At 38.9% G+C, this 1,139,195-nt stretch overlaps 7 protein-coding genes, 3 non-coding genes and 2 pseudogenes across 32 annotated transcripts; 8 read left to right on the top strand and 4 right to left on the bottom strand.

Annotated features, from left to right (window-relative positions):
* Positions 1 to 24,867: 24,867 nt before the first annotated feature.
* On the bottom strand, positions 24,868 to 25,751 carry LOC136337958 (large ribosomal subunit protein uL30 pseudogene; annotated as a pseudogene).
* Positions 25,752 to 40,534: 14,783 nt separating this feature from the next.
* On the top strand, positions 40,535 to 133,841 carry STAM (signal transducing adaptor molecule). Of its 3 annotated transcripts, none has more exons than XM_066280175.1 (14): positions 40,535 to 40,683; positions 75,456 to 75,540; positions 104,024 to 104,099; positions 104,181 to 104,276; positions 106,727 to 106,873; positions 112,823 to 112,913; positions 116,323 to 116,515; positions 117,812 to 117,906; positions 121,999 to 122,087; positions 124,228 to 124,315; positions 124,756 to 124,810; positions 125,750 to 125,903; positions 127,629 to 127,804; positions 132,552 to 133,841. In XM_066280175.1, the coding sequence occupies exons 2-14, from the start codon at positions 75,473 to 75,475 to the stop codon at positions 132,775 to 132,777; spliced, it is 1,554 nt and encodes a 517-aa protein (XP_066136272.1). In that variant the 5' UTR covers positions 40,535 to 40,683; positions 75,456 to 75,472; the 3' UTR covers positions 132,778 to 133,841. The 3 variants fall into 3 exon arrangements, with proteins under 3 accessions (XP_066136272.1, XP_066136269.1, XP_066136271.1); XM_066280172.1 differs by lacking the exon at positions 40,535 to 40,683 and adding an exon at positions 40,803 to 41,078; XM_066280174.1 differs by lacking the exons at positions 40,535 to 40,683; positions 75,456 to 75,540 and adding an exon at positions 40,803 to 41,078.
* Positions 133,842 to 177,402: 43,561 nt separating this feature from the next.
* Positions 177,403 to 233,253, top strand: TMEM236 (transmembrane protein 236). Its single transcript, XM_066232942.1, has 4 exons — positions 177,403 to 177,734; positions 198,601 to 198,673; positions 201,894 to 202,035; positions 230,965 to 233,253. Exons 1-4 carry the CDS (start codon positions 177,478 to 177,480, stop codon positions 231,546 to 231,548), a joined length of 1,056 nt encoding a protein of 351 aa, XP_066089039.1. The 5' UTR covers positions 177,403 to 177,477; the 3' UTR covers positions 231,549 to 233,253.
* Positions 233,254 to 244,410: 11,157 nt separating this feature from the next.
* Positions 244,411 to 335,803, top strand: MRC1 (mannose receptor C-type 1). The gene is made up of 30 exons (XM_066279099.1): positions 244,411 to 244,727; positions 256,150 to 256,551; positions 260,388 to 260,561; positions 264,974 to 265,138; positions 271,793 to 271,906; positions 274,595 to 274,741; positions 278,925 to 279,110; positions 283,259 to 283,416; positions 284,316 to 284,426; positions 291,600 to 291,715; positions 294,768 to 294,916; positions 296,875 to 297,074; positions 299,714 to 299,841; positions 300,145 to 300,232; positions 302,118 to 302,262; positions 303,815 to 303,856; positions 305,156 to 305,319; positions 306,358 to 306,425; positions 308,511 to 308,611; positions 309,589 to 309,731; positions 310,534 to 310,648; positions 313,556 to 313,722; positions 315,778 to 315,880; positions 320,331 to 320,563; positions 323,276 to 323,441; positions 324,647 to 324,796; positions 331,972 to 332,085; positions 332,803 to 332,967; positions 334,236 to 334,277; positions 335,121 to 335,803. The coding sequence occupies exons 1-30, from the start codon at positions 244,667 to 244,669 to the stop codon at positions 335,369 to 335,371; spliced, it is 4,368 nt and encodes a 1,455-aa protein (XP_066135196.1). The 5' UTR covers positions 244,411 to 244,666; the 3' UTR covers positions 335,372 to 335,803.
* A 21,028-nt stretch (positions 335,804 to 356,831) lies between these two features.
* Positions 356,832 to 357,946, bottom strand: LOC136338349 (bifunctional methylenetetrahydrofolate dehydrogenase/cyclohydrolase, mitochondrial pseudogene; annotated as a pseudogene).
* A 31,568-nt stretch (positions 357,947 to 389,514) lies between these two features.
* Positions 389,515 to 460,502, top strand: SLC39A12 (solute carrier family 39 member 12). 4 transcript variants are annotated; one of them, XM_066279777.1, is made up of 13 exons: positions 389,515 to 389,563; positions 390,426 to 390,771; positions 397,326 to 397,607; positions 405,435 to 405,642; positions 408,264 to 408,436; positions 412,553 to 412,724; positions 425,157 to 425,329; positions 429,621 to 429,773; positions 432,145 to 432,252; positions 435,049 to 435,115; positions 439,058 to 439,216; positions 440,819 to 441,006; positions 460,289 to 460,502. In XM_066279777.1, the coding sequence occupies exons 2-13, from the start codon at positions 390,511 to 390,513 to the stop codon at positions 460,415 to 460,417; spliced, it is 2,073 nt and encodes a 690-aa protein (XP_066135874.1). In that variant the 5' UTR covers positions 389,515 to 389,563; positions 390,426 to 390,510; the 3' UTR covers positions 460,418 to 460,502. The 4 variants fall into 4 exon arrangements, with proteins under 4 accessions (XP_066135874.1, XP_066135873.1, XP_066135875.1 ...); XM_066279776.1 differs by having other exon boundaries at positions 432,142 to 432,252; XM_066279778.1 differs by lacking the exon at positions 432,145 to 432,252.
* Positions 460,503 to 572,700: 112,198 nt separating this feature from the next.
* CACNB2 (calcium voltage-gated channel auxiliary subunit beta 2) lies at positions 572,701 to 1,003,746 on the top strand. 15 transcript variants are annotated; one of them, XM_066232420.1, is made up of 15 exons: positions 573,630 to 573,756; positions 582,546 to 582,638; positions 864,280 to 864,399; positions 931,784 to 931,904; positions 958,433 to 958,555; positions 960,465 to 960,601; positions 964,974 to 965,050; positions 971,083 to 971,216; positions 974,791 to 974,871; positions 975,347 to 975,405; positions 983,524 to 983,633; positions 996,014 to 996,165; positions 997,770 to 997,865; positions 998,964 to 999,149; positions 1,000,359 to 1,003,746. In XM_066232420.1, exons 2-15 carry the CDS (start codon positions 582,550 to 582,552, stop codon positions 1,000,857 to 1,000,859), a joined length of 1,986 nt encoding a protein of 661 aa, XP_066088517.1. In that variant the 5' UTR covers positions 573,630 to 573,756; positions 582,546 to 582,549; the 3' UTR covers positions 1,000,860 to 1,003,746. The 15 variants fall into 15 exon arrangements, with proteins under 15 accessions (XP_066088516.1, XP_066088514.1, XP_066088515.1 ...); XM_066232417.1 differs by lacking the exons at positions 931,784 to 931,904; positions 971,083 to 971,216 and adding an exon at positions 971,831 to 971,892 and having other exon boundaries at positions 572,702 to 573,756; XM_066232418.1 differs by lacking the exons at positions 931,784 to 931,904; positions 971,083 to 971,216 and adding an exon at positions 971,361 to 971,380 and having other exon boundaries at positions 572,702 to 573,756.
* TRNAD-AUC (transfer RNA aspartic acid (anticodon AUC)) lies at positions 889,495 to 889,570 on the bottom strand. Its single transcript has one exon. It is a non-coding gene; the product is annotated as a tRNA-Asp (tRNA).
* A 3,179-nt stretch (positions 1,003,747 to 1,006,925) lies between the features above and the next one.
* On the bottom strand, positions 1,006,926 to 1,093,916 carry NSUN6 (NOP2/Sun RNA methyltransferase 6). Of its 3 annotated transcripts, XM_066232434.1 has the most exons (12): positions 1,093,765 to 1,093,916; positions 1,092,525 to 1,092,633; positions 1,081,210 to 1,081,365; positions 1,065,526 to 1,065,605; positions 1,058,547 to 1,058,656; positions 1,057,076 to 1,057,229; positions 1,054,413 to 1,054,494; positions 1,043,590 to 1,043,709; positions 1,035,239 to 1,035,383; positions 1,026,463 to 1,026,611; positions 1,009,040 to 1,009,165; positions 1,006,926 to 1,007,170 (listed from the first exon to the last, which is right to left on the bottom strand). In XM_066232434.1, the coding sequence occupies exons 2-12, from the start codon at positions 1,092,540 to 1,092,542 to the stop codon at positions 1,006,946 to 1,006,948; spliced, it is 1,365 nt and encodes a 454-aa protein (XP_066088531.1). In that variant the 5' UTR covers positions 1,092,543 to 1,092,633; positions 1,093,765 to 1,093,916; the 3' UTR covers positions 1,006,926 to 1,006,945. The 3 variants fall into 3 exon arrangements, with proteins under 3 accessions (XP_066088531.1, XP_066088530.1, XP_066088528.1); XM_066232433.1 differs by lacking the exons at positions 1,092,525 to 1,092,633; positions 1,093,765 to 1,093,916 and adding an exon at positions 1,084,179 to 1,084,230; XM_066232431.1 differs by lacking the exons at positions 1,092,525 to 1,092,633; positions 1,093,765 to 1,093,916 and adding an exon at positions 1,083,643 to 1,084,139.
* A 131-nt stretch (positions 1,093,917 to 1,094,047) lies between these two features.
* On the top strand, positions 1,094,048 to 1,131,973 carry ARL5B (ADP ribosylation factor like GTPase 5B). Of its 2 annotated transcripts, XM_066279342.1 has the most exons (8): positions 1,094,048 to 1,094,376; positions 1,114,193 to 1,114,253; positions 1,116,088 to 1,116,235; positions 1,120,577 to 1,120,660; positions 1,122,147 to 1,122,298; positions 1,124,775 to 1,124,814; positions 1,125,279 to 1,125,379; positions 1,131,784 to 1,131,973. In XM_066279342.1, exons 1-7 carry the CDS (start codon positions 1,094,328 to 1,094,330, stop codon positions 1,125,330 to 1,125,332), a joined length of 588 nt encoding a protein of 195 aa, XP_066135439.1. In that variant the 5' UTR covers positions 1,094,048 to 1,094,327; the 3' UTR covers positions 1,125,333 to 1,125,379; positions 1,131,784 to 1,131,973. The 2 variants fall into 2 exon arrangements, with proteins under 2 accessions (XP_066135439.1, XP_066135438.1); XM_066279341.1 differs by lacking the exon at positions 1,131,784 to 1,131,973 and having other exon boundaries at positions 1,125,279 to 1,131,313.
* On the top strand, positions 1,116,393 to 1,116,465 carry LOC136307278 (small nucleolar RNA U2-19). Its single transcript, XR_010725935.1, has one exon. It is a non-coding gene; the product is annotated as a small nucleolar RNA U2-19 (small nucleolar RNA).
* On the top strand, positions 1,116,611 to 1,116,680 carry LOC136307276 (small nucleolar RNA U2-30). Its single transcript, XR_010725933.1, has one exon. It is a non-coding gene; the product is annotated as a small nucleolar RNA U2-30 (small nucleolar RNA).
* Positions 1,131,974 to 1,139,195: the final 7,222 nt, after the last annotated feature.

The following is a 1,139,195-nucleotide window of genomic DNA, read 5'->3' as shown; positions in this document are numbered from 1 at the left end:
GGCGTCATCCTTATGTGGAGTAAAGGGTTGGAAAAGACAACCAAAGGGGAAAAAAACAGAACCTGGACCATGCCGCACTCCAGGCTCTTGGCCCATGGCCCAGGTAGTACTACCAGCCTGCTCCAGATAATTTAGGTAATTTTGAGGAAGACATTCCAATAGGGGAAGGGGGAAAAAGGGGATGGGGAGTTTGGGGTATGCCTGGGGAAGAAATAATAGCTCAAAATTGTTCAAATTTGATAAACACTATCAACTACTATTTTTAAAGGCATTTAAATTGGAAAGGAAGAAGTGAAACTATTTGCAAATGACCACATTGTATTATAATTATGAAGTCCTAAGAAATCTACTAAAAAGTTACTGGAACTGGCCCTGGCCGGTTGGCTCAGCAGTAGAGCATCGGCCTGGCGTGCGGGGGACCCGGGTTCGATTCCCGGCCAGGGCACACAGGAGAAGCGCCCATTTACTTCTCACCCCCCTCCTCCTTCTTCTCTGTCTCTCTCTTCTCCTCCCGCAGCCAAGGCTCCATTGGAGCGGGGATGGCCCGGGCGCTGGGGATGGCTCCTTGGCCTGTGCCCCAGGCGCTAGAGTGGCTCTGGTCTCGGCAGAGCGACCCCCCGGAGGGGCAGAGCATCGCCCCCTGGTGGGCAGAGCTTCGCCCCTGGTGGGCGTGCCGGGTGGATCCCGGTGGAGCGCATGCGGGAGTCTGTCTGACTGTCTCTCCCCGTTTCCAGCTTCAGAAAAATACAAAAAAAAAAAAAAAAAAAAGTTACTGGAACTGGTTGCAGGATACAAGGTCATGTAACAATCATTTTCCACATACTAGAAAAGAACTAGAAATTAAAATTGAAAATAAAACCACATAATGCTCATCAGCATGCTAAATAATGAAATGTGAACGGATAAATTTTAAAAAACTTGTACACTGAACCCTACACATCACTGCCAAGAGAAATTAAAGACCTAAATAGCTATTCCATGTTCATGAATTAGAAGACTCAGGATTGTTAAAATTGTTAGTTATGCCCACCTACCGGAAGAAAACATTTCAATTTAACAGGTAACTCAAATGTATACGGAGATGCATAGAAAGAACAAAGTTGTAGCACATACATACCTGTTCTTAAGCCTTAGTATAAAACCATAGTTCATATGACAGTGTGGTAGGTAGGCATAAGGACAGACATATAGATCAATGAAATGGAATATAGTCCAGACCCATATGTCCACTGATTTGCAACAGATGTCAAGGTAAGTCTTTTCAACAAATGAGGCTGAAACAACTGGATATCCACACAGAAAAAAGAAAAAAAAGGAAACTTGATCCTTACCTTACAGCATAGACAAGTATTAATTTGATAAGGATCATATACCTTATTATAGAAGTTAAAAGTATAAAATTCTAGAAGAAAATAGAATCTTTGTGACCTTGAGGAAGGCAAAGATTTCTTAGATACAATGACAAAAAGGGTATTAATCTGAAAAAGAAAAGACAGATTGAACTTCATCAAAATGTAAAACTTGCCTGACCAGGCGGTGGCGCAGTGGATAGAGTGTTGGACTGGGATGTGGAAGGACCCAGGTTCGAGACCTCGAGGTCTCCAGCTTGAGCGCGGGCTCATCTGGCTTGAGCAAAAGCTCACCAGCTTGGACCCAGGGTCGCTGGCTCCAGCAAGGGTTACTCGGTCTGCTGTAGCCCCATGGTCAAGGCACATATGAGAAAGCAATCAATGAACAACTAAGAAGTTGCAACGCGCAACAAAAAACTAATGATTGATGCTTCTCATCTCTCTGTTCCTGTCTGTCCCTGTCTATCCCTCTCTCTGACTCTCTGTCTCTGTAAAAAAAAAAAAAAAAAGTAAAACTTCTATTATCCCAAAGACACCATTTAAAAACTGAAAATATTCATAATGTATCAGACAAGGAACAAGTCCTGTGAAAAAGAACACAATACTGTACACACAACATGAATTAATCTCATAAACTTTAGATGAGCAAAGGAACACAGACACAAAAGATTACATAGTTTATGAATACATTTATATTTAAACTGTAGAAAAGAAAAATCTAATGACAAACAGAAAAGTCTGAGTTGAGGATGTGCATATGGATAGAACTGAAAATAGACACAGAATCCTTTTAGAGTAATGTAAATGTTCTATTCATTGACTGTAGTGTTACCCAGATATATATCCATACATTTGTCAAAACTCATCATATTAAACACATAAAATGGATGCATTTCTTTGTGTATAAATTATTAGTTAGAATTTACTTTGAAGTATCATGAATAGTAAATATTTTTTAAAATGTAAAACTTATAATATTATTGATATGTTTACCATAAAACCCAAATACTGTGGTAGAATGGGCTTGTATGTTGCAGTTAATATATAGTTTCTCTTCCAATTATTCCTTTAAACCATATGACATGAAATCTAACTCATTTTCACAATGGCTGTATGTTTTACAAAATTGAATGTGACATTTTGAAAAAACTTTGAATATCTTAATAATAACATACAAACAGGCTTGGAAAACCTTCTCTTTAAAAAGTAAAATGAATTTTAAAAATCTAAAAAGAAACCTGACCTGTGGTGGCATAGTGGATAAAGCATTGACTTGGAACACTGAGGTCGCTGGTTCGAAACCTTGGGCTTGCATGGTTAAGGCACATAACGGGAATTGATGCTTCCTGCTCCTCCTCCCCTTGTTTGTCTGTCTCTCTCTCTCCTCTCTAAAATGAATAAATAAAAAAACAAAAATAAATAAGTTACTATGTATAATATACAAATAGGTGATACCAAATGAATGGAAACTGGGACTTGTCCTCATAAAGCTAACAGAACTTCATACTGGATAAGAAAATCATACAAATAAATGTATTTCAAAATATGTGACATGTCACTTCTCCTATGCCAGGTACTTTTGCTGATTCAATCCACACAACAATCTTTATAGGTAGGTATTAGTATTCACATTTTACAAATGGGGTAATTGAAGTCTGGTGAGATTAAGAAATTTTCCCAAGTTCAAAAACTATTAAGTAATGATTTTGAAGTTCTGCCTGACTCCGAAGTCCATATTCTATTATCAAATGCAAAATAAATTGTAAAAGTGAATGGCGAAGTGCTATGGGAGTCCAAGAGCTGCCAGAAGATGCAAATTGTTTGGGGGCTCAGAAGGGCTTGCTTTATGCAAAGCATCACTCGAGTACTTGAAGAAGAGTATGATTACAACAGACAAATTGCCAGAGATTATTGCAGGCTAAGAGCTTGCCATGGACATGGGAGCAGGAAAAAACAAACAAGCCTGAGGATCATTCTATGCAGTTTGACTACGTCTTAAAAATATTTGGAGAAACAATAGAAATATGTTGAGAAACCTATTTTATTTAGAAAAGAAAAGCTTTTAATTCACAAAATTTGAGCTATGAAATCAGTGTTCATTCATATTTACATCAGTTAGGAATGTACTCTGCTGGCATATACAAATAAGAGGGGGATTTTTGGGGTTTATTTTTGGTTTTGTTTTTCACACAAAGTCCAGAAATCATTAAGTAGGACTCATGCCACCAGGGACTCATGTTTCTTCCAGCTTCCATCTATTTTTAAAGGCAGTGGTGAACATCTAAAGATTTGTGACAAGGAAAATCATTTCAAAGTAACCTCAAAGGTTTGGCAACAGTGTATTGAACAGATTGGCAAGAGGGTGGGCAGGATGTAAGATATGAGGTCAGTAAGTAGTCTAGAAGAGAAGTAAGAAAGGCCAAAACTAGGTTGGTGGTCAGTTTCAGCATGAAGAAGGGAATGAATAAGGAGATATCTTGAGACACAACACAGTAAAAAAAAAAGGTTTTATTTGTTGAAACAAAGGTGCCATGAGTTAGGGAGAGATTGATTATCTATGTGAAATAATCTATTTTATCAAGCAAGATCCCTCTGATTGTGGGAGAGTAGAGGATCAGAAAGATAGATTAGAGAAAATAAGTTTCAAAGAAAAAGACACTTTTTTTCAGATAGGAATAAAGGAACTGGAGGTAGGACTATTTTTCAGGTAGAGAAAAGAAAATTGAGGTAGGTAGCCTAATTGAAAGCAAGGAGGGTTTGACTTCGCAAAACATCTTTTATTTTATCCATCTTTAGGGAATCACCCATCTAACCTTGAACCCTCTATGACTTGGATTGGTGAACTTTAGTTAAAAGCCCTGAGTGAATGTCTCTTGGATGCAGTGACCTTCTTGCAGATAGACACAAAGGAATGCATGAAAATGGGTTTTAGAAAATTAGCCTAGGCCCTGGCCGGTTGGCTCAGCGGTAGAGCGTCGACCTAGCATGCAGAGGACCCGGGTTCGATTCCCGGCCAGGGCACACAGGAGAAGCGCCCATTTGCTTCTCCACCCCTCCGCCGCGCCTTCCTCTCTGTCTCTCTCTTCCCCTCCCGCAGCCAAGGCTCCATTGGAGCAAAGATGGCCCGGGCGCTAGGGATGGCTCTGTGGCCTCTGCCTGAGGCGCTAGAGTGGCTCTGGTCGCAACATGATGATGCCCAGGATGGGCAGAGCATCGCCCCCTGGTGGGCAGAGCGTCGCCCCATGGTGGGCGTGCCGGGTGGATCCCGTCGGGCGCATGCGGGAGTCTGTCTCTCCCTGTTTCCAGCTTCAGAAAAATGCAAAAAAAAAAAAAAAATTAGCCTAGAGCTGGGGTCAGGAACCTTTCTGGCTGAGAGAGCCATACACACCACATATTTTAAAACTAGAAAGCCCAGCGGTCATACGAAATGACTGCTGTTCTAGATATTATAAATTGTAATTAAAATGATTTGTGCAAAGGTGTCTGCTAATTCAAACTGAATTACCCAGGGCAGGTGGTGAGGACGCCCCTTGAGAAAATCCTTTCTTGCCACGGTAAAATCGATTAGTTTCTAATTTGAAGTTTAAGGACTGACAGTGTTCACATTTAATATTCATGTCACCAGAGGAATGCTCAAAAATTAAAGTTTCTCCGTTTGAAACTGTTTTAATCCTTTTTGCGTTTTGGTCAGCATTACTCTGTCGGGTTTTTTTGCATTTCTCTCCTGCCTTTGTTCAAGGGACTCATTTTGTCGAGACAGGCTTTTTTGTCTTGCATCTGAGGCAAGCCTTGTTTCTCTATGCTCATCAGTCTTATTTTGCCAAGAAAGATGCATTTGCTCTGCGACTGAAGCAAGCCTTGTCTTTCTCTGCTCAGTGGTTTCTTTTTGTCAAGAAAGCCGTTTTTGTGCAGCTTTAGCTCCTTTTCTCTCCTCTTCAGTGCTGTATTTTCTAGGAGGCATTCTTAAATGCAAACAAATGTTCACCTTCCCCCTGACATGCTCAATTTGTGTCCAGCCTTAAATTCTTTCAAAAGCAGATGATTGCCAATGCAAACAAATGTTCACCTTCCCCCTGACCCGCTCAATTTGCGTTCAGCCGTGGCAACTTCACCCCATTGGCTAGTACGGTTACGCAAGCAACCAATAAGCTATCGGCGACAAACAGACACTTAAGCCGCATATAATAAAGATGTAATTCTGTGAGAGCCATACAACAACCCGTGTACCTTACGCATTATCCAATAAAAATTTGGTGTTGTCCCGGAGGACAGCTGTGATTGGCTCCAGCACCTGCAACCATGAACATGAGCATGGTTGGAAATGAATGGATTGTAATACATGAGAATGTTTTATATTTTTGTTATTTTTTTTTATTAAAGATTTGTCTGCAAGCCAGATGCAGCTATCAAGAGAGCCACATCTGGCTCACGAGCCATAGGTTCCCGACCCCTAGCCTAGAGGTTCTAGATTGCCCCTTCCTTTGTGCTTGTTAATTAGCAAAAGAATGTACTGACCCAAATTAGCCCTTTCTCTATGTCAGCAAAACAGCCATTGGTCATTCTTTCCCCTTATCACCTGGCCTCCCTACCTTGTAATCCTGTTACCTTCTTCTGCTTCTGATTAATAAAAGCTAAGGAAGAAGGAAATTCAGGAGGTCTTCTTTGCCTCCCTTGGCTTTGCCCCCCTCTTCTTCTTGACATAAGTTTGTGTCTTGAGTAGGTTACTTCCATGTGACACTGGTAGTTCCCAGTGGGCTGGAGTACTACATCCATCTATGGATAAACCCTTTGAGTAGTACGAACATTCATGCATGTCCTCGTGCCTCCTGACCATCCAGAGTAGGATTGTAACAAAAAAAATTTATTTTAAAAATGTGTAAGGGAAAATTAAAAATAGGCAAATGTATGATCTTCTTGTTTCCATAAATTGGTTATCCAACATGATTTTAAATTAATAAAACTGTAACTGGACCTAATTTCATTTTTTGTAAAAAGAAAACAACTCACTCCCAGGGGTCAGCGAGAATGAAAAACTCACTACTCAAAGGGTTAATCCTTGCATTTAAGATAAAAACTAATTACTTAGCTTGCTGTATATGGCCAGTGGCCGCAGCCTTCATGGCCATGCAGGTTTTCACTGGATTCAGGCAGATGGTAAAGAAACAGTGAAGCCAAAGAAGGGTGGGCCATTCCACTTACTAAAGTTTCATACCAGCAGATGAGCAAACAGGCAAGGAAGAACGCTTCCCTCTCATTCAGAGCTCCCAAAGCCATGATGCATTCTCTGGTTCCACAACCAGGAAAAATCTTCTCTGGTTCCTCCTGGAATCAAAGGCTCCACCAGCTTCAGCAGAACTCCCAAAGCCCCTCAGCCCCAGTTCAACATCTGCACTCCTTTTTCTCCCTGCAAAACCCCAGGGGTGGGGGGTGGGGTGGGGCTTCTCCAGCAAACATTAGCAAAACAATGGCCCCTCCCAAGCAGAAAGGTGGTAATCCACAATTTGCAATCTGCTGTGCTGAGGGCAAACACAGCAGTCTTTCACAGACTACATAGACATGGCACCTCCCAGGCCAATGCAAAATATACGCAGGCAAACCTAAAAAATACATTTTACAAACTTATTTGCCCAACATTCCATCCCTTTTGCTTGCATCACAATCTACACCATGGACTGACTCTTGGACTGCGACCAGAGTAGGCACCGACTCCCTTGTTGGATGAACATGCCGCTTTTGGACAGTATGAGAGACCCTGGTAGGGGGATTGGCAGCTCTGGTGGAGACCCTCCTGCACCGGAATGCACCAAGGACACTTGTAAGGTTTCCATGGACACAGCCCTGAGGCCCTCCCACCTACTGTGGAGTAGGGGGCTAGAGATGGGCCTTCAGTTTGCGCTTTGGGCAAAGTGCTCAGAGAGACCTTGTGAAGGGCATCTTTGTAACTGTTGAAATTGTATAACTTGTGCTGTTACTATAGTTTATGTAGTATACTTCATTCCTTGCACAGGAATACCTGTGGTCCAGCTCCTGCCATTGCTGCTGCTCAGTTTGCAGACCTTGGGCAGCCTCTTGCATATGAGGAAGGAGAAGCAGACACCCTCTTCCCTGAAAAGGGAAGAACAAAAAGAATACAAGGGAAAGGAGCAAGCAGGAATAACCGAGTCAGCCAGTGATAAATTAACTACATCCCATAGTTCTCTAAATGGGTGCTTAGAGTCAAAGCAAGAATAGCTGGATCTGTATGTAACTATGACCAGTGATCTGGAAATCCCTTCCCCCTTGCTGACCCTACCAAACCTTTCCTTCCTCTTCTTGAGTCCTGGGAAACCTTAAACAAAGAAATCATATGCCCATTGCTTAGATACTGTAAAGGTATATAACCTGTAAGAAAATCAACTTCAGGAAACACATGTCTTTGGAGCTACTAACTCTGCATACTCCACTGGCTTTTAATAAATTCTCTTTTTTTCTAATAAAGTTATCTGAGTGTCTACCTTCCATTGGGCTGCTTCCTGCTAGACACAAAGCTCTGTTTCCTCTAGCAGGGCTGTAAAAACAGCCAGCCCATGGTTCCCAAAAGGACAGCTGTGGGGAAACATAACAATAACCACTCCTCTACCCCATCCCTCAAGAGTAGTTGTGGCTCTGTACGGAGCTGACCTGTATCCTGCCAACTACACCAGATGTATGGCCAGTGGCTGCAGCCTTCATGGCCATGCAGGTTCTCACTGGATTTGAACAGATGGTAAAGAAGCAGTGGAGCCAAAGAATGGTCTGCATTATTCCATTTATTAAAGTCTGTAAAGCCAGTAGCCACGGCCACCTTCACAGCCACCTGACCCATGCAAGTTCACATTTGATTTGGACAGACGGTAATGAAACAATGGAGCCAAGAACTGGTGGGTCATTAGCTTTAATCCTAGCTTGCACCCAGCAGCAAAAAATACACATGGTGGAAAAACAATTCCCTTTCCATTCAGGATTCCCAAAGCCACTGGCTTATCCAAGTTTCCTAGAATCAAAGGTTTCTAGCTCACTAGCCTTATTCACCTCTGTTCCCCATCTCCTTCTCTATGCACAAACTGGATTTTCCTTCAGCACTCTGCCATCTTGGCTGCTTCTCTGCTTCATGTGGCCTTTCTCTGCTCTCCTTTATAGTGTAGAAATCCAAACCTTTAGGCCAATATACAAATAAGGAAGTCTCTGATACAAAGTCACTTATCTAAGACATAAATGGGATTCCTCATGAGAATGCACCACTCCTTATCATGCAACAGTCAATGGTGTGGGGAAAAGCTTAGTTTTGAAACTAAGCCTTAGGCTATAAGGATCCTGCCTGCTTACAGCCTGTCCCCTAAACCCAATGCAAACTATAAAGGAGCAAACATATACATCATATTTACAAATTTATTTGACCAACATTCCACCCCTTTTGCTTGCTTACAATCTAAAGCACAGTTATTCCTACACAAAGAAATTAGGCATATTACACAAATTACAACATGACAAATTATACAATTTTAACAGTTATAAAGATACATTTCACCAGTCTCTGAGATTTTACCAAAAGTGTAAAATGTCCTCAGATTTCTTTCTATCAATGAGAAAAGCTTCCCGTGGCAGGGGAAAGGCCTCCAGCAAAGCCACCCCCCATCCCCATCAGGGTATTTCACATTGTCCAAAATCTGTAAGTCCATCCAGCAAAGGAGCCAGTGCTCACTCCGGTCATAGTACAGAAATCAGTCCACGCACATGGGACCTCAGCCAGCCCCCTCATCTTTGTCATCCTGGCAGGTCTTACACTATCTCAAAGAAGAGCACATGGCAATGGCAGTTAGCATTTTCATCTCTGCTCAAGAGAGCATGATGGTATCCACTACTATCTCCCAAAATCACAGACCTACCAGGGGTGTAGTAGGTACTCCTTGCTGCTGGGCTCTCACCTTCTGGAGACTATGGATTGCAACTCCAACCCGATTCTTCTCATCCTCCAAAGAGGAACTGAAAACACCAGCTCCCACTGCCAGGGTTGAGCTCTGGGCCATCACTGCCTTCTGCTCCACAGGCCTTGCAGCCCCAGCCCTGGCCTCAGCCCCAGCCTCCCACTGCTGCTGAGTCCAGCTCTAGGGTCAGCATCTCTCTCTCTCTCCCATATTTGCTCCAACTCCTTCCACTGCACAGTTTGCAGGTCCCGGGCAGCCTCTTCCACAGAGCTCTCAGTTTTTTCATGCATGGCTGTAAAAGTCAGCCAGCCTATGGCCCCCAAAAAGACAGCCATGGGGAACCATAACAGCAGCCAGTCCTCTACTCCACTGCTCAAAGGTGGTGGTGGCTCCATAACAATTTGTATTGAATCCTGCCACAGAGTAAGCCAAATGTAAAGCCAGTAGCCATGGCCACCTTCTCAGCCACCTGGCCCATGAAGGTTCGCATTAGATTTGGACAGACGGTAATGAAACAATGGCACCAAGAACTGGTGGTCATCGTCTTTAATCCTAGCTTGCACCTGGCAGGCAAGAAATACACACAGTGGGAAAACACTTCCTTTCCATTCAGGGCTCCCAAAGCCACTGGCTTTTCTGAGTTTCCTAGAATCAAAGGTTTCTACCTCACCAGCCTTATTCATCTCTGTAAGGCCAGGAGCCACCATTGTGGCCATTCACAAGCAGATTCCCATTGGATTCAGGCAGATGATAAAGAAATGGCAGAGTCAGAGGATGGTGGGCCATCCTGTTTATTGGTGTTTCACCAAGACAGGAAAATCACAAAAGAAGACAAGGGAAAAGCAGAAAACCAGCTTTTCCCATGAAGGGCAAGGGATCTGGGAAGCCCCTGCAATCATGATAGCACGAACTGAGAGAGCAAGCTCCCGATCTGCTCCACTTTATAGTATAGAAACCAAAACCTTTAATCCAATATACAAACAAGGAAGTCTCTGATACAAAGTTACTTATCTGAGGCATAACTGGATTCCTCATGAGAGTGCACCACCCAGATCATGCAATCAGTCAAGGGTGTGGGGAAAAGCTTAGTCTTAAAACTAAGTCTTAGGCTACAACGACCTGGCCTGCTTACAGCCTGTCCCCCACACCCAATACAAATCACAAGCAAACAAACATATATAGCATACTAGAAAGCCCAGCGGTCATACGAAATGACCGCTGTTCTAGATATTATAAATTGTAATTAAAATGACTTGTGCAAAGGTGTCTGCTAATTCAAACTGAATTACCCAGGGCAGGCGGCGAGGACATCCCTTGGGAAAATCCTGTCTTGCCACAATCAAATCGATTAGTTTCTAATTTGAAGTTTAAGGACTGACAGTGTTCACATTTAATATTCATGTCACCAGAGGAATGCTCAAAAATTAAAGTTTCTCCATTTGAAACTGTTTTATTCCTTTTTGCATTTCGGTCAGCATTACTCTGTCATTTTTTTTGCATTTCTCTCCTGCCTTTGTTCAAGGGACTCATTTTGTCGAGACAGGCTTTTTTGTCTTGCATCTGAGGCAAGCCTTGTTTCTCTGTGCTCATCAGTCTCATTTTGCCAAGAAAGATGCATTTGCTCTGCGACTGAAGCAAGCCTTGTCTTTCTCTGCTCAGTGGTTTCTTTTTGTCAAGAAAGCCGTTTTTGTGCAGCTTTAGCTCCTTTTCTCTCCTCTTCAGTGCTGTATTTTCTAGGAGGCATTCTTAAAAGAAATTACGTTAAGACGTAGTTTTTATGTAAAACAGATGATTGCCAATGCAAACAAATGTTCACCTTCCCCCTGACATGCTCAATTTGCGTTCAGCCTTAAATTGTTTCAAAAGCAGGTGATTGCCAATGCAAACAAATGTTCACCTTCCCCCTGACCCGCTCAATTTGTGTTCAGTCATGGCAACTTCACCCCATTGGCTAGTACAGTTACGCAAGCAACCAATAAGCTATCGGCAACAAACAGACACTTAAGCCGTATATAATAAAGATTTACAAACTTATTTGACCAACAATCTCTGTTCCCCATCTCCTCTCTGCACAAACTCTGCACAAACTGGCTTCTCTTTCAGCACTCCGCCATCTTGGCTGCTTCCCCTCTCCTCCATGTGGCCTTTCTCTGCTCTCTTCCAGCATGGGCTCCTCTGCCCCATTTTATAGTGTAGAAATCAAAACCTTTAATCCAATATACAAACAAGGAAATCTCTGATACAAAGTCATTTAGGGTGGGAAGGCTTAGTCTTAAAACTAAGCCTTAGGCTATAACGACCCTGCCTGCTTACAGCCTGTCTCCCACACCCAATGCAAACTATAAGCGAGCAAACATATATATCATATTAACAAACTTATTCAACCAACAACCTGTTCCCCATCTCCTTCTCTCTACACAAATTCTGCACAAACTGGCTTATCCTTCAGCACTCCATCATTTTGGCTGCCTCTCCTATGCAATGCTAGTTTCAAGAACCGAGAGAGAGAGAGAGAAAGAGAGAAAGCACTAGCCCCTGGTCTGCCCCATTTTATAGTGTAGAAATCCAAACCTTTAAGCCAATATACAGATAAGGAAGTCTCTGATACAAAGTCACTTATCTGAGGCATAATGGGATTCCTCATAAGAGTGCACCACCCCACATCATGCAACAGTCAAGGGTGTGGAGAAAAGCTTAGTGTTGAGATTTTAGGATTAAAAGGGTGGGAAAAGCTTAGTCTTAAAACTAAGCCTTTGCCTGACCTGTGGTGGCACAGTGGATAAAGCGTCAACCTGGAAACTCTGAGGTTGCCGGTTCAAAACCCTGGGCTTGCCTGGTCAAGGCACATGTGGGAGTTGATGCTTCCTGCTCCTCCCCCCCCTCTCTTCCCTCTCTATAATGAATAAAAAAAAACAAAACTAAGCCTTAAGCTATAAGGACCCTGCCTGCTTACAGCCTGTCCCCCACACTCAATGCAAACTATAAACGAGCAAACATATATATCATATTTGCAAATATATTTGATCCACACTATGTAAACTGGGTTTTTTGCCTTTTCTCATTTATATAAGTCTCATTCACTCTCAAGGCTGCATTCAATACCCTTTTGTGGGTCAAATAAGTTTGCAAATATGATGTATGTTTGCTCGCTTATAGTGTGCATTGGGTGCGGGAGACAGGCTATAAGCCGGCAAAGTTATTATAGCCTAAGGTTTAGTTTTAAGACTGTTGGGCGGATGGGATGTATTATGCTCACTTTGTTAAAGATAACATGAGGAGGCCATTGCCCAGGTGATATTGATGTGTGTTGGGGTGGGCTAACGGTGGGCAGAATCCTTGTAGCCTGGGGCTTGGTTTTGGGATTAAGCCTTTCCCACCCTTTTTTTTTTTTTTTTTTAATATATTTTTATTTTTTTATTTTATTTATTCATTTTAGAGAGGAGAGAGAGAGGAGAGAGAGACAGGGGGGAGGAGCTGGAAGCATCAACTCCCATATGTGCCTTGACCAGGCAAGCCCAGGGTTTTGAACCGGCGACCTCAGCATTTCCAGATCGACGCTTTATCCACTGCACCACCACAGGTCAGGCCCTTTCCCACCCTTTTTTGATGTAGGGCGGTACAATCCAATCATGCCTCAGAGAAGTGACTTTGTATTAGAGACTTCCCTGTTTTGTATATTGGATTAAGAGTTTGGATTTCTACACTATAAAATGGGGACGAAGTGGGAGCTTGCGCTCTTGGTTCCTGAGGTTAGCATGAGAGAGCAGAGGGAGCAGAGCCAGCAGCGGGAGGAGGCCACATGGAGGAGGCCAGGAGAAGCAGCCAAGATGGCAGAGTGCTGAGTGAGATGCCAGTTTCTACAGAGTTTGTATCTGGGACAAGGAAGGAGATGGGGAACTGAGGAGAATAAGGCTGGTGAGCTAGAAACCTTTGATTCTAGGAAACTCGGATAAGTCAGTAGCTTTGTGAGCACTGAATGTGACTAGGTTTTGGAGCCTAGTGTGTATGTTTTTACTTGCCCGCCGGGTGCAAGCTAGAATTAAAGACTATGGCCCATCAGTTTGTGGCTCCATTGTTTCTTTACCGACTGTCCGAATCCAATGCGAACCTGCATGGGCCGGGCGGCTGTGATAGTGGCCCTGGCCTTGGCTCCTGGCTTTACAAAGACAAAGCCTTAGTTTTAAGACTAAGCCTTTCCTGCCCTTTTAATACTAAGATCTTTTCAAAATGAAGCTTTTCCCCACACTCTTGGCCAGGGGTCAGGAATCTAGGGCTTGCGAGCCAGATGTGGCTCTTTTGATGGCTGCATCTGGCTTGTAGTCAAATCTTTAATAAAAAAATAATAATGTTAAAAATATAAAACATTCTCATGTATTACAATCCATTCATTTCCTACCACTCATGTTCATGGTTGAGGGTGGCTGGAGCCAATGACAGCTGTCCTCCGGGACAACACCTGATTTTTATTGAATAATGCCTAACGTACACGGGTCATTGTATGGCTCTCATGGCATTACATTTTAAAATATGTGGCATTCATGGATCTCTCAGCCAAAAAGGTTCCCGACCCCTGCCCTTGACTGTTGCATGATGTAGGGTAGTGCACTCCAATTAGGAATCCCATTATGCCTCAGATAAGTGACTTTGTATTAGAGACTTCCTTATTTGTATATTGCCTTAAAGCAGGGGTCCCCAAACTTTTTACACAGGGGGCCAGTTCACTGTCCCTCAGAACGTTGGAGGGCCGGACTATAAAAAAAACTATGAACAAATCCCTATGCACACTGCACATATCTTATTTTAAAGTAAAAAAACAAAACGGGAACAAATACAATATTTAAAATAAAGAACAAGTAAATTTAAATCAACAAACTGACCAGTATTTCAATGGGAACTATGGGTTTGCTTTTGGCTAATGAGATGGTCAATGTGCTCCTCTCAATGACCACCAATGAAAGAGGTGCTTCTTCCAGAAGTGCGGTGGGGGCCAGATAAATGGCCTCAGGGGGCCACATGCAGCCCACGGGCCATAGTTTGAGGACCCCTGGCTTAAAGGTTTGGATTTCTACACTATAAAATGGGGCAGATTGGGGCTTGCTCTCTCTTGATTCCTGAAATTAGCATTGCAGGAGAGAGGCAGCCAAGATGGCGGAGTGCTAAAGGAGACGCCAGTTTGTGCAGAGTTTGTGCAGAGAGAAGGAGATGGGGAACAGGGGTGAATAAGTCTGGTGAGGTAGAAACCTTTGATTCTAGGAATACTCAGATAAGTCAGTGGCTTTGGGAGCCCTGAATGGAAAGGAAGTGTTTTCTCACTGTGTGTATTTCTTGCCCGCCAGTTGTGAGCTAGGATTAAAGATAATGGCCCACCAGTTCTTGGCTCCATTGTTTCATTACCATCTGTCCGAATCAAATGAGAACCTGCATGGGCCAGGTGGCTGTAAAGGTGGCCGTGGCTACTGGCTTTACACCTTTCAACTGACTTTTCCTGTCCACTCCAGTTCATACTGGATGATTATTTTTTCCTAGCTAATACAGTTTGTATTGGTAAAATGTCAGTCATTTTAGAAGTTAATTTATAGTGTCTTCCGCTTTTACTTAACTTACACTTGTGTATGTTTGGTCTGTGGGGGAGAATTGAATATCAGAGATTGTGAACTCTATTTTTAAAAATACTTCTCAAAGGTCAATGGTTTGAAATTTTAATAGCTTTATTGAAGTATAGTTGACATATAGTAATATGCATGTATTGTGCATTTATAATTTGCTAGGTTTTGGCATATGTATCATCCCTGGAACCTTCACCATAATCAAAATAGTGAACATGTCCATCATCTCTGGAAGTTTCCCTGTGCTAATTTTTAAAGTAAGTTTATTTTTTAAAAAAAATTTTTTTCTTCACAGGGACAGAGAGAGAGAGTCAGAGAGAGGGATAGATAGGGACAGACAGACAGGAACGAAGAGAGATGAGAAGCATCAATCATCAGTTTTTCGTTGCGACACCTTAGTTGTTCATTGATTGCTTTCTCATATGTGCCTTACCGTCGGCCTTCAGCAGACCGAGTAACCCCTTGCTTGAGCCAGCGACCTTGGGTCTAAGCTGGTGAGTATTTTTTATTTTGCTCAAGCCAGATGGGCCCGCGCTCAAATTGGCAACCTCGGGGTCTCGAACCTGGGTCCTCGGCATCCCAGTCCAACGCTCTATCCACTGTGCCACTGCCTGGTCAGGCCCCTGTGCTAATTTTTAATTCCTCCTCCTACCTTATTCCACCCTCAAAATGTCCCCAGGCAACCTCTGATCAGCTTTTCATCACCCAAGATTAGTTTGCATTTTCAATAATTTCATGTAAATTATGTCATACATTATCTACTCATTTCTGTCTGGCTTATTTCACTTTGATAATTATTTTGAGCAGATGCAGCTTCATGAACATGGGACCTTTGCAGCGCCACAGGATTCTGTGCTTTAAAGTGCCTGGAAGCCTAGCACTCAGTTTAATGCTCTATTGTCACTGTTTTGAAAAAAAATTTTTTTGAGCTTTGAGTTATAGTGTTTATTAGTTATAAAACAGGCTCAGATACTATAACAAAGACTCCAAAATAACAATGGCTTAAACAAGATAGAAATTAACTTCTTATAAAGGAACCCCCCGCCCTGGCCAGTTGGCTCAGTGGTGGAGCGTCGGCCTGGCGTGCAGGAGTCCCGGGTTGGATTCCTGGCCAGGGCACACAGGAGAAGCGCCCATTTGCTTCTCCACCCCTCCCCCTCTCCTTCCTCTCTGTCTCTCTCTTCCCCTCCCACAGCCAAGGCTCCATTGGAGCAAATTTGGCCCAGGCACTGAGGATGGCTCTGTGGCCTCTGCCTCAGGCGCTAGAATGGCTCTGGTTGCAACAGAGAGACACCCCGGATGGGCAGAGCATCACCCCCTGGTGGGCGTGCTGGGTGGATCCCGGTCGGGCGCATGCAGGAGTCTGACTGCCTCCCCGTTTCCAACTTCAGAAAAATACAAAAAAAAAAAAAAAGAACCCTCAGCAGTTGGCAAGCCAGAGTGGTCATGGTGGCTCCACAATCATCAGAAACCCTGGCTCCTGGTGTGTTGCTCTGCAACCCTCAACATATTGCCTGCATCTTGCAGTCCAAAAGGGTGGTCCCAACTTCTATTCATCACTTCTGCATTTCAGCCAGCAGGGAGGAGTAAGGGGTCATGGAAAACACACCTCTTCCCTTTAAAGGCATAACCTAGAACTTGCTCACATCACTTTCATTAACATTGCACTGTCCAGAATTTAGTTACATGGCCATCACTAGCATCCAGGGTGCTGGAAAATGTAATTATTATTCTGGAAAGACATAGGCTAAAATGTAAAGGCTCTATTACTATAGGAAGGATGGATACTGGGAGACAACCAGTCATCTTCAATGGGGTGACAGTCCTGTTTGCAATTTGGAAAGATCTCTCTTGAAAAGCGGTGGAGAATGGACTGGATAGAAAGAGATGAGAGCCAAGGAAATAACCCAAAGGACAGCTACTGAGGCCTGAAGCAAGGCAGAGGTACTCGAGATGAGGGACGTGAACAAAGGCTTAGGAGATATTTGGAAATTGAATGGACAGGACATGATGACCATTGACTGCACTTCTAACTTACTATACTTATAGTACTGTGCTTTGCATATAGTAAGTGCTTATGAGTGAATGAATGCATGATATGAAAGAGGAGTAAATGGAATTCTTAATAATTTATGAGCAAAGGAATCCATATATTCATTGTGTACTGTGTCCCACAAATTATGTAGTTGGTCCTGAATTAGAGGTTCATTGATGCTATAGTATGTATCAATAATTCACTCTTTTATTGCTGAGCAGTGTGGATATGGCACAATTTATTTATCCACTACCATATAATTTGTTTATCCATTGATATTTAGACATTTGGGTTTTGGGTTTTTTTAGTTACAAATAAAGCATCTATAAATACTTGTTTATGAACATTTGTTGACAAGTATTTGTATGCTTTCATTTTTCTCTGGTAAATACATGTAAATAGAATGACAATCACATGGTAAGTATAAGGTCTACTGGAAAGTTCTGTCCGTTTCTATCACAAGTTTCGACACGTAAGGACATGTTTATTTGGTGCATGTGTGCCTCTCTATTTTTATCACTTAATGTATACATACTGACGTAGCAAATTAACTAAAACAAAGTTGATTCACGTTAGTCTTATGTGTGAAGCCATAGTGGACCCATGGCTACTGATAAAGTTCATTTACACCACTGTAATTTTTATGGATTTCTTTCTTTCTTTCTTTCTTTTTACAGAGGCAGAGATAGACAGGGACAGACAGACAGGAACGGAAAGAGAGGAGAAGCATCAATCATTAGTTTTTCGTTGCGCGTTGCAACTTCTTAGTTGTTCATTGATTGCTTTCTCATATGTGCCTTGACTGCGGGCCTTCAGCAGACCGAGTGACCCCTTGCTCAAGCCAGTGACCTTGGGTCCAAGCTGGTGAGCTTTTTTTTTTTTTTTGCTCAAGCCAGATGAGCCCGCGCTCAAGCTGGCGACCTCGGGGTCTCGAACCTGGGTCCTTCTGCATCCCAGTCCGACGCTCTATCCACTGCACCACCACCTGGTCAGGCAATTTTTACGGATTTCAACAAGGAAGAAATGCTACAGAAACATGTCTGTCGGATCCACCATATTCCTCGGACTTACCACCCTCTGACTATCACTTGTTTTTGTCCTTACAAAATTTTTTGAAGGGCAAAAAATTCAAAAATGAAGAAGATATCAAACAAGCACTGGTTCAATTTTTTGCATCAAAAGATAAAACATTTTGCCTGACCAGGTGGTGGCGCAGTGGAAAGAGCATCGGACTGGGATGCTGAGGACCCAGGTTCGAGACCCAAGGTCGCCAGCTTGAGCGCGGGCTCATCTGGTTTGAGTGGAAGCTCACCAGCTTGGACCCAAGGTCGCAGGCTTGAGCAAGGGGTTACTCGGTCTGCTGAAGGCCTGTGGTCAAGGCACATAGGAGAGAGCAATCAATGAACAACTAAGGTGTCGCAATGCGCAACGAAAAACTAATGATTGATGCCTCTCATCTCTTCGTTCCTGTCTGTCTGTCCCTGTCTATCCCTCACTCTGACTCTCTCTCTGTCTCTGTAAAAAAATAAAATTAAAAAAAAAAAAAGATAAAACATTTTTCAAAAATGGGATATACAAATTGCCCTCATACTGGCAAGAAATCATTAATAATAATGGCAATTATATTATTTAATAAAGTTTGTTGATGGTAAGAAAAATGTGTATTTTGTTTTATTCCAAAAATGGACAGAACTTTCTGGTAGACCTTATATATATCTGATTTGTTTTGGGTTGGTTTTTTTTTTTTTTTATAGAAACAGAGAGAGAGTCAGAGAGAGGGACAGATAGGGACAGACAGACAGGAAGGGAGGGAGATGAGAAGCATCAGTTCTTCACTACAGCACCTTAGTTGTTCATTGATTGCTTTCTCATATATTCCTTGACCTGGGGGCTCCAGCATAGTGAGTGACCCCTTGCTCAAGCCAGTGACCTTGGGCTCAAGCCAGCGACCTTGGGCTTCAGGCCAGCGACCCTGGGGTCATGTCTATGATCCCACGCTAAAGCCAGCAACCCCGTGCTCAAGCTGGTGAGCCCATGCTCAAAGCCGGATGAGCCCATGCTCAAGTGGCCAACCTCAGGGTTTCAAACCTGCTTCTTCCATATCCCAGTCCGATGCTTTATCCACTACGCCACCACCTGGTCAGGCTGTTATTATTAACTTTTGAGAGTATGTTATATATTCTGGATACACACCCTTTATCAGATATGATAGGCAAGTATTTTCTCTCAGTTTGTGAGTTGCTTTTTGTTCTTTTAATGTTGTCTTCAAAAGTAGCAAGTCGTGGCCTGACCTGTGGTGGCGCAGTGGATTAAGCGTTGACCTGGAAATCCTGAGGTTGCCGGTTCAAAACCCTGGGCTTGCCTGGTCAAGGCACATATGGGAGTTTATGCTTCCAGCTCCTTCCCCCTTCTCTCTCTCTGTCTCTCCTCTCTCTCTGTCTCTCTCTCTCCTCTCTAAAATGAATAAATAAATAAATAATTAAAAAAAAGTAGCAAGTCGTAATTTTAGTGAAGCTCTAATTACCCTATTTTCCTTACTAGATTGTATTTTTTATGTCATATAAAAGAACCTTTGCCTAATCCAAGGTTACAAAAGATTTTTTGTCCAGTTTTTTTGGTAGAAGATTAATAGTTTGAAGTTCTACATTTAGGTCTATGATCCATTTTAAGTTAATTTTTGTATATGTTGTGAGATGGAGGCTGATGGTCATAATTTTGCTTACAGTTATCCAAGTGTTCCATCATCGTTTGTTGAAAATCCACCCTTTCCCCACTGAATTGCTTTTGTACCCATGTTAAAAATCAGTGTCCATAGGCTCTGCTTGGATAGCTCAGTTGGTTAGAGCTCCATCCTGATGCACAAAGGTTGCAGGTTCAGTCCCCAGTCAGGGCACATATATGAACAGATTGATGTTTCTCTCTCTCTCCCTTCCTCCCTCTAAAATCAATTAATAAATGAAGAACAAAAGAGATATTTTTAAAAAATCAGTGTCCATATATGTATAAATGTCTCTGAAATGTCTATTCTGTTTCATTCATCTATTTGTCTATCTTTACACAAGTACCATATTATCTGGATTATCATAGCCTCATGATGAATCTTGAAATCAGATAGGATTAGTGGTTTGTCTTAGTGATGTGGTGTTAGTGATGTTAATGATCTGTAATGCATGTTCTTAGCGTATAAGGATAAAACTTGATTAGGCTTGGTGTAGTTATTTCAACAAGAGCAATTTAATTATATCACTAAGACAAAATGTCATTAAAAGAAAACTTTTTTTATTTTAACCAGTTTTTTATATTTGTCAGTATCACAATTAGAATGAATATGAGAGAAGAAAGCTGGTAGATTCAGGAGGAGAGTATTTGTGAAATGCAGCAGAATTAAGTAATAGAAAAACAGTTAAAAGCAAATACAAAGAAAGAGATGAGAAGTGAAATGTGAAGAGTGAGAAACCTCTAAGCACAGATTAATCTAGAAAATGATAAATAGAGCACTGTGGTTTGGAAGGAGTATTGAAATTAATTTAATTTCCTATTGATGTGAAAACAGAGGCAAACTGATAGCCTCATCTAGAATTTATCTAAAATCTTCTCTAAAACAGAATCAGTCTGTATAAATTTTGTTCTAGGCTGACAGTTGAAATTTAAATCGTTGTGAGTAAAATCCCTCTCATCTATAGACATATTATTATTAATAAGAACTTAGTTCCCGAAGAACCATTTCATACCTTGCAAAACTGATCATGAAAATGAAGCAAAGCACATGTAATATTATAAATATCAATTGTGTTAGGCTGAGCACAATATAAAGATTATTATTTTAAATGCTCCTTTGGGGAACATTTTTGACATAGGCACATATATAGCACAAAAAACTTAAGAATAAAGATGCTTTTTTTTCTTGCAAATATTCCTACAGTAAGCACAATTTTCATTGTGTCCCAAAACTGAGCTACCTTCAAAATTGGAATTATCTGTTTTGAAAATCTGTGACTTATTTTAATATCCATGAAAGCCTCTGAAAAGTCTTTGAATGATAAATGCTGGGGAGGAGCACATTCTTTGATAAGGTCATCATTTTCAAAGATCCTTCAGGATATACCAGCTGCCAACTGAGTCAGCAGAATCACCATAAACCCTAACCAGCTGGTGATTGTTGCTAATCCAGTTACCCAGTCTTTGGCAGTTGTTAGGCTAAAGAAAATATATGATCATTATAATAGAAGGGGCAAAAGTGGAAGTCACAAGTTGAGCTGTACTGAACCAAGGGAATTTATATTTATTATAAAACTAGCCCTGGCCGGTTGGTTCAGCGGTAGAGCGTCGGCCTAGCGTGCGGAGGACCCGGGTTCGATTCCCGGCCAGGGCACACAGGAGAAGCGCCCATTTGCTTCTCCACCTCTCTGCCGCGCTTTCCTCTCTGTCTCTCTCTTCCCCTCCCGCAGCCAAGGCTCCATTGGAGCAAAGATGGCCCAGGCGCTGGGGATGGCTCTGTGGCCTCTGCCTCAGGCGCTAGAGTGGCTCTGGTCGCAACATGGCGACGCCCAGGATGGGCAGAGCATCGCCCTCTGGTGGGCAGAGCGTCGCCCCTGGTGGGCGTGCCGGGTGGATCCCGGTCGGACGCATGCGGGAGTCTGTCTGACTGTCTCTCCCTGTTTCCAGCTTCAAAAAAAAAAAAAAAAAAAAAGGCAAAAAAAAAAAAAAAACTAAATAAAACTATCATTTGTTGAGAGAAGGCTTTTATAGACTCTGACATTATATAGATTAGTCCAACCTGCTCAAGAAAAGAAGTTAAACTATGTTGGTCAGAAAACAAAACAAAACAGAATTACCTATTAGGAGAGGCTGGAGAGATGAGGCAGTCTGGTTGTTGTGGAAGGGGCTGAGGCTGTTTTTTTTCAAACATTGTTACCTACACTCATATCTTTTTTTCCTTTTTATTGAATTCATTGGGGTGACACTGGATAACAAAATTATACAGGTTTCAGGCCCACAATTCTACAACACATCACCTGTACACTGCACTGTGTGTTCACCACCCCAAGTCAAGCCTCTGTCCATCCCACCAGGGTGGTGGGAGGAGGTAGAGAAGGGTGTAATCTGGCAGTCCCGTCCCCCTGGCAGTCACTACACTGCTCTGTGTCCATGAGTTTTTCCTCTTTTTTTTTCTTTTTGCTCAATCTGTAGACCATTTGTCAGCCAGAATGGAGCACTGTTCTAATGAAAGGCACATATGAGTAATAACCTATTCATGAAACCCAGGGCGAAGAAAGAAGGATGTGAACCCACAAGCATTATGTTGTCAACTGCTCCATGAAAAAAAAAAAAAAAATAGGCCAAAACTCCTGCTGAGCAGAAAAATAACTGAAATCAACCTGGTATATATCACTGGGTGTTAAATAAAGACAAAGACAAAACCTTTTTTCTTTAACCCTGTTAGCTAACAGAAACTCAAAGCCTAGCAGAACTTCAACAACCTTATACAACCCTTTTACCTCAGGGTAACACTATTACTTTTTTTAAAAAATTTATTGTGTTGACATGGTTTCAAGTGTCCACTCACTGTAACACCCTCTATACGCTACATTGTACCACCCCATGCCCCATGCAAAGTCTCTTTCTTCCCCCATTTACCCCTCTGCCCCCTTCCTCCTACCTCTCTCCCCCTTTCCCCCTGGCTGTTGCTACCCTTTTATCTGTATCTATGTGATATGTACATGTGATTTTGGCTAATCCCTTCACCTTTTTAAATCTTAACCCCTCTTGCCCTTTCCCTCTGACAGTTGTCCATTGTTCCCTGTGACCCTGCCTCTGTTTCTATTTTGTTCCTCAGCTTATTGTGTTCATTAGATTCCACATATAAGTGAGATCATATAGTATGTATCTTTCTCTGCCTGGCTTATTTCACCTAACATAATAATCTTCAGGTCCACCCATGCTATAGCAAAAGGTAAGATTTCCTTCTTTTTATGTACCACTGATGGACAGTTGGTTTGTTTCCAGATCTTGGTTATTGCAATCAATGCTGCGATGAACATGGGGGTGCATATCTTCTTTTGAATTAGTGTTTTGGGACTCTTAGGATATATTCTTAGAAGTGGGAGAGCTGGGTCATAAAACAGTTCTATATTTAATTTTTTGAGGAAACGTCATACTGTTTTCCACAGTGGCTGCACAAGTCTGCATTCCCATCAGCAGTACAAGAGGGTTCCCTTTTCTCCACAACCTCGCCAGCACTTGCTTGTTGATTTGTTAATAAAAGCCATTCTGACAGGTGTGAGGTAATATCTCATTGTGGTGTTTTGTGGTTTTTTTTTTCATTGTGGTTTTAATTTGAGTTTCTTTGATGATTAGTGATGTTGAGCATTTTTTCATATGCCTATTGGCCATCGGTATGTCCTCTTTGGAAAAGTGTTTATTCAGGTCCTTTGCCCATTTTTTAATTGGATTGTTTGTCTTCCTTGTGTTTAGTTTTACAAGTTTTCTGCACATTTTTGGTTATTAACCTCTTATCAGACATATCTGTGAATATGCTTTCTCATAGAGTGGGTTGTCTTTTTATTTTGTTAATTTTCTGTGCAAAAGCTTTTTAGTTTGATATAGTCCCATTTGTTTATTTTGTCCTTTATTTCACTTGCCCGAGGATATATATGAGCAAAAATATTGCTACAGGAGATGTCTGAGAGTCTACTGCCTATGTTTTCTTCTAGATTTTTATGGTTTCACAACTTACATTTAAGTCTTTTATTCATTTTAAGTTTTGGGTTTTTTTGTGAATGGTGTCAGTTGGTAGTTTAGTTCCATGTTGTTGTTTTTTTTGCATGCACCAGTCCAATTCTCCCAATGCCATTTATTAAAGGGCCTTTCTTTACTTCATTGTATATCTTTGCCTCCTTTGTAAAATGAATTGATTCTAAAGGATTGGGTTTATTGCTGGGCTTTCTGTTCCATTCCATTGGTCTATATGTCTGATTTTATGCCAGTACCATGCTGTTTTGATTACCTTGGCTTTGTACCATAGTTTAATGTAAAGTGGCATGACTCCCCTAACTTTGCTCTTCTTTCTCAACATCATTGTTGTTATTCAGATCTCTTGTGGTTCCTAATAAATGTTTGAAATATTTGTTCTACATCTGTGAAGCATACCATTTGTATTTTAATAGAAATTGTATTGAATCTATAAATTGCTTAGGGTAGTATGGACACTAAATGATGCAAATTCATCCTATCCATGAACATGGTATATACTTCCATTTGCTTGTATCTTTCTTGATTTCTTTTTTCAGTGTCTAATAATTTTTCAAGCACAAGTCTTTTACCTATTTGGTTAAATTTATTCCTAGGTACTTTATTTTTTTGTTGTTGCGATAGTAAATGGGATTCGTTTCCTTAATTTATCTTCCTGGCAGTTCATTATTGTTTTATGAAAATGCCACTAATTTCTAAATGTTAATTTTATATCCTGCCACTTTGCTGATGGAGACTTTAGGGTTTTCTATGTACAGTATTATGTCATCATCAATAATGACAGTTTTACTTCTTCCTTTCCAATTTGGATGCCTTTTATATATTTCTTCTTCTTGTCTGATTGCCATGATTAGGATTTTTAGTACGTACTATGTTGAATAAGAGTGGTGAAATGGGACACCCTGTCTTGTTCCTGATCTTCTGGGGATTGCTTTTAGTTTTTTTCCCATTAAGTATGATATTGGCTGTCAGTTTGTCATACATGAACTTTACTATGTTAAGTATGTTTCTTTTATTCACACTTCACTGAGAGCTTTTATCATAAATGGGTGCTGAATTTTATCAAATGCCTTTTCTGCATCTATTGATATGATTATGAGATTTTTTTTTTTTTTACATTTCAACTTTAAAGCCATCACTTTGCCGTTTATTAAACGACCAGATTACAAAAATAACCGTGGTAGATACCTTAGTTCATCCTTCTGATAAGCCTGTTGATCTGGTCTTCCCTGTTACCAGCGTCCCCACCTTCTACAAAGTGGGTGGTCTTTTTCTTCATTCCACCACGTGGAGAAGATAATTTGAAGGGCCACAAGAAGTTGTTTGCTTCTTTGAAGCGTTTTCCAACAGTATAGATCTCATGAATCAGATCCTCCATGCAGATGATACCATATTTACCAAGAGATTGAGCAATCAATGCGTTATCCGTCAGAGCAATTAGTTTTTTGTTGATTTTGCCATAACCACACTTGTAGATCAATTCATTTACTGACTTCAAGTTTGGGTACCCCCATGCAATATATGGTTCCACGATCCTCAGCATGTTAACCGAAGCCTTGTTGAGCTTCACGAAGGTGCCGTTGAAGATCTGGCGCAGGCGCAGCAGCTGCAGATCCTTGCGGACCTTTGGGCTCACACCGTTGATACCTCTGATCCTGATGACAAATGCCAATCTGAGTTCTGCGGGTACATAGAAGTTGCCAGCATTTCTCGCCATCCTAGCCATTCGAATCTCAGTTCTGTACATCTGCTTATACTCCTTGTGATAGTGCTTAGCTTTTTCATAGATGAGTTTCCTCCTGGCCTTTCGCAGCATCTTTTGGGCAAACTTCTTTCTCAGGCGCTAGATCTTCAGCTCTGCAAAATTCCTTCGCTTTTTCTTCAGGGTTTCTGGCACAGCAGGAACCTTTTTCTTCTCACTGGCATTGGCATTCTTCTTCTCACTGGCATTAGCATTCTTCTTCTCAGTGGCATTGGCATTCTTCTTCTCTCTGACATTAGCATTCTTCTTCTCTTTGACATTAGCATTCTTCTTCTCTTCGGCACCCTCCATGGTTCCAGCTGGAAAAAAAGAGCTGATTGTGAGATTTTTATCCTTCATTTTGTTTATGTGATGAATCTCACTTATTTTTTTTTTTAATGAGAGAAGGGAAGATAGCGAGATAGACTCCTGCATGTGCCCCAACCAGGATTGACCTGGCAATCCCTGTCTGGGGCTGATGTTCAAATCGATCAAGCTATCCTCAGTGCCAGGGGCCAATGCTCAAACTAATTGAGCCACTGGCTGTGAGAGGGGAAGAGAGAGAGAGAGAGAGAGAGAGAGAGAGAAGGGAGATAGGGAGGGAAAGAGAAGCAAATGGTCAGTTCTTATGTGTGCCCTGACCAGGAATCGAATCCAGGACATCTGTATGCCAGGCTGTTGCTCTAGCCACTGAGCCAGCTGGCCAGGGTCAAATCCTATTAGTTGATTTGCAAATGTTTTACCAGCTTTACCTCTCTGCAATAAATCCCACTTGATCATGATGTATGATCTTTATAATATATTGCTGGATACAGTTTGCTAATATTTTGTTGAGAATCCTAGCATCTATGCTCAGCAGGAATATTGGCCTGTCATATATTTTCTTTGTAGTGTCTTTACATGGTTTTGGAATTAGGATAATACATGCATCATATAATGAGCTTGGAATTCTTCCTTCCTCTTGAATTTTTTGGAATTGTTTGAGAAGGACAGATGTTAGTTCTTTTTTGAATGTTTGGTAATATTTGCCTGTGAGATCATCCATTCCAGGATTTTTTTTTTTTTGATTTTTGGTTTTTGATAACAGTTTCAATTTCATTTGTTGTAATCGAACTGCTTAGGTTTTCTTTTACTTTCTTTCTTTCTTTCTTTCTTTCTTTTTTTTCTTTCTTTCTTTTCCTCTCTCTTTCTTTCAAGATTTTACTTATTCATTTTAGAGAGGGGAGAGAGAAAGCAAGAGAGAGAGAGAAGGGGGAGGAGCAGGAAACATCAACTCCCATATGTGCCTTGACCAGGCAAGTCCAGGGATTCAAACCGGTGACCTCAGCATTCCAGGTTGACACTTTATCCACTGCACCACCACAGGTCAGATTGCTTAGGTTTTCTGATTCTTCCAGATTCAGTTTTGGAATATTGTATGTTTCTAGGAATTTATTCATTTAGCCCAGGTTGTCTAATTTTTTGGGCATATAATTCTTCATACTATTTTCTTACAATCCTTTGTATTTCTGTGATATCAGTTGTGACTTCTCTTCTTTTATTTCTCACTTTATTTATTTGGGCCCTTTCTCTTTTTTCTTGATGAGTCTGGTTAAAGGTTCATCAATCTTGTTTACCTTTTCAAGGAACTAGCTTTTGGTTTTATTGATATTTTGTGGGGGTTTTTAGCCTCTAAGTCATTTATTTCTGCTCTGATACTTATTATATTATTCATTCTACTTTCTATGAGATTTATTTATTGCTATTTTCATAGTTCTTTTAGGTGCAGGGTTTGTTTATTTGAGCTTTTTTTTTTTTTTTTTTTTTTTGCGTCTTAAGGTATTCCTGTAATACTATAAACTTTTCTCTCAGAACTGCTCTTGCTATATCCCGTAGATGTTTGTTTGTTGTATGTTCGTTTTCATTTGGTTCAAAGAATTTATTTTATTTCTTCCATGGTCTTATTGTTAACCCATTTGTTACTTAATAAGATGTTATTTAGCCTCTGAGTGCTTGAATATTTTTTAGTTTTTCTGGTGACACTCTATCTCTGATGCCCAGAGTTGCCACTCTCTACAGGCCTGAAATAAATATTATTTGCATTATCAGTGTCCTGAACTAAATTCATTTATTTCAAATGACAAGAACTCAAGTGGGTCTGGTCCAATTTATCACCCTGGTAGCTGTCAGTCTACTCTCCGTGAGTCTCTCTCTATTTTGCTTGTTAATTCATTTTGTTCATTAGAGTGCATATATGAGTACAATCATATAGTACTTGTCTTTCTCTGACTGGCTTATTTCACTTAGCATAATGCTCTCCAGGTCCATCCATGCTATTGTGAAGGTTAAGATTTTATTCTTTTTTATGGCCACATAGTACTCCATTTTATAAATGTACCACTGCTTTTTTTATCCACTCATTTACTAATAGACACTTAGGCTGATTCCAAATATTGGTTATTGTAAATAATGCTGAACATAAGAAAACATAAAATGTTTCAGTTTCTTTGGATACATTCCCAGAAGTGGAATCACTGGGTCATCAGGCAGTAACGTTAAAAAATTACTAGAACTGATAAATGAATTTAGTAAATTAGCAGGATATAAAATAAAAATCCAGAGATCAGTTGCATTTTTATACACCAATAATAAATTATCAGAAAGGGAAACAACAATGAAAACAATTTCATTCACAGTTGCTTCAAAAATAATAAAATTCCTAGGAATAAATTTAACCAAAGATATAAAAAACCCTATGCTCGGGAAATTATAAAACATTGAAGAAAGAAATTGAAGATACAAAGGAGTGGAAGCATATACTGTGTTCATGAATAGGAATAATTAACGTCATTAAAAGGTCCATACTACCCAAAGCAATGTATAGCTTCAATGCAATTCTTATCAAGATACCAATATTGATATCAAAACACATAATTTCTCAGCCTTGGCTGAACAGCTTGGTTGGTTAGAGCATCGTCCCACTATGTGAAAGTTGCTGGTTTAATACCCGGTTAGGGCACACACAGAAACAGGTTGATGTTTCTGTCTCCTTCTCTCTCCTTTCCTTTCTCTCTAAAAATCAATAAATAGTTTTTTTTTAAAAAGATACATACTTCACATAACTAGATCAAATATTCCAAAAATTTCTATGGAACCACAAAAGACCCTGAATAGCAACATGATCTTGAGAAATAAGAACAAAGTTGGAGGAATCACTATCTGATATTAAACTATACTACAGGCCACAATAATCAAAAGGGCATGGTACTGACATAAAAAACAGACATATAGATCATTGAAACACTTCAGAGACCAGAAATAAACCCATGCTTTTAAAGACAATACTTGACAACTGCAGCAAAACATACAATGGAGTAAAGAAAGTCTATTCAATAAAGGGTGTTGTGTCCTCGCCTGATAGCTCAATTGGTTAGAGTGTTGTCCTGATACACAAAGGTTGCAAATTTGATCCTGGTCAGGGCACATATGGGAACAGATCGATTTTTCTGTCTATCTTTCTCTTTCCCTTCCTCTCCCTCTAAAGTCAATAAAAATAAATAAATAAATAAATAAATAATAATAAATGATGTTGGGAAAATTGGACAGATACGTGCAACAAAATGAAACTAAGCCACTTTCTTACATCATGCACAAAGATAAACTCAAAATGAATTGAAGATTAAATATTAGTCTTGAAACCATTAATATCCTAGAAGAAAACATAGGCAGTAAAATCTTGGACATTTCTTGTAGCAAAGTTTTTTTCTGATATATCCCCTTGGGCAAGGGAAATGAAAGAAAAAATAAACAAATGGAACTGCATCAAACTAAAAAGCTTTTGCACAGCAGAGGAAACTATCAACAAAATAAAGAGACAACTCACTGAATGGGAGAACACATTCACCAATGATACATCTGAGAAGGGTTCAATATCCAAAATTTATAAAGAACTTATGAAACTCAACAACAAAATTACAAACAATCCAATTAAAAAATGGGCAAAGGACCTGAATAGAAACGTTTCCAAAGAGGACATACAGATGGCTTATAGACATGTCAAATATGTTCAATGTCACTAATCATCAGAGAAATACAAATTAAAACCACAATGAGATATCACCTCACACATGTCTTAATGGTTATCAACAATACATCAACAAACAACAAGTATTGGCAAAGATGTGGAGAAAAGAAAATCCTTGTGCATTCTTCGTGGGAACGCAAAGCCACTGTGAAAGGCACTACTTCAAAAAATTAAAAATGGAACCCCTTCACACATACTTTTAAATGATCACCTAAAATATTTCATCAAACCTATAAACTGTTGCAAAGGTTATATTTTATGGCTATTTCAACAGCTTTATTAAGGTATAATTGACATCCATAATTTGCACATATTTAAATTATAGAATCTGATAAATACTGGCATATATATATATTTATTGATACACTCATAAAACTATTATCACTGTCAAAGTAATGAATTAGCCCATTAACCGCCCCTACCCCTCCCAGTATCCTCATATTCCTTTGGAATCCCAAGAAAATCCATCAGGCTCTAAGTTAATTTTGTTGAATTTTTTTTTTTGTATTTCTCTGAAGTGAGAAGCAGGGAGGCAGAGAGACAGACTTCCACATGTGCCCAACTGGGATCCACCTGGCATACCCCCCAGGGGGCAATGCTCTGCCCATCTGGGGTTTTGCTCTGTTGCAACCAGAGTCACTTTAACACCTGAGGTAGAGGCCATGGAGCCATCCTCAGTGTCCGGGCCAACTTTGCTCCATTGGAGCCTCGGCTACGGGAGGAGAAGAGAGAGACAGAGAGGAAGGAGAGGGAGAGGGGTGGAGAAGCAGATGGGCACTTCTCCTGTGTGCCCTGGCCAAGAATCGAACCTGGGACTTCCACACGCCAGGCTGACACTCTACTGCTGAGCCAGCCAGCCAGGGCCTTGTTGAAGTTTCTTTAAAAAAGAAATTACAGGCCCTGGCCGGTTGGCTCAATGGTAGAGCATCGGCCTGGCGTGCAGGAATCCCAGGTTCGATTCTTGGCCAGGGCACACAGGGGAGGCGCCCATCTGCTTCTCCACCCTCCTCCTCTCCTTCCTCTCTGTCTCTCTCTTCCCCTCCTGCAGCAGAGGCTCCATTGGAGCAAAGTTGGCCCGGGCGCTGAGGATGGCTCTGTGGCCTCTGCCTCAGGCGCTAGAATGGCTCTGGTTGCAACAGAGCAACGCCCCAGAGGGGCAAAGCATCGCCCCCTGGTGGGCATGCCGGGTGGATCCTGGTCAGGCACATGTGGGAGTCTGTCTGACTCCCTCCCCGTTTCCAACTTCAGAAAAAATAAAAAAAATAAAAAAATAAAAAAGAAATTACATTTGTTTATAAAAATAGAGTTATTCAAGTTAACTATTTCTTTCATGAGCTGTAATAGTTTGTGACTTTCAAGGAATTTTCTATTTCCATTAAGTTATCCAAATTGTAAGTATAAAGTAGTTATAATATTTCCTTGTTATCCTTTTAATATCTGTAGTATCTATAGTGATATAACCTCTCAATTATTTTTTATGCCTTGTCATACCACCAATTCAAGCAAAACAATATAACATGCTGCCACTTTTTATGGACTTCTCTCATTCTTCAGTCTGACTATATAGTTTTGTCGATTTTCCTTCTTCTTCTTCTCCCCTCCCCCCCTTTTTTAAGAGACAGGGAGAGACAGAAACACTGAGCTGCTCCTGTATATGTACCCTGACTGGGAAATTGAACTGGCAATTTCCATACTCTGGGATGACGCTCCAGAGCTATCTGGTCAGGGCTTTCAATTTTCTTTTACTTCCTAAAAAAAACCTAGCTTTTAACCTGACCAGACGATGCTGCAGTGGATAGAGCATCAGACTGGGATGCAGAGGACCAGGTTCGAAACCGCGTGTTTGCAGGCTTGAGCATGGGCTCATATGGCTTGAGTGCAGGCTCTCTGGCTTGAGTGTGGGATCATAGATATGACCCCATGGTCACTGGCTAGAGCCTAAAGGTCGCTGGCTTGAAGCCCAAGGTTGCTGGTGTGAGCCCAGAATCGCTGACTTGGGCAAGGGGTCACTTGCTCTGCTGTAGCCCCCCATCCCCACTCAAGGCACATATGAGAAAGCAATCAATGAACACTGAGGAGCTGCAACAAAGAGCCGCAACAAAGAATTGATGCTTCTCATCTCTCCCTTCCTGTCTGTCTCTATCTCTCTCTGTCTCTCTCTCTCTCTGTCTCTCTCTTTCTCTCTCTGTCACACACACCAAAAACAACAACAACAAAAAAGCTTTTAGTTTTATTTTTTCTGTTATTGTTTTTCATGTTTTCCTTTCTGATGTTTATTATTTCCTGTGTTCTGCTTACTATGGGTTTTTTTAAATTTTATTTTATTTATTCATTTTTAGAGAGGAGAGAGAGACAGAGAGAGAGAAGGGGGGAGGAACTGGAAGCATCAACTCCCATATGTGCCTTGACCAGGCAAGCCCAGGGTTTTCGAACTGGCGACCTCAGCATTTCCAGGTCAACGCTTTATCCACTGCACCACCACAGGTCAGGCCCTGCTTACTATGGGTTTTATTTGCTTTTTTTTCTGAATTCTTAAAGTGAAAGCTGAGATAATTGATTTGAAACCTTTCTTTTTTCTAGTATATATATTATATTTAAAATATTGATTTAACTACTTGTGGCACATTTTGACATGCTGTTTTCACTTTCATTTCATTCAAAATACTTTCTAATTTCCATTTTTATTTCTCCTTTGGATTATTTAGAAGTGTGTTATTTAGTTACCAAATATTTGGGGACTTTTAAATATCCTTCTGTACTTATTAATTTGTTTTAGTTAGAGAACATACTTCATATGACTTGAATTCTTTTAAATGTATTGAGATTTGTTTAACAGCCTATTCTCTATCTTGATATATATGTCATATGCACTTGAAAAGTATATGAATTCAACTTTTTTATTTTTATTTTATTTTATTTTTACAGAGACAGAGAGAGAGAGAGTTAGAGAGAGGGATAGATAGGGACAGACAGACAGGAACAGAGAGAGATGAAAAGAATCAATCATCAGTTTTTCGTTGCGACACCTTAGTTGTTCATTGATTGCTTTCTCATATGTGCCTTGACCGCGGGCCTTCAGCAGACCGAGTAATCCTTTGCTCGAGCCAGCAACCTTGGGTCCAAGCTGGTGACCTTTGCTCAAACCAGATGAGCCTGCGCTCAAGCTGGCAACCTTGGGGTCTCGAACCTGAGTCCTCCGCATCCCAGTCCGCCGCTCCATCCACTGCGCCACGGTGTGGTCAGGCTGAATTCAACTTTTATTGGACAGTATTCTATCAGTTTCAATTAAGTCAAGTGGATTGAGTGTATTGTTCAAGTCTTCTACACTGATTTTCTGTCTACTTGTTATATCACTCTTAAGACAGGGGAGTTGAAATTTCCAACTATAAACATGGAGTCATCAATTTTTCTTTAAAGCTTCTTCAGTTTTGTTTCATGTTCTTTGAAGTTCTGTTAGTATATGCAAAACTATATAGATTTGTCATCTTCACTTGATTATTTGACCCCATTTCCATTATAAAATGACATTCTGTATATCTGGTAATATTCTTTGATTTGAAGCCTACAGTGATATTCATATAGCTAATCCAGATTTCTTTTGATTAGTGTTTGCATGGTAGATCTTTATATACCACAATCTAGTTTTATATTTAAAGTAGGTTTTTTATAGATAACCTGGTAATTTTTGTTTGGATGTCAGATATTGTACATTCTATCTTCTCAGGTGATGTATATTTTTGTGTTCCAACATATCTCCAGAATCTTGCCCTGGAAACTCTAACAGCTATGGCCTCTCTGGACTCTCAGCTCTATTTCCTCTCTGGAAGACTGATGCTCTATACCATGGCCTGGAAAATCTATCCAGGCAGTGAGCTAGGTTACTTATGAGGCTCATGGCAGTGTGTTCCATCTCTAAATGATCACTGTCCTTCATTGCCTGATGTCTAGTATTATGGGAACTATTTTCCTTATATTTTGTCCAGTTTTTCAGTCAGGAGAACAGATCTATTCTCTGCTACTCCATCTGGTCAAAGACAAAGTCTGAAATATACATTCTTCTTTTTATTTATTTTCTTGACTTTAACACTGTTGTAATATTGAATAGTAGTGTGAAAATGGGCACTCTTGTGTTGCTGGTTATCATAAAAACACCATTTTCTTTTGCCATTGAGATGTTAGTGCATAGTCTTTTGAAGATGCCCTTTGACAGGTTTAGAAAGGTTTCTTCTTCTTCTTCTTCTTCTTCTTCTTCTTCTTCTTCTTCTTCTTCTTCTTCTTCTTCTTCTTCTTCTTCTTCAACAGAGACAGAGAGAGTCAGAGAGAGTGATAGACAGAAACAGACAGACAGGAACGAAGAGAGATGAGAAGCATCGATCATTAGTTTTTCGTTGCAGATTGCAACACCTTAATTGTTCATTGATTGTTTTCTCATACGTGCCTTGACCACAGGCCTTCAGCAGAGGGAGTAACCCCTTGCTCAAGCCAGAGACCTTGGGTCCAAGCTGGTGAGCTTTTTGCTCAAGCCAGATGAGCTCTTGCTCAAGCTGGTGACCTTGGGGTCTCAAACCTGGGTCTTCCGCATCCCAGTCCGATGCTCTATCCACTGCACCACCACCTAGTCAGGCTCTTCTTCTTTTTTTAAAATTTTTATTTATTGACTTTAGTGAGAGAGATACAGGGACATGTTCCCATATGTGCCCTGATGGGCATCAAACCTGCAACCAACTGAGCTATCCGGCCAGGGAAGAAGGGTTTCTTCTACTCTTAGTTTGGTAAGAGTTTTTAATCACAAAGACTTTTAAATTTTGTCAAATATTTTCCAGCACCTGTAAGATTGTCATATGGTTTTTCTCTTACATTCTGTTAATAAGGTGAACTGTGTTAATTTTCAAAAGCTAAAGTAATTTTGTATTTCTGGGATGCACTCTACTTGATCATGATGTATTATTATTTTTATATATTGTTATGCATTTCTATTTTAAAGGATTATTACATTTAGGTTAATGAAGGATATTGTTTGAAATTTTCTTACAATATTTTTGTTTGATTTTGGTAACAGAGTAATAAAATGGATAAAAAATTGTGACCCTGGCCAATTGGCCCAGTGGTAGAGTGTTGGCCTGGCATGTGGATATCCTAGGTTTGATTCCTGGTCAGGGCACACAGGAGAAGCACCCATCTGCCTCTCCACCCCCTCCCCCCTTACCTCTCTCTTTCTTTCTCCCTCTCCTGCAACCATGGCTCCGATTGGAGCGAGTTGGCCCCTGGTGCTGAGGATGGCTCCATGGCCTCTGCCTCAGGCACTAAGAAGAGCTTGGTTGTTAAGCAACAGAGCAATGCCCCTGATGAGCAGAGTACTTCCCCTCTTGGGCTTGCTGGGTGGATCCCAGTCGAGGTGCATGCAGGAGTCTGTCTCTGTCTCCCTTCCTCTCAAACTGAGAAGAAAAAAAAAAAAGAACAAAAAAAATTGTTCCCTCTTGATGTATTTTCTAAAAGATTTTGTATAGGTTTGATAACATTCCTTTCTTACAAGTTTGATAGAATTAACTATTGAATTCATGAGCCTGGATATTTTTGTGGAATGTTTTAAACTAATAAAAATTTGTTATTGCTATGCATCCTTTCAGGTTTACTGTTTCTTCTTGACTGGGATGAGTTATGGTCATTTGTATCTTTCAAATATTTTTTTTTGTATTTCACCTATGTTGTCATGTTTATTGGCATGTCTTTAAAAAGAATATCCCTTTATGAATGTTTTTTTAAAAAAAGATGCTCAACGTCTTTATTTTTTATTTTATTTATTTATTCATTTTAGAGAGGTGAGAGAGAGAGAAAGAGAAAGAGAGAAAGAGAAGTGGGGGAGGAGCAGTAAGCATCAGCTCCCATATGTGCCTTGAACAGGCAAGCCCAGGGTTTCAAACCGGTGACCTCAGCGTTCCAGGTCAACACTTTATCCACTGCGCCACCACAGATCAGGTTATAAATGCTTTAATATAACCAGTTTCCCCAAAAATAAGATATCCCTTGAAAATAAGACCTAGTGCAATTTTTTTCAAGCTTAGAAATAAATATAAGGCCTCCCCTGAAAATAAGACCTACCGCGTCTTTAGGCGCAAAAATTAATATAAGACACTGTCTTATTTTCGGGGAAACAGGGTAGATTGTTGTACATGGAAATAGAGTCACAAGAAATTCTTGATGAAATTCAGAGTTTGGCTGGTTATGCTGATGTTTGTGATGACATGACTACAGTATATTATATAATAAATGTTGATTTTTTTTTTTTTTTTGTTCAACAATAAATGTGAATTCTTGTTCATGGAAAAATAAGACATCCCCTGAAAATAAGACCTAGTACGTCTTTAGGAGCAAAAATTAATATAAGACACTCTTATTTTCAGGGAAACATGGTAATACCTACAATGTTTAAATTACAGAATCTATAGTCACATTGTTTCTTTCATTCATGATGTTAGCAATTTGTGTGCTCCTTCTTTATCTTTTAATATATATTTTTCAATCTTATTGATCTTTGTAAGGATTAAATTTTTTTTTAATTTATTGATTTTAGCGATAGAGAAAGAGAGTGAGATGGGAACATTGAGCTTTGGGATGATGCTTTAACCAACCAAGCTATACAACCAGTGCTAAATTTTGGTTTAATTAATTTTCATCATTGTTTTTATTTTGATTTGATATTATCTATATTATTTCCTTTTTCTATTTATCTGAGTTATTTTTATCTTCTTAAAGAGGAAGCATAAATCACTGATGTTAGATTTTCCTTTTGTAACTAATGTTTAATGCTTGAAGTATTCCTCTATGCTAGCAATTTTCAACCCTTTTCATCTCATGGCACATGTAAACAAACTAATAAAATTCTGTGCACAACAAAAAAAATATCTTTTATTGCTGATATGACAAAAAATAGATATAATTTTGAATAATTTACAAAAAAGAAATAACAACAGTAATTATCTACCCTGTTTGCTTCAAAGTGACTTTCAAAAAAATCACGTGCATATACCTGTACATAAGAATTTGGGGTACCAAGAATTGACAAATCGGATGCAACCTTATTATGTAACATGATATGAGACAAGCACTACAAAACCAGGTGCAACTCTACCCAGGTCAGGGGCATCACCTGTATTTTTAAAGATGTTTTTGCTGATAGAGATATTTAGGCTGACAATTTGTAAGTTCAGGACTTGAAAAGTTACTGTTCCACTGTTATTTTTGATTTTGCATAGTTTGATTAGAAGTCTGCTGTAATTTTTACTTTTATTTATTAATAATGTCTTTTCATTTTTTTCTCTTTTTAAGTGAGGGGAGGGGGCGATAGGCAGACTCCTGCATGGGCCCCAACCAGGATCCATTTGGCAACCTCTGTCTGAGGGGGCCCATGCTGGAATCAACCGAGCCACTAGCTGCGAGGGGAAGGGAGAGAGAAGGGGTCGGAGGTTAAGAGAAGCAGATGGTTGCTTCTCATGTGTGCCCTGACTGGGGATCTAACCTGGGGCGTCTATACTATAAAAGGAATAAATTTCTGTTGTTTAAGCCACACAGTTTATGATCTTTTCCAACCTGATTAATATACCTACTTTTCTCCCAACCATTCTCCAAACCTCTGCTGAAATGATTTTTCTAGGACACTAATCTGATCATGTCATTGCTATGAAATCCTTCAATTTCAGTCATTCAATACATATTTATTAACTCCTTCTGTGTGCCAGATAACCATTCTAAATGCTGGAAACATCACAGAGATAAGAGCTCTATGTGCAATAACCTTTTTTGAGTATATCCTATGGGAAGTACAATCATTAAGTAAATAATTTAATTAACTATATGATTACAAGTGTGCATATTAGTCTCCTGCCTTTAGGATTAAACCCTAATTCTTTAGTATTACATTCTTACTGAACTGGTCTCTGAGTACTTCCTCATCTCCTTACAGCCTTTTTTTTTTTTTGACAGAGAGAGAGAGAAAGTCAGAGAGAGGAATAGATAGGGACAGACTGGAAAGGAAGGGAGAGATGAGAAGCATCAATTCTTTGTTGTGGCACTTTAGTTGTTCATTGATTGCTTTCTCATATGTGCCTTGACGGGGGCTCCAGTCAAGCGAGTGACCCCTTGCTCAAGCCAGCAATCTGGGCTGGAGCTGGTGAGCCTGTGCTCAAACCAGATGAGCCTGTGCTGAAGTGGGCATCGGGGTTTTGAACCTGGGACCTCCGCATCCCAGTCTGACGCTCTATCCACTGCACCACCGCCTGGTCAGGCCAGTCTTTTTTCATATCCTCTACTTTAGTTTTTCTGATGCCCCATACTTTACATGGCTTCAAATGAGTAACTCTTTCTGCCTTTCCTGCTCTGATTCTATACCTTCTGTAAACCTCTACTCATATTTCATTTTTCAGAAGCCTTTCCTGACCCAGTGCCTGACTGATAATAGGTACATAATAAATATTTGTTAATGCTTGATTACTGGTCACCTCTATCATAGCCCTTAATGGTTTTAAATTTGCTCCAGATGGTTTCACTACATAAAATGACCCTGCACTTAGTGCCTTAGGGCAACAATAATTTCTTTTGCTTACAAATCAGAAATGTGGTCAGAGCTCCACAGCACAGCTCACCTTTCTTCTGCAGGGTCAGGAGGGGTGGCTCAAAGGCTGGGATTACTACACCTAAGCTGCGATCTTTTGAAAACTTACACACCTAACATGCCTGGAAATTGATGCTGGCAATTGGTTGAGTCATTGAGGTCATGAGCCAGAACTGCCACATGGGACCCGCTGTCTGTTTCGTTCCTCCCAGCATGTTGGACTAAGCATATCAAGAGACAGGAAAAAGAAACTACCACTGGCAACCTCTGTGCTTCAGGGCGATGCTCCAACCAACTGAGCTATCCAGCCAGGGCTAGTACTTCAAAATTAACGATAGAATTTAGTAAACACATATTACAGAAATATTTGAATGTGAAATTGATATATACTCTCTACAGCGTTTTTTTAAAACTATGGTAATACTAAAAGTGAAACTTCACTGTTTTAAGGGATAATAATGAAAAGCTAACCTCAATCTACAAACCCATTTCACTTTTTATATTTGGCTTACATGTTAAACATAACAATAATGTTAAAAAGTTTACATTTAAGCATATTTATTTTTCATAGCTTATTACTCATTAAGCCCCCAAATAGCTAAAGCGTACTCTAGGTCAAAATATATAGGTAATGCTATCAAGAATAATAGTTGTTATTCCTTCACTATTCCCAGTGCTCATAAATTGATAATCAAGGCTTGAACTGTTTGAGCAAAAGCTTATTGCTGGCAACAGAATAATTTATCCTCATCACTGAACCACAAAGCATATCTAAATGCGTTTCAATAAACATTTGGCTGTGATACAGGGTGATTATAATAATGTTCCCGACTTTGCTCAGGAACATGAGGTGGACAAGTTGTCACCTGATTCTGTCAGCCCAGTAATCAAGAACCAGTTTTTGAGGGAGAATGCTCTGGTTCATATACCAATAGTGATGTTTTGGAAGAACTTTATGCTATTATAATGAAACACAAGCAAGGTTTATGGTACTGGCTCCTCAAAATGTTGAGAACCAGTGGTACAAACATACTATGTTTTTGTTTTTTTTTTACATTATTGTGTTTTTACTTTTTTTCTGCTTTTGAGAGAAAACTGGCACATCATGAAATTATTTGGAAAACATAACATGCATAAAGAACTAAAAACTCTCCCAAATCTTATCACTCAGAATCATGTCATAATATTCTCATTTATTTCTTATCAGACTTCAAAAATCTGGGTTATTTTGTAATTCTGCATGATTTTGTAAACTGCTTTTAAAAACTGATGTATTTATGTCTTTCTAGGTCAGTAAAGTATCGATCTACATTATCACCTTTAATAACTTAGGAGTCTTTACATCATGTCTACTGTAATTTACTTGACCAATACTAATCATAACTATTGCTTATACTTATGTGTCGTTTACTATGTGCTAGGCATCTAAGGGTTTCACTTGTATTAATCCATTTATCTTCACAACCCTATTATTTTTCCTGTTACTTACAGAAGAGAGAACTGGGGCACCAAGAGGGTAATATGCCCAATCTCTTAATGTTGGACATTCTAGTGGTTAACAATGCTTTGATAATATAAGCGATGTTGTTATGAATATCTTTGTTCATTTTCTTAAATAATGTCTTTAGACCAAATAGAATTGCTTGGTCAAATGTGTTCACATTCCTAAAAGCTTTGGTTACATATTCCAAATATTTCCTTTATGGAAAATATATTAATTTACAGTAAATTCAACAATGTGAGTGTATGATTCCCTACATTCCTAATTGTTCTTTTAATGATAAAAATGTACCTAAATGCATTTTTACTCTTAGAAATGGAACTTCATTTTGAATGGATTTTTGTAAGCACTCTGTATACCACTAATCATACTAATACTGTTGTTGACTCTGTAAATATGTACATGTTACTTTTGGAAATGCTGTTTGGATATAATTTGCATAATTTCAATTCACATGCAAGATGCTCTATTCCAACGAGCACGCAGAATCTAGTAGATGCTCCTTAAAATTTCTACATACTTTTTATTGTTAAATTTATAAATAAAATTACTAAACATTTTAAGTGAACAGAAATCACTAATCAATTTCTATCTCCATATTTCTTTTTTCTTTTTGGTCGGTTTAGGGACACATTCTTGGTTGTGAAACTTATTTTCCGATCAACAGACCGCTTAGTGATTGCAGTGAGTACCGACGAGCGCCCCGTTCGGAGCTGGGCTTCAGGGGAGCCCGGGAAGGGCCCTCAGCTCAGCCCTCTCCGAGGGAGCCGCGCGCCCTGCCACTCCCCCTCCTTAGGGATTCCAGCCAGCCTGCTCAGCTCACATGACTTCAAGCATTTCCCGTCACCTCAGACAGCAAATTACTCAGCCTTTTCACCTTGATGACTCCAAACAGGAGAATTCCCACCCCCTCCACAGAAACGACGTTATGACAACCGACAGAGAGGAACAACAGGTCTTGCCGCACACAAACGCGACCCTTCCTTCCAGTCTCTGATTCACTCCCGGGAATGCTCGTCGGCCTCGGCGCGCCTGGAGGACCCTGTCCTCGGGAGACTGCCCGCCAAGGCCGACGCGGACAACGCGGGTATTACTGCTACTCTCCTGTATGACTAATCAAAAGAGGAGGCGGGCGGAGGCGGTGCTTCGGTTGGGCCTGTTCTGGTGGGGCAGGTTCTGGTCAGGCAGCGCTGAGGTCACCCGGATTCCCGACAGGCTCCACGCGGGGGCTTTCTCGGTTGCTTTGCTGTTGCCGCCGCTACCGTCGCTTTCCCCGCTGCCGCCGCGGTCGCTGACGTTGGGTGAGACGAGGACCTGTCGCGGACCCGGTAGTGTCCGTGTCCGTTGCTGTTTTTGCCTGAGGTGTCTTCCTCTCTCCGTCGCACCCTGACTCGCGTGGTGTCGACGGGGAGTCCCTGCGGACACCTCGGCACGCAGTGGAGATGCCTCTCTTTGCCACCAATCCCTTCGACCAGGATGTCGGTAAGAGCTTGTGCTGCTCCCGGTGCACTCGCCCCCGGACTGCAAGCCCGCTCTGCCCCGCGCTCTGCGTGCCTTCTGGAGCCCCAGGCCAGGGCCAAGCTGGTCCCCTTAACCCAGGCTCCAACCTTGAGAGTTCGGAGGAGGCTGCGGGCTTGGGGTATCCTCTTTGGAAGAAATGGGACTCAGAGAGTTTGCCGAATGGGCCTTGAGCTGGGACCAGAGGTTTGGAAAGAAGGGTGCTGGAAGGGTTGCTGTTGAGAGCTTCGGAGGGACAGCCTGGGTAGTATTTGGTATTGGGGGGACGGTGCTTCTGGAAAAAGGCTGAGAACTGAGGAGCATCGTCTAGGGTAGGATTATAAACCCTATCATGAAGTGTTTCCCTGGACAGATGTTAATTTAAGTGTCTGGAACTGGAAGAATGTTTTAGGTTAGGTTCCTTAAACAGGACTTAAAAAAATCTATTTTTTTATTAGCGGGAGGAGAGGCTCTGTTTAAGGCAGACCCCTAAGAAACGTTGGGAGAGGTGAAAATGGCATAGTTGGCAACGGCTCAGAGGGAGTTGAGGACCTGAGCCACTGGACTGTCTGGTTTAGAGTAGGTCTCTACTTTAAAAAGTGTGGACGAGGATCTTGAATCTGAAAATGCTAATTTGTTTTTAACTTGAAATGCTATTTCTTTTTCTCTTTTTGGTTTTCTGAAATATTGGTAGTAAGCACGGATCATACCAATTCAACAGATTAGTTTTTTTTAAAAAAATCTTTTTTTGGTTTAAGGGTAACAACTACTGGAGTTTGAGTTTCCCAGAGGAGAATTTGGGGTGTTTGAATGTAGTTAGGAACTACCGTGGCACACAAGTGTGGAGTGAAAGCAAGCCAAATACCGTTTCCCTTAAGTCAGAATTAGTAACTATTTAAGAAGGATAAAGACAGCTTTAAATGGAGGTGCTTGTATATTTTAATTGTGAATAATGGGTGTCAGATTTTGCTTTTTGTAACCCTATGTCACAGCATATCGCTTAAGCTTGGAGATTGGGGCTAAGACTAGAAAAGGGTTCAGTCTTATATCTGCCACTTCCTAGCTGGAAGTTACTTAAGTTCTTTGAGTCCCAATATCCTCATCTTTAAAGAGTGAAAAACATATTCTGTTTGTGATTAAATGGAATAATATGTGTAGAGGGCGTACTACAGTGCCTTTATATAGTAGGCACTTACTACATGATAGCTTTTTTTGTTTGAGTTTAAATGAATTTCCTGAATACTAATTGTGGATTCTACTTTAGAGATCACCAATAATACTTGTAAATAATTAGTTGGAGGCTCTGCTCAGTGGATATAGAGCCGGCCCCATCATGGTTTGATTCCTGATCAGGGCACACAGAAGAAGCTACCATCTGCTTCTCTCCCTCTTCCACAGCCAGTGGCTTGATTGGTTCAAGCAGTGAGGATAACTTGGTTGGGGTTGGTTGGAGTGAGACAGCCTCAGGTGCTAAAAATAGCTCTGTTGATTTGAGCATCTGCTGGAGCCTGGAGTTGACGGTGAATCCCAGTCTGGTACATGCGGGAGTCTGTCTCACTATCTCCCCTACTATCACTTAAAAATAATAATAATTAGTTGGAAATTAAATTTAATTTACTATACACTTAGCACACACTACTTTCAGGGAACTGTTCAGTGACATAAAAAATAGAGTTACCGCCTGACCTGTGATGGTGCAGTGAATAAAGCGTCAACCTGGAACCCTGAGGTTGCCGGTTTGAAACCCTGGGCTTGCCCGGTTCAAGGCACATATGGGAGTTTGATGCTTTCTGCTCCTCCCCCTCCCCTTCTCTCTCTCTCTCTCTCTCTCTCTCTCTCTCTCTCTCTCTCTCTCTCTCTCCCCCTCCCTTCCCTCTCTAAAATGAATAAATAAAATCTTTAAAAAAATAAAATAAAAAAAAATGATACTTAAAAAAAAATAGAGTTACCAATAAGACGTAATTGCTGCTCTTAAGCAGTTTCACAATTTATGACATTAGTTTCTAGGGCAAATGCTTAAATAAAGCAATTTAATACCTGCTTCTTTTGTTTCCAGTATCTTTATGTAGCTTTTGTATGATGTAGCTTCCAACTACCCAATCATCTTTATATCCTACTAACGTTTTCAATGCACATTTCCATTGGATTCAGATAAATTTCTTAAAGTCAGATCCTGTCTCACTCAGTACCTACAACACCCAGTTCACAGCAGGGTTTTTCTTGCCTCATGAATAAAGGCCAACTCAGAATCCAACTCATTATGCCTGAATCATTTTCTGATTACTTGAGCCTTGGGTTTTTCAGTAGCAACACTATTAACGGTTGGACCAGATAAATGTCTTTGTGCACTGTCCTTTGCAGTGTAAGGTGTTTAGCAGCATCCCTGACATATAACCACTAGATGCCAGTGGCATCCCCTCACCCAATAATGATTTAAAAGATTTCCAAAAATTGCTTAAGATCCCAAAGGCCCACAAAGTAGCTCCCAGTTGAGAACCACTGCTCTTGCTCACTGTAATCTCTATTCAAAACTCCTACAACACCTTTTGTCTTTAGTGTTATATTCTGTTAAGCTCCTTAATTATTTTATTGGTTGCTACATAATTGGTGCTTATAAATATTTGTTGAATTGAGAATGTATCACTTGAGCCTGTTAGTAAATTTCTTGAATGTAGGAACTTTATTTTACACCAGAGGGCTTACTTTTTTTAAAAAAAATTTTATTTATTGATTTTAGAGAGAGGAAAGAGAGAGAGAGAGAGAGAATGGGGAGGAGAAAGGGGAAGAATCAACTGGTAGTAGTTGTTTCATGTATGTGCCTTGACCAGGCAAGCCTGGGATTTTGAACCAGTGACATCAGCATTCCAGGTCGATGCTTTATCCACTGTGTGACCACAGGTCAGGCAAAGGCTTACTTTAAAAAAAATTTTTTTTTATTTAATTGTGTTTACATAGATTCTAGGGTCACCCCGAATGCACCCCCCCATCCCCCATTCCCCTCAACATCTCCCTTGTCCCCCTGTCTTCAGTGCTCTCCCCTCTACCCTTCAGGTTTATCCCATCCTATCATCACCTTTCCCTCTGTCCTCTTTTCCTCTGGTCCCTTTGATCCCGCCTCTGTCTCAATTCTGTTCCTCAGTTCACATTATTCCTTGGATTCCTCAAATTAGTGAGGTCATATGATATTTGTCTTTCTCTGCCTGGCTTATTGCACTCAACATAATAGTTTCCAGGTCCCTTCATATTGTTGCAAAAGGTAATATTTCCTTCTTTTTCATAGCCTCATAGTATTCCATTGTATATATGTACCACAGCTTTTTAATCCACTTGTCCATTGATGGACACTAAAGAGGACATACAGATGGCAAATAGGCATATGAAAAAATGTTCAACATCACTAATCATTACAGAAATGCAAATTAAAACCACAATGAGATATCACCTCACACCAGTCAGAATGGCGCTCATTAACAAAACAGCACACGATAGGTGCTGGTGAGGATGTAGAGAAAGGGGAACCCTCCTGCACTGCTGGTGGGAATGCAGACTGGTGCAGTCACTGTGGAAAACAGTATGGAGATTCCTCAAAAAATTAGAGATAGAACTGCCCTTTGACCCAGTCATCCCACTTATAGGAATATATCCCAAGGACACCATATCACCGACTGAAAAAAAGAAATGCACCCCCATGTTCATGGCAGCATTGTTCACAATAGTGAAGATCTGGAAAGGCTTACTTTTTAAAGTTGGTCAGGTTTTGGGTATTTGGATCAATTCTCTTCTCATGATCCAAGTATCAAAATATCATGAAAGGTTATCTGAGAACACCCTTCAGAGACTGCCATTAAGTAGCCCTTGGAAAGAGTCCAGTTCAGTGGTCCCCAACCTTTTTTGGGCCACGGACCGGTTTAATGTCAGAAAATATTGTCACGGACCAGCCTTTAGGGTGGGACGGATAAATGTATCACATGATTGAGACAAGCATCAAGAGTGAGTCTTAGACAGATGTAACAGAGGGAATCTGGCCTTTTTTTTTTTTTTTGTATTTTTCTGAAGTTGGAAACAGGGAGGCAGTCAGACTCCCGCATGCGCCCTACTGGGATCCACCCAGCACACCCACCAGGGGGCGATGCTCTGCCCAGCTGGGGCGTCACTCTGTTGCAACCGGAGCCATTCTAGCACCTGAGGCAGAGGCCACAGAGCCATCCTCAGCGCCCGGGCCAACTTTGCTCCAATGGAGCCTTGGCTGAGGAAGGGGAAGAGAGAGAGAGGAAGGAGAAGGGGAGGGGTGGAGAAGCAGATGGACGCTTCTCCTGTGTGCCCTGCCGGGAATTGAAATCTGGTCATTTTTTAAAAATAAAACATCGTTCAGACTTAAATATAAATAAAACAAAAATAATGCAAGTTATTTATTTTTTCTCTGTGGACCGGTACCAAATGGCCCACGGACTGGTACTGGTCTGCGGCCCGGGGGCTGGGGACCACTGCTCCAGTGGACTCCCATGTTAAACTTTTTTACTAGAATAATATATAGAATATAGTATGTAGAATATGTATATTTATCAATATTCCTTCTCACTTTATTCATCAGTGAGTATGTCAGTGATATTAAAGTACTCCCACTAAATCATGTGATATAATTATTTACTATTTAACATCAGTATATAGTCTCCAAAATTATCTTCTACTTTACTCATAAACTGATATGGTGAATCAGAAATTCATGAACAGATTTATGTAATATAACATTTCATATAAAGAAGCAAAATACTGTCAATAACTTTTCCTTTGAATAAATGTCTGAACATGTTATTGGAATGTGAACTCCATGAGGACAGGGATTTTTGTGTGGTTCAGTGTAGTGTGTCTGACACTAATAAACATTCAGTTAAGCAATTATTGAATAAATGAATCTCATTTTGATATTATATTTCTTGCGAAGTTCAACTCTTGAATTATAAAGATAACTTATTCCATCAAGCTTTTATTTCAAAGTCCCTAGTGACTTCCATCTTGCCAAATCCAACCGTCAATCACTAGGCCATTTCTTTCTTGATCTCTTAGCATTCCTCTTTGATATACTTTATTGACTTGGTTTCTAGGAGAACAAATTTTTTCTGCTTAGCCTTTTTCAAAATTTTTTTGGCTGCTTTCTGTGACTTTCACAAGTCAAATTGAGCTTGGAGCTCAGATCTAGAACTTTGAAATTCTTTTTCCCTTTAGAGTCTTAGAAAATGATTTAGCTTAGCTTTAAGAATTCTTTTTTCTTAGCCCTGACCAGATAGCTCAGTTGGTTAGAACGTTGTGCCAATACACCAAGGTTGTGGGTTCAATCCCTGGTCAGGGTACATACAAGGACCAGTGAGGGCATAAGTCAGTGGAACAACAGATTGATGTTTCTCTCTCTCTCTCCACCTCTCTCCCCTCCCCTCTTTTCCCCATCTCTCTTCTTTCCACACTCTAAAATTAACTTAAAAAATGATTTTTTAATTACATTTATTAGATTGACATTGGTTAATAAGATTATATGGATTTCAAATGTAGATTTCTGTGATACATGATCTGTATATTGCATTGTGTGCCCACCACTCAAAGTCAAATTATCTTTTATTACCATATATTTGTATCCCTTTATCCTTTATTATTATTATTATTATTATTTTTTACAGAGCAGAGAGAGAGTCAGAGAGAGATAGACAGGGACAGACAGCAATGGAGAGATGCGAAGCATCAATCATCAGTTTTTCGTTGCAACACCTTAGTTGTTCATTGATTGCCCTCTCCTATGTGCCTTGACCGTGGGCCTTCAGCAGACCGAGTAACCCCTTGCTCGAGCCAGCGACCTTGGGTCCAAGCTGGTGAGCTTTTGCTCAAACCAGATGAGCCCTCGCTCAAGCTGGCGACCTTGGGGTCTCGAACCTGGGTACTCAGCATTGCAGTTCGATGCTCTGTGCACTGTGCCACTGCCTGGTCAGGCTCCCTTTATCCTTTACTATCCCCTAACGCCTTTTCCTTCTGGTAGCCACCATACTGTTGTCTATGTCTAAGAGTTTCAGTTTTATACCCCACATATGAGTGAAATTATATGTTTTGTGTGTGTGTGTGTGTGTGTTTACTTTATTGATTTTAGAGAGAAAGGAAGGGAGAGAGAAAAACAGGAACATCAGTCTATTCCCATATGTGCCCTGACCAGGGATCTAATCAGCAACTTTTGCACTTCTGGATGATGCTCTAATCATTTGAGCTATCCAGCCAGAGTGGTTTTTTGCTTTCTCTGACTTACTTTGCGTAGCATCATTTTCTCAAAGGTTCACCCATGTTGCTGCAAATGGCACTACAGGAAGTTCCCAGGTTACGAAAGAGATATAATCTGTAGGTTTGTTCTTAAGTTTAATTTATATGTAAGTTGAAACAGGTACATTTACCTGTTAAATGCAACTAGGACAGATGTTTGTCTTAACACAGTATTTATTTTTAGCTTTCTGTGCATATAAATACTTAAACATTTTCAAATTAAAAAAAATAGATTTGAGAGAGAGATAGAAAGGGAGAGAGAGAGAGATGAGAGGCATCAACTCACAGTGGCTTCACTTTAGTTGTTGATTGATTGCTTCTCATATGTGCCTTGACACTGGGGCTCAAGCTGAACCAGTGACACCTTGCTTAAGCCAGCGACCTTAGGGTTTCAAACCAAGGTCCTTAATTGTCCCAGGTCAACATTCAATTCACTGTGTCACCACTGGTGAGGCAATACTTACAAACATTTTTAAATACAACTTTAAACAATCTGGATGATGCAGAAGATGATGGACTTGGAGAGGATGGGACTGGTGTTAGAGACGCAGGGTTTTATTCTGCTATTGGAGTCAGTTTCTTTTTAATTTTATTTATTTAATATTTTTTACAGAGACAGAGAGAGTCAGAGAGAGGGATAGACAGGGACAGACAGACAGGAACGGAGAGAGATGAGAAGCATCAATCATTAGTTTTTCATTGCGCGTTGCAATACCTTAGTTGTTCATTGATTGCTTTCTCATATGTGCCTTGACCACGGGCCTTCAGCAGACCGAGTAACCCGTTGCTGGAGCCAGCAACCCTGGGTTCAAACTGGTGGGCCTTTCCTCAAACCAGATGAGCCTGCACTCAAGCTGGCGACCTCGGGGTCTCGAACCTGGATCCTCTGCATCCCAGTCCAATGCTCTATCCACTGCGCCACCGCCTGGTCAGGCTGGAGTCAGTTTCTTAAAGTAACATCAAGGGAAGTTTGTACAGAGCTTTTCATTTTCTCATCACGAATGGCCCTGTAGCATCTCAGGCTTTCTGTGACTGTTCAGTAAACTCTAGTGAAACTCTCTGTATCAGGCAGGATCTTGTTCCTCTAATTTCTGCTTCAATGAGACAAAAAGCATCAGCTAACTCTTTTGCCGAACACTTTTTTGGTTCTGGAGTTTCTAGGTCCCTATTTTCTTTCCTAAATGCTGTCATCTGCTGCTCTGAGTTCCATAAAGTCTTCATTGGTGAGTTATTTGCCATGGGAGCCAAGTTAAGTAACTATGATATCATTTTCACTAATGTCCAACTGTAGTTGATCACCAACAGCCCTTGTGTCACTCCTTTCATAAGTACGAATTGTACGTAAGTCAGATAACTTGGACTTAATGTATTTCATCTTTCCTACGGCTAAATCATATTCCACAGTATATATGTACCATATCATCTTTTTTTTTTTTTTTTTTTTTTTTTTCTCGGTACCCCTCCGAAGCCAGAAACGGGGAGAGACAGACAGACTCCCGCATGCGCCTGATCGGGATCCACCCGGCACGCCCACCAGGGGGCGACGCTCTGCCCACCAGGGGGCGATGCTCTGCCCCTCCGGGGCGTGCTCTGTTGCGACCAGAGCCACTCTAGCGCCTGGGGCAGAGGCCGAGGAGCCATCCCCAGCGCCCGGGCCATCTTTGCTCCAGTGGAGAGCCTCGGCTGCGGGAGGGGAAGAGAGAGACAGAGAGGAAGGAGAGGGAGAGGGGTGGAGAAGCAGATGGGCGCTTCTTCTGTGTGCCCTGGCCAGGAATCGAACCCGGGACTCCTACACGCCAGGCCGACGCTCTACCACTGAGCCAACCGTCCAGGGCTTATGTATCATATCATCTTTATCCAATCCTCTATTGAAGGACACTTTGGTTGTCTCTGTGTCTTGGCCATTGTGAATAGTGCTGCACTGAACATAGTAGTAGTGCACATGGTTTCTCTTTTTTAAGTATTTCTTTCTTGAGCTGTTGTTTACCAATATCTTCTCCCATTTGGTTTGTTGTCTTTTTGTTTTGTTGGTTTCTTTTGCTGTGCAGAAACTTTTTAGCTTGATATAGTCCATTTTTAAAATTTTTGTCTTTACTTCCCTTGCCTTTGGGGTCAAATTTATAAAATCTCTAAGACTATAAAAAGTTTAGTACCTGTGGTTTGTGTAGGTTTTTGTTTTAGAGCTTATATTTAGGTCTTTGATTCATTTTGAATTAATTCTTATACATGGGACACATTGTCTGATTGTTTCATTCTTTTGCATGTGGCTTTCCAGTTTTCCCAGCACTATTTATTGAAGCAGCTTTCTTTTCTCCATTGTATTTTTGACTCCTTTGTCAAAGATTCTTTGCTTGTATACATGTGTTTTTAATTTTGAGCTCTTAGTTCTGTTCCATTGGTCTGTGTGTATGTTAGTCTGTCAGTACTATGCTGTTTTGATTATTGTTGCTCTGTGGTTTAATTTGAAGTTAGGTAGTCTGATTCCTTTGGCTTTGGCTATTTGGGATCTTTTGTGGTTCCATACACATCTAATGTTTTTTGTTTTGTTTCTCTAAAAAATGACAGTGGGGTTTTGATGGGGATTACATTAAATCTGTATATTGCTTTGGGTAATATAGATATTTTAAGTAGGTTGAGTCTTCCAATCCATGAATACAGAATATCTTTCCATTTCATTGTATTTTTCAGTCTCTTTTAATAATGCTTTGTAGTTTTCTGTATGTACTTATTCCTAGGTATTTTATTTTTTTGATTGCAATTACTAAAGAAATTGTTTCTTTTCTATTTCTGAAGTTTTATTGTTAGTATATAGAAAAGCAGTGTATATTTGTACATTGATTTTGTATCCTGCAACTTAACTGCATTTCTTTATTTTTTATAATAGGTTTTTTTTAAAAAAATACTGATTTATTGATTTTACAGAGACAGGAGAGAAAGGAGAGCATGGAATGGGAAGTAACAACTCATAGTTGCTTCATGTTAGTTGTTCATTGCTTGCTTGCTGTATGTGCCTTGACCAGGGAAGCCTAGGGTTTCGAACCAGCAACCTTGGCATTCCAAGCCAAAGGTTTATCCACTGCGCCACCAAAGGCCAGGCTATAATGTTTTTTGAAGGAGTCTGTAGAGTTTTTTATATATAGAATCATGTCACTTGTAAAAAGTGACATTTCTTCCTTCTCAATTTGGATGCCTTTTATTTTTTTCTCTTGCCTTATTGTTCTGGCTACAATTTCTGGAACTGTGTAGAATAAGAGTGGTGAGAGTGGATATCCTTGTCTTGTTCCTGATTTTAGAGGGAAAACTTTCTATTTTTCGTCATTGAGTGTGATGTTGGCTGAGGTTCCTCACATATGGTCTTTATTATGTTGAGGTACTTCCATTCTGTATCCATTTCATTGAGTGTTTTAATCATAAGTGGATATTGTATCTTATCAAATGCTTTTCTGCATCTATGGAGAAGATCATATGATTTTAATCCTTTGTTTTGTTGATGTGGTGTATCACATCTATGAAGTTGCATGTGTTGAATCATCCTTGTGCCCCTGGAATGAACCCAACTTGATCATGATTATTTTTTTAAATGTATTTTTGTATTAGGTTATCTAGTATTTTGTTTAGGATTTTTGCATTTGTAGCCATCAGAGGTATGGTCGTTAGTGTGTGTTGTGTGTATGTGTTATCCTTGCCAGGTTTTGGTATCATAGTTATGTTGGCCTCATAAAATTCATAAATGTGTTAGAAATTATTGCCTCCTCAATTTTTTGGAAGAGTGTGAGAAGAATAAGAATCAAATCTTATTCATTAGTGAGGCCATCTTGTCCTGGATTTTTATATTTTGGGAGTTTTTTTATTGTTTTTTTTTTAAGGTGAGAGGAAATGAGATAGTGAGGCAGACTCCCACATGCACCCAGACCAGGATCCACCTGGCAATCCAATATTGAGCCTTTTTTTTTTTTTTTTTTTTTTTTACAGAGACAGAGAGAGAGTCAGAGAGAGGGATAGACAGACAGGAACAGAGAGATGAGAAGCATCAATCATTTGTTTTTTGTTGCGCATTGCAACACCTTAGTTGTTCATTGATTGCTTTCTCGTATGTGCCTTGACCATGGGACTTCAGCAGACCGAATAACTCCTTGCTCGAGCCAGCGAGTTCAAGCTGGTGAGCTTTTTGCTCAAACCAGATGAGCCCGCGCTCAAGCTGGTGACCTTGGGGTCTGAACCTGGGTCCTCCGCATCCCAGTCCGATGCTCTATCCACTGCACCACCGCCTGGTCAGGCAGTTGAGCTATTTTTAGCACCTGAGGCTGAAGCGCTCCATTGGAGCTATTCTTCCGGGTTTCACGGGAGAACCAATTGTATGTGGGAGGAAAAGGGAGAGAAGCAGATGGTCACTTCTCCTGTGTTTCCTGACTGGGAAGTGAACCGGGATGTCCATACACCAGGCTGATGCCACTGGCTAGCCCTTTTAGGAGGTTTTTGATAGTTGTTTCTATTTCCTCACTGTGTATCGGTCTATTTAGACTTTCCAGTTCTCCATGATCCAATCTAGGAAGGGTATATATTTCTAGGAACTTATCCATTTTTTCTGGGTTATTGAATTTGATTATTGAATTCAGATTCTGGAGCTACAGTGTCTGAATTCATTTCCCAGGTTTGCTGCTACCAGTAATACAATTTTTTGTCTAGTTGCTTAGATATCTGTGCCTCAGTTGTCTTATTTTTAATATGGAATATAGAGATAGTAATAGTTCTTAGTTTCTTTCCGCAGACTTGCTCATTTTTCATCATTACCCATTTACTGTTTCCCCATGTATAAGACGCATCTTTTTTTCTGGAAAAAAAATTGGGGTTTAAAAACTGGGTGCATCTTATATAGTGGTTATATATATATATATATATATATATATATATATATTTTTTTTTTACTTGCATTTCCCACTTTTATGCACTTGTTTTTGCGCTCATTGAAGACAGTGACTTGTCATCAGACACAGATGAGGACAATCTTATGGATAGGAGTTTTGACAGTGATGAGGAGTTGTGTGAATTTTATGATGAATAAAACTTGAGTTCAATAACTTTATGTACTACATTTTTTTCAAATTTTGGGCCCCCAAATTAAGGTGTGTCTTATACCTGGGAGCTTCTTACACATGGGGAAATACGGTAAGTAGATGGCACCATTGATATTTCCTGTCACTCATATCTATTGTCTAGGAGTCATCACTGATTTCTCTTTTTCCTTCACATTCCATATTCATTCTATCAGGAAGATTTTTTGCTCTACTTTAAAAATATATCCAGAACCTTATTACTTCTTACCTCACCACTATTATCTCACTCCAGTCGTCTTTACCTCTTTCTTAGACTATGGCAAAAGTCTTATATTAGGCTTCTTTGTCACCTGTAGTCAGTTCTCATTTACAAAGGTCAAGGATCCTTGAAAGATGTCATATAATGTTACCTGCTCAGCACCCTCCAGGATCTTCCCATTCCACTTACAGGGAAGTGCAAATTCCTTATTGTGGGGCACTGTCAGCCCCCTTCCTGTGTCTCTGATGTGATTAGGATCTCCACTCTCTCTCATTCTAAGCCTCTTGGGTCTAACACTCCATGCTCTCTCCCCTGTATCTCTGTTGTGCTGTTTTCTTTGCCACGGAGGGTCTTCACCACATCATTCAAGACTGTTCAAATTAGTTTCTAAGAGAGGCTTTCCCTAATTACCTTCTGTGAAAAAAATATTCATTTTTACCCACTCACTGTTACCTTGTTTGTTTTTTTTTTAGTATTCAATTACCTGAGATTGGTTAGTTAATTGACTGATGATTGATTGATTGTGTGGAATGTAAACTCCATAAGGATAACAACTTTTCATTTCTGTTCCTAGTACCTTAGGGACAGTGCCTGGTACATATATTTCTAGATCTCCAGTGTTGTATTTCTATTCAGTGTTCTGTTAGTACCTACAAAAAACTCAAATCTGTCAAAAAAATGAACTTACCATCCCAGTTTGGTTCTTTCTTCATTATTTGGTAATTTTATAATGTTCTAGTTATTTTGACTGGAAACCCAAGAGGCATTTTAAATCATCCCCCTGCCTCTGCTTAGTCATCAAGTTTTGTTTTTATAAATTTGTATTCCTGGTCAGATTACTTTGGACCAGTTTGTATCCTATAGAATTGGACATATTTTTCCTTCGGTTTGCTTTGTCCACACGGCATCATCACACACCACAGCCAGATTAGTCTTAATAAATGTTAATTTCCCATTATTCTCCTGCAGTGTGGTGTAGTGGAAGGACTTTAGGCTTTAGGTTTAAATTGCAGCTGCAGCATTTGCTAGTAGTAAGTGGGCAAAGTATATACTTCGGCAAGTATAGAACCCTCTGCATTCCCTTTCCACCTTTGTAAATAGGAATAAAAATATTTACCTCAGGATGCTGCTATGAGTAACACTTAGAAAAACACTGACATTCTATTTTCTGGAGTTGAATATGCTTCAGATACCTTAAATTCAGCATGTTTCAAATCATATTCAAAGTTTAATTTCTAGTATGCTTTTCTTCTGTCCTAATGACTGGTTCCTTAGTTTACTTAGATATGTATATCAAGAATCTGGGGGTCGTTCTTGACTTCTGTAGTTGTAGTTCTCTACATCCTAAACATATACTGTCTTCTGTATGCTAGGCGCACTGAATGTACCTTCAAGGATTTTGCTGTTGCTGTGGTCTGTATACTTTCTTTTCCTGATAGATTGGCTCCTTTTTAACTCATCAGCCCCCCTGTCCACCACTTTTCCTCAAAGCATATTTTATTCCTTGTTGGTTGTATGCCACTGCTTTTTCAGAAGTGGATCCTCCAGCCTGACATACTCTTCTCTTCATTAGTCCTCATTAGTGTTGTTTTAAGGAGTCATTGGATATGAAGCAGTTAGCTCATTACCTTGAATATAATAATTAATGGATACATTTTAGTTCCTCTTATAATGAAGTTTGAAATAGTGATGCCTTTGAATACTGCTTGGATTGTGAGGAGTGGAATCAATTGCTATCAAAAGAAACTCGGGAGAAAGGTGAAAATCAGGATGTGGATATGTTAAATGTCTGCTATCCACTGGGTTGAGAAATTGTATTCATTGTTTCTTCTGTGCCCATTTTACCTATCATGTAAGCTATTCTTATTAATGCTTTTAGTTTTTAATTTCTGTTTTGTGCTTTTCTCTGAGATGCAGCCATGCTGTTCCTTTGACTCCTGTTTCTTTCTGACTAGTAGAGCTTCAGATTGCTTTTCTTTGTAGACATACTTTCCAATTGTCAGGAGGGACAGGGAATTAGAAGAGACATTTTTGAAAAATTGATTCTTATAGTCTCAAAAAAGAGAGTAATTTCTTTAAGACTGCTTTCTTCATTGCCCATTTTGATGAGCATCTTCAAGCTAATTGAATGATATTTTTTTTCCTGAGCCTGAACATGGTAGGTAATCATCCTGTCAATGTTTTTCAGCTACCTAAACCTATTTGATAATCATAAATTTTGAGAAAAACTTAAATAAGCTGGTCAGACAAAAGTTTGCCAATCCATTTAGGCTAGTTAAATTTATATGAGGCTGTGTGAGTTATTTTCTGGGCATTGCTAGGCAAATTTTTCAGTCTCCTCTAATTGTGTAAGGATAATCTGAGGATAAAATGAGATCATTAAGAAGTTTTGAATCCTTTAGAAGCAAGTATTTTATTTTTGTCACTTTTCCCTTCCACACAAACCCTTTTTTTACCTTAGAAAGTAAACAGTTTTGACTTAATTTGCTATTCACAAAACCATGTTGAACTGCTGCTAGTAGTTTATAGTCTTCTGATTTAAAAAAACAACTTGTTTTATAACAGAGGAATTTCTCTACTGTGCTTGCTGATCTTGAGGTAGCATCAATAAATGATGTTGACAGTTTTAGAGTTCTGAATAGGTTGCACTTCTGATCTGTATATATATGTTTGAGGAAGATACTGATACTGTTTATGTCTAGGAAGATAATGAAGGTAGATCATGAGTATTCACATAATATCTAATGGCTATTCAAGACATTCCTGGATATGCCTTAATTCAGGAACTTTAAGAATATACTTAGTTATGATAATAGGCAACTTATATTTGATCAAACATAAGCATGTCATTTCTAGTTAACTATTAAACATTAAGTTTTAATAAGCGTAGCCGTTATGCTTTTAAATAAGGTGATAGGTTTTAATTTTTAAGTATGTTCATATATTTATTTATTGTATTATATTTTTCTGAAGTGAGAAGCAGGGAGTCAGAGAGACAGACTCCCGGATGTGCCTGTCCGGGACCCACCCGGCAAGCCCATCGGGGGCGATGCTCTGCCCATCTGAGGCGTTGCTTCACTGCAACTGGAGCCATTCTGGCACCTGAGGTGGAGGCCATGGAGCCATCCTTAGTGCCTGGGCCAACATTGCTTCAGTGGAGCCTCAGCTCCAGTGGAGGGGAAGAGAGAAATAGAGAGAAAGGAGGGAGTGAAGGGTGGAGAAGCAGATAAGTGCTTTTCCTGTGTGCCCTGACTGGGAATCGAACCTGGGACATCCACATGTTGGGCCGATGCTTTACTACTCAGCCAACTGGACAGGGCCATTAAGTGTATTCTTTAAAAAAAAATTGTACACTATGCTTTTAAAAATGTCTGTCAGTAGGGTTATAAATTAATTATTTAAAGGCACTAACAGATCAAAGTGAAACTGGAAATAATCCGTGTTTGTGCTGCCTGTCACCACTTCAGCCAAATAAATAGAAACAGGGATTGAATCTTTTATGGGCGCTTAATTCAGATAGCCAGTGATATGAGGAGATGAGGGTTATGTTCCCATAGCCATCTTCCATCTCCTATCCTGAGCCAGCCTTTTATTTATAAGGGTAAGAAAAGGATAGATAAGCGTTTTGGAATGTCAAGGGAGAGTCAATTTGATCATAGTCAAAGTTAAATGGATGAATATCAGTGGTGTTCTGTCCTTGGAGCACAAAGGCTTTGCTTGCAGAGCCCTGGGGCACAAAAGTGGCTTTCTTGCAGATCTCGTTAAGTCATGTAGGCACATTCAGGTATCCCAGTTCCTGGGACACATTTTTATTTGCATTAACCATTAAGTCTATTGATTATAACTAAAGCCATTATTATTTAAGCTAAAATTTTAACTCTTGAGTTCCCCCTATCAAAAGTAAACTTGCTTTCTTTTTCTAAGAAGTAAATATTAGACTGGAGAATATTGTTCAGGAACACTTACTCAGTCTTCTTGGGCTTCAGAGGGGTTGAGGGTAAATGGGTTAGGGATATGAGACTCAATTATTGATAGAACACTTAGACTTGGAGTTGCTTTACATATAATAATAGTTATTATTTGTGTATGTGACAGACAGAGACAGATAAGGACAGACAGACAGGAAGGGAAAGAGATGAGAAACATCATTTCTTCATTGTGGCACCTTAGTTGTTCATTGATTGTTTTCTCATATGTGCCTTGACTTGGGAGGGAGACTATAGCAGACCAAGTGACCCCTTGCTCAAGCCAGCGACTTTGAGTTCAAGCTGGTGAGCTGTGCTCAAAGCAGATGAGCTCGTGCTCAAGCCGGTGACCTCAGGGTTTCGAACCTGGGTCCTCTGCATCCCAGTCCGGTGCTGTATTCACTATGCCACCACCTGAATACATATATTATTCAGGCTACATATATTATTTTTTAAGGTAAGATTTTTCCATTAATGAGAATGCAGAATGGTAAAGAATTTGAATGGTCGTGATTTTCATTTCTTGCGGGAAGCCTCTAAATTCTTGGAATTTTCTGAGTGATAGGAGCATCTTATGCATGGTGGGTTCCTGGTACTTAGCATGGGGACTGGCCACTCTAGAAGGAATCTCCTTGTGATTACATAGTGGGGTCTTTGAGTCACATGATACCAGCTTTGCCAGAAGCAGGGAGGGGACTGGAGATAGAAATTCAGGAGGTCAGTCATGATTTAATAAGGAAACTCCAGTAAACACTCTGGAAACTAAAGCTCAGTTGAGATTCTTGGTTGGTGATAGTGGCAAAATGGCGCTAGAATGTTGCCAGTGATTGGACCTCAGTTCAGCAGCCTCAGTACTTGAGTTCTGTCTAAGAAAGAAATCGGAGCCAAAACTCAGATGCAAGCAGAAGTTCATTTAGAAAATCACAGAGGTAGAAGAAGTGAGTTGTGGAGGAAGTGAGCCAGCTGGGCTGCATGGGCTCAGGAAATAAGTTAGAGGCAGAAGAAGACCCCTTGGAGCTTAGGAGAAAGAAATCAAACTGACAGGGCTAAAGGAAGAAGGGGAGGTGGGGTGGCGGGGAGAAAGAGAGCCTTCATCTTAAAGGGTATTTTTATTTAATTTTCAATTTATTGATTTTAGAGCAAGAGGAACGGGGAGACAGACAGACAGAAATAGCAATCTGTTTTATGTGCTCTGACTGGGGATCAAACTGGCAGTCTTTGCATTATCAGGGCGATACTGTAACCAACTGAGCTATCTGGCTAGGGCTTGAGGGTTTTTAAAAGTGGGGATTTCAGGGGAGGGTTTGGGAGAGGATGATTCATCAGCTTTCCAGGTGTGTGCTTTTAGGATTGTGGTCTCCACTGATTGGTCAGTGCTAGAGGAGGGGTCATATGTCATAGCAGCCGTTCCTGATGTCAACCACAGTGTAGCTCTGTCTGGCATTGCTGTTTTTCTGGACCTGGACCTGAAACAACTGAGACCTAAATGTCATTTCTAGCTTGATCAAACTGTGTCTTTGGTCAGCAGACCTGAGGCTTTGTTTTTAAGATTATTTGATGTGGGCCAGAACTTCATTGTCCCTTAATGCAAAAGGGAGTGGTCCTGCAGGGGCTTTGTATGGGTGTCATAGGAGGCTATTCTCTGGCCCCCTTGTTTGCCTCTAAAGGGTTCTATCACGGTACTGTACTAACAGCATGCTATGTGAATAAGAGTCAGGGGAGGGTCTAAACCACATGACCAGTGATGTGAAAGGTCACAGGGTCTAAATTGCATGCCCAGTGATAATGCCATGCGAGGAAAGGTCATCCTGGGAGTGAGGTTCTTGTTTTCCCAATTTTGCCCTTGCTGTGGTCCTGGGGCTTTCTGTTCTTGTGACATTCCATACCTGGCCTATTGTTCCTACTCTGTTCATTCCTGTCTAACTGCCTACTGCAGCAGTAAACTTGGATGTACCAGGAGGGTGATGCATCTGAGGGCACAGGCGATTTCCTGGCAACTGGGAACTTCCCAGGGCTAGCCCTATGCATTTCTTCATTGCCTGGTTCTGATTTGTGTCTTTTCTAATAAAACTAATCTTAAATGCTTTCCTGAGTTCTGTGAGTTATTATAGTGATTTATTGAGCTTGAGGGGATAGTGAGAACCTGTGAATTCGTAGCCAGTTGGTCAGAAGTGCATGTGGCTTGTTACTGTTGTCTGAGGTGAGGGGAGACTGGTTGAGTTTCGAGCTCTCAACTGTGAAGTCTGCATTGACACTAGGTATCAGAATTACATTGTAGAGGTTTTTCTGCATGGAAAAGTAAAAATTGAAAACCAGTGAAGTGTAGTTATTAAAAGTTTCTATGTTTCTGTGACTTTTATAAATTCATATGGAAGTTACTAGTATTTATTGAACTCAGAGATTGAAAGCATGGATATTGAAAGAATTGCCTAAGCAGAAATCGGTATTATTTTTAAGGGGTTTACAATGTATTATGGAAGTTTGGACAGCAGCAGATAAATTTGACTCAGTTATCCTGTTTGCTCCCACTGAACAAAATTAAACACCATTTCGACATTTGGTTTTCCAAGTAACCTATTTAGTTTACAGAGTAAACTTAGTTTTTCATATTTTCTTCCTTTCCTTCTTTCCCTCTTAAAAATGGTTTTTATATATTGGCTATAGATTTTTTTTTTTTTAAAGTCCAGCTCTGATAACATTATTTCTTTGCATAAAATTCTTTCTTAGCTGTCTGATGTTTTTTGAATTAATACAAACACTTCAACTGGTATTTTAGGTCTTAGAGTTCTCTGTATTTCACAAAGTGGTCTCTCTTTCAGCCAGCCAAGATTCTTCATTATACTTCTCTTCAGTTTTCATAACTTCACCCCTCACTGAATTCACTTGAATAGAAGCAGATTTTATTAGTAATCCTGCTTTCTTCTGTCTTAGTATAGCAAGACGAAGCCTTTGGGATACTCCTTTACTCTTCTCCCAGGTCTTTATTCTCAGTTTGTTTCAGGTTTTGCTTTTTTTCTGTGACTCCATTTCTATTTTATATTTAGGTCTCTGTTGGTTTCATTTTCTTTCCCTCCCTCTCTCCCTCCCTCCCTTCCTCTTTTATTTTTTTGCTGGTCAAGTTCTAAAATTACTTTTTAAAATTAAATTTATTGTGATAACATAGGTTAATATAAGATCATGTAAGTTTCAAGTGTACAACATTATAATACATCATCTGAGTACTGCAATGTGTATTCATCACTCAAAATTTTAGTTTCCTTTGTCACCATATATTTGACCTCTTTTTCCTTCTTTTGTGTCAGTGAGTTTTTTGCTTGTTTTGTTCATTTGTTATGTTCTGTTTTATAGCCACATATAAGTGAAATCATATGGTTAACTTCTGACTTATTTTTCCTTGAATGATACTCTCCAGATTCATCCTTGTTGTTGCAAATGGCAGTATTTCATCTTTTCTTATAACTGGGTAGTAGTTGATTATATATATGAACCACATCTTCTTTATCCAACCATCCACTGAAGGACACTTGGTTTGTTTCCATGTCTTGGCAACTCTGAATAATGCTTCAGTGAACAAAGGGTCCATATATCTTTACTAATAAATGTTTTCAAAATTTTCAGGTAGGTACCTAGAAGAAGGACTGTTGGGTCACATGGTAGCTGTATTGTTAATTTTTTCAGGAACCTCCATGCTCTTTTCCATAGTGCCTGTCCCATTTTACATTCCCACTTTCATTTTTTTAGGGTGTAAATTGCCTCAGATTAGGCTTGGCATAGACTAGAAACTAAATTCCATTTTATTGTTATATTCCAAATTTTATATATTTTTGCAAATAAGTCACTATTATTCTTACACAAGGAATTCATCTCTATAAATTACTGGCTTTTGTTCTGCATTAGGAGGTGGTAGGTGAGTAGGCATAGATACTCTTTCTGCTACTACCCATTGGTTATCACCCTCTGCTATCTTATTTCGTACTTATTGTAGTTCTCCAGTGGCAGGAACTAGTGGGTAGGTATTGCTGTATCCATTGGGGGTGTGATATGGATCAAGTATTGTATGCTTGCAAAAATTTGGTCAGCCTGACCACATGGTGGTGCAGTGGATGGAGTGTCGGTAACAATACAGCTACCATGTGACATGGAGGACCTAGGTTCGAAATCAAGGTCTCAGGCTTGAGCGTGGTCTCATCCAGCTTGAGCATGGGCTCACCAGCTTGAGCACAGGGTCTCTGGATTGAGCATGGGATCATAGACATGACCCATGGTTGCTGGCTTGAGCCCAAAGGTCACTGGCTTGAAGCCCAAGGTCACTGGCTTGAGCCTAACGTTGCTGGCAATGGGTCATGTCACTTGCTCTGCTGGAACCCTTGGTCAAGGCACATATGAGAAAGCAATCAAGGAACAACTAAGGTGCCGCAATGAAGAATTCTTGCTTCTCATCTCTCTCCCTTCCTGTCAGTCCCTATCTGTTCCTCTCTCTGTCTCTCTCTGCCTCTGCCACAAAAATGAAAAATTTTGGTCAAAGTTGGCTGCTTTCTATTTTCTGCCTTTGAATTGGCTGTGACCTACCACCAGCTTTCAATAGTAGGTCAGAATGGAGAAATGAATGTTCTCTGTTGAACTATTGAATAGATAGCAGGACATTGATGGGAGCAGGAATTTCACCATTATATCACAAGAACAGCTATTACAGATTAGAATCTTGGTATGAGTCAGGTCTTTTACAACTAACACTATTTCAGGTAAAAATAAGTGGAATGCTAGGATCTTGGTGATGTTATCTTTCAGCATATCTGCTCTTTGAATTATAGTGCTCTAGTCAAGACAATTTATCTTCTACTTATATAGCTTTTCTTTCAAAAGATAATGATTTCTTGGCTGACCTGTGGTGGTGCAGTGGTTAAAGCGTCGACCTGGAAATGCTGAGGTCGCCAGTTCGAAACCCTGGGCTTGCCTGGTCAAGGCACATATGGGAGTTGATGCTTCCGGCTCCCCCCCCTTCTCTCTCGCTGTCTCTCCTCTCCTCTCTCTCTCTCTGTCTCTCCCTCTCCTCTCTAAATAAATAAATAAATAAAACTAAAAAAAAAAGAAAAAGAAAAGATAATGATTTCTTCAAGTTTTATTTCCCTCCTACGTAGGCTTTTGTTTCTAAGTTATTTTCTTTTTACTGTTTTGTATTGGTTTCTTTGTCTTTTCTTTACCTTTCATGTTAGATTTTCTAATAGCTGACATCCTTAGTGGTCTGCTCATGGTTAACACTAGAGAAATAAGTAGCATGTTGGAAACTCTGGTTAGGCTTTTTTTTTTTTTGTGTGTGTGTGTGTGTGGCAGAGACAGAGTCAGAGAGAGAGTCAGATAGGGACAGACAGACAGGAAGGGAGAGAGATGAGAAACATCAATTCTTTGTTGCGGTTCCTTAGTTGTTGATTGATTGATTTCTCATATGTATCTTGACTGGGGGGCTACAGCAGACTAAGTGACCCCTTGCTCAAGTCAGTGACCTTGGGCTCAAGCTGGTGAGCTTTGCTCAAACCAGATGAGCCCGTGCTCAAGCTGGCGACCTCGCGGTTTTGAACCTGGGTCCTCCTCATTCCCAGTCCAAGGCTTTATACGCTGTGCCACTGCCTGGTCAGGCTGGTTAGGGTTTTTTTTTTGTTTTTTGTTTTTTACTTTGAACTTCATTATAGAGTGCTTTGGTGTACCATTTACTGTAGAACCTCTTTCTATTCCTTCATATGTCTTATTTTTAGGTCTTTCCTCTTGGAACGACCAGAGAAGAGTCTTGTGATCCTTCTCTCTGAGGTAAAGTTATGAATGAAGATAAGGGGTGGAATATTTCTGAGAGGGCAGGTATTTGGAGGGGGAGACCCCAAGACCCTCCTCACCCCCATTCCAGGGTTTACCAGGACTCACAGGACTCAGCATATAGTCATACCCACAGCAATGATTTATTATAGTGCAAGGACTCAAAGTGCAATTAACGAAGTGAAAAGGCACATCGGGTAATGTCCAGGGAAGTCCTGCACATGCTTCTCCTCTCCCAGCGGACTCACACAAGACATGCTAAATTCCCCCAGTAGTGAGTTGTTATGATATGTGTGAAATGTTTCATCTAGAGCAGGGGTCTCAAACTCGCGGCCCGCGGGCTGCATGCGGCCCGCCGAACAATTTTGTGCAGCCCGCAGACTAATCCACGAAGTTCAAAATATTTTGGATAAAATTAAGTAAGCCTAGGGGCCTACTTATATTTTTCATTTCTCTAGCATCCTAGCTAGCTATTAGCTTAGTTAACAGCAGTTGTGATGCGAACTACAGTTTCTGGTCGTTTTGTGACACTGAGTAAACTGCATGTACGATTGTGCTTGTTGTACTGATTTTTTTTTGTTTTCAACTGCAGTGAAAAAAGTGTTGCGTAACAGTTGCCTTTTGTAGACCTAGTGCGGCCCGCCAAATGGCTGTGATCTTGCTCTGCGGCCCACATGCTGAGTTGAGTTTGAGACCCCTGATCTAGAGGCATTCTCTGTAGACAGAGTGTCTGGGGGTTTTGTTGGGACCTGATTATGTAGGCACTCTCTGCCTGGCCCACACTCAAACTCCAGACTCACAGAAGGAAAGCAGATGTTCAGCGTAAAGCATATTGTTTGTACCACCAGTTAAAGTGTAGTGAGCCCACTATTCTCAGTTCTCAGAATGGTGGGAACCCTCCTGAAACTTGAATTTACCATATACCAGCCAATGCTTGTAAGCAGGCTTTTAAAAGGATGCTAGTCAGGCCTGTATGTTAACTTTTTTCTGCTCAGCAGGTGTCAGCATTCATGTAGTTGCATAATTCCTTTATTAATTTTTTTTAAGTGTGAAAGAGAGAGAGAGAGAGAGAGAGAGAGAAAGGAAGGGAGATGAGAAGCATCAGTTTGTAGTTGCATCACTTTAGTTCATTGATTGCTTCTCATACTTGCCTTGACTGGGGGGCTCCAGCTGAGCCATGACCCTTTGCTCAAGCTGGTGACCTTGGGCTCATGACAGTTAATTTGGGCTTTAAGCCAGAGACCATGGAATCATGTCGATGATCCCATTCTCAAGCTGGTGAACCTGCGCTCAAGTTGGTGAGCCTGCGCTCAAAGCCAGTGACCTCGAGCTTCCAAACTTGGGACCTCAGCATCCCAGGTTAACGCTCTGTCCACTGCACCACCTCCAATCAGGCAGCATTCTTCATTTTATACTTCTTTTGATCTCTAGTATTTCTCTTTGATTCTTTTTTTTTTTTTACAGAGAGAGAGTCAGAGAGGAGGGATAGACAGGGACAGACAGACAGGAACGGAGAGATGAGAAGCATCAGTCATCAGTTTTTCATTGCACATTGCAACACCTTAGTTGTTCATTGATTGCTTTCTAATATGTGCCTTGATCGCGGGCCTTCAGCAGACTGAGTGACCCCTTGCTTGAGCCAGCGACCTTGGGCTCAAGCTGGTGAGCTTTTGCTGAAACCAGATGAGCTGCGCCCAAGCTGGTGACCTCGGAGTCTGAAACCTGTGTCTTCCGCATCCCAGTCTGTCGCTCTATCCACTGCACCACCGCCTGGCCAGGCTCTTTGATTCTTTTTTTAGAATTTCCATTCTACTTACATGGCCCATTTGTTCTTGCATGTCTCATTTTTCCATTAGAACTCTTAGCATGTTAATCATAGTTTCAAAAATTCCTGGTCTGATAATTTCTGCATCCCTGCTGTGTTTGAATTTGGTTCTGATGTTTGCTCTATCTCTTCAGACTTTTTTTCTTTTTTTTCTCATATAAGTGTGCCTGGCTGAAAGTTAGACATGATGTATTAGTAGATAAAAGGAACACCAGCCTTTAGTAGTCTGATGGGAAGGTGTCAGTGGAGAAGCATTCTATATTCCTGTGATTAGGTTTCAGTCTTGTAGTGAACCTCTGCCACTGGAGTATGAATTTCTCACATGATTGTCAGTACTCCCTGCACCCCCATAGGTGGACCAGGGAGGCCAGAGTGGGTTGGGGTTGGGTATTTTCCTTATCTAGGTGGGTTAATCTCTGGTAAAACCCTAGTTGGTTAGGGGGTCGTGAATGGTTTTTCTTGAGAGTAGTGGACCTTAATTAAGAAGAGAATGAGATTCTAGTGTCTTTCAAAATGGTTACTGTTCTCCTGTCCCTGCTGAAAAAACAAGGACACTTTTCTTCTATAAAACTTGGCAAAAGTGTAGGGCTTTCCTGTGACTGGACCTCTCTGGAGTTTTGACTCACAGACTTTATACCCACTTACTTTCCAACAGTTTGTTAGAGTTTAAATTTTCATGTGCTGGTACTGGTTTTTGGTGATGTTTCTGCTTATGTATGGGTTTCTAAGTTGTGACTTTGTTTATCTACCTATCTGTGTTTCTAATTTGTGTGTGTGTGTGTGTGTGTGTTTCTGATTTTTGAGGGCAGCGATTTGCCCTGTTGAGCTTATTTCTGAAGGAGCTGAGGAAAGTTGTTGACTTCCACTTTTTTAGTGTACCTTGTTAGAATTGAATGGTGCCTTTTTAAAAAAAAATTTTATTTAGACAATTAACTTTAAAGAGGTGACATTGGTCAACTAGAGTACATAGATGTAGAGAAAACGAGTGGTGACTTCTAAGCCCTTTCTATGCTGGACTGGAAACTGAAAGTAATTCCTTATTTTTGATGCCTATTCTCAACTATGTCTGATGTCTCCTTGTCTAGAAAAACTTTGCTTTATCTCCAGAGAATGAACCTTCACTCATTTTTGTAGGTGGAAGAGAGATGGTTGCTAGAGCTCTTGAATAAGGAAGGCAAAATAGGGACCTACCTCCATTTCAAACAGCATTAACCCATTCCACCTGACTTTAGGTCTTTATTCTTCACTCTCACTTTCAGACTTCCTTTTGCTACCAATAAATGAATTTTCTAAAAATTCAGTGTTGTAAAACAGGCTGGCTTAAGCTTTTTTCTTACTGCCAGTGTATGATTTACCTTTCTTTAGGCTTCTTAGTGGATTACCATATATAAATTCTTATGTAGCTTTTGAGGTTTGTCGCTATTATTGCTTTTTATGTTTTCCCTCTCTTAATGTTTTTAATTGGTCAAGTTTTATATTTAAGGGAAATAATTAGTTAAAACTTATTTTTCTTTTGTTCATTTCTCCCTTATCAGAACCCAAAATCTGTGCCTAGTCATGTTCCTTTGCTGACAAGTAGAGGGAAGAATTATTTGATAAGGAAAATATTTCTTATTTTTTTGTCTTTATGCGCAGAGAGATAGGCCTGTATATATACTGCTCACAAATATTAGGGGATATTTTATAGCTTTATATTCACTTTGAAATATCCCCTAATTTTTGTGAGCAGTATAATTTTTTTAATAAAGAAATTAATGGCTTATTTTTTTTATAAATTTTTATTTTAATGGGGTGAAATCAATAAATTAGAGTACATATATTCAAAGAAAACATTTCTAGGCTATCTTGTCATTTAGTTCTGTTGCCTACCCATCACCCAAAGAGAGATCGTCCTCCATCATCCTCTATCCAGTTTTCTTTGTACCCCTCCCCCTCCCCTCTCCCTCCTTCCCTTCCCCCACCCCCCGTAACCAACACACTCCTGTCCATGTCTCTTAGTCTCGCTTTTATGTCCCACCAATGTATGGAATCCTGCAGTTCTTGTTTTTTTCTGATTCACTTATTTCACTCCGCATAATTTTATCAAGATTCCACCATTCTGCTGTAAGTGATCCGATGTCATCATTTCTTCTAGCTGAATAGTATACCATGGTGTATATGTGTCCCATCTTCTTTATCCAGTCTTCTATTTTTTTTTTTACACTGATTAAGAGCCTTTAAGCAAACTCTTGGCCAATACAGCAAGAATCCATAAAAGAGTAGTGTCCTTAACATGTTCACCAAGTCCAAGTTGGCCCTATCACCATGCCAAATCCCTGAAAAATGCAACCCAACCACAGTTCAGTCTGTTAGGAGCTGTCACAGGGAGCAGAAGTCCAGGAAAAGTCCACATCCAGGAAAAGTCCGCATGGCACTGGAATTGTCACCATTCTATACTTTGCAGCTCATGTCCAAGTCCCAATGACCGCTGCTTCTAGCTGGTAATGGTTCAGGTAGACTGGAAAAGTCATTAGCAGCATGTGTGGATATGGAGTTTCTGTTCTCCTCTGCCTGGAGAGATGAGACCAGGTTGCTTTTCCCTGGAGCTCTGCGACTGTGGCATTGTAAAGAGAACCTTGGGATACACTAAGCTGGGTGGCAAAGGTAGATTCATAATAGAAGTTGGCAAAAGGGGGAAAGAGAGCTCTAAATTAGGAGTAGGTCCCAGCCTGAAATATGAGTGGGGCATTGAGATAGGAGGGATAAAGGAAACACTATATATTAAGCAAAGCAGCAGAAAATAGGACTATCAACACCCACAACAGAGATCTTTGAGGGAAGAATAAAAAACCTGACTATTCAGGAAAAACATAGTTAAGTGGCCCTTGTGCAAATGAGATCAGTTTACCTGCTTCTTGGAACAAATACCCTAGGCTCGTCCACAGTGTCGGAGATGGGGCCGATGGCCCTGGGCACCTTCAGCCTTCAGTGGCAAACCCCAGCTTTCTGGGCAAGGTTAGGTCATAGGTGGCTGGAGCAGGGCTGGAAGAGACTGAACCCTCCCTTAGAGGAGCGAGGGGGAAGCCTACCTTCCAGTGTCCCTGTTTCCTCACAGCAGAGGCCTGTAAGCCTGGCAGGCTTTAGCTCAATGACCTTCCTTTCCATTATTGAAGCAGGACCCAGATGGCATCCTATGAGACCCCTTTGGGGCGTTGGAGCCTTTAAGGGTGTATCCTAAAAGCTGGTAGTTCCCCTGATCTCTATTGAGCTTTTTCTGCCTCTAGGTATCTTAAAAGCCATGCTCAGAAGATCTCGTTGAGGGGTTTGAGGATCCCCATCCGCCTATATAAATCTTTTCCATATATCTGGAGCTGTTTGGAAAAAGACAAAACAGTGTTATTAGCTGGATCTAATAAAGAAGGTAGTAGTTTGCAGGTGAAAAAGATTTGGTGTCTCCTGTTCATCAGCATTCCAAAGAAATGTAAAAAAATTTTTTTAAGTAATAAACATGATATGGTAGACCCGTAGGAGTTCCAGGATATGACTACCCCCTCTTAATTTTTTCTCTTTTAAATTGACCTTAAAATGTTTGCTGAGTACACTTTAATAATACCTTAACTTTAAAGATTGTAAGCATGACAAAATACAGTAAATGCTTCTGCTCCATATGCAGGAGCATTTTCAGTTTAGCCAGTTTAGGAAGTCCAATAATAGAACAATGCATACAGACAATGAGCTCTAACATGCTTAGCAGCCTCTCCTGTTCTGACAGAGGTTATTATAGATCCGGAATATGTATCCACTGTAATGTGGACATATGACTGTTTGCCAAATGAAGGTATATGAGTAACATCCATCTGCCAAATTTGTCCTGGTAGGGGTCCTTGAGGGTTATGAAGGGGCAGTATAGGACCCCTTGGACAGGATTTCCCAATCTGCCATGCTGCTTCCCGAGAAAGTTGAAACTGTTTACACCAGGCTGCAGCGTTCTGGTGATGACTAGTATGAGAATGACTTGCTCGCTCTGTCGTGGTTGCTCCATATAATTTTCTTTTGGGTAGCTTGATCAACAAGGGCATTCCTAGGCCCTGGCCAGTTGGCTCAGTGGTAGAGCATTGGCCTGGTGTGCAGGATTCCCGGGTTCAATTCCCAGTCAGAGCACACAGAAGAAGCGCCCATCTACTTCTCCACCCCTCCCCTCTCCTTCCTCTCTTTCTCTCCCTTCCCCTCCTGCAGCCAAGGCTCCACCGGAGCAAAGCCACCCCGGGCAATAAGGATGGCCCCATGGCCTCTGCCTCAGGCGCAAGAATGGCTCTGGTTGCAACAGAGCAACACCCCAGATGGGCAGAGCATTCCCCCCTGGTAGGCATGCCAGGTGGATCCCGGTCAGGCTCATGCGGGAGTCTGTCTGACTGCCTCCCCATTTCCATCTTCAGAAAAATACAAAAAATAAGTAAATAAAAGAAAAAATATAACCAAAAAAAAAAAGGGGGGGGGCATTCCCTTGTGCTAAAGCTCCAGGGAGCATGGAGTGAGCTTGAGTATGTCCTATGAAACATGGAGCTCTATGTTGACATATAAGTCTTTGAAGAAGGAGGAACTGCTGAAATAGTTCATCAGCATTTGTCGCTAAGACATCAGTCTTTATAGTGGAAACACCATAAGTAGATATTTGCTGTCTGTCTATAGATTAAAGGGGGAATATGGCAAATGCTGAAAAGCCATGATCTTTGTGCCCCTCCCCTCCTCCAACCTCCTCCCTATCCTCCCCCCACCCTGTAACCCAACACTGTTGTCCATGTCTCTGAGTCTCATCTTTATGTCCCACCTATGTATGGAATCATTTAGTTCTTAGTTTTTTCTGAATTACTTCTTTCGCTCAGTATAATGTTATCAAGGCCCATCCATGTTGTTGTAAAAGATCCTATGTCATCATTTCTTATGGCTGAGTAGTATTCCATAGTATATATATACCAAAGCTTTTTAATCCACTCGTCCTCTGATGGACAATTGGGCTGTTTCCAGATCTTTGCTATTGTGAACAATGCTGCCATAAACATGGGGGGTACATTTCTTCTTTTCAAACAGTGCTATGGTGTTCTTGGGGTATATTCCTAACAGTGTTATAGCTGGGTCAAAAGGCAGTTCAATTTTTAATTTCTTGAGGAATCTCCATACTGTTTTCCACAGTGGCTGCACCAGTCTGCATTCCCACCAGCAGTGCAGGAGGGTTCCCTTTTCTCCACATCCTCGCCAGCACTTATTATGTTGTTGTTGTATTGATGAGCACCATTCTGACTGGCGTGAGGTGATATCTCATTGTGGTTTTAATTTGCATTTCTCTAATCATTAGTGATGTTGTACATTTTTTCATATGTCTATTGGCCATCTGTGTGTCCTGTTTGGAGAAGTGTCTATTCATTTCTTTTGCCCATTTTTGGATTGGATTGTTTGTCTTCCTGGTATTAAGCTTTACAAGTTCTTTATAAATTTTGGTTATTAACCCCTTATCAGACATATTGGCAAATATATTCTCCCATTGTGTAGTTTGTCTTTTTATTCTGTTCTTATTATCTCTAGCTGTGCAGAAGCTTTTTAGTTTGATATAGTCCCATTTGTTTATCCTGTCTTTTATCTCCCTTGGCTGTGGAGACAAATCAGCAAATATATTGCTGCGAGAGATGTCAGAGAACTTACTGCCTATGTTTTCTTCTAAGATGCTTGTGGTTTCATGGCTTACATTCAAGTCTTTTATCCATTTTGAGTTTATTTTTGTGAGTGGTGTAAGTTGGTGGTCTAGTTTCATTTTTCTGCAGGTAGCTGTCCAATATTCCCAACACCATTTGTTGAAGAGGCTGTCTTTACTCCATTGTATTTCCTTACCTCCTTTGTCAAATATCAGTTGTCCATAGAGCTGTGCGTTTACTTCTGGGTTCTCTGTTCTGTTCTATTGATCTATGTGCCTGTTCTTGTGCCAGTACCAGGCTGTTTTGAGTACAATGGCCTTGTATCCGAAAGTGTGATACCTCCCGCTTTATTCTTCCCTTTCAAGATTGCTGAGGCTATTCGTGTTCTCTTTTGGTTCCATATAAATTTTTGGAATATGTGTTCTATATCTTTGAAGTAAGTCATTTGTATTTTAATCGGTATTGCATTGAATTTATAAATTGCTTTGGGTAATATAGACATTTTAATGATGTTTATTCTTCCTAACCATGAGCATGGTATATGCCTCCACTTATTAATATCTTCCCTGATTTCTTTTATCAATGTTTTATAATTTTCCGAGTACAAGTCTTTAATCTCCTTGGTTAGATTTATTCCTAGGTACTTTATTTTTTTGGTTGCAGTGGTAAAGGGGATTGATTCCTTGATTTTTCTTTCTGACTGTTCATTGTTGGTGTATAAAAATGCCTCTGATTTCTGAGTATTGATTTTATATCCTGCCACTTTGCTGAATTCATTTATCAGGTCTAGTAGTCTTTTGATTGAGACTTTAGAGTTTTCTATATACAATATCATATCATCTGCAAATAATGATAGTTTTACTTCTTCTTTTCCAATTCAGATGCCTTTTATTTCTTTTTCTTGTCTGATTGCTGTGGCTAGGACTTCCAGAACTATGTTGAATAAGAGTCGTGAAAGGGGGCACCCCTGCCTTGTTCCTGAACATAAAGGGATTGCTTTTAATTTTTGCCCATTGAGTATAATGTTGGCTGTGGGTTTGTCATAGATGGTCTTTATCATTTTGAGGTATGTTCCCTGTATTTCCACTTTGCTGAGAGTTTTGATCATGAATGGGTGCTGGATTTTATCAAATGCTTTTTCTGCATCTATTGAAATTATCATGTAGTTTTTCTCCTTTCTTTTGTTTATGTGATGAATCACATTGATTGATTTGCAAATATTGTACCAACCTTGCCTCCCAAGAATAAATCCCACTTGATCATGGTGTATGATTTTTTTCATATATTGCTGGATCCGGTTTGCTAATATTTTGTTGAGAATTTTTGCATCTGAGTTCATCAGAGATATTGGCCTATAATTTTCTTTTTCTTGTGTTGTCTTTGCCTGGTTTTGGAATCAGAATTATGCTAGCCTCATAAAAGGAGTTTGGAAGTCTTCCTTCCTCTTGAATTTTTTGAAATAGCTTGAGAAGGATAAGAGTTAGTTCTTCTTTGAATATTTGGTAGAATTCACTGTGAAGCCATCCGGCCCAGGACTTTTCTTTGTTGGGAGTTTTTTGATAACTGTTTCAATCTCATTTGTTGTAATTGGTCTGTTTAGGTTTTCTGATTCTTCCAGATTAATTTTTGGCAGATTATATGATTCTAGGAATTTGTCCATTTCTTCTAGGTTGTCTAGTTTTTTGGCGTATAGTTCTTCATAGTATTTCCTTACAATCTTTTGTATTTCTGTTGTGTCAGTTGTTACTTCTCCACTTTCATTTCTAATTTTATTTATTTGAGTTTTCTCTCTTTTTTTCTTGGTGAGTCTCGTTAAAGGTTCATCGATCTTTTTACCTTTTCGAAGAACCAGCTCCTGGTTTCATTGATCCTCTGTATTGTTTCTTTAGCTTCTGTGTCATTTATTTCTGCTCTGATCTTTATTACTTCTTTCCTTCTACTAGCTCTGGGCTTTACTTGCTGTTCTTTTTCTAGTTCTTTTAGATGCAGGGTTAAGTTGTTTATTTGAGCTTTTTCTAGCTTCTTGAGGTATGCCTGTAATGCTATAAACTTCCCTCTCAGCTTTTGCTGTGTCCCATAAATTTTGAGTTGATGTATGCTCATTATCGTTTGTTTCTAGGAATTTTTTAATTTGTTCTTTGATCTCAGTGTTAATCCATTCATTATTTAATAACGTGCTATTTAGTTTCCAAGTGTTTGAATGTTTTTCAATTTTTCTATTGTGGTTGATTTCTAGTTTAATGCCATTGTGATCAGAGAAAGTGCTTGATATGATTTCAATGTTCTTAAATTTGTTGAGACCGCTTTTGTGCCCTAACATGTGGTCTATTCTAGAGAATGTACCATGAGCGCTTGAAAAGAATGTATATTCTGCTGTTTTAGGGTGAAAGGTTCTGAAGATATCTATTAAATCGAGTTGATCTAATATGCTTTTTAAGTCTGCTGTATCTTTGTTAATTTTCTTTCTTGAGGATCTATTTAATGATGTTAATGGGGTATTGAAATCCCCTACTATTATAGTATTGCTGTTGATCTCGCCCTTTAAGTCCATCAAAGTCTGCTTTATATATTTAAGGGGCTCCTATATTAGGTGAATAGATATTTATAATGGTTATATCTTCCTTTTGGATTGCTCCCTTTATCATTATGTAGTGACCTTCTTTATCTCTAACTATGGTCTTTATTTTAAAGTCCATTTTGTCTGATATAAGTATTGCTACCCCAGCTTTTTTTTCATTTCCATTTGCATGAAATATTTTTTTCCATCCTTTTATCTTCAGTCTGTGTGCATCTTTTAATTTAAGGTGTGTCTCTTGTAGACAGCATATGTATGGGTCCTGTTTTCTTATCCACGCAGCTACCCTATGTCTCTTGATCGGATCATTTAATCCATTAACATTTAAGGTTATTACTGATATGTAATTGTTTATTGCCATTTTTTTCTTTAAAACTGTATTCCTCTTTTGCTATATTCTTTTTTTCCTTTGATCTGTTTACAACAGGTCCCTTAGCATTTCTTGCAGCCTTGGTTTGGTTGCAGTGAATTCCTTGAGGGTTTTTTTTGTCTGTAAAGCTTTTTATTTCTCCTTCAATTTTAAATGATAGCCTTGCTGGATAAAGTAGTCTTGGTTGTAGGTTCTTTTTCTGCATTACTTTGAATATTTCTTGCCATTCCCTTCTGGCCTCTAGTGTTTCTGTTGAGAAGTCAGAAGTCATCCTTATGGGGGCTCCTTTGTAGGTGATAGTCTTTTATTCTCTAGCAGCTTTTAATATTTTCTCTTTATCATTTAGCTTTGGTATTTTAATTATGATGTGTCTTGGTGTTGGTTTCTTTGGGTTTCTCCTTAATGGAGTTCTCTGTGCTTCCTGAACATGTGAAATGTTTTCCTGCCTTAATTGAGGAAAGTTTTCCACTATGATATGTTTGAACAAAGTCTCTATCCCTTGTTCTTTCTCTTCTTCTTCAGGAACCCCTATGATGCGGATGTTATTTCTCTTCATGTTGTCACAAAGCTCTCTTAGAATTTCCTCAGACTTTTTGAGTCTCTTCTTTTTTCTGCTCTGCTTCTGTGCCTTTATTTATCGTGTCCTCTAAGTCGCTGATTTGATTCTCTGCTTCATCCATCCTGCTTTTAATTCCTTCCATTGTATTCTTTATTTCAGATATTGTATTTGTCATTTCTGACTGATTCTTTTTTATTATTTCAATGTCCTTTTTTATATTTGTTATCTCTTTATTTAGGTTTTCGTAATGGCCATCTATGGTTGTTCTAATATCTTTGAGCATCCTAAAATCATTATTTTAAACTCTTCATCTGGTAGTTTGTTTATATCTGATTCACTTAGGTCCTTTTCTGGGGATTTCTCTGGGGGTTTATTTGTGTTGTATTTCTCTGCCTCCACATTTTCTCTTCAGGGGAGTGGCTGTGATCATGCGCTTGAGTGCAGAAGCATTGGTGGCCTTGGCCTTTGCCCCGCCCCCGAGTGTGACAGTATGCTCGGTCCTGAGGGCACTGGCGAGCACCTTTGCTGAGCTGCGGGTCTCCGCCTGTTACCGGGCTTTCGCCCTGCCCTTGCAGGAGGAGCCTGCTCGAGGAACGGCTGCTAGCCTTGGCTCTACTGCCAGGCCGAACTGCGTGCCCTAGCTCAGCTCAGTAGCGGAACTCTGCCTCTTCTGGGCTTTTGGCCCCACCCCCGCGGGAGGAGCCGGCTACCAAGTCAGACTGCAAGCCTGGGTTGCACGGGCGAGGCAAGGCTGTGCTCCTGTGCCCTTGCTCAGGGGCTGGTCTCCACCCTTTCCGGGGTTCCCGCCCTTCTCCCGCAGGCTGGATTACAGGCTGCCAGCAGCTGAGCTTGACCGCTTTTGCACGCCTCCTTCTCCCCAGCTGGGCAAGATTAAGCTCACTCCTGAGCCCAGTGTTGGCCAGCTGGCTTCCGCCCCTGCCAGCAGAACTGCCTGCCCTCCGGCGAGCCCTGAGCCGCGTGGGTGGGGGTATTGCAGCTCGGACCCTAAGACTCACTACTGTAGACCCAAAAGCTCCCTCCTTCTATGTGACTCTGCTCTGAATGCCACGGGGGAGCTTGTTTGGCTGCTCTCCTGCTTCCCTTTGCTGGTATTGCTGTTTCTGGGGGAAATATTCACTTCAGCTTTGGGGAGTGACTCGTCCCTGGGGTTAGGGTGGCTCTCTCCCAAAATGTTTCTCCCTGTGCCTCCTAGATTACACTCTCTTCCTGTTACTCTGGTCCTCTCCTCCTCCCCCCCCTCCCCAGGAGCCCCAGGTGAGTGGTTGTGAGAGATATGTTCTGCACGGTCCCTTTAAGAAGGATCCTGGGTCTGAGAAATCAGACTCTTTCTCACAAACAGTATCCTGACTTGTTTCCAGCTAAATACTGTCCTTATGCCTCTTCTGGGCTCTGGGGCTGCAGGCTGGGACTTTGTTCCTGGGGCTCAGGACCCTTCCCCCTCTGCTAAACTCACTTCCCACCACACGAGTTTCTCCCTGCTGCCGTTCACTCTGGGGATCTGGGCAGTCCTCTCCGCGTTTGCGCTTTTCCTACCAGTCTCTGTGTGGCTTCTTCAGCGTTCCTTGGTTGAAAAGTCCTCTTAGTTTAGTCCAAAGTTGGTTTTTCCAGATGATAGTTTTTAAAATTAGTTTGTAATCTACTTTGGTTCTGGGAGGTAGATGTTGGTATGTCCGCCTACTCCAGTGCCATCTTGTCTCTCCAATGGCTTTTTTTTTATAGAGTAACAAACGACTAAAATGTGAATGAGGAAAAGAACTGATAGGTAATAAAGGTGCCCCTCCTTCCTTTTTAAGATATATGGACTTGAACATCACATTAACAATTATTATTAACCAATAATTGCTGGCAATTATTATGATTTGTTTTTCTCATCTGATTATACTGCTGTTTTATGATTTGAATCTGATTATTTACCTCTTAAAGATTTTTTGAAAATAATGTTTTTACAATTTCTTTTTATAATGTACAGAGAAAGCAACCAGTGAGATGAATACTGCTGAGGATTGGGGTCTCATTTTGGATATTTGTGATAAAGTTGGTCAGTCTCGCACTGGGTAAGTGTTGCAGAGTTTCAAAGGATTTTTATTCATATTTCCTTTTTATTAATATGAATAAAACAAAGGTAAGAAGGCAGAGCATATTACAGTTATACTTCATTTTAAAGAGAATGTTTTTCCTAGAAAGTTTTGGAGACTCATTCTATTTAGGTTACTTCTTATGACCAGTTAGTATTAAATGACTGATAAAAATGTTGCTGTTTTAATCACACTCTTTTCCTCCAGAAATGTAGCTTTTTTCACTGATTTTAAAATCATTAGGGATTTCTCAGTTAAAAAATTATGGTGGTCATTTCTAAGTTCTTTTCTTTGTCATACCTGAAACATTCTACCTTGCTGATCAGTGACTACTGAAAGAGGCACTTTAAGGAAATAGAATCTTAAACTTTTTGGCATATGGGCTTTGGGGAAGTACAGTTCAGTGAGTTGGTTAACTGATTTATAGATTAATGATTTTAATTCCTGGGCTAATAACTATTAGAAGCCTTATTTCTGACTTCATGCCCCACACATGTTGTCTTATTCATGTATTTTCATGTGAAAAATGTTAGGGAGCACTGCTGTATTACACTTGATTCTTCTGATGGTGATCTTAACCTCTGATGTACCTTCTTTGCCTGTTCTTCCTTCCCTTCTTTTTTTTTTTTAAATTTAATTTATTCTTTACAGAGACAGAGAGTGAGTCAGAGAGAGGGATAGACAGACAGGAACGGAGAGAGATGAGAAGCATCAATCATTAGTTTTTCATTGCATGTTGCATCACCGTAGTTGTTCATTGATTGCTTTTTCATATGTGCCTTGACCGTGGGCCTTCAGCAGACCGAGTAACCCCTTGCTGGAGCCTGTGACCTTGGGTCCAAACTGATGGGCTTTTTGCTCAAACCAGATGAGCCCGCGCTCAAACTGGCAACCTTGGGGCCTCGAACCTGGGTCCTCCGCATCCCAGTCTGACGCTCTGTCTACTGTGCCAACGCCTGGTCAGGCCTTCCCTTCTTAATACAGGTAGTTTCTTAGACTTTTATTGTTTCATTTTTCCCCCGAATACTATTTTTTCTTAATACTTTTTCTTTTGAAAACTGACAACTTTCAGGTATCTTTGTGTTGGTGACATTTGTATGTTCAGTTCTAATATTTCTTACCCAAGAACTAGCTAGTCCTGTGGATACAGTGTTATTTCTGGGTTATCATCTGGTATAAAGCCTCAGTATCACCATCTATAAATCTGAACTTTCCCTCCTTTGTTTCCAGTGTCTGTTAATGAAAAGATTATTTCATTTTCATGTAAAATCTCAGTCATTGTCACATTTATTTTGCCTCCATAATATCCCTCAGAATGTTGATGCTATAAAGTCTCCTTAGTTATAAAGTTCTTGAACATGGCCAAACCAGGTTGGAGCAGTTTGTCCTCAGCTTCTTTTTAGCCCTTCACTTTAGACCTTTTTGCCCCCTAATGTGCTCCCTCTGTCAGGTTTCCAAAAATGTGGCCTTATCCACTCCCTCTGTTGTCTTTATATTTTAGTATACTAAGTCTTGTTCTTTCTGATCTTTTTAGTTCCTTAATATAGTAAAAATTTGAGTAGCTATTTCATGCTACATATCTATTCCTTTTTCTGTATATTTCGATTGACCTCTCCCCCCACCAATCCCCCTTTACTTGAGACATTCTTTACCACGCTTAGATTTGTGAATTCACCTTCTGGCATTTCTTTCCACCTCCACCTCTTATATCCAGTTGCCATATAAAAACTGTGACCATGTTACTCTCCTTCTGTACTGAATTGTCCAGCCTTTGGCCTATGAATCGTTTATTTTCCATTTACTTCTCTCACATGCACCACTCTTTTGAACTCAAGCATTTGAATTGACATTGCTTTTCTGCCTTAGTTTAGTGCTGTTGGTCATTCTATTCCCTCTATTTCTGGAGTATTTTATTCTATCATTTTGTATATCTGTGTCTAATATCCTTCCAGACCCAAGATAGATACTGTTTCTTCCACAAAGCCTTTCCTTACCCTCTTTACTGAAAATCATATTATGGTTCTTTGAATCATTAAATCACTATACCAAAGCTGTTTTTATTTTTGTTTTTTACAATAGTAATTTATATCTATTTAGTAGCCTTAGATTTGTAGAATGAAAGGTCCATGAATTTTTGTTGTACAGAGGAAATAAGCAAGTAGTGTAGACAGTGTGGTCTCTGGAGTGAGACTGCCTGGGTTCAGATCCTAGCTGTTACTCCCTAACTGCTTACACTGACTAACTTATCTTTTTAGTAAGCTAAGTAATGGAAGTAGTATCTTCTTCATAGGAGGCTTGTTTTTGAGTATGAGATTAGTGTATATATATTTGTGTATGGGATTAGTGTGTGTATATATATAACCATATAAATATATTTATATGATTAAATATAGTGTTTATAATAGTAACTGGCACACAGTTAAATGGGTGTACCTCTGCCTGTTTTTGATTAAAGTCATCTTTTGTAACAGTTTTTTGAGAAGTAGGTATCAACCTCACTCAATCCCTATGTATTTTGTAGATAAAACTTTTATCTAGCATTCCAGTTACGAAGTTCCTTCTCTTTTTTTCACTCCCTTGGTTTTCTTTTTATCTTTACTTTGGTGTTCTTCATTTGTAGGTAATTTAAAAAAAAAATTTTTTTTACAGAGACAGAGCAAAAGTCAGAGAGAGGGATAAGTAGGGACAGACAGACAGGAACGGAAAGAGATGAGAAGCATCAATCATCAGTTTTTCGTTGCGACACCTTAGTTGTTCATTGATTGCTTTCTCATTTGTGCCTTGACCGTGGGCCTTCGGCAGACTGAGTAACCCCTCGCTCAAGCCAGCGACCTTGGGTCCAAGCTGGTGAGCTTTGCTCAAACCAGATGAGCCCGCACTCAAGCTGGCAACCTCGGGGTCTCGAACATGGTTCCTCCGCATCCCAGTTCGATGCTCTGTCCACTGTGTCACTGCCTGCTCAGGCTGCAGACAATTTTTATTATAATTTGTTTGGTTGCTTGACATGAAAAGACAAAATGCCTTTCATTACTAGAAATAGTGCATATTTTTCTAGTTAAAAATAATTTGTAATGCATCTGAAATTTTATATGATGTATAATGAAAATAAAGGTATCAATTTGTTTTTCTTTGTTAACATTATTATACTAGAACATGTTTTTCTTTTCCCTAAATTTTCTTACAATGAGAACTTTTAAGATCTACACTCTTAGCAACTTTCAAATACCATCACGTATTCTAAGTATACTCACCGTGCCATTTATTACATCCTCAGAACATATTTATCTTATAAGTTTGTACCTTTTGTCCATAATCACCCATTTTGCCCTTCCCCCAAGCTATCCTGTGTTTCAGTGAGTTGTTTTATATTCCATGTATCAGTGAGCTCTTACAGTGTTTGTCTTTATTTATTATTATTATTATTATTTTTTTTTACAGAGACAGACAGAGAGTCAAAGAGAGGGATAGATAGGGACAGACAGGAATAGAGAGAGATGAGAAGCATCAATCATCAGTTTTTCATTATGACACCTTAATTCAGGGGTCAGGAACCCATGGCACGTGAGCCAGATGTGGCTCTTTTGATGGCTGCATCTGGCTCGCAGACAGATCTTTAATAAAAAAAATAATAACGTTAAAAATATAAAACATTCTCATGTATTACAATCCATTCATTTCCTACTGCTCATGTTCATGGTTGCGGGTGGCTAGAGCTAATCACAGCTGTCCTTCGGGACAACACCAAATTTTTATTGGATAATGTGTAACATACATGGGTCATTGTATGGTTTTCACGGAATTACATTTTAAAATATGTGGCATTCATGGCTCTCTCAGCCAAAATGGTTCCCGACCCCTGCCTTAGTTGTTCATTGATTGCCCTCTCGTATGTGCTTTGACCGTGGGGCTACACCAGACCAAGTAACCCCTTGCTCAAGCCAACGATCTTGGGTCCAAGCTGGTGAGCTGTGCTCAAATCAGATGAGCACATGCTCAAGCTGGCGACCTCGGGGTCTTGAACCTGGGTCCTTCGCATCCCAGTCTGACGCTCTTTCCACTGCGCCACCGCCTGTTCAGGTATGTTTGTCTTTATTGATTCATTTCACTTAGCATTTATGTCCTCATGGTTCATCCATATTGTCCGCATACATTTAAGATATACTAATTTATAGCTTAAACTATTTGTATTTTTTTAAAAATCCAGTATCAAAAGGTTTAGATACATGCTTATTTTTAATTTTTTAAAATTTAGACAACATACTCTCTCAGTATATTCTTTAATATTTCAGTTATTTTTTGGGGATTTTAATTGACATGTTAAATCTATAAGTTTACTTAGGAAGTATTTTCAACTTTGCTATTTTAGATAATAAGGGGTGGTTCTATTTGTCCTTTTAATTATTATATATTCTTTTTCTCCTTCTCTTTTTTTTCCCTTCTACTTCCTTTTTATCCTCTTAGCAGTTATGGCTTGCTAGTTCCTTTAAATCTTCATTAAATTAATTCCTAAGCATTTATTAATTTGTACAAAAGCAATATTTCTTTATAGCATTTGTTAACAAATCCCCAATAAATTCAATAAAAATAAAATAATAAATAGTTACATTATGTAGCCAAACATGAGAAAGCTAAGAATAATAAGCCAGATAATAAAGGAAACCAGTGTTGTAAAATGGATTGGGGAGAAAACGAGTCGAGTGAAAAAAGATTTAAACTAAAGCTTACCTGATATATTGAAGTGTACAAGAAGTCAGTCCAGTATGTACACAGAATCAGGTGGTTTCCAATCTGATGTAGGTTAGCCCAGTCTAACAACAAGATGATACAGTGGCGAGGTACTCTCACATTTTATTTTCCCTTAGAGAGTGGAGATATACTTGAGAATACTTTTCAAGACTAATTTGTAATTTTCCAGGTAATAATATAATCAATAGACTCTTGAACTCTGTGTAAGATGGCCTGGGGAAACAAGCAAACCTGGCAGAAGTCCCCATAGATACAACATACCCTATGCTAACAAACAACTAAAACAAAACCACAATCGTTTAGAAAGGATTGTAATACCATTCTAATATTATGAAGTTTTTAAAAAAATGTCAAACCCTCCATATTTATTTCTTTTTAAAAAAATTTTATTAATTTTAATTTATTGTATTAACATGGATCCAAGTGTCCACCCAATATACTCTTTCACACCCTACCCTCTTTGCCCCCTCCCCCTAATTCCCTCCCTTTTTTCCTCTGGGATTTGCTATCCTGTTATCTGTGTCTATGTGTTATGTATAAATAATTTCACTAATCCCTTTACCTTCTCTAATCTCATCCTCTCATCCCCCTTCCCTCTTACTGCTGTCCCTCTGCTCCATGTGACTCTGCCTCTGCCTCTATTCCATTCCTCAGTTCACTTTGTTCTTTAGATTTCACATATAAGTGAGGTTATATGATATTTGTCTTTCTCTGCCTGGCTTATCTCACTTAGCATAATAATCTCCAGGTCAATACGTGCCATCGCAAAAGGTAAGATTTCCTTCTTTTTCACGGCCACATAGTATTCCATTGTGTATATGTACCACAGCTTTTTAATCCACTCATCCACTGATGGACACTTGGGCTGTTTACAGATCTTGGTTATTGTAAACAATGCTGCAATAAACATGGGAGTGCATGTCTTCTTTTGAATGAGTGATTTGGAGTTCTTAGGATATATTCCTAAAAGTGGGATAGCTGGGTCAAAAAGCAGCTCCATTTTTAATTTTTTGAGGAAACTCCATACTGTTTTCCACAGAGGCTGCACCAGTCTGCATTTCCACCAGCAGTGCAGGAAGGTTCCCTTTTCTCCACATCCTTGCCAACAGTTACTGAGTGTTGACAAGTTAATGAGTGCCATTCTGACAGGCGTGAGGTGGTATCTCATTGTAGTTTTAATTTGCATTTCTCTGATGATTAGTGACTTAGTACTGGTTTGGTTGTAATGAATTCCTTGAGTTTATTTATTTTTTGTCTGGGAAGCCTTTTATTTCTCCTTCAATTTTAAATGATAGCCTTGCTGGATATAGAAATCTTGGTTGTAGGTTCTTGTTTTGCATCACTTTGAATATTTCTTGCGAGTTCATTTTGGCCTCAAGTGTTTCTGTTGAGAAGTTAGATGTCATCCTTATGGGGGCTCCTCTGTAGGTAATTAACTGCTTTCTTCTTGCAGCTTTTAGTATTCTTTCTTTGTCTCTTAACTTTGGCACTTTAATTATGATGTGTCTTGGTGTAAACCTCCTTGGGTTCCTCTTTAATGGGACTCTCTACACTTCTTAAACTTGTGTAACTTTTCCCTTCATCAATTTAGGGAAGTTTTCAGCTATGATTTCTTCAAACAGGTTCTTTATTCTGTATTTGTTCTCTTTTCCTTTAGGAACCCCTATGATGTGGATCTTGTTTCTCTTCGTGTTGTCACAGAGCTCTCTTAGAGTTTCCTGTGACTTTTTGAGCCTCTTTTGTTTTTGCTGCTCTACTTCCCTTTTTTTCACTTATCTTGTTCTCTAAATCACTGATTCAAGCCTGACCAGGCGGTGGCACAGTAGATAGAGCGTTGGACTGGGATGCAGAGGACCCAGGTTCGAGACCCCGAGGTCGCCAGCTTGAGCGCAAGCTCATCTGGTTTGAGCAAAAGCCCACCAACTTGAACCCAAGGTCGCTGGCTCCAGCAAGAGGTTACTTGGTCTGCTGAAGGCCTGCGGTCAAGGCACAGCCCGCGGTCAAAGCACATATGAGAAAGCAATCAATGAACAACTAAGGTGTTGCAACGTGCAATGAAAAACTAATGATTCATGCTTCTCATCTCTCTCCATTCCTGTCTGTCTGTCTCTGTCTATCCCTCTCTCTGATTCACTCTCTGTCTCTGTAAAATAAATAAATAAATAAATAAAATTTAAAATTTAAATCACTGATTCAATCCTCTGCTTCATTCAGCCTGCTGTTGATTCCTTCTAATGCAGTCTTCAGTTCTAATATTGTATAAATATTTGTCATTTATGTCTGGTTCTTTTTTATGATTTCAATGTCCTTTTCGATGCTTACTATCTCCTTATTTAGGTGCTTATTATGTCCATCCATTGTTGCTCTAAGATCCTTGAGCATCTGAAAATCATTGTTTTAAAATTTGCATGTGGTAGTTTGGTTTCTTTCATCTCGCTCAGTTCTTTTTCTGGGGATTTCTCTTGTTGATTCATTTGGGTTGCATTTCTCTGCCTGCCCATTTTGTCTGTGTATTAGGTAACGCTGTCTGACTGAACTTTTTGTGGTGTCTTGATGAGGAAGATGGGCTCAGTGGTACTGACCTCCAGGCCACCTGTTTTCCTTGTTCTAGCAATCTTTCTTGAGGGTACTATTTTCCCTCTTGTTGTATTTGAGTATTGAACGCAGTTGGTATTTTCATGGCTACAGTATCCTTTCAGGTGGGCTGGCTCTAAAGGTCAACCTTGAGGATGTGTATTACACACTGTGCAATGTCCGTCCTGTTGGGCGTATTTATTCTCCACAGTGTCTGGTGCCTGCTAGGCTCCATCTTTGGGCATGCTGATTGTATAGCTGAGTCTAGGGTTGGTGCCTTCAGCCACCCACTGCCAGTTGTGTTGGTTCTAGATCTACTTCGGTTGGCATCAGCTGTTATTTGTAACTCACTGTGGGCTACCTGTCTGCAGGTACTTCACTTTTCTGTTTGTGTCTGCATTTTCTGTGCCTGGGTAGTGTGGGAGGTGCCAACCTTTGTATAAGGATCAACTTCCTCCTGCTTAGAAATTACAACAGCTCTGTAAAAGCATCTAGCTCTGTAAGATTTTTCTCCACTTTCCAGCTGCTCCTCCTGATCTTGCAGCTGCCTGGTCTTCCCACAGAGTCTTCTGTATTAAGACTATAGTGTGGGCTCAGACTGGCCTCACCCAACCAACCCCTCTACAGGTTGCACGCTTGGTGGGTTAGGGCAGCTGAGCTTGGGAATATGTTAGTGGAGCCCCCTACTTCAGTGGACTCTTGGTCAGGAGCTCAGTTTGGGGAATGTGGCCCCTACTCCAGAGCCTAATCCTTCAGCCACTGCTGGATACTCAAATTTTATTTCTCCCTAACAAGGTGAGCAGCAGGTCCAGATTGAGTGTGGCCGACAGTCCCCTCTGCAGAAGTTCTTACAGCTGGTGAGACCCTGGTCTCAGGGAGGAAGACCGAGAGAGTCCTCTTCTGGGGCTGACTGTACCTCCCCCCCCCCACCCCCAGAAAGTGGCTAAGCCCCTCGGCCAGATCCAACAATAGGTTCATAGTGACCCACGTGTTAAATATCCATGTTCCAAGCCTGTCTCCTTTCCCCCTATGGAATCTAGCACAGCAGGGCAAAATATACAGTGCCCTGGCTGGCTGACTGTGAAGCTCCACCCTATTCAATGTACATGAGCCACTGTGCAGGTGCTGATCACAGAGAACAGAACTCGCCTCAGCTGGGCCAGGTGTGAGGAGCCCTTCCTTAGGATACCGCTCTAGCAAGGGTCTTTAGGTCCTGAACCGAAGCTCTCCACAGCCGGCCCCTGGATGTGCCAGCCCTGGCCCTCCCTGACGGAAACCCGGCACAGACTAGTAGGAGACACTGCCCCTGACTGGCCTTCAACAACCTTGGAGCTACAAGCAATCCAGAGTTTGTGGCTGCGTCTGCTGGGCCCAGGTGCACGTAGAAGTACCAGCTGCACTCCTAGGCTGGCTTTTACCCACACTGGACCTGGGGTAAGGTCCACATAAAAGGCCAAGTTTTCTTGAGTCCCACCTCCTGCAGCCTCTGTCTGCTTGTTGGGCTTGGCTGCTGAAAAACCCTCTGGTAGAATCTAGAGCCTGTGGCAATTCAGGGATTAGGAAGGGTGGTGGTTATGGCTTTACCCCTCAACCCCAGGTGTCAGTCTGTCAAGACTTTTTCACAGACCTCAGTAGGATGTGGCCTCTGAGACTCAGAGGTGTGGTCTGCCTGCAGTTTGGACAGTTTTCCACAGAGTCTGTGAGGTGTAAGCACCAGTCTTAGACTTGGGAGCGTGCACGGGGTTAGGGTGAGCTGGGCAGGTGAGGGAGCGGAGCAGGGGGGCAGGGGAGGAGCTCTGGCTTAAACACCAGAAAACTGAGTCATCAAAGGGACCTCTGCTTCCTGGCCTCTCATAACGACCCAACTCCATGACTGGGATAGGAGTGATTCCCGCCGTTGGAGCAGTTACTTTTTACCCCAGGCTGATGCCACTTGGGACTGCTCCACCCAAGAAAGACTGCTATATTGGAGAATGATCCAGGGGTTCCAGTGGCCATCCCCCAGTGTCTCTCCCTGGGTCTCCAACTTTACACTCTCATGCAACTGTCATCCTCTCAGCCCTCCCTCCACCGGAGGCCTGGGTAAGTTGCTGTGAACGAGATTTTCTGTGCAGGCCCTTTAAGATGGAGCCTTTGTCTCTGAGAGTTCAGTCTCTTTCTAGCAGACAGAAACCCTGGTTCTTTTCACCTCCAAATGCTGTCTGGGCACCTCTTCTAGGCTTTGGGGCTCTGGGACTGGGGCTGAGCACCCACACCTCTCAGAGTGACCCTACCTGCAGTGAGAGTTCCTCCGGACCCTCATCCGCTGCTCGCTCCTGGGAGTTGACAGCCGTTTCTGCATCTCCACCCTTCCTACCAGTCTCAGTGTGGCTTCTTCTGTGATCCTTGGTTATAGACTCTTCTTTGTTTAGTACAAAGTTAGTTTTTTAAGAGGATTGTTCTTAAGTTGTAATCCAATTTGGTCCTGGGAGGTGGCAGTTGGAATGGCTGCCTACTCTGTCACCATCTTGGAATCCTCCATATTTATTCTTATTGTGATTTCTCTTTAAGAATATTTTACATATGCATTCTCACATTATGACTTTTAACAGACACTTGGTATATTTGCCTTCCTGGATCCTTTTCTCCCTAAAAAAGTGATAAAAATATTTTATGATTGCATTGTTATAAAGACAAGTATATTATACATCAAAATGTTTTCTTTTACCTAAGTTCTTTATTTTCTTTTAAAAAATTAAAATATATTTGTGGACCCCTAAAATTATTGTGAACCTTAGGTATTGCTTATTCGCTTAAGGATAGTATTACAGAATTGAGTTCTATATTATCAGGTCAACTTAGTAATAGAAAATGTTAAGGTTCATTTTAGGTGAGCAATGAAGTGTGGAGTTCCTAATGTATCATTCATTTTCATTTTTTCATTTTATTGTTGTAAAATATACATAACAAAACTTATCACCTTAACCATTTTTAAGAGTACAGTTTGTTACATTTGGTATGTTTGTATTGTTTTGCAATCATCACCACCATCCATCTCTAGAACATTTTATCATCCCCAACTGAATCTCTCTACCTATTAAACAACTTTCTATTCTTTCCTCCCCAGCACCTGAAAACCACCTATAGTTTGTTTTTAATCTTTTAAATAATTTTATAGTTAATGTATATGGAAAACTTATGGATGTCTATTTGGTTTATGTTATCTAGGAACCTAGATATACATTTTTAATGGTGGGTTGCTGATGGTAGCATAAGAATACTGAACAGTATTGTAGTTTTTCAGAGAGGTATTCTAGATACCTTATATGCTTTAGGGAAAACTGAGATGTGTAATTCCTGTGAGAGAGGAAAGGGGGCATGAGTTTTCCTGAGACAAATTAGGTAATATAATATCCAAGGCACTTATGGATTGGAATGCACTTCACAAGGTTATTTTTATAGAGATTAGTCGAGATTTTTTTTAAAAAGTATTACCTTTTGGTGTTAATCTGTAAAACATACAGATCTATTTAAGAGGGCTGATTTAGGGGTGGTGAAAGAAATTTAGGAAAGACATTTTTCTTTCAGGAAGATATTTTTTTAATCACAATGATTTGAAACCAGCAATATATTGTAGAATTATTTAATGCATAAATAATATTAAATCTTTCTTCCCTAATGAAATAATTTTAAAATTCCTTTGGCCACCTCCTCCTTCTTTTCCTTCTTCTTTTTCTTCTTCTTTTTGTTACAGTCATCTGTTTTGGAGTTCTGGCAGTTTGGAAATATTGTCAAGTTTTAAGGGGAAATAAAGAGCCATTCTTGTGAAATTTTCTTTAGTCAGAACTATGACCCGTAAACCTGACTCCCAGTGGTGTTTTGAAAATCCCTCAATTCTTCCTCTTTTAAAAAAATCTTACTGTTCTGTTCTTTATATCACACATACATATGTGTGTTTTTGTTGATTTGAAATTAAATTATGCTATTTTTAAATAATAAAAATGTTTTGTTTTAAAAGTAGAGACATATTCACATGGCTCAAAAATGGAAATAGTTTAAAAAGATGAATGTTGACAAATCTAAAACCTATCCCTATTTCCCTCCCCCAACCTCCATAGGAAACCACTTTTGTTTCTTTTATATTTTTCCATTGTTTTTTCATACAGATATAATATATTTCCCCATTCATAAACAATAGGCATATTGTATATACACTATTATACATTTATAATTCCTTAATACATCGTGTCAGCCTTAGAAATGTATTTCTTTTAGTATCAATATTACATTGGTTGTAAAAATTGACACATTTACAATTAATTTTCTAGTTTAGCATCAGTTTTGATTAGTGGCATGTGGAATATTTAATATACTTTAATACTTACTAATTATAATTATTTAATAATTTCAAATTATATCAGTTTTAGGAAACCTAGTAGATGTAATTGCTTCATATAGGTAATAGGGTTTGTTTTTTTGTGTGTTTTTTTAAACCTGAAATGTTTGAATATGCTGGACTTAAACCTTGAGAAGCATTCTAAAATTATTTTTCTGACTTCCTAAGATATTCACATGATTTTTAGTGTGCAGTTCCAGTATATGAGTAAATACTGAAAGATGCCTAGCCAGTGAGGTCATATGATGGACTGAAAAATCTCTGCTTATTTAGAATCAAGAGAACTTTCAGAATGATAGTAGCACTTTTCGTAACAAGTCTTCACATAATAAAAATAGCCTTTGTCTATTTTGATTGATTTGTTTATACTATATGTTAAAAATGTCAGCGTAGGTATTGCTTATCTGCAACAAAGTTAAAGTTTTATAATTAACAGCTAGATTAATTTGTACTGTTTTATATCTTAACTGTTTTTGCTTAAAGTAAGTTGACTGAAGGTGGAAAACAACTTTTTCTTTATTTGGCTAAAGGATCTAGTTAGCTTATAAGTTTTTTATTTATTGAAACAAAATTAGAAAGATAAAAATGTAGTTATTAGTAATATTTTGTGAAAAATATAAATATAAGCCTTTTGGCAAGAGTTTATTAAAAATATTTTTCATTGATCTCTATTGTCCTGTTCTGGACCTACTGTGACTTTTTCTTACATTCAACTGGAGGTTGGTATAATACTGTATTCCTGATTTTTTTAAAATTTATTAATTTGAGAGAGAGGAAAGAGAGAAAGATTTGTGTTCCATTTATTTATGCATTTCATCGGTTGTTGTATGTGCCCTCACCAAGGATCAAACCCACAGTCTTGGCATATTGGGATGACACTCCAATCAACTGAGCTACCCAGCTAGGACCATATTCCTGATTTTTTTTAAGGGAAAAATAATCTCTGACCCATATGTCTTCAAGGTGGAAGGGCAGCATCAGGGAGAGAAATAGTTCTCTTGCAATATATGTTTTATTATAATCATGTCCTCAATTGTGGGCCTTAATTTTCAGACTTTTAAGTGGTCTTTCAGGAAGAATAGCCAGCACTTATTGACTGCTTATTATTTGCCAGGTCTTGTTTTAGTCCCTTATTAACATTTTATTTAATCAGAGCAGCTCTGGGTACTGTAGGTTTTTTTCAATTTACAAATAATAATCTAATCCATATTTGGGATTCTTTAATATAATTTAAATTAGGGGAAGAGTTCTACCATGAATAAATTTTAAAGGATTTTTTGTGAAGCCTGATTTTGATTTCCATGTCTTTTTTACTTTCTTAACATCACGGAACTATAGTAGTTGGTTTCATTCTGTTTGCATCATATATATATATATATTTTTTTTTTTTTTTATTTGACAAACAGTGAGTAGTGGCTGGGCACCCTGCTTTTCGTATACAGTGGTGAATAAAGCAAGCATGGCCTTTGCTGTCAGTTGTGGTAACAGTCTACTAGTGGACGGTATAAATGACTATGTAAACAGATCATGGGCTAAGTAGATAACAAGCCTGGTGCTTTGGTGGAGAATAGAACGAGACCTACTTAGATTTTTTAGGGGAGGACTGGTGTGAGGCGATAACATTTTTGCAGTGATTTTCAAGTTGAGAAGAAAGAAACAGCTGACCCTAGGCAGAGGGGATAAGCATCTCATCTGCATGATTGCTGCAAGGTAGAGAACACTTGTGCTTTTGAAAGATGTAGAGTGGCTGGAGCAGAGGTGAGTTGCCCTAAATGAGCCCAGAGTTGGGTATAAGAGAGGAAGTGAGTTAGAAACGTAGAAGGTTGTAGTCAGAATGATGGAAATTGTCATTATAGAAGGATTTCAGTTATTGATCATGACATAGTCTAGGTTATGATCATGACAAATTAATAATAATAAAGTGGGATAAAAGTAAAAAAGCTATGATATTGGATGCATCACTTACATCATTATTAAGATCTCTGAGCATTAAGGCAGTAATAATTGGAAAGAGTGACAGTAAGCTAGGAGTTAAAATCATTGAGATGAGGTTTTCTAAAGGGATTGAAACAAGAAGATAGTCTGACATTATCAGAACTGCACTGTTTGGGGAAAGAGGAGGGGAGAATGATTTGAAAGTAGCAAAGAGATCAAAAAGGACCCGTATATACCTTATTTAATGTAGGTACAAGCATGTGAAGACAAAAAACTACCACTTGAAAAACAAACAAACAAAAAAACTACCACTTGAGATGGCTGTAGAAGTAGTATCTGTCCTCCTTAGAGAGCCAGGTTTCTGTAGAACACAAGGACCAAGGCTAGGGGCTTTTGTTGATAGTGGGCTGTGAATTCTAGAGGATACAGCCAAGAGGTTTTAAAGTTGGTAATGGTTATGCAGAGTTGTTTAGTGATGGAAAGAAGATAGTCTAGAGCAGGGGTCTCAAACTCAACTCAGCATGTGGGCCACAGAGCAAGATCACAGCCATTCGGCGGTCCGCACTAGGTCTACAAAAGGCAACTGTTACGCAACACTTTTTTCACTGCAGTTGAAAACAAAAAAAAAATCAGTACAACAAGCACAATCATACATGCAGTTTACTCAGTGTCACAAAACGACCAGAAACTGTAGTTCGCATCACAACTGCTGTTAACTAAGCTAATATCTAGCTAGGATGCTAGAGAAATGAAAAATACAAGTAGGCCCCTAGGCTTACTTAATTTTATCCAAAATATTTTGAACTTCGTGGATTAGTCTGCGGGCCGCACAAAATTGTTTGGCGGGCCACGAGTTTGAGACCCCTGGTCTAGAGCTTCTTGTAGGGACTGGTATAAACAAGAATAACAGGCTGTGTTCTCAAGTACTCAGTTACCCAGAAAGATAGTCAAGACTCTTTTAGCTTCTGCAGACAGTACCTGGAGGCCTGGAAAGGAGAGTGGTTAGAGCTCTCTTTTGAACCCTTACCATAAAAGCGGAGAGGTTTGCCTGACCAGGCAGTTGCGCAGTGGTTAGAGCATCATACTGGGACCTGGAGGACCCAGGTTCAAAACTCCAAGGTCCCTGGCTTGAATGCGGGCTCATCCGGCTTGAGCGGGGGCTCACCAGCTTGAGCGCGGTGTTGCGGCTTTAGTTTGGGATCATAGACATGAACCTATGGTCTCTGGCTTAAGCCCCAAGGTCGCTGGCTTGAGCAAGGAGTCACTCACTCTTCTGCAACCCCTGGGCAAGGCACATATGAGAAAGCAATCAATGAACAAGCAATCAACAAACTAAGATGCCGCAACAAAGAATTGATGCTTCTCATCTCTCTCCTTTCGTGTCTGTCTCTGTCTTCCTTCTCTCTGACTCCCTCTGTCTCTGTCAAAAAAAAAAAAAAAAAAAAAAAAGAAACCATCAAATTGTCTTTTTAAGTTCCTGTACCTGTGGTTTCAATTTTGCATTTAAGTCTTTGATGTATTTGGAATTCATGCTGTTATGTAGTGTGAGGTATCACTTTAACTTGATTCTTTTCTGTTTGGCTCCCCAAAAGTTACAACATCATGCTGTAAATAGTGGTCTGGTTCCTTTCTGATTTGAAATACTGCATTTATATGTTACATTTCTGTATGTATTTGTATCTATTTTTTGAATTTACTCTTTTGTCTTATTGTTATGTGTATTTATGTGCTGCTACCACATGGTTTTAATTATTAAAACCTTATAATACTCGGCCTGACCTGTGGTGGCGCAGTGGATAAAGCGTCAACCTGGAAACACTGAGGTTGCCGGTTCAAAACCCTGGCTTGCCTGGTCAAGGCACATATGGGAGTTGATACTTCCTGTTCCTCCCCTTCCTCTCTCTCTCTCTCTCTCTCTCTCTCTCTCTCTCTCTTTCCCCCCCTCCTCTCTAAAAAGAATAAATAAATAAAAAATAAAAAAAAACTCTTATAATACTCTTTTAATATTTAGCAGGTCTAGTTTTTCTTCAATGATTTTTTCCTCCAGAGTTTTTCTAGATAACTCTTGCCCCTCTGTACTATCCCAGATAAACTTTGGGATTGATTTGACTAGTTTAAAAACAAACCTGTTTCTTTTTAAATTGGCTTAGTTTTAAATTAATAAATTGCCTTTATAATATTAAATCTTCCTTTTCAGGAGCATAGCATATCTTCAGCTTATATATTTTATTAATATTTAAAGTTTTCCTCTAAAACTTGTACAATTTTGGTAGTTTCTTATAAGGTATGTTGCCCTTTTTGTTACTGTTTAAGTGGAGTCTTTAACTGGTTGTTTGATGGGAATTTTTTTGCTGATGTATTAGATTGTATTATAACATCTGTGTATGCAGAAGAGAATGACCCGTTGTAAGGGGCACATTGAGATAATGATTCAAGAGAAAATGGGGAAAGTAGCAGGAGCCATGTTCTTGACTAAGGAATAGAATCTGATTAGATTTTACTTTTCCATCTTTATATGCCCTAGACAATGATTTTACTTTAGCATTTTAGTAGATATAATTTTAAAAACACCATATATTTTATAGAATGGGACCTATCTGTAGAGATCATTTCATGGATGAAACTAATAGTCTTGAGATTTTAATGTGGCTTGTAGTAGTAGTTGAGACAAAATTAGAAGTCAGGTTTTTTACTCCTAGTTCTGTTTTTTTCTCACTTCTCTGTGCTGTGTCCTTCAGTGCCTATAATGAATGAACAGTTATTTGAAAGTTAAAATAATGAATAAAAACATGCCAATTTTATAATGAAGTTTTTAGTGATTCTTATTTCTCTCATGCTTTATATTGCATGGTATTTTGTTTGACTGAAATATACCTCAGTGTTATGTAATTTGGGAAATTCAAAATATCATCATACTGAATTTAAGTATGTGGTGACTGTTACCTACCCTTCCATAATCTTCAATGCTTAGTATGTAGACGTTAGTTACCTTCTTTTCTGAAGTCCTTGGGATCATGAACTTTTTTATTTTATTTTTTTTCTTCTACTGGTGACATTGGTTAATTATATAGGTTTCAGATGTGCAATTCTATACTACATCATCTGTATATTGTATTGTGTGTTCAACACCCCATATCAAGTGTTCTGACATCACCATTTATTTCTCCCTTACCCTATTTTGCCTCCCTCTATGCCAAGGGTCGGGAACCCATGGCTCACGAGCTAGATGTGGCTCTTTTGATGGCTGCATCTGACTCGCAGACAAATTTTTAATAACGTTAAAAATATAAAACATTCTCATGTATTACAATCCATTCATTTCCTACCACTCGTGTTCATGGTTGCGGGTGGCTGGAGCCAATCACAGCTGTCCTCTGGGAAACACCAAATTTTTATTGGATAATGCGTAACGCACACGGGTCGTTGTGAGGTCAGGAAGTAAACTTCCCTCCTTTTAATCAAGTAGTCAGCTAGCTAAGTGCAGAAACCCTATTGACAAAGATGGCTAAAAGAAAAAAAGATGAGGAGTATTGTACTTTTCAGCAGGAATAGATAGAGGAATTCGCCTTTGTGGAGAGTGCAGGTTCTGCAGTGTGTCTAATATGCAATGATAAAATTGCATCGATGAAACAGTCAAATATAAAGCAGCACTTTGACACATGCCATGCTACATTTGCATCAAAATGTCCAGCAGGGAACAGCAGGAAGAAAGCATATCAAGAGCTACTGTGCAGAGAGCAAGCTAGTCAGGAGCAGCTCCGTGTTTGGACCCAACATGGTGACTGGAATTCAGCTAGCTTTGCTGGTGCTTCAGCAATTGTGAGAAATGGAAAGCCATTCACAGATGGGGAGCATGCCAAAACATTCATGCTTGATGTTGCCAATGAACTTTTTGATGACTTTTCAGATAAAGACAAGATAATCAAATGAATAAAAGACATGCCTCTGTCGGCAAGAACTATTCACGATCGTACCATCATTGTGGCAAATCAAATTGAGGCAACACGAGTGAAGGACATAAATGCAGCACCATTCTTTTCTCTTGCTTTGGATGAGTCAACAGACGTAAGCCATTTATCCCAGTTCAGTGTGATTGCAAGGTATGCTGTTGGTGACACACTACATGAGGAAAGTCTTGCTGTTTTGCCTATGAAAGAGACAACAAGAGGGGAGGATTTATTCAAGTCTTTCATTGAGTTCGCTCAAGAAAAAAATCTACCGATGGATAAACTTATTTCGGTGTATACTGATGGTGCTCCGTGCACAGTGGGGAAAAACAGGATTTGTAGCGCTTCTTCATGAACATGAAAAGAGACCCATCCTAAGTTTTCACTGCATCCTACATCAGGAGGCATTTTGTGCTCAGATGTGTGGCGAGCAGCTTGGTGAGGTGATATCGCTGGTCATTTGGGTGGTCAACTTTATTGTTGCCAGGCTTTAAATGATCTCCAGTTTAAAACACTGCTGGATGAAGTGGGAATAATTATCCTGGTCTGCTTCTTCACAGCAATGTGTGTTGGTTGTCAAGAGGGAAGGTGCTCAGCTGTTTCACAGCTTGTCTGAGCGAAATCCGAACTTTTCGTGAAATGAAAAACATCAAGCATCCTGAGTTAGCTAACGCTGAGTGGCTCCTGAAGTTCTACTATCTTGTGGACATGACTGAACATCTGAACCAGCTCAGTGTGAATTTGCAAGCAGTGCAACAAGCAGTGTTTACATTTGAAAACAAGCTGGAATTCTTCATCGCTGACATTGAAACAGGTCATTTACTACACTTTGAAAAACTGGGAGAATTTAAAGATGCATGCACAGCAAGTGACCCTGCTCAACATCTTGATCTCCAGCAGCTAGTGGGCTTTACATCTAATCTCCTGCAGCCATTCAAAATGTGCTTTAGAGAATTTCATGAGCGCACTTGTCTTTTTAAGTTCATCACCCATCCACACGAGTGTGTAGTGGACAGCACCAACCTGAGTTACATCCCGGTGTCTCTGTCAGAGATTTTGAGCTACAAGCTGCTGACCTGAAGGCCTCAGACATGTGGGTGAATAAGTTCAAGTCACTGAATGAAGATTTGGAAAGACTTGCATGACAGCAAGCGGAGTTGGCGAGCAAACACAAATGAGGAGAAATGAAAAAACTTCAACCCGCGGACCAGCTGATTGCCAAAACTTGGAACGTGCTTCCCGTCACATACCACACACTGCGGTGTGTGAGTATTGCTGTACTGACAATGTTTGGGTCTACGTATGCATGTGAGCAGTCTTTCTCACATCTAAAGACTGTTAAGACCAACCTATGATCACATTTAATGGGTGGAAGTCTCAACGCCTGCGTGAAGCTTAACCTCACCATGTATCAACCAGACTACAAAGCCATCAGCAAAACCATGCAGCACCAGAAGTCACATTAGTGGTAAGGAGTACTTTATTCATCATTGGTTAGCAACAGCATAACAGTTATTAAAAAGAATTCAGAGACTTATTGTACTTGAAAAGTGTTGGTCTTACATAAAATGCACACATTTACTTATATTTAGTGTTAAACATATTGTATGGCTCTCATGGAATTACATTTTAAAATATGTGGCGTTCATGGCTCTCTCAGCCAAAAAGGTTCCTGACCCCTGCTCTACCCTATCCTCCTTTTCCCTCTGGTATTCGTCTGTGAGGTGTTAACTCATTTTACTTGGTTCCTTTACCTTTTCCATCCATCCCCCAACAGCCCTTCCCTCTGACAGTTGTCAGTCTGTTCTCTGTCTCTACGAGTTTGTTTCTATTTTGTTAGTTTGTTTTGTTTATTAGATTCCACATACAAGTGAAATCATATGATATTTGTCTTTCTCTGACTGGTGTATTTCACTTAGCGTAATATTCTCCAGGCCCATCCATGCTGTCGCAAAAGGTAAGATTTTCCTTCTTTTTTCGACCATGTAGTATTCCATTGTGTAAATGTACCACAGCTTTTTAATGCATGCATCTAACTGGTGGGCACTTGGACTGCTTCTAGCCTTGGGAATTTTAAATAACGCTGTGATGGACATACAGGTGAATATGTTCTTTAGAATTAAGTGTCATGGTTTTCCTCAAGATATATTCCCAGAAGTGGAATTGCTGGTTGTTTAAATAGCCAGATAACATTATTTGTCTATTATGTTCATGTTCCATCAACCATCACATAAGAAATGCCTACTATACAAGCTCAAAATTGAGAATTTGATAGTTCTACTCAGTGTTTCACCCTTCTTCTTCTTGTGTTGTATAGACTGTGTTTTATGTGATTGTGTATTATAAATCAGATAAGCATTTTGAGTATTTGAATATGCCATTGAATATATAGTTATTATTCATTCCAGTTCTGATTTATTTCCCACATTTTATATTGGAGTTCCCTTACAGAACATATTTATACTTTACTTCATTCAGCAAATGCATTTATTTATTTATTTATTTATTTATTATTTACAGAGACAGAGAGAGGGACAGATAGGGGCAGACAGACAGGAAGGGAAAGAGATGCGAAGCATCAGTTCTTTGTTGTGGCATCTTAGTTGTTCATTGATTGCTTGTTCATTGATTACTTTCTCATATGTTCCTTGACCAGGGGGCTTTAGCAGAGCAAGTGACCCCTTGCTCAAGCCAGCAACCTTGGGCTCAAGCAGCCATCTTGGGCTGTAAACCGGCTACCTCAGGGTTTCAAACCTGGGTCCTCCACATTCCAGTCCAGTGCTCTGTCCACTGCGCCACCACCTGGTCAGGCTATTCAGCAAATGTTTGAGTTCCTATATTATACAGTATGTGCCTGATGATAGGTACACATATACCCTCTCTTTCTCCGCTATATAGATATACATATATCCTTAAATGGTAAGTTGTAGTAAAGCACTTTTTATAGTATATCAGATGAAAATGTAAACTTTAAATCACTCTGAAATAACTTTGAAAGCTAAAGTTGTAAAAGTAACTTGATAGAAGTAGACATGTTTGTGCTTTCTAGAACTAACATTGCTGAGTGTCTCTAAGTCCCTGGCACCATTCTAGTATTGTAATAACATGCTGATAAGGAAGCATTAGAATTCTCTATTACAGATGAGGTCTGTCAAGCAACAGATCTTTCTACTATATCACAATGCTGTTTTTGTCTAGCATTGGTTCTCAGCCCTGGTGATAGTGCTGTATTAGGGATGGTTTGGGTTTTCACACTGACGGGGTTACTACAGACATTGATTAGGCAGGGACCAGGGGTGTGATACGAGACTCTCTTACTCTGCTCCAAATACCCAGGTGTGCTGGCTCCTATTTAGAAACATTGCTAGTATCTTTGTACTTTTTCAGTTCTATTTCATAGGTGATTAGAACTATGCAAGCACATTCATTAACTGAGCTTAATAATATTATTACTGTTAATTTACACTTTTTTTTTCTAGAAATTAAATTTAGTGGAGTGACATTGATCCATAGGAACACACAGGTTTCAGGCGTACATATTCATAGCATTTGAATTCTGTTTTTCTTTTATATTTGCAATACTTTAAGGCAGGGGTCTCAAACTCACGGCCCGCCGAACAATTCTGTGCGGCCCGCAGACTAATCCATGGGCTTACTTAATTTTATCCAAAATATTTTGAACTTCGTGGATTAGTCTGCGGGCCGCACAGAATTGTTCGGCGGGCCGCGAGTTTGAGACCCCTGCTTTAAGGAAAATGTCCTCTTACTCTTTAAATTCCCATGAAGAAGATGATAAAGAGGTGGTATCTTCATTTTGAAAAATTAATGGGTCTAAAAATCATTGATTAATTTTGTAATAGATGCAAAGATTAGAATTTAGATTTACCATCTTTTCAATGATAATAATTTCCTTAAGAATATTTAGAATAACCTTTTTATCACAGCTTAACTTATTGTTTTTATGATACAAAGGTACTTTTCAAATGGGATGTAGAGGTTAGACAAATTTGAAATAAAAGACTTTGAAAGTTTTATAAAGCGTAAAATGTCACAAAATCTAGACCTTCATCTAACAAAAATCATTAAATATTTTTTACTTTCCCTTTACATATTAATGGAAAGACATTTTTAGGTAATCTCACTAAGTGGTGACTATAGACTAATGGTGAACTATTTATCTGTCGTAACTGCTCAACAACATAGATAAAAGTGGGTAGATATTTATAACTAGAAAGCCCGGCGGTCATACGAAGTGACCGCTGTTCTAGATATTATAAATTGTAATTAAAATGATTTGTGCAAAGATGTCTGCTAATTCAAACTGAATTACCCAGGGCAGGCGGCGAGGACGCCCCTTTGCTTAGTGTCCCACGGGGTTTCCCCCTTCTACTTGCTCAATTGCTTAAAGTAGAGTGCAATGAAGGAAACCACTGGCAGTACATTTCTTTTTGTTGTTGTTGTATTTTTCTGAAGCTGGAAACGGGGAGAGACAGTCAGACAGACTCCCCCATGAGCCCGACCGGGATCCACCTGGCACGCCCACCAGGGGGCGATGCTCTGCCCCTCCGGGGCGTCGCTCTGTTGCGACCAGAGCCACTCTAGCGCCTGGGGCAGAGGCCAAGGAGCCATCCCCAGCGCCCGGGCCATCTTTGCTCCAATGGAGCCTTGGCTGCGGGAGGGAAAGAGAGAGACAGAGAGGAAGGAGAGGGGGCGGGGTGGAGAGGCAGATGGGCGCCTCTCCTGTGTGCCCTGGCCGGGAATCGAACCCGGGACTTCTGCACACCAGGCCGACGCTCTACCACTGAGCCAAACAGCCAGGGCCAAGCGGTACATTTCTTAAGAGCCACCACTAGCTCAATAAATAAAGGTGATTTAAATAATAAAATGTTAATTCACATGTCAAAGATCTCTTTGTACACAACATTTCTTGTGTAGATCTTTCCATCATTTTTAAGCTCGCCTTGCAGAGGACCATCAATTATTTTTAATTTTACGTCCCTTCTTTCACGAACTCTTGAACAGGCAACATAAAGTTGACCGTGTCCAAATGCAGGCTCCTTTTTGCATTTCTCTCCTGCCTTTGTTCAAGGGACTCATTTTGTTGAGACAGGCTTTTTGTCTTGCATCTGAGGCAAGCTTTGTTTCTCTATGCTCATCAGTCTCATTTTGCCGAGAAAGACGCATTTGTTCTGCGACTGAAGCAAGCCTTGTCTTTCTCTGCTCAGTAGTTTCTTTTTGTCGAGAAAGCCGTTTTTGTGCAGCTTTAGCTCCTTTTCTCTCCTCTTTAGTGCTGTATTTACTAGGAAGCATTCTTAAAAGAAATTACGTTAAGACGTAGTTTTTATGTAAAACAGATGATTGCCAATGCAAACAAATGTTCACCTTCCCCCTGACCCGCTCAATTTGCGTTCAGCCGTGGCAACTTCACCCCGTTGGCTAGTACAGTTACGCAAGCAACCAATAAGCTATCGGCGACAGACACTTAAGCCGCATATAATAAAGATGTGATGATTTTGGAAATTTACTTGGAGCTATACAGAGAGATTTGAACTTTCATTATTCTTTGAAAAGAGAATTGTAGGATTGCAAAATTAGTTTTAGTTTTCCTCGATCCTCTGACAGTAGATTTGAGCTGCATCACATGCGTGTTTAACTTATCGAATTTAACTGTGTTTTGCAGCCCCTCAGATGTTACTTTTCCTAAAAACTTGTCCCTGTTTGTTTAGTGAATTTATATGTGCTGTCTCACAGTTACAGTTCCCATTTCTCTTAAAGACTGTGAATTTCCAAATATTTCAATTTGTAAGCAGCACTTCATCAGGGAAAAAAAATGGACTAATTCGTATAAATAGATAAAACAGTGAATAATCATATATACTACAGAAATCATTCCTAATAGTTATAAAAACAACGAACTATATTTAGTAGGAGCTTTATGTTTTATTAAAGTATTAATGCTCATTCTTCTGCACTAATTCAAATATACCCCGTTTCTCCCATGTATAAGATGCACTTTTTTCAAAAAAAATTTGGGGTCTAAAGGCTGGTTGTAGATTTTTTTACTTGCATTTTCCGCTTTTTCATGTTTGTTTTTGTGCTCATTGTTGAAGGCAGTGATTCGTCATCAGATACAGATGAGGACAAGCTAATGGATGGGAGTTTTGACAGTGATGAGGAGTTGTATGAATTTTATGATGAATAAAACTTGAGTTCAATAACTTTATGTGCCTGACCAGGTGGTGGCGCAGTGGATAGAGTATCGGACTGGGACATGGAGGACCCTGGTTGGAAACCCCGAGGTCGCCGGCTTCATGCGGAGGACCCTGGTTCGAAACCCCGATGTTGCCCGCTTGAGTGCAGGCTTATCTGGTTTGAGCAAGGCTCACCAGCTTTAGCTTAATGTTGTTGGCTTGAGCAAAGCCAACAATGGGTCTGCTGTATCTCCCCCAGTCAAGGCACATGCGAGAAAACAATCAGTGAACAACTAAGATGCTGCAACGAAGAATTGATGCCTCTCATTTCTTTTCCTTCCTGTCTGTCTGGCCCTGTCTGTTGCCCCCCCCCCCCCATCACAAAAAGAAAAAAATAACTTTATGTAATACCTTTTTTTTTCTTCAAATTTCGGGCCCCAAAATTAAGGTGTGTCTTATACATGGGGAAATACGGTACTTGGTTTGTTTGCTACCTTCAGTCTTTTCCTCATATCTTATTCTCTTTCCAATGCTACTTGTGCATTTTCCCCTTATTATGGTCTTGTTATAATTCTGGGAAGTAAATTTTATGAAAGCATGTACCTTTTTCGCATAGAAAGTAAACTCAGTGGAAGACATGAAGAAATTGGTAACAAACAGCTTTATAAGGGAGATTAATTCTAAGTACTAATTATAGAATAGTTTGAAAAATAGTGTTTTTTGTATTTGGCTCAACAGCTTTTTATTGAACATCTACCATGCTAGACTATTCTAGGCAACATTTAGAATGAAAGAATATTACCCTCAAGCACTAGAAGGTAGTGCTAAATAATTCTTATTTTTGTTCTTTGAAATTTCAGTTGAGAACTTACTGTGAGGCCTGGTTAGGATGAGCAAGGATGAGCAGTGTAGCCCTGGACTCTCTTTAGGAACCCTCAAGATGGGGAAATAAACAATTAAGAAAACTTTATTTTTAAAAGAAAGATTAATAAACTTAACAGAGAATGTGAAGGATCTACATACTCAAAACTACAAAACGTTATGAAAGAAATTGAAAAAGACACAATGAAATGAAAAAGTATTGCATGTTCCTGGCTTGGAAGAATCACCATAGTTAAAAGGCCCATATTACTCAAAGTATTATGTAAATTTAATGCAATTCCCATTGATATCCCAATGTCATTTTTTAAAGAACTAGAACAAAAAATTACCAGGTTTGTATGGAACCATAAAAAATCCCGAATAGCCAAAGCAATCCTAAGAAAAAGAATGAAGCCAGAGGTATCACACTACCTGACTTCAAATTATACTATAGAGCCATGATAATCAAAACAGCATGGCATTGGCAGAATACCGACATACAGACCAATGGAACAAAATCGAGAGCCCAGAAATAAAACCACATATATATGGACAAATCATCTTCCACAAAGAGCCAAAAACATACAATGGAGAAAAGAAAGCCTCTTCAATAAATGGTGCAGAGAAAATTGGAAACCCACACGCAAAACAATGAAACTTGACTACAGTTTGTCCCCTGGTACAAAAATTAATTCAAAATGGATCAAAGACCTAAATATTAGTTCTGAAACAATAAATTGCATAGAAGAGAACATAGATACTGAAGTCATGGACTTTGGCCATAGAGAAAGATTTATGGTTTGACCCCAAAGGCAGTGGAAGCAAAGACAAAAATAAATGAATGGGACAATATCAAACTAAAAGCTTCTGCACAGCAAAAGAAAATGACAACAAAACAAACAGCCAACTAAATGGAAGATGATATTTGCAAACAGCAGCTCCGGTAAGGGGTTAATATCCAAAAAATATATATAAAGTACTCTCAAAGCTCAGCAGCAAACAAGCAAACAATTTAATTAAAAATTGGGGAGAGGCCATGAATAAATACTTCTCCCAATGGGGGGGGGGGGGGAGAGAGAGAAAAGCATTCATTTGTTCCACTTAGTTTGCATTCATTGGTTGCTTCCTGTATGTGCCCTGACCAGGGATCGAAACTGCAACTGTGGCATTTCAGGACAACATTCCAGCCTACTGATCTAACTGGACAGGGCCAGTACATTAGGCTCTGTAAGTGGAAACTTCCTAATAGGAAGTGAAATGTCCTAAGATACAGAAATCCATTTTATGCTAATTTTTCTCTAATATTAAGAAGGATTTTCCCCGTTTTTATCACAGTGTTTTGGTAATTGTTTTTTCCATTCTCTCTTTTTTTTTTTTTTTTTAGAGATAGAAAGTCAGAGAGAGGGATAGATAGGCACAGACAGACAGGAACTGAGAAAGGTGAGAAGCATCAATCATTAGTTTTTTGTTGCAACACCTTAGTTGTTCATTGATTGCTTTCTCATATGTGCCTTGACCGCGGGTCTTCAGCAGGTGGAGTAACTCCTTGCTCGAGCCAGCGACCTTGGGTCCAAGCTGGTGAGCTTTGCTCAAACCAGATGAGCCCACTCTCAATCTGGCGACCTTGGGGTCTCGAACCTGGGTCCTCCGCATCCCAGTCCTGCGCTCTATCCACTGCGCCACTGCCTGGTCAGGCTGTTTTTTTCTCTCAATGAAATTTCCTAGGATAATTATTCTTACTGGCCAAATTTTCCAGGGCACAATAGAATTCCAATCCCATGATAATGTTTTTTCTTTTTTGTGTATATTTATATTTACATATTTATTTCACAAATGATAAAATTAATTCATTGTTTTTTAGTATATTCAGATGTATGTGTAACTGTCACCACTAATTTAAGAGCATTTATCACCCAAAAAGAAACCCTGTGCTCCCTAGCACTTCCTCCCATTCCCACCTCTCCTTAGCCCCAGAAAACTACTAATTTACTTTCTATCAGTATGGTCTTACCTGTTCTAGATGGTTTGTATAATTGGAATCATACATTATATGGGTTTTGTGACCAGCTTCTTTCACTTAGTGTAATGTTTTCATGGTTTACCCAAGTTGTAGTATGTGTCAGTACATCATTCCTTTTTTATTTTATTTTATTTATTGTAGTAAAATATAACATGAAATTTACTATTTTAACCATTTTTAAGTATAAATTCAGTGGCATTTAGTACATTTACCCTGTTGTGCAAGCAACACTACTATTTATTTGCAAAACTTCATCATCCAAACAAACTATCTGCATTAATAAGAACTCTTCATTCTCCCATCTCCCTAGCCACTAGTGACTTCTATTCTACTTTCTGTCTCTGTGTCTTTGCCTGTTTTAGGTATTTCATGTAAGTGGAGTCATATAACATTTGCCCTTTTGTGTTTGGCTCTTCAGCATATAGCTCTCACAAAATGCTCAGCCTTGTGAAGTTTTTAATCTATGCATGCCAGACTTTTCCCACAGCAGACCTAAGTTTTATATATGGCAAATGCCATATATAAAACTCTTTCTTCATACAGTTCCTTCTACTTGCTCCCTTAAATTTTAGCTCTCTAGCCTTCTGGATACTGATTTCTGACCCAGCTCAGTGAGATCATCATTGTCTTTTTTTTTTTTGGTGGGCCATTAGCTTTAATCCTAGCTTGCACCCGGCGGGCAAGAAATACACACAGAACACTTCCCTTTCCATTCAGGGCTCCCAAAGCCACTGACTTAATCTGAGTTTCCTAGAATCAAAGGTTTCTCCCTCACCAGCCTTATTCACCTCTGTTCCCCATCTCCTTCTCTCTGCATAAACTCTGCACAAACTGGCTTCTCCTTCAGCACTCTGCCATCTTGGCTGCTTCTCTGCTCCATGTGGCCTTTCTCTGCTCTCCTCCAGAATGGGCTCCTCTGCCCCATTTTATAGTGTAGAAATCAAAACCTGTGATTCTTTCTCCAGCGGCTGCTCCATTTCCAAGCGAATCTCACGAACCTGATCGGCTTCCTCCAGTGCTTGCTCCACCTCCAGGGTCTGCATCTCTTTCTCCCATGTTTGTTCCAGCTCCTTCCACTGCTCAGTTTGCAGGTCCCGGGCAGCCTCTTCCACAGAGCTCTTGGTTTCCTCATGCATAGCTGTAAAAGTCAGCCAGCCTTTGTTCCCCATCTCCTTCTCTCTGCACAAACTGGCCTCTCCTTCAGCACTCCGGCCATCTTGGCTGCTTCTCCTCTCCTCCACGTGGCCTTTCTCTGCTTTCCTCTTCATTGTCTTCTTCAGGTCACCTTTGTACTGAGATCCAGAAACTGCCTTAGGCAGAAAGCTAGTATTGGTATCTGGAAAGTGCCTCTAGGGAGATGTTGAAATGAAGGTCTGGTTTATCTAGTTTATATTCCTTCTTAGAGATCATCATTATGCATTGCCTGTGGTCTTGCATACTTAAGTTACTGTGATACATATTTCACATATTTTTCTAGTTTTGTAATTATTTCTGGCAAGAATGTAAGTCTGGTTCCATTTATTCCATCATGACTGGAAGTGGAAGTTGATCTACTATTTTATTTTCAAAACTTTTTTCATTCAGAATTAGCCTAAAGTGCCTAATTTATGATTGTTATGAAGAGAGTCTGTTAATCTTGTTTGAAAAGTATAAAAGAACTTGTAATATCTAGTTTTTCAACTGTATTAATAAAAAGTAAACTTTTTTGCCATATTCTCCATTTTGTATAGTCTGTTGCCTATTATATTGATAGTTAAGGGAGGAAAAAAGTTGGATGTACTACTAATTGATTGTTACATTTCTCGTGTTTTAGACCTAAAGATTGTCTTCGGTCTATTATGAGGAGGGTGAACCATAAAGATCCTCATGTTGCTATGCAAGCTCTGACTGTGAGTGATTTGATTTTAGTTTCTACCAAAAAATTACCTGCTGAAATTGAGCCCTTTTAACTTTGCAATTTATGTTTTTAGCTTCTAGGAGCATGTGTATCAAACTGTGGCAAAATTTTTCATTTAGAAGTATGTTCAAGAGATTTTGCTAGTGAAGTAAGCAACGTATTAAACAAGGTAAGGAACATTATACCTAGAAGTGAATTAAGACAGTCTTTTTCCTTTAGTGTATTGTATTCTTCAACCCTTCATATTTTTAATTACAAAGGATTAGTCTGTGCTTTTGTTTTTTTAATTCTTTCTAGGCTTTAACTTTCCATTATATGAGTAAATGTTATGTTTTGCTGAAGAGACTACCAATTTATTTAACTCCAAGAGTTGGTTTTTTCAAGCCATATTACAGTATGTTCAACACTCTTTTCTTCATCATTCCTTTCATCTGATAAGTAAATATAAATATATGTGTTTCTCTTTCTGATTTTTAAATAATACCTGTTTATTTTTAGGGACAGCATTTAAACCATTTTTGTAGCCATAGAAGAATTTTCCCAATTAGAAGTTAGAAGTGTTCAGAAATACTGCCAAAATACTACACTGTTGAATTTCATCTTGATATGACCTGACCATCACAGGATTTTAACACTAGATTCTCTACCTAACAATGTAGAATAAAGAATTCAAATCTGGGCCCTGGCCAGTTGGCTCAGTGGTAGAGCGTCGGCCTGGCGTGCGGGGGATCCGGGTTCGATTCCCGGCCAGGGCACATAGGAGAGGCGCCCATTTGCTTCTCCACCCCCCCTCCTTCCTCTCTGTCTCTCTTTTCCCCTCCCGCAGCCTAGGCTCCGTTGGAGCAAAGATGGCCCAAGCGCTGGGGATGGCTCTGGTCGTGGCAGAGCGACGCCCTGGAGGGGCAGAGCATTGCCCCCTGGTGGGCAGAGCTTCGCCCCTGGTGGGCGTGCCCGTTGGATCCTGGTTGGGCGCATGTGGGAGTCTGACTGTCTTTCCCCGTTTCCAGCTTCAGAAAAATACAAAAAAAAAAGAAAGAATTCAAATCTGGCAATTTAAGGACTTTAAAAGATTTGTTACTAAATATATATGTGAGTTTTCCTAGTAAAAATTTGTGCATTCTAAAGGTTATTATTTCTTGCTGTTTTTCATGGGTGGGGGTTATAAAATATATCAAGAAAAAAAATTTTAAGGGTTATAAGGGAAAATGCCTTTTTGTAAAAAATAAATATTTTCAAGTTTTTGTAGATGACAGTACAGAAATGAAATAATTTAAAATTCTGTACTTTTCAAAAATGATTATGTGATCATTTTTCCTGTTTTTTTTGCTTTATTAAGTTATATTCAGGTATTTTCTATTAGTTAGTAACCATTCTTTTAAAGTCCTTAATATCTATCAAAATGTACCACTATTTATGATGGGATTAAAATATCTTCTGTAATTTAATTGAAGATATGGCACTCAAATTTGTACTTAGTAGCATGAACAAGTATTTTGAAAAGCAAACACATATGGGGGAGAAAGGACTTCTCTTTATTCTTCAAATGTTTTTAGAATAAACATTGGTTTTATACTTTAGGTGAGTTATTATTTTATTATTAATATTTACAGAGACAGAGAGTCAGAGAGAGGGATAGATAGGCACAGACAGGAACGGAGGGAGATGAGAAGCATCAATCATTAGTTTTTTGTTGTGACACCTTAGTTGTTCACTGATTGCTTTCTCATATGTGCCTTGACCACGGGCCTTCAGCAGACCAAGTAACCCCTTGCTCTAGCCAGCGACCTTGGGCCCAAGCTGGTGAGTTTTGCTCAAACCAGATGAGCCCGTGCTCAAGCTGGTGACCTCGGGGTCTCGAACCTGGGTCCCTGCATCCCAGTCTGACGCTCTATCCACTGAGCTTCCGCCTGGTCAGGCAGGTGAGGTGTTATTTTAAAGAAATAAAGTTTCTAGGTATAATGACATGCACCACTTCAAATCAGACCTTAAATAATTAAGCAACTTGAGGAAAACACATAGTAATACACAGTAAAAGTTAGGGATTAGAAATAAAGGAACTGCAACATTTACTGTTTCCAACTTAATTTTTATAATATTGGTCTACAAAAAACAAAACAAACTACTTTTATCTTCCTGATGTATAAAGTTTGCTTAGTTGCATAATACTCTGAAAAGTTCTCTTTCTGACCTTAAACTTAAAAATAAGTTTTACATATTTAATGTTTGAATTTGATGTGAGGTATTTATGATGGTATCTTCTTGTTTTTTTTTAGTTTGAAAATAAATTAGTTTATTTTTAATAACGATTTAAAGTTTTTTATATACATTATATAGCTGGGGTGGTTTGTGATTTAAAAAGTGGTCCGCAGCACTATGGTTTTCACATTTAAGATACCTATATTAAATCATTGGCCAGGAAATCACTACTCTTTTATTAACTTTCAAATTTTTTGTTATGTAAAACTTTCATGAAAACAATCAGGAAAATTAAATAACAAAATCATTTAAAATGACTTAAAATTCAAACAGATTTGGCTATTTCTCTACTAGCTTATCATAAATAATCATAAGTTAATTATTTCCAAATCAAATCTTACTAATTTTTTTCTCTATTTTCAGGGTCATCCCAAAGTTTGTGAAAAGTTAAAGGCCCTTATGGTTGAATGGACAGATGAATTTAAGAATGATCCACAGCTTAGTCTAATATCAGCAATGATTAAGAACCTTAAGGAACAAGGAGTTACCTTTCCAGCTGTTGGCTCTCAGGTATTTTGTGAAGTTTTGTGTGCACTACAGTTTGTTTTTATAAAGTAGTCATGTTTATTAGAATTCCTTTTTGTTTTTCTCCAAACCCAGGTAGCTTTTATTATTTAGAAGGAATTTTTGTTAATAATCTTGCATTTAGAGGCGCCAGAAAAATTTAGTGGAATATTAATGTGTTCCAAATTCTATTTTCTCACTGTTTCATCTCTTTTATAAATGATTTACTTTCACATTTTGCAATTAAAATATTTTTAAATTGCCCTGGCCGGTTGGCTCAGCGGTTGAGTGTCGGCCTAGCGTGCGGAGGACCCGGGTTCGATTCCCGGCCAGGGCACACAGGAGAAGCGCCCATTTGCTTCTCCACCCCTCCGCCGCGCCTTCCTCTCTGTCTCTCTCTTCCCCTCCCGCAGCCAAGGCTCCATTGGAGCAAAGATGGCCCGGGCGCTGGGGATGGCTCTGTGGCCTCTGCCCCAGGCGCTAGAGTGGCTCTGGTCGCAACATGGCGACGCCCAGGATGGGCAGAGCATCGCCCCCTGGTGGGCAGAGCATCGGCCCTGGTGGGCGTGCCGGGTGAATCCCGGTCGGGCGCATGCGGGAGTCTGTCTAACTGTCTCTCCGTTTCCAGCTTCAGAAAAAAAAATGAAGAAAAATGTTTAAAAAAATATTTTTAAATTTAGTTTTAATAATATAGATAGAATTACTTCATTATATTAGGCAATACAATCTTGTTAAATTTCTTATTGTTATAATTTTATCTAGAAAGAATGACAGCTAAAAAATCGGGATATCCTCAAAATTTAAGAATGAGTTTAGAGGTTCTTTTGATTATGAAATTTATAAATACCTGTATTAAAAGTGAGAAGGAGATATAAGGGGTCAATGGGAAGAGAAGTCTCTGAAGTATTTTTTCCCTTAATAAAAAATGACTAGTACATTCATCTTTTTTCTTTCTCCTGTTAAATATAATTGACTGAAAGGCTTAACTTTCCTTTGCAAAAAAAAAAAAAAAAATGGAATGAGACCAATCTCTAATTTATTTCATATGAAAAAGTAAAAGGATATCTCTTTTATTCTTTTTCTATTCTGGGTAACAATCCTATAAGGGGCTTTAAAATGTGTGCTAATTTACTATACTGTCTTTTCCCTACTATATACAGATGGGAGTAAAATATGAGTGGTTTAAAAGCATGAGCAGAAAAGTCTCAAGTTATGCAGGGCTCAAGTTCTGGGTGTGACCCCTTCAGGGACTCATGAATTGATTCATCCAGACTTGTCTAGACTTTCTTCCCAAGACACTTCTAGTTTATCTCTATGCTCTTAAACTATAAAAAACCAGAAATATACTTGGAAAGAAGGATATTTTTCTACTTACTTGAAATTTGACTTATGAATAGTTTTGTAATAAATTACAGCTTTTAGAAGTATTTATTCATAATTGAGAGCTTTTATTACTCAGAATAATTTCTAAAATCTGTATAATTAAGGAATAATTCTGTGTGGAATAATCCAAGAGTCTTATAACAAGTTTCTTGAAAATAGCAGTGTTCAATTATCACAGTAGATTCACTACAGAGAGGCAAGGAGTATAGATGCTTAGTATAATTGGCGACTTCTATACTCCAAGAACCTATTCTAGAGCTTGTTACTCAAAATCTGGTTTGTTGACCATCATTCATCACCACCTGGAAATTTGTTAGAAATGCAGCATCTCAGGTGCCACACCAGATCCATGGATTTATTATCTTCATTTTAACAAATTTCTTCAATGATTCTGTTTCCACATCGAAGTTTGAGAAGCGCTGCTCTAGAGTATAACTTTCAGTGCAGTGAAAACTGCATATCCATCTACACAGGGGCTTGTTATTATATGAGAAAGAAGATGAATTAATGATCTGTTTGATACGTAATATAGTTTTGCTTGGTTAACCTAGAATCTCAGATAGTTGTGGCAACAGCAGTAGGGATTCTCTAATTTAATCCCCTCATTTTACAGATGAGGAAACTGAGACCCAGAATGGTTAAGTGACTTGCCCAGGGGCCACAGCTTGTAGTTGACAGAGCTGGAAGTAGAACACAGGCCACCTGACTCTCAGTCCAGTGTTCTTTCCACTACATGATCCTGTCTTCCATTTGATATAGAGGTTAGTGTACATGTGTCTGTCCGGACTTGGCTTCAAAGGACAAGAAGTGGAGTGAACACTGGCAAGAGCATTTATTTATTGGTTGGCATAGTTGTTAGGTTACTTTCCTGTTCAGATGATTTAGGACATAGATCAGCTATAGTATAGTTAAGAGTTATTTTTCTTTTCATCTAGATGTTATAAAATATGAAAGCTAATTTAATTATAGTTACTTTTAGCCACAACAAATATATAAAATCCATATAAAGTAAAATATGAAGAGGTATTGTGGTGATTTTTTATAGTAGTTTCTGAAAAGTGTATCATTGAAAACCCTGTTTGTAAAGAAGAACTTCATGTTTAATGAAAAAATGTGTCATCTAGCATGAATTGTAGAAGTCTCTCTAGATTTTGAGGTCACTTGGTTACGTCCTTACAGTTAGGCTAGATCTTTGCTAGCATACCTAACAAAAGCCTTTGAGAATATAAGAATTTTAAAAGTAAATTATTGATTTTTGAGAGAGAGAGAGAGAGAAACATTGATTTGTTTTTCCACTTCTTTACACATTCTTTGGTTGATTCCTGTATGTACCCTGACTGGGGATGTAACCTACAACTTTGGCACATTGGGACGACATTCTAATCAGTTGAGCTACCTGGCCAGGGTGAAAATATAAGCATTTTAAAATTTGTTTCTCCATCCAAATACAGAAGAAAATAATATACAAATATTAAGAAAAGTTAGACTTTAGTCACCTAATTTATTGTTATGCTGCTCTGATTTTTTTCCCCCAAAGATTTGAGAGAGAGAGAGAGACAGAGAGAAAAGCATCAACTTGTTTAATTTAGTTGTTTCATTTAGCTGTGTACTCATTGATTGCTTGCTGTACGTGTCCTGACTGGAGGTCAAACCCGTGACCTCTGACAAGCCTGGCCAACGCTTTATCCACTAAGCCACTGGGCCAGGGCTGCTGCTGGCTCTTTTTTTTTTTTTTTTTTTTTTTTTTTTTAGCGTTAAGTTTTGACATAGATATAAAAGTAATGCTACACTGCTACTGTATTTGGCTACCTAATAAGACAAGTGTCATTACTACACTTAGAACCTGATGATAGTAACTTTGAAAACTGTGGAGTTCAGCAATGCAGGGCTGAATGCAGCTTATTCTGCACTTCCTTCTGGACCAATACAGATTTCTTCATTGACCACAAAAGATCAATGTCTGTTTTGTGAAATTCACCAAACTGTGATGAGATTTTATATATTATGAAAAAGATTGCCCCTGACCAAACATACCTTTAGTTTTTAGAGTCATATAATGATTAGAACATTACAAGAGATGAATCAGAATTGAAAGTGCTTTAAGTTATGTTTAGTGAACTATAAAAAGCTTTTTTTTAATCAGCTTTTCTAAAAATAAATGCCCTGTGCATTTTGTTTGATGTTATAAATATACTAAGTGAAGAATGTAAAACTTTTACTTTAAAAATATAAAAAATAATATTAAAAATAATATTTAAAATATTTTGCTTTTTATTTCCTCAATAACTTAAAAATTATAATTCCATTTTTATTGATTGTCATGGAAATCACAGTATATATTTGTAACTTTTTACAATCTCTTTTGAGTTAATATAAATATATTATTTCATGTAAAATGTAGAAACCTTGCAGCAGGTTTGGGTTTACCTACTCCCCACTTCAGCATCCTTTATGCTATAGTCATCTTATGTGTGACATACATTCTCCTACATACATTATAAATCTCGGGAGACAGTGTTATATTTTGTGTTTTAAACCCTTCTCTGATTTTGGAAATTGCACGTGTTAATTTAATCCTCATAACACCCTGTAGTGTATAAGAGCTGTTATTATTATCATTTTGTAGATGAGGAACTTGAGGCACAAAGAGGTCAATGTACCCAAGACCATAGGTTTAGGACAGGGGTCTCAAACTCAACTCAGCATGTGGGCCGCAGAGCAAGATCACAGCCATTCGGCGGGCCGCACTAGGTCTACAAAAGGCAACTGTTACGCAACACTTTTCTCACTGCAGTTGAAAACAAAAAAAAATCAGTACAACAAGCACAATCATACATGCAGTTTACTCAGTGTCACAAAACGACCAGAAACTGTAGTTCGCATCACAACTGCTGTTAACTAAGCTAATAGCTAGCTAGGATGCTAGAGAAATGAAAAATACAAGTAGGCCCCTAGGCTTACTTAATTTTATCCAAAATATTTTGAACTTCGTAGATTAGTCTGCGGGCCGCACAAAATTGTTCGACGGGCCGCGAGTTTGAGACCCCTGGTTTAGAAGGTGGTGGAGCTGGCATTTGATCCCATGTTTGTCTGACTCCACAACCTGCATTCTTTTTTTCTTTTTTAATTTTTATTGATTTTAATTTATTGTGTTTACATAGATTCAAATGTCCCACCGAATATATCCCCCCACCCCCTTGTTCCTCTCGACACCCCCTTTGCCCCCTCCCCCCCAACGCCTTCCCGTCTTCCTTCCATGATTTGCTGTCCTGCTCTCTATAATGCTGTGTTGTGTATATATAATTTCACAACCTGCATTCTTAAGTAGCCATATCTTGGTACCTTGTTTGAAAATGTCATCAGAGGAACACAGGAGAGAATGCTTAATTAAGGAACTTAGGGATGTTTCACTGAGCAAGTGATGTTTTAGCTGTTTACTGACTAATGAGTTGAAGCTCAACGGAAAAATGTGGATGGAGTAAAAGGAGCCAGAGTGGGAGATATTTTAAGTAGAAGCAAATGCGTGTCAGATATGTAAAAGTACCAGTATGGAGTCTGATTTGTCTTGATTGCCATGGAAAACCTAAGAGGCCATTGAGGCTTAAAAGCTTATAATTCCATAAGTGTGAATCAATTTATGTATTTATTTATTTGTATACTCCCTTATTTACAAAATATGCTTAGCTAGTCAGTAATACATTCCCAGAATTACCTAACTTTATTTTGGGTTAGCAAATAGTATAATTTTATCAGCATTTATATTGGTATATATAAATCTAGGTTCCTAAAGATAACATCCTGATTTTTGATCTGGCAGTATGCATTAAAATGCTCCTTTTAAATACATATTTTAAAAATTTAAAACTGTCTTTTTAAAATTGTCACCCATCTCCCTCTCTCAACTCCTTTTCTTATTTAACATTTTTTTAAATAATTTTTTTTTTTTAATTTTTTTTTTAAAGTGAGCAGAGAGGAGTAGAGACAGACTCCTGCATGCGCCCAGACCAGGATCCACCCAGCGACTTCCATTTTGGGCCGATGCTTGCAAATGGTCTATTTTTAGCACCTAAGGAGGAGGCTCCGCGGAGCCATCCTCAGCACCCGGGGCCAGTATGCTCAAATAAATCGAGCCATGGCTGCAGCAGAAGAAGAGTGAAAGGGAGAGAGGAGGGGTAAGGGTGGAGAAGCAGATGGGCACTTCTCCTTTGTGCCCTGACCAGGAATCAAACCTGGGACTTCCACACACTGGGTCAATGCTTTACCATTGAGCCAACTGGCTGGGGCAAAATACTTTTTAAATCTGTAGTCTTTCTTCTTTAGTTTGCATACTGTCTTTCTCTTTTGAGTTTAACCTCTTTACACAAATCTGTGACAGTGTTAATAGGATGTTGGCTCTAAGTATCCAATTTCTCTCTTTTCTCCAATTCTAATGCTTCTTCTTGGGTGCTCCAGTTGTATTTCTTTATTCAGAAGTTTTAGATTGACAAGAAGGATCTTATATCTTTGTAGATTAGGTGGGGTAGGAATGTTTGAGATCAACTCTCAAATGTTGTGTTCCTTTTTTTGTCTTAGGCTGTTGAACAAGCAAAAGCAAGCCCAGCTCTAGTAGCCAAGGATCCTGGTACTGTGGCTAACAAAAAAGAAGAGGAAGATTTGGCCAAAGGTATGTCTTTAAGTCCCTGATGGTAGCTAAAAGATGGGTCTCTTACTTAATATTATTTTCCTCTGAGAGATTTTTAAAATATAAGAGAAAAGACTTTACAGTTAAAGCTGAAATCTACTTTGTTCCCCTCCTCAGTATTACTTCTCCCTCTCCTCTCTTAAGACAACTGCTACCATGTATGTCCTTTTAGTCAACATTTTTATTATATAATTTACCTATAAATATCCATAAATAGTACCAAATACTTTCTGTGTCCAACACAATTTTTTTCCATAAATACTATACTGTAGGTACTATCTACAACTTATTTTTTATGCAACATTTGAGATCTATTTATGATCAGATATAGTATAAATTATGTTTATTTGTTTTAAGTGCTGTGTAATATTCCAGTATACTAATAAATACATACTGTAATTTATCTTCCTACTGATGGACATTTGGGTTTCTGGTTTTGATATTTACTGTAACAAGTATGCCACATTGAATATCCTTGTACATGTTCTCGTGTGTGTTTGCATGTGTGTGCGCGCCTATTTTGTGTGACTAAAAGTGAAGTATTTATTGTTGGCTCATGGGGTAAGTCATGTCTTCAACTTTGCTAAATAGTTTTATTTTTTCCTCGTCATCAACAATATATGAAAGCTGTTACTATTTTTAACCTCCTGACAACATTTGGCATTGTCAGAGTTTTTAAGTGTTATGAATCTGATAAGTTCAAAATGATTTCCTATTATTTAAAATTTTATTTCTTTTAATACTAGTGAGGTTGGCCCTGGCCGGTTGGCTCAGCGGTAGAGCGTCGGCCTAGCGTGCGGAGGACCCGGGTTCGATTCCCGGCCAGGGCACACAGGAGAAGCGCCCATTTGCTTCTCCACCCCTCTGCCGCGCTTTCCTCTCTGTCTCTCTCTTCCCCTCCCGCAGCCAAGGCTCCATTGGAGCAGAGATGGCCCGGGCGCTGGGGATGGCTCTGTGGCCTCTGCCTCAGGCGCTAGAGTGGCTCTGGTCGCAATATGGCGATGCCCAGGATGGGGAGAGCATTGCTCCCTGGTGGGCAGAGCATCGCCCCTGGTGGGCGTGCCGGGTGGATCCCGGTCGGGCGCATGCGGGAGTCTGTCTGACTGTCTCTCTTCGTTTCCAGCTTCAGAAAAATGAAAAAATGAAAAAAAAAAAATACTAGTGAGGTTGAGTTTTCTTTATTTTTGTATTTTTATTAGCTGTACTGGTTCCTCTTTCTATTGATTTAATTTTTTTTTTTTTTTTTTGTATTTTTCTGAAGTTAGAAGCAGGGAGGCAGTCAGACTCCTGCATGCGCCTGACCGGGATCCACCTGGCATGCTCACCAAGAGAGCGATGCTCTGCCCATCTGGGGCGTTGCTTTGTTGCAGCCAGAGCCACTCTAGTGCAGCCAGAGCCACTCTAGTGCCATGGAACCGTCCTCACAACCCAGGCCAACTTTGCTCCAATGGAGCCTTGGCTGTAGGACTAGAAGAGGAGAGGAAGGAGAGGAGGGAGGGTGGAGAAACAGAAGGGTGCTTCTCCTGTGTGCCCTGACCGGGAATCGAACCCAGGACTTCCACACGCTGGGCCGATGCTCTGCTGCTGAGCCAACCAGCCAAGGCTGATTCTTTTTTTAAAAAAACATAATTGGCTATGGTCAGTAGCTCAGGGTATAAAGTGTCAGCCCAGTGTATGGACATCCTGGGTTCGATTCCCATCAGGGCACACAAGAGATGCTACCATCTGCTTCTCTCCTCTTCCCTCTTCTCTTTTTCTCCCTCTTCCCCTCCCACGGCCAGTAGCTCAATTGATACAAGTGTTTCCCTGGGTGCTGAGGATAGCTTGGTTGGTCCAAGTATGTCAGCCTCAAGTGTTAAAAATAGCTTGGTTGGCCCTGGCCGGTTGGCTCAGTGGTAGAGCATCGGCCTGGCGTGCAGAAGTCCCGGGTTCGATTGCTGGCTAGGGCACACAGGAGAAGCGCCCATTTGATTCTCCACCCCTCCCCCTCTCCTTCCTCTCTGTCTCTCTCTTCCCCTCCCGCAGCTGAGGCTCCATTGGAGCAAAGATGGCCCGGGCTCTGGGGATGGCTCTGTGGCCTCTGCCCCAGGCACTAGAGTGGCTCTGGTCGCAACAGAGCGATCCCAGAGGGGCAGAGCATCGCCCCCTGGTGGGAAGAGCCTAGCCCCTGGTGGGCGTGCCGGGTGGATCCCAGTCGCATGCGGGAGTCTGTCTGACTGTCTCTCCCCGTTTCCAGCTTCAGAAAAATACAAAAAAAAAAAAAAATAGCTTGGTTGATTTGAGCATCGGCCCAAGACAGGTTGCCAAATAGATCCTGGTTGAGGCATATACTGGAGTCTGTCTCACTATCTTTCCTCCTCTCACATAAAATAATATAATAATATAATAATCATGTAGGAAGTCTTTATTTTGGATACTAATCTTTTGCCTGTTATATCTGTAGTAGATATCTACTCTTGAAGTTTGGCTTAAACTTTAAATTGATAATGGTGTATTTATTTATTTATTTTCGATAATGGTGTATTTAATTGAACAAGTTCTAAATTTTGATATAGTCAAAATTTTTGCTTTTATTTTTGCTTTTTTATGTCTTAAGATATTTTTTCATACTTCAAGATCCTAAAAGATACTTTCCTTTCTTCTCTTATAATAGTTTTAAAGTTTTACTTTCTCATTAGGTCTTTTTTTAATCTAGAACAGAGGTGGAGGGAAGAAGGGGTTAAAGGTTGATTTGAAAGCAAGGTAATTCCTGTCATTACATGGCAAAGCCTACATGACACATGGTGATGGCCGGCCTGCATTGGGGGAGAAGTGGTGGAGATAGAGGGGACACATTTGAAATCTATTTGGGGAAATTTTTAGATGAGACTATACTGTAGTTATTTTAAATTTCAACTCTTAGACTGATTGTACAAGAATTATATTTGGAGCAATAAAATACAGGTTCTCAGCTATACTACATTTGAGGCTCTTGTTTAGTAAGTCCCCAATGAGGCTTGAGACTCTTCTCAAGTGATTTAGATTATCATTTTGTAAACTTAAGCTATAGGAATACATAAAAGATAAAAGAAAAGATATCTGCAGTTAAAGTTTTATAAATGGATGTGAATATTTATATCTTTTTATTACCCAGAATTATTTCAATTGTATTCATTCAGTAAAAATAGCCATCATGCTGTTCAATTTTTTAAATGTTTTTGAACTTTCTCTTGTGAATGAATGAAAAAAATTGATAAAATGATATTTGTTCAGATTATTATGTCAGGATATATCCTAGTTTCCAGATACGCTTTTGAGAAAATAATACTTTTACCTTCAGATCTTTTTTATACTTCTTTGGAATATTGGATATATTAACACTTTGGGTCTTTTTAAACCCATTATTTTCTAGCCATTGAGTTGTCCCTGAAGGAACAAAGGCAGCAGTCCACCACTCTTTCCACTTTGTATCCAAGCACATCCAATCTCTTAACTAACCACCAACATGAAGGCCGAAAAGTTCGTGCTATATATGACTTTGAAGCTGCTGAAGATAATGAACTGACTTTTAAAGCTGGAGAAATTATTACAGTTCTTGATGACAGGTGATTTAACATTCACATAAAAATATACGACATATTTTGTGTTTCAAATTATTCCTGTTGGATGCTTTCAACAAATGCATTTGAAAAAATATTGACCCAGGTATTTTCTTTGTATCACAATTGGTTGCTTTGCTTATGTTATACTGGCTGGATTCTTATTTTGTAATTTAATTTTTTTCTTACCTATTTAAATAGTTTTAATTTTTTTTTTTTTGCAGACCTAGTTTAATCTGTTCATTTCTGGTGCCATCTAATAATATAAATTGTTAAATTAATAAAATAGTTAAGATTTTAGAAAATATACAAAATATGTATATGTATTTATGAAATTTGTGAGAACTACAGAATATAGTGAATTTATGTATTGCTTGTATTTGTTTGGAACAAATTCATTTTACATGAAATTACCGTATTTTTGCTCCATAAGATGCACTTGACCATAAGACAGACCTAGGGTTTTAAGGACCAAATGGTGTGTTAAAATATTTAATAAAATACGGTATATACATTTATTTACATTATGATGGGGAGGTAATTCAGAGCATCTGTCTTTTTTACTACAGCTCCATACATGAAAATAGTTACTGATAGTGAAGTACCAAACTTTTCTAGTGATTTTGAAAAACAAATTCAAATAGATTTATGGTTATTTCTATATCATACTATAATATGATTTCTTGAGTGGAAGAAAAGGAAGTTACTTTTGAGTTGTTTTGCTGTATATTACACAAAACTTTGATTATTCATTCATTCATTCAAAAGTATTGAGTGCTTGCTAGCTTTTCTTATACTAGACACTGGGATACAGTTGTGATCATGGATATGAACTTTGAAGTGTGCTCCTTATGAGTGTTTGGTGCTATAAACAATGTCATCTGTTGTCTGTTTTCTTGTGAGGAAAGATTTGCTGATATGCACTAGATAGCACACTGATTTAAAAATGGACATCTTGATTGAGATCCTACCATGTATTCTATTACAAAGGATTCTCATATTGGAGCCCATGAGCCTCCTGAAGTTGACAGTTAAGTGCAGGTATCTCTTTTTTTTTTTTTTTTTTTTGGAGAGAGTTCAGAGCCTTATATTAGATCCCCAGAGCATTCACCAGTCTTCCAGAAGATAAAGAACTGTGTGTTTAATAACTATTTTCTCTGAGGCCTCATCTTTTATTTGTAATAATGATACATTCATTTCATTCAAATCTGGAAATAATGTAAGTTTAACACTACAAAAGGGAAAGATTCATAGAAATAAAAATCTTTTTTGTAGTCAAATATTCTTTTTTGTTCCTCACAGTGATCCCAACTGGTGGAAAGGTGAGACCCATCAAGGCATGGGGCTATTCCCCTCTAATTTTGTAACTGCAGATCTCACTGCTGAACCAGAAATGAGTAAGTATTTTCTAGTCTGTCAATGGATGGTAATTGGTAATCCTTTTCTTAATGAAAGTTGAGTAAACTCAACTTTCTAGAGTGGGGGTTTACAAATGTTAGTGCCTTCAGGAGTTTATTTAAATGCAAGTTCCTGGTCAGTAAAATATTTAACAGAAATTATCTAAGAATTGCAATCATTTGTCTACCAAGATGATCTTTAGAGAGACTATGGACTATTTAAAAAAAATATATATATATATATATATCTGTATACCTACACATATGTGTATATATGTGCTGTTGTGAAAATGCACATTAAAAAGTGTTAACAGAATGTATGCGTTGTGCATTTCCATTACTATCATGATCTAAGTGACAAATGTAGTGTAACCTCATGGAGCACTCTTCCTATTTAAAGACTGAGACCATTTCTCTAGTGTTCTAGCCTCAAATTTGGAAGCTGTGGCTTCTGGCAATATTAATAGCTTTCTTAAACCCTCAGGTCAGATCTTCAGAACCAGCCATGACTAATCATATAAATAGTTTTTTATTTGGTTTCCAAATCTTTGCTGACTAGGAGAAGTAAACTAGAAAGTGGGGCCAAGCAGGAAGCGATATTACTAACAGGCATAATAGTTGCAGGAAATCTTAACTGGTGGTAGCCTATCAAAATATTGCTATGCCATTGACTATATTTTTTCATAATATTCTTTTAATTAATCTTCATAATGATGAGTGTGAATCATCAAGATTGAGTCAAAGCTTCCTTCTGTTTAAGGAAACATGTTTTAGTCTAGAAAGATTTCTATTAGTAATTGGAATTTTTAGATTTAAAGAGTTTTTATGTGTAAGTTGGTAAACTAGAGTTATCTGGCAGGATATCTCAGCTTATCTCATCTGTCTATATAATGACTACTAGAAGGAATCAAAGTTATAAACTGCAAGAAGCTTAGGTCTTTTTAGTTTACAAGAATTTTAAGAATGGATCTTTGTCATAGTCATCTTTTTATTTCCAACAGCACCAAGTACTGAATCTTATCAGAATGCAGATTATATAATGTCTACCGGAAAGTTCTGTCCGTTTTTGGAATAAAACAAAATACAAATTTTTCTTACCGTCAGTAAACTTTATTAAATAATATAACTGCCATTATTATTAATGGTTTCTTGCCAGCGTGAGGGCAATTTGTATATCCCATTTTTGAAAAATGTTTTATCTTTTGATGTGAAAAATGGAACCAGTGCTTGTTTGATATCTTCTTCATTTTTGAATTTTTTGCCCTTCAAAAAATTTTGTAAGGACAAAAACAAGTGATAGTTGGAGGGTGCTAAGTCTGGGGAATATGATGGATGAGATAGACATGCTTCTGTAGCATTTCTTCCTTGTTAAAATTCGTAAAAATTACAGTGGCGTAAATGAACTTGATCAGTAGCCATGGGTACACTATCGCTTCACACATAAGACTAACGTGAATCAACTTTGTTTTAGTTCATTTGCTACGTCAGTATGTATACATTTAGTGATAAAAATAGGCACACATGCGCCAAATAAACATGTGCTTACATGTCGAAACTTGTGATAGAAACGGACAGAACTTTCCGGTAGACCTTATATATATATATATATGAATATTTATACAATAAATGATACAGAAGAGTATACATAGAGAGATGTTAACAATAAAGAGATACTTTTCTTTAAAAATGTAAGAATGCTTCTCTTTCAAGAGAAGGCTTTTACAACAAAACATAATTACAAATCTTTGATAAATGATGCCCTCTCGTAGTTATTATTACCAAGAGAGCGGGACAGAGACAGGAATGGAGAGAGATGAGAAGCATCAACTCTTCATTGCGACACCTTAGTTGTTCATTAATTGCTTTCTCATATGTGCCTTGACTGGAGGGCTACAGCCGACCGAGTGACCCCCTTGCTCGAGCCAGTGACTTTGGGTTTAACCTGGTGAACCTTGCTCTAACCTTGCTCCAACTTCGAGGTTTCTAATCAGGGTCCTCCGCGTCCCAGTCGGACGCTCTATCCACTGCGCCATCACTTGGTCAGGCTTATTGTTGTTTTTATAGAGACAGATTCCTGATATCCATTCCTTTATTGGAATTCTTTTTTGTTAGACCTCAAAAATAAGTTGTAGACCCTTTTTTAAAGGGCAGTGCATATTGCATTGACTTTTAACCTGGGCTGATGGTGGTAGGTTTTGTTTGTTTTTTTTTTGGGGGGGGGGGGTTGGATTTTCTTGTCCTGAATCAACTGTTGGAAAGCATAGGGTAGTTCCGGACTTTTCTGTTCAGGATGAGATCCAAGTGCTGATGAACATCATGTAGCTATCTCATTTCTTTCCCCGTTATATTTTAAATTCCCATTGCACTTTAGATGAGGATTCCAACTCATATGTTTCGCTCTGGACCCACATGAAAAAGAAACAGAAGAAGCAGAATTTATGTAATATAGTTCTCGAATTTGGAAATGGAGTGCTAGCGTGATCCTCATAGCATCATCATTTATGAGGAAACAAAAACCACTTCATTTAATGTGTCAAGTAGAAATACCTGGCCTCCTAGCTTGTTTTTGTTGTGGAGATGCAATTAGATATTATGAAAGCACTGTCTTTTACACATGCAATAAAATATTTTAGATATGTGCACACACAATATACAGATACTCATGTGTACATAGTAATGGTATCAGTTCCTACAATATAAGACAAAGCACTGTAAATTTGTGCATGGTCAGCTGTTAGGATGTGAAGCCTACCGTGTGTCTCTTATGCATAGCAGACAATTCTGCTCTCTCAGCTTTCTACTTGTTAATAGCTCAAAATACAAAAAGCAAAAATATGTGTAACAAATGTCTCCTTTTCCCCAAAGGAAAATTAAATCAGCTAGAACTGTTTGTTTTTTTTTTATATTGGAATTTTGCTTTATGAATGGGATGAATTCCATTTTATATGGGATCACACAACATAGAATATAGAAGTGATGTGACTTCTTGTTCTCAGAGGTAAAATCGCAGACCAGATTCCAGTAGTGTGAGCTCGCTGAACCAGATAGATTGGCATTCAAATCCTGGTATTGCCATTTATTAACTTTCACTTGTGGAAGAATTTATAATCTTTCTTAGCCACTATTAACCGCATTTATAAAATGGGCATGTCTCAGTATTGTATTGTAGATTCACTGGAGGAAATGTAATATGCATTCCATTAAGCACATTTAATGTAATAGATATTATTACCTTTCCTTAATTTTACCCCTTGCCCACCCTCCTTTCATCTTGATTCTTAATATTTTTATAAATACTGGTTTACCATGTTGATACAAGGATGAAAAATTCAGAGAGAAAGTTTATTTCTGTTAAGCTGTTGGTATTCTTTTGGAGAAGATTAATAGCTATGTTAATCATATTCTGATATGTACTAGTTAATGTTATATTAACTAGATTTTTAAAGTTCGCTTTGTTAAGCAAGAGAAATACGTATTTCTGGCCATTGGTTTTATGGATTCCTTAACAATCATTTTTCATTGCAAAGAATATTGTAACTAAAAGATATAGGCTCATATAATGGAAAATTCAGATCCCTAGTAAGGCTGTTATAAAGGTCTTGACTGACCTGGATGTCATTCCCTTAATAAGTCTGAGTGACACACTAGAAAACATATAGCTGACTTTCCAAGTCATTGCATTGAAATAGTATGGCCTAGGAAATGAAATTTTTTTTAAAAATGGGTAACTTAAAAAGATTTATTTTAAATTGCAGAGTTCATTTATGCCATTGTGAAATTTTGCTTTCTGTTCACCAGTTTACTAAACTCTCTTTTGTAATAGGTGATTAATCTTTGTTTCAGAACTATACCTCTTATTTTAGTAAAGTATCTTTTATGGAAAATGTAAAATCTTTATAAGAGAAAATTAAGAAATCTTGACATGAAGTAAGTCTGTCATTATTGCCTATGTTTGCAACCTAATTCTTTAAATTGAATCTCTCATCTTAAGGGGAACATAAAAAAGAACTCAAATTCTCTCTTGAAACTTAGTATTCTCAAATAAAAATTAAGTGTATTATAAAGAAAAGGTAAATGTTGTATGTTTTACAGTAAAAACAGAGAAGAAGACGGTACAATTCAGTGATGAGGTTCAGATAGAAACAATAGAGCCAGAACCGGAACAAGCCTTTATTGATGAAGTAAGTGATTTCCTCCATAGAGTGGTTCATACTTAGTATTGAAGTTGAAATGTTTTTGTCTTAAAAAAATTGTTCAATTATTGCATGTATTTCTTTATTATAAAAATAAAAACAGTATAGTCCCATTCTTACCATGTCAGCACATGTAGTTGTACCTCATTATTTTAAATTTCTGCTTAATATTTTATAGAATGGATATGTCATGATTTAACTATTCTGTTGTTGGACACTAAGGTTGTTTTCAGGGTTTTTTTGTAGTGTTTTTGCTATTACAGACACTTCTGAGATTTTGGGGGAATTTTAAAGAATGTGTAACTTTTATTTATTTATTTTTGGGGGGGTATTTTTCTGAAGTTGGAAACAGGGAGGCATTCAGACAGACTCCTGCATGCGCCCGACCGGGATCCTCTCGGCATGCCCACCAGGGGGTGATGCTCTGCCCATCTGGGGCGTTGCTCTGCTGCAACCAGAGCCATTCCAGCACCTGAGGCAGAGGCCACAGAGCCATTCTCAGTGCCCTGGCCAACTTTGCTCCAGTGGAGCCTTGGCTGCGGGAGGGGAAGAGAGAGACAGAGAGGAAGGAGAGGGGGAGGGGTGGAGAAGCAGATGGGCATTTCTCCTGTGTGCCCTGGCCGGGAATTAAACCCGGGACTCCTACACGCCAGGCCGACGCTCTACCACTGAGCCAACCAGCCAGGGCCTAACTTTTATTTTTAAATGTCTATTTAATGCTCTGGAAATTACATTCTTGGTAACATTTTAAACTTATGATGAAAAGTGAAATGTCATCTTTACAATTGTGAATGGACTGATAGGTTGTAACCTTCTCTTAGGGGAGCCAGAGGCAGACAGTTTGAAGAGCTCTTTTAGAGAAATAGTTTGTTGGAGACTGTGCTAGCAGCCAGGTATCCAACTTGATACGGGAAAGTTAATTTGTGGATTGCAATACATAAGAAAATGCATGTAGGGCCTGTATAGGGGTCTATTAAGAAACCTTATTTCTCTAATAGGTAATTTCAAATTGGGAGTAGTATTCTGTGAACATAACAAAAATATCCATGTGTTAGTTACTCTCACTCTCATTTTAACCTCCCACTCCCACTCCCACTTTTTTTTTTTTTTTTTTGCTGTAGGCAAACTTTTCTGATGTGTGCCTTCTGTTTTGGATTATTTAAAGTGAAAATTGTGAATCTTTTACATTGAAAAATAGTATCTGTTTCAAAATATAAAAATTTTTTGACTTCAGAAGTTTCTTTTATGCTGTGACACTTTCACTCTAGTAATTAAACTCTCAAACTGTTCTTTTATATAAGAGTTTTTGTTTTGGTTTAAATAACTGCTTTGAATTGGTAGTCTTTACATTATTTACTTTATGTACCTATGTTTTAGCATAACCACATAAAAACCATGCATGGAGAAAAGTTTTTAATTATTACAGTGGTATTTTTGTATGTGAGATCTATAATTTGATTTGTTAAAACCCTACATGTAAATACATATGTACTTATATATAGAGGTATTTCTGTAATGATGCTTTTATCAGTTCCCTTGGTTATTATAAATGATTTGGTAATATATAGATTTAAGTCATTGCCTTGAGATGCCTTCCAGCCTTTCCCACATAGGAGAATAGAAAAATCATAAACTGAAACATTGGTGGAAAGAAAATGTAGACTAAGCCCTTACTCCCCTATTTAGAAAGAGAACATCTGTAATATAGCTGAGGTATGCCTTTCTAAAACAGCTGGTGCATTCACCCTGGGGAAGAATAACTGAGTTGTTAGTAGTCATAAATAATGCCATCTTGAGAGAGAGGTTACACTTGTCAGCATGTCAAATCTACAGCTGCTTTAAAACAAAGTGACATAAGAGATTGAAGAACTTACAAGTTGTCAGTGTAAATGTGGCTCTCTCTTTCATTTAAGAGAATCTCTGTTGGCAGGTTCAAAAATAAGTAGATTGAGCTTTCAAGGCTCTGGATTCACATTGTACTTAAAAGAAAGTTCACGGATACTAAATACATAACAAAATCTGAGTCCCCATATCTGTGAATTACAAAAGTTCTCTATTCATTATCTAATTAGCAGAGAGAATATATCACAGTTTGTTGCTTTCCACATTAACTATTTAATTTCTGTAGGACAAAATGGACCAATTGCTACAGATGTTGCAAAGTACAGATCCCAGTGATGATCAACCAGATCTTCCAGAGTTACTTCATCTTGAAGGTAAACCTTGTTTTTCATTTACTTTGCAAATAAAGGATAATTAGAGGTTATAGCTGCTGTTCTGTTTCAGAGTGGCTTATATTTAAATAAAATTGAGAATGATATAAAAAATGTTAACATTTCTCACTCTTCTGTGACCCAGTCTCATTTATATGCCATTTAAACCTTTGGTAGAATTCACATTTTTATACTTTTCTTCCAAATTAAATATTCAAAATACTCAAATATTTTTTCAACAGTTGAGAGTGTTATAAAATAAATAATTAATATTTTAATATTTTTGAGGTCAAGAAAATTTTGGGTTCTCTGAACTGAAGTTTATTAATGATTTTTATTATTTCCAATTATATCTTATAATTTTTTAGTTATATGAATATCAAATCAGAGATTTGCTTTCTTTGATGTGTTTTCTTATATTTCTTTAAATCTTGTCATATTAGCAATGTGTCACCAGATGGGACCTCTCATTGATGAAAAGCTGGAAGACATTGACAGGTGAAAGAGCATGCGCTCTCTATTGTGCACCTTCTTCCCTGAGGTTCTCTGTAAACTGGATACTGGGATAAAGCTGCCATTTTATTTTATTGATATTGTTTATTTTCTTCTGTTTTAATTTTTTAAGTTCTATTTTATTTATTTATTTTTTTTTAAGTGAAAGGAGGGGAGATTGGCATATTTCTGCATGCACCCCCACCAGTATCTACCTGACAACCCTTGTCTTGGGCCAGTGCTCAAATCAGATGAGCTATTTTTAGCACCTGAGACTGACTTGGTGACCATTCAAGCTATCCTCAGTGCCTGGGGTGATGCTCAAACCAATCAAGCCCCTGGCTGCAGGGGGTGGGGGAAGAGAGGAAGAGAAAGGGGAGAGGGAGAGGAAGAAGGAGAGAAGCAGAGGGTCGCTTCTCTTGTGTGCCCTGACTGAGAATTAAACCCAGTACATACATACATCAGGCCATTGTTCTATCCACTGAGACAACTGTCCGGGGTCTGGTTTATTTTTGTTTTTATATACTTATTTTCTACTAGATGTGGGAATTAGAATTAGACTCAACTCTCTTTTTTTTTAAGTGAGGATTTATTTGACCTTCAATATATTAGTCTTTTGGAAAATAAGAGTTAACTATTATAATCATGTTTGCTATAAATAGCATTACCAGAGCCCAAATGACCCATCTGTTATTATCTAGGGAAACCTAGACATTTAGGGAAACCTAAATATTGCAGAGTAAAGTCAAGTACAGTAAGCTCTCCCAGCACAGTACCTAAATCTTGGTTTTGATTGCCCTGCAGCTAAAATATAGGAAATTTTCTGTTACAGGTTAAATTTTTAATAGGGTCTACTTGTTCCACCTTTTGTTATTTTGATAATGTCTTAGAGCATTGTATTATTTAAATAGCAGTTATGTTTCCAATTATTGTATAATATTTCAGAAAACACTCAGAACTGTCAGAACTTAATGTTAAAGTGATGGAAGCACTTTCACTGTATACCAAGTTAATGAATGAAGACCCAATGTATTCCATGTATGCAAAATTACAAAATCAGCAGTATTATATGCAGTCATCTGCGGTTTCTACTTCTCAGGTAAGCTTTAAAAAACGCAAGTATATCTTTTCAAATTCTCATATATATTTGACATTATTTGGAATAGCTGTGTTTTTGTAAAATATGAAACTTTCTAAAAGTAATATTTGAATAAAAATAGATTTTAAAAGATTTTTTTTATTTGATAAGTACAATGTATAGTATACAATTTACCAATAGTTCTTTTTAAAAAATATTATATTCCTGCAGGTGTATGCATCACAATCACCCATCAGGCTTTTTGAAAAACTACAGATGCTTTGGTTCCACCCCCGATCTATTGAATCTTAATCTTCAGGAGGGAGGCCCAAACATCTGTATATTTCTTAAAGCTTTATATCTAATTCTCTGGCTAAATAGTGATTATTACTGAGTTCTTCTGAGTACCTGCTGTTTGTGGTTTTACACTGAGCTGCTTTCATCTGGACTCCCCCCTCCCCTTACATAGCACATGTAATGCAGTCCAAAGCCCTTGCCCTCTCCATCTCAGGCAGCTGTTGGAAGAGTTCCTTTCTCACAAACTCAGTAAGTTCAGGGGACAAGGAGTAGTCAGCCAGGCACTCCATTTATCCATGGGAGTGGCACAGACATTGTAGAGGCTAGTTGTTTTCTTTAAGCATGGTCCATTTTCTCTGAAATGAAGGGCTATAACCCTAGAGATGAGCAGCCAGGCCTGAGTAGTGTGTGGCTAGATGACACTTGCTCACAGATTTTGATCTCAATTTGGTCCAAAAAAGAAGCCCTTCAAGTTCAGTTTGCAAAACAAAAATACTGCTTTTATGAGCACTGAGATAGCTGTCATGAGGATCTTTTGGATTCTGATGCTTGGTGATGCTTTTAGATTCTTAGGAGAAGAGCTGCGGTGATTGTCTTGTCTCCTGATGATTGTGGGAGAGCCTTCCTGCATGGAGTGGATTCTCTTCTCAAACATGTGAGATAGAGGAATCAAATAAGCAGTACAGAAAACTAGAACATGGTGTGTGATTTAGACTTTGGGGATTTAAGATTTCAGTCTCTTCAGAGTCAAACAAGTATAGTTTCAGATGTAAGAAGAAGCAAACAAGGGCCCAAGGACCAAATGCAGCTTCCCATCTGTTTAAATAAACTTTTTTTGGAACACAGCCTTTCTCTTTTATTTATGAAATGTTTCTGGCTGCCTTCAGTATGGGTCAACTTTAGTACTTGTGACAGAGACCATATGGCCCAAAAAGCCTACAGTGTTTACTATCTGGGCCTTTACAAAAAGATTTGCTGAATGACCTTTGCTTTATAAAGGTAGTTTGCTCTGTGTTCAGTAAAGTTTAATTTAGGAAATCTAATTATATAGAAACAAAACTCAGTCGATTGATGTAAAAACAAGGAATTCAGAGATACTTCTTAAACATCTTTTGAGGTTTCTTTAAGGGAAGTACTTAAAATATCAACATGGAGAAAGATTATATTAGTATAAAATTTTAAGGTAAGTTCCTTTACTGCTTCTGGGTAGAGATAAACATGAGTTTAGCCAATGTTTAAGAAGAAAAATCATCAGAAGTCAGCTTCAGCAAAAATATTTTTTTAAATGCCTAACAGAAGTAACTATAAAAATCTACTTCAGGGATGTAATTATTATTATTATTATTATTATTATTATTATTATTTTGTAACTGAATGCCTCTACAGAGATTTTGGCATATCTGTTAAAATCTTAGAAAATCTAATGTGTGTTATCATGAACTGTTCTAGGTGTATCCAGGGCCTCCTCAGAGCGGTGCTTACCTGGTTGCAGGGAGTGCCCAGATGAGCCATCTCCAGAGCTACAGTCTTCCCCCAGAGCAGCTGTCTTCTCTCAGCCAAGGCACAGTTCCACCATCTGCAAGCCCAGCCCTTCCTAGTCAGCAGACGCAGGCTTCCTACCCTAAGTAATTTGATTATTGACAGTCATTTGGGGTTAATACTGTTAAAATTCTTAAGTGCCCTTGATCATCTGGAACCATAAGAACTGGATAAGAGAACTCCAGAACACATGTCATCACTGATAGCAGATGGTTAGCCCTGTTTGTGGGGATGAGTGGGTTCTATAGGAGCCCCTGCGGGATAGCAGTGCTAGCCAGCAAGCCAGTCCTCTGACTGACTCATCGAATTGCTTTTTCTGGTTCTGTCATAATTTGTTCTTGAGTCTATAATGGTATTTGCTAAGGACTTTAATGAAACTTAGATTTGATAACTATTGTTTTCCTCAAGTATAAAATATCTTTTATACTTGTTTTTGTTATCATTATTTCAGGATATATGGTTCTGGGCTATCTCTTAAAGATATGTATTTCCTTCACTTTGCTGTGTGTTGGAATTTAGTATATACCACAGCAAGCTGAATCATTTGAAGACAGATGATGCAAGAAACTAGTTGCCCCTGTGGTTCATGGGGCAAGTATCTGAATGTAAAATGACAGGCATTTACTTATAATGCTCTCTATCATGTAGTTAAATGATTAAATATTATGTAATTTAAAATACATAAATTCCTGTCTGCTTCAGTGTGAATCTAAGCTGAAGTCTTGCCCTCAAAACAAAAGTAGGCGTAGAATTCACCAGTGTGTAATTCTAGAAGACATGATATTCTGACTCATAATAGAAATTTCTTCAGGGCACAGGCACAAAAGTTTCTAGAATCCTTTTCTTCAGCTTTGAAGTTGCCAGGAATGCTCCTATACTTCCCTTACTGTTGTAGTACTCATCCTTAAAAGAGTCACACTCAGAATGCTTAGGGATTTGCAAACTTTACTTTGTGGTCACATCTAGTATCGTGAAATGATATTTAAAAAGAGGGCAACGAGGAGGCTTATTAAATGGCATTAAAAAACAGGGTTTTTTCTACTGAAAGTAGCTCAGAAAAAGAAAGGTGTAGCTTTTCCTGTCCTAAGACTTTTTATTTTAAGTTGAAATTTGGTAAAAATGAATACCCTTACTTGGAGTAAAGCAAACAGGTAGAGAGCAGCTATTGTTTAAAAAGTAGCATACTGCCTTAAAAACCAGATACAAAGCGAGAATAGGTAGGTATTGTGACCAGTGGTGGCGCAGTGGATAAAGCATCAACCTGGAAATGCTGATGTTGCTGGTTCAAAGCCGTGGGCTTGGCTGGTCAAGGCACATATGGTAGTTGATGCTTTCTGCTCCTCCCCCCTTCTCTCTCTCTCTCTCTCCCCCTCTCTATAATGAATAAATAAAATCTTAAAAAAAAAAGAGAAAAATCAGCCAATGTGCATGAGGTATGTAGGAACCTCTTAGATATTTTATTGTCTTCCAGAAGTGCTGCCTCTTTCCCAGCTAGTCAGTTACTATATCACATGCTCTCTAGCTACCTTGTTCTTGGAGATTACTTGAGACCCTTTCTTAGTTCAGGGCCTTGTAAATGAGAGAATCATTTGGTAGATGTTTAAACATGCCATGCTCTAGAGCTGTAACACCTTGTTGCTCTCCTCTGGGGGTTGTGCTGTCTGTCTGCTTCTGCACTCCAGATGTGAAGTACCTGGTGCAGGGCCTGCACTATATTCTGGAGCCTGACTACTGATACACTGTAGCTATTAATATTTCCTCTCAAGAGACACTTGTGCACTTCATCAGGCGCTCCCTGTAGAGCATTTCCTTGACATCTTTAGCCCTCTTTGTCTGGCTAATTCCTACTTATTTGTTCTTAGCTTCATCTTTACTAGAGCACCTTCCCACCACTTCAACACTGTTCTGCTCTCTTGCTGTCAGAGGACCCCAGCACACTGTGGACTGTCTTGTGATCACCTTTAGACTTGTCAGTATCCCTACTAAGCTATCATGTCTTGAGAGTTGGAGCCGAATTTCTTTTACCTTTGTGTTTATACTGTGTAGCACAGAGTTTTACACCTAGTGGAAACTCAGTAAATATTTGATAAATTAATGTTTAAGGTGGGAATTTAAAGGACTGTAGTTAGGCCAGTGAGATGTATTTTTAAATTCTTTAAAGTCTTCACAAAGGCTTTCAGGCAGTTTTAAAAAGGATTTATAAATGTATAACTTAATATATAAGAACAGTTATACAGTGTAGGATAAAAATATAGTAGAATGTGAGAGTTTATTCTTGTATTATTATTTATTAATGTATTATTTTTCATATAAACAACTGTATTTGACTCAAGCTTTTAATTCTAAATCAAGGTCAATATGTATTTAGTTCTTCTGCTTATTTTTTAATCTGGTCATTATTTACTCTTGAGTTATGTGAGTTCTTGATATATTTTGGATGTTAACCCTTTATTAGATATATAACTTGCAATATTTGATTGTTTCTTTTGCTGTTCAGAAGTTTCTTAGTTTAAACTCTTTGCAGTTCCACTGTTGATTTTTGCTTTTGTTGCCTGTTCTTTTGCTATCCCATACAGGAAATCGTTGCCTATATTTTCTTCTATAGGTTGTATTTCAACTCTTACATTTAGACCTTTAATCCATTTCAAGTTTTTGTGTGTGTGTGTGAATGGTGTAAGACAGGAGTCCAGTTTCATTCTTCTGCATGTGGTTATCCAGTTCTCCCAGGACCATTTATGGAAGAAACTATCCATTCTTCATTGAGCATCCTTGGCTCCCTGATCATATTAGTTGACCATTAACTTAAAGTTTCTTAACCTCAATATACTTACTGGCTAGGAGAGGCAACCATACAAATAAATTGTAATTATATGTAAATTACAAATAAAGGTACTTGCAGGATGCTTTAGGAGCCTCAACATTAAGGGAAGATTTCCAAGAAAATATGCTCAAGCTCTGTTATTCTTAGCTGAGAGTATAAAACGATTTTCTATTATGAGCTAATGTATGGCTTCAAAAATGGGGAGTTGTGAAAACACGTTACCAAAGGATTAAAGTCTGTGGTAGGAGCCATGAAAGATACACTTTATCTTACAAAGCAGCACATATTGAATGATAATGTGTGACACCATTAGGCATTACTTAAGTGGCTACATTAGTTGATGGAATGTTGCAGTAAAAGACCAGCACTTACAATGATGAATTGTTTAATCTGTGTAGGATGCAAGAGCATTGAGTTTTCCAGTAGTTGATTTAGAAACAATCTAGCAATTGAAGAAAAGTTTATAAGTAGGCAATATTTTAAAAATTGCCCATTTTATAGTTTGTTTTACATTTTTAATAGAAACGTGGGAGGAAATCTCAATGGTAAAGCTGTTAGTATTTCTCTTTATATAGCTAAACTAGCGTCTTAGTCATGGTAGAAGCTCAGATATCAGGCTGAGAAAGGGAAGAAAGGAAGCAGAGGCAACGAGTCAAGACAAGTCTGAGGGAACTTTTTGGTGGCATGGGATAGTGCACAGTGGAGTGCGCCTTGCCCGGGAGCACTGACAGCGGATGGGTTGCAGCAGGAGGGAAGGCACAGCGTGGGAATGGGTATGCAAACCAAGCCTTGAAATGTGGTGGTGGGGTATATTTTCAGGGAAATAAGAGAAATGGGGTTACAGGCTTTCATCTCCCCTAGTCTACCAGAACTGCTCTAGTCAAGGACTGGTGATTTCCATATTGCCAGATCCAATATGGTCATTTGGTTTTTGAAATACTTTCTTCACTTGACTGTGACCATCTCTCTTTGTTTGGCTTTTACCTTACTGCCACTCATCAATTTTCTTTGCCTAGTGCTTCTCTGTCTTCCTGATTTCTGATTTCTGGGTGTAGGGCTCAAAATATGGACTGCTTTTTCTCTGTAGTTATTTCCAAGGGGATCTTACTCAGACCTATGACTCTGAATACCAGGTGTGTGCTCATGACTCCCAAATATGTATTTCTAGTCTTACCTCTCCACTGTCTACAGACTTGAAGAGCTGACTGCCTCTTCATGATTTTTTCTGGTGAACCCCCTAGATACTTCACTTGGTATATCCAAAATTGTACTTTGATTCTCTCCCCAACTTTACTGTGGTCCTTATCTGCCATCTTTGGCCCACATTGAGCTTATTATAATGTAAGTCACATCACATCATTCTTATGTCCAGAATCAACCAGTGTCTTTCCATCTCACTTACATATAATGCAGACTCCTTAATGTGGTCTGTGAGGCACTGTGCGTTCCATGGCTCCTGACTCCATTTATTTCTGCTGCTTTGTCCTCTCCTCCTTGTTCATTCTGCTGCAGTCATCATGGCCTCCTTTCTGGTCCTTGAACATGCCTGGCATTTTCTCTTCTCAAAGGCTTTTGTGCTTGCCATTCTCTTTGCTTGATCAGCTTGTTTTCCTATATACTATAATCGGCATGATACCCTCTCTTACTTTTTTCAGGTCTCTGCTTACATTTTCCCTTCTCTGAAATGCCTTCTCCTGCCACACTGCGTAAGCCAGAATCTCGTCTCAGGAACTCTTGGTCCCACTCTGCTTTATTTTTCTTCATACCAGTTATTACCACTTGACATATTACAAATTTATCATTTTTGAATGTCAGCTTCATGATGGTGGGGAATTTTTTTCCTTCTTCTTTTTTACTATATCCCAATACCTAAAATAACATCATATTTGGCATATTATGGGTATTTAAAATAAATATTTATTGAATGGATGTTTAATATAGATAAGAATAGTTTTCTTATCTCTAAGCAGTATGTAAGTCAATATTGATTTGAGTATTTTTCCCTTCCACAGCTCAATGGTCAGTTCTGTTCAAGGAACTACATATTCCAGCCAGGCTGCAGTGTACAGTCCTCCTCCTGCTGCTGCTACTGCTGATGTCACTATATACCAGAACGCAGGAACTAGTGTGTCCCATGTGCCAAACTATACTTTAACATCCTCAACACTGCCTCAACCAGGAGGCAGTCAACAACCACCTCAGCCCCAACAACCATATTCTCAGAAGGCTCTGCTATAGGATTTGGGAGTCTTCTCTGACCTGCTAAATGTCATTGACAATGTTATAAGATTCTTGGATATCTTAAAGTTTGTTTATCCTCAGCTTATAGGAATCTGTCTTGGTCAGCCGGTTCAAATATTCAAGAAAAGTAGAAGTCTTCAATTTGCACCGACTAAATTTTTAGAGGTTCTCCCCTCCCCCCTGCCTTCCCCAGAGGAATGAAACTACTTAAAACATTTAATTCCTTTCATAATATGGAAGACTTGATACAAGATTATTTGTCTCATAAAATTACCTGGTCTGCAAAAAGTCAAACTTACAAAAATTGTTGTGGCAAATGTTGTGTACATATATGCTGTGTAACTTCATTAGTGGCTATTTTGAATCACAGTGGTGATCATGTGAATATATTTAACACTGTTAAATTAATTTACATTGCTATTTTATTTTAATCATGAACAACTACCACGTTTCATAATGTTTTGTGTAAATTAAAGATAATTACACTGTCCTTTTAAACTGCAAGAGAACAAAGCTGTAACATATTGACATGAAGGCACTCATTGTCACGTTTCAGTTTTATATTAAACTGAACTTCCCTTTGATTGTAAGCTAAACATGTGCATTATGCTTTCTGTAGCCTCTACATACTACTAGCTGTCATCACACCAGCATACAGTAGCTACATTTTTGGTGCAGTTATAGCCAATGATGTTCCCTTTTAAACTTTCACATTTGGCATGATATTTCAGAATATTGTGGGACCATGAGACAAAATTAAGTAGGATCATTATATCTTATTTTTAAAGAAATAATGTTGATTTACCTTTTCCTAGTTGAAGATAGTAATTAGGTTTGTAAACTGTATACTGTGTTTATTGGTGGCAGTGACACCAAAGATAGAGGCAGCGGGTAGAAAATTTAAACTGGAAAGGAACTGAGTACACTACACTTTCAGAGTCACTGGAATTATTTGGGATATAAAAAAAATGATTCGTTTGTCTTATCCCACTACTAGTCTTTTAAATATGTCTTTAACACATTGTATCCTTTACTTCTTCATTAAAATGGATATAAGCAGATGTTTCAAAGTAATCAATATTCCTGGCTTTACTTAACAGTTTGTATGTTTATTCTTATATTTCAAAACAGATTATGGGGCTACTCTCAACTTTTTAAAGTTTTAGTGGAATTCTGTTGGCTTCCTGATTAGGAATATTTTTCAATGGATACTTTTTTTTAACCCACATGAAATATGTTTTCCAGTGACATTTTAATTTCCTTCAATATTTAAATTTTCCCTGGTTGTGTTGTACTGTTATTTAATATTTAACACTATTTAAACAATTAAAAAATTGAGTTGAACATCATATTAAATGAACTGATTTAACAGATTTTACACCATAAATGAAAATTTAATTTGTATTTTCTAAGACCATTATAATCAGGTAACTGTCTTCTTTCCCTTTGACAAATGATTCCATCTTTGGCAAGGAATCTTAATGATGACCAAATTACAGTTGCAAATTCCAAGTACCGTCTTCAACATAAGTGTTTTACCCTGGTGTTGTGTTTTCCTGACTTAAGAGTATGTTGCCCTCCAATAGAAATTTTAAAATTTGAATTCAAACTTTACATCAAAAAAAATTTAATATGTTGTTTTTTGATAAACATTGCCAAATAGATCATAGTCTTTATTTCAATTTGAGTATTCTAGTTTAATTGATATAGTTTTTCCATCATATTTTATTTTTCTGTCTTTTAATGAATTTCTATTTACCAGTGACAAATGTATCATTTTCCCATTTTATTTTAATATCTATCATGCTGTAAGATCAAGTACATATTCTCTTATTTGCTTTTTACCCTGTAAGAGTCAGAGACTGGTAAAGTGAAGAAAAGCTACCCTTATTAGAATGCTGTACATTTCTTTACCTATTATATTAGTATACTTATAAAGGTTTTAGTGATGAATACTTAAAACTGATACTATATTAGTTTGTACTTTTCATATGTTAGCTATAGAAATACCAGATGGGAAAATTATAATGAAAAGGAACCACTGGGTTTTCAGTCTTTTAGATGACGTGGTAAGGACAGAAATAGGAAAGGACCAGTTAGGAGCAGAACAAAAACAGTGATTTTGTTCTGAGACCAGCATACATGTTATACTTTCAAAAAACAGTCCTTTTTTTAAGGAATAGAATTATTTGTAAAATGAACTAACTATAATGTGAATTTCTGTGAAGCAAATTTTCTCAGTTTATTTTCTTTATAAAGTTAGTGTTCATCCATAAACAAGTGACATCTAAGTGGGAAAATTCAGTTCACTTACTATCTAGCATAATAACCAACATACCCCATGCCAGTTGAATGTAATAATATAGCAATGCCCTGAACCTACTAGGAGCAATATATTACATACTTCCTGTGATTTTACAGTCCTTCCTAACTCTGCTCCCCTTTGACCATTACCTGTCTTTCTGTTAGGGACTGTGTTATGTGCCTAGAGATTCTCTTCTTTATTAAAGCTTCAGGCACTTTGTTTCTGTACCTCTTAATTTTTGTACTTAAAGTGCTTAATAGACCACTAATATTCTTTTCTGATATACTTTTCATATATGACATATATAATTCAGCTTGAAAATATCTTGAGTCCAAAGCTTCAAGTTTATATAAAACAGATTAGTGCCCTATATGAGAAACTATGCAACTATTAAAACTATATAAATTATGTTCTAAAATGAGGTCCATTGATATAATTTGGTCAATTTTTTATCTGTTTAGTATATGAAGATCAGGTTTCTTTTTTTTATATATTTCCTTGGTTTACTTACCAATTATACTAATACTTATAGGTTTTTATTTATTACATAATTGTTTAAATTTTTCATTTTTGTATAATTTTCTAATTAAAAAATAGTAACTGCTTGTACCCCTTAGAATAAAATATATAGGAGAAACTTACCTAAATAGATTATTAAAGGCCTATGTTTAGTCATCTTTTATTTTAGAATCATGGTTTGATTAAGTGTTCTTGTCAAGTATCTAGATTATTTTATATACTATATGTAATGGCATATGCCTCCCTGAATTTTAAGCAAAGCTGTCTTGAGTTTTATGCATTCTTTTTTAGTATGATTTTCCTTTAAAACTATAAAACTTAGTAATTTTTTTCTGAAGTTTTTCAGGCTTCAACAGTTTTTTTTCTCATGATGTTTTAGAGCATTTTAAATCTCAGTATTTAAAATTTCAGAGTTCCTTGCTTAACAAAACTTAATGTGTTATGGTGATAATTGATGGTCTTACTGAACTTAGATGATTTCCTGACTAGCTTATGCTACTCCTTCCCACTACATCATTGTCTGTTTGCTGCTTCTTACACACTCATAGAATTCCTGTTAAGGATTACATATTAATAAGAGTTGGCAAGCCCCAGGACAAAAGTTAAAGGTACTGGTTTTAATGATCTTTTGGTGGTCGAGAGTTTTAAAAATAGTTTGATCTATGCCCTGGCTAGTTGGCTTAGTGGTAGAGTGTCGGTCAGGCATGTAGAAGTCCCGGGTTCAAATTCCTGGCCAGGGCACACAGGAGAAGTGCCCATCTGCTTTTCCACACTTCCCCCTCTCCTTTCTCTCTGTCTCTCTCTTACCCTTCTGCAGCCAAGGCTCCATTGGAGCAAAGTTGGCCCGGGTGCTGAGGATGGCTCCATGGCCTCCGCCTCAGGTGTTAGAATGGCTCCAGCCACAATGAAGCAATGTCTCAGACGGGCAGAGCATCGGCTCCTGGTGGGCTTGCCTGGTGGAGTCCAATTGGCGCATGCGGGAGTCTGACTGCTGACTGCCCCCCCCCCCACTTCTAATTTTGGAAAAATACAAAAAAAAAGTTTGGTCTATTTTTAAAAAAGTAGTATCCAAGTTTTTTGATCTGATACCTTCATCAGTAAACAAATATTTTTGAGTATTTAGCCTCAAACTATGTATGAATACATTTACAAACTATACAAGTTCTTTATAAATATATATTGTACCTTATAAAACATACCAAAAAAAAAATAGAAGTCTTTACAGGGTAGACGAAAAAATTATTAATAGAAATTCAAGCCCTGGCCAGATAGCTCTGTTGGTTAGAGCTGTACTCTGAAGCACAGAGGTTACCGTTTCTATACCTGGGCAGGGCACATATAGGAACAGACTAATGTTTCTTTCTCTCTCCCTTTCTCTTGCTCTAAAATCAATAAATTAAAAAAATAAAGAAGAAAAGAGAAAGAAAAGGGAGGGAGGGATGAAGAACAATTTACTCAAATCTTCCTTATCCCTGGTTCTTTTAGTCTATACCCTAAAATGTGTATATACTCAATTTGGGGATCACTGTTTTAGATGTTAAAGTTAAACAGAGAAAGGGAGTAAGATATTACTAAGGTGGCCCCTTGAAATACCTGACATTGTAAGTGGTGCTTTTACCATCAACATTTTATAATGATAATTTTCAGACCTACAGAAAGATCGAAAGAATGATGCATTGAACACCCAAATACTCTTCATCTAGATTCACTGATCATTAATATTGTCACAGTTGCTTTGTTTCTTTCTGTATGTTTATATATACAATGTACATGGTGATGTATGTAGATGTGTCTGTATACACACATTTTATTGTGTGAATAGACAAATTATAGACATTGTATCTATAAGGATAAGTACATTCTCCTATGGGTAAGTACATACATCTAAGGAAATTAGCAGTAATTCTTTAATGTCTGTGAGCAAATATCCCCAAATTTGTACTGTGTATATATTTTTAAAAATCTAGGAATATATATACTACATTTTTATGTCCCTTTATTCTGTTAATCTAGATTAATTTTCTTTTTTTCCTCTTTGTGACATTGACTTTTTAAAACACTAGTTACCTCGTAGAATGTCCCATATTCTGGATTTACTCTTCTTTCTTTATGGTGTTAACACGATGCTCTATTCTTTTTTTTTTTTTTTGTATTTTTCTGAAGCTAGAAACGGGGAGAGACAGTCAGACTGACTCCCGCATGAGCCCGACTGGGATCCACCTGGCACGCCCACCAGGGGGTGACGCTCTGCCCACCAGGGGGCGATGCTCTGCCGCTACCAGAGCCACTCTAGCGCCTGGGGCAGAGGCCAAGGAGCCATCCCCAGCACCTGGGCCATCTTTGCTCCAATGGAGCCTTGGCTGCGGGAGGGGAAGAGAGAGACAGAGAGGAAGGAGGGGGTGGGGGTGGAGAAGCAAATGGGCGTTTCTCTTATGTGCCCTGGCCGGAAATCGAACCCGGGTCCCCCACACGCCAGGCCGACGCTCTACCGCTGAGCCAACCGGCCAGGGCAACACGATGCTTTATTCTTATTATAATCTCTTTATTATAACTTAATCCTAGAAGAATTACAATCAGAACCATATTATATATGATTAAAAGCAATAAATATTAATTTTTCAGGCTCATAACAAAACTACATGTTACTCTGTATGACAGACGGTGCTCGGGCCATTGTCTATTGTAGATCAGCACAGTTTTGTGTTCTTCATTTCACGTTGCATTCGGAGTCACTGAAGAAAAATTGTGCTTTAAAAAAAATTAAATAAGCTCCTCTTTCCCCCATTAAAATCCAAATCAGCTTTTTTCAAGCTTTATTCATTGACCTGATTCACTCTGGCTGACTTTTAGATGTTTTCAGAAATGTAGTCAACAAGTACAGAATGTTATTTTTGAATGCATACATTTTGGCATGTTTGAAAAGACTTCTCATCTTAATAGCCGTATCTTCTAGTAAGATGTTGAAATCACTGAAGAGGAAGGAAAGTTCTTTCTTTTTTAAAAGTTCTAATTGTTACTCCTTTTCCTCAAGTGGATTACAAAATTGGAATCAGGCTGAGTAAAATTTATAATCATAGTCAAGTTAGAACAGAGGCAAGTTATAGTAACGTTCACTATTAGGCTATTAAATACCTAGTTTAGGTCCTTATTTCAGTTGGTTAATGGTGTGGTATTTTTTTTTAATGGAATAAATGTACCTTTTTTCTTTTGTGGCAGGATATATGAAGTTTCTTAAGTGCAGGATAATTACATATTTTGTTACTTTATACAAAGAAATATATAAACAGTTCAGAACTTATTCAATTCATTATGTGCAATATTATCTATTAGCTAGTTTAAATGCCAGGTGTTATTAAACAACACCTTCATAGCTTAGGGAGGAAAGGGGTTGAGGACCTCATACTGAAACTTGAGAAATGATTTCTAGCCTACTTCCTGAAAGTAAGCTGGGGATAGTTATTTTCCTCAGAGCCAAAAACACAGGGGAAGAAAACCTATGTACTGTTTTGGAATTTGTTTTTCTTCCTCAGAGAAAAGACTTAAACATTAAATACCTTTGGTGATCTGTAATTTAAAAATATAATAACACATTTTAAAGGAGTTGCTAAAAATAACCAAATAAGTTGTTATCAAGACTACAGGTCAGTTCACTTTATATTTACCAGAGGCTTCCTTATAACAAGTTCATTTCTATAAATGGTGATGGCACATATTAAAAGGGTTTCATTCATTTGCAATATAAAGTGTATCAGTTTGTGACCACATAGGTTTGTTGTAAAGAAAGCAAGGTCTAAAATCTCAATTACATTGTAGAGGTTTATAGGGGTTCTATTTTATGAAGTGGAAATTTTAGTTAATTGCCTATTCAGAGAACTGAATTTTAACCCAGACATGTTTTGTCAAAAGAATATCTTGCTAGATATATGATTGTGGGCAATTGATCAATCTTACTGGGTTTCCTACTTATTTATAAACTGAGGTGGTTCATGTAACATGGTCCTTTGAAGCTTGCAGAAGTTCTGTGTTTCAGATTCTCTGCCTCTGTACCTTAAATGTCCCCGCCATTCCATTCAGCCTGAGTAACTCACTGCTGCCAGTGAAGTGACCCTTTCATAGCTTAGGGAGGAAAGGGGTTGAGGACCTCATACTGAAACTGAGAAATGATTTCTAGCCTACTTCCTGAAAGTAAGCTGAGGATGCTTTATTTTCAGGAGTAAACTCGTGAGCCTTTGCTCAGTTTGAATGACCCTACCAGGAACATCTGCACTCAAGATAATACGTTCAATTTCTTGGTACTGATTTGGGAGAAAAAATAATCACAGGTCTGAAGCATATGTTTTGGAATATTGCTTCAAACTAAAAGAAATAGGTGGCATCAGACTATATGAAATTTTATTGTTCTTGTTTTATTGTTCTTGATGTTCTTGTAGGCAAATACTTTTGGTCTTAACTGACCTGAATGGAGGCAATGTACTACAGCCATCCTTAAGTTGCTTTGCTTACTAAGTAAGTAGGTTGCCTGAGGTGTTAGAAAACTGGAAACTTGTAGTTTCCATCTTTGGTACTGGCTAAGAGAGTCTTCTAATATTCCAATAAGGTGCAAAAGCAGCATCGGCACTTTTTTTTTTTCCACCACAAATATTTGGCCTAGAAAAAAATGCCATTATAGCAGCAGTTCTCAACCTGTGGGTCGCGACCCTGTCGGGGGTCTAACGACCAAAACACAGGGGTCGCCTAAAGCCATTGGAAATAGGTTGAGAACCGCTGCATTATAGGTTGTTTAGTTTCAAGTTACAAATAAAAATAAAAACTAGATAACCAAAGAAAGGTTAGTTTTTTTCTAATCAACTTTTTTTTCCTTATCAGTTAACATGTATTCATTATTTTACATAGTTATAAAAACAGTTGCTAGAATAAAATATTTTTAATTTTTCTTTGCACTTTCGAAAATTAGATACCTTCCTGGCACTAAAAAAATTCTTTGCTAAATTAGTTTGTTATGTAATGGAATCTAATAAAGAAGGCTTATTTTGTGTACTGAATAAAATAGGTAAGCTTTTTTTTGTAGAAGGGGAAAGGAAGTTTTTTTCCAACTATTTATCACTGGTGTGTTCTCCTTTTATAATCAGGAATAGTCATTACCTTTTAGAATATTTTTTGCTATCTCATAATTATTTAAAGAATACAAACAGTCCCCAGGTTACAAATAAGATAGACTCTAGGTTTTTTTCTTTTTTTTTTTTTTTTTAGATTTTATTTATTCAATTTTCAGAGAGGAGAGAGAGAGAAAGGGAGAAAGGGGAGGAGCAGGAAGCATCAACTCCCATATGTGCCTTGACCAGGCAAGCCCAGGGTATCGAACAGTCGTAGGTTTTTTCTTAAGCTGAATTTGTAAGTTGGAACAGGTAGATTTACCTATTGAGTACAACAGATGCTTGTCTTAACACAGTATTCAATTTTACCTTTCTGTGCCTATAAGTACTTGAACATTTTCAAATACAACCTTAAACAATCTTGGATGATACAGAAGCTAATGGACTTGTTGGAGAGGATGGGACTGGTATTAGATAGGGTTTGATTCTGCTGCTGCAATTAGTTTCTTGAAGTAGCATCAAGGGGGGGTTGTACAGAGCTTTTCTTTTTCTCATCATAAATGGCCCTGTAGCATCTCAGGCCTTCCTTAGCTGTATGGTAAACTTTGGTGAACCTCTCTGTATTAGGCAGGATCTTGCTGTTCTAACTTTGCCATTCCTGCTTCAATGAGATGAAAAGCGTCAGCTAACTGCAGAAAACTTTTTTGGTTCTAGAGTTGGCAGATACCTGTTTTCTTTCCTAAATGCTATCATTTGCTGCTGTAGTTCCATAAGGTATTCACTGGTTAGTTCTTTGCCATGGGAGTCAAGTAACTCATATCTTTTACACTGATATCAAACTGCACTTGATTACTGATAGTCTTTATGGTGCTCCATTCATAAGTGCGAGTTGTACATAAGTCAGATGTTTGTAATTAGGGGACTTAGTGTAATTCTAAGAGTGAATACTGGTTGGGTTTTTTTTAAAAAAAAACAACACCCAAAACAAAGTACTTTGTATATGTCATAGTAAAAAATTTTGCGGTTCTGCAGTTAATGTTTTTTCTTTTAAAGATTGCTTAGACACCTGACCAGATGGTGGTGCAGTAGATAGAGCGTCTACCTGGGACGCTGAGGACCCAGGTTCAAAACCCTGAGGTCACCAGCTTGAGCACGGGCTCATTTGCCTTGAGCTCAGGCTTACCAACTTGAGCCTGGGGTCATAGACATGGCTCCTTGGTCGCTGTCTTGAGCCCAGATGTCACTGGCTTGAAACCCAAGGTCACTGGCTTGAGCAAGGGGTTACTGGCTCAGGTGGACTCCCCTGCCCCAGTCAAGGCAAGTATGAGAAGCACCCAGTGAATAAATAAAAGTGTGGAGAGAGGTATGCTAGTGGATTCTCTTCAGGTTAAGTTAAATATGTATTTGAAATATGAAGACTTCTGGCCCTGGTGGTGTAGCTCAGTTGATTAGAGTGGGGACCCAGTTTGCCAAGGTTGCATGTCGAACTTTGGTTAGGGCACATTCAAGAATCAGCCAATGAATGCGTAAGTGGGACAACCTATTGATGGTCTTCTGTCTCTTTTTGTCTCTTAAATCAATACATTTTTTAAAAAGGTTCAAGTGTCACTAAATTAAATGCCTGATCTAATTTACTGTGCTTAATATCTTTTGAAAGTGATAGTTCTGTTTTTTAATTTAGTAACTTAGAGCTTATTAATCACATGCTGCTTATAACTCATTTTTTTCCTAGATAGTTATTCCAAGAGCTATTTGAGAAATGTAAAATTCTATACAGAATGCTTAAAATTAATGTAAGAGAATCCTGCACACTGGCGCTGTGTTTTGGCAGATAACTTGTATTTTGGATTTGAAATATAATTTTGATGAACTGGAGCTCATAATAGAATACAGTGAATTTTGCTTTAATGCACATCTATGTTGTAAGTATCACTGTTGTGCATAATTGTCAAATAAAAGCCTTGAGGCTTACATGGAAAACAGGGTTAGAGGCACAAAAATAAAGATAGAAACCTAATAAAAAGCAGTTTTACACAAGTTAAATGGTTATTAAATACTTGGATATTAAAATAAATATGGCACTTTACCTTGAAAAAGACGTGAAGTGAACCTCTGGAAGTGGGTGTTGGAAAAGTATTTTGTGAGTTGTTGTGAAGGTGGATGGAAGGACTGCTGAAATTGGAGGTCAGTGTGAGACCTGGAAGTGGTGAATTTGGTTCAGCCTTGACAGTGAACTGAGTGAGGGTGCAGGTGGTGGTATGAGGAGGTGCGTGTGTGCGTGCATGCGTGCGTCCTGCACAACTCAGTTCTGCTGGGTGTAGTTTTCTACCTTTCACCTAATGTTTCTCCTGGATGTAATTTATAAATACACTGATCTGCGTTTTGCTGATACTGTTTACGAGTATATCAATCTCTTGCAATGTGTTTGTGTTTTCCAAAATCTGTTACATCAAACTGACTCTTAAGTTATTCAGAGATGGGGAAAGAGTGACTACTCACCTTTTTTGTGTGTGTGTGTGTGTGTGTTTTTCTGAAGTTAGAAGCGAGGAGGCAGACAGATAGACTCCTGCATGTGCCCTATCGGGATCCACCTGGCATGCCCACCAGGGGGCGATGCTCTGCCCTTCTGGGGCGTTACTCCATTGCAGCCAGAGCCATTCTAGTGCCTGAGGCGGAGGCCATAGAGCCATCCTCAGTGCCGGGGCCAACTTTGCTCCAATGGAGCCTTGGCTGCAGGAGGTGAAGAGTGAGATAGAGAGGAAGGAGAGGGGGAGGGGTGGAGAAGCAGATGGGCGCCTCTCCTGTGTGCTCTGACCAGAAATCGAGCCTGGGACTTTCACACACCGGGCCAACACTCTACCACTGAGCCAACCTGCCAAGGCCTCACCTTTTTTTTTTTTTTTTTAGTTTTCCCCACAGCCCACATTTATTTCTAACTTTAGAATAAAGTATCTTTTTACTTTCAAGCAGTTGACAAGAATTAAGGACATCTAGGACTTTCTTATCAGATCTGAAATTATCCCAATTAAACATGTGAGCACATTCAAAAAACTGTATTTTGTTTAAATGCTGTGAACCAGTGTGGCTAGTAATTCCAGGTTCTGAGTGGGAATGGCATGGAATTAAGAAAATACACTTAAAGAATAAAAGGATGGGTTCGAGAGGACAATTGCTGCTGGCAAGAACAGAGCATGCTCAAAAACCACATCTTGCTTTATTTATAGGTAAAGTAGGCCATTAGCAAATCAATGAGATCTCTGATCACGTTTTCAAGGCAATCCAAGAATTTTACCATGTGCAGAAAACCCCCACCATACATATCATCTTAACTTCACACAAAGAAGAAACTTGCCTCCAGTTTTTCCGGGGGACATAAGGGGTAGGATGAGTACAAACGAATTGAGCATCACAGCTTAACATGGAGGTGTGGGGAAGGGCTTAGCCTTTTGCAACTTAATTAGGCAAGTGAGGTGGGGGGTTAGGCAGACTGTTAGCTTACAACCAGCTCCCCACACCTCTTTCCCCAAAAAATCTAAACTGCTAAAGCCCTGTTGGCTTTTTGGTCCCCAGCGTTTAAATATAATCTATGAGAAATTATATGCCTCACATTCCTGCCCTCCCCTCTCCCAAAAGGAAGAAAGAAAAGAAAATTAAGGATAATATCATTTTCTGAGTTAAATGAGCATAGCCATTATGACATTATTTTATTGATTTTTGTTAACTATTGGTTTATTTCTTCATTTGGTTTACTTTTGAGAATGTACTTTTGAGACTTTTAAAGTATACTCATTGCTTTCAAATATTTTACATGTCATAGGACTAAATAGTGTAGATATTCCTTTAAATATTTAAATACCTTTACAAGTCAGAAAATTTGAATGCACATTATGTACAAATTTTATATCAACAGGTAAACTTACTTAAATGAGTAATAGAGCCTGACCAGGCGGTGGCGCAGTGGATAGAGCATCGGACTGGGATGCGGAAGGACCCAGGTTCGAGACTCTGAGGTCGCCAGCTTGAGTGCGGGCTCATCTGGTTTGAGCAAAGCTCACCAGCTTGGACCCAAGGTCGCTGGCTCCAGCAAGGGGTTGCTCGGTCTGCTGAAGGCCCGCGGTCAAGGCACATGTGAGAAAGCAATCAATGAACAATTAAGGTGTTGCAATGCGCAATGAAAAACTAATGATTGATGCTTCTCATCTCCCTCTGTCCCTGTCTATCCCTCTCTCTGACTCTCTCTCTGTCTCTGTAAAAATAAATAAATAAATAAAATTAATAAAAAAAATTAGAAAAAAAAATGAGTAATAGAGAAACATAACAATGAGACCACTTGTGTCAAAATTTGATATACATTATGAGGTCTTTTACGTGTCATGCCTAATTTATATGCTCCCTGAGCTATTTGTGACCTAATACTGGAAAGTATTTGAAGGACTAGGCTGAACCCGGTGATTAGGGTGCCAGGCTAGTATCTAAACCCAAATGTAGAATTGAATTAGTGGTATGTTGCTTTATAGGAAGATGCACTCAAGAGTCTAAACTTAGATTGCCCAAAGCATATCTCCTAATTCTGATTGATGGGTTCTGAGCCTTCCATCTGCTGTGGGGCTTATCTTATTTCAACCCTCAGAATACTCAGTCTAGGCCATTCTTTTCTGGGTGGTTGCCTTCTGTTGTTTTTGAGAGCTCCACAGATAAATCTATCTATTGCCCCCCCCCCCCATTGTTTTTACAATTTGGAGCTTCAGATTACATTTCTTCCATACCTGACCCATTGGAGGGCTAAAGCCTCACAGCGCCTCCCTTCCTTCAAGGCTTTTTTTTTTTTTGTGGTTCTCCGACTACATCTGGAAGCACCAAGACTGAACCCAAACAGACAGGCTAATTTGATGTCTATTCAAGATGGTAATCCTTAAATTTGTTTACCTCAACTTCACAGAGAAGCTATGACTTGGGTACTAACCTAGGGAATCCAAAGTCCTTATCCATCCTTAAAGGGTAGTTTAGCAACCACCTGTTGTGGGAACATGGCCTTTGGTGGGAGGGGGGTGGTGGTGAAAGGGAAGTGTCCTTTCTCCTCACCCCTAAGCACTTTACCAAGCCATCTCTCCCTGTAGTGCCCTTTCTGTGGATTTCAAAGTAAATACAATATTTTCATTTCCTTATGAGTCCAGCAATTTCAAGGCATGTTAAATCAGCTCAGCTCCAGGAAGCACCAAGGTAAGCTTGTTCCCATGTTCTGTATTGCTTTTCATTCATACTTGGGGAAAATGGCAAGTGTATAAAAGAATGAAAGTTAATCAGAAAAATATACCCTTTTCTTGACATGTAAGAGTTAGAGGAAGAGATTCTAATGAAAAAGAAGCAATCTCTGCTTCTCTCTCAGACTCTGGTTAGTCTAGAGACAGAAGGCAAGCATGGGGTGGGATCTCAAAGGAAAGGCTTGGAAAGAGGTTTTTAGAGCCTAAGAGAAGCCATTCTTTTCTGGGTGGTTGTCCTGTATGCGGTCAGTGATGTTGCTCCCCCAAGCTTTGAAAGTAAAATAAGATTACCCCTTGCGATTAAACTGAAAGATTAATGAACCACATTAGAGAAACCGGCTCCATAAGTAAGTACATGTTAAACACTGTAGTTTAGCCAGATACAGTCAATGTGTTTTATTTTGCAGAGATGTTACATATGACTGAAAGATTGCCCATGAAAAATACAGATTTTGACTTCTTGGAAAAAAAGATAATCAAATAATGTGAAGCCTGGATTATTCTCACAGCTGGCCATGCCCTCTGGTTTGTCTCCGTTTTTTGCAACTTTTCATCCACTGTCAAAGAGAAGCAGGACCAGGCACTAGTTGAAATGAATCAGAAACTATGGCAATACAGTGAAAGTGGCCTCAGCATAGAACTGGGCTCAATTTTAAATACAGAAAACTCAACTACAGATTTTTATAGCTAAGGAGCAGAATAAGGGGGTCTGTAGATAGGAAATTACTTAGAGGAAACAGCAAAGGTAGTGGGATTCTTGCTGTGTTCAGGCCAAGGTGATAACGATATCAAGGAGTGGGCAGGTGGATTCTTGCTAAAACTGGGCTATTCAGGCTAGTCAAGGATGAGCACAGGTTGAGGCCTAGCCAGATGGCGTGTAGAGGAGCCTGACTAAAGTTTGGTCAAGGAGAGCATCTTGTCTCACTTCCCTCATTTTTACCTGACTTCCTGGAGATACCTGAGGCTTTGATTCCGGCTTTACAAAGTGGCCCTAAGGCTGCACTGTCCAGTTGGACTGTGGAGCACTTGTAATAGGCTAATGCACTTAAGGAACGGAATTTTAAATCTTTTTAAAATTTAAATTAAATTTACAATCTGAAGCAGTGTAAAGATAGCTTTCCTGTTAACATAACTCATTTTGGTAAGACTAGTTCACTGTAACCTTTATTGCATCACATAAAGTAGTGTTGTTGTAATGTGTTTCGGTAGTTTAAAAAATTGTTTTAATGTAGCTACCAGGAAACTTACATCACATATGTGGTGGTTCCAATTCAATTCCCATTGGACAGTGTTGATCTGAGGCTTCCAGGGCCTGATCATATAAGTCTAAAGAATATGCCTGGCGTGATGTGGCAGCCAGACTCTGGAGTGCATACCTGCATGATTCCTTCCTGTTGATGTTCATGAAAATTCGCCAAAAACTAAAATAGTGTATACATGAAAGGTAGAAATTGGAGATCATTTTCCACAGTTCTTGCATGTTTCAGCACATCTAGCAAATAGAGGCACTGTTTTTTCTAAACTATTTTTTCAAGATATTTATATTGCAAACAGCCTTGGGAGATAGAGATGTGTCTCCCTTTGGAGCAAAGCACAAGCAGGCTTACAAAACTCAGGGTTTCTCTTTGCAGCTCCCTGCCTGTGCAGGTGTCACCTGACCATATCTTACATTTCTGTGCTCAGGCAACTGGCACGAGAAAAACGCTGATATTTTAGCTAGTGCTATAAATAATACAGTTCTTAATCTTGGACCCATGTGTCTTGTGTCTCTATCAGCATTCATGGAATGGTGCAGAGCTAACTTTTTAGCTTGCAAGTAAGGTAAATCTCAGAGTCTTCATAGGACTTGGAGTCATGTTAGATAAAAGTAAAGTCAAGACATTAATTCTAGTGGAACAGAGATTAGTCCATTCATGACTGAACCTTTTCCAGAATGGATTGGGTGCCCATATGTTTTTCTAGTCAATAGAAAAAAAAATATTTTTATTTGTTTTGTTGTATAAGATCACTCCGTTTCTTTCTAAAGCATCCTGTATCAATGAGCGGGTCTTCCTAGGAGTGAGGTTATCTGGGGCAATGATACCGCCTACACTGCCTTATTACATTAACTTCTCCTGGGCTTTGGTTATATCATCTGTAAAACTATAGACTTATGTCTCTAAAGGTCATTTCTAGCTACTGCGCTTCCAGGCAATGCAAAAACATTGCTTTAATTTTACTTATTAATAGGTACTTACATTGTTCTTACTGTGAGACAGACAACTATTATAAATGCTTTTCATATAGCTCACTCAAACTGGGGTGATGTTATTGAGGAAAATGAGGCAGAGAGTTTAGACATTTGCTCAAGGTCATCTAGCAAGAAAGTGGCATAGTTGGGTTCAAACCGAGGTAAAGTTTATTCTCATCCAGTGGGCTGTACTGCTCTCTGCTTGTCATTGAAAAACTTATTCACTCTACTGTGAGAACTCTGAAAGCTACAAGGAAGAAGGAGAGTGAGGCAAGTCCCTGCTCTCTGGATCTTCACACTAAGAGAGAATTTAGTACTGTGTGTGTGTCTTCCACAGGAGGACTCCATGGTAATCATTTGTATGTGAGAATGACTCATTAGAATGTAAAATCAGCCTGACCAGGCAGTGGTGCAGTTGATACTATGTTGGAGTAGGATGTAGAAGACCCAGGTTCAAAACCTCGAGGTTGCCAGCTTGTGCATGAGCTCATCCAGCCTGAGCATAGGGTTGCTGGCTTGAGTGTGGGGTCATAGACACGACCCCATGGTTGCTGGCTTGAGCCCAAAGGTCACTGGCTTGAAACCCAAGGTTGCTGGCTTAAGCTCAAGAACACTGTCTTGAGTGCCTGACCTGTGGTGACACAGTGGATAAAGTGTCAACCTGGAACGCTGAGATCGCTGGTTCGAAACCCTGCACCTTGTCTGGTCAAGGCATATATGGGAGTTGATGCTTCCTGCTCCTCCCCCATTTCTCTCCCTCCCTCACTCCTCTCTAAAATGAATAAAAAAAATTAAAACAACAAAAACACACTGGCTTGAGCAAGGGGTCATTCGCTCTGCTGTAGCCCCCTGATAAAGGCACATATGAGAAAGCAATCAGCAACTAAGATGCCACAATGAAGAATTGATGCTTTTCATCTCTCTCCTGTCTGTCCCTATCTGTCCCTCTCTCTGACTGTCTCTGTCAAAAAAAAAAAAAAAGAAAGAAAATCATATATCTTCAGGTTAAGTAGTTGGTTCCAGAGTTTAACTGATTTAAGATTGTTTAAATAAACCTTAACATTCTAATCTAGGGGCTATGGAGACATAATTGGGCAAAGGACCGACTTGATGCCTAAGATTAATAAAATTATGTATAGAAATTAAAATAGTTATGCTGAATCATTTTTCTAAAGTTTTACTCAACCCAAATCTCCTTTTCTCTATGTTAATATGAACTTTTTGAAGATACTAATGAGATCTTTTTTCATCTTTGCATCTATATTGAACATAGAACAATATTTTTTTTAGTATATTCACTTAAGTGATAAGTGAATGATCAGTTCAATTTTATTGTATGCAGGATGGTTCTCCAGAGAGCTCTATGGATCTGTCAGGGCCCTGGAAGAAAGTGGAGTTACTCAGGAGGTTCAGCTGAACAGGCTTCTGTAAAAGCACTGATTGCTGAAGACGAAGGGGACAAACGAGGGATGTGGAAGCACCTGCCACTCCCATAACTCCTAGGCCAAAAGAGGCAACTGTCTGGAATTACACAGCAACTGTATGGAACCCAGTGGGAGCTGTAATTCCTAGAGGAGGGTCAAGGTGACAACTGTGACTGGCATAGCAGACAGGACAGAAGGACAAGGGGATAAACATCCCAGTGTCTCCTGCTGCCTTCTGACTTGCCAGTCCTCTCATTGTATAATATAAACCGAACTAGACAAATGGAAAATAGCCAGTGTGCTTGAACCTTATGTGCATGTGTCTTAGTCCATTCAGGCTGCTAAAAAGACTACCATAGACTGCCTGGCTTATAAACAACAAAGGTATTTCTCAGTTCTGGAAGCTAGGAAGTCCAAGATCAAGGTGCTGCAGATCCAATATTGGGTGAGAACCTACTTCCTGGTTCATACAAGACTCTCTTTTCACTATAACCTTAAATGACAGAATGAAGGGGTAGGCAGTTCTCTGGAATCTCTTATAAGGACACTAATCCCATTCATGAGGGCAGAGCCTACTCACCTCCCAAAAGCCCCATACCTAATACATTGGTGGTTAGGATTTTGACATGAATTTGAGAGGGACACAAACGTTTATTCTATAGCAGGATCAAAGCATGCATTGTCATTTAATACAATTTGATTCACCACCTGTGAAAATACTAAAATATTCCTCTATCCATTATCATGCATATTTTCAGAGAAGACAACCTGTTCTAGGTGTTTTCCAGTTGTTTAAGATTAATGTTACTAAGAATTTATATAAAATACCAAATTTAAATTATCAGTAGGTGGTGCTGTGGAGATTAAATCCTGAAAAATCTAAAATAAACATTTAACTGAAGGTTCTATAGGATTCACAAGAGAAATATCCAAAGAAAGAATTAAATGAAATGGAAGCAACCAAACTACCAGACACAGAGTTTAATATAATGGTTATTAGGATGCTCAAGGATCTTAAGAGTAGGAATGGATGATCTCAGTGAGAACTTAAAGAGATAGTAAACATTAAAAAGGACATTAAAACCGTAAAAGAGAACCAGTCAGAAATGTCAAGTACAGTATATGAAAAGAAGACTGCACTTGAAGGAATTCACAGCAAGTTAACTGAAGATTGAATCAGTGACTTGGAGGACAATAGTGTAAGCACAGAAGCAGAACAATAACAAAAAAAAGAGGCTCAAGAAGGCTGAGGATTGCTGAAAAAGCACTGATTGCTGAAGACGAAGGGGACAAACGAGGGATGGCTAAGAGATCTCTTCAACAACACCAAGTGAAACAACAGCTGCATCTAAAGGGTTCTTGAAGGAGAAGAGAATGAACAAGGAATAGAGAACTTGTTTGAAGCCATCGTAGCTGAAAACTTGACTAACTTGATGAAGGAAAAAGTCACACAAATTTAAGAAGCACAGAGTCCCATAAAGATGAACCCAAGGAGCCCACACCAAGGCACATCATAATTAAAATGCCTGAGATAAAGAGACAAAGAATACTAAAAGCTGCAAAAGAAAAATCGATTACCTACAAAGGAGCCCCCATAAGTCTGAAATCTGACTTCTCAACACAAACACTTCAGGCCAGAGGGTTTCAAAGATATATTCCAAGCGATGCAAAACAAGAACCTACTACCAAGACTACTGTATCCAGCAAAGCTATTATTTAAAATTAAAAGGGAAATAACTCACTAGATTAAAAAAAAAAAGGCTAAAGGAGTTCATTACCACTGAACCAGGACTATATGAAATGTTAAAGGGCCTGCTATAAGAAGAGGAAAGGAAGAAACAAAAAAAGGATTGTAAACTTAAAGAATAAAATGGCAGTAAATAAGTACATATTAATAACCTTAAATGTAAATGGATTAAATGCTCCAAATAAAAGACAGTGATATTTCTGATGAACATAGATGCTCAAATCCTCAACAGAATATTAGCAATCTAGATCCAGCAATACATTAAAAAGATCATACACCATGATTGAGTGGGATTTATCACAGGGAGACAAAGCTGGTACAGTATTTGCAAATCAATAAATGCGATTCATCACCTAAACAAAATGCTAAAAATCACAAAATCATATCAATAGATGCAGAAAAAGCATTTGATAAAATCCAGCACCCATTTATGATAAAAACTCACAAAGTGGGAATACAGAGAACATACCTCAACATCATAAAGGCCGTATGTGACACCGACGATCAACATCATACTCAATGGACAAAATTTAAATGCAATCCTCGTAAGATCAGGAACAAGGCAGGGTGACCCCTTTCACCACTTTCTTTTTCTTTTTTTTAAAATTGATTTTATTTTACTGTGCTTAATAGATTCAAGTGTCCCACCGAATATATCTCCCTCCCCCTGCCCCCGTGTTCCCCTTGATACCCCCTTTGTCCCCTCCCCCTTTCCCTTCAAGATTTGCTGCCTTCTATAATGCTGTTATGTATATATAATTTTACTAATCTCTTTCTCTTCTCTGATCCCATCCTCTCCTCCCCTTTCCCTTGGACCACTTTCCCTCTGGTCCCTTTGAACCTGCCTCTATCTGTATTTCGTTCCTAAGTTCACATTGTTCATTAAATTCCTTATATGAGTGAGGTCATATGATATTTTTCTTTCTCTGCCTGGCTTATTTCACTTAGCATAATAGTCTCCAGGTCCATTCATGTTGTCGCAAAAGGTAAGATTTCTTTCTTTTTCACAGCCATGTAGTATTCCATTGTGTATATGTACCACACCCTTTTAATCTACTCATCCACTGCTGGACACTTAAGCTGTTTCCAGATCTTGGCTATTGTAAACAATGCTGAATAAACATAGAGGTGCATTTCTTCTTTTGTATCAGTGATTTGGTATTCTTAGGATATATTCCTAAAAGTGGGAAAACTGGGTCAAAAGGCAGTTTGAATTTTAATTTTTTGAGGAATCTCCATACTGTTTTCCATAGTGGCTGTACCAGTCTGCATTCCCACCAGCAGTGCAGGAGGGTTCTCCTTTCTCCACATCCTCGCCAGTACTTATCATGTGTTGTTTTGTTAATGAACACCATTCTGACAGATGTGAGGTGATATCTCATTGTGCTTTTAATTTGCATTTCTCTAATGATTAGTGATGTTGAACATTTTTTTTATCTGCCTATTGCCCTCTTTGGAGGGTATGTCCTCTTTGGAGAAATGTCTAATCAATTCTTTTGCCCATTTTTTGATTGGGTTGTTTACTTTCCTGGTGTTGAGTTTTACAAGTTCTTTATAAATTTTGGTTATTAACCCCTTATTACACTTATTGTCAAATATGTTCTCCTATTGTGTGGTTTGTCTTTTTATTTTGTTCATATTGTCTTTAGCTGTGCAAAAGCATTTTAGCTTGATATAGTCCCATTTGTTCATCCTGTCCTTTATTTCACTTGCCCGTGGAGATAAATCAACAAATATATTGCTGCGAGAGATGTCGGAGAGCTTATACTGCCTATGTTTTCTTCCAAGATGGTTATGGTTTCACAACTTACATTTTAATCTTTTATCCTTTTTGAGTTTATTTTTGTGAATGGTGTAAGTTGGTGGTCTAGTTTCATTTCCTTGCAAGTACTGGCCCAATTTTCCCAACACCATTTGTTAAAGATACTGTCTTTACTCCACTGTATGCTCTTACCTCCTTTGTCAAATATCAATTGTCCATATAGGTGTGGGTTTATTTCTGGTTCTCTGTTCTGATCCATTGAACTATATGCCTCTTTTTATGCCAGTACCAAGCTATTTTGAGTACAGCAGCCTTTAGTATAACTTGATATTAGGAAGTGTGATACCACTCACTTTATTCTTTTTTTTCAAGATTGTTGAGGCTATTCATGTTCTTTTTTGGTTCCATATAAATTTTTGGAACATTTGTTCTATATCTTTGAATTATGCCATTGGTATTTTAATAGGAATTAAATTGAATTTATAGATTGCTTTGGGTAATGTATATAGATATTTTAATGATTTTTTTTTCTATAATGAACACTGTATATGCTTCCACTTGCTTGTGTCTTTCTTGATCTCTTTTATCAATGTTTTATAATTTTCTGAGTATAAATCTTTAACCTCCTTGGTTAAATTTATTCCTAAGTACTTTACTTTTTTTGCTGCAATAGTGAAGGAAATTGTTTTTTTTTTAATTTCTCTTTCAGACAGTTCATTGTCGGTATATAAAAGTGCCACTAACTTTGGAACATTAATTTTATATCCTACCACCTTGCTGAATTTATTTATCAGGTCCAGTAGTTTTTTAACTGAGACTTTAGGGTTTTCTGTGTACAGTATCATGTCAGCAAATAATGATAGTTTTACTACTTCTTTTCCAATTTGGATGCCTTTTGTTTCTACTTGTCTAATTTCTGTAGCTAGGACTTCCAGAACTATGTTGAATATGAGTGGTGAAAGGGGACACCCCTGCCTTTTTTTTTTTTTTTAACGTAAGGGGATTGCTTTTAATTTTTGCCCATTGAGTATGATGTTGGCTTTGGGTTTGTCATAGATGGCTTTTATCATGTTGTGGTATGTTCCCTGTGTTCTCACTTTGCTGAGAGTTTTGATCATAAATGGGTGCTGTATTTTATCAAATGCTTTTTCTGCATCTGTTGATATTATCATATGGTTTTTTTTCTTCCTTTTGTTTATGTGATGAATCACATTGATTGATTTGCAAATATTGTACCAGCCTTGCCTCCCCAGAATAAATCCCACTTGATCATGATGTATGATTTTTTTCATGTATTGCTGGATCTGGTTTGCTAATATGTGTGTGTGTGTGTGTGTGTATTTTTCTGAAGTTGGCAACAGGAGGCAGTCAGACAGACTCCCATATGCGCCTGACCGGGATCCATCCAGCATGCCCACCAGGGGGCGATGCTCTGCCCATCTGAGGTGTTGCTCTGTTGCAACCAGAGCCATTCTAGTGCCTGACGCAGAGGCCATAGAGCCATCCTCAGCACCCGGGCCAACTTTGTTCCATCCAATGGAGCCTTGGCTGCGGGAGGGGAAGAGAGAGACAGAGAGGAAGGAGAGGGGGAGGGGTGGAGAAGCAGATGGGCGCTTCTCCTGTGTGCCCTGGCTGGGAATCAAACCTGGGACTCCTGCATGCCAGGCCAATGCTCTACCACTGAGCCAACCGGCCAGGGCCTGGTTTGCTAATATTTTGTTGAAAATTTTAGCATCTAAGTTCATCAGGGATATTGGCTAATGGTTTTCCTTCTTTGTAGTGTCTTTTTTTTTTTTTTTTTGTATTTTTCCGAAGCTGGAAATGGGGATAGACAGTCAGACAGACTCCCGCATGCGCCCGACCGGGATCCACCCGGCATGCCCACCAGGGGGCAACTCTCTGTCCCTCGGGGGCGTCACTCTGCCACGACCAGAGCCACTCTAGCGCCTGGGGTAGAGGCCAAGGAGCCATCCCCAGCGCCCGGGCCATCCTTGCTCCAATGGAGCCTTGGTTGCAGGGGGGGAAGAGAGAGAGAGAGGAAGGAGAGGGGGAGGGGTGGAGAAGCAGATGGGCGCTTCTCCTGTGTGCCCTGGCCGGGAATCGAGCCCAGGACTTCTGCACGCCAGGCCGACGTTCTGCCACTGAGCCAACTGGCCAGGGCCTGTAGTGTCTTTGGTTTTAGAATGAGAATTGTGCTCATCTCATAAAAGGAGCTTGGAAGTCTTCCCTTCTCTTCAGTTTTTTGAAATAGCTTGAGAAGGATAGGAGTTAGTTTGTCTTTGGTAAAATTCGCCTGTGAAGCCAACTGGCCTGGGACTTTTGTTCTTTGGGAGTTTTTTGATAACTTTCAATCTCATTTAAAGTAATTGGTCTATTTAGGTTTTCTGATTCTTCCAAATTGATTTTTGAAAGATTATATGTTTCTAGAAATTTGTCCAATTTCACCTAGGTTGTCTAATTTTTTGGCATACAGTTTTTCATGGTATTTTCTTACAATCCTTTGTATTTCTGCTGTGTCAGTTGTTACTTCTCCACTCTCATTTTTAATTTTATTTATTTGAGTCCTCTCTCTCTCTCTCTCTTTTTTTTTTTTTTTTTGTGAGTCTAGTTAAAGGTTCATCAATCTTGTTTACCTTTACAAAGAACCAGCTCTTGGTATCATTGATCTTCTGTATTATTTTTTTTTTAGCCTTTATGCCATTTATTTCTGCTCTTATCTTTATTATTTCCTTCCTTCTACTTCCTCTGGGCTTTGGTGGTGGTTGTTTTTTTTTCTAGTTTTTTTACATATAAGGTTAGGTTGTTTATTTAGGCTTTTTCTTCTAAGGTATGCTTGTAATGCTATGAACTTTCCTCTCAAGACTGCTTTTGCTGTGTCCCATAAATTTTGAGTTGTTGTATGTTCATTTTCATTTGCTTCAAGGAAATTTTTTATTTCTTCTTTTATCTCAATGTTAGCCCATTTGTTATTTAATAACATGCTGTTTAGTCTCCAGGTGTTTGAATGTTTTTCGGTTTTTCTGTTGTAGTTGATTTCTAGTTTCATGCCTTTGTGATCAGAGAAGATGCTTGATATGATTTCAATCTTCTTAAATGTATTGAGACTCGTTTTGTGTCCTAGGATGTGGTCTATCCTAGAGAATGTACCATGAGCACTTGAAAAGAATGTATATTCTGCTGCTTTAGAGTGAAAGGTTTTGAAGATATCTATTAAATTCAGTTGATCTAGTGTGTCCTTTAAGGCTGCTCTTTGTTAAGTTTTTTTCTTGAGGATCTATCCATTGATGTTAGTGGGGTATTGAAATCCTCTACTACTATAGTATTGCTGTTGATCTCGCTCTTTATGTCCATCCAAGTCTGCTCTATAAATTTAGTTGCTCCTATATTAGGGACGTAGATATTTATAATGGTTATATCTTCCTATTGGATTGTTCCCTTTATCATTATGTAGTGACCTTTTTTATCCCTTAGTATAGCCTTTGTTATAAAGTCTATTTTTTCAGATATAAGTATTGCTACCACAGCTTTTTTTTCATTTCTATTTGCATGAAATATTTTTCCCATTTCTTCACTTTCAGTCTGTGTGTCTCTTTTGTTTTGAGGTTGGTCTCTTGTAGACAGCATATGTAAGGGTCCGGTTTTCTTATCCATGCAGCTGCCCTATGTGTTTTGATTGGATCCTTTAATCCATTTACATTTAAAGTTATTATTGATATGTAGTTGTTTATTGCCATTTTGTTTAAATCTACATTCTTCTTTTTCTTGATATTTTTTCTTTGTTATGTTTACAACAGGCCCCTTAACATTTTTGCAGCATTGGTTTGGTTGTAATGAATTTCTTGCGGTTTGTTTGGGAAGCTTTTTATTTAATCTTCAATTTTAAATTATAGCCTTGCTGGATAAAGAAGTCTTTGTTGTAGGATCTTGCTTTGCATTACTTTGCATATTTTTTTTGCCATTTCTTTCTGGTCTCTAGTGTTTCTGTTGAGAAGTCGGATGTCATCCTTATGGGGGCTTCTGTGAAGGTGATTGATTGCCTTTCTCTTGCAGCTTTTAGTAGTCTTTTTTTTATCCCTTAATTTTGGCATTTTAATTATGATGTATCTTGGTGTAGGGTTCTTTGGGTTCTTTAATGGGACTCTCTGTGCATTTTGAACTTGTGTGATGTTTTCCTTCATCATTTTAGGGAAGTTTTCAGCTATGATTTCCTCAAGCAGGTTCTCTATTCCTTGTTCTTTTTCTTCTCCTTCAGAAACTCTTATGTTGTGGATGTTGTTTTTCTTAATGTTGTCACAGAGCTCTCTTAGAGTTTCCTCACACTTTTTCAGCCTCTTTTTGCCTCTCTGCTTTTTTGCTTCCATTTATCTTCTCTTCTAAATCAGTAGTCCACAACCTTTTTTAGGCCACAGACCAGTTTAATGTCAGAAAATATTTTCACAGACCAGCGTTTAGGGTGGGACGGATAAATGTATCACACGACAAAGACAAACATGAAGAGTGAGTCTTAGGAGTGACGTCAGGGAAATGGTGCTGTGAGAAGCGTGACAGACAAATCTCCCCAAAATTTCAACAAGTTCATCAACCAGAGACAGAAAAATCTATCCTTGGAGCATCTGGGAGTTCCACACACTGAGGGCGAAGTGCCATTAACAAGACCACCCTCAGATGCCATTAAGAAAAAGGAAATAGAATATCATGGATACAAAAGATAGAGAAGTATCACAGATAGATGTGGAAAAATCTATGGAGAAAAATTTAATATATTGGAAACCTTGGAGCTAAATGACAGAGAATTTAAAATAGAAATCCTAAAAATATTCAGAGATATACAAGAAAACACAGAAAGGCAATTTAGAGAGCTCAGAAAACAACTCAATGAACACAAAGAATATATTACCAAGGAAATTGAAACTATAAATACAAATCAAACAGATATGAAAATCTCAATTCATGAACTGAAAAACGAGGTAACAAGCTTAGCTAATAGAACAGGCCAGATAGAAGGTAGGATTAGTGACATAGAAGACAAGCAACTTGAGGCACAACAGAGAGAAGAAGAGAGAGACTCAAAAGTTAAATAAAATGAGAAAGCCCTAGAGGAATTGTCTGACTCCATCTAAAAAAATAACATAATAATAAGTATATCAGAGGGAGAAGAGAGAGAAAATGGAATGGAGAATTTATTCAAACAAATAATAGATGAGAACTTCCCAAGCCTGTGGAAAGAACTAAAGCCTCAAATTCAATAAGCACACAGAATACCGAGTTTTCTTAACCCCAACAAACCTACTCCAAGGCACATCATAATGAAAATGGCACAAACCAATGACAAAGAAAAATTCTCAAGGCAGCCAGGGAAAAGAAGAATACAACATATAACGGAAAGCCTATTAGATTATCATCAGATTTCTCAGCAGAAACTCTACAAGCTAGAAAAGAGTGGACCGCAATATTTAAAGCCCTGAAAGAGAGGAACTTTCAGCCAAGAATACTATACTCATCAAAGTTATCCTTCAAATATGAAGGAGAAATAAACATTCACAAATACAGAAAAGATGGGGGAATTTATCATCAGAAACCCCCACTCCAGAAAATACTAAAGGGGATTTTCCAACCAGATTCAAAGAACAAAACAACACAAAACCACAAGTAAAAACTCTACCAAGAACACAATAAAATCAAATTTAAACTGTGACAACAAAAGCAAAAAAAGGGGCAAGGACGGTGATTAACAGTAGCAAAGGACGATGAAGTGCAGAAACACTCATAAGATAGGGTACTACAATGAATATGGTAGGTACCCTTTTCATTACTTAATGGTAACCACCCTTGAAAAAACCACGACAGAAGCACATGACTTAAAAAAGGTATCAACAGAGGAAAGAAGTATGGAATACAAACAAACAAAAACAAATGATAGAAAAACAAAAGAGAAGAATCAAACACGATACAAAACTAACAGAAAGCAATTTATAAAATGGCAGTAGGGAACCCACAAGTGTCAATAATTACACTAAATGTAAATGGATTAAACTCACCAATAAAAAGACACAGAGAAGTAGAATGGATTAAAAAACAAAATCAAACTGTATGCTGCCTACAAGAAACACGTCTAAGCAACAAGGATAAAAACAAATTCAAAGTGAAGGGATGGAAAACAATACTCCAAGCAAATAACATCCAAAAAAAACCCCCCAAAAAAACCAGGCGTAGCAATACTCATATCTAATAATGCTGACTACAAGACAGAAAAAGTACTCAGAGACAAAAATGGTCATTTCATAATGATTAAGGGGACACTGAATGAAGAAGACATAGCAATCTTTAATATATATGCACCAAACCAAGGAGCACCAAAATATATAAGGCAGCTACTTATTGACCTAAAAACAAAAACTGGCAAAAATACCATCATATTTGGAGACCTCAATACACCGCTGATGGCTCTAGATCATTCATCCAAACAGAGAATCAATAAAAATATATTGGCCTATATGAAACACTAGAGCAGGGGTCGTCAAACTTTTTATAAAAACCACCCACTTTTGCAGTGCTGGTCAACCTGATCCCTACTGCCTACTAGTGGGCTTTTAGCTTTCATGGTGGGCCATAGCAGAACAACCAAACCATGCCACAATTGGCCCACCATGAAAGCTGTAACACCCCCTAGTGGGTGATAGAAACCAGGTTGCCCAGCACTGCAAAAGTGGGCGGTTTTTATAAAAAGTTTGATGACCCCTGCACTAGAGCATGTGGATATGATAGACATCTACAGGACACTTCATCCCAAAGCAACAGAGTATACAGTTTTCTCTACTGTACATGGAACATTCTCAAGAATTGACCATATATTGGGCCACAAAAATAACATCATCAAATTCAGAAAAATTGAAATTGTACCAAGCATATTTTCTGATCATAAAGCCTTGAAACTAGACTTCAACTGTAAAAAAGAGGGAAAAAACCCCACAAAAATGTGGAAACTAAACAACATACTTTTAAAAAATGAATGGGTCAAAGAAGAAATAAGCGCAGAGATCAAAAGATATATACAGACAAATGAAAATGACAATACGATATATCAGAATCTCTGGGATGCAGCAAAAGCAGTACTAAGAGGGACGTTCATATCACTTCAGGCCTATATGAATAAATAAGAGAGAGCCCAAGTAAACCACTTAACTTCATACCTTAAGGAACTAGAAAAAGAAGAACAAAGACAACCCAAAACCAGCTGAAGAAAGTAAAGAATAAAAATCAGAGCAGAAATAAATGAAATAGAGAACAGAAAAACTATAGAAAAAATTAATAAAACAAGGATCTGGTTCTTTGAAAAGATCAACAAAATTGACAAACCCTTGGCAAGACTCACCAAGGAAAAAAGAGAAAGGACTCATATAAACAAAATCCAAAATGAAAGAGGAGAAATCACCACAGACATCATAGATATACAAAGAATTATTGTAAAATACTATGAAAAACTATATGCCACCAAATTCAACAATCTAGAAGAAATGGATAAATTCCTAGAAAAATACAACCTTCCTAGACTGAGTCATGAAGAAGCAGAAAGCCTAAACAGACCTATTAGCAGGGAGGAAATAGAAAAAACTATTAAGAACCTCCCCAAAAATAAAAGTCCAGGCCCAGATGGTTATACTAGTGAATTCTATCAAACATTCAAAGAAGACTTGGTTCCTATTCTACTGAAAGTCTTCCCAAAAATTTTAAGAAGAAGCAATACTTCCAAACACATTTTATGAGGCCAACATAACCCTCATACCCAAACCTGGCAAGAATGTTACAAAAAAAGAAAATTACAGACCAATATCTCTAATGAATACAGGTGCTAAAATACTAAACAAAATACTGGCAAATTGAATACAACAACATATTAAAAAAATAATACATCATGATCAGGGATTCATCCCAGACTCTCAAGCATGGTTCAACATATGTAAAACGGTTAACGTAATACATCATATCAACAAAACAAAGAACAAAAACCACATGATCTTATCAATAGATGCAGAGAAGGCATTTGATAAAATACAACACAACTTTATGTTTAAGACACTCAACAAAATGGTTATAGAAGGAAAATATCTCAACTTGATAAAGGCCATATATGAGAAACCATGAACCAACATCATATTAAATGGCAGAAAACGACTTCCCACGTTAAATCAGGAACAAGACAGTGTTGTCCTCTCTCTCCACTCTTATTTAACGTGGTGCTACAAGTTCTGGCCATAGCAATCAGACAAGAGAAAGAAATAAAAGGATCCATATTGGAAAAGAAGAAGTAAAGGTATCATTTTTTGCAGATGATATGATCCTATACATCGAACACCCCAAAGACTCCACACAAAGATAATAGAAACAATAAACCAATACAGTAAGGTCGCAGGACACAAAATTAATATACAAAGGTCCATATCCTTTCTATATGCCAACAACAAAATATTAGAAAACGAACTCAAAAAAATAATCCCCTTCACAATTGCAACAAAAAAATAAAATAAAATACCTAGGAATAAACATAACAAAGAATGTAAAGGACCTATATAACAAAAACTACAAAGCATTGTTAAAGGAAATCAAAAAAGATACAAAGAGATGGAAAACTATTCCTTGTTCTTGGATAGGAAGAATAAATATAATCAAAATGGCCATATTACCCAAAGCAATTTATAAATTTAATGCAATTCCCATCAAAATTCCAATGACATTTTTTTAAAGAAATGGAACAAAAAAATCATCAGATTTATATGGAATTATAAAAAACCCTGAATAGCCAAAGCAATCCTAAGGAAAAAGAATGAAGTTGGGGGCATTACAATACCTGACTTCAAACTCTATTGTAGGGTCACGACAATCAAAACAGCATGGTATTGGCAGAAAAATAGACACTCAGACCAATGGAACAGAATAGAAAGTCCAGAAATAAAACCACATATATATGGTCAAATAATTTTCGATAAAGGGGCCAACAACACACAATGGAGAAAAGGAAGCCTCTTCAACAAATGGTGCTGGGAAAACTGGAAAGCCACATGCAAAAGAATGAAACTCGACTACAGCTTGTCCCCTTGTACAAAAATTAATTCAAAATGGATCAAACAGCTAAATATAAGACCTGAAACAATAAAGTACATAGAAGAAGACATAGGTACTAAACTCATGGACCTGGGTTTTAAAGACCATTTTATGAATTTGACTCCAAAGGCAAAAGAAGTGAAGGCAAAGATAAATGAATGGGACTACATCAGACTAAAAAATTTTTCCTCAGCAAGAGAAACTGACAACAAAATAAACAGACAGCCAACTAAATGGGAACTGATATTTTCAAACAACAGCTCAGATAAGGACCTAATATCCAAAATATACAAAGAACTCATAAAACTCAACAACAAACAAACAAACAATCCAATAAAAAAATGGGAAGAGGATATGAACAGACACTTCTCCCAGGAGGAAATACAAATGGCCAACAGATATATGAAAAGATGCTCATCTTCATTAGTTATTAGAGAAGTGCAAATCAAAACTATAATAAGATACCACTTCACACCTGTTAGATTAGCTATTATCAACAAGACAGGTAATAGCAAATTTTGGAGAGGCTGTGGAGAAAAGGAACCCTCATTCACTGTTGGTGGGAATGTAAAGTAGTACAACCATTATGGAAGAAAGTATGGTGGTTCCTCAAAAAACTGAAAATAGAACTACCTTATGACCCAGCAATCCCTCTACTGAGTATATACCCTCAAAACTCAGAAACATTGTTACGTAAAGACACATGCAGCCCATGTTCATTGCAGCATTGTTCACTGTGGGCAAGACATGGAAACAATCAAAAAGCCCTTCAATAGAAGACTGGATAAAGAAGATGTGGCACATATACACTATGGAATACTATTCAGCCACAAGAAATGATGACATCAGATCATTTACAACAAAATGGTGGGATCTTGATAACATTATATGAAGTGAAATAAGTAAATCAGAAAAAACCAAGAACTAAATGATTCCATACATTGGTGGGACATACAAACGAGACTAAGAGACATGAACAAGAGTGTAGTGATTACCGGGGGGGGGCGTGGTAGGGAAGGAGGGAGAGGGGAAGGGGGAGGGGGAGGGGCACAAAGAAAACTAGATAGAGGGTGACATAGGACAATCTGACTTTGGGTGATGGGTATGCAACATAATTGAATGACAAGATAACCTGGACATGTTTTCTTTGAATATATGTACTCTGATTTATTGATGTCACCCCATTAACATTAATAAAAATTTATTTATAAAAAATAAAACAAAACAAAAAAACAAAAAACATGCCTTTGTACAAACAATCATAAAGACAGCACAGCAGGAATTTCAGCCTCAGGCTAGCCAGCACAATAGCTTGGAAGCAAATGAGTTTGCAATCAGTTCTGTTGCTTTGCTTTGCCCTAAATGAAGTGTTTTATTTAGAAAAATGGAACTAAAAAGAGCAAAGAGATGTTTGAAATAAAGACTGTAAATGACAAAGAAAAAAAAAAGAGTGAGTCTTAGATGGATGTAACAGAGGGAATCTGGTCATTTTTTAAAAAGAAAACATTCAGACTTAAATATAAGTAAAACAAATAATGTAATTTATTTATACTTTCTTTGCAGACCAGTACCAAATGGCCCATGGACCAGTAGTGGTTCGTGGCCCGGGGGTTGGGGACCACTGTTCTAAATCGATCCTCTGCTTTATTCAGCCTACTTTTAATTTCTTTTAGTGTAGTCTTTATTTCTGATATTGTATTTGTCATTTCTGACTGATTCTTTTTTATGATTTTAATGTCGTTTTTGATTCTTGTTATCTCTTTATTTAGGTGCTCATTTTTTCAACCCATTGTTGCTCTAAGATTTTTGAGCATCCTAAGAATCATTATTTTAAACTCTGAATCCCGCAATTTGGTTATTTCCATCTCATTCAGTTCTTTTTCTGGAGATTTCTCTTGTTGATTCATTTGGATTGCATTTCTCTGTCTTCCCATTTTGTCTGTATGGACTCCACCTTTGGATGTGTTGTTTAGCTAGCTAAGTCTAGGGTTGGTATTGTGTGTCTACAATTTCGAGATGTGTTGTTTCTAGATATTTTTTTTTGGCATCAGCTTTTGTTTGTAATGTTCTGTGGGCTACTTGTCTGCTTTCACTGTTCTTTTTGCTATTTGTGTCCTCGTTTTCTATGTCTTAGCTGGATCAGGTGTGAGGAGCCCTTCCTTAAGATGTCACTCTAACAAGGGTTGTTAGGTCCTAAACTGATGCTCTTCATATCTGGCTGCTGGATGTGCCCTCCCTGGACCTTCATGGCTAGAACCAAGCGCAGATCAGTGGGGGTCGCTGTCTTTGACTGGCCCTTATCAACCTTTTTGGAGCTACAGGTGATCTAGATCTTGTGGTTGTCTCTGCTGGGCCCAGGTACTGTTGTAAATATCAGCTGCACTCCTAGGCTAGTTTTTATCTACCTTTGGCCTGGGGGAAGTTTGTTTAAAAATTCAAGTTCCCCTGAGATCCACTAACTGCTGCCTCTTACTGCTGGCTAGTTGTTGGGCTCAGTATTGTAATTCAGAGATTAGGTATAGTATTGCATGTGGCTTCACCTTTAACCTCAGTTGTCACTCTATCCAGGCTTTTTTTTTCTATTTTATTTTATTTTTAAAATTTTTTCAGCCCTCAGAAGGGTGTGGCTACAGGAGTCCAGGAGGTGTGGCCACTATGTTCCCTGTGTGTGATCTGTCCACTGTCCCGCCACCACTACTGCCGCCACCTCAGGCGTTCGGGCTGGGGCACTGTTGGCACCGACCCTCTGCTACAGTCGCCACAGACTCCGCCACCACTCTCGGGCTGCCCCCACGTTTGTTGTGGCTCCTGCCACCGCAGGCAGGCTTGCAGTAGTGCACTTGGGCTGTAGCCGCAGCTGCCCAGGCCTCCCCTGCCGCGGGCTAGCTTGTGCGCACACACTACAGTTGCCCTGGCCCCTGCAGGCGCACATGCCACCGTGGCCTGCCTGTCCTCTGACAAATACTGAACAGTATGCGGGGGGGTGGGGGGGGGAAGTGTGGCTCAGACCTCAGCATTCCCTACTTGTATTACTGACGTGTTCCCTGCTTCTAAACGCCTCCTTGCTCTGACTGGAGCAGGAGAGCCTCTGGTGGGCAGGATAATTTCTTCCTTTTGCTGGTGTTGCTGATCCCAGGAAGAATGGTCACTTTAGATTTGGGGAGTGACTCAGCCCTGGGGGTTAGGGTGACTGTCCCTCAAAATGTCTCTTCCTGTGCCTCTGAGATTACACTCTCCTCTAGCAACTCCAGGCCTCTCCGGGCTCCCCACTCCCAGAGTCCCGGAAAATGGCTGTTAACCAGGTTTTCTGCACGGTCCCTTTAAGATGGATCCTGGGTCCGAGAGTTCTGTCTCTTTCTCGCAAACAGTATCCTGGCTCTTTTCTCAGCTAAATACTGTCTGTATGCCTCTTTTAGGCTCTGGGGCTCTAGGCTGGGGCTCTGGTCCTGGGGCTGAGGACCCACAACTCTCCGGGCAACGCACCCCGCCGTGAGAGTCCCTCCAGGCCACTGCTAGCTCCTTGGAGCTGGGCAGTCCTTTCCATGTCTCTGCCTTTCCTACCAGTTTCAGTGTGGTTTCTTCGGTGGTCTTTGTCTATATAATCCTCTTAGTTTAGTTCAGAGTTGTTTTTTCAAGATGATTATTCTTAATAAATTAAGTAGTAATCCACTTTGGTTCTGGGAGATGGGAGTTGGAATGTCTACCTACTACGTCACCATCTTGCCACCCCTCCCTTCATCACCCTTATTCAACATAGTACTGGAAGTCCTAGCCACAGCAAACAGACAAGAAGAAATAAAAGGCATCCAAATTGGAAAGAAAGAAGTAAAACTGTCTTTGTTTGCTGACAACATTATACTGTACATAGTATATGATATGATATGATAAAAACTCAGCAAAATGGGAATACAGGGAACATTTCTCAACATAGTAAAGGCCATTTATGACAGACCAACAACCAGCATCATACTCAATGGGCAAAAACTGAAGGCAATCCTCTTAAGATCAGGAACAAGACAGGGGTGCCCCCTTTCACCATTTTTATTTAACATAGTACTATAAATCCTAGCCACAGCAATCAAACAAGAAGAAGAAATAAAAGGCATCCAAATTGGAAAGGAAGAAATAAAGCTAATTTGCTGACAACATGCTACTATATATAAAAAACCCTAATGTCTCCACCAAAAGACTACTAGACCTGATAAATGAATTTTTCAGAGTGGCAGGATATAAAATTAATATTCAGAAATCAGTGGCATTTTATACACCAATAATGAACTGTCTGAAAGACAAATTATGGTGAAAATCTCGTTTACTAGTGCAACAACAAAAATAAAGTACCTAGGAATAAATTTAACAAAGATAGTAATAGACTTGTACTCACAAAATTATAAGACATTGAAAAAGGAAATTGAGGGAGATAGAAAGAAGTGGAAGCATATAGCATGTTTATGGATAGGAAGAAGTAACATTAAAATATCCATACTACCCAAAGCAATCTATAGACACAATACAATTCGTATTATAATACCAATGGGATACTTCACAGATGTAGAAAAACTATTCCAAAAATTTACATGGATCCAAGAAAAGGACATGAATAACCCCAGCAATCTTCAAATTGCACAAAGTGGAAAATATTACACTTCCTAATATCAAGCTATACTATAAGATCATTGTAATCAAAGCATCCTGGTACTGTCATAAGAACAGGCGTCCAGATGAGTGGAATAGAACAGAGAAACCAGAAATAAATCCACCCTTTTATGGTTAATTAATATTTGACAGAGGAGGCTAGAGTATATAATGGAGTAAAGACAGTTTTTTAAAAAAATAAATGGTGTTGGGAAAATAGGACTGGTACATGACAAAATATGAAACTAGACTTCCAACTTACACCATTCACAAAAAAAAAACTCAAAATGAATAAAAGACTTAAATGTAAGTTTGAAACCATAAAAACCCTAGAGGAAAACATAGGCAGTAGACTCTCAGGTATCTCTCGAAGGAATATTTTTGCCAATGTATCTCCTCAGGCAAGTGAAATAAAGGACAAAATAAAGAAATGGGACTATAGCGAACTACCACCTTGCTCCAATTATTTTTAAAGGTTTGTTAATTTTGTTTTTCTAATAAAGCTCATTTTTGTCAGTGTTTAATGTTTTTCTATTCTTTATTTCTTCTCTAATCTTCATTATGTCATTATTTGCTGATGACATGATACTGTATATAGAACACCCTAAAGTCTCCTCCAAAAAAGTACTGGTCCTGATAAATAAAATTGGACAAAGTGGCAGGATATAAAATTAATACTCAGAAATCAATGGCATTTTATGCACCAATAATAAACTGTCAGAGAAATTAAGAGAAAAATCCCATTTGCTAGTGCAACAACAACAAAAATAAAGTACCTAGAAGTAAATTTAACCAAGGAAGCTTATTCTTTTTCTAGTTGAGGTAGAAATTTAGGTTGTATCTTTGAGATTTTTTTAATGTAGTTGTTTATCACTATAATCTCTGCTCTTACACTCTTTTTTTCTGTATCTCATGAACTTTAGTATGTCTGTTTTGTTTTCATTTGTCTTCAGATATTTTTTAATTTCCCTTTTAATTCTTTTATTTGAATATTACCTTTGTGTAGACTAGTGTTTTGAGCACAGAGAATGTGCCTTTTTTTTGTTGTTCATAAAACTTGACTAAAACCTCTAGGTTGACCATATGCCTCTCCCCTTTGTTCCCATAATAGATCCTGACATCACTGGCTTGAGGGCAGGCTTGACAGCTTGAGCATGGGGTCATGGCTGTGCCAGCTTGAGTCGGGAATCATCAACATGATCCCAAGGTCACTGGCTTGAGCAAGGGGTCACTGGCTCTGCTTGAGCCCCCTGGTAAAAGCACTAAGGGAAACAATCAATAGATAATCAATGTGAAGCAACTACAAGTTGCTAGTCAACAGAGCCAAATATGAACAGTACAACCATTGAAATTTCTTTTGAGAGCCAAATTTTTTAAACTTAAACTATATAGGTAAGTACATTCCTTATCGAGTAGCGCCCACATGTGGTATTTTGTGGAAGAGCCACACTTAAGGGGCCAAAGAGCTGCATATGGCTCGCTAGCCGCAGTTTGCCGACCAAGGAACTAAAGCCAGCAAAGGCAGAATATCTTGGTCATTTTTTTACCCCAGTATTAGCATAGTAGCTAGGACCAAATATACATAGTATAAGAAGACATATTACTTTTATACCCTTAGAGTCTTAAGTTTTAAAAAGGATAATTCAGGTTAGGAGATTCCAAACCCACAATATCTTTTAAAATATCTACTTAAAAACTGTGATTAAAACAAAACTGGCACCACCCAGTGGAATTAGGGATCACTGCATTTAGGTTCATCTGTGAATTCATTCTGTCACTCATTCAGTCAACAAATACTTATGGAGATCTTAACTATGTGCTAAGCACTAGTCCAGGTATGAGTATATAACAGAAATCAAAGCTGGTAAAATCCATGCCCTAAAGAAACTTATGTTCTAGTTGGAGGAGCATAGACAATATAATAAATGCTTCAAATGAACATAGTGTTAAGTAATAAGAGAAAAAATAAAGGTAGGAAGGAAGATAGGAAATTGAAGGGAGAGTGTTGACATTTTGGATAAACAGTCTCACTGAGAAAGTGTCTGTAAAGAAAGCCCTAAAGAAAGTGAGGCAGTGGGGTTTTGGGTTATCTGGGGAGCAGAAAAGCAAGATCAGAGGTTGAGGTCAAGAATGTGTGCTGAAGGTGTGTTTAAAGAATATTTAGGAGGACAGTGGGAGTGAGAGTAATAGGGCAAAGTTGGAGAGAAGTGGTGGGGAAGAGACTGTGTAGGGTCTTGAAAATCTGATAAAGCCTTGATCTTTAAATGAGATAGGAAGCCACTGAGGGTATTTTGACAGAGAAGAGATAATTGGCTTATTAAATGCTTATAAAACAAAATGGGACAAATATACATAGTGTAAAAAGACAATACTTTTATACCTTTAGAGTCTAAGTTTTAAAAGGATAATTTAAATTAGGGAATTCCAAATGCATACTATCTTTTAAAGTATCCACTTAAAAACTGATTAAAGCAAAACTGGCACCACCCAGTGGAGTTACGGAGTACTGCATTTAGGTAAACCATTTGGAAACTTTTATCTCTATTAACTAAAAATAACTGGACACCTGATTGGTGATTTCCCAGTGGATTGAGTGTTGACCAGGGACTCTGAGGGCCCTGGTTCAAGATCCTGAGGTCACTGGCTTGAGTGCAGGCTTGACAGCTTGAGTGTGGGGTCATGGCTGTCCTATGACAGCTTGAGTGGGGAATCAACATGATCCCAAGGTCACTGGCTTGAGCAAGGGGTCACTGGCTTGGCTTGAGCCCCCTGGTAAAAGCATGTAAGAGAAGCAATCAATAGACAATTAACGTGAAGCAACTACGAGTTGATGCTTCCCATCTCTTCCCTCTCCCCTCACCCCTCTCCCTTACTGTCTCTCTCTCTCTCTCAAAAAAAAAAAAAAAAAAAAAAGTAACCGGATGGCTGTCATTTTTGTGTGCTTTATGAGGATATGGGCACGACTACGAATTTCAAGTTATTTTAAAAGAAAAATTGAAGAGCTGAAAACATCAAATTCTTAATAATGAAGATTTGTGAAATTTTGGTTCTTTTTGTAAACTTTGGAATGAATGTACACCAATTAATTAGGACTGTATCTACATTTAAATTTAAAATTAAGAATTTATTTCTTGCTTAAATTTGTGACTTTGGAATATTGAAAGACCAACTCAGATTACCATAATCTCTTAGAAAATAAAATCTGAGAATCATTGTAAAGAATTAAGTCACTTCCTCTTTTCTTTAATATTCTATTTTTCATATGATTTTTATTTGAGCCATGTTGATGACAATGCCAAGAAGCAAGATTATAAAATACTGCTTTAAAAATTCTATTTCTAATTCTTAGCTCTCATTCATTCATATACCATTATACACAATTCATGTGAGGATTATGTGGTAGGATGGGAAATCTTAATGCTTCCTTTCTCCTTCCCTCTCTCCCTCCTCTCTCCTTCCTTCCCTCCCTCCCAGCCTTTCTTACTTCCTCCTTTCGTCCTTTCATTTTCAGATCTGAGCAATTATAATAGAAAAGCATATTATAAGGGACCAGTATTATTTTTAAAAAGTAGGGACATACTCTACATTTTGTTAATTTCAAGAATAAAATCACTGGATTAAATATTGAATATCAAAATGGTTTCAAAAGTGAAAACTTTGTTCTTATAGATTTATATATTTAATAGCCAGAGAGATTAAATTATATATTTTTTCATAATATAACTTAGCCTGGACTATGATAACATTGGTTAAAATACAACATTGGTAGAAAGGGCCTATATCAAATGGTGAAGTAGTCTCCCTGAATTCACATCAAATGGTTTATTTGGTGGCATCTGCTTATGATAGTCAGCAGTGTATTGCGGGAATTGTAAGTAATTTGTAAATTAAGCCCAGGGACATACTTTCACTTCCTCCCCAGCTCTCCGTGAATCCAGCTTGATCCACCCAGCAGTGTCACTGCCACCAGGTCCTGCCACTTTGCACATCAACCCCATTCGATCACAGGAAACAAACCACAGATATGTCAGGACATTCCTGGCAGTTTGTACATTTTGTTTCACAAACTCTACACCAAAAACAATCTTGAGATCGCAAGTGGTCTTACTAACCATTTAGGAGTTTCGATTTTGACTTCCTGCCCGCAGGAAGGAAATGACAGTTGAAAGTGTGGAGAACAGGTGTTGCCCTGGACAGCATGATATCTTCTGCGTACTAAAATAAAAACACTGCATCAACACTGCTGAATGGAAGTGAGCTCTAACCGCAAGGCTTGGTCTTTCCGCCACAGACCCAGCTCCAGAAAACCAAATCTGTTGCCTACCAGGAAGTTGTTAAACACAGCTTTAAAGAGCAGACTAAGGGGCACAGTGCTTTGAACCAGTCTTGGATGAATCCAAGGAGAGAGTTTGGGTGGTATGAAATGTCCCTTTTCCTGTCCTTCCATTTACTGGGGGTGTCACTGTATGGCACACTTGTCAGGGGACTTAGAAGGGAAAGAATCGAAGCTGGCATCAACTGAAGGGTAGGTGATTTCAAACCCTCTCTCCTTTCCCTTTGCCTTCTTCTCCCAGTCTGGGGTCCAGCATTATTTCCTCCCAAGAGCGTAATGTTACCATAATTGCATAATGGCATCTTTTATTTTCTTTGCCAACCTAGCTGATTCCTCTAACCCTGGTGAAGAAGCCTTCCAATCTGTTATGGAAAATGTAAACAAATAACACTTTAGAAAGACTGAAGATTGAAATCACTGAAGGCTGTGCCTTGGACCAGGCAAATAGCAGACAGTGCTCTCCAGCCTCCTTTGTGAACAGTTCAATCCATTACTGACTATGCCTTTTTGAAGGCACGTGGGTTTGGAAAAGGCTGGGGAAGATGTTGTGACTCTGGGTCTTTGTAGTCTTTGAGTGCCTGCAAGGGGCAGTGTCTTTTCCTAACGTGCATGCTGAGATTAATAAACGGCAATCCCCAGGGGCTTTTTTCTACCCTATCTTTTCTAGAGTCTCTAAGAAGCCATGGTATGGAAGAAGAAGGCATGGGGGCTGTACTTGGGACCATGCAAGGAAACTGAACCTCATGGGTGAATAGACAGACTATCGGAACAGACAGCACACGATTGCTTTTTCTGAGAGGTCAGTGTGAGGACCGGCATTCCTTTGGAATAAAAGATGAGTTTGCTACTATCAAAGCCTAGCACATCGCCCCTGCTGCCCGCCACGTCTCTTACCCTTCATCTGCGTAGTTCTTCCTTCCACTGTGCTGAGACGTGATGATTCAAAGGTGAAAGCAGATGTTCTCTGCCTTCACAGATTCTGGCTTTTGTCCGGGACCCAGTGCACAAACAACACAGGGAGGGAAGGGTTGCAGTAGAAGTCTGAATGAATACAGAGTGTTCCACAGGCGTTTTCACACAAGGAGGACATGTTTACTTCTGCTGGCAGGAGAAGAACAAGGGAAGGATGCACACAGGGCTTATACCGAGGGCGGAAGGACGAAGGCTATACTTTCTCACACTCTCCTGTAGGATCCAGAGCAGGTAATCAAAATCAACCCCAGATGCCCAGCCAAGTGCAGAATTTCTCGTCTTTTTTTTTTTAGATTTTATTTATTCATTTTTGTAGAGCAGGGAGAGGGGAGAAAGAGTGAGAGAGTAGGAGAGAAGCGCAGGAAGCATCAACTTTTATATGTGCTTTGACCAGGCAAGCTCGGGGTTTCAAACCAGTGACCTCAGCGTTCCAGGTCCACCCTTTATCCACTGTGCCGCCACAGGTCAGACAGATTTCCCTTCTTCTGCTTGCCTCTTGGCCATTACACTGCTCCTTAGAACTGCCATTCAGGAGATAATGTGGATGTCATTTGGTTTATTTTGCCTCTCCTGAAAGGAAAAACAAGTGAATGGAGGCAAGATTAAAAAAAAAAAATAGAGCACAAAATTTTATTAGGCTGGAATTGCTTTGCTTAATTAATTTTTATTAAAGTTATTTCCTGTTTTTTCTTTGTGAGATATTGCAACTATATAAATATTGAATAAAAGTGAAAAACCCCTCAACTCCACCTCACCCATTCTCCAGGGCCTGCATGCACTGTTAATGATTTGAAGAGTGTCCTTCTAGATTTTTAACATACATTTAAATATACAGCTATCTTTTAAAACAAAAGTGAGACTGTGTTGTCCATACTGTTCCACATCACACCAGCCACTTGCTTCTCTCTCCCAACGCTCTCCCCAGTTCACTGCATCATGAACAACGCTCTCCCCAGTTCACTGCATCATGAACATTCTTAGAACTGTTTTTCAAAGGAAATGTCAAGACATGATGCAGAGAAGGTGCTGTAGCAATATATAGATATTGTTTGAGTCAGTAGAAAAAATCAGTACAGGCCAAAATTCTCCTCCTCTGAGAGATCTTCTCTAATCAACTGTACTTTGAATTTTTTTTGTTAGTCCCCTCCTCTGAATCATCCAGTAGTTTAAGAATTGTTTCTGTATGACACTTGGCCCCGGCTACTAAGCATATTACCTTTGTCTTTTACTCAAGCCCTTTTGGTTGCCAAGAGCAAAGGCCCGTTTTGTAGGAATGCACGTGGACTAGAAAGTTCAGTGGAGGGGCTGTCTTTCCTGGTATGTATGCAGCTCTCTGGGGATTTGCTCCAGTTGTCTTTCTGTTTGGACTGTCTTCTTTACCAACTCTTCTGTTCCCTCACCATTTGGCTTCCATTGGTTCATTTGTTCATTCATTTACTCATTTATTCATTTATTCACTCAACAGGTAGTTACTGAGTGTCAATGGCATGCTAAGAGTGGTTGTAACTCTAATCCTAACTCTCTTAGAACCACGGCCTCCTTTAATTTCACTTGTTAAGTTCTCCCCATGTCTTTTAGTTCAGATTCCTAAGGGTGAGGAAGTGGCCGGCCCTGGTGATCCCAGGCCATACTTAGATGTCTGGACAGTCTGCAGCCCAGAGCCCATTCACCCGGATGTGGCTGGAGAAAGAGGCTGGAGGAGGGAATATGGGCAGGATAGCCCTTCACAGGCCCCACCTGCCAGCTCCCTCCATCAGCGTTCCCAGGTCCTACCTGTGTGTTTGTGTCATCTCCCCAGCCAGAGTGGAAGTCAATATGGACGGCATGTCTACCATGACCTGCACACAATGAGCATTCAGTGAACAATGTTAACACAGTCTTCCATTTACATGGAGGGGCCCCTGGGCAGAGGGCGGGAACCACACCCTCCCTCCTGCTCAGAGACAGCAGAGCCCGTTTCCGGCACGCCGTGTGCAGGGCAGCAGTCTCATCGCAGGCACCTCCAGCACTCTGGCTGTGGTCTTTGAAGGTAAAGTGGAGAAACATTAGGAACCAGAGGAAAATGATAGGTAAAAAACATAAACTCAGTGTCAGTTTTAAATTCCTATACATAGGAATAAAATGTAAGCATTTAAAATGTAATTATAGAACTGGGTAAGGTTTCTTTTCCCTGGAACCAGGGTATTTTTATTCAACAACTGTCTTCAAATGATCAGGTCACAGTTCCTATTAATACTCAAACTTTTATAAGAAATTGCAATACAACACAGCATTGATGACTCAAGACAGAGGGTTAGGAAGTTAACATATAATTTGTATCTAGTATCTTTTAAACTGAAATTTTTATTAGGGATGATATAGAGAATTAAGGTCAATTGTAAGATTGTAGAAATATTTGGCCACCGAATCGCTGCTCAGATGGTTTTATGTCCCATTTTTCCATATTCTTGTCACTGTTCCTCCAAGTCCCTTCTTTCATTTGAGAGGACTTCTGGTAAACTTTGTGAATTCAAACTTCAAGGTCAAATAAAATAGCTAGATAGCTTGAGGAGTCAGTTGACTAACTGTCCCCTGGCGGGAGGGCAGGAGATGTTAATTCTTGCAGCCATCGCCAGAATTCTGGGTCCCTCTGGAGAGCCAGACAGTGCAGGGCCCTGTCTGCAAAGGGCCTTGGGAGAGAGGAGCCTAGAGGAATATGGCTTGCACCAGTCTGACAGCAGGGACGGGAAGCCTTCTAAAGAGCAAGCTTGCAGACAAGATTGGAGGCAGTGTCTGCGGATGCAGGGCTCGCCTCATCGCCCCCTCCGTCTGATTTAGACCAGGCTCTCATCTCTTGCCTGGCTCTACTGCTGCTCCCAGCTGGCTTCCTGCCTTCAGACTAATGTCCTTCCTCCACACCTGCACTCACTCTCCTTTCCAGATGATTAAGCGACTCCTCTGTGCAGAAAAAGTTACACACACACACACACACACACACACACACACACACACACATAGACAAACCCCAAATCCTTCATGGGACATTTGCATTCTTTTTTTTTTTCATTACAGAAAATTATTGCCTCATAAAGAAAGATAGCAAGAGAGGAACAAAGGAACTACAAAACAGCCAGGAAAAAAATGTATTAATTGGCATAAGTAAGTCTTTACCAATCAATAATTGCTTTATTTTTAATTTATTTTAGTTTACTTACTTTTCCTTTTTATGGAATTTATTGGGGTGACACCGATTCAGAAAGTTATACAGGTTTCAGGTGCACAGTTTCACAACATATCTGTACTGTGTGCTCACAGGTCAGGTCTCTGTCCATCACCATTTACCCCCTTCTACCCCCCTCCACCGCCCCCCCCAGTCGCCAGGGACATTTCCATTCTGACACCCTGTGCTCACAGGTCAGGTCTCTGTCCATCACCATTTACCCCCTTCTACCCCCCTCCACCGCCCCCCCCAGTCACCAGGGACATTTCCGTTCTGACACCAGCTGATTTTTCTGATGTCACCTTCCGCTGTTTCCTGCATGCCACACTGGACTCTGTAACCCATTCCAGCCTCCTTGTTTCTTTTTATTGCCTGAAATGTCACTGACACCCCAACACCTGCCACCATCCCTCCTCGTCCTTATTGTTCTCTCTCCTTCCCACAGCCCAAAGAGGAAGTGCTCTTCTGCGTTACCATAGCATTCAGGTTATAACTCTGACCACAGTTATTTTTTGTCACTCACAGATTTGTTTCCTTCTGTGGACTGGGAACATTTTCAGGGCAGGAACCTTCTGTCATTCACTCATCTTCATACCCCAAAACCTAGCACAGTGCTCATCACAGGTGCTAAGGAAGGAAATTCATGAAAGCAATTCCTGTGTTTTAAGTATTTGATATGCTTTCAGGCTAGATGTAGATAGCTCTTAATTTAGTGTTAATCCAGATAACAGGTTTCTAATATTGCCATGGCAGTTTCCTGACCAGCAAATGAAAACTAACTTTAGTCTGTGTTACACAGCAATTAGTACCTAAGAACACACGAACAATTCAAGTACTAGGAAGAAGTCTGGTTAGAAATTTGGAAAAATAAATCCAAGCTCCCTTTTCAAGGACATTGGAGAAAAATGAGAGTCGTTTTCCAAGATGCAGACTCAGGTTTTGGCTATCCCACTTTGCCTTAATTTGCTCAGACATAAAAATAGGGGACTGGATTCCCCCTTTAACTGTAAAATGATATTTTTCCAATGATTCTACTTAACACATTTAACATTACATAAAACTATTTTTGGTTCTCAAATTAGTGATAAGAGCTACATTAAAAAGCCTCTTTCTTTTTTCTTTAAGTGAGAGGAGGGGAGATAGTGAGACAGGCTTTGGCATTTGCCCCAACTGGGATCTACCTGGCAACCCCCATCTGGGGCCAATGCTTCAATCAACTGAGCTATCCTCAGAACCTGAGGCTGACGCTTGGACCAACAGAGCTATTCTCAGTGTCCAGGGCCAACGCTTGAACCAATTGAGCTGCTGGCTGTGAGAGGGGAAGAGAGAGAGGAGGGGGAGAGGGAGAGGAAGAGAAGCAGATGGTCACTTCTCTTCAGTGCCCTGACCAGGAATCAAACTTGGCACATCTGCATGCCTGGCCAACATTCTATCCACTGAGCCCACTGGCCAGGGCCAAAAGATGTCTTTTTTTCCCCAAGATACCTTTTTAGCCTGACCAGACGGTGGCACAGTGGATAGAGCATTGGACTGGGATGCGGAAGGACCCAGGTTCGAGACCCTGAGGTTGCCAGCTTGAGCGCGGGCTCATCTGGCTTGAGCAAAGCTCACCAGCTTGGACCCAAGGTCGCTGGCTCCAGCAAGGGGTTCCTCGGTTTGCTGAGGGCCCATGGTCAAGGCACATATGAGAAAGCAGTCAATGAACAACTAAGGTGTCGCAACGAAAAAAAATGATGATTGATGCTTCTCATCTCTCTTCGTTCCTGTCTGTCTGTCCCTATCTGTCCCTCTCTCTGATTCTCTCTCTGTCTCTGTAAATAAAAAATAAAAAAAGGTATCTTTTTAACAATGCTTCAAAGCATATTCTGAAGTTCATTCGACTTCTAATAATGGATGTGCAAACACATTAGGTGATCACTTCCACAACCGCTGTTTCTTTAAGAGACCTCGGTTGTTAAGCTGGAAGATCATTGAACCATGTGAGGGTCAATAAAAGAATAAAAAGTCACTGGTTAGTGATTCGAGTACAAGGAACTTGATCCTAGTTCAGTATCTGTGTGTCCATATGCTGCTCACAGACCAAGGGGGAGCGGCCTCAGCAGCTTGTATTTCCTCGGGATGGCTTCTGGAAGACTAATTAAACTGGTGGTGTTTGAAGTTCTGGAGTTCGCTGCCTTCTCCATCCCCACGCTTGTGACTGCGGAACAGTTTGCCAGTGCCTATCAGTGGACAAGGAATAGAGCGGAAAAGACTCATTATTGGCTGATTGTTTCCTGTTCAATTGCCTATGTGGCTTCAGTGAGTCTGTTGATTTGGGTTCCTATAAAAGTTCTCTTGTACAAGAAGCATCATCTTTCAAAAAAAATTAAAGGATGGTAAGTAAAAGAATCCTTTAGCAGGGAATGCCTAGTTGTTTTCAAAGATATTTTCTCATGTATATGTGTATGGATGTTCGCATAGCAGAAATGTGCAGAGTGTAAGATTAAGGGGAAATAACAATCACTGTTTCTATAAGTGCATTGATATTATGGTATCTTCCATATTTTTGTAGGGTCGGTTTTACTAACAATAATAAATTATACATGTTCATAAGGTAGGAGTTAGCATGAGTTCATGATACCCTGAGTAGTAAGTGTGGGACCTCATTTCTTTGTACACGAAACTGCATAAAATTTTCACAGTTAATTTACAGAAATCATAATAAGCACAGATTATAATACATAATTTTACTTTTGTATAAAACTAAAAGTAACATCTATTTTTAAATGTCTCTGTTGCATGTTTTTCAATCTAAGTCACCTTTTGACCATTAACCAGCTGAGATTTTTAAGCAACTGGGTCCTTTAATTAGATTTAAGAAAATAATTACTTTACTATATTGATAAATTCTGTTATCCTGGTTGGGGGGGGTAATACTTCAATAATAATACAAAACATTTTAAATAAATTAAGACAATATTGATTTAACTGACAGTTAATGACTCTATCGACCCATGTAAAGGTATTGAGAAGAAATAATCTCTGCTACATTTTTCTTTCTAGATCTTCAGATCTGATTCTTACTCATCTGGAATTTTTTTGTTTTAACTTAAATTTTCTTTCATTGTGATCTTTTATAAAATCAAACTGCACAGAATCCATTTGAAAAGCAAGGAACTGGAATTTATTTATTTATTTTTTGTATTTTTTGTATTTTTCTGAAGTTGGAAACGGGGAGGCAGTCAGACAGACTCCCGCATGCGCCCGACCGAGATCCACCCGGCATGCCCACCAGGGGGCGATGCTCTGCCCATCTGGGGCGTTGCTCTGTTGCAACCAGGGCCATTCTAACGCCTGAGGCAGAGGCCATGGAGCCATCCTCAGCGCCCGAGCAAACTTTGCTCCAATGGAGCCTTGGCTGCGGGAGGGGAAGAGAGGGATAGAGAGGAAGGAGAGGGGGAGGGGTGGAGAAGCAGATGGGCACCTCTCCTGTGTGCCCTGGCTGGGAATTGAACCCGGGACTCCTGCATGCCAGGCCGATGCTCCACCACTGAGCCAACTGGCCAGGACAAGGAACTGGAAATTTTAACATAATCAAGGGTAGAAATGTAAAAATAGTAATTATAGCTATGGCTAGAAACACTGTTGAGAGGACGCAGAAAGAGAGAGTTCAAGTGTGGTGTTAACAAAGTACTCTTTAGATGCCAATACTGATGTGACCTGGGGACTCGTACCTACCAGGGGACCTTCAGTTCCCGGGGCACAGCTCTTGAGGGTTTTCAGGAAGTAAAACTCTTGGCTGGCACTGCTTTTGTCAGTAGAGTTTTGGGGTTTTCCAAACTTGACCCAAAGCCTGTAGATTGTCTAAGGCAGGGGTAGTCAACCTTTTTATACCTACTGCCCACTTTTGTATCTCTGTTAGTAGTAAAATTTTCTAACCACCCACCAGTTCCACAGTAATAGTGATTTATAAAGTCGGGAAGTAACTTTACTTTATAAAATTTATAAAGCAGAGTTACAGCAAGTTAAAGCATATAATAATAATTACCAAGTATTTTATGTCAGATTTTTGTTAAGTTTGGCAGAATAAATCTTTATAAAACAACTTACTATAGATAAATCTATCTTTTTATTTATACTTTAGTTGCTCTGCTACCACCTACCATGAAAGCTGGAATGCCCACTAGTGGGCGGTAGGGACCAGGTTGACTACCACTGGTCTAAGGGGTGGGTTTGGAACCGAGCTGGGCCTTCCACCCCTCCTGTCCTTAGGAGTGCTTTGACTGTCTAAGGCTCTGGGCGTGGTCAGGGAGGTTTCAGGGAATGGTGGAAGGGCCAAATGGGCACAAGTGAAGCCATGGGGAGCTGCCTGGCAGCCCAACAAAGGGCTCTTTTATCTTTTATCTTTTTTTAATGGTAAAGCTTCCCATATCACATATCATCATTGTCATCATCATCATCAAGCTTTAATTGCTACTTTACTGATCACTAATGTGCTAAGAGATTTATGTATGAATTTCATTTCATTTTATGCCACCACCTTGCAAGCAAGCATTTTCATAAGTTTATCAGTATCACTTGCAAGTGAAAACTGATGATTAGAGAGTTATGCAACTTTCCTGATCAGTTAACTAGTGAGTGGAAGGACCAGACTTTGGACCTAGGTCCCTTTGATTCCATAATTGATACTCCTGACCACTACCCTAAACTGCCTTTTTGAAGATCCCAGTCTCTTGGGGCAGTTGAGAGGAAGAAAGACAGTAGGTTTCATTTCCACTCCCCACTCACATTTCCTTTGTCCATGTGGTTCAGGTGGTCCCTTTGTGTTACGATGTCTTGGGCTGTCACAATTAAATCTTTCAGTAGTTTATTTTGGGAAATACTCTTGGTCTTTCCTTTCTGTTTGTGGGTGTGTCTGGTCACAAGTGTCCTAAATAGTTTTAGATAGGTAACAGGTTATCTGTAATTTCAGTGAAACTAAAACCATTTCCTCAAGGCCTCGTGCACGAACTCTATCATATTGTTATCTCTTCCTGGCATAGAAGAGAAGAAATAGCTACTGAGCACTATTCTAGGAGTTTCTTGTATTCTGTGCTATTAAATTTGAACTTTATAACAATCCCATAAGGTATGTGCTAGTATTTTTTGTTTTATAGTGAAGAAATCGAAACCCAAAGAAATGATTAACTTTGTCAGGTGATAAAGTTAGTAAGTTTTGTATAGTACTGGGATTTGTGAGTCTAGATTGGTCTGATTCTGTGCTGTTTCCTCTTCCTCATGCAACTTCTTCTTTAATTCTTTCTGACTTTGAATGCCAAGTGGGTTTCAAGAAAACTTCAACCCTTTTGGTGTCATTAGAATACATTTCCCCTAAAGATGTATATTTGGATATTCTATATCATTCCAAAGGTGTGACTTTGGATATTTTATTATATGTGGTAATATAAAGTATGTCATATATCTCAAATGCTGGCTAAAGGTGATACAAAAATGATTGCTACTATAAAAAGTAGGTATTAAAAAACTGAATTATTTATTGGAGAATAAATAGTTGTTCATGTGAAATTTCATAGATCCTAAGCTTAACCATTCACAGATGTATTGTTGATGGGCCTATTTGAGAAACTCCCTGTAGGTCCACACTGGCATCATGGTCCTATGAGGCTGATTTTAGAAGAGAGTGAGTCACTCAGCTAATAAAGGGTGTGCCCGGGCAATACGACTGAGAGGTGCAGACCTGAGTTCAAATCCCAGCTTTGATGTTTACTGTGACACCCTGTGTGAGTTATTTAAATTCTTTGAATTTTAATTTTCTCATGAGTAAAGCAGGGACAACCTAGTTTCTTCACGGAACTGTTGTTTTAAGAAACTGAGTAAGAGTATGCACATGAAGTTCTGAGCATAATCTCTGGCACCTCAGTGAATGTTAATGTTATTATCTCAGCCTGAATTTAGTGTTTGCATTTAAACCATGATCTTGTTTAATCCTCAAAATGACTCTGCAAAGTGGTAAAGTGATGATAAAGCTAGTTAAATGGAAAAAAATTATATGCTATTCAAGAGATACTCTTCAAATCTGAAGACTCTCATAGGTTTTATTTTAAATCTTTTGAGAGTAATTTGGGCTAATATAGTGATATCATGAATATCTTCTAAAGCAGGGGTAGTCAACCTTTTAATACCTACTGCCCACTTTTGTATCTCTGTTAGTAGTAAAATTTTCTAACCACCCACCAGTTCCACAGTAATGGTGATTTATAAAGTAGGGAAGTAACTTTACTTTATAAAATTTATAAAGCAGAATTACAACAAGTTAAAGCTATAATAATAATTACTTACCAAGTATTTTATGTTGGATTTTTGCTAAGTTTGACAGAATAAATTTTTATAAAACAACTTAGTATAGTTAAATCTATCTTTTTATTTATACTTTGCTTGCTCCACTACTGCCCACCATGAAAGCGAGAACGCCCACTAGTGGGTGGTAGGGACCAGGTTGACTACCACTGGTCTAAGGTATTTTGCATATGCATTGTGCTTTTATGTTTCTTTTTTTTTTTTTTACACTTGACCTGCATACCAGTGTTGTGAAGTTGACCGAGTGGATGAAATTCCCACTTTATAAGGGAGGAAATAATGTCAGAGACCGGAAGATGCACACAGAGTCAACAGCAGGGGCTGAACTTTACTCGGGTGCTCCTTCCTTTACTCTGGTTGAACACTTCCTCATTCTTTTAGAGTGGTTGTTCCCTTGTAGGGTTGCCTGTCATCACTGATCATGAACTAGGGAGATGGTTTGAGGAATGAAGAAAAGCTATCAGACCAAGTTGCATATCCCAAATAGATAAGAAATCCTTTCCTACAATAACAGGCATGTGTGGAACTATTGAGCAAGGCTAGCCAGAAACTGGAGCAGACCTCCGAGGAGACAGTACCTTGGGGCAGATAATTCTAGAGGATTCATAGAGATCCCCAACCTGCCTTGGGACTCAGGGCTGGATTTCAGGAATTGTCTCAAGTCTTTCATAGTTGAATTACTTTTGACATGATGTGTCAGGGATCCTGGGCAGTGCCAAGTTTGAAAGACTCCAATATTTTGAACTACATTTTACCTTGCTGATGTCTACCTTGCTGAAGTCTTTAACACATTCAGTGAGACTTTGATGTTGATTTGTTTAAGGTAGTGATAGTAACAGTAGTTGTAGTTGTGATAAATTAAGAGTCAATATTTATTGAACAGTTTCTATGTACCAAGAAGAGCTGTAAACTCACTGGCTGTGTTCTTCTAATTAATACTGTAACCTGTCTACAGAAGAACACTTATAGTGCCCATTTTACAATTGATGAAATTGGGGCGCAGAGACTAAAAGACCACACAGCCAGAGAGTCTCAGAGCCCTACTGACCCCAGGGGTCAGTGCAAGCCCCCGCGATCGGTCAGCAGCACACGCGGCGGGAGGCACCAGTCCATCTGCACACAGCTGGGCAGACTGGCTAAGCTCAGGGAAACGGCTGGCTCTTTGCAGCACCTCTGAGACTGTCCTCATAAATTACCGTGAACTGAATAAACACGGGTACTTGATAGTTACCTCACTTACTCACTGCCACTTCTCTCAGTGGGCCTGTCAGCTTAGTAGTGATAGTTGTGTGATATGTGACTAAAGGCTTCTCTTCCTCGCCCACCCCCTCCATACCCAGTAAATCAGCAAGAGCATGTTTACTTTGGTATCTCTTTCTAGCATATGCAATAAGACACCAGATTCCATTAATTATTCTTCTTTCATCCTCTTGTGTCAGCTCCTGCTTCTCCATGACTGTTTTCCTCGCCTCACTGAGGCCCGCATTTCCACAGCCCCCTACACTGTCATTGTCTGCCGAATTTCCATACGTTCCAATCCATTGTCAAATCTTAGTCCAGGCTGTTTTGTTCAAGGAAGCACGAGGAGCATTGTATTAACTAACGCTGGGGTTGGGCACCCTTCACCAGTGGGTGTCCTTGTCTTTTGCTTCTCTTTGCTTCCTCTTTCCCTTGCACTCCTTATTGATAGACTAGTAATCTGCTTGGAAAATGTTTTCTGCATGTCAGTTCCACCCCTTAAAAATCAACGCTTCCCTTACTTGTACAATTCAGTGTTGACATTATATCCCAGAATCCTAAAGATGGACAGCAGCTCAAAGTTCTGCTATGCTGTTTCTCACAGTTCAAAGAGACAGTCTACCTCTGATTTTAAAGGGCATTTACTATATTTTGTCTCTAATTATGAGCAAAGTCTTATTTCCTTATGTGCACATCAAATCTGCCACCATGTGATTTTCTTCCCATCTTCTTTGTAGACTTTAAGTCCTCTGCCCTCTATTTGCCACTGAATTTGGCCATGCCCAGCAGCATTACCCATTGCCCCTTGATTATTCTTTTTGTTCTTTTTAAAGCACTTTTATTGGCTCTCATGATATACACTACCACTTGGATGGTGACGAATCTAAATATTGTGTCTTCTTGGGAGACCTCTCTGAACTTGCTGTATTTATTATTATTATTATTATTATTATTATTATTATTATTATATTAAAGCTTTTCAAATATCTGAAGACAGCCCGTCACTCTCCATCTCCACCACATCTCATTGCAGTCTGCTAAGTCTTCTCCAGGGTCCGGTGGTCATCAGTTATTTGCATCCTACCGTTATGATTTCTGGACCTTTTCTCTTTTGGGTATCTCCTTGGGATGCTGACTGGCTTGTTCATCTCTGGATGTGATCTCATTGATACCCTGATGTCCTATTGATGCAGCTATTGACTTTAGCTCTTGATATAACATATAGATTTCAATGGCAATGGTGTCACTTGTTTTATAACAGGGTAGGATTGACTAAACTTCCTTGGAAAGTATGCTCTTAATGCAGTTTCCTCATCTCATGCCTCAGCAACCTCCATAGGCCTGTGAATGCCCAAAAGCCAGAGTATGTCTGACACATGTTTCCATCCTTAGAACAGAGAGCAGGACATTCATATAGCAGCAGTTAGATGAATAGGTCAGTGGATGAATACTTTTTTAAACCTGAACTATTTTTTAACCTGAATTCAATAATATACTCTTATCCTTATTAAATATTATTATGTGGATTTTTGTCATATTTTTAACCAGTTACGATTTTCTGACTCCTGATTATGTCATTCAGAATGATAGCTGTCCCACTTTATTTTGTGTTCTCTGCAAATAAAATGAGCATATCTTCCTCATCTCCCAGAGTTGCTCATAAATGTATCAGGCAGCACAGTTTTACTGGAAATCTTCCAGGTGAACAGTGATCCACGCTCACCCAGTTTGTTAGACTAGCTGTGAATTTACCTATCTGAATTTCCATTCTCATTTCTCTTTCACTAGTTCCTGTTTTAATAAAAACTTACTGAATAGCCACTGACTGCCTGGAATTCAAGACGATCCATTTTCTGACTCTGTTTACTTTTCCGAACTACCTTCCTATAAAGTTTCTTCAATCCAGGGCTACTGTTGGGAGTTACCTGAATACACATTAGGTATTGTCTCTTTTCTCAGGGAGCTTGGAGTCTACTGTGGAGACTACACAGTTACACATGAAAATATTGAAAACTAATGTAAAACAATATACACTAAGTCGCTAAATAGTGTATATTGTGCCCAGAGAAGAGAGGCATCAAAACTTTGTATTGCCTGACCAGGCAGTGGTGCAGTGAATAGAGCGTCGGACTGGGATGCAGAAGACCCAGATTTGAAACCCCAAGGTTGCTGGCTTGAGCACCAGCTCATCTGGATTGAGTGCGAGCTCACCAGCTTGAGTGCGGGGTCACTGGCTTGAGTGCGGAGTCACTTGCTATGCTGCAGCCCCCCCGGTCAAGGCACATATGAAAAAGCAATCAATGAACAACTAAAGTACTGCAACAAAGACTTAATGCTTCTCTCTCCCTTCCTGTCTGTCTGTCCCTCTCTGTCTCTGTCACCAAATCAAAACCAAAAACAAAACAAAAACAACTTTGTGCTGATGGTGAGAGGCAGGTGCCCTTTTTGATTTACTTTTCTACCCCATCCCACTCCATTGGCCCACCACACAATGCCCTGCACTGAACAGTAGTTCGATATATGTGTGTGGATTCAGGTGTATTTTAAGTGAACACTGCTTGGAGTAGTCAGAGAATTTTTCACAAGGAAAGCCTGATTTGAACCAAGCTTGGAGCAGGACGACATTCTAGAGGGGTTCAGAGTTTGAGTAGTGAGCTGATATAAGAATAAGCGTGTCTTCTTTAAGGGATGGGAGAAAACCACCGTGCTGAGAAAAGAGGAATTCGAGAGCAGTTGCTCGTACACATCGCAGAGTAAGTAAGAATGTGAATTTTGGAGTCAGACAAATTTGAATTAGAACTCATCTTTTATTTAGCTGTGGGATCTTGGGCAAACTCTTTAAAATTTTGTCATCATTTTCTTCGTTTGTAAAATAGAGAGGATGACCTCACTCACAGAGAGTTGCTGTGGGGTTTCAGTAATGTTTGTAAAATGCTTTTTGCAGAACTCGGTGTAGCATAGGATCTCCCTGGGGTTAGTGTAGAATGGGAGTGCTATTGTTATATGTTGGAGAGTTAAGGCCACACTGTGGAAAGCTTGGAAAGATGAGGTGAACCAGGGCAACTCGTAATTGTGCAGGTCTTGAGTGGGAACGGTGTGGGATTAGGAAATAAATACAGAGAGAAAAAGAATAGGATCAGGAGGCCTTATGTAAACTGATGACCTACAAGAGCAGCCTGTACTCCCAAAAAGCTTTATTTTTATAGAGCAGAGAGCAAAGCCACTTGCAAAACAAAGAGGTCTCTGATACAAAGCCACATTCCTGAAATATACCAGGAATTCTCCCAAGAGGGCAAACCCCCCCCCCCACCACCAAACATAACATTTCAACCAGTAACTTCACAAAACAAAGGATGAGAAGAAGAGCATGCAAATTGCCTCTAGTAACTTAAGCAAGTGAGGTGGGGGGAGGGGCAGCAAGGAGCCCTGTCAGTTTACTGCCAGTCCCCCACACCTCTGTCCCCCACAAATCTAAACTGCAAGGACTCTGTCAGCTTGCTGCCTGTTTCCCACAGAAAGACCGGAGGAAAGCTTTGACTTAATGATTTAGGTAAAAGAGAACCTTTGTGAGTCTCTAAGCAGCGTGGTTTCCCAAGTTATTGTCTGACCTTTCTACTCACCATGCTTCCTCTGTGAGACATCTCAGGGCCAGAATTCTTGCTGCACAAACAGGAATCTTGAACTCATCATGTCTGAACTTGGGTCTGTCTTCACAGGATTGCTGCAGATGCTCACAGAACTCAATTGGTAGTGCCCTAACCCAGCCTTGGTTTCAGACTTGCATTAGTTTCTTAGTGTCTATGGTATTTCTGACATAAATTCTAATATTCATTGGATTTGTTTCCTATGACTGCTTTTAGGGCATACCACAAACTTGGTGGCTTAAAACAACAGGAATGTTTTACCTCCCAGTTCTGGAGGCTGGAACTCTGAGATCAAGGTGATGGCAGAGTCATTTCCTTGTGAGGGGTGAGGGGAATCTGCTGCAGGCTCGCCCTGGCCTCTGCTGTGTTGCTAGCACTCGCTGGCGTTCCTAGGCTTGTAGATGCATCACCCTGACTGATCTCTGCCTTCATCTTTACATGGTGTCTTCCAGTGTTTTTTCACATAATCTTTTTGTTGTGCATATGTTTCTCCAAATTCTCCTGTTTTATATAAGTAGTACACCAGTCATGTTGGATCAGGTCCCACCCTAATGACTCATTTAAACTTACTCTTTAAAGGCCCTGTTTCCAAATAAGGTTATATCATGAGGTACTTGGGGATGGGATTTCCAATATATCTTTTTTGGGGGGGACATAATTCAGAACATTCATTAATAAATTATAAACATACGCTAACAGTAAGTCAGAATTTCTAAATATAGCTTATTTCTGATTAAATTTATATAAGAGACTTGGATCGGTATTTATTTATTAACAGTTGTATCTGTTCAATTAATATTTATTGAATCCCTACTATGTCCCAGATGTTCTTTAACATCATGAAGTTCTTGAATCTGGATGAGAAACATTTTCATTTTTACTAACCTCTCACTGAAAGCTAGCATTTCTTTTCATTTGAATGTTGGTAACAACCCGCAGTAGTCTTAGCATGACCTATAACTTAATTACATAGATCTATTCATAGCCCATGGATCTTTTCATGTCATGATACCAGTTATTTTTAGATTTTTAAGTGAATTCATTGGAGTGACATTGGTTAATGTAATTATTTAGTTTTCAGATGTACAGTTCTATAATAGATCATCTATGTTGTAATATGTGTTCACATAGTACAAAGCCAAGTCTTCCATCACCGTTTATCCCCCTCACACTCTCTTCTACTTCTTCCAGCCTCTTTCCCTCTGGTAATTGCTATACTGTTGTCTGTATCTATAAGTTGTTATTATTATTATTTATTTATTTATTTATTTATTTGTATTTTTCTGAAGCTGGAAACGGGGAGAGACAGTCAGACAGACTCCCGCATGCGCCCGACCAGGATCCACCCGGCACGCCCACCAGGGGGCGACGCTCTGCCCACCAGAGGGTGATGCTCTGCCCCTCTGGGGCATCGCTCTGTCGAGACCAGAGCCACTCTAGCGCCTGGGGCAGAGGCCAAGGAGCCATCCCCAGCACCCGGGCCATCTTGGCTCCAATGGAGCCTTGGCTGCGGGAGGGGAAGAGAGACAGAGAGGAAGGAGAGGGGGAGGGGTGGAGAAGCAGATGGGCGCTTCTCCTGTGTGCCCTGGCCGAGAATCAAACTCGGGACTTCTGCACGCCAGGCTGACGCTCTACCATTGAGCCAACTGGCCAGGGCCTAAGTTGTTACTATTTTGCTTAATCCTTTTACTTTTTTTACCCAGTCCCTTAATGCCCCTCTCCTCTGACAGCTGTCAGTCTATTCTATCTATGAGTCTGTTTTTATTTTGTTTATGAGATTATTTTTTTCATTAGATTCCACCTATGAGTAAAAATATATAGTACTTTTCCTTCTCTAGCTGGCTAATTTCACTTAGCATTATAATCTCGTTTGTCCATGCTGTCAAAACAGGTAAGATTTCCTTCTTTTCTACAGCCACGTAGTATTCTATCGTATTGTTGTATCAGAACAGCGAGAAACAAACATCTTGCCACACACACAATGAATTAGCCAAATTAAGAAATTAAGGAGTCTTTAATGCCGGTGTGCAGACCACATGGAGACCTAAGTCATTCAAATCAGTATGGTGGGGAACACAGTTTGGGGCTGGCTTTTAAAGGGAAAGTTACATACTGACTGAGGAATGGGGAGGAGAGGAAGCATAGCAATAAAACAAAGCAGCGAAACTAGCTTTTTTACAATGTTTATCTATACAGTTAATTCAGGGAGAAACATTCTGAGAACACCTGTGACTTTGCAAAGCTGGCCCAAGGCCACAGTCTGGGAAACCAACCTCAAGGCCAGGAATAGGGAGTCTTTTCAGAAAAAGTAAGTTCTACTAAAAGTCTCTTAAAGAAAGTACGTTTTGCCAAAAATTATGCATGTTAAGAGCCTTTCTTTTCCACATGTTACTATAAATGTACCACAGCATTTGTATCCACTCATCTACTGATAGACACTTGGACTGGTTCCAAATCTTGGCTGTTGTAAAGGTGTGCCATGAACATAGGGGTGCATATATTCTTTTAAATTAGTGTTTCTTCAGCTATATTACAAGAGGTGCTGGGTCATAGAGACAGTTCTATTTTTAATTTCTTGAGGAAACTTCATGTTGTTTCTACAGTGGCCACACAAATCTGGATTCCTTCCAACAGTTCCCAAAGGTTCCCTTTTCTCCACTTCCTAGCCATCTGACAGGTGTCAGGTGATAACTCCGTGTGGTTTTAATTTATGTTTCTCTGATAATTAGTGACATTGCACATATTTTAATATGTCTTTTGGCCATGTGTATATCTTTTTTGGAGAAATGCCTATTAAGGTCCTTTGTCTATTTTTTAAATTGGGTTTTTTTGGGGGGAGGGTGTTGAGTTTTATAAGTTCTTTATAAATTTTGTAAATTAACTGCTTACCTGACGTATCATTGAATATGTTCTCCCACTCACAGTTGTCTTTTCAGTTTGTTGATGGTTTCTTTTGCTGCACAAAAAATTTTTAGTTTGATGCAGTTCCATCTGTTTATTTTTTATTTTTCCCTTGCCCAAGGAGACATGTCAGAAAAAAATATTGCTACAAGAAATGTTTGAGATTTTTCTGCCTATGTTTTATTCTAGAATTTTTATGGTTTCGAGTCTTAATATTTAAGTTTTTAATTCTTTTTTGAGTTTATTCTTGTGAATGGTGTAAGAAGGTGATCTAGTTTCATTCTTTTTACTCAAATCTGTTCAATTTCCCAACATCATTTATTGAATAGGCTATCTTTACCCCATTATATGTTTTTACCTCCTTTGTCAACTATTAATTGACTATATAGCTATAGGTTATTTCTGGGCTCTTTATTCTGTTTAGTTGATCTATATGTCTGTTTTTATGCCAGTACTGTGCTCTTTTGATTACCTTGACCTTGTGGTATAGTTTGATATAAGGTAGTGTGATTCCTCCTACTCTGTTCTTCATTCTTAAGATTGCTGTACCTAAAATAAGCCAGTCAGAGAAAGACAAGTACCTTATAATTTCACTCATCTGTAGAATCTAATGAACAAAGTGAACTAACAAGCAAAATAGAGACAGACTCATGCATAGAGAGCAAGCCAACAGCTGCGGTGGGGGAAGGATTGAGAAAAAAAAGAAAAGAAAACAAACCAGAAAGACCCATGGATGTGGACAACAGTGTGGTGATAGTTGGGGTGGGGGAAGGAGAGTGGAAGAGAGTATAAGGGGAATAAATGATGATGGATGAAGGCTTGACTTGGAGGGGGGTAAACACACAATATGATATACAGAGATGTATTGTACAATTGGGCACATGAAATCTGTATAATTATGTTAACCAGTGTTACTCCAATATATTCAATTTTAAAAAATGTAAAAGAAGATTACTGTGGCTGTTTGGGATCTTTTGTAGTTCCATATAAACTTTTAGAATATTTGTTTTAGTTCTGTAAAATATACCCTTAGTATCTTGATAGGAATTGTGTTGAATCTATAGATTGCTTTGAGTCATAGGGATGCTGTAATGATGTTAATTCTTCCTATCCATGAGCATAGTATATGCTGCACGTATTTGTATCTTCTTCAGCTTCTTTCAGTGAACTTCTTCAACTTGTTCTTCAGGGTCTTATAATTTTCTGAATATAGGCTTTTACCTCCTTGGTTAAATTTATTCCTAGGTATTTTGTTTTATTTTATTTTCTATAGATTTTTTTGTAAATTGTAGGTATGATGTTTTCTTAGTTTCTCTTTCTGATAGTTCATTATTTATAATGTAATTGATTTCTGGTTATTTATTTTGTGTCCTGATACTTTACTGAATTCAATTATCAGTTCTAGTAGTTTTTTGGTAGAATCTTTAGGGTTCTTTATATACAAGGTCATGTCATCTGCAAGTAATGATAGTCTTACTACTTTCTTCCCAGTGTGGATGCCTTTTATTTCTTTTTCTTATCTGATTGCTGTGGCTAGGTCTTACAGTACTATGTTGAATAAGAGTGATAAAAGGGGACAACCCTGTTTTGTTCCTGATCTTAAGGAAACGCTTTTAGTTTTTGCCCATTGAGTATGATGTTGGCTGTTGGTTTGTCATATATGGCCTTTATTTTGTTGAGGTATTTTTCTTTCTTCCCACTTTGCTGAGAGTTTTTATGATAGATGTGTACTGAATTTTATCAAATGCTTTCTATGCATCTGTTGATATGATCATGATTTTTAGCCTTCATTTTTTTAATGTGGTGTATCACATTTATTAATTTGTGGATATTGTACCAACCTTGCATCTCCAGAATAAATCCCATTTGATCATGGTGTATGATCTTTTTAATATACTGCTAGATCCACTTTGTTAATATTTTGTTGAGAATTTTAGCATCTATGTTCATCAGGAATATTAGCCTATAAATATTGTTTCTTTGTAGAGTCTTTTTCTGGTTTTGGAATTAGGATAATGCTGCCCTTATAAAATGAGCTTGGGAGTCTTCCCTCCACTTGAATTTTTAGGAATAGTCTGAGAAGAACGGGTGTTAGCTCTTCTTTGAATGTTTGGAAAAATTCATGAGTGAAGCTATCTGGTATGGAACTTTTGTTTGTTGGAAGGTTTTTGATTACTGCTTCAATTTCACTAGTTATAATCAGTCTTTTAGATTCTCTGATTTTTCCTGATTCAATTTTGGAAGATTGTATGTTTCTAGGGATTTATTCATTTTGCCAGATTGCCCCATTTGTCGGTGTTTATAATATTTTTTTTACAATTCTTTGTATTTTTTTTTCATGTCAGTTGTTCCTTTTTCTCTTTCATTTCTGATTTTATTTGTTTGGATCTTTCTCTTTTGTTCTTAATGAGTCTGATTAAAGGTTTGTCAATCTAGTTTATCTTTTTAAAAAGCCGTCTCATGAGTTCATCAATCTTTTGTATTTTTTAGATTCTATTTTGTCTACTTCTGCTCTTATCTTTATTATTTCCTTCCTTCTACTTACCTTGGGCTTTGATTGTTGTTCTTTTCAAGTTCCTCTAAGTGTAAAGTTAGCTTGTTTGAGATTTTTCTTGTTTTTGAGACAGGCCTGGTAGTACTATGCATTTCCCTTATAAGACTGCTTTTGCTGTGTCCCATAGGTTTTGGGTTGTTGTGTAATTATTTTCATTTGTTTCATGGTATCTTTTGATTTCTTCCTTGATCTCCTTGTTAACTCATTCATTATTTAGTAACATATTTAGCCTTCGTGTTTTTGTGTGCTTTTCAGTTTTTTTCTCTTGTGATTTATTTCTAGTTTCATACCAATATGGTCAGAGAAGATGCTTGATATGATTTCAATTTTCTTAAATTTATTGAGATTTCTTTTGGGTTTTAACATGTGGTCTACCCTAGAAACTATTCCGTGTGCACTTGGAAAGAATGTATATTCTACTGCTTTGGGGTGAAATGTTCAGGATATATCAATTTAATCCATCTGATTTACTGTATCATTTAAGGCCACTGTTTCTTTGTTGATTTTCTGTCTGGAAGATCTATCCATTGCTTTCAATAATATGTTAAAATTCCCAACTATGACTGTATTACTATCAGTCTCTCTCTTTATGTCCATCAAGATTTTCTTTATATATATAAGTGCTCCTATGTTGAGTGCATAATTGTTTAGAAGGGTATATTCTCTTGTTAGATTGCTCCTTTTATCATTATGTAATGTCCTTTTTTGTCTCTTACTATAGCCTTGTTTTAAAGTTTATTTTCTCTGATATAAGTATCACTACCCCAGCTGTTTTTCATTTCCATTTGCATGAAATATATTTTTTTCATCCCTTTGCTTTTAATTTGTGTATATTTATCATTCAGAGGTAAGTCTCTTGTAGACAGCATATATATGGGTCCTGTTTTCTTATCCATTCATCTACTTCATGTCTCCTGATTGGAGCATTTAAGCCATTTACATTTATTTTTAAAAATATCTTTTATTGAATTTATTGGAGTAATATTGGTTAATAAAATTATATAGGTTTCAAGTATACAATTCTATAATACGTCATCTATATATTGTATTGTGTGTTTACCATCCCAAGTCAAGTCTCCTTTCATCTCCCTTTACACCTCCTTACCCTCTTTTTCCTTCTTCCCTGACCCCTTTTTCTCTTGTAATCCCAATGCGGTTGTCTGTATCTATGAGTTTGTGTGTGTGTGTGTGTGTGTGTCTTTGTTTTTTGCTTAAGCCATTTATAGTTAAAGTGATTATTGATAGGCACATGTTTATTGCCATTTTATTCTTTGCAACTATGTTACTTTTTTCCTTTTTTAAAATTCTTTTTTAAGAAGACCATTTAACATTTCTTGTAATGCTGGGAATGAACTCCTTTAGTTTTTTCTGGTATGGGCAGATCTTTATTTTTTTCTTCATTTTAAAGTGATAACTTTGATGGATAAAGTAGTTTTGGTTGTAGCTCCTTGCTTTTTATTACTTTGAATATTTCATGCCAATCTTTTCTGACCTGAAATATTTCTGGTGAGAAATCAGCTGACAGTCTTATGGGAGCTGTCTTATAAGTAACTAATACTTTCTTTCTCTTGTTGCTTTTAAGATTCTCTCTTTGTCTTTAACCTTTGCCATTTTAATTATCATGTGTCTTGGTGTAGGCCTCTTTGGGTTCATTTTGTTTGGGGCTTTCTGTGCTTCTTATACTTATATGTCTTTTTACTTCACCAGGTTATAGAAGTTTTCAGCATTATTTCTTCTAATAGGTTCTTAATCTCTTGCTCTTTCTCTTGTCCTTCTTTTACATATTGTTACACTTCATGTTGTCCCAAAGGTCCCTTAAACTATCCTCATTAAAAAATATTTTTCTTTTGCCTGACCAGGCAGTGGCGCAGTGGATAGAGCATCAGACTGGGATGCAGAGGACCCAGGTTCGAGACCCCCGAGGTCGCCAGCTTGAGCGCAGGCCCATCTGGTTTGAGCAAAATTCCACCAGCTTGAGCCCAAGGTCGCTGGCTCCAGCAAGGGGTTACTCTGTCTGCTATAGCCCCACGGTCAAGGCATATATGAGAAGGCAGTCAATGAACAGCTAAGGTGTTGCAACGCGCAACGAAAAACTAATGATTGACGCTTCTCATCTCTCCATTCCTGTCTGTCTGTCCCTGTCTATCCCTTTCTCTGACTCATTCTCTGTCTCTGTAAAAAATAAAAAATAAAAAAAAAAATTTTTCTTTTATTGTTGCTCTGATTGGATGTTTTTTTTCTACCTTGTCTTCTAAATCACTGATTTGATCCTCTGCTTTCTCCAACCTACTGTTTATTCCTTCTAATGTATTCTTCATTATAGATATTGTATTTTTTATTTCTGACTGGTTCTTTTTTTGTGGTTTCTATGTCCTTTTTCATGCTGTTGAAGTTCTAAGTTCCTTAAAGTTCTACTAAGTTTCTTGAGCATCCTTATAAACATATTTTTAAACTCTATAATTGGTAAATTGCCTGCCTCCATTTTATTTAGTTCTTTTTCTGGAGATTTCTTTTGTTCTTTCATTAGGGGCATATTTCTTTATCTCTCCACTTTGACTGCTTCTTTGTGTTTGTTTCTGTATATTAGGCAGATCTGCTATGTCTCTCAGTCTCAGTAGGGTGGCCTCCTATTGTAATTGTGCCTTGATTGCTATTGGCCTGTTTGTGCATGGGTCAACCCTCAGGCTTGCTGACTGTGAGGATTGACTCCAGCCACACAGCTGCTGTGCAGGTGCTGACTACATAAAGCACAGTTTGCCTCATCGAGGTCTGGTGCCTACTGAGATCTCCCTTTAGATATGCCACTTGTAAAGCTCACTGAATTTTGCTCTGATGTTGTGTGAAGCTGGCCACTGGGTGTACCTGTTTTGGAGTCCCTTAGGTAGGACTCTGCTGCAGGTCAATGTCAGACACTGCCTGTGGCTGGCCCTGGGTAACCTGTTTGGAGCTAATAGTGATCCACAGTTGGTGGTTGCCTGTGCTGGGCTTTGGTGTTCACAGGAAGGATCAAGCTGTGCATCAAGGTCAGCTTCCACTATCACAGAGCTAGGGACTGGTCAGCAGCACTGCCCGCTGCTGGCCTATGACACTCGGTCACTGAAAGAGCCTCTGGCAGTACTGAGTTGTGTGAGGTAGATTCTCAGTGAGTCACCAGGTAAGAATGAGTGTTACTCACCAGATTGATAAAGGTTCAAGCTTTATGTCATTGCTGGGTCTGAGGTCTCTCAGCAAAAGTCCCAGAGTATACTAACTCTAGCTACCCCCCTGCCAGGTGCCTGCAGACCTTTGTGATGGGGCAGGGTCTTAGAGAGAAGTCAGGGTGAGGCTAGCATAGTTTATCATGCCCACACAGACCAAGATTTGAACCTTGTGAATGGAAAGCTCTGTTCCAGTTGGGTGTGTGAGGGAAAAATGGCCTGGTACTAATGCCACACAGCTCAGTCTATCCCAGATTCTGCAGGGAGACCAACCTCAGCAGAGCAGAGCTGCCAAGAGTCAGGAGAGTGGGGCTACTGTATCTCCCATGATGGGGAGGTGCCAGTCAGGTTCAGGGGAAGTGGGGGGAATAGCCTCTTTCCCCAAAGCCACACAACTCAGTCATTGACACCCCCTGTGTCTTCCCAGACCTCTACACCCTGGCCCAGGCAGCTGACACCCTCAGCAGGGTGCAAGTTCTGCAGGGTCGAGCAACAGGGAGTCCAAAGGGTGGGGCTGTGGCTTTCCCCCAGGCTTATATTATATGAAGGGGAATGTTTACCAGAGAAAGATGGCATCTGTGGTGGGGGAGAGGGACTCAGCACAGGGATCCTGTCAGCTGTCAGCTCTCCCCAGAGCCACAATCCCCAGTCTCCCCTCACATGACTCTAGTCCACTTAGTCCTCTCTTTGCTAAAGCCAGGGTGAGTGGCTGCAAATGAAATTTGGTGCATTGGCCTTTCAATGGGTGCCCAGTGTCTCTATCAGACTTCTATCTCTTACTGACAGACAGAATCTCCACTGATTTTTCACAGACAGATGTTATATGAGCTCATCTTCCTGGCACTGGTGTCTGGGCTGGAAAGCCCAGTGTGGGGTTGAGACCCCATACTCCTCAGGGGGAACCTTGGTAGCTGAGACATCCCTCCAGAATCTCAGCCACTGCCTGTGGGAGGAAGGCCAGCCATTTTTGAGTCTCTGCTTTTCCAACCAGTCTTGATGTGGCTTCTTCTGTAAATCCTTGGTTATAAGACTTCTGTTAAACTAGTCTTCAGTTGGTTATTAAGGTTTATTGTTCTATATGTTAGTAGTAATTCCAGTTTGGTTCTGGGAGGTGGTGTGTGTGGGTTCCACCCACTTTGCCACCGTCTTGGATCCCCTACAGCTGTTGCAGATGTTTCAGGATAAGTTTTATGATTTTACTACTTTGAAATTATGACTGGTTATAGTTTCTACTGGTGATTACAGTTTTTACTCTAAAGAAAATAAGACATTGTGTTCATAGATATGTACATTTATTAATATACCAAACAATTTTAAGGTTTTGAATTACTTTTTCAACAGAATTGCTTTGTTTTGTAAGTATGTATTTTATTTTATGCATTTAAAAATTCTATTCTGAGAAGACTGCATAGTACTTACCAGAGTTCCAGAAGTGTTATTCCACAAAAAGGTTGAAAGATATTGTTTTAAATGGTAAAGAATAGTAGTGTACAATTATATAAAGTCTCTGTTCCCTGGGTTATGGGCAAAAAGGAATATGACAAACAATTAGCAAGTAAAGAAATAATCAGCAGAATTTCAGGTAGTCATATTTATTTATACATATAATTTTCTCTTTTTTTCTTTCCTTCCTTCTTTCCTTCCTTCCTTCCTTCCTTCTTCCTTCTTCCTTTCTTTCCTTTCTTTCTTTCCTTCCCTTCCTTTTCTTCCTTTTCTTCCTTCCCTTCCTTTCCTTTCCTTTCCTTTCCTTTCCTTTCCTTTCCTTTCCTTTCCTTTCCTTTCCTTTCCTTTCCTTTCCTTCCCTTCCCTTCCCTTCCCTTCCCTTTGCTTTCCTTTCCTTTCCTTCCCTCTCTCTCTCTCTCTTTCTTCCTTCCTTCCTTCCTTCCTTCCTTCCTTCCTTCCTTCCTTCCTTCTTTCCTTCCTTTCTTACTTCTCTTTCTTTCAAAGTCAGACATGGAGATCTAAGAGTGGAGAACTGTTAGCAATAGGAATAGACAGCACATGACTTGGAGGTGGGACCATATTGGTGTGATTATAAAATAACCAGAAGGTCAGTATGGTCAGAGCTAAGTAAGTGTTAGAGGTGTAGGTCATTCTAACAGAGGATCAGAGTAGGAGAAATGAGCAGATGGGTGCCTCTCCTGTGTGCCCTGGCCGGGATTCGAACCCGGGGACTTCCGCACGCCAGGCCGACGCTCTACCGCTGAGCCAACTGGCCAGGGCGTACATGATATTTTTAAGAGTCATTAGCAAGTGGGTGATGTTTAAAGCAGTGGGGTTGGCTGTGACAATCAAGGGAGATGATACAGATAAAGAAGAAGTACAGGAATAGTTCCTGGAGTCCAGTTGAGAAGAGGACTCTATGAATGCTCATGCTAATCTTAGAGAGCTGAGTGCTGCAGGAACCTGGATATGGACTCATAAATGAGGCAAAACTATGTATTTAAAATCTGATCATACGTCTGGTTTTAGCAGGTTGTACTGGGTTTGGTTTGAGAGAGGGGCTATTCCACCCCATAACTTATGTCTAAACCTAGAATATCTGAGATGGGGATGGAATTAGAGGGATGTCTGTCAGGACCTAGGAGAAATTCTTAGTCATCTGTAAGACTCCAACACTTTTTATACTTATATACACACAATCTGGTAAGTGTAATTAATATATGTTTAAGGAAAAAGAAGGCAACTATTTCAATTTAGAAAACCTTTGAGTGTATTTTATTTCCCCCAAATTAATGATGCTAATGTATATTTAAGTTCTCACTTTTACAAGATAAAGTATTAAGTATATATTATATCTCATAACTTGTTTATTAATCTTGAAAGGGTTAAGAAGTTATCCAAAAACAAGTTTGAAAAATTATATGACTTTTATGTATGTATGGTTTCTTTTGGTTCAAGTAAATAATAGCCAAATATTTTCAATTTAAGTCACTCTTAAGTGACTTAAATATCATCTTTCAATATATTTTTTTGAAAAGGAAAATTTTCAACATTGGGCATAATATAACTTTAAAAATTCATACTGTTCTTTTTTTCCTGTTAGTCACCAGAGCCTGAACTCTGGGCCCGGATCCTAGTTTAATGAAAATGTTGCATGTCGTGCGTCTTGCCCTGAGATGCTTTTGGTTGCCTATGATTTGTTAAGTATTTGGAAATCTCTCATCCCTTTGTTCTAGAAAAGCATTCTGGGTTTTGTGTGTGTTCCCTTTTGCCATGGTCAAGCATTTGGGAAATAGAAATAGGGAAGCAGCAGCTTCTTAGAAAAACTATAGATGAATGGAACAGGAACTGCAAAATTAGCAGAAAGTAACAGGAACTGTTGATCTTGTACATTATTGCTTTTGCTTATTTTTTTCTCCTTTGCTAGGAGACCTGTTCTGATGATGTGTGTCGTGCTCACCACACTCCCCAGCTTCAGCTTTTCTATAGCAGTGACGGAGGTACGGAATTTTGATTTCTTCTGCTGCAAGATTTTGAGATTAAAATTCTTTCTGTTATTGAAATTTGATAGAGTAGTATGCCCAACAAATTTCTTAAAGATTATTTTACCCAGGTTTTATTTCCAAATTATTTTCTCCAGTTTCTTCCAAAGGTCACGTTACCACTGAGATTATGGAGGAGAGTTTAGCAGGCACATAAAAAGAAGATTACTTCTGTGTTTGAGAGACAAGAATGTTATTTCAAAATAATTTTTAAATGCAAAAAACTTTGAAAGTAGATCCACAGTTGTTTCTTCTACCTGATGCTTTTCATGATTGTATTCAATTTTAAAGGAACAGAACAATATTCCAGTGAACAACCACTCACACGCTAAGATCTTTGATAATATATTCATTGACAAATAATTTGTACATGATACTTATTGAAAGTAACTTCATGTTTTGACTAAATGCAGCTTCAAAATGCTCTAATGGTTGGATCTGCAGGACAGAAATATTATAGTCTGAACTTTCAGGCTGTAAGAATTTATTATCTAAGAAGTGCAGAGAAGAATGCCCTACTAATCTTAGTAATTTCTAAGGTGTTCTGAAAGATAGAATGTTCACTTCCATAAGGTGTGCGACTTAAATTACTTTGTTCTATTTTATTTATATGTTGAGCAGATATCAAGTGCATATTACATGCCAGGTAACAATTTAGGTACTAGAGATAAACCATTCAGGAAATATGACAGAGTCTCTGATCTTCAGTAATTTACTGATAGCACAGAGAAAAACAGACAATTACATTAAGTTTAAGTGTTGTGATAGAGGTGAGTACTGGGGTAATTTATCACTGAAGTGTAACACACAAACAGAAAAGTGCACAAAACATAAATATACAATATTAATAAGATACCATAAAGTAAACCACTGTGTAAACCCTACTCAGGTAAAAAAATAAAGCTTTGCCATCTGCCTAAAGGCCACTTCATGTTCCTTGCAATGACTACCTCCTCCCCAAAGGTAGCTCTACCTTAACTTCTAATACCACACATTAGTTCACCTGTTTTTAACCTTTTATAAGGGGAAATCAAATTATCTGTTTACCTATCATCTGTGTATCTGTCTATCAGTTTGTGTCTGGCTTCTTTTATTCAAGAGTATAGAATACTCATGTTTTTGTGTATAATCATAGTCCATTCATTTTCATTCTTGAGGAGTCATTTTATGAACATGTCACAATTAAATTTAGTCGTTTCCCATTTTGCTTATTATAAATAATGCTGCTGTGAATATCTTTGCATTTGCCTTTTGGTGCACATGTACAAATATTTCAGTTGGTTAAATATGTAGTAGTAGAATTGATGGGTCACAAGATATTTAAATGTTCAATTATAACAGATAGTACCAGTTTTTTTAAAAAAAATTGTAACAATTTAGATGTCCAGTAGCAGATAATGAGCATTTCTGTTGTTCCATACTCTTACCAGCACTTGCATTGCAAATCTTTTTATTTTAGTCATTCTGATGGGTATATGCTTGAATCTCATTGTAGTTTCAAGTTGCATTTTCTTAATAATTAATGAGATTGAACATTTTTCTCTTTTTTATTTTTTTCCATTTTGTTATTTATCTTTTAAAAATTGATTCAGAAAAATTATTTATGTATTCAGGTCCTGAAGATCTCCTGTATTATATTTCGGGCTCTCTACTGTTTTTCCATGCTCTTTTAGATTCACAATCCATTTGGAGCTAATTTTTGTGCATATTGTACTACTACTGTAGGAAGGCAAATTCTATTTATTTTTCCAAATAACATCCAATGGATTGTGCACCATTTATTAAAAAGTCTTTTTCCACATCTTGCTGTAGTGCTACCTATGTTATAAATCAAGTGTATAGGTACATGGTCTATTTCTGAGTTTGTTTTTGTTTCATTACTTCCTTTTCTATTCCTGTGGCAATACCACACTGACTCAATTCTTGTAACATTTTAATAGCTCTTTATACCCAGAAGAGTAAATCTTCATATCTTTTCATTTTCTTCTAGTGTCTTGCCCTTTGTTTTTCCATATAAATTTTAGAATCAGCTTGTCATTTTCCACAAAAACTTGAAATTTTGGTTGAAGTTGTACTGAATAGTATTGTCATTTTTTTAAATCTCATTTTCTCTTTATTAGTAGTATGTAGAAATAATCCATTTTGTGGGGATTTCCTTCATATGCAACCATGTAGTCTGTGTATAATGATATTTTGTTTTTATTACTTGCCAATGTGTATACTTTTTATTTCTTTATCTTGCCTTATTACCCTGACTAAAACCTCTAATACAGTGTTGAATAGAAGTGACCATGGTGGCACCTTTGTTTTGTTCCTGATCTCAGAAGGAAAACTCTCCACATATTATTATTAATATAGTACTTGCCATAGCTTTTTTATTTTGTTTTTGTTTTTTTTTTTGTAGATACCTTACTCAAATGAAGAAAGTGTCCCAAAGCCTACCTGGGTTTACTGGGTCTCTTCTTGGAATACTTTAAACCCCAATACTTGTCTCTATAGCTCTTTGATCTCGGACTCTCAGAGACTCTGCTTAGTAGTAAGTTTGGAAGGGATTGCCATTCTACCACTACCAGGAATCTACTGTTATATTTTCATATATACTGCTCACAAAAATTAGGGGATATTTCATTGCTTCATATTCATTTTGAAATATCCCCTAATTTTTGTGAGCAGTATATATATTATCTTTTTTTTTTTTTTTTTTTTTTTTTTTACAGAGGCAGAGATAGACAGGGACAGACAGGAATGGAGAGAGATGAGAAGCATCAGTCATTAGTTTTTCATTGCGCGTTGCGACTTCTTAGTTGTTCATTGATTGCTTTCTCATATGTGCCTTGACCGCGGGCCTTCAGCAGACCGAGTAACCCCTTGCTGGAGCCAGCGACCTTGGGTCCAAGCTGGTGAGCTTTTTTTTTTTTTGCTCAAGCCAGATGAGCCCGCACTCAAGCTGGCGACCTCGGGTCTCGAACCTGGGTCCTTCCGCATCCCAGTCCAATGCTCCATCCACTGCGCCACCACCTGGTCAGGCTATATATTATCTTGAACTGAAAACTCTTCCACTGATATCAAGCTTTTAGTTTTTTAATAAATGTATAGCACTGCTTTCAGATGATTAAAAGAACTTTTGAATAAAAAAACCACAAAAATTTAATGCTTTTAAATGATTTTCTGAAAACAGGTTCAAAAGAGTATTAGTGGTTCTGCTGATGTCTTACCTGACACCTTGCCTGACCTGCCAGTCTCTCTGGTTCTGACTTCCTTGATTGCAGTTGACATTATTGAAAAACTGAGGATATATCCTCTTAGAGGGAGACAAAAGAGTAAGTATTTTTTAAATGTAAATTTTTTAAATTTATACTTTTCACTTTTCTGCCATCCTGTTATCTATTGAAATGTTTAATGATAAATTCTTAGAGCTAACATTATAGATAGAAGATTATATATGAAGATACCTAAATATAATTATTTTTAAACCAACTTTGATAGCTAGACAATTATTCTTATTTTTAATTTGCATTTTGATAGTACTGATAAATGAATAAAGTTATCAAATATTTAATACTAAAAATTTAATGTTTAACAAAAAATTATCTAAATAAATTATTATAGATTTGTATTTTTAGGAATTCTCTCAAAACTTTAAGTTGAGATGAAGATATAAAGAGTTTAGTTTAGATACCTTTGATACAAGAATCAATATGACTGACTACTGCAGTTATGTTCTAGAGAATTGTTTTTAATGTATAGTCAAAAAGCTAAAGATTACACTAGGAAAACCAGGATAGTCCACATTCCTCCCAAGGTATCAGTCAAAACTAAATAAGGGTTGGCCTTTTAAAAAATGTATTTTAATTGAATATTTTGTTTGGTCAGTACTAAATTTCCTCATTTCATTTAATTTCATATGATAGTATCTGTGTTTAATTTACAGTATTTGTATGTACGGTTTATGGCTAAGATTTGCATTTGAAATGAGTAGGTTTTGTTTAATCACTTCCTGCTGGGCTGGATGGGTAAACTGAGTGAGTCACGAGAGAATGCTTTGGAATTATAGGCATGACTACTACAGACTGGAAGGAAAAGACCAGAGAATCATTTTATGGGTTCTGAGCTATTATCCTTCCAGTCAGCCACTCTTGTTCCTCAAATGAAAGAGCAAAATTGAGTTGGAGGCCTCCAGGAAATCTGAGAATCTGAGCTTTGTATCTTGCACTTTGCCCCTGGGTGGGAGGTGATGAACTGTTATATTTAACACAACCACCTGACAAGTTAGATAAGATGGCAGCCACTGGCTATCTGCTGAGGAAACATTCTCCCAAGTTACATCTGAAATATCTTTGAAAATCAAGTGTGTTTTTTTTTTTAACTGAGGAGATTTGAGAATCGTTAAATCCTTGGCTACTTCTCTAGGCTCCTTAAAATGGCATAAATGTATTTTGAAATTGCAGTTTTTAATGACTATTTTCCATGTGAATGCGAACTTTTCTGTTCAACTTTTTCGTCAAAATTCTCTTTAAAATAATACACACTTCTATTTTTGGGAAGAACTTATTGGCATTTTATATTTTAAGTGATAAGTTGGATTTTTAAAGAGGAATTTTCCCTGTATCAGAAGTCATGATGACACTGAAAATTGAAATAAAAAAAAACCCAAAGAAGAACTCAGTCTTAGGCAGAGGACTCCGAGACATCTTGTATAACTGCTTCTTCTTGGTCCAAATTTAAGAAGGTTAATATCTGTCTTAATAGCTGCACCATTTAATAAAATTTATACTTCAAAATACTAGCATTCACTCAAAATACCTTGTAAATATTAATTATATGTACATCTAACCTTTATGCAAATTTGAACTCAAATAGTCTCCAACACTTATTTTAACTTGATACTAATAAAATAAATTATGTGACTTCTGAATCCATGGGAAATTCTCATTTATCTTTTGGAACTTAAATTAATACATAAATTCATTAACATATAAGTTGTAACACATAAATCTGAAAATAAGCTACTATGCTATAAATATGGTTTCACTGCACCTGGTACTTCAGAATCAAAGAGATAAGGAAGGGTAGGTGACAAATGGCTTATAATAACTTGGCTCCCTTTAGGCTTGTAGCAGTTCTGATCTTATACTGGATGAAACTAAGGTAATCTGCTTGGACACTCCTGCACTATCCTGTCTTAATTCTGAGCTACCAAAGTTTGATCATCATGTAGCTCTTCTTTTCTAACTATTAAAATAGAAGTTATTCTTTATAAGAAGCATGCTTTTGCTAAAAGCAGTCTTCACTGCCCCACGGAATACTTTTTGCTTACTTCCTATAACCAGCTGAAATACTGCAGTATCAAGTGACTTTATGCCATAACATCTAAGGGCACAGTGCTTGGAGCCTGAGCCTCACATGGGAAGTTCTCTTGTACATCGATCTCCAAGACATGGCAGTGTCACAGACATATGTAGCCCTCGAATAACATTTTATTCATTGTCATAAAGCTGGTTTTGTTATATGTTGTTTTGCTTAAACTTACAGAACAATGACATTAAGTGAGGACTTACTATAATGTCAAGCTCCAGTCTTGTGAAGAAAATGACTATAATACAAAGATTGAATGTTCCCTGCTCTTAGTAGTTAGTATCTGTACCAATGAACATACCTCAGCATTTCCATCTGAATTTTGCTAGCTCACTCCCAACTACTATTGGCCGGACCTCCATCTCTCTTCTCCTATATTGTGTCCTCTCCTGTTTTTAAACCAGACCCGAAGTGAGTCTTCTGTCATCTCATTTGTTGTCCAGCCTGCTGCTGATCCCATTGCTCCTGCTTTCCTCTCAGTTGTCACTCTCACGCACAAGCACTTTGGCATGCTGCTTTCCTGCCATTCCTGCTCGACTCTACTGTAAACTCTCCTTAGTGCTGCCACTTTCCTCTGGGTGTTGCTTGATGTTCTACTGGAGCTTTACATGAATTACATTACCTCTGCAAGGTGGAATACTGACTTTCTTCCACTGAGTTCTGCTTTTGTAGAGAGGCCCAAACAGAGTACATGTAATGGTTTAACACAGGGGTCCCCAAACTTTTTACACAGGGGCCAGTTCACTGTCCCTCAGACCATTGGAGGGCCAGACTATAAAAAAAAACTATGAACAAATCCCTATGCACACTGCACATATCTTATTTTAAAGTAAAAAAACAAAACGGGAACAAATATAACATTTAAAGTAAAAAACAAGTAAATTTAAATCAACAAACTGACCAGTATTTCAATGGGAACTATGCTCCTCTCACTGACCACCAATGAAAGAGGTGCCCCTTCCGGAAGTATGGTGGGGGCCGGATAAATGGCCTCAGGGGGCCGCATGTGGCCCGCGGACCGTAGTTTGGGGACCCCTGGTTTAACCTAAAGCCATACCACCCTGAATGCCTAATCTCATCAGAGTGATGGAATAGCTATATTCATTAGGAAACAGAAGCCTTTTATCCTCAGAGTACTTATGTATCAACAGATTGGCTGAGCTTCAATGATTTCAAGTACTATAATGGCCATTTGACTCCCTCAGACACCACCATTCCCCCCTCCCCCATCACTAGATCTTGTGGCTTCTTTTTTTCCACAGGGTCTCATATAGATTCTCCTTACATCAGACTTGCCTATATTGTCTGAACCTCAAATGAGGGTCACCTGTAGATTTCCTTCCCTGCCTCCCCTAGATTCCTAAACCCCTGTACACAGCAGTGAATGCAAACAGACACATAAGTCCATGGATAGGGTGCACATTTTTAGTCCTACCTGCAGGGCTTATTTGAATAGCATGAGCCTTGCTCGGGCACCATGTTGTAAGTGGGATAACACAGTATAATAATCATTGGAGCCATAGATAAAGGAAAGCTTTATCTTATCTAAGGCATTAGGTGTCCCTGTTTTAGTAGTAAAAATAACTTCAGTTGAATTTCATACCCTAAATGGACAAAACTTGCTAGAATAGAAGTTGCTTTCTTACCACCAACTCCCCTTTGTTTTCAAATGGTCAGTGGTAATCTACAAAGCTCCTGCAAGAGCGACTCGGAAAAGCTCTGGATGCCCTGATTCCTGCTGGACCCAGATCAACACAATTTTTGCTTGTTTAGAAGTTAGTATTTTATGTAAGATTTCATTTGAAAAAGTGATTTTTCTGCTAATGATTGAAAACTGTTCCTCTAGTTCATTTAGAGTCTTAGGCTGTATCTATTTCTAGGGCAGTACTGCAACTCAGTAGCCAGTTCTCTACCTCTCCAGCTGATGATTCGCTGGGAATCATGACCCTACCACCTAGAGATAAAGTGTGCCCCACCCAAAGTCTTTTGACTGCTGCTTCTCTAGGATACAAAGCAACACAACACACAATACAATACTGCTTTACAGGTAGAGCAGGCCCATCCTGGTGGAGTATACACATGTAGGTTTGTGGCCCAACACATACAAAAACAAGTAATTTTTTTAACATTCCATTTTGAGTTGCTTTATTTCTAATATTTTCTTTTTTTCCAAAAATAATACACATTCATTCAAAAATATTGTCATATAGAAATAAGCAAAAACATAAAGAAATGGAAATCAACTGTATTCCTCCACACTAGAGATTTATAACTGATAGCATCTTGATGGATATTCTTCAATTAAGAAAACCTATTTTTAAAATTTTTTTATTTTGAAATTAAATTAAATGGGATGACACCGATCAACAAAAATAATAGGGTTCCAGTGAACATCTCTATAGTCTTTAAGCTGCTTGACTGTGCTGTGTGCCCACCACCCAAAGTCAAATAATTTTTCGTCACCATATATTTGTCCCTCTTTTTTCCCCTCCCCACCTTCTCCCCCAGGTAACCATTTCAGTTTTATCTATGTCCATGAGTCTCAGTTTTATATCCCACCTATGTGTGAAATCATATAGTTCTTAAGCTTTTTCTGTTTTACTTATTTCATTTAGTATAATGTTCTCAAAGTCCACCCATGCTGTAGTAAATGGCAATATGTCATCATTTCTTATGGCTGAGTAGTATTCCATAGTATATATATACCACATCTTCTTTATCCAGTTGTCTATTGAAGTACATTTTAGTTGTTTCCGTGTCTTAGCCACTGTGAATAATGCTGCGATGAACATGGGGGTGCCTGTATCTTTGCATACCAATGTTATTGAGTTTTTTGGCATAGATACCCAGTAGAGGAATTGCTGGGTTATATGGTAATTCTATTCTTAATTTTTTGAGGAACTACCATACGTTCTTCCATAATGGCTGTACCAGTTTACATTCCTGAAAACAGTGAATGAGGGTTCCTTTTTCTCCACAGCCTCTTCAACATGTAATTACCTGTCTTGTTGATAATAGACAGTTTAACAGGTATGAAGTGGTATCTCATTGTAGTTTTGATTTGCATTTCTCTAATAGCTAACAAAGATGAGCATCTCTTTATATATCTGTTGGCCATTTTTATGTCTTCTTGGGAGAAGTGTCTGTTCAGGTTCTCTTCCCATTTTTTTTTTCATGACAGAGACAGAGAGACACAGAGAGAGGGACAGATAGGGACAGAAAGACAGGAAGGGAGAGAGATGAGAAGATCAACTCATAGTTGTGGCACCTTAGTTGTTCATTGATTGCTTTCTCATACCTGCCTTGACTGGGGGGCTACAGCAGAGCGAGTGACCCTTTGCTCAAGCCAGTGACCTTTGGGCTCAAGCCAGTGACCATGGGGTCATGTCTATGATCCTATGCTCAAGCCAGCAACCCCGCGCTCAAGCTGGATGAGCCCGCACTCAATCCCGCGACTTTGGGGTTTCGAACCTGGGTCCTCTGCATCCCAGTCTAACACACTATTCACTGTGCCACCTCCTGGTCAGGCCCTCACCCCATTTTTAATTGGATTTTTTGATTCTTTGTTTTTGAGCTTTGTGAGTTCTTTGTATATTTTATGGATCCATAAAAAAACCCAAATAGCCAAAGCAATCCTGAGAAAAAAGAATGTAACTGGAGGTATCAAACTACCAGACTTCAAATTATACTATAGAGCCACAATAATCAAAACAGCATGGTATTGGCAGAAAAACAGACATACAAACCAATTGAACAGATTTGCGAGCCCAGAAATAAAACCACATAGGTAAGGACAAATAATCTTTCACAAAGGAGCCAAAAATACACAATGGAGAAAAGAAAGCCACTTCAATAAATGGTGCTGGGAAAATTGGAAAACAATATGCAAAAGAATGAGATTTGATTAGTTTGTCCCCTTGCACAACAATTTATTCAAAATGGATCTAAATACAAGGTCTGAAACAATAAATCACATAGAAGAAAACAGGTACTAAACTCATGGGCCTTGGCCACAGAGAACAATTTATGAATTTGACCCTAATGCAAGGGAAGTAAAGGCAACAATAAATGAATGGGACTATGTCAAACTAAAAATCTTCTGCACAGCAAAATTAACCATCAACAAAACAAGACAGCCAAACAAATGGGAGTTGATATTTGCAAATAACAACTCTGATAAGGGGTTAATATCCAGAAAACCTATTTTGTAACTTCCTTTTTTTTTTCTTTAACAATATGTTGTGAGTCTTGTTATTACATATTTTTCTGTGTCATTTTTAGTGGTAGAATAATATTCCATATATTAATGAGCCATGATTTATTAACTAATAATATAGTTGGTATATGGATAGTGCAGGTGGTCTGTGTTTAGGGAGATCCTGTACTGTGTATGGGAATCAGAAGCTACTTTGCAAGGTGACTAGCCAAAAAGAGGCTGGAGGCAGAGGGAGTTATGTTAACAACAGTTATGCCATGGGATGACAGCTGAATGATATCAGGATGATGACTGCAGACTGTCCTCAGAAGACCTTGAGCATCTACACATGCCTGGACTCCTTGGCAACAATGCTTTGCAGAAGAAAGGGACTATTATGGACAGGCTTCACATGCAGACAAATACACAGGTGGTCGTGGGGGAGTGTACAACCGAGTGGCAAGATAGTTTGACTATGTTTGGGATATCTGCACAGTCAGAGATGACTTGCTAGTGGTGAGATCAACAGGCTATTTGAGTAGAAAACATCAGAGCTTTTCAGAGGAGTTGGTTTCCACTATCACATCAGTAAGAGGTGCCAGATATGATGTTGGCAGTATAAGGTTTTCAAATAAATCAGCGTGCAGTGGCCCTCGTCCAGTTCCTTCTGTGTAGTCTCTTTAATACCCAGGCCAAATACTTAGGCCAAATACTGCAGGACCTCAACAGTGTAATGATTATTTCCTTAGATTAAAGCCTAGATGAACAACTTCTGTCTTAAAGTATATGCAAGGTTTTAAGGTTTTTCAGTGTGTAAATCAATCAATGGCTCCCTCTCAAAATGCCCTAATTTACCCTCTTAACAGCAGTGTCAGAAAGCACCTGTTTCTCTTCAACCTTGTAACTTTAGATAATGTATTCCTTTTCTTTGTTGTCAACTTCATAGGCAAAAATTGTGTCTTATTGTTTTAATAATTTGCTTAAAGTAGTACTTGTGTTGCACATTTTCTCATAAGTTTATGGCTAGCTGTGCTTTTTAAGAAATCATATATTTATGTCCTTGATCTGTTTTTCTGTTGATGTGTTCATTCTTTTTTTTAAAGTACCAATTCATGAGTTCTGTAAAGAGTAAGAATGTTAATCTTAGTATGTCATTACTCATCCTATATTTCAGAGAGGTTGTGTTTTAACTTCTCTATGATGTTTTTGACATAGAAAATGTTTAATTTTGGCAAAATTCAATCTATTAATATTTCTTTTATGGACTCTGTCTTCAGTGTTATGTTTAAAAGGTTTTTTTATTTTCACTTCAAGGTGTATAAATATCAATTATATCTCAAAAATATGGTTTTTATTGAATTTTTTAGGGTAATATTGGTTAATAAGATTATACAGGTTTCAGGTCAACAAGTCATTTGTATATTATACTGTGTGCTCACCAGCCCAAGTCAAACCTCCTTCTGTTATCATTTGTCACCTCCGCTGTCCTCTGCGTCTCCCCTATCCCTCTTTCCCTCTGGTAATCACCATCCTGTTTTCTGTTTTTATGAGTTTTGTTTTGTTTTGCTTAATCCCTTCACCTTTTTCTCCCAACCCTGAACACATTCTCTCCTCTGACAGCTGTCAGTCTGTTCTCTGTGAGTCTGTTTTTATTTTATTTTGTTGTTTTATTTTGTTCATTAGATTTCATGTATGAGTAAAATCATATAGTATTTGTTTTTCTCTGACTAGTTTATTTCACTTAGTATAATACTCTCCAGGTCCCTCCATGTTGTTACAAAAGGTAAGATTTTTTTTTTTTTTTTTACAGCTGAGTACTATTCCATTGTGTAAATATACCACAGCTTTTTTATCCATTCATTTACTGATGGGCACTTGGTCTGCTTCCAAATCTGGTTATTATAAATAATGCTGCAGTGAACATAGGGGTGCATATATTCATTTGAATTAGTGTTTCAGATTTATTTTTTCAATATATTTCCAGAAATAGAATCACAGGATCATAAGGCAGTTCCATTTTTATTTATTTATTTTTTTTGTATTTTTCTGAAGCTGGAAACGGGGAGAGACAGACAGACTCCTGCATGCGCCCGAGCGGGATCCACCCGGCACGCCCACCAGGGGCGATGCTCTGCCCACCAGGGGGCGATGCTCTGCCCCTCCGGGGTGTCGCTCTGCCGTGACCAGAGCCACTCTAGCGCCTGGGGCAGAGGCCAAGGAGCCATCCCCAGCACCCGGGCCATCTTTGCTCCAATGGAGCCTCGCTGCGGGAGGGATAGAGAGAGACAGAGAGGAAGGAGGGGGGGTGGAGAAGCAAATGGGCGCTTCTCCTGTGTGCAAATGGGCGCTTCTCCTGTGTGCCCTGGCCGGGAATCGAACCCGGGTCCCCCGCACGCCAGGCCGACGCTCTACCGCTGAGCCAACTGGCCAGGGCCTCCATTTTTAATTTTTTAAGGCCACTTCATACTGCTTTCCACAGTGGTTGCACCAGTCTGCACTTCCTCAGTAATGCATGATGGTTTTCTTCTCTCCACATCCTTGCAGTACTTGTTTGTTGATTTATTGATAATAGCCATTCGGACAGATTTGAGGTGATAACACATTGTGTTTTAAATATTCATTTCTCTGATTAGTGATGTTGAGCATCTTTTCATGTCTATGGGCCATCTGTATGTCCTCTGTGGAGGAGTGTCTATGCAGGTCCTTTGCCCATATTTTAAATTGGATTTGTGTGTGTGTGTGTTGAGTTGTATATTTCTTTATAAATTTTAGAAATTAACCACTTATCTGATGTAACATTGGTGAATATGTTCTCCCATTCATTGGGTTGTCTTTTCAGGTTTTTTTGAAATAAAGTCTTCTTTGCTGTGTAAAAACTACCATATTTCCCCATGTGTAAGACACTCCCATGTTTAAGACACACCTTGATTTTGGGGCCTGAAATTTGAAAAATATGTATTACACAAAATTATTGAACTCAAGTTTTATCATAAAATTCGGACAACTCATCACTGTCAAAACTCCCATCCATTAGCTTGTCCTCATCTGTGTCTAATGACAAATCACTGTCTTCATATATTGCCTCATCCTCAGTTCCATCTATGGCATTTGAAATGCCACACTTCTACAACCACTGTATAAGATGTACCCAGTTTTTAGACCCTAAATTTTTCAGGAAAAGGTGTGTCTTATACATGGGGAAATATGGGATTTAGTTTAGTGTTGTCCCATTTGTTTTTTCTTTTGTTTCCCTTACCCAAGGAGATATATCAGAAAAAAATATCTCTATAAGAAATGTCTGAGATTTTGTGTCTATTTTTTCTTCTAGGATTTTTTATGGCTTTGACTCTAACATTTAAGTATTAATCCATTTTGAGTTTATTCATGTGTATGGTATAAGAAGGTGATCTACTTTTATGTTTTTATTGCATGTATTTTCCAATTCTCTCAACACCATTTATTGAATAGACTATCTTTACCCCATTGTATGTTTTTGCCTCCTTTAGGAAATATTAATTGACCATATAGGTGTAGGTTTATTTCTTGGCCGCTATTCTATTCCATTTAGCTATACATCTGTTTTTATGCCAGTACCATGCTGTTTTATTACTATGGACTTTTAGTTTAGTTTGATATCAAGTAGTATAATTTCTCTAACTTTGTTCTTCTTTATCATGATTGCTGTGGCTATTTGGGGTCTTTTGTGGATCTGTATAAAGTTTTGGCATATTTGTACTAGTTTTGTGAAATATGCCATTGGTATCTTGATAGGACTTGTGTTGAATCTATAAATTGCTTTAGGTAGTATGGACACTTTAATGATGCTAATCTATCTATCTTGGAACATTGTATATGCTTTTGCTTACTTGTACTTTCAATTCTTTCTTTGGTATCTTATAATTTTCTGAGTACAATTCTTTTACGTCCTTGGTTAAATTTATTCCTAGGTACTTAATTTTTTTTATACTATTGTAAATGGGTTTGTTTTCTTGGTTTCTCTTTCTGAGTTCATTACTGGTGTATAAAAATGCAACAGATTTTTGTATATTTATTTTGTATCCTGCTACTTCACTAAATTTATTCATCAGTTCTGGTAGTGTTTTTGGTGAAATCCTTAGGGTTCTCTATATACAATATCATGTCATCTGCAAATAATGACAGTTTACCTCTTCCTTTGCACTTTGGATTCATTTTTTCTTCCTTTCTGATTGCTGTAGCTAGGACTTCCAGGACTATGTTGAATAAGAGTGGTGAAAGCAGACATCCTTGTCTTGTTCCTGCTCTTAAGGGAAATGTTTGCAGTTTTTGCCCTTGAGTATGATATTGGCTGTGCGTATGTCATATATGGCCTTTATTACATTGAGGTATGTTCCCTCTGTTCTCATTTAGCTGAGAGTTTTGATCAGAAATAGGTGCTGGATTTTATCAAATGCTTTTTCTGCATCTATTCATACGATCATGTGATTTTTATCCTTCATTTTGTTTATGTGGTTTATCACATTTATTGATTTGCAGATATTGTGCCAACCTTGCTCCCCAGAATAAATACCATTGGATCATAGTGTATATCCTTGTAATGTACTGTCGAATTTGGTTGGCTAATATTTTGTTGAGGATTTTAGCATCTGTGTTTATCAGAAATATTGGCCTATAATTTTTTTTCTTTGTAGTGTCTTTATTAGGTTTTGGAACTAACACAGTGCTGACCTCATAAAATTAGCTTGAAGGTCTTCCCTCCTCTTGAACTTTTTGGAATAGTTTGAGAAAGATAGGTATTATAAAAAATATTTGTATTTAAATATTTAATGAAGATGGATTTTCTGTAGGGTAGAAACTTGTTAATTTACATGAAACAAATAAATTAGACAAAGTAATTAATGTATTTATTTACTTGATCTGGCAAAGCTATTAGACCCTACTTTCTATTGTGTTTCTCTTCTTTTCTCCTGATAATTTCCAACACATAAAAAGTACTTAATAGAGTGCTTTCAAAATATCAATTGCAATCATAGTCACCTCAGATGAATTGAATTGATTTCTGTTGAAGGAACTTGGGCATATATAGATTTTTTAAAAAGCAAAGCTCATTGAGTTCTGGTTTATATCTCCCATAAACAGCAATGGTTCTCACTTTGGGCTGCACTTTAGAATCACCTAAAGTGTTTTAAATCTTTTTTGACTTTAGACTGCACCCTGGATAATTAAATCATAACTTTGAGAAACATATGGGATCTAGATACTAGTAATTTTTAAAGCATTTTAGGTAATTCACACTTGTGCAATGTGACTAGAGTATATGAGTATAAATAAAGCAGGGGCAATTTACACCTGATAATGCCTAAATGTCTTTGTGAAGTAGAAAGACAAATTGTCTGCTGAAAACAATGATGATGAATGAAAGAGAGGGATCTGTAACAGGATGGGCTTTTGTGGGGAATGAAAACAGAGGTTCAGGGACAGTGAGACACACAGAAGAGTGATGCTAAAGGTATAACAAAGGATGAAAACCTGGATTATGTCTTGGGTCCAATCAAAATTATGTGATTTTTATTTGATAATACTCAGAAATCTGGACATTGACTGTAGGACTATTCGAGATTGGGAGTTTTTAGAACAGAAATAGAGGAAAGAAAAGGATCTGTTTCTGAGTTATTTAGTCTTGTCATTGATTTACCAAAACATTTTTTTAAAAGTGAGAGTAGGGGAAATACAGACACAGACTCCTGCATGTGCCCCAAAGGGGATCCACCTGGCAACCCCTGTCTGGGACCATGCTCACAACCGAGCTACTTTTGGTGCCTAAGGCAGAGGCTCCATGGAGCTAATTTCAGCACCTAGGGCCAACATGCTCAGACCAGTTGAGCCATGGCTACGGGAGAGGTAGAGAGAGAGAGAAGGGGGAAGAGGGAGAAGCAGATGGTTGCTTCTCCTGTGTGCCCTGAGCAGGGATCAAAGCTGGGACTGCGACACACTGGGTAGATAGATGCTCTACCACTGAGCCAGCCAGCCAGAACCCAACCCACAATTCCTTAAATGAATAGCAATGATGATGTTTATTGAACATCTAAGCTATTTTTAGTGACTCATGGATCACCTATGAAATATATGCAGGAGGCTCTTATCCACAGGTACCTACCAGAACCACCAGAGGGGTCTTTTCAAAACACATTTGCAGAGTATAACCTACTGATCAACAGCACGTCAAGGGACAATTGTTGGACTTCAACGTAGATGATTGTATCTTTAGTTTAAATGTTTAGATGTACCATTTCTGGCTCAAAGAGCATGCAAGGTTTTAAAGCCTGGCATTTGTAATGTTTTTAAAGTTCCATAAGAAATTCTGATGTCCACTCTGAGTGAGGGCTCCTGATTATAGTAAGTAGTAGGGACTGACCCAAACAGCAGGTTAAAAGCTGAGTGACCACATCCAGGTTCATGAAGGAAACTGTGGTCCAGATTTTCCAGAGTTACTTGAACTGGAGTTCATCACACCTGAAAATAGAATGTTGAGAGATTCCACAGAAGGCAGAAAGAAAGAAAGAAAAAAAAAGAGGATGTTGATTTTCTCTGAAGAAAATAAATAGCATTTTGAGTTCCCCTTTGCTTCTTTTTAAGAAAAAGCTTATCATACAATATGAGCCCAGTGTGTGAGCTGTGCTTCCATATGTGTTTTGCAATGTGTTTAGAGAGTACGTAAGAGGAACACTGTGTTCGAGGCCATGCGGGGGGATGGAGGGGTGAGTAGTATTTCCTTTCATACCCTCCCTTTGCTATTTAGAAGGGGGAAGTTTCAGGAATCTATGTCAATTCTCAATTTTTCTCCCCCTATTCAAGAAGTAAGTAGCCATTTAGCAGACGGGAGTGAGAGAAGGGTATAATTTCTGATTCACACATTCCAATGAAGTAGAGCTATCAGGGTGAGGTCAGTGTGGTTTGGGCCAGAAACTAGACTGCAGTGATCCCAAAAGACATAGGACGTCCAAGGCTATTAGAATGTGAGTTAGGGCTCCCTCTGATTAGGCCACCTTAACAGGATTTTAACAACTTGATTGTCAATTTTTTCCTATATGGAAAAAGTACGAACAATTTCAATATATAGAGTCAGATTCTTGAGAGTTGCAAGAAATTTCAAAATAATATTTCAGGGAGACTGACAGAAATAAGGAAACATGAATGCAGCATGCATACTTTGTAATAACAATCCTTGTTTGTTATATCATTATTAACCAACAAAAGTTTGTAGCCCCAGCTTGAAAGTAAAGGCATAGGTCATTGATTTTCGAACTCTAGATTTTCTTGTCTGGGATTGAAGAGAGTGAAATAGGCTGTTGAATTGACGGCCTGCACAATGAACACACATCCTTGGTTTTTGTTTACATGCTGTGGAGTAATAGTGGGGTCCTAGGTATAGGAACCCTGTTTTGCTCAGACTCTGCTGCTACATGCTATTTTAGGACCTCAAGTCCTCCTATTTCTGGGTATCATGGGGTTTTCAAAGATTGCTTCCTATGACACAAATGTCTTCCCGTAATCACACATTGGTGCTTTTGTCCCCTGACTAGTGACTTCTGACACTGATAGTACCTGGGAAGCCTGTGAAATGTGTTGAACCATGGCTGCTGCGGTTGGTGTCATTTCCCGTTGATGTCAGCACGGGTCCTGCTGGGCTGTGCAAGTGCCATGCCACGTGGGCGTGCTCTGCTGGGCCCAGAGCCATTATCTGTCTTCCCTTACCAGTGACCGACCAGGTCCCCAGGCTGCCCTGCCAGGAATTCCTGATTCCTCCAGGGGGAAGTTTCAGGAATCTATGTCAATTCTCAATTTTTCTCCCTCTATTCAAGAAGTAAGTAGCAGACTAGAGTGAGAGAAGGGTGTAATTTCTGATTCACACATTCCAGTGAAGTAGAGCTAACACATTCATGTTGGCCAGATCAGTCCTATGGGCTTGCTTAAAGGGTTCTGTTTAGGACCTGGGCCAGAGGACCATCTGAATGGTAGTCCCTGTGCTGGACTTGAAAGGCCTTCTTCCTGTTGACATGGAGGATGAGGGTAGGGGCATGGGATGTCGTTATTTGGTGTGGGTTTTATGCTTTATTATTATTTTTTTAGATTTATTGAAATATAGTTGATATATAACATTGTATAAGTTTAAGATGAACAATGTGATGATATGGCACACTTATATTTTGTGAAAAGATTACCACTCTAGGATCAGTTAACATTGTGAGCACCTCTCATAATTACCATTTCTTCTTTTGCAGTGAGAACAATTCAGATCTATTCTCTTAGCAACTTTCAAGTATATAATACAGTATTCTTAACTATCATCATCCTATTGTACCTTAGATCCCCAAAACTTAGCTTACAATGGAAAGTTTGTAATCTTTGGTCCCCGTTTCTCTCACACTTCAGTTCCTGGTAACCACTAGTCTACTTCTCTAGAAGGAAGTTTTTCTTTTATAGCGTGGTGGTTAAACATTTATACAACTGGTTTTTATGCTTTAGCTGACTTGCCTCAGTTCAGTTTATTTTTTTTAATCTTATTTTTATTAATTTTAATGCAGTGACATTGATAAATCAGGGTACATATGTTCCGAGAAAACATCTCCAGATTATTTTGACATTTGATTATGCTGCACACCCCTCACTCAAAGTCAAATCGTCCTCCGTCACCTTCTATCTGGTTTTCTTTGTGCCCCTACACTCCCCCCACTCCCTCCCTCGCCTTACTTGCCCCTTCCCCACCCCTCCACCCCACTCCCTGTTACCATCACATTTTTGTCCATGTCTCTGAGTCTCGTTTTTATGTCCCATCTATGCATTGGTTCATAATAGCGAAGATCTGGAAACAATCCAAGTGTCCGTCAGATGACGAGTGGATTAAAAAGCTTTGGTACATATATACTATGGAACACTACTCAGCCATAAGAAATGATGACATAGGATCATTTACAATAACATGGATGGACCTTGATAACATTGTACGGAGTGAAATAAGTAAATCAGTTTATTTTTTCCCCAGGATTTCCATTGCTCCCTCATGCCAATAGATTCCAGGACAGAAGTTTACTCAGCTTTCACTCAGCAAGTCTTTCTGGAGAATCTGTTCTAAGTCAGGTACTCTGTTAGGTGCTGGGGGCACCACAAGTGAAAACAGCTCACAGCCTTGTGGGAAAAATAGCATTCTTAAATTGCACTAACATATATATATATTTTTTTATTTTTTATTTTTTTTAATAATTTTATTTTTTTAATGGGGTGACATCAATAAATCAGGATACAAATATTCAAAGATAACAAGTCCAGGTTATCTTGTTGTTCAATTATGTTGCATACCCACCACCCAAAGTCAGATTGTCCTCTGTCACCTTCTATCTTGTTTTCTTTGTGCCCCTCCCCACCCCCTATCCCTCTCCCATTCCCCCCTCCCCCCCGTAACCACCACACTCTTATCAATGTCTCTTAGTTTCACTATTATGTCCCACCTACGTATGGAATAATACAGTTCCTGTTTTTTTCTGATTTACTTATTTCGCTTCGTATCATGGCACTAACATATATTGATAAAGCTGAGGAAAGTGCTGTAAAGGCTGTATATCAGCTCATTTCCACTTGTCTCAGTCTTTGCTACCCAGCTTGGGTTCATGTGGGGTTCCTAATTTTGATCTGGACCCAAGCACTTAACTGGCAGTGACATTGCAAACCATTTCAAAGTCTAGAATTATTTGTATTTGGAAGTAAGATAATTATATGCTTTTCTGTTTAAATTTAAGTGAGAGGAGGGGAGATAGAGAGACAGACTCCCACATATACCCCATCAAGGATCTACCCAGCAACCCCCCTTCTGGAGCCATGCTTGCAACCGAGCTATTTTTAGTGCCTGAAGCAGAGGCTTCAGTGAGCCATCCTCAGTGCCCAGGGCCAACATGCTTGAATCAATCAAGCCATGGCTGCAGGAGGGAAGAGAGAGAGAACGGGGAGGGAAAAGGGAAAAGAAAGCTGATGCTCACTTCTGTGTGGCCCAACTAGGAATAGAACGTGGGACTTCTCCATGCAGGGTTGATGCTCTATCCACCGAGCAAACCAGCCAGGGCCAACTATGTGCTTTTTAACATTTTACCTTACTATTTATGTTTCATTTAAATATACTCAATATTATATTATATATAATATAGTAATACATATTATAGTGTATATTAGTTATTAGTATCTTGATTAACATAGTACAATTATTAATTATGTTATAAAATTAGAATGCAGGCCCTGGCCGGTTGGCTCAGTGGTAGAGCATCGGCCTGGTGTGCAAGGAGTCCTGGGTTCGATTCCCGGCCAAGGCACACAGGAGAAGCGCCCATCTTCTTCTCCACCCCTCCCGCTCTCCTTTCTCTCTGTCTCTCTCTTCCCCTCCCGCAGTTGAGGCTCCACTGGAGCAAAGATGGCCCGGGCGCTGGGGATGGCTCCTTGGCCTCTGCCCCAGGCGCTGGAGTGTCTCTGGTCACAGCAGAGTGACACCCCGGAGGGGCAGAGCATCGCCCCCTGGTGGGCAGAGCGTTGCCTCCTGGTGGGCGTGCCGGGTGGATCCCGGTCGGGCGCATGCGGGAGTCTGTCTGACTGTCTCTCCCCGTTTCCAGCTTCGGAAAAACACACACACACACACAAATTAGAATGCAGTAATATGAATATATAAAAATGAATTTTCTATGTATATATTATAAATCAAATCACATTCTCTAGTCTAAACATGTATTAACTAAGAAGAAGGGCCAGAATATCCCACATAAAAAACTAAAGATTAAAAATTTTAGATTAGAAAATTTTCTCAATCTTTGAAAATAGACTACTTAGTGACGTCACGGAAATGGCGCCGTGAGAAGCACGTCCGACAGCTCTCCCCTAAATCACAACAAATTTATCAACTAGAAACAGAAAAATTTATCCTCAGAGCATTCCGGAGTTCCACACAAACTGAAAGCAAAAGGACTGTTATCACTTGAATCTGAGAGACGAGGGTGTGGAGGAAGCTACCGCAGCGACGCTCATTCAAGCCGCCAGGAAGTGCGCCCGCGTGCTATCAATAAGACCACCCTCAGATGCCGATAAGAAAGAGGAAATCGAATATTATGGATACAAAAGAAAGAGAGGTAACACAAATAGATGTGGAAAAATCTATGGAGAAAAGACTTAACATATTGGAAGCCTTGGAGCTAAATGACAGAGAATTTAAACTAGAAATCTTAAAAATACTCAGAGATATACAAGAAAACACAGAAAGGCAATATAGGGAGATCAGAAAACAACTCAATGAACACAAAGAATATATTACCAAGGAAATTGAAACTATAAAAACAAATCAAACAGAAATGAAAAACTCAATTCACGAGCTGAAAAACGAGGTAACAAGCTTAGCTAACAGAACAGCCCAGATTGAAGATAGGATTAGTGAAATAGAAGACAAACAACTTGAGGCACAACAGAGAGAAGAAGAAAGAGACTCAAAAATAATAAAAAACGAGAAAGCCCTACAGGAATTGTCTGACTCCATCAGAAAGAATAACATAAGAATAATAGGTATATCAGAGGGAGAAGAGAAAGAAAATGGAATGGAGAATATACTCAAACAAATAATAGACGAGAACTTCCCAAGCCTGTGGAAGGAACTAAAGCCTCAAATTCAAGAAGCAAACAGAACACCAAGTTTTCTTAACCCCAACAAACCCACTCCAAGGCACATCATAATAAAGATGACACAAACCAATGACAAAGAAAAAATTCTCAAGGCAGCCAGGGAAAAGAAGAGTACAACATATAAAGGAAGGCCTATTAGATTATCATCAGATTTCTCAGCAGAAACTCTACAAGCTAGAAGAGAGTGGACCCCAATATTTAAAGCCCTGAAAGAGAGGAACTTTCAGCCAAGAATACTATACCCATCAAAGCTATCCTTCAAGTATGAAGGAGATATAAAAACATTCACAAATACAGAAAAGATGAGAGAATTTATCAACAGAAAGCCCCCACTCCAGGAAATACTAAGGGGGGTTTTCCAACCAGATTCAAAGAACAAAAGAAAACAACACCACAAGTAACAGCTCCACCAAGAACACAATAAAACCAAACTTAAACTGTGACAACAAAGGAAAAAAAGGGGGGAGAGGATGGAGATTAACAGTAGCAAAGGATGATGAAGTGCAGAAATACTTATAAGATAGGGTACTACAATGAATATGGTAGGTACCAATGAAAAGGGTACCTACCTTTTCATTACTTAATGGTAACCACCCTTGAAAAAACCACCACAAAAACACTTGACTTAAAAAAGGTAGCAACAGAGGAAAGAAGTATGGAACACAAACAAACAAAAACAAATGATAGAAAAACAAAAGAGAAGAATCAAACTAGATACAAAACTAACAGAAAGCAATTTATAAAATGGCAGTAGGGAACCCACAAGTGTCAATAATTACACTAAATGTAAATGGATTAAACTTACCAATAAAAAGACACAGAGTAGCAGAATGGATTAAAAAAGAAAATCCAACTATATGCTGCCTACAAGAAACACATCTAAGCAACAAGGATAAAAACAAATTCAAAGTGAAAGGCTGGAAAACAATACTCCAAGCAAACAACACCCAAAAAAAAGCAGGTGTAGCAATATTCATATCTAATAATGCTGACTACAAGACAGAAAAAGTACTCAGAGACAAAAATGGTCATTTCATAATGATTAAGGGGAAGTTGAATCAAGAAGACATAACAATCCTTAATATATATGCACCAAACCAAGGAGCACCAAAATATATAAGACAGCTACTTATTGACCTTAAAACAAAAACTAACAAAAATACAATCATACTTGGAGACCTCAATACACCGCTGACGGCTCTAGATCGGTCATCCAAACAGAGAATCAATAAAGATATAGTGGCCTTAAACGAAATACTAGAACACCTGGATATGATAGACATCTACAGGACACTTCATCCCAAAGCGACAGAGTATACATTTTTCTCTAGTGTACATGGAACATTCTCAAGAATTGACCATATGTTGGGCCACAAAGACAATATCAGCAAATTTAGAAAAATTGAAATTGTACCAAGCATATTTTCTGATCATAAAGCCCTGAAACTAGAATTCAACTGCAAAAAAGAGGGGGAAAAACCCACAAAAATGTGGAAACTAAACAACATACTTTTAAAAAATGAATGGGTCAAAGAAGAAATAAGCGCAGAAATCAAAAGATATATACAGACAAATGAAAATGAAAATACGACATATCAGAATCTCTGGGATGCAGCAAAAGCAGTAATAAGAGGAAAGTTCCTATCACTTCAGGCCTATATGAACAAACAAGAGAGAGCCGAAGTAAACCACTTAACTTCACACCTTAAGGAACTAGAAAAAGAAGAACAAAGACAACCCAAAACCAGCCGAAGAAAGGAGATAATAAAAATCAGAGCAGAAATAAATGAAATAGAGAACAGAAAAACTATAGAAAAAATCAATAAAACAAGGAGCTGGTTCTTTGAAAAGATCAACAAAATTGACAAACCCTTGGCAAGACTCACCAAGGAAAAAAGACACAGGACTCAAATAAATAAAATCCAAAATGAAAGAGGAGAGATCACCACAGACATCATAGAAATACAAAGAATTATTGTAGAATACTATGAAAAATTATATGCCACCAAATACAACAACCTAGAAGAAATGGATAAATTCCTAGAACAATACAACCTTCCTAGACTGAGTCATGAAGAAGCAGAAAGCCTAAACAGACCAATCAGCAGGGAGGAAATAGAAAAAACTATTAAAAATCTCCCCAAAAATAAAAGTCCAGTCCCAGACGGTTATACTAGTGAATTCTATCAAACATTCAAAGAAGACTTGGTTCCTATTCTACTCAAAGTCTTCCAAAAAATTGAAGAAGAAGCAATACTTCCAAACACATTTTATGAGGCCAACATAACCCTCATACCAAAACCTGGCAAGGATGGCACAAAGAAAGAAAACTATAGACCAATATCTCTAATGAATACAGATGCTAAAATACTAAACAAAATACTGGCAAACCGAATACAACAACATATTAAAAAAATAATACATCATGATCAAGTGGGATTCATCCCAGAATCTCAAGGATGGTTCAACATACGCAAAACGGTTAACGTAATACACCATATCAACAAAACAAAGAACAAAAACCACATGATCTTATCAATAGATGCAGAAAAGGCTTTTGATAAAATACAACACAATTTTATGTTTAAGACTCTCAACAAAATGGGTATAGAAGGAAAATATCTCAACATGATAAAGGCCATATATGATAAACCATCAGCCAACATCCTATTAAACGGCATAAAACTGAGGACTTTCTACCTTAAATCAGGAACAAGACAGGGTTGTCCACTCTCTCCACTCTTATTCAACGTGGTGCTAGAAGTTCTGGCCAGAGCAATCAGACAAGACAAAGAAATAAAAGGCATCCATATCGGAAAAGAAGAAGTAAAGCTATCACTTTTTGCTGATGATATGATCCTATACATCGAAAACCCGAAGGACTCCACAAAAAGATTATTAGAAACAATAAACCAATACAGTAAGGTCGCAGGATACAAAATTAACATACAAAAGTCCATAGCCTTTCTATATGCCAACAATGAAATATTAGAAAACGAACTCAAAAAAATAATCCCCTTCACGATTGCAACAAAAAAAATAAAATACCTAGGAATAAACATAACAAAGAACGTAAAGGACCTATATAATGAAAATTACAAAGCATTGTTAAGGGAAATCGAAAAAGATACAATGAGATGGAAAAATATTCCTTGTTCTTGGATAGGAAGAATAAATATAATCAAAATGGCCATATTACCCAAAGCAATATACAAATTTAATGCAATTCCCATCAAAATCCCTATGAGATTTTTTAAAGAAATGGAACAAAAAATCATCAGATTTATATGGAACTATAAAAAACCCCGAATAGCCAAAACAATCCTAAGGAAAAAGAATGAAGCTGGGGGCATTACAATACCTGACTTTAAACTATATTATAGGGCCACGATAATTAAAACAGCATGGTATTGGCAGAAAAATAGACACTCAGACCAATGGAACAGAATAGAAAGCCCAGAAATAAAACCACATATATATGGTCAAATAATCTTTGATAAAAGGGCCAACAACACACAATGGAGAAAAGAAAGCCTCTTCAACAAATGGTGTTGGGAAAACTGGAAAGCCACATGCAAAAGAATGAAACTCGACTACAGCCTGTCCCCGTGTACTAAAATTAATTCAGAATGGATCAAAGACCTAAATATAAGACCTGAAACAATAAAGTACATAGAAGAAGACATAGGTACTAAAATCATGGACCTGGGTTTTAAAGAACATTTTATGAACTTGACTCCAATGGCAAGAGAAGTGAAGGCAAAGATAAATGAATGGGACTACATCAGAATTAAAAGTTTTTGCTCAGCAAGAGAAACTGATATCAAAATAAACAGACAGCCAACTATATGGGAACTGATATTTTCAAACGACAGCTCAGATAAGGGCCTAATATCCAAAATTTACAAAGAACTCATAAAACTCAACAACAAACAAACAAGCAATCCAATAAAAAAATGGGAAGAGGACATGAACAGACACTTCTCCCAGGAAGAGATACAAATGGCCAACAGATATATGAAAAGATGCTCAGCTTCATTAGTTATTAGAGAAATGCAAATCAAAACTACAATGAGATACCACCTCACCCCTGTTAGATTAGCTATTATCAACAAGACGGGTAATAGCAAATGTTGGAGAGGCTGTGGAGAAAAAGGAACCCTCATTCACTGTTGGTGGGACTGTAAAGTAGTACAACCATTATGGAGGAAAGTATGGTGGTTCCTCAAAAAACTGCAAATAGAACTACCTTATGACCCAGCAATCCCTCTACTGGGTATATACCCCAAAACCTCAGAAACATTGATACGTGAAGACACATGTAGCCCTATGTTCATTGCAGCACTGTTCACAGTGGCCAAGACATGGAAACAACCAAAATGCCCTTCAATAGAAGACTGGATAAAGAAGATGTGGCACATATACACTATGGAATACTACTCAGCCATAAGAAATGATGACATCAGATCATTTACAGCAAAATGGTGGGATCTTGATAACATTATAAGGAGTGAAATAAGCAAATCAGAAAAAAACAAGAACTACATGATTCCATACATTGGTGGAACATAAAAATGAGACTAAGAGACATGGACAAGAGTGTGGTGGTTACCAAGGGTTGGGGGGGAGGGAGGACATGGGAGGGAGGGAGGGAGAGTTAGGGGGAGGGGGAGGGGCACAGAGAACTAGATAGAGGGTGACGGAGGACAATCTGACTTTGGGCGAGGGGTTTGCAACATAATTTGATGACAAAATAACCTGGACATGTTTTCTTTGAATATATGTACCCTGATTTATTAATGTCATCCCATTACCATTAATAAAAATTTATTAAAAGAAAAAAAAAAACAAAAAAAAACAAAAAAAACCCAAAAAAAAAACAAAAAAAAAAAGAAAATAGACTACTTTAAAATCTATAATATTATCAGTTTTTAGCAATTTTTTTTTCCAGTGTTAGATTAGTATATGAATTCACACTGCCTACAATCCTGCACTGATACATTTATCTATTGTCAGATTTATGTAATGCCAGGTAAGGAACTGACACCAAATCTCAGGGCTTGGGAATTGACTGGATAAGATCTAATGCCTTTCTTCAAGTTGCCACAGCTATGTCTCAGCTGGGAATGTATGCTCATGGGCTCTTCCAGAACGGATGATGTGTTGAATATTTTTCTTGAATTCATTATTATTATTATTTATTATTATTTCTTGGTGAAACTGGCATACAGCTTTGAGCAGAAGCAGCAGTGTGCTCGTCAATGTTTAAACCACTGTCACCCTAGATAGGAAAAAGCCCTCATTTGTAGAATTTGCCAGTTTTTCTGGTATGAGCACCAGCTATCAAGGTGATGTCAGTTAACACTGATCATGGAATTGGGAAGAGATACACACAGTAGTAGGTTCTTGTTAGCGCTGCAAGCTGTCTCTTTCTGCACAGAGAATATCTGTGGGGTAGAATTTTTCTTTGTGATGTAAATAAACAGGCAAATAGGAGAATTAAACTCATGACTTTGTTAAGGCTCTGTAGTGTGACACTGTTTCGCAAACTTTCTGCCTTTCCGGATATGTGAGACACTGGGTGACAGTATAATTATGAACAAAGTTTAACATACTGTAAGCACTCTTACTATACTGCTTACAAAATATAGGGGATAATTCAAAATGAATATGAAGCAACAAAATATCCCCTAATTTTTGTTAGCAGTGTATTTGCTGCATTCTGATATTTTCTACTTTAACTCACTTAAAATGGTAAACTGGTTTTTTTTTGGGGGGGGTTGTGTATGTGCAGAGACAGAGAGAGTCAGAGAGAGGGACAGATAGGAAGGGAGAGAGATGAGAAACATCAATTCTTTGTTGCGGTTTCTTAGTTGTTCATTGATTTCTCATATGTGCTTTGATTGGGGAGCTACAGCAGACCGAGTGACCCCTTGCTCGAGCCAGCGACCTTGGGCTCAAGCTGGTGTGCCTTGCTCAAACCCATGCTCAAACTGGCGACCTCAGGGTCTCGAACCGGGGTCCTCCACATCCCAGTCTGACGCTCTGTCCACTGAGCCATGCCCTGGCCAGGCTAAAATGGTAAATTTTTAGTGATGGATACTTGTTATTTATTTAACAGATATATGGCTGTTTCTATGTGTCTATTTTAAATGCTTTACAAATGTTGACTAGTTCCTTCATCATGACTACCCAAAGAGGTAGGTGCTGGGTTCTACATTTATTACTTGGCAATGATGTTATTTGTCTTATAGACCTCAGATAACACTTCTTGAAGGAAGCAAACTATGCACAGTACAGTGATTTTAATCAATGGGAAGTGTCAAAATAACAATGTTTATAATTTGCCTTGGTATCTGTTTTAATTTATTACATTTTCTTTTATTCTCTAAGAGTATTATGACTAAAAGTGCTTTGTGTACTTTTTCTTTTTAATTCAATAAGACTCACTTTTCTACTTTACCAGATATTTTCCCCTAAAATGTTATGTCTAAATGATTAGCATTTTACTTTTCTCTGGAGCATTTTCCTCTCACAAAAAAAGTTGATTTTGAGGACTCTTAATTAAGACTAGCCAGAATTTTTCCGAATACTTCTATACTTTGATCTTCTAGTTGTTATGAGTTGATAACAGTTTCCTTTTTCATCAGCTCCCTCAACAGCCTCAAGAGCCTCTGCTGACCATGTCTCCGCGACCTCTGTGGCTCCTTTAACATTCATTCTCCTCTTCTTCCGTGGCTTTCCATCAAACTTAGAATGAAATCCAAAACCTATATTATAGATCATAAGGTTCTACATAATCTGACTCAGCACAGACAGTGTGATCTAGTGGTTAAGGTTCACCATCCAGTCTCTCTCCTAGCTAGTTGTGTGACCTTGAAAACAATTGTTAATCTCTCTGTGCTTCAGTTTACTAATCTTTAAAATGGGAAAATAATAGTATCTACATCATAGATTTTTAAAAATAAGGACTAAGTGGATTAATAAATAGCAAGGGCCTAGAAAAGTGCCTGGCATATAGAAAGAAATTAATAGATATTAGCCCCTCTCCTCTCCCCTCTCTGCTGCTCCAGCCCCTCTCTAAACTCTTTTTCATTCCGTCTTTCTAGGTGAAGGATGCAATATTTACACAAGCTCTTTTTACTACCTGAAAATTTCCTTTTCTACATTCTTCACCGAATTCACTTCTTTTTCTTCACGTTTGTGCTTAATTAACTGCCGTTTCTCAGATAAGCCTTCCTAGCCCCCTGTCTAATTCAGACCCTCTGTGATAGCCTCTTATCACAGAACTCACCTTTGTTTAAAGCAGCCCTGCCACAATTTATTCTTCTGTGTTTATGGATCTGATTACAGGAGACCAGAGTGGTGGAGACAGAGATGGTTTCCACAGTACTTGCTACATCATTCTTAATGCCCAGCCTAAGCTTAGTGCAGCATTTTGAAGTTTGTCTGCTCATATCATTTGGGAGCCTAAATAGTGCTTTTATAATATCAGCTTCATTCCTGCCTTGCTTTTATGTACCTTTCCTGTGACTCTTCTCTCTTTCCCCCTTTTTATTGAAATAACTTTCATTCCTTTCTTTTTCTTTTTGCAAGAAGAATACATGCTCACTCTAGAATATTCTCCACAACTGATTTGTATGTTGTACTTACATTTTCTCTGTAAGGCATCTGAAAATTCTGGAAAACAAATGAGAGCTAGAAATACACCATTATAAAGAAATAATAAAGCAAAATAGTGATGTGTTACCTAATTAAACATTTATCTGTTAAGTCAAAATGATATTTTCCTAATTACTTAGCTTGCACAGTGAGGGCAAAAAGTCGTTTGACAACTGGCTTCCGATGTACGGAGTTATACAGAATGGCTGCTATTTTTGTTTTTATAGGGCAATGTGAACCTCTAGGGAAGTAAGTATATCTCTTTTTTATGCTTATATCTTTTATGGGTTTTGCACAAATCAAGATTGTTCTACCCAAATAGAACACTAAGAGCTAACAATAATAACAGGAAGAATTGCAGGTGTAAGTGGAAATTAAAAAATATTAATTCAGAGGGAAACTAATCATGGAGCCAAGGGGAACAGTATTAAACACATGAAAACACATTGCCCAGGAATAAATTTGCTGGTACATTCTGATGAACAAATTATTTCTCCATTTGTTCAACTTTACCTTGTCCTCTGAGAGGCCAGTGCTTCTCATCTGGAAAGAGGACAGGAGAGTCCCCGTTTCCACAGTTCGAAAGTGGTCTGTTGGGCTGTGGAGAAATAGGAAGCTCTGGGCTCTGATTTCACCAAATATAAATGGATTGGGACCTTAACATTTCATTAAAAACTAACTCTAGCTAAGAATTCAAGGTACTTCTAACAGCTCATATCTGCAGCTATTAAGATTCTTACTGACTGTTTAAAAGTGTTAATGTGTTACTTCTTAGATTGCCACTTCCTGGCATTGAAACAATGCTGAATTGGCAATTATCTTCAAAAGCCCAAATTCTACATTGTCTTCTTCATTTTGAAAAAAGAATTTGGGTTTCTATCCAGTTTAATCTTCTAAGAGAGGTGAAGTAGAGTTCTTTGGGAGGTGACACTTTTTTGTATTGATTTTTTTTTTTTTGTAAAATGAGAGCTTGATGCTAATGATATTTGCTTTTAAAAAGAGATGATTTTATGAACATTAAAATTATATTTAGCATATAATTATCTCTTACTTGAGTATTATTTATTAAAATAATATTCATTCATGCCACAGTGACATCAAAGGTTGGTAAAGAAGTTTCTAAGGGTCAGGATCCTGCCAATTATTTATGAATGATTCATACCAGAAGTAAGAAATATTTCATCAAGAATTTAGATTATCTTTTTTTTTTTTTGGGGGGGTATTTCTCTGAAGCTAGAAACGGGGAGAGACAGTCAGACAGACTCCCGCATGCGCCCGACCGGGATCCACCTGGCACTCCCTCCAGGGGACGTCGCTCTGTTGCGACCAGAGCCACTCTAGCGCCTGGGGCAGAGGTCAAGGAGCCATCCCCATTGCCTGGGCCACCTTTGCTCCAGTGGAGCCTAGGCTGCGGGAGGGGAGGAGAGAGACAGAGAGGAAGGAGAGGGGGAGGGGTGGAGAAGCATATGGGCGCTTCTCCTGTGTGCCCTGGCCGGGAATCGAACCCGGGACTTCTGCATGCCAGGCCTATGCTCTACCACTGAGCCAACCGGCCAGGGCCTATCTTTTTAGTTTATAAATATACTCAACTCACACTTAAAATTTGAAAATAGTTAATTATATAAAAAGAAAACAGATTTATTTGTTCTTTAAACAATATCTACTTATAGTAATTAAACATTTTGTTAATCATTAATCAATAATTTAAAATAATTTTACTTTAGCTCAATAAATTTAAGCAAATTTTTATGGATTTTATTTCTTTAACCTTTATAGATATTCAATCTAATGACTCCCTTTAAATTTTGTTTTATCAAGTAATATGGAAGCTCATCATATTCACTAAGTAAACATTGTCAAGACCTGATAAATTTTTAGCAACAAAAATGGTGCTTAAATGGCTATATGTTTGAAAAAGAGTATGTTATATACCTTTTTTATGTATAAAAACCATACCATCAACAATGTTAGTAAGTCTTTATTTTTTTTAATTAAGTGACAGGCAGGGGGGCAGAGAGACTAATTCCCACATGCACCCCTACTGGGATCTACCCAACAAGCCCCCTACAGGGTGATGCTCTGCCCATCTGGGGCCACTGCTTCATTCCTCGGCAACCGAGCTATTTCAGCACCTGAGGCAAGGCCATGGAGCCATCCTCAGCACCCAGTGCCAACTTACTCAAACCATTCAAGCCATGGCTGTGGGAGGAGAAGAGAGGGAGAGAAGGGGGAGGGTTGGAGAAGCAGATGGTTGCTTTTTCCTGTGTTTCCTGACCAGGAATCGAACCCAGGAGACTTCCACAGGTTGTGCTGATGCTCTACCACTGGCCAGAGGCCTGTTAATAAGTCTTGAGATTTGAGGATCTCTTCATAATCCCCCAATCTCAATACCCACGTGTACACAGAGAGTCACACACACATACACACACCCGTAATGTTGATGAGGAAATGCCCTACTCATTCAGATGACTGGTGTGTTGACTCAACAAAGCCTGTGACCACAAATAAGATGCTTCAGTTTAACCAAAGTTCAAAACTTTAGGGAAAGAACAGGTTTAAAAATTTTTTTAATTTTATTTTTTAATTACAGTTCACATTCAATATTATTTTGTTTCAAAACAGTTGCAGGGATATAAAATACAGCATAGAGAATATAGGTTTAAAATCTTGGATTCAGTGTCTCCTGTCACTAGACTTTTTCATGGCTAGATTCCCTCTTATCACTAAACTCCAAGCCTGAAGATCTGGGTTGTAGTGATTTCCGTGGGCCTCATAAAATGACAAGATTAGACCATTGTACTTTGATTTGACCATTGAATTAGATGCATTTGATTTTATGATAGATGTGTGTTTTAGAATTAGCACATGAAATGATAGGTAATAGCAGCAATAAGGGTAAGAGATCATCAATTGGGGTCAGACAAGTCTGGGTGGCAGTGCCAGCTCTGCTCAATGATTACGGTGTATTTAAATATAGGTGTCACTTTACCTCTTGGGCTTCCATTTCCATTCTTATAAAATGGGAAGTAATCTCTGTCTCTCAGTTTCTCAGGATTTGTCACTGTGTGACAGTGCTTACCCCAGTAAACAACAACAGCTATTGCTACAAAATGGTAAGAGTGAGTTAGGAGCCGAACCCGGAGGCAGAGGAGGACATGAAGAGCTTTCTCTGCCTCCGTTTATTTTTTCCAGTATGCTACCCATTGTTGTTCCAAGTGTAAAACAGACCTCAAGGAAGTGACCACTTATACTTTTATTTTTTAATTTTAAATTCAAATAAAATTCTAAAAATAAAAGTTTTTCACGTTCAATAAAATTAAAAATTTTTTAAAAATAAATTAATTCATTGCAGGAAATGAAGACAGGCACATCCACACAACCACTTTACAAGAGATAAAAACTGTGTCAGATCAAGGGGGACAAAATGCAGGGGACCCCGCACCTCCCCAGCCAGCCAGGAGGACCCAGACATCACTGCCGCCCGTGGCCACGACGCAGAGCCCTGCTCCTGAGCAGGCAGGACCCCAGGAACCCTGCTTCCAATCCGGAGTCCTGAGAACTATGTCCCAGCAGGACGTGCGTGCAGAGATTTTCCTGTGGAGCTTTCTGTTGTGGTCGGACACCATAGAGATGGTACGTGTGGCCGGCCACCAGGATGTGTACAAATCAGCCTGGCTATACCCAGTCTATATATTCAGTTTTATTTCACTCCTTCGAATTATTTTCACTCCCCAGAACCCTCTTCTGAATTCTCTGGGCATCCTGCTCCAGGATTTACCCTTTATTTTTGTCAGACTTAGTTTAATCATTGCCCTGGGAACGATCACACCCACATTGGGGCTTTGTAAAAATGTATTGGTGACTCTCTCTTATGTTTACTTCAATTACTTAACCAAATTCAGGGTTTTCTCTACCTTTGAATTGTCTTCATTTTAAAAAGAAAATGGAATAGTCAAGCCTCTTTATTATGCATGTGTACACATTTGTCTTATGTGATTACATATAATGCTTACCTTGATGTAAATAATTAGATACATAATTTTGTAATTTGCTTTCACTATGTTGGGACACTCTGGAATATTCATGGTAGGGGCTCTTAATTTTATCTGACTTTTAGATGGTAGGAAGATTTGTGAGAGATTTATGTGTGCCAGAGCGATGTTTTACAGAAACTGTCTTCAATGATCTGTGGGAACAGACAGCTTAAGACTGCACAAATGAACTTATGAACTTGCCTACCACCCCTATTCTCAACCAGCGCCCAAAACTCACTGTTTTGTGCTTTATATTTCTCTCTCATGCTGACAAACCTTATTTGCAGCTGTTAAAAAGTTTAGTTTCTGGCTTTATGACTCTGGGCAAGTTCTTTGACCTTGATCTAAAAGATGAGCATAATACTAGTACTTTAATAGGCTTACTAGTATGTGAATAAGGTTGAAAGGATTCCATGAGGGAGGGGATGTTTTCATCACATTGTCTGGCTAACAATAACTCAATAAATAGCCTGACCTGTGGTGGCGCAGTGGATTAAGCATCGACCTGGAAATGCTGAGGCCGCCGGTTTGAAACCCTGGGCTTGCCTGGTCAAGGCACATATGGGAGTTGATGCTTCCAGCTCCTCCCCCCCTTCTCTCTCTGTGTCTCTCCTCTCTCTTTCTCTGTCTCCCTCTCTTCTCTAAAAAAAATGAATAAATAAATTTTTAAAATAATTTAAAAAATACAAATAAAAAAAAAACCTCAATAAATGCTAAGGATTTTAAATGTACCAAGTCAGAGAGAGAAGTAGCTAAAAACATTGTGTCAATTTTCCTGTTGTATTCTTTTCTGTGCCCCTCTTTACTCTCAAAAATAATAATTCAGACCATGCATTTGTGAAAAATAAAATGTAAAAATCTTAAGTTTACCTCAGACTGTATGTTTTTATCAAGTAGCATTATATTCAGAAGTGAGAACTGTATGATTATACGGATTGGAGTCGGTATGAGCATTGATTAATGAGGCATTTCAGTGTCTCCTGGGAGTCCTCATAGGGCCTGTTATAGCATATTAGTAAGACCATCACTGTAGTTTTACTTTTCTGAGTTATCTATTAATTTTTAAATTTGGCTTTGTCTCTTTGTCTCATCTATCAATCCAACAGAAACTTATAATACATCTAGAAGAATTTTAATATAAATAATTTCTTTTAAATTATGACAAGATATTTTTATTAAGAACCTAAAACCAATTAGTTGATTTGTAATATTCCTAAATATGACAATATATTGCATAAATTTATATTTATCTTTATATTGGAATATATAATGTGAATAGTGGTCATACATACTGAAAAGTATTTAGAATGTATTTTGTATCTCATATTTGAATATGAGTGTGCCTGATATTTGGGGAAGTTGCTACACTTTATACAAATAATGAAGGCATGCATGGAAGATTACATGTAGGAGGAAAATTGTTGAATATCTAATTTTATTTAATATTTTATTATAAGAGTATATATATGTTTATAATATTCAAGTCTGTGGTACATAATAGAAATTGTAGCAAATTTTGCTAATGAAACTATTTCTACAGTGACTGATTAAAAGTTGTTATTAAAACTATATTGATCAAAATTAAAATAAAATTATATTGAAATTCTCATAGTTTCTAATGGTTGTTGAGTCTATGCCTCATATTGCTTTTGTCTCACCTTTAAAAAGCTTGCTTTTCTGCTATATAAAAGTATACATGCAAAAAACTGGCAGGACAGGTAGTGGGCTATATGGTACTTCATTTCAAGCAATATTTGGAGCTCAGCTGGTAACTATGTCTTCATTTAGTGTCAGGCTCACATAAAGTTAGTTGTAGGAAAGATACATTTTAAAAAGTTCATTTATGGCCCTGGCTGGTTGGCTCAGTGGTATAGCATTGATGTGGATGTCCGGGTTCGATTCCTGGTCAGGGCACACAGAAGAAGCGACCATCTGCTTCTCGACCCTTCCCCTCTCCCTTCTTTCTCACTCTCTTCCCCTCCCACAACCAAGGCTCTGTTGGTTTGAGTGCATTGGCCCCCAACGCTTCATCTAAGGTACTAAAAAATATAGCTCAGTTGTGAGCATGGCCCCGATGGGCAGAGCATTTGTCCTGGACAGGGGTTGCCAGGTGGATGCTGGTTGGGGTGCATGCGGGAATCTATCTATCTCTCCTCCTCTCACTTGGAAAAAAACACACCACAATGAGATATCACCTCATACCTGTCAGAATGGCTATCATCAATAAATCAACAAACAACAAGTGGTGGCAAGGATGAAGAGAAAAAGAAACCCTTGTGCACTGTTGGTGGAAATGCAGCTTGGTGTAGGCCAGGAGTCCCCAAACTACGGCCCACAGGCCACATGCGGCCCCCTGAGGCCATTTATCCGGCCCCCGCTGCACTTCTGGAAGGGGCACCTCTTTCATTGGTGGTCAGTGAGAGGAGCATAGTTCCCATTGAAATACTGGTCAGTTTGTTGATTTAAATTTACTTGTTCTTTATTTTAAATATTGTATTTGTTCCCGTTTTGTTTTTTTACTTTAAAATAAGATATGTGCAGTGTGCATAGGGATTTGTTCATAGTTTTTTTTATAGTCTGGCCCTCCAACGGTCTGAGGGATAGTGAACTGGCCCCCTGTGTAAAAAGTTTGGGGACCCCTGGTGTAGGCACTGTGGAAAGCAGTATGGAGTTACCTCAAAAAACTAAAAATTGAACTGCCTTATGACCCAGCAATTCCACTTCTGGGACTATATTCAAAGAAACCCAAAGCACTAATTTGAAAAAGTATATGCACCCCTATGTTCATTGCAAGATTATATATTTACAATAACCAAGATTTGGAAGCAGTTTGAGTATCCATCAGTAGAATGGATAAAAAAGCTGTGGTGTATACGAACAAAGGAATACTACTTGGTCATAAAAAGAAGGAAATCTTATTCTTTTTTTACAGCATGGATAGACCTCAAGAGCGTTATGGTAAGTGATATAAGCCAGTCAGAGAAAGACAGGTACCATATGATTTCACTCATATGTGAAATCTAAGGAATAAAATAAACTAACAAAATAGATACAGACTATAAATACAGAGAGCAGACTGACAGTTGTCAGAGGGGAAGAAGATTGGGAAACTGGGTGAAAAAGGTGAAGGGATTAAGCAAAAAAAAAAAAAAAACCCAACTGACCTGTGGTGGCGCAGTGGATAAAGCGTCGACCTGGTAATGCTGAGGTCGCCGGTTCGAAACCCTAGGCTTGCCTGGTCAAGGCACATATGGGAGTTGATGCTTCCAGCTCCTCCCCCCTTCTCTCTCTCTCTCTGTCTCTCTCTCTCCTCTCTAAAAATGAATAAATAAAAAAAATAAAAAAAGTGAACTCTAAAAAATAAAAAAAATAAAAAAACACAAAAAACCAACAACAAAAAAAACCCTCATAGACATAGAAAAAAGTGTGGTGATTACCAGAGGGAAAAGAGGGTGTGGAGAGGTAGAAGAGAATATAAGGGAAATAAATGGTGAGAGAAGGAGACTTGCCTTGGAGTGATGAACACAATACAATATACAGATGATGTATTATATAATTGTACACCTAAAACCTATATAATTTTCTTAATCAATGTCACCACAATAATAAAGAAGTTAATTTTTTAAAATGACATAATTCTTAACATGTGTGTGCCTAGCAAAAAAGCATCAAAGTATATGAGGCAAAACTGATAACTTCAAAAAGAAATACATAAATCCACTCCTCCCAGAAACTGGCAATTTCAGTTGGCAGCAAGTCAGTAAGGATATAGGTAAGCTGAACACCATCAATGATTTGGATATAATTGGTATCTGTAGACTTGTTCATCTAATAACAGCAGAATATAAATTGTTCCCAAGCTTATATGGAACATTCACTAGTATCAACCACATTCTGGGCCATAAAACACACTTTAACAACTTTAAATAAGTAGGAATCACACAATGCTTGCTTTTGTAATAGAATTAAACTAGGAATCCATAACCAAAAGAACAGAAATATACCAAAATACATGAAGATTAAACAATACACTTTTAAATAGCACAAGTGTTGAAGAAGAAATTTCAAAATAATTAGAATATATTTTGGAGTATGTGAAAATTAAAAACATCAAAATTTGGGGGAAACAATAAAAGATGTGTTTAGAGAAATATTTATAGTATCCATTGCATATATTAGAAAAGAAAGCAGATGTAAAATCAATATCCTAAGTTTTCATCTTATAGAATTAGAAGAAGAGGAAATTAAATACCAAGTAAGAGAAGAAAAGTAATAAAAGGTATTAGAGCAAAAACCAATAAAATTGAAAACAAAAAATCACTAGAAAAAATCAATGAAACAAAAAGTGTTTATTTGAAAAGACTAATAAAGTTGATAAGGCTCAAGCCAGGCTAAGAAAGAGAGAAGACACAACTTAGTAATATTAGAAATGAGATCACTAAAGATCTCCTTTAAAGTAAAACAATAATAAATAACATGAACCACTCTATACCTATATATTTGATAAACTAGATGAAATAGACCAAATCCTTGAAAGACACAATGTGTCAAAACTCACACAAGAAGAAAGAGATGATCTGAATAGGTCTATACCTATTAAAGAAATTGAATCAACAATTAATAATCTTTCAAAATGGAAGGCACTAAGCCCAGATGGTATTAATGATGAATTCTACCAAACATTTAAAGAAGAAATTATACAAATTTTTGCAATTTCTCTTTAAGAGGACAGAGGAGGAGGGAATATATCTTAATTCATTCCATGAGACCAACATTACCCTAATACTAAATCAGGCAAGCACATTACAAGTAAAGAAAACTACAGACCCTTATCTTTCATGAACATTATGCAAAAATCCTCACCAAAATATTAGCAAATGAAATCCAAAAAAATATAAAAAGGATTATATCTCACTTAATTGTGAGATTTATCTCATAGATGCAAATCTTGTTCAACATCTGAAAATCAGTTAATGTAATCTAACACATCAACAGGTGAAAAGAGAAAAATGACATGATTATATCAATTGATGCAGAAAAATACATTTGAAAAAATCCAACACCCATTAATGATTAAAAACTATATATCCCAGGAAACTAGAGAGGAACTTTCTTAAATGAATAAAAACTATTGACAAAAACCCTACAGCTAACATCATACATAATGGTGATAAATTTAAACTTTTTTCACTAAGATCAAGTACATGGCAAGGACATCCCCTCTCACCACACTACTTTAAAACATCATATTGGAAGTTCTTCATAATTCAATAAGGCAAGTAAAGGAAATAAAAAACATACAGATTAGAAAAAGGCATTATCTGAGGTCGCGGGTTCGAAACCCTGGGCTTGCCTGGTCAAGGCACATATGGGAGTTGATGCTTCCAGCTCCTCCCCTCCTTCTCTCTCTCTGTCTCTCCTCTCTCTCTCTCTCTCTGTCTCTCCCTCTCCTCTCTAAAATGAATAAAAAAAAAATTAAAAAAAAAAGAAAAAGAAAAAGGCATTATCCTGTCTTTGTTTACAAATGACATGATTGTCTATGTAGAATTAACATAAGAATTAACAAAAACCTCCTGAAACTAATAAGGGATTACAGCAAGGTTTCAGGATACAAGATTAATATACAAAAGTGAATTTGTTTTCCTATACTCCAAAAATAAACAAGTGAAATTTGAAATAAAAACCCCAAAATGAAATACTTAAATATACATTTAACAAAATGTGTAAAGATCTATATAAAGAAAACCACAAAACTCAGATGAAAGACATCAAAGGATTACTCAATAAATGGAGAGACATTCCATGTTCATAGATAAGGAAACTAAATATGGTCAGGATTTCACAATTTGATCTACAGATTTAACGAAATTCTTATCAAAATCTGAGTGTTTGTCTGAACTTTGATAAACTGATTCTACAGTGTGTATGGAGAGACAAAAGATCTGGAATAGTTAACACAACATTGAAAGAGAAGGACAAGTTGGAGAATTGATACTATTTGACTTCAAGACTTATTATAAAGCCACAGGAATGGTATTATAAAGCTAACGACAGTATGGTATTGGCAAAAGAGTAGGCAAACAGGTCAATGAAACATAATAGAGAAACCAGAAATAGACCCATGTAAATATAGCAAATGATCTTCGATAAAGGAGCAAAATTAACAAAATGTACAAAAGATAATCTTTTAACAAATAGTATTGAAATTACTGGATATTTGTATCCAGCAAAATACATGAATCTATAGACAGATGATAAACCCTTCACAAAATTAAGTCAAGATGGATCTTAGATATAAGTGGAAAACACAAAACTCCTTAGAAGAAAACATAGGAGAAAACCTAGATAACCTTGGTAATGGTGATGTCTTTTTAGATATAATACAAAAGGCATGATTTATAAAAGAAGTAACTGATAAATGGACATCATTCAAATTAAAAACCTGCTTTGTGAAAGACAATAACAAAAGAATTAGAAGAAACTACAGACTGGGAGAAAATATTTGCAAAAGACATATTTGATACTGTATGCAAACACAAAAAACTCTTAAAACAACAATAAAAAGACAAGCAACCCAATTTAAAAATGGGCAAAAGATCTAAACAGAAAACCATCAAACAGAATACAAAAAGTTGCTCTATACATATGTGATGAGGAGAATGTAAATTAAAACAATGAGACATCATTACATACCAATTAGTATGGTCAAAACCAAAACACAGCCCTGGCCGGTTGGCTCAGCGGTAGAGCATTGGCCTGGCGTGCGGGGGACCCGGGTTCAATTCCCGGCCAGGGCACATAGGAGAAGCACCCATTTGCTTCTCCACCCCCACCCCCTCCTTCCTCTCTGTCTCTCTCTTCCCCTCTCGCAGCCAAGGCTCCATTGGAGCAAAGATGGCCCGGGCGCTGGGGATGGCTCCTTGGCCTCTGCCCCAGGCGCTAGAGTGGCTCTGGTCACGGCAGAGCGACGCCCCGGAGGGGCAGAGCATCGTCCCCTGGTGGGCAGAGCGTTGCCCCTGGTGGGCGTGCCAGGTGGATCCCGGTCGGGTGCATGCGGGAGTCTGTCTGACTGTCTCTCCCCGTTTCCAGCTTCAGAAAAATACAAAAAACAAACAAACAAACAAACAAAAAAAACCACACACACCACTAAATGCATGAGGAAGAACAGGAACTCTCATTCATTGCTGGTGGGAATGCAAAACTGCACAACTAATTTGGAAGACAGCTTGACAGTTTATTGTAAAACTAACATACTCTTAACCATGCCATCTAGCAATGAGACTCCACAGTATTTACCCAAAGGAGGTGGCAACTGAAGTGCATACAAAAACCTGAATGAACATGGATGTTTTTAGCAGATTTATTAATAATTGCCAAAACTTGGAAGCAAGCCAGATGTCCTTTAGTAGGTGAATGGATAAATAAACTGGTCATTTCGACGGTGGAATATTATTCAGAGCTAAAAAGAAATGAGCAATCAAGCTATGAAAGACATGGAGGAAACTTAACTACACATCATTAAATGAAAGAAGCCAATATGAAAAAGTTGCACATGATATGATTCAGACAATATGATCCTGTAAAAGGCAAAACTCTACAGATACAAATATCAGTGGTGGGGATGTGGCAGGGAGGGAAGAAGAGGCAGAGGACAGAGGATGCTGATAATGGGGGGGGGCTCTGCATATTTGGGGGCAAGGAGTATATGAAAACTTTCTGTGCCTTCTCAATTTATTGTAAATGTAAAACTGCTCTAAATATAAAGACTTTTTAAAAAGTAATATTGCCCTAACTATATCACAATATAATTTTATATGGTTTTTGAGGATAATATTTACTATAGCAATATTTGCTGTGAAACTTTACATTTATACGTACAAAAATCTTAATTTTCAGTATGTGCCTATTAAAAACCTCATATTCTTGTATCGAAATAGGAATATTAATGGATTTTTAAGAAATGCCTTTTTTTGTACAATGTATTTTTTAAAAATTTGTGGCTATATTTTTTTATTTTTATTGATTTTAGCGAGAGAGGAAGGGAGAGAGAAAGAGAGAGAGACAAGAACATTAATCTGATCCTGTATTGCTCTGTCTGGGGATCAAACCAGCAACCTCTAAGCTTCCATGCGATGTTCTAACCAACTGAGCTGTCTGGCCAGGGTTGTAGTTCTTGTTTTAAAAAAGAATATATTTTCAAGAATATTTAAGTGAATAAATGCTAAATTTACTCCCTAAATTGCTTAAAATTATAGGTAACATTACATATTTAGTGTAGTTTTGAAGAAGCAGCCTGACTTTTGTTGTGTCTTGATTTCTATGAAGCTTAGGTAATTTTCAGATCACAATATATACATATATATTTTATCCTAACCTTAAAGTTTTTTCAAATAGTAAATGGGTCAAATAACATTCTAATTAAATCATTTTATAAAGATAAATAAGTATGTTATAAAGATATATGCCATGCCAAAAGAAATATAGCACTGATTACAAAACCACAAAACTCACAGGCCCTTCAAATTGTCTTGATACAAATACAGGAGACTGCAATAGACCTAAATATATTATTTGAAGAGAATTATAATTAAAGACAAAGTTTAGATAAATAATCCAACACAAAGGTTTGCAGTTCCATAGAACTGCAAGTGCCTTATAGGTGTTTAGATATATTTTGGTAAGAATTGGAAAATGCAAAGAATTAGAACAAATTCCATCTTTTAAGTTTTTAAAATTTTATTTAGCTGCCTCCTTATATCTTCTTCCTTCTGAGTCAAAATGATCTTGACACCATTTGTGCAAATTTGCCCACTAAAAAATAGGCTTGAGCAAAACAAACTTCTGCATCCATCACCAGTTTACCAGTTTTAAAAGATTGAATTTGTTGTGGTAATTTGTTTGGAACTATTTCAGGGCAAAAGGTTTACTAAATTCATCTTACATGGAATTGAGTGGGTGTGAGGTGTACAACATTTGCGAAAGAGAATGTCTAAGAGGAAATGAAAGTTTAGTAAGTGCCTTGTAAATTTAAAAGATGAGGGTTTTCTTTATTTTATAGAAATACTTCTTTAGCTTGAAGAAAATACTAGATAAAAACAAACTTCCTCATCAATAACTAAGCAAAATCCAGAACTGAAACTTAGCAGAAGTGTATAAAGAGGATGGTAGGAGTTGGATTTTATTTTTATTATGGTAAAATATACATTGCATAAAACTTACCATTTTTACATGAACAATTCAGTGGCTTTAAGTATTTCAAAATGTATGAACTTCCACCACTATTCTTTTTCAGAACTTATTATCCCAAACAGAAATTTTGTACCCATTAAACAATAACATTATTCTTCCTTCCCCCACCAGATCCTGATAACTTCTATTCTTTCTGTCTCTATGAATTTGCCTATTCTACATACATCATATAAATGGAATCATAGACTATTTGTTCTTTTGTGTTTGAATTCTTTCACTTCACATAATATTTTCAAGGTTGTACATGTTATATAGCAGGTATCAGAATACCTTTCATAGCTACATAATATCCCAGTATACATATCCATCCACCCATCCATTCATATACTATACAAATTGTTTATCCATTCATTGGTTGATAGACACTTGGGTTGCTTCTATCTTCTGGCTACAATAAATAAATGCCACTATGAACATTGGTGTACAAATATCTGTTTGAGTCTCCTGTTTTCATTTCTACTGGGTATATACCTAGAAGGGGGGAATTGCTGGGTCATATGGCAGCTCTGTTTAACTTTCTGTGGATCTGCAGAACTGTCTTCCACTGTGGCTCTACCATTTTACATTCCCATCAGCAATGCACAAGGGCTTTTTTGTTGCTGTTGCGCTGTTGAGTTGACCTTCTTTATATATTAGGGATATTAATTCTTCATCAGATATATGATTTACAAATATTTTCTCTCATTCTGTGGATTGTCTTTTCATTCTCTTGATAGTGGCTCTTGATACACAGACTCTTAATTTGAATAAAGCTCAATTTATCTATTTTTTTTAGGGTTTTTTTTTTTGTATTTTTCTGAAGCTGGAAACGGGGAGAGACAGTCAGACAGACTCCCGCATGCACCTGACCGGGATCCACCCGGCACGCCCACCAGGGGGCAATGCTCTGCCCCTCCCGGGCGTTGCTCTGCCACGACAAGAGCCACTCTAGCGCCTGGGGCAGAGGCCAAGGAGCCATCCCCAGCACCAATGGAGCCTTGGCTGCGGGAGGGGAAGAGAGAGACAGAGAGGAAGGAGGGGGGGGTGTGGAGAAGCAAATGGGCGCTTCTCCTGTGTGTCCTGGCCGGGAATCGAACCCGGGTCCCCCGCACGCCAGGCTGACGCTCTACCACTGAGACAACCGGCCAGGGCCAAAACTGTGGTATTTTTAAATATAATTGTCAAACTTACGAGACAAGCATCAAGAGTGAGTCTTACATGGATTTAACAGAGGGAATCTGGTCATTTAAAAAAAATAAAACATCGGTCAGACTTAAATATAAATAAAACGGAAATAATGTAAGTTATTTATTCTTTCTCTGTGGACCGGTACCAAATGGCCCACAGACCGATACCAGTCCGTGGCCCGGGGGCTGGAGATCACTGATATAAAATAAAAAATTACCAAATGCTGTCTCATAAAGATATTTCCTGATGGTTTCTTCTAAAAGTTTTATCATTTTTAGGTCTTCCAGAACACACAACTCTGATATTTGGAGGACAAGGCCTTTATTGTCCCCCCTATTTCCAGCCAGCTGTACCAGAAACTCAGTCTGCCACCCTCACCGCCACCTGCCACAGCTGGGGAATGGAAGATGGCAGCTGCTACCACAGGGAGAGATTGAAAATCACCAACATGTACCGGCCTCCTCATCAAGCTCTCCACTGGATGCTCCAAGTTTCCTACCAGAGCCCAGAGTCCCAAATAGTTACTTCAGGCAGTTCCCATCAGGTCAATAGTTGTTTAGGTGGAATTAACTGGTTGCCACTCTTCTAGCCTGATAAATCTTTGTTTCAGTGAAGTCAAGTTTGCGAGTAAATTTGTTTTTGTTTTTGTTAGATAGTTGGCTTTCTTTTGTTTTGAAGTCATGGATTTTAACCCTGATTCTACTTGGCCCTGTGACACATTTGTGTAATACAAAAACAAAAACACCCTGAATGTGAGTGTAGAGAATTCAAATACATTTTTAGTTGCTTCTGAAATTGACATAAATCCAAGTTAAGCCAAAATTTTCGAATTTATAGAATGAATTTACCTTTAAAAGCTGTGAATGACTCATTTGAAATACTTTTTTTTTTCATGAGAAATCAGTGAAGCAATGTTTTAGAAAGAAATGTTGATGTTTTGTAACCAACATTTTTTGTCAGCTAAGCATAAGCTTAATAAAAAAGAAACAATTTATCTTGTGTTCTACATTTTCACTGTCTTTTCCCTTCTGTCAGAATAATCTTAAATTTAGAATGTTAAAAACAAAAACAAACCAGTGAGAGGATGATAACACATTTATTAGGAAGAAAAGTTTATAATTTTATCACAAAGATAGTGAATCTTGGAGCTTTCTGCTTGAAGATAAACTATCCAGTAAAATTTTAAAAAATACATTTCTAGCAGCTTCTTTTTGAATTGCTAACATTCTCCATTGTTCCAATTGTGGGTTACCTATCTAATTACTAATATCTTATTCCAAATATTCTTAATTCATGTTTTACTTCCGAAAAATAACAAAATAGATGTTTAGGGGTCAATACTGTGCTTAATGATAGATTTGTTATCTTTTGTTACTTTTTAAAATTTTTTTTAAAGAAAATATTTCATCTGTCTTTTTTGATTCAATGAGAATCACTATGACTATGAGTGAGGCTGGGCAGCAAAACTTTATTGTACATCTTTTTTTTGTTTTGTTTTGTTTTTAAATTTTTTATTGACTTTATTAGAGTGACATTGGTTATTAAACTTATACAGGTTTAAACTGCACAAATATTCAAAATCAAATCTACATCATTTGTATATTGCGTTGTATGTTCACCATCTTAAGCCAAATCTCCCTCCATCACCATCTATTCCCCCTCTACCCTCTTTCACTAATTCTGAATTTTATCATTCAGGAACAATCATTTCTAGCATTTTCAACTGTTAGAGTATTCATTCCTGAAGTACATAATGAGCATTTATAATACTAAATGACACTGGTAAGGGCTTATATTGTACATCTCTTGTTGATGTTTTCTCTGGCTTCCTCCAGAACTTACAAAAGAAAGACTTCTAGATCTTTCTTTCTCTTGGCCTTACAGTAATTCCCTTAGGTCTTAGCCTTTGCTACACTAGTCTGCTAGTGAAAGTAACAAAACTCATGTGAACAGTTTCTTTTGAAGCTTTCTAAGAAAAAAAGATACTATAAGCACTGAATACAGAGACTGATGGTGATTGAGTTCAACAGTTAAGATGTTCCTACCATAAATTGTCCTTTTTAGCAACTGCCATTTCTGTCCTTGTGGAGTGGGAGCTGTCTGCTCAGGGACCCTAGATTCAGCTGCTTCCTGGAGCTGCCTCAGCATTCCTGCCCAGGTAATGGCCTCCAGCTTGCTCCCCACACAGCCCCATCTGAGAAGGATGTGAGGTCCCAAACTGTTTCACTTCTGCCCTCCCAGCAGGCCAACCCTGCTCCTCCTCTCTCAGCATCGCCCTCTCCCCTCCCCCCTTCCTTACCCTTCTTCCACATGCGTCCCCTTCTCCCCTCTCTCTGTGTCTGCTCTTTTCAGAAGTTAGCTTACCAAGCAAAGTTGTAACTTTGAATTCCTGTTTTTCCAACCGCCCTCATGTGACAGGATATCTCCTTATTGGATTCCCTAATTTCAGAAGCCCTTTAAAAGCCAGAGCTTCCTCTACCCTTCTTTTCAGCAGGGCTGCTCTGAGAACTGAGTAGGGGAAGGGGGCAGCCAGCGCCCTCCTGGTTTTGGATCTTTTCTACCCCTTCCTCTCCATCCCTGGAAGCAAAGGATAAACTCTGGGCCATGCGGCTGTCCCTGCTCCTGGTTTTCCTGTCTCTCATTCCACTTGCCATGCAGCTGTTGGGTAAGTCAGCCATGGGGTAGAAGCTTTCTGATTTGGGGCCTGGGGTCTCTGGCACACCTTCTTTTTGGGGGGTCAGTGTATATAGATTCCTTTTAATATCTGTGGTGAGGAGGAAAGAAAACTCCTCTGTCCCACCAGCTCTTGGGAGGACACTTGCTGCCTCTACCTGAACAACAGGCCTGAAGGCTGCGCTGGGGGGAGGGGGGGCACTGCTTCTTCAGTCAGGGGGGCCCTGAGCCCCAAGGAACCCGTGTCTTCCTGACACCTGTCATCTCCCATTGTTCCTTCCCTGCTTATTCTCTGAGGGAGTTCTCCTATGGTTTGTGCATTCTCATTTTCATTTCACAGTATTTCTAGCTAACCCCCAACATATATATCCTTGTGATTTCCACAATTTGTCTTTTTTTCCCTGTGAACCATTTTAATCATTCATAGTCTTTATTGCTAGAAAGTTCATCCTTACCTGTAGTCTAAGTTGTTCAAACTGATTCTTTTTATTTCATTTTTCTCTTTTTTTTTTGTTTCTTTTTTTGAGACTGGAGAATACTCATGAAGAACAGATTCAGAGCTTTTCAGGTCCTCAAAGACATCATTGCGTCTCTTTGCTGTTTATCTAGACTAGTCATTTTTAACCTTTTTCATCTCATGGCACACATAAACTAATTACTAAAATACTGTGGCACCCTGAAAATACTTTTTTTTGCAAATCTGACAAATAATTAGGTATAATTTTGATTAATCACACCAAATGGCTATTGTTGTGTTGGCTGTTGTAATGTTTTTTTCTTTGACAATTAAGGGAAAAGAAGTCAGTGCCCTTGTCTAAATAGTCAGGTGTTGCATGTTTTAAAAATATTTGCAGCACACCAGTTTAAAATCGCTTAACCTGCTTAAACTTCAGAATAAAGAGTGCCTGGGAGAATTTTTATTCCCAGTTCCCTCTCTCCCTCTCTTTTCTGATTATAAAGAATCTTTATTAAAGAATGCATAGTCTTGTGATTCAAAATCAAATATTTTAAAAGAATTATATTCCTAAAAATTGATATGAAAGTGTTTTATTTAAAATTGTCACAATAAAAAGTAAACAGACATTTAGTAGATATTTGTCTCATTTTAGAAAACAAAGGCTTTAAGGATTAAAGATAACTTTCCAGACTCATTGCCTGGATGTGCCATTTCCCCCTGTAATTTATGATAACTTTCTGTTATTTTATCAGTTCATGCTATTTAGTTATTAAAAAAAATGTTAGAAAGCTCCCAGCTCTTTTGAGTTACGGGATGCCAACTTTGAATATTTGGTTCCCCATCCCTCCTCATTTCTCCCAGATCCCCAAACACGGCCACCGTGCCAATGGCCCTCCACGAACGGCTGAAATGGTGAGGGCAGGGCTGCGGGGACCCGGGTGAGACCGAAGCTCCCATATAATCGGGAAGTTTTTCAGGGAGAGAGTGTTGGATCGCGGAAAATCGTAATGAGCATGAAGTACCGATTATAGAAACGCAAGCGAAGGCAGTATGGGTTACATCCTGCTACGAAGATACTTCACTTCTTTGTGCTTCGGTTTCTCTATAAAATGGGGAGCTTAGTATTACCTGCCCCACCCGTGGTTGCGATGCTTCAATGAGTAAATGTTTAGAAGATAGTACAGACCATGGTATTGCCTTCATCAATGTTAACTATTTAAAGCAGTGAATTGTTTTCCATAGTAGTAATTAATTGTCCAACGAAAGCAATATATTAAATGTTTAAGGAGACTTTTCTCAGGAAACAATGCTAAGGAAAGATCCTGGAGCCTGAGGAGCAATTTCACCTTAGTCTTGGCTACAGAGCTCCTTACCAAGTCAACGGAAGTGGTGCTGCGTGGAGCGGGTGGGAAGGCAGCAGCTTGGGCTTAGACATCGCCGCTGCGTCGGTCGTGAAAGTCTGTTCTGTGCAAGAGGATTTTCTTCATGACCCCATAGGTTAAGACTAAAAGCAGAGCAAATCTTGTAAGGGTGTGTTGTCTCAGATAGAATAGTTTGCTTAGGAGAAAGTTCCCTGTCATTAAAGATCTTCAAATAGAAGCTGGGTGACTAGTTCAAGGGTTGTGTCAGCTTAGCACAACAGAAACATAATAGGCCACATTATGTTGCCACATTAGAAAAAGAAAAAAAGAGGTGACACTGGTTTTTATGAATGTATTTTATCTAATCCAATATATCCAAAATATTTTTAGTGAATATTAAAAATTAAAATTTCAAAACCCAGCCTGACCTGTGGTGGCACAGTGGATAAAGCGTTGACCTGGAAATGCTGAGGTCGCCGGTTCAAAACCCTGGGCTTGCCTGGTCAAGGCACATATGGGAGTTGATGCTTCCAGCTCCTCCCCCCTGTCTCTCTCTCTCTCTCTCTCTCTCTCTCTCTCTCTTCTCTCTAAAGTGAATAAATAAAATAAAAATTAAAAAAATTTCAAAACCCAGAGTGCATTCTATATTTAGAGAGCATCTCAATTAAGATTGGTCTTCTATCAAGTGTGTTGTAGACCAGGGCTATGGGTACCAGGATGGGCAGCACAAATACAGCTCCTAATTTTCTTTAAACTAACTGTTAATGCTTTGTGGAAAAAAAGCGTTTCTCAGTTTGCTTAAGAATTTTTCCCTCCTTCAGAGAGCAGGATACCTTAGTCTGGTGAATGTCTTCCTCTTGATAGGTACAAATATGGGAGAAACAGGGAGGGGCCGCAGATTTGTTTAGAGAATAAAAACAGACAGACAAACAAACAAACAGCCTAAGCAGGCAGTGGTGCAGTGGATAGAGCATCAGACTGGAATGCAGAGGACCCAGGTTTGAAACCCTGAGGTCACTGGTCCGAGCGCAGGCTCACCAGTTCGAGCATGGGGTCGCTGGCTTGAGAGGGGGATCATAGCCATGAGCCCATTGGTCACTGGCTTGAGCAAGGGGTCACTTGCTCTTCTGTAGCCTCCTAGTCAAGACACATATGAGAAAGCAATCAGTGAACAATTAAGATGCCTCAACAAAGAATTGATGCTTCTCATCTCTCTCCCTTCCTGTCTGTCCCTATCTGTTACTCTCTCTGTCTCTGTCACAAAACAAAACAAAAACGTGGGTAAGGGGGCCCCTTCCAGTATCTTTTTTATTTTTTGAGCCTATAATTCTTATTTTATGGGTTTTTTTCTGTCCTTTTTTGGGGGCGGGGCTTAAGTGGTATATGATCAGACGTGTCTGAATAAAAGCAGAGTACCTGCTTAGAAAGATGTGTGAATCCTCAGAATCCCCTGCCCTGGCTCTAGATGTATTGAGAAGATCCATGAAAAGATCTCCCTTCTTCCTCGAAATTTATTTCTTTTCCACCCAGAACCCTTCCTGTCCCCTCCCTGAGAGCTTCCTACCTCATCAGCACCACGAGCGTCCATGTCACAGCCAGGAGGCCAAGTTTAACACAGGGAGCCACTCTCCCTTCCGAATCTTCTTCTTGCCCTGCTATATCTTTAGCGGGAAGAACTGCATTCATACCTCAGAGGGGACAGTCTAAGTAGAGATACAGTGAGAGTTGTTTATACACAGGGACTGGCCACAGCAGAGAAGTTTAGCTTGAAATGGGATGGTTCGGCTCACTGTCAAGGTTGTGTTGATAAACTGAACAGTTGGATCTCAGAAGGAAAATAAAAGCACTGATTTGTGGCATTTACTGATTTCCATAGTATAACACTCCCAACAAGGTTGATTTCAAACTACCAGTGTGATGCCCCTGGGGGCAGAGATGCCACAACATGTTCTCACTAGCCAGTGAGAGTGGAAAGAAACATTTTTTAAAAATCTTTGTATCGGCCCATGTTGCACTCAGCCTTCTTGGTTTATGGGTAGAAAAACTGAGGTCCTGGCTGGTTAAGTAATCTTTCCAGGGTATCACAACTAGTTAGTGGAACAACCTTTTTAGTGCTCAGAATTCCTAACTTCCAACGGGAAGTTCTATTAAAAAGAAGCAATGCATATTTGCTGAATGAATAATTGATTGTTTTAATATTAATCTAGGATTACTTCAAAGAACAGTTCCCCACTACCATTCCCTTACTAGTTTTCACAAGCTTTTTCTTATAATATTCCAATTTTTCTTTATTTGCAGTTGTTGAGCAAAACCAAGTTCTTGTTTTTCTTTTTGGATTGCTCTTAGATTTGTCTATTTTTCTTGTTATTGTTGCAAACTACATTTGATTTTTTAAAAATTTATTTAAGACTTTATTCATTTTAGAGAGGGGAGAGAGAGAGAGAGAGAGAGAGAGAGAAGGGGAGAGGAGCAGGAAGCATCAACTCCCATATGTGCCTTGACTGGGCAAGCCCAGGGTTTCAAACTGGTGACCTCAGCATTCCAGGTTGATGCTTTATTCACTGCGCCACCACGGGTCAGGCTACATCTGATTTTTCTATAGTCAGAGATGGGAGATCTGTGTATGGAGAGATATTGCAGATATAAGTAAAAATACAATTTCATGACATTTCAATGTCTTCTAAGGGTATTGGATGTAATTTCTAAGTAGGAAGAGTCATCACAGGTTAAATGTGAATTTTAATGAAAAGTGCTCAATCTTAGTTAAAGACAAGGGAGCTAGGGATCGTAGGTATCCTTCAATGCTTGCAACCTATAACCTTGCCTCTGAGACAGTACCTTGAGTGACTAAGGGAGAACTAGGTCACAGAGGCCACAAGAAGAGTTGAATCAAGGAACGTGTAGCTTCTGAAGTAGTGCATATCAGAGAGGAAGTAAAACTGATGTCAAAATGAGAACGGTAATGATTTCTTATCTCTTGGCTACCATCAAGCACTGGTAGATGAAAAAATCTTATGATTAGGTTGGCCCTTGGGAGAAAATAGTGAAAATTAGGTGGAATAAAAGTGAGAGTAGGAGGAGATAAGAGGACAAGGGCCCTTTCAAAAAGGATTAAAAGTGACATTAAAAGAAGAAAGAATTTGAAGACAAAGTCTTCCAATTAGAAACCAAATAAAAATCACAGAGCACTTTCAGAACCTTAATCGCATTAATTGATCACTTTCAAATCCTTAATTGGATCCTTACAACAGCCCCTTGAAAGATGGGTAGGTGTTACTAGCCACCTTTTAGTACGTCTTCTGTCACCTTCTATCTGGTTAAGAAATTGGCAGTTTCTTACTTGCGGCTTCTATTTTTCTCCTTGAGGTCACATCCATATTAATTCATATTTGTATCTCCCCAAATTGCCAATTGCAGTGACTTAAAATAGTAGGTTCTCTGAATATTTGATGAATGAATGAAGGACTGAAGTGAAAAATAAAATAATTGTGTTTTACCTTTAATCTTTTGTTCATTGTTGCAAGACTTAGCACTGTGGTCCTAGCCTTCCCTGCCCCCAGCACTTGGCACAGTGGATTTTGTTTTTGTTGTTGTTTTTTTGCACACACACACACATTATCTGCATGGTAAATATTTGTTTTTCACTTAATTTCAGTTCTTTAGGGACACATATGTAGATTTTACATTTATTGACAGGCTCATAGATTTCTTAGCTTGGGTTACTTAAGATGCTGACCTCTGACAGTGATTTGAATGAAGTAGTTTCTTTGGAAGGCCATCCCAGGAAATCGTGGAAGAGGAGGGGGTCATGGTACCTAGCACATACTTATTGAAAACTGGATGTGAGATTAGTTAAGATAGAGTTAAGTTGGAAGGAAGATCTCTTTAATTCTGTAAATAAATTTTGGATGGGTACTAAACAAAAGAGGAAACATACATTCGAGTCCATACACAAGATTGCAGATAAATCACTCTAGCTACCCAACTGTTATTTGCTGAGTTTCTTTGCAGTGTTTCTTTGATAACATAATTAGTCTAAACAAAAAAGGTAGACTAGGCCTGACCTGTGGTGGCGCAGTGGATAAAGCGTCAACCTGGAAACGCTGAGATTGCCGGTTCAAAACCCTGGGCTTGCCTGGTCAAGGCACATATGGGAGTTGATGCTTCTTGCTCTTCCCCCTTCTCTCTCTCTCCCCCTCTCTATAATGAATAAATAAAATCTTAAAAAAAAAAAAGGTAGAGTATTTATACATGTTGCTATGAAACATGAGTGTGGTTCATAAGTGGCAAAAATACCAAAGGCTGCTTTTTGGTCAAGGCCTTGAATCACTTTAAAAGGAAGAAGCATGACATTTTAAATCAGAGACACTGCACAGAAACAATGATAAAAGCAAAACTACGTGTTGACTAGTTGGGGAGAAGAATGATGTATGAATGTAAGACCATAAAATGATAATTTTACATTTCCTTGTATTGTCTGGCAAAGGCAATATCAAACCTGCACTGCTTCCTAGTGTCAAAGATAAATAAAGGAAACAAGAAGAGATAAGTTTATATTGAAAAAGAAGCTTTTCATTTCCAAGTAGTTCTTTCATAAGCGTAAACAGTTATAAATTGCTCTTCGGTACATATAAACTTCCAGGGGGAAAGTAATATTCAGTAGACCTATTATCAGTAATGAATTATTAAAGAAAATAATGTATCTAGGTTGCTAGGGAAGATGCTTCAGATTTAATAAATATTCTTCCATTTATTTGACTGTTATTTGCTGAGAGATTATTATGCTACAAAGAAAGAGACTGCAGCATTGAGCCAGAAAGACAGTCTTTCTACTCATGGAATTTATACTCCAGGAGGAAGACACAGACAAAACATAAGTAAATAAAAATTTTAAAGAAGAATTTTTAAAAGATGATTATGAATATTGTTTAGAGAATAAAATTAAAATGAGAATAGTCAGCTTGTGAAGGAATAACATTAGCTGGGTCCTTAATGAGCCTCACATGAAGAGGAAACTTGAAATATAAAACTTCTAAAGTGAAAATGAGCTCGAGGTGTGAAGAGGCTGTGGCTGGAGCTGGTGGGGAGAGCAAGACAAGGCGAGGCTGGGACAGAGGGGTCGCCTGGTAATTTCTTCCTGTGTACAGGAATATACTCTTTTTAAAAAATTTTAAGAAAAGGTTTTAGAGAGAGAGGAAAGAGAGAGAGAGAGAGAGAGAGACATCAATTCGTTGTGCCACTCATTTCATGTCGTCATTGGTTGATTTGTGTATGTGCCCTGACGAGGTATTGAACCTGCAATATCGGCAGGTTCCAATGACGCTCAAACCAAGTGGGCTATCTGGCCAGGGCCAGTAGCATACTTCTGAAGGGTTTAAATCATTGGGGTAATGCTGACTGGATAGCTCAGTTGGTTAGAGTGTCATCCTCATACACCAAAGTTATGGGTTTGATCCCGGGTCAGGGCACATACAAAATCAACCAATGAATGCATATAAATGGGTGGAGTAGCAAGTTGATGTTTCTCACTCTCTCTCTCTCTCTCTCTCTCTCTTCCTCTCTCTAAAACCAATAAAAATAAATAAATTATTGGAGCAATGTAGTTAAAAATTAAATCTCCTCCCAACCTAGAAAACTCCTCCACAAAGGTAGAAGAAAAAGAAAACAAATTTATTCTTAGATATTCACATCATAATCTTCTAAAGAGATTGAATAAACTGAAAGTTAAGTATAGCTAGTGAGAGACACTTATTACATTAGTTTGTTTTGTCAGTTGTTTTATTGTTTGGAATCAATTGACAAGTTAGATTAGTCTTGTCCAGGAAACTGGGAGATCAGGCATTATCTTCTTTGATGATTCCATTTCAAAGAAAGGAAGAACAGAGCAAGACCATGGTGGGTTGGTCTAGGGTTGTGGCAATGGAGATGGTGAGTAAAGGATAGATTAGGGTATATAGTTCTCCAGAGAAATAGAAATAGAATGTGTGTGTGTGTATCTATATGTCTTCCTTCCTTCCTTCCTTCCTTCCTTCCTTCCTTCCTTCCTTCCTTCCTTCCTTCCTTCCTTTCATTCAAGAAATAATTATTTTAAGAAATTGGCTTATGCAATCATGGAGGCTGCCAAGTCCAAAATCTACAGGGGTAGACTGGCATGCTGGAAACTCAAGAAAGAGTTGATATTTCAGTTCAAGTCCAAAAGCAATCCAGAGGTAGAATTTCCTTTTCTTCAGGGACCTCAGTCCGTTTTCCCTGAAGATCTTAACTGGATGAGACCCCACCCACAGTATGGAAGATAATCTACTTTACTCAAAGTCTATTGATTTAAATGTTAATCTTATCTTTAAAAAAATTTACAGCAACATCTAGACTGGAATTTGACCAAATACGTGTGTACTGTGACCTAGCCACATTGACATGAAAAATTAACAGTATATTTTGGGGTAGAGCCAGTAGAGTCTGCTCCAGAATGATCCTAAAGTTTTGGCTTATAGGAGAATGATGGTACCATTAATGAAAAAGAGAAGACTGAATGTTTGTACATCAAATAGCATCATATTTAGAACAAAATTAAGATGAAATTACAGATGAAAACTAAGTACGTGAAATAGAAGTCAAATAAGTATAAAAACCTCTGAAAGAGGAACACTATTTGTGCATAAAGACTTTCAAGCACCTTTCCTTAATGATTGATTACTAGCTAGCTGGTTGACTGAATTTGGGCAGTTAGTAAGTGTTGGGTACTTGACAATACAATCAAATGTTTGATGCATAGAAGATATATTTATTATTGATGATGAGATATTACTAAGTAAATTCTCTGAAAAGTGGAAGGTAAGACCAGGTAGTGTTTTCGTATGTGGATAGCAAACACAGATTTAATGTAAAGGTAGTATAGTTGAGTTTTAGATGTATATGACAAAGTTTTCAGAATTTATTACCTTTTTAGATTAGAGAAGCTTAGATTTACATTTGTGTGTGGTAAATTATCATAGTAATTTAAAAAAACTTTTTATTTTCTGGTTTCCCATGTTTTATTGTGAACAAAACAGTGTATTACTAAAATTTTAATTTTATTGCCAGTGCAGTACTCATTTTCTTATGCTAAGATAGCAATCATCGACCAATGTGCTGCAAGAATTTTTTTTATTAAGTGAAAAGTAGGAGGCAGACCGACAGACTCCTACATGTGCCCCAACTGGGATCCACCCAAGCAAGCCCCCTATGGGGTGATGCTCTGCCCATCTGGGGCCACAACTCCATTGTTCGAGCAACTGAGCTATTTTTAGCACCTGAGGCAAGTTTATGGAACCATCTTCAGTGCACGGGGCCAACTTGCTTGAACCATTCGAGCCATGGCTGCAAGAGGAGAAGAGGGGGGTGGGAAGGGATGGAGAAGCAGATGGTCACTTCTTCTGACTGTGTGCCCTGACTGGGAATCAAACCTGGGACTTCCACATGCCAGGCCAACACTTTACCGCTGAGCCAACCGGCCTAGTACCTGCAAGAATTTTTAAAACATGCAATATCTGATGATTTAGTCAGGGGTACTGACCTCTTTTCCTTAGATTGTCAAGTAAAAAAATGACAACAATCAACACAATAGCTATTTGATGTGAATATGTTGTCTTGAACCATAGATATATAGGTTATATAATAGAGTTGAATCTTATTGATCACGTTGCATAATAAGATTGAGTCTGATTGGTTAGTTCTTGGTACCAGAAATCCTTATATAGGCACCTGATTTTTCAAAAAGTCACTTTGGAGCAAAAAAGATAGGTAATCACTATTATTTTTACTTGTTTGTTTGTCTGTTTTTGTAAATCAATCAAAATTATACCTTTTTTTTTTTTTTTTTTTTTTTTAGTTTGTATGTTCCATGAGATGAAAAGGATGAAAACCACTTTGCTAGGACAAGGGCAGTAACAAAATTAGATCAAGCCTGGGCAGCAGTTCAGCTAGATGGGAGGAGATTCAGTCTGGCATTGCATGTAGGGTTGACAGATGTCAATTCCAAGGAAGCCAACAGAAGCATATGTTCTGAATTCAGTCTCTATTGAATGCCGATTACAAGAAATCATACCAGCAGAAATGAGGAACCCATCCCAGGAAGTAGCACCGAATTAGGAACTTCAGACAAGATAGAGGCAAAAGGTCCCTAACAAGTGTGGGGCAAGAGCAGATACAGAAGTGTGGTGAGAGAAAATAATCTTTTGAGGCAAAGATTCATTATAAGGTCTGAGTTGATGGTCCAAGAACTGACCTCAGCGTTTAAGTGGTGCTAATCTCAGAAGGGTGCTGAAGACAGTAAATAGAATATGGCTGAGAAAGTGCTTTGTAAACAGTAAAGGACTGCGCTTTGTAAACAGTGAAGGACTGCTAGTGGTACTGTTATTACCTTGTAATATTTCACTAGGTTGATTTGATTTAAAATAATAAGTTCATTTAGTCAGACCCTCAAGAGTCTGCAATACTACCGGTTCATTTTGAAAGAACCGTTTAAGTAAAAGAATTTAGTAAAATTTCGCTAGAAGTATTTAATTTACATTTATGTCACAAAATTAAAACAGTGTCTTTCATTTGTCTAGTTTTTTTTTAAAAAAAGAAAGAACTTTTACATGAATTCAGTTGTGATTTAAGGAAAAAAATATGCTTACCAGATACTTTTTTTCTCCTTTCCATCAGGAGGAAGTTGAATTTTGCCAGCCAGCAGCTATGTATTATAAGCATAAACCATCTATACATATTTATTTAAATCATTAACCCCAAATCAAAAGCATAAAAAAGCCATTATTTAGAAAGTTAGTCTTAGAAGTATTACCTTAAATATCATAATATAAAAAATTATTTAAACTGTATTCAAACTTCACAAATGATTATACTTTTAAATTTATTGTTGTATCTTTTTGTTGTACAATGGTGAGATTGAGTATATTCCCATGAATCACAGGTAAAAGTATATACAGATACTAACTTATCTCTAATGGTAGATTCCTGGAAGGGAAACCAAACAATTTCCCTTGTAGGCCAGACCTAGGCTATCCAGAAAGCACTTAGTTCAAAAATTTGCTGGACATAAAATGAAAGTACAGTTTCCTAAAATAACTTTTTTTAAGTTATGAAAACCTCCCTACTGTTATAATTAGAATAATTACGTGTAAGTTTCATCTATCTCAAGGAAGGAAGGGGTGAGTCAGAGTTTAAAATTTTATTTCAGGATATACATGTATTTAATTTTATTGGTTATTGTATGCACATTCAGATTCTCTTTTCTCTGATGGGTATTATTTCTTTTCTTATTATCTACTGTTTATGTTTACTCCATTACAATTGGTGTGCATTGAAGGCAGTCCTTTTCCTAATGCTCCTTATAATGAATGGTTGCTGGTAGCCACATACCCCCTCAACCCAGTTTCTCTAGCCTCAGGGATTCCCCAGAGGGAGCCCAGCTGGTTCAGGCAGAGACAACTTCACCCCTCTTCCTGTGATCTTAAGTCTTGAGGGAAATGGAAAGGTGGGATCTTTTGCTTTAAATATTGTCTTTCTTGCAGGTATCCACTTAAACATTCTTTTTCTCTTCTTTTTTTTTTAAACAGACAATAGGCAGTTTTTAATATATAATGACGATCATAAGCGCTGTGTGGAAGCAATAAGCCCCAGTGCAGTCCAAACAGCACTGTGCAACCCGGAGAACGAAGCACAGAAATTCCAGTGGGTGTCTGAATTCCAGATTATGAGTGTTGCCTTTAAATTATGCTTGGGCGTGCCATCACCGTCGGATTGGGTTCCTGTCACTCTTTATACCTGCGACTTGAGAAGCGACTTGCAGAAATGGGAGTGCAGAAATGACACACTTTTGGGGATCCACGGACATGATTTATTTTTTAACTATGGCAATAGACAAGAAAAGAATATGATGCTTTACAAGGGATCAGGTTTATGGAGCAGATGGAAGATCTATGGGACTACAGATGATTTATGTGCTAGAGCTTATGAAGGTAAGAAGCACAAAGTTTTCTCATCTTTCTGTCAATTTTTTTTTTATCTTCTTACTTGGAAACTGATTCAAGAAAATAAGCATATTCTTGTTTAATTTCTAATAGAAATGCTAATTGATCACCTTTGTGTTTTGAACTATTTTATGTTCTATGAGTCCATGACACAATAAATTTGGTAAAAAGTCCTCAGTGACACTTCAGCTAATTGTAATTAATGGAAAGACCGGTTTTTGTTTTTGTTTTTGTTTTTTTAAACTTTAGCTGAGATTTTTGTTAAAACTATGGGTCACAATTTTTAGAAATTCATTTTCCTGTAGTCTTTGATTGAAAGCTTCCCATTGGACACTGTACAGTTGTAGTGATAAATGAATGTAGCCATGTTTCTTTTCCTTTGGTTTGAGTTATCCCTGGAGAAATGACCCATGGAGCAATGTTCTTTACCAAGTCAGATTGCCTAAAATGGAATCTTGGCATTCCTTGACAGTTTGGTTTTCAGAATATTTCTGATTAGTCACTTTATGTGTATTTATAGACTATAATAATTGAGGATTTGGAAAGCTAAGGAATTAATTTGTAAATTAATAGCATATTTAGTCAACTATTTTATCAAGTGGTAGCACCAGTGGGGCAAGAAATAATTTTATGTGTAATTGGTTCCTTAAGCTCTTGAAAGTTAAATAAAAATCAGAGTATTTAGTTTCTCTTCTCTTGGCCAAATTTCATTCTCTGGTGGCCACATAGAAAAAAAAAAAGCCTAAACACACAAACAAACAAACAAACAAAATGAATCTGAAGCCCTTTAGAAAGGCTTCCTGAGTCAGATGGTGTTAAACTACATTCCAGTTATTGTGAACTTGGTTCTTGTGAACCAAGGCACATGGTTATTATGAAGTGTTATCTATAATGACCTCAAGATTAGACAAGGCCCTTGCTTTTTGGGAAAAAGATTACCTGTTTCCAAAATTACTATGTTACTAAGGCTGTAAAGTTGAATCTAGCTATTGTCATTGAGCAGGGCAGAGGAGTTCAGATCTTTGTAAGGTGATAATTTATCAGATTTCCATTTTTCTTCTAAATAAAGAGAAGGGAGAGTAGAAAATGAAGAAGAGTGAGAAGAAGGGTTCAGAGAAATTTATTGAACACAATATGGGCTTAGAAATTACATGAGAGACAACCTAAGTTAGTATAACCTTTCAGAAGAAACTTGATGGAAAATTCAGGACATGATAAGTGTGAATTTTTCTTGACTGAGTCAAATTCCATACACAGTACAATAGTCCTAATTGAAAGATTCAGTACAACGTAGAATGGCACTAAGACATTGGACTTCTTATTTTATTTTAAAATACATTGAAGTTCTGTAGCCCCCTTCTCTTTCTATTCTCTTTGCTTTGAGAAAAATATGCATAGGGTTTAAGATAATGGTTCTTAACTTTCAATATACTTAAAAATCATCTGAAAAGTTTGTTAAAAATGTGAATTCTGAGGCCCTCCTCTCATCAAGATTCTAAATTAACATATGGGGGAAGAGCCTAGGAATCTGCTGAATTATTCTTATAAATACCTAGATGTTTGGATGTAGATGGTCCACTGACTACACTTTACTTACTCTCCAGCTCTCTCCCACTGTGTAGTATATTCTTGCTAGAACCTCTAGCCCTTCAGAGTGATCTTAGAATCCATTCATTAAAATATATATAAAAACTAAAGACAATGCAGAATGAGTATATGTTGAGTCTCTAAAGAAAATTGCAGAGACCAGGGGTTATTTTAGAATAAGAAAGTTAAAACTATAGACTTCGAAGGATCTACGTTGTCTAGAACTTTGGAACACAGAGGGAAGAGTGAATTTGGGGCAGTTATGTGATTTGTCAGTGAAGTGCCCCTACTGCAGTGCAGTTCTCTTGGACTCATCAGTGCTTTGTTAAATAAATCAAGTTACTCCTGAATGAACCATTTTTGATTGGCATGTATAAATCCAGCACTGACAATCCCATGGCTAATCTAGTGAACAGTATAACCTGCTTTGAGGTATCTTCACAAGCTTTCTTCATATGAAGAAACATGTACCCCAGAGCTTAAGAATGGCATCATTGTTTTTGAAGCAAGCATGTTCCTTGTACAATATGTGATGTGGAAAATTAGTCCTGTAACTTAGTAGAAAAAAAGCTAGAACCTATGGCTCACGAACCAGAGGTAGCTCTTTTGATGGCTGCATCTGGCTCGCAGATAAATCTTTAATAAAAAAATAATAGCCTGACCTGTGGTGGCACAGTGGATAAAGCGTTGACCTGGAAATGCTGAGGTCACCGGTTCGAAACCCTGGGCTTGCCTGGTCAAGGCACATATGGGAGTTGATGCTTCCAGCTCCTCCCCACCTTCTCTCTCTGTCTCTCTCTCCTCTCTCTCTCCCTCTCTCTCTCTCTCTCTCTCCTTTTCTCTCTCCTCTCTAAAATGAATAAAAAAAATTATTTTAAAAATCTTAAAAAAAATAAAAAAAATAATAATGTTAAAAATATAAAACATTCTCATGTATTACAATCCATTCATTTCCTATCGCTCATGTTCATAGTTGTGGGTGGCTGGAGCCAATCACAGCTGTCCTCCAGGACAACACCAAATTTTTATTGGGTAATGTGTAACGTACATGGGTCATTGTATGGCTCTCATGGAATTATATTTTAAAATACATGGCGTTCATGGCTCTCTCAGCCAAAAAGGTTTCCAACCCCTGATCTAACTAATTGACAGAAAAAGTAATTTTGAGGTATTTGAAAATAAACCTAGTGTTTAAGAAGTGGTAGAGAAGTATTAAGAGTAAAGGAAAAAGAAAAAAGGTAAGAAATCGACATTTATTTTACTCTTAATATATGTTAAGTGCTGTGCTATATGCTTTACATACTTTATATTATGTAAATGACTTTTAGACTTGTCTTTCAAGAACTTTCTGAAATCATAGACTCTGCAAGATTTAATTAAGAAAGGTGCTTACATGGGACAAATTTTGAATATCATCTGGTGGAAAGAGGCTAAATTCTTTAATGTAGAGGGTCAGTATCTCCTAAAAAGTCTCCCTACAAATATAGAAACTTTAAACATACTAGAGAATTTAGTGATGTGAGTGGTTTGGTTGTCAAGGGAGATTTGAGCTTCTCTAAACCTTTTGGCTAAGCCAAACCATAACAATGATTTTATATATTTAAAATTTTCCTTCCAGATAAACCCAGAGCTTTTTGTTTTGATCTGTTTGAATTCAATTTTTAAAAAGGACAATATTAATTATTCATGGTATCTAATGGTTTGAGTGATTTTCTTCCACGATATGGATTAAAGTTTTGTGCAAATTTCTACCCTTCCCCACAGCTACTATTGAGGGATTCCAAGTGAAGGCTGGTTGGACAGGAAGTAATTGTAAGGAGTTTAAGTATTTATTGAGTGTTTGGGTTACACTATAAGATAATTTTCAATCTAAAGATTTCATAATTCTGTGCTTCCAACCATGAGGAAGGATGGCCTATTCTCTACTTTGAAGGATATGCCGAGGTCAAAGCTAGTGTTGACTGAGCTGACCACTTTTGCGTTACAAGAAGAGAGGGGAAAATCTGTTTGTTCCAAAGGAGAGCAGAAATGAAGTGCTGGAGTCATTGCTGAGAACAAACTATTGTACATGCCCAGCAAAGGCTGGGGTGGAGAGAGAAGAGAAATAGGAAGAAATCCCCTGCATGGGGACATCAAGAGTGATCAGAAGAGTAAGACCAATCTTTTGGCATGGTTCTTATTAAAGAGTCAATATTCAGAAGCATCATTTACATTCTAAGTCAATATGTTTCTTTCAGCCATGTACACACTAGAGGGCAATGCAAATGGACAACCCTGTGCCTTTCCATTCAAGTATGAAAACAAGTGGTATGCAGATTGCACAAGTGATGGATCATCACATGGATGGCTCTGGTGTGGAACCACTACAGATTATAACACAGATAAGCTATTTGGATATTGTCCATTGAAATGTAAGTAACTTTATCATCATGAAAATTTTGGCACATTTAGTATGGCAACGTAGTGATAACACCTTGCATTTAGTTAGAGCATTTTCCCCCAAAAGTTATTTTATATTTATTATGGCGTCATGCCCTACCACAAACCATTATAGCTGTCACTGTTCCACTTTTCACTGTAAAAATGATAGTAATGATACTCTCCTTAAACTTAAGTAAAGTGTGTGTAGTTTAACACATCAATGAATCAAATGGAGGTTGGTTATTTCTATGCCTGAAACATTCTTAAAATGAAAATTTAAGTAGTATTGCAGAAATGCAAAATAAATGGTATTGCATTATATTGATGGGAAGGGGCTAGAACATAAGAATTCTTTGTGTTCTTTCCATGCTCAAGAATCTACAAAGACAGAATGCAGCTGGTTTGGGGTGGGGTGGAGGAGAACATTATATAAGGAGGCAGGGGTGGGGCTGAAGAAGGGTGAAAAATAAGAGCTGTTTGTTTTACCTTCCCTATCACCACATATCCTCCTCCTGCTGCCAGATAGTCCTTTCCAATTCTTCCCCCTGCCCCCTTGCTACTTCAGGTTTTATAAATCAGAGCAGCTCCTGATTTCTACTATTATTCAGAATTCTCTCTACTGCTGTCCTGTAAAGGGGCGGGGACAAAGGAAGAACATCAGCTGTGATCTGGGATAGCTGTGAAGCCATCTGCACTAAAATAGCATTACTTACAACTCAACTTTTGGGACCACACATCTCTACACATAATCACGTTATTCCAAACATTATTGTGAGACAGCCAGATTTATAAAAATATTTTAGTTTGTCAACTGATAGAATTTCAAGAATCATGCTTATTTATCTCTTTTGATTTATAGTCCCTGAATATTTCACTAAAAATAAATTCAATTTGTCAGCTCTATATATTTTGATTCCCTTCTGTGTCTAGTCCCTCTCTTCTGGCTGAAGTCCAAACAAAATTCACAGGCATCCTATTCATAGTGACAATGCTCTCTCATTCATGAGGGAGGTAAATATATTCACCTCTCGTACTAGCAACATTAAAGGTTTTGCTTACCATGAAAGGTTTATAGCTACCTAATCTCTGTATTAGAAATATTTTTGTGTGCAGGCAAAATTGAGCTATTTTTTCCTTAAGATAGCACAATACTCATTTTTCAGTGATTGAAGGGTGTATTTCTCCTTTACTGAGTAGGAATAGTATTTTCTAAATCTATTATTATTGAATTTCTTAGGGGTGTGGATTTCATGGGTCTAACTATAGCATCATGCACATAAGCGGCATTGACAAAGGAGTTGTTTGGTGCAAGTATGATTTAATTAATCTTTAAATGGAGGACAAGTAGCCAGTCATTAATCACAAAGAAAACTCACCATCTAGGGTAGATGTGTTTTGGAGGCACATCCTGAGTATGTTCTAGAATAACTTTTAAGTCTTGTTACTTATAATTTATGTCTTCCAAACCAAATTATGTATTTTTTCCTATTAAATGTAAAACTAAAATAACTTTAGAAATTAAAAAAATGTTTGATTTCAATATGCATCAATAATCTAAAGCACATTTTGTACATTCCATGCCTTTTTAAAAGAACTTTGCAATTTCTCTCTCTATTTAAACATCTATTTTCTTTTTCTTTTTTATTTTGAGAGAGAGAAAGTGAGAGCAAGACAGGAAGTGAGAGGGTGGGTTTTCTTCTACATGCCTTGACCAGGGCTGAGCCAGTATCCTCTTGCTCAAGCCTGCAACCTTGGGATTTTCATGCCAATGACCTTTGGGCTCAAGCTGGAAAGCTTTGGGATCATGTGGATGATTCCCCTGCTCAAGCCAGAGATCCCACGTGGATGAGTGCACACTCAGAGCCAGCAACCTCAGGGTTTTGAACCTTAGCTTAGTGGATAAAGCATCCAGGTCATTGCTTTATCCACTGCGTCACCACCGGTTAGGCTGCAATTTCTCAATGTATTTCATTTTCCTTGCTTTGTGTTCCTTACAAAAGAACATTTTGTTTTATATTAGTCTTAAACGAACAGATTCCTTATAGGAAGATGATGTACCAGCTATTGATGTAATAACAGTTGATAAATGTCCTTTGCATTTGCATTGTTTATGGTAATGTTGGCTTTCAGTTTAGACATTTATTTTCAAATATTATAAGAATAGGAAAAGAAAAAGACCCCTTTCTCTTGATTCTTTGTAGCTGGCAACTATAGCTTTTGAGATCATTGTGCTGTTTACTGCAAGAATTTGAACAATTTGGGGAGATGTATAACAGCAAACCTATACACTCAATGACAAATAAGTTTTTATTCCTTGATTTAAAGTGTAACATACACTTTCTTTAAATGACAAGAAGAGTTTTTATATCCCTTTCTTCTATTCATAGATAGAAAAATAATCCCCTCATATATATATATAAATATAATCTTACTTAAAATATTATATTATAAGCAAAACCTCTAATTTTCTAAAAAATCTTAATCAAAACATTTCCATCTTCAAATAAACCTGAAGCAATCTCATTTGAATGATCTCATGTGAAGAAGAATGCATTGAGACATTTAAACTAATAGGGCCTCAGATGATGATAATTTAAATTTAATATCAGTAATTCAAATTTATTTTTTAACATAAGTATATGTATTGATTTTACACTTAAAGCATCTTGTGCGGGCTCATCTGGTTTGAGCAAAGCTCATCAGCTTGAACCCAAGGTCGCTGGCTTGAACAAGGGGTCACTGGGTCTGCTGTAGCCCCACGGTCAAGGCACATATGAGAAAGCAATCAATGAACAACTAAGGAGCCACGAGGAAGAATTGACGCTTCTCATCTCTCTCCCTTCCTGTCTGTCCCTATCTGACTCTCTGTCACAAAAAAAAAAATTTCCATGCTGTTGCCTGAATGACATTTTGATACAGTTTTCTTCCTCTTTGGTGTGCCATGGGGACTGCAAGTTTTATATCATAATATGTGGTATGTGTATGATAAAGGTCACTTCCTTGTCAGATAAAAATAATCAAAGCAGCATAAGGTATATATATGCTTACGAGAAGTTGCCCAGTTTCTTAGCAAATTGAATACTTCTCAAATTTGAAAAGTAAATGATCCTTTTTCTCTTCCTTGCAAATAAATGAAAAGGTTATTACTTCACATGATTTGTAAGGAGAATGTTATATTATTCAAAAGACAGAAGAGAAATTTTCATAACATAAAGCACATATGAATGTTTCATTTGTTGACTAATTTCCCAAAGATTAGTAAAAGGCAATAAATACAATTTATCTACCTGTATTATCGGTGCTTCAAAGAGTATAACCAAGTTTATAAAATATATTGGGAATCACAAAATGACATAAGAAAAATAAGCTAACATATTTATTTTTTACTCTGAGGGAAGAAAAACTAACAATTAGCATCTACTTTTGCTGGGAGCTACACACACACACACACACACACACACATATATAATTTTTTTTTTTAAGGTGAGAGTAGGAGAGATAGTGAGGCAAACTCCCACATGCACTTCGATTGGGATCCACCCAGCAACCCCTTCTCGAACTGATGCTCCAGTACCAAGCTATTTTTAGCACCTGAGTCTGTTGCACTCAGAACCACAAAGCTATCCTCAACGCCCTGGGCCATGCTCAAACCAATTGAGCCACTGGCTGTGGGAGGTGAAAAGGGACAGAAGGAGAAGAGGGGAGGAGGAGAAGCAGATATTTGCTTCTCCTGTGTGCACTGACTGGGAACCGAACCGTATGCCGGGCTGCCATCCACTGAGCCACTGATCAGGGCCTTTATAGTAAATGTATTCTAGAGATAAGAAAGTCAGGCTCTCAAAGGTTAACTCAGGTCAAACCATTGCTGAGTGACAGGGTGGAGTGCAAGTCTAGGTCAGTTGATTTATGGAATCCATTACCTTCCTTCTAATGACTGTGTCTGTGGTCTAAATGACCAAACTAGAATGTGCAGGCAAAATATTCACTTGCTGCAAGAAGACATATACTTATTTTCTCTTCTCCCTTTACTTTTTTCTAGATGAAGGAAGTTGGGCTGGTGTCTCTATTGTTAGTTTTTGTAATTGCTTTACTTCCCAACTCAATAGATCCCAAATGTCCTAATGGAAAAATAGGGAGATGATGCCTCCCCCCCAACCCTTTCTTTCTTTAGGCACATGAATGGGATTGGATGTGTGGTTGATCTTTTGAAAACTCCCCCTCTTCATTTCAGGAATAAAGAAAATCTCATAGGCACTTTAAAAATAAGTAAAAGGAAAAAAAAAAGAGAGGAAAAGATCTCTAAGGTTTAAGGCAATAATACTTCGAGGATTGTTTAAAGCACATTGTTCACTGAAAGTCTTTTCTAGGCATAATAGCCAATTCCATTTGACTTTTTTTACAGTTCAGGGGAGCGAAAGCTTATGGACTAATGATCCACTGAGTGGCATTTCCTACCAGATCAACTCCAAATCTGCTCTAAATTGGCACCAGGCAAGGAAGAGCTGCCAGCAGCAGGGCGCCGAACTCCTGAGCATCACAGAAATACATCAGCAAACATACCTGACAGGTAATGACTTGAAGAGCGAAAGTTGAAAGTAAGATTGTGATTATTTTCTTTCTGTATAGCTTAACTTCAAAGCAGACAGCACAATTGACTACAAGCATCATGATAGAATCAGCCCCTCAGCAGATGGTATGACAAATTTACCTCTTGAAAAGATACTAAGATGGCACATAGGTCTGGTCTCATGGGTCAACTTTGTTCTCTCTGTTGCCACAGTCTCTAGAACCTGTGCTGATAAGAAAATTCTGAGTAAATCTGGGCTCAGAGTAGAAGATGGCACAACTAATTAGTGATGTAATTCTTGGATATAAGTAGGAGTGTCTTGCTAGTCAAACCTGAAACCAAAGATCTTCCATTAGCATCATGGAGTTCACAACACTAACATGAAATGCTGGCACCACAGTCAAGAGCTACTCTGAAACAGTCCATTTTGTCTCCTGTCTCAAAACTTCCAGGCTTTCTAATGGTTTTCAGGTCCTATTGACACTCTTTCCACAATGTGGTGTTTATTTTTAAAGCTTCTGTTCTTATAGGATTGTGAAGGTTAAAAGAGCCAATGTTTGCTTGAAATGGGAATATTTTTTTTTTCATTTTTCTGAAGCTGGAAACAGGGAGAGACAGTCAGACAGACTCCCGCATGCACCCGACCGGGATCCACCTGGCACGCCCACCATGGGGCGACACTCTGCCCACCAGGGGGCGATGCTCTGCCCATCCTGGGCGTCGCCATGTTGCGACCAGAGCCACTGTAGCGCCTGAGGCAGAGGCCACAGAGCCATCCCCAGCGCCGGGGCTATCTTTGCTCCAATGGAGCCTTGGCTACAGGAGGGGAAGAGAGAGACAGAGAGGAAAGTGCGGCGGAGGGGTGGAGAATCGAACCCGGGTCCTCCGCACGCTAGGCCGACGCTCTACCGCTGAGCCAACTGGCCAGGGCCGGGAGTATTTCTTTTAGCTTCTACAATCCACACTTGGGGAACAAAGAGGTTAGGACCAGAAATGAATGTGGGAGAAAAAGCATCCCCAATTCCTTGTTCCAGAATACCTTCCCTCCCTCCAGTTCACCCTGACACTGATACTAGATTAACATGTCTCTGATCCTGTGACTACCACATTTCAAAAACCCTTAGTGGCTTCTCTTTTTTTGTCAAATAATTCACTAACACTTGTGTCTGATATTCAGTGGTTGTCACCTGTCTACTGAGTACTATTCCCTTTCATGCATTTCTCAGCCTTGATAAAAGGAAAGTTTTGGATTCCCCATCCAGTGTTATACTTTCTCACCCCCACGTCTTTTTCCATGCCATTTCTTATACCTAGAATTTCACATCTTACATGGTTGAAACGCAATTCTTCTACATTTCCATCTGTGTTTGTATCATTGGTTTAGCACTTTCATAACAATTAGTTATAAATATGTTCTACTTTCCCTACAAGGGTAGAAATACATTCATTTGTTATTTTTATTCATTCATTTATTCAATGAAATGGGTGATATCTGTGTCCAAGGCATTATACTAGATTATATTAGGTCCTAGTGACAAAGTGGTGACCAACGCCAGATGTGTCTTGTCCACATGGAGCTTAAAGTACAATGGGAAAACACATACAAATAAGAAAACAAACCAACAAATAAATACAAGTTATAGATAGTGTTATGAAGAAATCCGTTAGGTCACCAAAAGAGGGACATACAAGGCCTGATGAGTTTTATGAGAAATTTATTCATGCCTCTGTGTACAGATGGGCTGAGACCCGCCCCAAGGGTCGGGGATTTAAACTTTTACAGGATTAGTGAGCCAGGTCTAGTCAGGAGGTTAGTTTTGACAGGAAATTTTGGGGATACGCTCAATCGCTCAATCGGGAGGTTGAGTGAAGGGATCAGTAACTGAGGAAGTTGTCTCAGTGGGAGGTTGGGTGAGGGGAAGCGGGTTATCAGTCAGGTTTGCTCAAATGGGGAGTTACAGGAACTGCCCTGGCGCCAAATTACTTGCAGTTTAACATGGTTTAATAGAGGTTTTTAGTAAAGGGTCCTGGAACTAAACCTAGCAGTTTCAATGAATGTTGCTGACCAACAAGTGATGATGCAGCACAATCAAAATAATTATTTAGCAAATTAGCATCATATTCAGATAAATGGTCAATTTATGGCAAGAGGACAGTAAGAGCAGTAGTTCTTAAATGTGAAGGTATTAATCACTAGAGAATTTTGTTAAAGTGATGATGTTTGGGTACAAACTCTAGACATTCTAGATCATTAGGTGTGCCATGGAGCCAAGGAATATGCATATTATCAACCTTCCAGGTGGTTATGGGCCATGTGGTTGGAGGACCACACTTGGCAGAACACTTCACTATTTCAAGGTAAGAAACATCCAGCCTGACCAGGCAGTGGCACAGTGGATAGAGTATTGAATTGGGACATGGAGGACCCAGGTTCGAAACCCAGAAATTGCTGGCTTGAGCGCAAGCTCACTAGCTTGAGCGTGGAATCATAGACATGACCCCATGGTCGCCAGCTTGAGCCCAAAGGTTGCTGTCTTGAGCCTAAGGTTGCTGGCTTGAGCAAGGGGTCACTTGCTCTGTTGTAGGCCACTGGTCAAGGCACATTTGAGAAAGCAATCAATACACAACTAAGGTGCTGCAACAAAGTATTGATGCTTCTCATCTCTTTCCCTTCCTGTCTGTCTATCCCTATCTGTCCCTCTCTCTGTCTCTCTCTCTGTCTCTGTTACAAAAAAAAGGTAAGAAATGTCTAAACATGTAAGAATTTTTTTGAGTTTATTTGAGCCAGACTGTAGACAATTGCCAGAAGCAAAATCTCAATGAATTGAGAAAATGCTCCTGAAACTGGTGGTTTCACCACTTATTTTACATCAGACTCAAAGTGGAAAATGTAAGGGGTCACATGAAGGTGATTAGGTGATTGATGATAGATTAGGGAGGAGGGAGAAAGCAAAACTGGGAAATCTCTGGGATTGGATAAAAAGTAAAAATGTGTATACCGAAACTTCTTTTACATAGGTAGGAACAAGATAGTTAATAGTTAATTAACATGGATAATAACAACGTGGGGAAGGGGTAGGGTGGTTTATGCAAAAGACAATAGATAGACTCCATTGAGGTAAGCATTGGCCTCTGTTTAGAGATAAATACCTCTCTAAGGCATGACTACTCACCATGAACTGCTCTTAGTTAGAATTAATTTCAGACCATAATGTGTGGTTCCTTTACGTCTCTATATCCGCAAGGCTGCCATGCTGGCCTACCGGAGCTGGTCAGGTTCAGCATGTGGCCCCTTTTTCATCCATAGTTAGTACCCCTACATCAGCAATGCCTGCAAATTCCATTTGGCAACACACCAGACAGCAGAATGCAGGAGGAAAGAGCAGGGACTGGAGGAAGAGCCAGACTGTCTAGGTCCCAGCACTGAGAAGCCGGGTGGCCCTGGTCCACCCAAGACTTCCATGCCTCGGTGACTTCTTTTGTTACAGGGCAGAGGGAATGTCGGTCAATATAAGGGATAGAGCATGTCCCCAGCTTGACCTTATTTTCCAGGACTCCACTTTCTCCAACTCTTTTCAGATGATACTTTACATCAGTGGGAACACATTTCTCCCATAAGTCATTAGTTTTTAATTGAACTTACAGATATTTATTGCATTCTAATTTTGGTGGATAAAATGTGACATACATTTATTTAGTACAACCTTGTGAAATATGTACATTAACAAAGCATATCTGCTTAAGAAGTATTTTTCTATTCCTAGTCCATTTTTGAGGACTAATTTGTAAACTGCACAGTAATGAAATATTTATTGAAATGGTTGGGCACCAAGCTTAAGATATATTAATTTTCTCCTTTCAGTATAGGCAGCAGCTCACCATTTTCTTTTCCGTTATTACCAAGAAGATTGATGGTAGAAAAGCAACCTGACCTCGCTTGTATGCATTCAAAAACTCAAGAGAGGAGATTGTTTCTCAGTCTGCTCAGTAGTTCTATAATGGGTTGTTTTTTGGGGTCTTTCTAGTATTGGGATAAAGTATCAGAGCGATTAATATTTACAACCATGTATAAAGTAAAAGAAGGGGAAGAAAGCACAGAAAGAGACAAAACTAAATTCATGTAGATGATTAAGGAAGAGAGTAGATGATTTAAGACATTCCTGGTGTTACTTGTGCACATTTGCATGAGTGAGAGAAAAATCTATCAGAGTTGAAATGATTTCAATAGGCTTTTTTTTTTTTTTTTAAGGAATTTGTTTTTGAGTTGCGTTATCTTGTCTCTTAGGAGTTTTACTTGTTTTCTGGCGTTCTGGAAGCCAGAGGACAGAACACAGGTTACTTTTTAACTCTCTCCCCCAGTTGCGCAGAGGAAGGTGGTGATATGGGCAGGACAACAGGCTGCCCAGCTCTGGACTCATTTCCCTCCGGGCTTACTATCAGGCTCCAGCGGCAGGAAGTGCTTCCCTAATCAACAGGGGCTATTGTTGTATCCCTCAGGACAGCAAACAAGCCCTGAGAGACCCCAAGGCTGAGTTCACCTCAGATTCTTATTTAAATCTTATCCAAGCTTCTAGAATTTTAGTCAGCATATTTTTAGTATTTCCGGCTTTTCTGTAAGTCAACAGTATAATGCATTAGTGGGAAAAAGTCTGAAGAGGAATTTTGTGTGTGTGTGTTTTCTTTTTTTAAAAATTAAATTTATTGGGGGTGACATTGGTTAATAAAATTGTACACGTTTCAAATGCACCATTCTATAATATATTGTCTGTATATTGCACGGTGTGTTTTCTATCCCAAGTCTCCCTCCATCACCATTTATCCCCTATCTACCCCCATCTGTCCCACCCACTTTCCCTCCTGCAGTCCCCACAATGTTGCCTGGGTCCATTAGCTTTTTCTTCTTTGCTTAATCCCACCACTTTTTACACCCTGCTCCCCAACCCCCTCTGACAGCTGCTCTCTGTTCTCATGAGGAATTAAAAAGAATAACCCAGAGGTACACTAAACTAGACTATGTTATAAGAGTTTTAAAATATTAATAGAAAGAATTAAATAATACCTGACAAAAAACAAAACTATTATTTAGGTATTTCCATATTGCTTCTTGATTGGCATCCTCACTTGCAATTTTTTTCCACCTATGGATGCAATGAACATTATACTACGGGTGCTTAGAATATGCTGTTGTGCAGATGAACGTTAAAAAAGAGTAAGGAACGTAAATTTGTGATTTCCACATTGGGCGGCTGCCTAGGGCACTCACCTTAGAGAAAACCCTGATTACAAGTGCCATTTTAACAACTGGTTTGCCGAGCTCAATAAAAAATTAGGTATCGGTTATGTTGAACTGGTGCAAACAGGCTGAATCCTACCACTGAATAGAAAACCCTTAATTAAGATGTCAACATATTTTAAACTGGCCATCTGATTTCACAATATTTGCAAGACTAACTGCTTCTGCCCAAGCAGTCCATTCTTATAGTATCCACCTTCATTTCATAATGTTCACTTCTTTTACTAACCTCAGAAATGTTGGCACACTATATTTAATCCTCAATTCCTGAATCAGATTTATAAGTACATATGTGCATGATTAGGATTTACAGAACTGAAATAAGATATAGGAAGTGAAATTTGGCTTGGTCCTCTGATTGTTTTTGCCGGTTTCTTTTGTAGCTGGCTGGAAAACAAACTGGACCTCAATATAGAAACAAAATTACCAGCATAATATTGCACATGAATCCATCCTCTATTATAACTAAGTTCAAAAGTGGGTATATAACCATTTCAGATAATACCTGCAGAAAAACGAACAATTAAAATATTTAGCATGTCAGATTGATGCTTTCTATAGTAATATCATAGAAAAAGTGTTACAATAAAAAAACTTGGTCTCTTCTAAACTTACAAAAGCATATCAGAGAAAAAATTGTGGCTACTGCTCATCTGCTTAAAGTAACATGTTTGACACAAAGTTTGAATTTTGTTTTTAAATCACACTTTTATGCCAATCTGACTTCCACATAGAATAGCAAATAATAATAATTAATAGTAATAATAATAATAATGGCAGTAGCTTACATTTTTGGGCACATACTATCTGTCAGCCTCTATTTTAATAATTAACTTAATTCTTCAAAACAAGTCTAGAAGTGCCTAAAAGCAAATGAAGAATGCCAAAGAATAGATATTTCCCATAAAGAGCACTTCATTTTTTTTTCTTCAAAGTTAGAAGTGGGGAGGCAGTCAGACAGACTCCCTCATGCACCTGACTGGAATTCACCCAGCATGCCCATCAGGGGGTGATACTGTGCCCATCTGGGGCATTGCTCCATTGTGGCTGGAGCCATTCTAGCACATGAGGTGGAGGCAATGGAGCCATCCTTAGGGCCTGGGCCAACTTTGTTCCAATGGAACCTTGGCTGTGGGAAGGGAAGAGAGACACAGAGAGAAAGGAGAGGGGGAAGGGTGGAGAAACAGATGGGTGCTTTTCTTGTGTGCCCTGACTGGGAATCAAACCTGGAACTTCCACATGCTGGGCTGATGCTCTTACTGCTGAACCAACTGGCCAGGCTCAAGCACTTGATTTTGAATGTAATTTCATTGTCCTTTCTGAAGGTGAGTTTTGTTTCTATTTTTGTGTTTGTTACATAGGATTAACCAATTCCTTGACCTCAGGACTCTGGATTGGACTGAACAGCCTGAGCGTGAACCGTGGATGGCAGTGGAGTAGTGGCGGTCCATTCCGCTACTTGAACTGGTTACCAGGTAGGTTAAAGCTTGTCTGTGGTTGAATTCATCTAAACTGAATCTTTCTTGATACCATGCAGACCTTTATCATCTCACGTGCAGATCTCAGAGAAGAGTTGGGAGAGCATCAGATACAGTCCATTTCTCACCTTGATTTGAAATCTGCCAACTAGATTTGAATACACTAAAACTGTAAGGTTAGACCAGCTTCCTGAGATGAGTACTTGTCAGGCAGGATTATCACACAAACCAATACAAGTCTTTGTTACAATATAGATTGTTAGAATATTCTTGATTTGCTGAGATAAAACAGTTCTGGGACAGCTGGAGCTTCCACAGTTTGTTAATTTTCTGGAGGCCAGGAAATGCTCTGAACTAATTTCTCCGTTGTCAAATCATACAGGTAACAGAACAAAAAAGGTGACTAAATAGGAAGTATGTTCAACACACACAGCAATTATTCAGAGAAAACAGAAAGACTAACAATGACATTTCTTTTAGCTTATTCACCATTACCAACTGGTTTAGTAGCTGCTTGAGACACTCAACTGAATATGGTTCTGACCTCCACCTCTCCCCCACTTCCATACCAATCTTGGTTTATTAAGAAAGGTTCAAAGAACAATTAGTGATGTTGCCATGCACGTAGGAAGGAAACAGCCTCTAGGCCGCACCCTCATTTACCAGTTCTGCAATGGAAAACGCTGATGTGGCATTTTTTTCATACGGTTAGACTTATTTTTTAAAACTATTGACTGGTTTTCTCACTTGGTTTAGATAATTAAGCTCTCCATTTTTTTATATTATTGATGTATGCTGTTAAAAAAAAGACTTCAGTAAAATCATATTTAGAATAGATGCTGAAACTTGAGAGGGAATTTTTAGAAGATATGGTTTAAATTGAGTAGATTTAACTATGAAATATCTCCTTCAGTGCATAATGGTCACAAGGCTGCCACAAGAGTCTTATAGTGTTAGCTCGATTTTCCTCTGGAACATGGGAAGTAAACATTGCTGCAAAGGAATATAAGATGTCCTTTGTCATGGGTGAAGATGTGAGTTGTCTGCCTACTCTGTCAGATCAGACTGGAGAATGCCAGGTGAGGTCGCTCCGCTCACTAGGCAAGAAGAATCATCCCTGAGGGGACCAGTTTATTCTTCTTCATTGCTTAATTATTTTATTGTGTAACATTAGGCAGGTTATTTTATTTATTACTGTTTTGGGGGTGATGATTGTAATATTTAACCAACTGCATTTTAAGAGCTTGATGAGAAAATTTGGAGGGTAACTTCAGTGAAGGGTGAAAAATGAAGTTGAGATATTAATAAGAAAGAAAAAGAAGTGAACTTTTTTAAATTAAATTAAGTTCCTGAGAAGTAAGTACAAATTAAATCACCTTATGAAATAGTATGAGAGTTTCTTCAAACTAAAATTAGAAATTTTGTGAGATATTAGCAGCTGTTATTGTGTAAATTGCTCAATCAAGCACTGGATTGAATACTTAATACCAAACAATACATTTATTTAAATACATTCACATTTGAAGTGAGGCTATTTTACAGAAATTATATAAAAGTATAAATTCAAATACATAATCATGGTAACTATTTAAAGACAACTAATTGATATGTTAGTGTTGGTAGTCATGTTGTATTAATAGATAAATGTATAACATGATTTATTAGTCAATATATTAATAATCAATAGCTATAAAATTCATTATTGTTTTTTGAAATTTTTTATCTGGTACTGATACTGATACCTTATCTGTTATATTGTGAGTTCAGTTACATTGTGAGTTTGGCTGCAATATCAACATGTTTTAAAAACATCCTTATCCTTATTGCTACCAGTTTTATCCTTTGTGTGCTATTCAAGCAACTTTCAAAAGATTTTGACAAAGGTTTTTTATCAGGCTTACATCTCACAGGAAGGGAATGTGAGGTCCAGGTCCAGGTTATATACCTGTCAAAAGTCACAAAGCAGTCATTAACCAAATGTGGCTCATTCGCCCTGTCTGCAGGTGTGAAATGGGACTAGCATGCATCTATTATGTTAGCAAAGTTGACTTTATTTGAATCTTTAATCAGTTTCTCTTAAAAAATGGGATGAGAGTTTAGCTGTTAAAAAAACCCTTTGTAGGTTGAGTTGCAAGTCCTGAGTCAGAGTTCTGGGTGTACTTTCTCAGCATTCATCCAGCACGTTGCTGCTTCCAGCCTCCCTTTCCCTTGTCGTTGTCCTCTCCGCTGTCTTTCTTCTGTCTCCTCTAATTGGAGAAAGTTACCCCATGTCCAGAAACTCTTTCATTTGGTCCCATAATTAGCTTGACTTCACTGTCTTAGGAGGTATTGACAATGTTTAACAGAGCTGGTTTGGACCACCATGTGTTCTTTGGTTAGGTACCTCTCTGTTATACAATAACATAACCCAGCGTGAAGATTGTTCAGAGTGTAAGGTCTAGCTTTATTATTTGATATTGGGGGAAAAAAGTTATTTCAAAGAAGTAAACTTGTATAATCAAAATTTTAGGCACTGGAATAATCCAACAACAAGAAAACAGATGTGCAACGTGGCTTTTGCTCTACAGTCAGTGAATATTTATTTGTGAGTGTGTAGCAAAAGATGGAATAGGGATCCATTCAACCCCAAGGGGCTCTCTACTTGTAACACCTATAATAGTCCCACTTTATTTTTTTTCCCCAAAGGAAGTCCATCAGCAGAACCTGGAAAAAGCTGTGTGTCCCTAAATCCTGGGAAGAATGCTAAATGGGAAAATCTAAATTGTGCTCAGAGACTAGGCTACATTTGTAAGAAGGGCAACACAACTTTGAATCCTTTTCTTATTCCCTCAGGTAAGCAAATCTATTCACTCTGAAGTGTATAAAATATCATACTTTAACAATAAAGTTAACAGCCTTAACTGTATGAAATGATAGGTTTGTTGGATATTTTATGGAGTAAACTTAATGGCATTCCTACAAAATTTGTTTTTGTTGTTACTACTGCTGGTCACTACCATTTCCTGAGTGGGTTGTGGTATTTGGGGATGTGACACGCCTTTGACTGAACATACATTAGAATTTTATCTTCACAGAAACCCTATGAGGTAGGGATTATTATTCACACATTCTAGATGAGGAATAAGATCGTCAAAGGCTATATAAATCCTGCACATGTGACAAAATTGGAATCCAAGGTCGGAAGTAAATATCTAAAAGAGATTTTTTAAATGTCCTTATTGTTTAGGATCTGTTTGGGCTCTAATGCTATTCAGCTTAACATAGTACCCAGAAGTCTTCACAGAAATGCAATGAAACATCCCAAAAGTAATAATTGAATTTTATATATAGACCTGAGAAACAACATTCAATTATTCTCTCTGTTAAAATTTTACAGAAGAATTAAACTACTAAGGCAAGACTGCATTCTTTCTACAAACTGGTAAAGAACAAACAAACTGCGTTATTTTCACCATCAGTTTTTTTGAAGGAATGCTTCATACTTTAAAGAAATTTATGTGTGTATATATGTATATATGTATGTATATTTTGTGGTTCAGAAATCTGACAGTCTGTCATTCTTAACTTTTTTCTCCTTGAGTTTTAAAAGCAATTCTTTATTTTAAAATAGGATTGATATGGCTAGAAAGTCAAAAAGTAAAAATGATAAATAGTAATATTTTCTTCCAACCTCTTCTAACTCCCAGGTCCTCTTTCTGAATAAAGTATTTCTGGATGTTCTATGAACATATAAACAAATATGTTTATCATTATTTTTATCTGTTTCATATGAATGGAAGCATACTATACATATGTTCTTGACTTTTTCACTTAATAACAATTTTGGACATCATTTTATACAGTACATAAATAACTTCTTTTTTATTGTTTTCTTTTTTTTTTACAGAGACAGAGAGAGAGAGTCAGAGAGAGAGATAGAGACAAACAGATAGGAACAGAGAGAGATGAGAAGCATCGATTATCAGTTTTTTGTTGCGATACCTTAATTGTTCATCGATTCCTTTCTCATATGTGCCTTGACCACGGGCCTTCAGCAATCCAAGTAACCCCTTGTTCGAGCCAGCGACCTTGGGTCCAAGCTGGTGAGCTTTTGCTCAAACCAGATGAGCCTGCGCTCAAGGTGGCGACCTTGGGGTCTCCAACCTGGGTCTTCGGCATCCCAGTCTGACACTCTATCCACTGCGCCACCGCCTGGTCAGGCCATAAATAACTTCCGTGTTAATTTTTATGGCTGTACAGTAGCCATCACAGAGAGAGACCACTTTTTATTTTTTGACAAGCCTCCTATTAATGGTGCTTTAGTTTGCTTCCTATTTTTATTATTACAAGCAATCCTGCAGTGAATAACTTCATATACCTGTCATTTCATATGTGTGATAATTCCTAGAAATGAAGTTGTAGATCAAAGAGTAGTTGTGTTTGCAACTTTATTAAATGGAGACAAGGCCACAGTCTCTGATGAACGTAGATGAGGGTCCCGGTTATCGGGTCTGATCATACTTCACAGGATCATCATTGTGACGGCAACTTGCCTCAGGGACACTGGATTTTATCTCCTTTATTGCTCCCCTGAAAGAATTACTATCATTCTTCCTTCTTGGAAGAGCTTTTCCTAGTCTCCTTCGGCAGACTTGGAGCTGCTACTTTGGGGAAGAGGAGAATGGTTGTTTTATAGTTTCCTTGGTGCAGGAGACTGAACTCTGTAACTTGACCTTGTTACTTAGTCCTCCAGTTTTAAGTTTCTCATCTCTGAAGTGGGAGTACTTATACTCAGTCTTCCTGTAAACATTTTGTTTCTATTTCAAGCACTCAGTAAATTATTCCTATTTCTCTACTCTTCCTCACCTTATATCACTTACTCACCCTCCACTTCTTATTGGCTTTTGAATTTCTCTGTATTCTTCCTGGGTTAACCATTCTATCTTATTTATCAAATAAACCAGATCTTGGAAAATTATATCAGAGATTAAATTGTACAACATATATGACTGGTGACCTCTTGAGCAAGAATTCCAGCTCAGACCCAGTTGGGCCTTGCAACATTACCCTATTTGTTCATAATTCCTGGGTCCCTAGACCTTTACTGTCCAGTTCAATAAATCGCCTCTTAATTACCTGTGGCCACTGAGCACTGAAATGTGGCTAGTTCCAACTGAAGCACGCTGAAAGTGTCAAATACATACAAGACTTCCAACACTTTGCCAAAAAAAAAAAAAAAAAAAGTAAAAGAGCTCATTATTTATTTATTTATTTTTTATCAATTACATGTTAAAATGAATATTTCGGATAATTGGGTTAAGTAAAATATATTACTAAAATTAAATGTACTTGTTCCTTTTTACTTTTATTGAACAGCACTAGAGGATTTATAACTATGTAGTTCACATTATGAATCTATTGACGGTTCTGCCCTAGAAGAATGAGCCATCTTCTGTGGCAGCCCCACAGAACTCTGCTTCACTGACTGTTTTCATGTATTGAAATATTCTAAAAGTTTATCTGTTCAGGTTTTGAAGTCCTGAGCATTTGCTGACATTATTTTCAACTTCCTAGACAGCAAAATTAAAATATCCCACCAGAGGGCTCCAGAGGTATACTAACTTTTTTTTTTTTTTTTTTGGTAACTACTGCAAGTGTGTAAAAGTAAATTGCGTTGAGGGATTTTACAACAATACGATGTTTGGTCACTATGACTACCGATTTACTTGAGTGATGACTGTGCGCAGAATCCTGGGCATAAACAAAGAAGTTGCAGATAGTCCCAATCTTTAAGAGAAAATGGGACTGATCCATTGAACGCATAATAGAGGTGCCCTAGAAAGAACATTTTCTAAGGCTGCACACTTAAGAACACAATACACAATATTAACTTAAATATATAAATTGACATTCACTTGGTAACATTTCTCTTTAAGTAAGGTATAATGTTAAATTGCCGTTTGAAATAGTATCTGTAAAATGGTAATTGTAAACTGCTGTATGTCAAGTATAACTCCAGTTCCTTTTCTCTACCAACATTCACTACACTTACCATTACCAGGCCCTATGGGCCTATGGGGATGAATACAGTGAGTCTCTGCCTTCCTAGGTCATTACCTGCCCCAGCTCCTTACCATTATAATATATTTTTGTAATGTATAACCCAGATTATGAATCTTAACCAGAATTATTAGTAGCAATAATTAAGATGTTGGCCACTATTTCTGCTTTGGTTAAATAGTAAATGTGCAGTGTTTATAATTTACAGTCACATTATCTCAGATGTTTTCTAGTTCAGAATACAGTGAGAATGGGTAGTTTAATATTAGTGTTAGTAGTAATATTATTAGAAATGTTTAACATATACGGATACTTTGGTTCATGTGATGTGACTTTCCCAAGATCGTACACAACTTGTGAAATCCGAGTTTTGCTTGAAGGACCTCTGAATCCAATCCTTGTGATTTCCACACCGTCACAAGTCATCTCTTGGGAGCAAGTCAATGCTCGTGCTGGTGCAGGGTTTAGGTAGCTGTCTAATGCTGCTAAGATTTCAGATGCTTTTTGGTCACCCATTCAATTTCCTCTTTTAATAGTTCTTTCTCATGGCTGCCTAATAGTCTTGCCCTACCTCCTCTGAGGAATGACTGGCTCCCTGATATCCACAGAATAAAGATAAATTGAAATCTTTTAGGCAGTGTATTCTATGTCAAACCTTTTGTGCCTCCAGCATTTATAGATAAAACAGATAAAATCAGATAGTCTATTATATCTTCATGTGACCTTGTTGTAAGTACAATTATTTTTTAGAAAGAGATTTTTCATTTAGCTTTATTTTAAAATGAAAGATGCATTTGCATGTTTTTTATTCTAAAAGTAAACACAGTTAGCCTTTTGTGAATGCTAGGAAGTAAAAAATAACCTTACCTTTATTTGCCCATAACTATGAACTGTTTTCTATATAGAATGGTAGAAAATGTTACAATTTTTTTTTTAAAAAGCCTTCTAAATGGTTTCCAAACTTTTTTTTCCCTAGAAAGTGACGTGCCTACCAACTGTCCAGCTCAGTGGGGGGCATATGCAGGTTACTGTTACAGGATTTACAGAGAGGAGAAGAAAATCCAGAGCCAGGCCTCGATTGCCTGTAAGTTGGATGGTGGTGAACTAGCAAGTATCCACACCATCGAGGAATTTGACTTTATCATCTCCCAGCTTGGTTATGGTAAGAATTTACATCAATAATATACTCGACTGGAGTATTCCCCACTTGCTGCTCATCTCTGGAAAATTTCATCATAAGTGTTAATTTTTTTTTTTTGAAAGTAAAAAGATGAGAGAGAGAGACCGATTCCCACATGCACCCTGACTGGAATCCACGTGGCAACCCCAGTCTGGAGCCACGGCTCCAATCACCAGGCAATTTTATTGACTGGGGCTGATGCTCAGACCAACTGAGCTATCCTCAGCATCTAGGGCCAATGTTCGAACAAATCAAATCACTGGCTGCGAAAGGAAGAGAAAGGGAGGAGAGGAAGAGAAGCAGATAGTTGCTTCTCATGTGTGCTCTGACCAGGGGTCAAACCCAGGATGTCTGAATGCTGGGCCAATGCTCTATCCACTGAACAAACCGGCCAGGGCCATAAATATTAAATGTAATAAATTTGAATAAATAATTCAATTATCAGATTAACAAATTTAATAATAAATACAAATCCTGCCTAAAATATAAAATTGTATAGTATTTTAAAGAATTTTTATCACTAAAAGCTAGTTTCATTTATGTTTTTATATATGTAACCCATTTAGGCCCTGGCTAGTTGGCTCAGTGGTAGAGCATCGGCCTGGTGCATGTGGATGTCCAGGTTCGATTTCCGGTCAGGGTATGCAGGAGAAGCACCCATCTGCTTCTCCACCCTTCCCCCTCTCCTTTCTCTCTATCTCTCCCTTCCCCTCCTGCAGCCAAGGCTCCACTGGAGCAAAGTTGGCCCAGGAGTGAAGGATGGCTCCACAGCCTTCACCTCAGGTGCTAGAATGGCTCTGGTTGCAACAGAGCAACCAGATGGGCGGAGCATTGCCCCCTGGTGAGCTTGCCAGGTGGATCCCATTTGGATGCATGGAGTCTGTCTCTCTGCCTCCCTGCTTCTCTCTTCACAAAAATTGCAAAATAAAATAAAATAAATATGTAACTCATTTATGGATATTTTTAAATATTACTTTCCCATATATATTAATCTGAATTCAGAGCAGTCTACCTTAAATTTGTCAACAGTTTTACATTTCTTTAGTAATTATTTGTGTGTGGGGGAAGGTTTCTTTTTGAAGGTGTATATTTTATCTCACAAGAATGCTCTCTAAATGAAGCATTTAATACTTTGGATTTCATTCTTTATTGACCAAGCTAATGCTGCTAGAATATTGAGCAGTGAAAGAAATAGGATACTCTATTGGAGTATTAGATGCTGGCCTCCATCTGTTAAAGAAATTTATGTCTCTATTTTAGCTACATCATTTAAGAAATGTACAGAAAATGTCATATAGTTGAAATATTGTAAAGTTTTCAAAAATTAAAAAATTATCTATCTATATAGATATAGATACCTATATCTATATCTAGAGAAAAATGGGACTGATTCACTCAGATGGCTTTCATAACTGATTTATAGAATGCAGCCTAACAACTTTACATTCTTTATTATATATTTTTGTGGGATCAAGGCTGTGCTTCAAAATGACCAAAGCTAGATATAGATATAGATATATATATAGGTATAGATATCTATAGATATGTATATAAAGATGGGTAGAATGAGTTGGGAATGCTTATCTCGAAGAGGAGAGTGTGGAATAACCTAATGATAATGAGCGCTCCTCAGTACTTGCTGATTAAATGATTATCATTTGCTGCTTCCTTTACTGAAGAGACTTTTGAATTGCTGCAGCTGCTCATTTCCAGACAACAAAACAAGAGGAAACGGATGGTGGCCATGGTGGGGACTGCTTCCTGACACTGCCTGACGACTGGCAGGAGTAGGGGGAGGGAAGAGGGAAAAGCAATTGGCAAATAGAAAAATAGAGCAGTTTCAAAGAAGGATTTAAAAGATCCCCAACAGTACTACTCCTGGTACTTGTGCTAGATGGAACCCTTTCTCCTCTGCTTACCTCACAGAGCTTAGTAGGCTGTGATAATAGCCTGTTGCAGCCTATAACTAATTTTCTGATTATTCTGTGTTTACTTATTCTATATTGACCTGCATGATAATTATGTAATCAAAACAGATGTAGCTGAACAATATCATGACATGTAAGTTATGATACTTATAATAGGTAATAAAGTTTGCAAATGAATCAGTGAAGATGCTGTAAGGGGTAATATGCAATTTTTGCTCTATTTTATGTAATAGCAGAACTTTTTATGTTTATAGCTATAGTTATTTTGGGAAGTTGCATGACAAAGTTTGAGCTTATTCAGCTTTAGAATTCATAAATTTTCACTAAGGAAGCCTTCTCTTTTTTATTATTGATAAGGATTTCATTAACTTTTTGAGTAGTGAGTTTTTTTCATGCTTGTTGACCCCTGAGAGTGAGTTTTTTTTTTTTTCAAAAAATGAAATCAATTCCAGTTCTAGTTTTGTTAAATTAAAATCATGTTTGTTTGATAACCAATTTATGGAAACAAGAAGAACATACATTTGTCTCTTTTTTTAATGTTGCCTTACACAGTTTTAAAATAAAAGTTTTTGTTACAATCCTACTCTGGATGGTCAGGAGGCACGAGGACGTACATGAACGTTCGTGCTACTCAAAGGGTTAAAACAATGAAAATGATATTGATAAAAGTAAAGAATAGTTATAAAATTAAAAGAATAGTTCCTAAATCAAAAGCCCAGGAAACCTTTTTTTAGCTAATCGAAGTATCTTATATGTTAATCATGGAAAGACAGTGAAAAATTTGGGACTTGCACACATAAATTATGACTAAACTCAGATGGCTTTCTTAACTGATTTATAGAATTCAGCCTAACAACTTTACATTCTTTATTATATATTTTTGTGGGATCAAGGCTGTGCTTCAAAATGACCAAAGCTAGAGGGGGAGAACAATTTAGTGAGAAAAATGTTTATAGAAAATGCTTAATACTTTATTGTAATTGTGGGACTTGGGAATTAGGTTTTCATTAGTCTTGAAACTAATCCTTGAGGGGTCATTTTGAAGCCTATATTGGCTGCTCAAAAAGATTATGATCTGCCAAATTAAGTGAAAGGAAAGGGATCATTCTGGCAATGTCAGTCACGCTTTCTGCACTGGAAACATCTGTGGGGCTGGCGCCTGGCCAGTCAGGGACTTCTCCAAAAGCAAAGCTGAGTCACAACTTTTGGAGGAGGAGACTAAACCTTTTAGGGAAATTCCTATGTGATGTGGCATTTCTCTCATTTTCTACTGCAAAATCATCTTTAAAATCCTTTGGCAGGTAATTTTATCTTACGGTTTAAAGAATGTAAATCAAGCATTCATGATGAAATTCACATTAGTGCAATTAAGTAAATATTGCATGTGTATTCATTCATTTTTTTAAAATTTGGAATTGTATATGTTTTTAAGCCATGAAGTCCCAGGCCTTCAACATTGTCCCACTTTAGTTATGATATTTAGAATTTTTGGAACTATAATTACTGATAAAATCATAATAAAAATGATAGAGTTTTAAAACAAAATCATCACATTTTTTATCTAGACCTGGTGGTTTCTGTTTTAACCTTTATTTGCTATTTGGATTCTTCTGATATTTCCTGGTGAAAATAATTTCAGATTCATTTATATTTACAAACAAATAAATAAGTGCCAAATGTTGGGACCCAGCCCAGGTCTGCATTTTTTCTTTTCTTTTTTTACTGTATTGATCACTTTTCACTTGATAACAACACAGTCAGTAAAATAGGAAAGGTTTTTAATACTTACTTTGAAACACACATAAGATTTAATAATAGTCAAATAGATTTATACAGAAATGTCATGTTTCCAACATAATGAGTGTAGTTGTTATGGAAAGTTATTTATAACAAAAAAAAAGTAGTTTCACAAGATAGAGGGTAATGATAGACCCACCTCAATTTCATTTTTACAACTCTCAGGAGATGTACTTTGCAAAGCACAACAAAAGATTACAATCACATTGATGATGTAAAGAGTATATTACACAGTTAAACTAAAATTGACAACATAAAGTATAGCTCACAGTTGTTTACATTATCAACAGAGTAGAACTATTGTTGATAGCAGAGAGCCTTCCTTTCCTGATAACCCCCTGATCACCTTCTGATCTTTGAAATAAAAATTGTGTAAATTACTTTTGTGTTTTTCTTCTTGTTTAGAGCCAAATGATGAGTTATGGATTGGCTTAAGTGATAGCAAGATTCAAATGTACTTTGAATGGATTGATCACTCCCCAGTAACTTTTACCAGGTGGCTTCTTGGAGAACCAAGCCATGAATACAACAGGCAGGATGATTGCGTTGTGATGAAAGGCAAGGTGAGGCGACTTTCGTGACTCATATTAGCAAAAGCCACAAGGAGTTTTTCTCATTTACTACTCGTTGTTTAGATTGTGTCTAGTCTAGGTTATTTGACATAGGTCAAGGCTAAACCAAAATTCAGATTAAATTTTTTGAATTTCTCTCAATTGTTTAGCAGTCTAATTTTCAAGAGGCCCAGAAAAGAAACCAACAGAAACTTTTGGGTCAAGGTTGAAATTCACCAGTAACTAATGCTCAGATATATTCCTGTGCTGGGTTCTAAATGGAGCCATGTAGGGGGTGGACAAAAGTAGTTTCACAGTTATTTGCATGAAAAAAAGACATGCCAGTTATGATTATTACAATAGTTTTATCAACTTCAAAGAATGTCACAAAGGCACAGTGCACTTAGGTACAGTCTCATAAATGCCCAAATAAATAATAAATAAGTAATAATATAAGAATAAACTCTCAACTTTAAGCCTACTTTTGCCCACCTCTGTATCCAGACTAAATTCACAGCTTTGGTTATTTCAACAGGTTGCTCTGACTACTTAGATCAAGTCTGGGTCATATAGCCTGGAGTCTGTGCTCAGAGAGCTACATGAGTGTGTGTGTGTGTGTGTGTGTGTGTGTGTGTGTGTATGTTATGGTTACATGTAGGTGCCAAGTATTAAAATATTCCTTTTAACAGTGGGTCAAACAGCTAATAAGATATTAAAACATTGAGGCTCCAATCTTTGTGGCCACAGTCAAATTTGCTGTCAGTTTGTAAAACCTTTCCTTTGTGTATATGTCATTTTGTCTTAGTAACTTCAAATCCTTTGTTTTCCTTTTTTGATGCACAATTACAAGAAAATAGCATCAAAGTCAAACAACCAATAATCAGTAACTTTTTCCTCTTTGCTTTCTGCAGGATGGTTACTGGGCAGATCGAACCTGCGAGCATCCTCTTGGCTACATCTGTAAGAAAAAATCTCTAGCTGAAACACCAGGAAGAGAGGAAGAAAACACAGGCTGCGGGAAAGTGAGTACAGACCTATATAATGACCTCACATCAGCTGATAGTATATGATACACTTGGTTTTATTTTTGCCTGAGAAAGTACTTTATTACTGTCATAGATAGCCAAATGTTTCAGCTGCTTAAAATTCAATAGTTTATTGTTAGTGTTTTGTTCTTTCTAAAGTCTTGTGCAGGTGTTATTGACAGATTACATGGGGTATGTGTGGTCAGTAGCTCCTTTCAGAATGTCATAGGAATTGGAGAAAAGAGAACAGGGATAAAATGACACACCAAATGGGGTCTACAGAGGGTAGCAAGATTAAGGCAGGTCATTGGACAAAATGTCATTGAGATATTGATATGACCCTACGAGTTGTCAAGGGCATTTCCAGTAGATAACCTTAAGGTGCAGATAGCAAACAATCCTTAGTCACTTTTCCATTTATAATATTTCTGATAAATATTTCCATTTATAAATTTCTGATTAACATATATTCTTTGCTTAATCATATGTATATATAGGAGATTGTGTGTTGTATAGCCAGCAGTCACGACCATCATGGCCATTCATGTGCAGGTTCTCATTGAATTCAGGCAGACAGTAAAGAAACAGTAGAGCCAAAAAACGGTGGGCCATTCCTTCATTCAAATCTCCCAATGGCCGGCGAGGAAATACACAGGGCTCCCAAAGCCACTGACACATTATCCAGTTCCACAGACTCTTCTCCGGTTCCTCCTGGAATCAAAGGCTTCACCAGTCTCAGTGGAGCTCGCAAAAGCCCCTCACCTCTGGTTCCCCATCTGCACACCTTCTCTCTCCAAACTGCAAAAATGGCTTCCTTCTGCCTCTCCTTCTTTCTCTTTTCAATACTTTCTAGCGCAAAAACCTCTCCTCCAGCAAACATTAACAAGACAATGGCCTTTCCCAAGCAGGAAGGTAATTTGCAATTTCACAGATCACATACCTGGCACTGCACAGTGCCATTTTTTAACACTAAAAGTGAGCGAACTTAAAAAATACAATTTTTACAAACTCGTTTGCCTCACATATGTTATTGTAACTTTTTATAAAAAAATAAACAATCTTTAAATTTTATTACTTCCATATAATCAAAGTTATATGTACAGTCTATTAATTATTATATCTATAATCTGATATAATCCAATTTAATCATTAAGATACCAATAGAAAAATATTTTAATAAGGCAACTATTTGCCAAATACAGTTATTATGCTCTCATTGATTTTAAAGGATAAATGTTATATTCCTAATTAGATAGAATAGGACACTGAAGCTCAGAGATATTAAATAATTTTGGCCAGTTTAAAAACACCTGCTTTAGACAATGACTTCCTCAAAGAGCTGAGAAGACTAGAAAAAGATCCCCTCACCAGCCAAGACAGCTGTGTGTGTGTGTGTGTGTATGTGTGTGTATGTGTGTCTGGGCCTGGACACTGGGTGGTGTAGGGATCTTTTTGAAAATTCAGACTTCCAGACTCATAGGCCTGTTGTGATACTGATTAGGGATTCAGCTTTCAGTTCATTGCTTACATGTGCAGGAAACACTGAGCTAAGAAATCAACATAAAGTGGTCCTGAGTTGCTTATATTCCAGGATGTCAGACAGATACATATATGAATTTTCTTTTTCCAGGCTGACTAGGAATCTCACAGATGAGTTTAAAATTCAAAAATATAAGATATACCACCAGGACATTAAATAATAGAATTTAATGGATATTAAAATGAATGTTTTGTAAAAAGCTTACAGAAATAAAAGGTGTAACAGAAGGCATGAAACAGCTACCGAGTTTTGTTATGTAGTATTTTATTACGATTTGATTCTAAATATTTTTTATTTCCATTAAGATTTCTTTGACCTAAGAATGATTTAGAAGTGTCTCTGTGTGTGCATATGCATGTGTATGTTGATAGTGATGGGGTTTTTGTTTGTTTTTTAGTTTCTAAATAATTGGCAGGTACTGTTGATATTAATTTTCTTGCATTGTGAAAATACAGGATTTTTTCTAATGATGAGAGGAGGGGAAATAGTGAGGCAGACTCCCACATGTGCCCTGACCAGGATCCACCTGGCAACCCCATCTAGGGTCAATGCTTGAGTACCAAGCTATTTTTAGTGCCTGAGGCTGATGCGCTCCAATGGAACTTTCCTCAGTGTCAGGGACATCCATATGCTGGGCCGGAGGTCTATCCACTGAGCCAATGGCCAGGGCCTAGTATTTTTGTTATTTGTTAAGATTCTAGTTCATAGTCAATTTTTGTAAATATTTTATATGTGCTGAACAGGATGATCTTTGATAACTGGGTTCAGGGGTATATATATTTTTAATAGATTAAATTTAGCAATTACCTTATCTAGATATTCTATATTTCTAATATTTTTTCTGCTTGACAAAATATTCTCCTTGTAGTTCTGTCAATTTTTACTTTATGTACTTTGGTCTGTGTTATATCTTCCTGATAAATCAGTCTTTAATTATATAATTATTTTATTCATAATAATGCTTTTCAATTATAAAGTTAATTTTAAATAATATTAATATTACTGGAGAAATTTTTTTTGCTTGATGTTGCCCTAGAATCTCTTTTTTCAACTAACTTTTTTGTTTGTTTTTTGACAGAGACAGAGAGAGGGACAGACGGGGACAGACAGACAGGAAAGGAAGAGATGAGAAGCATCAATTCTTTGTTGTAGCTACTTAGTTGTTCATTGATTGCTTTCACATATGTGCCTTGACCAGGGGGGCTATATCAGAGCGAGTGACTCCTTGCTCAAGCCAATAACCTTGGGTTTCAAGCCAGTGACCTTTGGGCTCAAGCCAGCAACCCTGGGGTCATGTCTATGATCCCACACTCAAGCCAATGACCCCTCACTCAAGCTGGATGAGCCCATGCTCGGGCCAGCAACCTCAGGGTTTCGAACTTGGGTCCTCCACATCCCAGTCCAATGCTCTATCCACTGTGCCACCACCTGGTCGGGCCCAACTAATTGTTTTTAATCATTCTATTTTAAGAGCAATTCTTGTAAATATATACCTGCATTTTTATTTTTAATCTAATTTGAGGAATTCTGGCTTTTAACTGGCAAACATGAGTTTAAATTTGTTTTACTTATGTATTATATATCTAAATTAACCTCTACCATCTTATTTTGTACTTTATTTTGTTGACCATTCCATTTTCTTTTTTCTCTTTTCCTCATCCCATTGGTTCTATTAAATCTCTTTATCCCATTTTTCTTTTCTACACATTTAGGATTCATACATTCCCCTTTTTTTTTTAAATGGTTAAACTTACATTTTTAGTATGCATTCCAGACTTGAAGTTAAAGTTATTCAGTAATCTCTCTCAGCTTGCTGAAAAAAAATGAAAATTATTATTATATTTAAACTTAAAGAAATTTAATTTGAAAAAATGTTAAACTCACAAGAAATTGAAAAAAAAAACAAGCACTTAAAATCTCTCTATCATCTACTTTGCTTCCTCCAATGATAACATTTCATCTAACTAGTGGACTTAATCACAACCAGATAATTGACATGCATACAACACTATTAACTAAAACACATATCTTATTCATATTCCATGATTTAACTTCTCACACCCAATTAATTATCTTAGCTATTTGTACAGGCAATTAGAACTGGATTTACTAAGACATGTATTGATTTCTATGCTCACTGTAGACTTTTAGCCCATTCACTCCTCCAGATTTAGAATTGCTCTTGCCAAAGGAAATATTTCAGGAGTTCTTTCACTGGTAGTCTGGGAGAGGAAAACTCACTGTCTTTGTCTGGAAATGTGACTTTATCCTCGCCCTGCATAATAATTTAAATAGGTTATTTTAGAATTCCCAATTGACAGCTGTTTTCTGACAGTGCTTTATATATTATTTTTCTCCTGGCCTTTATTTTTTTTCATTGAAATTTCTATTATTAGACTAGTCCTTCCTTTTCAAAAAATGGGTCCTCTATATTTTCTTTCTAATAGATTTTAAGATTTCATTGTTTTTGTCATTCTGCAGGCTTAGGACAATGTATCTACCATATGCCCCTATGTATAAGACCCACCCTGCCTGACCAGGTGGTGGCGTAGTGGATGAAGCATCGGTCTGGGACATGGAGGACCTGGGTTCGAAACCCGAAGGTCGCCAGCTTGAACACGGGCTCATCTGGTTTGAGCAAGGCTCACCAGCTTGAACCCAAGGTTGCTGAATTGAACCAGGGTTCACATGGTCTGCTGTAGTGCCCGCCCCCTCCCCTCGGTCAAGGCACATATGAGAAAGCAATCATTGAAAAACTAAGGTGCCTCAACAAAGAATTGAGGCACTTCTCATCACTCTCCCTTTCAGTCTGTCTCTCTCTCTGTTCCTCTCTCTGTCCCTCTCTGTCTCTGTCCCCCACCAAAAAAAGACCCACCCTTTTTCAAAAAATTTGGGGTCTGGAAACTGGGTGTGTCTTATACAGTGGTTGTAGATTTTTAAACTTGCATTTTCTACTTTTTCATGCAGATGAGGAGTTATATGAATTTTATTATGAATAAAACTTGAATTTGATAATTTTATGTAATACATTTTTTTTCCCAAATTTTGGCCCCCAAATTAAGGTGCATCTTATACATGGGGAAATATGGTAGATTTGGATTTTATTGGTTCTGTTTGCTACTCAGTATGCCTCTTCATCTGAGGGACTTGTACCTATTTTTCAATTCTTAAAAACTGTCTTTATTTATGTCATTAATTTTATTCAGTACTTCTGAAGCTTATCTAGGATGTTCTTATTCTACTTTCAATCAATATGTCTTCTAACCTCTTTTAATATTTTAATTTCTCTGCTACATTTCTCCAATTTTCTGAAACCCTATTTTCCACATTTAATCTGGCCATTAGGTGTTTTTTTTTTTTTGAGGGATATTTCATTTTCATGTAGTTTATGTAGAGAATGACCACAGTGAACTATAATTCTCTAGCTATATTGTACAGTATAAGGCAGAAGTTTGAGTATGTCTTGTATGAAATGCATTATAAGCTTGTTAACTTCTTTCCTTTTCTTATTAATCAGTTTGAAAATCATCTGAAAAGAAAAGCTATTTTTATTTTATTTTAATTTCTAAAATTTGATTTGTCTTCAATTTTGGAGTTTTACTTTTTTGTGTGACGGAGTCTGGGCGGGGGCACAAACAGACAGGAAGGGAGAGAGATGAGAAGCATCAATTCTTCATTGAGGCTCATTAGTCTCCTTAGTTGTTCATTGATTGCTTTCTCATATGTGCCTTGATTGGGGGGGTGGTTACAACAGAGTGAGTGATCCCTTGCTTAAGCCAGTGACCTTGAGCTTCAAACTGGTGAGCCTGTCTTTACAGGGGTAGTCAACCTTTTTATAAAAACCAACCACTTTTGCAGTGCTGGTCAACCTGGTCCCTACCAGGTTGGTTGCTCCACTACTGCCCACCATGAAAGCTGGAATGCCCACTAGTGGGCGTTAGGGACCAGGTTGACCAGCATTGCAAAAGTGGGAGGTTTTTATAAAAAGGTTGACTACCACCTGACCTGTGGTGGCGCAGTGGATAAAGCGTCGACCTGGAAATGCTGAGGTCGCCGGTTCGAAACCCTGGGCTTGCCTGGTCAGGGCACATATGGGAGTTGATGCTTCCAGCTCCTCCTCCCTTCTCTCTCTCTGTCTCTCTCCTCTCTAAAAATGAATAAATAAAATTAAAAAAAAAAAAAAAAAAAAAGGTTGACTACCCCTGGATGAGCCTGCACTCAAGCTGCGACCTTGGGTTTTTGAACCTGGTCCTCTGCTGTCCCAGTCCAATGCTCTATCCACTGCACCATTGCCTGGTCAGGAGGAGTTTTACTTTTTAACTTTACATTTTTGTTTTCTTCAAATTCTATATTTTGTGTTTTCAAATAATTTTGTTTTTTCTTTATAGCATTTTGATATTTTATTATTGATTTTATTCCTTTTTTTGCACATAAAACATCTCAATCATACTTATTTTTATATTTTTCCAAATGCTTTATGTTTAATTATTAACTCTTCCTTAAAATGACAGATTTTCTTACATGATTTGTATTTTTTTATTAGCCCCTACCCATCTCTACCCCAATCCTCAATGTCATAATTTCACATGACTGGTGTTGTAGAAATATTTCTGTTGTGTAGTTTTGCATTTATTTCTCCGAGTGACTAGAGAATCCTCTTTTTTGTAAACCAAGTTTTACTTTTTGCTTTGGCTGTGAATTCTCATCCAGTGTGAATATTGTAAAGTGGGGACCAGCACCCATCTGTGGCACAGAGATGGTATTCATTTCCAAACAGAAGATTTTTTTTCCCTGTGCCCAGCAGCCCAGGCCGATGACAAGAATCTATTATTTCTCGGTTCTGTGGGCAGTTTTTTCACTTTCCTTTCACAAAGGACTACTTAATGGGTATCATCTTTATGCAAAAATTCCAGTTCCATCTCCTGCCTCAGCTGGACTGATGGCCAAGGTTCTTGTCTGTGTGGCATTAAAACCCCGGACCCTAGACCTTAGCGCCTTGATCTAGGTTTGATACACTCTAGACAACACTCAGTCTCAGCTGATGCATTTTCCATTCCAGCTTTTAGCTTTCTACTATGTTTTGGTACCTGGAAATTTTGCCTTCTATTTCTCAAACTCTAGTGTGGATTTTTTGTTTATTTGTTATGCTTTTATTTAACCTTTCTCTGTGGTTGAAGTATGGGAGTGGAACTATGCTAAATCATGTTGCCAGAAATTTGTTGAGTATTCTCCTAGGACCAGATGATAGGCTTTGCACTCACTACCTACGGTCAGCCTCAATAGGTAACAAAACTTGCTCATTTGCGAATTATTTCCTGTGGTTATTTATTCTAAAACCAAAATCTTAACCATTCTGTTCAGTTGCATTAGTAAACATTTCGCAAATCATTTTGTTGGAGGATGCCTCAGAAGTTGAGAGAATGACTGTTCCCCCATTTTATGTCATAATTTGTCATATGAGGGATAACATACTACTGTTTCCTTTATTTATAAATGATTTTCATTGCATTTCAAATTATTCAGGTTTGTGTTCTTTTAGTTCTATTTATCAATTTATGTTTCATGATAAAGGAATCATTAAAATATTGCCTAATAAATATGTGTGAATATCTGCTTGATAACATTTATAGGGCTGGAAAAGATATGGCTTCTACTGCTATATGATTGGAAACAAACTTGTAACATTTGCAGAAGCAAACCAAACCTGTGTGAATGAGTTGGCTTACCTAACAACTGTTGAAGACAGGTATGCAATAATTTTAATTTTATTTTTAAATGTCAAATGATGAAAAGTTATCAGAAAAACCCAAGTATCAATGTGCTCTAATTTCTGAGTAAATTACATAGGATCGTGAGGCATGGTTTGCAAAAGCAAATTCAAAAACATATTCTTATTTGAATTCTTCATTGCTAACATTATAAAATATTTTGCTGCTTTAGTACTATAAAACAATATTCAGACTGTTTACTAATACTCTAGTAAATGTAATTTATTGATCTAACTTTTTCTGATATGTCACTTTTTTGAAGCAGAACAAATAAGTAAACATTTTCTGCTCAAAAACCCCACTTTCTATATTTACCACTTTTTTCCACCAAAAAAGAGATCAGAGGGTTTACTAAATATTTTATTCATTTTTCCCTTTCCTTCATGTTTTTTTCTTTTTTTCTCTTTTTGGTAAGTTTACTGGACTTATAGGTCAAAAAAGGCATATGGATTTTATGTAACTTTTGACCTCTAAAGTCCCATCAATTTTAAAGATTTCAGTGTTTATTTGTTTTCCTCTACTGTTTGCAAAGGACTGGAATAAGTCCAGGAGAAACTTAAAAGAGAATTTTTTATTTTTTTATTTTTATAAATTTTTATTAATGTTAATGGGATGACATTAATAATTCAGGGTACATATATTCAAAGAAAACATGTCTAGGTCATCTTGTCATTAAATTATGTTGCATACTCCTCACCCAGAGACAAATTGTCCTCCGTCACCCTCTATCTAGTTTTCTCTGTGCCCCTCCCCCTCCCCTAACTCTCTCCCTCCCTCCCTCCTGCGTCCTCCCCCCCCCCCACCCCTGGTAACCACCACTCTCTTGTCCATGTCTCTTAGTCTCGTTTTTATGTTCCACCAATGTATGGAATCATGTAGTTCTTGTTTTTTTCTGATTTACTTATTTCACTCCGTATAATGTTATCAAGATCCCACCATTTTGCTGTAAATGATCTGATGTCATCATTTCTTATGGCTGAGTAGTATTCCATAGTGTATATGTGCCACATCTTCTTTATCCAGTCTTCTATTGAAGGGCTTTTTGGTTGTTTCCATGTCTTGGCCACTGTGAACAGTGCTGCAATGAAAATAGGGCTACATGTGTCTTTACGTATCAATGATTCTGAGGTTTTGGGGTATATACCCAGTAGAGGGATTGCTGGGTCATAAGGTAGTTCTATTTGCAGTTTTTTGAGGAACCACCATACTTTCCTCCATTATGGTTGTACTACTTTACATTCCCACCAACAGTGTATGAGGGTTCCTTCTTCTCCACAGCCTCTCCAACATTTGCTATTACCCGTCTTGTTGATAATAGCTAATCTAACAGGGGTGAGGTGATATCTCATTGTAGTTTTGATTTGCATTTCTCTAATAACTAATGAAGCTGAGCATCTTTTCATATATCTGTTGGCCATTTGTATTTCTTCCTGGGAGAAGTGTCTGTTCATGTCCTCTTCCCATTTTTTTATTGGATTGTTTGTTTGTTTGTTGTTGAGTTTTATGAGTTCTTTGTAAATTTTGGATATTAGGCCCTTATCTGAGCTGTTGTTTGAAAATATCAGTTCCCATTTAGTTGGCTGTCTGTTTATTTTGATATCAGTTTCTCTTGCTGAGCAAAAACTAAAAGAGAATTTAAAATGTCCATGTCATTTGCAGTAGAAAAGTAAATTAGTATTGAGTTTTAGTACAATAAGTTGTATTTATTGGCCTTGTAAGGCAGACTCAATAAAATGTAGATGCTATTGGTATGAACCCAATCCTTTTATAAACATGAAAGATGTAATAGAATTTGTATAGTCTTTACAAAGAACTTGTATTTCTATCCACATCCTTCTTTCATGGACAATTAAATGTCTAATACAATGTAGCCCAATGATATAATGGGAGCCCCTGAAAATGAGAACATAGATACTTTTTATCTTGTGACAAGATGAGCTACACACCTTCATGTAAGGTGCAGGCATGTTCTGCTCTGCACTGTAGTTGATCCTTTGGTCTGTTGGAGCAGAGATTACCTTATATTTTATATTTTAGGTTTGTTTTTCTTTGTGATTTCTATGGTGTTTATATTCAGGAGCTCACTAACTCTGTGGTTAAATTTGTTTTTTTAGACATTTAAGACAAATTGAGTTTGGAACCTTAAATTTTTTTGGTTTGTTTGGTTTAGGACATGGAATTATTCAGTCTAGGGTCAAACAAATGTTCTGTTTCTGTGGCTTTCTCTGTGTTTCCCTCTCTGCTTTCTGGAGTTATCCCGACCTTCCTGTGTTCCTGGAAACGTTGGGCATTACTTCTCCTTTGCCCCAGAGAGAGAGTTTTGCCTTCATTGCTGCCTCATTGTCTAGTGTTATCAACTAAGACCAACCTTGGTTCCTTTACTAACCAAATTGTATTATTAGCATATTATGCCAGATACATAGATGAGATTCAAAAAGAAAGAAGATGTTGAAATTTGTGATCTGCTCCCAGTTTTATCTAGAGATTGAATGTCTGCTCCTCTATATTTCTGGATAGTTTTCTGTTTCTGAGTGTAGATATAAGAATGAAATTGAGGGGAAAATCCACCCAGATGTTTCTATTTGTATCATCCTTGATAATATTATGACCTTTCAGCTTACTAAACCAAAAATCGTGCAGAATATTAGAAATGTTTGAAAAGTGGACTCATTTTTAAACAATGTATTTGCAAATGCTATGGTTTTATCCTTTGGCTTTTCAGCATTCTCTTATATGTTGAGAAGGGCAGAGGAATTGGTGAGAATAGAGAGGAGTGATTTGAGTATATTTAAATAAATGTATTCATTCTGCTGTGTTGTATTTTTCCCTCATAAGATCACATTTCCTTAGTGAACACTGCATAATATAATGACACATAAATATAATGAAATACGTTGGAGTTATCTACTAAATCATAGCTCATAGAAATGATATATATATCCTACTGATAATTTTAAGAATTTACATAAATATTTCTAAAATGTAGTTTAATTACTTAACATTTATTTATTTATTATTATTGCTTTTTAGATATGAGCAAGCCTTTCTAACCAGTTTGATTGGATTGAGGCCTGATAAGTATTTTTGGACAGGGCTTTCAGATGTACAACACAAAGGGAACTACCAGTGGACCATTGGGGAGGAAGTTCAGTTCACTCATTGGAACTCAGAAATGCCAGGTGTGTATTCATTGTGCACAACCATTAGGCAAAGTCTGTTATTTCCTTATGTACCTGTCCAAATGGACAATGCAAATTAATTGTGTTTCAGAATTTTATATTCTGTTCTAGTTTTGGCTTTTGTTTTTTTTTAAAAAAAAAAATTCTAATTAGTTTTCAATGGTCTAAGAAAACAAGGAATACTGCTAGATTACTGGGTAGTGCTCTATTGGAAACATATTTAATGAAATCCTAAATGGTCACAAATGGTCCAAATGGTTAACTTACTTCTGAGAGCTTTAAACTCTACTAAAGGGATAGGAACCACTTCAGTGCAACTATCAATAGAAATATTCGTGTGCTTGAGTGGGTGGAGCAAAAGGTCACACTTATGTGGAACTCATTTCTGCATCTTGCATGTGCTACCCTGCTTAGTCCTTTATATATATATATATGTTGGATTTTATTTTGTCCTTATGAGACACCTTTAAGGTAAGTTTAAATATCTTTATTTCAAAGGTATAGAAACTGGGACTCAGACAATTTATGTGTCTAGAAAGCTTCTGACCATGAATTTAGACTAATCTATGTAATTCCCAAATCTGTGCTGTTGGCACCAACACCACCTGCCTCCATATAAGTGTTGAGTTGCTTCCTTAGTAAGAAGTTTCTGAAATAGCCTTTGAAAGATTCTTTGCCCTCTTTATACACTGATATCATAGCATATGACCTTACTCATTGTGTCAACCCCCAGGAAACTCAACATCCTTTATCACCAGTTTTTCATTGTGCCTGGACAAAGAGCTAAAGAAGGAAAAGTAATTCAAGTGTATGAATTACTACTTAGCCTAAAAATCCTACTCTTGAGGAGTTCTTTTAATTTGTATTCTCAGCTCTCAACAAAGTAGAGAGATCAGTATTTGGATAGTGTGATTCTTGTTTAATTATTGAATGTTCTGAAAAATTATAAAATTTCAGTTCATTTTAAATGGGGCAATCTATTAAGAACAATATTTTTTTTTAAAGTGCACACTTTAAAAAAATATTGGTAGGAGTGGTAATACTTATTCTAGGACAAACTCCTTGATTTTGCTGGTGGTGTTCATTCAGCTGCAGGATTTAAATTAATTCCAGAACATCCTTAGGGAATAAAAATAGATGAAACTGGAACCATAGGGAATCAGCAATCTGGAAGAAAATATTTTGGAATAGATGTACCTGCCCAGAGCTTTGAGAGTTACTCTAAACACTTAATTCTCTTTAAAAGAATTATAATGAAAGATGACCTCATCTCAGCAGAAAGAATCCTAATGTTTTCAAAGTTCTGTCTTAATTAATTACTATTTGGAAATACAACTGTGCGACAGAATTATGAGCTATTAAGCTTGAAATAGCCCTCATTTTATTTTGCATACTTTTTTATCCATAAAAAAATCATTACAAATCTGTACGGTAGGTAGTGATATTTGCATTTTAAGATGAGGCAACAAGTTCAGAGTGATTGACTAAACTAAAGTCTCTAGCTCCAACGTATTTCATTTTAAAGTCTGTAATGAACTTCTGGAAACCTACATGAACCCTAGGAAAACAGGAATCTTAAAGAATCTTTTTTTAAAAAAAGAAATGTGTTAAACTACTATTTTTGTCATTATAGTAAATTCTATAATGCTGAAATGGTTGTATTGTTAAATGTCTATAAAGGTGGGCACCCCTGCCAGATGTTGGAAATATAAAATGGTATCAAAACCTTGACCTTTGAGATCATAATTCAGTTGGGGGCATAGGACACACAAATATAAGGTAAATAACTATTCAGAAGAGCATAAAGCAATTGCCTAAAGCCACAGCATCTTTCCTCTTCATTTCCTCATCATGTTAGGTTTGCCCACACAATCTGACACACAGGTTTGAACTGTTTTCTGTGAACACGGCCGGCTTTCAGCAGCACCTGCTAAGTGAACTTTATGTGTTTAATGCAGGGAGAAAATCAGGGTGCGTTGCCATGAGAACTGGGTTTACAGGGGGCTTGTGGGATGTTTTGAAATGTGAAGAAAAGGCAAAATTTGTGTGCAAACACTGGGCGGAAGGAGTAACTCGCCCACCAGAGCCCACAACAACACCTGAACCCAAATGTCCAGAGGGTTGGAGCACCTCCGGTAAAACAAGTTTGTGTTTCAAGGTGAGTCACAATTGCAGAGCTAAGTAAGAATTTTGAATATGCTTCAGCCTAAAGAATGAGCAAAGAAATGGAAACAAAACCAAAAACCACCATGCTGAGGCTTCACCTGTAGAAATTCTGATTTTATTGATCTGGAAGGGGGACCTGGCATGATTTATTTTTAAAGAGCTCTCATTGGATCAGTGCTAATGACCAGTTGCATTTAGACCAACAAAAATAACTGACAGCACAAACACAGGTCCCAGCAGCTTTTCTTCTCACGCTTTGCCTTCATACCCCTTTCTCCGCCTCCTTCCTGTCTCCCATCATTTCTGGTCCTAGTCTGAGCTCGTATCCATTTCATTGTAATGAAAGGATTTTGCTCCCCTTCTTTCTTTCCCATTGTGTCTCATTTCTGCCCGTTCTTAGAGACCAAGCTTTTAGTTAACCAAATTGATAAGTGACCCTATAATAATGGCACGTGGGTATCTTGTAGATAATGCTCCATTGTTCTGCTTTAGCCCCTGGTTATTATGCCTCCAGAAGATGGAGGCATTGCTGGGTAGGAGCACAGGGGTGTTCGGTGCCCTGTAAATAACAGAAAAAATTTCATTTTATTCTATTATTTTATACAATCTTGAGTTGGATTATCCATTTTCTCCTTATGAAATCAAGTTCACCTCCCCAAAATAAGCAAACAAAAGACCCAGTGTATTTATTCAGGTCTCTTTTTCTCTCTGATAAGTTTTATCCTTTCTATAAGAGGTTAGATTTAGCCAAATGCAGAAATGTACTTATCTACTGTTTATCGATACTATTCTCTAAAGTTTTGTCCTCGGGACCTCTGTTATTCAATCCTGTGAGTGGCATATGGCCATGGCATGCTTTGTAAGACAAGCAGCATTGATGAAGAACTTGAATTATCAGCATGTGTCAGAATGATGTTGCTTAATATTTTCTAACTTGAGGGGTATGGCTAGTTGGCTGGGAAACTCCCATTAGTAACAATAGAAACTGATGAACTATTCAATACAGGTTAGCAAATCTAGGCTAAAAGCATATTTTTAGAGAAGGGAATGTATTGTGCTAAATCAGGAGAGGATTTTGTAAATTGATTAATTGAGGACAAACACAAAAAAGATGAGGTATTTCTTATTGCTGCCGGGAAACTTTACAGTTACCGAACAAAGACCAGGTTTATTTTATACACAGCCATTCACCCAAGGGGTGGTAAGCTATGGAGATTTGTTGCAGGATTTTGAGAGAAGCAGCAGAATTCTCCAGAGCTGGGAAGTGAACCAAAATTCCAGGAGATGTTATCCAGGTGTGTGTGCAAAAAATCCACAGCTGTGCTTCACTAAAGAGTCTGTGGTTTTAGAGGTGTGTGGGATAGCGTTTGTTTGGAAATATATTGACCATCTTTGTATAAATTAAAATATGGAAATTATTAATACAGTTCAGCTGATAGTAAGTTGATTTAATAAAGTAAAACCTTACATCACAGTCTAGGAAGCTGAAGCAGTCAAAGGAGTCTTGGGGTTACTTAAGTGGAAACTTGCTCAAGACACCTTTGCCCAGACAGCTCAAGTTAGGGTCAAGGTAAAGGTTATCTAGGCTTGCATGACGACAGCTGGGCAGCCATAGTCTGTTGGAAGCAAATTCCTTTTCTCACAAGCCTTGGACGATGGGCCATGACTCATGAAAAATAACAAATGAAAACTATAAAAGTTGGTGGAGATGATGAACTCCTATATTGTGTGCAGTCTGATAGGTGTTTGCCAGACTATCACTGTAGATTCAATTTTACTGCAATCCTCTTGATAATATGATGTATTCCCTAAGTTATCCATCTTTTGAATCGAGTTTAGCTTATGACCCATCTTTTTAGATGTTCTGACAGGTGAATGTCATTGCATGTGCTGCAGTAGTAGTGCAAATATGTATCTTTAAGGGAAAAAGACAAGACAGTTTTGAAGGACATGACCAATGAAGTGTTGAAAGACTGCCAGGTTTCATTGTTTAAGCCTAACAGCAACCTGTGGCACAATGTTAGGAGGTTATTTCTTTTAATTTTTTTTTATTTTCTTAAAAAAATATTTATTTATTGACCTTAGCAAGAGAGGAAGGAAGAGAGAAAGAGAAAGACAGGAACGTCCATCTGTTCCTGTTATGTGCCCTGACCAGGAATCCAACAGGCAACTTCTGTGCTGCATGATGATGCTCTAATCAACTAAGCTTTCCTGCCAGGGTGTTAAAATTTTCTTTATTCATCTTTACTTTTTTCTGTACCAAAAGGTTTTTTCAATTCTTTTTCATTTCATTGTTACTTTTCATATATAACCAAATTAATCCTGTCTTCTGCAATGAGCTATATGCTTAACCCCTATACCTATAGCTTCTAAGATTTTAATTTGATTTCTCTGGTGCTATCAAATAATTTTATTTTTTAAGTTTTTTTTTTCAGAAAAATCATTCCCCAAATTTTGTTACCCAGCTATTCACACATAAATTGATTATTAACCAAAAGAATTACATTGTTTCTAGCCATTGCAATGTCTTGGTTTTCTATAAAGGAAATTGCATTAAAAGTAAATAATTATTTCTCTTGAATTGATAAGATATGCAGTATAAAATAACTTCTGTAACCATATCATCTTTAGCTGTTTACAAAAGGAATACATGAGAAAAAAACATGGTTTGAATCTCGAGATTTCTGTAAAGCACTGGGTGGAGATCTAGCCAGTATCAATAATAAAGAGGAACAGCAAACAATATGGCGATTAATAACGTAAGTAGATTCTCTACATAATGCTCCTTTCTTTTGCTGGTTTGGTCTTAATGATGTAGAGGGAATTTTTATGTTTCCAGAATTGTTGCCTCGTGGTGCTGCTTTGAGTTCATATATCCTATTCCAAATCCATGGGCCTTTTTAATCTAGTTTCACTTCTAAATGCCTTAATCTTACAAGTATAAATCCTGCAATGAATGACTCTAGTTTTTATTTTGAAGGTAACTTTCAAGTTTGATTAGTCCTCATAGCCAACCAAACTTGTTTCATGCATAAGCTTTCTTTGTGTCTTGTGTGTTGCAGATCTACTGGAAACTACCACGAACTGTTTTGGTTGGGGTTGACCTATGGAAGTCCTTCAGAAGGGTTTACTTGGAGTGATGGTTCTCCTGTGAGTGATTCAATTTAATAGATCATTTTCTTACTTTATTGTGTAGTATTTATTTTAATGTCATCTTTTGACTTAATCCACATTTTTTTGTAAGACTGGTTATTATGATAGCTAGAGACATTTTTCTATGAAAAATAAATGCTACTTTAGAGTCATTATTCTGACCCTGCCCCAGTATAGTTCTATTCACCAAAAACATACCATGTTGACCAGATGAAAAAACTCATTCTACTGGCTTACACAAAATAATATCTTTATTTATCACGCAAAATTGGCACACAAGTAAACTTCTTAAAAATCGAATGTTCTACAGTGAAAAAGAAGGAAATATTACCTTTTGCAACAATATGGATGGACCCAGAAACTACTATGTTAAGTGAAATAAACCAGGCAGAGAAAGAAAAATATCATATGACCTCACTCATTTGAGGAATCCAAGAAACAATGTGAACTGAGGAATGGAATTGAGACAGAGGAGGGATCAAAGGGACCAGAGGAAAAGTGGACAGAGGGAAAGGGGATGATAGGACGGGATAAACCTGAAGGGAAGGGGGGAGGGTGATGTTGAGAAGGGGGCAAGGAAGATGTTAAGGGGAATATGGGGGAGGGGGGATGCATTTGGGGCAACGCTAGAATCTATGTAAACACAATAAATTAAGTTAAAAAAATAGTTCTAAAAAAAATTGTGCTATAGCCTCTTATGGGTCAGAAGATCTAGAAACAACTTCTGATATTCCATTAATAACCATTGGGGTTTGTCAGACTTCTCCATTCTCAGGAATTCCTGAGTGAGAGGCTTGGTACTTGTTGACATTTTGGGTGCTAGTCATTGCAGAAAGTGATCTTGTGTGATTTCAGTTCTGCCTCCTCTTGCAACCCACCAGCAACTTTTCAAGGAATTTAAGTAAGATGGTACATTCGATGGCTCCATTGATATTTCAGTTTTATATCTTTGGAAAGTGCATCATAATGCTTAGTCCAAAACTCTATGGACTATGAGTCTACATTGAAAACCCCAGAGGGGACTTAAACATAGCGGCCCATTTATTTCTACTGTCAATTTTGGTAAATTTGATAGCTTTATTAGCAACATGTCAAAAGTTTATTTCTTTCATAAAAAGAACTAATGCATATCTTCATCTTCATGCAACTCATCTAATAAAGAGAAAGTTTCCAACTTTACACTGAAATGTTCCTTAAGAATGGCTTTTTTTTTTTTTTTACAGAAACAGAGAGAATCAGAGAGAGGGATATACAGGGGACATACAGGGACAGAGAGATGAGAAGCATCAATCCTTAGTTTTTAATTGCGCATTGCGACACCTTAGTTGTTCATTGATTGCTTTCTCATATGTGCCTTGACCATGGGCCTTCAGCAGACCGAGTAACCCCTTGCTTGAGCCAGCGACCTTGGGTCCAAGCCGGTGAGCTTTTGCTCAAACCAGATGTGCCCGCGCTCAAGCTGGTGACCTCGGGGTCTCAAACCTGGGTCCTTGGCATCCCAGTCTGACACTCTATCCACTGCGCCACCACCTGGTCAGGCAAGAATGGCTTATAAATGTAGGAACTCCCAGTACTGATAAGTGGAGCTCTTTGCCAAGTTTTTCCTATATACAAATCCTACTTTTGGGGATCCTACAGCCATTCTACTTAATGAGATTAAAGAAAATTTTATAATAATAGCATAGTCTACTCAACTTCAAGTTCTCATTTGATGGAAGCTCTTTCCCACTGGTGTTTATAAATCTTGCTTTCAAAGCGAAGGTACAGTGGGAAAAAAAAGGAAATGGATTTAAAAATGTAAATCTAGTTTTCCTTTCCTGTTTGAGTGAATGATTGGCATTGGCCTGATGTAAATGGTTGCTATGTGATGTTTCTAACATAGGTTTCTTATGAAAACTGGGCATTTGGAGAACCTAATAATTATGGAAACACTGAATTCTGTGGAGAGTTGAAAGGTGACCCTAGTATGTCCTGGAATGATATTAACTGTGAACAACTTAAGAATTGGATTTGCCAGATACGTAAAGGTATGATAACCTGTTCTTTTCTTTATCTGAGCTCAAAGAACTAACCTCTTGACATCCCAGTATCTTCCTTATTATCAGGACCAAACAAACAAAATAAAAACTAAATAAACTGCAGGAGCCATTATTTCACAGGATGAGAGTGAAGTCTCTGAACACAGATAAATATTCCAGAGGAACAGAAGATCAAAAGGTTACCCGGGGATCCTAGACCCAAGTCACGTCCTCCACAACAGTTCCCATGAGCTGTGATTTCTGGTTCAGTTTGCATAATGGTAGAAGCGGACGTTCTATTCCATGAGCAGAGCAATGACTGTGCCATTTCATTTTTGGAGTTGTCATCCTTTGACCTCCATCAGTCATCTAATAGGTGAAAAATTTCCTAAGCTGAATATTCTAAGTATTGATCTCTCCAGGAAATGTTCAACACAAAGAACAAACAGCATATGGAGGACTCACCATGTTACTAACGGTCAGAAAGCAGGAGTGTGTGCTATCACGATCTTGACTCAGGAAGGTCTACATATCCGAGTCAGACATGGAGGTCAGGGATCCAGTCTCTCACATTTGAAAAAAAAAAAAGAGACCCTCCCTTGAACCAAAATATACATCAACTTGTCTTTGTAAACAGATAAATGGAACCACATTGCCCTCTGCTGTCAAGAAACCTTGATCACTGTCTCAACTTGACTGCAAGAGACTCTATTGCTGTCTGCTTACTTTCTGGACTCCTTCTGCTTAGATTAGTGCTTTCAAAGTTTTCAGAATGGAGGAGTAAGTAGTGGCCAGCTTTTCTGTAAAGTTCTAGCTAAAGATAATATATATTATGTCTTAAGTTTCCTTATGTATCATTAGTGCCTCTGTTCTTTTGGATGTTGAATATATTACACCAAAAGGTAGGTAACCCGAATCATTTTATCAGATTCCAACCTCGTCCAGAGATATCAGTAACTACTTGAAAAGAAGTAGTTATTTTATTTAACTTTTAGTAAAAAGTACATTTAAAATAGATTCTTTGAAGAAAGTATACTTTATAAATAGTTTATATTTAATTATTTTAAATAAAATTTTAAGTAATTTCACAGCTAATTATATATAAGATGTGTGATTTAAACTGACATCTACTGAACATCTTCTAAATACCAATAACTCACATATTTTACCACACCTATTTACTCGTACTACAAACTCCTGTTTACAGTTGAAAAAATTAAGGGTAAACATTTTAAATTCAGGTCTGGGATTGGAACCTAAGCTTTCTGATTCTGAAACTCGTGTTCTTTTCTCTCCTTTATGACACTTTGTGCCTGAAAACTCTCTCGATTTCTGATGGCTATTACTATACCTACTTTGTTTATCTCTTACTACTTCTGTTTTTCTTCATTCTTCTCCTCCACGGTATGATAGGAGAATTGGAGAGTGGAAGGGAGGGAGGGGGGAAAGAGAGAACAACCAAGATTTTAGCTATATTGACCAATGAAAATAGTGAAACTAGGAGACTGTGTAACAGTAGAAGTGCAGCAAATTTTGTATGAATTTCTTTTTTGTCTTCCAGGACAAACACCAAACCCCGAGCCCACACCAGCTGCTGAAGACAGTAGGTGTTTTTGGTTTTTTTTACTATCATGACATGGTTTGCCAAGCCACATGGGTTTCAAGTGTACAACTCAATATAAACCCATATTTTCTGATCTCTGTATTGATAGCATTTCCCCCCTCTTTCCTCTTACAGTGAAAACAATAAAATAAAATAAAATACTGCCCTAAGAAAATAGAGAGCAGAAGTTCTTAGTATCTTTGAGAATCTCATGAGAGGTTGGATCTGTCCCCAGACAGATGCTCATGAGCACAGACAGTTGTTTGTACAATTTCTCAAGGGTTAATAAATCCAATCCGACAGCAAATGTATTAGTTTCCTATGGCTACAGTAACAAATTTCCACAAACTTGGTGGCTTAAAGTAACAGCCATTTATTCTCCTACAGTTCTGGAGGTCAGATACATGAACTCAGTTTCACTGAACTGAAATCAAGGTGTCAGCGAGACCTGCTCCCTCCAGAAGCTCAAAGGGACAATCAATTTTCTTACCTTTACCATCTTCTAGAACTGCATTCCCGCTTTAGTCGTTTCATGGCCCCTTTCTCCATCTTCAGAACCAAAATGTGGCATCTTGCTTCATTTGTCATGTTGCTTCCTTCTTCTGTAGTCAAATCTCGGCCTCCCTCTGACAAGGTGCTTGTGATTGCACTTAGGGCCCACCCACATAGTCTAGGGTAATCTCTCCATCTCAAGAGCCTCAACTCAACCACACCTACCAAGTGGCTTTTCCTGTATAAAAAAATGTTCACAGATTCCAGAGATTAGGATCTAGATATCTTTGGTGGCTACTATTCAGCCTATTACAGCTCAGGCTCACAGAATCCTTTGACAGAGCCTTAGGAACCCTCCTAGTATGTGAATTCTTTGATTCTCCCATTATATGCTGAAGCACCCTAGCCCATTTATTACAAATTCTTTGCTGTAATTAGCTGAAGGCTGCTTTGTCACAGCCTCCACTCCTTAAACCTTGAACATCGTGGGTGCATGGATGTAAATTCTTCCAGCTATGCGAGCCTACTGATGAAAGTAATGCTGGGAGTTCTTTTATCCAGTAGAGGTACGTGGAACTCAGTTGCGAAGAGATAGGAGTGAGTTTTTACAGAGTTGGTGGGAAGTGGCAGTTTGGCCTTAAGAAATTCAGTCTGTATAAGTAAACATCCTGCTTATTCTGGGCTCTCAGAGTTGTTGATACCTCAGATATAGTTCCTCTGCCCTTTTCATTTTTTTATACCATACATACCAGATTCTTGAAATTACCAAAGTAAAATTCATCACCTTTTTTTCCATGAATTTTTCAGATCCACCAGTCACTGATGATGGGTGGGTTATTTTCAAAGACTACCAGTATTATATTAGCAAAGAGAAGGAAACCATGGACAACGCACGAAAATATTGCAAGGACCATTATGGGGATCTTGTTACGATTGAAAAGGAAAGTGAAAGGAAGTTCCTATGGAAATATGTAAGAAAATGATTAATTTAAGAATGGACCAGTGACATGTTATAAGCAAAGATAATGTCTATAATTGGTATCCTGTGGTGCAATTTCAAATTATGTGCTGAATTTGCACCTTCTAAGGTCAGGGGTAAAGTTGTAAATGCCACAGGGGAGGTGGTGTGGGGAGGTGTTGGCCGTCATAGAAGGGAATGACCTAATTGCTTGAATATTCAGTGTGGACTCACAGAACTAGACACAGTTTATAGTCTGGACTCTGTGAGGATCCATACTTCATGGCTTTGAGTTCACTAATTTGATTTCAAAGATTGTAATTCCTAACTAGTTGTTTATAGCAATCCTTTGTGTATAGTGCAGGTTGATTGTTCATATAAAAATCTAGTTTAGTGGGACCAAATTGTTGGTTAATAGATAGTACAGCTTGATAATTCATATAATCTTCCTTGGTTGTACCAAAATTGTCAGCTAACCGTAAAGGTGTAATTTGTTTCAAGAGTGCTTGAAACTTCATGGCATCCTTGTTTTTTGTTTCTTTTTTGTTTTGTTTCTTGCTGGAAAAAAAGAAAGAGAGGGAGCAGAAAAAATGTTGAATGATAATGAAGAAATAAAATTAATTTGATTGCAAAGGTAGTAGTAAGGTATAGTCTGACTTACTTTCATCTTTATAGTTATACCTTGGTTTAAAATTCTCAGGATATTTCCTAATATTGTACAAATATATATGTGAATGAAGAAGTCTCCTTAGATGCCTAATCCCAAATGGCAACTTTGTTTTGAAAATGGTCTTCAACCACCTAATTACTATAGGTATTTGTTATTATAAAGTAACTTTAGATATTTGCTTTATAAATTCAGGTTATTATATAATGTGCATATTTTTCTTTTTAATTTTATGAAAAATATAATGAATTTACCACAAAATTTCTATAAGAAGTCTATCTTAGAAAAAGTCCCAAAGAGGCTGCCTCACTAATGTATAGGTTTTACTTAAGAATTTCCTTACGTAAGTATAGATTGAACTATATGTAAACTTTCATGTTTTAGGTAAACAAGAATGATGCACAACCAGCATATTTTATTGGTTTATTGATCAGCTTGGATAAAAAGTTTGTGTAAGTAAATCAAAATAAAACAACTTTACTAAAGATAGTTATTTGATAACACCTATGTTATTTTGAGGATTTTATTTTGCTGAATGTGTTTTAAAAAATACCTCAGGCTTCTTGTCTGACCATGTGTTGGTGCAGCAGATAGTGCGTGGGCCTGGGATGCTAAGGACCCAGGTTCAAAACCTTGAGGTCACTGGCTTGAGCACAGGCTCATCTGGCTTGAGTGTCAGTCACTGGCTTGAACATGGGATCATAGTCATGACCTCATGGTCACTGTCTGGAGCCCAAGGTCGCTGGCTTGAGCAAGGGGTCACTGGCTCAGCTGTAGCCCCAAGTCAAGGCACACATGAGAAAGCAGTCAATGAACAACTAAGGTGCCACAACTATGAGTTGATGCTTCTCATCTCTCTCTCGCTTTCTGTCTCTCACTCTCTCTCTCTTAAAAACAAAACAAAACAAAACTCCAGGCTTCTCAATCTGAAAACTTTCTTTAGCCCTACGTCAGTAGCTCAATTTGTTAGAGCAGTGGTTTTCAGCCTTTTTCCTCTTGGAGACCAGTGGAAATAGGAGAATTATTTTGGGGACTGTTAAGGCAGAAATCACCCTGAGCATAAGCAAATTTGACTGAGATCATTGGGTCTGTAATCTTCATACAACATCATAGTGGTCAACTCTTTCATGGATTGGCACAAAACTTCTGGCCGACCGGTCCATGGACCAGGATTTGAAAAATACTGGGTGAGAGCATTGTCACCACCTGCCAAGGTTGTGGGTTTGATCCCTGGTGAGGACACATACAACAATCAACCAATGAATGTATAAATAAGTGGAACAACAAATTGATGTTTCTCTCTCTCTCTCTCTCTCTCCCCCCCTTCTTCTTTCTCTAAAATAAAAAAAAATATTTTAAAAAATAAAATAAAAAGCATTATTAAAAAAACAAAGAATTAAAAATAATTCTCTTACATATTTTCAGCATTCTACTTTTCAACTCAGATTCTGGTTTAATCTTACAAAACTTCACCTTTCTTTTGAATGTCATCACCTGTTGTAAAGTAGTAAATCATCTCTACTAAGAAGATGTATTCATATATATGAATACTGAATTTATTCTTAAAATTGTGGTTCCCACTTGGACTCCTTGTGCACAGACCCAAAGGGCCCTTTCATGTTGCTCCACTCACTGCTTTCCCATCACAACTTTGAAAGACCTTTAACTGCACAAGCTGCTTTCCCTTCAAAGGAATACTGTACTGTCTTCCGTTGGATGCAGGGGCCAGCAAAAGCCTCGGGAAGGAGGAAATTAATATACAAGTTCTTCTAAGTTTGGAGAGCAGATATGTCTTCCTTGCATAGATGTTTTAGCCACATATATTTCCTGTAACTTTTATAGATTGCCATTTTTTTGTGCAATGAGACCTAAACTCACCCTCAGTATTTTTAAAGATCAGAAACATTTGATGCACCTTTGGACAAGCACCTGTTGTAATCATTTCTAAAATGAGAAATCTCTTCAATGATCTCTTGGTCCTTTTCCAACTCAATGTTTCTGAATTACTATAATTCATTAAAATAAATACTGGTCTACACCACTTAAGAAAAACCAAAGTAAACATGAAATTCTGAGAATGGGCTTCACGAGAGAATTTATATTCTCAGCCTCTCTAAGGATGGCTGTGTTTTGTGGAAATGAAGCCTGAGAAGTACTATGAGAGGCCTTTTGCTCTGGCCCACTTCCAGAGTAATTGTCATCTCCATTTCTTCTCCCACTTCTAGACTAAAGGCAGCTTCCTCCAGGGAGGGAAAGGGGAACAGACTGGCCAAAGCATTGGGTTGCTGCAAGGGAGCACGATGCACCAGCAGCACCAGCAGCACCAGCAGCACCGACCGTCTTTGAGATTTCCCTGCTGATCTCTCTAGGACCTCTCTCTAAAACCTTCACTCTAGAACTGCTCTCCAGAACCGCTTCTGTTATCGTAGGGTCCTATGATCCTTCATCTTGATTGACTTGCCTTTTCCCACCACTAGCCTGTAGTCAATTATTATAATGATTGTATGATTGCTAAATGACTTACTTTTCCTTTCCAGTTGGATGGATGGAAGGAAGGTGCAATATGTTGCCTGGGCCTCAGGTGAACCCAATTTTGCAAATGACGATGAAAACTGTGCAGTCATGTATTCAAATTCAGGTAAACAATGTACAAATCTTCAATTTGGTGCAATGTGTGTCATTAGCTACCTCCCTAGTCAACAGTAGCAAGTTGTAGACTTAAATCAGGCAAGAAAAGAGATAATAAAGGAGAATTCTAATTTTGGGAGTGTAATTATCAGATTTTAAGAAGGAAGGATGATTAACATTTACTTTAATAAATGACACAGTCTTCTCACTTCTCATTTTTTTGGTCTTTTTTTTTAATTTACAGAGACGGAGAGAGAGAGTCAGAGAGAGGGAGAGATAGGGACAGACAGACAGGAATGGAGAGAGATGAGAAGCATCAATCATTAGTTTTTCATTGCAACACCTTAGTTGTTCATTGATTGCTTTCTAATATGTGCCTTGACTGTGGGGCTACAGCAGACCGAGAAACCCCTTGCTAGAACCAGTGACCTTGGGTCCAAGCTGGTGAGCTCTGCTCAAACAAGATGAGCCCGTGCTCAAGCTGGCGACCTCGGGGTCTCAAACCTGGGTCCTCTGCATCCCAGTCCGATGCTCTATCCACTGCACCACCGCCTGTTTTGTGTTCTAATTGGAGAGAAATATCCAGAATGTGTGTTTCTTCTATCTCTCTCTCCTTTCTTTATCTGTAAAATGGGAATAATGATGAAACCTCATCTCTTGAGAATATTAAACAAGATAATACATCTAAAACACTAAGAAAAAACTTGATATATATAAACTCTATTATAAGATTACTATCATCTGCTATAACTGCAATTCCAAGTACTTACATGGCTTATAGGAAGCTCTCTATAAAGTTGAACTGTTATTAGTTTATGTGAAAGAGTATGGCATTGGTTATTTTTTGAATCACTTGTGTAAATTGAAAATTGATTGTAGTCTAAACCATTTTTGAGAACCCTTATAATATATAAATGCATTTTTTGAAAACGAGTGTTTTAAAACATAAACATGCAAATCTGATTTAGCTATTTTTCTCTTTGCCAGGGTTTTGGAATGACATCAATTGTGGTTATCCAAATCCCTTCATCTGCCAGCGACACAACAGCAGCATCAACACCACAGCTACCCCAACCGTGCCCCCAGCCCCAGGAGGCTGTAAGGAAGGCTGGAGTTTCTACAACAACAAGGTGAGAAGAAAATGAGCTGCAACCTTGACATTGATCCTGTGTGTGTGTGTGTGTGTGTGTGTGTGTGTGTGTGTGTATGTGACAGAGATACAGAGAGAGAGGAACAGATAGGGACAGACAGACAGGAAGGGAGACAGATGAGAAGCATCAATTCTTTACTGCAGCTCCTTAGTTGTTCATTGATTGCTTTCTCATATGTGCCTTGACTGGGGGCACAGCGAGTGACCCCTTGCTCAAGCCAGCAACCTTGGTCGCAAGCCAGTGGCCTTTGAGCTCAAGCCAGCGACCATGGGATCATGTCTATGATCCTATGCTCAAGCCAGCAACCCCACGCTCAAGTTGGTGAGCCTGCGCTCAAGCTGGCAACCTCGGGGTTTCAAACGTGGGTTCTCTGCATCCCAGTTCATGCTCTATTCACTGCGCCTCTGCCTGATCAGGGAGATATTGATCCTTATATGCAGAATGACAATGCAGATCTTTCAGCTTATAGTTAATTTTGGCTCACTTCATCACTTTAGAAAATTTTAGGCAAGAAGAAGTGGAGATTCCCATGTCAAATTCTCTATGGAAATGAAAAGTATATATGAAGATATTATCCAAATAGTTGTACCCTTTGTCTCAAGAGAAAGGAGCTTTGTAAAGAAAGTTTGTAATAAAACGGACTTAATTTTTTATATTTATATTTGATTGTGAGGAAATTCATATGTAGCTCTAATCTTCATAAATGATTTTGATGTCTTTCTATAGTCTTTTCACTATTATTATTAGTTAATCATTGTGGATTTTTTTTCTTTCACCCCAGTGTCTCAAAATCTTTGGATTTGTAGAAGAAGAAAGAAAAACATGGCACAATGCACGAGAAGCTTGCAAAAACCTTAATGGAAATCTGGTATCCATAAGCAATGAAAAAGAGCAAGGTATGCAGGCATTGTACATGTAATTTTCCTCAGAAAATGGTGGGATATTGTAATAGTAAGTTGTTTTTGTTTGTTTGTTTTCCAGAGGAAAAAAGTAGAAAGGGGGAAAAGAAATCAAGCACATACTGGGAACTATTTTACTCAGTCGTAGGCATCCACTGGGCATTTCACATATAAAATTCCTTTTCATTATCAGAACCACCAGTGGGAGTGTGGTGTTCAGAGAGGCCTCGAGTTGAGGACCTTGCAGAGTAAACAGAAGGGCTGGGAATAAGTTGGGTCTCCCAGTTGACATTCCATTCTGTTTCCAGCAAACCAGATTGCTCCCCATTGAGGCAAAAAAAATAGAGTAGGGTTAGCAATGAAGTAAGAACTTGCTCATTTCCCATTTACTTCTTTTCTAGTCATGTTACCAACATAATTTATAATACAAGTAAACTGATTTTTAAATATAAACTTTGAACATATTGAGAAAGGTGTTTTGATAAAATGTAAGGACAAACCAGACAGAGGTCCGAAGAAGAGCGCACGGAAGAAGAGAACTCGCTATAGCCATATAGCAGATTATAAAAATTTTTATGTTGCTCTCAGGTAATAGGTGCTTGGCCATTTTTGCATAGACTTTTCCAGGCCACCTTATCTGAAATAGATAGTAGGTTAAGTTTGTGACTTGTCACTTTAAGGAGGATGTTGCCCAGCTGTCAGTGATTCAGATGAAAGTGAATAAACGGATATGAAGGGTTTGGCAACCATAGCAAGTGACAGTTGAGGAATGTTTGAAAGTCCCTTCGGGTTTCACAGCCTAGAAAAGATGTGGACTTTCAAGGGTCATCCTGTGTGGCTCCAGAAGGAAGACCTAGAACCAATGAATGGCAGTTATAGGTAAATGGATTTAGGCTTAAAATTAGGAGGTCATTCTAGCAATTAGAATTGATTGGATGGGCTGCATCTTGAGTTTTCTAAAGGGCTGTGAAGATGCTTAAACTGGAAGGTATTCAAAGAGGTGCTATAGAGTCCCATCTATGGACTAGTCTGGAGTGTGTAAGTTGCTCAATAAATGTTTGTTGTACATATGAATTGATACAAAATTGGTGCAGGTGAGAGATGTGGTCCAGATAATTTCCAAGTTCCTTTTTGGTTCCAAGATTCTTTAATGTCTAAAATCACTGGGAAAAATGGCATATCTCAAAAAATATTTTTAAAAAAGGAAGACTCTAAACCACTATATGGCACTCTCCCAAATGTTTGTTTCACTCCCTCAATGCTGCTATTGTATGAGGAAACGACCAAGCTTTCACTCAGAGCCCTTGACAAGTTCAGCAATTTGCCAGACACTGAGAGAAGAGGGTCAAACCATAGCATACAATAAAAATATTTTTAAAAATATAATATCCACATTTCTATAACTAGCCTACTACATTTTGGGCTTAGCTACCCCTCAGAGAGACACAATAGTTGATCCCTCTCTTAACCACAAAAGGCTGATTCCTGGCATAACAAAATTAGAACCTGGGTAATAGAGATGTGCAGAAGGAAACAATTTTCACATAAAATAACATTATTCCTGGCAAAACAGGCACACGTTGTTGAATTCTTATTGTGGTTTTTGGCAGAAAAAAAAACCCCTCAGTGCTGAAATAAATATTGGCAGGTGGAGCTTTTCCACATTTCATTTTGAGTTGGGGATAGCGTAGAAGTTATGGTCTTCTTTAGAAAATAAAACTAAAATAAATATGTACTCATGCTCTTCTCTCTCTCCGAAAAATATGAGAAGACAAAGCAAATTTTTTTAACCTAGTTGATTGAGAGAAAAGCGAGTCTCTGGGCTGGGTGGTCGCGGCTTCTACTCTGCGGAAGAAGGAAGCACGTAGCAGTGCATCTCTGTGTTCTTGAGTAAACATACTTGTGTCTCTGCAGGCTTCTCTGTATTTTGCATTTCCTATTAGTAACCTAAGTGCTTTTAGTCATTCAGGTTTCTATTTGTACTCAGGAGCCGTGTTTAAGCATAAATATTTAGAAACTGTTGTTCTGTAGAATTGGTGCTTATCTGCCTGGGCTCCCACAGGTGCTGCAGAAGACAGCTGCTGTGGGCCCCTTGGGGATGGGCTGACCGAGGGGATGGGCGCGTGTACATCTGGATATTTTCTGGATATTTCCTACCATCCTCTCTGCCATGAAATTGATAAGGAAGCAAGAGGCCATATTTGTTCTACATTCTCTGAATTTTTCTAGATCATTTTTCTTAATGATGTGAGCACTTAGCATCAGGGTGTCCCCTGGGTCCAAGCACACTCAGTGGACAGCTACTAACCCCTAGGAGTTGGCTGTCCAGGGGGAGTTCCAAATGAACGGCTCCTTTTGGTTTGGCAAACCAAGGCTGTGATAATTTTCCAGCCTAAAACATCTTGTTTTGATAGCTAGTGTCCATTTTTAAAACTTTTCTGGATGAAGGGACCTCTCTGCCTCCGAGTTACTCTAATCAGATTATTTTATTTATAGCGTCAGTGTGCCTGCTAACTCCTAGGATGACTGTGCATGAATTAGAGAACTGTACCTCTTCTTTAGGATTCTCTGCAGCCATAGCTCAGAGCACAGCATGGCATGGACTTCAGGCTCTCTTGTCCCAGTGCCCCAGTGCCCTTGGGCAGGGCACCACCTGTAGAACTGTCTGTAGTCGCTAGATAAAACCTAGACTTTTACTGTACAAAACTTTTCAAAGTCCAAAGCTCAAGAGTAACACAATGCGAGGTTAAAATGTGTGTGTTTACTTGGTAAGTGCTTTTAAATATAATAATAAAGATAGTAATTACATGCTTTATATTTTAAAATCAATGTATTTTGAATGTTTTTCATATTTGCAGTAATTTACCCCAGAGTTAAAAATTATCTTGTGATACTTTCTTTCAGCATTTCTTACCTATCGTATGAAGGACTCCACTTTTAATGCCTGGATCGGGCTGAATGACCGCAATGCAGAGCACACATTCCTTTGGACAGATGGGGCGGGAGTTCACTATACTAACTGGGGCAAAGGTTACCCTGGTGGAAGAAGGAGCAGTCTTTCTTATGAAGATGTAAATATCACTTTTCAGTCAGCTCTTTATATCAGTTTGCTTAAAGTCATCATATTAGCAATTAATCTTCTGTGAAAAATCAACCAGAGTACTTCTTGGTCTGATTCATTCTTGTAGATTTTAACTGTGTCAAACAGAGCCAGTCTTGAAGGAAGGGATACACATTCAGTTGAGAACTCTTCGGCTTGGGGGCGGGTTGTGGCAACAGTGAGGGACAGAGAAAGCTAACCCCACTGTGGGCCTATATGTAGTCAGAAGACACACTGGAACCCAGAGCTATCAACATTCTTTGCCCCTAAACTCTTGAAGCTGTTGTAGTGTTCGGGGTGTAGGTCTGGGAACTACTACTACTTCTAAAGATGTATGTCATCATCATCTTCATCATTATTGAGCTAACATTAGTAGAACGCTCATTGTGTGCCAAATACTAAGTGCTTTATAGTACATTCACCTAAGAGATGGATGATTGCATCTTTATTTTACTACACTCAATCGCAGATCATTGAACAGTAAACTAATCAGTGTTAAACACCATACTAAGCATTGTGAAAAACATAAGATTTTGTTCTTACCTTAAAGAAGCTCACATTAGTCTAGACCACAAGTATTACAGAAGAAAGAAGACAGTAAAGAAATGAAATGCATAATTAGCATCAGCTATAAAACATGTGGTAGATAGGAGGAAAGAAACTTAATTTGCAATGGAGTGATCTAATCAGTCAACACATACCCACAGGGACCTTCACTGAGTGGAGGGAAGGACTATGAAAAAGATTTACTAGAGGTCTTTTTTTCAAGAAGTTCAAAACATAATGGTCAGGGAAACTTGGCAAGAGGATAGAGAAGGCCCTGTTATGTGGGCAAAGTGAATAAAGTTTTTCAGAAAAAGGCACAAGGTCAGAAATAAATGGCTTTGGATATAACAGGAGTTTTATGCAAAAAGAAATATGACTAAGCTTTAAAAGGTAGAAAGCAGAATTTAGAGAAATTTAGATGTCTTATAAAAGGATTTGGACTTAAAAAAAAAGGATTTGGACTTTGTCAGATAGTGAAAAAAGGTTTGAGCAGGAAAATGATCTGATCAAAATGACATCTTTATGAGAATTAATCTAGTAGATATAAGCAGAGTGCATCTATTTTGATGATGGTTAAGTGATTTCCTGTAGAGAAATTTTTTGACTTCTCTTTGCATCAATGAGGGCTGAAAAGTTACTAAAGAAGTTAAAGTAGAAGAGAGTGAGATAGGTTTTGCTTTGAAACATTTTAGGGATGAGGGGTGAATTTTATGTAAAGAAAAGAATTGTTATGGCACAAGTGTTTTGTTTTTAGAACATAAAAAAAGCAGAAACAATTGAAATAAACAAAATTTGTAATCTTACCCATCAAGAAAAAAATGCTGTTAGTTGTTGCTTGATTTTATTCTTATACTTTTTTTGTGTGTGTAAAAATATAAAGTTCATATTTAAAAAAATAGAATAAAAACACTTATAGGTATTGTTACAATTTCAGGACTTGAAAATGGAAAGATTAAACACAGTTTGATAAAGACAGTGAAAGAGAACTGTTCATGTGCATTTTGTGGTGGAAACATACTTATTGTATATAGGTTTTTGGGACTAGAACAGAGACTTTGAGTCAGGACCATGGATAATAAAAACAACTAGAAAGAGAGATGAGTGAAGAATCTTTAAAATGTAGGATTGGGAGTTCCTAATAGTTGAAGCTCATGGGATAATGAGGTTAGAGACGGGGGCTGGGAAGACAATGGTAGCTGGATTATCTGTGGATCAGGAAATTAATGGGATTTCTGACAGCAAAATTGCTCAGACCCCACTTCAAAATGTATCCAACTCTATTTCGTTTTCAGTTAAATAACATGAGTTTATCCGTATGGAAGTTTGGTACAGTGCATGGAAAGTGGAAGGAGTTGAACACACTGTAAATGAATGAGGACAATCTAAACTTGGAGGTTAGGGATGGGGATGTTATTGGCTTATTGCTGAATTGATTTAAATGATTGTTGATTAATCTTTCCCCCACACCCTAAATATACAGGCTGACTGTGTTGTTCTTATTGGAGGGAAGTCAAAAGAGGCAGGAAAATGGATGGATGACATCTGTGACAATAAGCGAGGCTATATATGCTCTGTGCGTCCCGGTAAGTTCTACCACACCTCACCGGCCTCTAAGGAGCTGGAGCTTGTAAACATTTATATTTTTAAATGGTCTCCTTTGTGAACCTTATAATTCTCTAAAAAATAAAATAAAATAAAGCATTATTTTTAAAGTGTTTTTTTAATATATCAACAAGTTTGATTCTCACTTTTAATTCACGTATGCCTATGACAGACAACAAAATGGGTGACATTTTCCCTTAATTTATTCATAAGTGTGCCCTCTTATCCATTATCAGAAAGTTTTGTGCAGAGCAAACTTGAAGTTGCAACTTTTTTCTAATTTTGTTAAAAATGTGGGGTGTTTACCTATCTATAGTTTAAAAAAATGTAAGAGTAAGAATATTTCAGTTCAACTTGCGTAATTTGAGAACCATTGACATAAAACATCACATATACCACGTTATTTGTTCTGTGTTCTGTGTCTTAAAAAAATGTAGCTATGTGATTAGTGTTTCTTTCTTCAGCTTAGGAAGCTTGAATATCATTAAATGAAAATAAAACAGAGGCCCTGGCTGGTTGGCTCAGTGGTAGAGTGTTGGCCTGGCTTGTAGAAGTTCTGGGTTCGATTTCCAGTCAGGGTACACAGGAGAAGTGCCCATCTGCTTCTCCTCTCTTCTCCCTCTCCTTTCTCTCTTTATCTCTCTCTTCCCCTCCCACAGCCAAGGCTCCATTGGAGCAAAGTTGGCCCGGGTGCTGAGGGAGGCTCCATGGCCTCTGCCTCAGGTGCTAAAATGGCTCCAGATGCAATGGAGCAACGCCCCAGATGGGCAAAGCATCACCCCCTGGTGGGCATGCCAGGTGGATCCTGGTCAGGAACATGTGGGAGTCTGTCTTTCTGCCTCCCCACTTCTCACTTCAAAGACTAAATAAATAAACAAACAAATAAAATAAAAACGGAACAGAGTATGTGGATATTTATTGAGAGTCAAAACTATGGTTGTACTCATTTGGGTTTCTGGTGCAGCTAGAATAAAAATGTCTAGCTACACAACAAAAATATTAGAACTTAAGAAAATCAATTAGAGACTAGGGTTGAACCGTGGGGTAGGTTGCTGTCATACGGAGTACAGCTTTTAGAGGATGAGTTTGACTTAGGAAGTACTTCCTCCAGAGCGAAACAATTTTTCTACTTTCTGGGGAATCGGGAACTAATGCCAGCTTATGACTAATGGCAGTGGTGACTGAAAAATCACTTAAGATACTTGCAGATGATTGAGAAGTATTGCAGACATTCTAACCTATTAATCCCAAAGCTGGTACAGGCCATGTCACTTCTCTCTCTAGAGTAGCAATTTTCAACCTTTTCAACCTTTCTATTTTTCATCTCATGGTACACCTAAACTACTAACATTCTACAGCACACCAAAAAATATATTTTTTGCCAATCTGACAAATAAAATAGGTATAATTTTGATGAATTCACAATGGACGGCTATTGTCATGTTAGCTATTTTTTTTAAATTAACAATCTAAGGGAAAAGACATTAGTGCCCCTGACTAAATAGGCAGATATTTCATGTTTTTAAAATTCTTGCAGCACACCAGTTGAAGATTGCTGCTCTATACTATACCCCACAGGATAAGAATTTAGGCCCAGTAATGCCATCTGTGCCTCTATTCTCTGGACAAAGTGGGAGGCTCCTTTTAAGAGTGAATGATGATTCATAAACATATTTAAACCTTTTTTATTATTATAAATGTAAGTAATATAGTGTTTTCCACCAGTGAAAATGTTTTGAAGGTTTTTAATGACTTTAGTTCTAAAGAAAAGCATTAATGTGTTAAAATAAGAAAGGCAGCCTGACCATACAGTGGTGCAGTGGATAGAGTGTCGGACTGGGAACTGGAGAACCCAGGTTCAAAACCCTGAGGTCGCCGGCTTGAGCGTGGGCTTATCCGGCTTGAGCACAGGCTCACCAGTTTAAGTGCAGAGTTGCTGGCTTGAGCATGGGATCATAGACATGACCCCATGGTCACTAGCTTGAGCCCAAAGGTTGCTGGCTTGAAGCCCAAGGTCGCTGGCTTGAGCCCAAGATTGCTGGCTTGAGGAAGGGGTCACTCATTCTGCTGTAGCTCCCTGGTCAAGGCACATATGAGTAAGCATATGTGAACAACTAAGGTGCCCTAACAAAGAGTTGATACTTCTCATCTCTCTCCCTTCCTGTCTTTCTGTTCCTATCTGTTCCTCTCTCTGACTCTCTCTCTGTCTCTGTGAAAAAATTTAAAAAAGATATATATTAAAATAAAAAAGGCAGACTATAAAATTTTGTAAACAGTCAATTATGCAAATAACACTATGATTTCCCTTTAAGAAAAAAAAAGACAATGAAATGCTCAAAATTAGAATAGTGGTTATATGTGGAAAGGTGGATTAAGGGTGATTTCTAGTGCCTTCATTTGTCATATTTTTCAAAATCTCTTCCTATATATACAAATATATGAATAAAAATATATATAAAATACAGGCCATCCTGGGTTATGAACAAGGTAGTTTCTATAGGTTTGTTCTTCAGTTGAATTTGTGTGTAAGTTGAAAGAGGTACGTTTACCTATTAAATGCAACTTAGGCAGATGTTTGTCTTAACATAGTATTCATTTCTACATTTCTGTGCTTATAAATACTTAAACATTTTCAAGTGCAACCTTAAACAATCTTGGATGATGCAGAAGATGAAGGACTTGTTGCAGAGGAGGGGACTGGTGTTAGACAGTCAGGGTTTGATTCTGCAGCTGGAGTCAGTTTCTTGAAGTAGCATCAAGGGAGGTTTGTGCAGAGCTTTTCTTTTTCCCACGATGAATGATCCTGTAGCATGTTAGGCCTTCAGTAACTGTACGGTAAATTTTGGTGAACCTCTTGTATCTTACTGCTCTAACTTTGCCATGCCTGCTTGAATTAGACGAAAGCATCAGCTAACTCTTCTGTAGAAAACTTTTTCAGTTCTGGAGTTTCTAGGTCCTTTTTTTCTTTTCTAAATGCTACCAGCTACCATCTGCTGTCTAGTTCCATAAGGTCTTCACTGGTTAGTTCTTTGTTGTGGGAGTCTAATAACTATGATATCATTTTCACTGATGTCCAATTACAGTTAATTACCAATAACCATTATGACGCTCTGTTGATAAGTACAAGTTGTGTGGAAGTCGGCTGTTTGTAACTTGAGGACTTACTGTATATGTAAATGCAAAAACGATTTAAAATAATACAGTCTTTGTTGAAAATTTAGGAAATACAAAAGCATATATAGAAGAGAAATTATTACCCACAGTCTAACCTCTCATTATTTTAGTTTTTCTCTATTAGTTTTTCTATGAATGTTTTCATAAAAAAGCAAATTAGATAGATGAGCTAAGTTGCCTGTTGTTTTTTAGCTTTATCCTCAAGCCTCATTTGCCACTTTTAGAGGGCCAGAAACTTTCCAAAGATGTTTAAGACAAACCCAAACTGGAAAATGTAACATTTTAAGGACCCTGGCCTGAGCCTCTTGGTACTCTACCAACACCAGGTGGCAGCAATAGCAGAAGAAAGCCAGGGCTGCCTCCACTTGATGAATTAGACTTGTTTTGTCTTCCCAGTAAAGTCAGAAGGGTGTCTGGTATTTGTGTAGTGAGAGCTAAAGGCAGATGGTGGATTGGGCTGGTATATAGTAGTATAAGCAGACAACTGGTCAAGACAAAATTGGTAGGCAAGGATATCTAGAACTGTAGACCAGGGGTTGGTAATCTTTTTCTGTAAAGAGGCAAACTGTAAATATTATAGGCTTTGCAGGACATACAATCTAAGCTGCAACTATTCAACTTGGGAGATTAAAGAAGGAAGATCAGAAAGCCAGAAAGACTCTGGCTTACAGGGCTTCAACCCCTGAGTCATTTTGGATAAGATATGGGCTGCCTAGTGAAGGGCATAGGAAATCATGTGTAAGAGGACAGCTTGATCCTGAGATCAAGGGTAAATGAACCAGGGACTCGTGTATGGCTTTGTCCAGAATTTAGACCAGATGGGGGAAGGGAGAGGAAGACTGTTCTTGACCTTGAAATTTGACTGAGATGGAAAGATAAAGATTAGGAATGATAGAATGATAGATGTTCTTTAATTTATGGGATTAAGCTATGTCATTTCTTTTATCTGGACACTAGATCCCATTGAACTTGCAAGCTTTTTTTTTTTTTAAGCTTAAAGATTTGATCATATTATATAATAACCTTAGTATTCTAAATACAGTTTGGAAATTATTTCATTCAATCAGGCATATTGATTAAAAGTAGAACTTTATTTTCAGGTACGAAATGGCTCAGAAAGGTATTTTTAACACTTGAGAGTTTGCATTTGTGCTATTCTGATTATTTTTATGATGTATGAAATATAGTAGTTGTGTGCTGATGGCACTAAAGTAATGTTTATTGATAATGCTAATGAAAATAATTTTTGTATTCCAGACCCTAAGGTGCCCCATTCTCCAGCAACAGTCCCAACAGATGGCTTTATTAGACATGGTAACAGTAGCTATTCTCTCATGAAGTTAAAGTTATCATGGTATGATGCAAAGAATTACTGCACGCTTCACGATTCTTCAGTAGCTAGCATTCTAGATCCCTATGATAATGCATTTGCTGTGATGCAGATACAAACATCTAATGAACCTGTGTGGATCGGCCTGAACAGTAACTTGGTAAGATGTGTAAATATGTCTGACCGGAGACAATCGATAAAAATGTGATTGAATATGATTCCCTTTCTGTTCCTCCTGTTGAACAACTGTTATTTGTAAGAAACTGTGCTGGGGTATGTGAATGATACCAACATTAATAAGACCCAGTACTTCACGTATCCAGTGCTTTCAAAGATCTAGTAAGCTAGTGATGTAGGTCAGAAATCAAATAAAGACTTATCTAACTTATATTAGCTCTCATGTTGCTTTTTTAAAATTTATTTTTACTTAGAGTTGACATAAAATATTATGTTAGTTTCAGATGTACGACACAGTGATTCAGCATTTATATGTACCTTACAGAGTCATCCCCACAATAAGTCTAGTAACCATGTGTTACCATACAAAGTTATTACAATATTGACTTTCTTCTCTATGCTGTACATTTAATCCCTGTGACTTATTTTATAACTGGAAGTTTGTACTTCTTAATTCTCTTCCCCTTTCCACCCACCCCTGCACCTTCTCCCCTCTGGCAGCCATCAGTTTGATCTTTGTATCCATGAGTTTGTTTCTGTTTTTTGTTCGTTTATTTGTATTGCTAATTATCCATACATTACACATAGAAGTAAGTGAAATCATATAATATTTGTGTTTCTCTGACTGACTTACTTCATAAGTTAGCATAATACCCTTTAGGTCTATCTTTGTCATTGCAAATAGTAAGTTTTCATTTCTTTTTTTTTATGGCTGAGTTATATTCTATTGTATCAATATATATGTACCACATCTGCTTTACTCATTCACCTATTGATGGACAACTTTCACATTGCTTTTGAATATTAAAATTTAATTTGGCATCTAAGCAGTTTTGTTCATTGACATTTCTTTCTAGTGTCATGATTACAAATATGCCGTGGGAATTAGGAAAGCAGGTCAGGGATATAGTTTCTGGGTGATGAGAATACTTTTTATTTTTTGTGGCAAGCCATTCCAGAGTTGTTTTCAGTCCTGAAGTTGTGGTGCTTCTATCTGTGAGTAAGAGATTTTATTGCAGTCAATTCCCTGTGTTCCATGTTGGCAGAGAATGGGGTGGAGTGAGAGTTGAGTTACAGAACTAAGAGTAGTGATGAGTTGACAAAATATTTCTAAAATGAGTCTTTTCTGATGCCCAGGGATCCATCTATCTTCCATCCATACTTCCATTTACCTAGCGAGTCAACGAGCAAACTTCCTAGTAGAAGAACCAGAGATGTCAACAAATAATTAATAGATACTATAAGAGGTATCAAAGAGAGGTTATACAAAGTGCTACAAGAAGAGAGAAAAGGGATCAATTGTGCCACAGGAGAGGACCAGGAGAGCTTCTCAGAGGAAGTCAAACTTTAAAATGTAATGTGGGATGGTGAAACTTAAGGAAAGAGTACAAAAAAGAGAGAAAAGGATGGAAGGGGATAAAACTGGAAAGTAGGTTGGTGTCAGATTTTATAGGGCTTCTAATACCATTAAGGCAGAAATTGAAATTTACACTTCATGCGATGAGTACTTCCTAATTAGGAAAGTGAGCATTTAAATGTCAATAGTCCCATAATGATTTCTGTGATTTTATGTCTGTGTTGACTCTATTTTTAGAAATTACTTGGCATGATAATTCATTCATTTTCTTCCCACAGACATGGTCACAATTCTTTCATGAGTTTGAAATATGCTTTTGTTATTTTTTAGAAATCTTAAGTGACTTTCTACTATATATTTATAACTAAAACAGTGGTATTATTTTCCTTACACTATGGAGTTCATGATTATATAAGCATTATTTGATTGAACATGAAGAATACTACAAAATCCTAACTTGAGATAACATGTGCTTTTGATTATATCATTAAATCTATAGTAATTGGCTTGATAAATTAAATAATGCAGTTAAAATAGACAACCACCGAACTGTAAGATTAGAAGAAATGTGTTTCCAGGGTCCATGAGTTCAATGAAAATTACTTAAATTTTATTATTTCAATGGCGATATAAGTATTTTATCTGTTTGGAAAATAAAACTTTCATTTTGCACTAAAAGTTTACAGATGAGTTTTATAGAATCTGACATAGATTTTAAAGCCAGTCTTCAAATTGTCTTTTAAAGATGTATTTATTGCCCTGGCTCAGTGGTAGAGTGTCAGCCTGGCACGCAGGAATCCCAGGTTTGATTCCCGGCCAGGGCACACAGGAGAAGCGCCCATCTGCTTCTCCACCCCTCCCCCTCTCTTTCCTCTCTGTCTCTCTCTTCCCCTCCCGCAGCCAAGGCTCCATTGGAGCTAAGCTGGCCCGGGCGCTGAGGATGGCTCTATGGCCTCTGCCTCAGGCGCTAGAATGGCTCTGGTTGCAGCAGAGCAACGCCCCAGATGGGTGGAGCATCGCCCCCTGGTGGGCATGCCGGGTGGATCCTGGCCAGGCGCATGCGGGAGTCTGTCTGACTGCCTCCCTGTTTCCAACTTCAGAAAAATACAAAAAAAAAAAAAAAAAAAAGATATATTTATTGTAGTCTTCTTAAGAAAGGCTGCATTTACTGAATTTGATTCGGTGGAAATGATTCATGATGTTTTTTAAAATTCCTGAATGTTGAAGGTCCTTTGTCAAATCATAGTCTTAAATATATTCTTAACTCTTCATTCGGTCCTTCTGGAATTTTCCAGATGAAGCAAGACTCTGTAGTAATGGCTGTTTTCGTTTTTGCAGACCAATGGTGAATATGTTTGGATTGATAAATGGAGGGTGAGATACACTAATTGGGGCATTGATGAGCCCAAACTGAAGTCAGCATGTGTTTATCTGGATCTTGATGGCTACTGGAAGACAGCACATTGCAATGAAAGTTTTTATTCTCTCTGCAAAAGATCAAGGGGTAATTAAGTATACAAAAACAACCCAGAGATTTGCAATTTTCTTAATAAGCAAATACCATATTACTGTTGATATTAAACCAGAAATGTCTTGGGGAATTTAAGAATAAGATAGCACATATTCCTTTACCTAACAAACAACTGACTTGGTAATCAATAAATATACATAGATATTGGAGATAGAAATTTTTTTCATTGCAAGAGTTATTTTGTTCTTTGTAAGAATTTTTATTATTGAGGTTATTCTCTGAATCTATGTTAGATCCCTAAGAAGTTATGATTAGTTTTGATGTTGATAGCATAACAATTTCAAAATAATTTTATCAGAATGCATGTACATTCATCAGTCAGTGATATTATGATAGTGTTTTAGAATGCAATCTTAGAGTTGGACAGTGATAATGTCCTATACTTCTACCTATACTAATATTTAGTTATATCACAGATATCACCCATTGCTAAGAAGGGTTAAGAGGGATTAGAATTTACCAACACTTTTATCCAGCCAAATAATAATAAAACAAAGTGTGTCTTGAAGGAGGACTGTCTTTAACAAATTGTTTTTGGGCCCTGGCTGGTTGGCTCAGCGGTAGAGCGTCGGCCTGGCGTGTGGGGGACCCGGGTTCGATTCCCGGCCAGGGCACATAGGAGAAGCACCCATTTGCTTCTCCACCCCCCCTTCCTCTCTGTCTCTCTCTTCCCCTCCCGCAGCCAAGGCTCCATTGGAGCAAAGATGGCCCGGGCGCTGGGGATGGCTACTTGGCCTCTGCCCCAGGTGCTGGAGTGGCTCTGGTCGCGACAGAGCGATGCCCCGGAGGGGCAGAGCATTGCCCCCTGGTGGGCGTGCCGGGTGGATCCCGGTCGGGTGCATGCGGGAGTCTGTCTGACTGTCTCTCCCCGTTTCCAGCTTTAGAAAAAAAAATTGTTTTTGGGTGGCTTTGTTTTTTGGAACTTAACATTGTACGGGTATCTATAGATCTACATTCTTAATTATGAGTGTGATTGATTGCCATAATAACTTAGTACATCCTATTAAAATGTATTTAAAATGAAAAAAAAAAAAGTAAACCCAGTAATAAAAATGGCATATTTAAATGATTAGCATTAGAACTTTAAAATTTTTATTAATGTTATTGTTATTCTAATATTTTTTTATATACTACAGAAACTTCAGGTTTTACTTTATTTTAATGTGTTTCTTTCACAGATATCCCTGCCACTGAGCCTCCACAACTGCCTGGCAGATGCCCGGACTCAGAGCTCTCAGCGTGGATTCCTTTCCATGGTGACTGCTACTATATTGAGTCTTCATATACAAGGAACTGGGGCCAGGCATCTCTGGAATGTCTTCGAATGGGTAAGTACCACATTTACTGTAAGAAAACCCACAGTCATCCATTCTGGATTACCATGATACTAATAATATTGTCATTAAAAACAAGGAACATAAAAATACCTGTTTATTTTGCTTAATAGTTTATGTTGTAACAGAATGGTCATGATTATGCCTCCCCCACACCGAGATTGTAGCCTCAAAAATCTTCAAGAATTTGGTAGAAAATAATCATTTACTGAACAAATTATTATTTTCTTACTTTTGGTTATAATATACTAAGTTGTTAGGATTCTCATTCTTAGTTATTTAGAGTATTTTTTTCATGCCTTATCACCGAGAAGCTTGGGTTTCACAAGTGCCCAAGAACCATTTTGCTTTACCAGTGATGGAAAAGTGTTTATATCTGGTTATCTCATTTATGAAGAAAGACAAAAGAAAACTCAGATAGACCTGACATAAATGTATAATTTTCTCCCAAAATAAAAATATCAAATATGTCAAATAAAGTTAATTGTTTAGGATATATTTAAAAATTCATTGAATTAAATTGCACTGATTTTTTCTTTTCTTTTTTTTTACTTAATTTTGACTATGCCCTACATACATCAAAGTTCTTCATCCAACAGTGGTGTACAAGAGTTCTAGTCTCATTTCCTTCAGGCCCATTTAAAAGTTAACCTTGAGCTTTGGCTTTTTACATTTATATTTATATTTTTTCAGCTTTACTGAAGTAAAATTAACATAAAAATATAATACATTTAAAACCTGCAACATGATAATTTGCAATACATAACATTGTGAGAGAACTGACCCCACCAAGTTAATTAGTACGTCATCACCTCACATATTTACCTTTTTTTTATTTTTTGGTGAGAACACTTAAGTTCTACTCTCTTAGCAAATTTCAGTAATAAAATACAGTGTTATCAACTGTAGTCACAATGTCATGCATTAAATCCTCAGCCCTTATTCATCTTATAATTGAAAGTTTGTACCCTTTTACCAGCCTCTCCCCATTTCCCCTGCCCCTACACCTGCACCAACCACCATTCTACTTTCTGTTTCTGTGACTTTGACTTTTTTTTTTAAGTTCTGCATATAACTCTGCTATCGTGAGGTATTTGTCTCTCTCTATCAGGCTTATTTCATTTAGCATAATGCCTTTCACTGTTGCAAATGACAGGTTTCCTGTCTGTTTAAAGGCTAAGTAATATTTCATTACATATATATTACACCCTCCTTGAATGTTCAAAAGCACATTGCTTAATCTCTATATATGTGTAAATTTTTTATTTCTTATAATTGATTTATAGTTTTATAACACTGTAGTTAGAAAAGATGCTTGATATGATTTCAATCTTACATTTATTGAGACATTTTTGTGGCCTAACATGTTTTCCAACCTGAGATTGTTCTATGTGTGCCTGAGAAGAATATGTATTCTTCAGTTGTTGTATGAAATGTTTTGTATATATCTGTTAGGTGCATCTGGTTTAATGGGTAGTTTAAGTCCATTGTTTCTTTAGTGATTTTGTTTTTGTCTGGATTACCTATCCACTGTTGAAAGTGGGTATTGAAGTCTTTTACTATTATTGTTTTTATGTCTCTTTATTCCTTTATATTTGTTAATATTTACTTTATATATGAAGGTGCTTCAAAGTTTGGTACATATATATTTACAGTTGTTATATATTTTGATTAAATTGACCCCTTTATCATTATGTAATGACCTTCTTATCTCTGATTATAGTTTTTAGTAAAGTCTATTTTGTCTGATAAAAGTATCAAACCTGCTTTCTTTTGCTTCCCAATTATATGGAATAATTTTTTCCATCCCTTTACTTTGAGTTACAGGTATTCATAAAGCTGAAATAAATTACTTATAGACAGCATGTAGTTGGATCTTGTACCTTTTAATTCATTCATTCACTCTATGTTATTTGGAGAATTCAGTAAATTTTTATTCATAGTAGGGATTAATAGGTTGGACTTACTGTTGACATTTTAATTGTTTTATGGATATTTTGTAGTTTCTTTGTTCCTTTCTTCCTCTCTTATTCACTTCCTTTGTGAGTTGATGATTTTCTGTAGTGGTATGCTCAGCTTCCTTTTCTTTATCTTTTGTGTATCTACTCTAGGTTTTTGCTTTGTGGTTAACCATAAGGCTTGCATAAAATATTTTATAGTTATAACAGTCTATTTAAAGCTGATAATAACTTAACTATGAATGCATACAAAAGCTTTACATTTTATATCCCCCATTTTGTTTTTTATGTCACGATTTACATTTTTTATATTGTATATCCATTAAAAGTATTGTATTTATAGTCATTTTTAGTAGTTTTGTCTTTTTTAAATTTTATACTACAGTTATAAGTGATTTATCCACCACCATTACAATATCAGAACATTCTGAGTTTACCGTATATTTACCTTTATTGATGAGTTTCATATTTTTAAATGTTTCTGTTTTACTAATTATTTTATTTCAGCTTAAAGAACTTTTTAAAACATTTCTTATAAGGCTGTTTTATTATAGATTAACTCTTTTAGTTTTTCTTTATCTGAAAAAAACTCTCCTTTAATTCTGAAGGAAAATTTTGCTAGGTAGAATATTCTTGGTTGGCAGTTTTTTCTTTCAGTGGTTAAAATATATTATCCCACTCCATTCTGGCCAGCAAAGTTTCAGTTGAAAAACCGACTTACAGTCTTTTAAAAAAAATTATTTATTCATTTTAGAGAACAGAGAGAGAGAGAGAGAGAGATACAGAGAGAGAGAGAGAGAGAGAGAGAGAGAGAGAAGGGGGGGAGGAGCAGGAAGCATCAACTTCCATATGTGCTTTGACTGGGCAAGCCCAGGGTTTTGAACCAGCAACCTCAGCATTCCAGGTTGACGCTTGATCCACTATGCCACCACAGATCAGGCCCCCTGACTTACAGTCTTATAGGGGTTCTCTTGTATGTAACAAATAGCATTTGTTACTATTTTTGAGACTGTGTCTCTTTTTTTAACTTTTTACAATTTAATTATATATACTATGTTTAGATAGGGGTCTTTTTAGATTCATTGTATTTAGTATTCTATGAACTTCCTGGATTTAAATTATCTTTTTCCTCCAGGTTAGGGAAGTTTTCAGCCATTATTTCTTCAAATAAACTTTCTGTCCTATTCTCTTTTTCTTCTCCTCCTGTGATTACTATAATGCATATATTGGTTCATTTGTTGTTTTACAAGTCACTCTTTCTCATTCTTATTTTCGTTTTGTTCCCCTTGCTGTATTTGAATGCCCTTTCTTTGAGTTCACTGTTCCTTTTCTTTCAATTTATCTAGTTAACTGTTGAGCCCTTCTATTGAATATTTTAGTGATTGTATTCTTTAGCTCTGTAATTTACTCTCTATCAAGTAATCACTTATCTCTGTTTTATTAACATCATTTGGAGATTTATCTTGTTCTTTTGTTTGGAATTTATTTTCTAGCAACAAGTTTTATTTAAACATTTATTTTATGTAATATCAGAGTAGCCACTCCAGCTGCCTTTAAGTTACTATTTGCATTACTTATCTTTTCCACGCTCTTACTTTCAGCATACTTGTGTCTTTGAATCTCAAGTGTGTCTTTTATAGACAGCATGTAATTGAATCATTTTAAAATTTATTTTTATTTATTTATTTTTAATTTAAATTTATTCTGCAACCTGTCTTTTGACTGGAATGCTAAACCACCATTTATCTTTAATGTAACTACTGATAAGTTAGGATTTATGGCTGTCATTTTGCCTTTGGTTTCCGTATGTCTTACATCTTTTGGTTCCTCTATTATTTCAATTATGCCTTCTTTTATGTTAAATATATACTTTCTAGTGTACCATTTTAATTTTCTTGTTTTGTATTTTACTGTTTTATTTAGTTATTTTCTTCATGTTTACCTTCACAATGACAAGTAACATCTTAATAATATGCAACAATCTAGTTAAGATTAATATCAATTTAACTTAAAGGTATACAAAACTTTTTCTCTTCTATAGCTCTATTTCTTCTGCAATTCTTTGTAATATTGTTGTCATACAAATGTATTTTATACATTGTATGCCCATTAGCACAGATTTTTAATTATTGCTTTATGCAGGGTTTTTAGATCAGATAAGATTTTAAAAAGAATTATAAACAAAAAGAAGATAGTTTAAAACTCTGCCTTAGCCTTCACTTCACATTTGTGCACTGCTTTGGGGTAAGCCAGAGGTGAGCGCTTAGGGACTTCCCAGATTTTTCATGAGAATTAACATAATCCTGGGCATGTGCACACCCCAATACATATCTGTCGCCTTCTAAATTTTTTATTTTTTTTTTATTCATTTTTTTTTTTTAGAGAGGAGAGAGAGAGGGAGAGAGAGAGAGAAAGAGAGACAGAGAGAAGGGGGGAGGAGCTGGAAGCATCAACTCCCATATGTGCCTTGACTAGGCAAGCCCAGGGTTTCGAACCGGCGACCTCAGCATTCCAGGTCGACGCTTTATCCACTGCGCCACCACAGGTCAGGCATCTGTCGCCTTCTAGATTCCCAGGAATAGGTCAGTGCTTTTTTAAGCTCCTTGTATACATCTCATTCTTCAGTTTTTCCTTTAAAATTTTTTGGTTAGCTTATTGTTTCCCTCAACTGTTATCACTAACTCAGGTAGCTGAGATGTTACACAATTGCCACTGATAGTTTTTGGCAAACACTGCCCAGGGAAAGGCTGTTTCACTGGATGAGCCCTGAGTCAGGTCAAGTAAAGGCAAGTTTTTCAAGTGACGTTTTCCAGAGAACTGTCAAAGAGATCAAATAATAGAAATTCTTTGAGAATGGGACTTTGGAAAAACTCCAACACCATTTGGATTTTTCCAGTGTCTTCTAGGCTGCTGGTTTTCAATTTGACTTGGGACTGTTGGTTTTTAAGGCAACCACAGAGCTAAAGATAAGATGATGAGATTAGGGTGAGTTATAACACCATGAAGCTCACTGTTCCTACCAAAATTTAATCTTTATTTTGAATAAATGCTTTCTGGATGGTTATAAGCCATTGGCTAATTTTCAGGGTTATGAAAAAATTTGAGTTTGACAAATTTGTTAATGTTCTTATTGCTTTCATGAAGCACTGGATTTTCAGGGGTCCTTACTATGTGATTCCTTATGATTTCATCTGAATTCTACTTTGGACTTTTTAAATTAAAATGTTTTTAAAATATTTGCAATGACTATGTAGAAACTTAGTTTTAGATTATATTTTTCTGTAAATAATTTGAATAATTATCAATTATTGAAATAGGTCACAATTATTTTGAAATGGCTATTGTCTATGAAATATATTCCCTAATATACTATGTAATCATGCAGTGCAAACATCAAGGGGATAATCCAGGACCCAGTTACATGGGATGTGGGCATATGGTTAAGCAGAAGCCCTCAAGATTCAGAATGCCTGGATCATGCCATGACTTTGACTTCTACTATTATTAAAATCACGGCAAATTATTTACCTTCTGTATTTTTTTTTTTTCATTTTTTCTGAAGCTGGAAATGGGGAGAGACAGTCAGACAGACTCCTGCATGCGCCCGACCGGGATCCACCCGGCACGCCCACCAGGGGCGACGCTCTGCCCACCAGGGGGCGATAATCTGCCCATCCTGGGTGTCGCCATGTTGCGACCAGAGCCACTCTAGCGCCTGGGGCACAGGCCACAGAGCCATCCCCAGCGCCCGGGCCATCTTTGCTCCAATGGAGCCTTGGCTGCGGGAGGGGAAGAGAGAGACAGAGAGGAAAGCGTGGCGGAGGGGTGGAGAAGCAAATGGGCGCTTCTCCTGTGTGCCCTGGCCGGGAATCGAACCCGGGTCCTCCGCATGCTAGGCCGACGCTCTACCGCTGAGCCAACCGGCCAGGGCACCTTCTGTATTTTATATTATACTTAACTATAAAATGGGGTACCAATAGTACCCATTTAATAAGGTGGTTATTAGTGATGACAAATAAAAGTGATGAGAATTTTAGTGATGTCATGCTTATAAATCCCAAAGCAAAATGGTATAAAGTGCTTAAAATATATTAGTTATTATTAGTTGTTATTAAAAAGCTATAGTTATTTGCTATAAAATCTAATGCTGACACTGAATCAGACTTAATCTAATGTGTGTTCTCAATAACATAGTCAATGAACCAGTCTTTCAGTTTTGTCTCTTCTTCCTTTGTACAGTCCTATGCATAACAGCTCGATTAATATTCCTGCGATGCTTTGCATTGTTCTGTTGAAAAAAACAAGTGTTCTTTATCACCACATTGCCCGAAATACCAATCTCCTCACAACTGCAGTGAGTCTAATCCAAAACCCAAGTCTTTTTTCACCCATTCACCGTATCAGTCCAGCCAAACTTCAATATCTATTCACACTATTAATTCCTCCCAATAGATCTATCTGTCTGTCTGTCTTCTGTCTACATCTTATCACCATTAAACAATTTAAAGGATTTCATTATCAGTGAACCATCTCTGTTCCCGAAGAAGCTCTATGCTTCCCTTATCTTCTCTCTCGTTCTTCATCCTGGGATTATTTTTTATTCTTTATACTTGAAATCTTATGCTCCTTAATATCTTAAATTTTATTTCCTACATGCTTCCTTTTAGTTGCTTCACCTAAAAACAAATCCTTTCCCTGTTTGACATGTCCATAGTATGTTGTACTTACTTTATTTTCTAAGATTTTTTTATACTTTCTGCTGATAACTATGTATGTTATTATTACCTGCTTAAGACATTCTATATCTTACTCAACTTTGCATATCCTGGGGCAACTCATTTAGTGCTTGTACAGAAATGATGCTTATTTCAGAATAGATACTGAAATTCTGAAAGGACAAATATCCACTCCTTAAAATTCTTCCTCTTAGGGAGTAAATGATGATGGAAGGAGATTTGAATTGAGGTGGTGAACACACAATACAATATACAGATGATATATTATAGAATTGTACACCTGAAGCCTATATAATTTTACTAACCAATGTCACCCCTATAAACTCACTAAAAATAAAAAATAATATAATTTTTCCCCTTACGTGGGCACATAAGAATGATTTATATTGCTCTTAATATAAATACTGTCATTAAAAAAAGCATTTTCACTTAATAAAATGTATTTCCGTCATGTTTGTTCTTTTATATTTTGCAGATTCCTCTTTGGTTTCCATTGAAAGTGCTGCTGAATCAAGTTTTCTGTCATATCGAGTTGAGCCACTTCAAGGCAAAACCAATTTTTGGATAGGATTATTCAGAAATGTTGAAGGTAATTAAAAATTTTTTTTCCATTTTTTTTTAATGTGGGATGAATGAGAGAGAGAAGCATCAATTTGTTTCACTTAGTTGTTTCATTTAATTTTGTGCTCATTGAGTGCCTTTTGTATGTGCCATGACTGGGGATCGAACCTGCAATCTCTGGTGTGCCACCTGGCCAGGGCCTAAGCTAATTTTTGCAGGATGATGATTTAATCACAAGTATTTGTTATATTTGTTATATTTCAGTATGTTAAACAAAGTTTCAGTTCCAGAAAGTCTTGCTTTAAATAATGGTTAATTTGTGAATAGTTTGAAAATTCAAACTTACATTATCATTTGAAATAAGATCTGAATTTTTAAATGACCTATATATTATATTATCCTGAAAGTTGCTAATTAAAATAATCGCTTCTGTAGCTAAATTAGTTTAAGAAGCTTCAAAAATATTGTCTGTCTTTTTCCAGAAAAAAACTTAGAGAAGGATAAGTGTACATATTTGTATTAATTAGGAATAAATCTTCAACTAACGCCATATCAGCAACATATTCTGAGTTTTCTTCCTTATAATAATTAGTCATTATAGTCTTGCCTATTAAAAATCTAGCTGTAAACAAGTGTTGATTATAGCATAAAATAATATGCTTAAAAGTTTTAAATAAATGAGTTGAACTTATTTTAAGATAGATTATTTTAATTTGTGTTTTTATTGGCTATATTTGATAATCAGGAAAGTGGCTATGGATAAACCAAAATCCAGTGTCCTATGTCAACTGGAACTCAGGAGAACCCTCTGGTGAACGAAATGAATGTGTAGCTTTAGTTGCATCTTCTGGACTTTGGAATAATATCCACTGTTCTTCCTACAAAGGATATATTTGTAAACGACCAAAAAGTAAGTAAGGATTTGCCCTGTGGTATGTATGTTTACAGGCCTCCATTGCTTTCTAATATTAAGGTGTCAGGTGTGGGATTGTAATGTGATTACAGATTCCTTGCAAGGTCTCCCTGCGTAAGTGAAAAATTCAGTCTACTACAGTAATCAGTTGCTGTCTGCAGCTCTATGTGAGCACAAAACATTCCCTGTATGCTTATCTAATGTAGTAGTTTTGATTTATCAATCTATTTATAAAGGGATTTCTGTTCACATGGATTTGTGAAATTGCAGTTTGAGAGCCAGCCTACAAAGCCTATGGCATGAGAAGAAAAGGGGTGGACAGTCACCTTGGCAGACTAGAAGGGGCAGGTTCTGCAAGGGAATCAGAATTTATTCAATAAATCATGTAAGAATAAATCATATAAGATGTAAGGAATAAGTCTTTTAAGACCAATTAAGCCTCCTTCTTAGATTGAGTGGCAGACTATGGAAGAATATGGAGGATTGGGTGAATTAATAGTGTTATTTGCCCACGATGTGTTACTATCTGAACTTCAATGATATTTTTATGCATTCCACTTCACATATCTCCTCTTCTACAGATAACACTATTAATTAGATAAAATATTTAAATAAATGAATTAGATAAATTTATATGCTACCCCCTGTATATTTTATTATATTAGAATTTTGTAGTTCTTTAGTCTTTTAAAACTCTGTTTGAAGATATCACATACCCTTTGGTTCAGTGTTGGGATCTTATTTCACTTTCATTTAAATGCCTTGTAATACCAGAGGCTTTCATGGGACAGTTTCAAAACTGCTAGACTAAAATATATTATTTATGGGTAGAGTGGTTAGATTTTTGAGAGTGAATTTCAATGGTTGAAATGAAAATTGGCGAATTGTATAAAAGGAAGAGCAAAAATAAGTTTACAGTAGTTGTGAGTACACAAAACAGTTTATTTTTGTATTATTTTTATTAATTATTGTATTATTCATTTGTATTATAACTGTAAGCCTACATTTGCCAACCCTTCTATTTTCAAATATTCTGATATATTCAAATTAAGCAGACAACTGTAGAGTGCTGTTATAGAGTAGATAGATAGATAGATCTATTTGTATATCAGATCTATCTACCTAATATCTATATTATATAACATATTATATTACATAATCCAAACATGGAGGATTCGATGTATCTGTGAATCAAGTAATATTATCTATATGCAATTATTTTGAATTTTAATAAATATTTAATATATTTATTATTTTACCAACAGTTGTTGATGCTGCTCCTACCCCCACATTAATGACAACAAGAGGTAAGACCATTATACAATTTCAAGTTTCTTATTCATAATGTAACAATATAGTTTGTTTAGAAAACCATCATGATCCCTTCCTATACCCACTATACTCTCAATAGAATTGCTTGAGCTACTAACTAGCCTTTGCCATTATATTATCTGTCTCCCTTGATTTATGCTCTAGAAAAGCAGGCTTTAGAATCAGGCTGGTGGTTTTACTATTTATGTTTTTAAAGATATTGACTGCTTTGTTACAAAGAGTTGCCTTATAAGAACACATAGAAGAAATTTCTCCCAAAAGGTTTTTTCTTTTGTCAGCAATAGCTTTAATTTTAATTTTATGCATAACTTGCCATCTTATTTCACTCATTTGGTTGGCTGCTAAAAAAACTCAGTGAGATTTATGGCTTCCAGCAACTAACTCCCTTATGAACCTCATAGGTGTTATTTGTGAACTAATTACACTCACGAACCCTAGTTTCTACAACTGTTTTCGCTTTTTCCTAATACTTGCTTTTTATTGTCATCATTATTACTATTACTATTCTACTTATCTTCATATAATATATATGGTAGGCAACCTTAAATTATTTTGAAATAGGTATAACTATTTTAAAACATTGATTCTCTATGTAGCTCTATGCTACATAGATAAATGAAATAGTAGTTTTGCAAGTGAAAAATAATCTAAAATAATCCTCTATTCTGTTTTCATGCCCTGCAATTCTGTTTGACGAATGTTACTGGAATGAATATTTATGCATTTTAGTTTTTCAAAAAAAGAAGTTATATTATTCTCCATAGCATTCGACCCTCCACTTCTCTCCTTTTCCCTAATGGTTTTGTTTATCTCTCTAGCTCAGTCAAGGAAGATGACCCCTACTAAATCGTCCTCTGGTGTGGCAGGAGGGATCGTTGTTGTGATCCTTCTCATTGCAATGGGTGCGGGCACGGCTGCATATTTGTTTTATAAGAAGAGACGTGTGCATTTACCTCAAGAGAATACTTTTGAAAACACTCTCTATTTTAACAGTAGGTCAAATGCAGGAATTAGTGATACAAAAGTTCTCATGGGCAACATTGAACATAATGAACAAGCAGTCATCTAGTATTACAATGTAATTTAGGTATATTTGAAATTCATAAGATTATAACTAAAATGCTAACATCTTTCATTCAATCTGATTATTTTGTTTAAAATTAGGACTGTGTTGCACTGGACTGTCCTTTTCCTTTGCCTAATTGAAGAAATGATTTTTCATTTTTTAGCCTGGCAAGATATTTTCACAAAAGATAGATAATATTGACTACCATTTTTAAAAATATATCTTAGGTGAATACATAGCACGGTAATGCCAATATTAAGCATCATTGGTGTGTAACTGTTGTCAGCTGCATGAAGATTTTAAGAAACCCAGAAACAACTAAGTAAGCTTCTTTAAAAGTTTAAGGAGCTCCCAAAGAAATGTTACCTATTGAATAATAATTTGGTAATTATTTAAATATTAAGTAGAAATAAACTCAGATGGTACAAAAATTTAGTCACTTTTTTTTTTTTTACCAACCTTGATTTTCACTCCTGTTATTTAGAATTGTATTCGTATATATGTAGAAAGAATGAGGCAACTGAGAATTTTGTTTCCTGAAGCAGGGTTTTAAGGTTGAATATTGCAAAGATGTTCATTGTCCTGTTATATGTATATCAGAAATGCAAAGATGTGAAATAAAAATGTAAATTTACATACCTGGATGTACTTAGATAATGTGACATAAACATCAAATACAAGGTATATTTTTAATAGATTTGTATTTTCGTGATTTTGGTAAGTGTAAATTTTTAAAAAATGAAATTTATTTATCCATTTTCTTTACATTTGTTTACTCTTAAAATAAATAATATTATTAGTAGAGGAATTCTTTAAGTTAAACTCTTCATCTCTTTGGAACAGATAGGTTGCTAAAACACTAAGTATAAAATGCATTTTATCATAATGACTAGCATAGTTTCCCCAGATCTTCCCTTATAACACTGACCCAGTTTAGAATTCAACAAAGAACTGTTATTAGAAATTAGATCTCTAAATACCTTATTCTCACTGTAACAATTCCTTTTTGTTTAAGAATTTTGTCTTGTAAAAGTTTCATGTACATTGTGAAATATGTTGGTGGTTTCTCTTTTTTAATTATTCATTTTTGAGTGAGGGTGCAGAGACAGAGAGAAGGAGGGAGGGGCAAGAAGCATCAACTCCTGTATGTGCCTTGACCAGGGAAACCAGAGGCTTCAAACCTGTGACCTTAGCGTTCCAGGTCGATGCTTTATCCACTGCTCCGCCACAGGTCAGGCCCTGGGTGGTTTCACACCTCACATATGTACCATATTGCCTGCTTACCCCGCACCTTTCCCAAGGAATGGTTCATCTGTTTGTCTGTCTATCTATCTATCTATCTATCTATCTATCTATCATCTGTATAATTTATCTATGCATCTATTTATTTTTAAAAACTTGGCTCATGCTATTGTGAAGACTTGGTAAGTACAAAATATACAAGATAGGACAGCAGGGAGAAGACTCAGAGAAGTGCTGCAGTTTGAGCCCAAAGGCCATCTTTGTCAAAATTCTTCTGGTTTTTTGTTCTATTAAAAGTCTTCAACTGATTAGATGAGGCTCACTGTAATGCCAGTGGCCGAGGCCAGGCAGGTTCACATTGGATTCGGGCAGATGGTAGAGAAACTGTGGAGCCAGAAAGGGTTGGGCCATTTCGTTTAATAGAGTCTCACAGTGGCAGACAAGCACACAGGCAGGGGGAACCGTTTCTCAGGCAGACAAACAACAAGAATGGCCCGAATGGCCCCTCACAGTGGCGGGCAGGCAACCCCCATCCACAATCCTCCGAGCACAAGCACCCATAGCCTTACGTAGGCTATGCACACGTGGCACTGCCACACATTTGTGCACCAGTCAGGCAAAGTGCTTGCAGCCGGGAAACCAGCAAGCAAGCCCAACACAGCTGCCCCACACTCACTCACACTTGTCTGGTGGGTAATCTACTTTACTCAGTGTACACTAATTAAAATGTTAATCTCATCTACCTTCAAAACACCCAGAATAATCCTTGACCAAATATCTGGGCACTGTGACTCAATATCATATACCCTTTACCTTTAGATGGCAATGGTTTTATGATTATTTTTTATAAAGGGAATAGAAGGATAATGTAATCTTTATATCATGATTAATCAGACTTTTTAAAACATCTTTGATAGTTTAGAAAAGGTCCATTCAACTATATAACTCGTTATTGATAATATGGTGCAAATTTTTAAGATTATGGTGAAATATGGAAAAACTTTTATTAAATTTCATTCACATACAATTACTAATACTTCAGGACACTGAGTTTTTTTGTTTTTGTATGTGCAATGAATTAAGTACTATTGAATTAGATAATACTCACTAATTAGTTTGTTGACACTTTTTATAATGCAATATTATGATTTTTTTGGTGAGGTTGCTATTTTGTGTCAAATCAGCTAAAATTGTTTATCTTTTTCTAGTATGTTAATATGACTCACTTTTCTTTTTTCTCTTGCAACGTAAACTAAGTTGCAGTGTAAACTGAGAGTATCTTCACGACTTCAGTTGACACTGACATTGGAAAGTCTCCCTGAATTGGCTGGAGGTCCTGGCTGCACTGTGGGGGCTTTAAAATATTAAAGTTATTCATGGCAGCCCTGCACTATTAGGTTTTGGCAAAATTATCGATCTCATTCAACTAGCTCTATGGGTTGAGTGCAAACCTTTCCTATCGCAGCTTTCTCCTTACGGGTTTGATTAGAGCCCCTGTCCACAGAGTTCTCTAGGAGATTCAAACAACTGTGCAAAGCAACCAGGCTCTCCTTTTTATTGACTTAATCCTTTTTTCTTTAAGGGCAAAAAGTTCAAGACTTTCTGGGCTTGCTCCTGAATTGGGGTTTTGTCACAGATTCTCAAACTCTGATGAGGACTGAAAGCCACATGGAGAGCTTATTGAAAACACGGAGTCTTTAGGGCTCAAGGTTCTGATTCTGATTAAGCAGAGCTCAGTCAGAGTCCTGGGAAGCACATTTCAACAAGCAGCCTGGGAGAGTCAGCCAGGCTCTGACTTGATGAGTGCTCTGTTTTGGAATCAGTTTGCATTAAGATAGCATTTCCTCAAAGCTGTTAGAAATCTTACATAATTCATGGGGTAAAAGCAGTATAGTCAAATAGCATGGGCGTTAATGAAAGCTGCAATTTTTCCATTCTGTCTCTTAATTAACCAGGAACTGTAGAGGCTCAAATATAGTTATGCACTTCTTTCCTGATCTCCCTTGTATTCTGCTATGCACTGAATGTTTGTGATCCCTCAAATTTCTATGTCAAGACCTATGCCCCCAGTGTGATGGCCTTAGCCAGAGGGGCCTTTGGGAGGTGACCAGGTCAGGGCAATGGAACCTTCGTGAGTAGGATTGGAGTCATTATAAAAAGCACCCCAGAGAGCTCCTTTGCCCCTTCCACTATGTGAGGACACAGGGAGAAGACGGCTGTCTATAAACCAAGTAAATGAGTCCTCACCACACACTGAATCTGCTGACTCCTTGAGTTGGACTTTCCAGCCTCCAGAACTATGACAAAGTTCTACTGTTTATAATGTCTGTGGCATTTTGTTTCACATCCTGAATGGACTAGACAATCAATCTTCCAATGCTGTACTGTTCCTACATCCCCTTTATAATCACCATTAATACATATGTGTGAGTTGAAGATTTGCTTCTCTTATGTAATCTTAGAATATAAATTTTACTCCAGGAGGGGGAAGGTCTGAAATTATATGGTTCTGGGAATAACCCTAGATCTTTGTGAAAAAGAACCCATTTCTCCATGCTGTGGGTCATAACATAAAATGGTTTGTCTCTGTAGAGACTCCCATCTCATAAAAATGTTTCTCTGGGTTAGAGTTGGCTCATTTCATAAAAGGGAGCAAATGGAAACCTTCTAATGCTCATGACCCTCCTAACTCTGTAATTCAGTTTTATTCTCTTGAGAAGTGAAAGAGCAGAAGAAACCTCATCAGCTTATTTGAGAAAGATTGTAATAAATACTTCAAAAATAATTGTCTCATTTTTCCTCAACTTTCTGAAAATCAAGAATCAAACTTGGTTATAAAGGTGGTAGGGAAACTGATTAAGTACCTACCATATGCCAGGCACAGTGGCACATATTCAAATGAATTCCAGATGGTCCCGAAGTGTGTTCTGCTGACTGCCATGTGCTACCCTCGGGGTTTATTCCAAAACTCAGAGGCGCTGGCTCTTTAGCTGGTGGGGGGCTTGAAGCTTTCAGTGGGAGAGAAGGGAGGGTCTGAGATCAATCGCCTCAGAAACCTGCTTTTCTGAATATGACTGTCCATCTGGCAAGTGTTGAGTCTCTCCAGGAGAAACTAGGTTGAGAGATGGGCTAACCTCCTGTAGGCTCTACATGTTTTTTATTATTGATTTGGGTCACAATTAAAAAAGCTGATTATTCTCCGGATGTGCCTAGGCTTCTCTTGGGTGTCTGTGCTGTCATGTGTCAGGAGGTTGTAACCTGAGATGGATACCATATGAGTTGTGTTGGTCAGAAGAGTCTGTTTCCATATTCTGTGTACTCTGCCAAACCTTTACCTTTCCTGTGAGCCACCTCCCCATGTCGACTGCTGTGGACAAGTCCTGCTGGGGGTGAACACGATGGAGACGCAAAGACCCAACTCCAGGGACCAGGTTCAGTGACACAGATCCACTTTATCCAGGAAGTAAACTAGCTTGTATACATGGGTTCGGCCAATAATAGGATGTTACAGTGTGTCCTTCATAGCCAATGGCTGAAAAGATCAGGGAGCTGCGTGGTTGGTGCTGAGTCACTTCATTATAGCGGGCAAGCTCCCTTTCTGGGTATACCCAAGAGGGTACTGGGAGCTGGGGTATTCTCACAGCATTGCATCAGCCACAGCTGCTAGGAATGCACTCTGCACTCACTCCACATCTCCCCCTTCTCTTTTAATTAAGGCCAATTGGACTTGATGAATGACAGCTTGCTGTTGTTGTAGCTTTTGAATGCTATGCATTATGCAACGGAACCCTGGTAGAACTAAAACAACTATAATACCTATTATACTATACGCTAATAGATTAGCTGGATTAAACAATGAGGCAAGCTTCTGTAATGTTTGACTAGTTAGGAAATAGAACGAGGGTCTTAAACAGGGGATTCCTCCTAGGGGTTGGGATGTCATTTCCCTCCCATTGTGTTACAGAGAACTTCTAGGTGCCATTAAACACAGTTCCACTTTGATTGTAAAAAATGGACGTAGGTCCATGCGCACACCCTTCCCACAAAGGTCCCAGCATCCAAACACAGAATGGTTGGCTTGCTGTGAGCTGTGTACTGCATATGGTTGCAAGGCACATTACACAAATTACAACAACATGACAAATTATACAATTTCAACAATTACAGAGGTACACTTCACCAGTCTCTAAGTACTTTGCCAAAAGCGCAAAATGTCCTTGACCTTCTTTCTAGCCATAGGAAAGGCTTCCAGCAAAGCTGCCCCCCAACTCCATCAGGGTATTTTACATTGTCCAAAATCCATAAGTCCATCCAACAAAGGAGCCAGTGCTCACTTGGGTCATAGTCCAGGAAATCAGTCCATGCACATGAGGCCCCAGCCACCCCCCTCATCCCTGCCATCCTGGCAGGTCTTACATTGTCCCAAAGAGAAGCACATGGCAATGGCAGTCAGCATTTCCATCTCTGCTCTGGAGAGCATGATGGCATCCACCCCTAGATCCCAAAATGTCAGCGAACCCACCAGCGGCTTAGCAGGCACTCCCTGCCATTCCAGCGGCCACTCAGCCATGCAAGCCTGGCTTCCATTCATCCTCCCGCTGCAGCTGCCACCTTTACTTTCTGGAGTCTGTGAATCACAACTCTGGCCCAATTCTCCTCATCCTCCAAAGATGAACTGAAAATACCAGCTCACGCTGCCGGACTTGAGCCCCAGGCTGCCACTGCCTGCGTCTGGGAGTCAGCGGTTACTATAGCACACATAAGCAAGAACAGAGCACCAGGGCCTGGGGGCCCGTCAGGGGCAATTCTCTGGGCCTGCCCTGCCAAAGCCCCCACATCCCCCCAGGTGCTGGGGCGCTCATGCCAGCTTCAAGGTCTTCTTATGGAGCGCTGAGGACCTCCTCCCTTCAGGCATAGTTGGCATGGAGAAGGCCAAGGCTGTGGCTTTGGATGGGTGAAGACTGAACCACTTAGTGGGTGCCCAAGAAACCCTGTCAAGCAGGTTGGGGGGTTCCTGGGATCCAAATTGGCTAAAAAACACAAGCATAACCTCTCCCTTGTGTTAGAAGAGGGTGTGATCCCTGCCACTGTGCCGTGATCCAGCGTCATTTCAGAGAGAGGGATGGGGGGAGGGGGAGAGTGAGAGATACAGAAAAATAGACAAGACAGACAGAAAGAAAAAGGCCTGATTATTCTGATTATGGATACCGTATGACACATGGGGTCGTGTCGGCTGGCCCATGGGTCTGCAGCGGGAACACGTGTTGGAGTTAAAGCTGGGATAGAAAATGGTGTCTGAGAGGCTGGGGTGGGGCATTGGGCCTTGGCAGGGAATGCGGAAGTAGTGACTTCCTCTTTTTCTGGTGGCAGAGCTGATGGTGCAGTTTCTGTGCGCTCAGCCGCGATTTTGTCAAACTCGAAGGCTAAACTACTTTCCTCCTCAGTGGAGGGGGGCTAATAGGGAGGTAGGGGCTCCTCAGAGAGAGGGGCAGCCTGCAATATCCTTGGCACTGGTGGAGGGTCCCCAGCAGGAGCACTGGTCAGGCAGGCATGTATCACTAGCAGGGCAAGAATGAGGCCGAGAGGGAAGGTTTGTCCCCCATGTACCTCGGCCAAATAGACACTCCAGAAAGCTTGGGCCCAAGTATCTGGGTCCCAGAGAGGCACATCCCAGAGCCAAGGGTTGAAACCTAAGAGGATCTCCCAGTAAGTACAAAGATCCTTTTCACTAACTTTAACTCGCCTACTCTGCAATAGGGTGTGCAGGGCTCGAGCCTGTGGTGCTTGAGAGTGGGGGAGAAGGTTTCCCATTGCAGAGGGTCACTCACCCATCCCTTGGATGCCGGTTAGGTCCCTGCCCCATATTGGGCACCAGTTGTGGACAAGTCCTGCCGAGGGTGAGGACAACGGACTAGCAAAGACCCGACTCCAGGGACCAGGTTCAGTGACGCAGATCCACTTTATTCAGGAAGTAAACTAGCTTATATACATGGGCTCAGCCAATAGGATGTTACAGCGTGTCCTTCATAGCCAATGGCTGAAAAGATCAGGGAGCTGTGTGGTTGGTGCTGAGTCACTTTCTTATAGCGGGCAAGATCCCTTCCTGGGTACTCCCAGGAGGGTTTCAGGTGCTGGAGTGTTCTCACAGCATTCCATCAGCCGCAGCAGCTAGGAATGCACTCTGCACTCCACCCACAGACTGCAGTCTGGCTGACACATCTGTGTTGGTCTCAAGCACCTTTGGTGTGTGCATCACAAAGCAGGTGCTGGGGCTCTTTCTTTAACTATCCCCAGGGCCACTCCTCACCCAGTGTGGACCCCAAAACCAACCCTGCAGAGCATGATGGAAGCAGACTCAGTTTAGGACTTTAACCTGAGTAGCTGACACAGACTCAAGTCACTGCCAAGCAACAGAATCTGCCCAGTCTTCTGGGGTCTCAGCCAGCAGACCTCTGAAGCTACAGCTTTCCTCTAAACATCCCTCAAGATGAGTCTAGTCATTATGCTTGTTTTGATTCCTCTTTCTTCTTGTTCAAAAGCCAGATTTCTCCCTTGAAAATCAGCAAAATCTCAATGCTCTAAAGTTTCTGTGCAGGCAGAGAAGAGCAGGGGAATAAGTTTGGGGAAGCCAGGCAGTATCAGGTAACCCTTCCTGAGGTTGATCTTCAGAGAATCCAAGCCACTGTGTTCTTTTGGACTACCTTCAACCAAGTGTATTCCCCAGTGCCAAGCCTCAGGGTATCAAAGAGCCACTTATAAAACATTCTCTCCCTCATGAGAAACAATGATGTAGCCAAGAGGGCATCTCTGCCAACATATATCACATAGGCTGAGACAAAACCCGAAAAAAATTCTAAAGGGAATGAGAATGTGTTCTTGGTGGAAATAGCCACAGTCATTCCACCTCTGACAATTCCCATTATCAACCAACCAAGGGAAAGTTGACAGCTGCCATCAACCCTAAGGAAGTCATAGAAAAAATAGTAAAAAAATGTGGTATTTCAATGACTATATAGATACAACACCTGGGTAGCTATCAACAACTTCATTTATAAATGAAGTAAAATTATAAAGCTCTAATTCTGTTCTCTTCTACTAATGGCATTTTATTTTCCACTGTAACTGTTATTGATCGAAGTGTCAAGTTGTAAAATTCTGTGAAAAACCAAAACAGAAAATTGAAAACCAAGTTAGTTACAAACTCAAAAGCTGTTGCTGGCACCTAGCCAATGGTAAGTGGTTAGTTACACACATTCTGTTCTTCTGAACATACCGCTCATAACATCACAAAATTTGATACGTCTGCAAAAGATGTCATCCTGAAGATGCAAGCAGGCTATTTCATAGTTAGCACAGAAAGCAGAACAACAATTATTTGGTTGAGCTTAGAGGCCAAAACCACTATCACAGGGATGGTCAACACCATCAACCCTAAGGATTCATGTCTAAGACATCAGTGATCACTACACGGGCATGAAGAGTTAACAGTAAATGTACCCCCCATACTGACCATGCAGGTGAAGGCTACACCCAATTTCCCATGAAGACCATCAAAACCTTACAACTTTCAACAAGGTATTAATACTATGTATTAATACTATGCAAATTATTGATGACAAAAAAAAATCTAGGTTTGAAGACACTCTCAGTACATACCGTGTTGGCTGAGCTTACAAAGATGCTGAAGATGCATGCCATCAGCCCTCACAGCTCCAACATGTGAACGGGGACTCACATAGCACATGCTGTTCATCCTCTTATCACAGTACTTACTCTGTTGCATTCTGTTGGACTGTTTACCAGGCTTTCTTCCTCTGACATGTGTGATTGTGGGCAGTGATCATGGCCCATTCATCACTATGTCACTAACATATAATAACAGAGGTAGATGCTAAATAAATACCTGAGTATGATGCCATGAAAATATATGTCATGCTCATCCCTCACCAAGCACTTCCTGTGTACTATATAAAAACCATTAATTGTATTACTGTTGAATTTCTGTCACTCCTCACAACAACTCCAAATAGCCAAGTTTCTGTTGTTATCCTCACTTCATAGTTGAGAAAACTGAGAGCAAGGTTAGAAAATGGACACTCACTGGAGGCTTGGGGAGTGTCTCAGAACAGTGGTGAGGAAAAGGTGTGAAGGCCACACGGCACAGCGTGACAGAGACGAAAGCCACTGCTAAAGGTGGGGCAGCCGGATTCCTTGACTCCAAGTCTTTACAAACCCCTTGTTGAGATGATCTTTTTATTTTCCTTTTGGCTTTTCAAAGTTTAATTAAAAGGATTGAGTTATTTTTCTCACTGAATTTTGTCCACTAAAAACGAATACCCTTTCTTCACAATCAGAACACACAGAACACATCTTCAACCACTTTTGTGTTGGGCTTGTTTGGGGTGAGCTGGGGTGTCCGCTTAGACCAAGTGCCTGGGAGAGCAGAGCCTTGACCCCATAGGCCTGTGTATTTCACAAAAGCTATGACCATAACATGTCCATAGCAGGTTGGAAACATGTGCTGGCTGAATTAAGTTGTCATTTGATGAAGTAAAATATTTTCTGAAAATATATACTGTTAAGAAAACTGTTAAATAAACAGTAAGGATAACTTTCATTAACTTTCTAACATTATTCTGGGATTATTTATTAAAACAAAAATGAAACAAAAAAAACCCCCCAAACCTCTGTATTTCTTGCCTTATTCTGGAACAGAAGTTAAGATTTCAGTGGTCCACTATGTCAGGGCCTTGGCACAAGAAGGCAGAACTGTAGGACATCAAAGCCTTCTCCGGTCTAGAAAGACACGAGCCAACTTTCTTTCAAGACATATGCCAGGAGCCCCAGAGCATGAGAGGAGGGAAGGAAGCATCCCTGAGAGAAGAGAGAGAAAGAAATTTCACCGTCAGTGGTACTCTAGGGTGACGAGACTTGAGAGGAGTGCCTAAAATTGAGACACCAGTGTCTCGGCAAAGATTCAGAGCTCCACATGCAGAGTAGGAAAGCAGAGATGGTGAACAAAAGCAGACCATGGGGACTATTAGGATGACCTTTAATATGTGTGAAGATTACAAGACATATCATTGTTGTCTCAAGGTATACAAGTGTTTGCATTTGGTGCGAATGAACAGAAAACTGGACAAAAAAAAAAGGACAGGAATATATTGATTTCACTCAATCTCAGCTCTAAGCACAGGCAGCCAGGACTCCTGCCGTCCCTGGGATGACACTGTCAGGGCCCGGCTCCTTCTTCTGTCTGCCTGCTCCTCAACCTGGGTGCGGAGGCACCTTGTTCTCTTGATTCTTACCTCAGTGGGGCCACATGTGGTGTCACCTCTACTTTTCAGGTAGGAGGCCTTCCTTGATGTCTCCTGCAAACTTCCCCTCACTTTGGTCTCAGAACTGTGCCACATGAAGCTCACTTTTAATGAGGGTGCAAAAGTAAGGGTTTTTAGTTGGGCACTTGGCTACCCCAAATGAATGGAATAAGGAGGAATGACTGTCGGGTAAAATCTAACAAAGTCTACCACAGAAAGAACCAAGGCAAGAAGAAAAATGAAGGGAGAAAATAACAAAAAAACAGTAGAAATCAATGACATGGAAAGCAAGCTATAATGAGGATTATTGAAACCAAACTGGAAGGTGAATTTTTGAAATGACTCATAACAGACCCATCTCTAGGAAGACTGACAATATGAGTAAAAACAATGAGCTTCAAAGTAATGCATATAAAGTGACCCAAATGTTTAGAAAAAATAAAACAAGAGATGCTATAATAGATATTAATATCTGTTTCCTCTGGTGGAGAGTCCACATTTTTTTTTAATACTTAGATATTTTCTGCAGTTAAGTTAGTGACCATATATGGCTTTAATAAAGAGAAAAATATTGTCTGAAAGTTGCACATCAAATATTTTTTAAAAATTATTTTTACTATCAGCTTCCAAATCACACAACCTAAAGGTCAAAATTCAAAACAATTGACATTTTCTAATTGTTGGACATCCAGGGATGTTGGCCGTGTCACGGAATCGATAGATGTCAGGGAGTCAGTAGCTCCTCCCTTGCCTGGAGGAGCTGCCTCTGTAGGGGAACACTGCGCCTCTTCTAAGAAACAGTTTAGAGAAGGAGCACCATTTGTTTCAAACGTCTGGTGAGCAGCTTGTTGATAAGTAGCATGGAGGAGGGTAGCCTGAAGTTCTGTTTCTTTTAAACTTCTACATTTTTCAGAAATTTTCTTCTCTCTGAAAATTTTTAGGCTGATGAAGTCTTGGGAAAAAGCAAAAGAAAAAATGTAGCAGATTATGTCCTAGCTGATGGGCTCTTGGCAGATTTCTCTGTATCCCTCTGGGCTGCATTGTAAAAGGAGGCTTGAATTTACAAATGAAAACATGGGATCACAGCAAACGACAGCTCCTTAGTAGTATAAGCACCAACTTTGATGTCCACTGGCTGGGATTTCCAGGGTCACCTCTCTGTGTGACCCTGGGTACTTCTGAAATGTAGAGTGAGATGTTCCATAGGTTCAACTGATATTACATGAGAAAATATATGTAAAGTTGCTTAGCACCATCCCTGAGCATAAAAGACACACAAAAATGTTAATACATATTTTGTAATCCTTATTTAGAGAGGTTAGTATCTTGGAAAAGAGGGAAGAAACATATGGGTAGAAGCTAGGCCCAGAGGTAGCTCAGAACTGTAGAACCTCATACTGCTGCCAGAGATGGTCCCACAGGCATAGGCAGGATGCAGAGCCACCAGCCCAAAGCCTCCTTTCTTCAGGATATTTTCTGAAACATCATTTAATAATATAATTTAATACATTGTCATTAAAATCAATACATAAATCTGTGATGATTATAGAAGTGAATGGCAATCACCAGATTTGTGTGGTGCTTAACCTGCAAAACCGTAGAGGGCAGGTGGTCCCGAACTACGTAAAGATGACTCTACCCTTGTTTCCGTCGCTTCTTAAGTTGCCGCCATCTTGTATTTCATGTTTTCTGGTGGGCCCCTTTAAATTCTTCGAAGGCAGGTTACATATGTAAATACATCACTATATTGACATGAGGATGTTTGTAACTCAGGCCACACTAAAAGGCAAAGAGTCAAAACTAAATAAAGGACAGTTTGGTCAGTGTTCCCCTCCCTTCTGTACTACTTCAGCCTGCTGGGAACTACCAGTGTCGCATGGAAAAAACTTACTCAAGACATAAACTGATGTAAAGAGAGAAAGGGGGAGGCCTGCCAAGGGAGTCAAAGAGTGACCTCCTGAATCTCTGTCTCCCTCAGCTTTCATTATCAGAAGCAGAACAGAGGTAACAAGATTACAAGGGAGGGAGATCAGGTGATAAAGGGAAAGAATGACTAAATGAGACTCAGAGACATGGACAAGAGTGTGGGGGTTATGGGGTGGGGGGGAGGAGAAGGAGGGGGTTGTGGGAGGGGAGGGGCACAAAGAAAACCAGTTAGAAGGTGACGGAAGACAACTGGACTTTGGGTGATGGGAATGCAGCATAATCAAATGTCAAAATAACCTAGAGATGTTTTCTCTGAACATGTGTACCCTGATTTATCAATGTCACCCCATTAAAATTAATTTAAAAAAAAGACTTTTTGCTGAGGTGGCGAAAGGGCTAATTTTTCTTTTGCTAATTAACAAGCACAAAGGAAGGGGCAATCCAGAATCTCTAGGCTAATTTTCTTAAAGCACCTTTTTTTTTTTTTTTTTTTTTTTGTATTTTTCTGAAGCTGGAAATGGGAAGAGACAGTCAGACAGACTCCCGCATGCGCCCGACCGGGATCCACCCGGCACACCCACCAGGGGCGATGCTATGCCCACCAGGGGGTGATGCTCTGCCCCTCCAGGGCACTGGTCTGCCACCACCAGAGCCACTCTAGCACCTGGGGCAGAGGCCAAGGAGCCATCCCCAGCGCCCGGGCCATCTTTGCTCCAATGGAGCCTTGGCTGCGGGAGGGGAAGAGAGAGACAGAGCGGAAGGAGGAGGGGGGGGTGGAGAAGCAAATGGGCGCTTCTCCTATGTGCCCTGGCCGGGAATCGAACCCGGGTCCCCTGCACGCCAGGCCGACGCTCTACCGCTGAGCCAACCAGCCAGGGCTAGGCTAATTTTCTAAAGCCCACTCACACGCATTCCTTTGTGTCTGCACAAAGCTCACTCACTCACACAGCTTCTTGGTGTTTGCATCCAAGAGACATTCACTGTGGGACAGCTGTGTTAGGCTTGCTCGGGGGGTTACCGCTGCAAGCCCTTTGCCTGATTGGTATGTGAGTGTGTGGCAGCACCACGTGCGTGCGTATGGCCTGTATAAGGCTGTGGGTGGTGGTGGTTGCGCTCAGGAGGATTGTAGATGGGGGATTGCCTGTCTACCACAGTGAGGGGCCGTTCTTGTTGTTTGTGTGCCTGAAAAGAGGTTTTCCCCTGCCTGTGAGCTTGTCCACCGTTGTGAGACTTTATTAAATGGCACGGCCCCAACGCTTTCCAGTTCCGCAGTTTCTCTACCGTCTGCCTGCATCCAACGTGGACATGCCTGGCCTTAGCCACCGGCATTACATTCACTAAGGCCTTTTTATTAAATTTTAATTTATTATGATTGCATGGATTCAAGTGTCCTACTGAATATAACTCCCTCACCCCACTGCTGTGTCCCTCTTTATATCACTTTTACCCCCCTCCCCCTAACTCCCTCCCTCCTTCCCTGTAGGATTTGCTGTCCTGTTTTCTATATCTCTGTTATGTATATATAATTTCACTAATCCTTTTACCTTCTCTGATCCCATCCCCTCATCCTCCTTCCCTCTGCTGTCCATATAGTTCCTGTGACCCTGCCTCTGCTTCAATTCCATTCCTAAATTCACTTTGTTCATTAGATTCCACATATATGTGAGATTGTTGGGCAGATAAAATATATTATGCTCACTTTGTTAAAGATGGTGCTGCCCACATGGAAGCCATTGCCCAGGTGATATTAATGTGTGTTGGGGGGGGGGGGGCTGTGGGCAGGCAGGATCCTTGTAGCCTTGGGCTTGGTTTTAGGACTAAGCCTTTCCCACCCTTTTTGATGTGGGGTGGTGCAATCCCATCGTGCCCCAGATAAGTGACTTTGTATTAGAGATGTCCCTATTTTGTATATTGGATTAAAGTTTTTGATTTCTGCACTATAAAATGGGGGCAGACTGGGAGCTTGCTCTCTTGGTTCCTGAAATTAGCATTAGAGCAGAGAGCAGGTTGGAGAGCACAGTAAGGCCATGTGGAGGAGAGCAGAGGCAGCCAAGATGGTGGAGTGCTGAAAGAGAAGCCAGTTAGTGCAGAGTTTGCATAGAGAGAAGGAGATGGGAAACAAAGGAGAATGAGGCTAATGAGCTAGAAACCTTTGATTCTAGGAAACTTGGATAATTCAGTAGCTTTGTGAGTGCTAAATAAGTGGGTTTTGGAGCCCAGTATGTGTTTTTACTTGCCTGCTGGGTGCAAGCTAGGATTAAAGATGATGGCCCACCAGTTTTTGGCTCCGTTGTTTCTTTACCTACTGTCCGAATCCAATGCAAACCTGCATGGGCCAGGCTGCTGTGATGGTGGCCGTGCCTACTGGCTTTACAGAGATCATATGATATTTTTCTTTCTCTGTCTGACTTATTTCACTTGCATAATAATCTCCAGGTTCATCCATGCTGTTGCAAAAGGTAAGATATCCTTTTTCACAGCCACAAAGTATTCCACTGCTTTTTAATCAACTCATCCACTGACAGACACTTGGGCTGTTTTCAGATCTTGGCTTCAATAAACATGGGGTTGCATATCTTCTTTTGAATCAGTGATTTAGTATTCTTAGGATATATTCCTAAAAGTGGGATAGCTGGGTCAAAAGGCAGTTCCATTTTTAATTTTTTGAGGAAACCCCATACAGTTCTCCATAGTGGCTGCACCAGTCTGCATTACCACCAGCAGTGCAGGAGGGTTCCCTTTTCTTTACATCCTTGCCAGGACTTATTTATTGTTTTGTTAATGAGTGCCATTCTGAAAGGTGTGAGGTGATCTCATTGTGGTTTTAATTTGCATTTCTCTGATGATTAATGATGTTGAACATTTTTTCATATGCCTATTGGCCATTTGTCCTCTTTGGAGAAGTGTCTTTTCAGTTCTTTTGCCCATTTTTTAAATTGGATTGTTTACCTTCCTGATGTTGAGTTTTAGAAGTTCTTTATAAATTTTGGTTATTGGCCACCATCACAGCTGCCTGGCCCATGCAGGTTCGCATTAGATTTGGACAGACGGTAATGAAACAACAGAGCCAAGAACTGATGGGCCATCATCTTTAATCCTAGCTTGCACCCAGTGGGCAAGTAAAAACACACAATGGGCTCCAAAACCCACTCATTCAGTGCTCACAAAGCTACTGACTTATTCGAGTTTTCCTAGGATCAAAAGTTTCTAGGGCCCTGGCTGGTTGGCTCAGCAGTAGAGCATCGGCCTGGCGTGTGGGGGACCCGGGTTCGATTCCCGGCCAGGGCACATAGGAGAGGCACCCATTTGCTTCTCCACCCCCCCTCTCCTTCCGCTTTGTCTCTCTCTTCCCCTCCCGCAGCCAAGGCTCCATTGGAGCAAAGATGGCCTGGGCGCTGGGGATGGCTCCTTGGCCTCTGCCCCAGGCGCTAGAGTGGCTCTGGTCGTGGCAGAGTGACGCCCCGGAGGGGTAGAACATTGCCCCCTGGTGGGCAGAGTGTCGCCCCTGGTGGGCGTGCCGGGTGGATCCCGGTTGGGCACATGTGGGAGTCTGTCTGACTGTCTATCCCTGTTTCCAGCTTCAGAAAAATAAGAAAACAAAAAAAAAAGTTTCTAGCTCACCAGACTTATTCACCTCTGTTCCCCATCTCCTTCTCTCAGCACTCCACCATCTTGGCTGCTTCTCCTGGCCTCCTCCACATGGCCTTTTTCTGACCTGCTTTCTCTGCTCTCTCCTCTAATGCTAATCTCAGGAACCAAGAGAGAGCAAGCTCCTAGTCTGCCCCACTTTATAGTGTAGATTCAAAACTTTTAATCCAATATACAAACAAGGAAGTCTCTGATACAAAGTTACTTATCTGAGGCATAATGGGATTCCTCATGAGAGTGTACCACCCTACATCAAAAAAGGTGGGAAAGGCTTAGTCCTAAAACCAAGCCCCAGGCTACAAGGATCCTGCCTGCCCACAGCCTGCCCCCAACACACATTAATACAATCACACCCATCCAAAGCAAGAAGGGCAATTAATATTATCACCTGGGCGACGGGCTTCCACGTGGGTAGTGCTATCTTTAACAAAGTGAGCATAATATATTTTATCTGCCCAACAACCCCTTATTAGATGTATTGGCTGTATGTTCTCCCATTGTGTGGGTTGTCTTTTTATTTTGTTCATATTGTCTTTAGCTGTGCAAAAGCTTTTTAGTTTCATAGAGTCCCATTTGTTCATCCTGTCCTTTATTTCATTTGCCCGTGGAGATAAATCAGTGAAAATGTTGCTACAAGAGATATTGGAGAGTTTACTGTCAATATTTTCTTCCAAGATGTTTATGGTTTCATGACTTACATTTAAGTCTTTTATCCATTTTGAGTTTATTTTTGTGAATGGTCTAAGTTGGTGGTTTAGTTTTATTTTTGCATGTACTTGTTCAATTTTTTCAACACCATTTATTAAAAAGACGGTCTTTACTCCATTGTATGCCCTTACCTCCTTTGTCAAATATCAATTGACCATAAAAGTGTGGGTTTATTTCTGGGCTGTCTGTTCTGTTCCATTGATTTTTATGCCTGTTCTTATGCCAGTACCAAGCTGTTTTGAGTACAATGGTATTGTAATATAACTTGATATCAGGAAGTACGATATTTCCCACTTTATTCTTCCTTTTCAAGATTGCTGAGGCTATTTGTGTTCTTTTCTGGTTCTGTATAAATTTTTGGAATATTTGTTCTATATCTTTGAAGTATGACATTGGTATTTTAATAGAACTTGCATTGAATTTATAAATTGCTTTGGGTAATATAGACATTTTAATGATGTTTATTCTTCCTATCCATGAACACGGTATATGCTTCCACTTGTTTGTATCTTCCTTGATTCTTTCATCAATGTTTTATAATTTTCTGAGTATAAGTCTTTTACCTCCTTGATTAAATTGACTCCTAGGTACTTTATTTATTTTTGTTGCAATAGTGAAGGGGATTGTTTCCTTAATTTCTCTTTCAGACAGCTTATTGTTGGTGTATAAAAATGCCACTGATATCTGAATATTAATTTTATATCCTGCCATCTTGCCAAATTCATTGATCAGGTCTAGTAGTTTTTTGAGATTTTAGGATTTTCTATGTACAGTATCATGTCATCAGCAAATAGTGATAGTTTCACTTCTTCTTTTCCAATTTGGATGCCTTTTATTTCTTCTTCTTGTTTGATTTCTGTGGCTAGGACTTCCAGAACTATGTCAAATTAGAGTGGTGAAAAGGAGCACTCCTGCCTTGTTCTTGATCTTAAGGGGAGTACTTTTCATTTTTGCCCATTGCGTATGATATCGTCTGTGGGTTTGTCATAGATGGCCATTATCATGTTGAAATATGTTCCCTATATTCTCACTTTGTTGAGAGTTTTGATCATAAATCAGTGCTGGGTTTTATCAAATGCTTTTTCTGCATTTGTTGATATTATGTGATTTTTCTCCTTCCTGATGCATCACATTGATTGATTTGCAAATAGTGTACCAGCCTTGCCTCCCCAGAATAAATCTCACTTGATCATGATATATGATTTTTTTTATGTATTGCTGGATCCAGTTTGCTAATATTTTGTTGAAAATTTTAGCATCTAAGTTCATCAGGAATATTGGCCTATAGTTTTCTGTCTTTGTACTGTCTTTTCCTGGTTTTGGAATGAGGATTATGCTTGCCTCATAAAAGGAGCTTGGAAGTTTTCCCTCCTCTTGAATTTTTTGAAATAGCTTGAGAAGGATAGGTATTAGTTCTTTTTTGAATATTTGGTAAAATTTTCCTGTGAAGCCATCTGGTCCAGGACTTTTGTTTGCTAGGAGTTTTTTGATAACTGTTCCTATCTCATTTATTGTAATCAGTCTGTTTAGGTTTCTGATTCTTCCAGATTGAGTTTTGGAAGATTATATGTTTCTAGGAATTTATCCATTTCACCTCGCTTGTCCAATTTTTTGGCATACAGATCTTCATAGTATTTTCTTACAATCCTTTGTATTTCTGCAGTGTCAGTTGTTACTTCTCCACTTTCATTTCTATTTTTTTTTGAGTCCTCTCTCTTTTTTTCTTGACGAAATCTGGTTAAGATTTATAAATCTTGTTTACCTTTTCAAAGAACCAGCTGTTGGTTTTATTGATTTTCTGTATTTTTTTTTTCATCCTCTATGTCATTTATTTCCACTCCAATTTTTATTATTTTCTTCCTTGTAGTTCTTCTGGGCTTTATTTGTTGTTCTTTTTCCAGTTCTTATAGATGTAGGGTTAAATTGTTTATTTGAGCTTTTTTTTGCTTCTTAAGGTATGGCTGTAATGCTATAAACTTTTCTCTCAGGACTGCTTTTGCTGTGTCACATAAGTTTTGAATTGTTATATGTTCATTTTCATTTGTTTCAAGGAAGTTTTTGATTTCTTCCTTGATCTCATTGTTAACCCATTTGTTATTTAATATTATTTAGCTCCAAGTGTTTTTTAGCCTCCAAGTGTTTGAATGTTTTTCAGTTTTTCTATTGTAGTTGATTTCTAGTTTTATGCCATTGTGGTCAGAGAAGATGCTTGATATGATTTCAATCTTCTTAAATTTATTGAGACTTGTTTTGTGTCCTAACATGTAGTCTATCCTAGAGAATGTACCGTGAGCACTTGAAAAGAATGTATATTCTACTTCTTTAGGGTGAATGAAAGGTTCTGAAGATATCTATTAAATTCAGTTGATCTAGTGTGTTATTTAAGGCCATTGTTTCTTTGTTAATTTTCTTTCTTGAGGATCTATACATTGATGTTTGTGGAGTATTAAAATTTCCTACTATTATAATATTGCCATTGATCTCACCCTTTATATTCATCAAAATCTGCTTTATATATTTAAGTGCTCCCATACTAAGTGCATAGATATTTACAATGGTTATATCCCCTTGTTGGATTGATCCCTTTATCATTATGTGGTAACTCTTTTCTTTTTTTTTTTTTTTTTTTTTTTTTTGTATTTTTCTGAGATTAGAAGTGGGTAGGCAGTCAGACAGACTCCCACATGCACCTGACCAGGATCCATCTGGCATGCCCACTAGGGGGCAATGCTCTGCCCATCTGGGGCTGAAGCCATTCTAGCACCTGAGGTGGAGGCCATAGAGCTGTCCTCAGTGCCCAGACCAACTCTACTCCAATGGAGCCTTGACTACAGTTGGGGAAGACAGAGATAGAGAGGAAGGAGAGAGGGAAGGATGGAGAAGCAGAAGGGTGCTTCTCCTGTGTGCCCTGACCAGGAATTAAACCCGGGACTTCCATAGGCTGGGCCGACGCTCTACTGCTGAGCCAACTGTCCAGGGCCTATGTGGTGACCTTCTTTATCCTTTATTATAGCCTTTGTTTTAAAGGTTATTTTTTCAGATATAAGTGTTGCTACCACAGATTTTTTTTCCATTTCCATTTGTGTGAACTATTTTTTTCCATCCCTTCACTTTCAGTCTATGTGTATCTTTTGTTCTGAGGTGTGTCTCTTGTAGACAGCATATGTATGGGTTCTGTTTTTTTTATCCATGCAGCTACCCTATGTTTTTTTATTGGAGCATTTAATCCATGTACATTTAAGGTTATTACTGATATGTAGTTGTTTATTGCCATTTTATTCTTTAAATCAACAATCCTCTTTTTCTCAATTGTTTTTTCTTTTGCTTTTTTTACAACAGGCTTCTTAACATTTTTTTCAGTGCTGGTTTGGTTACAATGAATTCTTTGAGTTTTTTTTTTGTTTTTTTGTTTTGTGTGTGTGTGTGTGTGTGTGTGTGTGTGTGTCTGGGGAGCTTTTTATTTCTCCTTCGATTTCAAACAATAGCCTTACTAGATAAAGAAGTCTTGGTTGTAGGTTCTTGTGTTACATCACCTTAAATATTTCTTGCCAATCCCTTCTGACCATTAAGTGTTTCTGTTGAGAAGTCAGATGTCATTCTTATGGGAGCTCCTCTGTAGGTAATTAACTGATTTTCTCTTGTAGCTTTTAGTATTCTTTCTTTGTCTCTTAACTTTGGCACTTTATATATTTTTAAAAAAAATTAAAATACATACCAGTCAGAAGTGTTTTATTTTAAAAAATCCTTAATCAGAAAGTCTGATTAAATTAAATATTAATGCAGCTCTCAGAAACCTACTGGGGAAAGCCAATAGGTACATCAGAAAGAAGCAGGCAGCTGCTGACAATTCTTTGGTGGAAAAGTAAGTGGCATACTTAAACAAGCTGCCCTAATAATGATCAAGCCCAAGTTTCATTTTTCAAAAATAGGTTTCAAGATCTCATACAGACACCCCGATAGTACAAACATTTAAGAATGAAGTTTAAGGATATAGGAAAGACCAAATATGACAATACACATGAATTATTTATAAAATAAGCCTTTTTATCCCAGAAAACTAAAATGGGGAGACCTCATGAATGGTAACACACATAAAACAGGGCTAACAGCACATGGAACAACCGCAGACATTTCCCCAATGACTAAGATATAAAATGACAGGATGCTTTTTACGTGTAGCTTTTCTTCTGGTTATCAGTCAGTATGTATAAAATTAGGGTAAATTTTTCTACTCAATTACTAGTACTTCTTCCTTTTAACCTTTACCCTAGTTTTCTCTAGCAACATTTTTCCTTTGGTTTGACCATTTGAACTCAAAGGTTTGGAACCTAAAGTGAGTAGCAACTTTTATTGGAGTAGCACTTGGGAAATGCAATCCTAGAAAAGGTAAATTGTAGCTGAAGTGGTCTGACAAAGTTAAGCAGCCATTCTCAATGTGACAATGTTCCCATGGTAATCACTAGGTTTATGGCTTCACTTATGGCTAGGTCACATGACCTAGCATGATAATGGGGTGCTCCCTGGTGAGATACTGCAGAGTTATGTGCCCTAAAACCCACTATCTAAGCTCTCAATAATTATAAAGCATCGTTTAAAACCAATTCAGTAGAATAAATAAAAATATTGCATTTCTATTGGCCTGTTTTGCCTCTTGAACTGGCCTGGAGTACTATTAATGATAAAGACATATTAATTAGTTGCCACTCCAAGCTCTTTAGACTTCAAGACTTCTCGCTCCTCAAGCCTCAACACTGTTTTTGCAGCAATAATGGTATTCTTCACGAGCATTGCCACTGTCATGGGCCCAACACCCCCAGGGACTGGAGTGATATAACTGGCTTTCTTCTGGACGCCTTCAAAATCCACATCTCCAACCAACTTGAGTTTGGCAGTGATAGGACCCTGAATTCTATTTATTCCCATATCAATGATAGCTGCTCCTTCCTTGATCATATCTGCTGTGATCAAATTTGGGATGCCTGCAGCAGAGATCACAATGTCTGCAAGAATTGTGTGTTTCTTCAGCTGCTCTTTGGGAGTGTACCGATGAGATATTGTAACAGTGGCATCACCTCTGTTCATGCGCCCTGTCTGTGTGTAGTAACATTGCAATGGGCATTCCAACATTTTTTTACCTTCCAGCTACAACCACATTCTTCCCTAGGGTCAAGATGCCAGTTTGCTGAATTATTTCCCACACGCCCCATGGGGTAGCTGGTAACATAGAATACTGGTCCAAACACATTCACCCTACATTAATTATGTGGAAGCTGTCAATATCCTTGTCTGGAGAAACAGCATTGCAGATCTTTCTCTCATCAATGTGCTCTGGAAGAGGCAGTTGAACAAGGAGGCCATCTACATTATTATCATTATTTAGTTTATTGATTAAATTCAACAGTTCTTCCTCTGAAATTGAAGCTGGTTTCACAATTGTCTCACTGTTGATTCCCACATCTGCAGTGGCCCTGGTTTTGTTGAGGACATAGGAGTGACTTGCAGGATTCTCGCCAACCAGAACCACGCTCAGGTATGGCCGTTTGTTGCCCAAAGCCACCCATTCTTCTACCTCCTACTGCACTTCGTCCTTGATCTGCTGGGCAAGCTTCCTTCCAGAAATGACAACAGCTTCATTTTGAACTGCCGAGAAGTGGAGGGGATGATGTTGGAAGCAGTGGTGCTGTGTGGGCCAGAGAAGCTGGGTGGAAAACGTGGACACAAGGAAAGAGGAAGCCATGGCATGCACCGTTGTAGATCAACTTTGGCACTTTAATTATAATATATCTTGGTGTAGGCCTCCTTGAGTTCCTCTTTAATGGAACTCTCTGTGCTTCTTGAACTTATGTGACTTTTCCCTTCATTACCTTAGGAAAGTTTTTAGCTATGAGTTCTTGAAACAAGTTTTCTATCTTTTGTTCATTCTCTTCTCCTTCAGGAACCCCTATAATGCGGATGTTTGTTTCTCTTCATTTTGTCACAGAGCTCTCTTAAATTTTCCTAGACTTTTTGAGCCTCTTTTTTTTTTTTTTTGCTACTCTGCTTCCGTTTATCTTGTCCTCTAAATTGTTTATTTGATCTTTTGCTTCATCCAGACTGCTGTTGATTCCTTCTAGTACAGTCTTCATTTCTGATATTGTATTTGTCATTTATGTCTGTTTCTTTTTTATTATTTTAATGTCCTTTTCAATGCTTTCTATCTCTTTATTTAGGTGCTCATTATGTCCATCTATTGTTGCTCTAAGATCCTTGAGTATCCTAAAAATTATTGTTTTAAACTCTGTATCTGGTAGTTTGGTTACTTCTATCTCATTCATTTTTTTTCTAGGGATTTCTCTTGTTGATTCATTTGGGTCACATTTCTCTGTCTGCCCATTTTGTCTGTATATTAGGTAGCGCTGTCTGACTTTGAAATTTTTGTGTGGTCTTTATGAAGAAGATGGGCTCAGTGGTACCATCCTCCAGGCCACTTGTTTTCTTTGTTCTAGGAATGCTTCTTGAGGGTACTATTTTTCCTCTTGTTGTATGTGAGTATTGGTCCTTTCGTGTGTATGGTTATCCCTTCAGGATAGCTAGCTCTAAGGGTCAGCCTTGGTCATATGTATTATACACTGTGCAATGTCTCTCATGTTGTACGTATTTATTCTCCACGGTGTCTGGTGCCTGCTAGATTCCACCTTTGGGTGTGCTGCTTGTGTAGGTAGTTGAGTCTAGGGTTGGTGCTGTATGCCACCTACTTCCAGTAGTGTTGGCTCCAGTTTTTCTTGGATTGGTGTCAGCTGTTGTTTGTAACCCACTGTGGGCTACCAGGTTGCAGCTACTGCAGTTTTTGCCATTTGTGTCTGAGTTTTCTGTGCCTTGGTAGTGTGGGAGAAGCCAACCTTTGTTAAGGATTAGCTTCCTCTGCTTAGAGATGACAACAGCTCTGTAAGAGCCCCAAGTTTTTAAGATTTGTCTCCACTTTTCAGCTACTCCTCTTCCTCTTGTAGGTGCCTGGTCTTCCCACATAGTCTTCTGTAGCAAAACTCTAGTGTGGGATCAGATTGGCCTCACCCAACCAACCCCTCTACAGGTTGCACGCTTGGTGGGTTAGGGCAGCTGAAGTTGTAAATACAATGTTTGTGGGACCCTATACTTCAGGGATCTCTTGGTCAGGAGCCCAGTATGGGGAATGTGGCCCCTACTTCAGAGCTTGATCCCTCAGCCACTGCTGGCTCCTCAAATTTTATTTCTCCCTAACAAGGTGAGCAGCAGGTTCAGACCAAATGTGGCCAACAGTCACATTCAGTTCTTTCTGCTGGTGAGACCCTGGTCTCAGGGAGAAAGACTGAGAAAGTCCTCTTCTAGGGCTCACTGTGCCCCTCCCAAAGGTGGCTAAGCCCTTTGACCTAGTCCAACAAGAGATTCATAGGGACTCACACGTTAAATGTCCATGCTCCAAACCTCCCTCCCTCCCCCCTATGGAATCTAGCCTAGAATGACAGAATATCCAGTGCCCAGGCTGTCTGACTGTAAAGTTTCACATGAGCTGCTTTGCGGTGCGATCACAGAGAGTGGAACTTGCCTCAGCTGGGCCAGGTATGAGGAGCCCTTTTTTAGGATACCACTCTAGCAAGGGTATTAGGTCCTGAACTGATGCTTTCTGTGGCTGGTCCCTGGATGTGCCAGCCCTGGACCTCCCTGGCAGGAACCTGGTGCAGACTAGTGGAAGACAATGCCCGTGACTGGCCCTCATCTACCTTCTTGGAGCTACAAGCAATTAAGAGTTTGTGGCTGCCTCTGCTGGGCCCAGGTGTACATGGAAATACCAAGCTGCACTCCTAGGCTGGCTTTTACCCACACTGGGCCTGAGGGGAGGTGTGTTCAAATGGCCAAGTTTCTCTGAGTTCCGCCTCCTTTAGCCTCTGCTGGCTGCTTGTTGGATTCAGCCACTAAAAAAACCTCTGCTAGAGGAACCACCATACTTTCTTCCATAATGGTTATACTACTTTTCATTCCCACCTCATCCACTGCATCGGATCATTTACAACAACGTGAATGAACCCTGACAACATTATACTGAGTGAAATAAATAAATCAGAAAAAACTAAGAACTATATGATTCCATGCATAAGTGGGACATACAAATGAGACTCAGGGACATGGACAAGAGTGTGGTGGTTACTGAGGGATGGGAGGAGAGGGATGGGGGGAAGGGGGCACAAAGAAAACTAGATAGAAGGTGAAGGAAGACAATTTGACTTTGGGTGATGGGTATGCAACATAATCAAATGTCAAAATAACCTGGAGATGTTGTTGTTTTTTAACCTGGAGATGTTTTTTTCTGAACCTATGTACCCTAATTGATCAATGTCACCCCATTAAAATTAATAATAAAAAAACCTCTGCTAGAGTCTAGATCCTTTGGCAATTCAGGGATCAGGAAGGGTGGTGGGTGTGGCTCCAACTCTTGGCTCCAGGTGTTAGTCTGTCCAGACTTTTTTACAGACCTCAGTAGGGGGTAGCCTCAGGAGCCTGGTGGTTGTGGCCTCTGAGTCACAGAAATGTGGTCTGCCCATTCTCCAGACAGTTTCAACTCTGTCTCCTGTGAGGTAGAAGCACCAGTCATAGATTTGGCAGAGTATGGGGGGAGAGCTTTGGTCTCAACACCAGAAAACTGAGTCACTGATGTGCCTCCTGCTTTCTGGCCTCTCAAAACAATCTGTCTCCATGATTGGGGTAGGACAGACTCTCGGGGGCAGAGCAGCTGCTTTTCCCCAGGCTGATGCCACTCAGAGGGAATTGCTCCACTAAGAAAGATGGCAACTGCAGTACTAGAAAATGATTCAGCACAGGGGTTCCAGTGGCCATCCCCCAAAGTGTCTCTCCCTGGGCCTCCAACTTTACAGTCTCCTCACGCAACTCCAGTCCTCTCAGCTCTCCCCCTCCAGAGCCCTGGGTAAGTGGCTGTGAACAAGATTTTTTTGTACTGATCCTTTAAGACAGAGCCTGTGTCTCTGAGAGCTTTGTCTCTTTCTCGCAGACAGAAACCTGACTCTTTTCATAGCTAAATGCTGTCTGGGCACCTCTTCTAGGCTCTGGGGCTCTAGGCTAGTCCTCTGGGCCTGGGGCTGAGCACCCACACCTCTCAGGGTGAATCTCCCCTCAGTGAGAGTCCCTCCAGACCCTCAGCCACCGCTCACTCCTAGGAGCGGAGCAGCCCTTTCCCTGTCTCCACCCTTCCTACCAGTCTCGGTGTGGCTTCTTGTGTGATCCTTGGTTATAGAGTCCTCTTAGTTTAGTCCAAAATTGGTTTTTCAAGATGATTGTTCTTAAATTAAGTTGTATTCAATTTGGTCCTGGGAGGTGTCAGTTGGAATGTTCGCCTACTCCATAGCCATCTTTGTTTCTCCTACTCAGGGCTTTTCAACTAAAGTTTCCCAATTCAAGTTATAAAGGGTTCAAGGTTAGATGGGTGATTCCCTACATTCTTCTGACCTGTCTTCTGGCCACTTATCTTCCTATGGTAGAGCAAGTAAGTGTCTGCATATCAGGGATACAGCATCCCATGAGACTGCTCCCACCTAGGGGCTGGCTACCTTGTGAGTATTAATCAGGAGTAAACTAGCTCTTACTTTTACACAACTGGTGAGTTAATATGTAAAATTAATTTGGATTACAAATATAACAATGTTTAAGAAGGGCTGATTTCAGGCTTGCTGGGGAAACAGGCAAGTTGGGTGCTTGGAATCAGTGCAACAACTCAAAGGCAAGCAAAGAATACAGAGTTACCATATTCAGCTAAGTGTTTTGTTTCCTTCTTACTCCTGTTTTTTGTCATCTGCCAACCAGCCCTTCGTGGCTTTGAACCTATATCCGAGGCTTCTCCCTGCACTTTCATATTGCTGTCTCACCCTGAAATAGGAATAAAAACCCAGTTGGTGGCAGAATTGTAGGTTTGACTGTGAGGGTAGAACAAGCCTTGGGGGCAAACAGAGTTGGCACTGGTTTGTGACAATGAGAGGAAATTCACTTTGGGAGGTTTGGGGCTTGCTACAAGGTGATGGAGGTGTTGGGAGCCCCTGAGACTAATGAATGATGTTCAAGTATTCTTGGGGACAATAACTCTCTGGGGCCCTGTTATGGGTAAATCTATAGCCATAGGAAATCAGAGACCAGGAAATATGAGACTTTTAGGCTGGACATCAGCACAGGCCAATAGGAAAAAGGTCTGAAAGTCTGAGCAGAGGCACAGTCCTGTGAGTATCTGTCAGAGCAAGTCAAGATCCAGTTCTGTGGCATCTGGGCAGGTAATATAGTGGGATTTGGGCAGGGATGGATGATTTCAGGACCTGTTAATTGAAGCTGGGCCAGCAAGTGAATGTTTATTTCTAGAAACAAGGTCCTGAGATTGTTTCCTCCTCACTGGATCTGCAGCTGAAACGTCTTGATCAACTCCTCAATCTTCTGTTGGACTGACCATTCTAGACTCTAACTCCAGTTAAGCTCACTACAGAACCAAGAGAAATAGACCAAGGCCCTTCCCTTGACAATTCAGATAAATCCAACTGCTCCATGACATGGAATTAAAAAGAAGCCAGAAATTTTCTGGAAGCATTTATGTCAGTATTACTGCTATATTTTTTTCTCCTTTTTAGACCATGTCTTTTAATCTTGTCAAATTTGTCACCTCTAGAATGCAATAAGGATGCCAGCTAGCCCAGCAGCATCATCCACTAGACAATCATGTATCCTGCCTTCTAAGGACAGCACCAGAATGACCGGGACTTTGCAAAATCTCTCTCCCTTTTTACTCCCTTCTTTCTTTAGCAGATAATGAGAACCTCTGAGCCCAAGAATAGGCAGGACTATTCCCCTCAAAAGCGAGAAGTACCTGTAGACGATGAGATCTTCATCCATTTGCCCTTGTAGGATTATAAATGGCCCAGGGGCCTCAGAGGGGAATGTTAACACAGGTTAATAGCTAGATACTAATAAGGAAAGGGAATTAGACATAAAATTTTACAAAAATGAGAAAGCTTACTTACAGGAAGCTGTAGCATTTATAATTCCAAATAATCCAGGAGATTGACACTCCCTCCTTCTTGCAAAGAAGGAGGAAGAACCCACTTTTCCAGCTCCCCAGGGTATGGAGAAGGTGTTTCTGTGCTTCCTCTTTCAGGCATTTGCAGTGCAAGCCTAGATGGTGGCTGTATGGGTCTGTCAATCTAGCATAGAAGAAGGATCTAACTGGTTAGTAGGAAGAACTATGAGAAGCCCACAAAATTTTAAGAAATAGATTGATTGGTTTAAAGAAAAGCTAGTCCTTCCCAGCCCACAGATAAAAAACACAGGCTTAACAAAACTCTCTCTCTCTCTTTCTCTCTCTTTCTTTCTCTCTCTCTCTCTGTCTCTCTCTCTGTCTCTCTTCCTGCTTGGAAAGGAACTTGCCCCATTCATTCACTTTATATTTCTCCTAGCAGCAGACAGGCTGTACTGGCTAGCAGCCACCTCTGGTTCTGCAACCAAGAGGTCTCCCAGGTATAGGCTTGACCAGTACCTGGACTGAAATAAACTTTGATATGGGCTAAACCCTAGTGCAGAATATCTGGACTTTGTCTTTCATCAGCCTTAATGCAGAGAAGACTAGACTTTTTCCCAGGCAGAACAGATGGAAATGAGACACCTATGGACAGCCTTCTCTTTTAACCCCGAATAAATCTTACTGTGAAAGCCTAATCTCTAAATGTGGGTCCTGCAGAAAGCTTTTTCTGTGACTCCGTAAAAGAACTCTATTTCCACCAGTAACATTACCAGCATTCTTTTAAAATTATCTCACCCTCATGTTCCCAATTTTCATATCCAATTAGTGATGGAGGGAAATAATTATCCCAACTTTTTTCTCTTCTTATTTCTTCTGTCTCCTCAACAGTAGCCACATGCCTTCCTATTCACCAGCTATGGAATTAAACTTAGAAGTTTCTATCCATTTGTTCAATTTTGCAGAGTCACTTTGTGTTTCTATGTATAGTGGTACCTTGAGATACGAACAGACCAACATACAAATTTTTTTTTAAAGATACGAGCTACAAATCAAAAATACAATGAGATACCACCTCACCCCTGTTAGATTAGCTATTATCAACAAGATGGGTAATAGCAAATGTTGGAGAGGCTGCGGAGAAAAGGGAACTCTCATCCACTGTTGGTGGGACTGTAAAGTAGTACAACCATTATGGAGGAAAATATGGTGGTTCCTCAAAAAACTGCAAATAGAACTACCTTATGACCCAGCAATCCCTCTACTGGGTATATACCCCCAAACCTCAGAAACATTGATACGTAAAGACACATGTAGCCCCATGTTCATTGCAGCATTGTTCACAGTGGCCAAGACATGGAAACAACCAAAAAGCCCTTCAATAGAAGACTGGATAAAGAAGATGTGGCACATATACACTATGGAATACTACTCAGCCATAAGAAATGATGACATCAGATCACTTACAGCAAAATGGTGGGATCTTGATAACATTATAAGGAGTGAAATAAGTAAATCAGAAAAAAACAAGAACTACATGATTCCATACATTGGTGGAACATAAAAACGAGACTAAGAGACATGGACAAGAGTGTGGTGGTTACCAGGGGTGGGGGGAGGGAGGACATGGGAGGGAGGGAGGGAGAGAGTTAGGGGGAGGGGGAGGGGCACAGAGAACTAGATAGAGGGTGGCGGAGGACAATCTGACTTTGGGCGAGGGGTATGCAACATAATTTAATGACAAAATAACCTAGACATGTTTTCTTTGAATATATGTACCCTGATTTATTAATGTCATCCCATTACCATTAATAAAAATTTATTAAAAAAAAAAGATATGAGCTATGACTCGGTCCATATTTTTGTTCGAGATCTGAGTGAAATTCCAAGATACGAGTCATGATTTGGGAAGCTGCCACTAGTTGGTGTGTTGGCACACGGTCCAGTATCCAGTATTGGCAGCACAACACCAGCATCTTGTTATTTCTCACGTGTTACCCACAGAATCAAGTCGAATCTCTTGTGCTGTACTTGTTCTTGCATCATTTTTGCATTTTTTACTAACTTTTTTTGTGTGCTATCATGGGGCCAAAGAAAGTTAGTGTAAAGGACAGTGGTGAGAAGAAGAAGAGAATGATGTCGATAGAAGTAAAGCAAGAAATAATAGAAAAACATGAACGTGGTATACGAGTGATTGAACTGGCAAGGCTGTACAACTGCAATACATTTACAATTTGTATCATCTTTAAACAAAAGGATGCCATCTAAAGTGAAAATCCAGCAAAAGGAACTATAATTCTGTCCCAATTAAAGACAAATATTCATGAAGAAATGGAGAAACTTCTGCTGGTATGGGTGAAAGAGAAAGAGATGGCAGGAGATACAGTGACAGTGACTGTAATATGCAAAAAGGCACATATTACTTAGGTGACTTGAAGAAGAAAGAACCATCAACCTCAAGAGGCAGCAGAAGATACATTTAAGGCAAGTCACAGCTGGTTTGAAAATTTCAAAGAGAGATCTGGCATCCACTCGGTGGTGAGGCATGGTGAAGCTGCGAGTGCTGACGTTAAGGCAGCTGAGGATTACATCACATGTTTTGCTGCACTTATCACAAAGGAAGGTTACATCCCCCAACAAGTGTTCAACTGTGACAAAACAGGATTATTTTGGGGAAAAAAATGCCTTGGAGGATTTCCATCACCACAAAGGAGAAGAAGCTGCCAGGCCATAAACCCATAAAGAACCATCTGACCCTTGCATTGTGTCCAAATGCTAGCAGTGACTGTAAAGTAAAGCCACTGCTAGTGTATCATTCCAAAAATCCTTGAGCCTTTAAGACTCACAAGATTCTTAAAGAAAAACTGCAGGTTAAGTGGCTTGCCAATGCTAGGGCATGGGTTACGCAGCAGTTTTTTATTGAATGGGTAAATCTCGTCTTTGGTCCTGCAGTGAAAAAATATCTTCAAGAAAATAAACTCCCGATGAAAGCATTACTAATCCTTGATAATGTTCCAGCCCACCCACCTAGTCTTGAAGATGACATTCTCAATGAGTTCAAATTCGTGAAAGTCCTCTACCTCCCACCCAACATGACTTCAATCTTGCAACCTATGGATCAGCAGGTCATTTGCAACTTTAAAAAGCTTTACACAAAGCACTTGTTCTGCCGCTGCTTTGAGGTGACTAAGAATACAATTCTAACCCTTCGAGAGTTTTGGAAAGATCACTACAACATCATGATATGTTTACGCATTATTGACTTGGCATGGAAAGAGGCTACAAGAAGAACCTTGAGCCCTGGCTGGTTGTCTCAGTGGTAGAGCGTCGGCCTGGCGTGCAGAAGTCCCGGGTTCGATTCCCGGCCAGGGCACACAGGAGAGGCGCCCATCTGCTTCTCCACCCCTCCCCCTCTCATTCCTCTCTGTCTCTCTCTTCCCCTCCCGCAGCCGAGGCTCCACTGGAGCAAAGATGGCCCGGGCGCTGAGGATGGCTCTATGGCCTCTGCCTCAGGCGCTAGAGTGGCTCTGGTCGCAACAGAGCGATGCCCCGGAGGGGCAGAGCATCACCCCCTGGTGGGCAGAGCGTCACCCCCTGGTGGGCGTGCCGGGTGGATCCCAGTTGGGTGCATGCAGGAGTCTGTCTGACTGTCTCTCCCCATTTCCGGCTTCAGAAAAATACAGAAAAAAAAAAAAAGAAGAACCTTGAACTTGGCATGGAAAAAGTTATGGCCTGATGTTGTTGCAGACAGGGACTTCAAAGGGTTTGAACGAGAGACCAAGACCGAGGTAGAAGCATTGGAGGAGATTGTGTCCCTCGGAAAGTCAATGGGTCCAGAGGTAGATGAGGGTGATGTAAACGAGCTCATCAAGGAACATGAGGAGGAACTCTCAACTGAGGAATTGAAGGAGCTACAGATGATGCAACATACGGAGCTTCTGCAAGAGATTAGTAGTGAGGAGGAGGTAGAGTTGGAGAAAGTGATTTCTACAAGTGAAATTAAAGACATGCTGGCAATGTAGGAGAAGTTTTCAAGTTTCATTGAAAAGAAACACCCAGAAAAAGTTTCAACTGGTCGTGCTTCAGCACTTTTTAATGACACTTACTTGTCACATTTCTGTAACATTTCAAAAAGCAGGCAAAAGCAAACCTCTTTGGATAGATTTTTATTCAAAAGTCCTGCAAGTGAAAGTGCAGAAGGTGCAGCCAAAAAGGCAAAAACAGGTGATGATTAAATAAAAAAATACATAATGTTAAGCTTAGGTTAAGTTTAAAGTTAAGAAAGTGCATTTTTTTACAATTAAGTTTTTATGGTTTTATTTTAAGTAAAGAAAGTGCAGTTTTAGTTTTGTCTAAAGTAAAGAAAATGCATTTTTAGTTTATGTTTAGTGTTAAGAAAGTGCAGTTTTAGTTTACATGTCTACAGTACCTGTATCCCTTCCTCCCTCCCTTCTCTTCTGCCTTTCACCTCCGTTAGCCACACTTGTCTGTCTCCAAGTAAGAATACAGTACTAAATAACACTTTTTTCTTTTATTTCATATATTTTGTTATGCATTGGTAAAGTATACAAGTGTCTCTTAATTAAAAACATGTCTTTTTTCATAATTTAGGATGGTTTGGAGATGTTTCACAGGGCTGGAATGGATTAAATCTATTTCAGATATTTTAAATGGGAAAATCTTGTTTGATATACAAGTTGACTGACTTATGAGCTTGGTTACAAAATGAAATAAACTTGTATCTGAAGGCACCCTTGTACAATGTGCCATTTACATGTACTCTGTTCACTTTGAAAGTTTGCATTTTAGCTTCTCTTACCTCCTATAAAATTTACCACTTTGTTCTTTCAGTCATTTATTCACTAATAATTTATTGAGAGCTTGTTTCACAGAGCCTGAAGGGCTCTATGTAATCAGTTCTACCACAGACCCTGTGATCACAACACACACAGCTAATTAAGGTTCCCCATTCATATCCACTCACTTCCCAGGAAAGGCTTTATTCCTCCAACAAATACTTTTCTTCTCAGTTGAAGATATATCTTTATGAATTTATAACCACATTAAATCTCTGCACCTTATAAAACAAATAAGGTTCCAAAGAGCCTATCTGTTGGGCAAACAAATGTGTAACAAGTGTGTTAGGTTTGCTTGCTTGCACATTGCCTAATTGGTGCATGAGCACTATGCACTATGTGTGTACAGTCTATGTAAGGCTGTGGGTTCTTGTCCTTAGAGCAGCAGATTGCAAATTGTTGATTTCCTGCCTGCTTAGGAGGGCCCATTGTTTGCATTGTTTTCCAGGGAAGGAGTCCTCCTACCCCTGGCTTGTTTTGCTAGAGAGTCCGGGGCGAAAGAGAAGGAAACAATTTTCCCTGCCTGCTTGCTTGTATGCTGTTGCAAGACTAACAAATGAAATGGCCCACCATCCTCTGGCTCCACAGTTCCTTTACCATCTGCCCGAATTCAATGTGAACCTACATGGCCATGGCCACTGGCCTTACATCTGGCACAACCAGCAGGATTTGGATCAGATTGGTGTATGGAGCCACCACCACCCTTGAGTGGTGGAGTAGAGGAGTAGTTGTTGCTCTCCCGCATATGGTTCCTCTTGGCTCTCCTATTAGGGACTGCCAGCTGGCTGTTTTTTTACAGCCCTGAGAGAGGAAACTGAGAGTTCTGTGCGAGAAGCTGCCCGAGATCAAAAGCTCCAGTGAAAGCTGCAGTTCAGAGAATTGCAAGTCAGGCTATAGGCTTAGAACCAGCAATGGTATGAACTGGAGCAAGCACTGGAGAGGGAGGCTGACCAGGTTCGAGAGCTGCAGTGTGAGATGCAGGCTGAGCACCAACAGTGCCTGGAACTGGAGCAATCTCTGGAGAAGGAATTACGGGTTTGCAAGTTGCAGATTGCTCTGGAAGCCGAACATTGGCACCAACATTTGGTGGAGAAACAACTGCAGTTTCAACAGCTCGAGTCTCAGCTTCAGGCCCCTGCAGGAGCTGAAATGGTCACTAAAGGAGCAGCAGCATCCATGCTGGTGGAGTGGCTTTGAGTCAGGGGAAGCAGGCATTTCCAACTCCTCTTCTGAGGATGAGGAGGCTCAGGCTGAAACTGCCATCTGCAGACTCAGAGCCTGGCCACCTCTAGCTCCACAGTTGTCCACTTGGTCATCCAGGAGGAAAAAACCCAGGTAGAGCTGATGGAGGTGGGGTCACAATTCAGGCAGAAACTCTCTGAGCCCCTGGTAGCCTGGTTGCTGCAGTTGTGGGACATAGGGGGTGGATGGTATCATGCTCTCTGGAACAGAGATGGAGAAATTTTTTTAAAATCTTAGATCTTTTTTTTATATTATTAAATTGATTTTTTAAATTAAATTTAATGCAGTGACATTGATAAATCAGGATACATATGTTGAGAGAAAATATCTCTAGATTATTTTGACATTTGATTGTGCTGTATACCTCTCCCGCACAGTTAAATTGTCTTCTGTCACCTTCTGTCTGGTTTTCTTTGTGCCCCTCCCCTCCCCTAACCCTTCTCTCCTTCTTCACCCCATCCCCCCACCCCAACTCCCCGCCCCTGTTGCCATCACATTCTTGTTCATGTCTCTGAGTCTCATTTTTATGTCCCTTCTATGTATGGATTCATCTTAGCTTTTTTTCTGATTTACTTATTTCACTCCGTATAATGTTGTCAAGGTCCATTGATCCGATGTCATCATTTCTTATGACTGAGTAGTATTCCATAGTATATATGTACCAAAGCTTTTTAATCCACTCGTCCTCTGACGGACATTTGGGCTGTTTCCAGATCTTCGCTATTGTGAACAATGCTGCCACAAACATGCGGGTGCATTTCTCCTTTTGGAGCCGTTCTATGGTGTCCTTGGGGTATATTCCTAAAAGTGGGATAGCTGGGTCAAAAGGCAGTTCGATTTTCAGTTTTTTGAGGAATCTCCATACTGTTTTCCACAGTGGCTGCACCAGTCTGCATTCCCACCAGCAGTGTAGGAGGGTTCCCTTTTCTCCACATCCTCGCCAGCACTTATTCTGTGTTGTTTTGTTGATAAGCGCCATTCTGACTGGTGTGAGGTGATATCTCATTGTGGTTTTAATTTGCATTTCTCTAATGATTAGTGATGTTGAGCATTTTTTCATATGCCTATTGGCCATCTGTATGTCCTCTTTGGAGAAGTGTCTATTCATCTCTTTTGCCCATTTTTGAATTGGGTTGTTTGTCTTCCTGGTGTTGAGTTTTACAAGTTCTTTATAAATTTTGGTTATTAACCCCTTATCAGACGTATTGTCAAATATGTTCTCCCATTGTGTAGTTTGTCTTTTTATTCTGTTCTTGTTGTCTTTAGCTGTGCAAAAGCTTTTTAGTTTGATATAGTCCCATTTGTTTATCCTGTCTTTTATTTCACTTCCCCATGGAGATAAATCAGCAAATATATTGCTCCGAGAGATGTCCGAGAACTTACTGCCTATGTTTTCTTCTAAGATGCTTATGGTTTCACGGCCTACATTCAAGTCTTTTATCCATTTTGAGTTTATTTTTGTGAGTGGTGTAAGCTGGTGATCTAGTTTCATTTTTTTGCATGTAGCTGTCCAATTTTCCCAACACCATTTGTTAAAGAGGTTGTCTTTACTCCATTGTATTTCCTTACCTCCTTTGTCAAATATCAGTTGTCCATAGAACTGTGGGTTTATTTCTGGGTTCTCTGTTCTGTTCCATTGATCTATATGCCTGTTCTTATGCCAGTACCAGGCTGTTTTGAGTACAACGGCCTTGTAGTATAACTTGATATCAGGAAGTGTGATACCTCCCACTTTATTCTTCTTTTTTAAGATTGCTGAGGCTATTCGTGTTCTCTTTTGGTTCCATATAAATTTTTGGAATGTGTTCTATATCTTTGAAGTATGTCATTGGTATTTTAATTGGTATTGCGTTGAATTTATAGATTGCTTTGGGTAATATAGACATTTTAATGATGTTTATTCTTCCTAACCATGAGCACGGTATATGCTTCCACTTGTTTGTATCTTCCTTGATTTCTTTTATCAATGTTTTGTAATTTTCCGAGTACAAGTCTTTAGTCTCCTTGGTTAAGTTTACTCCTAGGTACTTTATTTTTTTGGTTGTAATTATGAAGGGGATTGTTTCCTTAATTTTTCTTTCTGATTGTTCATTGTTGGTGTATAAAAATGCTTCTGATTTCTGAGTATTGATTTTATATCCTGCCACTTTGCTGAATTTATTTATCAGGTCCAGTAGTTTTTTGACTGAGACTTTAGGGTTTTCTATATACAATATCATATCATCTGCAAATAATGATAGTTTTACTTCCTCTTTTCCAACTTGAATGCCTTTTATTTCTTCTTCTTGTCTGATTGCTGTGGCTAGGACTTCCAGGACTATGTTAAATAAGAGTGGTGAAAGGGGGCACCCCTGCCTTGTTCCTGATCTTAAGGGGATTGCTTTTAATTTTTGCCCATTGAGTATGATGTTGGCTGTGGGTTTCTCATAGATGGCTTTTATCATGTTGAGGTATGTTCCCTGTATTCCCACTTTGCTGAGAGTTTTGATCATGAATGGCTGATGGATTTTATCAAATGCTTTTTCTGCATCTATTGAAATTATCATATGGTTTTTCTCCTTCTTTTTGTTTATGTGATGAATCACATTGATTGATTTATGAATATTGTACCAGCCTTGCCTCCCCAGAATAAATCCCACTTGATCATGGTGTATGATTTTTTCCATATATTGTTGGATCCGGTTTGCTAATATTTTGTTGAGGATTTTAGCATCTATATTCATCAGCGATATTGGCCTATAATTTTCTTTCTTTGTGTGGTCTTTGCCTGGTTTTGGAATCAGAATTATGCTCACCTCACCAAAGGAGCTTGGAAGTCTTCCTTCCTCTTGAATTTTTTGAAATAGTTTGAGAAGGATAGGAATTAGTTCTTCTTTGAATATTTGGTAGAATTCCGTTGTGAAGCCATCAGGCCCCGGACTTTTCTTTGTTGGGAGTTTTTTGATAACTGTTTCGATCTCATTTGTTGTAATTGGTCTGTTTAGGTTTTCTGATTCTTCCAGATTGATTTTTGGAAGATTGTATGTTTCAAGGAATTTGTCCATTTCATCTAGGTTGTCTAGTTTTTTGGCATACAGTTCTTCATAGTATTTTCTTACAATATTTTGTATTTCTGTTGTGTCAGTTGTTATATCTCCACTCTCATTTCTAATTTTATTTATTTGAGTCCTCTCTCTCTTTTTCTTGGTGAGTCTACTTAAAGGTTCATCAATCTTGTTTACCTTTTCAAAGAACCAGCTCCTAGTTTCATTGATCCTCTGTATTGTTTCTTTAGCCTCTATGTCATTTATTTCTGCTCTGATCTTTATTATTTCCTTTCTTCTACTACATTTGGGCTTTACTTGCTGTTCTTTTTCCAATTCTTTTAGATGCAGGGTTAAGTTGTTTATTTGAGCTTTTTCTAGCTTCTGAAAATGTGCCTGTAGTGCTATGAACTTCCCTCTCAGCACTGCTTTCACTGTGTCCCATAAATTTTGAGTTGTTGTATGCTCATTGTCATTCATTTCTAGGAATTTTTTTATTTCTTCTTTGATCTCATTCTTAATCCATTCATTATTTAACACCCTGCTATTTAGTTTCCATGTGTTTGAGAATTTTTGAGCTTTTCTGCTGTGATTCATTTCTAGTTTCATGCCATTGTGATTGGAGAAAGTGCTTGATATGATTTCAGTCTTCTTAAATTTGTTGAGAGCACTTTTGTGCCCTAACATGTGGTCTATCCTAGAGAATGTACCATGAGCACTTGAAAAGAATGTATATTCTGCTGCTTTAGGGTGAAAGATTCTGAAGATATCTATTAAATCGAGTTGATCTAGTGTTTCCAATAAGTCTGCTGTTTCTTTGTTAATTTTTTTTTTTGAGGATCTATCTAGTGATGTTAGTGGGGTATTGAAATCCCCTACTATTATAGTATTGCTGTTGATCTTGCCCTTTAAATCCATCAAAGTCTGTTTTATATATTTGGGTGCTCCTATATTAGGTGCATAGATATTTATAATAGTTATATCTTCCTGTTGGATTACTCCCTTTATCATTATATAGTGGCCTTCTTTATCTCTTACTATAACCTTTGTTTTAAAGTCCAATTTGTCTGATATAAGTATTGCTACCCCAGCTTTTTTTTCATTTCCGTTTGCATGAAACGTTTTTTTCCATCCTTTTACCTTCAATCTATGTGTGTCTTTTGTTCTAAGGTGTGTCTCTTGTAGACAACATATGTATGGGTCCTGTTTTCTTATCCACGCAGCTACCCTATGTCTTTTGATTGGATCATTTAATCCATTTACATTTAAGGTTATTATTGATATGTAGTTCTTTATTGCCATTTTCTTCTTTAAAGGTGTATTCCTTTTTTTTTTTTCTGTATTCTTTTCCCACTTTGATCTGTTTACACCAGGCCCCTTAATATTTCCTGCAGCATTGGTTTGGTTGTAATGAATTCCTTGAGTTTTTTTTTGTCTGGGAAGCTTTTTATTTCTCCTTCGATTTTAAACGATAGCCTTGCTGGATAAAGTAGTCTTGGTTGTAGGTTCTTGTTCAGCATTACTTTGAATATTTCTTGCCATTCCCTTCTGGCCTCAAGTGTTTCTGTTGAGAAGTCAGATGTCATCCTTATGGGGGCTCCTTTGTAGGTGATAACTTTTTTTTCTCTTGCAGCTTTTAATATTTTCTCTTGGCCTGACCTGTGGTGGCGCAGTGGGATAAAGCGTCGACCTGGAACACTGAGGTCGCCGGTTCGAAACCTTGGGCTTGCCTGGTCAAGGCACATATGGGAGTTGATGCTTCCTGCTCCTCCCCCTTCTCTCTCTCTCTCTCTGTCTCTCTCTCTCACTCCTCTCTCTCTAAAAAAAAAAATCAATCAATAAAATATTTTCTCTTTATCACTTAGCTTTGGTATTTTAATTATGATGTGTCTTGGTGTAGGTTTCTTTGGGTTTCTCTTTAATGGAGTCCTCTGTGCTTCTTGGATTTGTGAGAGTTTTTCTTGCATTAATTTAGGGAAGTTTTCAGCTATGATATGATTGAACAAAGTCTCTATCCCTTGTTCTTTTTCTTCTTCTTCAGGAACCCCTATGATGCGGATGTTATTTCTCTTCATGTTGTCACAGAGCTCTCTAAGAGTTTCCTCTGACTTTTTGAGTCTTTTTTCTCTTTTCTTCTATGCTTTCATGCCTTCATTCCAGTTGTCCTCTAACTCGCTGATTCGATCCTCTGCTCTATCTATCCTGTTTTTAATTCCTTCCATTGTGGTCTTTATTTCTGATATTGTATTTGTCGTCTCCAACTGATTCTTTTTTATACTTGCTATTTCTTTATTTAGGTTTTCAAACTGCCCCTCCATTGTTGTTCTAAGATCCCTAAGCATCCTTACAATCATTATTTTGAACTCCGCATCTGGAAGTTTGATTATTTCCATATCACTCAGTTCATCTCTCGAAGGTGTCTCTTGTGGTTTCATTTGGATTGCACTCCTTTGTCTTCTCATCTTCTTCTTTTTTTGTTTTATTTGTAAAGTTGGTTGAGTCTAGGCTTGGTGTTGTCTGCCTCCAGTTTTCAGTTGTGTTATTTCTAGGTCTTCTTGGGTTGGTATCAGCTATTATTTGTAATCCACTTTCGGATTTGGGCAGCTTTGAAGTCTTGATTTGTTTGTTTTCTTAACAGGTGATAGTCTTGTTAACTGATCTCAGCAGGGGGCTTCCTTGAAACTGTAACCAGGAATGCTGTGGGTGTAATCTGAGACGCTAAAGGTCTCTTCCACCAACTAATCTCACTGGGGGCAGGGTTTTTTCTCAGCTTCAGTAGGGGGAGGTGTATCTCAGATCTCCATGGAGACCTGAGTTACTGCCCCTCCTCCCCACTTCTTGTTTTCAGCTGTGTCTTGTTGCGCTGATTGGAGCTGGATAGATGTCCGGAGATCTCTGATCCGGAAGCACTTCAGCTCTGTTTTGTGAAAGGTTCAGTCCCTCCCCCAGCTATGGCCGCTTCCAGCATGAATGAGTCAGCTTTTTTATTTCGTTTCTTGCATACCTTAGCCCCTCACAGTCTGTCCCTCTCCCTGTCCTTTCCACTTGGGAGATAAGCTGGTCTTTTCAACCCACCTTGCTCCCTGGTTGCCAGGTAAGTGGCTGTGAGCAGTAGTTTCTGCTCCTTTTCCTCTGTGAAATCCTCTCTGGGCTCTCAGCCTCACCCCCCCCCCTTTCCGTTCCTGTAAGCAGAGGAGATTCAGGCACTCCTTACCAGGATTATTGTGGCTTCCTCTTTGCTCCTTGGTTTTTGAGAGCTGTTCTTGCAGTTCAGTGTTGGTTTTTCATGCTGATTTTTCCTAAATTGATTTGTATTCCAGTTTGGTGTTGAGAGCTGGGCGTCTGTGCGTCCGCCTACTCCGCTGCCATCTTGGAGCTCCTTCAAGATGGAGAAATTGACCGTTATTACCACACACTCCTCTTTAAGGCAGTGTCTTCAGAACTGCCATGCCACAGGGATGAGGGAGTAGGCCTGAGGCCCCATGTGAAATTGGCAATTTACTGGTCTCCTTCTAATGTGCAGTAAGTGTTGGCATTAGAAGATAATAGGTGGTCTTTTGTAGCAGCAGCAAAGAGAACTGTCAAGGTGGCACAGGCTTTGAATGTGTTTGACCCTGCCAGACTCTGTGAGCTTGCTGAGGGGTTGGGATGGGGATTGTGTTAACAGACAGAATGCTTATGGAAAGATGCCAAAGTCCATTAATAAAAAGCTGTATGCCTAGCTGCCTGTAATGGACCTTTACCTTGGTGATTTGCACAGACAGCTGGGCTGTCTACTATTGACTGATTATTGAGCAGTATAATGGACTCTTGGACTACAATGAGAGGGAGGCATGAGCTCCCTTGTTGGATGGACATGCTGCTTTTGGACAATATGAGAGACCCTGATTGAGAAGCTCCACCTCTGGTGGAGACCCTCCTGCCCCAGGAAGCTGCTCTCATCCAGTGGCAGAGACACACCAAGGACACTTTAAGGTTTCCATTAACACAGCCCTGGACTATATAAGCCTTTCCACCTACCATGAGGTAGGGGGCTAGAGATAAGCCTCCAGTTAACACGCTTGGGCAGAGTGCTCAGGAAGACATTGTGAAGGGCACCTTTGTGATTATGGTAATTGTGTAACTTGTGCTGTTGCTATAGTCCTTTTGTTTGTGTAATGTACTTCACACCTCACACAGGGATCATTGAGGAAGATACCTGTGGTATAGATTGTGAAGCAAGCAACCTTAAAGGGGTGGAATTTTGGACAAACAAGTATGTAACAAGTTTGTTTTCTTGCACTTTTTCTGATTGGTGCATGAGCACAGGGCAGCACCATGTGTGTACAGTCCGTGTAAGGCTGTGGGTGCTTGCCCTCAGGGCGGCAGATTGCAAATTGCAGACTTCCTGTCTGCTTGGGAAGGGCAATTGTTTGGCAGGAAAGGGATTTTTCCCCCATCCCCCACCCCAGCCTGTTTTGCTGGAAAGTTTGGAGAGAAAGGGGGAAATGGTTTTCCCTGACTACTTGCTCATCCGCCATTGCAAGACTCTAATACAATGGTTCTCAAACTTTTTGAAGCGAGGCGCATTTAAAATTCTATAATTGGCCTTGGCTGGTTGGCTCAGTGGTAGAGCGTTGGCCTGGCGTGCAGAAGTCCCGGGTTCGATTCCCGGCCAGGGCACATAGAAGAAGCGCCCATTCTGCTTCTCCACCCCTCCCCCTCTCATTCCTCTCTGTCTCTCTCTTCCCCTCCTGCAGCCGAGGCTCCACTGGAGCAAAGATGGCCCGGGCACTGGGGATGGCTCTATGGCCTCTGCCTCAGGCGCTAGAGTGGCTCTGGTCGCAACAGAGCAACGCCCCAGAGGGGCAGAACATCGCCCCCTGGTGGGCAGAGCGTCACCCCCTGATGGGTGTGCCGGGTGGATCCTGGTCGGGCACATGCAAGAGTCTGTCTGACTGTTTCCCCGTTTCCAGCTTTGGAAAAATACAAAAAATAAAAATTAAAAAATAAAATAAAATAAAATAAAATCCTATAATTAATTGTAGGTGCACTATATACAAATTTCTGAAAAATATGTTATAATAATTAAGTCAAATATTAAAGAAAAAATATAAAGACCAAGCATGCTTTTATGGTAATTAAATGAAATAAATAAGACAAAATTAAATTTATTCTGACATTAAAAAAACATTTTTATGTTACATTTTTTGAGTTATACTTTTTAGAATTTGTAATAAAGAGGGGTTAAAAATTTTTAAATGACAAAAAAGTTATCTTTTTTTATATATAGATACATTTTTAATAAGATTTAGTAAATTCAGCAGGTCCCAGTGCAAATGTGTTAAAGTTTTTCATTCTTCTGTTTATGAGAAACATGTGCCTGATGTATCCTAGCAATTTCTTCAATGTTTGGGCATATATTTGAAAAGCAAACTCTCATTCCCTCATCAATACCTTGAAGAATTTCTCTCTTTTTACTCGTAATTGTGTTGAGTGTAGAAAACCCCTACCATACATATCATCTTAATTTTACACCAAACAAAGGATAGAAGAAACTTGCCTCTAGTCTTTTCGGAGAACATGGGGTGTAGTGTAAAAAATCCAGCACCACAGCTTAACAGCCTTTGAAACTTAATCAGGCAAGTGAGGTGGGGGTTTGGGCAGTCTGTCAGTTTACAGTCAATTCCCCACACCTCTGTCCCCCCAAAATCTAAACTCCATGTCAGTCAAATGTTTGTAAATATGATATATACATTTGCTCACTTATAGTTTGCATTGGGTGTGGGAGACAGGCTGTAAGCAGGCAGGGTCCTTATAGCCTAAAGCAGGGGTCCCCAAACTTTTTACACAGGGGGCCAGTTCACTGTCCCTCAGACCATTGGAGGGCCAGACTAAAAAAAAAAATGAACAAATCTCTATTCACACTGCACATATCTTATTTTAAAGTAAAAAAAATGAAACAGGAACAAATACAATATTTAAAATAAAGAACAAGTAAATTTTTAAAGAAATTATTTATTTATTTATTTTTTTACAGAGACAGAGAGTGAGTCAGAGAGATGGATAGACAGGAACAGACAGACAGAAATGGAGAGAGATGAGAAGCATCAATCATTAGTTTTTCATTGCGCGTTACAACACCTTAGTTGTTCATTGATTGCTTTCTCATATGTGCCTTGACCGCGGGCCTTCAGCAGACCGAGTAACCCCTTGCTTGAGCCAGCAACCTTGGGTCCAAGCTGGTGAGCTTTGCTCAAACCAGATGAGTCTGCATCAAGCTGGTGACCTCAGGGTCTCAAACCTGGGTCCTTCCGCATCCCAGTCCGACGCTCTATCCACTGCGCCACCTCCTGGTCAGGCAAGAACAAGTAAATTTAAATCACAAACTGACCAGTATTTCAATGGGAACTATGCTCCTCTCACTGACCACCAATGAAAGAGATGCCCCTTCTGGAAGTGCGGCAGGGGCTGGATAAATGGCCTCAGGGGGACGCATACGGTCCACGGGCCGTAGTTTGGGGACCCCTGGCCTAAAGCTTAGTTTTAAGACTAAGCCTTTCCCACCCTTTTAATACTAAGATCTTTTTAAAACTAAGCTTTTCCCCACATCCTTGACTATTGCATGATGTGAGGTGGTGCACTCCTATGAGGAATCCCAATTATGCCTCAGATAGGTGGCTTTGTATCAGAGACTTCCTTATTTGTATATTGGCTTAAAGGTTTTGATTTCTTCACTATAAAATGGGGCAGATTGGGGGCTTGCTCTCTCTCTCAGTTCCTGAAATTAGCATTGTATAGGAAAGGCAGTCAAGATGGCAAAGTGCTGCAGGAGAAGCCAGTTTTTGCAGTTTGTGCAGAGAGAAGGAAATGGGGAACAGAGGTGAATAAGGCTGGTGAGGTAGAAACCTTTGATTCTAGGAAACTTGGATCAGTCAGTGACTTTGGGAGTCCTGAATGGAAAGGGAAGTGTTTTCCCACTGTGTGTATTTCTTGCCCGTCGAGTGTGAGCTAGGATTAAATGTAATGGCCCACCAGTTCTTGGCTCCATTGTTTCATTACCATCTGTAAGATTGGTTGACAATGGGGGAAGGTCTCATGAGCAACCACCCATGCCCATGACCATCAAAAGAAATGGCCCAGAAACATTTTGAAAAAAGACAACTGTCAGCCAATGAAATTCCACCACAACCTATCACCCCCACCACCACTCTACCAACACTATAAATTACCCCTGGGCGGGAGAAGCTGCGCGACTTCCATGGCCCCTGTCTTGCGGACCAGTGAACCTCACCTGGGAGCACTCTAAATAAAGCTTTTGCTTGTCCACACTTGGTGGCTATGTCCTTCTTTCTTCCTCGGCAGAAAATACCTTACATTTGGTGCCAAAACCCGGGAGGAGTTTGAGCCTGCAAGGGCCACTCTTCTCCCCTTCCCTTCCGAGGAAGACCAGGGACCTCCGACCTCCCACCCACTTCAGCACATGGTGCGGTAAGTCCCCTGCCTCCAGCCTCCCCTCAGTTCTTTCTGACCCTGAGACTCCCTGTCCGTAATCGCAGCTGCATCAAGGACCTCCTACCCTTTCTGAGTGCATGTGTGCCCGTGGAGACGTCCCAGACACTCCCACTCTGCCTGACTGTCCAGTGGCCAGAGATTGAGTTGTGGGATGCCAATGCTCATCTCCGATCACCCCAAGGCTAAGGGCGGCCATGGGGGCACAGAAATCTAAACCTGACTCAAAAACACCCCTAGGGTGCCTTATCCGAAACCTCTCAAACATAGATCCCTCCCTAAAGAAGAAGAAACTGATCTGCACTGTGGCCTGGTCACAGTACCCACTAGATAACCAGACCAGGTGGCTTCCTGAAGGGACTTTCGTCTTTAACAACCTCACCAATTTACAGAATTATTGCCAGAGAACTGGGAAATGGTCAGAGATCCCTTACATTCAGGGCTTCTGGTATTTGTGCTCCTGTCCTAATCTCTGTGCCATCTGCTCTACAGCACAAGTCTTTTTAACCAGAGAAACCTCAGCTAAACCCTCCGCTCCTGATCTTTCTTCCTTCACCAACCCCCTTGAGGAACTCTCTCCCCCTCCTGCATGACTCCCTCCGCCCTATCGGGGTCCTCCTCTTCCTTCTCCAGATTCTGTTTCTCATCTGTCTGCAGATACCAGTCTCTCTGTCTCCTCCCCTATCAGTGCTCACACCAGATCTCACTCCGGGCCACAAGAGGGAGACAACCTTCTCTGCCCTCTCCGCTAGGTGGCTGGAGCAGAAGGAGTTGTTCGGGTTCATGTTCCTTTTTCCCTCTCTAATCTGCCTGCAATCAAAAAGTGTTTAGGATCCTACTCTTCTAATCCTACTGCCTATATCAAGGAATTCCAATATCTCACTCAGGCATATGACCTCACTTGGCATGATCTCTATGTTATCATGTCTTCTACCCTTACCCCTGACGAACAGGACCAAATCCGGATGGCAGCATGGACTCATGCTGATCAGTTTCACCTCAGAAACAACCAAATGCCAGTTGGGGTACAGGCGGTCCTTGACACGGACCCCAACTGAGATTACTAGACGGGACAAACAGGTAGGAGGCGAAGAGACCAAATGATTGAATGTCTTGTAGCTGGCATGCAGAGTGCAGCACAAAAGGTAGCTATGACAAATTGAGAGAAATCACTCAAGGGCCTGAGGAAAACCCGGCCCTCCTTTTGAACCGCCTCACTGACGCTATGGTCCTCCATACCCGTCTAGACCCTGCCTCCAATGCCGGGGCCACCGTATTAGCTACTCACTTTATTTCCCAATCGGCTCTGGACTTTCGGAAGAAACTTAAAAAGGTGGAAGAGGGCCCCCAAACCCCTATCCAAGACCTGATGAACATGGCATTTAAAGTTTTTAATGGTTGGGAGGAAAAGGCCGAGGCTACTCGCCAGGCCCACATGCAGCAAAAGGTAACACTCCAAACCCAGGCTTTTGTGGCAGCTCTGAGGCCGGCAGATCAACAGGGGCAAGGCATAGGAGGTGCCCGACCCAAGTCCAGGTCGCAAAGAGGAACCCCACCAGGAGCTTGCTTTAAATGCGGCAAAGAGGGTCACTGGGCCCGGCAGTGCCCCTGCCCGAGACCGCCCACTAAGCCCTGCCTTGACTGCAAGCAGCCCAGTCACCGGTGAAGCGATTGCCCCCTTTGGGTAACAGGCTCTTCTTTGGTGCCTCCACGTGGAGGACAAGCCACCCAAATGGGAGGCCAAGCCAGCCAGGTGGGCCCATCGCTCAAACTTCTCGGTCTCGTGAACGACTGACGCAGCCCAGACTTGAAGACCCCCATCACCCTCGCCAAGCCCAGGGTAATGCTACAGGAGCAGTTAAATCTGTCTCATTTCTTGTGAACATGGGGGCTACCTTCTCTGTTTTGCCATCACACTCTGGACCTCTAGTTCCCTCACAGGTCTCAGTTATGGGAGTTGATAAGAACCCTTCTTTTCCCCTTCGCACACCACCTGACATGCAGTTTGGACAGATCCCCTTTTCGCACTCCTTCTTAGTTATGCCCTCATGCCCTGTACCCCTTCTGGGTCAGGACATTCTACAAAGTCTCGAAGCCACTATCCAGCTGACAGCATCTTCCCACTTACTCCTACCACTTCTGACTGAAGGCTCTCTCACTACCACAGATCACCCTAACCCATTCATCACCCTAACCTCCTATTCCACCAGATGTTATCAACTCCCAAATTTGGGACACCTCAACTCCAGTGATAGCGACCCACCACCCACCTGTACACATCTGCTTGAAGAATCCCTCCCAGTTTCCATCTAGACCCCAATTCCCCATTTCGGTGAATCATCAACAGGGCCTTAAACACGTAATTACCTGCCTCTTAAATCAAGGCTTACTCATTCCTACAGACTGCCCCTGTAATACCCTTATCCTTCCTATTTGAAAACACTCAGGGGCTTACCGCCTCATACAAGACTTATGCCTAATTAACAAGGTGGTTTTCCCCTTCCATCTGGTGGTCCCTAATCCATACACGTTACTTTCACACATTCACCCTGACACCACTCACTTCATGGTCTTAGACCTCAAGGATGCCTTCTTTACCATTCCTCTACACCCTGACTCTTACTTTCTGTTTGCCTTCACCAGAACGGACCCGGACACTAACGCAGCCCAACAACTTATGTGGACTGTCCTATCCCAGGAATTTAGGGACAGCCCACACCTGTTTGGGCAGGTGCTAGCTCAAGATCTAGCTGCACGCGATCTCGAGACAAGTACCCTCTTGTAATATGTAGATGACTTACTCCTCTGCAGCCCCTCCCTGTCCACCTCAAAGAGAAACACCGCCACCCTTCTTAACTTCCTCACTGTGAAGGGATATCGTGTCTCCTCTACTAAGGCTCAACTTCACTCTCAGTCCGTAGTCTATCTGGGCATCGCCTTAAGCCCCACCACCCGAGGTCTCACTCTAGATCAGGCGTCCCCAAACTATGGCCCGCAGGCTGCATGCGGCCCCCTGAGGCCATTTATCTGGCCCCCCTGCCGCACTTCCAGAAGGGGCACCTCTTTCATTGGTGGTCAGTGACAGGACCACTGTATTTGGCAGCCCTCCAACGGTCTGAGGGACAGTGAACTGGCCCCCTGTGTAAAGAGTTTGGGGACCCCTACTCTAGATCAAACTCAGACCCTCCACAGTCTGCAGCCACCTTCCACTGCTGATCAGATTCTTTCTTTCCTCGGTCTGATAGGCTTCTTTAGATGCTGGATTCCCAATTTTGCTCCTTAGCCAAACCCCTCTATGAGGCTGCAAAAGAGACTCCCACGGGACCGTTCACCTCCCCCAATACTATTAAAAAGAGCTCTCTCTACCCTTCAAGATGTCCTCATCTCCTCTCCCCCCTCACTTTACCTGACCCCAGATGCCACTTCCACCTTTTCACCGATGAAAAGCATGGTAATGCAATTGGAGTACTGACTCAACCTGTGGGACCTACATACCGCCCCATGGCATATCTCTCTAAACAATTAGACACCACCATCAAACGCTGGCAGCCCTGCCTCCGGGCACTGGGCATGGCAGCTGAACTCACCAAGGAGGCTACTAAACTCACCCTTTCCCAACCCATCACTGTCTTCTCCTTCCACAGGCTCATCAACCTCCTTTTGCACAAATCTCTTTCTCTATTGGGTCCTTCCCACCTACAAGAATTTCACCTCCTGTTCATTGAAAATCCTTCAGTCTCTCTTTTTTGTTTGTTTGTTTTTTTGTTTGTTTTTTTCTTTTCTGAAGCTGGAAACAGGGAGAGACAGTCAGACAGATTCCCGCATGCGCCCAACCAGGATCCACCCGGCACGCCCACCAGGGGCGACACTCTGCCCACCAGGGGGCGATGCTCTGCCCCTCCGGGGTGTCGCTCTGTTGCGACCAGAGCCACTCTAGCACCTGGGGCAGAGGCCAAGGAGCCATCCCCAGCGCCCAGGCCATCTTTGTTCCAATGGAGCCTTGGCTGTGGGAGGGGAAGTCAGTCTCTCTTTTTCCCTCTCCCCAACTCAACCCAGCCACACTACTGCCAGCTCCACCGACACTTCCAGAACCCACCCATTCTTGTTCAGAGCTAATAGATTTCCTCAACAGACCCCAAGATGGATTATCAGATTCTACAGATCTAAGAGATCCAGATCTACCAAAGCTTTTTAATCCATTCATCCACTGACGGACACTTGGCTGTTTCCAGATCTTCGCTATTGTGAACAAAGCTGCTATAAACATGGGGGTGCATTTCTTCTTTTGAAACAGTGTTATGGTGTTCTTGGGGTATATTCCTATGGAATACTACTCAGCCATAAGAAATGATGACATCAGATCATTTACAACAACATGGATAGACCTTGATAACATTATACTGAGCGAAATAAGTAAATCAGAAAAAACTAAGAACTATATGATTCCATACATAGGTGGGACATAAAAATGAGACTCAGAGACATGGACAAGAGTGTAGGGGTTATGGAGTGGGAGGGAGGAGAGGAAGGGGGTTGAGGGAAGTGAGGGGCATAAAAAAAACCAGTTAGAAGGTGACAGAAGACAATTGGACTTTGGGTGATGGGAATGCAACATAATCAAATGTCAAAATAACCTAGAGATGTTTTCTCTGAACATATGTACCCTGACTTATCAATGTCACCCCATTAAAATTAATTTTAAAAAAATATAGATTTAACTATAAAAAAAGATCCAGATCTAATACTCTTTGTAGATGGGAGCTCTGTACAGGGACCCGATGGATGACAACAGGTGGCCTACACGGTGGTCACCACCTCCTCCACTCTAGAAACCCAACAGCTGCCAGAGGGCACCACCTCCCAGAAAGCAGAGCTGATTGCCCTCACATGGGCACTCACTCTGGCCCAGGGAAAATGCATTACCATATATACTGACTCTAAATATGCGTTTCTTATCACCCACAGCCACTCTGCCCTCTGGAAGGAAAGGGGCTTCCTCACTACCAGGGGCTCCCCCATAATCAATGCTAACCTCATTTCTAAACTTTTGCAGGCATTACACTACCCGCTGAGGTGGCTGTTTTACATTGTAGGGGCCATCAAACGTCTCAGGATCCGGTGGCCTTAGGAAATGCTCGGGCTGACACTGCGGCTCGAAACTTCACCGTGGGGACCTCTCCATTCCTCTCATGTTTCTCTCCACCTCCTTGAAACCTTCCTACACTCCTGAGGAAGAACAGGCCCTCCTCAGAAAGGGTGGAGACGTGTGCAACCAGGATGGATATTTCTTGGAGATAGAATTGCCTTACTAAAAGGACAAGCTGAAGCTCTCCTTTCTGATATCCACTGTTCCTTACATATAGGGCCAAAAGCTCTCTATCGGTTCTTGCAACCACTCTTTTTCTTCACAGGCCTACAGCAAACTATTGAAAAGGTACACACAGCATGCACAATCTGTTCCAAAACCTCTATGCAAGGGGGTCTTTGCCCCCGCTTTCCTACTCATCAGCTGAGGGGGCAGTTACGGGGTCAAGATTGGCAAATTGACTTCACTCACATGCCTCCTCACAAAACACTCTGCTATCTCCTAACTTTTGTTGACACCTTTTCAGGGTGGATAGAAGGTTTTCCCTCCTCTCGAGAAATGGCAGACACCGTTGCCTCTATTCGCATTGAATGTATCATCCCGCAATTTGGACTGCCTACTATTTTCCAGTCAGACAACGGCCCAGCCTTCACTCTTCCTCCCATAGGGGGTCCAAGTGAAGCTCATCCAGCAGTCTCCCTCCAACCAAGGAACAAAGTTCTTCTAAGGGGACTCCAACCCGGCTCCTCACAGCCCAGGTGGACAGGACCCCAAATGGTACTACTGACTACTCCTACTGCAGCCAAGCTCCTAGGACAAACACCTTGGTACCATGTTTCCCACCTCAAGCTTACCCCTCTACAGGACCACTGGCAATTGGAACCACTGGGTCCCACCCATCTACAGCTCACTAAAAAGTTGGGCCGCGCAGTTCCTCCTGTTACTCCTGTCCCTTTCACAGGGAATTTGCTACCACCTTCCAACCTCCCTTTCCCATGACACCCCTAACCAGCAGGAAGTAGCCAGATGAATAGCGACACCCCTATCTAACATAAAAGGTCAGAATGTGAAGTTGGTTGGCAATGGAGGGAGGTCACATGAGGAACCACCCACTCCCATGACCACCAAAAGAAATGGCTCAGGAGCATTTTGAAAAAAGACAACTGTCTGTCAGCCAATGAAATTTTGCCATGACCTATCACCTCCCCACCACCCTACCAATGCTATAAATTACCCCCCCAGGTAGGAGAAGCAACACGACTTCCCTGGCCCCTGTCTTGCGGACCAGTGCACCTTGCCTGGGAGCACTCTAAATAAAGCTTTTGCTTGTCCGCACTTGGTGGCTATGTCCTTCTTTCTTCCTCAGCGGAAAATACCTTACACCGTCTGTTCGAATCAAATGCGAACCTGCATAAGACAGGCAGCTGTGGTGGTGGCCATGGTTACTGGCTTTAAATTTGGCGTAGTCTGTGACAGGATTCGGATCAATTTGGTATGGAGCCACCACAACCTTTGTGCAGTGGAGTAGAGGACTGGCAGCTGTTATGGTTCCCCATGGCTGTTCTTTTGGGGGCGTAGGCTGGCTGACTTTTACAGCCACGTGTGAGGAAACTGAGAGCTCTGTGGAAGAGGCTTCCCAGGACCTGCAAACTGAGCAGTGGAAGGAGCTGGAGCTCCACATGGGAGAAAGAGATGCCGACCCTGGAGCTGCAGCAAGCACCACAGGAGGCCGACCAGGTTAGTGAGATTCACCTGGAAATGGAGCAGCTGCTGGAGGAAGAATCACAGGTTTGTGAGTCTCAGATGGCCCTGGATGTTGTGGAGAGCCAGCAGCAGTGGGAGGCCGGGGCCAAGGCTGCAAGGCCCGTAGAGCAGGAGGCAGCAGTGGCCTGGGGCTCAAGCCCGGCAGCGGGAACTGATGTTTCCAGTTCCTCTTTGGAGGATGAGGAGAATTGGGCTAGAGTTGCAATCTGCAGTCTCCAGAAGATGAGAACCCAGCAGCAAGGAGTAACTACTATAACCCTGATAGGTCAGCAATTTGGGGACATACGAGTGGATGCCATCATGCTCTCAGAGCAGAGATGGAAATGCTGACTGCCATTGCCACGTGCTCCTCCTTGGGACAGTGTAAGACCTGCCAGGATGATAAGGGTGGGGGGGAGGTAGCTGACGCCCCATGTGCTTGGACTGATTCCTGGACTACGACTGTAATGAGCACTGGCTCCTTTGTTGGATGGACTTACAGATTTTGGACCATGTGAAATACCCTGATGAAGTTGGGGGGTGGCTTTGCTGGAGCCCCCCCCCCCCCGCCCCAGGAAGTTTTTTATATGGCTAAGTTTGAGGACATTTTGCACTTTTGGCAAAGTGTTCAGAGACTGGTGAAATGTACCTTTGTAATTGTTGAAACTGTATGATTTGTGCTGTTGTTGTAATTTGTGTAATGTGCCTAATTTCCTTGTGCAAGAATACCTGTGCTTTAGATTGTAAGTGAGCAAAAGGGGTGGAATGTCAGTCAAATAAGTTTGTAAATATGATATATATGTTTACTCACTTATAGTTTGCATTTGGTGTGGGAGACAAGCTGTAAGCTGACAAAGTCATTATAGCCTAAAGCTTAGTTTTAAGACTAAGCCTTTCCCATCCTTTTAATACTAAGATCTTTTCAAAACTAAGCTTTTCCCCACAACCTTGACTGTAGCATGATGCAACAGGGTGTGCATTCTTATGAGGAATCCCATTTATGCCTCAGATAGGTGGCTTTGTATCAGAGACTTCCTTATTTGTATATTGGCTTAAAGGTTTTGATTTCTACACTATAAAATGGGGCAGACTGGGGGTTTGCTCTCTCTCAGTTCCTGAAATTAGCGTTGTATAGGATAGGCAGTCAAGATGGCGGAGTGCTGAAGGAGAAGCCAGTTTTTGCAGAGTTTGTGCAGAGAGAAGGAGATGGAGAACAGTAGTGAATAAGGCTGGTGAGGTAGAAACCTTTGATTCTAGGAAACTCGGATCAGTCAGTGGCTTTGGAAGCCCTGAATGGAAAGGGAAGTGTTTTCCCACTGTGTGTATTTCTCACCTGCCAGGTGCGAGCTAGGATTAAATGTAATGGCCCACCAGTTCTTGGCTCTGTTGTTTCATTACTGTCTATCCTAATCAAATGCATACCTGCATGGGCCAGGTGGCTGTGATGGTGGCCGTGGCTACTGGCCTTACACTCCAAAAACCCTGTTGGTTTTTTTGGTCCCCAACAGGCACAAATTTCTCTGGTATACCATAGGGCACACCTGGAAATCTTCTAGGGTGCACCACGGCGCCCTGGTGCACACTTTGAGAACCACTACTCTAATATATGGAATGGCCCACCATCCTCTGGCTTTGCAGTTTCTTTACCATCTGCCCAAATCCATTGTGAACCTGCATGGCCATGGCCACCGATCTTACACTATCTTTTCAACAAATCCTTGATTGGCATGTGTGTAGAGGCCCTGAATAAGAAAAAAAAAGGGGGACAGAGTTCAGTGCCCTGAGGCAAAGGCACAGTGACTTTACTGACAAAAGTACTGCGCTGAATGCAGCACCATAGGGGTAGAATGATCAATTCTGATTACCCAATAGGTGGGGTACTTTGCTACCCTTTAATCTGCTCTGAAGAAGTTCCCCTTCCTAACTTCCTCATTCTCTTCTCTGCTTCCTGAATTGCTTGTTCTTGTCCCTGCTTCTATTTTTAAATTTATTTATTTATTTAATTTTTAATTTTTTTTTACAGAGACAGAGAGAGAGTCAGAGAGAGGGATAGATAGGGACAGAAAGACAGGAACAGAGAGAGATGAGAAGCATCAATCATCTGTTTTTTGTTGCAACACCTTAGTTGTTCATTGATTGCTTTCTCATATGTGCCTTGACTGTGGGCCTTCAGCAGACCGAGTAACCCCCTGCTTGAGCCAGCGACCTTGGGTCCAAGCTGGTGAGCTTTGCTCAAACCAGATGAGCCCACGCTCAAGCTGGCAACCTCGCGATTTTAAATCTGGGTCCTCCGCATCCCAGTCCAACGCTCTATCCACTGCGCCACCGCCTGGTCAGGCCCTGCTTCTATTTTATATGTATCAATAAATACCCATAAGGACTAGGGGTCCGGGCTGTCTCATGAAACCCTAGTAGGGGATTGTGAGGCTGTCTCCACCAGGTCCCTTGGTGCACTCCATGTGCTCTCTGAGAAGTCATTGTCTCTGTGACACATGTGGATGAAACAGTTATCACAGAACCAACTAGAAGAAAAAAATCTTTTCATTTTGCAAGGTGAAATTCATAGACTTCAATCTGCCCCTTAAAAGGCAAGTGACTGTGGATGACTCTAAGAAAATTGGTAAATAGGAAAATGTTTGGTTCATGGACCATTTTATTCGATTTTTTAGAAAAGCTGCCAGACAGAAAGTTCTCATTTTTTATCCACCTTCATTTTTACCTTCAGAGCAGCTCTCTCCATAGCAACTGCAAACTTCTCTGGGCTGAAATAATCCTCTTCAGTTCCCAGCATACAAGCAAGGAATTTTAAAAACAGGACTTTGTAACCACAAGAAACTCTCTGAGATTTAAAAGGCCGCAGAGCTCCAGATAATAACCATCTGTCTTTCTTCTGAAGGTAAGCACTGGGGTTAGAAATATTTCTATCATCTTCTGTTATGTTTTAAATGCTAACCTAAAAATGTTAAATGCTTTTTTTCTTAAACCATAAAAGTAATCCCAGTATCTTTGTTCCTATTCCACAGTCATTATTAATTCATCTCTGGGCCAAGATCTGACCTGAGACACTGTTAATATTTTTGCATTTCTGAAGCAATTGTTTGAGTAGATTAGATTTTTTTTTTTTTCCAGAAGGCTGATTGGTTCTGAAGTTGTCCCATCACCCCTTTGGTGACCAGTTAATATCTGGATTTATCATAGTTCATGAGATCTTGAAATACTCTTTCTTTTTAAAGATTGTTTGTACTTTTAATCAAGTAAAATCTAAAAACTGACCTGTTTTCTCAATGTTACTATTTTTCTTCTAGTATCTTTCTTTGCCTAAAACCTTCTGAATCAGCATGACATTGGTATTTTATTAAAATTTATTTTGTTTTTAGCTTTGTTTACTTATTTCAGTGGTAGAGGCTGCAAACCACTGGGAGTTTTATTAAACAAGGAGATAAAAAGAGGGTGTTTCTTGTCCCAGGTCCTATGACTTATACCACCTGCGCAATGAATAGAGAAACTTATTCTCAATTTTGACTCTAGGTTTAGTTCTGAGAGAGGCAATATAACAAAATTCTTAGCTTTTCAATGGGTTGAAAGTCTACAAGCATGATCATTTCCTGCCTTTGGGGTTATAAATGACCCATAGACCTCCTGTTGTTCAGCTACAGCTTGTCATTGCAAATCAGCTTAGCCACCCAATTAATGAATCCTTTCAAACATGTTTCAGGCACAAGAATTAAAGCTTTTATTTTTTTTCCCTTTCACCACAGAAATTCTTCTGGTTACAGGGTCACACCGTGAACACTAACCCACCTACTCCATCAAAGACATACTCAAGGTAAAGGAAGAGTAGAAATGTGCTTCTGGACAAGGCTTTCTGTTTTCTGGCCGTCATTGTTCCTTCTCCTCAGCCTCGCTCCCTCTACTGGAACAGAAACACACTCCACCCAGCACAGCAGTGTTGTTTGGGGTCCTGCCCAACTGATAGAAGTACTCCGAGTTCTCTCTGCTGGCGACCAACATCCCCAGAACCACTCCAGAAGCCTTATCAAAACATTGTTGGAGAAAACAGGCTGCCCACGGAGGACAAATGGAATGCAAGGAGACTGCAATCCGGTTAGTGCCATAGAATGGGATCAGGTACCAGGGCATGTTCAAAAAAGAGCTGTGGATTCTTAGCCACTTACTTCGGTAAAGCACAAACAACACGAACCTTCCAGTACCCAAGTGCACAGTGCACTGTGGCATAATAACTTCCATATTTGGGAGAGATAAAAGTCTTAAAGTATTCTACAGATACATAGCATTTAAATATGGGGAAATTTTCCTTTTTTTAAATTAAAATAGAAGTGTTTATGTAAGTCTTTATACAACCGTTCTACAAATTGGGAAGTATTGACATGTGAGTGTGAATTTAGTTCTTTCTTCTTTCTTATTTACTAATCCCTTTTGTGAGTTTGCGGTGGACTTGTATATGTCTGGTTAGGTGGATGCTATTTCTTTTCTGAGACATAAAAATAGTGACTATTTGTCAGATATCAATTGACATTTTCTAATACTTTGCATGGTGGGTAATAAATTGGATAACCACCTTCTTAAAAATAATGAACCTGACCTGGGGAATGGAAGTGCCATGGGTAGGGCTAAAATGAAACCCAGGGCTCCTAAGGGCCAATTTTCAGCCTTTCCCTAGTCTACCAAGTGACTCAAACCCTGGCTGCATGTCATTGTCACCCAGACAGATTTCAAAAATACCCATGTTGGAACTTCCTCTTCCAGGGATTGAGATTGAATTTTCATCGATGGAATTTTTAGAAATCCCTGTCGGCCACTTTAATATAAAATCAGCATTAATGTGGGATCAGACTATTCCTGTTAGTGTGGGTGGGTGGCATGGTGGAGGGACTGACCAGACCAGCACAAGAGATAAGAACCCATGTCGTAAAATGACCACAGACAAACGGTGATTCACTGTTTCTTTCCTGACTGATGTGATTTTTCAGAATGTATCAACAAACAAATGAATAAATGAAGATGCCAAACAGTCAGTAAGAGATGCAAATAACTGCCCCCCAAAATAATTTGGCAGACTTTCCCAATCCTGCTTGGTGCCAGGAGAAACATTTTGGGCCAAGTGTTCTTTTTGTGTTTTTTTTTTCCATGAAAGAAGGGCCTTGCTCATACAAAGAATTTTTCTCTGGTCTGTGCAAACAAATAATTCAATAATTAGTCCTAGTCCCAAGGGTTCCCAGAGAAAACATGTGTTCTAATAGTCAACTCATCTGTGATGACATTAATTTATATATATAGCAACATAAGACTTCCCGCTGGAAATAACTAGAAGTCATATCTTATTAATGTCCTCTGAGAATTTGCTTCAGGGAAATGTTCTCTAATGACATGACGTGTCTTATTAAAGCTGGTTGAATATTAGTTTAGCTAGGGGAGAATGTAAACATGCAAAATTGTTCTCCACTTTTGGGGGGAGGAGGAGTTGTTTTGCACTTTCTGGTTTCTGTGACTTTATTACAAGATTGGCCAAGGTAGCTTCCGTTTGAATCAGTTCCATTACTAGGAAGTGAAACTCTGTCTCTCATGTTGTTGCCCTCTTGCTGTTGCTATTTCTCATTTTCTTTGGGAGAGACTAAAGTTAAAAAAAAAATAGAAAGAAAAAAAGGCAAATCTCAGATTAACCTGTTCAGAGGGTTACAGTTCACCCAAATCACCCACCAGCAAGGAGCCATGAAATCTTTTTCATGTCATTCATAAAAAGTCGGAGTGGCCTGACCAGGCGGGGGCGCAGTGGATAGAGCGTCGGACTGGGATGCCGAGGACCCAGGTTGGAGACCCCAAGGTCGCCAGCTTGAGCGCGGGCTCATCTGGTTTGAGCAAAACTCACCAGCTTGGACCCAAAGTTGCTGGCTCGAGCAAGGGGTTACTCGGTCTGCTGTAGGCAACGGTCAAGGCACATATGAGAAAGCAATCAGTGAACAACTAAGGTGTCACAATGAAAACCTGATGATTGATGCTTCTCATCTCTGTCCGTTCCTGTCTTTCTGTCCCTATCTATCCCTCTCTCTGACCCTCTCTCTCTGTCTCTGTAAAAAAAAAAAGTCGGAGTGACAGCGTCCTGTTGATTTCACAAATACCCACACCCTGGTGCAAATCACAGGCCTTCAGACATCACTGAGTCTTTCCTGTATCTTTAGGACCTTTGTTCACTGAGAGGCAACATTCACATTTGAACTTTTGGGGTAAAAAAAAAGGACAAAAGAATGAGTTCATATCCCCAAATATCTGCAAAAAGAGGAAAGTAGAGAGAAAGAAGAAACTCCCAATTTATTTTAGGTCAAGGTAAAAATTGAATTCTTTTTAAAAATCCATCTGAAGCATTTGAGAGCACGGTGCATTTTAAAAAAAATTTATCTAAACTTCAGCCTTTGAAAATGGATAGTCTTGCCTGTTGGTGGCTTTTTTTTTTTAAGTGAGAATGGCTAGAATGGAATTTTGATGAATTTAATGAGGGATTAAGTAACTCCAAAAGAATAAATTCCACTTCAGTAATAATAAGAACCACAACCTTACATGAGTTCCAGGTGTGGGGAAGGGAAAAGAACCTGGTGGTGTCTGGAGTCAGCCAACAATGTCCTGGCACCTTCTAGCTCTTAGGACATGCAGAAGGCCGTGTTCCTCATCCATACTACCGATGGGGTAGTGGTGCCTCCCTCCTCCGGCTGCTTTCTGTGAGAACCATATGGGCATGCATGAATGAGTGGAGCTCAGGCTCGTTCTGTCCCCTTACATTTCCCGGACCTCATGGAAATGCCCAACCCTCCTTTTCCAGGGACACTGGAGCGTGTCTGTGAAATACCTGCAGTGCTGCTGAGAAATGGGACTGTCCTGGGCATCCCCTCCTGCTGGTCTCCAGCCCCCTCCCCTGCCCCAGGGGCTTAGGGTTTCTCACCAAAATCTCCAGGCCATTCTTGTACCAGTTTAGGGAAGAGAACCACTGCTTTCAAGATCTGCATTTAATTCACACCCCTCCCGCCATGTGTCATAGCCATCATGCAAAATGCACCAAGCTTTATCTTGTTTAACAAGTTTATCTTAACTCTTCTCAGTTAAGACTTTTCTATTTTGCAGTCATAAGTGCCCCTAAATTGAAAACAGACCTGCAGGAAGCTGACATCCTTCCTGATCTTTGTTTGGGAGGAATAAAGAGAAATATAACTGCCCTCCCGTATTTTACAATCAATTGTTAACCCCCCTACCCTACCTCTAGCCCCAAATACCTTATTAAAAAATCTAAGAATTTAAAAGAGGTCAGTGGGTTTATTTATAATCCCAAATCAAATTCTAAATATCTTTTGGCCTAAAGCGCTTGAAGTTTATCGTGGAGGTTTGACAACTGCTTTATTCATGTAGAAGAAGGAATATTTCTTGCAGCTTTGTGTCACTGTGGCTCTCACCGGGCGGTTATAAACAGTCAAGGAAGCTGAGTTAGGGGAGGGGATCTGGCTGGGCTCCAGAGTACAGCAGAAAATGACTGCCCGATAGCTGAGCATCCATTTAGCTTAGTGAGGAAGGCTTCTCACATTTTAACCAGTCTTTCCCCAAAGTTTATGAAATTTTAAAAACTCATTCCCGGAATCTGTGTTTTCCCTCTTTAAACCTTATGCCTGACAAGATTAAAACAAAAATCAGTGGATTATTCCTGAATGAGCTCATTCTTCTTTAACAAAGAGTTGTTTCACTAGAGCCAGTGCTTTGTACAGATCTTGATGCCTATTGGGTGCCAGCATTTGCAAAATTTTACTAAACATCCTCTCCCAAACTCAACTGAGTCTCTGCAAATACTTTAACAGCTAAAACTAGTGGGTGATGGACTGAAAATTCCAGTCCTCCCCCCCCCCATGTCTCCCCTCCCCATTGTGCTTTTTGTCACATCCCTGTCCAGAGGAGAGGAGAAATCACGTTTTCTGATATTGGCAACTCTGATGCTTCCTATAGACTTACTTCCTTCTAGCTACCACCTTCTGAATTAAGGGAAATTGTCTAAGATTCAAATATCATGAAAGAGCCCTTAGTTATTTGAGTCACAGACAAACTTCCTTCCAGCAGGCCTCAAAAATTAAAGCAAGGGGCAGGCAACGTCTGTTCATTCAAGATGACCAAAATATCTTGTCAGACAAGATGAGCTGCTTCCACAACTATTAAAACGTTTTCAAAGTCGGAAACAAATTTGCTTTCCAAGTTGTATGCTTTTTACAAACGATTTCTGGAGTGAATATCGGCAGGGTTACAGATCTTACCCTATTCTCTGCTGCCCCATGCCATCCCCTCCTATGCCAACTCTAGAAAGAGACAAGGCAAGAGCACTGAGGAGGAGCCACAAATGGACAGGGGTCTCAGGCACCTCGGATGGGATCAAGGGTGGACACACCCTGCTGTATGTTTTCAACCAAGCCCCTGGTCATGTGCACATGACCTGGTGGCCTCAGTGGGGGTCCTATTCCTCATATTCTTGACGCTCTTCTTCCTACCTACTTGCTTCCATCAAATAACCTGATTAGCACTTGAAAGCCCATGAATACAACCTTGTTCAATACTCTGGTTGTGGAATATTCTGATTGATAGATAATAGCGCTTTACCAATCCCCTAGCCTCTTCATTGATGAAATTTCTTCCTACCAAACTGGAGGGAGAGAAAATTATTGGGTTAAGGGCTGCACAGCAAGTATGTGCAGGGGTCCATAGCTTATTTTGCTCATGGCACAAGACAATGGAATAAGAGAATAAAGTCTGTCATTGGCAGAACAGGAATTAAGACTGGGCAAATGATATTAGCTGTGTGGCTTTAAATCTGTTACCCTCGCATACTTACCTTAGTTTTTACACATACTGCAGGTGTACCTCCCTCCAAAGGAAACCATGGTTATACTTGATTCTGTGCAATATCCTTGAAACTTCAAATAAATGTACTTATTAATTCATTATGCATTAAATAATTGGGTAAGTGGTATTCTAAATGCTTTACATTATGCAGAAATATTTGGTAGATTTTTACATAGGCTCTAGACATTTTTTTTTTAATTGAGAGGAGGGGAGATAGTGAGACAGACTCCCACACATGACCCAACTAGGATCCACCTGGCAACCCCTGTCTGGGGCCGATGCTTGGATTAACCAAACTATCCTCAGTGCCTGGGGTTATGTTCAAACCAATTAAGCCCCTGGCTATGGGAGGGGAAGAGGGAGAAAAAGGGAAGAGTGGGGGGGAGAGAAATAGATGCTCACTTCTCTTGTGTGCCTTGATTAGGAATTGAACCTGGGACATACATACACTGGGCCAATACTCTATTCACTGAACCAACCAGCCAGGGCCTGGACATTTTTTTTTTCATTTAAAATAATGCAATAAGGTTCCTACCAGGCAAATAAATCATTGTTTGACACCTTTTCCGGAACCAGTTATATTTATACACTGAGGAATGCTGAGATACATAAGTACTTAGACTGTCTTGGACAAATGGCTTCCAATAAACAGACTTCTTCTCTCCTTGATGACAATGGGTCCATTAAGCCTGGATTTTATCTGTTTTCATACCTTCTATGTGCCAGGCACTGTGCTAAGTGTTGAGGCTGAACTGTGCACAAAACAGACAAAATCCAGGCTTAATGGACCCATTGTCATCAAGGAGAGAGAAGAAAAACAAGTAGACAAAGTAATTTTAGAATTCTATGCTGTGAAGAAAATAAAAAATGGGGTATGCCAGATCTGGCACTGGCCACGTGTGGCTCTCGGCTTTGCTGAATGGTATATGCTAGTCAGTTTAGAATACACACCAGGTTTCAAAGACTTAGCAGGGCAAAAAGAATGTCAAATAGCTTACTAGTAATTAAAAAGTTTTTTTGATTACATGTTGAAATGGTTGTATCTTGCACATAGAAGTTTCAATAAAATAAATTATTAAAATTAATTCACCAGTTTCTGTTTTCTTTTTAAAATGTGGCTGATAGAAAACTGAAAATGGTATGTGTGGCTCACATTTATGGCTTGCAGTCTATTTCTGTTGAACAGCACTGTGCTGGAAAGCATGGATAACTGCTGGGCTTTCACCTCTGGACAGTGTGTGGGAGGCATCCAGAAGGGCTGGCCCTTTAAGCTGAGATCAGAGGAGAGAGGGGAAGAAGGAGACCTGAAAGATGGTGGGAAAGGGCTTGATGGGACTGACAGAAACATCAGGGGGACAGAAGTTTGATAAGAGAAGTAGAAAGAAGCTAAGATAAGGTAGAGGAGGTAGGGTGGGCAGGGGCTAGACCAAGGAGAAAATTATAAGGAACTTGAATTTCACTCTAAATGCAATGGGGCATTGCTTTCAAAATCAAAGAGTCAGCTGATTTTATTCAAGGTAGCAAATGGACAACCATTGGTACTGTAGTTGGAGATAGAGGGATTGCTCTTAGGGAATAGAGACTTTCTGAAAGGGCAGGCACTATTGTTACATAAAAGTCCCCCCATGTCTTTCTTATTTGAATCTGGCTATTGGGCATACCCACTTCCCCCTACTATTGATAAAGTAATAAGCAGTGGAAACTGGTCATTGGCGTTTTAGGAATATGTTAAGCTTTGTTTCGTTTCTGTCTTCGTTTTTTGCTTTTTTGCCCAGTGCTTTGAACCAGATGACCTGTTGCTAATAGCTGGAGGAGATTTTGAAGATCAGCTTGGAGAGGAAGTGGTTCAGAGAGTGTCTCTTCTTCTCCTCTACTACATCATTCACCAGAAGGAGATTTGTTCTTCAAAGCTCAACATGAGTAACAAGGACTATAAATTTTACCTTCACAGCCTCCTCAACCTCAGGCAGGATGAAGACCCCTATTTCCTTTCCCAGAATGAGACAGAAGATGTCCTGGCATTCACCAGGAAGTACTTTGACACTTCGAGAAGCCAGGTAAGAAACAGAAAACCGCTAACTGGCTCTCCTACTAACGTACAGCCTTGGAGCCTGATTTTTCATCAATTATTTATTCCTAAGACATCCATTGACTTCTAAGAGAGGTAAGTATTTGTGGTTTTTAGATATAGATGTTAAGTGACATGGTTTTAAAATCTAAGTCTAAAATGGGAAATGTAGTGACTAATTGTTGTAAGATGAGTTTGAGACAGAAGGTGGGTGGGTGGGTGTGTGGGTGTGCAGGCCAGGTGACAGGGCCACTCCCTTCTCCTGAGCCCCCACACAGAGCATGGAAGTAAGTGTGACATACAACTTTTGATCAATCGCCAACAACTGACCCATGGTGGTCAGGGCACTGTGTCTATTTAGCTTGCCTCTGGCCAGGGAAGGGAAAGGCACAAGCACTTTGAAAGAGAAGAATTTATTAGTTATTTCAACCAAACCAACAGCTTGTAAAAAGTATGATTCATGACAGTCAGCACAGATGATCTCTCTGCTATGGCTTTTGATTCATGCTGTGTATGTTCAGGGATCTTGTCTCTTCCTCTCTCTTATTTGCTCCTGTTAGGAAATGGGCCTCTGGTCTCTTGTTGCCTTCATTAGTATCCCAACAAAAACTGGCCTTTCAGTTGCCTTTTTGCTTCCTTCTTTGCAGTGTGATGCTTCAGGAGTTAAAGTCTTCTGATCATAAGAAAGCTTTTTAAAAGCATATTTTCTGAAATAACTAATTGAGGAGCCACCACCACATTTCTGAAGAGTGTGACAGGAAACATGTTGTGTTTTTATTTCTCTTGAAATATTCATCAATGTGTGTCATAGTCCACTGGAGCTACTATAACAAAAATGCCATAAACTGGGTGGCTTATAAACAACAGAGATTATTTTTCACAGTTTTGGATGGTGGGAAGTCCAAGATCAAGTTGCTGGACATATCTAGTGTGTGGTGAGAACCTCTTCCTGGTTCACAGATGTTGTCTTCACATTGTATCCTCACATAGTGGAAGAGGCAGGAAGCTCTCTGGTTCCCTTTTATGAGGGCACTAATCTCAATCATGAGGGCTGCACCCTCATGACCTAATCATCCCCAAAGGTCCCACCTTATACTACTATCATATTGGAGATTAATATTTTAACATGTGAAATTTAGAAGTACACAAACATTCAGACTATAGCAACATGTGTAAGTGAGTTTGATTTTTGGTCTCAATTTTGTCTTTCAGGAGCCCAAAGGTATCAGTGTATTCATGCTGCAGCTTAATGGTCAGCAAATACATCTCCAATTTGCTGTAAATATGTTTAGTTTCTCTTGTTATTGGCAGAAGAAATGGAAAAATATTTTACTAAGGACTTTGTGAATATCACTTTATTAACAACTCTCATGAATCTCAAAATTTGGCCTTTTTTCTTTTGTTTTGTTTTCATTTCCAATTGAGAAATCAGGGTTTTTAAAAATATAATTCAGGATTTGTTGCTTAAATAAGGAGGTGTTCCTACATATAATTTCTTCACTGCAACATCTATGGAATACAGGTCAGTTCAGATTAGCCACTAGGATTTTAATTATCCTATCTGTTGTTGCCTTTTGATGCAGATTAAATGGAAATGGAAACCCAGCACTTAAAAAACAGTTGATGTGCATATATTTAATACAGATTTCTGGTTATTCAACACATACTACATACACCTGGACTTCCTAGTGTTTGTGAGAGTACACATTCCTAGAACAGAATAAAGTAATTCAGTATTATGTATAGACCTACTTTATCCATCTATTCAGTTAAGAAGAAATGAGCTCTTGTTGAGTCATAACCCTTTGCTGGGCCTTACGTCAATTGTTCCTGTAGAAAACCACTCACCAGTTCCTGGGAAGGGTCCTTTAGCCCATTCACCTGGGCTGGGATTCCTTTAGAAAGTCAGACTTTACAGGAGGCCTGTTGGTCCCTCACTGCGGGTTACTGTTCTCTCCAACTAGAGGGTGTGAGGTCACAGAAGATGCCGACAGACCAGGCCCACCCCCACTAGCATTTCCAGGTCTTGGTGTGTACAAGACTCAACCTCCATAGTTAAGTCACTAATAGCTGTTCCAGGTGGGTTTTAACCAGTTCACCAAGAGAAGCAACTTTACACCGTATTACTGTACTCCAGCCATCCTCCCCAGTAGCCTAGAGGGTAAACACCCCTCCATTTCTTCATTCACTTTTGTCCAATGACTCTGGTTTATCTTCCTGATTCAGTCTACTAATGCTCACAGCTTCCTCTGTCCTTTCCATGGTTTGCTGTTTCCACGGTAGATGAACAGGGATCTGCACAGTTCTTCTAGCCCTGCTCCTCACGTGGGGGACTGGCCTCATGACCACATTCTCAAGACTTTAGGGATGGACACTGGTTGGAATTCTTTCTCCTCTGTGTCACATTGAGACTGCTACTCTTTACGAGCTCCATGAAAGAAAGCACACCTCTGTGAGGTTTATACTTTTGTTATTTCAGCTTGCTGTTTTTATCCATGGCACTTCTGGCTACTTCTTCAAGTTTATCAAAAGTCTTGTTACTGACTCAGCTTTTCAGTCTGCTCTCCCCCCACAGCTATGACTATGCTCTTGTCAAGCTCAGCAATTACAAACTTAAAAAACATCCAACTGGCACTTTCTAGTCCTTTTCTTATGTCACAAGAATGCAACATAGACAATAATCTTTTCTTGATTCCTCTTTTGATGAACCCCCTTCTTGTAGTTGAGCTTCATGAGAGAACTGTTTGTCTTTCTCTCTCATTCTCTGTCCCCATTCATTTTGTTTCTCAACAATCTACCTTTTGCTTTCTGCTCTCACTTTGTCCAGTCCTGCCTCTATGAAACTTCCTTTCATTCACTGATTTCTGTCATCTCATATTATATGGGTTTTTTCCCCCCTGTTTCCATCAACCTGCACTTCCTGGTTTTCTTCTCACTCCTCCAGCTGCTCTGTTCCAGGTCCCTCTGCAGGATACACTTGATTGCCATCCCTTGAACCTTGGCCTCCATGGCCCCACTGCTCATTCTACCCTCTTGCTGAGTGATAAGCTCTCAGAGCCTCATGCACAATGAGATACTGATTGCTGTTGATTCTGCTGCTGGCCTGGATTTTTCTTTTGAACCATATATGTACTCATATATGCACCGATCTGGCAGAAATCTCCAGTTTCTGGATAGCTCCTTGGCACTTTGAACTCAATATTAACATCTAAGGCTTATTTTTGTTCCTGAACCAGTCCTTTCTTTTGGTGTTGTTTAGGTAGCTGTTGAAACAGTCTCTAATGTGGCTGGTAGGACACTGCATGTTCCTGGTTTTCTTTCTCTCTCCCTCTCTTTAGCCTCCAGTTTCACCTATACAGGTCCGAGTTTTTCTGTGAAGCTTTAAAGCATTGTGCTCCTTAAGGCCTAGCCTCAGCCCCCCGTCATTGCACACGCTTTCTCCAGGCTAGGGCACATATACATGTAGGTGACTAACATGAGTGTGTCTCCATTCCAAACCTCTCCTTTGGATTCCAGACCCATGTATCCTACACAGCATCTTTTTTTTTTTTCTTTTTTTTTGCATTTTCTTTTGCATTTTTCTGAAGCTGGAAACAGGGAGAGACAGTCAGACTGACTCCCGCATGCGCCCGACCGGGATCCACCCGGCACGCCCACCATGGGGCGACACTCTGCCCTCCAGGGGCGATGCTCTGCCCATCCTGGGCGTCGCCATGTTGCGACCAGAGCCACTCTAGCGCCTGAGGCAGAGGCCACAGAGCCATCCCCAGCGCCTGGGCCATTTTTGCTCCAATGGAGCCTTGGCTGTGGGAGGGGAAGAGAGAGACAGAGAGGAAGGTGTGGCGGAGGGGTGGAGAAGCAAATCGGCGCTTCTCCTGTGTGCCCTGGCCAGGAATCGAACCCGGGTCCTCTGCACGCTAGGCTGACGCTCTACCGCTGAGCCAACCAGCCAGGGCCCACAGCATCTTTTTTTAAAGGATATTGTAACGGTACATCACACTTAACATATTTAAATCAAGGTCATAAATTAATTGGCCAGACCAGATCCTCTTGTTCTGCTCCATATGTCAGTAAATGGCACCATCATACAATCAGTTGCTCAGTTAGAAACTTAGTTTTCTATATTTCTTTCCCTTTCATGTCTAATTAATCTCTAAGTCTTGCTGTTGACTTTTCTTCATTAATACCACTACCATGTTCTACTTGGACCATTGTAATCACCTTCTAACTATACTAGTAGTGATCACTTTGAGTCTCTTTCCAATCTTTTTATTCTCCATCATGTAGCCAGAATGAATTTATTAAAATAAATATCCAGCCATTTAACCCCCACTCCTGTGATAAGGTGCCAAGAAACTATAAAACTTAGCATTAGCAACCACCATTTTAAAGAGGAAAGTCAGGCCTCTTACCCCCTTTTCCGTGGAGAAAGGAAAGAGAAGAATGCAGGAAGAAGGGCTTACAAGGGCAACTAGATCATCTAGTCATAGTTTAGCTAATTCCTATAATTCTCTGGAAGGGTGCCTGGGGCCACTTGCCACACAGAGCAAGGAAGATAGAACTTACCTGAGAATCCCTTTACTTCTCTTTTCTTAAAAGGCTTTAGACCAGTGGTAGTCAACCTGGTCCCTACCGCCCACTACTGGGCGTTCCAGCTTTCATGGTGGGTGGTAGCGGAGCAACCAAAGTGTAAATAAAAAGATAGATTTAACTATAGTAAGTTGTTTTATAAAGATTTATTCTGCCAAACTTAGCGAAAATCCAACATAAAGTACTTGGTAAGTAATTATTATTATATGCTTTAACTTGCTGTAACTCTGCTTTATAAATTTTATAAAGTAAAGTTACTTCCCTACTTTATAAATCATCATTACTGTGGAACCGGTGGGTGGTTAGAAAATTTTACTACTAACAGAGATACAAAAGGGGGTGGTAGGTATAAAAAGGTTGACTACTCTTGCTTTAGGGTGTAGCAATGTTCTCCTTTTGATAGATCCTATAGATAAACATTGTAACAAGGCAGTAAAATTCAATGAACTTGTTAATGAGATTAATGACTTTTGTGCCATGCTCCCCCTCCTCCCAAGCCCAGCCAGTATGTAATTGGGTCTATATAAAGGGGCCTCTGAACTGTAGGAGAGCTGCAGGATTTGGGTTTGTCTTACCCCCATGTAGTCGCCGGCCAATAAACTCCTCAAAAATTCATCAGGACTTGGTGTCTTTGGGGAACTCGCTGGTCACTTTACAACACTCTCATCCCTTTGGCTTGCCGTTGATTTAGGATAAGGGGCTAACTCTATTACCTGCCAATAGACCTTCAGCTTTCAACGCTCTCCCTAACTCTGCCTGCTCCGACTATCACCCTCCTTCCAGCCCTTCCTGTTTGCTATCCTCCTTCCTGCTGCAGAAGCCTCATCCACACTGTTCCTTTTGCCTGGAATAGTTTTTTCCACCACTCCTTCAGATCTGTCTGTGTGTCACAATCTCAGAGATGCTCTGCTTGATCTGCCTGACTGGGTGGAATAGTTGTCTGTTTTTACCCTCAGATAGTTGTACCTGTGGCTCTCCTTCAAGACTATTGCTATGGCTGTTATCTTATATTTGATTACATTATTATTTTATTAGCAATACTGAACTTTAAGCTTCAGGGCAGGGAGTGTTTTGGTTTTGGATGTCATTATATTTCTAGTACCTAGAAAAGTAGCAGACCTACATTGGGTATGTAGGGAAAGTTTGAGGGATAGTAGATAACATTACCATATATGGTTGTCAAACCCAGAAACATGTCATTTTTGGCTCTGCACTCCTTCACATTTTCCTCCAAGTTCTTTAGTTCACCTTTTTAATATTCCTCAAATGCATCTACCTGTTTTCATTGCTAGCTCTATTATCTTAGGTCACATAATATCTTGGATTAATCAATAATTTATTAATTCTACCCTTAAATTCTACCCCTGTGTTGGGCAGATAAAATATATTATGCTCACTTTATTAAAGATGGCACTGCCTACATGGAAGTCTGTCCCACCCAGGTGATAATATTATTTGCCCTTCTTGCTTGGGATCGGGGTGATTATATTAATGTGTGTTGGGGGAGGGCTTTCGCGCCAAAAGGTTTTAAAAGGAAGAGGGATTATGTTCTAGAGAGGAGAGCAGTGAAAAGAGAGCAGAGAAAGGCCACGTGGAGGAGAGGAGAAGTAGCCAAGATGGCGAAGTGCTGAGAGAGAAGCCAGTTTGTGCAGAGTTTGTGCAGAGAGAAGGAGATGGGGAACAGAGGAGAATAAGGCTGATGAGGTAGAAACCTTTGATTCTAGGAAACTCGGATCAGTCAGTGGCTTTGGGAGCCCTGAATGGAAAGGGGAGTGTTTTCCCACTGTGTGTATTTCTCGCCCACTGGGTGCAAGCTAGAATTAATGCTAATGACTCACCAGTTCTTGGCTTTGTTGTTTCATTACCGTCTGTTCAAATCTAATGCGAACCTGCATGGGCCAGGCGGCTGTGATGATGGCTGTGGCTACTGGCTTTACACCCTCTTAATTTATTTATTACTTTTCTATGAGAGTGATATTTCTATAAACTACATTATTGTATTATTTTCTTGTTTATGTCCTTCAGCAGTTCCCCTAGAGTCTTTCATAGCACAAAATATAAGGTTTTTCTTGATCTGGATCTTGCCATCTCCAACATACTATCAGATGTATGCCTAGACACTGGAAACCACAATAATAGTAGCTGAGATTAGCTGACTGTGTCCTATGTGCCAACTATTATATTAAGGATTTTACATGGACTATCTCATCTAACTTGATAATCTTTGTGTTGGGTGGAATTTTACAAATAATAACTAGGAAGCTTAGCAAAGGTAATTATTTTGCCTAACTTCACCCAGTTAGAAATAGCAGAAATAGTATTAAAACCTTATTTGTCTGGCCCAACCCCTGGGCTATGGAACTTACTTTAATGGTATAAAAGTCCCATCACCATCCTAAATTTCTATCTATTTCTACATATAAGAGGGAGAGTATTAAACAGCACAGGCTATGAAGTCAAATCTGTGTGCAAATTGGGACTTTGCCCCTCATTGGCCAAGTGCTTTGTAAAAAGAGTACCCACTGCATTGAGTTTCAGGAAAAAGAAAAGATAGTGTATATGGAATTGACTTAGCACAGTGTCTGGCACATAGTAGGCACACAAAAAATATTTAAATAAATGAACAGGAATACTATTGATATGTAAGTCAAGATTCAAGCCTTATGGATGCTTGTAATTTAAATGAGAAAAATTGCTGCATGAATTAATAAGGTGGTAGTTCAAAGAACACAGACACCATGCTGCCTTTGGTTTGTGATCAGAACATGTTGGGCTTGAAACTAAAGGCCAGTGTGAAAGGGGATATGCTCTCTGATGGTTCAAGGCAGCCAGTGTGAAGTCAGTGTGAAGTCAAGTGAGCCAGTGTGAAGTCAAGGTTGGGAGTACAGATTTGAACGTCATTCCTGCAGGCTGTCCTTGAAGCTGGAGAGAAACAACCCATCAAATGTAAACAGTAAAAACAAAACACCTCCTTGGAGAAGACACATCTTTAAGGCAGTAATGAGAAATGTTAGATCAATAAGGACCAGTGGAATAAGAGTTAGATATATCAGTGTCATGTTCAGATGGAAGAAGCAAGTATTCTGTGAGAGCCACATTCCACAAACAATTTAATCCTCTTTTTAGGTGAAGAACTATTCCTCATCCTCGGTGAAATCCTAGAGGCATCTTAATCAACATAGCTTCAGAGGTTAAAATTTTCTTCTTCCTTTGTCTCTGATTTCAGTGTATAGAAACCAAAATGCTGCAGAAAAAGTCTGGAATACTGAACAGTGATGGTGCTGATGAAAATATGCTTCCTCAGTTGGCAGCAACAATCATTGCTCTGTCTCTTCAAGGTGTTTGTCTGGGGCAAAGAAACTTGCCTTCCCCAGACTATTTTACAGAATATATTTTCGGCTCCTTGAATAGTACAGATACTCTTCACCTATCAGGTAAGGATGTTTTTCATGAATTTAACTTCCAAGTTACACCAACTAAATACATTGTGCTAACAAAAAAAAAGGACTGACACTTTTGATGACTAAATTTGTTCAGGTACGTTTTGTGCACCATTTTATTTAGTGTGTAGTAAGATAGCTCAGGTGGCCTTTTTAAGACAAACATACTATGATAATATTTATGTGATGCTGAAGCAAAAATATGGACTCAGCCTGCTTCAGCAGTGATGATGAAATCGTGGGTGTAGAGCCAAAGGGAAAGTTTTTAATGAACTACTGTGGGAAGAATGAACTGAACACATACCTATTTAGTACACAGTGCTGAGCTAGGGGTGGCAAACTATGTGTAGAATGATGAAGTAGTAGGCCAAATGGTGCAAGAGCCTTGGTAGCAGTTTGCTTGTAACCATAAAAGTAAGTCATTTAATTTTAAATAAAAGTAATGTGAAATATCTATTTGGCTACATTCATGACTGCCAGCTTTTAGGAGCTTCCAGATGAAATGGGATGCCAGGAATAGAATCAGAATATCCATTTTGCACATTTCTTTGTTCTTGACAAGACATTGAAAGTGAGATGACTTATAATTATTATTATTTTTTACTCTGCATCAAAATGCCCAAGTTTGCACACCAAGGGATCCTGGTATGTTACATAATAGCTTGTGCTGCTGCCAACACACTTCTTCTTGGGAAGTCACAATGTAGATAGAGATATAAATTTACCAAGAGACCAACAATACTGTCATGATCTGGATAAGTCTCCCAACTCTGAAAGGAGGGATTAAGAGCTGGTAGATGTACAATTCGGTGTTGATCTTTTTTGGACTTGTTTGTACAATAAATTGAATGACAAATGTGTTTTTTTAGGACTCATTTGTATTTTCTGTTAAAATTAAAGTTGAAATACAACTAAATCATGTTACCTAGCTGTCGTAACTAGGAAAGAAGCCAGGGAAACTCATGTTATATTGAGAACTTTGATATGGGAACCAGGAGTCAAGAAAGTTCAGCAACAGAGTTTTCATTTCAGGGGAAGGCATGCAATGATTCCACTTTCAAGTAATGTGAAAATATGCCACTGGAAGGCTTGATCACTCTAAATGGAAGAGACATCAGACCACGATACAGACTACCGTAAGAGGCAAACTGTGCTATAAAGTCAGGGCCACTTGTTTAGGTATTAATCATCATGAATCCTGGTGAAAAAAATCCAAATAGTTGCTCATAAGAGATGTTCTGGCCTGACCAGGCAGTAGCGCAGTGGATAAAGCGTCGGACTGTGATGCGGAGGACCCAGGTTCAAGACACTGAGGTTGCCAGCTTGAGTGCAGGCTCATCTGGTTTGAGCAAAGCTCATTAGCTTGAACCCAAGGTCACTGTCTCAAGCAAGGGTTTACTCGGTCTGCTGTAGCCCCACGGTCAAGGCACATATGAAAAAGCAATCAATGAACAACTAAAGTGCCACAACGAAAAACTAATGATTGATGCTTCTCATCTCTACGTTCCTGTCTGTCTGTGCCTATCTATCCCTCTCTCTGACTCTCTCTCTGTCTCTGTAAAAAAAAAAAAAAAAAAAAAAAAAGAAGAAGAAGAAGAAGATGTTCTGTATCACCTATTTGGGCTAAAATCAACCATTTTTTTCTAATCCTTTTAACTTTTTCACCCATCCTCCCAACCCCCATCATATCTGGCAACCAACCATCAAGATGTTTTCTGTATCTCCGAGTCTGTTTCTGTTCTGCTTGTTCTTCTATTTTGTTTTTAAGATTCAATTGTTGATAGATACATATTTATTACCATTTTATTGTTCATATTTTTTATCTTTTTCATCTTCTTAAAAAAGACCCTTTAACATTTCATGTAATACTGGTTTGGTGGTGATGAACTTCTTTAGCTTTGTTTGGTCTGGGAAACTCTGTGTCCTTTGATTCTAAATTATAACTTTGCTGGGTAGAATAATCTTGGTTGTAGGTCCTTGGTTTTCATTGCTTTGAATATATCATGCCAATCCTTTCTGACCTGCATCAATAAATTTGTAAAAACTAACCAAAGGAAAGAACTGACCACCATACCACAGTAGCATTAAAGAACAAGGTCTAGTTTGTCTCTACAATCTGAACATTTTTTTCATTTTCTTTCCCTTTTCTGCATAAACAATTAAGAGAAAAATAATTTGGTTGACTTAACTACATTGGAGTTATAGTTAATCTACTAAGGATGTATAGTGCCTCAGAGGAATAAATTTTCTACAGATTTGGCCAGTTTCATCTTTTGTTTACATTTTTATAGGGAACACTTAGAAAAAGAATTAGTTGGCCTAATTGAAGGCATTGCCTTGGTAGAATTACTTATTTCATTTTCTCTAGGAGATAAATATGGTGGGAAGATCTTCATAAGACGAGTTCAGCCCCAAAGCTTAGCCAAGATCTTGTGAAGGAACCAATATCCACATGAAGTATAAATGTTATTTATTATTGCTCAGAATAAATTTTTTTTATTAGAACCAAATTTAATTAATAAAGTATTTATTCTGTGGCCATGTGAAATTGTGATTATTCTGAAATTGACCTGTCTTTATTCTACGTGACACCAGACTTTGTATGAAATTTCTAGAACTAGACCAACTTCTTAACATTCTCTGGATCAAAAGTGCCTGTAGCAGAAAAGATAAAGTCCATCAATATCAAAGGAAACAAAACAATATAACAATTCATGATTGGAGTTACCCTAATCTCTCTGTATTCATGGACCAAGAGTCAGATGATAGTCCAATTTCCTGGGATCAGGTATTGTCATTATTCCTCTTATATCATCATTTGTTACTCTCAATGGAAGCCCAGCTATGAAAGTTCTCTATAAGAGTTATAGATGACTTAAATGATAATGTGTACTTTCCTGAAATGTAAAAATATTCTATTTCCACAGAGTTGCCATAATTTTTTTCCTTCTGCAAGTGGACCTCTGCAAACATAGACATGAAAGCCAAGATATTTAGGAGAATAATGTATATTACTCTTTCTTTTCTCAGGTCTATACTGAATGCATGAATAACTAATTCAATATATACATATATTAAGCCTTTACTATGTGCAAGTCACTATTGTTGGCATTAAGGCTATGTACGGTATTGAACCAAAATAGGCATAGCTCCTATGGAGCTTAGGAGGATAAGGTATTCCATACAATGATGACTGAATACTTTAAGCTTAGATTAGTTAATTTACATTAAATTACAAAGAGATTACTTTGAGCTGTGAGCAACAGAGAAATGTTTGTATAGCACTGAAATGTTTTTTGAGAAAAGGTTATATATGATCATGTAAACATATCGACATTTCTTAATGTATATTCAAAAATGCATTTACTAGTATACCTTGATGCATCTTGAAAATGGGTGCTATGGTCAAATAAGTTTGGGAAATACTGGAAAAACATATGTGGGAAGTCCTTTCGTAAATAAACCTCTTTATTCTTATCAAAGCTAATATTTCTCAAATTTTGACCATAGAATCCTTCCCTACCCTAATTATTTAAAATCATAAGAAATTAGTGTTCTATGATAATGGCTTACATTTATTGAGTACTTACTATGTATTAGACACTGTGCTATGTCACCTGCATTACCTCATTTAATTATTACAACTATATGAGGTTAGGTTATAGTATTTCATCTTACAGATGATGAAATGGAGGCATGGAGCTAATAAGTAATTGCTTAAGTTCACAGAAACTGAGAATATATACATAGGTTGCTTGATAGCGTGTTTGGTGCCCTTAACAACTATGTTATTGTTTAGGAAATGTTGATTTAAGTAAATAAAAACGATTTTTGTTATTTGTATCTTAGATGAGCACTATTGTTATTGAGCACAACCTATATCTGAAGAGAGCATAATTTCTCACATAGTCTTAACACTGCTGATTGCTGTTTAACAATTGCTCACTGCTGATGAGTTATGAATACATGATTGGGTAGAATCACATATTTTTACTACTATACACTTTTTAAAATAAATTTTTTACTGTTATTTCTTTACTTTTTTGTTAAAAGGTAGCTATACAAATTAATTCTTTCAGTGTTTATTGTATCCAACTGAAGATGACAAGAGTGGATGCCTATATTAATTCTTGTTTGCAAAGTTTCTTTAAAAGCTGTTTCAGGGTCAAGGTTATTTTTTTAAATTTAGAGATTACCTAATTAAGCCATGAAACTTCTAAAAACAGTAATAATCATTTCCTGGGCTGACTTCACAAAATAAGCAGAATAACCTCTTCTCTCTTCTACAATTCTTCTCTGTCCCAACATGTCACTTTCCTTCTGACTCTTGATGAGACCCTAAGATAGGAGACCAGCTCTGAGGGTCCTTCCTGTATTATTTAGACCAGTGGTCCCCAAAGAGCTGTCCCTGGACCAGCAACATCAGCATCACCTGGCAACTGGTTAGAAATACCAGTTCCTAGGCTCCACTCCAGGATCTACTGAGTCATAAACTCCGAGAGTGAAGTCCAGTACTCTGTCCTTTAATAAGCCTTCCAAAGAATTTTCAAAACTAAAGTTCAAGAAGCACTGCTTTAGAATATATTTGTAAAGTTACCATAGAAGTCTGATATCAGCACAAGTGTGTGTGTGTATATATATATATATATATATATATATATATATACACACACATTGAAGTTTTATGTAAAAGGATAAAGAAATTGTAAAAGTTATTATCTGGGTAATCCAAATATCTATGCGATTTTCTTTTTTAAATAAAAAATGTGTTGTGTTTAAATATAATGCATTGTCTTTAAAGACATTTGTTTTAGTCATATCAGAGGAAATGTAAAACAATGACCTAAATAGCACAGAAACAGCAAATAAAGATCAAAGGCACAGAAGCTTATCATGGCAGTCTGTTCCTGTTATCTCTACATTCATTTACTTGCCAGTCATTCTCCAATAAGAATATTTATTGTGGCCTGACCAGGCGGTGGCACAGGGGATAGAGCATCGGACTGAGATGCAGAAGACCCAGGTTCGAGACCCCGAGGTTGCCAGCTTAAGTGTAGGCTCATCTGGTTTGAGCAAGGCTCACCAGCTTGAGCCCAAGGTCACTGGGTCACTGGCTCAAGCAACGAGTCACTCGGTTTGCTGTAGCCCCACCCCCACCCCATCAAGGCACATATGAGAAAACAATCAATGAACAACTAAGGTGTCGCAATGAAGAATTGATGCTTCTCATCTCTCTCCCTTCCTGTCTGTCTGCCCTATCTGTCCCTCTGTCTGTCACACACACACAAACGCATATTTATTATGGAGTAGTCATCATCAAAAGTTTTTTGCTAGTTTCTCTTCTTGTTGTCAGTATTTTAAATGATAAAGTACAGTGGTACCTTGAGATACGAACAGACCAACATACAAATTTTTTTTAAGATATGAGCTGAGACTAGATCTGTATTTTTGCTCGAGATCTGAGCGAAATTCCGAGATACGAGTCGTGATTCTGGAAGCTGCAGCTAGTTGGCGCGTTGGTGCACGGGTCCAGTATCGGCAGTTTGATATATGAGTTGACTGACTTACGAGCTCGGTTACAGAACAAATTAAATTCGTATTTCAAGGTACCACTGTAATTATATTCCATTAGTAATAAATGATACAAAAGAGAATAGGCTTTGAGGATTTTTACTCTGATAAGGAAAAAAAAATCACAAGTTTAGTTTCCTGTTGTTGCTTTTTGTAGTAGATAAGTTTCAAAGTCCTTGCCCTGTTCCTTGCTGAGAAGTCTCTTCCTCACCCACAGGAATGAGGCCAGCAGTCATGTTTAAACAGCATGATCCCACCTCCTATCTTGTGGGAAAAACTGATTGAACCAAATGGATGTCTGACCCAAAGGAGTCCATCTGTGGCTTTGCTAAAGCCATCAGAGATCTCTATGAGCAGAATCAACTCAACCTTGGGTTTGTGGACTAAAAGGTCACTCCAGAATTGGGGATTATATGTCCATGTAATTTCTGAAAGAGAGAAGGCAAGATTGTGAAAGGTAATAGATATGTGCAAAGGGGAACAGAAAGGAGAAGATAGTTGGTCCCAAAGAGATAAGCCTTTTAAGTCACTGATAAAAAAAATTTTTTTTAAAAACCTGATTGGTTGGCTCAATGAATAGAGTGTCAGGCTGGCATGTAGATGTTCTGGGTTCGATCCTTAGTCAGGGCACACGTGAGAAGTGACCATCTTCTTCTTTTCTCTTCTCCTCTCTACCTCTTCTCTCTCTTTTCCCTTCTCACAGCCAGTGGTTTGATTGGTTTGAGCGTTGGCCCGGGGAATTAAGGGTGGCTTGGTTGGTCCGAATGCCAGCCCAGATGGGGGTTGCCTGATCCATGTCGGGGTGCATGCAGGTGTCTGTCTCTCTATTTCCCCTCCTCTCACTTAAAAAACAAACAAACAGACAAAAAAAAACTTATTGATTGTAATTAAAGATTGCAAAGCCATTATACTGGGGTCTTATTTCAATAGATGACATCCATTTGTGCTAGTGGAACTATGTACCATTCTCATCCACAAATTAAAGTTTTTATATGTTATTTTTGATATACAAAATCAGACCTTAACACTTCTGAGATGGACAAAATGACTTGTGGCAATTTTTCAGAGACCTGTTGCATATTGTTTATTTATAATTCTCATCTATTATAAATATGCCCATACTATAAAAAGAAAACTGCAAAGATTTAGGTAGATATCAGTAGGCAAAACAATGATTTCAATTGTTTTTGTGGAGATGTCAATTGACAAATGCTGTGTTAACTAGGTGGTATATAAATGCTAAATGACAGGCTGTATGTGTCCATTTTAGCCAGAATGGCAATTGATTGTTTGTGTGCTGAGGTTAGTAACAAAGTATGTTTATTCCATACAGACTTGCTTCTCTGCTGGGCAACTGATGAAGATATTTCTACAGAACAGCCTTTCACCTATTTCTAAGGAGGACTTTAAACAAATGAGTCCAGGAATCATCCAACAATTACTAAGCTGCTCTTGCCAGCTGCCCAGGGACCAACAAGCAAACCTGCTGCCCACCACTCTGGAGAGTGAGTTCTGCTTCTTCCCTCAGAAATGGAATACACACAACATATGTAATAATAAGCATGTACACTGGGTACTTAACTATGAAGCAGGTATCTCTAAGCATTTTACACTTATCAACTCATTTCATCCTTACAACAATGCTATGAGCTAGATATTATCCCCATTTTACAGATGAGGAAACTGAGGTGCATAGAGGTTAAGTGACTTGCCCAAGGACACACCTCAGGTAAGTAATAGAGTTGAGATTCAAACCTAACCAAGTTGGCTCCAGAGTCAATGTTTTTAATTACTGTGCTATGCTAGCTTTCAATGAATATATATATTTTGTATACAATTTATATAAATTAATTTTGTGCCCTTTGTAGGACTTGGTTACAGACCAACTTAAAAGTACGTAGTTGAGAAGCGGCATGGTAGAAGAGAAAGAACACATGTAATGTTGGAATCAGAAGTGCGGAGTTGAGTTGTGGGTTCTATCCCCAGCCGACTCTGTGATCTTCAGCAATCTCTTCATTTCCAGAGCCCATCTCTTTTTCTGCACAGGGGGAAAGCAGTGATATCCTCCAGGGCTTCCCATCCTTTCACACATCACAGAACATGTAAAACAGAAAGAATGAATGCAGTCTGGGGTGAACCAGAGGCTGCTCTGGAGTGGTGGCGACACGTGCAGGCAGGTGCCAGCTTCCCAGACCTGGCAGGTGCCCTGGATGTGCTCTCACCTGTCTCCTGTTGGATCAGTGCAGTAGGTGAGCTCATCTGGAAGGCTTGAGAGGGTTCTGGTAAGGTTCCAATGGGATACTATGGACAAAAAGACATTGAAATTTTTTATAAAATGGTTACCCAGGAACGTCCACGGTGGATAGAAAAACTTGACAGATAACACATGAAACCTTTAAAATATTATCATTGACCTGAGGGCCTTATACATATTTTTTCAGTGACCTTTCTTTTTCTTTGAGACAGTCTGCAGTTTCCATAATAGCTCAATTGTTTGGCTACTCTCTTCTAAGTCACAATGGATTCTGCAGCATCAACAGACTCATTTGAAGATTTTAGGTGAACAAAAAACATGCCAGGTCAAATATCTAAAACTCCACATTTACCAGAGGAAGAAAGCTTTATTATAAGTGAGCTGCTAAATAATTCAGCACCTAGTGATCAGTGATGACTCAAAAATGGATGAGGCAGACAGACCACAATCCCTTGGAGCTTCCAGGAGCATGTTTATATTCCCATGATGTGACACAGTGTCTGGTACATACGGGTTACCTGGGAATGGGTTTATAAACTGAAGATCCGTGAAAAAACTTTTGATCTTTCTAATGACCTAGACCCTGCGATGGAATAGTCTTCCTAAGAAAAATTCAAACAACTCGCACTCACTGAATAACCTAGATAAACATTACTGTCCTCAATTTAAAATGTTGCATTGTACAACTAAAGGGAAAGGCTTGTATTGGCCTTTTGAAATTACAGAAATATAAGATGAAGAGGTGATGACATGGGGAGACATTATTAAGAAAACATTGTTCAGTGTAGTAAAACTCAATCTCTAAGCATCACCTTCGATTCAATTTCATGAATTCTATTTATACATTGAGAATCGATTTAGACATTATGACTATGTATAAATCAAGTTTCAGACCTATGTAAAGTAGCTGCTTAAAGTAGTGGCTAAAATTTAATTATTTTGTTAAGTTCCACTGTAACGATGAGAAACATTTACCTAGTGTTTGTCTGCAAGTCACTTGGCTCCAATCAAGATGCCATGGCACCTGTGAAGGGAATTGGGGTAAGTTAAGTTAGTAAAATCTGATGGCCACAAAAGTCAGAGATTTTGTGGTTTGGGGGCTGTGCTTGGCATATGGGAACAGGTAAAATCTGACTCACAGAGGACCTAAAAATATCCATAAACTCTAAAGTTAGGAAACATTCGTTCTCTTCCGATACCACACTGTCAGGGCCCTCAGGACAAAGGGGAGAGGAAAAGAGGAATCCCAGAACTTGAAACTGTGCCTTTTGCCTTGGAAATGTCAGATGCTGATTTGTTCTTGTGAGTTTTTAACATTTTATGAACTTTTGTAACTACCTTAAAAATGTGGCAACTTTAAACTTTATTAGGCACCCAGGTGTTTGTATTAAACTTCAAATGTCTTTATGTATTACATGAGAAGAATGACATTTCCACATGAAATCTGTTTGTGGAAGAATAGAATATGAAACGTGATTAAATATCTCCAGGGCTTTTTATAATATAGGTTTTTATTTATTTTTATTTATTTATTTATTTATTTTTTTTTATAATTTTATTTTTTTAATGGGGTGACATCAATAAATCAGGATACATATATTCAAAGATAACAAGTCCAGGTTATCTTGTCGTTCAATTATGTTGCATAACCCAGCCACCCAAAGTCAGATTGTCCTCTGTCACCTTCTATCTTGTTTTCTTTGTGCCCCTCCCACCCCCTATCCCTCTCCCATTCCCCCCTCCCCACCGTAACCACCACACTCTTATCAATGTCTCTTAGTTTCACTATTATGTCCCACCTACGTATGGAATAATACAGTTCCTGATTTTTTCTGATTTACTTATTTCGCTTCGTATCATGTTATCAAGATCCCACCATTTTGCTGTAAATGTTCCGATGTCATCATTTCTTATGGCTGAGTAGTATTCCATAGTGTATATGTGCCACATCTTCTTTATCCAGTCATCTATTGATGGGCTTTTTGGTTGTTTCCATGTCCTGGCCACTGTGAACAATGCTGCAATAAACATGGGGCTGCATGTGTCTTTACGTATCAATGTTTCTGAGTTTTGGGGATATATACCCAGTAGAGGGATTGCTGGGTCATAAGGTAGTTCTATTTGCAGTTTTTTGAGGAACCACCATACTTTCTTCCATAATGGTTGTACTACTTTACATTCCCACCAACAGTGTATGAGGGTTCCTTTTTCTCCACAGCCTCTCCAACATTTGCTATTACCTGACTTGCTAATAACAGCTAATCGAACAGGTGTGAGGTGGTATCTCATTGCCGTTTTGATTTGCATTTCTCTAATAGCTAAAGAAGATGAGCATCTTTTCATATATCTGTTGGCCATTTGTATTTCTTCCTGGGAGAAGTGTCTATTCATATCCTCTTCCCATTTTTTTTATTGGATTGTTTTTGTTTGTTGTTGAGTTTTATGAGTTCTTTGTATATTTTGGATATTAGGCCCTTATCTGAGCTGTTGTTTGAAAATATCATTTCCCATTTAGTTGGCTTTCTGTTTATTTTGTTATCAGTTTCCCTTGCTGAGCAAAAACTTCTTAGTCTGATGTAGTCCCATTCATTAATGTTTGCCTTCACTTCTCTTGCCATTGGAGTCAAATTCATAAAATGCTCTTTAAAACCCAGGTCCATGAGTTGAGTACCTATGTCTTCTTCTATGTACTTAATTGTTTCAGGTCTTATGTTTAGATCTTTGATCCATTTTGAGTTAATTTTTGTACAGGGGGAGAGACTGTAGTCCAGTTTCATTCTTTTGCATGTGGCTTTCCAGTTTTCCCAGCACCATTTATTGAAGAGGCTTTCTTTTCTCCATTGTGTGTTGTAGGCCCCTTTATCAAAAATTATTTGACTATATATATGTGGTTTTATTTCTGGACTTTCTATTCTGTTCCATTGGTCTGAGTGTCTATTTTTCTGCCAATACCATGCTGTTTTGATGGTCGTGGCCCTATAATAGAGTTTGAAGTCAGGTATTGTTATGCCCCCAGCTTCATTCTTTTTCTTTAGGATTGCTTTGGCTATTCTGGGTTTTTTATAGTTCCATATAAATCTGATGATTTTTTGCTCTATTTCTTTAAAAAATGTCATTGGAATTTTGATGGGAATTGCATTAAATTTGTATATTGCTTTGGGTAATATAGCCATCTTGACTATATTTATTCTTCCTAGCCAAGAAAGGTATATTCTTCCATCTCATTATATCTTTTTCGATTTCCCTTAACAATGGTTTATAGTTTTCATTATATAAGTCCTTTACATTCTTTGTTATGTTTATTCCTAAGTATTTTATTTTTTTTGTTGCAATCGTGAAGGGGATTATTCTTTTGAGTTCCTTCTCAGTTGTTTCATTGTTGGCATATAGAAAGGCTATTGACTTCTGTATGTTAATTTTGTATCCTGCGACCTTACTGTATTGGTTTATTGTTTCTAGTAGTCTTTTTGTGGATTCTTTGGGGTTTTCGATGTATAGGATCATATCATCTGCAAAAAGTGATACTTTTACTTCTTCTTTTCCGATATGGATGCCTTTTATTTCTTTGTCTTGTCTGATTGCTCTGGCTAGAACCTCTAGTACCACATTAAATAAGAGTGGAGAGAGTGGACAACCCTGTCTTGTTCCTGATTTAAGGGGGAAAGCCTTCAGTTTAGTGCCATTTAATATGATGTTAGCTGATGGTTTATCATATATGGCCTTTATCATATTGAGATATTTTCCTTCTATACCCATTTTGTTGAGAGTCTTAAACATAAAATTGTGTTGTATTTTATCGAAAGCCTTTTCTGCGTCTATTGATAAGATCATGTGGTTTTTGTTCTTTGTTTTGTTAATATGGTGTATTACATTAACCGTTTTACGTATGTTGAACCATCCTTGAGATTCTGGGATGAATCCTACTTGATCATGATGTATTATTTTTTTAATATGTTGTTGTATTCGATTTGCTAGTATTTTGTTTAGTATTTTAGCATCTGTATTCATTAGAGATATTGGTCTGTAGTTTTCTTTTTTTGTGCCATCCTTGCCTGGTTTTGGTATGAGGGTTATGTTGGCCTCATAAAATGTGTTTGGAAGTATTGCTTCTTCTTCAATTTTTTGGAAGACTTTGAGTAGAATAGGAACCAAGTCTTCTTTGAATGTTTGATAAAATTCGCTGGTATAGCCGTCAGGGCCTGGACTTTTATTTTTGGGGAGGTTTTTAATGGTTTTTTCTATTTCTTCTCTACTGATAGGTCTGTTTAGGCTTTCTGCTTCTTCTTGACTCAGTCTAGGAAGGTTGTATTTTTCTAGGAATTTATCCATTTCTTCTAGGTTGTTGAATTTAGTGGCATAAAGTTTTTCATAGTATTCTACAATAATTCTTTGTATATCTACGGTGTCCGTGGTGATTTCTCCTCTTTCATTTTGGATTTTGTTTATATGAGTTCTTTCTCTTTTTTCCTTGGTAAGTCTTGCCAAGGGTTTGTCAATTTCTTGATCTTTTCAAAGAACCAGCCCTTGTTCTATTAATTTTTTTCTATAGTTTTTCTGTTCTCTAATTCATTTATTTCTGCTCTGATTTTTATTATCTCCTTTCTTCGGCTGGTTTTGGGTGTGTCTTTGTTCTTCTTTTTCTAGTTCCTTAAGGTGGGAAGTTAAGTGGTTCACTTGGGCTCTCTCTTGTTTGTTCATATATGCCTGAAGCGTTAAGAACTTCCTGCTTATCACTGCTTTTGCTGCATCCCATAGATTCTGATATGTCGTATTGTCATTTTCATTAGTCTGTATATATCTTTTGATCTCTGCACTTATTTCTTCTTTGACCCATTCATTTTTTAAAAGTATGTTGTTTAGTTTCCACATTTTTGTGGGATTTTTTTCCTCTTTTTTGCAGTTGAATTCTAGTTTCAAGGCTTTATGATCAGAAAATATGCTTGGTACAACTTCATTTTTCTGAATTTGCTGATATTGTTTTTGTGGCCCAACATATGGTCAATTCTGAGAATGATCCATGTACACTGGAGAAAAATGTATACTCAGTCACTTTGGGATGAAATGTCCTGTAGATGGTCTATCATATCAGGTGCTCTAGTGTGTTTTGTTTAAGGCCTCTATGTCTTTGTTGATTCTCTGTTTGGATGACCGATCTAGAGCCGTCAGCGGTGTATTGAGGTCTCCAAGTATGATTGGATTTTTGTCAGTTTTTGTTTTAAGATCAATAAGTAGCTGTCTTATATATTTTGGTGCTCCTTGGTTTGGTGCATATATATTAAGAATTGTTATGTCTTCTTGATTCAGTGTCCCCTTAGCATTATGAAATGGCCATTTTTGTCTCTAGTACTTTTCCTGTCTTGTAGTCAGCATTATCCGATATGAGTATTGCTACACCTGCTTTTTTTTGGATGTTATTTGCTTGGAGTATTGTTTTCCAGGCCTTTCACTTTGAATTTGTTTTTATCCTTGTTACTTAGATGAGTTTCCTGTAGGCAGCATACAGTTGGATTTTCTTTTTTAATCCATTCTGCTACTCTGTGGCCTTTTTATTGGTGAGTTTAATCCATTTACATTTAGTGTAATTATTGTACTTGTGAGTTCCCTATTGCCATTTTATATCTTGCTTTCTGTTAGTTTTGTGTCTTGTTTGATCCTTTCTCTTCGTTTTTCTATCTTTTGTTTTTATTTGGTTGTAATTCCATACATCTTTCCTCTGTTGCTATCTTTTTTATCTCAGTTGTTGCTTCTGTGTGGTTTTTTCAATGGTGGTTACCTTTGAGTAATGAAAAGGGTCCCCTACCCTGTTCATTGTAGCGAACTAGTTTTGTGAGTACTTTTGCACTCCATCGTACCTTTGCTACTGTAATCCTCCGTCTTCTCCACCTCTTTCTTTTTGTTGTTGTCACCGTTTAAAATTTGGTTTTATTGTGTTCTTCTTGGAGCTTTTACTTGTGGATCTGTTTTTTTTTTGTTCTTTGTATCTGATTGGAGAACCCCCTTTAGTAATTCCTGGAGTGGGGGTTTTCTCGATGATAAATTCCCTCATCTTTTCTGTATCTGTGAATTGTTTTTTATTTCTCCTTCAGTATTGAAGGATAGCTTTGATGGGTATAGTATTCATGGCTGAAAGTTCCTCTCTTTCAGGTACTTTAAATATTGGGGGTCCCCACCTCTTCTTCTAGCTTGTAGAGTTTCTGCTGAGAAATCTGATGATAATCTAATGGGCCTTCCTTTATATGTTGTATTCTTTCTTTTCCTGGCTGCCTTGAGAATTTTTTCTTTGCTGTTGGTTTGTGTCATTTTTCATTATGATATGCCTTGGAGTAGGTTTGTTGGGGTTAAGAAAACTTGGAGTTCTGTTGCTTCTTGAACTTGAGGCTTTAGTTCTTTCCACAGGCTTGGGAAGTTCTCATCAATTATTTGTTTAAGTATGTTCTCCATTCATTTTCTCTCTCTTCTCCCTCTGATATACCTATTATTCTTATGTTATTCTTTTTGATGGAGCAGATAATTCCTGTAGGGCTATCTCATTTTTTTTAATTTTTGAGGTCTCTTTCCTTCTTCTCTCTGTTGTGCCTCAAGTTGCTTGTCTTCTATTTCACTAATCCTCTCTTCTATCTGACCTGTTCTATTAGCTAAGCTTGTTACTTCGTTTTTCAGCTCGTGAATTGAGTTTTTTCATCTCTGTTTGATTTGTTTTTATAGTTTCAATTTCCTTGGACATATATTCTTTGTGTTCATGGAGTTGTTTTCTGAGCTCCCTATATTGCCTTTCTGTGTTTTCTTGTATATCTCGGAGGATTTTTAGGATTTCTATCTTGAATTCTCTGTCATTTAGCTCCAAGGTTTCCAATATATTAAATTTTTTCTCCATAGATTTTTCCTCATCTAGCTGTGTTACCTCTCTTTCTTTTGTATCCATGATATTCGATTTTCTCTTCCTTAATGGCATCTGAGGGTGGTTTTGTTGATAGTATTAATGAGATTTAATAAAGAATAAAAAGTTAAAAAAAATAAAAAAATAACAAATCGAAAAGAGTTGTTTTTTTTAAAAAAAATTAATAATGAAATAAAGAAAAATAAAATAAAATAAAAATTTTTTAAAAAAGGAAATTATTCCCCCCCTCTTTTTTTCCTCTCCTCTCCTCTCCCCTCTTTCTTGAGAAAATCTTGTGGTGGACTGTGAGTTATAACAAACAATGCCTGTGATGGAGGGCCTGAATTGGGGAAAAGTAATAAAGGGGCAAAAAAGAGAGAAAGAAAAAAAAAAAAAAGGAAAAAAAAGAAAAAAGAAAAAAAAAAAGAGCGTATGGACCCACAAAAAGCAAATAAGGAAAAAATTTGGGTCAAGAATAAAATGATTTGCTTTTAGGTGTTGGTTTTCTAAGAGTTATGATGAGAGGAATAAGAGGAAAATGGAAAAATGGGGGGACAAATTAAAAACTTACTATTGTATTTAGTGGAACAAGAACTAGATAATATGGAGAGCCAGGGATGGGAGCACTGCTAGTGAGTTAAAAAGGTGAAGTAAAAACCCCCCAAAATGCCACAAACATAGGTTTGAGTCCCAGATAAGATAATTTGTTTGTTATTGAGGTTTGAATGAGAGGAGATGTAAAGGAGAAAGGAAGAAACTAATATAGAGGGAGAAAAGAAAGAGAGAGAGAGAAAAAAAGAGGGAACCACTAAAAGAAGAAAAAATAAAGGAGAGAGAGAGAGAGTTAAGGGTTTTGGAGTGCAACCCTCATAGAGAGAAAGGAAGAGAAGAGAAATGATAATGGGAGATGTAACACTTATGGGTAGTGTAGTTCAGGGAGAGGAGAGAGTAAGACCGGTAGAGAGTTAATCGGCCAAATTGGAGGAGGAAAAAAAAGTCTCAAGAATGAAGATAAGAGAAACAAACGAACAAATATAATAAAATGGGATAGGTTATAAAGTCTGCAGATTATTCTTGATTTTGAGAGGTTATCTTCTTGCTTTTTCTTTTCTCTCCCTCTTCCTGGTCGGTGACTCTGTACCCCGGGTTCTGCCCCTTTGGCACGCTCAGGTAGAGGTTTGCAGTTGATAAGTCTCTATGGCAATGTCATGTATTGTGCTTTATTCTCGTTGGGAGTCGAGGCTCATTAGCATTTATAGGCTCCGACAGTGAGAGAGTCCGTGTTCCTGGAGCCTTTCTCCTAGTCTTTCCTTCCTCAATTAGTAGCCTGATAGTCCAGGTATGGGGTTGCTGCTGCCTCTGCCTGGATAGTAAGAGGCTCAAATTGCTGGCAACTCCCCACTCTATTTCCACTCAGCACAGGGCTCTGGGTAAGGCTCAGTCAGTCAGAGCTGCTAGCATAATCAGGCGGGCTTTCCGCCCACTCGAAGACCTCTGGCTCTGCCACTCTATCCGGTAACACAAGCGGGCGCCCACTTCCGGGGCGCTTGGAGGAAACTCTCACTCACTGTCTGCAACCAGGATATCCGGCCAGCAGTCTCACGCTCTGAGTGAAACCCCCAACCGCAGGGAAAAGTTGCAGCGTTGGAATTGAGTCTCGCTCCGTCCCCGTGTGCGGCTTTTGCAAGGCGCTGGGGCGTCCCGAGATTCCGCTTTGGCCCACACAAAGGCCCCTGACTCTGCCCCTCTGTGCGATAACACGGGCGCACACTGCCGAGGCACTCGGAGGAATCGCTCACTCCTTATCTGCGCGCGCAAACCAGGATATGAGGCCGGCCCCGTTTCCCTCTGAGTGAAACAGCCTCCAGCACGGAAAATCTCCACCGTTTGAATTAGTTCTCACTCCCTCCCGTTCGTGGCTTTCCCAGGGCGCTGGGGCTGCCCAGAGACTCTGCCCTCAGCCCACAGAAAGGCCTCTGACCCTGCCTCTCCGTGGGGCAACACGGGCACCCACTTCCGCGGCTTAGGAAGAAATCTCTCTTCCACTAACTGCGCACCGACCAGGAGACCGGGTAAAATGGCCGATCCGCTTGTCTTTCTTTGTTTGGGTTTGGCGCGAGTGTTAGCTTGTATTGCCCGGGTTGCCACAGGATCAGATTTTCCTCGGCTTGGATCTCTGAGCCACAGCCTGGTTCGGCCATTTTTTGCTGTGGCGGCCTGGATCTATTCACCCCCTTTGCCCGCCTCAGTTTCTAAATTCACAGTTACCAGAAAAAGCCGCCCTGTTTAGGTTAGTGAGGAAGGCGGAGCATTTCTTACTCCCTATTTCCTTCGGGGTTTGGTTATATATTTAGCCAATTTTTCACTCAATCATACCTTTGGGTGTATTGCGAAGAATCTGGAAGCTCCAAGTATAGGTTTTTCTGTTTCTGGTTGAAGATCTTGTTGAGTTTTGGGGGAGATTTATCGGTATCGCTTCCTACTCCGCCATTACTCTGACGTCATCCTATTTTTATTTTTTTTTACTAAATTAGAACAGAACAAAAGTTCTAAGTAGCTGTATGATCATTCTAAATCATTTTGTTATTTTTTAAACTGTAATTGTGGTAAAAAAAAAAAAGACATGGAATTTATGATCTTAATTATTCTTAGGTGTAATATCTACAGTTCAGTAGTATTAAGTATTTTCACATTGTTGTGCAACAGATTTCTAGAACATTTCATCTAGCAAAATGGAAACTCTATATCTATTAAATAACAATCACTTTATAGTGGATTCCTAGCAGTAAAAGAATGGTGATAAGAGTGGGGAAATCAAAGTTTGAGAATTTTTGTTTTTGGCCTTGGCCGAGCCCAGTGTGTGGAAGTTCCAGGTTTGATTCCCGGTCAGGGCACACAGGAGAAATGGCCATCTGCTTCTACACCCCTCCTCCTCTCTATCTCTCTCTCTCTCTTTCCTTCCTGCAGCCATGGCTCAAATGGTTCAAGCAAAGTTGGCTCCAGGTGCTGACGATGGCTCCATGGCCTTGTTCAGGCACTAAAATAGCTCAGTTGCTGAGCAGCAAAGCAGAGACCCCAGAGAGGCAGAGCCCTAGGGGGCTTGCTGGGTGGGTTCCATTGGGGTGCATGCCAGACTCTGTCTCTCTTGCTTTCCCGCCTCTCACTTAATTAAAAAAATTTTTGTTTTCTTTGAATATACGATCAACTCTATTTCATTTATTTTTTTATTTTTTTAATCAACTCTATTTTAATATTAGACTGCTTTATAGTTTAGAACTTATAATTCAATAAACTTCATCTTAAAATCACACCCTATTACCACGTTATCAGCTAGAATCATTAATATGATCTAACGTACAGAGTGAACGTTCCAGAAAACTGCAAGGATAATGAGAACCGACTACCTATTTTCTATTATAACTAACTCCAAGATGATAGTTTCTTAAAATCTACAATGGACTTTAAGTAGTATCATAACTACATTGTTTGATTTAATTTATTTATCTGTGTGTAGTCACTGAAAGAAGTGATAGTTTAATTTTGTAATTACCTTCCTTTATTGTTTACAAACCAGTTTGCCATGAATTGTTAGTAATTTCTAAATAAGTAGAAAACAGAGTATTTGTTCTGGAAATCTGCAATCAAAGGAAAGTGTTGGCTTAGGAACTCTTTACCTCCAAGTCATTCATATTTGACTCTGAAAGCCACTTTTCCCTGTTAATCTTTCTCTTTTTTTTCCCCCTTTGTTTCTGCTCCCCTCATACATATTTGGGGTTTATTTAGAATAATTTAAAATATTGTACTTTCTGAATATTTTTGAAAAGTCTACAACTTAGAAACAAATAAATTTCAAGGTTAAAAAATATTGTTGTAATAATCTAAAATGTAGGCTGTCCAACTTTATTATCAGCCATTAATCATTCATTGATCAGTGTTTACCAACACATTCACTCATTTTAGTCATTGAGAATAATAAGTGTTTTTGACATTACAAATAATCTTGAGAACTTCTGAAAGAAAGTAATCATTCTGTACACAAACATAGATCTACATGGGCCCAAACTGTATGTTCCCATTGTAACCACGCTGGCTTGCCTACAAAAGGTTTAAGTGTGATTAGATGAAAGTCGTTACCAGTGTTGGACTCCACCTGCTCTGCAAGGGATGGCGTCGGTGGTGAGATTCCCAAGGTGAAGAAAGCACTGGGAACTGGAGGAACATGAGACATGCTGCAGTGCTTTATTCCTCCCTCCTAGAAGTGCCAGAGGGGCAGATATAGTGTTTAGGGACAATGATGGCATGGTGCCAATGTGACATCAGTGCAAGGGGCAGGAAGGTGATATTAGGGCTTACACCTTACACAGCAGTTGCTGGGCCAGTTGGCTCTGAAAGGCGTGGGAGCCAGACAGCCTCTGAAATTCATGTTGTTGGCCAGAGCCCACAGCCTGGGTCTTACTATTATTTCCTCACAACCAGTATCTGTCCACAGAGGTTATAGTTTAAAGTGAGAAAAATTCATTTCTTGGGGGGGGGGGGTAGGAGGTAAGCCAGGTCCTTGCTTGCCACCATGATTTTTTTTTAATAAGCAGTCATTAGAGCAACTTAAAAGCAACAGAGTTTTTAGGTAAAAGTCTTTTCATTCTTTTCTTAAAAATTAAAACCTTGTAGTCAGTATCACACTTAACAATAAACAATTTCATATCCCTTGTCAGCATTATAAGATAGAGTCTTCTGTCATTCTCATGAGCTGAGGCACTGACAGAAGGTGAGGAGCACTGACTGTGTCTGCATCTCCTTTCAACTTAGAATATGGCTACAGCACCTTGGCGGTGATGCTGCTCACACTGGGCTCCATGCTCGGGACAACACTGATCCTTTTCCACGGCCGCGAGGAGAACTACAGGCTCGTTTTACAGCTGTTTGTGGGCCTGGCTGTTGGGACCCTCTCTGGGGATGCTTTGCTCCACCTTATTCCTCAGGTATGCTGCTTTTTCCCATTTCAGGTGGAGTGTTTCCAATTTTTCTGGATGTTTAGCCACAGGATGCGTTTATGTCACAGCAGCTTGGGTGAGTAGATACAGTGGCCGATGTTTTCCTTGGAAGTACTATCATTTCTCCAAAGCACTTGTAGGATAAAAGAGATAACCAATTGTTATGTTCACCACATGTTATTCTTATTTTTGAAAGAAAAAAAGGGATCAGACATAGATTGCTACTAAGAAAAATTCAAGAAGTATTTGCTAATTACCTGTAAATAAAAATGAACAGGCTATAAGACATGACACTGACTTTCTCCAGTGCCCTCAAAATTTGTCCGTTTCATTCTCTGCCCTTCTCTGCTGTCTTTGTGCTCTGGATGGCTGCATCCTTAGCCCCCTTGCAGGATGGAAAGTTGTTGGGTTCAGCCAATGGGAGGCATCACAGAAAAGTCAGGACAGGAGGAGAGAGTAGCAGGGCTATTTCTTCCTGCCCCCTCCTGGTTCTGGTATTTGCTATAGAACAATAATTTTCAACTGGTGTATTGCAAAACAATTTAAAACATGCAATTTTTTAAAAACCTATTTGGTCGGGCACTGACATCTTCTTCTGTAGATTGTCAAATAAAAAAAAAACCCAAACAGACAACAGCCAACACAACAATAGCTGTCTGGTGTGAATGAATCAAAATTATACCTATTTTATTTGTCATATTGGCAAAAAGTATATTTTTGGTGTGCCGCAGAATTTTAGTAATTAGTTTGTGTGTGCCATGAGATGATAAAGGTTGAAAATTGTTGCTCTAAAAGTAGCTGATTACCTGCAGTCAGTGATGGGATTCAAATAATTTAACAGCCAGTCAGTCCTCTTCCCTAATGACTATTGTGAGTATAAAAAAATGATATATCAAAAAGTAGTTTATTATTTCATGCATTTAATATTTAAGTAAGAACAGTAAAAGAGGTATACAAAATGAGATTATAAGAGTTTTAAAATATTAATAAAAATATTAATGTAACATACATTTTCTTCATTTTATCGATACTAAATGAAAATTTCTAGGTTGAATTAGTAAGTGGTATAGGCTATGCAGATTAAATACGATCAACTAATGTGTAAGACAAACCTGTTTGTCAAGGGAAAGTTGTGAGCATTCTTCCATGGCTTCTGAGATGGGTAATAAAATGACCCTTGAAATCTATATTTCTATTGGTTCACTGTGTCCTAGCTTCCTATTAGTTCTCCTGTTCAGGGAACACCAGCACACTCATAATATCTCAGGGGAATTTGGGGCGTAACACAAAGCTGAAACAAATGACAGCTGTCACCCCCTGGTTGTTTGGCCCTTTTTCTCTTTACATTATATGTTTGTTTACTGAGATAACAAACATGAAGGAATTAAAATGCAGTATTTCATCAAAGGTATAATGAGTTTTATGAAATGGATTAACATTACAAGCATAGTTCTGTCAAATTTTTTTCACCTATGGATGGAATGAACATCATTACAGGCGCTTAGAATATGCTGTTGCACAGATGAACATTAAAAAAGAGTAAAGTTGCGTGCGAAGTCCCGTCCCGGGTTGATTCCCGGCCAGGGCACACAGGAGAAGCGCCCATCTGCTTCTCCACCCCTCCCCCTCTCCTTCCTTTCTGTCTCTCTCTTCCCCTTCGGCAGCCCAGCACTGGGATTGGCTCCTTGGCCTCTGCCTCAGGCGCTAGAGTGGCTCCGGTTGGGCCAGAGCGCCCCATAGGCAGAGCATTGCCCCCTAGTGGGCGTGCCCGGTAGATCCCGGTAGGGCACATGTGGGAGTCTGTCTGACTGCCTCCCCGTTTCCAGCTTCAGAAAAATACAAAAAAAAAAAAAGTAAAGTTTTTAAATTTGTGATTTCCACATTGGGCAGCTACCCAGGCACCCACCTTAGGGAGAACCCTGATTACCAGTGCCATTTTAACAACTGGTTCACCAAACTCAACAAAAAATTGGGTATTGGAACTGGTGAGAACCGGCTGAATTCCACTACGCCTGTACTTCCACAGCTCCCACGGAGGCCTCCTCTCCAGCTCCACCTCCCAGTGAGCTTTAGTAACATTGTTTCCAACCATTGCCTTTTCAGCCCTGAGTGCTCATGGTTTCCTGGCGGGGCTAGTCTGGGTGTCTCATTATCCCATGTTCTCACACTTGACTTTGTCTAAACCTCTGTAATAGCACCATCCTTAACCTCTCTTCATTTGAACCATTTTATCCAACTAACCATGTTTAGATTTCACTTAAGAAAAATGTAAGCAACAACATGGAAGTTGGCTCTTTGCTGAAGAAGAATTTGAGGCTCTTTATTTGTCAGAAACGAAAGGACTAGGACCTGAGATGCAAAAGAGTTCAGGCAGATGGATCTTCAGATGAGGGTGTCTGTTTCCTCTGAAATCTCTTATTATGGAAAAATGATCACAAAGTCCAAGATGTTAAAATTTTCCACATGCCTCTGGCAATTTCCTACAGGGTCACTCTTATTGCTTAGAGGCTCAATAATTAGATGTTTTGAAAATTGCAAAGTGAGCATTGGAGAAAATGAAACAAACCATTATTAGTTTTAATTTCCTCTGTAACTAATTTTCTGGAAATATTTCAGGGCTTATTGGCTCGAGGTGGTGGCCGAGGCCTTTTCCTAGGTCACTGCAGTGACTGTAGAACTGTTCATTCCCAGGATCCTGGGAACCAGCAAAAGGATCTTAAGGCCTCCCGAGTCTCCACAGAAGAGGAGTGGATTTGGGAGGTGGGGACTGTCACCTGGCTCAGCAGAGACATGTCTCAGAGGGGAACTTAAAAAATTATGTGTGTTTCATGAAATTTGGAAGGCAGTAGTTTTACTTGAGAAAAGGAACGAGGACCAAAGTTATTGGGGAAAAAAAGATGCAGTACAAGGTGGTGGAAAGCTAGAAAAATCAGTGGTTTCTGAATGTGATCTACACCAACTGTTCAAAGGGCTTGCAGAGAAATGAGAAAAAATTGCCACTGTCATTGTTTCCTCTAAACTAGCTAAATTTCCCTGACCTGTGGTAGTGCAGTGGGTAAAGTGTCAATCTGAATGCTGAGCTTGCCTGGTCGAGGCACATATGAGAGTTAATACTTCCTGCTCCTCCCCTTTCTCTCTCTCTTTCTCACTCACTCTCTCTCTCCTCACTAAAATCAATAAAAATAAATAAATAAATAAATAAATAAACTAGCTAAATTTCTTCAACTTAAAGATCTACATTTTATTTTGAGATTGTATGGTCATTTCCTATTCTGTGATATTACGATGTTTTTTTATACTGTGAAATAATATTCATTACAAATATTAGGTGGTTATCCTTTAATATCTTTACCAGAAGAAAATGTTGACTAACATATGCTGGTTTTTATTTATGTCCATAAACTCAATGTATATACTCACTCATATATTTGTGTGTAAATATATGTTTAACACATAAATATATAAATATCTACATACATATACATATAAACACATATATAATATGTACACATATAATTTCTTTTTTCTCTTTTTAATGGTCAGTAACATCCTACATGAGGAAAACACTGAGCTATTTCTTAGATTGCCTTCTTCTGGGGAAGGAATATTGATAAATAATAATTTAATAGTTTACAAGAAACCATGAGGTCAACCAATGGAATATGTCAAACAATGGGATGAATCAACTGAAGAAAAATTCCTAATGCTATTCTTGTATCCTTTTCTGTCCTGAGGTGCTGACAAAATCACTGGGCATACAGTATGTGCTCAATAGAAAATGTCTCTCAGGCAGATTTCTTATCTGAACATTTATTAAACAGTATTCTTTAATTGCAATGGGGAATGGGGAGAATAAAGCCCAGATGAAGTGTATCTTTATATTTCTTCTGGATATAAAATACGTTGGCTTGCTATAAGACATTGCTGTGCAAACAAATGCTTTTGAGATCCTGGTGGGGAAAAATCAGCTAAAGGACTGAGAATGTATAAAAATTTAGGCCACTTACTGAAATAAGCTTAGGCTTTATTCTGTTCAAAAGCAGACGCTACTCAAAGGTCTCCCTTCTTCTTTCTTATACATATTTTATTTGACTGTGATTAAATCTACAGTGGAAATATTTATACATGTAAAACCAAACGGGCTTTAAGTGAGTTCCAGGGTTGTCATCAGGCTCCCCAGAATAAAGTCTAATGTATTCAATACTGGACCTACCAATTAATATTTAAGTCATCAATAGTTATTTCTTTATGTCTCTCTCTTATTTATTTATTTTTTTAGGTTCTTGGTTTACATCAGCAGGAAATCTCAGAGTCTGGACATTTCCATGAAAGCAAAGGTCACATTTGGAAACTGTTGGGACTAATTGGCGGCATCCATGGGTTTTTCTTGATAGAAAAATGTTTTACTCTTCTTGTAACACCAAGTGTTGAGGTATATTTTAAATTTTATTTATCTGTTGTTTTAGGGCTTCATTAATATTCATCTTTTATTGCAAAATCACTTGCTGAAAAGTAATTGATACCTCCGAGAAGTTGTCTCTGTAAGGGATGAGGCTCTGCTCTCCAGAATACACAGGTCATTCTGTCTGGGAGCTTCCCTGTAAGTCTGGTTATTAACCTTTTAAACATCTGTTGCTGGCCTGTGGATGTACTTGTTATAATCTGCTATTTGACCTTCATAGCTAGTGTAGAAACAGGAGACTATTTCACGTCTGAGAACGAAGGGGCCCAGAGGCCCAGCTATCAGTCAGTGTTTTGAATGTCTTTCCTAACCAAAATCATTCAAGCAATAAAATTTTAAAAAATTTACAAAACTACTCATTTTTTTCTATCTTAAGGGCATTTAAAAGTCTAAAAACAAGATGCTCAAGAATAGTATTTGTGACAACCCGCCCCCCATTTTTTTTAGCTTGAATCATTGTTTTCATTTGGGCCTGTATTTGATCAAGTTCTACATATCTGATGAAACATATAAATACAGTGTAGTTAATTAATGATTTTATTTTTTGCTCTTACACATTATCTCATAAGAAAATAGTTGAACTGTTTGGTAGAATGGCTAAAAAGGTAAACACTGTTGAAAGACTCCAGGAGTTTAAAATAAAACAGGTTTTCTTTACAAAGTCCTAAGGCTCTACAGTTCTTTATGGTATTTTACTATGCTCAGGTCAACTTCAGTAGTCTTAAAATATCAGCACTTCTTTACTATCATTCCTAAGTTTATTTAAAAATTCTATTTTATGCATCAATAAAGATGGATTTGTGGATTAGTAAAGAACTGCTGGACAGCTAGATATGTGATAAAAATAGACACAACAAAATGTCAGTGGTAGGACCAAGAAGTAGGTATCTGAGGGTTCACATTGAAGTTCTTTCAGTTTTTCTGTATATTTGAAAATTTTCATGATAAATAGATTTTAAACAAAAGCCTGAGAAATAATTTCTGTTTTAATAAAGTAGGGTTGCTTTTGCCTAAGGAGTATGCTAGGATGCTATAGTAATTCAAAATTGAGAATTCAAGCTTCAATCATATCACCTACTATAGATGTTTAGGACATTAATCTTCATAAAAGGGGTTATAATCTTAATAAGCATGGAAAAAATAGATCAACCTATATACACAATAGATTAGCATTTCTGGGCTGGGAAAACTAAATTAAAAAGCCAACATATCAACCTAAATGTACAGTTGTCCCTCGCCATATTGCAGTTCACTTTTCATGGTCCACTCTATTGCGGATTTTAAAATTGTATATATCTAATTTTGTATCGCAGCTTTTTCACTATATTGTGGGATATTTTCATATATTATTTTAACTATATCGTGGGATATTTTCATATATTATTTTAACTATTTTTGTGGCAAATAAGCATTTTCTAGCCTAAAAAATTGAAAACAGTATAAAAAATTAACTAAAACATATTAAAAGAATATTAAATCAAAATAAAATATGTAGCATATGGCAGATAAGTAGACAAAGACTTGCACGTATGGAAAATGCAGCTACGCCGGCCACTTCTGCTTGAGCTAGTTTGCCCACGTGAGATGGTACAGGGCACACTATTGGTGATGGGTGGGAGGTGACTAACCAGAGCACTGTGTTCTGTATATATTAATAATAAAATAAATATAAGGTCGCTACTTGTGGAATTTTGCCTATTGCGGGGGGTTCTGGAACCTATCCTCTGAGATAGATGAGGAATCACTGTAATGAGAAATGCAACCAAGGGGGAAATTAGTGAAATAAATGCTGAACATCCAAAAACGTTGAGTTTATTCAGATTGTCCTGGTATTTGTCAGGGAACTTAAAATAAGTTTTAAGAACACAATTTCAAGGTTCATGATCTTGTGTCAAATGAAAGGAATGCACATGTTTTAGAAACTACAAGTGCTTTAATTGATGAATACATTTCTGGAGATTTTAATTTAGTAGTTTTAGGGTATAATATAATTTCATTTATCATCCTTTTGGTACTCCCATCAGAAAAAAAATCAAAATTTAATTTTGTAGTAAAGAAAAAACACTATAAAAACCATTACTGTTCAGGTCTTTTAAAATTCTTGAAGTTGCATTCTTAATGCATTCTGAATGTGTATAATTCAGAGCAGTCCTGTGCCTGTCCAGCATGAGACATCTTAGCAAGTACTTATTGCAGTGGGATTGTCCCATTTTTCTTCTTGTGCCACTTATTACTTTCACCAATAAGCAAATGTTAAATAAAATCATGAAATTGACAAAGGCTGCACTTGCATTCTTCCAGCAGCAGCTCTAATTTTAAACCATCCTCATCCGTCCAGCAGGGCCTGTCATTGGTTAATAGGCACGTGGGACATTCTCACCATCTGGCACTCAACTCTGAATTAAGTGATCAACCAGGCAAAGGCAAAACTGCTTCAACTATCCAGTTGGTAGGTTACTGATATGAAATATTTTCTTGGTTTGATTACCATCTTTGCTTTATTCCTTGATTACTAGATAAAAATCAGTAGTGTAGACATAGAATGCACTCCTGATTTGCCTATATTCTTGACCATGATAAATAGTTTGAAGAACTTTGCCAAGCACCTGAAAGCTGTTTTGAACTGTAACAAACATTTTCCATAGAGTTAAATCGTTGCCATCTGTACCACTTTGACAGATGTATGGTTTAGATCAACATAATATACAGAAACTTAATCATTTTGCTTACAAGTTTTCATAAACCGGTTGACCATTATTTAGTTTTCCATCCTGAATAATACTTAGCCCTGGCTAAGTGGGTGCAAATAAATGTTAAGCAAAGAATTAGTGCATCTAGGAATGGGGTGTTCATTTTACAGTGCAAGAGAGAACTGATTTTGCCCAACAAGATGTCTTGTTTTAAGTGCTTTCTGTTACATTGAATTTTCCATGACAAAATTGTCCATGTGAATTCTCAAAAGACAGCTTCCAATCATGTTCAGAACAGTAGTCCCATTCTAATTCTCAAAGTAACAAGTAAAGGTACAGGCAAAATATCAAAGTAGTAGAAAACTTGCCTCCTATAACCATGGCTTTGGGGATATGGATTACAGTTCAAGGACAGATTCCCAACTGAGTAGAGATAAGCAAGCTATTTCTGAGACATTATCACAGCAAAATAGAAGTCAGGCAGTATATGGCATATCTAGAGCTAATTCAGAGATAAGAATAAAAAAAGTTCCTTTAAAAAGAATTTTAAAAGTCCTATTGTGCTGAGATACTTCAAATGTGTTTGAAAAAAGATAAATTCAGTCTGAGATTAGTTATAAAATTACTCAAATGCTGACTTTATTCATTCTGTTTGATTGAAGGGTCCAGAACCCCAAGATATGTATAAGAAAATCTCTGATGCTAACAATGAGTTTGATTGTATTTGAATATGCTGGCTCACTAATAATATATCCAACAGCCTATTTTATTACTTAAACTGTGAGATCAACTTAAGCAAATAGAAATAATATGGAAAAAATAAATAAATAAATAAATAAAATAAATAATATGAACTTTAAGGATCGTTTGGTTCCATTTTTGGCTTTTTAGGCAAGAGGGGAACTCATAGTTCTTTCCAATCAACAAGGAATTATGGATGTCTGCCTCTAAATTTCTTTACAGGGTATGACATTATATAGCTTTGTTGGGGAAAATATCCTGGAATAAACATTTGAATTCTTGTCTTTTAATGGAACTACAGAAACTTTTGATTATAATCAGGCTTTTGATGTAATATTGAAAAAAAAAATCACATGAGGGGGGGTTCTAAATCCACAAGTTTCAAGCAAGAAGCTCCAACCTGTATCCTTTAGGTATGCTTCTCAGTATCCTTCTCCAAAAAAGATTGCCTATCATTACATTTTTTTGAATACCTGCTATTATTACTTAACATGTGAACTTTAGGTTTATTTTCTGTTTTATATTAAATAAGCATGTTTATGTCTCATTAATTTTGTCTCAAAGTCTCCACAGCTTTGGATGATATAATTATATGAATATGCTTTTAAAATAACATGTTTAAAAGGCATATAAAAAGTAGTCTTTTCACATAATAGAATAAGAGTCTGAGATATAGGGATGGGAGATAACTTTCAAGATATTGAACAATGAGTCAGTCTCTGAAATAAAATCATGTAACCTTAATTCATACTACAGATGCCAATTTCAAAATCTCACTTCCCTGTCATATGAAAAAATGAGAAAACTTAAAAAATGTATTATATTTGCCTGACCAGGCAGTGGTACAGTGGATAGAGCATCAGCCTGGAATGCTGAGGACCCAGGTTTGAACCCCTGAGGTTGCCAACTTGAGCGCGGGCTCACCAGCTTGAGCATGGGGTTGCCAGCTTGAGCATGGAATCATAGACATGATCCCGTGGTCACTGGCTTGAGCTCAAAGGTCATTGACTTGAAACCCAAGGTTGCTGGCTTGAGCCCAAAGTCACTGGCTCAAGCAAGTAGTCACTGGCTTGGCTGTAGCTCCCCAGTCAAGGCACATATGAGAAAACAATCAATGATCAACTAAGGTGCTGGATTGATGCTTCTTATCTCTCTCTCTTCCTGTCTGTCTCTGTCCCTGTCCTGCTCCCTACGGCCTTCTCTCTAAAAAATACAATAAAATAAAATAAAAATAAAAATGTATTGTATTTGTCTTTTCTAAGTCTATTAATTCTCTTTCTTAATTATTTTACTGACTGGTAAAGCAAAAAAAATCAGAATATTATGCCATGATAAATGAAATGTTGCATTGTGTTAGCATGGGTAACTTCTCCATCCACAATACACAACTGGCCTAAAGATCAGAAAGTGAATTCTGGAGCCACAATCAGTAAAAAAGTCAAATTTGGTAAAGAATCAAGAATTGTTTTTTCTACAACTTTTGGGTTTCATAAAGTTTTACATAATTTAGGAGTCTGAATTACCAACTGTCTCAGTAGCTTCCAGCACTTCATGGAAGACTGATCTACGTGAGTGCTATTTTCATCAAAATGCAGTTAGAACAAAAAGCTTGCTCACACTCTCTCAGCCCTAACTCTGTGTTTGTCTGTGAAATCAAGAAGTTCTAATAAACTCTAGCACAGTGATTTTCAACCACTGCGCTAAAGTATTAAAATTTCTTTTTAAAATCATCATAACTTTTCAGATGTTTTATTTTTCATTAAAAATGATGACTATAGCTTATGTTTTATCATTTATTTATTAATTTAAAATAGAAAGGCCCAGAAGATTCCCAGGCAGCTGAAATTCCTATAGGCAGTATGACAGCCTCCAACAGAAAATGTGAGTACTAGTTTCAAAAAGCTAAACATTAAATGTAGATGGTGCCATAGGAAAAGGTTATGTCTGCTTTAAACTAAATGTCATAAATTACATATTGGGTATGTATTTCATTATTAAAATCTTTGCAGTAAAATATTTATTCCCATCAGTCTTTCAAGCATACCATACATTAGTATCAACTTTACTTCATTCTTCAAAAATGCTGTTTTCCCCAATTGCTTAAAAACTTCAGTTAGTGTAACCACAATGTGGTTATTAGAGCTTCTTTATAATCATGCTTACATGATGACTAAGCCTTTATTTAAAATGGTAGCGTTCAAGTCAGTGATTCCTCATTATTCACATCTTATTCTATCATTCATTTGTTCATATAATTTTCAATTTTTTCTTTCTATGACTCTCTATTTCTGAATTTAAGTTATCAATTTTGGATAAAAATTTATTTCTGTTTTCTTATGTTTGTGGATAATTATTAGAAAATAAATTTTTTGGTCTGTTTTGTTTTTGTTTTTCATCACTTCTGGACCTTTGCCTATTCTTATCATTAATATCACCTTTTCATGACAAACACTTCTCAGTATTTAAATGTTAAGCAGCCATTATTAGTTATTCCCATTCTACCATAATAAGTTAGTTACCTAATAATAAAAATAACTGTCATTTATTGAACAATTATTATATGCCAAACACAGTGCTAAAAACTAGACGTGGGTTATCTCATTTAATCTTCCTACATTTTAGTAAAGTAAGAATAATTATTATCCAGATTATACAAGTGAAGACACCATTGTTAGAGGATAAATCACTGCCCAAGATTACATAACTAGTAAGCTCTAGCATTGAGGAAACTAAGGAGATGATGATGTACCAACAATTCCTTTGTGATCTTTCATTAATTCATGCGTCCATGTGTTTTCTCACATTTTCATTCATTCAAGAAATGTCTGAAGATATGCCGCGTCTCAGGCACTGATGCATGAAAGACTAAAAATAAGAATGGTCTTCACGTTTAGTTTGCAATGTGGTTGGGGGATACAAATACTAATAGGAACAAACATGATTGTACCAATCACCATGCTAAATGTGTTTGATATATTAACTCTTGTAATTTATTTATTTGATTCAAGATATGTAATTACACAGTCTGTCCAATCCTGCTTTCAGGAAATTATTAGTACAATTTGTACAATTTTTTCTCCTAAATCTTCTGTTCCAGGAGACATTATAGAATGCCTGGCATGAAATAGGCCTACAGCAGACATTTCCTCTGCATTTTTCATTTTTGAAAGCAAGCAAGCAGCAAGAAGGATCTGCTCAGTCAAATTAGTAGCAAGGACCAGTGCTAGATCAGGGAGTAATGATTTTGGAGGCCTCAGATCTTTCCACTTCAGATATCAGGCTTGGTATACAGAATGAATAGTGAACAAACCCAAATTTGATTACTCCACTGCCCTTTTGCCAGGGATATATTGAATTAGCTTCACATATTTGATTATTTGTTTTATATTACCTCACTGGTAGAGTTCAGTTTGTGTTTCAAAACACAGGATGCAAAAAATCTTATCCACAATCTGATTTAAATAAACCCAAAGCCAAACGATATAAAGTTCATCTCACATTCTACCGTGGAAAAATCTCTGGTGAGTCAGAAACGTGGAACTCCGCATGACTGCCAGGTACATATGAAAAGGTAAATCTTATCAATAATTCTGTAATGAGTATATTACATTTCCAGTGAATGCTTCTCTTACCTTTTGCTGACTAATGTTTAAATCAAACATATTCCTTGTGGCTTTCATGCAAAAATATGTATTTGCCCTGTGGCTTGTTACGTGTCCATGATTTGACATTTAGAAACCCATAACTAGAGAGAATAAAATAACAAAAATCAAAAATAGGCCACACTGTTTTTTTGCAGAATATAAATTGGGTAAAATTTTTCATTTGAATATATGCTATAAATATCAATACTACATGTATGAATGTGGAAATTACAACTAATACGCATGCTGTAATGTTGTCCAATGTATTATTTCATTTTATTATATTTTCACAAAGAGGAGTGTTTTTCTGAAGAGTGGCAGGAACAGCTAAGACACCTCGTAGCATTACTAGATTCTGAGAGCTTCCAGGAAAGGCACCAAGAGCTTCCCAAATTCAATAATTTGATATGTAGTCTGTGTTTTTAAGGATGTTGCCTGAAATCTTCTCATTTTTAATAAAAAATAAAATAAAATAGTAAACCAGAAGAAGGCTGTAAGTCTATCTCACAGTGATAGTTCAAAATAAAACATGCTTTTTTAGAAGCAAAATGCATGGGAACCCTTTGCAACACAGTCAAACCAGATGTCTCCTGGCTGATAGTCTGGGCTGTATTTCCTGTTCACTCAACTGAAGTTACTTATTTTATGGTGTGAGATATGAAAGAAGTCAAATTATATTCCCCCAAATAAAATAGCAAACCATATTATAATATAGTCCTCCTGCTGTTGTAGACTATGTGACAGAAACCAGGAGCCAACTTCTTCCTATTTTTATTCAGTGTACAATTATTAGAATACTGTGTTCAATTCTAACAGTAACAACTACTACTTATACCTGTCACACAGTATATAGTGATGAGTAGTAATTCATTAAGTTTTATAGTATGGCTATTGATTGTAATGCCATTCCTTATCAAATGGTATATCTGGGTTGTTTACTGTCAGAATAAGTATTATCTCTGAAATACTTCTTTTTGTAGTCATTCAACTTTCTAATTGGTTATACTAACATACAATTTTAGGTTTTTGAAAACAGAAATTCTGTGTGTTAAAAACTTGAACCGCCTGACCAGGCAGTGACACAGTGGATAGAGTGTGAGACTGGGATGTGGAGGATCCAGGTTCAAGACCCCGAGGTCACCAGCTTGGACCCAAGGTCACTGGCTTGAGCGGGGTTACTCGGTCTGCTGAAGCCCCGTGGTCAAGGCACATATGAGAAAGCAATCAATGAGCAACTAAGGTGTAGCAACGAGAAGCTGATTGATACTTCTCATCTCTCTTCGTTCCTGTCTGTCTGTCCCTATCTATCCCTCTCTCTGACTCTCTCTCTGTCTCTGTAAAAAAAAAAAAAAAACAAAAAAAAAACAAAATTTGAACTGTTATGATCTAAATTATTTCATTAATTAAAACTATTATAATGTAAATTAGTTCATTACCTCTTCACTAATCCTATCATGTACATTATGTAGTAGAATCCCATGAACACAGCTTCTCTTTATTTTGTTCAACATCTAGCTGGGCCAGTACTGAAAATTATTTTCAGAAAGATAAGAACATTAAGCAATTGCTCCGAAGCTAACTTTGGGATCAGCAGAGTTGGGAGTGGTTTCGTTGTGGTCACAATTAGCAAGTGAATGAGGCCCTCTGTCAGGATGATTAGCAGCAACCACAAGGAAACACAATGATCATGCAGTAGAAAAAGTGGACTCTTGCAGGTTGACAGTAGGGGCAGTCTGACTGGGAGGGGACAGTTTTGGAAAATAGACTCTATTTTAATGACATTCTGCAGGGAGGTTTTTAAATTATCTTAAAATGCTTTACAGAGACACATGGAAAGGTCATTGCTGGTATTTTGAGAGGTTATAACAATATTATTTTTATGTTCTTTTTTTGGCACAGATGGACAAGGTGATAGAATATTGAATGCCAGTGTACAATTTATCTTTTATTAGTCAGACCCGTTAAAAATCAGTGACCATACATCCAGACATGTTGGTTATTCTATTTGCATCTCTAGTCCTGACTTATTTTGAAACCTGAAACAAAGTTGGGTTAATCTGATTCAATTTAAGATTGTCAAAGATGTATGGGAAAGTTGATTGTGTTTGAAGAATTTCATGATATATGTAGTGCTCTGTTAATGCTTCTCACACTTCATTTGCTTTTTTTTTTTTTTAAGGCAAATCCTTTAGCTTGTTAGCAATAATGATACTCGTTGGAGACAGCCTGCATAATTTTGCAGATGGCCTTGTGATAGGAGCAGCCTTTTCATCTTCATCTGAGTCTGGAGTAACCACAACAATTGCTATCTTGTGTCATGAAATCCCACATGAAATGGGTAAGTCTAACAGTAGGATCACTTTTTCCTGTTTATCAAGAAACTCATATATCTAGCTGTGGTTTCCTCGGCTTTCTTTTCTAAAACTTGATGAAAAGATGAATTCTTTCCTTTCATATTTTATTTTTAAAAGCATGAAAAAAAACTAGAAGAGAAAATCCTGTACCTTGGGATAAAATTCAGTTAGACTCTATATTTCACAAGGCCAAAAGTGACTCTTTGCATTCTGGAGAATTCTATGTGGGAGAAAATCATTCAGAGAAACTTCCTATTAGAGAACTTTGGCAAGAACTTTAAAATCTGTATAGTTAATGTGGGAAAAACATTAAGAGGGGAACTTTACCCATTATGTCAGCAAAGAGGCGAATGAGATAAAACGACATTTAAATTAAAGCCAAACCATGGTTTCACCAACCGGATTTATACAAGACATCTAAAAAGCCATATGTATGACAGGCATATGGTAGCAGATGCACATAAGACCCTTTTTGGATAACCTTAATAGCCTTGTAATTCAAATCCTGCCTCCCAGGATGATTTGAGATGACTGTGCATTAATGCAACAGACCCAGAAAGAGTAGAGGCTGGCCTCAGGCACACACATACCTGAGAAAGGGTTCCCGGCTGTCACTTTTTCTGTTCCCATTTTCACACCTACTTTATCCCCTTGGGCCAACTTTGTCTTCCGTGTTAAGTGTCTATTTTCAGAAATCCTACTGACCCATCCCTCTTGATGAAGTTTATCCAAGGTCCTTCTTAAATCTATTGAAGTGTGTCTGGTCTGAGTGGCCTATCCAATGGTCCTGCTTGAAACTACTGTAAGAAAACCACAGGGAATTGTGACAGTCTGTGGCAGGACAGCAAAGAAGTTTAAGTCCTATTCATAGGGCCAATTAGACAATAAAACTAGGAAACTCAGACCCAAGCTGTCCTTATTGAATTTCAGTTTAGATCTCAATCTCCAAAACTAGGAAATAGAGGCTCTCAGATTAACAGGTCATTCTTCTCTTGGAGGAAAGGAGAGAATAGGATGTTTTTTTTTTAATCATTAAGGTCTCAAAAACATTTTCTAAAGGAAAAAAAATTTTTTTAATCAACTTTGGCAATGATTTTTAAATCTCATATTAAGTAGTTTTCTCTTTTCCCAAAGCAGTTCCTACATAAGTAAATAATGGAAGCCCACATAATATTTACTATCTTGTGATTTGGCTTGGCAAGTTTCCAGGCAAAATGATTTAGAAATCCTGGGACAGCAAGTGCTTTATTTTGCATTCATCTAAGCTGAAAATGCCACAGGAGTGTTGGACATCAGAAATCACAGAGTATGTCACAGTCCTCTCTGTATGTACTATATTCGGAAGCAGTAAAAGGAATAGGACTCTTAAAATGTAACTTCTTAATTGCATAATGAGTTAGCTATGAATCCTAGAGAAATATAGAAAAATGGTTTCTTAACTGATCACCCAGCCTAACTTAGAAAATAGAACCCAAATGCTGATGTTTGAAACAACCTAGTAGTATAATACTCTACCAAAGCCATCATCAGTTAATTGATAATGATATATATATATATAAACAATATATATATTGTTTTAATTTCAGGAGACTTTGCTGTGCTCTTAAACTCTGGACTGCCTGTTAAAATTGCCATCCTGATGAATTTTATAAGTGCTCTAACTGCCTTCATAGGATTGTACATGGGCCTCTCAGTATCAACTGATCCTTGTGTTCAAAATGGGATCTTGACAGTTACTGCTGGGATGTTCTTATATTTATCCTTGGTGGAAATGGTAAGCATTGTGACTTTTCCATTTTGTTTTCTAAACACTGAAAATATAAAACAGAGAAAAATAAAATAAAATGGAAGGCTAGATAGGGAGAAGAAAAATATAGGTAACAATATAAAAGACAATAGAAATATATGTTAATCTAAGAGAGGAAATTATTGGCAAAAGAAACATAATTTGAGACACAGATAATATTAACATTCTTTTAGTGAATTAAAGTGAAATGAATAAAACCTTTATAATTGTTAAAAAGTGATCATCAGTTGATTCTGCTCTGGTTTTGTGTCTGTATAGAACGCCTGTACTTCTAGCTGAAATAGGAAAAGTTTGGTTAAACAACCAGCTGTGAAATAGTTCAACTGAATTTGTCATCACATTAAATAGCTGTTTGGATTAATTAACCAACTGTATTTTTTAAAATAGTAATTTAATCTCTAAATTTTAATTGCCAAAACGCTATTATGTGGTGATATAAGAAGGATGGTATAGTATTGGGTCTCTAAAATCACAACATATATTTTCTAAAAGGGTCCTTGCTGACATAAATGGGTTAAACTAAGTCATCAATTTTCATTTTCTATAATCTAATTAAATCTGGGAAATTTCACTCTTTTTTTTTTTGCCTTCTAAATTCTGGTTTTCATCAGATAAGCCAGACTTTTTCAAAGTCACTTTCTGTTAAACTTGTTTACAACTTAAATGTCTTAAGGTAAAAGTCATAATGATGATTCTTTCTCATCGATTGGCATAAGGTAAATAAAAATGACAAATTATCAAAAGAAATACTAGTACTGAGAATCAATAGAAAACCAATCCAAGTGAAAGTTAAATACGTGATTACATGCACTGTCAAGTAGAAAGTAATACAAACAATTTTGAAGATACTGTATGGGACAGAACCATTGAGGTGGACTAATGACATGCAGAAACCAGATACCATCCTGGAAGTAAATACAGAGAAATGCTTCATAAGGGGGGGGGGAATATATATATATATATATATATATATATATATATATATATATATGACAAGAACCTGTGCTAATAAATTCAGAACAACAGTGCATTCTTGAAGTAAAATTTAATAAGGGAACTCTTCAAGTACATGTCATCATTTTAAATTCCATTGTAAATGCTTCTGACTTTCTGGTTATATTTCTTAATTCTTATATGATTCAAATAGATAAGTGAATACCAAAATGTACTTACATATTTAGACATGTTCTTAGGTTATTTATGATACTCAGTAAAGTACCTAATCTTGATAGTGAAGATAGCTATAATTGAGGTAACTTCTACCCTCCCCTTTTCTGAACCCCAATCACCAATTCACAGACAATGTACACATCCTTTGATTTTTTTAAGTTTATGAAATCTGGATTTCTAGCCCTTTGTCACTTCAAAAGCACACTGTCACTCATCACTGAATGTTGAGATATACCTTTTATTTAAATGTCTCTATATCAGTCCGCACATTCACTCTTAGCCTCTTAATTTTTAGCTTTCTAATTTCTTTTCTCTTTATGAGTCAGTTGGGAGTAGTTGCTGTATTCTTTTGATTTGATTTTATTTTTTACACAGTCAGAATCTCTCTTCAAGTATGATGAATGTATACATATGTAGTCAACTCTTTTTCTTTGTTAAGGAGACGACTCTCCCAAGATTGACCTGATAAGATGGTCAAGAACTATCTGTCATGTCAAACCCTGAGCTAAATATATCATTAGCCCCTAAATGTTTCTCCTCCTGATTTTGAAAGGGTAAGAAATTGCCTATAAGAAAGCAATGTGCCTGATAGCCTATGAGATTCTAACTAGAATAAATCTTGCCTTTATTGAAAATTACTATTGGTCCAGGAAAAAACAGCATTCTGGCAAAAAGACAGGAAATAAAATACTCTGAGCTTCCTGGGGCTACTTCCTATAATCCAGGTCGCCTGCTCTCACGGCCTTTTGCGTAACTTCTAAACAAATTCGACTCATTCACACAGCAGCAAATTTAACCGTTGCTGTACTTGGGAACTGTGCCAAATAAAACAGTCTTTTGCATTTAAAGGAAAGAAAACAAGGTTTCACGACTCTGTAAATAGCAAAGAATATAAATGACAACAAGTATAGGGGAAGGGGGAATACTTTCATATGTGGGTTATTTACTAAATCCTGGAAATTTACAGCAGTTAATGTGGAAAGATTATCTAGATTTTTGCTTTCCTTGTTTGTTTCAAAAAATTGGGTGCATTATTTCAAAGTCCTAAAAGAAAAAGAACTAGGGGCAAAATGGGGCCATTAGCAATAAAGTCAACAAGGAAGAAAGTCTTCTCTGGGGAAATCTGCCAGCCTGAATTCTCCAAAGTGGTATTGCCTATCCAAGCACACTAGCTCCCAGTTGTATTGAATGGTTTCTAAAGAAAGTTAAGAATGAATGTAGCTCTGGATGGCCAAAGGAAATTCATTCTCTGTTATGAAATTTTTCTTAAGCAGAGGTGAATTTCTTTAGGAGGTAATTCTAAGGAGCAGAACCAGGGAGTAGCTCAGGTAAAACAGAGGAGGATGAAACAGAGGAGGATCCCTCTGGTGGATCCATAACATAGGACCTTCTGAAGGGGTTCCTGTCCTCATTATTCAATGCTGGGTGCTCAAACATCATTGTCCACACTGTCAGGTTCTACATGCTTGAGTCGCAAGGGAGTTCCCACGGTGGCTCCATGACATCACATCAGAGAAGCCTGGGGCAGGAGAAAGAAGAATGCAGTGTGGCCTGAGGCAAGTCTCTATGCAAAACAAACCAACTCTTCAGATCTGGGTCCGTGAGTGTAGGTAGGGTGAGAGATGCGGCTGGGAGAACAGAAGATAGCACGAGAGTGATGCCCATGAACAGTGAACTCCTTCTACCACTCGTATATGCTCATGTTCTTCTTCTTTTATTTTTTAAGATTTTATTCATTTAAGAGAGAAGGTAGAAGGGGAGAGAGGCACCCCCATGTTTATGGCAGCGTTGTTCATAATAGGGAAGATCTGGAAATAACCCAAGTGTCTGTCAGTGGATGAGTGGATTAAAAAGCGGTGGTACATATACACAATGGAATACTATGGGGCCGTGAAAAAGAAGGAAATCTTACCTTTTGCAACACCATGGATGGACCTGGAAACTATTATGTTAAGTGAAATAAGCCAGGCAGAGAAAGAAAAATATCGTATGACCTCACTCATTTGAGGAATTCAAGGAACATTGAGAACTGAGGAACAGAATGGAAACAGATGAAGGATAAAAGGGGCTAGAGGAAAAGAGGACAGAGGGAAAGGGGATGATAGGATGGGATAAACCTGAAGGGAAGGAGGGAGGGCACTCTAGGGAAGGGGGCAAGGGAGATGTTGAGGGGAATATGGGGGAGAGGGGATGCATTGGGGGTAACCCTAGAATCTATGTAAACACAATTAATTAAATTTAAAAAAGACTTTATTCACTGAAGAGAGAAGGGAGAAGGGGAGAGGGGCAGGAAGCATCAACTCCCATATGTGTCTTGACCATGAAGCCCAGGGTTTTGAATCAGCACTTTAGCATTCCAAGGTGATGCTTTATCCACTGTGCCACCACAGGTCAGGCTTTCACATTCTTCTTTACTTATAAGTCCCATCTATCTCACAGTCCCTTTACAATGGTGGCCAGCCAAAACTACACAAAGACTTAATACAAAATAGTGGAACAAGCTGGTCTTGAGGCTGTATTTGATGTTCATCAGCTGTCTCCTCCAGCACCTTCATTGTCCTCATCTTCAGACAACAGTCTGGCTGACTAGATGTCTATCCTCACAGGGCAACCCAGGGTTCACTGAGAAATCTGCTCTGAACTTGTCAGACCTTGTTTCCTGCTCACCATTGTCAATAAGCATGGAAGCACCAAGAGATGCCTCAAGAAATCCCCTTGCTTATTCAAATGTGTGACAATAACCCTAACTCCCATGGTAACCAGTGACAACTATAACTACCAATACTGTAACTTTTCTCTATTGGTTTGATCCATTAGCTATGAGGAGCTCAAATGATCAGGTGGTATCTATGTCAGTGGATATATCCTCTGGTGTGTTCTCTTCAAGGTAAAGGTAGTCTGAACAGTGCTAAAGTTTGCACAAACAGGAAGCACAAATTTCACAAGCAGAAAAATGGGCAGTGATTGGCTCCTGGTGCTTCATGATTTTCTCTATTATTTCTGCTCTCATCTCTTCCCTCTCACTTTGTATTTAATTATCTGTTTATTTTCTTGCTTTATGTGGTGAAATGATATGTGAGTGATTTTAAATTGGTATTATTTTCTGATTTAAGCACTTAAAGTGATAAATTTCCCTCTAGCACTGCTTTAACTGAATTCCATATATTTTAACATGTTGTGATTTCAGTATTGACTATTTTGAATTTTGTGTGTGTGTGTGTGTGTGACAGAGACAGAGAGAGGGACAGATAGGGACAGACAGACAGGAAGGAAGAGAGATGAGAATTATCAATTCTTCGTTGCGGCACCTTAGTTGCTCATTGATTGCTTTCTCATATGCGCCTTGATGGGGGAGGGTGGTATAGCCGACCAGGTGACCCCTTGCTCAAGCCAGCGACCTTGGGCTCAAGCTGGTGAGCTTTGCTCAAACCAGATGAGCCTGTGCTCAAGCCAGCGACCTCGAGGTCTCAAACCTGGGTCCTCTGTGTCCCAGTCGGATGCTCTATCCACTGTGCCAATGCCTGGTCAGGCTATTTTGAATATTTTTAACTCCCCATGTAATTTTCAATCCATATGCTATGTTGCTTAATTTCTCAATATTTGGAACTTTTCTAAATACCTTTTAGCTATTGACTTTAATTTCTACATAGTTAGAGAATATACTCTTTATTTGGTTGTTGAAATTTCTGAGACTTGTCTCACTGCCCACCCAGCATATGCTCTATCCCGGTGAGTGGCCCTCTGTGCCTTTGAAAAATATAGGAGTACCACAGTTGTGTGTGGGGTCTATGAATGTCAGGCTGGTTGATTGTGTTAGTCATATTTTCAAATTCTTTACTGATTTTTTTTTTACTTGTTCTGGTAATTATTGAGGAAGTCATGTTAAAATATAAACCTATATTCGTGCCTATTTTTTCTTAGTTCATCAACATTGGTTGTTTCATGTGATTGAATTTCTGTTATTAGATGCATGCATATTTAGGATGGTAATGTCTTCTAGAGGAACTGGTACTTCATCATGCTGAGAGGTGCCTCTTTCCCTCTGGTACGGCTCCTCGTCTCGAAGTCTTTTTCTGGTCTTATACAGTCACATCTGCTTTTCCGCTCACTGTTTGCACAGATTATCTTTTCTATCCTTTTCTTTTCCACTTATCTGTGGAAAGTAAGTGGCAGTGCCTTGACAGAATATTGAAGTGTCATTTAACAGAACTGTCTGATACAATCAGTAATCCTTGTGATGGTTAGGTTAGTATGCATTTATCTTTTTATCCATTTTCTCTTCATCTTAGTTATAACTGGATCAATTTGGTTTGCTGTCTTTTTTATAGTCCCATGTTTCCTACAAAGATTTCATGAGATTTGTTCTCTGTACACATAAATGACCTACCCTCTACCCAAAGATATATGTGTCCTAATCTTGGGAACTTGTGAATATATTATCTTAAATGTCAACTGGGGGGGGGGAAGGTTGCAGATGTGATTAAGATTTAGGGCCTTGAGACAGGGAGATTATCCTGGATTAATTGTGGTCCCAATCTAATCACATGAGTCCTTAAAAGTGGAAGACCTTCTCCATCTGGGGTCAGAGAAAGAGATGTGATAACAGGAGTAGGTCAGAGAGATTGGGCGTTGCTGACTTTAAAGATGGAGGAAGGGGTCCGGGAGACAAGGAGTGCAGGTCCCCTCTTGTAGCTGGAACAAGAAAGGGAAAGACTCTTGCCACGGCTCTGGAATGGAGAGCAGCTCTGACTCATTTTCACCTGGTGACCCTGTAAGACATTTGTAAGATAATTCATTTGTGTTGTGAGCCACCAGGTTAGTGGTCATTTGTTAACAGCAACCAGAGGAGATGAATATATCCCTGTGCCTCTGACCATGGTGTCAATGTCTCAGGAACAGAGGCGCCTCTGTAGAAGCATCTCATTCCAAGAACTAAAGTTCCCTGTAAGAAAATTCTCAGGCTAAAGCCAAGAGGATTTCTCAGCTCCGCCTTCTCTATCATTTATAAAAGTTATCAAATAGGAGGAGAAAAGAAGTTCTGAAAGTATTGTTTTCTTCAGCAGTTTGGATCAGAGGGACTTTATTTTTAACAAATGTGATTTATTGTTTAGAGAATATATTAATTTATTAAAAATATAAATAGGTTATGCCAAGGAAAGGTTTATTTTGGATCTGAAACAAATTCCAAATCTTTAGGCAATTTTCCTAAGGTTTTAGATCCTGTCAAACTGTTTCCATAGCAACAGGCCCATAGAAACTTCAAGGAGCTGTCCCTATGAATATAACTGAAGATGTCCCTAGGATTGAGGGAACTGGACAACTGCCCAGGATCCAATGTGTTAATAACACCGAAGCTGCCCATGGAGAAGCTGTAACTCAGAGAGGTAGGTAGTGGAGAAGGAAGAGCCTCACCAATTTATGTCAGACGAAATAAAACAAACCGAAATTCAGCTGCCCTCTCTGTAAGCCAGGGTAAATGATTTCCAGCCTCCACCACTACATAGTTCTCCCTTCCCTCTGTACATGTTTTTAGGATGCTCTTTTAAAAATTCTCTTCCTCATGAAAACTATTGCTAATGTTCCTCTAGTCTTGATTTTACTTAAATAATAACGGGGGAGGAAAGAGCAAGATGGAAGAACAGTCACTTAGAGCAATTTGCTTATCTACCATGTACTGGGAAATGTCTCCTCCAAGTAAAACCTGAGGTAAACTTTACCAGGAGCATTTTCCAATTTCCAGATAATTTTTCTTGTATGAACGGTAAGGTAAAAAGTATTTGAATTTGAATTTAAGATCCTCTGCTTTTAAAATATACCCAAACACACAGAACTAAGGTTTGAATATTAAACCCAGTCAATAATCGGATTATCAATAGTCCAAATGAAAAGCATCCATTGGCTTCTCTACAATTACTTTAGTTCAGGAAATGTAACAGCTACAGGATAGTGAATTGCCTGAAAAGAACATAAATGGAATAGCAAAATAGTTACCTTTCTAGCTAGGCTTTGCCTCATAATCACCTAACTATAAAATGAACTAAAATAGAATCTATACTTTTAGGAAATTGATTGTATTCCTTCCTTCATATTATTTCTTTATGCTCTAATTTATTGTTTGATTAAGTCTTTTTCAGAGAAATCTAGATAAATTCAATGTAATCTAGTGAATAATCTATGATCACCAAATTGGCTCTGGCAAATAAGTCCTTTCTCCATCCCCAAACTAGTAAGCTATCCTTTCCCTGAAGTTTGGCGATACCTAGATGTAATGCCCTTTAAACAATATCCATCCATAGAAAAGGTATATTTTGTTTGAAAAATACATGTAAAATGACCTTGATATATGTATTTGCTTTCAACATATATTGTATTTAAAATCAATAAATGCAACTGACACTATTTCAAATATTCTTCTGCTGTGATAAAGAAATGACAAGCATTTAAAAACCATTTCAGGCAGCAAATTAAAATAACTTAGCATTCACAATTATTTCTTCACAGGAGCAAGAAGTATGAATCATTCTTCCAAACAATTGTGAAAGATTTCTATTCCCTTTCTCTAAAAATTAGTCAAAACCTACATTTAAATATTTTCTATTGAAAAAATGAATACTATACCCAACTTGGATGAATGCTGAGCTCTGTAATTTAAAAAATTGACCACCAGCCTGACCAGCCGGTGGCGCAGTGGATGGAGTGTCAGCCTGGGATGCCGAGGACCCAGGTTCAAGACCCTGTGGTCTCCAGCTTGAGCGCGGGCTCATCTGGTTTGAGCAAAAGCTCACCAGCTTGGACCCAAGGTCACTGGCTCGAGTAAGGGGTTACTCGGTCTGCTGAAGGCCCACGGTCAAGGCACATATGAGAAAACAATCAATGAACAACTAAGATGTCGCAATGCGCAACAAAAAACTAATGATTGATGCTTCTCATCTCTCTGTTCCTGTCTGTCTGTCCCTATCTATCCCTCTCTCTGACTGTCCCTATCTATCCCTTTACAGACAGAGAGAATCTGTCTCTGTAAAAAAAAAAAAAAAAAAAAAAAAATTGACCACCAGAAATGTTTGTATTTTTCTTCTACTTATATGTCTTTTCTTCTAGCTAGTCTAAATCACCTTGTGCAAGTGTACACACACACACACACACACACACACACACACACACACACACACACATATCTTCCAAAGTAATACATTGCTTAAGAAATGCTAAAGCTGGCTGATGGCTCTCTTTGCTGAGTTAAACAAGTAAAAATATTTTCTAACCAAATTGCTTTTCCTAAAATATATATATATATAAAGGTTAAATGTTAAGTACAAGTGAAAAGCAGGTAACATTTTTGTCTCTCTTAATGGTGAATTACAATGACATGGTCTTTGTCTTATAGCTTTATTTTCAAAAAGGAAAATTTCATTCATCTTCTGCTGCAAACTTCTTGAATTTCTTTGGGAAGATACCATTAAGAATTTAGAAGCTTATAATATCCTATATTTGAATATTTAACAAAATATCTAATGATGAATTTTAATAAATACCTTTAAGTCAAAATACATTCAGAGCTGTGGTCTTTGCTTTCTTGCTTGATAAAAAAAAATTAAGACTGCTGTAATAAGTTGTTCTGTGAATACAACTGCTAATTTAAAAAGACTTACATTCAAAATAGGCCCCTCCTGTATCAGCAGGAACAAATTCCTCAATTTCAGGATATAGTTGAGTCAATACCTAAGTCTATATTTGACTGTCTATTAATAATAAAATATGATGCAAAAAGAAACACACTCCAGCATTTCCCTTTACAATGTTGTCAAAAGGCATAACCAAGGTCTATGTATAGATTTTTTTTTGCATGTGGATGTCCAGTAATCCCAACACCATTTATTGAAAAGACTATCTTTTTTTTTTCTTCATTTTATTACTTTTGCACCTTTGTCAAAGATCTGCTGATAATTTTGTGGGTCTATTTCTGGCCTCTATATTTGTTCCATCGATATGTTTGTCTGTTCTTTCACCAACACCACACTGTCAATTACTGTAGCTGTATAGTAAGTCTTGAGGTGGGGTAGTGCCAGTTTCCCACTTTTGTTCCTCTCCATTAATATTAAGTTGGCTATTCTGGGCTTTTTTTTGTATCTGTCTAAAACTTGGAATCAGTTTTTCACTATCCATAGAAACCTTGTTGGATTTTGGTTGGGACTGCTTGAATCTATGGAAGAAACATCTTGATAATATTGAGTCATATCCATGAACATGAAAATTCTCTCCATTTATGTAGCTTTTCCTTGATAACTTTTATTAAAGGTTTGTCATTTAACTCATATAAATTTTATACCTATTTTGTTAGATTTGTATCTAAGTATTTTAATTTTTGGTGCTAATGTAAATGGTAATATTCTTAATTTAAATTTCACTTGTTCCTTCCTGTCATATAGAAAAGCAACTGAGTTTTGTATATTAATTTTGTATCTTGCCACCTTGATATAAGCACTTATTAGTTGCAGGAGATTTTTTGTTGATTCTTTTGAATTTTGTAGACAGCTGATCATGTCAACTACAAATAGAGACTTTTATTTCTTCTTTCCCAGTCTGCATACCTTTTATTTCCTTTTCCTTTTTTTCTATTCTTTTATATTTCTTTACCTTCTCCTCTTCTTCCCTGGTATTTTCTTTCCCTTTCCCTTTTCCTTCCTGAATTTGAGGAAGTTTCTATTTCTAGTTTTCTGGGGGTTGTTTTTTTTTTTAATCATGATATGTATTGACGTTTGTCAATGCTTTTCATACATTTATTGATATAATCATATGATTTTTCTTCTTTAGCTTGTTGATGTTGTAGTATAGATTATATTAATTGATTTTTGAATGTTGAATCAGCCTGTATACCTGGGGTAAATCACACTTGGTTGTGGTATATGATTTTTTTATACATTCTTTTACTTGATTTGCTACTTTGTTGAATTTTTTGCATTTCTGTTGTTCATGAAAGATATTGGTCTGTAGTTTTCTTATAAGAATAATATCTTTGTCTAGTTTTGGTATTAAGACAAAACTGGCCTCATTGAATTGAGTTAGAAAGTGTTTCCTCAGCTGCTATTTTCCGGAAGATTATAGAAAATTGCCATAATTTCTTCCTTAAATGTTTGGTAGTATTTACTGGTGAACCTATCTGTGCCTGATGCTCTCTCTTTTGAAAGGTTTTTCAGTTTATTTTATAAGATATAAGCCTATTTATTTATTCAGTGTTAAGTTTGGACAGATTCTGTCTTTCAAGGAACTGGTGCATTTTATCTAGGTTATCAGATTTATGGGTACAGAATTATTTATAATGTTTGTTTATTATACTTTTATTGTCTATGGAATTTGTAGCGATGTCCCTGCTTTCATTTCTGATATAAGTAATTTGTGTCTTATTTTTTCTTAGCTAGCTTGGGAAGAAAGAGGCTTATTTATCTTATTGATCTTTTCACAGAATTAAGTTTTGGTTTTGTTAATTTTTTTGTTTTCAATTTTGTTGATTTCTGCTTTAATTTTGATTGTTTTCTTCTTCTCACTTTGGATTTAATTTTCTATTCTTCTAGCTCCTGAGATGAAAACTTAGAATATTAATTTTAGATCTTATTATCTACTATTTCCCTCTGAGCACTTCTTCTGCTGCATCCCCCAAACTTTGATAATTACATCTTCATTTGCATTTAGAGTAAAATATTTTAAAATTTATCTTGAAATTTTTTCTTTGATCTTTATATTATTTAGAACTCTGCTGTTTAATATCTATGAATTTGGGATTTTCCAGCTGTCTTTCTGTCATTGATTTTTAGTTTAATTGTATTGTTTTTCTGAAAGAGAACATTGTACAGTTTTTATTCTTTTAAATTAATAAGGTGTGCTCTATGGCACAATGTGGTCTAAGTGAGTGTTTTATGTGAGCTTGGGGAGAATGTTAATTTTGCTGTTATTGTCCTAAGTAGCTTACACATGCCAATTATATCCAGTTGATTTATGCTGCCCCTCAGTTCAACTGTGATCTTACTGATTTTTTTGTCTTCTGGGTCTTTTCATTTCCAACAAAGAGGTGTTAAGGTCTCCAACTATAAGAGTAGATCTATCTGATTCTCCTTGCAGTTCTATTAGTTTTACCTCATGTGGTACTTTTGACACTCTGTTGTTAAGAACATACTTGTTAAAGATTATTGTAGTACAGTCATTTATCTTTATCTAATGACCATCTTTATCCCTAGTAGCTTTCCTTGCTCTGAAGTCTGCTCTGTTGGAAATTCATATAGCTACTCTCATTTACTTTTGATTAGTGTTAGCCTGATATATCTTCCTTCATCTCTTTACTTTTAATCTATATGTTTCTTTATATTTAAAGTAGGTTTCTTATAGACAGCATATAGTTGCATCTTATATTTTATCCACTCCAAAAAATATCTGACTTTTAATTTGTGTATTTAGAAGATTGACATTTAGAGTGATTACTAATACAGTTGGATAAATATCTATCATATTTGCTAATATTTTCTAATTTTGCCCTTGTTCTTTGTTGCTAGTTTTATTTTTCACACTTTTTCTGCCTTGAGCATTTTATATTATTCCATTTTATATTATTCAATTCCTTTCTTAGCACATTAATTATATTTCCCTTTTTAGATATTTACGTGGTTGCCGTAGGGTTTTCAATATACATACAACTAACCCAGTGTCCCTTTCACAGAGCACTATACTGCTTCATGGATAATGTAAGTACTTTAAGTGTTTCTAATTCATCCTTTCCCTTTTTTGTGTCATTGCTGTCATTTATTTCACTATACATAAGCATATGCACACATACAAGCATACATATTTGAATGCATTATTGCTGTTATTTTGAAAAATTTTGTTATAGCAATCAAGTGACAAAATAAAAGCTTTTATTTTACCTTTACTTACTTATTTTCTGATGCTCTTCTTTAGGTAGGTCCCAGTTTCTGGCCTATATTATTTGCTTCTCTCTGAACACTTCTTTTAACATTTTTTGCAAGGATGTCCACTGGCAACAAATTCCCTTGGTTTTTGTTTGTCTGATAATATCTTTATTTCCTCTTCACTTTTGTGTGTGTGTATGTGTGTGTGTGACTCAGAGACAGAGAGAGAGAGACAGAGAAAGGGACAGATATGAACAGACAGACAGGAAAAGAGAGAGATGAGAAGCATCAATTCTTTGTTGTGACACCTTAGTTGTTCATTGGTTACTTTCTCATATGTGCATAGACTGGGGGCAACAGCAGACTGAGTGACCCCTTGCTCAAGCCAGCAACATTTGGGCTCAAGCCAGTGACCATGGAGTCATGTCTATATTGCCACGATGAAGCCAGCAACTACATGCTCAAGCTTGTGGGCCCATGCTCAAGCTGGTGACCTCAGAGTTTTGAACTTGGGTCCTCTGCATCTCAGTCTGATGCTCTGTCCACTGTGTCATTGCCTAGGCAGGCTCCTCTTTACTTTTGAAGAATAATTTTGGGGACACATATATCAAGAATTGGCGATTTTTCTTTCTCAACACTTTAACTGTTTCACTTCAGTCTTTCACTTGCATAGTTTCTGAGGAGAACTTAGATGTAACTTGTATCCTTGCTCCTCTACAAGTAAAATATTTTCCTCTGGTTTATTCACTATTAAAAAAAATCTTTGATATTCTAAAGTTTGAAAATGATATGCCTAAATGTTATATTTTGGCATTAATCCTGCTTGATGTTCTCTGAGCTTCCTGGGTCTGCAATTTGACATTAATTTGGGAGACATTCTGCTCTAGTAAGTGGACTTCCCTGTGTCCGCCTGCCTTTCTCTTCAGTGTTGGGTTTGGGCCAGCAGTTTGCCCTGTGGCATCACTTCTCTGGCTTTCTAAAAAGAGTAGTTGATTTTTTCAGTTTTCCCAGATTTTTACTTGTTGTTAGGACATGCTGGCAGAATTCTAATTTTATATGCTATACCTCAAACTGGAAGTCTTTATATTCAACTTTTAAGTGTACAGTTTATACATGCAAACAGAAAATTGTGATTTGCAAGCCAAATAGTGACTTTAACTAACATGTTTCCATTTTGTTCTTAGCTGTGTGTCTCTTGCAAGAACAAAATTAAGCCATTTAGTAATATGACAGAGTTAGAGCAGCCCATGGAATGTGTGCCCCTAATTAAACATAATTAGGATGTCCTGCAAAATAGGTTTGAGGTTTTTTTCCTCATAATTATTTTAGGGACAAATATGGTTCTTCTTATCAAATGTAAATGTATACCTGACTCCTTGTGCACAATGGATTTTAGGGTCCCTCCAAAAAGAAGATGGTATAAATCAGTTTTCATGGGAGCCTCATAAATGGGAAAGAAAATCATTTATCTTGAAAGTTGACGATGCCAAAAGCTTCAGTCTCACAAGAGAGAAAAATATATTTGAATTACAATTTTATCTTCACAGAGACATCACCAAAGGTCTTCAATAAATGAATGTTGAATTTCTGCATATGAATTGTAACTTTTTAATAATGATAGGCCTTTGAAATTTTTAGTGTATTTTAGAAGCATTTGATGCTGTACTTTTTTTTTAGTAAGTACATTTATGAACCATATTCGAGGTAAATGTTAAAATACCCAGTAATAGGTCTTTAATGACAACAATACAAAACCAGTTTCAGATTGCAGGTGAAGATTTTGCATGGATGAAGAGTCTGAAGCTTAGATGTACAAGGAGAGACAAAATCTTAATTCCAGGGGATGTTTTATAGACCAGACTTCTCTGTGATGAGTCCTCCCTAGTATATAATTATTATAGAGTACACAATGTTTGTGTTCATCCACATTCCTTTCTGATGTGTTCTAACATTCTCTGTGAGCATTCATTTTAAAGCTTCAGTTCAACTGGGAGTATAGTTATGGGGACTGACTCAAGTTTAGTATATGTGCTGCCGAAGCGAGCACGGGGACTGACTCAAGTTTAAAACATTTACTCAATATCACTTTCTAATGTGTTCAGAAATCCTAATTAGCAGTTGACCATCATAACTACATCTCATTGAGTTAATTGAACTTGCAGGGATCATTATCTGTAGACAAGTCACAATCAAAATGTGAACTTTATGCATCTCAGGAAATTTCTTTCTTGTGCCTGACTCAAAATTGAAGAAAAGGTCTTAATGGCATTAAAGGCTTACACTTTCGATAAAGATTTTCTCCCAGAAAATTACAACTCCTTGACTATCATGTCTTGACATCCACTGATTTGAACTGGGAAATTTGCTAGGCATAGAGGTAAAAAAAAATGAGGTTACTTTTTCCTTCAGGGATTTCAAGTTTCTGGCAGAAATCTCAAAAGCATTTCTCTGAGCTCTATCTTTGGGCAAGACTGTTTTACTAACATTTCCTCTCTATTTTCCTGACCTTTTACATCAATGTCAACATACTCTATCCATCATTTCACCCTTTATAGTCTTAGAGTATAAATAAAGATCTGTAAAATTGTTCAATAAAGGAATTTAATTTCCCTGAAGGAAAAATAAACTTTTTTTTTTGAGCAATGGGGAAATGGTGGCACTTAAACTCCAATAGGGAATTTTAAAAAGAGAAAAAGAATATATATATATATATATACACTTAAAATCAATTTTTCTGGACTTTTATTTTCCTTCAAACTTTACTGACTGAAATGTAAAAAATATAAATGGGTGGATTAAAGCAAGTGAAATGCTGTAATCAGATGTGGTTTGAGCTTTGGCATTTTATATTTGTATCTTTTGGAAAGATTTTCTGTAGGACTCTCTGGTATTTTGGTATGAACTCAAGAGATATTATGGTTCCTATGTTGATCCATAATTACCTATAAAAAAAAAAAGCCAAGTATTGTCTCAGAAGCAAACTAAGCTGTGTTTTCTTACCAAATCCATTTATGTGTAGACATGGAAAGCTCACATAGGCCACCCAAGTTAAGATTAAAGCTTCAATATCAGGATGAGAAACTCCTTAAACTGTTTTTTTAATGTTAATTTTCATTATTTGTCTGGGGTTTTTTTTTGTTTGTTTTTTGTTGAGAGAAGGAGAGATAGTGAGGCAGACTCCTGCATGTGCCCTGACCAGGATCCAACTGGCGATCCCATCTAGGGCTGATGCTCCATTACTGAGCTATTTTTAGCACCTGACGCTGATGCATTCCAATGAAGCTATCCTCAGTGCCTATGGCCATGCTCTAACTAATGGAGCTGGCTGTGGGAGGGGAAGAGGGAGAGAAGGGGGAGAAGAAGAGGTGAGAAGCAGATGGTCACTTTTCCTGTGTGCCCTGCCTGGGAATCAAACCCAGATATCCATAAACTGGGCTGATGCTCTATCCACTGAGTCTCCAGCCAGGGCCTATTTGTCACTTCTGTAGGCTTACAATGTTAGCCTGTTGTTACAGCTTTAGTCAAGTGCATATTGTCTGCTTTAGAAAGAGAACAAGCAATATGATCTTTTATGATAAAGGCAGCATGATAGCTATATACTGTATTATATAATTTCATCATATGCAGTGACTATTTTATGCCTATTTGGACATTTTTAGTGTTTGCATTTTCCATTTTTTTCTAATCAGGTAGAAATGTATTGGTCAAAATAGAGATGAATTCAGATAGAGAACTGGTCTTTATAAGCTTTTATATGTCCTCTGTAGTAATGAGGTTACCTGGCTTCCTTCCTAGTTCTGACATCACATGTATGTGACTGGATAAGTCATTTTCCTTCCTAAGCCATTGATGTTTCATAACCATAACAAGTTAGTAATTTTTTCTCTTTCAAGGTTACAGTGAGAAAATGGAGATGGGAGATATCTGCAAGGGCATGACGAAATGCGTGTAAATGAAACTAGGCATTGTGTAAGACCTTCAGCCAGTGAACTCTGAAAGACCTTGAGAGAAAGAAATATGAGCTGATAGAAGGCATACCTGAATGTATGTCAAGTTATCATAGAGTCAATTATTTTGGTTAAAAATAAAAGCAGGGAACCTGTTGCAAAACTCCACAGAAGACATAATATTTCCTGTGAATGATGGTTCCTGGAGCTGTGAAATACTATATGATGTGTTCTAATGGGTGACGCCATCTACATACGCAGAATAAGAGATTATTTGTTTTGTCACTGGGAATGAGGTCATTGGCAGAGACTGGAAACTCTTATAAACATGTATTCAGTTTTATTATGTCACTATAAGCAAACATCAGGTCTATAAATTTAGGCTAATGAGATAAATAAGAGATCAAATGACTTTTTTTTTTTTTAACAGACAGAGAGTCAGAGAGAGGGACAGATAGGAAGGGAGAGAGATGAGAAGCGTCAGTTCTTTGTTGAGGCACCTTAGTTGCTCATTGATTGCTTTCTCATATGTTCCTTGACTGGAATACAGTAGAGTGAGTGACCCCTTGCTCAAGCCAGCAACCTTGCAACCTTGGGCTCAAGCCAGTGACCTTTGGGCTCAAGCCGGAGACCATGGGGACATGTCTATGATCCCATACTCAAGCCAGAGACCTCGGGGTTTCAAACATGGGTCCTCTGCATCCCAGTCTGATGATCTATCTATTGTGCCACCGCCTGGTAGGCTAGATCAAACAATTTTAAAAATATTGTGGCATTTTTGGATTTATTCAGAACAGAAACTGGTTGAGATTTGCAGAACTTCTATAGACACTAATTCTATCACTGTAGGTGTTTTTTGTTTTTTGTTTTGTTTTGTTTTGTTTTTGTATCTACAGTTTTGGCTATTAAATCTATCCTAATCAAGACCTACTTCTTCCCAAATATCCTTACTAGAAGTTTGAGGCAAAAAGGGGAATTAGAAAGTGAGCTTACTAAATGTAGTTTTATTAAGACACTGATGGCTTAAAAATTCAAGTATTGAACCAGAACCATTTTCACCACCATGCTTATATCTTGTTTGGAGTTTTTTTTTTTTCATGAGGACTCACTCAAAACCATCATGATGGTTCAGTAAGTGATCCATATTTTATGACAATTTGCCAAGAAAAGCTTGCCAGAAATTACAAGTACTATTTTGTCAAAGAATTAATAATAGGTAGGTGGCATTAGAGACACTGGCAGTAAGTCAAGCTGTTAATTCAGTTACATCTTATATATGAATATTAATTATTTTGTGTGGAAAACAAGATGAGGGAACTATAAAATCTCTTATTCCAGTATTTGGAAATAAGGTTAAATTTAAATTTTTACTTGACCTGAGATGGCATAATTGTGTCTCACAGGTACAGTCTGAGATACAAATTAACAGGAAAGAAGGAAACTGGTTGCCTCTGTTGTCTAACCTGGGGGTAAACTATTGCAAACTGCTTACAAACTATTGAGCATCTGAGGTCGTGGGGAACTCCAATGGTGTATTTTGTTAATCCCTCAAAAATACTATCCATGGTAAGCTCTCTGAGAACAAATACTATATTCTATGGATTTTTAAAATGTCACTTTAAATTTATAGTAGATAATGAACCATACAGGATTTCTCTCAAGTAGCATGGTTAATTAACCATATGTTAAAATATGGCAGAAAAACACCAAAAGGACACATCATTGAAGGCTATTCATCCAGGAGGGTAGTTCTGGGTCCGATTTTGTTGTTTGGTCCACTGCTCCATGCTGGAGTATGAGATAGCAGGTTGTAATAATCGTAATCCTCCTTCCATCAATTGATCTAATTAAAATGAAGAAATAGCCATCTCTAGCATGCTGAAACTGAACATTTAGGATGTTCCCATACAGGCATTAAAAAAATACACCAACATGTTTTTTTTGTTTTGTTTTGTTTTTGCATTTTTCCAAAATTAGAAGTGGGAAAGCAGTCAGACAAGACTCCCGCATGCCCAACCTGGATCCACCTGGCAAGCCCACCAGGGAGCGATGCTCTGCCCATCTGGGGCATTGCTCCACTGTGGCTGGAGCCATACTAGCGTCTAAGGCGGAGGCTGTGGAGCCGTCCTTAGTGCCCGGGCCAACTTTGCTTTAATGGCTGAGGGAGGGGAGGATAGAGATAGAGAGGAAGGAGAGGGGGGAGGGGGGAGAAGCAGATGGATGCTTCTCCTGTGTGCCCTGGCCGGGAATCAAACCCGGGACTTCCACACGCCAGGCCAACGCTCTACTGCTGAGCCAACCAGCCAGGGTACACCAACCTGTTTTATAGGGCTATATATTTAAAACCCTTGCATATTGTATGTTTAATAGTTTTCTTGCCAAATAAAATAATCTAGTAGTTTTCAACCAAAGAAGATTTTTTTTACCTCCCCCCAAGGGACATTTAACAACATTTGGAGACATTTTTGGTTGTGAAGGTTAGGGGCAGAGGGACAACAAACATCTAGTTGGTAGAAGCAAGGAGGGTCCCCACAACAAAGAATTATTCAGCCTAAAATGTCACTAATGTCAAGGTTAAATCTCTTGACATGAGCCTACATCCCAACAGAAATGACTATGATGTGAGCAAGATATACTTACTCTGGCATTCTCCAGGTGATGGATTCAAAAGAATATGAGACAAAAACAAATTGAGGCACTTCCCAAAGATGCTTGAGTGAACGTTTTCCTTTAAATGGTGTTATGGCATTTCACAAATATAAAACGGTGGTCACTTGTCTTTCAGAGAATAAAATATAGCCTTAGGAAATGATAACTTGATTGTTCTAAAGGTCAGGAAGACATTGGGTTATCTCTTTGAAAAGAAACAAATATATGCTTGTAATAACCAGTGTATTTAGGAGAGTCTCAAACATAACAGAACAGTCAACAATACCTTCTACATAGTATCTATTTCACATTTAAGCATTTTTTGAAAATAAGAGTTGGATTTCCTTTCAGTTGATAACTATGTCATTTTAGGACTTTGCAACGCTAGAAACCTTCTAACCACAGTCAAATGGCTTAATTTATCTTTTAAAAATTTTGGTAAGAGTAGGTACCAAGCATTTTGTAATTGTTTGGGGAATTTTAAAGGTTATTAAGTTCTGAATAACAGAGTCTCTCATGTTTTCCCACCAAACTTTCCCAGCAGTGAATATATCTGGATCTTATTCTGGTTTTTCATTCTTTTTTTAGCTTCCTGAAATGACTCATGTTCAAACACGGCGACCCTGGTTGATGTTTCTCCTGCAGAATTTTGGATTGACTCTAGGTTGGCTTTCTTTGTTACTCTTGGCTATATATGAACAAAATATTAAAATATAAGTCTCAAAATCCTTCAAATATGAATTTATAAGGCCTCATTTTTGCTTCTTTTCCTGTATTCTATAGTGATTTGTAAATTAAGAATTTTTTATCTTTGGTGTGTCTTTTAGTTCTTTAACTTAAAACTTTATTAATTTTATATGTAGTATATACATATTAGGTTGTCCTTAATTAAAATTTTGTTTTTAGTCTCCAACACCACGATGGGAATCATACCTTTTTAAGTTCTTAGTAAATTTCAAATTAATTTTGCTGAACTTTTAAAAAATATCACTTCCTTAATAAAGAATGTTTGTTTGTAATATTTGAACTGAACAGATACCTTTTGGGATAAGACTTGCTGCAACTTCCTTGATGTCAATAATATCTTTTTCCTGTGAGATTATAAACCATAAGCAAACTAAATTCTAAACAAATATAATAAAATTTAGTTTTAATATGATGGTTTGTATTAGCTTCTGTTACTGGATGTCAGATTCTAAATCAACTTTCACAAAACCAATCTTGCATATATAGTTCACCTGGAAACATTTCCCACTGGCACATAAATGTTCATAAATAAGCAGACTTGGGAAGACCAAAGGATAATATGTCAGCGTTCTTCTATATAATCACCAGATGGAATCTGTTCTGGGCAAGGAGAACTGGGAACACAAGATAAAGTTCAAAAAATTTAAAAATAACAAAGCTTAATTCAGGCAGTCAATTTCTGCGTCAGTTCACATAGAGTTAACAGAGCATGCTTACGGGAACAATATTACTGACAAGTGAGATATAGTTTATATTCTTTCTGAGGAAACAGACCCCCTAAACATTATTTTGGTAGGCAAGCTTATGAAATGTAAAAGCAACATAACTAATAACCTGTAAAAATTATTAAAATAGAAAATAGCACTGACTTTAGTAATTTTTCTTGGAAAATAAATGGCTAATATTTTTCTTATTTTTTCATGATATATTTTGACAAGGGAAAAAGCCCATTTGACTGCCCAAATGACCCACGGCACTCACATACCTATATTACTGCTACCTCTTACTCACCAGTAGATCTTTGCCAAGTCCCACTCAAACATTCTTTTTCAAAATGAGATGGGTTTCTTTTTCAGTTGTTTTTTGAGCTTGATTTTAGGGGGCAGCCTGATAAGTGTAATAGCTCTCAAATGTTGGCGTACATTAGGATTAACTGGTGGTTTGTTAAATATAGACAGTTGAGCTCCCCCTGAGAGATTCTGATTCCGTAAGTCTCAGGGTGGAGGGGGCTGAGACCTTGACTTTGAACAACTTCCAGGTGATACTAATGCTGATGTTGCTGGGCAGAACAGCCCTCTGAGCTCCACGAGTGTGGTAGAACTCAGGCACACCTGGCTTCACAAAGGAGCAGACACACAACTGTGTTGCCCAGGAGCTGTGTGATGTCAATTAAGTTGATTAACACTCTACAAACCCCATACCATCAGTAGATCTAAGTTTGTAGTTCGGAAGCACCTCCTCTTAGCCCCCTTGCCTGCGAGCTCTGGATCTATCACAGGAGCTGCTGGATGAGGAGTAGCACACAGATCCTTGCCTTGAAAGGTAAGCAGACCTGACACGTGGAGCTCTGCCCCTCTCCTGTTAGAGAGTAACCTTTAGCTAAACAAAAACCCCTTTGTACATGTCAGCACGGTGCAGAGGTTGCATAAAGTAGCCCTGGCACCGTCTGTGTTTGGGTTTCTATGCACAAGTTCTGATGTTAACATTAAGCCTTAATTTAAGCCAATTTAATTAGAAAAGCTCTAATGATGACTTTGTTCCAAGTTCCAGTTTAGAGTCTTTGGGGGCTAGCTAAATTAAAACCTGTGACCTGAACTACTCACTTCATAACCTGCAAGTTAGAGCGACTTTAATTTGCCTCCTAGGATGAGGTTGTGGGCAGAGTTCAGAGGGGCGTGAAGGCAGCTGGCTGTTGGAAAGATTTGCTGGGACAATTCTCAGTGAGTACTCTGCAAGCCAGTCATCAGTGCGCCCTGACTGTAAGCAGAGACCTGGCCGTCAGAGGTCATCTGCAGAGGTCGTCCAAAAATAGTGAGCTCTAGAGGCTTGCGAGGGCTCCTCTGTCTGCTCACCATTCCTCCTGCAGGCCACCCTCACACTGGCTCTTTGCTAGTCCGCATAGGGGGGATTCACTTGCTTATCCAGGCCAGCAACCCAATAGCCTGAGCTGGACCTCCAACCAAGAACAATCTTAAAATTGCTAGAAATCCTCTTTTCTTCAAAACTGAGTAGTAATGATAAAAATAAGACAACTGTTTATCTTCTAAATATGGACAGAGTCTAAATTTGGGATGGCTTAATGTTCATCCCGTTATGTTGTCTAAATTGTGTGTTACTGAGCTTTGGGGTGAATTGTGTTTTCCTTGAAACCAGATTTCTCCATAATGATAGAGAATTTCTGTTTACTAGGACTAAATTTAGGATTCTACTGAATTGCTACTTGGTGATTGATTTAAACAAAAAAAATTTTTTTTATTTAGTGACTGAACTAGAAATAGTCCTGGAGAAAACAAAGAGCAAATCACGGAGAAGTCTTCTTTGAACATCCAACACCCATTGACAGAGCCCTCTTTAGGGTAGCAGAATTGCATTGCGTCGCTGGGATGCCAAGTGCAGGGCCTGGGAAGATGTTTTCACTGCTGTGTGCTGACTGGGATGCGGGTGTTTTATGAATGTGCTAATAAATTATGGCCCATATTGCCCCTTCACCACTCCTCCCAGAACCTAACCCTTAAGATAAAAATGTGTCTCTCTCTGTAAGACCTCTCAAATTACCGAATGTTTTTTCTTCAAAGCTGGAGTGAAAAGTTGTATCATGAGCTGCTTATCTCTGGGGTAGACATGAGGCTTTTGTGAGATCATTAAGAATTCAGGCTCTAACCTGGAATGTTGGTTCAAATCCCAGTGATGCCACCTCATGGTCTTGTAACTTCTTTGAACAATAATTTCTTCTTATGTGAAATGAGGCTAAAAATAGACGACCCCACCTCACAGGATTGTGGTAAGCTCAATATGGGGCAAGGGCTCATGAAGCTCTTGGTACAATGCCTGGAAAATCCTGCTGGCTCAGTAAATATGAAGTCATCATCATCATCAATATGCCCTCTCCCCCCTTTTATCCCAGCTTCAGGTCGCTTCTCAGGGCAGTACCTTGGGTCAAGGAATTGTCTTTCTTGGTAGAGAATGCGTATCAAGCCTTTTTCTGTAACTGTCATCCTCTCCTGACACCTCCAAGCCAGCCCCCATCTGTCCTTCAAAGCTGTTCTCAACATATTTCCAGTCTGACTCATTTCCAGAGCCAGAGAGATGGGTGGGGTGGCTCGGGCTGACCCCACTCCACCCATCACCCATGGAAGGCTTCGTTGATGTGTAATAATGCTTACCCTCAGTGTGAGCCCCTCTCTCTTACTCTTTGTCTCTCACAATAAAGCAAAGCTCTATTATGTCCTACTCCAATCACGTTCCTGAGGATGTGGAGGTTGAACAATAGAACCTGATGAAGAGGAACCTATCTGAGGTCATGGTTATTGTGACAACTTGATTTCAACTCAGAGCAAAAAGGAGTTCAGTTCATTCTCCTTGTTGCCAATGTATCCACTGAGGGAATGAGCCCATCTGCATCCAGGCCCAGCAGGCTGAACAGGGTGTGTGCCCAAGGGAGGCCTGACCTGTATAAATGGGCAGAGGCCCTCCAGTGGGCGGCACACACAACCTGCCCTGGACAATCCAGACAAAAAGGGCACTACGGAGACCAGTGTACCCCCCCCCCCACCTGGGGCTGCACATGCCTGCACTAGCAAGCGCCCAATGTTTGGGGATAGGATGCACATGCTCAGGCTCTACTTCCATTTGCACCTCTCAAAACGCAGTGAACTATAGGAAGTTTGAGAAGCTAAAGACACTTTCCAAAATCAGAAGTGATCTTACCCCACATAGCATTGATTCTTTGAAGGACTCCTGAAATGCATTTGCACATTCTCCCACTGTACCAACCTGTCCCTTCCCACAAGATTCCTGTCTCAGAGACAGTCTCTGTCACACAGACTCCTGCCCCCCCAACACCACTACACACTCACACTCCTTACTTAGCTTTGCAGAGTCTTATTCTTGGCAGCTTTTTTTCATTGTATAATAACTCCCTCCAAAAAGGCGCTTCATCTCCCATTTTGTCTGGAGAGGGATGCTTTGTCCAGCTGGAATCCACCTGGACCACCATCAGTTCCCACTTGTAAACTTGGCTTCCCTCATAATTGTGGAAAGTATCCAGGACTTCCGGTGTGTGGATTAGGTGTGTCTCATGGTCTCAGCATTTCCCTTAGTTGCTATGCAGAGTACCCATAGATTTAGCCCCCAACATCACATAATGCTGTGCTGGACCAATGTCTGGTGTTTAATTCAACTCTTTAATTTTATAGTGGTGATATAGTAGCAAATATTTTATAACACAAAGTACCAGATATGTTAAAAGTGCTTTATGAGAGTTATTTAATTCTATTAAGAGCCCTGGGAATGTAGGTGTTCATCCCTCTTTTCCCGATGAAGGTACTGATGCCCAGAAAGGTCAGTTAACCTGCCCCATGCTGGCTCCAGACTTGGTGCCTTAATCCCTGCAGCACACGGCCTCCACAGAGAGAGGAGACGGGTTTGCACTGCCCCATGCTGGCTCCAGACCTGGTGGTCTTAATCCCTGCAGCACACGGCCTCCACAGAGAGAGGAGACAGGGGTTTGCACTGCCCCATGCTGGCTCCAGACCTGGTGGTCTTAATCCCTGCAGCACACGGCCTCCACAGAGAGAGGAGACAGGGGTTTGCACTGCCCCATGCTGGCTCCAGACCTGGTGGTCTTAATCCCTGCAGCACACGGCCTCCACAGAGAGAGGAGACAGGGGTTTGCACTGCCCCATGCTGGCTCCAGACCTGGTGGTCTTAATCCCTGCAGCACACGGCCTCCACAGAGAGAGGAGACAGGGGTTTGCACTGCCCCATGCTGGCTCCAGACCTGGTGGTCTTAATCCCTGCAGCACACGGCCTCCACAGAGAGAGGAGACTGGGGTTTGCACTGCCCCATGCTGGCTCCAGACCTGGTGGTCTTAATCCCTGCAGCACACGGCCTCCACAGAGTGGAGACTGAGGTCTGGGAAGCTAAATGATTGCCTCAGCTCTCATCTGTGTAAAAGAATTAACACTGGCCTTAATTTAGATCTCTGACTTCTAGTCCATCCTTCATAACAATCTTTGCAATCTTCCCTGGTCCTGCCCAATCAAAGCTTCTTGCCTTTAAGGTCTCAGTCATTTGAAGTTGCTTTTACAATTCCAGTTTATATCAATTTCTCCCCACGAGGATCTAGAATCTATTCAGCAAGTTTTTAAAATTAAGATGTAATTGATATATTAGTTTCAGGTGTACATAATGATCTGATATATGTATATATTGTGAAATGATTACCACAATAAGCCTAGTTAATGTCTGTCATCCTACAGAGTTACAAATTATTTTCTTGTAATAAGAACTTTTAATATATACTCACAGCAACTTTCAAATATATGCTACAGTATTGACTATAGTCATCTTGCTGTACATTACATCTTGTGATTTATTTTATAACTAGAAGTTTGTACCTTTTGACCACCCTCACCCATCTCTTCCCACCCACCCCTAGCTCTGGCAGCCCCACTCTGTACTCTGTAGCCATCAGTTCAATGTTGTTGTTTTGGGATCAAGTATTAGTGAGATCATACAATATTTATCTTTTACTCTCTAATGTAACTTAGTATAAAGGCCTCAAGATACATCCATGTTGTTGCAAATGGTAAGATTTTCTTCGTTTTATGGCTGAATAATATTACATTATACATATATTACATTATATTATATATATATTATATTGCATTATATAGTAGATTATATACATTTGTCCCTCACCATATCGTGGTTCACTTTTCACGGTCTCACTGTATTGCAGATTTTTAAATTGTATATATTCAATTTTGTATCGCAGATTTTTTGCTCTATCGCAAGATTTTGCAGTATATAGGTTTTTTATTTATTTTATTTATTTATTTTTAAAGAAAGTGCTTTTTTAAAATTTTTTATTTATTCATTTTTAGAGAGGAGAGAGAGAAACAGAGAGAGAGAAGGGGGGAGGAGCTGGAAGCATCAACTCCCATATGTGCCTTGACCAGGCAAGCCCAGGGTTTTGAACCGGCAACCTCAGCATTTCCAGGTCGACGCTTTATGCACTGCGCCACCACAGGTCAGGCTATATAGGTTTTTTATATATTTATTATTTTAATTATTTTTGCTGTGAAACAAGCATTTTCTAGAGTGTATAAAGTGTTTAAGAGCATAGGAAGTGTTTATAAGAGTGTGGGAAAGGTTAATAACAGTATGGGAAAGGTTTATAAGAGTGTGGGGAGGATTTAAAAAGCCTTAAAAAATATATAAATAATAAAATAAATATGAGGTCACTACTTTGTGGATTTTCGCCTATCACAGGGGGTTCTGGAACCTAACTCCTGTGATAGATGAGGGACCACTGTATATTATGTTACTATATACAGTTGATACTTTAACAATATGGGGATTAGGGACACTGACTCCCATGCAGTTGGAAATTTGCATATAACTCTTGACTCCCCCCAAACTTAATGACAGTTGTCCCTCAATATCCACAATGATTGGGTCCAGGACTCACTGCAGATACTAAAAAACCTGTGGATGCTCAAGTTCCTTATGTAAAATGGCATAAACAAAGCAGAAAATTGACTCTCCCATGCATAGATCCTAGCCGCAGATCAAAAACGTGTTTTTTAATCTGTGGTTGGTTGAATTTATGAATGAAAAACTCAGGGTACAGAGGGTTGACTGTATATTTACCGGGAAAAAAATCCATGTATAACTGGACCTACACAGTTCAAACCCATGTTGTTCAAGGGTCAACTATATACCACCTGTCCTTTATCCATCCATCAATGGACACTTAAGTTATTTCCATGTCTTCGTTATTGTAAATAATGCTGCAATTAATATAAGGGTGTAGATACCTTTTCAAGTTAGCATTTCATCTACTTTGAATAAATACCCAGATGTGGAATTGCTGGATCATATGGTAGTTCTATATTTCACATTATTGAGAAAACTTTATACTGTTTTCGATAGTGGCTGCATCTCTTATATTTTCACCAACAGTGCAGAGAGTTCCCTTTTCTCCACATTTGTTATTGTTTGTCTTCTGCTAATAATCATCCTAATAGGTATGAGATGAGAGCTCATTGTGGTTTTGATTTGCATTTCCTTGCTGATTAGTGATGTTAAGTACCTGACATTACCTATTGGTCACTTATATCTTTGGGAAAATGTGTATACAGTTTCTCTGCCCATTATTTAATTGTATTATTTGGGGGTTGTGATTGTTTTACTTGTTTGTTTTTTGCTACTGAGTTGTATGTGTTCTTCATATATTTTGGATATTAACTCCTTATCATATTCTGATTCACAAATATTTCCTTCCATTAGGTAGGTTGCCTTTTCATTCTGTTGATGGTGTCCTTTACTGTGCAGAAGCTTTTTAGTTTGATGTAGTACTATTTGTTTATTTTTGCTTTTATTAGCTTTGCTTTTGGTGTCAAATCTAAAAAATCATCACCAAGATAGATGTCAGGGAGCTTACCATCATGTTTTTATCTACTGGGGATTTATGATTTCAGGTCCTATGTTCAAGTTTTAGTCCATTTTGAGTTGTTTTTTTTGTGTGTGCATGGTGTAAGATAGTGGTCTAGTTTAATTCTTTTGCATGTAGTTGTCCAGTTTTCTCAACACAGTTTATTGCAGACACTGTTCTTTCCTCATTATATATATAGCCTTGGACTCTATGTCATAAAATAATTGACCACATATGGATGGGTTTATTTCTATGTTCTCTTTCTGTTCCATTGATCTATGTGTCTGTTTTTATGTCAAATACCATAGTGTTTTGGTTACTATATCTTTGCAATATAGTATGAAATCAGAGAGCATTATGCCTACACTTTTGTTCTTTCTCAATATTGCTTTGACTATTTGGGATCTACGGTGGTTCTATAAAACCTTTAGGATTGTTTGTTCTATTTCTGTGAAAAATGGCATTGGAAATTTGATAAAAATTGCATGGGATAAAGTGATTTTAGGATCTTCCAACAACAGTATGTTTATTCATATTGAGCTTTTTACCAATACAGTGAACAGCTGCAAAATGTTAAATGTGCAATTTCACCTAATGTGGTTATTATGGGTAGAGAAACTGTCTCATGTACAGTTTTGAAGACAGTGCTCTTTTAAAAATGCAAAAGGAAATACCTGGCTATCAGGCTAACCTGGAAAAGATGGACACTCTTGTGACTTCTAAACCACCCAGCTCAGCTGCCACAGTAAAAAAATAGGTGGGAGTAGATATCAGAAGTAGCCTAAATTGGTGCTTGCCAGTTGGCTCAGTGATATAGTATCTGCCTGGCACGTGGATGTCCTGGGTTCGAGTACCAGTCAGGGCACACAGGAAAAGCAACCATCTGGTTTTCCATCCTCCCCCATTCTCTTTCTCTCTTCCCCTTCCCTCCCAAAGCCATGGCTCTATTGTTTTGAGCACATCAGCATCCTATGCTGAGGATGACTCCATGGAGCCTTTGTCTCAGGAGCTAAAAAGTAATTTGGTTGCAAGCATGGCCCCAGGTAGGGGTTGCCGGGTGGATCCTGGTCGAGTGCACGCAGGAGTCTGTCTCTCAATCTCCCCACCTCTCGCTTGGAAAATAAGAAAACAAAAAAACAAACAAATAAATAAAAGAAGTAGCCTAAATATTTATTTTGCTCAAGAGACATAGTATTCTGTGGTAGTATTACCTGTGATGAACCCAGATAATAGGTTCAATACTAGCATCCACATTTGGAGAGTTCATGGAAGAAAGTTTTATGTATTTTATTTATTTATTTATTTATTCATTTATTTTTCTTGTGGGAGAGACAAAGAGAGTCAGAGAGAGGGACAGATAGGGAAAGACAGAAAGGGAGAGAGATGAGAAACATCAATTCTTCATTGCGGTTCCTTAGTTGTTCATTGATTGATTTTTCATATGTGTCCGGGCTACAGCAGACTGAGTGGCCCCTTGCTCGAGCCAGTGACCTTGGGCTCAAGCTGGTGAGCCTTGCTCAAATCAGATGAGCTCATGCTCAAGCTGGCGACCTCAGGGTCTTGAACCTGGGTCCTCCACATTGCAGTCCGATGCTCTATCCACTGCGCTATCACCTGGTCAGGCTTATTTTTTTTTTAAATGAGGGCAGAGGCATATCCAGAAATAATGCTTTAATGATAATAATAGTAAGAGCTATTTGTTGAACTTCATTATGCAAAAGACTTGCTTATTGCTTTACCTTTAATATTTCTCTTGCCTTTTAGTTACATAGTGAACCATTTTAGATATGAGTGACTTGAATTAGGACGTTTAAGTAACTTATCAAAGACCACACAGCCAGTACATGGTAGAGCCACTGTAATTCCATGGTCCCAGGACTTTCTCAGCATACACAGTGCCTCAGACAGGAAGTTAAAGGAACCAGAAAAACACTAGCAGAGGAGGACCTTCTGAAGTACTGTGCAGGAATCACCTTTCTAACATAGTATTTAGGACAGTGAAACAAGCTGCTTTGGAATGAGGCAGTCTTCCAGCCAAGGAAGGCTGTTAATAAAGCCAAGTGGAGCTAGACGGCCTCTAAGGCTCCTGTCAACCTGGGCGCTGATTCCTTTGCAAAGGCGTTTTGCTGGGAAGAATGGAGAATGACATGTTTGTTTTTGCAAAAACTCAAATTTTGTCCTAGATGCAACTCAGGAAAGAGAAGCACTTTCCTATCTATTTTTGGAGATGTTTTGGGTTTGCCAACTATGTCTGGGTGTTCTTTTCTCAAAAAACCAGGTCACTGTCACAGCATTCAGCAAAACTTTTGAAACTATACTTTTAAAACTAGACTTTTTGTTTTAGGATAAAATCTATCTCATTCATTTTTGTGTTTTTAGAACTTAGCATACTGCCTAGAAGGTGCTAAATAAAAATGTGTTAAAATGAACTATTGGAAAGAAATCAGATCATGTCATTTCCCCATTCAAAATATTTTCTTTCTCCCTATTGCCTCAAGGGAAATGTCCAAATTACTCAATATGAAATACTTCTATGATTTGGCATCTTTCTGTGTCTCCCATAGTATTTTCATCTCCTCCTTTGTTGTGTCTTATGTTCCAACCAAAGCAGACTGCTTCTACGTTTTCTTTGTACCCTGGCTGTCTCTCACCTCCCTGTATCTGTGACGTGGTTCTCTGTCCAGCATGCCACAGGTGTGACTTCCTCTAGAAGTTCCATGGTCTCACTAAACCCTGTAGGATTATGGCACCATAGTTCCTCTTGCCGTTGAACCTCTGTCATGGCAAATAGGGAGATGTCCCTCTCTCCCACCAGACACTAGTCTCCTTGAGGACAGATACAACATTTTATTCATCTTGATATTTGCAGCACCATCATCTTCACCAGCTACATAAAAGGCATTGGGTGGATGACTGAATCAAACAATGTGCTTTAACAATAGACACTGATAGTTCAACCAATATGATTTTAAATTCTTTCAAAATCCACTTGAAAATAAGAAAAACCTCAAAGATATGCCCGATTGCTTTGTTTATACAAGTAAGAAGCAGATCTAATTGGCCTACATGACAGTGAAAGGTAGAAACCATCCTGTTTCACACAAGCTCATTGTCTGGTAACTTCATAGATTCAGTAATTTTTGATTCACTGAGATGTATCTAGAAATATGGCATTACATTTTTTAAAGAGCTGTTCATAATGAGAAAAGTTAATTCCTGGTAGAGTTTTGCAAATCTTTAGGCTACAAAGAACTACTTTGTATAAATTTTTAGAGTAATGATACTGTTGGAATCCATGGGAGTTCGAAAGACCAGAGTAACAGGCTCTATTGAAAGGAAGAAAGGAACCCTGCCAGGCACTTCTTGGGGGAGAAGAGTGCCAGTTACAGACTAGGGGCAAGTTATATAGTGTTTGGGAAAGCCTGAGGGGATACTGAGTCAAAGGTTTTGGTATGTTCCCTTTTACGGTTTTAGGATTTCTGCTTTCTGGAATGCTCCTTCTTGGGGCAGGTTGATCAGCTTTCTGGAATTCCTCTGTCCAGTAAGGGTGAGGTCTGACAGATAAGTGGAACATCAATAGGGCAGTTTGGAATTTAAGTATCTATCACTTCTCAACTCTGTGGTTACATATAAAAGAAATGCAGTTATTAATTTTATAATATACAGTGAGGACTGATGAGGAGAAAGAGGAGAAAAAATTGGAAAATTATTGCTTCTTCTGGAGAGAACTCAAGAAAAGAACCTTGCCAAGCCAAGTTCCCCATCCAGTTAAGGAGGTCATCAATTTCCATGCTGTTAGGTCTGAACCATGAGATATCTTCAAAAACCTGAGTGAGGAAGTAAAAAATTTGGCGAGGTAATAATTGTTAGTTGCTTGCTGCGAGTGCCGACTGGACAGGGTGACATGGTGATACATGGTCTCCTGGATGAGCCTCATGAGACATGCTGGTCTGGTTCCTCTCGAACGGGAGGACATGTGGAGATTTTTAGAGTCAGGGAACCTGTTGGTGTAAGTTTTTAGAAGGACTGAGTACGTGTGGTTAAAAGGAAGGGGGTTTGGAGAACATTCAGGAGGGAACTTCTCAGGCTGAGGGGTGGCTTCTTCCTGCTGTCATCCCTACCTATTTGATATTTCCCTCATGAAGTTCTCCTTGGGGTGTTGGGGAATAGGAGTGTAGGAGCATTTGATTGTAGGTAATCCTAGAGATTTCTCTCATCTGGGCCTGTAGGAACTTGATAAAGAAGGGGGCAAGTATTTGAAGATCAGGAATGCAGAGATAAGGAGGGTTGTATAGTGGGGGGTGAAAGTTCTTTCATGGTAAAGTTAGAGATAGTCTTTCCTGGAAGCCCTGGAGAGAGTGGTTAGTTTGAGCTAAAAGAAATGTTTCACGTCTGTTTGTAGGCTCTTCTTCAGCCAAGAAGACTCAGCGATCTTGTCCCCTTACTATGTGAAGGGTAAAAAGACTGAGAAGCATTAGGAGGTGAATGCTATTCATTCTCCTAGTTCTTCAGGGATATGGGAGAGCTTTAGGGTTAGGGGACCTGTAGGGGTTGGAAGATAGAATTTAGGAGGTGTAAAGCCAGTGGCCAAGGCCACCATCACAGCAGTCTGGCCCATGCAGGTTTGCATTGGTTCAGAGAGTCGGTAAAGGAACAACAGAGCCAAAAACTGGTGGGCCATCATCTTTAATCCTAGCTTGCACCCGGCGGGCAAGTAAAAACACACTGGGCTCCAAAACCCACTCACATTCAGTGCTCACAAAGCTACTGACTCATCCGAGTTTCCTAGAATCAAAGGTTTCTAGCTCACCAGACTTTATTCACCTCTGTTCCCCATCTCCTTCCTTCTCCCTGCACAAACTCTGCACAAATTGGCTTCTCACTCAACACTCCGCCATCTTGGCTGCTTCTGCTGCCCTCCTCCACGTGGCCTTTCTTTGCTCTCTGCTCTCTGCTGTCTCCTCTAATGCTAATCTCAGGAACTAAAAGAGCAAGCTCCTGTTCTGCCCCCATTTTATAGTGTAGAAATCAAAACCTTTAATCCAATATACAAAATAGGGAAGTCTCTAATACAAAGTCACTTATCAGAGACATGATCGGATTGTACCACCCCACATCAAAAAGGGTGGGAAAGGCTTGATCCCAAAACCAAGCCCCAGGCTACAAGGATTCTGCCTGCCAATAGCCCGCCCCCAACACACTTTAATATCACCTGGGTGATGGCCTCCACGTGGGCAGCGCCATCTTTAACAAAGTGAGCATAATATATTTTATCTTCCAAACAGGAGGTTTTCTGATATAGGGTTTCAGGTTTTTCAGTTTCGCAAGGGCAGGTTTCAGGGTTGGTGTGTAGGGTTAGGTAGATTTTTCCAATTTTCTGATTGGTGAAGGTCTGTATGCGGTTCTGTAAGGAACTAGTGAGCAAATATAAGAGGCAGGGTCCAAAAGTTAGAAAAATAAATAGGAGAGTGAGTGGACTAATGAAAGGCAATAGTCAAGACACCCAGCTTGTTCTGGTATGTTCCCTTTTACGGTTTTAGGATTTCAGCTTTCTGGAATGCTCCTTCTTGGGGCAGGTTGACCAGCTTCCTGGAATTCCTCTGTGTCAGGGGCAATAGTCCAGTAAGGGTGAGGTCTGACAGATAAGTGGAACATTAAGAGGGCAGTTTGGAATTCACGTATCTATCAGATACATAGTGATTCTTTTCTTTTTTTTTTAAGATTGTTTTAATGCAAACCTTTAGGAGGCCTGGATTATTGGGAGATATTTCTAATATCATGGAGGCCTGGATTATGGGGAGATATACATATTTCTAATCTCATTCCTTTCATTCTTTTCCTGGGGTAAAATTTATACATCTCCCTCCATATCTGAAGCCTGTTGAGTAAAAAATAAGCGTCCAATCCAATGAAATGCCAGACTAACCTTTTGGATGGGATCACAATCACAGATAAGACATTTGAAGTATTTACTCATAGTTGTGCAAGTTTTTAATCTGATGTTCTTATAACTTATTAAAAACATTTTAGTTATTTCTCTAATAGTGTCACAAGGTGATTGAAAACTAATAGCTCTGTGCTATAGACTGAATAGACCAATGTGACTGTATTTGGAGGTAGAGCCTTTGGAAGATGATTAGGTCATGAGGGTGGAGCCCTCCTGCATGAAATTAGTGCCCTTGTAAAAGGGACTTGAGAAAGCTCCTGTCCTTTCTGCCTTGCAAGGTTAATATGACATGTGTGAAGCTATTTAACAGTTCCTAGAGTGTGATAAGAATTCTATTGTTATTTCTGTCAATAATATTTTAATCAGCCCAGTTATAAGAAAATAAATAAAGCCCAAATTGATTTAAAAGCAATAATAATATTAACAATATTTGTCAAGCATTGTCTTTATTTTGGCACTGTTTTATAAATATCTATATTATTTAATTCTCACAACCTTTGCTCCCTATTAAAATTTCATGATATGAACCAATGAGTAAATATTTAAGGAGTTAGAATAGTTTTTGCCATATATTAAGTGCTATATGTGTTTCTTAAAATTAAAAAAAAAGATAAATACTATTATTTCCCTTGTTTATTGGATAGGGAAACTGACTCACAGACATTGAGTGAGTCAGATAAAATTACGTGGCCAGAAAGAGGTGACACTGGAACCAAGCCCTGTCAAGCCAGTTCCCACATCCCTCACACTGAAATGCCATGGCAAACTGTGCTGGCACTTCCCACAAAGCAGAAGGCTATGCCCCATGATGGACAGCGAGTCATTTGTGGAGTTATCATACATGTTCCATTCTTCCCTTGTTTCCTTACATAATAATTTCTTCCAACTACCGAACATCCAGTTCCCTCTCTCTTCATCTTCTTGGGTGGTCCTTTGTCTCTCAGAGAATAACTCACCCACACAGATGCCTTTTTCTTTTTCTGATCACGAAGGCACCTTGAAACTACCCTTCTCTCTCAAGAAATTTACAGTTTAAGAGAGCCCCATTTCCATCCATACTGTAGGTTGCAGGTCAAACCAGAACAGAAACCTACCTGCTGTTTTTCATCCCTCTGTGAGTTTTCCTAGAATGTTTCTAATTCCCGCTTTGGACAGTTCTATATATCTTTTGCCTAGAGTCCCAGGAAACACATTCCTGACAATGTGCATCTGTGTTACATAATCATACAGGAGAAGTATGGGGACCCATGTTGTCTTTTAGCTGATCGCATTCAGACCGCCAGTGGAGTGACGGAATGTATGTATGCACATCGTTAGCACAATCATTTGCCTTTTCTTTCGAATAACCTGTATTGCATGTTTGCACAGAAAGCCTCATTTGTATTCTGAGTCTGTTATTTTGATCTACATGATAAGAAAATCACTATTCTTTGAATCCACAGCCTCAGGGCCTGCTTTGCTTTTCATGTAAGATAGGTTCTTAAACACAAGTGAGATGAAAAACACATTGTGCATATCCCTTGGGGACTATTTAAAATGTAAAATATAAATATTTCTGCTTTGAATGTACTTAACTTCACGAGCCCGGCTCTGGTTTCTGTCTGTTCAGTCATCACACTGACATGGTGTTTGCTATTTCTTCATTTCGCAGAGTCAAAACGAGCTGGAGAAGCGAAAATCAGCACTTCAGCCTTTTCCGCAGAGCCGAGTGCATGGATGTTGCCAAGTCTGCCTTGATCACATAATGCCTTTCAGATAAGGTTAACTCCGCAGTAGGCCCTGCCTCGTGCTAGTGTTTTATGGTGACAGATATGCTGGCTCACAGGGTCTCCTGCTGCAATGAATCTGTTGGAGGCAAAGCTAATAGGACAGTCAACCAGGCGGGAGAGCACACTTCATGTCCCTGGCACTGCGCCTGGCGCTTAAGGTCTTTGCCTCCTCAGGGCCAACTCAGAGCCACCCCACTCCCCTTCACCTCTGTCCCTAACCCTGTGTCCCTGGCTTTCCTAAATGTAGGGAAGAATTAACATCTTTATTCTGCCAAGCTTGACTGCTATACTTCGAATAAGACTGTGCATACTGTCTTTGTCTCACAGTTTTTGCCTCACAGTTTTCAGAAATCCAGCATGTCCTTTCTTCCTTTCCTGAGTTAGGACTCAGGGTGTTCGGGGCAGCGGACAAAGCAGTGCCACCTCTCTGATTCCATCCATTCTGCCCACGGGTTTTAGATCCCGATGACTGCAGATCTGAGAGGGTGAGATTTCGTATATGTTCTTTCTGCAGGTCTTCTTTTGTTATGAGAAAAATTAAATACTAAAAAAATAAAACTTCACTGGGTGAAAGAATACTATGTCTTTGTTAAGACAAGAAATACCAGGTGCCCCAGGGACAGCACCAAAGGAGACAGTGGCCAGCGAGTCTCCCAGCCATGGAGTCCTCTCCTCCAGCAATCCATGAGAAGCCCCGACTGCAAAGAGGATGTTCTGATTGAAGGAGAGGGTTGGGAGCCCCGGAGTGCCTAAGAATAGCACCTCTGGTCCACACCTGAACCTGTGAGGAGCAGAGCTGGGAAAACACCTGATGCACAAGCCCCGTGCCGCCTGTGGGTCTGACTGCAGGTCTGCTCTACTCTCCTGGCGGGGTGCTGAGTGGTGCATTTCATACTTCCGGGCTCGTTTTCTCCCCTGTAAATGAGTGTTCAGATGAAAATAGTGTGCGATGATCAATCCACCTGTCACAGAGCCTCCTGGTGGATGGGTTCCAGGGGAATATTGGGGCCGGGTACAGAGAAGTCACCATGGGAACCGCTGTTATTTCCCTTCCTCTCCTTCTAGCTCTTGCATCATTTAGGATCAGCGAGAGGAGAGATTCTGCCTGGAATCTCACCCCACCCACAGTGTCTTAGTCCTTTCCAGCTGTTATAACAAAGTATCAGAGTCTGGTGGCTTATAAACAACAGACATTTACTCCTCACGGTTTTGGAATTGTAATTCTGAGATCAAGGTGCCCGCACAATTGGGTTCTAGAAATGGCCCTCTCACTGGTTGCAGACAATACACAGCCTTCTCATGTGTCTCCAAGTGGCAGAAGGGGTCAGTGAGCTCTCTATAAGGTCACTAATCTCATTCATGAGGGCTCCACCCTCATGAGTCAACCACCTCCCTAAAGGCCCTATCTCCTAACAATGTCACATTGAGGGATATGCTTTCAATATATGAATTTGGGAGGGTCACAAACATTCAGTCTATAATATCCAGCAACGCCACATATTGCAGGTCAACCAACCTCAGGCATTTTCTCTTCTTCATACTCTAGGATCTCCAACAACATTTCAGATCTAAGGTTCTGTGGCTTATCTTCTTTTTCCCAACATTTCCTTCATTTTCCTTTTTCATTAAAAAGCAAACAATTATGTATATTAGAGACTGTAATGCCTCATGATTTGCAAGAGCTGGGAGAGATAGCTGGAGTCAAAGGCAGTGGACACAGATAAGATAGGGAACTTTCCAGCCACCTTTGCACAAAGGTGAAGGGCATTGGTGCTCTAGGAATATCAGAAGCCATTATTCCTGGCTTGGGGCCATTATTCATTCCAGGATCCTGTTTCACTGGGGCTCTCTGGCCCTCAGTGTCCTCATCTATAACATAAAGAGGTTGAGTTTGCTGATCACCAATATTCCTTCTAACTCTAACCTCCTTTTATGCTGCTTCTCCCTTTATGTCTTATGAGTTTGAGCTGGAGCTAATTGCAGCATCTGGTGAAGAACTTTGAGGAATAAAGTTCAGAAGTCCTGCACAAACTTCTCTGGTACTGCTAGGCTCATAAACTGAAGTAAAACAACATGAATAAGATATAAACTTTAGCCTGACCAGGTGGTGCAGTGGATAGAGCATTTACCTAGGACACTAAAGACCCAGGTTTGAAACCCTGAGGTTGCGGGCTTGAGTGCGGGCTCATCCAACTTAAGTGCGGGGTTGTCCGTTTGAGTGTGCGATCATAGATATGACTCCATGGTTGCTAGCTTGAGCCCAAAGGTCACTGCATGAAGCCCAGGGTTGCTGGCTTGAGCACAAGGTCACTGACTTGAGCAAAGTATTATTAGCTTAACTGGAGCCCCCAGTCAAGGCACGTATGAGAAAGCAATCAATGAACAACTAAAGTGCTACTACTAAGAGTTGATGCTTCTTATCTCTCTCTCTTCCTGTTTGTCTGTCCCTGTCTGTGCCCCCCTCACTTAAAATATGTATGTATATCTTTTTTTTTTTTTTTTTTTTGTATTTTTCTGAAGTTGGAAACAGGGAGGCAGTCAGACAGACTCGATCCACCCGGATCGCGCCCAACTGGGATCCACCTGGCATGCCCACCAGGGGGCGATGCTCTGCCTATTTGGGGCATTGCTCTGCTGCAACCAGAGCCATTCTAGTGCCTGAAGCAGAGGCCATGGAGCCATCCTCAGCGCCCGGGCCAACTTTGCTCCAATGGAGCCTTAGCTGCGGGAGGGGAAGAGAGAGACAAAGAGGAAGGAGAGGGGGGAGGGGTGGAGAAGCAGATGGGCGCTTCTCCTGTGTGCCCTGGCTGAGAATTGAACCCGGGACTCCTGCACGGCAAGGCCAGTAGCCATGGCCACCATCACAGCCTCCTGGCCCATGCAGGTTCACATTTGATTTGGACAGATGGTAATGAAACAATGGAGCCAAGAGCTGGTGGGCCATTACATTTAATCCTAGCTTGTACCCGGTGGGCAAGAAATACACACAATGGAAAAACACTTCCATTTCCATTCAGGGCTCCCAAAGCCACTGATTCATCTGAGTATTTCTACAATCAAAGGTAGCCTCAACAGCCTTATTCACTTCTGTTCCCCATCTCCTCTCTGTACAAACTGGCTTCTTCTTCAGCACTCAGCTATCTTGGCTGCTTCTCCTCTGCAATGCCAATAGCAGGAACCAAGAGAGAGAGAGCCCCCGGTCTGCCCCATTTTATAGTGTAGAAATCAAAACTTTTAACCAATATAAAAATAAGGAAGTCTCTGATACAAAGCCACTTATCTGAGGCATAAATGGAATTCCTCATAAGAGTGCACCACCCCACATCATGCAACAGTCAAGGGTGTGGGGAAAAGCTTAGTGTTGAGAAGATTTTAGGATTAAAAGGGTGGGAAAGACTTAAAACTAAGCCTTAGGCTATAAGGATCCTGCCTGCTTACAACCTGTTCGCCAAACCCAATGCAAACTATAAGTGAGCAAACATATGTATCATATTTATAAACTTATTTCACACACACACACACACATGATTTCACAGTGGAATACAGTGGTACCTTGAGATACGAATATAATTTGTTCTGTAACCGAGCTTGTAAGTCAGTCAACTCATATATCAAACTGCCGATACTGAACCCATGCACCAACGTGCCAAATAGCGACAGCTTTACGAATTATGACTCATATCTCGGAACTTCGCTCGGATCTCAAACAAAAATATGGACCAAGCAGCAGTTTGTATCTTAAAAAATTCATATGTTGGTCTGTTCGTATCTCAAGGTACCACTGTACTACTCAGCCATAAGAAATCATGAGCTAGTTCCATTTACAACAGGGATGGACCTTGAGAACGTTATACTGAGTGAAATAAGTAAATCAGAAAAAGCTAAGAACTATATGATTTCCCACATAGGTGGGTTATAAAACTGAGACTCAAGGACACAGATAAAAGTGAAGTGGTTACCTGAAGAAGGGGGTTGTGAGGGAGGTGATTGAGGGGGGTGATTGAAATATATAATACAAATATATGGTGACAAAAAATGATTTGACTTTAGGTGATGGGCACACAACGCAATCAAGAGTTCAAATGCTAGAGATGTTTACCTGAAACCTATGTGTTCTTATGGACCAATGTTACCCCATTAAATTTAACTTATAAATAAAAAAGACATATATTTTCAATAAAAAAGATTTCCCTTACTTTCCTTCATTAAATTGTACCATAAATTCAAGAAAATCATGGAAATTTTATTTTACAAAAATCACCTATAATCACCAGACTGTGCCATTATAGACTGACATGTTTCAGGGTTATCTCAGCTGCATGGTTATTACATAGTTGAGAGACATTTGTCCTATGCCTTATTTTATAATGATGCTCTTTGCAAATACTCTCCATAATCATTTTAATATTTGGAAAAAATCCCATCCACTGCTATAATAGCATCAGATTTTCTCATAGTTTTTTGTTGCTATAAATACTATAAGAATGAACATCTTCATACATAAGAGACCTGACCATTGAAATGTCTAATTCTTTTTTTATGTGTGTGACAGAGCAAAAGAGAGAGAGAGAGAGAGAGAAAGAGATACAGACACAGACATACAGGAAGGGAGAGAGATGAGAAACATCAATTCTTTGTTGCACCATCTTAATTGTTAGTTGACTGCTTTCTCATATGTGCCTTGACAGGGGGTGGGGGGAGAGCAGAGTGAGTAAACCCTTACTCAACTTGCTCAAGCCAGTGACCTTGGGTTCAAGCCAGTGACCATGCTGTCATGTCTATGATCCCACGCTCAAGCCAGCAATGCCACACTCAAGCTGGTGAGCCTTTGCTCAAGCCAACAAAATCGGGCTTTCACACCTGGGTCCTCTGTGTCTCAGTCCAGTGCTCTATCCACTGCGCCACCACCTGGTCAGGCAAAATTTCTAACTTTTTAGGGATTATGATCCTTACTCTTGGGAGTAGCACCCTGCTGGCCAGGCAGATCTCCAGTGTATATTTTCAGACAGCTTTGTTGCTAATGAGATCAGAGACTCTGGAGTCAGCCAGTCACTTTCTACCTATATAACTTTGGATACTGTCTACAACATAATTTACCCCATCTATAAAATAGAACAACTGTAAAGAATAAATGAAATAATATATGTGAATACACATAACACAGAGCTTGATATATAATGATACAATATTAGTTCTGTCCTGCCTCCCTGGCAACTATTATTTATGATGTTTTCTATCTAACTGAAACCTAAATTATGAACATAATTCTATATTTTGTTTTGCCAAAATTGTGCTGGTGTGTAATGTAAATTCAATCTAATGTTCAGTTCTACTGAACTTCCATTTTGATAGACACTGAGCCTTTTTCTGTGTAGAGTGTAAAAAGCATGATCCTCATTCTCAAGAAAATTTGCCGTCTTTTAGGAGAAATGAAGCAAATGTGCAAATATCTATCATTGTGATGCAAGGTTTGCTGAGTGACATGTGAGGAGTGTGGACTGCAATGGGGCTTCAGAGGAGGAAGAGGGAACTTCCACAGTTCCGGGACAGCCCCTTTAAATGCAGCCAGCTAGCCACCCACCCACCAGCATGAACCCTATTCTTTTGTCTCCTGTTCCATGATTATATCCTCTGGTTCCTCCAGCTTGTTTAACGTGCTTTTGTTCTTGCTCTCTATTTAAACTTTTTGGATTAGAAGTGCAGTTTTAAACCACTTTTCTCATGTCTGGCTTCATGCACCTTCAGGACATGACATCTTGGCCCTCTGGCTTCATACACCATGTAAACGTAAGTTCCAGGAAACCATCTGGTTTAGTCGCGCCCTGAATTCCTAGCCACGCCCTGATTCATGTTTCTGCCAGGTAGTATGTTCAAGAAATACATTTTGGCAGAGACTGGATCTATTTAAAGTGAAAAAATATTTCAAAAAGTAGAGGGATATCTAAATGATGAGAACAGGCCAAAGGTTCCAAGACAGGAAACTGTCCCAGGTTTGAGGAACAGTAAATAATTGCCCTGGAATATAGATGTACAAAGATGTGAGCGATAGAAGATAATTCTGGGATGGATAAGTTGGTGTAAAATTGTGGAGACTGCAGAAATACCAGTTAATAGTTTTAAAATTCACTTGAGAGGCAGTGTGAAGCTACAGAAAGTTCTAAGCTAAACATGCTCAAGCTTTCCTGACAACATCTTTGCTGTATAGGAAGAATTATAATCCCATGACTGTATGCACCAAGTTTTTCTTGGGCTCTTTTATGGTCCTCTGTTACCCTGGATATCACCTAAAGACACTTGCTTCCTCTGCCTGGGTAGTATTTCACTTTCTGGCCTGAGACTTTGATGCTGCATCCAGGACAAGAGGGAAGACTCCTAGCAGACACTCAGTCCTATGGGCCAGGTGTGCAAGCACATCAATCTACAGCAGAAGCTGTCCTCAGTAGGGAGGACAGTGGGTGATAAGTGCTAGCCTTCCGGGTACATTCTGCAAAGCTCCTGCTGCACAGTGTCCAGCAGGACTGAGCCCAGAATGTACTATAAAATTGCTGCCTTCATTTTCTCTTTCATTCTCTGCACTCTTCCCCTCCTATTCCTTGTGATCCTTTCCCAAAATAAATACCTTTTGAGAAATATATACTTGTCTCAAGCTCTGTTTTCCCTTGAAAAGTTGGGCTAAGACCCATGGGACTTGTGTCTGCCCTCCAGCAAGGATAATAAAAAAGTTCCAAACTACATTTCAAATTCATTACCCTATGGAACTGTGTGAGGTTGTTTTGGTTCTTTTGTATTCCAAATTATGTTTTTTCTTTTTTTTCTTTTTTTGTATTTTTCTGAAGTTGGAAACGGGGAGGCAGTCAGACAGACTCCCGCATGCGCCCGACTGGGATCCACCTGGCATGCCCACCAGGGGGCGATGTTCCGCCCATCTGGGGCGTTGCTCTGTTGCAACCAGAGCCATTCTAGCGCCTGAGGCAGAGGCCAAGGAGCCATCCCTAGCGCCCGGGCCAACTTTGCTCCAATGGAGCCTCGGCTGCGGGAGGAGAAGAGAGAGACAGAGAGGAAGGAGAGGGGGAGGGGTGGAGAAGCAGATGGGCACTTCTCCTGTGTGCCCTGGCCGGGAATGGAACCTGGGACTCCTGCATGCCAGGACAATGCTCTATCACAGAGCCAACTGGCCAGGGCCTCCAAATTCTTTTTATTTTTATAAAATACACTTAACATAAAACTTGCCACTTTAAGCATTTTTTAAGTGTACAGTTCAGTGGCATTAATTACATTCACAGTTTTGTGCTGCTATATGCACTTACACTTCAAAATTCTTTCATCACCCGAATGGAAACTCTATAGCTATCAAGCAAAAACTGCCAGTGGTACCCAGCCCCGGTAATCTCTGATCTACTTTCTTTCTCTAAGAATTAGTCTATTCTAGCTATTTTATATAAATGGAATTATGCAATATTTGTTCTTTTATGCCTGCTTATTTTGCTTCACATAATGTTTTCGAGGTTCTCCAAATTGTAGTATGTATCAGAATTCCATTCTTTTTCATGACTGAATAATAGTTCTGTTGCTGTATATACCACATTTTGTTTTATCCATTCAACTTTTGTTGAACGTTTGAGCATCCTCAACTTTTGGCTATTGTGAATAATGTTGCAATGAATATTGTTATATAAGAATCAGTTTGAATCTCCATTTCAATGGCTTTGGGTATATACGTAGGAGTGAAATTATAGTTATATAATAATTCTAGGCTGGTGTTTGACAAACTCCCAAGCAGTTTTCCATAGAACTGTACCATTTACATTTTTACCAACAACATAGGAATGTTTCCATTTCTCTACATCCTTACCAACACTTGTTACTTTGTGTTACTTATTTATTATAACCATTCTACTGGGTATAAAATGTTTATCTCCCTGTGGTTTTGATTTACATTTCCCGATTGACTAAGGATACTGGGCATTTTTTTATATGCTTATTGGCTATTTGTATATCTTCTTTTTAAAAATATCTGTTTAAATCTTCTGCCTTAAAACAATTGGGTTTGTGGTTTTGCTGTTGAAGTATTTTATAAATCATCTTATTTTTAAATACTTCCAATATTTTAATATACTTTACTCACTATTATAGTTATCTACATAGTTTATTTAATAAATAAGAAATATTAAATTTAGTATTTATTACAGTATAGTAAATATTCAAACACTGGAAAATGCTAGCTAACAGTATTAGCTAGTATTCAAATAATGTAATATATGGGTCTCCCAGCACAGCTAATGGAACTACAAGAAATATCATAGGAAAATTGCCAATTTAAGGATTTATTTGCTTCTGAAAGCAAATAAATTGTTATTTCTTAGAACATCATTCAGAGGATTAAATAAGGCACATAGTGTGTATAAACTTATTAATATTTCTTTTATGTGCCTGAATGACTCATAGGACCAGAAATACACATTTATCACATGGCAACAGCTACAAGCAAGACTGAGAAATAAGATAGTGAATACTCCTCTCCTATTTTGATAGTTCAACTTTCATTCTTGCTAGAAAGTTATAATACTTTTTTTCTTTTCCCAATTTCTCAACTGATTTTTCTCAGGATTTAGGAAAACAGAAATTTTTTGAAATATGCCAAAAAAGAATTTCTGTATAATTAGAACCAGATCTGGGTTTTCCCTCTTCAAACGCAAGTTCTTCCCACTACTCTATCTGGTAGCCTCCTATAAAAGGCTAAAAAGGAGAGAGAAAAGAAAAAGACCACTGGGTTTTATGACTAAGAGGTTTTCAGTATAACACCTTGAGACTGATTATTAGATGTATTAGTTCCTATTTATAGTAACAAATTACTACAAATTATTGGCTTAAATTAATGCAGATTTATTCTGTTACAGAGCTGGAGGTCAAACCTCCAAAACTAGTTTTACTGGGCTAAAGTCAAGGTGTTGGCAGGACTGCTTCCTTCTGGAGTCTCTGAGGTTTTCTTGTGTTATTCAGTTTCTAGTGGCTGCCTGCATTCCTTGGCTTGTGGCCCCTTCCAGAGCTTCAAAACATATCACTCCAATCTCTGCTTTCATTATCATTACATCACCTTCTCCTCTCATCCTAACTCCTTCTTCATTCCTCTTTTAAGAACTGCTGTGATTACATTTGAGCCTTTGTGTAATCCAGGATATTATCCCTCATCTAAAGATCTTTAAATCAATCACAACTGCAAAGTCCCTTTTTGCCATACAAGGTAACATTCACAGGTCCCAGGGAATAGGACAAGAACTTAACTCAGAGACCATTATGTAGCCTACCACACTGGGCATTGTGATCTACTGTTCAAGTAAGAATAAAAAGGAAAAAGGGATGTTAAGGACCAGACAATAGAACCACTTAAGGCTGGGTACTAAAGAATGTACCCAAGTGCCAGTAAAGCTTCATCAGACTGGGCCAAATTCAGTCAAAACAGAACTCAGAAGCTCCTATCCTGATCAAAGTCAAGAGCTGGAGAGAGGTCTAAGCTGAATGATAAGGAATTAACATGGACTGGAGGGAGGCAAGGGTCCCGATGGCCAATGATCTGAGGTTTAAGTGGGCAGCCATTGTGGAACGTCAGCTCTTGCTTAGGCTCTGATTTATAGGGAGGTCTAGCCTCTTGGAAGGAAAACAGAAGAATCAGGTATGGCTTCAGGGCTGTCAGGATAACCAGAGAAACCAGCTTATGCCTGCACTAAGAATTCAGAATGTGGGAAAAATGCAAAAGCATAGTTCTCATGACCTGTTTGTCTTAGGAGAGTGTAGGTTTTGGAAATTATGTTATCCTAACCTGACACGTGTCATGTATGGGTCAGGTGAGCTGTGACTCAAGAAAAATGTGAGATTCTCTAAGAATTAGGAATAGGCTCAAGCAAATCTGATTTGCAGGAAAAAGATTTAATTATTCTTAAGGCTACTGAGCATTGCACCTTGTATGTGTGTGCTTGTGTGTGCATGAATGTGTATAAATTTTAGAAAGGATATATTTTACTTACCCATTCTCCCAAGTCATACATTGCAAGATTGCCTACAGTCTCCCAATACCAAAAATACTTCTCCTTCTGGGTTGGTGTGAGGATTTCCTCAGATGTACACCTGGAATGAGATTCCTGGGTCATAGTGTACACATGAGTGCCTGGTCACTCTGCAGAGTGACAGCATCAGTCTACATTTCCTCCAGCGGTGCATGAGGATTTGGGTATCCTCACATGCCTTTCAACATTTGTCATTTTCTAACTTTCTAGTTTTTCTAGTCAATTAATTAGGTGATATCTCCTTATTGTAATTTGTATTTCTCTGGTTACTATTGCATTTCATCGTTGTTTCTTGTGTCTTCTAGTCATGTAATCCCTGCTATAAATTGCCTCTTTGTATCCTTTCTTGATTTTTCAATTGAAATTGTTATTTTTATTGTTATTTTTTTCTTGGTTGATCTGGAAATGTCTCTTGTATTCTCAGATACTAATCCTCTATTGATTTTAGGCATTACAGTTAAATTTCCCATTCTGTCCTTTTATTAATGTTGTCTATAATGTATGTTCTTTGCTGAACAGATATTATTAATTTCATTGTAATCAACATCAAATTTAGCTTCATTGTTTACGCTTTCTAAGGTTTTGTTTAAGAATTTTCCCCATCGCAAAAATGTTCCTCTATATTTTCTGATAACTTAATAAGGTCTTTAATTAACTTGAAGGTCACCTATCTGGTGCTAGGTTTATTTTTCTTCTGATAGTAGCTTTCCTAGTACTAGCTACAAAATATCTATTTTCCCCACATTGGTTTCTAGTAACATTTTGCTATGTATCAAGTTACCCTATATGCTGTACATGGATCTACCTCTGACCTCTATTTTCTATTCTATCGGTTCACTTTGCTGCCAGACCAAACTGTTCTTATGACTGTGACTATGGTTAAGTCTTAATTGATACATGTCCTCATAGATTTTCTTTTAAGAATAATTTTACTTTCAAAGACATTTATGTTTTTTCCTTTTAAAATTAAGATATAATTACATACTGCCTGACAGTTGGTGGTGCAGTAGATAGAGTGTCAACCTGGGACACTGAGGTCCCAGGTTTATAGCCCCAAAGTCACCAGCTTGAACATGGGGTTGCTGGCTTAAGCATGGTATCATTGACATGATCCCAGGATTTCTGGCTTGAGCGCAAAGGTGACTGACTTCAGCCCAAGGTTGCTGGCTTGACCAATGGGTCACTGGCTCGACTGGAGCCCCCCGGTCAAGGCACATATGAGAAAGCAATCAATGAACAACTAAGGTGCCACAACTATGAGCTGATGCTTCTCACCTCTCTCGCCTCCATTGTCTGTCTCTCGCTAAAAAAAAAAAGAAAAAAAAAAGATATAATTTACATGCCATAAAAAGTACCATTTTAAAGTATACAATACTGTGGTTTTTAGTATACTTGTAACCATCACTACTCTCTAATAAGAACCATTTTTATCACCCCCAAAATAAATTTTGTACCTATTAGCAATGACTCCCAATTCCCCTTTCCCAAGTTCCATGACAACTACTAATCTACTTTCTATGATTTACTTGTTCTGAACATTTCACTTAAGTGGGATCATATAACATGTTATCTTTTTTGACTTGCTTCTCTCACTAAGCTAATGCTTTCAGAGTTCATCCATGTTCTAGTATATATCAGCAACATTTTTACTTTTATTTCCAAATAATATTCCACCATATGTATATACTATATTTTATCTATCCATTCACCAGCTAATAAATATTTGAGTTGTTTCCTTTTTTTACTGTCAAAAATAATGTTGCTATAAACGTATGTGTACATGTTTTTGCATGAATATAGCTTTCAGTTCTCCTGGGTGTATATCTAATAGTCAAATTGCTGCTGAGTCATATGGTAACTCAGGTTTAACTTTTTGAAGAACTCCCAAATTATTTTCCAGAGAGGCTGCACAGTTTTACATTACCACCAGCAATGCATGAAGGTTCCATTCTCCACACCCTTTTTTACTGTTGGTCTTTTTGATTACTATGTAGCCATTCTAGTGAGTGTGAAATAGTACCTCATTGTGGTTTTCATTTCCACTTGCCTGATGACCAATGATGTTGAGCATCTTTCCATGTACTTGTTGGTCATTTGTATTACTTCTTTGAAAAATATCTATTCAGATACTTGGTCCATTTTTTTAACTGTGTTACTTGTCTTTTTATTGTTCAGTTGTAAGAGTTCTTGATGTATTCTAGATACTGGACCCTTATCAGATACGTGAACTGTGAATACTTTCTTCCATTCTATAGTCTGTATTTCCACTTTCCTGATGGATCCTAGGAAGTGTTTCCAATGTCAGGTAGTAACAACCCTGATTCTTCTTTGTTCAGTCCCAAAAGTATGGAGTCATCCTTGATTCTTCTCTTTCTCTCTTAACCTACATCCAATCTGGCAGGAAGTTCTCTTGCTCTGCCTTCAAAGTATCAACAAACTCTTAACTCCTTCCTTTAGCCACTGCAATATCTTTTATCTGGATTGTTGCTTAGGCTCCTGCCTGTTTTCCCTGAGTCTGTACCAATCCTCAAATTGCCTCATCTCAGCATAATCTAGCTATACTCTCACTCAAATTATATCACTCCTATAATCAAATCCTCCCCAAATCACTGAGTGAAAACCAAACTTCTAGAAATGGCTTAAGATACCTACAAGGTCTGCCCCAACCTATGAACACTTCATTTTTTTGTTTAAATTTTTATTGATTTTAATTTATTGTGTTTACATAGATTCAAGTGTTCCACCAAATATATCTCCCCCCACACACCCGTGTTCCTTTCAACATCCCCCTTCACTTTTTCCCACAACACCTTCCCCTCTTCCCTCCAGGATTTGCTGTTCTGCTCTCTATAACACTGTGTTATGTATATATAATTTCACCTATCTCTTTTCCTTCTCTGATCCCATCTTCTCATCCCCTTTCCCTCTGTCCGCTTTCCCTTTGGACCCATTGAATCCTCTTCTGCCTCTATTCTGTTCCTCAGTTCATATTGTTCATTGGATTCCTCAAATGAGTGAGGTCATATGACATTTTTCTTTTTCTGCCTGGCTTATTTCACTTAGCATGATAGTTTTCAGATCCATCCATGTTGTCGCAAAAGGTAAGATTTTCTTCTTTTTCAATGTCACATAGTATTCCATTGTGAATATGTACCACTGCATTTTAATCCACTCATCCACTGACAGACACTTGGGATGTTTCCAGACCTTGGCTGTTGTAAACAATGCTGCAACACACATGGGGGTGCATATCTTCTTTTTTCTTTTCATATCTTCTTTTGAATCAGTGATTTGGTATTCTTAGGATATATTCCTAAAAGTGGGATAGCTGGGTCAAAAGTTCCATTTTTAATTTTTTGAGGAATCCCCAAACTGTTTTCCAAGTGGCTGCACCAGTCTGCATTCCCACCAGCAGTGCAGGAGGGTTCCCTTTTCTCCACATCCTCGCCAGCACTTATTCTGTGTTGTTTCGTTAATAAATGCCATTCTGACAGGCATAAGGTGATATCTCATTGTGGTCTTAATTTCCATTTCTCTAATGATTAGTCATGTTGCACATTTTTTCATTTGCCCATTGGCCATCTGTATATCCTCTTTGGAGAAGTCTCTATTTAGTTCTTTTGCCCAATTTTTGATTGGATTGTTTACTTTCCTGGTGTTGAAGTTTACTAGTTCTTTATAAATTTTGGTTATTAACCCCTTATCAGATGTATTATCAAATATATACCCCCATTGTGTGGTTTGTCTTTTTATTCTGTTTATATTGTCTTTAGCTGTGGTAAAAGCTTTTTAGCTTGATATAGTCACATTTGTTCATCCGGTCCTTTATTTCACTTGCCCATAGATATAAATCAGCATATATATTACTGCAAGAGATATCAGAGAGCTTACTGCCTATGTTTTCTTCCAAGGTGATTATGATTTCACGACTTACATTTAAGTCTTTTATCCCATTTTGAGTTTATTTTTGTGAATGGTGTAAGTTGGTGGTCTAGTTTCATTTTTATGCAGGTAGCTGTCCAATTTTCCCAACACCATTTGTAAAAGAGACTGCCTTTGCTCCCTTGTATGCTCTTACCTCCTTTGTCAAATATCAATTGTCCATAAAGGTATAGGTTTATTTCTGAGTTCTCTGTTCTGTTCCATTGATCTATATGCCTGTTCATATACCAGTACCAAGCTGTTTTGAGTACAATGGCCTTGTAGTATAACTTGATATCAGGAAGTATGATACCTCCCACTTTATTCTTCTTTTTCCAGATTGCTGAAGCTATTTGTGTTATTTTTTGGTTCCATATAAATTTTTGGAATATTTGTTCTATATCCTTGAATGATATTGGTATTTTAATAGGAATTGCATTGAATTTATAAATTGCTTTGGGTAATATAGAAATTTTAATTATGTTTATTCTTCTTATCCATGAACATGATATATGCTTCCACTTGTTTGTATCTTCTTTGATTTCTTTTATCAATGTTTTATAATTTTCCAAGTATAAGTCTTTAACCTCCTTGGTTAAATTTACTCCTAGGTACTTTAATTTTTTGTTGTTGCAACAGTGAATGGGGATTGTTTTCTTAATTTCTCTTTCAGACAGTTCATTGTTGGTGTATAAAAATGCCTCTCATTTCTGAATATTAATTTTATATCCTGCCACCTTGCTGAATTCATTTATCAGGTCCAGGAGTTTTTTGCCTGCCACTTTAGGGATTTCTATGTATAGCATCATATCATCAGCAAATAATGATAGTTTTACTTCTTCTTTTCCAATTTGGATACCTTTTATTTCTTTTTCTTGTCTGATTGCTGTGGCTAGGACTTCCAGAGCTATGTTGAATAAGAGTGGTGAAAGGGGGCACCCTTGCCTTGTTCCTGATCTTAAAGTGATTGCTTTTAAGTTTTGCCCATTGATTATGATGTTGGCTGTGGTTTGTCATAGATGGCCTTTATCATGTTGAGGTATGTTCCCTGTATTCTCACTGTGCTGAGAGTTTTGATCATAAATGGGTGCTGGAGTGTATCAAATGCTTTTTTCTGCATCTATAGATATTACCATGTGATTTTTATCCTTCCTTTTGTTAATGTGATGAACCACATTGATTGATTTGCAAATATTGTACCAGCCTTGTCTACCCAGAAAAAATCCCACTTGATCATGATGTATGATTTTGTTCATGTATTGCTGGATCTGGTTTGCTAATATTATGTTGAGAATTTTAGCATCTAAATTCATCAGGGATATTGGCCTATAGTGTTTTTTTTTTTTTCTTTGTAGTGTCTTTGCCTGGTTTTGGAATGAGGATTATGCTTGCCTCATAAAAGGAGCCTGGAAGTTTTCTCTCCTCTTGAATTTTTTGAAATAGCTTGAGAAGGATAGGAGTTAATTTTTCTTTGAATATTTGGTAGAATTCGCCTGCGAAACTATCTGGCCCAGGGCTTTTGTGTGTTGAAAGTTTTTTGATAACTGTTTTCATCTCATTTGTTGTAATTGGCCTATTTAGGTTTTCCTATTGATCCAGATTGATTTTTGAAATATTATATGTTTCAAAGAGTTTCTCCATTTCACCGAGGTTGTCTAATTTTTTTGGCATACAGTTATTTATAGTATTTTCTTTGTATTTCTGCTGTGTCATCAGTCTTGTTTACCTTTTCAAAGAACTAGCTCTTAGTTTCATTGATCTTCTGTATTTTTTTTTTTTTAGCTTCTATGTCATTTATTTCTGCTCTGATCTTTATTATTTCTTTCTGTCTACTTCGTCTGGGCTTTACTTGCTGTTCTTTTGCAAGTTCTTTTAGATGCAGGGTTAAGTTGCTTATTTTAACTTTTTCTTGCTTCTTAAGGTATGTCTGTAATGCTATGAACTTCCCTCTCAGGACTGCTTTTGCTGTGTCCCATAAATTTTGAGTTATTGTATGTTTCTTTTCATTTGTTTCAAGGAAATTTTTGATTTCTTCCTTGATTTCATTGTTAACCCATTTGTTATTTAATAACATACTATTTAGTCTCCAAATGTTTGCATGTTTTTCAGTTTTTCTATTGTAGTTGATTTCTAGTTTCATGCCATTATAATCAGAGAAGATGCTTGATGTGATTTCAGTCTTCTTAAATTTATTGAGACTTGTTTTGTGTCCTAACCTATGCTTTATCCCAGAAAATGTACCATGAGCAAGCACTTGAAAAAAATGTATATTCTGCTGCTTTGGGGTGAAAGGTTTTGAAGATATCAATTAAATGCAGTTGATCTAGTGCAGGAGTCGGGAACCTATAGCTCACGAGCCAGATGTGGCTCTTTTGATGGCTGCATCTGGCTCACAGACAAATCTTTAATAAAAAAAAAATAATGTTAAAAATATAAAACATTCTCGTGTATTACAATCCATTCATTTCCTACCGCTCATGTTCATGGTTGCAGGTGGCTGGAGCCAATATCTGCTGTCCTCCGGGACAACACCAGATTTTTATTGGATAATGCATAACGTACATGGGTCATTGTATGGCTCTCACAGAATTACATTTTAAAATATGTGGCGTTCATGGCTCTCTCAGCCTAAAAGGTTCCCGACCTCTGATCTAGTGTGTCATTTAAGGCCACTGTTTCTTTGTTAATTTTCTGTCTGGAGGATCTATCCATTGATGTTAGTGGGGTATTGAAATCCCCTACTATTATAGTATTGCTGTTGATCTCACCGTTTATCCCCATCAAAATCTGTTTTATATATTTAGGTGCTCCTATATTAGGGGCATAAATATTTATAATGGTTATATCTTCCTATTGAATTGCTCCCTTTATCATTATGTAGTGACCTTCTTTATCCCTTACTATAGCCTTTGTTTTTTGTTTTTTTTAAAGATTTTATTTATTCATTTTAGAGAGGAGAGAAGAGGAGAGAGGGAGAGAGAGAGAAAGGGAGGAGGTCCAGGAAGCATCAACTCCCATATGTGCCTTGACCAGGCAAGCCCAGGGTTTCGAACTGGCGACCTCAGCATTTTCAGGTCGATGCTTTATTCACTGCGCCACCACGGGTCAGGCCTATAGCCTTTGTTTTAAAGTCTACTTTGTCAGATATAAGTATTGATACCCCAGAATTTTTTTCACTTTTATTTGCATGAAATATTTTTTTCTATCCCTTCACTTTCAGGCTATGTGTATCTTTTGTTTTGAGGTGGGTCTCTTGTAGACAGCATATGTATGGGTTCTGTTTTTTTATCCATGCAGCTACCCTATGTCTTTTGATTGGAGCATTTAATCCACTTACATTGAAGGTTATTATTGATATGTAGTTGTTTATTGCCATTTTATTCTTTAAATTTACATTCCTCTTTTTCTAGATTTTTTTCTTTTTTTTTCTGTGTTCTGTTTACAACAGGACTCTTAACATTTCTTTCAACATTGATTTAGTTGTAATAAATTCCTTGAGTTTTTTATTTTTGTCTGGGAAGCTTTTTATTTCTCCTTTAATTTTAAACAATAGTCTTGCTAGATAAAGAAGTCTTGGTTGTAGGATCTTGTTTTGCAATACTGTACTTTGAAAATTTCTTGCCATTCCTTTCTGGCCTCAAGTGTTTCTGCTAAAAAGCCAGATGTCATTCTTATGGGGACTCCTTTGTAGGTGATTGACTGCTTTTCTCTTGCAGCTTTTAGTATTCTTTCTTTATCTCTTAGCTTTGGTATTTTAATTATGATGTGTCTTTATGTAGATCTATTTGGGTTCCTCTTTAATGGGATTCTCTGTGCTTCTTAAACTTGGGTGACTTTTTCATTCATCAATTTAGGAAAGTTTCAGCTATGATTTCTAACCCTTGTTCTTTCTCTTCTCCTTCAGGAACCCCTATTATGTGGATATTATTTCTCTTCATGTTGTCAAAGAGCTCTTTTAGAGTTTCCTCGGACTTTTTGAGCTGTTTTTCTTTTTTGCTGTTCTGCTTCCATGCTTTTGTTTATCTTGTCCTCTAAATCGATGATTCAATCCTCTGCTTCATCCAGCCTGCTTTTAATTCCTTCTAGTGTAGTCTTCATTTCTGTTATTGTATTTTTCATTTCTGTCTGATTTTTTTTATGATTTCAATGTCCTTTTTGATGCTTGCTATCTCTTTATTTTGGTGCTCATTATATTCATCCATTGTTGTTCTAAGATACTTGAGCATCCTAACAATCATTATTTTAAACTCTGCATCCAGTATCTTGGTTATTTCCATCTCATTTAGTTCTTTTTCTGGGGATTTCTTTTGTTGATTCATTTGGATTGCATTTCTCTGTCTTCCCATTTTGTTTGTATATAGACTGCTCCTTTGGATGTGCTGTTTGTTTAAGTAGCTGAGTGTAGGGTTGGTGTGTCTGCCTCCAGCTTCCAGTTGTGTTGTTTCTAGATCTTGTTGGGTTGGCCTCAGTTGCTGTTTGTAACCTGCTGTGGGTTACTTGTCTGCTGCTATTGCTCTTTTTGCTATTTGTGTTGGCATTTTCTATGCTTTAGCTGGGTCAGGTGTGAGGAGCCCTTCCTTAAAATACCACTCCAACTAGAGTTGTTAGGTCCTGAGCTTATGCTCTCCATATCTTGCCACTGGATATGCCAGCCCTGGACCACCCTGGCCAGAACCTGGCACAGACCGGTGGGGGTCACTGCTTATGACTGGCCCTTAGCAACCTTCTTGGAGCTACAGGTGATCCAGAATTTGTGGCTGCCTCTGCTGGGCCCAGATGCTATTGTGAATATCAGCTGCACTGCTAGGTAGGCTTTTATCTACTCTTGGCCAGTGTGTGGCTTTTCTATTCCTGAGGTGTCATCTGCCCACTGGCCTGCTGCCGCCACCACCTCCTTGGGCACTCGGACACCGGCACCGCCGGGCATGTGGGTTGCAGGCCACAGTGTGGGCTGCCACCCGTGGGCACATGGACGCCTTGCCGGGCTCTGCCCCCCACCGCTTTACCCCCCACTACTACGTGGGCCGCCCTGCTGAATGCCATGGTTGCCACCACTGCAGTTGGGCCTGGGCCCACCCACCCTTCAGAGGGTACTCAGCAGCGTGGGGGCACGATATAGCCCAGACCTCAGCTCTCAAAACCTGAGTCCTTGATGCGCCCCCTCCTTCTAAGCAACTCTGCACTGACTTGGGCAGGAGAGCCTCTGTGTCCCTTTGCTGGCATTGGTTCTCCCAGGGAAAATGGCCACTTTAGGTTTGGGGAGTGACCCAGTACAGGGTTTAGGGCAGCTGTCCTTCACAGTTTCTCTTCATGCCTCCAACACTACACTCTTCTCTCTCAACTCCAGTCCTCTCAGCGTTCCCCACTCCAGGAGTCCTGGGTAAGTGGCTGTGAATGAGGTTTTCTGTGCAGGCCCTTTAAGACAGAGCCTGGGTCTGAGAGTTCTGTCTCCCTCTCACAAACAGTAACACAGCTTTTCTTTCAGCTAAATACTCCTTGTATGCCTCCTGTAGTCTCTGGGGCTCCCAGCTGGGGCTCCAGTCCTGGGGCTGAGGACCCACAACTCTGGGTAACCGTCCCCACCATGGGAGACCCTCCGGGCTGCCACTCACTCCTGGGAGCAGGGCAGCCCTTTCTGCTTCTCTGCCTTTCCTACCAGTCTCAGTGTGGTTTCTTTGGTGATGCTTGGTTATAGATTCCTCTTAGTTCGGTCCAATGTTGGTTTTTCAAGATGATTGTTCCCAAGTTAAGTTGTAATCCATTTTGGTTTTGGGAGGTAGGAGTTGTAATGTCCACCAATTCTGTCACCATCTTCTCGCCCCCCTGAACACTTCTTACACACATCCTTCACTCAGTTCTTCTACGACCTTACTGACTCCTTGTAGATTCCCACCATTGGTCTTTGTCTTTGTGGTTGCTGTTCCCCTTATTGTGATGCATTCCTACAGATGACCATAGGACTGTGACTTTTTATGTCTTTACTTAAATGCCATCTTTCAGTGGAGACTTTCCAGGTTATGTAGAAATCACATCTTACCACTGTTACCACCACCATGGCCCTCCCTTTCCTGATACTCTGGTTAATTTTCTCCATATTTGTCACCTTTTAATTATCACATGCTGTGCTTATTTTGTTTTTGTGGCTCTCTCTCCACTCCCTCTTTGGAAAGTAAGTTCCATGAAGGTAGCAATTTTAAAAGATATTTAGATGCACAAGAACCCCAGAACTTTTTGAAATTTTTCTGTTTGGAAATCAACACAGCAGTAATTCAAAGTATTTGTCTTTCCTGCTTAAGATGGACTTGAGTGTGGCCTTTCCTCCTCCTCTGTGCAGAGCTGTTTGGTCATGCCCAAGACCTCTAGCAGGGCAAGTGGTGGATTTACTTTTTTTTGTTTGTTTGCTTTTTAAAATCAAATTAATAAATAGTACTTTGAATAGGAAATCACTGGCTCCTTTTGTCATTAGTTCCTTCTCTCCTTTTCTCTTTAGATAAATTTTTCCTGCAGTCTGGCTTCTTCTCTCCACCCAGGACAGTCAACTGCTCCTAGCAGCTCTGAGCACTCATCAGAACCCAGGGAGTGAGGGGTCCCACAGGTCAGACTTTATTCACTGCAGGATTTGGGTTTTGGTATCCAGCCATTCTGCTTCTTTTCTTGAGATTATTCCTTCTCACTCACACTTTTCTATTCCTATATTGTTCTATTTATTAGTATAGCAGATATACAAAAACACACAAATCACAAGTGCACAGCTCAATGCATTCTCACAATGTGGACACATCTGCATAACCAGCACTCTAGTCAGGAAAGTAAATGTTACTTAGAGGACTGCCCCCCATGGATTTGTTGCATTTTTAGCTGATGAAAGAGGCCAAGGTGAGAAACAAACAAATAGACAATAGAATAATACATTTTTTGCTGAAACAAAATCTTACATATTTTCAAAAATGAGGTTTCCTTGAGATATGTACTTGATATTCCTGAAATTTTGTAATGAGCACCTACTAGATAATTCATAGTAACATTTTAGCATTTGTTTCTTTTTTTTTTTTACTTAATATTTTATTAAGTGAAATCTAATTTTGTATGTATGTGGCCAGTTTATGTTTTGATACTGTAAGTGGATGGCTCCCTGGACAAGAAGTGCAGCATGGCGCCGTCTGACCTTACTTTGAGATAACAGCACTCAAAATCTTGTCTCCCCCACCCGTTTTGTTCTCAGAAGCCTTTGCCTGGAATCCAAGCTCTCCTTACGAATATCTATGCCCCAGAAAGGGTGAGAAAGCCACTAGCTTAAAATAGCCCTCCCAAATCGCTGGTATCCACTTTCAGTTTCTTAAGCCTGAGCTTTATTCCTTTACCTGAATGCTTATTCCCCTTGGCAAAGGCACATACCCCTAGAAAGGCTTCATTTACAACACTACTCATTTTCAACAAGTTCCATATCCTTTCTTAGAGTTATGCTTTTGGGGGATAGGGTAGGAGAAATAATACTTTTGGGAAGAAGGGTATAAGCAGGCAAGAGTGATATTTGTGAGAATTAGTACACTTTAGTGTTTAAAAAGACTAAGCATGGGCCTGACCAGGTGGTGGCGCAGTGGATGGAGCATCAGACTAGGATGCAGAAGACCCAGGTTAGAAACCTCAAGGTCACTGGCTTGAGCGTGGGATCAAAGAAATGACCCCATGGTTGCTGACTTGAGCCCAAAGTTCACTGGCTTGAGCAAGGGATCACTTGCTCTGCTGTAGGCCCCCAGTCAAGGCACATTTGAGAAAGCAGTCAATGAATAACTAAGGTGCCACAACGAGGAAGTGATGTTTCTTAGCTCTCTCCCTTCCTGTGTGTCTGTCCCTATCTGTTCCTCTCTCTGTCTTTGTCACACACACACACACACACACACACACACACAAGACTAAGCATGGGAGTCAGAGGGAATCAGATATAAGTTGAAATCTTAGCTCTGTCACTGTGCAACCTATGTACACTTTGGGTTATTGCATTCAACTTCCCTAAGAACTAGGTCCATTATCTACCATGGTCCTGGTGTCCTGAAGCTTTGATAAATGTGAATTATTACAGTAACAGTGTAGTGAGGATTAAATGAAATAATATATTTGTGGTAGGCAGAATAATGTCCCCCACAGAAGAAGTCCACATCCTAGTCCCAGGAATCTGTGATTACAGTACCTTATATGTCAAAAAAAAGACTGAAGATTGATTTACGGTTAAGGACTTGTGATGGAGAGACGGCAAGATGAAATTCAGGTTGCAGAGGGAGTTAAGGGTTCAAGTTAGCTGACTTAAAATAGGGAGATTATCCTGAATTATCCAATGTAATCAGAAGGATCTAAAAGTGGAAGAGGGGGCAGAGGAGAAGGTCAGAGTGGTGTAAAATGTTGTAAAAATATTTGGCCCACCACTGCTGTCTTTGAAATGGATGATGAGGCAATGAGCCAAGAAATCCTGGTAATGCAGCACTGATGAAACTGGGAAATTAAACTAACAAAAGACATATTAGCAGGAAAAAAAGGGGCAGAATTTTTACTAATATTTATGTATATGTAAGTTTCCAGAAAAGAATTGACACTCCAAGTAGGTAGATCAGAAACTTATGAGCCCTTCTAACAAAAGAAAGTGGGGCTAGACTTCAAAGGATGATAAATTGTGAAGAAGCAATTAGGAAATATATGGGAGAACTATTGAAAGAGACAGGTTATTTGGTGAGGGCTGTTTACACAAGTTCATCTCAGTGTGGATTCCCATGGACAAGGGAGAGAGGGACACCTCACAAAAGAAAATGTATGCCCTTCTTTTAGGCAAGGAATGGAAGAACTGAGAACTGTTCATACATCTATTGATTCGGAATTGTCTTCAGCTCAAAATAATCTTTATGTCAAAGTGGCATATTAGAGGATAGCATATTCTGATTCCCTTCAATGGCTTTCTAAGGCTGTATTCTGCCTCGATGTGTGAAGATTAGCAAATATTGAAGAAAGAACCTATTTATTCATTATTTGGTATATTTTCATTGGGGACTACCATTGTGCCAGTGCTTGGCCAGGAGCTAAAAATAGAGTATGAGGCCTATTTTTTGCTTTTAAAGTTTTTCAAGCAAGTAGGAGAGAAATATGGAAGAAAAAAGTGAAATACAAGGCATCAGTGCTGCAAATAAGTCTATGACATAAAATATAATTGAATAAATTATCTATTTTGGCTGAGAAAAACATACAATACAGAAAAATATGAATGTTGCAGTTATTACCCATGGCTTCAGACAAGCTCTGAGTACAATCTGAAATCAGAGTCACTCGTGATTCAGTAATGACTACTGGCAAACAGCATACTTAGCAGATTAGACTTCACCGGAAGCCATGTTCAATAAACAATTCTTTTGGAGATGTTGCTTTGGTTGAAAAGATACATCTTTGAAAGTTTTACCAGTTGCTTATTTTCTTTAAAAAGAAAGTAAACCAACAAAAAATGATACTAACTATACTCATATCCAGTAATATAGCACTGTAAAATATATATAAAATTTGGGGTTTGGGGATTCAATGGAATTTCCAAAGATAGTCTGAAATAAACTCTTTGTTGCACTGGTGTATATACTGAATAGCTGGGTCTGACTTCTCTCCTAGACTGGGAAGGCTTTTGAGAAAATATTTTAGATAGAATTCTATGTAGTGACATCTGTTCGCCATGTGAAAATATATTTACCAGACTTGTTTAGTTATCACCATGCCTCTGGTTAATCTTTTCCTTAGAAGTTATTCAATAGCTCACATACAAATTCTCACAATAACTTAAATTTATGTACTAGGATTTCCTCAACTGGCTAAACATATCTAAAATCTACTGTTGCTTTTTCTAATGGCTTACTATCTTTCCACATACCTGTTACAGTCCAATCTCAAATCTATTACAAATTATCTTTCTTAAGCTATCGGTCACAGGCAGGATCTCTTCAAATTAAAGCAGTTGCCCAGAGCAACACTAAAGTGCTACCTATTTCGAGGAAATTAGCATGACTCAGAAGTAAATAGGGGGAGTTTTCTATTTCTTATTTTTAGACTACATTGTGCTAGTTGAAAAAATTCAAACCTCGGTGTGACAGTAATATAAATGTATTGACTTTTACTCACAATTCGATTCAACTGCGGCTAATGTCAGAAGAAAGTTTCTTTTGTATGAAAATTCTTTCTGTCTCTGAGCAGACTGCAGTGTGTGGGGGAAATAAGGGCAGCTGTGCAGGTGGCCCTGTTAGGCAATGACAGCTGTAAATGGACACTGATTCCGAAATCCAAACTGCTCACTCCTGTTTGCAGAGAACATAGCAATTATTTAAAATTACTTTTTGAAATCTTATCTCTGACTTTATCTGTTTCTCTTTTAAAGGCTAAGTTCATTTTAATTTGTCAAATTTACAGAAATATTTCCAGAATTAATTTGTGTCTGGCACCATTTTTCTTTTCTGGGTTTTTCTGTCAGGTGGCTCTGTGATTCTTTTTGAGCATCTAGTCCACTCTCCCATCTGCCCACCTTTTTAAAGATCAGGAAACAGATGCCTGAATAATTCTGGCCTCAAGTTTTTACAGTTAGTAGAATTGGGAAGACCCAAGGCTTCTAATTACAAATCCCACTTGAAGTGAATCTAAATTTATCTTCTAGAGAGTTTTGTTTAATCCGTTGAACACAGAAACTTGTTGCCACATTACACAGTTCTGATTAGATCCTTGAAACCTAAATACATATGCATTATGTGCTTTGCACTTAAGAACACTGTTTACTCCTTCTCCCTCTGTTATCAACCTCAAATAAACCACAAAGATCCATTGAGCCTTCCTTATGTTAAAAAGAAGAGACAATAGGCTCCAATGGAGTCACTTATGCTAAGCCTATGTCATCAAATTGAGACTTAATACTTAACAATCACCATTTTAAATTCTCCCAGGAATGAAATCTTTTTTTTTTTTTCTTAAGTGAGAAGTAGGGAGGCAGAGAGACAGACTCCCACATGCATCCTGACCGGGATCACTGGCAAGCAACCTACAGGGCAATGCTCTGCCCAACTGAGGCCGTTGCTCCATTGCTCAGCAACTGAGCTATTTTAGCAACTGAGGCAGGCTATGAAGCCATTAGCACCTGGGGCCAACTTGCACCAACTGAGCCATGGCCTCAGGAGGGAAAGAGAGTTGGTGTGGGGAGAAGGAAGAAGAAGCAGATGGTCACTTCTCCTGTGTGCCCCAACCAGAAATTGAACCTGGGACATCAACATGCCAGGCTAATGCTCTACCACTGAGCCAACCCGCCAGGGTCAGGAATGGAATTTTAAAATAGTCAATCTGGAATTACCTGGCTAGAACTAGTGAGATCATCTGTTTTATAGACCCTGCCTTCCCCTAAAGGAAAGTGACCCTGCCACAAACAGTGGCTTTGTCCTGCTAGTGGCTTCCTTGTCCTGCCCCCTTCTGTCTATAAAATCTTCCATTCTGTCCACTCCCCAGAGCTCCTTTCTGTTTGCCAGAGGAGATGCCACCTGATCCATGAATCATTGAATAAAGCCAATTAAATCTTTAAATTTACTCAGCAGAATTTTGTTTTTTAACATTTTCTTCCTTTTCTTAAAGTACTCCTGTTTTTGTCTTCCTTGTGTTCCAGTCTTCTAGCCCAGTGGTTTTCAAACTTTTGACTCTTGGGGACTGGTGAAAATAGGTGAATTATTTCAAGGACTGCTAAGGCAGAAATCACCCTGAGCATACGTGATTTTGACTATGATCCCTGCGTCTATAATCTTTCTACAACATCAGGGTGGTTAACTCTTTCGTGGGCCAGAAAGAAGTTGCTGGTGAACTGGCCTGTGAACTAGCAGTTGAAAAATTGCTTTCACCCTTTCATCTTCCACCTCAACTGTGTACTGGCTACTCAAGTGTGGCTGCCTCCAGCCTCCCCATCACCCACCAGTTTATCCTAAATAGAATCATCAAGAAATAATCTGACTATTTGATTCTCTGTCTCAAAAATGATAAATGGCACTCTATACCAAAAACTTGGATCCAGAGATCTGGAGGAATTTTAGTGACACCTTTTCAGGCATCTATTAATTTCTCTATAAACATTTTTAAAATTTTGTTCCTTTATTTTGATGATGCGATATAAAGTTAAAATAAATATTGAATCATCTGGGTGTTTTAAATTGACTGTTGACAGGCAATTTTAGCATCCACATTTGTTCTGGTATTTATTCATCCCTTATAGAATCAGTTAAAAAAACTAATGCAGTTTTTCTTAAACTGTGGTTAGAGCTATAAGGCAACTTGGACTGAGGGAAAGAGTAGAGTAAGTTTTTTTCAAGTAGCCATTTAGTCACAAATGGCCATTTTCAAAATTGAGCCATATTTTACAGATTTTTTTTTTGAGGATTGGATATAATTATGCACAACATTAGGACATTCTTCTTGAATTGTCTCCCTTGTTAAAAGTCTCAATCAGGCCTGACCAGGCAGTGGTGCAGTGGATAGAGGCTAAGAACCCAGTTTAGAAACCGTGAGGTTGCCAGCTTGAGCACGGGCTCACCAGCTTGAATGCAGGATCACTGACTTGAATGTGGGATCATAGACCCCATGATCACTGGCTTGAGGCCCAAGGTTGCTGGCTTGAGCAAGGGGTCACTGGCTTGGCTGCAGACCCCTGGTCAAGGCACATATGAGAAAGCAATCAATGAACAACTAAGGTGTCGCAATGAAGGATTGATGCTTCTCATCTCTCTCCCTTCCTGTCTGTCTGTCCCTCCATCTCTCTCTCTCTCTCTCTAAAAAAAAAAAAAAGAAAGAAAGAAAGAAAGAAAGAAAGAAAGAAAGAAAAGAAAAAAAAGGCTCAATTAGATGATTGTTAGATATATTTGCAATGTGAAATACAACATGGGTCTGTTTGCTTTATCCCATTGGTTAATTTCATTTTCTGAAGGTTTCATGAGGCTATAAGTTTGTCAAGAACTCTGTGATCAATGATTAAGGATTGCAAAGCTTTATTAAATGTTTCCCCTCTGCTGCTCCTTACTACTGCCTCCCACTCCTGTTATCTGTTCTCAGATTCTGGTGACTAAGTTTCTTGAATTATAAGGTACACTCTTCCACAGAACAGTCAGCCTCCTCCGTTTTCTGGCTTCTTGTAGCTGTGTTTCAGCTCTGGATCACTATGTTTCTTCTTTAATTTCCTTCTGGTTTTAAGATACCTGATTTTTCTTCATTGCCTCTTCCTGGGAGCACTCCAACCTTTGGATTAAAGTAGAAAATAGAGACAGGACACATGTTCTGGATTTGGGGGACTATGATGGTATGCATATCCTTTAGATGGAATATCCTTCATATTTGTTATTTTCTGTTCTTCCCTCCCCACTTTACCAGCTTTCCAATTTTCTTTTACTTCTTCCTCCTCTTCCTCCTCCTTCTCCTCCTTCTCCTTCTTCTCTCTCTCTCTCTCCCTCTCCCTCTATCTCAGTGTCTCTCAATATAAGTCACTTTTGACTCCCAATTCTACTCTATGTAACAACACCTTAAAAAAACTAAAAGCAAATATGAAACTTGTGGACTGTGTCAAGTTTTCTGCTATTAATTTACATACACTGTGTCTGCTGACACATCTCAGAAATTCATCTCTGTCATTCAGGCAAAAGGGGGCATTTCCTGCTCCTACCTGCATATCAGCTTTATTTCTCTCACAAAAAAAAGAACATATTCTATATTTTATACCCCAAGATTTCAGCCATGGTAGCAAGACTAACCACACTCATTCTGGCTGGAATGCAAAATGCTAGAGGGTGGCCTGTTGGCTTCACCTCCACTAGGTGTCAACACTGGGACTAATCAATTGGGACCAAGGGCAGGGACATCTTAATGTTGAAGCTTTCATATGGACCCAGGGAAGGGCAGGCAGGGAAGGAAGGACAGAGGTATACCGGGAGAATCAGCTTAGGTATCCATTTCATATGTATCATGGTATATAAAAATGTCAGCATCAAGAGGTCAACACTATTTCTATTTTACAAATAAGGAAAGATTCAGGAGAACAAGGAGGAGTTAAGTCACACAGATGACAAATGATTAGTCAGATCAACTACTGAATCAAAATTCATTCCATTTCCTCTATAATATATTACACAACAAAGTTTAATTGGAGATGAACATTAAGTTTCTTCAGTAAAAGAATTCTTAACCAATTGTCATCCAATTTTACACACAGAACTTCACTAAAAGTCATCATTTACCTAATTCTTGGTTAGAGCTACAATGGACCTTGAGACATCCTCCCCAAACCTTGTCAGAATACCAGTTGCCTTCCATATTCATACAAGCAATCATACCTCTAAGCTTTCAGTTCTTGGACCCTGTAAATTCCAATAACCTCCTCATTTTCTCACTTTCTACTCTCATCACTATCCCCCAGACATCATATCACTCAAACTGCTCCTTTTTATAATCGTAAACCCAAACCTCATGGACTCTGACTTTACTTCCCCTCTTTCCAGCTCTCTCAGGTATCCTGATACACCTGCCATTGTCCCATTGAGGTATCTGATCCCTTTATCCCACCCCCATTTCTGCCCTAATCTCCTTATGTCCTCTCTTACCTCCCCATTCAGCCAAGAACAAATGCTTCTTCATGTCAAATACTCCTCACCACTTTTCCTCTAGCCCCTACATCCATGGTCTTCACAGCATGATTGTGTAGCATTTTCCCAACGTTTACCAACTGAATTCTTTTTTTTTTCCCCCTGTATTTTTCTGAAGCTGGAAACGGGGAGAGACAGACAGACTCCCGCATGCGCCTGAACGGGATCCACCCGGCACGCCCACCAGGGGGCGACGCTCTGCCCACCAGGGGGCGATGTTCTGCCCCTCCGGGGCGTCGCTCTGCCGCGACCAGAGCCACTCTAGCGCCTGGGGCCGAGGCCAACGAGCCATCCCCAGCGCCCGGGCCATCTTTGCTCCAATGGAGCCTCAGCTGCGGGAGGGGAAGAGAGAGACAGAGAGGAAGGAGAGGGGGAGGGTGGAGAAGCAGATGGGCACTTCTCCTGTGTGCCCTGGCCGGGAATCGAACCCGGGACTTCTGCACGCCAGGCCAACGCTCTACCACTGAGCCAACCGGCCAGGGCCCCAACTGAATTCTTTGTGTTCTCCATTCTTTCCTACCTAAGGTGGGGGAAAATCTCAAAAAGTACAGATTGGCACCACTAGACATCAATCCTTGGGGTCTCATGGTCCCATTCTCCACAGTGGCTATTTCAAGACTTCACTGCATTTTCTCAATCATTTTGCCCATAGTTCTCTCCTCACTCTAAGCAGATGACCTCACCTGCTACCTCTAAGGGAAAATGAAAGTCTTTTTATGACGATTCTCTCACCTTACAACCTAAGCACCTATGCTCTCCATGCTTATTAAGTATCTCTCTGTGGCTTTTGGGGACCACCTCCCCACCTTCTCAGAAAGCACAATCTACCAATTTTTTTCTTCTTATGAATCTTTCTATTCTATTATAACTCCTTTTCATTAAAATGAAAAAATAATTCTACCCATAAAACAAAACAAAATTCGCCTGACCAGGCAGTGGTGCAGTGGATAGAGCATCGGACTGGGACACAGAGGACCCAGGTTCCAGAGCCCAAAGTTGCCAGCTTGAGTGCGGGCTGAACATGGGATTATAGACATGACCCCATGGTCACTGGCTTGAGCCCAAAGGTCGCTGGCTTGAAGCCCAAGGTTGCTAGACTGAGCCCAGGGTCGCTGTAATGAGCCCAAGGTCACTGGCTTGAGCAAGGGGTCACTCACTCTGCTGTAGCCCTGCAGTTAAGGCACATAAGAAAAAGCAATCAATGAACAACTGAGGTGCCATAACGAAGAATTGATGCTTCTCATCTCTCTCCCTCCCTGTCTGTCCCTACCTGTCCCTCTCTTTCTGTCTCTGTCACAAAAAACAAAAACAAAATTCATATCTTTTGTTTAGACCATTTCTGGTCTCTCACTAATAGAATATGACCTCCTTCAAGAGAAAGTTTATCTTTCTCCAGCATACTTCCTGCTCTTAATAGAAATGTTTATTAATAAATATGTGATAAAATTAATAAATAAATGCATTAGTTCAAATGCTTCTGTGGATAGATAAAAAAACTGAGGTCAATTTATTATCTAGATTTATATAATGAAAAACTTATATAATAACAAAGAAACAAATTAATATTTAACTTTAAGAGTAACTTCTCTAGTTATAGGAAATAATTGGGAAGGATGTCCTCCTGTGGTGGTCAGATGAAAGATGACCACCTCCAAGGTCCTCGGAAAATGTTCAAGGCAGATGGGCTTTGCCTTGGAATGGTACTGCCACCCCTTCCGCCTCCTAATGCTTCCTTTCTTCATTCTCAGTAACTAGTTTTGTGGAAGCCAATATGCTGATGCTTCTCTTGTGTCAGTCAAAGCCTCATGGGTCAGCCCCTCCTGGACACTGTATCCAGTGCCTTCCATCTTGCTCTCTCCCATTTCCATGCTCCCATCAGAACTTCACTTTCCTCAGAGCTACTGGATTGGCTAGGTTAAGTACAGGTAAAATTTGGCTATGCTTATTCTCTGCACAGGTGGTTTGCATCTTAAAAGAAAAACTTACGAATCCAAACAAATATTAAATTGGATAATGGTATAAGGAAGCTATTTTTGATTAGAGAGGCACTTGTGGGAACCTTTACCTTCTTTGAGACATAGTTAGACCTGTGACAAAAATAGCAGCAAGTGGATGGATACCTTTATTCTGACAGTTGATCAAACCCTGATGTGTGAGAAATTGTTTTTAGAAGTGCCATACCCCGGCCGGTTGGCTCAGAGGTAGAGCGTCGGCCTGGTGTGCAGGAGTCCTGGGTTCAATTCCCGGCCAGGGCACACAGGAGAAGCACCCATCTGCTTCTCCACCCCTCCCCCTCTCCTTCCCCTCTGTCTCTCTCTTCTCCTCCCGCAGCCGAGGCTCCATTGGAGCAAGGATGGCCCGAGCGCTGGGGATGGCTCTGTGGCCTCTGCCCAGGTGCTAGAATGGCTCTGGATGCAACAGAGCGATGCCCCGGAGGGGCAGAACATCGCCCCCTGGTGGGTGTGCTGGGTGGATCCCAGTCGGGTGCATGCAGGAGTCTGTCTGACTGCCTCCCCGTTTCCAGCTTCGGGAAAATGAAAAAAAAGAAGTGCCATAAAAGGCAAGTCATTGAAATACTGAGCTTTTAAAAGCAAACAGGTGTCAAATAATGTTATTCAGTTTCATATTTCACATAAATATTTTTTCAACCGTCTTTTTTTTCTTTTTTCTTTTTTCATAAAACTAATACCATAGTGTTTGAGCAGCGCCCGAATCCTGCATTGTTTTTGGCTGAAACTGCTCATTAGTTTCCAAGTGTAGAGTTTGATGACCATGGCCTTAAGAATATGTCTGTTTTTAAAGGAAATATTTAACCATGGAGTAAGACAACTTATCACAAGCACTTAATTTAATGTGGAAACCCAGCTGTTACTTTCTCTGGAATGTTCAGTAATGATAAAGGAAGGTGAAGTGGGAGAATTGGACCCTAAACTCTAATTCATGGGCCAAAACTGTTTTCAGAAGAAAGACCTCCGATTGGCTGAAAAGAGAGCTCAACACATGGTGGACAACCCCAGACCACGAAGCCAGGATTCATAGAGTACTTCAAATAAACGTGGCCCGACCCCATCCTTGAGCTGTCACTTGTTGGCCAATGGCCCGGGGAAGATATGTGGACTCCTGGGAAGTGTGCCCAACACAACAGTTCAAAGCTCCCTTTTTGAACAGATTTCGAGTACCAGTAGATAAAAGGCCATCATCATTTTAGAAAAGTCTGGGAGAGCTTTGTTTAGTGGCCTGATCTCCAAATATATCAGAATGTGTTCGTCTCCTTGTACTTATTACCCATGTCCATTGCCTTTAATCAGCAGATTTACCCAGGCTGCATTTGGAGACTTAACAAGATAATTGTGTTAAAATTACAGAGTAGTCAAACCAAAGTTCTATGTGGAAAGAAGCAGTTGTATATAAACTCCCATAATGTTATTTTCTCCCAAACGCTAAGATTCTGACTTGGCATATAAGCAGATTTTAGATGATTGCTAGACTGTGTGAAGTTGGGAGGGGCAAACTAAAATTTCTTCATTCAAATTTAATTTGTTATCTTAAGAGATTCCCCTAACTAACCAGTATTCTTTAATTTATTTTTTAATCTTATTTTTATTAATTTTAATGTAGTGACATTGATAAATCAGGGTACATATGTTCCAAGAAATCATTTCCAGATTATTTTCACTTTTGATTATGCTGCATACCCCTCACCCAAAGTCAAATTGTCTTCTGTCACCTTCTATCTCATTTTCTTTGTGCCCCTACCCTCCCCCTCCACCCTCCCTCTCCTTCCTTGCCCCCTCCCTACCCCTCCACCCCACCCCCTGTTACCATCACACTCTTGTCCATGTCTCTGAGTTTCATTTTTCTGTTCCATCTATGCATGGGTTCATATAGTTCTTAGTTTTTTCTGATTTACTTATTTCACTCCGTATAATGTTATCAAGATTCATCCATGTTATTGTAAATGATCCGATGTCATCATTTCTTATGGCTGAGTAGTATTCCATAGTATATATGTACGAAAGCTTTTTAATCCACTCATCCTCTGACGGACACTTGGGCTGTTTCCAGATTTTCGCTATTGTGAACGATGCTGCTATGAACATGGGGGTGCATTTCTCCTTCTGAAACGGTTCTATGGTGTTCTTGGGGTATATTCCTAAAAGTGGGATGGCTGGGTCAAAAGGCAGTTCAATTTTCAATTTTTTGAGGAATCTCCATACTGTTTTCCACAGAGGCTGCACCAGTCTGCATTCCCACTAGCAGTGAAGGAGGGTTCCCCTTTCTCTACATCATCGCCAGCACTTATTCTGTGTAGTTTTGTTGATGAGCGCCATTCTGACCGGTGTGAGATGATATCTCATTGTGGTTTTAATTTGCATTTCTCTAATGATTAGTGATGTTGAGCATTTTTTCATATGCCTATTGGCCATCTGTATGTCCTCTTTGAAGAAGTGTCTATTCATTTCTTTTGCCCATTTTTGGATTGGATTGTTTGTCTTTCTGGTATTGAGATTTACAAGTTCTTTGTAAATTTTGGTTATTAACCCCTTATCAGACATACTGTCAAATATGTTCTCCCATTGTGTAGTTTGTCTTTTTATTCTGTTCTTATTGTCTTTGGCTGTGCAAAAGCTTTATAGTTTGATATAGTCCCATTTGTTTATCTTGTCTTTTATTTTCCTTGCCCATGGAGATAAATAAGCAAATATATCGCTGCGAGAGATGTTGAAGAGCTTACTGCCTATGTTTTCTTCTAAGATGCTTATGGTTTCACGGCCTACAGTTAAGTCTTTTCTCCATTTTGAATTTATTTTTGTGAATGGTGTAAGTTGGTGGTCTAGTTACATTTTTTTGCAGGTTGCTGTCCAATTTCCCCAACACCATTTGTTGAAGAGGCTATCTTTACTCCATTGTATGCCCTTACCTCCTTTGTCAAATACCAGTTGTCCATAGATCAGTGGGTTTATTTCTGGGTTCTCCGTTCTGTTCCATTGATCTATATGCCTGTTCTTATGCCAGTACCAGACTGTTTTGAGTACAATGGCCTTGTAGTAGAGCTTGATATCAGAAAGTGTGATACCTCCCCCTTTATTCTTCTTTTTTAAGATTGCTGAGGCTATTTATGTTCTCTTTTGGTTCCATATAAATTTTTGGAATATGTTATCTATATCTTTAAAGTATGTCATTGGTATTTTAATTGGTATTGCATTGAATATATAAATTACTTTGGGTAATATAGACATTTTAATGATGTTTATTCTTCCTAACCATGAGCACGGTATATGCTTCCACTTGTTTGTATCTTCCTTGATTTCTTTTTATCAATGTTTTATAATTTTCTGAGTATAACTCTTTAGTCTCCTTGGTTAAATGAACTTCGAGGTACTTTATTTGGTTGTAATAGTGAAGGGGATTGTTTCCTAAATTTCTCTTTCTGACTGTTCATTGTTGGTGTATAAAAATGCCTCTGATTTCTGAGTATTAATTTTATATCCTGCCACCTTGCTGAATTCATTTATCAGGTCCAATAGTTTTTTGGCTGAGACTTTAGGATTTTCTATATATGATATTTTCAATATCATATCATCTGCAGATAATGATAGTTTTACTTCTTCTTTTCCAACTTGAATGCCTTTTATTTCTTCTTCTTGTCTGATTGCTGTGGCTAGGACTTCCAGGACCATGTTGAATAAGAGTGGTGAATGGGGCACCCCTGCCTTGTTCCTGAACTTAAGGATATTGTTTTAATTTTTGCCCATTGAGTATGATGTTGGCTGTGGGTTTGTCATAGATGGCTTTTATCATGTTGAGATATGTTCCCTGTGTTCCCACTTTGTTGAGAGTTTTGATCATGAATGGGTGGTGAATTTTATCAAATGCTTTTCTGCATCTATTGAAATGATCATGTGGTTTTTCTCCTTCCTTTTGTTTATGTGATGAATCACATTGATTGATTTGTGACTATTGTACCAGCCTTGCCTCTCAAAAATAAATCCCACTTGATCGTGGTGTATGATTTTTTCCATATATTGTTGGATCCGGTTTGCTAATATTTTGTTGAGGATTTTAGCATCTATATTCATCAGGGATATTGGCCTATAATTTTCTTTCTTTGTGTTGTCTTTGACTGGTTTTGGAATCAGAATTATGCTCACCTCTTAAAAGGAGCTTGGTTCCTTCCTCTTGAATTTTTTGAAATAGCTTGAGAAGGATAGGAGTTAGTTCTTCTTTGAATATTTGGTAGAATTCACTTGTGAAGCCATCAGGCCCAGGACTTTTCTTTGTTGGGAGTTTTTTGATTACTGTTTTGATCTCATTTGGTGTAATCGGTGGCAGTCTGTTTAAGTTTTCTGATTCTTCCAGATTGATTTTTGGAAGATTGTATGCTTCAAGGAATTTGTCCATTTCATCTAGGTTGTCTAGTTTTCTGGCATACAGTTCTTCATAGTATTTTCTTACAATCCTTTATATTTCTGTTGTGTCAGTTGTTATTTCACCACTCTTGTTTCTAATTTATTTATTTGAGTCCTCTCTCTTTTTTTCTTGGTGAGTCTGGTTAAAGGTTCATCAATCTTATTTACCTTTTTAAAGAACCAGCTCCTAGTTTCATTGATCCTCTGTATTGTTTCTTTAGTCTCTATGTCATTTATTTCTGCTCTGATCTTTATTATTTCTTTTCTTCTACTACATTTGGGCTTTACTTGCTGTTCTTTTTCTAATTCTTTTAGATGCAGGGTTAAGTTGTTTATTTGAGCTTTTTCTAGCTTCTTAAAGTGTGCCTGTACTGCTATCAACTTCCCTCTCAGTACTGCTTTTGCTGTGTCCCATAAATTTTGAGTTGTTGTATGCTCATTATCATTCGTTTGTAGGAATTTTTTTATTTCTTCTTTGATCTCATTCTTAATCCATTCATTATTTAACAACCTGCTATTTAGTTTCCATGTGTTTGAGAATTTTTGAGCTTTTCTGTTGTGGTTGATTTCCAGTTTCATGCCATTGTGATCAGAGAAAGTGCTTGATATGATTTCAATCTTCTTAAATTTGTTGAGAGCACTTTTGTGCCCTAACATGTGGTCTATCCTAGAGAATGTACTATGAGCACTTGAAAAGAATGTATATTCTGTTGCTTTAGGGTGAAAGGTTCTGAAGATGTCTATTAAATCAAGTTGATCTAGTGTGTCCTTTAAGTCTGCTGTTTCTTTGTTAATTTTCTTTCGTGAGGATCTATCTCATGATGTTAGTGGGTTATTAAAATCCCCTACTATTATAGTGTTGCTGTTGATCTTGCTCTTTATATCCATCAAAGTTTGCTTGATATATTTAGGTGCTCCTATGTTAGGGCGTAGATATTTATAATAGTTATATCTTCCTGTTGGATTGCTCCCTTTATCATTATGTAGTGGCCTTCTTTATCTCTTACTATAGTCTTTGTTTTAAAGTCCATTTTGTCTGAAATAAGTATTGCTACCCCTGCTTTTTTTTCATTTCTATTTGCATAAAAAATTTTTTCCATCCTTTTACCTTCAACCTATGTGCATCTTTTGTTTTTAGGTGTGTCTCTTGTAGACAGCATATGTACGGGTCCTGTTTTCTTATCCATGCAGCTACCCTATGTCTTTTTTTTCTTTTCTTTTCTTTTCTTTTTTTTTTTTGTATTTTTCTGAAGCTGGAAACAGGGAGAGACAGTCAGACAGACTCCCGCATGCACCCCACCGGGATCCACCCAGCACACCCACCAGGGGGTGATGCTCTGCCCACCAGGGGACGATGCTCTGCCCCTCTGGGGTGTCACTCTGTTGTGACCAGAGCCACTCCAGCGCCTGGGGCAGAGGCCAAGGAGCCATCCCCAGCGCCCGGGCCATCTTTGCTCCATGGAGCCTCAGCTGCGGGAGGGGAAGAGAAAGACAGAGAGGAAGAAGAGGGGGAGGGGTGGAGAAGCAGATGGGTGCTTCTCCTGTGTGCCCTGGCCGGGAATCAAACCCGGGACCTTTGCATGCCAGGCCGACACTCTACCACTGAGCCAACTGGCCAGGGCCTACCCTATGTCTTTTGATTGGATCATTTAATCCATTTACATTTAAGGTTATTATTGATATGTAGTTGTTTATTGCCATTTTATTTTTTAAAGCTGTATTGCTCTTTTGCTGTATTCTTTTCCCACTTTGATCTGTTTACACCATGCCCCTTAACATTTCCTGCAGCATTTGTTTGGTTATAATGAATTCCTTGAGTTTCTTTTTCTGAGAAGCTTTTTATTTCTCCTTCAATTTTAAATGATAGCCTTGCTGAATAAAGTAGTCTTGGTTGTAAGTTCTTGTTCTGCATTACTTTGAATATTTCTCGCCATTCCCTTCTGGCCTCAAGTGTTTCTGTTGAGAAGTCTGATGTCATCCTTATGGGGACTCCTTTGTAGGTGATAGCCTTTTCTTTATCTAGTAGCTTTTAATATTTTCTCTTTATCACTTAGCTTTGGTATTTTAATTATGATGTGTCTTGGTGTAGGTTTCTTTGGGTTTCTCTTTAGTGGAGTTCTCTGTGCTTCTTGAACTTGTGAGAGTTTCTCCTGCATTAATTTAGGAAAGTTTTCAGCTATGATATGATTGAACAAAATCTCTATTCCTTGTTCTTTCTCTTCTTCTTCAGGAACCCCTATAATGAGAATGTTATTTCTCTTTATGTTGTCACAGAGCTCTCTAAGAGTTTCCTCAGACTTTTTGAGTCTCTTTTCTTTTTTCTTCTCTGCTTTCATGCCTTCATTCCAGTTGTCCTCCAACTTGCTGATTCGATCCTCAGCTCTATCCATCCTGTTTTTAATTCCTTCCATTGTGGTCTCATTTCTGATATTGTATTTGTCATCTTCGACTGATTCTTTTTTAATATTTCAATATCCTTGTTTATACTTGCTATTTCCTTATTTTAGTGTTCATGATGACCATCCATTGTTGTACTAAGATCCCTAAGCATCCTTACAATCATTATTTTGAACTCCGCATCCGGAAGTTTGATTATTTCCATATCACTCAGTTCATCTCCTGAAGGTTTCTCTTGTGGTTTCATTTGGATTGCACTTCTTTGTCTTCTCATTATGTCTGTGCGTTTGGGTACTTTTTTTATAGAGCTAGTTGAGTCTAGGCTTGGTGTTGTCTGCCTCCAGTTTTCACTTGTGTTGTTTCTAAGTCTTCTTGGGTTGGCATCAGCTATTATTTGTAAACCACTTTTGGATTTGGGCCACTTTGAAGTTTTGATTTGTTTGTTTTCTTAACAGGTGATTGTCTTGTTTACTGATCTCAGCAGGGGGCTTATTTGAAACTGTATCCAGGAATGCAGTGGGTGTGACCTGAGGCTCTGAAGTCCTCTTCTGCCAGTTAATCTCTCTGGGGGTGGGTTGCTTTCTCAGCTTCAGTAGGGGGAGGTGTATCTCAGATCTCTATGGAGACCTGAGTTACTGCCCCTCCTCCCTACTTCTTGTTTTCAGCTGTGTCTTGTTGTGCTGATTGGAGCTGGAGAGATGTCTGTATCTCTGTGACCTGGAAGTATTTTTGTATTTTGCTTTGTGGAAGGATCAGCTCCTCCCAGAGTTATGGCCACCTCCAGCACTGAATGAGTCAGCTTTTCAGGTCATCATCTTTATTTTTCTCCCCCTCACCATCCATCTCTCTCTCTCTCCTTTCTTTTTGGAATACAGGCAGGCCCTTTCAACACACCTTGTTCCCTGGTAGCCAGGCAAGTGGCTGTGAGCAGTATTTACTGCTCTTTTCCTTGGAGTGAGAACCCAGCCTCACCGCCCCCCCCCTTGTTCCAGTAAGCAGGGGAGATTCAGGTGCTCTCTACCAGGTTTGTTGTGGCTTCTTCTTTGCTCCTTGGTTTTTGAGAGCTGCTCTTGCAGTCCAGATTTGGTTTTTCATGCTGATTGTTCATAAATTAGTTTATAATCCAGTTCGGTGGTGTGAGCTGGGAGTCTGTGCGTCTGCCTACTCCGCTGCCATCTTCAGGTCCCCCTCCTAACCAGTATTCTTTAAAGATGATCAAAATACAATAAGATCTATTATCAGTCAATGTTTGGTTTAAAATTTTTATGAGTAGCATTGGTGTAAAATGTGAGAGAACCAGAGTCATCCTTTATGAAGAAATGAGAAGTAAGGGAATACAAAATGAAACTTGAAATTTCTGATCTTCAATAGGTATTAAGTAAGCTCCTCGAGGGAAATAGATATGTCTTCTTGGATGTTTTCCCTAGAGCCGAGCCCTGTGCATGGCAGATTCTAAGTGCTCATTAAGTGATTGTTGAATGAATGAATGAATAAACAAAGAAACATTGGAAATTCACTTTGTAGAAGGTATAATGTGTTGGGATACATAAGAGAAAATTCTGTAGTATTTAAAAAGAAATATTGGAAAGGTACATGTGTGGAAAGATAAACCTCTTAGGGACAAACTGTCTGGTACTTCTGTGAGAGGTTAGAACTGGTTTTGGGTTGAGGAGAGATGGAAAATGAGAAACATAATATTCTTAGATTCAGAGCCCATTAGGTCACATAGGAAATAGGATGTTGGATAAGTTGGGAGTAGGCACATGATGTCTTCTGCTATTTGGGAAAATTCTGAGAGCTCCTAAGTAAAGGCATTGGGATAAGCTGGCTATGATTTTACAGTCAAACATACCTGGAGGAGAACATTAAGTGTTAGGTTAACATCTTTTTGAGTTTCCAAGCCCTAGGTAAGAGTTCCCCTAGAAGCCTTGGAAAATGACTTTGCTCTCATTGGTATTCTGACTCTGTGTTCTCACCCACTCTTTTCTTATCATGACTTCGAACTGCAAAAATGAACAGTTTGAGCCATTCCATGAAGACCTTAATCTTGGAAGCTTGGCATGGGCCTCCATCTAGCAAGTGTTTGATTTAGGTGCTGCCTGTATATCCCATCTGGCACTTTGGGCTGATCTCTTTGTGGAGCCAGTGACAAACAAGTCCAGGTCTTCCCACTTTATTATCATCATTGTTTATCATTTGTGATTCACTTGGGTCCCTCATCATCCAGGCTTAGTGTATTAGCTGTACCTAGGATTTACATCTTCTTTTTAGATCTGAGCTCTGTGCTTGCAAGGAGAATATGAACCTGAAAAGTCATTCATTATCAGGGCCTACCCATGCGTTGGGGGAGGAAACTGTGTGGAGGACAGTGGGGCTGTGAGGGTGCAGAGTAACTCTAAATAGCTGCTAAATGTCTTGAGAAGCAATATTATATAGGGAAATTTTTTAACATGTCTTACACAGACATCCCTGAGTTTTGAGTCAGTACTTTTCAAATCATTTTTTTATATTTTTGCATTTGACCACCATTGAAAGCATCTTTTAAATTTCTATTTCTGTTTCTTCCCATTTATGCCACACAGAAGGCATTTATTCGTTTTTCAAAAATTTTTTGTCCTCTGTTAATATTCTGGCTTTAACCAGCGAGTTCTTAGGTATGCATTAATTGTCTGTTCTGAGCTTAGCACTGTGCTGCATACTGTATGGACCATTCTACATGCCATGTCCAAACCAACAGAGTTTTAGACAGATTGCTTTAGAGGGACAGAATACTGCTTCCCTAGAAAAATTATCTTTTTGTGGGAAAACACCAAATAGGCCTTTAGATTCTATGAATAAATTTTATTTACTTATTTTTTCCTTCTTTTCCAAGTTAGGGGAAGGGAGATAGAGAGACAGACTCCCACATGTGCCCTGACTGGTATCCACCGGCAACCCCAGTCTGGGGCCGATGCTCTACCCATCGGGGGCTATGCTTGCAACCAAGCTATTTTCAGCACCTGAGGTGGAGGCTCCATGGAACTATCTTTAGTGCTCAGGGCCAATATGTTTGAACCAATTGAGCCATGGCTACAGTAGGGGAAGAAAGAGAGAGAGAAATAAGGAGTAGGGATAGAGAAGCAGATGGTCATTTCTGTGTGCCCTGGCCGGGAATTGAACCCAGGACATCATCCACACACTGGGCTGATACTCTACCACTGAGCTAACCAGTCAGGGTTCTACGAATAGATTTTAGAGTTAGTCCGAATAAGAAAGGGAAAGAGGTTGGCTTCCTGGTAAATAAGAGAAGGAAAATGTCCTGATAGAATGATAGAAGACCAGCAGTTGGTGAGGATACCCTTTTTCTGAGGAGAAAAATGGCCAATGAGAAAGTCTCCACTGCAGATGATGGGGGCAGGGGTAAGGTAAAATGATGTCCCATATGTCATTCCAAATTATCTCCTGTTTTTCTGTATTGTGCTGTTGTCCATTATTGTCCTAATTTTTAACGATCCTAAATTTTAATTAAAAAATGTTAAAAATAACTTTCTCTGTAGTACAAGAAAAAAAATAATATCAAGAAAAATTATGAAAGAGCCTTGGCCAGTGGTGCAGTGGATAGAGCATCGTCTTAAAGCAGTAAGGTCACTGATTCAATCCTGGGTCACTGGCTTGATCCTGAGGGTGTTACTTTGACTCTGAGGTCACCAGTTTCAGCCTGGTCAGGGCATGCATGAGAAGCAATCAATGGGTGCACAACTAAGTGGAGCAAAAAGCTGAATCTTTTGTAATGGGAAGAAAGTGCCCTCAGTTTTCTGTCCAATTTTCATTGTCTTTGAGCCGTTTTACAGCTAGCCCAGCAGTAGTGAGGCAGGTGATTCTCATTCCATCAAAGTGCAAATTGTGTGGAGATGCAGCTGACTATTTCCATGTGATCTTGATCACTTTTGCTTTGATTTGTATAATAAATTTTTTCAGCACATGTGTGTGCATTTTTAAAATTCTTGTTTGAGGCAATGGTAACATCCTGCTGGTTCCCTTATAAATTAATAAATAAACTTTTTTGGCATGTGTTCATTTTATATTTGTATGAGTATCACAATATAATCTCTTGAAAATGATCTTCTTTTCACTTTTTGTTTTTTATTTTTTTTCAATTACAGTTTATATTCAATATTGTTTTATTAGTTTCAGGTGTCCAGCATAAAAAGTTATCTTTGACAAAGAAGAAGAAAAGGGAGGAGAAGAAACACAGGAAGGAAGAAATTTCTGCAGAGGAGAAAGTTTGTGCAGAGAGAAGAATAGGAAAAGGTAAATGAACAAGGGTTGAGAGTATATGAGGACCTAGAATATAGAACATTCATAAGAGGAGATGACCATGAAAACAACCATTTTTCACCTGGAAATTACATAGTATTCCCAGGTAGATGTGCTGGAGTTCTCACAAAGAAATTGTGTCTTAAGATATTTTATTTGAATATTAAAATAAAGGATAATCCCAGAAAGGTAGAAAAATGGGATATTAACAAGTAACATGGGTAAAACAGATAATTATGAAACAATGTAATAATTGTCAGATTAGATACATTCACAAGTTGCATGAAATCCTAGCAAAGACCCCTAAATCTATCCCTAAATATTATTCATAGTTCAATTTAGATTTCTATTAGTATTTGAAAGTTAAATCAATTGTTCAGAAATAAATAATAAATATTCACATCTACATCTCTCTATATCTATCTTTCTATCTATCTACCTATCTATCTACTATTCACCCATCCATCTATCCATCCATTTGTCCATCCATCCATCCACCCACCCATCCATCCATTATCTATTTCTATCTATCATCTATCTTTCTATATCTACCTACTTACCTACCTACCCATCTACCTAGTGGCTCTTTTCTTCTCAGAATAACTTCCTCCATATATTGACAGACAGGCCAATAATTGCTTTCCAAGCACAGTCCAACACTGTCAGAGTAATTGAGCATCTCTTACTTGACTAATATGAAAAGATTCTTTTCGAAATAGAATAACAATGTCATTCCTATGTCAAAGGAGAGAAAGATGTCTGCTCTCTTCAGATAAAACATTTCAACTGAAGAGACAATTGTGCAAAAGTAGAGGAGGATGGATTGGTCTTCCAAAGAGCTTCAGCCCTCCCAGTAGTGCCAGTGAGGGCAGAAATAGAGGAGGAGGGCTTCCTGTATTGCTCTACACAGGAAACCTCAGATCTTTTCTCAGACTCTGTGGTACCACCTCCTTCCTTTGTGCAACCCTCACTCAATTTTTTTATTTTTTGCTTGTTTATTTATTTTCATGAGAGGAGGGGAGGCAGAAAGATAAACTCCCACATGTGCCCCAAAATGGATCTATCCAGCAAACCCACTAGGGGGCGATGCTCTGCCCATCTGGGGCCCTTGTTCCATTGCAACTAGAGCCAATTTTTAGTGCCTGAGGCGGAGGCCATGGAGCCATCCTCAGCCTGGGGCCAACTGGCTAGAACCAATCGAGCCATGACTGTGGGAGAAGGAGAGAGAGAGTAAAAAAAAAGAAAGAAAGGGGAAGCATGGAAAAGCAGATGGTCACTTCTTCTGTGTGCCCTGACTAGGAATCAAACCCAGGACATCCACATGCCAGGCTGACACTCTACCACTAAGCCAGGGCCACTCAATTTTCACTGGGAATTACCTTGAAGGCACATTGATGGGGCCCCTTACTAGAGAAATCTCAGCCACAAATACCAAAATCTGATGTGCCTTTATCATTAGTTAAAAATAACAGTAAGTAAGAGGTCAAACAGACCTGCCTTTATCTTAGCTCCGTGACTGTTTAGACTGGAGTAAACTCCTAACTTGTCTCATATATGCAATACTGAAATAATAATGTTAACCTTAAAGGCTGATAAATAGATAAATAGATAGATAGATAGAGAGATAGAGAGAGAGAGAGAGAGAGAGATGATAGACAGATAAAATAAATACACAAAACTTGGCATATGTTGGGTGTTCAGTGTGATTTCTACTGTCCCCTACATAGCCTGCTCCGAATGAACTAGATCTGAGATCCTTACAAAGGGATTTTAGGGAAAGTAAAGATAAGATCCCTAAACAATAATTTTTTAGGGATATAAAAGAAAAAAAAGAATTTGGGGGTTGGGTTTGCCTGTCTCTCACTAATGAGGTTTATATCTGTCCAGGGACAATTTTGTGTTTCTCAGAGGCAATGGACTCGATTTCCTCCTCTCTAGCCTCTTTTAATCCTGTTGCAATAACAAAAGCATCCTGATTGATTTGCCCCTACTGGTCAATGACTAGCTGTAGCAAGGGTGCCAAAGTATGGAATTCTAACCTTTGAGCATCTGTGTAAAAAAAAAGAAAAAATCACAAATAAGGTGGGAGAAGTGCTGTCTTTTGCACTCACTCTTTAACACCAGTGCATTCTGAATTTGTTTGTGGCAGCTAGACTCAGACTTCAGATTCTGTCACCCCACAACTAGTCATCTATTTGACTCCTACGTGCAAAATTGCCTTTAGTGGGGAATAATGCCTGCTCCTAACAAGTAAAGATGACTCAGTGTGAGCTGTTAGTCCTTGATTGTTTTGCTGTGACTTTGACTTACTTAGTATAATGCCATGGCCCTATTAACATTCCTTTTGACATCACAGCACTATCTGTAAACACATGGCTATTCAGAGAGTGGTATCAAAGCCAAGGCTAGGAAAGAATTTCCAGCATGTCTCTAAGGTCACATTTTAAAAGGACTTTTGGGATGATCAGACCACTCAGTATTTTGATTTGATTCATCCCTCTTGAGAGGCCACTCTACCTCCTTCCTTTAGAGGTGTGACGAGTGGTTGCGCTGACCGTGCCCTTGGGACCCTGTTTGTGCGATATTTTAAATACTCTGAAATAATGACACGATTTGACTTTGTGCACCATTCATTTATCTATTACAACCTAAGTTACCTGTGTCATTGAGAATATGCTAAATGAGGTTGTTTTAAAAAGAAGAAAGAAGGAAAAAAGGAAGGTAAAGTCAGATTTCTGTGAGACAGGTCTTTCACAAACAAGGTGGGTCAAAGCCCAAGACAGAAGGCTTTCTTGCATTAGAAGAAAAATCACAAAACGTCCTCTGACCTTGTCAAAGACCAGACAGTCCTTTGCCCAGACCCTGCTAGGAGATATTTTAAATCAATGAGATTTAAGCAGTTGCCATGGGCAACATAGTTTTTAAACTATTAAACTCTGGAGGGAGGTAAAGATTGCAGAAAAATCACATAATTGCTCATCTTTGCAAAATAGGAGTGTTGTCTTCATATCGGTTTTGCAAGAATAGTAAAAGCTTTTTTATTTTTATAAAATATTTTGAGTTCTTCAGAGAGAGAAACTCTGCAAATAAAAGATTATTGTCTTTGTAACATGTTAACAAAATACTTTTTTTTACTGTTGTTAAAACCATATTTACCCATTTGGATTTTCTCAGACTTAACGGCCTTATTCTCTTGGTTCTGATCAACTCCCTTTAAAGTGGATTTCCATGTCTGTTACATTTTGTGAAAAATCAAAGCTGAGTTGTAAATGTGATTACTATTTTACTACATCTAAGAAATGGAAGCAGAAACAGTATTTGTATCCACTAGAAATTGTCCCCTGAGCTCATGTGAGGCATCAGGATTTCGTGCAGGTTTATCAGTTTCTTAAAAGTTCTAGAGAACCAAACTTTGCTCCATTCTTTTTTTTTTTTTTTTTTTTTTTATCCCTGGTGACATCCTTTCTTTAACATTTCCTTTTTCTGATATGAGTATAGATGTTACAGCTTTCTTTCGATTAAACTTTGCATGATATCTCTTTTGCATTTTCTGCTTTTAATGTAGTTGTATCTTCATACTTTTTAAATTTAATTTATTGTGTTTACATAGATTCTAGTGTCACCTCAAATGCATCCCCCCATATTCCCCTCAACATCTCCCTTCCCCCCTTCCCCATAGCGCCCTCCCCCCTTCCCTTCAGGTTTATCCCATCCTATCATCCCCTTTACCTCTGTTCTCTTTCCCTCTGAACCCTTTGATCCCTCCTCTGTCTCAATTCCGTTCCTCAGTTCACATTGTTTTTGGATTCCTCAAATGAGTGAGGACATATGATATTTTTCTTTCTCTGTCTGGCTTATTTCACTTAACATAATAGTTTCCAGGTCCATCAATGTTGTTGCAAAAGGTAATTTTTATTCTTTTTCATGGCCCCATAGTATTCCATTGTATATATGTACCATACTATATAGCTTTTTCATCCACTCGTCCACTGATGGACACTTGGGCTGTTTCCAGATCTTTGCTATTGTGAACAATGCTGCCATAAACATGGGGGTGCATTTCTTTTTTGAATCAGTGATATGGTGTTCTTGGGATATATTCCTAAAAATGGGATGGCTGGGTCAAAAAATAGTTCCATTTTTAATTTTTTGAGGAATCTCCATACTGTTTTCCACAGTGGCTGTACCAGTCTGCATTCCCACCAGCAGTGCAGGAGGGTTCCCTTTTCTCCACATACTCACCAGCACCTATCATGTGTTGCTATGCTAATGAGCGCCATTCTGACTGGTGTGAGGTGATATCACATTGTCCTTTTTTTTTTTTGTATTTTTCTGAAGCTGAAAACGGGGAGAGACAGTCAGACAGACTCCCACATGCACCCGACCGGGATCCACCCGGCATGCACACCAGAGGGCGACGCTCTGCCCACCAGGGGGCGATGCTCTGTCCCTCCGGGGCGTCGCTCTGCCGTGACCAGAGCCACTCTAGCGCCTGGGGCAGAGGCCAAGGAGCCATCCCCAGCACCCGGGCCATCTTTGCTCCAATGGAGCCTTGGCTACGGGAGGGGAAGAGAGAGAGAGGAAGGGGGGGGGATGGAGAAGCAAATGGGCGCTTCTCCTATGTGCCCTGGCCGGGAATCGATCCCAAGTTCCCCGCACGCCAGACATTGTGCTTTTAATTTGTATTTCTCCAATGATTAGTGATGTTGAACATTTTTTCATCTGTCTACTGGCCATCTGTACATCCTCTTTGGAGAAGTGTCTATTCATTTCTTTTGCCCATTTTTGATTGGATTATTTATCTTCCTGGTGTTAAGTTTTACAATTTCTTTATAAATTTTGGTTATTAACCTCTTATCAGACGTATTGTCAAATATGTTCTCCTATTGTGTGGTTTGTCTTTTTATTCTGTTCATATTGTCTTTAGCTGTACAAAAGCTTTTTAGTTTGATATAGTCCCATTTGTTTATTCTGTCTTTTATTTCACTTGCCCATGGAGATAAATCAGCAAATATATTGCTGAAAGAGATGCCGGTGAACTTACTGCCTATGTTTTTTTCTAAGATGCTTATGGTTTCATAACTTACATTTAAGTCTTTTATCCATTTTGAGTTTATTTTTGTGAATGATGTAAGTTGGCGGTCTAGTTTCATTTTTTTTGCAGGTAGCTGTCCAATTTTCCCAACACCATTTGTTAAAGAGACTGTCTTTACTCCATTGTATGCTCTTACCTCCATTGTCAAATATCAATTGTCCATAAAGGTGTGGGTTGATGTCTGGGTTCTCTGTTCTGTTCCATTGACCTATATGCCTGTTCTTATGCCAGTATCAAGCTGTTTTGAGTACAATGGCCTTGTAGTACAGCTTGATATCAGGAAGTATGATACCTCTCACTTTATTCTTCTTTTTCAGGATTGCTGAAGCTATTCATGTTATTTTTTGGTTCCATATAAATTTTTGGAATATTTGTTCTATATCCTTGAATGACATTGGTATTTTAATAGAAATTGCATTGAATTTATAAATTGCTTTGGGTAATATGGACATTTTAATGATGTATATTCTTCTTATCCATGAATACAGTATATGCTTCCACTTGTTTGTATCTTTCTTGATTTCTTTTATTAATGTTTTATAATTTTCCAAGTATAAATCTTTAACCTCCATGGTTAAATTTACTCCTAAATACTATTTTTTTTTTTGCAATAGTGAGGGGGATTGTTTCCTTAATTTCTCTTCCTGACAGTTCATTGTTTGTGTATAAAAATGCCTCTGATTTCTGTGTATTAATTTTATATCCTGCCACTTTGCCGAATTTATTTATCAGGTCCAGTAGGTTTTTGACTGAGACTTTAGGGTTTTCTATATACAGTATCATATTTTTTCCAATTTGGATACCTTTTATTTCTTCTTCTTGTCTGATTGCTGTGGCTAGGACTTCCAGTACTATGTTGAATAAAAGTGGTGAAAGGGGGCACCCCTGCCTAGTTCCTGATCTTAAGGGGATTGCTTTTAATTTTTGCCCATTGATTACGATGTTGGCTGTGGTTTGTCATAGATGGCCTTTATCATGTCGAGATATATTCCCTGTATTCCCACCTAGCCTAGCGTTTTGATCATGAATAGGTGGTGGATTGTATCAAATGCTTTTTCTGCACCTATTAAAATTATCATGTCGTTTTTCTCCTTCCTTTTGTTTATGTGATGAATCACATTGATTAATTTATGAATATTGTACCATCCTTGCCTCCCCAGAATAAATCCCACTTGATCATGGTGTATGATTTTTTTCATGTATTGCTGGATCAGGTTTGCTAAAATTTTGTTGAGGATTTTAGCATCTAATTTATCAGGGATATTGGCCTATAATTTTATTTCTTTGTGTTGTCTTTGCCTGGTTTTGGAATCTGAATTATGCTTGCCTTATAAAAGGAGATTGGAAGTTTTCCTTCCTTTTGAATTTTTTGAAATAGCTTGAGAAGAATAGGAGTTAGTTCTTCTTTGAATATTTGGTAGAATTCACCTGTAAAGTCATCTGGCCCAGAGCGTTTGTTTGCTGGGAGTTTTTTGATAACTGTTTTGATCTCATTTGTTGTAATTGGTCTGTTTTCTGATTCTTCTGGATTGATTTTTGAAAGATTATATTTTAAGGAATTTGTCCATTTCTCCTAGGTTGTCTAATATTTTGGCATAGAGGTCTTCATATTATTTTCTTACAATATATTGTATTTTTGTTGTGTCAGTTGTCATTTCCTCACTCTTATTTCTAATTTTTTCTTTTGAGTTCTCTCTCTTTTTTTCATGGTGAGTCTGGTTAAAGGTTTATGGATCTTGTTTACCCTTTCAAAGAACCAGCTCTTGGTTTTATTGATTCTCTGTACTGTTTCTTTAGCCTCTATGTCATTATTTCCACTTTGACTTTATTATTTCCTTCCTTCTACCACCTCTGGGCTTCACTTGCTGTTCTTTTTCTAGTTCTTTTAGATGCAGGGTTAAGTTGTTTATTTGAGCTTTTTCTAGCTTCTTAAGGTATGTTTATAGTGCTATCAACTTCCCTCTCAGAACTGCTTTTGCTGTGTCCCATAAATTTTAAGTTGTTGTATGCTCATATTTATTCGTTTCTAGAAATATTTTTATTTCTTCTTTGATTTCATTCTTAATCCATTCGTTATGTAATAATATGCTATTTAGTTTCCAAGAGTTTGAGTATTTTTCTGTTGTGGTTGATTTCTAGTTTTATGCCATTGTGATCAGAGAAAGTGCTTGATATGACTTCAGTCTTCTTAAATTTGTTGAGATTGCTTTTGTGCCCTAACATATGGTTTATCCTAGAGAATGTACCATAAGCACTTGAAAAGAATGTATATTCTGCTGCTTTAGGGTGAAAAGTTCTGAAGATATTTATTAATTGAGTTGATTTAGTGTGTCCTTTAAGTCTGCTGTTTCTTTGTTAATTTTCTTTCTTGAGGATATATCTAGTGATGTTAATGGGGTATTAAAATCCCTTACTATTATAGTATTGCTGTTGATCTTGCCCTTTAAATCCATCAAAGTCTGCTTTATATATTCAGGTGCTCCTATATTAGGTGCATAGATATTTATAATGATTATATCTTCCTGTTGGTTTGCTTCTTTTATCATTATGTAATGACCTTCCTTATCTCTTACTATAGCTTTTGTTTTAAAGTCCATTTTGTCTGATATAAGTACTGCTACCCCAGTTTTTTTTTCATTTGCATTTGCATGAAATATTTTTTTTCATTCTTTTACCTTCAGTCTATTTGTATCTTTTGTTTTGAAGTGTGTCTCTTATAGACAGCATATGTATAGGTCCTGATTTGTCTTCCATGCAGCTACCCTATGTCTTTTGATTGGATCATTTAATCCATTTACATTGAAGGTTATTATTGATATGTAGTTGTTTATTGCCATTTTATTCCTTAAAGTTTATCCTTTTTTACTGTATTCTTTTCCCTTTTTGTTCTGTTTATAACAGGCCCCTTTACATTTCTTGTAGCTTTGGTTTGGTTGTAATGAATTCCTTGAGGTTTTTTTTTTTTTGTCTAAGAAGCTTTTATTTCTCCTTCAATTTTAAATGATAGCCTTGCTGGATAAAGACGTCTTAGTTATAAGCTCTTGTTCTGCATTACTTTGAATATTTCTTGCCATTCCCTTCTGGCCTCAAGTGTTTCTGCTGAGAAGTTGGATGTCATCTTTATGGGGCTCCTTTGTAGGTGATAGCCTTTTTTTTCTCTACCAGCCTTTAGTATTTTCTCTTTATCTCTTAGCTTTGGTATTTTAATTATAATGTGTCTTGGTATAGATGTCTTTGGGTTTCTCTTTAATGGAGTTCTCTGTACTTGAAATTGTGTGACTTTTTCCTGCATCAATTTAGGAAACTTTTCAGCTATGATTTCATTGAACAAGGTCTCTCTTGTTCTTTCTCTTCTTCTTCAGGAACCCCTATGATGTAGATATTGTTTCTCTTTAGGTTGTGACAGTGCTCTCTTAGAGTTTCCTCAGATTTTTTCAGCCTTTTTCTTTTTGCTGTTCCACTTCTGTATTTTTGTTTATTTTATCTTCTAAATCACTGATTTGATCCTCTGCTTCATATAGCCTGCTTTTAATTGCTTCTAGTGGAGTCTTCATATCTGATATTGTATTTGTCATATCTGACTGGTTCTTCTTTATTATTTCAATGTCCTTTCTGATGCTTGTTATCTGTTTATTTATGTGCTCATTGTGTCATTCCATTGTTGTTTTAAGCTCTTTCAGCATTCTAATAATCATTATTTTAAATTCTGCTTCCGGTAGTTTGCTTATTTCCATCTCACTTAGTTAATTTTCTAGGGATTTCTCTTGTTGATTCATTTGGATTACATTTCTCTGTCTTCTCATTTTTTCTGTGTGTACCCTCCGGTTTGTAGAACTGGATAAGTCTAGGGTTAGTGTTGTTTGTCCATTCTTGAATGAATAAGGTTTCTGTTATAATGGCTAAGTATATCCTCAGGGTGAAGAGCAAATATAAACACACAAAATTGCATAATCTAGTATTTTCTAGCCGGCTTTCTACTAGAAAGTGCCTGGGTCCTACAGAGAAGAGAGTGCAAACAGGATCTTTTTTTTATTAATTTTAATGGGGTGACATTGGTAAATCAGGGTACATATATGTTCAGAGAAAACATCTCCAGGTTATTTTGACATTTGATTATGCTGCATTCCCATTGCCCAGGTCCAGTTGTCTTTCGTCACCTTCTAACTGATTTTCTTTGTGCCCCTCCCCTCCACTGACCCCCTCCATCTCCTCTCCACACCCTGTAATCCCCACACTCTTGACCAAGTCTCTGAGTCTCATTTTTATGGCCCACCTATGTATGGAATCATATAACTCTTATTTTTTTCTGATTTACTTATTTTGCTCAGTATAATGTTATCAAGATCCATCCATGTTGTTGTAAATGATCCGATGTCATCATTTCTTATGGCTGAGTAGTATTCCATAGTATATATATATACCAAAGCTTTTTAATCCACTCATCCACTGACGGATACTTGGGCTGTTTCCAGATCTTCACTATTGTGAACAATGCTGCCATAAACATAGGGGTGCATTTCTTCTTTTCAAACAGTGCTATGGTGTTCTTGGGGTATATTCGTAACAGAATATAACAGAATAGCTGGGTCAAAAGGCAGTTTGATTTTTAATTTCTTGAGGCATCTCCATACTGTTTTCCACAGTGGCTGCACCAGTCTGCATTCCCACCAGCAGTGCAGGAGGGTGCCCTTTTCTCTACATCCTCACCAGCATTTATTCTGTGTTGTTTTGTTGATGAGTGCCATTCTGACTGGTGTGAGGTGATATCTCATTGTGGTTTTAATTTGCATTTCTCTAATGATTAGTGATGTTGAGCATTTTTTCATATGCCTATTGGCCATCTGTATGTCCTCTTTGGAGAAGTGTCTATTCATTTCTTTTGCCCATTTTTGGATTGGGTTGTTTGTCTTCCTGGTGTTAAGTTTTACAAGTTCTTTATAAATTTTGGTTATTAACCCCTTATCAGATGCATTGTGAAATATGTTCTCCCATTGTGTAGTTTGTCTTTTTATTCTGTTCTTATTGTCTTTGAAGCTTTTTAGTTTGATAAAGTCCCATTTGTTTATCCTGTATTTATTTCACTTGCCTGTGGAAACAAATCGGCAAATATATTGCTGCGAGAGATGTCCGAGAGCTTACTGCCTATGTTTTCTTCTAAGATGCTTATGATTTTATGGCTTACATTCAAGTCTTTTATCCATTTTGAGTTTATTTCTGTGAATGGTGTAAGTTGGTGGTCTAGTTTCATTTTGTTGCAGGTAGCTGTCCAATTTTCCCAACATCATTTGTTGAAGAGTCTGTCTTTACTTCAATGTATGCTCTTACCTCCTTTGTCATATATCAGTTGTCCATATAAGTGTGGGTTTATTTCTGAGTTCTTAGTTCTCTTCCTTTGATCTATATGCCTGTTCTTATGCCAGTACCAGGCTGTTTTGAGTAAAATGGCCTTGTAGTATAACTTGATATCCAAAAGTGTGATATCTACCACTTTATTCTTCCTTTTCAAGATTGCTGAAGCTATTTGTGTTCTCTTTTGGTTCCATATAAATTTTTGGAATATATGTTCTATATTTTTGAAGTAAGTCATTGGTATTTTAATCAGTATTGCATTAAATTTATAAATTGCTTTGGGTAATATAGACATTTTAATGATGTTTATTCTTCCTAACCATGAGCACAGTGTATGCTTCCATTTGTTTGTATCTTCCCTGAATTCTTTTATCAATGTTTTATAATTTTCCGAGTACAAGTCTTTAATCTCCCTGGTTAAATTTATTTCTACGTACTTTATTTTTTTGGTTGCAATGATAAAGGGAATTGATTCCTTAATTTTTCTTTCTGACAGTTCATTGTTAGTGTATAAAAATACCTCTGATTTCTGAGTATTAATTTTATATTCTGCCACCTTGCTGAATTCATTTATCAGGTCTAGTAGTTTTTTGACTGAGACTTTAGGGTTTTCTATATACAATATCATATCATCTGCAAATAATGATAGTTTTACTTCTTCTTTTCCAATTTGGATGCCTTTTATTTCTTTTTCTTGTCTGATTGCTGTGGCTAGGACTTCCAGAATTATGTTGAATAAGAGTGGTGAAAGGGGGCACCCCTGCCTTGTTCCTGATCTTAAGGGGATTGCTTTTAATTTTTGCCGATTGAGTATGATGTTGGCTGTGGGTTTGTCATAGATGGCTTTTATCATGTTGAGGTATGTTCCCTGTATTCCCACTTTGCTGAGAGTTTTGATCATAAATGAGTGCTGGATTTTATCAAATGCTTTTTCTGCATCTATTGAAATGATCATGTGGTTTTTCTCCTTCCTTTTGTTTATGTGATGAATCACATTGATTGATTTGTGAATATTGTACCAGCCTTGCCTGCCAAGAATAAATCCCACTTGATCATGGTGTATGATTTTTTTCATGTATTGCTGGATCCGGTTTGCTAATATTTGGTTGAGGATTTAAACATCTATATTCATCAGGGATATTGGCCTATAATTTTCTTTCTTTGTGTTGTCTTTGCCTGATTTTGGAATCCGAATTATACTTGCCTCCTGAAAGGAGCTTGGAAGTCTTCTTTCCTCTTGAATTTTTTGAAATAGCTTGAGAAGGATAGAAGTTAGTTCTTCTTTGAATATTTGGTAGAATTCACTTGTGAAGCCATCAGGTCCAAGAATTTTCTTTGTTGGGAGTTTTTGATAACTGTTTTGATCTCCTTTGTTGTAATTAATCTGTTTAGGTTTTCTGATTCTTCCAGATTAATTTTTGGAAGATTATATGTTTCAAGGAATTTGTCCATTTCATCTAGGTTGTCTAGTTTTTTGGCGTACAGTTCTTCATAGTATTTTCTTACAATATTTTGTATTTCTGTTGTGTCAGTTGTTATTTCTCCATTCTCATTTCTAATTTTATTTATTTGAGTCCTCTCTCTTTTTTTCTTGGTGAGTCTGGTTAAAATATTATATATCTTGTTTACCTTTTCAAAGAACCAGCTCCTGTTTTTATTGATCCTCTGTATTGTTTCTTTAGCCTCTATGTCATATATTTCTGCTATGATCTTTATTATTTCTTTTCTTCTACTAGCTCTGGGCTTTACTTGCTCTTCTTTTTCTAGTTCTTTTAGATGTAGGGTCAAGTTGTTTATTTGAGCTTTTTCTAGCTTCTTGAGGTATGCATGTAATGCTATGAACTTCCCTCTCAGGACTGCTTTTGCTGTGTCCCATAAATTTTGAGTTGATGTATGCTCATTATCGTTCGTTTCTAGGAATATTTTATTTCTTATTTGATCTCATTGTTTACCCATTCATTATTTAATAACATGCTATTTAGTTTCCAAGTGTTTGAGTATTTTTCAGTTTTTCTGTTGTGGTTGATTTCTAGCTTCATGCCATTGTGATTGGAGAAAATGCTCAATATGATTTCAATCTTCTTAAATTTGTTGAGACCACTTTTGTGCCTAAAATGTGGTCTATTGTAGAGAATGTACCATGAGCACTTGAAAAGAATGTATATTCTGCTGCTTTGGGGTGAAAGGTTCTGAAGATGTCTATTAAATCAAGTTGATCTAGTACGTCCTTTAAGTCTGCTGTTTCTTTGTTAATTTTCTTTCTTGAGGATCTATCTAGTGATGTTAGTGGGGTATTGAAATCCCCTACTATTCTAGTATTGCTGTTGATCTTGCCCTTTAAATCCATCAAAGTCTGCTTTATATATTTAGGTGCTCCTATATTAGGTGCGTAGATATTTATAACGGTTATATCTTCCTGTTGGATTGCTCCCTTTATCATTATGTAGTGACCTTCTTTATCTCTAACTATAGTCTTTGTTTTAAAGTCCATTTTGTCTGATATAAGTATTGCTACCCCAGCAATACTTTTTCTTCATTTCCATTTACATGAAATATTTTTTCCATCCTTTTATCTTCAGTCTATGTGCATCTTTTGTTTTAAAGTGTGTCCCTTATAGACAGCATATGTACGGGTCCTGTTTTCTTATCCATGCAGCTACCCTATGTCTTTTGATTGGATCATTTAATCCATTTACATTTAAAGTTATTATTGATATGTAATTGTTTATTGCCATTTTATTCTTTAAAACTGTATTCCTCTTTTGCTATATTCTTTTTCTCCTTTGATCTGTTTACAGCAGGCCCCTTAGCATTAGCATTTCTTGCAGCCTTGGTTTTGTTGTTGTAAATTCCTTGAGTTTGGTTTTTTTTTGTCTCGAAAGCTTTTTATTTCTCCTTCAATTTTAAATGAAAGCCTTGCTGGATAAAGTAGTCTTGGTTGTAGGCTCTTGTTCTGCATTACTTTGAATATTTCTTGCCATTCCATTCTGGCCTCAAGGGTTTCTGTTGAGAAGTCAGAAGTCATCCATATGGGGGCTCCTTTGTAGGTGATAATCTTTTTTACTCTAGCAGCTTTTAATATTTTCTCTTTATCACTTAGCTTTGGTATTTTAATTATGATGTATCTTGGTGTTGATTTGTTTGGGTTTCTCTTTAATGGAGTTCTCTGTGCTTCTTGAACATGTGAGATGTTTTCCTGCCTTAATTGAGGGAAGTTTTCAGCTATGATATGCTTGAACAAAGTCTCTATCCCTTGTTCTTTGTCTTCTTCTTCAGAAACCCCTATGATGTGGATGTATTTCTCTTCATGTTGTCACAGAGCACTCTTAGAGTTTCCTCAGACTTTTTGAGTCTCTTTTCTTTTTTCTGCTCTGCTTCCATGCCTTTATTTATCGTGTCCTCTAACTCATTTATTTGATTCTCAGCTTTATCCATCCTGCTTTTAATTTCTTTCATTGTGTTCTTTATTTCTGATATTGTATTTGTCATTTCTGACTGATTTTTTTTTATTATTTCAATGTCCTTTTTTATATTTGCTATCTCTTTATTTAGGTAATGACCATCTATTGTTGTTCTAATATCTTTGAGCATCCTAACAATCGTTATATTAAACTCTGCATCTGGTAATTTGGTTATATCTGATTCATCAGGTCCTTTTCTGGGGATTTCTCTGGATTCCTTTGTTTTGCATTTCTCTGCCTTCTCATCTTCTCTGTTTAAAGGAAGGTTGTGACCACTGGAGTCCACTGGGTGTGGCCTCTGTTCCCTGTATATGGTCTTTCTGCAAGCCTGCCTTCCCCTCTGCTGTTCCTGCCTAGGGCATTTGGGTATGGTGGTTGCCGGTGCCTGCCCACTGGGGCTGTTGCTGTGGTTTCCGCCTCTCCTTCATGGGAGTGGCTGTGATCACATCCTTGGGTGTACAAGCCTTGGTGGCCTTGGCCTTTGCCCCGCCTTTGTGGGTGGTGTTATGCTCGGCCCTGAGGGTAATGGCGAGCACCTTTGCTCAGCTGCGGGTCTCTGCCTGTTTCCAGGCTTTCACCCTGCCCTTGCAGGAGGAGCCCACTCGTGGGACAGCTGCAAGCCTTGGCTCCACAGGCCAAGCGAGACTGCGTGCCCACGCTCATTAGCAGGACTCTGCCTGATCTGGGTTTTTCGCTTCACCCCCGTGGGAGGAGCCGACTCTCAAGTGAGGCCACAAGCCTTGGTTATGCAGGTGAGGCAAGGCTGTGCTCCTGTGCCCTTGCTCAAGGGCTGGTCTCCACCCCTTCTGGGGTTTCTGCCCTTCTCCTGCAGGCTGGATTACAGGCTGCCTGCAGCTGGGCTCGACCGCTTTTGCATGCCCCCTCCTCCCAATCCTGGCAAGACTGAGCTCACACCTTGGCCCAGTGGTGGACAGCTGGCTTCTGCCCTTGCCAACAGAACCACGCTTCCGCATCCCACAGTGTCTCGCCCTCCTGTGAGCCCTCAGCCATGTGGGTGGGGACGCTGCAGCTCAGACCCTAAGATTCAGTACTGTAGTCCCGAAAGCTCTCTCCTTCTAAGCAACTCTGCTCTGAGTGCCGCGGGAGAGCTTGTTTGGCTGGTGTCCCACTTCCCTTTGCTGGTATTGCTGTTTCCAGGGGAAATATTCACTTCAGATTTGGGGAGTGACTCGTCTCAGAGGTTAGGGTGGCTGTCTTCCAAAATGTTTCTCCCTGTGCCTCCTAGATTACACTCTCTTCCTGCTACTCTGGTACTCTCCTCTCTCTTTGTCCCCTGGAGCCTCGGGTGAGTGGTTGTGAGAGAGGTGTTCTGCGTGGTCCCTTTAAGAAGAATCCTGGGTCTGAGAAATCAGTCTCTGTCTCACAAACAGTATCCTGACTTGTTTCCAGCTAAATACTGTCCATATGCCTCTTCTAGGCTTTGGGGCTGCAGGCTGGGGATTTGTTCCTGGAGCTCATGACCCTCCCCTCTCTGCTAAACTCACTTCCCAACACGTGAGTCTCTCCCGGCTGCCGTTCGCTCCAGGGAACTGGGCAGCCCTTTCAGCATTTCCACTTTTCCTACAAGTCTCGGTGTGGCTTCTTCACTGTTTGCAAACAGGATCTTATATTTCACTGGTACACTAGAAGTACAAAGCTTAACTGCTGTGTTCTTTCAAAGGTTACTATATTGTCTTACTTTCATTCCAGAGTACCTTCATAGAGTCCATAGGGATATTTTCTTTGCCAGATATGGAGACCCTGTTGTATTTCTCTTGGTACTTACTTATTAAAATTTATAGGTCTCACTATGATAAATTATGGTACTAATATTTATAATTAGAGTAATAATGGCCACCATTTATTGAGAACTCGACAGCACAATGAGAAACTCACTATGTGCATTATCTCATTTAACCCTCAAAATAACTTGTGAAGCAAATCTCCATTTTACAGATTAGAAAAAAAAGAGAGAGGAAGTAACTTGCCCAGGACCAAATCCAGAAAGTGTCAGAGTTGGAGAGTATTTATGCAAATAATTACATGTTGTGGTTTCTTTTATTTAATTTTCAGTAATCCAACATAAATGGACATAGCACAATGTTTATAAGTTTCCTGCATATGTTATTCTCTCTCTGATCAATTGTGGGTCCACAATCAAGTAAAGAACATTGACAATCATTTGTATCCTATTTACCTCATTAATACATGAAGATCTAATTGACCTGGTGATATATTGTTTAGTTCAAGCATTTACAATTGTTTCTTGTATGAGTCTTCTTATGTATTCATCCAGAAGACTGGTCAAATCTGTTTCCTGCACAGATCCTTTCAAAGCTGAATTTGTCAGTTAAAAATACTAAGTAAGTGACAGTATATAGTATGTAACTTCTCAGGTTAGGAGATGTTGGGGAATATACTATAATACATTATTAAGTTTTATTATATTGTCTAATTATTAATATAAGTATTTTATAGACAAGAGCATTATCATTATTCACAGTTACTGAATACTTAAGATGTGTCTGCTCCTATACAAAATGTGTAAATAAATCATCTTATTCTTTCTTTTAACTACTCTGTGAGTTAGGTACCATTATAAGCCCATTTTATAGAACTGAGAATTAAAGAGCTTAAGAAACCTGCTCAGGCATACACAATTAGTAAACAACAGAGACAGGATTAAAATCCAGGTCCATCTAATGCCATAATTCATTTTATCACTAAATATATGTCCCCCTTTATATATAGATTTGCATCAATGTTAGAAATTGTTGGCATGTATTGTGTAGTCTGAAATTATTGCTAGAGTATCTTGACTTTTCCATAATGGTTTAAAAATATACAACTTCTCAGAAGAAGGAATGGATTTTTAAAAAGAAAAATATTTTTCTATTTTAGAAGCACATAACTATCAGAAACCGGAATAACATTATGGCCTTTCCAGTAACAGGCAGAGTATGTGTAAGTGCTAAGATGATTCTTTGTGTCTTCAGTTATTCTTAAAAGACTGCTGTTTGGGCAAAGAAAGACCTTCCAACACCTTCTTCGCTCCAACATATACAGTACACACACAACTCACACACACTGCACTCATGCATTCAAACACACACACACATATACACAGATATATAGCTTTTTTCTCAGCTGTAAAGCCAAAGTTCTAGTTCAAGGACCTAATCTGGGTACTACTGACTTGGGGATATCATTAATTTTGGGGGCAATAGCTGGTTTTGTGGAATACCTCTACTCTGCTAACTTTTCCATTCCATTGCTTGGACTAAGACTATTAATTCTCTCTACACTAAACAAAGAGTTCAGAATATCAACCTGTTAAACTCTGTGTTGGAAATAAAAATGAAACCAAACTCCTAAAATGAGATTGACTTCATTTTAATTCTCTTAATTTTTTATAGAGAAAAATCTCCTTTATATTTTATTGATGAACTCTGGTGATTGATTTGGATTTTTGGTACATGGCTTTCTTAATTATTAAAGTAGGTTCATTATGGTGATTATGGGAAGAAAATGCCATGCTATTTTCCCCAAGTCATTGCCTTATTCAATTTTATTCTGAAACTGTAATGCTGAGTTCCTCTTGGGCAAATAGTTAACCGCCTAAGCCCTCCAGCCCTAGGTATACATGTTAGTCAGGGTTCCTCAGGACTGGCAATGGCCTAATTCCAGTCCAAGAAGCAGCAGCCTTGAGACTCAAAAAGAGCTGATATTTCAATTCAACCCTGAAGGCAGAAAATAACATGTCCCAACTAAAAGGTAGTTAGACAGAAAGAGTTCCATCTTATTCCTAGGATGATTAGCCCTTTTGTTCCATTCAGGCTTGCAACTAATTAAATGACCCCACTCATTTTAGCAAGAGTCTCTTGCTTTACTCTTAGCCTCCAATTCAAATGTCAATATAATCCAAAACATCCTCACTGACATCTCAGAATAATGTTTGATCAAATATTTTCATCCTATGGCCTCATTAAGTTGACATATAAAATTAACCATTGCAGTATATACTCCCAATATTGTGGTGAAGCAACTTTAGATTCTATACCTCCAAAATCTTAACCTCCAAGTTTGCAACATTTCCCTAAGACTTAACATGTCCTAAGGTTCTTTTAGGCACTTCCAAATGCTAGGCCCTTTGTAAGGAATCAATAAATATTGCTAAAATTTTTTTTAAGTGTCGAGGACAATAAAATCTTGAGGGAGTCAGAGGATGACAATAGACTCCATCAACTCATCCTCTATTTTCAGTAAACTCATTATAGGTGTTAAAAAATTAGACAATACCACCTCACACCTGTTAGATTAGCTATTATTAACAAGACAGGTAATAGCAAATGTTGGAGAGGCTGTGGAGAAAAAGGAACCGTCATACACTGTTGGTGGGAATGTAAAGTAGTACAACCATTATGGAAGAAAGTATGGTGGTTCCTCAAAAAACTGAAAATAGAGGCCCTGGCCATTTGGCTCAGCGGTAGAGCGTCGGCCTGGCATGCAGGGGACCCGGGTTCGATTCCCAGCCAGGGCACATAGGAGAAGCGCCCATTTGCTTCTCCACCCCCCCCCTCCTTCCTCTCTGTCTATCTCTTCCCCTGCCGCAGCCAAGGCTCCATTGGAGCAAAGATGGCCCAGGCGCTGGGGATGGCTTCTTGGCCTCTGCCCCAGGCGCTAGAGTGGCTCTGGTCGCGGCAGAGCAAACCCCCGGAGGGGCAGAGCATCGCCCCCTGGTGGGCAGAGCGTCGCCCCTGGTGGGCGTGCCGGGTGGATCCCGGTTGGGCGCATGCGGGAGTCTGTCTGACTGTCTCTCTCTGATTCCAGCTTCAGAAAAATACAAAAAAACCCCAAACAAACAAAAAAAACCTGAAAATAGAACTACCTTATGACCCAGCAATCCCTCTACTGGGTATATACCCCCAAAACTCAGAAACATTAATACGTAAAGACACATGCAGCCCCATGTTCATTGCAGCATTGTTCACAGTGGCCAGGACATGGAAACAACCAAAAAGCCCATCAATAGATGACTGGATAAAGAAGATGTGGCACATATACACTATGGAATACTACTCAGCCATAAGAAATGATGACATTGGATCATTTACAGCAAAATGGTGGGATCTTGATAACATTATACGAAGTGAAATAAGTAAATTAGAAAAAACCAGGAACTGCATTATTCCATACGTAGGTGGGACATAAAAGTGAAACTAAGAGACATTGATAAGAGTGTGGTGGTTACGAGGGGAGGGGGGAAAGGGGGAGGGGGAGGGGCACAAAGAAAACAAGATAGAAGGTGACAGAGGACAATCTGACTTTGGGTGATGGGTATGCAACATAATTGAATGACAAGATAACCTGGACTTGTTACCTTTGAATATATGTATCCTGATTTATTGATGTCGCCCCATTAAAAAAATAAAATTATTTTAAAAAAAATTAGACAGGGCTGGCCAGTTATCTCAGTGCTAGAGTGTTGGCTGGCATGTGGAAGTCCTGGATTTGATTCCTGGTCAGGGTACACAGGAGAAGCGACCATCTGCTTCTTTACACTCTCTTCTCCTCCTTCTCTCTTTCTCTCTTTCTTCCCCACCCACAGCTTGAATGGTTCAAGCAAGTTGGCCCTGGGCACTGAGGATGGCTCCATGGCCTCACTCCAGGTGTTAAATTGGCTCAGTTGCCAAGCAATGGGGCAGGTGCCCAAGATGAGCAGAGCATTGCCCAGTAGGGACTTGGCTGGAGGCTCATGCAGGAGTTTGTCTCTCTGTCTCCCTGCTTCTCATTTAATAAAAATAATAAAAAGAATGAAAGAAACTAGACAGTGTTCCTTGAAGACAGGAAAAAATGAAACTAGTCAAGTGCATAACACACTGTAGATAAGAAATAAATGTTTATTGTATTGAGGATATTAAGGAGTATTGTAAAAGGTACCTTGGTTCCAACACATCAGATTTTTTAATGTTTCCATTGTTATTAAAATGAAATGTTAAAAAAAGAAAAAAAGCATGATCATCAGGAGTTATTGTAAATGAATAGTACTAAAATAATAATTCCAAAGACAATTGCTTTTGTGGTAGGCAGTTATACAGACATGAGTAGAGCAAGTGTGATGGGTCAGTTAGCGAAGGTCATCAGTCCTGGACACCTAGCAATAGGCAGAACTGATAGACCAAACATTAGAGATAGGTATCCTTAATCTGGGCCTCACCCCTAAGGCAACTTTTCCTCCCCGTAAATTGTCTGTGGTCCTTCGGGTCAGATTTTCCTGCTGACCTTTTCTCCCCTGGCATGTAGCTAGTTGTGCAGCAGACCCCCACACACTTAGAGAAGGACAAGTAGGCTAAAGAAAGGCCCCATCAGACTTCTACAAGGATGAAGGCCATGAGAGGGGTCCTGTAGGTCAGCTTGAAGAAGAAAGCAATTAATACTCCTCTGCAGCCCCTGTGTTAAAAGGAGCCCTAACCGCATACCCCAGGGCAGTTCTTCTGAGCTGCCTGCTCAAAACTTTTCTTTGGAGTATACTTTTACTTTGCTTAGTGCATAAACCTTCCCTCATGAGTTTTAGTCTTGGATCTGAGTTCTTTTCCTAGCCAGAACTCAAGAACCGAGGTCTGCTTTCACCATTAACACTTTAGAATGACCTCCAGTACTCTGTTCCAAAAAGAATGGTCAAAATAGTTTCACACATTCTAGAAAATGAATTAGCATGTATGGTTTTGAAGATAAACTACAGCAATGATTGGCACTTTCTTCCCCATTGCTAAAAAATGTTGATACCTTCTGGTGTCTGTGGCAGGGGAAAATAAGGTCCTTTGCCTTTCCCCTTGTCAGATACACACTCCATCATTCAGGATTGTTTGAAGTAACTTGCTGTATTTTTGGCCCTCTTTCCATGAGCATGGAATCTCTCTTTAGAATCTGGCAATACTTTCTGTTGAACAGCCACATTGCAATATGTTAACTTGTGATGGCATTCTGTACATGCATGTCATTGTCCTGAGGAATCCAAGTCACATTGGAAAGGTGATGCCCCACCCACCTCCGCCTTGACTTGAGCATCATCCAGAAACTGGGGATTCTCTATTTCCTAAACATCCTACTGGACTTATGGCACCAAGCATCAAAACTATCTTTTAAGAATAATGAGTAAAGCCTGACCTGTGGTGGCGCAGTGGATAAAGTGTCGACCTGGAAATGCTGAGGTCGCCGGTTCGAAACCCTGGGCTTGCCTGGTCAAGGCACATATGGGAGTTGATGCTTCCAGCTCCTCCCCCTCCTCTCTCTCTGTCTCTCCTCTTTCTCTCTCTGCCTCTCCCTCTCCTCTCTAAAAAAAGGAATAAATAAAAAAAAAAAATTAAAAAAAAAAAATTAAAAAAAAAACAAAACTGCTTGCTTAAAAAAAAAAAAAAAAAAAAGAATAATGAGTAAACTCTACATATTCTGTACAGCAAATGAAAATAACCTGGCATCTCATATGTGAACAACCTCTTGCTACCCCAGTGTCTAAAAGTCCTCATGTGAAACTAAATTCCACAGTCTGTCATACTGCCCTCTGCTGGCTTGGCCTGTATTTGCTCAGACAGAAAATGAAAAATTCTCTAAGATGTTAGGAAGGAAAATTTTAGAGTCCTCCTCTGGATTTTGACCACTGATTACAGCTTTTACAATGTAATCCATAAGTATTTACAAAAAGATGTCATTTATTTAATGCTTATGGAGCATCTACTCTTTGCCAGGCAATAAAGGCCCTGGAAATATAATAATAAACAAATTATGTTCTAAAGAAGTTTCCAGTCTAGCAGGAGGAAGAGTCTGGTAAGCTAGTAACTATAGAAAAGGTTAAAATGCAAAATTTGAATAATAAAAATGTTGGTGGTCTTCCTGATTGTGACTGACCCCGCTTGTTTTGTTGGTATGAGAAAAAGACCATATCCACAAATATTTGCTATCATAGAAGTGGGACAACAGATTTCCCTTAGATGCAGGGCTATATCATTGTTTGGAGGATTAATGCTTAAGGATGCCCATCCAACAATTTGGGCATGTAGGTATCATATGGTGAATGGTTAGGTCTAATGTTTTAGTCCATAGTTACAGAGACATGCTATATCATTAAGATGTGTCCAGAACAGCAACACAACTTCTGATACAATTGTATTCTCTGCCTTCTGACCAATATTCCTTGCTTGAACTAACGATGTTAACAATATAACTTGGTTGGTTAAAGCTTCAAAATAAATTAATCATTTGTAATAACATCAAAAGCACGACTATAATTTAACCCAAAGGTCTTTGAAGTAAATCTAGGACTACAGGTGCTGTGAGGTCAAAGTAAAGTTGAAATTTAGTAAGGAAGCTAAGGTCTGAGACGGTAACTGAGACCTCTCTGAGAGAGAAGCCTTTATCTTGAACTATATTTTGCAGGTTTGAAGCTGCAAGATTAGAATCCCAGGGGGCTACTGTTTCTTCCTGGTTATTTGACTTTTCTGAAGTTAGAATAATTGCCATTCAGTAAGATCTTAGGCCAAGGGCCTTGGTTCGCTGAGTCAAAGAGATTTCAGTTTTCCACTCAACCATATTTGTTCTATGATAATAGAATTCAATTAAAGAAAACTTCAACTGAAAAACTGTAAACTAGCTCTGGCCAGTTGGCTCAGTGGTAGAGCATTGGCCTGGTATGTGGATGACCCGGGTTTGATTCTCAGTCAGGGCACACAGGAGAAGTGGCCATCTGCCTCTCCACCCCTCTGGGGATCGAACCCACACCTTGGCATATCAGGATGATGCTCTAACCTTCTGAGTTACCTGTCCAGGCCATATTTTCTACACCATAAAAAGTAGAGCTAGTTTTAGACCACTTGTGATCCAGAAAATAGAGGATTTTATAATGACTGGCTTTCCACCAGTATGTTTCACCCATGAAAGTGGTGATATTTAGTAACTAATTTAGTATATTTAAGGATACTTGTAAATCCACAACTCAATCTAGTCTTGAAATATTATAATAGAGTATAGTTTGGGTGCTGGAAAAAAAAATCTCAGAATCTTTAATAACAAATGAAGTTAAATTACTCTTAATTTATTTAAACTGAAAAATGTCCTTCTAAAAACAGACTGAGACCATGGGACCAGTAAAGAACGTATCTGAGGATTCTGCTATCAGAAATAGCCAGCGTAACACAGGACATGTGATCCTTTTTTGGACATGTAGTGAAGACTCAAGTGCAGGTACTCTGACATTCTGATAAAGTGAAAATGACTCAACATTTATCTGGATTAGGAATTTAACAAGGAAGTAAGGAAGCCAGAAATGATCTCCAGGATAGGAATGAAGACTAGCTTTCTTTTCTGAGTGCTTTTCAAATTTGTGGATTTCTCTGTCTCTCATAAAATAAATAAATATTCTCCAACACTTGGAATTATTTATATTACTGTATCCCCTTTGTAATCTACTCATGTTTTAATATCTCTTTTATTACACTCAGGTTTGTTCTTAAGTGGGATCATTTCCTTTCTCTATCACTGTGAATTTTAAAATTGGGTTTTAGATCTTCTAATTTTTTGAGTTAGAAAATACATTGAGACTCCTTAATCTTTTTCATCCAGAGCAATACTAGAAACATAGCAACTCATTGAGGCTCAGTGTAAAGCAGGAACCAAGGCAGATGATCTGTTCAGATTTAGATCCCTGCTTGGCCACTTGCTCAGATCTTTGACCTTGGCCATTACTTAAATATTCAAGTTGTTATGAGCATTTGATGAGATAATCTGTATAAAAACTTAGTTCATGAGGAATGGAATAGGTGGGATCAAAGGGTCCAGAGGGAAAGCAGACAGAGGGAAAGGGGAAGATAGGATGGGATGAGAGAAGGAAAGCAAAACCGGAGGGAGGGCGTTGTGGGGAAGAGGGCAAGGGGGGGAACATGGGGGAGGGGCAGGTATTCAGGGGACACTAGAATCTATGTACACCCAATAAATTAAAAACAAAACCTTAGTTCAGCAATTGGCCCTTAACAAATGTTAGTTATTATTATTATTGTTTCCTCTTCCCTACAAATGATCTGGCACACTCAGGAGACAGCTTAAGTGTAAGAAGGAATTGGGTGAGTAGGCAAAAGTGTGGCATGTTCTTTCAAAGACCTTCTTAGTACTTAGACTCTTGAACTGATTTGATCATAAAAGGAGGGGAGTGTATGCGTATGTGAGACAGAGTGGAGGGAAAGGGGAAGAGAACGGTAGAGAGAGAGTATGTGGGAAATAATCTGGAAACTTCTCTTAGTTTTTAGGGCACAGCTTCTTGACTTTCTTTAGTTTGTACAGTTATCTCTATCTTTTGTCTGGCTTCTTTTCTCTGGACCACCTCTCTTCAATCTGTCTTTGAATCTCTTGTTTTCTTCTCCACTCTGTCCCTGGATGATGACTTCATCTACACCCTCTACTTCAACACTCACATGTCTAATGATCACACCAACATCTCTATTTTCAGTTCTCCTGAGTTTTAGATTTGTATTCTAAATTTAGTTAGGTATCTCGCTTGCATGTCCCTTAGTCTTTTTAAAATTAATATTTAAAATCTAGACACATTATTTTAAGTTCCTCTCTTAGTTGCTAACATATTCCTCCTGAGTTCCTTTCATTGCCCAGTAGGGTCATCACTTACCCAAAACCTCTAGCTTAATAACCTCAGAAACATACTGGACCTGAATTCTAAGTCAAACACACCCATCAATCTACTTCTGAATAAACTCTCATTTCTTAGTAGGAACATTTAGGGATGTTATATTGAAAACTAATACAGATTGACTCCAAAAACTGTTGCCTGCATGTTGTTTTTTACTAAAGTTTTCTGGTGGAGAAAGAAAACACTATACAACTCAAAGAAATATTTTCTTTCTAAACTTCCAGTCTTCGTGGCAACTGCCCAAGCCTTCTCAGTGCCTTTCTCTTTTTGGCTCTATCCCTACCATCACCCCAGCCTTATTCATCTTTCTGGATCTTTCTCTCTGGGTATCTTCCTCATCTTATCTCATACAGTAAATTTTGCCCTCTATAATTCTTCAATTCAGAAATTATAGTTATTACTAGTCAATGCAATAGAGTCCAGTATTTAAGCAGAAGAATAAACAAACAAACAAACAAAAATGATTATAGAAGGAATGGTTATTGAGAATGAATGAGTAAATAAAAATAGAGGAGATAAATCCTTAAGCTTCATTTTTTGGAGTCCCTCTTATACCTATAGACTTTATAACTTCAAACTGTTGTACTCTGCATGCTAAACTCTATTTTGAGGCCCTGGCCGGTTGGCTCAGCGGTAGAGCGTCGGCCTGGCCTGCGGGGGACCCGGGTTCGATTCCCGGCCAGGGCACATAGGAGAAGTGCCCATTTGCTTCTCCACCCCCCCCCCCACTCCTTCCTCTCTGTCTCTCTCTTCCCTCCCACAGCCAAGGCTCCATTGGAGCAAAGATGGCCCGGGCGCTGGGGATGGCTCCTTGGCCTCTGCCCCAGGCGCTAGAGTGGCTCTGGTCGCCGCGGGGCGATGCCCCAGAGGGGCAGAGCATCGCCCCCTGGTGGGCAGAGCGTCGCCCCTGGTGGGCGTGCCGGGTGGATCCCGGTCGGGCGCATGCGGGAGTCTGTCTGACTGTCTCTCCCCGTTTCCAGCTTCAGAAAAATACAAAAAAAAAAAAAGGAAACTATTTTGAATGTTCTGCCCTTTCCCTGGGCTTCTGGTCCAGGTTTTCAGCTTTACCTGTTCACCTTTTGAGGTTTAGCTCTGAGATCCCTCTTGTTTTTTTCGCTAAACCTCTCATCAAATCCCCAACCCCAATACAGTAAATGGCTCCTTTTTATGTATTCTCTAAGTACTTCGAGCACACTAATTGTCCCTGTACATTCTTTTCCACTTGGATATAAGCTCCTCAAAGATAGAAATCCTAATTTAGTAAATGATGATTTCACTTTTATTATGTGCCCGGCTGTAATCAAATCACTTAAAAGTCATCAGTGAATAAAACATAAAAATATCTGTCCTTCAAGGAGCTTGCATTCCGGTCAAGGAACCCAGACATTAAAAAGTAGCATTATAAATAAGTAAATCACAGATTATGTGAGATCATAAGAATCACAAAAAGTGGAGGAAAGTAGAGGATTTAGAGTACTGAGGGTGCAGATTGCAATTTTAGATTAAACAATGTAGGTTAACTGAGAAGATGAGATTCGATCAAAACTTGAAAGAGGTAGAGGGGTTAGCCTTCGATATAACTAGGGGAAGAGCATCCAGAAATATGAGACAGTCACATCACGGTAAAGGCCTCAAGGTGGGAACAACCTGGCATTTTGGAAAAAGAACAAGCATGCTGGTGTGGCTGGGGTAGATAGAGTTAGTGCAGGGACAAAAGCCAGAGAGAAGATTAGAAGTGTTCTGGGAACCATATTATAGAATTCCTTTAAGCCTAAAATGTTTTGGTTTTTACTCAACATGACATTAGAAACCACTTCAGGGTATTAAGCACAGACTGACATGATCTGACTTGCACTTTAGAGGGATCACTCAGGCTGCTATGTGAGACCTGACTGTAAGGGTACAAGGATGAGAAACAACAAAACCTATTAGGAAGTGACTATAGTAACTGCAATGAGATAGTGGTGGCTGGGGCCAGGGGGATAAGATTTCAGATGTTAAAAATGGTCAGATTCTGGATATCTGTTGAAGAAAGAGAAATCAGGAATTTGAGAAAGGTGACTGTTAAAATTTTAGTCTGAGCAACTGGAAGGTCAGGTTTTCCATGAAGACCTGACCTAAGAAAGACTTTGGATGAAGTAACTTTGAGAGTATCAGTATCTCTGTTTTGAACATAGTGAGTTAGAAATGTGTCTTCAACATTCAAGTAGTTCTATCAACTAGACATTTGGGTATTTGAACCAGTAAGGGAGAGAAGTCTAAATGAGAGGTAATAATTTGGGCATTGTTGGTATGTAGATGGTTAAGCCAAGTGACTGGACAGCAGGGCCACAGGAGTGAGAGTAGAGAAGAGGATCTGACATCCTCCACCATAAACTGGTTAGGCCATAAGGGTAAGTCAGCAAAGGAGACTGAGAAGCCACCAGCAAGATGTGAAGAAACCCACAAGAGTGTCCTGGAAGTCACATGAGGTGATCATGTCAGGAACTGATCATAAGATGAGGAGTGAGACACAGAGCAAGTTCGGTAGAGTGGTGGGAAAAGAAGAATTGACAATGGAGGCTGATAACAGACCCTTCGTGGAAGTCTGCTCCGGGGAACACAGACATTGGTTGGAAGCTAGTGGAAGTGTGTTGAGAGAAACATGTTGGTTTGTTTGCTTCCTTGTTTGTTTTAAGATCGATGTATGCTTGTGTTCCAATGGGAATGAAGGAGAACTGGAGATAGGTGAACTAGAAAAGAAATAGGAAAATTCCTGGACCAACATCTTTGAGAAGGTGAGAAGATCTAGGCTCTAACACATAAGCACTGTCTCCATTATTCCATCTATAATTGACATTCAAAAGATTTATCTTTGTGTTCCTGAATGAGCACAATGCTTTCTTCATGCGTGGTGTTCAGTGAGGGTGCATAGAAGTGTCTACTCATTTATTTATCTATGTTAAAAAAATGTTTATGTTTTCCCACTCTTTTATCTGTAACATATTATACTATAGTTTGTCCCACTAGTTCACCCAACGTTTTTCTCAGGAAAGCAGGAGGTAGTAGTGGAGAGGAGAATGAGAGAACCAGAGTGACAGCAGGAGCGAGGAGAAAGGAGAGAAGGGGAGAATGAGAGGAAAGGAGGGGGGGGGGGGGAGAAAGGACAGACCTATAAAACTTCATGAAACTTTTACATTTAATTTAATTTCATTTAATTTAACTTTCTTTTATTTATTTTATCCTGACAAACAAAAGCTAAGTGAGGAGGAAAATGTTGTCTTTCCTGTCCCACACATGTGTAGCCTCGTCGTAAATCAGCCGAAGTCCTCTATTCCGCGGCTTCACTGCACAAAGAGGGGTGGTTTTTGGGCCACTTTTCCTAGCCCTCCGGATGCTTCAGGGTTTCCTCTCTGCGCCGACATCCCCAACCATCTGTCCGCCCACACTCCTAGGGACTCATTCCCTCTGCGGTACAAACTTTTCATTTTCCTTATAAAACTTTCATGTAATTTGTGTTGCCAAATTAGTTCTCTTTCCGTTCCATGTCTAGATAGCCTGTTCTAAATATGGGTGAGAACTGACTTACTATTGAAGTGCATTGTGAACCTCTCTTCCTAATATATTCTACTAATTATCTTCTAAATCACCTGCTAAACCACCTTCAGGATAATTTTGTCATAATTGGTATGTCTCACTGGGTAGTGATGTTTCTGAGTTTTGATCTCTTTGGGACTAGGAGTGAATCGCACACACGGAACATCTGTCCACTCTGGGAAAAGCTGTCAGGGGTCAGCATGGATTCCACAGAAGAGCTGGTCTGGGGCTATTTTAAGATTCTCCTAATTCAGGGATTCTGAGACCAGCATTTGGCTCAGAAAACAAGCTGGTGCCAAACTGCTATGGATCTGGAACTTTCTCTTACATACTTGAAAGTTATAGAACCTTGCTATATTCTTATCTAATTTCTACAATGAGGCTTGCATGTCCCATAATTCATTCTCTCAACTTTCACTCTGAAGTTGAGGTTCCCTGTACATTAACTTGGGCTAGGCTATGTGTGTATTAGAGTGGCCATCAGAGCCCCTGATGATGAAAAAGAAAGTAGGGTGTTGTGTCCCAGGGACCCTCCTATGTCTGAACTAGACAGCTTATACAGGAAGATACTTATATAAGCTGTTCAGGGATTTATGAAATTGCCTGGTATAGTGGTCGGCAAACTCATTAGTCAACAGAGCCAAATATCAATAGTACAATGATTGAAATTTTTTTTGAGACCAAATTTTTTAAACTTAAACTATATAGGTAGGTACATTGTTATTAACTTAATTAGTGTACTCCTAAACTGGTCTTTGCTAAAAACATCCTCAATCTGATTGAGATACGTTCGCTGAGGTCGACCCCTTCCAACTCTCCCATCCACACTTGTCTTGTGTACTTGTTTCATCTATCTTCTTTCGTTCACCCTCTCTATACGTCCAAACCATCTCAACATACCTTTCTCAGTCCTCGACACTACATCTTCTTTCACTCCACAACGCTCCCTAAAATTAACTTAATAAACTTTACTTAAAGTTTTAAGTCTTAAACTATAGGTATGTTGAATAAAACTTGATATCATACTTAATAACAATATTATTTATTGATAAAACTAAATTGGAAGGTATCCATAAAATTAAATCATGACAATGACTGACAAACACTAATGTAAACAATGGCCTTGCATCTCCTTGGAAAGTTTGGGTAAGTCAGGTTTGTATGTTGTATGTTTTTAATTTTAGGCATGATTCCAGGTTCTCATCTATAAGACGACTTCTCAATTTACTCTTGATAAGGTTCATGCTTGAAAATGAGTGTTCACATAAATATGTAGACCCAAATAAGGAAAGAACAGCAAACGCTAGTTTTTTCAGCTGATTATATGAGTCAGGAATACTATTCCAGGTGTTAAAAATCAACATATCCTCCTTCTCCAGGTCTATCAAAGCAGATGACTTGTGCTGTGAACTAGGTTCACATTTGTTTTTCTCCAATATTTCTATATCAGCACAAAGACGTTCAAATTTCGAGCTCCACAATTCTTTGTTTTTTAAATCCAGCAATTGCATTTCAAAGTTGCCAATGTCAATATTAAAGGGAGAAAATTTTAATTCTGTTACAGTAGCATTAAGAGGTATTTTAACAAAGGTTAACTTTGCTTTGCTGTTTCTGAATTCCTAAAACCTGTTGCGAAAAGCTTCCCTCATATTTAAAAGTGTTTTGAAATAGCAAATGTCAATATCAGAATTATTTTCTTGGTGATGTTTTAACAGGCTTGGAAAGTGAATCAAAGTTTCTTTTTTCAAAATCTTAGCAAAAAAAGATAATTTGTTTTTGAATGAAATAACTTCTTCTAACATCAAAAAAAAAATTGTGTTTCCTTTCCCCTGTAGTTTACAATTAAGCTGATTTAGATGAGACATAACGTCTACCATGAAATAAAATTTTTGGACCCACTGATCCTTCGTTAGTTCTGGATAGTGAACACCCTTCTCAAGGAGAAATGCTTTAATTTCTGTTAATAAGGAAGCAAAATGTTTCAAAACGTTTCCTCTTGATAACCAACGTACCTTGTTATGCAGCAGAAGATCTGCATACTCACTCTCCATTTCAACTAAAAATTCTTTAAATTGCCAATGATTAAGAGCTTTAGCTATAATAGAGTTGATAATCTTAATCACCAATTCCATAACTTTGCAAATTTCTTCTGGAAATGTCTGCTTACAAAGCGCTTCTTGAGGAATGATGCAATGGTAAGTAAGTATCTCGTGATTATTTTTTTCTTTCAAAATTGCAACAAACCTGTTTCTTACCCTGGTCATACTTTTTGTCCTGTCTGTTGAAATTGAGACAATTTAATCGAGTGGAATATGATGTTTTCCATGCACTCAATTACAGCATTTGCTATATCCTCTCCACCTGTTTGACCTTTGAGTGGCAATAATCCTCAAAGTTCTTCTTTAGGACCTGTAGATGAAATAAATCATACAATAAGTGAAATTTGCTATATATCATTTATGTCACAAGACTCGTCAACTGCTATTGATAAAGCTGAAACCAATTTAAGATCCTTGACTTGCTGGTTGGTTATATTCAAAGACATTTTGACTGTTCTATCTTTCACTGGTTTAGCAGACAATGGTAACTCTTTAATTTTTTTTTTTAGAATATCTGCTTTGTTCTTAAAATCCTGAAATAACTCTTTGGATGTATTTATAAAACAACTTTTTATGTATTTGCCATCTGTATATGGTTTTCCTCTCTTAGCATTCTCTTGACTAACCACAAAACTTGCAATATGAACATTGTTGGAAGATTGCATCCAATAATTAAATACAGAACTTGATTTTTCTTGACTCTTCAGAAGTTCCTCAACTGCTTTCTTCCTTGCATCACCGACAGGATATTTAGTACTAAATGACATGTGTTTAAGTTGTAAAGTGTTTCTCCAAATTTGATTTCTTGCTATATGCCAATTTTTCCTGACAAATAAGACAGGTCAGAAGGCCATTTAAGTTTTGAATAAACAAGAAAGTCTTGGTCCATTTAACTTTAAATTCATAGTTTTCATCTTCTGTTTTTCTTTGCTTCATCTTTGTAGCCATGTCAGACAGGGCACCTACAAAAATGTTTCATTTTATAATAATAAAGTCATCAACAGAAAATAATTACAATTCTTAAATTGATGAAAAAAATACCTTTTAAACTTCTAGTACCTAGAAATGGCTACTAACTGGGAACAGTTTTCCATACGTTTAGGAAAAGGTAGAAAACAGTGGGAAGTGGAAGAACCAATTCAATGCATTTATTTAAAATAACAAAAGCTATGATAATTAGCAAGGATCACTCTAGATAATTCTATTTGTTTTGTTATGTAAGTATTTGTGAATGTTCACAGTGGCACTATTACAAGAGCCAAAAAGTAGAAACAACCCAAATGTCCATAATGGATCAATGAAAACAAAATTGAGGAGCCACTGAGCCATTTCACCCGCAGGTGTTGTAAAGTACCAAAGGCTACAGAATTAATATTTTAGGAGGCTTGGAGAACATTTTATTAATTTGGGTTAAGGTGTGCAGAGAAATTGTGAGAATAGTCTCTGTACTGTGTGATTGGCATAACCAGGATGGCTCTTGCCATTGTATTGTAAATGAAAAGGGAAGGAAAGCATAGATTCCCTGACATTCCACCACACCTGTGAGGAAAGGAGTGAATGGCTAGCCAGGTGCAGGAAGGGAAAAGCCAAAATAAACCTTTTCTTATAACTATGAGCCATTTGCGGGCATTTGTCCCCACGGAAACTACCTCTCTTATGTAAATGCATGTGGTTAATACCTCTGACTCTGGACAGAGAGATGGCGGATGAACACTAGAAAATATAGGAAGGCCTTTTAATATGTAAAAAGATATCTTTCTACCATTGTGTTGACTTGTAAATTTTGTTTTCTCCAAAATGATGTATGGTTTGCAAATTGAATGTGGTCCTATCATGTTAAAGGACATATGACTATAACCAATAGCGGTAAGGGGCTCCTAATTGCAATTTTTGCTTCTGTACTTCCCACTTACAAAACTATAAAAACTAAGTAAAACAAAGGGCCGGCACGCTCTCCGTCAGATTTCTGTCGGAGTTCCCGCCGCTTGGCCAAGCTAGACAATAAAGCTTTAATGTGTAAACGACGGACCTTGCTCCTGTCTTCCATAATTTGGGTCCCTCCGAATTTGGATTAACATTTGGTGCATTGGCCGGGAAGGAGCCGTTGGACTGCACATCACATCGGAGCTTTATTGTCCAACCCCGGGTAAGTAGAAACAAGGTCATGACCGTTTTGGTTGCCACGTGTGCTCTGGCTGACGGGCCGGGAAGGAGCCGGTGCCCGGTTTCCCCTTGGATGCGAGGTTGGGAAACTTTGGTGGGGGCACCCCGCATTTAGGGAACCCCGTTTGAGTTTAGATATTCCCAGCTCGAGAGCAGGTGATGGCGCCTATTTATCTGTTTTTGCTGTTTGTCTGGTTTTTTTTTTTGCTGTTTGTCTGTTTTTGTCACTGCGTTCGTCAAAGTTTTTAGAGCGTGAGGAAAGGGGGCCGCAAGGCGTCCCAGGGCTGATTGTGTGGGGTGCTCCCCAGGCTGGGGTCATCCTGAAAGAAGCGCCTTTCGGCACGTAAGGAAGAGGAAGTTGTGTGAGCAGGCGGCGGCAGGGTTTGGCAGGTCCCGCCCCAGCGAGATTGGACAGTGTTTGGCTGGGGGAAAAGGAAGGGCCCAGTCAGCGTCCTGGGGCTTTGGGACTGGTGAAGCCTTTGATTCTAGGAAATACCAGAGAAGATCTCCTGGTTTTGGAACCAGAGAATGTGTCAGTGGCTTTGGGAGCCCTGTGTGTTTGCTTATCGGCCGGTGCAAATCTTAATAAAGGTGTTGGGCAGATAAAATATATTATGCTCACTTTGTTAAAGATGGCGCTGCCCACGTGGAGGCCGTTGCCCCGGTGATATTAATGTGTGTCTCTGCAGGCTGTGGGCAGGCAGAATTCTTGTAGCCTGGGGCTTGGTTTTAGGATTAAGCCTTCACCGCCCTTTTTGATGTGGGGTGGTACAATCCCATCATGTCTCTGATAAGTGCCTTTGTGTTGGAGACTTCCCTATTTTGTATATTGGATTAGACACAGGAGTCTCAAACTCAACTCAGCATGTGGGCCGCAGAGCAAGATCATAGCCATTCGGGGGGCCGCACTAGGTCTACAAAAGGCAACTGTTACGCAACACTTTTCTCACTGCAGTTGAAAACAAAAAAAATCAGTACAAGCACAATCGTACATGCAGTTTACTCAGTGTCACAAAACGACCAGAAACTGTAGTTTGCATCACAACTGCTGTTGACTAAGCTAATATCTAGCTAGGATGCTAGAGAAATAAAAAATACAAGTAGGCCCCTAGGCTTACTTAATATTATCCAAAATATTTTGAACTTTGTGGATTAGTCTGCGGGCCACACAAAATTATTCGGCAGGCCGCATGTGGCCCGCGGGCCGCGAGTTTGAGACCCCTGGATTAGAGGTTTGGATTTCTACACTATAAAATGAGGGCAGAGCGGAGCTTGCTTTCTTGGTTCCTGAGATTAACTTTAGAGGAGAGAGCAGAGAAAGGCCACGTGGAGGAGGCCGGGAGAGGCGGCCAGGATGGTGGAGTGCTGAGTGAGGGGCCGGTTTGTGCAGAGTTTATGCAAAGAGAAGGGAGAAGATGGGGAGCAGAGGTGGATAGGTCTGATAAGCTGGAACCTTTGATTCTGGAAAGCTCGGATAGGTCAGTAGCTTTGTGAGCACTGAATGTGAGTGGGTTTTGAAGCCTGGTGTGTGCGTTTTTGCTTACCCACTGTGTGCAAGCTAGGATTAAAGATGATATCATCCCTACAAATTTCTAATTTTAATTGGAATAAATATAGCGCGCTCATTTAAATTTAAATTGAATAAAATGTGAATCCTAAAACTTGCTAATTTTGGCCAAACTGCTTCAAACTTCAGGCTGCAACACTTAAACAGGGTGAATTTACCTAGCAAAGGTGTAGATTTTCATTAATAATATAGAAAAATAATGGCCACTGGAAATAATGTACTGGAATTTTCCAGCCTTATTGTGCACTTTAATTTGCCTGTTAATTAATAGAACTGTTTTAATAAGCTTGGAAATGTTACTTGAAAATGCATTTACTATGTTTTGTTAAGTTAACATAAAGACAAGTATGTCTTGCAATTTTGAAGTAAAGATATTATAAAGTATACTCAACAAATGCTTAAAAATCTGTGTGGTGACAAGGAAGAAGGAAGAGCCACCCTAAGCAAGGCTCTAATTCCATTGGTAAATATAGGAGAGAGATAAGATTCTATTAAAATCTAAACTTGCTTCAGGAGTTAAGCTGTCTGACATGACTACATACTACCTACCTCTTTCTCTTTAAAGACTGGTTGAAATTAATCTTTCATGGCACTAAGCTACTGTACCAATTTATAGTACCTCTCTAATAGTATTAATACATTGAATACTTTGTTATTATATGGGTTACTTAAATAGATTTGTTTTTGTATTCCTGATAGTATCTCACCGCTGCAAGCATGCATTGTGCAATTATGTGCTAAAATTTGTTTTAATTTGTTGGATGAATGTTTTAGATGCATCAGAACAGCTTATTCTTTAAATATTTATTCTGAATGAAAAGTCTATGTAATTCTGACATTCAGGTTTTTTATGTTTAAGTTTATTACAATAAATCTATTTGTTTCCTTTAGTGTAAAGAAAAACTCTCATTCTTAAAAAGGTGCAAATGTAAAATTTAGGAAAAATAACTAGAACCATGAAAAGAATGTTTACCAACAGGTTTGCTAAATATTTTGAAATTGGGACTTTGTTTTGTTTTGTTTTTAATAGTAATCAAAATAATGCGGTACTAGGAAATTTCTGGGAAAAGTCAGTTTTACTTTAAAATAAGAATCTGCTATATTTTATTGTTTTCAATAAAACTTCGTGTTTTGGACCTTTTAAAAATTTTCTCTTAAACATTAATGTACAGGTTGATTCAGCAACTGAGAGACTCTGAAATCCTACAAAAGATGCCAAACTTCTTTTCTCTTCCTGCAAACTTCTAACTTTTATTTAGTCCAGCTGATAATGCTGTTTTGTCTTTTTCCAATCAGCCCTAGGTATATGGAAAAAGTTTATATAGGCAGATGGGGACCCTCAAACCCCTCAATGAGATCTTCTGAGCATGGCATTTAAGGTCTATAATGACCAAGAGAGGAACAGAAAAGGCAGACAGAGCCAAAAAGAGATCAGGTAAAATACCAGCTCTTGGCATACACCCATAAAGACTCCAACGCCCTCGAGAGACTCCATAGGACTCCCATCAGGGCCCTGCTTCAAGAGTGGAAAGGAAGGTCATTGAGCTAAAGCCTGCCAGGCTTCTCAACCCCCACCAGGGACATGCCTTTACTATGGAAAAAAAGGGACGCTGGAAGGTAAGCTGCTCCCTCACTCCTCCAAGGGAGGGTTCAGTCTCTTCTAGCCCTGCTCCGGCTACCTGTGACCTGACCTTGCCAGCCTACTGAGGCTTGCCACTGAAGACTAAAGGTGCCCAGGGCCATCGGCCCCATCTCACGTTGCTGTGGACGAGCCTAGGGTATTTCTTCCAAGTAGCAGGTAAACTGATCTCCTTTATTATGGACACAAGGGCTACCTACTATGCCTTGCCTGAATATTCAGTTTTTTTATTCATCCCTCAAAGATCTCTGTTGTGGGTGTTGATAGTCTTATTTTCTGCTGCTTTGTTTAATATTTAGTGTTTCCTTTATTCCTCTTGCTTCAATGCCCCATGCCTGTTTTAGGCTGGGACTTACTCCTAATTTAGACGAACTTACCTCTGCTACCCAGGATAGTGTATCCACAGGTTCTCTTCACCATGCCATAACTGCAGAGCTGCAGAGAAAGGCACCCTGGGTTCACCTCTCCAGTTTAAAGAAAACGGAAGCTCCGTTTTCATGCGTGCTGCAGGTGGTTTTTCCAGTCTACCTGGGTCATTGCCAGCTGGGAGCAGCAGTCATTGGGACTTTGACGCTAACTGCAGAGTGTAGAAGTGTGATGGCAATTCCAGTGCCATGTGGACTTTTCCTGAATGTGGACTCTTCCTGGACTCCTCCTGGGACAGTTTTTGATGGACTGAACTGGGGTTGGGATGCATTTGCAGAGATTTGGAATGGTGTTGGTGCCAACTTGGACTTGGTGAACACTTTAAGGACATTACTCTTTTATAGATTCTTGTTGTATTAGCTTAAAGAGTTTGCTTAAAGGCTTTAATCACTGTGATGTATTAGTATACTTGTTTTGGGTATCTGTTAGCATTGGCTATACTAATTTTGTGTTTGTTCTGTATTTTTCCAGTCTGCCTTCAAATCCGAACATGGGAATTCAAATAAGTAAGAATCACAACACACAAATTTGAAATTTTAATATCTTTTGCAAACTGAAATATAAGCAGGGTATTTTTATATCCAGGGGACAGGTGCTGGGCCTAACCACCCATCTCACCTACCCAATTAACAAATAGAGCAATACCTGATTATTGCTTATACCACCCTGGTCAAATGCCAGCTAGGAGCTGTCAACCTCCTGGTCTGCCGACCTACATTTCAGCCTACCTACCAGCCTCTCCCCTTGGTAGATACCACGTCTTATCTTCCCATTCAGAGGGGGAATGAGAAGGCACTGAGCCATTTCACCCACAGGTGTTGTAAAGTACCAAAGGCTACAGAATTAATATTTTAGGAGGCTTGGAGAACATTTTATTAATTTGGGTTAAGGTGTGCAGAGAAATTATGAGAATAGTCTCTGTACTGTGTGAGAATAGTCTCTGTACTGTGTAATTGGCATAACCAGGATGGCTCTTGCCATTGTATTGTAAATGAAAAGGGAAGGAAAGCATAGATTCCCTGACATTCCACCAGACCTGTGGGGAAAGGAGTGAATGGCTAGCCAGGTGCAGGAAGGGAAAAGCCAAAATAAACCTTTTCTTATAACTATGAGCCATTTGCGGGCATTTGTCCCCATGGAAACTACCTCTCTCATGTAAATGCATGTGGTTAATACCTCTGACTCTGGACAGAGAGATGGCGGATGAACACTAGAAAATATAGGAAGGCCTTTTAATATGTAAAAAGATATCTTTCTACCATTGTGTTGACTTGTAAATTTTGTTTTCTCCAAAATGATGTATGGTTTGCAAATTGAATGTGGTCCTATCATGTTAAAGGACATATGATGACTATAACTAATAGCAGTAAGAGGCTCCTATTTTTGCTTCTGTACTTCCCACTTACAAAACTATAAAAACTAAGTAAAACAAAGGGCCGGCGTGCTCTCCGTCAGATTTCTGTCGGAGTTCCCGCCGCTTGGCCAAGCTAAACAATAAAGCTTTAATGTGTAAACGACGGACCTTGCTCCTGTCTTCCATAATTCGGGTCCCTCCGAATTTGGATTAACAAAAATGTGATGTATATATGCAATTGAGTGTTATCCAATTGTAAAAAAAAAAAAAAAGATCTCCTACATAAACTTTGAAAACATGCTAGAGATCAGATCCAGGATGGTAGATGTTATTATATTTATCTCCTCCTAGGACCAAACTGGAATTCCAACTAAATAGATCAGTCACCTTGAATAACCAATGAAGACTAGTTGAGAAGTCTCATAACCAAAAATTTACAAAAAAACACATCTAGCCAGGTTGGAAGGGTGGAGACATGTAAAGGGCTGGCCCCACTCCCATGAGCAGTGCTGAAATTTTGGAGGGATATATCAGTTGCAAGATTTCTTTCTGAGGATTTTAGGGCATCAACACCACACTGAGCTCCATAGCCCAGAGCACCAGAGCTGGGACGAAGCCAGCTGCCAAAATCCCTGTGCTAAGTCCCTCTCCAGCACTACAAACACCATCTCTTTTGGGTAGAGTGCTCCCCTCCATATGGGATCAGCCTGGGAGAAAACAGTAGCCCCTGGGGGAAAAAAACCCTCTGGACTCCCTGTCATACCAACTTGTGGAGTATGTGTCCTGCTGAGGAATCAATTGCCTAGACCAGAGTGTAGAGGTCTAGGCAGACTCAGGAGTGTCAATGACTGAGTTGTGTGGCTTTGGGACAGTGGCCATTCCTGAAATGTTTCTATGACCTTGAATGGTGCCCCAGCCTCATGGGAGATCTGCTAACCTCACTCTCTGAGCTCCTGGTGGTCCCATATTTCTCCTGGTGGTTCTACCATGTCAAGCATTAGGCAGAATCTAGGACAGACTGAGTTGTGTGGTTCTGAGGGAGGGGCCACTTTTTTCACCTTTCACAAAGCCTGACTGGCACTTCTCCATCATGGAGATCTAATAGTCCTGTTGTTCTGACTCCCAGAAGCCCTACCCTGCTGAGACGGGACTCTGGGCAGAATCTGCGAGAGGATAAGTTGTGTAGCTCCAGAACAAGTGACATTTTTTACTCACATATCTTAGTGATGCAGAACAGTCCCTTCACAGGACCAAATCTTTGTCTGCCTGGGCCTGATAAACTCTGGTAGCCTCATCCTGAAAACGCCCTAAGACCCCATCCCACCTCAAAGGTGTCAGTCATTCAGGGAGTGGCAATTAGACTTCATATACCCGAGGACATTTGTTGAGTGACCTCAGACCCAGCAATAACATTGAGATTGAACTTGTATCTACTGGTGAACATCAATCACTCCTACCTGATGATTCACTGAGAACCTACCTCATGCAACTTGAGAACTGCCAGAGGCTCTTTCAGTGAATGAGCCTAAGGCAGCTGGCAGGCAGAAACAGATCTTGTAGTGCCTTGGAACTTTTGCTGACCCACTCCTGGCCAGGTACTGTCAAGAGCCACCCTTGGTGTATAGCTTGTCCTTTCCATGCATATCCAAGCCCAGCAGAGGTAGTCACAAACTGTGGATCACTTTGTAGCTCCAAAAAAATAACCTAGAGCCAGTCACAGGCAGTGCCTAACATTGGCTTATACCAGAGTCCCTCCTGAGAGACCCCAGAACCCATACACTTCAGAGGTCAGCTTCAGACAACCTTAGAGTAGGATTCATCAGCTTCATAAGCAGCATATGCAAAGGGAGATTTTGGCAGGCACTCAACCCTGCTGAGGCAAATTCTGTTTGTATGGTCAACAAAATAGCTCATAAACTGTGGTCAGGGTTGACTCTCCTAGTCAGCTAGCATGAAAGTCAACCCCATGCATGAATGGGCCAGTTGCAGTCAAGAATCAATTATAGCCCTGGTTGGTTTGCTCAGTGTTAGAGCATCAGCCCAGTGTGTGGATGTCCCAGGTTTGATTCCCAGTCAGGGCACACAGAAGAAACAACCATCTGCTTCTCTACTCCTCCCCCTTCCTCTTCTCTCTTATCTCTCTCTTCTTCTCTTTCAGCCATGGCTCAGTTGGAGCAAGTTGGCCCCCAGCACTGATAATGGCTCCATGGCCTTTGCCTCAGACACTAAAACAGCCCCAGATGGGCAGAGCATTGCCCCATAGGGGGCTTGCCAGGTGGATGCTTGTCAGGGCACATGTAGTAGTTTGTTTCTCTGCCTCCCCACTTCTCACTTAAGAAAAAAGGATTTAATTACAATAAGAGGGCCCACATAACCCACACAAAGGACATTGCTAGAACACCCAACTCAGGTGGTCAAGAAGACAGCATCATTGGGTCCCACAGGATACCTACTGTATAAAGCCACCCTACCAAGATTGGAATTCATAGCAGATCTCTACCTAATACATAGAAATAAACATAAAGAGACAACCAAAATGAGAAGACAAAGAAACATGTCCCAAATAAAAGAACAGAATAAAACTCCAGAAAAAGACCTAAATAAAATGAAGCCAAGCAATTAATCAGATCTAGAGTTTAACAAAATGGCTACAAAGATATTGAAGAAACTTAGTGAGAACTACAACAAAATAAAAAAGGACATAGAAATCACAAAACAGAACCAGTTAGAAATGAAAAATACAATACTTAAAATTTAAAATACTCTAAAGATAATAAACAGTAAGTTGGATGAAACACAGGATTGAATCAGCGATTTGAAAGACAAGGTATTAGAATACACTTAATCAGAGCAACAAAAATAATTTTTAAAAATGAGGATAGTTTGAGGAGCTTTTGGAACAATATGAAGCATAACAACATTTACATCATAGGAGTACCAGAAGGAGAATAAAAAAGAGCATAGGATCAAGAACCTATTTGAAGAAATGATGACTGAAAACTTCCTTAAACTGGTTAAGGAAAAAAACACACAACCTAGAAAGTGCAGAGAGTCCCAAGCAAGATGGACCAAAAGAGGACCACACCAAACACGTTGTAATTAAAATGTGTATAAAGACAAAGCGAGAATCTTAAAAGCAGCAAGAAAAAAAGTTACCTACCAAGGAGTTCCCATAAGACTGACAGTTGATTTCTTTTTTATTTAAAGATTTTATTTATTCATTTTAGAGAGGAGAGAGAAAGAGAAGGAGGGAGAAGCAGGAAGCATCAATTCTCATATGTACCTTGACCAGGCAAGCCCAGGTTTCAAACCAGTGACCTCTGTATTCAAGGTTATCACTTTTATCTACTGCGTCACCACAGGTCAGACAATTGATTTCTGAAAGAAGATATTTCAGGCCAGAAGAGATAGATAGCCATGAAATAGTAGTGTTGAAAAGCAAGGACCTACAATCAAGACTACTTTACTCAGCAAGGTTATAATTTAAAATTGAAAAAGAAATAAAGAGCTTCCCAGATAATAGAAAGCTAAAGGAGTTTGTTACCACCAAACCAGTAATACAAGAAATGTTAAAGGCAAGAGGAAGAAAAGGAGGAAGAGAAGGAGAGGATGAAGTGGAGGAAGAGAGACGCAAAGTTGGTATAATATCTGCAAATCAATAAACATGATATACCACATAACTTAAAGACAGAATAAAAATCATATGATTGTATCAATTGATACATAAAAAGTGTTTGATAGAATCCAACACCCATTTATGATAAAAACTCTCAGCAAAGTGAAAATTTAGAGAGCATACTGCAATGTAATAAAGGCCATCTATGACAAACCGACAACCAACATCATACTCAATGACAAAAACTACAAGCTTTCTCTTATGATCAAACAAGACAGGGGTGTCCCCTTTCACCACTCTCATTCAACATAGTTCTGGAAGTCCTAGCCACAGCAATTAGACAAGAAGAAGATATAAAAGGCACCCAAATTATAAAGGAAGGAGTAAAACTGTCATTATTTACAGATGACATGATACTGTATATAGAGACTAAAGATTCCACCAAAAAGCTACTAGAATTAATAAATTCAGTAAAGTAACAAGATACAAAATAAATATCTAAAAGTCAGTTACAATTTTATAAACTAATAATGAACTACAAGAAAGGGAGACTAAGAAAACAATCTTATTTACAATTACATAAAAAATACCTAGAAATAAATTTAATCAAATGATGTAAAGGCCTGTACTTGGAAAATTATTATACACTGAAAAAAGAAGCTGAAGAAAATATAAATAAGTGGAAGTATATACCGTTTTCATTGATAGTAAGAATTTACATCATTAAAATATCCATGCTACCCAAAGTAATCTATAGATTCAATGCAATTTCTATCAAGGTACTAATGACATATTTCACAGAACTAGAACAAATATTCTAAAAATTTATATGGAACCCCCAAGACCCCAAATAGTCACAGCAATATTGAGAAAGAATAATAAAGTTGGAGGAAACATGCTACCTGATATAAAACTATACTGCAACACCATAGTAATCAAAACAGCATGGTACTGGCATAAAAACAGACACATAGCTCATGGACAGAATAGAGAGGACATAAATAAACATATATCTTTATGGTCAGCTAATATTTGACAAGAGAGGTAAGAAATATCAAAAGGGGAAAGAAGACTATTAAATAAATAGTGTTGCAAAATTGTACAGTTACATGCAAAGAAATGATACTAGACAACTTTCTTATACCATACATAAAATTCAAAATGAATTAAAGACTTAAATATTAGATTCAAAACCATAAAAATCTTAAAAGAAGACATAGGCAGTAAAATCTTGGGCATTTCTCTTACCAATATTTTCTTTTATATATCTTTTTGGGCAAGGGAAACAAAAGAAAAAATAAATAAGACTGCATCAAACTAAAATGTTTCTGCACAGCAAAGGAAACCATCCACAAAACGAAAAGGCAACACACTGAATGGGAGAACATATTCATCAACCTCTGATAAGGGGTTAATATTTATAAAGAACTTGTAAAACTCAACACAAAAACAAACAATCCAATTAAAAAATGGGCAAAGGACTGGATAGATATTTCTCCAAAGAGGACATACAAATGGCCAACAGACATATGAAAAGATATTCAATGTCACTAATCATTAGAGAAATGCCAATTAAAGCCACAATGAGATATCACACCTTTCAGAATGGCTACCATCAATAAATCAACAAACAAGTGTTGGTGAGAATATGAAAAAAGGCAGCACTCATGCACTGTTGGTGAGAGTACAGATTGGTGCAGCCACTGAAAGGCAGTATAGAGTTATCTCAAGAAATTGAAAATGAAACTGCCTTATAACCCAGTGATTCTTCTTCTCGGAATTTATCTGAAGAATCCTGAAACACTAATACAAAAGAATATGTCTACCCCTTATTCATAGCAGTGTTATTTATAAAAGCAAGATTTGGCAGCAGTCTGACCTGTGGTGGTGCATTGGATGGATCATCAACCTGGAATGCTTATGTCACTGCTTTGAAAGGCACAATACAACAACAACCAATGCACAACTACAGTGACGCAACTATGAGTTGATACTTTTCATTACCCCCTCTCCTCTCTTTATAAAATCAGTAAATAAATTTTTTTAAGATTTGGAGGCAGCCTAAGTGTCCATCAGTAGATGCATGGATAAAAAAGCTGTGGTACATTTATGCAGTGGAATACTACTCAGTTGTAAAAAAGAAAATCTTACCCTTTGTGACAGCATAGATGCATCTGGAGAGCTAAGTGAAATAAGGAAATAAGGCAGTCATAGAAAGATAAGTACAATATGATTTTACTTATATGTAAATTCTAATGAATAAATGAACTCACCAGCAAAATAGAGATAGACTTATAGAGAGCAGGCTGACATCTGTGGTGGTGCGTTGGGTGAAAGATGTGAAGGAATTAAGGAAAAAAAAAAAACAAACCAAAACACAAAAAACCTCATAGACACAGATAACAGTATGGTGACTATCAGAGGGAAAGGAGAGTCAGGGGAGATAGAAAAGAGTAAAGGGGAAATAAATGGTGATGGCAGGAGACTTGACTTTGGGAGGTGAACATACAATATAGATGTATTATAGAACTGTTCACCTGCAAACTGTAAATTTTATTAACCAATGTCACCCCAATAAATTAAAAACAAATACATTAATTAAAAATATATTATGCTAAGTGAAATGAGTCAGACACAAAAGAACAAATAATGTATGATTCTACTAATATAAAATATCTAAAATAGGCAAATTAATGGAGATTAAAAAAAGATTAGAGGCTACAAAAAGCTGATAGGAGACAGAAATAGCAAATTATTTTTTAATAGTACAGAAGTTCTGGAGAAATGAAAATGTTTCAGAACTAGAGGCGATGGCTGCATAATACTATGAATGTACTAAATGCCACTAAATTGTGAATGTACAAGTCATCCTTCGCCATATCTCAGTTCACTTTTTGCAGGTTCACTGTATCGCGGATTTTAAAATTGTATATATGTAATTTTGTATCATGGATTTTTCACTATATCATGGGATTTTGTGGTATATAGGTATTTTTATATATTTATTAATTATTTTGTGGTAAAATAAGCAAAATAAGTTTGGGAAAGGTTAGTAACAGTGTGGGAAAAGTTTATACTAGTGTGGGGAGGGTTTATAAAGCCTTAAAAAATATATAAATGATAAAATAAATATAAGGTCATTATTTTGTGAATTTTGACCTATCGTGGGGGATTCTGGAACCTAACCCCCACAATAGACAAGGGACATTGTACTTTGAAACGGTTAACTTATGTTATGAGACTTTTAACATTAACAAGAAAGAGATCATTAAATTGTCAAGGTATGTGCTAACCTAAAATAAAATGAGAGGCCCACAATTATGTCACTAAATATTGTAGGAATTGCTGGAAATATTTTTGCTCTACCTATCTTAGAGATTTAAAAAAATATCAATAGTATGCATTTGTTCCCATGCCCTTTTATAAAGACAAAAACTTTAGGCAAAGTGAAGACAAATCAACTAAAAGTACTAGAACTATAGTAACTAGTATCACAATCATAACAGAAAAAGTAAGAATATTTCTCTGACAGCTTGAGTGGCATTTACTGCATATCTGCTTGCCAATGAAAATGTAGAAACAGTTAAAAATAGACACAAGGAAGGAATCATGATAAATGCTAGGTGCATGTCTTTAATAAGATTAAAGTTGATTTATAAAGATAAGTTCCTTTGTTTACACTAGTATATATTACTGTCTGATTGAAATAGGGATTAATATTTTCTTAATTTTACAAGAAATTTAGTGGTTATTAATTAAATATTTGGAAACAGACTGTGCATTGGCTGAGCACAGAATTAGAAGCTTGTATCTGGCTTGGATTCAGCATGATTTCACAGTTTTCAGCTTCAGTTTTCTTAACTGTAAAATGGAGATAACATCACCCTCTTTCACATGTGTGCATGTGTGGAGTATAATGAGGTAATTTATAAAAAGTAGGTTGTCTAGCATGAAGAGAAAAATTACTCAACATTTATAGGAAGACCTTTTCTATCCTAAAGCTGCCTCAGTAAGGATTTTGTTTAATATTTCAACTGTGTTTTAGTTTTCTGGGAGTGAGAGGTAGAACATACTAAACTTTTACAAATGGGAGGAGTTGAAGAAGTCAGAACCCATGTACACTATTTGTCAGAATGTAAAATGATGGCCAACTATGAAAAATAGTAAATGAACCAGAAACTTCACTTCTGGATATATACACAAAAGAATTAAAAGCAAGCATTCAAACAGGTATTGGTACACCCATGTTCATAGTAGCATCATTCCCAAAAACCATAAACTAAAAGCAACCCAAGTGTCTATTGACAGAAAAATGAATAAACAGAATGTAGTATATACATACAATGAAGCATTATTTAATGGGAAGAGGAAACACTGATACATGTTTTGACATGAATGAATCTTGAAGAATTACAATAAGTGACATAAGCCAGCCACAAAAGAACAAATACTATATGATTCTATTTATATGAGGTACATAGAGTGGTCAAATTCATAAAGGTAAAAAGTAGGGTATTGGTTACCAAAGAGGAGGGGTAGGGAGTATGGGGAGTTATTGTTTAATGAGTATGGATCCATTTGGAATAATGGAAAAATTTCTTGAGATGGGTGGTGGTAATGTGAGTGTTCTTAATGCCACTGAGCTGCACACTTGAAAATGGTTAAGATTGTTAGTTTGATGTAATATGTATTTTACCAAAATAAAAGAAATTGAAAAAAGAATAAACACATACCTAATAAAAAGTATACAAATTATACTTATAGAATTTAACATTTTTTTCTAATTAATTAGTATAAGAAGTGGACAAATACAATTATTACTAATATGGAAAACCTGAAAAACACTGTAGGCAAATTAATCTAATTTACATTTATCTAACATTCCACCCAACAACAGCAAAATACAAATTATTTTCAAGCATATATAAAATATTCACCAAGGTAGATAATTCCCAAAACCACAAAATAAAACAAATCTCACCAAATTTAAAGTGATTGAAAGTGTACAAAGTATATTCTTTGATTACAATGGAATTAACCTAAAAATTTAAAGCAGAAAAATATCTGAAAATTGTCTCATATATTTAGAATCGTAAAAAACTCACTTCCACATAACCCATGGATTAAGTGGGAAATTACCAAGAAAAGTAGGAAATACTTTGAATGACATAAAAAGAAAGATACAAGTCAAAATTTGTGGATGCAACTAAACAGGGCCTTAAAGAAAAATTTATATTATCAAGTGTTTATATTAGAACAGAAGTAATGTATAAAAAGAATAATCTAAACTTCTACCTTAAGGAACTAGGGAAAAGAAGAGAGAAAAAAAATAAAGCAAGGAATCAGAAAGAAGGAAATAATAAATATAGTAGCATGTTAAAGATTTTTTATAAAAAAAAAAAAATTAAGGTCAATGACACCTAACACAGGCTTGTTAAGATCAATAAAATTGATGAGCTCCTTTGCCAGACTGATGAAGAAAAAAAGAAAGAATGCACAGATTACTAATATCAGGAACGAAAAGTTAAGTGCACTACAGAACCTTTGAACATGTATTCAAAGGATAATAAGAATGTACTAACATTTTTATGCCAATAAAACTGATAACTAAGATGAAATGAACAAATTCTTTGAAAAACATGAACTATCAGGGTTTATGAAGACATAGATAACCTGAACAGTTCTATATCAATTAAAGAAATTGAATTAATAATTTAAAACTTTCTCTCAAAAATTCAGGTCTACAAATAAATTCCTCCAAATATTTTAAAAGAAGAATTACTAATTCTGGATGAACTCTTCCAGAAGCTAGGACAAGGGGAAACACTTCCTCACACTGGCTCTCACTTTTTTGAGGGCAATATTACTCTTATATATATACCAAGGTATGATAAATTATACCTTAGGAAAGTTTATTTTAAAAGGAAAAAAAATGTGTAATGAAATGATCACAAGGTTTTGTTGTCTTTGATATGATCTATCAGAAAAGTCTGAAGTAACAGAAGCTTATACAAAATAAATGATAATTTTGGCCTCATAAGTTGTCTGAAAGCAGGCAACCCAGGGCTGATATAGTGGCTTTATGGTACCACCAATGACCAGGGTGTCTTTTTTTAATGCTTGTCCAACCTCATCATATGGCTTTTTGTGGCTTTATTGTCTAACATATCCACTCATGGTTTAGATAATACATCCACAAGGTAGTCACAGGAAGCAAGAGGGGGAATAAAAGCATTCCTCTCTATTTTACAGATACTCCCTAGAAGTCTTCACCACATTTTCTCATGCTCTTCAGAATGCAGCCACCTAGCTACATGTTACTGCAAGTGGGAATGGGAAACATATAATCTTTTATTCTGGGTATCAGTGTCCCTGACCTAAATGCAAAGGTTCCTAAAAAAGAGGTATGGGTAACTAAGAATCTCAGCTGATTGCTAACTAGTTGTCTCAGCTGACAACTAAGCTGACTGCTTTGAATGCATAAATTCAGATGTGTCTCTTGATAAAACAGGTCTCAGTTTATAATTTCCTGACATGTGTGTGTGTACCTCCCATAAAAAAAGTTGAGTTTAGGATCCAAGATGGTGACTGAGTAGACAGATGGATGTTCCATTTACTTCCTCCCAGGACCAAACTGGGGCTATAACTACATTCAAGAACAATCATTCTGAGAAACCAACTGAACTAAATGGAGAGGACTCAAAAAGAAGCCATACTGAAGCTGGTAGAAAGGGCAGAGACACGAAAGTGCTGTTACTGAGGCTTCAGAGGGACATCTCAGCTAAAGGGAGGTTTTCACTGAGAAGTGTAGGTATTAAGCCATAGACTGGACACTACAGCCTAGCAGCAAGAGAAGTCCCCAGAAAAAAAATGAAATGAAATGGAAGCAACCAAATGATCAGATGCAGATTTTAAAATAATGGTTATTAGTATGTTGAAGGATCTTAGAATAAGAATGAATGATCTCAGTAATAACTTAAATAAAGAGATAGTAAATATTAAAAATGCACATTGCAACCATAAAAAATAAAACAAAACAAAAAGCCAAACAAACAAAAAAGCCAGAAATGGCAAATACAATATCTAAAATAAAGACTGCATGCAGTAGAAGAATCAACAACAGGTTGAAGTAGAGGACAGAATCAGCAATCTAGAGGACAAGATAAACATAAAAACAGAAGCAGAGCAGCAAAAAAAAAAAAAAAGAGTCTCAAGAAGGTTGAGCAAACTCTAAGAGACCTTGGTGACAATATGAAGCAAAACAACATTTACATCATAGAGGTTCCTGAAGGAGAAGAGAATAAGGAATAAAGAACTTGTTTGAAGACATCATAGGTGAAAACTTCCCTAACCTGATGAAGGAAAAAGTCACACAAGTTCAAGAAGCACAGAGAGTCCCATTAAAGTTAAACACAGAGACTCACACCAAAACACATCATAATTAAAATGCCAAAGTGAGACAAAGAAAAAATTCTAAAAGCAGCAAGAGGAAAGCAATTAATTACCTACAAAGGAGCCCCCATAAGACTGATATCTGACTTCTCAATATAAACACTTTAGGCTGGAAATGATTTGCAAGAAATATTCAAAGTGATGCAAAACAAGAACCTACAATCAAAACTACTTTAAATAGCAAAGCTATAATTTAAAATTGAAGGAGAAAAAATGAGCTTCCAAGACAAGAAAAAAAAGGCTAAAGGAGTTTATTACTACCAAACTAGTATTATAAGAAATGTTAAAAGGCCTGCTGTAAGAAGAGAAAAAAAAAATCAAGAGAAAGAGGATTATAAGTTTAAAAAATAAAATGACAATAAATAACTATATGTCAATACAGCGGTACCTTGAGAACGAATTTAATTCGTTCTGTAACCGAGCTCATAAGTCAGTGAACTTGTATATCAAACGGCTGATATTGGACCCGTGTGACAACGCGCCAACTAGCAGCAGCTTCCCAAATCACGACTCGTATCTCGGAATTTCGCTCGGATCTCAAACAAAAGTATGTACCAAGTCACAGCTAGTATCTTAAAAAATTCATATGTTGGTCTGTTCATATCTCAAAGTACCACTGTAATAACCTTAAGTGAAAATAAATTAAATGCTCCAATCAAAAGCATACTTCAAGAAACAAGAAAAATCTCAGATAAACAATCTAACTTTGCACCTAAAAGAACTAAAAAAACACTACAAACAAAGCCCAAAGGAAGTAGACGAAAGGAGATAATAAATATTTAAGTGGAAATAAATAACATAAAGGCAAAAAAATATAGTTCAAAAGATAAATGATACCAAGAATTGGTTCTTTGAAAACATAAATAAGGTTGATGAACCTTTAACCAGAATTAATGGGGGAAAAAGAGAGAGGACCTAATAAATAAAATCATAAATGAAAGAGAAGAAGTAAAAATTGATATCACAGAAGTGAGAAGGACGATAAGAAAATACCATGAAGGCCTGACCAGGTGATGGCACAGTGGATAGAGCGTCGGAAGTAGGACCCAGGTTCAAAACCCCAAGGTCACTGGCTTGAGTGTGGGCTCATCTGGATTGAGCATGGGCTTACCAGCTTGAGAATGGAGTTGCTGGCTTGTGCATGGGATCATAGACATGACCCCATGGTCGCTGGCTTGAAGTCCAAGGTCGCTGGCTTGAACAAGGGGTCACTTGCTCTGTTGTAGCCCCCTCATCAAGGCATATATGAGAACACAATCAATGAACAACTAAGGAGCTGCAACAAAAAATTGATGCTTCTCATCTCTCTACCTTCCTATCTATCTGTTCATATCTGTCTCTCACTCTAACTCTCTCTGTCTCTGTCAAAAGAAGAAAGAAAGAAAAAAACAGAGAAAGAAAGAAAAATAAAAAAATAAATAAATTATGTCAAAAAGTTGAATAACCTGGGTGAAATGGATAAATTCCTAGAAACATACAATCTTTCAAAACTGAATCTTGAAGAATTAGAAAACCTGAGCATTGCAGTTATAGCAAGTGAAATTGAAACAGTTATCAAAAAACCCAGGAAACAAAAGTCCTGAACCAAATGGCTTCACAGGCAAATTTTGCCAAACATTCAAAGTACCTATTCTTCTCAAACTATTTCAAAAAGTACAAGAAAAGAGAAGACTTCCAAGCTCATTTTACATGGTGTTCATTATCCTAATTCCAAAACCAGGTAAATACATGACAGAGAAAGAAAACTCTAGGCCAATATTCCTGATAAACATAGATGCTAAAATTCTCAGCAAAATATTAGCAAACCAGATCCACCACTGTGTTAAAAAGATCATACATCATGACTAAGGGGGATTTATTCTAGGGAGGCAAGACCAGTAAAATATTTACAAATTAATAAACATGATTTATCACATAAATAAATGAAAGATAAAAATCACATTATCATAACAACAGATGCAGAAAAAGCATTTGATAAAACCCAGCACCCATTTATAATAAAAACTCTCAGCAAAGTGGGAATACACAGAAAATACCTCAACATAATAAAGGCCATATATCAGTGGTCCCCAAACCCCAGGCACCAGTCTGTGGGCCATTTGGTACCAGTCTACGGGCAGCGGCCAAGGAGCCATCCCCAGTGCCCGGGCCATCTTTGCTCCAATGGAGCCTTGGCTGCGGGAGGGGAAGAGAGAGACAGAGAGGAAGGAGGGGTTGGGGGCGGAGAAGCAAATGGGCGCCTCTCCTATGTGCCCTGGCCAGGAATCGAACCTGGGTCCCCTGCACTCCAGGCCGACACTCTACCGCTGAGCCCACTGGCCAGGGCCTAAGACTCACTCTTGATGCTTGTGTCGGTCATGTGATACATTTATCCATCCCACCCTAAAGGCCAGTCTGTGAAAATATTTTCTGACATTAAACCAGTCCATGGCCCAAAAAAGATTGGGGACCACTGCCATATATGACAAACTGAGAGCCAACATCATACTCAATGGCCCCAAATTAAAAGCAATCCTTTTAAGATTAGGAAAAAGACACCATTGTCTTGCCTGCTCCTACTGTATGTGCTGTAAGTACAGAAGCCATACTTCTGTTCAGTGCTATTATTTTTATTGCCCTGACAATACTATGAATAAATAACATTTGTGCTATTCACATCTATTTGGATTATCAATCCTATTTCTAGTTAATATATTATTGTAGTCATCACAGCATAAACAAAAGAAATGTAAATCAGATTCCCCAACCAAAACCCAGTATTAACCTGTGAGGAAGAGCTCTTTGAAATATTGAATACTTCAGACAGGAGACAGGAAATTGTGTGAATTAAGAATGAGTCTTTGAGTTGGTGCTTAAGTCCTGCCACTTTTCAGCTATTCGGGCTTGGTTAAGTCAGACTCTGCTAGCTGTTCTTCAAAACACACTCTATTTCTTTCTAAGACACATTACTGGCTATATTTCTCAGCCTGTCTTGTTGTTCTTTTTTGTGACAGAATTCTAGGCAATAAAATACAAGTGGAAGAGATGTATGCCACCTCCAACCTTTGCCAATAAAAACTTGCAAATTCCACCATCTACTACCACATCTCCCCCATCATCTGACAAACTGAGATAGGAACAACCATGGTGACATTGGGAGCCACGTTTTGGAGATGATAGTCACTTGAGACTTTGTTTCTAAATGTCAGCATGAAGCAGAGTCTCTTTTGATGGTGAATGACCCTGGGATCAAAGGGATGCATTTCTTGTTCTCTATCCACTGAATATTTCATGTTCCTTTGTTACAGAATTTAAACTTATCCTAACAGAGGGAATAGTATTATCTACTTCCTGGATGAGATGATGTGTTTATAGACTTAGCATAAGGTCTAGCACCTTGTGTGTAAACAAAAGTACCAGTTGTATACTGGAATTTGGATGAGAAGCAAATAGCAAGTGAATGTGCTTTAAAAACTAAGCATGTGCTCAAGATTCCAAGATGGCAACGGAGTAGGCAGACCTTTCAACTGCAACCCAAATCACTGATTCAAAAGAAGATATGCACCCCCATGTTTATTGCAGCATTGTTTACAATAGCAAAGATCTGGAAACAGCCCAAGTGTCCATCAGTGGATGAGTGGATTAAAAAGCAGTGGTACATATAGAAAATGTAATACTACACAACCATAAAAAAGAAGGCAATCTTACCTTTTGCAATGGCATGGGTGGACCTGGAGATTATTATGCTAAGTGAAATAAGCCAGGCAGAGAGAGGCAAATATCATATGATTTCACTTATATGTGGAATCTAATGAACAATGTGAACTGAGAAACAGAATAGAGGCAGAGGTGGGGTCACAGGGAGCAGAGGAACAGCTGTCAGAGGGAAAGGGGATGGGGAGATGAGATCAGAGAAGGTGAAGGGATTAGTAAAATTATATATACATAGCACATAGATACAGATAACAGGACAGCAAATCTCAGAGGAAAGGGTGGAGGGAGTTAGGGGGAGGGGGGCAAAGGGGGTGTTAATGGGGGACATGAGGGTGGGGGTGAGAGTGTTATATTGAGTGGAACACATGTTAACACAATAAATTAAAAATAAGAATTAAAAAAAATTTAACATGTGCTCAATCATATATCTAGAACTCTGTCTCCTGGTTAGTTATAAAAACTCATGAAAAATTATTTCTGTGAAGCTTTTTCTATGGAAGTGAAATTAAGCTTTTCCTGACCACCTGCACATTTCACTTGTAACCTTTATTCTGTGCATGCACATACAACTCTCTTATACTGGATTTGCTTGCATTTTTATATGCTTTTAAATACCAATCAGTAATTTAGGCCATTCATTTTATAGTGTAAGTTTACAAAAAGACAAATGTATAAGTTAGTGGAATGCTATCGAGTTAGGGCAGTGGCCAATACAGGTAGATCTCTATGAAAATGTTATTAATAATGGCAGAGACCCAGAACTGCAGATGAAGTGAAAGATGATTTACTAAGTAACATGAAAGATCACAGGTGGTTCATAGCTGTTGTAAAGAGCTCTTACTCCAAGTTTTAAACATAGTCACAAATCCACAAGTAGGAGAGAAGAGCAAAGGAATTGTTATCACTGTTTCTTCCACATTCCGGGAGCCAAAGAAAAAAAACCCAACTCTTAAACTTCTGGCTTCCTTGGCCAGTGTTTCTTACCAGCCTCTGTTCTTATTTCAAAGCATTAGTAATGCCCAGAATATGTCTGTCCAATACAACTAATGAGCACACTAAAGCTCACAGACAGCTTGAACAAATTAGTCATCTGCTTTTGAATGTCTCCACTGATGATTGTACTTCCATTATTGGATTGCTGAAGAGCATCTGCATTAACTTTTAATGTTGAAAAGAATTAGGCTTTACTTATCAAACTTTAGCTGTCATCTATGGCTTTTAAGAACTGCACAAGTCAAGGTATGCTAAAAACAAAAATGACCATGATAGAAGCCAACCATGATGAGTTTTGCAAGCCTTTTGCCCTTTGTTCCTTTTTTTTTTTTTTTTTTGTAGAAGTACATGTTACTTTTTGTTTGAAACCTTTTAAAGTCAAACTGGAGTCTGAATGGGTGCATTGTATTGTGTTAGTGTTCAATATGTGCTATAACATAGGTTATAAAAAAAGAATTAATATAATGTTCTCATGGGAGCAAGGATTAGGTGTGTATGTTAAAACTTGTAAAGCTGCATGTTATATTTTAAGACACATGAAGATAGATCATTAATTCATATCACAAGTGTTTTCAGCCTCCAACAAAATGTCAAATACCATGCTCAATGCTGAGGATACTAAGATACGAATAAGATACCATCCCTATCCCCAAGGGACTCTGTGTACTGGCAGAAATAAAACCAAAGAGTTCAGTATCATAAATTACATGAAAATGAATATAATATAGATCACATTTGAACATTTAATTCAGATTTCACTTTCCCTTTGCTATTTTTGTAAGCATTATTAAATATGATTTTCAAGGTCATTTTGCTATTTTGTGCTTTTAAAGTCTGAATAAAGATAAAATTCTACATCTCAAATGGTCATAATTGAAAGTGAACTCACAGATAGTTAAGTATACTATAAGAAATCACAGAGATGTCATGGAAAAACACTTTTTTAAAGAAAATCAAACCTGGTGTTTTTTTAAAACCATGTTAGAATTTATTCTTTATGAATTAAATGATTCATCAAGTTTGTATGAATTCATTTCTAAATGCCTATTAACTAGACTGTAAGCTCCAAGTTTCCTGGTCTTCTTCTTGTCTGTGCTTTTCCAGTGGCAACAACAGAATCTTGATATATGCTTATTAAATGAATATTGAAAGAACTCAGAGCAACTGTCAGATTCTGAAAGCGTCCCACTCAATGAGTGTACTTCCTACCCACACAGAGCATGCAATCTAATATGGAACTGGAAGTAATGTTATCCCTGTGATTTAAACACTCTTTTAAGGAAACTAACAGTTTTATCAAATGAATAATTTCTTTAGTACATACTAACATGCATATATACACATGCACACATATACAAAAAATTAGTATAAATGATTTTTTTAAACAAATTTTAGCCAGGTTTTTGGGGAGTCTCACAAAGCAGTGTGCTCCTTCCCTCTCAGGCTCGCCACCCATCCATATCCTAACAACAGCCTCCCAGATCCCCAGTCTGCTGCTTTCTTACTATTATTCATATAAACCAATAGGTCAGTGCTTCTATTTAACATACCATAAAATTTAAATAAAAATGATAATTTCAACACCAAAGATAAGGCAAATAAATGACACTTTGGATGTGCCTAAATCTTAGACCATACCAAGAGCCATTCTTTACGCTTGATTCAAACCAGGGTAGGATGGATGGAGACAGATTTAAAATATCTATGTCTATTTTGAGAAGAACAAATTTACACTATAGTAATTTAATATACTACAGAACATGTAAAAAATGGTTGAAGCCTATTGTAGTAAATTTCTATGTCTTTTCAGTATACAAAACCATATTGTTACAAAACAATGCTGATGCCTAGAAAACGTTCTACAGAGAATTCCACAGTAGTAAAAGTTGTTGAAATGAGGCATTCTCTAATTAAAAATAAAGAAAAAGGTGTCTTATTAGAAGACTTTGAATCGAATGCTCTAAAATGACATTTCTTATCAAGAGTTCAAGATCTTAAGGAAATGTTTCTTTTGTCCAAAATATGACATGAAGACTTCTCAACTCTGTAAAAAAAATGTCCAGTTCTGTGAGTCAGTAGTGCAATTCAGCAAAGATGAAAATAAAAGGGAATCATACTGGAGAGACTTCGGACTCGGACTTGGAAGTGGGTCGATCTGTACTTCCTAGGCTAGGCCAGCTTCGGGTGGGGGGGGCCTCAGGTCATCAGCCCTAGTTCTTTTCTGCCTCCCATAACTGCCATCACCAAATGCCTTCAATGCTGGCCGAATGATGTCTTTTGTGGACCCTTGCTGTCTGTGGCCGCTCCAGGCCTTCACAGATTTCTGACATTCACTTTGAGACAGAGCCTCCTGACCTCTGAATGGACCTGTCCCCGCCCGCGCCCAGGACTCCTTGGAGATGTTTGGAAGCCGAGGGGGGCGAGCTCGGGCGTCGGAAAGGCACCTCCCCGGTGCCAGGCCTCGCTTTCGCGGCTTTGAAAACTTTCCAGCGCGCGTGTCACGGCGACGCGCAGCGGCCGAGCCGGACCCACGCGGCCCGCGCCCCCCGCGGGGAACTTTCCTGCCTCTCCGCCGCCGTGTCACTCTCGCTCCCCGACGCGCCTCCCCCTGGGCTCGCGCTCCGCCAGCTCCCTCCCTCTTGGCGAGGACGGTCCCCACGCCGCCACTCTGCCCGGCCCGACCGAATGGCGGAGGAGCCCCCCTCTCTGGCCACCTCCGGGCTCCCCAGCCTGTGGCTTTTCCAAATGGCCCGGCCCAGCCCTGCGCCCTGATTGCCTGCGAGCGCGGCGCGGGAGCCGAGCCCGGGGTGCTCAGAGCGGGGCGGGGAGGGAGGAAGGGATCCGCCGCGAGGGGCCCGAGGCTGCTTGGAGCCGACTTTTTGCAAATGGTCCAAAGCGACATGTCTAAGTCGCCTCCCACAGCGGCGGCTGCGGTGGCACAGGAGCTGCAGATGGAACTGCTGGAGAACGCGGCGCCCGCGGGGTCGCTGGGAGCGGCGGCACAGGTAGCGACAGCGCCGCGCCTTCTCCTTTCTTTGTGAGCCGCCGGGTGCGCACTCTGCCCGCGCCTCCGCTGCCGGGACCCCTCGCCTCGCCGCTCCCGCCTGCGTGGGTCTCCTCCGCCACCTCCTCCTTCCCTTCCTCGTGCTTTGCCACCCACTCTTCTCTCCTGGCGCTGGTGACCCTACCCTTGTTCGTCTTGCCCTGGCTCTTCGGCTTCCATTTTTCTCCGCTTACGAAAATCCAGTGGGAAGGGGCGGGGGCGACCTCAGAGTCTCCCGAGGCAGCCCCCGGGCTGCTCAGGTCTGCCCTCCGCGCCCCTTCCCGGGAGAGGCACATGGAGAGACATGAACCAGGCGAGCGGACTGGACCTGCTCAAGATCGTGAGTGCGGGTGGGCGGTAGGGGCCCCGCTTCCCGCAGCTCGGGCTCCCACACCGACCCTTCTGGCTAAGCTCTGAGCTGGGGTGGGAGTGGGGGGCATGTGATGGGTGGGGGTGGGCCCCTGATTCCCGGCAGCAGCTCCACCGTCCTCCACACCTGGGGTGTTTAGCTGCCTTGACAGCTCAACTCCACTCACCGCACTTGCCAGGGTTTGCCTAGAACCCCTTGTTCCTTTCTTTTAAGAAGGGAGAGAAGCTGGGGCCACGCAAGTTTTTATTTTTCCATTCGCCCTGAAATGTTAGCTATTTTAAGAAAGATCCAGGTCCATCTTTTTCTCTGATGAGTATTAGTGGTTTCTGGAAAAATTCCGATTTGCTATTCTTGTGAAATAGGAGATGTCAGTTGTAGGCGTTGGGTAACCAGAAGGTGGCTTTTACGTAAGGCTTTGGCAGGTACAGTGTGGATTACAGACACCTCCAGCTCTCAGCTGTAAAGAGTCTCTCAACTTTTGTCCCAGCAGGGAAATGTCTTAAGACTCCAAGCTGTGGGCTACTTGGCCAGTGATGTAAAGGGCTGTTTGGCTGTACAGAGTGGGTACTTGTAATTAACCACCTGCACTACCATCTAGCCCCAGCCAGAGGCCCTGAATTCTTTGTTCTAGGCTACTGATTTTATCTAGTCCCTTATCGGGGTTAGATGAGAGTGAGAAATGTACTCAGAGACCTCCAAGATGGTTATTTCAGGACAAAGGTCTTGAATATGCTAGAGGAAAGAACTTTCAGACCTTCTTTTCTCTTTGATCTTTCTTCAGAGATTTTTAAAGAAGTTTTTATTCTTATGATAAAAATAAGAGTTGCTGAATTTCTGAAGATCAAAGTTAGGGCTGACAAAAAGCATGACTGCATTCAGATAAGAGATACTAATTTATTTAGTGATTTATAGAGTTGAATAGTTTTAAAAGTAAGTCAACAAATATATTTATTGTGCAGCTGCAATGTGGAAATAAGTCAGACATGGATTTCTGCCTCTAAAAGAATTGACATTCTAGTAGCTGCAAATGTGACAAATGGGTGACAAGTATAGCATGGGACTGAGAGAAGCCTAAATCTCATGTGATTCCCCAGGAGGAAAGATCACAAACATTCTATTTGGTGTAACCTGTATGACTTCATGGAAGAGGTGGCATTTGAGAAGAGACTTGAAAAGGGTGGGTTAGATATGAACAGAGATTTTCAGGGAGATGGTAGGGAACTAACTAACTATACAGTAAGCAAAATCACAGAAGTTGAAGTTTTAAAGCAGGCCTTTATAACCCTAACTTGAAAACAGTGTGGAAAGTTACAGATTGGGCATGGTTAGGCATAAATCTTACGAGGCAATCTGAGCCCACATCTTGGAGGCTTTGAAACCTGCAGTGTACTGAACAATAAAGAACCATGGATAGGATTCAGCAAAGGAGCCGTGTGACAGCTCATTCTGAAGAGTCACCTGGGAAGCCTCTGTGAGATAATTTCGAGTCTGAGAAGCCAGAGGTGGAGCTACCCAAAGGGAGGTTTGTAGAAGAGTTTGGAGAAGAAGTAATAGACCTAAACTAGGGAGAACAGATAATCGATACGATAGGTCTGTGTAAGCCTGAGACATTGCAAAGACTCAATCCACAGTAACTGGCAAGCAGTTGCATAGACACACGAGGGAGAGGAGGAAAGGAGAAATGGGAGTTATAATCAGGTAAGAGGAATAAATAGCTTCACCAGCATCCATCTCTGTGCTTTCTCGACATTCCAAAAATGAAAGCAGTTTTCCTTGACTTGTGTTCATAGCACATCCTTTACTTGAGGAAAACACTGCCTTATTTTCTCTCTAATAAGTTATGGCATCATAATAGGGCTGTGAACAGTTGGCAAAGGCATCTCTTCCATCTCTCTGAGCAGGCCAGTAGTAAAACTGACTGAGGAAGGGGCTCTCAGGAGCATCCCTCCTTTTGTGACACTGAGTAGTCATAATTCAGCTTGGAAACGGAATTTTCTTTGGCAAGTAGTACCTCTAAGCCGTTGTTGTTTTAAGAATCCTTTCTATTTCACCTCTGGGTTATATTGCAAGGTCTATATGAACAAAGATGGAGATTCACAGACTTGACTCTGCTCACTTTCCTCTTATATGTCCTGCCTGGGGAGGAGGAACCTTCATGCCCTCCAACGCTTTCCCTGAAGCACATTGTCATCAACAAAATGAATGCATTGTTTACATGAGAAGTGAGTGGCAGTCTAACTGCAAGTTCTTGAAAGTTCTGAAGTAAGCAAATTGCATCGCTTTTTTAGGTAACCTGTTGCACAGTTTCACTGCAAACTTGGAAGCAGTCAACCTTCAAAGTTGTGCTACTTTAGGACTTTCCCTCCAAAGCCCCAAATTCGTGCTGTCCACTACAGCTGCTACTAGCTACACGCGGCCTCTGAGCACTGGAAATGTTGCTCCTCTGAACTGAGAAGTGTTATACATGTAAAATTCACACCAGACTTCAGAGACTTAACATAAAGAATAGTCAACATCTTGTTGATAATTTTTATATTGATTCCATGTTGCAGTGATAGTATTTTTTATATATTGAGTTAAATAAAATACATTATTACAATTGATTTCACCTGTTGCCATTTACATTTTTAATGTGGCTACTAGAGAATTTCAACTACGTATGTGGCATGTATCTGCTCACAAAAATTAGGGGATATTTTATAGCTTCTTATTCATTTTGAAATAGCCCCTAATTCTTGTGAGAAGTATATTATATTTCTGTTGGACAGCATTATTCTGAACTATGGCACTGGTAATTCTCTGGGGAGTTGAATAAATCATGTATGAAGGCTGGGTGATTGGGCAGTAGGTAAAAAGGATTGAGAATAGAATGGCAACAGAGGAGGAAGTAAGCAAGAAACCAGAGTAGTACCTCAGCACTTTAGGCCTCCAAGAGATAGTAGCTGGCACCTCTAGTCACACCTGCAAATGAACAGACAGGAACCAGAGGGACTGTTTGTTTTGCTCCTAGCAACAGGACCCAGCTGGGTCCACCCCAGCTGAGTTTGCCAGATGCTTTTCAAGCATGCTGTAGTAATACAGCCTGGTAATGCAACATCCTGAATCCGTAGCAAGGAGCTTTAGCTAAAAAGAGCAGTGGCCATGCTCTCATGGCTCTTGAACCATGTCAATACCATTTTCCAGAAACATTCTGAGATCCGAGGTGTAACAGCCTCTTGCAACCTACGAACATAATGGTTATTTATGAATTCCTAAAACCTTCACTCCTAACCCCCGCCAGTTTCCTCTTTAATGGCATTTTTGTTCTCGTGTCCTGTGGGCGAGATTTAAAAGCATGCTGATCAATAATAATAATAAAAGTAAAATGGTTGGGCCTGACCTGTGGTGGCACAGTGGATAAGGCGTCCACTTGGCAATGCTGAGGTTGCCGGTTCAAAACCCTGGGCTTGCCTAGTCAAGGCACATATGGGAGTTGATGCTTCCAGCTCCTCCCCTCATCTCTCTCTGTCTCTCCTCTCTCTCTCTCTCTGTCTCTCCCTTTCCTCTCTAAAATGAATAAATAAAATATTAAAATAATTAAAAAAAAAAAAAGTAAAATGGTTGAATCAAAAAAAATTTTTAAATAAATAACAGCATGCTGACCAGAATTTCTGAGTGTGTTTTAAAATGTGAAATATAATATCTAACTATTTGAGTGATTTGAGGTTTAGTTAATCTTTTAGTTTCAGGTTTTTCTTTCTTTTTTTTTTTTTTAATGTTTATTGTATTGATTTCAGAAAGAAAGGCAGAGAGAGAGGGAGAGACAGACAAGAACATCCATCTGCTCTTGCATGTGCCCTGACCAGAGATTGTATTGGCAATCTCTGCTCTAGGACGATGCTCCAACCAACTGAGCCATCCAGCCAAGACTTGTCTTTCTTTTTATATAAATACTTAGTTTACCTGTTGCTGTACTTAATTTCTTTGAATTATGCAGTATGTAGCCTTGGTCTTTTCATGAAAGACTGAGCAAAATATGTTAACCCTGTAGAGGGTGATGGAACTCTTTAATTTTGTGACCGTGGGACATATCTATACCTGAAAATAGTGTACTTACTTTCACAACTACGGGAATTAAAATTAATCATGACACCACTTCAAGTCACTGGGTCTGTCTTAAAGTTCTTTCCAAGCCTGGCTGGATTGTGATGAGGGCAAAAGTGGCCCGGGCCTTCTCCCACCCTCCCTGTTCCTGCACTTCCCCACTAGGCATTTCTCTGCTTCCTAACCTTTTTGCTCTGCCCTTTCTACCTGCCAGGCTTGCCTGTTTATTTCTTCCTGCTTTTGTGTAAACTGATGCATATAGAAAACGATTTATGTTTCCTGCTTTCTAGGGAGTTGAACTTCTATCCTAGTAAAGGATCCAACAACCTTATTTATATTAAGCTATTGGTAAAGGGGATTTCATGTGTGATTCCTCTGTGGATAGTTTTGGCCCTGTTTGCTTTTGACCATAAGATAAGGAAAGTTCTCAGTTCAAAGGGTTAAATGTCAAAGAAATTAACTAAAAGGGATAAAACTAATTTTAGGCATCAGCATTATGCTTACGGGAGCAGTCTGTTGATAGGAAAATTGTTACCATATCCATCAGTCACAGAAGGGACATCATTCTCAAAGCTGCCCCGTTGTGTGGACAGCTGTGCTGGAATCTTCACTTCACAGGCAACTTCTACAAAGACACACCATAAACTTGATTTCAATTACCTGTAGAAATGTGAAAATTTATTTGCTGATTTTGATATGACAGCTTAGGTTTAAAAGTTATTTTATCAACAAAATAATTTGTATCAACAAAGACATTCATTCACATGATGAATGTTGGATATCTTTTTAATATGTCATTTATATATTGGTGGAAATTTCTTAACTTTTTTTTCATTTCTGAAATCTTAGTTTGGTTGATATTTTAGGAGAAATAAAGGAATTTAAAGATACAGTTTTCTTTTTTCCTTTTTGCTATGGTGCCAGTTTGTTTTTATTGAGTTGCACGTAACTTATAGGCGATGAGGGAAATTACTGACTTTTCGGATTGTGTTTGGAGAAGGACTTAGGGGTCTGCATGTGTTGAGGAGAGTATTATGGGTAACATTCGTACTGTGGCCCAAACTCCTTTCTCCTTTCCCTTTTACTTATTGAAACCTGGTGACTCTTGATTGTTAACTGTTTCATATGTCAGGTATTTGTATAGTTGGTGTTGCTAAAAAATATTTTAAAAAGACATTGGTCATAAAAGTAGCTGCATTTTGAAATAGCACCTTAACTAAGAAAACTATACTTCTTTCTTGTCTCTTTCCATTTGGGAGAGGTTTGGCCTTTCCTTTGTAAATTTAATTCCTTCAGATGTGACACTGTTATCCTTGTTTTCAAAGATGTAGAATAACCGAAAAGCAAGTCATCTCAGCATTCCATTAATATGAACTTAATTTTAAATATGCTTTGGATTAAAGGAAACTTCATTTTTTAACAGTAGTATAAACTTTCACTAACATTTTTTAAAGAACATAAAAACGGACGATTGAACCATATTTTCCAGAAACATTCACTTGTATTCCAGAAGATGCTTTCATTCTTTTTTTGGAACCCGGATATTGTTATAAAAAAACAACAACAACTAGTCATTGAGTAGTCGCTCTACAGTTTACAATAAAAAAAAAAGGACATTCTAGAAAAGAAATTACTGCTGAAATTAGTAAAAGAGCAGAGGTATAATCAAGTATATCTATTTATTTTGGCTTTTAATAAACATGATCTATAATAAATAGGAATTTTCTATAACACTATTCAGCCATGAACAAGCCAAGCAAATAATTTGAATAAATCATTCTTCATACATTTAAGTGATTGAAGGACAATATATTTTTCTAAAAACTATCACCACTTTGTAGACATTTCAGTGTACCATATTTTTTTTTAGTGTTCAAGCTGTATCTTAGTGCAGTTGAAATCTGTAATCAATATGAATACATTACATGGGTAACTAAGTACACCTGAAATAATGTTTATGAACAGTATTCCCAGGGGGCCTAGAAAAATTAATGTGATTTTTTTAAAAGATGCATTTAATTTCTGGCAAAGAACCATAGCCTCCCCTGTGACTGAATGTCTTAAATATTGTGTGGTTCTCACAGTACCTGTTGTAAAATTGTGATCAGCCAAAAACAGCTTATACACAAAGCAGCTGACTTAGTAAAACTTACTTATCATTAAAAATCTGAAACACATGACAGTAAAATTTCAAAGACAGACACTCTTTCTGTTCATTTCAACATGGTGCTGGAAGGACACATGACAATGGGATAAGATTATATTTTATCTCAGTTTGCAAAGATAATTTAAGCTCCTCATGAAGCAAATAGTGTATTTAACAATATTCACCCCCACCCCCAAAAGAAACATGTGAGGTCCAAAAATGCTTTCCAGGTCATATGTTTTTTTCCACATGAAATAAGGTACTTTTTTTTTTTAATTTTAAGGAAATTTTCATGTAGTATCTTAGTGTTCTTGGGCCTTGGAAGACTTCTCTCCAAGTCTTTACATAATGATTGGGAAAGGAAGAACGTTATTGAAAGAATGTTATTTTTCAACAGTTTACTGAATATTGTTTACACAAGTAAGAAGAATAAGCTGTTAAGTGAGGAGAACCTTGTATAATACATTATGAAAGCCCAGCCTAGATGATCTTTCCTTTTATGAAGTTGAGAGTTAATTAAATGCCATGGAAACACATTTGTATTATATAAATCCCTTAGATACTTGGAAGAGAACAAATGTATTTTAAAAAAAATTTGCTTTAAGATTATACCACCCTCTTGCTGATTGCAAATACATCTAAATCACTCATAACACGAATGTTTGTACTGTAATTGATTTCAGCTTGCCTAAGTGCTACATATATTTTGGTTTATATTTCCATTTTAATGAAAACCATATGAATGTATAAAATATAACAAAGCAGCATTTTCAAAACCTGAATGTAGTGATTTTATAAAAGTAAATTTTGTAAATTCTGATAATCTAATGAAGTCTTTGTGAGCCTAGTCATTCTAAACATATGATATACTTTAGCCCAATTTTCTCCCACCATTAAGTCCTAATGTGGGTATTGGTTTTTTCATATATTAGATCGAGCCTTTACCATGTGCCAGGTCTTATACCAAATGCTATAAAATATGTTACATTTTTTAATACTTAAAATAACTGTGGGGTAAGTCATTACTATTTCCATTTTAAGGATGAGAGGACTGATGTTTGGACAGGTTAGAAAACATGTTCAGGGTCCACTATAGCAGGATCCCAAACTTTGCGTATTTAACTGTAAAGCTCAATGTTGAGCTATTTTTCGCTTATATTTTAATGTTCAATATTCACAATAACTTTATCTGTGCCTAGAACTAAACACAGATTGATGCATAGTTTATTTTTGATACTCTCAGTGTAAACCGTAAGTAGAGTAGTAAAAGCAAGTTCATCTGTATATGTCTGTGTTTGGCCCAATCCTATTATTGAATGTCCTGTTCTTAGATGTTATTTTTTTCATTATTGTTATTCTATAGAATGTATTTTTCTTGCCTTCTCAGGAAAATCGCTAAGTAATTAAATGCAAGATTTTTACATCACATTCAAACATTACAACATGGGCATTTTACAGAGTATTTTAATTTCATATGATTTGTCACCACGTACATAGCTATTTCAGCATGTCTGAAAGCAGCCTCTGTGTCCATACAATAGTATGAAGAACTAGCAACTTCATTTGTGTCCCATCTAGACCTATATGTGTAAATTTAAAGGCAATCAGAATTCATATTGCAGAATGTTCTTCAGCCACCATGTGCAATTCTTGCAAGTACCACTTCAAAAAATGAGTCCTTGTGGAATTACAAATTAAACCACAAACAAAAAGCGAAGAATGGAGGCTCAACACCAGTGAACTTGAACAACAGTATTTCATTATGCACGAATCTGTTGCTTCCATGCTATCCAGGTTCTGACGAGTTGCCTTTTCTCTCACTGTACTGGTGCTGCCCAGGTCCCTTCTGTACTTAAACAGTTATTTAAAAATAACTATTTTAAAGATTTTATCTTTGGTGGCTTTGCCTCTTGACAACAGATGTGCTAACAGCCTAAATTGTTTTAACTCACCAGTTATTAAATGCTTTGTCTAGACAATTTTTTCCCTATATACTCAGCAATTTGTGATTTTCCCAATAATAACTACTTAATAATGCCCACACGATGGCAATTCATCCCTTGTTTTGGTCTCTGACATATTCTAGAACTAGGCTTAGACTCCTTTTAGAGGGTCTAACAATAATCTTACTCCCCTCCCTCTTTTTTTTCAGTCATATGGAAAAGGAGCCAGAAGGAAAAACAGATTTAAAGGGTCCGATGGGAGCACGTCATCTGACACCACCTCAAATAGTTTTGTTCGCCAGGTAAGGGAGCTCTTAAATTTGTTGTTTGGTAACATAGACGTCAACCAATTTAGTTTTCTGCAAGGGTGGTTTTATACCATCATCCTTACAATTGGTACAGAATTGTTGTGTTTACTTTTAGTTGAAGTGAAAAGTGCGCTGTTAATGTCATAATTAAAATATTCAAACTTTAAGGGAGACTGTAATAATTATACTCTTTCCTACAAGGTGGAGAGAGACAAGGGTGACTTTTCTTACAAAGGATTTTTTCATAACAGAATGTGTGAACTCAAGCAGATGACTACAGGTTTTAGAGCGTTTGGTTTTGTTGTTATTTTCCGGGGATGAGGCAGGCAGTGGGTAGAGTTGGGATCCTGGTGTTTTTCTGGCTTGAGTTGTCTTAGGCTTCTACGTAGCATTTGGATTGTAAGAGAGAAATTTGTTCTTGGTCTTGAATTGGTTGAGGCTACTAAGGTTAAGTAGTAGAGCATGAGATATTGTTGTGACATGATTTAAAACACCCTTGGAGATGTAGCCTTTATTTCAGTTAAAAGTGCAAGGTGTTACTGCTTAGCAGTTTGGAACTGTCCCCTGAACAGAGGGTGTCAAGATCCCTAACTCATAAACACACACACACACACACATTATGTATATATATGGTAACAAAAGGACTTTAATCACCAGAAAAATAACACAGGCAGCTAGATCTCCGAGAATAATAGGTCACATGTAAAGGCTATAAAGTCTTATCAGGTATAGGTGAATGTATCTCTTCATTTAACACTTCTCAGTAGAGAAAAAATTGGAGAGGAAAGTTCTAGAGAGAACCTGCTTTCCTGGCTGAAGGACCACCACCTTCTGGTTGGTGGGCTCATGAATAATCTCTCGTCAGTGACCCAAACAGTGGTTGTCACCTGGAAAAGCCACTCCATTTGTTTTGAGAAGAAAGCTTCCTGTATCCCTTCTCCACATTTCTCCTTCCCTTCATTGGCAGCCATTAAACTTAACCTTGTTCACCTCCTTTATCCGAAGGGCTCTGTGCTTGGCTGCTTGCTGCCTTCTTATGCCCTCCAGACAGAGGATGCTCTCTCTTCAGCCACCAGTTCCCCACTTGCAACATCAGATACACCAAAGCTAAGACTGAGTAATTTACAGGCACTGACAAAGTTCGGGTTCTTGTTCATGCCAATCAGGAATTGTTTCAGTCTTTAAAGGAGTTGGTTAAGAAGGAACAGAGTATTTTCTTGCTAAGAAACATTTAGAAAAAGAAGTTGAGGCCCAGCCCTAGAGCGATGTTCACATGGAGATGAGAAGGGTGTCAGAGGAGCTGAAGGCGTGTGCACTGGCCTGGTGTCCTCAAGGGCAGAGTTCCAGTATTGCACCCTTGAGGATGAGGGATGGGTGACTTAGCTTAGGTGAGTCTGTTAAATGAAGGTTACCTCAGTCCTTTTCCATTTCAAGCATCTCTCTTTATTCTGCTCCTGGCACAAAGAGATTGAACCTGGAGACCTGGAATACACAGCCCTGAGTCGTCATCTCAGGGCTAAACATCAGAGGACCTGAATAGAAACCAATAAGCCTCTTTGGAGGCATCGGAGCTGCAGCAAAGCCACCCACAATGACAGCAGCTTGTCGAAACTGCATGGAAAGGATAGCTGGTCTGTTTCAAGTGAGCAAGATACTGTGAATAGGAATTAACAGTATAGAGCTGGTTATTGCTCATTTTAGCTCTGTAAAAATGTCATTTAAAGGCAGTTGCCAACCCTGGCTGGTTGGCTCAGTGGTAGAGCGCCGGCCTGGCATGTGGAAGTCCCGGGTTTGATTCCCAGTCAGGGCACACAGGAGAAGCAACCATTTGTTTTTTCCCACTTCCCCCTCTTCTTTCTCTCTATCATTCTTTTCCCCTCCCAAAGCCAAGGCTCCATGAGAGCAAAGTTGGCCCGGGCGCTGAGGACGGTTCCATGGCTTCCACCTCAGGCGCTAGAATGACTCCAGCCACAACAGAGCAATGCCCCAGATGAGCAGAGCATCACCCCCTGGGGGGCATGCCGGGTGGATCCCGATCGGACGCATGTGGGAGTCTGTATGCCTGCCTCCTGCTTCTAAGTTCGGAAAAATAATAAATAAATAAATAAATAAATAAATAAATAAAGGCAGTCACCAGACCCCATTTTCCAGTTGTCTCTGTCTGTGAATTCCCTTTCATAGAGTTTGGAGAATTTAATTTAAAGGGCTGGAAGGGTTTGCCACACTGCTTATAAAAGAACTGGAATGTGTTTTCCTATAATTTCCTTTTCACACTGCATTCTGGATAGTGCATGTGAGATTCTGTGCTCTTTTTTTTTTTATTGAGAGGAGGAGAGGCAGATACAGACTCCCACATGCACCCCAACTGGAATCTACTCAGCAAGCCTCCTATGGGGTGATGCTTTGCCCACCTGCGGTGTTGCTCCATTCCTCAGCAAGTAAGCTATTCTTAGCGCCTGACGTGGAGGACATCATCAGCACCCAGGGCCAACTCACTCCAGTTGAGCCATGGCTGCAGGAGGGGGAGGAAAAGAGAGAAAGAGAGAAGTGGGAGGGGGAAGGGTGATAAGCAGATGGTTGCTTTTCCTGTGTGCCCTGACTGGGAGAGATTCTGTGCTTTCAACAAGATTATAAATGATAAAGAGAGCTGTTAAACTATTCAATGTAAATTTAGATACATAGGTGATTGTGTCTCACCTCAAAGTATATGTGAACACGTAAGAGGACAAAAGAAATCTATCCTAAAGACCCTTTTCTTTGAATCTCAGTAGAATAAGGTACTTGCCATGGCATGAATTTGGAGTGATGGTGACACAGGCATCAAGAGCCCTTGCTTCTATCACAGAAGGAAAGCTAGTGTCTTTGGCTGAGTTAAATACTGTTTTACTTTGGTAATTGAATCTTTGTTTTGTTAAAACAGCATTCGTATTGTTGTTACCATTTCAAAATGGACAAAGGCTGCCATGACATAGCTAAATATTTAATAGATTATAGTTTTTTCAGATTTGCAGAAATGCACAGTAGATAATGACAATAATCATATGTTAGATAAAATAATTTGAAAGAACCCCTTTTAAGTATTTTCTTTTTTATCACGAGGAGGTGTTTTGCTAAACAAGTGATTTGTGTTAGTACATTGGCACACCTTGAAGCTAGCACGGGTTTGGTTCCAGGCCACCACAATAAAGCAAATTGTAATCTTTTTGCTGGTGCTGGGTCTTGTCTTCAATATGTAAAAATGCAACACCTGTGAGGCACAGTAGAACAAAGCACAATAAAACAAGGTGGGTGGTTACTGCTTTTCATTTGTGTTTCAAGCCTCCCAGATATGGAGGATTCTCACAAAGATTCTTACCAGTGTTTTTAGAGTGAATGCGAAGTTGGTCTTCGTCTTCTTCTTTCTTTCCTTATTTCTTTCTTTTTTTTTTTTGTGACAGGGACAGAGAGAGATAGAGAAACGGACAGATAGGGACAGACAGGAAGGGAGAGAGATAAGAAGCTCCAATTCTATTTGAGGCACCTTAGTTGTTCATTGATTACTTTCTCATATGTGCCTTGTTGGGGGAGGGGGGGCTACAGCAGAGCGAGTGACCCCTTGCTCAAGCCAGTGACCTTGGGCTCAAGCTGGTGAGCCTTGCTCAAACCAGATGAGCCTGCGCTCAAGCCAGCGACCTCGGAGTTTCAAACCTGGGTCCTCTGTGTCCCAGTTCGATGCTCTATCCACTGCCCCACCGACTGGTCAGGCTCCTTCTCCTTCTCTTCCTCCTCTACCTCCTCCTCCTCTTCTTCTTCTTCCTCCTCCTCCTCTTCCTCTCCTCCTCTTTTTCCTCCTCCTCCTCCTCCTGCTCTTCCTCCTTCTCTTCTCTTTTCTCTTCCTTCTCCTTCTCCTCCTCTTCTTCTTCCTCCTCCTCCTCCTCCTCCTCCTTCTTCTTCTTCTAATGAAACCATCAACTTGTTGTTCTACTTATTTATGCATTCATTGGTTGATTCCTGTATGTGCCCTGACCAGGGATTGACCCTGCAACCTTGGCATATTGGGATGATGCTCTAACCAACTGAGCAACCTGGTCAGGGCCAAAGTTAGTCTTATTTTAACTTTCTTTTTTAAAGGAAGGTGAGAATGTCCTTAGCATTGTAAATTTTCCCTAGGTGTCATGATTTTTAAAATAAATAAATAAAATAAAAAGACACAAAAAAACCAGCATCATTCCCTTTTTTCATCAGAAGTTGCTCAAAAGACCAGTTCACATCACTGTCCCAGCATCCTGAGCCACTCTCTTCACAATCAGAAGAATTGGAAGAGTATTTATTTTTTTCCTTCCTCCCATTAAAGTAAAAGAAACACACACTTTTTTGAGTCCTGAAAGTCTTTTTTTCCCACTTGGACGTGAACTCAAGTCTGAATTACTAGCAGCATCACACTGCTTGATTTTGAAGTCCAACTGAGGCTGTGGGATCCATGAATCATTCTCTATTGTGAATCTGGGTAAAGTTAGGCACATTAACAGTGTCTAATATTACATCAGGCCCCTTTAGAAATGGTTTTCCAGTTTATTAGGACTTTGCTTTGTAAAAAGACATTTCAATGTTAAGGGACAGAAAGTGTTAAATATGACTTCTAGGCACCCCGGGTAGAATTATGGGCAATCCCTGAGTTATGAATGAAATTGGTTCTGTAGGTTTGTTCTTAAGTTGAATTTGTGTGTAAGTTCAAACAGATACATTTACCTATTAAGTGCAACTTAGAAGTTTTTCTTAACATAGATTGATTTTTACCTTTCTGTGCATAACTAAACATTTTAAAAATACAACCTTAAAATTCTTGGATGATGCAGAAGATGGTGGACTTGTTGGAGAGGATGGGACTAGTGTTAGAGAGTCAAGTTTTCATTCTGCTGCTGAAGTCAGTTTCATTCTGATGCTGGAGAAGTAGCATCAAGGGAGGTTTGTACAGAGCTTTTCTTTTTCTCATTGTAAATGGCCCTGTAGCATCTCAGGTCTTCAGTAACTGTACGTTAAACTTTGGTGAACCTCTCTGTATCAGGATCTTACTCCTCTAACTTTGACTTTCCTCCTTCAATGAAATGAAAAGCATCAGCTAACTTGTAGAAAACTTTTGGTTCTGGAGTTTCTAGGTCCCTATTGTCTTCCCTAAATGCTGTCATCTGCTGCTCTAGTTCCATAAGGTCTTCATTGGTTAGTTCTTTGCCATGGGAGTCAAGTAACTCTATGATATCATTTTCACTGATGTCCAACTGCAGCTGATTACCAATAGCCCTTATGGTGCTGCATTCATAAGTACAAGTTGTGTGGTCATATATGTTTATAACTTGATGAATCACTGTAACAAAGATGATTGTTCAAATAGGTTTAATACATAAGCTTTAGTTATCTTGGACTTATAATTAAGATAATTAAGATATTGAGATTGTCTTAGATTTATACACACACACACACATACTCTGAATTCTCTGGCTCTGTGTTGTGAACAGATACATCAATAAGAGAACTGCATTTATCATAGTCATAAACCTGGAAAAGCTACCATTCTTAAAATCCTTTACGTTTAATGCCATGCATCAGTTTATAGTCTATTAAGATAAAGTTTTCATGTAATTTAGCTCTTTCTTCCCACTTCATTTAAAGAAGAAAAAAGAAAAGAAGAAAGAAAAAGAATCCCTGAGGTCTGGTGTCTGAAAAGGAGGTAAAGAGAGAAGGAGGGGAACTAGTAGTTTATTTTAGCACCAGACTGAACCAAGTAAATTGATTTACTGGAAGAAGAATTGGTGGATAGGAGTAACAAGGCCTGGCATGGAAGGATAGAACATGCATGCTGTTCTTTTCTGAGAGATTGTGCAAGAACTGCTAACTATATAAATTCTCTGATACTGCCAAAGTCAGGAGAAACTATGTACATCTGCAAAAAAGTACTGCTCACCAAAGTTAGAGCAGCTCGTGGGGGGTGGAGAGGGAGGTGTCTGTAACTGCTTAGCAGCCCCGTTCTCTTTTCTTCTCTTCTTCGCTCTTTCTGTCTCTCTGGTTTATTTTGGGGGTTTTTTTCCTTAAACATTCTTCATTTTCTTAAAGACATGTTTTCTCCCTGGGTACATTTATGTGCCTGGCAGTAATCGAAAGATGAACACTAAATGCTTAAGAGAATGACTGCTAGTTTGCTTTATTTTGATGATTCCGCAGCATGGCAACTTCCACTCAGAGTACACTGTTGTCTGAGGGCTGCTGTATGTTCTGCCATGTGTGGCCAGCACTCAGTTTCCCTAGATAATTTTTATGGGTTGATCTATTATGCCAACTAGTGTATTTTGTGCAGGAAGTTGAGCTGTAGGAATCAACAACTCTTTTGGGAATTTGCAAAGTGCCATTATTTTGAGGGGTTCACACGGAATTACTATGCAGCTGATCTGGTTTTTTGCACACCAACATGTGTTGTGGTTGCAATCAAATAGTCCTGTAGCTTCTAAGGGCTTCCAGAATACAAATTGAGATGACAAAATGGAATGAACACAATATTTAACAGAAGGTTGCATGACACTTTCAGAACATGGTATTCTAAACAAATTCCATTGTCTACCATTAACATGTTCTTGGTGCTGCTTTTTTGGACCTTTTATTAGTTCAGTTTGTCTTTAAATACGAATGATTAATTACAGAGACATACAGTCTATTTTTTTAGTTTTGTTTTGCAAAGACAGATTAAACTGCGATAATGATTACAGACTCCAGGCCTGAGTAGACTGATATGTTTAAGGTTGAATAAATCATTCAGCCCTTAAATACTGGCTTGTTGCCTTGCAATGCTGTATTCGTCACAAACACAACTATAAATAATAATGCAAAAGATTTATTGCTACTGTGATTTTCTGTAAATATTTTTCTATCTTATTAGGCATTCACTTAGATTTTGTGAATGGTAGAATCTGTAGATCTTTTAAGAACTCTTAATTCAGTACAGAAATACTGAGCTTGTTATTCTATAGTATAAACCTATAAATTACTAAGAGTGTTTTTGTTTTAAGAGACATGTGCACTTTAGAAAATATTTTTTTTTAATTACCATTTATGCTTGAACATATAATTAGCTTTATAATGTCTTTTTTCAGGTATATGTTTTTATGGGAGAACATGGCTGTGATTATATATGAAATCTTTCTCATTCTCAGATTGTTTTCATGTATTGGAAACATTTACCTTATAAACTAGGTTTGCTTAGAGTCTCTGATTATTAAAATAATTTTTGTGGATTGAGGCACTTTTTATCTTTGCATATCTTTTTCTGCTGATATAGATATAACATTTTAAAACTCAGAATTATTTCTGTGGGTAATTTTAGTTTCTTGGACTCTCAGATATGCTTCAAATTATAACATACTTTCCATTTTTACCCCATTTATGCCATTATTATTCATACTCTGTTTAGCCAACCCATGCAAAGTCTTGGAAGTTATAGACTGACTGAGTCCTACTAGATTAATTCAAAGTTTACAAGTGACCTAGTACAGAATAAAGAGTATGACTAAGGAAATGGAGTTTCATTAAACACTGAATTTACAAAAAGTCTATGTTTCAGTTGAACCCTAAATTTTTAAGAGTGCTGCTGCAGATCAGTTACTTAGTTTAAGGTCAATTATTCATGTGTCTCAGGTCTTCACGGACATCATACCCAAGCAGTAGTCTGGTCCAACCAAGGAACAGTTTTCTTCCCTAGCCTGTCTTTTATAGATGTAAATAATGTCAGCTTCTCTTCTTATTGATTTGTTTACTGGAAATCTTCATGTCTGATGATTATCTGATGCTAAAGAGGTCCTTTTTGAGAAGTTGGTTTATATCTCAAAAATAGTTCCTGCAGTTCAGTTCAACAAGGAAGTATTCCACTGTTACCTCATCGTTGCTCCACATTCGGGACCAAGCATGTGTGTTTATTACAAAGACCTGAGGTGGAGAAAAGGTCTGAGCCCCACCCCCATCTGTGCCCCTGATCATATTATCATGCTCTTTTCACCATCTGCTTATTTTAGAGTTGGAGGATGAAGGAGGGAAAAACAGGAAGATGATCACAGGAGGAGGGGAGAAGCTCTGCAGAGTCTCCCATTGACTCATAATTGGGAAATGCAGTGAAAGCCTCTTCAGGAAGTCTTTGTCCCCTGCCACCACCACCTCACCATCTGTGTCATCCCTTCAAACTGTCAGGTTTTAGAGAATTATCTTGGCTCAGGGCTTTGTGTCTCCATTCGCATTTCCTTGTGGCCTTCGTAAATGTAGAAGAGTATCCAGCTTCTCCTGGTGCTGGGAGAGCCAGAAGACAGCTTGGTTATTTAGACTTCCGACAAGGGCACTTGCTTTGACTTAGCTTTCTCCCCTCCATCCTCTATGAGAGTGTAGGCATTGTGAGCTCACCAGTTTTTCTTCCTTGGAGAAGAAAGCAGCACCAGGGCCTATTTTTCATGGTGGTGTGACCTTGAGTTTACTTCAGTTTGGATGTTTACTCCCGTAGAAAAATTTATTGATTTCTCTTAGGTGTGAAAATGATAAATGGCCAATTGTTTTTTTGTTTTTTGTTTTTTGTTTTTTTTCTGAAGCTGGAAACGGGGAGAGACAGACAGACTCCCGCATGCGCCCAACCGGGATCCACCCAGCACGCCCACCAGGGGCGACGCTCTGCCCACCAGGGGGCGATGCTCTGCCCCTCCGGGGCATCGCTCTGCCGTGACCAGAGCCACTCCAGCGCCTGGGGCAGAGGCCAAGGAGCCATCCCCAGCGCCCAGGCCATCCCTGCTCCAATGGAGCCTCGGCTGCAGGAGGGGAAGAGAGAGACAGAGAGGAAGGGGGGGGGTGGAGAAGCAAATGGGCGCTTCTCATATGTGCCCTGGCCGGGAATCGAACCCAGGTCCCCCGCACGCCAGGCCGACGCTCTACCGCTGAGCCAACCGGCCAGGGCCTGTTTATTTTTTTAAACAACCCCCACAACCAAAACAAAGAGGCAAACTTTTCATTTAAAGGAAAAATAACGTAGATGGCATATTGGATTGCTGGAGCCATCCTAGCAAAGTACCACACACTGGGTGATTTAAACAACGTGACTTTATTGGCTCACAGTTCTGGAGGCTAAACATCTGAAATCAAGGTGTTGGCAAGTGAAGGAATGGTGGTCTGTTCTGAAGCTATGAGGGAGGATCTATTCCGGGACTCTCTCCTTGGGTTGGAGTTGGCTTTCTTCATGTTCACATGGAGTTTTCTCTGTTGTATGTCTGTGTACAATTTGCCCTTTCTATAAGGTCATCAGTCATGTGGGTTTAAGGGCCCATCCTACTGACCTCATTTAAATGAATTACTCTACAAAGACCCTGTCTTCAAATAAAGTCACATTCTGACATACTGGGGGTTGGGACTTTGACATATAAATGGAATGAGCACAATTCAACCCATAACAGATGGTGACTCTGTTATAATTAGTTTCATATATAATTTTTTTCTTATACCATAACTATTTAACATGAAGAGAGACTTACACTAAAAAACATTGAACTATAATGATAACATATAGCAAAGGACAGAAAACATCTTTTGCCATTATTAAAGGAGAATATTAAAGGAGTAAAATGATGCACTTTCCCATATGTGTTAGTTTATTTCATACAGAAATGGAATGACTATTTATTTTTGTATTCAACCTAATAAATTCCTAAAAATTTTTTTTATGGCCCTGGCCGGTTGGCTTAGCGGTAGAGCGTCGGCCTAGCGTGCGGAGGACCCGGGTTCGATTCCCGGCCAGGGCACACAGGAGAAGCGCCCATTTGCTTCTCCACCCCTCCGCCGCGCTTTCCTCTCTGTCTCTCTCTTCCCCTCTTGCAGCCAAGGCTCCATTGGAGCAAAGATGGCCCGGGCGCTGGGGATGGCTCTGTAGCCTCTGCCTCAGGCGCTAGAGTGGCTCCGGTCGCAACATGGGTACGCCCAGGATGGGCAGAGCATCGCCCCCTGGTGGGCAGAGCTCGCCCCTGGTGGGCGTGTCAGGTGGATCCCGGTCGGGCGCATGCGGGAGTCTGTCTGACTGTCTCTCCCTGTTTCCAGCTTCAGAAAAATGAAAAAAAAAAAAAAAAATTTTTTTTTTTATGATACTCAGTTTCTCCAAAGTATAAAGTCTCTTTTTAAAGTCTTTATAACTTGTACCTAAAAACATGTCAGAGATTCATGAAATGTTTAAAAGGCTTGGGGTTTTAGAGATTAATTCATCAGTTTACCCCAGGATTTGTTCTCACTTTGGCACAATTTGTCCGATGGGTAGAATACTGACAGGTATTAGACTGTTGTGAACCTGCAGAGACAGATTCTTTCACTTAGCATTGCGGCAGCCATCAACATACACACACTGTGTGCTGTATATGTACGCGTGTTCATATTTCAGTGACTGTCAGTGTTCCAGCCGCTCTGGTAAGCACTTTGTTTCATCATTAACACAGCTTACTGATGCGGGTGCTATTAGCATCCGCATTTAACAAATGTTGAATGTAGGCCTAGGTAGGTTAATTCATTTGCCCAAGTTCATCAACTTAAAAGTACACACGGTAGTATTTATTAGACTGAACTGGTATACTTGGGAATGCTTAGATGTTTGTTGGGCAACAAGAGACTTTAGATAACAGTGACGTTCAAAATCTGAGGAAGGTGGGATGGTGGTTCTGAGTCAGTAGGCCAAAGCCAGTGACCAGGACTGTGGGTTATAATGCATGGGCTCCTGCCACCTGAGTCAGAACTCTGGCAAAACCTGGGCAAACTGCTGGGTCCCAAGAGCTGAGCTGGCCTCAGGCACAGCTCTAGCACCATCAAGGAATCAGAAGGGTCAAGTTTTTAGTATTGAGTATATATAATGGAAGAGAGACAATCACAGTGAATGACTGAAGGTTAGACAGGTGTTAATTATACCATTCTTTAAATTTTTCTGTAGATTTAAATATTTTAAAAGAAATAGTTTGGGGCAGGAGGAAATGGGAGGGGGATGGTAGTGGACAGAAGCTCTGTGAGAGGGACCAGAACCCCAAGGCAGGGTCAGAAGTGGGTGTCCAGTGCATGTCTGCCCCACACAGAAACACTGAGGGGTCCTTTCACACCCTCAGAGATTCCTTCGGTGGCCCTGCTGCCTGGCTCTTCAGAGACTTTTCAGGGCCTGAAGGGCCCCATAAAACAAAATTGAGAGGCAAAGGCTGATGTTTGCTACCAGCCACCTTATTATAGTCTTTCACAAAAATCTTTAAGGCTTTTTCTTAGCAGACAAAATAAAACCATGTATTGTACAAACTTAATATGAATAAGTTTTGATCATAGACGTAAAGTTCAGGCAGTTAGAGGGTTTATAGCCCCCAATAGCTGCTTGTCTTAATGTTGTAGTGTGGCTTTTTCAGTAAATTTATGCAAACCCCTTTGAACTGGCTCTGCGGACTAATAGAACCCTTTGCCCTTGAATGAAGTAGTCATTATGTGGTCTTATAAGTTGAAAATCAGCCATTCTCTCTCTGCCTCCGGCCATTTGTTTGAGGGAGAACAGTTGTTTGAGAAAATGAGGTTATTTGGTTACCAGGAGACATTACCCTTTACTCTACCTAATTACCCTCTTTTGGAAGAAGAATGGCTTAGTATTTGTTAGACAGCTCTGCATGCTAATGGGGAATGTTATAATATTCTCATAAAACAGGTCAAAACAATTTTGCTAGCATTTGCCACAGTTTGTCTCCTTTGCAGTTAATAGAGGAAACATCAGCATCATGAAGATGTGACATATAATACGAATGTCATAAACTGTAATGATTAAAAAAATAAGGTTGCACATTGCCTGATTTTCACACACAGTTCTTTCAGGACCACACATCACTGTTTAGTCTTCTTTATTCAAAGCAGAAAAGTACTCTGGATTCAGGATCTGAAGGTGTCTATTACGAAACAATTTCTCTGACCACTTGTGTGTATATGAAAACTACACTGGAAACAGGCCAAGTGCGTATGTACTTTCTGACTTTGCTAGACTTTGTTTGTACTAAGTTCTCTTGACTGATCCTCACTTATTCATTTATTCAACAACATGTGGAGGGCCTCTGCCAGATGCTGGGCCAGATAGAAACTAAAATAACAAGGTTCTTTTCAGTTATAAGATAAATATGTCTTGGGGATATAATGTACAACATGGTGACTATAATTAACAATATTGTTTTGTATATTTGAAAGTTGCCAACATAATAGATCTTAAAAGTTCTCATCATAAAGAAAGTATATAGTAACTGTGTAGTGATGAATGTTATTGTGATGATCATTTCCCAGTGTATACATGTATCAAACCATTAAGTTGTGCACCTAAAACAAGTACAGTGCTGTATGACAATTATATATTTATATTAATTAAAAAACAAGTTTCTTAGATTGACATATTAAAGTAGTAAATTCACTAGTACTTTCAAGTCCACTGTTACGAGTTGTGTAATAGAGGTAAGTGTAAACTGTGGTGAGTACACAGGGCAGGGACTGATAGATTCTATCCTGTGATAGAACCATCACAAAGAAGGTTGTATCTGAGCTGGATATTGATGGACAGGGAGAAGTGTTTGAGATAAAACTGGGAAGGGATGTGTCATACTGAGAGCACTCACCCTGTGCCAAGGTGGGAAGAGAGATTGAAAATGTCAAGTTCCCTCTGCTCTGACTGGTCAAGTGTGAGAGGAGGCCAAAGAAGTGTCTGTGACTAAAGTTGGAATTTGGAGAAACAACCTTATTATGTATGTCGTGTCCCCTTTGATACCTGAGTGTCATCTGCCTTTTCTAGTCAAGATCACTTCTACTCCAGGTTCTGAATGAGCTGTTCAGGATCTACTCTATCTCAACAAACACCAAATAAGAGCTTCCTTTCATAGCTCACTTTCTTAGTGTGGAGCATTTTAAAGGACAGTATTTTTATTAATAAATACCATATGCCTTTTTATTTCCCTTCAAACAAATGTTAGATAGACCATAGATATTTATATTTCTGTGCTTTAAAGAATTGTGGGTTTATGGGTCAATAATGTTGTTTTATTTTAGATTTTAGATCAAAAGTTTTCTATTGAAAAAGTTATCTAATTTAAAAATGGGGCTGTACATATAAATTTATCCCATACATGGACATATATATGTATAAATATATGCACATTTTCTTTGATGGATTACTTTAGAGATAACATGTCATCTAACATTATTGTTAAGGGCACAATTATTTATATTATAAATTAGCAGGGACAAATCTTAAAAATGAAGGCAGTTCAGTTCTGAACTACCTGGTGTCATGATTCTACTCTCCAGATCTGTTTACATTTAAAAATCAAATATACAGAATCAGTGTGAAAAGGCATAATTGTATGATAAAAATATGGCTGTCTGAATAGTCTTCCGAGCTCAATCTTCAATTTTGATCAAATGTTTGTTTTATAAGGTGGATATTTTATCCTACATAGTATAGATTAACTTTCCGTTGGAAAAATGTTACTCCTTGGGTCATAGTATTTGTCTCCTTATTTCTCTTTTATGTTTAGGAACCAGCCCTTCCACTGGTTTATTTCACTGCCCCCATTTCCCTATGCTGAGCTTAAAAAAAGAAAAAGAAAAGAAAGTAAAAGACGTAAAGCAGGATATATTGGTTAGAATTTGTTACAAGAGCTTGTAGACTTGACTTAGGCTGGCTTAAGCAAAAAGGAAATTTGGGAGTTCATTAACCATGAAGCCGAGATGTCAGTGACTGGAATGGCTCACATGACATTGGGCAACTGGTTTCTTTCCATCTCTGGCCACCGTCTCTCACGTTTGCTTCGTTCTCAGTTCTAGGTGGCTACAGAAGGTTTCCGAGCACTTTAGGTCTATATCCTTCCAAGCTCATGTTGCGTTGCATTTCATTGACTCTGAATGAATGACCGCACAGCCATGAACTAATAGTTCAGGCTGGTGGCCTGCGATTCCCCAATAAGTGAGACAAGCCATGTGCTCACCTTGGAGGTAAAAGAAAAGTCACTACTACATAAGGCATATAGACTAAGAATAAGAAAATTGGTGACTTTGTAGGGGAAATATCAGAGTGCAATTACTAGAGGAAGAAGGAATAGATGTTGAATGGTGAAAAAAAGAACTGAGGTCAACTTTAGAGGATGAACGAAACCAGTTGACTTGTGAGCTACTAGATTCCTAGAAATGGCTTAGGAAAACACCATCCGCCATGTACAGATGAGAGAATAAGTCATTAGAATCCCTTAAGCCTTCTTCAGACTGTATTGTGTCCTTTTTTATCTAGTAGCAAGTGGATTTATAATGGGGATGAATGAGTCTGTGAAAACATCTCCCTAGGAATGAATGAATTTATGTACTTAATGTGTATTCATGGCCATGTGTGCTGCCTCTAAATTTTTTATACAATCAAATTTTAGTCTTTGTGATAAAACCACCCTAGGTTGGCAGTATAAAATTAGAATGTGTTAGTGTTATGTGTGTGTTTATACATATAAATATAATGTTTTGAAAAAGCCCTTGTAGGGACAAGAGGACTAGCTAAATCTGATTGTCATGGTGTTAATAACATTTGAGCAGGACTGATGTATTAAAGGCAGAACAGGGAGTTAACATTTGTTTTAGAAACCAATAACTTGTGTTCATGACAATGGTATTTTCTTTTAGCTTGAATATAGTATTGTCAGGTTTTACTACAATTCTAGACATCTTAAGGGAATTTAATGAGATATTTGGTAATATTAGTAATTGGAGGAAATTAACATTAGGGTTTAGGTTTTATTTTATGAGTAGTAATGATAACTTTTGCTTGGAATGTTAAGTCGGAGAAAAGGAAGATTCACTTGCTAATTCATGAGGCATCCGACATTGTGTTATGTTCAGTACTTTGGGCTTTGTCAGTAAAAGCACACATGGCACACATCCAGGGAAAAGTGTTATTCTTGTTTTCAGATCTTTGTAGTAATGACTTTTCATTATGCTTCAGAGCACGGGAAATTTTGCAAGTGGGATTGGGAAGGACATCCAGTTCTGACTTCTGCAGGCATTTGCATTCCTTCTGGCATATGTTTCCCTCAGTCTTTCTATCCAGGAACTGTAAGGATTGTCCATCAAAAGGAGGGATGTGACAAGTTAGGATTTTGGGTTGTCATGTCAGAATCTCATCTCAACCTTACATAAGCAAAAGGCAATTTGTTGCCATCCATAACTCTAACAGGCATGGATGTTACTGAGTCTGACACGATGCTGGCAGGACCATGTCTCCCTGCACAGGTACTGGACTTTGTCTTACCACAGAAAAATTTTCCTGTCTAGGCAGGGATGTGGCTGTTGGAAGCTTCTGGCTCCCTTTTGTGAGCCTTGATAACAGAGAATAAAAGGCTGTTTCTTCCTTGTCACCTTTCCTAATTTCAGTTCAAAGAATCACAAGGAAGGACTCTTACATGATCTGTTCAATTCATGCACCACCTTTTGGATTAATCTGTGTGGATAAGAATCAAGTTCTGTGATGGGCAGGCTCGGGTTGAATGTGTGTGCAGGGCAGGCAGATAGCATGGTAGCACAGAGGAGATACAGCTCAACCAAGGGAGGAGGGTGAGGTTGTTACTAGAAGTGAAAACAGGATGTTGGGCAAGCCACTTAGCAATGGAAATAGTTGACTTCCATTTAATATGATGCTTATAAGAGTGTCTCTTTGCCCTTCCCCACCACAAAATGTGCAGAGGAAGGCAGATGTTTCTTAGATACTGTGTGCTCTTTACTGTACCCTGTGTCTTCCTCAGAGAGTAAAGGACCCTCACTTTAGGTCTAGATCTAGATGGAGGTCAGAGTAAGATGGGAGGTAAAAGATCTACTCACTTGAGGAATTACAAAATCTACATCTTTTATTAATATTATTATTAAGTGAGAGGTGGGGGGGCAGAGACAGATTCCCATATGCACCCCAACCAGGATCCACCCAGCAAGCCCCCTATGAGGTGATGCTTTGCCCATTTGGGGCCACTGCTCCATTGCTCAGCAACCGAGCTATTTTAGCGCTTGAGGTGAGGCCATGGAGTCATCCTCAGTGCCTGGGACCAATTTGCTGGAAACATTTCAGGCCATGGCTGTGGGAGGGGAAGAGAGGGAGAGAGAGAAAGAGAGAGAAGAGGGAGAAGGAGAAGAGGTGAAGAAGCAGATGGTTGCTTCCCCTGTGTGCCCTAACCGGGAATCAAACCCAGGACTTCCACACGCCAGGCTAATTCCACCGCTGAGCCAACTGCTGGCAGGGCAATGTCTTTCAAGGTTTGAAGAGCTAGGTTTCCATTTGAATAGATCATTGATACTTTTCTATTATCTTGAATATTTACTGTTCCCCTTAAATTCTATTTACCTTGTGCTTTCTAGATTTTGTGTGGGGGGGTTTTCATACATCATTTCTTTCTAATGATACAGTACCCTCTGAGAGTATAGAAATAGAAGTCCAAAGAAATTAGGCCCAAGGTCCCAGAGCTAGGGAATGGCAGAGGCAGGATTTAACCCATTGTTCTGTGCCCACTCAGCCTCACCAGGCTGTCTTCGTTGCCAAGGTTGTGTTTTAATATTAGTGCCATCAGCATTCATTGCTACAAACCTACAGCTGTCTTGCTTTACCTTCACTGTGTGTCTGACTTCATTGACAAGTGAAGGGCTAGCATGTCAGTGTCTGTCCTTTAGAAGGAGGAGCACCTCTTCACTGTGAGCACACACCTTGGAGCCAGACTGCCTGACTTCAAATCCATGCTCCCAAACTCTCCAGTTGTCTGACCAGCAATTTTTACAGAACCCCTTGTGAGTTTCAGTGTATCTTTAAACAGGAAAAATAATAAGGTCTATTTCATAAAGCTATTGTGAGAAATGAAAGAGATAATGTAGATTAAAAAATAATAATTCATCAAATACTATGGTTTATATCAGCATCATGCTTGGTACATGGTAAAGTCTATAAATATTGTTATTTTTTCAGATAGTGCTAATTAACCAGCTTATGTTATAATAGTATATATCATTACTGAGCATCCATAGGTGAGAGATGTATTCTTTTTTTTTTTTAAACTTGTTTTCTTTTTTTTTTTTTTACAGAGACAGAGAGAGAGTCAGAAAGAGGGATAGACAGGGACAGACAGACAGGAACAGAGAGATGAGAAGCATCAATCATTAGTTTTTTGTTGCAGATTGCAACACCTTAGTTGTTCATTGATTGCTTTCTCATATGTGCCTTGACCATGGGCCTTCAGCAGACCGAGTAACCCCTTGCTCGAGCCAGCGACCTTGGGTACAAGTTGGTGAGCTTTTGCTCAAACCAGATGAACCCACGCTCAAGCTGGCCACCTCGGGGTCTCGAACCTGGGTCCTCGGCATCCTAGTCTGACACTCTATCCACTGCGCCACTGCCTGGTCAGGCGAGAGATGTATTTAAGAGAGGCATTCCTAAGAGCTGTGGGCCATAGGAACTTGAAGTGTGGTTTAGACATTTTGGGGTGAGTTCAAGGTTTTTTATAGTACTGAGTTTATTTATTATTTTCTGACTTTGGAATTAGAGTAATAAGTGAATTATTGGTGCTCTGAATGTGGGAGACATGCTTGAATAGAACATGTTTTCTTAACATGAAAAGCAAAGACATTGTATGCTTTTTTGATATTAAGAAGTCTGTATCTGGTAGTAGGGCTGTATCTTATTATATTTTTGTAAGTTTTAAAAATACTTGGCAATTCACTGAGACTTTTAAATGTTTATATTTTACATTTCTATAAAAGTACCACAAATATCCTTGCAAATTAGTCTGCTCGGGGAACTGGTGGTAGAAAGGGGAGTTTGCCAGCAGAAAGCTGGAGCTGGTCAGTTTCTTTGAAACTGGTCTTTATTAAATGAGTATTTTACTAGTAAAAAACCTAGTAATAGAAACTTCTGGAGAGTGAAAAAGAGACTCATTCCATCATTGTTACCAAATAGAGACTATCTTATGAATACAGTTGACCCTTGAACAATACGAGTTTGAATTGCACGAGTCCACTTATACGTTGATTTTTTAAAAAATAAATACAGTCAGTGTATTTTTTCTTTATGATTTTCTTATCTCTAGTTTACTGTATTGTGAGACTACAGTAGGTAAAATATATTACATACAAAGTTTGTTCATTGATTTTTTTTATGTTACTGGTGAGGCTTCTGGTCAACAGTAGGCTATTACTATTAAGTGTTGTGGAGTCAAAACTTATATGTGGATTTCAATTGTGTGGGAGGCTGAGAGGTTTAATGCCCCTGGCCCCCACATTGTTTGAGGGTGAATTGCAGTTACCTTTTAAATACTTTGAAAAATTGCCTTGTGTTTGTTTAATCTTGCCATTATTAGAGAAAAGTAATAACTTAGCACCTCAGATTTGTTTGATTGCTTTGCTTGACTCAGGCACTGCACAGAAGTGTGGGTGCCAGAGATCTGCTTTTTCTAACTCTCATTCAAATTTCAATACAGCTTAGATTTGTTAAGTGTGACCTTTAAACTTCTCTCTTTACTAATACAGATGTTTAAAAAACAAACTTACTTTCAACAGTTATGACTTACCCCTCCCTTACCCAATACACTATACAAGATATTGTCTGGTATGATCTCTAACCCTGTGAAGCTTACAGTTCACAAATGAAGCTAAAATATGCATAGAATGTGTTTGCTAGAAGTGGGAAGGTGTTTTAAAAGAGAACCAGAGAAAGTGCTATAGGAGTTTCGTATTGGAAGAGTGCATTCTTACTAGGAAACCATAAGAGTATATATAATACAAGAAATTAATTGTGAACCTCCAACAGTGGGAAGAAAGGGCCTTCCCATTCTAGCAGTAGGGACCAGGGTAGCAAAGATATGGATAGAAGAAAAACATTATTTCTGTAGTAGAATAGTGAATGATATTTTGCTTGGTGTCCAGGGAACATTAAGAGTTAGCGGCAGGAGAGTGGAGAAAGGTGGGTTGAAGGAAACAGTAGAAAGCTGGAATGCCAAAGGAAGGAGTTAGAATTTAGAGGGTGAGGGTGAAATAATCTGTGAGTCTGACCTCCTTCTTGGGGGGCTGCAGCAGAAGTGGACCCCTCCAAGCAGCTGTGGTTCAGAGAAGGCTGGACACCTTTCAGCTGAAGAGATAAGGAGAAGAGGAAATTTGTTTACTGAAACCTGGAATTTCAAGGGACATAAAGAAGGCAAGGAGGAAGTAAAAGAAAGTAAGGAGGGGGCAGTTGAAGATTTGGGACAGGAGTAAAGAATCCCAGAACTTGATAGCAAAGACATGTGAGTGGAGAGATACCTTGCATTGTAGGTAGACACCCTGCATTGTAGGTAGACACCCTGCATTGTAGGTAGACACCCTGCATTGTAGGTAGACACCCTGCATTGTAGGTAGCTACCCTGCATTGTAGGTAGACACCCTGTATTGTAGGTAGCTACCCTGCATTGTAGGTAGCTACCCTGCATTGTAGGTAGATACCCTGCATTGTAGGTAGACACCCTGCATTGTAGGTAGATACCCTGCATTGTAGGTAGCTACCCTGCATTGTAGGTAGACACCCTGCATTGTAGGTAGACACCTGCATTGTAGGTAGACACCTGCATTGTAGGTAGCTACCCTGCATTGTAGGTAGCTACCCTGCATTGTAGGTAGACACCCTGCATTGTAGGTAGACACCCTGCATTGTAGGTAGCTACCCTACATTGTAGGTAGACACCATGCATTGTAGGTAGACACCCTGCATTGTAGGTAGACACCATGCATTATAGGTAGATACCCTGCATTGTAGGTAGCTACCTACAATGTAGGGTAGCTACCCTGTATTGTAGGTAGACACCCTGCATTGTAGGTAGACACCCTGCATTGTAGGTAGACACTCTGCATTGTAGGTAGCTACCCTGCATTGTAGGTAGACACCCTGCATTGTAGGTAGATACCCTGCATTGTAGGTAGACACTCTGCATTGTAGGTAGACACCCTGCATTGTAGGTAGACACCCTGCATTGTAGGTAGACACCCTGCATTGTAGGTAGACACCTGCATTGTAGGTAGCTACCCTGCATTGTAGGTAGACACCCTGCATTGTAGGTAGACACCCTGCATTGTAGGTAGACACCCTGCATTGTAGGTAGCTACCCTACATTGTAGGTAGACACCATGCATTGTAGGTAGACACCCTGCATTGTAGGTAGACACCATGCATTATAGGTAGATACCCTGCATTGTAGGTAGCTACCCTACATTGTAGGTAGCTACCCTACATTGTAGGTAGCTACCCTGTATTGTAGGTAGACACCCTGCATTGTAGGTAGACACCCTGCATTGTAGGTAGACACCCTGCATTGTAGGTAGACACTCTGCATTGTAGGTAGCTACCCTGCATTGTAGGTAGACACCCTGCATTGTAGGTAGATACCCTGCATTGTAGGTAGACACCATGCATTGTAGGTAGATTCCCTGCATTGTAGGTAGACACTCTGCATTGTAGGTAGACACCCTGCATTGTACGTAGACTCCCTGCATTGTACGTAGACACCCTGCATTGTAGGTAGCTACCCTGCATTGTAGGTAGACACCCTGCATTGTAGGCAGTGACTAAAGGAAACTTTTATCACTGTGCAGTCTCACTGTGCCTGGGGACTAGGTTATAAAGACATTTACTAAAGATATTTAGTAAGTAGAAAACACAGAGGCAGAAGTACCCTTTAGAGTTTTATAAATCCTGTGCAAAGTACTGTATAGATATTGTTGAATATATCCAGTGTGCGGAAAGCAGCTGGCTTGTATTGAGGAGGCATATTGTATGTATTTGCATCTAACAAGGCAAGCTGACTGTCCTGTGAGGACGGAGGTATGGGAGGGACTGCAGGCACAGCACCTCCTCTCCGGGCCCAGGGTCCCTGGGCCCTCTGCTGCAGTTCTCCCTCTCCTTTTATCAGTGGTTTTTGTTGGGGACATTGAGTTGAATTTAGGGTAGTGTAGATATGATGTCACCTTATTGAATTTGTTATATTTTTTAAGTAATAATTCTGTAAAAATGGAGGACTTTATCTTTGTAATGCCAGTGTGCATGGTCCTGTGTGTGTGTGTGTGTGTGTGTGTGTGTGTGTGTAGTACTGTTACTGATCTTCTGATTTTTTAAATCATTTAAAATGGTACTATAAGCATTAACTATATCTTATCGGTCATTTTTTTAGAGTTTACATAATAATGAACCCTCTCAGATTCATTCTCATTCAGGAAGCATCTCTTTTTTTTTTTTTTTTTTTTTTAATTTTATTTATTCATTTTTAGAGAGGAGAGAGAGAGAGAGAGAGAGATACAGAGAGAGAGAAGGGGGGAGGAGCTGGAAGCATCAACTCCCATATGTGCCTTGACCAGGCAAGCCCAGGGTTTCGAACCGGCGACCTCAGCATTTCCAGGTTGATGCTTTATCCACTGCGCCACCACAGGTCAGGCCAGGAAGCATCTCTTAGATATGATTTGTGCATGTCTATCATCATTTAAACACATGCCAGACACAAAAACCATAGTGAGATGAATCAGACAGAGGTCGTGTCCTCAGGGATCGATCAACTGGAACTCTTGTTTCTCAATTCATTTTATTCTTATTTGTTTCCTCAGGTAGGAAAAGGTCACACACAAAAACATAGTGAGTTGTGGTGGTGGGGTTCTTTTCCCTTTTTCTTGTTTCATTCAGCGTGGATGATAGAAATATCTTTGGGTAAAAGTAAGAGTATCTGTTAGCTGTAGGGGCTAGCAGAAATTCAGTGCAATCTAAATCAGTGTTCCTGCTTTTTTCTTCATCCAGTGCTGAGGTTGTAAGGACTGGCCTTGGTGTTGTCATGGGGATAGGGACTTAGGAGTCACTGTTAGTGAGTCTGTTTGAACTCTTGAGAACCTTTGAGCCACAGGGAAATGGTGCTAGATAAGCCTGGTAATGGAGTCCTGGGGGAATCCTGTATTTTAACTGTCAAATCCTGCAGGGACCGAGTGGAGGAATGACCAAAATGGAAAGCAGCAGCTGAGTCTACCTTTGTAAAGAGAAAAATGTGGCAGCTCTGTGTTCCAGTTGGGACATGTGCACAAATAAATCATAATTTTCTCAGCCTTACCGTAGAATGAATTTTTACCAGCTGAGATGCTAAAACCATTTTCATTGCAGTGCAAACTAAATACTATGAAATAAGTGTCAACAACTTAAATTTTTCTATGTCCTTTTAGCAGAATATTAGAAAACATGATCATATTTGTGAGATCTGGAGAGAGAAAGAGCTTATGAATAGCAGGGATAGTAGTCCTTGCTATCTTGTAAATTGTTGTAGAGAGTGGATATTTATTCCATAACCATTACTAAGGATCCTCTGTGCCTCTGGGTTCAAGGGAGGATGATCAAATTATCTCAACAGCAAGCTGTGTGTTCCAGTTGAACACACGGCTTTCTTCCCTCACCCCATTCCCAGAACCACTGTCTTTCCATTGAGTCGGTAACATGTCTGGTCAGCGCGGTTGAATAAAACTTTGATTTTTTAGTGGTCAGATACATTGTTTTTAGGATGTAGTTATTCTGAATGTGTCATAATTAGTTCTTAGAATCTAGATATTCTGAATGTGTTATGATTAGACACACATATTTACCTCCTTTCTTTGGGGGGGGGGGGATTCTTTGGATCAAGAGAAACTTAAATCAGATTTTAAAGATAGAACTCAAGGATTTCTTCCAAGTATTTTAGTATAGCAGTTTGTGTTTTAGTTTGACTTAAATTTTTGTACAATGCCTTACTGAACACTGGCTATCTTTTGCTTATTTGTAAACACATGCGTCTATGTTTAAAATGTACTTTAAATGAAAGTATGACATCAAAACTCTTCATTCAGATAAGTTACTCAAACTCCATTTCCCCTCCAGGAGTCTCACTTATGAATTTTATCTTCCTCTGACTTTTGTAATTTTATAAAAATACTTTTATCTCCTTGTTGACAAGGTGTTTTTCCTTATGGTATTCTTCTTGGGTATAGATTTGGCTTTAAGAAAAGATGCATCCTGAAGATTCCATCCTCATGCTTGTATGTACAAGTTGGCATGGCTACGGGTCCGCTTCCTCTGCTGGCTGGAACCTGGGCTATTTATAGTTTCTTTTCTTGGCTTCCAAGTTAGTGTATCAGCGTGTATTTATGCAAGGGAGCTCTCTGAGGCCATATAAGACTGGAGTTTAGAAACCTAGTAGCCTCATTTGCCTTTTGCTTTCTGGAAATAGAAGAATGGCATTGTATTTTGCCAATGTAGAAATATAACAGGAGGGAGTGACAAAACAATCACTCCTGCTTCCCTGAAACCACAAATGACACAAGCAAGTCTTAGAGTTTGCACAAGAAGAATTTTCCCCAGGTTGAGTGAAAGGGCCATCTTCTCAGATGAGGGGGTGGCTGTCATTTACACTAGATTAGATCTTTAGTTCCTTTCATAGATAATACAGTAGATCCTTGAACAATATTTTGATTAGGGGCACTGACCCCCTCCATGCAATTGAAAATTTGCTTATCCCCCAGAACTTAACTATTAATAGCCTACTGTTGACCTGAAACCTTATTGATAATATGAACAGCTGATTGACACATATTTTGTTATGTGTATTATATACTGTATTCTTCCAATAAGTAAGCAAGAGAAAAAACTGTTATTAAAATCATAAGGAACAGAAAATGCATTTAGTGCAGTTATATCCACGTCTAAATGGACCCATGCAATTAAAATCCATGTTGTTCAAGGGTCACTGTACCTCTGACTTCCTTGTCTTGTTCTTTGATCACCAGAGGCATTGTTGTTTCCACGGAGGCCAATGCTTTGCCATTGTGATGCCAGGGCAGACAGGGCGATGTAATGGAGAGAACATGGGCCGGCTAGGACTGGCATTCTGCTTTGGGTCCTGCTGTCACACACCAGTCAGGTGATGTTGTGAAGGTTGATCTCCCCAATCTCCAGTTTACTCATCACTAACACAGGGACAGTCCACCCTTCCCTTCCCTCACAGGGCTGTTATGAGGAGTAAGTATAGTGTAAACCACAAGGAAGTGTTTGACTTAGAGAAGCTGCTGATCAAAACCTGAAAACTCAGTAAAAGAAATAAAAGAAAATGGAGTGTAGGCTATCTTTCTCTCCAGGATCCACAGTAAGACTTTTGATGCAGAGAGAGAGAAAGATAGAGATAGATAGAGAGAAAGAGAGAGAGAGAGAGAGAGAGAGAGAGAGAGAGAGAGAGGGATCCATTTCCCCTTCCGCTCTGCCTGACCTGGGTCATCTTGACCTCTGAAATGCTCCCTCTGAGTAAATGCCTGGGTCAAAATGACCTCACCTGTCTTCTTTCTTTCATGAAACTTTCCTCCTGGTAAAAGTAAATTTGAGACTTTAAAATGTTCTCACAATCAGTCAGCTTCCCAGGGAGTAGATATAAGCCCATAGCTTTTGTTAAACCCCTCTAACTTTTTGACACTTGTTACCATTGTTACAGAACTCTGCTAAGGTTCAGCCTTCAGAGAAAGTAATTTAAGGGCAGTGCTCTTTTGACATTTTTTTTAAAATGACCTAGAGTCAGAGTTTTGGAATTGAGATGAACTTTAAACAGAGGACAAATGACACCTATGGGCATTCTAATAGCAACCTGCTTGCCTTTGTTGTGCGGGTTGATTTCAGTCTATTCAAGAGCAGGTCTGGGAGGGACGACAGTGGGTAGGAAGCTAGCAGACGTCCAGTGGGTGACTGGGGGGAGGGCCTCCCTCAGCAGACCGGGGGCTGCCTTCCCTTTGGCCTACTTATGTTTGAGGTGTTTTTTCACTATTTTTGAAAGTTAGATAGAAGAGGTAAAAATACAAAATCAACAGAAAACATTTTATAGCAACATAATTTAACTTTCCATGAGTTCAGTCGTAACTTGCTGTATTGCTTTTTCTCTAAGCAGAAAAATAGCTCATGCTCATAATAGAAAATGTAAAGTAGAAAAAAGAACAAAGTAGAAAAACTTTCAAAAAGAAAATAAAAATCACTCATAATTCCTTTCCCCTAACTTTGTAACCATTATAATCTGGAGGTCTTTCTGCCCAAATTCTTTTATCTCACTCTCTCACTCACACACCTGCATGTGTATGTAATCATCACGCACATATAAGTAGCTGAGAAACAGTATGCAAATAGAATTATAATGTCTTTTTTTCCATTAATAAGAGACAGAGGAGCAATGCAGTCGGGTTGAGATATCATCTGTACCTTTGGACAGACCTGTGCTTGAGTCTTTGCTTTGCAGCCAAGTACTATTTGATGAGGGGAGTAACTCTCAAGCTTCCCTTTCCTCATCTGTAAAGTGCGGACACCAATATCATCCCCCTCACTGTGGAGACATGAGGATTCAGTGAGTATTATCTATAAAGAGCTTGGAGTCCAAGTTTAGACAACTTGTAGAAAAAACATGTCTTTTTCTGTCTTTTCTCTCTATCCTGTCATTCTCTCCATTTAAAACAATCCTATTGGTCATTTAAGGTCCACCTCAAATGTTGTTCCTTGTATGGAAATTTTCTAAGTGTGGAGATTCTCCTAGGCATGAACTTTGAGGCGCTTCTAGAAGGCTGTGTGGTGTAGTGGTTAAAAATCCAGGCACTTCACTCAACTCCCCAGGTTGAAGAACAGTTCTGTCACTCAGACTCTCCATCTTTGGAAGACTCGATGGCTCTCCAGCTCCACAGACTCCTCTGTGGAAACGGCATAAATACAATACCTACCTTATAGGGTTGTTGAGAGGGTTAAAGTGTTATTTCATGAAAAATGCTTCAAATAATGCTCAGCCACTGTTAGCTATTATTCCACAGAACATGCTCCATTGGGTTAGTTATTTGGATGTTATATTCATCTTTTAGGAAAACATGGGTTTTATCTTAATCATGTTTTTGTTTACCATAAACCCACCCCAATGTCAGGCCTGTGGTAAATGTTAGTTTATACTTGTTGAACTTAGTGGTACTGGGTTGAAAATCGCACAAGAAGACCAGACTTCTTGAGGTAATGGGAAACGTAATTTTATTGCTGAGGCTTCAGGGTTACTGGAAGTATTAAGCACCTAAGTTTAATATGTTGAAGGAAACTGAAAAAAAATTCTTTATTAACTTTTTATTTGCAGATAGTTTTAGATTGAAAAAAATTATTGTAATTATGGTACAGAGAGTTTCCATATGACCAATACCATTTCAGCTATTACTAACTGAAGTCCATACTTTCTTCAGATTTCCTCAGTTTCCCCTTAATGTTCTTTCCCTGTTCCAGAGTCCCATCCAGGACACCAAATTATATTTAATTGTTGTGTCTACTCACTCACCTTGGCTGTGACAGTTTCTCAGACTTCCCTTGTTTTTGATGACCTTGAGAGTTTTGCAGAGTTCTCATATGTATTTTGTAGAATGTTTCAAGTGGTTTTATTTAATTGAGATAGCATTCACATGCCATAAACTTCATCCTTTTAAAGTGCATAACAAACTAAATTTTAAAGTTCTTTGGTAGTTTGAATTTGTTCAACTTCAAATTTATTAACAACAGTAATTGTATACAATTACTTAAATTGTATACAAAGTGCTTCCAGATAGGAAATGTGTTACTTAAATTCTATTTATATGGTAAGCTCAGCCGCTTCTGGTGAGCATTTGTTTGAGCAGCATTATAATACATTTCAGCAAAAAGGAACCAGAAGGTCATCTTAGCTTTGCTCTTGCCTTGGAAATGTTGAAAGGAATAAATTTGTTCTGGCACCTTGGACAGTTTTGCACACTGTTTTAGCAGTGTACTTGTTTTTATATACTGACGGAAATAATATTGATGTCAGAGAAGCCTGCATTTGGAAAACAGAAAGGAAAGTGGAAATGCATCTTTTACCTTGACAAAAAGCTGGCAACCCATGGGCAGAGATGATTAGAAAGAAGAAATCAGGATGTGTGAGTGGGGTTCTCATTTGTGCAGCTTTCCCTCCTTCCATTTCTCCCTTCCTCTTTCCCTCCCTCCATTCCTACCTCCATTCCTCATTCCCTCCCTCCCTCCCTTCCTCCCTCCCTCCCTTCCTCCATTTATTCATCCATCCATCCATCCATACATACATCTATACATCCACGCATCCCTCCATCCATCCCTTCATCCATTCATCCATCCATCCATCCCTCCATCCCTCCATCTCTCCGTTCTTGCATCCCTCCCTCCATCAATTCATCTATCAGTCCATCCATCCATCCATCCATCCCTTCCTCCCTCACTCCCTTCGTCCATCCATTTGTCTCTCCAACCATCCATCCTTTCATCCATCCATCCATTTCTCCCTTCCTCAATCCATCCCTCCCTCCCTCTATCTCTCCATCTTCTAACCATCCCTCCCTCAACCCCTCCCTCCATCCCTCCTTCCCTTCATCCTCCATCCATCTATCCCTCCCTTTCTCCCTCCCTTCAACCCTCCTCTCTTCATCCATCCATCCATCCATCCATCTCTCCATCCATCCATTCTTTCACCCATCCATCCATTTCTCCCTTCCTCAATCTATTCCTCCCTTTATCCCTCCATCCCCCATTCATCCCTCCCTTCTTTCCTCCCTCCATCCTTTCATCCTCTATCTATCCATTCCATCCATCCATCCATCCATTCATCTATCCATCCAATAATATTTTATGCAGTGCTTACCATGTACCAGAAACTGGTTTTGGTCCTTGGGGTACAGCAAAGAACAAAGCAGACAAAATCATGCTTCTATGAAGCTTATACACTGGTCGTATAGACAGGCAATGAACAGAGAAATGTGCATCGGGGTGACAAGTGGTTTGAAAAGCATAAAATAGGGTCAGGTGATACCAAAACTGAGATGGGAGGTGTTCTAGAAAGATTTCTTTTAGTTGACATTTAAACAAAGACATAGATAGATATTTGACTAAAAGTGTGTCCACAGCATGAAAATTCTTTTTAGAATGGAGTTCATTCAAAACTCAGTCAAAGAAAATTAACTCAGTGGCTTTTATTCAACTGTCACTGTGCTATGCTCAGGAGATTTAATGGTCAGTAAAACACATGGTCCCTGCTTCCAGACAGCTAACTGCTTTGAGTGGGAATAGGGTGTGAATTAGTGACAAAATAAGTCCTTTAGTGACAAATTGGGAGTGCTGGGAAGGCAGAGGAAGGATGCTGTAAGCCCTATGAGGGGAGAGGCGGGAGCCAGTATAACCTGACTGGTCAAAAAAGGCTTCCTTGAAGAGCGAACACTTAGAAACTGCGAGCCCACAGAGCAGGTGAATTGAGCAGAAGAGGGCTTGGGAGGAAAGCCAGTGAGCCTGGGCACCAGGAACCAGAGGCATTTGTGGGAAGAACCCACAGGAATGGCAGCAGCTAGGAAAACGTGTTTTTTATGCTGAGAGGAAGTTATAAATCATTTGACACCATCACATTCTTGGAAATGGGCATATTTATTATGATTATACATGCCTAGTAAATAGTAGTAACTGAAAATAAGTTAATTTTTAAAAAGCCATCTAACTGATTTTGACATTTTTGGGATTTAGACTGTATATTAGATTTTGCAATGATAACTAGAATGTGATATTATGTATCAAATTTATGATACTTTGTTCAAATAGCCAAAAATTAGGGGAAGAAAATAGATCTCATAACTGTGTTTAAAAAAATAGATTCTTTCTAAGAGGAGAATTTTAAGCTCAAGACATACATTTTTTTAAAGTTTTATTTTTTTTAAATGTTATAAAGTGAATTTTTGGAGTTGATTTCATTGTATTGTGCAGTATAGTTCTTAGAGGCAAAACAGCCTTTGGAGAATATTTTTTAATCTAATAAAATGAATTATCTTTGTTTAAAGCTTTTCCTCTAGTCTAGTACATTCAGTTACTTAATATTGTGCATCATCTTTTAAGAGTGTTTTGCTATGACATGCTCAGAGTCAAATGACTTTATAAAGACTGAACAATGCCTTTCTAAGGATGCAAAAATGTCTAATCTCTGGTGTTTAAAATGTTTCTTCCTTTTTAGGAAAATCAAGATGTGATTGTGGAGTAGTGTTAAGTGAAGTGCTTACAACAGTGAGGGGGATAGTGCCGGGGGTGATGGTGCTGGTGTAGGTTCTTGGGCTGTTAAAATTAAGTTTGGATTAAGACCCCTTTGTGCAGCTAGAGAGCCAACCCTGTTTGATGATATCTGAATGCCAAGTTTTATATTTCCATTAGTTAACAATAGTAAATACAACACCCCAAATTTCAACTATTATTTAAATTCTTCTTTCCAGAGCTTCAAATTTTGATCAAATTTTGAAACTTAGGACCATTTTTGTTTGTGTATTCTTTTTTTTTTAATTATGAATGTAATATATGTTTTTTTTGAAAAATTTGAGAAATATGGGAAAGTAGAAGTCAGATATTTAATCTCATCACTAATATCTCCTGAGATTTATATTTTAAGTGAAAATAGTTTTATTATTTTTTCAGACTATAAAAATAATATATTCTTAGTATAGGGTAAAAAGACAATATAAAATATAATGAGATAACCACTGTTGGGGTTTAGGGTTATTTCTGCTGTGTGTGTGTGCGTGTGTGTGTGTATTTGTGTGTTTCTGTTTTGAACACCATAAAACTTGAACTCAGATTGGTATTGGCATAAACTCTGGGAAGGGTTAGGAATACATGTTAAGGATTATCTAACAAAAAAAAAATGCTTCACACTAGCTGCTTCTTGAAATTCTTGGGTTTTCACATTTTGATGAAATTCCAGTATTTTCAAACTGTCTAATTTCATGTTCTCATTTGTGGTTTTGAGTGCCTTATTTTGAGAGACAACTTGGTGTTCATGAATATGTTATGAAAATATTGATTCAGTTATTTAAATAATAATTCATAATAATTGAAGTGAAAGTTGAAAATAAATAGAGCAAAAAGGGAGCAAACACACATTATACAGTCCTCCAGATAATGTATTTCTATATCCTTCTATGCTTTGGATGTACATATTTGTGTGTGTGTGTATTTTTACACAAAATACCATAGTTCATATTATTTGTATGGTCCTGTAACTTACTTTCCTCATTGTTGTAATTGTGGACCTTTTCCCATTTTGCTTAACAATATTTTTTAATTAGTATTGTCAGAACAGTATTTGATTTTTCAATAGTCCATACCACACTTTAAACAATTTTTATTGTTAAACATTTGGATTGCATCCATTTTTTTTATTATTGAAACAATGCCACAGTTACTATTGCTGTTAAATTATTGCCCGGATGTACATCACTACAAATAGAAACATTCAGCCTTAAAAATGTGAATATTTTAAAAGCTTTTGTTACATATTGCCTGTTGATTGTCCTGAAGTAGTGGGTCAGATTACATGACCACCACGTTGGCCCTCATATCCTCATCAGCACTTGCCTGTCTACTAGGCAAAGGAAGTGTCCGTTGACTGTGCAGTTGATCCTTGAGTGACATGGGTTTTAACTGCACAGACCCACTTATACACGGATTGATTTTATATAAATACTGTAAATGTATTTGCTCTCTCTCATGATTTTTTTAATTGATTGCTTTTAGAGAGACAGAGAGAAGAAGGGATAGGGAGAGAGAGATAGACATTTATTTGTTGTTCCACTTAGTTGTGCATTCATTGGTTGCTTCCCATATGTGCCCTGACTGGGAATTAAACCCACAACCTTGGCATTTCAGGAGGACGCTCTAACCCAGTGTTTTTCAACTTCTGTGGACTGGTTCACCAGAAATGTCATGCCAGTCCATGAGTTAACCACCCTGCTGTTATATGAAGATTATAGACTCAATGATCCTAGTAAAATTTGTTTATGATCAGACTGATTTCTGCCTTAATGGTCCCTGAAATAATTCTCCTATTTTTACTGGTTTCCAACTGTAAAAAGGACACAGAGGACCCAAGTTTGAAACCCCGAGGTTGCCAGCTTGAGTGCAGGCTCACCAGCTTGAGTGCAGGCTCACCAGCTTGAGTGCCGGGTTACTGGCTTGAGCGTAGGCTCATCCAGCTTTAGCGTGGGCTCACAAGCTTCAGTGCAGGGTCACTGGCTTGAGCCTGGGATCATAGACATGACCCCATGGTCGCTGGCTTGAATCCCAAAGTCGCAGGCTTAATTTAAGCCCAAGGTTGCTGGCTTGAGCAAGGGGTCACTGGCTGTGCTGGAGCTCCCCGGCCAAGGCACATATGAGAAAACAATCAATGAACAACTAAGATATTGCAATGAAGAATTGATGCTTCTCATCTCTCTCCCTTCTTATCTGTACCAGTCTGTCTCTCTCTATGTCTCTCAGTTTCTCCTGCTAAAACCAAACAAACAAAGGTTTTCGGAGTCAAAAGTTGTACTCTGATTTTCAACTGCACTGCAGATTGGTGCCTGTAATCTCTTTTTTCTTTTTTCTTTTTCTTTTTTTTCTGAAGCTGGAAACGGGGAGAGACAAACAGACTCCCGCATGTGCCCGACCGGGATCCACCCGGCATGCCCACCAGGGGTGATGCTCTGCCCCCGTGACCAGAGCCACTCTAGCGCCTGGGGCAGAGGCCAAGGAGCCATCCCCAGCGCCCGGGCCATCTTTGCTCCAATGGAGCCTTGGCTGAGGGAGGGGAAGGGAGAGACAGAGAGGAAGGAGGGGGGGGGGTGGAGAAGCAAATGGGCGCTTCTCCCACGTGCCCTGGCCGGGAATCGAACCCAGGTCCCCCGTACGCCAGGCCTATGCTCCACCGCTGAGCCAACCGGCCGGGGCCTGTAATCTCTGTCTTGTTCAAGGGTAAAGTATAATTTGTTTCCCTATATCCTGGCCACCTTGTTGCCATAGTTTTAGACTGCTCTGTTTACAGGTCTTCAGGAAAAACCTGTAGACACATTCTATTAATGTTAGCACTTGGCTGCTGACATCAAACAAACAAGACGGCAGTGAGCTTAGATTTTTATTGTAGAAAATGGTTAAGAGAGCTTTGGAGGTTCGGAACTTATTCATATTTACTTCTACATTATAACTGGTGTAGACACTGCATGAGTGGGAATTTATTCTCTGTGAGAGAGTGTTCCTCTCATGTATAATGAACAAACTCTCCACTTCTCGAATCAATATTTTGTGTAAATTTAGTAGTGATTATTTGAGTTTAGGGAGATTTTGTGATTTGCCAAAAAAATAATTTGTTAAATATATGTAATTTCTTTCAATTTCCAAATTTTATTTTTGATACTTCCACATTTTAAAAAATTTACTTTTCTTAGGGTTTCCCGCCCAGCTTTGTTTTTCTAAGAATGACATTTTCTAAGAGTGCAAAGAGTGCATATAATTTTTAGAGGTCAGAGATTACATTTAGTTTTCCTATGTTTCCCAACACTTCACATGGGCCTCTGTGGCTCTGTGCACATGAAGATGGTGGTTCGGGCCAAGTGCCTGCACAACATGGGTGTCTCCTGCAGGAGGAGCTGGTGGAGGAGGGCCATCTTTCTAAGAATGGGGCTTCTTTCTTTGTCCCTTCACGTGAAATTACTGACTCATGTGGGGTCTGCCTTATACATACTACCGGGTAGTATGCTTTTCCCAGACAAGGTGATAAGCTGATGGAATGGAGCCCTGATCGATGGTGCAGACTGGGCTCTCTCAGAGGCAGACCCTGAGAGTTTAGCAGGATTCATTAGGTTTATTATGTGTTTTTAGGGAGTGCACTTGGGATCCACACTGATGGAAGGGCGTGGTGGTGGGAAGGAATCAGGTGACGTGGAGAGAGAAGTTGAGATGTAGTACAGGACTTACAGTGGCCTCAGTGACTCAATGGGGAGCTCAGAGTCTGGATTTTACTGCCTCCCCCTCACAGAGCAGTCATCAGATGGGGACCACCTAGGAAGGGCATGACATTGGTAGAGGCACTTTGATCAAAGGGGCAGCAAGTGATCTCAGCATCATACACCAGGGTCCACTGCAGCCAGCATCAGTCCTTTTCAAACAAGTGTTCTTGTGACTGTACAGTTGAAGAAAGGACAGTTTGAGCCCCTGGGTATGGAGACATGCTTTTATCTCTTTGTTGAAACTCTAAGGATTAACATCGGTTGAATAGCATCCCTCATCTGTGTAAATACAAAACAAAAAGAGAGAGAGGTAATTGCAGCTTTAATATTGAACCTGAGTCTTTAGCATTAATAAGTCTCTAAGGGGAGGTAGTTTCTTGTAAGCATTTATAACACTGATTCCCTTGTGGGAGAAGACTGATTCCAAATCCCTCTTTTCTGTCGACGGTGAACTGAGAACCTTGAGTACCACACGTATGCCCCTTCCTGTGGGATGTGGCTCAGTGGCCACAGGTGAGAAAGGGACGTGGGACAGACAGGCGCAGTGAGGCTTGTCTGCTGCACATGACTGTGCTGGCTGTGCCATTTGGCTCCAACAAGGGACTTGCTAAGGTCCTGCAAGTGGAACTTGAAATTTGACCAATCCCTCTGGCTGGAGTCTAAAGAAAAAGTTGCTTTTTCTAATCAGCTTTCTAGAGGGCGTTAACTTTGTTAATTTACACAAAGCCGCTGCATGTGGTAGTCAGAGTCTTTTTCAGAAACCCTGATCAAAGACTATTTTAAATGCAGTGTGTTTGTGTGTGCCAAAGATGCTTATATGTGCGTGCAAAAATATGTATATATGTGTGCACACATGAGCATGTGCACGTGTATATATGTGTGTTAAGGCTCTTGTAAAGCTCAGACACCAGTGTGGATATAGTAACTGACAGAGAAGCATGGAGCCTTCTTACCCTATGACCCCTTTGTTGCTGAAACTCCTTGAGGCCCTGCCTAGCACTCCGCTCTGTATTCTCTGCACTTTTTGGAGTTGTAGGCTCTTAACAAATATTCAGAAAGGGATTTTCACACAGCTTTGTGCCCGTGACCAGGGGCAAGAAGATCCGTGTGATAACAGTGGTATATTCCCTAGATTTTCTCTCATACAGAAGGTTCCGGCACCTGCTGATGTAGGAGCAGCTTGCAATCCCTCAGGCATATTCTCGCCAGCCCCTCTTTCAATAGGAGAGGAGCCAGTTGCCCACCTCCATGATTTCTCTATCTGCCCCTGAGACCTAACCCACCCCAGTGACCCTCCCATGTAGGAGGGGAACTTAATCCAGACGTGGCGGGAGGATGTCATGGAAGACTTCCTGGAAGAGGTAATGTCTTTTTGAAACCTTATAATAGAATGTATCTAGAGAAAAGATTTGAGAAGGTGGTGACAGTGGGAGTAGAGTGGTCCTAGGAGAGGTGGAAAGATGGGGAAACTGTTTGGGGTGTTATGGTGTGGTCAAGACACTGAAAGGTGTTAATGAGAGAAAAGCAGTAAGGAAAAGATGGGGCCATATCATGAAAGGTCTTGAAGCCATGTGTAAGGAGTTTGCTGTGAGGGTAGAGGGAAACTGGAAAGGGGCTTTAGCAGGGGTGTGGCACGATTAGACTTAATTTTGAAAGTTCATCTGGTGGCTGAGAGGAGAATGCTCAGGGGATGTGCAAACTGGAAGTGGCACTTCCTTAGAAGGTTAAAGTAAACCGGGACCGAGGTAATGATACTGTCATGAGCTGGGGTGGTGAAAGTGAGGGTGAGAAGAAATAGATGTGTTTTCAAAGTGTTAGGAGGGAGAACTGACAGGACTTGGTAGTTTGGTATTTGAAAACTACTTTATATTCCTTTTCTCCTTTGACAGCTGAAGTAACAATGTAGATAAGTATGATGGAAATTTTCATTAAGCAAACTAAAGTTCCGACAAAGTTAAATGAATTGTTCAATGACAGAGCTGGAAAAGCAACTGTAACTACAGCCCAGTTTCCCTGTCGAATTACTTCATTCACAATCTTAGGCTTCTTGTTTCAGTGGCTGAGTAAGGTTGGGGGGAAATGAAGCACTTCCAAATCTCTTTTTTTTTTTATCTCTACTTTAGTAAGAAGGACTAAAAATATGCTCTACTGTAAAATACAGAGAACAAGCAAGATAACTAGTCTTGAGGCAGGAGTCTAAGATGATGACTACCTGAATCCTGGACAGTCACCTTCTACCATGCACAGGGCAGCAGTGAGCTCCTCTGACCCCCAGCAGGAGCAGAAGCGAGAGGACAAGGCCAGCAGCACACTGCCTCACCGTGGGGCCTTGGGCCAGGTGAAACCCCAGTGGATTTATTTTAGGGCTTGAACCATCAAGGAGTCTTTGTCTATACAAGTGGACCTAAATGGGTTCATTTTTAAAAAACTTTTGTTTAAAGAAATAACTGGTTGTTCTGGTCTGGCCAGTTGGCTCTGTGGTGGAGGGTCGGCCCGGCATGTGGAAGTCCTGGGTTTGATTCCTGGCCAGGGCACACAGGAGAAGCGCCCAGGTGCTGAGGATGGCTCCATGGCCTCCACCTGAGGCGCTACAATGGCTCCAGTTTCAATAGAGCAACACCCCAGATGGGCAGAGCATCGCCCCCTGGTGGGCATGCTGGGTGGATCCCGGTGGGTGCATGCGGGAGTCTATCTCTCTACCTCCCCGCTTCTCACTTAAGAAACACACACACACACACACACACAAAAAGAAATAACTTGTTGATAATAGCATAGTGATTACCAAAGGGAAATGGGGGTGGGGAGAGGTAGAAGAGATGATAAGTATTATGAAAAAAAAAAGTAGTCTGACCAGGTGGTGGTGCAGTGGATAGAGCATCACCCTGGGACGTAGAGGACTCAGGTTTACAACCCGAAGTCACCAGCTTGAGTATGAAGTCACTGGCTTGAGCAAGATGTCACTTGCTTTGCTGTAGCCCCCAGTCAAGGCACATATGAGAAAGCAACCAATGAGCAACTAAGGTGTCGCAATGAAGAATTGATGCTTCTCATCTCTCTCCCTTCCTGTCTCTCCCTCTCTCTGTCTCTCTCTTCCAATCAATCAATCAATCAATAAAAAGTAGATTGATGTATTCAGTAGGATAGTGGGTAGACCTTTTTGAAAACCTAGGAATTGAGTGCAGACTGGAAATAGTTGGGCCTGGAAGGGTTTTCTGAATCAAAAAGCAACTTTCTCTAGACAGAGTTCTTCAGAGCAGCTCCACCATCCCTGTGTGGGTCTCCTTAGTCCCTACTTTTTTAGGTTTTCATTTTCACAGTCATCTTTTGATGTTCTTCTGTCTTCTTCGCTTTACTTGGTACCCAAGCAGGCCTTGTGAGTCATGTCTGACTAGTGATGGTGAAAAGTAGGCACCTCGGGTCCTGAACAGCTCTGGGCCCAGACACATGCAGTCAGATATAGGTAAGCAAAATCTTACCAATTTAGCTGAGATTAAGACTCAAAGTGGTAAAGACTTGTGGGCCATAGCTGAGTTTGCTATGGATTTTTTTTTAAATGTTCTCTAGAGAGGACTTCCAGAGGTTTTAGATATCTTAAAGCTTCGAATTCAGAGAATGTGTAATTCGCAGACTTGTGCCCTGAGGACACCCAGCAGAAGCTTTCCGTGACCAGGTTCCTTTCTGCCATTTCCTCCTTACACGGAGCTGTTCATTTCGGGACAGGGAGCTAGCGAGGCCTGGGTGATATGTTTGTTTAGTGTCTCCATCAGGAGACTTGGCACTTGAAAGAAGAGACTCAATCAGTTGACTCTGACACCATGTCCGGATTCAACCTGATCTGTGCAGGCCTTCCACGCTCCTGGGCTGAACTTTCCGTTTTAGGAAACGGACCTACCTATAATTGTGCTCTTTGCCATCCCGCTCACAGCCAAGTAGGAAACCACATTGCAGACATTGTGATGTCTGGTCACTTTACAGAGATTGCTGGTTTCAAGTTCGTCAGAAGATGATTCGCTTTAGAAATAAAATTTGTTTCCAAATTTAAATGGTTGGTGCTAGACTCAGCATTTAGAAAAACTGCACCTAGGCTAATTATTAGTACGTTTTGGCCTCTAAATTTTATTTTCTTTCTTTGAATTAAAGAATATACAGGGTGAAGCAAAAGTAGGTTCACAGGTGAGAGTACACAAAACAGTTTATTCTTGTATTTATTAATTATTGTATTATTTGCCATACGAACAACTGTAAACCTACTTTTGCCCAACCCTGCCTGGATTGCTCAGTATAATTAAGACAAGATGTTTCCTTAAATAGATGTTTCTTTAAATATCCAGCTATTGTGAAGGAAAGTTCGAGTTCTTCTCCGGAATACTTTTCCAAAATGTAATGGGGTTTGCTCTTTTTCACTTCGGTTATTTTAGGCAGTCATTAAACAGTTGTTAGCCAGTTTAGTAAGTTTATATAAAACTGCATGTTTTGAGGCTTTAAATGCCACAGGAGCAGTTCCAGTGTAAACAGAGGAGAACAGAATCAGTGCTTCAAACGGAAGCGCCCAGCACGCTACCTCATTCCAGTGGAGGCAGTGCTTACACGGACAAGGCCACGGGCACAAGCGACTCGCCCCAGGGGTTGACGAGGGCCTGGGGAGGTTGATCTTTCAGGTTGGCGAGTGGAGCCAGAGGCCAGGTCTGGTTCTAGTTCCCTGCGGGTCAGCTAGATTCACTTTGCTCTGTGGTCACATATTGTGACTCAGACCCTGGTAAATGTCTCATAAATTCATTCCGCTCATCAAGAGAGTGTGGATTATGAGCTGCTGGCTCCCAGCCAGGGGGATGCTCAGCAACCCCCGGACGGGTGTGCCAACAATGTTCTCTGTTCAGACTGTCAGTGCCGAACGTGGCGGAGACAGCTCTTGCTCAGAGTGACACCTGCCTTTCGAGGTACGCTTCGGAGCTCACCCCTACATGTGGTGGCGACTGGCTCAACATCTCCCTGAGCTGCCATGGAAAAAGGAGTAAAAGTGGTATTGCGTTCTGTGTCACATCTATGAACTTGAACTTACCACAAGCATCAGTCCTTTGCGATGAAGCATCCTATTCATTGTTTCATTAATTCAAATGCACTTCTACTTTTAAAATCAAGCTTTAATCTGGATTTCTGGGGTGCTTTTTTAAAATCGCCAATTTTGAGCTCCTCTTATCTACAGTATGACTAAGAGTAGCCCTAGTAACACTAATTAGCTGTCACTTACTGAGCATGTACAATATTATATTCCAGGCTTTGTCATGCAGGTTTTTAATCCTCAAAGTAGCTTTATCAAAAAGAAGCTATTGTTAGTAAGCCATTCATATTTTGCAGATGAGATGCAGAGAGATTAAGTAAATTGTTTAAAGTCAGACAGTTTATTGTACACTGTGGGATTTGGACCCTGTGTAGCTTCAGAGTTTATTTTAACCCATTATACAAAGCTGTTTATAACACAGAAGCAACAACAACACATTTTGGGGTGTGCCCTGTGGGCCATGCACTCGTTAAAGCAAGACTTCACTTTTATTATGTCACTTAGTCTCATTAGTGTCTAAAACAAACTCATCTTCCTAACAAAGGAACACACTTTCTTTTCCTGTAATGCTATTCCTATGAATGAAATGGCTTTGTTTATGTGTCCCCCTTGTTCTAAAAAGTAATTTAAAGGGCTTTAGAACAATTGTCTTCCAGGCAATGAAACTTAAATTACCAGTTTCTCTATGTTTCTGGTACAGCATATTTTGATTCCATCCTATCCTGAGTTTTTCTTGCTGAATTTAAGATGCCCTGTTTTCTTTCTTCTCCTCTTCTCTCTCTTTCTCACTCCTCCCCTCCCTTCTCTTCCCTTTTCTCTTTTTGTTCCCCTGAGGGCACTCCATTTTGCTTCCTGTCTATCTGGATGTTTCTCTACTGTAATGATCATGTCCTTGGTCAATAATTTTTAAGAAGTCTTTGATGGCAAGAACGGTTTCTTATTCATCTCCATATTCTTCTAGCATCTGGCATTAGGGCCTGGCACAGATAGAACGCCCAGTAAATGTTTACTGAATGAGCACATCCCTTCTTTTCCAGTGTTTCTTTTCCTCTGCCAATAACCTTCTCCAGACACTCATTATTATTTCATGCCTAAGGTATATCAGTTAGACTGATTTTGCCTGTAAGTAACAGCAAAGACAACTCAAGTTGGCCTAAGCAATAAGGAATTTTATTGGCTGACAAGCAGAAGGCTGGAGATTAAGCAGGCCTTGGGATGGACTTACCCAAGCACTGCAGCATTCTTTTGTGATTCTCTGAACTCTGCCCTCTTCTGACCAACAGTGTGAAGGTTACAATAGTTCAGATCCTAAATTCAGCCACAGTACATCTAACCTATATCTTATGAGGGCACTGTTTCTGCAAGTTTCCAGAAAATATCTCTTCATATTTTATTCGTCTGAATTGGGTTGTAGATCTGTTCTGGAAGCAGTTCCGGCGGCCGGAGGATTACTGTATTCCGGTTAGTTTGCGGCTGGGTTTGTGAGCCGTGGAGGAAGGGTTACTCTGAGACACAGATGCTGTCAGGTCAGCGCCCCTGAAGCACAGGGCTTCTCATGGAGCATGGGTGGAGATCTGCATAAAATGGGCTGCACTGTTGAGGCCGGGTGGACGTGGCCATAGAAACTCTCAGTGTCTATTACACTCAGCTCCGCACCACTTCCTAATTGGTGTTCCTCCCTCCAGACAACCCCTCCTCTCATTCTTCCCATGTGCCTCCACTAGGTGACTCTCTCAAACATAACATTTACAACACAACATTGATGTAAAAAAAAAAAGTTAAATGACTCCTTGCTGCTTACTGAAAGGTACTCTGAGATGCAAGATTCTATTCAAGACAATCTCATTTTATCTTCCAATTTTCTTGCATACTAAAGCTGATGTTATAGACCAAATGTTTGTGTCCCCCCAGCATTTATATGTTGAAATCTGAAACCCCATTGTGATGGTGTTTAGAGGTAGAGCCTTTGGGTGGCAATTAAGTCATGAGGGTGAAGCCCCAGTGAATGGGATTAGTGTCCTTATAACAGGGCCCCCAGAGAGCTTTCCAGCTTTCCTTACAGCATGCGAGGACACAGTGAGAAAGCAGCGTTCTCTAACCAGGAAGAGGGCTTACCAGAACCCAATCGTGCTGCCACCCTGATCTCAGACTCTAGTCTAGAATTGAGGAATAAATTTTTATTGTTTAGAAGCCACCCACTCATGACAGTTCCCTATAGCAGCCAGAGGGGACTCTACAGCTGGGCTTTCGCCAAATAGGTTTGCTAAGCGTTCCCTGGTAGTGTACATTCATATCTTTGCTCTGCACTGCTATTTCCATCCCCTGGAATGATCACTTTCCTTCTGTGGTTCATGTCAAAGTCCTAATCTTGCTTTCAAGTCCCACCTTAAATTGTTTTCTCAGAAGCATTTCATGACCACTCTGCTTTGAATCAACCTGCTACTACTCTAAATACTGTAGTATTTATTAATATAGCATGACACGCAACATGTGTTGCTTTATAATGTTGGATGACTTTTTACTCAAATTTATATTTTTCTTATCACCCTAGAAGTGAAATGAAAAATTTAGATGCATTCCTAATCCATCTAAGAGCTAAGTTGCTGTCTTACAACTGGTAGATGCTGGATACAGAGCTTGTGTGTGCCAGCCGAGACAGAGTGCAACAAAGGAGCATGGCAGAAGCATTTACAGTGTGATGGTTGTATCCAGCTCTTTGAAAATTAGGTGGTCCTAATATTTACTGATATGCATCAGGCCCTGTTATAAGTTCTGGAACTTAAAGCAAGAAATAACCAAAGTCCTTTTCTTGAATGAGCTCACATTTCTAGTGGAGAGACAGACAAATTAATATTTAGTAAAATGTCAGATAGTTCCAAATGCTAAGAAGAAAAACAAATAAGGAATAGAGGACATTGGGTAATATTTTGTAGGTGAAATGATCAGGGAAGGCTTCTGACAAAAGCCCTAAATACAAGTTAAAGGTGTGATGTGGGACAGAAGGAACCCCGGCAGGAAGCCCCGAGGAGAAATATGGGTTGGCATGCTTGGGAGCCAGTGAGAGGCATGGTTGGAGTGCACTGATGGCGAAGGAGGGGGAGGAGAGGAAGTTCAAGGAGCTGACGTTTGGATAGTAGAGGATCTCCTCTCATACCCCAAGTTCAATTTTATTGTGAGGGACATAAAATGCCTTTGAAGGACTTTGATTTGGGTAGTTCACCTGACATGATTTTCATTCCAAGAGAGTCACTGTGTCTTCTACATGGAGAAAAGACTTTTGGGAGAGCTAGACTGGAAGGAGGAAGAACAGAGAGGGAACTATTGTTGAAGTACAGGGGAAGCATGATGGTGGCCAAGTCTCAAAAGCCAGTGGTGGAGTTGGGATGGAGTGGTTGGATTCTGTGTATATTGAAAGGTAAAGGAACAAGATTTGATTCTGTATTGAATATGAAATTGTGTGTATGTATATATGTGCATATATAAAGAATAAAATGAGATAATAGTGGCTTTTCAAATAAAATACTTGATTTAGTTATATTTTTTAAGAAATCAAATAAACATCTTTGAACAGTGAACATTTTAACCATTGTTATTCAAAAGTGCTAAAAGTTCTGTCATTCTTTTAAAATGCTAAAGAGATGCCAAAATCTGAATCACAAAGCCCTTGAGGTGATGATCTGCATTTGTGATCTTGTGGTCTTTCAGAAATTTTTATAATTTAGACCTCATTTTGTAGACATTTCATGAATTGTATACTTTGTGTTTTGCTATGCTGAAAAGTTTCATTGTAGGGGTCAGGAATAAATTGAGAATATTTTGATTTATGTAATCTGTAAATTGTTCTGACTTAAAGTTCATTCTGCTCAGTATATTCTTTGATACATCATATGGCTTGCCTAAAACTTGGATAATCTCCTTTCCATTGATTAAAGGCAGGGAAAATATTATATTTCCCCATGTATAAGACACTCCTATGTATAAGATGCACCTCGATTTTGGGGCCTGAAATTTGAAAAAAAAATGTTTTACATAAAGTTATTGAACTCAAGTTTTATTCATCATAAAATTCATACAACTCCTCATCACTGTTAAAACTCCCATCCATAAGCTTGTCCTCATCTGTGTCTGATGATGAATCACTGTCTTCTACAATGAGCACAAAAACAAGCACAAAAAAGTGGGAAATGCAAGTAAAAAAATCGACAACCACTGTATAAGACGCACCCAGTTTTTAGACCCCAAATTTTTCCAAAAAAAAAGGAGCATCTTATACATGGGGAAATATGGGATGTGTTTGAATTAGTGCAGAAGAATGAGCATTAATACTTTAATAAAATTTAAAGCTCCTATTAAAAATAGTTCTTTGTTTTTAAAACTACTAGGAATGATTTCTGTACTCTATGATTATTCATTGTTTTATCTATTTATAGGGATTAGCCCATTTTTTTCCCCTGGTGAAGTGCTGCTTACAAATTGAGGTATTTGGCGAATACCAGATTTTTCTCAAAAACTCAGAACTTAATCAAATTCATTAATTTTTACAATAATTTTATAATTGTCAAGTGGCAATTATTGTCCTCATTCCTTAAATTTGGGCAATTTACAAGATAGGGTAATAAGTAGTTGCCATTTAGAAATTATTTTTGTATGCTCCCATGCCAAAGATAACCTCCATCTGGAACACACTGCTTTTAGAAACAGCAGGTTTTTGTACTGTATATGTTTTTTATATGTTTGTTTGTTTTGCACTGAAATTCACCTCCATTACATTTATACTGACTCTAAAATGATAGAGTAAGAATTTGGTTGCAGTAGGATAATAAAGCTGCTACTCACTGGCTTCAGTTTTATGGCCAAACTAAATCTGTTGAGTGATAATTATTTAATGTCCCTCTAGGACACTTATTATTTGTTTGATTATTACTTAAAAATTTAGTACTTGAAACAATTTATCTATACATTACTGTTTTAATCGTTCTTTCATTTAATGCAAATATAGTAAGCACTCCCTTTTTCTAGCCACTGCAGTTACTTTCTTTCAAAGCAACTACATTAAACTTTCAAAGCAGTAGACCTGTTCAGATTTCTTACCCACTTCCTTATAATAGTCTAGTGTCTTTTTTAAATCTCTTGTAGAATCTGAAGACCAAATACAACAAAACAGGTAAAATTTGGGGACTTCCTGCTCTGCATCTTCTTATCTGCTTTGATTCTCAGATTTTCTTGAACATGTGACAAAAATCTTTCACTATGTTGCTAAATGGAACATGATTAAAATACTATTCTAATTTTGGTTAAAGAGCCCTTATAACAAAATGTCCCAGCTCAGTGTTTATAGACAGTTCCATATTTTGGTGGTAGTTAGGTTAGGAACGGAGAGCACATCCTTTGGACTCCTGAAATAGAAGGTAGAAATTGACTTGTTGGGGGAGAGAGGTTAATGATAAAGTTACCCGGCAAGGTGAATATAGAGGGCCTCACAATATTGCCTGGGGTAACCCTACTGACTTTTCTTTGGGTGGGGTCAAAGGAGCACGTGAAGACGGTCATCTTGCATAATTCGTAAGACAGGTGTTCTCAAGATAAACAGATACAATATCTAGTTCTTCTCTGGCTGTGATTAATTACAGGCATTTCCTCTGGACCTGTTTCTCTAGCTCTCAACTGAGACAGTTGTTATGTTCTGAATGGTATCTCCTCAAAATTCATATGTTGAAATCCTAACCTGCAAAGTATTAGGAGGTGGACCTTTGGAAGGTGATTAGGTCATGAGGGTGGAGCCCCATGAACAGAATTAAAGCCCTTAGAAAGGAACTCCTGCAAAGTGTCCTAGCCCCTTTCACCCTGTGAGGTCACAACGAAAAGATGCTGTCTGTGAACGAGGAAGAGGGCCTTCATCCTGCCATGATGCCACCATGACCTTGGACTTCCCTCCTTCCAGAACCATTGTTTATAAAGTACTCAGTGTCTGAAATTTTGTTATAGCCACCCAAAAGGACTAACAGCACCAAACGTTATAATGTTGAATCTCTTAGAGACAGAGAGACCTTGGTCCAAAAATCAGCTCTGCCATTTATTTCAAGTTATTTCTGAATCTTCTAAACCTTTGTTTCTTCATCTGTACACTGAACTAGTACTACACAACCTGTAAGGACTTAAGAAAATTGAAGATACTATAGATTAAGCATTTCTGGAATAGCACCTGGAACAGAAATGACTCAGTAAGGGGCTTCCAAATAGAATGAATTGTTGTACCAGGGTCCATAGTTCCAGAATCACCCGCAGGTGCTATTTAGGGATAGTTATCCATTCTTTGTTATGCCTGTGTGTAACCTTCATCTGAAATGTTGTAGCTCCTTGACACAGTAAATTCTTTGCCCTTGCTGTCTTTGCCTCAGGAAGCACTCACTTTGTTTCTGACATTGAAACTAGCTTTATTGACATATATACTGACCCTGTGTAATTAGGTTGGTTCCATATTATGTCTGTTATTAAAGACTAAATTTTCATTGCTTAGAAAGATCTGTTAACACCATCCTCATTAACTGAGCCAGCACTAAACTTACCCTTTGAAATACCAGCCTGGATAGCTCAGGAGCAGGCTTTAGCAATATTCTGCAGTATCTCCTGGGTACAAAGGAGAAAACAAAGAAATTCTCAACAAAAACTTAGTTTCTTCTTCTCTATTCTACTTATAGTAGATATAATCAGGCTGACACTAGGGAGGAAGGAATTGTCATAGAGCAGGACCACAGAGTGGTTGAACAGCGGGTCTGCTGTGGCCAGACGTCAGTGTCTTTTCCAGGCTGGTGGAAGGGTATGGGTAGGGTGTTGTGAACCCCTGACCAAAAAAGGGTTTTGCACCTTGTCTAGGAAGTAACCATTTTCCTCCCCTTCCCCCCGCTTAATTGAGATATAAATAACATATACCATTATGTGAGTTTAAGGGCACAACATATTGATTTGATACTTTTATATAACATTATGGTTGACATTATAGCATTAGCTGACAACTCTATCAAGTTACATAATTATCCTTTCTTCTAGGGGTGCCAATAATTAAGATAATCTCTTAGCAGGCTGCAGTCAATGTACTGTGGACTTATTTATATACTGGTTGCAAGTTTGTACCTTCAAATAACACCTCTCATACCCCGCGGCCAGGCCCCGGTGACCACCCTTCCACTCTCTCTGGTTTTTCAAATTCAGATTTTTTTAGATTCCACATATAAAAGGCATCATACTGTATTCTTCTTTCTTTGTTTGACTTACCTCACTTAGCATGTTGTCACAATAGCCACTATTCCTTGTTTTAAGTTTATGGCTGTCCCTTTTCCTGCGTGTATCCTTTGGATGGTATGTTGTGAATGAGGGCAAGGCAGTTTTCAGTATAAAGGTAGTAATTTTATTCAAGATTAAAGAGTTTTGTTATTTTCTTATATTCTGCATATTTCATTTCCTATATTTTATTTACTAGTACCTTCAGAAAATAGATGTGGCTTAATGACCTAAAAAGGGTGACTTAAAGAGGACTTGAGGAGAAAGTATATATAAATAAATACCAACACATGTATATGAACATAATTCACTCTGTGCATGTGTATGATTCTATGTAGTTCAGAAAGAAATTTAAATGTTACATATCAATGGTCGTTGATTTTAACAGAGGCTGACGAGTGAGCAACACAATTACATATATGGTCATGAAGAAGGAACGAAAATTGTGTGATAATTCCCCTGCTCTGCTTTCTTGCTAGTGACAGCTATTATGAAAAGCAGGTTGTTGGAATACAAAACACTAAATAAATAAAGAACTGTCATCTTATAATAGCATTTTATAGAATCAGTCTTTTGAAATACAATAAAAATTTTCACAATCTATGTTTCTCTGCTTGTGCCAATTATCCATTGTGTTTGTGCTTATTCATTTATGCGTGGACGTTTCAGCAGAAAAATACAGTCATTTTTTGTAAAGGTTAGATTTATAAGCTTCAACAAAAAACAGGCTCATTCAAACAAAAAAGCAATCATTGCGAAATGGCAAATAAAAAGGGAGCATATCCTTATAGAAGAGAAAGTATTAAATTTTAGCATTACGTGGAGATAGACAAAGGGACCCACTGCAGACTTTGCAAGTGCTCGTTTTGCTTCCACTGCTGTGGTTCAGCTTACAGATGGTCCATGCAATAGTTGCTATAGAAACCAAACCTTTTTCATCAATCTCTCTGTTGCTATGGTGTGTTTGGGGTTGCTGTACATAAACTTTCGTATTAAGTGTCACTTAAGTTTTTTCATGACTGACCTTATAATGAATCATATCGATTACACATTAACCAACAAAATATAGCATTAAATGATGCATTACTGCAAAGTATCAGTTATTACATAGACTCGGTGGACCTGAAATTATTTGTGGATATGCACTGTGCATTTGTTAACCAGGCTATTTGCAACATCCATAAGATAAAGAAAACTTGCTCTACTCAGTGGAAGTAGAATCTTTTTTTTCCCCCCTTGAAAGTGATCATTTTTCTTGTAAGATTTAAGGTCTTCTTTAAGTTAAGTCTGTAGTAGGATTCAGAATTCCTGCATTGTGATTTTTGCTCTGACATTTGATGTGGAGCCTTAAGCAAATCATTAATCTCTGGATGTTTTTTTAAGTGAGAGGAGGGGAGATAGTGAGACAGACTCCCTCATGTGCCCTGACGAGATTCTACCTGGTAACCCCGTGTGGGGCCAATGCTCCGGTACTGAGCTGTTTTTAGCACCTGATGCTGACTTGCTCAGACCAACTGAGCTATCCTCCGTTCCGGGGCTGATGCTTCCACTGGCTACTGGAAGAGAAGAGAGAAAGAAGGGGGAGAGGGAGAGGAAGAGAAGCAGATGGTCACTTCTCTTGTATGCCCTGATCAGGAATCAAACCTGGGGTGACCATATGCCGGGCCAATGCTCTGTCTACTGAGCCAGCTGGCCAGAGCCCATTAACTCCTGATTTAATGAGATCATGAAACTGTGGCATGATAGATTTATATAACTGCTCACAAAAATAGGGATATTTCTAAATGAATATGAAGCTATAAAATATCTCCTAATTTTTGTGAGCAGGTAGTAAGCTACATGAGAGTAGGTACACACCTGCTTTGTTTACTCTGTACATTCAGAGCCTGGTACAATGTCCACACAAAAGCCCAGGACATCGTCAATACTCAACAGTCTTTGCTGAGTGAATGAATGTACGTGTTTTGCTTTTGATCACACAGGCATCCCATATTATAGTTTCTCTGTTAAGTCTGCTTCAGAAGTAGACTTCGTTTTATTTTAACTCAAATATTCATTGAATTTCTAGTAGTGGTAAAATCCTTCCCTCCTTGTTGGATTCCTTACACTTTACAAAGATTTGGTTTTCATTCCCAGAACTCCATATTCCAAATTTTCTAATTTTTACTAGTCTGTAGATTGCAAGCATTTTTATTTTTTGTGTTATTGTGCATAGCTTAAGGTATGCACCCTTGAAATTAAATTTCCTGATCATTCATTTCAAGGTACACTATCAACAAGACAGTCATTGGAAGCACAAGCTTTTGAGTCAGATGGACTCAAGTGTAAACACTCTCCCTCTGAGAAGGTTACTTCTCATCACAAGCTTTAGTTTTCTCATCTGTATAATGGGAATAATGATACATACCTCATACTGTTATTTTGAGAATTAAATGAGATTTACTAAGGAATTAGCAGAATGAGAGCTGTTACTATTCTCTGTTATGCAGAAAAGATGTACTTGTATAGAAAAAATATCTGCAAATTTTATTATTTTGTTTCTTTCCAATGCCTCTAATTTTGCTGTGCCAGCTCTTACCTTTCCAGTGGGTAGAGAATGTCGTACTAACAGTAGGTATATTCTATGACTTACCAATTATTTTGGGGTATGTAAAAAGAAGTCCTGTGGGTTTAAAATTCTAATCACAGATATGCCTCCATTCTGATCTCCACAAGCTCCCGAGCAGAACCCTGGGTCACGGATTGTGATGGGGTTTGATCAGCTCACCAGCTGTTCCTTCTACTCCAGCAACTAGATGTTGAGGGGTGAGGTGGTCTGTACTCTTCCCTGTTCCTCATTAAAGCCCGATTCCTCGGTGCTGTGTTTTAGCTGAGAACTCACTCAGGGCAGGGAATATTTTACGTAACTTGTCAGAGATGGGAAAATGTCTGTGTTCTCGTTTGATCTGATCTGTTCCACCTGTTGCTATAATGTCTGTAGGTGAGCCCAGGGAGAAGGTACGCATGGTTTTCAGTTTCCCCAGAACCCCTCCATAGATGCCAAGTCTCAGAAAGAACAGCTCTCTCTCATTGGACTCCTGCAAACAGTCTCACCCCAACTTCTCCAGGTGGAACATCCTCTTGAGCTACTGTGAAGGCATCCCTCTAGCAGCTGCCCCACCTGGGGCCATGAAATGGGCAAGCCTTGCAGCCCTGTTTTTCCTCTCCCCTGTCACTGTGCTGTGCCCTGTTGCCTCTTTTCCCTGTTGGCAACAGTAGCTCCAGAAAATCTGATTCCCCCTTTTTGGACATTTCTAAGGAAATGTAGAAGCAAGACACGGGCTGAGTCTATGCACTTTCCCCACACTCCAGGGGGCACATCCACATTCTCCCATGAACCCCTGACCATACTCTGGCCCCGCCCCAAAGGGAGTGCTTGGTGGGGCGTGAGCGGTGGCGGTGGGGTTGCAGAAGCTGACAGAGACTGCACAGGCAAAGCCTAGGGACACAGGGGCCAGCCTCCTTTTCTTGTTGGCAGGTAGAGTTAGGCAAGCTCATTTATACATATAAGTAAGGGTTTTCAATTCACTGTGTGCAGGGACCGGTATATCTTAGTTAATAAGCATTATACTAGAGCATTACAATATATACTGTTATCATTCTCCAAAAAAACTACAGTTTATAGCACATATAGAAACCATATGGCGCTGAAATCTATAATGTAAGCACCTGCAGTCCCATAAAGCTTACAAAATCATCAGCACACATTCATTTTACCATTTAACTCTCCACTCGCTGTTCTCTCTTTTAAAATGTATTTAACATGTACATGCTAATCAGCATGATGTATTATGTTGCATATCATCTGAAAGGAGCTTTAGCTTCATTTGCTACTTTAAATAATTACTTTGTCATTTAAAATGACAAAGTGATCATTGTACCAACAGGAAAATACAAGCAAACTAGTAGAGTTTTGATGTCAAACTGCACATAGTGCAAGTTGAGCTATGCAGATTTTTGTGCTGCTTTTTTTTTTAATTGCAAGTTTCTTTTTAAAACCATAAATTTTAAAAGGGTACCAATATTAGGTGCATCTTTCTTGTCAGAAAGACTGTAATTTTAACACAAGAACAGAGATGCAGCCATGTAAACGTGTGTGCGTGCTGACCGGCCCCTTTCTCAGTCATGCGGTGCTCCAGAATGACAGCTCTCTAACGGGCCTGCTGCTGATCCTCATTCCTTATTGCTGGATGGCCTCATTGGGTACATTTCACCAGTGGATAGGTTGGACCCAGACTGGAGAACGTCTGGGGCCCTTTTCCACAGTCATCTCAGCTAGTGAAGGCAGCTATTCACTTCCTATTGTAGAGAAGTTGTAAGTGACAGAAGATACTATGTTAAGAGAGAAAGCCCCTGAGATCAGGGAATTCTAAAGAATGCTAAGGAATTGGCAGCTGGTTATACTGACCCAAGGTGATGTCTAGCTTTATCTGTGTGGGCTCCATGATGTGTGCCATTGGTTTGTGTGCTGACTGACATCACAGAATGTCATCTGGAGAATGCTCTTATTCAAATCGAAAGTGAGATATGCGATGCAAAACCAATGTCATCTTTTCCAGATCAGCTGCCATGCCACGTTACCTGTAAAGCTGCTTCCCTCCCTTTTTTGAGTCATGAACTTGAGTATGTGTGAACAGTATTGTGTTATGCCTTATTAATGCTTTTAGGAAGAACTACCTGAAAAATAATTTAAAATCACATGCACACAAATGTAGCTTTAAAAAAAAAAATTATGGGCTCTGGCCGGTTGGCTCAGTGGTAGAGCATCGGCCTGGCGTCCAGGAGTCCCGGGTTCGATTCCCGGCCAGGGCACACAGGAGAAGCACCCATCTGCTTCTCCACCCCTCCCCCTCTCCTTCCTCTCTGTCTCTCTCTTCCCCTCCCGCAGCAAGGCTCCATTGGAGCAAAGATGGCCTGGGCGCTGGGGATGGCTCTTTGGCCTCTGCCCCAGGCGCTAGAATGGCTCTGGTCATGACAGAGCGACGCCCCAGAGGGGCAGAGCATCGCCCCCTGGTGGGCAGAGTGTCGCCCCCTGGTGTGCATGCCGGGTGGATCCCGGTCGGGCGCATGTGGGAGTCTGTCTGACTGTCTCTTCCCGTTTCCAGCTTCAGAAAAATACAAAAACAAAAACAAAAACAAAAATTATGTGCCTTAGGCAAGGAACAGACTAATGGCAAGATAACTTCATGGAGTACTAAAAATTTTCTTTAAAAGATAGAGGTGTTTCTGCCCTGGCCGGTTGGCTCAGCGGTAGAGCATCGGCCTGGCGTGCAGCAGACCCGAGTTCAATTCCCGGCCAGGGCACACAGGAGAAGCGCCCATTTGCTTCTCCACCCCCCCCCTCCTTCCTCTCTGTCTCTCTCTTCCCCTCCCGCAGCCAAGGCTCCATTGGAGCAAAGATGGCCTGGGCGCTGGGGATGGCTCCTTGGCCTCTGCCCCAGGCGCTAGAGTGGCTCTGGTCGCGGCAGAGCGACGCCCAGGATGGGCAGAGCATCGCCCCCTGGTGGGCATGCCGGGTGGATCCCGTTCGGGCGCATGCGGGAGTCTGTCTGACTGTCTCTCCCCGTTTCCAGCTTCAGAAAAATACAAAAAAAAAACCCCCACACACAAAAGATAGAGGTGTTTCTTTAGGGCAGTGGTTCTCAAAGTGTGCGCCAGGGTACACTGGTGCGCCCTAGAAGATTTCCAGGTGTGTCCTATGGTATCCAGAGAAATATGTGCATGTGGGGACCAAAAAACCAACAGGGTTTTTGGAGTTTAGATTTTTGGGGGACAGAGGTGTGGGGAATTGGCTGTAAACAGTCTGCCCAACCCCCCCACCTCACTTGCCTGATAAAGTTGCAAAAGGCTATTAAGCTGTGGTGCTGGATTGTTTACACTACCCCCCATGTTCCCCAGAAAGACTGGAGGCAAGTTTCTTATATCCTTTGTTTGGTGTAAAGTTAAGATGATATGTATAGTGGGGGTTTTGGATTGATGATTAAACATAAGGAATTGTGTCTCTTAAAGCCTTTTGGAGTCCTATAAAAGAAGAATATGTGGCAATAGCTAAAAAAGCTTTGAACATTTTACTACAATTTTTAACATCCTATTTATGTGAATTAGGATTTTCTACCCTCAACACAATTAAGAGTAAAAAGAGAGGAATTCTTCAATGTATTGACCAGGAAATGGGAGTTTGCCTTTCAAATATATGCCTAAACATTGAAGAAATCACTAGGACCCATCAGGCTCATGTTTCTCATAAACACAAGAATAAAAAAACTTAACACATCGCACTGGGACCTGCTGAATTTACTAAATCTTATTAAGAATGTGTGTGTGTGTGTGTGTGTGTGTATGGATAACTTTTTTGTCTTTTTTAATCTTTTAACCCCTATTTTTTACAAATTCTAAAAAACATAAAAAATGTAACATAAAAATGTTTTTTAATGTCAGAATAAATTTAATTTTGTCATATTTATTTTGTTTAATTACCATAAAAGCATGCTTGGACTTTATATTTTTTTCTTTAATATTTGACTTAATTATTATAACATATTTCTCAGAAATTTGTATATAGTGCATCTACAATTATTTGTAGGATTTTAAATGCGCCCCGACTTCAAAAAGTTTGAGAACCACTGCCCTAGAGACATTCTGCTTTAGCTTTCAAATGGTTAGTAAATTTTCAATTTTTAGTTCTGAAAGCCTCTCTGATTTCTGTGTTGGACAGCAAGCAGGAAGCTGAAGAAAGGATAGACTTTTCCAGACATTGCCATCTTGCCTTTCATTAACTGTGTGATTTTATAACTTGTTACCTAATTTTGCTCTGTATTTCACTGACAAGGAGAGTGTCCATTTGCAAATCTGTAACAGTGTTGCAGTCATTTCACTTATATATGCCTTATCGAGTTGGGGAGAATTGATATATGTTAGCTATTGATAATATTTATATATAGCATAATCAAACTTGATGTTTTGAACATTATAGTGTTTTAATTAGTGCCAACAATTTTTTTTTCTTTTTGGTGGCCTGACCAGGGATCAAACTGGCAACCTTTTGTGTGCTCTAACCAACCAAGCTATCTGGCCGTGGCCCAACAAATATGTTTTAAGGACAACATTATATAGTCTTTTTTGACCTAGTAATTTGTATTTCCAGAATAATTAATTTTTTTTGACCTGTTTCTGCGTTAAATGTGATCTGGACATGTTTAGCAGGAGAAATCAAATGTAGTCTGAAAAAGACTTTTTCAAGACCTATTTTAGTGAAGATAAAATTATTAGTTTAGTTGCACAAAAGAGAAGACAGTATTTTGTCATTTACAAAGTATCAGAAGCTCTTTATGAATGTCTAGATTTTGAAATACATAGTAGCTAACATTGGTGAAGAAAGATCCCCTGTAGGTTTATGGGAGGAAAGGATGTTTCATCTTTATATAAGGAGTAGAATGCTACAGCATGCTTCTAACACTTTTTTCCTGCTAAATATTATGGTTGTAATTCATCTATAATGTTACCCATAGGGATGGATCACTCCTTTTTGTGCAGTATGCGGTTGTATGACTGTAGCACAATTCATTTACTGCTTTTTCTGTTGATGAACATTCAGATTCTTTCTCTTTCTTTCTTTCTTTCTTTCTTTCTTTCTTTCTTTCTTTTTTTCCTTTCTTTCTCTCTCTCTCTCTTTCTTTTTCTTTGTAAATACTAAGGTGCATGAGTCATGGTATGAATGTGTAGGAGTTTTTCTAGGGCAGTGCTTTCATAACCTTTTCTGAGTTCTGGCATATGTAGAAAATAGTATTTTTGCAGGCCTTTTACAGCTGTAGCAACCAGCTCAACTGCCTGCCACCCCAGGCCTTAGCTGCTGTTTAAGCTGAGTAGGGACCTATCTCAGCTGCACCTAGAACTCATTTGCCTCAGAAGACTGAGAAGCTCTGCTAAAGGTGTCCTTTGGAATGGAATGGCTCATTTGTGCATTTTTTTTTAGCTTTATTGGATATTGTCAAATTATTCTTCAAAATACATAGCTGTGCCATTTCTCCATCCCAACCGGGTAGACAGGAGTTCTCATTCCTCTAGTTTGTTATCAATACTTAGAAATGTTAGCCTTCTCACTTTTTTTCCATCTGATCCTCTTCTGCTTTTGTACTTTGTCTTTCTTTGCTATATATATGTCTGCCATGCTGATTGCGTTATGTATTGAGCTGTATAAGAGATTTATATATTCTTTATAATAACACTTTGTCAGTTATGAGTGTTGCAGATGTCTACTCAAGTCTATAAGTTATTTTTCTACTTCTTTTTTATGAATATAAGTTCTAAATTGTGATGTTGTTGACTTTAACAATTTTCTCCTTTATGTTTTTTCCATTGCTCATCTTGTAAGAAATTCTTCCCTAGTAATTGAGGGCATAAAAATTTCTCTATATCTATTGCTGATTTTTAAAATTCATCCCTATTTGTTTTTATAATGAGGTAGAAATCTAATTTTATGTTTTCTGTTTAGATAATGAATCATTCCCAAGCCGTTTATTAAATGGTCTTATTTTTCCCACAGATTGGCAAGAACAGCTTTGTCAAAATATCAAGTGTGAATTCTGATTTTATTTACAAGTTTAATAAGTTTTGATTTTAAAAAGAGAACTTCAGAAATAAACTATAATTTCCTCATTTAAAATCAAAATCGCAGAATTGGAAGTAAGAAAACTTGGGTTCTGAACCAGACTGAGAGTGAGAACCCCGATTGTATTACTGATATATATGATCTGGGTCAGAAGTGACAGACATTTTGGGTTTGAGCACCAGTTCAGGTTCCTCCACTATGGGAATTCATGGTAAAGCACATGAGGAGAAAAAGGAGTAGGAGACCCAGCCTCCATAAATGGTCACCGCATAAAACTGGGGTATCACTTGTGAGGACAACATACTCAGAACACATTCCTGGTTTTTCTGTGGCCCTAGTTCACAGGCCACATGGCTCAAAGTCTGGATACAGAGGGAATGCATGGGACTGCTTTTTTCATAAGGGGGCTGGCATGTGCTAGATCCTTGGGATGGGAGGGGCTCAGCTTAGTAAAATGAGTCCGTATGCTCTTTGACCATGGTTTTCTCATCTGTTAAACAAGAAACATAGCTCTGTTTTTTTATAGTATGAGGTATGTAATTAAGCATGTATTATATGTAATTATATAAATAAATCATGGTATAACTAAAGAGCTGGTGGTGTCTTTTAGAATCTGTTAGATGGCCTTATCTTTGCTCTTTCAAAAATTAGTGCTTTTTCATTTGATTATAATAATTGATCACCATGTTTGAAATAAATGTCAACTTACTTTTGGAGGGCTCAGAAGTACTATTTTTTGAATAATTTTCTCTTTGTTCCATAATATAAATTATCCTACAAACCAAAGTATTTTAGTAAAACTCTCTACTGGTAAAAGTGTGTTTGATTTTATTGATGTGTTTTCAGTGACCCATACCAAACTTTGAGAGCCCTTTGTTAGTGAACCTGCTATGGACTATGGGGTGGGATATTACTTGCTGACTTTTGTTGCTGTGGTCCTGAACACCCAAAATGTCTCTTTAGGCTAGGAGCAAAAAAATATAGTGTAGTAGCTAAAAGAACTGTCTCTGGAGTCAGATCGGTTTCAGTGGTCAAGAACTAGGAGAATGATCCTGTGACAGCTAATTAACTTCTCTAAGCCTTTGATTATGTTTTTTCTATAAAATAAAAATAATAAAAGAAACTCATTCATATGGCTCTCAATTTTTTAATGAGACAGTGCATGTAAAATGCTAAGCATTAGGTCACATAAGTAACTGATCAATATATCTAGTTAATTATTACTGATATGTTTTTATAATTCTTAATATATTTTTACTTATTAAATTAAAAATTATAATACAGCTTCAACTCATGTTGATCTCTTAGGGACTGACTACAGAATTTTTCCAATTTATTCCCCAATACTCTAAATTTCTGTATACAGAGTTAATATCATTTGCTTATAGCACTTACTTGATCTCCATTAGATTTTACCTTTAAAAAGTGATTCCTCTTTTATCATTTACATGTGGTGAAAAACTGAATATAATGAAAGACAGTTTAGTAAAAATCTTTTTCTGATATTCACCTGTTTTTGTTAGTAACATAATCCAATAATATTTTTGGAAGTTCAGTGTCCAAAAAACAAATTCTAACTTTTGTATTATAAAAAAGAAAAGTTCCATCTCATATGGACAAAAAATGTTATCAAATCTTTTATTATGGTTTTTACCGTTCTGATGTCACTGTTTCAGGTAGCAGGCTAGACAGGTAAGCATTTCCACAGGTACATGGGGGGCGGCTGCTAGACAGGAGGGAGAGCCCCAGGGACTTTTTTGAAAAATAAGGTAGTTGTTCAGCTTATGCAGCCCCAGATAAAACAAAACGCCAGGACTTCTGATACTGAAGCCAAATATCAATCACATTAGATTCCTTTATTTTCAGCCTACATTGATGGAATTACTCCCATATAGATCAACTTTAACTCATTCTCATGTGCAAACAATGTTGGCTGTTAATAATTCTGCATTTTATTAAACACTGTAAAGTTTGTATTATATTTTATTATATTTATGTAGCAAGTGAATGTAGATTCTCTGCCAAAAAAATTGCATGATATTCAAAGCTCTTTTTTTAATATTACATTTTCAGAAGAATTGTTTCCTAGTAGTATATACTAAAATACATAAAAGACTGCCTAGTACAAGACAGGGTTGTCCACTCTCTCCACTCTTATTTAATGTGGTACTAGAGGTTCTAGCCAGAGCAATCAGACAAGACAAAGAAATAAAAGGCATCCATATCGGAAAAGAAGAAGTAAAGGTATCACTTTTTGCAGATGATATGATCCTATACATCGAAAACCCCAAAGAATCCACAAAAAGACTACTAGAAACAATAAGCCAATACAGTAAGGTCGCAGGATACAAAATTAACATACAGAAGTCAATAGCCTTTCTATATGCCAACAATGAAACAACTGAGAAGGAACTCAAAAGAATAATCCCCTTCACGATTGCAACAAAAAAAATAAAATACTTAGGAATAAACATAACAAAGAATGTAAAGGACTTATATAATGAAAACTATAAACCATTGTTAAGGGAAATCGAAAAAGATATAATGAGATGGAAGAATATACCTTGTTCTTGGCTAGGAAGAATAAATATAATCAAGATGGCTATATTACCCAAAGCAATATACAAATTTAATGCAATTCCCATCAAAATTCCAATGACATTTTTTAAAGAAATAGAGCAAAAAATCATCAGATTTATATGGAACTATAAAAAACCCCGAATAGCCAAAGCAATCCTAAAGAAAAAGAATGAAGCTGGGGGCATAACAATACCTGACTTCAAACTCTATTATAGGGCCACGACAATCAAAACAGCATGGTATTGGCAGAAAAATAGACACTCAGACCAATGGAACAGAATAGAAAGTCCAGAAATAAAACCACATATATATAGTCAAATAATTTTTGATAAAGGGGCCAACAACACACAATGGAGAAAAGAAAGCCTCTTCAATAAATGGTGCTGGGAAAACTGGAAAGCCACATGCAAAAGAATGAAACTGGACTACAGTTTGTCCCCCTGTACAAAAATTAACTCAAAATGGATCAAAGATCTAAACATAAGACCTGAAACAATTAAGTACATAGAAGAAGACATAGGTACTCAACTCATGGACCTGGGTTTTAAAGAGCATTTTATGAATTTGACTCCACAGGCAAGAGAAGTGAAGGCAAAAATTAATGAATGGGACTACATCAGACTAAGAAGTTTTTGCTCAGCAAGAGAAACTGATAACAAAATAAACAGAAAGCCAACTAAATGGGAAATGATATTTTCAAACAACAGCTCAGATAAGGGCCTAATATCCAAAATATACAAAGAACTCATAAAACTCAACAACAAACAAACAATGCAATAAAAAAATGGGAAGAGGATATGAATAGACACTTCTCCCAGGAAGAAATACAAATGGCCAACAGATATATGAAAAGATGCTCATCTTCTTTAGCTATTAGAGAAATGCAAATCAAAACGGCAATGAGATACCACCTCACACCTGTTCGATTAGCTGTTATTAGCAAGTCAGGTAATAGCAAATGTTGGAGAGGCTGTGGAGAAAAAGGAACCCTCATCCACTGTTGGTGGGAATGTAAAATAGTACAACCATTATGGAAGAAAGTATGGTGGTTCCTCAAAAAACTGAAAGTAGAACTACCTTATGACCCAGCAATCCCTCTACTGGGTATATATCCCCAAAACTCAGAAACATTGATACGTAAAGACACATGCAGCCCCATGTTTATTGCAGCATTGTTCACAGTGGCCAGGACATGGAAACAACCAAAAAGCCCATCAATAGATGACTGGATAAAGAAGATGTGGCACATATACACTATGGAATACTACTCAGCCATAAGAAATGATGACATCGGAACATTTACAGCAAAATGGTGGGATCTTGATAACATGATACGAAGCGAAATAAGTAAATCAGAAAAAAACAGGAACTGTATTATTCCATACATAGGTGGGACATAATAGTGAAACTAAGAGACATTGATAAGAGTGTGGTGGTTACGGGGGGGAGGGGGGAATGGGAGAGGGATAGGGGGTGGGGGGGGCACAAAGAAAACAAGATAGAAGGTGACAGAGGACAATCTGACTTTGGGTGGTGGGTATGCAACATAATTGAACGACAAGATAACCTGGACTTGTTATCTTTGAATATATGTATCCTGATTTATTGATGTCACCCCATTAAAAAAATAAAATTATAAAATATATATAAAAAAAAAAGACTGCCTAGTAAATCTTTTGAAATAAAAGATTAATTCCTGACAATTTCTTGAGATTCTTACAAATGTTTCTTTCAGAACAAGAATTATTTATTTAAATTTAGATTAATAAAAATATAATTTCTACAAATGCAGTATAAACCTGTGCTCATGCATTATTCATGACTAGAGGCTGGCAACCTGGGAACACATACACTGCTCACAAGATTAGGGGGTATTTTTTTATTTTTCTTTTTTTTTCTTTTTTTATTTTTTTATAATTTTATTTTTTTAATGGGGTGACATCAATAAATCAGGATACATATATTCAAAGATAACAAGTCCAGGTTATCTTGTCGTTCAATTATGTTGCATATCCACCACCCAAAGTCAGATTGTCCTCTGTCACCTTCTATCTTGTTTTCTTTGTGCCCCTCCCCACCCCCTATCCCTCTCCCATTCCCCCCTCCCCCAAGATTAGGGGGTATTTTTGATAAATACCCCCTAATCACTTCATATTCGTTCTAGGAATATTCTCTAATTTTTATGAGTAGTATAGAAGAAATTATTGCCGATGTCATGGATTATTTTCCAAACTTCACATCAAACTCAAAAATATGTCTTTCATGTAATATCCCTATTATTTTTTATTTTTCCTTTTATGATTTGTATTAATATTGAAATTCACTTCATTTTCCAGTAGTCTAAGGGTACATTTAAGAAAGAAATTGTTCATTTTGTTTTCAAATAAATATAGTAAAATTGAACATATGTATGAATGTCATTCAACATATTTGACTTTTAATTTCAAAAACTTTAAAATGTGTGAACCAAAAAAAATTAGTATTTTACAGGACTGGAACCAACTGAGAGGTTGTCTCTCTACAACTCCTCCTGCTACACAAATACAGACAAACTGGAAATCATATAAATGGGTTTCCAAAATTTTTGCTTCCACTGTTTACAATTGGTAATGACACCATTGCTCTTTATAATGTTATTTGCATGATTAAACTTTTGTGTCACACCTATATCTTTTGATTATTTCTGTGGAAACACTCAACATTCTTCAAAAAGGTGTCCGTGTTTTCAGTTTCCATAAATTTATTTCAAAATTCTTTTTTTAATATATTTCAGAGGATCCCAGAACTGACTTAGAAACAAGCGTTTCTTTTGGATTGGGTTGAGAACATAAAACCACTACTTCTGCTTTTATTTTGCCTTACAGAGTGATGATGTAGAAATATTTAACAACTATATAAAATAGCAACAACTTCTCAGGAAGGTCACCCGCCATTACTTTGTAGAGACAGCATGTAACCCCTGTAATTGTTGGAACCTGGAGAAAGTTCAGGGCAGTTTCTGTGAAGGGGGACTTTTGGAGGATTGGAGCAGTGAGTCTTCATGAACCATGAAGGAAGTGTTTTACTATTGCAGTGACTGGAATGCTTGTGCCTGTGTGTACTGGCTCAGTGTCCCTCCTGTCACATCCAACCAGGGTAATTTGCCCAGATTGTGATAAGAGAAAAAGGTGGTGTTTGATAATGATGATCACAATAAAAAAGAATACCTACTTACATGGCTTAAGTTTTCAAGAAAAGTATTGGCAAAAATATCCTTGAGCTCTATTAGCTGTGCAATGCTAACCTTACATGCCAAAATTATGACAACTGGAATGAAAGGTATATTGAGTATTCCCTCACATTATTTCCAGACTTCCGGTATGGCATTTCATGGGAGCAATGCCATCTAGTGTTTCCTCCCATTATAGCAACGACTCTGAACTAAGGAACTTTATTTCAGAGGTAGCCTGCATACTTGATTACTTGACCTCAGGCCTGACTTTCATTCACCATTTGTGCAGCACATTAAATTAATCTAAGTCAGGGGCCTGGTTTATTCCAGATTTCCACAACCACCAGAACAGGACTGACTGGTAGGCCAGATATTTCTTGTATTCCGGCCCAGTTCTGCTCAGGACTCTGCTCAGAGACCCCTGGGAATAAGGCATTCCTGGGACTGATCTGGGAATGTGCAAAGAATTTTAAGTGAGCACAAAACTACTTTTAATAAAAAGAGGGCACAAATTCAAGCCTGGCCTTATCTCCTAATGCCTTTTGACAAAATAAACCAAAAAACCCCCCACAAAAAAACAGTAGCTTTAAATGAACTATGATTGGAAAGATCTTAAGAAATAAAAATAAAAACTCACTAAAATCTTTGGTGACTGGACAGGTTCTGACTTTTGCTCCTTGTTATCAGATCATTTTTTTTAATGGTTGGGATTTCATGAATATGTATTTTATATGTACTTCTGGTGAGCACGTCACGAAGGAATTGACGGGGTATGCGAAAGAAAATTCTTTTTAGTTCCCTAATTCTGAGCCCTCCTCCCCTCACTCCGTAACCCTCCGTCCCCACTGTGGGTGCCATGTTAGTGTTTAGAGAGCCCTCTGGTCGCTGTTTCTGGTTTTGATTTTAGTCTAATGGTGGTGAGTAGGGGATTGTTTACTCGATCACTTTTCAATGCTGGGCTTGCCAGGCTGCAAACTGTTGGGTTTATGGTCACATGGACCTTTGAGATTTCCAGTCATTGTCATCCTATAATTCTCTTCTTATTTTAATTTAAAAGAAGTTTTGAAGTCTTTCTACAGTTCTTGAGTATGGTAATCTCTCTTGTAGAGTCTATCGAAGACATTTTCCACAAGCCCCTTCTGCCTCTTCAGTTTTAAGGCAAAACAAAAAAAAATACAAGGTTATTTCATTAGTAGTGGGCACGTCCCACACAAGTCTGTGATCTATTATAGCACCTGATTTGATTAGTATGCCAGTAATTCCTTGTTAAAATCCTTCTGTCAGTCCTGGCCAGTTGGTTCAGTGGATAGAGCACCTGCCCTGCCTATGGATGTCCCAGGTTCGATCTCCAGTCAGGGCACACAGGAGAAGCAACCCTCTGCTTCTCTCCCCACCCTCCCTCCTTCTCTTCCTCTCCAGGCGCTGAGGATAGCTCCACTGATTCGAGCATTGGCCCCAGTTGGGGGTTGTTGGGTGGATCCAGGCACATGCAGGAGTTTGTCTCACTATTTCCTCTCCTCTCACTTAAAAAAAAAAAAGAGAGAGAGAGAGAATCTCTCTGTCTTGGTGGTTTAAAAACATTTAATTGTCTTAGTTGTTTGTTCTGTTTTTCTCACTGAAAGCTTGTGCAGAGTAACAGAAGTGCTAATCTCTTCTTTGTAGGGTTAGAGGGAAGAAGGCTGAAGTGCCATCTGCTAGTTCCTTTATTCCCACAAAACACTTTTGTGTTTTTTTAAAACAATTACGTGAAAATCAGCCATTCCTTAATCTCCCCACAGTCCAAAACAGAGGTCTCATGAAAAGTTTCTTAAAAGAAAATATAAATACATGGATTATAGATTTTTACCAGGTCATGGGGCCAGTGACAACAAAGGTGTGCTGTACACACATTTCTTTAACCAGTCCATTTATTTGGGCCAAGTTAACCAATTTCTTAGAGCTAACTCAGACATCCCCTGGGTTGTAAATGAAAGCTTTATATTAATTTATTTCTTTCTACATTTATTAAATAAATATTTACTTAGTATGTGCTATGAGCCAGGCAGATGTGATATATCCGTGAACAAACATTCCTGGTTACCCTGTAATTCATCCTAGCAGATGCCCTTCCCACATAGGTTTATATTTTACTGGGGAGATACAACTGCAAACAATAAACATAATAAGTCTGTTGCTTAGTATGATGGAAGGTTATAAATGTTAGAAAAAATAAAGAACAAGACAAGGGCAATTGAAAGTGTGCATTTCAATCTTAAATAGGGAGGTCAGGTCAGTCCTCATTAAGAGACTACCATTTGAGCAAAACTAGATGTGAGGAGTAAGGAGCGAGAATGTTCCAGGCGGAGGAAGAGCCGTGCAAAGGCTAAGGAGGCGGTATGCCGAGTGTGTTCAGAAACACCAAGGAGACCTGTGTGGTTGGGGCAGAGAGTCATGTGTGCAAGAGATGAGACGAGACAGGGAACCAGGCCTGCACACATGCTCAGACATTTTTGTGACCCTATCTCCCCCCCCCCAGGAAATGACTGCTCCTAAGTCAACTTTAATGGTCTTCACTTGCTTGAGTGGGTTTGCATATTCTAGTTTTTCAGTAGCTATTTCACTCTGTTATGAAGAGCCCCTAGTGTTGTGATTAATGTGGCATTTTGTTCCTGTACTATATTTTGGGGGGTATTCTAAAGATCTGGGGGGGAACTGAGTTCTAACTGTTCCTGCTGGGGCTGTGACAGCAACAGCAGGGGCAGAGGGCTCATGCAGCATTGCTATGGTGACAGGCATGTTTCCTGCTTGGCTGATCAGCACAAAATAGAAACTCGTTGATAGGATTGTCTTACTAAACTTTGAAGCTATTTGCACCATTAATGGGATGACAGTATGCCATTTGACTAATCAATTCAACAAAACCTATTGATTAAGTCTGATTTGCTTTCCCACTCTATTCATCCCCATGGAATCTTAATTCAGTTCAATTAATGAATGGTAAAAATATACATCCTTTAAAATTTGGAACCCAAGGGACATTAAAATTTTTCTGTTGTAACTTTTTCATTTTATAAGTGAAAGTCAGAAGACCAGAGCAATTTTCCTGAGGTGCAGAATGACCAGTCAATCTGTTGTGTGTGTATATTAAATTTATCTCTTATTAAAAATACTCCTACCTCCAGATTCAGAACAGTATTCTTCCGCTCTTGTCCTTACAAAAGGACAAGTGAATTTCATAAATTTGCTGGTTATAACTTGTTCCCTTTTTTGCCTCAAATATAAAATGATTCAGCAGTCCTTCTCTGAGGGTTGGGAAGTGATTAAGCTGGTGGTGAAAAACAAGGGAGTCAGATGACCTGATAATTCAGTTTCCAGGTGCTATTGGCAGAGACATTTGACCTTCTGAGAAAGGTCAGCCTCTAAAGACTGGATGTTAACTTTTAAATATAGTTTTTAGAGAATTCTTTTCTTAATCCTTTTGCTGTGTTCCTCTTAATACACATACCCTGGAACAAGTAGTCAGAGACAGAAGTGTACTAACACAGAAGGTATATTAGAAATTCTGTCTGGCTCTATATACCACTTACAGATTAAACAGATAGTTGAGACATCCTTTGGAATATAGAAAGTAGGGGAAATTCAGGTACTATATTCTAATCATTTTTTACATTTTCCTTTCGTCAAGTTGAGTAGTTTCTATTATTCATCTTATCTCTGGCTTATCTCAGACAGGTTTGACTTTTCATCTTAAGCTCCTCTTCTGACTACTGACTGTATATCATTATCTCCATTTCTGTAGTCAGGTGGAGCCAAAAGGATGAAGTTTGGATTCTTTCCTCTTACAGAAAAGTGCAAACAATCTCCCTTGTGATGTGGGGGGCTTATCCTGGGTGGGTGGGGGCGTTTCTACCTGACTCGCTGCTTTGTTAGAGACTGCTCTGCTGGGAGAGAGAAGAGTCTCCAGGCACCCTGATAACCCTTGTCAGAGGTACTTCCCAAAGGGCTTCATCCTTTTCCTCAAGTCTTAAGGATTTTCAAAACTTGATAACTGCTTATATTTCAGTGCAGGTATGTAAACTCATTCTAAGGTGAAGTAACAGTAATATTGATTGTGCCATGGAGTATTATGGAAATGAAGAACTTACTGTTACTCACATCATATCTGCTAATTCCTGGAACTGTTGCTTTTTTTTTTCTTCAGAAGTCATTGGAATTCTCACAAGGTTCAGTTAAAGAAACTCTTTTGCTTGTGAGCACTTAAAAGCATTTTTAAAGACCTTTATAAATCCATTAAAAAGAAGTAAAATGTTTGACTAGGATACCTCTGTCTCCCCTATGTTAGTTTTCCTTTGAAAGAAAAAAAATTGAGAGAGTGAAAGAGAAAGACAGGAAGGGAGAGAGAGGGTGAGAAGCATCATCTTTTTTTTTTTTTTTTTAATAAATTTTTATTAATGGTAATGGGATGACATTAATAAATCAGGGTACATATATTCAAAGAAAACATGTCTAGGTTATTTTGTCATCAAATTATGTTGCAAAACCCCTCGCCCAAAGTCAGATTGTCCTCCGTCACCATCTATCTAGTTCTCTGTGCCCCTCCCCCTCCCCCTAACTCTCTCCCTCCCTCCCTCCCATGTCCTCCCTCCCCCCCCACCCTTGGTAACCACCACACTCTTGTCCATGTCTCTTAGTCTCATTTTTATGTTCCACCAATGTATGGAATCATGTAGTTCTTGTTTTTTTCTGATTTACTTATTTCACTCCTTATAATGTTATCAAGATCCCACCATTTTGCTGTAAATGATCTGATGTCATCATTTCTTATGGCTGAGTAGTATTCCATAGTGTATATGTGCCACATCTTCTTTATCCAGTCTTCTATTGAAGGGCTTTTTGGTTGTTTCCATGTCTTGGCCACTGTGAACAGTGCTGCAGTGAACATGGGGCTACATGTGTCTTCACGTATCAATGTTTCTGAGGTTGCTGAGAAGCATCATCTTGTGGTTGCTTTCAGTTTAGTTGTTCACTGAGCTTCTCACACGTGCCTTGACCAGGGCTGAGCCAGTGTCCCTTTGCTGAAGGGTTTTTAGTGCCAGCTATCTTTGGGCTTAAGCTGGTGAGCTTGGAGATTGTGTGGACGGATCCTGGCTCAGCCAGCGACCCCACGCTGATGAGCCCACACTCAGAGCCAGCGACCTTGGGTTTTGAACCAGCACCTTCAGCATTCTGGGTTGAAGCTTTATCCACTGTGCCACCACCAATCAGGCTAGTATAATATTCCTCTTAGTCATTGAAACCAATCCAATATCTTGGACTGTATATTGTATCATATCTTTATCAAAAACTGCAATATTTATTTTTTAAAAGTAGCGTTGACTAAAATTTGTTATTGAAGCAAAGTTTCTCTTTATATACAAGTATTTCAGCTAAGAAATAAAGAGGGTATCAAAGAATTAGAATTTCACCACTCTGCAGGTTGATGGGCTGTAGGCATTGATATGGATAGTTGCTAACTACACAAAGAAAGGAAGAATCTGGCACATGTTATCCTTCCTGGGTTAAGTACCCAGTGCACCTAAATAGTGTCCTTGCCAAATTCAAATAGGAATCTGATCAAACCTCAAGATCTAACCAGCAGTCTGCACTGGAAAGTGTTAAATGACAGCACAGGGGTGCAAAACCTGGAATGTGTAAAACTCTACAGGACAAAGGAGCAGTTTTCTTCCTTCACCAAACTGGTGTAGGAACAAACGAGAAGAGATTGAGGCATTGTGGGGGGGGGGTCCTTCAGATTAAAGAAATTTGAGAGCCAGCAATCAGTTGCAACAGATAGACCTTATTTAGATCCTGGGGAAAAACAAATGCTGTGAGACAACAAGGGAAATGAGAATGCAGACTTGTTGTTTGTTAAGATTAAATAATTACTGTCATATTTTAGTTTGTAATAATGGTTCTTATTACTAGTTTGTTTTTTTAAAAAAAGTAATACCAATCTTATAGAGATACACTGTGAAAGATTCATGAAGGAAATTAAAAAAGTATAATTGAAGTTAAAACGTACATTGAATATAAATTACTTGGAACTTGTCTCAAAATTATTCTTTTATCCTACTGTGAATTTAGTTCCTGAGTGCTCTGTGTGTTATGTGAGTGACCCATGAATCCCATCTGACACAACTTGAGGATGCTTTGTTCTGCTGACAAGCACATACATGTGTCACATCCGTGACACACACAGACAAATAAAACCATTTTAATAAGATTCTGAGAACTGCTAATTCTACCTCAGAAAGACTTCATTGATTTTGATACTTCTTGCTTAATTCTTATATATCCAGTCTTCAAATGTGAGCTGTGGTTTAATCCATACACTCAACACATTCTGTTTATGTAATACTGAATATTGCTAATTGATATCAATCATCACAACTTCGCAGCACTGTAGAATATCACATCATTAAAAGGACAAGCCAGAGGAATTGACAAAAAGAGAGAAAAAATGTGGAAAACCTTACAGACACAGACCAGAATGTGGCAGTTGCCAGGGGGAGGTGGAGGAGGGTAGAGGGGGTTAGATGGTCATGGACGGAGACCTGACTTGGAGTCAGAACATACAGTACAGTGTACAGATGATGAGTTGTAGAATTTGTGCACCGGAAACCTGTATAATTTTGTTACCCAATGTCACTTCAATTAATTCAATGAAAAAAAATTTTTTAAAAAAGGTCTAGCTAGCAACAAGCATCCAGCCAGTATTTGTTGAATGAATAAATAAAATTTTATTTAGTAACTTGGATTTTTTTTTCAAGAACAAAAGACTGTTAAACTTCTAACACATTCCTCTTGTTCAGTGATTACTGATTAAAGTATTATATAAGATTTTTAAAAGTAATCATAACAACATACTACTTTTTAATACTTATTCAGAAAAGCATATAAGACAGAATGTTCCCATATTCTTTTTCTTATATTAAGAAACTGTCTTTTCTGCATTTTAAACTGCTCTTTTTCTTTATTGACTATTACACAGTCTCTAATGAAAAATTTTAAAGTACCAGAAAAGTTCTTATTTCATCACCAGATAAAACCACTATTAACATTTTTATTTCTGTGTTTCAAAAAAATAAAGCTGTACATTTATTAAGAAATATTCTCACCTTCAATTTTAGAGACAAAATTTAACTGTGTAAATGTTTGCTTTTAAATTTCCTCTTGGAACCCTGGATGGTTGGCTCAGCAGTAGAAAGTCAGCCCAATGTGAAAGTCCTAGGTTCGATTCTCGGGTTCAATTCCTGGTCAGGGCACACTGGAGAAGTGACCATCTGCTTCCCCTCCTGCAGCCATGTTTCGAATGAGCCAGTCTCTGCGTGCACACACACACACACACACACACACACACACACACACACTGAGGATGGCACCATGGCCTCACCTCAGGTGCTAAAATAGCCTAGTTGCTGAGCAACAGAGTAGTAGCCCCAGATGGGCAAAAGAACATCAGCCCCAGATGGGGTTGCTGGGTGGATCCCAGTCAGGGTGCATGTGGCAGTCTGTTTCTCTACCTCCCTGCCTCTCACTTGATACAAAAAAAAAATAAGGAGAGAATAAATTTCTTCTCGGTATTGTTTCTGCTCTAATAGAACAGGAACTTCTGAACTTTTGAGCAAATGAGAACCCCTCCATTCAGTGAAATATGTACAAAAGATAGACAAGGAGCACAGTCAACAGTTTCCTATAACATACCACTACAGTTTAAATAGGAGGGCCTATTTTTAAGGTTTTTAATTTTAATTTTTATTTTTTTGCTCGGAGAAAAATGAGGCTATTTTAATTTCTAGAAATAGTGAGGTTGAGTTTGGGAATGACTAGTTTTAGATGGACCTAGAGATTAGTAATAAGACCGAATTATACCAAGACTGCTGCTCTTAATTAATGGTACTGTTGTATTTTGTCCTTGGCATTGAATGGCTATTAGAACCCAAGCAAGTAATCATATATCTTCAACTTTAAACACAGCAAAACTTTTAAACTCAATCTTGTGACCCTTAGATGCTCTGAAGACCTACCTTCTTTGTGTGTGTCCTCTCCCCTTTTCTTCCTCCCTCTCCCACTGTCTCCTTTCAAAACAAATTTCTAATTCTTTTCTGGTCTCAAAGTTAGCATGCGAATAAGAAACAGGCTTACATAACTGGAGATGAAATCAATTTTAGAAGTAAATTTTCTTTAAAAATAAAGGAATCCACTCCATTTGATGAGAGTGCTTGCCTGCTTGTAGCTGCCTTACACTTTCCAGAGGATTTCCTTTTCTACCCGTAAAGGGATGGGGCAGATGTTAATCGCATTTCAGTGAGACTTAGGCAGTCAGTGCAACTTGGGTCAGGTGAGAGAGTTTGTCCTTGACAGAAGATGGGTGAGAACCGGGACCCCTTACCTACAGTCTTCTGCATCATAACATTGCAGGTTATGCTTGGGGATAGGAGGCATATGTCCCACAACCATGACCAACCCAGTGTTTCTTGCAGTTCAGTCTGCTCTTGGCTTACTCTTCTAAGGTAATGACTTTGTAACAGGCTTCCATGGGCTGCAGAGCCAAACTGAAGTCAAGCCAAGTCCCCAGCTGGCAGGAACAGAAATTAGTCAAATGGTCTAAACTTAACCCCACTCCACCTTGGCCCATCTGCATCCTGACCCAAACATTTGTCTACACCCTAGGTCACCATCTTCTACTGCCTTTGTCCAGATTAGCTTAGCATGGGCCCCAGAAATGTCTGCTTGTTTCTCTGACCTTCTCTAAGGTCTTGGTTCTTTTTCACGTCAGCCAGCCTTCTCTTCGCTCAGGCCACGGGTATGTGATTGATTAGAGACGTGTAATTTCCTTCATTGTGCGTGACCTGCTAATTGTTCATCTCCTGGCTTTGTATAACAAATGTTTTTCTTTATGTGATCCAGTTTATTATGCCATGTTGAGAGGAGCCAATGGACCCTATTGGATATTGCAAAACCCCAGGCAGGGTAAATGTGAAAAGAGTAGAAACATGACTAACTTAGTTAAAAACCATTTCATTAAAAATATTTTTTTAATCTATGTATTGATTTTTAGAAAGGAAGGGAGAAAGAAAGAGAGCGAGAGACAGTTCCTGGGTGTGCCCTGACCAGGGATTGAACCAGCAACCTCTGCGCTTCAGGACAACACTCTAACCAACTGAGCTATCTGGCCAGGCCCATCTCCATTTTGTTAAATCCCTATTCGGTGTAAATATTTTATAGGTCATCTCAAAATATCACAGTAGTCTTTCACAGTAAATATTCTATACCCTATTTTACAGAGCAGAAAACTGCAATTCTGAGTCAAGATTGAACCTGGCTTTGTGATCACTACAAGCAGACTCTATGCTTATCCTCATTCAACTAATATTTAGATATTTAAAACCTTTTCTTGGGGGTGGGAAGCAGGCTGACAGAGATGAGGGATGCTTTGATATTTTCATTCACTGGCACTGGCCACTTCAGCAAGAGTTGGTTGGGCCCATATTGTCAGCTTTGCAAGAGTTACCACGAGATCTGAGATCTTTTTTCCAGATTATTCTAGCAACACTTTTAACCCATTTTATAGAGCAGCCAGCCCCCTGCCCCCCCCCCCAATCCGCTCTGACCCTGAGCTTCCTGGCTGGTGAGTGGCTGAGGTGAGACTTAAAGCCTGATCTCCTGGTGTCCTTAGCTTCAGCCATCTGCCAGCACTTAAGATTCATGAGTGTGTAGTCAAATGACCATGGATGAACTCATACAGTGAATATTGACTGAGTAGCTACTCTATGCCTTACATTTGTGTATTGTTTTACAGTTTACGAAAAGTTTTCACAACTATAATCTCATTAATAACTCACCCAGAAGCACATGAAAAGGTGGGCCAGGAATGTGTCGGAACCAGCTCTCCGCTGCCGAACAGGCTTCTGGGGAGAGTCAGGGAATTCCTGTCTTTTACCTCTGAGTTTTTGACATTGTATATTTTTGTGTTATTTTTATGTCTCTTTTCTCAAATTGTATTTTTATTGAGGTGTAATTGACATGCAACATTTCATTAGTTTTGGGTGGACAACATAATGATTTAATATTTGCATATATTGCAATATGATTGCCACAATAAGTCTAGTTAACATCTGTTACCGTATATAATTACAGAATTCTTTTTCTTGCGATGAGAACTTTCAAGATCTACTCTCTTGGCAACTGGTCAATATACAATAGATTATTATTAACTACAGTTACCATGCTGTGCATTGTATTCTCAGGACTTGTTTATAATTGGAAATTTCCATCTTTGACTCTCCTCATCCATTTCTCTCAGCTCTCTACCTGGACCTCTGGTGACTGCTAACCTTCTCTCTGCATCTGTGATCCTGGTTTTTGATTGTTTGTTTTTTTTGTTTAGAAGCCACACATATAAGTGAGTTCATTTGATAGTTGTCTATCTATGACTTATTTCCCTTAGCATTATGTCCTTAGGGTCCATCCATGTTGTCACAAATGGCTAGATCTGTGTCTTTTTTAATGGCTAAATAGTATTTGTGTGTGTGTGTGTGTGTGTGTGTGTGTGTGTAACATACTTTCTTTATTCATTCATCTGTTGTTGAACCCTTTGGCTATTTCCATATTTTGGCTATTATAAATAATGCATTAAGGAGCATGAGGGTGTATGTATCTGGTCTTTTATTATTATTATTATTACTGATTGCTTTCAGAGAGACAGAGAGAGGAAGGGGGAGAGAGAGAGAGAAAAGCATTCATTTGTTTTTCCACTTAGTCGTGCATTGTTTGCTTTCTGTGTGTGCCCTAACCAGGGATTGAACCCTCAACCTTGTTGTCTTGTCTTGGGATGACTGGTTGAGCTAACCACTAACTGACCAGGGCTATATCTTTTTGAAATAGTGTTTTTATTTTCTTTGAATAAATGCCCAGAAGTATTATTGCTGGATCATGTGGTAATTCTATTCTTAATTTTATTTTCAAGAAACCTCCATACTGTTTTTCATGTGGCTATACCAGTTTACATTCCCATCAACAGCAATGAGAATTCCCTTTTCTCCACATCCTCATCAACATTTGTCATCTTTTGTCTTTCTGATAATAGCCATTCTAACAGTTACGAAGTGATATGTCACTGTGGTTTTGAATGTCATTTCCCTGATGATTAGTAATGTTAAACACTTTTTTTTGTGTGTGTGTGCCTGTTAGCCATCTGTGTCATGGTTCTTGCATTATTGGGCTTCGTTTCAATGATGCTACTGTCTAGCCTGGGAATAAGATAAAAGAGGCAGGAACTGGGGAGAGGGTTACTTAGTAGCTACAATTTCAAAACAAGGAGAATGGCCACTTACATGAAACTGTCTTCATCCATAGCTCTAAGGATGGCATTAGGGACAGAAAAGGAGACCTTCCTTCTGAAAAGACTATAATGATATCACATTTCCTGAAATTATAAAAAATTGATGTTAAATTTTATAATGGGGTTGCTAATGCTTCACAGAGGTGATGCCACTGCCACTGGGTCTTGGTAAGTGAATCAGAATTTATCCAAGCAAAAGAGGGAGAAGAGGAAACACTCTCAGAGGTGTGATGGAGAATGGAGGTTTAGGAGCGGTGAGTGGAGCAGCGGGAGGGAAGCAAGAGGAGTAGGTGAGCTGGGGCTGAAGCCTCTGGAAGCTTCTACACCACAAATTAGGTAATCAAAGAAATGAATAAGGAAAATGACCCAGTTGGAAGGATGCATTGATAGAGGAGGAAGGCCAGAGATGGGTTACTAATGTTCTTTCAATTCAGTATTTAACCCTCCCATAATTAACCTGTTTATCAAAAAGCATGAGTAGTATTTTAAGTGTATCTGCTGAAAAGAGAAAAAGCTAGCAGTCAATATTTTTACCTTCTTTCAAGGTGAAAGACAGTGTTTTCCTCTGAGTGTGGTTTTGTGTACCAATGAAAACCTCACAAAGAATTTGATTATTTGATGGCTCCTTTGAAAATTAATACATTGTTACTAGGCAAAGATGGGAAGCATCTCATTCATTCTACAAAGCAGGATCAAGTAATAGTGAAATCTCAGCTCTGCCATGTCCTTGCTCTGTGACCTTGGATATGTTATACAATGGTGACAAAAATTAGTCTATGACATATAGTTAAGTTCTCTGCCAGTTTGTACTTTAAGTGAAGTGCTTAATTTTCATTCTTTTTCCACCTTTTTTCTTCTTCAATGGATTTTTTGCCATTTTCAAAAGCATTTTTATAGTGATTATACACGTAAGATAAAATATCTCAGTTATGTGTCTTATGTAGTCATGTGAGCAATGTCAATGTAATTAGCATGAGAAATTAGTATTATTTCTTAGTATGGGTAGTATTGGTGTTAATGAAAAAAAGAGATCAAAATGTTGCCAATCTCTATGGACTAAATCAACAATTTCAGTTACATGATTTTATTTACTTATTCTTAGAAAACCAGAATAATTATTCCCATATTCAGGGTTGAGGCAGAAGTTCAAAACTTTAGTTGTATTTCTGCTTGGGAAAATAGCAGAGATCTAAAATTAGTCTTTAAGACCACAGATATGTACCCAGCCAAATTTAATGTGGGATTTTAAAGTTCATGGAGTTAAATAGTTCAAAGTAGCACTGTACAAAGCAAATAGAAAATGCACTTTTAAATATTTTTTCAGTTTTATTTGATGAGATATCAGAATCATTTAAGGAATATCCATTTTTTTTTCTTTTTTTCTTTCTTTTTTTTTTTTTTCCATTTTTCTGAAGCTGGAAACAGGGAGAGACAGTCAGACAGACTCCCGCATGCGCCCGACAGGAATCCACCCGGCACGCCCACCAGGGGGCGATGCTCTGCCCACCAGGGGGCGATGCTCTGCCCACCAGGGGGCGATGCTCTGCCCATCCTGGGCATCGCCATATTGCGACCAGAGCCACTCTAGCGCCTGAGGCAGAGGCCACAGAGCCATCCCCAGCGCCCGGGCCATCTTTGCTCCAATGGAGCCTTGGCTGCGGGAGGGGAAGAGAGAGACAGAGAGAAAAGCGCGGCGGAGGGGTGGAGAAGCAAATGGGCGCTTCTCCTGTGTGCCCTGGCCGGGAATCGAACCCGGGTCCTCCGCACGCTAGGCCGACACTCTACCGCTGAGCCAACCGGCCAGGGCAAGGAATATCCATTTTTATGTTATGTTAACTACTTTAAATATTTTGGCATTATAAAATTTATTAAATATTAAATTATTAACAAAATAAAATGGGGTTTTAAAGGGATTTTTTAGTGGATATCATATTTGTTACAGCAAATCAAAGCACTCATTTTGTGGTATAAATTCCTAATTATCAGATCCAGATTTATACATTTGTAAGTTAGTTTGTAGTTATGTGTACCAATCACTAGTGTGAAAGCTATGGTGTTATAGCGCTCTTTAACTAACTGGTCATGATTGAATTCTTCCTTTTTTATGTAGCTGAATAAATTTGAATCAAGGTTTAATGAAATGAAATTAGATACAGCATTGGTCCTACCATTTAGAAAAACTGGATGATGACATGTAGCCTCTTCAGTGTTGAAACAATACTTTCAAGTGGGCTTTCAAAGAAAAAGAGCAAGGAATAATCTGGTTTATTTCTGGGTAAATCAGCCTGAAATCTGAGAGTGAATTCAGGTGACAACAATTATTTTAGCCTGAATCACTCATTGACCAATTCTTAGTTTATTGATTGTGTTTCACCTAATGGAGGAAATTACTGGTATAATATTTTACATAGTAAGTTCAAAAAGGCTAACTTCTTATGGGAGAGAAGGCAGGAGAGGCATACAGCATCCCCAACTTCCTCATTCCCTAACAAAATAAATACCTTCCAAGTGGAGTGGTTAGGGAAGTAAGTAACAGAACTGTCAAATATGCTTCAAACCAACAATATACATTTCTGAAATAAAGTTAAATTTTCTTGAAGTTAGAAAACAAAAGCAAAAGGAGTGAGCTTCATCTTGTGGAGAGGCCATCCCCTGTCACACACATCTGCCACCCAATCTTTTCTGCATACTATTAGTAAACAAACAAATGAACATCAGTATGGTATGGTTGGAACTATTCCTAGGAAACAAGTACATCCAGTAGCACCAGTGTATACAGTATATGGTCCATGTGCTACTTTTGTGAAATTTAAAAATATTTCCAGATATATGGCACTGACTGGTAAGTAATATGGGACAGAGAATTAAATCAGAAGAAAAACCTAGTTTTCTCTTTGGAAAATCTGTAAATGATAACTGAAGCAAAACATACCCTTCTTAACAAATCATAGACAGTTAGATCTAGAAGAAATCTTGTCATCGTTTGGTCAAACCTCCTCATCTTACTAGTGTAGGATTTTTTCCTCTCTTTTATTTTTGTACAGAAACAAACAAAACAAGTTAAACAAGTTCTTTAAAGCCATTCCCTTAGTCCAGCGCCCACAAAGAGTAGAGCCCAACTTCAGTGGATACAAGGTTTTTTTATTGGTTCTGTGTGCTCTTCCCATCTTCCGTGCTTCTACACCCGACCTGGGCTTTTGTGAATCTCTCTAGAAGGCCATCCTCTCACCCCTGGGGCTACTCTGCATCCTCAGGAGCAGAGGGTGGGGAGCCCTACCCAGTGACTGACTGGTGAGGGGTATAAAGGCCAGCTCTTAGCCTCAGGTTGGACAAACTCTGAGAGATGATGTACGCTCCAACACTTTCCTGACTGAAATCACACGCTGCTCAGCTTCCCACACTTGGCCCTGCCCTGCCTCTTCCACTCCCTTACCAGTTTCTCCCAGGATCACTTCTTTTAAAGAAGTTACCTGGATATGGACCCTCATCTCAGGGTCTTTCTGGGGCGCCTGAACTCGACATCAGGAAACGTTTGTGGAGTAAATGAAGGGGTAGACCCTAATGCCAAGAGAGGGGCAAGTGAAACGTGACATGTGGCTAAAGGAAACTGCTCTAGGCTTTCTTTTTTTATTCAATCAGTTAGCCACTTTTTATTTTTTTTATTCTGAACATAATTACAAAAACTTCGACTTTCAGAAAATAACTTGGACAACACAAGATGGTGTGTGTGTGTGGTTTAATATGTGTGTATATGGCAAATATGATAAATAAGTACCTAATTTGTGACAAATCATGATGTTTTACTGATTCTTTTCCTTTTAAATTGGCATTTAAAACATGCATTTACAATTTAAAAGAGAAATTGAAATTAACCTAGTCTTTAAAGAAAAACAAGTGTATCAGTCCTAGAAGATTGTGGGCACCTGGGCCGGAGAACTCATGTAATTCAGAGTCCAGGACTAGACCAATCCCAGCATTAGAATGCTTTGTCAGGGCACCAAAACATCTCTCTCATGAAACAAGGACATGAAAGATCCCTGCAGGTGGAGCGAGAGTCCCATTCTCAGAGGGAATGAGAACAGCAGGTACATATACTAATTTGTGTTAGCACAGAACTCTTAGGATAGCTTTTATGTTTTTCATTAAAATGATATGCTGTAATTTTAAATTCCATGTGAACTGGAACTAAACTATGAGAAGGAGGTCCAGAATTGGGACAAGTTACATTATTTTTTGGAGCTTCTAATCAGAACGTCTGTGCATGAGGAGATTAAGATGAATGAACCATAAGTTTTTTTGGTTTTTTTTTTAATGAAATTTTCCAGTGACAATATACATCACATATAACCTCGGTTAAGGATGGAATGGGAAGAGGTTAGAAGGCTGAAGTGAAAAGACAGTTCTCAGTCCCTCACTTTTTGCTTACCCTAATAGCACATATGGGCATATCTGGATAGGAGTGGTCTAAATGCAAACTAAGAAATATTGCCCACATCCTAGCTGTCTGGTTGTTACATTGTATGGTTCGTGGTGGGTTGTCTTGTGTATTGGTTGGATGTACATACAGCAGGCCCTGGAATAATGCCATTTTGCTCAATGTAGTTTTGTTAGAATTGATGAGATGCTGTGGGAACTTAGCTCTTGTTTATATCGATTAGCCAGTAGCACAATTGGTTTTGTTATATATTGTTTTGCCACAGTTCCAAGAACCTATCAAGGGCATTACATGAGGACTTAATGTATTTGAATCCTCTCCCCAGTTAGACTGCCTTCTCTTTTAAGGTACACACCATACACTGTAGTCTTCTTACCATACACAAGTTTTCTTACCAACTGTACTTTAACTGGTACCTAGAGAGGCACTTCATAAAAACTTGGTGTACAGTTAGTTGTTGATGGATAACCACCTTTAAAATAAAAATTTTACAGCCCTGACTGGGTAGCTTAATTGGTTAAAACATCATCCCAATACATGAAGTTTAAGGTTCTATCCCTGGTCAGGGCACATACAAAAAAGAACTAAAAATGCATATATAAAAGTGGAAAAACAAAACCAATGTTTTTCTCTCTCCCTCTAAAATTAATAAAAGAAGTAGAAATTGTATGCTCTTTATGTAATTCTGAAGTAAAGAATGGTAAAGATATACCTTTCTAAATAGTTATTTTTCTTTTATTCTCTCTCTTTTCTGAGAGTTCTGATTGCTTTCTGTGTCTTTTATTCAAGACTCAAACTAAAGTTACAGCCTTCAGCAACACTTCCCAGCCTAAATTTAGCACCAGAAAGTATTTCTTTTCTTTTGTAAATCTCCAAGCAGAGACAATGATAATATCTTCATATATCCATGATTGAAATGGACAGACACCCCCATGGAAAATACACTAATGCCTTATTTTGGAAGTTTTTCTTTACTGATTTTGTTTTTATTTTATTTTCCTAAGCACACAAAACCAACCATAAAGGTATTTGTATAAAATATTTCAAGCTCTCTTTTGAAGATAATGATGATACGTGTTTTATGATTATTTTTTCTTTCGGGATTAATCACTGGGGAACAAAATTTTTGTTGCATCCACAGAAACACTTGTTCTCACCTAATTCGAGTGTGCTGATCTCAAATCTGATATTAGTTTTTCTCTGTAAGCTACAGTTTTTTTGCAATTCAAGATTTTAGGTCAGTGGTAGTCAACCTGGTCCCTACTGCCCACTAGTGGGCATTCCAGCTTTCATGGTGGGCGGTAGCAGAGCAGCCAAAGTATAAATAAAAAGATAGATTTAACTATAGTAAGTTGTTTTATAAAGATTTATTCTGCCAAACTTAGTGAAAATCTGACATAAAGTACTTGGTAAGTAATTATTATTATATGCTTTAACTTGCTGTAACTCTGCTTTATAAATTTTATAAAGTAAAATTACTTCCCTACTTTATAAATCACCATTACTGTGGAACCAGTGGATGGTTAGAAAACTTTACTACTAACAGAGATACAAAAGTGGACAGTAGATATAAAAAGGTTGACTACCCCTGTTTTAAGTTTTCATCTTATTATAAAATTTTCAACATTTAGTTTAACATAATGAAGTAAAATGTTCTTGGGCATAATCTTTGTGAAAATATAATAATTTATATAATGCAGTAAATACATTAATACACTAAAAATATGATTGCATCAAAATTTGTCTACAATTTCAAAATAGAACATATTAAAACACTTATTTTAATCATAAAATTTGCACAAAACTAATTAAAATCTATTCAGGCAAAAATTTGCATTTGTAGCTCTTGCATTTGTGTATTTGTTGAGGACAATCTTGTTTGATGCTCCAACAGTAGTCTGCTCATCACTAACAGCTCCAAGATTTTCGGGAAACTTATTAAGGTGACTGTTCAAGAAGTGAATCTTAACGCTCATGTTACATCCAATATCGCGGAAAGCCAACAGCATCCTTTGAACCAGAAGTTCATAGTTTTCTGCTTTTTTGTTGCCAAGGAAGTTCTTTGTAACTGCCACAAAAGACTGCCATGCTGCTTTCTCCTCCTTATTCAACTTCCTGGCAAATTCTTCGTCACGTATGAGGGTTCAAATTTGAGGTCCATCAAATACATCTGCTTTTATCTTCTTGAAAGACAAGACAGGACAAGCAGAAATAATATGTTGAAAGCATTCACTTTCTCTATTCAAAGCCTGAACAAACTGCTTCATTAAGCCAAGTTTGATATGAAATGGGGGAAAAATGATCCTGTCTTAATTGACCTCAGGTTCATTCACACTATTTTGCATCCCTACTTCCAGAGCTTCAAGTTTTGGCCACTCCTTCTGTGTCCAGTGTTTCTCCTGAGCTCGGCTGTCCCACAAACACAGAAAGCAAGAATACTTCGTGAAACCTCTCTGTTGTCCTAGCAGGAAATTTACCATTTTAAGATGCACACAAATGATCCAGTTATGTTCTTCATACTTCAGAAAGTTGAGGACAATTTTTATGTCATTATAATCTTCTCGCAGATGAGTTGAATAACCAATTGGAACCGCAGCATAAACATTACCGTTGTGTAGGAGAACATATTTCAGACTCCGTTTAGATCTGTCAAGAAATAGATGCCATTCTGTTGGAGTGTAAGTGGTAACACCTAGCTGGCTGAGAAGACTACTGATATCATGACAGTAAACAAAGTGTTTGTCTTCTGAAAAAAAGTCCACAAAAATTTGTTCATGCTTCCTGAAACGGATTACTTTAGGTTACCGGTGAAATACATTCTTTTCTTGAAGCCTGGAGGCTAATAACTCAGCTGCTTTCATTGATAGGCCCAAATCTCTTACTAAGTCATTCAATTCGGGTTGGCTAAACTGCTGAGGGGCTTGGCATCAGAAGAAGACCCTTCAGATTCTACAACCATTTCCTCATGCATCTTATCAAAATATACTTGATCACCATGTTCACTTTCTTCATCCCTAGAAGAAATAAAACTATTGAAAACTGGAATCAGTAGTGTCTCAGAGTGTGAGATAGGTCGTATTGCTGAGGGAATATTAGGATATGCGAACATATGCCGTTTTTTCTTGCCGATGCTCTTAGTATGGATCAGACAGAAATAACAGTCACTGCTGTGGTCCTTAGGTTCACGCCAAACCATGGGAACACCAAAAGGCATTCTTTTGCGTTTTCCTTTTGTCTAGTCACCAAGCATTTCCTAACAATTATGACACACAATATGAGGAGCCCAATTCTTGTCTTGATCACCAAGGGGAACTTGAAAATAGGCAATATATGCATGTGTCACAAATGTTGAAATATTGCGCCTTTGACGTAGAAATGTGTAACGGCCACATATATAATGGAAGGTGTCAAGACTATTCTTACATTTACGCCTACTCGAAGAAGCCATGATTCAATCTTAAAACAAAATACGAGGGTGTTTTTATCAGATAATCATGTTTTACATTTAAATACTACAATTATGTAAAAGTGATGTTAGTAAAACATTAATTACCTTGTGGTTATGTTCAATCCAAGGGTCATTGCCCTTTAACTCCAATTTAAAAACATTGCATGCCATTAACTGTAACCAAAAGAAATTAAAATTACATAAAAACTAGAGCATGCACCAAAAACCAGATTTCAGATTTGGAATCAGTGATGCAGAAATATATAGAAACAGTTCTAAAACCTCATGCAACGGAAAATGAAAAAAAAATTTGTTTTCCAGTGAATTGAAAGACATGATTCAAAGCATAGTAACAACAACTTGCCTTCAGGGAAGAAGAGAAAGTGATATCATTCATACCTGCCCACTGCACTTTATATGTAATTACTCATTTAATACTCATGGTTAACCTATGCAGTAAGTTACTACTGTCGTCCTCATTTTACAGAACAGGGAACTTAGGAAGAGAAAGAGGTCGAATAAGTAGCCCTCGGTTACTCAGCCAACATCTGAGCACAAACCTGTCTCCGCATCACCACATGCTGAACCGTTGTCCTGGATAGTCTCATGAATGAAGAAAGAGCAGAGGAAACAAGCAGTGTGCATTTCAAATTCATGGTTGTCAGGGTTTGCTTTAGTGAGGAAAGAAAAGTTTATTGAATTTGTCTGTGAATACTTAAAAGAATGTTTTTGAGGAGGAAGGGTCCATATTATACCGATTTCTCACTCTCACTGTTGGCCTTCCAGGTCGTGTGTCATTAGGGGCACAGCTGAGCTATGCTTTGTGGTCCTTGCTTATCGGAACTGCCTGTTTCAGTTACAATCTTTGGAAACTTCGAAATATATATATATATTTATTTTGCTCATTCATTACAAACATAAGCCTAAGTTTTCTTTTCAAGTATTTTAAATAACTTGGAGAGCTTGGGAAAACACAGAGGCACCTGCACATTGACATGAAATTGGCAAGACTCTGGAGCTGAAGCTAAACCCACGCCCCACGCTAGCGTGGACTCACACTCCGAGAAGGCCCATCATCCTGGACAGCACTGAAGTCACCCAAGAGACCTCCCACCCTGACGTGTAGCTGCAGGATGGAGTACGTGAGCTGGTTTCTACATTTATTAGCAGAGTTGGCTCTTTTATGTGTCTAGTGACCTTAACTTGTCATTTTGTGTGTGTGTTGGTTTAAAAACTCATATGCCCTTGGGAGTAGAAACAGCTGTTCATTTCTATTACTGAGACTAGCTGCCTTTTTGTTAGGTTAAGAAAGGGATGATGTCCTAAAAAAGAAGAAATAAAGGCACTTCCCTGGGATTTGAGGATGGGGGGCTTGAGCTCAGGCTCTGCCAAAACTGTGACTCATGTCAGCTCTTTGAGAGTCATTGTTAAAAGGGCCAAGGCAATTTTGAGTGCTAACTGCTGGGCATTGTGCTGATTTCATATACACATTGCCTTTTTTTTTTCAGTAGGCATCTTTTGAGCACCCAGTGTGTGTGAAAGAAGCACTGCCCTAGATTCTGTGGGGCACACAAAATTGTAAAAGAAGATTCCCTTTCCCAAGGACTCACTTATATAAGCCACCTATGTTACAGCAAATCTTACTTGAAAAGTCATTTCAGTAGTAACTTTTGTTTTTAAAAAAATGCATGTCCCTTCTCCTTCTGTTTCCACCTTTGTATTAAAGATGGCCAGCTAAGGCTCTGTTGGTGGCCAAGCTTAGGAGGCTCAGCCAGTGTCTGTGCCATGTGGGGAGAGCTGCTGTCCTGAGTGCCCGCTGGCCAGGACCAGACCAGCTGAAATCCCCCAGGTCTCCAGACTCTTCTGTCCAGAGCTCAGGAGACCCCTGCTTGTGAGAGTAAGACTGCAGTCTGAAAGGAGAAATAGTGATTCCAGCTTCCTGGCACTAAGACACACCAGAGACCAGAGGTTAGCTATGAGGTTACATCCTGGTCTTAGAGGCCAGTTCAAGACTGAGGAGTGTTCTAAGAGAGACATGTCTCTGAAAGGAGGTGAGAGTGTGGGCACCGGGTGTAGACATTTCTGCATTAGTGAGAGATCACGAATCTATGAGGAACATATTAGGTACAGAGAAAAAGAAGGGGGCTCTGCAGGTGCATTAGAGCCTTCTGTTCACTCCCCAGACAATCCTTTCACTTCTCTTTAGGTTCATCTTCATCTCAATGGTCTCCTAAGAGCAAGGAGCCACTTTCTGTTCCAGACACTTAAAGGCCAACTGTCAATATTAATAAAATGTGGATAGAGTGAAAGGTACTAGTTTTAGATCAGGCTGATGCAGAAAAGACAGATTCTCTTAAGACACATGTATTTGCGTAACAAAACAAAGCTAGTACCCTCAATATAGCAGGCTGTGGTTCAGAACCTGTCCAATCTCCACCACTCTCTTTTTCTCTCTGAAGCCATTGACACCCTTGGAAATGTTGTCTTTGGTGATCTAGACCAGTGATTTTCAACCTTTTTTGAGCTGTGGCACATTTTTTACATTTACAAAATCCTGGGGCACACCACCTACCAAAATGACACAAAATGACACTCTAACACAGTACATATTATACATATAGTTAATAATATAGTTTCTAAATGTATTTATACTCACACCTGACCATGTCTCATGGCACTCTAGTGTGCCGCGGCACACTGGTTGAAAAACACTGATCTAGACATTGACCTCCACCCCCCACCCTTTCTTACCCAGAACTTTGCAGCCTGAGCCTCCCTTCAGCCAAGGTCTCAATTGGGGAATTGTTTTGATCTGACATTGTAACTTGTCTCTGGGGAAAATGCCAGGGAGCTGGGTATATAGTCCAGAGGCTAACTGCAGAGGATTATGCTCATCCATGGGCCCAGAGTAAATACTAGGCACCAGGCAAAGTGCCAAGCAAGGCAAACACAACAAAGAAAATGGCAAAGAGAGGCCCCGCTAACCCGGGGATCTCACAGGCTAAAGGGTGTATGCATCACACCTCTACCCATGTGGTTAACGGTGAGGTGGAGGTATGAATACACCCAAGAGCAAAGAGGCAGCAACTAACTCTTGGGGAGACAGATAGGAAGTAGGGATGGGAAGCACTATGTGGGTTGAATTGTGTTGGCCAAAAAGATATTTTGAAATTCTAACCTCCAGTCACTACAAATGTGACCTTATTTGGAAATAGAGTCCTTATAGATATAATCAAATTAAGATGTCACACTTGATGAGGGTAGGCCCAAATCAAACATGACCTACCTCCTTATAAGAAGAGAAAACTGAGACACAGACCCAGAGAAGATGGCCGTGTAAAGGTGGAGGTAGAAATTGGACTGAAGCACCGACCAGCCGAGGAACAGCAAGGGCTGCTGGCAGCATCAGAAGCTGAGAGAAAGGCAAGGGACAGTCTCCCTAGAGTCTTCAGAGACAGTGGGGCCCTGCCAACACCTTGGTTTTGGACTTCTAGCCCTCAGAACTCTAAGGGAATACACTTCTGTTGCTGTAAGCCACCCAGCCTGTGTGGCACCTTGTTGTCATAGTTCTCAGAAACTAACACAGGTAGAATTAACATTGCCTGAGCAGAGTCTGGAACCTGCAGTAGTTCCTCTGGTGGATAAACAAAGACAGGAAGAGGTAGGGCCTGGGGAGGAACAAGAGCCATTGAGAAAGGAGTGCCCAGCTGGGGTACTGGAAAGCTGGTACCCCACTGGAGTGGGTATGCCCTAGTATGCCAAGGGCAGGTGGAACTGTGGCAGGAAACAGTGGTAGAACGATAGGCAAGAGTCAGCCCAGACAGGGTGTTTACGCCATGCTAAGAAGTCTAGACTTTATTCACTGACTATTTCATGGCTGAATGATTATAAGAAGGCACTTGCAGCCTCACACGCTCTTCTCTCCTCTCTCTCTCTGCAGCTCAGAGCATATCCTAGTTTGGACCTGATGGTGTCTTGCCCTCTGGAGTTCTTCCAGATGGAAGGTTGGGCCAAGTATGAACTGACTTTAGGACTGGAAATATGGGGACTGTTTTCTGAAAAATCTCTCACTGGATTTGGCATTTGGTTTTGTATAGCTCCCATAACCACCCCAGACACAACTTTATGATTGGCATATAGTGTGTTTGCATCCAAACCATGATTAGAGTCTGTTTTGTTTTTCAGATTCTTGGCACCATTTCATGAAACTCTTCCAATTTCTAATCTGGCCCTTGCTTAACAAAACCAAAACTTTGATAGCTAGTATTTCAAGATTGCCCTCACACATGTGCACTTACTCTCCCATGTGGAAAGCCAGAGTTTTGAGGCCTACCTTGGTTCAATTTTTCAATTCTTATCACAGACTCACTTCAATCTTTTCATTTTGCTCATTATTTGATTCACAATCTCTCCAAATCTTTTCTGACTAATGATTTTCATCTAATGTGAACTTTAAAAAAAATCCCAACCCAACATAATAAACTATTTGCTATATTTTCTTAGAAGATCATTTTAAATATTTTAAGTCTGTAAGCTACTTTACATAGTTTAATGTGAGTGAATTGACTACCAAGGGTTATGGTGTTGTAGTGATTCAAATTTTCTTACTCTAAGAATGACTTCATATTTGCCAGAATAGCTTCATTCAGATACTAGTGACTTTTACAGTGCTATGATTTTAAAATCAGTGTGGAAAAGTACTAAAAGGAGATGCCAGAGGCCAGAATTTGATCCCCATCTCTGTCATTGACTAACGCAAGAGCAAACCATTCAACTATTTTTGGGCATAGTGTTCTAGAAAATGAAAGAGAATGTGATTAGATTGTTTCAAAAGTCTCCTATTGTGCAATGTGGAATTTCATTTTTTTTTTTAATTACAGAAGCAATGTGCATTCTAAGGAAGGATTTTAACATTTGATGGCAGCTATAACCCAAATACTTTGGCTGAGATTTGAATCTTGCAGGAATCTTGTCAATGGCGGCAAGATTCTTTAGCCAAGTTTGCCACCTAGTGGCTGCAAAGCCTGAAACAAAACTTGGCTTTAGAAGGTCGAACAAAAGAAAGCCCTTTACTAAACTTAATGAGTCACTGAATACAATTACCATGTAGAACACGTTTTAAAATTTGAGTCTACTTTAAACACAGGAAACTGTTCCAAATATCAGTTAATCTTGGATCTTAATTTTTCTAGATTATTATTTTGTGTGTGTGTGTGTGTGTGTGACAGAGACAGAGAAACAGAGGGACAGATAGGAAGGGAGAGAGAAGAGAAGCATCAATTCTTCGTTGCAGCTCCTCAGTTATTCACTGATTGCTTTCTCATATGTGCCTTGATGGGGGCAGGGGGAGGCTACAGCAGAGCGAGTGACTCCTTGCTCAAGCCAGTGACCTTGGGCTCAAGCCAGTGACCTGGGTTTCAAGCCTACAACCTTTGGGCTCAAGCCAGCAACCATGGGGTCATGTCTATGGTCCCATGCTCAAGCCAGCAACCCCCGCGCTCAAGCTGGTGAGCCCATGCTCAAGCCTGTGAACTCAGAGCCTTGAACCTGGGTCCTCTGACACTCTATCCGCTGTGCCACCACCTGGTCAGGCAAATTTTCTAGATTTTATTTTTAGTTTCTAAACACCTTCCTCTCCCTACCACCCTTCCACACACACACTTACCCTCACAATCTTATAAATCACTAAATGCTTTTATTTATCTCACAGGACTGTAGAGTCTGAGACCCTAGTCCTATGTGAGAGCATGTGTGCGCCATCTTTGCTAGATGCATTCCTTTTTGAGTCTTACATAGACAGCTGGCTTATCAGCTGCGATAGGACCTTTGAGTAGCTCAGATTTTAAAAAATATTTGAACAACTTAAGCATGAGAGGTTTAGTATTATTTTCATTAAAATATTGAATGTCTGCGATGATAGGAATAGGTCATACTCTGACCTAGCATAACGAAAACCATGAGTATTCTGTTGACATTAGACAAATGCTTCAGGTCATATTCTGCTTGACATTTCATTTGGTTCCGCTTGGACCCTCTCCTAGACAGTATTAGTCCACAGTCCAAAAACATGCTGCAGAAGCTTCACAGTGACTCACATAACTAAACATCTTTTCTTGTGTTTGTAAGACTCAACCAAAATTAAGATTAAAGTCTTTGCAGAGAGTTAATTTGCACGCAGAAGGTGTACTGTCCTGCTCCGTGTCTCAGTGGTGTGCCCGCGGTGAGGTCATGAGAAAGTGGAAGGCACAACCAGGTGACTTGTTACTAATCTTTGATCTGGGGAACAAATCCAACTGGTTCCTTGACATCTCCTCTTGCTTTTCTCAGAGACACATCAGACTCAATGTGTCCAAATTGAGCTTGTAGTCTTGCCTTCTGCAGACCTGGCTCAGATCCAGTGGTCTCCCTCAGAAAGCGGCCCTTTGTTTAATCAGTTCCACAAAGCAGGAACCCAGTAGTCATTCTTGATAACCACCTTTCCTTCGGTCCCACCAGTCCTTCCGGTTTCGCTGTGCAAGAGTCCTGATGGATTCTCTCCTCCTGCCCTCTCCGTGGCCAGCTGAACCTGAGGTGCTGTCCCCTCTGCCCGGATCACTGCAGCAGTCGGCTGGCCCCCAGGCTGCCCCCTCCGTGGCCAGGTGAACCTGAGGTGCTGTCCCCTCTGCCTGGGTCACTGCAGCAGTCGGCTGGCCCCCAGGCTGCCCTCCCTCCAGCTCTTCTCCCATGCTGCATGCCACCAGGGTCATCTTTTCTAAATAAGTCAAGTCATATCTCTCTTGCTAAAACCCCTCAGTGACTCTCCATCACTGTGGCAAGTACAAAACCCCTTAAAATTGCCTATAAACCTTGGATGGTCTGGCATGACTTTCCTCTCTAGGCTCAGTACAACCATATCCTGCTTTACTCTCTCACACTGCCTCTTATTCAGGATACTTCCACACGTTGTGTCTGCACATGTTAGTCCCAGTCCCTGGATTGCTGTTCCCTTCCTCCTTCCACTTAGTTAACATTATCATATTTCAGAGCTCGGATTTTGTTTCCTTTACTCAGGGAAATCTTGGGCCAGGTGAAATAGAAAGTCATTGTCAGCTTTTACAGCCCCTAACTTTCTTCTTTGAGCCACTTATACAGTTGTGATTTTGTAAACTCCTTAAGAGTGAAATCTGTGTGCTTTTTTACTCCCCAGTGAATCTCCAGCTTGTCTTCCATTGCCTGGCTCATACTGAGTGCATCAGATCCTCAGAGAACAGATAAACGTGTAAGCCATTCTCTTGCCACAGTGTGCTAAACTCAAAGTAAACAGCATGTTGAAATAAAATAATTCCCACCAAATAGAAATTTGTAAAACTTCCAGATAAGTTCATATTTGATTGAAGAGGAAACCAGCATTATACTATCAAACTGTTGTGACAACAGTTGTCTGCATTATTCCTGTAGAAAGCAGCAACAGAGCAAGTACACGTGACACATCCCCATTGACAGTGGTGACCAATCAGGAGACTGCAGAAAATGTTTGCACAGCGCCTGCTATCTACTCTCTGCTGCCCTTCCCCCTCATAGACTCACTGCAGGGTTCTACATTTGGCATATTCTGGTTTAGATAACATTTCAAATTAATATATTGCATATCAGAACTCATAAAGCACAATGAAAGCAAAAAGCTGAGGTTTCTAGGGAATGGAATTCGTACGAGAATCAGACTGTGTTTTAGCAAGTGTGGAAGTTCCTCCTTCCTACAGAAGTCTTGCCATTTCACTTTGACCTATAGTCTTATGACTTAAGTGCTGTTTCTTCTACATTTATCCTAAAATTGGATTAAAACCCATATCTGACTACAAAGCTGATGCTCTTGTAATATTTTTTCTTCTACTTATTTTAATTTAGAATGACATTTAGGGTGACATTGATCAATAAAGAGTACATAGGTTTCAGGTGGACATCTCTATAGATTTGAACTATTGATATGTTGTGCTCCCATCACCCAAAGTCAAATCATTTTCTGTCACCTTATATTTGTCTTCATTTACTCCCCTCTTTCTTCCCCCTCTCCTTGGTATCCACTTAACTTTTATCTATGTCCATGAGTCTCAGTTTTATATCCCACCTATGTGTGAAATCATATAGTTCTTAGCTTTTTCTGATTTACTTATTTCACTCAGTCTAATGTTCTCAAGGTCCATCCATGTTGTCATAAATGGCACTGTGTCATCACTTCTTATGGCTGAGCAGTATTCCATTGTATATATGTACCACATCTTCTTTATCTAATCTTCAGTCGAGGGACACGTTGGTTGTTTCCATGTCTTGGCCGCTGTGTATAATGCTAAGATGAACATGGGGCTGCATGTGTCTTTGCATGCCAATGTTTTTGAGTATTTTTGGCAGATACCCAGTTAAGGTATTGCTGGGTCATATGGTAATTTTATTCTTAATTTTTGAGGTACCACCATACTATCTTCCATAATAGCTGTACCAGTTTACATTCCTACCAGCAGTGAAAGAGGGTTCCTTTTTCTCCACAGCCTCTCCAACACTTGTTACCTGTCTTGTTGATAACAGTTTAACAGGTATGAGGTGGTATCTCATTGTGGTTTTAATTTGCATTTCTCGAATAGCTAGTGAAGATGAACATTTTTTCATATATCTGTTGGCCTTTTGTATATTTTCTTGGGAGATGTATCTGTTTAGGTCCTCTCCCCATTTTTAATTGGATTATTTGCATGTTTGCAAATATCACCCCTCATTTGGTTGGCTTTTTGTTGTTGGTTTCCTTTGCTGTGCAGAATCTTTTTGTTTTATATAGTCCCATTTATTTATTTTTACCTTTACTTCCTTTACTTCCCTTGCCTTTGGAGTCAAATTTATAAATTGTTCTCTACAGCCAAGGCCCATAAGTTTAGTATGAAATATGTGTTTTCTATCAAAAAATAAAATCAATAAACCAAACTATTCCAACAACAGAGTGAGGTAAGTGCTACTTTAACACCCAGTTTAGAGATGAGAATACTGAGGGACAGAGAGGTAAAATATCTTGTTCAGCCTCACAGATCTTATAAGTGGTTAGCTGAGATGTATATGTGTGTGTGGGCTCAGGGTGGGATTTAGAGCCTGGACTCCCAGATGAGAAGCAATCTCTTTAAATATAGGAAAACTTTAAAGCTACCCGAAATCATTATTAACTCTAATACTAATTTTGAAATTCAGGATAATGTAACAAGACATGAAATATAACTGGAAATGAATATTAGAAACAAATGAATGATTCTATATCATATATAAAACTAAAACAATCAAATACCTCACATAAAAAGGTTTTAGAATAAAAACAATTTCAACAGAGACAGATTTGAGAAAAGTAATAAGATACAGTTGCAATGAGTTTTAAAACACACGTAATTTTTTGTGTGTATATGACAGAGACAGAGAGAGAGTCAGAGAGAGGGACAGGTAGGGACAGACAGGAAGCGAGAGAGATGAGAAGCATTACTTCTTTGTTGTGGCATCTTAGTTGTTCATTGATTGCTTTCTCATATGTGCCTTGATGGGGGGTCTATTGCAGAATGAGTGACCCCTTGCTTAAGCCAGCGACCATAGGCTCAAGCCAGCAACCTTGGGATTCAAACCAGTGACCTTTGGGCTCAAACCAGCGACCATGGGATCATGTCTATGATCCCAAGCTCAAGCCAGCGACCCTGTGCTCAAGCTGGTGAGCCCACACTCAAGCCGACGACCTCAAGGTTCTGAAGCTGGGTCCTCTGTGTCCCAGTCCAACACCCTACCCACTGCACCACCACCTGGTCAGGCTATACTGGTTATTTTTATAGAGTGGTTTTTAAAATATGTTTCTTTGTACTCTGCATTTTAAAATTTTTTGATGAGTTGAAACTATTTTTGCAAAAATAATAGGGGGAATTCTATTTTTTAAAAAAAATATTAGAGATAGATATGCCAAAATATTATCAGATGGTTAAGTGATGGAATTTGGGATCATTATTTTATATTTTCTTTTTAAATTATAAAGATAAACTATTGAAAAATATATTGAAATGCATATGTGTAGACCCAGATAAATTGGGAAGTATTTCAGGAATGTAGATGAGAATGCTAAATATAGAGAGGGCTTACATCCAAGTAGAATCATAGATTAAGCTCCATCCTTATCAGAATCACAAAGGAATCCTTCATAACATTAAAAAAAATCTGTAAAAATTAAAATGCTTAGTAATATGAGAATATAAAGTAGTGACATGGAACTTCTTCACTTACGGTGTTTAGTTTGTTTAATTAGTAAGAGCCGGTCCCCTTGCTGTGGCACTGCGGGGGCTAAGCCTCCGCTCCGTGCAGTGCAGATTCACATGGTCACACAGCAGCACGTCTTGCAGCAAACACATCCCATGGATCATAGGAATGTTATAAGTGTTTGGCAACACAGATCCTTTTCATCTAGCTGAAACATGAAGAGAAATTTGTCTGATTTGCTACCTGGTACATTTCTGTGGTTAGCCAATTAGATTTTGCAGTTTAAATTAATGTTATAATTATTTTTATTTATATCTACTGTTACTGATTTTTTTTTTTGTATTTTTCTGAAGCTGGAAACGGGGAGAGACAGTCAGACAGACTCCCGCATGCACCCGACCAGGATCCACCTGGCACACCCACCAGGGGGTGACGCTCTGCCCACCAGGGGGCGATGCTCTGCCCCTCCGGGGCGTCGCTCTGTTGTGACCAGAGCCACTCTAGCACCTGGGACAGAGGCCAAGGAGCCATCTCCAGTGCCCGGGCCATCTTTGCTCCAATGGAGCCTCGGCTGCGGGAGGGGAAGAGAGAGACAGAGAGGAAGGAGAGGGGGGGGCGTGGAGAAGCAGATGGGCCCTTCTCCTATGTGCCCTGGCCGGGAATCGAACCTAGGACCCCTGCACGCCAGGCCGACACTCTACCACTGAGCCAACCGGCCAGGGCTGTTACTGAATTTTTAATTTTAGATATATAAGTTACTGAAAAGGCAGAGAAATGACTTTTGAGATGTTTTTACAAACAGTAGTTATCAGCTAGAATGGCCTTCGGATCATGCAATATTTTGAAAGACTGGTAAACAAGCAGATTAATCATTTTGGTTATTTTAATATATTTAAGTAACAATAGACAACAGAGAGAGATGCACTCAAGAAATAACATACCCACAGGACATTCAAGAAAACTTCTGACTTGCCTTCAATTTATGTAATATATAAAAAGAACACAATAAAGCAATAGAATAAGAATATTTCACAAGTAACATAAAAATTTTACTAAGATAAGCAGTTAGCTACTTCAAAAACTAGATCCTCATTATATGTCAAAACCAATTAAAGAGTTAAACAAAATCTGTCCCTGAGTAAAGAGATGAATATAAAACAAATTATGATTAGAATAAATGAATATTGACTTATCAGGACAACAGAAGGGTAAAAAAAAATCTTTCTTGGTTTTGATGTGATAAAATAAAATTTCACAAAGTAACATTATTATTTTAAAATATTAAACTAGCCCTGGCCAGTTTGCTCAGTGGATAGAGCATTGGCCCTGAGTATGGATGTTCTGGGTTTGATTCCTGGTCAGGGCACACAAGAGAAGTGGCCATCTACTTCTCTCCCCCTTCTCTCTCTCTTCTCCTCTTACAGCCAGTGGCTCTATTGGTTCAAGTGTCAGCCATGGTGCTGAGAATAGCCTTGTTGATTCGAGAGCATCGGCCCCAGATGGGGGTTGCTGGGAGGATCCTGGTACAGGTGCATGTGGAAGTCTGTCTCACTATCTCTCTTTCTCTCACTTGAAAAAATAAAATATTAAACTGCAGAACAAGAAAAACGAAGAGATAGGTCAGTAAAATGTTTAAAGTAAACATATGAATGAAGAATCAAAATACCACTTAAACAGTTTGTACAAACTGATAAAGCTGCAACAATAAGAAATTGAATTCAATTGTATCTGTATTATAAAGGCAATTTAGTAAAAATAGCTAATATTTTTTTTAAAAATTGAAAAATCTTGATTTTATATATTGAGATTAAAAACTAATCTTTATTTTCTAAATCATCAAATTTGTTATATTTTCAGAAACATTGAAACAAATTTTTCAAACATCTTGGTAGATATGAAAAAAACTACTTGCGAACCTGCAGGGCCACGAAGACAAAATCTCTCAATTATAACACTAACCTAGACTCACTATTATATTAAATATAATAAGGAATAAACACAAAATTCTATTAAAACGTTTATTCAAGCTAAAAACGAAACAAAATGGTGATTCAAAAGACTCCTGGATAGCTAGAACCCAGTGAGGCGGGAAATCTTGTGCCTCCGTGGCTCCGTACTGAGATCATCCTGGAAGGTGTAGAAACAGGAAGAAAGCAGGGAAGAGACCACAATCCAAGACCAACTGGCAAAGTTTAAAGAGCAAGAGTTTTGGAGTCTGAAGGCTTGAAGTTGAAATCCTAGCTCTGGTACTCAGCAGGGTGTCCTTGGACATGTGGCTTCCCCTTGGGAACCCTTTTGCTCAGTGGTGAAACTGAATGACTGCTAACTGGGGTTGGTGCTGGGAAAACTTAACTCATGCAATGCATGCAGGGTAGAAAGTGCTGGCTTTTCTCATAGACTGTTTAAATGTGTTCAACTTGGTGGAGCCCACTGTCATTTTCATAGTACAGTGTCCTTGCTTTCTGTCACAGTGACCTTGGCTACAAGTCTGTTATATCATCAAAAGGGATTTCATGACTTTTACAAACCACATTATGAAAGAGGTCCTTTGAAACCACAGATGGGTGGTTTCTTTGTTGAGATCCACATCAAATGAGATTGTTGAATTCAGCACTGAATTTCAGGCATCAGAAGTTTATCTTTAAAAACTAAACTTGAAATTATTAAACAATTTTCCCACTCCCATATGTCAGTGACAATGGGGATTCCTGGAGGATATGACTTTTTCTAATGTGCAACTTAATTTGTTGTAAAAAAAAATGCTATGCATACGCATGTGAAACCTAATCCTTATTCTTGACCAGAATAGAGACATGTTAAGTATACCTCAGCAGCTTTGTTATGTGGGAGTTTCGATTTCAGTTGTTAATTTCACATATCTGAACTGCCTTTCTAATTCTTTTGTCAACCTTACGTGGGAGGACTTGAGGTTTGTTAGGGTTCAATAGCAGACTGTCCTTAGAGAAGGAATGGCTCCCTACCCAGCACATACAGGCATAAGGGTTCACAGTGCTACCCTCTCTTCAGAGGTTCATGTCCTAATCCCTGGAACCCATGAATATTTTACCTTCCAGGGCAAATGGGACTTTGCAGATGCAATTTCTTTAAGGATTTTGAGCTGAGAAGATTTTCCTGGAAGGCCCAGTGTAACTGCAAGGGTCCTTACAAGGGAAAAAGACAGAGAATCAGAATTAGAGAAGGGGACGGCGACAGCTGAAACAGAGGTCAGAGGGATGGAATTACTGGCTTTGAAGGCAGGAAGGGGCCAGAGGCCAGTGGGTGCAGCACCTCCAAAAGCTGGAAAGGCAGGAGGCAGACTTACCCCTAGAGTGTCCGGAAGGAATGCAGCCTGCCCACACCTTGCTTTTTTCCCAGTAGACTAAATTTGGACTTTTGACTTCCAGAACTGTGAGATAATGAATCTGGGGTGGTTAAGCTACTAACTTGGTGGCAGTTTGTTACAGCAGCCACAGGACACCAATACAGGCACATGTAGTGTAAAACTGCCCCTTGGGTCTGTTGCATGCGCCCAGCTGAACCAGGGTGCGGCTGATGGAGATAATAACAGCAGTGTGATTGCCTGTGTTCATTTTTATTGTTGCAAAAGAATGCAGAACATGTTTGGTCTTTGGAGTTAGCCACATGATTATCATCATGTTCTCTAACAAGAAGTGAAGTCAACTACTACTAGGCATTATCCTTACTGGTGAGTTGTATTCTAGGGAAAAGCATAGAATTCTAATTTAAGAGATAAAGTCCTGAGGAGGTGAAGGTATGAGGTTGGAATTGTTTCTACTTTTTTTTTTTTCTGATGTGAGAAGCAGAAAGGCAGAGAGACAGACTCTTGCATGCGCCCAACTGGGATCCACCCAGAAGCCCCTAGGGGGCGATGCTCTGCCCATCTGGGTCATTGTTTCATTCCAGCTGGAGCCATTCTAGTGCCTGAGGCAGAGGCCATGGATCCATCCTCAGTGCCCAAGCCAACTTTGCTCCAATAGAGCCTTGGCTGCAGGAGGGGAAGAGAGAAATAGAGAGGAAGGAGAGGGGGAGGGGTGGAGAAGCAGATGGTGCTTCTCCTGTGTGCCCTGGCCAGAAATTGAACCCAGGACTCCCACACGCTGGCCAATGCTCTACCACAGAGTCAGCCAGCCAGGGCCTAGAAAGTGTTTCCACTTTCTGAAGTAGGAAAAGAACTCCCATTTTTTCTTATTCCGACCTTGCTTTCAAATATGCATAGTTGTCAGCACTAATCAGGAGTTGGGAAGGATCAGTTAGCATCATCGGGTTGGTGCTAAGGGAGCAGATGTGCAGAGCAGCACTCACTGTGGCACCAGGAGGGATGGATGCTCCATTCGGAGAATCCTGAAAACAGCTCTAGGTCAAAAACTTGCAGCGCTCCCCGAGCCCCTGAGGGAGAGTCTGGGTGTTCTAGTGGTTAATTACACCAGCTCCCTATTCAGACCCCCTAGAACTGAATCCTTGCCCCACTTCCTCAGCTGTTGTATGAGCCTAAGCCAGTTACAGAATCCAGGCTGTTTTTCCATGTGGTAAATGGGTACAAAAATATTAGCTTAATGAATTGGTGTAGAAATTAAAAAGAAAAAATATAAAGTGCTTAGCGCATAGTAAGCACTACATAAATGTTAAACTTGTTAAACTGCTGTTATAATTATTATCGTATTCACGAATATCAGAATTTTGAAAGGGGGAACCAATAGGCTCCTAGTTCTCTATTTCTTTTTAAAACAACTTTTACAATATTTTTTTCTACTTCCTCTGTTATATAAATGAGCTAACCTGACCTGTGGTGGTGCTGGAGGATAAAGTGTCGACCTGGAATGCTGAGGTTGCTGGTTTGGAACCCTGGGCTTGCTCAGTCAAGGAATAGATGAAAGTTGATGGAAGTTGATCCTGTTCCTCCCCCCATTTCTCTCTCCCTCTCTCTCATCAATAAATTTTTTTAAAAAAAGAGAGAGTCAGAGGTAGCCTCTGTGTGTTATTTCTTCAGTGACGGCTGAAAAACCACTTACCTTAATTTCCAGCTGGTGCAATCTAATTGTTTTAAACAGAGCCCAAACAAGCAGAAATTTAGGCCTTTCCTGCCTGCTTTGCATACCCCATAAAATCTGGCCCACACCTGCTGCTTGCAGCTAAGATTGAGCCTTGTGGTTATAAAGCTGGTTAAGCCCCAAGGTCTCTTCCCTGCAGCTTCCTCACCTAGCTGTGAAAGATATCACCCAGACACTCTAGTTCAGTGTTTCCCAACCTTTTTTGTGCCATGCCCCACCTTAACCTTTCTAAAATTTTTATGTCCCCCCCTATGTAACATACATAATTTTTAACATTAAAAAATTGATTTGTTCACTTAATAAACATAAATGATAGGTTCTAGGAAGAAATCACTATGAAATTGTTAACAAAACACAGTAAGTAAAATTTCAAAACATAATGAAAAACAAATTTAAATTCCAAATAATTTTAATACAGATTTTTCTATATTAATTTATTATTTTAATTTAGTGTGATCCTTGAGCTTGATGATTGCTGCACAGAGATTTTATATTAGGTTCCAATTTGGTTAGCTTTAGTCTCAAGTCTCCACGTTGTGTTATATCCAGCCGATTTCTTTTTTTTACCAGTAAATCATTTACAGCACTAAATCCACATTCAGCTAAAAATGAAGATGGAAACGGTAGCAATAGTTTTCTTGCACATTTGGTTGAATTTGGGTATTTGATTTCTGTTTCCTCACAAAGCCATGCCATCGCTCCTTTGATATTAAATAAAGCTTTAACTGACTCATCATTTTGCAATTCTGCGAGTTCTTCTTGATACTGCATATTTGATATATCAGACAAATCCACTAACATTGGCTGCATCATCCATGTTGGGAAATCAATTTGTTTTAAATCAGAAAATCTTTCTTTTAAATCAGCCGATAGAATATTCAAATGATTGACAATAACAAGTAAAGCAATATCGGTTACTTCACATTTTTGGAGCCAATGAAACTGTTTAAAGTTTTTGTTGTTAATATGTTTCTGACATAACTCAATATTGGTAATGAAACCAAATATCTTTGCTTTTGCATCAACAAGAGTTTTATTTGTTCCTTGAAGTTGCTTATTTAATATATTTAGTTTTTCAAAGATATCGGCTAAATAACTCACAAATGCTTTACCATCTATTGTTAACAGATACTTCATTTCAGGTTTGTCACTTAAAAAATCACTAAAGGGTATCAAACAGTTCCATAAATCTTTTCAAACAGTTTCCTTTAGATAGCCATCTTACTTCAGTATGAAGTAATAGTCTCACATGGTCTTCATTTTGTTCTTCACAAAATAGCTTGAAAAGACGCTCACATTTGGCACTAGCTTTAATAGCATTAACACACTTTATTACTGTATGTAATACTTCATTCAGAACAGGCGAGATGTTTTTAGCTACCAAGTTTTCCCTATGAATAACACAATGCACAAGAATCATTTCTGGATTCACATCTTTCATCAATTTTAAGCAGCCATTTTTCTTGCCCATCATATTGGGAGCTCATCTGCAGCACGAGATGTTATATTTTTCATTGGTATATCATTGACATCTAAGTAGTTTTTTAGCTTATTATATATATCTTTGGAGGTAGTGGTGCTTTCTAATCTTTTACAGAACAACATTTCTTCAGCAAAATGTCCTTTATCAATTTATCTTACGTAAGTTATCAATACTGCCTCACTGTCTCTCAAAGTTGATTCATCCATTTGCAAGGAGAATTTTCTTGTTTTCAGCTTTTCAATAAATTGTTTTTCAATATCCTCACTCATTCTGTCTATTCTTCTGCTAACAGTATTGTCACTGAGTGGCATAGCTTTTACATCTTTGTCATCTTTTTCAAGAACCGTTTTAAGAAATGCTGATATTGACAGTTTTATTAAATTCTCTCCTATAGTGTGATTTTCTCCAGTTTTAGCGATGCATAAAGAAATTTGATAACTAGCCTCAAGAACACGATTATTAGTTGAAGTATGAGCAGTAAATAGAGACTTTAATGTTGTTCTTTTTTCAAAAATTTTCTTTAAAGTTTTAAAGTAACTCAAATCTGAATTAATATGAGCACTATGTTTCACCTTCAAATGCGCCTCAAGACGACCTTGTTTTATTGATTCGTTGGTCAAGCATTGCTGGCATAAAAGAGAAAAAGGAATCCGCTCATCGTGAACAGTGGGTATGAACCCAAATTTTAAATATTCCTCCGAATATTGACGAGTTTTTTTCTTGCTTGCACCACTCATTTTACTATGGGCTATAAGAAATAAAAATAAGATCAATTAAAAACTAATATTAAAATATGTGTTAAAATATATTCAATGTGACATAGAGTAAACGTATACTAAAAATTCATATTTATTTAAATGTATATAACACATTTACTACACTACCACCACAAATCAAAAGGTATCTATATTTTTTCCACTTGACAAAATTTTCTGGAAAGTTATGCTTCTAAAATTAAAATTGTCGTGCATGCACTATTATAGCCCCAATATTTATAAAATATTAGTGCTTTCTAGCCCCGATGCAAGAAGTACTTAATAAAGAGTTTAATATTGATAAAAATAAAATCAAATACTTACCAATTATATCTATACTATATATATATGTATATTAAATCAACGAGCTTTTACAACAGTTTTGACTGACACTTATTTCAAATTAACACCAACTGAATGATGTGAAACACTACAGAAGTTGCAATGGGCCAATTAGGTGAAAATAACTGCGTTGTTTAGCGAGTTTTTAAAACGTCCGGGGTTCCCCGTGGCAGACGGCACGCTCCGTGGTGAACCCAGGACGAAGTTTACTTGACAACGCCAATCACCCAGTTGATATTTTGGTCTCGTCAAACGAAATTATACTTAATAATTATTTACCACAATTATTTAAGAATTGCATTTTTTGTTAAATTTGGCACCGATATCTAGCATTGCATTTAAATGGCCCGGGGCGAAAGAGTTAAAGTCGTGTCGAGTCCATTTTCAAATTGCCCCCCTTAACTATCGAATTGCCCCCCTCTAAGGCATGGACCCCACGTTGGGAAACACCGCTCTAGTTCCTCCTCCTCCCCTCCTGAGGCTTTGGACAGACTCCTGCTGTGAGGGACATCTCGCACAAGTCACCTAGTAAAAGCTTGCATGTACCATTGCTGCTGTATCCTTTTTCCAACCAACACAAACTTCCAATAAAGAGGCACTTGGACATATTTTTGCTCCTCCTTCCTATGAAGCCAAATAGAACCCAGGAACAGAAAAGTAAATGTTACAGTTTTCCTAAGAGTTGCCCAGTTTGGGACACAAAGTGCTGGATATAAGGAAGACTGTCAGGGAAGCCAAATGTCAAATGATTACCTTCTTTCCATCACACCTTTAAAAAAATATCATACTAAGATTTTAGATACATCTGTTAATACTTCCCAAAATAAATCTTCCAAATGAGAAAAAAAGGAAAATATATAAACATAAACTTAGAAATTCAGTAGAGAATCCTCACTTCTCCAAAGCCAATTAATTTGATGTTAAGACCCAAATGAACTGTTCTTTAGAAAAAAGAAAAGAATGTTTATATCACACATAATGAGCTGGAGCCTTCAAAAATGAAAATTCATAGCCTAATTATTTTTTTAAACTTTCTGGTTCTTAAGTCAGAATAATAAAAATTTCTGTTGTCTGATAATAATAAAAAAATACACTATTTTTTGAAGTACTCTATCCCTAACCAGATGACTCTCCCCGAGTTCTGCTCTTTCTAATCTTAACTTTGAGAAGACTGTTTTCCCGGGGCATCTGTCACTCTGGCAGTGTCTGCAACTGCTTAAATCAGACGGGGGAAGACGTGGAGTTTATGTCATTGATTTGTCTTCATGTTGCCCCATTATTAATAATACAGTGTTCTGAGATGGACTTCTTTTTTCATTTTTAAAATGCCTTCCGATTACAGTTTACATTCACTGTTATTTTGTATTAGTTTCAGGTGAGCGGCAGAGTGACTAGATAACCACACACTTTACGAAGTGTTCCCCCTTCTATTTCCAGTACCCAGCTGGCACCGTGCACAATCATTACAATATTGTTGACTGTATTTCCTGTGCTGTGCTGTCCTTGACGTCCCCCTGACTGTTTTGTGGTAACTACCAATCTGTACTTCTCGATCCCTTCACCTTTTCATTGAGTCCCCCAATCCCACTCCCCTTTGGCAACCATCAGTCTGTGAGATGAACTTCTTTTGAAGGTATCTTAGAAAAGAATGTCTGTGATCTTATTTGATATTATGCTCCAAAAGTTCTTCCTATTCTTTTATTTAATTTTATGTTTGTCACCATCTCCCTTTTCCCACTGTCTTCACTTTGCTTCTTACTCTGTTTATATGGCATGATCCATGCGTATATTCTCGACTCTCTGCTTCTTTCTCCCTCTGTCCATTATTCCTGGGAACTACCAAGCCCAGCTAAACCCGACTCTCATTGACTCTGCCTTTGAATTTGAGAAGATGAACATGGAGTCAGGGGGTAGGGGTAAGAGTCACAGCTGTGGAGAATGTTTTCCTTTAAGTTCATGATCATAGATGTCCTGCCCTCAATACTGCCTATTAATCCTATTTCTCTAGTCATTCCACTTGACCTCTTCTAAGATGACTTTTTTTTTTTTTTTTGTATTTTTCTGAAGCTGGAAATGGGGAGAGTCAGTCAGACAGACTCCCACATGCGCCCGACTGGGATCCATCCGGCACACCCACCAGGGGGTGACGCTCTGCCCACCAGAGGGTGATGCTCTGCCCCTCCGGGGCGTCGCTCTGTCGAGACCAGAGCCACTCTAGCGCCTGGGGCAGAGGCCAAGGAGCCATCCCCAGTGCCCAGGCCATCTTTGCTCCAATGGAGCCTTGCTGCGGGAGGGGAAGAGAGAGACAGAGAGGAAGGAGAGGAGGAGGGGTGGAGAAGCAGATGGGCGCTTCTCCTGTGTGCCCTGGCCAGGAATCGAACCCGGGACTTCTGCACGCCAGGCCGACGCTCTACCACTGAGCAAACTGGCCAGGGCCCTAAGATGACTTTTTAAACTATCTTTCTTATCCTCAATCTTTAATACTTCCTTTTTCTCATCCTCAGTTAATGACCTTTTTGCTCATTCCATCTGAGAAAATAGCAACTTTCCAAAAAGGACTTTCCTACTGCTATTACCATTAAATCGACCTACTGGCACCCATATCCTCTGCCCGCCTTCCTGTTAGAGTGGGTGAACTGCCTAAGCCCATCTCAGCCAACCGCTCTGCTTCTGCATGAGCTCCTATCCCCTCTGGCCCAACCAAGAACTTTGTTCCTGCAGTTATCTGTGGTCTCTTTTAAAACATCTACTTCACCCCTCACTCTCTTTTCTTAATACCTCCTACTCAAGGGAAAAATTGCCTTATTCCTATCTTTTCTTGAGACTGTTTACATTTTTCTATTCTTTGTTAAACAAAATCTTGAAAAAGCTCTCTTCAGGCCCTGGCCAGTTGGCTCAGTGGTAGAGCATCAGTCTGGCGTGCAGAAGTCCTGGGTTCGATTCCTGGCCAGAGCACACAGGAGAAGTGCCCATCTGCTTCTCCATCCCTTCCCCTCTCCTTCCTCTCTATCTCTCTCTTCCCCTCCCGCAGCCAAGGCTCCATTGGAGCAAAGATGGCCCGGGCGCTGGGGATGGCTCCTTGGCCTCTGCCCCAGGCACTAGAGTGGCTCTGGTCACGACAGAGCGACGCCCCGGAGGGGCAGAGCATCGCCCCCTGGTGGGCAGAGCATCGCCCCCTGGTGGGCGTGCTGGGTGGGTCCCGGTCGGGCGCATGCGGGAGTCTGACTGTCTCTCCCCGTTTCTAGTTTCAGAAAAATACAAAAAACAAAAAAAAAAAACACAAAAAAACAACTCTCTCCACTCTGTGTATCAAGTTATGTGCCTCCCTCTCTTAATTAATTGAGCTTATTTCAATCAGACTTTGACCTCCATTCAGCCCACTATAGTCACAAGCATTGGTGGCTGGCCTTCACCAGATTATACCTGATGACCAGTTCTCAGTGCACATCTTACTTGACACCATGTTGGTGTTGGGCAAGCAAGTCACTTCCTCTGCTTGCAAAATACCCACACCCTCCTAGTTCTCTTCCTCCCTCACGGCCGCTCCTGCTCCTCTGACCTCTACGTGGTGAAATGCCCCAGGAATCAGCTTCTAGACCTCTTCTCCATCCATAATCTTTAGGGAATTTCACTAAATCTCATTTTTTAATCACCATTTATATGGTGACTCCCAAGTTTATATCTCAATCCAAACCTCTTTTCTGAGCTCTAGGATCACATGCTAGAATCCCTACTTGACATTTCCATACTGATATGTGTAAGGTATTTTTCCCCACCGAGAATGAAGGGGCCGAAGCCACTATGTGTGGAATAGTAAAAAGTTTTATTGAGTACAGAGCGCACATCCTGCCTGGTGAGGTTCCCTGGCCCCGAGGAAAGATGGAGGCCAGGGAAGTCACAGGGAATGACCCATGTGAGGAATATTTAAAGGGTCCCTAGGGTGGTCGAGCTAATATGAGGTGGTGAAATCTCACTGGCTGGCAGACGGTCGCTTTCTTCCAAAGGGTTCCTGGGAAGTTTCTTTTGGCGCACTTGGTTGTGGGCGGTCCTAGCCAAAGTTCGCAGATCTGGGTTCCCTATGTGACCATCCCCCATTATCCACTGACCTTGCATCCTGACCTTTTGTGTTAAATAGAAAAGGGGCACCATTTATTCATCTGGCTACTTCCTGCTGATTAGGGGTGTCGTGGGGAGGGGTAGATCAGAAGGTGGTGGCTTTGAGGGGTGTCAGGAGGAACATCTGTGTGGCCGTGAGTTGAGAAACTTTGCGGTTGTGGTCCTGTAAGGATTTTTTTAAAAAGAGAAGTAATAGGGGGATTTGTAAGGTCCAGCCTTTTGGTGAGCTGGAGATGGATGGAGTCCAGTGGTTCCGACTGCCAGTGGTCCTGTAAGGAGGCAAGCTTGAGGCAAAACTGCATGTCAGGAGTGGCTTAAAAAGGGGAAAAGAAGAGGTCCCATCCATTCCCATAACCAAGACCTGTGAGGGAACTAGAGGTCCAGAGTGTGATGGCAAAACAGAGAAGGTAGCCCCCATGTCCACAAGAAATGAGATGCACTTACCCACTTGTTGCAGAACCCTGGGTTCTCCAAGTCCAGGCCATGTCCTAGGAGTTTGAGCGCTGCACCCACCTGGCTGGATTGGCCTTCCCTTTCGGGCAGCTTGTCCTCCACATAGAGGCGCTGAGTAAAAGCCTGTTGCCCAAAGGAGCAATCGCTCCGCCAGTGACTGGACTGCTTGCAGTCAGGGAAGGGCTCAGTGGGCAGCCGCCGGCAGGGGCCCTGCCAGGACCAGCGAACCTGCTTGCCACACTTAAAGCAAGCTGCTGTTGGGGTTTCTCTTTGTGGCTTGGATTTGGGTCAGGCACTTTCTGTGCCTTGCCTCTGTTGTTCTACTGGCCTCAGTTGCCATAAGAGCCGGGGTTTGGAGCATTACCTTCTGCTGCATGCGGGCCTGGCGAACAGCCTTGGCCTGTTTCTACTAGTTGGGACCATTAAAAACTTTATTTATTTATTTTAAATTTTTTATTTATTTATTCATTTTAGGGGGAAAAGAGAGAGAAAGAGAGAGAGAAGGGGGGGAGGAGCAGGAAGCATTAACTCCCATATGTGCCTTGACCAGGCAAGCCCAGGGTTTTGAACCAGCAACCTCAGTGTTTCCAGGTTGACGCCATTAAAAACTTTAAATGCTGTGTTCACAGGTCCCAGATAGGGGTTTAGGGGTTGAGAATAAGAGGAGGAGGGCTTGTGCGGAGCCTGGCACCCAGATCCCGTAGGAAATGCTGGAGCCAAAGGCAGGACAGGGCCAGGACTTCCTGCAAGAAAATTGGGGTTGAGCCTTGGGGTCCTGCAAACCGGTGTAAAAGTCAATAGTAGGTGGAGAATGGCCTGATGGGGGAGGGACTTAAGAACACAGTGAAGGGAGGGGCCCCTGGCCAGCAGGGGAGAAGAAAGAGATGGTAGTGGTGAATAAGAAACAGGTTTTTGCGAAGGGAGGGGAGGGGGCTCTCAGAGGGAAGGGACTCAAGCACAAAAGAGGTCTGCAGAGGGATCAGAGAAAAGTCCCGAGAGAGGGGTGCCCCTGGGGGTCAGACAGGAGGGAGAGAGGGTTGGGAGTCCACGGAGAAGGAAAGATCAGGAGTGGAGGTTTTAGGGGAAGTTTCTCTGGCCAGAAAAAGGCCTGCACGGTGGAACAGGCGGCACAGAGATTAAGGACAGGTGTGCGAATAATTAGAAGCCATGAATGTAAGAGATTTCCAATCAGTTCCCAGCTTTTTTAGCGAAAGTTAAATTGGTGAGGGTGTTAACACCGAAAGTCCCTTCAGGAGGCTAATCCAATGGGTTCTGTGGCCTGGCCACAGTAGAGAAGAAGAACAGTTTCTTCTTCTTTAGGGAGGGAGATTCCTGTGCCCCCACAGCTGCCCTCAGTCCTTGGAGTGGTCAGATTTGAGTAACAGCATCCCAAAACTCAAGTTCTAGCCACGGACAGTAAAGGTAAAGTGGATGTGCTTGGGACATCTCCACAAGCACACACTCACTCGGAATGGAAAAGACTTCCCTGACGTAGCTACGGTTTCGGACAGGAAAGTACTGAGGGGAAGGCTGGAGGCAGGGGACTTACCACACCATGCACCAAAGTGGGTGCAAGGTCGGAGATCCTGGTTCTTTCTCGGAGGGGAAGGGAAGAGGAGCGGTCCTTGCGGACTTCAAACTCCTCCCGGGTTTTCGGCACCAAAATGTAAGGTATCTCCCCCCCCCTCCCCCCCCCCCCCCCCCCCCCGCCAAGAAAGAAGGAAGGGGCATAGCCACCAAGTGTGGAATAATAAAAAGCTTTATTGAATACAGAGCGCGCATTCCGCCAGGTGAGGTTCCCTGGCCCCGAGGTAAGATGGAGGCCAGGGAAGTCACAAGGAGTGAGCCGTGTGAGGGATATTTAAAGGGTCCCTAGGGTGGTCAAGCTAATATGACGTGGTGAAATCTCACTGGGTGGCAGATGGTTGCTTTTTTCCAAAGGGCTCCTGGGAAGTTTCTTTTGGTGCGCTTGGTTGTGGGCGATCCTAGCCAAAGTTCGCGGGTCTGAATTCCCCACATGACCATCCCCCATTATCCACCGACCTTACAATATGTGCTAGGCCTCTCAAAATATTCTCTCAGAAGTAATTTTTTGGTTTTTCCTCCAAGCCTGCTCCTCCTTGTGTTCTTCTCAGTAACTAGAACTACCACTCACAGTTGCTACCCTCATCTGCCCACCTTACCAAACCAGATCATTCCTGGGTTCTACCTCTCTCTAACACAACATTCATCTCTAAGTCAAGTCTCTCAGCTCTAATTTTAAAATATATCCAGAATTTTGCCACTGTCAAGATTTCCTACCAATTATTGCCTTAGTTACCAGTGGTCGGCAAACTCAGTCAACAGAGCCAAATATCAACAGTACAATGATTGAAATTTCTTGAGAACCAATTTTTTTAAATTTAAACTATATACATTAGGTAGGTACATTCCTTATCGAGGTAGCATCTGCACCTGGCGCTACTGGTATTTTGTGGAAGAGCCACACTCAAGGGGCCAAAGAGCTGCATGTGGCTCACGAGCCGCGGTTTGCCAACCAGGACCTTAGACCAAGCCCCTCTCCCTGACCTAAATTACTGCAATTGTCTTAAAATTTATCTCTCTGTATCTACCTTAGCTTCTTGCAGTCTTCATATAGCAGACAACATGCCACTTCTAAGATGTAAATTAAATCAGTGTTTTTTTAAAAAAAGCCCTCTAATGGCTTCTCTTCACCATTGAAATAACATCCAGTTCTCACAGTGACCTAACGACCCTAAATGCTCAAGCCCCTGGCCACTCACCTGGCTCCCGCGACAGGAAACTGCTTGCTGTTATTTCCGTGAGCCATGTCCATTCCTTCTCAGTGCATTTGCCTTGATTTTTATTTCCCCAGATGGCCACATGTCTCACTCCCTCACGTTATTCTGCTCAGAGATCTTTTTTTTCAAAAGCTTTTCCCTGACCAACTTATATAAAATATAAATTTATCCTTCCCTATCTGTAATTCTTTACCCCTCTTCACTCAATGTGGAAAAATTGCATGTTGACAACTTTTAATGTTACTAAAAATTAATTGAATTCATGTATACAATGTAATGATTAAAATTTAACTTTTGCTTCTATTTCCATTGCCTGCTTAGTTCCATGAGAGAGAGAGAGAGATTTTGAGTTTTTCGCTGGCATATCTTCCATATCTGGGAATAGGCCCAGTACAAAGAAGGTACTCAGGAGGTATTTGTTGAATGAGTGGAAAATTTAACAAATCTTAGCTCAGGCTAGTAGCTCCAGTTTATTTTGTCTTTCCCTGAAGCATTATTCTTCTTCATCAACTTTGCATTTCTTCCCTACTTTATCCTCAGGTTTCTAATATTATTTGCTTAGGTTAGGAAATTCAGAATTAGGTAAATGTCTAACCAGTTGTCTTAATGGATATGGTTTCTCCTGTATCTTTTATAGACTAAGATATCAAATTGTTAAGTTCCTAAAACATTGTCATTACCAATTCATTTTTGTTTATTCTCTAATATGAATTCAATTCTTTATCTTTTTAAAAAATTTTATTTATTGATTGTTAGACAGAGAGGAAGATGGAGACAGTGAGAGAGAGACAGAAACATCGATCTGTTTCTGAATGTGCCCTGACAACCTCTGCACATCTGGATGATGTTCTAACCAACTGAGCTATACGGCTAGGGCTTCTTTATTTTTTTCTGCTTTGATTATTTTTTTTGCATTTATTTTCTTTAATAGAATTCTTATCTCACTAAATTTGTTTAGTATATTATCTTCTGCCTAGGTTTGACTTGGTATTTTCAATGTTAAGGAATACTTATTTCATTTAACAAAAAAACCAACATTGGAACTTTACTAACCCTGTACTTACAGCTTAATTTATAAAGGACCAGAAATGGTTAAAATATCAGTTGTCTCAGACTTGAGTTTAGGGCAAAACAGAAAGTTTAGCAGTTTGGGAGAATATTTCCATGGAAGTATCAACAGATTCTTAACAGAAACTATTCAAAATTTGACTCTAAATGATATTTTTTTACTTTTTCCTAAATGAAAAATTTCAGATTTTGTGGAAGTATCTGAAGTCTTCTGCAAGTAGGTTCTTGCTACCCCTGACCACTTCTCATTAATTCTTTGCAAACATTCACACAGAGTCCCATCCGTACACAGGGTACCCAGTAATCTTCTGGGATTAAATGGAGCCTATTAAAGCAGTCCTTTCATCTTCTAAATTAATTTGAAAAAACTCAGTATTCTATTAGGATTAGAATAATACTACATGCTTTTCTTTGAAGATAAGATGAACTAAAAAGTTCATTAAAACATTTATATATTTATATAAAATATAAAATGAACACAAGGTGATGTTAATAGATATTATTACCTAATATATTAGTCTAATTTTAGATAGTTCACTAGGTGATTTTGAACCTCTACTCTAATATAGAGATTTAGTAATTTTGTTATTTCTTTTCTCCTAACATGCATCCATGCATACCAACAGAGACAAACATGCACTTTCTGTCCCTTAATCAGCTCCTGCTCATGTCTAATCCTCCAAAAACCATCTTAAAGAAATGTAAAAATTGGCCAGTTTAATGCCATGCCACAGGGCAATTGGTGTTTGATTATTTTAACATATCTCCTCTAACTAGTCCAGGCATGGCCAACAGTTTTTGCCCTCTGGCCAGATTAGATTGAAAACTTTTTTCACTGGCTGGATGAAATATTAAAATTAAAAAATGTTAAATACAAAAATGATTCATTTAAGTAAACAAAATTTTATTATGTAATTTGTTTATGAATAAATGTGAGTGAAAAAAAATTTAATATACAATATTATTTTAATAAAAATATAATTACATACCATATAAATATCCAAACTGTATCGCAATCAATCGAAACAATATTTAATTAACAGAATGAGCTTGAATGGGTTATATCGCAAATAAAACAATTATTTCATTTTACAAACAGCCTGGACACGTTTCCAGTTATTAACTGCAGCTATTGTCTATGCTGCAATGCCACTTGATTCAGCACATTTGACCACAAAAATAACGAACTGTTTGACCTTGGGTGCGCACTGGCAAACTCCGCCTAAAAGAATGTGGGTTTCACATCACCGCTAAACGTCAAACAGTTCATATCGAGTACAGACGAGTACAAAAGTTGTAAATTTTTATAATGAAGTCCTTTTAAAAAATAAAGAAGTATCGCTTATCCATTCGACATATTATTGGAAGTTAACCCTAGATGAGTCACGTTTGGAATTCTTTTCCACGTATCTCTGTCTTCTTAAATATCTCGATTTCCAATGATCAAAGACACTTCCGCTTCTGAGTAGCTGAGATTTTAAAGTAGCGGAGAATATTAAAAATTTAATCACGGGCCACATAAACGCATCACGCGGGCTGGATCCGGCCGTGGGCTGTGTGTTGGCCATGCCAGGGCTAGTCCCCTAGGTCTGCCTGCCCTCAGTTTTATCTCATCTTTTCTGAAGTTATCCATTCTACTTGTGGAGAGCTCTTCAGCAAGCAGCATCAACAGAAAGAAGTCTCTTACCTTTGGAAAAACTAAAGATTTAAGATCTAAGACATCCAGATACTTGTGACCCCTGTAAGAGAGTTAATGTAGAAACAAAACCAAGGAAGCTTGTTTTTGAACTAGCCAGCATTGATCCCTGGCTTCCTCTCTCTATACCGCCCAGTCTCTACAATCTTAAGCCCTTATCCAAAGACCCAACATCATGAAGGCTTAAGCTCTAAGTCCTTTTCAACTGTTTTTATTCCTGATGCGTCCACTCACTGGGGCTACCTACCTCCTGTTCATTTCATTCTCTGCAGTGTCTACATGGTAATAGGTGTTTGCAACAAAAGCCATTTGCTTTAAGAACAAGTGTAAACACAAGTGGGGTGACCTCTGTTGTAAGTGTTCTATCTTCCATTGCACTTCCAGCTGGATTATTGGTAATCAAGTGGGTCTGTGTTAGACGAGCCACATTGAATCAGTCCCAAGGTCAGTGTCATCTAATACTTATAAGAAGCTCATGAATGAGAAATGATATTTGGTGGGATAGTTTGAATGACACAGAGTCTATCACTGTTACCCTGGAGCCCTGGAACATTTTATACAGTACTCAACCCACCAGTTCCTCCAGCCTTGGTGAGGCTTATCTTCTGAAACCACATTTAGCAGATGCATTTTAGGGGGCTTTCTCTACTCTATTTTTCTGTACTATTACTGTCAACTCTTACAAAGCCAGTTTTATCACATTGTATGTTCTTGGAAAATAAACATTTCATTTGGATAAAATAAACACTAAAAAAAAAAACCTCTGTAGGCCTAGTAATTGGGTGCAAGAACTTTGCAGTTCAACAGATCTGAGTTCAAGTCCTCTTTCTGCCTTAACCCAGTAGCTTAACTCTTAGGTCTGTTTCCTTATTTGTAATCCAGGGATAAATAACAGTAGTACCTTCATGATTGCTCATAGGCTGATTAAAAAAATAGCGTTTACTCAGTGCCGCATTAGTAATGTGAGCTCTTTTTGTGATCATTGTGCTGATAGCATTTGCCTGTCAAGCCAGATCTGTAAGGGATTAGGTGTCTTCTCCAGCCCATTCTCCCCTCACTCTCCCTAGATTACTTTATTGACTGTTGCTATAGGGGGAAACTTCGTTTTCAGTGAAGGTCAGTCTCAGAATCAGTCTTTAAAACCCATTGTGGCATTTACTGCAAGGATGCCAGTAGGAGTACTGCTGATCACTTTATACTACGCTCCTTTTTGTGGGGACCTCCAGGAGAATTCAGTGTCATGTTAGTGCCAAGAAGAGTCATTCTTCTCAGAATTTGGTTTATTTTAAGCTCATGGACAGTAATTTATATAACTGACCAAGTTGTTCTTTTGGAGTAGCTGCTAGAAAGCTAGAGCCAAATGTATGGCTCATGTGTGAGAAGTGCATCAATTATTATGGGATGCATTTCAAGCTTCATTTTTGCCTTCATTTAATGTCCCTGTCTTTGTTACACTTGTCCGTTTGTTTTAATCCTTATTTTATGCTATTTAATGGTTTTTTAAATGTATTTTTGTCGCTTGCCTTAAATTACTTCTGAAGCGAGATGGGGGAATAGCTAGCTAAATATAGATAACATAAGGTTTTAAATCATTTAATTTGTGCAAATGACTTATAGCTTCTGTGAAGATGTTTAGTTTTTTTAAGTAGATACTTGTTATATAAAACAAATTTTCCGACTGGTAAAATTTCAGACTTTGCAGGAAAGAGAAAGGAAGAAGTTCAAGGGTGGACATGTTTTGCAAAAAGGTAGGAGTGATTTGGGAAACCAGCAGGAGAACCAGTGGAAGGCAGACTGACAATGGTTCAGGACTGAAAACCGTGTCTGTTGTGTGATTGGATTAATCAGTCATAATCCAATGTTCAACTCATTAAAATAATGTTTAAGTTTCATAAAGAGCATAAGAAGACCATGGACTTAGGAGCCAAACTTCTGGATAGAAATCCTGGCTTTGTCATGTTCTTGGGCAGTTAACTTCATTATGCCCCAATTTCTTTGTTTATAAAATGAAGATTCAAGCAGTACTTATCTCATAGAGGTCTCAGGAAAATCAAAGGAGAATCCCTGTGAAATGTCAAAGCATGGTAAGTTGTCCAGTCTTCCTTACTTTTCTACGTCAGCTGTGGATTTTTAAAAAGCTGCCAACTGTGGATTTTGTAATTGAATTTGCATGCTAGGGTTATTCAGACAGTGATGGGACCGATCCTGATGGCACTCTTTCTTGAAGGAATGGTAATACCAATATATATGTGGTTTATACGTATGTCAAAGAATCTAAAATCTTATCAGGAAAGTTTTATGGCAAATTGAGACAAAATGTATGTTTCTCTGTCTTGGTCTTTTCAAACAGAAAATCAACATAGCTGCTATGAAGTATTTTATCTTGTTATTGCCATAGAGTTGGCAGCGTTTTCTTTCTTCATACACATGTTGCATTTGCTTATAGCAATAATGAATGAAATAAACTGGTCAGTTGTATTCTCTGGTAAAAACACTGTGGTGAGGAAAATGTTGACCATGAGGATTCTTGGCCATTCCCTCCTCCTTTCTTATCCTTCACCTTCCATAATGAAGAGAATTTTGCCTTTGCCGAGTCAGTATTTCTTCTTCCATCGACATCTAATAACATTCCCTCATTGCCAACCACCCTGTCACACATAACATGAAGTGTGTGTGGTTAGGGAGTGTGGGCTGGAGATAGGGAATAAAAGGGCCAGGGCTTTGTTGGTCGGCCTTCCCTGAACCAAATCCAAGTAAGGGGAAAATGGGAAAAATAGAAGAAAAATGAAAATTATATAAAGTAAGAAAATCCAACAAGTATAAGCCTGGGAAATATAGGTTAGGGGAAGGAGAGAGAGAGAGAGAGAATCAGGAAGCTGAGTGCCTGAGAAAGGAATTCCTGGGGCAGGCTTGCAAGTTGCTTTAGGGTAGTAGGAGAATGGGGATGAAAAGAGGGTATAATTGATGGGTGTTGCTGGGGCTTATAGGATTCTCCATTTGGTTCCTTGAGCTGTGCAATGAAAAATTGGCTTCATTTTCCATTATATTTTATTGTTGGGTTGCATATCTTTCAATATGACTATGCTCTAAGAGACCCAGGATTTATTAGGGTAACATTGCTTTCTCCCCATTTTGAATGTAGTATGTGTATTCTAACTATGACACAAAATATACTTTCAACTTATCACTGAAGTCTAGGACACATTTTATGATTATTATGCATTTTAAAAGTGTGACTTCTCTTTCTATTACACTGCATGTAGTTATAGTTATTTTATTTACTTCTGCTGAAACCTATACATAGATGGTGAATAAACCAGAGGTGCTACTCTGATTAGTGAGAAGAAATGCCTGGTTGTTGGTCTAGGAAAAAAAGAGTAGATAAAAAGAACCCAGATACCATAGTGAGAAATAAAAGATGAGAAAAAGAGAAGGTTTTCAATCTGTGGAAGCTAGAACAAAATGGAGTGTTTTGGTGACTAAAGAAGTCGAGTTCCATGGATGATGAAGGGGCCAGAGAGAAATTATATTCAGTATTCTAAGATGGGAAATGAGGATTGACCTAGAAGAGACGCAAACTGGAGCTGCCGTAGAAATTTAGGTTTATCGGGGATTGTGCTTCAGAAGACTGGAGTCCACTAACGGGTGGAAATATCTGGAATGAAGAGGATTTAGGAATGTGTCATTTACATTAGGTTTCTCCTTCCACTTTCTATACATGCACCCACCTGTTTTTGTTTGCTAAATTTATCTCATCAATTCATCCACTCTCTTACCGTCCACCTCCCCCACCTTATACAAGATACTCTCATCTTCCACTTGGATAGTTCCAGCAGCTTCTGAGCTAGATTCCCTGCTTCCTTTCCGGCCCATCTTCCAGCCTGGCTTCAGCTCCACTACCAAAGTGGAGACACCATTGTGTCTTAAATGACATCAATTTGGTCATGCTGCTTGTCAGTATGAATGGACGCCCACTGCTCTTAGTGACGAGATGAAAGTACTCAGTGTGGTCCTCATGACTTGGCAGTCACCTGCCTGTTTATCACCATCCTGTCCCAGTCTCCCTCTCATTTCATCCTCCAGCTGTTTAAACCACAGCATTTTCCCTTCTGCCACCAACAGCTTTATAAAGGATGTCCCTTCTATCTCCAGTGGCTGCTCTACTCCCTCTTCCTGCCTCATCCCCCCTCCATTTGATTAACCCCTTTCCACCCTTTAGACCTCAGCTCAATAGCACTTCTTCAGGGAAGCCTTAACTGACTCCTCTAATTCCCAAAGATGTCCATTTGTTATACATTTCCGTAGTATTCTATGCTTTCTTTCAAAGAGTTGACCAGTTTGTAATTGTATGTTTGTGTGATTATTTGATTCAACTTGTGTTTTCCCCAGATTGTAACCTCCGTGTAGTCAAGGACCATGGTTATTTTACTCGTCCTTTCCTCATTAGTGCCTGACAGAGACAGGCACGTGGTGCGTAGCACTCAGTTTTATTGATTGAATGGATGAATATGGATACTTGGCCCTTTTTTCAGCTTGTTTTTACTGATGTTAGTGGAGAAGTTTTTGGAGCATTTAAGAACACTAGGCTCTGAATGTTTACAGTTGTAACAACATATGATGAAGGAGGAATTCAACGAATCTACAGCGGGTGTGTCCATGAGGGGAGGGGCACTCCTCTCCTGAGACCAGCTCCACTACAAACCACAGGCACTTGAGCAGAGTCAGTCCCGACAAGGGACCCCAGGGCCCCTCCGGAGTTTCTCTGGGCATGATCTGTTCCTTGTTATCAGAGTTTTCTTCTCAAAAGCAGCTCTTCATTCAATGCCTGACATCCACTGGGTACTAATTTATTCCTCCTAACCAACAGTAACATAGACAGTGAATAGTAAATAAACATTAATTTTCATACCTTACAAAGACTGCCCAGAAGTAAATCTCTTGGACTTTAAAAATTCCTGGTATTGACATTGTAGGCATTATCTACAATTATACTTAATTTGTTGGTTTTGTCTTGTTACTTTTCATTGTCACTTTTTTAATATTTTACTTTTAATACATCTCACATCATAACAAAATAGCAAATTTAACAATTCATTAGTTTTGTGATTTAGCTAAATGAACCAAAGAGCTAGTTTTATTGACTTTATTTGATTTGATTATTTGTAGACATTTATTGCCAACAACCACAGATGTTTAAAAGCTTCAGAATTCTCACGAATATAGAACTACTGACTAGTTCTTTAAACCAAAGAGTCTAGGGATCCCCCCCCATCCTAATAAAACAAAAGATGTTTTCACATTTAACAATGGATATGATTCTGTATGTCCTACAATTGAAGTCTAAAGTCTTTGCTCTGGTATTCAGGGTGCTTCACAGTTTAGCCTCAGCCCGTTCTCCAAACCTTTCACTCTCTTATTTTCCCTCTTCCCCTCTCCCACCCACCCCTCCTCCCCAATCTTAGATTATGTGATTTAACCATTCATTCTAGAAGTTCTTTTAAAAGTACAGGTTTAGCTCCTTTACTGAGGGCAAAGTTAAAGTGACTTAAACAATATAGGAGTTTGTCTGTCTTTCCTGTGACAGGCCGTGTGTAGACAACATGGGGCCGACTTGGCAGCACCACAGTCCTAGGGGCTCAGGGTCTTTCTCTCTTGTTGCTCCGTTTAACTGAGCATATGGCATCTTTCAGGTTAGACGGCAGTTCTGGCCCTCAACTGTGTATCCACCTTCAAGTCAGCGAGAGAGGGAAACAGAGAGGGGAAGGCACCTGGTTGAGATTCCGGCACATTTCATTTCCACCCCATCCTCCTGCACAGAGTTGGTCCCAAGGCCACACCAGGTTTCGGAGGAGTCTGGACTATTCGCCCAGCAGTCATATGTCGATTTCTGTTCTTATAGACGACATAAAGAATGGCTAATAAGGGACAACTACAAATCTTTGCCATACCTAGTATGTGTTGCTTACGGTGCTAAATGCCAGGGACATACAGATGAATAAGGATTGAATTTGGGGGAGATCCCAGTTTATTTTGAGGGAGTTTGAATATATCTATATCATCTTATTACATAATGAGTATTTAATCTATATACATGCTTCTAATACAGTCTCTATAAACAATTTATTCTGTATATATTCTGCATATATATTCTGTATTTTCTACTCAATTGCCTGGGAGTCCTTCTGCCTCCATTTCCCACTGGATGTAATTCTGCCCTTTCTGTAAAGGCTAGCCCAAGAGTTCCCACTTTGAGAAGTCTTTAATTTTCTTTGCAGGCAGAGGAAGAGTTGTGTCACTGGTGTTCCTACAGTGCTCATGCTTCTCTTTCCTCTGTTTTATTGTCAGTGTCTAGACCAGCGGTTCTCAACCTGTGGGTTGCAACCCACAGGTTGAGAACCGCTGCTCTAGAGACACGTGTAGCTTGTATTGTATTCATTTCCTGTCTGCAGCATCTAACACAATGCTGAGCAAAAATAAAGGTTGTCAATAATTGTTCACTTGAATCAAATTAGTTAGTGCTGACATCCTTTCAGGGATTCTTGAATGGCAAGGTGGGAAGATTTTCACATGAGCTGAGGATCTCTCTCTTACTGTGTATAATAATGTCATGGTTGATGAAAAGATCAGTGAATTACCAATCAGATTCAGAACCACTGAAGAGATAATGTCTTCAGTATTTTCATCACATTCTAATATTGAGTTAATTTTATTTCTTTTAATCAGTTATCTGAGTAAATGTGTCCTGGTAAATGTTGATAAAGGGTCCTTAAAAAAAAGTTGAAATTGAATTATGTGTTCTTTTATATCACTATATTTCTCACTATAATTTCTTAAAAAACAAAGCAAAACAACAAATTGAAATCCTACCTACTAGAAATAAATGTTGCATGACCAAGAAAATGTGGAGTTTTTTTCCAGGACTTCCTTCACAAGCCAATTTGCTATGTGATTCATAAATTTTACTTGATTTTATTTTAGATAATCACAAAAGTAACCATATTGTCCATCTATAATCTATCCATATTTGCCTTTTGGACCTTCAAATACATAGCCTATTTAAATTCTATAAATTACTAGGTGTTAGTAATATAATTGTATATGCTACTTGCAGACAAAACACTTCACCATTCAGGGCCTCAATTACTTTAGTAGTCAAATAAGAACATAGAGTTAAGGCAGGAGGTATTTTCTTCCCCCCACCTCTAATAGCCTCTTAAACTATTAATAATTATATAGAGTTGTCACTTTAAAATCATAGGTTTTAAGGGAATGTTGGTAGTGTTTAAAACTAATAGGCTTGTACTTTCCATCAGCCTAAAGAGCACCATGCTGGGTAATATATCATATTAACCTGTGACATGAAATACTTAACATATCTTCTTCTCAGGTGGCGACAGTATATGAAGGGACTTGGGCATGGGGGCAAGTGTGGATCTATGATTGTGGCACATGAAAAGTCTAATTGAACTATTGCTGATTAGAATGGTTGGTATAATGCAAATTCATGGTTTTATCCCCAGATGCCTTAATAATTCATCTTTTCAGGAGTGATGTGTATAGGGCCTTTTAGAAAGTATGACAATCATCTCAAGTCTCTGCAAACTGTGTCTTTAGGGAAAAATATGAATTATAGGTTACAAGGAATAGTCATTTGTAAGATATCGTGCCTGGAAGGCAGACTTATTTAGTTTTCTTTTTTGTATCTAAATCATAGGTGATACATTACCTAATTAGTTAATTAGCTCTGACTCTGATCAGATTTGCTTACCAGAGTTATGTTTATTTAATGTGCTTTAACACAGAAAATGAATAGTTGGCAGTGAGCAAAAAACAAAACTGTGTTAGTTGCAGTGATTGAGGAAGCCGGGTCCTGAGGCCACTTGAGCAATCCTTTCTACAATTCATGTGAAACACGTACTTTGAGACAAAGCGTCTGACAATTTGGGGGATGGTTCTGTGATCCTAGGAATCCAGAGTGAATTAAAGTCTAGACTCGGTAATTTTTCAGGATAAAGGGAGGAGGGAGAAATCGCAGATCAGAGATGCCCCAAGTGTACAGAGGGAACACTGAAGCAAGGATGCTGCTGCCAGTCTGCATCGGGGAGAAGGCAATAATGACAGAGCAGCGGCGGGAGCAGCAGCCTTCTCAGAGGCAGTAACATAAACAGCATCAGGGGTAGGCCTCCTCTCGCACAAAGCAGGAAACTGCAGCCTTGTGAAAGTGCAAGATTCTCTGATGTTCAAAATCCTCCCGAGTTGAGAATGGCTACTGTAAAAACGTTTCCAAGAAACTCTAATGATCCGCCTGCCGTAACTATGTGTTAGTTAACAGTTATTGCAGGGAAATGAATGATACTTTTGGTAGATTTCTGGTCAATCAGCAACTCTCTGGAGAAGAAGAGATCAAATTACCTGAAAAAGAAAAAGCAGGAAAACAAAGTTTGGGCATGCCTGCTGGAACAGTGGTGTTTTTAGAAACTACCTAGGACGCAGAAGCTAAGTGTTGATTTGCTCATGCCTCTTACCTGGGAGTTGGAAGGTGGGAAGAAATGGACAGTGGCTCTGATGAGAAGACAAGGCACAGTGCAGCTGGGTGAAGCCACACGCTGACTGCGTTCTGCAGGGCTCTTCATGCAGTGCTGTGGGCTGGTGCATCGGCGGAGAGTACGCGTGTCCTATGTAAGTTTCTATTGCTGTAGAATTTCAGCTAGGGGCTGAAAATACTATTCATGCCTGTCTGGTGTATGTTGCTTCTTTCAGATTTTTTTAATCCCTGTGCTGAGGATCTGCCAGAGAATCAGTCATTTGTACAATGAGTTTTCAAGGCACCTGAGGTATATGAGATGCTGAGGTTTTAAGCTTTTTTTTTTTTTCCTGGAGATGTTTTTTATCTCTTTAGTGCTGTGTTACTTTGATAAGGTTGACAGTAACTTGCACGGGGATTGTTTGGGAAGTCCATTGTCTCTGAGATCTGTATCAGTGCAGACCAGTTGATATTCTCTTTCCCTAGAGTAGTCCTGTGTTCATATTTGAATTTATGGCATGAAAAAAAATATCTCTTTCAGGGAGCAATACTATGGAGTTTGTCAGATTACAGATAGCCTCAGAGGCTTCCACGATATCCTGTTGTGAACAGCTTCAGAAACAGAGTAGCTGGTAATCGTTTGATGGATGACACAGCTGTTGCATTAACGCCAGCCTTTACTGCAGCTTTATCAGTCTGTGGTTATTTCACTGACATAGCCCTTATTTCACGGACCTGCTGTGTTTTGCAAAATGGCTGTCTGAGTATTAAATTCTACAAGGCAGGCTTACACAAACACTGAAGTATCACTACTTAAAACGATCGGATGCTAATTGGAATATGCTGTGCAGTCCACTCGCCTAGGAGCTTGGAGGCCGCTCTTGCTTTATTTCCATATTCCCCTTGCTTGCGGCCACCTTATTTCCAGGGAGTGATGTGAAAGGGAACAGAAGGTCTCTGCAGGCTGGCCAAACTGCAGTGCTGAATTGCTCAACCCCGGTTGGAGAGTCCTGGCTGCAAAACACATAGAAAATCTACAGAGAGAGCTAATCAATACTTCAGCATATAATGTAAAGAAATATGTGACCTTGGAAAATTGGCCATTAGAAGAAAGATGTGTGACACTTCCAGGACAAACAAGGTCATAATCTGATATGATGGAAATAATAAAGTTGGAGACTAGGGATGGGGAGGGTGGGGAATGTATAATTATATTCCTAACAAATATGAAAGATAATATTTGGTTTTATCAGACAAATAAAGCATAGAAAAAACCCTTTCAATAAAGGATTTGTCATTGTTATAGATCTGGTGCCATCTGTGTTTTGAATGCAACAGTTGACAAGTAAAGAGTAAATGCAGTTAGGAGGTAACCAGCAAAGATTTTTAAAGACGACATCAATGGGGAAAGATTTTTTTTTTTCCAACAGAAAACTCAGTTGCTTTGTAATAGGATTTGAGAATAAGTGTTACAAAGTTTTTAAAATATAAAGTTATCTACATAAAAAAAATCTTAAATTAAAAAATTTTAAATGTGAAATTTAAAATCCATGTTTTTACAATATAATGGAGACTGGCAATTACATAGCTTTATGAATTTGTTTATTGATATACTGAATTTGAAGGAATCTGTGGTTTATAACCTACTGAATAGAGGAATTTTGAAATGAGACCTCAAACAAAGCAATAATTTTTGTCCTAGTTATTTCTGTTCTTTTGTTGACATTGAATATATAAATAAAGAGAAAAGACAGCATAATCTGTATTTTCTGAAATTTTGGCAGCAAGGTTAGAAGATTTAGTTCATCTGCTAATACTCAAACTTTTACCATATTATTTTGGTTAAGAAACTACAAAACACATAGCACAACTATATTTTAAAGATAAAGGACATTTTTTATACCTTGATCACTAAAAATAAAATTTTCTTTATTTTAGAACATTTATCTTGGGAATTCGAAACTGTAACCCACCTGCTGCTATTTTAGTCTCTTCTCTTTGGCTCTTTAACCCATGGATTGCAGTTTTCTTTATAAATAGCCAACCCAAAGCCATAGAGATGTTAAACGTGAAACACATTTCATTTCCTTAGAGGAAAAGAACACACTGTATCTGGCAGAGGGTCTCTGCTGCCTGCAGAGCAGATGACATATGGGATCATTGAGTAACCAGGTAGACAGCAGGGCAAAGGGCATTCTGGACTGTAGGTGGTACTAGTGACTGGGGCTTTGGCCATTAAGTGGACTCTCCTGGTGTCTTGTCTTGAATCTGTTGTCAATTTTAAAGGAGTAATGACTTAGATCACATCAGTACTAAATGCTAATGTAAGCTTAGAAATTAAAAGTATAGGAATTATTTGTATATATACAAATATATATGTATGTAATATCTATATCAGCTGATACATATGTGCATGTATCTCAATCCTCCACTAGTTCTTACACCTTTTTTTTAGTATGACAGTTTTCTTAAGGATTCCTCCTACTCTAACATTGTCTCTCAGAAAGAATATAAAGTATATGTGGGTTTTGAATGAAGTTATGTACCAATGACAAAATGCTTAATTTGTAGGTTTTTACTTTCCACAGCTGTTATCTTTATTAGGCTCCCTTCTCTAACTTGTGTAATGTTGCTTTCATATTTAAAAATTGTTCTGTGAGTGCCTGACCAGTGGTGGTACAGTGGATAGAGTGTCATCCTGGGACATTGAAGTCCCACCTTTGAAACTCTGAGGTCACCAGCTTGAGCATAGGATCATTGACATGGTCCCATGGTCACTGACTTGAGCCCAAAAGGTCGATGGCTTGAGCAAAGGGTTACTGGCCCCCTATCAAGGCACATGTGAGAAACAATCAATGAACAACTAAAGTGCCGCAGCTACGAGTTGAAGCTTCTCATCTCTTTTTCTTCCTGTCTCCCCCAAACCTCTATAAAAAAAAAGTTCTGTGAGCAATGGGCCCATCCTATAGGCTGTGGCCCCTCTTTTCCTGCAAGCCTTGCTTTTTGACATTATTATTCAAATTCACAATCTAGTCTTCATTATATGGTTTACAGCTAACAATCATTCTTTTAAAAACCCAGCTTCAAGCCCTGGCCGGTTGGCTCAGCGGTAGAGCGTCGGCCTAGCGTGCGGAGGACCCGGGTTCGATTCCCGGCCAGGGCACACAGGAGAAGCGCCCATTTGCTTCTCCACCCCTCCGCCGCGCCTTCCTCTCTGTCTCTCTCTTCCCCTCCCGCAGCCAAGGCTCCATTGGAGCAAAGATGGCCCGGGTGCTGGGGATGGCTCTGTGGCCTCTGCCTCAGGCGCTAGAGTGGCTCTGGTCACAACATGGCGACGCCCAGGATGGGCAGAGCATCGCCCCCTGGTGGGCAGAGCATCGCCCCATGGTGGGCATGCCGGGTGGATCCCGGTCGGGCGCATGCGGGAGTCTGTCTGACTGTCTCTCCCTGTTTCCAGCTTCAGAAAAGTGCAAAAAAAAAAAAAAAAAAAAAAACCCAGCTTCATATCTCAAAAGAAAAATCCTATTTTTCTCAAAACTGACTTGCTCTTTCTATTTTATTAAATGACATGAAATTCTGTCAGCTGAGTCAATATTCTTAAAGGGATAGTAAGCTCTATGTGCATCTCTGTTGAAATATGTCCAAAATATTGATACTTGTGTGCATTGAGGAGCAGAAATTGATACTGACTCTTCTTGGTAAAATTTTTATTAAAGGATTGCATACATGCAGAAAAGTGCAAGAATCATAAGTGTTAAACTTGATAAAAGTTCATAAAGTGAACAAGTCTGTAACCAACACTGAACTCAAAGCACCAAGCAGTGTCAGTACCCTTATCCTCTCTCCCACACACCAATTATCATATTTTTTGCTCCATAAGACGCACTTTTTTTCACCCAAAAGTGGAGGGGAAAATGCCCGTGCATCTTATTGAGCGAATGTTCATTTTTTTTTTAGCTGCTGTGGGGCGCTGCGCCAGTAAATATATGTAGAATGAGCTCCAGTGGGAGCGTAATCATACCCGCCACCACAGCGTGTGGAACCCCAGCATCTGCTGAGTGATCTCTTAGTTCCAGTTTCCACAGGTGCATGCAGCTCCGGAGAGAAGGCGAGCGACGTTGTGTGGGCGCATTCATCTGGCATCATTGAAGACAGATGTGAGAGGGGCGCTGCAGTGGTGGTGGGCTGCGCTGCAGCTGCTGGAGCTCTGTGTGAAGTGATAATGTCACTTGTTGCCAGCCTAATAGCATTTCATTGGCTGGCTGGCTGGCTGGCAGATAGGGGTGGGGCCAAGGGTGCGAAAAAGTTTGGTCCAAATGTCCTAGAGGTCTTCTGAAAAAATATGCCCTATTAGTACTTGACCAGTTTAGAGCACATATTAGCAAAACCACACACACACACACACACACACACACACACAAATTACTTTAAAGAAGGAAGACTCATCTAGCTGTAATTTCTACAGGTCTTACCAGCCAGTTGCAACCTCTAGACATTTTCATCAACAAACCGTTTAAAGTCTTTATGCAGCAAGAGTGGAACAAACTGGTAACCATAATCTGACACCAACTGGATGAATGAAAAGACCCACTATCACTCAAGTTTGTGAATGGGTGAAAACATCATGGCAGTCAGTGAAGAATGAAACCGTGGTACGGTCACTCAAAAACTGTGGCATTAGCAATGCCTTAGATGGTACTGAAGAGGGTATCATATATGAAAATAGCAAAGAAAGTGATACCATTGATTGTGAGCAACTGAGTTTCTTAAATTCTGACTCTAGCGATGATGAGTCCCAGGGTTCCTGGACAACTAGAAGAGTATTTGAACATTAAAGTCTCTTCTCATTTTAAATAACAGTGCTAATGGTTGTTAATACTGCTGTTGAGTTTACATTGTTGAGATATTATTGTGTTGTATTTTATTAAATATTTTAACACACCATTTGGTTCAGAATACTTTTTTTTCTTATTTTCCTCCTTAAAACCCTAGGTGCGTCTTATGGTCAGGTGCATCTTATGGAACAAAAAATACGGTACTTCCCTTCCCACCATACTGACTTCTAGTGTCATGGATTTGTTTTTTTATTTCCAAATTTTATACAAATGGACTCAAGCCATACGGGGTGTATTTGGGTGTATGCAAAACACAGAGTGTAATAAGTATTACTTATTGATAACTGTATTATTTTCCCTACAAGCTACTGTTAATCTACTTTTGCCAAATTCTGAAGATGCTGTTTTTGTCAGCTTCTGTGGCTCATCATTATGTTTATAAGACTGATCCATTTGGTTGCGTGTAGTTGCACTAGATGAGCTTGCTCATTCTCTTGGCTGTATAGTGTCCTGTTGTGCAACTATATCAATTATCCATGCCACTGTCCAGAGGCATTTGGGTAGTTACCAGTTTGGGACTATTATAAATAATGCTGCTATAAACACTGATGACATGTCATTTTTTGAATTTTTATGAATGCATTTCATTTGGATATAATTTAAGGATGAAATTGCCAAGTCATGGGATGTGTATATAGCTATATATATTTAGATTAAGTCAATACTGATATGCAGCCTTCTAAAGTGGTTCAATCAGCTTAACGCTCACCAATATTTGGTGTTATCTATTATATTTTAGCCAGTCCTGCAAATGGATACAAGTATATACAATTTTACGTGGCATCTTTCTGATGACTAATAAAATCAAGCACCTTCTCATATATTTATTATCCATTTGGAGATCTTCTTTCATGAAGTACCTGTTCAAGTCCTTGCTTCCTTTTCTGTCAGGCAGTCTTTGGGATTTCTTTTGTTTGTTTGTTTGTTTGTTTGTTTGTTTGTTTAATAAAACAAAAACTGACAAGGAGAAGAGCTACTGGTAATTAGCATAATGAATTGATTAGAGACAAAGTAGTGTATACAAATATAGATATGGAATCAGGCTGAAAGATGATATTTCACTTTTAAGACCTGTATCTATTAAAGTCAAATTTACATATGTTTTTGCCTTGCCTCCTCTTAAAAGTATTATTTTCTCAAGAGATTGCTGACTTTTCATTTGGGACTTCAAGTGTATGAAATAGCTTTTGATTTTGGCTCTATTAAAATTCTTCATATGGCCCTTAAAATTTGTAAGATGTCACTAATTCTATAAAATTCCAAAAAAAGTTTTGCTCACCCCTCTAAGATGTGAAAATATCTTGAAGAACATATATGTCTACATCAGAGCAGACCACAGCTTCAGAAATAACAACTGTGAGTGTTTAAAATATCACTCAATAAAAATACTACTTGATAATTTAATTTTTTCAGAGCTTTAAATTTTGTTTTAATTATAAGTCTTAGTACATGAGGACATTTTATTAATAAAAAAATGAGATAGATGAATACACTTATAAATATTAAGGAGCACAGAGAGGGATCTGAAATGAAGTGAAGGGTTTGCAGACTCTGGGCATGACATGCAGAATGAGACTGTTGACGAGGTTTCAGGGACCCTCCAGTCGCTTTAACGCCTCAGCACATCCCATTTATCTGCTACTGCTTTCTCTTCCATTCGGGAGGCTGTTTGTTTTTAGGAAGCTAAAATCAAACATTTTTTTTAGCTTTTTGAGGGATAATTGACAAAATTGGAAGATATTCAAAGTGCACAGCATGATGATTTGATATATGTATTCATTGTGAAAGGATTCCTCCTATCTAGTTAATTGACACAGCCATCATCACCTCACATACTTATCTTTCTGTGTGTGTGTGCATGTGCATGTGTGTGTGTGAGAGAGAGAGAGAGAGAAAGGGAGAGAGAGAAAGAGAGGGACACAGAGAAAGAGAGAACATTTATATTCTACTCTCATCCATTAAAGTTTAATGAAGGCCCTGGCTGGTTAGCTCCGGCAGAGTGTTGGCCCAAAACACCAAGGTTGCGGGTTTGATCCTGGTCAGGACATATACAGAAATGACCAATAAATGCACAACTAAGTGGAACAACTTAGTTCCACTTTTCTCTCCCTGTTTCTCTTCTTTCCTCTCTCTGTCTCTCTTAAATCAATCAATTAAAAATAATAAGTGGTTTCTTTAAAAAAATTTAATGATATATATAATACAGGGTTATCAACTTTAGTCACCATGTTATACATTAGATTTTTCAGAACTTATTCACCTTATAGCTGAAAGTTTATAGCCTTTTACCAACCTCTCTGTATTTTCCCCACCCTCCAGCCCTGGCAACTACTTTTCTGCTTTCTGTTTCTATAAACTTGGCAATTTTTGATTCCCCCCATGTAAGTGAGATCAAACAGTATGTATCTTTCTCTGTCTGATTTTACTTAGCATAATGTTCCATGTTGGTGCAAATGGCAGGATTTTCTTCTTTCTCGTGGCTGAATAATATTCCACTGTGTGTGTGTATATAATATATAATATATAATATATATAATTATATATATATGCCTACTTCCAGGCGCCCTCTAACCATACAGAAGCCTCCAGACATCTGTGGAAGCTCCAGTAATCTCTGCTCCTCCCTTCCACTGTTCCACCAGAACCTGTATCCACCTGATTTACCATTCAGATTGAATGGCATCTTTATACTCTTGGTTGTTCAAACCAGAAACAGAGTCATCATCTCCCCCTTGTTCTCTCAGATCCAATTAGTCATCATGGTCAGTCAGCTCTTCCTGAAAGCCCTGGAATCTGTTCACCTCTCTTCCACTTACCTCAGTGCTGGTCTAGGCTCCAGCTATTTCCCTCCCAAGTTACTCTGTAATTATCTGACCCCCTTTGTTTTTTGGTTTTTTTTTAAAATAAATTTTTATTAATGGTAATGGGATGACATTAATAAATGAGGGTACATATATTCAAAGAAAACATGTCTAGGTTATTTTGTCATTAAATTATGTTGCATACCCCTCGCCCAAAGTCAGATTGTCCTCCGCCACCCTCTATCTAGTTCTCTGTGCCCCTCCCCCTCCCCCTAACTCTCTCCCTCCCTCCTTCCCATGTCCTCCCTCCCCCCACCCCTGGTAACCACCACACTCTTGTCCATGTCTCTTAGTCTCGTTTTTATGTTCCACCAATGTATGACCCCCTTTGAATGCTCAGTTCTCTTTGTTCCTTTTTCAGTTTCTATTATTCAGCGAGGATATCTGACCTGTGAGCTGGTGCTCAAGACGTATTTCTTGAATGAATGAATAAAAGAATGAATGGTGCTGGAGAAATATCAAATCCTTTTCTGTTCCCACCAGTTATTGTAACATGCAGCTTTTATCTTAAAGATGTGTAAAATTTATTACATAATGAATTACACACACACACACACACACCACACATATATGCCCCTAGAATTTTTAATGATATAAAGTTAGGTTCCTTGATATCTTCAGTATTTATAAAGTAGAAGATAAATTTTGTTCCCAGAGTTTGAAACTATATCATCATTTACTCTTTAAGCCTCTTTTCATTGTTTAGATTATGTTTTGTTTATTTATTTTAAGGAACTAAAGCAAGAACCAGTTTCCCAGAGAAAGGACCTGCTCAAGTGCAGAAGAAATCTTAATTTTATTTAAATGATGAAATTAACCAAAATCCACAAATTAACTTTACTTAAAACAGTGGTTACAAAATAAGCGATTTTTAAAAAACATAATATTTTAAAATGTCTTTAAGCACAGCCACTTAAAATAAAAACAGCAGCAGATTATTTTGGTGGAAGCCTTGAATTAAAGACTTTAACAGCTATATGTTTTTGAAGCTGCCCTAACAGCTTTACCATCTATAGAACTTGTGGCTCTTATTTTAAATGTGTCATTCCTCCTCCTTTCCGCCAAGGAAGCTCCGGCAGGTTGATCAGCCTTTGTGCTCTTGGATTAGAGCCCCTCTCTTGCCAGATGACCTTTCTGCTTGAATAGATGTGCCCCCCATTGAGCCCAGTGCCTGTTTGTTCTCTTTCTTAGTATTACATTGAGGTAACAGCTATCTGTCTTGTGTTTGAATCATCAGAAGTAGCTTCTTTTTTTTTCTACTGTTTTTCCCCCTTGCACCTTTGTGTTGAGCCTATCACCGTTCTCCACATCACCAAAGGAATAAATAATTTATATATTCCACTCTGATTTTCAAGCAGCAACACAGAATAAAGGGAATGAAGGGACAAAGCAGCTTCTCCCAGCACTGTGACAAGGACACTCAGCATGCTGGTTTCTGTGTCTCACCACCTAACCCCCACCCCACAGTGGTTCAGCAAGTCTGTGAAGCTTTCCCAGATGAGTCATTGACTTCTCTTTGGTCGTTTCATTATAAATCAGGTTGTTCTTTTGGGCAGATATTAGACTATAAAACAAGGGATAGTCAGAGAGGATGGATCACAACCTTTTATTTACAAAGATAAATAGGAAGGACATACTCTGATCAGGAAGAGAGGCTTCTTTATGATTTCAAGGGTCTGTTTGAATGGGGACAGGGCAGGATAGTGAGGAAGGGGGAGTTAAAAAAAGAATCTACTCAAAAAATCTGGAATCTCTGTCCTCCGCTCTCCACACCTCCATTTTAATAATCACTGTCCAAGGTTACAAAGGGTGGATGAAATGAAGTGATTTTGAGGTGCACAACAGACGGCATGTTTTAATTGGAAACAGAATTCTTGGTGGCTTCCAGCAGTGTTCCTCAGTGTATTTCTTAGCTTACCAGAATGAGAATTCTTAGCAATGTTTTGTAAAAAAAAAAAAAAATACAAAACCAGATCCCTGGGAACCATCCAGAGGCAGACTCATAGAATCTGCAGCAAAGAAATAACATGACGGTATTTGAGAAGAATGACAATGGTGGCTGCAGTTTGGAGAGAAGATTGTTAAAGAGTTAAGACTAATAGAAGATTTATTATTCAATTTTCAGTACTCTCTCAGTGTGATTTGTGTGTTTCGTTTTGTTTGAAGAGACCTCAGAGAATGAGAGGAAATCAGAAAGTCAGGATCTGGGTGTCAGCAGTGGTGGCTAAGCTCGTGGGAGTCAAGTCAACTTGTGTCAAGCTACTCAAGGTTGAGAGAAGATCTGAGGGTCCAGCTTGATCTCAGGCCAGAAGAGGGGAGGACAAGTTCACTAACTCTTGCCAAGGCAGTGTGCAATAAAGGAGGAGAAGTTCCCAAAGGAAAACCCAAGTGTTGTTTTAAGAAAATAGGTCCTGGGTGGCAGAAACCACATACATAAAATATGATGATATAATTCTGTCTAAGGAACCATGCTCTTTTGTGGTCGAAGCTTAGAGAGTAAAGCACTAACATCATTAAGCTTAGCGGTGTGATCCTCAGTTACATACATGAGGATTATGGAAGAGGCAGCTGATAGCGATAGAGTTTGTAGGAAAACTCCAGAACTACCTTTGCAGTAGAATTAGTGCCTGGTAAGAAACTTGTCAACAGTAAAGACTTATATTTGAATTGATTTGAGTAACTCATAATGACAGTAAAGATTTTATTCAAGCATTCAGTAAATATTGATACCTTATTGAATTGCAATATTGAATAATTACAGTTAAAATTTATAGAATCAGCTAAGCAACACTGTGAAGGGAATACTGGTTGGCTCAGCAGTAGAGCGTGGCTCGCTGTGTGGAAGTCCTGGTTTGATTCCCGGTCAGGGGACACAGGAGAAGTGCCCATCTGCTTCTCCACCCCTCCCCCTCTCCTTCCTCTCTATCTCTTTCTTCCTCTCCCACAGCCAAGGCTCCTTTGGAGCAAAGTTGGCCTGGGTGCTGTGGATGGCTCCATGGCCTCTGCCTCAGGTGCTAGAATGGCTCTGGCCACAATGGAGCAATGCCCCAGATGGGCAGAGCATCACCCCCTGATGTGTATGCTGGGTGGATCCCGGTCGGGCGCTTGTGGGAGTCTGTCTGACAGCCTCCCCACTTCTAACTTTGGAAAAATACAAAAAAAAAAAAGAATTTGTTTTTCCACTTATTTATGTATTCATTGGATATACTTGTATGTGCCCTGACTGGGAATCAAACTCACAACCTGGAGTATTTGGGTGATGCTCTAACCAGCTGAACTACCCAACCAGGACAAATAGCATATCTTCTTTAACTCCTGTTAAGACACACTCTTTGTTGCTAGATACGGTTCACATCATTTATTTCTCCTTGAGCATCACTGACCATGTTGGTACCATGGATCTGAGCAGATCCAGTTCTGGTAAATATCTACCATGAAAGATTTAATGTGGACTTTGTATTTCTGGAAAGTTCTACCCCTTGGGAGTTTAACTTAACCTCTAACTGTTAAATCATTACAGATGCTACAGAAAGTAATAGGATAATCTGTCGTGCTGCGGTATGATAGGCTACACTGGTAAAATCTTGAGAGCAAGATTAATTTGGCTAAAATAAATTGACCTGTTCATTTATTTGATGAAAGTAAATTTCAGTTCCAGAAAAATATAGCAGAGAAGACCCTGAAGTAAAAAAGTATAAGAAAGAAAATTGTTTCAAAATATGAGTTAATAACTATTAGCATCTCAGCACTTGTTCTTTTTCTGAACAAGCACTGAAAATGCTTGAAAAATGATGTAATTATGTACAAGCAGTTCCCTAAACCAAACCCATGTCTGCCCCTCAAATTTGAATAAGGGATAATACAGGCAGACCCTGGAACTCTTAATCTTATATTCAAAAGTTCTTAGCAAGGTTTGTCTACTAATTTTAGTCCGACAGCAAATAGGTGGAAGGGGGGCCAAAGCTGCCCTTTGTCATGACCTCACCTTTTCTGGGGTCACAACTATTTTAAAAGAGAAATCTGTGTATATTTTTTTATAGTACAGACCCCCACTTTAGTAAAATTTTTCTGGTTTTAAAAAGTTATTCTTTTAAAGACTCTTGATTGGTTACTCTGGAAGCAACTGATTTCATAGAATTTTTATTTCTGAACTATAATTATAATGGGCTCATTAAATTGAAATTTTAGCTATAAGTTTTATAAATAAAATTATACATTTAAAAATAAAATTCTTTTTAATCTTTTTTTAAAATAACAATTTTTTTCTTTTTTTAATTTTTAAAAATTTTAACTTATTGTGTTAACATGGATTCAAGTGTCCCCCTGAATATAACACCTCCACCCTCCACCCCTATATTTCCCATTACACCCCCTTTACCATCCTCCATTTAACTCCCTCTCCCCTTCTGTCTGGGATTTCCTGTCCTGTTATCTGTATCTCTGTGTTATGTATATATTTATATAATTTCACTAATCCCTTCACATTCTCTGATCCCATCCCTTTGTCCTCCTTCCCTCTGACAACTGTCCCTCTGCTCCCTGTGACCCTGTTTCTGCCTCTATTCTGTTCCTTAGTTCACTTTGTTCATTAGATTCCACATATAGGTAAGATCATATGACATTTGTCTTTTTCTGCCTGGCTTATTTCACATAGCATAATAATCTCCAGGTCCATCCATGCTGTCACAAAAGGTAAGATTTCCCTTTTCATAGCTGTGTGGTATTCCATCATGTATATGTACCACTGCTTTTTAATCCAGTCATCCACTGAAGGACACTGTGCTGTTTCCAGATCTTGGCTATTATAAATAATGCTGCCATAAACATGGGGTTACATTTCTTCTTTTGAATAAGTGATTGGTATTCATAGGATATATTCCTAAAAGTGGGATGGCTGGGTCAAAAGGCAGTTCCATTTTTAATTTTTTGAGGAAACCCCATACAGTTCTCCACAGTGGCTGCACAAGTCCGCATTCCCACCAGCAGTGCAGGAGGGTTCCCTTTTCTCCACACCCTCTCCAGCACTTATTTATTGTGTGTTGTTTTGTTAATGAGTGCCATTCTGACAGGTGTGAGGTGGTATTTTATTGTGGTTTATTTGCATTTCTCTAATGATTAGTGACATTGAACATTTTTTTATATGACTATTGGCCATTTGTATGTCCTCTTTGAAGAAGTGTTTGTTCAGTTACTTTGCCCATTTTTTAATTGGATTGTTTACCTTTCTGTTGTTACACCTCAGAAGTTCTTTATGATTTCGTTATTAACCCCTTATCAGACGTAATGGCAAATATGTTCTTCCATTGTGTGTGTTGTCTTTTTATTTTGTTAATGTTTTCTTTTGCTGTGCAAAATTTTTGTAGTTTGATATAGTCCCATTTGTTTATTTTGTCCTTTATTTCACTTGCCCGTGGTGATAAATTAGCAAAAATATTTTCACGAGAGATATCAGAGTTTACTGCATATGTTTTCTTACAAAACATTTATGGTTGCATAATTTACATATGTCTTTTATCCATTTTGAATTTATTTTGTGAATGGTGTAAGTTGTTGGCCTAGTTTCATTTTTTTTTTTTTGCATGTACCTGTCCAGTTTTCCCAACACCATTTTATTAAAGAGACTGTCTTTCCTCCACTGTATGCTCTTACCTCCTTCGTCAAATATCAATTGATCATAAGGTGTGGGTTTATTTCTGGGTTCTCTGTTCTGTTCCATCGATCTGTATGCCTGTTCTTATGCTAGTACCAAGCTGTTAGTACAATGGCCTTGTACTATAATTTAATATCAGGAAGTGTGATACCTCCCACTTTATTCTTCATTTTTAAGATTGTTGAGGCTATTTGTGTTCTCTTTTGGTTCCATATAAATTTTTAGAATATTTGTTCTATATCTTCGAAGTATACCATTGGTATTTTAATAGGAATTGTACTAATTTATAGATTGCTTTGAATAGTATAAACATTTTTTTTTTATTTTTTGTCTTTTTCCAAAGTTAGAAGCTGAAAGGCAGTCAGACAGATTCCCTCATACACCTGACCGGGATCCACCTGGCATGCCCACTAGGGGGCGATGCTCTGCCCATCTGGGGCATTGCTTCCTTTCAGCCAGAGCCGTTCTAGCATCTGAGGCAGAGGCCACAGAGCCACCCTCAGCGCACGGGTCAACTTTGCTCCAATGGAACCTTGGCTGCGGGAGGGAAAGAGAGAGAGAGGAAGGAGAGGGGGAAGGTGGAGAAGCAGATGAGTGCTTCTCCTGTGTGCCCTGGCTAGGAATCAAACCTGGGACTTTCACATGCCGAGCTGAAGCTCTACTACTGAGGCCAGTAGTATAGACAGTTTTTGTTTTTTTTACAGAGACAGAGAGTCAGAGAGAGGAATAGATAGGGACAGACAGACAGGAACAAAGAGAGATGAGAAGCATCAATCATAAGTTTTTCGTTGTAACCTTGGTTGTTCATTGATTGCTTTCTCATATGTGCCTTGACTGTGGGCCTTCAGCAGACTGAGTAACCCCTTGCTCGAGCCAGCGAGCTGGTGAGCTTTTGCTCAAACCAGATGAGCCCACGCTCAAGCTGGTAACCTTGAGGTCTTGCACCTGGGTCCTCCGCATCACAGTCCGACGCTCCACTGCGCCACCGCCTAGTCAGGCAGTAGTATAGACATTTCAATGATGTTTATTCTTCCTATCTATGAACACGGTACATACTTCCACTTATTTGTATCTTCTTTGATTTCTTTTGTCAATTTCTTATGATTCTCCAAGTACAAGTATTTTAACTTCTTGGTTAAATGTACTCCTAGGTACTTTATTCTTTTTGTTGCAATAGTGAAGGGAGTGCTTTCTTAATTTCTCTTTTAGACAGTTTATTGTTGGTATATAAAAATGCCAATAATTTCTTTTTTTTTTCTTTTGTATTTTTTCTGAAGCTGGAAACGGGGAGAGACAGTCAGACAGACTCCCGCATGCGCCCGACCGGGATCCACCCTGCACGCCCACCAGGGGCGATGCTCTGCCCACCAGGGGGCGATGCTCTGCCCCTCCGGGGCGTCGCTCTGCCGCGACCAGAGCCACTCTAGCGCCTGGGGCAGAGGCCAAGGAGCCATCCCCAGCGCCCGGGCCATCTTTGCTCCAATGGAGCTTCAGCTGCGGGAGGGGAGGAGAGAGACAGAGAGGAAGGAGGGGGGGTGGGGGTGGAGAAGCAAATGGGCGCTTCTCCTATGTGCCCTGGCCGGGAATCAAACCCGGGTCCCCCGCACGCCAGGCCGACGCTCTACCGCTGAGCCAACCGGCCAGGGCCAATTTCTGAATATTAAATTTATATCCTACCAAATTCATTTATCAGGTTTAGTAGTTTTTTTTTCACTGAGATTTTAGGGTTTTCTGTGTACAGTATCATGTCATCAGCAAATAATGATAGTTTTACTTCTTTTTTTCCAATTTGGAGGCCTTTTATTTCTTCTTCTTGTCTGATTGCTATAGCTAAAACTTTCAGAACTATGTTGATTAAGAGTGGTGAAAGGGGGCACCCGCTGCCTGGTTCCTGATCTTAAAAGGATTGCTTTTCATTTTTCCCCATTGAGTATGAGGTTGGCTGTGGGTTTGTCATAGATGGCCTTTATTATGTTAGGGTGTGTTCTCTGTATTCCCACTTTGCTGAGAGTTTTGATCATAAAGCGGTGCTGGATTTTATCATATGCTTTTTCTGCATCTATTGATATAATTATGTGATTTTTTTTTTTCTGACAGAGAGAGAGAGTCAGATAGAAGGACAGATACAGAAAGACAGACAGGAAAGGAAAGAGATGAGAAGCATCAATTCTTCATCGCAGCTCCTTAGTTGTTCAGTGATTACTTTCTCATATTTGACTTGACTACAGGGCTACAGCAGAGTGAGTACCTCTTGTTCTAGCCAGCAATCTTGGGCTCAAGCCAGCAACCTTGGGCTCAAGCCAACAACCTTGGGCTCAAGCCAATGACCATGGGGTCATGTCTATGATCCCAAGCTCATACCAGCAATCCTTTGCTCAAGCTGGTGAGTCTCTGCTCAAGCCAGATGATCCCATACTCAAACCAGCAACCTCAGGGTTTTGAAACTGGGTCTTCTGTGTCTCGTTCTGATGCTCCGTCCACAGAGCCACAGCCTACTTTAGCTAATCATGAGATTTTTAAAAATATTTTTCTTTCTTAGATTTTATTCATTCATTTTTAGAGAGACCGGAGAGAGACAGTGAGAGAGAGAGAGAGAAAGGGGGGAGGAGCAGGAAGCATCAACTCCCATATGTGCCTTGACCAGGCAAGCCCAGGGTTTTGAACCGGTGACCTCAGGGTTCCAGGTTGACACTTTATCAACTATGCCACCACAGGCCAGGCTAATCATGAGATTTGTATCCTTCCTTTTGTTTGTGTGATGAATCATATTTTGTGATTAGTGAATGCTGTACCAGCCTTGCCTCCCTGAAATAACTCCTACTTGATCATGATATATGAACTTTTCAATGTATTGCTGGATCCAGTCTGCTAATATTTTGTTGAGAATTTTAGCTTCTATATGCATCAGGGATATTGGCCTAGAGTTTTCTTTCTTTGTAGTGTCTTTACCTGGTTTTGGAATGGGGATAATGCTTGCCTCAGAAAAAGAGTTTGGAAGTCTTCCCTTCTCATGAATTTTTTTTGAAACAGCTTGAGAAGGATAGGTGTTAGTTCTTTGAATATTTGGTAAAATTTGCCTGTGAAGCCATCTGGTCCAAAACTTTTGTTTGCTGGGAGATTTTTAATAACTCTTTCAATTTCATTTGTTGTATTCGGTCTGTTTAGATTTTTTTATTCTTCCAGATTGAGTTTTGGAAGATTGTATGTTTCTAGAAATTTACCATTTTGCCTAGGTTGTCCAATTTTTTGACATATAGATCTTCATAGTATTTTCTTCCAAACCTTTGTATTTCTGCAGTGTCAGTAGTTACTTCTCCACTTTTATTTTCTTTTTAAGTTTTTTTTTATTTATTTATTCATTTTTTTAGAGAGGAGAGGGAGAGAGAGAGAGAGGAGAGGAGAGACAGAGAGAGAGAAGGGGGGGAGGAGCTGGAAGCATCAACTCCCATATGTGCCTTGACCAGGCAAGCCCAGGGTTTCAAACCGGCAACCTCAGCATTTCCAGGTCGAGGCTTTATCCACTGCGCCACCACAGGTCAGGCCCACTTTTGTTTTCATTTTTATTTATTTGAGTCTTCTCTCTTTTTTTCTTGATGAATCTGGTTAAAGGTTCATCAATTTTATTACCCTTTTCAGAGAACCAGCTCTTGGTTTCATTTATCTTTTGTATTGTTTTTTTAAGCCTCTATGTCTTTTATTTCCACTCTGATTTTTATTATTTCCTTCCTTCTACTTCTTCTGGGCTTTATTTGTTGTTCTTTTTGTAGTTCTTTTACATGCAGGATTAAGTTGTTTATTTTAGCTTTTTTTTTTTGCTTCTTAAGGTATGACTGTAATGCTATGAACTTCCCTTTCATGATTGCTTTTGCTGTGCTTCATAAATTTTGAGTTGTTATATATTCATTTTCATTTCTTTCAAGAAAACTTTTTATTTCTTTCATGTCTCATTGTTAACCAATTCATTATTTAATAGCATGCTATTTAGCCTCCAAGTATTTGAATGTTTTTCAGTTTTTCTATTGTAGTTGATTTCTAGTTTCATGCCATTGTTAACAAAGAAGATGCTTGATATTATTTCTATTTTTATTAATTTATTGAAACTTGTTTTGTGTCCTAACATGTGGGCTATCCTAAAAAATGAACCATGAGCACTCGAAAAGAATGTATATTCTGCTGTTTTGGGGTGAAATGTTCTGAAGATATCAATTAAATCCAGTTGATCTAGTGTGCCATTTAATGCCACTGTTTCTTTGTAAATTTTCTGTCTGTAGGATCTATCCATTGATGTTAGTCGAGTATTAAAATTCCCTACTATTATAGTATTGCTGTCAATCTTGCCCATATTCATCAAAATCTGCTTTATATATTTAGGTATTACTATATTAGGTGCATAAACATTTACAATGGTTGGTTATATCCTCCTGTTGGATTGCTTCCTTTATCATTATGTAATGACCTTCTTTATCGCTTAGTATAGCTTTTGTTTTAAAGGCTAATTGGTCAGATGTAAATATTGCTACCCCAGCTTTGTTTTCATTTCCATTTGCATGAAGTACATTTTTCCATTCCTTCACTTTCAATCTATGCGTATCTTCTGTTCTGAGGTGGATCTCTGGTAGACAGCATATGTATGGGTCCTGTTTTCTTATCCATACATCTAAGCTATGTCTTTTGATTGGAGCACTTAATTCATTTATGTATAAGGTTATATATGTACTTATGTATTGTGATTTTATTCTTTAAATTACAATCCTCTTTTTCTCTATTTCATTTTTTCCTTTGTGCTTTTTACAGCAGGCCCCTTAACATTTCTTGCAGTACTGGTTGGTTGTAATGAATTCCTTGAGTTTTGTTTTGTTTTGATTTGTTTTGTCTGGGAAGCTTTTTATTTCTCCTTCAATTTTAAATGATAGCCTTGCTGGATAAAGTAGTCTTGGTTGTAGATTCTTGTTTTGCATCACTTTGAATATTTCTGGCCTCAAGTGTTTCTGTTGAGAAGTCAGATGTCATCCTTATGAGGGCTCCTCTGTAGGTAACTAACTGCTTTTCTCTTGCAACTTTTAATATTCTTTCTTTGTCTCTTAACTTTGGCGTTTTAATTATGATATGTCTTGGTATGTGCCTCTTTGTGTTTAACTTTAATGGGACTCTATGCTTCCTGAACTTGTATGACCTTTTCCTTCATCATTTCAGAGAAATTTTCAACTATGATTTCTTCAAACAGATTCTCTATCCCTTGTTCATTCTCTTCTCTTTCAGGAACCCTTATGATGTGGATGTTGTTTCTCTTCATGTTATCACAGAGGTCTCTTAGAATTTCCTGTCTTTTTGTGCCACTTCATTTTTTTGCTCTGCTTCTCTTCTTCTGTTAATCTTGTCTTCTAAATCACTGATTTGATTCTCTTTTTCATGCAGCCTGTTGTTGATTCCTTCTAGTGCAGTCTTCATTTCTGATATTGTATTTGTCATTTCTGACAGTTTTTTTTTTTAATGATTTCAATGTCCTTTTTGATTCTTGCTATCTCTTTATTTGGGTTCTCATTATGACCATCCATTGTTGCTCTATGATCCTTAAGCATCCAAAAATCATTATTTTAAACTCTGCATCTGGTAGCTTTGTTACTTCCATTTCCTTTAGTTCTCTTTTGGGGAATTCTTCTTGTTCATTTTGATCATATTTCTTTGTTTGCCCATTTTGTCTGTGTATTAAGTGGTGCTGTCTGATTTTGAAATTTTTGTGATGCCTTTATGAGGAAGATGGCATCGGTGGTACTGGCCTCCAGGCCACCTGTTTTCCTCGCTTTAGGAATGCTTTTTGAGGCTACTATTTTCCCTCCTATTATATCTGAGTATTGAATGCAGTTGGTCCTTTTATGGGTATGATTATCACTTCAATCTGGCTGACTCTAAGGGTCAACCTTAATCATGTATATTATACACTGTACAATGTCAGTCCTGTTGGGCATATTTATTCTCCACATGGACTGGTACCTGCCAGACTCTTCCTTTGGGTGTGCTGCTTGTGTAACTAGATGAGTTTAAGGTTGGTGCTGTCTGCCACTTACTGCCAGTTGTGTTGGTTCTAGATCTTCTTGGATTGGTGTCAGCCATTGTTTGTAACCTGCGATGGGCTCTGTGTCTGCAGCTACTGCACTTTGCACTGTTTGTGTTTGCATTTTCTGTGCCTGGGTAATGTGAGAGGAGTAAACCTGTGTATAAGGACAGTTTTTTCCTGCTTAGAGATAACAGCAGCTCTCTATAAGCCATAGCTCCATAAGATTTGCCTCCACTTTTCAGCTGTTACACCTCCTCTTGTAGCTACCTGGTCTTCCTACAGAGTCTTCTGTAGAAAGAATGTAGTGTGGCCTCAGATTGGCCTCACCCAACCTACCCCTCTACAGGTTGCACACTTGTTGGGTTAATGCAGCTGAAGTTTGGAATACAATGTTAGTGGGACCCGTTCTTTAGTGGTCTCTTGGTCTGGATCTCAGTACAGGGAATGTGGCTCCTTCTCCAGAGCCTAATCCTTCAGCCACTGCTGGATACTCAAATTTTATTTCTCCCCAACAAGGTAAGCAGTAGGTTCAGATCGAAGTGTGGCCACCAGTTGCCTCTACAGAAGTTTTTACAGCTGGTGAGACCCTGGTCTCTGGGAGAAAGACTGAGAGAGTCTTTTTCTGGGCTGACTGTGCCGCCCCCCCCCAGAAAGTGGCTAAGCCCCTCGACCAGACCCAATAATAGGCTCACAGAGGCCCACACTTTAAATGTCCATGCTCCAAGCCTCTCTTCCTTTCCCATGTGGAATCTAGCCCAGTGGGGCAGGGTATACAGCACCTAGGCTCGCTGACTGGGAAGCTCTACCCTATCCAATGCACATGAGCCACTGTGCCTGTACTGATCACAGAGAGTGCAGCTTGCCTCAGCTGGGCCAGTTGTGAGGATCCCTTCCTTAAGTTACCACTCTAGGAAGAGTTGTTAGGACCTGAACTGATGCTTTCCACCACTGGCCACTGGATGTGACAGCCCTGGGCCTCCCTGGAAGGAATCTAGCACAAACCAGTGGGAGACACTGCCCATGACTGACCCTCATCAACCTTATTGGGGCTACAAGCAATTCAGAGTTTGTGGCTGCCTATGTTTGGTCCAGGTGCTCATGGAAATACCAAGCTGCACACCTAGGCTAGCTTTTACCCACACTGGGCCTGGAGAAGGTCTGCTTAAAAGGCCAAGGTTCCTGGATTCCTGCCTCCTGCAGCTTCTGTCTGCTGGCTGCTTGTTGGTCTCGCCCACTAAAAAAACCTCTGGTAGAGTCTAGAGCAGGGGTCCCCAAATTACGGACCACGGACCACATGCGGCCCCCTGAGGCCATTTATCGGGCCCCCACCGCACTTCCAGAAGGGGCACCTCTTTCATTGGTGGTCAGTGAGAGGAGCATAGTTCCCACTGAAATACTGGTCATTTTGTTGATTTAAATTTATTTGTTCTTTATTTTAAATGTTATATTTGTTCCCGTTTTGGTTTTTTACTTTAAAATAAGATATGTGCAGTGTGCATAGGGAGTTGTTCATAGTTTTTTTTATAGTCCGGCCCTCCAATGGTCTGAGGGACAGTGAACTGGCCCCCTGTGTAAAAAGTTTGGGGACCCCTGGTCTAGAGCCTACACCAATTCAAGGAATAGGAAGGTTGGTCAGTGTGGCTCTGCCCTTTGGTCCCACCTGTCAGTCTGTCCAGACTTTTTTCACAGACTTCAGTAGGGTGTGGCCCCAGGAGTCCAGTGGTTGTGGCCTCTGAGACCCACAGGTGTGGTCTTCACACTCCAGACAGTTTCTACTGTGTCTCCTGTGAAGCAGAATCACCTGTCTTAGACTCAGGAGCATGTGAGGGAAAGCTCCGGCCTCAATACCAGAAAACTGAGACACTGTCGTGACTTCTGCTTCCTGGCCTCTCAGAAATTATCTGTCACCATGACTGGGGTAAGAGAGACTCCAGAGGATGGAGCAGTTGCTTTTCCCCAAGCTGATGCCACTCAGAGGGGAATGCTCCACCCAAGAAAGATGGCGACTGCAGTATTGGAGAATGACTCAGCACAGGTATTCTGGTGGCCATTACCCACAGTGTCTCTCCCTTGGCCTCCAGCTTTACACTTTCTTCACGCAACTCCAGTCCTCTCAGCCCTCCCCTGCCAGAGCCTGGATAAGTGGTTGTGAACGAGATTTTCTGTGTGGGCCCTTTAAGATGAAGCCTGCATCTCTGAGAGTTCCGTCTCTTTCTTGCAGACAGAAACCTCAGCTCTTTTCGCTGCCAGATGTTGTCTGGGCTTCTCTTCTAGGCTCTAGGCTGGGGCTCTTGGCCTAGGGCTGAGGACCCACACCTCTTAGGGTGACTCTTCCTGCAGTGAGAGTCCCTCTGGACCCTCAGCCACTGCTCACTCCTAGGAGAGGGACAGCCTTTCCCCATCTTCATCCTTCCTACCAGTCTTGGTGTGGCTTGTTCTGTGATACTTCATTATAGACTCCTCTTTGTTTAGTCCCAAGTTGGTTTTTGATGATGATAGTTCTTTTTTTTTTTTTTAAATTTCTGAAGCTGGAAATGGGGAGAGACAGTCACACAGATTCCCGCATGCGCCCGACCGGGATCCACCCGGCACGCCCACCAGGGGCGATGCTCTGCCCACCAGGGGGCGATGCTCTGCCCCTCCGGGGGGTCGCTCTGCCGCGACCAGAGCCACTCTAGCGCCTGGGGCAGAGGCCAAGGAGCCATTCCCAGCGCCCGGGCCATCTTTGCTCCAATGGAGCCTTGGCTGCAGGAGGGGAAGAGAGAGACAGAGAGGAAGGAGGGGGGGTGGGGGTGGAGAAGCAAATGGGTGCTTCTCCTATGTGCCCTGGCCGGGAATCGAACCCGGGTCCCCCGCACGCCAGGCCGATGCTCTACCACTGAGCCAACCGGCCAGGGCCGATAGTTCTTAAATTAAATTGTAATCAAATTTGGTCCTGGGAATTGGATCATCTGCCTATTCCGTCACCATATTGGACCCTCTCCCCCAAAATAGAATTCTTATTTCTAGGATGAAAAGCACTTAAAATTTTAAAATGAATTTCTACTTCAAAGGGACAAACCATCAGTGCTGGCAGATATTTCTCTGATTTTTCATTTTTTCCCCTATATTATTCCATATTACACTGTTTCTTCCATTGAACCTGTCTCTTCAGCCATGATTGGCAGTACAGTCAGGTTAAAGGGTACTTTTAAAGGATGCTGATTTGGGTTTTGTTCACTTTATAGCTCCATGAAAAATGAGATGATTGTCTGACTGTTTTCTGAGTTGATTGAATGTTTCGTGTTTACTCTCCCTTTTTAAGCCCTTGATGAGGCAAGCACGTCTCCATAGCATTTTACAGTCAGTAAGTTGGTGAGGGTTTCTCTGACAGCTCTGGAGAAAATGGCAGTCACCTGGGGTTGTTACAGTTTCACTATGATTAGATTTCAGGCTACAAGCTTTAGGTAACTGCTAGAGAGCTCTGATGGGTCTGATGTAAGTACAGATGCACCATCTAAATACTTGCTATCAGAATTCATTTCCCAGCATTACTTTGTTAATGCCAGTACTTCTTACAGGAGAAAAGCTAGGCTCATTGTAAGTAAATAGGCACAAGAGACTAGAGGCACATGCGTGTCTGAAGATCAGCTTCTAGGAGTTGATGGAAGGATATGCACAGAGAATTAATGTCATCAAAAATAAATTAGTACATGAAGAAAAAGTCTGTTCATATTCTTCCATTCAAGAATGGTTTTTAAGATTTATTTATTGTATATGATGTCTCTGCTTTTTGTAAAGCATAAACTAATACAATATGTAATGTGTTTTTTAATGGCTTCTAACCTACCATGACGTCCAACTAAGTTCAAGATTTTAAATTTCAGGGCAAAGCTTCACCACCAGTTTTTATTAGTAATATAAACCAATTTCTCTGGTTTCAAAAAATGTGAATTTATTGCAACCAGAATGATGAGACTTGGTTCAGATTAAATAAGAAACTTATGATTGAACTTTTCTTTATTTCCCATGATCTTTCATAAATTCTCATAAGTTAAAGTATTAAAATGTATTTCATAGCAATTTCAAATAACTAGTACCTGAAGAACATCATTGTACCATGTATTCGGCTTCCCATAATATAAAAGATTAGGACTCTTACAAACTTTTGGCAAAAAACAATGATCTCAGACAATTTCTTAGTAAATTTAACTTTGAAGCAAAGAGTGAACTGATATAAGCAATAATATAAAGAAGTGAATAATGGTTCCAACCTTATTAGAAATGCCAATCGTGTACCTTACAGCCGGTAGCCTTCTATGTGAAATCATTGAACCTATTGTTACTGCCAAAGGGCAGACTGACAGAACTGCATGGACTGCACTCCCCTGACCCCAACAGCCTCCAAACTGTGTTCCATTCGGGTAAGCACTTTCATTCAGGAGTTTGGGGAGACTCACAGAATCTGTCAGCATTGGGAGCAGGAGCTGACAACTTGTCATGGATGAGTTAGGGTAATGTGGAGTCATGGCAAGCCCAAATTTTGGGTACTGTGAGGAAGTAGAAGTGATGTGGTAGGAAGTATAAACATAGGAAAAGGAGACATCCTCAAACTGCAGAAGACAGAGCTTTCCAGAGCATGGCCTATGAAGGTACACTCTAAAATAGCAGATTATGTTAACGGATAAGCATGAGAGAAAGGATCAAAATAGTTACTGACCTTTCTGAAGTCTGATTGTTCAGCTTTTCTGTGTCCCTACAAATGTGTCTTTCTAATAGGCCCTACACCTGTGGGGACTGTAGTGATTTTTATTGTTTTCAACAAAATAACCTGAACTCTAATAAAACAAGCAAACAACATGGAGATGAGAGCAGCTACCAACTATAAGCATAAGTTTAAGTGATGTGACATGACATACCAATATAAGATAGAGATGAAATATATATGCATAGGTTCTCAGAAACCACGTTTATAATATCTCATGCTTAATTTTTAGCTTAATGATGTTTAGGTTTATTAATATATTTGATATTTATTTAGCATCTGACTTATATTAGGTACTCTGCTATTCTTGGGGATATAAAGATGAATCAAATATTTTTTTTTTCCTCAAGAATGTTATAGTTTGTACCTAGAATAAAACAGCTTTTCTATCATAAACCAAATCAAAACAAAAACTGTTGCTTTTATATCTTTAGTCAAACTGTTATCTTCATTTAGGCAAATCATCTATAGAAATTTGTCTGGGCTTTACCAGATGGTGACGCAGTGGATAGAGTGTCAGCCTGGATGCTGAGGTCCCAGGTTCAAAACCCTTAGGTCGCCAGCTTGAGTGCAGGGTCATCAGCTTGAGTGTGAGATCGTAGACATGACCCCATGGTCACTGGCTTGAACCCAAAGTTACTGGCTTGAGCATGGGGTCATTGGCTCGGCTGGAGCCTTCTGGTCAAACACATATGAGAAAGCAATCAATGAATAGGGAAGGTGCCACAGCTATGAGTTGATGCTTCTCATCTCTCTCCCTTCCTGACCTTCTCTCTCTGTCCTCTCTCTCTCTTTCTCACCCCCCCCAAAGAAAGAAAGGAATGATGGAAGGAAGGAAGGAAGGAAGGAAGGAAGGAAGGAAGGAAGGAAGGAAGGAAGGAAAGAAGGAAGGAAGGAAGGAAGGAAGGAAGGAAGGAAGGAAGGAAGGAAGGAAGGAAAAGAAAGGAAGAAAGAAAGAAAGAAAGGAAAGAAAGAAAGAAAGAAAGAAAGAAAGAAAGAAAGAAAGAAAGAAAGAAAGAAAAGAAAGAGAAAAAGAGAGAGAGACAGAAATTTGGGAACCAGGTTTCTATAACCAATTACCATGTGGCTATTTATACATAAATTTTGGCTCAAATTTTGGATTTAAGTGAGTAGACTTAGTTTTATTCAGAAAAAAATATTTTTTGGCTAACATAAAGATTTTTGTTCCAATATTTCTAACTAAAGGGAGACAGTTACTCAATGTTAAAATAAATCTATTTTAAGCCTACTCAAATAACTACTATACGTACATCACAACCACAGATATGCAGGATTGGGATTAGGACACAATGTGGTAAGAAATAAGCTGTTCTATTTATGATCTGAAATCTATAGTGATGTAAATAGAGGCTCTCAGGAAAGACTCCCCTCATAACTTAGGTGGTTAGATTCAGTGGGGAAAGTTACATATTCTTACATATTCTTGAGATGAAGTTATAAAAGGGTAAGAGTCTCAGTGATAGGGGTTGTTGAGAGAAGAAAAATAAAATGAAATATAAATATGGTGATTCTCATTTTTCCTGCTTTTTACTCATAAAACACCATTTCTTTAGAGCAAAATTTTATTTGTAATAAAGGAAATGGAGATAGAAAGTGGCTAAGATAGCCAAAGATAGTGACTCTACTTTTTACAACGTAGTTTGGGTTAATTGCACCTGAAAACAGTTTTTTAAAATAAAATTTCTAGTAAATTTTGGTTGAAATGGAGGATACTTGCAAATCTCATGAATCCTCGCTATAATCATTCATTCACCCTTTTCTTATGAAGGACATTTTAATTTAGTTGGTTGGCCAAATTAATGAAATCTGAGTGACTTTGGCTGTTGTCTTGAAAGCTGTCCCAGCGCTGGTGGAAACAGAAGGTTCTGTTCTTCCTGGAAGAAGTTCGGACAGCCCCTCCCTTGTTGACCTCCCTGTTGCTCTTTCTTTTCTACTGTCCTAACAGTCAGTCAGAAAGAGCCATAAATGGCTTTGTGGCTATTATGTCATTGGTGGCTACTCCCTCCAGGGCACAAGATGCTGTAATGAGCCCCTTGCTTAAGAAGTCACTGTTTTATGACGCTGTCCATGTCCTTGTCCTTTCTTGGTTGGTTTTACTGCAGCGTGATCTACTGAGTTGTGTTTTTGAAGTTCACTTGGCAGATGCTTGTACTATCATTTCAGCCAACATTTTTTAATAACGTGTTAGTATTATATATTAAAATAATTAATATGCTTCATGTCCTTGAAATTTTTGTAATCTGGCCTGACCTGTGGTGGTGCAGTGGATAAAGCATCGACCTGGAACACTGAGGTCGCCAGTTCACAACCCTGGGCTTGCCCAGTAAAAGCAGGCAAGTTGATGCTTCATGATGCTCCCCCCCCCTCACACGCACTCTCTTTCTCTCTCCCCCCTCTCTAAAATGAATAAAAATAAAAGAAATATTTGTAATCCAACAAGGGCCAACATGTAGTTGATAAGTCACGAAATAGGATAATAAATTCTCATAAGAAATATCATGACCTATTGATAGAATATTAAGCACTCTGTTAAAAATATTCAGGTTGGAGAGGCATAGTCCTCGGCACAAAAATCTGGTTAATGTATCTGGATGAATAAATAAATGAGTGAATTTACCATAATCCTGGGTGTATTGTGTTTCATTCCCAAAAGATATTTTTCAGCTATCAAAATAAGAACACAACTGAGAGTTTTGTACAGTAGTTAGGTATCTATTTGTAAGTGGCAAATCCCATTTTAAATATCCAAGTAAAATTATTCTTAAATTCAGATTGATTTAAGCTAAATACAGATAGCTCTTCAAAGTCATCAGTACTAATAGCCCTGGCTTGAGTTAAACAAAATAATTTCCTAAGAAAATAAATTCTGACAACCATTCTAAATCATTAGAGCTAAGTTTTTATAACTTGTGTGTTTCAGTGGTTTGTCAATTTGTTCATTATATTCATCAATAATCAAGAAAAATAAATGTATACATTGCTAATTAGATTCATTCAAAAACATGTGCAAATATATTGGCTTTGAATAAACCTAAATTCTGTTTTGAATGATTAATACTGTGTCATTTCACCACAACTGGCATGTCTTTATTTCGATGATGAGTTATATTTACGGAATAATAGCAATAATAATTAACTCCGAGCATTTATTGATTGCATACTGTGTGCCAGGCACTGTCGTAAAGAACCTCACACATACTCATTTAATCCTCATAACCTACAAGTGGTGTAAAAAGCCTTTTCTTTTACACACAAAGATATTAAAGCACAGAGGGACTGTGCCCATAGTTGAACAACCAGAGCCAAGATTTGAATCTGAGGAGTCTACTATTTTATTCATTACACTTAAGGTCTCTGCAGTCCTTCTGGCCTCTGTCCATATTAGAAAAAGGACTCTCGGCCCTGCTGGTTCATTCAGTGATAGAGCGTCGGCCTGGCATGTGGATGTCCCTGGTTCGATTCTCAGTCAGGGCACACAGAAGAAGTGACCATCTGATTCTTCACCCCTCCCCCTCCTCCTCCTGTCTCTCACTTTCTCTTCCCCTCCCACAGCCATGGCTTGATTGGTTTGAGCTTATCAGCTGGGGCACTGAGGATGGCTCCATGAAGCCTCTGCCTCAGGTGCTAAAAATAGCTTGGTTTGGAACATGGCCCCATATAGGCAGAGCATTGGCCCCAGACAGAGGTTGCCAGGTGGATCCTGATCTGGGCGCATGCCAGAGTCTGTCTCCTCTCACTTGGAAAAGAAGAAAAAAAAGAAAAAAAGACTCTTTTTGAATGGTTAAAAAATGTACCCCCAGTGGGCAAATGCAACCTCTCATGGCTTCACCCCCTCGCCCTCTGGCTGGGCCTGTATCGGGCACAGACTGCACCACTGTGCATGGCAGCTGCATCTCTACCTCTTCCACTGCCTGTCCTTCCTCTGTCCAATCTCAAGTAACTTTCACATACATAGTTTTATTTGATTTTGGCTTCAGCCATATTAGGCAAACTTGAAAGTTAATTACTCTTCCCTTACAGAAGAGAAATCTAAGACTCAAACAGGCTTCTATACACAGTAGATCACACAACAAATACATCCTGAAGACCAAGCAAGAACTGGGAACAGGAAGATCCCAGGTACTGAGCCACTGTATGCTTTACTGTCTGCAGGCTTGACATATCATTTCATATGATGTCCACAAAAGCTCTGTAGTATAGATGTCATTTGGGCCTGCATGTGGATGAGGAAATAGGCCTAATAAAGTTAATTACCTTGCCCCAGTTTCCAAATTTTATAAACCTGGAGTGAGAATTCAACCCTGATCTGTCTGACTCCAAACCTATGCTCTTGTTGCTATGCTCACTCCCGTGTCTGAGCGTACCTGATCATTAGGTGTAGATGTGCCCATACACAATAGCACTTAGGGTTGGATAGTTGGAGTTTATGGGAAAGCACTGTTTAGTCAGAAAAAATTGCCTATGGAGGATCCACTGTGAAGATACTGCTTGCGTGTTTAATAGGTTAGAACATAAAGAGATAATAATTTAAGGAGAGAGAAGCACTTACTTAATCAGCAAGGTCTAATTGAGCACCTGTTAAATGCCAGGCAGCCATTTAGATGCGAGGTAAGAAACAAGTCTGGAAGACAAAGCACTTATCCTCAAGGCAATCAGTCTAATTAGTGAGATAACTAAAGGGCCTGAATGTGAAGATTACCTACACAGTAATAGTCCAGGACCTCTTTCAATAAGAACTCAGTGAATCACAGAAGAAACAGATTCCAAGTGTCTACTCCATTGTCTCCACGGAATAGAGTGGGTGTGTCTAATAATAACAGATCTTGTTCCCCATAAAGCAGAACTTGATACAAAGACTCAGTGCAGGCAGTTTATTGGGCTGGTGGCCTCTGGGAGCCAAGGAAGGAGAAAAAGCCATATAAAAAATAATCAAGCTTAAAAAAAAAAATAATAATCAAGCTTGTGGGCAAAGCAAGCTAGATAGCACCAGGCATCCCTGAGAAGAGTATGAAAACCTCCCAGATAGTTCATTCTAAGGATGGCAGTTAAGAGTATTTCTTTATCAACTCCTGCTCCTAATCAATGAGCATTGACTCTGGCAATGAGTCCCGCATGTTTCTGGGCTTACTCATGGACTGAGTGAATGTTTACAGGTCATAAGACCCTGGGACAGAGAGTGAAAGGTTGCAAGGCTTCTGCTTGAAGGAAGACACAGAGTAAATTGCAGTTGTGGTGAAATCAAAGGTGGGTTGAAAGGATGAGATGCTATAAACCTGTTTCAGGTCCCTCAGTGGGTTGTATCACTGGTCAGCTGTTCTTGTAATAACTGAAAGATAGACCCACCAAGCAGGCAGATGTTGACATCAGAGTGTAGATGTTCAAAGCTGGGTATTGACAATGGTCACTTAAACTCTCTGTAAAATGGATAGTACTTGCCTCACATGTTATTAGGAAGACTTATTAACTAAATGGGATGTTACTTTGTAGAATTCTTGGTAACTATTCCAACCAGTGCTAAGAGACCTATATTGACTGGACAAGGAGTTACTTTTAAGTGCTTCCTCCTCCCCCGTTATAGTCTATCTTGTTAATTCACCTATTTTTTCCAATTTTTAAAATTCTTCTAAAAGGTCTATTAAGAGATTAATCTGCTGAAATACCCTTGATCAATGAACTATACCTGTTTGGATACAATAAAACTCAATTCCTTTATTGCAAACCCATGCACTAAAAGGAAAATTCTTAATCACATACATGGATATAAAGCTTAGTCTCATTCTCTCCCTAGAAACTAGACACAGAAGTGTTGTCATATGAGTTCATATTGAAGACAGCGTCTGTTTTCTTTCTCCAGCCTCTTCAAAATACAAGGATATATTTACACTTTATTTTTATAATGATAAATTGTTATATTCTTTTGGGGGGACTGCTGTGTACTAGGCAGTAGGCAGTATGCTTGGTCCTTGAAGTGAAATAGGTATAAAGATAAAGAATATGCAATGAATCATGTATTCAAGAAAGACCATCTTATTGAATGAGATTGGTTGAATTTTTTAAGATAATAGGGAACTAGATAATGGAACACTAAGTCACATATTTGCCCTCATTTTTACTTATTCAAGGCTGAAAGAGAGAGAGGAAGAAATGCAGTGGGAAAGAAATTCCTCTGGGGCTCTGAGAAGTAATTAGCTAAATAACTAGCTAAAATGGAGACCTAAGTGAGCACGGCTAGCAGTCAGAAGTTTCCTAATAATCAAATATAGAGCTATGCTCAGTGCTTCACCTAGGCGGTTGTGGCAATTTGATGGGTGTGTTGCAGCTAGTCTCCACAGATGCCCCTCTCACTTTTCATGAGCCACAAACCTAATATTCCTGTTCTTATATACTTCCCTCCCACTGAATCTGGGCTGTTCCTGTGATTGACTTTTAATAAGTATAGCACAGTGCAAGTGATGCTTGTGATTTTCAAGGTTGGGTAAGAATCTTCACTCTTCCCAGAAGTTCTTGGAATGCTTGCTCTTACGATACTGTCTCTTGGAACTCAAATGGCATGCTATGAGAAGTTCCAGCCACATGGAAAGGTTGCATGTTTTCCTGTAGTCCCCAGCCTCATCTGAGCTCCCACTTGACAGCCAGCATCAACTGCCAGCCATGTGATTGAGCCATCTTGCATGGTCAACGTATACAAGCCTTCAGATGAATCAGCCCCAACAGCTACCTGGATATAATCACATCAAAGTCCCCAAATGGAAACTACCCGTTTGAGCCCAGTAAACCCACACAACCATGAGATATAAATTTTGCTTTAAGCCATTATTTTTTGGGATGATTTGTTACACATCAGTAGGTAACTATATTTGCGATATAAATCAATTATGTCTTAGATATCAATAAGTTTTTAATTTTGTACATGGTTAGTATATAGCATTTTAAAGCCTTATTTTTTTTTAACTTACCATAAAGTCAATCTTTTAAAATAGCTTTGTGGAATAATATTGCTTCTATTCAGTTTTTTTTTCATGATTATTTTAGAGATGAAATTCCTAAATTTATTGTGCCATGGATTCTTTTGTAGTCTGGCAAATCCCAAGGGATCCTTTTTTGGAATGATACTTTTCAGGGCATAATATAAAATTTGTAGAATAACAAAGAAAATTAATTATATGAGAATACTGTTTTCAAAATATTCTAAAAAACAAATCAGTGATTTGGTAATATATGTATTTGTTTCTCTTTTAATTAAAGTTTTTTTATTGAGCTTGTTTATTATTGGAGATATAAACTATACCATTATAACACTAGCATAAAGTACTCAACTTTATAGTGGCATTTGCCTTTAAATACTACAACTTCATAGAAATTTTGGTAATATTGAAAATTAGCTTTTAAAAAATAATAAAGGTTTTACATGATTATGCATGTACTTATTAATGCCCTAAATAACAAGATTAAAAATCTTGAAAGACTCTTAGAGAATACTAATATAGTCACTCCTAAGATTCTCTTTTTAGCACATAAAGTGCTTGCTTGTCATATTTAGCCATATATTCATTCATCCATGCATCATCAAACCGTCATAATGTTTTTATGTATTTCAATGTAAATTGCAAAACAAATCAGATTTCTCCTAAAGAATCAGCACGCATATCATAAACTAGAACAGGGGTCGGGAACCTTTTTGGCTGAGAGAGCCATGAACGCCACATATTTTAAAATGTAATTCTGGCCCTGGCTGGTTGGCTCAGTGGTAGAGCGTCGGCCTGGCGTGCAAAAGTCTCAGGTTCGATTCCCGGCCAGGGCACACAGGAGAAGCGCCCATCTGCTTCTCCACCCCTTCCCCTCTCCTTCCTCTCTGTCTCTCTCTTCCCCTCCTGCAGCAAGGCTCCATTGGAGCAAAGATGGCCCGGGCACTGGGGATGGCTCCTTGGCCTCTGCCCCAGGTGCTGGAGTGGCTCTGGTTGCAACAGAGCGACGCCCCGGAGGGGCAGAGCATCGCCCCCTGGTGGGCAGAGCATTGCTCCCTGGTGGGCGTGCCAGGTGGATCCCGGTCAGGCACATGCGGGAGTCTGTCTGACTGCCTCTCCCCGTTTCCAGCTTCAGAAAAATACAAAATAATAATAATAATAATAATAATAATAATAATAACATGTAATTCTGTGAGAGCCATACAATATGTTTAACACTAAATACAAGTAAATGTGTGCATTTTATGTAAGACCAACACTTTTCAAGTACAATAAGTCTCTGAATTCTTTTTAATAACGTCGTTATGCTGTTGCTAACCAATGATGAATAAAGTACTTCTTACCATTAATGCGACTTCTGGTGCTGCATGGTTTTGCTGATGGCTTTGTAGTCTGGTTGATAAGTGGTGAGGTTAAGCTTCATGCAGGCATTGAGACTTCTATCCGTTAAACGTGATAGAAGTGAGATCTTTAGATGTGAGAAAGACTGTTCACATGCATACATAGAGCCAAACATTGTCAGTACAGCAATACTCACACGCTGCAGTGTGTGGTATGTGATGGGAAGTGCATTCCAAGTTTTGACAATCAGCTGGTCTGCAGGTTGAAGTATTTTCATTTCTCCCCACTTGTGTTTGTTTGCCAACTCTGCTTGCTGTCATGCAAATCTTTCCAAATCTTCATTCAGTGACTTGAACTTATTCACCCACATGTCTGAGGCCTTCAGGTCAGCAGCTTATAGCTCAAAATCTCTGACAGAGACACCGGGGATGTAACTCAGGTCAGTGCTGTCCACTGCACAGTCGTGTGGATGGGTGATGAACTTAAAAAGATGAGTGCGCTCACGAAATTCTCCAAAGCATGCTTTGAATGACTACAGGAGATTAGATGCGAAGCCTGCTGCTGCTGGAGATCAAGATGTTGAGCAGGGTCACTTGCTGTGCATGCATCTTTAAACTCTCCCAGTTTTTCAAAGTGTAGTAAATGACCTATTTCAATGTCAGTGATGAAGAATTCCAGCTTGTTTTCAAATGCAAACACTGCTTGTTGAAGGGATAAGACTGTATTTTCAATGCCTTGCATTTTCACATTGAGCTGGTTCAGATGTTCAGTCATGTCCACAAGATAGTAGAACTTCAGGAGCTACACAGTGTTAGCTAACTCAGGATGCTTGACGTTTTTCATTTCAAGAAAAGTCCAGATTTCACTCAGACGAGACGCAAAATGGCTGAGCACCTTCCCTCTTGACAACCAACGCACATTGCTGTGCAGAAGCAGACCAGGATAATTATTCCCAACTTCATCCAGCAGTGTTTTAAACTGGCGATCATTTAAAGCTCAGGCAACAATAAAGTTGACCACCTGAATGACCAGTGACATCTCCTCACCAAGCTGCTCACCACACATCTGAGCACAAAGCACCTCCTGATGTAGGATGCAGTGAACAATTAGGATGGGTCTCTTTTCATGTTCACAAAAAAGCACTATGAATCCTCTGTTTTTCCCCACCATGCATGGAGCACCATCAGTACGCACCAAAATAAGTTTATCCATTGGAGATTTTTTTTTCTTTAGCGAACGCAGTGAAAGACTTAAATCAGGGGTCTCCAAACTACGGCCCGCGGGCCGCATGTGGCCTCCTGAGGCCATTTATCCGGCCCCTGCCACACTTCTGGAAGGGGCACCTCTTTCACTGGTGGTCAGTGAGAGGAGCACATTGACCATCTCATTAGCCAAAAGCAGGCCCATAGTTCCCATTGAAATACTGGTCAGTTTTTTTATTTAAATTTACTTGTTTTTTATTTTATTTATTTATTTATTTATTCTTTATTTTAAATATTGTATTTGTTCCTTTTTTTTTTTACTTTAAAATAAGATATGTGCAGTGTGTATAGGGATTTGTTCATAGTTTTTTTTATAGTCCGGCCCTCCAATGGTCTGAGGGACAGTGAACTGGCCCCCTGTGTAAAAAGTTTGGGGACCCCTGACTTAAATAAATCCTCCCTTCTCGTTGTCTCTTTCATAGGCAAAACAGCAAGATTTTCCTCACATAGTGTGTCACTGACAGCATAGCTTGCAATCACGCTGAACTGGGATAAATGGCTTGTGTCTATTGATTCATCCAAAGCGAGAGAAAAGAATGGTGCTGCATTTATGTCCTTCACTTGTGTTGCCTCAATTTGATTTGCCATCATGATGGTACGATCATGAACAGTTCTTGCCGACAGAGGCATGTCTTTTATTCATTTGATTATCTTGTCTTTATCCAAAAAGTTGTCAAAAAGTTCATTGGCAACATCAAGCATGAATGTTTTGTCATACTCCTCATCTGTGAATGGCTTTCCATTTCTCACAATTGCTAAAGCACCAGCAAAGCTAGCTGAATTTCAGTCACCTTCTTGGGTCCAAACACGGAGTTGCTGCTGACTAGCTTTCACTATGCATAGTAGTTCTTGACATACTTTCGTCCTGCTGTCCCCAGCTGGATATTTTGATGCAAATGTAGTATGGCATGTGTTGAAGTGCCGCTTTATATTTAACTGTTTCATCAATGCAATTTTATCATTGCATATTAGACACACTGCAGAACCTTCTCTCTCCACAAAGGCGAATTCCTCTTTCCATTCCTGCTGAAAAGTACGATACTCCTCATCTTTTTTTCTTTTAGCCATATTCTTCGTCAAAAGGGTTTCTGCAATTAGCTAGCTGACTACTTGATTAAAAGGAGGGAAGTTTACTTCCTGACCTCACAACGACCTGTGTACATTACGCATTATCCAATAAAAATTTGGTGTTTTCCGGAGGATAGCTGTGATTGGCTCCAGCCACCCGCAACCATGAACATGAGTGGTAGGAAATGAATGGATTGTAATACATGAAAATGTTTTATATTTTTAACATTATTATTTTTTTATTAAAGATTTGTCTGTGAGCCAGATGCAGCCATCAAAATAGCCACATCTGGGCCTGACCTGTGGTGGCGCAGTGGGATAAAGCGTCGACCTGGAACACTGAGGTTGCCGGTTCGAAACCCTGGGCTTGCCTGGTCAAGGCACATATGGGAGTTGATGCTTCCTGCTCCTCCCCCTTCTCTCTCTCTCCCCTCTCTCTAAAAATCAATTAAAAAATCAATAAAAAAAAAAAAAATAGCCACATCTGGCTCGCAAGCCCTAGGTTCCCAACCCCTGAACTAGAAGATAGACATAATATTTCAAGACATCTAAAACAATTATAATATGATATGAAAATATCTGTGATTTCTCTTGCTGTTGTCACCAATACTACCAACACTACTATTTATTAATAACATTTGTAATGGAAAGAAATCCTAAATTTCAGTAAGAAGTGATTAAAAGCAAGATGTAATCTTTTTCCCTTTCAAGTTCATGAACCTCCTAAATTCTTCCCACAGACTCCTTGGGTTCAAGGAGCCCCAAAGATAAGAAGAGCTAATATGTGAAATAAGTAATCTATAAAAAAATTAAAATTAAAGCCAAATATACTGCTCACAAAAATTAGGGGATATTTCAAAATGAATATGAAGTGATAGAAAAAGCATTTGATTTTTTTATTAAACAAGAACATCAGAAAAGCAAATGATAACTCAAAGACAGTTGTTTGATGATGCAAATTAGATGCAAAACCAACTTCTATTTCATTGCTGAAAATGCACTATACAAAAGGCTGAAAGTACTGAATTATCTGCACATTCCCAGATCACCTAATTTTTGTGAGCAGTTATAAAATGGTATAGGTATATTTTTAAAATCAAATTGAAAAATAAGTTAACATTTTTACTTTTAGAATTTTGGTGGAGATGCCAGTCAGGTTTGGGGGAAGGTGAGAGGTGTTGCCCCTTCCTCAGAGTGTAGTGAAGTTAATAAAAGAAACTTGGAATACTCCAAGCGTCATTAAAAGGAAACAGAAAAGAACTACTATATTAACAAGTATGTGTTACTTTGCTAGGGCTGCTGTAATTACCTAAGACTAGGAGGCTTAAAACAACAGATATATTGTCTCATAGTTCTAGAGACTAGGAGTCTGAAACTGACCTATTTGCAGGGCCATCCTCTTTCTGATGGTACCAGGGAGAAATTGTTCTTTGCCTTGTCTAGTTTCTAGTGTTTGCTAGCATCCTTTGCATTACTTGGCTAGTAGATACAACACTCCAGTCACATGGGTCCCTTTTCCCTGTGTGTCTTCACATCATCTTCCCTCTGAATATATCTATCTCTCTGTTCAAATTCATTCTTTTTGTAAGGCTACCAGTCATGTTGAATTAGGGCCATCCAGTGATCTCATTTTTAAAAATTCCTTTCTGCCCACTTCCTCCCCTTTGGCAACCATCAGCTTGTTCTCTGTATCTGTGGGTCTGTTTCTGTTTTTTTTTGTTTTGTTTCTTCACTTATTTTGTTTTGTTTTTAGATTCCACATATAAGTGAAATCATATGGTTTTTGTCTATCTCTCTCTGAGTTATTATACTTAACATGATACCCTCTAGATCCATCAATGTTGTTGCAAATGACATTATTTTATTCTCTTCTACTGCTGAATAATACTCCATTACATATATGTTCATCTTATTTATTCATTTATTGATGGACATCTAGATTCCTTCCAGATCTTGATTATTACTAGTGATGCTGTAATGAACATATATATGTATATATGTATGTGTGTGTGTGTGTGTGTATCTTTCAAATTAAAGTTTTAGTTTATTTGAATAAATACCTAGAAGTAGAAATGCTGGATTGTATGGCAATGAATTGAAAGGATTAATAGTGTTAAACTATCCTTACTACCTAAAGTAATTCATAGATTCAGTGAAATCCCTATTAGAATACTAATGGCATTTTTCTCAGAATTAGAATAAGTAATTCTAAAATTTATATGGAACCACCAGAGACCTTGAAAAGCCAAAGAATTCTTGAGCAAGAATAAAGTGTAAAGTATCGTGCATGCTGATATCAAACTATACTACAAAGTTACAATAATCAAAACTGTATGGGGACCTCACACCTGACCCAGATAAGATGTAGAAGATGCCAATACAAATAGCAAAAAGAAAAGTGACCATACAAATAGCCCACAGCAGTTTATAAACAACAGCTGAAGCCAACCCAAGAAGTTCTAGAAACAACACAACTGGAAACTGGAGGCAGACAATACCAACCCTAGACTCAGCAAGCTACACAAACAACTCATCCAAAGGAGGAGTCTATACACAGACAAAATGGGAAGACAAAGAAATTCAATGCAAATGAATCAACAAAAGAAATCCCCAGAATAAGTTCTGAATGAGATGGAAATAACCAAATTACCAGATGCAGAGTTCAAAATAATGATTGTAAGGATGCTCAAAGATCTTAGAGCAACAATGGTTGGACATAATGAGCATGTAAATAAAGAGATAGCAAGCATCAAAAAGGACATTGAAATCATAAAAAAGAACCAGTCAGAAATGACAAATACAATATCAGAAATGAAGACTACACTAGAAGGAATTAAAAGCAGTATGGATGAAACTGAAGATTGGATCAGTGATTTAGAGGACAAGATAAACAAAAGCATAGAAGCAGAGCAGCAATAAGTAAAGAGGCTCAAAAAGTCAGGAAATTCTAAGAGAGCTCTCTGACAACATGAAGAGAAATAATATCCACATCATAGGGGTTATTGAAGGAAGAAAAAAAGAACAAGGAATAGAGAATTGGATTGAAGAAATCATAGCTGAAAACTTCCCTAAATTGATGAAGGAAAGAGTCACACAAGTTCAAGAAGCACAGAGAGTCCCATTAAGGATGAACACAAAGAGGCCTACACCAAGACACATCATAATTAAAATACAAAAATTAAGAGATAAAGAAAAAATACAAAAAGTTGCAAGAGAAAAGCAGTCACTTACCTACAGAGGAGCCCCCATAAGAATGACATTTGACTTCTCATAAGAAACATTAGAGGCCAGAAGGGAATGGCAAGAAATATTCAAAGTAATTCAAAGCAAGTGCCTACAATCACGACTTCTCTATCCATCAAGACTATCATTTAAAATCGAAGGAGAAATAAAAAGCTTCCCAGACCCCCCCCCCCAAAAAAAAAAACCCTCAAGGAATTCATTACAACCAAACCAATACTACAAGAAATGTTAAGGGGCCTGCTGTAAAGAGAACAAAGGGGTAAAAAATCTAATAAAAGAGGAATGTAGAATTAAAGAATAAAATGGCAATAAACAATTACATATCAATAATCACCTTAAATGTAAATCGATTAAATACTCCAATCAAAAGACATAGGGTAGCTGCATGGATAAGAAAAGAGGATTTGTACATATGCTGTCTACAGGAGACCCAACTCAAAATAAAAGATACACATGGACTGAAAGTAAAGGGATGGAAAAAATTTTTCATGCAAATTAAAATGAAAAAAAAAACTTGGAGTAGCAATACTTATATTTGACAAAATAGACTTTAAAACAAAGACTATAGTAAGGGATAAAGAAGGTCACTACATAATGATAAAGGGAGCAATTCAACAGGAAGATATAACCATTATAAATATCTATGCACTTAATATAGGAGAACCTAAATATATGAAGCAGATTGTCATGGACATAAAGGACCAGATCAACAGCAACACTATAATAGTAGGGGATTTCAATACACCATTAACATCACCGGATAGATCCTCAAGAAAGAAAATTAACAAAGAAACAGCAGACTTAAAGGACACACTAGATGAACTGGACTTAATAGATATCTTCAGAACCTTTCACCCTAAAGCAGAAGAATATACATTCTTTTTAAGTGCTCATGGTACATTCTCTAGGATAGACCACATGTTAGGGCACAAAACAAGTCTCAACAAATTTAGGAAGACTGAAATTATATCAAAGATCTTCTCGGATCACAATGGCATGAAACTAGAAATCAACCACAATAGAAAAACTGAAAAAATCTCAAACTCTTGGAAACTAAATAGCATGTTATTAAATAACGAATGAGTTAACAATGAGATCAAGGAAGATACCAAAATTTTTCTTGAAACAAATAAAAACGAACATACAACAACTCAAAATATATGACACACAGCAAAAGCAGTCCTGAGAGGGAAGTTCATAGCATTACAGGCATACCTTAAGAAGCTAGAAAAAGCTCAAATAAAAAATTTAACCCTGCATCTAAAAGAACAAGAAAAAGAACAGCAAGTAAAGCCAAGAGGAAATAGAAGGAAGGAAATAATAAATATCAGAGTGGAAATAAATGACATCAAGGCAAAAAAAAAATACAGAAGATCAATGAAACCAAGAGCTGGTTCTTTATAAAGGTAAACAAGATTGATGAACCTTTAACAAGACTCACCAAGGCCTGACCTGTGGTAGCGCAGTGGATAAAGCATCGACCTGGAAATGCTGAGGTTGCTGGTTTGAAACCCTGGGCTTGCCTGGTCAAGGCACATATGGGAGTTGATGCTTCCAGCTCCTCCCCCCTGTCTCTGTCTCTCTCTGTCTCTCTCTGTCCCTCTCTGTCTCCTCTCTAAAATGAATAAATAAAATAAAATAAAATAAAATAAAAAAAGACTCACCAAGAAAAAAAGAGAGAGGATTCAAATAAATAAAATTAGAAATGAGAGTGGAGAAGTAACAACTGACACAGCAGAAATACAAAGGATTTTAAGAAATTACTATGAAGAACTGTATGCCATAATATTAGGCAACCTAGGCGAAATGGACAAATTCCTCGGAACATATAATCTTTCAAAAATCAATATATAACAATTAGAAAACCTAAACAGATCGATTTCTTTCATCAAATAAGATTGAAACAGTTATCAAAAAACTCTCAACAAACAAAAGCCCTGGGCCAGATGGCTTCACAGGCGAATCCTACCAAATATTCAAAGAAGAACTAACTCCTATCCTTCTCAAGCTATTTCAAAAAATTCAAGAGGAGGGAAGACTTCCAAACTCCTTTTATGAGGCAAGCATAAGTCTGATTCCAAAACCAGGAAAAGACACTACAAAGAAAGAAAACTATAGACCTATATTCTGATGAATTTAGATGCTAAAATTCTCAACAAAATATTAGCAAACCGGATCCAGCAATACATGAAAAAAATCATACATCATGATCAGGTGGAATTTATTCTGAGGAGACAAGGCTGATACAATATTTGCAAATCAATCAATGTGATTCAACACATAAACAAAAGAAAGGATAAAAATCACGTGATAATAACAATAGATTCAGAAAAAGTATTTGATAAAATCCAGCACGCATTTATGATCAAAACTCTCATCAAAGTGGGAATATAGGGATTATACCTCAACATGATAAAGGCCATCTATGACAAACCCACAGCTAACATCATAATCAATGAGCAAAAATGAAAAGCAATCCCCTTAAAATCAGGAAAAAGACAAGGTGTCCCCTTTCACCACTCTTATTCAACATAGTCCTGGAAGTCCTAGCCACAGCAATCAGACAAGAAGAAGAGATAAAAAGGCATCCAAATTGGATAAAAAGAAGTAAAACTATCATTATTTGCTGATGATATGATATTGTATATAGAAAACCCTAACGTCTCAGGCAAAAAACTACAGGACCTAATAAATGAATTCAGCAAGGTGGGAGGATATAAAGTCAATATTCAGAAATCAGTGGCATTTTTATACACCAACAATGAACTGTCTGAAAGAGAAATTAAGAAAACAACCCCCTTCAATATTGCAAAAAATAAAATACCTAGGAGTAAATTTAACCAAGGAGGTTAAAGACTTGTACTCGGAAAATTATAAAACATTGATAAAGGAAATCAAGGAAGATACAAACAAGTGGAAGCATATACCATGCTCATGGTTAGGAAGAATAAACATCATTAAAATGTTTATATTACCCAAAGCAATTTATAAATTCAATGCAATACCAATTAAAATACCAATGACATACTTCAAAGATATAGAACATATATTCCAAAAATTTATATGGAACCAAAAAAGAACATGAATAGCCTCAGCAAACCTGAAAAAGAAGAATAAAGTGGGAGGTATCACACTTCCTGATATCAAGTTATACTACAAGGCCATCGTACTCAAAACAGCTTGGTACTGGCATAAGAACAGGCATATAGATCAATGGAACAGAACAGAGAACCCAGAAATAAACCCACACCTTTATGGGCAATTGATATTTGAGAACGGAGGTAAGAGCATACAATGGAGTAAAGATAGCCTCTTTAATAAATGGTGTTGGGAAAATTGGACAGGTACTTGCAAAAAAATGAAACTGGATCACCAACTTACACCATTCACAAAAATCAACTAAAAATGGATAAAATATGTATATGTAAGTTGTAAAACCATAAACATCTTGGAAGAAAACATAGGCAGTAAATTCGATATCTCTCGTAGCAATATTTTTGGTGATTTATCTCCACGGGCAAGTAAAATAAAGGACAGGATGAACAAATGGGACTATATCAAACTAAAGAGTTTTTGTACAGCAAAAGACATCATTAACAAAATAAAAAGACAACCCACACAATAGGAGAAAATATTCACCAATTTGTCAAATAATGGGTTGATAACCAAAATTTATAAAGAACTTGTAAAACTCAACACCAGGAAGGTAAACAATCCAATCAAAAACTGGGCAAAAGAAATGAATAGACACTTCTCCAAAGAGGACACAAAGATGGCCAATAGGCATATGAAAAAATGTTCAACATCACTAATCATTAGAGAAATGCAAATTAAAACCACAATGAGATACTACTTCACACCTGTCAGAATGGTGCTTTTTAACAAAACACATAAGTGCTGGAGAGGATGTGAAGAAAAAGGAACCCTCCTACACTGCTGGTGGGAATGCAGACTGGTGCAGCCACTGTGGAAATCAATATAGAGATTGCTCAAAAAATTAAAAATAGAATTGCCCTTTGACTCAGCCATACCACTTTTAGGAATATATCCTATGAATACCAAATCACTTATTCAAAATAATAAATGTATCCTCAGGTTTATTGCAGCATTGTTTACAATAGCCAAGATCTGGAATCAGTCCAAGTGTCCTTCAATGGATGAGTGGTTTAAAAAGCTGTGGTACAGCCCTGGCCGGTTGGCTCAGCGGTAGAGCGTCGGCCTAGCGTGCGGAGGACCCGGGTTCGATTCCCGGCCAGGGCACATAGGAGAAGCGCCCATTTGCTTCTCCACCCCTCCGCCGCGCCTTCCTCTCTGTCTCTCTCTTCACCTCCCACAGCCAAGGCTCCATTGGAGCAAAAGATGGCCCGGGCGCTGGGGATGGCTCTGTGGCCTCTGCCCCAGGCGCTAGAGTGGCTCTGGTCGCAACATGGCGACGCCCAGGATGGGCAGAGCATCGCCCCCTGGTGGGCAGAGTGTCGCCCCATGGTGGACGTGCCGGGGGGATCCCGGTCGGGCGCATGCGGGAGTCTGTCTGACTGTCTCTCCCTGTTTCCAGCTTCAGAAAAATGCAAAAAAAATTAAAAAATTAAAAAAAAAATAAAAAGCTGTGGTACATATACACAATGGAATACTACACAGCCATGAGGAAGAAGGAAATCTTATGTTTTGCAACAACATGAATGGACCTGGGAACTATCATGCTAAGTGAAATAAGTCAGGCACAGAAAGAAATATATCATATGACCTCACTCATTTGAGGAATCTAATGAACAATATGAACTGAGGAACAGAACAGAGGCAGAGGTGGGATCAAAGGGACCAGAGGGAAAGCGGACAGAGGGAAAGTGGAAGAGAAGATGGGATCAAAGAAGGGAAAGAGATCAGTGAAATTATATCTATATATACATAACACAGCATTATAGAGTCAGCAAATCCTGGTGGGAAGAGGGGAATGCATTGGGGCGAGGGAGCAAAAGATGGGCCGAGGGGAACACGAGAGTGGGGGAAGATATATTCGGTGGGACACTTGAATCTATGTAAACACAATAAGTTAAAATCATAAAAAAAAAACTGTATGGGGAATCTCCATAGTGTTTTCCATGGTGACTGCACTAATCTACAATCCCACCAACAGTGCACAAGGGTTTCCTTTTCTCCACATCCTCACCAATACTTGCTATCTGTTGATTTTTTAATGGTAGTTATTTTGATAAATGTGAGGCAATATCTCATTGAGCTTTTAACTTGTATTCACTGATTAGTAATGTTGAGCATCTCTTCATATGTCTGTTGGCTATATGTTTGTCCTCTTGAGAGAAATGACTCTTCAGGTTCTCTGCCCATTTTTTAACTGAATTGTTTAATTAATTTTTGGTTTTAAGTTGATTGAGTTCTTTATATATTTTGGTATTAACCCTTTATCAAATATATCATTTGAAAATATTTTCTCCCATTCAATAGGTTGTGTTATTATTTTGTTGATGCTTTTTTTTGCTGTGCAAAGCTTTTTTAGTTTTATGTAGTCCTATTTGTTTATTTTTTCTTTGTTTCCTTTGCTTGAGGACATATATCCAAAAAGATATTGCTAAGAGTGATGTCAAAGACTTTTCTAGGAATTTTATGGTTTCAGGTCTAACATTTAAGTCTTTAATTTATTTTTTGTTTATTTTTGTGGATAGTCTGAGAAAATGGTCCAATTTTGTTTCTTTGCTTGTATCTGTCATTTTCACACTTATTAAAGAAACTGTCTTTACTTCATAGTATATTCTTGCCTTCTTTGTCATAGATTAATTGACTGTATAAGTGAGGATTTATTTCTGGCCTCTCCATTCTATTCTATATATATATATTTTATGCCAGTACTGTACTGTTTTGATTATTGTAGCTTTGTAGTATTGTTTGATATCAGGGACTGTGATACTTTCCAGTTCATTCTTTCTCAGAATTTTTTTGGCTCTTTGAGGTCTTTTGCAATTCACTATGTATTTTAGGATTAGTTTCTGAGAAAAAAAAAACCCACTGGTATTTTAATAGAGATTGCATTGAATCTGGATATTACTTTAGGTAGTAAGGACGTTTTAACAATACTAATTTTTTTCAATTCATGAGCAAGGTATATCCTCCATTTGTTTGTATATTGTTTAATTTTTTTCTTCAGTGTCTTATAATTTTCAGAGCATTGGTGTTTTACCTCTTCAGTTAAATGTATTCCTAGGTATTTTATACTTTTTGATGCAATTGTGAATGGAATTACTTTTTTAATTTCTTCTTCTGATTATTTGTTAGTGGTGTATAGAAAGAAACATATTTGTATATTGATTCTGTATCCTGCAACTTTAGTCATTTATTCTAATTTGTTTTGGTGGAATCTTTAGGGTTTTCTATATATAGTATCATGTCATCTGCAAATAATGAAAGCTTTACTTCTTCAATTTGTATTCCTTTTATTTCTTTGTCTTGTTTGATTGCTGTGGCTAGGGCTTCAAATACTATGTTGATTAGAAGTGACAATAATAGGCCTAGTAACTTGATTACCTTTGTAAAGAACTTATTTCAAAATAAAGTCATATTGTGAGATACTGAAGGTAGGAAATTAAACATATTTTGGGGAGAGACACATAATTCCATCCACAAAACATGAAACCATTACGATTCAAAGGAACAAAAATTTAGTTTTAGTTTAAACCTAAATGTTTCAAAAAGGATGTGAAATTAAGTATGTTTGGAGTCACATGGTCTGGTTTTACTTTTATACAAGTCCCTTCTAGGATGCTAAACTTGTAATAGATATCTCTTTATGATTTTTAGAAAATTTAAAATGTAAAAATACAAATCAAAATAATTCTAAATAAGTAATCCCTAGTTTATATATTAGTCAAAACTTCTATTACAGATTGCTTTACCTGCTTTTTTAAAACAATTTATTTTTTAATTAAAATTTACTGGGGTGACATTGGTTAATAAGATTATATAAGTTTCAAGTATATATTTCTATGACACATATTTTGTATATTGCATTGTGTACCCACCAAATAAAGTCATATATTTGGCCCTCTTTGCACTATACTACCCCCCCATACACCTTCCCCCTGGTAACCACCATATTGTTGTCTTTCTCTTTGAGTTTTGGTTGTGTATCTCACATATAAGTGAAATCATATAGTGCTTAGCTTTTTCTAACTGACCTATTTTGCTTTGCATAATATGCTTAGGGTCCATTCATGTGGTCATAATGGCAGTGTTTTATCTTTTTTATGGCTGAAAAGTATTTCATAGTATATATGTACCTCATCTGCTTTATCCAGTCTTCTATTGAAGAACACTTGGGTTGTTTGCATATCCTGGCCACCATGAATAATGCTGCAGTGAACATAGGGGTGCACATATCTTTGCAAATAAATGGTTTCAAATGTTTCAAATAAATAACCAGAAGAGAGGTTGCTGAGTCAAATGGTAACTATTTTAAAGTTTTGAGGTGCCACCATACTTTTTTTCCATCATAGTTGCACCAGGTTACATTCCCACTGGCAGTGAATGAGGGTTCCTTTTACTCTACAACCTCTTCAACACTTCAACACTTGTTATTATTTGTCTTGTTGATAATAGCCATTCTAATAGCCAGTGAGGTGGTATCTCACTATAGTTTGATTTGCATTTCCCTAATAGCTAATACAGTTAAGCATCTTTTCTTATATTTGTTGATCATCTGTATGTCTTCTTGGGAGAAGTGTCTGTTCAGGTCCTCTGACCATTTTTTAATTGGATTATTGGTTTGTTTCATGTTGAGTTGTATGAATTCTTTATATATCTTAGATAGTAACTCCTTGTCAGAGCTGTTGTTTGTAAATATTATTCTCCATTTGGTCAGTTGCCATTTTGTTGGTTGTTTCTTTTGCTGTACAGAAACTTTTTAGTTTGATATGGTCTTATTCATTTATTTTTGCCTTTACTTCCGTTTTCTTTAGGGTCAAATTTACAAAATCTTCTCTAAGACCAAGGTCCATGAGTTTAGTACCTATGTTTTCTTCAATGTAATTTACTGCTTCAGGTGTTTTATTTAGGTCTGATCCATTTTGAATTAATTTTTGTACATGGCGATAAACTGTAATCTAGTTTCATTCTTTTACATGTGGCTTTCCAGTTTTCCCAGCACCATGTATTGAAGAGGCTTCATTTCTCCACTGTATGTTTTGGCCCCTTTGCCAAAAATTGTTTGCCCTATACATGTGGTTTTATTTCTCAGCTCTCAATTCTGTTCCATTGGTCTGTGGTCTGTTTTTCTGCCAGTACCATTCAGTTTTGATTATTGTTGCTCTGTAGTATGATTTGACGTCAGGTTGTGTGATCCTCTGGCTTTGTTCCTTTTTCTCAGAATTACTTTGGCTACTTGGGATATTTTGTGATTCTATACAAATCTGATGATTTGTTGTTGGTGGTGGTCTATTTCTTTAAAAGATAACATTAGGATTTTTATGGTGATTGATTGCATTAAACCTGTATATTGCTTGGGGTAATATGGACATTTTAATTATGTTGATTCTCCCACTCCATGAACATGGAATATCTCTCCATTTCAATGTGTCTTTTTCAATATCTTTGTAGTTTTCAGTTTATAGATCCTTCACCTTCTTTGTTAAATTTATTTCTCGGTATTTAATTCTTTTTGTTGGCAAAAAGAATTTCATTGTTAGTGTATGAGAAAGCAGTGGATTTTTGTGCATTGATTTGTACCCTGTACCTTTACTGTACTTGTTTGTTGTTCCTAATAGTTTTTTGGCTAGAGTCTTTAGGGTTCTCTATATAAAAAATATCAAGTCATCTTCTGAAAGTGACATTTTTACTTCATTCCCAATTTAGATTCCTTTATTTTTATTTTTTCTTTCCTGATTGTTCTGGCTAGGATTTCCAGAACTATGTTGAATAAGAATGGTAAGAGTAGGCATCCTTGATTTTAAAAGAAAAGTTTTCAGTTTCTCACCACAGAGTAAGATATTACCTGAGGGTTTGTCATCTATGGCTTTCATTAGGTTGAGGTACTTTCCTTCTATACATATGTTATTGAGAATTTTAATCATAAGTTGATATTGCTTTATGTGTGTTACTTATGTTATATTGCAGAAATTTTTAACAGAAAACTATATTCAGTGAACTGTTTTAAAATTCATAATTAGTTTTAAAATGACCTAATTAGTCAACATCAATTATTGAGCAACCATTAGTAAAAATATATTACAAAGAGAAAAAATATAGTAGATGTGAGCCATGTCTTTAAGGAGCTTATGATATAATGGAGCAGTGATATTTACACTCATACACAGACATACACAGACACAAAAGCTACTCATAATGAAGAAAAAATTTTAATTTATAATTTTTTCTCCATTTCTATATTTATTTTAATTTTTCCTCTAATCTTGAATTGATTGAAAATTCAGTTTGTATCTGTAATTTTAATTATAATATGGCTTTTTAAAATTTAATATTGCTTAAGACTGCCTCCACCAAATACATTTAAAATCAACCTCATTGGACTTTGATTATTTTGACTAAGAAAGATTTTTTAAAAAGGTAAAATGCCACAATCAATTAATCAAGCAATGAACAACTAAAGTAAAACAACTACGAGTTGATGCTTCTTGCTCCCCATCCCTTTCTCTTCTCTCTCTGTAAAATCAATAAATAAAATCTTAAAAAATAAAAAGCAAAATACCACATAGAGCATTCAATTAATGTTAGCTATTTTTATTGACTACATCTGGTGAATGTATCACCAAAGTCATTTGTCATTTAGGCCCTTTGCCTAGAGCACTGATATTTTTTAGGACAACTGTGTAGCCCCTCTTTAGTGTCTTATGCTTTCTAAAATTTAATCTAAAATGTTTCTGAAAGGAGTCCTATAACATTGTTATTTTAAAACAAGCAAGAACCATAATTCCAGAGAATTTTTAAACCCTTAATGAAAACATATGAGTCCTTAAATATAATATATATATTCTTTAGTTGGGAAAGACCCATAGAAAATATCCCAATGCTGCCATTTGTTCTCAGTGAGAGGAGTCTAAAAAGCATTGCTCTGGGCCAGTAGATCTTCATTGAGAGGTACTGAACATCTCTGAATCTTAATTTCCTCCTCTTTATCATATTGGTGTTAATACCTATTTCCAGAATCACTTTACCTTGAGCATATATTAAGTTCTCTTACGTTGTGCTTGGTATATAATACATGCTCATCCAAAGCAACTGCCAGTTTCTAGCCCCTTCTGTAGCCTCTCATGACCTCAATTTCTGGGTAAAATTGGGCACCCTTCTAGGAAAATAAAATTCAATGAAATGGAAAAATGCTGTGCATTTATTGTATAGTCATTTTTTAAAAAATAATTATTTAACACTATTCATTTTAGAGAGAGAGAGAGAGAGAGAAGGGAGAAGGAGCAGGAAGCATCATCTCCCATATGTACCCTGACCAGGCAAGTCCAAGGTTTTAAACCGTCGACCTCAGCATTCCAGGTCAATGCTCTTATCCACTGCACCACCACAGGTCAGGCTCTTCTGTAGTCCTTTAACTTTAAATCTGAATTTAAAACAATGGCATTTGAAGAAGAAAAAAAGTAAGTGAAATAGATGGTTCCTTCCCCTTCTGTTTGTATAGGAGCAGCCTCAGGTGGCCAGGTTTTCTCTTGTTAGCATAATCCATCTGGCAGAACCTTCTAGAAAGCTTCAGTCTGGTGAAGAGAAGGACACCAGGCTTTCCAATATCATGGTGTTGCTTGCCTAGGGAGAAGGCAGAGGTTTGCCTGTATAATCCGATTTCATCAACTCACACTAATCACTATTGATAGTAGCAGAATTTAGCCTGGATCTGCTTAGTTAATCTAGATTGACAGGAGGTAGAAGAAACAGGATGCAAGGACGCAGAAACAAAGGGAAGAGAGCCAACTATGATTTCCAGCTTTGCTCTTCCATCTGGGGCATCTAATGTGCTCCCCTCTGGGGCTTCTGTTTCTCTTACCTTATAAACAAATGTGACTGGTTGTTAGGAAACCAGCCTTTCTACGGAGCAGTTTCATCAACAACAGGTGCACTGTGAGTCCTCGGGTCTGCAGAGAGAGGAATACCTCCGGCGTGAGGCTTCGCAGAAGGAACTTGCAGGTACACATTGTACCTGAGACTAAGTATTATTTATTGAAAACGAGCTCTGCATTGTCTTTATCCTCCGGGCGGCCCTAGAGTCAAGCGCCTCCGAAAATGGATGCCACCAGCAGCTAACCTACAAGGTTCCTAAATGCTACTTACTTTCACTCTTTTTCATACAAAGTAACAGTAAGCTATCGCTACCAAGCTTGGAGTCATTGGGAATGACAGTTTAGCAACTGAGAGAGGAATTCTTCTGTGATTTTGGACATTTTCACATGGATTCAACTTTCATTTCTTAAGGAAATACAGTACTCCACTTTGGATTTTATGAATATATGGAAGATAACACATGTTGCAGCTTCTGCCTTTATATACTGAGTGATTAGTGTAGTAATCTGTGATGTGTGTGTTCACCTGCTTAGTACTAAGAAGAAAAATGGGTTACCTGAAGGTTATTTTCATTGTTTCTTATGATATCTGTGTCTGGCAAACCAGGGAACTTTTTGCGTTTGGGTAACAAAGACATTTAGGATATATTCCATCTGCTTTTCCATGTTGGTGCAACTGTTGTTGGCCACTTCGGCACTGCAAGTTGCCATGCTAAAAACACCTAAGGGTAAAAATGTCTCCTGGGTAAGTAGTCATTGATTTTGTTCTATCTCTTAAAAAAATTTTTTTTAAAGCAGAAACATGTAATTTGTGAACTTAAAGGCATCTAGTGGCTTCTTGTTAGTAAAAACATTTGGGAGAACTTCAGAGAGTATTGCCTTAGAAAAGCAGATAAATATTTTTGTATGTGTTAGAAATCCTTTGGCAAAAGCCTGATGGTATGCATGCTAAAATATGAACTGTAAGACATGGAAACACTAGGTTTGTTTTACTGGTTTTAAGTTGCTTCATATTCTTGTCCATACACAGAATTTAAAATGCATTAATGCAAATTCAAGGTTATGATTGTAATGTTTTTAACTCCAGAACTGTTGATGTTTATTAAAGATAGTACAGATTTTTAGAGGGGGGTATTAAGTCATATTTCAAGGGTAGGATGAGCAGAGTTTTTATTATTTGGGGATATTGATATGTTCCTTGGTTTTTAGAAACAGGATAGCAATAGATGTTTCTCAGTTACATGTCTAATTAATCTGTCAATTAATAATGGCCATATATAATGCTGTTTAACATTCCAGGAATAGCAGTGACATGTTAATCCTAATCAAATTTGATTTTTTAATGTTGTTGCACCTTAGTTTCCTACCAAGAATACCAATTTCTAGATTGAGCTCAAAGTAATGAGAACAATCTATAAACTCTTAAAGAAACAAGTGGCTTTAGTTCCCTGCTATCAAGTTCGCTGAGTTTAGGACATTAAAATTAATGGGCAAGTTGATTCCCTCCAGCCCTCCATCTAGAGCTGTGTCTCTAACACCCGTGTTTTAGCAGGACCCACATATGTAACCCGACTGTAATCATCACAGGATTTATTTTTAGATTGCAATTATTGTTTTCTTAACTCAAGAAAAAAATTATTCCATATTTTTAGTCCAGAAATAACTTGAAATTCACTAATTAGGTTATTCTTACTTTATATGAAGTGCCACAATATTTACCTGAAGGTGGTGATTATGATCATTTTTCTGTTATAGATTGTTATTTTTATAGTATTTCATTGAAAGAGATATATCTTAGTTTAAGCACAACTCTCAGAATTAGTTTCAAAAAATGACATTTTTCAAGTTATTCATTTTTAAAATTTATTTTTTTAATTTATTTTTTTAATCTCAATATTATTGCTATTATTGATTTTTCCTATCCTCCTAAAATAATCGAGAGATATGAGTCAAAGACCCTCTGCCTCGACAGTGAGTTTCTTCTGTCCCTGGACAGACGGCTTCAGCAGATAATTCTGGGGCCCAAGTGGGTGTCTGTCACTTTCTCCCAGCACATAAACACTCACAAAAGGAGTGGGTTCAAAAGTATCTCCCCTCCTTCATCTGATTAATCCTCTAAAAGATTAATTCTTTCAAAGCAGTGCCTGCCTAATGGAGTGTTTCTGCCATGAGGACAAAACTTGAAATAATTCTTTATGAGCTTTAACGACCACTGGGTTTGATTTACTTCAGACTCAATTTTTCTATTTTTCTTGAAAAAGTCAAGTTGTTGGCTAAAAATTTAGAACCAGTTATTTTAAGGGTTGAAATACTTGTATTTTCTTAGGTTAAAATTTTTCCTATGCATTCCATTTTCTTACAAATGTCTCTGACCCCGAGTTTGTCAAAAGCAACATTTACAAGTTTAATTACTGCAAAGAATATATTAATTTGCTTGGCGTGTGCCATATAGTGAATCAATATTATGCCTTATTTTGAACGTAGGGTGTAGAGAGACAATTTCAAATACTGACCATCACTTTGATTATAATCAGTTGTGGTTGTTTTAGGCATTCAATGGCATATCTCTGAATTCTCTGGCTATGTGAAATGAAACTTACCTGCTATTCCAATTTCCATTTGAACATTTATTTAGACTTAAGTTCAAGAGGATAATAAAATGATTCACAAACCACATAGTGAATCTCACCTTGGAGAGAGATTTAATATCTCCCTCTATTGCTAGTTCTTCTCTTTGGCATACTTTGCCCCATATGATAAACACAAACATTGCCGAACATCACAAGCTCAGAGAGAAATGCCGCCTGTTTTTTTGGTGCACCTTTGGTACACATAGGGGAGTGTGGTATTTGGACCACTGCTAACCCATGCCTGAGTGTTTCCGGGGCTGTGAAATGAACAAGAAGGAAATAACTACCTACTACTCTGAGGTGAGGTAAGGGTTCAAGTCATCTTGCAATAAGCATTCAATAAACAAGTATTTATTGAGTGCCTCTTCTATGATATTCTTGGTACCGAGGAAACATCAGGGGATAAGATGCTTGCAAATCTCCATCCTTACAGAGTGCACATTCTAAGGAAGGGAAACAGACAAAAAACAAATATTTAAGATGGTGGGTACAATAAAGCAGAGATGGGGTTAGGAAGTGCCAGGAACTGAGAGGGGGTGTTGCAAATTGGTTGGTTAATCTCTATGAGCAAAGACTTCAAGAAAGTATCAGAGTCAGCTACTGAGAAATGGAGGAATGAAGCATTCTCAGCCAAGGGAATGCTCAGGTGCAAGGTCCTGAGGCAGACCGTGCCCAGAGTCTGTGAGGAATGGCAAGAAGACCAGAGTGGCTGGATCGTAGTGACACTATTGGAGATTTCTTAAGTCTCTGGTGTGTGTTTGCCTATCTTTGGAAATTGTTTCATGGAGATTCCAAGGCACACCGAGTCCCTCTATTCAAATGTCCAGAGGATAGCGGTTTGTGGAGGCATCATAGGTTAGCACACACTGGCACTTGCCACATAAGGTTACAAACAGCACTGGGGAGCAGGAAAGAATTGATCGTCGTGACACATCATGCTTTACAAATGACCAGGAGGAGTTTATAATGCTGTTTATTTTGAATGTTGTTGAAACAGTGTTACGATGAGCATGATGCTATTTTTGGAATAAAAGAAATTAGAATAAATTTTAAAGTAATGTTAAAGATAATACTGAGAAAGAAAATTTGGGAGTAAGGATCTAGATTTACAAAACACAGTTAGTCAAACAGTAAATTTTACTTTTTGGTAGGATAGATTAAATATAAAATTATGGAATCTACATATATTCTTTGGCTATAAAAACCTCTTTCAGAAGTGTAGTTTTGAAATCTGGTCCTGTGGGATTTGTTTATGAAATTGTTTAGCCTTATGATGTCTGTAGATGTGACCTTATGCCAGACTGACCTACTTTGTTGAAAAGTCACTTTGCCTGGAAATACAAAAATAACATATCCTGCTTAAAAATCTGTTACTGTGCATATTCCCTTGCTGTTATTTTAATTCTCAAGATATGAAGTCAGTCATATTGAACTTTCTGGTATTTCAAATCTATGGGCCTGTCTATATTAATTATTATCAGTGTATAGTATGTTTTTTTTGTTTGATTTTTTTTACAGGGACAGAGAGAGAGTCAGAGAGAGAGAGAGATAGGGACAGACAAACAGGATCTCAGAGAGATGAGAAGCATCAATCATCAGTTTTTCGTTGCGACACCTTAGTTGTTCATTGATTGCTCTCTCATATGTGCCCTGACTGTGGGCCCTCAGCAGTCCAAGTAACCTCTTGCTGGAGCCAGCGACCTTGGGTCCAAGCTGGTGAGCTTTTTGCTCAAGCCAGATAAGCCCACGCTCAAGCTGGCGACCTCAGGGTCTCAAACCTGGGTCCTCTGCTTCTCAATCCGACACTCTATCCACTGCGCCACCGCCTGGTCAGGCTGTATAGTATGTTTTATTAGCTGCTTTTCTGTTTTTTAAAATTAGGAACTATATGAAACTAATAGCATTCATTTAAGAGAATGTAAGGAAGCTATAAAGAACATAAACACATACATTTACATAACACAGAATGCTAGAGATTAAGTAAGAACTCAGAACTCTGGAGACTGTTTTCTATTTCTTAAAAGAAATACTCCTATTAAGTGCATTAAGTGTGTGCATATTGTTATATTATATAAAAGATGTTACTAGAAATTGACTAAAAAACTAACATGAAAATTAAACACACTCCATGTAGGATGGGGGCTGACATGGTTATGAAGTGGAATGGTGTCCTCCAGGGAGGAATCACCTTTCCTTAATCACGTGACTGTAAGTTTCATCTCATTTCCATATGAATGTCTCTTTCAGATTGTCAGGAATCCTTCCTTATTCTTCTTGTTTTCCTTTTTAACCCTCTGATCATTTAGAGACGTGTCTGTCTTGCTGAATTTAAGACTGAATGGTTTTCAGTTATGACTCTGTCAGAGATTTTACCTCCTGTTGGTTTTGCTGGTCCCTCCATCTAGATTATTGGTCTTTCAGATAATAATAGTTATTGAAAAGATCCACTTTTATATTTTCCTTTCACTAAATATATACCACTAACGCCAGGAATACTTTCCTGGTGTTATTTACTCTCCTTGCTTTACCTGTTGGGATACATTAGAAGACTTACTAAACTTATTTCAAACATCCATGCAAGTTTTCATTTTTTTTAACATCACTCACAATTGACAGGAAATCAGAGGCATGTGGTAACACAGGAAATCAATGTGTCTCAGATAAATTGTTTACTTATTATGCTCACAGCTGCTAAGATTCTTCCAGAAACTCACACATGGAAACACTTTTCCCTTCTTCCAATAAATACCTTTTCTCACTAAGTCAATGGACTCTATATCTAGGCTGGGAAATCTGAGACACTGTACCAGGTGTGCTAGTAAATATGGTTGTGTGGTGCTTTATATAGCCAGCCTAAAGCAATAACAGGTCTACTTGAGCCCTGGCCAGTTGCTCAGTGGATAGAGCGTCAGCCCCGCATGCAGACATCCTGAGTTCTATCCCTGGTTAGGGCACACAGAAGAAGCGACCATCTGCTTCTCTTTCCCTTTCTCTCTCCCTTCTCTTTCTTGTCCCCTTTTGCAGCCAGTGGTTCAATTGATTCAAGCATTTCCAGCATCATCCCCAGGCGATGAGAATGGCTCAGTTGCTCGTAGTGTCAGCCTCAGGCACTGAGGGTAGCTTGGTTGATTCGAGCATTGACCCCAGATGGATCCCAGTTAGGGCATGTGTGGGAATCTCTCAATCTCCCCTCCTTTCATTAAAAAAAAAAAAAAAAAAAAAAAGATCTACTTGAGTGAAGCCTTCCTTATTTTTATTTTTGAAATTTTATGTATTTTTTATTTTCTAAACTTTTTTATTTTTTGACCCACTTCACCCATGTCTCTCCCTATCCCTACCCCTGCCTCCAGCAACCACTGATCTGTTTTAAATTTAATTTTTAATTTTTAATATTAAAATGTGAACCCTTTAACAACAATCGCAGGCTTTTTTTTTGTTTTTTGGGTTTTTTTTTTTTCATTTTTCCGAAGCTGGAAACGGGGAGGCAGTCAGACAGACTCCCGCATGCGCCCGACCGGGATCCACCCAGCATGCCCACCAGGGGGCGATGCTTTGCCCCTCTGGGGCGTCGCTCTGTTGCAACCAGAGCCATTCTAGCGCCTGAGGCAGAGGCCACAGAGCCATCCCCAGAGCCCGGGCCATCTTTGCTCCAATGGAGCCTTGCTGTGGGAGGGGAAGAGAGAGACAGAGAGGAAGGAAAGGGGGAGGGGTGGAGAAGCAAATGGGCGCCTCTCCTGTGTGCCCTGGCGGGGAATCGAACCCAGGACTCCTGCACACCAGGTCGACGCTCTACCGCTGAGCCAACCGGCCAGGGCCAATCGCAGTTTTAATTTACAGGGTACTCAGACATTTAAAAGGGAGCCAATTATCCTTCTTTGCCTACCAACTAACTCTCACAGCTTTCCTATTTTCCATTTATGTTCCTGGTGACTACATGCTCATGATCCAAACTTTGTATCATAATGACTCCGAGTTTAAATCCTGATTCTCCCATTAGCTGTATGCCCTTAGACAAAGTTTTCACCTCTGTGGTTGAGTTTATTCATCTGTAAGATAAGGAAGCATGTCAAGGTTGCGGGTTCAATCCATGGTTGGGGCACATGAAGGATTCAACCAATAAATGCATTGGCAAGTGGAATAACCGGTTGATGTTTCTCTCTCTCCTTCTCTCCCTCTCTCTCTCAAATCAATAAAAGTAAAAAACAAAAAACAAACAAACAAAAAGAACCGAGTGCTTATCGTAGTGCTAGCACTCCCAAGAAATTTGCTCCTCTTGTGCGTCCCTTCCTGCCTGGGCCCAGTGCAGTAGCACTAGTTTGGGAATTTGTTGTTCTGTATCCACTAGACTTTGTACTGAGCACTAACTTCCCAACTTCCCCCTCTCCAATCCATTTCAAACACTTCCACTTTTCAAAAAGTTGCCTCAAACTCAGATTTTTTTTTTGACAGATCCAATCCTTTACAGATTCCTCACCTTCCACAAAGTTAAGTTAAACAGTCCTGAACCCAGCCAAATTACACAGAGCACATGGGAGGGGCCGGATCAGAGGTAGGTTGGGCAGATTAATCATAAAAATGCAGGAATATATGTCTGGGGACACGTGATGGCATAAGGAAGAAAAGTTAGACAAAGATGTTACCTGGCCGTGCCACTTAAAATTACCTCTGGCGCCAGTCGAGATTTCTTGGCCTGGCCTTGCCGAGTGTCCGCATCTACTCTCAGTCTGTTTCCGGCCCAGTCCCTACCACTTCATACATGAAACCTCTGCCCTTCTGAACACACGTGGTGTGTTCGCACCTCCATGCCTCGGCTACTGCTGCTTGGCTACCAAGTGGACTCCTGCACCATTTAGAATTACTCTTACCACATATGTGGGTGTAGCCCTTGTGTAAAGTAAATTCGCATATGCCGTTAAGATGGACAGAACATACCACAATACATTTCAGAAATCTAGGTGTTTATTATGTCTTCATTAATTAACGTGTTTAAATGGAATCAAACTCATTAATAATGATGCAACAACTTCCTAGAAATAAGTAACAGTATTTTCAAAATACTATGTGGAGGAAAGACAGGATCTTTTTCTAAGGACCATAAAAGGATAAGATAGGAAAAAGAATGATTTCAACTTTCATGCTACTAAGAAATCCAGGTGAGACAGCACCTCTGAGAATGCAGAGAAAGCTCCCTCTCCTTTCAGAAAGGAGACTCGTGCGTTCGGGGTGCGCACTTAGTCCTATTCTGCTCACCGTGGAGGTTCGGTGTTTTTATCTTGACATGGTTTGTTCATTCTTAGCTCTTAAATTTATGATTGTTATTAATTTTGCAAGTCAAACCAGGAGAGTGGAACAAGCTGCCTTAGTTCTCTCTGGTGGCATGAAGGCACACTTCTTAAGGTGGGTGACAAGGTTCTTCTGTCTATTCTCCTGGTCAAACTAGTTCCACAGGTAAATTTCCCTGAGCCTCCCTCTATTGCATGGAGAGGATGTGAATATCTCACATTTCCTCTGGCCCGAGAAAACAACTTGAAGTTATGCATTCTGTTTAAATTAGCATAGCCTTAAGAAACGCTGGGCATAAAATGTTCCCAACCTATCAAAGCAGTAGGGAGAAATAGCATTGTCATCAATTTCTCAAATTACCAGCATCAGTCTTCCCAGCTTGACACAAGAGAAATCAAAATGGAATCACCCACATGAGAATACAACAAGTTTGGGACAGTCTCTGAGATATTGTCACAGCGATCCCCAGAACCTACAAAGCAGCAGTCTGGGTAGTCTGGCGTGGCTGTTGTTACTGCAGGATCTGAGCTACTTGCAGATCTGAACAGCAGCAGTAGCAGCAGCAGGCGATAGAACATTTTTTTTTTCATTTTTCTGAAGCTGGAAACGGGGAGAGACAGCCAGACAGACTCCCGCATGCGCCCGACCAGGATCCACCCGGCACGATGCTCTGCCCACCAGGGGGCGATGCTCTGCCCATCCTGAGCGTCGCCATGTTGCGACCAGAGCCACTCTAGCGCCTGGGGCAGAGGCCAAGGAGCCATCCCAGCGCCCGGGCCATCTTTGCTCCAATGGAGCCTTGGCTGCGGGAGGGGAAGAGAGAGACAGAGAGGAAAGCACGGCGGAGGGGTGGAGAAGCAAATGGGTGCTTCTGCTGTGTGCCCTGGCTGGGAATCGAACCCGGGTCCTCCGCACGCTAGGCCGAGGCTCTACCACTGAGCCAACCAGCCAGGGCCGATAGAACATATTTTTACATGTGAATGACAGGTGTGTAGTCGACTTTTCTAGATTGCAGGCAGATTGCAGCCTTGTGCAATCTGGACTTAACAGAGACAGGCTGCTCTCTTGATAGAGCTCTGGTATAAGTTCAGACTCGTCAGCAGGTGTCCTTTAAACCTTCATGGGGTTCTCTCTGGGGTCATAGTCTCATGGGCAAACTCAGACCGAAGGAAGTTGAGTTAGGACCTTTGTTGGCCGCTGGTGTCACTTCTGGAGATAAAGGAAAAGAATTTTGTGTTTGTTTTTCCCTAAAAGGCTGTGCTGGGGTACAGATAGAAAAACAGGGATATGAGAAATGTTTGAGAGAGAAAGAAAAAATAAAAAAGAAACACCTCTGAATGTCACATGTCTTCTCTAAGAGCCAGTACTGAATTTAAGAACCCATGACAGCTCACTTGTGTGTCTTTCTTTTCTGCCACTTTCTCAATAATTTTATAACAACACTGTGGAGATGTCAAGATGTCAAAGAGCTGCCTGCCGAGGTGGGCTGGCCGGATGGGTGTGCATCGAGCTCTGCCCCTGGTCTGTGATGGTGTCTGACACTATAAAACACTATGAGAGTGTTTTTATATTATAAAAACGAGACTGAAATTCTAGACAAATTACCAGCATTTTTTAAACACAGAAGTGAGTCATCGTGGCAGAGCACAAGTGTTTGTCTCAATACTCACTGAGCAATGTATTACCTCAAATGAGGAAATGGACTATCCTTATCCAAGAGAGTGGAGTGTAACAAGTGATATTAAATACATTCGTTTCAAATATTAAGTTGAAAAGACTTCTTGTATCCCCACATTTTCAAGTTTAGAATAAGTCTGTGCTCATTTCATTCAATTTTTTTCCCATGTAACCTAACCCTGTTAATATCTATATTCTGCAAAGCTGCCACGGTTGCCTGGCAACCAGGCTTACAGGACTAGCAAGGCACCAAAGCAAGAAATCAAATGCAGCTAACAAAACCTTTATGCTGCCCCTGCTCAGAAAATTCACTCTCCCTGTGTTCTGTGTGGATTTGTCTTTTCAAACCACAAGTAAATCTTTCAAAATGTTAGCTCAATGCTATTAGGAGTTTTAAAATTATGGTCTATTAGAAAACATTTCAATGTAGTTGAATGAGTATGAAGGATAAATGTCTCTCTGCTCTTCCTTAATTAAAATAGAGTGGGTTTTTTCTTATAGACTACCTTGGACTTTTCCTTCTTGTTTTTTTATTTTTTCTGCAGAAAGATGTATGCATTATTCTTGGTATAAAATCGCATGGAAATTGGAGTGTTAACATTGGGAAATAGAGTTTTAGGATTAATTACTTGCAAACAAGTGTTTTTTTGTGTGTTTTTTTGTTTTTTTAATTTTTTTTAATTCATTTTAGAGAGGAGAGGGAGAGACAGAGAGAGAGAAGAGAAACAGAGAGAGAGAAGGGGGGAGGAGCTGGAAGCATCAACTCCCATATGTGCCTTGACCAGGCAAGCCCAGGTTTTCGAACTGGCGACCTCAGCATTTCCAGGTCGACGCTTTATCCATTGCGCCACCACAGGTCAGGCCAAACAAGTGTTTTTGTATCTTATGCATGAAAGTAAAAAAGAAGGCTGAATTAAAATGAATTTTTTAATGTAGATTCTTCCATGTTATCTTGTCTACTTTTTTTTCTTATATTCTTCCTCGTGGAAACTTTATCACCTCTAAAATTAAGAAAAAGGAACACATTTGGATTAAAGCAAATCAGTGTCTTCAACTTCATGGACAATGTATGCAGTGTTATTGGAACATAGTTTGGAATTTAAAGCTTACACTGTCTGTAATGTTATTATCTCTCTTGTTTCATAATCGAGATTTTATTAGGTAAGTTCAATATTCTGAGGAAAAGTAAACTGAAGGATTCTGAATCAAATCCTTTTTGGAAGAAGATTGAGGAGTGATGAGATAAAACAAATAACTGGGACTATTAAAATGAAGATGGAGATAAGTCTGACAAGAAGGAGAATGTAAGACTGACAGAATTAACTTACAATATCTGCAGTAAGCAGAATGAACCCTCAAAATCTGTAGTAAACACATATTTTGGTTCCTATATGATAGAGGTAACTATCTTTCATTATTATTTTGTTGTCAAACAGCCATCTATATATATTTGACCGTCTTTCTTTTATCCTTTTTTCATAGTTAGTATGAATTATGGTTTTTAGAGCAAACTGGAAGTTTAGATTTTATGTAAAATCTCCTCTAATTTACTAGTGTTGACTTCAATAAAAACTAACACTGTCAGCATGTTAAAGGTTAAACAAAACGTGACTGGAAGCCAGATTATGTACATGGTTGTCATTTGTGACTCCCAATGAAGGGGAAGAAGAGAAGAGGGTTGATGGAGGAACTCTAAGGAATTCCCACCTGTGAAGCGGCTGGAGCTGTCAGGGAGGCACAGGAAACAGGATCCTGCTTGACATCGTAGTGACTGACAGTGGGGCAGATGGAGAAGATTTTGGGAGGGAAATGAGCAGTATCCATTGGGTAAAAGTAATCTCTGCCAAAGGGAATTTGTGATCTGAGAAGATAAATTCCAGGGGTTTGGTGACAGTCACAAATGCAGTGAGTTATAGGGAGTGTATAAGTGATGAAAATGGAAACAAGCAAAATATAGCCTACATTTTCCAGGAAGAAGGAGACCATGTTCACTTGAGGGGAAGTAAATTGAAGGAAAGTAAAGAACAAATTTATGGAGAAGTAGAAGAAGGTGGGACCAAATACAGAGGTTTAGGGTTAACTTTTGAAAGAATTAAGAATTTAAATGGAGGCAGAACACTTAAATGAATATGTAACATTTTAGTGTGTGGTTAATGACATGAGTTTTGAGTAAATTCTTTGCTATTGATATGTTTTGTTTGAAGTAGAGATGAGGTCTTTGGGAAATGAGGAGGGCAGGATGAGACAGAGGAGGAATGTGAAAGAAAGATCTGTAATAAAATAATTGTAAGCTTAATGGAGAGTCATGGTGAAATTGGATAAAGTGATCCATTTGAAATTCTTCAGTAATTTGCAATAACCGGGGAGAAAAATGATTGAAATTAATCTTTAATCAGTAGGAACTGAAGATAGTTAAGGAGTTCTGTACTGCTGAAATGTTGGACATGGTCAGGGAGAGAAGCAAAAAAGGTCAATTGACTGAAAATATTTCAGAGCTGTTAAAGACTCAAGGTCATGGGAAAGGCTAAGTGTACATTTATTGTAAAAGAAGGAGCAGGCAAGCCTGACCTGTGGTGGCGCAGTGGATAAAGCGTCAACCTGGAAACACTGAGGTTGCTGGTTCAAAACCCTGGCTTGCCTGGTCAAGGCACATATGGGAGTTGATGCTTCCTGCTCCTCCCCTTTCTCTCTCTCTCTCTCTCTCTCTCTCTCTCTCTCTCTCTGTCTCCCCCCATCCTCTCTAAAATGAATAAATAAATAAAATTAAAAAAAAAAAGATGGAGCAGGCAAGAGAAAAATAAAAAAGATTATAAAAATAAAGTTTCACAATTTCACATCCCTTAGTAAAAACTATTTGGGGTAAAGGCAAGAAGACATAAGATTTATGTATGTGGTTCCTGGTGAGAAACTAAGAGTCATTCTAATAGAGGAGGGCCAGAGACCTAAGGGTAGGGACAGAATTTTGCATGTGGTGTCCTGGATGACAACAGAGAATATAGATAGCAGAGAGAAACACCAGGCCAGGTGAAAGTGTTTGAAAAGCACAAGGGAATGCTTCAAAAGTTGGTATAAGGGCACTCTACTTTTTCTTTATGTCTCTTGTAATTTACACTGATAAACTAATTATTTGTTCTTATTATCCCTTTTCTATATGAAATTGAAGACAAAGACTGTATTTTTAAAAAATTTTATTTGGAAAATTAACTTTAACAGGGTGACATTGATCAATATGAATACATAAGTTTCCAGCCCTGGTCAGCTTGCTCAATGGTAGAGTGTTGGCCCAGCATGTGGAAGTCCCAGGTTTGATTCCCGGCCAGGACACACAGGAGAAGTGCCCATCTGCTTCTCCCCCCTCCCCCCTCTACTTTCTCTCTCTCTCTCTCTCTCTCTCTCTCTCTCTCTCTCTCTCTCTTTCCTTCCTGCAGCCAAGGCTGCATTGGAGCAAAGTTGGCCCCAGGCGCTGAAGATGGCTCCATGGCCTCCATCTCAGGCACTAGAATGGCTCCAGTCAAAATGGAGCAATGCCCCACATGGGCCGAGCATCAACCCCTAGTGGGCATGCTAGGTGGATCCTGGTCAGACGCATCCAGGATTCTGTCTCTCTGCATCCCTGCTTCTCACGTCAGAAAAATACAAAAAAAAAAGAATACATAAGTTTCAGGTAACCATTTCTTATGTTGTATACCCATCACCCAAAGTCAAATCATTTTCTGTCACCTTATATATATTTGTTCCTGTTTACACCCTTCCTGCCCATTCACTGCCTCCCCATTCACTGAAGTCCCTTTCCCCCTCTCCCAGTTACCTTTACCCTGGTAACCACTTCACTTTCTCTTTTTTTTTTTTTGGCAGGAGAGACAGAGACAGAGAGACAGAGAGAGGAATAGGCAGGCAGGAAGAGAGATGAGAAATTTGAATTCTTTGTTGCGGCACCTTGATTGCTTTCTCATATGTGCCTTGACCAAGGGTTCCAGCAGAGTAAGTGATCCCTTGTCAGCAACTTTAGGCTCAAGCCAGTGACCTTGGGCTTCAAGCCAGTGACCTTGGGCTTCAAGCCAGTGACCTTTGGGTTCAAGCCAGCAACCATGGAGTCCTGTCTATGATCCCACGCTCAATCCAAAGACCCTGTACTGGTGAGCCCTCGCTCAAGCTGGATGAGACCACACTCAAGCCTGTGACCTTGGGATTTCAAACCTCGGTCCTCTGCATCCTGGTCCAATGCTCTATCCACTGCGCCACTGCCTGGTCAGGAACCACTTCACTTTTATCTATATCTATAAGTCTTAGTTTTATATCCTACCTATGTATGAAATCATACAGTTCTTAGCTTCTTCTGATTATTCACCACTCAATACCTAGTTCCCAAAATACTGATGGCTCATAAATATTTGCTATTACATAAACAAAAAGACAGAAGCAGAGTTGAGAAGGGGGAGCATGCAATTTGATGTCATGGACTTCAAAAGAAGATGGCGGTCAGTGAGTAGAAAATGTTTTAGAAGTGACTGTAAGGACCTTATCTCTTGATAAAAATTTAAAAGATAAAAATTTCCAGCTCAATTACAGTAAAAGACATATAATCAATTAAAATATGTGTTATCCTGCAGGAGACAGAGAAGAAGGTGGTTTGATTTTTTAGGCAGAAGCATGTGTGTATTTCACTGCTTTAGTCATTTATACCAAAAATGTGGTTAAGTCTAAATATGTTATATAGAGACATAAAGATTTTATAGTTTTATGTTTCTTGAAAGATCATTATAGAATGGAAAATGTGTTTAAAATTGTAATTCTCTAAAAGCAGTACAGAGATTTCTAGAGTCATTATTCAGTCTTCCACAAGGTCACTTTCAACAGTTCGTGAAAACTGGCTATTGAGGTTATAATGAAGAGTAAGTTGGATATGCGTCAGCCTGCCAAAGCAACCCTAAAGGTGCCAAGTATGGGAGCCAGCAAAGTAACAGAAGGCATAAGGTATGCCTGACACCTTTGGCTTTTGGCAAAATGAGTCAAGGGTATGACTTGACAACATTTTTGGGTGAACAAGTTGTCCCTTTTGTTTAAAATGTCATCAAGAAATGATGTGTATTTGCTGATGTCAGCCAAAAATGAAGTACTTTCAAAAGGTAATTTTAAAACAGAGTAATATTTGAATATGAACTTACTCTGATTCTAATTTTCATTTGGAAGTATTACAGAATTACCTTTTTTAAAATGTATACTTATACTATATGTGATAGTATTGTATTTTCCTCCTCTTTGTTGCCACTTTTTTTTATTAAAAGTAACATCTCCATTATTGAAATAAAAGTAAAACTGTTGTCAGATATTTTCCCCAAATTTTAAAATATTGGATGGTATTTTCTGGACTAAATCAGTTATCTTATGTTTTATATGTGTAAAAGGGAGATGTGAGAATGACTCCTGGACTTTGTTAAAAGGATTTTCAGAAACAGAAAGGAAGACAAAGCCAAACATCTCCAGCAGTTACATAAATACCAGGATGCCAAGAATTTTTATTCTTGACACTGAAGATAGAACTTGACTAGGAGATGGGCATTTCCATAGAATCAGATAAGACCTTCAGGGTCACACAGCCACATAGTGCTGTCATTATCCATCCTGCCCATCCTAGGACCTTGAACATGAAAGACTTAAGAAGACATTGATTTTATTTGATTCATGAATTTCTGTTTGTTTCAGAATGGATGTCCTGGTACAGAGTCAACTGAAAATGAGGCCGATGTGTGTGTGTTTTTTTTATTATTATTTTTTAAGTAAGAGGAGGGGAGATAGAGAGACTACCAGATGTGCCCCAACCAGGATCCACCCGACAACCCCTGTCTGGGCCCAATGCTCAGACCAACTAAGCTATCCTCATCACCCAGGGCCAATGCTCAACCCAGTCAAGCCACTGACTGCGAAAGGGGAAGAGGGAGGAGAAGAGAAGTAGATGGTCACTTCTCTTGTGTCCTCTGACTGGGATCGAACCTGGAAGGTCTGCATACTGAGCCAATGCTCTATCCACTGAGCTAACCCACCAGGGCTGACAGGCATGTTTTTAAACATGCATATAATAAATGGATTATTCACTAAGCAATTAAAATGGTGACTGAAAACTAATCTAAAATTTAACATTAGATTTTCTGGTAAGAAATAAGTATAAGATAAAGATATCTCTGAGGCCAGTTGTTATATGAATAAATATTAAAAGAATACCTATTTTATCCATCACTGATAACTCTGAAGTGCCTGCAATGTATACAGGAAAATCAGTGTCAAAGTCTTGGCTCTCAATCAGCTTACAATGCAACTAGTTCTAAGACTACTTTATCTCCCCATATATAAGTCACACCTGTTTCAAAAAATTTGGGGTCTAAAAACTGGATATGTCTTATCCAGTGGTTGTAGATTTTTTTACTTGATGTCCTATTTCTTTGTGCTTATTTTTGTGCTCATTGTTGTTGATTTTTTTTACTTGCATTTCCTACTTTTTTGTGCTTGTTGTCTTTGCATTTATTGTTTCACACTTATTACTGGTATATTACAGTAAGTTAAGTTTTGCCACATTCTGCCCAGAAATGACTCATAAAAGATTTTCATACAGTGCTGAATTCAAGTTAAAAGTGATCCAGTTTGCAAAGGTGAATGGAAATCATGCTGCTGAACGTAAGTTTAGACATCCTCCAACTGAAAAATCAATCCGAGACTGGCTACAGGAAGAAGAAACCCTACTGAAAATGCCATGGCAGAAGAAGGCCATGAGAGACAAGTCAGCAAAATGGCCTGATTTAGAGAGGGAATTGAAGATATGAATTGAAGAGCAAAGGGCAATTGGAATTCCTGTGTCTACAAAGATGGTTCAACATGAGGCAAGAAAAATTGCTGATGAAAAAGAAGTTATTGGAGATCAAGATGGCAGTGGAGAAGGCAGATGCACAGACTCCCAGATCACATCACCAAACTGTATTATAAATTAATTTAGGAACAATCATCATGAAATTCCAACTTCAGACTAAAAAACAGGTCTCAAAAACCAAAGAGCAAGGAATAACCCACACTGATTCTGATAGGGAGTGTGAGGGTGCAGTGGGGGATTTCCTGCTTCCAGGAGCAAGGGGAGGCTGAGGCTGAGAGCCCAGAGGGGCTCTCATTACGAGGAGAAAGACTATGTTAGACAGGGACCCTCAGCAGTCTCAGAGCCGGAGACTGAGCCTAGAAATCTAGGAACTGGAGGAGACAGACAGAAAGAATTGAGAGGGGAGAAGAGCAAAGTTTAGTGTGAAGGAAGCAGCAGGGGTGTCTTAAAGAGAGCAGAAAATATGACTCACAGCCACTTGCCTGGGGCCCCGGGGGTGAGGAGAGCTGAGAGGACTGGCTTGTCTTCCACGAGGAAAGTGGGGAGAGCAAGACAAATGGTGATGAGCAGAGGAATGCCTGGGGTGACCTCAGAAGATGACACATCTAGTGTGGAGGTGGCCATAGCTGGGGGAGAGATTGATCCCACCACACAGCACAAGCCTAAAGTGGTTCTGGGTGACCCACCTCCAAAAAGCTCTCCAGTTCCAATTAGCGTGAAAGACACAGACAAAAGCAGGAAGTGGGACAGAAGGGCAGTAAGTAAAGTCTCCAGGGAGATCTGAGATACCACCACCCCCTACTGAAACTGAGAACACACTCCGCCCCCCAGAGAGCAGCTGGCAGAACCCACCTTCAGATTCTCAGAGGTCACACCCACTCTGTTCCTGGATACAGTGTCAAATAAACCCCCTGCTGAGATCAGTAAACAAGCCCACTGCTGACTTAAGTAAACTGAAAAAAGACAAATCAAGACTTTAAAGCGGCTCTACTACTAAGGAGACTACAACTGGAATAAGCCTGCAAGCCACACACAGAAACAATGGGAAGACAGAGAAATTTAAGTCATATGAATCAACAAGAAAAATTCCAAGAAAAAGATCTGGATGAAACAGAAATAATAAAATTACTAGATGCAGAGTATAAAATAATGATTGTTAGGATGCTTAAGGATCTCAAAGCTACAATGGGTGGACTTAATGAACACCTAAATAAAGAAATTGTAAGCATCAAAATAGACATGGAAATCATAGAGAAGAACCAGACAAAAATGACAAACACAATATCAGAAGTGAAGAGTACACTAGAAGGAATTAAAAGCAGGCTGGATGAAGCAGAGGATCGAATCAGTGACTTAGAGAGCAAGATAAGCAAAAGCATGGAAGCAGAACAGCATACAGAAAAGAGGATCAAAAAGCCTTAGGAAACTCTAAGAGAGCTTGTGACAACATGAAGAGAAACAATATCCGCATCATAGGGGTTCCTAAAGGAGAAGAGAAAGAACAAGGAATAGAGGACCTGATTGAAGAAATTATAGCTGAAAATTTCCCTAACTTAATGCAGGAAATAGTCACAAAGGTTCAAGAAGCAGAGAAAACCCCATTAAAAAAGAACACAAAGAGACCTACAGCAAAACACATCATAATCAAAATACCAAAGCTAAGAGATAAAGAAAGAATACTAAAAGCTGCAAGAAAAATCAATCGCCTACAAAGGAACCCCCCTAAGGATGACATTCGACTTTTCAACAACAACACTTAAGGTCAGAAGGGAATGGCAAGAAATATTCAAAGTAATGCAAAACAAGAACCTACAACCGAGACTTCTTTATCCAGCAAGGCTATCGTTTAAAATTGAAGGAAAAATAAAAAGCTTTTTAGACAAAAGAAAAAAAAATCAAGGAATTTACCACAACCAAACCAATGCTGTAAGAAATGTTAAGGGGCCAGCTGTAGACAGAACAAAGCAGGGGGGGAAAAACCAGTAAAAGAGGAATGTAGATTTAAAGAAAAAAAAGGCAATAAACAACTACATATCAATAATAACCTTAAATATAAGTGGATTAAATGCTACAATCAAAAGATGTATTGTAGCTGAATAGATAAGAAAACAGGAGCCATAGATATGCTGTCTACAAGAGACCCACCTCAAAACAAGAGATACACATAGACTGAAAATAAAAGGATGGAAAAAAAATATTTCATGCAAATAGAAATGAAAAAAAAGTTGGAGTAGCAATACTTACATCTGATAAAATAGACTTTAAAACAAAGGCTCTATAGTAAGGGATAAAGAAGGTCACTATGTAATGATAAAGGGAGAAATCCAATCGGAAGATATAACCATTATAAATATCTATACACCTAATATAGGAGCACCTAAGTATATAAAGCTGACTTTGATGGACATAAAGGGTGAGATCAACAGCAATACTATAATAGTAGGGGATTTCAATACTCCACTAACATCACGGGATAGATCCTCAAGAAAGAAAATTAACTGAAAACAGCAGAATTAAGGGACACACTAGATCAACTGGGTTTAAAAGATATCTTCAGAAGCTTTCACCCTAAAGCAGCAGAATATACATTCTTTTTAAGTTCTCATGGTACATTCTATAGGATAGACCACATATTAGGGCATAAAACAAGTCTCAACAAATTTAAGAAGATTGAAATCATATCAAGCATCATTTTTTACCACAATGGCATGAACCTAGAAATCAATTACAATAGAAAAACTGAAAAACACTCAAACATTTGGAAACTAAACAGTATATTATTAAATAACAAATGGGTCAACAATGAGATCAAGGAAGAAATCAAAAATTGCGTTGAAACAAATGAAAATGAGCATACAACAACTCAAAATCTGTGGAACACAGCTAAAACAGTCCTGAGAAGGAAGTTCATCGCATTACAGGCATACCTTAAGAAGTTAGAGAAAGCTCACATAAACAACTTAACCCTGCAACTAAAAGAACTAGAAAAAGAACAGCAAGTAAAGCTCAGAGGAAGTAGAAGGGAGGAAATAATAAAGATCAGAGCAGAAATAAATGACATACAGACTTAAAAAAAATACAGAGGATCAATGAAACCAAGAGCTGATTCTTTGAAAAGGTAAACAAGATTGATGAACCCTTAGCCACACTCACCAAGAAAAAAAGAGGACTCAAATAAATAAAATTAGAAATGAGAGTGGAGAAATAACAACGAACACAGCAGAAATACAAAGGATTGTAAGAAAATACTATGAAAAAGAGTATGCCAAAAAATTATCAACCTAGGTGAAATGGGAAAATTCCTTGAAAAATATAATCTTTCAAAAATCAATCTGGAAGAATCAGAAAACCTAAACAGGCTGATTACAATAAATGAGATCGAAACAGTTATCAAAAAACTCAACAAACAAAAGTCCTGAGCCTAATGGCTTCACAGTTGAATTCTACCAAACATTCAAAGAAGAACTAACTCCTTTCCTTCTTAAGCTATTTCAAAAATTCAAGAAGAGGGAAAACTTCAAGCTCCTTTTATGAGGCAAGCATAATTCTGATTCCAAAACCAGGCAAAGACAACACACAAAAAAGAAAACTATAGGCCAATATCCCTGATGAATTTAGATATTAAAATCTCTACAAAATATTAGCAAATCAGATCTAGCAATACATGAAAAAAATCATACATCATGATTAGTAGGAGTTATTCTGGGGAGGCAAGACTGGTAAAATATTCAGAAATCAATGTGATTCATCACATAAACAAAAGGAAGGAGAAAAAAACACATGATAATATCAATAGATGTAGAAAAAGCATTTGATAAAACCCAGCACTCACTTATGATTAAATCTTTCAGCAAAGTGGGAAATCAGGGAACATACCTCAACATGATAAAGGCTATCTATGACAGACCCACAGCCAACATCATACTCAATGGGCAAAAGTTAAAAGCAATCCTCTTAAAATCAGGAACAAGGCAGGGGTGCCCCCTTTCACCACTCTTATTCAACCTAGTTCTGGAAGTCCTAGCCATAGCAATCAGACAAGAAGAAGAGATAAAGACATCCAAATTGGAAAAGAAGAAGTAAAACTATCATTATTTGCTGATGATATGATACTGTTCATAGAAAACCCTAAAGTTGCTATCAAAAAACTACTGGACCTGATAAATGAATTTAGTAAAGTCGCAGGATAAAAAATTTATACTCAGAAATCAGAGGCATTTTTATATACCAACAATGATCTGTCTGAAAGAGAAATTAAGAAAACAATCCTTTCAATATTGCAACAACAACAAAAATAAAGTACCTAGGAGTAAATTTTACCAAGGAGGTTAAAGACTTGTACTCAGAAAATTGTAAAACATTAATAAAGAAAATCAAGGAAGATACAAACAAGTGGAAGCATATACCGTGTTCATGGTTAGGAAGAATAAACATCATTAAAATGTCTATATTACCCAAAGCAATTCATAAATTCAATGCAATACCAATTAAAATACCAATGACATACTTCAAAGATATAGAACATATATTCCAAAAATTTATATGGAACCAAAAAAGAACATGAATAGCCTCAGCAAACCTGAAAAAGAAGAATAAAGTGGGAGGTATCACACTTCCTGATATCAAGTTATACTACAAGGCCATCGTACTCAAAACAGCTTGGTACTGGCATAAGAACAGGCATACAGATCAATGGAACAGAACAGAGAACCCAGAAATAAACCCACACCTTTATGGGCAATTGATATTTGAGAACGGAGGTAAGAGCATACAATGGAGTAAAGATAGCCTCTTTAATAAATGGTGTTGGGAAAATTGGACAGGTACTTGCAAAAAAATGAAACTGGATCACCAACTTACACCATTCACAAAAATCAACTAAAAATGGATAAAAGACTTAAATGTAAGCCGTGAAACCATAAGCATTCTAGAGGAAAATAAAGGCAATAAGCTCTCTGACATCACTTGCAGCAATATATTTGCTGACTTATCTCCATGGGCAAAGGAAATAAAGGACAGGATGAACAAATGGGACTATATCAAACTAGAAAGCTTTTGCACAGCTAAAGAGAATATGAACAAAATAAAAATGCAAACCACAAAATGGGAGTACATATTTGATAATACATCTGATAAGGGGTTAACAACCAAAATTTATAAAGAACTTGTAGAACTCAACACCAGGAAGGTAAACAATCCAATTAAAAAATGGGTAAAAGAAATGAATAGACAGTTCTCCAAAGAGGACATACAGATGGCCAATAAGCATATGAAAAAATGTTCAACATCATTAATCATCAGAGAAATACAAATTAAAACCACAATGAGATATCACCTCACACAAGTCAGAATGGTGCTCATTAACAAAACAACATACAATAAGTTCTGGTGAGGATGTGGAGAAAAGAGAACTCTCCTGCACTGCTGGTGAGAATGTGTACGAGTGCAACCACTGTGGAAAACAGTGTGGAGATTCCTCAAAAATTAAAAATCAAACTGCCTTTTGACCGAGGCATTCCACTTTTAGGAATATATCTCAAGAACACCACATCAATGACTCAAAAGGAGAAATGCATCCCCATGGTTATGGCAGCATTGTTTAAATAGCCAAGATATGGAAACAGCTCAAGTGTCCGTCAGTAGATGAGTGAAATAAAAAGCCATGGTACTTATACACAATGGAATTGGGTCATGAAAAAGATGGAAATATAACTTTTTTCAACAACATGGATGGACCTGTAAACTATTATGTTAAGTGAAATAAGCCAGCCAGAGAAAGAAAAATATCATATGACCTCACTCATTTGAGGAATCTGACGAACAATATGAACTGAGGAACGGAATAGAGGCAGAGGTGAGATCAAAGGATCCAGAGGGAAAGTGGACAGAGGGATAGGGGATGGATGATAGGATGAGATGACAGCAGAAAAGCAAATCCAGGAGGGAAGGGGGGACAAGAGGAAATGTAGTGAGGATCACAGGGGAGAGGTGAATGTATTCACGGGGACACTAGAAACTATATAAACACAATAAATTAAAATAAAGAAAAAAGTTACTGATGTCAAAAGACGACACAATTGGTGCTTCAGGTTCATGAAACGGAATGGACTATGCATGTGTACAAGCACCAGACTTGCCCAAAAGATGCCTGAAAGCATTTTGTCATTCAATGTCAGAAGGCACATCAGTTTGAGTTGGGACAGATTACAAATATGGACGAAGTCTCCCTTCTATTTCATGTTCCAAATAACAGAACTGCTGATAAGAAGGGGGTGAAAACTGTAACCAGGAAGAGAAGTAGACATGAATAGAGCCATTATAGAGTTGAATGTTGTGCCAGAACCAAGCTGCCTCCTATGCTGATTTTGAAATGTAAAACAATGTCAAAAGAAGACATTCCTCGAGGAGTGATTGTCCATGTTCATGACAAAGGTTGGATGGATCAGGATGGAATGAAGATCTGGTTTGAGAAATTTTGGAGAAGGAGACCAGGTGGGCTCTTATGCAAACCTATCCTATTGATGATGCTTGATCAGTTAAGGGTGCACATAACAAAAAACACAGAAAAGATTGCTGCAGAGCAAAAAACAAAACTTGCCATCATAGCTAGTCTTGACATCCCAGCTCCAAACACTTGATGTCAACCTTAACAAACCCTTCAAACTACCATGAGAGATGAATGGAATCAATGGATGAAGTGTTTTGGGGACGTTAGGACACCAGCAGGAAATGTGAAAAAACCAACTATAGGGGAGATTGTACCTGGGTGAAAAGATCCTGGATTGAGATCATTGTCAAGTTGTTTAGGAAGTGTGGCATTTCTTTTTTTTTTTTTCATTTTTCCGAAGCTGGAAACGGGGAGGCAGTCAGAGTCCCGCATGCACCTGACCGGGATCCACCCGGCATGCCCACCAGGGGGCGATGCTTTGCCCCTCTGGGGCGTCGCTCTGTTGCGTCCAGAGCCATTCTAGCACCTGAGGCAGAGGCCACAGAGCCATCCCCATAGCCCGGGCCATCTTTGCTCCAGTGGAGCGTTGGCTGCGGGAGGGGAAGAGAGAGACAGAGAGGAAGGAGAGGGGGAGGGGAGAGGGGGAGGGGTGGAAAAGCAGATGGGCGCTTCTCCTGTGTGCCCTGGCTGGGAATCGAACCCGGGACTCCTGCACACCAGGCCGACGCTCTACCGCTGAGCCAACCGGCCAGGGCCTGAAGTGTGGCATTTCAAATGCCGTAGATGGAATTGAGGATGAAATAATATATGAAGGCAGTGATTGATCATCAGACACAGATGAGGACAAGCTAATAGATGAGAGCTTTGACAGTGATGAGGAGTTGTATGAATTTTATGATGAATAAACCTTGGGTTCAATAACTTTATGTAATACTTTTTTTTTTTTCAAATTTCAGGCCCCCAAATTAAGGTGTGTCTTATACATGGGGAAGTACAAGTGTTTGCAGCTACTTGGTTATGATTTCTAAAATTTGTTTTATTTTCAGACTTGATGGTTATCTTTATGTAATACAACTTTCTTTTTATGTTGTATTTTCAGAAATGTGTTTTAAAGCTGTTTTTGAAATTCAGAATTTACTGATTAAGGTTGGATTTTGTATTTTTTTAAACAACATTTTATATCCTCTCTTAAAGTAAATCTACTTTGATGATAGTAAAAGCATGCAATAGAAAAAAAATATTTTTAACCTTTAAGATAGAAATATAAAATACTTATCCAAAAATTAGTTTTTGGAAAATTTTGCCTCTCAACTTTTTTTGTCCCTTCACAATGTATTATTTTCTTTTCTTTTTTTTAATTCTGGCTACAATTCATGCATGTGGTGAGGGGGTGAACATATGAATAGAATAAAAAGATATAAAATAAAAATTAAGTATTTACCTCCACCCTTTACTCTCTCCCTCAATTTTACTCGCCAGGGAAAACCACTGTTAAGAAAGTGCATAAATTTAAATTCATATGGTGGTTACCAGTATGCATTTAAATATTTCTTTTCCCCTATTTAGTAATTTATTAACTTTAGACCTTCTGAAAGAGGACTTTGAAACATACTATCTTTCACTTTTTATGATTATATTGTTTTGAAATGGAATTAAGTCTTTTACTTTATTTTATAGTATGACTGGAAACTAATAAACAGCATTTACAGTCTCATGATTAGGTATTGGCCCTGGCTGTTTGGATCAGTGGTAGAGCATTAACCTGGTGTGTGAAAGTCTGGGTTTGATTCCTGGTCAGATCAGGGCACTTAGGAGAAGTGACCATCTGCTTCTCCTCCCCTCCCCTTTTCCTTCTCTCTCTCTCTTTCTCTCCCACAGCATAGATCATTGGTTGGAGTGCATCGGCCCCAGGCACTGAAGCTGGCTCCGTGGAGTCTCTGGCCTCAGACACTGAAAAAAGTAGCTCAATTGCAAGCATGGCCCCAGATGGGCAGATAATCGGCCTCAGATGGGTGTTGCAGGATGGATTCTGGTTAGGGATCTTCCTCTCCTTTAAATATATATATTTAAATATTTATATATATATTTACATATTGGATCTATGAAGAAGCATATATACTCCAATGTCATTAAAAGTTGCCACTCAGATGTAACTCTTTCAGCCCTCCCAACCAGGGTCATTCTCTTTTATTTTCTTTAAGGTTTCTTCTGCTTCTCAGTTCTGTTTAACTGATAATGGGGTTGATATCCCATGAAGTTCTTGTTCCTGGCTTATTTTTAGTTTTGCTGGAAAACCTTTAGTAATTAGGGAAAAAAATCTGTTTCTATCTATAATGCACTTTTAGAAATGTCTTTCTTTTGATCTTATACTTAATTATTTATTTTGATATGAAATTATACTTTCAAAATGTACTTTTTGCCCTGGCCGGTTGGCTCAGCGGTAGAGCGTCGGCCTAGCGTGCGGAGGACCCGGGTTCGATTCCCGGCCAGGGCACACAGGAGAAGCGCACATTTGCTTCTCCACCCCTCCGCCGCGCCTTCCTCTCTGTCTCTCTCTTCCCCTCCCGCAGCCAAGGCTCCATTGGAGCAAAGATGGCCCGGGCGCTGGGGATGGCTCTGTGGCCTCTGCCCCAGGCGCTAGAGTGGCTCTGGTCGCAACATGGCGACACCCAGGAGGGTCGCAACATGGCGACGCCCAGGATGGGCAGAGCATCGCCCCCTGGTGGGCGTGCCTGGTGGATCCCGGTCGGGCGCATGCGGGAGTCTGTCTGACTGTCTCTCCCTGTTTCCAGCTTCAGAAAAATGCAAAAAAAATTTAAAAAAAAAAATGTACTTTTTCCTTAGAACTCATTTTATTATTTTTCTTCAGTCATGTAGAAACCCAGTGTGAACCTGATTCTTTTATTTGTAGATAATCTGTTTGTTGCTTTGTTTTCTCCTTTCTAGGAGCTTCTCATATTTTCTCTTTATCCATGAATTTCAAATTTTCTTCAGATCAGGGCTAGGTATGGGTGTTTTTCTTAATCATCCTATTTAGATTTGGGTGGAACTTTCAATCTAAGTGTATCTATGTTTCTCACATTTTCTTCTTTCTTTTTAAATATAATGTTGAACTACTAGGAGCTATTCATATTTATTCACTTCTTTTATATTTTTCATAACTTTTCCCCTTGGTTTTACATACTTCCACTTTGTTCCTCATATACATCTCTTTTATCCTGGCCATTGACTTTTTTGATGCTGGCAAGTATATGTTAATTTTCAAAAACTCTCTCATTACCTCACTGATACTTTTTCATAGCTTCTTGTTTTTGTTTTATAAATGCAGCAATCTCTTGACTCTCTGAAGGTACAAATTTGGATATTTTTGTTTGTTTAAATTTACTTATGTTTCTTTATTTCTGTATCCTCAGGGGTTATTTTTCAAATTTGTTTATTTTGGATTGTCTCTTTTAGACTGTCCTTTTTATTTTTCAAATGTCTGATTGTCCTTATTTGTTCATATTTGTGAATGATTGCCTATGTTGATTCATACTGGGCTACTCATGGGGTCCCTCTGTAATTTTCTGGTTTTGTTTCCTGGTAGGCCCATCATGTCTGGTGGGAGGATGAGCTGTGGTTCTGTGAAGGTGAACAGCACCACGTGGTAGTTGGACTCTAGAGGGTGTGTAATCAGGTGACCTCCAGGCAGGGAACCACAGTCCCCTGAGTTAGAGCTAAGAAGGCTTGTACTCTTTTTTTTTTTAATTCATTTTAGAGAGAAGGGGGAAGGGAGGAGCAGGAAGCATCAACTCCCATATGTCCCTTGACCAGGCAAGCCCAAGGTTTCAAACGTGGGACCTCAGCGTTCCAGGTCGACTCTTTATCCACTGCGCCACCACAGGTCAGGCTGGAAGACTTGCATTCTTTGTGGTGAGCACTTTAGTTCATTGCTAAGAAAACCTACCTTTTCCTTCTCCAGAATAGTCCCCTTCTGTGCTGTTGTGAGTATTAGCACTTACCTTAAACTGCCTCACAACTCATTCAGTCCCAGTGCCTTTTAAAATGCATTTATATAGGCCCTGGCCAGTTGCCTCAGTGGTAGATCATTGGACCAGCATGTGGATGTCCCAGGTTTGATTCCTAGTCAGGGGCACACGGAAGAAGTGACCATCTGCTTCTCCACCCCTCCCCTTCCCACATCTTTCTCTCTCTTCCCCTTCTGTAGCCATGACTCGATTGATTCAAGCATGTTGACCTGGGCTGTGAGGATGGCTCCATGGAGTCTCGCCACAGGCACTGAAAATAGCTTGGTCACAAACATGGCCCCAAATGGGCAGAGCATCGAACCCAGACAGGAGTTGCCAGGTGGATCCTGGTCGAGGCACGTTCTGGAGTCTGTCTCTTTACCTCTCCTCCTCTCACTTGGATAATAAAATAAAATAAGCATTTATATATATAATACTCCTTATCTTTTAAGCATGTAAGTTGTCCTACATAGCTCCCCAAGTAGTAAATCTTAGGAAATAAATTAAAATTATAAATATGGTAAAATTTGAGGTTTCCTAAATATTCAATGTAGTATATAAACTTAAATTTTCAATTTAAAAGCCCACATCTAAACCAATTACTCAGTTATATATTTTAAATTGAAATTAAAGGGCTGATCTAAATTCTCTTAAATGTTAAAAATACATAAAATATGAACTAAGCAATATCCCTTTGTATTAAAATATTAATTATATTTGTTTAGTCATTGAAATATTGCTGTTTTTAATACTAAAATTTTCTAGGCTTACCTACCAAGAAAATAATTTAGTCAGTTAAGATTATATAATGACCAGAAATACTAGCCAAGACTCTGAATGAATCCATGTTAATGATTATAATGAAACATGTTCACATATTCTAAGTTTACTTTATCAATGTCCTTTAAACATGTGTTTTGGAGGATAAGGTATGAGTTGGGGTGGGAAAGAAATCTTATAACCCAGGTCATCCAAACCCCTCATTTACTCCTCGATCTAAATCAGGGGTTGGGAACATTTTTGGCTGAGAGAGTCATGAACGCCACATATTTTAAAATATAATTCCATGAGAGCCATACAACGACTCATGTACATTAGGCATTATCCAATAAAAATTTGGTGTTGTCCCGGAGGACAGCTGTGATTGGCTCCAACCACCTACAATCATAAACATGAGCGGTAGGAAACAAATGGATTGTAATACATGAGAATGTTTTATATTTTTAACATTATTATTTTTTTTATTAAAGATTTGTTTGCGAGCCAGATGCAGCCATCAAAAGAGCCACATCTGGCTCGCGAGCCATAGGTTCCCGACCCCTGGTCTAGCTCTTCTTACACACTCGATTGGATTTCGCCTTTCTTTAACTTTTAAGATTTGTGTATGCCTTTTCTGTCTAACTACAAATACCTTAGGTAAATCCAACGTCCTTCTCATGTATTTTCTAACACTTAGGGATACATACCTCTTGAAGAATGGCCATATGCTATCCAACTGTGTTCTAGAAAGCTCTGATAACATTGATGTTTTTTGTCACAATGTTCAAGATCATGCTACTGACAATTCCTGAGAGACTGAGCAAGTGACTGCTGACATCTACAGGAGACTTGATGCAATAAATGATCATCTTTGTATAATAATAGCACTGACATAAGTGGTTGTAAGAAATTTAAATTGGGAGAATGCTAGTAAAGCACATAACTCAGTGCCTAGCACTCAGTAAGGACTTGGTGGCTGTTGTGATTTATTATGGCTGCATTAGGTAAAGCACTGTCAATGACAAATATTCATATTTACATGAGAAACTTTCAAGCATATATTTAGATTATTGGTATTGTTTGTCTCCCCTATCGTCCCTTTGTTTTGAGAAGTATTTTATTAACTAGTATTGCAATAATAATTTAGCTTTAAAGCAGCATTTCTAATCCTTAGCAGAGTTGATAGTTTAGGCTGGGTGACTCTTTGCTGTGGAGGGCTAACTGGTGCACTGTAGGAGATTTAGTAGCATCCTCGGTCCCTACTTTCTAGATATCAGTAAGCAACCCCTCTTTGGTTGTGACAACCAGAAATGTATCCAGATTTTGCCAAATGTCTCCTGGGGAAGGCAGAACCACCTGTGGTTGGAAACCACTGTTACATAGTGATACCAATTTGTGTATTTTAATAAAAATTATTTTCCTCTTTGCTTCTTTGAATATAGTTCCTATCTCAGGAGCATTCCGAATTTTTCCCCAAAAGCAACATAGAATATGTCATTGCTTCCTCTTTTTCCCAAGCTCAGGGTCTAGAAATGAGAATGTAATTAAGATTTATTAAAAAAATTTAAATACAGGCCCTGGCAGTTGGCTCAGTGGTAGAGCATTGGCCCGACGTGTGGAATCCTGTGTTCAATTCCCAGCCAGGGCACACAGGAGAAGCGCCCATCTGCTTCTCCACCCTTCCCCCTCTCCTTTCTCTGTCTCTTCCCCTCCTGTAGCCAAGGCTCCATTGGAGCAAAGTTGGCCTGGGCACTGAGGACGACACCATGATCTCTGCCTCAGGCACTAGAACGGCTCCAGTTAGAACAGAACAATGGTCCAGATGGGCAGAGCATCGCTCCCTAGTGTAGTAGACATGCCAGGTGGATCCCGGTCGGGCACATGCGGGAGTCTGTCTCTCTGCCTCCCTGCCTCTCACTTAAGAAAAATACAAAAAAAAAATTAAATACAAAGTTTTATTTAAATTAATAATCAACCTATTATGGGGGTAAATATTTCCCATAACCCATCAGATAGCACTTCTTACAAGCCTGATTTTTGCTTCTTACATTTGCTGCTGGTTAAGAGAATTGCAGATGTGTTCTGCTGAGGAAAGTGGTATGTTCCCATGGTCAGGCAAGATGTTGTAGTCTTCTAGTTAATCATTTTAAAGAATGTTGCTATTTGTGGTTAATACAGAAATAATGGCTTGCAAGTCATCTGTTTATGAAAAAGCTAATTCTTCTCTATTGAAATATTGTAGGCTTTTGATGAGAGAAGTCCATTTACTAGAGGCTTCTGGGCAATCAGTAAATAGTTAAAGTGTAAAACACCAAATGATTGCATGGTAATCTCAGAGGGCTATTAGCTCTCTATAATTGGTAAATATTAAATATTGAGAGAATGGATGATTGAACATAAGTATATATTGAATTTTATCACAGGGAAACTCGGCATTTATAATTATCATACTACAATCCCAATGGTGTAATTAATAGCTTTCTAGAAAAAAGAAGTGTTTTAAAACCATAATGTACCACTGTTAAGAGCTGGGATTTGGAGGAAAAAAAGCACTATTTCATTGATCAACCTATCAAAAAATAATGCTAGAGAATGTTCTATTTTTAGTGAACTTAAATGTTGAATTGTTTCTTTTGGATGAAAAGATTACAAAGTTGCTCTACTATGTTATTTAGTAAATTGTTGTATCAGTAAAAATCAAGGTTTCTTTTCCTGTTTTTCCTCCTTGTTCAAGTCTGAAAACTTATTTGCAGAGAGGTGAAAACATATTCCACAATTCATCTTTCCACATTAATAGAAAAGAAAATGTTAGCTTTTTAAAATATTCATCCAAAATAACCAAACCAATTTATTATCATTGCCCTCAGTTACCTCTCAAGTGCTTTTTACCAGAGAGTAAAACATTTTTCAGTATACATAAACTCTAAACAACTTGCTACAACAAACACACAAAAGTTACTGTGTAATAATAAGCTCTCTAAGCTCCAATGGAAAAATATATTTATTTACTATAGTAATTCTAGTGCAACAGATGAATTCAACTTCAAACTAGAAACTTCTTATAATTTGAACCAAGAGATTCAAAACCACACACTACAACCTTAATTAACTCAAAATAACTCATAGTAAAGACATAGAAATGATAGTGACTTTTTTCTTTCATTTTGTTTTTTAAGAATTCTTGGCCTTGGCAATTTACATACTAATTCTAACCTAACAAGTTACATAAAGACATGCATAAAGTAATTCTTAATTTATAGACTGAAATAATCATAGGCTGGTAAATGTTTAATATGAAGCTATCAAAAACAAAACAAACAAACAAAACCGTTCTGATTCGTAGCATTTGTCAATTTCCATGGTAGAAATATACTCAACGTGGCCAACTTCAAGTTCCATGTGACCTTACTGAATGAGTGCACGAAAGAGATGCTCACCGGAACACCATTATCCAGTCTTTCAATCATGTAGGTACATTGGACATAAAAAACCCTCCAGAGTATAGACAGTAGTAAAATAACTAGGAAATTATGAGTTTTGAGTACTTATTTTCTTTGTTTTTAAGCATAATACGTTATTCGTAAGTGCTATAATTTAACTTTTAGTAATAGCTGCATTTGACAACTGCCTTTCAAAATTCCAGAAATTTTAACAATCAGCCAAGTCAGCTCCAGGAATGCATTGCAAATGTTTTTTTAATTTGTATGCAAATTTTTAAAAGGTTAATGATTACTTGAAATATTTGTTTCCCATGTATCTTAAAATAGTTTCCTTGCAATATTAGTGTACTTACATGTACTTCAATAGGTCTAGTGCCGTAAACAGGAACTGGCATATACTAAGTTCTCAATAAATGTTGGGCAACTTAAAAGTGGAAACATGTCTGGTAAACCAAAGGAAATTTCAGTTAGCCCCTGTTGATACTAACTTAAATTATCTCTGAATTAAAATTACATATTAACAGCCTGACCTGTTGTGGCACAGTGGATAAAGCATCAACCTGGAATGCTGAGATCGCTGATTCAAAACCCAGGGCTTGCCTGATCAAGATACATATGAGAGTTGATGTTTCCTGCTCCTCCCCAGTTCTTTCTCTCTCTCTCTCCTCTCTCTAAAATGACTAAATAAAATCTTTTTAAAAAATACATATTAACAAATAAAAAAGGTCTGAACCTGCATACAGAGACTATGAGATAAAAATAAAATGCTCCACTCTAGATTATCTAAGCTTTTCCTCTCTAGGATTATGCAAAGTCTAAGGGGACCCTGGCTCCAGGAGACCCTTCCAATGTACTGTATATTTTGGTGTTATTTTTTTATAATTCCATCAAAAAAGAGCCACATATCTTAGAAGGGTGAAGAAGAGGACAGGTGGGCTCCCTTTATAGGAACAAATGCTCCTTTTTCCTTCTGCCACCTCCTTAATCTATTTGAGTAGAAGGAAATACAACCTTATCTCCCATGTGCTCTTAAACACACAGCAATTTCCTTTGTGTTCTAACCCACTCTATTAAAACTGCCTCCAAAATGTCTCCAAAGACCTTCACTTAATCTATTGACCTCTTTTCAGCCTTTATCCTACCAAATTTCTTAATGTTTAACTCTACCAAAAACTATCTCTTTTTCTTGAAAATTTCTTACCTTTTTTTTTTTTTTTTTTTTTTTGTATTTTTCCAAAGTTAGAAGCAGGGAGGCAGTCAGACAGACTCCCACATGCTCTTGACCGGGATTCACCCAGCATGCCCACCAGGGGACGATGCTCTGCCCATCTGGGGCATTACTCCCTTGCAGCCAGAGTCATTCTAGCACCTGAGGTGCAGGCCATGGAGCCATCCTCAGTGCCGGGCCAACATTGCTTTGGTGGAGCCTTGGCTGTGGGAGGGAAAGAGAGAGATAGCAAGGCAGGAGAAGGAGAAGGGTGGAGAAGCAGATGGGTGCTTCTCCTGTATGCCCTGACTGGGAATCAAACCCAGAACTTCCACATGCCAGACTGCTGCTTTACCGCTGAGCCAACTGGCCAGGGCTTAAAGTTTTCTACTTTTAATTATTTATTCATTCAGCAAATAACAACTGAGTTCATCTCAGAGCCAGATATTGCTCTGAACATTGGGAAATCAGCCGTAAGTAAGATAGATGAGGTCTTTGTCACTTGAAGGTTCAGTTTTAACTGAGAAAGACATCAGATAAATAAGGCATATCAGCAGACTAAGGAGAGAAGAGGGTGCTTTTTCAGTAGTTTGAAGATTTCAGTAAGAAGGTGAGACCTGAAACACAAGGAAAAGTCTCTCAGAGACCTAAGGATAGAGTACTCCAAGCAAGGGCACGATTCTGAGGAGGACTGAGCCGGTGCAACTCTGGAACAGAAAGGCCAGTGTGGCTGGAGGGAAGGCCAGCAGTGGGAATGGCAGTGCATGAGGTCAGACAGGTAGGCAAGGGTCAGGCACATGTTCTGTTTCTACAGCTCTGCTATTTAGGCTCCTCTAGGAGCATCTTTAAAAAACTGTCATTCCCTTCAGTCAGCCCCTGAGCCTGCTCTGTAGACTCTTTCTCTGAGAATCTCTCAGTTCCTCCACATAATGGTCCCTCAGTCATCAGAATTAATTTCCTCCTGTTTGGTTCCCACATGAAACTCTGTCTACCCTTTTATACTCAGTCCTTATGCACTTGTCAACTCTTCTGTAAGTCTGTTAGCTTCTTCAGCATGGGGAGTTTGTCTTATTTATCTTAAATGAGGGCAAAGAGCTTCTTACTGTTTTTGTTTGTTTCATTTGGCTTTTTTTGTTGTTGCAGATAAGTACAAAATGCAGGCTTTTTAATATTTTGTTTAACTGAATAACTGAGCATATAATTAAAAATACTGCCCTAGCAAAATAAGAAAAAAACCTAGTGCTTCAAGCACAGCATATACAATTAAGTCTGTGTACAAAAGGCATGATGATGAAAGGCAGCAGAACGTAATATTTGGAGCTCAAGGTCCCTAGACTTCTGCTGATTACTAACTATGACCTTGGACAAGTTAGTGTCTCATGCCTTTGTTTTCTCATCTGGAAAATGGGGATAGTTTTATATATCCCATAGGGTGGTTTATAGGTTGAATGAATTGATGCACATGGAACACTAGAAAATAATAGTCAGAATTTTATAACTATTGGCAATTCCTTACTTTTGATGGGCCAAAAACCTTTGTAGGGTACATTGCTAGTTGTTTATAAAAGGAGTACTTGATTTTCGTCTGTGTCAAAAGCAATTCTTGTTTTATTTTAGCAAATATTGGAATGCTCTCAAAATTTATTTTATTACAAATACAATGACCATAGCCAAGAAACTGAGGATTTGACTAAAAGAATCATTGCCTTACTTAATCATTTGATTTGTGGTTAGAATTACTATTGACAGCTTGGAAAGGGAATAGATAACTTACATTTTTCCTTTGAGGGCACTATTAGTAAATTCTTCGCTCCACATCCCATTAACTGTAGTATTCCTAAAGAGGACTACACCTCACCCCAACATTACCAGCCATATTTCTTGATTAGATTAACTTGAAATAGAAATATGATAATGTAACTAGACTTTGGGAGATTATCTTAGCAAGTGTTTCAGCACTCTGCGTACATTTGGGAATACTACAGTTCCCTGAGGATTTAATTAAATTTTTTTCCTCAAGCTACCAGGAGTATGACAAATTACGGACTCAGAAGGCAGTTGATTTTTGGTGTTTTAGTAGCCTCGATAGTCCAGATATGTGACAGCCACAGGAGCTGTGGCCTCATCTGAGTTCTGACCTGCTGAGGGAAGCACTTTTTGTTCTCTGGGCCTCCTTGTAAATTTTTGGGGGGAGTTGGGGATTGTCAATACTGAGAAGCCTTTCTAGGATGCAAAATTCCCTTTAAAGTATTAAGCTGTGATTTCCAAGAGAGCATACCTAATGCAAGAATCATTAAAATGAGCTGAATAACACCCCGAAAAAATGTAACTCATCTTTCATAGATGAAACCTCATGACTTATAATGAGCAGGCAATGGGCAGTTACTTTCTCGTTAGTATTTGTTGATTATTAAGGTTCTTTGCTGTTAACCATCTTTAGTGTTTTGTTAGTTGCTTTATTTGTAAATATATGTGACTTTTTATGTCCTACTAACCCCTTATACATCTCTATAATTTTACAAAATAACCTTGGATGAGATGAAATAAACAGGTTAGAAACAATGATTTGAAGGCTATGAAGTATCTCTAATAACATGATTTTATTTATTTTAAATATTTGGAGTAGTAGTTTGTTCATTATATTAATTTATAATTTCAAAATGAATGAATTAATGAATGAATATGAAAGAATGGCTATATTGTGAGCCTAAAGTAGATGACAAATTATCAAATATGACAATAAAGGAATAAATTCTTAAAATGTCTTATTTTTACATTACAGACCACAGCTGGCTAAGACATTTTAGATTAGTAGACTTACTGTTTTTTATGCATAGTAGTCATCAATTTATTAAACGTATAAGTTTTACTTTCTGCCTAGAACATCTGGCAGTTTATTTTTAAGACTTAAAATAAAATTAGAAACCAAACACGTATTGAAAATTGCAACCCCAAAACACTACCTTATCTATTCTTAACCGTCCAACTACAAAGCAAACCCCCATATAAGCCTCCCCCTGAAAAAAAGCCTAAGAAGTAGAACATTTGCCAACAGCCCCAGAAATATCCCTCAACTTCCTCATCCTTTATAATTACTACAAGCTCCCCCATCCTGGAGGTAACCACTACCCTGACTTTTATGGTGATAACAGCCTTGCTTTATTTTACAATTTTCTCTTTATCATTTCCAGAGGCCTCCCTGAGCACTGTTGAGTCATTTTGCCTATCGCACTTCTAATATGATTTAAGGCTTACTTTTTTTTCACTAAATATTATAATTCTAAGTTGGTCTGGGATGTTTGTATAATATCCCATCATAAGACCAGAACTATATCACAATTTATGTGTTCACTCTTCTGTTGATGAACATTTTTTCTAGTTTTCAAGAACTAATAGAATCATAATACAATAATTAATGTTCATAATTATAAACCTGAGTCATCAAGAAAAGGTGCACTTGTATTTCATATATTAGATGTAAGAATATATAGAATTAGAGATTATTTACATCAGAATGCATCTAAATGTGATTTTTTTATTATTATTCATTGAGAGAAGGGAAGACAGACAGATTTCCACATGCACCCAGACCAGGATTCACCCAGCAAGCCCACTAGGGGGTGATGCTCTGCCCATCTGGGGTGCTGCTCCATTGCTCAACACCTGAGCTCTTCTTAGCGCCTGAGGTGGCAGCCATGGAGCCATCCTCAGTGCCTGGGGTCAATGCACTCCAATCCAACCACGACTGCAGGAGGGGAATACAGAGAGAAAGAGAGAGAAATAGAGAGAAGTAAGAGGGGGAGTGGTGGAGAAGCAGATGGGTGCTTCTCCTGTGTGCCCTGACCAGGAATTGAACCTGGGGCATCCACATGCCAGGGTGACTCTCTACCACTGAGCAAACCAGCCAGGGCCTAAATGTGATATTTTTGAGAACCTAAGGGAATGAGTTTTCTTCAGATTTTTTTAAAATTTATTGATTTTAGAGAGAAGAGAGATAAAGAGAAAGGGGGAAGGAGCAGGAAGCATCAACTCATAGCAGTTGCTCCTGGTATATGCCTCGACCAGGCAAGCCTGGGGGTTCAAACTGTGGACTTCAGCATTCCAGGTTGATGACCTATTCATTGTGTCACCACAGGTCAATCAAGAATGAGTTTTAATACCAGAAAATTACTTGGAACATCCTAATAAAAAGATATAATCACACTTAGTAATTACACTGAACTAGGAAGCAGAAGGCTTGGAAGCTACATGTTAATAGATTTTTCCTATTCTTTCATTTTTCTGTCGAGAACATAATAGTAATGAGTTTCTTTCAGGCATGTTTTAAGGAGTTACAATATGATTACAATTTTTTGAGTATATCAAAATGAAACTATATAAATCTAGTTATCTCAGTCTTAAAATCAAGTGTAGAGAATGACACATTATAAGCCTTCAATAGCCTGCAGATGTACAGCAGATCTATGTTATATAATGGTGCAGTGTGAGTAATATGCACTATATCACATACAGAAAGGAGAAAATATTTTAAACATGCAACACTGTAGATGAGTGAATGTAACAGCAAAGAAGGTAAATGAATCTTGGATAATACTCTAGCTTGTAAAAAATTAGTAAGTTATTCATTCATCCATCAATTATTTATTAGGCACCATCTGTATATTAGATCACAGCAGTACTAAGATAAGTGGACACAGCTTTTGCTCATGTAGCTATTGCTACACTGTAAGGGGAAGAGAGGCATATGAGATAACTCTAGCATGTACAGACTGGTGCCATGGCAGAGAAATATGCGGTGGACAATGAAGGAGAGCTCTTTCCCCGGAAAGGCTTCTGAAAGGAGGAGATTGAACTGGGCCTGAAAATAGGGCCCATCTCACAATGTAGAAATTTTTCTATCATTGCCATTACAAATACTGAATGAATGAATGGATGGTAGTGATAAAGGAATCTCCAAGGAGAAATAAGTAAACCAATTGGGAAGTGCCTAACATAGAAGAGAGAGCAACAGAAATAATATTTTAAAAATAGTTCATGTTGGCCCTGGATGGCTGGCTCAGAGGTAGAGCGTCGGCCCAGCATGTGGAAGTCCCTGGTTTGACTCCCGATTTCCAGCCAGGGCACACAGAAGAAATGCCAGTCTGCTTCTCCACCCTCCACCCTCTCTTTTCTCTCTATGTCTCTCTTCCCCTCCTCCAGCCAAGGCTCCATTGAACAAAGTTGGCCTGGGTGCTGAGGATGGCTCCAAGGTCTCCGCTTCAGGCATTAGAATGGCTTCAGCTGCAATGAAGCAACACCCCAGATGGGCAGAGCATCGCCTCCTGGTGGGCGTGCTGAGTGGATCTCGGTAGGGCGCATGCAGGAATCTGTCTCTCTGCCTCCCCGCTTCTCACTTCAGAAAATACAATAAATGAATAAATAAATAAATAAATAAATAAATAAATAAATAAATAGTTCATGTTTGCTGGGAATTAATGTGTGCCAGACACTGTCCCATGCACCTGACTTATATTATGCTGTGCGTTCCTCACATCAACCCCATGAAAGATGTGCATTAGTGTCCCCAGTCAAGTGAACCCTGCTGCAGAAGGATGGATTCTCTGCTAGTGACATCTTGAAATTCTTAATAATTTTGAACAAAAGTCACCACATTTTCATTTTACATCACACTGCACAAATTACGTAGCCAATCCAGAGTGTCTCCACTTTTTATTTGCAGACACTGGGACCTCTAACCTGACCAAGTGGTGTGCAGTGAATAGAGTTTCAACCTGGGATGCTGAGGACCCAGGTTAAAAACCCTGAGATCATTGGCTTGAGCACAGGCTCATTGAGTTTGAGTGCAGGGTCACCAGCTTGAGTGTGAGATCATAGACATGACCTCATGTTTGCTGACTTGAGCCCAAGGTCGCTGGCATGAGCAAGGTGTCACTGGCTCAGCTGGAGCCCACCGGTCAAGGCACATATGAGAAAGCAATCAGTAAACAACTCAAGTGCTGCAACTACAAGTTGATGCTTCTCATCTCCCTCCCTGTGTGTCTCTGTGTGCTGTCTCTGTCTGTCTGTCTGTCTCTCCCTCACGTGTGCACTAAAAAAAAAAAAGAGAGAGAGAAGAGAAAAGAAAAAAAGAAACTGGGACCTCTCCAGGAAACACTTGCCCTTAATCACACAGATGTTAAGAAGAGTTAGGACTGCAATCTAGTTCTTTGTGGTGTTGATTCCCACTGTCTCTTTTGTCTTCAATCTTCAAGATAAATGAATAACAAGATAGAAGCAACTGCAAATTCAGATTGAATGGTTTGTTTAGGAATGATTATTGTCAGTGCTACCTTGAGTTAAATGTGGAAATCCCAATTAAATAATTAATCATTGGAAAATCCTTCCCCAAAGTAATTGGAGATTTGAATTTAAAGTCATGTTCCGGGGTGACTGCTCAGTCTTGCTCATCCAAAGTGCCATTGTATGTTAACCCAGCTCAGCAATTTCTTGTTAAATTGTGGGGGGAATAAAGAAAGAAAATATTCATAGTGTTTCTAGTCCAGGAAAAGAAGCCATGGAGGTACACATGCAACTCCTCTTGTTAAGCCCCCATCAGTATTTACTGAGCCCTCAGACTACATTAGATCAAACACTGCAAATAAACCAGCTCAGTTAGAAGTTTTACTTTAAGAAATCCTCATTTTTCTTTGGAATAGGGTAGTTTGCTCCTCTAACTACGGGATATGCTTCAAATGTTTATTTATGCTTCATGTGAATTCAGCAAGTAGAAAGTAAAAATTTTCAAAAGCGCATCCATAGACCACACTTCCTTGAAGACTAATATGCCAAACTTCCATGATGTTAAAGAACAATATCCCAGAACATTCCTGATTTGTTCATTCCTTCTGGTAAATGCCTTGAAATATGTTCTTATGTTATTACAAAGCACTTGTGATTTCAGAGTCCAAGCCATGACCACAAAAGAGCATGTTTATTATATAAAGAACATGTTTTTCATAAGAATATGCATTATAAGTTCATAATAAAAACAGCATAATTCTCTTTTGATTTATTTCTCCAGCCTCCAAAGATATCAAATGTACTTAAATGCCATTTGGTGGAAATACTAAATTGCACTAGCAGTGTTTTAACAACCATATTCAAGGCTGACCTCTGCTGAAGGCAGACACTGAAGACAGTATCTGGTACCTTCCTCTTGTGGACAAGCAGGGGTCATAGGCTTCCAGAGCCAGGACTAAGTGGAGACCTGAGAGGCAGGTTTGAGACTTGGGGCGAGGGGAACTTGTGTCAAAGGTCTCAGTGAAGGAAGAATGGGAATTGAGGACAGATCAAAAGTGCCAAATGGAACCAGAGAGCTAGGACTGGATACATAAAAGAAGACCTGTCTGTGGGAACTGGTGGGATTCTAGAGCCGGTTCTAGAAGGAAAGGCTGAACAGGTCCAAGACACCTGAAGACAGGGTCAGCCTCCACTCAGTCTACAAATATTACAAGGAATTAAATGCAGAGTTTTCGGGTATAAGTTCAAGAGCTACAAGAATTCAAAGACTGAACAATGAAGCCTGCAGAAGAATGGGGAGAGTTTACGTGGCCCTAAAGCAAGTAGTTTTCTATCTTGGCTACACATTAGAAACCACCCAGGAGCTTTTAAAAACCCACAAGCCCAGGCTGATCTCAGCCCAATTAAGTCAGTCTGTTGGGGGTGGGATTCAGGCATTGGTTTAACATAAAACACCCTGGGGATTCTACTTTGTAGTGAGGCTGAGAGCCACTTATTTTAAGCAAGTGACAGCATTTACATGTCTACCTGATTTATCCACTTAGATATCATATGCACCGTAAATCACAGATTAATTACAGTTATACTTAAGTGAATGTTTACCCTTGAACATCACAGGTTTGAGCTTCATGGGTCCAGTTACACTTTTTTTTTTCAATAAATATTGTAAATATATTTTCATAACATTTTTTGTTCTCTAGCTTACTGTATTGTTAGAATAAAGCATATGCTACGTATAGAATACAAAATATGTGTTAACTGTTGATGTTATTGGTAAGGCTTCAATCAACAGTAGGCTATTAGGTTTGGGGGGAGTCAAAAGTTACACGTGGAATTTTGACTGCATGATAGATTGGTGTCTCTGATCCCCACATTATTTAAGGGTTAAACATAGTTATACATACCTAGTTGTATACACACACACTTAAAGAGTTCTGCTCACCAGGTCTCATTGAACAGCATCAACGCCTGGCACTGCTATAGCAAACAGCTTATGCTGTCACCCCAATTTTAAAAAGACACTGTGGAATAGCAGGGCATTTATTCTAAAGAGATTTCTTACACTGAAATAGATTTGGGGCGGCATGACCAGGTGGTGGTGTAGTGGATAGAACATTCATTGGTCTGGGACACTGAGGACCCAGGATTGAAACCCCCAGGTCACTGGCTTGAAGTCCAAAGTTGCTGGTTTGAGCAGTGAGTCACTGGCTCAGCTGAAGCCCACTGGTCAAGGTATATTTGAGAAAGCAATCAATGAACAGCTAAGGTGCCACAACTATGAGTTGATGCTTCTCATCTCTCTCCTTTCCTGCCTCACACACACACTAAAAAAATAATAATAGTTGTGGGCCTCAATGAAATGATAATATCATCAGGGGTTAGCTCTGTGGACCAAACCCTAAGTCAGATATTTGTACTGGATGATTTCATTTGATATTTAAAGAAAAAGAAGAGAAAAATCTTCATATCCTTCAAATATTTATTTTGGGAGAACTCCAGTTTTTCACTTGATACTCAGAGAAAATAATGAAAAAAAGATTAATATGTGAGGTGATGGATGTTAATTAAAGGATGGGGGAGTCCTTTTTTAATGTATACATGTGTCAAATCACCATGATGTAGACTTTACATATCTTATGTCACTTACACCTTAATAAAGCTGAAAGATTTTTTAAATACTTAGAGGTGTTTTTTTTTAAAGATAACACAAGTGAATCATAAAAATTATATTCACTATTTAATGCTTAAAATGTTTGGCAGACTTCATATATATACTGCTCACAAAAATTAGGGGATATTTTATCACTTCATATTCATTTTGAAATATCCCCTAATTTTTGTGAGAAGTATATTATATAATCAAACACAAATGCAGAAAAATATCAGATAGACCCCTTCTAGGATTTACTATGTCAACAAGCTTTAGTTTAAATAAGAAGTATGTACAAATTCAGTTAACCAGGCAAGCACCAGGTATTCTGACCATTTTTTTTTTGCCTGAATTAATTGTGAATATCTAAGAGATTATAACTGGTAATCTTCCTGATTGAGACTATTGCACAGGCCTTTTATTCTTCAACATGTTTCATAGAATAACAGTTTTATACAAGGAGGTAAAATTAGCATAGGAAATATAGGTAATAATATTATAATAACTCTGTGTGGTGCCAGATGGGTACTAGACATCAGGGTGATCTCTTTGTAAGTTATACAAATGCCTAATCACTAAGCTGTATGCCTGAAACTAATATTATATTGTGTGTCAACTGTAACTAAAAATTTTTTTTTAATTTTTAATTATAAAAAAGAATAACTGTGTTCTGCTGACTCTAAGGCTGGTGTACCTTCTACTTCCTTTAAGGACATCCAGGTTTTGCTGGACTGTGGGCCAGATCACATTACTATAAAAGCAGTAAGAGGTTGTGCAAGTTGAAACGAGCATGGTGAATAAGCCATAGTTCTACACTCTTTTTTTTACGGGAAGGCAAATACGATTAATAACTCAGTAAGATACCTTCAACCACTGCTTCACGCTATAAAGAAAATCAAATAAGGCAATGTCATGAAGAGCAGTTGGTCCTGGGTCGGGGCTTCTTTGGGGAGGTGAGTTTGGAAGTGAGACCCAAGTGCTGTAGAACAGAGGTGCCATGTGAGTGTCTGCAGGGCATGCTCCGAGCACATGGAAGAGCAAGTGCAGAGGCCCTGACCCCGGAATGCACATGGCACAGTCTGGGGACAGCAGGAAGGCCAGTGTGGCTGCAGTGTGGCCATGATGGGCAGAGTGAAGGGACATGAAATCAGAGATGTGGTCCAGAGCCAGTCCTCACTAGACCCTGCGGCCGTAGTACTTCAGTTACAGTGAGAAACTATTGGAGGGTTGTGGAGCAGCAGAGTGATAGAAGCAAATCCGTGCCTTCAGAAGGGCTAGGCTAGCTGTTCTGTATAGACTAGATAGCAGTCATGAGATGAGTTAGAGGCTGTTGCTAAGGAGGTCTTGAGTGAGGTGACAAAGGTTACTGCCAGAGTTGACAGGACTTACTGAGGAGTTTTGGTATGGATCCCAGGGATGTGGGATGCTATTCACTTTCATGTACAATAGTGGGCCCCAACCTTTTTGGAGCTACGGATTGGTTTAATGTCAGAAAATATTTTCACAGACCGGCCTTCAGGGTGGGACGGATAAATGTATCATGTGACCGAGACAAGCATCAAGAGTGAGTCTTAGACAGATGTAACAGAGGGAATCTGGTCATTTTTTAAAAATAAAACATCGTTCAGACTTAAATATAAATAAAACAGAAATAATGTAAGTTATTTATTCTTTCTCTGCGGACCGGTACCAAATGGCCCACGGACCAGTACCGGTCTGCAGCCTGGGAGTTGGGGACCACTGACTGGTGTACAAGACTGGGGTGTGTGTGTGGGGGGGTGATCAGGAGTTCTTTTGGAAGCATGTAATGTGTGAACAGCCTTTTGGACAATGATGCAGAGGTCCCTAGTGGCATTACACACAAGAGCCTGGAACCCAGAGGCTGCCTCACAGAAACAGAGAGTTAGAGAGTTAGGAATAATTATTCTCTTAGCACAGGTGAGAAGTGAAAATTGCAAGAAGAGACGCTAAAATAGCAGGATACCGAAGGGCTAAGAGAATAGGATTGGGAAATGGGATGGAAAAGAGAGGATCTCAAAGACAGTACAAAAGCCCAGCAACTCAGCCCTCTTTGTAACCACCTAGTCTGCAGCACACACCTTATATTGAATAATTCCATGGCATTTGTAGTAAGGGGAAATATTGAAACACTAAACATAATACATGAATTACTTAGATTCATACAACTCCTACAGGAAGTCATCATCAGTTTTTCTTTTATATTAATTCTAGAAAGACATTTAATGGCAAAGAGAGTCTTGTTATGTTAAATGCAGGTTGCAGGTACCAAAAAATTATACAGTATGTCTTTCAGAGTCAGATTCACCATGGGACAGATCCATGGAGCTCAGGAGTCAAAGGAGCCCCCAAAACACCTCACACTCCTTTTTTTTTCTAGAATTGTTTGAAGTGGCAACTTCGATGTAGATAAACTTACTGTTTCTTCATTAATAGCAATACTCAGGCTCCTTTCACCTATATCTTACCCAATGATGGGGGAACGGGGACAGTGAAGGAGAGAGTCCCTTTTAGTTCTTGCATTTGATTGTTTGTGATGTTTGAAATTAACCTTGTCTCAAAACAGAAGTTGTTCAGGCAGTATAAGTTCTTAACTAATGAAAAAGTACATAATATGTGAAAAGGACAGCTAGTCTATTAAGGAGAGAAGAAAGGCAAAAAGCTGAGTTCTCTCCCCAGTGCTAAAATTTTTATGAAATAAAAACAGGACTTCATTTATTTGAATCCTTTATTTATTTTTATTTTTTTATTTTTTTACAGAGACAGAGAGAGGGATAGACAGGGATAGACAGACAGGAACGGAGAGATGAGAAGCATCAATCATTAGTTTTTTGTTGCGCATTGCGACACCTTAGTTGTTCATTGATTGCTTTCTCATATGTGCCTTGACCATGGGCCTTCAGCAGACCAAGTAACCCCTTGCTTGAACAAGAGACCTTGGGTCCAAGCTGGTGAATTTTTGTTCAAACCAGATGAGCCCACACTCAAGCTGGAGACCTCCGGGTCTCGAACCTGGGTCTTCCACATCCCAGTCCGATGCTCTATCCACTGCGCCACCGCCTGGTCAGGCTATTTGAATCCTTTAAATGAAGATCTCCCCACCCTCCGTCCATGCAGCAAGATGAACTGGGGACAGGGTTGATATGGCTGCGTAGGGGAATAACTTCTGAGAAAGAAAGTTCAATAGTACAACTATTTGGGTTAAACACTAGAGCTTTGAAACAAAATTGCTTTGTTCTCTCCCATAAGCTTCTCTGTCAATAACCAATAGTTCTGTTGGAATTGTCATAGGAAATTAAAAAAAAAAGAAATCATGAGGGCTACATGATAGGTGGAAAGAAAAGTCAGTTGTAGATATGACTAATTTCATTTTGTTCTGAGGAGATCTGTTATTTTTACTATGGTATTTGACATTGCTTCCTATTTTTATGTTTTGCGGAAGTGATGTGTTTGACTGTTATTTACCCAAAATACATGTGAGGCTTCAAGTGTATACTCACGCTAGAGTTTTGCTTTGCTGTGATGATTCACTGTCTGGCTAGTGCATGCCATAATTATCCAGACTCAGACACATCTCACGGCCTTCTGTAATCAAAGACGGCACTATTGAGGGCATAAACTCCAAACCCGGGTGTGATCAGGGAATTTTTTCACAGTCCTTGCCGGTTAGATAAACAGTCTGGACTTTGAAGTCTGGAGTGGCCACTTGAAATATGTGACCTCCAAAATTCTGCATTTTTTTTGGTCTCCTAGCAACAGAACATATTTATACTTTGGCCATTTATACTTACTGCACCTCCTTGTGCAGAAAGATCTGCTGGTGTTTTAAAGTTTAAAACAACAAATGGGAAGGTGGCCTCAGACGCGGACTGGGAATTGCTGATCACTATCTCCTTGACTGCTGTGTGTGCAGGCAGATCACAGCAATTCCGAATACAAATATAAAATAGAAAGAAGCCTTCTCTCGGCAGACTACTGAACATACATGTTTAGTTACAAAAACAGCACTTCAGGAATTCTCTAGTTATAATATTTCCATTAAGCCTTTTTCACAGTTTAGCCAAGACAGCTTGTGGTTTAAGAGGTGCAGCAGTAGAAGAAAATTGAAAAGAAACTAAGGCACAATATTTGGGATGTGAGTACCAGTAGGGACTGCAGAAACCTTAGGTCTTTCCCTCTAAAATCTGACGCAGAGCTCCCTCCTCCTGCAGAGAAACAGAATTACTGGGCGTGTGGCTGAGCTCCCAGGGGCTGCTTCAGAGCCCCAGGTCCACAGTGGTCAGTCCTCCTCTCCCCATCTCCTCCAGTCCCCTCCCCCACACTCAGATAACCTGAAGTAGAGCTAGATATGATTTAAATTTCACATTGTATCATCTTAGGTTTTAATTATAAGCCTGTCACATCAATATGATATGAAAAGCACCTTCAAGTGTTTCAAACTGAGCACTGTTGACACATTGAACTGCATCATTCTTTGTGGTGGGGAGCTGTCTTGAGCATTGTAGGATGCTGCATGCCATCCCTGACCTCTACCCACTGCAGGCTAGTTAATTACCTACCCCTCCCTGTGTGGCAATTAAAAATGTTTCTAAAAAAAAAAAATAGTTTCTAAACAGTACTAAATGTCCCCTGGGAGCAAAATGACCCCCTGCTGAAAAACAGTGAGTGATAACATGAAAAAATCACATTTATTTGCAATCTCTGATGTGCCAGATGTGGACTAGATGTTTTATGTAATCCTGACAATTATCCTTTGAAGTCTTAGCTCCTTTTTATAAATCTGGAACCTGAGGGGATGGCAAAGATAAGTGCTGTTTTTTGTTTTGTTTTTGGTTCTTTATTTTCCAATGCTCCGCAATGAAAATGATTCTTTTTTATTTATTTTTTTAAATTAGAAATTAAATTTAATGGAGTGACACTGATCAGTAAGAGTACATAGTTTTAGGTGAACATCTCCATAGCATTTCAACTGTTGATTGTGCTGTGTGCCCATCACCCACAGTCAACTCATTTTCTGTCACCATGTATTTGTGCCCCCAACTCACCTACTCCCACTGCCCCGTAACCATTTCACTTTTATCTGTGTCCATGAGTCTCAGTTTTATATCCTACCTATGTGTGAAATCTTACAGTTCTTAGCTTTCTCTGATTTACTTATTTCAAAATGCATTCTAAACAGAGAAATTATCTTACACCTAAGAAAAAGAAGAAAAGTTATTTTTAATATATTTATTTTACAATATGTATGGCTTGTTTAGGCATTCCCTAAGTTAAAAACACCTAACTTGAAAATTTGCCAAAAGTATGAAAAGACAAAAAAGACTAAGGGTTGGACATTGACGTATCTGCCTAAATGAAGGTCGCTTTCTTTTTTCTGTTCTCTGAACATTGACCAGAAAGTGACCAAATCGGCATAGAATTTTCTTTTCTTCTGATTTCTGGCCTGATGAGCAGTCTTGCTTCTACAATCCGTCCTCCCCTTCCCTGCATGCATGCAGTTCCTGTTTTTCACTCTCAGCAGTCCACTTAACATTGATTCCTGCTCTTCTTCCTAATTCCTCTTCTTCATTGTTTCTCTTCATGTTCTTCCCAGGGAACTTAAGAAGATATCCTTCCATCCCATTTGAAAGCAAGAAAAAAACCGTGAGGTGTAAAAAGAATGATATACCTGTACAGGACAAGAGTATTGTTTAGTATTAGAGTTTATGGGAAGTTGAAAAGGCTTTGAAATTCCTGTGCGCTCCATTCAGCATTTCCATTCTCATCCTCCTCTTCTTCAAACCCCAGTTGTTCTTTGCTTGACTTGAAATCAACATTAGTTAACATTTTCCCGTTGCAGATATATTTTAGTGGCATCATAAATTAATGTGGGCTACATCTGGAAAGCTACTAATCATATATATCATTGTCAGAAATTACATTTCCAATTGAAAACTAGTATCCAAGTATAATTTTTCAAAAACTTCAGAACATTTCTTTCAAATAAATATGGCATGAGTATGTGCTTAAATTTTTTTTTTTATTCATTGTGGAAAAAAAACAGGATGATAGAGTCAGTTTAAAAGATTGTGGAAGAGAATAAGTATTTATAATCATTGAAAGAAAGCGTACTGGGCTCAGAATGTTAAATTAGATACGACATAGTTAATACTTTGCAGAACATAAAACAACAATTGGGAGGTGGTTTTTTATACAAGAGAGAGATCATTGGCATTTCTGTCAGACAAATTCTTTTCTATTAGTTTTCTTCACAGTAGTATCTACCCTCAGAGATATAAAATATTCTAATGTATAATAAATAGTCAATTAAGCAAAGGTTTATAATTTCCCTAGAAATTATATACTTTTTGGTTATCTGTTAGATAAACAAAAACTCTTTTTGAGGTTGAAAAACTAATATCAATATTTTTTTTATTTTTTTCTTTTTCTGTATTTTTCTGAAGCTGGAAACCGGGAGAGACAGTCAGACTCCCGCATGCGCCCGACCAGGATCCACCCGGCACGCCCACCAGGGGCGACGCTCTGCCCACCAGGGGGCGATGCTCTGCCCCTGGGGGGGGGTCACTCTGCTGCAACCAGAGCCACTCTAGCGCCTGGGGCAGAGGCCAAGGAGCCATCCCCAGCGCCCAGGCCATCTTTGCTCCAATGGAGCCTTGGCTGCGGGAGGGCAAGAGAGACAGAGAGGAAGGAGGGGAAGGTGGAGAAGCAAATGGGCGCTTCTCCTATGTGCCCTGGCCGGGAATCGAACCCGAGTCCCCTGCACGCCAGGCCGACATTCTACCGCTGAGCCAACCGGCCTGGGCCAATTTATTTATTTTAGAAAGTCCAAAAATACCCTCAAACCTTTCCATTTGAGAAAGTTCAAAAAATACCCTCAAATCATTACCCAGATGCAACCACTATAAATAAAATTTTATATGTTTTTTACAAGCTTTTTCTCAATATTTTTGACAGTGGGGTCATTACTGTGAAAAAAATTGACAGGCTACTTACTTATTTTCTTTTACTTACTGTCAAATATCTATTTTGTCATATAATGAAAGCATCCCAAAAACATTTTAATGTCTATTTAATGTACAGGCATTTTGTAGCATGATTCATTTCACTACTTGTCCTCATTCTAAAATTATTTCTTTATTATGAATAAATAACTTATTATGCATTTTTTTTAGGATACAGAAAAGCGTAGATAATAATGTAATGAACAAGGACATTGGCAAGACCTAGTCTGAGGAATAAAATCATGGAGGTGCCCCCCCCCCCCCGCCACCCTGTGAACCCTTCCGAATGTTCTCCGATCAGGATGGAACCACTATTCTGCATTTGGTACTCACTTTCACATTTATCTTTGTACTTGAACCACTTCCATAAAGTATATAGTATTTTTACATATTTTCAATCTTTATACAAATCGTGTCATGGTTCTTGAGATATTAAGGTCCTGTGGCCTGCTTTTATCTAAAGACCTCATGTTTGTGGAGATTTATCCATATACATAGTTAGTTATAAATGATTCACTTTCAGGGCTGAATAGTGCCTCAGACTTTGTTCACCCACCTTCCTGTTGATATGCATTGAGTCTCTTTTCAGCTTGTTACTGTAACCCCAGTGTTGCTGGAACCATTTTGAAGCTACATTGCCCTGTGTACTCATGCAAGGGTTTTTCTGTGTACTACTGAGGAATGCAAGGCCAGCCAAAGGAGACACACATCTACCATTTCACACTTTGCTAAATCTCTGATGTTGCTTAACCAGTTTCTACTTTCACCAGCCATGCATGCAAGTCTGCCTGCTCTTTATTGGGGGAGGTGGCAAATCTTTTCTGTGAGGGACCAGATAAGACATATTTAAGCTTGATGCCTGTCACAACTATGCAACTCTGCTGTTGTAACAAAAAAGCAGCCGTGGCCTATTTATAAGTGAATAATTGTGACTGATGAATGTTTACTTAAGGACACTACATATAGTTTTTTTCATTAACTTTTTTCAACCATTTAAAATGCAAAATACGTTCTTAGCTTGTAGGTTGTGCAAAACAGATTCCTGGCTGGATTTAACCCTCAGGTCACACTTTGTCAAGTCCTGCTTGCCATCCTCACCAACACCTGGTAGTTTCAGATACACAGATGTTTCTCCTCTACTGGGTATAAAATTCTGATTTTAATTTGTATTTCCAATAAGTACTGAAGTCAAGCATTTTATCATGTCTGTTGGACACTAAGCTTTTCTCTTCAATGATTTATCTATTTATGTGTTTTTTTTTCTTATCCTTTTAGATCTATGTATTGACTTATAGGAGTTCTTCCTATTTTCTGGCTGATAATTCTTTGTCATATGCTTTGCAAATGTTCTTAGAGTATCTTGATTATCGTTTCACGTTCTGAAGGTATCTTTTGATGAAAAGGAGTTATTCTAATTAAAATGAAATTTATCCAAGTGATACTTATTTGACTATGTGAAAAAAAATTTTGCATACACATTGTAAAAGGTGATGTCACAAAAGAAGGATGTCACTTTGTTGTATGTAAAAGAGGAACTATTTCTCCCTTGATAGGAGTGGAAGAATGCTCTCACTGTTATTCTAGACTCTTTTTCAGTCCACTAGTTTTCTTGAAGGCAAACAGCTTGTCACTTGGGAAGCCTGTTGTTCTAGAGGGAAGGTCTTTAAGCGCTGTGGTGGCCAGTGCTGCTCGAAGGCGTCATCTGATATTAATGAAATGTTACTCTGCACAAGTTGGCAGGCATCTCTCTTCCAAGCCACCTGATGTCATTCAAAGTACAAAAAGATCCTCCTCCTTGCATTTGTTAATTGACTCTGATCTGCTCCTCTGCCTGCCTGAGTGGTTCTGGAACTGAGAACACTTGTAATCTAAAGAACTCTGTAAAGTCACACTGGCTGAGCCTGCATGCCCCCAGCCAGCAAGGAAAAGGAAAGCGGTTGCTATGCAGGTCAGCAAAGCAAGATTGGCTGCCTTGAGCTATTTTACTGAGCTCTTGCTCCTGTGAAAGCTATTCCCCCTGGAAAGCTGAGCCCACTTGGAACAGGGCTGGCATGCTTGACAGACGCCTCATGTCTCCTCAGACTAAGTGCATTTTTCCTGGGGTAAGCATACGGGCAGAGAGGCAGGCCAGGTACACGGTGTGGTTTAAAGGAAGCAGGAATGTACTGAATCGTTAATGAGTTTAAGCTAAAATCATGTTAGTTGCTTCACTTTTGAAAAGTTGTCTTTCTCTTGCCAGAAATGTTATCATTCACAATGTTATAATGTAATTGTTTGGTTGATTTGAGCAAGTAAAATGTAGCACTCATTTTAAACTGTCTTATAGAGATCAATTAAGTAGCTGGGGAGAGAAAGGGACAATAGAGAAACAGTGAAAATGAACATGCATTTTCCAGATGCAGACAGTCACTTGTTGCATTGTGGGTCAGGCTAGCCACTGAGTCTTTTTGTTTCTTCAGCCTTTGTATGTAAATCAAGGTGATTTGACTTCCTCTGTTGGTTGCAAATTAAGATTTGATTGCTAGTTATCATGGTAGTCTATCAGGAGAGTCTAATGTTTAAAATACTGAAGCACACAGCCTTTAGAACACAGTAATTAGATGTTTGGATTTGATTTGGAACTTTTAAAGAAAAGATCATAGCATTAGCAGCGCCCCTCTTTAGGAGGACGGCTATATAGAAGAAAATAATATTTCTAGAACCCAAACATAAACTGTAGCCTCTAAAAATTATAAGATTAGAAATAGTTGTGCTAATAAGGCACAAAAATATTTTTAAGTCAATAAAATACAGCTTGTTTAAAAATTCTTTTCAGGTTACCTCTTTTGTTTCCAGGTGTTCCAGCCTACACTAAAGTTAGTTTTAACAGAGAAAAAAATACTTGCTGAGAAATGTCTGTGTGGCAATCATTTGTTCTGTGTGGTATCATATAGCAGCACAGTTAGTGAACTGTGAGAAACCTAGCTTAACCTATGTGATTTCAACGACCGTTTATTACATTGCATATTTAATTTTCTGAAAATATAATTCTCCTTGTTTGTGTTGGCCCCGTGGAATTTTGTATACCACAGTTTTGTATTTCTTCAGGCTCTGACCTGACCGGCAATGTATACACTCCTTGTAAAGGATTTCTGGGTGTTCAATACTCTCACAAATTTCTAAGTTTCTCAAATGCCACTTACATTTAATTCAGAAATTGATACTTGTTTGTTTTGAAAGACGTCTAGAATTATCATTTCCTATTATCAGACACGAAATAATGGCTGTGGTTATTCCTGCAAAGAAATTTCATTATGAATTGGAAAATTGGAAAATCCACCACCCAAGTTGCCAAAAACATTCCACCAGTCACTTCTGAATATTTTCAGTGGTAAAATTGGGCACACCAATGTCACTGTTACTTAACTGGAATGTCAGTCTATATGATTCTAAAATAGTTATTTGAATAATTTATCCTACAGTTAATTTCATTTCTGTCTTGAAGTGTTATGGGGACTCTGCATAGGGATGTGTATCCTTTTAAGCTACCTCTTCTTTGCCAAGCCTAGGTTTTTGTTTCTTATGACATCATTTTAACTAATACCTGCGTTCAATTAGGACTGATAAATACAATGATTTTTGTTTTAATGGTTAAATTAAAAAATAAGTCGGTATAAAGACTTTTTAAATTCCCATTTAACACTTCAATATAGTTATTCTCATAGTCCCACAGTAATGACAGAAATTTTCTTTCAATCTGGATAATAATATAGAGAGAATTTTTTAAAATGCATAGTTTATTATGTATTTATATATGTGTATGCATTATGAAATAACTTTTTAGAATGCTGAATAAAGTACCTGGTTTTTGTTTTGTCTACTCAAGTACGATTTCAGTTTTCACATGTTATATTCTTTAAAGTCACTACAAACCCCAAAAGCATGAAAGCACACTTAGAAATTATGCATTTTATTTTTATTCTTGCATTAAAATGAAACTAATAGCCTGACCTGTGGTGGTGCAGTGGATAGAGTGTCAACCTGGAATGCTGAGGTTGCTGGTTCAAAACCCAGGACTTGCCCGGTCAAGGCACATACAAGAAGTAACTACTATGAGTTGATGCTTCTTGCTCCTACCATCTTTTTCTCTCTCTCTCTAAAAAAATAAAGTAAAATAAAAAAGTAAAAACTTTGAAAAAATGAAACTAATAAACCAATGTAATTTTTATAGATACTTTTTTACTGCCAAAGGCAAAAATATGACCCTGAGTGACTAATATTAAATACACTTTTTACCATTTTACGAATTCTGGTATTTGTTCTTTGTAAGTTTCTTGAACATAATAGTTTCTTGAACATAATATCTTTTATGACTGCAATTGTGTGCCAAGATGGCCACTTCCTTTATCTTCTTTACTCCAAATAATCTTTTCAATTTATGCAGGTTTTTCTATTTATTTAAAATTTTACTTATAATTTCAGTTTTTTCTGACTGTGTTTAAAGGCAAATGTTTGGACCCAGTTAGACTTGACTTTGAATATTACACTATCCACTTAATATCTGTGTGATTTGTCAAGTTTTATCTTTTCTGAGCCTCAGCTTCATCATCTATAAAATAGGAATAATAATATGTCTGAAGGTATTTGTGAGAATATTTATTACATTGCTTGTAGACGGCTTAGCATAGTGCCTACAGTTGAATCACAGTTACTTACATTTTCTGCAATGACTAATAACAAAAATCTTAGCTCTGAGATCCCAAACTATGATATCTGGGAGAGGCAGCAGAGATGGTTCTGAGTTTGCTTCTTTATTAATTTGCATATTGGAAGTAATATAGAGTGATTGAAGTAATTAACAGTCCTATTAAGTGAGACTCCTGATTAGAATTCTGAGAATCTAGTATCAGAGGGTTGGAAAGTATAAACCACCAAAACTATATGCAAATATCCATCTGTGTATACCATATTTCCCCATGTATAAGACTCACCTTTCCCCCCCCCCCATAAAACTTTGGGGTCTAAAAACTGGGTGCGTCTTATACGGTGTTGTTGGTTTTTTTTACTTGCATTTCCCACTTTTTCGTGCTTGTTTTTGTACTCATTTTTGAAGACAGTGATTCATGATCAGACACAGATGAGGACAAGCTAATGGATGGGAGTTTTGACAGAGATGAGGACTTGTATGAATTTTATAATGAATAAAATTTGAGTTCAATAACTTTACATAATACATTTTTTTTTTCAAATTTCGAGTCCCAAAATTAAGGTGCATCTTATACATGGGGAAATATGGTACATGAACATGTACCTCCAGCAGATTCTCAAAGTGCCCCTCAACTTCAAAATGGTAAAGAGCCAGAGCTCCTGAATAGAAATAAGCCTGAGAGAACAAAAAATATGATGGAGGTTAAAAACACTAAGAAGTCTGGCCTGACCAGGCGGTGGTGCAGTGGATAGAGCATTGGACTGGGATGCAGAGGACCCAGACTCGAGACCCTGAGGTCACTGGCTTGAGCATGGGCTCATCCGGCTTGAACGTGGGCTCACCAGCTTGAGCGCAGGGTTACTGGCTTGAGCATGGGATCATAGACATGACCCCCTTGTTCGCTGGCGTGAACCCAAGGTCGCTGGTTTGAGCAAGGGGTCACTTGCTCTGCTGTAGCCCCCTCCGCCCCCACCCCACTGCCATCAAAGCACATATGAGGAAGCAATCAATGAACAACTAAGGAACTGCAACAAAGAGCTGCAATGAAGATTTGATGCTTCTCATTTCTCTCTTCCGGTCTGTCTGTCCCTCTCTCTGTCTCTCTCACAAAAAAGAAAAAAAAAGGAGTATAGGAAGTTTTTTAAGTATTATTTTTCCTTCCTCTTCACCTTTATATTGCCAAATCAGTTTAGAAAAAAAAAGAGAAAGTTAACATGTGCCTGTGTATTCCCATATATATATTTAAAGATTTTATTTATTTCTTTTAGTGAGGATAGAGAGAGAGAGAGAGATAATGGGGGGAGGAGCAGGAAGCATCAACTCCCATATGTGCCTTGACCAGGCAAGCCTGAGGTTTCAAACCAGAGACCTCAGTGTTCCAGGTTGAAACTTTATCTACTGCGCTACCACAGGTCAGGCTATTCCCATATATTATATATATAAAAAAAATGATCTAAGACTACAGGTGTCTGCATCATTTTTCAGGTATAATTTGTATTAAATGGAAGTATAATGTTAAAAAGGCCTGGTGGCTAGTATATGTCCACACAGATGCTTTAACGGAGGAACACAGAGATGCTGGCTTTGTGAGTTGGAGATGCCAGAATATTTGATGTCACCTTGCCCATAAAAAAAAAAATCAGTTCATGGAAATGAAAATTTTGTGCAATCCTAACAGAGATTTACAGAGTAATTTTTATTGTTAAATTGAAAAAACTTGAAAGGGACCCCTGGCTGGTTTGCTCAGTGGATAGAGCATCGGCCGGGCTTGCAGACGTCCCAGGTTTGAACCCTGGCCAGGACTCACATGAGTAGTGACCATCTGCTTCTCTTCCCCTCCCTCTCCCCCTTCTCTCCCTCTTCCTGTCCTTATCCAGTGGCTAGATTGGTTCAAGCATCTGCCTCAGGCACTGAGGATAGCTCTGTTGATTTGAACATTCACCCCAGAGCATTGGCCCCAGAGGGGTTGCAGGGTGGATCCCTGGTTGGGGCACATGCAGGAGTCTGTCTACCTTCCCTCCTTTCACTTAAAAAAGAAAAGAAAAGATAGGAATAAACTTGAAAGGGAGCTCTACATGTCAAGGTCATTAATTAAAAGTTATTAGTATTAAAAACACATAGAAGCAACATTAAAGGAAATGTATGTAGAAATGCCCCACAGTCTCACTACTTTTGGTCAAATATTTTTATTCTGGAAAATGACATTGTAGTCTTTTTCCACAAGCCTACATATTTTTATGCTTATAACTACAGTGAACAGAATATTCTGGATTCTTTCTCTTCAAATTTTATTTTTTTAACAGAGTCAGAGAGAGAGAGCCAGAGAGAGGGATAGACAGGGACAGACAGACAGGAACAGAGAGATGAGAAGCATCAATCATTAGTTTTTCGTTGGGCGTTGCAACACCTTAATTGTTCATTGATTGCTTTCTCATACGCGCCTTGACCACGGGCCTTCAGTGACCGAGTAACCCCTTGCTCAAGCCAGCGACCTTGGGCTCAAGCTGGTGAGCTTTTGCTCAAACCAGATGAGCCCTCGCTCAAGTTGAAGACCTCGGGGTCTCAAACCTGGGTCCTCCGCATCCCAGTCTGACGCTCTATCCACTGTGCCACAGCCCAGTCAGGCTCTTCAAATATATTTTGAGATCACTTTTTAATCACAGAATGATATAGCAGTGTGAATTTACCATAGTTTGTCCAAATGTAATGCTCATTTTTTTTGTACTTTTAGTTAATTCTGTAATTTTGTTTTTATAGGTCAGTAAATCTGTCATTGAAATCATTAGCATATGTTTTGGGGGTACTCTGTTAAATACCTTCCCTAAGACAAATCTCAGGTGTGGAACTGTATGCACAGTGAGTGGGTCTGAATGTTCTTATGTTTCTGGCTATGGCTTTCCATTTCTCTTGAAATTGATTATACCAGTTGTCAATGCCAACACACTATTACTAATATGCTAATTTCATCTCAATACAGCCCACTCTAGGTATTAATATTTGCTTTCAAATGTATATAAGTACACACAATATTCCTTTAATTTCTGTTTATATTACTATCAAATGTGAATATTTATTTGGATATTTGCACATTCTTAGTATTTCTGTGTATATTATTTGATTAGATGCTATGTTTAGACTCCAGTGTTACTTTTGTTTGTAAGACAGTGAATAGTTCTTTCTAAGGAATCAACTATTATAAAGTTTCATCCAGTTTTAGCTATTAAAATATTTCCTTTCATAAAGACTTACCTACCCTGGCCGGTTGGCCCAGCATATAGAGCGTCAACCCAGTGTGTGGACATCCCAAGTTCAATCCCCAGTCAGGATGCACATGAGAAGCGACCATCTGCTTCTCCTCCCCTTTCTCTTCCTCTTTTCTCTCTCTCTCTTCCCCTCTATTGGTTTGAGCTTTGGCCCCAGGCACTGAGGATAGCTAGAATGGTCTGAACATCAACCTTAGATGGCGGTTGCCGGAGGGTATCCTGGTGGGGACTCATGCAGGAGTCTGTGTCTCTATCTCCCCTGCTCTCACTTAAAATAACAACAACAACAAATACTGATCTTCCATATATATATTACAACACCCTGCTGACATCACTAAAACGTGCTTTAGCGAGTAGCAATAACAGTATTCTTTTGATTCGAAATCAACACTAGGCCAGTCAGAGGATTAAGGCTTAATTTTGGAAAGTGGAAGAAAAAACTTTCAATTTTATTCAGATATAAAAGTTATTTTCTGCAGAAAGGTAGTAACTATTCTATAGGAAACTCATCTGACTCAAGCTGTAGTTAGCATGAGAAGTGTATTCTGTGTTACCTTCAGGTAGATACGTAGATTTTTGCACTGTCAAGGACAGCATGAGCCCACAGGTAGTCAGGTGTTTATTGATTCAGGCAGGACTGTCAGAACCCAGAAGGGACCCTGAACCCTACAGGCTCCACTGGGCCTCCCCCTTCCATTAGTTGTCCAGGGGGACCGTCTCCCCTACTATTCCCACATGGGGGGAAAACTGAAATTTTCTACACTCTTTCTTGGCAGGGGACCTGCTGTCATTTAACCTTTATGTAACATTATATCATTTGTTAACCTTATCAACAGTACTTAGCTGTCTTTAAACTTCTGGTATAATTATATATTTTTGTTACTTGTTAATAACATTTTAGGCTTCAGAGAAGGGAAAAATCAAAATGCTTAAATAATACCTAATATCCTTATTTCTACTACCAACACACAAAATGGATGTGACACCGTTCAAAAGTTTCCACACCCTCTGACACAAGTACTTCCTTGACAACATCTGTTTTGTACCATCCTGGGTTTTCCTAAGCGTCTTATTACTCATGGACATAACATGACTTTGCTTTGAGAACGTGATAGATGGACAGCCCTCAATACACCAAATGAAAAGCAAGATTTTATTCTTGATTGTAGCTCTGGTTTCTTTGTTTGGGAGCAGTTGATTAACATCTTTTGGCTTGTTTTATCACCTATAAAATGAAAGTAATAATTCTTACCTCTCTGTGGCTTTCTCTGGAGATTGTAAAGGCCCAAAGGAGATGATGTAAAATGCTACAAGCATCTCAGAATAGCCATTTGAGTGTTGCCTTTTGGGAAGCCCTGGCGATTGCTTGAAGAATGCACCTTCAATATTAATATATATTGAATCAAGTTTTTAAAGTTCATATATTATTTTTTCCTTTTCTTACACCTCCCCCACGACCCTGCCTTTGGGCTTCTCCAATCTTGGCACCAAGACAGGTATTTTTACGGCATGAAACTTGATAAGCCTGAGAGCCTTCCTGTTGGGTCCAAGTTTATGACCATTTCTGTGACTTAGTTGAATAAGGTTTAATGTTTAATAAAAACACATGCTCGGAACTTTCAAGACTGAGTTCCATATCACCATATCATGCACAGCTCAGTGTCCAAGGCTGTCGCACTGCAAAAGGTGCACTCCCTGTCTCTGACATTTGTAATGTACGTATCACCTTTACCAGTGTTCTTCGTTTCATAATGTGACGTGGAATTAGTGTCTAGTGTCCTTTCATTGCAGTCTGAAGGACTCCCTCCTTTCACTATTTACTGACAAATGTTCCTTGTTTTTGTCTATTTCAGAATATCTTTACCTTTTGCTTCATTTTTGAAGGATAGCTTTGCTGGCTATAGAAACCAGTTGATGGTTTTTGTGAGAAATGAGCTATTTATCTTGTTTAGGATCACTGTATATGATGGGGTTGCTTCTCTTTCTCCATTCAAGATGTTTGTGTTGCCTTTAGACAGTTTGATTTTGATGTTTCTGAGTATGAATATTTTTAAGTTTCTCCTACTTAGATTTCACTGAATTTTTTTGGATGTGAGATGAATATTCTTCTACGAATTTGGAAAGCTTTCTGCTATTATTTCTTCAAAATACTTCAAAAAAGTATTCTTTTTCCCTCTCTCTCTTCTCCCTTTCCAGGACTCCCGTTGTGTTTATGTAGGTGTGCTTGATGGTGTTCCACAGGTCTCAGGATTCTATCCACTTTTTTAGTGGACTTTCACAGCAGACTGTGAATAATTAATACTAATTTGATATTTGTACTTTTATGAAAGAAGCTTGTACCTATACCCAAAATATAACAGTATGAAAAGAAGTTACCTCATGATATTGCCAAAATTATTCACCCCCTTGACACGATATGTTTTGAGTACTACCCACATGAAGTTAAATGTGATCTCTGCTTTTAAAGAAATCACCATTTATTCAGATAACATAACAAGATAAAGAAATGTATGTAATTGTGTAAATATTGAGGAATAAAGAACGATAAATCTCTATATTCAGAGGCAGTATAAATATTCAGACTTTTCAAGATAAAAGATTGGTTGAAAGATCAGAAGTTGTGGAATTCAGTTCAATCTATCCATTAAAGAATATAGGGTTGTCGGCCTGGGCTGGTTGGCTCAGTGGTAGAGCGTCCGCCTGGCGTGCAGGAGTCCCGGGTTCGATTTCCGGCCAGGGCACACAGGAGAGGCGCCCATTTACTTCTCCACCCCTCCCCCTCTCCCCTCTCTCTGTCTCTCTCTTCCCCTCCTGCAGTGAGGCTCCATTGGAGCAAAGATGGCCTGGGCGCTGGGGATGGCTCTGTGGCATCTGCCTCAGGCTCCACAATGGCTCTGGACGCAACAGAGTGAAGTCCCAGAGGGGCAAAGCATCGCCTCCTGGTGGGCATGCCGGGTGGATCCCGGTTGGGCACATGTGGGAGTCTGTCTGACTGCCTCCCCGTTTCCAGCTTCAGAAAAATGAAAAGAAAAAAAAAAAGAATATAGGGTTGTCAACTGTCTCTTTAATATAATTTAGTTAAGTTATGTATGTTTTTCACTGTAGCTGGCATGTGGAGGTCTAGGATGATTTTGTGGCTGAATTTGAGCTTGTAAAAGTTTATATTTTAAAGAGATCTCCAACCTCTCCCCTCTTCTTTGTATTTCATATGAAAGATAGAAATTCACAGGCCATTGTAGGAAGTCTGAAAGGATTCAGACCAGAATCATCAATTGACACCTTCAGGACAACTTTTGAGTTGTGATGCTGTAGCTGGAACAACTAATTGGTGGAGATGTTGAGAGTTTTTGTTTAAAAGAGACCCAAAAACCCAGTGTCACTGAACTTCAGGTTAATTAAAGCTACCCAAGCTAACAAAAACTAGTTTGTGGGAGGAATAAAGGGTTCCTTTTGCTTTTGAAATATCTGTTCTGGCATTGAGAAAAACGTGTATCTGTTTAAGTTTCACAACTAAATGAAAGTGCCTGCCTTCTCTAAGACTAGTTTTCATTCTATCAACATAAATGTAGCACTCCAGAATGCCATTAAAATTAAAGACATTATGCTAAGTGAAATCAGCCAATCCCAAAAAATTAAGCACTGCATGATTCTGCTTAGATGAAGTACCTGTAACGAGCAAACTTATAGAGACAGAAAGGAGAATCGTGGTCACTGGGTAGGGGAGGGAGGAGAAATGAGGAGTGTTTAATGGATGAAGAGCTCCAGTTTGGGATTATAGAAAAGTTCTGGAGACAGGTGGTAGTGATGGTCACGCAACAATGTAAATATCCTAATGACACTGAACTGTAACTTAAAATGGCTAAAATGGCAAATTTTATGTTATCTCTGTTTGACCACAATTTTAAAAAATGGAATTAAAACAAATTGAGTGAACAGGTATGTTGCATGAGGCCAGATGTTTTACTGTATATGTTTTATCTGATTTAATTCTCACAGCAACCCAGTGAATAGGCACATGATTATCTCAATTTTACAGGTGAAGGATGTGAGCAGAGCCAGGATGGTTGCCAGGCGAGGGCACTCAGGTGTCTGCAGCATGAACAGGTTCTGGCCCCTGAGTAGCCTCTGGGCGCACACACCTGCCTGTGCAGCTTCCCTCCTGTCTCTGACAACTCTGCTCCTGCTGCTATTGCAGCCTTCCTTTAGGAACAGAGACTTGGCTTCCTGGAGCTCCTCCTTGACTTTTGAGCCCTGAGTGTCCCACAGCAGAAGGTGAGGCCAACCACCACCACCCCTACACACCCTGCCATAGCCAACAGGCTTTGCCAGCCTTCCCAGAAGCCCAACCAAAGGCCAGCTGCATGCCAAGGTCACCTCGGAATTAACTCGTGCTTTAAAAATCATCTGCATCCTTTCTGACCGTGCCACTTTTATCACAATTTTTTTATCCTCTGAAATGATCCATTAGAAATAAAAATAAACTGTTTATTTCTTATCATGACATCCCAGCTACTTTTCAGAAAAATGAGAGTCCAGATTTATTCCCACAAGGGAATGTATGTAAAAGTCAAGGAAAAATATTTTCATAGAGACTGCATATATAATATCATTTTTTCTGCTGTAATCTGTGTTTATAACCAGATTCCACATAAGGTTTTTTTTTATTATTATTTGTTTGTTTTTGTGTTGTTTTGCAGTTATAGGCTTTGGACCAAAGATATGGTCTCCCATCATCCTGTTGGGTTATAGATTAGAAGGTAATTCATTCTGTGATCAAATAAATGTCATAAAATAAGAGAGAAGGTGCTTGAGGAAATGGGACCTGGTCAGAGATCTTCACCTGATTATGTTACCTACTGATTGTGGCCTCTTTACCATCCTCTTTACCATCACTATATTTTTTTAATTGGACAATATAATAAATTTGAAAACTACTTGCTACATCCAACACCGTCACTGTCATTCAAAATTTTGTTGGGCTCACCTGCTCATCCATCGATCTTATTCGCTACATTTTTCATTGTAGCACAGGAAGCCAGATGGTCTGTATTAGCTGACAGATATCATTTCCAACTCAGCATATTTGCATAATTTTCTCTTTGCCCTTATCTGGAACAAAGCAAACAAAACAATGTAATAAATTAAGTCACATTCTCAATCACAAAATTAGGAAACTTTGTAACATCAGATTCATGCCCCTATTTCTTTCAAGGTTATAGAATCTGTTGTAAAATGTGGTCTCTGTTCAAAGCTTTTCCCTGTTAGTTCATCCATTCAACAAGTCAAAATGCTGACAATTTTTACAAACCTCAGGAAAATAATTGTAACATTTAAAACACAAATTTTGACTTGCAGAATTTCACATCCCCCACCCTTCTGCTGCTCTCTCCAGGCCAGTGCTGTTTCTCCTAATAAGGACATTTGACCTGCTTGCGCAGCTCTGACAGATGACATTTTTACAGGTCTGTTCTCTCTGTGAATTCGCTGCAGTACCGGAGCTGTACAGGCTCCTCTAGCCTTATTCACCCAAGTCAGTCTCATTATTCTTCATTCTTACCCTTAGGAAGGGTACTGCCTCTTTATTTGGCATTCAGATTTTCTTTCAGATTGCATGAATTGTGGTGACTTTTACACATCATGTCCTATTACAGGGCTCTTTTGTGAAGCAGGGAAATCATGGCATCTGGTCCTGTTAATTCTTACGACACTAGGGGAACGTAATTGCTTTATCGCAAGGGGCTGTGAAGATAGCACATGTCACCACTGTTTGAATGCTCTTGGGTTATGGAATTGTTCAGTGACTAATGTTATCATGGCAGTATACTGAGACAGCACAGTGGGATTGATAAATTGTGAAAGAGAAGGGTAGCCAGTACTAATCAGTGAAGGATAAGCAAGTACAGGGCTTAAAAGCATTCCTGCAGTGCTATTTATAAGAACGCTATTTACTTTGTTTTGCTCCCTGTTCGTTGCTTTGGGAGAGCTTCTCTTAATTAGATTTAATAGTTTCAAAAGTTTATACTTCATTGTTATATAAGTGACAATGGAATACATGTGTTTAGTTGCAGAACTATGTCTCAAGTAATAATGAAAAGAATCATTTCTTTGTGACACTTTGTAGTTCTTTGAGAATAATGTTTTATATAGCACATATAGCATAACTTGAAATTAGTAGCTAGCATATTTGATTTATTCATCTTCTGAACAAATTAAGGAAAATATACAGTTGTATTAATAAAATCTATAAATGGAATTTGGGAGCATATTTTGAATCTCAAGCATACTACATCATCTCTAGTGAAGTTGTAACTTACAATATTTTAATAAGGTTTTCTTATTTTTATTTATGAAATGTTATTTTGATAGCAGCAAAATATTATTTTAAAATACAACTTTTTTGCCTGATTAGGCATTGGCACAGTAGATAGAGTGTCGGACTGGGACGCAGAGGACCCAGGTTCAAAACCCTGAGGTCACTGGCTTGAGCACAGGCTCATCTGGCTTGAGCGTGGGATCCTAGACATGACCCCATGGTCACTGGCTTGAGCAAGGGGTCACTTATTCTGCTATAGCTCCCCCCTGCCCCAGGCACATATGAGAAAGCAATCAATGAACAACTAAGGTGCTGCAATGAAGAATTGATGCTTTCTCATCTCTCTTCCTTCCTGTCTGTCCCTATCTGTCCCTCTATCTGTCTCTGTCACACATACAGACATACAACATATATATATATATATATATGATTTTTTTTCTTTCTCCTTTATGATATCTCCATTAGCTATCTCATATTCATCAGTGTCTAGATTGAGAGTGCAAATGTAGATTTCCGGCTTAATTCTCAACTTTCCTTTATACTGCTCTATAGCAGTTAAAGGCTTTGCATTAATCATATTTATCCTAGAGTGTCTGTTTAGTCTGTTAACTTTAACAATAGCCATTATCTATTTTTGTGCCCAAAGGCATTAAAATGAATTAGTATAAGCCAAGTTTTATTTCTAGTATAAATAATAAATCTTTCTAAGCATTGGTCAAATTCTAAGTACGCTGGTTAATATTTTGAAACCCTTGGTATATATCAATACTAGTAAGTGGCTGGTAGCTTGATGAGTACTTGCTTAGTATTCAAATGAAACTTATGTTTCTTTTTAAAACAATAAACTGGAATAGGCTTTAACTAGATGATATTAGACACATCATTCAGAATCTAAGAGAGGATGGTTTCTTTTTTTTTTTTAGCAAGAAAGAGAGAGAGAGAGAGATGTGGACAGACAGACATGAAGGAAGAGAGATGAGAAGCATCAATTCTTCATTGCAGCACCTTAGTTGTCCATGGATTGCTTTCTCATATGTGCCTTGGCCAGGGGGCTTCAGCAGAGTGAGTGACCCCTTGCTCAAGCCAGCGACCATGGGGTTATGTCTATGATCCCACACTCAAGCTGGCGACCCCACACTCAAGCTGGCGATCTCAGGGTTTCAAACCTGGGTCCTCAGTGTCCCAGGCCAACGCTCTATCCACTGCGCCACCACCTGATCAAGCAAGAATGTGTTTCCTTATTTTTTCAATTGAAGTAATAATAATATGAGCACTATCAACCTTAAGAATTAAATATAGTATATATGACAATCTTGAGAATAGGAAAGCACTGTATGGTAATAAGGGATTAATGATTTGACAGGCATTGGTAAGCACTGGCCTGTCTTTTCCCTCCAAACTGTGTCCTTCAACTGCTGGTCTGGATATCCAGCCTCTTTTGGGAACAGTCTCCTTGATAACGTGCTGTGAGAACATCCACTAGGCCTGGTCCCAACTCTCAGTCCACCCTCCACCCCTTCTACCTCCTCCAGCACCTTGCTCCGCCCTTGAAAAGGCCCATGGGCTGGGGAAAGAGTCCTTGGAGAGATATGTGGCCTACGCCCAGGTAGTGGCCATGCAGCTTGAGGAGGAATTGAGCAGTGTGACGGGGTGGTCGGTTGTGCTGCGTGTCCCTGCGGCCACGGCCACGGGGGAGCAAGGTGGAAAAGAAAGCCAGAGTCACTGTGCTTCTTTGTATTTTGTTGTTTCTGTTTTTGTTTACTCCTTTTGCTATTAGGGCCATAGGGAGGAGGAGGCCGTTTCTAGAAGTGTCTCAAGACACTTTAGGACCAAAGGGCTCATAGTAGAGGAATGGGGTACTTTTGAGAAGTAAGGTAGACCAACCAGTATGAGACAACTTTTCTGGAACTTAAAATAGGTTCATCTTCCACATATATTACACGTGGATTGGCAGGGTTCGGAGCATTAAATATAACACACCCATGGAACGAGCTGTGCTTTCTCTCTTCAGCAGTCACTTCTGAAGTGAAGATATTACAGTGTTTTAGGAAACTACGTAATACTTTAACACTTCTTGTTATTTGAGCTTTCTAGATTTTTGAATTCTGAAGAAAGAGCTGGTCGCATGTAAACCCAAACTGTAGCTGTTCTTTTCCAAAATGAACCTGGTTTTAAAAATAAAATCATTATATGAAAGAAAAGAAAAGGAACCCAGAGACTTTCTTTTGAAACTGGGGTTCCCTATGTAACTCAGCATTTGGTGTGACTTTGCATATGATTTTTTTCTTAGGATGGTAAATGATACCACACCAACGATTATAACACTTGAATAAATGTAGCCTTTATTTTGTTTCTTTTTTGCTATGGCACAGCCACTGCTAAAACCAAGAGCTCTAGTTGTAATCAAAGAAGTATCTGGCTTGAGCCCAGCCAGTTAGGCTCCCATGTCTGATCTGATTTTTTCTTTCTCCTTCGTGGTATGAAAGTCAACTAACTCACAGGTAAAATATACTCCCCATCCAAGCAACAACAACAACAACAAAACACAAAATAATACCTCTCTGGAGGCTTTCACAGGGTTGCTTAGCTGGGTCTGTGGCACACCCAGGCTGCAGCACCCTATAGGTCCCGGGGACCTGGGTCTCTGTAGTCCTGCAGGGCTGGGGTGGTCCTTCCGTGTCTCCCCTTCCTTTTGAGCTGGAGCCCCAGCAACCCCATGGTGCCACCATGGTCTGGGCCCCTCCTCACCTTTTTTTCTGAAACACTGATGTCCGATTCATTCAAATGTTCCTAGCCAATCCCGAATTCGCTTTGTGCGAGCTCGTCCAAGCACCCCAGGAAGCCCATCGCCTGTGGTCGTGTCCTCTGACCCACTGTACTTTATCATCACTGATTTCTTTTTCCAGTTCCTTCAACAAGCCAAGTCCTCTCCAGACTCACAGCCTTGGCAGTTACAGTTCTTTTTTCTGGAATGTTCTTCCTGACTCTCTTATCCTTAAGGTCTCAGTTAAACCACAATTCCTCACAAAGGTTTTCCCTGACCTCCCTTTATAAAGTGGTTCCTCTCTTTTTTTTTATCCACCACAGAACCCAGTTTATTTGCTTGAGACAAATATAATTATTTGACTTATATATTGCCTAGAGTAGACCAGTGGTGTTTCTAACAGACTCAGGTTTGTTTTTTTCACAAGTACTTCAGCATGACTCCTTTATGATCATGCAGTAAAATTAATAGTTAATGTGAACAACAGACCTGACACAAAATTTATAAAACCTCAATAAGTAAATAATTTATCTGTTTATTCTTTTTTTTTTCTTTTTCTTTTTTTTTTTTTTTTTTTGGTATTTTTCCGAAGTTGGAAACGGGGAGGCAGTCAGACAGACTCCCGCATGCGCCCAACCGGGATCCACCCGGCATGCCCACCAGGGGGTGATGCTCTGCCCCTCTGGGGCATTGCTCTGCCACAATCAGAGCCATTCTAGTGCCTGAGGCAGAGGCCACAGAGCCATCCTCAGCGCCTGGGCAAACTTTGCTCCAATGGAGCTTCGGCTGCGGGAGGGGAAGAGAGAGACAGAGAAGAAGGAGAGGGGGAGGGGTGGAGAAGCAGATGGGCGCTTGTCCTGTGTACCCTGGCCGGGAATCAAACCCGGGACTCCTGCACGCCAGGCCAACACTGTACCACTGAGCCAACCGGCCAGGGCCCAATCTGTTTATTCTTAAGTAGCATGTATTTATTTCAATCTGTGACTGTGCCAACACGAGCACACTGGAAGACATGATGTAGTAGTCACATGCCTGCCCTACATGTAGGCAACATGGATGAGTCAGTTGTAAATGCAGATTAATAGTGGTGTGTGGTTATTAGAGACAATGTTAGCAAGTCTTGGAATGTTCCAAGCAAAGTACAGTCTTCCATTGATTTACATATACTTTCATTTTTAGAAAATTTGGTATATCTGATAAATATATAAAAATGCTCTGGGCTTTTATGCATAATAAAGTTAGACTCTAGCCTGACCAGGTAGTGATGCAGTGGATAGAGCATCAGACTGGGAGGCAGAGGACCCAGGTTTGAAACCCTGAGGTCACCTGTTTGAGCATGGGCTCATCTGGTTTGAGTGCAGGCTTACCAGCTTGAGTGCAGGGTCTCTGGCTTGAATGTGGGATCATAGACATGACCCAAAGGTCACTGACTTGAAGCAAAGGTTGCTGGCTTGAACCCAAGGTCGCTGGCTTGAGCAAAGGGTCACTCGCTCTGCTGTAGCACCCCAGTCAGGGCATGTATAAGAAGGCAATCAATGAATAGCTAAAGTGACACAGTGAAGAGTTAATGCTTCTCATCTCTCTCCCTTCCTGTCTGTCTGTCCCTATCTGTCCCTCTCTCTGTCTCTGTCACACACACACAAAATAAAGTTAGAGTCTAGATTTGAGTCTTTTTATAAACATATTTTTCAGCAGGATGGTGAAAGGGCATGAGGGGTGCACACTCATTTATTATTACAAAGCACTGTTTTGCACAATGCAGGATATTTGTGCCCCTGGCCACTGCCCACAAAGAGCCTGTAATGACCCTCAATTACTGAGACAACCAAAAATGCTGCAACAGATTTCTATAACACTGTTTTGGGGAACAACTGGTTTTCACTGTAAGCTTCACTGAGTGCAGGAGCCATGTTTGCCTCCTAGGAACTGCACTATCTAGCAAATCATCTGCATCACAGCAGGGCCTGACAGATATTTAAAGAATAAATGAAATAATGAACGAAGGGAAGAAAGGGAATGCATGGACATAGGGAAACACATCCATCCATTTCATGAACACATGTTTACTGAACAACTATCTTTGCTAAGTAGTATTCTAGGATCTAGGAATACAGCAGTTAATGAGATATTTCCTACATGCACCCTCTCCGTATTTGGAGCTACGCTGTGACTGCACAAGGACATCTACATTTCCTGTATAAAATGACTGTTATTTTGGTGTGTCAAGTTTTTTTGTTTTTTTTTTTAATTCAGAATACTTCCCTTATTTGGTTAAGTTGAGTGATATGATGGACAAAGCTGGACAAGGAATAAAAAGCAGCAGAAACAAGTCAGGTTGGTGCCCAGAGGTGTGAGTTGTATGTAAGAAAAAAGCCTGAAAATAACTTAGTTCTGTATGCTTGTGTCTGTCTACACAGTATCAGAGATCAACACCTTTAAACCCAAATCCCTTTGCCCTGGCTGGTTGGCTCAGCGGTAGAGCGTCGGCCTAGCGTGCAGAGGACCTGGGTTCGATTCCCGGCCAGGGCACATAGGAGAAGCGCCCATTTGCTTCTCCACCCCTCCGCTGCGCTTTCCTCTCTGTCTCTCTCTTCCCCTCCCGCAGCCGAGGCTCCATTGGAGCAAAGATGGCCCAGGCGCTGGGGATGGCTCTGTGGCCTCTGCCTCAGGTGCTAGAGTGGCTCTGGTCGCAATATGGTGACGCCCTGGATGGGCAGAGCATCGCCCCTGGTGGGCGTGCCGGGTGGATCCCGGTCCGGCGCATGCGGGAGTCTGTCTGACTGTCTCTCCCTGTTTCCAGCTTCAGAAAAATGAAAAAAAATAAATAAATAAAAATAAACCCAAATCCCTTTTTTGCTGTTGTTATCATATACGTGGCGGTTGCAGAAATGCTTTACATGTCCCTTTTCTCCTGTGCAAGACCTTTCACATAGTAGCTGTGTTGGGTGCAATGGAGGTGCCTCCTTGGAATCAGGTTAAATTGTAAACCAGAGGTTTTACATTTGAGCATTTTGCAATCAGTATAATTATCTTCACATTTACATGAATTTGCTTTGGGATTCAGCAGATTGGTGTTAGGTGAAGAAACCGAGGTGCAGAATTTAAAGTGACAGCATTGATACAGAGCTAGGATATTATGGTGACAGGGCTCAACTCAAGGAAGCAAACTCCAGAGCTCACTGTCCCCCAAGTACAGGGCTACACTGAATGTTGGGTGTCAATCAGGGACAAGGCTGGCATGTAACAGAACAAGGTTGTTTGATTTCAAACTCCATGCCTATCTGACCTGTGATACACAGTGGATAGTGTCCACCTAAAACACCAGGGTCACTGGTTTGAAACCCTGGGCACACCAGATCAAGGCACATACAGCAAAATCCATGACCTTTACACCGTCCTTTGCTGTAAACTTCTGAATTCCCAACTAATATCAGAAGGACCTGTAAATGCCTTCCAAACCATCAAAGCCAAAGCTGGTCTGAATCTACTCCAGTGGTTTTCAACCTTTTTACACTTGGAACAGGTGACCTAGCTGGCCAGAAATGGAAACACACAATGAATGAAGTTCTATTTCACCACACCTAACAGTGCAACACGGTATAAACTGGTGCTTGATTTCTAAACTCCACATGTACAATGCATTGAATACTATGTAAGTTTGTCTGAATGCTTTTTATCTATTGTGCGTGATTTTAAAATGCCCTCTGCACAGTGCCAAAGGTTGTTACAACAAGCTTACAAGTTCCAAGGATATCTGAGACAACCTCAATAGTATTTCCATCGATGATACAGGCTGATAAGTGGCAATCACCCTGAGCATAAGTGAATTCGGCTAAGATCATTAATCTTCATATATCAGGGTGGTTAACTCTTTTGTGTACCAGCACAAAATTTCTGATTGTCAGTTGTAAAAACTATTATACCCAAAGACCCAGCTTTCGTCCTAAGGTTGTTTCACATTTCTTCTTGGGATCTTCTCTGTTCCTCATGGAAGATCATCCTCTGAACCTGGGTGCTGTTCACTGTTTGTCTTTCCAGCTATTTACTGACATTTCTATCTTACAGTTTCAGTGTACCATATACTCTGACGGTTAGTTCTTTCTATTTTCATCTATCTCCTTAGCTAATGAGTCATGTAGTGTTTAATAGCATCCTTTAAAAAAAAAGACATGACTGGACAGGCAGCACTGATATGGTTGAGAAGAACAAGAATTTGGGTTAGAGGGTCTGAATTCACATCCTTGACTTATGTACTCCTAGAATCTATGCCACTTTGACCACAGTGCCTAAAATCTCTGAATATCAATTCCTTTGTCAAATAGTGAGGATAATAAAAACAATCAAATAGATTTGACATAAGAACAAATAATTTGGAAAAAGTACACTCTACATCATAAACTGCTATGAAAATGTTAATACTTTATTTTTATGTGTTAATACTATTTTTGTTCATGCTGTTTTAAGTAATGTGACCTCCAAGGAGTTTATTCTTTTGGTCTCTTTTCAACATCCTCAGCCTCACCTCTCTTCTCCGGCCTGTTCTCCACAGCTCCCTACGACGCATGTTTCTACCATGGGTGTCTACCTGCTGCACTCTCCTTGCTTTACGTCTCTTTCTTCCTCTTGCCAAATCTTCCTTTTTCTGTAAAAACACAGTTTCCCATGCAGTATGTCTTTCTCCTTCTTATTCTTTAGCTTTCTTTCTTGTTAGTATGTAAAACTGAAAGGAAATGAAAGAATTCTCATAAAATCCAGATACCTATGCAATTTCTCTGATTCCTTATGGTAACAGTTTAGGCAAGTGCTGTATTATTCATGTGCCCAAAATTTTGGAATGTGAGAGACAGAAGAAGAAAGAAATTCATCTAATCCAACCCACTTGCTTTAAGAATGAAAGGAAATGTCTGAAGAGTTAAGTGACTTACTCTGGATCTCAGAGTTAATGACAGATGGAGTTGCTAGTTAAGACAGTTTCCAGAGTTCAGCCCACTCTTTTTCACTTTTGCTATCCACTGTATTGTATTTCCGGTCCTAGAGTTTAGTTAAGGTCATACTCTAAGGCAGGGGTCCCCAAACTTTTTACACAGGGGGCCAGTTCACTGTCCCTCAGACCATTGGAGGGCAGGACTATAAAAAAAACTATGAACAAATCCCTATGCACACTGCACATATCTTATTTTAAAGTAAAAAAAAACAAAACAGGAAAAAATACAATATTTAAAATAAAGAACAAGTAAATTTAAATCAACAAACTGACCAGTATTTCAATGGGAACTATGCTCCTCTCACTGACCACCAATGAAAGAGGTGCTCCTTCTGGAAGTGTGGCGGGGCTGGATAAATGGCCTCAGGGGGCCGCATGCGGCCTGCTGGCCGTAGTTTGGGGACCCCTGCTCTAAGGGTTAGGTTGTTCCTAGCAGGCAATCTGGCTGATTGGCTTTGGATAAATTATTTAACCTCTCTGGTTTTAAGATTCTCATCAGAGTATGAGAAGACTAGCTACTGTTCAAGGCATCTTTGTAATCTTTGTAATTATCAATCTTTCTTCATCCATATTTAACAACTATCATATTTGATAGCCATTTATTTGCAAATATGAGGTGAATTGGTTTGTGTTTGTGTTTCTTCCCAAAGTTGAGCCATGTTTCAATCTATACAACCAATTAAACTTCTCCAATGTTTGGTCAAATTAATTAAGACATCATGGCTTTCTTGGCAGAAATTCTGTCTTTGTGCTACAGTAATGTTTGGCAAAGTTTTTGTTATTTTAAAAAAGATGTGAAATATGAAATTTTTATTTAAATAACTTTTTGTATCATAATGTTGAGACAGAACAATGTGGAATTCTTAATTATATACTACCTGAAAATTATCAAAAGAACAACATTATTCTTTGAAGGACTAGTATAGTATTACCCAGTATTAACCATTCATGGATTTCGTCATGTACCTTCCCACACAAATTATTTACAACTGGAAGCAAATATTGTATCTATCAACAAAGATGAAATTATATACAATGTTGGGCAAATGAGTTTGTAAAATATGTATTTTTTGAGTTTGCTCACTTTTATTGTTAGAAAATAGTGCTGGGCAGCGCCAGGAATATGTGGTCAGTGAAATTGCAAATTACCTTTCTGCTTGGTAAGGGCCATTGTTTTGCTAATGTTTGCTGGAGAAGGGATCTTTGTGGGCCCAGGTAGTTTAGCAAGGAGAACAGAGAGAATGCAGAGTGCTGAAGAAGAAGCCAGTATGTGCAGAGAGAGAGAAGGTGTGCAGATGGGGAACCAGAGTTGAGGGGCTTTGGGAGCCCTACTGAGGCTTATGGGGCCTTTGATTCCAGGATGAACTGGAGAATATTCTCTGGGTTGTGGAACCAGGGAATGTGTCAGGGCTTTGGGAGCTCTGAATGAGGGGGAAGCGGTTTGTCTTCCTTGTGTGTTTGCTCATCGGCCAGTGCGAGATTTTAATAAAGGAATGGCCCACCATTTTTTGGCTCCACTGTTTCTTTACTGTCTGCCCAAATTCAATGTGAACCTGCATGACTATGACAGTGGCAGCCCCTGGCCATAAATGCAACTATTGTGTTGATAAAAGAATGATAACAGTGTATTTGTTGGTTTGTGGGGTCCAGTAACTTACTAAGTCATTTAATTTTACATAAACTAATTCTCAAATTTTCTTTAAATTCCTAGAAAATTTTCTACTAATTTAAATAATTGAGAGATGAGTCATGCCGCAAACAGTAATTTTTTGTCTTTTGGTGTCTGGGTGCCTATTTTAAGGGGATTGTCAGGCTTGGTAAACTAGAAGCACTATATTCCAGCTGTGGAAGTAATATCACTATGATAATGTACTTTAGCTTTCTATGAAAGACTTCTTTGTGGCCATGTTGAGGACCTAGTTGAAGGTGTGTATGAAGTATGCATCATGATGGCAGTGAGTGTTCAGAAGTGGTTAGAAACTTTTTTAACCGTTCATTGACGGTTAGCATTTTTCTAATCATTTTAAAGTTTGTTTTTAAACTTCCTTCTCAAGGGCTTGACGTCACTCACAGAAATATAAAACAAATAGCTTGTTTCTGAGAGACTACCACAAATGCTGAAATACTTTTGAACAGAGTTTAAAATCAACAAACATTTTGTAATTTTATTATTTGTTATATTTGAGATTGTTTTTGTTCTTGAATTTGAATTAGAAATACTTATTAATATTTTACAATGTTCTTTTAAAAGGTATTTTTAAAAGCTCTTATTAGTGTAGCTAGAGGCAATTTAGATTCTTTTAAGATCTTGACTTCACCGTGAAATTGTGTCTGTTAAACTTAATTAAGCTAATTGAATTGAGAAGTCTATGTTATAAAGCTTTCTTAGATCATTTGTAAATAATGAACTTAGTAAAATCTTACTCTAAGAAACACTTTTCTTAAGCATTTTAAAAAGTAAATTAAGAGTATATATATAAAATTATGATATTACATTGCTCTTAATCCATAAAATATGTAAAAATAACTAACCCATAAATTGTACAAAATGATCAGTATCATATTTCCCCATGTATAAGATGCACTTTTTTCTGAAAATTTTGGGGTCTAAAAACTGGGTGCATCTTCTAAGTGGTTGTAGATTTCTTTTTACTTGCATTTACCGCTTTTTCGCGCTTCTTTTTGCGCTCATTGTTGAAGACACTGATTCGTCATCAGACACAAATGAGGCAAACTAATGGATGGGAGTTTTGACAGTGATGAGGAGTTGTATGAATTTTATGATGAGTAAAACTTGAGTTCAATAACTTTATGTTATATATTTTGTTTCAAATTTCGGACCCCAAAATTAAGGTGCATCTTACATATGGGAGCATCTTATACATGGGGGAATACAGTAAGTATTTCTGATATGCAAACAAAAGATAAAACTAAACTTTGAGTTATAGACACATTTTTTAAATTGTACAAAGGTATTTTAAACTATATATTCTGCTGAAATATTGTCATTCAACTCAAATTTAATAATTACATTTCTGATACCTTAATGCAAACTTTTTTTTTTCCGTATTTTTTTGAAGCTGGAAACGGGGAGGCAGTCAGACAGACTCCTGCATGCGCCCGACCAGAATCCACCCGGCATGCCCACCAGGGGGCGATGCTCTGCCCATCCGGGGCATTGCTCTGTTGCTACTAGAGCCACTCCAGCACCTGAGGCAGAGGCCATGGAGCCATCCCCAGCACCTGGACCAACTTTGCTCCAATGGAGCCTTGGCTGCGGGAGGGGAAGAGAGAGACAGAGAGAAAGGAGAGGGGGAGGGGTGGAGAAGCAGATAGGTGCTTCTCCTGTGTGCCCTGGCCGGGAATCGAACCCAGGACTTCCGCACGTCAGGCCCATGCTCTACCACTGAGCCAACCGGCCAGGGCCTCTCAAACTTTTTAAAGTCAGGGCACATTTAAAATCTACAAATAATTGTAGGTGCACTATATACAAATTTCTGAGAAATATGTTCTAAAAATTAAGTCAAATATTAAAGAAAAAATATAAAGTCCAAGCGTGCTTTTATGATAAATGAAATAATTACAACAAAATTAAATTTATTTTGACATCAAAAAACATTTTTATGTTACATTTTTTACGTTACGCTTTTTAGAATTCATAAAAAGAGGGATTAAAAAATTTAAAAATGACAGTTAGCTTTTTATATATATAGATACATTCTTGGTAAGATTTAGTAAATTTGGCAAGTCCTAGTGTGAATGTGTTAAGTTTTTTCATTCTTGTGTTTATGAGAAACATAAGCCTGATGTGTCCTAGCAATTTCTTCAATGTTTGGGCATATGTTTGAAAGACAAACTCTCATTTCCTCATCAATACATTGAAGAATTCCTCTCTTTTTACTTTTAATTATGTTGAGGGTAGAAAATCCTAATTTGCATAAATAGGATGTTAAAAATTGTAGTAAAATGTTCAAAGCTTTTTTAGATATTGCCACATATTCTTCTTTTATAGTAATCCAAAAGGCTTCAAGAGACAATTCCTTATGTTTAATCATCAATCCAAAACCCCCACCATACATATCATCGTAACTTTACACCAAACAAAGGATAGAAGAAACTTGCCTCTAGTCTTTCCAGGGAACATGGGGGGTAGTGTAAACAATCCAGCACCACAGCTTAACAGCCTTTTGCAACCTAATCAGGCAAGTGAGGTGGGGGGTTGAGCAGACTGTCAGTTTACAGCCAATTCCTCACACCTCTGCCCCCAAAAATCTAAACTCCAAAAACCCTGTCGGTTTTTTGGTCCCCAACAGGCACATATTTCTCTGGAATACCATAGGGCGCACCTGGAAATATTCAAGGGCGCACCACTGCCTTAATGTCTTGATGAGTGCTCGCTTCGGCAGCACATATATTAATGTCTTGATGAATGGAGATAATTTGAGCTATTTTTAGAGAAATTTATAAGCTCTTTGTTAGCTTAGCAATAACACAATTTAACTGTTAATAAATAACTTTATTTTAAAGAAGGAATTTTCGTTTTCTGGTCATATTGCACTTAAAACTGAATTTTCTTTTAGGTATGTGGCGGGGGGGTTTAATAGAGGAGATGATTTCACTTATTGTCATATATAGCCAGGAAGACAGAAATTTCCTGGAAAGTAACTGAGCTCATTACTTTAAACATAGCAAGTTGAAATCATAGTTTTCCATTTGATTTCTTTATTCCAACTTTGGGATAAGATGAAATAGCCAATTCCAGAACGAGAGGTGAAGATTTTTGTTGTACCTTTGAAATTGGTAATACATAAAACTTCTAAATAAACAATGCGAAAATGAATCTGATGTCTAAGCTTGACTCTCTGTTGTTACACTGTGAGTGGCTCATGCAGAATTATCCAACTGTTTAAGAGTAGCATTCAAGCATACATTGTCAAACAGAAAAGAGTATTTGAAAAAGTGATGTTAACAATTTAAAGAAAGCATTTCTGAAAATGAGTTCCAACTTTTTGTTATTTTTTTAAAATAAATGTATAAATAAATGCAGAAATTATTTTCTAGAATTCACCCCAAAGAGTATTTTAGGAATATAAACATTTATTAATTAACCCTCATGTGTTTAAAATACACACCTGTTTTACATGATTATGCACATAAGCCAGTTTTTCATGAATAATTTGTATTATTTTTTACATAATTTAAGATACCATATGCTTTATAATGAAGAAAAACACTTAATGTATACAGTAATGTTAAACATTTACAGCATGAATCATTATATACTTTTTTAAAGTGCTACCTAAGTGTGAAAACAGGAACTTAAAGGATGTGATGTTCATGTGAAGTGTTCTATTTATTCAAAGTCACTGTAAATTCATTAATTTAGGTCCTTCTGGTTACTGAGACAAATTTGGAACTCTTTTTGCGTTAAGAAATAAAATGTTTTTAAAAACCTGAAAACTAGATTTATTCATTGAGTACTTAAAATTCTAGTGTGTTTGTTCTATAAGAAGAAGTCTACATAACTGTTTAAAAACTTGACATTGGTAATTCTTTTAGGTTTTATAATTTACCAAAACTGGTTAATTTTACTGAAGTCATAAAGAATATTTATATGTACTTAAGAAATACTTTTCCATTAAAGTTTTTTTAATTTATTGATTTTAGAGAGAGCAGAAGGAGAGGGGGGGGGGAGATTTGTTTGTTGTTCCACTTATTTATGCACTTATTGGTCAATTCTTTTTTTTAATAAATTTTTATTAATGTTAATGGGATGACATTAATAAATCAGGGTACATATATTCAAAGAAAAGATGTCTAGGTTATCTTGTCATTAAATTATGTTGCATACCCCTCGCCCAGAGTCAGATTGTCCTCCGTCACCCTCTATCTAGTTTTCTCTGTGCCCCTCCACCTCCCCCTAACTCTCTCTCTCCCTCCCTCCTGTGTCCTCCCTCCTCACACCCCTGGTAACCACCACACTCTTGTCCATGTCTCTTAGTCTCGTTTTTATGTTCCACCAATGTATGGAATCATGTAGTTCTTGTTTTTTTCTGATTTACTTATTTCACTCCGTATAATGTTATCAAGATCCCACCATTTTGCTGTAAATGATCTGATGTCATCATTTCTTATGGCTGAGTAGTATTCCATAGTGTATATGTGCCACATCTTCTTTATCCAGTCTTCTATTGAAGGGCTTTTTGGTTGTTTCCATGTCTTGGCCACTGTGAACAGTGTTGCAATGAACATGGGGATACATGTGTCTTTACGTATCAATGTTTCTGAGGTTTTGGGGTATATACCCAGTAGAGGGATTGCTGGGTCATAAAGTAGTTCTATTTGCAGTTTTTTGAGGAACCACCATACTTTCCTCCATAATGGTTGTACTACTTTACAGTCCCACCAACAGTGGATGAGAGTTCCCTTTTCTCCGCAGCCTCTCCAACATTTGCTATTACCAGTCTTGTTGATAATAGCTAATCTAACAGGGGTGAGGTGGTATCTCATTGTAGTTTTGATTTGCATTTCTCTAATAACTAATGAAGCTGAGCATCTTTTCATATATCTGTTGGCCATTTGTATTTCTTCCTGGGAGAAGTGTCTATTCATGTCCTCTTCCCATTTTTTTATTGGATTGTTTGTTTGTTTGTTGTTGAGTTTTATGAGTTCTTTGTAAATTTTGGATATTAAGCCCTTATCTGAGCTGTTGTTTGAAAATATCATTTCCCATTTAGTTGGCTGTCTGTTTATTTTGATATCAGTTTCTCTTGCTGAGCAAAAACTTTTTATTCTGATGTAGTCCCATTCATTTATCTTTGCCTTCACTTCTCTTGCCATTGGAGTCAGGTTCATAAAATGTTCTTTAAAACCCAGGTCCATGAGTTTAGTACCTATGTCTTCTTCTATGTACTTTATTGTTTCAGGTCTTATATTTAGGTCTTTGATCTATTTTGAATTAATTTTAGTACACGGGGACAGGCTGTAGTTGAGTTTCATTCTTTTGCATGTGGCTTTCCAGTTTTCCCAACACCATTTGTTGAAGAGGCTTTCTTTTCTCCATTGTATGTTGTTGTCCCCTTTATCAAAGATTATTTGACCATATATATGTGGTTTTATTTCTGGGCTTTCTATTCTGTTCCATTGGTCTGAGTGTCTATTTTTCTGCCAATACCATGCTGTTTTGATTATCGTGGCCCTATAATATAGTTTAAAGTCAGGTATTGTAATGCCCCCAGCTTCATTCTTTTTCCTTAGGATTGCTTTGGCTATTCGGGGTTTTTTATAGTTCCATATAAATCTGATGATTTTTTGTTCCATTTCTTTTAAAAATGTCATAGGAATTTTGATGGGAATTGCATTAAATATATATATTGCTTTGGGTAATATGGCCATTTTAATTATATTTATTCTTCCTATCCAAGAACAAGGAATATTTTTCCATCTCATTGTGTCTTTTTCTATTTCTCTTAACAATGCCTTGTAGTTTTTGTTACATAGGTCCTTTACATTCTTTGTTATGTTTATTCCTAGGTATTTTAGTTTTTTTGTTGCAATTGTGAAGGGGATTATTTTTTTGAGTTTGTTCTCACTTGTTTCATTGTTGGCATATAGAAAGGCTATTGACTTCTGTATGTTAATTTTGTATCCTGCGACCTTACTGTATTGGCTTATTGTTTCTAGTAATCTTTTTGTAGAGTCCTTCGGGTTTTCGATATATAGGATCATATCATCTGCAAAAAGTGATACCTTTACTTCTTCTTTTCCGATATGGATGCCTTTTATTTCTCTGTCTTGTCTGATTGCTCTGGCCAGAACTTCTAGCACCACGTTAAATAAGAGTGGAGAGAGTGGACAACCCTGTCTTGTTCCTGATTTAAGTTGGAAACTCCTCAGTTTTATGCCATTTAATATGATGTTGGCTGATGGTTTATCATATATGGCCTTTATCATGTTGAGATATTTTCCTTCTATACCCATTTTGTTGAGAGTCTTAAACATAAAAATTGTGTTGTATTTTATCGAAAGCCTTTTATGCGTCTATTGATAAGGTCATGTGGTTTTTGTTCTTTGTTTTGTTGATATGGTGTATTACGTTAACCTTTTTACGTATGTTGAACCATCCTTGAGATTCTGGGATGAATCCCACTTGATCATGATGTATTATTTTTTTAATATGTTGTTGTATTCGATTTTCCAGTATTTTGTTTAGTATTTTAGCATCTGTATTCATTAGAGATATTGGTCTATAGTTTTCTTTCTTTGTGCCATCCTTGCCAGGTTTTGGTATAAGGGTTATGTTGGCCTCATAAAATGTGTTTGGAAGTATTGCTTCTCTTCAATTTTTTGGAAGACTTTGAGTAGAATAGGAACCAAGTCTTCTTTGAATGTTTGATAGAATTCACTAGTATAACCGTCTGGGCCTGGACTTTTATTTTTGGGGAGGTTTTTAATGGTTTTTTCTATTTCCTCCCTGCTGATTGGTCTGTTTAGGCTTTCTGCTTCTTCATGACTCAGTCTAGGAAGGTTGTATTGTTCTAGGAATTTATCCATTTCTTCTAAATTGTTGTATTTGGTGGCATATAGTTTTTCATAGTATTCTACAATAATTCTTTGTATATCTATGATGTCTGTGGTGATCTCTCCTCTTTCATTTTGGATTTTATTTATTTGAGTCCTGTGCCTTTTTTCCTTGGTGAGTCTTGCCAAGGGTTTGTCAATTTTGTTGATTTTTTCAAAGAACCAGCTCCTTGTTTTATTGATTTTTTTCTATAGTTTTTCTGTTCTCTATTTTGTTTATTTCTGCTCTGATTTTTATTATCTCCTTTCTTCGGCTGGTTTTGGGTTGTCTTTGTTCTTCTTTTTCTAGTTCCTTAAGGTGTGAAGTTAAGTGGTTCACTTGGGCTCTCTCTTGTTTGTTCATATAGGCCTGGAGTAATATGAACTTTCCTCTTATTACTGCTTTTGCTGCATCCCAGAGATTCTGATGTGTCGTATTGTCATTTTCATTTGTCTGTATATATCTTTTGATCTCTGCACTTATTTCTTCTTTGACCCATTCATTTTTTAGAAGTATATTGTTTAGTTTCCGTAATTCTGTGGGTTTTTCCCCCTCTTTTTTACAGTTGAATTCTAGTTTCAAGGCTTTATTATCAGAGAATATGCTTGGTACAATTTCGATTTTTCTAAATTTGCTGATGTTGTCTTTGTGGCCCAACATATGGTCAATTCTTGAGAATGTTCCATGTACACTAGAGAAAAATGTATACTCTGTCTCTTTGGGATGAAGTGTCCTGTAGATGTCTATCTAATCCAGGTGTTCTAGTATTTCGTTTAAGGCCACTATATCTTTATTGATTCTCTGTTTGGATGACCGATCTAGAGCCGTCAGTGGTGTATTGAGGTCTCCAAGTATGATTGTATTTTTGTCAGTTTTTGTTTTAAGGTCAATAAGTAGCTGTCTTATATATTTTGGTGCTCCTTGGTTTGGTGCATATATATTAACGATTGTTATGTCTTCTTGATTCAGTGTCCCCTTAATCATTATGAAATGACCATTTTTGTCTCTGAGTACTTTTTCTGTCTTGTAGTCAGCATTATTAGATATAAATATTGCTACACCTGCTTTTTTGGGGGTGTTGTTTGCTTGGAGTATTGTTTTCCAGCCTTTCACTTTGAATTTGTTTTTATCCTTGTTGCTTAGATGTGTTTCTTGTAGGCAGCATACAGTTGGATTTTCTTTTTTTTTTCCTGAAGCTGGAAACAGGGAGAGACAGTCAGACAGACTCCCGCATGCGCCCGACCGGGATCCACCCGGCATGCCCACCATGGGGCGACGCTCTGCCCACCAGGGGGCGATGCTCTGCCCATCCTGGGCATCACCATGTTGCGACCAGAGCCACTCTAGCGCCTGGGGCAGAGGCCAAGGAGCCATCCCCAGCGCCCGGGCCATGTTTGCTCCAGTGGAGCCTTGGCTGTGGGAGGGGAAGAGAGAGACAGAGAGGAAAGCGCGGCGGAGGGGTGGAGAAGCAAATGGGCGCTTCTCCTGTGTGCCCTGGCCGGGAACCAAACCCGGGTCCTCCACACGCTAGGCCGACGCTCTACCGCTGAGCCAACCGGCTAGGGTGGATTTTCTTTTTTAATCCATTCTGCTACTCTGTGTCTTTTTATTGGTAAGTTTAATCCATTTACACTTAGTGTAATTATTGACACTTGTGGTTCCCTATTGCCATTTTATAAATTGCTTTCTGTTAGTTTTGTATCTTGTTTGATTCTTCTCTTTTGTTTTTCTATCATTTGTTTTTGTTTGTTTGTATTCCATACTTCTTTCCTCTGTTGCTACCTTAAGTCAAGTGTTTTTGTGGTGGTTTTTCAAGGGTGGTTACCATTAAGTAATGAAAAGGGTACCTAGCATATTCATTGTAGTACCCTATCTTATGAGTATTTCTGCGCTTCATCGTCTTTTGCTACTTTTAATCTTCATCCTTTCCCCCCTTTTTTTCCTTTGTTGTCACAGTTTAAGTTTAGTTTTATTCTTTTCTTGGTGGAGCTGTTACTTGTGGTGTTGTTTTCTTTTGTTCTTTGAATCTGGTTGGAAAACCCCCTTTAGTACTTCCTGGAGTGGGGGCTTTCTGATGATAAATTCCCTCATCTTTTCTGTATTTGTGAATGTTTTTATATCTCCTTCATACTTGAAGGATAGCTTTGATGGGTATAGTATTCTTGGCTGAAAGTTCCTCTCTTTCAGGGCTTTAAATATTGGGGTCCACTCTCTTCTAGCTTGTAGAGTTTCTGCTGAGAAATCTGATGATAATCTAATAGGCCTTCCTTTATATGGTGTACTCTTCTTTTCCCTGGCTGCCTTGAGAATTTTTTCTTTGTCATTGGTTTGTGTCATCTTCATTATGATGTGCCTTGCAGTGGGTTTGTTGGGGTTAAGAATACTCGGTGTTCTGTTTGCTTCTTGAATTTGAGGCTTTAGTTCTTTCCACAGGCTTGGGAAGTTCTCATCTATTATTTGTTTGAGTATATTCAACATTCCATTTTTTTTCTCTTCTCCCTCTGATATACCTATTATTCTTATGTTATTCTTTCTGATGGAGTCAGACAATTCCTGTAGGGCTTTCTCGTTTTTTATTATTTTTGAGTCTCTTTCTTCTTCTCTCTGTTGTGCCTCAAGTTGCTTGTCTTCTATTTCAGTAATCCTATCTTCTATCTGGGCTGTTCTATTAGCTAAGCTTGTTACCTCGTTTTTCAGCTCGTGAATTGAGTTTTTCATTTCTGTTTGATTTGTTTTTATAGTTTCAATTTCCTTGGTAATATATTCTTTGTGGTCGTTGAGTTGTTTTCTGATCTCCCTAAATTGCCTTTCTGTTTTTTCTTGTATATCTCTTGAGTATTTTTAAGATTTCTATTTTAAATTCTCTGTCATTTGGCTCCAAGGCTTCCAATATGTTAAATCTTTTCTCCATAGATTTTTCCACATCTATTTGTGTTACCTATCTTTTGTATCCATAATATTCTATTTCCTTTTTCTTATTGGCATCTGAGGGTGGTCTTGTTGATAGTATCAATTAGAATTAATAAAGAATAAAAAGGAAAAAAAAGGAAAACACCCCACAAAAAAAAAACACAGTAATAATTTATTATTTCCCCCTTTTTTCTTTCTTCTCTTCCCCTCCTCTCCCCTCCTTAGGGAAATATCATGATGACCTGTGAATTATATTATGCTAGATGGAACAAAAACTGCCTATAACGGAGGGCCTGATTTGGGTTGAAGAGTTCAAGGGGCAAAAAAGGGAGTAGGGACCTACTAAATGCAAAAGAAAAAAGAAAAAAAAAAAGAAAATCTTAGACAAGCATAAAATGATTTGCTTGTAAGTGATGGTCAACTAAGAGATATAATGAGGGGGTAAGAGGGAAACATAAAAAAGGAGAGAAAAATAATAATAATTAAAGAAGAAAAAAATAAAAATAATAAGTTAAAATCTGTTGTATTAAGTGGAGTGAAGACTAACTACAACGGAGACCTTGGGTTGGGAGGAATGCTAGTGAGTTAAAAAGCAATGTAAAAAGTACCCAAAGTGCCACAAAAACAAACAAAGGAAAACCAAAAACAACAGCAAAAAAATAAAAAATAAAATAAAATGAAACTTGAGTCCCAAATTAAATAATTTGTTTGTGATTGAGGATTGAATGTGAGGAAAAGTAAAAGGAGAAAAGAAGAAACGAATAGAAAGGAAAAAATAAGAAAAAGAGAGAAACGAAGGAAGAGAAAAAGGAAGAGAAAAAAAAGACAAAAGGGGAGAGAGTGAGAGTTAAGGGTTTTGTAGTAAAACCCTAAAGGAGAGTAAGGATGAAGAAAAGAAATAAAATGTAACACTCATGGGTAGTGTAGTTCAAGAAAAGGGAAGCATAAGATGGGCAGAGAATAAAAGGACCGAGGTGGAGGAAATAGAAATAATAATAAAGGCAATAAGATAGAAGAAACAAACAACAACAACAAAGAATTAGTGGAACAAGTTATAAAGTCTGTGGATTTTCCTTAATTTTGAGAGGTTAACTTCTTCCTTTTTCTTTTCTCTTCCTCTTCCTGGTCGGTGACTCTGTACCCCAGGCTCTGCCCCTGTGTCATGCTTAGGTAGGGATTTGCAGTTGATGGGATTCTATGGCAATGTCATATAATTGGCTTTAGTCTCGCTGGTAGTCAAGGCTTGTTGGCGTTTGCAGGGTCCAACAATGAGAGAGTTTGCTTTCCTGGAGTCTCTCTCCTAGTCTCCCCTTCCTGAATTAGCAGCCTGGTGATCCAGTTATGAGGCTGTCACTGCTTCTGTCTGGGGAGTAAGAGGCTCAAAGAGCTGGGAAAACCGCACTCTATCCCTACTCAGCGCAAGGCTCTGGGTAAGGCTCTGGCAGTCAGAGCCTCCAGCGTAATCAGGTGGGGCTGGGAGTCAATTGTTGTCAAGGTGGCTGTTCAGTGCCTAGCATTCAGTTGGACCACTCAACCCAGGCTTTCCACACTTTGTAACCTATTTTGACTGGGAAGAAGAGGCACTAGTCGCTGCTTGCTATATATATCTTAATATCTGCCAGGTCCCTCTTGTTAGCATATCCTTGAATATGGAGGAAGTTGCCCCCGCCCCTTTAGCGAGAGGCACTGAAAAATATCATGCTCTTGTCTTGGATTGCTGAACTGAGAGAGAGCCTATCAATTAGAGCCCCGTGGGTGCGCAGATTTCGTGGGTTAAGCTAATTTCAGTGATTGGATCCGCAGCTGTGCTTCAGAAAGTATTTCAGGCTGCCTGCGCGCCCCTCCCCCAACGCTTTATTGTTAGCTTGAATGGCTGGGTGAGGTGCCCGCCCACGGAGAGAATCTCCGGAATGGGGAAGACAGCCTTAGCGCCCCTCCTGGACCGCGGCACGGGGAACACGTGCGGTTTCTTAGGGCATGCCGGTGGCTGGGGACTTTCCCTCGCAGTGCGCGGGCCGCTGGGGACGCTGGTGGTGTAAGGGAGCTCGCTCTGCGACCGGACCGAGGCACGGAGTGTGCACACGGTTTCTCAGGGCACGCCACGGCCGCCAGCGCCCAGGCTGCTGCTCCCTGAGTGTGGGCAGGCAGTTGCACGCGTGGGTTGACTCACCACAGGCGTACTCCCTCCTCGGCTTGAATGAACGTCCGTGCTGTAGTTAGCTTCCTTCACACCGTCAGCTCTGACCCGTCTCTCAGATTCAAGTGATAACAGTCCTTTCTCTTTCAGTGTGTGTAGAACTCCGGAATGCTCCGAGGATAAATTTTTCTGTTTCTAGTTGATAAATTTGTTGAGATTTTGGGGAGATCTGTCGGACGCGCTGCTCACGGCGCCATTTCCGTGAGGTCACCTATTGGTCAATTCTTGTATGTGCAGGAATGAAACCTGCAACCATGGCATATCTAGATGATGCTCTAACCCACAGAGCAACCCAACCAGGGCAATTTTCCATTTCTTTTAGTTCCTGATTCTATTTTTTGTATTTCTCCCAGTAAGTCAGTTATTTGTTTTGTGTCACTAATTCATTTTTTATATATTGAGTATTTGAAATGTCCTATACTTTGCCATGGTACATAGGTTAGAGTAGTCTAAACTTTGATATTTTTAAGGTATCCATATTAGAATTTATTTTTGTGTTTCTACTAGATTTCCGTTTACTCAAAGTGTGCTCCATGGACCAGCACTTCCAGTGTTACCTTGGAGCTTGTTAGAAATACAGAATCTCAGGCCGATCCCTCACCTACTGAAACAGAATCCATGCCTTAGCAAGATTCCCAAGTGATCCATATGTTGATTACCATTTAACAAAGCTCATTTAAAAGGCAGTCCTACACAGACTAGATGGTTAGATGAGATGGATATTCCAGCTCCTTAGAATCCATAATTCTTTTATTTCAGAAAATATAGTTATTGAGATTCAAAGGGAGGTTAAGTGCAGAAAGTTTGAGGTTAGGCAAAATGGTTGAAACTCAGTTTTGCCACTGTTAGTTTTTAGTTTCTTTGGGCCTTTTAACTCATCTGAGGCTCAGTTCCCAATCTGTGAGATGGAGATGCTAATGAAAGCCTCACTGCTATGCGATGTAGGTCAAGTGTTTGCTCACATAATAACTCTCAGGAAATGATCAGTCTAACTCATATTGTTGTTAACTCACATTGCATTAAGTTGGGCCTGTTGACAGGCCCACTAAACTTAGCAGGCTTCAATGATTGGGTCTATCTTTCTTGTGAAATCTAATTGGCTTTGCAGAGTCTGAAGTGATAGTTGCCTGTCTTAAAGAAAAGAGGCTATGAGGTCCCATGGTTTGATTTTTGTCACATATTATATTTTTAGGATTAAAGCAAGAACTAAAGAACCAACCTCTTTTAACCGTGAAAAGAGTCATTAGATTGGAGATCTAACAGACTAGCTGGTTTCTTTTTACATTTAAATTCCCCTTTTCCTCCATCCCCTAGAGTTTGGGGAGTTAGTTCCCCCAAACAGCTGTAGAATGTCTTTAAACTCTGCCTCTCTTTAACTCATAATTAGGGCCACAACATAGTGAAGTTCCGCCCTCCCGTAGCAAGATGTGGAGGGATGTGTCTGGCTGGCCTTCTTTGGAGAACAGAATTTCATTTTCAGAAAACTCTGTTTTAAAAAGAATGAACCCAGGGTGATCTCAAGCTGTTAGCCACAAATTTTCATCTTTATTAATAGTATTTCATCAGGAAGCTAATCTCAGTGACGGTGGGAGCAGTCTCCTAGTTAAGAACGAAAGCTCATACTTATTTAATATTTTTGTAATTCTTTTGACACTAAAAAGTAATTCATGCTTAAAGAATAGAATTTTCAAAGTGCTTTCTCTAATTTAACCACTTTCCTGTTGTTCGGTACTTAGATTGTATTACACACACACACACTGTCCCATGGTGAACATTCTCATACATAAATATTTTTCTAAATCTTTATTTCCTCCACATAAATTTCAAAAGAGAGAATTCCTGAATATATACTTTTAAAAGAGTGGTATGTCTTTTCAAATTGCTTTTCTATTTATTTAATATTTTCTTTTGTTTTTCAATTGCAGTTGGCATTCAGTATTAGTTTCAGATATATAACACAGTGATTAGACACTTATATACCTTACAAAGTGACCACCCCATTATTGCTTATTAGAAATGTTGTACTCATTCAGATATCCACTCAAGTGAATATTTGAGTTCACTTCACTCTAATATTGACTCATGTATTAAATGGTTAATTTAATACAATGAAATATTCAGCCATAAAAAAATAAGGAAATCCTGCCATTTGTGACAACATGGGTGGACTTTGAGGGCATTATGCTAACTTAAGTAAGTCATATAGAGAAAGACAAATAACTATATCATACTATATAATATCACTTATACGTAGAATCTAAACAAAAGCAACAAACCCTTAAAGAGAACAAATTGATAGTTACCAGAGGCAAGGGGTGAGGAGGTAAGAGAAATGAGTGAAAGTGGTCAAAAAGGTACAAACTTCCATTTATAAAATAAATAAGTCCTAAAGATAATATACAGCATGGAGACTATAGTTTACAATACTGTATTGTATATTTGAAAGTTGCTAAGAGAGTAGATTTTAGTTCTCATCACACACACAAAAAATGTAACTATGCCTGACCAGGTGGTGGCACAGTGGATAGAGCATCAACCTGGACTAGTGATGATACAGGTTCAAAACCCCGAGGCCACTGGCTTCAGTGTGGGCTTATCAGGCTTGAGAGTAGGGTTGATGGCTTAAGTCCAGAACTTGCTGGCTTGAAGCCCAAGGTCGCTAGCTTGAGCAAGGGGTCACTGGCCCGGCTGGAGCCCCCCCAGACAAGGTACAAATGAGAAAGCAATCAATGACCAACTCAAGTGCCACAACTACGAGTTATTCTTCTCATCTCTCTCCCTTCCTGTCTGCCCCCATTCTCTTTTTCTCTCTCTCTCTTAAAAAAAAAAAAATGCAACTCTGTGTGGTGATGGATAAGTTAATTAGACTTATTGTGGTGATCATTTCATAATACATACGTGTATTAAATCGTTATGCTGTACACTGAAACAAACACAATGTTACATGTCAATTATATCTGAATAAGTAATAAAATAATTAAAATAAATTTAAAAATTTTAATCAAAACATCTCATTTTTAATATTTGCATATTTCTGATTACTCTTTAGATTAAATATTTTCCACCTTTTTTAGCCATATTTGTTTCTTATGAGTTGTTGGGTAAGTTAACTCTCTGTACCTCAGTTTCTTCACCTTGTCAGTTTGTAAAATCATTGTGGAGACCAAATGGGTTAATGTATTCAGACATTTAGACTAGTAGGTGCTGTATCAGTGTCAATTATTAGTGCTGTTTGTCCTTGGTGAATGTTTGGTTTATGGCTTTTGTCCATGTTTTATATTGAGATTCAAGTGTTTAGAGTTGCGTGGAGCATTACTTCTTACTCCTTTGCATGAAGTTAGGAGAGGACAAAATTTTCTGATAACTTTAGTGATTGTTATTACCGAAGATGCTGGGAGCAAAGTGATGGCGTACTCCTTAGTATTGATATTATTATTCCCAATTTAAAGATAATAAAGAAAGGTTCAGAAAGTTTCAGTATTTTCCAGGATATAACTGGCTTCTCATCCTGTGCCACCTCCATGCTGCTGAGGATCCGTGGTCCCTCACCTCTTGAATTGTACTGTTTGGTACATGCCTTGCAATGTGGTAGTACCGCAGGGTGGTTGGTTGGTGTAGACTCTGGAGCCACATGGGCTGAGTCTGGCTCTATCACTTACTAGCTCTGTGACGTTACAGGCACACTAACTTCACCTGTGAAGTAGAGTCCATGATAATACCTACCTGTGGGATTGTTGTGAGGATGAAGGCAGTGAATCTGTGCGTAAGTCACCTAGAACTGTAACCTTGTATATGGCGATGTTCTGTGATCGTTATTACACCGCTTTCAGGATCCTGTGTGGCTAGAAGGCCTAGCTAACACTGCAGGGCTGTTGCCTTTTTGTTGACTGCATACCACTCTGGGGGTAGGGAAGGCAATTCTTAGAAAATGAGAACTTTTACCATTGCCCACCCTATGCCATAATGAACCAACGAGGAATTTTTTAAAAGAAAAATTATGCCAACTGATTTGATTTTGTGCAACTCAAAAGTCCCTCAGCAACGCCCTGACCAACTGGCCCAGTGGTAGAGCATTGGCCCAGTGTGTGGAAGTCCCAGGTTTAATTCCCAGCCAGGGCACACAGGAGAAGCGCCCATCTGCTTCTCCATCCTTCCCCCTCTCTCTTCTCTCTGTCTCTCTCTTCCCCTCCTGCAGCCAAGGCTCTATTGGAGCAAAGTTGGCCCAGGAGCTGAGGATGGTTCCATGGCCTTCACCTTAGGCACTAAAATGGCTCTGGTTGCAACGTAATAACGTCCCAGATGGGCAGAGCATTGCCCCCTTGTGGGCTTGCCGGGTGGATTTTGGTCAGGCGCATGCGGGAGTCTATCTCTCTGCCTCCCCGCTTCTCACTTCAGAAAAATACAAAGAAAAAAAGAGTCCCTCAGTGTTCCCTAGCAGCGGACACACTTTAATATTAGAATTCCCGGGTGAAGGGACGCACCATTGAGGCTGCCATCACCCTCTCCCGCTGCCATCTCTTGCTTGGGAGCTGCTGAATGTTCTCATAACAAGGCCAATTTGCTCAATAGCCTGTTTTTTGTGCCCTGATGCATGCACTCTCTGGAGATTTTCACTGTTTGTGATGCAGAAAGCACCCCACATTCAGGGATTTGGAAAAAAACAACAGCAAAACTTTGATCTGAAATGCAAAATCATTGGCAAAGGGGGGATTACATTTTCCTACAGTATGCACTGCGGGGAGACCGTAACAAACTTTCTTTGCAAAGGTTCTCAGGATCTGTGATGAAGGTAAAGTCTAGCCCTTATTCATTCATTCACTCATCCATTCATTTAGCAGGCATTTATTGAACCCTTCCTGTGAGCCAGGCACTGTGTTTCCTCCTGCCCTGAATTCAGGCTGAGAATATCTGATTCCACTATTATATCTTGATTCTTATTTCTGTTCCTCAAGACTAAGCTGGACAGCCTTCCTTAAGGAAGGCTTCCTTACACCTGCTATGTAAGGCTGAGGAGAAGGATTATAGCAGCTGTTATTTATGGAATATTTATGTGAGACACTATATTAAGTGATTTACTTGTAGTCATCAATCAAAACAATTTTATTTTGACCCACGATTTACAGATGATGGAAATAAGATTTAGAGAGTTGTAAAAATGTGCCCAAGATCACATAGGTAATAAGAGGTAGAACCAGAATTTAAGCACAAGCCAGTTTGACTACAAAATCCAAGCTCTTTGTTGCTCTAGCTGTTTCTCTCACAAGGTCATTTAGCCTTTTATGTCCAACAACAAAATAACAAAGCAGCACCAAATGGCATTTCCTAAGTATTACTGCATAAGCACTGACCTTTACAACAAGTATTCTTAAGCCTTACAACTACTTTATGTGCCCTGCTATCTCTTGCCCATTTTTCAGATAACTTGTCCAAGGTCATCCAAATTAGAAGTGTCAGCTTTGGTATTTGTCACACAGCCCCCTAAAGAAACAGTCCTTTAATTAAAAGCAAACGGCTGTGTCTAGGTTGCAGCCTGAAGAACAGTTATACTTTCTGAGGTATTAGAGAGTGAAAGTGATTGGGAGCTGAGTGTAGTGATGTATCCTGTGTCCTATGGTCCTGCCCTCCCTCTCTGTAACAAGGCTATAAGGAGAAAGGCACATGCATCCTTATTAAGACACAGATGATCTCAACGTGCTAATGGGGGTGAAGTTCATTGTTAAATGAATCATTTTCTCAATCCTCTAAGAGGTAGTATTTACTCTTTGGATTGAGTTTTCAGGGCTATGCATGGGGAAAATGTCAGACAATTTAAAATAGAAAAAGCTGCTTTTAATTGAAGAAGCCTCCCCCCCCCCTTTTTTTTCTAAATAACCTAGTTCCTTGAAACTGGGAAATGGAAGGCAATATCTGTCACAAACTAACAAGCAAGTGAAAATCTAGTTCCCTTGACCCTTATTGGAGAAGTACAGGGGCCTGTGCTCCGAGTGATGACCTTGATGCTCCTAGGCCTAGGCATGATTATCAGTAGATGTGAAGGCCAGATGGTGAGTGCCTGTACAAATGGTGTTGTATATGCCTACGTTTGAAGGATGGCTTAATTTTCCTGATTTGTTGACATGCTGAAAACCACCTAAAAGTGCCTCTAAGAGTCTTAGATGTAGATTTGGAGAAGAAAACTATTTTCTTTTTTCTCATCAGTTGAGGTAGTCAGAGGATTAAAAGTCAACTGTACTAAGATACTGGATTTAAAAATAAATAATTTTGATGAGGGAGTAATAAGATTGGCAGGAATTATCTTGTGCCTCATATATGAACTCCATAAATAAACCTTTTAATCACTCTTGTAAAATTGGCAGGAATTATCTTGTGCCTCATATATGAACTCCATAAATAAACCTTTTAATCACTCTTGTAAAAAAGGGAATTGTAGGCTTTGGCCCGTTGGCTCAGTGGTAGAGCATTGGCCTGGTGTGTGGATGTCCTGGGTTTGATTACTGGTCAGGGTACACAGAAGTGCCCATCTGCTTCTCCACTCCTACCCCTCTTGCTTCTCTTTCTCTCTTTTTCTCCCCTCCAGCAGCCAGAGCTCAATTAGAGCAAGCCAATTAGAGTGAGTTGGCCCCGGCTGCTGAGGATGGCTCCATGGCCTCCATCTCAGGTGCTAAAATGGCTCTGGTTGCAATGGAGCAATGCCCCAGATGGGCAGAGCATCACCCCCTAGTGGGCTTGCTGGGTAGATCCCAGTCAGGGTGCATGTGGGAGTCTGTCTCTGCCTCCTCTCCTCTCAATAAAAAAAAGGGGGGGATTATAGTAAGAACTAATTTGACTAATTAGATATCAGCATTACACAAGCTATGCAATTTGAAACCTGGCATATCATATAATACACCAGTCGACCAACTTTTTTCTGTAAGGGCCAGATGGCAAATATTTTCAGTTTTGAGGATCCCCCTCCCCCGTATCCTCAGTCACAATCGCTCAGCTCTGCTGTTGTGGTGCTAAAACAGCCATAGTCACAATGTATAAAATGACTAAATATGGCTAAGCTCCAATAACACTTAACGTAGGAACACTGAAATATGGATTTTATATACTATAATTATTAAGTCATGAGATATTATTCTTCTGTTGATGGTTTTCAACTGCTGAAAAATGTGACCACCATTCTGGGTTCATGCAACTGGCAAAGAGAGACAGCAGGTTGATGTTGGTCCCAGAGCTGTAGCTGGCTGGTCCTTGGTACACAATATGTGATTAGAACTCTGAAGGTGGGGTTTTTTTTATTTTAATTTATTGTGTTTACATAGACTCTAGAATCCCCCAAATCTGAACGTGTTTTTATACCATCAAAAGTGTAATGTTTTCTACACAAGCCTCATATAAATTTAAGACTGTACTGTAAATGACCCTGTGTAGAAAGCTATTTTATTTGAGTTTTCTGAAAATTATACTTGCCAACTCAAATATTAATTAACCTTTACTCTTTACTCAGATGTTATATTTAAATTTCTACCCAGATTTGGAAATTGACTGACAATGATTATTATGAAATACACAGGGCCCTTGACCTTTTTCTTTTGGTTCCTTCAAAAGCTCAAAAGGTCCTTGTCTTTATATAAATTAGAATCTGAGAACATGATGCATCAGTTGTTTGTAGAAGGTATTATATTGGAGAAGCGGTCTAGCCAACAGTTTGTGTGGGGGTACAGGAAGCAGAATCCAGGACACCGGGAGGCAGAAACCACAGGGACCAGCAACAAAGAAAACTCAGCTAATCGTTGTGGGGAATTTCTCCCTCTGTCTGAATACAAATCCTGAAATGTGTAAGTTTTCACGTTTGAATTATATTCAACTAACAACAGCATATTTGGTGATATGGCAACAGTTTAATTCTGAATGAGTGTTAATTGGGTATGTCAGTACTGAAATTATTTGTTTTCTAAAACACTGACACAACCTGAAGTTCTCTGATTTTTATAATTATATAGCTCATACAGAATTTCTTTCTCTAGATTTGATTGCTTTAGTTTAGACAAAATCTTTTTGAGGCATGTGCTTTAGAACAATTAATGATGCATAACTGTAATATTAGATTCCACAGTGACTGGGTAGGAAGAGGCTTCCTGAGTCTACAGGTCGTGGCTGATTGGGACTGTGAACCTCAACTTAAAAAAACAAGACAAAAAATACCTCTTCTTGAGGTAATGTACATCATGACTGTAACAGTGCTGTATGATATATTAGAGAGTTGTTAAGAGAGTAAACCCTAAGAGTTCTCATCACAAGAAAAAAAAAATTGTTTTTTTTTTCATTTTCTTTATATCTCTGTGAGATAACAGATGGTAACTAAACTTACTGTGGTAGTAATTCTGGCCCTCAGTATACCAAAATTCGAGAACGCTCAAGTCCCTTATGGAAAATGGTGTAGTGTTGTCATTAACCTGCATACATCCTCCTTATGTTTTAAATCGTCTCTAAATTACTTGTAATACCTAATACAATGTAGGTGCTATTTAAATAGTTGTTACACTGTATTGTGTAAAGAATAATGACAAGAAAAAAGTTTGTTCATGTTTATTACAGGTGTAACTATCCTAGGCCAAACTACATACTTAGTACATGTCAGCAGCAGCATAACTTTTTTGTCAAGTACTTTTATTTAATTTATTGTGGTGACACGGGTTATTAAGGGTATGTAAGTTTCAAGTGTACAATGTTACAATACACCATTTGTTTATTGCATTGTGTGCTCATCACTCAATTTTTCGAATGTTTTTAATCTGTGTTTGGTTGAATCCATGTATGCAGAACCCACGAATACAGGGGGCCGAGTGTATATGTAAGATGAATCACTGTTCTGCACACCTTAAACCTACAGAGTGCTGTATGTCAGTGAGCCTCAGGAAAACTAGGGAAAGATGCCTCTCCTTCGCTTTTCCTCCCAACTCCCCAGCAGAATGCCGTGCCTGTCTGCATCTTGAGCAGCCCCACTGGCTGCAGCTCCGTGGAGAACATGGCGGTGAGCAGGCCTTGCTCTCTGGGAGCTGACTTTCTGATCCAAAGTGTTTGTTAGCTTAATAGACAAAGTTCTTGCTGTCAGTCACTTTTTTTTTTTTTTAAGTTTGGAGGCTTACTCAGATTTCTCTGCCAGAAACCACATTGGTTTAAACATTTTTTTAAATTGTGGTTAAATATACATAACAAAATTTATTATTTTAACCATTTTTGAGTATATAGTTCTGTGGCATTAGTGCAGTTGTTAAACACAAATTACCCCGCCCCTCTTCTCCCTAGCCTCTGGCAATCAGCATTCTGCTTTGCGTCCAGAGGAGGCTGCTCTAGGTGCCCCTGCAGGGGGGTCATACATTTGCCTTTTGTGATTGGCTTATTACATTAATCATAATGTCTTCAAAGTTCATCTGAAACTGAATTTAGGAATGTCTTTATTTTTTATATTAATTTTTTTAGTTTAATTCAATTAGGTTAAAGCAGTGGTAGTCAACCTGGTCCCTACCGCCCACTAGTGGGCGTTCCAGCTTTCATGGTGGGCGGTAGCGGAGCAACCAAAGTATAAATAAAAAGATAGATTTAACTATAGCATGTTGTTTTATAAAAATTTATTCTGCCAAACAGCGAAAATTCAACATAAAGTACTTGGTAATTATTATCATATGCTTTAACTTGCTGGAACTCTGCTTTATAAATTTTATAAAGTAAAGTTACTTCCCTATTTTATAAATCACCATTACTGTGGAACCGGTGGGTGGTTAGAAAATTTTACTACTAACAGAGATACAAAAGTGGGCAGTAGGTATAAAAACGTTGACTACCCCTGGGTTAAAGCCTTTTATTTCAAGAACAACAAAGTTCTTATTTCCTTGAAAAAAATATTTTTTAAGTGCTGACTGAATCCCCAAACAATATTTTTTATTGTGTTTTTGCCTGCACTAAAAATGAAAAAAAAAATTAGTGGTTGAAAAGCCTTGAGTATTAGTCTAACTATGAGAACCAAAGTCCACTCCTTGTATGTGAGCAAGGAATTATTTTGAGGATGGTCCTCTTTTAATCACTGCCAATAGTAAATGAGAAATTTTTAATTAGGAAAACTAAGTTTTGCAGGTTATTTTTAGAGAAAGATGAGCAGAATAGCAGATTATTCTTAATTTTTCAGATCTCTACAGAAAATATGAAGAAAACAATAAGTACTATCCCAACTGGGGAAATCTTACTTTTTAGAAAATGTATAAAATTTTCTCCATGCAAGCCTGATGTAATCCAAATGGTATTAATTAGCGTATTTCTCCTTATGAAAAGAAGACTGTGGTGCTCTCCCTTGAGGTTGGGCTGTCTTGCTTGTAAGACCCACAGAAGATAGTCTGGATAATGAGCACAGTAGGTTTTCTGAAAGTAGAAGGAAGTGAAGTCAACAGAGTTGCTAATTCTCACTGCTGAGATCAAATCTTCAGACTCAGTGCCAGCTGGGAAAATTATACTCCTGGCTACTCTCCTTTGGTTCTGTTGTCAGGAATAAACAGGTAGGAGCTGCCACATAGCTTCCTACCTAATAGAAGGCTAATTTTCCTGTGATTTAATTGCCTACAGAGGTTGAAATGTGGAGCTAGAATTGGATCAGTGAGTGTTCATGAAATATGTGTTTCACACAGGCAAAAGTTGACCCTGAGAGCTATTGTTCCCTAACAGTGTGCATTCCTGGTGTGGCTTACCCAGAGCCCAGACCCTGCTGGCCTTAGGCAAGTAAGCTCCACCCAATTCCAGGCATCTCTCTGAATGTCTGTGGAGACATTCTCATACAGTGTACTTGATTCTTTGTGAAACCTATAAAAGGATAACCTGAAATGCATTGAACTTCCATTTTTGAAGTGGGACCTTCATGTATTTTCACCATATCATCATATTCAAATAGTTATGTACAGTTATAAATTATGCACATTGGGGCTCTGATATTAGTGTTTTTAAAATTACTGAAGAGGGCTATAACTCTTTAGTATAGCAAATAATACTAACAAAAGAAAAAGAGAGTGTTTTGCCTCAGCTTGGATCTCTTATCTTCTAGCATTGTCTAGATTTGTCCAGATTTTTTAAGAGGGTAGTCTTCTCTTTGCAATAGGCTTTGCAAATGTATTATCACCCCAGGAACTGTTTTTCTCCCTGCTTACAGTTTTATCTTTCTCTTTTATCTTTCTCATATTTGGATGCCTCACTGGTAGGAAATAGAGATTATTTGCTAAACAATGCACTGAGTCCAAAGAAGTTGTCTTTTTACCTACTTAATACTCAATATCACCCAGTTTGATATAATAGACATATACTTTATTCACTTACTCAAAAATATTAATGAGCACCTACTATGTACCAGGGTGGAACCAGGCCAATTTAAAGTTAAAATTCCTGAAGCTCTAAATGAAATCTGGCAGTGAGCGGGGAGCTGACACACAGCCTCTGTGTTGCATTAGGCTCTGTCGAAGTCCCTGAGGGGCTTTCGGGTGGGAGTCAACAGCCTATCCCAGTGGTTCTCAAAGTGTGCACCCTAGAAGATTTCCAAGTGCGCCCTATGGTATTCGGGAGAAACATGTGCCTGTTGGGGACCAAAAGACCAGCAGGATTTTAGGAGTTTAGATTTTGGGGGGACAGAGGTGTGGGGAATTAGCTGTAAGCTGACAGTCTGCCCAACCCCCCACCTCACTTGCCTGATTAGGTTGCAAAAGGCTATTAAGCTGTGGTGCTGGATTGTTTACACTACCCCCCATATTCCCCAGAAAGACTGGAGGCAAGTTTCTTCTATCTTTTGTTTGATGTAAAGTTATGATATGTATGGTGGGGGTTTTCTGCACTCAGCACAATTAAGAGTAAAAAGAGAGAAATTCTTCAATGTATTGATGAGGAAATGAGAGTTTGTCTTTCAAATAGATGCCAAACATTGAAGAAATCGCTAGGACACATCAGGCTCATGTTTTTCATAAACACAAGAATGAAAATACTTAGCACATTCCTTGAGACCTGCCGAATTTACTAAATCTTAATAAGAATGTATCTATATATATAAAAAGATAACTTTTTTGTTGTTTTTCTATTTTTTTGTGTGTGTGTGGCAGAGACAGTGTCAGAGAGAGGGACAGATAGGGACAGACAGACAGGAAGGGAGAGAGATGAGAAGCATCAATTCTTCGTTGCAGCTCCTTAGTTGTTCATTGGTCAATTTCTCATATGTGCCTTCAGCAGACTGAGTAACCCCTTGCTCGAGCCAGCGACCTTGGGTCCAAGCTGGTGAGCCTTACTCAAATCAGATGAGCCCACACTCAAGCTGGCGATCTCAGGGTCTCAAACCTGGGTCCTCCACATCCCAGTCTGATGCTCCAGCCACTGCGTCACTGCCTAGTCAGGCCGTTTTTCTATTTTTTAACCCCTCTTTTTTATGAATTCTCAAAAGCATAACTCAAAAAATGTAACATAAAAATGTTTTTAATGTCAGAATAATTTTAATTTTGTATTTATTTTGTTTAATTACTATGAAAGCACGCTTGGACTTTATATTTTTCTTTAATATTTGACTTAATTATTACATTTTTCTCAGAAATTTGTATGTATTGCGCCTACAATTATTTGTAGGATTTTAAATGCGCCATGACTTCAAAAAGTTTGAGAACCACTGGCCTATCCTATTTGTTCAAGATCCTTTTCATTACTGCCCCTTTAGCAACAGCTCACCACGTCTGGGTCTGGAAGAGTGTACACTGGTGGGGAAGTGTATCCTAAGAAGAGTGAACCTGATAAGAGACCAGAACAAATCTATAAAGAGACTCAAGGCCAATTGGCTAGGGGATTCAGGATGTCTGGTATCCATAGGAGCTGGAGCTACTCTGAATAATGTGGTAGCCCTCATCATGTATGGCTATTTAAAAATTACTTGATGCAAATTAATAAAACTTTAAAAAATCAGTTTCTTAGAGGCCCTGGCCAGTTTGCTTCATGGTAGAGCGTTAGCCCGGCATGTGTATGTCCTGGGTTCGATTCCCGGTCAGGGCACACAGGAGAAGCAACCATCTGCTTCTCCACCCCTCCCCCTCTCCTTCCTCTCTGTCACTCTCTTCCCCTCCCACAACCAAGGCTCCATTGGAGCAAAGTTGGCCCGGGCAATGAGGATGGCTCCACGGCCTCCACCTCAGATGCTAGAATGGCTCTGGTTGTACACAGAGCAATGCCCCAGGTGGGCAGAGCATCGCCCCTAGTGGGCTTGCTGGGTGGATCCTGGTCAGGCGCATGCAGGAGTCTGTTCTTCTGCCTCCCTGATTCTTACTTCAGAAAAATAAGAAAGGAAAAAATTTTAAATCAGTTTCTTATTGCAGTAGCTATATTTCAAGCCACATGTTGGCTAGAGGCTATAGAATGGAAGAGTTAGGATACAGAACATTTTTTTTATTACAAAAAGTTCTGTTGAGCAGTGCTTGTTGGCCCTGGCCGGTTGGCTCAGCGGTAGAGCGTCGGCCCGGCGTGCAGGAGTCCCGGGTTCGATTCCCGGCCAGGGCACACAGGAGAAGTGCCCATCTGCTTCTCCACCCCTCCCCCTCTCCTTCCTCTCTGTCTCTCTCTTCCGCTCCCGCAGCCGAAGCTCCATTGGAGCAAAGATGGCCCGGGCGCTGGGGATGGCTCTGTGGCCTCTGCCTCAGGTACTAGAATGGCTCTGGATGCAACAGAGAGATGCCCCAGAGGGGCAGAACATCACCCCCTGGTGGGCATGCCGGGTGGATCCTGGTCGGGCGCATGCGGGAGTCTGTCTGACTGCCTCCCTGTTTCCAGCTTCGGAAAAATGAAAAAAAAAAAAAAAAAGGAGCAGTGCTTGTTTAGAAAGAGTGTTCATGCAAGGCCAGAGAAGAACCTTCTAGAGCTCCCAACCTTCGGCCCGGGCACCTTTTTTCCAGATTTAAGGGGCAAGCTGCTTTATAGAGCTTGCATTCTAACTGAGGTCAAGAGGGGTAGGACAGATAATTAAACTGTAAACAGTGATTAAACAAATGTTCATAATCTTCAAGAAACTACAAAGAAAATAAATGGTGGTGTAATAAAAACTGTAGAAAGAGATGGAAGAAGAGTTGTAAGCAGTGGGAAAACCAGAAGTAGAAGTTGTAAAGCAAAAAGCATCTGTCATATACAAAAACAAACAGGAAAGCTGGTGGTCACAGCTGGAAGGCAGTGAAGGCAAGTGTGAGATGCATTTGGAGACGTAGCCAAGGCCACATTATATAGGTACCTGAGGGGTTTGGGTTTTATTTGAAGTGCAATGGGAAGAAATTGAAATCTTTTTAACAGGATAGTGATGTGACCTAATATATGTTTGAAGAAAATTGATCTAGCCACTGGGTGTAGAAATGTGTGGGTTGGGTCAGAAGCAGAAAGACCAATTAGAAAGCTGTTTCAAGAGTCTTACCTGCAAGGTTAGTGACTTGTCTCGGGTTGTGGGGTGAAGTGGGAGTGGTGGCTAGTGATATTTTCATAGAGATGGGCAGCTTTTCTTTTAGCCAACAAATATTTATGAGTGCCAGCTATGTACCAGAACCTATGCTGGGAATTCAGCAGTGAACAAAAGTGACACAAATTCCTGTCTTTTTTTTGTTGTTGTTGTTGTTGTTTTTCTGAAGTGAGAAGTGAGGAGACAGAGAGACAAACTCCGGCATGCGCCTGACCGGGATCCACCCGGCAAGCCACAAGGGGTGATGCTCTGCCCATCATTACTCTGAGACATTACTCTGTTGCAAGCCAAGCCATTCCAGCATCTGAGGTGAAGGTCATGGAGCCATCCTCAGTGCCAGGGCCAGCTTTGATCCAATGAAGGCTTTGCTGCAGGAGGTGAAGAGAGAGAGAGAAAGAGAGAGAGAAAAGAAGGGGAATGGTGAAGAAGCAGATCAGTGCTTCTCCTGTGTGCCCTGGCCGGGAATTAAAGCCGGGACTTCCACATGCTGGGCTGACATTCTACCACTGAACCAACTGACCAGGGCCTGTAGTTTACATATTCCGTATATTCTCAATGTATAAGACGCTCCTATGTATAAGATGCACCTTAATTTGGGGGCTCGAAATTTGAAAAAAAAATGTATTACATAGTTATTGAACTCTAGTTTTATTCATAAAATTCATACAGCTCATCATGTCAAAATTCCCATCCATTAGCTTGTCCTCATTGTGTCTGATGATGAACCACTGTCTTTAACTGTGAGCACAAAACAAGTATGAAAAAGCAGAAAATGCAAGTAAAAAAATCTACAATTACTGTATAAGATACATCCAGTTTTTAAACCCCCAAATTTTTTGAAAAAATGTGCGTCTTATACATGGAGGAATGTGGTAAGTGGCAGAGTCGTCATAAATAAATCCATAAATATCTGTATGGTGTGTCAAGAAGTGAGAAGATGGAGAAATATAAAGCAGAGAAAGGGGAATAGTGAGTAGCTGATGGATTACCATTTTAAATACTATGACCTTTGACATTGGAAATGTACAAAGACATTTTGAGAGTAAAAAAAAAAGTGTTTCCAGCCTGACCTGTGGTGGCGCAGTGGATAAAGCGTCGACCTGGAAATGCTGAGGTCGCCGGTTCGAAACCCTGGGCTTGCCTGGTCAAGGCACATATGGGAGTTGATGCTTCCAGCTCCTCCCCCTTTCTCTCTCTCTGTCTCTCCTCTCTCTCTCTCCCTCTGTCTCTCCCTCTCCTCTCTAAAAATGAATAATAATAAAAAAAATTAAAAAAAAAAAAAAAAGTGTTTCCAGAAGTGGAGGTAACAGGGCCAAAAAGACACCATGATCCTTCAGAGTCCCATAGTCTTTCACTAAATCAGTACTGAGACACCCTCCAAAAAATCAGGGTCAGCTTCTTGCCTCTTCGTTGGATTGCCAATATCATTGGTCATGTCTTGGGAGAAACTTGAATATTTATCATCATAAAAATGAGGTATACCTCTTCTTAATTTTTTTATTTATTAATTGATTTTTGGAGAAAGGGAAGAGAGAGAGAAAGAAAGAGAGAGGAAGAGTGAGAAAGGGAAAAGAACCAGGAAGTATCTGTTCATAGTAGTTTCTTCCTGTATGTGCCTTGACCAGGCAAGCCCAGGGATTCAAACCAGTGACTTCAGCATTCCAGGTTGATGCTTTATCCACTGCCCCACCACAGGTCAGGCTGTATACCTCTTCTTTAATTGATTAAAATCCAAGTAACGGCTGTATATATGAAAAATTTACTACAAAAATTGAGAACATAAAAGAATTTTGTAAATCTCTATAAAAATGACCAAGGAATTTTATTTTTAAAAGTATTATGAACATGGTAAACACACACACACACACACACACACTCACAACTTCAGGCATTACAAGGAAAAAAGTCAGATCTTCCCATTCCTGGCCCTGGATTCTTCTGGTTTCCTCCCTGGAGGTAACCGCTGTTACCAGTCTCTTGGGTATCCAGGCATAGAAGTTCTGTCTTGAATGAACAAAAAGGTCACATGAAGAACTTCAAAAAACACTGATGCCTGGTTCTGCCCCTCAGAGCTTCTGATTGAATTGGTCCGCAATATGACTCAGGCACAGAGACTTTTCTCAAGGTAATTTTAATGTGTAGCCACTCAAATATTCTAGAGATAGCCCTGATACTAATATATACATGCATTTAAAAAATAATATTTATACACATGATATAATTTATACACATGATAGCAGACAGTATCTGCTGATTTGCCTCTTTCTTTTTACCTGTAAATATATCTTGGAGATTGTTCCATGTTAGCCAGTATTGCCAGATATACACAGATCCCTGTCTTGTTCATTTTAATGTCTAGATATTATGCTATCATATGGCTGCCACGTAATCAGATGCAATATTACTAAATTACTCCGCTAGCACTGGACAGTTGTCATTTGAAGTCATTTGTTAACGCAAATAATGCCACAATGAACATTTTTACATATCTAATACAAACACTGGTGTTTTCTTTGATTTTCCCCCTTTTCAAAACATCATAACTAAAGTTGGGCCTTTCTTTTTCTCTGAGTATCTCTTCCAACTTTTTGCCTCTTTTTTTATGGGATTATTGGTTTTTTTCTTATTGAGTTCCAAGATATATATGAAGAAAATAAATGCTTTATCAATGGTAAATTTTTTTATTTTATTTTTTGTATTTTTCTGAAGTTGGAAATGGGGAGGCAGTCAGACAGACTCTCGCATGCACCCGACCGGGATCCACCCGCATGCCCACCAGGGGGCGATGCTCTGCCCATCTGGGACGTCTCTCTCTTGCAACCAGAGCCATCCTAGCCCCTGAGGCAGAGGCCATGGAGCCATCCTCAGCACCCGGGACAGCTTTGCTCCAATGGAGCCTTGGCTGAGGGAGGGGAAGAGAGAGACAGAGAGGAAGGAGAGGGGGAGGGGTGGAGAAGCAGATGGGCGCTTCTCCTGTGTGCCCTAGCCCGGAATCAAACCCGGGACTCCTGCACACCAGGCCGACGCTCTACCACTGAGCCAACCAGCCAGGGCCAAAGGTAGATATTTTTTATAGTTTTATTGGTGATCTTTTGTTTTATTTATGATTTTCAATTCTGTAAAGTAAAATGCATGGCTCTTATGTCTTTAAATTTTAAAATATCCATCAGTCGTTGATGCAGATCCTCTAAGCTACTTGAGGACAGGGGATGTGTCTTATTTGTTCTTGAATCCCCAGTGCCTGGCCCACGGCAGAATGATTGATGTAAACATGATGATGATGAAGAATCATTTAAGTTGATTCCATGTATTCATCCAGAAGATGTTTAGGAATTAATGGTATTGCCATACTTTAATTTCCTTTGTAATAGAATGCATCAGTTTATACCTGGACCACTGAGCATGTATCCATCCAGGTTAGCTCAAAAGCCCTCCTCTTGCTTATTAAGCTTTAACTCCTTAAACACACTAAGATCATTTTTTTCATGTCAGTCTGTCTGCCTTAGAACATTGTTCCCTTTCCTCTTTCTGTAATGTCTGCCTGCAAACTTCAAAACCCGCCCTAAATACGCTTCTCCTTTTGGAAGCCTTTCCCCTGGTCTCCTGCAACCTTCTCCCAGAGCACCCTGTGTTTTCCCTTTACAGTAATTACCAAAAAAGTCATAAAGCAATGTTTTGTGTTGTTACTTCTATAATGTCTGTCTCCTTCACTGTACTGTCGTCTTCCCAAATGGGCACCCACACTGAGGATACAGAGGTGAAGAAAACCTAACTCCCTGACTTCATCAATGATGTTACATTCTAATGTATCTGTATGTTGGGGAATGGGAGATAAAATAATAATACTTAGTTATATACACATTAAATGATTGTCATTTAAAGTAAGTGAAAGACCACATAGGTGTATGTATATCTTTGGTTTGCAGGGTCCAAATCTGGTGTCTCTGTTAACAGTAGAAGCATCAGATATATAAATATGCATGCTGTGCCTGGCCTGTGGTGGTGCAGTGGATAGAGTGTCGACCTAGAGAATGCTGAGGTCAATAGTTTGAAACCCTGGGCTTGCCTAGTCCAGGCACATCTGACAAGCAACAAGCAATCAATGAACAACTAAAGTGACTATACTTCTCACTTACCCCGACCTCTTCTCTCTGTAAAATCAATAAATACAAAATCTTTAAAAATATATGCATGCTCTACCGGCCTATGAAATAGTGGTCCCAGGCCATAGTGAAAGGGTCACCAGGCAGTGGTCAGCAGCAGACCACTTTTCTAATCTTTACCTAACTGTCAAACCATTTTTGCCTTGCTTGTTGGAAGTTTTGCCATCATTGAAGTTCAATATACTTTTAAACTTAAAATAGTATGTGTCTAAGTCATTTGGACAGCTATAATAAAATACCTTAGATTGAGTGGCTTATAAACAACAGAACTTTATTTCTCACAGTTCTAGAGGCTGGGAAGTCCAAGATTAAAACCCTGGAAGATTCGATGTCTGGTGAGAGCCTGCTCTCTGGTTCACAGATGACTGTCTTTTCTCTGTGTCCTTACATGGCAGAAGGAGATCTAGAAGGCTCTCTGGAGTCTCTTTAATAAGAACACTGGGCAGTGTGTATGTGGGGAGAGGAGGTTAAAGGAATTGATTTAAAAAAAGGAAACACTCACTGGCATGTACGCATTGTGACTGTAGGGTCAGGGGAGGAGGGGGGTGGAAGAGGGTATGGAGGGATAAGTGGTGATGGACAGAAACGTGACTTGGAGTGGTGAACACACAATACAGTGTACAGGTGATGTGTTATAGAATTGTGTACCTGAAACCTATATAATTTTGTTAACCAGTGTAATCCTAATAAATTCAATAAAAAGGAAAAAAAAACTACTAATCTTATTCTTGAGGTCTCTACCCTGATAAACTAATTACTTCCCAAAGGCCCCACCTCCAGATATCACCTTGGGTATTTGGGTTTTAACATATGAATTTTGGGGTACAGAGGTGAATATTTTTATTGCAAATATTCAATATGTGGGGCTACATTCAGTCTATGGAACTATGTATTGAATAGTTACAATAAAAAATTATTTCTTGTCCCTGGCTGGATGGCTCAGTGGTAGAGCATCGGCCTGGCATGCAGGAGTTCCGGGTTTGATTCCCGGCTGGGGCACACAAGAGAAACGCCCATCTGCTTCTCTACCCCTCCCCCTCTCCTTCCTCTCTGTCTCTCTCTTCCCCTCCCTCAGCCAAGGCTCCATTGGAGCAAAGTTGGCCCAGGCGCTGAGAATGGCTCCATGGCCTCTGCCTCAGGCACTAGAATGCCTCTGGTTGCAGTGGAGCAACGCCCCAGATGGGCAGAGCATCGCTCCCTGGTGGGCATGCCGGGTGGATCCCAGTCGGGTCCATGCGGGAGTCTGTCTGATTGCCTCCCCATCTCCAACTTCAGAAAAATACAAAAAAAAATTATTTCTTATTTATGAGACAGGAAATATTATAAGAATTGCTTTCTTCCAATTGTCTATATCCTATGTTTTGTTAAACCTTGTTAATATTTTCTGGATTTTCTAACATTAATATTTTTATTAATATAACCAATAGCTTGGTTATATTTCCAAACCATTTGAAATGTGCAGCCTACTTCTAAACATAGATTGGTATGAACCAGATTGTCTCTATAGTTCTTAAATCACCTCCTGAAGGTAGGCTAACTGATTAAAGGGACGCATTAACTATTTTAGGTCAGTAGGGTACCTTTCAGTGCTTCATTACTAAATGCTCCATACCCCAGTGCTTTCCAGCCAAATCCCTGATCGTGTAGCCTATTTTTAATATCAAGTCTCTGTGAACCAAAGTCATATCTTTCCAGAAAGTTAGACTTTTAGAGCAAATTACTGAGTCATTTGGCCTGCTTAAGTTTCTAACCTAGTCCCAAAAATTATTTAAATAGTCATATGAGAAAAGCCTCATGTTTCAGTGGATATTTAAAATAATTATTTTAATACATTCTCTACAGAGAACTGTAATACTCTAGGTAAGCATTTCATATCTAAATAGTTTTCTTTTAATTCTTGTATCCAGGAGATCGAGAGCTTGCTTCCCTTCCCCACATACAAAGCAAACCATCAAGGCTAAATCAACCAATTAGAGAAACATGTATCTGAAAACCCTATTTTTTGCAACACCAAATATATTTTCGTGGTATTTTGTTAGACATGTTAATTGTAATAAGAAGAGTTTTTTATTTCTATTCATAAAATAAAATTTAAATTTGCTCTAAAATGAAAACCAATCCAATCCTATTTCTTCTGTTATTTTTGTGTACTCCCATTATTTTTACAGACATGAATGTATGTATTTATACAAATGATTCAGGCTTTTAAAATTTTTTATCAAATATAATCATTATAAGCATTTGCCTATAAGCTCTTTTGCCTTGTAACTATTATAAAAGTTTGTAATAATTTAATAAGTATATGGACCATAATTTAAAATTTTTTAATTTAGGCCCCAGAAGTGAAATCATTAGTCTAGATACTTGTTAGCCTAGATCAGACATGGCCAACAGTTTTTGCCCCTGGGCCAGATTAGAAAGAAAATGTTTTTCATGGGCGGATGAAATATTAAAATTAAAAAACATTAAATACAAAAATGATTCATTTAAGTAAACAAAATTTTATTATGTAATTTGTTTATAAATAAATAAGTAATTTAGTACAACAAATTAACAAAAAACTAATGTGACGTGTTGAGGCGCTTTGCATTGCCTATTATTTTTTTAATATCTGGCTCTGTACTTATAGTAGCTATTCTTAACACAGCCTCCAAATGTAAATCATTCAATCTTGATCTTGTACTTTTATTTAGATTCATGAAAGAAAAAGTTTGTTCACAAATATTAATATAAGTTGAGCTGAAGATTACTAAATATTTCTTGGCAAGTTTTTTTAAATTTCCATATTTTCTATTAATCAATTGCTTATAAAAATTGCACAGATGAGTACAAAAGTTGTAAATCTTTATAATGGAATTTTTTTTAAAAATAAAGAAGTATTGTGAATCCATTCGACCAATTATTGAAAGTTAACTCTAGATTTGTCACACGCGGAATTCTTTTCCACGTATCACTATCTTCTCAAATATCTTGATTTCCAATAATCAAAGACACTTCTACTTCTGAGTAGCTAAGATTTTAACTCTCATTGTTGTACAATGGTTAGATATCACAGTTTATGTATAACGATTTAAAAGCACCACTTATTTCATTTTCACAGTGCGTCGTGCAGAGAATATTAAAAATTTAATCGCAGGCCGCATAAACTCATTACGTGGGCCGGATCCGGCTCACAGGTCGTATGTTGGCCATGCCTGAGCTAGATACATCTCTTGGTACAAATAAAAAGAACAGTGTTTTCCGAAAGGATTGTATGAAAGTAAAAAAAACCAGCAGCAAGATGTGAAGACATCAGTTTTACAAATCCTTATAACATTGTGAATTGGTACTTTGCTAAAAAGAATACTAATGTAATGAGAAAATGGGTTTGTGTTTAATTTAGTGAGGCTGAACACTTTTGCCAAGTGCCTGTGACTAGTTGATTATTTTGTGAATTTTGTTATTCATAACTTTTGTCTATTTTTATCTATTGATCTCTTAAGGTTTTCATATCAATTATGAAAGTATAACTTCTGAGTGTGCAAAGAATTTTAGAGAGTCAATTCTTTAAGGACTGAAATCACACCCCTTTTCACAGCTGTGTGGTTCCGTGGAATACACAGAGGATTGCTATCCTTTACTGTCTGTGGATTGCCTGTTTACTGCCACAGGGCAGAATTTGCCCTGAAAGGCAGAAGCCAAGATTTACTGGTTGATTGTTACGCCACTCAAGGAAAGGCTCGCAGCTGGACGTGTCATCTTTTGATATAGCCTCTATTTAGTGGTAGGGAGCCCCCTAAGTTCTTTCAGAATTTTATATTTGTCCAGTTAGTGAGTTGCATTCCTTTAAATGTATTACTCAAAAGTGTATGGAAAAATATCTTCCTCCTTTGCTGGCTGGATTTTTAAAATATTTTGTCTTATTAGAAGTATGTATACTCACATTTTCTGCTGTGAATTTGAAGTCTATTCTCATAGAAAGGGGGGAGTGCATGAGAAGTAACAATCAGTACTAAAGAGTCATACAGTATATCATATTTACAATGTATTTTGAATCATCTGCAAAAAATTCAAGACTGTTCTTTCTAGTAGCTTTGGTTTAGCATACTCATTTGGGATGGGGGGGAGGGCGTAGCCTAGAGAATACTTAACCTGACTTGCCTCTGGCTGCACAATGAGTCATTAGCAGCTTTAGGATGGGAACTTTGAGTCCCTGGAATAAAGAAGTGGAATTAATGGGAAAAGAAGCTTCCTAGAACATAAACATTAATCATATTTTTCAAAATATAAAATCTCTCTTCAATTCCTTGAAAGATGGATGCTATATAAACTTTAAATATAATGACCTTCTTTTTTTACTTTCTTTTTTTTTCTTGAGTGGTTTGTTTGTTACGGAACACATTTGCCCAAATGACCTATATATAGTTCAGTGGTCCCCAACCCCCGGGGCCGCGGACTGGTGGGCCATTTGGTACCTCCGCAGAGAAAGAATAAATAACTTACATTATTTCCGTTTTATTTATATTTAAGTCTGAATGATATTTTATTTTTAAAAAATGACCAGATTCCCTCTGTTATGTCCATCTAAGACTCACTCTTGACACTTGTCTCAGTCACGTGATACATTTATCCATCTCACCCTAAAAGCCGGTCTGTGAAAATATTTTCTGACATTAAACCAGTCCGTGGCCCAAAAAAGGTTGGGGACCACTGCTATAGTTGACTTTTACACTAAGTCAACAAATTTGGTATTTATTGAGGTTTATAATAAAACTCCAAATAGTATATCTTCACGCTGAAATCTTTGATTCTTTTACTCACTGTAGGGGAGACTTATTGGCCACTCACTATGAGTTGGTCAAATTGCTGTTGATACTTTTTTTGGGGTAAGAGGCATGAGAATGTTTAGAAATATTTAAAAATGCTACAAAGGACCTTTATTGTGGAAGAGCTTCAAGATGTGAGACGTGAGGGAGAATAGGCTCTCTCTGGTAACCTTTATTTATTCACTCATTCATTCAAAAAATGCTTAAAGAGCATGTATTCTGTGCCAGGCACTATTCTAGGCACTTGAGATAAATGAGAGAGCGAAACAGAAAACAATCTCTGCCTTCGTGAATGCTATATTCTGTTGGAGGGAGACAGACACTAAACAGTAAATATAATAAATAAGTTATATTTCATGATAGGTGGTAAAAGCACTATTTTAAAAAAAGTAAAACAGCATAATGAGATTACAGTACAGATAATGGGGCAGGCTGTGGGATTACCATTTTAAATAGGATGGTCACAGAAGGCCCCACTGAGAAAGTGATGTTTGAGCAAGACTTTGTTAGAGATGAAATTAAGCAAGACTCATGGAGACAAAATACCTCAGCAAGGCAACTTTAATAACTTCTACAGAAGGGCGTGCTGCTGCTATAAACGTGCAGGCAGAGGGCAAATTCTGTTTTTATTCCTAACGCAGGCCCTAGGCTGCTGGGTCTTGTTTGATTGGCTGGAGTGTTGACCGTACAATCTTATTTTTTCCCCAACTGGCTAGTTTAAATGGCCGCACCAAGATAGAAGGGAGAGATGGGGATATTATTAACTAGGTAAGGGGGTTGAGGAATGGTTGGATGACTGGACATACAAGCTGCAAGATTGGTAAACAGTTAGCTACTTCTCATTCTATTTCCCAGTCAGAGGAATCTGAATGAAGGGGGTTGGGAAATTAGTTGAAGAAAAGAACCTGGATTAAACATTTCCTTCACCTTGAAGGAGGTGAAAGGCAGTCCTGTGGCAATCTGAGGAGAGGCTCCTCCTGGTGCCTGTGAGGAGCCGGTGAGGTTGGAGAAGGAGGTGTGTGTGTGAGGGAGGGTGTCAGAGATGAATGGAAGAGGAGCCTTAGAAGGACTGACAGCACATAGGAAAGACTGAGAGAGAGGTTTCTCAGAAGCCACATTGAGAACGTGAATAAAAGACAGCGGGTGATGTTAAATAACTATGCTAAATCTAAATGCTATTGATAGGTTAAGACCAGCACTGAGAATTGAGCACATGGTTTGGCTGTATATCATTGATCACCTTGAGTAACAGTTTGGTGGAGTGGTGGGAGAGAGTAGCTTTAAGAGAACTGAAAGAGAAGACTGGAGTGAGCAGAGGCAACTTTGAGGCATTCTTCCTGCAAACAAGAACAAAGAGATGGGGTAGGAGCTAGCAAGAAAATAGAGTTAAAGGAAGGTTTTCTTAGGCAAAGAGAAACACAGAATGTATGTATGCTGATTGGAATGGTTCAGTAGAAAGACTGACAGAGTGATGTCCTTGCAGAGGTTCTAAACTTGCCGTGAAGTCCTCTACCAAAAAGTTCCTACATGGGAGTCATTCACTCCTCCTTTTCTCTCATTTACTTTTTAGCGGTATTTTGAGAGAGTCCACCGCTCCTAAGTACTATTTTTCTGCTTCTTGCTTACTCCTTTCTATTCTCATGACAGAAAGGTAAAGCTTTTATAAAGAAAAATTATATGAGAGCAAAAAATTATTGTCATTTATCACCATCTGTAATTAAAGGCCTAAAACGCACACACACAGACACACACACACACACACAATGCTATATTATAATTATGAAGGGAAATTATTTATCCTATGCTTGAAATGTAAACTTAAAATAATATTAAAATTAGCCATCTATCTAAGTTTTTCAAAGTGCTTCTTTTTGACTGTCAAATTTTGCAAATATTGGACAGAAGCTATTATACAAAATATAAACAGCCATCAAACCCACACTTTAAGGTATTATTTGGTGATGACGTTACTCAAAGATTTGTTAGTCACAGCTCTGTGCTCTACACCTACCATTTGTGCTTTTTAATGGCTTCAGCTTTAGTGCTGGAAACTAGCAGCTATTCCTATTGAACTGAAAGGTTACCCAGAAGGCGCCTGAATTCCAGCCAGCTTTCAGTCAACACGAGCTGCCAAAGAGGCTACTGAAGGCCAGTTTGCCAAGTTATGCTCATTTTCAGGGAAGAGAGGAAGATTTAAATAGCCAGTTTCTTGAATTTCTTAACTTCCTTTGTTTTCCTGTTCTACTATGTACTTTCTAGTGTAGATGAGTAATGAAAATAATGCTTTACAACTTGGAGCTCTTTGATGTGAGGAAAATTTCAAGGTAGCAGCCAAGTCTGAATACTTCTTTCCACTAAACAACATTACATCGATGAATGAGAACTTATCTGTGTTTTATTGGACCCTCACTTTACCTTCACTGCCATTAGGAAAGATAAAATTTGAGAATATGTGTGTGTGTGTGTGTGTGTGTGTGTATGTGAGGGAGAGAGAAAGGGAGAGTGAGAGGGAGAGGGAGAGTCAGAGAGAGAGAGCCCGCCAAGTTCAGCAAAGATATAGCTATGAACTTGGCAGTCATCATGGAATTTATGACCATTAGAAATGTCTATTCATGTCCCTGGAAGACAGAAGGGGGTGTTTTTGATTAATAGAAACATCAGTTGCATCTAGGGATATGTTCTAGCTTTTATTACATGAATTAATGTATGCATGGGACTTGCATTCAGATTGCTAAAAGTTAACTCCTACCTCAGTTGCTTATTAGTTTTGTAACCTTGGTCAGGTAACTTAAATTCTCTTTGCCTGTTTTTTCATCAGTAAGAATAAAAAATGATTAAAGATTAAATTATATATTTAATGCTTGTGAATCAACCCAGTTAGCATAGTGTATGCATTCATTAAAAATTAGTGATAGTTATCATTCAAATACATAATCTAATCTAAAGTAAATTGATTGCCCTCATTATTAACATAATATAGAACAAGCTAAAAAGTATACTTACTTTAGCTTTTAAGACAGAGTGCTGTATTTAGAAGGAAGAAAGTCAGAGAACTTGGTTTAAATCTCAGAAGACAAGACTGTTCCGATAAAGTGGAATTTACTTACAATTTAAATGCTACTTCTAATTAAGAAAATCAAATATGTGTAAGGAGTTTTTCTGTGAGGTGATGCCGTATCAACAAAAAAGATTCCCACAATCCATATTTTAGGGGTGCCTGAATGCGTACTACTTGTGGAATGAGAGAGCAGAGAGAAGGGAAGAGATCTGAAATACGCCTGAAAAACTAGCCTGTCAGCTATACTGACTATTTTTCCATTTTTTCAAACTGCTAATTCTTTGCCCTCAGGGCTTTAGCAAATGCTGTTCTCTCTGCCTAGACATCTCTTCTGTCAAGATATTCCAGACCTAATATTTTTCTTTACCCTTTGGGTTTTCACTTAAATATCACCTCTGAATATCTTATTCTAACTGTCATCTTCCCATCGTTATTTTAAATCAGCATGTTTTATTTTTTTTCTCACTGTAATTGCTGATAAATTTTTTTTAAATTGGTCTCTATCACTAGAATATCCAGTTCTATGATGGAAAGAAAGCTTTAATCCTATCACAATCATATTCCCAGCATTTAATTTACACTTACAGCACTTATAGTTCGAAATGCATATTTTTGTTTTTGGAGGGTTTACTTTTTTGGTTAAGTGTAATGTCTTCATCAGTACATACTATAACCACGCAAAATTAATAAACTTTCCTATGCTCTTGAGAAAATTGAAGCTAATGCTTTAAACCTTTATATAATCATAAAAGTACCACACAGGGTTGAACTTACATAGATTGATTACCTTGACTTTCATTAATATTTTGATATTAAACCAATGGTAGGCCAATCACATTTGAGATTTCATTACTGGATGTATTTGAGTAGGAATTCTGTGACATTTGCAAACTAAATACAATAGCAATGAAAATGTGCTTCATCTCAATAGCCTACCGATATCATGTTTGAATTTTTAGTGTCAGGAACACTCATTATCAATGAACAGTGTATGGTTTTGTTTCTGAAAAAAAAAAAAAAACCCAACAAATAACAAAACACAAGGAGCACTTATTTTCTTAGAGAGATCCAAGATCTCTTTACAGAAAAAAAATAATAAGTTAATTCTTCTAAACTGTGGAAGGAGATAATACAAGAAATGAAGGAATTATCACCCCCAGCCAAAACAAGCAGACAATACAGGAGAGAGAACCCTTCTTCTCAGTCCTCAGAAGTCTATTCTATTTTGCTTCATTTAAAGAAGATGTGGGCCTGGTCAGAATGGTGGTGGGATGTCTGTCTATCCCATGGTAGGTCAGGAAGAAACAATTGAAGTCAAATTTGCTGTTGGCTTAGCATAGTCCGCTACATGAGGAGGTTGTTTGAAGTCTTAAGGATTTTGGATGCGCCATAACTCTGTCTAAAATTTAGTGACCTTAGGATATTATAAGAAATTGATTCTGCCCAAGAGTATTGCTTTAGACTTCAAGTTAAAATGTCATACAGAAATGGATGAACAATTTGGGATAAAAAATGTCACTCTTGAAGAGGTTTTTAACTCTCATTCTTTTGACTTTAAAAGGGAAAACACTGTGCACACTCCAGGTAACTGATGCTGGAAATATATAAACTTTATTTTTAAAAAAGCCCAATTTTATAAAGACAAAAAAAAAATGTGCTAAAGGAACAGGGTAATCATTTTGTGTCAATACTTGACATAAAAATGTTTGGGAAAAAACAGAAATTGAATAATATATATAAGCATAAATTAATTCCATTAAACTAAAATTTCCTAAAAGCAAATGAGACATATTTAGAGTGAGAGTTCTAAGGATAAATATAGAAGATTCTGGATAATCAATTGGTAGACCTTAGGTGCTAGTTGTATTTTGGAACTGAACAATTAGGAATGAGAACATTAAGATGTAGAAAAGGAGCCTGACCAGGCAGTGGCGCAGTGGATAGAGCGTCAGACTAGGATGCAGAGGACCCAGGTTTGAAACCCCGAGGTCGCCAGCTTGAGCGCGGGCTCATCTGGTTTGAGCACAGCTCACCAGCTTGAGCCCAAGGTCGGAAGGGGTCACTCGCTCTGTTGTAGCCCCTCGGTCAAGTCACATATGAGAAAGCAATCACTGAACAACTAAGGAGCTGCAGTAAAAAAATCGAAGAATTGTTGCTTCTCATCTCTCTCCGTTCCTGTCTGTCTGTCCCTCTCTCTGTCTCTTTCTCTGTCTCTGACACACACACACACGTGCGCACATACACAAAACATGTAGAAAAAGAGATGTGGTTAGCTAAACATGTACCTGCAAGGACAAATACTACAAAAGACTAGTTAATCACATTGTAAAAACTGGAGAGATCAGGGTATATCTTGTAATGAAGCTGTTCTGGAGTTAATGGAAATGGCTGCCAGCTGTTCCTGACTAAAGACAACTTCAGGCAGAATGACCCAGAAAGTCCATATGGTACGAAAGGCAAAGTTTAATTAGCTCTATCACTTCTAACTGCATATACTCACACTCCCAGAAGGAAGGAGATTAATTGTAATGTGCATGTTGGGAGGGTGACTTTCAAAATTGTAGTAACTCTGGAGGCTACAACATGCTATTTAACAATGGCTATCTTTGGTGGTAGGATATAAGGTGACCTTATTTGTGTCTTTCTTTCTATAATGGGTGCATGGTAACTTCTATAATGAAAAGAATTTTGAAAGTACATACTGTTACAGTCACAAGGTGTGAAAGTAATGTGGCCCCTTCTATAAGCTCCTCTAAGCATTTCATAAGCTACAGTTCATAGTCACATTTCATATTGTAAAATCATTAAGGGTTAATACATTGTTTCAAATATTCCAAAGATCATTCCCAAAAGTCAGTGTAGAGGGTTTTGTTTATTTGTTTGTTTTTTGTGACAGAGACAAAGAGAGGGACAGATAGGGACAGACAGACAGGAAGAGAGAGAGATGAGAAGCATCAATTCTTCGCTGCAGCACCTTAGTTGTTGATTGACTGCTTTCTCACATGTGCCTTGACCGGAGGGCTACAGCAGAGCAAGTGACCCCTTGCTCAAGCCAGCGACCTTAGGCTCAAGCTGGTGAGCCTTGCTCAAACCAAATGAGCCTGCGCTCAAGCTGGTGACCTTGGGGTTTTGAACCTGGGCCTTCTATGTCCCAGTCCAACGTTCTATCCACTGTGCTACCACCTGGTCAGTTTGTTTGTTTGTTTGTTTCTTTGAAACCACTTAATTGTTTAAACCTGGAAACCTGTCCTAAAGTGACTGCAATAAAAAGCTACATCTGGCCTGACCAGGCAGTGGTGCAGTGGATAGAGTATTGGAGTGAGAATCAGAGAACCCAGGTTTAAAACTCTGAGGTCGCTGGCCTGAGCACAGGTCACCAGCTTGAGCCCAGGGTCGCTGGCTTGAGTGTGGTATCATGGACATGGGCCCATGGGCTCTAGCTTGAGCCCAGGGTCGCTGGCTTGAGCAAGGGGTCACTCACTCTGCTGTAGCTCCCCCCCCCCCCCCCAGGCACATATGAGAAAGCCATCAATGCACAACTAAGGTGCTGCAAGGAAAAACTGATGCTTCTCATCCTTCTCCCTTCCTGTCTGTCTCTCTGACTGTCACACATCAACAAAAAAAGCTACATCTGATTATTAGCAAAGGACTTTTTAAATCTTACTTTTTAAAACAGGGGAAAGATCACATACATTGTGTGTGTTTAATACTCTAATTCTCATTATGGGCTTCTTTATGACAAACTTTGTGTCCTCACTGAGGTGTGACCTGGACTTTTGGCAGGTGACTCGGTGTGGACCTGAGGCCTTTTTTTTTTTTTTTTTTAAGTTTTTTTTTTTTATCTTTTTTATTTATTTTTTATTTATTTATTCATTTTTTTTATTCTTTATTTATTTATTCATTTTTAGAGAGGAGAGAGAGAGAGACAGAGAGAGACAGAGAGGAGAGAGAGATAGGGGGGAGGAGCTGGAAGCATCAACTCCCATATGTGCCTTGACCAGGCAAGCCCAGGGTTTCGAACCGGCGACCTCAGCATTTCCAGATCGACGCTTTATCCACTGCGCCACCACAGGTCAGGCCTGAGGCCTTTTATGGAGCCTAAAATTGTGCTTCTTGGTAATTATCTACTGTGCTACCCCTGCTTCAGGTAACATTCTGGTTAGGTTAGGAATCTCCTATATACTATATGTGTTGTGTAGAAAGACATTATCTCACTGGAAAATTTTACTTGAACAAAAAATTGAAATGCATTTTATATCTTCCGTGCGTTTTGCATTCATTTCATAACAATATAAGTAAACTTATAATTAATTATGTAATGATACTACCATTAAGAAGCTTTCAATCTATTACTTTTATTCTAAAACCCCTATTCTACTATATTTTTTAATATTTATGTCATGAAGACTAGTCTAAGCCCAGACCTGAAAGGATGAAAGAAAAGAAGCGAGGAAGAAATTCTTAAGAAAGAAATGCCTTTCATTTACATAATACTGTATAAAATAATTCCCCCACCACACTCCAACAAAATGTAACTTAGGATGCTGTAATAAAATGTCATTTTCTTCAAGAAACCTGAAAGTGTGTATTTCTTCACATATAAACTTTAAAAATGTAATTCCACTAGTACAGGGAATCAATAACAAGTAAATTTCCTTCTCAAACCTCAATTGCCTTAATTATAAGAAGAATTTGGACTAAATTGTTCCATGAAACCTAACTAACTCAAGCTATAATCCAACCAAGCTTTGACTCTTTATAATTATTATTAAAACAATTCACACTATTATGTATTCCAGTGACTTTATTTCAAGCGGTAGTTTCTCAGTTGGAGGAGCAGTTCAGTCATTTTGAGCTTGGTTAAATTCATGCCTTGGAGCTGTGATTACTTTCACGTCCTAATTAAATGGGAAAATTTTTCTTTTGCATCTTGTTTGGGAAGTTGCAAGCAATCAAAAGCAGTATGCTATTATGGTTGATGAACATTTTTTTTATTTTTGCTGTCCAATAATATATCTATATCTAGATATCTATATAGATATAGATATTATATATGAATTCTCATGGCATAGGATATAGATCCTCGGCAATCAGGGTTATGGAAAGGGATCATTAAATAAAAAGATTACATGCTGTGGCTTTGAGAGAATGTTTACACTTCGGATGCAAATAGCAATTTGACACAGACTAACAATGCGTGTGATCTGTCTCTGTGAAAGACTACCTATGGAGCATGCCCAGTGCGGTGAGTGCGTCCTCCGCCCCCCTTCCCTCCAGATCTCTGAAGATAAGGCTTGAACTTTGTACTTGCAAATATCACTGCATACGTTTTGCGCTAGGTTTTTTTGTTTGTTTTTTTAAGGTTCTGTACCAATAATCTTAACAACCAAAGAGCAGGGAAGAGAATATTCAAGGGAGTAAGATGCAGTAAGTTTAGAAAGAGTTGGTGCCTATATTCCAACGCACTTGAAGTGTTCCTGTTTTTCAAAACAATATAAAGCATTCGAATGCTTGTTTTGCCCTCTGGGATGGGAAATTTAAGAATCTCCTTGGATTGTAGTTCTCCGGGTAGGCAGTGAAAGCCCCGGAGGCTGGAGAGCGTGAAGAGGGCTGCCCAGAGCATGGCTGGGGAAGGAGCGGAGGTTGTTCCGCAGGGCTGTGCGCGCGCCTGCGGTCTGTGCCCGGGGCTGCAGCTGCGGATGCGAAAGGCGCTGTCTGGCTAATGAAGGCCACCTGGATCAGGCTTCTGAAAAGAGCCAAGGGAGGAAGGCTGAAGAATTCGGATACCTGTGTAAGCTCCAGGGCTTTTTGTTTGGGGAGGCGTTATTTTACCTTTGCTTTTGCTATTATTTCCGTGAGTGGCACGGGCTTCTTTACTTAGTAATATGATCTGAATCGTAGGAGAGGGAGCCAGGGAGAGTCTTGTAATTTTCTGAGCTCCTTTTATTAGGTCGTGATTTATTGTCAAAGGAGATATCCCGGGCAGGTGTTTTCTGGAGACAGGTTATGGTAATCTCTATTTAAAGGTATTGGGAAAATGTGTTGCTTAAAACAGTGAGTGGAGCTGACTGCTGTTGTCTTACAGTTTTGACAGAGATGGTGTTAGATGAATAAAAAGGTACAAAAGGATGCTTAAGATTAAAGTGGGAGTCAGTTCCTAGTAGTGACGTTTTGGAGAGTTGAGGTTTATAACTCGTTTGACTTTCTTGTATTTTATTAGTGGTATCTTCTTTCTAGTTGTAAATACTTGCTTTAGCATGTAGATTGTTCTTGAAGCCATCCTTGAAAACCATCTGTGCCCTTCAGCCCTGCACTGCAGGAAGAGCTGGTTTCATTTTAAAGGAACTTGTTCTGGCTTCCAGGAAGGACAGTAATTGTAACAGAAGGCTTGGGAAGGAATGATAACTTGGTAGGCACAGCTAGGTAGCTATCCTAGTGAATGGTCTGCAAACCAGGACATGATATTTCTAGATGGTTTGCCATGAGATGGTTTATTTTCTCCTCTTTTCAGGAACTTGTAGCAAAATCTGGGAAGCTAATTGTAGTGTCAATGAAACATTTCCAATGCCAACGTCATAGATGGAATCTATTTTAAACTGTAAGTTTTCCTTTCCAGGGTTCGGCAGACTCCTACACCAGCCGTCCATCCGATTCAGATGTGTCTTTGGAGGAAGATCGGGAGGCAGTGCGCAGAGAAGCTGAGCGACAGGCCCAGGCCCAGCTGGAAAAAGCAAAGGTAAAATCGTTTTCCCTGCCAAGCTCTCTCTGCCGGTTGTACCGGGTCCATGATGGACCACCTGTGGATGTTTCCCCTAAAATGTATTGTTGGGTTCTTACAGTATTTCATTGTCTGGTTTAAAAGAGGTACAAGAAATGAGCTTATGTTCTTCCCTTGGTAGAAAAAAGAAGTGTGACATATAAATGTGATCTTGCCTTTTATGTTATTTTATAATCCAAGCAACTTGTTTCCATGGTGGATGGTTTATTTAGACACACAAAAGGATCCCTGATTATACAAAGAGAAAAAAACTGTATCTGATATCTAAATGATTTTACTTTATTTTTACAGCAGGCCACTTCTCTGTTTAGAAAAACAAACTTTCTTCAAGTTAATGTTTATTTTGGTATTTATTTCAGTAATCTGGTCCCCAGATTTTACTCCATAGGTGCTTTATAATAGTAATTTCTTATATTTAAAAAAATAAATCATATTACACTTTTCATAAATAAAGCAACGAAGGATTTTGTTAACTGGAAACATTTCTTCCCTTGGGGTATTCCTCTCCATCCTATAATAGTAAAGTGCATACTTATATATGGAAGGAAGACTGGAAATCAGATACGAAATGTATAAGTACAGAATTTAGCTGAGACTGGATTAGATTTCACTAATTGTCATGATTTGAATTCCTCTTTCCATGTAGTCATTTGAATAACCGCTATTCTAAAGCATGGAAATTGTTGTTCAGTTTTAACATACCTTGGTGTGTGTGATGCTCTTAACTTTCAAGTCAACATATTTTAACAAAGTTGTTGGTTTGTTTTTTTTTAAAGAAATTGTTGCTTTGGAAAAAAAGTACTGTTGATCTTGTTGAAAAATCAAGGGTAATGTTAGAATATTTCTGCTGGCTGCTACATCTCTGAAATGAGGGAAATCTCTGTGTGTTGCTATGGGAATCGTGGCTTGGAGATTGTGGTTTGGAAGTATGGACAGCCCTTATGTAATATTCATGACCTTTAGCACAGCTGCCATGGTAATTTTCAGAGAAACTGCCAGGAGGCCATGACTCTTAAAAAGCAGTGTCTCCATACATGAGAACAGTGTTCTCACCTCGCTGCCCGGGGAGTCATCCTAGGCACAACACAGTCTTGACTGCAAGACACCCATAAGTAGCAGGAGCAGGGAGCTGCTTAAGCAAGGTGCGGCCCAGTCTCTGTCAGTTCATCCGCTCTGCCAAAGTTAATCATGAAAAAATGATGTGACGACAGGGCTGAAACAGGAGGACATTATGCTCAGTAAAAAAGCCAGTCGCAGAAGAGCAAACACTGTATGGTTCTGCTCACATGAAATATCTAAGGTAGTCAAATTCATGGCAGAGACAAGGTTGCTAGGGGCGGGGGAGGGATAAATGGTGAAACGTAAAGTTTCAGTTATGCAAGATGAATAAGTGTGGAAGTCTGCTGAACAGCAAACACTGTGCCTGTAGTTAACAGTACTGTACTTTACAAATTTATTAAAAGGACAAATCTCTTGTTAAATGTTACTACAATAAAAATTTAAGATGAAATAAAACAGAGAAGAAAATTCAGTAAAGAATGTATGCCTAGTAAAGTTAATTGCCACAGGTTTGCAGTGTAGCTAGTTAATGTTGCAGTTTAGAAGCTGAATTTTACCTTCTATATTTTGTACTAGGGTGCAAAGAGAAAAATAAAATAGTTTATATTCTAGCCTGGCCAGGCGGTGGCGCAGTGGATAGAGCGTTGAACTGGGATGTGGAGGACCCAGGTTCAAGACCCCGAGGTTGCCAGCTTGAGCGTGGGCTCATCTGGTTTGAGAAAAGCTCACCAGCTTGGACCCAAGGTCACTGGCTCGAGCAAGAATTTACTCGGTCTGCTGAAGCCCGCGGTCAAAGCACATATGAGAAAGCAATCAATGAACAACTAACTAGGTGTTGCAGCGAAAAACTGATGACTGATGCTTCTCATCTCTCTCTGTTCCTGTTTGTCCCTATCTATCCCTCTCTCTGACTCTGTCTTTGTAAAAAAAAAAAAAAAAAAAAAAAAAAGTTTATATTCCAGAAACAAGAATGTTTGATTTGCACTAATTTATTCATTTGATTTTCACCTACTAAAATGTTTCTCAGAATTATACCACATCATCATAGAACCCAAGGTGTTGTAGATTTGGTTTTCAAAGTCTTCAGTTAATCTGATTGGCAAATTTTTGTCCATGACTGCTGTGAGTCCTGAGTTAAGTAACACAACTTCATAGAGGGACTTTTTTATATATAAAGGTTTTATTTATTCATTTTAGAGGCGGGGAGAGAGAGAACAAGAGAGAGAGAGAGAAAAGGGGGGGGGGGAAGAGCAGGAAGCATCAACTCCCATGTGTGGCTTGACCAGACAAGCCCGGCTTTCAGCTTTCAAACTGGCAACTTCAGTGTTTCATCTACACTCTATCCACTGCACCACCACCGGTCAGGCTTCATAGAACTTTTAAATACCATATTTCCCTATGTATAAGACACACCTTAATTTTGGGGCCTGAAATTTGAAATGTATTATATAAAGTAATTGAACTCAAGTTATGTTCATCATAAAATTCATACAACTCCTCATCACTGTCAAAACTCCATCCATTAGCTTGTCCTCATCTGTGTCTGATGATAAATGACTGTCTTCAATAATTAGCGCAAAAACAACCACAAAAAAAAATAACTGTATAAGACGCAACCAGCTTATAGACCTCAAATTTTTCAGAAAAAAGTGTCTCTTATACATGGGGAAATATGGTATCTTGCAAACTAGCGTGGATCAAATATTGATCCTAAATCAGACCAGCTTCATGTTACTTGTAATACAGACAGAAAAATTTATAGTTACAAATAACAGAAGATGAAAACAATGAGAATTTAAAACAAAGCTAAAATAATTGAAAGGCTACTTCCTATTTTAGTAAATATAGTTCATTTACATCCTTTTTCTTAAAAATTAGGTCATTATCTTAAAACCCTGGTCTGACAAGGTGGTGGCGCAGTGGATAGAATGTCAGACTGGGATATGGAGGAACCAGGTTCAAAACCTCGAGTTTGCAGCTTGAGCGGAGGCTCACCAATTTGAACAAGGGGTCTCTGGCTGGAACGTGGGATCATAGACATGACCCCATGGGCGCCAGCTTGAGCCCAAAGGTCTCTAGCTTGAGCCCAAAGGTCTCTAGCTTGAGCCCAAGGTTGCTGGCTTGAGCAAGGGGTTACTCGCTCTGCTGTAGCCACCCTCCCTTAAGGCACATAGGAGAAAGCAATCACTGAACAACTAAGGAGCTGCAACGAAGAATTGATGCTTCTCATCTTTCCCTTCCTGTCTGTCCTTATCTGTCCCTCTCTCTGTCTCTGTCAAAAAAAACCCAACTTTGATGTAGTCAAAGGAGTTACACTAGGGTAAGTATGAATTTTAATATGTTCTGAGAAAAGCTAGGACTAAGATTTAAGTTTACTTTATTTTAAAATCATAGTTTGGTAAGTCTGGTTTATTAATTTTGATATTTTTTTAATTTAATATTCTTGAAGACGGAATATAGAGAGATTCATTCATTAGATTATTTTTATCTGTTCCTCTCTAAAATATATTATTGTGCCTTTCTTGAGACTTATTTCAAAATGAAGCTTTAAAGTTGAAAATATATAAATTCATCATTTAATTTTTGTTAGTTTAAAACACTGCACATCCATTTTGAAAAAATCAAAAGTCTTATAGATTTATTTGTAAGCATCATAGCATCTCTCAAACAGAAAGCCGTTGTAAGTGGATGCTTTCATTGACCCTGCAGAGCCCGTGCAGAGGTCTGTGCCAACACCTGGAATAAACCTTAGCAGCACTAGCAGAGCCTGACCCTCTATCAATGTGAACTACATCACCCATTAATTTGCCTTAAGAATACACCTGAGAAATAAGGTGACTGGCAAGTGGTAAAACCAGAGACACTGCCTTTTGGAATTAAGTGACCTACAAATGTTTAATATAATCAGGCACTCTGTGCTTTCAGTTAAACCCAGTACTTTTCACTACACCTTGTGGCTTCTCGTAAACTAGTAAACTTTACAGTGAACAAATTCTATATTAATTTTGAGGCAAATACATATCAACTAACTTGACCTTTTGGATTTTTGTTGTTGTTGTTTTTAACTTGGTATTTTGGACTCCAAAATGCACATTTTGATTCTGTTCAGTTTTGCCATACTTTGTATTCTCACCTTATAAACTGGTGTGCTTTGACTCTGCCTTAAAGACAAGTAATATGTGAATTTAATTTATTCACGCATTGATCTTTTTTTTTTTTTAATATTTTATTTATTGATTTTTAGAGAGAGAGAGAGAGGGGGAGAGAAGGGGGAGGAGCAGGAAGCATCAACTCCCATATGTGCCTTGACCAGGCAAGCCCAGGGTTTCGAACCGGCGACCTCAGTGTTCCAGGTCGACGCTTTATCCACTGTGCCACCACAGGTCAGGCTCATTGATCTTTTTTAAAAAACAGCTTGCTATAATTCATTCAGTACATACAATTCAGGGCTTTTTAATATACTCACAGAGTCATGTAAACATCAGTATGATCAATTTTAGAACACTTTTCATTATCCCCCCCTAAAAAGAAATACGTGGTCTGAATTACCAGTCACTCCCCATTTTTTCCAACCCTATTAGCCCTAGGCAGCCACTAGTTAACTTTGTCCCTAGAGAATTGTCTGTTCCAGATATTTTATATAAATGGAATCACACAGTAGGTGGTCTGTTGTGACTGGCTGCTTTCACTTGCATAGTGTCTTTGGTATTCATCTGTGCACGCATCAGTACTTTATGCCTTTTTATCGCCAAACAATATTCCATTGTATGGTTGTATCACATTTCACTTATTCCTTTAGCAGCTGGTGGACATCTGGGTTGTTTCCACATATTCACAACATGAATGAAGATGTTATGAATATTTGTGTACATTTTTTTTGTATAGTCATGTTTTCATTGCTCATGTGTGTATGTAGCAGTGAGGTTGGTGGTCATATGATCACTTTTTTTTTTTAGCAAGAGAGACAGGGAGAGATGAGAAGCATGAACTTATAGTTGCAGCACTGTAGTTGTTCATTGCTTGCTTTCTCATACATGCATTGACCAAGGGGGCTCCAGCTGAGCAGTGACCCCCTGCTCAAGCCAGCAACCTTTGCATTCAAGACAGTGACCATGGGGTTATGTCTATGATCCCATGCTCAAGCTGGTAAGCCTGTGCTCAAGCGGGTGACCTTGGGGTTTCAAACATGGGCCCTTGGCGTCCCAGGCCGATGCTCTATCTACTGCGTGGTCAGGCTGATCATCCTTTTTTTAACTGAAATAATGATTTCTTTTCTTTTTCCTTTCACCCGAAGGTAATCATTTCTTCCCTAAACACAGGGACTCTGAGATGTAGAAGGAATTGGTGCAGAGATGAAATAGGTTCAAAGTTGTATTTTTGTGCGGTGAATTAATATATTTTAAGTTTATTGTTCATGAAGTGAAATGGCTACCATATTAAAGAACTTATATTAGTCTCAGTGGCTGAGTAGAGGGACTGAAAAGACAGAACCACAAAGAAGAAACAGGCTGACCTTTGCCTGCAGAAAACTACTCCTGTTGGTCTAGGGCCCTGGTCGGCAAACCTTGGCTCGTGAGCCACATGTGACTCTTTAGCCCCTTGAGTGTGGCTCTTCCACAAAATACCACGTGCGGGCGCTACCTCGATAAGGAATGTACCTACCTATATAGTGTAAGTTTTAAAAAAATTGGCTCTCAAAAGAAATTTCAATCATCGTACTGTTGATATTTGGCTCTGTTGACTAATGAGTTTGCGGACCACTGGTCTAGGGAGAAGAGTTTGGCCATAAATCATGCTAATTAGAAGTAGAATAAAAGAACCTTACTGGAATTGAGAGATCTGACAGCATCTGAGGAAAAGACTGCCCCTTGCTGTTAGGAACAGAAAATCCTTGGAGGAGGTGGTGTCCTAAAACTAGGCAGGTGTCCCCAAACTATGGCCTGCGGGCTGCATGTGGCCCCCTGAGGCCATTTATCCGGCCCCCCTCCGCACTTCCGGAAGGGGCACCTCTTTCATTGGTGGTCAGTGAGAGGAGCACTGTATGTGGCGGCTCTCCAACGGTCTGAGGGACAGTGAACTGGCCCCCTGTGTAAAAAGTTTGGGGACCTCTGCTACAGGATGGACAGATGGAGTTTAGCTTATGAAGTAGAAAGTGGGAAATGGGGAAGAGGGAAATGCCTCTGAGGCCTAATCAGTAATGTAAAGAAAGGCCAATGTAAGGAAATACTTGGCAGCAAGAAAATACAGGCTCTTCCACAGTTAGGTTCCTTTTTTTGAGATCTTGCCAACTTGAGAATGTCTCTAGCCTCACAGTTAATCATTTGGCAGGTATAGTACTCATATGTGAAAAACATCTTCCTTCAAAATTCTAATGATACTGTTTTGTGGTCTTCTAGTTCCAGCTCTGTTGATAGGTTTGCTGATGTCATTTGATCCTTGAATGTGGTTTAAAATTTTTCCCTACTATGCTGAAAACAGCTCTTCCTTTGGTATTTTGAAATTGGACCTTTGGTGTGGGTCTTACTGTTTACTGAGCCTGGCTTCTTTTATGCATGTTCATTGTGAAGGATCAGTCACTTCAGTTCTGAAAAGTGACTTTTTTTTTAGATAAGTTTTCCACAGTATTTTTCTCTTTTTCTGGTTCTCTAGTTTGTCAGATGTTTGATGAGAGCTTTCTTCTGTACTAATTTTTTTTCTTACTTATAGCTCCATCTTTTTGTTCTATCTGAATTTTTTTCCACTTCTCTTCTAACACATTTATTGGAATTTTTATTATTGAAGATTCCTAATTCCCAAGAACTTACTTCTCATCTCTGCTTTTATAGATTCCTATTCTTATTACATGGGTGTAATATTTTCTCTAATATATCTTAAGATTATATTTTTTTAAGATTTCTGGACTGCCTCTGGTTTTTTAAACTTTTAAAAATTTGGTTTTATTTTTATATACTGAAGACTTTTTCATAGGTTTTATTTCTGGTTGTTCATTCGTAATTAAGAGCAAGACATTGTAAAACAGACTGGCAGCTTTGAGTGTGACAAAGCTTTTTTTTTAAATTATTGATTGGTTTTAGAGAAAGAGAGAGAAACATCGATCTGTCATTTCACTTCATTATGTATTCATTGGTTGACTCTTGCCTGTGTCCTGACTGGGATCCAACCCACAACCCTGGTGAATTGGATGATGCTCTAATCAAGTGAGCTACCCAGCCAGGACTCACAACAAAGTTTCTTGACTGTTGGTCTTTTATAGGGCAATTGGTTGGGGGGGGGGTCTTTCAGTCTGGTCAGTGTCCCCAGAGAGGGGCCCTCAACCTCCTGGTATTTTACATTCTCAATCTTTCTGTTCTGTTAATTACCACTGTATATTGCTTTCTTTACTTGACCTTTGGTTCTACTTGCATCTCACTTTCTGATGTTTACATCTGTGCATGTATATTTTTTGGAAAAAAAAATTTCCAGGAGGAAGCATATGTTCAGTTGACCATATTTTATTTACCATATTCATCCATAAAAATACTTTGAAAGAGAAAAAAATGTTTCTCATAATAATACAAGGAGGAAATCTTACCCATTTGGAGATATTCCCCTAATTGGCTTTTTCAGAAGAAAGAAGAAAAAGAAGAAACATGAATGTTCTTTTATCTTCAACTCAAAGATGAACTTTTTATTTCTAAGAATGTTAAACATGTTTTTACAAATGGGGCTTATTGAAAAAATTATGTGGGAGGTAGGAGGGAAGTGTAAGTTTATGTCTATATTGCATACATTCTTCAACCCACAAGACTCACTGTTGGAGAGGATCTAAAGAACATGTATTAAAATAAATGGCAGCTTATAGGACAAAAACACATTTAATTGGTAAACGATAAAATCCAGCAGAGAAATTCCATATAGAAAACACACAGTATGTCAGATAGTCTTAGGAAAACATTTCAGGCTGACATTAGTTTCCCATCATTTATTTCAATGCTGTCTTTTAATTTTTGCATTGAAAACTGTCAGTTCTCTTCTGCGTACAGCAATTACCTTCCAAATAGAATTACAAAACTGGCTAAATATCTCTAACTCCCAGCAGCATGGGTTAATTTATTGTTCAAGTACACACTAGTTTACATTACGTTTTTTCTACCTGTAAGAAATAGAAAGACCTGGGTTATCCTCTGAGTTAACTGATAAGTATGACTGGGTAGGTATAATCATATCCAACTTTCTCCAAGTATGGTAGTTGACAATTACAGTAATAATAATGACTGTTTATTGTGTGATTACTGCTCATTATAGATAATTTGAAAGCTATAGGAGGAAAAAGCAAAGCTTTGTGTCTTCATAACATTTTGAAATACTTTTTAGCACTTGTAATCATGCTGTACCTATAGCATTGATTCCTATGCCATCTTTTACACCAGAAGATTCCTCACTTACTCTGTTGGCTTTTGCCACCGAACGAACTGCCCTCAGTTTAGTGGCTTAAAGTCACCACCGTTTTTACTTAGTTCACAGTTCTCTTCCATGCACCAGTGGCCAGATGGCTGGTGAGCTGGTGACCAGTGGATCTAGGATGGCCTCTTGTTTGTGTCTGCAGGTTGGCAGCTGTCAGTTTGGGTTTCTCCTTCTTGACTGGGTGGGCTCTCATTCCCTAGCAGGCTGGTGGGCTCACCCTCATGCTGGTGTCAGGGTTATAAGCACATCAAGAGAACAGTGAGTGATATGCAGGTCTCTTATTGTGTCATGTGTGCTAATGTTGGTCAGAGCAAGCCATCTGTCTCAGCTCATGGTGTTGGGAGGGCACTACCAGGCAGATTCCACCCTGGGAAGTGTTGCAGCCATTTTCTGTAACAACCTGCCACACCCATCATCTTTCTTTGAAAGAAGAAACTCTCCTTTTTTTTCTTTTGACAGAGACAGAGAGAGAGAGAACAGATAGAGACAGACAGATAGGAAGGGAGAAAGATGAAAAGCATCAATTTTTCATTGTGCACCTTAGTTGTTGATTGATTGCGTTCTCATATGTGCCTTGACCAGGGGGCTACAAGCAGAGTGACCCCTTGCTCAAGCCAGCGACCCGGTGCTCAGGCTTCTGAGCCCGTCCTAGTCTGACGCTCTACCACCTGGTCAGACACTCTCCGTAGTTTTTAAATCAAACAACCCTGTCTTTCCTCTTATCCCATCTTTTCCTTTTTGTTAATGTCAAACTTAATTACCCCAGGCTTTATCTCCTCATTCCATTTCTTCCCCACTTCCTTGAAACTGATTTCTCTGTCTCTCTTTCTCTCTCCCTCTTCCTCCCCTCCCCTTCTGTCCTCCTCCCCCTTCCTCTCCCTCCTTTTCCCTCCTTTTCCCTCCTTTTCCCTCCTAATGGTCTCTAGTGATTTTCCAAATAAGTTCACTGACCTTTTATTACTCCTTTGACTTCTTTATAAGCCTTACCTTGTTTTACTTCTCTGGTAAGTCAGTTTTGTTTTGCAGGTGCTGGCTATAAGACAAGTCTATTTCTTCTACTTCTCTGGTGGCTTTTTCCGTCTCTTCTGCTGCAGCTTGTAGTTCCCTGCATTGGAGTGAGCAGGTCCATCCACCCCAGGGTTGAGACTGACCTCCTGGCCCAGCTTTAGGCGTGTCATTGGTTTTCAGACTGCTGGGTTCCTCCGCAGTTGCTGCAGCGGCAACGGCTGTCCAGCAGTTTGTGTTCTGTGTGTTTCTCCTGACTCAGCTGAAGCAGCATTCTCCATTCATTTGATACATCAGCACTTCCATATAAGTTTTTTTTTTAATATAGAGCTTCACATCCATAATGAATTGTGAGCCACTGCCATTTTTCCCTTTACTCTCTCAGTCGTTTTCATGGCTTCACCTTTGTCTGCACCTCTGCCCCTGACCTCTCTCCCTGTTGTTAGTATCTCACGTCTTCCCCTTTGGGCAAACCTGTCAGGTTTATGCCCATTTAACATTGAGCTTCCCGGTTTTTTCCTCCCTTTCTTTTCCCCATTTCTGTCAGTGTTGACTTGATCCTCCCAAACATGAACTTTATTCCAGGGTTTGGCAGGTTTTTTCTGTAAAGGGTCAGATAAGAAATGCTTTAGATATAACAGGTCATGTTTCTTCTGTTACAACTACTCAACTCAGGGAAACCTGGATTCAGATTCTGTGTGTGCTGTGGAGACTGGTTGCTAGACCTTTTGATAAGTTATGTGGGAAGCTCAGTCATGGGTCCACGGGAATTACACTAGCTGGCAGGTGTCAAGTTTAGGGTTCCCGGTCAGGGGCCTGGCCTGGGCAGACGCCACTGGAACACAAAGCTCCTGCCATCAAGGTCAGTGTTCCATGGGGAGTTTGTCTCAGACGTTTTAAAACCACTATCTTCATTTCCTCTTTAGTTGTATTTGGTCGCCATGCACTATTACATATGGTCACGATCACAGCTGAGTTATTTATTTCTAACTTGGTGGTGAGTGCTATGTGTGTGTGATCTGCAGTGTCCAGTGGCTGCTGACCCAAGTGGGACGTGATTGGCATTGACTCTGTCACTTGACCTTCACAGCAGCTCACCATGTCCAGTCAGATGGTATCTCCATCCATCCCTGTGACTCAGATATGTGTCCTGTCTCCCAAACTAAACTTTGCCCCTTGAGAATCAAGGTGTGTTCTGTACTTCTTAGCCTCACTGGTTCAGAGTCCTGCCTCAGTTATCAAGAATGAGTTAAAATGCGTTCTTGCTCTTCTCACATGCTGTCTTCTGAGTAACACCTAGGGGAGGGGAGGATTATTATAAACTTTGCAGCTCAAGCTCTTTTTTTCTTAGCAAACTATCGCTGAACAACTTTATTGTGTCATTCTAAACACAGCCTAAGTACCTGATTCTTCCACTCCTGTTTCTCTGACAGATTTGAATGGGAAACAACATAAAAGCTTTATGCACAGCTGACCACAGTCAACCTCTCTCTGCTCCTGAGTCTTTCCCCGCCAACAGCTAAATGATAGATGTTGAAAACTGGGGAAGCATAGAATTTCTTCAATTAGCTATGATGAGTGGAGTTGTGCTGTGAAGCTGGGAGCTAAGGGGACGGAAATTAAAGATGTGTTAGATGTGGTTTTTCCCCTCAAGAAGCTCATGGTCTAGTAATGATGCCAGAAATGTGTGTCACTGACTGAGAGTAATGTGTAATGTGGTAAGTGTTAGGCTAGCAGCAGTGTGAGCCAAATACTGGAGGAATGGTGAGCAGGGGGCCTCAACACTGCTGGGGTAGAGGGGGGTGGAAGGAGGAGCTCGAGATGCCCTCACTGATAGGAGAACTTGGGCCAAAAAGCCTTTGTTAATCAGCAGTGTGCTTTGCTAAGGTTAGAGTGATCGCTGAGGTGTCCAACAAAGGCTGTTATTTTGGTTTATTTTTGTTTTTAATCTCAATTCCAATTTACCTTGTACTCACCATACTAAAGTATTTTTTTTACCCTTAACTATTTTGAAGTGTACAGTTCAGTAGTGCTAACTCTGTTCACATTTCCCAATAACAGATCTCTAGAACTTTTTCATCTTGCAAAATTGAAACAACATACCACCTGACCTACGGTGATGCAGTGGATAAAGCGTTGATCTGTAACGCTAAGGTCACTGGTTCAAATCCCTGTGCTTGCCTGGTCAAGGCACGTCTGGGAAGCAACTATATTAGTTCATGCTTTGGGTTTTTCTCTTTCTCTAACCTCTCCTCCAAATCAATAAATAAAATTGATTTAAAAAAAAAACAAACCCAACAACTGAAACAATATATCTATTGAAGAACAACTTCCCATTTCTCCCTCCCCCCCCCCCCCAGTCCCTGCCATGCTCTGGGTCCCCCACATAAGTGGTATCAGACAGAGTTTGCCCTTTAGTGACTGGCTTATAATATACTCAGCATAATGTCTTCAAAGTTCATTCATGTTGTAGCATGGGACAGAATTCCCTTCTTTAAAGACTGAATAATAGTCCATTCTATAGAGATATCACATTTTCTTTATCCATTTATCTGTTGATGGACATTTGGGCTACTTCTACCTCTTGGCTATTGTGAATCACTCTGTATTTTTTGGATTTATTTTATTGATCTTGTTATGCTGTACCATCAGCAAGTAGTAATTATAGCCTATGTTTCTACAGTGTCTCATTATTGAAGCTTCATTGATTCACTTCACCTGGTCCTTGCAGCTTCCCGGTGAGGAAGTGAGGGCAGGTAGAGTTACCCCATCTTGTGGATGAGGAAATTGATGGTGGATAGTGACGGGTCTGGCTCCAGGTCATTGAGCTCTCAGATGGCAGAATTTAGAACAAGGACCCAGGCTTCTGTCTAGTAGGATTCTGTTCTTAGGGCCTTTCACCCAGTCAGTGAGCCCCTGTTAGAGTTAAACTGAGAATGCACTCATGCTGCCACTTTGTTTCTTTTTCTTTTTTTAACGTTTATTTTAATGATTTTAGAGAGAGAGAGAGACAGGAACATCAAGTTGTTCCTGTATGTGCCCTGATTGGCACCTCTGCTTCGGTGTGATACTAACTACGCTGTCTGACCAGGGCACCTCTTTGTTTCACGCTCTGAAAAAATTAAAGGGGTAAAACAATTTTTTTCTGTAATGGTAAAAGAAAAAAAAAAAGACAGGGTAACCATGAAAACAAAAGAGTGATGTTTTTAATCACCTCTGTTATTTTATTATTTTTTTTACTACTGAGTCTAGATAGTAGCACTAGAGTTTATATATGAAATACTCACCTTTCCCCCCCTCCACATTTTAAGTTTAGATTGTGGTCTTTATACCACTCATTTGGAATGAATACATTTTTACATTTTTAACGTCACTTAAAAATCTTGAACTAAAGTTTCTGGAACCTAGTAGGCAGTTAAAGAAGAGCTTTCAGGGTATATGTGTGTACTGTATTCTGGGTTAAAAGTACTGTAGATATAAATGGAATGTTCCTGAAACCATTTGAATATGATCTTCCTGGAGAGAAATGGAAAAATAAGCAAATATCTAGGAAGTAGGTTGTATGAAGAATGCTGAAGAAACATAGTTTATGTAGGGCTAAGGAGAGAAGATTAAATACCACAATGAAACTATCTGAAATGAGATTTCATAAGTGTTCTTTGTTCATTAGGGGTAAAAAAGATGAAAGGAACGATTTTAAAATTATAGCCTCCAAAAAAGTAAAGTGAATTGTTATAATTGACTAGACAGAGAGTTGAGGTGTTATAAGGACTAGGAGATTGCTTTACTGCCTGACCTGTGGTGGCGCAGTGGATAAAGCGTCGACCTGGAAATACTGAGGTCGCCGGTTCAAAACCCTGGGCTTGCCTAGTCAAGGCACATATGGGAGTTGATGCTTCCAGCTCCTCCCCCCTTCTCTCTCTGTCTCTCTCTTCTCTCTCTCCTCTCTAAAATGAATAAATAAAATTTTAAAAAAGAGATTGCTTTACTGAAGGTTTTGAAGAAATTGATGTAATTGAAAAAGTTTTATTTTTACTAAATCCTGTTTGAGGAGGGAAGATGAATTGCACAATTAGTTGTCAAAGTTATTTATGTTCTAGTGATTCCTAGGTCTTTCTAGGGAAAGTTCTAATAATTCTTTCTTTTACTTACAGGATTAACGACCACAGCTTAAAAAACAAAAACAAAAAACCAAATCTTGGCGATTAGAGGCTAAATATAAATACTGTGGTCACCCTTCCCTCCCAACACCTAGTCAGAAAGGTTGTTTTTCAGGAGCCTAGGCAAAAAGGTGGGAACTTAAGTCTTTCGCTTTCTAGATTGATTCCCTGAATAATAAACAACGTAATGCTTCCTTTTGTTATTTTAGAGGAACTTTAGTCATCCTTGCATGAAATATTTATTGAACCAGTTGTAACCTTACATTTGAGGCAACCTACATTCCTTACAGATGAAAGTCAAGTTACAGGTTTACTTACGAGGCAAACCGTGTGTCACACACATTCACACAGAATTACAGTTAGAGCAGATCTTTGGCATAGGGCAGTGGTTCTCAAAGTTTTTGAAGTCGGGGCGCATTTAAAATCCTACAAATAATTGTAGGTGCACTATATACAAATTTTTGAGAAATATGTTCTCATAATTAAGTCAAATATTAAAGAAAATAAATATAAAGTCAAGCGTGCTTTTATGGTAAATGAAATAAATATGACAGAATTAAATTTATTCTGACATTAAAAAACATTTTTATGTTATATTTTTTTGAGTTACACTTTTTAGAATTCATAAAAAAGAGGGGTTAAAAATAAAAAAATGACAAAAAAGTTATCTTTTTATATATATAGATACATTATATATATAGATACATTCTTAGTAAGAGTTAGTATATTCGGCAGGTTCCGGCACGAATGTATTAAGTTTTTTCATTCTTATGTTTATGAGAAACATGAGCCTGATGTGTCCTAGTGTTTTCTTCAATGTTTGGGCATGTATTTGAAAGGCAAATACCTCATTTCCTCGTCAATACATTGAAGAATTCCTCTCTTTTTACTCTTAATTGTGTTGAGTGCAGAAAACCCCCACCATACCCATCATCTTAACTTTACACCAAACAAAGGATAGAAGAAACTTGCCTCCAGTCTCTCCAGGGAACATGGGGGGTAGTGTAAACAATCCAGCACCACAGCTTAACAGCCTTTTGCAACCTAATCAGCCAAGTGAGGTGGGGGTTGGGCAGACTGTCAGCTTACAGCCAATTCCCCAAACCTCTGCCCCCAAAAATCTAAACTCCAAAAACCCTGTTGGTTTTTTGGTCCCCAACAGGCACATATTTCTCTGGAATACCATAGAGCACACCTGGAAATCTTCTAGGGTGCCTTAGCATACACTTTGAGAACCATTGGCTTATGGTATACACTACTTAATTCTGTGACTTTAAATGTTCTGGAGCATGTAAGAAGTCATACAATGGACACACAATGGAGCATATAAATTCTTTGAATAGATAAAAATTTCCGCATGATAAATTAAGGCATTCAGCACATGTGCATTTGATCACCTACCTGGTGGTATGTGTGATGCTATGCTAGGGAATATGAAATGATTAAGCCCTGATCTTCAGGAATTCAGTCTAAGCAGACATTTAAATAGTAACTCTATGGTAATGTACATACATCACCATCTTATTCAACTCTTTAAAATGAGAGGAGAAGTTGATCACACTGAGGCCAAGGTCCCACAGCTACTGTGGACTGTACACTAAGATTTAGGAACTGTCCAATGTTTTGTGTCAATCTTACCATATAGTCTGACTCTGAGTTGGCATTTTCCATGTGATAGTTAGGTCAGCACCCTCTTATCCAAGTGATCAAAAGTCAGCTAACAGATCCTGGTCTTAAATATTTTATTTAAGCTTATAGTCATTAATAAATGAACATTCGATTACTTTTGCTATAAAATAAAGCCTAATGTTTGAGCATAAGTTTATTAATTGAGATTTCTGAACCCATGCAGCCATCTTCAGACTAGAATTTAGTTTAACCTTCATATGAATTTGACTCTATACAAGGATATTTGGGTTCCAGAAAATACAAGAACTGAAAAGATTTTTCATTTTAAATCAGTCATGTTTATACCTCAAAATGAAACTTTATTTTTTTCTTAAATAGCTTAGTTTTATAAAACATGAACCTTTTTTTTCCTAGTCATATACTTTTTTTTTTTTTTTTTTTTTTTTTGTATTTTTCTGAAGCTGGAAACAGGGAGAGACAGTCAGACAGACTCCTGCATGCGCCCGACCAGAATCCACCCGGCACGCCCACCAAGGGCGACGTTCTGCCCACTAGGGGGCAATGCTCTGCCCCTCCGAGGCGTCGCTCTGCCGTGACCAGAGCCACTCCAGCGCTTGGGGCAGAGGCCAAGGAGCCATCCCCAGCACCCGGGCCATCTTTGCTCCAATGGAGCCTTGGCTGCGGGAGGGGAAGAGAGAGACAGAGGGGAAGGAGGGAGGGTGGATAAGCAAATAGGCGCTTCTCCTATGTGCCCTGGCCGGGAATCGAACCCGGGTCCCCCGCACGCCAGGCCGATGCTCTACCGCTGAGCCAGCCAGCCAGGGCCTAGTCATATACTTTTGCTAAGTGTCTTAGACAATTAAAAAGCAAGAATTATGGGCCTGACCCGTGGTTTCACAGTGGATAAAGCATCGAATTGGAACGCCGAGGTCGCCAGTTCAAAACCCTGCACTTGTCTGATCAAGGCACATATAGAAGTTGATGCTTCCTGCTCCCCAATTTTTCTCTCACTCTCACTCTCTCCTCTCTAAAATGAATGAAAAGCAGGAATTAGGTAAAATGTAATATCTTTATAACAAAGTATGTTTTTTCCTAAAAATTCATATATATATAAAATGTTTTGATATTAGTTTAGTCAATTTTGTTAACTCTAGCCCCCCCCAAAGTATCAATTTGAATTAGACAAACAGGGTACCTTATAACCTTAGCTCTTTAAATAATTTTTTATATTTCCTTGAAATATATATGCTTTTTCTTTGGCTGAAAAATGTTCATTGTAACATGACCAATATGTAATCCTTTTTCTTAAGATCTTTTTTTTTTAACTGTGTTTCTTCATCTTTTCTGGATCATAAGTGTCTTTGAATGTAGATGAAATCTAGGAGCCTTCCCCAGGGAAATAACTGACATCTACACAGCTTGGCTGGTATTTCCAGCGTCTTCATAGACCCCTGAGTCAAATCTGTATACCCTAAGGTTACAGAGTACAAGAATCTTGAAGAATCTCCACCTTCCTCTTAGAATAGCTGATGTCTGAAGAACTGTGGACAGTTCTGAAAACTTTGTTTTCCTTGCTCTCAGATACTTGAGGAGATTACCACATGAATTCTTCTTGGAGTGCTCATTTTAGCTATAGTGTTTAGTCTAGTGTGGACGCAGAGGTTGGGCAAATATACAGTACTCTGAATACTTCCATGTGCTGTATATATGGGAAGGGTGTTTTCGTTTAAACAGTTGTCAGTGCTTAGTGATTTCAGTGCTTTGTTTGGTTTTTAGACTTTTCAGTGACCAGCGAGAAAGAATACAGCACTGAAGATCCTGTCAAGTTTAGCCCACAGTGAGAGCCGAGCTTTCTGTGGTTTGGCCCTGCTCTGTGTCTCTTTGGTTTATTGGTCTGTGAACTTCTAGTTGCTTTATCTTGTGTTAACTCCCATAAAGTATAACAACAATTTTGAACCTTTTTATCTCATAGCACACATAAACTAATTACTAAAATTCTGTGGCACACCAAGAAATACATTTTTTGCTGATTTGACAAAAAACATTAGGTATAATTTTGATTCATGCACACTGGACAGCTATAATTGTGTTGGCTGTTGTCATTCTTTTATTTGACAATCTAAGGGAAAAGAGGTCAGTGCCCTGACTTAACAGTTAAGGATTGCGTGCTTTAAAAATTCTTGCGGCTTTAAAATCACTGAAGTATAAGCTACACATTTACTCCTGTTTATTCTTGCCTAAATTATCAGCTTGATTTGGATAACCAGGAGCCGACCAGCTATAGAGAGGGATCCTACCTATGGCTTGCCGAACACTAAGACTGTCTGTTGCCTAATTGCCCCTTTTCCCTGAATTAGACAGAAACCTGCCATCTTTCTGGCTTCCTGGACAAACAAATGAAGTATTAAATGTACCCAGCAGCAGGACTTCTTCCTGCCAAAGGTGTAGGATTTCATTCAACACTCTCTGTCATTCAGCAGCTGGGTGTTCCCTCTGGTGTGGTCCGTCGCTCTTTCCCACCAAACCCCCCTCTTTCTTCACTAGTCGCCTCCTGCCCCCCACAACTTGTTGGGTATTCGTTTTTCTCCCCAAACATATCAACTGGGAGCAACTTGGACAAAGACTTTTCCTGTTGACACTTAAAATTTAACTCCTTAATAGAGGTGTCGTAAATACTTGTGAACTGAATGAATCACAGATCTGCTGAGTGACCAGGAATCCACGACTAGAATCCTAAGCTTTGGGCTTAACGATATTTTGCCATCTGTTTCTTGTAAATAACTATATTAGGAGTTATGTCTTGTCTCCACAACTACCATGTGGCCTTAGAGCGGGGTAATGAGGATGTAGAATTCATTTGTGTAGTATGCTGAGTGATAAGTAGAATGACTTTTGGTTGCTACTTCACTACATTTTTTTAGTGAAAATAATTATTGAATAGTTTTTGGCAGAAATGACCTAAAGACGTCTTTTCAGAAAAGTTTCTGTTTGGTAAGGCAGATGGGTTGAGGGACAATGTGCTAGGAACCACATCCAGACAGGGCAGGGTGGCCTCTGTAGGAAAAAGGAATGCCCCTCCACGAGGCCAGCTCCTGGCTAGTAGCTGCCCCGGCATTCTACTCCTTGTCCTGCGCAAGGGTCCTTTCCAGCCCAGTTACTGAAGTGCTGCTCTGTTCTGAAAAGATGGGATTATAAATTGGGGTATCTTCCAGGTAAATTGAAGTCTATATATAAAATACACATTGTGTGTATTTCACAAACAGGTGTTGAGAATTCTTGGTACTTTTGAAGTATGATTATTCTCCCTTTGGGGCATACTTGGGAATAGAAAGAACTCAAGCATAAGATATAGAAATGGCTAGTGTATTCTTGTGTGCAGACTCTTAGATCAGTTTGTTTTTGTAATATGGTAATACAGATCAAGAGAAAACTGGAATCACATGATTTTGTGATCATTGCAAAGAGTTTTGTCTCATATACTGATAAATATGCTATCATTAAAGACTCATATATAATAGGGGCATTTTTCTGCAGGTGTTGATTATAAATATATATTATCGCATAATAAAAGTTTATTAATATGGGATGACAGCTTCTCAATTATATTTTTCAATAAATTAAGTAATACATATAAAACAATATGTATAACAGTAAGGTGAAAATCCACGCACCCCACAACACTGATTTCAACTAGAGAGCATCGTGGGTAGCTCTGAAGTTCCATGTTGCCCTTCCCAATTCCATTCCTCCCTATCAGCTTATTTTAATGCTGAATTTGATGTTTCTCATTCTCTTCCTTTTCATATTTTCTCTTTCCACATGTGTTTATATTCTGTACAACATATTCCTTCATTTTTGTTTTTGAACCATTATTTAATTGGAATTCTATTAAGGTGTACGTTTGTGACTTGCTTCTTTTGCTCAATATTACATTTGTAAAATTCAGCTATGTTGATTTCTATCACATCAGTTTATTCACTTTTACCAACATTTGATACTTCATCATAGGACTTGCCACAGTTGATCTGTTCTGTCAGTGGATACGTATTTGAGTTACTACGAACAGTCCTGTCACGGAAATTTTGTGCTTGTTTCTTGGTACACGTGTGAGAGAGTTTCTCTAGCATATATAGAACTAGCAGTGGAATTCTTGGGTCATAAGGTATGTATGTGTGTTTTTACCTTTGCTAGATAATGGTGGTTGGTTTTTTAAGTGGTTGTTTTAATATATACTCATACCATCATTGTAGGAGAGTTCCTTTTTCTTTCACATTTTTCCGTAATACTTAATAATGTCAGATTTATCTGATGCAGAAATTAAAAACTCAACTGTTATTTCTGTTTTCATGATTGCATAGAAAATAGAACTTTTCATATAATTTCTGACCTTTATTTTTCTCTTCTATGAAATAGTTGTGGATAGCTTTTAATTTCCAATCAAGTTGTCTTTTCTTTTGTTTTTAGGAGTACCTTGTATATTCTGTATCTGATTATTTTGTTGGTTATTTGTGTTACTAAAAGGTTTTGATTTATAGCTGCTCTTTTCATATTTTTATAGCATTCTAAATTTAATCAAGTAATGCTTATCCATCTTTTTCTATCATTGTCTGTGCTTTGGGGATCTTGCTTAAGAAATTCTTCCATACCCCAGTCTCATAAATAACTCATTTATCTTTATTTCTAATAATGTTAAATTTTGTCTTCCATATTTGTCTTATCTCTCTGAAATTAATTTTTGTATATGGAGTGAGATAGAAATCTCATTTCATTTAATATCTTATTTGTTCCAGAACTTTTTATTAAATAGCTTATTCTTTCCGCACTAGCCTGAAATGTCTGCTCAGTTACAAATCAATATTTGACATAAAGAGGAGATTTGTTTCTGGGTTCCTTTCTCTGTGTCAGTGACATACTACCTAATTACTATAGTTATTAAATACATATTGGGTACATCAACCCACTGTATTCTTCAGGTCAGAGTTGACTATTCTTGAACCTTATAAATTTTAGACACCATGAATGAAATCAAACAGAAAAAAGTAGAAGGATAAAAAACCTCAAACATACCCAGCCGAGATTTAGTTTTGGATTGCATTCACATCTGTATATCAAATTATGGGGAAATGTCTTTGTTATAATATTGAGTCATCCATGAATATGCAATATTGCTTATTAATTCAATTCTTGAATGTTGTATAATTTTTTTCATAAAGGTCCTGCACAATTATATTTTTTGGATTTGTTCCTAGGTGTCTTATATTTTTTAATTGCTGTTACAGTGCCTCTGTCTCACTTTCTGTCTCTCAAGTTATAGTTTCTGTTTGCTGATGTATAAAAATGCAGTTGATTTAATACAAAAATTTTTTTTTTTTTTTCATTTTTCTGAAGCTGGAAACAGGGAGAGACAGTCAGACAGACTCCAGCATGCGCCCGACCGGGATCCACCCGGCACGCCCACCAGGGGCGGTGCTCTGCCCCCCAGGGGGCGATGCTCTGCCCATCCTGGGCGTCGCCATATTGCGACCAGAGCCACTCTAGCGCCTGAGGCAGAGGCCACAGAGCCATGCCCAGCGCCCGGGCCATCTCTGCTCCAATGGAGCCTTGGCTGCGGGAGGGGAAGAGAGAGACAGAGAGGAAAGCGCGGCGGAGGGGTGGAGAAGCAAATGGGCGCTTCTCCTGTGTGCCCTGGCCAGGAATCGAACCCGGGTCCTCCGCACGCTAGGCCGACGCTCTACCGCTGAGCCAACCGGCCAGGGCCAAAATTTTTTTTTTTTTTGTATTTTTAAGAAGTTGGAAACGGGGAGGCAGTCAGACAGGCTCCCGCATGTGCCCAACTGGGATCCATCCGGCATGTCCACCAGGGGGCGATGCTCTGCCCATCTGGGGCGTTGCTCTGTTGCAACCAGAGCCATTCTAGCACCTGAGGCAGAGGCCACGGAGCCATCCTCAGCGCCTGGGCCAACTTTGCTCCAATGGAGCCTTGGCTCAGGGAGGGGAAGAGAGAGACAGAGAGGAAGGAGAGAGGGAGGAGTGGAGAAGCAGATGGGCACTTCTGTGTGCCCTGGCCGGGAATCGAACCCGGGACTCCTGCACACCAGGCCGATGCTCTACCACTGAGCCAACCGGCTAGGGCCTTAGTGCAAAATCTTTATATTTATTAGTCTTTCTAAACACTTCATTAAATCCTAATAAATTTTCTGTAGGTCTTTGGGTTTTCTATTAGACATATTTAGAACAATCATGTGAATAATGAAAATTTTATTTCTTCTTCTCTTTTAACTTTCAGTTTTTTCTTTTATTTTACTGGCTAAAATGTCCATGGCAGTGTTGATTATATATAATAATAGCAGGCATCTGGTCTTTGGGAGTCTTTTAAAAGAATATTTTAACTTTTTTACTATTTAGTATAATAATTGATATGAGTTCTCTATAGATATACTTTGTTATGTTAAGTATTCTTCCATTTCTTATTTGCTGGGCTTTTAAAAAATCATGAATTAATATTGAATTTTATCAAGTGCCCATTTTTATATCTTTGAAAATGATTATATAATTTTTTCTTTAAAATTTTTATTGTAATAAATTATATTAATAGACTTTCTACATTAAGTTGACTTTGCATTCTTATACACACAGCATTTTCACAATAGTCCACCCTTTTTCTTAAGAGATTTTATTTATTTATTTTTTAAGACTTTATTCATTTTAGAGAGGGGAGAGAGAGAGAAAGAGAGAAATGGGGAGGAGCAGGAAATATCATTCCCATATGTGCCTTGACTGGGCAAGCCTAGGGTTTCCAACCAGCGACCTCGGAGTTCCAGGTTAACAGTTTATCTACTGCGCCACCAAAGGTCAGGAGGTCGGTCTACCCTATTGCTAACATGAACTTTCAAAAATTTTGTGTTGGGAAGGTTGTTGTATGTGTGAGCACTGGGGAGAGTGGCTTTTAATCTTTCTATTTTGCACTATCCTCATGTGGTTTAAGATTGAAGCTTATTATAATAAAGTTGTTTGTTTGTTTGATTTCTCTGCCCTGGAGGAGTCTCTGTTATGTTCTGATTACTTCTCCCTTGTATATTTTCTAGAACCTACTGGAAAATTCCTTTACATACTGTGGTTTTTAATAGACTTTTTAAACTATTAATTCAAATTCTGTGATAATTCTAGAACCCGTTAGGGTTCCCGCTCTCCTGAAGTCATTTTGGGTGTGATAGCTTCCTCGTTTCATTTCCATTTCATCTCTATTTTCACATTGTTTAGTCATAAATTTACTTATGATATTCTTGTTACCTTATTTAATCTGTTATGATTCTTCTTTTCCTTCTAAATTTTCCTTAGTTTTAGAATTTCACAAATATTTATCAATTACAAATTTTATAGAATAAAACTTAGTTTATAATTTTCTCATTTTTTTCTATTTCATAAAATTTTGTTTTTTTATTTCCTTCTAATTTTTTTCACTTAAATAAGGTACTTAGCTTATTATTTCTCTACTCTCCTCTGTTAATCGTTTATGCTTTTTAAATTTTTATTTAAGAACCACGTTTTCTGTATCCCACACATTTTAATATGTAGTATTTCATTCTTGTTCAGTTCTAAGTATTTTCACTTTTATTTCTTATTGGAGCTGAGTCTTTTCTACTGTGCTGATTCCCAGTGTGTGTGAGTTATCTTCCTGTTGTCCTTTCTCTGCCCTTTGCTTGTAGGTTGATCGTTTGACATAGAATATAGCTTGATTTTAGTAAAACACGTTCTGTCTTTTTAAAATGTAGCATTCAATCTTCTAATTTTGAGATTGCACATATCAGTTCTTGTTTTGCATTACAGTCTTACTTGGTTCTTTTATATAAAATATTCCAGTTTTTCTGTTCATCTCTCATGTCACTATTTTTTTTCTTTCATTAGAATGATTGAATTTTTTAATATCTGTTTCACTCTTGGCTAGTTTGGCCATCATACGTTACAGTTCTGTCTTAGGTTTTTCCCTCCCAGTGGATACTATAGAAATTACAGCCGGAATTCTGAAAGTAATACTATACCCTCCTTTTGGACAACAAAGACTTTAGAACATTTAAGCCTTATAGCTCCTCCATATTTTTGCCAGTAATTTTATTTTATCTGCATTTCAACACTACATAATAAATATTATTATTACTTTTTATCTTTTTAAAAGTCCGTATTTACTCAGATTTATCCTTTTTATTACTACTGCCTTTGCTAACCATTTCTTTTGGTAGCAAGGAGTCCTTCTGATACCAGTATTGTTTTGCTTGAAATATATTATTTATTTATATGTTTCTTTTATGAGAACATTTTTATTTATGAAGTCTCTACATCTGTCTGGAAAAAACCCAGCTCATTTACAAAGGATAGTTTCACTTGAGAACAATTTTGGGTTGGTACTTATTTTATCCTAGTACTTGGAGATGATATTTTTTACTGCCTTTTGACTTTGGCTATTGAAGAGTCAGTTCTCAATGTAATGATCAATGCTTTGTATACATTCTTTTTTTTCCTACTTGCTTTAAGATCTTTCTTTCTTTGGTGATTCATAGTTCTTGGTTTTAATAAAGGTGTAGATTTCTTTCTTTTTTCTTTCCTTTTTAAAAATTTTAACTTATTGTGCCCCCTGAATTGAAGATGTGAACATTTCACCAATCCTGGAAAATTCTCCACTGTTATCCTTGAAAAGAAAATAAAAACTAGCATTGTTAGCTATTCTTTGGTGGAATGCCTGTCCAAAATGTGCAGTCTTCTTATTGCCCAGATTGGGAGATGCGTTAATGAAGTCTTACACTTATTATTGCATCTGAGTTTAGGTAAAGTCCTCTATTGATTTTACAGTTATTTACGTACATATTTAAACAGGAAAAAAATCAAGACAATGTCTTAAAAGGGTTATATTGCCTGAAATAATAGAAAAGAAACTTTTATAAGTAGGACATGTGTAATTTCAACAGACATCAAGGGTATAATGACAGGCTCAGACTGAATCTGACTCAATATACAAACCTTTCTTAGAATTTCATACTCACACAGAATGTTTACAGTCTTATGTCCATGGTACTTGGAGGGAAGGGAAGAATGAGAAGGCATTCATTCTTATCCTCTTGAGCTAAAGTTGCCTATAAGATTTCTTTCTTTTTTTCTTCCTTTTTTTTTAAGTGTTGTTGAACAGCTTCTAAAAGTCTCTTATTTTAGAGTTCAGTGGCCCAACAAGGGACCGTGTAGTATGAAGTGTTCTGACCTGTGCTTTGTGTTGTTGAGACATGCTTCCGAAAAGAAATTACTAAGAATTGTAGATACGATTCTAATATATGAGGTTGGGAAGTGTGATACACATGTACTCATTTACTATTTATCTACATGGAAAGCATTTCTATATTTGCATTTACTGGGTCAACCAAACAAATCATTTAAGTAGATAATCATTTATCTTTGGGTTTGGTCAAATCTATCTATAGATAGATAGATATCTCCTTTTTTTTTTTTTTGTATTTTTCTGAAGCTGGAAATGGGGAGGCAGTCAGACAGACTCCCGCATGCGCCCGACAGGGATCCACCCGGCACGCCCACCAAGGGGCGATGCTCTGTTGAGACCAGAGCCACTCTAGTGCCTGAGGCAGAGGCCACGGAGCCATCCCCAGCACCCGGGCCATCTTTGCTCCAATGCAGCCTTGGCTGCGGGAGGGGAAGAGAGAGACGGAGAGGAAGGAGAGGGGGAGGGGTGGAGAAGCAGATGAGTGCTTCTCCTGTGTGCCCTGGCTGGAAATCAAACCCAGGACTTCTGCATGATAGGCCGACGCTCTACCACTGAGCTAATTGGCCAGGGCTAGATATCTCCTTTTTTACATGTGATAATATTTCGAATAATTGCTCAGTAAATGTCGAGTTGCTTGCTTTCTCCATGCATTTGCCTTTAGCTGTGGGAATAGAATGAATCTGCTTTTCTTCTGATTCCTAAACTTAGTCCTGAACTTTTTTAATACATTTCTCAACAATGTCTAAAAAAAACTTATATTGCCTTTTCTTATGGTTATTGCTGTAGGAGTAAACATATTCTATTTCAGTCAAGAAAGTACTTCTGGAGATGGCAGCGGAGTAGGCAGATGCATAGACTTCCAGCTCACACCATCAAACTGGATTACAAATTAATTTAGGAACAATCAGTGTGAAAAACCAACTCTGGACTACAAAAACAGCTCTTAAAAACCAAGGAGTAAAGAAGAAGCCACACCGAGCCTCGTAGGGAGTGCTGAGGAGTAGTGGGTCTCCCCTGCTTACAGGAATGGAGGGAGGTGAGGCTGAGAGCCCAGAAAGGCGCTCACTCCAAAGAAAAGAGCAGAAAATATTGCTCACAGCCACTTGCCTGGGGACTTGGGAACTAGGTGTGTTGAAAGGGCTGGCTAGTCTTCCAAAAGGAAAGGGGAGAGAGAGAGACAGATGGTGAGGGGCAGAGGAATGCATGGGATGATGTGAGAAGCTGACTCATCTAGTGCTGGAGGCGGTTATAGCTGGGGGAGGGGTTGATCTTTCCACACAATACAAGACAAAAGTGGTTCCAGGTGACCCATCTCCAGACATATCTCTAGCTCCAATCAGCGCAACAAGACAGCTGAAAACAGAAGTGCGATGGAGGGGCAGTAACTCAGATCTCCATGGAGATCTGAGATACACTTCCCCCCTACTGAAGCTAAGAAAACACCCCACCCCTGGAGAGAGTAACTGGCAGATCAGGCCTTCAGAGTCTCAAGTTACACTGAACACATTCCTGGAAACAGTTTCAAATAAGCCTCCTGCTGAGATCAGTAAACTAGACTACCTCCTGTTAAGAAAACTGAGAAGAAAACAAACAAATCCAGACTGAGAAGAAAACAAACAAATCCAGACTTCAAAGCGGCTCTACTAGAAAAGCCAAATCAGACAGTGGATTACAAATAACAGCTGATGCCAACCCAAGAAGACCTAGAAATAACACAACTGAAAGTTGGAGGCAGAAAACACCAAGCCTAGACTCAACCAGCTTTACAAGCAAAACACCCAAATGCAGACATAATGAGAAGACAGAGAAGTGCAATCTAAATGAAACCACAAGAGAAATCTGCAGAAATAAACTGAGTGATATGGAAATAACTAAACTTCTGGATGCAGAGTTTAAAAATATGATTGTTAGGATGCTTAGGGATCTTAGAACAACAATGGATGGTCATTACAAACACCTAAATAAAGAAATAGCAAGTATAAAAAAAGACATTGAAATATTAAAAAAGAATCAGTCGGAGATGACAAATACAATATCAGAAATGAAGACCACAATGGAACGAATTAAAAACAGAATGGATGAAGCTGAGGATTGAATCAGTGAGTTGTAGGACAAGTTGAATGAAGGCATGGAAGCAGAGCAGAAAAAAGAAGAGACTCAAAAATCTAAGGGAACTCTAAGAGAGCTCTGTGACAACATGAAGAGAAATAACATCCGCATCATAGGGGTTCCTGAGGAAGAGAAAGAACAAGGGATAGAGATTTTGTTCAATCATAACATAGCTAAATTAATGCAGGAAAAACTCTCACAAGTTCAAAAAGCACAGAGAACTCCATTAAAGAGAAACCCAAAGAAATCTACACTAAGAAACATTATAATTAAAATACCAAAGCTAAGCGATAAAGAGAAAATATTAAAAGCTGCTAGAGAAAAAAAGGTTATCACCAACAAAGGAGCACCCATAAGGATGACATCTGACTCTCAACAGAAATACTTGAGGCTATAAGGGAATGGAAAGAAATATTCAAAGTAATGCAGAACAAAAACCTACAACCAAGACTACTTTATCCAGCAAGGCTATCATTTAAAATTGAAGGAGAAATAAAAAGCTTCCCAGACAAAAAAAACCTCAAGGAATTCATTATAACCAAACCAATGCTGCAGGAAATGTTAAAGGGCCTGTTGTAAACAGATCAAAGTGGGAAAAGAATATACCAAAAGAGGAATACAGCTTCAAAGAATAAAATGGTAATAACTACATATTAATAATAACCTTAAATGTAAATGGATTAAATGATCCAATCAAAAGACATAGCATAGCTGCATGGTAAGAAAACAGGACTCATACATATGCTGTCTACAAGAGACACACCTTAAAACAAAAGATGCACATAGACTGAAGTTAAAAGGATGGAAAAAAATATTTCATGCAAATGGAAATGAGAAAAAAGCTGGGTAGCAATGCTTATATCAGACAAAATGGACTTTAAAACAAAGGCTAACTGTTGGTGGGAATGTAAAATAGTACAACCATTATGGAAGAAAGTATGGTGGTTCCTCAAAAAACTGAAAATAGAACTATCTTATGACCCAGCAATCCCTCTACTGGGTATATACCCCCAAAACTCAGAAACAGTGATACGCAAAGACACATGCAGCCCCATGTTCATTGCAATGTTGTTCACAGTGGCCAGGACATGGAAATAACCAAAAAGCCCATCAATAGATGACTGGATAAAGAAGATGTGGCACATATACACTATGAAATACTACTCAGCCATAAGAAATGATGACATCGGATCATTTACAGCAAAATGGTGGGATCTTGATAACATTATACGAAGTGAGATAAGTAAATCAGAAAAAACCAGGAACTGCATTATTCCATACGTAGGTGGGACATAAAAGTGAGACTAAGAGACATTGATAAGAGTGTGGTGGTTACGGGGGGAGGGGGGAGAGGGAAAGGGGGAGGGGGAGGGGCACAAAGAAAACTAGATAGAAAGTGACAGAGGACAATCTGACTTTGGGTGATGGGTATGCAACATAATTGAACGACAAGACAACCTGGACATGTTGTCTTTGAATATATGTATCCTGATTTATTGATGTCATCCCATTAAAAAAATAAAATTATAATAATAAAAAAAAAGAAAATTGTAATCAAATGTTATAACAATTCTAATTTATAAGAAAACGTGAATTTGAGTTATAAATTTTTGAATGAAATAATTATATGTGAATGAATGCTGGAGTGACAATAAATTATGACTTGAATTAAAAAAAACAAACAAAGGCTATAGTAAGAGATAAAGAAGGTCACTACATAATGATAAAGGGAGTAATCCAACAGAAAGATATAACCATTATAAATATCTACGCACCTAATATAGGAGCACCTACATATATAAAGCAGACTTCAATGGATATAAAGGGCGAGAATAACTGCAATACTAGAATAGTAGGGGATTTCAATACCCCACTAACATCACTAGGTAGATCATCAAGAAAGAAAATTAACAAAGAAACAGCAGACTTAAAGGACATACTAGATCCACTGGATTTAATACATATCTTCAGAAACTTTCACTGTAAAGCAGCAGAATATACATTATTTTCAAGTGCTCATTGTACATTCTCTAGGACAGACCACATGTTAGGGCACAAAAGTGGTCTCAACAAATTTAAGAAGACTGAAATCATATTAAGCATTTTCTCTGATCACATTATCATGAAACTAGAAATCAACCACAACAGAAAAATTAAAAAATTCTCAAACACATGGAAACTAAATAGCAGGTTCTTAAATAACAAATGGATAAACAATGAGATCAAAGAAGAAATTAAAAAATTCCTAGAAACGAATGATAATGAGCATACAACAACTCAAAATTTATGGGACACAGCAAAAGCAGTACTGAGAGGGAAGTTCACAGCGCTACAGGCATACTAAAAAAGCTAGAGAAAGCTCAAATAAACAACCCTGCATTTAAAAGAACTAGAAAAAGAACAGGAAGTAAAGCCCAGATATAGTAGAAGGAAGGAAATAATAAAGATCAGAACAGAAATAAATGATACAGAGGCTAAAGAAACAATACAGAAGATCAATGAAACCAGGAGCTGGTTCTTTGAAAAGGTAAACAAGATTGATGAACCTTTAACTAGATTCACCAAGAAAAAAGAGGACTCAAATAAAATTAGAAATGAGAGTGGAGAAATAACAACTGATACAATAGAAATACAAAATATTGTAAGAAAATACTATGAAGATCTGTATGCCAAAAAAGTAGACAACCTAGGTTAAATGGACAAGTTCCTTGAAACATTACAATCTTCCAAAAATTAATCTGGAAGAATCAGGAAATCTAAACAGACCGATTACAACAAATGAGATCGAAACAGTTATCAAAAAACTCCCAACAAAGAAAAGTCCTGGGCCTGATGGCTTCACAAGTGAATTCTACTAAATGTTCAAAGAACTAACTCCTATCCTTCTCAAGCTATTTCAAAAAATTCAAGAAGAAGGAAGACTTCCAAGCTCCTTTTATGAGGCAAGCATAATCCTCATTCCAAAACCAGGCAAAGACAACACAAAGAAAGAAAATTATAGGCCAATATCCCTGATGAATATATCAATAGTTGCTAAAATCCTCAACAAAATATTAGCAAACTGTATCTAGCAATATATGAAACAAAATCATACACCATGATCAAGTGGGATTTATTCTGGGGAGGCAAGGCTGGTACAGTATTCACAAATCAATCAATGTGATTCATCACATAAACAAAAGGAAGGAGAAAAACCACATGATAATTTCAATAGATGCAGAAAAAGCATTTGATAAAATCCAGCACCCATTCATGATCAAAACTCTCAGCAAAGTGGGAATACAGGGAACATACCTCAACATGATAAAAGCCATCTATGAGAAACCCACAGCCAACATCATACTCAATGGGCAAAAATTAAAAGCTATCCCCTTAACATCAGGAACAAGGAAGGGGTGGCCCCTTTCACCACTCTTATTCAACATAGTCCTTGAAGTCCTAGCCGCAGCAATCAGACAAGAAGAAGAAATAAAAGGCATCTAAATTGGAAGAGAAGAAGTAAAACTATCATTATTTGCAGATGATATGATATTGTATATAGAAAACCCTAAAGTCTCAGTCAAAAAATTACTAGACCTGATAAATGAATTCAGCAGGGTGGCTGGATATAAAATTAATACTCAGAAATCTGAGGCATTTTTATACACGAACAATGAACAGTCAGAAAGAGAAATTAAGGAAACAATCCCCTTCACTACTGCAACCAAAAAAATAAAGTACCTAGGAGTAAATTTAACCAAGGAGATTAAAAACTTGTACTCGGAAAATTATAAAACATTGATAAAAGAAATCAAGGAAGATACAAATAAGTGGAAACATATACCGTGCTTATGGTTAGGAAGAATAAACATCATTAAAATGTCTATATTACCCAAAGCAATTTATAGATTCAATGCAATACCAATTAAAATACCAATGACATACTTCAAAGATATAGAATACATATCCCCAAAATTTATATGGAACCAAAAAAGAACACGAATAGCTCAGCAATCTTGAAAAGGAAGAATAAAGCGGGAGGTATCACACTTCCCGATATCAAGCTATACTACGAGGCCAGTGTACTCAAAACAGCCTGGTACTGGCATAAGAACAGGCATATAGATCAATGGAACAGAACAGAGAACTTAGAAATAAACCCACAGCTTTATGGACAACTGATATTTGACAAAGGAGGTAAGAGCATACAATGGAGTAAAAACAGCCTCTTTAATAAATGGTTTTGGGAAAATTGGACATCTGCTTGCAAAAAAATGAAACTAGACCACCAACTTACACCATTCACAAAAATAAACTCAAAATGGATAAAAGACTTAAATGTAAGCTGTGAAACCATAAGCATCCTAGAAGAAAACGTAGGCAGTAAGCTCCCCGACATCTCTCGCAGCGATATATTTACAGATTTATCTCCACAGGCAAGTGAAATAAAAGACAGGACAATCAAATGGGACTATATCAAACTAAAAAGCTTTTCACAGCTAAAGACAACAAGAACAGAATAAAAAGACAAACTATACAATGGGAGAACATATTCGACAATACGTCTGATAAGGGGTTAATAACCAAAATTTATAAAGAATTTATAAAACTCAACTCCAGGAAGACAAACAATCCAATCAAAAATATGGCACAAGAAATGAATAGACACTTCTACAAAAAGGACATACATATGGCCAATAGGCATATGAAAAAATGCTCAACATCACTAATCATTAGAGAAATGCAAATTAAAACCACAATGAGCTATCACCTCACAGCAGTCAGAATGGTGCTCATTAACAAAACACAGAATAAGTGCTGTAGAAGATGTGGAGAAAAGGGAACCCTCCTGTACTGCTGGTGGGAATGCAGACTGGTGCAGCCACTGTGGAAAACAGTATTGAGATTCCTCAAAAAATTAAAAATCGAACTGCCTTTTAACCCAGCTATCCCACTTTTAGGAATATACCCCAAGGACACCATAGCACTGTTCCAAAAGGAGAAATGCACCCCCATGTTTATGGCAGCGTTGTTCATAATAGCAAAGATCTGGAACAGCCCAAGTGTCCATCAGTGGATGAGTGGATTAAAAAGCTTTGGTACATATATATTATGCAATACTAATCAGTCATAAGAAATGATGACATGAAATCATTTATAATAACATGGATGAAACTTGATAACATTATACTGAGTGAAATAAGTAAAACAGGAAAAACTAAGAACTATATGATTCCATACATAGATGAGGCATAAAAATGAGACTCAGAGACATTGACAAGAGTGTGATGGTAGCTGGAGAAGGGTGAGGAGGGGGGTTGGAGGGGAGGGGCACAAAGAAAACCGGTTAGAATGTGACAGAAGTCAATTTGACTTTGGGTGAGGGGTATGCAACATAATCAAATGTCAAAATAATCTGGAGATGTTTTCTCTGAACATATGTACCCTGATTTATCAATGTCACTGCATTAAAATTAAAAAAAGGAAAGAAAGTACTTCTGGAGTAACAATGTTGACCTTGAACATAGACTTTACATGGGATGATCTGTAATATGAATAAAAACTCACCATGTACTTTTTCTTTTGTTTAAAAGCCTTACATATAAATTGCTCTTTTGCTCTTTAAAAAGCCAGAAAAGCAGGGAAATTAACTGAGACAAAACTACTGTCCACTCATTTGATAAGTAAAAAAACAAAGTACAGATGAGTCCAAGGATATTTTGTTGACCCTGTAGCCTTTCCTTTCTACAGACGTATGACAGACATATGTCTGTCACAAGACCATTATTTATCTTTTCAAGAAAGAATAGATTAATTTTATAAATAGAGGTTACATCATTTGATATTTATTGCATTAGAAACTACAACAAAACAATTTAAAACACTAAAATACACAATCACAATCCCTTACCCATCAGAGCCATAAGTCCTCACAGGTCACATAGCTTCTGGAAAATTCCAGTGTACAATCACGAGAGAATGAAAATATAACAAGTGTGGTTATTAAATAGTTTTGACCTGGTGGACTCCCTAAAAGAGTTCAGGGACTTCAAGGGGTTCCTGAATCACTCTGGAAACTGCTGGCCTAATAGAACTGGAAAAACTCTTATCTGCTGAGCCCATATCGATGCTTTCTGCTGGTGATGTAGCAATATTGTGGCTTCTCTCCTGTCTTCTACATATCATGCAAGTGCCTCCTATAGTGGGGGGGGGGACCCAACACAGCTCTCTGTTAGCAAAAATTATGTAAATACAATTACCAGGCATCCATGCCCTTTGACATATGAAAGAATCTTGGGGAGTGAGGGGAGTGCTGAGTTGGCAATAGATAATCCAACACAACATTTCATTAAAAAACTATGAAAATTTACCCAATTTGACAATACGGCATCTATGTGAAGGGTAAAATTTCTATGCAGGTAGAGCCCTTGCTAATCCTTAAACTGCCTTAATCCCTTCACAATTGTTACCCCTTTGCCTCGGTCTTTGACAGAAATAAAGCTATGAAATAATCACTAAATACATCTTTGACTACTGTCCCCCAGAATTTCCAGTGGGTTTATTTATCCTGAGACTGTGTGTGTATACATGGCAGGGGGCTAAATTAGGTTTGCATTTGTGAGTATGCAAAACATCGAATTTATTCTTATATTATTATTTATTAATTTGCATTTTTCCATACAGACAACTGTAAAACTGCTTCTGCCCAACTCTGTGTGTGTTTGTATGTGTAATCATATATCATCTTAACATCAAAATTGTTGAGATTTACTTAGACACAGCAGTCTGGTTCTAGTTGAAGAGCCCACAGTATAAGTGAGTCCAGAACATGAGCGGTTGTCACATAGATCATCAGGCCTTGGGTGTAGAATAACTTTTTATGTATTATAAAAACCTAGGGACTGTTTTAAGACGTTTGTTAACAAAAAGAGAGTGAGTATAAAAATGAATAATCCTTCTATAAATAATGTTTTAAAAGATTTAAGTTGGATATTATCTTGAAAATTCTTAATGCCAGGTGCAATAAAAGAAGAGTAAAACAGAGATAGTGAATTAAATTTTATGTTTATTAATGTCTAGTCTACCATAAAAAGCATTTTTCTTTCTTTGGTGGAAAGATTTAGAAATATCTGTTTTTTTTTCAAGTTTGAATAAGATCTCAGAAGCCATTTCTAGTATACTTAGCTAAACCAGTTTGGGCAGGAAAGTATAAATTTGAACCTTCTGGAATAATTTATTCATGGTAAGTAAAGCAGATGGCAACAACAATAGATAAAATAATCACCTAATGAAAACCATGCTGTTTTCTTTGTCTTAATCTTTGCCACATTCCTTATCCTGCCCTCAAAAATTAGAAAAAGACTCATAGGTTAACACTGGTCCTTGAAAGTTCTATTAAGGCCATGTGCATGTGTGGATAGATTAATCCTCCTTGACATATATGGCTTTATAATCAGAAGTACTGTTGCTTGCAAAGCATATTTGATAATTTAAACACAAAAACACCTGAAGAAATAATATGAATCTCTTATGCATACAAAATGTTACTGGATCCCTATTCCATGTGGATGCCAAAACCAAATGAGTTTATACAAGTGAACAGAAATAGTGTTTTGTTTTTCCATATGCACTTAGAGAATGTGCAAAAATGTTCAGAAATATAAATTTGCCAAAGATTACTACATATGCCTGAATATAAGATGAGGTTTTTTACCAAAAAATATTCCTTAGAAAAGAGAGATTCACCTTCTGTTGGAACCCTCAGAGTCCCTCCTGGCCCAGGAAGCCCATTAGCCTGAGTGGTCTCAGTTTAATCTCATTTGGAGGTGTTTATATAATTCACCTGGTAAATTTGACTTACAATTTAAATAGAGACAGCATTTATTTCTGGGAATCTGACTTCACAATTGGAAATATTAGATGCTCTGGTGAACTCAAGAATACAAAACAGTATTTGGTGGTTTTTGGTTTTTTTCCCAACAAATTGGCTGACAGTTTCCTCCAGAGGGGACTTAGGTGTTTCCATTGTCTCTACTAATGACTATGAGACAGGTGAAAAAGTTCAAAGAAAGTTGTTTTATGAAATCTGAGTAAGGGTGTGGAAAGAAGGATATTTCTAGATTAGTGTACATCTATATAACCTGCTATGTAAGTAGTGTTGTAACCAAATTCTAAGTAAACTTGTCGTATGGGACAAGTAATACTTTCTGCTATAACAAACATTCCTGGACATCTCAGTGTTCTCACATGGTAAAGATTTATTTCTCATGTGTGTCATAATCCAGCACCCACCGAGTGGCTCTTCTCCAAGCAGTGGATGGGTATGCAGACTGTATTTTACAATAGTGCCGTTGTGAACACGTAATAACCACCAGACTTGCTACAAAAGAAGTGAAAGAACACAAAAGACCGCGCAAATCATTTTTATGCCAGGCTGGGAAGTGGCAGGCATCACGTTCCCCTGGCCCAAACTCAATCACATAGGGCCCACCTAACTGCTAGGAGGGCTGAAAATGTATTTGTCCATGTTCTGAGGAAGAAAGTGGCATTAGCAAGCATCTAGAGTCTCTGCCATTGGACTGTCTTCTCTGATCCTAAGAGTTGGATCCCAGAAGATGTTTAAAGTTTTCATTTGTAAAATGTGAGATTACCTAACATTTGTAATCTCCTTCACTTTTGGCATTCCAGTTTGTGTGTTTTTATTCCCAGCATCACCACACAATGAACTCCAATCTGACACTGTGCCAAGAGAATGCTTAAGGTCCCACAGGTGACGGGCTTAGTCCCACAATCATTCATACCCTCTGCAGTCGGGTGCCCATTGCAAATCCAGGTTGTCACCTATGCTTCTTACCTACCAGATAGGAGGTTTCCATGGCCCCCTCATCGTGTTCCATTAATTTGCTAGAGTGCTCACAGACTCAGAATATTTTACTTCCTAGGTTACTGGTTTATTATAAAAGGATGTAACTCGGGAATAGCAGAATGGGAAGGCTCATAGGGCAGGGCTGGGGCTTCCCTGCTGTCTGGGCACACCACTCCTCCAGAGTCGCCATGTGTTCACCCACCTGGAAGCTCTCCAAACCCTTTCCTTTCGGGTTTTTATGGAGGCTTTATTACATAGAATTGATGGATTAAATAATTGGCATTGGTGATTCAACCTCTAGACATCTTTCCTTGCCTAAGGACTGAAAGTTATTTTTTTAGATTTTTTAAAATTTTTATTGATTTTAATGGGGTGACATTAATCAATCAGGGTACATATGTTCTGAGAAAACATCTCCAGGTTATTTTGACATTTAATTATGTTGCATTCCCATCACCCAAAGTCATATAGTCTTCCATCACTTTCTAACTGGTTTTCTTTGTGCCCCTCCCCTCCTCCTCCCCTCTCTTCCCCCTCCCCTCTCTTCCCCCTAACCACCACAATCTTAGGACTGAAAGTTCTAACCCTCTAATCACCTGGTTGGTTCCCCTGGCAACCAGCCCATCTTCATGTTATTAGGGCTATTCCAAAAGTCACCTCATTAACATAAAGACACCATTATTGCTGACAACACTTTGGAAATTCTAAGGTTTTAGGAGTTCTATGCCAGGAATGGGAATGAAAACCAACTACATATTATTATAAATTGCAATACCATAGGCCTATTCTGTAGTTGTCTCTAAACTCCCAAGTCATAGGAGATTATTTGTTTATTACTAAATTTTAAAAAGGTTTATGTAATCAAGTGAAAGTAACATAGAAATGAAATGGAAATTTATTAAAACTGACTTTCCCACCAGTACAGTTGCATTAAATGATAGAGTAAATACACATTTAAGTTTTATTTGCAAATTTTAAGTATTTAAATTCCATATTCTTTCAAAACTATTAACTGATAATTGACCAATATGCTGTACTCATTGGAGACTTATGTATTATAAAATAATAGTGAATGTCAACTGTAATTGAAAAAAACACACAACTATTTACTGGCTAATGATATCAAAGAATGAAACTTTAGAAGTGAAAGGGACATAGATAAACTGCATTGTTTTTAAACTCTTCGTATTAGTAAAACACTTTTCCCCCCCTTTAAATGAAATATTTTATCAAACCTTAGTTGGTGAAGTGGATAACACCATTGTGCTGGTGGACTTGGGGCAGGGGACCTGGGGTCTGGCCAAGCTGGTTCCCCTCTCCAACGGCCACTAAAGTATCCCCACGCCATTGCATCTGAACCTTGAGCTCTGAGAAACGGGGTTTGCCAACCACTTATTTAATCCACCTTGCTTTAATGATGAGGAACTGGGTGGTCAGACTCATCATTTGGCAGTGAAGGCCCCACAGCTAGTAAGTGGTCACGGAGACAGTGCAGTCCGAGACCTCCTATGCACTGCCGTGTTGACATTGCGTACCCTGGTAGAGATCCAGGCCAGCTCTCCATCTGCTGTCCTGCACCACATCTCTCATAAAGGCCAGCTCTTCACTTGACTGGCAGCCGGTGGCCTCTGCCAGCAGCTCTCTGTTGGAGCATTATAATTTATATATAATGAAGTCTTCCTTGCTTTCACATCTCAACTCTTTGACCCTAGTTCTGTCCCCACTGGGCCTTGTGGAATATATGATCAACTCTTTCTCTTTTAGACTTTTTCTTTTCCAGGCTAAAAATCCCCAAGTCCTCATATGACATTTTTGGATGCCCCTTTACTAAGTCCTTTTGTCTGGATGTGCTATAAATACAGCTGTTACAAAATAAAGTCAGATCAGTTGAAATGCTTTAGTTGTGATCTGGCAGCCACTGAATAGAATGGACTAGGAAAGCACGTGTGTAGTTGGCGAAGCAAAGGCTGTCCAGGAGGAAAAACTTTACCTCTACCCTCCTAGGTTCATTTTCTGGGGACCTGCAAATTAACAGAAGACAGGTTAACAAGAGGAAACGAATACAAATTTAATAATTTTATATACACCAGAGTTCGCAGAGAAGTGAGACTGGAAGAAGTTGTTAGACTTAAGAGCTTATGTGTCGTTTTCACAAAGGGGGGGTTTGGGCTTCAAAAGATAATAAATTATAGGGAGGCTACTAGGAATATATAGGGGAAGCTCTAATGGGAGGTGAGGGTTTAGTAAGATTAGTTTGTGCAGACGCACCTTGGTGCCAACTGTCTCTGGTGATGAGAGTCACTCTTCTGTTCCTGTTCAAGGAGAGAGAGACACCATCACAAAGTAAACTCTGCGCTGGTTTGGAGTGGATAAGGGGAGAACACAGAATTCTTCCTGCATCTGTTGATTCTGAATTGCCTTTGCCTTAAAATAAGCACATGTGCCAAAGTGGCTTATTTTGGACAAGCATATTCTGATTACCTTCGAGGTATAATTCAATACCTGTCCCCTACTTCAGTTATTCTGAATTTCCTCTGGAAGCATAAGTCCCCTTAGCTTTTACTACCACCTTCAAAAATATGCTATAAATATTATCTTCAGATTATCATACCATGAATTGTGAATTTTGAGGTTTTGTTGTTTTTACAGTTATAAATTGGCTTAATTAATTATTCAATGTCAGTTTCTCTGCAAGGATTCAAGGTCTTATCTGATACTTGGCTAAAATCTAGATTCATTCATTCATTCAGCCGACTGTTTTGTGCCAATTCCTGTCCTAGGAATAGCAGTAAACAAAGTCCCTGCCCTCAGGAAGATTATGGTTCAGCTGGGGGAAGCAGACCATACACAAACATCTACATATATAATGTGATACAACTGTAAGTGCTAAAAAAAAAAAAAAAAAGAAAAGAAAAGAAGGCAAATTAAGAAGCTCAAGAGGATAGGGAGTTAGGGAGTGATCAGAAATACCCTATCTGACGGTGCTGGTAAAAGCCAGTCCAGGTGTGCAGCATGGTCTTTCTATGTGCACCTAAGTGCAGCAGAGGCAGCCACCAACTCTGGATTGCTTATAGCTCCAAAGAGGTTGCTGACGGCCAGTCATGGACAGTGGCTTACACTGGTTTGTGCCAGGTTCTCTCCTAAGAACCCCAAAGCCACCAAATCTAGTGGCCAGCTACAGACAACATCAAAGAAGGATTTAAGAAGTATTACTAGCAGCATATCTAAAGGGAGAGCGGGCAGACAACAAAGCCAGCTAAGGCGAATTTCACTTTCTGTGGTCAACAACTGGCACAAGTCCCTGGTGCCCTGCGCAGCTGGGCTAAATTCCACAGGGAGAAGGGAGAGAGGCTTAGAGCTCAGACATCAAAAGTGTGAGTTCCTTGGAGCCTATTGTTGGGACCTGTTGAGGGGCTTAGCCACCATCTGGGGGAAGAGTCTCAATTAGCCCCAGTGGAAGACTCTTTCAATCTTCCTCCCTGAGACCAGGGGCTCCTGAGCTGAAAGAACTTCTGCAGAGGGGGCTCTCAGCCCCACCCAACCTGAACCTGCTGCTCACCTTTCTGGGGAGAAGTAGCATTGGAGTATCCAGCAGTGGCTGAGGGATTAGACTCTGGAGTTGGAGCCGCTTTCCCCATACTGAGTACCTGACTAAGAGACCTCCCAAGTAGGGGGTGCCACTAACATTGTCATTCTGACCTCAATTGCCCTAACCCACCAAACTTGCAATCTGTAGAGGGGTTGGTGGGGTGAGGCTAGTTTGAGTTCACTCTACAGTCTTTACAGAAGGGACTGGGAAGACCAGGCAGCCACAGGAGGAGGTGGAACAGCTGAAAGGTAGAGGAAAATCTTAAGGAACTTGGGTCCTTTTATGGAGTTACTGTCAGTTCTAAGCAGGGGTAAGTCAATTCTTTTTTTTTTTTTTTTTTTTTTTTTTTTCCATTTTTCTGAAGCTGGAAACAGGGAGAGACAGTCAGACAGACTCCCGCATGCGCCCGACCGGGATCCACCCGGCACGCCCACCAGGGGCGACGCTCTGCCCACCAGGGGGCAATGCTCTGCCCATCCTGGGCGTCGCCATATCGCGACCAGAGCCACTCTAGCGCCTGAGGCAGAGGCCACAGAGCCATCCCCAGCGCCCGGGCCATCTTTGCTCCAATGGAGCCCTGGATGCGGGAGGGGAAGAGAGAGACAGAGAGGAAAGCGCAGCGGAGGGGTGGAGAAGCAAATGGGCGCCTCTCCCGTGTGCCCTGGCCGGGAATCGAACCCGGGTCCTCCGCACGCTAGGCCGACGCTCTACCGCTGAGCCAACCGGCCAGGGCCAAGTCAATTCTTATATACAGCTTGGTCCCTTCTAATATACCCAGGAACAGAAAATGCAAACACAAATAGCGAACAGAGTGGTAGCTCCAGACAGGTAGCCCACAGTGGGTTACAAACTACATCTGACATCAACCCACACCCAAACTCTGCTTAAGAGGACCCAGAACCAACACAACCAGTAGTAGGTGGCAGACTTAACTAGCCACTCAAATGGCACATCCAAAGGAGGAGTCCAGAATGCACCAGACCCTGCTGAGTATGACTATATGCTCCATAGGACAGACACAGCATAGCATCTAATATATATGATAATGGTTGACCCTTAGAGCCACCCAGCCTGAATGGTTACTTCCACCTACAAAAGGGCCAGTAGCATTCAAGGCTCATATACAACAAAAGGGTAAATATAACCCTTAATAAACATTCCTAATGCAAAGAGGTCAGAGAGCCTGGAGGTTAGAATCACTGAGCCCATCTGCCTCATAAACACATCACAACAAATTTGGGAATCAGAACAAAGCTACCTAATACACAGACAAAATGGGCAAAGAAATATGCCCCAAATGAATCAACAAGAGAATTCCCCAGGAAAGGAATTAAATTAAATGGAAGCAGCCTGACCTGTGGTGGCGCAGTGGATAAAGCGTCAACCTGGAAATGCTGAGGTCGCCGGTTCAAAACCCTGGGCTTACCTGGTCAAGGCACATATGGGAGTTGGTGCTTCCAGCTCCTCCCCCTTCTCTCTCTCTGTCTCTCTCTCTCTCTCCTCTCTAAAAATGAATAAAAAAAAAAAATTAAATGGAAGCAACCAAACTATCAGACGCATACTTTAAAATAATGTTTATGATGATGCTCAAGGATCTTAGCGTAAGAGTAGATGATCAGAGTGAGAACTTAGCATTAAAAAGGACATTGAAACCATTAAAAAAAAGTCAGAAATGGCAAGTACCTATAGAAGCACCTACATGTATAAAGCAGGTTTTGATGGACATAAAAGGAGAGATCGATAGCAATACAGCAAGAGTAGGGCATTTTAACACTCCACTGACATCAATAGTTAGATCCTCCAGCCAGAAAATCAACAAAGAAACTGCGGCCTTAAATGACACACTAGATTAACTGGATTTAATTGCTATCCTCAGAACATTTCACTCCCAAGTAGCAGAATATACATTTTTTTCTTGTGCATATGGTACATTATCTAAGATAGGCCACATGTTAGGACACAAAACAAGTCTCACTGAATTGTAGAAGATTGAAATCATATCAAGCATCTTCTCTGACTACAAAGGCATAAAACTAGAAATCAACTACAATAGGAAAACTGAAAAACATTCAGACATTTGGAGGCTAAAATAGCATGTTATTAGACAATGAGTGGGTCAACAATGAGATCAAGGAGGAAATAAAAAATTTTCTTGAAACAAATGAACATATGACAACCCCAAATCTATGAGACACAGCGAAAGCAGTCCTAAGAGGAAAGTTTATAGCATTACTGGCATACCTCAAGAAGCAAGAAAAAGCTCAATCTAACCCTGCACCAAAAAGAACTAGGAAAAGAACAACAAACAAAGCCCAGAGGAAGTAAAAGGAAGGAAATAGTAAAGATCAGAGCAGATCTGATAAGAGCTTAATAACCAAAATTTATAAAGAATTTCTAAAACTCAACACCAGGAAGGTAAATAATCCCGTTTAAAAATGGGCAAAAGAGCCTGACCAGGCAGTGCCGCAATGGATAGAGCATCAGACTGGGATGCGGAGAACCCAGGTTCGAGACCCCGAGGTCATCAGCTTGAGTGCAGGCTCATCTGGTTTGAGCAAAACTCATCAGCTTGGACCCAAGGTCCAAGGTCACTGGCTTGAGCAAGGGGGTCACTCAGTCTGCTGTAGCCCCACGGTCAAGGCACATATGAGAAAGCAATCAATGAACAACTAAGGTGTCACAATGAAAAACTGATGATTGATGCTTCTCATCTCTCTCCATTCCTGTCTGTCCCTATTTATCCCCCCCCCCCCCCCCGTCTCTGTTAAAAAAAAAAAAAATGGGCAAGAGAACTGAACAGACACTTCTCCAAAGAGGACATACAAATGGCTAATATGCATATGAAAAATTGCTCAACATCACTAATCATCAGAGAAATGCAAATTAAAACCACAATGAGATACCACTTCACACCTGTCAGAGTGGCTCTCATTAACTAATCAGTAAACAACAAGTACTGGCAAGGATGTGGAGAAAAGGGAACCCTCCTGCACTGCTGGTGGGAATGAAGACTCCACTGTGGAAAGCAGCATGGCGTTTCTTCAAAAAATTAAAAATGAAACTGCTTTATGACCCACATGTCCCACTTCTAGGAATATATCCTAAGAATCCTAAAACACTAATTCAAAGAAGATATGCACCCCCATGTTCATTGCAGCATTGTTTGCAATAGCCAAGATCTGTAAATGGCCCAAGTGTCCATCAGTGGACAAGCAAATAAAAAAGCTTGGTACATTCACACAATGGAATACTACACAGCCATAAAAAGAAGGGATTCTTACTTTTTTTGACAGCATGGATGAGCCTGGAGATTAGTATGCTTAGTGAAATAAGCCAGGCAGGGAAAGGCAAATATCATATGATCTCACTTATATGTGGAATATAATGAACACAATAAACTGAGGAACAAAATAAAAAGAGGCAGGGTCACAGGGAACAGATGGACCGCTGTCAGAGGGAAGGGGAAAGAGGAGAAGGGATCAAAGAAGGTGAAGGGATTAGCCAAAATCATATATACATAGCACATAGATATAGACAACAGGGTAGCAATAGCCAGAGGGAAAGGGGGATGGAGTTTGGAAAAAGGAGGAGGGGGGGGAATAGGGTGAAAAGAGACTTTGCATGGGTTTTGCGGAACACAGTGTGGTATATAGAGGGTGATAGATTGTGTGGCACATTTGAAAACATGTCAACACAATAAATTAAAAAATTGTTTTAAGTTGTAAAAAATGAAAAAGAAAAAGAAATGGGTCTATCTGAGAAGGTTATGTTTGAATAGATACCTAAGTGGAGTGAGAGTGTGCGTATGTTGCTACTTGGAGTGTAGAGTGTTCCAGGCAGTGGGAACTACAAGTGGAAAGGTTCTGAGCACATCCCAGGAAGTAGCCTGGAGAACAGTGTGTCTGAGCACAGAAAGGGAGGCAGGCCAGAGAAAAAACAAAAGGAAGAGGGAAAAGAAAGGAAGGAAAAGAAGGACGGAAGGTAGAAAAGCACTGGTATTTTGTGGGGAAAAGATTGGGTTTGGAACAAGTGTGGAAACTAATGATCTAGCTAGTGTCTAGACATACTATGTTTACCTTGTTCCTTGACCCACCCACCAGTCTAACAACCATCCAAACAAAATGAAACTTGCTTAAGAAGGTTTATTGTTCATCAACATTTGCTGGCTCCTATTGATTCTGGTTTTATTTTCTAAGTACTTTCAAGTTTGTTGTCTCCTAATTCCTTCTGGAACCTTCCATGATTGGAAAGCCAGCTCTCTGAATGAAGTGAGTCTACAAAGGCAGTGTGCCGTTGAAGAAAGGGCCTGCCCTCTGCAGTGGACACACCTGGTTGGAATCTGGCTTTTCCTTTTAGCTCTAGGAGAGTAATCTGAGATTCAATTTTCTTGTGCATAAAATGAAAGTGATAGTACTTCTGAGAAATAAATATAATGAAGACTATTAAGGAGCTAAGTATATATAATCTTAAGTACTGTATTTCCCCGCGTATAAGATGCACTCCCCCAAAAAACATCTGGGGTCTAAAAACTGGGTGCATCTTATAAAGTGGTTGTATACGTTTTTACTTGCATTTCCTGCTTTTCTACACTTGATGAGTTGTATGAATTTTATGATCAATAAAACTTGAGTTCAATAACTTTATGTAATACATTTTTTTTTCAAATTTCAAGTCCGAAAATTAAGGTGCATCTTATACATGGGGAAATACGAGTATATATAGTTCCTGCAATTTAGGGTCTTAACAAAACTTAATTCTGCTTCTACCCATTTTTATTTGACTTCAACATGCATTTACCCTGATGGCGAAGTTTATAAAAATACGAAGTACATTTTGTTTATGTTTGTGTCCTCAGCAGAATGCCTGAGTCATGCAGGTGCTAACTTTAGAGTGAGTCAGTGAGTCTGCACTATCAGTGGCAAGTTAGCACACATGCCGGGGTTTTAAGACGAGGAAGAGGCCCTCTCCGGGGAGTCACAGTGACAGGAGCAGTCAGCAGCTGACCTGGAGTCCTCCAGGCTCATTGTCAGGTTGACCAGGGCTACCTAGAACTCTAAGAAGGAGGGAGTCATGTGCAGGGTCAGCAGGGGCACCAAGGAGACTTCCTAGCACGTAGTGCTGTTCTGCTGGACTCTGCTGTTGGTTGTTAGGTATTTCTGTTTCCTGAGTAGCTAATGAGTGGTAGTAGACCCAGCTCCCTGGGTACCTTGACAGGCATCAACTAATTTGAGCAAATATTGTTCTCATAAAAAGGAAGGTCCCCTTTATCCTTCTGAGACAATTCAGTATATCATTGGAGCAGTGAATTCCCTCTGGGTGCAGGACACTAACTAGAGGATTCAGCTCATGCATGCACTTGATTAGCACAGACCTGGCAAAGGGCCCCTCATCATTACTGAGTGACCTTGATGATCCCATTCCTTCATTTGCGACTTCTCAGACCTGTCAGCGGGAGGTACGGACACGAACCGAGGAGCAGCAGGGCCTGGGCACGCAGTCGAGGGCGGACACTGAAAAGAGAATGCTTGTTCAGTATGGTTTATTTTTATAATCCGTGTAAATTTTTTTTTTGTCTTTTTGTTTTTTTGTATTTTTCTGAAGCTGGAAACGGGGAGGCAGTCAGACAGACTCCCGCATGCGCCTGACTAGGATCCACCCGGCATACCCACCAGGGGGTGATGCTCTGCCCATCTGGGGCGTCGCTCTGCTGCAATCAGAGCCACTCTAGCGCCTGAGGCAGAGGCCATAGAGCCATCCCCAGCACCCGGGCAAACTTTTGCTCCAATGGAGCCTTGGCTGCGGGAGGGAAAGAGAGAGACAGAAAGGAAAGAGAGGGGGAGAGGTGGAGAAGCAGATGGGCGCTTCTCCTGTGTGCCCTGGCTGGGAATCGAACCTGGGACTTCCACACGCCAGGCCGACGCTCTACCACTGAGCCAACTGGCCAGGGACCGTGTAAATTTTACCTTTGCTCCAAAACATGATTGAAGAGGTAAATATTTTAGGTTACTTAGGAGGTAAATTACTTAATAATTTGCTCACAAATCTTTCAATAAAATGGATAGAGCTTTATCTGTATCTTTCAGAGGCTTCATAAACCAATAACCTGGGTCATGGGCTGAATTGTGTCTCCTTAAAATTCATATGTGGAAGCTATAACCTTAGAATGTACCTTAGAATGTGACAGTATTGGAGATAGGGACTTTAAAGAAATAATTAAATTAAAATGAGGTGCCTAGGGCCCTAATCCAAAACAACCGATGTCCTTATGGGAAGAGGAGATTAGGACACAGACACGCACAGACGAGGGGCCGACTATCTGCAAGCCAAGAAGAGAGGGCTCAACAGAACAAAAGCCTGCGACACCTTCGTCTTGGATGTCCAGGCTCCAGAAGTATGACCACATAAATTTCTGTTGTTTAAGTCACCCAGTCTGTGGAATTCTGTTATGGCTGCTCAATCAAACTAAGAAAACCTGTGACTACCAATAGCTGAAAGGCAGAGCCCAACAGTTACCTCTGAGAACTGGCTCCGAGATTCTGGTGTGGGGATTGTATCAGTTTGCTAGGGCTGCCAAACTGAGTACCACAAGCTGGGTGGCTACTTCTGAGGGCTGTGAGGGAGAGGTCTGCTCCAGGCCTCTCTCTGTGGCTCATAGATGGCCTTCTTCTCCCTGGGTCTCTGCCCATCATCTCTCTCTCTCTGTGTCACTGTGTAAATTCCCACCTTTTCTTAAGAACACCAGTCATACTGGATCAGGGCCTACCCTGACAACCTCATTTTAACTTGCTCATCTCTGTGAAGACCCCATCTCCAAATAAGATCACATTCTGAGGTCTTGGGGGTTAGGACGTCAACATACAAACTTTAAGAGACTTTAGTCTCATGTATTTTCCTCAGTTTATTTATTAGGAGTACTTTACACTGAGAATAATGAAATGAAAAGAATCAGAAAGACCTAGATTAAAACCCAAACTTTACCAGTCATTTCTTTATCTGTGTATTTTCAAGTGTCTTACTGAATCAATTACATTTTCTGTTTGTTTAACAAATACACTGGGGAAAAAAATTTTTGTTGCATCCACAAAAACACTTGTTCTTACCTAATTCAAGTGTGCTGATCTCAAACCTGACATTAGTTTTTCTCTGTAAGCTACAGTTCTTTTGCAATTCAAGATTTTAGGTTTTCATCTTATTGTAAAATTTTCAACATTTAGTTTAACATAATGAAGTAGAATGTCTTCTTGGGCATCATCTTTGTGAAAATATAATAATTTATATAATACAGTAAATACACTAATACACTAAAAGATATGATTGCATCAGAATTTGTCTACAATTTCAAAATAGAACATAATAAAACACTTATTTTAATCATGAAATTTGTGCAAAACTTATTTAAATTCTATTCAGGCAAAAATTTGCATTTGTAGCTCTTGCGTTTGTGTACTTGTTGAGGACAGTCTCGTTTGATGCTCCAACAGTAGTCTGCTCATCACTAACAGCTCCAAGATTTTCGGGAAACTTATCAAGGTGACTGTTCAGGAAGTGAATCTTAACGCTCATGTTACATCCAATGTTGCAGAAAGCCAACAGCATCTGAGCTTCTGGAGGTTAGGACTATAAACCAGAATTTCATAGTTTTCTGCTTTTTTGTTGCCAAGGAAGTTCTTTGTAACTGCCACAAAAGACTACCATGCTGTTTTCTCCTCCTTATTCATCTTCGTGGCAAATTCTTCATCACATATGAGGGTTCGAATTTGAGGTCCATCAAATACACCTGCTTTTATCTTCTCGAAAGACAAGGCAGGAAAAGCAGAAATAATATGTTGAAAGCATTCACTTTCTCTATTCAAAACCTGAACAAACTGCTTCATTAAGCCAAGGTTGATGTGAAGTGGGGGAAAAATGATTCTATCTCGATTAACTATAAGTTCATTCACAATATTTTGCATCCCTACTTCCAGAGCTTCACGTTTCAGCCACTCCTTCTGTGTCCAGTGTTTCTACCGAGCTTTGTTGTCCCACAAACACAGAAAGCAAGGATACTTTGTGAAATCTCTCTGTTGTGCTAGCAGGAAATTTACCATTTTAAGATCCACACAATGGCCCTGGCCAGTTGGCTCAGCGGTAGAGCGTCGGCCTGGAGTGCAGGAGTCCCGGGTTCGATTTCCAGCCAGGGCACACAGGAGAAGCACCCATTTGCTTCTCCACCCCTCCCCCTCTCCTTCCTCTCTGTCTCTCTCTTCCCCTCCCGCAGCCAAGGCTCCATTGGAGCAAATATGGCCCAGGTGCTAGGGATGGCTCTGTGGCCTCTGCCCCAGGCTCTAGAATGGCTCTGGATGCAACAGAGCAATGCCCCAGAGGGGCAAAGCATTGCCCCCTGGTGGGCATGCCAGGTGGATCCCAATTGGGCGCATATGGGAGTCTGTCTGACTGCCTCCCTGTTTCCAGCTTCGGAAAAATGGAAAAAAAAAAGAGATCCACACAAATGATCCAGTTATGCTCCTCATACTTCAGTAAGTCGAGGACAATTTTTATATCATTATAATCTTCTCGCAGATGAGTTGAGTAACCAATTTGAACCGCTGCATAAACATTACCGTTATGTAGGAGAACACATTTCAGACTCCTTTTAGAGCTGTCAAGAAAAGCTGCCATTCTGTTGGACTGTAAGTAGTAACACCTAGCTGGCTGAGAAGACTGCTGATATCATGCAGTAAACAAAGTGTTTGTCTTCAGAAAAAAAGTCCACAAAAGTTTGTTCACACTTTTTGAAATGAGATACTTTAGCTGACTGGTGAAGTACATTCTTTTCTTGAAGCCTGGAGGCTAATAACTCAGCTGCTTTCATTGATAGGCCCAAATCTCTTACTAAGTCATTTAATTCGGTTCGGCTAAACTGCTGAGGGGTTAATGATTGCTTGGCATCAGAGGAAGACCCTTTAGATTCTACAACCATTTCCTCATGCATCTTATCAAAATACACTTGATCACCATGTTCACTTTCTTTGTCCTTAGAAGAAATAAAACCATTGAAAACTGGAACCGGGAGTGTCTCAGAGTGTGGGATGGGTCGTATTGCTGAAGAAATGTTAGGATATGAGATCATATGCTTTTTTTTCTTGCTGATGCCCTTTGTATGGATCAGACAGAAATAACAGTCACTGCTGTGGTCCTTAGGTTCACACCAAACCATGGGAATACCAAAAGGCATTTCTTTGCGTTTTCCTTTTGTCCAGTCACAAAGCATTTCCTCACAATTATGACACACAATATGAGGAGCCCAATTCTTGTCTTGATCGCCAAGGGGAACTTGAAAATAGGCAATATATGCACGTGTCACAAATGATGAAATATTTCGCCTTTGATGTTGAATTGTGTAACAGCCACATATATAACAGAAAGAAGGTGTCAGAAATATTCTTACATTTACGCCTACTCAAAGAAGCCATGATTCAATCTTAAAACAAAATAAGAGGGTGTTTTTATCAGATAATAATTTTTTACATTTAAAACAACTACAATTATGTAAAAGTGACGTTTGTAAACATTAATTGCCTTGTGGTTATGTTTAATCCAAGAGTCATTGCCCTTTAACTCCAATTTAAAAACCAATGCATGCCATTAACTGTAACAAAAAGAAGTTAAAATTGCATAAAAACTAGAGCATGCACCAAAAAACAGATTTCAGATTTGCAATCAGCAATGCAGACATATATAGAAACAGTTCTAAAACCTCATGCAACAGACAATGAAAAAAAAATTGTTCCCCAGTGATATTTATATAAAGAACTAATAATTGCCAAGCATGGTTCTAAGTCCTTTAGACATAGTACCTCATTTAATACTTGTAATAACTCCAGGAAAAAGGTACTATTAGACTTCCTGTTTTATAGAAGGTGAACGAACCTTAAGTACCTGCTCAAAGACACACAGCTAGCAAATAAGCAGGATTTGAACCCACGCATTTAAGGCCAGGGTTAGTGCACTTTCTCTGCTGTGCTAGTGTGGATTTCTGGAATCTAAAATAATAACCACTTGACAAAGGTTGTGAGAATTTACTAAATGTTAGCTTCCTTTCCCCTTCTATTTTATCACTCCATGTATATGTGATTAGAGGATAAAATGACAGATAAACTGGCTGAAGAATTAGGGAAAGATCATGGCATTTGGAGTTCAAATTGAGGGGCAAAGACTAAACAATGATAAGAGAAACAAACAAGAGCAGACTTTTTTGGACATTTGTCCAACAGTTTTACTAGTTCTCAATGGTTGTACCCTTTGTCCTTTGGAAGGATTTTAAAGCATTGAACTAATATTTCCAAAGGTTTTTTGTTTTGTTTTGTTTTGTTTTGTTTTTACCCATGTATGTGTGGGTTGTTTGTTATATCTGATTGAACTTGGCCCAGTTTTTCTTTATCAGAAGTGTCAAATGTAGTGAGGAGGGAAGTAGGAATCATTTGCTTCTGCCCGTGGTAGTTTTGCTAATAAATACTGTTGGCAGGATTCTGTTAGTTTTCAATTCAGTGTGAGGTTTTGTCAAGAAATTGAAGTCATTTGATTCCTTTCAGAAGCAGGAAAGGACATTGTCTTGCAGCTGACACTGGGGAACTGAGGCAAATTACTGTATCTAATAATGTATCTGGGACTGTGGTGTTTATGGCTACGAATGGATCATCTGTTTAACAAAATTACAGCACTTAGTGTGAAAGAGGCTCTTTAAGGAAGAACACGGAGAATTTTCTTTACCATCACAGGTACTAGCCACTTTTGGATAAGGAGTTTCCAGCATCATTGGTTCTGCCTTTAAGGGTGTTAGTTTCCTTTTCTATGTGCAGGTCAAGGAAAATTGATCCTTATTCATTATGCAGGCTATTTCTAGAGCTCTCTGAGCAAGGCACTGCATAGGTACAGCTGGGGAGATAAATATGTATGAGACACAGTTTACATTCACACTGTGCCTCGTTCTAAAAACAGAAGGGCAGATATAACAAGTGCAATGAACACAATCCTATGGGATTTCAAAAGGAGCAGTGACAGTTTATGACCTGGCCATCAGGAAGCTCCTAGAAGTGGTGGGGTTAGAGTTGAGCTGTGGAGAATAGTAAATTTTGAGCTGTGATGTTATTGAAGGGCTTCTCATGATGAAGTGAGAGAATAGCTTGAGACACAGCATGGATGTGAGGTAAGGTGAGGGTCAAGGTCCATTTCAGATGAAACAGGGTTGGAGGGAGAGAAAGGGTGGTAAACAGGGTTTAATCTGGGTTAAAGAGGCTTGGGTGTTACTTCCTTTATGTTGACATTTATTTAGTGAAGATTTTGAACCAAGATCTGACCTGTAGTTTAATTAATCTGACCTCAAACTGAGGCTGAATCAAAAGTTAAAGAGAATAAAAGTGAAATGAGTTACAATGCTCCAGCAAGAAGTAGGAGCGGCCAGAAACGGGGAGGCGACTAAAGGACTGGAAATAAGATCTCTGCAAGGAAGTTATACAGGCTTGGCAAATAATCAGATGTGAGAGGCAGAGACAAGATGATGATAAAGGTAGCTCTTTTTAATATGTATTGATAGATGTTCTGAATGACATTGCTATTACTGAAGAAATTAAGACCTTGTTAAAATCATTTCACAATTGCATGCGTTATTTTTTTTCTGTGCAGGATTTCTCAGAGCCTCTAATATGCTGATACACACTGTGAATCTCCAAGAAGCTGATGGTGTTATCCCATTTCTTACATTTATTAGTTCATAAAAACTTTTTTTAAAAAAATGAATTTCTAAAGAACCTAGCATTTTCTGAGGCACTATTTTGGGACATGCTATGCCTTTGGAGAATGACAATGTCGTTAATAAAAACAGGGAAGTGGAAGTTATAGTTTGGACCAAAAATAAGTTGATATTGAGATGTGTTACATTTGAGGTACTGTAGAGCCTGTGCATTAGAAGCATCTAAAAGGTTGCATGTTTTGTGAAACTCCAGTTAAGATGGGCAGTTATGGTAGAAAGATGAAAAGATGAATTTGAAGTATTGTACAGGGGTGATAATTGAATCCATAAAGGTGAGATTAGTATGGAAAAGAGAACATTGGGAAATACCTGTGTGAGACAGAAGATGGAGAGTTGGCAAAGGAGTCTGAGAGAGCCTGGTCAGAGAGAAAGAGAGTCAGGATCTGGCTCTTTGGGGGAATTAGGATAGGACTTTTCATGACTAAGGAAGTGTTCAGCATTGTCAAATGTTGCATAGAGATTGAGGGAGAGGGAGAGCTTTACAGTTTGGACGATAACTTACTGGCCTTAGACAGAATGGCTTTACTAGAGTGTGATAAGACGGCACTATTTAAGAATTCTTGGAGTGTCTTTAAGAGAAAGTCTGAGCAGAAAGTTTGTCATCTCCCTTGTTTAGAGAATGTTATCAGTGAAATAAACGTTTGATAGGTATTTCTAGGAGGAGCAGGATTCAGATTTTTCTTTTCTTTTTTAAGGATACGAAAGACCTGAACATGATTTAAGTAGGAGAAAAGAAGGACTGGGGGGTGGTGGTGAGAAATACTTGCTTTGCTACTTAATTCCTTACAACAGCAGCAGAGTCTGAGCTATATCCCTAGAGAGCCAATTAAAACACAGGCTGCTCAGCCCCACCCCAGAGGTTCTGGCTCACTCTACCCGGGAGCCCAAGAACCAGCATTTCTAACAAGTTCCCAGGAGCTGCCGTGGCTGCTGATCTGCGGACCAGAGTGGGAGAAGCTCTGCTCTGGAGAAGGGAGAATGCGGAATCCAGGTAGCTGGTGGACGATGACCCACAGGAGAGAGAAAAGACATACCTCTGTCATGACCTGAAGTGAAAGAAGAAATAGTAAAGATACATGCAGTGTTGAAGTAGGATAGAGATAACAGCTTCTGGAATCGAAGGATTGGGTGCTAGAGTCCAGTAAGTTGTCACTGTGGATTTTGAAGTGATACAGTGAAGATGGACGGGGTGGAGGTAAACGTGGAGCCCACAGGTGAAACTGTCAAGAAGGGTGATGTCAGGGAGGAAGAAAGGTTTTTTCCCTCTACTCTTTTTGGTCCTCTGGCTTGGCCCCTTGACAAAAGGTAGATTAATGAAAGAAAAACAGTTTGTGTGGAAGAAACATCAGTAAAGAGTAATGCAAAGGGGTGGTTACAACTTGGTCTCATGTTGCATCTTAACAAAGAACAATAACTTTTCAGAGAAGTGACAGGACAAAGGAAACAGGATTTTGAATTCCTAGGGCAGTAAATTGTGGGAGGGCTAATCTATGGGGAACACTAATGGAGTAAGGCTTGTTTGTACAGATCCATCTCGGTGCCAACTTTTCATCATTTCCCTAGCCATAGAACATCCCCGGGAGAGGGAGTTTATGGCAGTTCATTTTTCAAAACTTTCTGCTTTTAGTCACTGGGGAAGCCCTGGGGAAGTGTCTTTCTGCATCTGCTGATTCTCACCTCCAGCCCAAAGGAATTCTGTGTCAGAGTAGCATATTTGGTGGTGATGTATTCTGGTGTCCCTTACAGTAAGTGGAAGGAGTGGGGCTTGTAGGGCGAGGCCACGATTGGGGGTCAGGTGGGAGGTACTGCAGTCTGGAAATGGTATTAAAGTAGTGGAGATCAAACCAAATTTCTTAAGTTAAAAAGCGTAGGAGAATACAAGTCCTCCATTGCAGGAAGTCCCGAGAAAGTTGATATGATCAGACTAAATTACTATTTCAGTGAAGTCAGGGTCTGAAGGCAATCTTATGAGAATAGCAAGCACTGAAACATAGTGCTTCTCATCAACTAACTTCTTTCATCCTCATAAGGACCCTGTGAGGTGGGTGCTATTATCCCTGTTTGACAGAGAAGTTAAGTAATGAGAAGTTAGGTCGTTTGCCAAGTTCACACAGTTAGGAAACCATGAAGCCAGGAATCGAATCCAGTCTACGAGGAGTTTGTTTGAGTCTCACGGCGCCTACTTAGCACATTTGACGTGCTCTTCTCTCGCTGGGCCCTTTCTCCAGAAGCCGGTGCCTGATGGGACAATGCCAGCTTGGGGTTTGCTTCCCGTGCATTTCAGGGACACACTCCATCTTACAGGGTTGTTTCAGAGCTGTTGTCACCAAGATGCAATTGGAGGACATAGGGCAGTTAAAGAGAAAGAACCTCAGCACTGTCACACTTCAGTGCAGGGCTGGGAACCAGACACAGGAGGGGACAGAGTGGCCCAGAGCGCAGACCCAGAGCCCACGATGCTGCCCATTCTCTCCAGAATGGGAAGCAGAGGGTGGATGGCGAAAGGCAGAAGAGCATTTTGTCAGGCTCAGTGGCACCACTTCTCTTCTAGGTCATATTTGAGTTGTTTTCTCTATTCCCCAGGTCTATACAATTCTCAAGGTGAGAAGTCTGTTAAGCCCCACACTGTGTACTCTATCGTTAACACACAGTTCCAATAACCTTAAGCAATGAATGGTTTATTTTATTTATTTATTTATTTATGTATTTATTTATGTATTTATTTATTTATTTATTTATTAAGTGATAGGCGGGGAGGCAGACAGACCGACTCCCATATGCACCCTGACTTGGATCCAACCAGCAAGCCCCCTACTGGGCAATGCTCTGCCCACCTGGACCACTGCTCTGTTGCTCAGCAACTGAGCTATGCTAGTGCCTGATGTGAGGTCATGGTGCCATCCTCAGTGCCCAGGGCCAACTTGCTCAAACCAAGGAGGAGAAAAGAGTGAAAGAGAGAAGAAAGGTGAGGGGTGGACAAGCAGATGGTTGCTTCTCCTGTGTGCCCCGACCAGGAATCAAACCTGGGACTTTACACACTGGGCTGATGCTCTACTACTGAGCCCGCTGGCCAGAGCCTAAGCAATAAATGGTTTATAAAATACCTATGCGTTACATTTTTCTTTATATTAGTCTTTTAAAAAATTAGTGGTCAGAGTTACTGAATCTAAGGTTTGAATGGAGGAAACCCAAACTTACTCCATGGGGCTAAAAGCATCCTTTAACCAAAGCAGTATTTTATTTCCTTGCTAGATATTTTTAATGCCTTTTTACCTCATCCCTTAGAAGCCAGTGCTTTTAGTAAGGATTGAGAAAGAATAAGTTTAAAGAGTAATGTAAAGGGGTAGCTCACCCAGGGCTGCGGCTGAAAACAGAACATGGTGATGAGGGAATCCCGAGAGCTGGGTCTGCCTCTGGCTTCCTCTTCAGAGAACATTTCCACTTTGGTGGGAGGAAGTGAATAGAGCGGGAATGACCCTCATGTGCTTGAGCTTAGTTTTGAACAAAGGCAGAAAGAAGCATTACTGATAATTCAGTATGTCGCTTGTGTTAGGTTGGCCAAAGATGGGGCACACAAGGCCTGATGAGTTTTATAAGAAGTTTCTTTATGTGTCTATAAGCAGATGGGCTGAAACTGAAGTGGCATCAACCCTGAGCTTCAGGAAGGGTGTGTCTGATATAGGGACTGCAGGCATCTGCTGATGTAGGGGTTGGTGCACCTGGGCATTCTCAGACTAGCATATCCTGGTTTGTGGCCTTGGTCATAGACTATCTCCCTTTCCCAGTACTCCTGCCCCTTTGGAAGTCCTTGTCCCAAGGACACTTCCCAGAACCTTCCCAGGGTGGGGGGAGCTGTTTAAGGGAGGGGTTTGCGACAGAGGTGCTTAATGAAGAAGCTGCCCCAGTGGGAGGTTGGGTGAGGGGAACTTGAGTTTAAAGGGACCTGGATTTAAAGGGGCCCCAGACAAAAAACCTAATAGCTTGGGACACATTTCTGCTGGTACTGTTAACATAACTGGGGAATGGACGTCCAAGTTTGTAATCTTAACCACAAACGCGATAAACTCTATCCCTGTGAAAAGATGGTTGTATGCTGCATTATATTTTGGGGAAATGTGTTGGGGCAGGGATTTGAAGGATAAGTAGGTCTTGAAGATGTTTGAGCATGTCTTCCATGGTTCTTGCATTTCGCCTTGCTCCTCAGTGCACTTGATGTGAAAAAGGCAACCTGCTTGATGGAGGCATCAACAATAAAGCAGCCGCCATCTGGGCAATTTGATCTTAGAAACTTCCAGTTGCTAACTCGCAATTTCAAGGGAAGATTTATAATCATTCCAGCAAGTCAAGTACTACTGGACCAGATAGACCCCCCAAAGCTCCCAGCTCTCCCTTGCTTTGTTTAGAATTTTGTTCAAAGACATTGCAGTTATGGGTTGAGTGTTTCTGTCATCAAGAGACAGCCATCTGTCATGTCGGTTTAGTGCTGTTTTAAACTGCATCAGGACAGAATTTGTTCAATGTGACATTTTCTTAATGAGGCATGTATTAAGAAATGAAATGGCTTTAAAACTGTGTTCTTCCACTATTCACCTTTTTTCCCTGTAGAAAACATTTGACCATTTTCTTCATTACTCTCCTCCTCTCAGAATGGGGTGGGGAGGCTTTTCACAAGTGAGGGCTCTTCACCCCAAAATTTCCTATGCTCACTTGTTCTCCCTTGTTGTTGCTCTGTCTCGTAGGGAAACATTTATACCCCTCACTTCACAACAAATATAGGCACACTGGTCAAAACTACATTTTCATTGCAATTACCTTTGAAAGCGTGTCTCTATCAAACAGAATGCTAAGTTATAATGTCATAGTCTATACTTCTTCAAGATAGGGCTCTATTTATTATGCCATTATGTGTTCTTCATAATCTATTGTGGTTTTTGGTTCAGCTTTTTAACAGCTATATAAATGCAGCTTGCAAGGATAAAAGAGGTGGTCTGACCTCACATCTGGCTTCCTTCATATTCTTCCCTACCTTTCTTATTCCAATATGCCAGTTCTCACTCCTGTATCTTAGCCTGTTTGGGCTACTACAGAGAATACCAGAGGCAAGTGAATGGCTTATAAACAACAGACCTTTATTCTCACATTTTTGGAGGCTGAAAATCTAAGATCAGGGTGCCAGCATGGTTGGGTTCAGGTGAGGCCCTTCTTCTGGGTTGCAGACAGCTATTTTCAATTTTTTGTATCCTCATGTGATAGAGAGAGGGTAAGGCAGCAAACTGGCCTGACCAGATGGGGGCACAGTGGATAGAGCATCGAACTGGGATGAGGAAGACCCAGGTTCAAAACCCCAAGGTCGCCAGCCTGAGTGCAGGCTCACCAACTTGAGCGAGGGGTCACTGGCTTGAGTGTGGGATCATAGACTTGACCCCATGGTCACTGGCTTGAGCCCAGAGGTACCTGGCTTGAAGCCCAAGGTCACTGAATTGAGCTCAAGGTCTCCGGCTTGAGCAAGGGGTCACTCACTCTGCTGTAGCCCTCCATCAAAGCACATGTGAGAAAGTAATCAACGAGCAAAAGAGACTAAGGAGCCACAAACAAAGAAGTGATGCTTCTTATTTCTCTCCCTTCCTGCCTGTCTATCCCTATCTGTCCCTCTCTCTGCTTCTCTCTCACACATACACACACACCAAACTAGTATCTTTTTTTCAGGATGCCAGTCCTATTGAGGAGGATTCCACCCTCATGACATAATCACCTGCCAAAGGCCCCCCTCTAAATACCATCACATTGAGGCTTAGGATTTTAACATATAAATTCGAGGAGGACTTGAACATTAAGTCCATAACACCCTGAAGAAATTTTTATTTTTGCCTGACCAGGCAGTGGTGCAGTGGAGAGAGCGTCGGACTGGGATGCAGAGGACCCAGGTTCGAGACCCCAAGCTCACCAGCTTGAGCGCAGGCTCATCTGGTTTGAGCAAAAAGCCCACCAGCTTGAACACAAGCTGGCACCATCAAGGGGTTACTCGGTCTGCTGAAGGCCTGTGGTCAAGGCACATATGAGAAAGCAGTCAAGGAACAACTAAAGTGTTGCAACGCGCAATAAAAACTAATGATTGATGCTTTTCATCTCTCTCTGTCCCTGTCTATCCCTCTCTCTGACTCACTCTCTGTCTCTGTAAAAAATAAACAAATTTAAAAAAATTTATTTTACTGGATTGTTTCTACCTCAGTAAATTAAATTCTTTTAGAACAAGTCAGAATATCCATAAATAAAAATAAGCAGAACCATAGAACTTTTAAAAAAAAAGCTAGTCAATGGTCACATTGAAAGACATCTTCCAGTAATCTTTGCAACAATAGAGGCTATCAAGGTTGGCCTTATATAAAGAGGTATTCTCCACCTAATATAATTTCTATATTTCTGTTATGGAACTTCCCAGAAAATCAGCCAGGTATTTCTCCAACAAAATGGATTTATTTGGAACAGCAAAGAATTGCAATTTGGAACATGCCATGGTGAGTCACATGCATGATCACTAAGACAAAGGAAAGGAAACTTTTTATAGAGGGTAAGTTGGGAGTGCTGTTACTACCAGAGGCCTCTCTGTGGTGCTTCACCATGGAAGTAGGGAGTGAGGGCTCCCCCTACAGGCCCTGCAGATTCATTTTAATGGAAGTGTCTGTTTACTAATTTGTTTGCACTGTTCACTGAAAGGGTTCTCTGCTGAAACCCCAGCCCCCTTTCCTGTAGCACAGTGTTCCCCAACCTTTTTTGGGCCACAGACCGGTTTAATGTCAGAAAATAATTTCACAGACCGGTCTTTAGGGGGGGCCGGATAAATGCACAAAATAAAATTATGCGACCGGTGTAAAAACTGTGGTATTTTTAAATATAATTGTCGAACTTATGAGACAAGCGTCAAGAGTGAGTCTTAGATGGATGTAACAGAGGGAATCTGGTCATTTTTTAAAAATAAAACATTGTTCAGACTTAAATATAAACGGAAATAATGTAAGTTATTTATTCTTTCTCTGCGGACCGGTACCAAATGGCCCACGTACTGGTACCGGTCTGTGGCCTGGGGGTTGGGGACCACTGCTGTAGCACTCAGGCTGATTGAGTGTAATCATTCCTTAATGAGTGAATTCTTACCAATGTATAAATTACTTAGAATAATTTCACATCCCTTCTTGACATCAGGCATAGCTGAGGGGGCTAAGAAAGCAGTCAGAAATGGACAAATTTATTTCTCCACAACTTGGATTAGAATCAGACTTTGGTGTTACAGAAGTTCCTACTTTGGGAAAAAAACCCATCACATTCCATATGGTAAGCCAAAGGTAACGTTAAGGGGAAAAAGAAAAAGAAATCATCCTCTTTTTTTTTTTTTTTCTCCCTTCCTTTATCATTGACCATGCTAAAAAAAAAAAAAAAAAAAAAAAAATTTTAAATGAGAAAATATGCACTTGTGATTTTGTTTAAACAACTCGATAATGCTGAATTGCACTTTCCTGGTTATGTTCTCTGTAGGTCAAATCAAAACAGTAGTTTAGCAGATATTTGTCCTCAACTAAACATTTTTTCTAAGACAGGGATCCTCAAAGTGTGGCCCCCCATCAGCAGCATCAGTATCACCTGGGATTCTTGGGTCCCACCCCAGATCTACTGCATCTGCAACTTGGGGTATGAGGGCCAGGGCTGTGTTTGGGTATTTCACCATTTGCTAATGTTTAGAACCACTGCTCTAGTAAAAATATCTGCCCAGTGTTTCTTCTGGTCTTACTCATCTTTATTAGTGGCTTTCATCTCTTTTTAAAATTCAACCTTGGTTTCACCACAGCAAACAAATTTTCTTTTTCTTTTTTTTTTCCTTTTCTCTTCTTCTTTCCCAAGTGAGAGGAGGGGAGATAAAGAGACAGACTCACATGCACCCCGACTGGAGTCCACCCAGCAACTCCTGTCTGGGGCAGATGCTCTGCTCATCTGTGGCCATGCTCACAACTGAACCTTTTTTTTTTTTTTTTTTTGTATTTTTCTGAAGTTGGAAACGGGGAGGCAGTCAGACAGACTCCCTCATGCGCCCGACCAGGATCCACCTGGCACACCCACCAGGGGGCGATGCTCTGCCCATCTGGGGCATTGCTGTGCTGCAACCAGAGCCATTCTAGCGCCTGGGCCACAGAGCCATCCTCAGTGCCCAGGCCAACTTTGCTCCAGTGGAGCCTTGGCGGCGGGAGGGGAAGAGAGAGACAAAGAGGAAGGAGAGGGGGAAGGGTGGAGAAGCAGATGGGCGCTTCTCCTGTGTGCCCTGGTCAGGAATCGAACCCGGGACTCCTGCACGCCAGGGCGACGCTCTACCACTGAGCCAACCAGCCAGGGCCACAACTGAACCATTTTTAGCACCTGAGGCAGAGGCTTCATGGAGCCCTCCTCTGTGCCCAGGGCTGATGTGCTCAAATCAATGGCTGTGGAAGGGAAAGAGAGAGAGAAAGAGAGAAAAGGGAGGAGGAGAGGTGAATAGTAGATGGTTCCTTCTTCTGTGTACCTTGACTAGGAATTGAACCTGGGACAGCCACATGCCAAGCCAACACTTTACCACTGAGCCAACCAGCCAGGGCCCAAATTTTCAAATTTTGAAGTATTTTATTCTCACTTTATGCCTTTGAGATAGATTCCTAAAAATTTTATAAATGGTTTATTATACTAATAATTTGGTAAGGAATTTATATTAATAATTGTGGGGGGAAGGAGAAGTTAAGATTTTTTCACCAAATGGTTAATTTCAAATAATCTCAGTCACTTAATACAGATTTTTACTGATATCATTTAAAAACACAAGTTTACCAGGATTTCCTTGTCAGAAAGTGCCTAGTAGAATGGCAACAGAAGTTTTTAAGAGTAAGAACAACGTTTATGTGGTAAGTCACTGTAAGAATAATACCTGGGTGTACCATGGCATCAGGAGAGTTAAAAAATTATGTATAGAGGCCCTGGCCGGTTGGCTCAGCGGTAGAGCGTCGGCCTAGCATGCGGAGGACCCGGGTTCGATTCCCGGCCAGGGCACACAGGAGAAGCGCCCATTTGCTTCTCCACCCCTCCGCCGCGCTTTCCTCTCTGTCTCTCTCTTCCCCTCCCGCAGCCAAGGCTCCATTGGAGCAAAGATGGCCCGGGCGCTGGGCATGGCTCTGTGGCCTCTGCCTCAGGCGCTAGAGTGGCTCTGGTCGCAACATGGCGACGCCCAGGATGGGCAGAGCATCGCCCCCTGGTGGGCAGAGCATCGCCCCTGGTGGGCGTGCCGGGTGGATCCCGGTCGGGCGCATGCGGGAGTCTGTCTGACTGTCTCTCCCTGTTTCCAGCTTCAGAAAAATGAAAAAAAAAAATGATGTATAGAATCTATTTCCAGATGTTGGACATCTTATTATGTTCTCTTTTAGAATTAACAGGAGGGTGACATAAGTAGCATACTGAGTTAAATTATGAGATCCAGTGAGAAATTAAGAATGTATCTAATCAACTCCCTTCTCTTTGAAAGAGAGGCTCATCATTGTCACCCTGCAGGAGCTCAGGGTCTGGTAGAGAAGCCCAGAATGCTTAGGAGATGTGCCCAGACCTACACAGTGAAAAGCCTTTGTCTGAGCCTCATACCATAAATACTTCAACCTGTTGGTAGGCTCTTTCCGGAAAGTTTGACCATGGCCAAGAACCCAGTATGTAGTTATACAGTCCTAGGTTTAGAATTCTGCCTCTGTCCCTGACTAGCTAGTTGCACGATACTTATTTTTAGATCCTCAGTTCCTCATTTTTAAGACAGGAAAAATAATAACTATCTCTAGATATTATAAAGATAATATGGCCTAATGCTTCATTTATTCAAGAAATTTGTGTTAAATGCCATGCATCAGGCAATGAGGCCAGTGCTTTTGTTACAGTGGGTGATCCATAATGTGGAATGAATGAAGACAGTCTCCTAAAATAGTGTAGTGAGGGGAGAAAGTCCAGTGGGCAGTTGTAATTTAGTGTGATAGGTGCAATAACAGGGGAAGGATCCAGCCCCGAGGAGCCTCCAGCAGGAGCTCCTGGATACTCAGGAATAAGTGAAATGATGTCTAGAGACTTCAGAGCTCCCTAATAAGTAACTATATTAAAGGATACAGTATTAACATTTCATTTCTTACAATTTTTACAGCAAAGCAGTATTTTTCAACTTTTTTTATTACCATTCCTTTAAGGTAGAGCCTTTCTGGATAAATCGCCATCCCCTCTTCAGAATGAATTATATACCATAACTATACTATGAATGTGTTTATGTATTCTGTGGATATCTGTGCTTTACACATGAAGAGTAAGGTTTTATTTTATCCCTTAAGCCTTTGAGTGGTGAGTTTTTCTCATGCTTGCTGACCCCTGAGAGTGAGATTTTTTTCAAAAGATAAAATGAGTTCGTTAGAGTTCTGTTAACTTAAAATCATGTTTGTTTGATAACCAATTTATGGAAACATGTAGAACATACATTTGCCTTTTTTTAATGTTGCCTTATACATTTTTAAAATAAATCAATCATACTCTGGATGGTCAGGAGGTACGAGGGTGTACATGAATGTTCGTACTACTCAAAGGGTTAAGAGCAAATTTTTGCCTCTGTGGGTCAAATAGGTTTGCAAATTTGATGTATATGTTTGCTCGCTTATAGTTTGCATTGGGTGTGGGGGACAGGCTGTAAGCAGGCAGGGTCCTTATAGCCTAAGGCTTAGTTTTAAGACTAAACCTTTCCCATCCTTTTAATACTAAGATCTTTTCAACATCCTTCTAATACTAAGATCTTCTCAACATTAAGCTTTTCCCCACACCCTTCACTGTTGCATGATGTGGGGTGGTGCACTCTTATGAGGAATCCCATTTATGCCTCAGATAAGTGGCTTTGTATCAGATACTTTCTTATTTGTGTACTGGCTTAAAGGCTTTAATTTCTAAACTATAAAATAAGGGAGACCAGGTTCTCTCTCACATGGTTCCTGAAATTAGCATTGCAGAAGGAGAAGCCAGTTTGTGCAATTTGTGCAGAGAGAAGGAGATGGGGAACAGAAGTGAATAAGGCTGGTGAGGTAGAAACCTTTGATTCTAGGAATACTCAGATGAGTCAGTGGCTTTGGGAGCCCTGAATGGAAAGGGAAGTGTTTTCTCGCCTGCTGGGTGCAAGCTAGGATTAAAGCTAATGGCCCACCAGTTCTTGGCTCCTTGTTTCATTACTGTCTATCCGAATCAAATGCAAACCTGCATGGACCAGGAAGCTGTGATGGTGGCCACGGCTACTGGCTTTACAGCCAGTCTCCTTGGGTCAGAAATTGTCCCCACTAAGAATACATGTATTAGAACATTTAATATAGATCACGGATCATAGATTTGAAGAAAATGCAGTTGATACATCTTTACAATACTTGCTTTGTGCACTGTGTACTGTTTCTTTTAAAAGGTGTTTTTACCCTCTTTGGGGGAAAAGGAGATGAAAAAAAATTTTTTTAATGTCATCTATGCACTTACTGAAGTGAAACGCCACCAGCAAAATCAAAACCAAGGTCACATAATAATATTCACTAGTTTGTGATGGGGTCACTGGTCTCCATAAAGACTATTAGAAGATGTATCAGAGGAACTTGTATTTTTAGAGGAACAAAATGTGAAAGACAAATGCATGCTAAACATTGCACACTTCAGCAAGGAACGTGTCGAGGCTGAGTGATTCTGAGAGTGCTTGGTGATTTAGTGGGAAGATGACTTAGCAAGGAGGGGTTGCCTAAAAGATGATATAGAAATGATAACTAAATTATTAGGTAAATGCATGCTGATAAAATTACCTGGAAGAATTTTGGAAGGAGAGCTGTGTTTAAGTCATGAGTTAAAACATTTTCGGGGAAAAAGGGAGTAATAAGGCCGCGTACATCCCATTCTTACTATAACTGGAGGGGATTCTGTTTGGAATACTTTCATGATCACAGGTAAATACCAAATGGCTGTCCTTTGGAGAGTGTTAGAGAATTGGTGTGAGGAATGCTGGTCAAAGGAGTTTTTAATCGTGGAAGTTAGCCGAAGGGCAATTTGTATGTCACTCACCACTTCCCAGTTGCTTATCTTCCAGGAATTTTAAGAAGGTGAAGCACTGAGGTTGGTTAAATAGTTTAACTGTGTAGGCCTCATTTGTATTCTGGCTGTTATTTTGTAACTGCAAATGGATTCTCCTTCACTGTTATAATAAGAAGGGCATAAGCCCTCAAAAATGGTGGTCTTCTCACTCTGTATTTTTAACAATTTATTTTCATTAGCCAATAGAATTGAGCTTTACTGATATGCAGTGAAATGAAGCATGCTTTAGCTTGATGGTCCATGAAGGATGCTCAGTGAGGGCGACACTTAATCCCTTTAAAGCTGATGTTCCTATTTATACCCAGAATAGTTTTTGCAGTTACACAAGAGACAAGATATTTCCCTGGTTTTACAGATATTTACATCCTTTTCTTTCATTCCATTTCCCACTTAACCAGTCTCCCTGTCACCAAGTATTCTTCCTCATCTTTTTTAATGTAATTTTCACTTTCTTGACCAATAAATGTAAATCATAGCTTTCATAATGTATCTCCCTTAAGAAACTTCCTACAAATCTGTAGTGCCTGCAGACTGCTAAAACTCCTTTACTAACTGGCTGCCCACGTCCCTTCAACCTTCTTTTTCATTGTTCTTTCCAACCACAAACTCTAAGGTCTGATCTGTTTCTTTTCCTATAATGTCTGATCCCTTCAGGTGCCTCTCAAACTCTCCCCTATTGGACACTTCCCACTGCCTTTCTTTGCTGTAGTGCCCCTACCTCAGCCTTCTATTTCTGGGCGTATTATAGATACAGATCGTGGCTGAAACACATAATGAGTCCTTTTCAGACTGACTTAAAGAAGTAAGTACGATCAATGGATACATATTGTATAGTTAATCTTGTGACTTTACTTAAGACAATGTATTTTTACCCAACCAGTGTCAGACCCTGGTGATGGCTGGCTACTGTATACTTGGACACCCTACATACATTTAATGACCGCTGATCTAAATAAATGGATATTATATGAATTTCCTTTGTTATCTGAGCACTTAACAAAAGAAACTACAGTATGTCCGTAAAGTCATGGTGCACTTTTGACCAGTCACAGGAGAGCAACAAAGGACGATAGAAATGTGAAATCTATACCAAATAAAAGGAAAACTCTCCCAGTTTCATACCTATTCATTGCAGTTTGATGTGGGCTCATGCACAGATTTTTTAGGGCTCCTTAAGTAGCTATCCCGTATAGCGTCTACAGACTTGTCACTGACTGATGGCCTACCAGAACGGGGTTTCTCCACTAAACTGCCGATTTCCTTCAACTGCTTATCCCAATAGTAATGTTATTCCTATGTGGTGGCGCTTCGTTATAAACGCGCCGATATTCACTTTGCACTTTGGTCATGGATTCTAATTTAGCGAGCCACAGAACACACTGAACTTTCCTCTGCACCGTCCACATCTCGACTGGCATGGCCGTGGGCTGCTCCGCTGTATACATGGTGTTACATCATCATCTGCGCATGCACACATGCTGCCACATTATCCTACAGACACTGGGAGAGTTTTCCTTTTATTTGGTGCAGACTTCACATTTCTATCATCTTTTGTTGCTTTCCTGTGACCAGTCAAAAGTGCACCGTCACTTACGAACACACTGTATATTAGATGATGGCTGTCTTTTATGAAAAATTTTCCCTTGCTTTCAAGTTCATAGATTACCATGATGATCCACTTCTAAGAATTTTTTTTAAATTTTTATATACTGTTGGGTTTTTTTTTCTTTTTGCAGTTTTTCTTTTTATTGTGGTAAAATATACATAGCATTTAACATTTTAATGACTTTTAAGTATTCTGCTCAATACCATGAAGTACATTCACATTGCTGTATAACCATCACCATCATCCATCTCAGAACTTTCTTATATACTTCAACTGAATTTCTGTACCTATTAAACACTAATTCTCTTACCCCCTGACTCCAGCCCCTAGGAACCACCATTCTACTTTGTGTCTGTCAATTTGACTACTCTAAGTGCCCATATAAATGGACTCACACAATATTTATTGTTTTGTGACTGGCTTATTTAACTTAGCACAATATGTTTAAGCTTCACCCATTGTAGCATGTATCAGAATTCCCTCCCTTTATAAAGCTGAATAATATTACGTTGTATGTATGTAGCACATCTTTATCCATTAATCAATCAGTGGACACTTGGGCTGTTTCCACCATTTGACCATTGTGAATAATGTTGCTATGAACAGGAATGTACCAATATACCTTTAAGAACTTTATAAAAGGAAACTCTATTAATTATATTCAGAAAACTTATGCTATTACCTTAGACCAGGGCCCCCCAAACTTTTTACACAGGGGGCCAGTTCACTGTCCCTCAGACCGTTGGAGGGCCGAACTATAAAAAAACTATGAACAAATCCCTATGCACACTGCACATATCTTATTTTAAAGTAAAAAAACAAAATGGAAACAAATACAATATTTAAAATAAAGAACAAGTAAATTTAAATCAACAAACTGACCAGTATTTCAATGGGAACTATGGACCTGCTTTTGGCTAATGAGATGGGTCAATGTGCTCCTCTTACTGACCACCAATGAAAGAGGTGCCCCTTCCGGAAGTGCGGCAGGGGGCCGGATAAATGGCCTCAGGGGGCCGCATGTGGCCCGCAGGCTGTAGTTTGGGCACCCCTGCCTTAGACTATATGGCATAAATGGAGTTCCTCCTATACAATGTGTAACACATTATTTTTAAACGTTGCTGGGTAATAGAACTTTTCGATTTAAATATGTGCCAGCTCCCATTGGCAAAATAGTCTTTTTTTTTTTCAGGAACTTTTTTTTAGAGTAAAAAGAAAGTTAGGAAAAAGAATGTTTGGAGAGCTAAGTATAAATATCAACTTAAATTTAGTAGAATATATTTGTTCTCAACATAGTTGATTGTTATAGATAATTACAATGTTGGACTAAAAATACATTTCACTAAGTCAGCAAATTGTTTTTGAACTATTTTAATGAGCAAAATAGTTTTTGAACTATTTTAATGGCTTTTATGAAACATTCCCTTTAAATATATACAAGTATTTTACACAATGCACACATTTAAGGGTTTTTTTTAAGTAATAGGAGGGGAGATAGTGAGACACTACTGCATGCTTCCCAACCAGGATCCACCTGGCAACCCCTGTCTGGGGCTGATGCTCAAATCAACTGAGCTATTTCTAGTAACTGAGGCTGAGGTACTTGGACCAACCGTTATCCTCAGTGCCTGGGGCCAACACTCAAACCAATCAAGCCACTGGCTATGGGAGGGGATTGTGAGAGGGGAGGAGGCAGAGAAGGGGGAAGAGAAGCAGATGGTCGCTTCTCCTGTGTGCCCTGACTGGGAATCAAACCCAGGATGTCCATATACTGGGCCAGCACTCTATCCACTGAGCCTCCAACCAGGGCCTCATTTAAGTTTGAAAATAAAGAGAATACAGTAATTAATGGGTTTGGTTGTAGGTAAATTTATATCCTCCTATGCAGTAGAAATTCTAGATAAAAATGTTGAGCAGATCAAATAACTATCTGGCAGATAAAATACTATGTAAGCTTAGAAAATATAAAAGGACTTTTATCCTTATTTCACTTTCATGTTTCAATATTAATTTGTATGTAGTGAATTTCTACTTGTATTGATTCTAAGAGGTGGCATAGCTCCACCAAGATAGGGATTTTATTTGTTTTCGTAATTACATACAGTGGTACAGGTACTCATTAGATGTTGATATACACAAAGGAATAATCATAACTGTCATTTAGAAACTCTTCTGTAGACTTTCTCTATGGCTTAAGGTGAAATTAATAACAGAATTTTAAGAACTTTCTCATATTAAACCAAAAATCCACAAAGGACATACATAATATAAAAAAAAGTAATTTTTAAAACTTTTTATTATCATCATAACTTTAATGACCAACTAATTCAAGGCCTACATATGAAAAAAATTAAGAAGGTGAACTTTTACTAAGCTTTTAAATTATTTTGCTCCGGATGGTAATTCAACATTGAAGATGGACTCTTTCTGTGAATTATCTGACATTTTTATTTTTTAAAAAGTGTAGTTTTGGCTTTTGTGAAGAGGTCCAATTGCAGCCTGACATGCACACCAGGAGCTGTGAACACTGAAGTGTCCTGTGCTGGTGTCCCAGCAACATTGCTCAGTTGTCACTGCCCCCTCCCTGCTCCGTAATTTCTGCAGTAATGTCACTTTCCTCTGGAACAGTTTTGGAGGCGGGAGGGGGCAAGACTACCCAGCGGGACATGTGCTTTTCTGAGCTGTGACCATTCTATTGGTGTTCCCTAGGGGCAACGCCCACCCACCATCACCTCTTGCTTTGGCGTTCCAAATCCTTCGGGCTGCGAAGATTTGTGCAACAGTGCTGCCAGTCTGGGAGGAGAAATTCTTCGCTGGCTTGTGCCCCATGGTATGACAGTGAAAGCTGCCAAGCATAGCAGATCATCTCTTCTCCCTTTGTATATTTATCCATGTTAATATTGGTAACTTAAAATATCCATAACATTCTATCACTGTATATAATAAATTGGGCACTTATACTCCCTACGATTTTGTAAAAGTCGAGTACTGACATAGTCAGGGTTATCTTTTTTCTTTTTTCTTTATTCTTTAAAAACATTTTATTTTATAGAGGAAGGAGAGGAGAGAGGGAGAGAAAGAGAAGCATCAGTTTGCTGTTTATATATGTATTCATTGGTTGATTCTTGTATGTGCCCTGAGCAGGGATTGAACCCGTAACATTGGCATATCGGGACAATGCTCTAATCAATTGAGCCGTCTAGCCAGGGCTTCTTTCTTTTAAACAATCATATTTTATTGTTTGTTTACACACACACATCCACACACATATACATATGTACACATACACACATACATATACAGGGTGAGCAAAAGTAGGTTTACAGTTTTGAGTGCATGAAACAGTTTATTTTTATATTTATGAATTATTATATTATTTTCTACACAAACAACTACAATATAAACCTACTTTTGCTCACCCCTGTATTTACACACATACACACACACAAAACTTCTCTAGTGTCAAAGGAAATAGTGAAAATTAATAAGGCATAAAAGACATGAGACTCTAGAGGTTGTCTCAGTGATAGAGCATCAGCTCAGCATGTGTATGTCCCAGGTTCAATTACTAGTCAGGGCACACAGGGTACACATCTGCTTCTCCTCCTCTCCCCTCCCACCTTCCCTTTCTCTCTCTCTCTCTCTCTCTCTCTCTCTTTCTCTCTCTCCCCCCACTCCTGCAGCCATGGCTTATTCAAGCAAGTTGGTCCCAGGCACTGAGGATGGCACCATGGCCTCACCTCAGGTGCTAAAATAGCTCAGTTGCTGAGCAACAGAGCAACAGTCCCAGAGGAGCAGAGCATTGCTCCATAGGGGGCTTTCCGGGTAGGTCCTGGTCAGGGTGCATGGAAGAGTCTGTCTCTCTGCTTCCCTGCCTCTCACTTAATAAAAAAGAAAAGAGAAAAAGAGACATGAGAGAAATCAGGATTGTTATTTTAAGTCATATTTTATCTCCCTGATTCATGCAAGTGAGGTTGGGAAGAGCCAGACATAGTCTTCTAGCCTGGTTTGTTGGACTTAGTTTCCTCATTCATAGTTTCCCTCTCCAGGATGAGTTCTTGGAGGTTGGGCTTTTAGAGATTAGTTGTGAGATAAGGCTTTTCCAGATTCATCACTGAGTGTACAGGATTTATGCAGTCATAATCCTGATGTTTAAGGAGGGCAGACATATATATCTGTAGGAATATTTCAAATTATGCATCTATTTTCCAGAGGCATTCTGATACATGTGAGTGTAGAGGTTGAATTCAACATGGTTCCAAGGAGAATTTTCCTTGTGGCAGATCACAGTGTGTTCAAAGCCGTTTCCCGGAAGAGGAACAGCCCTGTTAATGAGCTTCTAGACACCAGTGCCCCTTCTTCAGTTACCCTCCTTTCTATAGACCATGTCCCAGCGTGCTGGGGATTGTCTAGCTATATCTTCTGACCTTTGTCCAGAATGAGTCTGTTGCTATAAACATAATCCTCTCTGGACTGACCCCTTTCTAAAGTTTCTCATTTTAACACTCCTCTTTCTAGTTCCCTTTGAATCCCGTGTCCATAAATTTCCCCTTGATTTATTTAGATACCTTTTTAGTTTTAGGCTCTGTGTTCTTGGCTTTAAGCTTTTTGATAAAATCTCACTAATTTTTGTCCATTGAACTTGACCATTGTCTCCCAAGTCTGCAACTCCTCAGATAGTATGGTTAGGGAGTGCCAGTGGCCCCCCAACCATCTGGCTTATGTCACCCCAGGAGGGAGTTTATCCAATATTTGGTAAGACCTCAGAGTACTGAAGTTTTTCTAGAGCTCTGTAGAAATAGTTGAAGTGCAATTTTTTTCCATCTTGGATATTCACTTATGCCAGAAAGGGACCTCTCTGACCCTCAGGGTCAAGGCCTCATACAATTCTGGGAAATTGGTATTACATCTTGGTCATTTTCTCAAATGAATGGTGTTCACTTAACCTCTCTCTTCTTCAGCCTTCACCCCTTACCTCTCTTCAATCCAGGCTCTACACGCACAACTCTTAACAACTGGAACAAACTGCTCCAAGCAAACTGCTCCGAGCGAGGTCAACAATCTCTGTGCAGTCAAGTAGGCTGTAAGCTTTATCTTCTCTTACTCGAGCTGTCAACAGCATTCAGAGTAGTTGGTCATACTCTCCAACTTGAAATGTCTACTCTTGGCCATCACTTGCCAGTTTTTTTCCTTTTTTGGGGGGTTGGGGGCAAACACCTTCCTCTCTACTCAGCCTCTCAAAGTTGGGATTCTTCAGCCCTCAGACTTTGCTTCTCATTATTTTTGCTCTCCGCTCTCCATTCTGAGTTCTCATGTATATTTACAGCTGCGCGTATAACCTCTCTGCTTATATGGTTATGCAGACCTCAAACTTGTCCACATCGGAGCCCTTGATTGCCCACCTTACTATTAGCAGTATTTCGCTCAGGCTCCGTCCTCTCACTAATGGCCTCACCACCAATAAGTCCTGTTGTTTCCATCTCCAGAATGTACCCAGCTCTACCATGACAACATTAGATGACTTAATCTTTGGACATGTTGAACTGTGGGTAAATGGATATTCTTGGAGGCATTTGGATGTAGACAAGTAGAACCAAGCCTTCAGGGATGAATATGTAGACATGGGAACCATCCAGTTTTGATTCTGCCTGAAACTTTGAAAGTGGATAAAATCACCTGGGAAAATGTATAGATGAGAATATAAGAATGTCGATCCTGCTTCTCAGTTTCTGGTTGCCTTCTTGTATCTCTCTTCTATGTCTTATTCTGACTCAAGTACGCATTCTCCCTCTCCTCCCAGTGGTACTCCACCTTCATCTCCCCTGGATATTCTACCCCACCCCAGGCTGCATGCACCATGAGGCGCAGTGTTCCATGTGCCTCTTCAGCCTTGTTATTAATGAAGATAAGCACATTTTTTGAAGACTTTTTATTATTCATTTTATAGAGGGGAGAAAACTTTTATTTATTCATTTTATAGAGGGAAGAAAAATTTATTTATTCATTTTATAGAGGGGAGAAAAAGCAGAGAGAGAGAGAGAGAGAGAGAGAGAGAGAGAGAGAGAGGGAGAGAAGGGGGAAGGAACAGGAAGCATCAACTCCCATGTGTGCCTTGACCGGGCAAACCCAGGGTTTCAAACTGGTGACCTCAGCATTCCAGGTCAACACTTTATCCACTGCGCCACCACAGGTCAGGCACATTTGTTTCCTTATAAAGGTTTTGTTACTGAACATTTTGGCACTTAGTAACTTCAAGTATCTTGACCTAGCAAGAGAATGACAACACTTGACATATATAGCCATATTTTCCCACCCAGGGGATGGCTTATCTGACATTCGTTAAAGCACACAAAGCCAAGAACTCTAAGACAGCAAACAAAAACTTCCAGCTATCAAAGTAGAATTATAACTTCCAGTCATTACCAGGCTGTTTTTGTTTGTTTTACTTATACATCTAGTGAGCTTGGTACTCTGACTATGGCTGTGGATGTTTGAATTGTGCAGATGTCCTACATGCAAAGTTCTATACTGGTGTTTTACCAGAAGAAAAAAATCAGATATTCTTTTAGCCACATAATTTGATCATCTGTTATGAAACTAACAATTACTGAAGAAGCAAAAGAGACTCTTCCTTTAATAGGACTTTATGATCTTCATCTAATAATTTTGTCTCACTGATGGTTGGACAAGTTCTAGACCAAAAACTATTAGAAACTTGAATTAACAAACTGGATCCCAGATTTAAATCACTCTAAACTAAATGTGGAATTTAAATAATGTCCAAATAATATTAAAATCATGTTTTAAATGAAATAAGACAAAATAGAAAAATATTTTTAAGGAGTCTGAAATAATTCTGAATGCATTCAGTTGATGTGATAAATTCCCACTGCAATCTCCTTTAATCACAGGCACCAAACACTTACTGATTGTGGTCCGCGTTAGTGCTCACACTTCGGTGTTAGATGCTTCATGCTTGAAAGCCATCTGTATTCTTAGGGAATGTTGTCTAACTTTGAGGTCAAGAACTATTTACTGAGTGCCCCATATATGTTGGACTCTGGGAAAGCAATGATGAGTGAGAGGTAGGAACCACCATGACAAGCTTACAGCTTGGTGAATTTATAGTCTAGGAAGACAAGACTTGCATAAAAGATGCACTGGTAGATGTCAGGTACCGACTGAGTAGCATCCACAGGAAGTTCTGCAGGATTTCCCAGGAGGGAGACTCCGGAGGGCTGCAGTAAGAGTGACTGGACAGTAATTTACTGCGGTCCATTCAGTGGTAGCGGCCAGGAGCCTGGTAGCCTATTTATTTGACTTCCCAACCCAGTTCAAATGGCTTCACCTCGTGAGGCTTTCCTGTCCACCTGCTCCTGTCCTGAACCCCGCCCCAGACAGCTGAAGAACCTCCTGCCACATGGACACTTCTGTTCTTTGTTCTTAGTTATACTGGAGTATATTCAATGCATTGCAAAGGTTTGTATGTCTGTCTCCCATACAAAATTCTGATTTTTTGAGACTGAGGACTTCTTCTTGTTCATATTCGAATATCTCCTGCTTTAATATGGTACCTAGAATGTTGTTAGTGCCTCACTACCACCAAAAAAAAAGTGAATTGGGCCCTGAAGGAAGGCTACAACTTTGCATTTTTAAATCAGTAAAACAAAAGCCCTTTACAAGGCACAGGGTAATCAGAAATAAAGAAAATTAAGTAGCCAGTAGAACAGCAGTTTTCACACCTCAGGGTTTCTTAAGAGTTCCTGTTGGCTAGGACAACAGGTAACTCAACATTTTAGCAATTATATTTTGAATGAAAATCAACACATGGCCTTGAGGAGAGCTTCATAGAAAGTTGTTTCAGCTGCCCAAGGTTTTTTTGCTTATTTTTGACAAACTTTCAAAACATAGACAAATCTAGAAATCTGACCATAGAAAGTCAGTAATCCCTTTCTCAAGCCAGTGACATTGTGCTCAATCCAGCAACCTTGGGCTTAAGCCAGCGACCATGGGGTCCTGTCTATAATCCCATACTCACTAACAATCCCACGCTGAAGCGGATGAGCGCATGCTCAAGCTGGTGAGCCCGCACTCAAGTCAGCAACTTTGGGGTTTTGAATCTGGGCTCTTAGTGTCCCAGGCTGACGCTCTATCCACTGTGCCAGTGCCTTGTCAGGTGGGATCTTGCCATTTTCAATTTACAACTGAGGTAGAGAAGAAATGGCTAGCCAGAGGGATGCATATAGTAAATGATGGAAATATCTGTAAAGATGTTATCTGAATTGTAAGCCCCTGTACAGGCATTATGCACCAACAATTCAGTACTATAAAATCACCACACATTTTGTTCCTGCTTAACTACTTCTAGAGTACCTCCACATTAAAGGAACAAATGTCCCATCCAGAAATGTGAATTCCAGGACAGTATCTCCCTGTTTAACTATAGTCATCTCTCTATATGACTCCTTCACAACCATCAGTTCTACCACCATCTGCTTTTTAATTTCATAGGCACTCAAGAGGTTTAGGTTAGAAAGGGGGATTTTTTACCCCGGCCAATTTGCTCAGTGGTTAGAGCGTTGGCCTGATGTGTGGATATCTCGCTTCGACCCTCAGTCAGGGAACACATGAGAAGCAATCATCTACTTATTCTCTCCTTCCCATCTCCATCCCCCTTCTCTTTCTCTTCCCCTCTCACAGCCAGTGGCTCAGTTGGTCTGAGTGTGGGCCCTGGGCGCTGAAGATATCTTTGTTGGTCTGAGCTTCGACCCCAGGCAATGACAATAGCTTGGTTGATTCCAGCATCAGCCCCAGACAGGAGTTGCTGGGTGGATCCTGGTTCTTTTCTGTATCTTTCCTCTTCTCACTTAAATAAATAAATAAATAAACAAATAAATAAGATTTGCTTTAAAATTGTGACTCACACAACTACATTTCCCTTAATAACCTTCTTAGTTTACTATTTTCGGTTCAATTTTTTGGGGGGTTTTTTTGTTGTTGGGTTTTTTTTTGTATTTTTCTGAAGCTGGAAATGGGGAGGCAGTCAGACAGACTCCCGCATGTGCCCGACCGGGATCCACCCGGCACGCCCACCAAGGGCAATGCTCTGCTCATCCGGGGTGTTGCTCTGTTGCCTGGGGCAGAGGCCAAGGAGCCATCCCCAGCGCCCGGGCCATCTTTTGCTCCAATGGAGCCTCGGCTGCGGGAGGGGAAGAGAGAGACAGAGAGGAAGGAGAGGGGGAGGGGTGGAGAAGCAGATGGGTGCCTCTCCTGTGTGCCCTGGCCGGGAATCGAACCCGGGACTTCCGCACGCCAGGCCGACACTCTACCACTGAGCCAACCGGCCAGGGCCGGTTCAATTTTTAGAAAACAAGTTGTCTTTTAGGAAAACTTCTGGGAAGTTTACTCTTCAAACACTGTGTACTTCTGAATATTTTGTATAGCTTTGTTAACACTACAGTTTTTTAGGTTTGGGGTGAGACTTCTCATGCATTTTTGACAAGCCCCACCTCCAGGAGCTGAATCTGATGCAAAACCAAGTTTGAGCACCACTGATATAGAATACAGTCTCTCTTCAAATGTGAATTCTCATTCATGAACCCGGGAAGAGACCGAAAGCATTGCTGTTCTGTGTATCAGTGGTTCTTAATCAAAGGCTTACGTAAGAATCAACTGTGGTGCTTTTAAAGGTCATAAGAAAAAAATTCCATGCTTTGGCTCCACCCGCTGGCAAATCAATGCAAACCTTGTAAGACGGGTTCCAGCACCCTTATTTTTAAAATGTATCAGGTGATTCCATTTGGTATACTGCGAGGTATGATACATTTGTAATAGAAATAAATGCATGCTTTGGGTACCAGCATTTTTATTTAAGTTAATATGTTAATATGTATTAAACCAGTATTACAGTTGTTATTCAAAGAACTTATTAAAATATCTTATAAAAGTCTATAGACTTACCATCAGTTGTTTTTTTTAATAAGCTTCTACTCAAGCTCTGAAAATAATATGCGTTCCTCCAAATTAAATCACATTTAAATTCAGAATCACCAGGGCTAGTTTACATTCAGTTCTAGAGAGCAAGCTCTAAAATAGCCTTAGTGACGCATACAAAGCATTTGCCTAGGAACAGGCTTTGCACTTATTCGTGTGTGAAGCCATCAGTCAATACTCATATGGTGCAAGGGTGTGTTAGCAGTGATGCCAGAAATATACGCCTTCTCCTATCAGTTACCAGGCACCCAGAGATTTCACTTGACTTGCTTTAAATAGCCAAAGTAGGGAAAGAGGTTGAATTTTTAGTTGTTTTTGCTTCTTAAAAATACTTTTTTTTCCCCCTGGCTCTAAAATAGCAATAAAAAAACTACCATATAAAATAAAAAAATAATTTCTTGAGGTTTCATTTGTGTTTTTCATGTCTAGGGGCCAGGGCCAGGTTGTAATTGGGTGAGGAGCACAGAGCCCCAGATGCTGCTCAGTGCCATCTACTATCTGTTACCTTGAGTGAGACCTAAAACTGCTGGGCTTCATCTTTCAAATTTTAAAATGAGAGGTTTGGATTCACTTGCTAAAGGTTCTTTCAGCGCTCATCATCAAGATGATGAACCATTATGTCTCAAGACATTTCTCTGAAATTTCTCACATAGAAACAGGGCCTTTAAAAAATATATATCTAATGAGACTCGCTCAGGGTGGGTGGGGTAGGGAATCTTGGGGAATCTGAGCATTGCCAGAGGTCACAGTCTCACACCATGGTAGAACCAAAGGGCACCTGCAGACCTGTTACTTCATATACAGGGGAGCGAGGGACAGAGAGCAGGGTGACTTTCAGGGCCTGTGAACTGGTTCTGGAGTCGCTCCCTGGCCCTACCCCAGGCGCTTGGTCAGGCTGGTGAAGGAAAGTGCCCTGAGTCACTGGGTGCGTCGTCGGGGCCGGCTGTACGGAGGCGGAGCTTCCAGCTCGCGCTGGCCGCTTTCCTTCCTGGTGCGCTCAGCGGGGACAGCTCACAGTCCCCGGGAAGAGGGCCTTTGTCCAGGGCTCGTAGCCGGGAAGCACAGGGAGAGGTCCAACTTGTCTTTGAAAAACTGAACCCACCGTGGGCTTCATTCCCCTGGTGGGAACAAAGTGTCGGGTGTGTGCTCAGCCCAGACACCAGCTATGAGTGCAGCGGTCATTATTGGTGTTCGGATCAAGTGGCACCTTACTGATACTTCACTTCCTTCCCACCCACCCCCAAAAAGCAAATCTTACTATTTCTCCATGGGTACTGCACAGGCAGGACTCAAGATTGGTTAGAAATGACCCCCTGATACTTCATGGTTTGACGGTTACCATTTTCTGGGGTGTCCCTGTCCCAGGTAACGTGCTGAGGGCTCTATGCGTTGCTGCTCACATGGGAGTCACAAAACCCTGTTTAAGGCATGGGGACTGGGCTTAGGAAGGTTCCCAGGCACTGATCCCACAGCCAGGACACGGCCAGGGTGGTGTGCCAGGCACCTCAGTCCCACTGTAGTGGTCCCCTGCGCCCCACAGAGTCCCCAGAGTGTGTCCTGAGCACCAGTGCAGCTGACTTGTTCTCCCACAGTCAGGAGTGCTAGGAGTTTTGCAATTTTCTTCTTTTTTTTTTTCCAGAACATTTCCAAATATGTTCTCTAAAACTTGTTAAAGATGTTTTAAATGTACACCATGAAAAATACATGGCACATTGGTGTAGCCACTTGGTACAGAGTGAGAAATGGGTAAGTAGTAAGTGTCCTCTGCTGTTAGAACGAGAGAGGGGGAACAGGTCATCCGGGAGCCATGATGGTGCTGTCTGTGTCCTCATCCACAGATGGTTCGCTGAGGACGCTTCCCTCTTCACCAAGAGGGAAGAGCAGGAATGCAAATCTGGCTGCTGTTCTGTGTGAGGCTGATCATGGGCTACAACTGCAAACAGGATTCTGTTAGAAATAAAAGGAACATAAAGACAGACATGAGCTGCCATCCCAGGCAGATTGACATGTACCTGGTGAGCCTAGATGTGAGAAAAGAAAGCGCTGTGTGGGACAGGATAGAGGATTTCCAAGTGGCCCAACCGTGGAAGGAATAGTGGCAGTTAATATAAAACCTTGCAATATACCATTTACAATTTACTTACATATAATAATGCTTATGATGCAACAAGGTAATGTTGAACACGTTTTTCATTCTGTAATGGGGGTTCCATTTTTCTTAGTTCTTTTTATTGTCCATAGAAAGGTTGAGATTAAGAGTTCACTCTAGTACTATCAATAGCTATTCTGGAGATCATAGTGGGCCCACCCATTAAAAAGAGCCATTTGGAGGGAGAGGGACCTTGTTAGAAGGAGTTGGTAAAAGGATACAAGCTTTCAATTATAAAATAAGCTCTGAGCCCTGTCCCGTTGGCTCAGCGGTAGAGTGTCAGCCTGGCATGTGGATGTGTCAGGTTCCGATTCCCGGCCAGGGCACACAGGAGAAGCGCCCATCTTCTCCCCTTTCTCCTTTCTCTCTCTCTCTTCCTCTCCCACAGCCAAGGCTCCACTGGAGCAAAGTTGGCCTGGGCTCTAAGGATAGCTCTATGGCCTTCACCTCAGGCACTAGAATGGCTCCAGTTGCAGTGGAGCAACACCCCAGATGGGCAGAGCATTGCCCCCTGGTGGGCATGCTGGGGGGATCCTGGTCGGGTGCATGAGGGAGTCAGTTTCTCTGCCTCCCTGCTTCTCACTTAAAAAAAATAAAGTAAGCTTTGAGAATCTAATGTAAAACCTGGTGACTCTACTTGATAGTTAGAATTTGCTGAGAGAGTAGAACTCAATTTTTTTAAGTTAAATATGGGAGGTGATAGATGCATTAATTAAATTGATGGGGGGATTTTTTCCATGATATAGACACGTGCCATGTTATTATGTTGTATACTTTAAATATCTTACAATTTTATTTAATTATATCTCAATAAATCTGGGCATGGAGAAAGAGCTGTTTAGAACAAAACTGTCTTCAAGGCTTTTCCCTTCCTGGGTGCACCAGAAGTTACTTACCAGCCTAAACAATTACGGGAACCCTAACATACCTGAATTCAAATAAAGTAAGCAAGATCCACAAAAGGAAAGGAAATTCTAGATCATTTCATTGTTACTTCTCTTCCCAAATTCTTCGATGTACATTGGAGGGAAAAAAATTTAAAGATTTATGATTACTTGGGCACTTAAAAAATGTGGTTAATATTTAGCATTTCTTACTTAAAGTAGAAAGACTTGATTTTATAGGCTATATATAGAAATAGATATTCTATATTCTATATATAATATAAAGAATAATATAGATAGTATTTTTCCGCCTAAACACTTTTTCTAATTTTTTTTTTCTACCAAGAATAAACACAACCAGAAAGTTTATGATCCCATCTCTTGACAGACTTATGGTCAAAATTTTCTGCAGGCATCCTGGAGTTCTTAGTAAAAAATCCAAAAAGACACCATAAAAATTTCTAAAATCCTCAGGGACCCATGGTAGAGACTAACTTTCTTTGAGAAAGAGTTGACAATTTGTTAAATCTGTCCTCTGAAGCAGCACAGGAAGTATACCAGGAAGACAGCTCATTACTTTCAGAGTCAAGCAATATTTTTAATTTAAAAAGTTTATCTCCCAGGTTGATCACTGTCTATTAAATTTGGCTTTAAATGACTCTGTGATGTTTAAGAAAAACTAGTTTGTCCTTAAAGGAAAATGAGCTACCAATATTAAGGGCATTCAGAATATACTTTTGATTGTGTTGATAATTTCAAAAAAGAATTTTAAATAATTTTCAAACAGTGGAAGCAAACATGAACTAAGTGACATTTTTACTCAATAATACTTTCTTGAAGAGACCATCACTGATTTTTATACATGCCTGATTTTTAAAAAAGTATTCAAATTATTTGAGAATCAATTTTTTCTTATTTTTTAATTTTAATTTTTAAAAAAGATTTTAATTTTACAGAGGGGGCATGAGCAAGAAGTATCAACTCATAGTTGCTTCTTCAGTTTAGTTGTTCATTGCTTGCTTGTTGCCTCTCATATGTGCCTTGACTGGGCAACCTCAGCATTCCAGGCTGACGCTCTATCCACTGTGCAACCACAGGCCCAGCTTTTATTTTTTAAATATTAGATTTTTCTCTCTTCCCTGTTGACCTCGAGGTGTCCTGGTCTAGGGCCCTGTTCTTCATGCTGAATACCCAGAAGTACAGGAAGGTCACACTCAGGGGGCACACTTTTGACCAATGATGGTTGAATGACACCCTCCTCCTAACAGACTGTCGTGAGGCATGGTTTATATAGCTTCTCAGAGACTAGTCCAGAAGGATTAACAATCAGTCTTACTTAGTGGCAGTCAAGTCAGTAATGGGTCCTCCTATTGTTTCTCTTTCTCTTTTTTTGCTTTATTCTCCTCCCTCACTTCTCTTTCCTGGAACTCCACTCCTATATAAATACTTTGCCTGGGTTTCTGCTTTCTGGGGCACTGAGAAATTATTCAACTGGTTAAATAAGACATATTTATTCAGTGGGTATGGATAAGTACAGCTATTGAAAATGTCTAGGAAAGACAATAGCTTTTTAATTTTTATTATTTTTTTAGCAAGAGAGACACATAGACAGGAACAGACAGACAGACAGGAAGTGAGAGAGATGAGAAGTTATTAACTCATGGTTGTATCAATAGCACCTTAGTTGGTCATGGACTGCTTTCTCATATGTGCCTTGACTGGGGGGCTCCAGCTGAGCCAGTGACCTTTGAGCTCAAGCCAGTAGCCATGGGGTCATGTCTATAATCCCATGCTCGAGCTGGCAAACCTGCATTCAAGCTGGCAGCCCCACACTCAAGCTGGTGAGCCCACACTGAAGCCAGTGACCTCAGGGTTTCAAACCTGGGTCCCCTGCATCCCAGGCTGACACTTTCCACTGCACCACTGCCTGGTCAGGCAGGCAATAGCTTTTTAAATGAAGTAAAATAGTTACTAAATTATGATACTTTTATTTTTTTAAGTATATATATATATATATATATATATATATATATAATCTATGAAATGTTAGCTAGACAATGGATTAATAGATGACATATCCTTTTCTTGGTTTACTGAGTTTTATAAATTTTCCACTTTTGTAATTATATGTTTTAAGAGGAAAATAAAGTTGGGTATATTTTTTGTAAGAATTTCAACTGAGAAATATAGCAGCAACAAATGTAAAAGCTATAGTGAAGCAACACTGAATTTAAATTATTTGAAGAGTTATAACTATGAATCAGTAAAACTTAGAAATTATGAAATGAGTATACTTTAGAGTATTTCCATGGGCTATTAGACATATAATAGGAATTTTGGGAATATTTGAGAATGAGTAGAAATAAATGAAAATGAAAGTGTTACAAAAGAGGCTGTGGTCTTTCATGATGACAGTACAGTGGCTATAAGAGAACCTGTGCTTTTATACTCAAAATAGACTTGGGTTTGAATCCCACACATATCCTCATTTACTAGACATAGTCAGAGGGCTTTGATGGGGACAAAATGAGATACTTCTAAGCACAATGGCTTAAATAATCAATTAAGGCAAGTATTAATTATTAGTCTAATAATACTTGAAAAAATATCTGTTTATCAAGCTAAGTTATATCTTTTTACTGCCATAGACAGGCCTAAGTAAGTCAAGTTGATACTTCTTACATTTGCACCCAACAGCCAACTACTTTCTCTGAAACCTTGACACACAGAAGGCCATAGGGAAGTTGGAAGTGTCCCCTGACTTGACTGAAGATGTCTTGATGCCTTCAGTAAACACTTTGAGTATTTACAAGCTTTAAAATAACTAAACAAGGAGACCATTAGGCCTAGGTGCTGCGATACCTTGCTAATCTATGTAAGAACACTGGAACTTAAGCCAGAGTCAGTTCCTATAAATGCATTGGAATCCCAGAAAACAACATTTAATATCACAACCAATCACAAACAGCCAGTTAGGCATTCCCAAATAAGGCAGTCCCTTAGGCTGTAGCCAATCAAATCATTTCCTTGCTTTGTTTTCACACCTTCCCTGTGAAAGCCTTGCCTTACCTCCCGTTGGTAGAGCACTCCTAACCGCTTTTGGTTTGGTGCTGTGCCATCTGAGTCAATGTTGGCCCAGATAAAATATTGAAATTTTTACTATACCTCACTTTGTCTTTTAGCACAAGTTACTATCAGAGTAATACAATTATGTTGATGTTCAAATAACCACTTTACATGTGAAAATACCACCCAGCCAGTGTCCAGCCCTTGTCATCATTAGGTTTCTCATACATTCAGCTGATGTCTTCCTTGAGTGTCTACCCCCTTGGATGCTGTTCTTCCGTCTCTAGCATAGTGGCAGTCAGTCACAAAGCTTTGCTCGGGAAGGTCGTACAACGCTGAAGTAGGGGTAGTAACAAAGGTTTTAAAAGTTTCCAGAGAGATCTCATTTCAGAACTTGCCACCTCCAGCTCTCTGCATTAATTTATTCCCTTCTAAGACATTTGATTTTTGTCTTGGAGACATTCTCCTGTTTTTTTCTTTCTATTTAATAAAAAACAAAGCACTCAGTTTGAAATAAACAGTAACAGAACAAACACAGACAAATGTGCATAACTTTTGATCCCTAGAACTCTGGACTTAGCTCAAACTACAGCTGGTAGAGTAGAAAAGAAAGTGGAGGTTACAGAATTAAAATATAATATGTCTCCCCATGTTTGTCAGCCTGTAAAGGCTTTCCGTGCATTTGTGTAGACAGCTGCTCTGGGGCCCTGCCCTGGCTGGTTTGCTTGAGTCCATAGAGCATGGTCCTGAAACACCAAGGCTGCAGGTGTGATCCATCCACAGGGCACCTGCAGGAAGCAGCCAGTGAACGCACAACTAAGTGGAACAACAAACGAATGTTTCTCTCTCTCTTTCTCTCTCTCTCAATCTCTACCTTTCCATCTCCCTTGCTCTCTCTGCCTTTCTAAAATTAAAAAAAAAAACTACTTTAGAAATTCTTTGTCGTGTATAATTTTCTAAATGGGTACAGAGTAGACATTTTTATAACAGTTTAAATGAAAAGCAGTAGTGTAGAAGGCTTCCTCTTAATTCTTTCATTCCTGTACTTCATAAGGAATAAAAGTACTGAGCAGAACCTTGATGTAGACATGTAAAACCAGTCATGTGGGAGGTTCTGGATATTTCTAGACCACACTTCATGAATTAAGGCAAAGATTGGTGCGCCTGGTCCCTGTTGAGATGGCCTTTCTTTTTATTCTTTTCTTTAACAAAATAGAAATATTATATTTTGGAGAAAACTAGCTGAGAAATAGGGCAGCTAAATGGGTGAAATATAACAGATAAGCAAAGAGAAACAAAGGAAATATAAATATAAGATTGTTATTCAGGAGTTGGAAGCAGCAACTACCACACATACACAGAGAGAGAGAGAGAGAGAGAGAGAGAGAGAGAAGAGTGAACAGGTGTCCAGACTTTCCAAATGCCTTACCTAAGGTTTTTTGGTCTGGAGTAGCACACGTTCCTCTACTAGGGTCTCAACGGGTTTAGGGAAGGAAACCCTGTGTCTTGCCCCATCCTGACCTTTGAATTGTGCAGTGCTGTATTTTAAACAAAATAAATGCTAAGTAAATGTGTGTTGAAAAAGAGAGGAGATTTTTATTGACTTGACATTTTTCTCTGAAAAGGATACAGGGATTTTGGATAGAGAAATTATTTTTGGTTATAAAGACTTTGATATCAAAGTAACATAGATTAAAGTTGGTTGTGTTTTTTACTAGAAATAGAAACCATCATATTGATTTGGTTAAGGCAACTATGTTAATCTTCTCAGGCTGCCATGACAAAATACCATAGGTTGCTTAGTGTAAAGGACAGAAACGGATTTTCTTAGAATTATGGAGGCTGGGAAGTCTCCAATCAAGGTCTGGCAGGGTCAGTTTCCAGTAAGGCCTTTCCGCTTGGCTTGGCTTGGCTTGCAGATGGTCCCCGTTCACTGTGTCCTTGCATGCCTTTTCTTCTATGTGAGCCCAGAGAGAGAGACGTCTCCAGTGTCTCTTTCTTCTTCTTATGAGGACACCAATCCCACTGGATTAGGGTGGTGCGCCTAAGACCTCATTGAATCAAACATTTGGTCCATAACAACAACTGAAAAAAAAAAGTTTTTGTTTTTGTTTGTTTGTTTTACAAGCCTAAAGCAAAAATTACTTGCTTCTGAATTACACTGTTGGGATCTAAATAACCTGAGAAATACTGTTACCATGCTTGTTAAGACTCATCAGTGGTTAAAATAAAAAATAAACAGTTCTTGTGTTCTTAAAATGCTGGCTTAACTCAAAATCGCTTCACATTTCCTCTAAGGCAGGGAGACATGTGTTTCACAACACAGAATAAATAAAATTGAGCACTTTCTCCAGTATTGGTTTCTTACCCTGGAGGAGTTTCGATGCCTTTTGAAGAGGGTGCTCCAGGGAAAGACAGCTCCTTTGGGGCAAAGAAGCCCGTACACTCTTAGGTAGGAGAGAGCTTTCCTGATAAAAAGTGAGCCCTTCTCTGATAAACTGAAGGAAAGGGCTGTGCTACATTTAACTAGATAGTTAGATTTGTGTGTCAGTATTATCCTAATCTCTTTTTACTTTGCACGGCAATTCTGCAACTTTGAACACTACCCTGACCTAAGCACTCATAAATGTTGCTTTTTTTCTTATTTCAATTAAGCTTTGTAATATGTGTGCACTTTTTTTATTTTTTTTGTATTTTTCTGAAGCTGGAAACGGGGAGAGACAGACAGACTCCCGCATGCGCCCGACCGGGATCCACCCGGCATGCCCACCAAGGGACGACGCTCTGCCCACCAGGGGGCGATGCTCTGCCCCTCTGGGGCTTCGCTCTGTTGCGACCAGAGCCACTCCAGCGCCTGGGGCAGAGGCCAAGGAGCCATCCCCAGCACCCGGGCCATCTTTGTTCCAATGGAGCCTCGCTGCGGGAGGAGAAGAGAGAGACAGAGAGGAAGGAGAGGGGGAGGGGTGGAGAAGCAGATGGGCGCCTCTCCTGTGTGCCCTGGCCGGGAATCGAACCCTGGACTTCTGCACGTCAGGCCAATGCTCTACCACTGAGCCAACCGGCCAGGCACATTTTAAAGGATTACTATTACTCACTTCCCAAAACAATTTTGTTAGAGCTTATCTATTTTTAATTATCTATCAAAAACAATGAATAAATTATTCCATGTATTGTTTGCTCCATTTACTTTATGCTGTGATTGTTACTCATTTTAGTGGCTTTTAAGGTGATGAGATTTTAAATTTTGTTTTAAACATTAACTCCTTTGGTTTTGTTTTTTTTTTTGTATTTTTCTGAAGCTGGAAACGGGGAGAGACAGTCAGACAGACTCCCGCATGCGCCCAACCAGGATCCACCCGGCACGCCCACCAGGGGCAATGCTCTGCCCACCAGGGGACAATGCTCTGCCCCTCCGGGGCGTCGCTCTGCAGCGACCAGAGCCATTCTAGTGCCTAGGGCAGAGGCCAAGGAGCCATCCCCAGCACCCGGGCCATCTTTGCTCCAATGGAGCCTTGGCTGCGGGAGGGGAAGAGAGAGACAGAGAGGAAGGCGCAGCGGAGGGGTGGAGAAGCAAATGGGCGCTTCTCCTATGTGCCCTGGCCGGGAATCGAACCCGGGTCCCCTGCACGCCAGGCCGACGTTCTACCACTGAGCCAACCAGCCAGGGCAACTCCTTTGGTTTTAATTATTAGTTAATATAGCTACAATATATTAAATTTAATAAATATATATGTACACTAGCACTTACATACATATATATTAATTGTATGAAACAAAAACCTGATCAGACCAACCTTGCTTTCGTATTGATTTAGCCATTTGGTATGGGCCCTGGAACTATGATAATCGAACTTTCTATTGAGCAGGTGCTGAATAATCACCTGATAATTGATTCTTCTAACAGAAAGTAGTCAATCTCTTCATTGAGTCTTCGAACAATTATGAATGTATAGCCTGCACTGTGGTAAATGTTTGGAGGCTGGAATAAAAAACAAATAAAAATATAACCACTCATGAAAAGGGTTATAACCTAGTTGAAAGATCAATTCAGGGAAGTAGGTAAAAATGTTCCCCAATGTATACAGAGAATAGAAATACACATCCTGTAATATGTACTTCTGGGGAACTGTTGTAGAAATTTCAAAGCAAAATGGGAAAAGGTAACTTTAAAGCCAGGTGTGGGATTATGCTTTTAACTCTGTTACCTGTGTAATGGTGCTCGTTATACACTGCTCACAAAAATTAGGGGATATTTTATCGCTTCATATTCGTTTTGAAATATCTCCTAATTTTCATGAGCAGTATATTTACAAAAGCATTATACCAAAACAATGGCTGCCCCTAGATGACAAAAGGAAAAAATTAAATTACATGGTTATAGACCTGATTATAATACAACTGACAAAAGAATTTGTTTTTGTAACAACATTTTAGGGTAACAATCAGAATTACAAACAAAAGTATATTAGAAACTTTATAGATTCTTGGAGATTTTCACAGACTCGCCAGAATATTTACTTTAATAAAAATATATGTATACAAATGCTATATTTTTGCAAAGCCTCCCATGTAATTTTAAGCTTATCAAATAGGCATAATTAGTTTAAAATTTCTCTTTTGCTTTTTTCCTCTGCACAAACCTTCTGCAACTTTCACAAACATTTTGTGATTTATATAAACCTTTTGCAATTTTCTTAGTCTCTTCTTTAACTTATTCAGAAATAACTATTTTAGAACAATGCATTTTTAATTCTTGTCCTTTAAAATGTATTTTTATATTTTTTATTTTATTAATAAAACCATACCGTTCCTTTTTGACTGAATTAGAACTCCCAATTTTCAAAATCCTTAACTTTCAGGGAAACCAAAAGTGAGTAATCAGCCTTCTTTGGATTGATACTTTAATGAACACATTTTATAACTTTTTGAAGCAGGTTCTTTTATTGGCAAACACACTCGTATTTTTAAAAGACACTAGATATAACAGGAACCTTTTTCAAAACCAGGCAAAACAAACATGTATTTTCTGAAAATGACTTTAAAAGACATTAATTAAACTTAAAGCAGGAGTAATAGTAAATGCTTTTCGAGACCACCTGATTCTAAAAAAAATTTGTACACAGTACAACAACCTGAAAATTGAGCACTAGGAATTTTATCTACTCAACCAAAAAGTTGTCTTACACCTGACCTGTGGTGGCACAGTGGGTAAAATGTCGACCTGGAATGCTGAAGTCGCTGGTCTGAAACCCCAGACATGCCCGGTCAAGGCACATACTAGAAGCAACTACTATAAATGATGGTTCTCGCTCCTCCCCCTTAACTCTCTCTTCTCTTTCTAAAGTCAGTAAATAAAATCTTGAAAAAAAAAAGGGAATTTCTTATGGGAGTAGTAAAATGTTCATTTCAGCAGAGTGAACACAGAGGTTATTTTGCTTTTTTTTTTTTTTTTTCATGTTTTTCTAACACTGAGTGCTGGCTGCAAGAAGCCCCCAGCATCCTGCTTAGCATCAGGGGTCAATTAGTTAATTAATTAATGAGAAATTAAATTTAATGAGGTGACATTGGTTGATAAGAATACATAGGTTTTAGATAACATCTCTGTAGCATTTAAAAAAAGATTTTATTCATTTTAGAGATGAGGGAGAGAAATGGCGGGGAGGAACAGGAAGCATCAACTTCCATATGTGTCTTGACCAGGCAAGCCCAGGATTTCGAAACAGTGACGCCAGCGTTCCAGGTCGATCCTTTATCCACTGCGCCACCACAGTTCAGGCCTCTATAGCATTTGAACTGTTGATTGTGTTGTGTGCCATACATCGCCCAAAGTCAAACAATTTCCCATTACCGTATAGTTGCCCTTCTTTACTCCCCTCCTCACCACCTGCCTCCCTCTGGTCACTACTTATGTCTGTGTCCATGAGTCTCAGTTTTATATGCCATCATGTGTCTGATATCATATATATTCTAGCATAGCATGGCTAGCTTACTATAAATCCATGACCTTGAGTCTCAAGTGAGTCTTTAATACTACCAGGCAATCTTACCATACTTCCTTAGTCCATTTAATTTTCTGTACTCTTTAATGACTGTTACATGCTTTTCTCCCTTCTCAAACCTCTAATCCTTCTTCCCTGTCTTGACCCCTACCTTCCCGTTCCATTGAGAAACTCAGTTGGAAGGTGGCTTCCATCACCTTGGCAGCCGGCGTCGGCGCTTGTACACACTTCTTCCTTGTCTGCCTTAAGAACTGGAGCCCCATCCCTGTCTCAGGCTGTGTCCTCTACTTGAGCACTGGGTCACATTGCTTAGCAGGGACATTGCTCTAGTAATTTCATCCTCTTGTTCCTATATCATCACCTTTCTTTCCCTCTCTGTTGGATCATTCCATCAGCATAGTCACAAGTTGTTATTTCTCCTACGTTAAAAGAAAAAATATCCTCTTGTCACCAATAATCTTATTTTTTTCTCAAAAAAAAATTGAAGAATTGTCTGTACTCCCTGTGTTCAATTCTTCTCCTTATTTGACACCATGGATCACTTCCTGCCCTTTGGAACAGTTTCTTCCAGAAAACTACAGTGTGAGCAGTCACTGTCCTTCACTGTTGAGCTCTCTGAGCCTCTTTGGTAGTGGGAATACCCCTGTGTGTGCTCATTCACTTGGCAGTCTTGTCCAGGCCCGTGGTTTTGAATGCCATCAATCTACCATGACTTACAACCTTGTATCTTTAGCTCACATCTTTCTCCCACACTTTCAGACCTTGAGCACTCTTCCACACCCTACTTAGATGTTTCATAAACTCTCAGACTTTACAGGTGAAGATTGAACTACTGACTTTTGCCTCTGGCCACCTGCAGCCTTCTCCATCTGTCTTAATGGGTACTCCATCCTTCTAATTGCTCAGACCCAAAACGTTTGTCATCATTATTGACTCTCTTTCATACTCAACATCAAATCTATCAGCTAATCGTGCTGGCTCAGCTTCAAAAATGTGTACCCAGACTTGGGCCAGTTTTTTAAATGTTTATTTTATTGATTACAGAGATAGGAAAAGAAAGAGCAAGAGACAGACAGGAACATCTATCTGTTCCTGTATGTGCCCTGACCGGGGATTGAACTGGCAACCTCTGTGCTTCAGGATGATGCTCTAACCAACCAAGCTATTCGACCAGGGCAAAATTGAACCATATTTAACTAGTCCATTTCTTCCTCCCTAATTTAACCATCATCTTTCCACCTAGGTTATTATGATCATTTCCATCTGTTTCTTTGTTTTTCTACCCAAAAGTGCCCAAAGTTTCTCATCAATTCAAAAGCCACCATAGTCCTTTTAACATGTCAGAACACATCACTCCTCTACTGAAAACCCTTTAGTGACTTCTTATCTCACTGAATAAAAGCCACAAGTCTTGACAGTGACCTGCAAGGCCACATAAAACCTGAGAGCCCTGACTACATTTTTTGTTCTTTTCCCTGATTTACTTCACTCAGCCTATCCTCCTCAGCTTCTTCCTACGTATCTGGCCAGTTCCCAACGTAGAAACTCTGCACTGGCTCCTCCCTTTGCCTGGAGTTAGATATCTGCATTCAGTCACTTCCTTCATGCTTTTGTTCAAATGTCACCTCCTCCATGCAGGCTACCTGTACTCCCATTTAAAACTGTACCTGCCCTGTCACCTTGCTCCCTGGCTTTCCTTACCTTGTTTTTATTTTTATTTTTCCACAGCATTTATCACCTCCTAATATTCTATATACTTTATTTATGGTGTCTATTACTCATGGCCTGTCTCTCCCTTTTAGAATATAAGCTCCTAGAAGGCAAGGGATCTTATTTACTGATATATCCCAAATGTCTAGAGTGTCTGACACATAAATGATGGATAGATAGATAGGTAGATGGAGATGGGTGGATGAATGGATCATAAAAACTCAAAAAGAAGCTTGCCCTAACATCCCACTTTATATTGTCTGTCCATTCTCCCCCCCGCCCAGGTTTATTCTCATATGCCTTTCTTTTACTTTGTTAATTGAAATTATTGATTATTTTATAATATCTATTCTACTAGAATAGAAATTAAGCTATGCTTACCTGAGATAGTAAGCATGTACTTAATAAATGTTAAGTCAGTCAATTCTGGAAAAGGATACAAATTTCTCAGATGAGTTAACTACATGTATAAATGTTATCCTGAGACAAATCTGTGGTTGTTTTCTGTCTGACTCAGTGTCCAGTTATCAGGATACATGATCAGTTGTTATAGTCTTTTTTTTATCACTATGGTTAGATATGTTTTATTACTAAATAATTCTCAGAGTACCCTTGTTAGTTTATAATACATTAAGCAAAGATTTTTTTAAGAAGTTAAATGATTGTCAAGATTCAAAGCAGGAAATTTCACAACATATTGTAGAATATTCTGCATTTATATAAGGAATAAATAAAGTTGAAGATTTTTATTGTATATTGGAAGGATTTCTGATTTTCAGTGAAGTTAACAAAATGATCGGAGAAGTGCTAATCACAGAAGGATAAAATGGGAAATGAAATCTTAGTATGTAATAAAGCAGGTAGCTACGATCTTACTTCTGAAAGTACCTCACTTGCCTTGGGTTCCAGGGTATTTCCTAAATAAGACTCAATAAATATACTTATCATGGGGCTCATTTAAAATTTTAGAAGAGGCTCTGGCTATATGGCTTAGTGGATAAAACATTGTCCTGGTGCACTGAGGTTACAGGTTCGATCCCCAGTCAGGGCCTGGAGGAGAAGCAATTAATGAGTACACAAGTAAATGGAACAACTTAGTGGAGCAACGAATTGATGCTTCTCTCTCAAGTTAATGAAAAAATTAAAGTCATAGGAGAGTATTGCAGGTTTCACAGGAAATTACTATGTACCACTGGAAAGTGGATAAACTGATCAGATTTTTAAGCTTTTTTCTGTAGTTTCTTATATTAGGAATCGAGTCATACTTTTCTTTTAATTTCTTTTAAAAATATTGAAAATTTGGAATAGTTAAAATTTAAGACAAATCAGTTGTAGATATTAAAAGAAACTCTGGGTTTTCCTTTTGTTATTTGCTATTGATGGCTTTAGAATGAAAATGGAAAAACATACTTTCCTATTTAGCAGAGTTAAATGTCTGTATTAAGAAATGTAAAAGTCAATGAATGAAAATTCAAGTGACTATTAATCATGATCAGTTTATTTTCTCCTTTGAATGAACTTCATTTTGCTTTTTGATCAGTAGGTATTCTATCACTAGCACATTTTTTTTTTTAACACGGACAGAGAAAGAGTCAGAAAGAGGGATAGACAGGGACAGACAGACAGGAATGGAGAGAGATGAGAAGCATTAATCATCAGTTTTTCGTTGCGACACCTTAGTTGTTCATTGATTGCTTTCTCATATGTGCCTTGACCGTGGGCCTTCAGCAGACCAAGTAACCCTTTGCTCGAGCCAGCGACCTTGGATCCAAGCTGGTGAGCTTGTTTTTGCTCAAGCCAGATGAGCCCGCACTCAAGCTGGTGACCTCGGGTCTCGAACCTGGGTCCTCAGCATCCAGTCTGACGCTCTGTCCACTGCGCCACCGCCTGGTCAGGCTCACTAGCACATTTTAATAAACTGAAGGTGCACATTTTGTTGTATCTGTTAAAATGAGTTTCACTATTAACTTTATAAGTCATTTTTTAGGAAGGAAACTAGAAATAGAGCCATGAATTTGGGAGTGTTTCTTTTTACTTTGTGACCAAAGGGTTTTTGTATTGTTTTGTTTTGGTGTTTGAGATCATACAGTGTTTTTCTCTGAACTTATCTCACTTGGCATAATGCCCTCAAGGTCCATTCATGTTTTCTCAAGTAAGTGGTAGGATTTTCTTTTTTATACCTAAGTAATATTCCACTGTGAATACAAATTCTTTATGCATTCATCCACTGAGGGACACTTAGGTTGTTTCCATGATTTAGCTACTATAAATAGTGCTGCTATGACCACTGGGGACTAACATATCTTTTCAATGTGGTGTTTTCATTTCCTTTGGATATATTCCCACAAGTGGAGTTGCTGGATCCAAAGAGATTTTTAAGTTAATTATCTCCTTAGCATAATTGTTTTCTGATAGCCGTTGGTCTAGTAAGTCTAAGAAGTTGTGAGAAAATAAAAATTGCTCCTGTTGTAAACCTCAGATGTATTTCTGATAGGAGCCCGGTGACTTCCCCCCAGCCTCTGTGGCACTAATGGAGTGGCCTCTGGTTGTGAGAAAAGGCAGGTCCTGAGGTCTCAGAAATACCATGAGCATCCCGCTGGACCTGCGCTCTTAGTTCCCGTGTGCGTCAGTCCCAGGCACCAGTCTTCCAGCAGCGCAGAGCATATGGCAGCATGATTAAGGGTGTTAAGGGAAGGCTTCGAGGGCCTGAATCCAAGTAAAAACATCGAGGAGGAGGAAAGTTTGGGAGGGCTGAGTGGTAGTTGCTGGGCCATGCTTCTGGGATTTTAGGACAGTCTTCAGTGGTGCTGAATAGAGGTGGTGAAATCCGGAGGTTTTGATCTTCGGCAGCATTCTGACATACGGACAACTAAATGCAATCATCCATCAAAAGAAGTCCACCCTAGGCGCTGTTAACTGAGTGACCCCCGCCTCCCACCACCGAGCAACCATTTGAGGCCAGGGAACCTCAGTGACACTGCCTAGAGCTGCTGAGAGGGAATCTTCCCCAAGGCGGTAAGCTTGCAAAGTTAGAATGCAAAATAACTAAGGCTAATTAAATTCCTTCAAGTTAGTCCGTGCATTATTTTCTATGTGGAACATACATTCTACGTTATAAATGCACTGCTTGAGGTGACAGAGCCCAAGTGAGTTCAGGGAATCAAAAATGGCATCCTCTGTTGGCCCCTTTGGTTAACATCCTGGGGTCTTTTTCTCAAGCTGATAAGCCCTCTTATCTTGGCAAGAACTTTTTTTCCCCTCCACTTTGTTGTCCATTCTAGTTTTAGAAATAGAGTTCCTGAAGTAAAGATATTGAGAGATAGGGTTCTGCTGTCCTCCTTTCCTACCTGTAAGTTCTGTGAAGCGAAATTCTGTACAAACCTCCACAGGTAGTGGTAGCATCCTTGGTTATAGGAGGTAAGCCAAGGAAGGAGGCACATTCTGAACTGATGTCTTCATCTGAAAAAATAAAATTATTGCCTGTGGCTCCTGTTATGAGATGCTAACTTTCTCTGCTGCTTTATTTTTCTAATTTTTAGTGTCCCATCTTTCTGCTACTCCATTGTTTGAAAGGTTGATCATTGCATGAAAGGCACAAGGTTTTCCAAGGGCTCCTCTGTAGCATTGTACACTTAATATTTCTGTCTTCTAGTGGTGAAGAACTATACATCACACTTAGGCTTTGTATCCCACGAGGAATAAAAGACCTGGGAGAAGTGAAAGATTGTGCTAGCATAAAAAAGACCTTATATCTGTGTTTTTATGAGCTGAGCTCTCCTGAATAATGGGTGGATCCACTCATAAAAATCCTATTTCTAGCAGTAAAACTGAGTCTGATTAAGAGCATGTATTATCGAAAAGGGTACCATCATATACTGCTGGTTGAACTTCAAAATACTGCAGCCCATTTGGACTTACTTTGGAATAGAATTTTAAAAGGTCTTGATAAATTGTGGCTACCACATGCTACTTCTGGGAATCAATCCCAAGAAAAGAATTCTAAATACAAAGAGGATTTTTGTGCAATAGGTCTTCAAGTCAGAATACTTATCATAGTGGAAAAAATTGTAAGGCTTAATGTCAAAAAAACGGTGACCAGTTGAAGTAATTTTTTTAAATGATCGAATAAAAATATATATCACATGAAAAATGCTATCATACTTTAAAACTGGATATCAGTTAAATAAATTATGATTGTAGCTATGAGAATAAAATCTATGTATTTAAATTTTTTTCAAGACTAAATGGAAGCGCCATCATGCTATCGAGGCTTGTGCTTCAGTGGTAGGATTATGGCAACTTTTTTTTTAAAGCCCATATTTCCATTTGAGGAACAGCATCTCTTACATCACTATAAATTGTAAAAAATACCAAGAATTGGAATTCAAACATTTAAAACCATTTCATGTCTGTTGTGTCCATTTCCAGAGCGTAGTCCCCCTTCCCCTCTCCGTTCTGTGAATGACTCTGGGTAAGCTCAGAGCCCTCAGCTCAGTCCTCACCCCAGGCAGCAGTCAGGTAGAATGGACCAACTGTGGAAAATCTGGAAATGAATATGGGTTCTCTGTCCAATCCTTCTGGACAACTCCAGGTGAAAAATTTGTTAAAAGAGAAACTACTCAGAAGAAATTCATTTACCATAGTGGAAAAGAAGCATAATGCCAATTAGAACAATACCTCTTTTCATAGTTTCTCAACAGACCTTTTTTTTTTTTTTACCTTGTGGATAAACAAATATCACCTAGATCTCTTATCTCAAACACTTATCTGTAAATCAGCAAATACAGTTTTTGGTTCTTTTTTCATCCAAAGCATTATACCGTTTGGAATAATGTCATTCCTTATTCATTCAAGAAGATGTTTGGGTTGGGGGTGGCAGCTACTAAGTCTTTGCCACTGAAACCAAAGAACTTAGCATTTTATCTCTGTGTGTTTCCTGATTTCCAGTTGCTACATACTATCAAGTTATAAACACGTATTTCAGTAGTTCATCTTTACCTTTATTACTTGCCGTGGACTAGCGCAGCTAGAAATTCTGGGTCTTGAAGGAGAACGGTGCGGAATTAAGAAAATAGACTCACCAAGAAAAGACGATGGGATCATGGGATCAGGAGGCCTCTTCAGTGCTGATGGCAGTATCTGAGAAAGCCACAGTGGAAGGGCATGTAAATTACTTCCAGCAACTTAAGGAAGCAAGTGAAGTGGGTGCAAATACTCAGCATCATAGCCAATATGAGGGGAGGGGACGTAGCCTTTTGCTAAGCCTCGAATTTAAAAAGGCTTTTTGCTTCTTGCAGCCTACCACAATTACTTGCAGTGCTTTCAAAGAGAACAGTGGCCTTTTCCTAGATTGGAAATGTGTGGTATATGGCCAAGAGCAGGAAGATTTCATTCATATGCGTGGAATACCATACTAATAAGCTGTTTAGTGATGAGAAATTAAAGTGAAAAAAACAACAATGGCTACAACTGTTATTCAGTGTATGTTTGTATTGTGGGTGGAAAGGGAGGGAACACTTGTTTCTAATTTTTTTCCCCCTTTTTTCTCCCTCTTTAGACAAAGCCTGTTGCATTTGCAGTTCGGACAAATGTCAGCTACAGCGCAGCCCATGAAGATGATGTCCCAGTGCCCGGCATGGCTATCTCATTTGAAGCAAAAGATTTTCTGCATGTTAAGGAAGTAAGGAAAATAATCTGAATTTCTGTCCACGTGACTTTTTACCTTGAAGCGTGATGTCCTGTTTCTTATTGCTGTGAAATAGCATTGCACAGAGCTGCAGTTGTGTAACATACTCATGAAATTCTTGCTCCTCGGTCTTTTCTAATATGATCCTAACCTGTATAAAAAAGGAAGCAGTCACAGGCCTCTTGATGATAACTTCAAGGCTCCCTGGGGCTCTTGTGATCCAGAAATTGGGGACTACTAGAGGACATGATCCCTTTTTACACTTAAGCTATACCTTTTATTTTAATTTGTAACTGACTACGTGTTGTTTTTCCTTTCATATCTCTAGTTTAACCACATAGGGATGGTTTCATAATCTCTAAAATTCTTGACCTCTCCTCTCTGCTGACAGTGTCCAAACTCAGATACTTGGTGCCCTTTTCCTTCTTTGATGATCGACTTCCGCGGTGGAAGGGGTAATGGGAGGAGTTGAAACCAAGACTAGAAACAGATAGCAAGAAAATCCCTCTTCCTTCATGCCAAGGTCACCACCTTTCAGTTTACGACCACTCAAATTTGTCAGTTAGGCAGAGTCAGCCACCCTTAATGAAGATTTATTTTGAGTCAATATTTATCCAATGCCTGCTGTGCAGAACACTGTCTTAAATGGCCAGAATCCCCTAGATGGGGTCCTTTGTGTATGAGCCTGAGGCTTCCTCAGACCTACAGAAACTGACCGTTGTAGTCTGGGGTAGTCTGGGGATGATGTGTCCTAGAAAGCGAATTTGCAAACATGTAAATTTAACTGTTCACTGCACTGAAGGCTGTAAGCAAAAGGAGGTGATGACTGCCAGTTTAAAAAGCCTCCCCAATTTAGAGCCTCTCATTTCATGAACATAAAAAAGAGATGTGAAATACTGGAGGGAAGAATAGAAAGTTTTCAGAAGTGATGGAGTGCCTAGAATCTGATTTTATGACAGTAAATGAATTAGTCCAGGGTCTCCTCCTGATGGTTGATGCTTGGAGAGGAATCCCTTTCTACCATGAAAGGAAAAGAAACCAGAGTGGCTATTCTTTGAAATGTTCAAGAACAGATTTGAAAAATACTATTCAGCTGAGGGAAATCAAGCCAAATCATAAAGGTTTAGGGATAAAGATTCCATCCACAAGAGAGACATTTTTGGCATCAGCAGAAGTAGAGAAATTGTCTGTGAATACCATACTATACTAATTATAAACATGTTTGCACAAGTAAATTTTGCTCTGGTGCAGAATATTTCTGGTAGGTTTCAATATGTATCTCTCAGTTTTAGTATTTCCAGTTACTCGGATTACATTAAGAAGAAGACCTCTATAACACTCTCCAGTCCTTAATGGCCTCTTGTTAGAAAGGGGTAGTTAATCTTTGAGCAAGGAGAATTTAACCTAGGTACTCAACAGTGACAACAGTACCTGTGGCGAAATTCAAACTAGTCTTAGTTCTTAGCCAGATTCTTCATCTTAACTAAAAATACATCACGTTTACACTCAATCCGTCAATCTGTGGGATTTTTGAATTGTGACATACTGCTCACAAAAATTAGAGGATATTTCAAAATGAATATGAAGTGATAAAAAAGCATTTTTTTTGATTAAACAACATCAGAAAAGCAAATGACAAGTCAAAAAAAGTTCAGTTATGCAGATGAGATGCAAAGCCAACTTTTATTTCATTGGTGGAAATGCACTGTACAAAAGGCTGAAAGTACTGCAGTCTCTGCACGTTCCCTGATCCCCTAATTTTTGTGAGCAGTTGAAGCATAGTTCATTGTAATTGCTATAATATTTCTCCCCACTGAAAGTACTTAATGTGGGAGAAAAATAAACCAATCTGAGGATTTCAACTTCTGTGCGCTGATGTTAACAAATCTGATTTTGTGTTTAGAAATTTAACAATGACTGGTGGATAGGGCGACTGGTTAAAGAAGGCTGTGAAATCGGATTCATTCCAAGCCCAGTGAAGCTAGAAAACATGAGGCTACAGCATGAACAGAGAGCCAAGCAAGGGAAATTCTACTCCAGGTATGAGAATGGCAGGTGTTTGTGTAACCGTCCAGACTGTGCCGTCATCCGGGTGCTGTTTGCTGTCCTCCACAGTCTTCCTTACATGTTATCAAGCGGACTGGGGATAGGGTTTCTGGATAGTAGCACAAGTCCTGCATTTTAAAAAGTTCATTCCAGCATCTCATGTTCATCGACTTGGGAGAGAATTAAATTAATTATGATCATTAATGAAAACAGCTAAGGTCATAGAATATTAAATTCAGGCTTCAGTGCAGAGGAGATTCTCAAGTCCTAATCTTTTGCTGAAAATACTCTGGCACTGAGCAAACTTAGTGACTAATCCATCTCTATAGCTGCCCGGTGTGGCAGGAAGGTGCTTTAGCGATGATAGTCATAGACATCACTGGCAGAGAGCAGTCCTTATGGCCTGTTTGATTTCATTTTCACTTGAGAAACTCATTTTTCAGTTCTCCCTACTGCTAAGCTCTTAAGGTGAAACTCAGTATGAAACCAGTTAAAATTGCCTGTGCAGATAGCAATTAAATGAGTTGTACAATAGGCTGGGGCTAATTAACCCTTCCTAGCACTATAGCGGTGCTTTGCCCCTCATTAAAAGAAACACTAAAAGGGTTACTCAGATGGAGTGAATTAGAAATATAACCCCATGTGGCCAAGTCCAAGATGTAGCATGCTTCTCCCCATGTTAAAGGATATGATATGGGCAAGTCCTTCCTTTAATGTGTGTAACGAGGCTCCTGTTGTCTCTAGCTTGTATTTTATTTGTTTATATACTGATGCAAATCCTTTGTCAATGATCATGTTTTAGTGTTAGCAAGAATTTCTTTTTTCAACCATCAACAAAGAAGTTTTTGGTATAGAACATCCATCTTTTAAGTACTATTTCATAACTGTCAGGCTCTTTTAGTTCAAACAGAGACCTCTACCCTGTATTTGACATTTATTAATCCCTGGGTGATTAAGGCCTCAGATGGTGAGATGCTTTTAATCATAAAGAAGTAACAGTGTGGGCCTGACCAAGCAGTGGCACAGTGGATAGAGCATCAGACTGGGACATGGAGGACCCGGCTTGAACATGAGCTCATCCACCTTGAGCGGGGGCTCACTAGCTTGAGCACAGGGTCACTGGCTTGAGCATGGAATCATAGACATGACCCCATGGTCATTGGCTTGAGCAAGGGAACCCTCGCTCTGCTGTAGCCTCACCCCCCCCCCCCCCCCCGTCAAGACACATATGAAAAAGCAATCATTGAGCAACTAAGGTGCCACAACAAAGAATTGATGCTTCTCATCTCTCTCCCTTCCTGTCTGTCTGTCCCATCTGTCCCTCTCTCTGACTCTGTAAAAAAAAAACAAAAATTACCTGAGGGGTATTAAAAATCTGCTACTATTCATTCCATTTCTATTATTCTGTTTGTTTTAGTGTGCATTTTTCTATTCTCCACATTGATAATGGTGTCTTAATACTAGTTAATAAAATCATACTGTGGAAAAACTTTATTTTGCTGGGGCACTGGCATTGCTATTATCAGTTTGGTAGTGCTGTCTATATTTGTTGAAATTTGAAGCTATCTCAGCTAGGGGATGAGTTTTGGTGTTAGTCTGTTAAAAATAATTTAGCATTTTCCAGAGTTTTACTGTCAAATCACTTGAGAAGAAGGTTCCATGGTCTAATGAGTTGAAGACAAGACATCAGAAAGTTATTTCAGGATTTTTCATAGCCTTTAAAATGTTAACGTGCACTGTAAATCCAGGTGACGGGGTAGGGATACTTTTCTTGCACATACTTACTTATGTTTTTTCTTGGTTCATGTCTTGGGAATAGTGTTTTCTAGGAGGCATTGTGGAAATTTTGGGATGGGCTATTGCAGAGATAGACTTGTATGTCTTTCTCTGATTTTTCTTCTATAAATGGAGAAAGAAAAACTACTTCTAAAGGAATAGGGAGGGAGAATTTTTTTGTTAAGGCAGCACAGTTTCCTCTGCTCCGCCCCCCAGGCATCCCTGGTCTGGTGTGAGTGATGAGCTCAGCTTTACAAGAACCTGTGGGAACAGGATGTATATTAGAGCGTCCACTTCACAGATGAGGAGACAGGCCATGAGAAGTTAGGGAACTTGACCAAGGTCACCAACTAGGAAGTGGTAGAATCAGGATGAAAAGCAATCAACTGGCTGTAGCTGGCCCTCGGATGGAGATGGACTGCCGTGCTGTACTGTGAGTCCTGTAGCCAGGCCTGACTCGGCAAGCACAGAACAAATCAGGATCGTGTTACCAGTTGTTGTTTACTGTGTTAGCTATATTGTTTGCTATTGCATTATTTCTTTAAAGTCCTGTACAGTCTCTGCATTCAGGGAATATATAACATGTCATAACTTAGTCTGGGTTACCTTTCCTGTAACCATATACATTTTGCTTCAATTTTCTTGATTTTATTTTGTCCCATCTCTTCCCCTAAGCTTTTGCCTAAATATTTGAAACTATTTTTACTTCCTTTCAGAAGTTTTTACATTTGTCTTCTAACATTTTAAATAGTTTAAAACTTTGATATATAAATTATAAAAGCCAATTAAAACCAAAAGCAGTAAAACTTGAGAAGGTTACATTTTCATAGAATTAAAAGTTAAGGACAGATTTACACTGTGAAAATTTTTACTCTTTGTAATGTTTGTCACAGTTTTACGCAATTCAAATAATACTTTTAACTTCTATTAAAATTCAAAAAGAATGTAAAACAAACCATGTTTAAGTTGAAATTAGACTTGGCCTTTTAGAAAAGAAAAACTCTGGAAGAAAATGTTCTGGTCCTGTTTCTAGGTATTGTATAACTACCAGAGAGTGTTTCTATTAATACCACTGTTTATTCATTTTATGTACTGTCTGGTATTTTTTTTAAATGTACTGAGGTATCCTTTTAAGAACCTTAAAAATATGTAGAGGCCTTATGGTAGTTGCTTAAAGTTTTTAATATTTCTTTTACTCATTAAAATCCCAGTAGAGTAGCAATAAAATACGGCCTGCCACTGAGATTTTAATGGAGTGTCCATTTTTGTATTGTTTACATAAAGTAAATACTGCCCCTTGATGCACGGACGCAGTAGCAAATTATTTCAACCAGTCAGTCCCTGGCTTGGCTGTGATGCCAGCCTTCAGACAATAAGACTGTCCTTCTGAAATCCCATGTCAATCGTTTAAGATATTCCTTTCCATCTTTGTGAGGGGTCATTTAGTAACGTGTTGGTTAGCGTGCTAGTACTCAGGTACAACACATAAATGCTATTGTTCTAATATTAACTCCAAACTGTCTTAGATAGAATTGTGTCTTATTAAAACTTTAGAATTTAGTAGTTCTGAAGTATATGCCCTTTACATCATCCCTAGTTAACCCAGTCTATTCCTCCATGTTAGCCATACTTAAGAAATGTTCTGGACACGATCTGACGGTTCAGTGCTCGGGATATGCTGTCATGTTCCTTCATGTGCCTTTCAAATATTAGCAAGGTTTGGTATTGCTGGGTTTTTCTTTTATAGGTCACTTATTAAAAGTTGAGTCTTTTCAATCTTAGTATACCCCCCCAAAAAAAAATCAAGCTAAGACAAAGAAGCAGGAACCCCATGAAGAGGGAGCAGTTCAGATTGGTTCGGAGAGTCTAAGATAAAAGGTGCAAAGGAAACCTCCGCTGTTACTACCTGTGATCCTGGCAGAGAACCTGAGCGCTGCAGAAGTCACCCAAGTTCTCTTCCACTCTCCCAGGGCCTTTCGAAATTAAACCTTGAATTCAGAACAGAGACTATTACATGGCTGTTTGTAGGACTCCAGGAATATCCACTGGGAAATTACTCTTTGCCTCCTTGTAGTGAAGACAAATTTAAAGTTCCATAAAAAACACAATGAGTAGCCCTGGCCTGTTGGCTCAGTGGTAGAGCGTCGGCCTGGCTTGCAGGAGTCCCGGGTTCGATTCTTGGCCAGGGCACACAGGAGAAGTGCCCATCTGCTTCTCCACCCCTCCCCCTCTCTTTCCTCTCTGTCTCTCTCTTCCCCTCCCACAGCCAAGGCTCCATTGGAGCACAGTTGGCCCAGGTGCTGAGGATGGCTCTATGGCCTCTGCCTCAGGTGCTAGAATGGCTCTGGTTGCAACAGAGCAACGCCCCAGATGGGCAGAGCATCGCCTTCTAGTGGGCATGCTGGATGGATCCCGGTCAGGCGCATGTGGGAGTCTGTCTGACTGCCTCCCCATTTCCAACTTCAGAAAAATAAACAAACAAACAAACAAACAAAAACCACAATGAGTAATCGTGTTTATTGAGCAATCCATATGTTTTTTGTATCCGAAATAAGTGTCAGATTTAATACAAATTTTTGCTTTACTTCAGTAAATCAGGAGGAAATTCATCATCCAGTTTGGGTGACATAGTACCTAGTTCCAGAAAATCTACACCTCCATCATCTGGTAAGTAGGTGACCAGCGCCGCACAGCTACATACGGCATTTCATGCTTTCCTCAGTCTGACCTCGTTGTGTGACTTTGCATACACTGAATCCCTGTCTGAATCTAGAAATGTTAAAAAAAAAAGTATTAGAAATATGAATGCCCCGATACAGTTAGGAAGAATTGGGAGAAATTATTTTCTGGCTTTGGCGAAACATAATAAAGGAAATATGTCAGTGTGTTCACTGTCAGTTCCTGTACTTAAATAAAGTGATGAGCATATTGAACATTTTACTCCCAGCCGCCACTGTGTGCCGGCACATTGGAATGAGCAAGTGGATGGTGAACATGAGCTTCCACTGCATGTGACGTGTAGGCCTCCATGTTCAGTCAATAAAAAGAACCATGAAAGCTTTGGCACAAGGAGGAAAGGAAAGGAAAATGAGGGAGTTGTAGGCCTGACATGAGCTATTCTGAAAAGGCTCTGGGAAAGATGTGGAAAATGTATAGAATACCAAAAAAAGGTAAAAGTACTGTGGGAAGAGTGACTACCGTTTTATTTATAAAGTAGTGGGTTCATGCTTAGGGTTACTAGATAAAGGACACTCAGTCAAAGCTGTATTTCAGGTAAACAATAACTTTTTAGTATTGTAAATACTAAAAATATAAGTAAATATTAGTATAAGTAAATATTGTATGAGATACGCTAAAAAATATGTATTGGTTATGTGAAATTCAGATATAACTGAATTTTTATTTGCTAAATGTGGTAGGACTACCATTCTGTGTACAGCTCGGGTTCCATAGGAATAGAAGGCTAATTGGCCCAACTGTGTGCAAGCCTGTGATCAGAGCCTTAGTTTGCTAAGAGATGCAATCGAGAGTCACAGTAAGATCCTAAGAGTTGACCAGCAGAGCATTTGAGCAAAATGATTCTGTGTCCGGTTTTTAGAAGCTGGAAGTGGGAAGAGGTCAAATATGGCAAGCTGTGCATCTATGCAGTTAAGGAACTAGGTGCACAACGACTGCTGTGTGTTAAGAACAAGAGGAACAGGACTCCTCTACGACCTGTCCTCAAACCCATTCTGGGTGTTGGTGGGTTTTAGATGCCAATCTAAGGGCTTCTTAGTAAAAACTATAAAACTTTTTAGGTGAGCAAGATCTGAACACAATAAGAAATGTCATTGTAGGATGCATATCAATGTCAAAAACAAGGTATTTATAATATAGAGCAATTCTCAGTTGCTCAAAGTGAAGTAAAATAGTATGTTTAAAAGGAAAATTGAAGCTTTTTTAGGAAATGAGGCTTTTGTCTTTTTTTGTCCAGTAGTATGGATAGGTATTTTCTGAAGACACAGGAGAAGGAAGGCTTATCTGAGCTTCTCAAACACGTGAAGTTTTTGGGATTATAACATAAACCTCATCCTTTTCCTGTTTATTTTAATGGCTATCAGAAGACTCCAGAGGCTGGAGATGAGGCTCTTGAAACAGGCAGATGCTACCTCGCATTGTAGCTCCTCCTGCAGACATCAGCCCCACTTCTGTAAACTGGGTGGATTTTGAAGAATAAGTTCGTGTATTTGATAAATCATATTTCATTTTTGTAGCTAGATGTTTGTCATTATTAAAAATAAAGTTCAATGAAGAATTTAACATAATAAAATAAAGGTGATTTAAAAGTCCACCCAAGTTTTAGACTGATACAGGACTTCGGAATAACTTTTCTAAATACCAAGAGTAAAAAATACTTGTGTCTGAATAGATTGGTGATACTAACCATCTGTAAAATCTATCCTAGGCAAGTCAAAATTCTGGTATAATTTTTGTGTTACTAGCCCAACTTATTTTTGTGAAACCAGAAAATTCTGCAGAGAGAACCCCCTACCTCCCTCTAGGGAAAGCTACATTAAGCCATTGAGTGTGGATTGGCCTGCAATTGGAATATTCATCTTTGTTTCCCAGAGGCCCTATTTACAATGCTCTTCACCTAATGCTAGACCAAAGAATATAAACATCTGCCTAAACTAAATATATTTGGGGCTTCTCAAGGATTTGGAAAAGAAAATATTTCCACTTCACATCTGGGAAATGGGGTAATAGCCAGTTGTACACTGCATGACCACGCCTACACGAATATATACATACGGGTTACTCCCTTATGCCACTCAACCTGACCCAAGTGTCTAAGATTAAACTAAAGTTTAAATCTCAAAAAATGTCCCAAGGCTCACTCTCTTTAAAAAAGTGCTTGCTAGTGAGAAATAATAAAATAAACTGATTTCAATTTTATAAAAAAAATTTAATTTATTGATTGATTTTTAGAGAAAGGAGAAGGGAGGGAGAGAGAGAAAAAAGGGGGTGAGGAGCAGGAAGCATCAACTCACAGTACTTGCTTCCTGTATGTTCCTTGACCAGGCAAACCTAGGGCCTTGAACCAGGAACCTCAGCATTCTAGGTTGACACTTCATCCACTGTGCCACCAAAGGTCAGGCAGCTAATTTCGAATTTATGGAAACACATGTCCTGGCTGGTTGGCTCAGTGGTAGAGCACTGGCCCAGTGTGTGGATGTCCCAGATTCGATTCCCAGTCAGGGTACACAGAAGAAGCGAGCACTGCTTCTTTACCCCTCCCCCTTCTCTTACCTTTCTCTCTCTCCCTCTTTCTCTCTCTCTCTCCCCCTCCTCCCCTCCCTCCCCTCCCTCCCTACCTCTCGCTCTCCCGCAGCCATGGCTCGATTGGTTGGAGCAAAGTTGGTCTCAGACATTGATAAGAGTGTGGTGGTTACGGGGGGAGGGGGGAAAGGGGGAGGGGGAGGGGCACAAAGAAAACTAGATCGAAGATGACAAAGGACAATCTGACTTTGGGTGATGGGTATGCAACATAATTGAAAGACAAGATAACCTGGACTTGTTATCTTTGAATATATGTATCCTGATTTATTGATGTCGCCCCATTAAAAAAAAATAATAATAATGAATGTCTAAAACAAGAGTTCAAAAGATGAGGACAGAGAAAGAAAAGTTAGAGGAACGAGTCATATGAAGAGGACACGTTCTATACAATGTGAACTTCTGCTTCCAGGTGGAATTGATTAGTCACATTACTATTTAACCACCTATTGTGACTGAAGAGTTAATTATAAGAAAGACTGTGCCAGGTATATGGGGAGTTACAACAACTATTAAATCTTTAAATTAAAAAAAAAAAAGTTGGTCTCAGGTGCTGAGGAAGGCTCCATGGCCTCTGCGTCCAGCGCTAAAAAAGAATGGCTCCGTTGCTGAGCAGTGAAGCAGTGGCCCCAGATGGGCAGAGCATGCCCTGGTGGGCATGCCGGGTGGGTCCCGGCACATGCAGGAGTCTGTCCCTGCCTCTCCTCCTCTCACTAAAATAAATAAATAAAACAAATTTATAGAAGCAGTTTTTCCCAAGTAAATACCAATTTTTGCCAAGGTATGCCTGTATAAGCATGAAATTTTTAAAAAAGCGTGACATTTCTCAGCATAAGGAGAACCATTAAGTTGAATAAGGTATATGGAACTAAGAAAGGAATTGACCATGCTTCTTAACTCTTTAGTAAATTTCTTCAGTGTATTTCGAAGATGGCCAAGTGTTTCAGAATTCTCTGTTTTTCAGAATGAACCCAGAGGCGTTTAGTTAACCAAAACTCAGAACTAGTAAATTGGAATGTTTTCAACTTGGGGTTTTGAGTCCTTGTGACCAAATACAGATACATTTCAAACCTGACTTAAGCTGTGGGGGGGTGGGGGTGGGGTAGGCAAACAGCTGGCAGTGTCACTGCTAAACTTTTTATATATTTCCACTCTTCCTTTAAAAAATAAAAAAATCCATCTGCTGATCACAGCAGGTCAGAATCAATTCATGAACTTGGCTATCCCAGGGTTCAGTCAGTTCTGACATACAAATGGGCCTCAATTTCAGGAAGGCTCTCAGATGAGGAACTGGCTTTGAAGGTGGCTTTTCTAAGCCCAATAAAAGATAAGAAAGGTATACAGGAATTTATCACCAGAAGAGAAACTTATCTGATGTTGCTTAAGACCTGATACAGGAATAGGGAAGATTGAACAAGAGTCTCTCCATTCTATCCACGAAGACACTAATGGCATGCTTACTAATATGGAATCCAAGGAGAAACATAAGGTGCTAGAAAAGTCAGCATCAATTCAAATCCCTGCCCACATTTTACGTTTCCATTGCACACTATGTGCTGAACTATTTTGTTCATCAATATGCATGCATGGCAAAGAGAAAGACATATTTACTAGGTAACTAAATTCCTAAAATTAACTCGATCCATTATTACTGTATCTGCAGAGAGAATGACACCTCATCTTGATGCCAGCACTAGGTGATATTTTCAATATTGTGCTAACAGTGCCACCTTTTACATGTCATCACAGGCTTTTGACCTAATCAAATGAAAAGGAGCATTTGAACAAGAGATAGTAGTTTTCAAAAGACTGAGTCACCTAATAACCGTAATAACTCCAAAATTGAAAAATAATGTGACGCCTGTCAGATGATGTTTCGTCATTGAAAATGTTAGCAGCAGCTGTCATAAGCACTGATCCAGCCTGTGTATCACAGGGCAGGGTAGTGGCTTTGCAGCACTGAGCTGTCTGTTATTTCAAGGGGGTGATCTGTTCCTGAAATCTGAATGTGCTGTTTCCTGTTAGCGAGGTGACAGGAGTAATATGCTATGATGCTTTCCTGGGTGAGTAGATTTTCTTCTTTCCTTCTACTTGACCTCATTTAACCATAGGGTAATTCTTAGTGAGCTCAATTCTCTGCTAGCTTGTACATCCTGACACCGTGGACACAACCCCACTGGGGAGCCGAGGGAACTGGACGAGCACTGGCTTAGAGCAGGGGCCTCGCCCGCGGCGGCACCAGCAGTCCCGCAAGCCAGGATGGGACTCCTGGAGGCAGCAGTTCTGAGTCTGGCTCTGCTGGGGTTTTGCGAAGAACAAGTCCCTTAAACTTCTTAAGAGTTTATCTTTGAAACTTAAAAACAAGTGCGTTGAAGGTGAGCTTTCAAATAGGTTCCATTGCTGATTCTACAGTTGATACAATTTTCTTGTAATTGTACATGGAAGCATTTTGTAAACTTCAAAATGAGGCGATGAGCTCTTTTTTAATCTAACACTTCATTTTTAAGTGACATATTTTCAGGGTGAAAGGTTTTTAAAAGTGAAGTCACATAGAGCCGCAGACCTAGACCTCTCATTCTCCAGATCAGGAGACTAGTGCATATTCTCGTGGGTCCATGTGCCCTTCCACGTCCTTCTTGTGCTAAATCCAGTGGCTTTCTGGAAGTCATTGGAAGTCTTCCTTATGGCACTCTATTACACTTATGTCGCTTGGAGATCATTTGATCCAGTGTTTCCCAGTTAGCTTTCAATCAGGGCACACCTGACATCTTGAAATCATTGTAATGCTGCCTTTCTGGAACCCTCCCTGAGTCATTTCCCCAGTGTCTGACTTCTTTGTGTGGTCTGAATTTAGGATTTTCTATTCTCTTTCTTTTAAAGGTCTGTTACAACTTGAGTGAACCTTTCTATATCACCCTACTTGCACACAAAACCAAGCATAATAAGAAATCTGAGACATGCTGTACAATGAGGCATATTATAAAGGTCCTCAGTGGAGTTGCTTGTTACCTAAAAGTTGGCTGAATATAGTGTACGAAGTGAAGTGACATGTTCTGTACCGTACTTACATACATAGATACAGAAAATATCGATGTTATATTTGAAACAACAAATTTAAAATGTTTCTCTAACAATGTTTCTTGAGCTCTAGGGTAAAATTGGCCCAGCAAACAGATATCATGAGGGGAACTTTTGTTAGATTTAAATACATTGTATTCTTAATGTGCTTTACCTTTAAATTTTACTTTGTTTACTGTGCTGAACACTCATGATAGATCTTTTTTTACTAAGGTGAATTTTATTTGCTTTCATTTTATTTTTTATAACCTCTTTTTTCCTCTCCTTTCTACCTGATGATTTTTGAATTGTTTGTCTGTATATAGCTATAGACATAGATGCTACTGGCTTAGATGCAGAAGAAAATGATATTCCAGCAAACCACCGCTCCCCTAAACCCAGTGCAAACAGTGTAACGTCACCCCACTCCAAAGAGAAAAGAATGCCCTTCTTTAAGAAGGTAACATGAACTTCCGAGCTCCCATCTGTCCACCTGCTCCACTGCACTGCGTCACATTCTAGTCCTGTTGACTGTCTGCGTCCTTTGATAAGCCAATAACATGCATGCTCTGTTATTCTTTGTTTCTCTTCCACGCTGCTATAGCTAAGCAGAAGCAGAAATCGGTAAGTCTACATTGACATAAGCTGTGTTTATCCTGCCACTGGCATCATTAGCATTCAAGTCCATGGTTTTATGAAATACAGTCATTTCTGTCCCAAGAACTTACCAAATTGCTAATTGAGTCTATGCATTGCAAACCAACTAAATTCAGGGAGTGACCTGTGAGAGCACAATTACAGTACTTATCCTTTTTGATGGAATAATATCGACCACCGAGGGAACTTGTTTAAACATTCCAGGATGTCCAACACTGACAGTGCCATATAATGCACCTCTATTGTGCATGCTTATTCTGTCTGTCTTTGTCTCTTTCTTTTTTCTGAAAATTTAACTTATAATCAAGCATATTAAAACCATTATTACATTCTAATTTATGATAGCCCGATACATAGCTTGTACTTAAAATTATTCAAATCTTAATTTAGTCAGTATTTAAACTTCTAATCCATTAGGTGCAAAATCTGCAGATGAACAAGACCAGTGGAAAACTGCAGGCTTGTTTGGGCGGTTTACTGTGAGTTATTCCTATTGTCATATATAAATCCTCTCCCGATGTTCTTGCCTTCTCCATCGGTCAGATCTCAGCACCTCACGTGCTGGTCAATGGGGCGGTGGTCATGCGTAGAGCCTTTGCCACTGGCCAACCAGGATGCTATAAAGTGACGCTCCTCATCCCCTGACTGAAAACTAGGTAGTCCTGAGGTCTCTATACTCCAGACAGAGTCTGGTTTCTTTCAACACACTTTGTGGCTTCAGAGCATTATTTTTAAAGGATGTCTCTCTACCATTTTCCATTCCTTCTCTTCTTTTACACACCACTTTCCACAGCCCACTCTGCTGTCCTTATGGTCGTACTCTCTAATATCACAAAGTCCCACACAGCCATGGGTATGTGCTGACACAGAGACGTGGAGTAAAGCACTGTGCTCTGAACTCTCCACGTGCTAACCTCTTCCTCTGCAAGTATGGTGCTCTGTGGAGGAACTCTAAAATCATCAAAGAGGTATCATACTGAACTGTGAAGTTGTTTTTTAAATAAATTGTGGTTACCTTAATAATGGATGACCTGAGCACTGCAGGCCAAAACTGAACAGTTGGCTTTTTGGTGTGTGAACACAGAAGCCTCAGCCCATCTCTCTGGTCCTGTCTTCATATCACAGTGAAAACTTACAGCCAAATAAATGACCAGCAGTGCAGAAGTCTAGAAAGTCTACATTGCTAAGCTGCTCTGTGCTTCCAGAGCAGTAACATGGACTAAAACCAAGTCAGTCGAGATAAGATTTTTTTGAAGTTTTCTTACTCTTAAATTTCAAAACTTTAACAATGTTGATCACAATTTTTCCACTGAAGAATTCCTAAGGTTAGCAGGAAAGAGTAGAGAGAAATGATAGTGTCGTAATCAATAGGGCACAAAGTACTAATATTCCATCAAACAAGGTAATTTCTGTAGCTGCCCTGTTGACTGAGAAGTTGACTGATCACCAGCATCGGGTAACCCTTTGCTGCCTTATAGTCACAGATCAAGGGGACCAAAGACCTGCCATATACTGGGCCACTTAATGCTGAAAGGCTTAAAACTTCTTGGTAGCCATTGTTACTAAAATGCATGCAATTACTATTCCTAATTGCAATGGTGGAAAAGGTATTCTCATACTTCATAGTTATAAAGACTTGGCTTCCAAACATTTTCAGTATGATCCCAGGTGGTATAACTATAATAATTTAATAAATATGCTTATGATGCCTTCGGCACTGGTATTCATTCTTCTTATGTTATTGATGTGGTCATCTTCAGTGCAGAGTTCAAAAACAATAAACAATCTAAGATTCAATGATATTGTTTTCCATGTTTAGGTTGCTTTTAGAGTGGTGCTTGTGTGGCATTTGTGCTGTCACTGTATTATGTTTGTCTTGTTTATTTTTTTCTTCTGTTTAAAAATATATTCTACATTTATTGTGGCTTTTTAAATGAATTTTAAATACTAGTTACAATTTTAAGCCATAAAATTTGACAGTACAGTCACAGTAATATTTTCCCCCCTCTGATTATATTTGTCTATGACATGAGCAAAATCTCAGATGGAAGCTTTAGAATGTGAAATGGTTTTTAATTTCCCCCCTTCAGCAACTTAATTGGATTCAGAAAGTTTGTAATGAGCAATTTTAAGCAACAAGAAAATGTTCTGGAGCAACAGGCTGATGCAGAAATTATATTCACATTTGTATATCACTTTATCAAATTTTTCAAATAGTTTGAAGATTATTTTTCTTATTATTGGTCTGTGAGACTAAAAGTAATTCTTAAATTTTTAAAATATTATTTTCAGATGCTCCTTAGTGCAGAAAGATTCATATACTAATGATGGGTCTAAAGCCTTATCCATCTCTCTCTTCTGATTTAAAAAGGCCATTGGGGGGATCAGTGGAACATGTTTTGCTATCAAAATAGGCAATTTTAATAAAGTCAAACAAATTAGCAGTTACCTAATATTTTGGAAAAACTGTATTTTGATTATTTTATTTGAAAAGTTTCGAAAGTTTTAAAAATTGCTACTAAATTTAGCTCCTCCGCCTCATCTACATAAAGAAAAATTGGTGCGGGAAGCCATGAATTAATTATGTAACGGAAACACTACTAACCGCTCTTGAGAAGCACTTTAGAGATGCAGGTTGGTAAGGAACCTGTGGAGGCCACTGAAGCAGGCTTGATGGTGTCACACATTACCCACCTTCCCTCCAAGACACAGAAGCCGCGCTGTTTAAGTTTCAAGACTTGGAAACCAAAAATCCAAAAATATCAGTTTGTGAATAGTAATTCTGATAACTGTTTACTGAAACAAGCATGCCCACTAATTGAAACTCTTACAGTGAAGTAGGATTTTTAAAGTATTTGATAATGAGAGTTACAGTGTTTTGAAATTCAGTTTATCCAGGTAAGACAAACATCTGATAAGCAAAGGTAACGAGACCTCGCTTTTCTCCATACTTAAGCATGTTAGGTCTGACCATGTGGCTCTTCAGAAAACTCCAATGCATCCAAAAGCAATCTAAACTTCCGATCAAGCCTAAAGCACCTATTCTGCATGAGGCATGTTTCTGTCTGTTCTACCAACTAGTTTTCATTCAAAAGCAGCACCTTCTGCTTTAGGAACTAATCTGTTAGTAGCATTTGTTAAGGAGAGCAAAAAACAAAACAAAACAAAAAACTATAGATAATTCAGTAACTTGAAAACTTTAGGAAAATAAACCCACCAATCTTATATTGGGTTTATTTAGAAAAGAGGCAAGTTTAAAAAAAAAATGTCTGAAAAGCCAGTGCCTCATATTACAGATTTCAGAAAGAACAGTTTTATGCAAAATTCTTAAGTTCCCCCACCTGTTAACCATCTGAAGTCCTCTACTCTCTTCGCAGACAGAGCACATGCCTCCCTATGATGTGGTACCTTCCATGCGGCCCGTGGTCTTGGTAGGCCCCTCTCTGAAGGGGTATGAGGTACGTAGCTGCCTTCTGGAGCACACTTGACATTTGCATGCTGAACTGCTTTGTGATTCCACCTCGCTCTCCTGATTCGTGAATATAGAACTTAAAGAGCTCCTACCAGCAAAGCATGTTTCTGTTCAAGTGGTGGACTACCTTGCTTCCTGTTTTGTTGGGTTTTATTTTCCCAGTTGTTGCTCTGGAGATTCTGCTAGTTATGATTTACTCATCCCAGGCAAATAGTAGATGGAGAGTGACTGAAACAATTTCTGATGTGATGTACTGTCATTAAAACATCAGTATAAATTCAAGGAACTTTGACTTTTTAATTGACATTCTATTGGCACTCAGAACAGAAAGATGTAGTAATCTTGCATGCTTTTCCACATTGGAAACCCAGGTTTTCAGACATTCTTAAGAGGAATAAAATTGTTTTATCATAATAATAATATTTTTGTTGTATCTTAACGTATTGCTTGCTCAATTGCAGGTCACAGATATGATGCAGAAAGCATTGTTTGATTTTTTAAAACACAGATTTGAAGGACGGTGAGTATTTTAGAATCCTGGGTATTGTGGATTTTGTCTTGAAGATGACAAAACATGGGTGGAAAAGGCATGTGATCCTTAGAGAAATCTGTCTGAAATCGATAAGTGGCAGGAAATAAGTTCCATCCACTTCAATCGATTCGATGAATATTGGTCACATTTGCTTGACATGTCGTCACACCTGGATAACCCATTTCCCTACTACTGCACTTGCATCCATAAGCTGAACTTGGCCAAATACCTGCTAACTAGTCTCATTCCAAATTCATGGTCCACGGGCCCCCATTGCTGCCAAGAAATCATACTAAATATCCCTCTTGTATTCTCGTTTCTACTCTTCTAAAAAGAAAGTCTTCTAAAAGACTTTCCATACCTGCTCCTCTGTCCTCAAACCTTTAACATCTCCTGCTCACCATGCTCTCCCCCATGAATTTGCTTCCTATTTCATTGAGACAGAGAGGAACTCCCAATAAGAGTTTCCACTACCACGCCTATTCCCATTTGGATGTTTGCCTGAATGCTCTCTGACTTCTGTTACTATTAGCCATGGCCAACACAACCCTTTGGGGGCTAGACCCAATTCCCCATTCCACCCTGACAGAGCCATAACAACCCTTTCTTCTCTCCTCCTTGGTATTTCTCATTCTAATGGAAATACCATAAGTATATAAAACATAGTTATTTCTTCCTTCAACAAACGTTTGACTTCAATTTCCCTCTATCTGTCCCATTTTTCTCCTGTTCTTTATAGCAAAACTCCCTGAAAAAATTGTGTATACAGGCTCTCTTCTCATAACTGGAGCCTACTCATCATCACTCAACCAAAACTAATGTCAGATCACTAGTCATGTCAGTGGCTCCTACATTGCTAAAGCCAGGCTAAGTCTGCAGTTCTCCTCTTAAATGACATAGTGGACCACACCATCCTCTCTTAAACACTGTGTTTGGTTTCTAGAACCACACTTCCCTGGTTTCCCTTCTATCTCACTAGCTACCTCTTTGTCTCCTTTGTTGGTTCTTCCTCGACAGCTAGACATCTTGGAAAGCCCAAGCTAAGTCCCTTGGTCTTCTCACTATTCTACCTACACTCCTTTGGTGATTTCATTCAATGTCAGACTTTTAAATAGCATTCCTTATTGGCCTCTCCTCTTACTTTCAGACCTTTATATCCAACTGCCTAGTCAACAAAACCACTAAGATGGGTAATGGACTGCTTGAACTTAATCTCCCAATTTACCCCAAACCTGCTTCTCTTGTTGTCTTCATTTCTCAGTTAGTAATTTCTTCATCTTTCAGTTCTAAGTCCCTTCAGCTCCAGATCATTGAATCATTCTTCACTGTTCTTTTTCTCTTCCATCGTACATTGAAATGCTGTTATCTGTGTCTTAAAAATGTATCAAGAACCTAACCACTCTTTACACATCCTCTGCTTTTGATCTGAGATGTTATCCTCTCCCTAGATTATTGCAACAAGTTGCTACTGACTTGTGTCTTTGCTTTCATCACTGTTTCCTTAATGTGTTCTCAATTCAGCAGCCTTAACGACCGTCTTCAACTGTGGGATGGATCTTATTACTCCTTTGTTCAGCTGTACCCAATGTCTTCTCTTTTCACTAAGCATGAAAACCAGTCTTTATAGTGGCCTAAAGACTCTCATGGTCTGCCACCCATATCCCAATACCCCTCTTACCTTTGACTTTATCTCTTAGTACTCCCCCTTGCTCCTTTTGCTCCTGCCACACTGACTTCCTTGTTATTCTGAGTGTTCCAGACAGCTAGATCTATACCTGCCTCAGGGCCTTTGTACTTGCAGTTAGTTTCCTGTGCTAGCAATACTTTTCCCTCAAATATTCTTTTTAGTTATATGTGCACGCACACGTGCACACACACACATTGTCATTCTTCTCTTTTTCCCATAATTCTTTTATGTATTTATTAATTTTGTTTGTTGTCATTCTCCCACACTTAGAATATAAACTCCAGAAGAGCAGGGTTTTTAAAATGTTTTGTCAACTGTCTACTCAGTGCCTAGAACTGTGGTGTGAGTGACAAATGGATGAATGCTGAAGGAATGTCTCCTGTGTACTCTGTTAAGGAAGTGTGGAGACGTCGGAGCCGCTCGCTATCTTTGCTTGTAAGGAGCTCATGTGTAACCCATAAATTGAAGCCTCCAGCAGTAAGATAGATAAATAGGAAATGAAAGGGCAGCTCAGCTGGTGTGTGGCTAAGGAGCAGGTAGCATAAATGGAGGAAGGAGTAACACTGATGTAGGGATGTTAGCATCCAGGAAGGGCTTTTTCAGTGGAGCCTGTGATTTCACCACCAAGTGAATTAAGAAGAGAAGGGGCATGTCCACCAGAGGGTATAAAGTGTGTGACAACATAAAGATGTGACACAGCATCACGTGTGAGGCAAGCCACCTAGGAGTACATCTTCAAGTCAAGTCCAGGCAGAGAGCGACTAGTAATGAAGCCGGGCCATGTCTAGCGTGTCATGGTAATCATCTTGAACTTAATTCTTTTACCTTCCTCCCCTTAACTTGCTTCCATAAATATCCCGAGTGTATTCTATGCACCAAGCATTATGAGAAGCAAAAGCAGACAAGGACCTTGGCTTCATTGGAGGACAGACTTGAATCAAATAACCAGTGGGCACTATGGTAAGGTTAAGCCAATTTCTGAAGCATCAGAGATATGATTGGAGTCTAAAATGGAAACTTCAAAATTTAAAGAAAGAGTAGATTATAGGGAGCCTAGGGGTATACAGGGAAGGTGAATATTTCTGTATTTTTAAAAGACAAATGTGCTGCCTCTCTTCACATTTATTTTCTCCTCCTACCCTAACAGGACACCTACAATGATAATTGTAGGTTTCAGTGTTCTTTTAGATTTTCTAATATAGTACTTTCTCCGTTGACCACATCTGCTTCTACAGCCATTTCTAATTATGTTGACTTCAGGCAGGAGTGGCAAGGACAAAGTGAGATACTTTTATAGGAAGACAAGTATTGTTAGAAATCAAGCAAAGGACTCAATAAGAAAAGGAAAATAGAATTCAAGGTGTAAAAAGACTTTATGATCAAAATCTAACTAACCTAATGTTCCTAATTAGAGTTTTTTTGTTTTCCATTGCTTTATGAAATATGTTTTATTGAAATATATTTTATTTCATGCCAGGAACCACAGCTTGGTCCTTGGACCATTGGCTTGGGCCCAGGCTGTTAGGCTCTGGCCAAGTATAAAAGGCATGCCTCTGGTTGGGCCTGTTTAACTTGTATTTCTTTATCCTTGGTGCTGTCATTGATCACAATCTGGAATTATCCACACAAGCATGGGCACCAGAAAATTCTGCTAGACTGGGCGCTCACTGTGCTTTCCGTGAATGAGTTACCACCGCCTTTTGCCAAATGCCAGAGAGGAGGGAGGAGATGGAATTTCCTGATTTGCCATTTCTGTTTAAACCTGAGCACGTTTTGAATTTAGAAGATATATAGATTCCAGCCCTTGGGTATATCTTAGACCAGTGTTCTAAAGTATCGGCCATCCAGATTTCTTTTAAGAAACACGGAAACAAGAATATCTGCATGTTGTATTACTCTTTTGTTTCTAGCCAGAAGTAATTTCCTTACGGCTTTATGAATGGACCTGCCTTGGCTCATCTTGACTATAACACTGGAGCTCAACTTTCTAGGCCTGTGATCACCAATTAAAGATCCTTGAAGGCAGTAATGGGGCCCAAAAGGGAGAATTTCAAAAAGCAATGCAAAATTTAACTTTTTTTTTTTAACCCATGGTAAGACATTCAGAGTAACTGAATCATTAAATGTCTTTGCTTTTGGCAAGTCAAGGTAGTAATAGAGAGCAGAAAGTCATCAAAAGCATCAGGATGTCTAATTCTAAATAGGCATGTGATTCTAAAGGGAAAAATAAATTACTCCTTAATTAGTATCTATTAAATAAGCAAGTGTTTTAGAAAATTAAAGCCTAGGAGGGAAAATATGAAAGGAAGTGTTGGTGATGCAAAGATTCTAGGTAGAAATTCTTTTCTGTTCTTAAACCTAGTTAAGTTCATTTCCTGAAGTCCTGGAGTGTTGTCAGAATCATGGTCCTGGTTGTTAAAATAGCATGTTTAAGTGTCAGGTCAGAGAAGAGATGATAAATCATCATCCTTCCTGTTGTGTGTAATGGAGTAGCCCTATTAAATTGGATCGACTCTAACCACCTGTGTCAAAGAAACAAAGCAGCTCCCCATTTCCCTGGTAGGATAATGACAGGTAAATTAGCAAGGATACCAGGGACAAGGAGGAAAGCTGCCGTAGTGATGAATCCAGTTAGTTATCCTCCCAGTGTTTTGAAAATGTCAGCTCCTGGCACTGAAATGTCTAGAATTCATACTGGATTGCTGTAGGGATATGTACTTCTTGAATCTTGTGGGCAGGGGTTGTACTGAAAATTCAATAATCCTGGGAGTCATTATATCAACTTATTTTGTGGGAAATTTACTTAGTTCTGAGACAACAACTTCTAAACTGATGGTTGTCTACCTTGGTATATACCTTAGAGTCAACTACAGCATTTTAAAAATAAACTAGAAAACAAGGGCTTATAGTCCAGTGGTGACTAATGGGAATGAAATCTCTAGGGTGGGACCCAATGTAACTTTATAAGTTTTTTTTAAAATTTTTTATTTATTCATTTTAGAGAGGAGAGGGAGAGACAGAGAGAGAGAAGGGGGGGAGGAGCTGGAAGCATCAACTCCCATATGTGCCTTGACCAGGCAAGCCCAGGGTTTCGAACCGGCGACCTCAGCATTTCCAAGTCGACGCTTTATCCACTGCGCCACCACAGGTCAGGCCCCAATGTAACTTTAAAAGTTTATAGAGCAATTTGGATGAACCAGGGAGGTTGAGAACCACCCCTCTAAACTGAATTCTTTCCACAATTTTGCCCTTAGGATTTTCAAGGTCTTTTTTTCTTGCCAGAAACTCAAGTAATGACAGTTTCCAAAGCATGACTGAAGGACTTGAAATAAGATAATGGCCAGTGTTCACAGAGCGCACAGAGCTCCGGGGAAGCAGGTCAGCGGGAACGGGGCTGGGCAGTGCCATGTGCGGAAAGGAAATGGTGTGTGGAGCAAAGACGAAGATGCACTGATACAGAAAACCCTTCTGCTAAGTGGGTTCACTCTCGAGATGCTCCTGACGGCTTTTGTCTGGCTGGTCACCACTGTAATCCTGGGATGGTGCCCATGTCGGGCAGCTTGCCGCCCAGTGAGTGTGCAGGCCCCGTTAGAGGCACAGGACCCAGATTCTTTACTCAGCTGTGCTGGGATAACGCCCAACCCCTCAGGTGCTCACTTTTCCCTCTGCCTAAATGCCTTGCCCACAGTATCCATATGACTCAGTGGTTGTGAGGGGCGGGGTGGGGCAGGATCGACTACAGAGGGGTAGCACAGGGGAATTTGGGGGGGGGTAGTGGAATTATTCTGCATCATGAATGTGATGGTGAATATGGAACTCCGTGAATTGCTCTCAGCTCATAAAAGATCAACTTTATGGTGTGTAGGTCATTTTTTTTTTCTTGGCAAAATCCAGTAGTTCTTTTCCACACTGTACTGAATGCACTGCTCTCTAAATGGCAACCAGTTATAATTGTTTTGGCTACATCTTTCAGTATTGACTCCTTGCCTCTAACGTACTTCATTAGCTACTTGAGTTTTTAGTGATGGGCGCTCTCCACTGACGTGTGCGAAGCCTGTGTAGCTCTCTTACGCATGTGCCTCCTCTCTCTCACATATGCCTGCATACGCGTCTCATCCTCTGGTCTCCCAACGGCTAAGTCATCATTTTTGACTGGCTCCATGTTTAGTATGTGTGATAGCCATGCACATACTTAAATAGGCTATGTTATACACTCTAATTACTTTTTCACATGTGTTTCCTTTGTGATTACCATGAAATAATTTTACTTTCTACACTTGCTTAATTTTCTATGTATTTAGCACTAATTCAGCCCTAAATTCTCCCCCAGTTGTCTAACTGTGCTCACAATGGAGTCACACACACCAGGTAGCCTCTCAGCCTTGTCCTTGTGAACCCCTGGCAGCATCGGCCTGCGCCTGTATGGGCAGGTTCTCTCTGTGTCTGTGCTGGATGTACATTGCTACTCTGGGACATCCCTTGTCACTGTCCTTCGGATTGCTGGCAGCTGTCCTTTTGGATTAGAGCCCCCTTTTCCTAGATCCCTTGCCCTCTTTCAGGTTTACCCTGTCGTTTCTGTCAACATCACCCTCTAATAGGGTCCCTAGAAAGAGTGCATACACACTTTCTCTGAAACCTGAATCTCTAAAAATGTCTTTAATCAACTCTCCCATTTAATTGATAATTAAAATGAAAGTGGAATTCTAATTGGAATAATTTCTCCTCAGAATTTTTAAGGCTTTTTGCACCATGGGACCTGTCTTTTCCTCTGGAATCATTTAGATTTTGCTTTGTCATGAAATTTATATGAATATGTCTTCCAGCCTTTGTGTTAGACCCTTTCAATTTGGAAAAATCAGACTCTTAATTCTAGAACTTTTTTTTTTTTTTTTTAGTTTTCTATTATCTGTTTTCTTAATTCTCTTCTTGTTAGACCTCTTGTTATTTGGAAGTTGAACTTTCTGCATAATTCTCCTGTTTTCATACCTTTCTTTTGTTTTCCATCTCTTTGTCACTTCCGATTTACTCCTTGGAAGATGTCCTTTATCTTCTAGCCCTTCTTCTGAATTTATCTTTCTAAAACTTTTATATATTTAATTTTCAAAAACTCTTTCAGACTTTTTCTGATTCTGAATTTTGAAATAGAAATCTGTCTGGTTTCATAGGTACACTCATTTCTTAGCTTTCAACTTTGACAGCTGATTTTTCTGCTTGTTTTGGTCTCTCGTGTGGGAGGTTTCCCTAGGACTGCCCAGTGAACACCACTGCGCTCAGATATAAGAACGGGGCGTGATATAATCAATTAGACATTCTGTGCTCATAGTGGAGTTTGTCAACCTTGTGTTTCCCTGTAGGACACAGCCTCACTGGACAATCTATGTAGAAAATGGCCAATGTCATTGTCTTGGATCTTTTCTCTTTGAAGGTCAGATTCCCTAGAGGAAAATCTTCCATTTAGAATCCTTTCTTTTCCAAATAACATGTGTTTTCTGCTATTCTGGGGGTCAGAGACCCTGTGTTTTATTGCCTGTAGAGACTGAGCCTGTGGTGTTGTAGCACTCAGGGAAAGGATGACTGCAGTGGCTTGTTGTGGCAGAGGGAAGATGGACGGTTCTAATTCTGAACCACTTTTAACCAAACTTCCTGTTTCTAGCTCCTCCTTCACCTTCAAAGGCATCGTGACCCTTCTGTTATGCTTCACAACACTTGCTACTGCTGGCTGGTAGATTCAGCTGTCTCCAGTCTAAGTCCTTTGCCTTTAGACTTAGCTGTCTAGCTTCCACATTTTATTCTCATTTCTACCCAATCTAAAATGACCCTCCTAACCAATTATTGTCTATGTCCTCTTCACAAGTTATCTAGTCGTCTTAATCTTTATTAATTTTTTTTATTTATAACCCACCTCTGCCACTAAACTGTTAGTTCTCTGAGGAAAGATCATGTTTAGCTTGTTCTTAACTATTTTCCTGCCTATCACAGGACCATACTCAGGGGAGAGTCTAGAATACAGGGCTGAGAATACAGGCTCTGGGGAGCCTGGGTTCAAATCCTAGCTTCGTCATTTTTAGTTAATACATAACCTTAAAGAATTCCCTATGGCTCATTTTCTTCATCAGCAAAGGTGGTATGATAATAGACCTCTCTGTTAGAGTTTTGGCAATGATTTAATGAGAAAATCTAGGTAGTGAGATCATGCTTAGTACATGCAGGCATTTGGTAGGTAAACAACCGATAAATGCTAGGTTAAGTAGAGCAGGATTAAAAAAAAAAAAATGATCAATTGCCCTAACATTTTTATGGTTTGAAAATATAGTCACTACATATTTATTTCATATTTAGATGAGGTTGAGGCATGTATTTCTGTCTCTTTTATTATTCAGATAATAACCTCGGGTCTTGTGTCACTTTTTCCCCAACAGGATATCCATAACAAGGGTCACCGCTGACATCTCGCTGGCCAAACGCTCAGTGTTAAATAACCCCAGTAAGCATGCGATAATAGAAAGATCCAACACCAGGTCGAGCCTAGGTAAGTGTGTGCCCTGCTCAGACACCTCTCCCTGAGACTGCCCCGGAGATTGAACCAGCTGACAGCTCTGTGCATCACAGAGCAGAGCAGAAACAGGCAGGCGTTGCCAGTAGCTAGTGCCGTAGTCATAGTGATTTCATGGCAGGAGAGAATTTATTATGATTGTTTCAAGTTAAAACATCCACAGGCTGTCAGCATGAATGTTATGGTTGTGGTTTGTTTTCACTAACATGAGCTTCGGTGTCTACCAACTGAAAAATTTTGGGCCTTGCAAGAGTGTCACCATTAACAAGTTAATTACCTCTTTAAGGCCCCATTTTCCCCATCTAAACAGAAGAAGTAATACTAACCACCTTGTAGAATACCTGTAAGGATTACACATAGTGTGTCCTCTATATATGATGCCTATTACCCCAAAATCCCTTACTAATTGAATTGCATCAATAACTATATCATATTCAGCACAGTATATAGTGTGTGTGAGTGTCTTGAGCTTGATAAAGGATGAATTCCTGGTTGGTTTCCACTGAGATTATACAGCAATATTTTTATTTTGTTGGTAAAAACTGTGTACGGATTTTGGTGAGCGTGCTGACAGGGCTGTGTGTGAGTACCGTTTATTATCATGTACTCATTTGACTAAATGACCCTTGAGCAGCTGTTTTACCTGTTTGGCCTGTGCTTGGAGTTTTAGATTAATCGCTTTTACCCGTGGAATTTACTGGGTTGTTAAGTTTCTCCTTTTATCTACTACATTTTCTCAGGCTTTGATTTTAATTTTTTCTATTTGTATGTTAGATATATAAATCCTTTGAGAGACTGGCTTTTAACATAGAAGTTTTTAGTTTACTTTGAAGTGTATTTTTTAAACAATGGAAAAGCTATTAAAAATAATAAACTTTATCTGGTAGTCATGAGTGTGATCATTTCTAGAACTCAGTTTTGTTCTTCACCTAACAACCCCTCACTGAATAAACTTCAGTAATTTAGCTTTAGAAATATATTTGGAGGGGTCTGGTGATGCATTTTCATAGTGACTTCTTTTCATATCTTATCTGTGACTCTTTTTTTTTTTAAAGAAGATTCTTTTCACTTTAATATTAACTATTTTTTTTATGTGCCTTGACCGCGGGCCTTCAGCAGACCGAGTAACCTGTTGCTTGAGCCAGTGACATTGGGCTCAAGCTGGTGAGCTTTTGCTCAAACCAGATGAGCCCTCGCTCAAGCTGGTGACCTCGGGGTCTCAAACCTGGGTCTTTCACATCCCAGTCCGACTCTCTATCCACTGCGCCACCACCTGGTCAGGCTTATCTGTGACTCTTAAAACCCTTATTATACATTGTTGATGCTTACAATAATTGTTACCAAATGCTCATTTCATTGATCTAACTGATTGATAAAGTCAAGTAACTTGTTTAGACTCATCAGTTGAATCAGTGGCAGAATAGATTTGCTTAGCTTGCCAAGGCTCGTTGCAACTGCTAACTGCATGTATTTTTAAAGGACTATATATACTTCATTGAGCATTCACTGGACACTGAATGTCATGCTAAAGCCTGGGAATAAAAAGTTGAATTAGATTAAATGAAGCCTTTGCCCCCAGGGATCTTGGTGTAGCAGTAAAACAAATAAGTCAACAGCCATTGAAATAGAGGGTGATGAGTGGTCTTGCATTGAACTGGTTGCCAAAGAGCAATGGGCATGCAAGAGGGGGCATGGGCAGGGAAAAGTTTTTCCAAGGAGAGAAGCTGAGCAGAAACTTGAAGCATGAGGGTTTAGTCAAGAAAGAAAGGAAAGGGGCCTGACCTGTGGTGGCGCAGTGGGTAAAAGCATCGACCTGGAACGCTGAGGTCACCGGTTCGAAACCCCAGGCTTGCCTGGTCAAGGCACATATGGGAGTTGATGCTTCCTGCTCCTCCCTCTGTTCTATCTCTTTCCTCTCTCTGTCTCTTTCTCTCTGTGTGTCTCCTCTCTAAAAAAATGAATAAATAAAATGTAAAAAATAAATTGTAAAAAAAAAAGGAAAGGGCAGGAGAGGGATTTTAAACTGGCTTCTGAAAGACATGTTTTACTTTGGTTGAGTGCATGGTTTTTAAAGAGAGAAGTGGGAAGCGACACCAGAGATAGGCAGGTGAATGGGGAAGGTATTAAAAATTTTGGAGCTTATCCTTAAGATGTTATGGAACCATGGAGATTTTAGGTTGGTATTCATCCATTTGACAAATATCTAGTTGCCAACCATGCACCAGACATTATGCTAAGTGCTGGGGACACCGTAAGCAGAGAAGTGACATAGTGCTACTTATGTTTTGGAAGAGTCACTGACAGCATTGTCAGGGAATATAATGGAACGGGGCAATGGAAGTGAGGAAAAATTAGGATTCTGTTGAAGCAGCTTCAGAAATAGTACACCCTGGGCAGAAACATAGGCACATACTAAACCGGGTGCCTTAGAAAAACCCCTGTATTAGCAGGGTGGGGATAAGGTCAGACGTGAATGTGGGGTGCGGGGAGGTGTCATTTAGGAAGGTATCATCATTCAAGTTAGAGAATAAGAGAGACCTGAAGTGAGACAGTGGCAGAGGGAATGAGAATGGAAGGGATCCATAAATGAGAGTCTGGATTTGGCAGTCTGTTGAATATGAAACGTGAAGGAGAAAACTCCAGGATGATTTCCAGATTTGTACTTTGAGAAACCTGGAGAGTGATGGAGTTCTTCTGAGGATAAGCGGTTTAGGGGGAGGGGTTCAGGATGATGAGCTTGTCTGAGGGAGTGGACTGGGGAGGGGCACAGGGATGGGGATAGCTACATTTGTAAATGTGTTGAATTCGCAGTGTTAGGAGCATCCAGACACCCGGGAAGTATTGTATGTACACATCTGGAACTCAGCAGAAAAGATGAGGTGCAGCTGCTTCTTAATATTCACTGTACTTGTTTTTTAAGTCCCTGTAAATACTGAATTAGTGTTTAAAACTGAGCCATCACTTCTTTGGGAAATGTAGGGGTGGGATCCTACAAGCCTCACAATGTTTTTGTTTTTTTAAATGAGAGGAAGGGAGATAGACTTCTGTATGCATCCCTACTGGGATCCACCCAGCAACACCTGTCTAGGGCAGATGCTCAAATCAACCAAGCTATCCTCAGTGCCCGGGGCCAACACTCAGGCCAACCAAGCTATCCTCAGTGCCCGGGGCCAACACTCAGGCCAACCAAGCTATCCTTAGTGCCTGGAGCCAACACTCAAGCCAACCAAGCTATCCTCAGTGCCCGGGGCCAACACTCAAGCCAACCAAGCTATCCTCAGTGCCCGGGGCTGAGGCTTGAACCAGTCGAGCCACTGGCTGTGAGAAGGGATAGGGGAAGGGAGAGAAGCAGACGGTTGCTCCTCATGTTCTCTGACCAGGGATCGAACCCCAGATAGCCACAAGCCGGTCTAGAGCTGTAGCCACTGAGCCAACAACATTTTTATCACCTGATTATATAACCTGTTTTCTTCTGCATGCTCCTGTTTAAAGACAACTGATTTGATACATATTGTTGACTCATTAACTTTGAACTCATGATCAAGAGCTCTATAACTCATGCCTGAAAGAAGCTTAGTTAACAAGTGTTTTTCTCCATTAGGCACGTCTCAGCCTTCCTGCACTGTGGAGCGCTTCAGCACTAGGAGGCGTGGGGGCCGCTTTAAACAGTGAAATCACACACACACACACAATGCAACACAAAAATGAGAAAAACACTGTTCTAGCCAGACCACAGAAAGCACACCTGTTTACAGTATGAGAGCTGAAACAAGAAGGCAGAGAGTGTCAGCTTGTTTGTCCTCAGCTGACCACATGCACATTGGGGAACTCCTTGCTGCTGTGAGCATGTCCCTGACTGACTGAAAAGTGCCATGGGGATTGATTTGGGGCTTTACAAGCAAATTTTAGCTGGGAGGGAAATCTGCAAGTACAGCATCCACAAATAAGAAGGATGGCTAGTAGTTAACTCGTGTAGCCAGCCAGAGGAGGGAGTGAAGAATAAGACAAGCCTGGAGAGAACCACCATCCTCAGGGCCGGCAGGGGAAGCAGCAGCTGCCTGGCCATGCAAGGAAGTCCAGGAGAGAAGCACACTGAGGAGAGAGAGCACCTCAGTGGTCTGCTTGCTATAGAGCGGTTAAAGATAGACTGGTAAAATCCACTGACTTTCTTGGCTAGGCACTTCCATCCTTGACTTGGTGCTGTGCTGAGATAATGCAGGGAGAGTCAGAGGAAAGAATCCCTACATCACCTGGAAGTTGGCCGTGGGGCCAGAAGTCAGGGAATGGATCAGTGACTCACATGGGCTGCACAAGTCATCTGGACTCCTCAGAAACTCCACTTGCATTTTTTCTAAGATTATAGGGAAGGGGAATGTATGTGTTATATACTAATTATTTGTTAAGTATGAGGATTTTTTAGTTTTTCTTATGGTAGTGCTAGGGCATAGGTAATTTAAAAAAATACACATATTGCAGGCAGGAGAATGGTCAGAGGATCCCCCTTCTACCAACAGAACACATTGAATGACATGTAATGTGGATCAAGTGGACTCTGTTGTGTGGGAAACTTGTTGAAGTTATTAGGTACAAATTTGATACTTTAATACTCCAGGTGTGTCAGCATAGGTGTATGTGTATATGTCGTTCCTTAAGATTATTCCTAGTACTAAATGCTACCATTTTTTTGTTTTCTGTTTTATGAATTTTGCTTATTATCTTTATTCTTGCTTTTTATAGGTCTTCCCTATTTGTACTGATTTAAAACTGGCAGACTACGTAGTCTTTGAGTCCATTCCCCACTCTAAATGGCAGTGATGCTCAGACTGCGCCTCTCAGGGTTGTGAGCAGGGTCTGCTGTAGTAGGAGCACAGTCAATGGGGGCTGCTATTAGTAGTTTTATTTCTAGTTTTCCAAATATAGTGCACAGTTTATATAGTTATTTTTATTCAATAACTAAAGTAGATAAAAATTTAGGTTTGATATAAAGGAATATATCTTGCACCTCAAAAATTTCATAACTAGTAATTCAGTCAGTCAGTCCTTACTGGACGGGCTAAGTAGAAGAATGAGGATAACAATGGGAAGTCAGTGACTTTTGAAGATAGGTCAATTCAAATTCTCTTGACTTAAGAGGGAATTCTCTTCGCTTAAGAGGGAAAACAAATGTATAGATAAAAAACAAATTTGTTGATAATAGGCTATAAAATTAGCCTCGCAAATAAATGTAGAATTTATGAGACTGGTTGATCTTTTGAATTTCATGTCTTCCCTCCTTTTGACCTAGCCGTTAATATGCTCGTTTTGTCTGTCTTGTGAAAGCAGCCCACTTAGTCCCCAGCATTGCTCTGATGGACCAGCTATACCAATACCCCCACGCCGAGGGGGCACTTCACTTTATCTAAACACAGTTTGGTAGTCAACTTCATGATCCACATTTTGAAGATATATTTAATGAGTTTTTTCCCTACAATAAGAGCTTTTACCTCCACTACTTTTACAAAATCTCAGTGCCTTACTGAGTTGACTCACTCTTTCAACACACTTTTTGAGTGCCAACTAGGTACCAGGTACTTACACTGAAGGAAGGTTTACCAGTGATTATGTTTTTCCCAGTCTTTGATCAGTTCACAGCCTATTGGAAAAGCTTTTAATCACATCATTGAAGTATTGTGAGATAAGTGTTACCATAGGTTGGTACAAAGCAATACTTGATATTTATTAGTATTTATTATGGGCCAAACACTGCAATAGGTGATTTGCATGTTGATTCAATTAGTCCTCATTTCCACTTTACAGACAAGAATACTTAGAATCCAAGAAGGTAAGCATGTTACCCAAGGGTCACACAGCTCTGTGAAGTGGTGAAGTCTAGTTTGTACCCCAAGCCACTTTGGTGCCTGAGAGGCGGGAGGAGCCCAGAGGCAGAACTTATGGCTGGGGCCAAGGAAGAGGTTCTTAGAGAGGGCTTTACAGCTGTCCTTTTTTTTTTTTTAATAATTTTATTTTTTTAATGGGGTGACATCAATAAATCAGGATACATATATTCAAAGATAACAAGTCCAGGGTATCTTGTCGTTTAATTATGATGCATACCCATCACCCAAAGTCAGATTGTCCTCTGTCACCTTCTATCTTGTTTTCTTTGTGCCCCTCCCCCTCCCCCTTTCCCTCTCCAATTCCCCCCTCCCCCCCCCCGTAACCACCACACTCTTATCAATGTCTCTTAGTTTCACTTTTATGTCCCACCTACGTATGGAATAATGCAGTTCCTGTTTTTTTCTGATTTACTTATTTCGCTTCGTATCATGTTATCAAGATCCCACCATTTTGCTGTAAATGATCCGATGTCATCATTTCTTATGGCTGAGTAGTATTCCATAGTGTATATGTGCCACATCTTCTTTATCCAGTCATCTATTGACGGGCTTTTTGGTTGTTTCCATGTCCTGGCCACTGTGAACAATGCTGCAATAAACATGGGGAACAGCTGTCCTTTTTAAGCATTTGTCATAATTAGTTTTATGTTTAGTGATTATGAAATGGCATTGGAATTATCATTGAGTAACTGGAGTAAGAGCTGCCTCAAGGTCTTAATTCCTAACTGACACTTAGATGTCTCCAACACTGGCTATCATGAAAGTAACAACCTCCGCTCTCTGTACAGTATTGATTACTGAAACTTCTTCGCAAACAAGTTAACTTATCTTCTTTCTTGTTTTGGACATGCTGTTTGTTCCTGAGCATTGCTTTTATATCTCAGGGGTATAAAGCATAGACAAAACTAATGTTCATTTTATAAGTACTGGTTTTACTTCAGTGTGTGTAAGAGACTGTAGGATGTGGACAGATGAATGAGCTTGCCTCATCGTTGAGATGCTTAGTGGGCATTCTTCCACCGGTTAGGACGACTCTAAAGGACCAAATTGGCTTTATGTCCTGTTTTCAGTTTCAGAAATGAATGTCAGAGAAGTCTTTCTCTTTTCTGAAGTAAATTCTGAGTGTGATGTACTCTGTCAAAGAAAAACAGAGTTAGAATACATTTCTTTTTGAAATCACCAGTTTTCCTTGGAAGTTAAAAATATTTTCCTCTGAATTTATTAGTCATTGTTCCTTAAGCTTTACTTACTAATATGTTGCACTGGGATTCTGAAAAGCCATTTTAAAATCTTTTAAAATATACTTTATTTTTCCCCTTTGTTTTTAGTGTCATTTTTTAATGTAAGAATACTAGAAAGATATAGTACACATGATACATATACTAATAAAAGAAATTTGTGAATACATAGGTAATGGATTATTTTGCTTATCAGTCCTCGAGATGTTAATACAATGAAGACATAATACATTTATAATCAGTAAAACAACTAATTGTGCTCAGACCTCTGAATACATGAAGATACAGTTTAGGTGTGGGATTCTGTAACTGTATGAATAGTGATTAACTGAGTACAAATGAAAATCTTTGTCATCAGTTTTCTTTTTTTATTGTAATATAATCGACATATAACATTATATTAGTTTCCACATCCTTACCAACACTTGATGACTTTTTGATAATATTCATTCTGACATGTGTGAGGTGATAATCATTATGGTTTTGATTTGCATTTCCTTGATGTTTAGTGATGTCAAACATCTTGTCATGTACCTGCTGGCCACCTGTATGTCTTCTTTGAAACAATGTTTATTCAGATCCTATGCCCAATTTTTGATTGGATTGTTTTTTTGCTATTGAGTTGTATGAGTTCGATAGATTTTGGATATTAAGTCATACCCATCAGATATGACTTGCAAATATTTTCTTCCTTTCAGACTTTGTTGATGGTTTCCATTGCTGGACAGGTTTTTGTTGTTGTTGTTGTTGTTTTATATTTTTCTGAAGTTGGAAACGGGGAGACAGACAGACTCCTGCATGCGCCTGACCCGGATCCACCCGGCATGCCCACCAGGGGGCGATGCAATGTCCCCCTAGGGCGTCACTCTGTTGCAACTAGAGCCATTCTAGCGCCTGAGGCAGAGGCCACAGAGCCATCCTTAGCGCCTGGGCCAACTTTGCTCCAATGGAGCCTTGGCTGTGGGAGGGGAAGAGAGAGACAGAGAGGAAGGAAAGGGGGAGGGGTGGAGAAGCAGATGGGCGCTTCTCCTGTGTGCCCTGGCCGGGAATCGAACCCGGGACTCCTGCACGCCAGGCCGACGCTCTACCACTGAGCCAACCAGCCAGGGCTCTGCTCTGGACAGGTTTTAATTAGATGTACTCCCACTTTTTTTATTTTTTGCTTTGTTGTTTTTGCTTTTGATGTCAAATTTAAAAATCACTGCCAAGACCAACTGTTAATGAGCTTACTGCCTGTTTTCCTCTAGGAGTTTGTTTTCAGGTCTTACGTTCAAGTCTATAGTTCATTTTGTGTATGGTATAAGATAGTGGTCCCATTTCATTCTTTTGCATGTGGAAATCCAATGTTTCCAGCACCTTTTGTTAAAGACTGGCCTTTCCCCATTGTATATCTTGGCTCCTTTGTCATAAATTAGTTGACCATGTATATGTGGCTTTGTGTGCTGTCTATTCTACTTCATTAATTTATGTGTCTTTTTATGCCAGTACCATACTGTTTTGAATATTATAGCTTTGTAATGTAGTGTGAAATCGGGAAGCATAATGACTCCAGCAATAGTCTTTTTTCTCAAGATTGCTTTGGCTATTCAGGGTCTTTTGTGATTCTATACAAATTTTAGGGTCATTTGTTCTGTTTCTGTGAAAAATGCTATTGATATTTTGGTAGGTATTGCATTGAATCTATAGATTGCTTTGGGTAGTATGAACATTTTTAAAATACTAATCCTTCCAATCCATAAGCACAGACCATCTTTCCACTTATTTGTGTTTTCAGTTATTTTCATCAGCTCCTAGTTTTCAGTGTAAGGTCTTTCAAGTCCTTGGTTATGTTTATTCCTAGGTATTTTATGCTTTTTTTTTCCTTTTTTCTTTTTTTTTTCATTTTTCTGAAGCTGGAAACAGGGAGAGACAGTCAGACAGACTCCCGCATGCGCCCGACCGGGATCCACCCGGCACGCCCACCATGGGGCGACGCTCTGCCCACCAGGGGGTGATACTCTGCCCATCCTGAGTGTCGCCATGTTGCGACCAGAGCCACTCTAGCGGCTGAGGCAGAGGCCACAGAGCCATCCCCAGCGCCCGGGCCATCTTTGCTCCAATGGAGCCTTGGCTGCGGGAGGGGAAGAGAGAGACAGAGAGGAAAGCGCGGCGGAGGGGTAGAGAAGCAAATGGGCGCTTCTCCTGTGTGCCCTGGCCAGGAATCGAACCCGGGTCCTCTGCACGCTAGGCCGACACTCTACCGCTGAGCCAACCGGCCAGGGCCTATTTTATGCTTTTTAATGTAATTTTAAATGCGATTGTTTTCTTAATTTCTTTCTGATAGTTCATTATTATAGAAAAATGCAACCAAATTATCAATATTAACTATATTCTGCAACTTTACTAAATTTGTTTATTCTAACAGTTTTTTGGTGAAGTATTTAGGGTTTTATCTTTAGTATCATGTCATCTGCTAAGAATAACAGTTTAACTTTTTCCTTTCTAACTGTATGCCGAATACAGCTTTGGCAAGGACTTTCAATACTATGTTGAATAAAAGTAGTGAGAGTGTTTCTAATCTTAGAGAAAAAGTTTTCAATTTTCTGCCATTGAGTATGACGTTAGATGTGGGCTGATCAAATTCCTGATGCTTACAATAAATATTGACATTATAACTTGACTGTAGGGGGCTAGTGGCCATGAAAACATTTATAGGGCACAAAGAATCAAGGTTATAGATATAAAAATTTAAAGATCAACAGAGAAGAGTTAGGACCAATAATTGTATTAGTAATGTTTTAGAACATTATTATGAAAGGACTGATAAGAATACCATGTTTAGGCCTGACCTGTGGTGGAGCAGTGGATAAAGCGTCGACCTAGAAATGCTGAGGTTGCCAGTTCGAAACCCTGGGCTTGCCTGGTCAAGGCACATATGGGAGTTGATGCTTCCAGCTCTTCCCCTCTTCTCTCTCTCTCTCTCTCTGTCTCTCTCTCCTCTCTAAAATGAGTAAAATAAAAAATTTAAAAAAAATACCATGTTTATTTTTAAGACTGTTAAGATAATTTAAATATATATGAATGTAAATAGTATCAAGAACCTCCGGTACTCATCACCAGTTCCAGTTATCATCTATGCACGGCCAGTGTTGTTTCATTTCCAGTCCCTCCCTTCCTCCGCAACAGTTTGTGGATTATTTTGAAGGAAAACACAAACATCCTATGACTTTATCTGTAAATATTTCATTATGTATTTCTAAACATGAGGGGCTCTTTTATTTAAACCATAATGCCACTATCATACCTTATTACATCCTAATATCATTAGATTTTCACTTAACCACATTTCCTATTGTCATATTTTATATATACTCTTTATATATAAATATTTTATTTCCATATTATAAATATATATAAATTACTACTCTTAAGTCAGGGTCCAAATGAAGTCCATACATTGTGATTATTTCATAGGTCCTTGATTCTCTTAATCTATAGTTTTTCCTATTTTTTTTCTTGTAATTTTTTACTTGGAGAAACCCTTATTTCATAGGGGTCCGATCTGAATTTTGGTAACTGCATTACACTGGTATCATTTATATGATTATCTGTTTTCTGTGTTTCTTAAACTGATAGATCCAAAACCTTAATTTTGTTTTCTTTTAGCAAAACTGTGTTATAGGTAGTATATAACTAAAAATTATTTTAAAATTGATATCCTAAGTGGTCTGAATCCTAATTTTAAAGACATCCAGGTAAATCTAATTATAACATACTGTGAGGCAGACCTTTAGTGACTTGCCTTTTCTTGAATACTAGTTAAAATCCCCAGGAATCTCCTACTTGGATCTAGAGGCATAAGGTGAATGAAAAGTTATTCTGTAAGTCCCAAGTCTCATGGAGTTGGCGCTTCTTGACTGCAGTGGGTACTATAGGTTACATATTATGCTTTATAGACCTGCATTGTCTACAGGGCTTCTCCGGCTATTTCATTTTACATTATTTAAAATGTAAATTTAAATTACATTTTTAAAATTTTGTTGCTCATTCACACTAGCTACATTTGAGGTGCTCCGTAGCCAGTTGTGGTCAGCAGTTGTCACACTGGCTAGCAGTGACATAGAATATTTCTGTCATCACAGAAAATTCTATTGGAAAGTCCTGTTTTAGACTTTACAAAAATCATGGAGAAGTATATGAATTAAATGAAATGTTCTTGGTTTTCAAGTCGATTTTTAGATGTTTGATAATAAGTTTTATGTAAGTCTTATAGCTCAGACTTGTAGTGCTGCCTCTATTAGATAACTGCCCTTTGGAAACCTAAATGTTGAAGGACCATCCTTTTGTTGGTAGAAAATGTGATTAGAGTGTTTCTAGACAAGTTGTTATAGACACTCTTTTTTTTGTTTTTTTTGTTTTTTTTGTATTTTTCTGAAGTTGGAAACGGGGAGGCAGTCAGACAGGCTCCCACATGTGCCCAACCGGGATCCACCCGGCACGCCCACCAGGGGGCGATGCTCTGCCCATCTGGAGCATTGCTCTGTTGCAAAACCAGAGCCATTCTAGTGCCTGAGGCAGAGGCCATGAGTCATCCTCAGCGCCTGGGCCAACTTTGCTCCAATGAAGCCTTGGCTGTAGGAGGGGAAGAGAGAGACAGAGAGGAAGGAAAGGGGGAGGGGTGGAGAAGCAGATGGGCACTTCTCCTGTGTGCCCTGGCCAGGAATCGAACCCGGGACTCCTGCACGCCAGGCCGACGCTCTACCACTGAGCCAATATAGACACTCTTAATGTTTCTCCTATTGTAATACTTCAGCTTGCTAATAAACACATGTAGGCTCCATCCTATCCAGAAAGCACAGCAGGTGATAAACACAGATAAGCCCATGCAGGGAAAAGCAAGCTGGTAATGGTTGCTAGGGTAAAGTGGTCAGAACTAAACATATGACATCACTCTCTTAAGTTTCTGTTTTACAATATTTTAATAAAATTATTTCATGGTGAAATTTTTACAGCACGATAAATAAGTCAGCAGGACTCTCAGACATAGTGCTATATTGGAAGTAAACTTTAGAGCTCGTTGAGAGAGGGATTTTCTAAATTTTAACGTTAGGGGAAACAATGTTTTTATCAGATGTTGCCTATAAATATTAACCTAATGGTAGATTAGCATACCTTTCGAAGAGGCAGTGTACCTTTTTTCTGTACCTCGATTTACTCTAAAAAATACTGTACTATGTAATCAAATTCTGCTTAACCTTTACAGCTGAAGTTCAAAGTGAAATAGAAAGGATTTTTGAACTTGCAAGAACATTGCAACTAGTAGTCCTTGATGCGGACACTATTAATCATCCAGCTCAGCTCAGTAAAACTTCTCTGGCCCCTATTATAGTGTATGTAAAGATTTCTTCTCCTAAGGTAAGGACGTTTGCTGGTGTTTGCTCTGTAATCCAAGTTTGCCAAAATGTTTGTTTATGTTGTCTTGCAGTTAGAACAGGCTAGATACATCTTTATCCATCACAGAGTTTGAGGAGGTATTAGTTTTTAAGGTTGATATAAGCAAAGCATGATTATGAGTTTCACAGTTTAGTACAGCTGGTTGTCAAAGTGCAGTGAAATCTCTGGGTGGAGGGTTCTAAGACACCCTCAGAGGGTTCACAAGGTCAGAACTATTTCCATAATAATACTAAACACCATTCACCTTTTTTATGGTTTTGACATTTTCACTGATGGTGCAACAGTAATGGTGGGTAAAACTGCAAATATTTAAGTATGAATCAAGCTGTAGTTCCAGATAGTATGGTAGTTATTGTAATCTTCCCACTATGCACTTGTAGTTAAAAAAACAAAACAAAACCAAATAACCAGTTTCACTTAATTTTATTAAATTTGACTCTTGAACAAGCCTTTTAAGTATACTGAGTAATGAAATAGGAAGTATACATAAAGCTGCATATACCCAAGTATGTTAAGAGCAAGCAAGCATCGGTATGCCTGTGTTGTGAACTAAGGAGCCACTTTTCATCATGGCATACAATTTTTATATGAAAGAACAATGTTTATTCAGATTTGAGTACCACATCAAGTAAAATAGCTAAGAATCTTTGTTACCAATGATAAAACTCAAGCTTTCAAAGAAAAATCCGAGTTTTGGAAAGCTTGTATCCACTTTTGAAAGCTTGGCAACATCCCAATAGAGCAAGGCTTTTCTAATGAGGTCAGTGATAATATTAACATATATGCTTTAATATTGTTTAATGAAGTGTGTCAACATTTGGACAATCTGAAGAACTCAGTGAACCATTATTTCAAACAATCAATGAGTGAAGTTAAATCATGCATGATAAAAAATCCATTCAAATTTCAAGAGAGGCCAATGGAACTTAATGTACCAAAGTAAGAGAAGTTCATAGATATGGTTTCATATTTCACATAGCAACTAGTCTTTAAGAAATGAGTGTAGTTTCTACACTACAAAGAATATCCACAATTATCTGAAAAGGCTATTAAAATATTCCTTTTCTCAAGGGCAGATTTTAGGAGGCGGAGTTTCTCCACAGACCTCAACCCACAGCATGCAGTGTAGCAGATGACATGTGGGAGCAGGCAGGGGGCTCCCCTTGTAGGAACTAGAGAGGTTTGCAAAAAGTGGAGCTATTTTTATAAAAATAAGTAGTTCCATTAGCATTTAAAAGGTTTATTGTTAACTTAGTTCACATAAAGAAACACTTTTTGGGTTTCTCAAGAATCATTTAAAAGAAAGGTCTGAGACAAATGTTTATCACTGCCAGATGGAAAAAAAGACTCAGAATAAGCTCCATGGCTAGTTAGGTTTTTTAGAGCTTGCAACTGGGATTTAAGTTCACATAGCAATTTTCAGGTAATCTTATATATTATACTTTATAGCTCAATCTATTAGAAGCCATTTGTGCTATCTATAAAAAGTCCTCAGAGAAAGGAGCAAATAATCTTGTCATTTATCTGAGTGCAGATATCCTTGTTAAAAATATCTTCTTTTACAGGTTCTACAAAGGCTAATAAAATCTCGAGGGAAATCTCAAGCTAAACACCTCAACGTCCAGATGGTAGCAGCTGATAAACTGTCTCAGTGCCCTCCAGTAAGTTCTCTCTTTATACAGTATATCAAGGTGAAGAGCTTAGAAGTGGCAAACATTTTAAAAAACGAGCAAACAAAACGTAGGCGGTTAAATGCCTGTTGGGGGAAAGAATCCTCACCACTTAGTAGTGAGCTTCATTCCGAAGAATGTCCTACTTCCTGCTGTCGGCACTGTTTGTGGCCAGATCGTGGCTTACAAACAGCTATGGCAAGTTCTGTGGCCACTTTGCTTTGTGTCTAATGCATCGATAGTATCTTAAATGAACAAGATTGTGGTCTCAAAAAACTTGGTTTGTAAAACAGATCTATTTGGGGTTAATCCTATTAATAGGGAGTGACATGCTCCCTCTTAATAGCTATCTGAGAAATTGATTTGAGACCATGTAAATAACAAATGTCTAAACAATCAGTTACCCAGATTTTGATGTCTGAATACATTCCTACTTCTAATTCATGATTTATATCCCATGCCTTGGGACTGTAGATGGCTTCTTGATTTTTGTTGGTTTTTTTGAGTGCAAGTATTTCAGAAATTCCAAGAATTAGGATTATATCCATTTTGATTGCTTAGAGTATGTTAGAATTTATGATAAGCACTTTGAAGTATTTTGAAGTTTGGACCATGTCAAATAATCAGTGGTTTCAGCTTTTTCTGCCAAATTTCCTGTCCTAATCTTGCCTCATTAATTTCCAGAATTAAACTTTTCAGTCTATGTCAAAACAGGCTTTTCCTGTACTATTCAGTTGGTATTTTCTTTTCTTTTCACATCTCTTCATCTCTTTCTACCATAGTACCAATTCTCTTTTTCACTATTGACAGGCAACTTTTCTGTCATGCCCTTTAACAGCTATTACACCTGTGCACTCCCTGGTCATTGCTGTTGGTTAGGCATCCAGTGATCCAAACAATGATATAAGCTGACTTAGCAGGACAGTTAGTGGATGGAAAAGGAGAAAGGAACCCATAAGCCACAGCAAATACAAAGTGATGCAGCTCATGAGCCCACCCCCACTTTGTGAGGCTGGGGTAGGAGGTGTGAAACTCACATCAGTGCCGGATCTGGTATAAGTGTGCTGTCTGAAACGTTCGCCTCTGCAGGAATTGTTTGACGTGATCCTGGATGAGAACCAGCTCGAGGACGCCTGTGAGCACCTTGCCGACTACCTGGAGGCCTACTGGAAGGCTACCCATCCTCCCAGCAGCAGTCTCCCCAACCCTCTCCTTAGTCGTACATTAGCCACCTCAACTCTGCCTGTGAGCCCCACGCCAGCCTCTAATTCACAGGTAAGGGCAGTTCTTTACCAACTTCATTGAGAAAGTAGGCTGCCTAAGGTCACGTGGCTGGGATTCAAGCCCAGATCCAGCACTGTGCTTGCGCCAATAGAGTGACTATCCAAAGTGAGATCAACTGTCATTTAAACATCTTCAGTGTGAGTAGTGTTCCTGTAAAAGTGTAAACACAGTATACTGTGACTCTATACAGACTTTAGAACTCTCATAAACATGTTCTTTAAGACAAGGGTAGAAGGATTTGCTACACAGTTAGCACAGACAGTAGAATCAGACTGCCACTGCCTGGCTTACAAGTTTGGCTCCACCGCAAGGTTACCAAGCGTATAACCTTGAATAAGTTCCTTATCTGCCCGTTGCCTTAGATGTCTCAGGAATAATGCTGGCAGCCTCTCTCAGGGGGTTGTATTCATGACTTCATTAATGTGACTGCGAACACAGTGCTTGTCTCACAGTAACTGCCATTTAAGCTTTTCATATGTTATCATTTTTCTCTCCTTAATCCTTACCTTAAGCCAGAGCCAACATCCTAAGGATTTTTATTCTTCCCACATGTATTCGTACAGAGGTAGTTAAGTATACATCTGTGTGCAGACAAATCTCATGGACTTGTATCTATATTTCTAAACCACAAAGGAGCATATAAAAGAATGCCCTCCTTCCTTCATGTAGTCATTTAAATAAAAAGGTTACAAATGGACAAAGTTCGATATAGTACATAACTTAGTGCACCAGACATCGTCAAAAGAATGAAGTAACTCAGCTAGGTGGGATTTCACTTCAGCACTGTAGGGTACTTAGAGGGAAGGAAACTTAACTTGTTTTGCGATGTGTTACTGTATTTCCCCATGTCTAAGATGCACCTTAATTTTGGGGGCCTGAAATTTGAAAAAAAAAAGTATTACATAAAGTTATTGAACTCAAGTTTTAGTCATCATAAAATTCATACAACTCATCACTGTCAAAACTCCCATCCGTTTGCTTTTCCTCATCTGTGTCTGATGATGAATCGTGATATTCAACTGTGAGCACAAAATAGCATGAAAAAGTGGGAAATGCAAGTAAAAAAATCTACAACCACTGTATAAGACGTTCCTAGTTTTTAGGCCCCAAATTTTTCCAAAAAAAGGTGCATCTTATACATGGGGAAATAGTAGTTCCTTATCCTCTGACTTGGTTGCTGCCTGTATTTTCTGCCGTCAGCACCAGAGTTCTCAAGGTGACCAGAGGACGGATCGCTCCGCTCCTACCCGTGCTGCTTCCCGAGATGAAGAAGAACCCTGTCTGGAACCAGTCAAGAAATCCCAGCACCGGTTTTCCTCTTCGGTCCAGCATCACAACCATCGCAGTGGTACAACTCGAGGCCTCTCCAGGCAGGAGACCTTTGACTCAGAAACCCAAGAGAGCCGAGACTCTGCCTATGTGGAGCCGAAGGAAGGTTACTCCCACGAACATGTGGATCACTGTGCCCCGCACCGTGACCATAACCACAGGGATGAGCCCCATGGGGGCATGGAGCACAGACACAGGGAGCCTCGGCACCGCTCCAGGGACCCGGATCGAGAGCAGGAGCACAACGAATGCAACAAGCAACGAAGCCGTCATAAATCCAAGGATCGCTACTGTGACAAGGATGGAGAGGGAATATGCAAAAAACGGAATGAAGCTGGGGAGTGGAACAGGGATGTTTACATCCGCCAATGACTTTGGTTCTTTGTGTTTTGGGTTTTTTTTTAAGTCTGGTATAGCAGCACCTTCAATCTAAATCTTTGGGGTCTACATTGTAATCGTATGTGATTTGTCTTGTATATTTTGTATTGCTGTTGCTTAAATAGCAATAGCATGACAGAGTATTAATACCTTTTTTTTCTTTTATAAGTGCTATATAAATTTGCCTGGTATGGCTACAGTCCTCTGGTTGTGTACTGGACTTTTCAAAACTGTTTGGGGTAGCTGCCACTTGAACAAAATCTGTTGCCATCCAGGTGGCATTAGTATTTTATGAAATGTAGTTGTTTTCAGAAATGTAGTTGACATATCCAGCAAGCCAGAATCAGCCCAGATAAAAAGTGGAATTTCTTGATTCTCCAGATTTTTAATATGTAGGCACCTGATTCACATATTCATTCATCCATGGACCACTGTTTCTTGCTTGTACCTCTGGCAGACTAAATTTGGGGACAGATTCAGTCTTGCCTTACACAAAGGGGATCATAAAGTTAGAATCTATTTTCTATGTACTAGTACTGTGTACTGTATAGACAGTTTGTAAATGGTATTTCTGAAAACACCTTCTTATGATAATTATATACATATATATTATATATATATATCAGTTTGATCACACTATTTTAGAGTCTTAATGCCAAGTTAGCAGATTTGCTTTATGAATTACAGGGACTAGCAATGCCCGTTCAGGAAATTTGTAATGACATTGTCTAGGCACCTGTCCCCATTCTTGTAGAAAGTCTTTACATACTGTAAATAGGTGGAATTGCTTGACTTGAAAAAGTTTAATTTCTGAATGTTTTACCATCCTTGTAAGTTTATCATTTTGACCATAAATTATGGTAAATATAACCAAACTCCAAAGGTTGCTCTAATCCATGCAGCTCACACTGATTGTGACAAACATGTTCTTAGTAGCTAGTGTCTCTCGTCACTGCACTGGACTCTACAAGCCAGAACTCTGTCTGCACATGTGTGCGTCTGTGTGTAAGAGTGTGCGAGTCATTGATTGAGATGGATGTGAATGGTGAAGACTAACAAAGAAACTAGAGACTGATATCTAGGATTCGACCCACCTGGCTTTGGGCTGAATTGTGTTGCATGTGCTTTATTGATACGCTGAGCAGTCAGGGACTGTGCTGCCAAAGGTGACTGGGAAAGCCTTCATCTGTTGGCTCCTTGTCTTTGCTCCTAGAGAGCAAAGAAAACAGGCAACTTTTAACTGTGAGTGTTTCACTGGAAATGTACAATCTTTGTGCGTTCGAGTATTTGTTATAGTAAGAAACGTTTACACAGCTTGTAGAATTATTTCGTGGGACAATAAATTTTTCTAACTTCTCCCACTTCCTTTTCTAACCCTGCTTATTGTTCCTGTTATCTCCCAGTTTTCTCATTCCATCCTCTACCATGAACTCAGTTTCACTGTCTGTCAAAATCTAGAAGTGCTTCTTATAACCAAAGTTTCTGCTCTTCAGAAGTAATCAGGGCACATGGGGTGACTTGAAGTGAACAAAACAGTAAGAACATTTTCCTACACCAGACACCTACTCTGAAGGGGAAGCCTGGCGATGCTCTCTCCATCCTCAGTGATGCTGCTCTAAGCAGCCCCCAGTGTGGTGGTCAAGCTAAGGCTGAAACCTTCTCCACAGCTCCTAAGTGTACGTTTTGTCCACTTATGACTGGACAGATAAGACAGTATTAGGTGTACAGGTAGTACTGAAGTTTGTCCCTGGAAAATGCCTATCTATAATTGCCTGCCTTTAGATTTGTACATTAATATAATTACTTTGTTAAATAAGTTAATCAATTTTTTTATTGTTTTGCTTCTTTGATTATTCCAGGTTCTTACCAAATATTCTTGTACCTTTATAAGTAAACTGTCTCACATTTAATTCTTTATTTTCCCTTACCTCCAAGATAACTCAGTTTTAAAATGAGTTACATATATAATGCTTTATCAGCTAATATGAAACATTTCCCTCAAAATCAGTATATTTGTTAATTGGCTCTGTACTGTTGACATGAATTTATTTATTAAATATAAAAACTGTAGTCATAATATATAAATTGATACAAAGTAGCCACATCATTGGGAAATCATATTCCAATTAAGATTACTTTTAGAAACTATTTCTGATAAACTTCCCATCATGGTAAGTTGTTGCTGATCACCAGCCCCATCATTTGCTATATGTAGTTCCATCCCAATAATGATTTTAAAATATTTAAATTCTTCAAGTATAACTAGTATGTATCTAACCTGTTGTTACCATTAATCTCTTTCAAAGAGTCATGCTAATGGATTCCATTTTTGAAATTCCAGACCTGGTTTCTTAGTTTTTCACTTTACTGTGAAACATACTAGTCCAAATCAGAGTATTTCTCAAAAAATTGTATTGCAGGATTTGACATAAGAGCATCTATACATGAAAATCGTGTAGCAAGCATATCTATAAACAGTATATACTAAATCTGTAAATGAACCAATCCCAGAGACAATGGTATATTTACTGACTTGTGGAATGTAAAATTATAGTATTTTCACACAGCAAAAGCTTAATCTTAGTTGTAGTATCATGATTTTTGTAGTCAAACTAGAAAATGCTGGAAATGTTCTTAAAAATTCTGTTTTTATGTCAAACCCCTTTTAGTTTCTCCTATGCGCTTTCTCTACTGCTCATTTAAGTTACTGTTATAAAAAGGTGCTGCTAAATGTAGGGTGTCTTAGTCATACTGTATTTTGGGACAATGGTCTGCTATGCATTCCTGTTCAGTATTTGCTGTCAGCTACATTGAACTGTCCAACAAACCTGATTTTAAGTCATTCATATAAAACAAATAAAGAGCTGGCTTCTGCAGTGTTTATTAGCAGTAGTATCAATTGTGATTTTAGGAATGATTCTAATAGTTGAGACTATGTTAAATATTCAACAACACTTCCTACTGGTGAAGCATTTTCCTTGGGGCAATGCCAATCACTGATGTTACTTTAGTGACCTTCCCATCATGGCTGATAAAATCATAGCTTAAGGTAGGTAAAGAAGCTTTTAAGATATGAGCACAGCAGAATAATCTTCCACCCACCTCAATTCTATATGTGCAGCAATTCTTGGTTCAGATTTTGAATTTTATTCCTCTTTCATTTTTATATGAAGATCCGTTTTGATGACAAATTTAATTCCTCTTGTCCAATTGCTCAATGATGTAATGCTGCTAGTCTTAGGTACTCTGATCTTATTAAAACTTTTAAGAGCCACACTGTTAGAGAAAAAAGGTAATGAGATGGTGTTAGGTCAGTTTAATTTGGCTAAATTATATTTTTAACTGTTTGTACTTCACTTTGCTATTTAAACCAAAATGTGATACAGGGTTTTGAAGTAAAATGTACTCACTGTTGAAATGCTTTTTCTGTTTCACAGAAATATCTATGTCAACACTAAATATGTTAAAAGATAATATATTAATTTTCTTCCACATTTTCCTGATCTTTTTCCTTTTTATTGTTTTTCTTAAGTTTCTTTCACCTTTGAAATTGACTTTTATTTACAGTTTGCTTTAATTTCCGAAGGAAAGATACCAACTGAAAATGTGTATGTTAAGAAAATTTTTTAAACTATTTATTTGTCTTTACTGTGTTCTATGTGCAAATGTTTTTCTACTTTTCCTGCATTGCTTATATAGTATTTTGCTATTTATCAGTATTAAACATTTATACATTTGCTGCCCCTATTTTCATCCCAGCTTAAGTAGGTAAGGCTTTGTAGACAACATGAGAGGTAATGGATTTTGTAAAAAATACATTTAAAATTTGGGGAAGGACCTGACCGGTTGGCTCAGCGGTAGAGTGTTGGCCTAACATGTGGAAGACTTGGGTTCAATTCCCAGCCAGGGCACACATGCGAGGTGCCCATCTGCCTCTCCACTCTTCCCCCTTTCCTTTCTTTTCCCCTCCCACAGCCAATGCTTCACTGGAGGAAAGTTGGCCCAGGCACTGAGGATGGCTCCACCTCAGGTGCTAGAATGTCTCCAGTTGCAACGGAGCAGCGTTCTAGGTGAGCAGAGCATCGCCCCCTAGTGGGCTAGCCAGGTGGATCCCAGTCAGGCACATGCAGGAGTCTGTCTCTCTGCCTCCCTGCTTCTCACTTCAGAAAAATACAAAAAAAAAAAATTTGATAAGTATGCTGAACCCTAGAAACAGATATGCCAGTCAAACATTATTTCTCTTTAGTTAAATGACATCTCCTGGATATAAGGCAGAATGAGGACTGTAAAGAAGTCAATCGCATATTTGAATCTTACGAAGCTTGAAGTATTTTCCCCCTCATTCAATAAGCATTTCTTGGCAATCTGCTCTGAAGCAGTGACAGGCTCTTCCCAGGTCTGAGCACAGCAGTCAGGGCCAAGCCTAGTAAACTAGAGTATTTTCAAAGTGCCACAATAGCAGAAATGGGCCCTAGGGGTATAGAGAGATGAACGCCTAACCCATCCCCAGGGAACAGTTTTCAAGAAAGGCATCTTCAAAGATCAGGCCATTGAATCCTGGTCCAGGAGGCCTTGCAATCGAGATGGATATAGTAGTTACAACACATTCCCAACAGAAACATTATGAGGGGGACGGGAAGAAACTATTAGGCAACTGTTTCCAATTGCGCACTTTTATATGCTCAAGGCTTAGGAATTTAAGGATGATTTGATAAAAATTAACAAAAACAGGTGTATATAACTGTACAAGACAGCCTTTGAACTAGGCTGGGAGTTTAAATGTATCTTATTTAAAAAGCAGGAAGGATAAAGCAAAACTAAGGTTATAACATCTTTTTCAAAAGCAGTCACATTGGCCACTGTAGGGGGATGTCTGGTCAAGTCACATCTGTGGTTTGAATGATGTTCTTATCTACATTTATAAGTCGTCTTTTGTGTTGTAATCTGTCACAGTCACAACAGCCTTGTCCGATGTTGTTCTGTGAAGTCATGTTCAATACGAGGACACATGGCCTCCCTGGAAGTGCCAGGCCAGTGGCCAGCTGTCAGAAGCTGGCTTTCTCCTGTGCACCAACCACATCTCTTAACTGTTATGGCATGTGTTTAAACAGAGGAGAAAAGGTACTCACATTGTGGAATATCTCATTGTTTTTTAATCTACAAAGTAAAGAAAAGATTCGTTTTACTTTTTAGTTTAAAAGAATAAGGGGAAAGTAAATATAAAGGCAGACTATTATTTAAAAGAGATGAGACTTCATTTGGAAGAGGGTTTATCAATAGTAAGCCAGAAAAGAGGTAAAGTACTCTGCTCAGTTATTGGCACATGGTAAATGTCATACTTCCCATGCCCGGAATTCTTAAGGAATGACTTACTTAGGAACTAAGGAGTGGAAAATAATTATTTTTTGTAAGTAATCAAATATTACTATTTTTTTCCTTGTTAGATTCACTGATTATCTTAAAAATTATTTGCATTCTTTACGAATTAAAACACAAGACTGCAAATAAAAATGTTTCAGGCCTGACCTGTGGTGGCGCAGTGGATAAAGCATCAACCTGGAATGCTGAGGTCACCAGTTCGAAACCCTGGGCTTGCCTAGGAGTTGATGCTTCCTACTTCTCCCCCACTTCTCTAAAAGGAATAAATCTTTTAAACAATTCTGCAGACATCTACAGGCATTTCCTTTTCTTGATACTCTGCTAAATCCAAAAGGAAAAATTATTTTAAAATTACAAAATGTGCTGACCTATGGTTGCACAGTGGATACTGTAGACGTGGACTGCTGAGGTCGCCGTTTCAAAACCCTGGGCTTGCCTCGTCAAATCACATATGGGAGTTGATGCTTCCTGCTCCGCCCTGCTTTCTCTCTCTCTCCTCTCTAAAATAAATAAATAAAATTTAAAAATCTAATCTCATACCACCCCCATTACTTCGTGTGTCTCTTGATCCCTGGTGAAACAGCTGGCAGCCATTTCTGTTTCCTTAGCATCAGGCCATCAATCATTTGGTCTGACAACAGATTTGTTTTTAAATTAAAAACCACGCACACACACACAGCAAATGTTTGGAATTTTCATTTCTAAGGATCCTTCTGTATACTTTTGCATTTTACAAATTTTGCAATAAAAAAACCTATACAATCCTTATTCGCCAGCCGAATCATGTCTTCTACTCTGGCCTCTCTGAGAGAATCGACATCCATGTCCCATAATGGCGCAACAGACGGATCAAATCGCTGCAGCTGTTGCAATTGTTCCACTGACAGGCCAGCTCCCATCATTCCTTCTCCTCCAATCTGAGGTTCCTGTTTGGAGAAGATCAAAAAATATGCATGACCATCCTACAATGAGTAAGTGTGTGTGACTGTTCACAATTTAAGTTAAAAAACAAATCTGTAATACAAATTCCAAAAATAGCAAAATGAAAAAATTTTATTTTTGTAGAATGTACTGCTTTCTCAGGTGGTGAAGTATGAAAGCTGTAATATTGGTCACCTGAAGAAACAGTACCTATTATAGCTCATATGCTCATCAAATACCATGACACTGCAAAGGACTTGAGCTTCAGAGTTAAACATACACAGATTCAAATCACAGACCTGCCAATGTTAGCTATGTGACCTTAAGCAAGTAATGTTACCTGTTTCCTCATCTATAAAAGAGATAGACTACTCATATCTGAGAGTTAAATAAAGAAGGTGATATCACACCTGGCACGTAGTGAGTGGTAGGTAGTGGCTGGCAAATAGAGGCCATCTGGTCCTCAATAAATGGAACATTATAATCAATAACAAAAACAGATAAAATTTCAGCTTCATATATGAGACTCCTCAAACTGACAGGAGTCTTTGGGTCTCTAACGATTCCTCTCTCTGACTTACCAATCAGATGATACAAGTTTTTGTTGTTTTAAAATGCACTAGAATTCAAAATGAGATCAATTAAAGCAGCATCCATCAGTTTAGAGGAATAAAAAATCACAAGGAAATAAGTGATAATTACAAAAACTATTTCAAAAGATCCATAATCCTAATTTAAGTGCCCACTTCAAAAAAATGTTTATGTTACTGAAGATTTATCTTCCTAGTTATATGTCTGAAAACCTATCATTTATTAACCCATGGGGAGAAAAATCTCTTTTAGATATATACTGAGTATATATGTATATACACACATGCAATTCCAGGTGAATTCTGCAGTCTTCCTTTCATCCACAATGCAATTATCTTAATTTCTGTATCTAGAAACCACCTCTGGATTGCATTTTTATTTTTGTATTTCAATTACCTACCAGAATTCTGTACAGGAAGGTATTAAAAGTTACATGTTTAATGTACCTGAATGAGTTTGAGCATTATTACAGATGTAAGCTTGATCTCAAACATCCTGGGCTAAACATCTAATAATAAATAGGTTTTCTTTCTTTTTTTTTTTTTTAAGTTTATTTTTATTTTTTTTAATTTATTCATTTTAAGGGGGTAGAGAGAGGAGAGAGGAGGAGCTGGAAGCATCAACTCCCATATGTACCTTGACCAGGCAAGCCCAGGGTTTCGAACCGGCGACCTCAGCATTTCCAGGTCGACGCTTTATCCACTGCGCCACCACAGGTCAGGCCAATAAATAGGTTTTCAAAAAAAATCATAACAAAGATAGTGTTAAGAAAGATAAAGTACGAGAAAGCTTTTTAAATATTACATAATTTACATAAGAAACTAGAGAGAAGCACTAATCCTGAACCATTTGCCCACCCTGGCTAGTCTTGATAACTAGTTATTTTAAAGTCTGTTTGGGTTTTAACGTGACAGGAGAAAAAATGCTCGAAATTTTCCTTATTTGAAAAATCTATGACTCGTAGTGGGAGAAAAAACTCAGAAACAAAGTTCTGAGCAACATGAACAAGAACCACAGTGAAACAAAGATCTAACAAAAATACACATGAGCTTTGTGTTACTTTAACACAACAATGAATGAACATAGAGAAAAACTGTCAGGATGTGAACTACTCTGTGTGCATCTAAGATGGATTTAGTAATAGAGACATTTTTGTTTATGGCAGTATTTGTTTCAGAAGTTTTACCTGGCATATTTCTTCATCAAATAACCTATGTTTATCACCGCACTTAAGTTTCTGTGATTCATCCTAAATAGACTGAGAAATAGGAAATTATTCTTACCTGGGGCTGAAGCTGAAGGCAAGGAAATGCTGTGAGGGCCCAGGCCACTTGCTCCTCATTCTCGGCCAGCGTGACTGTGCACGTGCTATACACCAGCACTCCCCCTGGCTTCAGCAGCCTCACTGCCTAAGGAAAATGTCATCACACTATCTGTACCACAATGCTAAATAAACATTTTAAGAAATTTTATATCTATATACCTTTCAAAAATTTGGGATAAATAAAATGATGTTCTGTATGACCAGGATTCTTTCCTAATTAGATGTTCCAGACTAGATGCATTTCATTATATCTTGGAGCTGTTACAGTCCATTTGGACCAAAACTTTCCCAAATATGATCATTCAGTGTCATGACTATACATACTAAATTTACATTTTTTAGGCAAGTCTCCTTTCTAAATTCCAGCTCATATGCTCACATATTCAATTGCCTTCTCAATAGTTCTACTGTGAAATATGAGATGTCCCAAACTAAACACCTATCTTCCCTTTGAAACCTATTAGAGAAGTATTCCCATCCTTCTAGATGTTTCAGCTCTAAATCTTAGCTTATTCTGGATCACATTCCTCTCTCAAATTCTCCATACATCGGCATATCCTATCATCTCTGCCTTCAAAATATACCCAGCATTCGGCTACTTCTCACCACTTCCACTCCTACCATTCTGGTCAAGGCCTCATGATCTTTGCCTGGATTACTGCAGCAGTCACCTAGTTGGTCCAAATTCCTCACCCCTGCCATTCTACAATCTATTCTCATTATGGTAGCCAGAGCAGCACTTTCAAAACTTGTCACTTCTCAGCTTGGAACCCTTCAAATGCTCCCAATTATCATTTGGATTCAAAGCCCAAGTCCTGACAGTGGCTGTCAAAGCATTACACAAAGCAGGCCTCTTACTGCCTTTCTGGCCTCAACTTAAATACCTGCTCACTGTGCTTTAGCAACACTGGCCTCTGCTGTTCTGGGACACACACGGCCCGCTCTCCCCATGGGATCTTGCAAGTGCCTGGAACACTCTTCTAATTCTCTGCATTGCTTGCTCTTCACAAGTGTCTTAGCTTTGTTTACTGCCCTCTTCCCAGCAATGCTCACCAGACTACCCTGCACTCCAATCCAGCACTCCTATCCTCCTTTCCTTTCTGTACTTTGCTCTACAGGATTATTACCTTGTAATAAACTAAATAAGTTATCTATTTGTTAATTTCCTTTCCCAATCAGAACAGAAAACTCATGAATAAAGGCAGGGATTCTGTTATTTTTTTTACTACTATGTTGTCAGCATCTAGAATACTATATTACATATAGTAGGTGCTCAATGAATAGTTCCAATAAGGAAATGAGTCAGGAAATAAGGTGTTATACAAAAATAAATTTGTCCCAAATGACTAAATTTTACCATTTTAAAATTTTAATAAAAATATTTTAAAATATATACCTAGTATATGCTTATACTTTTTTAACTGGAGTATGCTGATCAAAATTTAAATTTTGTTACTGTGAGCCAGTTGTTATTTTAAATGCCTTACATAGGTTTTCTTAATACTTTTAACAAATATGAGGTATGGTTACTCTCTCCACTGAGGTAAACGAGGTGTAGTTGTTATGCCCATTTCTAAGATATGAATCTATGTACCCAGAGTCACTTATGTGTAGGATGCATGACTCCCAGATGTGTCTGATTCTGGCATTCCTCAAGAAAAAAGAAAAATCTCAAAGGAACAATCAAACTTTACAGCTAAAGAAACTAGAAAAAGTGGGAAAAACAAAGCCCAAGGCGAGTAAAAGAAAAGAAATAATAAACATCAATACAGAAATAAACTAAATAGAGTCTAAAACAAAACAAACAGCAGAAAAGATCAATGAAACCAAGAGCTGGCTCCTTGAAAAGATAAACAAAATAATTATTGCTTTAGTGAAACACATCAAAAGAGAGAGAAAGAGAGGGGCCCAAATAAAATCCAAAATTAAAGAGAAGTCATAACACCATAGAAATACAAAGAATTATAAGAAAATACTACAAATAAATGCATGCCAACAAATTGGATAACGTAGAAAAAAATGGATAAATTCTAAAAAGAAACAAAAAACAAAACTCCCATGACTAAATTAGAAAGGAAAAGATAATCTGATTAAACCAATAACTAATAAAAAAAATCAAATAAGTATTTTTTTAAAATCCCAACAAACAAAAATCCTGGAGTATATCGCTTCATAGGTGAATTTTAACAAGCATTTCCCCAAAATTCTTATCTTTCTCAAACTATTCAAAAATATTAAAGAGGGAAGACTCCCAGACTCATTTTACAAGACCAGCATTACCCTGACACCTAAATCAGAAAAGAACACTACAAAAAGAGAAAATAGTATGGAAATCAATATGGAGGTTCCTCAAATTTTTTAAAATAGAAACTACTATAGCCCCAGCATGCCCACTCCTGGGTATTTATTTGAAGAAATTCAAAACACTAATTTGAAGAGATATATGCACTTCTATGTTCATTACAGCATTATTTACAACAACCATGATATGGAAAAAAACCTAAGTGTCCATCAATAGACAATCGGATAAAGAAGATGTGGTATATACAACCGACTATTATTCAGCCAGAAAAAAAAAATGAATGAAATCTTACCATTAGTGACAATATAAATGAACCTAGACGATTTTTTTTTGTGACAGAGACACACAGAGAGAGAGAGAGAGAGAGAGAGAGAGAGAGAGAGAGAGAGAGAGAGACGGAGAGAGGAACAGATAGAGACAGACACAGGAAGGGAGAGAGATGAGAATCGGCAATTCTTCATTGCAGCTCCTTAGTTGTGCATTGACTGCTTTCTCATATGTGCCTTGACCAGGGGGCTACAGCAGACCGAGTGACCCCTTGCTCAAGCCAGCAACCTTGGGTTCAAACAAGCTGGTGAGCTATGCTCAAACCAGATGAGCCCACGCTCAAGCTGGTGACTTTGGGGTTTCGAACCTGGGTCCTCTGCATCCCAGTCCGACGCTCTATCCACTGCAACATCAACTGCTTAGGCAAACCTAGAGAATATTATGCTATGTGAAATGTCAGATACAGAAAGACAAATACCATATGATTTTACTTATATGTGGAATTTAAAAAGAAAACAAAAAACAAAACAGAAACAAGCTCATAGATACAGAGAATAAACTGATGATGGTTCTGGGTGAAAAAGATAAAGGTACAAATTGGCAGTTATATTACAACTGCCATGGGGATATAAAGCACAGCATAGGAAACACAGTCAATAATATTGTAGTAACTAAATATGAAGTCAGGAAAGTACTAGACTTATTGGGAGGAATCACTTAATTAACTTATATAAATGTCTAATCACTATGTTGTACACCTAAAACTAAATTAGTATTGAATGCCAACTATACTTCTAAAAATATAAAAATAAGAGGATGACGTCAGAGTAATGGCGGAGTAGGAAGCGATACCGATAAATCTCCCCCAAAACTCAACAAGATCTTCAACCAGAAACAGAAAAACCTATACTTGGAGCTTCCAGATTCTTCGCAATACACCCAAAGGTATGATTGAGTGAAAAATTGGCTAAATATATAACCAAACCCCGAAGGAAATAGGGAGTAAGAAATGCTCCGCCTTCCTCACTAACCTAAACAGGGCGGCTTTCTCTGGTAACTGTGAATATAGAAACTGAGGCGGGCAAAGGGGGTGAATAGATCCAGGCCGCCGCAGCAAAAACGGCCGAACCAGGCTGTGGCTCAGAGATCCAAGCCGAGGAAAATCTGATCCTGTGGCAACCCGGGCAATACAAGCTAACACTCGCGCCAAACCCAAACAAAGAAAGACAAGCGGAGCGGCCATTTTACCCGGTCTCCTGGTCGGTGCGCAGTTAGTGGAAGAGAGATTTCTTCCTAAGCCACGGAAGTGGGTGCCCGTGTTGCCCCACGGAGAGGCAGGGTCAGAGGACTTTCTGTGGGCTGAGGGCAGAGTCTCTGGGCAGCCCCAGCGCCCTGGGAAAGCCACGCACGGGAGGGAGTGAGAACTACTTCCAACGGTGGAGATTTTCCGTGCTGGTGAGGGTTTTACTCAGAGGGAACCGCGGCCGGCCTCATATCCTGGTGTGCGCGCGCAGATAAGGAGTGAGCGATTCCTCCGAGTGCCTCGGCAGTGCGCGCCCGTGTTATCGCACAGAGGGGCAGAGTCAGGGGCCTTTGTGTGGGCCAAAGCGGAATCTCGGGCCGCCCCAGCGCCTTGCAAAAGCCGCACACGGGGACGGAGCGAGACTCAATTCCAACGCTGCAACTTTTCCCTGCGGTTGGGGGTTTCACTCAGAGCGTGAGACTGCTGGCCGGATATCCTGGTTGCAGACAGTGAGTGAGTTTCCTCCAAGCGCCCCGGAAGTGGGCGCCCGCTTGTGTTACCGGACAGAGTGGCAGAGCCAGTGGTCTTTGAGTGGGCGGAAAGCCCACCTGATTATGCTAGCAGCTCTGACTGACTGAGCCTTACCCAGAGCCCTGTGCTGAGTGGAAATAGAGTGGGGAGTTGCCAGCAATTTGAGCCTCTTACTATCCAGGCAGAGGCAGCAGCAACCCCATACCTGGACTATCAGGCTACTAATTGAGGAAGGAAAGACTAGGAGAAAGGCTCCAGGAACACGGACTCTCTCACTGTCGGAGCCTATAAATGCTAATGAGCCTCAACTCCCAACGAGAATAAAGCATAATACATGACATTGCCATAGAGACTTATCAACTGCAAACCTCTACCTGAGCGTGCCAAAGGGGCAGAACCCGGGGTACAGAGTCACCGACCAGGAAGAGGGAGAGAAAAGAAAAAGCAAGAAGATAACCTCTCAAAATCAAGAATAATCTGCAGACTTTATAACCTATCCCATTTTATTATATTTGTTCGTTTGTTTCTCTTATCTTCATTCTTGAGACTCTTTTTTCCTCCTCCAATTTGGCCGATTAACTCTCTACCGGTCTTACTCTCTCCTCTCCTTGAACTACACTACCCATAAGTGTTACATCTCCCATTATCATTTCTCTTCTCTTCCTTTCTCTCTATGAGGGTTGCACTCCAAAACCCTTAACTCTTTCTCTCTCTCTCCTTTCTTTTTTCTTCTTTTAGTGGTTCCCTCTTTTTTTCTCTCTCTCTCTTTCTTTTCTCCCTCTATATTAGTTTCTTCCTTTCTCCTTTACATCTCCTCTCATTCAAACCTCAATAACAAACAAATTATCTTATCTGGGACTCAAACCTATGTTTGTGGCATTTTGGGGGGTTTTTACTTCACCTTTTTAACTCACTAGCAGTGCTCCCAACCCTGGCTCTCCATATTATCTAGTTCTTGTTCCACTAAATACAATAGTAAGTTTTTAATTTGTCCCCCCATTTTTCCATTTTCCTCTTATTCCTCTCATCATAACTCTTAGAAAACCAACACCTAAAAGCAAATCATTTTATTCTTGACCCAAATTTTTTCCTTATTTGCTTTTTGTGGGTCCATACGCTCTTTTTTTTTCTTTTTTTTTTTCTTTTTTTTTCTTTCTCTCTTTTTTGCCCCTTTATTACTTTTCCCCAATTCAGGCCCTCCATCACAGGCATTGTTTGTTATAACTCACAGTCCACCACAAGATTTTCTCAAGAAAGAGGGGAGAGGAGAGGAGAGGAAAAAAAGAGGGGGGGAATAATTTCCTTTTTTTAAAAATTTTTATTTTATTTTATTTTTCTTTATTTCATTATTAATTTTTTTAAAAAAAAACAACTCTTTTCGATTTGTTATTTTTTTATTTTTTTTTTAACTTTTTATTCTTTATTAAATCTCATTAATACTATCAACAAAACCACCCTCAGATGCCATTAAGGAAGAGAAAATCGAATATCATGGATACAAAAGAAAGAGAGGTAACACAGCTAGATGAGGAAAAATCTATGGAGAAAAAATTTAATATATTGGAAACCTTGGAGCTAAATGACAGAGAATTCAAGATAGAAATCCTAAAAATCCTCCGAGATATACAAGAAAACACAGAAAGGCAATATAGGGAGCTCAGAAAACAACTCCATGAACACAAAGAATATATGTCCAAGGAAATTGAAACTATAAAAACAAATCAAACAGAGATGAAAAACTCAATTAACGAGCTGAAAAACGAAGTAACAAGCTTAGCTAATAGAACAGGTCAGATAGAAGAGAGGATTAGTGAAATAGAAGACAAGCAACTTGAGGCACAACAGAGAGAAGAAGAAAGAGACTCAAAAATTAAAAAAAATGAGATAGCCCTACAAGAATTATCTGACTCCATCAAAAAGAATAACATAAGAATAATAGGTATATCAGAGGGAGAAGAGAGAGAAAAATGGAATGGAGAACATACTTAAACAAATAATTGATGAGAACTTCCCAAGCCTGTGGAAAGAACTAAAGCCTCAAGTTCAAGAAGCAAACAGAACTCCAAGTTTTCTTAACCCCAACAAACCTACTCCAAGGCATATCATAATGAAATTGACACAAACCAACAGCAAAGAAAAAATTCTCAAGGCAGCCAGGGAAAAGAAGAATACAACATATAAAGGAAGGCCCATTAGATTATCATCAGATTTCTCAGCAGAAACTCTACAAGCTAGAAGAGAGTGGACCCCAATATTTAAAGTCCTGAAAGAGAGGAACTTTCAGCCACGAATACTATACCCATCAAAGCTATCCTTCAAATACGAAGGAGAAATAAAAACATTCACAGATACAGAAAAGATGAGGGAATTTATCATCAGAAAACCCCCACTCCAGGAATTACTAAAGGGGGTTCTCCAATCAGATACAAAGAACAAAAAAAAAACAGAGCCACAAGTAAAAGCTCCAAGAAGAACACAATAAAACCAAATTTAAACTGTGACAACAACAAAAAGAAAGAGGGGGAGAAGACGGAGATTAACAGTAGCAAAGGACGATGGAGTGCAAAAGTACTCACAAAATAGTTCGCTACAATGAACAGGGTAGGGACCCTTTTCATTACTCAAAGGTAACCACCATTGAAAAAACCACCACAGAAGCACATGAGATAAAAAAGATAGCAACAGAGGAAAGATGTATGGAATACAACCAAATAAAAACAAAAGATAGAAAAACGAAAGAGAAGGATCAAACAAGACACAAAACTAACAGAAAGCAAGATATAAAATGGCAATAGGGAACTCACAAGTATCAATAATTACACTAAATGTAAATGGATTAAACTCACCAATAAAAAGGCACAGAGTAGCAGAATGGATTAAAAAAGAAAATCCAACTGTATGCTGCCTACAGGAAACTCATCTAAGTAACAAGGATAAAAACAAATTCAAAGTGAAAGGCTGGAAAACAATACTCCAAGCAAATAACATCCAAAAAAAAGCAGGTGTAGCAATACTCATATCGGATAATGCTGACTACAAGACAGGAAAAGTACTTAGAGACAAAAATGGCCATTTCATAATGGCTAAGGGGACACTGAATCAAGAAGACATAACAATTCTTAATATATATGCACCAAACCAAGGAGCACCAAAATATATAAGACAGCTACTTATTGATCTTAAAACAAAAACTGACAAAAATACAATCATACTTGGAGACCTCAATACACCGCTGACGGTTCTAGATCGGTCATCCAAACAGAGAATCAACAAAGACATAGTGGCCTTAAACAAAACACTAGAGCACCTGGATATGATAGACATCTACAGGACATTTCATCCCAAAGTGACTGAGTATACATTTTTCTCCAGTGTACGTGGATCATTCTCAAGAATTGACCATATGTTGGGCCACAAAAACAATATCAGCAAATTCAGAAAAATTGAAGTTGTACCAAGCATATTTTCTGATCATAAAGCCTTGAAACTAGAATTCAACTGCAAAAAAGAGGAAAAAAGTCCCACAAAAATGTGGAAACTAAACAACATACTTTTAAAAAATGAATGGGTCAAAGAAGAAATAAGTGCAGAGATCAAAAGATATATACAGACTAATGAAAATGACAATATGACATATCAGAATCTATGGGATGCAGCAAAAGCAGTGATAAGAGGGAAGTTCATATCACTTCAGGCCTATATGAACAAACAAGAGAGAGCCCAAGTGAACCACTTAACTTCCCACCTTAAGGAACTAGAAAAAGAACAAAGAAAACCCAAAACCAGCCAAAGAAAGGAGATAATAAAAATCAGAGCAGAAATAAATGAATTAGAGAACAGAAAAACTATAGAAAAAATTAATAAAACATGGAGCTGGTTCTTTGAAAAGATCAACAAAATTGACAAACCCTTGGCAAGACTTACCAAGGAAAAAAGAGAAAGAACTCATATAAACAAAATCCAAAATGAAAGAGGAGAAATCACCACGGACACCGTAGATATACAAAGAATTATTGTAGAATACTATGAAAAACTTTATGCCACTAAATTCAACAACCTAGAAGAAATGGATAAATTCCTAGAACAATACAACCTTCCTAGACTGAGTCAAGAAGAAGCAGAAAGCCTAAACAGACCTATCAGTAGAGAAGAAATAGAAAAAACCATTAAAAACCTCCCCAAAAATAAAAGTCCAGGCCCTGACGGCTATACCAGCGAATTTTATCAAACATTCAAAGAAGACTTGGTTCCTATTCTACTCAAAGTCTTCCAAAAAATTGAAGAAGAAGCAATACTTCCAAACACATTTTATGAGGCCAACATAACCCTCATACCAAAACCAGGCAAGGATGGCACAAAAAAAGAAAACTACAGACCAATATCTCTAATGAATACAGATGCTAAAATACTAAACAAAATACTAGCAAATCGAATACAACAACATATTAAAAAAATAATACATCATGATCAAGTGGGATTCATCCCAGAATCTCAAGGATGGTTCAACATACGTAAAACGGTTAATGTAATACACCATATCAACAAAACAAAGAACAAAAACCACATGATCTTATCAATAGACGCAGAAAAGGCTTTCGATAAAATACAACACAATTTTATGTTTAAGACTCTCAACAAAATGGGTATAGAAGGAAAATATCTCAACATGATAAAGGCCATATATGATAAACCATCAGCTAACATCATATTAAATGGCACTAAACTGAAGGCTTTCCCCCTTAAATCAGGAACAAGACAGGGTTGTCCACTCTCTCCACTCTTATTTAATGTGGTACTAGAGGTTCTAGCCAGAGCAATCAGACAAGACAAAGAAATAAAAGGCATCCATATCAGAAAAGAAGAAGTAAAGGTATCACTTTTTGCAGATGATATGATCCTATACATCAAAAACCCCAAAGAATCCACAAAAAGACTACTAGAAACAATAAGCCAATACAGTAAGGTCGCAGGATACAAAATTAACATACAGAAGTCAATAGCCTTTCTATATGCCAACAATGAAACAACTGAGAAGGAACTCAAAAGAATAATCCCCTTCACGATTGCAACAAAAAAAATAAAATACTTAGGAATAAACATAACAAAGAATGTAAAGGACTTATATAATGAAAACTATAAACCATTGTTAAGGGAAATCGAAAAAGATATAATGAGATGGAAGAATATACCTTGTTCTTGGCTAGGAAGAATAAATATAATCAAGATGGCTATATTACCCAAAGCAATATACAAATTTAATGCAATTCCCATCAAAATCCCAATGACATTTTTTAAAGAAATAGAGCAAAAAATCATCAGATTTATATGGAACTATAAAAAACCCCGAATAGCCAAAGCAATCCTAAAGAAAAAGAATGAAGCTGGGGGCATAACAATACCTGACTTCAAACTCTATTATAGGGCCACAACAATCAAAACAGCATGGTATTGGCAGAAAAATAGACACTCAGACCAATGGAACAGAATAGAAAGTCCAGAAATAAAACCACATATATATAGTCAAATAATTTTTGATAAAGGGGCCAACAACACACAATGGAGAAAAGAAAGCCTCTTCAATAAATGGTGCTGGGAAAACTGGAAAGCCACATGCAAAAGAATGAAACTGGACTACAGTCTCTCCCCCTGTACAAAAATTAACTCAAAATGGATCAAAGATCTAAACATAAGACCTGAAACAATTAAGTACATAGAAGAAGACATAGGTACTCAACTCATGGACCTGGGTTTTAAAGAGCATTTTATGAATTTGACTCCAATGGCAAGAGAAGTGAAGGCAAAAATTAATGAATGGGACTACATCAGACTAAGAAGTTTTTGCTCAGCAAGGGAAACTGATAACAAAATAAACAGAAAGCCAACTAAATGGGAAATGATATTTTCAAACAACAGCTCAGATAAGGGCCTAATATCCAAAATATACAAAGAACTCATAAAACTCAACAACAAACAAACAAACAATCCAATAAAAAAATGGGAAGAGGATATGAATAGACACTTCTCCCAGGAAGAAATACAAATGGCCAACAGATATATGAAAAGATGCTCATCTTCTTTAGCTATTAGAGAAATGCAAATCAAAACGGCAATGAGATACCACCTCACACCTGTTCGATTAGCTGTTATTAGCAAGTCAGGTAATAGCAAATGTTGGAGAGGCTGTGGAGAAAAAGGAACCCTCATACACTGTTGGTGGGAATGTAAAGTAGTACAACCATTATGGAAGAAAGTATGGTGGTTCCTCAAAAAACTGAAAATAGAACTACCTTATGACCCAGCAATCCCTCTACTGGGTATATATCCCCAAAACTCAGAAACATTGATACGTAAAGACACATGCAGCCCCATGTTTATTGCAGCATTGTTCACAGTGGCCAGGACATGGAAACAACCAAAAAGCCCATCAATAGATGACTGGATAAAGAAGATGTGGCACATATACACTATGGAATACTACTCAGCCATAAGAAATGATGACTTCGGAACATTTACAGCAAAATGGTGGGATCTTGATAACATGATACGAAGCGAAATAAGTAAATCAGAAAAAAACAGGAACTGTATTATTCCATACGTAGGTGGGACATAATAGTGAAACTAAGAGACATTGATAAGAGTGTGGTGGTTACGGGGGGGAGGGGGGAATGGGAGAGGGATAGGGGGTGGGAGGGGCACAAAGAAAACAAGATAGAAGGTGACAGAGGATAATCTGACTTTGGGTGGTGGGTATGCAACATAATTGAACGACAAGATAACCTGGACTTGTTATCTTTGAATATATGTATCCTGATTTATTGATGTCACCCCATTAAAAAAATAAAATTATAAAAAAAAAAAAAATATATATATATATATAAAAATAAGTAATAGCAATTAGTTGGGTATAATTATTGGGTCTTTAAACACATTTCTTATTGGCAACAAGATGCCACTAGAAATAATATGTTCAGTGTTATAGGGAAAATGACTATCAACAAGACTTTTTATATTCACACAAACTCCCATCAAGGATGAGGGCAAAATAATGGCATTTTCTGACTAAAGAAATTTACCGTCCACAAATTTCAGTGAAAAACATTACTATTGTATCTACTTCAACAAAAGGAAAAGTAAACCCAAAGAAAATGAATGGAATTAAAGAGAACTATGAACACAAATCAAATTTTTAAAAGTTGGTAAATTTGATAAAAAATTGTCATAAAAATTTAAAAATATTATAGGCCAATCTTCCTGAGGAACACAGATGCAAAAATCCTCAAAAAATATTAGCAAACTGAATTCATCAATGTATAAAAAAAAGACCATATACCATTATCAAGTGGAATTTATCCCTGGTTCAATATATACAAATCAATTAACATGATATACAACATAAACAAAATGAAGGATAAAACTTACATATGATCATACAAATAAATGCAGAAAAGGCATTTGACAAAATCTAACACCCATTTATGATTAAAATTCTCAGAAAAGTTGAAATAGAGGGAACATACTTCAATATAATAAAGGTGATATATGACAAACCCACAGATATAATCCTCAATGGTAAAAAACTAAAAACATTTTCCATAAGATCAAGAACAAGACAATGATGTCCACTTTCATCACTTTTATTCAACATAGGACTAGAAATCCTAATTACAGCAAGCAGACAAAATAAATAAATAATAAATGGTATCCAAATTGGAAATGAATAAGTAAAACTGTCATGCTTTGCAGACAACATGATATTGCATATAGAGAACCAAAAAACATTACACCAAAAAACTATTAAAACTGATAAATGAATTCAGTAAACTGGAAGGGCACAAAATTAATATTCAAAAACTGGTTGTGCTTTTATACATCAATAAAGAACTATCAGAAAAAGAACTTAAGTAAACAAACCCATCTGCAATTGCATCAAAAAATAAAATACCTGAGAATAAATTTAGCCAAGAAGGTAAAACACCTGTACATGAAAAAGTATAAAACACTGAAGGAAGAAATTAAAGAAGATACAAATAAATGGAATGATATACCATGGTCATGGATAGGAAGAACATCATTAAAATGTCCATACTACCCTAAGCAATCTACAAACTCAATGTAATCCCTATCAAAATATCAATGGCATTTTTCATAGAAAGAGAATAATCCTAAAATTTATATGAAACCCCCAAAGACCCCAAATAGACAAAGCAATCATGAGAAAGCAAAGCTGGAAGAATCAAGCTACCTGACATCAAACTATACTGCAAGACTATGGTAATCAATCATTTCATATCTCAATGAAACAGAATTGAGAACCCTGAAATAAAACCACACCTCTATGGTCAATCAGTCTATGACAAAGAAGGCAAGAATATACAATGGGGTCAAGACAGTCTCTTCAATAACTGGTATTGGAAAGACTGAATAGATACATGCAAAAGATTGAAACTAGACCATTTTCTTATACCATAAACAACAATAAAATGAAAATGGATTAAAGACATAAATGTAAGATCTGAAACCATAAAATTCATTGAAGAAAACATAGGCAGTAAACTGTCACACAGCTCTTAGCAATATTTTTTTGGAGTATCTCTCCTCAGGCAAGGAAAACTAAAGAAAAAAGTAAACAAACAAACCCACATCAGAATAGTTGATGTACTAAAAAGTTTCTGCACAGCAAAGAAAACCATCAACAACACAAAAGGAAACCTACTGAATGGAAGATATTCACCAATGACATATCCACTAAGAGATTAATGTTCAAAATGTGTAAGAAACTCTTACAGCTCAACAAGAAAAAAATCAAGCAATCTGATTTTTTTTAAAAGGGCAGGGAACCTAAATAGACACTTCTCTAAACACTATGTAGATATGGCCAACAGATATATAAAAAAATGCTAATCATCAGGGAAATGCAAATTTAAACCACAATAAAATACCACTTCACCCCTGTCAGAATGGTTACCATCAATAAATCAACAAACAAGTGTTGGCGAGGATGTGGAGAAAAGGGAGCCCTCATGCACTGTTGGTAGAATTGTACATTGGTGCAGCCAGTTTGGAAAACTCTATATAGTTTCCTAAAAAAAATTAAAAATAGAACTACCATATGACCCAACAATACCAGTTCTGGAAATTTATTTGAAGAAATCCAAAACACTAATTTAAAAAGATATATATAGTCCTATTTTCTGCTGCTTTGCTTAATATATAGTGTTTCCTTTATCCCTCCTACCTCAATGCCCCACTCATATTTCAGGCTGGGACCTACTCCTAATTTAGAGCTCTTTTTCCTCCTTTTGCCAACTTGTATTATGAATTTACCTTTGCCACCCAGTTTAGTGTATCCCAAGGTTCTCTTTACCATGCCACAGTCACAGAGCTCCAGGGAAAAGCAACCTGGTCTCAACTCTCCAGGCAGAGGAGAGCAGAAGCTCCATATCCACGCATGCTGCAAATGGCTTTTTCCAGTCTACCTGAATCATTACCAGCTAGAAGCAGCGGTCATTGGGACTTGGACATGAGCTGCAAAGTATAGAATGGTGACAACAAAAGTCCAGTGCCATGCGGACTTTTCCTGTGGGGAACTTTCCTGGACTCCTGCTCCCTGTGACAGCTCCTAACAGACTGAACTGGGGTTGGGTTGCATTTTTCAGGGATTTGACATGGTGATGGGGCCAACTTGGACTTGGTGAACATGTTAAGGACACTACTCTTTTATGGATTCTTGCTGTACTGGCCAAGAGTTTGCTTAAAGGCTTTTAACCACTGTAAAAAAAAAATAGAGGACTGGATGAAGAAGATGGGGCACATATACACCATGGTATACTATTCAGCCAGGAGAAATGATGACATCGGATCACTTACAGCGGAATGGTGGAGTCTTGGTAGCATTGTGCGGGGTGAAATAAGCGAATCAGAAAAAAACAGGAACTGCAGGATTCCATACATTGGTGGGACATAAAAGCGAGACTAAGAGACATGGACAGGAGTGTGGTGGTTACGGGGGGGTGGGGGGAGGGAAGGAGGGAGAGGGGGAGGGGTACAGAGAGAACTGGATGGAGGGTGGCGGAGGACGATCTCCCTTCAGGTGATGGGTATGCAACAGAACTAAATGACAAGATAACCTGGAAATGTGTTCTTTGAATGTATGTACACTGATTTATTGATGTCACCCCATTAAAATAAAAATTTATAAAAAATATATATATAAATAAAACGGAAAAAAAAAGATATATATACACCCTTTGCTCACTGCAGCATTATTTACAATAGTCAAAACAGGGAATTAACCTAAGTATCTATCAATATACAAATGGATAAAGATATGGTGCATTCATCCAGTATTACTCAGCCATAAAAAAAGAATGTAATCTTACCATTTCCAACAACATTGATGGGCCTAGCCAGTATTTTTTTTTTCTTTTGTGACATAAGACAGAGAGAGACAGAAAAAAGGACAGATAGGGACAGACAGACAGGAAGGGAGAGAGATGAGAAGCATCAATTCTTCATTGCAGCTCCTTAGTTGTTCAGTGATTGCTTTCTCATATGTGCCTTGATTGGGGGGCTACAGCAGACCGAGTGACCCTTGCTTAAGCCAGTGACCTTGAGTTTACGCTGGTGAGCCTTGCTCAAACCTGATGAGCCTGCACTCAAGCTGGCGACCTCAGGGTTTTGAACCTGGGTCCTCCGCCTCCCAGTCCGATGCTCTAGGCACTGTGCCACTGCCTGGTCAGGCCTAGCCAGTATTATGTCAAGTAAAAGAAATCAAACAGAAAAAGACAGATACAATATATAGAGAATCTAAAAAATAATATAAACGAACAAACAAAACAGAAACAAGTTCATAGATACAGGGAACAAATTTATGGTTGCCAGATAGGAGGGAGGAAGGCTGGGGAGATGGGTGAAAAATTAAGTACAATTTCCAGTTATAAAAATAGTCATGGGAGTCCAAGATGGCGAGTGAGTAGGCGGACATTCCAACTGCCACCTCCCAGAACCAAATTGGACTACAACTTAATTTAAGAACAATCATCTTGAAAAACCAACTTTGGACAAAAGAAAGAGGAGTCTATAACCAAGGATCACAGAAGAAGCCACACTGAGAATGGTAGGAAGGGTGGAGATGCGAAAAGGGCTGCCCCGCTCCCAGGAGTGAGGGGCAGCTGAGGGTCAGGAGGGACACTCACTATGGGGAGAGTCACCCTGAGTGGTGTGGGTGCTTAGCCCCAGGCCCGGAGCCCCAGCCTAGAGCCCCAGAAATTACAACAGGCACCCAGACAGCATTTGGAGTGAAAATAGCCTGGTTTCTATCAGTGAGAAAGAGAATGAACTTGCGGAGATGCAGACTCTGTCTTAACAGGCCCTAGCAGAAAATCCCGTTTACAACACTTACCCCGGGGCTCCAGTGAAGGAGAGCTGAGAGGACTGGAGTTGCGTGAGGGGAGTGTAAAGTTGGAGGCTCAGGGAGAGACACTGTGGGGGACGGGCACCAGAACCCCTGTGTGAGTCATTCTCAAATCTGCAGTTGCCATCTTTCTTGGGTGAGCATCCCCTCTGTACAGCATCAGCCTGGGGAAAAGCAACTGCTCCACCATCGGGAGTCTCTCCTATCCCACTCATGGCAACTGATCATTCTAAGAGGCCAGGAAGCAGAGTGTGTCAGTGGTTCGGTTTGCTAGTGTTGAGACCAAAGCTTTCCTTTGCACACTACTGACTCTAGAACTGGTGCTTTCACCTCACGGGAGAGTCAGTAGAAACTGTCCTAAGAGTGGGCAGACCACACCTCTGGTTATCTATATCGCGTGAAAACTATCATTTTTGCAAGAGTGAGAAAAATCCTCATTCTATCTGGGCTTTTTCTTAAACATACTGGCGACCAGTTAAATTTGCAAAGTTTTTATGGTTCTCCTATCTTCTACACTGGACACTGTCACTTCTCATTTTTACTTCCCAATATTGGACTTCCCACATTTACAAGAAAAAATTTTTTTCAATTACAGTTGGCATAACATTGTACTAGTTTTAGGTGTGCACACAGTAATTAGTTATATAACTGGACTTCCTATTTTTAATTGCTACCTAAGATGATCCAGGAACCCGATTAAAAAAGTCATTTGTTTTATAGATATTTATATCAAGTAGTAAACAATCTAGTGGCATTTAAAAAATAAAGCATCTCAGTGAAGAAATTCTATTGCCTGTAATGAAAGAGGGAAGCTAACATAAAGGGAAGCTCCCTGTATTTAAAACTAGGTCTTCTCCTTTTTTGTGTGGTGAGATAAACATAACAGATTTACCATATTAACATGCTTAAGTGTACATAATTCAGTGGCATTAACCCTTTGAGTAGTGAGTTTTTTTATGCTCGCTGACCCCTGGAAGAGTTTTTTTCAAAAAATGAAATTAGTTCTAGTTACAGTTTTATTAATTTAAAATCATGTTTGTTTGATAACCAATTTATGGAAACAAGAACATATATTTGCCTTTTTTTAATGTTGCCTTACACATGTATGATTGTACCCTGGATGGTCAGGAGGCATGAGGACGTACATGAATGTTCGTACTCTCAAAGGGTTAAGCACATTCATATTGTTGGGCAACCACCACCACTATCCATCTCCAGAATGTTTTCATCATCCCAAACCTAAATTCTAGACCCATTAAACACTAATTGCTTATTCTCTCATACCTCCAGGCCCTGGTAATCACTAGGCACTATGAATTTGCCTATTCCAGTGACCTTATGTAAATTGAATCATACAATATTTGTCTTTTTTGTGTCTGCCGTAACATTTTCAAATTTCATCCTTGTTCTAGTATGTATCAGAATTTCATTCTTTTATAAGGCTGAATAATATTACACGGTATGTATATGCCATATTTTGCTTATTCATTTCTCTATCGATGGACAGTTGGGTTGTTTCCACATATGGTTATTGTGAATAATGCTGTTATGAACACTGTTTTCAATCTTTTAAACACCTAACTAGTGAAGGCCAGCTTTCTTTCACAGCAAAATATCATCACATACCACGCTAAAGAGTTTTCGCTGTAATGGTTGATATGATGTCATTTCCTTCAAAGTCCAAGAACAAGCCATGTTTGGTCTCTGTCCCATTCCACTGCAGGGTGCATCGAGGAGAATTCGGTCAAAAGATTCTGGTAAGAATGGAGGCTCTCCTGTAGAGAGAATTATAAATATCATATATTTGTATCTGCCTATTGGTCTACAATAGCAAACTCCTGAGACAGAAGCAATTATCAGGAATTTATAATCATAGTCCAGAATAAAAAGAGAAAAATAATCCCTCTCTTCCATCAAGTACCTGGTGAAACTAATTCTGACTTATATTTAATATAAATCTGACTTTGTAAAATGACTAACTATGGAATTATTACAATTGAGGGTTATTCTGCTGATACAGTGAAAACTAAGGCCTAATCAAATGAGACATCATATCCCCAATTCAGCAATTCAGCAGAGCTAGAACCTGGAATGAATTCGAGTCATTCTGAGAGCCAGCATGTCCCTTGATAATCCCTTCTGCAGGCTGCCCCCTCAAAAGAGAGAACTCATTAGCTTCTTAGTCAAACATATTCATTCTGTGGTTTTTGGTCTCCTTGCTCCTTGCTTCCAGCAAGGCTATGCTCTACAATGAGTTAGTAGCCCCCTGAATCCAAGCTTCCACAGGTATCCCTTTGCATTCACTTTACATAATTTTCCCTACCCCAACTTCTGATATATTTAGTGTTACTGGATAAAGTCATAAAACCAAACAATCTGCTACTATATTTATGCTATGTCACTACAAGCAAAATACTGCTGCTGACTGCTTTTATACAAAAGTATCTGATTTCCTGTAGTACCCACAGCATCGTTCTGTACCTCACACCAACACAACTTTCTGCTTTTTTCTGATTGCATAACTGGCAGACACCAAGTTCTTACCTATTTAACTCATCCATTATAACCATCCTTGCTTTCTTACCTACCATCTTAGAAGGGATATCTTTTCAATGTAAACAATTATTTTTAAGGTTTTTATATATACCACTAAAAATCCTCTAGAAAGACTAATTTATACTTGCATTATCACGAGCAGGGGTCCCCAAACTTTTTACACAGGGGGCCAGTTCACTGTCCCTCAGACCGTTGGAGGGCCGGACTATAAAAAAAAACTATGAACAAATCCCTATGCACACTGTACATATCTTATTTTAAAGTAAAAAACAAAACGGGAACAAATACAATATTTAAAATAAAGAACAAGTAAATTTAAATCAACAAACTGACCAGTATTTCAATGGGAACTATGCTCCTCTCACTGACCACCAATGAAAGAGGTGCTCCTTGGCCCTGACCGGTTGGCTCAGTGGTAGAGCATCGGCCTGGTTTGTGGAAGTCCCCGGTGCGATTCCCGGCCAGGGTACACAGGAGAAGCGCCCATCTGCTTCTCCACCCCTCCCCCTCTCCTTCCTCTCTGTCTCTCTCTTCCCCTCCCGCAGCCAAGGCTCCATTGGAGCAAAAGATGGCCCGGGCGCTGAGGATGGCTCTGTGGCCTCCGCCTCAGGCGCTAGAATGGCTCTGGTCGCGACAGAGCAATGCCCCAGATGGGCAGAGCATCGTCCCCTAGTGGGCATGCCGGGTGGATCCAGGTCGGGCACATGTGGGAGTCTGTCTGACTGCCTCCCCGTTTTCAGCTTCAGAAAAATGCAGGAAAGGGAAAAAAAAAATAAATAAATAAAAGAGGTGCCCCTTCCGGAAGTGTAGCGGGGGCCGGATAAATGGCCTCAGGGGGCCGCATGCGGCCCGCGGGCCGTAGTTTGGGGACCCCTGATCATGAGTGTACTTGTCTTCCCCAAATCCTCATCAAAGTTGACAATTATTTTATTGGTCATTTGTATTTTTTCTTTATATGGTCACAGTCTCTGTTTCTGCCCTTTTTCTACTAAGATTGTTACATTTTCCTTATTAATTAGAAGAGCTCTTTGTATGTTATAGATGTTAACCTCTCCTCTATCAAATATTTTACAAATGTTTCCCTCAATTTGTCATTTGCCTAAGTTTTTGGATTTTTTTAAACATATTTAATTGTTGAATATTATATATCCTTTTCATTGGGTTTTAGCTTTGCTTTCATGCTTTAAAAATCTTCTCAATTTGTGCAATCAAAAAAAATGTTCATCTTCATCTGCTTTTAGCTATTTTCAGTTTAATTCTTTATAGTAAGCCCCTTAATCTATCTTCAAGTTACTTTTGCGTACATCCTTCCCCCCTCCAAAATTATTTTTCTCTGACCTATTCATTAATTTATTCTTTCTTTCAGGTTTTTATGTATAGGGACCTATTTCAAAGGCTTTTGTTTTACTGTTATTTATATTTTCTGAGTTCTGCATCTACCCTTCTCTCCTCTGCTATGTGATGCTGAGGTGTGAACTCAACAATTCTCCCTTGCTTTCTGGCTTCCATTCAAGATTCACCATTAGGAGACAGGAGTGATGGGGGTGGGGAAATGAGAGGCAAGAGGAGCATAGAATGGACTTTCTCATTCTTGTTTGCTTGCTGTTCCTGTTAAAAGCACCCCAACAACAGTCCTTTCCTTGATAGCTGCAGTTTCTACCTTTTCCCATTAAGCATCAGTATGTAGTGGCCAGAGAGCCCTCCCCGTTTGCTGACACTGCCTGCTTGAGTACAAAGGAACAAGCAGCAGCTGGGGAGCACCCACTTCCTTAGTGTTTTGAATTCCAGCTCTATGAAGCCTCTTTCTCTAAGCTTTTTGGTTCTAATAAGGAAACCTTCTCCTCTGTTTCTCCTGCTACCAGAGTAGAAGCTGCTTTCTGCAGTCACCACCTCTAGATTGCCCAAGTGATCATTTTTTGCTTTTTCAGCTCTCCAATATCGATGTAACTGATTCCTTAGGCTGTTTATTTGTACTAAGCTGTCTCTCTTTAGTATAAATTTATATTAAACTCTCTCTATGGAAATACCTTGCGTAGTTTTATTTTGAATGCTGTGGCCAGATGAATTCCCCTATAACTCAGCTCTCAACAAGTTATACATTCCTCTGACATAATAAACTAAAAGTTATTGTTAGTTCCAAAGCTGCTTAACACTATGAAATAAACTTCTCAAATTAACAAATAAAGAGCCTGACTAGGCAGTGGCGCAGTGGATAGAGCATCGGACTGGGATACGGAGGACCCAGGTTCGAGACCCCGAGGTTGCCAGCTTGAGCACGGGCTCATCTGGTTTGAGCAAAGCTCACCAGCTTGGACCCAAGGTTGCAGGCTCGAGCTAGGGGTTACTTGGTCTGCTGAAGGCCCACAGTCAAGGCACATATGAGAAAGCAATCAATGAACAACTAAGGTCTCGCAACAAAACACTGATGATTGATGCTTCTCATCTCTCTCTGTTCTTGTCGGTCTATCCCTCTCTCTGACTCTCACTCTGTCCCTAACAAACAAACAAAAAACAAATAAAGACCATTAATAACCTGGCCTTATCTACTCCTCCGGCCACATTTCTCTGTACTACCCCATATTCACCAATGTTAAAGCAAAACAGAACATTGCTTTGTTACCCAAAGTTGTTTGAACTTTCCTATTTGTATGCCTCTGCTAATTACCTTTACCTTGGATGTCACCTGAACACAATTCCATTTGCCAAAATGCTACCTACCCTTTCAAAGCCTAAAAACATCCCGCCTCCCCTAAACTCTTTTTTCCCTGTAAGAAATAAACATTTTCTCTGACTTTCCATAGCAGTTTGTATTATTTAGATGTATAGTCTTAAAATATAGTCACTAGTGTTCACGTCTTATCCCCCACCCAAGCACTGAAGAATCCTTAAGAGCCAGGAAATCTGCAAGCCCACAAGATATTTTTGTGTTACCAAGAATTACAGAATCCCTACCTCCAGATTAACACGTGATAAACAGAGCACAAGCTCGATTTCAGCCCCCACTCACCTCTCAGCCTAGTGCATGTGTACAGGGCACAAACGTGCACCTTGGCCCTGATAAGGTAGAGCAATGCCTACTCGTTGAACTCACTGCTCCTACTAGGTATAATTTTCAAAGAAGGTACTGAATGACTATATAGAATTTAAATTTATAAAAATATTCTGAACCTGTCTTAGATCAGACCAAAAGCGCCAAAACAGATGAGAAGTGGCTCTTTAAAAAGATATATACAAAATTGATAAAGCTTTAGCTGAACTCATCAAGAATCAGATTGTCTTAATAAAATCAGAAATAAAAGAGAAGTGACAACCAACACCAAAGAAATATAAAGGATTATAAGGAAATAATACAAACAATTATATGCCACTAATTGGACAACCTAAAAGAATGAATAAATTCCTAGAAATATACAATCTTCCAAGGCTGAATATGAAAGAAACAAAAAATCTGAACAATCTATTACAACCAACCAAATCGAAGGAGTAATTAAAATACTCCCAACTAACAGAAGTCCTGAACCAGATGGCTTCACAGGTGAATTTTACCAAACAATTCAATGGAGCAAAATTGTCATTTCACTGAAATGTGCTGGAGCAACTGGATAATCCGTGTGAAAAAGAATCAAGTTGGGTTTTTTACTTCCTCACATTATACAGGAAAATTAATTCAAAATGAATTTTAGATCTAGAGGTAAGAGCCAATACCATGAAACTCTTTTTTTTTTTTAATTTTATTCATTTTTAGAGGAGAGAGAGAGACAGAGAGAGGAGAGAGAGAGACAGAGAGAGAAGGGGGGAGGAGCTGGAAGCATCAACTCCCATATGTGCCTTGACCAGGCAAGGCCACGGTTTTGAACCGGCGACCTAAGCATTTCCAGGTCGACGCTTTATTCACTGCGCCACCAAAGGACAGGCCACCATGAAACTCTTGACACCAAAATCACAAGCAACAAAAGAAAGAAATAAACTTGACACATTCAAATGAAAAACTTTTGCACTTCAAATGACATCAAGAAAGTGAATGGGCCTGACCTGTGGTGGCGCAGTGGATAAAGCGTCGACCTGGAAATGCTGAGGTCGCCGGTTCGAAACCCTGGGCTTGCCTGGTCAAGGCACATATGGGAGTTGATGCTTCCAGCTCCTCCCCCCTGTCTCTTTCTCTTCTCTCTCTCTCTGTCTGCCTGTCTCTCTCTCTCCCTCTCTCTCTCCTCTCTAAAATGAATAAATTAAAAAAAAATAAAAAAAGTCTTTTTTTTAAAAAAAAAAAAAAAAAAAAAAAAAGAAAGTGAATGGATAACTAGAGAATGGGAAAAAATATTTGTAAGTCTTATGCTAATAAGAAACTTATGCCTAACTATATGAAGAACTTTATAACAATTGCTGATGAAGATGTGAAGAAACTAGAATCCTCAAACATGGCTGGTGGGAATGTAAAAACGGTGCAGCTGCTTTGTAAGCAGCCTGGCAGTCTGCAAAAGGTTAAACATAAGAGTCAGCATATGACCCAGCAATTTCACTCCTAGATATATACTCAAGATAAACGAGATGTGTGTTCACACAAAACCTTACACACAAATGCCCATAGCAACATTATTCATAGTAGCCAAAAAAGGGGGAAACACCCAGATGTCTTTGAACTGATGAATAGATACATAAAATGGAACACTAGCCTTATACTGCGATATTATTCATACATGAAAAGGAATGAAGTACTGATATATGCCAGGACATGAATAAACCTTAATCCTTTCTTTATTAGAAATCATAACATCAAAATCCCGCTTCCAGGTCTTACCCTTAAAAGGACTAGCAATGTAGTCTCCAAGTCTCTTTCCCTTCCCCCTGGAAAGAACTGGAAAAGCTGTCTTGAACCCAGAGATAAAAATACCACCATTAAATACCCACTTCTACCTATTAGGTGAGACACAAATAAACAACAAAAATAAACATAACACACTTCTATCTTTTCTAAGCCACTGTATCCTGGGTCGCTCTGGCATAGTCCCTAGCCTATACTCCTGCAAGCCTCTGGATAAACCATTCAGGGTTGACAATCAACTGACCATGAAATGCTATTCTCATGTATTTAGTAAATTCAATCTGACCTATTCTTACAGAGAAGAAATAATAGTCTAGATACTGTTCCTCAAAACATTCCTTTCCCTCTCTCCCTCCCTCCATCTTCCCTTTCTTATTTAAGTGAGAGGAGTGGAGATAGCGAGACAGACTCCCATACGCACCCTGACTGGGATTCACCTGGCAACCTTCATCTAGTGTCTGATGCTTGAATCAACTGAACTATTTTTAGTGCCTAAGGCTGATGGTCAGAACAACCGAGCTATCCCCAGTGCCCAGGGCTGACACTCAAATTAGTCAAGCCACTGGCTGCGGGAGGGGATAAGGGAGAGAAATGGGAGAGGGAAAGGGAAAGAAGCTGATGGTCACTTCTCTTGTGTGCCCTGACAGAGAATCAAACCCAAGATGTACATATGCTGGACCAATGCTCTATCCACTGAGATAACTGGCCAGGATCACAATCCTTACTTTTCCACAAAGCAGTCCATGTGTTCCATTTGTTAGTTTGCTTTTTAAATCCCATGTGGCTTACTATGCGTTGGGTAGATATTAAAAAATAATTTCTCACTTTCCATGAGTCTCAAAGATATGTTGATTTTCACATCACTATGTTTTCTATCAAACCAAATAGGGTCTACTGCCTGACTTTCTAAGTTTAACACCCCAAATCCAGCTACCAGAGGTTATCTGTTAGTAAACAAGCCTTAATGAAAAAATAGCTAAAGGTGATGACCTATGATGGTTACTGCATAAAGTGATGTGGATGAGTGAAAATTTGATCTTATATCCCAAGTTAGTTAAGGGATTATTTCATTACAGCACTAAAGACTAACCTCTGAAATTGCTATCCTTATATATTGGTTTTTCTTACCTTAATCCCAACTACTATGCTTGTAAATATGATCAACTGAATTCACAGATATGTAAAAATTGGTGACCTAATAACAATTTTAATGAAGTAATTACTGAACTACTACTGTCTACTAGTAAATTGTTTTTTATGAATACAGGCAAATACAGGGTTAGAAAGATTATTTTTCCCTATGGTATTAAAGAGAAAACCACAGTTCTAAAATGGCATTACACAGTGCTAAAAGCTCATGATACCAAACATAGATTTAATACCTGATTTAATTGCGGTTTCAACCTCTCCCAGAAACATCTTAGCCAACCAGTCTGGAATTTTCTGGTCAAGCATGAGTAAGATAATATGTGTGGGTCCCCCTATATCCCTCACAGAAAAAAAAGAGTCAATCTACATGGGGAAAAAAACCCTTCCCTTTTCTTTCCAGAAAGAGAAAGAAAAGGTGTCCTGGCCCCATAATAATCCTTTCTTTTATTTCATTAACAGCTCCCTGACCCCACCTTTTTTGCTATAAAAACCTTCCACTTTATTCAATCAATGGGAGATAACTTCTAGTTGCTAGATGGTATGGTGCCCAATTCATTAATTGCCTTTATTAAAGATCTTCAAATTTACTCCTTGAACTTTGTTAACAACAGCAATCTACAGGACCTGTCTTTTGGTGGGAAATCTAAGACCACAAATCATCTTTAATGAATGAACATTCTGGGGAAATGAATACTAGTTAGTTCATTCAAATATGCAAGTTTCTTGAGTATTTCATGAAATAAAATCTAAACAAAGATACTAGATATACAGCCAGATTAAATGAACAAATATAACAGTTTTTCATCTTTTCCCAGCTCCATAGCCCCATTCCTCAAGAAAAATGAAGAATACAAAAGAGCTCAGAAATCAAAATGGAAAACTCAGAAGTTTTCTGAGATGCGATATGAAATTAAGACAAGTATGTCAAGTATAAAGAATTTAATCAAGTCTTGGGGGTTTGACTTATATTATTAAAAACTTGATATATTCAGGGTTGAGATGAAAAGCAAAAACGATATGTTACAGTTAACTACCTATATCCTTGCCAAAGTTTTAAAGCCTTCTGGATATTAGTTATGGGGTTACAACAATGAGAGCAAAATCTACTTGTTTATAAAAGCTTTTAAAAAATAAAATTTGCCTGGCCCTGGCTGGTTGGCTCAGTGGTAGAGCGTCGGCCTGGCGTGCAGGAGTCCCGGGTTCGATTCCCGGCCAGGGCACACAGGAGAAGCGCCCATCTGCTTCTCCATCCCTCCTCCTCTCCTTCCTCTCTGTCTCGCTCTTCCCCTCCTGCAGCCAAGGATCCATTGGAGCAAAGTTGGCCCGGGCGCTGAGGATGGCTCTATGGCCTCTGCCTCAGGCACTAGAATGGCTCTGGTTGCAACAGAGCAATGCCCCAGATGGGCAGAGCATCACCCTCTGGTGGGCATGCTGGGTGGATCCCGGTCGAGTGGATGCAGGAGTCTGTCTGCCTCCCTGTTTCCAACTTCAGAAAAATACAAAAAAAAAAACAACAAAAAAATTTGCCTGACCAGGCAGTGGCATAATGGACAGAGCATCGGCCTGGGATGCTGAAGACCCAGGTTCGAAGCCCTGAGGTCACCAGCTTGAGCGCAGGCTCATCTGGTTTGACTGCAGGGTCGCTGGTTAAGTGTGGGATCATAAACGTGACCCCATGATCACTGGTTTGAGCAAGGGGTCACTGGTGAGGCTGGAGCCCCCCAGTCAAGGTGTATGAGAAAGCAATCAGTGAACAACTAAGATGCCACAATGAAGAATTGATGCTTCTCATCTCTCTCTTCCTGCCTGTCTGTCCCTTTCTGTCCCTCTCTCTCTGTCTGTTCCTCTCACTAAAAAATAAAATAAAGTTTAACTTACCTTCTGTATCCTTAACCATATCGAGTTTAAGCGCCTTTGTTCCATCAAAGCAAAAAGCCTTAATGGAATTCAGCCCTAATAATAAAGCATTCTGCTTTATTTTTTTTACTTTGTTCGATAGTTTATCCAGTGCTATTACTTCTCCCTAAAACAAACAAACAAAACATAAACAGTATATCTAAAGCAATCATGAAAATTATTAAAAATGAGAAATATATGAAAAATTATGGTCTTCTCCACTCTCCTCCTACACCTAATTTTAAAGTTTAATTCATTTACCAAATGCACATTAAATTTATATCAAATATTTAAATTGTTTTTCCTTTAAAAAAAAAGAAAAGAAACCTTGCCAGATAATTTTCTTATAATGCCCAGTGACTTTTAATCAATAAAACTTAAAACCAAAAATAATGTTTGCAATCTTCTAAAGAAACTTAAAAACACTTATTGGAGGTAGACATTAAAAATCATCAATTTGATGTACCTTGCTCATCTCTGGAAGAGCATGAACTAAGGTCCTGAGACAGCCGACCTCTAGTGCTTTAAGATACAGATAAATATTACTTACAAAATAAATCCTCATCTCAATATTTACTAAGCTATAAACATAAAATTCATATATATTCTGACAACTAAATACAGAAAAATATGTTTGTATATCACACAGCAAAATGTTCTACACTGGCATAAAATGTAGTTCAAAAATAATTTCAAATGGTAATATTGTACTTAAGTCAAAGTCAATAAAGACAAGAGGTCATATTTATGAGTGTATTGTGATCTTCACCTGATAGTTTAAAACATATTATGAAATGATACTGCAGACATGGTGAAATTAACCCTTCGAAGTGGTTGGTTTTTTTTGCTTTTATTCCCTTTATATATACTGTCTTTGCATGATTATGCATTAGTTTAATAGACTACAATACCAGAAATTTGCTGATAATGTTCCTAAATGTGACACCTGGTTTAATGGTAGACGTAGTTCTGATTAATACTTTGACAAGCAGGAAAATCATTTCACATGAGCTGAACTGAAAAAGTAGGCAAAAAGAATAAGGTTCCAATGTACTGCAGTGAAGGAGTAACTACACTGTCTGAAGGCTACTATTACAAAAGTACAGACAAGAGGGTAAACTTACACAAAATTTAACTATCAAAATAAATCATCAATAAATCAAAAGCAGTGACAAAATCTAGAATTCATTCTGACTCAGATATCTCTACTCAGGTTATTCATTTCTACATTGCTGGCCCGCTGTGCGAGATTACATAACTTCAGTGCACTTCCCCACATACCGCATCCGTTGCCATTTACCTTGCAAAACCCTGCTATTCTGACTTGAGCTCAACTAAGTGATTTGCGTTGGTCAGTGGGATGAAAACAAATGTGATGCAAACAGAGAAATGAAAAGCACTTGAATCTGGCCTTGCTCTGCCTTGCCCTCAGCCACAGAGGATAAGAACCACATGGACCAGAGGCAGGGCACCCTAGTGGTCTCAGATGAGGTCACTTTCAATAAGCCAACACCAACCCAAACCAAGTGAATAAGCCCATCCAAGATCATCAGAATCCCTAACTAACTCGCTAGGATCAGGTGCACAAACAAGCCTAGCACGAATCAGCTGAATCCCAGGATCCTGGGCTGAATGTATGTTTTGTTATATGCTGCAAAAGCTCTGTGGTCAGTTTACATGGCAGTATAAAAGCAACATAACAAAAATATAACAACTACAGTGTCCAGACTCTATTTGGAAAGCTTCTTACTAGAGAGAATAAAATTTCTATGAATAAACACCTCTACGCAAACACAACATATATCACATTACAAATAAAGGGGAACAAGTACACACACACACACAGAATACATATATACAGGGCATATATATATGCAGCATATGAATTCACAACACATATATAGAATTCACAACACACATACAGTGCAGAGAAAGGTTTAACACTTCGATAAATTTAGTAAAAATATTTTTTATACTTATGTGTGTTTTTTTTTAAATGAGAGGAGGGGAGATAGTAAAACAGATTCCTGCATGTGCCCCAACCAGGATCCACCCCATCTGAGACCAATGCTCAAATCAACCGAGCTGTCCTCAGCGCCTGAGGCCAATGCTCAGACAAACTGAGCTATCTTCAGTGCCTGGGGCCAATGCTTAAACCAATCAAGTCACTGGCTGCGAGAAAGGAAGAGAGAGAGAAAGGGGTAGAAAGAGGGGAAGAGAAAATGATGGTTACTCTCCTGTGTACCCTGACCAGGGATCAAACCCAGGACATCTGCCTGCCAGGCCAATGCTCTATCCACTGAGCCAACCAGCCAGGGCCATATTTATACGTTTTATCCCTCTGCTGTTATATCTGAATGTTTCAGAAATTCTTTTTTTTTTTTTTTTTTTGACAGAGACAGAGAGAGTCAGAGAAAGGGACAGATAGGGGCAGACAGACAGGAAGGGAGAGAGATGAGAAGCATCAATTCTTTGTTGTGGCACCTTAGTTGTTCAATGATTGCTTTCTTAGATATGCCTAGACCAGGGGGTGGTGGGGCTAAAGCAAAGCGAGTGACCCCTTACTCAAGCCAGTGACCTTGGGCTCAAGCCAGTGACCATGGGGTCATGTCTACGATCCCCCACTCAAGCCAGCAACCCCACACTCAAGCTGGTAAGCCCATACTCAAGTTGGATGAGCTTGTGCTCAAGCCAGTGACCTCAGGGTTTCGAACCTGAGTCCTCCGTGTCCTAGTCTGACACTCTATCCACTGCACCATTGCCTAGTCAGGCCAGAAATTCTTATGTTGTTAAAACCAAATACTAATGTGTAAGTACAGGATGGGGCAAAAATAGGTTTACAGTTATGGGTACACAAAACAGTTTATTCTTGTATTATTATTTATTAATTATTTTACTATTTTCTATACAAACTGAAAACCTATTTTTGACCCATCCTATGTGAATTTTCATTGTTAAGTCTTTGGATAATTAAATTTTTCACTAACAAAAGAAAAAAAGGTACAATTTCAACTTGACATTACAGATGTTCCTACTATTTTCTGTACAACATTGTTGTCACTTAATTGTCTTAAGAATCATTCAATACAGATAAAAAATGGATTGACTTAAGGTCAAGAAGGGGAATAAGTAAATGCTGTGTTCCCTTCCTACTCCTACCACATCAAAATAACATCTAACTATAAAACAATCATTGTTGAGAACCAGTTGAAGAACAGCTAATCAAGAGTCCTGTACTTACAGTATAAAAAAGCCACATCAAGACTGGTAGGAGCAGCAGAGATGCAGAAGAGTATCAGTGAGTTGATTAAAAATTGGGAGTGATTATTTTGCCAGTGGAGGTACTGCCTAAGGAGCTAGGGTATCAGTCCCATACATGGCTCCCTAGCCCAGAGCACCTGAGCCAGGAAGAGGAGTCCTCATAACATCAGGCTATGAAAACCAGTGGGAACTAACTAGGACTCTCTCCCTCTGAGCTCCACCACAGGGCAACAACTTGAAAGGCACCAGAGACATGGGGAGGAACTGAATTGTCTAGCATCAAGGCAAGGGCTGGGGGAAGCTGTCTCCCAGACAGAAATGCTGAAAGAGGCCACTGCTTCTCTGATGAGCCCTACCTCCACACAGCCTGCAGGGAGGTGCCATATCTGAGACTCTATCAACCTGGCTCACACACTGTTCGTCCTGCCCTGGTGATTTCCAGAAGTCCACCCAAGCTGTTGCCAGTGGTTTTTCCATGTGAATGGCTTGTCTTGGCTCATATATCAGACTTTCCTAAAATCATTCAAATAAGCAGCATCTGGCCTCAGCATGCTCTATATCACTTACTAAGTAGACCCAGGCACGGCACTAGCGGCAGTCAGCCTTGGTTCATAGCTTGGCCTTACCTGGACACCTCCACAGCCAGCACAAGTAGCAGACATCTGCAAATCACTTTGTAGCTCATGCCAAGTGGCCATAGGCAGAACAGAGGTGATGGCTGACCTTAGCCTGAACATTCTGGTACGGCCCAGAGCCAGCACACCCAGTGAACAACATCAGAGCATGTTGAAGCAACACCATGCAACTACTTCCACAAGTGACACACTCAAGGGGCCAATACAGTGGGCACCAGAGCCATGCGAAAGTCCTGCTCTGTGGGATGGGACCCTGCACAGCTGATACTCCATGGTGGTCAGAGGTTGGTGGTGAGTGGTTGCAGTCAGTCCTTGCAGCTGATCAGTCTGGGGTAGATCCATCCCATTGAGGTGCAAACAGCAATCAAGCTCAATTATAAGAGGAGGGTGTACACAGGGCGGGAGGGGTACACCTGGAGTGCCCAACTCGGGTGACTGGAGAGGCTCAGTCACTGGATCCTACAGGACACCTACTACTTCAGGCTACTCTATCAAGCCCAGGAGAGGTAGCAACTCTACCTATTAAATAGAAACAAACACAGGGAGGCTGCCCAAATGAGGAAAGAAACGTGTCCCAAATGAAAGAACAGAACAAAACTCAAGAAAAAGAAACAAAATAGAGATAAGCAATCTACTAGATGCAGGAGTTCAAAACATGATTATAAGGATGTTCAATAAACTTAGTGAGAACCTTATAAGCATTAAAAGACCAGTCAGAAATGAAGGATCCACAATCTGTAATAAATAACTTACAGGGAACCAACAGTAGAGTAGATGAAGCCAAAAATCAAACTAGTGATTGGGAATATAAGGAAATAAAAAATTTCCGAATTTTAAAAAATGAAGATAGTATAAAGAGCCTCTGGGACAATTTCAAACATTTGCATCATTGTATCATTCAAACATTGTATCAACATTTGCATCATGGGATTATTGTGAGAAGAAGAGGGACCAAGAAAGTGAAAACCTATTTTAAAAAATAATGATGAAAAACTTCCCTAACTAGGTGAAGGAAATATTCATACTAGTCTAGAAAGCACAGAAGGTCCCAAACCAGGGAGTCGAAAGAGGTCCACACCAAGACACACCATAATAAAATGCAAAAAAAGTTAAAGACAAAGAGAAAAGCAATTACTTACCTACAGGGGAGCTTCCATAAGGCTGTCAGCTGATTTCTCTTAAGGGAATGGCAAGAAATATCCAAAGTGACAAATAGTAAGGACCTACAACCAAGATTACTCTACCCAGTAAAACTATTATTTAGAATCAAAAGACAGATAAGAATCTTCCCAGAGAAGAAAAAGCTGAAGATTATATATTATCAAATGCCTTTTCTTGCATCTATTGATAGAATCATACTATTTATATTTTTGTCCTTTGTTTTGTTGATGTGGTGTATTTACATTGATCAATTTGCGTATGTTGAACCATCCTTGTGCTCTTAGAATGAATCCCACTCGATGTACACTGCTCACAAAAATTAGGGATATTTTATAGCTTCATATTCATTTTGAAATATCCCCTAATTTTTGTAAGCAGTATATTACTCTTTTAATGTAATGGCGTATTCAATTTGGTAGCATTTGGATTAGGATTTCTATATCTGTATTCATTGGAGATACTGGTCTGTAGATTCCATTTTTTGTGTTGTCCCTACCAGGTTTTGCTATCAAGGTTTTGTTGGCCTCACAAAATGTGTTACGGAATATTGCCTCTTTTTCAATTTTTTGGAACACGGAGAAAGGTAGATACCAAATCTTCTTTGAATGTTTGATAGAATTCACTAGTATAGTCGCCTGGTCCTGGATTTCTATTTTTGGAGAGGTTTTTGATAGTTGTTTCTATTTCTTCACTGCTTATCAGTATATTTAGGTTTTCTACTTCTTCGTGACTCATTCTAGGAAGATTGTATAGTGCTAGGAACTTATCCATTTCTTCTAGATTGTTGAATTTGGTAGCATATAATCTTTCCTAATATTCTAATATTAGTCCTTGTATATCTATGATGTCTGTGGTAATTTCTCCTATTTCATTGCGAATTTTGCTTATATGAGTCATTTTTCCTTTTTTTCCTTAGTGAGGCTAGCCAGGGGTTAACAATTTTACTGATCTTTTCAAAGAACCACCTCATTGTTGTATTAATTTTTTTCTAGAATATTTTTGTTCTCTATTTCACTTAGTTCTAGTTTTTATTACTTTCTTCTGACTTTGGGTTGCTTTTGTTCTTTTTCTAGTTCTTTAAGATGTAATGTTAGGTTGTTTACTTGAGATCTCTCTTTTTTATTGATATAAGCCTGTAATGATATAAATTTCCTTCTTATTAATGCTTTCACTACATCCCAGAAAATTTGATATGTCATGTTATCATTCTTGTTTGTCTGTATCTTTTGATCTCTGCTTTCATTTCTTCTTTGACTCAGTCATTTTTTAGAAGTATGTTGTTTAATTTCAACATTTTTGTGGGTTTCTTTACTATGATTTCAATCTTCTTGAATTTGTTGAGGCTAGTTTTGCGGCCCAATATTTGGTCTATTCTTGAGAATGTCCCATGTACACTGGAAAAAAACATATAATCTGACATTCTGGGAGGAAATGTTCTGTAAATGTTAATTATTTCCATTTGGTCTAGTGTGCTCTTTATGGTCAATGTTTCTTCACGATTTTGTTTGGATGATCTATCGAAAGTTGCCAATAGTGTGTTGAGCTCTCCAACTATGACTGTGTTTTTGTCTCTAGCTTGTTGTAGTTCTGTTAACAGATGTCTGATATATTTTTATGCTTCCAGATTTGGTGCATATATATATTAAGGAATGTTATTTCTTTTTGATATAGTGTCCTCTTTATCATTATAAAGTGTTCATCTTTGTCTCTTGTTACCTTTGTTGTCTTTAAATCAGTATTGTCAGATATAAGTATGGTTATACCTGCTAAAAAAACAATAGAGACTCTCAACCAGTAGAGACTGCACCAGAGTGAGAGATGGGGGCTGCTGCAGACTCAGCTGTTCCTCTGAAGGGGCCTAAATTTGTTCATTCGCAATCTCATTCACTCTAGGCTCCTATAATGGTAACAGCTCAAAAAGTGCCAGGGACATATGCAGAGAAACTAAACTAGCTTCACGGTGAGGGGTGGAGGAACAGGGGACAGAGCAACTCTCTCTAGAGAGAGACCAATGTTTTCAGGTGCTACTGTTCCTTTATTGAGTGCTTATCTGATCCATACAGCAAGGTATCAATTCTGCTCTCCATTAACCTGGTTAACACAGTTCACCCCAACTAGGTGATTCCCCAAGACCCCTTCCCACCCAACATGCAACCCCATGCCAAGCCTCTTCCAGCAGCTACTCCACACAGGTGACCTGCATTGGATCACACTAAAAACTGCAAAATCTCTCAAACGTTGAATAAAGCCCAACCAGAAGCCTTGGTGTGTCTTGTAGGTCTTGCTAAATGACCCCAAGACCAGCACAGGAGTGGCTAGACCTGACTTGCATTGTAACTCCTATCAGGTGGCTCCAAGTCTGGCATAAGCAACAGCCACACTTGGCCAGGAACATAGCTTCAAGTAAGCAGCCACAAGCATGGAATAATGGTCACATTATGGTGCCCACAAAAGGATCTCAACCTGGCACTAGTGGCAATGAACCCTGTTTGGAGCATAGTCTCTCCTAAGTTCGCCCAAGCCCAGCATGAGCAGCAATCAAACACAGATAACTTCATAGATCCTACCAAGAGGCCCAAAGCCTGAAATAAGTAAGGATTGACCTTAGCTTGCACCAGAACCAAAACACCTAGTGGACAGCTTCAGACCACATCAGAGCAATACACGACCAGCTCTACAAGCAACATAAATGAGGGGCAGACTTGAACAGCACAAGATCCTGGTTAAAGTGACTCACTTCTTGAGACCAGTCACTGTATAACAGCTCCCACACTGTAGTCACAGCCAGCCCTCAAAGCCAGTCAGCCTGAGTCAACCCCACTACCCCACTCACTGATGTGCCAGCAGCAAGTAAGGCTCAACTACAATAGGAGGGTACACACAATCCACATGAGGGGTACCACTGGAGCAGCCAGTTCAAGTGACCAGGGAGAGTGTGCTACTGGACCCATAGGACAGCTACTACCTAAGGCCACTCTGCCAAGACCAGGAGACATAGTGGATCTACCCAATCCATGGAAACAAACACAGGGAGTCAGCTGAAATAAGAAACAAACTTGTCCCAAATGAAAGAACAGGACAGAACTCCACTCTGTGGACCTGCAGTTGAAAAACACTGATGTATATCTTTCTCATTAACATACAAACTTTACTTTCCTCATCAAAAAGAAAAATCAGATTACAAATGTCTGCATAATGTTTCCTAATGATATGTGGTTCCCCCTTCATTGCTGAAACACACAATACAGTGACACAGCACGGTGAAGACTGTCTCACCTGATTCTGCATTAGCGCCGCAATGTGTGTTGTTTTGCCTCCAGGTGCTGCACACAAGTCTAGAATCTTCTCTCCAGGTTGAGGATCCAGAACATGAGTTACAACAGCAGATGGCAAATTCTATAAGAAAAAATATTAATTATCAATGAGTGCAAATCAATTTAAATTTCAGAATCAGAGAACATAGAAAACCTTGGATATTATACAGTTCAGCATCCTCTGCCAAGGGTACTTTTTTTTTTTTAACTATAGTAGAAATTCTCAGTTTACTAAAGCATCCTATGATACCATAGGTAATTCTCTCTCACACGTGCTCTCTCTCTCTCTCTTTCTCTCTCTCTCTCTCTCTCTCTCTCTCACACACACACACACACATACGATGCATTTCTCCAAATAATTCAGAAAAAAACCCACATATTGTTCTTTCTCAATTCAGTGGTTCTCAATATTTTAGAGACCAGAGAAGGACCCCTTAGAAATGTGACAAAACTGAATCTTTCCCCTAGAAAATGTATAAGAATTTGCAATTTCAGGTGCTTCATTATCTAACTTCCATTTTAAAATCCCAGCTTTACTAGTCCTAGCTGTGAGTGCCCCTGACAGGCATGTTTGTGCTCCTGTCTTCCCACCACCACCACATTCTGGTAGGAGAAAAGTAAAATGTAAAGAAAATCTTAGCTACTTCTGATAGACTCCCAGAAATATATTATGAGATTATACAACTCAAATATACCTTCATCAGTAATTAAGTTATATTAAATCACTTTTAGTATTAATTGCATATGACTATTACTACAAGATGACAGTCTTAAATAAGACAGAATAATATCGCAAGGTAATTATTTTAAAATACTTGGCAAACCAAATCATTTGCTATAGCATCACAATAAATAACCACCTGACAAAAATCTGTTACTAGTACAACCATATAAATCTTATTCAAAGTTATAAATGAATACTTATATATATAGCAAATGCATGTATTACTTAGAGATTAATATTTTGAGATGAAAAACAATTATAATAAGCTTTATATTAAAGCACATTTAGGCAAAAAGGGTAAAAAGGTAATTAATCAGTTGGGGAAAAAAAAGAATGTTTACAAAGTTTTTTCTTATTGCTTAACTAAAGGTAGACAGGAAAAAAATATATCTAGGCTTCTCGGGATGACATCAGAGAAATGGTGCCGTAAGGAGCGATACCGATAAATCTCCCCCAAAATTCAACAAGATCTTCAACCAGAGACAGAAAGATCTATCCTTGGAGCCTCCAGAAGTTCCACAGTAAACGCGAAGTATGATTGAGCGAAAATTGACTATATAATCAACCCCAAAGGAAATAGGAGGAAGAAACACTCCGCCTTCCTCACTAACCTAAATAAGGGCTGCTTTCACTGGGACTGAGAGTATAAGAACTAAGGCGGGCATAGGGTGTGAATAGAACCAGACTGTGGCACAAATGTCCGAATCAGGCTGCGGCACAGACATCCAAGCCAAGGAAAAACTGTGCTTGTGGCAACCCAGTCAACACAAGCTAATGCTCGCGCCAAACCCAGACAAAGAAAGGCACTTGGGACAGCCATCCGCCCCGATCTCCTGGTCAGCGTGTGTAGATACTGGGCGAGAAATTCCTCCTAGAGCCCTGGGAGTGGATGCCTGTGTTACCGGACAGGGGGGCAGAGTCAGAGGCCTTTCTGTGGGCCGAAATTGGAGTCTAGGGGTCGCCCGTGAGCCCTGAAAAAGCAGCGCATGGGGAGTGAGTGGGAGCGAAATTCCCTATGCTGGAACTTTTTTGTGCAGGCAGGGGTCTCATTCGGAGTGAGAGGCAGCTGGCCTGATATCCTGGTCAGGGAGCACGGATAGTGAGAGATTCCCCCAGGAGTGGGTGCCCGTGTTCCCGGACAGAGGGGCAGAGTCAGAGCTCTTTGTGTGGGTGGAAGCCCCACCTGATTATGCTAGCGGCTCTGACTGATTGAGACTTACCCAGAGCCCTGCGCTGAGTGGGAATAGAGTGGGGATTTGCCAGCTCTTTGAGCCTCTTATCTCCAGGCAGAGGCAGCAGCAACCCCCATAGCTGGATCATCAGGCTAATAATTCAGGAAGGAAAGACTAGGAGAGAGGCTCTGGGAATACGGACTATCTCATTGGCGGAGCCTGCAAATGCTAATGAGCCTCGACTGCCAACGAGACTGAAGCCCAATATATGACATCGCCATAGAAACTTATCAACTGCAAATCTCTACCTAAGCATGCCACAGGGGCAGAACCCAGGGTACAGAATCACCGACCAGGAAGAGGGAGAGAAAAGAAAAAGCAAGAAGATAACCTCTCAAAATCAAAAATAATCCACAGACTTTATAACCTATCCCATTTTATTATATTTGTTCGTTTGTTTCTCTTATCTTCTTGTCTTGATTATTTTCTTCCTGTTCCAATTTGGTCATTTAATTCTCTGCTGGTCTTACTCTCTCCTCCCCTTGAACTACACTACCCATAAGTGTTACATCTTCCATTATCTTTTCTTTCTTCATCCTTTCTCTCTCTGAGGGTTGCACTCCAAAACCCTTAACTCTCTCTCTCTCCTTTTATTCTTTTTTCTCCTTTTTGTGTTTTCCTTTTTTTTTCTCCCTCTATATTAGTTTCTTCTTTTCTCGTTTACTTTCAATCTCATTCAATCCTCAATCACGAACAAATTACTTTATTTGGGACTCAAATTTTTCTTTGTGGTGGTTTCGGGGTATTTTACTTCACTTTTTTAACTCACTAGCAGTGCTCCCAACCCTGGCTCTCCATTTTATCTAGTTCTTGCTCCACTAAATAGTAATTTTTTAATTTTTCCCCCTCTTTCCTGTTTCCCTTTTATTCCTATCATATCTCTTAGTCAACCATCACCTAAAAGCAAATCATTTTATTCTTGACCCAAATTTTTTCCGTTTTTGCATTTTGTGGGTCCATACCCACTTTTTTGCCCCTTTATCACTTCTCCCCAACTCAGGCCCTCCATTAAAGGTAGTTTTTGTTCTATTTAGCACAGTATAATTCACAGTTCACCACAAACTTGTCTCAAGGAAGGGAGAGGATAATACTTTTTTTAATTTATTCTTTTTTATTTTGATTTTTTATTCTTTATTAATTCTCATTAATACTATCAACAAAACCACCCTCAGATGCCATTAAAGAAAAAGAAATCAAATATCATGGATACAAAAGACAGAGAGGTAGCACAGATAGATGAGGAAAAATCTATGGAGAAAAAATTTAATATATTGGAAACCTTGGAATTAAATGACAGAGAATTTAGAATAGAAATCCTAAAAATACTCAGAGATATACAAGAAAACACAGAAAGGCAATTTAGGGAGCTCAGAAAACAACTCAATGAACACAAAGAATATATTACCAAGGAAATTGAAACTATAAAAACAAATCAAACAGAGATGAAAAACTCAATTCTCAAGCTAAAAAACAAGGTAACAAGCTTAGCTAATAGAACAGGCCAGAGAGAAGGTAGGATTAGTGAAATAGAAGACAAGCAACTTGAGGCACAACAGAGAGAAGAAAGAGACTCAAAAATTTTAAAAAATGAGAAAGCCCTACAGGAATTGTCTGACTCCATCAAAAAGAATAACATAAGAATAATAGGTAGATCAAAGGGAGAAGAGAGAGAAAATAGAATGGAGAACATATTCAAACAAATAATAGATGAGAACTTCCCAAGCCTGTGGAAAGAACTAAAGCCTCAAATTCAAGAAGCAAACAGAACTCCGAGTTTTCTTAACCCCAACAAACCTACTACAAGGCATATCATAATGAAACTGGCACAAACCAACGACAAAGAAAAAATTCTCAAGGCAGCCAGGGAAAAGAAGAATACAACATATAAAGGAAGGCCCATTAGATTATCATCAGCTTTCTCAACAGAAACTCTACAAGCTAGAAGAGAGTGGGCCCCAATATTTAAAGTCCTGAAAGAGAGGAACTTTCAGCCACGAATACTATACCCATCAAAGCTATCCTTCAAATACGAAGGAGAAATAAAAACATTCACAGATACAGAAAAGATGAGGGAATTTATCATCAGAAAACCCCCACTCCAGGAATTACTCAAGGGGGTTTTCCAACCAGATACAAAGAACAAAACAAAACAAAACAAGTAAAAGCTCCACCAAGAACAAAATAAAACCAAATTTAAACTGTGACAACAGAAAAAGGGGGGGGGGGGACGATGGAGATTAATAGTAGCAAAGGATGATGGAGTACAAAAGTACTCACAAGAAAGTGCACTACGATGAACAGGGTAGGAACCCTTTTCATTACTTAATGGTAACCACCATTGAAAAAACCACCAGAGAAGCACATGAGATAAAAAAGATAGCAACAGAGGAAAGAAGTATGGAATACAACCAAATAAAAACAAAAGATAGAAAAATGAAAGAGAAGAATCAAACAAGACACAAAACTAACAGAAAGCAATGTATAAAATGGCAATAATCACAAGTGTCAATAATTACACTAAATGTAAATGGATTAAACTCACCAATAAAAAGGCACAGAGTAGCAGAATGGATTAAAAAACAAAATCCAACTGTATGCTCCCTACAAGAAACTCATCTAAGCAACAAGGATAAAAATAAATTCAAAGTGAAAGGCTGGAAAACAATTCTCCAAGCAAATAACATAAAAAAAAAAAAAAAAATAGACGTAGCAATACTCATATCTGATAATGCTGACTACAGGACAGCAAAAGTACTCAGAGACAAAAATGGTCATTTCATAATGATTAAGGGGACGCTGAATCAAGAAGACATAACAATTCTTAATATATATGCACCAAACCAAGGAGCACCAAAATATATAAGACAGCTATTTATTGACCTTAAAACAAAAACTGACCCTCCAAGATCTCTGTTGTGGGTGTTGATAGTTCCATTTTCTGCTGCTTTGTTTAATATATAGTGTTCCCTCTATTCCTCTTACCTCAATGCCCCACACATATTTCAGGCTGGGACCTACTCCTAATTTAGAGCTCTCTTTCCCCCTTTTGCCAACTTCTATTATGAATCTACCTTTGCCACCCAGCTTAGTGTATCCCAAGGTTCTTTTTACCACGCCACAGTCACAGAGCTCCAGGGAAAAACAACCTGATCTCATCTCTCCAGGCAGAGGAGAACAGAAGCTCCATCTCCACACATGCTGCAGATGGCTTTTCCAGTCTACCTAAATCATTACCAGCTAGAAGCATCGGTCATTGGAACTTGGACGTGAGCTGCAAAGTATAGAATTGTGACAATTCCAGTGCCATGAGGACTTTTCCTGGATGTGGACATTTTCTGGACTCCTGCTCCTTGTGACAGCTCCTAACAGACTGAACTGGGGTTGGGTTGCATTTTTCAGGGATTTGGCATGGTGATGGTGCCAACTTGGACTTGGTGAACATGTTAAGGACACTACTCTTTTATGGATTCTTGCTGTATTGGCCAAGAGTTTGCTTAAAGGCTTTAATCACTGTGAAAAAAAATTTAGAAGACTGGATAAAGAAGATGTGGCACATATACACTATGGTTTACTATTCAGCCATAAGAAATGATGACATAAGATCATTTACAACAAAATGGTGGGATCTTGATAACATTATACGGAGTGAAATAAGTAAATCAGAAAAAAAAAAAAGAACTGCAGGATTCTATACATTGGTGGGACATAAAAATGAGAATAAGAGACATGGACAAGAGTGTGGTGGTTACGGGGGACGGGGGGAGAGAAGGAGGGAGACGGGGAGGGGTAGGGGGAGGGGCACAAAGAAAACTAGATAGAAGGTTTTGGAGGACAATCTGACTTTGGGTAATGGGTATGCAACATAATTGAATGACAAGATAACCTGGACATGTTTTCCTTGAATATATGTACCCTGATTTATTGATGTCACCCCATTAAAATTAATAAAAATTTATTTATAAAAAAAAAACTGACAAAAATACAATCATACTTGGAGACTTCAACAAACCACTGACAGCTCTAGATCGGTCACCCAAACAGAGAATCAATAAAGATATATTGGCCTTAAACAAAACACTAGAGCACCTGGATATGACAGACATCTACAGGACATTTCATCCCAAAGTGACAGAGTATACATTTTTCTCCAGTGTACATGGATCATTCTCAAGAATTGACCATATGTTGGGTCACAAAAACAACATCAGCAAATTCAGAAAAATCGAAGTTGTACCAAGCATATTTTCTGATCATAAAGCCTTGAAACTAGAATTCAACTGCAAAAAAGAGAAAAAAAATCCCACAAAAATGTGGAAACTAAACAACATACTTTTAAAAAAATGAATGGGTCAAAGAAGAAATAAGCACAGAGATCAAAAGATATACACAGACAACTGAAAATGACAATATGACATATCAGAATCTATGGGATGCAGCAAAAGCAGTGATAAGAGGGAAGTTCATATCACTTCGGGCCTATATGAACAAACAAGAGAGAGCCCAAGTAAACCACTTAACTTCACACCTTAAGGAACTAGAAAAAGAAAAACAAAGACAACCCAAAACCAGCCGAAGAAAGGAGATAATAAAAATCAGAGCAGAAATAAATGAAATAGAGAACAGAAAAACTATAGAAAAAATTAATAGAACAAGGAGCTGGATCTTTGAAAAGATCAACAAAATTGACAAACCCTTGGCAAGACTTACCAAGGAAAAAAGAGAAAGAACTCATATAAACAAAATCCAAAATGAAAGAGGAGAAATCACCATGGACATCATAGATATAAAAAGAATTGTAGAATATTATGAAAAATTTTATCCCACTAAATTCAACAATCTAGAAGAAATGGATAAATCCCAAGAACAATACAACCTTCCTAGACTGAGTCAAGAAGAAGCAGAAAGCCTAAACAGACCAATTAGCAGGGAAGAAATAAAAAAAACAACTATTAAAAACCTCCCCAAAAATAAAAGTCCAGGCCTAGACGGTTACACTAGCGAATTCTATCAAACATTCAAAGAAGACTTGGTTCCTATTCTACTCAAAGTCTTCCAAAAAATTGAAGAAGAAACAATACTTCCAAACACATTTTATGAGGCCAACATAATCCTCATACTGAAACCGGGCAAGGACAGCACAAAAAAAAAACACTACAGACCAATATTTCTAATGAATATACATGCTAAAATACTAATCAAAATACTAGCAAATTGAATACAACAACATATTAAAAAAATAATATATCACGATCAAGCGGGATTCAAGGATGAATTTCAAGATGGTTCAACATACGTAAAATGGTTAACGTAATAAACCATATCAACAAAACAAAGAACAAAAACCACATGATCTTATCAATAGATGCAGAAAAGGCATTTGATAAAATACAACACAATTTTATATTTAAGACTCTCAACAAAATGGGTATAGAAGGAAAATGTCTCAACATGATAAAGGCCATATATGATAAACCATCAGCTAACATCATATTAAATGGCACATAACTGAAGGCTTTCCTCCTTAAATAAGGAACAAGACAGGGTTGTCCACTGTCTCAACTCTTATTTAATGTGATGCTAGAGGTTCTAGCCAGAGCAATCAGACAAGACAAAGAAATAAAAGGCATCCACATCGGAAAAGAGGAAGTAAAGGTATCACTTTTTGCAGATGATACGATCCTATACATCGAAAACCCCAAAGAATCTACAAAAAGACTACTAGAAACAATTAGCCAATACAGTAAGGTTGCAGGATACAAAATTAACATACAAAAGTCCATAGCCTTTCTATATGCCAACAATGAAACATTTGAGAATGAACTAAAAAAAAATAATCCCCTTCACGATTGCAACAAAAAAAATAAAATACCTAGGAATAAACATAACAAAGAATGTAAAGGACTTATATAATGAAAACTACAAACCATTGTTAAGAGAAATCGAAAAAGATACAATGAGATGGAAGAATATTCCCTGTTCTTGGATAGGAAGAATAAAAATAATCAAGATGGCCATATTACCCAAAGCAATATACAAATTTAATGCAATTCCCATCAAAATTCCAATGACATTTTTTTAAAGAAATGGAGCAAAAAATCATCAGATTTATTTAGAACTATAAAAAACTCCGAATAGCCAAAGCAATCCTAAACAAAAAGAACGAAGTGGAGGCATTACAATACCTGACTTCAAACTATATTATAGAGCCACAACAATCAAAACAGCATGGTATTGGCAGAAAAATAGACACTCAGACCAATGGAACAGAATAGAAAGTCCAGAAATAAAACCACATATATACAGTCAAATAATTTTTGATAAAGGGGCCAACAACACACAATGGAGAAAAGAAAGCCTCTTCAAAAAATGGTGCTGGGAAAACTGAAAAGCCACATGCAAAAGAATGAAACTCGACTATAGTTTGTTCCCTTGTATTAAAACTAATTCAAAATGGATCAAAGACCTAAATATAAGACCTGAAACAATAAAGTACATAGAAGAAAACATAGGTTCTAAACTCACGGACCTTGGTTTTAAAGAGCATTTTATGAATTTGACTCCAAAGGCAAGGGAAGTGAGGCAAAAATAAATGAATGGGACTACATCAGACTAAGAAGTTTTTGCTCAGCAAGAGAAACTGACAACAAAATAAACAGACAGCCAACTAAATGGGAAATGATATTTTCAAACAACAGCTCAGATAAGGGCCTAATATCTAAAATATACAAAGAACTTATAAAACTCAACAACAAACAAACAAATAATCCAATAAAAAAATGGGAAGAGGACATGAACAGACACTTCTTCCAGGAAGAAATACAAATGGCCAACAGATATATGAAAAGATGCTCATCTTCATTAACTATTAGAGAAATGCAAATCAAAACTGCAATGAGATACCACCTCACACCTGTTAGATTAGCTTTTATTAATAAGATAGGTAATAGCAAATGTTGGAGAGGCTGTGGAGAAAAAGGAACCCTCATTCACTGTTAGAGGGAATGTTAAGTAGTACAACCATTATGGAAGAAAGTATGGTGGTTCCTCAAAAAAAAACAAAACTGAAAATAGAACTATCTTATGACCCAGCAATTCCTCTACTGGGTATATACCCCAAAAACTCAGAAACATTGATACGTAAAGACACATGCAGCCCCATGTTCATTGCAGCATTGTTCACAGTGGCCAAGACATGGAAACAACCAAAAAGCCCTTCAATAGAAGACTGGATAAAGAAGATGTGGCACATATACACTATGGAATACTACTCAGCCATAAGAAATGATGACATCGGATCATTGACAACAAAATGGTGGGATCTTGATAACATTATACTGAGTAAAATAACTAAATCAGAAAAACCAAGAACTGCATTATTCCATACGTAGGTGGGACATAAAAACGAGACTAAGAGACATTGATAAGAGTGTGGTGGTTACAAGGTGGGGGGGAGGAAATGGGGGAGGGGGAGGGGCACAAGAAAACTAGATAGAAGGTGATGGAGGACAATCTGACTTTGGGTGATGGGTATGCAACAAAATTGATTGACAAGATAACCTGGATATGTTTTCTTTGAACATATGTACCCTGATTTATTGATGTCACTCTAGTAAAATTAATTTTAAAAAATACATATAGACCTGTGGTGGCGCAGTGGATAAAGCGTCGACCTGGAAATGCTGAGGTTGCCGGTTCGAAACCCTGGGCTTGCCTGGTCAAGGCACATATGGGAGTTGATGCTTCCTGCTCCTCCCCCTCCTCTCTCTCTGTTTCTCTCTCTCCCTCTCTCTCTCCTTTCTAAAATGAATAAATAAAATAAAAATAAAAAATACATATATATATATATATATATATATATATATATATATATTGTATATATGGCCCTGGCCGGTTGGCTCAGCGGTAGAGCATCGGCCTGGCGTGCGGAGGACCCTGGCTCGATTCCCGGCCAGCGCACATAGGAGAAGCGCCCATTTGCTTCTCCACCCCCACCCCCTCCTTCCTCTCTGTCTCTCTCTTCCCCTCCTGCAGCCAAGGCTCCATTGGAACAAAGATGGCCTGGGCACTGGGGATGGCTCCTTGGCCTCTGCCCCAGGCGCTAGAGTGGTTCTGGTCGTACCCCGGAGTGGCAGAGCATCGCCCCCTGGTGGGCAGAGCGTCGCCCCTGGTGGGTGTGCCGGGTGGATCCCGGTTGGGCGCATGCGGGAGTCTGTCTGACTGTCTCTCCCCGTTTCCAGCTTCAGGAAAAAAAAAAAAAAAAAAAAAAAAAAAAAATATATATATATATATATATATATATATATATATATATATATATATATATATATATCTAGACCACAAAAAAGCATGTTAATAGAAGTAAAAAAAAAACAAAAACACCCTTAGGTTTCAAACAATTCACTGTGGTATGTTTGAATGTTACTAAAATTTTTTCTTTTTTTTTTCCTGAAGCTGGAAACAGGGGAGGCAGTCAGACAGACTCCCTCATGCGCCCGACCGGGATCCACCCAGCACGCCCACCAGGGGGCAATGCTCTGCCCATCCAGGGCGTCGCTCTGTCGCGACTAGAGCCACTCTAGCACCTGGGGCAGAGGCCAAGGATCCATCCCCAGCGCCCGGGCCATCTTTTTTTTTTTTGCTCCAATGGAGCCTCGGCTGCAGGAGGGGAAGAGAGAGACAGAGAGGAAGGGGGGGGGGTGGAGAAGTAGATGGGCACTTCTCCTGTGTGCCCTGGCCAGGAATTGAACCCGGGACTCTTGCATGCCAGGCCGACGCTCTACCACTGAGCCAATCGGCCAAGGTAAAATTTTTTCTTTTACAATTACTTACCTGTAAAAATAAGTAGCTGGGCAGTACATTGTCAAACGAAGGGCTGAGATATACTGGTTCAGTCATTCTTATGCCTATACCTCTGAAAAGTAGGAAATCTAATGTTAGTCTGTATAAATTACATTGTCTACACAAACTTCATTTCTAGCAACATACACAAGTAGCATTGTCAAATATTAGCTGTTCTGACTTTTAAAAACCGCATTTTACTTAACTCCAAGATACTCAGAATAGTCCAATAAATTGTTTCTGATTTTTACCTGCAGTAGAAGGCCATCAGGAGAACTAAAAGGGATAAAGTTACGTAAGTTTTTTTCTTTGGGCAGAAATAAGTAAAATGAAAAGCAAAGAACATCCGCTACCCCTTTGACTAGCTCCTATTTGACATGACAAATAAGTTAAACCAATTATTGCTCAGGTATGGGATTACATACTTTTAAAAAATATTTTTATTATATGTATCTCCATATAATAATGCAAAGTACAAGATATCAAGGATAACCTGTTAGTAAATTAATCAATCTATCTCTATGAATCTATAAATGGTTCAACTCAACTGGAATTCAAGAAACAAAGGGTGTAAACTTACTGGCTGAATACTAGTAAAGTTGGTTCTAAATTTTTTAATGAATATAAATAAGAAGCAAGGTGCACATGTAGCATTTTTCTGCTATGGAAGCACACTTTTTTTTACATAGGCAGAGAAAGAAATCATAACAGCATAACTGACACCAGGTGTAAAATCAACAGTTTTTTTGAGAGATGGCTGCTTCCTACTCCCATCAACAAAAAAAACATTGCTCAGAAAAGTCTGCTGGCACAGTTACTGGAACTACCAAATCAAACAAGGTAGAGAATGAAGAGTATACCACTTATGATGAATTATAGGAGGCAGTCAAAATATCAATCTCCTATTACAGAACCAAAGATAAACACAAAAGATCTAAGCTTTATTCTTCATATTCATAAAGCTTTCTAAGGAGAATAAAATCTTTGTTCTTGGCCATTTGGAAAGTACTGCTAAATAGAACTAGAGAATCCAATAACCTGTTTCTTCAGAAGAATTAATTTCACCTATAAACCCAAATTGCTACAACATGAAAAACTATTCCAGGAATCAGAGGTGTGATCCAGTCCTATGCGGGGGAGTAAGACATTTTACCCATATAAGGTTCTTTCAGCTGGTCTAATAATGAAATCTACATGGGACAGATTAGATTAACAAGAAAAAAAATAACCAAATTTAATTATATAGGCATGCATGGGAATCCCATATACATGAGAGTCAGAGACCCAACACACCTGAGAAATTCAGACACCAGAAGGGTAAGGAGATGCATATGACATTCTGAGCTGAGGATGAAGTGAGGCACCATGGGCCTTCAGAGGGGAAAAGTCATCCACAGAACATTCACAGGACAATAAGAGCAGATGTTCAGTAATTAGAAGTCTGCCCTGCCATATAGATAGGTCATAAAAAAGTTATTCCTGGTAATGACTATTATTATGGGCAAAGCTCCTAATGTAAATTCTTAAAGGGAGAGGTAAAAGATTCTTGTCAGCCTATAGCGTCTCATTTACCTTTAGCCAAAATTATTCACATGTCAAAGTGGCACATCTTAGGAAAGCCTGTTCTGAATGCTTTTGCCTGGATGGAGAAATTCATAACTTTCAGCATGTCTATAACAGCTGCCAACTTTGGAGTGATGGAGCAGTCCTAGAACTTCTATAACTGGCTGATAATACTAAGCAAAATAAGAAATGAAACTGTCTGTGGGCTTATTTAGAGCCAGTTGCAATCAGAGATGATTTAAAACTAACTATGTTTTAATTTGGTTGAATAAATCCAAACATTAATTTTTGACCACAAGTATTCATGAGAATGTTAGCTTTCTGATAACATTTACTTTGATTATTTTTTTTTTAATTTATATTGAATTCATAGCTTTTCCTTTCACAAAATTAGAATATTCTTAAAAATCTGGATAGGTTAATATATTTCATACTTTATCAAATATATCATTCTCCAAGATGAAAATATTTCAAATCAATGAAATTCAAAAGGAAAAGTAAAATTATTTGAATTATAGCATGACTGGTTGCTTACTTAAAACTCATCACCTGACTAGGCGGTGGCGCTGTGGATAGAGTGTCGGACTGGGATGTGGAAGACTCAGGTTCAAGACCCCAAGGTCGCCAGCTTGAGCACGAGCTCATCTGATTTGAGCACGGCTTACCAGCTTGAGCCAAAGGTCGCTTGCTCAAGCAAGGGGTCACTTGATCTGCAGTAGCTCCCCCCACCCCCGTCAAGGCACATATGTGAAATTAATCAATGAACAACTAAGAAGCCACAACGAAGAATTGATGTTTCTCATCTCTCCCTTCCTGTCTGTCCCTATCTGTCCCTCTCTGTGTCTCTGCCACAAAAAAAACACCTTTTATCTGAGCATTTGTTACCTAACAGACTTTTTTTTCTAAAAAACAAAAGACAAAACAAAACAAAAAGACTCATTAGAGGTGTGGGTTAAGTAATTTTCCAGTTTTATTTAAACCAAAAAAAAAATTCTTCTTATAATGCTAATAGATATTTTTTTACACTGGTTTTAATTTTCCTTGAACCACAAAAAATACTTATTTCACCCAAACAACTCTTAATAACATACTTTAGTTCAGATAGCCCATTGAAGATTTCTTTGCGGCTTAATTCAGAAATCCCATTTCCAAGAAATACTTTTGTTCCACCAAATTCTTTGGCTCCTTTCTTACATTTGCCTTCAATATCAGAGTATACAGAAACAACATCTCCAGTTTTCATAACTAAAGAAAGAAGAAAATCACATTATAATGATCTATTCATTGATAGAAAAACAGTTAAAATTCTTAAAGCTAGAGAACAACTCTAGGGACATCAATAGTGAGCCTGAAGCAGCCTAAACTGGCTCATCATCTCAATATAAATCCCTAATAGGAAATATGCCCATTTACTTTTAAATACCCTTAACAATAAATCTAATTCAAGGTTTTTCTGGGAAAACAAAGAAATGAAATAGTCTTCAAAATATTCTACCTCAGGCCTGACTGGGCGGTGGCGCAGTGGATAGAACGTCGGACTGGGATGCAGAGAACCCAGGTTCGAGGCCCCAAGGTCGCCAGCTTGAGCGAGGGCTCATCTGGTTTGAGCAAAAGCTCACCAGCTTGAGCCCAAGGTCGCTGGCTCGAGCAAGGGGTTACTAGGTCAAGGCACATATAAGAAGGCAATCAATGAACAATTAAGGTGTTGCAATGCGCAATGAAAAACTAATGATTGGTGCTTCTCAGCTCTCCGTTCCTGTCTGTCTGTCCCTGCCTATCCCTCTCTCTGACTCTTTCTCTGTCTCTGTAAAAAAAAAAATTAAAAAAAAAAATTCTACCTTGATTGGGAGTCTTTAGCTGAGCAGAAAAGGAAAGAGATCTTCTAATTTAAATTATTTCCCCAAAACCTAACATTCCCTAAAAAACTTTATATAAATCTTGGTATTTTGGCTCCATTCTCAAATTTCTCCATCCTTAATTTCTAAGTTTTCTTCAAAAGGATTCTTAAAAACATAGAGTTAAATTCCTCAAAGTAACCGTTCTAAATCCCATAACCCTGTTGGTATTTCTTTGTAGTTTTCCTGTTATAGCAATTAAGGCAGATTTTAAATGATAAATATACTGCTCACAAAAATTAGGGAATATTTCAAAATTAATATGAAGCGATAAAATATCCCCTAATTTTTGTGAGCAGTATACATACATCCATTTATACGTGTACATGTACTTAGAACACCTTAAAACTGTACAACTACAGAGATAATTTATGTGGTTAATTAAATTTACTTTTGTAGTCTTTTCACTAGATTATTTTCAGTAAAAAACACCCACTAATGTTAACAGTGGAAAACTGTATTCCACTTCAAAATGTTTTAAGACTATCCTATAAAATTGTCTAGCCCATTAACCTGACACTATAGCTAGGACTGTTCAAATCACACATTTCAGGAGTCAATGAACTTTCTGTATAAAAGACAAGTAAATATTTCAGGCTTTGTGAGCCACATCAAGTCTCTTGACATATGTTTCTTTGTGGGTTTTTTTATAACCTTTTATACTTACATTTTGAAGCTGACACAATTCCTGGAATATAGACATGGGCTCCTCTTAATACAGCATTGCCACATTGGGTTCCAACAATGGCTTCGCATTGCTGGATTTTTATATTCTTCCTAGGGTCATAGGACAAGAGAAATTTAATACAGTAATATGCCTCCTACATGTACCAACCTTTTCAATATTTCAACCTAAAACCTAAATAGCCTCTTTAGTCTTGATTACCCCAAGATAATGCCATTAATAAATAAATGAGAAAGAGAAAGCTAAGAACAGAATAAATACTGAGAAAATAGTTTTGTTTTTGTTTTTAAAAAGAAGATAGGTATTAGAGAAAAAAATATAAAGAGGTCCAGACGATGAAAGGCAATAAAGTGGCAACAAAAATTGCTTAATAATTTAATAAGCATTGCTGTTTTTACAACAGCACTAGAAGAGAAATAAAGTACTTCTTCAGTGACTAAAACACTAAAACACAACATAGAAAGCAATGAAAAACATGTCTAAGCCCTGGCCGGGTAGTTCAGTTGCTTGGAGCATCATCTGATAGACCAAGATTTTGGGTTTGATCCCTAGTCAGGGTATATACAAGAATAAACCAATGAATGCATAAATAAGTGGAACAAATTAATGTTTCTCTCTCTCTCTCCTTCCTCTCTCTAAAATCAATAAAACAAATTTAAAAACTAAGTGGCAAACTATTGCAAAGTAAATTATTCTATTGCATTTAATCTATTATTTCACATATATAAACATTAATTGAAAGTTTGAAGTGCCGATACTATTCACAAAACAACTATGAAAGACAGAAATCAAGAAGGCTGAATGAGAAGGGCAAATTTAGCCTCGTTTGGATCTCGAGAAGTTTATGTTATTGAATTGTGTATTCAAATGTAAAGAAAAGGAAGAAATTCAATTTTCTGACCTACTGGAAACATTGTGTTGAGATTTTTATAAAGAAAGGAAGGGCACAAATAGAGAAAATGTAGAGATCCTTTACAACTACAAATTGAATATGGGCCTAAAAAATTCTAATCTAAACACATTCTTTAGAAAATGTTACTGAGGCCTGACCAGGCGGTGATGCAGTAGATAGAGCATTGACCTGGGATGCTGATGTCCAATATTTGAAACCCTGAGATTGCTGGCATGAGTGTGGACTCATCCGGCTTGAATACAGGCTCATCAGCTGGAGCGCGGGGCTATCGACTTGAGCATGAGATCATCAACATTACCCCATGGCGCTGGCTTGAGCCCAAGGTTGCTGGCTTGAGCAAGGGGTCATGGCTCATTGCTCAGCTAGAGCTCCCTGGTCAAGGCATGTATGAAAAGCAATGAATGAACAAATAAAGTGCCAAAATTATGAATTGATACTTCTCATCTCTCTCTCTCTCTCTCTTTCACACAAAGATGCACACACACACAGAAAGAGAAAAAAGAAAGAAAAAGAGAAAAAAAAGAAAATGCTACTGAGAATATGATATTGGAAACATGGTTGTAGCAAGAAAAACCTAGCATAAAATTTTCTCTAAGTTTTTGAATAAATTTGATATTGATAATACACATCATATTCAGCATGACAACTGTATGTTCAATCTCATTAAGTTACTAATGATAAAACTGAACTTTAAAATATATTTGGTCATTATATTTAATATGTTAAATAAACTGAGGAAACCAAAATTTATGGTGAAAAATTACTTTTAAAATGGTTTACTGAGGCCTGACCAGGCAGTGGCGCAGTGGATAGAGCACCAGACTGGGACGTAGAGGACCCAGGTTCAAAACCCCAAGGTCGCCAGCTTGAGCGTGGGCTCATCTAGTTTGACCAAGGCTCACCAGCTTGAGCCAAGGTCGCTGGTTCGAGCAATGGGTCACTTGGTCTGCTGTAGCCCCCTGGTCAAGGAACATATGAGAAAGCAATCAATGAACAACTAAGGTGCCGCAATGAAGAATTGATGCTTCTTATCTCTCTCCCTTCCTGTCTGTCCCTTTCTGTCCATCTCTGTCTCTCTCTGTCTCTATCACACACACAAAAAAATTGTTTATTGAGTATAAATAAAATTTAACTTTTATTTTGATATTTTAAACAAATGTATGATATTAAGCTTCTAGTAAAGGATCAGTAAAAGAGTAGAGTATGTATTTTTTTTTCTGAAGCCCATAGAAATGGAGGGGGAAAAACCCAAAAATCTGAGAAAATTCCATTTGCAATAAAAGTAAGAAAAAGATATAATCCCAATGATAAATAATAATTTCCTGACACAGTGAAATTTGAATCAAATTTAGTTTCTCAACAGGAAATGGATGTTTCTGACAAGAAAAGGTTCCTGGGGCCTAAGCACATATTCATACTTAGAATCAGGACTGCAGTGAGGTTCACAAAGCAGAAAAGAGACTGAGGATGCCCCGTCAGGCAATGTTCATGGCAACCGAGCAGAAAGAAGGACTGGACTGTCAGAATGGGTACAAGCAGAGAATGTGTTTTCTCTAACAAACCTGGGTAAACTACCTAGAAGTAATGGAAGGAAGAGAAGAGAAATAGCAACCCACTTTGTTGCTCCTCACCCAAGTTAACTAAAGTACAAACAAAAATGTAAGCCCCAAACAGAAGCTATGAGCTATGAGCTAAACGCCTTCAGAGAGAGCCTCAGTCTTTATCAGCTCTGCTCGCTATGACTGGAGATATGTCACTAGTGAGGTCCTGGTGAAAGTATTTCTGAAAAACAGCTGATTAGTCATGTAGGTACATACTTCATCCCATTTTGTATCATCCTAGATGTATCTATCTGAATGTAACTTTCCATTCAATGAAAGAGAAGTAGAAAGACTCAACATGGGGCCTATGTACAGCTAGGAAAGGAAAAACAAAGTGATAAGTAAAAGGTAGATAAAAAATGTACAGCCTGACCTGTGGTGACGCAGTGGATAAAGTGTCAACCTGGAAACACTGAGGTTGCCGGTTCAAAACCCTGGGCTTGCCTGGTCAAGGCACATATGGGAGTTGATGCTTTCTGCTCCTCCCCCCTTCTCTCTCTCTCTCTCTCTCTCCCCTCTCTATAATGAATAAATAAAATCTTTAAAAAAAAAAGTACAACAAAAAAAGAAAAACATTCAAATATTTCTGTATATTTTCAAAGATGCTGAAAGGAAAAACCCCAAAAAGAGATATAAGAATGACGAGTTACAAAAAAAAAGAAAAGAAAGAAAAAAAGAGGGCCCTAGCCAGTTGTCTCAGTGGAAGAGCGTCGGCCCAGCGTGTGGAAGTCCCATATTCGATTTCCGGCCAGGGCACATAGCAGAAGCACCCATCTGCTTCTCCACCCTTCCTCCTCTCCTTCCTCTCTATTTCTCTCTTCCCATCCCGCAGCCAGGGCTCCATTGGAGGAAAGTTGGCCTGCGTGCTGAGGACGGCTCCACAGCCTCCGCCTCAGGCACTAGAATGGCTACAGCAGCAACGGAGCAACACCCCAGATGGGTAGAGCATTGCCCCTGGTGGGCATGCTGGGTGGATCCCGGTTGGGTGCATGCAGGATTCTGTCCGATTGCCTCCCACTTCTAACTTCGAAAAAAATACACACATAAAAAGAAGAAAAGTGAACTTGCAGAGCTCAGAAAACAAAAGGATAGTATATCCTCTGAAATATAAGAGTTAATACAACAAGCTTGATACTGTTCTTCTCAGAATGTCCTGCTTACAAGGTTGGCCCTGGTTGGCATCTGGAAATTTGACTGGGATAAAGTTCTGACTTAAAACTTTCCCTAATAAGAGTGGTATATTGCTCCTGAATTGTTTATACAGCAAGGTAGTGTATTCTGAACACCTGCCTTCTTTCTGGGAGCCTAGACTTTTGGTACATGCTAGGCAAAGAGTGCCTACATAACCCACACCCAATAAATATTTTGGGCACTGAGTCTTTAGTGCACTTCCCTACGAGACAACCATTCCACATGTCACAATTGGGTGCTAGAGAAATTAAGCATATCCTGGGAAGAAGACTCTTAGAAGCTTGTGCCTGGCTTCCTCTAGACTTTGCCCCATGTACCTTTCCCTTTTGCCGATTTTGCTTTTGTATCCTTTAGTGTCATAAATCTTTGCCATGAACATGACTACACATGCTGGGTCCCAAGAGTCCTTCTATCCAATCACCTATCTGAGGGTTGTCTTGGGGTACCTGCACTGGGAATCCAACATACAAAGTCCCAGGGTTTTAATAATAGAAAATAGAATAGTAACAGAAAAATATTCAAAAAACTACTGGAAGACTTATAACAAAAAAGTTACACCATGTGTCATTAGGAACTAAGAAAGAATAGTAAAAATCAAACTACATCCTAGCCAAGTTTCTAAAGATCAATGAGAAAATATCTCATAGATCTCCAAGCAAAAACGAAGATACTATAACAAAGGGGATAATTTCATCCTTGGTCTCAGATTTCTTCATGGCTACACTTGATGCCATAAGATTGTAAAAGTAGCCTGACCAGGTGGTGGCGCAGTGGAAAGAGCATCGGACTGGGATGCCGAGGACCCAGGTTTGAGACCTTGAGGTCGCCAGCTTGAGCACGGTTTCATCTGGTTTGAGCAAAAGCTCACCAGCTTGGACCCAAAGTCACTGGCTCGAGCAAGGGGTTACTCGGTCTGCTGAAGGCCCGCGGTCAAGGCACATATGAGAAAGCAATCAATGAACAACTAAGGTGTCACAAAGAAAAACTGATGATTGATGCTTCTCATCTCTCTCTCTCTCTCTTCCTGTTTGTCTGTCCCTATCTATCCCTCTCTCTGTAAATAAATAAATAAAAATTTAAAAAATAAGATTGTAAAAGTAATGTCTACAAAGTGCTAAGGGAAATATCATGTGACCTGAAACTACTATAATTTGCCAAGTTGTTGTTTAAATATAAAGCCAACAGGCAATTCTCAAGCAAGACAGTAAACAGAGCACATGAAAGACATACTGTGGAGATGGAAGCAGGTTGCAGGTCTGATAAATGACACAGTCACCAACCAAGAGATTAATCAAGATAATTCAGAAATAAACTGCGCCATAAGGAACAAAAGTAAGAATTGAATCCATTGGAATTTTGCTCATAGAACACAAATGTGATAAACCTTTACAATGTTAAAAAACTAACGTAACTGGCTAATGGAAGTTTTAGGTAAAATTTAAGTGTAACACCTTCCTCACGTTTCATAGTGGAAAGTCAAGAGATAATCATTGTGATGATGAGTTTAAAAAACAAAAAAAAAATTGACTTGCTCCTTTTAGAAATGTAAGGTAGGTATGTGGCTTTATAATTCCAAATGATTTTTGAATACTTTCCTACAGTAACTCACCATTTGTATTTTATACTTGACTAATGGTCTCACGAGTAGCCTAGATCACTACAGAGAATAGGATGAGAGGATTATTAGGGTCAAGTAAAAGCAGTAAGTATAGAAAAGAGTTAAATCATCAAAATATTTTAAAAGACCTAAAATTTTAGCAGTGATAGCAAGAATGGAAGTGTAAGACTTTCTCAAATACTCTTAGGAACAATAACTGGTAAAACTTTTTAGAAGGCAGTATGCCTCAAACTAAAATATGCACAGACCCCTGAAGCAGTGATTGTGTGTTGTATTAATTTATTCTGTAGACATGCTTATGCAAGTCCACAAAGAAATAGCTAAGAATAGACAATGTTGATAATAATGAAAAACAGGAAAAAATTAAATATCTATCAATGAAGGGCTTATAAAAATAAAATTGAACTCAATGATAATCTGAAATGAATTAAGAAACACAATCTTTAAAGACCTGTGATTATAATTGGCTGTAATAACTGACTGGTTTAAAACTAAATAGGAGATAGCACTGGTTTCCTGATAAGACACTATAATGTAAGAGAATTTTCTGTACTGATAGAAATAGTCTATGTCTTGTTTGGGCAGGGTCTTTGCTAAACAATTATACACATTTGGCAAATCGTAGGAAGCAGAATATTTAATTATGATCTCTCCATTTCACTGTATGCAAATTTCATCTTACAATATATAAGGCAACTTACAAAAATCACTTTTTAGATTGTAAAAGTAATACATGCTTATAGTAAAAAACAGAACAAATGTCACAGGTGAAAATTTCCTCTTATCATTTTTCTCCCCATCCAACTGCCTCATAGGTAACTACTCAGAGTTAACCCCTGTTAATAGCTGGGTATATTATTCCCTTCAGACTTTTTTCTATAGATAAATATACATAAATGTGTAGTTGTGTGTAACTTTTCTTAATTGCAAAAGAAATGTAATTACCCTATGCACAGCAACCCCACATTAAAGACCATGTAGTAATCCACTGCATGGATAAGCCATTGCTATACTGTTGAATACTAAATTACTATAAAGTTTTAACAAATTAAGCATTTTTATATTTATTACAATTTTTAGAGGTATAAAATAATTATACCATAATTATCAAAATGCTCCTTGGGAAAAAACTCCCATTATGAAAACCTATTTTTTCAATTTCAAACATGCCTTCCAAATACATGAGTAAAACAATAACTGTTCTACTCACAGACAATACATAGTAATTTAACATGATTGTGAATTAATGAATAAAATTTTGCAAACATATCAGCTATGTAAGTAGAAAATATGTTATTTTATATTTTTGTTGTAGCTCAAAAAGTTTTAATGTAACAGTGGACTCTCTTAACATTTAAAAGTAAACAAATGGAAGTTTTTTAGAAAGTGGAAAGAAAAAACTATCAGTCTCTACAACAAATGGACCTAAAATGCACTACTCCCCAAGTTTTGGGCCTGTTTCCAGTTTTCTTTTGCCATATTTTCCATAATAGAGTGTGAAGTCAGCATTTACAAATTTGTGAATTCCTAGCTATACTATTGTAGAGGAACTCAGCATTATCACTAAACAGTAAATAAAGAACCTGTGATAGATTTTCACTTAGACATATATAATTTGAAAATGAAATAGTTACAAACCTAGGTCCAATAACAGGAATAAGTAAGACATCCTGAAGGTCTGGGTGTTGAAGAATAGGAATACTTAATCCATTAAATTGCTGTTAAAAGTAAAGAAATAGAATTATAAAGCAATCAATTTTATAAATTTCAATTCATGGAGCTTTTCAGTATCATTATCTAGCAGAGCATGAAGCTTGGTTAGGGATATTTTCATGTTATTCCATGGGAGACTATAAAGCAAAGCCTTCTAAACAACTTTGTTCTCTATATATGATTCTGAATTATTCCGATTTTTTTTTTCAATTACAGTTGACATTCAATATTATTTCCTGTTTGTTTCAGGTGTACAGCATAGTGTTTAGACAATTATATAATTTGCAAAGTGAATCCCCTGATAAGTCTAGTACCCACCATCACCATATATAGTTATTCCTTACTATTTGGCTTTATAAATATAAATACAAACCAGATTTACCTTAAGTAACTTGCTTTAAACACATATCAAATACAGAATTGCATGCAGAAACAGGATATTAAAAGAAAAGCTTCTGAATAGGACATTAAAGATTGAGATTATTTAACTACTATTTATTATACACTATCATTATACCATGTCAATTTTGATGAGGGAAGTAAATGTTTTTTGGTGAAAGTTCAGAACTTCCAGTATCCTCTATAACTCTTGACCCTCAGACTGGAAACAGGTTTGGGGCCAGCAGTACAGGTGCTGATGCCAGCTCAGTCTCACCACAGCCAGTCGTGTGCATCTCTTCCAAACTCCATGGTCACACTGGTAGCTTGAAATTGACTGCAGTGGGAATATTTATACAACTTAAACCAGCAAAATAACCACAAAGGGTTATTTGTCCCAGAAATGGACTATTAAATATGTACCAGCACACCATTGTTGCAGGCAGAAGCTGACTGGGCACTCCATACAGCAGGAAGAAAGAGCAGAATCATGGTTTGGGTAGCCAGGACTGTATACCCCTTCAGAGGGCAACATGCAAACATGTGAGAACAAGTCTCTGCCATGCAGTCTAGGGATTATCAAACTCATTAATTTTCACATACTACATGAAACAATAGTAATAATAATAATATATATTTGAATTGCATGTAGTATCCATACACTAACTAGAATAGAACTTCTAAAATCAACTTAAGTTGATAAGAGAAAGAAATTTTTCATATTTTAGAAATCTAACTACATTTCTACCAATTCAACAGCTCTCATGACTTCTTCCAGGCGAAGGATATTTCAGACTAACCATGTCTACCAGATAGCTACTAAGAAATCCAAAGGGTAAATAGAGTGAAGTCAGAGAAATGGCGCAATAAGGGGTGCTCCCGACATCTCCCCTTGAAATTTCAACAAATTCAACAACTAAAGACAGAGAAAAAATCTCAGGAGCACCTGAAATATACACACACCAGATAAAGGTATGACTGGGTGAAAAGGTGGCTGAATATATAATCCACTCTGAAGGAATAAGACAGAGAACGGGGTTTTTCACTTTCCTTACTGATCTGAGGAAGGGCCTCTTTTGTCTGGAATCGAGCAAAGCGGAGGGACTGGGGCAGAGGGAAGAGCTGGGATAGGGTGGACGTTCAAGCAGAGGAGAGACCGCACTAGCTATGCCTGAGATTGCAGACGCAAAATGAGCACGGGCGGCAGGCTCTGACAAAGGTTGCTGGTGCAGGGTACCTGCGAAAGCCGGCACCAGCACCCGCATTTTTGTCCACTCCCGGCTCCGCAATAGCAGGCAATGTGCAAGTGGCTCCACCTGGCACCTCTCTAGACATGCCTGGGGGCCCTTAGGTGCTTGATCTGCAATGGATTCCCAGCCCTTCCTGTTCTCGCTGATGGCTCGGGTTGGCACAGCCTTACCTAGAACTGTGCTTTGAGCAGTACTGAAGGATGTACCTGGCTACTCTTACAACCTCTTGCTCTACAAGCGGTGGCTGAGGCAAACCTCACAGCTAAGTCCCCAGGCTGCTACTTCAGGTGGGAGAGACATGAGGACAGGCACCTGGAAAACTAACTGAGATTCCCATTGTCAGAGCCTCCAAGCCCTAACAAGCCCCGCCTACCAATGGGCCTGAGGCCCAGCCTACATCACTGCCAAAGCAAAACAACAGCAAACCTCTGCTCAAGAGCCCCACAGGGGCAAAACCTGTAGTACAGCGCCACCTGCTGAAAAAAAGGAAGCTACCTCTCAAAACCAGGAAAAAATTACATTTTTTATAACTTTTTTTTCCATTTTGGTCACTTTCTCTTCTCTCCTTTTTATTCTTTCCTTTCCTTTTGAACTTTATTATCCATAGCTGTTACATTTTTCATTCTTTTTTTTAAGAGGGTTTCATTTCAAAAACCTTTACTTTTTTTTCTTTTTCTTTTTCTCTCATTCAATCTTCATTTATCAACAAATTATTTTATTTTGGATTCATATTTTTCTTTGTGGTATTTTGCATGTTTCTACTTCATTTTTTATCTCTTTTGTCATTTTTCCTCAGTTCCTGCTCCCTATTCTCTGTAGTTTTTGTTCCACTTATCATTATAGAATTTTCATTTTTTCAATGTATCTTTTCAATTTTTATTTTATTTTTATTAATTATCTCTTATTAGTGTTATTAACAATACCATTCACAAATGCCATTAAGGAAAAAGAAATCAAATATCATGGATCCAAAAGACAGAGATGTAGCTCAGATAGATGATGAAAAATCTCTAGAAAAAAATTTCAATTGTTTGGAAACCTAGGAGTTAAATGACAGAGAATTAAAAATTGAAGTCCCAAAAATACTCAGGGAAATACAAGAAAGCATGGAAAGGCAATTTAGAGAAAAGAAAAAAAAACAATTTAAAGAACAAAAAGAAGACTTCACCAAGGAAATTGAAACTATAAAAAGGAACCAAACAGAGATGAAAAACTCAGTACATGAACTAAAAAACAAGGTAACAAGCTTAACTAACAGAACAGGCCAGATAGAGGAATTAGTTACATAAAAGACAGGCAACTAGAAATACTACAGAGAGAAGAGGAGAGAGACTCATACATTTTTTTAAAAATGAGAAATACCTACAGGAATTGTCTAACTCAACCAGAAAGAGCAACATAAGAATAATGGGAATATCAGAAGAAGAAGAGAGAAAATTGAATGGAGAACATACTCAAACAAATAATTGATCAGAAATTCTCAAGCCTGTGGAAAGAATTAGATCCTCCAATCCAAGAAGCAAACAGAAAACCGAGTTACCTTAACCCAAACAGACCTACTCCAAGACAGATTGTAATGAAATTATCACAAACCAGTGACAAAGAAAAATCCTCAAGAAAGCCAGGGAAAAGAAGAATACAACATATAAAGGAAGGCCCATTAAGCTATCATCAGATTTCTCAGCAGAAACTCTACAAGCCAGAAGAGAATAACCCCCATATTTAAAGTACTGAAAGAGAAGAACTTCCAGCCAAGAATACTAGATCCATCAAAGTTATCCTTCAAATACAAAGGGGAAATAAAAACATTCACAGATATAGAAAAGATGAGAGAATTTATCACCAGAAAACCCCCACTCCAGGAAATACTAAAGGGGGCTATCCGACCAGACACAAAGAACAACAACAAAAAAAATTACCAGTAAAAGCTCCAACAAGATCACAATATAAATAAGATTAATCTCTGACAACAAAAACAAAAAAGGGGAAAGGACAAAGATTAACATTAGCAAAGGAAAATGAAGTGCAGAAGTACTCATGAGATAATGTATACAATGAATATGATATATATCCTTTTTATTACCTAATGGTAACCACCCCTGAAAAAACCACTACAGAAACACATGGCTTAAAAAAAGAAGAAACAGAGGAAAGAAGTATAGAATACAACCGAGCAAAAACAAATGAGAGAAAAACAAAAGAGAAGAACCAAACAAGATACAGAGCTATCAGAAAGCAATATATAAAATGGCAATAGGAAACCCTCAAGTTCAAAAATTACATTAAATGTAAATGGATTGAACTCACCAATAAAAAGACACAGAGTAGCAGAGTAGATCAAAAAAGAAAATCCAACTGTATGCTGTCTTCAAGAAACACATCTAAGCTACAAGGATAAAAACAAATTCAAAGTGAAAGGTTGGAAAATGATTCTCCAAGCAAATAATATCCAAAGAAAAGCAAGTGTAGCCATACTTATATCTAACAATGCTGACTACAAGACAGAAAAAGTAATTAGAGACAAAAATGGTCATTTCATAATGATAAAGGGGACATTGAATCAAGATATAACACTTCTTAATATATATGTACCAAACCAAGGAGCACCAAAGTATATAAGACATCTACTAACTGATCTAAAAATAAAAACCAACAAAAATACAATCATACTTGGAGACCTCAATACACTGCTGATGGCTCGAGATCGTTCATCCAGAAAATCAACAAAGAAATATTGGCCTTAAATGAAACACTAGAACAACTAGATATGACAGACATCTACAGGACATTTCATCCCAAAACACCAGAGTACACATTTTTCTCCAGTGTATATGAAACAGTCTCAAGAACTGATCATATGCTGGGCCAGGAAACTAACATCAACAAATTCAGAAAGATTGAAATTATACTAAGTACATTCTCTAACCATAAAGCTTTGAAACTAGAGTTCAACTGCAAAGAACTAAGCAAACCCACAAAAATCTGCAAATTAAAAAACATACTTCTAAAAAATGAGTGGGTCAAAAAAGAAATAAGAGCAGAGATCAAAAGATATATACACACAAATGAAAATGACAATACGACATATCAGAATCTCTGGGATGCAGCAAAAACAGTAATGAGAGGGAAGTTCATATCACTACAGGCTTATATGAATAACAAGAGAGAGCCCAGTAAACAACTTAACATCACATCTTAAGGAACTAGAAAAACCCCCACCTGTGGTGGCGCAGTGGATAGAGTGTTGGCCTGGAATGCTGAGGTTGCCATTCGAAACCTTGGTTTCCCTGGTCAAGGCACATATGGGAGTTGATGCTTTCTGCTCCTTCCCCCTTCTCTCTCTTTCACTCTCTCTTTCTCTATCTCTCTCCTCTCTAAAATGAATAAGTAAAATAAACCCTCCCCCTCAAAAAAGGAACTAGAAAAAGAAGAACAAAGGCAACCCAAAACTAGCAGAAGAAAGAAAATAATAAAAATCAGAGCAGAAATGGTGGGACACTTGAATCTATGTAAACACAATAAATTAAAACCATTTAAAAAATCAGAGCAAAAGTAAATAAACTAGAGAACAGAAAAACTATAGGAAAAAAATCAATATAACAAGGAGCTGGTTTTCTGAAAAGATCAACAAAATAGACAATACCTTGGCAAGACTCACTAAGGACAAAAGAGAAAGGACTCATATAAACAAAATCCAAAATGAAAGAGAAGTCACCACAGATACCACAGATATATAAAGAATTATCGTAGAATACTATGAAAAACTATATGCTACCAATTTTAACAATCTAGAAGAAATGGATAAATTCCTAGAACAATACAATCTTCTTAGATTGAGTCACGAAGAAGTAGATAGACTAAACAGACCCATAAGCAGGGAGGAAATAGAAACGACAATCAAACCCCCCCCCCAAAAATAAAAGTTCAAGGCCTGATGGCTATACTAGTGAATTCTATCAAACATTCAAAGATTTGGTTCCTATTCGACTCAAAGTCTTACAAAACATTGAAGAAGAAGCAATACTTTCAAACACATTTTATGAGGCCAACATAACCTTCATATCAAAACCTGGCAAGGACAACACACACAAAAAAAACTACAGACCAGTATATCTAATGAATACAGATGCTAAAATCCTAAACAAAATACTAGCAAATCGAATACAACAACACATTAAAAAAATAATTCATCGTTTTCAAGTGGGATTCATCCCGAATCACAAGGATGGTTCAACATACATAAAACAGTTAACATAATACACCATATCAACAAAACAAAGAACAAAAATCATATGATCCTATCAACAGATGTAGAAAAGGCATTTGATAAAATATATGATTTTATGTTTAGGACACTCAACAAAATGGGTACAGAAGAAAAATATCTCAACATAATAAAGGCCATTTATGACAAACCATCAGCTAACATCATATTAAATGGCAAAGAAACTGAAAACTTTTCCTCTAAAATCAGGAACAAGACAAGGCTGCCCAATGTCTCCACTCTTATTCAACATTGTACTGGAAGTTCTAGCCAGAGCAATCAGACAAGAGAAAGAAATAATAGGCATTCATATTGGGAAAGAAGAAGTAAAGGTTTCACTTTTTGCAGATGGTATGATCCTGTACATCGAAAACCTCAAAGACTCCAGAAAAAGACGTAGAAACAATAAACCAATACAGTAAGGTCGCAGGATACAAAATTAATATACAGAAGTCTATTGCCTTCCTATATGCCAACAATGAAACATCAGAAAATGAACTAAAAAAATAATTCCTTTTATGGTTGCAACAACAACAAAAAATACCTAGGAATAAACATAACAAAGAATGTAAAGGACTTATATAATGAAAACTACAAAGCATTGTTAAAGGGAAATAGAAAAAATACAATGAAATGGAAAAATATTCCTTGTTCTTGGATAGGAAGAATAAATATAGTCAAAATGACCATATTACCCAAAGCAATATACAAATTTAATACAAGCCTGACCTGTGGTGGCGCAGTGGATAAAGCGTCGACCTGGAAATGCTGAGGTCACCGGTTCAAAACCCTGGGCTTGCCTGGTCAAGGCACATATGGGAGTTGATGCTTCCAGCTCCTCCCCCCTGTCTCTCTCTTCTCTCTCTCTGTCTCTCTCTCTATCTCTCCCCCTCTCTCTCCTCTCTAAAATGAATAAATAAAAAATAAAAATGTCTTTAAAAAAAACCAACAAACAAACAAATTTAATACAATTCCCATCAAAATTCCAATATCATTTTTTAAAGAAATGGAACAAAAATCATCAGGTTTAAACGAAACTATAAAAAACCCTGAATAGCCAAAGTAATCCTAAGGAAAAAGAATTCGTTTGGGGTATTACAATTCTGGGGGGTATTATAATACCTGACTTCAAATTATATTATAAAGCCATGGTAATCAAAACAGAATAGACACTCAGACCAATGGAACAGAATAGAGAGCTCAGAAATAAAACCACATATACATGGTCAAATAATCTTTGATAAAGGGGCCAACAACACACAATGGAGAAAAGAGAGCCTCTTCAATAAATGGTGCTGGGAAAACTGGAAAGCCACATGCAAAGAATGAAACTCGACTACAGTTTGCCCCCTTGTACCAAAATTAATTCAAAATGGATCAAAGACCTAAATATAAAACCTGAAACAATAAATTACATAGAAGAAAACATAGGTACTAAACTCATGGACCTTGGTCAAAAAGAGCACTTTATAAATTTGACTCCAAAGGCAAGGGAAGTAAAGGCAAAGATAAATGAATGGGACTACATCAGACTAAAAAGCTTCTGCACAGCAAGAGAAACTGAAAACAAAACAGACAGACAGCCAATGAAATGGGAGATTATATTTTCAAACAACAGCCAGATGAGGGCCTAATATCCAATATATACAAAGAACTCACAAAATTAAACAACAAACAAGGAAACAATCCAATAAAAAGAATGGGAAGAGGATATGAACAGACACCTCTCCCAGGAAGAAATACAAATGGCCAGTAGATATATGAAAAGATGCTCATCTTCATTAGTTATTAGAGAAATGCAAATCAAAACTACAATGAGATACCACCTCACACCTGTTAGATTAGCTATTATCAACAAGACAGGTAACAAGTGTTGGAGAGGCTGTAGAGAAAAAGGAACTCTCATTTACTGTTGGTGGGAATGTAAAGTAGTACAACCATTATGGAAGAAAGTATGATGGTTCCTCAAAAAATTAAGAATAGAACTACTATATGACCTAGTATATACCCCGAAAACTCAAAAACATTGGTAGTAAAGACACATGCAGTCCCATGTTCATTGCAGCATTGTTCACAGTGGTCAAGACATGGAAACAACCAAAAAGTCCTTCAATAGAAGACTGGATAAAGAAGATGTGGCACATATACACTATGGAATACTACTCAGCCATAAGAAATGATGACATCAGATCATTGACAACAAAATGCTGGGATCTTGATAACATTATACTGAGTAAAATAAGTAAATCAGAAAAAACTAAGAACTGTATGATTCCATACATAAGTGAGACACAAAATTGAAACTCGTGGACATGGACAATAATGCAGTGGTTACCAGGGGCAGCGGAAGTGAGGTAAGGGAGGCAGTGGGGGAGAGGAGAGGGGGCATAAAGAAAACCAAATAAGCCTGACCAGGCGGTGGCGCAGTGGATAGAGCATCGGATGGGATGCGGAAGACCCAGGTTCGAGACCCCAAGGTCGCCAGCTTGAGCGCAGGTTCATCTGGTTTGAGCAAATAGCTCACCAGCTTGAGCCCAAGGTCGCTGGCTCAAGCAAGAGGTTACTCGGTCTGCTGAAGGCCCGCGGTCAAGGCACATATGAGAAAGCAATCAATGAACAACTAAGTTGTTGCAACACGCAATGAAAAACTAATGATTGATGCTTCTCATCTCTCCATTCCTGTCTGTCTGTCCCTGTCTATCCCTCTCACTGTCTCTGTAAAGAAAAAAAAAAAAAAAAAAGGTGATAGAGGACAATTTGACTTTGGGTGACAGGTACACAACATAATCAAATGTCAAAATGATCTGTAGATGTTTTCTCTGAATCTATGTACTCTAATTGATCGATGTCACCCCATTAAAATTAGTTGTCTAAATTAAAAAAAAAAAGAAATCCAAAAGGTAAACTCTTTTTCACTCGATCAGTCACCTCTCCCTTTCTTTTCCTTTCTCATTGTTTGATGGCTTTACAGTATACAGACTATGGTAAACTGATCTTTCCAAATGGAAGAAAGAAAACAGTGCTTTACATCATAAAAATATTTTATATAGAGATCAAATAAAACTTTCATAAAGCCACACATGTGTATAACTTTCATGAAACACAAATAAACTTACATTTATTTATTTGTTTGTGTGACAGAGAGTCAAAGAGAGGGACAGATAGGGACAGACAGGAAGGGACAGAGATGAGAAGCATCAATTCTTCGTTGCAGGACCTTAGTTGTTCATTGATTGCTTTCTCACATATGCTTTGACTGAGGGGCTCCAGCAGACCGAGTGATGCCTTGCTCGAGCCAGCAACCTTGGGTCCGAGCTGGTGAGCTTTGCTCAAACCCAATGAGCCCACGCTCAAGCTGGCGCCCTCGGGGTCTCGAACCTGGGTCCTCTGCATCCTAGTCCAACGCTCTATCCACTGTACCACCGTTGGTCAGGCCAAATAAACTTACTTTTAGACAAATCATATCACCTGCTTCTTTTTCTGTTTGCTTCTGCCACATGTCCTTTTAAAAACAGCCTTATTGAAGTTTAATTTGAGAGGGAGAAGGAGAGAGACAGAAGAGATGAGTGAGAGACAGAGACAGAAAGAGAGAGAGAAAGCCCCTGTTTGTTGTTTCACTTAGTTGGATACTCATTGGTTGCTTCTCTCTCATATGTGCCATGATCAGGGATCAAACCTGTGACCTTGTCATGCTGGATGACACTCTTTCCAGTGAACCACCCAGTCAGGGCTAAAATGTACCCATTTTCAGTGTGAAGTTCAATGATTTTTATTAAACTTAAAGAATTGTGCCACCACCCAACTCAGTTTTAGATGATTTCCATCACCACAAAGATGCCTTATGCCCATTTGTAGTCAATCCAAGGTCCTAGCTCCAACCCCAGGCAAATACTAATCTACTTTCTTTCTTTATAAATTTGTCTTTTCTTATCTCAACATGATAAAGGCCATATATGATAAACCATCAGCCAACATCATATTAAATGGCGTAAAACTGAGGACTTTCCACCTTAAATCAGGAACAAGACAGGGTTGTCCACTCTCTCCACTCTTATTTAACGTGGTGCTAGAAGTTCTGGCCAGAGCAATCAGACAAGACAAAGAAATAAAAGGCATCCATATCGGAAAAGAAGAAGTAAAGGTATCACTTTTTGCTGATGATATGATCCTATACATCGAAAACCCAAAGGACTCCACAAAAAATTTACTAGAAACAATAAACCAATACAGTAAGGTCGCAGGATACAAAATCAACATACAAAAGTCCATAGCCTTTCTATATGCCAACAATGAAATATTAGAAAACGAACTCAAAAAAATAATCCCCTTCACGATTGCAACAAAAAAAATAAAATACCTAGAAATAAACATAACAAAGAATGTAAAGGACCTATATAACGAAAACTACAAGACATTGCTAAGAGAAATAGAAAAAGACACAATGAGATGGAAAAATATTCCTTGTTCTTGGATAGGAAGAATAAATATAATTAAAATGGCCATATTACCCAAAGTAATATATAAATTTAATGCAATTCCCATCAAAATTCCTATGACATTTTTAAAGAAATGGAACAAAAAATCATAAGATTTATATGGAACTATAAAAAACCCCGAATAGCTAAAGCAATCCTAAGGAAAAAGAATGAAGCTGGGGGCATTACAATACCTGACTTTAAACTATATTATAGGGCCACAATAATCAAAACTGTATGGTATTGGCGGAAAAATAGACACTCAGACCAATGGAACAGAATAGAAAGCCCAGAAATAAAACCACATATATATGGTCAAATAATCTTTGATAAGGGGGCCAACAACGCAAAATGGAGAAAAGAAAGCCTCTTCAACAAATGGTGTTGGGAAAACTGGAAAGCCACATGCAAAAGAATAAAACTCGACTACAGCCTGTCCCCATGTACTAAAATTAATTCAAAATGGATCAAAGACCTAAATATAAGATCTGAAACAATAAAGTACATAGAAGAAGACATAGGTACTAAACTCATGGACCTGGGTTTTAAAGAACATTTTATGAACTTGACTCCAATGGCAAGAGAAGTGAAGGCAAAGATAAATGAATGGGACTACATCAGAATAAAAAGTTTTTGCTCAGCAAGAGAAACCGATACCAAAATAAACAGACAGCCAACTAAATGGGAAATGATATTTTCAAACAATAGCTCAGATAAGGGCCTAATATCCAAAATTTACAAAGAACTCATAAAACTCAACAACAAACAAACAAACAATCCAATTAAAAAATGGGAAGAGGACATGAACAGACACTTCTCCCAGGAAGAAATACAAATGGCCAACAGATATATGAAAAGATGCTCAGCTTCATTAGTTATTAGAGAAATGCAAATCAAAACTACAATGAGATACCACCTCACCCCTGTTAGATTAGCTATTATCAACAAGACGGGTAATAGCAAGTGTTGGAGAGGCTGTGGAGAAAAAGGAACCCTCATACACTGTTGGTGGGAATGTAAAGTAGTACAACCATTATGGAGGAAAGTATGGTGGTTCCTCAAAAAACTGCAAATAGAACTACCTTATGACCCAGCAATCCCTCTACTGGGTATATACCCCAAAACCTCAGAATCATTGATACGTAAAGACACATGTAGCCCTATGTTCATTGCAGCACTGTTCACAGTGGCCAAGACATGGAAACAACCAAAAAGCCCTTCAATAGAAGACTGGATAAAGAAGATGTGGCACATATACACTATGGAATACTACTCAGCCATAAGAAATGATGACATCAGATCATTTACAGCAAAATGGTGGGATCTTGATAACATCATACGGAGTGAAATAAGTAAATCAGAAAAAAACAAGAACTACATGATTCCATACATTGGTGGAATATAAAAACGAGACTAAGAGACATGGACAAGAGAGTGGTGGTTACCAGGGGTGGGGGGAGGGAGGACGCAGGAGGGAGGGAGGGAGAGAGTTAGGAGGAGGGGGAGGGGCAGAGAAAACTAGACAGAGGGTGACGGAGGACAATCTGACTCTGGGTGAGGGGTATGCAACATAATTTAATGACAAGACAACCTAGACATGTTTTCTTTGAATATATGTACCCTGAAATATTAATGTCATCCCATTAACATTAATAAAAATTTATTAAAAAAATAAAAAAATAAAAAAAATAAATTTGTCTTTTCTAGACATTTCCTATAAGTGAAATCATACCATATATATAATTAATGTCTTGTGTGTGGTTTCTTTCACTTACAATAATGTTTCCACGGTTCACCACTGTTGAAGCATGTATCACTTCACTACCTTTACTGTTGAATAGTGTATACTTCACTGTATGAATATACTGCATTTTATTTTTCTATTCATAGTTGATATACATTTGGATAATTTCTACTTTTAGATACTATGAACAATGCTGCTATGAATATTCATGTTCAAGCATTGATTCAGACACATGTTTTCATTCATGAGTTGCATAGTAAATTTAAGCATACCTTTTTAAGCCTGACCAGGCGGTGGCGCAATGGATAGAGCATCAGAATGGGACACAGAAGACCCAGGTTCAAAACCCTGAGGTCGCCAGCTTGAGTGCAGGATCATCTGGTTTGAGCAAGGTTCACCAGCTTGAGCCCAAGGTTGCTGGTTTGAGCAAGGGGTCACTCATCTGCTGTAACACCCCTCACTCCCCCACCCCCGGTCAAGGTACATATGAGAAACAATCAATGAACAACTAAGGTGCTGCAATGAAGAACTAATACTTCTCATCTCTCTCCCTTCCTGTCTGTCTGTGCCTATCTGTGTCTCTCTGTCTCTGTCACACACACACACACATAGGCACACACAAAGTATAACTTTTTTTTTTTTTTTGTATTTTTCTGAAGTTGGAAACAGGGAGGCAATCAGACAGACTCCTGCTTGCGCCCGACCGGGATCCACCCGACATGCCCACCAGGGGGCGATGCTCTGCCCACCTGGGGCGTTGCTCTGTTGCGACCAGGGCCATTCTAGCGCCTGAGGCAGAGGCCATGGAGCCATCCTCAGTGCCTGGGACAACTTTGCTCCAGTGGAGCCTTGGCTGCAGGAGGGGAAGAGAGAGACAGAGAGGAAGGAGAGGGGGAGGGGTGGAGAAGCAGATAGGCGCTTCTCCTGTGTGCCCTGGCCGGGAATCGGACCTGGGACTCCTGCACGCCAGGCCAACGCTCTACCACTGAGCCAACCAGCCAGGGCCAAAGTATAACTTTTTAAGAGACTACCAAATTGTATTTCAAAGAGGCCAAACCATTGACATTTCCACTTGCAAAATATGAAGTTTCCAGTTTCTACACATGCTCACCAGCTAAATAAAATGATAAATTATTAAATTTCAATATGTGGCCCAGAAAAATTTGTGGACAAAGCACCTACTCTTACATCATTCCATTTAGGACATCTCCTTGGGTGGGACACATGGAAGTGTGGAATATGAAAGAAGAAAGAAAATTTATAGTCTCAGACCTTCTCCAAGTCCCCTTTCCTGCTAGCAACTATACTGCTCACAAAAGTTAGGGGATATTTCAAAATGAATATGAAGTGATCAAATATCCCCTAATTTTTATGAGCAGTGTAGTATTGCTCTACCTCCAATTTCCTACCTAACACTCAGGACCCAAACTTCTCTAACTTTTAAGGAAAGGAACTCAATGCCCACCCAGAGTGATTCTGTCTGCCTATCCTCAATGCTAGCCCATGGGATCTCGTATACCCATCAGACTGGGAGAGTAGAGTAAGCCCTAGGAATAATTTTGCTAGAAAACAATCCAGATCTGCATCAGGTGTGAACACTTCTGATAGGCCTCAGAGGTTTCCTTTCTACTGGCACAGTTATACAAAAGTAATAATTTAGGCCCTGGCCAGATAGGTCAGTTGGTTAGAGCACTGTCTCAAAGTGGATGTGAGTTTGATCCCCAGTCAGGGCACGTACAGGAACAAACCAATGTTTCTGTCTTTCTCTCTCTCTTCCTCTATAAAATCAATTTTTTTAAAAAGGTAATAATTTAGTAACTTAGAGGAGCTGCTTATAGCATATGCCTAACATCATTACTTTCAATGAAATTTTTACTATCAATAAGTAAACCTCAGGTTAATTTTTCTCCAAGTCTTACACTCAGATACCACAGCTGGTTCTTCTCATAACAGTCATCTACTCACAACTTGACATTTATAGAATTTTTCTTAAGGAGTATCAATACCAGTGATATTTTTCTGAGTTTCTGATTACATCTAGAGTAAACTGGTAACACTGAGAGTGATATACAATTGGAAGCCCTGTAATCACGCTTACCTCTTGTTTTTAATTTACATAGTATATAATTAGGTAGAAATACAGTGTGTCCGTAAAGTCATGGTACACTTTTGACTGGTCACAGGAAAGCAACAAAAAACGATAGAAATGTGAAATCTGCACCAAATGAAAGGAAAACCCTCCCAGTTTCTGTAGGATGATGTGGCAGCATGTGCGCATGTGCAGATGATGATGTAACACCATGTATACAGCGGAGCAGCCCATGGCCATGCCAGTCGAGATGTGGACGGTACAGAGGAAAGTTCAGTGTGTTCTGTGGCTCGCTAAATTCGAATCCATTACCAAAGTGCAACGTGAATATTGGCGCGTTTATAATGATCGTGCCACCACATAGGAATAACATTACTCGGTGGGATAAGCAGTTGAAAGAAACCGGCAGTTTGGTGGAGAAACTCGTTCTGGTAGGCCATCAGTCAGTAACGAGTCTGTAGAGGCTATACGGGATAGCTACCTAAGGAGCCCTAAAAAATCTGTGCATGAGCCCACATCGAACTGCACTAAATAGGTATGAAACCGGGAGAGTTTTCCTTTTATTTGGTGCAGATTTCACATTTCTATCGTCCTTTGTTGCTTTCCTGTGACTGGTCAAAAGTGCACCATGACTTTACGGACACACTGTAGGTCTGCTGACACCTACAAGTTAATTGTTTTAAGAACTTTAATAACTACAAAATACAATTTGAAGTAGTTCTTCGAGCATGTTTTCCTCCATTTTATATTTCTTTGGAGGCTGCACAGCTTCTGAAAGCAAACTACAATAAGAAAATTTGAATTTTTTTTATGTTTGGAATTTACAAAGTGTCATTTTAGAACACTGCTTTCATGTACTTAAAACAAGTATTATGCCAAAACTATTTTGCTGAACAAAAAATAATTTATTTAAAAATATATATTCTTTATATTTTTCTAATTTCATGCTTTTATTAAAAATAATAAAATAATCCTCCATCAGATTTTTTTTAATGTTACTTAAAAATATAATCCTATAGGTAATCAGTAAATACTTCCCTACCTCTGGGCTCACCATAATTATACACTCTGTCCTCCTGAAAGTTATATACTGCTTATTAAAAAACCTCACAGACTTCTAGGATTAGACTGGACCTCTTCATGTGTATTTTAATGATGAAGCAACTGAAGCCCAAAGGGTTGGGTGACCTATCTAATCACTAAAAATAAATTCAGAATCAGTAGTGCTAGCTTCAAGTTCTAGCATTACCAATCACTTTGTGATCTTGAAGAATTTAATATTCATGATCCTTAATTTCCTTATTTGTAAAACAGTACTATATCATTCACAGGATCTTAGTGGGAAGCAACATGACATAGACTGTAGAAAAATAATTATTTACATAATGACATAAAACATTTGCACAAACCTTCTGAAGTTCATCAAATAACAGGTTCTTCACACACTGTACTGAGGCTAGATATGTATTTACTCTGACAGTTGTGAATGATGGAGGATGTGACAAGCGATTTAACAGAGTTTCAAACTTCCTTTCTGCTTCTTGTTTACCAAAAGCTAATACAACCTAAAAGGAAGAGAACAAGTTATTGTTTCAATTTCATTATATGAATTAAAAATATTAAACAGAACATGCATATATGTTTGTTCCAATTTATGAACATCTTTCAGCAATTGTTAAGTTCCATTTCATTTTGCTGTACTATTCACATTTTAATAACTCTCAGGGAATAGCATCACTACTTCACAGAGCTCTTGGGTTTAACTGTGGTAATAAACACCTAACAAAATGCCCGACATAAAGGCTTAGAAAAACATTGCCTCAACTTCAAAGCATCATTAATATTTTGAATATGTTAATAACAGCTGTGTTTATGCATATAAATCTGGGACTTCATTCTACTTATTTATAATGTATTAACTGTTACACCACTTCTGTAGAGCTATTTACTTAATAACCTCATATCCTAGAGCAAACGGGTCATTAGTCTTTTAACACACCAGGATTTGAAGACGTAACACTGAGAGTGTCATCCAAAGATTCCCACATGACATCAACTTTTTAAATGGTATTAGTAAATGTAACAAATAGATATTGTCAAAAAAAGTTGGGTAGCAAAGGTGTCAGAAATGAAGTTATAGATTCAAACAACCAAGTCACCTTGTAATTAACTAAAGCTTTTTAATATATGTGTTTCCCCATTGTTGTCACCTTTGGCTATACTGTCTTTACAAACCTCCTGTCTACAAAACTGCCAGACTGAAAGTATTAGTACTTTCTCAAGGTTTATGTTTTAAAAGAAAAAACCCAAATAATCCTTTTTTACTTTGTCAAAATATCCTTGATATTTTTCAAAAAAAAAAAAGTGTTTTTCTTTTTGTAAAGTCATACAATTAGTGGGTTTGGGGCAGAGGTGGTGTCAAAAAAAAAGTATCTGGTGCCTGGCCTGTGGTGGTGCAGTGGAGACATCAACGTGGACCTGGAATGCTGAGGTCCTCAATTCAAAACCCTGGGCGTGCCAGGTCAAAGCATATCTGACAAGTAAGCAATGAACAACTAAAGTGAAGCAACTATGAGTTGATACTTCTTGAGCATCACCCCTCTGGAAAATCAATAAATAAAATCTTTTAAAAAATAGAGTATTTGTTTCTTCTTTTATAAAACAATGTTGACAATTTTTTTAAATTCTGAGAAAAAAAATGCTGAATGCCTCCATTTTTCTTACTATGTTCCTTTTAAGTTCTTTGAAATCAAGAGAAGGTAGTTTCTCTTTTCACATGGTCCAGTCCTTAACATAATTTTTGGAAATAAAGTGTAGAAATCAAATGTAAAGGTCATGGCTTCAGCAACATTTTTAAAAATGAGGAACATTTCAAGCGGCTTTACTTTGAATGGAAAACCAAAGATTTGGAAACTACAAAATTTCCTACAGAAGTAAAAAATCCATACCTTTCAAGCTTCAGATTTCAGCACTGTTACCTGAAAGCTGCATCAATTCGGGTGTTAAGTGATTCTTTGGACCCTCGTTCTCTGACCTGAGTTCTGGTCAAAGAGGAGGAAATCGCTACTGAAAAAGATTGCTAGGAGCAAGATGTAACGGCCTGCAAATCACTTAGCACAACTAGTGGCATTTAAGAAGCACTGGACAATATTACAGCATCTCTTCCACCTGAGCACCAGAGTGAGCGCTCTAGACCAGTGGTCCCCAACCTTTTTTGGGGCCATGGACCGGTTTAATATCAGAAAATATGTTCACAAACCGGCCTTTAGAGTGGGACGGATAAATGTATCACGTGACCGAGACAAGCGGCAAGAGTGAGTCTTAGACGGACGTAACAGAGGGAATCTGGTCATTTTTTAAAAATAAAACATCGTTCAGACTTAAGTATAAATAAAGCAGAAATAATGTAAGTTATTTATTCTTTCTCTGTGGACGGGTACCAAATGGCCCACGGACCGGTACTGGTCCGTGGCCCAGGGATTGGGAACCACCGCTCTAGACTACTCCGGTATTTTTAAACACGACATATTCTCCAGGACCGGTGGGGGGTGGGGTGGGATCTTTTCTTGCTCATCTCTGTAAGCCTTTCAGTGGCACTGCCAGGAATAAAACCAATTTTTTCTCTTCCTTCTTCCCTATTCGCAGGGAATTTACTCGTTCTTTAGGAAAGCACTGATTAAATTACTGCGGAAAGATACTGGCATTTCTTACACTCTTAAAGACTAGTAAGAAACAACGACTATGGAGATAAGTGTCCTTTTAGGCTTTTTTTTTCTAATTCTCTAGGGTGTGTAAATATTTGAATGTTTGCAAATATCATCTTATATATTTATCAGACCTACCTCTTTATTCATAAAGCCCTCTTTAAGATAGTTTTCAACCTCAAGTCTCAAAGATATTTTAGGGAAAACAGACATTTTCCCTATTGCTAACTTCTCCAAGAGAAACACTGAACACGATGGTTTTTCTTTTTTCCAAATTACACTGAGCAGTGCTTGGGTAATGAATACCACCGCAACCTGCCGGGTCCACCAGATGCCCAGGAAAACCGCGCCGCTGACGCCGGGTTAAATTCGGAAGTGCGAAGGATCGTCCACAATTTGTCCAGCGCAGCCAGTTTTAATCGGCTTCCTCGGCGGCACCACACCCGTCCTCAGTCCTCCTTTAGGAACGCTCAGGAAATCACCCTGGGCAATGCCACTCACGTTGCTGAGAACAACCAAAAGGCCTAACAAGCAAGTCCCTTCTAAACTGGACAGAAAACTGGACCGGCTCAGACGCACTCAACCTTAAGGCCTAATTTCCAAACCCGCGCCTCCAGTTCCTCTACACAGAGCGCTTTCTGACGCGTCACTTCCGGCGACGCGGCCCCACGTACCCGGCCTACCAATCCGCAGCTGTACATTGCCGCTACGTCATACGCCCCGGGTTTCCCGAGCTCGGCGGGTGCTGCGTTCGCATACCGAGGCGAGGCGAGGCGAGGCGGGGCGGGAGGGCAGGCAGAGGGAGTAGTTCGGAGTGGGTGGCTGTCCAGGAGAGCGAACCGACCCAGCACTTGGGCCAGGAGGACTGGTGGAGGTAAGTGGGAAATGGAGAGATGGTGTGGATTGAGTCCCAAGACTGTTGGCCCGAATAGGTGAGGAGTCCAATAGGTGCTTGAGGACGTCCAAAGAAAGGACGAAGACAAAATTTATTTGGACCCATCAGCCATCCTTTGATTTCATGAAATTAGCTTTTTCAGGCATACAGATCTGACTTCGGTTGTGAATCAATACTATTCAGATTTTCAAAAACTGGGCTAACGAGCCCTCAGGTAAAAGTTAAAAACCCACAGAAAGTATTTATAATTAGTTGATGTATACTTTAAAGCTCGGGAGACCTTTGGTATAATCTTTTTATGCTACAGGGAGAAGGCACCTCATAAAAGTCACTGAGCCATTTTATGATTTATTTGGAAACTAAAAATAATTATCCTCTTTCTTGACTTAGTGTTTTTTGCAGTAACTAATTCATTAACATTACTGTAGGAGAGAGTTTTGGCTTAGAACCTTTCGTTCTTTAATTCTCACATGAATATATATATATATATATATATATATATATATATATATATTTTAAAAGTATAATAGCTGCATTCTCTGATACATTGATCAGGTTCTGTAAAAATAAAAAAAAAAATTAACTTTCATCCATTAGGCTGCACGACAACCTTGTAAGGGGGTTATCATTATCTCTTCACACAGGAGTAAAAGAAGACTACCAGAGCTGAAATAACTCTCAGCAGCTTCACAAGTTAGTGAGAAAGTCAGGATAAAAATTGTAGCCACCTGACTTCTTTCCACCATGGCATACTTCTTCAATAAATTCATGGGATTCTTCCATGTTTATATTATCTGCAAATGATTAGGAAAATGTCTAGACCAGGCATTTCCAAAGGAATCTTTGTAGTCTCAACATTGTGGTGACCGTAGCACCAATGATGGCTGGAAAATATTTAGGAGCTGAGAGAGGGAAGAACAAATTGACCTAGATTATAAACTCAGAGAGGGGAGTGCCTTTATCATACCACTTCATACCCAGGTCTGAACACATATAGGCACTCAAGTACTGATTGAGAAGATAAATGAATGGACATAATGTGTGAACTAGAGAAAGAAAATGCTGAAAAAAACACATTATTTGCTGTAAATTAGTTCACTAGTTCAGCACATGTGAACAGTGCTGAGGACTCAGACTATCCTTGGCTAGACATTTTTGTAGTGACCGTTATGCTGATGAAGAGGATTTTTGGTGTTAAGGTTTGGTTCAAAGAAAGCATATTACAACCTGCAGTTGGCATAGTGTTACCTTTTCTGGATCAAGGACTACACTGAAATTAGTTTTTTAAAAGTTTCTTAAATGATGTTTTAAGAAAAAAAAAAATCGGGGCCCTGGCCCATCAGCTCAGCAGTAGAGCATCGGACCAACATTTGAATGTCCTGGGTTCGATTCCCAGTCAGGTACACAGAAGAAGTGCCTATCTGCCTCTCCACCCTCCCCCTCTTGCTTCTCTCTCTCTCTCTCTTCCCCTCCCATCCCCTCCTGCAGTCATGGCTTAATTGGAGCGAATTGGTCCCAGGCGCTAAAGATGGCTGCATTGCCTCTGCCCCAAGTGCTAAAAAATGGCTCTCGTTTCAATGGAGTAAGGGCCCCAGATGGGCAGAGCATCGCCTCCTAGTGGGTTTGAAGGTGGATCCCAATCAGGGCGCATGCAGGAGTCTGCCTCTGCCTCCCCTCCTCTCACTAAATTAGAAAAAAAAAGAAAAAGAAAAAGAAAAAAAATTGACTCTGGCCAGTGGTTCAGTGGATAGAGCATCTGCCTGGATGTCTTGGGTGTGATTGCTGATCAGGGCACACAGGAGAAGCGACCATCTGCTTCTCTCACCCTCCCTTACCCCCTTCTCTCTCACTCTTCCCCTCCCATGACCAGTGGCTCATTTGGTTCAATGTGGCCCTAGCACAGGTGGTCTGAGCATGGCAGCCTCCGGTGCGAAAAATAGCTCAGAACTTGAGCATCAGCCCCAATGGGTTTGCTGGGTGAATCCCGGTAGAGAAGCATGTGGGAGTATGCCTCACTATTTCCCCTCCTCTCACCTAAATAAATAAAATAAAGTAAAATAAAAGATCACAAAGGTGTTAAAAAGTGCTCCAGTTAGAAAGTGTACTACAACTCTGGTGTAGGAAAATGGCCAGAGATTAGATGCTGCCCTGACACAAGTCTTTGGTGGGGACTTCGGAACGCCAAGTCCTGCGGGGAGAGAACGCTGCCCCAGCAAGCACTGATAAGATTGTTTAAAGGAAACAGCTGATCTCTATGGTCTTTTCTCTACATACCTGAAAGGTATTAGTCATCTTTTTCTACACCTGAATCCATGCTAATTTGACCCAGGCTCTGCTAAATTTGCTTGATGAGCAAAGAGATGAATAAATACAATGAGACTGCAGAGATCTGGGCTCTCAGTCCTAGAGGCTGGGAGTCCCCTGTACCCACCTTTTCTCTATGTTGTGTCTTATATATTTTTTCTTGAATCCTGCAGTGCCTTCCTTTTGTGCACACACCCATTGCTGAGCTGGTCTTGGCACTCTGGTCTGGTAGCTCAGTTGGTTAGAGCAGTGGTTGGCAAACCACGGCTTGCGAGCCACCTGTGGCTTTTTGGTCCCTTGAGTGTGGCTCTTCCTGCAGGCGCTACCTTGATAAGGAATGTACCTACCTATACAGTTTAAGTTTTAAAAATTTGGCTCTCAAAAGACATTTCAATCACTGTGCTGTTGATATTTGGCTCTGTTGACTAATGAGTTTTCCAACCACTGAGTTAGAGCATCTTCTGGGTACACCAGTTAGATCCCGTGTCAGAGCACATACAAGAATCAACCACTGGCCTTGACCAAGTAGCTCAGTTGGTAGAGCATTGTCCCCATATTGTCCAACCAAGGTTGCAGTTCGAACCCCATCAAAGCATATATACAAGGCTCAACCATTTCATATTCATGAATGCATGAATAGGTGAAACAACAAGTTGATGTGTTTCTCTCCCTTTCCCTCTCTAAATCAGTCAATAAATTTTTAAAAATTTTAAATAAAAAATAAAAAGCATATTACTCAACATTCTCTAGTTTGATTAAATTATTGACTAGTATCCCTAATACCATTTTTATATGTGTAACTGATACATTGGCATGGTTTACACAACTATAGTCTGTTAAAGTCATTTTCCAGTTATGACTAGTTTCCTTTCAGTAGTAAAAACTTATAGGCCCTGGCCGGTTGGCTCAGCGGTAGAGCGTTGGCCTAGCGTGTGGGAGTCCCGGGCTCGATTCCCGGCCAGGGCACACAGGAGAAGCGCCCATCTACTTCTTCACCCTTCCCCCTCTCCTTCCTCTCTGTCTCTCTCTTCCCCTCCCGCAGCGAGGCTCCATTGGAGCTAAGATGGCCCGGGCACTGAGGATGGCTCTGTGACCTCTGCCTCAGGTGCTAGAATGGCTCTGGATGTGAGAGCAACGCCCCAGAGGGGCAGGGCATCACCCCCTGGTGGGCATGCCGGGTGGATCCCAGTCGGGCGCATGCGGGAGTCTGTCTGACTGCCTCCCTGTTTCCAGCTTTGGAAAAATGGAAAAAAAAACCAAAACTTATAATTACTAAATCTACCAATAAAACTTTTTTTTTTTTGTATTTTTCTGAAGTGAGAAGCCAGGAGGCAGCAGAGAGACAGACTCCTGCATGTGCCTGACCAGGATCCACCCAGCATGCCCACCAGAGGGTGGCAATGCTCTGCCCATCTGGGCCATTGCTGTGTTGCAACTGGAGGCATTCTAGCACCTAAGGTGGAGGCCATGAGTCATCCTCAGCGCCCAGGCCAACTTTGCTCCAATGAAGCCTTGGCTGCAGGAGGAGAAGAGAGAGAGAGAGAGAGAAAGGAAGGAGAGGGAGAAGAGTGGAGAAGCAGATGGGCACTTCTCCTGTGTGCCCTGGCCAGAAATTGAACCCAGGACTTCCACACACCAGGCTGACGCTCTACCGCTGAGCTAATTGTCCAGGACTGCCAATAAAATTTTTAATATGAAAAAATATTTTAAAATTCGTACAGCAATCTTGTCAGGCAAATTGTAGAAAACATAACAGTAAATTAGAACAGTTGATCAAAGTTTCATATATTTCAAAAGAGTAGAACCAATGAAAATATTGGCTCTACTGCACAAATATATTCCTTCTACCTAATTTTTTTTATTTAATTAATTTTAATGGGGTGACATTGATAAATCAGGGTACGTATGTTCAGAGAAAACATCTCTAGGTTATTTTGACATTTGATTATGCTGCATTCCCATCACCCAAAGTCCAATTGTCTTCCGTCGCCTTCTAACTGGTTTTCTTTGTGCCCCGCCCCTCCCCCAACCCCCTCCCTCTCTTCCTCCCCACCCTGTAACCCCCACACTTTTGTCCATGTCTCTGAGTCTCATTTTTATGTCCCACCTATGTATGAAATCATATAGTTCTTAGTTTTTTCTGATTTACTTATTTCGCTCAGTATGTTATCAAGTTCCATCCATGTTGTTGTAAATGATCCGATGTCATCATTTCTTATGGCTGAGTAGTATTTTATAGTATATATGTACCAAAGCTTTCTAATCCACTTGTCCTCTGATGGACACTTGGGCTGTTTCCAGATCTTCGCTATTGTGAACAATGCTGCCATAAACATGGGGGTGCATTTCTTTTTTTTTTTAATTATTTTATTTATTCATTAGAGAGAGGGGACAGAGAGAGAGAGAAGGGGGGAGCAGAAAGCATCAACTCTCATATGTGCCTTGACCAGGGAAGCCCAGGGTTTTGAACCGGCAACCTCGGCGTCCCAGGTGGTCGCTTTAACCACTGTGCCACCGCAGGTCAGGTGCATTTCTTCTTTTGAAACAGTGCTATGGTGTTCTTGGGGTATATTCCTAAAAGTGGGATAGCTGGGTCAAAAGGCAGTTCGATTTTTAATTTTTTGAGGAATCTCCATACTGTTTTCCACAGTGGCTGTACCAGTCTGCATTCCCACAAGCAGTGCAGGAGGGTTCCCTTTTCTCCACATCCTTGCCAGCACTTATTCTGTGTTGTTTTGTTGATGAGCTAATTAAAATTGAAAGAATAATTCAAATTTACTGTCTCTAGAAACGTGTAAAATTGTTAGCCAGTATCACTTCAATAAAATTCTATTTTAAAAAGTTTACTGTCTTTAAAGTATCATTAGGCCACCAAGAAAATATTTAATGGGCTTTTTTGCTTCAAGGCTCGCAAAAAAATGTTTTCAGATACTGTTTCTTAAAAAACTGAAAGCCAGAAAAAAAGAATAATGTGGTATATATCCATGTTTAAAAATTGAAGCTAAGTTACAAAATCTAGTACTTATTGTTTAATAAAACTAAGACTAGAAATGTTCCTTTAAGCCTCTATCAACACAAACACAAAATAACTTACATTTACTGGCCAATGCATAGTCATGAAAGTTTAAACTAATTTGTATAGGCTTCGTCAGCACCTTTTCCTCTATAGGTAAAGCTAAAACTTGCCTTCAGTATCGAAAGTTGGAGCACATATAAGACTTAAAGGGTCTTTGAATCAAAACACTGGGAGAGCATAAGTCACATACTTCTCTATGTACAAGTAATGAAATGGAAGCATACCATATTTCCCCATGTGTAATACACTCCAATGTATAAGAAACCTTAATTTTGGGGCCTGAAATTTGGGGAAAAAAATTACATAGTTTTTTATTCATCATAAAATTTATACAACTCATCACTGTCAAATCTCCCATCCTCTGTGTCTGATGATGAATCAGTCTTCATATATTGCCTAGTCCTCAGTTCCATCTGTGGCATTTGAAATACCACACTTCTTAAATGACTTGACAATGATCTCAATCTCGTTATTATCCCAGGATCTTTCACCCAGGTACAAACTTCTTCTATAGTTCATTTTTTCATTCTTCCTGCTGGTGTCATATTGTCCCCAGGAGACTTCATCCATTGGTTCCATTCATCTCATGGCAGCTTTGAAGGGTTTGTTAATGCTGGCATCAAGTGTTTGGAGCTGGGATGTCAAGCCTTCAGTTATGATGGCAAGTTTTGGGGGGTTTTGCTGTGCAGCAATCTTCTTTGTATTTTTTGTTATGTGTGCCCTGAACTGATCAAGCACCAATAGGGCAGGTTTCTGTAAGAGCCCACCCGGTCTCCTTCTCCAAACTTTCTCAAACCAGATCTTCATCCCATCCTGATCCATCCAGCCCTTGTCATGAACATGGACAATCACTCCTCGAGGAATGTCTTCTTTTGGCATTGATTTGTGTTTGAAAATCAGCATAGGAGGCAGCTTGGTTCCAGCACAACAAGCTAGAACAACTGTATAATGGCTCTTTTCATGCCCACTTGTCTTCAGAGTTACAGTTTTTACCCCCTTCTTATCAACAGTTCTGTTAGGGACATCAAATTGAAGGGGGACTTCGTCTATATTTGCAATATGTCCCAACTCAAACTGATGTGTCTTCCAACACTGAATGACAAAATTATGAAAGTCAAGGATCTTTTGCTGGTAGCTTTCAGGCATCTTTTGGGCAAGTCTGGTGCGTGTACACATGCTTGGTCCATTCCCTTTCATGAACCTGAAGCACCAATTACATTGTCCTTTGAAATCAGTAACTTCTTTTTCATCAGCAGTTCTTGCCTCATGCTGAACCATCTTTGTGGACACAGGAATTCCAATTGCCCTTTGCTCTTCAATCCATATCTTCAGTTTCCTCTCTGAATTATGCCATTTTGCTGACTTTCCTCTCATGGCCGCCTTCTGCTGTGATGTTTTCAGTAGGATTTCTTCTTATAGCCAGTCTCAGATTGATTTCTCAGTTAAAGGAGGACCAAACTTACATTCAGCACCACAATTTCCAATCACTTTTGCAAACTGGATCACTTTTAACTTGAATTGAGCACTGTAGGAAAATCTTTTCTGAGCCATTTTGGGCAGAATGTGCCAAAACATAAACTGTAATATACCGGTAAGTGTGAAACAATGAGTGCAATGACAACAAACGCAAAAAAACAGGAAATGCAAATTTAAAAAAATTTACAACAATGAGCACAAAAACTAGTGTGAAAAAAGCCAGAAATGCAAGTAAAAAAATCTACAACCACTGTATAAGATGCACCCAGATTTTAGACCCTACATTTTTCAAAAAGGGGTGCATCTTATACATAAGGATATATGGTATGTTGGGTAAACAGATGTTTTCTTTAGGTTTGCTAGCTTTTATTGGGGCAGTGCCATGGTGTTTATTGACTATGGAAGGCTGCCTGTGCTTGCCCTCAGGATAGCAGTTTGCAAATTGGACAGCCTGCCTGCTTAGGCAGGGCTATTGTTTGTTGGAGAAGGCATTTTTTTTACCCCCAGCCTGTTTTGCAGAGCAGTGTGTGTGTGGGGGGGAATCTGAGGGTAGTCCGGGAGAGTCCAGAGAATGAGTTGGGGCTTTGAGAGTCTTGAGTGAGAGGGAAGCTGTCTTCCCTGCCTGTTTGTTTGCTGGCCCTTAACGAGACAGAGTGGCCCACCATTTTCCAGCTTCACTGTTCCTTTACTGTCTGTCCAAATCCAATGAAAACCTGCATGGCCATGGTGGCAGCCACTGGCCTTACAACATACCTCAGAGATGCTATGGGTTTGGTTTCAGACCACCGCAATAAAGCGAGTCATGAGTTTTTTGGTTTCCCAGTGCACATAAATAATGTTTACACCAAAATGTAGTCTATTAAATGTGCAATAGCATTATATCTTAGAAAACAATGTACATGCCTTAACTAAAAAATACTTTATTGCTGAAAAATGCTAAACATCATCTAGCTTTCATCAAGTTGAAATCTTTGCTGGTGGAGAGTCTAGTAAAAAAAAAATCGCAGTGACACAAAGAAAACCAGTTAGAAGGTGACGGAAGACAATCGGACTTTGGGTGATGGGAATGCAGTATAATCAAATGTCAAAATAACCTGGAGATGTTGTCTCTGAACATATGTACCCTGATTTATCAATGTCACCCCATTAATATAAAAAAATATTTAAAAAATCGCAGTGATTGCGATGAAAAATAAAGCAAAGTGCAATAGGAGGCTATAACTGTAGTTTGGTGTGTTAAAAGAACTTGCTGCCAGGGGTAAAACCTACCATCAGACTAAAGTCCATAGTTTTTTCAACTAAGTTCACTCCTTCAATTGGTTTTAGGGAATTAGTTACATTTCATCCCAGGCTGTGAAGCTTCTGAATTTGTTAGAACCTAATTATGAAAAAGAAAATGGAATTGAACGCATTACAGAGCAAATTGGTTTTTATACACACAGACTTCTGAGTTAAAAGTAATAAATTGAATTCAATTCCAGCTGCAGACAGTTTTTCCAAAGTAAGCTTCCTTGTAAGTTGTATTAGGTATATATATTTTAATTCTCTAGTTCAACTATTTTTCCCCATGAAATTTGTTTTGCTTCAAGTACAGCACTTTTTTTTTTCCTATTTTGTTGAATTAGAGAGACTACTGGGATTCCATTTTAATTTTATTGATTTTTAGATAAAGAGAAAGGAAGGGAGAAAGAAAGGACGAAGGAAGGGGGGGAGAAAGAGAGAAGCATTCATTTATTGTTCCACTTACTTATACTTTCATTGGTTGATTCTCATATGTGACCTAACCAGGATCAACCAGCAACCTTGGCACATCCAGGAGTTGCTGAGCAACTGAGCTACCATGGCTCAGTGGATAAAGCATCCACGCAATGTGCCAGAGGTCCAGGTTCAACCTCAGGCAGGGCACCTACGTAGAAGCAATCAATGGGTGCACAACTAAGTGAAATGTTTCTCTCTCTCCCAAATCAATGGGAAGAGATTAAAGAAAAACAAGATTTAAGGTATTTCCAATGAACACTTTGAAAAGTCAAAGTTTTCTTATTTCGTGGCTTGGGATTCACAGAAATACCAAATGCGTGGCAAAAGGTGGAACCCTTAAATTAATCACAGAACTCTATGGCTACTGACTTATATGGCTACGGGAATGCCACGAATCCTCCATTCAAAATTAAGAGTCAAGGCACAACCCCAAGCTGCGGGACAGCACAGGGTGATAGGTAGAAGTCAGCTGACACTTCCCACTTCTATGCAGCAAAGGGAGCCAGCTCCAAGAAACTGCAGTCTTTCCGCCCAGTTCAGAGGCCAGGGACGCACTTGTCATACAGCAGAGACCCAAGAGAACCCTGCAAATGGTTCTAAACCAGGAGAAGCGTTCACCCAGGGAAACTACCCAACTCCCACGCACACCCCTACGTCCTACACTAGTGGTCCGCAAACGGGGCCGGAGAGCCACATGCAGCTCTTTGGCCCCTTGAGTCTGGCTTTACCACAAAATACCACGTGCAGATACCGGGATGTCCGTAGGTCGGGCAACGGGGAGACAGGCCGCAGGATACAACAGCACCGGGGATGCGCACGGGATTCATGCAGAGTCAGTTAGCATGTGGCTCCCCAGCGGGGTTTGCCGACCACTGTCCTACACAACTGGCTCATAGGAACCCACACACCGGAAACAAACAGAAGAAAGTGCCACGTCGAAGGCGTGGGTTGACGTAAGCGCGGCCACGTCAGGTGCCGTTCTTCCGGCGATGGGTGGTCCCCAGATCGGGAAGGGAGGAGGAGCGGGGGCGGGGCTTGGGACTGTTGAGACTTTGGTGGGTAGGTGGGTTCAGAGAGGACTACGGGTCGGCATTGGGCTCAGTGGGCTCGAAACAAAGGACGCTCCGGCAGGGACGCGGCGCGGCGCCTTCCGACCGGTAGGCGAGCGGCCGAAGACGGCTTCTCCGCCACCCATTTCCCTCTCGGTGCGGGCTTAGTCGGCTACTCCTTGGTACTCCACAGCCCGCGCCGCGGTCGGGGCCCCGGCGCAGCGGCACCTGCTGCTCAGGGACCCCGCGGCCGGCCCAGCTGCTCATGATGGGGCTGATCTTCGCTAAACTGTGGAGCCTCTTCTGTAACCAAGGTGAGGAGGATGGAGCTGCGCAACCGCTCGGATCCGTGGAACGGGCTCTGGCCGCGGAAGGGAACAGCAGGAGGCTGGGCTCTTGGTGGAGACAGATGTTCTGAGACGCAGAGAAGTGACTTAGTCAAGGGAGCGAGTAGAAATTCAGTACTTTAGGCTGGGAGAAGGTGCAGGAGAAACCTGATGTGTCGGAGAAATGGGGAGGCGTTTCGGTGTCCCAGAACTCAAACTAAAAATTTCTGGATATTAGTGAAGCTAAGAGGAAAGCACCTCTTGGTACCTGGAGGCATTTGGGGTGCCTTTTACGTTTCAAATTAAACATCCTAAGTCTTGCCCTAGGGTAAGTGTCCTCACTGAAACTTACCAACTTTTTTTTTTTTTTTTTTAAACCAGTGCTGCTTTGTTTTCCGACCTGCTCTTTAAGCCAGTGCGCCTTCATGTTCACGTTCTCCCTTATTTCGCCGGTTTTCAGGACTCGGGACGAGTCGCCCTTTTGAAATACATGGCTTTTTGGAAATCATCCTTAATTCTTTAATCCTTTCCTAGATGTTAGAAAACTAAAGGCTTCTGGTTCTGGGTAGGATCTTGCGTGTCCGTAATTAGTCTAGAACTGGTTATGAGACATCTGGAAGTTGCAAGTCCAAAGGGCCAAGAAGTTGTAAAACCTGTTTTGAGTAAGAGAATGAAATGTGATGTCTTCTGAAGAAGGAATACCCAGACAAAAAAGGAGTGACTATAGGTCAAGTTTTAGGTGTTCATTTAATATTTTCTTAGTAATTGAAATCAGTTTCATTTTGCGTTTAATACCTGGACATAATAAAACTAGTTTTATGATGATACCAATTTGTTACTGCTAATGTGTATCTTTTTTTCTGGATTTAAGAAATGGAGACTAGGAAATGGTTTTAGTTCACTTGTTCCATTGGTTGATAGGGACACTAAAATATTTTTCAAAGCTATAAATATAGATATAGATATACACATATGTAAATATTTAGCACAGAAACCACTTTTTTTGTGTGACAGAGACAGAGTCACAAATAGGAACAGACAGGAAGGGAGAGAGATGAGAAACATCAGTGCTTTGTGGCGGTTCCTTAGTTGCTCATTGATTTCTCATATGTTCCTTGACGGGGGGGGGGGGGGGGGGGTGCTACAGCAGACCGAGTGACCCCTTGCTTGAGCCAGCGACCTTGGGCTCAAGCTGGTGAACTTTGCTCAAACCCGATGAGCCGGTGCTCAAGCTGGCGACCTCGGGGGTCTCGAATCTGGGTTCTCCGCGTCCTAGTCCGACGCTCTATCCTTTGCGCCACCGCCTGGTCAGGCCAGAAACCACTTTTCAAGTGAATTTCATAGTGGCCAGAATTGATCTCCTTATGAATATTAATCATAAATGTAATGCATTATTTTTTCAGCAGTTTATATTTTCTACCCCTTGTTATATAAATTCACTATTTAAAGACATGCTAAAAAGTATATTCTTACAATAATCACCTACCTACCTTCTCCTGTAGTTTAAGAAATAAAACATTACCAAAGTCATTGGTTCTCTCTGGTATACTGTCCCATTCCTCTTTCTCCCTCTGTTTTATTACTGCTCTTTATCTTGCTTTTTGAGTTTTCCTTAATCAGTAAAAGGGATGAGGATATAAAGGGAAAATTCAGGAGATAATGAAAGGCATTCGTGGACAGCTTTTATAGTCTAATAACTGTTCAGGTCTCCTAAATTCTCATGACTATTTAGATATTTCCTTTAACTTTCCTGTTGTCTATTTTTGTTTGTTTGTTTTTGGGGTTTTTTCTGTTGTATATTTAGTACTAGTGCTTTCTTCTGTCTTTTTATTCTCATTGATTCATGCCACTAACATTTAGTCATAGGACATAAACTAGGCTTTAGACTTAGGCATAGGAGATTCAAAGATTTTGAAAACAAATAGAAAAGATACAAAGTTACTTGCTCTTATAGTGCTCAAAGATCAGTACTTGACGGAAGTAGGAAAAAATGCAGTGAGGTAAAGGATTTAACTGATAAGTATAGAAGTGTGGTGGTTGATGGCACCAAAAGGAAATGATGAATTTTTCTCACGTGGTTCCTGGAAGACTACAGAAAAAGGTATACCTGGACTTTTATGATAAGTAGGAGTTTACAAAGCATGCTAGCCAGCTAAGTAAAAGGGGCATGTTATTCTAGGTAGAAGGACTGATAATATGCAAATAGGAGGGAAATTAATTTGGTTTATGAAAGGAGGCTGAAAATACTTTAGTTTAATGTGGCTGTATTTTAGTTTGCCTGTGGGGGAGTTAAGAGGAGATGATGTTGGAAAGGTAACCAGGGGAACCACATCCCATACATAGCGCCTTACTTGCTTGTTGACTGAGACTTTAAACTGTACAGAGGAAGCCATAGAATAGTTGAACAGTTTAGTCATGGTATGTTATTTTTTAGGTCAAGGGTTGATACTTTAGTCGTGTATTTTTACTTTCTATATGGACAAATTAACTGACAATCTGAACATTAATTTTAAGGTACAAGACTGATTACTTCAACACACTTATCAATAAAAGAATTTCAAAATCTTGATTATCTTTATAAAGATAATTGTTTTGTATATCTCTATTATTGTGTGTTTGTAAAAAATAAATACATGTCTATGATATCTTTAAACTGACCTCAAAAGTTTAACATTTCTTTCCTTTAATAGTCTTTTCCTTAAAAAATCAGTTATTTTTTGTATTATCCAGATTTAAGGATGATGTAATTTGGGTTTAATGGTAGTTAGTTAATTTTCAGAACCAAATAATGAGATTTTAATTTTATTATCTAAACAATCATTATCAGTGAATTTCATGTCTTGAGCACTGACAGCCAATTTTTTTTTTTTATTCATTTTAGAGAGGAGAGGGAGAGACAGAGAGAGAGAGAGAGAGAGAGAGAGAGGAGAGACAGAGAGAGAGAACCGGGGGGGGGGGGGGGGAGGAGCTGGAAGCATCAACTCCCATATGTGCCTTGACCAGGCAAGCCCAGGGTTTCGAACCGGCGACCTCAGCATTTCCAGATCGACGCTTTATCCACTGCGCCACCACAGGTCAGGCTGACAGCCAATTTTTTAAGGTATTGTTATTGTTCTGACTGCTCAGATCTGGTGTCTTTCATTTTCCTCTTTAGCTTATTCTGCTCTTAATTTGGACTTTTTTTCTGGTTTCAAACATATGAAACTTAAACTTACCATCTGTCTGCTCCTTGTTTTCTGGAATATTCTTTATCCCTTACTTCAAATGGTTCAGATTTCTGATCAAATGTCACTTCTCAGAGAGGCCATCCCTGACCACTCTTCCCACCCCAATACTCATTCTCTATTTTTTGGACTAACATTGTTATGTGTAAAAATGTGTAATCATACATTTATTTGTTTACTTGTCTATTTTAAAAGAAATAACTTCCAAGTCATGAGCTTTGTCTTATTCACTGCTGTATCTCCAATCTAAACAATGTTTGTTTAATTTTTTGGTGTTTTTAAACATAAAATTTTATATCAAAGTGACATGTATACATTTTTTAAAGTTAAACGGCTAACTAAATAGCTAATGTCTTAGTGCTATTTATGGTAAATATATTAGTCCAATCTCTTTAATGTCTTGACTCTTTTCCAGTATATACTTCCATAATTTTTATTTATTAATTTTTTTACAGGGACAGAGGGAGAGTCAGAGAGAGGGATAGATAGGGACAGACAGACAGGAACGGAGAGAGATGAGAAGCATCGATCATCAGTTTTTCGTGGGGACACCTTAGTTGTTCATTGATTGCTTTCTCATATGTGCCTTGACCGGGGACCTTCAGCAGACCGAGTAACCCCTTGCTCGAGCCAGTGACCTTGGGTCCAAGCTGGTGAGCTTTTGCTCAAACCAAAGATGAGCCCACGGTCAAGCTGGCGACCTTGGTGTCTCGAACCTGGGTCCTTCCACATCCCACTCCCATGCTCTATCCATTGCGCCACCACCTGGTCAGGCCATAATTTTGAATAATATGCATGTATGGAAATTTTAAACATCATTTGTGTTTTATTTTGTTTTTGTTTCTTTGCCAAGTGACAGGAGGGGAGATAGAGAGACAGACTGCTTGTTGCACGTGCCCCAACCGGGGTCTACCAGGAACCCCTGTCTGGGGCCATGCTCTCAACCAAGGTATTTTTACCACCTGAGGCTGAGACTCTAGGAGCCATCCTCAGCACTCTGGTGCTCGAACCAATCAAGTCATGGCTGTGGGAGAGGAAGAGAGAGAGAGAGAGAAAGAGAGGGAGAAGTGAGGGGGGGTAGAGAAGCAGATGGCCCCTTCTCCTGTGTGCCCAAACAGGTAATCAGACCTGGGATATCCACACACCGGGCCAAAGCTTTACCAGTGAGCCAACTGGCCAGAGCCCATTTGTGTTTTTTAATTGAGATATAATTAACATATAACATTATTTTTAAAGGTGCAAATCATTTGTCCTATGATATAAAAGAAATTAGTACCTTTATGACCTTTCCTTCATCATTCCAATATAGATTTTAAGTTTAATCTGCACTTTCACTGTTGTAAATACACAGTTTTGTTACTGCTGAGCCACAGTGTGTTATAAATTGTTTCCCTTTCTCCACAACTTTTTCCCCCTAAATAATTACAACTTCTTATTGCTTTAGTTTCTTTGTACATTTGACTAAGTCAGGGGTCCCCACACTATGGCCCGCAGGCTGCATGCGGCCCCCTGAGGCCATTTATCCGGCCGCCACACTTCCGGAAGGGGCACCTCTTTCATTGGTGATCAGTGAGAGGAGCATAGTTCCCATTGAAATACTGGTCAGTTTGTTGATTTAAATTTACTTGTTCTTTATTTTAAATATTGTATTTGTTCCCGTTTTGTGTTTTTTGTTTTTTGTTTTGTTTTGTTTTGTTTTTATTTATTTATTCATTTTTTTAGAGGGGGGGAGAGAGAGAGAGAGAAAGAGAGAGAGAGAGAGAGAAGGGGGGGGAGGAGCAGGAAGCTTCAACTCCCATATGTGCCTTGACCAGGCAAGCCCAGGGTTTTGAACCAGCAACCTCAGCATTCCAGGTCAATGCTTTATCCACTGCGCCACCACAGGTCAGGCTCGTTTTGTTTTTATACTTTAAAATAAGATATGTGCAGTGTGCATAGGGATTTGTTCATAGTTCTTTTTATAGTCCGACCCTCCAACGGTCTGAGGGACAGTGAACTGGCCCCCTCTGTAAAAAGTTTGGGGACCCCTGGACTAAGGTATCTGGTGTTATTCAAAAATTCTCTGTAGAAGTTTTCCTATATTGCACCAATATGATAATTTATCCTTCTTCCCCATGCCCTCAGTATTCCTTCCTGCTTCCAGCTAGATTGTTTCCCTCTGTGCCTGGTACACACCTGTTCTGGACTTGTCTTTGCTGTCATTCTAGGTATTTACTTTTTATTAGAAATCATGTCCTTCTTTCTTTGCCCTTATTTTAATGAAGCACATCCTTCAGAAATTTCCTGCAAGGTTATCCAAAGTGATAACATTTTGCAATTTCAAATGCCTGAAAATGTGTTGTCTCTCCTCACTTTTGATTTGTAATTGGGCTGGGTATAGAACTCTTAGTTATAAGACATTTCTTTCAGAATTTTGAAGGTATTGATTATTGTCCTCCAGCTTCCAGTGTTGTTATGAAGACCAGTATTATTATTATGAGTATTTTCTATCCAGTAGACTAGAATTGTCTGTCTCTGGCATTTCTTAAATGTGAAAGAGTTGTACCTTGATTTGTTTGCTTGTTTGTTTACTGTGGTAGGCAATCTGGACCTTTTTTATATAAAGTTGTACTTTCTTTGGTTCTAGGAAAATTAAAAAAAATTTTTTTTTAGATTTATCGTATGCTATTAAGTTGATTATCAAGTATTCTTTTCTGTGTTACTAGGTTTTTGTTTGTTTTTTGAGTTCTATTTTCTGGGATATTTTCTTTGTCTTATCGTTCTCCTATTTAATATTTTCATTCAGTTATATTTTTAATGTATAAACAATTTTCTTGCTTAATTTTACTTTTTTAATTCTTGTGGAATTATTTCATAATGCTGTGTCATTAAGTTTCTTTCAACCTTTCTTTTCCCTAATTTTCTGTTTCTATTTATTTTTATATTATCCTTTTACATTGCAAGCTTTCCCCATAAATCTTTTAAGTAATTCCATTGCATAGATATAGCACGTTTTGTTTATTCATTTGCAGCGTGATGAGTTGTAATACTGTAAATACCATTAAGATTTTTTGTAGACATGTTTTCATTTCTCTTAAGTGAATAGCTAGGAGTATAATTTTTAGGTCATAAACTTAATATATGATTAATTTTATGAGAAACAGATTGTTTTCCAAAGTAGTAATAATTTTTATACTCTAACTAGCAATATTTGACACTTCTACTTGTTCCACATCCCTATCAACATTGGTTTTTAACTTCAGCTATTCTGTTAGATGTGTAGTGCTATCTCATTTTGCTTTTAACGTGCAGTCCGTTGTTGACTGTTGGTGTTAAGCACTTTTTTAGGTGCTTATTGCCCATTTGTATATCTTTCTTTGCAGAATGGTCAAGTATTTTGTCCATTTAAAAAATGTTCTTGTCTAAAATACTATATATAATTACTTATGTATTCTGGATTTTTTTTTTTTTTTTTTTTTTTTTTTTTTTTTTTTTTTTTTTACGGAGGGAGTCAGAGAGAGGGACAAGACAGACAGGAAGAGAGAGATGAGAAGCATTAATTCTTCATTGCAGCACCTTAGTTGCTCAATGATTACTTTCTCCGCTTGGTCAGGCTGTATTCTGGAATTGAGTCCTTTGTCAGATTTATGTTTTGTGAATATTTTACCCAGTTTGTGGATTCCCTATTCATTTTCTAATGGGAATTTTTCCTCAGTGGAAAATTTTAATTTGGTATAGTCTAATTTCTCAATTTTTTTTCTAGTAGCTGTTGCTTTCTGTGTCCTGTTCCTTTCATCTAGACGCTTTAGCTGTTACATGTTACACCTATAAGCTGTCTCAAATTATTTTGGGTCTATGATATGAGAGGGGTTGGAATTCACTATTTGTTTACATGGATAGCTGCTTGTTCTAGTGTAATTTACGAAAGACTTGCTTTGGAGCCTTTGTTGAAATAGAAATGATATATTTCTTATCTCTTTTGCGTTGATCTGTATGTCTATCCCTGTGCCATACTATACTACACCATGATTACTGTACTATTTCATAGTAAATTTTGAAATCCAATGTATCAGTACTCTTTGTTATAATTTTTTTTAAAGAAAAGATTTAAAATTTTCAATGTTTTTATTTATTGATTTTCTTTTAAAGATAGAGGCAAAGAAAGGGGCAGGGGAGGAGTGGGAAGCATCATCTCATAGGGGTGCTTCTCCTATGTGTATGTTTTATTTTATGTTTATTTGCTTCCATCTACTTACTTTGAATATGTTTTTGTCTATTTTTCCTTTCATATATAAACATTTTAAATTTAAAATGTCTCTCTTAAATACTGCTAGATGTTAAAATATGCAATTTTATTATTTGTTTCCTGTTTAATTTCTGCTTTTTGTTGTTACTTTATTCTCCTTTTCTTTCTTTGGGTTAACTTTTAATTTTTAGGATTCCATTTTTATTTATTTATTTATTTATTTATTTTGTGACAGAGTCAGAGAGAGGGACAGATAGAGACAGACAAGAAGGGAGAGAAATGAGAAGCATCAATTTTTCATTGGGTCTCCTTACTTGTTTTTGATTGCTTTCTCATATGTGCCTTGACCAGGGCACCACAGCAGAGCGAGTGGCAGAGCTGGCTCCAGCCAGCGATCATGGGGATCATGTCTGTGATGCTGTGCTCAAGCTGGTGAGCCTGTGCTCAAGCTGGTGACCTTGGGGTTTCTAACCTGAGTCCTCTGTGTCCCAGTCCAGTGCTCTATCCATTGCTGTACCGCCTGGTCAGGCCCATTTTTATTTTTTTATTGGCTATTTTTACAGTGTCCTTTTGCATTATTTCCATGGTCCTTCAAGAGATTGCATCATACATCCCTACCTTTTTTTTTTGCAATCTACTTAAAATTAGTAATGTGAGAACTTTGAAACTATACAGTTACACTCCCCCCTTTCCTTGTCCTTTATAACCACACAAGGTATATATCATATGTATTTTACCTAAATGTTATAAACTTCACAATATAGTAGTATAATTTTTGCTGTAAACAGTTGCATGTTCTTTAAAGTTTTAAGAGGATAAAATTTTATATTTACTCATTTTACTATTTTTGATGGTTTAAATTTCCATATAGCATAATTTTCCTTCAAGCTAAAGAACACATTTTTATAATGTAGTGGTGATGATGCATTCTCTCAGTTTTGTTGTTGTTGTTGTTGTGAAGTAATATACTTAAATCCGTGTGTTACATAGAGATACCAAGTCCAAATGAATTTTTTAGGAGTTTATTAGACAGCTAGCTACACGGGGCACAATCCCAAATCATGTAGAAAGTCCCTACCGTTCTGTGGCTGATTTTATAGACCAAATCCCATACTGGTTGGCGTGGGTAAGAAGGGGCTTGTGATCCCTTTGTCTAGAACAGTGGTCGGCAAACTCATTAGTCAACTGAGCCAAATATCAACAGTACGATTGAAATTTCTTTTGAGAACCAAATTTTTTATCTTCAACTATATAGGTAGGTACATTGTTATTAACTTAATTAGTGTACTCCTAAACTGGCCTTTGCTAAATCTGATTTAGGTAAGTTCACTGAGGTCGACCCCTTCCAACTCTCCCATCCACACTCGTTTTGTATACTTGCCTCATCTATCTCCTTTCGTTCACCCTCTCTATACGTCCAAACCATCTCAACATGCCTTTCTCAGTCCTCGACACTACATCTTATTTCACTCCACAATGCTCCCTAAAACTAACTTAATAAACTTTACTTAAAGTTTTAAGTCTTAGTTAAACTATAGGTACATTGAATAAAACTTGATATCATACTTAATAACAATATTATTTATTGATAAGATTAAATTGTAAGGTATTCATAAAATTAAATCATGACAATGACTGACAAACACTAATGTGAACAATGCCCATGCATCTTCTTGGAAAGTTGGGGTAAGTCAGGTTTGAATGTTGTTGTTTTTAATTTTAGGCATGATTCCAGATTCTCATCAATAAGACGACTTCTTGATTTACTCTTGATAAGGTTCATTCCTGAAAGTGATTGTTCGCATGAATATGTAGACCCAAATAAGGAAAGAACAGCAAACGCTAGTTTTTTCAGCTGATTATTATTATTAGCATTTTTAGTCTGTTTCACATGGTTTTGTTTTCTCATGGCTGAGAACTTACATATTTTAGTAATTTAGTTTATCAAATGTTAATACATGTAGCTACATGATAAATTAGAATAAGGTTCTAAAATCCTTGTATCATCGTTATAGACTTTCATTTTATTAATAGTATCATTTGGTATTACACAGTTTCTTAGTCCATTTTAAGACATAAACTGAACACATATAAAGGTCAAATCACAAAAAATTAATTTCTTAGAGTGGAAACAGGATTTGGGGACAGAAGTCTAGTCCTTTGTGAATATTTCAGACCGTCATAATTTAGCTAAGGGATTCCTTTAGTATTTACAATTTCTTAAAAATTTAGAATTCTTGACCCTTTTCTGAGATGGCTTCTAATCAGCCATATTCTTTTTCGTGTTCAATTATATATAACCTGTGAAAGCAGTGAGATTTTCATATTTTCTCTTTGAAATTATTTGGTCTACTAATTTTGGACAACGTGAAATACCCTGATGGGGGTGGGGGATGGCTTTGCTGGAGGCCCTTGCCCTGTCCCGGGAAGTTTTCCCCATGGCTAGAAAGAAGTCAGAGGGCATTTTGCGCTTTTGGCAAAGTGCTCAGAGACTGGTGAAGTGTATCTTTGTAATTGTTGAAATTGTATGATTTGTCATGTTGTAATTCGTGTAATGTGCTTAATTTCCTTGTGCAAGAATACGTGTGCTTTAGATTGTGAAGTGAGCAAAAGGGGTGGAATGTTGGTCAAATAAGTTTGTAAATATGATATTTATAGGTTTGCTCGCTTATAGTTTGTATTGGGTGTGGGGGACAGGCTGTAAGCAGGCCTGGTCATTATAGCCTAAGGCTTAGTTTCAAGACTAAGCTTTTCCCCACACCCTTGAAGGATTGCATGATGTGGGGTGGTGCACTCTCATGAGGAATCCCATTATGCCTCAGATATGTGACTTTGTATCAGAGACTGCCTTGTTTGTATATTGGATTAAAGGTTTTGATTTCTATACTATAAAATGGGGCAGTCAGGGAGCTTGCTCATTCTCAGTTCCTGAGATTAGCATTAGTGAGGAGAGCAGAGAAAGGCCACATGGAAGAGAGGAGAAGCAGCCAAGATGGTGGAGTGCTAAGGAGAAGCCAGTTTGTGCAGAGTTTATGTAGAGAGGAGGAGATGGAGAACAGAGGTACGTAAGGCTTGTGAGGTAGAAACTTTGATTCTAGGAAATTCGGATAAGTCAGTGGCTTTGGGAGCCCTGAATGGAAAGGGAAGTGTTTTCCTACTGTGTGTATTTCTTGCCTGCCAGGTGCAAGCTAAGATTAAAGCTAATGTCCCACCAGTTCTTGGCTCCACCATTTCTTTACCCTCTGCCTGAATCCAATGGGAACCTGCATGTGAATGGCCACAATGGCGGCTCCTGGCCATACATTCCACCCCCCAAATTACCCAACATAACCTATTAGTAAATTTACATAGACAATTTAGTAGGATCAGCATTTTAAAAAGGAATGAATATTTTAAAATAGAAACAAAAAGTAAAAGTACTGTTTTGTGAATCTTTTGTTTCAGTTAGTGTGTCCTAAGTCATATTATAAAATTGCTTATTTTCAGTGAGTTGGGGAAAGGGAAGGATCTTTGGTCGCGGTTTCCTTAGGTTCTTCAACCTGGCCTTTGACCTTGGAATATTCTTTATCTGTATTTAATCCCGTTGTTTACCTGAGGGTTGTCTATCCAATAAGCTATTCTTATTATTATTATAAGACTGTAAGACTTAATTTGTTTCCAGGGGGAAGGCATCAGGTTGGGAGACTATTAGCCAAACTTCCCAACAATATAACTTTAGGCAAGTTATTTAAACTAAGACTCAGTTTCCTTATCTGGGAAATGAGGCATGATATCACTTTCTCATAGAATGATTGTAGGGATTAATTTCCATAATGCCTGTAAAACAAACTGACAATCTAGAATATTCCTTTTTTATTATTGACATTTCATTTCCTTAGCTGAAGAGTTGGAATCTATATTTCACTTATCCTGAAGAATATTACTTTATGACACTTATATCTGATGCTTTGTACTAATGATCCTGTATTGTAAGTGCTTGTTTATATCCCCAGCTTTTAAGATTTTTGAGGGTAGAGATCTTGCCTTATTTGTCTTAGTCACAAATAATTACGGTCATGTATATAATGAACTCAATAAACGTTGAATTGTTGAATCATCAGATTTATACAGTTGCTTTTAACAAAATTTTGCATCCTGGAATATGGGTACAGAGGTGGGAATGGAAGCACTTGAGGAATTGGAGAGGGGAGTTCATATTTTATAGTAGAAAAAACTAAAAAAAGAAAAAAGTAAAAACTGGGAGACAAGTGCTAGTTTTACCCATGTTTACCAAAACACATTATTTGAGTTCATAATAGGACCTTCATTTCTTTTTCTATAAAATAAGCAAGGTGGCCCAGTTTAGTAGTTTCTTATGTTTTTAGAGAAGGAGATTCCTCAGAGATGCCTTATAAATAGCACATTTGTTGCTGAATAGGGAGAGAAGGTATAGATCTCAAGTTCTGAAGTCTGTTCCAAGCTGTAATATTTTATGATTTTATAATCAATACAATATAGAACAGAGTTAGTGTTTTAAGGCTTTTTTATCTCCAAGAGCTAGATTCCTTGGGTTCAGGCCTCAGGTCTCAGATTGTGACATCACATCCTCTGAAAATTTTACTACCTACTCCTTGTAATAATTCAGTCTTACTTTCATTGTATGAGATATACCAAACTTGCTAAGCCACTAAATTGGGTGATTTAGAGCATTTTTTATTATTTGTTTAGTTATATAGTTGTTTACATATTGTTTGCTTTTGTTATCTGTGTTAGTGCAGATATTGTATATTTAGAAAGTTGCAGTCCCTATTTCATAATATCTTTTGGACTACCTTATATCTCAAACTTGAAACTTCATAATTTTATCACATTTTAACAATGTAAAATAAATGTTAATACAGTATTTTACAATTTGTTAACACTGAGATTTATTGCTTTACTAAACATTTTTTCTCTTTTGTTAGTCTACAAAATGTTTTGTTTTTGTATCTCTACTAAAACTACAAATTGAGTTTAGCAAAAAATTTTTTTTAATTGGGTTAAGGGATAAACTCTTTTCAAACATTTTTTTTGTTAGCCATATTTTACCTGTACAGGAGCTCCTTGGATTATGACATAGTTTCGTTCATGCGACAGTGACGCAACCTGAATTTTGGTTTAAGTCAAAACACACTGTTGGGCAGATAAAATATATTATGCTCACTTTGTTAAAAATGGCGCTGCCCACGTGGAGGCCATTGCCCAGGTGATATTAATGTGTGTTGGGGGTGGGCTGTGGGCAGGCAGGATCCTTGTAGCCTGGGCTTGGTTTTGGGATTAAGCCTTTCCCACCCTTTTTGATGTGGGGTGGTACAATCCAATCATGCCTCAGAGAAGTGACTTTGTATCAGAGACTTCCCTATTTTGTATATTGGATTAAAGGTTTGGATTTCTACACTATAAAATGGGGGCAGAATGGGAGCTTGCGCTCTTGGTTCCTGAGATTATTAGCATTAGAACAGAGAGAAGAGAGAGCAGAGAGCAAAAAAGGCCACGTGGAGGAGGCCAGGAGAAGCAGCCAAGATGGCGGAGTGTTGAGTGAGAGGCCAGTTTGTGCAGAGTTTGTGCAGGGAGAAGGAAGGAGATGGGGAACAGAGATGAATAAGTCTGGTGAGCTTAAAAACCTTTGATTCTAGGAAACTCGGATAAGTCAGTAGCTTTGTGAGCACTGAATGTGAGTGGGTTTTGGAGCCCAGTGTGTGTTTTTACTTGCCCGCCAGGTGCAAGCTAAAATTAAAGAAAGTGGCCCATCAGTTTTTGGCTCCGTTGTTTCTTTACCGACTGTCCAAATCTAATGCGAACCTGCATGGGCCAGGCGTAGCGGCCCTGGCTGCTGGATTTACACACACCTTAGCCTAACACAAATGAAACACTTGTACTTGTAACAGTCCAAATGGCGTAGGTAAGCATACCAGGAAACACCAGCACCAACACCCTCACTCATACGTCATGTTACTGTGTATTTTTCCACCGTGCAACCAGACTAGTTCACCCACATAGTCCATAAGTACAATGCTATAGGCATAAGCCAAAGCACTCATGTCTCAGTTTAAGTTTTTATGGGAGTGAGTGTCGTAAACTCAAAACTGTCATACCCTGAGGACCTCCTGTATTTGTCCATAAGCAAATGCTGTTGCTAATTTTCCTTTTTTTTTTTTTTTTTGTATTTTTCTGAAGCTGGAAACGGGGAGGCAGTCAGATTCCTGCATGCGCCCGACCGGGATCCACCCGGCACGCCCACCAGGGGGCGATTCTCTGCCCTTCTGGGGCATCACTCTGTTGCGACCAGAGCTACTCTAGCGCCTGAGGCAGAGGCCACAGAGCCATCCTCAGCACCCGGGCCATCTTTGCTCCAATGGAGCCGTGGCTGCAGGAGGGGAAGAGAGAGAGAGGAAGGAGAGGGAGAGGGGTGGAGAAGCAGATGGGCGGTTCTCCTGTGTACCCTGGCTGGGAATCAAACCCGGGGAAGGAGAGGGGAGGAGTGGAGAAGCAGATGGGCGGTTCTCCTGTGTGCCCTGGCTGGGAATCAAACCCGGGACTTCCGCATGCCAGGCCGATGCTCTACCGCTGAGCCAATCTGCCAGGGCGCTAATTTTCTTTTGCGCCTCATCCTATATAATCTTTATGTCTTTATGCCCTTCTTACAAAAAACTATGAGCCAACTTTTTAGCAGATCCAAAGGAACAAACACTATTGGCAGGACTGCAGAGAAACTGTAGTGCAAACACTTGATCACAATTAAACAAAAGCTCTGAGATTGGGCCTTTTCCTTCATATGATGTAAATAAACGTGCTTTCTGTCAGGCTCTGGGGATGCATAGATTTGTAACACTGGGAGCCCTCTTAAGGCTATTGTTGTGGGGAGAGGTACAGCCTAGTCTCCTGGGTGAGATTGTGATACCCAAGGTGACTATCTCATAGTGTGCAAACATGTTTTTAAAACATTTTGAGCCAGACCAGGCGGTGGCGCAGTGGATAGAGCGTCAGACTGGGATGTGGAAGGACCCAGGTTTGAGACCCCGAAGTTGCCAGCTTGAGCACGGGCTCATCTGGCTTGAGCAAAAAGCTCACCAGCTTGGACCCAAGGTCGCTGACACGAGCAAGGGGTTACTCAGTCTGCTGAAGGCTTGCAGTCAAGGCACATATGAGAAAGCAATCAGTGAACAACTAAGGTGTCGCAACGAAAAACTGATGATTGATGCTTCTCATCTCTCTCCATTCCTGTCTGTCTATCCCTGTCTATCCCTCTGACTCTTTCTCTGTCCCAGTAAAAAACAAACAAACAAACAAAAAACACACATTTTGATTCATCGTAACTTTGTTTTGGTAATGTCTTAACCTAAAATTATTTGGCTATCCACAAAGGCTTTTAAATTGTACACACCCCAGTCCCAACATGCACATTCCTCTCCCCAAGCATGAGTAGCTTATATTCTGTAACGACATACTGAATTTAGTATTGTCTATGTTACAGTTTGCCCTACTTAAAGTTAACTGTTTCAGTTTACCAACTAAGTAATTTTATTTTCTTGGAGACTAGTTTGAGGAGTTAGAAGTTAACATATGGCTTATATATATATATGTTGAGAGTCAGCTGAAGTTGTAAAGGTATACAGTTGTATGATTCTCGCATAACTTCAGGAATTTCAATTCTAGTGAAATGGAAATGTCTACTCCCTGTTCTGTAAGTAAAAATGTTAGCCTGGCCAGGCAGTAGAGCGATGGATCAAGTGTTGGCCTAGGATGCTGAGGACCCAGGTTTGAAGCCCTGAGGTCACTGGCTTGAGCGTGTATTCACCAGCTTAAGGATGGATTCATCGGCTTAAACATCGGATCATAGACATGACCCCATGGTTGCTGGCTTGAGCAAAGGGTTACTGGCTTGGTTGGAGCCCTCTGGTCAAAACAAATACGAGAAAGCAATCAGTGAACAACTAAGGTGCTGCAATGAAGAACTGCTGCTTCTCATCTCTCTCCCTTCTGTCTGTCTGTCTCTTTGTATGTGTGTGTGTGTCTCTTTCTCTCTTAAAAAAAATTAAATGTATGATGTATCTGATTGGCAGCTGATTTTAAAATTTGACCTTTGAGATAGATTCTTTTTTACCTTAATTGTGACTGACTTATGCCATGACTGATAAATTTTGAGAATTTCTTTTTTTACACTTAGTAGGTAAACAAGTAAAAATTGCTAGGTAATACAAACAGTACAAATTTATAAGCATCTTTCTATATCTACTTTTGTTTACTGTGACAAGTGAAGGAAATTCCTTTTATCAAAGCTGCTCTCCAAGAAATCACTGACTGTTAAATAGTTTAGTTGATTTTTTTTATTTCAACACATAAGATATATGGCTTGTGATTATGCCCCACCAGAAACACAGCAGTACAAACAAGTACCCCTAAGTTAATTAGTTTCAAGCATAAGAGCCCATTTTTAACATCAAGCAACATCAGATACCACTAACTACATATACTACTTATGCTTTTGTATGTATTGACGTGAAAATTTGATAGACCACTGTGATTCAATAATATTTTTAAGTAACTTTATAATTTACTTACCTAGACACCACTTGTAGACATTTAAAGCAACATATTTACAAGAAGGAGAATATACATCATTGCCCATATTTTTCTTTAAATAGCTAAAAACTTCACTAACATTTGTGAACTGAGGTCTCTGGTCATTGACATACTCAAGTAGCAGTTAGTACAATGGAGATATTTGAAGGAAGAAAAATTACAGTTATGCAACAGACTACAAACGACTTCTGTTTTGTTCTTGTTGGGGTTTGTTTGAGTTTCTTTGGAAATTACTTTTGACCTTGATTTCACTCTTACTATATATATAATTTTAAAGAGATTTTTCAAAAAGATTTAAAATAAAACCTTGGTTATTTCATGCATTTAAAAGCATTTAGCTATTTCTGTTTTGTTGATATTTCATTAAATAGAGTGAGATTGTTGATGTTAGGCCTCAGTTTACCTGAGCGATAGGTATCTGTACCATCACCATAAGAGAGTTGTGTCTTTATTGCTAGAATTCTCTGCCAATGAGGGGAAAAAGGAATCTGAAGACCTTAAATTGTCTGATCAGGTGGTGGTACAGTGGATAGAACGACAGCCTGGGACACTGAGGACCCAGGTTCAAAACCTTAAGGTCACTGGCTTGAGCATGGGATCATGGACCTGACTCTATGGTCACTGGCTTGAGTCCAGAGGTTGCTGGCTTGAGCAAGTGGTCACTGGCTCAGCTGGAGCCCCACCACCCCGCCCTGTCAAGGCACATATGAGAAAGCGTTTGATGAAAAACTAAAGTGCTGCAACTATGAGTTGTTGCTTCTCATCTCTCTTTCTTCCTGTCTGTCTCTCCTCTTTCTCTTGCTTTAAAAAAAAAACACAAAACAAACTTTAATCAAGGATTAATTCATTATTTTTTTAAATATATTTTTCTTTTTAAATTTTTATTTTATTTATTCATTTTAGAGAGAAGAGAGAGAGAGAGAGACGGGGGGGGGGAGCTGGAAGCATCAACTCCCATATGTGCCTTGACCAGGCAAGCCCAGGGTTTCGAACTGGCGACCTCAGCATTTCCAGGTCAACGCTTTATCCACTGTGCCACCACAGGTCAGGCGTTAAATATATTTTTCTGAAGTAAGAAGCAGGGAGGCAGAGAGACAGACTCCCGCATGTGCCCGACCGAGATCCACCTGGCATGCCTGCTAGGGCTCAATGCTCTGCACGTCTGGGGTGTTGCTCCGTTGCAATCGGAGCCATTCTAGTGCCTGAGGTGGAGGGCATGGAGCCATCCTCAGCGCCCAGGCCAACTTTGCTCCAATGGAGCCTTGGCTGTGGGAGGGTAAGAGAGAGACAGAGAGAAAAGAGAAGGGAAGGGTGGAGAAGCAGATAGGTGCTTCTCCTGTGTACCCTGGACGGGAATCAAACCCAGTACTTCCACACACTGGGCCAATGCTCTACCACTGAGCCCACCAGCCAGGTCAAGGATTAGAAACTTGAATGCAATTCATACTCTATCCACTTTGAGGGTTTGTCACCCCTGAGTTCAAATTGGGAAGCAATCTTTCAAAATCACACTGTCACTGTACTTCAATACACTGCTATTCATAATACCAAATATGATACAAGGAGCAGAACTGTTTGCAAATGGCCCTAAATGTTCACTTAAGTTACCTGTAAAATAAATCATCTGGTACTCTTCCTTTTCCTTCTCCCAGCAGGGGTATCTGCACCCATGTTTAGCTACCTCTAGACTAGGCTTCCTTCTCAAAGCCTTCAGAACCCCCATGGTTTACAGATACTGGGCAGTTTACAGATAGGTGGTTTCCAGCCATCACCAAAATTTAGAATGCTTAGTGCTGGGTGGTGTGATTGTTGCTCCACTGATAAGGATGCTTTTGTCTGTCCTGTAAGGAAGAACTGTAAGTGAGAAAAACAGAGCAACTCTTCAAGATTGGCTTCTCTAGAAATTATGGACTACAAACCAAAAAAGTCAGAAAAGGAGAATTATAGTGAGTTATAATAAGCAAATGAATTTTGTTTTGTTTAACAAAGCAGCTTCTGCCATAGTTAAAATAGCCCTTCCAGAAGACTGTCATTTGCCCTGCAATATTATGTGCCTATGGCATGCAGGTCATTAGAAGATACAAAAACGGTTTGTCACTTGAGAACTTGTCTATAAATTATGGCTTGTTTGTTTGATGCAATATTACCGGTTGGCTCAGCGGTAGAGCGTCGGCCTGGCATGCGGGGGACCCGGGTTCGATTCCCGGCCAGGGCACATAGGAGAAGCGCCCATTTGCTTCTCCACCCCCCCCCTCCTTCCTCTCTGTCTCTCTCTTCCCCTCCCGCAGCCAAAGCTCCATTGGAGCAAAGATGGCCCGGGCGCTGGGGATGGCTCTGGTTGTGGCAGAGCATCGCCCCTGGTGGGCGTGCCGGGTGGATTCCGGTTGGGTGCATGTGGGAATCTGTCTGTCTCTCCCCGTTTCCAGCTTCAGAAAAAAAAAAAAAAAAAAAATTTAGAGGGGGAATATGGCCTGATATTTGATTATCTCTGAAGTGTTCTGTTCTGTGTTCAAAGGAAGTTTCAAAATCTCTATCCCTTAACAGAATTGTGGTAGACTGCAAGTGGCAAAAAGCCTTGGTAAGTTCGAGGCTTAGTGAAAGGCTAAGTGCCCCCCCCCCTTACTGGCTGTGAAGCTGAGTATTTGCTCTCATTTCACTTGCTTTCTTAAGCTGCTGGAAGCTATTTACATGCCTTCCTTTCACCCTTTGTTCAGATGTAGGTTAATTTTTCTTATGCATGGTAGAAGGATTCTTGTTTATGCCTTGGGAGAGTTCCTGTTTTTGCCTCAGATGTGTAACTTTGTATCAAGGATTTTCTTGATTTGCATATGGCTATATAATAAAGCAAACTGGGTATGGGGCATTTGGATATTGCCATCAGCATTGAAGAGTCCTCCTGATCCCATCCTCTTTTCTCCTCTTTTCTCGGTGAGTCTATTTTCTTAATTCTGCACCATTCTCCCTCAAGAACCAGAATTTCTAGCCGCGCTGCTACGCGGCACAGAATAATTAGGCCTTAAAAACTACTTCTGGAAGAAGTGATTGCTTTGGTGTATGATGCCAGAAGGCTGAGTGAAATGGAGAAGTTTCTGTTGTACAGAGAGAGCTAAACAGTATCTACTTCAAAGAGTTGTAAACTCCAGATTGAAAAAAAAAAAGTTAAAGATTAAGTAATAATTACTTATCTGTAAATTAATGGAAGGAATGAAAAACTGATTGATAGTATGTATGTCTTATTAGTGACTGGAAACATATTCTGATTTATTTTTTAAATTGGGTTTTTAAGTGAAAGGAAAAAAGCCTTGGTACATGAAGGTGGAAAAACTTCCAGGTGTATAAACAACTTGAGGAAAAGCTAATTTGATTAGTAGAGATGGCAAGCTGGTGTGTGTAAAACACTTTAAAAAAACAACATTTTAAGTTATAATGAGTTGTCAAGACTAGTATTTGGAATTTCCCCCCACCCCCTGAACTTGGTATAAGTGACAAAGTTCTTCTGTACTTACTTACCTCTTTCCTGACTCCCACATTTCTTTATAGGAGAGCTAGATAAAGAACACCATAATAGATTGCATCACTTAAGGCAGGCAGTCTTAATATCATGAAGTTCTCTTTTTTCTGTATTTTGATAATCTAGTAACAAATATCTAGTGAATGGGTCTCATTAGAGAGCTAAGTTAATAATCATTGTTGAAAGCATGTAGTTGTAGTATGCAGCAGTGTTGAATGTTTATGGTTTGCTTTCTTTTTATAGAACACAAAGTGATTATAGTGGGACTGGATAATGCAGGGAAAACAACCATTCTTTATCAATTGTAAGTATGGGTGCTCATTTAAATAGTTTTCATTATTTTAGTTACTGGAACTAGTTTTGTATAATGAATAAGAATAAGGTGTTATTATATAATATAATGAAAAAACTTGAACATATGGTTTTGTATTTTACCAAACACAAATTTTTTGAAAAAGTAAGATAAACTGCTCTGTTTGCTAAAGCCTTCACAAACTCTTTTTCTGGCCTTGAATGAATGAATTTTAAACTAGAACAAATAAAGCATATATATAGTGCTAGAGTGAGGTGATAAAGTGCATTTCACTTAGTTATTCTCACACCAAGGTTCATGTAAATAGATTGTTATCTCTATTGCTACTCTCCTGATAGCTTTGAAATTGTTTAACATAGGCAGACTTGTCAAATCAAGAAATGAAAAGGCCCTGGCCAGTTGGCTCAGTGGTAGAGCATTGGCCTGGCGTGCAGGAGCCCTGGGTTCAATTCCCGGCCAGGGCACACAGGAGAAGCACCCATCTGCTTCTCCACCCCTCCCCCTCTCCTTCCTCTCTGTCTCTCTTTACCCCTCCCACAGCCAAGGCTCCAGTGGAGCAAAGATGGCCCAGGCGCTGTGGCCTCTGCCTTAGGCGCTAGAATGGCTCTGATTGCAACGGAGCGACACCCCAGATGGGCAGAGCATTGCCCCCTGGTGGGCATGCCAGGTGGATCCTGGTCAGGCTCATGCGGGAGTCTGACTGCCTCCCCGTTTCCAACTTCAGAAAAATACAAAAAAAAAAAAAAAAGAAAGAAAGAAATGAAGAGCACTCCTGAAAATACTGCCTTAGTAGCTTGCTTGGGACTTTCAGAGTAATACATTAATACTTTAAGGAAATTTTAACAGTCCATCAGTCCACTTGTCAGAGTACATCCCATTATTTTTTTACTGCCAATGAAATGATCCTTGTTAAGCAATAAAAGTGGATCTATGTCCCAAGCATTATACCAAGTTTTAATAAGTACAGCGCACCATTGTGTGGCTCTTGATGTCTCCCCACCCCATCTTCAGTATATCAGCTGACAGCTCTCCAGAAATACCTCACTCAAGCAGTGCTTTCTACAGCTACTTTGCTAAGAAGCTACTAAGTTATGGCTGTTGTTTCAGAGTTGAGTAGCTACTTGTTTTTCTTTAAAACATTCATTGGCCATTATGTAAAGTACATATAATACCCAAAAAAGATATTTGCAAGCTTCTTACAACACACTACTGGCATGTTAGAAGCAAATACATATTTGTTGAATGAATAAATTAAGATAACAAATGATTATGATAAGAAATGTGATATGAGCATTAGTGTGCTAAATATATTTAGAATTAATTTTAATTAAAATTTTGTTAATTTAGGTTAATAGGTCTGAAGTAATTCTTATGGCTGAGCAAAGTCTCAATTTTCTCACATAGACAGTCTTCAAATTTATGGATAGCCTACTATTCTATGATCTCTACTTTGCAAGTATTGATGTCACAGTCACTTAGAAACTTGCTCTTCTAGGATAGAGCATTGGTTCTGCTCTGATAACAGGAAGTATTAAAATTTTGGCCACAGAAATGCAAACTCACACCACAGAGTTCCCTTCTATCCAGATCAGTCCTATAGTTTATTCCATTAAAAGAAAAACAACAACAAAACAACAGTTTTCCTTTAGGAGTTGTTCTTTGTTTAGATATTTGTTTGCACAAATGTTCTGTAAGGTTCTGTTTTTGATCCTGATGATTGCCGTCATTGGTGCAAATCAGGAAGATTGAGTCCTATTAAATATTGAGATTAAAACTTGTTCAGGTTCTTAAGATTTATAAGAGTTTTTATGGTGTCTTTCAACAGCTTAATGAATGAAGTGGTTCATACATCTCCAACCATTGGAAGCAATGTTGAAGAAATAGTTGTGAAGAACACTCATTTTCTTATGTGGGATATTGGTGGTCAGGAGTCACTGCGGTCGTCCTGGAACACGTATTACTCAAACACGGAGGTATATAAAAGTTACTACTAAAATCTTTTTTACAGAAAAGAACCAGAAAGTAATCAGAAAATAAGCAGGCTCTATGTAAGACATATTGACAGTTGTCTTTTAATAAGATTTTTTTGGTAAGGAATTTGAGGTTTTCAAATAAAAAAGGAAAGGCCTTACTTATTGATTAAAAATAGCCAAGTCAGAAGATCAGCCAGTCTGTCTGGTACATGATCTCTATAGCTCTGAGAAGCAAAAGCATAGAGTAATTTAAAGCACTAAGTGCATGTACATGTGTATGTTTGTAAAGGTGACAGTGAATGACTGAGCTAGGCTGATGGATGAATGAGATTTGGGGGGTGGAGGACATATATGTATGAAAGGCTGATCAATTCTGAACAATGATGAAAATGTTTTCCTACTGACCTTTGTAATAATGAATGTTTCTACACTTGATCTGAGCTCAGACTTGAAAGAAAAGAGAAAAAACAAGTAGAAAGAGTAGTGGGAGCCATCCTGATGTGAGTGCTTACTCATCTAAGGGTAATAAGCTTTCCGCTTACGCTCACCATATTACTACAGTATCTCCACGACTGGAAAAATTGGACATGAGGGTGAATTTTATATAACCTTTCCCTAGAGCTCAGCTTTATAAATAAAAAGAGGTCCTGGTTAGAGGAGAAATAAAATACTTTAAGCATAATTTAATACAAGATTTTTACTTTTTTTTTTTTTTTTTTTTTTCTTCTGAAGCTGGAAACAGGAAGAGACAGTCAGACTCCCGCATGCGCCCAACTGGGATCCACCCGGCACGCCCACCAGGGGCGACGCTCTGCCCACCAGGGGGGGATGCTCTGCCCCTCCAGGGCGTCGCTCTGCTGCGACCAGAGCCACTCTAGCGCCCGGGGCAGAGGCCAAGGAGCCATCCCCAGAGCCCGGGCCATCTTTGCTCCAATGGAGCCTTGGCTGCGGGAGGGGAAGAGAGAGACAGAGAGGAAGGAGGGGTGGGGGTGGAGAAGCAAATGGGTGCTTCTCCTATGTGCCCTGGCCGGGAATCGAACCCGGGTCCCCCCGCACGCCAGGCCGACGCTCTACCGCTGAGCCAACCGGCCAGGGCCAATACAAGATTTTTAAATAACATGAATTGAACATTCAAAATTTTGGTGAGATTATATTTTAATTTAAAAAAGAATGGATTTGCAGACCATACCCCAGAATTTTCTGTCTCTTATTTCATTATTTTATTAGTTCAAAGTCAACCTGGGGAACAAATCTAGAATATCTTCTATTTCTGTTTTTATTCTTAGAGGAAGATTTTAAAAATGCAGTGCTGTTGAGAGAGGCTTATCTTTGAAAATATTAATATACAATTGCATCTATAATTTTCCTTGCAAAGATATACACCAAAATAGTTAATTTTTCTGAAATGAAGCCTCTTAAATTGGGTTTTTTTCTTTTGGAGGGGCGAGTGGGGATGCAAAGGAGGTGAAGGTGTGATAGAAGGACTTTTTGGTAAACAGTTGCCTTTTTAAATAAAAGCATGCATTCTTCTAGATTGATATTGTAATAGCATGTGTATATGTGTGCATATATTCTAGTGCAGTATATGCCCGGCCAAACCAATGTGGCATATCATAGATATTCAGCACTTGAGATAGCACTTAGTTTTTTTTAATTTGCTGGAGAGAATAGGTTAGTAAGCAAATATTACAGTTATATGTTAATGTATATATATATATATTTCTACAATAAAGTAACATTCTGAAACTAAAATTTGTTGGAAAGTAAGAGAACAACATTTTCACTTTATGACTGTTCAAACAGCATAGCTATTGGTACTTTTTCAAAGCTCATTGTTAACTGGAGGTGTAAAAAACGTAGGTATCTGATGAATAGATCAAAATATATTCTTACTGATTCATGTACTCTTAAAGCATTACAAAAGGGTAACTGAAATTGCTGAAACTCTAGAAGGCCTAGAGGCATGGGTCCAGAAACATGTACATTATTACTGATGCAATTTGAATGAAATGTTCTTCTTTAATAAACTACTTCTGTGGCCCTGGCTGGTTGGCTCAGTGGTAGAGCGTTGGCCTGGTGTGCAGGAGTCCCGGGTTCGATTCCCAGCCAGGGCACACAGGAGAAGCGCCCATCTGCTTCTCCACCCCTTCCCCTCTCCTTCCTCTCTGTCTCTCTCTTCCCCTCCTGCAGCCAAGGCTCCATTGGAGCAAAGTTGGCCCGGGCGCTGAGGATGGCTCTGTGGCCTCTGCCTCAGGTGCTTGAATGGCTCTGGTTGCAACAGAGCAACACCCCAGATGGGCAGAGCATCGCCCCCTGGTGAGTGTGCCGGGTGGATCCCGGTCAGGGGCATGTGGGAGTCTGCCTGACTGCCTCCCCGTTTCCAACTCCAGAAAAATACAAAATAAAGTAAAATAAAATAAATAAACTACTTCTGCAAGAATAGCAAAATTACTACAAAGAACCTTTGGCCTTCATTGCAGCGCACCCAAACAGCACACAGCACTTGCAATGTTAGATTCTAGGTAGGGATCTTTTTATCTGTGTTCCCCTGGTGGCTTAGTTCACCCTTGTCATCTTGCTTCTTAAAATCTCTACATTGAGAAGTCATCCAAAAGCTGGCAAGTCTCCATGATAATACAAGGAATTACAGTTGGTGACTCATTTCTAACATCTTACTCTCATTGAGCTTACAGAATTACTTCTGTTCTAACTTTACCTTGTTTCTTATATTTATCTTTTCTATTTTTTATCCCTTTATAAGCCTTTCTTAATACTTACTCAGATTACCCTAGTTGTTTCTTTCCCTAATTTTAAAGCCATCTGAATAATCTGATTTTACCATTTCTGTCTTGGTTCATTTTGCATCACTTTCTCTACTATAACTTTTAACACCATTTAATCTCATTTCTTAATTGTTTCTTCTACCTAAAATGTTCAATTGAGGAGCCCTTTCTCATTATTTTTCTTTTTCTTTTTTTTTTAGAGTCAGAGAGTCAGAGAGAGCGATAGACAGGGACAGACAGGAACGGAGAGAGATGAGAAGCATCAATCATCAGTTTTTCGTTGTGACACCTTAGTTGTTCGTTGATTGCTTTCTCATATGTGCCTTGACCATGGGCCTTCAGCAGACTGAGTAACCCCTTGCTCAAGCCAGGTACCTTGGGTCCAAGCTGGTGAGCTTTGCTCAAACCAGATGAGCCTGCGCTCAAGCTGGCGACCTCAAGGTGTCAAACCTGGGTCCTCTGCATCCCAGTCCAATAGTCTGTCCACTGCACGACCGCCTGGTCAGGCTCATCATTTTTCTTATCAAAGATAGTTTTATTTTTCTTTATATACAGAGTGAACAACAGCTTTTTACAGTTGTCTTTGCTTCATTAATTTCACCCACATCATCTTTAGCATATTAACACCTAAGTATATGATTCTATTGAACTTTTTTTTTCTTTTCTTTTCTTTTTTGCCATGTGATTTTTCCTTTTTATGGTGTTAGTGTGATGAATTACCCTGGTTGGTTTTTTTTTTTTTTTACAGAGATGGAGTCAGAGAGAGGGATAGACAGGAACGGATAGATGAGAAGCATCAGTCATTAGTTTTTCATTGCGCATTGCGACACCTTAGCTGCCCATTGATTGCTTTCTCATATGTGCCTTGACCATGGGCCTTCAGCAGACCAAGTAGCCCCCTGCTCAATCCAGCGATCTTGGGTCCAAGCTGGTGAGCTTTTTGCTCAAACCAGATGAGCCTGCTGTCAAGCTGGCAACCTCGGGGTCTTGAACCTGGGTCCTTCACATCCCAGTCCAATGCTCTATCCAGGCTATTGAGCATATTTTTATTGCACTTTTATTGTTGATTTTTTGTAAAATACACCTTATTCATTAGTTTTTTTTTTAATGTATCTCTTTTTCTTTCAGACTAGCTTATGTGCTTCTTTTTGATAGTCTGGAGACTATTAAACATAATTACTGCTTGTCGAAATGAATGTTTATAGAGTACCTTTAAGGTTAATGAAAGTTATTTTACTGTGATTTTCTTTTTTAAGATTTTTTATTTTTAAAATAAATTTTAGTATTACAGAATGTTATGTATTCAAACATAACTTGTTTTTTAAACTAAAATTTCTCATGGTTTGTATTAGTTGAAGTTACAAGTTATTTTCTTGCTAACGTGGCTTTTACTGCTTGATGTGATTCCATAGAATAGAAACTCGATGATAAAAAGGCAGTAGATTGTTTTATAGTAATAATGATGCGATGTGAAGAAAGTACTTTTATCACTTGAGAATAGTTTTGCAGAAGACCTCAACATCCCATTTAGTTTTCTTTCTTTTCAATTGTCTTGTAGTTCATCATTCTTGTTGTTGATAGCATCGACAGGGAACGACTAGCTATTACGAAAGAAGAATTATACAGAATGTTGGCTCATGAGGTAAATTTTGGAAACAAACTTAAACAATGGAATAAGGTGTCTATATACTAGTTTTGATTTTTCACAAATATTAATAAGCACTGTTGGCTATTTCATCATTAACAAAGCTTTATATATTCAATTAATAAAAGTATTGAACTCAGGAATTTTCATTACTTTTTCAAACTTAAAAAAATCCAACAGGTTAATTTGTAAACTACTGTTTTTGAAAAGATTATTCAAAGTTAAAACTACTGATTTATGCCATAAAAAGTCTGATAGATTAAAGCAGGAAAGGGGAAAACTCAAGTGTTTAAAATCCCAAGAGGTTATAATAACTGAAAATTCTTTAGTGAAAAACTTAAGATTGCTTAATTTTAAATATACAATTTCAAATATACAGGAAAAACTTCAATAATAAAACGCATTCATGCATGCATTATTTAACATAAGATATTAAATATCTTTTGAGATTTCTCCAGTTTGATTTCCTTCCTTTCTCTCTCAAGGAATCCAAAAAGAATTCCAGTATCCTAAAATAGTGATTATCATTCTTGTGAATATTTTTATACTTTTACTACATTTATGTAACTCTTAATTATATAGACTGTATTGCTCACAAAAATTAGGGGATATTTCAAAATGAATATGAAGCGATAAAAAGCATTTGATTTTTTTTATTAAACAAGAACAGAAAAGCAAAAAAGTCAAAGAAGTTGTTTGATTATGCAGATGAGATGCAAAACGAACTTTTATTTCATTGGTGAAAATGCACTATACAAAAGGCTGAAAGTACTGGAGTATCTGCACATTCCCTGATCCCTTAATTTTTGTGAGCAGTATATTTGTGCCATGTTTATAAAACTTTATGTAATGGTTATATATCTTTCTACAACTTGGTTTTGGGGGCTCTTTTCCCTCAACATTGTAATTCATATTAGTGCATACAACTTAAGTTTATTCGCTTTAACAACCATATAGTTATGATTATCAATGTTGATCTGTTCTTATATTAATGAACGTTCTAATATTTTGATAGTATAAAATAATGCTGTTCACAATGCTGCAGTGAACAATAATGTATGAGCTTCAGCTATACAAAGAATGATAGGTAGTTAACTATTGTACATCCCTCAGTACTCTTCTTTAAATTTTGGAGAAATGGTAGTATTTGGCAATATATTATCGTATTTGTCCATTAAAATATTGTTTTTAATTTTAAGTTAGTATTTAAGATTCAGGTTTATTTTGCTGACCCATTTGGCTCAAAAATAGAAAAATAACTTTTAATTATCTAGTTTAGAGTTATTAAATCCTGGTTGTTTGAGATCATTTGCTTTTGGTTTCATAAGATTTTTAAATTAAACACTTGCGCCTAGTCATGTTAAAGTAGGGGGATTTTTTAACAGTTGTTCATTCAGTAGGACACATTTTATTTACCCTTCTTGCTTTGTTAAATTTGAATTGTGACATTTCAGGTATTAGAAATATTTCATCTTGATTCCAGGATTTACGAAAAGCTGCAGTCCTTATCTTTGCAAATAAACAGGATATGAAAGGTTGTATGACAGCAGCTGAAATCTCCAAATACCTCACCCTTAGTTCAATTAAGGATCATCCATGGCACATTCAGTCCTGCTGTGCTTTAACAGGAGAAGGGTAAGTGCTGTTCAGTGTAAGGGCAAGTATGACTTCTTTTAAATTTCTTTTAATTTTCTTATGCTAACTCCTTTTCCTTTATCCTGCTCCTTTTAAGTCTTTAAATAAATATTTTTTGTGTGTGTGACAGAGAGAGAAAGGGACAGATAGGGACAGACAGGCAAGAAGGGAGAAAGATGAGAAGCATCAATTTTTTGCTGCACCTTAGTTGTTCATTGATTGCTTTCTCATATGTGCCTTGACCCGGGGGCAACAGCAGAGCGAGTGACCCCTTGCTCAAGCCAGCAGCCTTGGGCTTCAACCAGCGACCTCCCACTCAATCTGGTGAGCCCATGCTCAAGCCGGCAACCTCGGGGTTTCAAACCTGGGTCTTCTGTGTCCCAGTCTGATGCTCTATCCACTGTGCCACAGCCTGGTCAGGCTAAAGGTGTTTTTTTTATATAGTATTTTATATTGTGTTAAAAGATTGAAATAATTTTAATCGATGACAATTGTTAAATTACAATTTAACAAAGTTACTGACAAATTTTTGGTAACTTAATATAAACAGTATGTTTTGCCAAAAAAAGTTAAACTTTTGAATTACATTTTTACAATCCACATTTTTAGTTTTTTCATTATATAATGCCTGACAAATAAACAATAAAACATTTATTTTCATATTGCTTTTAGATTGGCATCCTCACTTGCAATTTTTTTCACCTATGGATGGAATGAACATTACTACAGGCGCTTAAAATATACTCTTGTGCAGATGAATGTTAAAAAAGAATAAGGAATGTAAATTTGTGATTTCCACATTGGGCGACTGCCCAGGCGCCCACCTTAGAACCCTGAGTCAAGTGCCATTTTAATACCTGGTTCACTGAACTCAACAAAAAACTAGGTATTGGTTCTGCCAAACCAGTGTGAAAGGGCTGAATCCCACTACTGGTTTTATCCTATGCTAACTGGGAGAAAACGATGATGTTGCTTGAATTAAGGAGGAATATTCAAAGAAATTTCCTATTTTCTGCAAAGGTTTAATTAAGCCTAATCTCCTACCTTTCTGCAGAGTAGACCTCCTTTAATATCAGGAGTCCTTTGGGGATGCATATTTCATTTCATTTTTTTTTTTTTTTGTATTTTTTCTGAAGCTGGAAACAGGGAGAGATAGTCAGACAGACTCCCGCATGCGCCTGACCGGGATCCACCCGGCATGCCCACCAGGGACGACGCTCTGCCCACCGGGGGGCGATGCTCTGCCCCTCCAGGGCGTCACTCTGCCGTGACCAGAGCCACTCTAGCGCCTGGGGCAGAGGCCAAGGAGCCATCCCCAGCGCCCGGGCCATCTTTGCTCCAATGGAGCCTTGGCTGCGGGAGGGGAAGAGAGAGACAGAGAGGAAGCGGGGGGGTGGAGAAGCAAATGGGCGCTTCTCCTATGTGCCCTGGCCGGGAATCGAACCATGGTCCCCTGCACGCCAGGCCGACGCTCTACCGCTGAGCCAACTGGCCAGGGCCTGGGGATGCATATTTCTAGAAAATAAACATTTGAAACAAATGCCATCATAGTATATTCTTTCTTTCTTAAGAACTTGAGTTTGGATAATAAGACCAAGCAGAACTCAGTGTGTTGTTATGCATGGATTATTACCCTGTGTATTTCCAGGTCTTATTTATGCTCAAATTAACTTGACCTTCATAGTTTTAGTTATATTAGAAACAGCTTGTAATGTAATGACTACACATAGACTTATTTTTACCTATACTTGTAAGACTGGGCCATAAGCTTTCATTTTTTAGAATTTAGGAGGGTAAGGTGAAATTCTGTCATCTTTCTATAGTGTTGGCAGTTTTAGTTCATCTTAACGGGATGAGGAATGAGGACTGTTGGCAGTGTTGCTAGCAAAACCACTGAAGCTGGATCCTCAAGATGAGACTGAAGCAGTTTCCCACATTACTCAACTGAATAAGTTCATTTTAAGTGAACCTTCCACTTACAGTTTTTATTTATATTTGTGTTACCTGAATATTGCCACTGTACTGTATAAATAAGTATAGTACCAAGCTTTAGGTAAGACTAAAAATAATAAGTATGCTTTCGGTTTTTAAGTATTAAAGTTTTTCATTTTGAAAATATTTTTCTTTTGCCTGACCAGGCAGTGGCACAGTGGATAGAGCGTCAGCTTGGGATGCTCAGGTCCCAGCTTTGAAACCCTGAGGTTGCTGGCTTGAGCACAGGCTCACCAGCTTGAGCATGGGGTCCCTGACTTCAGTGGGGGATCACAGACATGACCCCATGGTCACTGGCTTGAGGCCATAGGTGGCTGGCTTGAGCAAGGGGTCACTGTCTTGGCTGAAGCCCCTCTTCCCCCATCAAGGCACTTATGAGAAGAAATCAGTGAACAATGCAACAATGAGTTGATGCTTCTCATCTCTCTTTCTTCCTGTCTCTCAAAAAAACTCACAAAAAACTTTATTTTCTCTTTTGTTTCAGATTATGCCAAGGTCTAGAGTGGATGACCTCTCGGATTGGAGTGAGATAACTTTTCGCTTGGAAGAGACTGCTCTATTTATTCTGTGACGTGAACATTTTTTCCTAGTACCTTTGGCTGCTAAGGCAGCAGCATGTTTAATTTATAACAACACAAACCTCTATGAGCAACACTTGAATCAAGTGCCGCTGAACTGGAACATGAAAGATTTTTTTCTTAACTTTTTTTAATGCATTAATCTTCAGTTGGATGAACACTAATGTATAACTATGTTTTCAGCAACAGAATTTTTCTGACTACTTATTCTAATTATTCAATGACTGCCTTGTAAGAAATGTTTGTCATATGTTTAATGTTTTCTGAAGTATTGTAATAACTTTAATGACCAAGTTCTTTCTTTTCTTGACTGCCCCTACCCCCGCCATTACTGGTTTGACAAAGTAGTCGTGGGAATCATTGGGTACTGCTTGCGAACTTAACCAGCTCTAAATATTTGCTCCCTCTAGAAACTACTTCTGGAGAAAGAAGTGTGCCTAGAAGATATGTGTAAGGAAGATTAAGCATCATGAGAACTGCCTTTAAATGAGTTAACTTCCCCTATATTATTGTAAGTCATAGAATAATTTTAAAATACTTTTAGCCTGGAAATTAGGCTATTTATCTAAAAAAATTAAGTTCACATTTCTGCCTATAACACAAGATTAGTTTTGGTTAAAAACTTATCAAGGTGAAATATTTATTTGAAAGCCCTACTTTGATAGTAAATATTTTGGATGAATCTGGTATCTTAAGAATGTTACATATTGAATGCATATATAAATATTGGAAGTTAATAAAGCATACCAGCACTAATATTAAAACCAGACACTTAGAATATATTTTATTAAAAATTACAAACTATTATCATAAAGTTCAACTATTCCATTTGCCAAGGACATCCCATCTGCTTTGGGCAACAGCTAAAGCGAGAGTATAAAGAGTTTATTTTATTTAAAATTTTAATTGTGTCTATAATAGTATTACTACCACCAGCAGTATATTACTTAAAAAACCATATGCTTTTCTTAAGTCTTTTTGAGGGTGTAGTGTAGTATGCTTGAAATAGTTGCCACCTTTATCGTTTTGACTCATGTTCTAAAATCTTAGGCTGGAGTATAGGAAACTGATGAATTTAATCCTTGCTTTTAGAGTAGTGCCATGAGTCTCCAACTTAATGTGCTAACAACTTATAAATTAAAAAAGAGGAAAAAAGTCATAATCTATCAAAAGTTTGTTTATTGGATAGTATTAAAAAGTTTCAGGGAAGCTGTCTAATATGAACAATAATCTAAATAGTGCATACCTTAAGGAGGAAGACAGGTATAGTAGTTCTAATTTTCTTTATCTTAAATGATTTTCTTATAATGAAAGGGATAAAATATGCTGCTTACAAAAATTAGGGGATGTTTCAAACAAATATAAAGCTACAAAATATCTCCTAATTTTTGTAAGCAGTGTATATACTTAGAAAATATAATGCTTCATCTCTGCAGTATTTTATTTTTTCATTTGGGTCAAAAATAGGTTTCAGTATTCTTAATATTAAAATATCTGTCTAAAATGGTATTTTAATTTAAGCTTTTTTTATTGTAAGTTGGTTTGAAGTTTGCTTTGTTTTCAGGTACATTTGATTTATTCTATTTAGTCTAATTAATTTAGTTGAATATGGTTGCATTTTTCTGCTTTCTCTTCAGCGGAAGCATACCTAGAACTGAAGCTTAGCCAGATGAAAACCTCTTGGACTTAGGAAACTAGCTGTTCATTAATCTTGATTTGAACCTTTTTCTTAGTGATTGTATACCAGGTAGAGTTTAAATTTTGTTTTTGATATAACCTGTAATCAAGAACCTGAGAGAAAAGGAGACAAATCAATACATATGTTTTGTAGTGTATATGTGGCAGTGAGACAGAGGAAATCTGAAAATACTATTTTCCCAGAGCATACTTTGCCAGAATTTTTCTGTAGGTTATATAGTTTAGCCATAAATACTGAGAATAGTTCTCATAACTCTGTCCTGGGGAAGAGGGGGCATATTAATACTCCTGTATTTGTTTTTACTTTGAATTTTGTCTTCTTATATCTAATAAGATTAGCTGGATCAATTCTCTCATCAAATTATATGGTTATTTTTTATATTACCACATCAGCATTATATTGAAATGACTAGATAGAATCAAGTTTGCTATTTAATTTTTAAAATGCAATTTATTTTATTTTCTAAAGTCTTTTTTAAAATACATTTTATTTTAGATTAGAAATCATTTATGTTAGCTGTGTGTTGACAATGAAATTAGCATTCAACTAGATTTTGTGCCAATGAATTGGGAAGTTCAATTAAGAAATATATATAAGACTTTTTAAAAGTATTTTATAGGTTCTCAATAGATATGTCTTGTTAAAATAATATGAAAACTGACTACCCTTGACCCAAAGCATGTATCCAATGCTAAAGCATTGATTCTGACATTTGTCGAAAATCAACCAACTATGAGATATTATCTGATGGGCCCTGGCCCAGGTAGCTCAGTTGGTTAGGGCATTGTCCCAGTTTTCCACGGTTGCAGGTTCGATCCCCAGTCAGGGCACATACAAGAATCAGCCAGTGAATGCATAAACAACGAATTAATGTCTCTCTCTCTCTCTCTCTGTTTCTCCATCCTCTCTCCTCCTCTTCTCTCTAAAATCAATAAATTAAGAAGATTTTGTCTGATGAAAAATATAAATTTGTGATTAGTGCCTTTATTTATATTTTGAGATGAGTTCTCAATTTTGTACTAGAACTGTTCTTTGGAAGTCAAACTGAGCTAATTAACAGTGATGTCATTTGAGTTTTACCCTCCCCATTAACCCCTCAGTTGCCTAACAAAGTTTCTAGTAAGTAAGAGAAAGCAAGTGACCCACCTGCATTGCTTTAGGGAGATTACTCGACATTTTGTTTTTAATTTGAATGTAAAGAAGCTAAATTTTACCTTTAAACATAACTAAAATGTGATTGTTAACCTTGTAAGTTCAAATATGGCACTTTTCTTAGTTTTGAACGTTTTCATACTTAAACCCATCTCTCTAATTGAAGCCCATTTGAGAACTTTTTTAGAATTAAAAGGCCATTTTATATGGGGATATACTATACATTTTGTGTTGTTAGTGTAATTTAATTTCTTAAAATCTAAAATACATATAATCTATTAAAATTGATTAAGTATATAACTTTTGCTTTTAGTTTTTGTGTTAGTATGCATAAATAATTTTATTCTGTGTTCATTGGAAGAAAAATAATAAATTCAAGTTTTATTGTTAAAAATAAGTTTTACATGTGAACCACCCCTATAGCTATAGTCATTTTGATTAAGCATATGTCAACTTTCATTTTTTATAACAGAAATTTTTTTTTCCTGAGAGCAGTGAGTGATATAGACAGCAATGTAAGCAATATTCTCTGAAGAGTTACGGGAGTCACAAAGCAAATTTTAAAGAAAGTAAAATAAAAAAATTTGGTGTAGTATCTGGATAAATTAGAAATACAATTGTTTTAACTAGCACTTCATCCTTAACTATGTAAAACCATATCAGTTGAAAATATACTGTTATGCCAATAGATGGATACATTTCATTGACATTTATGTTAAAACCAACTTGGTGAGTCTAACTTTTCATCTATGGCTTTGAATGTAAAACATTTCACATCCAGTTCAGTACCAAAGGATTCTTTGTATTTTGTCAAAGTAGTTATTTCAAGCTAAAACATGGTAACTTGTGTCTGGTAGAATATTTTGTTCATTGTCTAAAGAAGTGAATTTGAGTCTTAATTTGACCATTACTTGTCTAGTTGACCTTAGATAATTACTGTTCGTGGCCTTCTTATTGTTTGTTTACATACTGAGGAACTTAAGCTAGAACTCCAATATGTCTTTTGGTTTTAAAATCCTGAATCTTCACATGCAATATTAAAATAGAAAAAGCAAACAAAAATACATGTAATGTGAAATTAAATTCATTTTTATTTATTATTTTATCCCTACATCATCATTTCATTAAGTATATGAATATAATCAAATAAGAAAACAAAGTATCAATTAGTCACTGCTTAATTGAGCTAATAGCTAAATGACAAGGCAAAAAATAAAAATAGCCATATTGCTAAGAACATTGATAGTAAGCTGCTTATAAAACACCTGCATATATTGGAAATACTCTCTTCTAGAGAATACTTGGCTTATTTTCCTGGCTTTTACTAATTAGAAAGGATCGGTTTGTTAAGAGTTTGTTGTCTATGTGTCATCTCAAACTGTACTTCTTGACTTTCCAGTATTGATAGAATAGTGCAGCCAGAATATCTGTATAAATCTGAGAGTGGTTTGCATTTAAGGTTAGTGGATTTTGCTTTATTCTGAAGGTGTGTGTGTGTGTGTGTGTGTGTGTGTGACAGAGAGAAAGGGACAGATCAGGACAGACAGACAGGAAGAGAGAGAGATGAGAAGTATCAGTTCTTTGTTGCATCTCCTTAGTTGTTCATTGATTGCTTTTTCTCATATGTGCCTTGACCGGGGGCTACAGCAGAGCAAGTGACCCCTTGCTCAAGCCAGCGACCTTGGGCTTCAGGCTGGCTAGCTACCTTTGGGCACAAGCCAACAACCATGGGGTCATGATCTCAAGCTCAAGCCAATGAGTCCATGCTCAAGCCACGACCTCCGGGTCTCTAATTGGGTCCTCCACATCCCAGTCCAACACTCTATCCCAGTGGTCCCCAACCTTTTTTGGGCCACAGACCGGTTTAATGTCAGAAAATATTTTTACAGACCAGCCTTTAGAGTGTGACGGATAAAAGTATCATGTGACTGAGACAAGCGTAAAGTGAGTCTCAGACGGATGTAACAGGGAATCTGGTCATTTTTTAAAAATAAAACATCGTTCAGACTTAAATATAAATGAAACGGAAATAATGTAAGTTATTTATTCTTTCTCTGCAGATTGGTACCAAATGGCCCACGGACCGGTACCAGTCTGCGGCCCGGGGGTTGGGGACCACTGCTCTATTCACTGTGCCACCACCTGGTCAGGCAGTCATGTCTCCTCTTTATTCATTTAGCATGACTCTGAAAACAAATCCCAAGTCAGGTTTCCAAGAAGTATTTTTAAAGAGTTTCAAATGGCCAAAGCTAAATAGAGAAAGCCAGTTTAAAAAACGATAAATTCACCTATTTTATTTCATATTTAAGGTAGGAAAATGACTGTGATCAGCAGACCTGAAACCAGCTTTAAATGTGTATAGTTTGGGAAATGTTATTTTAGAGAGGTGTAGAGACATACCTAGAAAAAAAGGTCTAAATACATGGATAGAAAAATCTTAGAGGATATTAACACTTAGTAAGTTTTCCTATAGAACTGGATGGACATAAATTATTTTTAACGTGATCAAAGGATGGAAAACTGATCAGGTTTTAGAATTCTGAAGTGTGGTCATATAGAAGTGTCTCACTGTTTTTTTAAACTAGTAATTACATTTCCTCAGAAGTGGAGAAATAAAATGTGCCATGCATGTCTTTTGAAATAGAATACAATTTTCTAGAACAATGGAAATGTTCTCTTTCATAAACTTGTAAAATTTTAATTTAAAAATTACCTCATTTTACAATCCATAAGGTGCTTTGCTGAAGTTTGTGGGATGTTGCACTATCCCATAAACACCTCCTCACCCAAACTTCATTTGAAATATGCAGAATTCACAACAGGAATAGTGTTCCTTAGAAATTTTTCTTTTGTTTTATTCTTGTTTACCACCAGCAGGGCTAGCCTGGTATAGGAGATCTGAATATTGTCTTTGTTAAAGCAGATGGGCAAATGCTCAGTCAGTATTTACAATAATTAGCTTAATTAATCTATATCTTATATATAAATAAAAATGTAAATGTTTGTTCAAAATCTTAAATCTCTGAAAGTTCTTCACCGATTGCTTTGAAATTTTGACACAGCGTTGCATTTGAATACGCGCGTTTTTATACACCTACTATTATAATAGATGTCACACTTGTGACAGGTAAAAACATGCTTTTAATTTTTAGAAAAGCAGCGCCATCTGTTGGACGTAAAAGCAATACACGCTATACTAAATATTTTAAAATTCCATTTCAATGTTTCTGATTTACAATCCATTTATGACTTCCAATTTTATGATTCCATTTCAGTGTTTCCAAATGCATTGTTAAATTGAATTTTCAAGGTGAAGATGTCCTCATTCCTTGCATTCTTATAATTCCAATGGATATGCCATTTCAATTTAACAGATTGCAATTCCCAATTCGATCGGCATTTGCAATCACCATCAACAAAGCTCAGGGCCAGTCTTTAGAATTGTGCACTTTAGATCTAGACACGGATTTTTCTCACATGGACAATTATATGTTGCGTGTTCTAGAGTCGGCAAACCAGACAATCTCTATATCTGCACAGACAATGGAACAAAAAATATTGTATGTCCACAAACATTGTGAAATTAAACATATTAAAAACGTGTGCTTTCTCTTTTCTTTCTTTTCTATTTAATCAGACTGAGCCACAGCAATGCATGGCTGGGTACAGCTAGTTTTAAATAAATTTATATATACAAAATCCCCACCAAGTACAAAAAGAAAAATTCTCTAAACATTCAAATTGACCTAAAGGTTACATATCTCTCAGAAAAGAAAAGGTGTTCTTATCTATTACTGAATTGGGTGTGCTGTTTCTCCCATCCTATCTTTTCAACATAATAAAATCCTACAGCAAGTTACAATTGCAACATACTTTTCCCTGTATCTAGGAGCTCTGTGGGAGAAGAGGCATGGACTCTTTTAGACCTACATGGTACATGATAGCACTTATTTTAAAACCTCCGTAATGATTTTAAAAGTTAACATGCCATCTGCAAATTCCAAAAACACTAACTGAATTTAAGGAGCCATAAAAGTATCTTGGTACTTTTTTTTTTTTTTTAGGTGAGAAGAAGGGAGATGGGCAAATTCCCACATGCGCCCTGGCCAGGATCCACCCAGCAATGCCAACTGAGGTTGAATGCCCCCATACCGAGCTATTTTTAGCACCTGAGGCTGATGTATTCCAACTGAGCTATCCTCAATGCCCAAGACCATGCTCAAACCAGTCAAGCCACTGGCTGCTGCAGTGGAAGAGGGAAAGAAGGGGCAGGGGGGTGGGGGTAGGGGCGGGGAGATGCAGATGGTCACTTCTCTTGTGTGCTCTGACTGGAAATCAAACTTGAGACATTCCATACACCAAGCTGATGCTCTATACACTGAGTCAGGGGCCAGGGCATATCTTGGTACTGTAATCTTGGGCCAAAACAACTCATTCTAACCAATAAATTAAAGATTTTGAGTCCAAAGTTCCAGGACAGTAGCATCTGATGTTTTATAAAGAATGACCAATAAACACTTGTGACTGTACAGAAAACGCAGTATTTCACAATAGTTGTTCAGTTGCAATAGTAATTGAAACAACAGGCCTCCATCACCAAACTGTTGCATAACCACCATAAAACTCAGAATCACAATGTTTTTGTGCTAAAAGCAAATATTGCGTCCACTGACTTTTTAAAAAATGAGTAAGAGTAAAAATGTCTTTTCAGTGCTTACAATGGCATAAAGAACACGAAGAAATCACACATTTTCAAAAGCTCTTCCCTCATATTTTTGGTTCCTAACAGAACCATCTGCCCACAAAGATGACATTTCTTTATTTATTTGCTTTAAATTGTTTGCTATCACAGTGTCAGTCAAAGCAAATTTACACCCTAGACATATATAAACCGTAGCTTTTCCTCAGTAGTTTTGCGAACCAGTCATTTGTCTATCCACCAAAGGCCGTGCCCTCTTATTCTTACTGTAATGAGAATACTCTTCAGAGTAGCTGATAACACTGGGGAACAATTTATTTTTCATTTTCTGTTGCATGAAGTTTTAGAACTGTTTGTATATACTGCATCACTGATTCCAAATCTGAAATCCATTTCTTGGTGCAAAAAAAGGCTCTAGTTTTTGTGCAATTTTAATTTCTTTTTGTTACAGTTAATAGCATGCATTGGTTTTTAAATTGGAGTTAAAGGGCAATGACTCTTGGATTGAACATATCCAGAAGGCAATTAATGTTTTACAGACATCACTTTTACATAATTGTAGTTTTTAAATGTAAAAAATTATTATCTCATAAAAACACCCTCTTATTTTGTTTTAAGATTGAATCATGGCTTCTTCGAGTAGACGTAAATGTAAGAATAGTCCTGAGCGCTGGCCGGTTTGCTCAGTGGTAGAGCGTCAGCCTGGTGTGCAGGAGTCCTGGGTTTGATTCCCGGCCAGGGCGCACAGGAGAAGCGCTCATCTGCTTCTCCACCCCTCCCCTTCTTCCTCTCTGTGTCTCTCTTCCCCTCCTGCAGCCAAGGCTCCATTGGAGCAAAAGTTGGCCCAGGCGCTGAGGATGGCTCCATGGCCTCTGCCGCAGGCGCTAGAATAGCCCTGGTTGCAGCAGAGCAACGCCCCCTGGTGGGCATGCTGGGTGGATCCCGGTTGGGCGCATGCAGGAGTCTGTCTGACTGCCTCCCTGTTTCAAACTTCAGGAAAATACAAAAAAAAAAAAAAATAGTCCTGACACTTTATTATATATGTGGCTATTACGTACTTCAATGTCAAAGGTGCAATATTTCATCATTTGTGACGTGCATATATTGCCTATTTTCAAGTTCCTCTTGGCGATCAAGACAAGAATTGGGCTCCTCATATTGTGTGTCATGATTGTGAGGAAATGCTTCGTGACTGGACAAAAGGAAAACACAAAGGAATGCGTTTTGGTATTCCCATGGTTTGGCGTGAACCTAAAGATTACAGCAGTGACTGTTATTTCTGTCTGATCCATACAAAGGGCATAGGCAAGGAGAAACAGTGTATGAGCGAATATCCTAATATTCCTTCAGCACTACGACCTATCCCACACTCTGAGACACTCCCAGTTCCAGTTTTCAATGGTTTTATTTCTTCTAAGGATGAAGAAAGTGAACATGGTGATGAAGTGTATTTTGATAAGATGCATGAGGAAATGGTTGTAGAATCTGAAGGGTCTTCTTCTGATGCCAAGCAGTCATTAACCCCTCAGCAGGTTAGCCAACCCGAATTGAATGACTTAGTAAGAGATTTGGGCCTATCAAAGAAAGCAGCTGAGATACTAGCCTTCAGGCTTCAAGAAAAGAATACTTCACCGGTCAGCTAAAGTATCCCATTTCAGGAAGCTTGAACAAATTTTTGTGAACTTTTTTTCCGAAGACAAACACTGTTCACTGTCATGATATCAGTAGTCTTCTCAGACAGCTAGGTGTTACCACTTGCAGTCTAACAGAATGGTGGCTATTTCTTGATAGCTCTAAATGGAGTCTTAAATGTGTTCTACACCCTCTTCTCTCCCACTTTTTTTTTTTTTGTTTTTGTTGTCACAGTTTAAATTTGGTTTTATTGTGTTCTTGGTGGAGCTTTTACTTGTGGTTTTGATTTGTTTTGTTCTTTGTATCTGGTTGGAAAACCCCCTTGAGTAATTCCTGGAGTGGGGGTTTTCTGATGATAAATTCCCTCATCTTTTCTGTATCTGTGAATGTTTTTATTTCTCCTTCGTATTTGAAGGATAGCTTTGATGGGTATAGTATTCTTGGCTGAAAGTTCCTCTCTTTCAAAAGGACTTTAAATATTGGGGCCCATTCTCTTCTAACTTGTAGAGTTTCTGCTGAGAAATCCAATGATAATCTAATGGGCCTTCCTTTATATGTTGTATTCTTCTTTTCCCTGGCTGCCTTGAGAATTTTTTCTTTGTCGTTGGTGTGTGCCAGTTTCATTATGATGTGCCTTGGAGTAGGTGTGTTGGGGTTAAGAAAACTCGGAGTTCTGTTTGCTTCTTGAATTTGAGGCTTTAGTTCTTTTCACAGGCTTGGGAAGTTCTCATCTATTATTTGTTTGAATATGTTCTCCATTCCATTTTCTCTCTCTTCTCCCTCTGATATAACTATTATTCTTATGTTAGTCTTCTTGATGGAGTCAGACAATTCCTATAGGGCTTTCTCATTTTTTTTTTAATTTTTGAGTCTCTTTCTTCTTCTCTCTGTTGTGCCTCAAGTTGCTTGTCTTCTATTTCACTAATCCTACCTTCTATCTGACCTGTTCTATTAGCTAAGCTTCTTACCTCATTTTTCAGTTCGTTATTTGAGTTTTTCATTCTCTTTCATTTTGTTTTTATAGTTTCAATTTCCTTGGTAATATATTTTTTGTGTTCATTGAGTTGTTTTCTGAGCTCCCTAAATTGCCTTTCTGTGTTTTCTTGTATATCTCTGAGTATTTTTAGGATTTCTATTTTAAATTCTCTGTCATTTAGCTCCAAGGTTTCCAATATATTAAATTTTTTCTCCATAGATTTTTCCTCATCTATCTGTGCTACGTCTCTGTCTTTTATATCCATGATATTCAATTTCCTTTTCCTTAATGGCATCTGAGGGTGGTTTTGTTGATAGTACTAATGAAAATTAATAAAGAATAAAAAGCAAAAAAGGGGGGAAGAGGACAGAGATTAACAGTAGCAAAAGACGATGGAGTGCAGAAGTACTCATAAGATAGGGTACTACAATGAACATGGTAAGAACCCTTTTCATTACTTAATGGTAACCACCATTGAAAAAACCACCACAGAAGCACATGACTTAAAAAAGATAGCAACAGCCTGACCAGGTGGTGGCGCAGTGGATAGAGCGTTGGACTGGGATGCAGAGGACCCAGGTTCGAGACCCAGAGGTCGCCAGATGGAACGTGGGCTCATCTGGTTTGAGCAAAAGCCCACCAGCTTGGACTCAAGGTCACTGGCTCGAGCAAGGGGTTACTCGATCTGCTGAAGGCCCATGGTCAAGGCACATGAGAAAGCAATCAATGAACAACTAAGGTGTTGCAACACGCAATGAAAAACTAATGATTGATGCTTCTCATCTCTCTCTGTTCCTGTCTGTCTGTCTGTCCCTGTCTATCCCTCTCTCTGACTCACTCTCTCTCTCTGTAAAAAATAAATAAAATTTTTTTAAAAATTAAGAAAAAAAAGATAGCAACAAAGGAAAGAAGTATAGAATACAACCAAACAAAAACAAAGGATAGAAAAACAGAAGAATCAAGCAAGATACAAAACTAACAGAAAGCAATTTATAAAATGGGAATAGGGAACCCACAAGTGTCAGTAATTACACTAAACGTAAATGGATTAAACTCACCAGTTAAAAGACACAGAATAGGAGAATGGATTTAAAAAGAAAATCCAACTGTATGCTGCCTACAAGAAACACATCTAAGCAACAAGGATAAAAAAAAATTCAAAGTGAAAGTCTGGAAAACAATACTCCAAGCAAATAACATCCAAAAAAAAGACAGGCATAGCAATACTCATATCTAATAATGCTGACTAGCCTGACCTGTGGTGGCGCAGTGGATAAAGCGTCGACCTGGAAATGCTGAGGTCGCCGGTTCGAAACCCTGGGCTTGCCTGGTCAAGGCACATATGGGAGTTGATGCTTCCAGCTCCTCCCCCCTTCTCTCTCTCTCTCTCTCTGTCTCTCCTCTCTCTGTTTCTCCCTCTCCTCTCTAAAATGAATTAAAAAAATCAATAAATAAAAAAAATTAAAAAAAAATAATGCTGACTACAAGACAGCAAAACTACTCAGACAAAAATGTTCATTTCATAATGATGAAGGGGACGCTGAATCAAGAAGACATATTTTTAATATATATGCACCAAACCAAGGAGCACCAAAATATATAAGACAGCTACTTATTGACCTTAAAACAAAAACTGACAAAAATACAATCATACTTGGAGACCTCGATACACCGCTGACGGCTCTAGATCTTTCATCCAAACAGAAAATCAATAAAGATATATTGGCCTTAAACAAAACACTAGAGCACCTGGATATGATAGAAATCTACTGGACATTTCACCCAAAAGTGACAGAGTATACATTTTTCTCTAGTGTACATGGAACATTCTCAAAAATTGACCATATGTTGGGCCACAAAAATATCATCAGCAAATTCAGAAAAATCAAAATTGTACCAAGCATATTTTCTGATCATAAAGCCTTGAAACTAGAATTCAGTTTCAATAGAGAGGGGAAAAAATCCACAAAAATGTGGAAACTAAACATACTTTTTTTTAAATTTTTTTTTTTTTTTACAGAGACAGAGAGGGAGTCAGAGAGACGGATAGATAGGGCCAGACAGATGGGAACAAAGAGAGATGAGAAGCATCAATCATCAGTTTTTCATTGTGGCACTTTAGTTGTTCATTGATTGCTTTCTATATGTGCCTTGACCATGGGGTTACAGCAGACCGAGTAACCCCTTGCTTGAGCCAGCGACCTTCGGTCCAAGCTGGTGAGCTTTGCTCAAACCAGATTAGCCCACGCTTAAGCTGGAGACCTCTGGGTCTCAAACCTGGGTCCTCCATATCTCAGTCCGACACTCTACCCCCTGCACCACTGCCTGGTCAGGCTAAATAACATACTTTTAAAAAATGAATGGGTCAAAGAAGAAATAAGCACAGAGATCAAAAGATATATACAGACAAATGAAAATGACAATACAACATATCAGAATCTCTGGGATGCAGCAAAAGAGGGAAGTTCATATCACGTCAGGCCTATATGAACAAGCAAGAGAGAGCCCAAGTAAACCACTTAACTTCATACCTTAAAGAACTAGAAAAAGAAGAACAAAGACAACCCAAAACCAGCCGAAGAAAGGAGATAATAAAAATCAGAGCAGAAATAAATGAAATAAAGAACAGAAAAAATAGAGAAAAAATTAATAGAACAAGGAGCTGGTTCTTTGAAAAGATCAACAAAATTGACAAACCCTTGGCAAGACTCACCAAGGAAAAAAGACAAAGGGCTCATATAAACAAAATCCAAAATGAAAGAGGAGAAATCACCACAGATATCATAGATATACAAAGAATTATTGTAGAATACTACAGAAAACTATATGCCACTAAATTCAACAATCTAGAAGAAATGGATAAGTTCCTAGAACAATACAACCTTCCTAGACTGAGTCAAGAAGAAGCAGAAAGCCTAAATAGACCAATTAGCAGGGAAGAAATTAAAAAAATATATTAAAAACCTCCCTAAAAATAAAAGTCCAGGACCAGACAGTTATACTAGTGAATTCTATCAAACATTCAAAGAAGACTTGACTTCTACTCAAAGTCTTGCAAAAAATTAAAGAAGAAGCAATACTTCCAAACACATTTTATGAAGCCAACATAACCCTTATACTGAAACCTGGCAAGGACAGCACAAAAAAAGAAAACTACAGACCAATATCTCTAATGAATACAGATGCTAAAATACTAAACAAAATACTAACAAATCAAATACAACAACATATTTAAAAAATAATACATCTTGATCAAGTGGGATTCATTCCAGGATCTCAAAGATGGTTCTACATACATAAAACAATTAACGTAATACACCATATCAACAAAACAAAGAACAAAAACCACATGGTCTTATCAATAGATGCAGAAAAGGCATTTGATAAAATACAACACAAATTTATGTTTAAGACACTCAACAAAATGGGTATAGAAGAAAAATATCTCAACATGATAAAGGCCATATATGATAAATCATCAGTTAACATCATATTAAATGGCATAAAACTAAAGGCTTTCCCCCTTAAATGAAGAACAAGACAGGGTTGTCCACTCTCTCCACTCTTATTTAACATGGTGCTAGAGGTTCTAGCCAGAGCAATCAGACAAGATAAAGAAAAGTCATCCATATCAGAAAAGAAGAAGTAAATGTATCACTTTTTGCAGATGATATGATCCTATACATCGAAAGCCCCAAAGACTCCACAAAAAGATTACTAGAAACAATAAGCCAATACAGTAAGGTCACAGGATACAAAATTAATATACAAAAGTCCACAATGAAGCATTAGAGAATGAACTCAAAAAAATAATCCCCTTCACAATTGCAACAAAAAAAAATAAAATATCTAGGAATAAACTTAACAAAGAATGTAAAGGACGTATATAATGAAACCTCAAAGCATTTTTAAGGGAAATTGAAAAAGATACAATGAGATGGAAAAATATTCCTTATTCTTGGATAGGAAGAATAATCAAAATGGCCATATTACCCAAAGCAATATACAAATTTAATGCAATTCCCATAAAAATTCCAATGCCATTTTTTAAAGAAATGGAACAAAAAATCATCAGATTTATATGGAACTATAAAAAACTCCGAATAGCCAAAGCAATCCTAAACAAAAAGAACGAAGCCGGGGGCATTATAATACCTGACTTCAACCTA

This window comes from Saccopteryx bilineata, chromosome 5, assembly GCF_036850765.1.
Source record: "Saccopteryx bilineata isolate mSacBil1 chromosome 5, mSacBil1_pri_phased_curated, whole genome shotgun sequence".
NCBI lineage: Eukaryota > Metazoa > Chordata > Mammalia > Chiroptera > Emballonuridae > Saccopteryx > Saccopteryx bilineata.
Note: the sequence above shows the minus strand (reverse complement) of the source record. Positions and strands in the feature narration are given on the sequence as shown.

Coding starts and splice junctions, on each gene's coding strand:
- SLC39A12 (XM_066279776.1), top strand. CDS start 390,511: ATGTGCTTCTGGACAAGGCTTTCTGTTTTCTGGCCGTCATTGTTCCTT. Junction 432,253..435,048: donor CTGCTTCAACTATCCAGTTG/GTAGGTTACTGA, acceptor AATTTAAAATAG/AAAGGCCCAGAAGATTCCCA. Junction 435,116..439,057: donor GACAGCCTCCAACAGAAAAT/GTGAGTACTAGT, acceptor TTTTTTTTTAAG/GCAAATCCTTTAGCTTGTTA.
- CACNB2 (XM_066232415.1), top strand. CDS start 573,151: ATGTTTGGAAGCCGAGGGGGGCGAGCTCGGGCGTCGGAAAGGCACCTC. Junction 573,757..582,545: donor CGCTGGGAGCGGCGGCACAG/GTAGCGACAGCG, acceptor CTTTTTTTTCAG/TCATATGGAAAAGGAGCCAG. Junction 582,639..864,279: donor CAAATAGTTTTGTTCGCCAG/GTAAGGGAGCTC, acceptor TTTCCTTTCCAG/GGTTCGGCAGACTCCTACAC.
- STAM (XM_066280172.1), top strand. CDS start 41,039: ATGCCTCTCTTTGCCACCAATCCCTTCGACCAGGATGTCG. Junction 122,088..124,227: donor AACAAGCCTTTATTGATGAA/GTAAGTGATTTC, acceptor TAATTTCTGTAG/GACAAAATGGACCAATTGCT. Junction 124,811..125,749: donor AAGCTGGAAGACATTGACAG/GTGAAAGAGCAT, acceptor ATAATATTTCAG/AAAACACTCAGAACTGTCAG.
- MRC1 (XM_066279099.1), top strand. CDS start 244,667: ATGCGGCTGTCCCTGCTCCTGGTTTTCCTGTCTCTCATTCCACTTGCC. Junction 283,417..284,315: donor GCGTTGTGATGAAAGGCAAG/GTGAGGCGACTT, acceptor TGCTTTCTGCAG/GATGGTTACTGGGCAGATCG. Junction 310,649..313,555: donor AAGCAATGAAAAAGAGCAAG/GTATGCAGGCAT, acceptor ACTTTCTTTCAG/CATTTCTTACCTATCGTATG.
- ARL5B (XM_066279342.1), top strand. CDS start 1,094,328: ATGATGGGGCTGATCTTCGCTAAACTGTGGAGCCTCTTCTGTAACCAA. Junction 1,122,299..1,124,774: donor TGTGCTTTAACAGGAGAAGG/GTAAGTGCTGTT, acceptor CTTTTGTTTCAG/ATTATGCCAAGGTCTAGAGT. Junction 1,124,815..1,125,278: donor GGATGACCTCTCGGATTGGA/GTGAGATAACTT, acceptor TGCTCCCTCTAG/AAACTACTTCTGGAGAAAGA.
- TMEM236 (XM_066232942.1), top strand. CDS start 177,478: ATGGCTTCTGGAAGACTAATTAAACTGGTGGTGTTTGAAGTTCTGGAG. Junction 177,735..198,600: donor TCAAAAAAAATTAAAGGATG/GTAAGTAAAAGA, acceptor CTCCTTTGCTAG/GAGACCTGTTCTGATGATGT. Junction 202,036..230,964: donor TCTTAGAGGGAGACAAAAGA/GTAAGTATTTTT, acceptor AATTCATTGCAG/GAAATGAAGACAGGCACATC.
- NSUN6 (XM_066232431.1), bottom strand. CDS start 1,083,717: ATGTCTGTTTTCCCTAAAATATCTTTGAGACTTGAGGTTGAAAACTAT. Junction 1,054,495..1,057,075: donor AATGGGCTATCTGAACTAAA/GTATGTTATTAA, acceptor CCTACTTTTCAG/AGGTATAGGCATAAGAATGA. Junction 1,009,166..1,026,462: donor AGCGAAAACTCTTTAGCGTG/GTATGTGATGAT, acceptor CATTTTCCTTAG/GCAGTGAGGCTGCTGAAGCC.